Source organism: Schistocerca piceifrons, chromosome 6, assembly GCF_021461385.2.
Source record: "Schistocerca piceifrons isolate TAMUIC-IGC-003096 chromosome 6, iqSchPice1.1, whole genome shotgun sequence".
NCBI classification, from domain to species: domain Eukaryota; kingdom Metazoa; phylum Arthropoda; class Insecta; order Orthoptera; family Acrididae; genus Schistocerca; species Schistocerca piceifrons.
In genome coordinates this window covers 443,706,569-444,860,001 of record NC_060143.1, presented here as the reverse complement: position 1 = coordinate 444,860,001, position 1,153,433 = coordinate 443,706,569, and positions in this window count along the sequence as shown.

The following is a 1,153,433-nucleotide window of genomic DNA, read 5'->3' as shown; positions in this document are numbered from 1 at the left end:
GAGACGGCTCGTGGCAGGCTGAAAATCCAGCTTTAGTCACGATCTGGTATACCTTTTCGTATGTCACCAACAGGTAGAACGTTTGTACGTAATGCAGCTGAGGGCAAGTTCTTCACATTCAGCGAATTTTGTCGATCTAATTGCGAATGGCTGTGAGCTGTCATCAATTTTAACATTAAATGCGGAGTTGGGCACTAGACCATAATTGATAGGTCTCGATCTTCCATATTCTTATACGCACTAAAGCGGGAATACTGATTTAAGCTGCGAGCAGACATAGATGAATGTACGACACCATGGTACAGGGACGCATACACTGTGATACACAAATCAAAAACAGTTTTTTATCACGTTCCCAGAATTCCTGAAGATACACGTTGACTGTGGATATTGTATCACAGACACAGTCCCCTTGACTATTCAGAGATATCACTAAACGTTGACTGTGGATGTTGTACAGATACAGTCCTCTTGCCTATTCCGAGATATCACTAAGCCCGTCCAAAGACGTAAACAACCATGTATGAGCAGCGCCTATTAGACGGAGTGCCGATCAGTTCCAGTCATTCCACCAGCAAGGAGGTACGCACCTCTTGTTGACTTTACCTGAACCATGCCTAGACCGTCGATATCACGGTTCGATCGCGTCGGCATTGTTGCTTTGTGCCAGGAAGGGCTCTCAACAAGGCAAGTGTCCAGGTGTCTCGGAGCGAACTAAAGCGATGTTCTTGCGACGTAGAGATTCAGAGAGACAGGAACTGTCGTAGCAACGCCACCATTATGAATAATGCTTTTCGTGCAGCCACAGGACGTCATGTTACGACTCAAACTATGCGCAACAGGCTGCATGATGAGCAGCTTCACTCCCGACGTCCATGGCGAGGTCCATCTTTGCAACCACGACACCATGCAGCGAGGTAAAATTGGCCGAACAACATGTCGAATGGACCGCTCAGGAATGGCATCACGTTCTCTTCATCGATGAGTGTCCCATATGTCTTTAAACAGACAATCGTCGGAGACGTGTTTGGAGGCAACCTGGTCAGGCTGAACGCCTTATTCACACTGTCCGGCGAGTGCAGCAAGGCGGAGGTTACCTGCTGTTTCGGGGTGGCATTATGTGTGGCGGACGTACGCCGCTGTTGGTTCATGGAAGGCACAGTAACGGCTGTAGGATACGTTAATGCCATCCTCCGACTGACAGTGCAACAATATCGGCAGCATATTGGCGAGATATTCGTCTTCATGGACGACAATTCGCGCGCCCGTCGTGCGTATCTTGAGAGCGACTTCCTGCAAGATAACGACATCGCTCGACTAGAGTGGCCAGCATGTTCTACAGACATGAATCTTATAGAACATTCCTGGCATTGATTGAAAAGGGCTGTTTATGGACTATGCGACCCACCAACCACTCTGAGGGATCTACGCCGAATCGCCGTTGAGGAGGGGGAAAATCTGGAACAACACTGCCTTGATTAACTCGGGGATACTATTCCACTACGAATACAGACATGCATCTACGCAAGAGGACGTGCTACTGGGTATTAGAGATGCCGGTGTGTACAGCAATCTGGGTCATCACCTCTGAAGGTCTCACTGTTTGGTGGTACAACGTGCAATGTGTGGTTTTGATGAGCTATAAAAGGGTCGTAAATGATGTTAAGTGGATCTCTATTCCAATTTTCTGTACTGGTTCCGGAACTCTCGGAACCGAGGTGACGCAAATCTTTTTTTGATGTGTGTATTTGCAAGTTTCGATCGGCCGGGAAGCGTGCACGGTAGCCTAATGCTCAGTTCCAGTTTTCTCGTCGTGCTAGAGTCATGTATTTCTTTCACCTCTTCTGAAGCGCCGCGAGAACTTTCTGTGTTTACCTTCAGTGCTTTTTGAGTGTCTGTGCGTGTCATATTGTCCTTCGTCTAGCAGCATTTGTTGTCAGTGTGTCTCTTCTGGTCTCTGGATTGGCACGCACCATGATATTGTTGTTATAGTTTTTGAGCATAGAGGCGCTCAACGGGATGGTTGTCAGCGCCACCATAACATCGAACATTCTTACCAAGGAACTGTAAGCCTAAATTTAGAGAAGTCCACACCTTTTATTCAACCTGGGTCGTTGGATATTAAGACTGGTTTTTTTTGTCGAGATTCCGGCCACTACAGAACATATTCATTCTGTTTACTTTGATGCAGATTTCTATATATTTTTTCAGGTTTCTGGATCCACTTCAAACAGAGAGATTAATATCACGTAATGGTTCCCAAATTTCCTTCACCAGATGTATGTTCTGGTAATATGGTTATTCACGCCAATGTGGAAAGCGAATATATTAATGTCAGGATGTTTAATCTACCATCTGATGTTGGTGACAGTTTTCTTAAGGAACTATTGCTCTAATATGAGGAATTATGGACTATACAGCAAACACGCTGTTCCACCCAACAATAGCATTCGTTCGGTGGAAATGTGTGTCAAACGGAGAATCACTTGTCATTTACAGGTGTGTGTGTGTGTGTGTGTGTGTGTGTAGATACCCGTTCATATTACATATACTTGACAAGTAGGGACCTGATTTCATTATAATGAATATTGTCACTTTCGATCAAATTGACAAAGTCATGTGTTTCTCATAAAATCAACTCATGAACGATCACAGAAAATCGAGAGAAAACATATGTAGAAAGAAGTTAACTGCGAAGAAACCTTGGATAACAGTAGAAATGCTTAGGCTGATCAGTTAAAGAACGAAGTACAAAAATGTTCACGGAAATTCAGGAATACGGCAATTCAAGTCACTTACGAACGAAATACTTAGGAACTGCGGGGAGCTAAAGCGAAGAGACTGTTAATACGACAATAAATCGAAAAAGGAGTGATTGTCGGAAGGAATGACTCAGCGTATAGGAAAATCAAAACCACTATCCGTCAAATGAGAAGCAAAGGTAACACCATTAAAAGTGCAATAGTAATTCCACTGTTACAAGCATGGGAGAGGGCATATGGGTGGAAAGAGCATATTGAAGGCCTCTGTGTGAGCGTAGCCTTGTCTGATTACGTGACAGAAGAAGAAACGGGAGTCGATATAAAGGGAATAGGGGATCCAGTATTAGAATGAGAATTTAAAAGAGCTTTGGAAGACATAAAATCCAATAAGGCAGAAGGAATAGATAAAACCCATTATAATTTCTAAAATTATTGGGAGATGAGGCAACAAAACGATTATTCACACTGGTGTGTAGAATGTATAAATCTGGCGATATACCATTTGACTTTCAGGCGAACAACATCTACACAATTCTCAAGACTGCAATAGCTGACAGGTGCGAGAATTAACGCACAAGCAGCTCAACAGCACATGCATTAAAGTTGCTGACTAGTATAATATGCAGAAGACTGCAAAAGAAAATTTAGACTCTGTTAGATGACGATCAGTTAGGCTTCAGGAAAGGTAATGTCACGAGAGAGGCTATTCTGACGTTACTGCTGACAATGGAGGCAAGACAAAAGAAAAATCAACAGACATTCATAGGATCTGTCGATATGGAAAAACCGTTAGACAATGTTTCTGAGGAAAATGAGTTTACATTACAGAGGAAGACGGGTAATATACAATACGTACAAGAGCCAGCAGGGCTTATTATGTGCTTGGGTTAGAAAGGGTGTAGAACAGGGATGGAAAGGTTCAAGAGAGGAATTAAAATTACAGACGAAAAGCTGTCGACAGTGAGATTCGCTGATAACATTGCTAGGTTCCGTGAAAGTGAATAATAATTACAGGATATGCTGAATGGATTGAACAGTACAATGAATGCAGAACACGAGTTGTGCGTGGATCGGAAAAAGATCAAAGAAATGAGAAGCTGCAGATAAAGCGAGGAATTTAACATCAGGGTTGCTGATCACGAATTAGGTGTACTTAAGGATTTCTGCTACCTACGCAGTAAAATAATGATGGAGGGAGCAGGGACTACATAAAAAGCAGACTAGCAATGGCAATAATGGCATTCCTGTCCAAGAGAAGTCTACTGACATCAACCGTATGCCTTCATTTGAGGAATAAATTTCTGAGAATGTACGTTTAGGGCACAGCAGTGTATGGTATCGATACACAGCACTGTATCGTAATGAGACATGGACGTCAAGAAAGCTGGAACAGAAGAGAATCAAACCATTTGAGATGTGGTGATGCTGAAGAATGATGAAAATTAGGTGCACTGAAAAAGTGTGGAAAGGATGGGTGGTTCTCTCCATAATCGCCGAGGAAAGGAATGTATGGAAAACGCTGAGAAAAAGAAGGGACAGTATGATAGGACTTCTGTTAAGTCAACGGGAGCTGTAGCGGCTGAAAATTATAGAGCAAAATGGAGTTTGGAATACACCAGCAAATAATTGAGGATGTGGTCTGCAAGTGATACTCTGAGATGAAGAGGTTGGCACACGAGAGGAATTAGTGGTGCGTCATATCAAACCAATCCGAATACGGAGGAGTCTAAAATATCGTAAATTGTCCTGAGCAGACCTTGTTCCACAACAAATGAAGTCATACACGTACCTTCCCACGTTACTGAGGAACAACTGGAGCTGTGCACTTGTAATTCAAGATAAGCGTCGACGGATGGAGCATGGTGACGACTCAGATGATTCCGACACTTCCCCCCCTCCCATAATGGAATAATTCAGTCGGAGGACGCTTCTTGTCATGCAGAGCGTCGGCCTTCCGACAGAAATGGAAACACTGTACATGATAAGACTGATTCCGATCTTCCCCTCCCCCTTTAATAACTAATGCCACACATTTAATTTCTCGGCCAGTTTCGTCTGAAAAAATTCGGCAGTTGTTGTGAGACATCTTGGAATATTCTCGCTTCAATCTCCACAGTTTGATGAAGTTCCGATAGATGACGGAACTATACGTATCCTTAACAACAGCATCTGTAACGGAAATGTTTGCCAAGGAGAGAGCTGCCGTTGTGTATCTTTTGGACAAAAACCAGAGCACCTCAGATATTCATAGACCCTTGCAGAAAGTCTATGGAACCTGACAGTAAACAAAACCACGGTGAGTCGTTGGGCGAGGCTCGTAAACCTGCCCGATCTCCCACGTGTCCGTCTGCCATACGCAGCTGTTACTCCTGGACTTTGTAACCTGCGTACTCTCCCATTCGCGTTGATCGATGGATAGCAATGAAAGAACTCCCTCTTCAAGTGGACGTCTCTGATGGATAGCGCCATTCAACCACAGCGGCATGCACCAAATGGTGTACTGAAAGCTGTCTGCCCGCTGGATTCCTCGCGCCCTAACAAAGTATCATAAAGAACAACGAAGGCTCATATGTGAGGAACTTCTTGATCATTACGAGGCTTTGAGTGTCAGTTTTTTCAAACATCGTCACAGGTGATCGAACATGAGTTCATAGCTTCGAACTGGAACAATACAGTAATCCATGGAGCGGCGCTACACCGCCTCTCCTCCGAAAGAAAAGTTCAAATGCACACCTTCAGCCGGTGAAGTCATGGCGACGGTTTTCTGGGACGCTGAAGGAGTAATTCTGTTACACCTAACAGATCAGTTCTAAAGTATGCTATGTTACCCTCAGGAAATTGAAGAAACGAGTTGAGCGTAATCGTCGGCACCGACATTCAAACGATGTTCTCCTTCTCCGTGAGAACGCAAAGTCTCAACAAGTGTACGCACGTGACAGAAGCTCAAATAACTTAAATGAAGGAAGATTGTCCTCAAACACACTACAGCCCGGATGTTACACCTTCCATTTGTTAGGTCCAATAAAGGACGCAATCCACGGGAAGCAGTACATTGGCGATGGGGAGGTTATTAATGCAAAAAGACGTTGGCTCTGACGTTGACGAGTAGATTGGTACCATGCGGATATACAACCACTCCCAGTAACGTGGCAAAATGTCATCACATTGAGTGGAGATTTTATTGACAGTTTCATAGCCGACGGAGTAGGGAATAATATGGAGTACTGGAATTCCGAATAAAACCAACCTGATTTCATAACAAAAATGTGTTGCATTACAAACTGAACGCCCCCGTGTACTTTAACGGGAAACGTTGCACTGAAGGAAGTGGTAGCTCAAATGTAAACAAAGCCATGGGGAGTCGTTGGACGAGGCTCGCAAACGTGCCCGATCTCCCACGTGTATGCATTCTCTATAGTCAGTCAAAGGAATTCTCAACGACCACGTCCAGTGGGGTGAGGTGCGGAAACCCCACGTGCGTATGACATATGACACCTCCACAATGCCACAAGCAGAGGTTGAGTCGTGAAGTCGCAGTAAACAACATTTCCAGGCGGAGCATGCAGCGACACGAAAAATTAAGAAGCGTAAATGATCTGGAGGTTGGAGCAAGCACCTTACCTTCCGATTCGCCCATAGACCTCGCCATGAATTACGAGGCGGAACATTGAAGTCACATTTGTTTGTAACCTCTAATTATTTCCTGTAGATAACAGATTCAGGCAGATAGTATTCCGACTGTGAATGTAATGAGAATCGGTTCTGAACTCCGCTTCACAGCGTTGTACCAATTTATAAATGATTCAAATACCTATACCATGTACTTGCTGGATGTATGTTTTGATCAGTGTACTCCTCCTTGGTTTCTTACGTTTTCAAATGTGGCATATGAACATTATGCAGCTGGTGTGTTCTTTGACTGGTTTGAAAGGTAGCCTATGTTGGCGGCAGTTATCTGTCTGCCAAACGACTAAAAAAGTCGTAACAACCATACCCAAGAGATGCGATATTTATTGATAGCGCAAAAAAATCTGAAATTAAAGAGTGGCTCCTTTATGGATCATCCCTGAGTTGGCTAACTACACATAAAATTAATTTAATTATTTCAACTCCACAACAAAATAAATGACATCATAGAGTATGGGAATGGATGTTGCTGAAAAATTAATAACAAGGACTTACGTATCACAAAAAAATTTACCGTCTAATATCAAGGTCAAGAGAGAACAAACATACAAACAGAAACTTTGACTGTGCAACAACCAACTCAGGTTGGTTGGTAATAGTCTTGGGGAAGATAACTGTAATTTACACGTAAATAAGACTGTCTACTGTGAGTGGAAGGATGTCAGTCTAGGCAAGCACACTCTGCTGTACCGTTACTCTGATTTGTCTCTCATGTCAAGATACAATTAAGCAAGCAATTGACACTTGGAGTGACTGCTGAGAGTACAAGGCAGTTATAAAAAAAAGATGGTCGTGAAAACGATTCATAGGCTTCAGAATTTGCTGAAGCTGTGCAACGTAGCCGATATAGCCGGTGAAAGACGATACGCTGTCGTCTGCTTGCGGGCACTGCTGAAGCACCGTACTTTGGGAGATGACCCCATGTCCCTCGGCGATTGTCTCACGTCCGCGAAAATATAAAGCTTCTCCCGGGTGCCTAGACGTCTTTACAACTACCTGCTTTCTCCATAGAATCAGATGAGCTCTAGCGACTATACTCCATGACGGTCGGGAAGGAACTCTCTTTCCCATTGTTCAAAACCTTCCGAAAACCAGCCGCCCACTCCAAAGTTCTTGAATAAACCTGCTATAGCCCAGAAGCTATTACCTTGCCAATCATGTTTTCTAGCAAGGGCACCCGATCATCCTCAACCAATCACTGCAGTGAAGTATACATTCTGTTCTCTGAAAAAACGGCACACAATGCCTGGAGATCCTCCAGCCTGGCGCGTTTCACAAGATGAGGGAAGCTTCCAAGTGAAAAGAAGCTCACTCTCGACCATACAACGATTTAGTGGGCACCGTTTTGGTGGAGCGCAGTGACATCTAAGAAATACGACTTTCAGAGTAATTCGACATCCTGTCTCGCAAGGTACGCTGTTGTTGTAATATACCCATTGGCCAGCACCAGCCGAACGCCGCTTTACCTGGACCTGCAGACGGGATAAGGTGACCAGACTCCCACTCCATGTCCACTCACTAACAAGGCGGTCAGGCTGGCACCAGGATGCCCAGCGCCACGAGTTTCTAAAGAAGTGACATTTAGCGGCCGCCAGATTGGTAGCCCATAGACCACTGCCCTGCCAGGCCCCTAATTCTATGGTCACCTCCAGTGTCCAATAATCTGTCTTTGTAGCGGAGTTTAATTCTACTACTGCTACTCAAATCATGCAAGTACTGTGAGATCAATCAGTGGTTTACCCTAACCCTGATAGTCCATCAGGTTAATATCAATCAGGAAAAATTTAGATACACCAAAGGCGAATGAAATTGTATGACAGTCACCAACACTCAATGAAAGGGGAGGTGCCTGATGGGTATTGCCACAGCAGTGGCCTGCCCAGAAGGCACCGCCATCTTTCATTACCATCCACTCAGAACAGATCATTTTTCGCCGTTTATGGCTCATTTAAGGCAAGGGTTAGTGTGACACAACACAAGCGAACTGTCTTAATTTTTTAGAAATTTGTGACAATTTCGTAAGGGTCAAAACTGCTGTGGCCATCGGTCCCTAAGCTTTCACACTGCTTAATCTATCTTAGACTAACTGAAGCTACGTACAATACACAGACTAATGCTCAAGACAGGACTCAAATCTCCAATGCACGGACGGGGGGGGGGGGGGGAACCTCGTGAACCGTGGTATGACGCCTCAGACTGAGTGGCTACAAACAAATGTGGCTGTCCAAATTGAAACATCATAACACCCAGTAGTCGTGGTGAAGCAAGAAAGGGCAGGGATCATGGAGGCAAGTACTCAAAGACAATTTTACTCTTGTACCTCAAGTGATGCTCATTCATTCATAGGGATACCCACGTGCACACACACACACACACACACACACACACACACACACATACACACACACATCCTCTCCTCTAGTTGCAAGATAGTTGAGCACTACTGGGTGTTGCCATTGTCAGTTCCATGGATCACAACGTCCAGCAAACATCCAGAATTAACTCGCTAACATGCATACTTTAATTGTTCCAAGTAAAAACACGCACATTCACTAGATAAAGGAAAGGAGATATCCTTACAAAGGATATTCCTTCCTATGTTAAAAGTGACCACATGCTGAGACGTCCTGCTATACCTGCAGGACAGGACAGGTAGTTTAATATGTGGAAAGGGGCCAAATAAGCGGCTGTAGGTTACACTCAGACATACAACCTTTTATTTGATCAAACATTACAAGAGCCAAGAAAAAATTAAAAAAAAACACATATTCGGTTTTGGAACTTAATTAGCGGGTAAATGCCCCGTACAAGCTCATGCCTTAAGGGCAAGACCACATTAATTTCAAAACGGCTGAAAGCCAATAACCTAAAGCTCAATCAAAATCAGAAATTTAAAAGGCAAAGGCTTATCTTAAAACAGTTCCTTAATTACGCTGGAGGCCCAAAGGATCTGACACTTTAAGAGCAAACTCCTTAAATTAAAAATCGGCTGAAGGCTCAATACGTAAGACTCAATAACATTAATTTTAAAAATGCCAAAGGGTTTACCTAAAACAGTTCTAAAATTAGGCTGAAGGCCGAAACTATCTGACTCCTTAAGGGCAAAACAATCTTAATCTAAAAATCGGCTAGAAGCCATACAAGTACACAACAATAACAAACAAGAAAAGGCAGTACACCCAAGGGCGCTCAGAAGTTCCGAGGGTCAGCCTGGAATTCAAACACTAACGCTCGCTCAGGTGAGATAGGCAGTCGGTCCAATCATACATTCGGTTTCCCTGAGCAAAGAAATGAGACAGCCGTAGTGACATGATCTGATGTCATTTTGCACTGATTCATTCAATCCACGCAAAAGGAAAAAAAAGAAAAACGAATGATATCTGATAGTAATATCACATGAAAACACAAAACTAAGCATGTTTATAGCTGGGAATGACCGTCAGTGGCCAGTTGTGGTTTAGTGGTTACCAAAACAAAAGTTTGACCTTCTTAAATCTATGGCAAGGAAACAAACAGACAATTATAGTGTGTAATGTTCATCAGTGAAATAGATGATGACAATAAACTAAGTGTCACTGAACATTTGTGCATATAACAACAATAAAATACATTTAAGTTATCGATGGTACAGTCCTTAGGCTCAACCTATCTCGAGTATGTGTGGACAGATTTGTTTTACACAAGACACTACATGAAACAGGCTGATGGCTGAGTAGTCTTGGTCAGAGCTGAAGGCGGTCTTGCAGACAAGGCCCACGTGTAAGTAGGTGGGTGTGGGCACTGGTGGCCATAACACAGGATGCTAGATGCTAGACGCACGCCGGCCGAAGTGGCCGTGCGGTTAAAGGCGCTGCAGTCTGGAACCGCAAGACCGCTACGGTCGCAGGTTCGAATCCTGCCTCGGGCATGGATGTTTGTGATGTCCTTAGGTTAGTTAGGTTTAACTAGTTCTAAGTTCTAGGGGACTAATGACCTCAGAAGTTGAGTCCCATAGTGCTCAGAACCATTTGAACCATTGTTTTGCTAGACGCACAATACGCCCTGGCGATGCCACTGGCCACTGTGGTTTGCGGGTGCTCACTCAGACCGCCCCAGAATGGGACAAACTCCACACATGACAGCCACTGTTTGTCAAAATGTGTTACACCTGACATCTCACATCAGCTGGCGCGCCAGTGAGAGGACCAGGTGACATATGTCGTACCGTAGCGCTCAATGTGTGCGGACCACAACATGTGAAACAACTGTCTGACAGCATGTACGATGTGTTCCAGGATGTTCCGTGGCCGATAGAGATGGCCCTCCTTGGGCGTTGTTCACAGAGGTACTTCCGGCTCACACAGCAGGTCGGGCCGGACCAGCGGCTGATGTCAGCTCGTCCCATACAAAGTCTGCGCCAGCAGAAAATGGTCTGTTCTCGGGGATCCCTCAAGGTCACTTCTCTTGCATCACCTGTCGGCAAAGCGAGCGTGGCATTGTTCACTTCTCCTGGCGGGGGTAGCCCTGGTCGTCTGCCTGTCGCAGCATTGTCTACCGTACCGGCTACCTGGCAGGTTACGCCACCCACTTCTCTTCAGTGGCCTTAGTCTCATCCTGTGGCGCCCGGTTCCTCGTCCTACCTCCTCATATCTCCTAGTACCTCCACGATCAGTGCCTATGCAGTCCCAACCATGACCCAATTGGTACACTATCCGCAACTCTTACAAAATCTTATACATTGATACAGTAGTGCGTCAGATTCCCAATCGCAAAAAAACTAAGATATTTTAAATTACAAAGAAGACTAAAAATATATTAGATAACAAAATACAAAAATGTGGCACTTAGCAACAGGCATGAAAAATAACAAAAATTACTCTAATATCTAATAGTAGACAAGGTGTAAGTGGGCTGTTTAGGTTTTTATGTTGGTAACGCCACGTAACACTCTGTATGAAAATCACTGGCTGTGCTACGTGCAGTCTGTGGCTGGTTTGCATTGTTTGTCGCTATTGTAGTGTTGAGCGGTTGGCTGTTAACAGCGCGTAGCGTTGCGCAGTTGGAGGTGAGCCACAAGTAGTGGTGGATGTGGGGAGAGAGATGGCGGAGTTTTGAGGGCAGATGATCTGGACGTGTGTCCATCAGAGACAGTAAATTTGTAAGACTGGATGTCATGAACTAATATATATATTATGACATTTGAACACTCTTAAGGTAAACACATTGTTTGTTCTCTATCTAAATCTTTTATTTGCTAACTATGCCTATCAGTAGTTAGTCCCTTCAGTAGTTAGAATCTTTTATATAGCTGGCAGTAGTGGCGCTCGCTGTATTGCAGTAGTTCGAGTAACGAAGATTTTTGTGAGGTAAGTGATTCATGAAACGTATAGGTTATTGTTAGTCAGGGGCATTCTTTTTTAGGGATTTTTGAAAGTCAGATTGCGTTGCGCTAAAAATACTGTGTGTCAGTTTAGTGTTGTTCCGAATAAGTAAAGAGCGAAATGTCTGAGTATGTACAAATAACGTAAGGGGTTTACCAGCACAGTAATTCAATAATTTTTCTAAGGGGATGTTTCATATGTCGACTCTTATCTGAGAATACCTCAATGGAATCTTCTGATTTTCTCTTGTAGTTTGTGTAATTAGTGTAGCTATTGTTTATTGCTAGCGCGTAATCATAGAGAGAATTTCCATTGTAGTTGTGGTTTTTATTGTTGTACAGTAAAACAGTTGTGGCATGCATGTAGATTTGCACCAAGTATTTCGCAGCTGCGCATGCAATTAACTAGATATTATTTTCAGTCCTATGTTAATGTGTTTTCTTATTTTGCTCTTCAAATTGTGCTTTTCCGTGTTATCGTGTGAAATATTGTGACAATAATGGCGAATGAAAAACGTAACACTGGGCTCCAATGTAGACTGAGAAATAATAGTAACGACGAGCGTAGCTTATCAGCACCACTGTGTAGTGAATTAACAGACATTCAAATTAGTAATTTGGTAATTGTGCATAGGGAAATGGAGCGGGCGGCAAATAATAGCGTAGACAGTGAAAAAATAGTGAACAGGGAAACATTATCGATCGATCGGTCGGCAGAAGATCACCTCAGGTCTCCGAAATGGCAGGACACAATCTTTCAAATACTGTAGATTCAGGTTTTGCGTCCTCGCCGTTTTGTCAAATAAGTCAAGACACATTTTCTGCTGTTCAAAATGCGAATATTGCCGGATCAAATGCACTGTCGAATAGCACTGAGGAACATGTTTCAGACACCAGCGCATTGTTATTACAATTAATGCAACAAATGGGACAAAAGCTTCAAAAGTTAGACACAATGGAACAAAGTCTTCAAAAGTTAGACACAATGGAACAAAATCAGAGACAAACACAGCAAAAGTTAGACACAATGGTACAAAATCTTCAAAAGTTAGACACCACGCTTGAACAAACACGTGAAGATTTAACTACTGAGTTACATAACATCGAATCGAAATGTCAAAAAGTCTGTAATGATGTAAAAACACAAATTTGTGAGCATTTTCAAGCTATTTTTTCGCGGCATTAAAATGCATTACAGAATCACGAAGCAGCCATAAAAAAACTGCAAACTGTTGTTCATGAAAATCACGAGACCTTGCGGGCTAAAATTGACTCAGTTGCATCTACTGATTCGGTTACTCTACTTGCAAAAACTCAGGAAAACTTAAACGACACAATAGATACTCTGAAAATTGGTTCAGAAAGACATATGGAGGAAATTAGTTCATTATCAGAGAAAGCAGTCGAACTTTCGGATCAGCTAAATAATTTATCTACGAAGGTAGATGATAATATGAATGGCACAAGACCGGTAGTCTTCAATGATACAGAAGAGCACGAACAAATTAGGAAATTCAAACAAAATCAGAATCAAATTAATACGCAACACCTAAAAGAAATCCGGGAAGTACAAGATCAGTTGACACAGGTAATACAAGAATTACATATTTCAGAGGACACTCGCGCTCCTATACGGGGAGAGGGACACAGAAATATGGAACAGCCACAAAATAATAACACAGGGCACTTCGGAAATTATTAAAGAAATTGGCAAGGTACACGGAATTTTGAGATGGAACCGCCGAAACGCAGTAACAATGACCAATTTGCGACTCGCCGACATGATGAATTTTACTATAAGCTGTTTATTACTACACGTAAATTCAAAAATTTAAGAATTCCGGCAACGATATTCATCCACAAGCGTGGCTTCATCAATTCTCTCATTGTTTTCTTCCCAGGTGGTCATTAGAGCACAGATTAGAATTTATGTATGACTATTTGGAGAATGAACCAGCTGTAAGAATGTGATCGGTCATTCACGATTGTCACAGTGAAGGAGAATTTTATCATGCCTTCCTCTCAGCATATTGGTCTCAAGCTACACAAGACCGAGTAAAACATAGCATCATAATGATGAAACATTTCGAACAATCTGAATTTTCCAGTCTTGTGAAATATTTTGAAAACATGTTGCACAAGAATCAGTACCTGTCAAACCCATACAGCCCCTCAGAACTCATCCGCATTTGCTTTATCAAATTGACTGAACATTTGCGACATATTATTTTGGCAGGGCGTTGCAAAGACGACATTGAAGCTTTTCAGAGACTGTTACAAGAACTGGAAATTGACGCTGACAATCGCGGGACGCGAAAACAGGAACACAACAGTTACAGGTCACATCCGTCACAATTCCGCGATGAAAGAAATAATAACTGGACACGACAAGGCTATTCTTACAACGTAAATCGTGACCAAAACAGGCACCACCTGTATGACAACCGTTGGCAGAGTAGTAATAATTACAGGGAAAGATCACCTCTCCGCAATAATGACTATCACAGAGACAACCATAGAAACAGACAATGTGGGAACCAAAATAATTACTATCAAGGGTGACAGAATAACGACAGACGCAGTGGTCCACCGCGCAGTTACGATTCCGAGAGAAATTCTCCACCACATGACCGACAAAAAAGAAACTATATAAACTACCGACAAAACGACAGACCTGAATTTCATCAGAACTGGCGGAATTCAAACAGGGTAGGGCCCTCTCGACAAGGTGAATTTGTAGAAGCTAGATCTCCAAATCCCAATAACGACACGCGCCAACAAAGAGACAATTGGCAATGACTCACACAGCTGGCAGCCACAAAACGTAATTATGAAGCTGACGACGTAGCTACCGTGTCTAGTAATTACGTAAAATTGGAAGAAATTAAGGACATCTTACTCCAGGAACACGACGTAAAACATAACAACATTGCATATCCTGTGACTCACATTACAGTAAATGACGCCAAATTTACGGCAGTACTTGACTCTGGTAGTCCCATATCAGTAATTAGTGAAACAGCCTTTAGCAAATGCAACAAATCGAACGATTGCCCCACACTTCCGTTACGTAAGATTAAATTACGAGGTGCAGTCGTTGGAAAAGGTGTAGATGTACGTCAACAAACCAACTTAGAATTCTTTTGTCAAAGCCACATCTTCTCTATGAACTTTTTTATTGTTCCATTATTGTGGACGGAAATTATATTGGGGGTAGATTTTTTGAATGGATACAAAGCAATCTTAAACTTTCACGATGCTAAAATAAGTTGAGAGAAAGAAGGTAAGTCAATAGCTTTGAAATTTGAAGTTTGGCTCTCAAACCATGACGAGGAAATTAATTGGCTTTACTTTCTGTTAGATAACAGTTCGGTATTTTCTACGGAACTAGACACTAACAATCACTCTGCAAGTACTGACAGGGATAATAGTGACGGCATATTTGTTGCTAATGAGTTAATTAAGAATAAAATTCAAACATTTGAGAACTGTAATGACACTAATAGGCAGGACCTTTTTGAGATTTTACAAGCACATTCGACAGTTTTTACTCACAAAACAGGAACAATCAAGGGATTTCTATACCAATTTTGTGTTCGTGAGCATACTAAATTTTGTGTTAGACTATATGTAATTCCAGCACATAAGAGGGACCGTGTTAGAACAGAAATACAATCTATGCTTGACGAGGGCATTATTGAGCCTGCAGTAAGCTCATACAACAATCCATTACATGTTGTTGAGAAGAAAAATGGATCGATCCGGCTTGTCTTAGATTCGAGACAAATCAATACTATCAACATTCCTGAAACAGACAGGCCGCGAACGATAGAAGAACTTCTTCAGAATTTTAATTGTATAAAAGTGTTGTCTTCTATTGATCTCAGATCCAGCTTTTATGAGATCGAACTTCATCCAGAATGTAGAAAATACACAGCTTTTCTTTGTTTCGGCGTTTGTTATCAATTTCGGAAACTTCCTTTTGGTCCTAACACGTGTTCGGCAGCTCTCATTCGCGGGCTAAATTCCATATTACCTGATTTCTTAGAACGTCACATCACCTTATGTGTGGATGATATAATAATAGCAGAAGCCTCATGGGAACAACATAATCGCATCCTCGACAGTTTGTTACGTATTTTTGCAGAATCTAGAATTACAGTTAACTTGGAAAAGTCTGAATTCTGTAGGTCAAAGGTGAGGTTTCTGGGACATATTATTTGTTCCGAAGGCATTCAGCCAGATGCTGAAAAGTTAGAAGCAATCAGAGCCATTCCAGTTCCATCCACAAAAAAGAACAACTCCGCAGTTTTCTGGGTCTCGTAAAATTTTACCGTCGTTTTCTGAATATGCAAATTCTAGTTACACCTAATCTTTGTTCTCTCACTGGAAAACATACTATTTGGAACTGTGACGAACATGCACAGTTGGAATTCAGTTGTTTGAAAGAATCGCTACCTAACGCGCCAATACTAGATCATCCAGATCTGTCACAAGATTTCTGCCTTAGCATGGATTCTTCTAAAGTCGGTCTTGGTGTCCATTTATTTCTAGAAGCCATAGAAAATGACACTACTGTTCAGAAAAACCATTGTTTTTGCTAGCCGAGTGCTAACAAAATCTGAAAAAAAATTATTCCGTTACTGAATTAGAAGCTTTAGCTATCGTTTGGGCATTTAACAAATTCCGTTTCTTTGTTTCTGGTAAGCACTTAAAAGTATACAGTGATCATCGTGCATTACAATTTCTTATGTCTTCAAAATTAAATCATGACAGGTCAAAACGTTGGGCATTGTTTCTGCAAGAATTCCACTTCACAATAGTCTACATTCCCGGCAAGGAGAACATTGCTGCGGACGCACTGTCACGCGCACTGGCTAGGCTTGAGAAAAACAACACAAAAGGCAACCTCGAGAAAAATTTCAGTATTCTTTACATTCAGAAAGTCGCCTTTGAAAACTTCAGCACCACATCTTTAAAGGACATTGCTCATGATCAAGATAAAGAGCCGACTTGGAAAGACATCAAAAGTAAATGGCATGAAAAGACACACACAGATTCGGCATTATTATCTGGTTAGAAACAACATACTCTTAAAAAAAATGTTCAAATGTGTGTGAAATCTTATGGGACTTAACTGCTTAGGTCATCAGTCCCTAAGCTTACACACTACTTAACTTAAATTATCCTAATGACAAACACACATACCCATGCCCGAGGGAGGACTCGAACCTCCGCCGGGACCAGCCGCACAGTCCATGACTGCAGCGCCCTAGACCTCTCGGCTAATCCCGCGCGGCCATACTCTTCAAACGCTGCACTGTTGATGACCACCTATGGGTACTTTGTATTCCTGACGATTTCGTTAATAAGCTCATTTGGTACATTTATTTCAGCTACGCACATTTTGGTCCACTAAAATGTTATCATATTCTTCGAACGACTTGTTATTTTCACAATATGGAAAAGAGAATTCGAAGAGTCTTGTCTGTTTGTAAACTTTCCCAAAAGGCTAAACCCTCTACTATCTCACATCGTGCTCCGTTGTTTCCTATCATTCCTTCTAAATTAAAGGAATTTGCTGCTGTTGATCTCTTGGGACCCCTTGTCAGAACATCGAATGGATTTTCGTACATTCTAGCCGCTGTTGAACTTACTTCAAAATTTGTTTCTTTCACACCGTTACGTAAAGCCACTGGACGGTCTGTACCCAACGCCTTTGTTAAAACTTTCATACGTGAAGTTGGACACGTTAGTAAAGTCATTTCAGATAACGGACCGCAATTCAGGTCTGCTGTTTGGTCACGCATGCTTTGGAATCATAAAATCAAACCTGTTTTTATTTCGTTGTACTCACCACACTGTAACCAGTCTGAACGGATTATGAAAGAAATCAATAAGCTTTGCAGACTTTATTGTCACAGAAAGCATCAGCATTGGGACGATATTTACACTTATTTCAAAACGTGCTGAATGAAATGCCTTATGACTCCACTGCTTAACCACCTATTCGTGTACTGAAGAATGAAGAACCACCGAACAGAATCAGAGAGATTGTACCTTTCCCGAATACACGTAAACTTCGAAACAAAGACATACTTGATTTGGCTAGTAAAAATATAAAATCTGCAGCAGACAAAAGGAGAAAACCACACGGTAAATCAAATGCAAAGAAATTATATATTCGTCAGAAAGTTCTCGTTAAAGCTCATTCATTGTCACATAAGAAGAAACACTTGAGTCACAAATTCTTTCTGATTTACAATGGACCTTACAGAATCCGACGTATACCACATGATAATTGTGTTGAAGTTGAAACTCTGTGTACTAGGAAGAGTATAGGATTGTACCACATTTCACATGTAAAACCGTTTATTGAGAGATAATCTGTTTTTTAACTTAGTCTTTGCTATAAAATTTTTCACTTCACGTTACTAGTACTCTTTGTCGCACTTAGAATCTGTTATCATGCAACAATGTTTTGAAGTTAACTGTCCAGACTAGAACCTAGGGAACATATTTAGACAGTAATTACCACTGCATCGTGATAGAGAACAGAGGACACAGTGTTACTGTGTGTGTACATTCCTGTTTGTTAGTTGCACGATTATGTAACGACTATAAGGCTTACACACTTAGAACATATACTGCTAATGAGATTTTAATGCAACATTTTGGTTTACTTGAAAAGACATTCCTTATTTGAAGTAGTTTTCTGTGATTAAAGATGACTTAGTATTTGGTTTCTTTGACAGCTACACGATTATATGACGACGCTACTAATGTGTGACACAATTTACATTGTTGCTTTTGTGCTGTATGTGCTTTATATCTGCACATTTTTTCTGAATTCTTCTGGAAAGTAAAACATGTTTTAGTAGTAGCTTTTGTGGTATAGCTACAATGAGACAGCTTTTTTTGTAGCACAACAATGCATTAGAGTGTAGTACTTTCTTGATCACGGTACTGTACGTAATAACTACGATATCCATAAGCAGAGCATATCGCTTTTGTTTATAACGATGTAAGTACATTGACTTCCACAGAACTTTGCTTATGGACGACGATAATTACGGCACTTGGCAGGTTTTTTACCCTTAAGTAATGACAGAGATTATGTTACAACAAGAAGCACAATTTAGCGCGGCAGTACAAGTATTTGAGTGATTAATTTTGTACTTAAAATATTTTTTAAAGATTTTTCAATTACAAAGAAAGTTTTCTGTGATATATTTCATTCCATTGCTATAATCTGTAACACCTGAGGGTATAGTTATATTAATCCTCAGAGGGGTACACGCTTACTTTGTGTACCATGTGTCTGGCCAGCACAAGGAGCCCTAGCTAATATGGTATTTGCTTATACGACTTTACACATCGGTACCATATTTCTTTAACACATGAAATACACAGCTGTATGATCATTTAACTGAAAGAGACAAACATTTATTTTACTACATCAGTGACAGTTGGATAACTTCACACTTATGAAATTGTATTTTGTATGTACTTTGTGAACTCCTCATAAATTTTTTGGAACCATTGTGATACAATGAGAGCTTTGAATGATGTATTTGATATGGGATAATGATTTTTAAAGTACGTTTGAGGTAGATGACTTTATTGAATGTTTTGAAATTATTGAAAGAAGCTGCAACGATTTTGAGATGTGACTGATTTTTGATTATGCAATGTATTTATTTTGAAGAAGTGTTGACGAATATGTATATGTGTAATAAGGTAAGGAATGATGAGTAGTGGTTAGGGACCCTGATTTGTGAAAAAGTTATGAAATGTGTGTAAATGCGTGAATGTAATAGAATGCCGATGAATATTTTTCAGACACTGTTTTATTTATATGAGTTTGTTTCTACACATTTGTAACGCAAATTCTCAATGTGAGAACTTTTTTTATATGAGACTGTCACTGCTGTCGTAAATATTTCGGTAAGAAAGTTAAGTGACCTTCACGTAATGCGTTGTGGGCGCCCAGCTGAGCGATATTCGCCTGAAAAAAGAAAGCCATTAGATGGAGAAGAAAAAGAGGCCATTATCCTCGCTATTGACATTTCTTTGTAGAAAGCGTCGCAGATACAACACGCTCAGACTTGAAAACATATGATTACACTGTGGAGCTCTTAATGTATGATATTTACTAAAATGCCTAACGAAAAGATGAGAAACATTTTACATCTATTGTCTTTCCAGTTCAGAGATTTTTTACTGCCTTTGGAGACGCCATTTGCCTAGTGAATGATGTTTCACACCTTGCTTTATGTATTTATTTGCTCATTTTGTTTAATATCTAGATTCTAGCTGCACTGCAGCATTGGTTGAAATAAAATTTAATAGATGTACTAATATAGTTATTTTATGCCTACAGATCCACTAAATAATAATTTTATGATCTACTTCCAAGAAAACGAGGGAACATAGATAGACATTTCACTTCACAGGAATTGCATAAATAATTTTTTTACGATTTGGTAACTTGTCTGCTAGAGTAAGTTATCGTGATGCATCACTCTAGTGTTAAGATGTGACATAGGTATTAGACATGGCCATCTTTAGTGTAATATTTTTTCTGCTTGAGCTTTGTCATGTTTATGCATAAGTTATTGCATTTGCTGCTGCTGTTTGCCAGGCATAGTGCTACTGAATTTCACTTTGTATTAATCTGTTAAGCCAGCTTTACTACTGATTTATTTTTCTTGTTGCTGCACATTGGCTCATATTAGTTGTAATGTGGCATTAGCTCTGCTAATTTAGATATACTGCTGCTTGCTTTGCCAATTTGCATTTTTTTTGGCATTGCTGTTTGTGTTAATTGCTTTGTACTGCTGCATTGCGTCCTCCCTTAGTATATATATCTGAGCTCAGTAGATTTAAGTTAGCTTAAGAGGGGATAGACTATATAAGAAACTTACTATGAAGAATAGGGAAAGAATGCATTGAGAAGTTATATGAAAAAGATTTTGGCAAAAGTGAGTATTGTACAGCGAGAAATATTTATTTTAAAAGAAGATGAATAGAATACAATAAGCAGGTTTAGCTAGGACTTTTTGGGAATAATGATGAACGAAGGGAGATCTCCAAGAAAAAGAAAGTTTTTTTGCAAAATACTGCAGTAATAAAAACCCTGTCCTTTCCATTTGTATTATGTGTTTGTGTACCCTTGTGTACTTGTGTTCTTCCTGTCTTTATGTGCTTCGCTGATACGAGTTATGTTGTAGAATTTTTCTAATAATATGTTATTTTCTTTATAAAGATGTTTACACATTATTTATTCTCTTCTGTTTTAATGCTCTTGTGTAAAATTAATGTTTCGAAAACTATTCTCATTATTTTATATATTTACTTATGTCATACTTCCTGTCACACTGATGTATATGTTTATTTCAATTCTTTTGTAAAGCCTGTATTACTACAAATGTTATCTGTATTATTATGTTTTAATGATGTTTTCTGTATCTTTGTAATTGTATTTTCATGTTATAAAACTGTAATGGACACCAGGTCATCAAATTAAGTAAGTTGTAAGCATTCATTTCACTGCACACATTTCTGTTGGTCATAATATATGCACAATATGTGAGAAGTTGGGACTGTTAGTGTTTGCATGTGTGTTAATAATTCAGCAAGGGACTGGTTAACAGCATTGCTGGTTCTAAGGACAATTCCAAAAACTTTGTGAGTGCACAAGTGGTGGTTTATGGACTTGCTATATTGTCTGCAAGACTCTTCGATGGTGATTGTGCACCTGCACAGTCGCAACAGATGGCTGCTGGCCGTCTCTACAAGGACTGCAGTGGGTCTGCACCTCTGGTGACCCACCAATACCGTAATCTCTACCAGAACTACAGTGGGTCTGCTCTGTGATGACCTACCTACCAATATTCTTCAAAACTTCGACTGACTCTGCAGTGGGTTTTGCTCTGTTGTGGCCCATTACATGTGTGCATGTCAAGAGTCAGCACTGTCTTTCCGTTGGAAGGACGAAACTACTTCTTCAAGGCTGCATGGAAATCCACTACTTCCGTGTGCATTTTCTTTTACTGCTCAGACTTTGAAAAAAAACACTGCAACTATACTGTGATGAATGATCAGGACTGTCTTTATGGACTGTGAGAAAATCTTAGCTTATGACCAACATCGTATCAATATGTGTATGCATTTGATTTCTTTGTTATTGTAATTATGAAAAAGCTTTTCAAATCTGTATTGTCCACTGCCCAAAACACTTTGTAAAATTTTTTGTGGGGAGCATGGGGGCTATGTAAGTAGTCTGTTTAGGTTTTTACGTTGGTAACGCCACGTAGCGCTCTGTATGAAAATCACTGGCTGTGCTGCGTGCAGTCTGTGGCTTGTTTGCATTGTTGGTGGCTATTGTAGTGTTGGGCAGATGGCTGTTAACAGCGCGTAGCTTTGTGCAGTTGGAGGTGAGCCGCCAGCAGTGGTGGATGTGCGGGAGAGAGATGGCAGAGTTTTGAGGACAGATGATCTGCACGTGTGTCCATCAGAGACAGTAAATTTGTAAGACTGGATGTCTTGAACTGATATATATATATATATATATATATATATATATATATATATATATATATATAATGACTTTTGAACACTATTAAGGTAAACACATTGTTTGTTCTCTATCAAAATCTTTCATTTGCTAAGTATGCCTATCAGTAGTTAGTCCCTTCAGTAGTTAGAATCTTTTATGTAGCTGGCAGTAGTGGCGCTCGCTGTATTGCAGTAGTTCGAGTAACGAAGATTTTTGTGAGGTAAGTGATTCATGAAAGGTATAGGTTATTGTTAGTCAGGGCCATTCATTTGTAGGGATTTTTGAAAGTCAGATTCCATTGCGTTAAAAATATTGTGTGTCAGTTTAGTGTTGATCAGAATAAGTAAAGAGCGAAATGTCTGAGTACGTTCTTATAACGTCACCAGCACAGTTCAAAAAAATGGTTCAAATGGCTCTGAGCACTATGGGACTCAACATCTATGGTCATAAGTCCCTAGAACTTAGAACTACTTAAACCTAACCTAAGGACATCACACAACACCCAGTCATCACGAGGCAGAGAAAATTCCTGACCCCGCCAGGAATCGAACCAAGGAACCCGGGCGTGGGAAGCGAGAACGCTACCGCACGACCACGATCTGCGGACACCAGCACAGTAATTCAATAATTTTTCTAGGGGGATGTTTCAAAGGGTAATCTCTACTAATTACCTTAATGTTTCGCATGACTGAAACTCTAATTGTACTTTAAAACTACAATCCAACCATTTTTACATCCTAAAAATTCAGGTCTTTCCAGTGGCAAACACAAACAGAGACCAAATCTAACACGCAAAACTAAATGATTAAGCGCAACACGCAACATTAAGTCTTTCTACATGGTGGAGGCTTCTGTGACATTTGTGAACATTTTAAAGACAAGCAGAGTGGTCCACAGTAACAAAACAAAGAGGCAACACGAAAAAGACAGTGAATACCGGCAGTACAACCTGCATGAAGGGAAATAAAATTTCGATACTTATGTGTCCAAGTGGCCCGACTCGCGACAACCCAGTCGCAAAATGCCATCTTCCCTGTCTCGCCGAGATATTAGTCTTTCGACGGCAGTTCTTCTCCAAATCTCCAGTTTTCTTTGTTTGTGATTAGGTAGTCCTGTAACTTTGAAGACTAAATGCGTATCAGACTCTGAAACTCCACAAGGAAAGCTGAACAAACGTCCATAAATGTGCGGTTATAGCAAGAGCAATATAACAATTCCAATCCCAAAGAGAGCAGGTGTTGACAGATGTGAAAATTACCGAACTATCAGCTTAATAAGTCACAGCTGCAAAATACTAACACGAATTCTTTACAGACGAATGGAGAAACTAGTAGAAGCCAACGTTGGGGAAGATCAGTTTCGATTCCGTAGAAACACTGGAACACGTGAGGCAATACTGACCTTACGACTTATCTTAGAAAAAAGATTAAGGAAAGGCAAACCTACGTTTCTAGCATTTGTAGACTTAGAGAAAGCTTTTGACAATGTTGACTGGAATACTCTCTTTCAAATTCTGAAGGTGGCAGGGGTAAAATACAGGGAGCGAAAGGCTATTTACAATTTGTACACAAACCAGATGGCAGTTATAAGAGTCGAGGGACATGAAAGGGAAGCAGTGGTTGGGAAGGGAGTAAGACAGGGTTGTAGCCTCTCCCCGATGTTGTTCAATCTGTATACTGAGCAAGCAGTAAAGGAAACAAAAGAAAAATTAGGAGTAGGTATTAAAATTCATGGAGAAGAAATAAAAACTTTGAGGTTCGCCGATGACATTGTAATTCTGTCGGAGACAGCAAAGGACTTAGAAGAGCAGTTGAATGGAATGGACAGTGTCTTGAAAGGAGGATATAAGATGAACATCAACAAAAGCAAAACAAGGATAATGGAATGTAGTCTAATTAAGTCGGGTGATGCTGAGGGAATTAGATTAGGAAATGAGGCACTTAAAGTAGTAAAGGAGTTTTGCTATTTGGGGAGCAAAATAACTGATGATGGTCGAAGTAGAGAGGATATAAAATGTAGGCTGGCAATGGCAAGGAAAGCGTTTCTGAAGAAGAGAAATTTGTTAACATCCAGTATTGATTTATGTGTCAGGAAGTCATTTCTGAAAGTATTCGTTTGGAGTGTAGCCATGTATGGAAGTGAAACATGGACGATAAATAGTTTGGACAAGAAGAGAATAGAAGCTTTCGAAATGTGGTGCTACAGAAGAATGCTGAAGATTAGATGGGTAGATCACATAACTAATGAGGAAGTATTGAATAGGATTGGGGAGAAGAGAAGTTTGTGGCACAACTTGACCAGAAGAAGGGATCGGTTGGTAGGACATGTTCTGAGGCATCAAGGGATCACCAATTTAGTATTGGAGGGCAGCGTGGAGGGTAAAAATCGTAGAGGGAGACCAAGAGATGAATACACTAAGCAGATTCAGAAGGATGTAGGTTGCAGTAGGTACTGGGACATGAAAAAGCTTGCACAGGATAGAGTAGCATGGAGAGCTGCATCAAACCAGTCTCAGGACTGAAGACCACAACAACAACAACAGCAAGAGCCAAGAAACACAAGCAATAAAAGGGAACTATCGCAAGAATGAGACGTAACTGATATGCATGAGAAATACGTAGTCCACTCCCATGTTTCGGTTTTGTTGTTGGGGTGTGAATCACAATCCGATACTACCTTTGTTCCACGATGAAGTTGCACACACACACAAGTGTTTAAATGTGGAGGTGACTCAAACCTCTCACAACGCCAAAGTATGACCCAGGGTACAGCGTCGAGGGCTGGCTCGGCGGCCTCCTTAATATTTCACTAATCCGAATTCAGCCCATTCAACTCAGGCGTGGCTAAGCACAGTCGATAAAAAAAACAACCACCACGAAAACTGGCGAAACGCCCAAGGGTGTGCCCATACGCACTCGAAGGTGATCAAGAGATAGGTGCACCGCAACGAGTGCGTGTCCTACTCACTGTCGTAACCACTCGTAAGAGTGGTAAGCACCCCACAACATCACCAGCGACACAAGACCGGCCCAGGTTTCATACATGCCGGATTGCAATTCCCCCATCAAGGACGCAAAGGCCCAAATCCCCCATGCAGCACTCACGACCCCACAAAGAGAATGCATTCGCCCAAGCACCGATATATACCATTTATAATTATGGCGTTCACATTCCAGATCAGTGCTCTATGAGAAAAGTAGTCACGGGACAAAAAGCAAACAAGAAGAACGTAACGTTAAGAAGAATGTGACGCTGAAAAATGATAAAGGTGAAATGCATTAGTCGGACGCAAATACCCATTACAACCTTGTTTTCAATCAACCAATATAACCGAAAATAAACCCTATATAACACCTGATGTTTACATAAATACATTTACAGAACATAAAGTAGCAATACCGAAAACTTCTACTACTACACAGATATGTGATACATTACAAAGACGCTGTTCTATGAAGAGCTTCACGTGACAAACGTGGTGAAGGGTGATCGACCTTTTCGTCTTCAATGGTTTCAGTTCCAGGGCGTTCTCGTGATCGATTCTGCGCACTTGGAAAGGCCTGTTAAACACCGTGAAGACCTTGTGGCACTGTCGTTTACCTTATTCGACAACCAGAAGGATTTCACCAAGAGTCTGTCTCCAATACGGTAATGTCGCAATCGTTGTACGTTGTTTATGGCAGTATGCCATGCAGAGATTACCCAGTTCCTTCATCACGCGGTCTGCGGGATTCAAACTTGGATGGTGGGAGGATATAAAAATTGGTTAAGTTTTGCGTTTCTTCAACACTTCCATCCACGCCCCCGATTGAAAGTGTGGGCCGTTGTCCGACATGAACTCCACGGCGTGTCCCACTTGCAGCAGAAAATCGTTAGAGTCTGCGACACCTTGCTCGCCGTTGCTCTCTTAAGAGGTGTCAGCGTTACGAATTTCGAAGTAAGCTCCACAAAGACAAGGATATAATAGTATCCACTTTTGGTGAGAGATAAAGCGCCAGTGGGGTCCGTCGCCGCTAGATGTTTAAATTTCCGAGATAAAACGGGGAAGAGGGGTTGGCTCTGAACATTATGGGACTTAATTTCTGAGGTCATTAGTCCCCTAGAACTTAGAACTACTTAAAACTAACTAAACTAAGGACAGCACACACATCCACGCTTGTGGTGATATGTTCTGCCTTATGGCAAGACTTGCACACAGTCAGGATGTGGTGGATTCTCCTCTCCATGTTGATGAAGTGCGCGAGGGTGTACAGCTTCAAGTAACATTTCCGAGCTCCAATGTGCGCGTAACTATAATGAGTGTGCCAGGCAACATTCTCTGTAAGGTGCTCCGGTAGACACAGGCGCCGTAGGGTACCATACGTGCTTCCTCTGTGAAATATAATTCGCTTCCTAAGGAGACAGAACTTCCGGATCACAGTCTCTCTCCGGTCCTTCCACTTCTCCTTACGTTTGAGGAGCCCAGAATCTCTGTCCAGCTCCTCCCTGATACGTTGCATACTCGTAGTGACATTCTCTTCGAATGCAACTTTCCACATGTAATAAATGCAAAAGTGGTCTCCCTCTAGCTCATTGTCGTTGGCTTCCTCAAGGCCAATAGATGGCCGACACGGAGCGTCACCTATTATATTGGTGCTACATTATATCAGGATAAGGGTGCAAGAAAGTTTAAGGAAAGGCAAACCTACGTTTCTAGCATTTGTAGACTTAGAGAAAGCTTTTGACAATGGTGATTGGAATACTCTGTTTCAAATTCTGAAGGTGGCAGGGGTAAAATACAGGGAGCGAAAGGCTATTTACAATTTGTACAGAAAGCAGGTGGCAGTTATAAGATTCGAGGGGTATGAAAGGGAAGCAGTGGTTGGGAAGGCAGTGAGACAGGGTTGTAGCCTATCCCCAATGTTATTCAATCTGTATATTGAGCAAGCCATAAAGGAAAAAAAGAAAAGTTCCGAGTAGGTATTAAAATCCATGGAGAAGAAACAAAAACCTTATGGTTCGCCGATGACATTGTAATTCTGTCAGAGACAGCAAAGAACTTGGAAGAGCAATTGAACGGAATGGACAGTGTCCTGAAAGGAGGGTATAAGATGAACATAAACAAAAGCAAAAGGAGGATAATGGAATGTAATCGAATTAAGTCGGGTGATGCTGAGGGAGTTAGATTAGGAAATGAGACACTTAAAGTAGCAAAGGAGTTTTGCTATTTGGGGAGCAAAATAACTGATGATGGTCGACGTAGAGAGGGGATTAAATGTAGACTGGCAATGGCAAGGAAAGCGTTTCTGAAGAAGAAAAATTTGTTGACATCGAGTATAGATTTAAATGTGAGGAAGTCGTTTCTGAAAGTATTTGTATGGAGTGTAGCCATGTATGGAAGTGAAACGTGGATGATAAATAGTTTAGACAAGAAGAGAATAGAAGCTTTCGAAATGTGGTGCTACAGAAGAATGTTGAACATTAGATGGGTAGTTCACATAACTAATGGGGAGGTATTGAACAGAATTGGGGAGAAGAGGAGCTTGTGACACAACTTGACTAGAAGAAGGGATCGGTTGGTAGGACATGGTCTGAGTCATCGAGGGATCACCAATTTAGTATTGGAGGGCAGCGTGGAGGTTAAAAATCGTAGAGGGAGACCAAGAGATGAATACACTAAGCAGATTCAGAAGGATGTAGGCTGCAGTAGGTACTGGGAGATGAAGAAGCTTGCACAGGATAGAGTAGCATGGAGAGCTGCATCAAACCAGTCTCAGGACTGAAGACCACAACAACAACAACAAGCGAAATCATACTCCTGAAGGAGGAAGACCCACCTGTTGAGGCGTTTATGACACAGTTTCACCGTGAGCAGAAATTCCAGAGATTCGTGGTCTGTGTACACCTCGGTTCTACGTCCACACAAGAAATACCTAGACTTCTGGAGTCCCCACACCACGGCGAGCGCCTCTAACTCCGTCACCGAGTAGTTCTTTTCGCTTTTGGCGAGTACTCGGCTACGAAACGCTGTAGTTTTCCATGCGAGGTTGCCTCCTTCCACATATCTTTCAGAAATCATCACTCCAAGCCCCGAATACGCACTGTCCGTCACCATGCGGAAGTCCTCTACTAGGTTCGGGTATGACAGCATTAGTACAGCGAACCTCAGTGCCTGAAATTGTTTTTCCTCTTCATCGTCCCGTACCCGCGGTGTTTTCTTGCCTGTGAGTTCGGTTAGACGAGAGTAACTCTAAGTATTTATATGGACGAAACGCTGATAGAAAATTATGACAGCGACAAAATCGAGCAATAGTCGTTTGGTTGTCGGTCGTGGGAATTTTGCTGTTGCTTGTATTTTGTCTGGGTTAGGCGATTCCCCCCTCCGTCGTAATAGCTTGTCCCAGGAATTTGACACTGGTGGCCCCGACAGACGATTTATCGATGTTAACTGTGACCCCGTGATCACTGAATGTTTTAAGGACTTCTTTGAGAACTACATTGTGGTCTCGCCTCATTTTCTCTGCTGGTACCCGTAATTTCTGCGGTCGGGTTGAGGTACTCTTTCCTCTGTCACTCCCTGTGCACCGTGGCGCTGAGTACGCCAATCCTCCTTCTTGCGCAACGTATGTGGTGACACGTTCCTTAAGGAAATCACTCATGATCCCGTGGATTCTCCTAATGAAGGCCGCAGACGAAATGTTGACACCGAATGACAGTCTTTGGAACCGATAACATCTACCGAATCCGAGGAACGCGGTGTACTTTCGACATTCAGGGTGTAATTGCATCTGCCAAAAGGTACATCAGACTAATGGACGAAAACACGGTAACACCGTGGAAATTCTCGAACAGCTCTTCCAGTCTCTCTGGTCTGTGTGTTTCCGTCTCGAATACCCTATTTATCTGCCGAGAGTCAAGAACGTGGCGAATCGTCCCGTCTTTCTTCTGAACAACACGGATCGGGCTGTTGCACGTCGACCTCATGGTCCCAATAACACAAACTGCCAACATTCGGGATATCTATGCTGCCATCCGTTCGCGATACACATTCGGTATAGGGTACGATTGCACAAAGAGTTTAGAGTGTCCTTTTACATTGAACTTGTAGCAAAAGTTCTTTATAGGCCCAGGTTTCGGCGAGAACACACCTCCATTTGCCATTAACATATCCCTAAGCTCTTCTCTCTCTGTCGGTTCTACATGTTGACAGGAGTCCACCTTTCCGTCAATTGCCTCCTCAATCTCCCGCATCACATCGTCTTCTTTCCGTCCTCGGTTGTCGCCTTCATTGTCTCCCACATTATGAGGTAGTCTCTGGTCCTCATGGGTGTAAAAAAGTTTGAGACTTCCTGCCGGTATTTGGGCTCGTATCGCGTTCTCATCGAACCGGATACGGACCGCCCCTCCCTTGTTAAAATGGACCTCGCCTCTTCCGAGTCGAGTACCGCCTGATACTCCGAGAGAAAATTCATGCTAACAATTAGATCTATGGCCAGGTTTGGCACTAGTATAAAATTAGACCCCTGGCGGTGTCATTGACACTCAAACTCAATCCTGGCCTGAAGATTGACCTCGGTCCCTTTTCGAGCTATTGTCTCCTTAATTCGCGTCTTTGTCATGGCAAGCGTGGACCAACTTCGTTGCTCCGAACAAAGCCGGAAAGCATGTTCGGAAATGGCCGTCACGTTACTACCAATGTCCACAATACCTTTAATTATTATGTCTGGTATCATTACTGATATTACCGGATGGAGATCATCATGGGTGAGTACGTCTTTCTCCTCCATTAATACCTCCCGTAGGTCTTCGTAAGCAACCACGGGTATATGGTATTGTCCGAGTTTGGCAGCGAAGAGATTGCGCACCTGTTTCGCGCTCTCCAGGCGTCGACTTCGCGGAGAGCTACGGTTACATTTGTTGTGAGAGGGATTGAGTGGACGAATCTCAACCACCTCTCCTACACGCTGATTCCTGTCTGGATCGCACCAACCTCCAGAAGTTTGCTGGTTTTTCTCCCACTCCCGCCAGCTACGATCGTAGTGCCACATATTATCCCTTGGTCGGCTGTGGTACCCGTTATTTCTGCGGTCGGGTTGAGGTGCTCTTTCCTCTGTCACTCCCTGTGGACAGTGGCTTTCAGCGCGCCAATCCTTGTTCTTAAACAATTCCTGGTTGTTGCTGCCGTTGTCCCTGTTTATATCCCTTACTTTTTGCCTCCCATGTATCCATTCCAGCTCTCTGAGCAGACATTTGAAAGTTTCAATGTTGTCACCACACCTACCGAAGAGTGCCTGTTAATACCGCATAGGCCGGCCGCGGTGGCCGTGCGGTTCTAGGCGTTTCAGTCCGGAACCGCGGGACTGCTACGGTCGCAGGTTCGATTCCTGCCTCGGGCATGGATGTGTGTGATGTCTTTAGGTTAGTTAGGTTTAGGTAGTTCTACGTTCTACGGGACTGATGACCTAAGATGTTAAGTCCCATAGTGCTCAGAGCCATTTGAACCATTTTTTTTTAATACCGCATAGGGAGCGAGAAAAAGACTAATTTCCGACCAGCTGCAGGGTGCGTCCAAGAAAGGATTCTCCTTTAATAACGCCTCGAACATTTTTACCGGTTACCAGCTACGATCGTAGTGCCACATATTATCCCTTGGTCGGCTGTGGTACCCGTTATTTCTACAGTCGGGTTGAGGTGCTCCTTCCTCTGCCGCTCCATGTGGACAGTGACGTTCAGTGCGACAATCCTTGTTCTTACGCAATTGCAGGTTGTTGCTGTCGTTGTTTCTGTTTTTATCCCTTACTTTTTGCCCCCCACGTATCCATTCCAGCTCGCAAGGTAGACATTTGAATGTCTCAGTGTTGTCACCACACCTACCGAAGAGTGCCTGTTAATACCGTATAGGGAGCGAGAAAAAGACTAATTTCTGACGAGCTGCAGGGTGCGTCCAAGAAAGGATTCTTCTTTAATAACGCCTCGAACATTTTTACCGGTCCTTTATAACAAAAAGATTTGAGTTCAGGCCACGTCATAGTCTCCTGTTTAGCTTCATCCTGCATTTCTCGTGAATAACAGGTAGCGAGAAATGCTTCCTTGAACTCTTCGAATGTGCTGCGCTTTTCCGTGACATCTCGCATTTTTTCGGCGGCCGTTCCCTCAATATGCCCACAGATAAATTCCAGCTTCGCACTGAGAGGCCATGAATATTATAACGACCAGGTGTATTGTCCAATCCAAATTTTAGGATGTAAACCGCCCCCATTTTCGCTATAATTTTGAAATCTGAGAACGGACAGGAAATACTTCTCGTCGAACGTAGGTTCGACCCTCGCACTTGAGAATCTGTCAGATTCCATCACAGGGATTTGGCCGTCACTTCTACCAATATTCTCCCGAAACGTGTCCGGCGTATTCCTACCCATCGGATGAGAGGTATCGTTTGAGTGTGCACAATACTCGGCAGAAGACGTGGCTTGGGTCGCACTGCTCTGTGAACCGCCCAACGGCATCACTTGCGCCGTTGAAGTTTCATAGCTACGTAATTGTTCCAACGCGCAAGGTCCCGAAGTCCTTGTCTGCAACGTTTCCTCTACCTGAGCCATGTTGGCGATCACTGCCTTACGTCCCTGCGCCAAGGCTTTTGAGCTTTTGATTGCCATGGAGCTCCCTCGTTTTGCTCGGATGTTACCAGGAAGTCGATCTTCTTCGCACCTGCTGCCTCTATTCGGTCAAGGCTAGCGTTTTCCTTCGCCTCCGTCCCGAGATTGCGTACATCAGAAACTTTTGCCCACAACTCGTCCTTACGTTCGCTACTCTGCTCCTTTAATGCGATCGCCTCATGCTCTGTTTTTCGTTTCAATTCCGTTGCCTTCTCCCTCTCGGATTCTTCTGCCTTCTCCATCGTTTTCTTTCTAATTCTCTAGCCTCCTGCTTCCGTTTTCTTTCTGATTCTTCTACCTCTTGCTTTCGTTTTCTTTCTAATTATTCTACCTCCTGTTACCGTTTCCTTTCTGAATCAACTGCTTCTTAAGCTGAGCTAAGAGAGCGATGACTGGATCGGGTTCCGGTTCACAATATGTTCCTGCCATTGTCGAAGCACCCCTTATTCCCGTGCGCTGCTGCATTGGCGTGGCACTGGGAGTCTGCCTTCTATCTGCCTTTCCTAGTTTCTACTCGTGACTAATACGTCTAAATGGCCACGGTCGTCTCCATCATCAGACCTGTCAACACCGTTCATTCCCTGTTCTGATCCCGCATAGTCTATAGGTACGGAATGCCTATCATACGTGTTTGGGCTTGACTGCTCTATGGGAAACCCCTCCAATACGTCACCAGAAGGGTTGGCGACACCGTTATTAGCATATTCCATTGTATTTCCCGAGTCTACTAGACTTACTCCTCGTCAACATTCACGATACCGGACACGTCCGAAAGAACAGATATCATCTTCATATGTGTATAGTAAAGTCTCACCGGCCATTTGACCATCTTCTTCTGTGCGGATGCACAAACGGTGCCCGAACTCTAGGGAATCGGCAGTAAAGCCGCGAGTAATGAGTATAATGTGCTGGGGCACTATGAATATAGTGCGGGAAAATAAGTTGCGAATGTGGGCCTAACGGGAGGCGTGCCAGAGATAAGTAACTGCTGTCACACTATTACACTATTCCTCAGTGTCCACGGTGGCTCAGATGAATAGAGCGTCTGCCATGAAAGCAGGAGATCCCGGGTTCGAGTCCCGGTCGGGGCACACATTTGCGAGTGTCCCCATTGACTTATATCAACACCTGTATCCAGCTATCGGTCTTCATATCATTTTAATTTCTTTCTAACGAGCTGCATGGTCAACGATGGTATCTGTTCTTTCGGATGTGCCCGAAAGAACAGATACCATCTTCATACATATAAAGTCAAGAGAGAACAAAAATATAAACAGAAACTTCACCTTTGCAACATTACATTAACATGAACTCAGACTGGTTGGCAATAGACTTGGGGAACATAACTGGAATTTAGGTGTAAATGAGACTGACTACTGTGAGTTGAAGGATGTCAACCTAGGCAGGCACACTCTGCTGTATCGTTCCTCTGATTGGTTTGTCATGTAAAGATACAATTAAGCAAGCAATTGACACATGGAGTGACTACTGCGAGTACAAGGCTGCTCTGAAAAAAGATGGTCGTGAAAATGATTGATAGGCGTCTGAATTGGCTGAAGCTGTCCAACGTTACCGATATAGCCGGTGAGAGACGAGACGCTGTCGTCTGCATGCGGGCACTGCTGAAGCATCGTACTGTGGGAGATTGTCCCACGTCCGTCGGGGATTGTCTCATGTCCGCGAAAATATAAAGCATCTCCCGGGTGCCCAGACGTCTTTATGACTAACTGCTCTCTCCATAAAATCAGATAAGCTCTAGCGACTGTACTCCCCGACGGTTGAGAGGCAATTTCCTTTCCCGTTGCTCAAAGTCTTCCGAAAAACAGTCATTCTCCCCAATGTTCTTGAATAAACCTATCATGTCCCAGCAGTGGTTACCGCACCAATCATGTTTTCTAGCAGTGAGACCCGATATTCCTCAAGAAAACACTGCAGTCCAGTACACATTCTCGTCTCCGAAAAAACAGCACACAATGCCTGGAGGTTCTGCACCCAAACCCCTGACACATTTCACAATATGAGGGAAGCTTCTTACCGAAAACAAGCTGCCTCTTGTCCATAAAACGATTTAGTGGGCGCCGCTTTGACGGGGTGCGACGGCATCTAAGAAAAGCTACATCCGGAGAAATTCGTCGTCCCGTTTCACAAGGTACGCTGATCTAGTAATAAACACAATAGCCAGGCGCCAGCTCGACGCTACTTTACCTACACCTGCACACGGAATAAGGAGAGCAGACTCCCACATCATGTCCACTCGCCAATAAAGCGGTTAGGACGGCACCAGGTCGCCCAGCACCGCGAGTTTCTAAAGAAATGCCATTTCGCATTCAGCCACTTTGTTCCCACCCTCTTGCTTGACCGCTAGTGGAACAAGGCCGGCCGCCAAAATGGCAACCCCTAAACCATTCCCCTGGCAGGCCCACGGCTCGTTTTGGTGACTACAAAAGCCTGCAGCTTGGGGAAAGTTCTAAAGCTGCCCCTAATGCCCCTAACTGCTAAGGTCATCAATCCCTAAGCTTACACACTATTTAACCAAAATTATCCTAAGGACAAACACACACACCCATCCCCGAGGGAGGACTCGAACCTCCGACGGGACCAGCCGCACCGTCCAGGACTGCAGCGCCCTAGACCGCTCGGCTAATCCAGCGCGGCGCAATGGTCACATCGAGCGTCCAAAAATCTCTCTGTGTAGCCGAGATTAATACTACTACTGATACTCAAGTCATGCAAGTACTGTGAGCCCAATCAGTCTTTTTACCATAAAGCTACCAGATTAATATCAATCCCGGAAAAATTGGAGACACCAAAGTTCAATGAAATTTTACGATAGTCACCGAAACACAATGAATGGGGAGGTGCCTGATCGGTATTACCACGGCAGTGGCCTGCCCGGAAGGCACCGCCATCTTTATCGGTAACTTGTATAGAGATATTTGAAAACGATCGGAGCATAGACTGTCCCTGCTCCATTCTTACTTTAATTATTCGATATGCCCCATCCGGATCTGGCCATTCTTTGAAATTAATGCGTTATTACACAGAAGAAACTGCATATTTATTTCGTAAAAGCCCGCAGAGAGTGTTCAAAGACATTGACTTTAAATGTGTCTTACATCCTGTAGACCAGACACCACTTTGAAATTCAACAGGAACTTAATGTTTAGTGAAATCACTGCTACTACGCGATGCCTGGATCTTCAAACCTCCTATCCTTGTCAAGCATATTGACTTTACCACTACCTAAAGCAGCAAACTTTCTGTGAAGTACTATGTGGGAAACTTGGCGACAGATGTTAAATCAATCCACCTCTGTCATTTCTCTGGAATGGCAAATATGTCACAATTAGACGATCTTTCTCTCGATGATGTTATTAGTGAATGAGGTTCCAAGGCACAATATCCCTCATTTGTGAGCTGGTTGCCACGGATATGAAAACTGCGCGTCTGAATGGCGTTAATGCGATTCGTTGCTGAAAGGCTGAGGGTAATCAGGAAGACACACGAATTTTACTATGCTGTTTCACGAAATCTATAGGGTAGCTCCGGCACGCTCCGCTGCGGGTTGCAGATGTTAGGCGTGTGAAAGCGGAACTACACTCCTGGAAATTGAAATAAGAACACCGTGAATTCATTGTCCCAGGAAGGGGAAACTTTATTGACACATTCCTGGGGTCAGATACATCACATGATCACACTGACAGAACCACAGGCACATAGACACAGGCAACAGAGCATGCACAATGTCGGCACTAGTACAGTGTATATCCGCCTTTCGCAGCAATGCAGGCTGCTATTCTCCCATGGAGACGATCGTAGAGATGCTGGATGTAGTCCTGTGGAACGGCTTGCCATGCCATTTCCACCTGGCGCCTCAGTTGGACCAGCGTTCGTGCTGGACGTGCAGACCGCGTGAGACGACGCTTCATCCAGTCCCAAACATGCTCAATGGGGGACAGAACCGGAGATCTTGCTGGCCAGGGTAGTTGACTTACACCTTCTAGAGCACGTTGGGTGGCACGGGGTACAAGCGGACGTGCATTGTCCTGTTGGAACAGCAAGTTCCCTTGCCGGTCTAGGAATGGTAGAACGATGGGTTCGATGACGGTTTGGATGTACCGTGCACTATTCAATGTCCCCTCGACGATCACCAGTGGTGTACGGCCAGTGTAGGAGATCGCTCCCCACACCATGATGCCGGGTGTTGGCCCTGTGTGCCTCGGTCGTATGCAGTCCTGATTGTGGCGCTCACCTGCACGGCGCCAAACACGCATACGACCATCATTGGCACCAAGGCAGAAGCGACTCTCATCGCTGAAGACGACACGTCTCCATTCGTCCCTCCATTCACGCCTGTCGCGACACCACTGGAGGCGGGCTGCACGATGTTGAGGCGTGAGCGGAAGACGGCCTAACGGTGTGCGGGACCGTAGCCCAGCTTCATGGAGACGGTTGCGAATGGTCCTCGCCGATACCCCAGGAGCAACAGTGTCCCTAATTTGCTGGGAAGTGGCGGTGCGGTCCCCTACGGCACTGCGTAGGATCCTACGGTCTTGGCGTGCACCCGTGCGTCGCTGCGGTCCGGTCCCAGGTCGACGGGCACGTGCACCTTCCACCGACCACTGGCGACAACATCGATGTACTGTGGAGACCTCACGCCCCACGTGTTGAGCAATTCGGCGGTACGTCCACCCGGCCTCCCGCATGCCCACTATATGCCCTCCTGGTGTGTCCGCTGTGCCGTGCGTGTGATCATTGCTTGTACAGCCCTCTCGCAGTGTCCGGAGCAAGTATGGTGGGTCTGACACACCGGTGTCAATGTGTTCTTTTTTCCATTTCCAGGAGTGTATTTCAGCTGTAGCTCCAACAAATTCAACATCTTTGGATGAGGTATAAACGCTGCTCCTTGCTTCAAGATACTAACCTCCTTATGCCACCTCATTGGGTGCCGAGCGCATGAATCACAACTCTTACAAACGAAGATTGTCACACAATGTTACTACAAGATATATCGCGTAATATACTCCTTCACTTTTCTGATCTTTATGCAATTCTTGTTTATGATACTACACTACTGGCCACTAAAATTCCTACACCACGAAGATGACGTGCTACAGACGCGAAATGTAACCGACAGGAAGAAGATGCTGTGATAAGCAAATGATTAGCTTTTCAAAGCATTCGCACAAGGTTGGCGCAGGTGGCGACACCTACAACGTGCTGCCATAAGGAAAGTTTCCTACAGATTTCTCATACACAAACAGCAGTTGACCGGCGTTGCCTGGTGAAATGTTGTTGTGATGCCTCGTGTAAGGAGGAGAAATGTGTACCATCACGTTTCCGACTTTGATGAAGGTCGGTTTGAAGCCCATCGCAATTGCGGTTTATCGTATCGCGACATTGCTGCTCGCGTTGGTCGAGATCCAATAACTGTTAGCAGAATAGGGAATCGGTGGGTATAGGCGCGTAATACGGATCGCCGTGCTGGATCCCAACGGCCTCATATCACAAGCAGTCGAGATGACAGGCATCTTATCCGCATGCCTGTAACGGATCGTGCAGCCTCGTCTCGATCTTTGAGTCAACACATGGGGACGTTTGCAAGACAATAACCATCTCCATGAACAGTTCGATGACGTTTGCAGCAGCATGGACTATCAGCTCGGGGACCATGGCTGCGGTTACCCTCGACGCTGCATCACGGACGGGAGCGCCTGCGATGGTGTACTCAACGACGAACCTGGGTGCACGAATGGCAAAACATAATTATTTCTGATGAATCCATATTCTGTTTACAGCATAATGATGATCGCATCCATGTTTGGCGACTCTGCGGTGATCGCACATTTGAAGCGAGTATTCGTCACCGCCATACTGGCGTACCACCCGGCGTGATAGTATGGGGTGCCATTGGTTACACGTCTCGGTCACCTCTTGTTCGCAGTGACGGAACTTTGAATAGTGGACGTTACATTTCAGATGTATAACGACCCGTGGCTCTACCCTTCATTCGATCCCTCCGAAACCATATATTGCAACAGGATAATGCACGACCGCATGTTGCAGGTCCTGTACAGGTCGATCTGGATACAGAAAATGTTCGACTGCTGCCCCGGCCAGCACATTCTCCAGATCTCTCACCAATTGAAAACGTCTGGCCAATGGTGGCCGAGCAACTGGGTCGTCACAATACGCCAGTTCTCTACGCTTAATGAACTGTGGTATCGTGTTGAAGCTTCATGGGCATCTGTACCTGTACACGCCGTCCAAGCTCTGTTTGACTCAATGCCCAGGCGTATCAACGCTGTTATTACGGCCAGAGATGGTTGTTGGGGGTACTGATTTCTCAGGATCTATACACCCAAACTGTGTGGAAATGTAATCACATGTCAGTTCTAGTATAATATATTGGTCAAATGACTACCCGTTTATCATCTGCATTTCCTCTTTGTGTAGCAATGTTACTGGCCAGTAGTGTATGTTGCTCAATTATTTTACCACCTTTCGGGATAATGTAGTCATTTCCGTATTGAATGTTGAATTTTTAGGTGATTTTCACGGGGATGACATCCATTAGCCTATAACATCAATCATCCTCGCATAAATCACTGGGTTTTGAGGGCCTCCCTGACTTTTTTGAGCACTTTTAGCTACTTAAAGGTGACACAATAACGTTGCTAGTAAACGTGTTTTGCTGGGCGGTGGGGGTAGGGTGGGGTTGGGTTGAGGACGTGTTTCGTTCCCACTCCCTTCAAGGTCGGCAAGACCATCTGAATCCACGTTCAGTCAGTGACTAATTCCGACCGATATAGCTCCTTAATTTCGTTTACAAAATTATTGCGAGGGCAAAAATCGGCCACGGGTTGGTCTCACTTGCAAAGATCCATGCAGTTCTCCAAATTCGTGTTCCCCGACGCACGAACCCAATCCCTGTTGCAGAATGACGAGTTCTCGTGTCGGTTGGTGTCACCACTTCTGCATCTCCAGCCTTATTTTTCACTGACCGTAAAAATCCGTTTGGTGGACTAAGTCACAGTTTCTTGTTCTGGGGATTGACAGCTGTCCGTTTTAATAATTCAGCATGTCGGGTGTTACTAGTCTCTTTACTGGCATCCGTAAATGGCCAACTCACCTCATCCCCTTCTCCTCTCCCCTCCCCCCTACCCACACACAATAATCTCTCGGGATTTCCCACAATACAGCACCCTCTTAGTGTTACTGTATTACTTCACCGTATTGATGCTTAGCTATGAGGTTGGACGTTATTAGAAAACAGTTTTTGGTGCGAGCTCTTGCAGTCAATGCCATAGTCTTACTTTGTAATTCAGATGAAATTCGCTTGCTCAGAGAATTCATGGATACCTTTTGCCATCTCTTTGGTGCCCTCATTAAACATCAGAAATGCAGTATGCTGAATTTAAGGGGCTTCAGCAAATTTGTGAGCCTGTGTGTCATTAATTAATGATGACCCCTACATTGATCATGAAGTCGCACTAATTTTTACGATTCCCGCCATCATAGTCCCTAAAGTAAAGCGATTATCTAGATGTTTCCTATGTAAACATATTTTAGCTAGTACGAAACTGATGGCTAGGCAGCGTCCGGTTGGAAGATTGAGGCTTCGTGATACGCTTGTGAAGGCTTCGGTATTATTTATCGGGTGCACTATCGTAACATGTATTCAAGTCTCTCATTCAATCACGTCTAGACTTTATCTGTCTGCGACCGGCCAGGTTAACAAAATGGTTCAAATGGCTCTGAGCACTATGGGACTTAACTGCTGAGGTCATCAGTCCCCTAGAACTTAGAACTACTTAAACCTAACTAACCTAAGGACATCACACACATCCATACCCGAGGCAGGATTCGAACCTGCGACCGTAGTGGTCACGCGGTTCCACACTGTAGCCCCTAGAACCGCACGGCCACAACTGCCGGCCCAGGTTAACACCCCCAGTCGATGTTGGCCAGCTGAATTACAAATTCCAACATAAACCGGAAGTTTTTATGTGCTTTAAGTTATTTGGGAGCTGATATCGTCTCAGTGGTACATCTCCCTACCAGTCTCTTTTGCGTCGCATTGGGAGGTCACGCTTGCCTGCGGCCTATTGAACGTGCGTCGCCGGCAAGTCCTGTCATGATGGTGTGGTTCCGTGTTAGCCTTCCTATTCTAGCAGTGGCAACATAATGTTGTTCACAATCTGGTATCAACCAATGAACGTCTTTTCCGTATTGGTCTATGTGCGATGGACCACAGCAGGAACTGTCTCCAAACTGCTACCTTAAAACATAAGGTTGTCTCTTGCGGTCGAGAACTCTGGGTATAGGTAATAGGGCAACTAGCTTCTCTCACCGGACAGATAGAAACTGCCTTTTCGGCTCTTTTTCTACTACGTCGCGACTCTTCGTTTTTCCCGTGAACGGAAAGCATTACAATTATAAGGCTCTTAGGCCATTAATTCACTGTATTCTGGGAGGTGAGAACGATACCAATCCTCGCACCTTTTAGCAGTATATGGTTACCGCTCCCTGGAAATGGCAGCAAATGCTGTGTTATCGAACTTTAATTTCCAATGTGCTTTCCGTCGTTTTTAATTACCAGAGGATTGGATAATTTAGACGTATGGCGCTATAATATTTCACGAACACTTCCCAGCCTTCTGTCCTGGATGTTGTAGTAAAAATTGTTGACAGCTGTAGAGATTTTGCTTTTATACGTTTATTAAATTTCATAATAACAAGAAAGAATCGCTGAGAAGGACCAATTCGTGGGCACTAGAGTCTTAGTTGATTGAAAAAAGAGATTTTAGTTTAGGTAATTAAAAATAGTTGTTCCGCGAATGTAAAAAAAGGCGTATCACTGGTAGCCGGGGGTTTTAGGATTGAGTTCGGACTGGATCACTTTTTTCACTCTGTGTTTTAACCTGGCAAAAAAAGAAAACAATAAGGACATCGCTCGCGATATGCGAGAAATCCAGTTAGACTCACAGTCCTCAAAAATTTTCATATGTCACCAACAAGTAGAACATCTATATCTAATATAACTTACGTCAAATTATTCGTGTTCAGCGAATTTAATTTGATCTAATGTTGAACGACTGCCAGTCATCATAAAGGCAAATATTACGTGCCGAGTCGACTCCCCACGGTCTTATTCTCAATAACGTGAGAATACTGAATTAAACGGCAAGCATTCAGTGACGAATGAACAAGCCTATGGTATATGGATGTAGGAAGTGTGGTGTATGAAAGTTTGGGTCCGTCTACGAGGCGTCACACGCGACAGGCGGGAAATCCAGGTTCGAGTGAAAGTCCGGCACAGATTGTCATATGTCACCTAGAGGAAGAACAGCTCTACGTAATAAGAGCTGACACCAAGTTATTCCCATTCAGCGAGTTATTTCGAGGTTTGTTGATTTGTCTCTTCTTCGTAATAATTTAGATACATCACATAAAATTTCCAACTATGAATTTTCATGTTGTTTCCTTCTTTGCTTCTGGATATTATGCTTCTTTTGTCGTCAGTCTATTGACGTCGTCAAAATACTTACATCTAAGTCATGGCTACAATGTTGTCTTAACGTAATTCTTAAAAACAATCTTAGAGTACTATTCTATACAGTGCACGTCACCACGCACACCTTGGTTGCTGCCACGTTCTTCTCCATTACGGGCAGTTCCTGTCTTAAGGTGTAGAAAACTCGAAGTGGAATTCATTTATGTAGGGCAGGAAATCTTGTATTGCTACAGGAGCAGAAGATCGCGGTAGAAAACCCAAAGTTACGTTGTACAAGCATTCAGAATGAGTACAGGTCACTGGGTCTCTAACCCTTGTACAACCATGTTCACCAGAAGAATGGCATAGGGATATGAACATTTCGGCCCTAGGAGAGTGAAACGTTATGCTTGGTAAGTGTAGTTATGAGCTCTACTGAGTTTATTAAAAAGTGCACGTTAACACCGTCCTGCTTATGTTTGTGTCTTGTTTGTTTTGAAAGAGAGTATTTCTTTGATCTGAATATTTTTACTTTAACGCCTGTGTTGTCTCCTGTTGGGAGTTGATGTGAAATCTCGCTGTACCGTAACAGTTATCACACGTTTCAATCAAAAGCTTTTAAAGGCCCTTTGTTTGCTCTGTCAATCAGTAATATTACCTGTAGCTTGTTCGCACTTTCATTAACAGGCGGCTCTTTTGAGGTCTTTGGGGCGTTTAATAACTCCACCAATAACTGTTTGACATGTGAATAATTGAGCAAACACAGCTGTAACCAAACGTTTAGGCTCTGATTTCCCAAATTTCCTGAGCTTCGTGTAATATGTATGCTTTGGTTGACTAATAGCCAACATTTTGTTGTAAATCACTTCTACGTTAAGTTTTCACATATTTTATGTAGGAAAACTGACATAAGTAAGTCACTCATGCTTACGTCACTTTCGAACGATAAATAAACTGTATTTAAATTGTGCACATGAAAATAGGTAAATGTGCACACAGACATGAAAGTAAATTAAATGCTGATCATGTTTGGTTTTTCTTTGGAGCCGCATTTATTTAACGTTCCGGTACATAACTCACTTGAACACAAAACAGTAAGGATATTTTTCAGATTTGAGCTAACCACATATTCAACTTTCATGCTTTAATAAACAAGAAAAAGAGTAGAGAATCTGTAGTTGCTTTTTGTAAGTACACTGCCGAAGAGGAACAGGAAACTGAATGAAGCGTCACAGGTTGAGATCGTATGTGATGTTGTCTCAGTTACTTCAAAATCAGTCAAATTTACAAAGGGCTTAGCGATATGGGCGCACTTATCAATATGACAATGTACCCCCTATGACCTGCATGCACACAAGGATTCGATCCGGAAGGAAGGGTGCCATTAAGCTATTGTATTATCCCTCTGAGGCAAGTTGGCCCACAACTATTGTGACTGGTACTTCATATTGTGGCGTTTCTGGCACATTTTTGCCCACATTACATTTTTATTTTACTTTACTTGCTATCAGTCGGAGAAGAACTTTTAATAGTAGCAGGGCAGGGAGAAAATACTGTGCAACGCGTAGTGCGGCAAACGGTTGCACAGCGCGGGAACGGGCCTGTTAGCGGTGCCTATCATGCTGGATTAGTGTACAAACAGTCAGGAATCACATAATGAGCCTGCTGCACAATAGTATTATGTTGTTAGTTAATACTTATTATTTGAACAGTGCTTTGCTCCTCCAACATTAGTTGCACTGATAATAATAATAATAATTTAATAAAGTCATTAACTTAAGTAAAAAATAAACGAGAAAAACATTTTAAATTGGTCACTATTGGTGGAAGCCGGGGGACCGATCAGAAGTGCACGCTGATTAACCGGAAGCCGAAATGTTATGGTCAGTAACGGCTGTTGTGTAAGAGCACAAGAGCACTTGAACACCCTAACTTTTGCCCCCTTTCTGAATGCTGTTAAACATAATGTAGATGAGATAATATGAAATATATGGCGCTAAATCTACAGCGCTGTGCCACATTGCTACTCCTTGCGACTTCGTGAAATGTGGCATCGGGGTCGTGAGCACAGCTTCAGATCTGCACGTTTTAAGGAGCTTTTGCGCATGCGCAATTTGAGTTACATGATTGCCTCACGGGTCAAATACGTACGGATCTGATAAACAATATGCACGGTTCACGATGTGCACAGCTAGCCCTAACCACTCAGCTACAAGTTTACATCAGTGCCACTTGGTGGTAGCACACTGCAGCAGACATTTATCCCTGTTCAGTTCCCATGAATCCAGCTAGACGATAGAACACTCCTAAGATATGCCAGTGCAATCACTACATAGCAAATTTATATCGGGCATCAATACATGTTATACTGACGAGAAATCTATTTTGTGGGGGTTATGAATGAGATAGAATACACAAGGTGAGTCTCGTAACTATTACCACCTAGAGTAACTCCGAAAGTATGATAGTAGCTGGGACAAATGTTGAATGAGACAACGGAGGCCATAGTATGACGCTGGTTTTTTGCTGGTAATTGGGGTCGCGTTAGAGATATGAAGGGCGACGTGTTGTGTTTAAATAGGATGCTATAGTTTGGTACTTATTTTCCGATAGTGCTTATCGAGACGAATCCAATGATGTGTCTCCGAAGGTCACAAAGGTGGCACGAACGTCCATTTACAGTAGGTGTTGGAAGTGATGACCATTGGTATCAACGCAGTGCTGCAATCTTCTTATCATGGATTGAATGGTATTCCTTATCAGATCGGCACTTATCGAAGCACATGCTCTGACAATTCTCTCTCGCATATTTTCAGATGTAGTTGGCACGTCGTTATAAACAACGTCTTTTACGAATCTACACAAGAAAAACATCCAGAGGTGACAAGTCTGGCGAACTAGCCGACCACGAGGCATCTCCTCCGCGTCAAATCCTACGATTTGGAAGTATGTCTACGCAACTCATTTCCAGGCATATTCTGTTCCTTGTTCCTAAGGGTATTTCTTCCAATAACAACTTAATGTTTCTTGCAGGAGTATGGTGTGCTTCCTACCATTAAGATATCCTTCGATGAAATACTGGTCTATAATTCTGTCCTTTAGAATCCCATATCATACACTCTCCGACCACCGTTTTTGGTATTCGACTTGCCGCAGCCAACATGACTTTTCAGTCGCCCAATAATGCAAGTTACGCCAATTAACATTTCTATGGTTCGTGAATATAGACTCGTCAATAAATAAAATCAAATTAATAAATGTGTCATCCCTCTGAATCTGAAGTTGAGCCCATTCACAGAATTATGTGCGACGCATACAATCCGTACCAGTTCAAATGGTTCAAATGGCTCTGAGCACTATGGGTCTTAACATCTGAGGTCATCAGTCCCCTAGAACTTAGAACTACTTAAACCTAGCTAACCTAAGGACATAACACACATCCTTGCCCGAGGCAGGATTCGAACCTGCGACCGTAGCAGCAGCGCTGTTCCAGACTGAAGCGCCTGGAACCGCTCGGTCACAACGGCCGTCCCGTACCAGTTATTTCTTGGTGGAAACTGATATGGTAAGAACGATATTTATGGCAATGCAGAACACGAACAATACTACTCTGACTCACGCCACATTCCGTTGCAATTTGACTTGAACTAACACAAGGATCTAGAACCCCAGTGACAAGAGTACCAGTTTCCATTGTCTCGTTAGTAACTTTCCTTTGTCGCATATGTTTCCGATGCGTTAAGGGTCCCGTTGTTCTCAATTTATCATACACATGTTTAAATGTACGACGTGTAGGGTCAGTACGTTCAGGATGCCTCTCGGCGTATAAGTCTCTAGTTCTCACTGAATTTCGTTGTCATTCTCCGTAAATGAGATGCATATCGACTTGTTCTTCGAAGGAATACATCATTCACACTCGCTTGATTCGACCATACTGGACTTAACATTCCTATTAGAGTTGTTTTGCGAAACCGTCGAATGGTTTTTACATGTCAATGGCATCAGAATGAGATTTTCACTCTCCTGCGGAGTTTGCGCTGATATGAAACTTCCTGGCAGATTAAAACTGTGTGCCGGACTGGAAACATCCCCCAGGCTGTGGCTAAGCCATGTCTCCGCAGTATCCTTTCTTTCAGGAGTGCTAATTCTGCAAGCTTCGCAGGAGAGCTTCTGTAGAATTTGGAAGGTAGGAGACGAGGTACTGGCGGAAGTAAAGCTGTGAGGACGGGGCGTGAGTCGTGCTTGGGTGGCTCAGTTGGTACAGCACTTGCCAGCGAAAGGCAAAGGCACCGAGTTCGAGTCTCGGTCTGGCACACAGTTTTTATATGCCAGGAAGTTTCATGTCATTGGCATGCCAGATGGATATGCCGTATTCGGTGAATATTTACTATCTGCACGAGAGAGAAGTGTCAGAGCATGTGCTTTGATAAGTTCCGATGTGATAAGGAATACCACTTAGTCCATGATAAGAAGATTGCAGCACTGCATTGATACCAGTGGTCTTCTCTTCGAACACCTTCTGTAAATCGACGTTCATGCCACCTTTGCGACCTTCGTTAATCTTCAAAGACCTTACTGTTACACTTCATTGGATTCCTTTCGATAGCCGCTATCAGAAAATAAGTACCAAACTAAAGCATCCCATAAAAAAAAGGAAAAGAAAAGTTGACCTTCATATCTCTAACACGACCCCACCTAGCAACAAAAAACCAACGTCATAGTATGACCCTTGTTGTCCCATGCATCTTTTGTCCCACAAACTTTTCTGCTACTATCATACTTTCGGAGTTATTCTAAGTGGTAATAGTGACTCACCCTTTATTAAATTTTGGATTTTGTCATACAATAAATCATCTGGGGCCCTGAGAATCATGAGGTACTCATGAATCGTCGTCGATTATGAAACTGTAGCATTTATTCATGTTTCTGATATCTGTTGATCCTATGGTGGGTCAGATTAATAAGGGCTGTAGGCCCACAATCACGAGAAGCTGTCTCACTGGTTTCTTTGATATTGAGGCTGAACTTGGAATCGATGACGGTGTGCATTTGGCCCTTATGGTTCTCAGCACTTGATTTCTATCCACAAATGATCACGCTGGTAGACAGTACTAAATGGGTTTAATCATTTCCACAAACAGCAGTTTGTGTTTGGAGTTGATTGTTTATTGTGCAGGAATCTGCTTTCGTGTGTAGTGTCAATACGAAATCTGCTGAATCTGTTTTATGTGCCACCACAAAAGAAAATTACCGGGAAAAAAAGCACGAAAACTCCCACTTACACGAGAACGCGAAACGGGCAGTAACGAAAGCTCGCACGTTATTTCGTTCTTGCCACAAACTGAACCTAATTATGTACAAAATAACAAAATCACTCAAAACAATTCTTTCATTCGTTCAGACAAGCTATGCAGATTATTAATATATTATTATCATTATTATTGAGAATGGCTGTATTGAAAATATGTTGACAAGCGCAACTGTTGTACAGGGTATGCTATTAATTTCACATCTCATATTTATATGAATCTAAAAACTTGTGAACACTCAGAATGTATGCTCACGAGCCGCCACTACTTATCGTAACACTCTGCGAGTCCCTAAGCGTTTATGAGCAAGGCGAAATACATTGGGACAGTCAAGTGGAATATGAGGCTAATAATTATTCGTTGCAGTTAACAGTTACCAGTTCGAATGGAACAAATCACTAAAAGGTTTATATCAGGTATTAACAAATGCAATATGTTCTTTGGACAGTATAGTGTAACGAATTACAATTTGTTTTGTTTTAGAACTCTAGTATCTATCTATTTAAACTCAATACAGCGAAGCTGGCCGCCGTGACCGAGTGTTTCTAGGCGCTTCAGTACGGAACCGCGCGCCTGCTACGTTCGCTGGTTCGAATCCTGCCTCGGGCATGGATGTGTGTGATGTCCTTAGGTTAGTTAGGTTTAGGTAGTTCTAAGTTCTAGGGGACTGATGACCTCAGATGTTAAGTCCCATAGTGCTCAGAGCCATCTGAACCATTTCAGATCACAACGAGAGAAATGAACAGGGTTTCGAATGTAAGACGTCATGTGTTCATTACAGCAGGAAGCGAACCAAGATGTCGGGGGCTGATAACTCTTCACTCTATTTGCTTTTACAAGGCTGGTCAGACGTGCCAGCCAACAGTACTGTTGATACCTCGCCAAAGGCGCCGAGTGTCGAGATCAGTTGAATAATAATCAAACAACAAGAGCCAGTTAAGAACGATAAGAGAGTCATTTAGCAGTGAGCAGGATCCAGAGGGTTGTGACGTTCCTAAGCAGCACCTTACGGAACAGTAAGTACTTTAATACGGAAGAACTGTAATAGACTTTATTTTATTTATTTATTCTATTTACACGTTAAGTTCCGTTGGACAAAACTGAAATATCGAAGGTCATGGAACGTGTCAGTACATGAAATTACAACTTAAAAGTAATAACAGATAAAAATAAATGCTTATGAACCCGAAAAATTTCAGTCCATAAGTTTAAGTAAACTCAATCAACAGTACAATAAGAACGAGTTTAATTTTTCAAGGAACTCCTCGAAAGAATAGAAGGAGTGACTCATGACGAAGCTTTTCAGTTTCGATTTGAAAGCGCATGGATTGCAACTAAGATATTAGAATTTGAGTGGTAGCTTATTGAAAATGGATGCAGCAGTGTACTGCACACCTTTTTGCGCAAGAGTTAAGGAAGTCCGGTCCAAATGCACGTTTGATTTCTGCCGAGTATTAACCGAGTGAAAGCTGCTTATTCTGGGAATAAGATAATATTAAAATGGCTCTGAGCACTATGGGACTTAACATCTGAGGTCATCAGTCCCCTAGAACTTAGAACTACTTATACCTAACTAACCTAAGGACATCACACACATCCATGCCTGAGGCAGGATTCGAACCTGCGACCGTGGTGGTCGCGAGGTTCGAGACTGACGCACCTAGAACCACTCGGCCACAGCGGCCGGCTTAAGCTAATATTGTTAACAAGAAATGACATTAAGGAATATGTATATTGAGAGGCCAATGTCAAAATACCCAGACTCGTGAACAGGGGTCGACAACAGTTTCCTGAACTTACACCATTTAATCTCCAAACCGCCCGTTTCTGAGCCAAAAATATGCTTTTAGAATGAGAAGAGTTACCCCATAGTAAAATACAATACGACATAGGCGAATGAAAATAAGCGAAGTAGACTAATTTTCATGTCGAGCGATCACTCACTTGTGATACCGTTCGAATGGTAAAAGTGGTATTATTAAGTCTTTGAACAAGATCCTGAACTTGGGCTTTCCATGACAGCTTACTATCTATCTGAACACCTAGAAATTTGAACAGTTTCACTAATCATATGCCCGTTCTGTGAAATTAAGGCGTCAGGTTTCGTTGATTTGTGTTAGAAACTTTAAAAACTGAATCTTATTGTAATTTAGCATTAGTTTATTTTCTACAAGCCTTGAACTTAGGTCATGTACTGCACTATTTGAAACCGAGCCAATGTTGCACACAACATCCTTTACTACCAAGCTAGTGTGATCAACAAACAGAAATATTTTAGAGTTACCTGTAATACTAGAGGGCATATCATTTATGTAAATAAGGAACAGGAGTGGCCCCAACACTGATCCCTGGGGCACCCCACTTATCAGTACCCCACTCAGACCACACATCAAAGCTGTTATCAACATAGCGAATAACGACCATTTGTTGCCTATTGCTGAAGTAAGAGGTGAACCAATTGTGAGGTACTCCCCATATTCCGTAATGGCCCAACTTATGGAGCAACATTTTGTGAACCATACAATCATATGCCTTAGTTAAATAAAAAAAAATATGCCAAGCGTTCAAAACCTTTTCTTTATCGCATCGAGTACCTCACAGAGGAATGAGAATATAGCATTTTCAGTTGATAAACGACTTCTAAAGGCGAACTTGTCATTTTATAGCAAATCATTTGATGAGAAATAATCATCTATCCTTACATACACAGCCATTTCAATAATTTTTGCAAACATTGTTGACATAGAAATAGGTCTAAAATTATCTTCATTATCGCTTTCTCCATTTTTATAAAGCAGCTTTACTGTTGAGTACTTTAATCCCTCAGGAAACTGACCATTCCTAAAGGAAAAATTGTAAATATGGCTAAATACAGGGCTAACTTGTATATGACAGTACTTTAATATTCTGCTAAACACTGCATCATAACCATGAGAGCCCTTAGTCTTCATTGATTTAATTATTGACTCCTCAGTATCCATCTTGTCTGTATCACAGAGGAGTATTTCAGACAAGAATCTCGGAAAGGCATTAGCCAAGAAAGTTATATGTTTTCCTGTAGAAACTAAATTATTATTCCGTTCACTAGCTACGCTCAGAAAATGATTGTTAAATACTGTACATATATCTGATTTATGAGTAGAAGAAATATTTTTACTACAAACTGACTTGACATCGTCGACCTTGTGCTGCTGACCAGACACTTTGCTCACAACTGACCATATGGTTTTGATTTTATCCTTTGAATTAGCTATTTTATTTGCATGCCACATACTCTTTGCCTTCCAAATAACGGTTTTGAACACCTTGAAATACTGTTTGTAATGGGCTACTGTAGCTTGATTGTGACTACTTCGAAGACACACAGTAACTGCAAGGTAAGTAGTGTTTTACAGTATTTATCAAAATACTGCTGAACAAAGACTGATTGTCTCTATCTCTGAATAGAAGGGCTGTAATAGCGGAATTTCAGTGAATGACGGGAACAAGTCATTGCTGGGTGCTTATCTACTGTAGGGTAAGCAAAGTGACCTCTCATTACTAGTGAAATAGTTCACTATGAAGGTGACTGATTAGTTAAGACAAGTGGTCGATAGCAAACCGAGTGGCAGGGATACTTCTAAGTAATTATTGAAATCATGTGACATTCTGATAGGGCGTTTTGGTCGGACACCTCACTGAGTAAATGTTTTTGTTAGAGCACTGTATTGATTTAAGAAAGTGTATCTTGCTACTTCAGCAAACCATTCCTGTCAGGTTCATGAGAGCTACCAGTCTCTCTAACCTAACCCTCTCCAATTTTCTCCCTCGCCTCTCCGCTGTAAATGTTGACAACACAGTAAAATAAATACACTATGTTGCTGACGTTTTGATTGCGCCATGCAGAGTTAGGGAACCTCTGTCGACAAGCAACAGTCGGTTTCTGATAAAGGTCTTTGCAGTTCTACTCCATGATTTACAGACTTCAGTAATACTTATCTATGTAGCTGTTGCAGCATTTTCTAATACCATCTGCCGCCCTTCATTAGATAGATCTCTCAGGCTTATTTATTGGAATCCAGAAAGAAACCTCCTTGGGTCTTCTGCCAACCATCGACGTGACTTAATGTGCTCATCACTTTCAGTTCGATTCCACCGGATCATAAACTCACTAAAATGGTTTTGGCAAGCAAATTCTCATTTTTATTGAGGTTAGGTGAAACAGGTATCCAATACAAGGAACCTGAGTAAGATGTGAGACGAAAAGCCCAATTCTAGTATGTGATAATAGATGTTAATGTGTTTTGAGCTGGTAGCCTCTCTCCATTTCCAGCAGTACTCATCATGCCAGTGCTGCGTATGCGCATGTAAAGCGTTGTGTTCCCTTCGCAGCATTGTAATGGGCCTAGAAAAGAGGCAGGAGCCCGGCCCCATTTTCCCTCAGCTTGAAAAGAGAACAACCTTTCCATTGGAATTTATGCAATTCTCGTCTCTCACCAGGCGTTCGGTAAAGAAAGAATTTCTTTTGCAGACAGCAATTGAGGAAACAATGCAGAACCCGGTCGGCAGCCCGGACGTGGACTAAAATGAAATAAAGAAAGGGGGAAACGAGCTGCAGCGCCGGAATAGCGAGTACAGAAAGGACGCCTGCGCAATTTCCTGACGAGGAAACGCCGCCTCGGAAGGAAATGTTCTGATGGTGATTGGGCTGCGCGCAGCGGCTCGCGGCGCTCGTGTTGGCGGCCGGGCTGAAGGTCGCGAGCGGGAACTTTAATCAGCGCTCGACTGCCTTCTTCCGGTCCTACTGGCAAAGTATTTATTCACCAATAGCGGCCCTCCTTGTCGCTTTGCATGACTGAATTCCTAACCTTCGACAGTGCGCATCGATATGAGTAACTACTTGTCAGGCAAGTTTCTCAGCGATTTTGGAAGAACGTGTTGACAGACGGACAGAAACTTCTTCTGGAGACTTTAAATCAGTAAAAAAATTAGTACTTTGCTACATGTAGTATTCATAATAGTTACTTAAGTCCATTATATCAATATAGTCACTGCTGTGTGTTCTTTACAACTATAGTCCTTCTTAAAGTTCTTGCCATTTGACAGCTATCAGACTGGACCCCCTGCTGTCAGTAACAAAGTGTCGGCTGCCACTGTGTAGCCGCATCAGCTGCTTAAAATTGGTGTCTGCCGGTGATCATGGAGGAAACTTTTCCGACCCCGGAACCTTCTGTTTCAAGAGAATACCTAACTTCGACCGTAATTAATATTAACAGCATTTTGTGGCGTGTTTTGTTTTATTGAGATCTAAACCATAAGTGAAGTTATGACTTGCTACGTGGTTATTGTATGGCACAGAAACTTTCAACTTTATACGTTACACGTTAAATACTGATAAGAGAACACCATCGAACTTTTACGAAGCTTCTACATAAAAAAACAACCATGCGATATGCAGTTGTAGAGCATACCATGATGATGAGTGTAAAAGAGTACTACAATTACTTTAATAGTTTGCAAAATGACATGTGAAAACTCTGAAACTGTTTTCTGGAGAGTAAACTTTCGCATGTTTCCAAGATGTTGATGTAACTGTGGCGCTAATTAATGTACTAAAGTAGAATCCGTAGTACGATTGGAATTGTTCTTTGATTTACGGCTGCAGTTCATTCTATACTTCTTACTTTCTGTTTGTTTCAGGGAGCCGGCTGGAGTGGCCGAGCGGTTCTAGGCGCTACAGTCTGGACCCGCGCGACCGCTACGTTCGCAGGTTCGAATCGTGCCTCGGAAATGGATGCGTGTGATGTCCTTAGGTTAGTTAGGTTTAAGTAGTTCTAAGTTCTAAGGGACTGATGACCTCAGCAGTTAAGTCCCATAGTGCTCAGAGCCATTTGAACCATTTGTTTCAGGGAAAAGTGAGTGAGCAAGAACAACGTTGTCAACAGAACTTATAAGGGGGACGTTTATTGTTGCACCACACATATTCTCTATACTGATATCAGAAGAATTTCCTATTGATATTTTTTTCAGAGTGAAAAACTGCTGGATCTTATTTACACTTTGTGCCATAGGTGACAGAAATCTGTCAAGCCCACACGACAGAAGACTGAACGCTCTGTAAAATTAACCTGACAAATACCCTCTACAACACTTTAAATTTATCATAGTCTAAGTTAAAAATGAAACTTAAATTCTCATTTGCTGTGCGTGATTTAGAGAGTGATACAAAGGCGCAGTGTACTTTGTTTCCTACTTTTACAAAAATCGATACACGAAACATTAGATAGTTTTTGTTTTCTATTTTTTTCTTTTTTCTAAATTTCATACTTTGTTCAGAACGTGTTAAAAGAATATTTAAATATCTATTGTATTACACTATCATTAACAGTATTTGTATCAAGAGAAAGTAAATGAGGCATCGGTTAAGGAGTTAATGTTTAGTTTTTACCTTATATTTTTAAGAAGGCTAGAGAAAACTTGTCTGCTGGTTTTTTATTTATTACTCTGATAACTTTCAAGCAATTAGATCATTTCCAGAATGATTTTTCATTCTGCAGCACAGTGTGCGTTCATTTGAACCATACTGGCAAGTTAACCTGTGTCAGGACTAGAAAGTGATACTTTTTTTCGTTGACAGTCGCTCTACTGACTGACAAATTCTAAAAAGAATCACGACCCATCCTACCAACTTTACTTCCGCCAGTATCGCACCCCCTACCTTCCAAATTTATCAAAAGTTCTCCATACCTTGCAGAACAAGCACTCCAGCCACAGTCTGGGGTTTCCGCAATTGATTTTCACTCTGAACAGATTTGAAACTTCCTGGAAGATTAGGACGGTATACGGACAGGGGCTGGAAACCGGGACTTTTGTCTTTCCTTGGCATCTGCACTTGTAACTGAGATATAAAGCTAACGACCCGTCCTCACAGCTTTACTTCCACCAGTATTTGAGCCTCCTACCTTCCAAATTTACAAGTTTATTTCAGAAATTTTACTCCTGCAGAGTATGCTGGAGATCTTCTGTGAAGTCTGGAAGACGGGAGATGACGTACCGGCGGAAATAAAGCTATGAGGCTGGATTGTGAGTCGTACTTAGATAACTCAGGCGGTAGAGTGGTTCAGAGATCGAGTCCAGGATTGGCATGCAGTTTTAATATTCCAGTAAGTTTTAGTTAAATATAGTGGTGCTAAACTAGGTGTCACGTAAGTGAATTTAATACTCAATTCCTCAAATCAATGATTAAACTTGTCACAATAACCTTGATAACTCTGAAGCAATTAATCCTCTTTTTGTGAAACTAGACGCTACAAACGTCAATATAATACCCCATTTGTCCATTTATCACTCTTCGCCTGGTTATTAAAAATCGGAAAATATCCGTTGTGTAATTTTTAAAATGTCTTACTAGTTACTCCGCTTTATTTGACCAAAGCAGAACAGAATTTTGACTATCTTAGAAATACTGTAATTATGCACAACATACGTGATTTTTAGATTTTGTACCTGATTTTTGTAGGAGATAAAGAATTTATAGCAAATATGGTCAAGAAAATATAGCACTGTCACTTCAGCTGGTAACATACGAAATATTAACAAAAAGATCATAATCGAAAGAAATCCAAACAAAACACTTACATGTTATCCGATTGCCTTTAAATCGATAAGTTACCATACACTTAAACATATGACCATAAATCGACTGGTATCTATTGATTACAAATTCATACACAATTGTAAGAAAAGGTGCGTTAGGGAGGGTTGCACCAATTGTGGTTATAGGGAAGCTGAACAGGAACAGAAATGACTAGCGAACAAGGTAACACCACAAACAGAGGATTTACTAATCTTGTGTATCTCTGAGTGTACGAAGACCCATTACAAATAATGCAGCAAGACAAAGAGACTAACAATCTCAGTGTCAACAAAGATGGGACTCTTTGTACTGAAGCATTAATGATGGAGTGGGAACAGCGGCTAGGTTTCGTCTGATTAGCATTATGTAGGAAAGTGGATCCAGAAGCAAGTGGGTTGTGTGGCTTCCACCAGCCATCCTACATTCCAGTGGGAGAGGGCGCTCTTGGTACTGACCCAGTAGCGGCATGACTCAGGGTGGGTGTACCATTGGGTCTATCAGATCCCACATGACCACTATTGGAATCTGTCAGAAACTTCCAATGTCGTTGCCAACTTTGAGACGCGCATGGCACACTATATGTGGTATCCTGCCCACTCGTGCCTTATGAGGTGCCCAGGAAGCTGTTTCTGTGGATAGCTAAGCAACACACAAGCAAATCATATTAATGGGGTTTATTAGAGTAATTGTATTAATAATACTTAACTTTGATTTACAAGGACGTGTTGCAAGCAGTTGGCGACATGCAAATAGTCAGTGTCCTTCAATGTATACAGTTTCCCTGAGAGTAAATCTACGACTGCAAAAATCACGTTTTGTCTTCTAGTGCAGCTCTTCTAGTCCTCTCTGCTAGTGCCTCTCTTCTAGTGCGGACGAGACTAGGCGGCACGTCGCTTTTATTCTCTTCGTGTAGAGGCCGCTTCTGTCGTGGTGACGTCCTAGCCAGCGTACTATTGACTGACGTCGTCTCACAGACCTCTCTGCTGTACCATTCTTTATCTTCGTGCCGGCGCTTGTCGTTAAGCCGGAACAGTATCGATACATGATGGTACAGTATCCTTCATAGTTTCCTCAGGCATGATATTCAAGGACATAAACAAAATTATATAAGAATTTGAAAAACACAGGAGTCAGCTGTGTATGTCACACAATTGCACTAATCTTCAATATAACAGAACTGTAAATGAATCCAATATAAGACCTATATGTACTGGTGCACTCGAGATTCCCATTTACACTGAACACGAAAATCAGGTTAACAAAATCTTTTGCTAGATACTAATCCTACGAATACATAAAGTAGTGGGTCAGAACTTATACCCAAATAACTCTCATGAAACATGGTAGGCTATCAGTCGCGTGAGAGTACGTTTGGTAATCTATTTCCGGCTGTTCAAAAGCCTGCGAGATGGTGTATTAGTAAATCTACATACTCCAGTGGTCACTGTTGCATTCGGTTTTAATGACAGTGGATTACAAGTTTAGAATTTTGAACTGGGAAAATTCTGGTCAACTCTGGGAATCAGGCTCGAAAGGATATACTTATAATGTTACGAGAAAGGACGCTTCCCTTTTTCTTGCTAGGTCTTACTAATTATCTAAAGTTTCTAGCTTTTTATACAGTTCTGGTTGAAACTGTAAATTCAGAAATCACCTGTGTCAGTTAAGATCTGCGTGGAGTATCTGTTAACATTTGTAAAACTCAGTATGCGAAGAAACTCACTTTTTTTCCTCTAGAACATACGGTAGGTCATCGGAACTGACATGTTATTGGTATTCTACACCGTTTGCATTTTGCTGCAGAAACGTATCAGGCTTGAATGAACCAGAAACTGCAACTTCTCTATTATTTTCACTCTAAACCGGGTGATAAAAGTCAAAATGGCCCGGAAAACATTTATAACACTGACGCTGAATTGATCCTTGTCAATCAACAGGAAAACTGCCCATAACAGATAATGAAGGAAACGGTGATTCTGAAGCACCAAGCCGAGCGGGATTAGCCGAGCAGTGTAGGGCGCTGAAGTCATGGACTGTGCGGCTGGTCCAGGAGGAGGTTCGAATCCTCCCTCCGGGATGGGTGTGTGTGTTTGTCCTTAGGATAATTTAGGTTAAGTAATGTGTAAGCTTAGGGACTGATGACCTTAGCAGATAACTCCCACAAGATTTCACACACATTTGAACATTTGTAAAGTGATAAAGTGAATATCAGCAACACCTCTACGTACAAGCTAATCCATTTCTGAGTGAAATCTCCGAGAACTTTATTAATTCATACTCTACTAAACTTTATTGCTTTGATGTGTGCAGAAGTAATGTACACAAAACTTTTGTGCTTTTGCCTAAAAGTAATTAAAAATATTGCCATGGTATCAGAGTGCTGGCGTCATAATTGTGTAAATGATCTACTTAAGGCCACTGCTATCTGGGAGAAGAATGTGGAATTAGTAGAAAAAGTTTTGAGAAAATTTGTGAATGCACGAGCGACTGGAAAATTAAAGAAATCTAAGTTTGAGTGTCAGGAGATATAGTTCCTGGGCCATGTAATTTCTCAAATGGTAACATTCCCGCACCAGGAAGGATAGAAGCAATGGAGAACAAGACAGTAAGCATTCATCAGACAAGTGTGCACCAACGCACCGAACTCGTTTCCTTCTTTTACCGTTTTGTGCCAGCACTGTTTCTTAATAGTGATACACTTTAGAGTCTACTAGAGAAAAATTCTCACTGGAGCTGGAATGATTCCTTTAAAGGAACTGTAGTGAAATCAGATATTCTATAGCACTCTGGTGTGACTACAGATTTCTGCCTAGAGATTGACGCATCGACTTGCAGATTGGGCGCATGCCTTTTCCAGACTGTAGTAGTGTCAGGAAAATAAGAAGTGCGTGTTATTGGGTTCGTAAGTAGAATGTTATCAGGCTGTGAAAGACCATCTGCAGTCACTGAGCTGGAACATTTAGCCGTTTAAGATGGGAGGGGATTGAAAAAGTTCCACTGTAGTGTGTACTGGTAACGACATAGCATCAAAGTTCTGTTGTCGTCATAATGGTGTTTGAGTATTAATGTGGTTTCCTCGATTGCAAGTTCTTTATTCAAGGATTAAAGATAATAGCTCTAACTTTCATTTGCGTTCGAAGCATATTTAAAGGTCGTTGAAACCACAGCGCAGTACACTACGCAAACACAATACGACACTTCACAACACCGAAATAAATACATTTAGTTGTGGTTCGAATGCTCCCTGACGGTAATCCTGACGCTAGGGATGATTTATACACGAGGCATAGAACATCTCAACAAATAATTTAATATTGGTACATGTGATCCCTAACGGCAGTTTTTGATGGTAAGAACAATTTACACAGAAGGAGGTTAGCAGGCTAATTACAGCAGTGGCATTCACAGGAAGTGCTCAAAAGCGCATCAGTAGGCCTGTGTGCACGCAGTACATCGTCGGACTATTGACTGTCATGTCCATTCGAAGATTCCTGGTGAATCCGCACTGATATCAGCGGTGACAGCAATTCTACCTGCGAGGTCTATCCCTGTTTCCGCAACGGTTACAGGCAGCAGCTGCATCGTAAGCCGCCATAGGAGGAAATCCAGACACTAGACTAAAAAAAATGGTTCAAATGGCTCTGAGCACTATGGGACTTAACGTCGGAGATCATCAGTCCCCTAGAACTTAGAACCACTCAAACGTAACTAACCTAAGGACATGACACGCATCCATTCCCGAGGCAGGATTCGAACCTGCGACCGTAGGAATCACGCGTTTCCGGACTGAAGTGCCTAGAACAGCTCGGTCATCGCGGCCGGCAGACACCAGACACATGAGGTCAGCTGGCGAGGGTGGTCAGGCCACAGGGCCATCTCAGTCCATACACCCATTCCTGAAGGTAGAAACCTAGGCCAAGGTTTCTAATAAACCAACGCCTCGCAACTGATTGGCTGATTTCTTTTTCACTTTTTTATGACCACAAAGCTCAATAAAGTTAAGATCTGGTGATTCTGATGGCCAGATTAGACACGAAAGTTCAACTTCGTGCTCAGAATAGCAGTCTCGGAGGACACGAGCTGCATGAATCGCTTGCTGACACATCTTGAAAGACGAGAACCATCACTGGAGAACAAACATTGTACCATGGGATGAACATTTTCAGCCAAAATGGGCACATAAACCTCTCTAGTAATGCTACTTTATCAATGACCATGTGGCCCGTGGAGTAAAACGATTTGGGTGCCCAAATCATCTTCGAACCCCCACCATATTCCAATCTTGGGACGCAGACTTGGCCAAAAGTCAATAACAGTGTGCAACAGGACTCATCTGGCCTAATAACTTTCTTCTATTGCTACACAGGACAGGTGTTGTGGCTTTGGTACCAGTTTTTCCTGTCATGGACGTTTTCATCATTGATGGACTGTTTTGGAGTTCCAGCTCGCCCTTCAGTTCCCTCATATGGAGCTCCCTTCCCCTTGTGCTGATGGTTACCTAGAGCGAAAGTTCTGCAGTGACTTTTGCAGCTTTCTCCCTTTTTCTTTTTTTTCTTTTTTTTTCTTTCTTTTTTTTTTCCTCGCAGTCTGCTTCGATGACCGTCTGTCACGAACACCCGACTTACAATTTCATTTGCGCTGCCACTTAGTGGATGATGTATCTCCGTTTTCATTGTATTCGGTATAAACCCTCGATACGCTGCCTTTTGTAGCACCTAACACTTCGACCACCTTGGTGACGGAAACACCCACCAACGATTTTCCCACGTGTGAATTCCCGCATAACGCTCTGACCACGACCGATACTTACAACGCACTGAGGATGCTGCAGGCGTATCCATCATATTCAAATACAAAAGAGCAACCTGCAGGCGTAGCAGGCTTGGCTGTCATTTATGCTGAAACACGCATTTCCCGCGGTGTTTCCATACTTTTGTCCAGTCCCTATATATGTGCACGCCCCATATACTGCATATACAGCTCATCTGTGCAAGCGCACGAGACGTTGCTAATCCACTAGCTGCAGGCATATCACTCACGACTGACCGTTTTGTGCGTCCATGCTAACTTAAAACATGCTCTCATGACATAAGTGGTTTCCCTTTCATACCAATATTAATTCCAATCAGGGTGACATTCTACACAATGACAGACAATCTTGACTGCTTTGACATATTCCCGAACAATTAAAGTTAAAGTGAAAGAAAAGACAGTAAGGATTAGCGGTAAATAGGTTGAATAATATACTCACCGCCCGAGCAGGCCTCAGAGGGCCAAATGGTATCGACCGACCGCCGTGTCATCCTCAGAGATAGCCCTCACTTGTCCCGGTTATGGAAGAGCATGTGGGCAGCACAATGCCGTCGCGGCCGTTGTCAGCCTCCGTAAACGGAGCCGCTGCTACTCAGTCAAGTAGCTCTTCAAATGGCCTCGCAAGGGCTGAGTGTCCTCCACTTGCCAACAGCGCTCTGGAGAGACCGGCTGGTGTCCGACGTGCTAACCAAGCCCAACAGCACTTAACTACCGTCATCTGTTGGGAACGGGTGTTACCACCGCCGTATGGCCGCTGCCTTGAGTAGCAAAGGGGCACTCAAATGAAAACGAGACAGATGGAAAGATGTAAGTAAACTATTATTTCTAAAGCAATCGCCGTATGTTTTAATGTATTTCATCCCAAAGTGAGACAAGCCGGTCACTACCATCATGGAAAAATGTTTATGGTTTCCTGTGGAATCGTGATTGTACTCAGACGTGTCCCTTTTCATCCGAAGCAAATCAGCAGCCACGAATGTCTTTATTTAGGGCTTCAAAAATATGAACTTACGTGGGGGTAGATCGGGACTATGCGGAGTCCGTGTAAGCGCTTCCCAGTCAAATTTTTGCAGTGTAGTCGAAGAGAGCTTGGCAACAAATGGGCGTGTTAAATGCGACTACATTGCAGAAGTTTCGCAACCAAGTTCTTACTTTGGAGAACATTTTCAGTTTGAGTGACATTTCACGCCCTCACGGTGATGCTTGTTATCCGTACAACAGCACAAACAAGTCTACAGGAAACCTGAAACGTGTACTATCTTCTTACAAAGAGCCAACTTTAGAGCAGTGGTAAGTGTAACTTAAAATTCTCTATCCTTACGTAGACACTCTGCGGCTTGTATACAGTCACTCTTGCTAAGAGTAAATATTTTCCTACATTTTTCTTAGATAAGTTGTAATAAACGTAATCATTGGCCTTTCATAGTCTTACAACCACTTACTCCCTACTCTATGTGCGAAAAGGTTTTACATTGCAAGAAATAACCGTGAAGAATATTCTTGCAGTAGAAAACTAATGCCGTGACAGATTGAGATAAATATGAAACTGACTGTCTTTTATAGAAACAAACTGAGTAGACTGGGACGAGTGTAAATAATTTTTAAGTTTAAATGATTATGCACTCGCAAGGTACAGAGGAAAAATACATGTAAAGGTGGGAAAAAGATACTTGTTAAGCTAGAAGCATGAAAAATACTTGAAAAAATTAAGACTAGGGAAATGTGCCTTACGATACCAAGCGACAAATTCCGCATAATAAATAATGTAGATACTTTGACAAACACGAAACGGGCAATTGTTTACGCGAGGTTTGTAAACTTACGGTTGCCTGTGGGATACTCAAACAATATCGGGTCCTCATTTACGTACATGACCTTAAATTTTTTCACATTGAGGGCCAACTTGACACAAAGCGGTGATCTGCAATATATACCAAAACATGTACCCCAACACTTTTGTAATAATTAAACCTTCGTGTGTAAGAGAGATCCAAATATACTTTTATCACTCGTGGTCCATATAAAAACATTAATAACAGTCCGTCGTTCATGAAGTATTAATTACAGACATGTTATAACGATGTCGCCTCCGAAATTCACAACAAAATAGAGATGTCCTTACTACCTTACTACATGTGTGTGCACTCGACATATCATGCTCTATCGTACACTTCCAAACACCACCAGATTGATTTTGCAATATTCTTTGTCAGACTGATGAAACGTCTCTCCTAAATAAACATTGATGATTGACCTTAAGATTATTTGTGGCTCCAGTTATGCTAATAAAAATCTAGAGAATTGACGTCAGTCAAGTGAGTCCTTGACATGCTCATCACTTACCCTCCATCAGTCATTGGAGATACCAGCTAGAAGTGCATCTGGACCAACTTAGTAGAAATGTGCTGTAATTGCACGATGCATAAGCTACGTGCTGCCTCTTATTGGAAATTCTGCTCTGATGAAGTTGACTTACATGGTACAAGTATGACCTGTTGAGTGAATATGAGTATAAACCCATCAGTCTTTCCAGTCTGTACATTCAATTCCTACTGGTATAATACGTTCAAATCTATCCTTAAAAGTTTATAAACGTTAAATGTAAATATGCCTCCACTACAAACCCAATGATGCAGAAAAACAAAGCTTTGCCTCAGCAGAAAGTCTTTTCATTATAATATCACTCGCTTACATAACAAATTAAACTTCAATAAATAATTTTAATCAAAGGTTATGAGATTTATTTATCGTAACTCACTGAACAAAAAGCTTATTCACCAGCATAACATAAAAACTTATTTTAGCTTACATCTTTCACACTTGTTCCACTATGACAAAACCAATCACTTTCTCTGTAAACTACAGCTAATACGTACTCTATAGCTTCAAAATACATGTAACGCTAATAAGGCCCTAGTATCTGTAACCACTAAAAAGCGTACCCGTATAGTCAATGGTAACATTTAACAGAGGCATGCCTATTGTACTTTCACTTACGAAAATTCCTGCTTACTGAAGAGGGCACACTAAATTCTGCAGAAATTTTAGCACATCTTTTGTTTACTAGGCGGGGATGTCGAATCAAATCGAGGTCTGTCCGGCAGGCAAGAATCGGAAAAACTACTTGCGCCCGTCTGTTTAAAGCTTTCTAGGTCTCGAGAGACAGATGCCTCGGAAGCTGATTAAAGTAATAACTACATTTACATACAGGATTGTTCATTGATCGTGACCAGGCCAAATATTTCACGAACTAAGCATCAAACGAAAAAACTAGAAACAACGAAACTCGTCTAGCTGGGAGGGGGAAACCAGATGGCGATATGGTTGGCCCGCTAGATGACGCAGCTATGTGTAAACGGATATCAACTGATTTTTAAAAAATAGGAAACCCCATTTTTGTTACATATTCTTGTAGTATGTAAAGAAATATGAATGTTTCAGTTGGACCACTTTCTTCGCTTTGTGATAGATGGCGCTGTAATAGTCACAAACGTATAAGTACGTGGTATCACGTAACATTCCGCCAGTGCGGACGGTATTTGCTTCGTGATACATTAACCGTGTTAAAATGGACCGTTTACCAATTACGGAAAAGTTCAATATCCTGTTGATGTATGGCTATTGTGATCAAAATGCCCAAACGGCGTGTGCTATGTACGCTATTCGGTATCATGGACGACATCATTCTAGTGTCCGGACCGTTCGCCGGATAGTTACGTTATTTAAGGAAATAGGAAGTGTTCAGCAACATGTGAAACGTCAACCACGACCTGCAACAAATGATGATGCCCAAGTAAGTGTTTTAGCTCCTGTCGCGGCTGATCCGCACATCATTAGCAGACCAATTGCGCGAGAATCGGGAATCTCAAAAACGTCGGTGTTGAGGATGCTACATCAACATCGATTGCACCCGTACCATATTTCTATGCACCAGGAATTGCATGACGACGACTCTGAACGTCGTGTACAATTCTGCCACAGGGCAAAAGACAAATTACGGGACGATGACAGATTTTTTGCACTCATGCTATTTAGCGATGAAGCGTCATTGACAAACAGCGGTAACGTTAACCGGCAAAACATGCACTACTGCGCAACGGAAAATCCACGATGGCTGCGACAAGTGGAACATCAGCGACCTTGGCGGGTTAATGTACGGTGTGGCATTATGGGGGCAAGGATAATTGGCCCCCATTTTATCGATGGTAATCTAAATGGTGCAATGTATGCTGATTTCATACGTAATGTTCTATCGATCTTACTACAAGATGTTTCACTGCATGACTAAATGGCTATACTTCCAACATGATGGATGTCCGGCACATAGCTCGCGTGCGGTTGAAGCGGTATTGAATGATATATTTCGGGACAGGTGGATTGGTCGTCGAAGCACCATACCATGGCCTGCACGTTAACTGGATCTGACGCCCCCGGATTTCTTTCTGTGGGGAAAGTTGAAGGATATTTGCTATCGTGATCCACCGACAGCGCCTGACAACATGCGTCAGCGCATTGTCAATGCTTGTGCGAACATTACGGAAGGTGGACTACTCGCTGTTGAGAGGAATGTCGTAACACGTATTTCCAAATGCATTGAGGTTGACAGACATCATTTTGAGCATTTATTGCATTAATGTGGAATTTACAGGTAATCACGCTGTAACAGCATGCGTCCTCAGAAATAATACGTTCATGAAGGTACATGTATAACATTGGAACAACCGAAATAAAATGTTCAAACGTACCTACGTTCTGTATCTTAATTTAAAAACCTACATGTTACCAACTGTTCGTGAAAAATTGTGAGCCATATGTTTGTGACCATTACAGCGCCATTTATCACAAAGCGGAAAATGTGGTCCAACTAAAACATTCTTATTTCCTTACGTACTACTCGAACATGGAATAAACAATGGGGGTTCCTATTTAAATAACGCAGTTGATATCCGTTTGACCCATGGCAGCGCCAACTAGCGGGCCAACTATAGCGCCATCTGGTTTCCCCCTTCAAGCTAGACGAGTTTTGTTCTTTGTAGTTTTTTCGTTTGATGCTTATTTCATGATATATTTGGCCGGGTCACAATCCATGGGCCACCCTGTATATGGACATTTACATTCGATCTCCATAAAATATAGTAAGTAAATATACTTTATGTTTTGTACGTACACATTATAGTCGGAACATCATTTGATTAAAAATGATTCGGGGTGGGAGATCTAAGGATGCAGGGGCCTATGCAGGGTGATAATCTCGGTACGCAACGCTGCCACGTCTGAGAGAAACAATATTGCTGTAGCTCGACTGGGCAGTTTGACTGTATTCCAGTGTCTGTGTTCCCCCCACAAAAAATGGCTATGAGCACTATGGGATTTAACTTCTGAGGTCATCAGTCGCCTAGTACTAAGAACTACTTAAACCTAACTAACCTAAGGACATCACACACATCCATGCCCCAGGCAGGATTCGAACCTGCGACCGTAGCGGTCACGCGATTCCATACATTATCCTCATTCCATAGTCTTTGCTCATTGGTCTGTTCATTCCAGTCAACAGAATCGGTAATTCTTCTTTACTTTCCCTGAGGATAGCAATGTCATGTGGAAATCTTATCTCTGATTTACTGTCACCTTGAATACTAAACCAACTCTAGAATATTTCTTCTATCTCTGTCGTTGCTTCTTGGATGCTTCGATTGAACAATAGGCGTGAACGATTGCATCCTTCTCTTACAGCCACTTTAATCTGAGCGCGTCATTGTTCGTCTTCCTGTCTCATTGCTCTCTCTTGATCCTTGTACATATTGGACATCACCTGCAGTCCCCTCTATCTTACCACTATTATTATCAGGGTTTCGAATATCTACCACTATTTGACATTGTCGGTAACTTTTTATAGGTCGACAAATCCTATGAGCGCATCTTGATTTTTCTTGAGTGTTGTCTGCATTCTCAAGCGGAACTTCAGACCTACATCTCTGAAACCTTCACATTTCCTAAAGTCAAATTGATCGTCATCTAACAGATCCGGAATTTTTTTTCCATTGTGCCGTATATTGTTCTTGCCAGCGGCTTCGATCCATGAGCTGTAAAGCTGATTGTGCCGTAGTTTTGCTATGACTGAATACTGCAGATGATATTATTTCCAACGTCTGATGGTGCATCGGCAGTGACATAGATTCTACACATTGACTAGAACAGTCGATCGTTTGGCATTTCCCTAACGATTTCTGAAATTGCGATAAAATGTAATCTATATTTTCTGATTGATTTGATCTCAGATCTTCCAGAACTTTTACAGATTCTGATTCTAATAGTGAATCTCCTGTTTTTGCCACATCGTAACTTATCTGTTCTTCTATTACAACATCAGAAGACTGCTCCGCCGATAGAGGCTTTATTATACTCTTTTGACCTATTCGCTCTCCCTTCTGCGTTACAGTGTAGTTTCTATTCCACTCTTAATTTTAGTTCCCTTGCTTTCACTTTTACCTAAGGGTTTTTTCAAATTTTCTACACGCTGTCCTACTTACAGGAGACATATTACGTCCTTCTCACAAACAAGCAACATTCAGATGTGATTTCTGAATGACAAACCCAATCTTTCTGTGACAATTCACCTACGCCACGTAATAGGCGCGACCTCTTTGTCGCACTTGTTCGGGCTACTGCTAATTTTAGGTGACTCTGTTTAGACTAGGTTGCGTTTTTTGTGTTTTTTATTCTCTGTTTGATGATGATAATATGCAAGGGTCAGTACAGATTTAAAGTAATATTCGATTTTTTGAAGGAACGTTATTTTTATACTAGTTAAACTTTCTTTAATCTTTACATTTATGTATAACTAATACTATGCCGCATTCACTCTTTAATGGTTGCAAGTTCGGTTATTGTTATTTGTGCTAAACATATTTAAATCTTGACTGGCAAGGTGTGGGGGAGGCGCGGCTGCGTTCGTCTCTTGGTATAGATCTTATTTGCATTCATATTGTTTTAGTTTCCAATAAAGGCGTTCCCTGAATGTTGTTGTACATCTCTCAACCCGGCAACTCCACCACTATCACCATTCTTCCCTCATATAAGGATTGTAGGCAGTGTTACTACTACCAATTCTGTGCTGTTGCCCTGAAAATCTCATTATTTCCATATTGAAGAACGCCCACTGGTCGCTAGTTTGATGTTACTTGTATGTCGCCTGCAAGGTATGTTAATCTGAATTGGCAACAGTACGTGTGTCTTTCAGTAATTGCATTAATGAGTGCAAATGAGTGTCAGCGCACGTGATATTGGGGTGGGATGGGTTGAAGAATGAGGGACATGCGGGTGGTTTTACACGAAGGAGGGCAGAGAAGAACGGCCGCATCACGATGTTGCAATATCTGATAGCAAAGAGCGGCGTCGCAAACACAGCGCAAATAACAGCCCGCAGTAATGGTATCTGTTTTGAGGCCATTAACAGCCGGTCGTAATTACCGTGTAATGGCTATTAGCGGCCGCGTTCGATATCTACATGGAACACAAGCTAGGAGAAATCCTTGAAAGCCTGTGGCTCCATTCGCGCGTAACGGCAAAAAGCACAGAATCCAAATGGAAGCTGCAGGCCCACGAAAAGTCCGCAGATTAAAATGGTAACAATAAAATATTAAAAAATGGAATGGAGGCTTGAATTGTTTTGTTACGGAATATAGCGGCGCAACTTTTATGTACGGCGTATAACAGTTGCGCATTTACTTAATGAACATTTAAAGATGACTTGTTTTGGTTTTTATCTGGAAATACAGGCAGAATAAAAGTGGAACTATTGTGCAAGATAATGGAGCTTCTAGTTTTAACCACATTAAAATGTTAAGAACTGTACTATCCAACGATGTATGTGAGAGCCACCACATACACTGATGAGGCAAAACATTATGTTCATCCGTCTTCCGAACGAAATATATCGCTTATTCTGTGTATCACAGATCCTACAGTTTATTGATAGATTATGGGGGTATGTGGCATTAGATGTCAATGCACAGGTCATGTAATTGAGTAGAAAACGGGCCACTGATTTGCACACCGGCAGTAACGCCTGATGACGACCCAGATGGGTTCCGTAAGATTTACATTAGGCTCCTCAAATCACTGTGACACGTTTCTGGGTCTTATTCACAGACAATTATACTGCTGAAACTTCCTGGCAGATTAAAACTGTGTGCCGGACCGAGACTCGAACTCAGGACCTTTGCCTTTCGCGGGCAAGTGCTCCATCACTTGCCCGCGAAAGGCAAAGGTCCCGAGTTCGAGTCTCGGTCCGGCAAACAGTTTTAATCTGCCAGGAAGTTTCATATCAGCGCACACTCCGCTGCAGAGTGAAATTCTCATTCTGGAAACATCTCCTAGGTTGTGGCTAAGCCGTGTCTCCGCAATATCCTTTCTTTCAGGAGTGCTAGTTGTGCAAGGTTCGCAGGAGAGCTTCTGTTAAGTTTGGAAGGTAGGAGACGAGGTACTGGCAGAAGTAAGGCTGTGAGGACGGGGCATGAGTCGTGCTTGGGTAGCTCCATTGGTAGAGCACTTGCCCGCGAAAGGCAAAGGTCCCGAGTTCGAGTCTCGGTCTGGCACACAGTTTTAATCTGCCAGGAAGTTTCATATCAGCGCACACTCCGCTGCAGAGTGAAATTCTCATTCTGGAATTATACTGCTGTGATTCGGCCGCCCGCCCTCAGCAGCTCAGTTTGTCAGCGCACCTGACGATGGCAACATGATTGCCGAAATGTTGTGCCCGTTGAACACTATGAACCGGCAGTATACCGTCGGCAAGACATCAAGCATGAAGGAATGCAGATGGTTCGCTGCTGTCAGCGTTTCTTTCTTTACTAGCACAGGTCCCGCGCAATCACAGGAGAATGTCTCCCGTAGCACAATACTGATCCAAGCAGCCTGCGTCCGTGGCGCACTGCACGTTGCGAGCCGCCGTTCGCCTCAATGACGGCATTTGTGGAGACGAACATCGACCTAGTGTAGCAAAAATGTGATTCACCTCAAGAAGTGACTCGTTTCCATTGATTGACGGTCGAATTCCGGTGGTCCCGTGCTCTCTGCAATTGTAAGTGACGATGTCGTTGGGTCAGCTTGTGAACACGTAGAGTGGTCTGCTGCGGATCTTCAAATGGTTCAAATGGCTCTGAGCACTATGCGACTTAACTTCTGAGGTCATCAGTCACCTAGAACTTAGAACTAATTAAACCTAACTAACCTAAGTACCTCACACACATCCATTCCCGAGGCACGATTCGAACCTGCGACCGTACCGGTCGCTCGGTTCCTGACTGTAGCGCCTAGAACGCTGAAAATCTCTGTTTTCAACAATGCACTGGTTACGGCGTGCTCCGAAATGCTTGTGCGTGCTTGTGCACATTATGCTCTTTCGGCGGAAATGCCACATATTACCATCTAGCCTATCTTACAGAGCAGTCAAGCCTCCGAACCCGACTTTCTATGAAGAGTCGTTATTTCCAAGCATTTTGCGGCTGGTTGTAGCTTCACTGTCCTTCTGTCTATTTCCGTAGATGCTCAAGACAGTAACACGCGGACATTTGATCAGATTCGCCATATTCGAGATACTCGTGCACATGCATTTCATAATAATACTCTGCCCTTTGTCAAAGTCACTTTCCGGCCGCGGTGGTCTAGCGGTTCTAGGCGCACAGTCCGGAACCGCGCGACTGCTACGGTCGCAGGTTCGAATCCTGCCTCGGGCATGGATGTGTGTGATGTCCTTAGGTTAGTTAGGTTTAAGTAGTTCTAAGTTCTAGGGGACTGATGACCTTAGATGTTAAGTCCCATAGTGTTCAGAGCCATTTGAACCATTTTTCAAAGTCACTTACCTCAATGGATTTACCCATTTGTACCTCCCATCTTCGCTTAGGTGACTCCCCGTCCGTATCTTCTTCGTTTACAAACTTTTGTTACCATGACACGCAACTGCAACGCTACCAAGCGCCATACAACGTCACGGTGGGCACTGGTCACAATGTTTTGGCTTATCAGTGCATGTCTACAGCACGCAAAACTAACGGGAGGATTTGTTAACGGGAACATCAGGAAACCAATAGTACTAAAAGTAGCGACTGCGTAAATGGTGTACGCTATGTTGATGCTCCCACTGATAAATACTTACATACTTTTTGCCTGTTCTAGAGATATCTGGCAACGATAACTAAGGTGGAAACCGGCCGTAAGAGAAATAAAAAAAAAATTGCTTTCAAAGACTGAACAGAGCTCTACAAATGTTGAACACTTTCACCATAATTATGTCATATTCCATAGAAATGAGGTTTGCATGGGAAACAGTGCCTTACGACAACTAAGACAGTGATGAAGCAGTGCGAAAATCATTCAAGAACAGAGTTTCTCTCTTCAGTCACTGCAGAGATGCTTGTTAGAAATTATTAGCAGAAGCATAAAAAGAATCAAGTGACTCATGGAAGAAACTATAGTGGAAGACGCATTTTGACTGTCATTTAAGTGGAACGGTAATGGCTGGGCATCGAACATACGGTACCTATACTTCATTTTTCAGTAATTATTTGTGGAACTAATTAGGCTTCTCTGAAGAAATTTTACATTATCCTCTGCTAACTTTTTCATGAATCACAGTACATTTAATGGGTACTATCTAGTTTTATTCTTGTACTGCCAGACAGTATTTGTGTATATGTATTTCATTTTGTCGCGTCATAAACAAGGAAACACCTTGCTAAGTTGATTCTGCTTAGCTGCTTCTCAAGCTTTATCCCTGCAAAATTACTCACATTGTTTAAATGTTAAATAATATATTCACAGTCACCGTTGACGGATATTTTAATGTGCGTTGTTAAAAAGAATAAACAACGAAAAACAGAGAATAATTCCAACCTGGAAAACAATTTGAGATTTAATAATTCATACTGGTTAACAGGCAACAGAAGCGAAGAATGAAATAAGGAGAAACGAGAAATCAGTATTGCCTGCCAGCATGCGTTTTCTGGATCAAAAGTATGGATTAATATTACACAAATGCAGTCCCTACATTCGTGTCACAGCTATGGTCTATTACAGATTTTTTTTTATATGTATATACACTACTGGCCATTAAAATTGCTACACCACGAAGATGACGTGCTACAGACGCGAAATTTAACCGACAGGAAGAAGATGCTGTGATATGCAAATGATTAGCTTTCCAGATCATTCACACAAGGTTGGCGCCGGTGGCGACACCTACAACATGCTGACATGATGAATGATTGCAACCGATTTCTCATGCACAGACATCAGTTGACCGGCGTTGCCTGGTGAAACGTTGTTGTTATGCGTCGTGTAAGGAGCAAAAATCCGTACCATCACGTTTCCGACATTGATAAAGGTCGGATTGTAGCCTACCGCGATTGTGGTTTATCGTATCGCTACATTGCTGCTCGCGTTGGTCGAGATCCAATGACTGTTAGCAGGATGTGGAATCGGTGGATCAGGAGCGTAATACGAAACGCCGTGCTGGATCCTAACTATCTCGTATCACTAGCAGTCGAGATGACAGGCAATTTATCCGCATGACTGTAAAGGATCGTGCAGCTATGATCCCTGAGTTAATAGATGGGGACGTTGCAAGACAACAACCATCTGTACTAACAGTTCGACGACTTCCCAGCAGCATGGACAATCAGCTCGGAGACCATGGCTGCGGTTACCATTGACTCTGCATCACAGATAGGTGCGCCTGCGACGAACCTGAGTGCATCAATGGCAAAACATCATTTTTTCGGATGAATCCAGGTTCTGTTTACAGCATCATGAAGGTCACATCCGTGTTTGGCGACATCGCGGTGAACGCTCATTGCAAGCGTGTGTATTTGTCATCGCCATACTGGCGTATCACCCGGCGTGATGGTATGGGGTGACATTGGTAACACGTCTCGGTCACCTCTTGATCGCATTGACGGTACTTTGAACACTGGACGTTACATTTCAGATGTGTTGCGACCCTTCATTCAGTCCCTGTGAAACCCAACATTTCGGCAGGATAATGCAGGACCGCATGTTGCAGGTCCTGTACGGGCCTTTCTGGGTACAGGAAATGTTCGATTGACAGCACATTCTCCAGATCTCTCACCAATTGAAAACGTTAGGTCAATGGTGGCCGAGCAACTGGCTCGTCACAATACGCCAGTCATTACTCTTGATGAACTGTGGTATCGTGTAGAAGATGCATGGGCAGCCATCCAAGCTCTGTTTGACTCAATGCGCTGGCGGATCAAGGCCGTTATTACGGCCAGAGGTGGCTGTTCTGGTTACTGATTTCTCAGGATCTGTGCACCCAAATTGCGTGAAAATGTATAATATATTTGTCCAATGAATACCCGTTTATCACCTGGATTTCTTCATGGTGTAGGAGTTTTAATGGCCAGTAGTATATATATATATATATATATATATATATATATATATATATATATATATATATAAAGACATAGAAAAAAATTGTTTCAACAGTATTTACATCCACAAGGATACGAGGCGAGTCAGTCCACCAGCATGATCAATATTTTAGTGACGTTTTCGGTATTTCTCTTTGAGTCGCACTTTTGACTGACAATGTTCTCGTTGCCATCGTCATCATCGTCAGTGAGCACTGAATGATATACTGTTCCGCATTTACCTAAACTGATTATTATCGGGTTCTGAACTCCCACTTCAGATCGGTATTGTAGAACGTTTGTGGTAATCTCTTCTCTGCCCTCGTAACAGTACGAGTATACTATTACGATTAGAAACTAGTGCACTAATTCTTCTAGATGCTATTGTCCCTATATATCCTTACTTTCTTCCTATTCTCAAATATACGAATCTGACATCATTTTCTTTATTTACCATTAACTAAGATTATTACTCAAGAGCAGCTGAAGTACGACGACAAATGATATCTTAAAAGTACATTTTGCGAAGTTATACTCATCAATAAGCAGTGTAGCTTATTGCTCGTAACTACGTTGTAACTACAGAGCTTGCTGCGCCGAGGAGATCATCGCAATGCACCACAGTCACGCCTCCTCTGTCTGGTAAATAAGCCTACTTACGACACTTAGGGGATACGCCGGTAACGACCGACAAGTCACTCCCTGTCTACATTTCTCGTCGAGAAGCTCTGCTCTCCAAATTCCTACATTTTGTCTCCTCCTACCGTTTCATCTTGTGAAGAAGCATTCCAGGAACGACCCGGCCTGAAATTGGATCTTCCTGCGTATGTGTGCGCATGGGTCGGTTGGTTAAGGGTGTGGGAAGGGGAACGAACGGGTAGCCAGTGGAGATGGAAGATGAGGTGTGGGGAGTGTAGATGGGGTAGGATGTTACGAGCGGAAGCCGGGGGACGGAAAGAGGGAAATATATGTGTGAGAGGAAAGGCTGGAGTGTGAGTGCGTGCCTGTGTGTGTGTGTGTGTGTGTGTGTGTGTAAGTGAGTGCGGACGGTAGAGTAGCAGTGACCTGCTCAGCTGACTGCCTCATGTTACACCGTGATTTCGCAGTGGAGAAGACAACTCTTGACTGTCAGCGTTGAGAGTAGGATTAGTACAGAGCGTCAAAAGCTTTTGCCAAGCACGTACTTCAGTGCAATTCCCTGGTAGTCTTCATAACGTACATATTTTTTTCTTAAGCTTTTTCATTGTTACTTTGTTTCATGATGAGCGAATTGCGAGGCAGTACCGAGTAACTTAAAAATTGGAGATAATTATGAGTTTTATATTTATTATTCTTTAGCACTTTCCTCCCTCGGATTTCTGACCTTGTTTGTTGAGGATTACAGGGAAGGTCGATGTGAAGGATGTGGCGGCACAAGAAAACTAAAGAGATCCTCCAAAAACTATTTATGGGTGTGTGCGTCTCGGGGCAATACAATGGCAGGTGCCACTGCCATGTGTTTTGCGTTTTAGGAAAATCGGCGCAGCTTATAAGCAGCAAAATTTAATACACCAGAAAAAGTTCAAATTCGAGTTGACAGATGTCAGGTCGATGCTTCATGGTAGACACCAGTGGCTGCCTCCTGATGGAACATAATGGCAAGCGACAGGTAAAATGGCTTACAGTAAGAGGGACCCATCAACGTTGTCCGAGATTATAACGACATTTGACGAATTACAGTAAGGAAACCTGTATGTTATTGGTGATAACGATGTCTCTGGTCAGGATCTAGAGTACATTCTTAATTATACAGATCATTCAGAGATGTGTAAATCGACAAATCTGTTGTGCTTACTACGTTCCACGAATGTAATGGTAAGACCATGTACATACCATTGTGTTCCTGAAACGCATGAAATAGTAGGTCATTATTGAATGACTTCTGTCAAAGGCTTAGCGGTGTGTATGCTCATATTGCTTCATTCAGGTTTGTACAAGTAATAATAACCATAATCAAACAGTAATAGTAACAATCGTTTTTGCTATTAAGATAATTTGCGAAGGATTCCGAATGTCCCATAATATCGAGCAGAATATGGATTGAGAGCAAATCAAAGAAAGAAGAAGGTAATGAGACTTTGCGGAAATAAGAGCAGGGAGAAACTTATCATCATAACTGATGATCACGAAGTAGATAAAGTTAACAAATTCTATTACCTAGTTGAGCAAATATTCAATGACGGACGGAGTAACGAAGACGTAAAAAGCAGGCTACCACTGGCCGTGAGGACATTACCGGTCAACAGAAGTCTACTGATATGGAACATAGGTCTTAATGACAGGAAGAAGTATCTGAGAATATATGTCCGGAGAACAATATTTTATCGTAGATTGTAGGCAAGTGAGATATAGACTTAGGGAAACCGGAAGATGAGAGAATAGCAGTATTTGAGATGTGTTGCTAAGAAAAATGTTGAAAATAAGTGGACTGACCAGGTAAGGAATGAGGAGGTTGTCCGCAAAATCGACGAGGAAAGGAATATTAGGTTAACACTGCCGATAAGAAGGGACAGGATAATAGGACATCTGTCAAGACATCAGGGAGGATCTTCCATGGTGCTAGAGGGGGCCGTAGAGGACAAAAAGGGAGACAGAGATTTGGATACACCTAGCGATAACTGAGGACGTAGGTTGCAAGTGCTTCTATGAGACGAAAAGGTTAGCACTGGTGATAAATTTGTGGGGGAACCACTTCAGAAATAAATAAACAAATAAATGAAAACTCTCAGTCCGCCACTGTCTCAGATTCCTGTCACACAGGCATGAAGGGGCACAAGATCAGACGAAGAGCCCTTTTGGGAAGAGAATGAGATTGAGAGATATCTCACAACGGAAGTTTAAGCAGAAAAGTCGCAATATAGACAAAGAATATGAATCTCGTCCTGAAAAAAATTACAAACAAATAGGATGTAGGACCTGATCATCACTGTAGTCATAAATATTTTGAGAAAGTAGCTGAAAAAGTAAGACAAACGTTAAAACCATTCGAAACATACCATTAAAAGAATTTATGAATTACTGTGCTGATAAGCCTCTTACGTTATTTGATTTTCTAACAGGTGAGCAAAACTGAACGTACTCAGACATTACTCTCTTTAATTATTCTGATCAACACTAAACTGACACACAATATTTTTGCGTAACGCAATCTGACTTTCAAAAATCCCTACAAAAGAATGGCCCTGACCAACAACAACCTATACTTTTCATGAATCACTTACCTCAGAAAAATCTTCGTTACCCAAACTACTGCAATAAAGTGAGCGCCAATACTGCCAGCTAAATAAAAGATTCTAACTACTGAAGGCACTAAATACTGATAGGCATAGTCAGCAAATGAAAGATTTTGATGGAGAACAAACAATGTGTTTACCTTAATAATGTTCAAAAGTCATAATATATACATATATCAGTTCATGTATTCCAGTATTAAAAATTTACTCATTCTGGCGGACACACGTCCAGATCGTCCGCTCTTAACGTTCTGCCATCTCTCTCCCCACATCCACCACTGCTGGCGGCTCACCTTCAACTGTGCAACGCTACACGCTGTTCAGATCCAGCTGCCCAACACCACAATAGCGAATATTCCAACAATGCCAACCAGCCACAGACTGCACACGGCGTAGTCAGTGATTTTCATACAGAGCGCTACGTGGCGTTACCAACATAAAAACCTAAACAGCCTACTTAGACATTCTAGGAAATTGGTGACTTTAATATTAACATGCATCTCACTGTAAACCTAACGGTTGTACGCAGGTGTAAGTTCTGAACACCTGTGATCTTTTTTCTGCTTCACACATTATGTCACGACATTTGGTGCATAGTAAGTATTATGAAATGTGGAACACCAAACCCTGTTCTTACTCTCGTATAAAAATACGATGGACCCATACTCACTGAAAAGAAGAAAATTTCTGATTTACCGTCCCTCGTAGATTATATCCCTCCTACTATTCAGTGATATTTCACAGCACGAAAACCAACACGTTTGGACAATGGGCGCGTCTGTGACATGAGTAATAAGTGATTAAGGACTTTCAAGCAACGAGCTATAGAGTTACGTCTTGTAGTTAATATGTGTACATTTTTTAATATGATTATCCATCATTAAGTTTTGTTGTTAGCGTATATTATTTGGTAACATAATCTCATAATCTTATCTGCAGTACAGAAATGTGCATCCGATATGTTTATTTTTGTATGTTTCGTGTGTTATAGTCCAGTTTTTTTTTGTTTTTTTTCTCAGTAAGGAAGTACACAGATATTAAAAGCCAACCAGAACAAAAAGCATGCTAGAATAAAATTATTCAGTTTTATGGATCAATTGCAAACTTTGATCCGCTATATCTTTAAACACGAAGAGCTTTCATGTCTTAGCCACTGAAATGAATACAATAGTTGGAACAATTTATGTAGAGGCGATTATGGGAAAATTTTCGAAACTGAAGAACTACTAATGAACAAGAGAGCTGATGAAATGTGAGGAAACATCTAACAAAGGCTACTGGAGAGACCAATACAGCAAAGTCATTACCAGTTATCTCGGAAAAGATACTTTCACTGGGATGATATAAAAAGATATGTTGTAAACAATATCTTCCTCGCATATAAACTGTATGCACAAGGGTAAAAGGAGTTCGTACAACTGTTAATCTTGTTTAATAGTTACAACCAATACGCCAGTCCCATTTCTTCAAAATGATTTGCTAATTAAAAAATAATTGAAATATCATCCATGTTGTCTAAGCTCCCATATCAAAGTTCACTGATAAATGGATGAACGGCCGGCGACAGGACGCCATATAAACAAAAACCGCAATGCTCGTAGCCAATTGTGTCAGTAGACGTCAGTAATACAGCTTCTTTCTCCTCTCTTCTTCTTACGTCCCATCATTGTTACCAAACCTTTCCACTGCCACCTCTTTTCCTCTTTTCCTATCATACTTTCATTCTGTTCCTCTTCTTCTTTGAAAATTATACAGTGTGCCTGAGATATCTTCAACAGCTTCCACTTATTTACCTGATAAATTGTTGGTTTGAGTACGTCCACGTATTATTTGCTGCTGAACAGCACATGACAGAGATTAATTTGTGTACCATAGTAAAAAAAGAATAATAGAATATAATCGAATTAAATCATTGTTGCTGATGAAATTAGTTTAGGAAAATGAGACACTAAAAGTAGTGGATGAGCTTCCCACATTGGGCAACAATTGCCGATGTAGAGTGGATATAAAATGCAGACTAGTAGTAGCAAGAAATGCGTTTCTGAAAAAGAAGAGCTGGTTTACATGGAATATAGATTTAAGTGTTAGCAATATGCCCTTTATGGAAGTAAAACGTGGCAATAAACAGTGTTGACTCGCAGAGAATGGAAGAGTACAAAATATGGCACTACAGAAGCATGCTAAAGATTATTAGGTGGGTAAATCGAATAAATAATGAGGTGTTACTGACAGAATCTAGGAAAAAATTGTGACATAAGCCAACTAAAAGAGGGGACCTCTTGATAGTACGCCTCCTGAGGCATCAGGATTCATCAGTTTGAAGTTCGGTGTTGGAGTAAAAATTTTAGAGGGAGAATTAGAATCGAATACAATAAGATGGTACCAGGGGGTGTAGTTTGCTTCAGTTACTCAGAAATGTGGAGAATTGCATAGGACAGACGAGCGTAGTTCGCTGCACAAATCAGACCTTGGACTAAAGACCGCAACAACAATTATTCCCTTCTAATTCTCAAGAGAAATCTTTCACTCCTGGTGTATTCACGGATTGTGCCTAATAGCATTCTTTCACAAGAACGACATCTTCGCGTAGTCCTTTGCATCGTCATAACTGAGTCGTGCAACGTAGCAGTTGGTCCAAGGACTTTTTCATTCAATTATCACACCTCTGACAGGATTTGTTAGCGAAAAACACTAAGTCGCACCGTGAGTCGGCATGTACATTAACATGTAGGTTGCCCTATAACTGGCTGGGTAAGCCATTTCGAACTTCCAAGGATTATAATGACACAGCATATCCTACATGACAATACACACACATTATATGTAATAACAAATAATATATTTTTATTTCTTTCATCTATCAAATTTTAAATAAATTGAAGAAGTGTTTTAATATGCACCCCCACACGTTGCAAACCTAAAAGATATCCCACTGTTTAATTAGATAATTTCATTTGTCTTTCCGAACAAATTTGTAACTGTAAACAATAAAGAAATAGTAGAATGTATAGTGATAAAGACAGATGCAAGTAAGCATTTTCATCATGTATTTAGAATAACTGCACTAGTTGAGCGAGTATTTCATTTATCGTTAAAGCCTGAAGTATTTTGGGATCGGTTGGTAACGTAGCAGTGTGTGTGCTTGAGATGCACGGGCATGAAATTGTGCTACCGGGAAGAACGGTGTGGTTGTTCATAAGTGAAATGGAGCTATATTAATGGGGAAGAAGAAATGTTGCAACTTCTCAGTGATTATGTCCATATTTGTTTCGACATAATTTCATTAAATGACAGTGTAATGAACTCGCTTTTTCTTGTACAATGTGTTACCATAAAGCAAATTAAATTTGGCACTTGAAGTTTTATAAAATAGCTTCAGGGAAATAGTTTAGATATTTCTGTAATATAGTAAATAACATTAGAGAAACAGTATCATTTGCTATATTAGCATTGTAGTCTACACATAACTGGTAACATGGGCACAATGATTGTGTGTATATGTGCATGTATGTACATATTGTTATTTTTAATATTACTTGTCATGTGATTATCTTTCGTCATCTCATTATGCTTTGCGGCAGGAGAGTTTATCAGGGATACTGCCTTCGTTGACTTTCCAGTTGTCATGTTAAGAACAATCAAGTTTCTCTTACTTAAGATTACAGCAAACAAACAAAAGTAAGATTCTATAACTGTGTGTACTTTCTGTATTTTCATTGCAACACAGGACCGTGTAGCAGGATACTCGCACAGTCTCAACATTTGATGAAGCTATATAATTAAGTGGTAAATCCCAAAGACCGCATTGCACAGGCAATCTTCAGCAAGACAATGCCTGAAAAAGAATTTTGGTGAGTACTATGGTTAAGGGAATCTAGCTCACCTATCAAAAAACCTTTTTTTATGGCATTTGTGACCAACAACCCATGCCATCTTATCTATCACACCAACATCATGACATTATTACCATTATCAATGATGTAATCATTATCATCACATTACAGGCCGTACCTCTTCTTTTGCACCTCCTCGACCACGTCCTCACCATCCTAAAGCCAATCTCAGTATAGTATTTCAGTAGCATTTAATATGGGACGTCAGTCACGATGTAGCAGTCAAATTACGTAAACTCCGAAAAACGGAAGGTATGATCAAAGGTATATGCCAATACTACAGTATTTCCGAAAATCATTATGCGACCTCCACTTAAAATCTGTATGGCGTCATGACAAAAGATATTTGTGTCATAATTGGCATAATAATCAATGGCACTTGTCACTAATGCAATATATCCATTTCGAAAAAAAAATGCGTGGACTTCCCTTGAATTGGCCTTTTTCTAAGAAATTTACCTGCGAATTGAGTAAATTGACGTTATTCAGCAGCATTTGTGAAGGTTTCAAATTTGATCTCAGTAACATACTTGGTGTAAGGTACAACAACAGTACAGGTTAAATATTTTCCACGTATAAAAATAGTTGTATGATGCTTGACGAGTGCCCCCATGTCTTTTCCATGTCTCAAATGGATGCAAACACAAAAAATTCGGTGTTTATATGTCACAAAATTATCTCCACATTCACATATTCATCAAAATTGGTGCCTAAGTCATGTCTGTTCGGCTCTAAAAATTAATGATCAACGTTATTTCCACATTTAAATAGTTACAAATACATACGGCTACAGAAAAACAACCTTAGCTGGTAGTTAGCATTTTAGTTTTTAATCAAATAGACACGTAAATTATTTACACATCTAATTACTTCTATGTGCTTGATAGACGTCACAGTATTAATTAAACGTCTAAAATGTTTGCAGAGCCCGTCAACAACACAATGTCTATTCCAGGATTATTTTTTATCTTCGGAGAAAAATTACACCCACCCACACACAAACACGCACACACACACACACACACATACACACACACACACATACACACACACACACATGCACACACAAGCATAAACACATACATAAAAGGGAATGGCATTTTAATCTGAGGCCATGTAATTGCTGTATCCTGGAACGGACTCTCATCCGAGGATTTTACGAAGGCGTGCTAAAAGTAATGCCTCCGAACTTTTTATCTGAAAACTATTAAAGATTTTTAGGTAAAACGAACAGTATTAACATACTTCGTCTTTATTCCTCTTGCTCACATTTAAAAAAACATTCTGTCGCTAAACGGCTTCGAATTGCAGCGTGTGACATGGTGGTGTGTAATGTAATTATGTCGGTCCATGAGAAACAGAGTGCTGTAATGATGCGTGAGCGGCAGGCCATTCATGAACGCTGCAACATCTGCAACATTCCGGTGCCATGGCTTCACTGTCATAGATCATCCTCAACACAGTCCCCACTTGGCTCCATTTGATTTTTGTTTGTTTCGAACACTTAGCCCTATCAAGGGCAAAACTTCCTTTTTAAAAGGTAGTGTTGAATTATACTGTTACTTTTTTGGCCGATAATGCAACCACATTGTGGAAATGGGGTATTTTATTAAAACAGCAGTAAACATAAAAAACCAAAGTTTTATTTATGGTCTTTGCCATTTTATGTATATACGTAAAAATACATCAAAAATATACAAACATAAAATCATAAAACATTAACAAGACATGTTTTGTACCTTAGTTCAGCTGGTGAAAGGGTCAAAAGTGTTGTCTGCAAAAAGCTACAACGCATCTGAGTGCACTAACGTACTGTGTTTAGGATCTTCATGTGCTGAAAAATGAACACCTCCTCGATGTAGCTGCCGTAGCCATATGGTCAGTCACATTCCTGAGCTGCATCCTATGCAATCATGTAGTTCTTCTCACGAATTTTCTTGTACTACTTACTATTTTTGGACTTGGTGTTCATCCCATTTTCGGTTTTGAGCAGATCTTTTCAATTATCTCATTACCATATGTCCCTAAATTTTAGGTGTGATAGGTTTGGTATTCCCAGAAAGCGAGTCTTCTTATAAAGTATATAAGCATTTATTTTTGCTACATCAACGAAGTAAGAGAAAATTTTCATCCATCCATGCCCAGAAGGGAATTCAAATTCAGGAAACCTCTGGCTACATGGTAATAAATATATTTGAGTGTTATATTGACATGGATTCATTCTCTGATTAGAAAACTTCAGCTGGTATGGAGTAACTATAGGCATATTATAATTTCTAACATTTCTTCACTTTTTACCGGAACTTCCTCAAAACGCAGTTGTCTTTGGTGGTGACTGATGACTCTGGACGTTCCTGTTACGACATGGTCTTCATCTGTGTCTCTTTCATACACAAAATTGGAGACTATGTCGTCAAAACCAATCTCTCAAGAAAAGCTGTTCTGTCTCAGAAAGTTTCAAACTTGATTTTCCCTAAGACATTGTGAACTAAAACTGTTTGCTAAGAATATCAAGTAAATATTGAGGTACTACAAAAATACGAAATAACTTGAGCAGACGTGTTCGTTTGGAAATGAAACATAAATAAGGGGATGTGATGTGGCCTACCACGGCAGTACGACTATGTCATCGATAAATGTGGCAACATTGTTTATAGGATAGTTTGGGTTGTGACGGCGCAGATCTAAACAACTTTAAACACTTTGACAAGCTGTGCAGGACTCCCTATAGCCATACTTCTAAGTTCTTTACACCTGCCTCCAGTCTGATGGCAACGTAACATTTACATTTACCAATGCAGTGATGATTTTCACAGCTTTACGATATGTTTAAGTACATAAGAAACGAATTATCCGGCTTTTAGCTTGCAAGCGGTTAAGTTGGTGGCAGCGATAGAGGTACAGCACAAGTGTAACAGGAAAGCGTTTCCAACATAAATATTCGACATCATTCGACACTCACGGAAAGTGAAATAAGACTTCAAGATTCCGGGCAGTTGCAGCTAGGTACCTGTTCTGGTGTAAACACAAGCGTCGGAACGAAGATGAAGAAAAAGCAAGAAAAGAGAAGGCGGTGAAACGATGTCGGCCAATAGTGAACAAACCAGGATGTCACCACGATAGGAGCGGCATCTAGCCGAAGTGAATATAAGCCCTGCTCCTGACAGCCTCGGTGAACATTAGTGGACAGCATTCGCAGGGTATTAGCACGGCGTAGCAGAGAGTGCTACGAGAACAGTTATTAGTGATCCATACCCATTACTTATATGTACATTGCCTACAGCGAAGAAAATTTATGTTGCATGTCACCCATCGCTTTCGTCACCATTGTTAATTCAAGTTAAGTACACTCCTGTAAATTGAAATAAGAACACCGTGAATTCATTGTCCCAGGAAGGGGAAACTTTATTGACACATTCCTGGGGTCACATACATCACATGATCACACTGACAGAACCACAGGCACATAGACACAGGCAACAGAGCATGCACAATGTCGGCACTAGAACAGTATATCTCCCTTTTCGCAGCAATGCAGGCTGCTATTCTCCCATGGAGACGATCGTAGAGATGCTGGATGTAGTCCTGTGGAACGGCTTGCCATGCCATATCCACCTGGCGCCTCAGTTGGACCAGCGTTCGTGCTGGACGTGCAGACCGCGTGAGACGACGCTTCATCCAGTCCCAAACATGCTCAATGGGGGACAGATCCGGAGATCTTGCTGGCCAGGGTAGTTGACTTACACCTTCTAGAGCACGTTGGGTGGCACGGGATACATGCGGACGTGCATTGTCCTGTTGGAACAGCAAGTTCCCTTGCCGGTCTAGGAATGGTAGAACGATGGGTTCGATGACGGTTTGGATGTACCGTGCACTATTCAGTGTCCCCTCGACGATCATCAGTGGTGTACGGCCAGTGTAGGAGATCGCTCCCCACACCATGATGCCGGGTGTTGGCCCTGTGTGCCTCGGTCGTATGCAGTCCTGATTGTGGCGCTCACCTGCACGGCGCCAAACACGCATACGACCATCATTGGCACCAAGGCAGAAGCGACTCTCATCGCTGAAGACGACACGTCTCCATTCGTCCCTCCATTCACGCCTGTCGCGACACCACTGGAGGCGGGCTGCACGGTGTTGGGGCTTGAGCGGAAGACGGCCTAACGGTGTGCGGGACCGTAGCCCAGCTTCATGGAGACGGTTGCGAATGGTCTTCGCCGATACCCCAGGAGCAACAGTGTCCCTAATTTGCTGGGAAGTGGCGGTGCGGTTCCCTACGGCACTGCGTAGGATCCTACGGTCTTGACGTGCATCCGTGCGTCGCTGCGGTCCGGTCCCAGGTCGACGGGCACGTGCACCTTCCGCCGACCACTGGCGACAACATCGATGTACTGTGGAGACCTCACGCCCCACGTGTTGAGCAATTCGGCGGTACGTCCACCCGGCCTCCCGCATGCCCACTATACGCCCTCGCTCAAAGTCCGTCAACTGCACATACGGTTCACGTCCACGCTGTCGCGGCATGCTACCAGTGTTAAAGACTGCGATGGAGCTCCGTATGCCACGGCAAACTGGCTGACACTGACGGCGGCGGTGCACAAATGCTGCGCAGCTAGCGCCATTCGACGGCCAACACCGCAGTTCCTGGTGTGTCCGCTGTGCCGTGCGTGTGATCATTGCTTGTACAGCCCTCTCGCAGTGTCCGGAGCAAGTATGGTGGGTCTGACACACCGGTGTCAATGTGTTCTTTTTTCCATTTCCAGGAGTGTATTAACAACTTGCATTATTGATATAGAACTGCTACTGTTATTTGCTTGAATTGTTGTGTAGCATTACGAGCATGCAGCATCCCTTAGCCACCCAATACGAGACAGGTGGGCAAGACCCCACATTAATTTTGGCGGCGAGAACACAACATTTAGGCGACGAGTATCCAAATGAACTATGTGCCGACGGTAAAGGAAGTTTTTTTCTATCGCTTTAATTCTCTCTTGTCTTTCCTTTACAGAGGCACTTATTGCCTTAACAGGTTCTTGTTGTTTTTGCTAATTCGTGTTTTCAGGTGCGCGTTGCAAAAAATTTCTTTGTACATATTTTTTGTCTGTTTGTTGCATTCGTGTCTTCCAACATGACCACCCCATCTATCACTCCCCCTGCGCAGTCGCCACAGCCACAAGCGTTAGATCCCACACAGCTAATGCAGAAGGTTGAGTTTCATACGCATCAGATTTTCGCACTACTCAACACAGTGCAACAGCTGCTGGCGAACGCTGCGCGCCCGATGGAACAAGCACCGCCTACTACAGCTGCTATACCACCTTTTCGACAGTTTCATGAACAAGAAGAGGAATGGTTCGCGTGATTGCCTCAGTTGTAAGCCCATACCCTCACTCACAACGTAGCAGGTAGTGTGAAACTTCCATATGTGTTATCCACGGAAATAAGTACAGAGTTCCGCCTCCTTCAAAAACTCTTCCCAAACGCCTCTCCGAGTGAACGTGCGTGTGGTAAAGTTATATCTTCGCTAACTAACTATTATGACCAACAACTTAATGTGGTAGCAGCTGGTATCAAGTCTTTAATTGCTAAAAACGGTCGAACAAAGTCATCATGAGTGGGTAACAGATGTGCAGGAAATGACAAAGAAATGCATATTTAGATGTGCTTGTGGTGCTTTATATTCAGACATTATATTGCGTGATGCGATCGTGTACAATGTACTTGATGCCAAACTCAGAAAACAGATTGTCAAACAGTCGGATCCCTCCTTTCAGCAGGTAGTGCAAATACTAGATCAGTACAATTCCGGTGCTTTGTCAGCTCATACATCTGAGCAACCAACTATTTTCCGGGTTGAGACCCTTGCTAGCAATGGCCCCATTCCGCACCGGTGGCGTGCGCTAGCCACTCCTAGTAAATAACACCTCGCCACGCTGTGTAAGCGGTTCGCTGAACTGGCGGCTACACAGCGAACAGATTAAGGCTTGCCCTAGATGTCATTCATGGCACAAACGCTAAGACTGCCCCTCCTGACAAGCTCAGTGCTACGCTTGTGGCAGGAAACGACATGTACAATCCGTATGTTTGCAACAGAACAAACGTAAGAGTTCGGCCCACTCACAAAAATCTAGTCACTAGGCCCAAGTCATTTTGCAGTATATTCCAAGTCTGCAACAGGCAAGCGTGCGGTTTCTTCTGTGATACGGCAGTAAAACTAACTTTTTGTTCATTTACTTAATGATGGGCAACTTGTGATGTTTCAGTTCGACACGTGTGCCCCTCTCACATTCCTAAATCGTCACCCATATGGACTGTTAGGCTCCCCACGCCTCTCTAAAACTAGCAAGCAACTGACAGCTCATAATGGGCAAGACATACCCGTTCCCAGAGAACGTACTTTTCCTGACATGTATGGTTCACATTTGCGAACAGTGACCTTTACGGTGCTTCAATCACGCGAATGTGATATTTGGCCGTTGACTGATTTGAATTGTTTGGCTTTCACATTCGGGACAATGTGTTGTCAGTGTCTGCATTCAATGCAGAAGACAGTGTAAATAGCTTGCTAAAACAATTCCTGGAACCGTTTCCTAACGGGTTAGGCAAAGCTTACAATTTTGTTGCACATAATACGCTGAAAGACAATGCTCAGCCGAAATTTTGGCGGGTCAGAACAGTTCCCATTGCATTATCGGCAAAGTCACGCCTGAACTTAAGGAACTGCAAGATAGCAGGGTTATTGCGCCCATATCAGCTAATCAAAGGGCAAGTCGACTAGTTTTGCTCTCCAAACCTTCAGCTCACATGCACCTCTTTATTGACTTTAAGTCTACAGTCAACCCACAAACTGTGTTTGATACTTACCCATTACCACGCCCAAAGCATCTCATGGACAAATTAGGCACTGGACGCTTTTCTTCAAAAATTAATATGTGGGACGTATACCTTCAAACACCACTCGATGAAGAATCTCAAAAAGTGTGTGTAGTAAATACTCGTTTGGGTTTGTTTAAATATTTGCGCTTGCTTTTTGGCATTAATTCCGCACCCGCCATTCCTTAGGTATTGAACAGCTGACTGCACAAGTGCCAAACTGTTAGAACTATTTGGACAATATTGTCGTAGCAGGTCGTGCAACTATAGAACATATTGCAAATTGACGTGTTTTGATCCGTGTCTGATACAGGACTAAAGTGTAGACTGGACCAGTGACTTTTTTAAACCTGAGTTGTACTATCTTGGTCACCTCATAAACAGCCAAAGTGTACATCTTCTTCAGTGTGTACATCCTCTTGAGTCGCATTTGTTATCCATACGAGGCTTACCAGCTGCACTATCACAGAACTGCAGTAAGTGTTAGGACAAATGAACTATTATATTCAATTCATACCGAATGTTGCACAAATCGCAGATCCATTGCATCGCTTGCGTCTCAAGAGAGACGTCTACTTTGTTTGGACAGATGAGTGCCAAGTAGCTTTTCAAAAACTTAAAGATGTATTGCTCAGTGATCGATGCTTGGTTCAAGTTCACCTTGATCCTGCAAAACCTCTTGTCTTGCACGTTGTCGCTTCCTCTTAAGGAATCGGTGCAGTGCTTTCGCACAGAATTGGTGATAAATACAGAGCTATTGCTTTTGCATCAAAAGTGTTGTCCAAAGCTTAGATTAACTATTCACAAATAGAGAAAGAGGCATTGGCTACTGTGTATGGTGTCACCAAATTCCACCACAAATTGTATGGCACAATACTCTACTTAGTAACGGATCATAAGCCTTCACAGAACTTGTTCCATCCGGCGAAACCGGTTCCAGTTCGAACAGCCCAAAAATCGCAATGATGGGCTTTGTTGTTGTTTCAATACCAGTAGGAGACTGTGTATTGATCGACAGCTCAACATGGCAATGCGGACACGGTTTCGCGTCTACCGATTGACACTGATAAAGATTTTGCAGCTTCTGCTGCTTCTTGCTGTCACATCGATGCTCACGATTCTGAATTGTTTCAGTCTTTTCCGCTGAACTATAAGAAAATTGCTTAGGCAAGGGACACTGATCCAGATTTGAACATTCTGTAACACACATTCGCAGATGTTGGCGTATCTCATTGCGTAGCGTAGAGAACTGTACCCATCGACATAGCCTCGCTGCACAAAAAGAAGCGATTCTTATTCAAAATGACAGTGGTTAGTCACGTATGTTGATCCGTAAAGGTTTGCTAAAAGAAATGTTGCAGTTAGCGCACTAAGGACACTGGGGGATCGTGGGTTTGAAACTGTTCGCACGTCGGCACTGTACTTGGCAGGGTATAGACGCCCAAACAGAACAGATAATGTCACAGCGTCATGTGCGGAAAATCGGTCCGCTCCGTCACAAAAACTCTTTGCAAGGCTTAAGTCGCAATCGCCATGGCAACGTGTACACAGCGACTTTGCGGGACCTTTTTGCAATATTCGTTGGTGCATTGTGGTTGACTCGTATAGCCAGTTTCCTTTTGCTGTGCCCGTGAACTCGATAACGCCACGTAGCACAATTCAGGTGTTGTCATAGATTTTTTCTCGAAGGTTTACCTGAAGTGATAGTGTCAGCCAAATTACCTACTTCACGTGAAATGAATCTGAAATATTCTGTGAACGCAATGGCATTCAGCATCTAACTGGGGCACCGTTCCATCCCCAGTCAAACGGTAAAGTGGAACGTTTTGACAGAACATTCAAGCAGCAGATGGCCAAACTTACCTCCGCACACACCAGGGATCAAGCATTGCAGCTGTTTCTTTCCTCATATCATTCGCACCCATGAGATGGACCATCGGCATCCGAATTACATCAAGGCCGCCGCCATCGCACACTGCTGCACCCGATCCGCCCTCCTCACCAGCCGCCGCAGAATGAAGCCTGCAATTATCGCTTCTGGCAGCATTATATTGTCTTTTACAGGGATTTTAGCGGACAGCGGGCGTTAGGCGCGACGCGAGAACGCCCGTTGGCTTGGCGCTTGCAGGTATCTTCTCTCAGATCCCGCCATTAAAATCTACTTTGCTTCTGTCATGTACACGGTGGTCTTTCAGTGTCTCTTCCCCAGATTCACGGACCCAGCGGACAGTGCGGCCACAGTAGCCGCCAGTGGGTGTCATCACAACACCACGGGAAAACCCCTCGGACACAGAGCCTTCGCCTCCTCCGCCTCCTCTCGTCCTACTGATGGAGCTGGACCCGACCACACCGCGGCAGTCGCCGCCTTCTTCACCTGGTTCATGGCAGCAGGAGGTGGACGCCTACCCTTCTGGTCGTTTTCCAGGGGTCGTTTCCGCCAGTGCGCAGACCGCATGGCGGGGTACGGCCGGAAGCTTGAGGGCCCACACTCTTGTCTCCCCAACCGTGGTCACACTCCCTACACGACGACGGTCCGTCGCATGGGAGGGGAGGGGGTCGGGGAGCAACGTTTTGGCGTAACCTCAAGACCCGGAACGAAGATGGAGAAGCAAGAAAAGAGAAGGTGGTTCAAAAATGGTTCAAATGGCTCTGAGCACTATGGGACTTAACATCTATGGTCATCAGTCCCCTAGAACTTTGAACTACTTAAACCTAACTAACCTAAGGACAGCACACAACATCCAGCCATCACGAGGCAGAGAAAATCCCTGACCCCGCCGGGAATCGAACCCGTGAACCCGGGCGTGGGAAGCGAGAACGCTACCGCATGACCACGAGATGCGGGCGGAGAAGGTGGTGAAACGACGTCGGCCAATAGCGTGCTCACCAGGACGTCACCACGACAAGAGCGGCATCTAGCCGAAGTGAACATAAGCGCCGCTCCTGCCAGCTTCGGTGGACTTAGTGGACAGTATTCGAAGAGTATTAGCATGGCCTAGCAGAGAGTGCTACGAGAACAGCTACTAGTGACCCATACAAACTGGTTGTATGGACGTTGTCTACAGCGAAGAGCATTTATGTTGTATATTGCTCGTCGCTTACGACACAATCCTTAATTCAAGTTAACTATTGATAATCTGCTTTATTGAAATAAAACTACTTCTGTTACTTGCTTGAATTGTTGAATAGTATTCCGAGTACGCAGCATCCCTTGGGCACCCCATACGAGATGAGTAGGTAAGAAGCCACTTTCGACGACGAGGACTTAAGATTAGTTGTTTTCCTTCTGGACATTTTCTAGAGCTTTGGTGAGTGCATATCACAATATGAGTTTTCTTTGCCTGTTCCATTACTCTGTACAGTTTACTCTGTGATATTTACAGCGCTGCTTACTTAAATGATTATTACTACCTTTGGTGTTATTTCGCGGTAAATGCATCTTCAGTCGGGAAGACTTGAATTTGCACTACTCTCATGTCTGCGCTGCAGGTCCGACATAACCAACAAAGTTACATTGTGAACATATGGGCTGGGATAGTTTGGTGAACAGATCTTTGGACCGTGTCCTAAACCAACCAGATTACTAAGACCAATCTGCCTCATTTACTTCAGGGATGTACGTAAAATCTGAGTTACTGGGAAGACATTGTTTGGGAGAAAACTATAGACTAAATACACATTGGTTCTTCTGTCGGCTCAGAAGCGTTTTTGCTACCTACGTGGTGTTCTTCCGCAGCCCCGATGGCAAGAGAGAAGCCGAAATCATGAAGTACTGGAAGGGCAGTTGACGCAGAAATCAGATCTTGGTTCTCCACCTGCCGATAGACCAGGATCATCCGTTGTCACAATACTTTTTAGGAGACTAAATTTATCTTCTGGTACATTTGAAGATCATCCTTTATATGCTATTGATTTCGGCGCTGAAATTCTCAGGCTCATATGTCTAAAACCAGGTAGTCACTTGGGTGTTCGTGATGAGCTCCATCCTTCCCGCTAATGCTAACTGCAGCAGTTAGTTGGTTTAAAAGAAAGCGCCGTAGTGAAATACGTAGGAATCGATATTTTGAATGAGGTTCCACTAAGCATTGGTCAGATAACGTGCAGCACATCATCATACAAATGTATGGCACCGCATGGTAGCCACATGCCCAAATTCACGGACTGGTAGAGATGCACTTATTTCTTTGGCACGCACATCATAAGTCCGTGCAGCTCTTGACTGGTTTTTATGGCGTACCACGCGTACCATGATGTACCCGTGGTCTAGGAGTAGCGTCTTTGATTCATAATCAAAACGTCTTCGGTCCCGGGTTCGATCTCCGCCACTGCTTAAATTTTGATAAATAATCACCATTGGCGGCTAAGACTTCCGGCATAAGAAGTCAGCCTCATTCAGTGGATAGAGGTTCAGGGCACTCTCTTTTCCTAGGGGTGGGAAATTCCCCCTAAAGGCGGAAGAGTCAGCAATGATCAACGACATGAGGATGCAGAAGGCAATGGAAACCACTGCATTAAAGACACCTATCGTGTATCCACAGGACTGTAATTGAAGAAGTGTCATGATGATCTCTCCATTGGCAAAAGATTCCGGAATAGTCCCCCATTCGAATCTCTGGGAGGGGACTGCCAAGGAGGAGGTTACCATGAGAGAAAGATTGAATAATCAACGAAAGGATAACGTTCTACGAGTCAAAAATGGTTCAAATGGCTCTGAGCAGTATGGCACTTAACAGTTGTGGTCATCAGTGTCTTAGAACTTAGAAATACTTAAACCTAACTAACCTAAGGACATCACACACATCCATGCCCGAGGCAGAATTCGAACCTGCGACCGTAGCAGTCGCGCGGTTCCGGACTGCGCGCCTAGAACCGCGAGACCACCGCGGCCGGCTTCTACGAGTCGGGGCGTGGAATGTCAGAAGCTTGAACGTGGTAGGGAAACTAGAAAATCTGAAAAGGGAAATGCAAAGGCTCAATCTAGATGTAGTAGGGGTCAGTGAAGTGAAGTGGAAGGAAGACAAGGACTTCTGGTCAGATGAGTATCGGGTAATATCAACAGCAGCAGAAAATGGTATAACAGGTGTAGGATTCGTTATGAATAGGAGGGTAGGGCAGAGGGTGTGTTACTGTGAACAGTTCAGTGGCCGGGTTGTTCTAATCAGAATCGACAGCAGACCAACACCGACAACGATAGTTCAGGTATACATGCCGACATCGCAATCTGAAGATGAACAGATAGAGAAAGTGTATGAGGATATTGAAAGGGTAGTGCAGTATGTAAAGGGGGACGAAAATCTAATAGTCATGGGCGACTGGAATGCAGTTGTGGGGGAAGGAGTAGAAGAAAACGTCACAGGAGAATATGGGCTTGGGACAAGGAATGAAAGAGGAGAAAGACTAATTGAGTTCTGTAACAAGTTTCAGCTAGTAATAGCGAACACCCTGTTCAAGAATCACAAGAGGAGGAGGTATACTTGGAAAAGGCTGGGAGATACGGGAAGATTTCAGTTACATTACATCATGGTCAGACAGAGATTCCGAAATCAGATACTGGATTGTAAGGCGTACCCAGGAGCAGATATAGACTCAGATCACATTATAGTAGTGATGAAGAGTAGGCTGAAGTTCAAGACATTAGTCAGGAAGAATCAATACGCAAAGAAGTGGGATACGGAAGTACTAAGGAATGACGAGATACGTTTGAAGTTCTCTAACGCTATAGATACAGCAATAAGGAATAGCGCAGTAGGCAATACAGTTGAAGAGGAATGGACATCTCTAACCAGGGCCAACACAGAAGTTGGGAGGGAAAACATAGGTACAAAGAAGTTAGCTGCGAAGAAACCATGGATAACAGAAGAAATACTTCAGTTGATTGATGAAAGGAGGACGTACAAACATGTTCCGGGAAAATCAAGAATACAGAAATACAAGTCGCTGAGGAATGAAATAAATAGGAAGCGCAGGGAAGCTAAGACGAAATGGCTGCAGGAAAAATGTGAAGACATCGAAAAAGATACGATTGTCGGAAGGACAGACTCAGCATATCGGAAAATGAAAACAACTTTTGGTGACATTAAAAGCAACGGTGGTAACATTAAGAGTGCAACGGGAATTCCACTGTTAAATGCAGAGGAGAGAGCAGATAGGTGGAAAGAATACATTGAAAGCCTCTATGAGTGTAATGATTTGTCTGATGTGATAGAAGTAGAAACAGGAGCCGATTTAGAAGAGATAGGGATCCAGTATTAGAATCGGAATTTAAAAGGGCTGTGGAGGACTTACGGTCAAGTAAGACAGAAGGGATAGATAACATTCCATCAGAATTTCTAAAGTCATTGGGGGAAGTGGCAACAAAACGACTATTCACGTTGGTGTGTAGAATATATGAGTCTGGCGACATACTATCTGACTTTCGGAAAAGCATCATCCACACAATTCCGAAGACGGCAAGAGCTGACAAGTGCCAGAATTATCGCACAATCCGCTTAACAGCTCATGCATCGAAACTGCTTACAAGAATAATATACAGAAGAATGGAAAACAAAATTGAGAATGCGCTAGGTGACGATCAGTTGGGCTTTAGGAAAATTAAAGGGACGAGAGAGGTAATTCTGACGTTACGGCTAATAATGGAAGCAAGGCTAAAGAAAAATCAAGACACTTTTATAAGATTTGTCGACCTGGAAAAAGCGTTCGACAAAATAAAATGGTGCAAGCTGTTCGAGATTCTGAAAAAAGTAGGGGTAAGCTATAGGGAGAGACGGGTCATATATAATATGTACAACAACCAAGAGGGAATAATAAGAGTGGAAGATCAAGAACGAAGTGGTCGTATTAAGAAGGGTGTAAGACAAGGATGTAGCCTTTCGCCCCTACTCTTCAATCTGTACATCGAGGAAGCAATGATGGAAATAAAAGAAAGGTTCAAGAGTGGAATTAAAATACAAGGTGAAATGATATCAAAGATACGATTCGCTGATGACATTGCTATCCTGAGTGAAAGTGAAGAAGAGTTAAATGATCTGCTGAACGGAATGAACAGTCTAATGGGTACACAGTATGGTTTGAGAGTAAATCGGACAAAGACGAAGGTAATGAGAAGTAGTAGAAATGACAACAGCGAGAAACTTAACATCAGGATTGATGGTCACGAAGTCAGTGAAGTTAAGGAATTCTGCTACCTAGGCAGTAAAATAACCGATGACAGACGGAGCAAGGAGGACATCAAAAGCAGACTCGCTATGGTAAAAAAGGCATTTCTGGCCAAGAGAAGTCTACTAATATCAAATACCGGCCTTAATTTGAGGAAGAAATTTCTGAGGATGTACTGTGTGGAGTACAGCATTGTATGGTAGTGAAACAAGGACTGTGGGAAAACCGGGACAGAAGAGAATCGAAGCATTTGAGATGTGCTGCTATTGACGAATGTTGAAAATTAGGTAGATTGATAAGGTAAGAAATGAGGAGGCTCTATGCAGAATCGGAGAGGAAAGGAATATGTGGAAAACACTGATAAGGAGAAGGGACAGGATGATAGGACATCTGCTAAGACATGAGGGAAGGACTTCCATGGTCCTAGAGGAAGCTGTAGAGGGCAAAAACTGTAGAGGAAGACAGAGATTGGAATACGTCAAGCAAATAATTGAGGACGTAGGTTGCAAGTGCTACTCTGAGATGAAGAGGTTAGCACAGGAAAGGAATTCGTGGCGGGCTCCATCCATCAAACCAGTCAGTAGACTGATAACCAAAAAAAAAAAAAAAAAAAAAGAAAAGAAAAAAAGATGCGTACAATGGTGTATGCTACATCTGTAACATTAGAAAAGGAACTCATCACTCGAATCCATGTCGAGACTGAAATTGTGAGTGCACCGCTGCTTTTGTTACATGTGCGTAAGATTCTACACCATTAATTAATCACTGCAATAAAGGTGGACGTTCACACTTTTAAGCGCCGTTTGTAATGTTCTGCACTGTGTTAGGCAATTTGTGACTTTCTTAAAAAATATGGAACATCGAGTCATTCCTATACCCGAGTGTTCTTCTAACATCGACGCATATACGTCCGAAATAAATTGTTAATTCGCGAATGGGGGTTTTATCTTGAAAAATAATCATTTACCACCTTGTAGAACGTCATTCAGACAGTTCGACGAACGTGGTCCATCCGTCCACTTGTGTACTTGACACTTACCGTTACTGAGTTGCGTACCCATTGTTGAAAATTAGCTAGAGTGATAAGATAAGGAATGTGGAGGTTCTGCGCAGCATCGTAGAATAAACACACATATGGAAGACGCTAACAACAAGAACGGACAAGATGATACGACTTGTATTACGATTTCATGGTATAACCTGGATTGCGCCGTAGAGGGTAAAGACGGTAGGGAAAGGCAGAGGGCGGAATACGTACAACAAATCATTCACGGCATAGGGCGCATGTGTTCGCTGCGATGAAGAGGTTAGCGGAGGAGAGGAATTTTTGTCAGGTTGCATTAAACCATAGAGAAGACTAAAGACTTAAAAAAATAAAAAATTAGGATATAAAACACAGTCCGAAGTCGACTTGACGTCATCTTACTAAAACTTACATGCCGCAAAGTGCCCACACCATACATAACCTCGCATGTTCACTTTGTCAGCTTTGTCACATTGTGCAACACCAGTAAAGTTCCATGTGTAAATTAGCTTCACATTTGTGATAACTTTACAAACGAGTTAAGGCGTTAGTAATTCCACATAAGGCACGTAAGTCAGTAAAAGTTCACGGAAGTGAAGCTACGTTTAAAGTGTATGGGATGTGGGTACGTGCTCTTAATTTTAAGCACTGGATGAATGTAGTCTGGATAATTTGTGCTGCGTTTAAGATGAAGCTTATTTTTCACGCCTTATGGTGATCTTTACACAAACGCCACATAAAATTATGAACTGATTTTTCAGTGGAGCCTTCAAATTAAAGATATATCTAGAATGACTTCAACATCGTAATATTAAACATTAAAATGAGAACCCATGGAAAGAAAAATTGATGCTAACGCGTGAAAATATGTGACAATAATGCACTAAAGGGGATCAGATGATAACGTATGGCACGGCTCTTATCGCTGCCAAACATCTGATGCATGTCTTGTGATCAGTATAAGGGAACCCAAATAAACGATGATATCTTCATACCAGCTGTGGCTTTTTTTCTGCAAAGAAACCGCAGTTGCAGAAACATTTATTTTGCTTTCACATTTGCTTATTAATTCTCTATTCATAACGCGGCGGTAATAGCTTTTGAGAGCAATGATAAAGTCCTGGATGGGTTTGAAGTTTCCAGCGAAAAATGCGCTGAGGAATTAGGAATGCAATCACGCGCAAGAAAGGGTCCCAAGAGCGTTGGTAATAAAACAGAAAAAATGCACCTTCATTATACATTTGTAACATCATAGCCAAATAAATCAAAACTGCTCTTCAAAATTCTCTATACTTCACTGATGAAACGTTGAGTTAATTAAGCGTTGAGATTACTGTTTTTTAACTTCCAGATGGTAAAGCCATAAGAACTATGTTTTTCAAGTAGCTACACAGGCTGGTTCTGAGAACTTCATCAAAATCTATTCCACAACTCCTTCATAGCTTAGACAGAAACAAAAGTCGTTATTAAAAAGCAGATTACTCTGTCTGCACAGAACGGTATTCAATCACCATTTTAAAAAAAGTTTCACTATTGAGATTTCAAAGGTGGCTGTTATTTTCGTTAACGTGCAACCGAAAATGAATTCAGCGCTCACGGACGGTCTATTGGCCACAGTAAGCCGACGAAAAGTTATCAACGAAATGTCAGAATGTAATTATAGCAGCTACATCATGTGGTACTACCAATATTACTCCTTGCTTTGACGATGTATGACAATGAATTTTACTGCTCCAGCTTGTAACAAGGAGACGACGTAAATCATTTATGTCATGATCACTGCAAACAGAAACAAATACATTGATCCCAATACGATACGAGCGTTATTCGGAAATTAAGGTCTGATTGGTCTCGAAATGGAAACCACAGTGAAAATTCGATGAAACGTTGCACACATCTGTTGGGCAGTGTCTTTAGTATGCCTGCCGATAGCGCCACATTGATCTTTTCACTTCTGAGCACGTAAGGGATCCTAGAAAACAGCCTTCCGCCAAATATGGGTGCCTGTTGAGTGATTTCGCGTGATTTCACGCAACCCCACGTAAAGTGTGTCATTCGTTTCCTCGGCCGCACGCTGCAGGGGCAATGAGTACGCTCTTGCAGCATTTTCGATGGGGAGCGTTTCTACACCCACCATACCGCCCGGACTTTTCTCCCCTTGAGTTTCATAACTGTTAGCAAGAACCCCTTGTTATGAAGACAGCATTTTGGAACAGACAACGAGCTGCCGACCATTGTAGAGACTTAACGGAAAGCACAGGCGGCTGCCTTTTATGACGAGGACATTGGAAAATAGGTACAACGGTGCAACAAATGCCTAAATCGGAGCGACGACTGTGGAGGAATGTAGCTGCCAACTGTAGCTAAATGTTTCAAATGAAACAAGTTTTACTTTCACTTTGGTTTCCATTTAGTGACCGATCAGACCTTACTTTCCGAACAAACCTCGTACTTTAATCAGAGATGAGAACTAGAAATAGGAAATAATTATAATATCCAAAGAATCTCTGATGAGTTGCATCAACATGTGGTTGTAGCTGAATATGCTAAAGACTAAGAAACCTTTAGTACCTAGAAACAATGGCCCGTACGATCCTTAAATATGAGGGTATTTAAAAGAGTGAACTACCAGTAAATGATTACGACGCTAGAGAAATAACGCGCTTAAAGGCACAGTTTCTCTGTCTTTTTGTGTGACTAGTAAGGACGAGCCAAGAAACGGATTAACAATAAGGACAAGTATTACTTGTCACCTTCATAGATTGTCATCCTGAAACATCTCGCCCCGTACTTTCAATCCCGTGCCGACCCTTCAACTTTTTTTTTCATCTTTTATATTACAATAAGTGTTGACTGAATTTTGTGGCAGTTGGACGAATGAACGGGGTTCGTGAGGCAGATACGCTGGCTATTATTAAACTAAACCGTCAGAAACCAATCTGCATCTTCTATCCTACATACGTACGGAATAAATTCTCTGGCAAGGAAAGTTAAGCACTCAGGTGGGTACGTTAACGATTAGCTGTTGCAGTTCTCTGTGTTGAGCGGAACGGCTCCAGAAAATCAGTTCCGACGTTGCGGTTGATAGTGGAAGCAAGACTGAAGGAAAATGAAAACTCGCACAGGATCTGTCACCCTGGAAAGAGCTTTCTACAGTGTAACGTCATAAATATGTACAAAATTCTGAGAAAATAGACGTAGACTATAGGGATGGACGGGTTACACGAAGATGCACTAGACCGAAGAGGGAATAACAAGACTGGGAGACAAAGAACGAAGTGTTCCGAATAAAAATGATTTAAGATGGAGATGTAGTCTTTCGCCACTTTTGTTCAATGTATTAGCTGAGAGAAACAATGACGGAAATGAAAAGAATGTTCAAGAGTGGGATTACGTATTGTGGTGGAAGGACATCAATGACAATATTCTATGATTACTTTGCCATCCTCTCTGAAAGTGAAAAAGAATTACAGGATCTGTTGGGCAGTATAATGAATACATAATATGGATTCGGAATAAAACGAAGAAAGACGAAAGGAGCTAGAAGTGACAGAAAAGAGAATTCCGAGAAACTTAACATAAGAACTGGTGACAAGAAAGAAGACGAAATAAGGAATACTGATACATCGGCAGCCCATGATGGACGGAGCAAGGAGGACATAAAAAGCAGACAAGCACTATCGAAAAGGGCTTTGCTGACCAAGATAGGTCTGCTAGTATCAGACATAGACCTTAATTTGAGATAGAAATTTCTGAGAATGTATGTCTGGAACACAACAAGAAAATCGAATCATTTGAGATGTGGTGCTCCAGAATAATATTGAAAAGTAGGTGCACTGATAAGGTAACGAATGAGGAGATTCTTCGCAGAATCGGCGAGGAAACTGCGGTAGCGACTGCTAACCTATCGGCCTCACTTTCAATTACGCGTACCGCCATTTGCGTCTAGGCATTTCGTATATCCGCCACAGAGGGACACGGGTGTGGCCGCGATAGATTATGCCCCTGCCAATAAAATGCAAACATCTCCTCTCCGGAGCTCTAGCGGTTCGTGTGCTTGGGTTCGAACTCTGATGCACTGAGCCCTTTTTGTGTGTTTGCCAGTTGAATAGTATTTACAGACTTTCATAGCAGCCAGTGCTCGACGTCTTCTGAATATACACGATATTGAAGAGTGACAAATTTATAAATATCTGATACCTGTATTATTTCCACATTCAGATCTTAACAAAGTTATACATTTTTTTACTATTTGATATTCTGAATTCTCTGTTCATGAACAGCATCTGTTCCTCGCTCCAGTATCCACTACAGAACCATACAGTGTGCAAGGAATTCATAATAGAAACGACCTTTTGGAAGACATTGACAAGAGGAAGGGACAGGATAACAGGTTACCTGTTAAGACATTGGACTATACATTCCGTCGTACCAGACGGAGTTATAGAGGGCAAATTCTGTAGAAGGAGGCAGAGATTGTAGCACGGCCAGCAAATAATTGAGAACGTAGGTTGCAAGTGCTACTCTGAAATGAAACGTTTGGCGCAGGAGAGAAATTAGTGACGGGCCGCATCGAACAAGTATGGGGACTGATGACTCGGTGGTTACATATGGGGTTTGAACAGTGTCAGATGGTGAATAATCACTCTGAACCACATGTGGATGATGCGTACACGTGTGTGACAGCCACATCAACACCGGGCTGGCATTTGAAAAGGTCTTCAATGTGGGTTTCTGTTTGGATGGCTGGTCGACTCGTGCTATATCCAGATTTGTGGAGCATTCAAATGCCACAGTGGTCTGACATTCGACTGTGTGGGAACGTGAGGTCAGACATACTCGTCATCAACACCACAGTCAACCACATCTGACCACCACAAGCTAGGATCACGGTACTGTGCACAGAGCGCCTGCCATCCGAGAACAAGCAAAAAGTCCCTGCATAATACAGTGCCATCCTTTACCAGTATTCATAGACTAGCATCAGGAGGACTAGGGAATTTCTGTCCGATGTGTAGAGCGCGACAACACTAACGGCTTCGTTTGGAGTGCTGCAGTAATGGTAGCTGATCAGTGGCACCCCATAGGGTTCAGCGATGAACCGCAGTTCTGCACTGTCCAGGATGATTATCGGCTACGAGTATGGTGTAGAGCTTGAGAGAGGGTCCATTGTCCTGTGCCTTGGAGAACCTCAGCTGTGTTATTCCTGGCCTGATGGTGTGGGGAACCATCGGGTCCAGCCACAGGTCACGGCTGGTAGTGGTCGAGGGTACTATGACACACAACGGTTTCATCAAGGACATCCTGAGTCGTTATATGTTACTTCTGATGCGTTTTTTCTGCAGGATAATGCATTCCACATGTAACACATGTCTCTATGAACTGAGTGTGTGACGTTGAGGTACGTCAATGACAAAGAACATCTTCAGATCTCTACCCATTAGAACATGTGTGGGACAATCTTGTACGTCAACTCCATCGCAGTGCCAGTATTCAGGATTATGAACCAGTCACAACAACTGTGATCCTGGAGAAGATACATCTGCACCTTCCAACCGCCACATGCCAAGACCTTCGTAAACTGGATTCGATTTTGTAATAATTGAAATAACGTTACAAATCATCTCAATCTGAGAAATTTCATTTCGTTTCCTTTTCCCCTTCTGGCAACTTTACTTCCTTTGTCAGACAATATATGTATAACGATTGTTCTGAAACAATAAAACTCACTCGAATTAGACACAATTTATGATTTGGCTTGGAACAAGTTGATGTGTCTTCAACGTCTCTCTCAGTCCAACAATACCGAACCTGCTTTGCCACGTGTCAGTTCCTGACGCGAAGTGCGTGTTAAGAAAGCTTCAGTTATTTGGTACCTTTACTCTGAGTTTTCCATTAATTCTTCCAATATTTAACTTTTATACATGGTCAACTATGAAAACGTTAATTATCCGTGTGCTAATAATGACAGCCATAAACGTATTACTCTGCGATCTCCAAACGATTGATAAGTCATGATTGTACAAAGTTATATCCACGAAATTACTTCCTGTGAATATATAATCACTACCTGACTCCAGTATTTTTCCTTATCACTTTCAAACTATTTATTCTTCAGTGATGAACTTTTGTCTACTCTTCTGGTGCTCAGCCTCCAGGTCAACCTGGACGACTAGGTATCGACTTATTATTTCAGTCACTGTTGATCCATTGATTACATGGGACAGCGGCTGGTGAAATATTCAACAACGAAATTCGCCGGAATGCCGTGCAATTCAGAAGTTATTTTGCGAGGAGCGCGTCCCTAGTGAAATTGATTCCATATATTGTTATAAGCTTATTTCATGGGAATTTGTGTTCAATATGAAAGAGGAATTCAGCAAAGGAAACGAAAAAGTCACAAACAAGAAACGTCCTGGTCGCACTGGTTAGCGAGTTATGGCACACTCTTTCCTCGTCTACGGGTTTTTCGCTACTGCCAGCACACTTCGGTCTTGTGGATTTCTGCTATTTTAGGATTCAAATAAACTTTATATCCTGAGAGATCACTCTTTAGATGATAAGGCTGCTACAGGAATTAATGCTGCTGGTCTTTAACGCTTTGTCATATGATGGGAAGAGACATTAATTTACAAGAGAAATAGCCTGAAAGAGAAAGTAAATTTCGTGCCGGTACACGTGACTCTGATGCCTCTATCTCAGTTTGGGGCTTATTTATTTTCTCATCGTCGAACGATTAAGTAATTAAACGGAACTCAGTTGTCCTGTAACGGGCCACGGCAGCAGTCGGAACCACCAGTGCAGAAAATATCGCTCAACAACCTCGGAAATTTTGTACGTGAAATTAGAATTCAGCGTGCATAAATTGTGAAATTCAGCGAAGTCAAAATGCCGACGGCTCATTGCCTTTACGCAGTCATCAAATATTCATAAGTGAAGGTTGAAAGGAAACAATAATTAATGCCGCACTGCCATACAGAATGTACCTAGTCGTTATTAATATGGAACTCCAAAACTTGATGCGCATGATGGATTCAATGTATAAGACAAAAGACTGTCGAAATAGCCTCTGGAAATTCGCTTTCAGAAAGCGCCGGACGAGTAGCGTGCGCAGAAGAGAGTGGGGTCGAAGTAATCTCTGAATAATAGACGGTGTCAAAAGCGAGCAAGGGTAGCGGCGCTTCCGCTGAATGATTAAAGCGCTACAGAATGTTGCCGGCAGGACACGACAGGGCAGAACAGAAGAGGAGCGCGAGCAGGCTGTGTACGCCGCCTCTGGTATGGCCGGCGATGCGCTGGAGGCCGCCCACCATGAATAATGAGGGACGCGGAGCGTCCAAAGGGAGACGCGATTGTCAGCGGCTCACGTCGCCTGACATCGGCTGGCCGACTCACTTCAGCACGTATTCTTTCAAAGGCTTCACACAGCCGACTCTCGTCGTGAGCGACAAACGTTTGAAGCGTACACGGCAGCTAACCGAACTGAGACTGACTTCTCAACGCCAAGAGAATCAGCAGAGAATTCAAACGGCAACCATAAAAATCGGCACGATATATCGATGAAACACAAACCGCTGTCGGTTTAAACACAGTGTTGTTACATTGCCGACATATCGAACTTTCACCTCAGTACACTACTGGTCATTAAAATTGCTACACCACGAAGATAACGTGCTACAGACGTAAAATTTAACCGACAGGAAGAAGATGCTGTGAAATGCAAATGATTAGCTTTTCAGAGCATTCCCATAAGGTTGGCGCTGGTGGTGACACCTACAACAAGATGACATGAGGAAAGTTTCCAACCGATTTCTCATACACAAACAGCAGTTCACCGGCATTGCCTGGTGAAACGTTGTTGTGATGCCTCCTGTAAGGAGAAGAAATGCGTACCATCACGTGTCCAACGTTTATAAAGGTAGATTGTAGCCTATCGCGATTTCGGTTTATTGTATCGCGACATTGCTGCTCGCGTTGGTCGAGATCCAACGACTGTTAGCAGAATATGGAATCGGTGGGTTCAGGAGGGTAATACGAAACGCCGTGATGAATCCCAACGGCCACGTATCACTAGCAGTCGAGATGACAGGCATCTTATCCGCATGGCTGTAACGGATCGTGCAGCCACGTCTCGATCCCTAAGTCAACAGATGGGGACGTTTGCAAGACAATAACCATCTCCACGAACAGTTCGATGACGTTTGCAGCAGCATGGACTATCAGCTCGGAAACCATGGCTACAGTTACCCTTGACGCTGCATCACAGACAGGAGCGCCTGCGATGGTGAACTCAACGACGAACCTGGGTGCACGAATGGCAAAACTTCATTTTTCGGATGAATCCAGGTTCTGTTTACAGCATCATGATGGTCGCATCCGTGTTTGGTGACATCGCGGTGAACGCTCAATGGAAGCGTGTATTCGTCATCGCCACACTGGCTTATCACCTGACGTGATGGTATGGGGTGCCTTTGGTTACACGTCTCGGTCACCTCTTGTTCGCATTGACGGCACTTTGAACAGTTTACGTTACATTTCAGATGTGTTACGACCGCTGCGAAATCCTACATTTCAGCAGGATAATTCACGACCGCAAGTCCTGTACGGGCTTTTCTGGATACATAAAATGTTCGACTGCTGCCCTGGCGAGCACATTCTCTAGGTCTCTCACCAACTGAAAACGTCTGGTCAATGGTGGCCGAGCAACTGGCCTGTCACAATACGCCAGTCACCAGTCTTGATGAACTGTAGTATCGTGTTGTAGCTGCATGGGCTGCTGTACCTGTAGAAGCCATCCATGCTCTGTTTAACTCAATGCCCAGGCGTATCAAGGCCGTTATTACGGCCAGAGGCGGTTGTTCTGGGTACAGATTTTCACTAACTATGCACCCAAACTGCGTGAAAATGTAATCACATGTCAGTTCTAGTATAGTATATTTGTCCAATGAATACCCATTTATCATCTACATTTTAATGGCCAGTAGTGTACTTACTTTACGCATAGTGTTTCAGTCCGATTTCACACGACTATGTCTTCCACATCACTTGGATTTGATATTATCTTGTTATGTAGCGAAAGGCTATTTACAATTTGTATAGAAACCAAATGGCAGTTATAAGAGTTGAGGGGCATGAAAGGGAAGCAGAGGTTGGGAAGGGAGTGGGACAGGCTTGTAGCCTCTCTCCGATGTTATTCAATCTGTATATTGAGCATGTAGTGAAGGAAAGTAAAGAAAAATTCGGAGTAGGTATTAAAATCCATGGAGAAGAAATAAAAACTTTGAGGTTCGCAGATGACATTGTAATTCTGTCAGAGACAGAAAAGGACTTGGAAGAGCAGTTGAACGAAATCGATAGTGTCTTGAAGGGAGGATATAAGATGAAAATCATCAAAAGCAAAACGAGGATAATGGAATGTAGTCGCCTTAAGTCGGGTAATGCCGAGGGAATTAGATTAGGAAATGAGACACTTAAAGTAGTAAAGGAGTTTTGCTATCTGGGGAGCAAAATAACTGATGATGGTCGAAGTGGAGAGGATATAAAATGTAGATTGGCAATGGCAAGGAAAGCGTTTCTGAAGAAGAGAAATTTGTTAACATCGAGTATAGATTTAAATGACAGGAAGTCGTTTCTGAAAGTATGTGTATGGAGTGTAGCCATGTATGGAAGTGAAACATGGACGATAAATAGTTTAGATAAGAAGAGAATAGAAGCTACAGAATGCTGAAGATGAGACGGGTAGATCACATAACTAATGAGGAGGTGTTGAATAAGATTGGGGAGAAGAGAAGTTTGTGGCTCAACTTGACTAGAAGAAGGGATCGATTGGTAGGACATGTTCTGAGGCATCAAGGGATCACCAATTTAGTATTGGAGGGCAGCGTGGAGGGTACAAATCGTAGAGGGAGACCAAGAGATGAATACACCAAGCAGATTGAGAAGGTTGTAGGTTGCTGTAGGTAGTGGGAGATGAAGAAGCTTGCACAGGATAGAGTAGCGTGGAGAGCTGCATCAAACCAGTCTCAGGACTGAAGACCACAACAATGTAGCACTACGAGTATTTTAGCTTAACGACTGTGTTTCTTTCACGAGAAATATTCAGAAAGTAATGTAGAACTTTTTTTTCTCGGTAAATGTGGGTTGAAGAAATGCAGAATTTGGTGTGGAACGTCTTGGACTATTCCCTCTTCAGCTCCAACAGTTTCCCGAAGTTCGTATAGCTACCGGCGCAATACGTATCCTACATGCACGCTTCCGTAACGGAGGCGCGTTCCAGCCAGAGGTGGTCACTGATATTCTTTTGGCGGAAAACCGGAGCATGTCAGATATTCATAGTCGCTTGCAGAATGCCTACGGAGACCTGAGAGTGAACGAAAGCACGATGAGTCGCTCTTTGAGGCGTCTGACATCATTGCAACGTGGTCGCGCAGATCTGTCCGATCGCCTGCCTGTTAGCCGGCCGCACCCAGCTGTGACTCAAGCAACGTTGGAACGTGCTGACACTCTCATTCGAGGTGATCAACGGACCACAATTCAACACCTCGCTGCTCGACTGGACGTCTCTGTCAATAGTGCTGACACACTAGTCGAAGAGTTGCGGTATTCATAGGTGTGTGCACGCTGGTTCATCGCCGCCTAACAGAAGACCATAAAAAGCAACGGAGGAGCACCTGTGCGGAATTGCTTGATCGGTACGAGGCTCAACGTGAAAATTTGTTATCAGACAAAGCCACAGGGATGAGAAATGTGTTCTTCACTTCGAACCGGAAGAAAACCGCAATCCATGCAGTGGCACCACACGACCTTTGCTGCGAAGGAAAACTTAAAAGCCGCACCCTCAACCAGTAAAGTCATGGCGACTATCTTCTGGTGCTCTCAAGACTTATTCTGTTCAATATCCTCCCTCACAGTGCAAAAGATCAGCTCTGAAGTGTTTTGTGCTATTCTCAGGATACTGAAGGAACTTCAGCGTGTTAGTCGCCACAAAAACGCAAACTAACTTCTCCAGCCTCTAGACAATGCGAGGCCTGACAGAAGTGTGAGCATTCTAGAAGAGCTCACAAAACTTTATCGGACTGTTTTTCCTCATCCTCCCTACAGCCTGATTCCAAACCTTCCGACTTCCATCTGTTTGGCCCAATGAAGTATGCACTCAGCGGAAAACTGTCCGTAGATGATGGGGAGGTTACTGATACAGCAAGACATTGGCTTCGGCGACGAGCAGCAGAGTGATAGCAGACGGTTATACACGCCCTCCCAGCAAGGTTGCTAAGGCATCCAACGCACATTATGTTGAAAAGTAGGGCTTTGTAGCCATAAGCGTTAGGAATAACATGGTGTACTGGAATCCTGAATAAAATCAAACTGCTTTCACAAAAATGTGCTGCATTACATATCGAACGCCCTTCGTATATACACTGCTGGCCACCATAAATGCAACACCAAGAAAGACAAGAGGTATCACAACAAAATTTATTTTGTAGATAACATGTTGACCAAGTATCAAATGATTACGTTTACAGACGTCTGTGACCTGTGGTTCCTGCCAGAATCAGTAGCCAGAGTAGCCGCCATTGTTGGAGATCACCGCTGCCACACGTCTCGGCATTGAGTCAAAGAGACGTTGGATGTGTTCCTGGGGTACAGCAGCCCAAGCAGCTTCCACACGTTCCCAAAGATCATCTGGTGTGGCAGCTGGGGATGTAATCTGGGTCACTCGTTGAGCAACCATGGACCACATGTTTCCTATCGGCGAAAGATCCGGAGAGCGAGCCGGCCAGGGAAGCAATTCAATCTGGTTACTGACGAAGAACCTTTGGACAATGCGTGCCACGTGTGGTCGCGCATTATCCTGTTGAAATATGGCTGTGGCCGAGCCCTGAAGGTAAGGAAGGACAACTGGCTCCAGCACCTCGGATATGTAGCGCCGGCTATTTGAAGTACCGGCAATGCATACTAGAGGCGTGCGAGAGTAATTTCCAATACCGCCCCATACCATAATACCCGGTGAAAGACCAGTGTGGCGGTGCATAATGCAGCTGTCCAGCATCCTCTCTCCACGGTGTCTCCACACTCGAATCCGACCATCGTGGTGCTGCAGACAGAAGCGTGCCTCGTCAGTAAAGACAACGTCATTCCATTCTGCCGTCCACATCCGTCTGTCATCACACCATTGGCGACGGAGACGTCTGTGATTCTGCGTCAAAGGTAGACGAAGCAATGGACGTCTAGCGGACAGACCACTCTGCTGTAAACGGCGTCGAATGGTACGCGCAGACACTGGAAGATGCGTTACAAACGCAATGTGCTGTGCTATGGTTCGGGATGTCACTGAGCGATCCGTCACTGCCATGCGCACAATTTGCCTATTAGCACGTGCAGTGGTGCACCGAGGTGAATGCGATCGACCACGTCGGTCCGTTGTACCCTCCTGCATCCAACTGTCACATATCCGCATTACAGTTGTTTGGTTTCGTCCAACACGACTAGCGATTTCTCTGTAAGATAATCAACAACCTCGTTAAGCCACTATCCTTCCTCTGTCGAACTCGGATACTTGATCAAACGATGTTCGTTGTTGTGTACGAGGCATAACTGATCGTCTTGTGAAACAACCACAAGGTAAACACACGTGCCGAACGTACACTCGTCGAAATCGCCAAGCCTTAAATGGCGCTATGAGGTGACGCCACAGGAGCGCGTGATGTGCGTCTGCGCTGAAATTCTATTCAGTTGCATATCTCATCGCTGCAAACCCATGGTGTAATTTTCACTTGATTCGGATGCTTCCTTCAGGGTGTTGCATTTACGGTGCCCAGCAATGTACATCTACACACAGCTTTCAGTCACCCAGAAGAAGTTATTTACAATTACGCAGACAGATTGAAATGTGATGTTGTTAATTCTCTCCAATTACCTATATTTGTAATTCCTTACGCCATTAGCGAAAAAAATTAGAAGATAATGTATGAATAAGTTGCCATCCACCTGTGTAGTAGTGGGATATTGAGCTAATCTCAGTTTGGATTTAAAAAACAACCGCTCTACTAAGACAGCTCTTATACCTTCACTGGGCACACAGTAAAATGTTTTGCCGACCGGGGTGGCCGAGCGGTTCTAGGCGATTAAGTCCGGGACCGCGCGACAGCTACGGTCGCAGGTTCAAATCCTGCCTCGGGCATGGATGTATGTGATGTCCTTAGGTTAGTTAGGTTTAAGTAGTTCTAAGTTCTAGGGGACTGATGACCTCAGAAGTTAAGTCCCATAGTGCTCTGAGCCATTTGAACCATTTTGAACAGTAAAATGTTTAAATGATAATGTATTGTCAATTAGGATCTCCTGTGACCTCGTGAACGCATTTAACTTTCTGAACCATAATATTCTATAACTGAGGCTGTCTTTTTATGGAGTGCGTAGTTCAGTAAATGAATGGTTTAGTACTTACTTAAGAAACGCGACGCAGGAGGGTAGTCCACACTGCTAGAGAAATACAAAAAAGGATGCTAGACCATCTGCATGGGAGAAACTAAGCTGGAAGTCAAATAGGGTGTCACAATTGGCCCAATGTTTTTCATGCTTTACTTTACTGATGTGCTATTTTATTTGAATCAGAACGTAGAATTAGTTCTTTCTAGAGATTATACGTTTCTGTGAAGCCTAAGAAAAATGTATCCACAGAGTGAATAGTAACGGATGCTTTCGTGAATCGGGTGATTTTGCACGAATTTTGGAAAAGAAAGATAAGAAAATAGTGAAATCTGCGTATTCGTCACTTTCAATTTTGCAACAGTTTTGACTTCTTCGACTCATGATGTGGTCTTTGCAAAGATATTTTAAACCAGTACCGAAATACAGTGCAGAGTCTTTGAGCTGTGCCACTCTGACACACTCCAGGGTAACGTGTTTCACTTTGGTGCGCTTGGCACGCTTACAAGCAACCGCAGAGCATGGGGTGAGTTTGGCCATGTTTGCGAGGACAATGGAAACACTTCTTTTGTCCTGGGGAGTTGAGAAATATGTTTATCGATTTGCTAAGCTCGTTTTAGTTACTTTTAGTTTTTGCTAATAAGCAGACTTCTGAATCACTCCATCTGTGTAATGTTTATACTGCGCGGTGCATTCAGCAATCATTAGACGTGTTAAACTTTTGAGGAATTATGAAAGTCAACAAGTACACTCCTGGAAATGGAAAAAAGAACACATTGACACCGGTGTGTCAGACCCACCATACTTGCTCCGGACACTGCGAGAGGGCTGTACAAGCAATGATCACACGCACGGCACAGCGGACACACCAGGAACCGCGGTGTTGCCCGTCGAATGGCGCTAGCTGCGCAGCATTTGTGCATCGCCGCCGTCAGTGTCAGCCAGTTTGCCGTGGCATACGGAGCTCCATCGCAGTCTTTAACACTGGTAGCATGCCACGAAAGCGTGGACGTGAACCGTATGTGCAGTTGACGGACTTTGAGCGAGGGCGTATAGTGGGCATGCGGGAGGCCGGGTGGACGTACCGCCGAATTGCTCAACACGAGGGGCGTGAGGTCTCCACAGTACATCGATGTTGTCGCCAGTGGTCGGCGGAAGGTGCACGTGCCCGTCGACCTGGGACCGGACCGCAGCGACGCACGGATGCACGCCAAGACTGTAGGATCCTACGCAGTGCCGTAGGGGACCGTACCGCCACTTCCCAGCAAATTAGGGACACTGTTGCTCCTGGGGTATCGGCGAGGACCATTCGCAACCGTCTCCATGAAGCTGGGCTACGGTCCCGCACACCGTTAGGCCGTCTTCCGCTCACGCCCCAACATCGTGCAGCCCGCCTCCAGTGGTGTCGCGACAGGCGTGAATGGAGGGACGAATGGAGACGTGTCGTCTTCAGCGATGAGAGTCGCTTCTGCCTTGGTGCCAATGATGGTCGTATGCGTGTTTGGCGCCGTGCAGGAGAGCGCCACAATCAGGACTGCATACGACCGAGGCACACAGGGCCAACACCTGGCATCATGGTGTGGGGAGCGATCTCCTACACTGGCCGTACACCACTGGTGATCGTCGAGGGGACACTGAATAGTGCACGGTACATCCAAACCGTCATCGAACCCATCGTTCTACCATTCCTAGACCGGCAAGGGAACTTGCTGTTCCAACGGGACAATGCACGTCCGCATGTATCCCGTGCCACCCAACGTGCTCTAGAAGGTGTAAGTCAACTACCCTGGCCAGCAAGATCTCCGGATCTGTCCCCCATTGAGCATGTTTGGGACTGGATGAAGCGTCGTCTCACGCGGTCTGCACGTCCAGCACGAACGCTGGTCCAACTGAGGCGCCAGGTGGAAATGGCATGGCAAGCCGTTCCACAGGACTACATCCAACATCTCTACGATCGTCTCCATGGGAGAATAGCAGCCTGCATTGCTGCGAAAGGTGGATATAAACTGTACTAGTGCCGACATTGTGCATGCTCTGTTGCCTGTGTCTATGTGCCTGTGGTTCTGTGAGTGTGATCATGTGATGTATCTGACCCCAGGAATGTGTCAATAAAGTTTCCCCTTCCTGGGACAATGAATTCACGGTGTTCTTATTTCAATTTCCAGGAGTGTATTTAGCAGCAAGTTAGTACAGAAGTGAAAGATTTTATGACTTTCGTAAACAGGAATCTGGTTACTGGTCAGTCCCAAGAATTATCCACTGAATTTTATCACTCTCTCCCACAATCTAGATTGTTCTAATTTTTGGTGAAAATCGAGTTTAGAAAAAGTGAATATTTTTGACTGTAAGAATTTAGGCTTATGTCCCACATATAATGTGAATCTCACGAAGCTTGTGTCATCCTATTATTTTCACTGAAGAAAATATAGATACGTCATTCGATTAATCTGTAGTTACCATTTACCGTTTATGTGATTGTATGGTGCATTACGCGCCTGACGTCATCTTTTGTGAGCATGCCCGTCTTGTCCATTCAATGGTTACAAATAGTACAATTTTTCAGCATTAGAGACATTATTCTTTGTAAATTCATGGTACACACTTTTGCTTGTAGGCCATGTTGTATAAATAAAACATAGATAAGTCGTCCTTGTTACATGAAATACGGTGAACAGATATTATTTTACTTGGTCAGTTTGGTTTTCCTTTGTCTAGTGGATGTCGAAATATCTCATTTTATTGTGACTACTTTGTGGTGTTGAGAAGTCAATGGTGGTAATTTTAACAGAGCTGATGCAAATTTTACTGCTTTCTCTAGTGGATGATAAGAAATTATTTTAAGTGAGACAAGATTTAGTATTTTTTTGAATTTGACTGATATTTTATATTTACGATTCTTACCTTTTTGTAGTGAAGAATTAAAGAGTTTCCTTTGTGGAAACGGAAGTACTGTGCGTAGGGATTCTGGTACGCGTGTGAACAGTTAATTAACTTGGAGGTAACATTGCGGTAAAGTTTCTAGATTTTATTTTGCTGCTGCAGGTAATACTTTTGTTGTAACTGTGCACTATTGGCGAGTCCTTCTACACTGGGAGCTATACTTCTTGTTGTATGCATTGTACTGTTTCAGAGGAGTACTTCATTTCCAATTATAGCTGATGCTAAAGTCTACTTTCATAACACTGGGCATACATTTCTTAATCCCTGCCAACACTTTGTTGAGCAAGTAATGAAAATCATTATATTATAAAATTTGATGAGGTTAAGCTGAGGAGTAAATTATTGTAGTGATTGTGCTGAAATTATTTCTTATTTTCCAGCATTTAATATTTATCTTTAATATTTGTGTCTACTGGATGTACTCACTATTTATGAAGACCATTCCTTTGCTTTTGTTTTGGAGTGCGAATCAAGGGAAATTTTCTTTTGTGTGATACTATGGGAAGAGTTAATGTATTCCACGTTATCTGCTGGTATAGTGAAGTATTTTGGGCTGCATTATCATGGATTATTGTGTTGTAGGACGGCTACAGTATTTGCACGTTAATGAAACCTTCAGTTGTTGCAGCAGTCAGAAGTCACGTGGATTTTGATCGGGGATTCCGAAAGACAACACATATTTAAGTTTCCTGTATTTGCAGTGGTCGTTACTGCAGGTTTCTTGATGCAAATCTTACACATGCAAAGGGAATTGATTTGTCGCACCATCTTGGATGAAAATAGTGGTGTGGACAGAGTTGAGTTCTTGCAAATCTGGAATCACATTTTCCACAAGGTATAGCTTGCTGATGTCACTGTACACCCACCAACCACCCGAAGTGTCATCTCATCGAATACAAACGAAATGAAAATGAATGAACTTGTTAAGCCACACCACACTGTCCCATAAGCTCAGTGCGATGGACGTTCCCGCAAAACATGTGGCACGGCACCGTGAAGATTAAAATGTGCCTCGTCCATCCAGAGATTCCCTGACCCTATCTCACCCATTTCCATACATGGCAAGAAACCATCGGCAAAGTCTTGGCGTTGTGTCCTATCTTGACGCTCAGTTTGGTGCACATTCTGAATCCTGCAGGGAAGTGTGAAGTGTGTGACAAAATCTTCAGAACTGTTGACCAGGCGAGAGACAATTCCTGCGGCACCGTTCGAGCGCTGGATCTGTAATTGAAGGCATGTGTTGCACGATCGGCAGTAGCTACAGGAACTTCAATCTATCGTGGTTGCACCACCTAATTCAGCTGTTTCTTCACCCAATTATTGTCATGCGGCCTGTTTACAGCTGTTTCTGTCGGCGATGTCTCTGAAATGCAGCGCTACCGCTGCCGCTGTTCTGATAAAACTTTAGCAGCAGTGCTCGGTCTTTCTTCTCAATAGCTATTGCGTTTCATATGACATACATCAACCTTCTGAACCCTTTACACCAACAGTCATTTCACATAAAAAGTCAACACAATGACGTCAAAGCAAGTAACATACGAATTTCTGACTGCTTACAGCGCTGTTTCCACCTGGTGGCAGAAAGTGAAACTATTATTTTTTTCTCCATATTTTGTGAGCCCACCGATTAATCAACAAAGCTAAGATGTTTCACCACCCTGCAATGTATACAGTCCGCACAGCCGTACTCCGAACACCGGCAATTTAATTACAAACACCCGAAACATCAGGGCACGGACGAAAGGAAGATCGGTTGGACTGCCAGATGTTGCTAATCTTCTAACTATTGGTGGACTCAACGTGTCGAGTGAAGTGCTGGTTTGGCATGGAAGTCCGCCAATGCATTTGGATCTGTCTGTGTGTCAATTAATTTAATGTTCTCTCCCATTCTTTTACAGGTGCTTGTGCCTGCGGAGCTTATATAGATTTTGGCTCTTGCTGCCTTGGTATATATGCTGTCGCCATTTGCATGCGACGGTGATACTACGTGAATATATTTGAGTGTGACCAATCTACGGACCATAGCATTTTCTTTTCTATTTAAACTGCAAGATGGATCGGCTGCTGTTGATCGTGTATTTGTGCACCATGTTTTAATGAAGGGTCTCGAGTTTTATGTATTAATACAGACTATGAGTTGTGATATTATAATAACAACAGTTCTGTGTAAATTGCACTGGTGGAAATTGCCCTGGTTAGCTTTGATTTATGTGTACTAACACACCTTGTTGCTGTCAGAGACCGATGTGCTGATATATTGACGTATCTTAGTGTGAGCAATTGATAGGCCACTTTATGTGAGTAATTGCTGTGCTGTTCTGAGTGAGCAATTGGTAGGCCGTTAGATGTCAATAATTGCTGTTCTGAACAAACTATTGATTCGGCCGGTTGCTGTTTATTGTTTGTTGTTGAATATTGACTCCCACTATTCGATTCGTTGCTTTAGTATATATATATATATATATATATATATATATATGTATGTGTGTGTGTGTGTGTGTGTGTGTGTGTGTGTGTGTGTGTGTGTGTGTGTGTGTAATACTGTTCACTGTGTAACATTGTTCACACGGCGTCATTGATTCTGAATTTAATCCATAATCGTGGTATCTGGGTATATTAACATTCCTTTAATATTATTCGCTAACCAAAGAGCGCTTTTCTTAGTTTTCTTTCGGAACGCTGTAAACTGTTGGGCGTCCCTCAGCCCGTACTTAAAATAATGAAACAAAACGTATGTTAGAGATCTAACTAGAGCAATTGTTTGGTTAAATTAATTTCGGACTTCCTTGTGAATACTAGCTGCGCTGGAAAGGGAGAGGTTCATGTCAAATCATTTGTACGGTCGCAGCTTTGCCGAAATTCCTTTTGCGGAAATAATGCACAAGTACTGTGGTTTAATTAATTTATGGAGAAAAAATTCCCTCTTTTGATGCCTCTTGATTTACTAGATTAATTGGCTCAGCATAACGTGCAAACATAATCTTAAATTTTTCTAGAGGTATGATGGTTGTGGAATCATGTTAATGAATGTTAGTGGTCGAGCACATTTAAAACATTGCGAGACTTAGATTAACTGCCTTAGTGTGGATATTTCTCTTATAAACACTTGCCTTGTCCATTTTAAAAAATACATATTACATTTGACAGTACATTGTAAGGCATTTAGTTAATCTTGAAGAGTAACTGTTGTCCTTGTGGTAATTGTTTTGAATATCCATTGTAATTTGCAGAAGATACGCGTTCGTGTATTAAGGTATTTAGATATACAAGATTAATTTTTTTAAATGCGTACTTCTTTCTGTTCAGTGGAGTGACATTGAATTTTGACATTAACTGTTTTCTTAAAATCGTAGCTGGGTGATCTCCATTGGCATTCTTCAGCTATAAATAACGTGGTGTTTTAATAATTAAACTGAAGATGATTAAACCGAATATTTTATCGTGGCCTGGTAGCTTACTGCTCTCAACACAACCCGAGCACCGTAGCGCCCCATGGATTTTCACCAGTATTAATGTGCAAAAACTGTATGCGAACTGAATTATTTCATTATCTGTGCTATTTGTAGCCAGTGAACAGAGAAGAGGGGAATGCTTGCAATAGGTGCTCACAAGATGACGTCAGACGCCGAATTCACCATAATATTGGGTAAAGGTAAGTGATGTTCCTCACTGAAAACAAATAGCTGCATATTATGCAAATGAATTATCTACATATTGCCTTCAAGAAATAAAAAACAGCACAAGCGTTGTGGGATTCACAACACATGTGCGGCATAAGTCGAAATTCTGACAGTTTAAATGGTTCTAGTTTTCTCTGCTCGATTTCCACCAAAACGTAGAACAATCTAATATGTAGAAGAGAGTGATGAAAATGAGTGCATAGTGCTTCGGACTGATTCAGTAATCAGATTCCTGCCTCCAAAAAGCATAAAGTTAATGAACTTCTGAATTACCTAGTGTCTAAGTACTAGATAACCTATATGATTCATCATAAGATTAACACGTCAAATATTTGCAAAATATATTGTACAATAAGAATATAGCGCGGAGGAGGTGACCCTTCTTATTAGTAACCACTACAAGTCACTGAAACGACCTTAGCAAATCGCCACATATATTGCTATACTCCCCAGGAAAAAAAGAAGTCTCTAACGTACTCGCAACAATTACCCAAGTTGTCTTCATTCTCTCTGGTTGGTCGTAAGACTGCAGAACTCACCAAACCCAAACACATTGGGCTGGAGTGTCTCAGAGAGACACAATTCAAAGATTCTGCACTAGTTTAAAATGTCTTTGCAAAGCCCACATAGAGAGTTAAAGAAGACAAGAGTACAGGAAAACTGAAAATGACGAATACGCAAATTTCCATCTTTTATTTCTCCGAAGTTCAAAGTTTGTCCGTATCTGTAAAAACCAGCTCACTCACAGAAATTTCCTGTGCTATTTCCTCTGCTGATACACCTTTACCAGGCTTCACAGAACGTGTAATAACCAGAAAGTACTAATGCTACGTCCTGATTCAAATTAAATGGCACATCAGTAACAAAAAGCCAGAAAAATGTTGGGACAATTATCACACCCTCTGAGATTCCCACTGTAATTCCCCCCTCTCCCCATGCAGATGGTGTTGCGTCGCTCTTTGTATTTCTCGAGCAGTCTAAACTGTCTTTCTGTGTTGTATTTCTTAAGTAACAACCAAACCACACATGTACTGAGATACGCAAACCATCTAAAGATACCTTCTCTAATAGAATATTATGGTTCACACAGTTAAATGTGCTCGTGAGGTAGCACGAGATAGGAACTGGATATATTTTGTCATTTGAACATTTTATTATTTGCTCAGTGAATCTATAAATAACTGTCTTAGTCGAGCGACCATTTTGAAATCCAAAGTGAGATTGTCTCGATATTGCATTGCTACGCAGCTAGGTGACAGTACACTTATACATTACCTTCTAAATGTCTTCCGAAAATGGCTGAAGGAATGACACCTGGTGGTAGTGGGAGAGACCTAACAACAGCACATTTCAATCTGTTTGGGTAAACACAATGAGTTAGTGATGTATTACGTAAGTGTCTAAGAACTTCATATGTTACAAGGCCACAATTAACGTATAATTCTAAATGGTAGATTCGGTGTGCTTGAAAGTTCTACCTACGATGTATAGACGAAGGGCGTACAGGAAGTAGTGAACACAATTTTATCCTGGATTGGAGTGCACCAGTGTGTTCCGCATAGCTTTGCAGTAAGATACGTCACGTTCTGAAGGTGGAATATTTATGGAGGTTGTTCGCATTGTAATGCAGACAGTTTCGCTTTTTTGTGTGTGTTTGTAAAAGATTCTGGGAGCTTCCTTTTTAAAACTGAAATAGTTACTATACTGCTTCTCGCTAATATTTACCTTTTTCTTACAGCCTCATTGTTTTCCGAGGTTGTGTTTAGGCAGTAACCTAAGCGTAATACCTTTTAACTTGCTGCCGTTTAATCATTTACAACACTGATCCCACAAATATTTCGTTTTCTTATTACGTATGTGTTTATTTGCTAGATTGTATGCTACAGCAATATATTCGTTTTCGTAGATTTGTATACATACTTCCTTCATTTATTAAAACAGTTAAAGACTAAACTGTAGCTAAACTTAATGTATTTAATTGATAGTTAATTTTCAGGTATGAGATTGTAATAGCCTTTCCCACCCCATAGGAAGAGTAGTTACATTGAGCATTCCACGGGATCAGTTCTTTATTTCGGTACAGAAGGCGGCGTGGGTGTTAATTGAGCGTTTGGGCTATCTACATTGCCAAGTTCATCTAAATCAGTGCAGCCTGTTCAGCGTGGATGGGTAACAAACCCACCAACTCGACGGAGAAGGAAAATGAATTTGATGCATCACCAATTTTATAACATTTACGTATGAAGCAACGTCACCTTCCCCCGTGTGTGTTCCTGTTAGCAGCAGATAATCGCGCACATCATTCATACTTTCATTGGGCGTTGCTTAAAGCTCAGTTATTATTCTATGTTTCAATGTTACGTCCTTTAAGTAGCTAAATATCTTTCACTACGCACTTTTAAAAGTAGCCTGTGTGTTAATACAGGCTGTAAGCTACCTCCACGTCAAATTTAATCCAAATACGTCCAGACGTTTTAGCATGATGCAATAACAAACGTACACAGAAGCTTTCGCATATAATATATGTGACATAAATTCTTGTTCCAATAAAAACTTTTGTAAAGCAGTCTGACTTCGAGATACAAACGAGGATAGTCACAGTAACAGACACGATAAATCTCACAACAAGTAATCGGCAGACATAACCAGTATAATTATCATAGACTGTGAAAATCACTAGTTAATTCCTAACTAAACGACAAATGATCAACTTCTAACTGAACACAGTGGAATGGGATTGTGAATCCTGATTGTAAGGCTGTGAAAATCACTAGTTAATTCCTAACTAAACGACAAATGATCAACTTCTAACTGAACACAGTGGAATGGGATTGTGAATCTTGATTGTAATCACAATACTTCATTATGAAAGTGGCTAAGTGCTGATAAATAATTCTCCAGATCATTTGAATACAACTCGAAAAACCGAATTTTTAGAAAACATTATCAAATTCTGAAGGCAGTACCGAACTCAGTGGCACATTTCGTTCACATGAACGCTCACGCTGTAGAATAATCTGCCACAGCCACTCGTCATGAGGAATCAGTGTCAAAACCCACATTTTCATTTGAAATTTATACCTGTAGACAACGGAATTGTCCCGTTCGCGAGTTCTGTTTTCTAGGAGCCAGTCCGTATCGACAGATCACGAACACTCTATAGTCATGTGGGATTCGAGGTAGTTCCTAGCCCCCAGAGTGGGCAGTGGTTGCCCAAGCACAGTGTCTATAGAGGCACGTACAGATCGTGGAAGAGTAGTTCTTTACGCGCCCATGGTCCGAGTGACATGTCGATATTAGGTAGAGACGATCACTGCTGTGTATGCAACGGAGACACTCTGAAGTCCCTTGGACTGTTGCTGCCCGATGGAGCCCTGTGATTAATTCCAGATGGTTTTCATTTTGCTGAGGGTGTTACGTGTGCTGCAGGGCGGGCTGCATACTTCGTAGGATGCTGGAACATCTTAGGTAGGCTCATTAATCGATTTCCTCGCGGAGTATGCTGAGAAAAGTAATTGTTCCACATTTTTCCACCAGGTGAGGTCACAATATGGTGTGGGTGCAGGGAAGGGGGAGGAACGACTAAACACATGATACCGCTATGCCCGACACGTTTGTTAGGATAATCGTCACAAATTACAACAAGTATTCAGTATGGTCTCCGAGCTGAATACTTAACAAGGCATGGTCGACACTTGCTCGCAGCATAGCAGGTTTAATCAGACTGATATGTCGTCATATGCTATTTTTCAGATCAGGAAGAGTCCGGATACACCCTTGCTTTCGGTAACGTACCACATGTTTGCTGTAGAATGTTGGTATGGAACAAGATGAGGAAGTCATGAGACATTTGCTTAACTATATCAGTAAGGAACAGAGTAAGGATCTGCCATGGAAGATGGTGCAGATGAAGTGGAGACATCGGGCTAATGTTTCAGTGAGACGATTTTGTTTGATTGAGGGTGGAATTTTGAGTAGGAGAAGGAGAGTAGATAGCTCACATTTGCTTCTGGATATTCAGGACAAGCTTACGTAGTTCAGGTATGGGCACTTTAGTCCAAAAAAATGTTTCCACAGACTTTGTGAGATGTGCTACATTCTAAAAATTGAGAACTATATCCACAAAGATATGTGTTCATGAAAATCTTGTGAGAAGAGTAAACCCTTGACAGCGTCTTGTCACGCTCACGCCCCATGCTTTCCCATTATTCCTTCGGAACAGAGAGAACTTACACGTGTAGCTTTACTCAGTCCTCTTCCCAGATGCATCCAAAGTCATTCTTATGTTTCTGTTGTGGCGGAGTGTACAACAAAGTTTTTGTCATTCACACAATTGCCGAGTGCAGCTAGAAAATCTGTTGTAAGTACGTTTCTGAACATTTTACTGCCTGCAGTTGTTTACGTTGATAAGGTCATTTCGGACAGTGGTCGACAGTTCAAATCGATAGCTGGAAACGTTCTCTGATAGCAGGAAATTAAAACCGTCAACATTTTAGCACGTTGTCTGGCATCAAACCCATCAGGACACGTTAAGAAAGAGCTTGTAAAGTTATGCACACTTTACTGATCGTGGGATTCATCAGTTCCAGAAAACTATAAATGAACTTTTAAATGATTCGGTTTCCTTCTGGTCATGAAAAATCGACTGCAGTCAGATAAACTACCAGAAACTTTACCATACCGTCATCCACTATGTTTGGATAAAGTGAGGCTGCTGAGAAGCGTCAAAGAACTAATAAATATAGGTGAACAGTGAGGTCATTCGTAGTAGAATAGACACTGCTAATAGAGTCGCGCAAGTTCCCCAATAAAGGATATTTGCAAATAAATATATTCTTTCTAGTCTACGTGGGATCATGTAGAGTGAGTAATATTAATGTTCAAAACGTAACTGAAGTAGGGACAATTAGAAGCAGCTGATGTCGTGTAGTTTAGGACATTCTCAGTTTAAAAATGTTCAGGGACTAAAATGATGGTAGACAATGTCCTCAATTTAGTGACATACATTTCTAAATTAAATTGTTTATGGTTACAAACATTTCTTCTAATCTGATTTACGTGCATAGATTGACGAGATTTTGTAACTACTATCTAACACTGTACCTTTCGCAATTGATCATTTGACTATGGAAAGTTTTACGGAGATATTATTAAGGATTGAAGATAGTGTACAAAGGGTGATTTCTACAGGAGGAGTTAATAAGGTCTTGTGAAAAGATTAGAACTCAAGAGGAAATAAAGGATAAACCTGGATAGTGCTTTCACTGATGATGTGTTGGTATCCGAGGGTAATTTATTGATGGGGGAAGAAATGTTTTAGTATCATGTCTAATATATGAAATAATGTATTCCTTCGTCTGTGTTCATACATGTAAAGTACCATTTTGTTTCATATGTTATTGTCAGTATTTTCTTATCCCGAATTTAAGGATGTGTTCATCGGTATTTACTTGGGATGGGAGAGGGAAGAAATGATTGTCTAAGTGGTTTATAATCCTTGTGCTCTTGAGGAGATATGAGAAAGGGAGCAAATAAAAATATGTAACTCTGTTTACTAACTGAGTTCTTTTGTTCACATGCCGAGCCTTTTCGAGACAAGAAGTTTCATCGTAATTTAAAAATAAACAATGAAGAAACTTGTACCCATAGATGAGTATCCCAGTGTACTACCTATGTGTAATCTGCTTCCCAGAGGGCTATATATCCATCTCAAGAAAAGAAACCGGTCGAAATACAGTAGATGGATTGTAATTAATATTGGTGGTGCTTGAAAGCACATGTGTTTCACGTTTCATACTGTATAAACGTAGTTTTGAAATACAGGAGATTCTTTTATTACAGTTATGTAGATATGAAGCCATCAGCAACGTGCAATAGCACAACGCGCGGCTGGTGATATTCTTCGCTGAACGTTCTGGAAACGTTCTTAATGATCTATTTCGTAGTTCAACATTGTGCACTATGTACTGTAGTCTTCTTTATTCTAATCTAGCGTGCAGCACGATGTTAATTTGCTGTTTATTAAATTAATTATTATTGTCTCATATTAATCCAGTCTGCTGGGAACTGATGCACTTGAAATGCCAGTGGCCTACGTTTTCTCCCCAAAACCCTACACGTTACACAAAGTTCAGTCAGAACCACAACCGTGCCAAAAATCTAGACACTCAGTGTTAGGAAATTAATGCGTCATACCTCGTGGCACTGTTGTACGTGCTAGGGCATCTGCTGCATTGTAGTGAGTTCTTTTAGTGTTGTTATTAGTTTACAGAACATCCCTCATTTTTCACCTACAGGCACAGCCCCATTGAAACATCTCGTAACAAACTACTAAAATAATATTACAAAGCACTTTCTTTTTAATAAATTTCCTTAACAATATTCGTTTTAACAACAAATATCGTAACTGATTTCTCGTGCTTAGTATTTGTTTTCGTTTATTTGTAGCCTCATCCAGAACCGCTCGTGTCAGGGGTGGACCGGCAGAAGGATAGCTCGTGACACCTTTTCTGAATTGGTGCTCGCATCCGACAACGTGATGCCATCAGCAGAATGGCTGCACCGCTGAATCGTGAAGGAAGAGGACTGGAGTGTATCGGACGGCGCATTGTAGCTACGTCAGTTGGCCTGATCCCATTGCTCGGCACAAAGTGTGTTGGGTCAGCTGGGATGAAACCACTGCTCCTAACATGGATGATGGCTGTGTAAGATACCTGCACAGGTCGAAGGCGAATAACGACAGCAGGTGCCCACACAGTGTGATCGATAGCGACAGTGTTTGTCCGCTCAAGCGGTGACGGTTATGCAGCTAGATGTTTCTAGCTCGAACCCTAGTCCACAAGAAAGTGGGCTGGTGGCAGATAGTAGTCAGCCATAAAGCGGTCCGTTGGTGAGAAGACTCATATCGGCAGCGTCGGGACTTAACAGACTGCAGATGGCGGCTAGTGGCGACAGTTTCCGACGGCGCCAAACTGATGACTCATGTTTTCTCTAGGACTGGTGTGGACCCATATTTTGATTATTGCCTGTCAATGACTGAGATTCAGTTTGGTGGCATATATACTAGCATTCCATTCTGTCGATTCAAAACTATTACTGGTGTTGTCTTCCAAGAGACTCGAGGGCCAACATTAAATAATCATGACGCCATTGCCCCAGTTTTCCGGTAACATCAACTCCTCAGTCCTGGCGGCAGTGTAGTGGTGTCTCAACTTCTCATTTGAGAAGCCCTTTGTCGCAACTTCCGCAATATCAGAGTGCCGAAAACGTGCTCTTGCGCCAGTGCAGCTAATAACTGAGATGTCTTGCGACGCCTTCGTTAAGAGGTCATTTTGCTGAATCGATCACAACAGCCGTCTGCTTTACCAGGTGGAATCTGGTCCAAAAGTTGGTTTATTTGAAGGCAATATAGATAATTCATTTCAATTTGCTGTTACTAATTTCTCCTTTCCCACATCAGTTACCGCATACTTTCACCATTTTTTGGTGATCTCTGTGTCTGACGCCATCTTGTGTGCACCAGTCTCGAGAATTCCCCTTTCATCTACTCAGTAGTTACAAATAGCTCAGTTCGTATATGGTTTCCAACATCAATAGTGATAAATACCCGTTCTCTGCAAGAATAAATTTTAGGTTTGAAGAGTTTTGAGGCTGGGTCCTGAACGCAAAGTTGCTGTGACAGATTTTTCGGTGCGAAATAAATTGCACATGACATGGTAGCGATGACTTCAGCATTTCACAACAGTGCCTCTAAATTTGGTCTTTTGAGACCCTTCGTTATTTGAATGACTTAAAAAGACGTTATCAGCTGCTGACAATTTTCATTTTGAGGTATTGTGATACCAATCAAGGGCGAAAATCCGACACAACCATGTTCAGCTACTAGTTGATGACTTGTACACTCTGCACTTTAGACAGTATGTTACAACTGATTTTTACAGAATTTGATATTCAGTTACACACTAGTTGCGCGATTTATTGGTACTGTATGCCACAGTAACTATTCCTTCTTCATTCTGTAAGCCAGATTGTGTTACCAAATTGATCACTGGCTCACGAATTTATTGATTACAAAGCAGAGGTTCATTTAATAATCGTCCACCGGTTCTACTACCTATGGTAATCCAAGTTCGTAAACAGAGGCCACAAAATGAAATGGCTCTCAGCACTATGGGACTTAACCTCTGAGGTCATCAGTCCGCTTAATCTTGGAACTACTTAAACCTAACTAACTTAAGGACATCACACACATCCATGCCCGAGGCAGGATTGGAGCCTGCGACCATAGCGGTCGCGCGGTTCCAGACTGTAGCGCCTTGAACCGCTACTCTACCCCGACCCGCAAACAGAAGCCACGTTGCAAGCTATAACTTCATGGGTGTGGGTATTGACGAGAACATAAACTTGGAAAACTCTATAGTAGATCTAAAACATTTAAGTTCAGCTATTTTTTTCTTGCGAATAGTTTCTGACTTTGGTGATGTAGAATTCAGTAGTATTTTGCATTATTACATTCGCTGATTTCTTATGGGATAATTCTCTGAGACACTTCCTCACTTATATAAAAATGTTTTTATTGCTCAGGAAAAACTCAGCAGAATTATCTGTGGATTTCAGACAAGCACATCTCTCAGGCATCTCTTGCAAGCTGCTGGGAATATTACTCATAGTCTCACAGTACATTCATTCACTTATGATGTTTTATTATCGACAATCTCTCTTAAGTTTGACAGTAACAGATGTACTCACAAGTAGAATACTAGAATTGAGAGCGATATGCATTTTCTATTGATGAATCTAAGTTTGACACAGAAAGAGGTGAAATATGCAGCCTAAAGCTCTTTTACAGAATACTCAGACGAACAAAGCGTCTGACAGATTGCAGAAGTGTCTTCAAATGTAGATTAAAGAAGTTTACCGTTAATAACTCCTTCTACACTATAGGCGAATGGCTTATTACAAATGATTAATCTCTTATACTGAATAAAACTTGAGAATGGCCAGCATCTAGACATAATAACATTTATGACACACACACACACACACACACACACACACACACGTTTATTTATTATATTTTGTAAATACATTTCATATCATGATGTTTATAGTGAACACATCTATGGATGGCTAAATAACTAACTAAATTTCAAAATATTCTCCCATCCCTCCACTGGAGGCACGACAAAAACTCAGACGATAGTCACACTCGTCCCACACTTTTGTGAGAGTACCTGGAGTCACTGCATTCAATGTTGTTGCTATGCAGTAATTCGATTCGTGTCGTTACGAGTTCATGGAATCAGAGCAGGTGTTGAGTGTGTTAACTCTTAGTGTTGTGGCTGTCCAAGACTGGTCTCAGGTAAGCAATGAGTGGTGATTGGGATTTTCCCCGGCAGGCCCATGCAAGCATTGAGAAAGGTAGATGAAGGTGCATGAGTGCGAGTGCATTAGAGGAGCAACAAAATGAGTACTGCATTTTCAGCGAAAATACAGTACAGATCCAGCACTAGAAAAGCGAATACACCATAACATTGGGGCAGAGAGAGGAACTCATTACTACTTCATGATTAAACGACAAATATGAACTATGTTACAACTGTGTTTCGGGTTCTGAAGCTCAATCCGTCAATAACGGAACTTATTTGGTGAGTTTATTGTCCATCTGTGTGTTTTTCTGTCTGTCTGCCTGTCGACTCTTAAAATCCCCATTATCTCAGGAACAGGTAAATGTAACACATCGAAATTTATGACATGTGGTAAGGTGTCAGCCGTTTTAAGAATTTATGCTTCACAGTCAGTGCAATCAAAAGACGCTGCCATTTATGTCACATATTTTGATACTCGAAAACTCACTCATCAAAACCTACAAAGTACTTGCCTTTGACCTAGAATCAAGAAATTTGGCAAGAAGCACGGTTTCACAGTACAAGTAAAGAAAAATATCCTGGAATTTTTAATCTGTAACTATACCACAAGAAAAAAATTTAACTTTGTCATTATTGTCTGTCTTTCCGACCGTGAGTAATGCCCATTTTTCTCAGAGATGGGTTGCGTATCTACTTGAAATTTATGTCACATAATAAGTTCTATTATCACTTGCTAGTGTAAGAAATACAAGCTGCTAAGTCAGTGCTTTTAAAAGACGCGACCATTTATGTCGCTTATTTAGATACTTGCGAACTCACGTATCAAAACCCACAGGGTACTTCCTACTGACCTATAATCTTTAAATTTGGCTGCAAACAAGATTTCACATAAAAGTAAAGGAAGAACCCGGAAATGTTTAATTTATAGTTATATCACACAAAAAATATTTCTACTGTCATTTGTTGTCCGACTGTCTCTCCGTCCGGTCCGTCTATTAAGACTTTTTTTTTCTGTGAAACGGATACACGCATCTAGTTGAAATTTAGGTGCCGTCTGAGGTCTATTGTCAGTGGACGGTGTTATAAACTTGCGGCCATTTATGTCCCATGTTTTGATGCTCGCAAAAAAATTCAGCAAAATTTATATGGCACCTCTCGTTGAATCAGAAGCACGAAATTTGTCAAGAAGTAGGGTTTCGCAGTGGAGGTATAGAAAAAAAACCCGAGATTTGTTATTCTGTAGTTACATGACACTAAGAGAGTATCCCTTATATAATTTGTCGACCAGTTTAAAACTTGAAATCAGAACTACCTCGAGGGTTTGGGATTCCTGAGCCAAATGTCTAGCGAGTATCATAGTCTAACAAGCAAAAATCTTCAAGATTCTCGATTCCCTACGTGTATGAACTATCTACATGCAATATAATGTTTGTACGAGAGCCTCAGAGTACGAATCACACGTATGGGCGGCCAGGTTCTTTGTAGTGGTTATTAGTCTGGAGAGTTAAACCATTGAAGCGGTCACATCGTGAGCAGTCTCCAATCAAAGTTGAAGACATCGGAAAAACAATAGCCTTTGTTTCAAATGCAACATTTGTATCAAAAGTTACAGACGATTTTATAGAAGTTAAAGACGCAAATGTATCATGCCATAAATCCTGCATACGCTACCCGTGGTATACAACATAAATTTCTTAGATATTCAAGTAGTCATCGTAGATAATTAATACAGTTAACTATTATGTATGGTTAAAAGTATTATGTATGTGAACGTACACTTATGAAAATCTGAATCGCTACGAGATCGCGAATGACAAAAAGTGAAACGTTTACACGAAAGACGATGTATCTTGAGTGCTGAAGGAAGCACTTTCCTCAAGCTGGCTAAATCTTCTGCGTATTTCAATTTAAGTGGTTCATACTATAGCACGGCATGCTGGCATGCTTAGCAATTTACTAAATAACTTAGGTAACACAACTTTATTTTCAAATGGGGAGTCGCAAAATGATGGTAGTACGGGCAGTATTATTCTACTATTATGCGTGTATACGGAAATGGCCTTAGTTTTGAACTGTCGTCATTCGTTGAATATTTACCATGGATTCAGTAGTGTTTGACGTCACAGAGAGTAATTGTGGTAGAAGAGCAGGGCGCACGCTGTATTGTCTTTTGTCGGCAGCCTGTCTTCATAGGAGACTCCCGTCAGTTGTGACAGCACAGCATCAGCGGATGTGGTTGACGGAATCAAGATTGTTTGCGTGACGAAGCGGGCCCGTTAGTAACACAAACTAATTTGTCGTTAAAATAATTTCAGATGATTACAAGTTCATACTTTAACCTTTTACTGGACATAAAATATACGACAGTGTGTCCGGTGATTAAGTCTCAACTACCATATAAATTTTAGTTGTGCGACATGACATGGGGCATGTGACAAATTTTTCTGTTTTATTTCAGCTAATTTTGAGACTTGTGGGTAACGGAATTGGCTGCTTGTTGCCGCAGTGATTACCTAGCTGCTGTGGTTGGAAAGATCGTCGAAATAAACATAGCTCAATAAATATTTCTACCTAGTTGATGCGCAAAATAATTAAACGATGCAAAAATAGGTACTTCGGAGGTAAAATACTTCTTTCTCTCCTAAAGGGGAATATGAAGAGTCATGATCTGTTCGTAAAACGAATGGAAAACCGAGTTTTCCAGTTCACAGTGTTGATTAGGGACAGTCCAAATGAGATATCAATTTGAATTTATAGTCCGACGGAAATCAGGTAGTTATTAAGACCTTTTGGATATATTCCTGCCATGAGAAAGTAAGTCGTGTAATATAAATACACGCATAATTGAATGCCATTTATATACAAAATTTGGATTTTAATCGTGCGGGCCGGTAATGTATTTTGTAATGAAACTACAGTGGTGCTAGATTTTGGCTTTTGCACTAACCGGCAGGCTGACATTAAGCAGTCATCGATGTAAGGGTTACTACATACGCTGAAGTCCGTCTTCAATACATTTGGCCGAAACTTCCTACTTCCGTTCAAATTACCTCGCACAGGCTCGATGCTTGGGATTAAAAGCAATAACATTTCCTTTAGCCCTAATGGACCTATATAGTCTTAGGCAAATTTTGCTTCGAGTGTCAGGTTACTAACAGCACCCTTACTATTCAATGAGGTTTCAGCATTTCAAACGGATCATGTTGATTTCTTGGCTCAATATTTCGGCTGGCAATCGTCCAGTCATTCGCGGTCACTCGGCTGAAGATTGGTGCAATCCTGAAACATCACAGAATATTCAGTATGCCGGGAAAACTTCAACAATCACAGCACCCTTACTTCTAACACACAATGTGTATAAAATGATATAGAGGAAGCCAATCTCGCGAAATTGAAAAAAATGGTTGAAATGGCTGTAAGCACTATGGGACGTAACATCTGAGGTCATCACTACCCTGGACTTAGAACTACTTAAACCTAACTAACCTAAGGACACCACATACATCCATGCCCGAGGCAGGATTCGAACCTGCGACCGCAGCAGCCGCGTGGCTCCAGACTGAAGCGCGTAGAACTGCTCGGCCACCACGGCCGGCGCCAATTTCAACTGCTCCACTGAAGCTGAGTAAATCACAAATCCTAGAATTCGGTAACGTTTACCGAAAGTATTAGAAGTCCAGTAATTCGCATCCCGGAACTATCTCACTTTACTAAGAAGAAGGAATGTCCAACAGAGAGATGCCCAAGGTCGAACTGGTAAACGGCAGCAAACTTCCACCTAGATGGAAGTCAATTTTTTTGGCTCAACAGTCGCCTGACGGAAGTTTCCATGCTCAACCGGAGCTGATATTCTTCCATGTCTTAAAACATGTCCTATCATTGTGAGCCCCTTCTTACCAGTTTTTTTCCCAAGTAAAGCTCATCGTCGATTCTGTAGAGAACCTCCTCATACCGTATTTCACCAATGCCTCCAATTTTTAAAAGTCTTCTGTATAACCACATCTCAGTATCTTCACTGCCACACAATGCTATGTTCTAAACGTACGTCCTCAGAAATTTAACTCATAAATTAAACCTGATGTTTCAAACCGATAGACCGCTTTTTGTGAGCAATACCCTATTTGCCTAGTCTGCCATTTATGACCTCAGTATTTCCAACATAGCAGAATGCCTTCTCTTCACCGACCTCGTGGTCCCCAGATTTGATGTACAGTTTATCACTAACTTCATTTCGATTTTCTTTGTTTTACACTCACGCCTTAGTGTGTGATCATTAGACTACCATTTCGACTCGAAAGTTCTCACCCCCTTTTCCTTCGGCCTGGGCAGGGACATTACTGCCGGGCTCGGTACGGTCGTGGTGTAGATGCAGTCTTAGCCACAGTAACGTGCATTACCATGACAGCCATGTTGTCGGAGATTGTCACTGTTGAGGGTGTCCTCTCGTTAAGTGGCATCATACTCCCATCTGCTGGCTGAACGCACCCTGTTCCCTGGTTCGCTGTCTCTCTGTACGCACAGCTCCTGCTCACATTTCGTGCAGTGTTCCTTTACCCTGTACCTCGATATGCACACAGTGACTATGCCGACGAACACAGTTGCATTTCTTATCCTTAGTTCCAACAAATCAACTGACCATCTCGCTTACTTCATTTTGTCCCGTACCAAATTTGCGTGGGAGTTTTCACAAGAAAAATGGTCGCCCAACCTTATTTACCAAACCACAGGAATTTCAGTTTTTATGTTGGTTTTCTCTGATTTCTTGAGGGAGAAATTTCTGTGCAATATGTGCAGAAGGAAGAAAAGGAAAAAGACGCCGCAAGCGGCTGATGCCAGACCCAGCCAACTACGTCGAGACTCTGTGTTGGGCGAGGGAGAAGCAGATCGATTTACCGTTCGTCGATGGTAAGAAACTCTTAATATTAAATAAATTCTTAAAACTGTCAGCAGAATTACTTGTTTGTGATATTTTTATAGTTACTAAAGTTTCGTGTGGGTTTAATGACAGCTGCGTTATGAAATTCGCTCAAGGAAGTTGCATGATAGTCCTTCTAGGGCAGCTGACTATTGAGTTCCGTACCAGTTGGGTAAGATGACTTTGAAGAAGTGTTCAAAGTCGTAACTTAACGTTTAGAACATTTTTCTCGATTGCACTTATTACCTCTTCCGGAGAGTTTAATTTCTTTTGTTCATTTAAGAGATGTAGATTCACTGAATTCAGTTTATTTGTCCGTTTAGGGGCCCTATGTAAGTAAGGCTAGTAGGTTGCAGTAGTAGTGGATGGTTATTAACCGATCGTTACACTTGTAACAAGTCAAGATCACTTATTACTGGTGCGTGACCTAGAACTGTGTTCTCCTCAAGTTCCGGTTATTTTTGTTGTGCGAAGTAACCTGCTTGAGCAGAGCAATATCAAGTAAGAGTAGTTTCTGTCTTTTACTACGGAAAATGTGGAGATTAGTTGATAGACTAAAGAGCCTATTTGTTGTTATAGCCGGCTATTTCATAGTTACACAGGGAAATATGAGCAGTAAACGTATTATACCGGCCACTAACCTGAAACTGTTGTTGACTGAATGCTTTATCACTTTCCTGTGGAGTAATGAGGAACTATTTAAAGGAACGGGGTAGAGTATTAGCAGTCAGTAACGATTAAGCTTGCTCGAGTATCCAACGTTAACAATAACGTATTTCGGAAATAATTTATTACAAGCCTACTCCGGGAATATAGGAGATTAGAGGTTAGCTTTAATTGTTTCACTGTCAAGTATGAAGTGGTTCCGGTAAAAGCTAAATTTTTTGGTGATGAGGCCAAGATACCTTGGCACTACAATGGATTTCGATTTCGGCACGTGTATGTGAATTGAAGTGACCAATATACCAACAGGCCTTAAGGCATTAAAATAAAGTCCAGACATACTTATTTAGTAGTTTTTTTGATTTAAAAACGGATTACTGGTACTCAACAGAAATGTTGAAAGTATATTTTCAAAGAACGGGTAATACTGCTTTTGCTTAAGAAAAGATGGAAAACAAAAGACACGAAAATAACGATAGAGACAAAATACACCACCTGAAAGAGCAAAAATAGACGATTGTTCACATCTATAAAACATTCACAGGAAAGGAGAAAACCAGTTGCCTCAATCCTCCTTATGTCATCCACACCAAAACTTTTGTCGTGTGTACGTATTCGTACTCTTTTAACAGAGAACTTTTAAAATTATTTTCCCCTCTCCCTCCTTGAGGCGAGGCCTTTATACCCATCGTATCCCTGTCACTGCTATCATCTACACTCCTGGAAATGGAAAAAAGAACACATTGACACCGGTGTGTCAGACCCACCATACTTGCTCCGGACACTGCGAGAGGGCTGTACAAGCAATGATCACACGCACGACACAGCGGACACACCAGGAACCGCGGTGTTGGCCGTCGAATGGCGCTAGCTGCGCAGCATTTGTGCACCGCCGCCGTCAGTGTCAGCCAGTTTGCCGTGGCATACGGAGCTCCACCGCAGTCTTTAACACTGGTAGCATGCCGCGACAGCGTGGACGTGAACCGTATGTGCAGTTGACGGACTTTGAGCGAGGGCGTATAGTGGGCATGCGGGAGGCCGGGTGGACGTACAGCCGAATTGCTCAACACGTGGGGCGTGAGGTCTCCACAGTACATCGATGTTGTCGCCAGTGGTCGGCGGAAGGTGCACGTGCCCGTCGACCTGGGACCGGACCGCAGCGACGCACGGATGCACGCCAAGACCGTAGGATCCTACGCAGTGCCGTAGGGGACCGCACCGCCACTTCCCAGCAAATTAGAGTCACTGTTGCTCCTGGGGTATCGGCGAGGACCATTCGCAACCGTCTCCATGAAGCTGGGCTACGGTCCTGCACACCGTTAGGCCGTCTTCCGCTCACGCCCCAACATCGTGCAGCCCGCCTCCAGTGGTGTCGCGACAGGCGTGAATGGAGGGACGAATGGAGACGTGTCGTCTTCAGCGATGAGAGTCGCTTCCGCCTTGGTGCCAATGATGGTCGTATGCGTGTTTGGCGCCGTGCTGGTGGGCGCCACAATCAGGACTGCATACGACCGAGGCACACAGGGCGAACACCCGGCATCATGGTGTGGGGAGCGATCTCCTACACTGGCCGTACACCACTGGTGATCGTCGAGGGGACACTGAATAGTGTACGGTACATCCAAACCGTCATCGAACCCATCGTTCTACCATTCCTAGACCGGCAAGGGAACTTGCTGTTCCAACAGGACAATGCACGTCCGCATGTATCCCGTGCCACCCAACGTGCTCTAGAAGGTTTAAGTCAACTACCCTGGCCAGCAAGATCTCCGGATCTGTCCCCCATTGAGCATGCTTGGGACTGGATGAAGCGTCGTCTCACGCGGTCTGCACGTCCAGCACGAACGCTGGTCCAACTGAGGCGCCAGGTGGAAATGGCATGGCAAGCCGTTCCACAGGACTACATCCAGCATCTCTACGATCGTCTCCATGGGAGAATAGCAGCCTGCATTGCTGCGAAAGCTGGATATACACTGTACTAGTGCCGACATTGTGCATGCTCTGTTGGCTGTGTCTATATGCCTGTGGTTCTGTCAGTGTGACCATGTGATGTATCTGACCCCAGGAATGTGTCAATAAAGTTTCCCCTTCCTGGGACAATGAATGCACGGTGTTCTTCTTTCAATTTCCAGGAGTGTATATATGTCTTTCTCCTGCTGCTTCCTTTTTCTCCAACAGACACCTTCTTCTGTCTGTCTCCGTCCCCCTTTCTCGTCTTTACCATTGTCTCCGTCTCTGCCCTGTTCATCCTCTCCATGTCTCACTGCCATTGTCTTTGTCCCACTCTTTTTCTCTCTCATTGCCCCTGTTTCTTTATATCTCTGGACAGTGAAATCATTGAAGTAGCCACATCGTGAGCAGTCTCCAATGAAAGCTGACGACATCGGAAAAACAATTATCTATGTTTCAAATCCAACATTTGTATCAAAAGTTACAGACAATTTTATAGAATTTAAAGATACAAATGTACCATGCCATTAATCCGGCGTACGCTACCCGTGGTATACAGTATAAATTTCCTACATATTCAAGTAGTCATCGTAGGTAATTAATACAGTTAACTATTATGTTTGCTATCTCCTCTCCACAAGTATCATGGTTTGCTCGGGGATTTTACCCCTGGACTGTTTCCTTGCAAGCCTGTATATATGCCTAATCTGCGCTAATGTTTCTTTTGTCATTTCCACTGCCTCCTCACGCTTTTGCTCCCACTGCTAGTATCTCCCGACATCTCGCTCTCTCCCTCCCCGTCTCTCTCTCACTCTCTCTCTCTCTCTCTCTCTCTCTCTCTCTCTCTCACTCGCTCACTCACACCCTCTCTTTGGCTTCCACTGTCTCGCGCTGATCATTGCTATCACTTCCCTCTTTGCTCCCCCTGATATATTTTTCATTTATGTCTTTCTCTTTCATGCCACCTCCTCTCTGTCAAGACCACAGCCTCCTCCCTGTTTCTTCCCACTGGCACTCTCTCATCTCTGCTCCATCGTCACTGTTCGTGTGCTACTCTCGTACAGCTCAAAGAAGCTTAAATAGTTTCGCATGCAAAAGGTTTCTTGCGGAAGGTGAAATTAGGGTTGAGGCACCTGGTTCCCCACTTTACTGTTTTTTGCCCCAACAGGAGCAGTTTTCGGTTGGTTTTCCTATTGTCCCTTTTACGGCTGGGAATTCTGAATATCAGTAAAATTTTAGCGTTTTATTTATGTACTTGGACACATTTACATATTGTGACATATCCAAACAACAAATAAGTATACATAAGGTCAGCAGTTTACAGTATTTTGCAGTATTTTACATGCAGATGCACAAAAGTTTTAGGCCACTCCTACAGTAAATCAAAATATGCGGTGTTTGATTTGGAAGTACGAACAACTTTGCGTCAGAAAATATTTTTTTCTACAAACCTTGCTCTGCCAAGTAGCACAATGGAAGTATTTATAGATCAAGACAGCCTGTATCGGCATGGATTGCCCATCAATCAGAGACAGCGCGTCATGAAGATTCATTGGTGGAAAAATGGAGTCCAAGAACTTGGCTTGGTGACAGCAGAAACCTTGCGATGACCCCATAACGCTTGCCACATGTTCATTACTTCATTTAAAACCACCACGTTTACTCCTCAGACCGTATATCAGATGCATGAATACTGTAAATTCGAAAATTTAGATACTACTAACGGATAATGGTATCGAAAAAAGTCACGAAGTACCCCGAGATCACCTTCTTAAGGACACATAGTCAAAATATGGACGACCTGCCATGAAAAGAATTTATAGCAGTACCCATTCCCATAACTGGTACATTTGGTACCCGAAAATCATGCCGGCCGAGGTAGCTGAACGGTTCTAGGCGCTACAGTCTGGAACCGCGCGACCGCTATGGTCGCCGGTTAGAATCCTGCCTCGGGCATGGATGTGTGTGGTGTCCTTAGGTTAGTTAGGTTTACGTAGTTCTAAGTTCTATGGGACTGATGACCTCAGAAGTTAAGTCCCACAGTGCTCACAGCCATTTGAACCATTTGAACCGAAAGTCATGGTTCTTATGGGGTATCTCGATAACAGATAAAGATATCCGAAAAGGGAAAGTGATAATTCCAGACAAATGTCTAAAAAATGTCCAGTTAAAATTAGTGCCATTTTCTATTATTTAGATAATTGGGGCCCATGGCCAAAAAACGCCCAAAATCAGGTTTTACAGTTTTTTGCAAGTATGGTAAATTTTAACCCTTACATCTCGGTAACGGATAATGATATTGAAAAAGGTTTCTAAGTTTCCCAAGCACCCCACTTAAGAAGACATACTAAAACCCGGAGGTGTGGCACGGATAGTAATTATAGAAATATCCATCCACACAACTGGTAATTTTGTTATCCAAAAAGCATGGCTTTTCGAGGATTCCTCACGAATCACCCACGTACAAATGATGCCTATTTATACCGTCCAAGGCCCACCATAGACCACACACAATGCAAAACAACCTATCGTTTTGCTCAATTGCTTCCGCTGAAGGAAGTGTATAATGTTTAAATTTTAGCTCGGTACTGTAGGATAGCTACATTATTCCAGTTTTTCCGATAGGTGTGCGAAGGGTAGATAGGACAAACAATACCCAAAACACCTGGCCCCCTATTTCTGTGATCAATAAAACGTTATACGAGTATGTGTACTTCTGAAAAGTTGCATCTTGGAGCACGGTTGTTTGGAAGATTTTGATACAGTGGAGTGTCTTGCAGGGATCGATTTAGTACTCGGATATCATATTTTTGAACAAGGTTTTCACTAGCAAACGGAAGTGAAACGCACTCACATCCTTAATTAAGCCGTTATTTGGAATAAAAAGCAACGTTGGCCAAAGAAACATTGAGTCAGGTACCAAATTAAAATAATATTTTTGCTTTTTACTACTGCTACGTCTGCAAAGCTGACGATTCCCATATTTATAAAACTTCTGACCAGAAAGACAGTAGATATTAGTTCTCTCAATTCACGCGGTAAGAAAACAAAAGATAGTCATCGATGTTTCGTAAAGATCAGTAATGTCAGGGGGAATGTTTACCGTCACATTAAGTTATCCTGAGACATTCGATATAAAGTGGGTAAGGTTAGAATATTTAAAAAAAAGAAAGAATGCAAATTATAATCACAGAATCAGGGATACTAGTTTCTCCGTTTCTCATTAGAAATAAGATTCAAGGTATTTAAATGTTTACAAGTAATTTTCTTTTATTGTTATGCAAGCCTGTAAAGCGTAAAAGTAATCTAATTGGAGAAAGGTCAGTTTCAATTGATATTTCCAAAGGCATTCTAGCGAAGCAGTTGAAGAACGTCAAATTGTGTGACAGACTTGGCTTCTCTACGAATAAATTGTTTGTATCCAATGTACAAAATTACGTACTGTTACGTGGGACAGTTGCAGTAAATTTACGAAGGAGCCAGGGTACACAGAACGTCACAGTAAAATTCGATATTATGAACAAGTTGTGTAAGAACCGGGTGAAACTGCACTTACGGCGTTGACGGCTCTTCCACTGCGTGGTGCTGTCAGCAGTTCGTTTCCTTTGGTCGCAACACTGGGATGTCAGTGCACAGTAACCAAAGATAATCACTGAATCTCATGACTCGTTTAGGCGGAAAATAAGGATAGATTACTTTTGTTTTCGACGTGGCTAGCGAGAGATGGACCATCACTGATCTGTCTACTGTGGATCATGAATTTGTTTAGTGGTTTTCTTCACTTGCGTTGTATGTTTCTTGAAATGTGGCATGGTTTCTCGGAATATTGTTTCGTATCCCAGTGTTGTAGTTTTTTGTCAAAGTATGTGACTGGTGGAAGACTGGCTGTGGTAAAGGACTAATCTGCAGCGTAGAACGAGTAATAGGTTAGACTGAAATATAACGGTTTGGTTCTGAGTCTTTGAAGCTAATGAATGTGTTTAGGGAGAGCTGGCTGTGGTGATGTATTTGCCTGTATCGCACCTCAGGTGTATTTCCGAAACGCACTGACATAATGGTAAAGTTTAAAGTTTACAGAATACTCTGCTTTGTATCACAAAATTCTGCATAATATGTTCGTTTTGCGGCCACATAATTTCATACACTTTACGTCATGACGAAATTTGTCGAACACTACTTTCTCATTTGTTCCGCCATCTTCCCATCATTCGCCGCGCAAACATTTACCAAGTGCACCGCGCAAAGTAAAAGACGCTGACGCCAGTAGTGTACTTTTATCAAGAGGCGCTGCGGTAGGTCTTAGTTACACTGTTAGTTAGCTACTTCAATGTTCCAGAAATCATTTGAATGCGTCTTGTATCAAAAAGATATGTAACAAGTCAGTTTACAGGATATGTACACACGATAAGTGTTAACGTTAGTGAACACATTACTTTTCTTGTTCTATTCATGCAGCTACACTTGAACACATATTTCATTTCTTCTTCTTTCTTTCTGGCTGCCAGTTTTCAAATACCTATTCGTCTATGAAATACTAGGAGTTGTCAAGAAGATAAGATCTGAGATTAGATTTAAACTTTGCTTAGCTACTTGTCAGCTATTTTATGTTATTGGGAAAATGATAATGGATTTTGATTGCTACATGTTTTACTTCTTTCAGAGTCACTGAAAGACTTAAAGATGGGTAGTAAAGGTCATTTTCCCTCTATTGTTGTAGCTATGGCCCTCATTCCTCATCTCAAATAGAGATGGATTACTTGTGACAAGTTTCATTAACGGGCGTATCTTTGTGACGGAGTGGTTAAAATACTTACCTCCTTCAATGGGAACCTACCTGACGTCCATGAGTGAACAACAAATATTATTCTCACTATTCGCTTTTGTACAGTTAATACTACCCCAGAAAATAATTTCATAACACATTATTGAGTGGAAGTATGAAAAAACACGTCAGGAGGTAAATTCGTTTTTTCTCAGTACAAGCAATTATAGGGGGAGCAAAAGTAGCTGAATTTAATTTCTTAAAACCTCAGTGACGCGATTCTTCCAGACCAAGTTTACTGACTCCTCCTCATGTGGTACGTCAGTTGTTTGTATGACTATTTGTTGCATAGATCTAATATAGTGCATTTTTTTCAAAATTTAAGGATTACCAATTTTCAGGGAACCACTGAATAATTCTTTATAAAATATCATTTACAATTTCATCCGTTGCTTTCTCTCTAATTGAATTTATTGTAACACCTGTATAGTCTGGAAAATGTAGCAATTCTCTTGCTGAATATTAAGTGGAAAGTTATTCACAAACATGAGGAATAGGACTGGACCCAAAGTTGAGTCATGTGAGACATTCTTTGTGATTTCTACCCGGTCACTGAAATTTTGTGGGCTTCCTACATTTTTTTAATTATTCACCCTAACATTTTGAGTTCTGTTTGTTAAATACGATCTGTGTATAAAATCATTACTTCCAAAAACTTGTGTTTATTTAAAGCAGTAACATGATCTGCACAGTCCAATGCTTTGTAAAGATCACAAAAATACCACCTGGTGATATTTTATTATTTAAGACATGTAATATATGATTAATAAACGTATAAATAGCTCTTCCAGTTGGGCAATCCTTCTGGACTCAATGATCTGATATGGTGAGTAAATTGTTTCTCCTTAAGTGGGAGACTGCTCTTGAGTAAAATACATTTCCGCATGTTCAGGAAAAAGATGTTAGTAAAGAAATTTGTCACCTCTGTTAGAAAGAGATTCAACAATTACACATTTTCACCTGCCCAAAAAATTCCCTGTGCCAATAATGGATTTTGTATATCGCTAGGGGATCACTTATTAAATTGGAGCAACTTTTCAGAATTAATTTAGAAATTCCTTCGACATCCCACGGGATTCTGTTAACCGTACCGTAGGATATCGATCCTACTTTCACTTGCTTAAACTTTTGTGGAATGATATTTTTAGTATATCCTCTCGGTTCTTCATCTGAACCATTTAGTCCTATGTTTGGTTCTAAATTTAGATAATGATTGTTAAAAGTTCTGGCAACTTTTGAAATATCAGTCATAGCACTGTCACTTAGTTTAACTGCTATGGTGTCTAGTACACTGACCGACTGTCCTATCTCCTGTTTGACTGTAACCCGTACAGTTATATTCTTATTATTTGCACAGTAAATTTCGTCCATTTTAATGACTTTTTCTTAAAATTAACGAATGTTTTATACTATGCAATTAATGTCGGATCTTGACTTACAGTGTCCTTTATATAGCCTTCCTTCTTCCTCTTACATGAGATTTAAATTCCCATAGACGCTCATGACTCACTTGTTTCTTTAACTTTGTTCTTATTATTATTATTTTTGTTGTAATGGATTCTCTGGATAACTTTTAGGAAAGCTACTTTCAAATATTGACACAAATTTACTACGTAATAGGCTGAATTTGACATTACCATTCCTTTCTACACATACCTTGTCCCATATCACCTCTTTTAGCTTACTCTTAAAACATTGTATCCTGTTCTCATCAGTAAGCCTCACTGGTTTGTTTGAAACTGCGTCAGAACTGTCAGATGCATCATGATCAAATAGTTCACTAACAACTGGGTATTCATTAATTGTTTCAGCCTGTGTTGGACATCTATCGCTTCAATTTTCCACATCTTCTGTACATACATGAAGTCCACGGATTTTGTTTTTAACCTCCTAATGTTCTCGTGAAATAAATTAATTTTACTTTTATTTACACTGGTACAATAGTGTTCATTATGAGCTAATTTCTCTCAAAACAGTCGGTCAGTAATCTGACTCTAACGTTGAAAATGTGACCCTTTGACTCGAGTGTTATTACGGCTTTTTGTCTTGAGTGTTTCTGACCCCCTTGTTCTTTCTGCAAGACATGCAGCTAAACCTACCTCCACTTCCTGTTTGGGTACTGGCCATAAGTTGTGTATCCCACCTCCCACTTGCTACTAAAGGCGCGGTATAGATACGAGACTTTATTGCACTCAAAAGCAAAGCAATTAGCTCTTTCTTAACATGGCTTTCAGCTATGTTAACCCAGGGTTGACTATTTCGCTATAAAACTTCCACTAACGCCACACGAGTGTGTGCCGTTGGTGCTCCTACTTCCGCATCCGTCACCTTGTAGGTTATGCTATGTTCTAAGCTTCTATCCAGGAAGTTTCCTTCTCCTCCAGCTATTAAGTATGTGATCGCCTCCATCAAAATTTCTCCACAAATCTCCTACGTACTTCATCACCTGGCTAAGCGTGGAGCTAGGTGTTCTACACCTAGCTTATCGTATAGAATTTGGCCTGGATCTGTCCCATGACTGCTACCTAGCAGCTGGATTATTTTCTTTGTACCTAACTTCCTTACCGCCATAACCTTAAATTTGTTCCTACGAGTGTGCTGCACTCCACTTTGCTTAAAACTGCTCGAGTTTGTTTCTCCTATGTCAGATAATAACACATTGACAAACTGATTGTTAACTAGAATTGTAAATGTGATTTATGAGGTTTTCTGCTTTTACATAATAATTGTAACCTTTTCCCCATTCTCTCTTTCCCCCAGCAGTGTATCTAAGTCAAATGAGCCATTCCAAATTCTGCTTGAGTGGCTCAAATCTTTCTTTCTTGTTCCACAATTCTGTTGTATCGACTACATAATGTACAAGTCCATGCAGGAGCGTCAACTGAGACCTTATTGGCTTCCCCACAGCAATCAACCCAGAGTAACAGTAACCCACATCCCCGGAATGTTTCTCCCATACTAAGATACGACAACATCTACGTTTCTCACACGTGGTGCTACTTTTACAGCAAATTAATAAGCACTAAAACACGGTTCAACTGTAAAAATGTAATGTAGACTACTGCATAAAGACACTCTTTTTTATGGTGTTACCAAAGGTCTCGAAAAGAACTTCATCGATTTACTTGAAACTTTTTCATGATGGTCTAATATACGTTCTTTTAAACTTAGCCTACATATTTGAAAAATACATGGTGCATAAGCATATATGTCCTATAAAAAGAGAAACGCAAAAATATCGAAAAGAACTTCACCGATTTACTTTTACACAAGATTCCAACCAACGTCGGGAAGGACAGAGGCTTTACATTTGTAGTTATTTACATGGTGATATTTTCAACTCGTACAGATTCTAGGAATTGATCGATGAGAGCTTACGGAACAAAAAAGGTCTGATGAAGTTATGTCCGGAAATGCACGGTTTCCATACCAGAGATCATTTAGTATATCATACTTTGTTACAGAGACTGCTGTCTAATATGGGCTGCACAATGAAGCTGCACATAGTCATGCACTAGCGCCCTCTCTTGCCATAGTAATTGGTAATGTTATGTTTGATTCACTTCTCACTCACGTTTTAGTGGATGAGAAACAGCATAGTACATAGTGGTTCCGTTCTCGAATCTAAAGCTTACCGACATGGTGTTTACTTACTGAAAGGCAAATGGCACCAGGCGGCGGGCAGGTAGTATCAGGAGACCTATTGCCACCGACAACGACCACAGCAATTAATGTTTGCAACAGTGTTTCACCGCCTGTGTGAGACAGGGTCGCGTGAGGAATCATGAAATCATGAAGGACTACCCGAAATGTTCGAAGACCAGCCTGGGAAGGAATTGCGATTAACACTGTGGAAGGCGACCGCCTTGTCAGAACCATTCAGTTGGCCCACCAGTGCAGGGTAAACCAGACAACCGTGTGGAACATATTCCAAGGCAACTGCTACTACCCTTACCACTTACAGAGTTGCACAGCTTACTAGCGACAGACTTCTCTCATTAGGAGCAGTTTTGTTAGTGGTTTCTTCACAAAGCAGCCACGATTCCGGGATTTGTGTCACCCATCCTATTTATGGATGAGGCCATCTTTACGTGGAGTGGGGTCTTCAACTTTCATAACAGTCATAACAGTCATCTGTGGGATAGTATGCAGAACCGCTCATGGCATGGTGACGGGGTTCATTGGCATCGCCCCAGGCGGAATGAATTGGCGACAGTATTTTGGGAACAGTCTTCCTTCCGCATCGCCTAACAGGCCTGAACTATCGAGGTTTTTTGCTGGTGAATTTGTCTCTCTCGCTAGAAAAAGTGCCACTGATGATTAGAAGGGTTATGTAGCTGCTGCATGATGGTGTTCCAGCCCGGTTGGCCGTTAACGTTCGGACGCAACTAAGTCGTGTCTTATCTGGTCGATGGATCGGACGAGAGGGTAGAGTTGCATGGCCTGTTCGTTCATCACATCTCAACCAGTGCGATTTCTGGTTATGGGGCCATCTCAAAAATATTATGTATGCAGAGCTCATTCCAGATGTGGAGACACTGGAGTAGCGTATTCATACTGCCTTTGACACTGTTCGGATGCAGCCTGGCCAATGTGAACGTGTGAGACAGAACATGTTACGGCGAGTACACGCATGGGTTGAGGCACATGTAAACCAGTTTCCACGCATACTGTAACTGTAGCTGCATGGTGCAGCGCGTAACAGACCGCGACCTCTGTAAGAATATACGAATGAATAAATGGTCTCTATCGCGGAAACCATGTATTTCGAGACATAAGTTCATTAGATCTTTATTGTTTTGTATCCTCTCATCGATCAATCCCTAGAATTTGAACACATTGGAAAAATTCACCCTGTATAAAGACACATAATAGTTTGACGTTGTTACCAAAACTCTCTAAACGATATTGGCTGACTTACTTCAAATGTTTAAACGAAACTCTAATAAGGATTCCAGTGGAGAAAGTCTACATATTTTAAGACACACATATAAGATTTAAAGTGGGCTGCATATTGTTAACGAAGATTTCAAAAAGTTCCTGTTTATACAAACACATATGTAGTTATATATAATAACGAAACCATTAATATGTGCGATTTTGTTTTTGTTTCCCAGAGGAAGTCTTAACTACAATAAGTTTATTTTTCCTCATATTTAAATTTGAACAAGTATTGTAGGTACTCTTCCTTACCGTCTGTTTTAACACAAAACATAAATGATGTTTAACGTGTATCGTCTTATGAACAGACTACTACAACAGAATGAGAATCTACCGAAACTTTGTAGTCCATTCCGTTCGCAGATCAAAAATATGCGAAATATCGTCACTGAAGGTATTATCCTCATAGATCCAGCAGCAGGAGAGGTCTCCCATACTCCATATACCATTCATTTTAAGCGAATTCAATTTAGATGAAATTAAAAATAAGCAAACCTCAGTGCCAAAGTGAGGGGGAAGTGATGGAGGATGGAGTGGGGGGGGGGGGGGGGGGTAGGAAGAGAAAATAGGCCTAAGGAGTGGAAAGGAGGAGGTGGACAAAGGTAGGGGGGAGTATGAGATGGAAAGTTCGGAGAGGAGAGGTGATGGACAGAGAGAGGGGGAGAAAGAGGAGATGGACAAAGAGACGGTGGAGCAGGACATATATCTGTTTCCAACAAAAATTTAGCAATTGTGAAGCATGTACCCGTACGCTAGTAATTACCAAGAACTTATGTTTTGGTTAGTTTAAGAAATAACTTCTAGTAGGCACGTAAGGTAGCATAAGGCACGAAGCGAATACAGAATAAAAAGCACGATAATTTCTGTCAACAGTCTTAACCTGACGCGATCAAAAAATTATGTAAAGCACTGTAATGAATCCAAACCAACACGTAATAACTAAACGACGGCCATACAGGGTACGTTCACAGTAGATTGTAAACACACCACGGATATTCAGTGAAGTTAAGTTTGTAAATCGGAGAAGACAGGAAACGAGTGAAAACTAGAAAATTCATAGTATTTTTAACAACACAATTAAACAAACACCAACCGGCAGTTATGGAAAGCAGTTATGCAACGTAGCCGAAGTAACATGTGGCGTTCCGCAACTGCAGATATTTATGGCAGAGCCTTTGGAGTGTGACCTTACACCACGACTGTCAAGCGCCAAGCACTGCAATCTAATAGTTTACTGTCTTAAGTGAAAAGTATGAAAATATCATAGCAGCAATTCTTGTTTGATGATCGTAGAAAAAACTACTACAGATCTATATTCATCACTGTGGTAAAATTTTAAAATACCCATTAAACAGATGCCTGTTTAGAAAATAAATTAAAGAACACTTTAAATATGACCTGCTTTATTCTCTCACGTCAACTATACCCGTTCATAGTATTTTTAACAACACAATTAAACAAACACCAACCGGCAGTTATGGAAAGCAGTTATGCAACGTAGCCGAAGTAACATGTGGCGTTCCGCAACTGCAGATATTTATGGCAGAGCCTTTGGAGTGTGACCTTACGCCACGACTGTCAAGCGCCAAGCACTGCAATCTAATAGTTTACTGTCTTAAGTGAAAAGTATGAAAATATCATAGCAGCAATTCTTGTTTAATGATCGTAGAAAAAACTACTACAGATCTATATTCATCACTGTGGTAAAATTTTAAAATACCCATTAAACAGATGCCTGTTTAGAAAATAAATTAAAGAACACTTTAAATATGACCTGCTTTATTCTCTCACGTCAACTATACCCGTTGCACTTCTGCTCATTGAATCATTAGTACGACGGCTGGTTTGGTGCATATCTCCGTGAAAGTCTATCTCGTGCAGGTCTTTTTGTATCTGCCTAAATATAGCACCCCACCTCTGTTTGACCGTATATGTATTATTCAAGGCTGCAATTTTTACCATCAGCAGTCCTATCCATTATCACCGTTTGTGGCACGGTTTCTTTTGCTAAAGCTGGGTTTTTAATATATATTCTCCCTAATTCTGTTCCTACCTTTCTATTCACGAAATCTGTAGTATTCCTCGGTAGCATTACTTTTCAAGTGCACTTATGCTGTTCCTATCTGCACTCTGTTATTTACGCATCACTCCCATACAGTGCGTTCGGAAATTCCCGTTACAAACTTCTAGGACTTGTCGATGGGTGGGAGTAAATAATATTTTTGAATGGGAACCCAGGTCGAGAAACGTATCGCTTCCGTTCTACGACGGTTTCATTTCAAATGATAAGCTAATCCACTTCCGCTTGGGGAACTGAATTAGGCGTGACGCTGTGCAATTATTAGGTAACAATGCGAAAGTAATAACGAATGATCCATTTATCACTTAAGCAATACTTAAAAATTACTTGTATACACTGTTCGAAAGCAAGAAATAATTTTGCGTACCCTATGTATAGATCCTAACAATTGAAATTATAATTAATATATTGTTCCATTTGCATGACCTACGATCCGACTCGCAGGCATTACAGTTGAACATCTCAAGAACAGGGGCCTAAATCCCATTGTTCAGAAGTCGATGCATCTGGTTGAGGAGTTTCTTTACTTCCAGTTTTGGTGTCCTCGTACACAGGTAGGTAGGCACTTTTGAACTCACATTTACTGAAAGGTAGAGTGTATAATTTCAGGTTTTTGTACCAAAATCCAACCGGTTTAATACGGTTTCTAGAAGTGGTATGATATTTTTTAGACTTGGATTAATGAGAAAAATGCACGGCAAAATGGAAGGCGACGACAGGGTTTTGAGGGGTGGGGGTTGAGCCTGTAGAAAGATGGCCGTTAACAGAAGTCTCGGAATGCGATGTAACCATGGAAGGACAGGCTGTGTGTTCTTATCGACGTGAATCATTGTTCTCAGTGTTATTTAGGAATGTGCCATCGTGTGGGGTGTTTTAAAGGCGGGTGGCGTGTATGTTGCTGGAGTAGTCTTCTGCAGTCGCTCACGGTAACAATCGTTTCTTCAGTTTACCGTGGCTTGGATTTCCCTAAGGGTAGTTCCGATGACTAGGGAATCTTTGTCTCCACTGTTATATTCGTTACACCAATAATATTCCTCCGTCAGAAAATCGTAACTATTGGCACATAGCTGGTTCAGCGACCGACCTGCTCGGTAGGTTTTCTATTGGGTAGTGACTTGGGCGGTGCTTGTCAGATCTGCCAGGAGGCGTGTGAGATAAGTAATGGCACTAAAAAGACCGCGAGCGATTTGGCCACGTGTTGCTCTACTTGTGTAGGCCAGCGTATTCATCGCTTCGAGATGCTATGTCCAAGTTTCAGCTCCGTACAGTTATCACGTGATTTTTGAGAGCGCCATCAGTGAATTAAAATTTTTGTTGTAGGTTACGAAAATGCAACAGCGGAATTTAGAACAACGTTGTGCCATTAAGTTCGGTCAACTGCCAACACTGCAATCGAATAGTTTGCCGTCTTCAAAGAAAAGTAAGGAAAAGTCATAGCAGCAATTCTTGCTAAATGATTATGAAAAAAAATCTACTACTGACCGACGTCCATCATTGTGACAACATTTTAAAATACCCGTTAAGTAGATGCCTGCTTAAAATTAAATTAAAGAACACTTTTTAAATTTGGGGAATCCGTCTGCGTGACACAGGCCTATGCAGAACATTTATTATTATTGTCAAGAGCACAAGGTTTTCGTTGGCAGATGTCATACTTTGAAGGCCGAGAACACGTTGAAGGTGAACCTCACTCAGGGAACCTTCCAACTTCAAAAACCACCTAAAACGAATTTTTTTTAATGGGACATACCTGCTAAGGTCATCAGACCCTAAGCTTACACACTACTTAACCTAAATTATCCTAAAGACAAACACACACACACATCCCCGACGGAGGACTCAAACCTCCGCCGGAACCACCCGCACAGTCCATGACTGCAGCGCCTCAGACCGCTCGGCTAACCCCGCGTGGCACGTATTTTTTGGCAGTAGGGGTATCATGCATATAGAATTCATTCCTCCAAGACAAATTGTCAACTAACTGTTTCATAAAGATGTCCTTGAAAGGCTGAGGGAAAGGGTGAATATAGAGAGATAGGACATTGTAGACAAGTAAACGCTGGATCGTGAAAATGCCCCACGTCACATGGCCACTTCCATCACGGAATTTTTTACCTCAAAAGGCATTCACGTTGTTCCACAGCCCTCATAGTTAAATGACCTGAATGTGAATTTTACTTTTTCCGAAATTGAAACATGTCTCAAAGGACGTAATTTTGTGAATCTGGAGAACATTCAAAAGAACGTGACCTGTGTATTAATGGCCCTACCAGTTGAACTCATAGCTAAGAACAACGACTTTGTTAGATCGGTAAATGCTGCTACAATACCATGTTATCAAGATTTAAGTGAGTATCAACGTGGTGTTATAGTAGTCGCACGAGCGGTGGGACGCAGTTTCCCCAAGGTAGCGATCAAGTAAGGGCATTACAGTACGACAGTTTCACGAGTGTAGCATGAATATAAGGAATCGGGTAAAACATCAAATCTCCGACATCGCTGCGGTCGGAAATAGATCCCGCAAGAATACGACACACGACAATTGAAGAGAATCATTCAACGTGACAGAAATGCTGCCCTTCCGCAGATTGCCGAAGATTTCAGTTATTGGGCGTCAACATTCCATATCATTCAACGACACATCATCGATATGCTCTTCCTGAACTGAACGCCCACTCATGTACCCTTGAGGACTGCACTACATGAAGCTTTACGCCTCGCCTGAACACGTCAAAGCCGGCCATTGTGGCCGAGCGGTTCTAGGCACTTCAGTCCCGAACCTCGCTGCTACTACGGTCGCAGGTTCGAATCTTGCCTCGCACATGGATGTTTCTTATGTCCTCAGGTTACTTCGGTTTAAGTAGTTCTATGTCTAGGGGACTGATGACCTCAGAAGTCCCATAGTGCTCATAGCCATTTAACCATTTTTTGAGCCCGTCAAAACCGACGTTGAACTCTTGATGATCTGCTCTGACGAGTCTCAGTTCAAATTGTACTGAGCGGATGGACGTGTACGGCTACGGAGTCGACCTCATGAATCCATGCACCCTGCTTGTCAACAGGGGATTTTTCAAGCTGGCGGAGGTTCTGTAGTGGTGTAGAGCTTTTGCAGTTGGAGTGATATGGGAGCCCTGATACGTCTAGATGCCTCTCTAAGAGGTGAGACATACATAAGAATCTTCGCATATCCATTCATGTCCGTTGTGCATTCCGAAGGACTTGGGCAATTCCAGCGGGACATTGCGACTTCCCACACATCGTGAATTGCTGCACAGTGGCTCCAGGAGCACTCTTCTGAGTTTAAACCCTTCCGCTGGCCACGAAACTTCCCAGACATGAACATTATTGAGCTTGCCGTCGTAACTGCCGCCTGCTTTACATCTGCTGTCCAGCGAGCTACGTTAATTTAAGTGTTAACTGTTATTTTCTTACTTTTCACTTCTTCTTCCGTGTGTTTTTGCTTTTAGGAAGCTTTAATTTTCGAATACTAGTAATAGTGTCCCATAGATTTCGTGTTTGTTTTGAATGTAGTCAGAGAGTCCCTTTAGTCAACTGTAGTGCCAGTAGTGCTAGTGTTTGTTTTGAATACAGTCCAGAGACAGGTAGTGCTTATTTTCATTGTTTTCAACAAGAAGTGTCTAGTAACCACAGTTTAGTCAGCTGTTAGCCACCGTTAGTGAATTAGCAGTCTAGTTAAAAGTTGATTAAGTCTCTACAGTAAATTGCTGATTTCTCAGGATGGATAGGATGTGCGACTGCTGTGTACGTACGGGGAGGAGCTCTCCAGTGTTCGCGAACAGCTGAACGTGTTGATGGCCGCGATCAGCCGTCTTCAGGCTGCTGCTTCGGAGTGTAGCGGCGGTGGAATCTAACTATTTGTAGTACCGTTCCCAGAACCGATCGCGGTCCTCTGGTTTGGAGCCGAGTGGAAGGCTTAAACCAGAGGTTCAGACGATTCCGCGGAGATCTGGGGTGCAAATTTCTCGACCTCCGCTACCGTGTGGAGAAATGTAGGGTCCCCCTGAATAGGTCAGGAAGCGGCTACAAGGGTAGCGGAGTACGTATGGAATGCACATGTGGGTTTTTTTAGGTTAGAGAATTCCCTCACTAGGCTAAACAAGACGCCTCCTGAGACGCGACAAGGTAGTAGTAGGCAAAACCCAACAGAGAATAACAATATTAATGTGGTAATAGTAATCTGCAGGAGCGTCTACATAAAGGTCCCAGAACTGCTCTCATTAATAAATGGTCACAATGCCCATATAGTACTAGGGACAGAAAGTTGGCTGAAACCAGATGTAAACAGTAACGAAATTCTAGACTCAGATTGGAATGTATACCTCAGAGACATGCTGGACAGTGAGGGGGGAGGCGTGTTTATAGCAATATAAAGTGCAATAGTATCGAAAGAAATGGACGGAGATCCGAAATGTGAAATAATATGGGTGAAGGTCACCGTTACACACAGGCTCATATATGGTACTTGGATGTCTCTATAGGCCCCATGGCTCAGCAGCTGTTGTGGCAGAGCACCTGAACGAAAATTTGGAAAATATTTCGAGTAGATTTCCCGACCATGTTGTAGCTCTGGGTGGAGATTTTAATTTTCCAGAGACTGGCTACTGTAAATATTGTCGAATCAATTTATATTTTAAAATGTATGTGGGTATATTGGCATTTAAGTATATCTGTTCCGCATCTCCTCCTAAATCACTATACCATTTTCGACCATCCTTGATACACATATTACATACTATTTGGATAACTTCGTTGAAGGGATAAAAACCACCTCCTATCAAATGAGGTAGGGTGGGGGTGAAAAAGCATCGTAGCTACGAGACAGTAACACGCTTGACATAGACATCCAGTTCTTGACAGTGAGAATTCTTACAGACTTACAAAATAATTTAAACATAATTTGAAGCCTCGAAGAAAATTTTTCTAGCTGACGACTCTCACAAAATGATGAAACAATGGAAGTTTATTGCCTCCCGCCGTCTTGCTGTCCATGCAGTAGAACTGCCACATTAGGTATGACGTTTTAATTTGCTACTTCTTTACTGCTAATTGTGTTCGCGACACATCTTTAGAGAGCATTCACATGTACCACTGAATGCGCTACAAAAATAATATCATTGTGCATCCCGTACTTAAGGAGATATGACGTCATAAACGTAGAGATATGTGAAAAACTGCCGCATCATATATGACAATTTAAGTAGTGCTTCTTTATTGCTAACTTTATTTGCAATACATTTTGCAGACAGTATCCACAAATGTCTCTGAATGTACCTAGAAGATCATACCACTCTATGATTCATGATTCAGGAAGTATGACGTTATAAACACTGAAACGCGTGAATAATTGCCGCATCACACATGATGCTTTAATGTGTTACTTCTTTCCACCTAACGCTATTCTTGGCAAGTATCGCAGACAGTAGCCACATACAACACTGAATGAAACTGCCAATTTAAATAGATCAGGAGATACTTTATAAATACCGACCTTCGCGAAAATGAACCTGCAGAGCCAAATTCACTGTAGATAAGGTGAAATTTATGCACAAATACTGTATATGTTAAATATGTTGAAAATAAGCGAAAGATATTCGATATGCGCGTACGCGGACAAAGCAGTCGGTGAAATGCTCATCCTAAACCCATGGAACGATTTTAGCGAAGTTTAGTATACATATTAGCTACAATCCTATTAAGATGACCGTCATAACGTGGACAGAGGAGGTGGAAGGAGGGGAGGCGGGGCGGGGGGGGGGGGGGAAGGGGAGGGGAGAGGACGAGATGGATAGAGGGTGATGCACGGTAGAAATGGACAAAGAGAATGAAGAGGAGGAGATGGACAGCGAAAGAAAGGGAAAAGAGCAGATGTACAGAGACAAGCGGAGGAAGAGACATAGAGAGGGTCAGGAGGAGATGAAGAGACTATAGGGGTGGAGTAAATGGTCACAGGAAGAGGAGGATATGGACAAAGAGAGGTAGGAGGAAAGGGTGGACAGACAGTGGGATTCGAGGAGATGTACAGAGAGACACAGTGGAGAAGATGGACAGAGAGGAGTGAAGGAGGAGTTGGACGCAGAGAGCGGGAGGGAGGTCATGCAGCAGTATATGGTTGTAATAAATTCATACCTGGGAAACATCACGTACTCAGCTAGTGCTCCATAAGTTTTCTAAGAAACGACGTGTGTGGTTCGGAACGAAGGGTCAAATAATGGCACAGAGATATGTGTCTCGCTGATCACTTTCAAAAGACAGGGATGAGCAATCAAACCTGATGAGATATTATGGACTCCTCCACATACTCTAAACACATAATACATTAAAATAATTGCTCCCAATTACTTTAGAGGACCAGTCGACAATTCACCAAGTCTTAAAAGATTTACCATATTCCTCTCCTTATCAGTTAAGATAGAAAGGAAATCCGGAAAGTAGTTAGACGTCTGTCTAAATGCAAAACACAGTCAGCTGCTCTCCACAACTGCTACACATTGGAGGATCTTATCGCTGGAGCAGGAAACTATGTATCATGATGCTGCTTCTTATGTGAAGTAGAATGAGGAGAACGTCTTCCTGTCTGTGTGGCTGGAAAGAGGAACTTGTAACTGATGATATAGATTGGAAAACTTTAGAGCATGTTACAGAGTCATGTAACGAAGCATATGTATTGGTATATCGGCCATAATAAATGGGTGAAACCCTACAAGGACATTCTTTGTAAGGGCTGCAAATGATATAATCTATATATAAAGAGAATTTTGGCGATCTTGGCGTGTCGTAGATACTAATTAAGCTGTGTTATAGCTTTGTAAAGAACCAAGCATGAAGAGAAAGGGAAGTTATGGGAATATTTTTTAGTATAACTTTTATGTTTCTTCTCTAGTTTTCTACCGTAAAGATATGTGTGTCTACATTTAGTAAACAAAGTGCGCCTTAGTTTACATAGGTATTTGCTCTATCTCATAGCAGGGATGTAGTGCATGATACCTTCAACCTGTCTCATCGCTTGTGAAGTATGACATCGAATACCTAAGACACTTACGATCTTTTTCAAATGAAACTAACCTAAGCAGTATCTTCCTCGAAGATTCTGTCTCACATCTGGTTGATTAGTACGAGGCATGAGTATACAGTAACCTCACTTGTTCTATAGTCTAGACTTCCTTTTCGAAAAATTGACTGCGCTACCGAATATCATGTGGTTTCATGTAACAGTTTATTAATTTTAGAGTATAGAAAAATTATGTTGCTGTGATTTAATCTGGTGTTACAGTGGCAATTGTAGTAAAATGAGAATTCTTTTGATCTCCTGCGTAAAATTACATGCAGATTACTGATTAAATTGACCCAAGTTCGGCACCAAAAACGTATTAAACCAAGAATTATTTGACCTCTCGCTTAAAATCACACGCAGATTACTAATTAATTACATCACCCCACATTCGGAGCCAATATTAACTAAGTGAAATCTAACAGCAAAAGGTTACGAGATTAAGGGATTAATAATCGTATGGAACAGATCATTTAGATGATTAAAACATGAAATAAATGTATTTATTTTAGTACCGCTTACACCAGTCAAAACAAAAATTAAAAACCTCAGGTCAGACTCCATTGAGTGAGCACACGACTCAGCTGGTAAGGGAAAGAAGGGGTGGACGAATGAACTCACCATTCTTTGTGGTCATTTATCGTGCGGTGATGATGGCGGTAGACGCAGGATCGCTACGGCGGTTCGCCTCGTAGTGGCGGCGGCGAGTCGTTAGCTCTCGCCGACCACCCGCGGGTTTACAGCCAGGTCGGATCCAACGAGATGTACGGTCCCTCCAGCGAACTTGTGACGTCACACCAGTCGGCTTGTCCGCCACACTTCGCGAACACTCTCCTCCGTGCAGAGAACACAGGAAATCAGTATTTAACTGGAAAGGTACCCACGAAACATCTCAATTTATTCGTGTGCTATTAAGAATTTGCATGCATTTAAACTCGCATTAAAAAAAAAAAGAAAAAAGAAAAAAGAAAACTCGTCTGAAATTCTTCTCGCTCCCCGCCGGAGACGGATGCTGCTACTACATTACTGGCCATTAAAATTGCTACAGCAAGAAGAAATGCGGATGATAAACGGTTATTCATTGGACAAATATTTTATGCTAGAACTGACATGTGATTACATTTTCACGCAATTTGGGTGCATAGATCCTGAGAAATCAGTACCCAGAAAAACCAACTCTGGCCGTAATAACGGCCTTGATACGCCTGGGCATTGAGTCAAACAGAGCTTGCACGGCGTGTACAGACCCAGCTGTCCATGCTGCTTCAACACGATACCATAGTTCATCAAGAGCAGTGACTGGCGTATTGTGACGAGCCAGTGGCTCGGCCACCATTGACCAGACGTTTTCAGTTGCTGAGAGATCTGAAGAATGTGCTGGCCAGGGCAGGCCAACATTTTCTGTATCCAGAAAGGCCTGTACAGGACCTGAAACATGCAGCCGTGCATTATCCTGTTGAAATGTAGGGTTTCGCAGGGATCGTATGCAGGGTACAGCCACGGGTCGTAACACATTTGAAATGTAACGTCCACTGTTCAAAGTGCTGTCAATGCAAACAAGAGGTGACCGAGACGTGTAACCAGTGGCACCCTATAACATCACGCCGCGCCGGGTGATACTCCAGTATGGCGATGACGAATACACGCTTCCGGTGTGCGTTCACCACGATGTCGCCAAACACGGATGCGACCATCATGATGCTGTAAATAGAACCTGGATTCACCCGAAAAAATGACGTTTCGCCATTCGTGCAACCAGGTTCGTCGTTGAGTACACCATCGCAGGCGCTCCTGTCTGTGATGCAGCGTCAAGGGTAACCACAGCTATGGTTTCTGAGCTGATAGTCCATGCTGCTGCAAACGTCGTCGAACTGTTCGTGCAGATGGTTGTTGTCTTGCAAACGTCCCCATCTGTTGACTCAGGGATCGAAATGTGGCTGCACGATCCGTTACAGCCACGCGGATAAGATGCCTGTGATCTCGACTACTAATGATACGAGGCCGTTGGAATCCAGCACGGCGTTCCATATTACCTTCCTGAACCCACCGATTCCATATTCTGCTAGCAGTGATTGGATCTCGACCAATGCGAGCAGCAATGTCGCGATACGATAAACCGCAATCGCGATAGGCTACATTCCGACCTTTACCAAAATCGGAAACGTGATGGTACGCATTTGTTCTCCTTATGCGAGGTATCACAACAACGTTTCTCCAGGCAACGCCGGTGAACTGCTGATTGTGTATGAGAAATCGGCTGGAAACTTTCCTCATGTCAGCACGTTGTAGGTGTCGCCACCGGCGCCAACCTTGTGTAAATCCTGTGAAAAGGTAATCATTTGCATATCACAGCTTCTTCTTCCTGTCGGTTAAATTTCGCGTCTGTAGCACGTCATCTTCGTGGTGTAGCGATTTTAACGGTCAGTACTGTCGTGAGACACGCAGTGTCACCTGCTCTGACGCTCGCACCTTCGTGGACCTCGTGAGAGGCACTGGTACGGTCTCCACGATGCCGCGGTGCCTCGCAGTAGCCGAAGCTGCGGTATCACGGTGTCGGGAGTCGGTAGCAGGTGATGGATGGGAGCACCTCTATGTCCTCTTGCTCCCACACTGTCTCCCCGACTGTCCTCTACGTTTCTCACCCCTTTCTAAGCTCACCGGCTCGTCGAATTTTTCCTCATTTTGGCGTTGTCACTGGCGGACTAAATTTGGAATGCAATCCAATGACTCGTCGCCGTTCCACGTCCATCCCACGCAGTGTAGGGTCGAAATTTTCTACCTTCCGTGAGATTTTCACTGTCAATCCTGCTTCCAGCATTGGTCGCACAGTGTTCCTATTTTTGATATTCCTTAGTTGCTGTAGCATTTGAGATGTGGTGCTATAGACGAATGTTGAAAATTAGGTGGACTGATAAGGTAATGAATGAGGAAGTTCTACGCAGAATCGGAGAGGAAAGGAATATGTGGAAAACACTGATAAGGAGAAGGGACAGGATGATAGGATATCTGCTAAGACATGAGGGAATGACTTCCATGGTACTAGAGGGAGCTGTACAGGGCAAAAACTGTAGAGGAAGACAGAGATTGGAATACGTCACGCAAATAATTGAGGACGTAGGTTGCAAGTGCTACTCTGAGATGAAGAGGTTACCACAGGAAAGGAATTTGTGGCGGGCCGCATCAAACCAGTCAGTAGATTGATGACCAAAAAAAAAAAAAAAAAGTTGCTGTCAAAGCAGCCACTCAACACATTTTGTAACTGATAATTCTACACGAGGCCTTGAGAGCCTCATGTTTCCTCTTCGCCTAAGAATCTGCTTGTCTTCATGAATTATAAACAACGTTCTTACTGTCCGCAATTATTTAGTTCCACACACCTGCCTGTGCGGATTCCACGTCGCTTTGCATCTACAGTCCAGCCCTGACCTTGGAGGGGTCGCACAGTTACCCGCACGTTTCGTATTGTCCACCTGGCTCTTCGGAAGGCGTCATTTTTAAAGGGGGGCTAGGACATCCGTTGGGCTACCCCCTGCGTGTTTGCAGAATACGTCTCTGGCACTCTATAGGGCCCGAGTTTCACCCTGTGCTACGCTGCTGGTGCTGTGAGTCAGCGGAAGTGGCAGCAGCGAAAGTATTACTCAATGTAGTCCTTCGGTGCACGTAGAAAGCAGTAGCACGAGGCGAGTGAGTAGACTGTACTGTAATTTGAACACATTTTAACGTATTACTTCTTTCTTTCCATTGATTTGTGTATTTCTTTATTACGCTTCATTACATTGACATTTTGCTGTTGTTTCGAGCACTGGCAAAACCATGTGAATTGATAGCTGGCAGTTATAACAGTTATTTCTTACGACAGTGTTATAACATTTTACAACATGTAGAATACTTGATAAGAAAAAATTATAACACTCCGTTTTCTCTATTCTTGGGTTACACATTTTACTCATTACGAGTTATACGCCCTTCTATCCTACCGACTACATACACTCCTGGAAATTGAAATAAGAACACCGTGAATTCATTGTCCCAGGAAGGGGAAACTTTATTGACACATTCCTGGGGTCAGATACATCACATGATCACACTGACAGAACCACAGGCACATAGACACAGGTAACAGACCATGCACAATGTCGGCACTAGTACAGTGTATATCCACCTTTCGCAGCAATGCAGGCTGCTATTCTCCCATGGAGACGATCGTAGAGATGCTGGATGTAGTCCTGTGGAACGGCTTGCCATGCCATTTCCACCTGGCGCCTCAGTTGGACCAGCGTTCGTGCTGGGCGTGCAGACCGCGTGAGACGACGCTTCATCCAGTCCCAAACATGCTCAATCGGGGACAGATCCGGAGATCTTGCTGGCCAGGGTAGTTGACTTACACCTTCTAGAGCACGTTGGGTGGCACGGGATACATGCGGACGTGCATTGTCCTGTTGGAACAGCAAGTTCCCTTGCCGGTCTAGGAATGGTAGAACGATGGGTTCGACGACGGTTTGGATGTACCGTGCACTATTCAGTGTCCCCTCGACGATCACCAGTGGTGTACGGCCAGTGTAGGACATCGCTCCCCACACCATGATGCCGGGTGTTGGCCCCGTGTGCCTCGGTCGTATGCAGTCCTGATTGTGGCGCTCACCTGCACGGCGCCAAACACGCATAAGACCATCATTGGCACCAAGGCAGAAGCGACTCTCATCGCTGAAGACGACACGTCTCCATTCGTCCCTCCATTCACGCCTGTCGCGACACCACTGGAGGCGGGCTGCACGATGTTGGGGCGTGAGCGGAAGACGGCCTAACGGTGTGCGGGACCGTAGCCCAGCTTCATGGAGACGGTTGCGAATGGTCCTCGCCGATACCCCAGGAGCAACAGTGTCCCTAATTTGCTGGGAAGTGGCGGTGCGGTCCCCTACGGCACTGCGTAGGATCCTACGGTCTTGGCGTGCATCCGTGCGTCGCTGCGGTCCGGTCCCAGGTCGACGGGCACGTGCGCCTTCCGCCGACCACTGGCGACAACATCGATGTACTGTGGAGACCTCACTCCCCACGTGTTGAGCAATTCGGCGGTACGTCCACCCGGCCTCCCGCATGCCCACTATACGCCCTCGCTCAAAGTCCGTCAACTGCACATACGGTTCACGTCCACGCTGTCGCGGCATGCTACCAGTGTTAAAGACTGCGATGGAGCTCCGTATGCCACGGCAAACTGGCTGACACTGACGGCGGCGGTGCACAAATGCTGCGCAGCTAGCGCCATTCGACGGCCAACACCGCGGTTCCTGGTGTGTCCGCTGTGCCGTGCGTGTGATCATTGCTTGTACAGCCCTCTCGCAGTGTCCGGAGCAAGTATGGTGGGTCTGACACACCGGTGTCAATGTGTTCTTTTTTCCATTTCCAGGAGTGTATGCAATGTAAGAGACGCCTAAATACCACCAGATTGATTCATCTTTCTAAGAATTATGATAAGGGAGAGTTACTAAATAATAAATTCATGTTTTCAACATATTTTTTCTATGAAGAAGAAAAGAAAAAGGAAAATTATGTACCTAACATGTGTTGTGTTATGAATCGAAAGCCTTATTTGCAATTAAAAATGAGAATTATTTTATATGTAGAGGAGGATGTTTAATTTCACATCACTAGGTTTCATCCTCTTCTCTAGCGTTTTTCTGTTCACACCAATATTGTGAGATATTGTTGCGAGCTCATTTAGGCTGAATTATCCAGAACCAACCATTAATCATTGCATTAGAAATTTTCCAGTGGGAAGAATGGTTTTGAAGAGGGTCCTGTGTGATCGCTGCAGTTGCCTTTAAATGTAAATGTCGTTCACTATCCAGATACAGCAGGTGTGTGAGAGTAAAGGCCACTGTGTCTAAGCCCCCTGCACACCATTTGCCTCGACGTAACACACCTACTGGATGCTGCGTGGTCAGACGCCACTTGCCGAGCAATATTAAGGCCAAATAACGGTTCTCTCTTTCTGTTTTACATGTAGTCGGCTCCGCTCTGGTCTTCAGGACATAGTTTCGGTCTTCATAAATTGTCACCACATTCGAGAAACAATAGAACGATTCACATTAAGCCATGAGGCCACATCAGTTTGCGACTGTTGTGCTGTCATTCTACCTATGGCCACCCATCGCAGAGGCGTATTCTCTGTGCCATCCTGCAGCGTCAGTGGTTCGTATACAGCGATTATGGATGCGGGACTATCTGACACCCTTTTTATAGGTTCCCTGATGTCTTCTTGCATGTCGCCTTCCGAACAGAAGAGGATCGTAGGGACATCTGCTGATAGTTTGTATGATTATATCATGAACAGGACACATGAGATCGAAATGGCTGTTTGCTGCTTCAATTTTGGACACAAGTGTATATACAGATACTGCAACTACTTCCTTAATTATTTTTATTAAACGCTAGTAACACCATAGATCTAATGCTGTACTGATTTATTTTGCCTTATTGTTTTGTTTAATGTTATAACGTTGAGTTTCAGTAATATTTGTTGGATTGAACCGATACCATGAGAGTGTTTACTCTTTTCTCTGTTAAAAACATTGATGTCTTTTAGAGTGTAGGAAGTGTAATATCTGCAATACGTACAATATGAGCAAATTATATGTTTTGTCTTTGTCATACAATCTCTTTGGTTATCTTTAAAATTAAATAATTTTATTTAAATAATTTTGTAGATCTGGCAATATATGCAAATGTTCTCTTTTATTTAAAATGATTGTTTGCTGTTTTGTAAACTGCCCACCTCCGCTTAGGATTCTTGGTTATTTATTAGGTAAAAGGTGTTGTGGTCCCCCTCGGGAACGGAGCTGTGTAACGCGCAAATTATGGTTAGCGCAGATAGAAAAGGTGGAATTGAGAGTCAGTCGGGGATGAGATACCAAGCTATCAACTGCTCATGTAAAAGTTGTGTATTGTGCTGGTTCCGAGAGAGGCTTTTCCTGACCCTTTCCAATGCCTCGGATGGATGGATAAAGAGCTGAAAGTATTCGGAAATTGGTATCTATCATCGCCACCTAGAAATGACAGAGTCCAGCATTTCTACCTGCTAATCCACCTACCAAAATGCACACGCCACCACATTGCGCAATCACTGTAATAAGAACAGAAGAACGATAGTAATGTACAGTGAAGGATCAGCTGATTGGATGTGTTAGTGTGCTGAAATATAAGGTAATTTATAACTGAATGTATGCACCTACCTTGATTTTTTCCTAATCACAACACCTATCAGGTTCCTCTCCGTTTGAACTATGATTGCCGAGCGCATTTATTGAAAGCATATTAAAATTAACGTGGCAATAGAGTGTGCTAAGATTAATAGTGTTTGTTGAAAGGATCTAACAAATATCTCAATTTTATGTTTCACTGCAGTAAAAGTGCAGAACTACAACTGTTGAGAGTTATATGTTCATGCTTGCTAAGTGTTTCACTAATGTAATGAAAGTGTGTTTAGATTGCTCTGCTATAGTGGTCAAGATTAAGGGCCCCCCTCCATTGAAAGTAGTTCAAAGGCACAAAGTTACTTAATTATAGAAAGTTTCACTCTTGTTATTCAAGTCCAATTCTGTACAATATTAGGTTCGTCTTGTGTATTTAAAATGCATATTAATGTTGTAACAGGATCCATAGTTTGTCTATTGTGCTCATGCCACATAACGATTAAAAGAAAGACAACTATCTATGAAAACATTAACTTCTTTATTCAAAAGTCAGTGAGAAGTCATCTGTTAGCGAATTCCATTTAATTTTCATTCTAAATAAAAAGGTATTTAGTTGAGAGAGACTTAACCTATGACCAGTTTATAATTTTGCAGTGAACTACATTTACAATTTTCTGTCAGATAGGAAAATGTTTGAAAAGTAATACTGAACTTATGCCTATTTTATGATTCTACAGTGAATATCAGTAGTAATATTATTGAGACTATTCAGTTGACCAGGCCTTGAAGGCAAAAGTATATGTCATTTTCTGTTACTATTATGCAAATAGCCATATTCTCTTATAACTGTTGGCACTTCCTCTAACGTGAACATTGAAGTTACTAAATTTCAGTCTCTTGAATAAGAATGTTACTTATTCTTATGCCTTAATAGGCTGTCGACCGTTGTTATTATCATTTGGACACTGTGTATAGGAAAATTATTGTTTCTTAATGTTTAAATATTTACGTAATTCTAGCTTTCACTTCCGATAAGCTACCTCCGTTAAGAATTTCACGGTCAACATAACAAAATTCTTCTCAGAGGGTAACACTGCTCTGTTGCTTTATACCATAATTGCTTTATTTCACCACGCGCCTCCAACTTTAAGGTTATGGTATAGCTGTAGCAGATGGTAGTGTTATACGTAGCTTTTCCGTGACAGGACAATTTGTTCTGTTGGGGCATAGTAAGTAACAAGCCAAATATGGTATTTGATTGCACAAGCTACGTATATCCAGTAGCAGTGTTATACACTCAGCTACAGAATTTTCCCTGACGATAACGCAGATTTAATCTATTTATTTATTACCAACAATATACAAGCCCAGCGCAATCTGACTGCTACATATTGACAACATGACTTCCAATAATTAACACAAAAGAATGGCTCTGAAATGCTAGCAATCTTAACAGTAATACAAATCCTACGAAATGTGAAATCAAATAGATCTGAAACTACCTCCAACACTGTTAATTGCCTAAACTCGTTTCAGTCACGAATCCAAACAATGCAAACCCCATTCTTTTTCATAACTCATTTACCTCACAGAAAATCTTCAGAATAGAAACTACAGAAATTACAGCGGGTAGCAACTACAGCCAGCTAAATAAACGGATTCTAACTTCTATAGACTCTAACTTCTAGGAAGCATATGGTTAGCGAAAGAAAGATTTTGTTGAAGAGGAAGTCACGTATATAGAAAATTTTAACTTGTTCATGTGACATCCAGTTCCAAAAATTATATAGTTGTCAGTAATTTCACTGCCCAAAGATTACCAACCAATCGTCCATCATCATACATTTCCTTGCATATTTTCTTATAAAGACATCATTTCATATCACTTTACAATGCATGTCCTACCAACACAGGGTCTACACTATATCATATTCATATACTTCCCTATCCACTCGCTAACTGCTGGTCCCTCCAACCACAGAATCCCTAGCTAAGGGCACAGAGCGCTGTCAGCTATATTAACACAGTCAAAAGCGCTGCCAACAGGCTACTTACAGTACAGAAGATTTCTAAATCTGTCACTCTTCAGTACAATGTCTAATCGGAAGATGTCGAGCCCTGGCCACTATGAAAGACTGTAAATGTTAATCATCTGACAAACAAAATGGAGTAAGTGCATGATTGTTCAAAGTTAAGGCATCCGCTGAGGAAGGAGGAAGGGATTCTTGCTTGCGTCCCACATTCTAAAGCAGGGAAAATTTATCAAAAGTCATGACAGTTTCATAGGACATGTTGACATGAAAAAAGAGTTTTACTGTGTAAGATTGAAATTCCCAGGAAAATACGAATATGTGAGAATAAGGATGTTTAATACACAGTAACTACAGAAGCAGAAGAGAACAATAAATATGAGAGACCAAGAAGGAAGTGTTCATATTAAGAAGTTTTTACGACATGGATGCAGCTTATCGACCTTACTTTTCAATGTAAACATCGGAAAGAAATAACGGAGATAAATGTATAGTTCAGAACTGGGATTAACGTTCAGGGATAAATTATGTCAATGTTTAGACAAGATTCCGATATCTGTATCTACAGCGAGAATGGACAAGATTTAAAAGACAAGATGAATGCAATGAGTAGTCTATTTATTATAGAAAACGCAGTGAAAGGAGAAAGAAGAAGAAAGTAAGGAGAATAAAAGAAATGATATTATCAGTAAACACTAAAACTGGTTACCACAAAAATGACGAAGTGAGCAAATTCTGCTATCGTGGAGGCAAAATAGATGACAGACGAAACAAGAGCAGACTAGACAAAGCGGGCATATCTGGCCATAAAAAGTCTCCTAGTATCATACATCGGCCTTAATTTGCGAAAGAAATTTCCGAGAACGTACGTTTGGAGCACAGATTTGTATGGGAATGAATCGTAGATTATGAGAAAACCGAAAAAGGTAAGAATCTAAACGTTTAACATGTTGTGCTACAGAATGGAGTTATATCGGCGAAGAAAGGAACGTATGGGGGCCACTGAGGAGCAGATGTGGGAAGGCAGGACATACACCGCCTGGCAAAAATGGCACCTAGAAGGGGAAGACGAAACAAAATGATGTTGAAAGGGTATGTGACGTTACTGTAGCAATTACAAAATCGAGTTAATTTTACGTAGAACTTGGCGGTAGGGGCTCACTTTGCCGTTGCCCCCTACGACCTGGATGCACTGATGCTAAGGTGACCCACAACTGTTATAACCATCCGGTGACCCACAACTGTTATAACCATCCGGTATCTTGGATACTGGCACTAGGACGGTGTTAACGTACGAAGCAGTCCCTCAAATATCTTGTTGGGGCAGATCTGGGGATATTGTGGCCCAGAGGAGTACTTCATTATCACGCAGACAGTCCATAGAGATACGCAACGTATGTGGACGAGGACTGGTTGAAATGGTTCAAATGGCTCTGAGCGCTATGGGACATAAGTGCTGAGGTCATCAGTCCCCTAGAACTTAAAACTACTTAAACCTAACTAACCTACGGACATCACACACATCCATGCCAGAGGCAGGATTCGAACCTGCGACCGTAGAGGTCGCGCAGTTCCAGACTGAAGCGCGTAGAACCGCTCGGCCACACTGGCCGGCGGACGAGGACTGCACTGTTGAAAGTGGTACCACCATAATTCCACTTGAGAGGTAACACATTAAGACGCAGCATGTGCGTACTGGTTTGAGACAGCGTTATCAGCAAAATTTGAAATAGGCCACATTGTGGGTTTTTGTTTGATTGTCTGGTCGAACCGTGCAATTGGGCAGCTCCAAAATTTGCTGGACACTCGGATGTACACGGGAGAATCGCCATATTCTACCAAGCACATTGTAAGCTCACCACATCTGTACCTTCCACCTGACAACAAGTGATGAACTTCATGCAGCATTCTGTGTCACCAAGCGCCATTGGTTGGAAACTGTGAGCAGGTGGACTAGGGAACCACAGTCCAATGCAATGAAAGCCATTAGCACTACAACATAAACTGGAAACCTGGAAGCATGAATGGCTGATGAATGGCGCCATATGATGATCACCAAAAAAATCTCTGTTCTAAACAGCTCTTGATAATCATCGTCAGTGAGTATGACGGCTACTTGGCGAGAACCACTTTCTCCATATGTTGTGCAAATGCACAGAGATGTTACTTTTGGCATTATGGTGTGGAGAGGCATTGGGAATGGCTTCAGGCTATGGAAGACGGTGGCTGCTGGCACTCTGACAATGTGAATGTGAATTGTGTTTGTGCGGATTTGTATGTGTTTTTCCATTTAAGAAGAAGACCATTTTCCTAAAGCTTAATTGTTGTAATAGTCACTTATCATTCTGCGTGTCTGCGAGTCAACAGCATCTCTTCGTGGTGAGTAGCATATATCCTTTTCATATTGTTATTGTTCCATCCTGTACATTGCATTATTTGTTTCATTGGCATAATGGTGTGGGGAGCCATCGAGTATGACCATTCAATCTCTCACACTGCTTCAGCTGACAAAAATAATTTTCCAAAGCGACCCACAAATTATACTTGCGACAAGAACACTAGATAAACGAAATTATAGCAACAGCGAGTTACCACCAAAACTCAATCACATCCCAGGCAGATAACATTCGTAATAGCGTCGTCATGGCAACAAGGCCTTTCAGTAAGACGCAATTAGACCACATCACGACCCATCGCAGTTTTTCAGCTCAAGAAGAACTGTGTTACAGTCATAGCACAACACAGCCCCGCCGTCCTTTCTCAATGCAAAGTCAAGTATATCACAATCAGAGCACACCCCAGTCTCTTGGTTTTTTCCTAATTCAAAAATAACTATACAAGGCACAGTTCCAACAGTCCAGGCAAAACACAACTGCAATGTGGTTCAAATGGCTCTGAGCACTATGCGACTTAACTTCCGAGGTCATCAGTCGCCTAGAACTTAGAACTAATAAATACTTACTAACCAAAGGACATCACGCACATTCATGCACGAGGCAGGATTCGAACCTACGACCATAGCGGTCGCTGGGATCCAGACTGTAGCGCCTAGAACCGCACGTCTACTCCGGCCGGCAACTGCAATGTGTTTTGATTATTCAGTCTCTGATACACACTAATCCAAGCATAGCTACAATTATGGGCATAGCAAACGGTACAAGTCATTATTATGCTCCGCTATAGAATCGTTGTAATGGAAACTTCCTTCTGAACTTCCTCTCTGATTCTCAGCTGATACATCTTCTGGACATATGGAGGGAAACACCATCTGCTGCCAGTTTACAGCTGGCTTCAACACACGTTGATCATTTGCAAGCCAAGTGACCTACTGTATCCTCTCTGTGTTTCCAAACCAATGACACTGCTGCCTGTCTACGATCAGAAGCCTTTGGCGGTGCCAACCAACTGCTAAACCCACTGCAACACGCTCAGCTGATGACTGCCAGCAAATATCTTGGCCAGCCGCTCATGTAACGTAAATAATCATGGTCGATGCGTAGTACCAGTTCCATCATCGATCTCAAGGCTTGTCCGCCGCTGTCTGACTGCTTTCGAGACTGCAGACATCAATTCCAGTTGCTGCCTGCTGCCCATGCTCAAGTTGATGACAAAGGCAGCAAATCCGTGGGGTAAACAACACCCACCAGCACGCCCAGCACGGCCCAATACTGAACGCAAGGTCTCGCTTCGCAGTGTTCCTGCTGCCACGTCGTTGCACAAGACGCACAACCGCTGTGCCGCACTGCCAAAACAGGGCTCGATGTGGCTCTCCTCCCCATAAATACGTCGACACTAAGGCCGTCACTCGGGGACGAGCTGGGAAGGCGGGAATACAAACCAGCTGTGAAATTTCAGTTTCACGGAACAGCACTTGATACAGTATTATACCGCTGATGGTTAATTTACGTCTCGTGCATTTTGAGCTGACACTGTCATGTATGAAATGTAGCTCATACCATGATGGTATTTCTCTTTTCTCTTTTCACTAGCAGTACGATGCAGTGAGCCGTGCACGGCTCGCGTTTATCCTATTTATTGATTGTCACCTTCTATTACGGTACTGCAGGCTTGTTTTCTTAATCAATTTGCTGGCGTCACTAACTTCCTGCCTTACTTGCCTGTGAGCGGCACCAGCAGCGCGTACGGTAAGTGCACTGTCGTACCATCTCTGGAGCGACCGATAGCATTTACGGGTCGTCGTGTGTCTGGCAGTCAGTTGGAGACGGACCAGCACTGCAGTTGGGACGCAGCAGCAGTGAAGTCGGCTCGGGGGACGGAACGCCGGTGAGGCGCCGACAGCCAGTGCTCGCCGAACGCTGGCGACACACATAAACTGTCCGACGAAGGCAGATTGGAGTGGTACGTTCGTTGGTTGGTCGTTCGGTTGGTCGTCTCATCGGCCGACGTGTATTTGGTCCTTTCACCGTTTCCGGGCCTGGGAATTGGTCTGTTGGCCTGGAGCAGCGAGGAAATCTCAGCGGCACGTAGATTGCTCGAGGCCGCTGGCGGCGTCCACGCGCGGTCAGAGTGTGTGGTGCTGTTCCCACTGCTACAAGGTCCGTGGCACACCGATCCTGGACACGAAAGTTGAGTTTTGACTTAATCTACCAGCAAGTCACGACCGTTCACATTGTGTCGTTTGGATTTCGTTCTCGGCTGATGGGATATTCCCGCGTGCAACAACGTGTGTTTTCAAGTTCACAAATTTTACCCACCATCCTATGGAGTTTAACTGTACTTGGTTATTTTGGTTTGAAGTGCACCAGCGGAATCTTCTGCCTTAGGGCCGTTAACGTTCCGGTTACCTGCCCTGGCCGTTGACGTAAATTCAATGTATTTTTCTCATCGTGTTGTCGCTGTCCAACACGGTGTTTAGTTTGACAGGTCAATTTAGAAATGGTTGTGGGTAACAATACCTTCTACGTTGTTCCATTGAACTTCCTGTTGTGTGCTGGTCGGGTGGATCGGAAGTTATCTTGTCGGTGGGTCCGTTGACTGTCTGTCGGTTGGGTTATCGTCGGATCGAGAATGGTTGGGCCGACTGTCTGTCTCACCTAAGCGAACGTTAGTGTTTGAATACCAGGCTGACCCTCGGAAACTTCTGAGCGTAGTTGGGTGTACTGCCTTTTCTCATTTGTTGTAGTTTGTATTTGTATGGCGTCTAGCCGTTTTTAAATTAAGGTTGTTTTCCCTTAAGGTGTAGCCTAATTTAAAGACCTTTTTTAAGGAAAGGCACTTGGCCTATTTTAAAAATTAAATTTTGTTTGAGTCTTAAGTGATGGGCCTTCAACCGATGTTAGGCTAAGGTTGTTTTGCTCTTAATGTCAGATTGTTTGGACCTTCAGCCTAATTTAAAGAACAGTTTTAATGTAAGGCCCTTGGCCTTTGAAAAATTTCGTTTTGTTTGAGTTTTGATGGGCCTTCAGCCGATGTTAGATTAAAGTTGGTTTTCTCTTAAGGTCAGATTTTTTAAGCCTTCAGCCCAATTAAAGAACTCCTTTAAGGCCTTTTAAAAATTTATTTCGGTTTGAGTCTTAAGTGATGGGTCTTCAGCCGATTTTTAAATTAAAGTTGTTTTGCTATTAAGGTGTCAGATTGTTTGGGCCTTCAACCTAATTGAAAGAACTGTTTTAAGATAAGGCCTTGTGCCTTTTAAATTTTTGATTTTGGTTTGAGTCTTAAGTTATTAGTCTTCAGTCGATTTTAAATTAAAGTGGTCTTGCTCTTAAGGCTTGTGACTGTATGGCGCATTCAGCAGGTAATTAAGCTCCAAAAATTATTGCTGTGTCTTTTTTAAAATTTCTTGGTTCTTGTAATGATTTGTCAAATAAATAAAGTTGTATGTTTGAGTGTAACTGACAGCGGCTTATTTGGGCCCCTTTCCACAATTTAAACTGCCTCTCCTGTCCTGCGGGTTTAGCAGGGCGTCTCATGTAGTGCCAGAGCAATACATCGAACACGATGGTCTTTCCTCTCGGTAGTGCGAAGTGGCGGTCCGCAGCCTGGTCTTTTGCGATCATACATTCTCGGACTAACAGTGCCGACGGTGCCAACTGGCTACATTCCTGCAGAATGTTTCTGCAGAGTCGCTGAAGATAGATCCACTATCTCGTAGTCCTATTAGACAACCTCGTTCAGAGTCAGTGAAGTGTTGAGCATGGGTTCTTTGTCACCTTGAAGGCATTCCTCTAACATTAACTTACCACGTACAATCTCAAAAATAACGATCACTACCGTTACAGTCTGTATTTAAAGCGACCTCATAATGACGCTACCAGCTCCTCTCGCATATGACTGTCGCGAAATCTGATTAGAAAATAGTTCAAATGGCTATGAGCACTATGAGACTTAACATCTGAGGTCAACAGTCCCTTAGAACTTAGAACTACTTAAACCTAACTAACCTATGGACATCACACACATCCGTGCCCGAGGCAGGATTCGAACCTCCGACCGTAGCGGTCGCACGGTTCCAGACTGAAGCGCCTAGAACGGCTCGGCCACAGGCCGGCTAGAAATCATCTTTACGATGCAGGAATATTACTAAAAACTTCCATTTATGTCACACAATGCCTTCTTTGGGTCTTAAGTTTTTTTTCTTCAATGTATTTTGAACAGATCTTTAGGATGAGAACTAAATATTTTGTCTGCTATTGTGATGGCCCTTTTCAATAGTTTCAAAACCATGTTCACATGTTACCTATTTTACCTATATAAAGAAAAGTGCTAGCAATAACCGACCAGTTGCAGTACAAGAGGGAAGTGCACATTATCGTGTCTCGCCTTTGTGCCGGCGAATGTCGACGGTGTGTTTTTTCTTTTTATTCTTCTCCCTTTCACTGCCCACTCCTGTAGACAGCTGTCAAGGTAAACACGGAAACTTTGCAGAGCAAACACGGAAGCCGCGGTCGACTCTAATAACAGCTGCTCGTGTCCGGAGACATTACAACCGGACGCAGACTGCGTCGTCGACGTCCCGTAAATGTGTTAAACGCACTGGGGATCCGTGGAGTGTGTACACACAGCGTTGGCTTGCGACCAAGGCGACATTCTGGCAAAGTGCTGTGAAAACCGCACCTTGCTGGCTTATCTCTAGCGTCGGGACCGATTTTGCTAGTGTAACATGAAAGTCTGTCGGAAAGGCTGGACATCTTGGATCTCAAGTTACTCGTCTGAACCTTTTCTACTAATTGTCTCTACCATTACTTATACTTTGTCAGTGTCAGTGTCAGTGTCGTCGTAACCGCCGTCCGTATCACGTCTGCTGTGCAGCGAGCTACGTTAATTTAAGTATTAACTGTAGTTTTCTTGCTTGTCACTTCTTCTTCCGTGTATTGTTGCTTTTAGGAAGCTTTAACTGTCGAGTGCTACTAACAGTGTTCCATAGATTTCGTGTTTGTTTTGAATACAGTCAGAGAGAGTCCCTTTAGTCAGCTATAGTGCCAGTAGTGTCAGTGTCGTCGTAACTGACATCTGCTGTGCAGCGAGCTACGCTAATTCAGGTATTAACTGTATTTTTCTTACTTGTCACTTCTCCTTCCGTGTGTTTTTACTTTTAGGAGGCTTAAATTTTCGAGTGCTAGTAATAGTGTTCCACACATTTCGTGTTTGTTTTGAATACAGTCAGAGAGACTTCCTTCAGTCAGCCATAGAGCCAGTAGTGCTAGTGTTTGTTTTGACTACAGTCCAGAGACAGGTTGTACTATTTTCATTGTTTTCTACAAGAAGTCTCTAGTAACAACAGTTTAGTCAACTATCAGCCGCCTTTAGTGATCTAGCTGTCTAGTTAAAAGTTGATTAACTCTCTACAGTAAATTGATTTCTTAGGATGGATAGGATGTGTGACTGCTGTGTACGGACGCAGGAGGAGTTGGCCACTGTTCGCGAACAGCTGAACGTGCTGATGGCCGCGGTCAGCCGTCTTCAGGCTGCTGCCTCGGAGTGTAGCGGCAGTGGGGAGTCTGGTGCGTCTCATGGTACATGCCAGGTGTTACATTCTTCACCCACTGTCACTGCTGTCGAGACATCTTCGCGGGTACCGGGCGCGGTTGGGCCACCCTCACCCCAAGGGGAGTGGTGGGTTCAGCGGCGTTCGCGGCGCACGAGGCGGAGGGTCAATGTGGAGGCTGGTCGTGTGGCATCGCCCGCTCTGCCTGTGAGTGGACATGTGGCTGCTCCTTCAGCAAGGTCCGAGCAGGCACACGGGGGGAGAGGTTTATTAGTTATTGGGAGCTCCACCGTTAGGCGGGTGATGGAACCCCTTAGGGAAATAGCGGAAAAGTCAGGGAAGAAGGCCAGGGTTCACTCTGTCTGCTTGCCAGGGGGTCTCATCCGAGATGTGGAGGAGGCCCTGCCGGCGGCGACAGAGAGCACTGGGTGCACCCGACTGCTAATTTTTGCTCATGTCGGCACCAATGACTCCTGCCGTCTGGGTTCAGAGGTCATCCTCAGTTCATACAGGCGGTTGGCAGAGTTGGTGAAGGCGGAAAGCCTCACTCACGGGTTGGAATCTGAACTAACTATTTGTAGTATCGTTCCCAGAACAGATCGCGGTCCTCTGGTTTGGAGCCGAGTGGAAGGCTTAAACCAGAAACTCAGACGACTCTGCTAATTTCACGACCTCCGCTATTGGGTGGGGAAATGTATGGTCCCCCCGAGGTCAGGCGTGCACTATACGCAAGAAGCGGCTACAAGGGTAGCGGAGTACGTGTGGAGTGCACATGTGGGTTTTTTAAGGTTAGAGAATTCCTTCCCTAGCCCCGACAAGACGCCTCCAGAGACGGGGCAAGGTAGGAGAAGGCAAAATGCAACATGGAATAACAATATTCATGTGCTAAGAGTAAACTGCAGGAGCGTCTATAGAAAGGTCCCATAACCGCTCTCATTTATAAACGGTCACAATGCCCACATAGTACTAGGGACAGAAAGTTGGCTGAAACCAGATGTAAACAGTAATGAAATTCTGAACTCAGATTGGAATGTATACCGCAGAGACAGGCGGGACAGTGAAGGGGGAGGCGTGTTTATAGCAATAAGATGTGCAATAGTATCGAAGGAAATTGACGGAGATCCGAAATGTGAAATAATTTGGGTGAAGGTCACGGTTAAAGCAGGCTCAGATATGCTAACTGGATGTCTCTATAGGCCCCCTGGCTCAGCAGCTGTTGTGGTTGAGCACCTGAAGGATAATTTGGAAAATATTTCGAGTAGATTTCCCGACCATGTTATAGTTCTGGGTGGAGATTTTATTTTGCCGGATGTAGACTGGGAGACTCAAACGTTCATAACGGGTGGCAGGGACAAAGAATCCAGTGAAATTTTTTTAAGTGCTTTATCTGAAAACTACCTTGAGCAGTTAAAAAGAGAACCAACTCGTGGCGATAACATATTAGTTTTTCTGGTGACAAACAGACTAGAACTATTTGAAACAGTTAATGCAGAACAGGGAATCAGCGATCATAAAGCGGTTAGTGCATCGATGAATTCACCTGTAAATAAAAGTATTAAGAAAGGTAGGAAGATTTTTCTGTTTAGCAAAAGGGACAAAAAGCAGATTTCAGAGAACCTGACGGCTCAACACAAAAGTTTTGTCTCAAGTACAGATAGTGTTGAGGATCAGTGGACAAAGTTCAAAACCATCGTACAATATGCGTTAGATGAGTATGTGCCAAGCAAGATCGTAAGAGATGAAACAGAGCCCCCGTGGTACAACAACCGAGTTAGAAAACTGCTGCGCAAGCAAAGGGAACTTCACAGCAAACATAAACATAGCCAAAGCCTTGCACACAAACAAAAATTACGCGAAGCGAAATGCAGTGTGAGGAGGGCTATGCGAGAGGCGTTCAATGAATTCGAAAGTAAAGTTCTGTGTACTGGCTTGACAGAATATCCTAAGAAATTTTGGTCTTATGTCAAAGCGGTAGGTGGATCAAAACAAATGGTCCAGACACTTTGTGACCAAAATGGTACTGAAACAGAGGATGACAGACTAAAGGCCGAAATACGAAATGTCTTTTTTCAAAGCTGTTTCACAGAGGAAGACTGCACTGTACTTCCTTCTCTAGATTGTCGCACAGATGACAGTATGATAGATATTGAAATAGACGACATAGGGAGGGAGAAACAATTAAAATCGCTCAAAAGAGGAAAGGCCGCTGGACCTGATGGGATACCATTTCGATTTTACACAGAGTACGCAAAGGAACTTGCCCCCCTTCTTGCAGCGGTGTACCATAAGTCTCTAGAACAGCGTAGCATTCCAAAGGATTTAAAAAAAGGCATAGGTCATCCCCGTTTTCAAGAGGGGACGTCGAACAGATGTGCAGAACTATAGACCTATATCTCTAACGTCGATCAGTTCTAGAATTTTGGAACACGTATTATGTTCGAGTATAATGACTTTTCTGGAGACTAGAAATCTACTCTGTAGGAATCAGCATGGGTTCCGATAAAGACGGTCGTGTGAAACCCAGCTCGCGCTATTCGTCCACGAGACTCAGAGGGCCATAGACACGGCTTCCCAGGTAGATGCCGTGTTTCTTGACTTCCGCAAGGCGTTCGTTACAGTTGCCACCAGTCGTTTAATGAGCAAAGTAAGAGCATATGGACTATCAGACCAATTGTGATTGGATTAAAGAGTTCAAAAAAAATTGAATGCAGAATGTCATAGTCAATGGAGAGAAGTCTTCTGAAGTAAGAGTGATTTCAGGTGTGCCGCAGGGGAGTGTCGTAGGACCGTTGCTATTCACAATATACATAAATGACCTTGTGGATGACATCGGAAGTTCACTGATGCTTTTTGCGGATGATGCTGTGGTATATCGAGAGGTAGTAACAATTGAAAATTGTACTGAAATGCAGGAGGATCTGCAGCGAATTGACGCATGGTGCAGGGAATGGCAACTGAATCTCAATGTAGACAAGTGTAATGTGCTGCGAATACATAGAAAGATAGATCTCCTATCATTTACCTACAATATAGCAGGTCAGCAACTGGAAGCAGTGAATTCCATAAATTATCTGGGAGGACGCATTAGGAGTGATTTAAAATGGAATGATGATATAAAGTTGATCGTCGGTGAAGCAGATGCCAGACTGAGATTCATTGGAAGAATCCTAAGGAAAGGCAATCCGAAAACGAAGGAATTAGGTTACAGTACGCTTGTTCGCCCTCTGCTTGAATAGTGCTCATCAGTGTGGGATCCGTACCAGATAGGGTTGATAGAAGAGATAGAGAAGATCCAACGGAGAGCAGCGCGCTTCGTTACAGGATTATTTAGTAATCGCGAAAGCGTTACGGAAATGATAGATAAGTGGAAGACTCTGCAGGAAAGACGCTCGGTAGCTCGGTACGGGCTTTTGCTGAAGCTTCGAGAACATACCTTCACCGAGGAGTCAAGCAGTATATATCTCCCTCCTACGTATACCTCGCGAGGGGGCCATGAGGATAAAATCAGAGAGATTAGAGCCCACACAGAGGTATACCGATAATACTTCTTTCCACGAACAACACGAGACAGCAACAGAAGGAAGAACCGATAGAGATACTCAAGGTACCCTCCGCCACACACCGTAAGGTGGCTTGAGGAGTATGGATGTAGATGTAGATGTAGACTGTTAACTTGAATTTCATGCATGCGCCAAACTACAAACACCTCAGGGAAAACGCTTAATTTTTCGTCATACGTTCGCGAGAGATTGTCGTGTCCTCTACTACAATATACACGAGCAAGACTGCGTGACATTACAACATAGAACTAGAACACAGCACTGCTATATTTGTTTTTTCACGAATATGATCAGTCCCACTAGTGTGTAAACAAAACCAAACAATAGAAACACGATTGATATAAAAGAGCCTTCGGCTCCGAAAGCTCATATCGATGATGTTTTGTCCTATAGTTCGCACGCTGACACTTGATGATGACCCAGCATTGAAATCTGCAGCAATTTGCACAAGTATTGCACTTCCGTCACAATGAACGATTCTCTTCAGTCGTCGTTGGTCCCATTCTTGCACGAGACACGAAAAATATGAGTGACTTTATATTATACACTCAAGAGCCAAAGAAACTGGTACACAAGCCTAATATCGTGTAGGGCCCACGCGATCCCGCAGAAGCGCCGCAACATGACGTGGCATGAACTCGACTAATGTCTGAAGCAGATCAAGACGGAACTAACGCGATGAAACCTGCAGGACTGTCCATAAACCCGTGAGAGTACGAAAGGTTGGAAATCTCTTTTGAACAGCACGTTGCAAGGCATCCCAGATATCCTCGGTAATGCTAATGTCTGGAGAGTTTGGTGGCGAGTGGAAGTGTTTAAGCTAAGAAGAGTGTCCCTGGAGCTGCTCTGTAGCAATTATGTACATGTTGGGTGCCGCATTGTCCTGCTGAAATTGGCCAAGTCCGTCGAAATGCTCAATGGGCATGAATGGATGCACGTGGTCAGACGGGATGTTTACGTTCGTGTCACCTGTCAGGGTCGTATCTAGTCGTATCATGGACCTTCCCCCAGCTTGAACAGTCCCCTGCTGACATGCAGGTTCCATCGTTTCGTGAGGATTTCTTCATACCCAAACACTTCCACCAGCTCCATTCAATTTCAAATGAGGCTCGTCCGACCAAGCAACTTGTTTCCAGACATCAACAATCCAATGACGTTGTTGACGAGTCCAAGCTAGGTTTAAAGCTTTGTGTCGTGCAGAACATCAAGGGTACGCGAGTGCATCTTCGGCTCCGGAAGCTCAAATCGATGAAGAGTCGTTGAATGGCCCAGAATTGAAATCTGCAACAATTTGCGGAACTGTTGCACTTCTGTCACGTTGAACGGTTCTCTTCAGTCTCCTAGCAGGATCTTTTTCCAGCCGTAGCGATGTCGGAGATTTGATGTTTTTGCCGATTCCCGATATTCACGGAACACTCGTGAAATGGTCGCACGGGAAAATCCCCACTTTATCGCTCGGTGATGCTGTGTCCCATCACTCGTGTGCCGACTATAACACCACGTTGAAACTCACTTAAATCTTGATATCCTGCCAGTCTACCAGCAGTTACAGGTCTAACAACTGCGCCAGACGCTTGTTTTATACGGCGTTGCCGACCGCAGCGCCGTATTCTGCCTGTTTACATATATCTGTATTGGAATATGCATGCCTATACCAGTTTCTTTGGCGCTTCAGTGTGTGATGTCGAGACAAATGTGTTAGTGGTTTAAACGAAATTTTACTACACATACATCTACATGACTACTCAGCAATTCACACATAGGTGCCTGGTACGTTTAGAACATTTCTATACCAGTCCACATTGTAACAGTAGGTGGTAAAAATAAAATTCAGTACAAGCTCTGAGTGGTCTTCCTTTATCACAATGGTCTCCATTTGTATTCTGTCATTAATAAAATATTTTCGCATTCAGAGAAGAGACCTGGTGAATGAAGTTTCATTTAAAGATCTCACTGCAACGAAAAACTCTACTTGTTCACTTGTTTTATTTATTGCCACTCCCCCCCCCCCCCTCCCAACTCTGTTATCATCTCCCATGTTTCCCGATAATACACAAACCAGCTGCCCTTCATTGAACTTTTTCGATGCGATCTGTTAATCCTCCTTGGTAAGAATCCACACGCCGCACACCAGTACTATAGCAGAGGACGGACAAGCGTAAGGTAGGCAGTCTCTCGTTAACAGACCTGTTGCCTCTTCTGGGTAATACCGCTAAAACGTAGTCGTCGGTTTGCCTTCCCCAAAACCCTATCTATATGATCGTTCCAACTTACGTTGTTTGTAATTGTAATTCGTAGATATTTAGTTAAGACGTCGGTTTTTAATTAGTATGATTTGTCGTGTAACCGAAATTCAGCGGACCCATTTTAGTACTCATGTGGACAACCTCACAGTTATCCTTATTTAGAGTCAATTGCAACTTTTCACACCGAATAGCTAAGGCGTCTAACGTAAGTAGTTTTGCTTTGGATTTGATCTTCTGATGACTTTACTAGGCAAAATATGGCAGCATAATCTGCAAAACGTTCCAAAATAGTTGCTTAGTTTACCTCTTAAATATAGATTACGAACAGCAGAGGGCCTATAACACTTCGTTGTGTGCAACGCCCTGGTTAAGTCCGCAGGACGGAACAGGTACTTGGAACTGTGGAAAGGGGCCGAAAATGAGCGTCTAACAATTACACTCGAACACATAAAACTTTATTTAGCTGTCCAAACATAACAGCGCATGTTTCCGAGCTTAAAAAAAAATTGCCCAAATGGCTCTGAGCACTATGGGACAGAACATCTATGGTCATCAGTCCCCTAGAACTTAGAACTACTTAAACCTAACTGACCTAATGACAGCACACAACACCCAGTCATCACGAGGCGGAGAAAATCCCTGACACCGCCGGTAATCAAACCCGGGAACCCGGGCGTGGGAAGCGAGAACGCTACCGCACGACCACGAGCTGCGGACACGAGCTTAACTGTCTACTGAATATGTCACACAATCTTATAGCATAAGGGCACACCCTCTTTAATTCTTAAAACGGCTGGAGGCCCATGATTTAAAATACAACTACAATAAATTCTCAATAGGCAGAAAGCGCAAGGTTTTATCCTTAAATAATATTTCAAACGAGGCTGCAGGCCCAAGTAATCTATAACTCGACAAGTAAAGAATTTTAAATTTAAAACGGCTGAATGCCCATGATTTAAAAACACAACTACAATAAATTTTCAAAGGCAGAAGGCCCAAAGCTATACCCTTAAATAATTTTAAAAAGGAAGGCTGAAGGCCCAAACAGTCTAAGACTTAACAATAAGGAATTTTACTTTTAAAACGGCTGAAGGCCCATGATTTATAACATAACTATAATAAACTTTTACAAGGCAGAAAGCCCAAGCCTTTATCCTTATATAATTTTTCTTTAAATGAGGCTGAAGGCCCTTAAAATCTAAAGTTTAACAAGTAAGGAATTTAAATTTTAAGACGACTGAACGCCCATGATTGAAAAACACAACAACAATAAATTTTCAAAAGGCAGAAAGCTCGAGGCTTTATCCAGAATATTTTATATTAGGCTGAAGGCCCTGAAGGAACTTTCAATTTTAAAGCGGCTGAAGGCCCATTATTTAAAACCCAACTAAAAACATACAAATTCAAACCATCGCCTATCAACCATTATAATACACAATCAAACATCAATCAGAAAAGGCAGTACAGCCAGCGGCGCTCATAAGTTTCCGGGGGTCGGTCTGCACTTGAAATATTAATGTACGCTTAGCGGAGACAGGTAGTCGGCCAAACTATATCCGATCCGCTGGCAACCCAACCAAGAGACAGTCAATGGACACACCTACAAGACTACTTGCTTTCCACTCGACCAGTACACAAGGTATTCCAAAGCCGAAACGTAAAAGGCGTAGCCGCCCACAACCAAGTATGCATAAGCTGTCAAAACTACACACACGAGTTAGACAGCGACATCTCGGTGAGGAAAGGATAGTACCTGAATCTTACGTCAGCGGCCAGGGCAGGTAACCGGAACGCTAATGGCCACAAGGCAGAATATTCCGCTGGTGCACTAGGACTTCAAATAACCCAAATACTGCTAAACTCCACCGGATGGTGGCCAAACTTTCGCCAACTACAACACTCGCTGTTGCTCGCAGGAATACCCCCAACAGCCAACCAAGAAAACCGGCGGCACAATGTGAACAGACTGGCTTCGGTAATTAAGTCTGAACTTTGATGTCCTGGGTCGGTGAGCCACGAACCTCGTAACAATCGGGACAGCTCCCACACTCTTCGACACTGTGTAGATCCGCCAGCGGGCCGTGCCCATTGAGCCATACCTAGATTTCCTGTCTGATCCACACCAACCGACCGACTGCTCAGAGCCAGAACGCCGACAGCATTTAAAATAACTTGTCAGTGAAAATCATACATACTACACACAGTTTCCCGAACACTTGCACGAAGAACCAGACAATATTAACGGCAGTAACCGTACAATACCAGGGACGAATCACGAGTCGGCACACACAGCCAACCCATTAGCGAACACCGGCCAAATACACGTCATCCAGCAAGACGACCGACCGATGACCAACCAAAGTCGTAGCCTCTCCAATCATGTGTGTCGGCAACCGTCGGGCTAGTTATGGCAGTCCGGACGTCACTGCTGCCGCGCCGCGACTGAATTTGTGCCGCCTGTCAACCCAGACACTGCAAGGTCCGAACTAACTGCTGGCACCTTGCAACCCCCTCATCAACACACGCGACGACGGGGAAGTAACAGCAGTCCAGGAAAGATAATATAGCAGGGCTTATGTCGATAAGCGCTACTGCTGCTGCTGCTCACGGGCAGGCAAAGCAGCAACTCGGTAACACAAGTAATTGAAACTAACATAACGAGATGGCAGTACGGCAAAAACAGGATGTTAAATAAGAGATGACACGAACACAATTCAAGCACGTCTCATTGTGGAACGGCAGATACAGTTCTGTTCTACTCGATGCATTCCTTCGATTACTACGTACTGTCACCTATTTGACATGATATCACGAATCCTGTTGTGCTACTGAGACGTTACTCCATAACACCATAGTCGGTCTCTGACAGCAGCTACCTTTAAGAGAAGCAATGGTGCAGCTTCGAGTGAATAATGACACAAGTGTGGGGTGCAGTATACTTTTCATTATTTATTTGCACCTCTCGTCCTCTACTCCACAGAGCAGAACGGCTCTTTTAATATGGCCTATTATAGAGTCATGTTGTTCTTATATATATATATATATATATATATATATATATATATATATATTCCTGACAACCAAGGAAATGCTAGCAAAACGATGATCGGAACCAGAGGATTGAAGCAATTTCATTTGTTTGTGGGACAATGTTCTGCACAAAAATTAAAATATGTATGAGTGTGTTGATTTATATTTATGTTGTGTATGTGCTTCCGTGTTAATATGGGTGACAGTCATGTGCGTTGAATGGAAGAGTGAATCGCCCTGGAGCAGCAGTTTGTTGAGCTTGCAAGAGGCATTCTCAGTTACATGGGCCACAGTACATTGGTTACTTGTAATGATGCTTCAAGAGGAAGCGTACCGTTTGGAGCATGCAAGTACAAGGAAAAAATGGTTCAAATGGCTCTGAGCACTATGGGACTTAACATCTTAGGTCATCAGTCCCCTAGAACTTAAAACTATTGAAACCTAACTAACCTAAGGACAGCAAACAACACCCAGTCATCACGAGGCAGAGAAAATCCCTGACCCCGCCAGGAATCGAACCCGGGAACCCGGGCGTGGGAAGCGAGAACGCTACCGCACGACCAAGTACAAGGAACATTTGAGTCTAGAGAAATGATATTATAATAAGGAATTATGGAACTATTTTTGCCACCGTGTTACTACACTGAAACTGCTGCATCCTAAACTGTAAGATCTAACCACGGCAGACTTTTAGCGCTGTAAAGGCTAGCACCTGTTCTCAGTGATTTGTACTACATAATTTTTAGGTAAACTTGAAATTATAGTTTCATAATCATCAATCTCCCAAGACATTATTAACAGGAGAAAGACAGGTGTCCTATTGTCCTATATTCGTACTGTCAAAATATGAATTCTAAATTTGATTAACACTGAAGACAATAGCATTACCATAGAGTACAAAAAATTTTCAGAATGAAACAGATATGTTTGATAACTAATTAAATTCATTATTGAAGTTCGACAAAAATAGTAACAACTAACTTTTCAAGTTAAGTTTTAAATGAACTGTTGAAATCATCTGATCTGGCAAACGGTAATAAATTTCACCTCTTATGTAACACAATTAATTTCCCATGATTTTCGGTGTTCTCTGTTTCGATGTCTTGGCCTTGTACATCAAAATTCCTAAAAGTGAAGATTACGGTGAAGTCATTGCTATCATATCGCTTACTACTATGTTCGATTCAGTTTTAATTTTGTTTATCATTATTTTAAAGATTTCTAAAGCGTTTCGTGTTAAATTTAACTTGACTAAGTATTTTGCGATCCACCGAATAGGAGATTTACTCCTCGCTAGTAATGTCTAACGGCTGATATAATTAATATAGGTGTAACTGAATATTACGTGAACTTAAGGCTGATTAGAACCAGTTCTCTTCAGAAAAAATTTATCCCCTTGAGTAAAGGCGAACGAATTATCTCATTGCATCATTAGAATTTCGCTAAATATAAATTTTAACTAACGATAAATTTCGCTAACCAATCTAAACTGATCTCTCTAATTTCATTTCTTTCCACACACTTCCAGCAGTGGATTTAGTTTCCATGAATTGTACACTTTTCTACATTACTTCGGTGAATTATCTTCGAAATCGGTGGCTTTCCGACAAAACTGGCGCACATAATCACTGTCGATTATATCGTGTACCGAACAACGTGGAAAGGTTAAATATATTCACAGTATCAGGCAAAGATCGACAGCCTCAACTCTGACATACTGCTTACTAAAATGCAAGAACCGAAATTTTCGGTAGAGGCGGAGAATGAGTTGTGCGTCACCTTTGGGGGTGAAACACAGTCCAGGAAGAATATTTACACACACGTGTCTCAGAGGTTTGTGTTGGGGCCCACTGTAGCTCTCCTTCGAGGTGAGTTCCACATTATTAATAGTATAATCTTGTAAGTACTATTTATACATCGACAATGTTTACTGTACATAAGTTTCGCCCAGAATCTGAATTCCATTCCTGAATCTTTCTTTTGTCTCCATCATCACTTCTTCGTTGTATAGTTTGAACAATAGGAGCGAAAGGCTACATTCCTGTCCTAAGCCTGTTCTAATCCCTCTTGGTTGTTGAACGTATTGTATATTGCACGTCGTTTCCTACAATTTGCCATTATTTATCTCGGGATTTCAAAGAACTTGCATCATTTTACATTGTCGAACGTTGTTTCCAGGTCAACAGACCCTAAGAAAGTTTCTTGATCTTTCTTTAGTTTGCTTCCACTATCAACCGCAAAGCCAGAATTGTCTCTCTGGTGCCTTTACCTTTCCTAAAGCCAAACTGATAGCCATCTAACACATCATCAATTCTCTTTTCCATGCTTCTGTATATTATTCTTTTCAGCAATTTTACTGCATGAACTACTTACCGCAGTGTGCAATTATTCTCGCATTCGTCAGCTCTTGTAATCTTTGGAACTGAACTAATGATACTTCTTCGGAAGTCAGATGGCATATCGCAAGATTTATACATTCTACACAACAAACTAAAATAGTCATTTTGCTGGCACTTCCCCCAATGCGTTTAGAAATCTACCCCTTTGGATTATTTGGTTCTGAGTCTTCGAGAGCTCTTTTAAATTCTAATACCGGATCCCTATTTTTTCGGGATCGACTCCTGTTTATTCTTCTGTCACGTCATCAGACAGGTGCTCCCTCTCATACAAGCCTTCAATGTAATTATTCTACCTATCCTGCCTCCCCTCAGCATATAATACTGGTATTCCCGATGCACTCTTCATGTTACCGTCCTTGGGATTAGTTTCAGAAAAAGTTTTTTTTTTTTTTTACTATATGCTGAGTCGGTTCTTGCGACAATAATTTCGTTTTCGACTTCTTTGCATTTTTCATGAAGCCACTTCGTCCTAGCCTTCTTACACTTCAAATTCATTTCACCAATAAGTGACTTCTATTTCTGTATACCTGATTTTCCTTCAACATTTTTGTACTTCCTTCTTTCATCTATCAACGGAAGTATTTCTTCTCGGTTATCTTCTTAGTACTGACCGTTTTCTTTCCATCTTCTGTGATTGCTCTTATTAAAGATGGCCGTTCTTCATCAACTGAACTGCCTACTGAGTTGTTGCTTATTGCAGTGTCTGTAGCCTTAGAAAACTTCAGACGTACCTCTCCAATCATTAGTACTTCAGTACACCGATTCTTTTGGGCATTGATTCCTCCTGACTAGTTTCTAAAACTTCTACTCGTCATCATTACTATACCGTTATCTGAGTCTATATCTGTTCCTGGGTACGCTCTGCAATCCCAAATCTGATTTCGGAATCTCTGCCTGACCATGATGTAATCTAACTGAAATCTTTCCGTTCATCCCGGCCTCTTCTTCTTCTGATTTTTGAACAAAATATTCTCCATTAATATCTGAAAATTATTGCACAGCTCAATTAATCTTTCACCTTTCTTATTTATAGTACGAAGCCCTTGACAGGATATTCGTGTCTTCTGTCCATTTCACATCGGTGATCGCCAACATACCTAGACTGAGCCTTAGCATTTCCCTCTTCAGATTCCGCGTCTCCCCTAGCACGTTCTAGCTTCTAACATTCCACGCCCCGACTCCTTCAACGTAATTCTTTCGTTGGTTATTCAATGTTTTCGTTATGGCCACCTCCACTTTGGCAGTCCTCCCAGATATCCGAATGGTGAACTACTCTGGAATCTTTTGCCAACGGAGAGACCATTATGATACTTTTCACTTACAGGCCATACATTATGTGTCTTTAATGCAGTGGTTTTCATTGTCTGCTACATCCTCATGCCATTGATCATTACCGGTTCTTTCGCCTTATGGGCAGTTTTCCACTCCAGGGGCAAGAGGGTGCCCTGAACCTCTGCCCATTCTTCCACCCTCTTTGACGAGGTGTTGGACGAATGCCGGAAGTTTTGGGCTGCCATGCTGATGTCGCGAATTGGAAGCAAAAGTTTAAGCGGTGGTGGGGATTAAATCCACGACCGAAGAAGTATTGCTTACTAATCACAGACGAACTCTTTTTTTTATCGCTCCCCTGCAGTATTTTCGAGCAGGAAACGAGTTAAGTAAACAAAACATCTTCATTTGTACAAGATACAACAGAAATGCCATTCTTTCGGCTCAACCACATAAGACATTACACTCAAACAAAGCCTGCAAAAGTGTTTATTAACAAAGTGTGGAGAAAAAAATTATAACAGTATTACTGAAAGTAAGCTAAGAGGAGTGAGGCCGTAGACAAAGATGGAAGAAGGTGCGGGGATATGATAAGACTTGCAGGCATACCCCTGCTCGGCAGATGGAGCGTGGAGCCAGAGTAGGCAGGAGTCAACATGTGAGGCCTGTCCACGGTGTCTCCGGCACGCTACTGGGAAGAAGCCCCCTAAAGGATTGCAGGAAGCAAGGAGGAGGGGACAGTAGTGTTGGAGAGATGTTCGACGTGCTCTGGACAGTGCATGAAAGAAAGGGACGTTTCCGTGCGCCCACTCTTCTGTGGGTTACGATATACACTAACGGAAATGGAAAAAAGAACACATTGACACCGGTGTGTCAGACCCACCATACTTGCTCCGGACACTGCGAGAGGGCTGTACAAGCAATGATCACACGCACTGCACAGCGGACACACCAGGAACCGCGGTGTTGGCCGTCGAATGGCGCTAGCTGCGCAGCATTTGTGCACCGCCGCCGTCAGTGTCAGCCAGTTTGCCGTGGCATACGGAGCTCCATCGCAGTCTTTAACACTGGTAGCAAGCCGCGACAGCGTGGACGTGAACCGTAGGTGCAGTTGACGGACTTTGAGCGAGGGCGTATAGTGGGCATGCGGGAGGCCGGGTGGACGTACCGCCGAATTGCTCAACACGTGGGGCGTGAGGTCTCCACAGTACATCGATGTTGTCGCCAGTGGTCGGCGGAAGGTGCACGTGCCCGTCGACCTGGGACCGGACCGCAGCGACGCACGGATGCACGCCAAGACCGTAGGATCCTACGCAGTGCCGTAGGGGACCGCACCGCCACTTCCCAGCAAATTAGGGACACTGTTGCTCCTGGGGTATCGGCGAGGACCATTCGCAACCGTCTCCATGAAGCTGGGCTACGGTCCCGCACACCGTTAGAAAGTCTTCTGCTCACGCCCCAACATCGTGCAACCCGCCTCCAGTGGTGTCGCGACAGGCGTGAATGGAGGGACGAATGGAGACGTGTCGTCTTCAGCGATGAGAGTCGCTTCTGCCTTGGTGCCAATGATGGTCGTATGCGTGTTTGGCGCCGTGCAGGTGAGCGCCACAATCACGACTGCATACGACCGAGGCACACAGGGCCAACACCCGGTATCATGGTGTGGGGAGCGATCTCCTACACTGGCCGTACACCACTGGTGATCGCCGAGGGGACACTGAATAGTGCACGGTACATCCAAACCGTCATCGAACCCATCGTTCTACCATTCCAAGACCGGCAAGGGAACTTGCTGTTACAACAGGACAATGCACGTCCGCATGTATCCCGTGCCACACAACGTGGTCTCGGAGGTGTAAGTCAACTACCCTGGCCAGCAAGATCTCCGGATCTGTCCCCGATTGAGCATGTTTGGGACTGGATGAAGCGTCGTCTCACGCGGTCTGCATGTCCAGCACGAACGCTGATCCAACTGAGGCGCCAGGTGGAAATGGCATGGCAAGCCGTTCCACAGGACTACATCCAGCATCTCTACGATCGTCTCCATGGGAGAATAGCAGCCTGCATTGCTGCGAAAGGTGGATATACACTGTACTAGTGCCGACATTGTGCATGGTCTGTTGCCTGTGTCTATGTGCCTGTGGTTCTGTCAGTGTGATCATGTGATGTATCTGACCCCAGGAATGTGTCAATAAAGTTTCCCCTTCCTGGGACAATGAATTCACGGTGTTCTTATTTCAATTTCCAGGAGTGTAGAAATGTAGCGCGAGGAGTCTCAGATGTCTGCAGGGGGAGGGGGTTATTGTCCATGTGTGGCACTATCCAGCTGAGCGGGGGCGTGAGAAGGGAATTGGCGAAGAAGGCGCGGTAGCGCCGTCGGTGCTCGGCATCATTGTGGGCTGTTTGTAAGTACTATCGGAACTCAAGGAATGATTTATCGTCGTCATTGTAATTGTAAGTGATCATCCACCCCTTGACCCATACAATGGCATGATTTTTGGTGGCTAGGAAATAATTATCCTCACGATGGATTAAAGTCCATAGGTCAATCGAGTCCGTCGGAATGAGGAGATAGCAGGCAACGAATTGTCAACCCAGTTTCCAGACATCACTGGTGGCAGCACAAATCAGGTGGTGGGCATCGTCATCCACGAGGTGGCAAATTGACCAAAGCTTACTGTCCGACGATCCGATTGCGTGAAGACGTTGATGTATGGCGAATTTTCCACACGCGACGTTGAACCATGTTTCCCGAACGTTGGAGGGAAGGGAACGCTGGTGCACGTGATGCCATACCGTGAACAACTTCGTCGATGGATATTTGAATTCGAAGTTGTAGCTGGAAATGTAACGAAGCAGTGGGGTGTACAGATCTTTGGTTCGACGAAGACGCATGCTCGGTAAGTGAGTGTAAGCATAACTGAAGTCGACGATGAAATGAGAAATGTGATTCAGATACTATGTGATGGCCTACTGGTAATGGCGGCGACATAGCCGCGAGCATAAGAAAGTTCAGCAAATTACGCCTAAGGGAGGCGCTCTGGTTCCACTGCGTGTGCATGTTGGACATGTCCCGCCGCTCGGAGTCGAACTTTGAGGAGACCGAGGCCTCCCGCTCGCGGGGGAGGGTGATCACAGAGCGTACCGTCCGTAAGAAAGTATCCGAACGCTGCCTGGAGGACGAGTCTAGTAGTTGACGGCAACGGTAGTATCCTTGCGATGTGGATCATTTTCGACGGCAAATATTGATTCAGGCATTCGACACGCAGTAAAAAACCGAGTCGTCGGATGATTTGGAGAGTACGCCGAAGATTTATGGCAGCGGGGTGGCGAACGGTGGAGGTGAAAATGATAACAAAGGTATCGCTGTTTCTCTACACACTGGAGAGGTGCTAAATGGCCGTGAGAGAGGCCGAGGATTTAGCCACATTCATGTCACTGCCCGCTGCAGCTCCGCACGTTGATATCAAATCAAGAACCATTTTGTTTTCATTCCGTGAGCAGACTAAGAGGAGGAGATCGTCCGCATCCCCATGACACCGAGAAGTACGCTGACGCTAAGTGACACCACAAAGGTGGGTCGTCAGGCTCCCGATGAGTGGCTCCATGGTTATGGCATACAGTAGAATCGAAAGTGAGTAACCCTGCACGATGGAGCGCCGGATGGTCACTGGTTCCGCTACGGGGCCTTTGGCCTGAATAAGCGTTTTGGTGCAGGCATTCAGCCTTAGGAGGATATCGGTAAAGGCAGATAGAAAACCCACTTGCCTCATTACTAAACACAAAAAACCATGCCTAGACAGTAACTTCCAGTAACGCGTCGCCAGGAGTCGTGCAAAACTTTCGCAGTGTGAATCGGTCAGATTGCCGTGCAAAAATTTTACAGTCTGAATCGGTCAGATTGTCGGTCGGTCGTGAACCGTCCCTAGAACGTGTTGCTTCCTGATTAAGAGGCTATCGGTCTGGCTGTCTGTCTCAACCAAACGTGCGTTAGTGACTTCCCAGGCCGATGCTCGGAACCTTCTGAGCACCGTTCCCTGTGTTTTACATAGTGTTTTTCTTTTAGTCTTAGGTACTCTGAATGGTCTTCAGCCGAATTTCATCTTATTAAAATTGTAAGCCTTTTTATCTTTAGGCCTTAAGCCATGAAATTGTTTTCTCAATGGTGTGTGGTCTTCAGCCGAGTTTTAAACTCTCTCAAACTGAAAATTCAAAATCTTGCTCTTGCCCTTAAGTCATATCATCGTTATTCTTCAGTATGAAGGCTTCAGCCGAGTTTTCAGCCTATTAAACTGAAAGCCCTTGTTCCTAGACTTTAAACCGTTAAATTGTTTGGTTGAAATGCGGCCTTCAGCCGGGTTTCAGTCTATTTAGAATTAACATTGAAAATCTTTGTTTTGGCCTTTAGCCGTAATACTGTTCCTGCTTAATGTGTGACCTTCAGCCTTTTTATATTGAAGTAAAAAAATTTTTTGAAAGAAGTGATACTTCCAGAAGAACTCCTGCACCTCAGTTCCTTGCTTAGGCCTTCGTCCCTCGATTGTCGTATGTGTCTTTCAGCCGATTTAAATTAAATCAAATGAGCTCTTTTGTTAAAAACTTTGGAGTTTTTAATTCATGCTTATGTTATTGTCTGTTTTAACTAATAAAATTCATATGTTGAGTGTAACTGACAGCAATTTATTTTGGCCCCTTTCCACAAATATAACCTCACCCACCCTGTCCTGCTAGACCAGGGATTTCACATTTTCTTCATGATAGTTCTGCAGACAGCTGCGGCTGTCGTTAACGTAACCGTCTCAAGAATTGAAATTACCAATAAAATTTTCGCATATCAACGAGTCGCAATCAGTTCGCACAAATAGTTTTTGTGAGATTTGTAGTGATCCGAACGCCTGAGTCTGCTCATAGTAGCGCTTCAGTTCGGAACCGCGCTGCTGTTCGGTCGCAGTTTCGAATCCCGTCTCGGGCATGAATGTGTGTGATGTCCGTAGCTTAGTTAGTTTGAAGTAGTTCTAAGTCTAGGAGACTGATGACCTCAGGAGTTAAGTCTCACAGTGCTTAGAGCCATTTGAAGCATTTTTCTCGTAGTGTTTCTAATTGTGGACCATTTTACATGCCAATGGAATGACAACACTTCCACGAATATTTTGTCTGTGTATGTATAGTGACGCCTGTTGATACATACTATGTTTCGTGCAGAAGTGATCCTGCAGTGTCATCAACCACCAGCCCTTACTGTGACGTAACGAGATCTTGTAGTATCAATTCAGTGTCGCTAAATGGAAAAACCAAGACAGCTACCAGTTGATGTGGGAACATGTCAGTTGCCACTAACTGTCTGGCCGTAGATGGAACGTTATTACAGGAGATATTTGAGCTGTGGTAAAAATTGCTGTTTTGAAGAGCGCGCCGCAGCGCGTAGTGTGAAGCAGTCGCCCTCCGTTTCTAGCGGCGGCGCCGCTGTGGCTGTCGCAGCTTTGGTGTCTCCCTCTTGTGGGAAAGGGGAAAGGTTGCCTGTTCACGTGCATTTAAGGGGCGCTATGAGCTCGCCAATCGGTCAGTCTGGTTCAGTCTCTTGTGCCCAGCTTGGTAGTCTGTCTCTCGTCTGCAATTGTTAGGCAATTAGTGTCTGTCTGTCGTTCGGATCAACCTTCAAAGCCGGCAAAATGAGAGTCTTTCCACTCCGCCAGTAAGAAAACTCAGCGAGTGGTCGCCCGGTCGGGCCTTCGTTCCTGCATCTGAGTCTGCGCGTTAGGCCACCAGTCTGCTCGAGTATGCTGAGGCAATGGTCATTGGCGGTTGGATCGATCGTTTGGTCGGTCGCGCACTGTGACACAAGATGATTTGTCCGTATTGAGCGTCGGCGCATGTGAGATCGCTACGTGAGTCAAGTGGGCCGCGGCGTATAGCGAGGGGTAGTGACTTCGCGGTCGACACGAGAGCAACTGGAGTCAACCCACGACATCAGTCTGGCCGGTGCGAGCTGCGACGGCGTGAGACGGGAGATCGGCTTGCCTTCCTGCGTCCGTTGAAGCGGTTGGCAGCGGACGGTTCGGGCGAGTGATTTGCGGGTGCTGCGCCAGGTCTTCTCGAGAAATCGCAGTTTATCAGAAGTTAAGTGATTAGTGATGTCTTGTTTAATTTACTCTTATTAAATTCTACATATTTCCTTGGTGAGGCCACCAGTCGTTTTGCTTTGGGTCGTCCCACCATCCTTCTCCGTTAGCCCACCCGCGGGAAGGTGGTTGTTAATAAATTGGGAGGTCCGTTTTTCCCTTGTGGAGTAGGGGTGGGTTAGAACAACCTGCGCTTCGGGTTGTTCGGTAATCTGCCTGTCAATCTACCGTACGTTAATAGCTGCCTCTGTCATGATTGTCGGATTTGGTGTGTTAACGAATTTATTGCTTCGAGTGTAACGGAAACTTTGATATTATTGCCTATGATCTTGAGAGGCGGTATCTATGTACTGTAGAGCATTTTAACTATTGTTTGGCCAACCTTGTAGAATTTTATATAACATTGCCTTTCTTGGCTTAAATGATCATTTTAGTATATAAAGTTGCCACCCTTTCACCGTAAGACTGAAGTTAAAATCAAGTTGCACCTCGGTGGCAAGGTTAATATTTTAAATTTTAGTGTTTTGTAACAGGGGGGTGCATAGTTTGTGTGATTGTGTAAATTGTTAAAACCCTTAGTTTAAAGTAATCTGGTTTGTTGCAGATTTGCACCAGCGTCATCTTTCAGAGGCTGCTGTGAGCGGTCGTAACTACGGCCGTGTCAAAAGGGAGCGGCAAGTTTCTCTGCCCGAAAGCTCATACAGTCAAAACTTGCTTCTTTCTTTTATGATGTCTTCACGGGTTGTCAGCCGAGTAGCATCGTCGTCTCGTAGCAACATTTCGATGGAATGCGTCTCCATCATCTTCAGGCGAAGTGTCGGGATATCGCTGCTGCTGCTGCTCACATCTTTTGCTTTCCCCTCTTTGGGGAAGTGTGTGTGGGGGAGTTTGTAGCCTTTCGGCTTTTACTCCCCTGTGAACGTGTGTGTGTGATTTTTCTATAGTTTTTTGGTGTCTGTGACTTGTGATGTTTGTTGTGAGTGAGTCTAGTACTTGCCTGAGGTAGGCGAAAAGATTGGTGTTATATGGGAAGGAACTGGATTAGGGATTGGGTTTTGGGATTTTCTCTTCGACTTAGTCGTCGAAGATCGTCATAGGGCGCTTATGCTTATCGCGGGACATGTCATACCGACCTAGGGAGTGGATGAGCGCGTTTTCGGATCTGGAAGAACCCTCATAGAAGGCCCTTGCCAGATCCTGGAAACGCTCTCTCAGGAGTGGGACTTCGGCTGCGGCGTGCAAGTCGTCTGTGGGGAATCCAAGAGGTAGGCGCAGTGCCCTTCTGAGGGCGCGGTTCTGCAGCCTCTGGAGTTTGTCCAGGTGCTGCTTTGCCGCGTATCCCCAGACAGGGCACGCATACTCCATAACTGGCCGGATCAGGGCCTGGTAAACATTTACTGCTACTGGGAAGGGAAGGGAGCTGTTTGTGTTCAGGATAGGGTATAGAATGGACATTCTGGCGCAGACCTTCCTGTGGACCTCGTCTATGTGGGGTTTCCACGTAAGACGAGAGTCCAAGGTTACGCCAAGGTACTTGGCGGTTCTGCGCCAGGGGAGTTGGATTCCATTTAGGTGAAGGTGGAGGGGGGGACGTTGAGGAGGTTCGCGCCTTCCGAGCCTGCGGGTAATCAGCATTGCCTGCGTCTTCTCGGAGTTGATCGTGATGCGCCAGCGACGGGCCCAAGTTTCTGTGTCATCTAAAACCTTTTGTAGTCTACGGATGACCAGGTCCTTGTTCGCATTTCTCGTGTAGAAGGCTGTGTCGTCAGCGTACTGCGCAGTGTGCACCAGGGGGGCCGTCGGAGTATCCGCAGTGTACAAACTGTACAATACGGGCCCCAGGACCGATCCCTGTGGCACCCCGGCACGAGCGGGATATCGACGGTCGCGGGCTTATATCTCTGCTGGACCGCACTCCGCTTCCCGCGGCCGGCCAATCACGCGCCCGCGGAATCGCCCGATGAGCCTGGATCGGCCGCTGGTGTTGTGTGTGTGTGTGTGTGTGTGTGTGAGAGAAAGAGCGCGGGGAGGGGGGGGGGGGGCGACGCATGCTCGGGGTTCGAGTCCCGGCGTCCGTCTCTGTCTGCTCCGTCCGCGGCCCTTGGTGGAGCGGAACGTTCTTCTCTGATTTTCCTGATTGCAGGCTCCCAGGCTGTGCTGAGATGGTAGCCACTGTCGCGGTTGAATAGGTTGTCGTGTAACCGTATTTCTATGGACTCTTTGATTACTGAGTCCCAAAATCCGTTTGTACTGCACATTCTCGTTGTGTCCGAGAAATCGAAGGTGTGCTTCTCGTCAATACTATGTTCTGCCACAGTACATTTGTTGGTCTGACCCAATCGTACATGCCTAATGTATTCACTGCGGCGCTGTGAGATGAAACGCTGCGTCTGTCCTATATATATTGCATCCCACATTCGCATCCGATCTTGTACACACCCAGTGCTGTCAGATCTAGTGGATCCTTGGTTGAACCTAGAAGGTCTTTGATTTTTCCTGCTGCGCAGAAAGCGGTGTTCACTTTATGTTTCTTGAGAATTCTCGCGATCTGGGACGTCGGAGAACCCGCGTATGACAAGAACGCACAGTCCATTGCCTTGTCTTCATCCGGTCTCTCTTCTCTCTTTTTGTGGTCGCTCTTCAGAGCTCTCCTTATTTGAGGCTCATTGTATCCATTTTTCTTGAAGGTGTCCTTTAGGTGTTGCAATTTTGCTGGCAAACTTTCCTTATCGCAGTTGGACCTGGCCCTGTGCACTAAGGTGTTGAGTACAGCATTGCGTTTCGCAGGGTGGTGGCAGCTATTGGCGTTAAGATAGAAGTCCGTGTGTGTTTTCTTTCTATACATTACGTGTCCCAGCGTGCCATCCATGTTTCTTTTAGAATTGTCCAGTGCTAGCTTTTCGAAGTGCTCCATGTATTGGTCGGTTATTCCTGGTGCTAGCGCGGGAGCCCATAGCTACACCATCTATCTGCTCGTAGAACTTCCCTCCACACTTGAAATAGGTGGTGGTTAGAACATGGCGAAAGAGTTTGATGATATCCTCCTCAAAGTGTTCTTCGAGTAAAGCCAGGGAGTCTTCTATTGGTACTCGTGTGAATAAGGGTGTCACATCGAAGCTGACTAGTAGGTCTTGATTTTTCAGCCGAATTCCCTGTAGTACTTTCACAAACTCAGCCGAGTTTTTCACATGGTGTAGACCGTAAACCACCAAGGGTTTTAGCATCTGTGATAAATGCTTAGTAATACCAAATGTCGACGAGTTAATAGTGTTCAAAGTAGGTCGTAATGGGACACCTCCTTTGTGGACCTTAGGGTGGCAATGGAGACGTGGTGGTGCCGGTACCCTCGGGTACAGCTTCCTGTTGATATCCTTCTCTAGTCCCGAGTTGTTAAGCATCTCAACGGTCTTGCGGGTCACTGTTATGGTGGGGTCCTTCTTTGTTTCTTTCTGCCTCTGAAAAAATTGTAACTTTGATATTTAGAGGTTGCTTTCTGATTATAATTTTAAACCTGTTTCTTTAAAAAAATGCCTTTAGGCACTATTAAAGTGAATAAAATACCCATTTGTTAAAAGGAATTTGGTTATGATTTCATCAGTTACTCCCTGGCAACTACTTTCATGCTTCCATAGTGTGATTAAATGTGTTAATATTCTTGATGAATCGCTAGTGATAATATGAATTCTTAAGAATATTCCTTGAAAATAAATCACGGTTCAGCATGAACCAAGTAAATATTAATCAAGAGGCGATGATGTAATATGACTACGTAAAATTTTACTCTACTATGCCTTTCCGCTATTGATGTCAATGCCATTTGCAGGGAAGATATACTCGGATTGAGAAGTGATATAAGATACTTGTATTTAAAAATTTCTGAAATTACATGTCAGTAGACTTCACGATTCTTTCTCTCTGTCAGGAGGTAGTTAATATAGATGTTAAAACACAGCCTTCGCCGAAGACAACTTCATCACAGTAATGCAAAATATCATTTCTGATCGTCAGGTACACATACTTTCACAAAATAAAATAATTTCTAAACACTTATCATTTGCAAATTATTTAAAGGCTACGATGTGTGTCAAATTGAAATAATCATTTTTCAAATTTATGACAGTGTAACATAATGTTATCATGGGCTCTGCAAAGTATGACAGTGTCGCAATAGTAAACCACATAGTCAGTGATTATAGGAAAGAAGCAAATATTAACAGTACAAAGACAAACCTATGGAAGTCGATAGAAAAGTATACATTGATTGCACTCGTAGATTTGCTTTTGACAAGAGAAATACGGAAAAATGCTATCCAATATGACATTAACTACAAGGAGGGAAGGATTATGTGCAGCAGACCGGACGAATCGTAACGGAATGGGAGGTCAGAATTAGGATAATTGCAAAGAAATTTTATTTATTGTCAACATTGGTATTCTGTTTCTGTATCGAAGAAGCACCGAGAGAAATGTAAAACTACTTCGCCGTTAGGGGTGTAGGTTACACACAGAAATATCCATAAGATAACGGTCACTGATGACATAGCATGATGATTGTTGACATAACTTTTCGACGTACTTAACTGACCAAAAAGTAAATTTCTGTATTCATTGATTAAAATGTGCTTGTTTAAGGCAAAGTATTAACCAGAATGAATATTTTCAAATTCTGAGTTTATAACGACAAGAAAATTTACGAGACATATATGATGCAACGTGCTTTAAATGTACATGAGCATTATTTTCTTGGTTTCCATTTGTTTACTATGAAACTCACTGTAACTATCTCTGTTTTAAGTGTAACACCTATGTACTACGCATTATTCACAATTATTGTCAGTAGGATTATCAACGTTTGTGAAAGAACATTTGACACACCATCTCCTCACTTCTGCTTTGATAACGCGACCATCAGGACATCTTGGATGACAGATGTTGTGATGGTTCGTCTTGGTTTTGATAATTGTCCACTTTAACAGCCCTCTATTCGAGCAGCACAGTGCCTTTATTGCAGTGAAGTAATAAGTTTTCCTGCATCCACATCAGTATTAGACAGTACTTTTTTAATAGATAACTTATGAATTGTGCAGAACAGAATCAGTGAGATCAAAATAAAAGTTTCAAATAGTAGTTTAGTTTTACTCTCCTATCAGTCTCATAAATTATTTTCTTCTGATTCATGTGACAAACGCGTCCAAAGTACTAACTCTTTGGTGTGCCGTATTTGGACATGAAACACAAATTTTGTCAGAAGAACTGTGTTGGTGTCTTTTCACAGACACTGCCCAAATATTTTAAGTGAAGTTACAGAGAAACAAGGCACCTTCATTATCCATTCACTTCAGCGCTGTCAACTGAGGCGTATGTCTCACCTCTTTTCATAACTATATCGAAAGGAAATTGTTATGGCATTAATTTACGGTTGCTTCGTACTCTTCCTGAAACTTAATATTTTTCTCAAGCAATTAAAACTGCAGTGCCAGAGCTGAGAAGGCTATCTATACAGATATGATATCCAAGTCCTAACAAGGTGTTAGTTCGCTCACATGTGTTGCGATCTCATCAAGCCGCATCCCAGGTCTCTAGACTTTTCTTCTTGCGAAGAAATCAGATGCAAATAAATATCCAGTTGCAGACTCGCATAGACACTAACCTTAAAACCATTTTTGATGGGATTACTTGTGATATATTCGCTCATTATATTATTCCCTTTTGGACTTGTCGACAGACTGAAACTTGTTATAAATGAAAGCTTTTGTTTTGATGCCGTATTAAAAGTGTAATTTTGAATCCACCGACATCTGAAGAAGACTGCTTTGCAATGTCTACAAAATATATACAGTTATCAATCTCCTCAAACCAGTGGAAAGAGATCACTTGCGCAATTTAGAGGAAACCAATAGCTTCTGAATTTGGAAGAATGTGATATCCCATAACAAGATTCTTGCAAAGAAAAGCTGTCATCATACTTTTGTCAGCTGTGAACACAGCACATTTTTGATCAGTGTGTTGCACACATTCAGGAATTATAACAACAACGAGAATTTTGAGGATTATTACAGAACAGTATGTGTCAGTTGAATTTAGTACTTCACCATTATGTGTAATGTTGAACAGATGAGCTTTGACGAATTCATTACCCTCTTTCTCGATGAACTTCGGTATTTGAAACGTTCTATTCCATTTGAAATCTGGAAGTTCAGGGAGTTCCAGTACACCTATGTTACCATTCTCTACTTCACTCTGATCTTTCATTATATTTTAATCCGCTGTTCCTTTACATATGTGGGCTATGCCACCAAATCAAGTTCGTTTATCTTTGATTCTGTACTAACACTCCCTTTACAGTTTTCTGTCAAACCATTCTTTTCGTGCATTCCTACTTTTGATATTATAACCTGAACAAGGTATTAAAGACGCATTTTCTTAACGTTAGTAAAACTCTTTCTAGGATCATCCATCAAAACATTATTTCCACCTCATTCGACACCTTGGTCTAAGAATAAGGCATCTTATTTATCTAAAAGGAGTTTTTTTCATCATCATTGTTAATGTCATTTTCATAGATAACCTATGGAATTTCCTCATCTTTAGAAAGAACTTCGTCTTTTTTGTAAAACTCCTGAAAGTAAATTATTTTGTGGTGTTATTTCATACTCTAAAAGTACGTTGACGAAGAAAAACCGTAACTCAAAAAATGCAATTACAGTGGAATAATGGAATTTTGACTGAGTAACATATTTAAGTGATTAACGTTGCAAGATTACAGGTTAATGTAAACACGAGATAAGCGATGCAAATATGAAATGCTTGTACATTAATAACAGCTAACAACCATAATGTTGAATACAAGCCTGCAATCATGATTTCGTCGTTTTGTACACGTGCCAGATGTCAGTTTCTGTGATGGAATTCCGTACATTCAGTGCACTTCGTCGGTTAACACAGAAACGGTTAATGCTGTTTGTAGATGATTGTGGAGTTGTCCGACAATGTCCCATATCACAGATATGGTGAATAAACAGGCCAAGGAAACATGTCGACACAGTGTAGAGCATGTTGCGTTTATACAGTGGAATGAGAACAAGCGTTATCCTGTTGGTACACTCCCCCTGGAATGCTGTTCATGAATGGCAGCACAAAATACCGAACACCAGACCGATGTATGAATTTGCAATCACGGTGCCTGACATTCAGACGAGAATGCTCCTGTTGTCGAGGAAGTTGCTCCCCAGAACATACCATGAAACAGGGTTACTTTTATTTTAAGGGTAACTTCCATAATTTTTTGGGATACTTTGATATGGTGCCAAAATACGTTTAAAAGGGTGCGGAGCGAGCTCGCGTGACCTTGTGTGGTGGGAGAGTAGTGGTGAGTGTGGGCTGCGTTGCGATCACATGGCTCACTGATTAGTCTGAGGGTATTCTTCGTTGGTGTTTGTAGTGTAAAGCGTATACACGATATGGTACTTTTGGATATCTTGTTTTCGGTAAGTTTATAGTATTATTTACGTAAACGTGTATAGCTTTCTGTAGATTAAGGTACGTATGTTGCATCTGTGGTTTAATCAGGATTATATGTGGACTAACTATTTGTTATAGGTTATCCTTGTTCTTATTTCTGTTAAAAGTACATCACAGTGATCAGTACATATAAAGAATACTCGGTGCCTGAACTACAAAAATTATAGTGATAAAACCTTTAGAAAGCCATTGAGAAAGTATGAGAGGAGAGACTTACCCAAGGAGTTACTACCAAGAAGTACAAAAGTAATAGGTCCACCATATTTAGCCGGATCCATCACAAACACGAAGGAAAGCCAGGCTGTCCCACTGTTTTGACGCCTCAGAGTGCGATATCAATAGCACAGAATCTCAATGAAGTTTTAATCCAGTGCATAACATGAGCCAGCCACGGCTCAGAGGAACTTTTAGTTTTGGGTTTACTTGTGAGGTTTTATTGATTAATCACCAAGGAGCATCCGAGTTGAAAGTGAGTTTATAAGTGTTATTTCGCATGTACTGCAGCCGATAATGATGATCATGGCAATCAGTCGCGATCTCCAAATAACATGCAATAATGCAGGACTTCATTCTACTCTCCGTCACCGTAAAGTCACGTTCATTACCGAAGCGGTGGGCTGATAAACAGTTCATGATGGTTGACCCCTGAATTTGAACTGATATTATATTTACGTCACATTACATAAATAGATATTTTTTACCTTGCTGCAATCATGCAAATGTCTTCTTGTAATAGGTATGTTAGGATTGCATCTAGATTGAAAAGGGGGCTACGTATTGAAAGGTGGCTACACTGAGTCACAGCGCCAGAGATTGCGCCAAAGTGTATTTTTCCGCCGCCTCCACTGGAGCAGTAGTGGTTCAGAGGTTGCCGTGGGCAGTGCTTGTTGAGAGGATGTCGATAGCAGTACTAGTTGAGGCCATGTCGTGTGCAGTTGTTCTGTTGGGCGAGATAGGAGATGCTGTTCGATAGGGGATGTTGTAATGATCACAGTGTATTTTTCATCAATATATATGAAGGTAACAAAAATTTTTTATTTCAAATTTCCTAAATAACAATGCCTCTTGGTCACTGGTTCAGTCAACAAAGCCTCTGGCTTGTGTTCATGTATTAGACTGTAATTCTGTTTTCTGTGTGCAGTTATAGTATTTTTTTTTAATTACTTCATTGTAAATGGTGTTTAAAATATCTTGTCGTATTGAGGAAGAACAGAGCCAGATACGTGTACGTTGAGTCACACTTCCACACACAGAACAGTTACATTTGTGCTTTGTTGTTTCGTAGCTTTTATAGTTTCTGGGGACTTAATTAATCAATTGTGTTAAAGAAAATTTCCTTTCATTCTTTGTTGTTATTCTATGCAGTCAGATTGCGTACTAGTACTACTCAGGGCCAACCAGTTACGAGACTTCGTAACCGGACACACAACTACTAAAATTATTTTTATTGCATTTTAAATTAAGCCCCCACGCAATATGTGGTGATATTTAACAGAAAGCGTGCTTTCCCGAGGACTTTTTTGCCGGTGTCAACTTTGAGGGGTCATAGGAGTTAGACTCTAATTAGGAGAACTATTTCCTTTGCACAGTTTAAGGATACATTCATTCAGAACTTACAGACGAGTTTTCGTTGCTTTCCAACTAGTCGTTTTGTCATAATAATGGCGGATGTACATTACCGCAATTCGCCTAATGGTGACATATATTAAAAAGAAAAACAGAGTAAATGCAAGCTCTTTTGTTGTCTTTCATAGCTGTTATGTTTTTATGCCCCCATGAACCATGGACCTTGCCGTTGGTGGGGAGGCTTGCGTGCCTCAGCGATACAGATAGCCGTACCGTAGGTGCAACCACAACGGAGGGGTATCTGTTGAGAGGCCAGACAAACGTGTGGTTCCTGAAGAGGGGCAGCAGCCTTTTCAGTAGTTGCAAGGGCAACAGTCTAGATGATTGACTGATCTGGCCTTGTAACAATAACAAAACGGCCTTGCTGAGCTGGTACTGCGAATGGCTGAAAGCAAGGGGAAACTACAGCCGTAATTTTTCCCGAGGGCATGCAGCTTTCCTGTATGATTAAATGATGATGGCGTCCTCTTGGGTAAAATATTCCGGAGGTAAAATAGTCCCCCATTCGGATCTCCGGGCGGGGACTACTCAAGAGGATGTCGTTATCAGGAGAAAGAAAACTGGCGTTCTACGGATCGGAGCATGGAATGTCAGATCCCTTAATCGGGCAGGTAGATTAGAAAATTTAAAAAGGGAAATGGAGAGGTTAAAGTTACATATAGTGGGAATTAGTGAAGTTCGGTGGCAGGAGGAACAAGACTTCTGGTCAGGTGACTACAAAATCAATTAGGGGTAATGCAGGAGTAGGTTTAATAATGAATAGGAAAACAGGAATGCGGGTAAGCTACTACAAACAGCATAGTGAACGCATTATTGTGGCCAAGATAGATACGAAGCCCACACCCACTACAGTAGTACAAGTTTATATGCCAACTAGCTCTGCAGATGACGAAGAAATTGAAGAAATGTATGATGAAATAAAAGAAATTATTCAGATAGTGAAGGGAGACGAAAATTTAATAGTCATGGGTGACTGGAATTCGTGTGTAGGAAAAGGGAGAGAAGGAAACGTAGTAGGTGAATGTGGATTGGGGCTAAGAAATGAAAGAGGAAGCCGCCTGGTAGAATTTCGCAGAGAGCACAACATAATCATAGCTAACACTTGGTTTAAGAATCATGAAAGAAGGTAGTATACATGGAAGAACCCTGGAGATACTACAAGGTATCAGATAGATTATATAATGGTAAGACAGAGATTTAGGAACCAGGTTTTAAATTGTAAGGCATTTCCAGGGGCAGATGTGGACTCTGACCACAATCTATTGGTTATGACCTGTAGATTAAAACTGAAGAAACCGCAAAAAGGTGGGAATTTAAGGAGATGGGACCTGGATAAACTGAAAGAACCAGAGGTTGTACAGAGTTTCAGGGAGAGGATAAGGGAACAATTGACAGGAATGGGAGAAAGAAATACAGTAGAAGAAGAATGGGTAGCTTTGAGGGATGTGGTAGTGAAGGCAGCAGAGGATCAAGTAGGTAAAAAGACGAGGGCTAGTAGAAATCCTTGGGTAGCAGAAGAAATACTGAATTTAATTGATGAAAGGAGAAAATATAAAAATGCAGTAAATGAAGCAGGCAAAAAGGAATACAAACGTCTCAAAAATGAGATCGACAGTCAGTGCAAAATGGCTAAGCAGGGATGGCTAGAGGACAAATGTAAGGATGTAGAGGCTTATCTCACTAGGGGTAAGACAGATACTGCCTACAGGAAAATTAAAGAGACCTTTGGAGAAAAGAGAACCACTTGCATGAATATCAAGAGCTTAGATGAAAACCCAGTTCTAAGCAAAGAAGGGAAAGCAGAAAGGAGGAAGGAGTATATAGAGGGTCTATACAGGGGCGATGTTCTTGAGGACAATATTATGGAAATGGAAGAGGATGTAGATGAAGGTGAAATGGGAGATACGATACTGCGTGAAGAGTTTGACATAGCACTGAAAGACCTGAGTCGAAACAAGGCCCCTGGAGTAGACAACATTCCATTGGAACTACTGACAGCCTTGGGAGAGCCAGTCCTGGCAAAACTCTACCATCTGGTGAGCAAGATATATGAAACAGGCGAAATACCCTCAGACTTCAAGAACATATAATAATTCCAATTCCAAAGAAAGCAGGTGTTGACAGATGTGAGAATTACCGAACAATCAGTTTAATAAGCCCAGCTGGAAAACACTAACACGAATTCTTTACAGACGAATGGAAAAACTAGTAGAAGCCGACCTCGGGGAAGTTCAGTTTGGATTCCGTAGAAACACTGGAACACGTGAGGCAATACTGACCTTACGACTTATCTTAGAAGAAAGATTAAGGAAAGGCTAACCTACGTTTCTAGCTTTTGTAGACTTAGAGAAAACTTTTGACAATGTTGGTTGGAATACTCTCTTTCAAATTCTAAAGGTGGCAGGGGTAAAATACAGGGAGCGAAAGGCTATTTACAATTTGTACAGAAACCAGATGGCAGTTATAAGAGTCGAGGGACATGAAAGGGAAGCAGTGGTTGGGAAGGGAGTAAGACAGGGTTGTAGCCTCTCCCCGATGTTATTCAATCTGTATATTGAACAAGCAGTAAAGGAAACAAGAGAAAAATTCGGAGTAGGTATTAAAATTCATGATGAAGAAATAAAAACTTTGAGGTTCGTCGATGACATTGTAATTCTGTCAGAAACAGCAAAGGACTTGGAAGAGCAGTTGAATGGAGTGGACAGTGTCTTGAAAGGAGGATATAAGATGAACATCAACAATAGCAAAACGAGGATAATGGAATGTAGTCGAATTAAATCGGGTGATGCTGAGGGAATTAGATTAGGAAATGAGACACTTAAAGTAGTAAAGGAGTTTTGCTATTTGGGGAGCAAAATAACTGATGATGGTCGAAGTATAGAGGATATAAAATGTAGACTGGCAGTGGCAAGGAAAGCGTTTCTGAAGAAGAGAAATTTGTTAACTTCGAGTATAGATTTAAATGACAGGAAGTCGTTTCTGAAAGTATTTGTATGGAGTGTCGCCATGTATGGAAGTGAAACATGGACGATAAATAGTTTGGACAAGAAGAGAACAGAAGCTTTCGAAATGTGGTGCTACAGAAGAATGCTGAAGATTAGATGGGTAGATCACATAACTAATGAGGAAGTATTGAATAGAATTGGGGAGAAGAGAAGTTTGTGGCACAACTTGACCAGAAGGAGGGATCAGTTGGTAGGACATTTTCTGAGGCATCAAGGGATCACCAATTTAGTATTGGAGGGCAGCGTTGAGGGTAAAAATTGTAGAGGGAGACCAAGAGATGAGTACACTAAGCAGATTCAGAAGGATGTAGGTTGCAGTAGGTACTGGGAGATGAAGAGGCTTGCACAGGATAGAGTAGCATGGAGAGCTGCATCAAACCAGTCTCAGGACTGAAGACCACAACAACAACAACATGTTTTTATGGACATAAATTTACATACAGCTCTAATATTATGTGTTTAAATTATTTGTTTCTGCACCCTTATACACTATCTTCATGCGAATGCTATGTTGACGGACCTTTGAACAGTATCTTTCCATTACATTGTTCATTGCTGTAGTTTTTACAGAGGAGGTTCCCATCGAGCAGGAAAGCTTCATCCTCCCATTAGATGCTGTGTTCTTCATACAATCCCTGTAACATAATTAGCTACCTTGTCTTAGTGAAACCATGCATCATGTACGAAGTTGTGAAAAGTCCCTTGTGATCAGTGTGCGTGCTTACTTTGAGGCGAAAAATAACAGGGCACAAGCAATTCCGTTCCACAGCCAGTAAAGAGAACTTCTGGATGTGTTGGTATTAGTGAAAGCACAATGAAACAAATTTCCTGGGAATGTAGAGAAATGTCATGCTTGTATCGCCAAAGATGAGTTGTGGCCGGCGACAGAAGTTTACGTGAGACGAGTTTACACAGGGAGACATAAGAAAGAAAAATCCGCGATCACTTTGTGGTAAACGGTTCCATTATTGGTAGCCGTATTGGGAAAGTTGAAGACTTAAGTCGAAGACTCAGCGGATATAAGTAAGATAACATTTGGCCTGCTATTTTGAATTTTGGTTTCACACATGAGAAGTTCCACAAAAAACCTGAGCTGACGGAAAATAACCGAGTATCACGAAACATACGAATTATAGCTGGAAATAATTGCGAAACAGTGAATGAAGTACCTACTACAATGATGAGTGTTAGCGTAGTACTAATCATTCCACAATGTTTGTAGCGCAAGACCAAAACATCCGTTAAGCATCAGAAAATGTATACGGTTATCACATGGAGGGCGGGGGGGGGGGGGGGGGGGGGTGTTCAGGACTGGAATCGCCAGAATGGAGGAATTCAGACACCGTCCAGTTCTGGAAAACGAATTACAACGTGCCACAATGGAAACGAAGATGGTTAGACAGAATGCTGGCTTGTTATACTGGCCAAAGAGGGGTATAGATTATCATTTGGAGATGAATGCTAGCCTTTGTGAAGAGTGTTTTAGAAGCACTCACAAAAAATTATGAAACATACCTGCTAACATTTTTAGATCAGGCTCCACATCACATGATGTTAAATCCAGTATCATGAAATCCATCTAGAGATTAGAGAATGGGTTCAATTATTGAGTGGATGAAAAACAATTATGTAGAGCTTACATCTGACGTCGTGTCATACGAGGAACTTGCTAAAGTAGGCCTACTGAAATGCACGCGACTGCACTTCAGGTCGCAAAAATACCTTTAGGAGAGTATATTGGGCCCAGTGGACAAGGAAATAATACTTCTGCGGTTGCCTGTGACGTACTGCGAATTCGACATTTGGGCATATGTCAGGAAAAAGGTAGCAAACGAGAACGAGAATTTTGAGATAAACTGTAGTTTACAGTTGTGCAGCTCCGCTCTGAAAAGTGTTTCCGTTAGCATCTGGAGGAAGTCAGTGAGTCATGTGTACAAACATGAAAACACATATGCACAAAAAGCCTTAATAGGACCATTGCTCATCCAGGCAGACGACTAGCAGTAAACAAACCTCAGCCAGTAGCGAGAGATTAAGGTACATTTATTTCGTTCACGTTCCTTCCTACAAAATTTACTCGAGCTAATGGATTATTCATTTACTGTTTAGCACTTCGTTGTTCATTTATTGAAAGCTGCTTGTATATCGAGCGTTCACTTGCAAGCTCCCATTTTATTGCCCTCTATTTGTAGCCACAACTGAACGCGGAAATGCTGTATTGGAACGTTAGTACGAAATTGCCACACTTCGCCGGCGAGTTGGTGCTTATCGCTCAGTACAACAATGCCAGAGAGTTAGAAAACTGCACTCAACGACAGCCTCGCATGGACTGTAGATACAAACGCAATTTATTTACAGACTCTTAACTGACAAACAAGTGTAGTATTGGTTAGTAATTATGTTGGATGTTACCAAAAAAAGTTCAAGCGTTACACCTGTGCTTTCTTTGCCACTGTAGCTACAACGGGAAGCTCAAACAACCTAAGTTACGTTCGAAATTACACCAATGAAACGACTAACCACAAAATAACGAAAATCCACCTGCAAACAGAGAAAGGAAATTTCTCTCCTGACTATGGACTAACTTGTATAACTCTTCAAAGTTGACTGGTGCATTAAAATGCTCGAAAAAGCACTCTATCTCTTTAATATTATCGCCTATGTCGCTTCCCGCTCCCTATTTCAACTGCAATGGAATGTTGATAAATTAGTTGATAGTAAACACTTTCACCATTCCGGCAAGGTGCAACACATGGACGTTCGTGATGCAGCGTAACCGGAATGTGAGCTCAAAGTACGGGGTCAATCATTGTGATGTGAATAGCAGTGTCAGGGGCCGACACCTATAAATTCACCGCTCTGTAGCGTCGTTGCATGACGTTCCAGAACACGAGTTCCTGTCATCGATCTGCTTTCCAAGACCCCTTCTATAATCCCTCTAAGTTTATCGCAACAGTTCTGGGATACCCTATGTACTGTGAACGAGGGTGTCCCCGTAACACCCTTTTCATTTCCCATCACTAACATGGCATTTGGTATTAACAACATTCTAAGTCACAAATCGCACGAATAAAATGTGTTCTCGAATTCTACAACGGACTAATGTCACCGATGTACACCCACTTTTCGAATGGTTTCGAGACTGATTTTATTCCTGTCCTATAAGCGACGTCAGTGTAGTAGCTGGGGTGGCAGCTTTAAGTCACAACTGTAAGCAACAGATGTTTATTTGACCAATCACTTGTGAGCCGGCTGTCGTTAAGTATTGGACGTGCGAACATAGTGTGTCAATGCCGCTGTGTCACAAATCACAACAGAGTAACACCTCTAAATGAAACGTTCAACATATTCACCAGAATATTTTGAAGAAGGGGAAAGTGAGTACAAAGTTTGCCCCACACACCTTGACTCCATAACAGAAACAATGGCGCATGGACGCTTGCTGCCACTTGATGGAAATAAGAAATGCGAACAATTCTCGTCTGGAAAAATCGTCACAGGTGACGAGACATAGAGTTATTGATACGAATCTACTGCAAAACGGCAAAGTGTAGAAATTCACTTGAAGGGTTAACGCTTCGAGATATTCATGGCAATGCAATCCACAAGTTGAACAACGTCCCAAAGAAGGACTATCCGGACAGTTACGCATGGGTTGTAAGGAAGGTCTTTGTGTTGTAGTGAAGTGGTAATTTCGGGCGGGGCGGGGTGTAGGAACTATGGAGACAAACATATGAAGCATGAAATCAAACGTCTTAGTGTCTTTCTGCTATTTATTAATCCAGTCTCAGCACTTTTTTAGATTGACTAGTTAGGCCTACCGTTTTGTGCATTAGTTCGACGATCCATCTTGAAACCGTGAATTACTTACCGTTTTTCTCGATCAGTAGAAGGCTTCGTTCCTCTGGTGATGTATGGTACACAGCTGCTAGAAGAGGAATGAAGTCTTGTCACACTCTGTAGAGAACAGTTTCGGTATTCGATCACATTCAGTCGCCTTTCCTTTTTTCAGCGATTTTAATTTAATTTCTGTCCCACTTTTGCATGTGTATGTGTGTGCGACTGCTTTATTACTATGAATTAGCGGATAATTAAGACTGTGCACGTATTCTTGATGACATGAGACAACAAAACCCAGTTCACAGTGATTTGCACAAGATACAATGAAACTGGAGGCAAATTATTGTTTACATATCTACACACACCAAAAAGTTTTGCATCTCCTCTGTTCCGAGAGTTCCGGAACCAGTACAGAAAATATGAGATCAACGTCGCTCAGGAAAAGCACGCATTGCATGTTGTATCACCATACGGCGAGATCTTCAGAGGTGGTGGTCCAGATTGCTGTACACACCGGTACCCCTAATACCCAGTAGTACGATCCCTTGCATTGATGCATGGCTGTTTTCTTCGTGGGATACTATCGACAAGTTCACCAAGGCACTGTTGTTCCACATTGTCCCACTCCACAAGGGCGATTCGGCATAGATCCCTCAGAGTGGTTGGTGGGTCACGTCTCCCATAAACAGCCATTTTCAACCTATGCCAGCCGTGTTCCATAGGGGTCGTGTCTGGAGAACATGCTGGCCACTCTAGTCGAGCAATGTCGTTATCCTGAAGAAGTCATTCACAAAATATTCACGGTGGGAGTGCGAATTGTCGTCCACGAATACGAATGCCTCGCCAATATGCCGCCGATATGGATGCGCTGTCGGTCGGAGGATGGTATTCATGTATCGTGCAGCCGTTACGTCGCCTTCCATGACCACCAGCGGCCTACCTCGGACCAATATAATGCCACCCCAAAACATCAGGGAACCTCCAAATTGTTGTATTCGCTGGACAGTGTGGCTAAGGCGTTCAGCCTGACTGGATTGCCTCCAAACACGTCTCCGATGATTCTCTGGTTGAAGGCATATGCGACACTCACCGGTGAAGAGAACGTGATACCAGCCCTGAGCGGTGCATTCGGCATGTTCTTGGGTCCACCTGTTCCGCGCTGCATGGTGTCGTGGTTGCAAACATGAACCTCGTCATGGACGTCGGGAGCGAAATTGCGTGTGATGCAGCCAATTAAGTACAGTTTGAGTCTTAACAAGACGTCCTGTGGCTGCACTAAAAGCATTATTCAACTTGGTAACGTTGCTGTCAGGGTTCCTCCTAGCCATAATCCGTACATAGCGGTCATTAACTTCAGTAGTAGCCCTTGGGCGGCATGAGTGCGGCATGTCATCGACAATTACTGTCTCTCTGTATCTCCACCATGCCGGAAGAACATCGCTTTCGTTCACTCCAAGACGTCTGGGCACTTCCACACGAGCCGTGTACCTGCTTCCTGGTAGAATGACTGGAACCTATCGGCTGTCGGACCCCCTCCGTCTAATAGTCGCTGCTCACGCATGGCTGTTTACATCTTTGGGCGTGTTTAGTGACATCTCTGAACTGGTCAACGTCTGTGTGGTGTGCGTACTGTAAGACCTTCGGTACACACACCATCAGATTATTTGACTTGTCGCTCTAACGAAGTAGGCGAATATCGGCAATATGTCTCGTGGTCTTATTGGGCGTGTTTATCTTGTGCCGTTAGGTCAGACGATAGAAATGCCACTTGCACACTTAGAGTAGCAGATTGACGGTGACCAACTTTAAGCAGAACTTGATTAATTTTCACACACATTTATTAAAATAATAACAAGCGTAAAAATAACTTAACCTGGTTCTGGATGCTATTTACAATTGACAGTCTGAAGTTCCTTTGGTCTTGATATGTTAATCTTATTCTCACATATCTCTGCTACTTGACAAAGTGTTTAATCATTTATCTTCATGGCTATGTACAGGAATATGATTATCTTATTAGGCGCAGACTGAAACTTGACTATAGACTGGTACAGACAAATGTAGACTAATGCAGACTGACTAATCGGAGGTCTGTACACTCGTTATAATACCTCGAGCGTTCCGGTATCACTGCGCGAGTGTGATCCATGATGACAAAAGGTTCTACGTTAGCAGCAATCTCATTGGCTGCATTACATATTAATACGCGGATCGGCGGAAGCAGAATTTGGTCCGTTTGTAAGACAGCGCCATCTCGTAGTGCGGAGACTGACGAGCGCTGCGCCTGCGCTGTTGTGCTTAGGGGGGCGCGCTCTAGTGGGGAAGTTGTGTACGCGCTGACTACGCGGAACTATGTAAACAACAGTCTGTCTACAGGAGTTCTGAAAACCAGGGTGATGCAAAACCTTTTTTGATAGGTGTATAAAACATAAAATGTTATTTCATGTTATTTGGAGTTAAATAAGAGTAATTACTTAACTTTGTACAGTCCATTTCCAAAGGATGTCACGAGTATTTAAAACTATCTCTGATGCTGTGCTCGGCGGTTTTTAGGAGAACTGCCGCGGCGTACCATGTTAACCCTTTATCACAAAGAGTTTCATAACAGCATTTCATACGCAAGCATCAATATGCAACTATTTAGAATTGCATACGGCACACAATGAGTAAATGAATGCTGGTATACAGTCTGGCAACAGAAAATCAACCTACAGGCCTCCACAGTAATTATTTCATCAACATCTATCATAAAAAATTTAAATATGTTCTGTTTTCAACAACCACTGCTGACAAATTGAAATCATTTGAATGTAGTACTCAAATAAAAACAGGCAACTAATCTGACATGAAATTTAGTACTTATTATGACATATTGTCCCCTGCTCTTGGTCTAGTGTTTAGTGTTCATGCCTCTGGAACAGTGGGTCTCGGACGGGTTGGGAATTTTTCTCCCAGAGGAACTGGGTTTTGTTATCATCATTTCATCATCACTCGCGAAAATGGCGAGAATGAACAGTGTAAAGACTGGGAATTTGTATGGGTTAGTGATCCACAAACCAAACAATATCTTTTTCATCACATAATAAGATGGAAAGGTGGACATTTGCCTTCCTTAATTTTCAGTTGCATTACACGCTATATGTACGTCAACTCAGTTTTTAACTTCATTAATAACCTACTAACGTCTCGTTCTCTTTTTTCTGTATATAAAATGTGTCTTCTGGCGTTGCTCTTCATATCCTCTTTCATGTCTCCCCCCCCCCCTCTCTCTTTCTCTTTTTCTGTTTCTCTCTTTCTCTCTCTCTCTCTCTTTCTCTCTCACACCCTTTCTCATGAACAACCTGATTCTTCTCTAAAGCATGAACTACTTTCAGAAGAGCGCGAACAGCTGCTACGGAAGTGGATTTATTTTCATTTCCTACTCGTATAAAGAATTTAGTTTCTTGGGAGCCCTGTTTTCTATTTTTTATTCTGCAACTGGTGCATGCGGCAGTCTGGTGGGACCCGCGCAGCTGCCTCAGCCTTCACGGGCCCTCCACGCATTTACACGGCTCCCTCGGGACCGGGCTACCGCTGTTGCTAACGCAGTCAAGTCCCGAAAGCCGCTTTATCTGCCACTAAAGCGGAGGCAAAGCCGCCCCGTGATATTTGCCGCAAAACCGCGAAACTCCCGTGAAGAAACCTTTTTGCAGGGCATATTTGCGGCTCTCTGCACGGATTAACCATTTTGTGTGACATCGCGCGGTAGCCGTATGAGTCCCGCTTTCTGCTTTACGTTGTGTAAGATTTAGTGGTGTAAGATTCTCGTACGCCACGAGAAGTACCACTGCCGTAAGATAGTAGTTTGTACCGCTATACAACAGGAGTTTGAAACTTAAAGATAACTGTGTGTTTCTACATCTACTTCGTACTCCGTAAGCCACCTTTTCGTGTGTGACGGAGGGTACGTTTGTACCTCTAAAGTTGTTTCATAGCGAATAGCGCGTGGGAAAAATAATTTTAGATAAGGCTCTGTTTTGGCTCTAATTTCTCGAATATTTCCTCTTTTCATTAAGCGAGACATATTTCGTAGGAAGTACTATGTTGTGCGATTGTTCCTGGAAAGTTCGCTCTCGAAATTTCAGTAGTAAATCTCTCCAAGTTGCATTGCGCCGCTCTTGTGTCCTCTGCTAGTGGAGTTTTTTGGGTATCTCCGTAACGCTCTCACGCCGGCTAAACGATTCCATGTTCGTTGGATCTTTTCTATCTCTTCTATCAATCCTACTTAGCAGGGATACTGGATAGATGAACAAAACAATATTGAAGATCAGAATTAGCGCCTTGTAAGCCACTCAACTTCGTGAATGACTTACATTTCTTTAAGATTCTTCACATGAATCTCAGTGTTACGTCTGCTCTTCCAATTGTTTGTCTTATGTGTCATTCCACTTAAGGTCGCTCTGTGTGGTTACTATGGTTACTACTAGATATTTTAGGGTAGATAATGTTTCCAACGATTTGTCATCGACAGTCTAGCTGTGCAGTAGTGGATATCTTTTCTTATGCTGCACTATATGTTACATTTATTTATGTGCATGGTCAACTGCCAGAGCCTACACTTTTCATCAGTTCTCTGGAGATCATTCTGCAAATTGTTACTATCTTCTGGCGTTCCTACGTTGGTACAGACAACCACATCATCTGCGAATAGTCTTAGAGCGCATCCGACGCTTTCTACTAAATCATTTAGGTCTATTGTAAACGGTAACGGTCATAGCACACTTCCTTGTGGTGTACCGGCAATTACCTTTACATCTATCGATTTTGTTCCGTTAAGAGTGACGTGTTGAGTTGCATCTGCAAGGGAGTTTGAAACCAGTCGCAAATATGCTCCGATACACAATAAGCTCGTACTTTTTTCACTGTACAGCAGTGAGGGACAGTATCAAATGCCTTGCTGAAGTCAAGGAACACGACATCAACCTGAGTGCCGCTGTCTACAACACTGTGGATCTCATGGAGGAACAGAGCGAGCCGAGTTTCGTAGGATCTCTGCTTGCGGAATCCATAATGATTTTTATAGAGGAGATTTTCATTCTCCAAAAATGTCTTAATTTTTCAACGTAGAACAGTTTCCATAATTCTGCAGGATCTGAATCAGAGGCTGAGACAGTTCTACGACCGTGTGGGCTGCAGATTCCTCGACTTGCGCCATCGGGTGGTGGGGTTTCGGGTTCCGCTGGATAGATCAGGAGTCCACTACACGCAGAAAGCGGCTACACGAGTAGCAGGGGTTGTGTGGCGTGGACTGGGCGGTTTTTTAGGTTAGATGGCCTCGGGCAAGTACAGAAAGGGCAACAGCCTCAAAGGGTGCGGGGCAAACTCAGGACATGCGGGGACCAAGCAGCAATCGGTATTGTAATTGTAAACTGTCGAAGCAGCATTGGTAAAGTACCGGAACTTAAAGCGCTGATAGAAAGCACTGAAACTGAAATCGTCATAGGTACAGAAAGCTGGCTGAAGCCAGAGATTAATTCTGCCGAAATTTTTAGAAAGACACAAATGGTTGTGGGGCGGCAGGTGGAATTATTGTTAATGTTCCTATTATTTATTTTATGCTGTTGTTGGCCGTTCTCAACACTGGCTCTCTAACTACAATATTGGCAACCGGAAAGTGATTAGCAAAACGTGAAGCCTGTAATTAGAATTCCTAGTGCCCACTTCATCTGAGAAATACATTTATAGCTACAGCTTATAGCTCTGAGGAATTAGGAGATTGTCTGGGATTCATAACCAAAAACCCTTCTCTCTAAAATATTCACTCTTTTCTGAAAGTCACAGACCAAAAAGGATCCACACAATCCAACTACCAGAGTAGTTCAGAGTCTGTTGCGCTGATGCAACTATAACTCTTCAAATTAAATGTTTAAGTGAATGCTCGCCATAATTTGATGATAATGTTCATCAAACGCCACGCTAATAATGGTAGAATGTCTGTCCTGCGGCGGTACGTGAAAATACGACATACGCAAACTAAAGATAGATCATTAACGTCATTCAAAAATTAACACTTCACTCGAAAACGATTTCATGGTGACACGTATCCCGAGTAACTTATTACAGCATCTGAGGCTGTTTATATCAACAATACCGACGCGACGCGACTCCTGGTATAGGTGGTGCGCTAATCAGTGTCTGGAGAGAACTGGGGCCTTCCTACCTCGCGCAACGTTCTTACATATAAAGCCACGGTGTGGACAGCTAAGGGAACGCCTGATCAAATCTGCTCTCCCGAGTAGCCGCTGGGCTGGTAATGCACCACTTTATGTTATTAAATAGATCATTGCTTCCTTTGCTGATGGCTGATGATGCTCTCAGTTTAAATGTGTAATCAGCACACAGGTAAGTAATTATAATAAAAGTCTGATGTGGCTAAGTCAAATATTTTGGGCGAGACAATTAATTTAATTACACTACACGCAGTAGACGAGTTCTGAACTTGCCCTTTGGAGATACTCTGTCGCTATAGCTTTATAGTTATTCAGTTGAAACTTCTCACATCTTTATGATTATAGCGGATCTCCCTTCTACTTAAATTTAAACATCCTAGCTTTATTTATTCGCCTACTTAATCTATCTTGCTTCCTTAATTTTTAAGATAAAAACCAGAAAATCATGAATTTCAGCTAAAATTTTAATTTGTGAGATCCAGAATACTGTTTCCACTAACTTATTATGCAAAAGGAATCTAAATATAAATGTTTAAGTTTATAGCTCTTTTCTGTTGTGCCAATGACTTTTACAGAAAAAGATCTAAATTTCGAAAATGGTTAAAGTTATTGAACTGATGTCCAACACATTTTGTTTTTGTATTACTCCTGACATTTTAGAAGCGTTTCAGGTTATTTACTCGATTTTTAAAGTATTGTTCAACATTTATGACGTCATAGCTAGTTACAGCCGACTGGCTGGCACACAGTGGAAAGATTGATGTGAATTTTATAAGGCGTGAGTAGGCTGCTTCCCTACATCACCCTCTACTTAATTTTTTTGAATGTAAATGAAAAAAAATTATTACAAAATGGGATGCAAGAGTACATCTCAACTCCCTATGAAAAATTTAAATTGAAACGTAAACATATAGAAATTTTAAAAGAAAACTTATTACCTACTTCAATTATTTAAATTTCTGGCATGTTCACTGCCTCTTAAGCAACATTATCACTCAAAATTTAAGCAAAATCAATTAAACACTTTGGCATACATATTGCCTTAGACAGACAAACACATAAAAATATGTAAAATTATGAAAATCTTAAATCCATTAAATTGTCTGTAAATATTTTTACATGCACAAATTCAAAGAAAATAACACAGTTATTCATGATACATGAACAGATAATTATATCTTAGCAGTCTTTTCTAAACCTGAAAGAAAATTTCACAAATCATGACAATTTCATTTTGACACACCTGGTTGTAGCCGCTTTGGCTGGCTTTCTACACTTCCATTCACAAGGGTAGAGGAGGGGAAGTTGCTATGGTGTGTGTCCTTCATGTTCACTCTAAATTACGAGGGAAAGGGGAGGGGTCACTGTGAGTTGTGTCCAAGTCACTCCATGCTTCCACGTAGCTACCAGGCTGCCATTATCTGGTTTGTCCTGTAGAACAAACAAAAAGAGTGCTTCAGACTCTGTTCACTTAATATCTAAGGTGGGTCACAATGAAATGGGGATATATATATTGTATCTTTCAATATGTTGCTAGAACAAAGTTAACTGAACTTTTTCAATGTTACTCTCGCAGTTACTTAATTGTCATAAAATCGGTAAACAAATGGCTCAAAACGCCGTTAGTCATGTACTAGAGAAAATTTATTCTCAAGGCATACGATCATGAATCCTATTTAATCCCAATTTATATATCTGGGCTAGAACACTGAACCAATGCTTGGTACATTCTAGATACATTTGTGTTTTATTTACTTAGCTGTGTCATCTTCGATTACCTTATTCTTAGATATAGTATGAGTATATTTGATTAGTAGTTGTCTTCTCAGCTTCTTTGTACATGTGAGTACCTTGTGGTAATAGTACAGTTCTGATTGTTCAAAACACACTATGTTTAGTTGACTACTAAATCGACTTACTGGTCTTCTGCTGCTGTGTCAGTTCCACATCTGCAATTATGTACTTACTTACTTTGCTAGTGTATGAACTTAAGTAATACTCACTCCATTAAAATTTAAAGCAATAGGATAGCACATTTATTTCATATCTATAGTGTATTAAAGTTGATCAGTTTGCTCATGTGGCAATCCATTCCCAATCGATCGGACACTGAAACCACAGGTAGTCTCTCTCGACCTACCACTAAAGTACATTAAGTAACTATGGACGAGCATAATGCTAAATTCCTTAAACCTATAGGACACCATGAGCTGCTCTGTCTCATCTAACATAAGGGTACCTATGGTCGCATTCACGCCTCCAACTCATAGCCTCAATACATGTAGGTGTGTCACTGCACACCCAACATCAAAATAATGGCCAGCTCCAACCTTATAAATACTTCAGGGACGCGTCCTTCACGTCTCAACCACAAACACTACACATTTCTATTACACTGCCATTCCTTGCTACACAAGGTGAGTTCATTCTTACAACTTATCTGCATATTTTTCATAACACTGAGCAATCTCTTTTTCTATTAATTAGTTAGCTCTAAAGCATACAATAGGTTTCACTGCCATTTCAAATCCTGCTTGTACACGAATTTGTATATCTTTTTAAATTACTGTTGGTGGACCATTTCCAATAAAACAACAACTTTGTACTTATTATATTGCCAGGGTTCTATACATACTTGTTACTCAAATACCTTTGTATCTTAATTACACCATACTTCTCTGTTAGGTTTGTCACATTAGGTATTTTCTTCACTAATCGGTGGATAGAATGGTTACAGAACTCATGGCTTGACAGCCATGACGGAAAATTTTTGTATTGCAAAGAAGGAGTCAAAACTTTAGTGGATAGGAAAGATGAAGATAGAGTGCGACCTGAAATGGTCCCAGCTGGGACTGCACAGCTGCCACACTGTGTAGAGGTTACAGAACAACCTCCTCCCTACATAATTCATTAGTTTATTATTGGCTTGATAACCATAAAGAAAAATTTAATGTGTTGGAGAGAAGAGGTCGAAATTTTAGGTCGATAGAAAAGATGAAGAGAGAGTGATATCTGAAATGGGAAGGAAGATCTCAGACAGCTGGAACTGTGCAGCTGCCACACTGTGTAGAGGTTACAGAACAACCTCCTCCCTACAGAATTCATTAGTTTATTATTGGCTTGATAACCATAACGGAAAATTTAATGTGTTGGAGAGAAGAGGACGAAATTTTAGGTGGACAGAAAAGATGAAGAGAGAGTGATATCTGAAATGGGAAGGAAGATCTCACACAGCTGGAACTGTGCAGCTGCCACTCTGTGTAGAGGTAACAGAACAACCTCATGCCTACTGAATTCATTAGTTTATTATTGGCTTGATAACCATAACGGAAAATTTAATTTGTTGGAAACAAGCGCTCGAAATTTTAGGTGGACAGAAAAGATGAAGAGAGAGTGAAATCTGAAATGGGAAAGAAGATCTCACACAGCAGGGACTGCACAACTGCCACACTGTGTAGAGGTTTCAGAACAACCTCCTCCCTACAGAATTAATTGGTTTCAGAAAATTTTCGTATTAGAAAGAAGCAGTCAAAGTTATAGGTGGATAGGAAAGCTGAAGATAGAGTGAGACCTGAAATGGGAAAGAAGATCTCACACAGCCGGGACTGCACAGCTGCCACACTGTGTAGAGGTTACAGAACAACCTCCTCCCTACAGAATTCATTCACTACCTATGAACTTCTTTAGGTCGCTCACGTTCCTGAGACCGACGCTAGGTCGTTTTGAAAATACCTTTTGATACCTTTTTAAAACCTGTCTCAGTTCTTCCTTCTGATTAGCTAAAATTTTATCGATTTCCTGCAATTTAGCTTCTATTTTGTCCAAAATAATTGCTTCTTCTTCTTCTGTGTTTAGCTTACTTTTACTAAGATTAACACCTTCGTCCCAATATCTCCTCTTTCTCAGAACTCGTATAGGCAGCTCCCAAGTTTCATCATTAGTTGCTACATGTTTATCAATAAAAGGTACCGTAATTACTCCAGTTACCGGTAAGACCAATTTTAACTGGCTTCTTTCAAAGTCAAGATCACTCTGATATTTCGACAAGAAATCTATGCCAATTAAAACCTCAATACTGCGATTGTTTACAATTAAGCATGGATGATCAATTAAATTACCATCATTATCAAAGGGCAGTAAAGCTTCTTGCTTTACCGTTTTTGACACCTTGCCAGTAGCACCAATTTTTCTTAGTCCTGATACCCTCATAACTCTAAGCTTGTCTTTACCAGGCAATGCATCAAAGAAGGACTGAGATATCGCACTCGCCTCACTTCCACTGTCTGAGAGACAACGAACATTGATACCCAACATATTCACTATTATTATAGGGTGGCTTATTCTAGGTTGTACAGTTGGTTCCTCAAACTCTTCCAATAGTTCCTTTTGGATTTGTCTCCAACTAAAGTGATCGACATCTGTCTTCATTACATTTAGGTCAAAGTGTGTAGGGGTTTCCTGATTTACATTTTCAGCTGCCTTTTCCAGTCGGTCTATTAATTTCATATCGAAACACCACACGACTTCATTACATTTAGTTTGCTGAACATGACCCAAATTACTGTAGTCTGAGCGATTCTGCGCCTCCAGACCGGGCATAAGACTAATTACAGCTAAACCACTTTCACTATTATCGTCGGGTTCCTTCTCCAGTGACTACTGGTCACAGCTACTGGGTTCTTCGACCCCCAACAGGCTATCCTCTACATTCTCACTTACCTCCTGTCCTAAATCTATTAGTACAGTATCAACATCCTGCACAGCCACTTTAGATAAGAGGACATCATCCTCATCATAAATATAAGCATGAATTTCTTCTGCTTCTTCACCTGACAATTCAGTATTTTGTGACTCTTCCCTACCGTTACACTGCTGCGCCTTCTCTTTCTCTTCCCACTTAGAAAGCGTCGCTAACATGGTATCTATTAAATACTGTGAGTGATCTAATATTTCTGCTGTATCTATAGATGCTACCGACCCCTCATCCATATATTCAGTCTGAATATTCTGATCTGTCTTACCAATTACTGTAATTACTGGCTTAGGAAAAGTAACCGCCAGGTGAGCGCCAGAGTCCTCATAGACGGGAACTAGTTTTCCTGCCTCGTCCTACTACTGTTTCCTTTAATTCCATTATAGTTATCAGGCACAGCATTGCTTTCCGCACTGTTGTTTACTTGCACATTTTTGTTAGGAACAAAATTACTATCATTTGGATGAAATTGTTGGTTCTGGTAATTATTTCTCCAATTCCTACCTTTCTTAGGATGGCGAACACCTACTGTTCTGATGTTTACATTGCCATTCTGCTCGTTCTTAAAATTACTACTAGTGTATTTAGCATTTCTGTTATTACGTGCTTGCTCCTCATTGGCAGCCACACGCTCTACACGTTCCAAATATTCAATGAAACGATCCAGAATATCTCTAGGGGCAGATATAATTCTAGTTTGCCAATACCATGGCAGTTTGGCTTCAAGACCTAGTATTATCATTTCACGTTTTAGCTTTTCGGCCAAATGTGACAAACGTGAGATCCATGACCTGGCAAACTCTTTAATAGATTCCTTGCCTGCATTGAAGCGTTTTCCACTCCAAAATTCTCTCAACACTTCAGTTTGCTTATTGCTAGACCAATACTCATTAATGAAAGCTGTTTTAAATTCCGCTAATGTTTTACACTTCAACATAACATCAGCTGACCAACGCATGGCGTCACCCGCTAAATGGCTTCTAATATATGAGATTTTCTTTCGTTCAGACCAAGTTGGTGGAATCACATCTTCAAAATCGTTCAATAAATCTAGCGGGTGGATATTTTTATCTGGATCGCACCGCAAGAACTGCCGACACCCGATTAAAGAAAAATGGCTCTGAGCACTATGGGACTTCACTACTGTGGTCATCAGTCCCCTAGAACTTAGAACTACTTAAACCTAACTAACCCTGGACATCACACACACCCATGCCCGAGGCAGGATTTGAACCTGCGACCATAGCGGTCACGCAGTTCCAGACTGTAGCGCCTATAACCGCAGGGCCACTTCGGCCGGCAACCCGATAAAACGGCGTTTGTGGCTACAACTTGTTGCATACTAACATTACCAGAAGTTACTGAAGCTACTTTACTCTCAATGTTAGCAATGTTAGTACTAATATTTTCTACTCTCATTTCAACATTATCTACTCTTTGCACAATACGAGTAGTATCAGTTTTGATTGTGTCTACTTCTGCTTGACATATGTTTACTTTTATATTAACATCTTTAAACCTATCTGAGCACAGTTCAGATTCCGCCTCGATCTTTTCTGTTAACTTGTGCTCCAGCTTCGCATATTCCATTTGGAAGTCTTTGCGAACCTCAGCTACTTCGGATTTTACTGTTTTATACATCTCAGATAACTGTTGAGCAACCTTTTTCTTAATATCCTCATGGTTGTAATCAATTTTATAATTTAAACTGTCCAGATCCTCTTTCAACTTATTGCAGCCAGTCTTGAAGGAAGTTTCTAATTCAGTTTTATTGGATTCTAATTTATTGTCCATTGCCTCAAACCGTTTATTAAAACTGGTTTGGCTGGCCACAATCCTGTTATTTACCTCAATTATATCATATTTTAACCCAGCTGTCATTCTAGCATTACTGACTGACATTTTTGCATTACTGGCACTTATTGCTTGTACTATTACATTTAAATCAATAGCTCCAGTATCTTTGGGTTGCTCACTAGCTGGCTTTTTATCACACTCAGGTGACGAGAAACTAGCTCCAACACCAGAATCATCAAAACTAAATGAAACTTCTGATTGAACAGTCATATCTAACTTCCCCATTTTAAATTCTACCATCTCTGATGACTCTTTCATTTTTAATTCATCAGAGAAACTATCATCCAATAACCTAGCACTTTCTGATTTCTCCTTTGCTACAGGGGTCTCTACAATTGAATCGTTGCCCTTTTTCACACTACTGTCATGAGACATTAGTTCGGATTTCACTTTAACATTACTATTTTCATGCATATATATACTTGAACTGTTGTCTGGATTTACAGTTCCTTCAACAGACATAGGTCCTGATTTAGGTTTAACTTCTGTTTCCTTTTGCGGTTCCATCGCCGACAGTCTTTTAGTGCGGATTAGTAAAAGTTTTGACAGCTTTTCGCTTAACTTAGTTGCTTCTGCACGACGTATGGCGTTGCCGGCGCAGGCTACCGGGATTACTGATGTGACGCAGCGCGTTTAACTTTAGACGGCACCTCGACAACTGCTGTGTTGTGGGCATAGCCCGCAACAGCAGGCGTGACTCCGGTCTCTCCGACGGATGACTGCGGTGCGGCGAGACTGACTCCTCACGATGCCAGCAGTGCAGCTAGACTCAGCGCCAGTTCCATCAATCCAGATGCGTTGTTAATCCAATTGCGTTGTCCACATGCACACGTAACACTGTCTATCACTGTTCCATTGCTTAGTTGCGTATCGCATTTCACTTCCGAATCCGAATATTTAAAAATCACTTTCACTTTTATTCAGGTTGTTTCCCGGCCGATTGGCAACGTATGTGGGGCGGCAGGTGGAATAATTGTTAAATGTTCCTATTATTTATTTAATGCTGTTATTTGCCATTCTCAACACTGGCTCTCTAACTACAATATTGGCAACGAGAAAGTGATTAGCAAAACGTGAAGCCTGTAATTAGAATTCCTAGTGCCCACTTCATCTGAGAAATTCATTTATAGCTACAGCTTATAGGTCTGAGGAAATAGGAGACTGTCTGGGATTCATAATCAAAAACCTTTCCCTCTAAAATGTTCACTGTATACTGAAAGTCACAGACCAAAAAGAATCCACACAATCCAACTACCAGAGCAGTTCAGAGTCTAATGCGCTGATGCAACTATCACTCTTCAAATTAAATGTTTAGGTGAATGCTCGCCATAATTTGATGATAATGTTCATCAAACGCCATGCTAATAATGGTAGAATGTCTGTCCTGCGGCGGCACGTGAAAATACGACATACGCAAACTAAAGCTAGATCATTAACGTCATCCCAAAATTAACACTTCACTCAAAAACGATTTCATGGTTACACGTATACTGAGTAACTTATTACTGCATCCGAGGCTGTTTATATCAACAATACCGACGCGACGCGACTCCTGGCACAGGTGGTGCACTAATTAGTGTCTGGAGAGAACTGGGACCTTCCTACCTCACGCAGCATTCTTAGATATAATGCCGCGGTGCGGAAGGCTAAGGGAACGCCTGATCAAATCTGCTCTCCTGACTAGCTGCTGGGCTAGTAATGCACCACTTTAAGTTATCAAATAAATCATTGCTTCCTTTGCTGATGGCTGATGAAGCTCTCAATTTAAATGTGCAATCAGCACACAGGTAAGTAATCATAATAAAAGTCTGATGTGGTTAAGTCCAATATTTTGGGCGAGATAATTAATTTAATTACACTACACGCAGTAGACGAGCTCCGAACTTGCCCTTTGGAGATATGCTATCGCTATAGCTTTATAGTTATTCAATTGAAACTTCTCACATCTTTATGATTGTAGCCGATCTCCCTTCCACTTAAATTTAAACATCCTAGCTTTATTTATTCGCCTACTTAAGCTATCTTGCTTCCTTAATGTTTAAGATAAAAACCAGAAAATCATTAATTTCAGCTAAAATTTTAATTTGTGAGATCCAGAATACTGTTTCTACTTAATTATTATGCAAAAGGAATCTAAATATAAATTTTTAAGTTTATAGCTCTTTTCTGTTGCGCCAATGACTTTTACAGAAAAACATCCAAATTTCGAAAATGATTAAAGTTATTGAACTGATGTCCAACACATGATGTTTTTGTATTACTCCTGACATGCTAGAAGCGTTTCAGGTTATTTACTTGATATTTTAAAGTATTGCGCAACATTTATGATGTCAGAGCTAGTTACAGCGGACTGGCTGGCACACAGTGGAAAGACTGATGTGAATTTTATAAAGCGTGAGTTGGCTACTTCCCTACACGGTGTTTAGAAAGGATAGATCGCATGCAACCGGTGGTGGCGTGTTTGTCGCTTTTAGTAGTAGTTTATCCCATAGTTAAGTAGAAGTGGATAGATCCTGTGAATTGTTATGGGTGGAGGTTACACTCAACAAACGAGCTAGGTTATAAGTTGGCTCCTTTTACCGACCTCCCAACTCAGCAGCATTGGTGGCAGAGCAACTGAGAGAAAATTTGAAATACATTTCACATAAATTTTCTCAGCATGTTATAGTCTTAGGTGGAGATTTCAGTTTACTAAATATAGACTGGGACACTCAGATGTTTAGGATGGGTGGTAGGGACAGAGCATCAAGTGACATTATACTGAGTGCACTATCCGAAAATTACCTCGAGCAATTAAACAGAGAACTGACTCGTGGAGATAACATCTTTTACCTACTGATAACAAACAGACCCGAACTTTTCGACTCTGTAAGTGCAGAACAGGGAATCAGTGATCATAAGGCCGTTGCAGCACCCCTGAGTATGGAAGTCACTGGGAATATAAAAGGGGAGGAAGGTTTACCTGTTTAGCAAGAGTAATAGAAGGCAGATTTCAGACTACCTACTACTACTACTACTACTACGTGATCAGGCCCAGTGGACCGCACGCATCTACAAGTTTCCTCCTGCACTGTATTCTGTCCATTGCTGCTATCCGCCATTCGTCCACATCTATTGACATTTGTTTTAAATCTTCATGGAGTCCATCCCTCCAACGCTTCTTGGGTCTCCCTGGCGGTCTCTTTCCTGTAGGTGTGAAATCCAGGAGCTTCCGAGGCCATCTGTGATCCTCAATCTGGGCCACATGGCCGGCCCACTGCATTCGTTTGGCTTTGACAGCTCCTGCTATGTTGGGCTGCTGGTATAGTTCCTCAAGCTCTTGGTTGTATCCGATCCTCCATTCCCCTGTATCTGCATCCAGAACCAGACCGAAGATCTTCCGAAGCACTTTTCTCTCAAAGACAAGGAGCTTATGGAAGTCCTGTTTCCGGATACTCCATGTCTCACAGCCATATAGAACAATGGGCTGGATCAGGGTTTTGTACAGTCGAATCTTGAACTGTCTGGAGAGAGATTTGGAACGAAGCAGTTGTGCTAGGCTGTGGTAAGATCGGTTTCCTGCTTGTATTCTGGCATTGATCTCTGCTTCACATGACGAGTTCTCAGTGAAAAGTGCCCCTAGGTATTTGAATTCTTGCACTCTCTTGTAGGAATGGTCCCCAACCTGCAGTGATTGTAGATGATCAGCAGTCTGACAATGACCACGCGTCATTACGAGGTACTCTGCCTTAGCTTCGTTTATGTTTATCCCAAATTTGATGGCAGCCTCCTTTAGTGCTTTGGTCATTTGCTCCTACTCCTCTTCCGATCTAGAGAGTAAACAGATGTCGTCAGCATAGGCTAAGTATGCCAGTCTCTTTCCTCCGATTTCAATCCCTTCGTTCTCTTGGAAGGTCTTGCGTATGATCTTCTTGAGGGCAAAGTTAAACAGGATAGGGGACAACCCATCCCCTTGCCTGAGTCCTGTCACAATTTCAAATTCCTCAGCTACGCGATTTCCCATCTTCACCTTTGCATGTGTCTCGTTCAGACAGATCTTTATCAGATTTATGAGTTTCTCTGCTATGCCAAACTCCCTTAAACAGTTGAGCAGGCTCTTGCGATGTATGCAATCATAGGCCTTCTTAAAATCAACGAATAAAATATGCAAATCTTTACCATATTCACCCAGTTTCTCAGTGAGCTGCTGGAGACTGAAGCTGTGATCTACCGTTGACCATCCTGGCCAGAAACCTCCCTGGTACTCCCCAATCACCGATTCTGCCACTGGCTGAATTCTATGTATGAGGCAATTGGACAGGATCTTATAGCAGACGTTAAGCAGGGCGATTCCTCGATAGTTGTCACATTTCAGTTTGTCGCCCTTCTTATGTATTGGACAAATCAGAGCTGTTTTCCATTCTTCTGGTAGTTCTTCTTTGGTCCATATTGCCTGTATCAGTCGGTGTATTTTTTCTGCAAGTTTCTCTCCTCCTGCCAGGATCATTTCAGCCTGTATTCCATCTTGACCTGGACTCTTATTCTGTTTAAGGTGTCTGATTCTGGTTTTTATCTCATCCAGGGTAGGTGGGGAATAGTCTGCATCGGCTGTAATTGGGTACTGGAAATCAAACTGCAGTTCAGGTTCATCACAATTTAGCAGCCGTTGAAAGTACTCTTTCCATCTCTCAGCTATGTCCCTATCGTTCGTCAGGATCTTATCACGGGAGTCTTTGACAAAATTCTGCTTGGCCTGGTGACTTTGCAGAGGTACTTCACCCTCAGAAACATTTCCCTCGTCTTTTGTCATCTGAAGTCTGTTTCTGCTTCAGTGATCATATTCCTTATGTATTTCCTCTTTGCTCTTCTCAGAATTGCTTGTGTAGTCTTTCGGACCTCCTCAAATTGTGCTTTGGCCTGTGCCAGATTTATCCCCTTCAGCCATTTGTTCCTGGCTTCCTTTCTCCTTTCCAGGGCATCTGCACATTCCTTTCCAAACCAGATCTTCTTGCCCACTGGGTTTCCCATGAGTGTTTCCTTTGCTGTATCCCTAACTGAGCTCTTGATGTTTCCCCACATAAGTTCGAGGTCCTGATTCGCGTCCACTTCGCTGAGTGCTTCAAAGCTGTTACTAAGTTGCAACTGGTATCTGGTCTTCATTGCCTCATATTTTAGTTTCTCCACATGGTACCTTTCCACTCTTTTTAACTTAGGCCCCGTTCTTCCTTTACACTGTATGTTTAAAAGGCCTCTGACCAGGAAATGATCATTCACACCTTCGGCACCCCGCGCTGTCTTAAAGTCTAACATCCATCTCTTGGCTCTGAGATCAACGGCAACATGGTCTATTTGATTTACAGTTATCCCATCTGGTCTTACCCAGGTTCCTTTATGTATGTTTTTCCGCTGGAAGTTTGTGCTGGAGATGAACAACCCTAATGATGTCGCGCAGCTGATGAACCTAACTCCATTGTCATTGCTTAGGTTGTGTAGACTGTGCCTACCTGTTGTGTCTTGGAATATTTGTTCTTTCCCAACCTTGGCATTCATATCACCAAGGAGGATCCTCAGGTGTCCATTCGGTATAGCGTCCATCACTGCCTCTAGCTGTGCATAGAACTCGTCTTTCACTTCACATTCGCTCTCCTCCGTGGGAGCATGACAGTTCACAAAAGTCCCCTTAATATGCTTTACTTCCAGTGTTAGAACAGATACTCTTGGGTTGACTGAAACGAATTCTGAAACATTAGTGGCCAACGTCTTACTGACGCAGAAACCAGTGCCTAACAGATGACCTCGTCACAAGCTCCATATAGAATTCTACAGTTTTCAACCTCAATGCTCCCACATCGTCCCACCGGATTTCTTGCAGTGCAACTAGGTCTAGTTTGTACCTCTGAATTTGCTTGACCACACTGATTGCAGCTCCTGTCTTGTACAGACTCCTTACATTCCACGTTCCAAATCGTATAGCGTTTCTTTCCCATTGACGTCGTCTATTTTTGTCAGTAATGTTCTGAGGCTTACTTGTAGTCTTGAAAGCATGAATAATTTTTTACGGAGAGAGGGTGGTGGCCTCCCGTCCAACCTGCGGTGTTACCCTCACAGCTCACAGGACTGCTGGCTTTTCTTAAGTGGTGGGCTCCCCTCAGGAGTTGGGTTATAGGAAGGAATAAGAAAATTGGAAAGACGCCCTCGGGCCTCGAAACCTAATACCGTTGGGGTCGAAAAAGCAAGAGTTGGCCAAGGGAGGCCGACAGGGAAGGAAAAAGAAGGAGTCTGACACAAGTAAGTGGAAGCAATGTCAGACTCAGCTCGGGTCCCCGCGGTCACCACCCGCATACTTCTAGCTGAAGCCCCTGGGGCCAGACTACCTAACAGATCAAAACGAAAATTTCTTTTCCGACACTGACAATGTTGAGTGTTTCTGAAAAAAGTTCAAGGCAATCGTAAAATGCGTTTTAGACAGGTACGTGCCGAGTAAAACTTTGAGGGATGGGGAAAGCCCACCGTGGTTCAACAACAAAGTTAGGAAACTACTGCGAAAGCAAAGAGAGCTTCACTCCAAGTTTAAACGCAGCCAAAACTTCTCAGACAAACAGATGCTAAACGATGTCAGGGTTAGTTTAAGGAGGGCTATGCATGAAGCGTTCAGTGAATTCGAAAGTAAAGTTCTATGTACCGACTGGACAGAAAATCCTAGGAAGTTCTGGTCTTACGTTAAATCAGTAAGTGGCTCGAAACCATATCCAGACACTCCGGGATGATTACACGCGTATAGCTGAAGTACACCTTTTTCCAAAGCTGTTTCACAGAGGAAGACCGCACTTCAGTTCCTTCTCTAAATCCTCGCACATAAGAAAAAATGGCTGACATCGAAATAAGTGTCCAAGGAATAGAAAAGCAACTGGAATCACTCAACAGAGGAAAGTCCACTGGACATTACGGGACACCAATTGGATTCTTCACAGAGTACGCGAAAGAACTTGCCCCCCTTTCTAACAGCCGTGTACCGCAAGTCTCTAGAGGAACGGAAGGTTCCAAATGATTGGAAAAGAGCACAGGTAGTCCCAATCTTCAAGTAGGGTCGTCGAGCAGATGCGCAAAACTATAGACCTATATCTCTAACGTCGGTTTGTTGTAGAATTTTGGAACACGTTTTTTGCTCGAGTATCATGTCGTTTTGGGAAACCCAGAATCAACTCCGTAGGAATCAAGATGGATTTCGGAAACAGCGATCGTGTGTGACCCAACTCGCTTTATTTGTTCATGAGACCCAGAAAATATTAGATACAGGCTCCCAGGTAGATGCTATTTTCCTTGACTTCCGGAAGGCGTTCGATTCAGTTCCGCACTGTCGCCTGATAAACAAAGTAGAGCCTACGGAATATCAGACCAGCTGTGTGGCTGGATTGAAGAGTTTTTAGCAAACAGAACACAACATGTTGTTATCAATGGGGAGACGTCTACAGACGTTAAAGTAACCTCTGCCGTGCCACAGGGGAGTGTTATGGGACCATTGCTTTTTATAATGTATTTAATGACCTAGTAGATAGTGTCGGAAGTTCCATGCGGCTTTTCGCGGATGATGCTGTAGTATACAGAGAAGTTGCAGCATTAGAAAATTGTAGCGAAATGCAGGAAGATCTGCAGCGGATAGGCACTTGGTGCAGGGAGTTTCAACTGGCCCTTAACATAGACAAAGGAGATAGAGAAGATCCAAAGAAGAGCGGTGCGTTTCGTCACAGGGTTATTTGGTAACCGTGATAGCTTTACGGAGATGTTTAGCAAACTCAAGTGGCAGACTGCAAGAGAGGCGCTCTGCATCGCAGTGTAGCTTGCTCGCCAGGTTTCAAGAGGGTGCGTTTCTGGATGAGGTATCGAATATATTGCTTCCCCCTACTTATACCTCCCGAGGAGATCACGAATGTAAAATTAGAGAGATTAGAGCGCGCACGGAGGCTTTCAGACAGTCGTTCTTCCCGCGAACCATACGCGATTGGAACAGAAATGGGAGGTAATGACAGTGGCACGTAAAGTGCCCTCCGCCACACACCGTTGGGTGGCTTGCGGAGTATAACTGTACATGTAGATGTAGATCTTGAAATTATAAAATTCTTTCCCATTCTCTGTTTCTAATTTTCTTACTTTTCTTAACTCGAACTTATTTCAAAAAACCTCATCTATATTCTTATCTCTTTTACCTTTAATCGGAAATACCTCGCAAATTATGAAAATTAAACAATAACATCTAATTAATACTTACATCCTTTATTAATTTTTTAAATTCCTTTTATATTACCTGAATCCATTTTGGCTGCATAAGCATTCATATACTGTCTATTCAGAAATATTTAGAGATTCGTCTCCCAATTTTTTTATGAAATTTACTCATTTTACATTTATATACTTTACAAAGTTCTTCAGTTATCTGTCGTTCATTTGTAGTTGTTAATCTGTTTGGATGATATGCGTTAGTAAACTTTTTCCATTTGAACAGTGAATATGATTATGATTCTGTATTTATTAGAAAAAATTAATTAAACTGTTTAACGAAAAAACAATTACCTTTACATAAACTAGAAGAGTTTAACACAATCTTTTAATCTGACAATTAAAAACAAACTGATTCTGTAAACACTGTCTGTTCACTACAACGTTTACTCTATGGGATAATTTATTTTGCAATTTTTCTATCTTTAAAACGGATAAAATGAGTAGCTGATTTAAAAATAACATTTAATTCTGTTTAAAACTTTATAGTTACATTAACTATTTTTGAGTTTACTAATGATTGAATGTATTTAATTTATGACTGAAATCTTCTAAGTTTGGCAGAACTGTGAAAAACCGCTCTCGCTCTTCAATTTTTGATTTTAATAATTGAAAATCTTTTATTTTTTTTAAATCGTTATTAAGTTTACCATATAACTTATAAACGTCTATTTATTAACTTTAAATTAACATAAAACTTATTATTCATACATACTACTTTTAAAACAAGTAGATACAAATGTCCTCCAATTACTTCATCAAAATTCTGTAGTCTTATCAAATTATAAAAGAATTTTCTTTCCAAATTAGATTCTTGTTGCTGTGGTATATTTCCTCCAAATGAATCATAAACCATTATTTTTAATGTAATAACAAATCCAGTGAGTTCCAACATGATCAGAGGTGTCCAATTTTACTATTTCCCATTCAAATTTTTTTCGTTTAGCATGTATTCCATGAATCATAAAATTGACACTCTCCCAGCCATATGGCAGTTTCCAAGACCAGAGCAAGTACTTCTTAATCAAACAGGACCTAAGTTTGCTCACAAGGGCTTAGTGTGCCCAGCTTGCTAACAGAGCTCAACCGACGTGATGGTCACCCATCCAAGTGTTAGTCCAGCCAAACAGCACTTAACTTCGTTGATTTGTCGGGAACTGCTGCTACCACTGTGTCAAGGCCATTCGCATCAAATTCAAGTCCCATATCTAATTTTACTTTGCAATACATTATTCCAATAATTGCTTTTGAAACTATTTTTTCTACTAATAAGACATTAGAAGTATGCATTCCTTCTTTTGCAAATAACTGGGGTTCTTTATCAGCTTCACGTTTCGTATCTAAATCTTTATTATCTCTACAGGTAATGTCATGTTTTTACTACCTTCATCCAACGGATTAATTCCTTTACCATCCCTCGCTAAGCTCTAATCTGATTTGGTCCCTGAACTGCTAATTGTTAACTTTGGACATGCATTTAAAATAGTAATGAAGGTATTAACTAATTATCTTCTATATATTTCACTTTTCCAGACTATGTGGGAAATTATTTAAAAATATAACTAAATGAGGAGTACACTGACATCATTAAAAACAAAATCACTAAATTTATTAGTTATCATACCTATTATTCCAGCTTTTTCGATGTTAATTTTTGTTTCAGCTAATTCCCTTCAATGAATTACTCCCGATCTATTAGTTAACTGACAAGTACCATTCGTTGAAACATATTAAACTGGGATTTCCTAATCTGCTTTACTGAACCTTCTCCAACGGTTTGAAATGAACCATTAGGATATCTTTCTGAAAAACTAGGAAAATAGGCTTTAAGAATTGTTTTCATCAGATAGTAATGTTTACTTTCTCCACTCGATTTAATTTTATTTGGATTTTTTCCTTTATATACAGCATTTTAGTTTAATACAGTCCTAGCATAATTTTGTAAATCAAGAGAATCAAACTCTGTACCAAAAACATCCATAGGTTATTGTATATTATATCTTCAGATACATTAATCAATCTACCTCACATGCTTTATAAATCATTTACCTTTGAACTGCTACTAATTTTCCAATACATTGAATTGTACCAAATGCTCTTAATCCTAACACAATTGATTCACTATGATAGGTAAACTCCATCATTATTTAACACATATTTATTTTTTTAACAAGATTACATTTTTAATAGGTGGTACATCGTTAATATATTATAAATATTGTTGAATGTAGCAAACCATTTACTTTTGGACATCTTTGTTTTCTTCAATCACTAACAAAACTTTATCACCTATCCTGTGATTCTTGGTTAACTTGCTTGATTGTGTTAATAACTGGTTGAACATCTTTTTTAAATTTTCAGTATTATATTTGGTTGTTGGTTCCACATTTAAAACCCTTCTTTTAAATGTTCCTTTACTCTTCTACTTTGCTTGCCTTTTAAAACACCTCTGTATCGTATTTTGAAACATTTGTTAAGGATGGAAATACAATATTTTACATTCAACCTTTATGTTTAATATTTATACCCAATATTTATGTTCAACATTTATTTCCAATATTTATGGGAGACATTTACATTCCATGCTCATGTTCAATGTTTAATGTGCTCTTATTATTTTCTCTGTATTTACCATTATTAAATTTTCTTCTCAAATCTGTTGTTATAAAACCCAAATCATATATATGCATAATTTTAAATATATATTCCTTTAAATTCGTCAAACTTAAAATTAGCATCAACGAACTCCTCAGAGATGCACTTTAAATTTTCTCAAAAAATATTGTAGAATGTCTGATTATCTCAAAATGTTTTGTTATTACTGAATATGTCTGACTTAAATGAAAGTGAAATTACAATGAAATGAACACCCTTAGCTGCTTACAGGCGTTGAAATATGCCAGCAGGGACACATCAAAATGTGTGTCCCGACTGGGACTCGAACCCGGGATCTCCTGCTTACATGGCAGATGCGCTATCCATCTGAACCACCGACAACACAGAGGATAGCGCGACTGCAGGGATTTATCTCTGGCACGCCTCCTGCGAAACCCACATTTTCAACATGTTGTCCCACACTACATTTGTAGTCCCCCTGCCCATTATACTCATTACTCGCATATATATATATATATATATATATATATATATATATATATATATATATAAAGATGATATCTGTTCTTTCAGACATGTCCGAAAGAACAGACACCATCGGTGACCATGCAGCAAGTTTGAATGAAATTTACAATGAATTGAATACCCTTAGCTGCTTACAGGCGTTGACATACGTCAACGGGAACAGATGAAAATGTGTGCCCCGACCAGGACTCGAACCCGGGATCTCCTGTTTGAATGGCAGATGCAACTCTGAAAAGTATCTAACAAAAACCATTTTGAAATGATTATATATCTTCTCTCATTTATGTGGTAAAGTTTGGTCAGAAGCAGCGACCTGCCTTCATGCTGTCACCACACGTTTGCTTCCTCCGAGCACCTAGCTGTGACTCCTCCCTTAATGCTGTCTGCACATGTCTGATTCCTCCGGGCATCTACCTGCGACTGGTTATTTTTACTTAACCATCAAAGATCCTCCTACTCAAAGATTGTATACACGTTCCACCTTGCAGTTGGCAACTACCGACAATTTTCTGGAGCTACCCTGATCAGAAATCTGCACCTACCCTTCAATTTTTAAATATTAAACAGTTTGATCTTTGAAAACTTAATTCCTTTCTGTATAAAGAAAAACAAAGCAAAGCAAAATTCACAAAAGCACTGAAAATCTAGGAAGTGAACTTAACAATTGCAGTAACGGTAGTGTGGAAGTTTTCACTAAATTATCAGAGGTGAATAACTGAAATAATGGATCGATTGGAAAGCCGAAATTTTACCAACTAGACTAGATGAAATAGTTTTGTTAGTTTTATATGATTAATTTAAAACCACTCCTTACACGAAAATCTTTTCAGAAGATGATGGAAAATTAGAGGCCCGAAATTCAGTCTATTAAAATTTCTTATAATTTAATTCCTTTAATTAAATTTTAATCAAGTAATTTATTTTTTAATCAAATGAAATTTCTTTTTGTGGGAAGAGATAAATTTTAGGTGGGGAGATATGGCCAAACATAAATCTTACATTATATCGTGGAATTTTTAATTGGTATGCTCTGTGGTCTAGAATTGCCCTTGATATACTACTTTTAAGGCTTCTTCTGATTTCTCAAAAAGAAAATAATAGTTTGACTTAATTTTATCTAATGTTTGCAATATTTCTTCCATGAGGGTTTCACTTTTAAAATTATGAAACACAGCTGCCTTCAGCGCATATCGTGATTTTATTACAATGTGCGATGTATTTCAAGCACTTGAGGCTTGTCTTCTGCTGTATTGTTAGTCTCTATCACCTTTAAATTTCGTTCAGTTCTGGGCATGGCAGGATTACATTGTTATATTACAAAATGCCATATTATGGAATATAATGTAATGAAATGATGATGAATCGAAAAGTAACTTGCTGTTTCTAGCAGTACATGTCACATTCTCAAGATGTTTTTGTACAAATACATACTTTCTATTAAACATCTTATTTGAAGACACATTTGACACAGTATATTTTCGAACACAATTTAAACGAAGTCAAGCAATTTCGATCATGAAGATGCTGCAGTTTTAGAAATACATATATATCAATAATACTAGTAAGTGTACTTATATTTAACAAATTGGTTACATTGTTAAATACTTGTTTCTGTAGAAAAATATAAACTTGTAAAATTACTGCAAAAATCTCAACTGCTGAACATCGTTCATTTAAAAAGTTTCCAGAAGCTTTTTCTTTATGTGACATTATTTGTAATTGCTCTAGCAGATTAATTATTTTTACCTTTGTTTTCTGCATGGAACTGAGTATCCAAATTACAGTCCTACAGGTGCCTTGCATTTTACATTAGCAAAACAGTGAGAACTTTCCATACATGTTACCAAACCACACCGACACCTTTAAACTTATCACCTTTGACAAATCTGTGATACCTTAACACATGTACCTTTACAGACACCAAGTGTCAGCCATAACAACTTAACTGTTCATGTATTGTGGTTTGAACCAGTGACTTATATACAATGGAGAGGCTTCATCCCACTGTAGCTCTCAGTGTTTCAAAACCTCACAACAGGCCATATCAGTTCTACTATCTCACTGTCGACCCACACCAAACCCAGGATTACTGTGTGGTTTGGCCCCCCAGTAGACCCCCTGCAGGAAGTCTCATACCAGACACATGTAACCCTAGTGCTTCCATGGCAGAGTAATTATGGTGTATGCATACATGGATACAGTGCCTGCATAGTAATTAGAGACTTAGTGTAACTGAGGTGGAATAAGGGGAAACAGCTCACATTCGATGAGGTACATGAAAAACTGCCTTAAAAGCCATCCACAGACTGGCCGCCACACCAGACCTCGCTACTAATCCGGCAGGCAGATTCATGTTGGGGACAGGCACGCCTTCCCACTCTTGAAGCAACGTGTTAGACTGATTGGCTATCTGGGTGGGCTAACTTAACTGTATTCCATAACTAAAATAATGACAAAAACATGATGTGCTAGAGTAATTAAAAATGATGTTACATAAAGGAAAACTTCCAAAAAGTTGTTGAATGACAAACAGAGTTTAGCAGTCACAATTTTTCCAGTAATTTTAAAAGATTTTTTTCGTACAGAAACAAGTATTTTATAATGTAACACTGAAACTTATTTTTACAAGTCTGACCTACAATATGAGATTTAATAAAGAATGTGTACCTCAAGGTGTAATTCCACACTATGCTAACATTATGAAAGAATGTTGTTTGCAAGTTTCCAAAACTGTTAAGAAGAAATTTGGGCAAGTCTGGCTACGTGCAGAAATTAAGCTCCAGCTGAACAGAAAGCAGAAGTTACACAATACCCCTAACAACTGCATCTAGACTTCATTGACAGGCTACATACTTTGAGGGGGGCTGAAACGATCCATCTTCTCCATATTAATTTTAGTAAATATAAGGAACATTTTTTCTAGAATCATTAAACATATTGCTCTGAAATTTGGACTACATGTTCACTGAATATTTCTCTACAAAGTTATAAGCCATGTTAAGAAACAGTTATTGGTTTTTGTTTTACAATTATTTTAAACAGATGCTTATTTCTTTCTCTATAATTTTGCACTTTTTCTCCTATAACTCTTGAATTATACAATACTTTTTACAATTTGTTATAAAAATTAAGGAAAAGAAGTAAACAATATTTTCTATAAATTTAATTCATATACTGTAAGCAGTTTTTGAGAACATGTTCCTCAAAGGCGAAAATCTTAAAGATACAGGAAATGGCTTCCAAAGTTTTGTAATACGTATGATGGATTATCAGCATCTTCTCCTTTTTCCAGTGTTACTTTCCTTTTCAGTGGTCTTTTCTTCCCTTTTGCTGCTTGTTGTAGGCTTTTTCTCTTCTTCCTGCACCTCTTAGTCTTTCTTCATCAATTAGGCGCATTGTGGGAATGGTGATCTGGTTGCAAACCTAAACGTTTCAGCGCATTTGATAATGTTTCTTTCATTGTATGTAGCCACTGGATCATACACTCCATAATGCAATGTTTTTATCTGTACAAACACTCATTTGGAAATCCTAATCCAAATTGAATTATTTACACTTTTATTTGGATTTTGTGTTTTCCCATGTAAACACTTTTCCAATAAACTTGGATTTGATAAATCTCTGAATATGAGCTTAATTACATCAATTACATCATTTGGCAAACTGTTTTTATGGGCATATTCCTTTCCTGACTTGTACTTACACCATGAGTCATCACCTTGGGGCACAGTGCTTGTTGTGGGTACTCATTCGTTGATGCCCATACTGCTCTCCTCATATGCTCAATGCCTCTTGTATTTTGCCTAATTGCGCACCCATAATACCTCTGCAGTCTATCAATTGCTACATCTGGCAATATTCTTCTTCCTTCATGGGTCTTACATCACTAAGTTTCTGGGATCCTAATGTCTTGTTTAGTTTGCGCAAGTGAGCCCCATGTGCTTCTGCACATGCATAATGCACTTCTCTTTTCTAATGTAACTTTCATTGCCATAAAGTTTCAGTTCCTCTACAACTTTGTACCTCTCAGGATAATCATCTCCTAGATAGTTAGTGTATCATACATTATACCACTCCTGTGATCTGGAAAAAAATTGCATTGACTCCCTCTACTTCCATCACTCCTCTCATGCAGTGAAAATTTGCTTCACAACATTCACTATGTTCCTCCTGGGTACTGCCCTTACATCTACAATGTTTTGAGAGAATAGCAACATCAGTTACTTTGGAGCTGTCTCCACTGGTAGCTGTCAAAACTACATTAGAGATTTATGACGTCTACGTTGCCATCATCCATCTAAAGCACCAGTTAAATCTCTACAATTCCTATTATCTGTCACAGCTTCTTCAACTGCTTTCTTCATTGTTGCTTGAGCAATATCTTCAGAAGAAGATCCCACAAATTCATCATATAATCCAAACTTGGTTGTTGGATCTGGCAAGTTCATAACATGTAACATTGTCCCTGCAGCACTGCCTTTGAAAATGCAACACAAGCCATACACTAGGGTGGGTCGCGTGGTCCGCTGGTATAATGAGGCCTTTCGGTCCAAAGTGGTGCATAAAAAGCAATTATACTTATATGGAGACACAAATATTGGCAAATCCACCTTCATTGAAAAGGTGCTTTCACGTAGGTTCATGAGACCCAGAAAATATTAGATACAGGCTCCCAGCTAGATGCTATTTTTCTTGACTTCCGGAAGGCGTTCGATACGGTTCCGCACTGTCGCCTGATAAACAAAGTAAGAGCCTATGGAATATCAGACCAGCTGTGTGGCTGGATTGAAGAGTTTTTAGCAAACAGAACACAGCATGTTGTTATCAATGGGGAGACGTCTACAGACGTTAAAGTAACCTCTGGCGTGCCACAGGGGAGTGCTATGGGACCATTGCTTTTCACAATATATATAAATGACCTAGTAGATAGTGTCGGAAGTTCCATGCGGCTTTTCGCGGATGATGCTGTAGTATACAGAGAAGTTGCAGCATTAGAAAATTGTAGCGAAATGCAGGAAGATCTGCAGCGGATAGGCACTTGGTGCAGGGAGTGGCAACTGACCCTTAACATAGACAAATGTAATGTATTGCGAATACATAGAAAGAAGGATCCTTTATTGTATGATTATATGATAGCGGAACAAACAATGGTAGCAGTTACTTCTGTAAAATATCTGGGAGTATGCGTGCGGAACGATTTGAAGTGGAATGATCATATAAAATTAATTGTTGCTAAGGCGGGTACCAGGTTGAGATTCATTGGGAGAGTGCTTAGAAAATGTAGTCCATCAACAAAGGAGGTGGCTTACAAAACACTCGTTCGACCTATACTTGAGTATTGCTCATCAGTGTGGGATCCGTACCAGATCGGTCTGACGGAGGAGATAGAGAGAGAAGATCCAAAGAAGAGCGGCGCGTTTCGTCACAGGGTTATTTGGTAACCGTGATAGTGTTACGGAGATGTTTAATAAACTCAAGTGGCAGACTCTGCAAGAGAGGCACTCTGCATCGCGGTGTAGCTTGCTCGCCAGGTTTCGAGAGGGTGCGTTTCTGGATGAGGTATCGAATATATTGCTTCCCTCTACATATACCCGCCGAGGAGATCACGAATGTAATATTAGAGAGATTAGAGCGCGCACAGAGGCTTTCAGACCGTCGTTCTTCCCACGAACCATACACGACTGGAACAGGAAATGGAGGTAATGACAGTGGCACGTAAAGTGCCCTCCGCCACACACCGTTGGGTGGCTTGCGGAGTATAAATGTAGATGTAGATGTAGATGTAGCCTAAAATTTATATCATACACTTTCTTTCCACTATTATCACTATGAGGAATACTGTTAGAATTTGTTACACTTCAATAACATTTTACATGCCAAACCAAGTGTAGTTATTTTCAATTCCAGTCCTCTTTCTTTGCAAACTTGGCATTATACGTTATGTTTCAAAATATTAGAGAGCAAGGAAATGTTAATTATTTCATTCACATCATTACTCTCACTTTAGAATAGTTTTCAAATATTTCTTTGCTGTCACAAAGTTTCTTGCTGGAAGAAGTTCTATCACATTTATTTGGAGTAGTTAGTGAAGCAGTCTGAGTAGTATCTCCCTTCGAAACAACAAAATATATCTTTTTCCACTCATTTTGCCTTTTCTTAAACATTCGATTGCTGAAAGGCGGCATATAGATATCCAAAAACCAAATATGTAAAACAGGTAGGAGCAAAATTCGTCAAATATGAAAAATTAAACAGCTAAACAACACAAAGCAAACTCCACAAGTCAACACACATGGTATAGCATTTACGTTTACCGATATGAACAGTCACTTGTCGCAGGGATAAAGCCATACAACGTTGGAAGACAAAATACTGTCTAATTCTGCGAGGATACCCTGCTTGTACCCAGCGAGTGGCGCCATCAGAGGTGACACACCAAGTCGCTATAACCGTTTACGCAGAGCTTCAACTTTGCAGTGATAAAAACAAACTTAGAATTCAATTAGAAGGGTGAAACTTGATTAGTTTTGTCCAGGAAACTCCAGATAATTTGATAATTAAAAAACCAAAGAACCATAACTTTTTTTTTCGTTTTCATCATTCCGGCTCCACTTAAAAACGAATTATGGAGATGAAGATGTTACAATTATATGTACAAAATTTAGAGCTGAGGGAGCTGATAAGCATGCAATGTGAATCTCTTAAAGTAAAACACCACAGTGCCCAGAACAATATAACTTCTGAAACATAGAATTTCTATGAAACAGTTAGAAACAAAACGGACATCACTTTCACAAACACAGAGGAAGCCTTACTGAATGAAGGTCTTAAGCACAATATCAGGCCCATGTTCAGTCACCACAAACTAAAAAGGCCTCACAGTAAGTACAAAGAAAGATGCAGATATGGTCAACCTAAATCACAAGTATCAGATTGTCTTAGCGCATAATATCAATGGAATTATCTACAATGGTGGGGAAAGAGTTACAAAATGCACTAATACAGTTTATGATAAAAACAAAGTGTTAAAACAGTTGAAACATAAATTGAAGGAACACAATGCTGTTGCTGCTATCGCTGATAAAGGAAATTTCAAGGTTGTCCTTTACAAAAATGATTATATTGCCAAAACTCTTACTTTTTTCTCAGAAAACAAGATTACTTAATTGACCATGATCCCACCACCAACTTAAACAAAACTATTAGCCAGTGTAGCTTCTTCCTATCTGATAAACTAATTAAGTGTTGCACTTTAACAAATCCCACTGCCCCACAACTCAGAGTTCAGCTGAAGATCCACAAACCTGGTTGTTCAGTGAGTCCCTTAGTCAGCTCTACGAATACTCCTCTAAACAGTCTCTTCAGAAAATTTTACTCTTTTAAAACCCTTATTCAGTAAAAAATATACATGAGTTAACAATGCTTATGAAAGATGAAAAATCAAAGGAGAAGTTATATTTGCCTTATTTCACATTATTAATCTATTAACCAATATACATGTCAAAGATACAACTGAAATTATAAGAAGAAGTCGTATCACACCCCAAAAAACTGACAATACCAAAGATTTCAGAATTGGTCGATCTATTTGAATTGGTACTGTACTACCACTATTCTTCATTTAATGATAAAAACGTCAGCATACAAAAGACTTAGCTATGGGTAGTAACATGTCAAGCCTCCTAGCTGACATATTAATCAATTACACAGAAAGCAAATTTTTAATGGAAAATTAACTTGTTTCAAAAATGTTTATTACAGAAGATATGAGGATGATACTCTTCACGTATCCTATGGCACAAAAGATTAATCTGATGAACTTCCCACAATATTTAGTTTCCTTCCCAGTTTAAAATAAGATCTACAATCGAACATGAAACTTACCTTTCCATAAACTTCTTAGACCTCACAACTGTTAATAAACAGCAAGGTCCCAATTTTTACATTCATCGAAAACTAACTTCAGCTGATATCACAATACAGGATCCCTCACACAATCCAAACACCCCAGTATGCTACCTTCAGTTTTATGGTGAACAGGGCACACATATTACAATTAACGTAGGAAGCGCTAACACAAGAAATAGATATCATCGAAACTGTTGAAAGAAATAATAGATATTCTGAAAATTCAAATGACAAAGCCTCAAACAACATACAGGTCAATGTCAGTAATAGACTCATTACAGGAAAAATATCTGACACTGCAAATATATTCAAAAGCATTGCATATTTAGGCACAGCATCACTAAAAATTACTAACTTGTTCTGAAACACTGTTATTTAACTCTTTCTCCTCGAGCAACCAACTGGGACACCATATACCTCACACGGTATAAATAAACACCACAATAATTGAACAATGTTGAATATGTAAGTAACAGTCTAATAGCTGCCCTGCATTTTACACAGGTAAAACAGGAAGAATTTTCCATACACATTACAAAGAACACACATGTGCTTCTAGAGTTAACCACTTTAACAAATTTGCCATCTCTAACCACATGTACAGTCGTGCACAAAAGTATCCGAACGACCTCAATTGTATTTCGCCTGACTCGCATACAACCCTCATAACGCAGCTGTCTACCAGGTCCTCTAATCGCCTCTTGGTACAGTCGTTTCACTATTGAAAATGGTTCCAACAAATCACCACTACAAAACGCTGCTCTGTATCGCAGTAACTCAAGATGAAGGGTAATACCACGATACAACAAATAGCAGGGAACACCTTATCACAGATAAGACTGTCCTTAAGGCTTCTAAGCTCACATTTATTACAATACCTGACATACCTGAAATGTTACCACTCTCATTATTACGTCAGATGGGTAATGCACCTAATAAGTTCTTCGTATCCATGATTTCCTCTTCAAAGTAACATATCATACTTGTTATTTAACACAAAATGACATTAAAAATTGAAGTTATTCACGAGCTTGTAGTTGAGAATATGTATGAATTTCAAATGACACGACGAACCGTCTCGTTCTGCATATGGATTCAATCCCAGGTCATGCAGACTAAGCAAAGATTTCGTGACTGATGGAAATCAACAGTCATACAGAGAGCGATATACCTCGATTTTAGACAGTATCAGTTAGGAAATATCAACTTTAAATTACATAACGTAAACATTTTTTATGGACGCAAATACCTACCCAGCATCTATTGTCCCTGTTAAAAACTATTAGAGATGAAAATATTGGTTCTTCACAAGTAGCTTACTTGAAATGCCGTGAGGTAAAGCTTTGTGTTGGACGGAAATTCGAACCCAGAACCTAATCAGATTGTTATCGAAGCACAATCAACTGTGACAAATCGGATTTTCTCAGCAGTATCAACATGTTTTAACTGAAATGACGAGACGAAACACTGGTTTTTCCTTCCCAGGACTCCAACCCGGTGCCTCTCACTATTTTAATCTGGGGAAAACGCATGTTAAATATGGTTTGTTACACCAGCAGTGACATTTGAGCATGTTTGAACTAGAAATAATATGACGAAGAGTTCAGTGCTGACTGGTAATCGAACCCCACAAATATCGTTGATGACTACTCACAAAGAGACGTCAGCTACCGAATTTTTCTCCACCAGCAGCTCGGAATAACATCCTTGAACTTACAGTGATCTCGAAATTAGTTCTGTGTCTCACTGGGAGTCAAAAACGTCAGATTTCGTTAGTGTTGAAAACGAATGAAAATACATTAAAAATTAAAATTATTATCCACCAGCGCATAGGTGTTCTCATGCTACAGCTAGATAGCACATAATGAAAACTTCAGTGCCGGGCCAGGATGCGAATCCATTCACGCGCAATGTTTGGACGTGTTGAGGAATCTGCAGTTTTGAACGAACAACAAATTGTAGTCGAGCTGTATTGTCACGAAGGGATCTATTTCCGCGTTAAGGGCGGTCTGAGTTGCATTCCCAGTTCAGAACCAATTTTATCGACATCTAGAAGCCCAAATAAAAGATGGAATAAGTGTCCTGTGAGCCTACATAGCGTTTGTTTCGTCACTAGAAATAAATAACTAGTATAAGAAAGGTTACTGGTGGTGGAGTTTCTACATGTCGCCACTCCTGACTTTATTGTGCTTCCGCCTAATGTCTACTTGGTAGAGAAGTAATACCATGTTTAATGTGAATCTCAGACCACAATGCCATTATATCTTCACTTCGCGTAACCAGTAGAGAATAGAATCTGCCTCCCCCTATCAAAAATCATCACCAGAAGCTGGAATCGAACCTAGACCATGTGCATATGGATCTATCCGCAATCCAACACACCACCAAGTCCTCTCCTCTATGGCACATTTTTTCTATTGTAACACCATTGCACCACACTGGATCAGAATTCTGACACACAGGCTCCCTGTAGTGGTTCGTAGCATGTTCAGTACATTCATTTACTTGGTTGACCGAATCACCATGAACGAGCTGCCTCGGCTACCCAGTACATACATTCAACTCTATTCTGTAATCAATGATATAAAATCACGCAACTGCCACCTACACAGAACTGCCAACAGTGTAGGATGCAGAAATTTAAATAGGCAGTGCTCCTTTCCACTTGAGCTACTCTATTGCGCTATCTGTTTGTGGAAAACGTCGTGCAGTGCAAAAGAAAGGCTGTAACTGTCTGTACCTCAGAAGTTACATCCGGCCTTATGCATTATCTCATAACACTGCGGAATGCGGAATGTCTGGAGGGATTGTGTTCGACTTATGGAGATGCTGTAGTTACGCTTCAGCTAGCAGTGTAACGATGTGTAGTGCACCGTAGACAAAACGTCACGAGTTCAAATACATTCACTGCTACATTTTTTAAAACGCAATTCTGCTGTCTGGTGAAGTTATCAGTCTAATGGAACCTTGAAAATAATTCCCTTCACTTCGCAACCTAGAATAGTCGCTTGTGGAAAAAGGGGCAAATACAACGACATTTTCTTCTCTTCATTTTTAATAGAACGTCAGGCAGAAGATACTTCTCGAAACTTTTGTATTATGTATGGGGAGAGCGCATCGTGCCAAAATACGTCAGGAAAGTATTTTCTACATTTGTTGTCGTGTGGTAGTGGCATTTTATTCTTCTTCAAACCTTGTTTGACAGCTTTAACTCAGAACAAGTTTTCTACATGCATGTAATCAATAAAATGCATGTTTATTGTCAGACTTTTACAGATAACATCAGAGAATTCGCATATATCGTTGATGATTATTTTCTCTCTCATGTTTACTATTGTTTAAAGAACACTGAAAGAAACACAATGAATATTGTGCACTGTATTATAAAAAATGAAATAAAACTACCAACGATAACCAAACGACGAAAGTCAGTTTTAATAAAGCTGAGAATCTGTACACATGCATGACTCTATGGAACCGAATTAGTAAAGTACTATTCACTTAGATTTCGATTTTGAATTGGTATGCTCTGTCATAATCAAGAGGCATGCAAATTTAGCATTTCATACATAAAGTTATGTATTCATAAAAACTCTAAATTTGCATGTCAGAAACGGAAAGAGGCGTTGGGATTCCTGTTATGGGGCTAATAGTGGCTAGAACTCGTAAATCGGTATTTAAAGGACAAGATTATTTGCGATTTCCACGTGCAACGACTTTCCTGGGCTGAAAACCGTAAATTCTCATTATTTTGTTACACCTAAAGCGATAATAACTCAGATTATTCAATGGAAATGACAGGAAAAATCTAGTGAACGTTCAGGCTTAATTCGGTGCATACCAGGAAGTAACTCGTCGATCACAGAGTTGCCAAGCCTACCTTACGTTGTTGCCAAATCTCAGTTACAGTACCAGCACGAAGAAGACGAACCGATGTTTTCCAATGAGCGTTGGGAAGTGACAATAGCTGGCATCTCAAAGACGCGGCTGGCATGGCCTGGAATACGTGTTGCCTCTGTTTCGCTTTTCTGTAACTAGGTTTAGGGACTGGAGCGTAGTTACTAATAATATTAAAAATAGACTGTAAACTAAGCATCATAATTCAGTAACTTTCATAGTTGTTTTTATATTTCTTTTGTAAGTGTACTCAATACTAAGAAACTCATTTATGGACGTTTTCGTGCCTGGCCGATAGTCGAGCACAACAAACAAATAAGAAATCAATGTTTGTGTGTGTTTGTGTGTGTGTGTATGTGTGTGAGAGAGAAGAGGAGACAGAGGGAGAGAGAGAGAGAGAGAGAGAGAGAGAGAGAGAGAGAGAGAGAAGAGAGAAGAGAGAGGGAGAAGAGAGGGAGGGAGAAGAGAGAGAGGAAGAGATAAGAGAGAAGAGAGAGATAGAGATAAATATAAAAAAGAATGAGACAGTAAATGTAAAGAAATTGCATCATGGTTTATAGAGAAATCTTTCATTAAAATCACATGTGCCTCACCATTACGAAATGTTGTATCCATGATCTATGGAACAAAAAATTAATCTAATCTAATCATATTTCTGACTTGCCATGAAGAGTCATGAATTAGCGAAATTTTCGCCAATATCAGTAACCAAATCTAAACTTGAAAATAAAATACCACAGTTTTTATAATAAACCAGGACCCCTATCAAGACCTTTTCGTCCCTGTTAACTAACCACCTAAGATGTATGACATACCTCCATTCAGAAGGAACAAAGTGTGCATGCATTTAAAGATGAAGCGCATGATGTTAAGTTCTGTGGTGGAGGTATGAACCCAAAACGTAATCGGATATTTAAGTAAATAAAATCAAATGTTTTGTATCGGTTTTTCTTACCAGCTGCTAGGTGTTTGAATCTAAAATAAGGATACAAATTTTTGTGCCTGAGCGACAATCGAACGGCACACCTACAGTCCTTCTTTATCATCCACATATATAGCTTAAGTATCAATTAGTTACTCATCAAGAATCAAATGTGCGCGTGTTTGACCAGAAATGACGACACCTATTGCGAATGTTGGCAACACATGAACAGACATTTTAAAATGCATGCTAGTTTTCACTAGCAGGCCAGTGTGCACATGATAGGGCTTGAAATGAAATTATGAATATTTTTGTACTGGATCAATATTCGGACCCTAGTACTTAAATTTGGAGGAGACCTAGAGAAGATTGCAGTCTTGGGAAAAGGAACGAAATGATTGAACTATATTCTTCCGCTAGACTCAGATCCTCGGGAGAGGAGATACGAATTCAAATCACAGTCCAGCACCTAATTTTTCAACATCTGTTTCATTACAAGGCCTTCGGATCATCAAGTAAAATAAAACTTTCTAATGTACGTATTTTTACGCTGACGACAGTATTTCTGTTTACCTTGACTTCCGCCTATGTCATTTCCCAACGTAAACTGGCTCTGCCCTGTTGGTAATGATGGAACGTGATGTTTAATGCGGACTCTGAATTATAACGTCTTTCTCTTGAGGTTACCAGAGTTAAATAAAATCTGTTTGTGCCTCTTAAAAGTAAATAACTGTACCCATGAATTGAACCTGTGATAGTTCGTTCAACCAGACCTATTGTGACCACATTCCCATCCCCAGCAATGTGCCGTAATGGATCATATGCTTAGCTTACTAAATTAGTCACGGTAGAAAAAAGGCGCGTCTATTAAATGGTTAAGCAAGCTTCTGACATGGAGATTATTCTATTCTCATGTCAGCAGGATGTAAAGACTCTTCTAGGCATCACAGCCTCGATGTGAAGCCATCTGAAGTTTTCACTAATTCAGCAAATTTCTTAGTTCGAGAAAATCCACGGTAAAGTGTGAAGTTACCGGATAATTCGATTATTACCGTCATTATTAGTATCATTTTCTTCATACCGCTGCTGGAACAGATGTGCTTGAAGATCATTTAATGCCTTTTAGTCATTATAGAAGTAGTTGCCCAAGAACAGGTTCTTCCCCTGTCTACGGAATTCTTTTCACGTTAATATCAAACATCAACAATTACTCGTAGGTTACATTGAAACTGAAGTAATTGATGAAGACGTCACTCGATAACAAAAACTCGCTGTCTTTCTTCATTCACTTCCTCCTAGAAATGGCTGTCGAATACTGCCAAACCAAAAGCCAAGGGATCTGCTATCTGATATACGCCGCTGTCAGTTCTTCCATATGATTTGGTAGACGTGACCTGTTTCAAGTCGTGTATGACTGAGAATGTTTTAGAATATCAATTGTTTTCCTTTGCAGTAAATGGAAAGATTCTCATTCTAAGCTGTCCAAGTTCAAAATTTTCGCAATACTAGTTCAAATGTAATATTCGCTTCTGTAATGTGGGATAGTATCTCACAGTTACAAAACCCACACCGACCCATTGACCTAACATTTAGTCGCTGACCATAAATTATAGCTCAGAGTGACACCAGTTTAAGTAACCTAATGTAGTGAAGACTGTTTTGCAGTGCTCTTTCTCACCGTAAAATACGCAATTAACCCATTGGGCTCCGTAAGTACACTGTAGCAGTAATTTCTTTGTGTATGCAATGCATACGGATTGTAGAATTTAGTGGTGCTCTCTCTTCCACTTCTGTATACAACATGCCTGACCTAAACGGGCCCTTTATCATTACAGGCCCTGTGCAGTGCAACATTAGACTGAGAACAGTAATGTGCTCTTACTGGCAATCCCACTGTTCGTTTTACCTGATTTTGTAATCATTTAAATAAAACAACATGACCTCCCAGTGTATGTTTTTCTCATAAGATGCATAATGGCAATGAAGACGGAGGCATAAAAGAGAGACCATTTATGATGTTTAATTTTTCTCCTTTTCTGTTTATGCCAACTCGAAGGCATTACATTCAATCCAATTCTTTTTACTTTGGTGCAGGGACGCGCAACTGCCAACACAGGCACAAACAAGAGATCCTTAATTTTAATGCAAGGGTAGCAACAGTGGTGGCTACATGGCGGCAAAGTGATAAATAGCTAGAATACGTGTACGACGGTCTTGTGTTCGATACCTGGTCAGTCCCACGAATTTTATCTCCTATTTTACACTTATTTCCCCTCGGGCAGTGTTTGTTGAAGTGAAAAATGCCGAGTTGCACTGTGGTCCGAAAGCCACGTTAAACTGTAGGTTCCCCATTAACTGTCTAGGCAAGTCAACTCAAAGTCGGAGGAATGCAACAACATCCCACCTCCAAGAGGACCGTGCCTATTAAAGCACTCTAGTGTTCAAACCAATCTTCTAACTGATGACTGCTTTACTTTACTATGGGTTCCAAAATTACTGATCTTCAGGTAATTAACATTTTTGTGTGTTCATGCTGTAGCTTTGATACCAGTAAACGTAAGTAACAGGCCGTGCACTGTCACCGTTCGAGTTGTCAAGGTGGTAGACGACAATGCTGTCGACCCCAGTTACAATCTTGTTCATGGTTATGTATCATTAGAATACCCCTTTGTGCCTTTCTGTGTATTTCAAGATATACTGCTACAAACTTGGCACGCATCCACATAGATATCTGATAGAGCTGTACTTAGCAACATGAATCAGATATTTTTTCCGAGCAATATATAAGACAACACGTCAGTGCAGCGAGATTTCGTTTATGTGTTGCGCATGCTGCAAGAAATATTTGTGTTTTGCTTGCTTCTGTGATAGGCTTCACCACACAGAATGCGCGCTAGCTCACGAATATACTATCAATAATTGGAATTACACAATAATACACTTAAAAGATTTTTTTACATTGTATAGCCCAATGAAATTAACTGTAAATAGATTATATGCCTATTTGCCTATTACTCGCGCTTCTTGGTGCTTTCCTCAAAAAATTAAAAGAAAAATAAAAAGAGACAAAGAGAGACAGAGAGAGAAAACAGAAATGGTTCTCAGATATCAGCTCCGTGACGCCATCTTCGTCTCGTGATGTAAAGCAAGGATAGTTGATAGGTAATATCTCGTTGTACTAATGATATGTATGGCTACAGGGTTCTCTCTTTTTTCCCCTCTGCGAACAACCAGAACAGAATTCAGTAACAAAGTAGTAAGAACACCTATGCAGTGCCCAATTAAACACTCAGCCATCCTAGGTTGTTTTGTTAATCGTTAATAATTGCCTGTAATGCGGTAAATATCCTTGATTCCTGATTTGTTACTGCTACCTTCGTTATAGTTGTTAGTCATCTCACAAAAACTTTCATATCACTGATTGCTGCCGATGCACGTAACGAATGGATCAGGGTGAATGGATTATGGAATGTTTCGTCACAGAGAATATACACATTTATCTTAGCGTCTTCTGTTCAGGGTAATACGAAAATCTCAGTAAGAGAAGACATCAATGGGATGCTAGTGATGCAGGCAATAATACCCAACTATTTCTGTCAGCTTAACACCATGACAACGGACAAATTGGCGTCTCAATGTATTTTGATTATAGTTCGTTAGCATTCCTGCGACCTCGTTCTAATACCTCGTGGGAGCAGGCATTACATTTTGCTTTTTGAACACCAAGCAATGACACACAAAGATAGTAGATGGAATAATACAAATAAACAACCAGACTCAGTGGTGTGTATACAGTTCATTATTAGAAGACTAAACAAGAGGGAAACAGTACGAAAGCAATGAATACACTGGTTAGTATACATTATTTGTATAGATCTGAAGACGAAAAAGCGCAGATCTGCACTGTCCCCGCATCTGCACTTTAGTTTCTGTCTTAATGGGCTTAATTTTTAGTTTCTTCTCTTCTGAAGTTTCAAATGTATTGATAATTACGTGGCACAGTATAATTAGTTAACTGTGTTTCTTATAGCTCCCATTCCCACCAACATTTTTCTACATTTTCGTGCAGTTCATGAAATTCTACTTGTATAATCACAAGACTGCAGATAGATGCCATCGATTTCGAGGTGCGAAGTGTTTGTTATCTTACTCTGCGCGACAGTTGGACAGAGTTGATTTCCAAAGACTTTTTATTGTACTGAAAAAAATCTTTAGTCACAAAGTAACAGGGTAAGTGTTTTTTTCGTATATATTTTGTGGGAAACTGTAATCGTGATGGAAGTTTATACACATGAATGTGTGACGCGACTGGTAGGAGCAAACGCTGCATATTAACCAAACCCTGCACCTCCTCTCCGTATCGTCCTATGACATGAGCACGGGATTCTCCTCGCATACCTACAGAGCTGTTCCTAGCACAACTGAGAATTGGCAACATAGTCACAAAAATTTGGCAATACTGTGACAGTGCAATCACTTCCACGTTTGGTACTGAACTGACTAACTAAATTCACTTGATATTCCCTTTCCGTTTGAATGACTCGAGGTACAACCCCTAGACACTGAGGCAGAAAATTCAATTTTTTGGCTAAAGAAATGCTATTCTTCACGTATGTGACAGCTTCTATTATCGATCACCATGCTTTATAAGACTGAGCGACCAATACCAAGAGAATGGCGTGCTGGCAGCATCGTGTTCGTAGCCCCGTGCCCCACCTGTATCTCGTGTCACACCAGCTAAATGAGTCGTCACTTCTAACTGTGGCAGGGATCAGCATGTGCGACCCTTTTTTTCTGATTTATTTTATGGTGCTGCGAATTTTCAGAAAAATTTCTGTAACGAAATCGGAAGGAAACCTTTAAACATCAAGTCTTATTGGTAGCTCGACACAGCAAGTTGTTTTAATGGTCATTGATCTTGGTGTTCTGACTGCCAAGCTGATTCACAATACAAGCGTCTCTGAAGAAATTCGAATCGACCGTCAATGATACGAATTTTAATATTTTTCTTCACTTAAGGCTCACATGCCAGGGTGATAAGTATGGAGGAAATGAACTTCTTGATTACTATAGGACCAGTATGCTAAATTTCCACAGTAGCAATTAGGAATTCTCTGCAGAGATTTGCTAACAGCAGCTCTAGCAACTTACTTTTTCTCTGGGTAGCTTCAAATATAGGCAATTATGTCGCCTTAAATCCAATAGAATATTTTAAATAGCACTTTTGAACAGCATTCACTTCTCCATTAATTAATGTATGGACCTCAAAACCAGCAATTTGCCTGAGTAGCTATAGAGCAGGTTCTGAAAGATATTGACACAATGTTTCGCATCCATTTAACATAGGGAATCAAAGAACGAAACCAAACACATTACATTGCATTTACTCTCTGTGCCTTGACTATCACATATGAATCCATGACAAAAATTAATTATTTGAAGAATCTCATATGAAACGAAAAAGAACAGGATGTGATGTTTTAATTATAACACACTGGATCAGGAACAATGAAATTATTTCTGTGCCACATTGATGTATTGCAAATTAGTGTAATAAAATACTCATCAAATAAAAACAGTTTTGTGCCTCCATTGATATCGAGTGTGAAACACAAATCGTAGACATATTTTATGGGTCACCACTCATCAATATTAAAGCATGTCCCACCGTCCCGAGTTAGGAGTGGAGTAGACATTGTCGGCAGAAGGCGAGGCAGCGCAGTGCCTCAGCCCCCGCCAGTAGGCAGCAAACGGGTCCCAGAGAACTCAGACGCATGCGGTGTTCAGAGGAGGATGGCCAGCCAAGAAATCTCTCGCTAAAATAGTGTTGAACGAAATTGTTATTACCAATGTGGCAGAAAGCGAAATATATTGTAGATTCGCTTGAATTACGCTCATAGCTTCAGCACTGAGAGGAAAGGGGCGATAAAAGTTTTGTCGACGTGTGCTTTCTGTTGAGAGATGTCGTATTAGCTAGTCTCGTGTTTTACCTCAAGACTACGGTCGTAGGCAGGACTGATGTACTCAGACTGCAGTCAAGTACAGTGCCGTAGTCTACAATGTTGTCAAATCGTGCATATTGCCTAACATACAATTCTGTGGGGAGCACGACTGAATTGTCCACCCTACTTGAACGACTCGGCGGTCAATTTTTTGACTAACACTGTATCTACAACAGATATTGCACTCTGAAGACCCAGAAGAATAAAAAAAAATAGTTTATGAGACCAAAGTTAAATACAGCGTTGGAAGTTTTCATAGTATTGTATACATGTGTGTAAACGACTTCCAATGCCCAGTCAAGGAAGACAAGGATATACAGTCTAGCTTCAATTATATAAATACGCCTCAGTTTGAGAATGAACCTAGTCTTAGATTGATAATCATTTTGAATATTTAGCAATGCCATACCCATTGGTGTTAAACTCGTTTTCATCCAATGATTCCCACAGCTACAGGAACACTACTTGTGATACCTCTTAGACAAAATGCTTACGCAGTGCTATCAGATGTAGAGATCAATCTGACACAAACTGTGTGAAGTATGTTTTACAACTTTCGTACCTGGAGAAAGAGATTTTCCTATCTGAGATATCTATGAACGTTGCTGCATAAGACGAATTAAGAAGAAACTAAATTCCTTCAGCTACAACAATGTTATAGAAATCGACTTAACGGCATTAAATCGTGGTTTGTGTATCATTTACCAGCCGTACTCTGCCGCATTTCGCTGGTTGGAAGGCAGAAAGCTTACTTACAAATTTCACAGAAGCAAAAGTGGGACGAAATGTCTCCCACTGGAAGGTCGTGTTGTTTTATTTAAATGATTACAAAATCAAGTAAAACGAACAGTGAGGTTGCCAGTAAAAGCTAATTACTGTTGTCAGTCTGATGTTGCACTGCACAGGGCCTGTAATGATAAAGGGCCCACTTAAATCAGGCATATTGTATACAGAAGTGGAAGAGAGAGCATCACTAAATTCTAAAATCCATATGCATTGCATACACAAACAAATTACTGCTACAATGCACTTATGGACCCCAATGGGTTAATTGCGTATTTTATGGCAAGAAAGAACACTGGCAAACAGTCTCCGCTACATTAGGTTACCTAAACTGGTGTCACTCTGAGCTAGAATTTATGGTCAATGAGTCGGATGCGAGTTTTGCAACTGTGAAACACTTTCCTACATTATAGAAGCGAATATTAAATTTGAACTAGTATTGCGAAAATTTTGAACTTGGATAACTTAGAATAACAATCTTTCTGTTTATTGCAAAGGAAAACAATTGATTTTCTAAAACATTTTCTATCATACCCAACTTGAAACAGGTAACGTCGACCAAATCACATGGAAGAACTGACAGCACCGTATATCAGAAGGCAGTAAGATCCCTTGGCTTTTGGTTTGAAAGTATTCTACAGCCATTTCTATGCACAATGAAACGAAGAAAGACAGCGCGTTTTGGTTATCAAGTGACGTCTTCATCAATTACTTCAGTTATAATGCAATCTACGAGTAATTGTTGATGTTTGATATTAACATGAAAAGAATTCCGTAGACAAGGAAAGAACCTGTTCTTGGGAAAATACTTCCATAACGACCGAAAGGCATTAAATGATCTTCAAGTACATGTGTTCCAGTAGCGGTATGCAGAAAGTGATAGTAATAATGACGGTAATATTCGATTTATCAGTAACTTCACACTTCACAGTGGATTTTCTCGAACTAAGAAATTTGCTGAATTAGTGAAAATTACAAAATGGATTCACATCGAGGCTATGATGCCTTGAAAAGACTTTACATCCTGCTGACATGAGAATAACATAATCTCCATGTCTGAAGCTTGCTTCTACATAACCATTTAGCAGAATCGCATTTTTTCCATAGTGACTAATTTTGTAAGCTAAGTATATGATCCATTACAGCACACTCCTGGGGCTGGAAAATGTGCCACAATGGCCTGGTGGAACGAACTACCACAGGTGCAATGCATGGGTTCAGGCATTTACTTTTAAGAGGCACAAAGAAATTTACTTTACTTCAGAATCCGCATTAAACCCCACGTTGCTTCATTACCAACTGGGCAGAGCCGGTTTAAGTTGGGAAATGACATAGTCGGAAGACATGGTAAATAGAAGTACTGTCGCCAGTAAACATACTTACATTAGAAAATTTTACTTTATTTGATCAACCGATAGCCATTTCAAGGAACAGGGATCTTGTTTTACTTGTACTTGATGGAACTACAGATGTTGAAAAATTTTGTACTAGACTCTGATTTGAATTCGTATCTCCTCTCTCGGGGATCTGAATCTCTCGGAACAGTATAGTTCAGTCATTTCGTCCCTTTTTCCAAGACTGCAATCTTCTCTAGGTCTCTTCCAAAGATAATTATGTGGGTCCGATTTCTGATTCAGTACAAAAATATTCATAATTTCATCTCAAGCCCTATCACGTGCACACCGGCCTGCTAGTGAAAATTAACGTGCATTTTTAATGTCTCTCTCTCTCTCTCTCTCTCTCTCTCTCTCTCTCTCTCTCTCTCTCCCTCCCTCTGTCTCCTCCCTTTTAATCACTCTCTCTCTCTCTCACACACACACACAAACACACACACACACACACACACACACACACACACACACACACACACAAACATTGTTTTATATTTTTAATTGTTTGTTGTGCTCGACTATCGGCCAGGCACGAAAACTTCCATGAATGAGTTTCTTAGCATTGAGTACACTTAAGAAAGAAATATAAAAACAACTATGAAAGTTACTGACTTATGATGCTTAGTTTACAGTCAGTTCTGAATATTATTAGTAACTACGCTCCAGTCCCTTAACCTAGTTACAGAAATGCGAAACAGATGCATTACGTATTCCAGGCAGTGTCAGCCGCGTCTTTGAGATGCCAGCTATGATCACTTCCCAATCCTCTGTAGGAACGCATCGGTTCGTCTTCATCCTGCTGGTACTGTAACTGAGATTTGGCAACAACGTAAGGTAGGTTTGGCAACTCTGTGATCGACGAGTTACTTCCTAGTATGCACCGAATTAAGCCTGAAAGTTCACTTGATTTTTTCCTGTCATTTCCATTGAATAATCAGAGATGTTATCGCTTGAGGTGTAACAAAAGATCGCGAATTTACGGTTTTCAGCTCAGGAAAGTCTTAGCACGTGGAAATCGCAAATAATTTTGTCCTTTAAATAGCGATTTACGAGTTGTAGCCACTATTGGCCCCGTAATAAGAATCACTGAAACGTACCCGTTCTGTAGCACAGTGGTAAAATGTTGACCTGTAAAAAAAGCGTCTTTTGTGTTTCGTGGTTCCAGTCGCCCTGACTGGGACGTTTTTATCCCTTCTGTGAAAGAGCTACAAGCAGTCAGATCAAACATCGATAAGGAAATCGCAAGAAAATACTTTCGCCTCATCGTGCAATGGTGAAAAATGTACAATGCTGCACAACAGGTGATGCCTCTTTCCGTTGCTTACAAGCAAATGTAGGGTTTTTAGGAATACATAACTTTATGTATGAAATGCTACATTTGCATACCTCTTGAGTATGACAGAGCATACCAATTCAAAATCGAAATCTAAGTGAGTAGTATTTTACTAATTCGGTTCCATAGATGCACGCATGTGTACAGATTCTCAGCTTAGTAAAACCGATTTTCTTCGTTTGGTTATTGTGGGTAGTTTTATTCCATTTCTTATAATACAGTGCACATTTTTCATTGGGTTTCTTTTAGTGTTGTTTAGACAATAGTAATCATGAGATAGAAATTAATCATCAACGATATATGCGAACTCTCTGATGTTATCTGTAACAGTCTGACAACCAACATGCAGTTTATTGATTACATGCATGTAGGAAACTTGTTCTGTGTTAAAGCTGTCAAACAAGGTTTGAAGAAGAATAAAATGCCACTACCACACGACAGAAAATGTAGAAAATACTTTCCTGACGTATTTTGGCACGATTCGCTCTCCCCATACATAATACAAAAGTTTCGAGATGCACTTGCTGCCTGGCCTTCTATTAAACCTGAAAAGAACAAAATGTCGTAGTATTTGGCCCTTTTTCCACATGCGACTAATCTAGGTTGCGAAGTGAAGGGAATTATGTTCAAAGTTCCATTAGATTGATAACTTCAGCAGACAGCATAATTGCGTTTAAAAAAATGTAGCAGTGAATGTATTTGCACTCGCGACGTTTTGTCTACGGTGCACTACACTTATCGTTACACTAGTAGCTCAACCGTAACTACAGCATCTATGTGAAATCTTATGGGACTTTACTGCGGAGGTCATCAGTCTCTACGCACTACTTAACCTAAATTATCCTAAGGACAAACACACACGCCCGTACCCGAGGGAGGACTCGAACCTCCGCTGGGACCAGCCGCACAGTCCATGACTGCAGCGCGTAGACCGCTCGGCTAATCCCGCGCGGCAAACTACAGCATCTCCAGAAGTCGAACATAATCCCTCCAGAATTTCCGCATTCCGCAATGTTGTGAGATAATGAATAAGGCCGGATGTTGACTTCTGAGGGACAGACAGTTACAGCATTTCTATTGCACTGCACGACGTTTTCCACAAACAGATAGCGCATTAGAGTAGCTCAACTGGAAAGGAACACTGCCTATTTAAATTTGTGCATCCTACACTGTTGGCAGATCTGTGTAGGTGGCAGTTGCGTGATTTTATTTCAGTGGTTACAGACCAGAATTGAATGTATGCACTGGGTAGCCGAGGCAATTAGTTCATGGTAATTCGGTCAACCAAGTAAATGAATGTACTGAACATGCTGCGAACCACTACAGGGAGCCTGTGTGTCAGAATTCTGATCCAGTGTGGCGCAATGGTGTTACGATAGAAAGATAAGCCATAGAGAAGAGGATTTGGTGGTCAGTAGGATTGCTGATATATTCATATACGCGTGGTCTGGGTTCGTTTCCAACTTCTGCCGATGATTTTTGATAGGGGGAAGCAGATTCCATTCTCTTCTGGCTACACCAAGTGAAGAAGATATAATGGCATTGTGGTCTGAGATTCACATTAACCATGATATTCCTTCTCTACCAAGTAGACATTAGGTTGAACCACAATAAAGTCAGGAGTGGCGACATGTAGAAACTCCTTCACCAGTAACCGTTCTTATACTAGTTATTTATTTCTAGTGACCAAACAAACGCTATGTAGGCTCACAGGACACTTATTTCATCTTTTATTTGAGCTTCTAGACGTCGATAAAATTGTTTCTGAACTAGGAATGCAACGCAGACCCCCCTTAACGCGGAATTTGATCCCTTCATGACAATACAGCTCGACTACAATTTGTTGTTTGTTCAAAATTGCAGATTCCTCAACTTCTCCACATATCGCGCGTGAATATGTTCGAATCCTGGCCCGGAACTAAAGTTTTCATCATGTGCTATCAAACTCTAGCATTAGAACACCTCTGCGCTGGTGGATAATAATTTTAATTTTTAATGTATTTTCATTCGTTTTCAACACTAACGATATCTGACGTTTTTGACTCCCAGTGAGACACAGAACTAATTGCGAGATCACTACAAGTTCAAGGATGTTATTACGAGCTGCTGGTGGAGAAAAATTCGGTAGCTGACGTCTCTTTGTGTGTAGTCAACAACGAAATGCGTGGGGTTCGATTACCTGTCAGCACTGAACTCTTCGTCATATTATTTCTAGTTCAAACATGCTCACATGTCGCTGCTGGTGTAACAAACCCATATTTAACGTTCGTTTTCTCTAGAATAGAACAGCGATAGGTGCCGAGTTGGAGTCCTGGGAAGGAAAAAATTGATGTTGCTAGGTGCCTGGCTGAACTCCTGGGAAGGAAAGAATTAATGTTTCGTCCCGTCATTTCAGTTAAAACATGTTGCTACTGCCGAGAAAATCCGATATGTCACTGTTGATTGTGTTTCGATAACAATCTGATTAGTTTCTGGGCTCGAATCCCTGACCAACACAAAGCTCTACCTCACGGCATTTCAAGTAAGCAACGTGTGAAGATGCAATATTTGACATCTCTTGTAGTTTTTTAACAGGGACAATAGATGCTGAGTAGAAATTCGCGTCCTTAAAAAATGTTTACGTTATGTCATTTAAAGTTGATATTTCCTAACTGATACTGTTTAAAATCGAGGTATATCACTCTCTGTATGCCTAGTCAGGAATGACTGTTAGTTTCCATCAGTCACGAAATCTTTGCTTAGTGTGCATGACCTGGGTTTGAATCCATATGCAGAACGAGACGGTTCGTTGTGCCATTTGAAATTCATCCATATTCTCAACTAGAAGCTCGTGAATAACTTAAATTTTTAATGTCATTTTGTGTTAAATAATAAGTACGGTATGTTACTTTGAAGAGGAAATCATGAATACGACGAACTTACTACGTGCATTACGCATCTGACGTAACAGTGAGAGGGGTATCATTTCAGGTATGTCATTTATTGTAATAAATGTGAGCTTAGAAGCCTTAAGGACAGTATTATCTGTGAAAAGGTGTTGCCTGCTATTTGTAGTATCGTGGTATTACTGTTCATCTTGAGTTACTGCGATGCAGAGCAGTGTTTTCTAGTGGTGATTTGTTGGAACCATTTTCAATAGTGAAACGTCTGTACTAAGGAGCGATTAGAGGACCTGGTAGACAGCTGCGTTATGAGGGTTGTATACGAATCAGGCGAAATGCAATTCAGGTCGTTCGGATACTTTTGAGCACGACTGTACCTTAATACACAGTGACATCGATAACTGCTTAACTATACTACATACAGAAAACAGTGGAAGGAACTCGATCTGCTAGAGCAATTAGAAATAATTATACATAAAAAAAACTTCTGAAAACTCGTTGAATGACCAAACAGAGTTTGGCGGCCACAATTTTTTCCATAACTTTAAAAGTTTATTCTTTCCTACAGAAGTAAGTATTTAACAACGTAATCATTTCATAAAATGTATGCACATTTAACATATTTACAAATATTTGTATTATTAGGGACATCCATGTGAAAAGAGAGTGTAACATCTTGTGAATAACATCTGTGTACTTGTCAAAATGCAGCACCTTCATGATCGAAATTTTTTGACTTGTTTTGAATTGTATTCGAAAATGTGCTGTGTGAAAATGTTTCTGTAAATGTGCTGCTTAATAGAAAATTCTCCAGAACCATGCACTTACAGCTAGAAACAGTTAGTTCCTTTCCGATTTAACATCGTGTAACGTCCCCACAGAAAATACCCTCTACTACGCACCAATTAATCATTGTCAATTAAACCATCCACATTCATTCACTTTGGAAAAGTATCTGATCTGATTTTCTCGTAACATATGCGGCAACAGCTAGACGACGAGTCGATGTGCGCTTCACAACAAAGCTCAGACCAAATGAATACAGGGCCGCAGCAGAAGTTGGCAGCGACTATAGAGCCAGTTACTGCCCATTCGCACACAATACCGACTGGTGTAAGTAATTCAAACGTTAAACTGCTACAAGCTGGTTGTTCGCGTGAATTCTTATCTAACGGAGATTACGAAAGCCTTGCCGAAGAAAAAATGATAAAGCACCGGCAATTCCAGATTTTTAACCCTGACAAAAGGGGGGTCCATCCAGTTGTTTTTATTCGAAGTTTCAGAGGCGTGTTACCCAGAAATTGGTCGGATTGGCAGAAGATCAGTTTTGTTAGAGGATATATACAAGGTTCGGGGGCGGCCTCGGCCTCGGACATGACTTCTGTTTGCTCGACATATGACGATTTTGAGAAGGCGTTTTTAGCAAAGTTCTGGTCAGAAGGGGTACAGGAACGCCTAAGGCAGGAGGTGCTCTACCCAGAGCCTTTCTCCTTTTCGAAAGGAAGCCTTAGAAAGTATTTCGAAAAATATATAATGTAACCTCCCCATCGAAATTTAAAAAGGATATTATTTTAGAATGCTAATGGACATTGTGCTATGTGTAACCTCCCAGAGTAATGTTTGAAACACGATAATTGAATGTTAACTAGAATACAACCTAATGTAACCTCCCAGCAAATAAATTTAATGACAATGAAAATGAGAATCGCAATCTCACTCAAGGTGTAAGCTGTCACGAAAATAATGAAAAACAATTCAATGCTAATGAGACTTCACTGACAATGTAAACTCAATTAAACCAAAATATCGGTGTTTGGCCCTGTGCAAAAATCAGAATTAATTTCTTACCTCAGTATAACTGCATGTCAAAGTTCTGCTCTTATTGTTGGCCGCCGCTTGGAGGAAATTGATTGCAAAAATTTTGAATTTAAGGGAAGCTTTTCTTTAAGGAATATCAAGGGAATATTTCTTTCATTAAAGAATTCTTTGTTAAAAAATTGCTTTGAAAACCAAAAATTATTATTGGGGCGATTATTGCACAAATTAGTTACAGTTAATTTACATTATTAGCTGAGCGCATTTAAAAATAATATACCTCATCCTGAATCTTGACCAGAGTGCCATGTCGACGCTCGCCGACTCCTCACACACAACTGCACTGGGCTGCTACTACCGACATACTGCTCTGCCCTACTGCTACTGATCGAGTGCCCACTGACTACTGCTCGCAACTGTACTGCACGACTACTACTGACAGAGTACCGCTCGCCAAACCCGCGCGGTCAATCGCAGACTAGCCACGATAAATGGCTCTCTGGTCAGAGACTCTGCAATGCCTCGCCATCGCCGTCACTGAACGTATATGTTTCATAACCCTCCACTGGGGGGGGGGCAAAAATTTGGCAGCGATGGTGAGTCATTAGGACTTGCCAAGCGCGGCAAAATTTTTTCTTTAATTAATCAACTTGTACAATTTACAGATTATTTAGATACATGAACTAAATGTTGTGCACATGCACCGAGTACAAAACATTTCAGACAAAGACAAGATAAGAATACAAAACATATTAGCAAATCAGAAAATTGTATATACAAATTATTTGACAGATAACAAAGTGCACACGCACTGAAAAAATTCTGTAGCATTTTCAGAACAAATAAACAGAATGGCAGAAAATCATGTTGACAAGTGACATGAGTGCACATGCACTGCCGTTGAGAACATATCAGCAAATGACGAAATGTATATACACTCCTGGAAATTGAAATAAGAACACCGTGAATTCATTGTCCCAGGAAGGGGAAACTTTATTGACACATTCCTGGGGTCAGATACATCACATGATCACACTGACAGAACCACAGGCACATAGACACAGGCAACAGAGCATGCACAATGTCGGCACTAGTACAGTGTATATCCACCTTTCGCAGCAATGCAGGCTGCTATTTTCCCATGGAGACGATCGTAGAGATGCTGGATGTAGTCCTGTGGAACGGCTTGCCATGCCATTTCCACCTGGCGCCTCAGTTGGACCAGCGTTCGTGCTGGACGTGCAGACCGCGTGAGACGACGCTTCATCCAGTCCCAAACATGCTCAATGGGGGACAGATCCGGAGATCTTGCTGGCCAGGGTAGTTGACTCACACCTTCTAGAGCACGTTGGGTGGCACGGGATACATGCGGACGTGCATTGTCCTGTTGGAACAGCAAGTTCCCTTGCCGGTCTAGGAATGGTAGAACGATGGGTTCGATGACGGTTTGGATGTACCGTGCACTATTCAGTGTCCCCTCGACGATCACCAGTGGTGTACGGCCAGTGTAGGAGATCGCTCCCCACACCATGATGCCGGGTGTTGGCCCTGTGTGCCTCGGTCGTATGCAGTCCTGATTGTGGCGCTCACCTGCACGGCGCCAAACACGCATACGACCATCATTGGCACCAAGGCAGAAGCGACTCTCATCGCTGAAGACGACACGTCTCCATTCGTCCCTCCATTCACGCCTGTCGCGACACCACTGGAGGCGGGCTGCACGATGTTGGGGCGTGAGCGGAAGACGGCCTAACGGTGTGCGGGACCGTAGCCCAGCTTCATGGAGACGGTTGCGAATGGTCCTCGCCGATACCCCAGGAGCAACAGTGTCCCTAATTTGCTGGGAAGTGGCGGTGCGGTCCCCTATGGCACTGCGTAGGATCCTACGGTCTTGGCGTGCATCCGTGCGTCGCTGCGGTCCGGTCCCAGGTCGACGGGCACGTGCACCTTCCGCCGACCACTGGCGACAACATCGATGTACTTGGAGACCTCACGCCCCACGTGTTGAGCAATTCGGCGGTACGTCCACCCGGCCTCCCGCATGCCCACTATACGCCCTCGCTCAAAGTGCGTCAACTGCACATACGGTTCACGTCCACGCTGTCGCGGCATGCTACCAGTGTTAAAGACTGCGATGGAGCTCCGTATGCCACGGCAAACTGGCTGACACTGACGGCGGCGGTGCACAAATGCTGCGCAGCTAGCGCCATTCGACGGCCAACACCGCGGTTCCTGGTGTGTCCGCTGTGCCGTGCGTGTGATCATTGGTTGTACAGCCCTCTCGCAGTGTCCGGAGCAAGTGTGGTGGGTCTGACACACCGGTGTCAATGTGTTCTTTTTTCCATTTCCAGGAGTGTACAATGAGTAACAAATGACATAAGTGCATACGCACTGAAGTATTGAACATACAGAATGAGTACAAATCATATTGAGAAATGAGAAAAGTGCACAGGCACTGAAGTTCAGTAGAAAACATATTAACACATAACATAAGTGCACATGCACTGGAGTTCAGAACATATCATCAAAATAAAAATGTATATACAATATAAAAGACAAGAGTGCACATATACTGTACTTCAGAACAAATCGAAAAAATGTCTTTAGCATTTTCACAACAAATAAACATAATGGCAAAAAAATCATGTCGACAAGTGACATTAGTGTACTCGCACTGGAGTTCAGCAAATCGAAAAAAATGTATATCCCATGAACATAAATGATGTAAGCAAAAAAATGATCTTCACTATGTGACAAGAATTAGGATAGGAAAGGGAAGGTTTGCATCATGGTTGTAGCACTTTAGGTTGCACACAGCTGTTCTGAAAGTCCATATCTTTCCACAGAAGTACAACACCAAGTGACACAATTTGAAGTTCTTTTCCCATCAGAATTTATCAGCGTAGCCAAGACACTGAACTGTCGTAGTAATGTTCCATGTTTTCATTTTGGCAGTACATTAGGTACACCAAACAGTGGGACCATAATAACATCTTCATCGCTCACGGTGGTGGACAGCATGTCGTGTCAACACCACGCTCTTACAAGGCACACCAACGTAGATTTAGTGCAAAAACCAAATATAGTGCTCCATGATCATGAGGATGGACAGGACAAATGGATATTGCAGTATTTCAGGGTAGTTAGTTCATAAGGTGAAGGACATTAAGCGACATAATAGGCTTCATTGAGAATTACAGTAGTAGTTTGCGGCATTCATAGCCCAGTTATTGAACATTTCTGTACCAAGTATGTAGTATTACAGAATAATGTTCATAAAATTAAATTATTGGCGTCATGGGTAATCGTATTACAATAAACAGTGGCAGTCCTTGGCCAGTTACAAAGCATATTTATTATGACAGAATAATGTTCATCAGAAGTCTTAATTGCAAAGGAGAGTCAATTGTTGGCCTAGCATTAACATAATACATTGAGTGATACAAATTATTCGCACTCATTGGCCATTTACCAAAACATGAAAGGTCAACATTGAAAACAAGAGCTAATTAATGGCATAATTAATAACATAATTCATTTAGTGACATTAATTATTGGCACTCATTGGCTCAGTTACCAAAACATGAAAGGTCATAATTCATTTAATTAGATTAATTATTGACACTCAGTGGCCAGTAAGTATTGAATAGTATAAAACATTGTTCATCATTCAGTATTATTCAGAACTTTCTTAAATGAGTAGCATTATTTGAAACTGGTGATACACACCATTAAGAAGTCATGATTAAAAATCAGTTAATTACAGTCATAGTATTAATAATCATAGGCATTATAAGTAGTCTCATTACAATAAACAGTGGCAGTTATTTGCCCGTTACAAAGCATTATTTTATATATTTTTTTGTATCATTAAGAAGTCATTACTGAAGTGACATACTATTCAGAGCTGATCAGTATTATTCAGAATTCTCTTAAACTAGTAACATTATTTGGGACTGGTAATACATTTTTTTGTTAGCAATGCATTGCGTAGGGTAATTATAGGGGAAAGTAAGAGAGAAGAATTTGCTTCTGGGTTATTGGTATAAATGAAAAATGTGTAACGTCATTCGTCATAAGTCAGCTGTGGCAAGATTATGAAACAAGTAGAGTATATGTAACCACATTCATAGATTTAATGAAAATGCTTATAGCACATTAATCTCATAAATAATTTCTCCTGCAAAAAATATATAAAAATGGATTATTAGGCTGAAAAGAGAAATGCATTTTATGCTTAAAAGTAGTGAACTTCGAATTAACAGGTAGTGAAATGTGTATAAAAAGGTGTTCCATAGCTGTCCTTTCCAAAACCTTCAGTCATTATACTGTGCAATATAACACTTGCTGTCAAAACGAACTGCAACAAATACTTAATTAACTACATAGCCTAAATATAACTTCAACATTATCCTTCATCTGCAAAGAAAACTTCATTATCCATATCATCAAAAACTCCATTATCATCATCACCTGTAAAGAAAAACTTCATTATTCATAGTAGCATATTCTTCATCATTATTCATCAGCATTCATTATCATCTGCAAAACATCACTTCATTACTCATTACACAACTATTCCTTATCTCTAGTATATTTCATCACTAAAACTAAGATGTGTAGTTCTGTCTGACAGCCTGCACCAGTCACGTTGTATTCTGAAAGAAAAAATTAGTTAAGACTGCTATTCTACGATGAGTATAGTATATTCTTGTTAATGCTTGTTAATCCTGATCCATTTACTCTTCCTCATAAAGTTATTGCATCTTCTTTCGTTTATTCCGTAGTTGAAATTCCCATTTCTGTTGAATTTATTTCTTACACGCATCATTTCTTTCTGAAATTGATGAACAAAGATTAATGTCTTCCATTTAAATCATATACCCACTAAATAATGACTGGTTTATGGTGACATAATTAACCATACAGCATAACATGACAGAAAACGTAATATGTCAAAGACATTGACAGTGTTCAGATGCAAAAATGTACACAGAATAATACAACGCAGCAGAAAACGTAAAACAGTCACGATCTTGAGATGTCATAGGGCAAAAAGAATGTCAAAATCAACTGGTGTGTTATACCTTAACTATTTCACAGTGCATATAAACAAAACATGAAAACAATCGCACATAAAAAGACAAAATGTGACGTTCGTTGTGTTCAGCTTGTATGTATTGTAGTTAATAGAGGCGAGAATTAAAGACTTTAATGGAGAGAGAATTTGATAAAATTATACGCCATTACATAGAATTGAATAATTATTCATAAAATACTTATGTTCATCTGGAAAAATATGCACGGTCTGATGTGTGACGACAAGAAAAGCGACCTGCTAACCTTACCTTGCTGGGCACTTGCCAAGAAAAATACGATAATCATCAATAATTAGTCATGTGAATATAATTGCATTAGTAAATGGCATCATAGTTTGTTGAATCATACAGTGTTTTCATTCAATAAAGGGTTTAATATTTGACCAATGGTGGTTGCCTTTCGAATTTCTGGTTCTCAAAGTTTCGACGTGTACCACATTGGGATGAGGAATGCTGCGAATCCGATATGGTCCTGCGTATAGAAGTTCAAATTTACTGCACTTACCTTTTATTCTGTTGGATAAATATTGTGTACGCACTAATATCTTCTGTCCAATGTGAAAGTCTCGGCGTCTACAAACCTGCTTTTGTTGCCTTCTTCGGCGCTCTGCGGCACGTTTGATGTTGTTCAGCGCAATGTTAATTATTTCATGGTGTCTTAGTCGACGACAAGTAGGGAAGTTTACTAACTCTTTAATTTTGTTTGGTGGTTCAACGTTTTTCAGTATAACAGACGGAGTTAGCATAGTGGAGTCATTTGGAATGGAATTAATTACATCTTGGAATGAGAGTATGTGTGTATCCCAATCAATATGTCTTTTGTGGCAGCACATTCTACACAGTTTACCAATTTCTTTCATCAATCCTTCACAGGGGTTCGAAGAAGCATGGTACCTGGATATATAAATCGGAGAAATGTTTCTAGCTCGCAACATGCGTGTCCACATAGCAGAACGAAATTGTGATCCACTGTCAGAAATTACTTTCATCACATGCCCTACATGAAATAGAAAATGTTTTACAAATGCTTTCGAAACAGTCTCAGCAGCAGCTTTGGGTAACGGAGTGAAGGTAACAAATTTCGAAGTGAGCTCAACAGCGACAAATATGTAGCAAAAACCTCTGTTAGTTCTCGGAATAGGACCAAAAATGTCTACTGCGGCCATGTGTCTTAATTTAACAGGTATAATGGGATATAATTGAGGAATATGTGAAGTGGTGTCTGACTTACTTTTCTGGCAAATTTTACAAGACGCTAAAACTCGTCGTTTACGTTTCTCCATGTTGGTAAAATAACAGTTCTGTCTCAGTATAAGAAAACATTTTCTGGGTCCGTAATGTGCGTAAGTTAAATGAGTGTACCAGATTAATTTGTTAACCAGTTCGTCAGGAATGCATAATAACCAGTTGTTGCTGTCAGGATAAGAGCGGCGAAACAGAATGTCATTGCGTACAGTGTAATGGTTTCTAATCGTAACATTATTCCTATCTTGCCTAAGGTGTTTAATTTCTTTCCACACGTTGTCTTTATTTTGTTCTTGTGCTATGTCCTGTAATGACGACGAAATAAAATTTTCAAATGCTACTTGTTGAATGTACATGACACTGAAATTTGCTTTGCGGAAGTTGGCTGCTACGTCTTGCTGATTGTTGCTCAGAGAACGCGACAGTGCGTCTGCTATAACATTTTGTGTGCCGGGAATGTGAACTATTGTAAAATTAAATTCCTGTAAATAAAGTTTCCATTTACTTAATCTATCGTGAGTGAACTTAGCCGAAAGTAAAAATTGTATCGCTCTGTGGTCTGTGTAAACGGTGGTGTGTCTGCCATAAAGAAAGTGCCTAAATCTCGTGAAAGCCCATACAACACATAGTGTTTCCAGTTCTGTAACGGAGTAATTTCGTTCAGCAGGTGACAAAATGCGACTTGCAAATGCGATGTTTTTAATTACTGTTGAGCCTTCTTCTTCAATCTCCTGGAAAATGTGTACGCCTAAAGCGGTATTGGAATTGTCGGTGGCAATGGAAAAATTTCTAGTAAGATCTGGGTGCGATAAAAATGGTGCATTCAACAAAGCATGTTTCAGGTTCATGAATTCAGAATGTGCTTGCTTATCCCAAGACCAAATACTGTTTTTACCTGTTAATCGGCATTATCTGGGTGTGTCTAAAGCGGAGAGATGAATAAATTTACGAAAAAAGTTAATTAAGCCCAAAAAACTGCGTAATTGCTTTCTTGTCGTAGGAATAGTAATGTCACGTAGAGCTTGAAGTTTTTCCGGATCAGGCGCAATGCCTTCTGCTGAAATTACGTGTCCAAGAAATTTTATAGAAGTTTTGCCAAAGTGCGATTTACTGAGGTTAACTGTGAGTCCTTGTGCATGAAAAGTTTGCAACAGTTGTTCTAAAACCACATTGTGTTCAGACCAGTTAGCTTCTGCGATAAGAATGTCGCCTACATTCGTCGTAATTCTGTCTTTAATGCAAACGTGTGTCGGATGGCATCAAAATTAATAACATTTTCGTGAACAAGATTCTGCGTGTCTAAATTATTGCTTACGTTACTGGAATATGCAACCTGTACTGTGTCTGGTCAAAATCTGTCGTACGTGCTATTATTTACGGGAGGATGCTGTGGCATTTCGACTATTTGAACTGCTCTATTATATCTTACTGACGTGTTACGCTATAGATGACACCTATTGCCTGGTTCATTCACCAGAATAAGTTGTTGCTAACGTTCTTGCTGCTGATAAGATAGACTGTTATTAAATGTACGCTGATAATTGTGCTCATTAGTTTTACGTCTGTCGTAATAGTCATTCCTATACGGTGTATTGCGATAGGAATTGAAATACTGTCTTCTCTGTACGTAGTTGTTTCCTTGCTGCCGTGCGTTACTATTTGTTGGATCTGGGACTATACGTGCACGTGGCGAAACATTAAAGTTTGGTTGACCTTGTAGACTGCATTGTTGGTTAGGTATGCTAAGCGGTTGACTTTCATGCTGTTGTGGTGAAAAACATCTATTGTAATAAAAATGTGGTTCCGACTGCTCAAAATATTATACATACTGATGATTAAGATTTCATCTGTTATTAAAATTACGGCGGTAGTTGTCATTACGGGAGTGCCTACAGAAAATTGTCACATTTGGTAAAAGATTTGTCGTATCGGGTTTTCATTACATATTCTTAGTTCTAGATAGAGCAATAGTTAAAGAGCTGCTTTGATAGGTATAAAGGATAGTAGAAGAGAAGGCAGCAGTGCAGAAAACTAAAGATGAAACAGCACTACTACAGCTCGGGGCCCTATGCACGCTACGGCACATATTCATTAAAGCGTAATGAATCCCCTGAGGTCAATTACGCGCTGCAAATTAAGTTTAGCTTTTGTGTTAAAGGCAATGGCGGTAAAAATTCAGAAATAAATAGCTGTATCCATGCTAATGGTCGTTTCTGTATTATAGGTAATGCTGATGAAAATACAAAAATAAATTGTCGTATACGGTGCAAATCGTGTATCTGTGTTCTGTCTTTATTAAATTCCTTAGATTTTCTTACAATGCAAATTGCTTATAATCAACGTTCTCGTCACTGACTTTGAGAACATGTTCAGGTTTGTGTGAGAATCTGTTGAACTGTGGTTGTTCGGAATCTAAGTCCCGTACTCTCTGTAGATTACCCAAATTACACGCGCTGCGTGAGTCTGACAAATGTTCATAAAGTGGCGTCTGTTGTGGTATGTTATTAACTGAAATGTTTTTCATCTCTGTTACTTCATGTTGTAAATTTGACAATTTTCTACGCAGCGTGTTATTAGACGAATCGATCTCATTAATTGTCTGCTGTAAATTTTGAAATTCAGGTGTTTGATTAAATGAAACCGGTGAAGTATCGTCTGATTTATTGTCATTATTACTTTCAATAACGTCAATACGACTGGCCAGTTCATCACATTTTTCAGTCAGTATTTTTACCTGCTCATCGGTTTTAGTGTCAGAGGCATTAATCTGTTTTTGCAATTTACGAGTAGTTTCATTCAGTTTTTTAACGTCAGTTTGACGACATCTGAATCCTGTGTTAGTTCTAATTGTTCGAGTCTGTCGGCCACTGTTTGATAATCGGTTGTGTATGTGTCTGTTTTCGATTTAAGGTCAGAAATTTCGTCACGTAATTCTGTGTTCGACTGTTTGATGGGATTAATTTCGTCGGACACTGTAGCAATATTACTGTCTACATACGTTTTTGCCTTCGCAAACATTTTACGTTTGTCTTCTTGTCTCTGAGCAGTGATTGTTTCCATGACTTGACGTTTGACTTTATTTTGATCCTGAATAAATTTGCGGAAACGCGTATCACTGTTTTGTATGTGAAGATTAAAGCGTTCGTCAATCTGAGTGTTCTGCTGTTCGAATTTCGCGTCTATCTTTGCGTCCATTGTGCGCGAAAGTTCTACCGTCATTGCTTTAAACTCGTCCCGTAATTGTGTAGCTTGTCCAGAGCATTGTTTAGCGACTCCGCTAATTTCGTCTCTGAGTGTTTCTGTTGCAGCTGTTTGCAATTCCCTTAATTCCTGAGCAACAGACTTAATTTCTTCGCTACTTTTTCTTGAACAAGCCTCAATTTCCACGCGCAACTGTTCCTTAGTGTCATGGCACTGCGCGGCAACGGCTCTAATTCGTTCGCTAAGCTGTCTGGAACTGTTGTCTAATTTTTCATTTAGCTTGTCTTGTTTTTCGTTCTGTTGTTTGACCTGTTCACTAAGTTGATTGAGATTTTCGTCATTATTGTCAAGTTTTTTATTTAAGTGTTTGGCCTGTTCACTCTGTTGTTTGGAATTGTTATCAAATCTTTCATTAAACTGCTTAGTCATTTGTAGCAACAATGCCATAATTGGATTCGACTCAAAGTCGGCATTTCTGTTCTCTGTGCTGTTTAATGGTGGATCTGGAATTGTTTCGCTTTCTGTAACCATTTGGTTATTTTGAGATTTACAAAAAGGTTTGTCAGTCGAATGTACAATGTAGGTCATTATTTCTGAATTAAACGGATCCGTCGTACTTTCAGAACACTGTCCATTTTCATTAGACAAATTAGTCTGTTCGTCACGTGAATTTAGTAAACCGGTTGTTTTAAGCTGGGCGGCGCTCATTACAATAGTGCGCCCCGCGTCATCAATTGTCGTCAAATCAACAGAAGACACAATCGAGTTCGTTTGTTCATCATTAAGGTCTACATCATTATTAATGGTTGGAACGCACTGATTGTCAGTGGACGCAGGATTGTCACAATTACTATCGGTCACGTTGTTTAAATCGGTAATTTCGTTCATAATACCTCGCGATACACTATTCACAGTCTTTCACGGCATTTTTGCAATAGTCACAATTATTCACAAAATAAATAAGCACAATGCAAAAGCAACACACAAATACAACAGAGCAACGAATTGCCGTTGACCTGTAGAATGAAAGCCACAGATTAGTAAAAGCGTTGCGCCAAATTCTAATTATATCTAAGCAAATAAGAGCAGATATCTTACTGTTTTTCAAAAGATTCTCAACGAAATACGATCCTGGACTGGGTGTCGCCAAGTGTAACCTCCCCACCGAAATTTAAAAAGGATATTATTTTAGAATGCTAATGGACATTGTGCTAAGTGTAACCTCCCAGAGTAATTTTTGAAACACAATAATTGAATGTTAACTAGAATACAACCTAATGTAACCTCCCAGCAAATAAATTTAATGACAATGAAAATGAGAATCGCAATCTGATTCAAGGTGTAAGCTGTCACGAAAATAATGAAAAACAATTCAATGCTAATGAGACTTCACTGACAATGTAAACTCAATTAAACCAAAATATCGGTGTTTGGCCCTGTGCAAAAATCAGAATTAATTTCTTACCTCAGTATAACTGCATGTCAAAGTTCTGCTCTTATTGTTGGCCGCCGCTTGGAGGAAATTGATTGCAAAAATTTTGAACTTAAGGGAAGCTTTACTTTAAGGAATATCAAGGGAATATTTCTTTCATTAAAGAATTCTTTGTTAAAAAATTGCTTTGAAAACCAAAAATTATTATTGGGGCGATTATTGCACAAATTAGTTACAGTTAATTTACATTATTAGCTGAGCGCATTTAAAAATAATATACCTCATCCTGAATCTTGACCAGAGTGCCATGTCGACGCTCGCCGACTCCTCACACACAACTGCACTGGGCTGCTACTACCGACATACTGCTCTGCCCTACTGCTACTGACCGAGTGCCCACTGACTACTGCTCGCAACTGTACTGCACGACTTCTACTGACAGAGTACCGCTCGCCACACTCGCGCGGTCAAGCGCAGACTAGCCACGATAAATGGCTCCCTGGTCAGAGACTCTGCAATGCCTCGCCATCACCGCCACACAACATACGTGTTTCAATAAATAAAACGAGATACTGGGAGAGACCTATGCCTTTGCCAGACATAATAAACATACTTAAGGCAAGATTACCAACAGCATCCGGAATCAATTGATTTACGGCAACGACAAAGACTTGGAGTCGTTCCTCACGACGTTAGACCATACAGATATTATCGAAGAGAACAACCAGAAAGCCCGTAATAACAGATTCCAATACAGGGAAATAGAACCTCCGCCAAACGGTAGGCAAGGTGGAAGTATGTGTTATGCCAATGGCGATCAATCGACACTTAGAAGGAATGAACAGAGATCGTTAAGTAACGGAGAAACCCCTCAAAATCTCAATAGTAATCCCGGCAATGGTCTTGCGAGGGGCTATTCAAGGAACAACAGGAACGGGAAAAGATACAATCTCGTGTGGGGGAACGAAAGAAATTTCAGACCCCAAGCCTGGAATAATAACGATAATAGGAAGTGGAATCAACCGGGAGGAATGAATTCAAATACCCAACATCAGTGGGGACGGATATCTACGAATCAACCGGTAATTACCGAAGTGATGGATGATGTCAACCAGCAGACAAATCAAAATCCAACGAACTTTTAAGGACCCACTGGTGCCCCAGAGGAGCGGTCAACAATTGGTTGAGGGGCAACAGGATATGTGTACCCATGTAAACGTATAATGATGGACGATTACTGGCAGATGAACTGACCGAGGACTTAGAACCACAAGATGAGGATAAGGAACAGGTGGCAGTAGCCGAAGCGCTAGTCATTATGGAGACAGTAACTATAGTGGTGGTTTTAGACACAGCTGCTACCACAAATGTTATTTCGGAGGCACTATTCAACAGGATCAGAAAGATAAGACGAGTACAAATTTTTCCAGTTCAAAATTGCAGAATAATAGGCGCCGTTGGGGCAGTCACTACTTGGTGTGGAAGACGGAAATGTAGCAATATTAAGCACATTCCTTGTTGTGAAAAATTTGGTGGTAGATTGCATTATTGGAGTCGACAGCCTACGTCAATACGGATGCAGAATAGATTTTAAAACAGGAAAAATTTGGTAGAATGTTAATAAACAAGAAATTGAGTTGGAGTTGTTGAGAAAAAAAAGCCTTACGAGAAAATATAATTGTGGGATCAGTGTGCAAGTAATCAGGATGGCCCTAAATTCGAAAGAGCACGTAATTAATGAGTTCCAAGTCAAAGAAGATTTCGGTCAATTAGTGTTTGAAAAGTTAAATAAATCCGACTGCATTATCGAAGATCAGATGAAGCAGCTCAATGAATTATTATTAACGTATGAAAACATTTTTGATGAAAGGCCAGAAGTTATTAAAGGATACATATGCCGTCTCTAAGTTATGCCGCACGAAACGTATTCTAGAACTTTCTATCCTGTTCCCTGGAGGTTAAAGGCTCAAGTTCAAAAGGAAATAGATCGCATGTTGAAATGGGGTTTGATCAAACCCTCTACAAGCCCATACTGCTCCCCATTGTTAGTCGTGCCAAAAGCAAATGGGACTGTTAGACCGGTACTCGATGGCAGAGAAATAAATAAAATCATAATTCCAGTGAGAACACATCCGGAAAACACAGACGAACTTATACAACGGTTCCAGGATGTTCAATATTTGACGAGCATTGATTTGCGGAGCTCTTATTGGCAAGTCAAGCTGGATGAGTCATCAAGGAAGTATACGGCTTTCATTTATTCCGGAAGAAGTTACCAATTTACTGTAGTTCCTTTCGGACTCAACATTAGTGCCGGAATCTTTATAGCAGCTCTAGATTATGCACTAGGCCCAGAACTCAGAAGCAGGATAACAGTGTTTGTTGATGATTTGCTTATTGCATCGAAAACTTGGGAGGAGCATATTACCTTACTGAACCGAGTGTTGGACGTATTCAAAACCATGGGAATAACTGCTAACCTACAGAAATCCCATTTTGCAGTAAACAGAGTCAAGTTCCTGGGGCATATAACTGACGCAAAGGGAATTTTACCAACCAAGGAGAAGCTAATTGCGATTACTAAGTTTCCAACACCCAGGAATAGGAGGCAATTAACAGGGTTTATGGGCCTTGCCTCATTTTTTAGAAGATTCATAACAAATCAGGCGATGAACGTAGCAGCTCTAAATAATCTGTTGAAGAAGGATGTGCCCTGGCTCTGGACATTAGAGTGTCAAGAAGCATTCGAAGAGATAAAGAAGCAATTAGTAAATGCACCGCTTTTGTACCATCGGGGACATGCAACAAGAATTTTATTTGTCAACAGATTCTTCGAATGTGGGTATTGGAGCGTGCCTTTTCCAAGTACGCAAGATAAATGGACAACTCACCTTCCGCCCTACTGCGTTTGCTAGTCGTGTTTTGTCCAACTGTGAACGAACTTACACGACGACAGAATTAGAGGCACTTGCGGTCATCCGGGGATTTAAAAAATTTCATTATTATCTATATGGGTCAAAGACTATCGTATATTGCGATCATCAATCATTAACGTTTTTGCAAACGTGTAAACTGTTACACCCCAGACTGGCTAGATGGACTCTCGCTCTGCAACAATACCAATTTAGGATCGTGCATGTCTCAGGACAGCAAAACATTATTGCTGACGCTCTATCAAGGTCACCACAGGGTTTGACCAAAGTGATTGAAGTAAATAATAACTCAGAATTCCCTGTATTGCTGCTGCAGGAAAATCCATATAAGATGTACTACGTCAATTTGTGTGCGCATATGGCACAGATACAGAAAAGAGATGTACAATGGGGAAGTGTCATTCGAAGGTTACAACAGCAACCTTCGGATCAGATGGCAAATTATTACAAGCTGGTAAATGGCGTATTATTTTTCCGCTGTGGAAGACCAAACGAAGTCCGTTGGTGTGTTTGTATACCTGAGGCGCAAATAGAGAAACTCGTATGGTTCACCCATTTAACCTGGGGACATTTCGGTGCGACAAAATGTGCAGACAAGATAAGTGTGCACTGTTATTTTCTCAGCATAAAGCGCAGAGTTCATGAGGTCATGAAGAAATGCATAATCTGTCAAAAAGCAAAGCCGTATTCAAAAGGGAGTAAGCACCCAAAGCTCTATATTAGTCCGAGAACCAAAAGAATTAATTTCGTGTGTTCTGTGTAGACCGTTACCTACTTCAAGAGGAGGTGTTAGATATGTGTTGGCATTTCTCGATGTGTGTACGAAATACGTAAAGCTATACCCGATAAAGGCGGCTACAGCCAAAGTAATTGTATTAAGATTGACAAGGGATTATCTTCCACATGTTGGTATACCTAAGGCGATAATGACAGACAATGCTAAGATATTCACGGGACTCCGATGGAAACAGGTTTTGTCTCAAGTCGGTGTGAAACACATACTAACATCATTTTACCACCCACAAGGCAATTTGGTTGAGGGAATTTTTAGAGAGTTCAATCGATTTATGAGGACCTATTGCCATAATAAGCAGACTGCGTGGGCAAATTATGTGGAAGAATTTGAGCAGATATACAACAACATGCCCCACTCCTCCACTGGATATATACCTCATGAATTGATGTTCGAGGCAAAAGAAGAAAACTTCTGGACTGAACATATGCCCATAACTCAGGAAACTGAGATGCCTTGGGAAGAAGAAATAAGGCAAGCCATCATAAATATGACACAATAGGCTGATCAGAGAAAACAACAATATGACAAATTAATAAAAAGCGTTCAGGCGTACCAGGTCGGAGAGAAGGTACTAGTCAAAAGACATACCAAATCATCCTTAATAAAGAAGAGTATAATGAAATGGGAGTTATTATATACTGGCCCATACATCATTCTACAAATTCCGAACCCTGGGGCTTATCTGTTAGCATACCCGGGATCTAACAAAATAAAAGCGTTATTTTCCCATAACGACTTGAAAAAATTTAATGAAGATTAGAAGATAGGGAGGAATGGTGTTGCGAGTGACAGAGATGAACGCCCGAAAAAACATAAAAATAAACTGTGTGTGTTTAGTGTTAGAAAACTTTAAACTGAAATAATTAATCAGTGACACAGATTGTAGAAATAGTGACTAACTATTACTATTGAGTGCTGCAAAGAAGACAATGGAGATAGGCTTCACCTGTGTTTGGGTAAATATGGAACTTTAGCATTGCTAATATCATCAGGATTTATAAGGGATCTGAATGACCTTCAAGAAGAAAGAAATGTTTCCCGAAAATGACGCTGCAGTGAATGTTCATATATACTATCAAGTGCACGCTTAGATGTGTAAACGTGTGAAGTGATGCGTTTAGGCAGTGAATCATGAGTGGCGGATAACGCCGCAAAGATAACTTCCCGCGCAAAACAATTGACGCCGGCGCGAGAGTTAGAATCGATATAGACGACACAAATATGCTTTGTAAGAGACTCGCATCAAACGCGAGGGGAAACTGATTGATGTGATCTTCAAAAAAGTGTCTTAATTAGACGTTAAGAGTTCTTGATTTATCGTTGAATGTCAAAAGAAACTAAGATTCATAGAATCAGTAGTTATTTAATGGGTCTTGTTCACTTTGGAATTTTGTTTGAAAATCCATTTCCATATATGTGCATGTATGAATGCCAGATGAATCAGAGAATAAATGAAAGAAGAGAATCCACATTCCTCACTACTAATATCTTTTACATTACAGCAATCAAGCGGAGAAATATATGTATTTAGGATAAAATTTTTATGAGTATAGATAAATGATATGACTTTTCAAGGACATGATGGATTATGCCTTTGTATAAAATGAACCACACTTTCCATTATTCGATGATTTGAATCCAAAATCTACTGCAAGTTGCATGAATCCTTTCAATTACGAAGAACAAATCATTGACAGAAAATGTGTCAGAGTTTTTGGACTTACAAGCACAAATGGTGATGCTAAGTCCAAAAGAAAATTGAAACTAGAGTAATTATTATGATGTTTTCGGCAACAGCATTAGTCAATGGATAAATGGAAACTTTAAGTCAATGGCTAAATTCCTTGCAGTACATCGTAAGAAAAAGGATGCATGAAGCCATAGGGATTTTGTTTTCAAAAAGGTGAATCTTGGACGGTGGAACCTAACCAGTTCTTTTACAGGAAGAGTTTCCCTTTCGGTCATTGCTAATTCTTTTGGAATGAATGTTGCATGTGAAATCTGGAATCCCTGTTCCTTCTACTCTTCCCATTGTGGGCCGCGTAGAAGACCGACTACAAATGTGAACGTCGGGGACATGCCAGATCCGAGGGAGTTTCAGCATCGCCAGATATTGTAAAAAAAGAAACTCGAGTTATTTATTGTAAATTTTTTTTTGCTAGAGGCACAAATCACTCTTCTCCAAATCGTTATATAAATCGATCCCTATCTTTCCTTTAGAGATCAATTTCAAAATTATTTTTTCTCTTCTGTAGGCTTTCCTATCTTCTATGTACCGTATGCTGGGGGTCTAGGCTTAAGAGGTTTTCCAAGGTTTCCCTGCTTAAGAAAGTTCCCGAATGGGTAGACCCTGGTAACAGTCTCATGAAAGATCATCTTAATTGGTTGTGCACAGCAAACATAACACCTTGATGTACGTAAAAGCAATACAGCCGCGGTACCTGTCTCTTCATTTCTTCTGTTTCCAATGTTTATTTTCTTCGTCTGTCTTAAACATAATTCATCTTTTTCAGTCGGAGGACTGACGCTCATCACTTTCGGGTTACCCACACTAATAGATAGCTCGCGAAGTGTGTTCGGTAAATCAAAATTAGGCTCACAAACTTCGCTCGCTGCGAGGGGCATTGTAGCGTCCCCACAGAAAATACCCTCTACCACGCACCAATTAATCATTGTCAATCAAACCATCCACATTCATTCACTTTGGAAAAGTATCTGATCTGATTTTCTCGTAACATATGCGGCAACAGCTAGACGACGCCAAAGTATTTTCTAGCGCGTTTATTCTTTGAAATTACAGAGATGCATATATGCATTCTCCATGGTTGTTAGAGTGGTAACGAGGACAGCTTCTGGAGTAGGGATTGAGGGATTAACGTATTTCTGAGAGATACACATTCTGATTTTCTTCTCGCTAAATCGAGCGAATTAACATTTGTGCCACTAGCGGTTTGTTTGAATAGAAAGAGAGTGTAAACGGAAAATAATTAACGGAGATCGGGACATGTAATGGAGATGGATTTAATACACAATTTCCTTCATAAATTAGGTTTGTGACTTTTTGTTCCGGAGTGAATGAACGAATGAGTTTTTTTCTGAACCATTTGATGATCACGTTGGTCCTGTAATTAGTGGGGAAGTTTCAGCTGTGTCGAAGAGAGCCTGCAATCACCGAGTCTGTGTTAAATCGTCCAAAAAGGCTTCGTACACATCTGGAATTCGCAATCTTTCGTAAAAGGAACAAATTGTCCACACGATTGATTCTCCCGACTGAATACAGTGTTTAACAGTAATAATAAATGTAAAGATCTCTTACAGCAAGCCAGCCGCTGATTACCAAGACGAAGGACTCCACCAAAGATCCTATTTGGCTGATTTCACGTAATGAAATATTATAATAAAAATTGTACATAGATAAAGGAGAGAAAGAGAGAGAGCGAATGAAAATTGAGATAATATTAATAATCCTCCATTAGTATAACTTTTCGCCTGTCTTATCACGGATCAGCCAAGACACGGGAGGCCCTTACATTACTGTATAGATTTATGTGTGAAGGTGAAAGGGTCTTAAAAACAACAGATACACGTCTATACAGACAAGACATTACACAAAGTTAGCGGCTAGCTGCATTCATCATCTATTCATAGAGGAAGAGACAACTTAGTACTATCATGTTAAATCGTATTATTAACTTATATTTCATAATGTGGCATTTCGTAATGTAGCTATGTTATCTTCCCAGGTCAAGAACTAAATGAACTGTAATGTTGATGTAGACTGTCAAAGAACCTGAAGATGAGCCCAAGCCTCGAAATGTTTCATGCATTTTAATAAAATCACGATGTGTGGCAGAAGGCGGTTGTTCTTTATTGTATCAATGGGCGCTAAAGGGCGCTAAATTTTAAAAAGTTAGAACATTTTAAAAATGTTTTAGCACTAACTAAAGGTAATCAACGCAATGCATATCATCATCTTGCATGGCAGTTAGTCAGAGCGATGGTAAGAACCGTCTAACCGCAACACAGCCACATGTGGGGAAAATGTATGAGCAGTTGATCAGTGAGAAGACAACTGTTTACAACATCATGATATCTGTTTTAAGTTGTGTTCATCTTGCTCACTTTCTTCCCTTATTTTACACAATCTATTTTTACGATTTTAATACTCTGATTAAATTCATGCATATAGTTATTTTGAAGCAAAGTATTTTTATGTACACTCATCTGAAACATTTTGGGTGCCTCTACTAATTTTTGGAATCCTTTGATTTTATAGTATTTCCCATTCTTCAAGTTCTTTCACTTTCGAAGAATTTTGTATTTTTATGCTACACGTTATCATACATAGTCGGTTAAGGCGTTACCAACGCCATTTTATAATCTGAACCCTAGATTAGTCAAACTTTGTCGACACAAGCGCCTTCTGTTAATATGCGGCCGTACTAGTGCGGAAATCATAATTTCCCTCTGCACTGTAGTGTGAATGTAGTCATGTATGAGACTGTTTACTCACCGCACTGCAGGTGCTTTCGATGTACGTGTGCCTCTACTCTGCGCTTTACTTGGTGGCTATGACTGTTTCAAGGTAATTTCGGTTACTTTATTTGCCTGTGACTTCCTTGCCCCCGTTATTTTTGCCTTCATTAAATTTCCTCAGATCTTATCCGTTTACGCGTATGCACTTGGTTTTGTTCCAGTTTTATCTTGTTGGACGGTTCTTCTTTTATGAAATGATAATTAAGTCAAGACCCTAAGCTTTCCGACAGGCGTTGATATACATCAACGGGGACAGGTGAAAATGCGTGGCCCAACCGGGATTCGAACCCAAAATCTTCTGCTTACATGGCAGACGCTCTATCCTCCTGAGCCGCCGAGGGCAAAGAGGATAGTGCGATTTCGGGGATTTATCGCTTGCACGCTTCCTGTGAGACCCACATTCCCCACTTGATGTTCACAAACTGCATTCGTAGTGCCCATGCCCATTACACTCATTACTCGCGGCAGACAATCTTTCCGAGTCCCGTAATAGTTCGGGCAATGGGTGTGCATCCACAGAGAAGAAGGTAAATGGCTGGTAAGCGTTTATTATATGAAGATGTTATCTGTTCTTCCGGACATGTCCGAAAGAACAGATACTACGTTCCCTTGGTTCTTCCTTTAGGTGGTTGTTAGCGTCGTTCTGACTAACCAACCTACTAGCTGTAATATGCATTGCTTTGATAATCTTTCATGAGTGCTAATTCGTTTTTAAATATCTTAAAAAAATTCTTTTAATTTAGCGCAGCTTGGAACCCTGATCCTTTATTAGTCATCGTTTATAATTACGTCGTTGCCTTTCCGCTTCTTTTACAAAAATCTGAGGAACCATTACCATGGCGAAAGTCATTATTTGTAATAAAAATAACTTTGAAACCGAGATTCTTTATATAATCAAATAGGTAATGTAACTGTCCTTCATTAGCCAGGGTGGGACAAAGGATAGTATTATGGTACATCACCAACTTATTGGCTGTCAGCACAGAATAGAGTTCTCCTTTTCTCCCTCAGCAGTGCTGTACCCCGACTCTTCAATGCAGTGCTTTGGTTCAAGTCTCGCGGGGTTAATATCGACGTTTCGCAGGGAAATCGAAGTGCAGCAGTGAAAACCTCAGCGCTCTTTCTTCCGTTTGGTAATGGCGGCTGCTCCACCGTAACAGGCCACAATTATTACTGTGTCGGTGAGCCTCATCGCCGAGGGCTGGCTGTTAATTATTTCCCGCCAGTGTCCGGCAACCCCCCACGGAACACAGAGGGGGCAGCCGTCTGTTAATGAAGCAAAGTGGGCCACGCGGAAAGTGTGGCTGGCCACTTCTCGGCCGCAGCAGGCTGCTTTTCTCCATTTTTCTTTCCCTATAGCTTTCTTTCCCATTTTTTTTATTCGCCTTTGTTCATGATCCGCTTTCTCGTACGCCCCGGAGAGGCGGCGGTGGCAGGGAGAGGCAGTTTCACCCGGAAGGCGTGATTCGTTCGGCTCGCCTGCTGCTGGTTGTTTACCGAGGGCTTCGCCAGACCCATCGCGGTCCGCTTGTTATTTCTGGTGAGCGGGGAGTCTCCACAGTTTAATGAGGACCAGCGCGACGTGCGTGACGCCGCTGCAGATTCCGTCTGCAGAGCTCCGAAATAACGATAATAATAGCCGTAACGGGAGGCAAATGAGGGACGCGGTGCAACTAGTGGTAGCCAACAGCGCGGTACATGCTCTCGGGGAAATACGCGGGATTGAAGGCTGTGTGCACTGACAAACTGGATTACTTCCGTCGATCATTTACCAAACAAGTAATTTATTGTCACGTAAAACTGTTAGATTGGTGTATAAGTTCTTTGCGTTTTGGTTTTGTATGTTGGTATTCCGGTTCCTATGAGTTCATCTATCGATTGTCAGTTTCTTTTTTGTAGTTCGCTGTTGCTATTTGAGTTTACATATTGTCGTTTTGTCAGTTGGAGGTGGTGAGTGGATGAGTGGACGCTGGAAAATGGGGTGTGAAATGGAAAAATTGAAACATTTCCTACATACACTTCTCTTTAAGTTTAATAGACGAATGACAGTAGTGGAAGTAGCCAGAAACATTGGGGTCGCTATGGCGTTAATGCCAGTGGACAGAGCATGGAAAGAAAATGTTTTTCTCGTTTTAAGAAAGATCGTTTTGACACTAATGGCTCTCCAAGTATAGGAAGACCTTTGGGATTTGATGAAGATCGTTTAGACGCATTGATCCACAACGGTGTTCGTCACTGTACTCGAGAACTGGCAGCCATGACGGACTGTCACCGTTCAACCATTGTGCGACATTTGCATGCAATGACGAAGTTTCAAAAATTGGGTGTGTGGGTACCGGAATCGTGTATCGAGTATCGACACTGATACTGGGAAGGTATTCCAAGACTTTCGAAGAAGTTTTAATTTGAAGTACAACGTCAAGAGAAAACACCCTATAGATGTTTACGAGTGAGTTTGTAAGTATCAAAATATGTGAATATATTACGTAGGTGGCACTATCTTCTGATTGAATTTACTTAGAAAGTAACGTTTTTTATATCACCTAGTCGCTATAGACCTTACAATGTGACATAATGATCAACTTGATATGTCTAGCCGCTCTTGAGGAAATAGTATCTTAACAGATGAACGGACAGTCAGTCTGATAACAGTAACAAACATAAATTTTTTCGTGCAATATAATAAAAAATAAAAAATTTGGGTTTTTACCTTTGGTTTTTGTGTAAAACATTGCTGCTTGGCAAATGTCATGATTGTAGGTCATTGGGAGTTACCGTGAAGTTATGATGATTGACTTTGTGACTATCAAAATATGTTACATAAATGGCCGTATCTTTTGACTGAACTGACTTAGAATCAGACGTTAATTACACTGCCAACGGACTTAAGGCTTTAGTGTGTGACGTATATTTGGACTTCACACGTTTACCAGTTCCAGGTATGAGAGTTCGTATCACACGGACGGACGGACAGACAGACATCCTGATAACATATGAAAAAAATTTGTTTGATGTAATTAGAAATCTACTGTACCGCACTGTGAAACCTTGCTTCTTGGCAAATACAATGCATCTGTACGCTGTAGGTTTTAATTAGCGAGTTTGCGAGTATCAAAATGTGTGACGTAAATGGCGGTAACTTAGAAGCTTCAGTTTCATAGGTCTACATGACACCGCAGACCTTAGAATGTGAAATTAATTTCAACTTAGTACGTCTACGTGTTCCTGAAAACTTCGGGTTTTGAACAGTTGGGCAGACAGACAGACGGACAACTGAATGATCCTATAAGGATTCCATTTTTACCGCCTGCCGTACAGAACTCTAAAAATAGCAGTTATTCTTTCTATGAAAGTGTTTCTAGCTGAACGTTGAAATAATAAGTTCACTTGGTAGGATTATCCTTAACTACCTTTGTGACCAGTCAATGTCTCTAGGCATACTTCCCGACAGTTACAGTAACATACATCTGTGCAAACCACCTCTGACCTCATACCTAATATCACTTATCCCAGTCTCTCCAAATGCGGTCTGCGATGGAACAGCTACACATTTTACACAGCGGAAATTCTTAAATGCCTCTCAGTTTGACTTTGGCAAAGTACTGACCACAAACTAACCAATACAAGACATCAGAAATGAAGTGCTGGCACACTTAAATAGCAAATTTAATCTTGTTGATATATTCTGCCACCTTGTCAAATACTGTGATTGTATGGATCACAAAACTCTACGCGGCAGCTGAACTTTTATGGCGTTAACGGCACCCGTTTTACACTGATAGAATCTTATCTTCATAACAACAAGCTTAGCGCCCATTAACAGATTGAGTCTCACGCAACAGACTTACTTTAGAAAGTGGAAATATAACATCTGGACTGACAGAAGACTTGGAATAGGGTCCATTGTTATATCTAACCTACACAACTTATCTTACAATGTCCGCCCCCGGTAGCTGAGTGGTCAGCGCGACGGAATGTCAATTCTAAGCGCCCGGGTCGGATTACCGGCTAGGTCGGAGGGACTGGGTGTTGTGTTGCCCTAATCATCATCAATTCATCCTCATCGACGTCCAAGTCTCTGAAGTGGCGTGAAATTGAAAGACTTGCACCCGGGTAACGGTCTATCCGATGGGAGGCCGTAGACACACGACATTTACTATTTTTTAATCTTACAATGGTGTTAAAGGGAAGGTCAAAAACCGTAGTGTTTGCTAATGAAAGGGTCCAACCTCAACCTTATCAGACGCAGCTCAGATGACAGCCTCACAGCAAACTGTTCAAGTCTTAATTACACAAACATTCATATTATGGATGGACCTATTAGCCCCAGAAGCAGAAATTAATGGTCATACCGTAAATAAAATATCCTGATAAATCATCTTGGTCTCCAGCAGGATAAATTAATTTTCAGCCTGGAGTAAACGCATAGATATTCTAGGCAAGAAACTCAGTTCAGCATATTAATCCCTTAGGAAGCATCTTTCATAGTGTTAGCATACGAACGCCTTACGCAATCACATTACCACCCAAAAATTATGCCCATGTATATTTTTCCTCCTTGTCTAGGGATCAGACTGCTATACTCTGGTTGGAAGATATTCAACAAGCTCCAGTCTAACTTAAAGCAAAAAAGAAGAGGATCCCTTACAACTAAAATGAAAAAAAAATTATCTGTATAAGTTACTTGAATGTCTATAATCAGGGAAAGGAAACTTCTGTTAGCTACTTGTCAAGAATTAATGTTCCTTGAACTTGCGTTAGAAGTAGTAATATTCAGTATAAGGTTTCTTTGCAAATTACTACTGCAATCATATAATATTCAGCTAGAAATGGCAGGTAAGGAACCGCTGTGTAGTACACTGAGGACGCAACGGTTGTGCTCATTACAGCGCTTCTCACTCTAATTTATGCGATGAAATTTGGCTGTAACAAGCATAAATAACTTTAAAAGGATATAATTATACTGTAGTTTGCTATTAATGAGGTGTACAGATAAAGACACTATGATATACTGGTCTTTGGTTAATGTGCACTTTGACTCGTTCCACAGTCCTGAAAAGTTTCCCCAATTCATGGTATTTACGGAACCCAATGACTTAATGAATAAAATAACACATGAGAGAATAAAGCCCTTAAAGTCCGCTAAGCATTTCATTTGCTATGCTTTCTGTGTTTCGTTTGTAGCTGTGACCACCGACGTAACACATTACCACTGCGGTTAGTTAATATAAATGCCTCGGTCTGTGAGGAGATAAAAAGCTTAATTATCAAAAGTGTCTGCGTTGCAATGCCAGAGCTCGTAAACACTTACCACTTTGTAAATTGTCGGCAGTCTCTTTTGTCCCGCAAAGACTGTAATCGCTCCGCATGCTGCGTTAAACCGTATTATTCACGACATTTGTATTACAGTACTCCACTTGGCCCTTGAAAAGTATTAACATGCTGCAATGTATCAACGACTGAAGTGGCATTACCTGCCACAGCAAATTCAGCTTTCGAGACAGATATGTTGTAAAGTATATATTATTTATTGTATTGAAAAGCTTTTATAAACTATAAAAATGACCTTATAAAAAGCTTTAAGCTGCTGTTTCACTTATTCTTTAATGCGCGACAGGGTCCGGTCAAACACCATAATCTAGCACAAAGCCTTGAATCCCAAAATGTTTCAGGTGTATTTAGAAATTGTTGTAAGAATTAGTTACATACACTTGTAAAAATTACGGATGACGTAAGTGTTTCACGTGTATTTAGAAATTGTAGTAAGAAGTAGTTGCATACACTCGCAAAAATTACGAATGAGAGATTACATTTGACCACCTGGTAGAAATATATGTACACTGTACAGAAAACATTGTAACTCCGATAAATACTGACTCGTCATACTTTCTTGCGTATTTAAGGGACGGTAAGCTGAAAATATTGTACCTGTTTTACATTAGGCGGAGAAAGGTAGGCCTCATGGACGAGATGGCAACGTTCTGTGCATTATGTTAGCAAACCGAATTCCATTTTGAATGAAGAAATCGAGCTCAAAAACTAAAAATTTACACGTTTTTCCGCATGTCTTGTTAGAAAAGTAAGTCATTAGGACATTTTTCAACTGGCTGTACAGCATTTGCACGTTAGTGATATTTTATGTTAACAGTTTTTCCTGATTCATTGCCGTTTTGTATAGTTGGCACACGTATCGTCTACCACTGCATAGCGAAATATAAGTGTAGTTTATAAATATTATGTTTTCGACTTTTTAACATGTAGCTTCTACGATTAACTCAAGCCGAGACAACACAAATGTACACAGTCGGAGAAGTAAAGCCATCCCCTCAGAGACTGTTTAGTGGCACCAGGTTGTAACACGTGCACACTGAGGTGTCGTAGTTATGGTCATCGGCAACCAGGTGGAGCTCAGAAGGCCTGTCTGTGCACCCTCTGTTTTGACTATGCAGGCATTAACTTTACTGAGTTTAGCGGCAAACAGTGTTTCTAACATGAACTGTAGCGTACAAACATGCTCTACCGGCTGAAAAGCTTCAGATATCTGAATAGCATCGCACTGTGGGCTCGATAGACTTATCGATGGATTCCTGCGCACTTTGGCACAATCTATCGATAGTCTGTCGCAACTTTCAACGGTGGTCTGTGTTACATAACCTGTGGAGGATGTTCTGTACGTTCGTGTTGTACAGACGAACGTCAAGATCGACGTATTGTGCATGCAACGGTAACCGATCGAACATAATTCAGAGACGAAATCTGAGCACTTGTTACACGTTCTGTGTCATCAGTAATCATCACGTGTATGACATAAACACGGTGAGGTGCGTGTTCCAGAGTGCTTGCGCCCGTGGCCCACAGGTGCCATCCCATGCTTCATGGTGTGTCGGGGTAGATTATTGATTACAGTTCCGAGTATTATTTGATTTTTCTGCAGGGTAAAGTAATCACTGCACATTACATTGCCCGGGCTGCTGTCCCTGTGCTCATGGCAATTCAGCAGGAAAGTCATGGTGCTTTTTCTGCAAGGCAAAGCATGTCCAGATACAGTTGTTGCGACTCAACGTGCTCTTCGTGGTGCACAACGACCGCTCTCCAGCAAGACCAGCACATCTCTCGCCAGCTGAAAATGTATGAAAAATGAGGCTTACTAGTTCTTTAGAGTACGCGAGAATCATAGCCAAATTGCAACAAAAGCAGTAGGATTCAATTCGGCGCCTTTTTTATCGTTTTCATGCGAGAATACAAGCCTGCATTGTCACGGTAGGGGAGTGGAGAAAGGAGGTTATGCTGTGTATTGACGTACTACTGCCAAGTAACAAAGTTCGAACAAACTCGGATCTGGCCACAAAGGGCCATTGGTGTGCAGTACAGAAGGTAAGTGAAAGAACGAACAGATATGCTGCTTTTATTCAAGTGCAATAACTACACTGAAGTGACGGCGATCCATGATGGCCCCTTGAACATTAGAAGCGGTAGGACACACTCCTCAATAGGGTGTACGACAATCACGAACAGCAATTCGTATTCTGAAATGGCTGCCATGTTGGTCTCATGGTTTGTAAGGAGGTCTTGAGATAAAGCGTTCCACTCCTCCACCAGCGCGGTTGGCAATACTGGAATACTGGATGGTCGTCGATGCAACTGGACGTGCTGAAATTTATTTCCCAAGGCTTCCCCCACGTGCTCATGGCATTTAAGTTTAGAGGACGGTATTCTATGAGGCCGTGCATAGTCAACCATAAAAACTAAGTCAGGAACCAAGGCACTACTGAAGACACGCACATAGAAGGAGCACAGTCTGACAACTGTATGATCGTTGAGTGTACCATGTACAAAGATTTGGGGGTCAGCAGGCGCATGCTACATTTTACACTCCCATATCACAATACCTGGACCAATAAAATGATCACGTTAGGGAATGCTGGAAGTACCCTCACATTACCAGGGGGGCGAACACGCAGTTACACCCAGGAACATCAATGCATTACAATGTTGCAAATGTTTTTCTTTGATTTTTCCGTATGTCCTTCACTGTTTGTCCATGTTTCTCATCACATTTTATATCATTTGATTCGCAAAATACGAAAGCTAACACCTAATTTTCTCATAACAGGAATATACAATTGGCATCATCGCATTCAAGAGCAGAAGTAAATAATTATTGAGATGATTTGCCCTGACGATGGACCCACACGGTCCGAAACGTATCATGTGATTCAATAAAACACGATAAAAAACTGTTTTATTGTTCATACCTCCGGGATGGGCGTATACCAATATTTTAGTTCAACGTATTAAATATTTAAAGTTTGATTACGCACACTGTTGTTAGAACAATGAGAAAATGACTACAGGTTTGACACAAATTCTTCTTCATCATCTGATACACTACTGTCAGTTCCGATAGATTCGCTGCGATGAAACAAGTGCTTCAGTAGCGAAGAAATCAGTCAAATCCTAGGGATAAAAATCGTTCAGAAATCTCGAATCCACAATGATACGAGTACGAAAATTCGTTAGGGGCTGGAATTATACCCCTTGTTGTGTATGAAGGAGGGTAGTTCGTACATTACTGTCATTTCACCTTTACCACGCCTAGACGTGAATTATGTGGGGGGGGGGAGAAACTTTTCTATGGCTTCTCTTTTTTTATAAGTATCTCTATTTTTACCTTCAATGAGCTAACGCCAGATACATGCAGCAAGAAGCAACACGTTGGTAGCCTCTTCTAAGAACGTAAGGTTTCCGAATTTTAGCGTAAAGAACTCTGTGATTCACGTGAGCCTCTCTTGCATCGTGTGGAGTTTGATGAAAATCCCTATGACTCATTCGCTTCTATTCGTTTGATCTTCTCTATTTCCATCAAACCTACTTTCATAACGCCATCAGTCTTCTGACAGGTTTAATGCAACATCTTTTTCTTAGTGTAGCACATACGACCAAAAGTCGTAAATTATTTTCTCGATATATTCCCCTCTTAGTCTTCCCCAGCAGTTTTTACCCCCTACAGAACAAGAGAGAACCATGGAAGTAATGTCTTAATGCATCATTCTTTCCCTTCTTCTTGCCAATGTTGGCTGCATGTTCTTCTCCTCCCTGATTATACGGAAAACCTCCATGTTTTCTGGCGGCAACTTGACAATTTTACAGCTGCTGTATCAAAATGAACTTAGCCACTATTAAATTGTGAATGAATATCATAAGCAATGGTGACACAGGCTTTCCCGTATTAGATGCCAGCCTCGTTCTGCCAACGGCGTGGTAAAAGATGACACACAAGCGGAGAGTGTTTCAGGGCACTGCCATCCACATTGGATGGGACACTGCCTCTAAACGTGCAATATTCAGCAATGATCAACCTGTAGAGGATGCAGAAGGCAATGGAAACTCAGACTTGGAACACACGCTCAAGGATGCTTCAACTCAATAGAGACAAGACAATAATTACCATTCAAAGACAGACTGTGGCTTGTGATTTCCAACAGGTTATATTTAACAATTGTATCACAAAAGCAAACTGCTGTTACCCCGGAATAGTACACATTACTGCCCTATAATTTGAAATATTACTAAACAGACCAAAGTCTATACGGGTGTCAAAGCCCACCTCAAAAAATTAATAGCTTTAAAATCCTGTTTACATAAATCTTAAGACCTATAGACACAACAAATCGTTTACTGAGGAAAACGTCCATAGAAGAAGGACACCTTTTAAGATATAACAGCAGAAACAGCTCACAATTTCTCTTTCAGTATAAGACACTAAAAACCCAGTAGAATGAAAGGTGTCTTTCGGGCATTACAAAATTTCAGTAACACCTAATGGCACATCAGAGGTGCGCTAAAACTACAATTATGATCGAGCGTGAATAAAAGGTGAAAGGGACGGTGGAGATGGATAGACGGACGCCTCGGTGTGACTAGGAACAAATAATAAAGTACTCAAATTTGCCGAAGAACTCGAGTCTACTCGTGAACACAGCGGCCGCTCTATAGATTACAATTCAAACGGGCCGCCGCCAAGACGTCGTCCCCCAAATTAAACGAACAGCATACACCATTGATTATACCACTGAAACAACAACATAAAACCACAAAGCAACTGGTCAGTACCCAGAGTAACACAATCGTTAAAACATTAGCAAATAGTTAAGCCAAGAATACAATTATTCTTTGCAACCAAATTAAATCTCTTGCAATCACTGTCTACGACAGTTCATTCTCCCTTCTCACAGGAACCACGATACAAAAAATTCTCCATGAGAACTCTACAGAGTGTGTAGAAACTAGAACACATGCTCTGTCTTACGATTCTAAATAATAGTTACATACAAGAAGAAAAACAACGTTATAAATATCTTAACTTTACAAAAGAATGCCACTATAGGTGGAATATACTTAATAGCAAAAGAAAAAAGTGCCAGATAATGAAACCTGCGATTATTTCGGTGTGCACCACCACCCACTTAATATACACTCCTCGCCAGTGTCTCAAGTTCGTCCAAAACAGGCAAACCACTGTTCAGTAACTTGTGCACCATTGGTCAACACGAAACAGGTAACATAGGCATCCAAATACAGGCAGAACCGTTAACTGCAAACAGCACGAAATTCAACATACATATACACAGCAGGACTTTAGGAACCAGAATATTTCCCGCCGTTTGATTCAATTGCGTATCTGGTTGCAGGCTGATACAATCCGAAGCCACTTTCACAGGTTCATGTCGTTTAGACCACCGCCCTCTCACTGGGCAAAGTACACACTCGCCTACCGCACGCACGTCTCCGTCCGCAGCCCAAGTGCCCACGTGACGGGAAGAGTCAGAGCACGCGCAAAGAGCGAATGTCGACAACCAGACTGCACACCGGAACGCCAACCAACCGACCAAAACCAGCCCTCTCCCCACAGCGTCGTGCGCTTAAATAGCCGAAAACCGACCAAAGAGGAAAACCACAGCCACGCGATGCGGAGTCGATCGCAAAGATCTCAAATGAATACAGAGAAGCGACTGGCGCCAACGGCGCCACGTATCAGTAACCATTGAATTAAACACACCTAATGTGTATCAACAGCACATGTGGCTTGTAATTGAAAAGTGTCGTGAAGATATCTCCATTGGCAAAAGATTTCGGACTAGTCCCCCATCTGGATCTGCAGGAGGAGAGTGCCATGGGAAGCTGACCCCGAGAAAAATATGCTGTAACTATCGAAAAGGTAATATTCTACGAATGTGGGCGAAAAATTTCAGAGGTTTGAAAATTGTTGGGAAGGTAGGATATCTGAAAAAGGAAATGGTAAGGCTCAGTCTAGATGTAGTGGGGCCAGTAAAGTGAAATGGAAAGAAAAGCGCCGATCACTGTGGCCGAGTGGTTCTAGGCGCTTCAGTCTGGAACCACACGACCGCATGTTCGAACCCTGCCTCGGGCATGGATGTGTGTGACGTCCTTAGGTTAGTAAGGTTTAAGTAGTTCTAAGTTCTAGGGGACTGATGACCTCAGATATTAAGTCCGAAAGTGCTCAGACCAATTTGAAGCTTTTTTTTTAAAAAAAAAAAAAGAAAACGATTACTGGTCAGAAAGATAGAGGGTAATATCAACAGCAGCAGAAAATGGCACAACGTGAGTGGAATTCGTTATAAACAGGAAGATAAAGTAGAGAGTGAGTTACTGTGAACAGTTCAGTAACAGGGCTGTTCTCAGCAGGCTTGACAGGAAATCAACACCAGCAACGATAGTTCAGGTACACATGCCAACATCACCAGCAGAAAATGAAGAGATAGAAAAAGTGTATGAGGATACTGAACGGGTAATTCAGTACGCAAAGCCACTAAAAACCTTATAATCATGGGGACTGGTATGCGGGGAATGAATAGAAGAAAGACTTACGGGAGAATACGGACTTCTTAGGGTGAAGACATGAGAAAGATGAATCTGGTTCTGCAATATATTTCAGCTAGTATTAGCGAATGCTCTATTCAAGAATCATCAGAGGAGGAGATATACATGGAAAAGACTCGAAAATAAATGACGATTGTAGTTTGATTATTATTGTCAGAGAGTGATTCCTAAATCAGATGCTGGATTGTAAAGCGTACGCAGGGGCAAATAAGTGCCAGATCAGAGTGTAGTAATGATGAAGACTGGACAGAAGAGAATCAGTCAGGCAGAAGAATCACGGTGGAAGGAAGTAGTATACTGATGAGGAACGAGATACATTTGAAGTTCGCTAAAGACTTGGAAGCTCCGATAAGAAGTAACACAGTAGGCAATTCAGTTGAAGATGTGTGGACATCTATAAAAATAGCAAACACATATGTTCTGAAGACAAATACTAATATAGACGTTAGGAGGGTAACTGCAAAGACACCTTGGATAACAGGAGAGATACCTCACTTTGTTGGTCGATGAAAGTAGGAGGTCCAAAAGTTTTCTGGGAGAGAGAGGAAAACAGCAACGTAAGTGACTAGGGAATAAGATAACTAGAAAGTGCAAGAGGCCAAGACGACACATCTGTAAGAAAAATGAAAATTTAAAAAGATGATCGATGGAATGGGTGACACAGCATACGGAAAAGTCTAAATAAACTTTAAATTACACTGCTAAACACAGAGCGCATAGAAGATAGGCGGGAAGAGTACCTTGAAGGCGTCTATGAGGGAGAGGAATTGCCTGATGACGTGACAGAAGAAGAAACTGGAGTTGATATCAAGAGATACCTCATGCATCCAAGTTGCTCACAAGAATAATATACAGATATTTGAGGATCTATTAGAATACGTTGAGTGTGGCTTCAGGAAAGGTAGAGACACCAGAGAGATCGTCCTAACGTTGTACTTGGTAATAGAAGTCACTCAGAAGAAACATCAAGACACTTTCATTAGATTTTTGGATCTGCAAAAAGAGTTTGATAATGTAAAATAGCGGAAGATGATCGCAATTCTGAGAAAAAATATTAATAAGTAAAGGGAAGTAGAGTAATACACAAAATGTACAAGAACCAAGAAGGAACTGTATGACTGGAAGACTAAGAAAGAAGCGCTCCCTTTAAAAAGGGTGTATGATTCAGATGCAGCCTTTCGCCCATGTTGTTCATTACGTACATCGAAGAAGCAGTGTCGAAATTAAAGGGAATGTTCAAGAGACTGATTAAAATTCTGGGTGAAAAGATGTTAAGCATATGTGCCTCGTTACCCTTAGCGAAGGTGAAGGGAAGATGCAGGAACTGTTGATGGAATGAACAATCTAGTGACTACATAATCCGGAATGAGAATAAACTGAAGAAAGCGAAAGTGATTAGAAGTACCAGAATTTGACAATAACGACAAACTTAACGTCAACATTGGTGATCACGAAATAGACGAAGTCTGCTACCAGGGGTGCAAATTATTCCACGACGGACGAAACAAGGAGGACATAAAAAGCAGACTAACACAGGCAAAAAGGAGATTCCTGGACAAGAGAGGTCTACTGGTGTCAAACATAAACCTTAATTTGAGGACGAAATTTTTGAGAATGTGAAAATGGTTAGCATAAGAAAGGAATTCGTGGCAGGCTGCATCAAACCAAAAATTCGATGTAAAAAAAGTACGCACTTAATAAACACCCTGGTTTAAACTGCTACTTTGGTTTACTAGCGGGCATTCACGTGCCTTTATGAATCTGTTTCCCTCACAATCAACTCGCTGCATCATCGCAACTAGTATCGGGGTACCAATTTACACCCAAAATCCAGCTACAGTTCCTATACTTACATTGTACTATCAGTCTTTCATTATAGGTTACTCCTATTTCTCGAATTTCTAACGCGTTATGTTATTTTTGATTCTCGAATGCTACTTCTATTGGCGCAAATACTATAAATGTAATTGTGAATTCATGGTTTTGCGGCAATATGTACTGATGAAATTCTGTTGAGCTTCCAGTGGCTTCAAGTGGTTTAAAATCCACGCGCTTCCGGCCGAGTACTCCTAGGTCATTGTCAAGTGGTGACCGCTTTATAGTTGGTGCTACCGCCCTTATACAGCGGCGGGGTCTTCCGCGATGTCACTGGTCCTCATATCTGCATCGTATTAGTCAATGTTTCGTGCGCGCCTATCGCGCCTGCTTCAGCCTTCCGTTGGCCAGGTCCAATGGTGTGCTTAACTGTAGGTCGCCGTTAATTGAAGGTGTTACAAATCTTTATCTCCATCGCTTCTTTTATTACACTATCCCATTAACTGCTAGTCCGTGTAAAATATCTCGTCTGATGCAAGACGATGTCCGTTTTCTATAGCATGCTCTGCTACCACTGAATTTTCATGGTACCGGAGGCGAAAACATCTCTCGTGTTCTGCACAACGCTGCTCAATACTACACAAAGTCGTCCGACATAAAACTGTCCACACCCCGTGTCATTCTGTATAGCCCTGGCGTTCGCAGGCCTACATTGTCTTTCATAGGCCTCATGAGTTGTCGGATTTTTGCTGGAGGCCTGAAGGCCGAATAGATTATAAGCCTCTTTAAGAAGCAGCTAATAGTTCGTGTCACTGAGTCACAAAACGATAAAAACGCAGGCTTCTTCGTGTCCTCTACATGGACCTACTGCTTACGGCTTGCGAAATCTGGCGGTTGTTGCAGCGTTTTTTATTGAATACTTTTCGTAAATAGTTCAGTTTCTCTGCAGGTTTGAAGTGTCTGATACAGCTTTCACCCGATACACCAAGGTCCTCACAACAAAACGTTGCTGTGACGGGTGGTGATAGATATTAGCGTGCAGTTATTGGTCTGTGTGGGTGGGTTCGCGGTAAATGCTGTGGCTGAGGCCCATTTACTTAATGGCGGACGATGAGGTCAAAAAAAGGCTAAGCGCCATCTGTCTCTATCCCCATCGTAAACCTGATGCTGTCATGGATATAGTTGATGTGGTGCAAGAATTCTCCCAGCATTTCTCGTCCATAAGACCAGACAACGAATGTATCGTAGACGTAATGATAAAAACAACTATGCTTTGCAAGAACTGTGTTCAGAGCGATTTCCTCAAAGTACACTATAAACAGGCAGGCTACAACTGGAGCTATTGGAGTCGCCATCGCGACACCGTCGGGTTAATTCAAATGTTCTAGATGATATATGGTTCAAATGGCTCTGAGCACTGTCGGACTTAACATCTGAGGTCATCAGTCCGCTAGAACTTGGAAATATTTAAACCTAACTAACCTAAGGACATCATATTCATGTCCGAGGCAGGATTCGAACCTGCGACCGTAGCGGTCGCGCGGTTCCAGACTGTAGCGCCTAGAGCCGCTCGGCCACTACGGCCGGCCTAGATGATATAAAAAATTTCATGACGTCAGAGTGTGCTTAAATAAATCTACTACACTGTCGTCAAAGCTCATGTTTTTTAATCCACATAACGTGACTGTGAATGTAAATGTTTTCGATTTTTCTCATATCTTGCTTCCGTTGCCCAGAAAAACGTCAGAACTGTTTCTTTAGTGCTTTTAGCTTCCGGAAAACAGATCTGATAGTAATCTGAGAGATTCTCAGTTTTCTTTCCCCGTTCTTCTGTATATTATTATGACCGAAACTACGGTTCATGAGCTGTTAAGATGATTGTACAATGTTTATCGCACGTAATTGTCTTTGCTATACTCTGGTTAGTTTATTTGCTATCTTTCCGGTAGTATAATTGCATATCCCGAGACTAACAGATTCTACAAATCATGTCGTTCGGTTGCCGTCTTCCTTAATGATTTTTAAAATTCGAAAGGAATTTTACGAACGCTTTTCACCTTATTTGTCCGAAAGTCTTCCCAGACTCTCTTTAATTCTATATCGACTCACATTTCTCCTTCGGTCATGTCGTCGGACAGTTCCATCCGCTCTCTCCTCTGTGGCTAAAAATCAAATCTTGTCACACTTCTGATGCCGACCCTTTTGCTTTACTTTCACTGAAAGTTGTTTCCAGTTTCCCGCATTCTAAAACAGTCCTTCCGACTAGTATTTCTTTTCAGTGATATTTGTTTTACGGTCATTCGGTCGTGGTCCAAAGCGTATTTGCCGCGCGGAGTGGCCTCGCGGTTTGAGGCGCCATGTCACGGATTGCGCGGCCCCTCCTGCTGGAGGTTCGAGTCCTCCCACAGTCAAGTGTATGTGTGTGTGTGTGTGTGTGTGTGTGTGTGTGTGTGTGTGTGTGTGTGTGTTTGTGGTTCTTAGCATAAGTTAGTTTAAGTAGTGTGAAAGTCTAGGGACCGATGATCTCAGCAGTTTGGTCCCTTAGGAATTCACAAAGATTTGGACATTTGAAAGCGTATTTCCGTGCCTAACGTTTCATCTGCCAATCACCGGAGGTTTAAAACAAATCATCTCATACGTTTATTACAAGCTGAAACAATCTCAGGAAGCCGAACTGTTGGTGCGTATCCTGATAACAGTCGGTTTGAGACGGTATAAGATCAGTGCCTGTGATCATGTAGTCGCACCGACGTCTGTTATGGAGCTTTGCTAAATTTCAGGACTTATTCCGTTCCGTTAAATATGAAACGTGCAGAGAGCATTGGAAGTCAGGAGCAGAGAGCTAGGTATTTACGACTGAGGATGTTCCGGGCTCACTCAATTTTTTTATTGTATAGTTTATTTGTCGTTATCTTTTATTTCTTTTCTTTTCTTTTTTTTTGTAAAGCGCATCTGCTATTGACTGGCCAATAAGTCAACACTAAAATTATTCTGGTGAGCATTTCCGTTGCTTGTGTACAGTGGCGCTACACTACTTAAGTGGTACACCAGAGTGTGGCTCAGTTTTTACGTTGACTGTAAATTCGGCAGAAGTATGTTATTCAACTCTATTATAAGCGGTGCTATAAATACAAATGGTAATTGATTCCGCTCGTATTTGCGCTCTGGAGAAACTAGTCTGTTTGCGTAATGCAACACAAAGCATATGCATAGCAATCCTCGCGTGTTTTGAATTTCGTGACCAACACTTCAGTATGAATCGAGGCCAAGCTGTTGACACAACTCTCTTCGTTTTTGCTTTCAGGTTTCATTGTGTATGATAAAAGCTGTCAAAATATATTGGTGTCCACGGTTTTCGAAAGCAAAGCTGTTTCAGACTTTGGTTAGCGTTAATTTTAGGAATTATGTGACCCTCTATATTGGGGAAATTGAGGAGAAGGCCTTGTTAGCCTCGTAAAGTTTATATCCTTCTGAAGTTGCACAGCTGCTATGGAGTCTGAAACAGATTTTGTGTCATTACGGTGCATTATACTGGTGGCTTAAAACCCATTTCATTATGCAGTTTAAATCAAAAATTTCAGCTTGTCCCTGAATGAGTGTTATACGGCATTTATTACTAAGGAATTCGGTATAATTTTTAACGCAGAGATAGGCGTCGCCGGTGTGAATTCCTTACAGTTATTAAACTTCAGGGGGTACGTTTTATTAAGTTAGCTCACTTTTAATTATTCTTAATACACTCATTGTTATGAGTAGCGTTCCACGGTTTATGACTTTAAAGTGTTACAGAATTCTGTTTAAAAAAGTATATTTCTTCTGTTTATATCTGAGATCTAATCATAGTCTTTAGTCTGTTGAGTGAATTGCTCGTAACTGCCTTTCTGCCCGTATCTATGGGTCCTGTTGGGCGGCTGGTTCTTCCGGATTGTGATCGTCTGAGATGGCACCTATTTAAAGATTCATGTTCTGCGTTTGGTACTTATCATGGTATAAGTGTATAATTTTTATTATTTTTATAATTATGTATTTTATGATTTTGGTTGGGGTGGCTTTAAATATTGTGGGCTAGTATGAGACTTTTAATTAACTTATACCGCCATAACACTCGTACGGACAACGGCTGTCTCGAGGTACGCACGATATAATATTTTTTAAACACAGCGCGCGACTCACCGTCTTCTAATAAATAGTTTGCGTGAGCACTGCTATTTAGAAAAGAAAATGTGCGTATTCTTACGCAAACTGTAATTATTAATATGGGTCTCAGGGGCTTCTGGTTATTCATGTACCAAATTACACGAATAATATCAGAGATATTGCGGAATGTAATGCTTTTCAATATTTTTGTTCATTTATTTGCAAAACGAAACTGGAGAGAATCTCGTCTGCCGTTAGGGGGCCAACATGAAACATACTAAACTCACTCAGTATTCTAAATATTAATAAACCAAATCTATTTTGACTATTTTTAACTTTGAAATTAATTAAAGATCAAAACTGAGAAGTCTCTCGCATTTACATTTTACATTATGACAGAATAATTTAATTAAATAATACAGTCAGCGTAATGGCCGACTAAATCCTGCAAGGGGAGATGAACTCCCTGCACTACGAAGTTTTGTAAAAATTTTGTTAATTATAATTAATGGTTGAAATCATGAGAGGTGACAACTTAGTCAATAATACACACTTTCTAATGACAATTCCTATTATCTATTTCAAAATACAGATAAACGTACGTTAATTATGAGACAGCACTACAATGGCGACCTACCGCTAGAGAAAACAAAACAGGAGAGCTAGTTCTATCAAAGTATTGTCTCTGATCTTCATGGCCTATGTTACACAGAGATTATATAAAAAAAACTGTGTTTTGCTAATTACATCGTGTTTTGATAATAATACCTTAAACTTTACTATTTGTTATACGTCGCGCCCACGTACAGGGTCTTGAAATAATTTGTAATTCACACTTCTCATAACAAAAACTTCCTTTCCATTTCTCCAAATGTCCATTTATGTGACGTACCGTGACATACTGTATTCCTTTTGAAAACGTTTTCAATCAAGGTGCAAATAATTTGATTACAAGTAATGTGGAGGATAATCATTTAAGGAGACGTTTCTTGAAATTTGTTATTCAATTGTGAATAGCGTTTAAAAAATTACTTCGTTTTACTTGTTGCGTGCTGGTCCTCCCACCCAACAGCTAAATTTGCTGACGTCAAGGTGGCGTAATATAACAGTCATCCTTAACGCGTCATTAGTGTACAGGCTGCACACCAAATTACCGAATATGCAAACCAGAGGTAATGTCGTGGTGTACCAAAAGACACCACATACCATCGCTAGGCTCGAATGACAATAAATCAGTGTTATCTGCAAAGTTTTTTCTCTTTAGAGGCCCTGCAGACGGATACATCCGTAGTAAAATAGTATGCAGAACCGAGATTCTTCTGAAAAGACGACTTGGTGCTGCTCATGTGTCCATTGATGTTGTTGGGCGCGCTTCTCTTTCTGCATAGTCAAGGGTGGCTATCACAATGGTTGTCGTGCTAACAGTAAAGCTCCCTCCAAAGTAAGTATGTCACCTTGAGGGCATGGTCCTGCGACGGTATTAGTTCAGCAGGCATTCTGTCGGCGACTCGTACATACAATCGTGAAACATCGTAGTTGTTCGTACAACTTCGTCATCTTAAACCTGGCTAATTTATTTATTAAAACGCTTGCTTTCTGGGCCCGTAATATTGTTGTGAGAAAGCGATTACGACCCGTAGGCTTCTCCTAATATTTGTGGTAGAAATAAATGACTTTCATCAGTAAATACACTACTGCCCATTAAAATTGCTACACCACGAAGGTGACGTGCTACAGACGCGAAATTTAACCGACTGGAAGACAATGCTGTGATATGCAAATGATTAGCTTTTCAGAGCATTCACACAAGGCTGGCGGCGGTGGCGACACGTATAACGTGCTGACATGAGGAAAGTTTCGAAGAGATTTCTCATACTTAAACAGCAGCTGACCGGCGTTGCGCGGTGAAACGTTGTTGGGATGCCTCGTGTAAGGAGGAGAAATGCGTACCATCACTTTCCCGACTTTGATAAAGGTCGGATTGTAGCCTACCGCGAATGCGGTTTATCGTATCGCGAAATTGCTGCTCGCGTTGGTCGAGATCCAATGACTGTTAGAAGAAGATTGAATCGACGGTTCAGGATGGTAATACGGAACCCCGTACTAGATCCCAACGGCCTCGTATCACTAGCAGTCGAGATGGCAGGCATCTTATCCGCATGGCTGTAACGGATAGTGCAGCCACGTCACGATCCCTGAGTCAACAGATGGGAACGTTTGCAAGACAACAACCATCTGCACGAACAGTTCGACGACGTTTGCAGCAGTATGGACAATCAGCTCGGAGACCATGGCAGCGGTTAACCTTGACGCTGCATCACAGACAGGAGCGCCTGCGATGGTGCACTCAACGACGAACCTGGTTGCGCGAATGGCAAAACGTCATTTTTTCGGATGAATCCAGGTTCTGTTTACAGCATCATGATGGTCGCATCCGTGTTTGGAGACATCGCTTTGAACGCATATTGGAAGCGTGTATCCGTCATCGCCATACTGGCGTATCACCTGGCGTGATGATATAGGGTGCCATTGGTTACACGTCTCGGTCACCTCTTGTTCGCATTGACGGCACTTTGAACAATGGACGTTACATTTCAGATGTGGCTCTACCCTTCATTCCATCCCTGCGAAACCCTACATATCAGCAGGACAACGCACGGCCCCATGTTGCAGGTCCTGTACGGGTCTTTCTGAATACAGAAAACGTTCAACTGCTGCCCTAGCCAGCTCATTCTCCAGATCTCTCAAACTGAAAACGTCTGGTCAATGGTGGCCGAGCAACTGACTCGTTTCAATATGCCAGTCACTACTCTTGATGTACTGTGGTATCGTGCTGAAGCTGCATGGGCTGCTGTACCTGTACACGTCATCCAAGCTCTGTTTAACCCAATGCCCAGGCGTATCAAGGCCGTTATTACGGCCAGAGGTGGTTGTTCTGGGTACTGATTTCTCAGGATCTATGCACCCAAACTGCGTGAAAATGTAATCACATGTCAGTTCTAGTATAATATATTAGTCCAATGAATACTCGTCTATCATCTGCACTCCTTCGTCGTGTAGCAATTTTAATGGCTAGCAGTGTTTATGCACGTCGTGTAGCTTCACGGAAAGAGAAAAATTCATGTCTGACCTCAGGTACACACTAGACATTTTCATTTCTTCTTGGTGTAGCAATTTTAACGGCCAGTAGTATATTTATTAAACGAAATCAACTGTATCGCTCCAAAATCACTGTGACTACACTACCTATCGTGCTGTGATGAACTGTCATTCTCACAGCTGGCCACAATGCCTCACCCTGCCTCCTACGCGGCGACACCAGATGGTCCAGCGGTTACTCTAGCCAGCTTGGGAACTATTGTCTTACTCCCTGCTATGCGTTCTGCAAAACTGCCTGACATTATTGAATGCTTTTGATACCGCAGACGCGATATGAAATGTAAATCTGGAAAATATGCAACTAAAATATGATTTTGAAAAAGGGGGTATCTTACAAGTAGCATGGCTGGGTCGTTTGTGAAGCAAGCCCGCGCTTTGGTGAAATAATTCTGTCAGCAACTTGTGTGATATACTATCTCTTCAATGCTGGCCAGCTTTCGTTAATTTATTGGTGGTTTTGGTCTCATATTACAACAGTTTTTAACGCTTTCATTGCTTGACAAGCTGGTTTAGTTCAATGGCGTTTTTCATTTTATTCGAGTACCGTTTAACGCCTTCAGTGCTTTTTAAACCAGGTTTATGAATTGGTGGAGTATGTTTTATTACAGCAGTCCTTAATTCTGCTTGCATGTGTGTGTTACCGGGTGGATTACCCATTTTTGCTGCCTTATTTATCGAATTCAGGGCCAAACGCAATAAGGAACGTCATTTCAAGCTTTTGTTCTTCCTGTGGCATTCATGGAATCATTTGGTAAACCACTAATACATTTGGGGAAATACTATCTATGTTGATTAAACAGCTAACCAATTGACTCTAGTAGACACGCATTACTTTTTATTAGCTGTTTGCCGAACTATCCGCCTGTGTAGTAATTATCTTGTGATTTGTTTATTTGCCGTTTCTGCCTACGGTTAATGCCGCTTTTCGCTCTGCAATTATCTCTCAAATTAAGCGTTTTCCTTGCACTGGAGTTTTATATTTCAGTTATATATGGTTTAACCCTTTATAGGACAAAACGTCCTTCTTAAAAGATAGCCGTTGACTTGTAATTTGTTACTCGTCATACCCGGATACGTAAAAAGTAAATAAATTTAGAAAAATCTTGTGGTACTAATCACTATAAATTCGTTCGCTCGGCAAAACATCGACAATAATCCATTTTGTGAAAGTGCTACTTTTGTGATCGATAGTTTAACACTTCGTGAAAATGTTGCGTTTTCTATTCAAATAGCAGTAAACAGAAGAAAGAACAGCTTTATTTCATGCTGTTTTTGTTATTTTGTAAACATACACAAAAACACAAAATACAAGTATACACATTAGATCATAAATCTTGAACCAGATTAGTTGTGTTGCTTAGTTCTGCTGGAGGTAGGTTCCCAAGCACTGTCTGCATAAACCTGCATTGCAAATAGTGCATACTAACTTACTATGTTTAGGTTTGCTTCGTGTGCTGTAAAATACGCTCTTGCTTGGTATACCTGCAGTAGGCATATGCTCATTCACATTTCTGAGCTGCATTCCCTAGAATCCTGTAGTTCTTTCCTGAAATTTTAACCTACTAATTACTATTTTTGGGCTGGTGTTGGTACCATTTTCAGTTTTGAGCAGAATTTTCCAATTAGCACTTTGGTAAGATTAGTTCTAAAATTTAGATGGGACGGAGCTTTAGTATTCCCAGGAAGAAAGCTAGTCTCCTTACAAAGGATATATGCATCAAAGAATTAAAGGAAAATTTTCATCTTGCCTCGCCTCGAGGTGAACGCGAATTCACAGGCACCCTAGGACCTAACGGTAGTAAGAATTTTTGAGTGTTATGTTGACGTCGATTCATTCCCTGTTGACAAAACATCAGCTGTTATGGAGTAACTACAGGCATATCAGAAATTTCACAAATTCATTCTGAACTAGAAATACGTTCTAAAAGTCTTTATAGTTTGACTGAATCAAACTACAGTTGTGTTTATAGGTCACTGGCGCTCCTGTAAAATCCTACTACATCATCCTGTACATCTGTGTGTCCTCCACACTCAGAATTGGAGCTGATGTCGTCAAACATACCTCTCAAGAGCTGTCTCAAGTCTGATTTTCCACAAGGCATTGTGACACTTCTCTTGCCAAGAGCCCTTCCTGCCACAAAGCAACAATGCGGACGCGATCGAGCCGCGTTATTGACCGTCTAGGCATGATTGAACTACAGACAACAGGAGTCTTGTACCTTCTTCCTGGTGAAATAACAGGAACTTACCGATCTCTGAACAGACAAAGGCACTGTGTCTGTGATGCAGCATCCACAGTCAACGTCTATCTACAGGAGTTCTGGGAACTGGAGTGATGCAAAACCTTTTTTTTTTTATGTGTGTATATTACAGTATAGTACCAAAATAAATTGAGCTAATTTTGTAAATGTAAAGACTTACTAACAAATCTGGACGCATTCCAAATTCTGAAAACGTCTCTTTTGGCTTTTCATGCACTGTGCGGCTTACTGCTCACAAAGAGTTGATCTTGCGACAATAACGTTGTAATCAGCTTGTGTAAAGCTGCCTATAAAATCTGAGTGGAGTACCATATTTTAGGAAATTGTTGAGAAAAGTGTCGAGTGTATACTGAAGTACTACAATAACATAATACAACTCTTGCAGATGTGTTCGTTTACAATTTTGAAATGTTATAGAAAGTCAATGGAAACTGATGATGTGTAGTTTATTTGAACACACGACGAAAAAAGATTCTTTTCACAGCAGTTAGCACTAGATTCAGCGAAACTAGAGGTCGAGTACTGTCACCGTATCTGTATTATGCTATAAAATCGTAATAAGTCGACTTAATTTTCTAAATGCATGAGCTTAACCTAATGCTTTGGTTTGCCATTTCATAACAAAATTTTCGTGTTCACAAGCTCGATAACCTGCCTGTCCTTGAAGGCGTAAGTTTAAGCTTAATTTTCTAAATGTATAAGTTTAACATGATGCTTCGGTCAGCCATTTCATCACAAATTCTCTGTGTATACAAGCCTGATAACCTGTCTCTCCATGGTGATGTAAGTTTAAGACCCTTCCAAATAATTACTGAATTAATTTTTGTATATTCGCCAAATTTCATGTAAATCCTGAAGCACTTTCACCAATCGTAAAGCTCGTTTCGAACGGCTGCCGGCCTTTAATTTTACTGCCATGTATTTGTCTTCAATGCTATTAAACTTCTTTGCAATTATATTCTGTTCACTTAAGATTTTATCAGTGTTGCCGTTCACTGGTCTTTAGCGACGAGACAACTTGTTCCTTAAGGATATGGGAACATAACATTGTATTACTTGGAATGGCTTCGCCGTTGTAGGCATTTATCATGGGATCTTAAGCTGTTTGTACACTTGCTAAGTGTAGTCATTTGATTGATCAGTTGAGGATTCTGACCAAGAGGTTTTAATAATTTTTGTAGCAACTGCTTAATGCTTTATAATACTGGTGCGTCGCTATGGTGGAAATTTGTCATTGGGCCTTAACCTATTCGTGCAGTTGCCAGTTATAGTCTTCTGATGGGTTAATTGACGTTCTCGATATGTAAATGTCTGATAAGCAATCATCGTTGTTTTTTTTTTTTTAAATTATCGTCTTAGTCGCACGCATTTCAAGGATAGTATTCAGTTGTATATTTTCTCACTGTAAACAGTTTGACTGTTTCTGATACTAAATTACTGTATAAGTATCCTTTAATAGCTGGGACATGCGAATAATTCGCAATCTCTCGTAATCGGTCACCGATAGGTTATATAGTGGTGCATAAATAAGTAAAAGTAGATGTTTATTAATAAAATGTCTTATATTTTGAACGTTAGAGACAACTATTAGTCTCACTGTAAGCAAATCGATAATACTATGTACAATATGGTTAATTCTAAAACATTAGATTAATTTTATTTCTTAAAACTTCTTTATGTGATGAAGATTTAAGTTTTAAAAATAAATATGCAAGTTATGGCAATTAGGGATTAGGAGAAAAGTAACGTAAAGTTGCGAACACAGTAAAGTAATGAGGAATTAAAAATAAAACGAATCAAGATATAAAAGTAAACTGTACTTACCTATGACGATGAACGTTGATGCAATTCAGGCTATTTCCACAGTTCACATCGCTTGCTTAAACAAAGCAAACAACTACAACTGCTGTTGTGCGTAAAAGTACTCTTAGGCTGTCAATAGATGGCACCTTCTCGTACATTGCTTTCATAATAATAATTTCAAGATAATGTATTTTTAACGAAAAGAATAACCTTCAACTTTTTGGGCATTTTCCGTCATTAGTGGAGTATAAAATCTTGAAAATGACATCCCAGTGATTAATTTTGATTGAGTAATACGGGAGATATGGCCTACCGACGAAAAAACACGATAGAGAAATGATACATAATATATACGATTTTGTGGTCCCATTACCTTGCCAGCACGGAGATGAAACTCATACACAGGTTTCTCGTAACGCTCCCTTCATTTTCTGCCATGACATACGGAGCGCTGCAAGTTTAGCAACCGACTATGTCGTTCTGTCATTAGCTGTTTTTTGTTTTCCACGTTTGTTTTCGTTTCATAGTTAAGATAAGTTGGTTTTTTCACAGTTTGCTTCTGATTGCGACTTCTAGTGTGCGTTGCCCTCTGTTGGATTATAAGTGTATGGCTCGTATTCTACGTTATTTTTGTTTGCACTCTTTTACGTATTTTCTATCGTTAAAAGGCGAACTACATGTTAGCAGATTTTGACACTAGTGGCATTCAACTCTATTACACTTTGCCACGGAGTGAGTATGTAACTATGCTTCGAATGGAATTATTTCTTGCCACTGAATGCAATGCATGTCACTGTCTAGCGAAGTTTGGATGATGATGTAGATAACTATGCCCTGTGCCTTGTAGTGTTGATAACTAGAGCCTTCCTTCCAAGTGATAAAAATGCCACACTAGTTAGGCAAATATATTTGCACTTATTAACAGGTACTAAACAACAGTAGATTTTTAGCAGAAATCAGTAAGTATTTTGGTTGCCTCCATTAAATGCGAGAATACGAAAACCGGGTGGCAACAAAAGTAACCACACACGAATTCTTAAGCAGTGACAAATAATCGTAAGTGTACAGTAAACCATGTGATGAAACCGTTCCGTATTTCATATGAAACAAAAATTAAAAAATATTTACACTACCTAATATTACGAACTAGAGCAAAAATTAAGCAGAATACGATCATCATATTTAAGTTGCAATTTAGAAAGTGCAATGCGCACAAGACTGTCATAATGAGGAACACAGTTTCCGCTTGATATTAGCCACAAGGTCGAAACTGCAATAGTGGGTTTTACAAATAAATAAACTTTACCACCAGACTACCATATCCACCCATAAAGTGCAAATGAAAATGTTATCGCCACACCTCTTGGCTGTCGTTGTCAGTTTTCGTGTCGTAACACGGGTCTTGGACTTCTGATATTTTTTTGTTCTGTTCTTACCTCTCCAAAATAGTGGTGAGCCAAACGGTTATTTTGAAGAATCGGTTTCGCGGTTACGATTATTTTTTTTATACCAGGTACTTTAACCTGTCATTTACGTCAGTTATTTACCCTACCGATTTCACCAGACGGGGGTACAGTCAAATAATTAAGTAGGTGGAATCGATCCGTTTAGTTTATCAATGTAATGTAAACTGCTGGTATTGCGAAATGGCAGGAATATCGGCTGAATCGTGTCTTAACCTTAGCTAAGTAACTGTCCACTATAATTCGGTTGCTGTTTGAAGGGTTATCGGTGTTTCATATTATATCTACATACATTCCACTGGTCAACACCCATTTTCTTGCCAAGGATATTTGAGTGGCTTTAGGATGGGTTAGTGGTGCTGAGGACGAATATAGCAACCATTTACGCAGTTTGGCTCTAGTTTTTTAGATAATGCATGATTTATTCAAAAAATTAGAAAAAATTGCTAATACTGAACTCGAGCGCTACAAACTACAATGAAAAAAGAAAATAATCTTTATAAATAGCTTCTATGAAAACCTGATAGTCATTTGTCCACGTATAAAACATAATTGAAAAGTTTCTCTATAAGTATATCATTTTCCGTCCATGACGAACCGCTTCCTGCACGCTTTCCTTTTATAGGTCTCTTCAGAACAGTCACGTTGCAGATTCCAGCAATATTCTGCCATCATATGCCTGTCCCATCTTCCTTAATATCTTTCCTCTATTTCCTTTCATATCTTGATGGAACCGCTCTCCTTGTTCCTCACTGAAATCACCTAGATTACGAGGAAATCGATCCAAGTGGCTGTGAAGGAAGTGCAATTTTATGCTCATGTTAGCTCCTAAGTTTTGAAAGTTAGTGAGCATGTTTTTGGCCAGTTCCTCGTAATTGGGAGCTTTATGATTGCCGAAAAAACATTTTACAACAGCGACAAAACTGTTCCAGGCCGATGCTTCAGTGACAGTCATGACACTTGTAAAATTGGTATCGTTGACGAGCCTGCGAATTTGAGGACCATCAAATATTCCTGCCTTAAGTTTTTCACTACTGAGTCCAGGGAACGTATTGCAGATGTATGTGAAGCAATTACCATTTCTGTCTAAAGCTTTGGTGAATTGCTTCATTAGTCCTAACTTAATATGTAATGGTGGAAGAACAATATTGTCCCTACTAACCAGAGGTTCATTAATGATGTTTGCTTCACCAACAGCCATATGTTCCCTTGGAGGCCATGTTTTCTGCTTCTAATGTTCGTGCTTTGCCCTACTATCCCACATGCAGATAAAACATGGGTGCTTTGTGTATCCACTTTGTTGTCCAAGCAAGAAGTTCACCATTTTCAAATCAACACAAATCAACCACTGGTGCTGCATATACTGAATTTTCTGCAGAACCATCTTGATGTTAGCATATGCTTCACAAAGTTTTGTTGAGTGGGCAATTGGAATAGATGCGTAACGATTGCCATTGTGTAGGAGAACACATTTTAAACTTCTAGTGGAACTGTCTATGAAGAGACGCCAGTCCTCTGGTCTATATTCCGGCAGCCCCAATTCAAGTAAAAGTCCAGGTATATTGCTGCAATACACTATAACCTCTTCTTGGTTGAAGTATGGAAGAAGGTTTTCTTCTCTCGTCCGGTAAGCTGTTATTTTAACACTTGGATGAAGACAGTTCTTTTCCTTAAGCCTGGATGCTAAGAGTTCTGATGCTTGCTTTGAAAGATTGAGTTCTCGTATCAAGTCACTGAGCTCCTTCTGGTCGAACTGCTGGGGTTGTGTCTCACGTCCTTCGTATTCCGAACCACTACTTGTACATTCCTCGCCGTGCACATCGTCATCTGATGATGTTAGCGTGGGTAATGTTGTGAAGGTAGGTACAGGAACATCGTTGCTGTGTACCACCGGTCTTCTTGCTGACTCCAAATCGGGATATTCCCACTTTCGTTTTTTGAACCTATTAAAACCTTTCACATTAACAATGCAAAAATAGCAATTATCTGTATGGTTCTTCTGCTCTCGCCATACCATAGGCACTCCGAAGTTTAAGCTTTTCCTTTTTCGTTTTGTCCACTGCCGTAAGCACTCCACACAGCATTTACAAACTTTATGGGGTGCCCACGCCTTGTCTTGCTCTCCAAGTTTAATTCCGAAATATGCCAGATACGCTTCCTTCACAAAAGGAGTGATATTCTTCCTGTTCTTTTGAAGAACGTATTCACCACAAATGTAGCAGAACTCATCTGGATGGTTCACGCAAAGACGGCGTGAAGAACTCATGTTTTCCTAAAACAAAATTGCACAAATACTACATATTATGCAGAACTTTCTTGTATTTGCATGTCAATCACATCCAACAAACATCATTAATTGTTTTGTGTGAAATGAATACTCACCTCTTATTTGCTACGTCACGATGAAAAGGTTCTATCTCCTTGAAGCTGCACTGCATATGTGTGTGACTTTCGACCATCGCCATTTTTCTTGTTTACACTGAACGCTACCTATCGGCTGTTGTGGGGATTACCTCGGCCAACAAATGAATGTCGAGTACCGCCGAATTCAAATCTGCACAATCCTCAATATCTTCAACACACGCACCGCACGACAGGACTGAACACATGCTGACAGTGTGATGTTTGCATGATGTAATCGTCAACCACACAGATGCACTCCCTGAGCACAATTGTTTAATAAAGATAGTACAATATCACTAATTAAAAAACAGGTAGCAAATACATTACACCATATATGGACCCTGCAGTCGATATTATCCACATGAAACTCTCATTTCCACAAATAACCTATATCTAAAAAACCAGAGCCAATTTGGAAAAAGTACAAATATACTCGGAATGAGTATTATAACAATATCCCATTTTCGTTCAAACTTCCCTGGCAACGAAAAAAAAATTTTATTTTGTAGAGCTGTGTTATCGGTCGCTATTAAAAACTGATTCTCGAAGCTGCTACAGAAATTATGCGAATTATTGGCTCAGAACTATAAACCCGAAATATTAAAGATGTGCTGTTTCAAGTATTAAGAATCATGAAAGCTTCTGAACTCTGTAGGCAAAATTTGAAGCTTTATTTCTGGCGTTAGTAACTTAGTGCAATAACTTTAGGGCCATGAAATACAACACTAAAATAAACGTAACATGATACATTCGTTTGAGTGAACGTTATTGCACTGATACATATTCCATCTAAGAAAATTTAAAGAATGGTAACAAAGTTTTCTGTGACATTTGTAAAACTGTTCGATTTCTGCGAAGTTTCTTCAGCTACAAACAGGGTCTTAATTTTCTGTTATGAGGATGACTAATTACAGTTCTCTAAGTGTTCACAGTGTTGTGAATCTGTTAAGTTAGTATTTCTTATAAAACATTTTCAAAATTGACTATAAAGTAAAATATATTTTCTCCTAACCCCACACAGGACTCTAACGCCATAAATAGTCCTGAAATTTGTTCTTGTGAATTTTAGCAGATTTGACAATACTTGTAACAATAAAAATGTGGGGTACATGTAATAGGTAACTGATGCATGGCTAGTTTACCAAAGTGACGATCACTTTTATTGCACTGCAAATACTGTAAACTGTTGTGTGTTTTCCTTTATTTTCATGAAGCGCTACTCTCTAAGCTTTTTAGTGTTACCTGTTGCATGTGTCCATATTTTTCGTTTTCAATTGTACAGGTATTGACACAGCTACTAATAATTCAGAAGCATGGATTTTCAGGACTGTCAGTAAGAGGTATGTGGAGAACAGAAAATATTGTGTAGATTTTATTCCTTTTTACGAACGTGGTATATTAACAAGTTTTTTTAATAATTATTTTCTGCTTTTAGTCTTGTGTGTGTTAAATTATTCCATCGATTTCAAACTTTTTGATGACTGTATTGCAGACACATTTGATAGATTTCTGGTTTACTTCAGTTTCTCTTCAACTGCGTCAACCAACATATTTCTTCCTACTACGTACATATCGCATCGCGAAAAGACGACGAAGGTAAAAATTAGAGAGCTTCGAGATCACGCGGAGACTTAACAACAATCGTTCTTAACGCTAAACATTCGCGACTGGAAAGAGAAAAGGGAGACAGACAAGAAGGTGAATTAATATTTCATTGTAATCCACATGTAACCTATATTGAAGTTATCAAGTGTCTAGTTTATCAGGAAGTAAGTTAAAAATCAATGTGGAATGCAATCGTCCTTACCGCTAAACATTCGCGATTGGAACGAGAAAAGGGGGAAATAGCAGTGATGCACAGACTACCTTCCACCACGCACCAGAGAAGAAGGTGAATTAATATGTCATTGTAGTCCGCATGTCACTGATTTTGAAATTTTCAAGTGCCTATTTTATCAGGAAGTAATTTTAAAGTCAATGTGTAATGAACATCATAAATACTGAGAAACGAAGTACCCTCCTCCACATACCAAACAGGAAAGGAATTCATACCCTTCTGAGCCACGTCGCAAGTTTAAAGTCTCCGCCTCACAGGGAAATTAGTTTAAAGTCAGTTTGTATCAAACATCAGACGTCCTTACCTCATCTGCAAGTTAGTTTAAAATCAATATGTATCGAATAGCAGACGGGCAGAAACAAAAGTACCCTCCGCCACAGACCAGAGAAGAAAGCAAATAATATTGAATTGCCATCCTTTTATGAGCTATGTTGGAAGTATCAGATCTGTAGCTCATCGGGAAGTTAATTAGAAACCAACTCTTTGATACTTCGGACGGTCGGCAGTTATTTCCGTAAAGTATGAAAATAATTGTTCAAGTCCTGTGTCTGTCCTCTCTGGAAATATCATGTTTGCTAAGATATACTGGAGTCTGGGACACGGTTGTCCACTTTCAGTTACCTGTAATGGTAGCCCGTAAGTCTCAGAGAGATAGAACTGTGAGTGAAGATGTAACTACCACAGTAAAATAGCATCCAGTACAAAACTCTGCTGACGGTTATTTCCATAGACGGTGCGCTGTCTGACAGTTATAATCATAGAGTATAACTTAATACTCAAGTAGTCGCTCGAGTTCCTTATGGTCACTCTACCCTGTTAAACAGCACGAAACCTACATCTACATCTACATAGATACTCCGCAATCCACCATACGGTTCGTGGCGGAGGGTACCTCGTACCACAACTAGCATCTTCTCTCGCTGTTCCTTTCCAAAACAGAACGAGGGAAAAGTGACTGCCTATATGCCTCTGTACGAGCCCTAATCTCTTTTATCTTTGTGGTCTTTCCGAAAAATGTAAGTTCGCGGCAGTGAAATTGTACTGCTGTCAGCCTCAAATGCTGGTTCTCTAAATTTCCTCAGTAGCGATTCACGAAAAGAACGCCTCCTTTCCTCTAGAGACTCCCACCCGGGTTCCTGAAACACTTCCATAACACTCGCGTGATGATCAAACCTACCAGTAATAAATCTAGCAGCCCGTCTCTGAATTGATTCTATGTCCCCCTCAACCCGACCTGATAGGGATACCAAACGCTCGAGCAGTACTCAAGAATAGGTTGTATTAGTGTTTTATAAGCGGTCTCCTTTATAAATGAACCACATCTTCCCCAAATTCTACCAATGAACCGAAGACGACTATCCGCCTTCCCCACAACTGCCATTACATGCTTGTCCCACTTCATATCGCTCTGCAATGTTACGCCCAAATATTTAATCGACGTGACTTTGTCAAGCGCTACATTACTAATGGAGTATTCAAACATTACAGGATTCTTTTTCCTATTCATCTGCATTAATTTACAGTTATCTATATTTAGAGTTAGCTGCCACTCTTTACACCCATCACAAATCCTGTCCAAGGCATCTTGTATCTTCCTACAGTCACTCAACGACGACACCTTCCCGTAGACCACAGCATCATCAGCAAACAGCCGCACATTGCTATCCACCCTATCAAAAAGATCATTTATGTAGATAGAAAACAACAGCGGACCACACTTCCCTGGGGCACTCCAGGTGACGCTGTGCTGAAGTACATACTTCGATGAACAGATAGCGTGCAGTCTAACAGTTATTCCCATGAGCTGTAGAATACCTTACACATGTACATTCTCTGTGGTCTGTTCCTTTATCTAGTTCACCAGATCTCAGATGATACGAAATCGTAGTACGCACTTCGGTCAAAAGATGGCCAATGCTCTATCGGCACTTATTAGACTAACTGATTGTATCAGATGAGCGGTTATTAATGTAACTGCTACTTCTCAGTAACTGGTTATTTCTATAGTTACGTTTTGCCACCTCTGCTCCTCAGCGCTCCACTTTCCTTGACCATCACGTGCCCGCAACGCTACCAGGCGGCATCAAATCTCGTGATGGACAGTGGTAACAATGTTTTGGATCATCATTACTTTTATGCCAGTGTCGCAAGAACGTAGTGCCTAAAATAACTGCAAACGAAAAGTACGTGCTGCTTTGGTAGGCACGGAAAGGAACGCCGGGGCGCCGCCGGCAGCTGTCGCCGGTACAGGCCTCATTAGTGCCCCTGGGGCTCCTCTCACGCCCCCTGCAGGCTGGCTGCCACCTCGACCGCCGGACCACTGATCGAGTTATCGGCCCGCCGTTAATGAAGGACGTCACCGCGGCGGCCGGAGGTGGCGCCTGCGCGCGCCGCAGCCCCCGGAGAATGCACCTGCGGTTCGCCTCAGCACCGGCGTAACACTCCCCTCCCCACACTTCCGTCGGGGTCTCTCTCTCTCTAATTGGATGAGGACGACAAGAGGAATTAATTAACTAATTAATTCAAAAGCTGTAGCTGCAGACTTACAGCGCACCGAATGCTTTGAGGTACACCTCGAGTGGCGGCCCCGCTGTTTAGACTTGACTGCAGCTCCACTCTTCCTTGTGAAAACTCTTTGTGATCCCCTGCGCTGAATTTCAATGCGGCCTGGCGCCTGCGACGAGGAATAACCGCGCTTGCGTCCGTGCCTCAGACGACTTTGTGGTGTGCCTCTCCGAAGGTTGCATTGCTTTGCTGCTCTGACAGTATGTCGAGATATGAAGCTTCGTGCAGGGAATAAAGAACGGGAGAGTATATGTTAATATTCTGATTATTCTGAAAGCTATCGCGACTGTGTAGTAAAATAACATGTTCGCGGAATGAAAGGGAGTGATGAGACAGTTACTGGCCTTAATGTTAGTAGGCTACTTTCGTGTCTAGGGAGCGCTCACACAAACTTCGCATCCTCCAATTACTGTTTTGCTTTTTCTTGCAAATTCGTTGAACAGCAGGCAGGGTACATGTATGGTTTAGCTGACTAAATAAATTACGTATTTCACATGTTGTTATACTTCGTTTTGTAGTGTCATACTGTAATGCTTACTTTCTACTTGTCCACTGTCCATTTTTCGAGTTATACGTGTAATATTTATAATCCTTGAAAATTAAACCAAAAGAGCTGTTATAAAACAACAAATCAAAATTTTTATTGTATTAAATGAAAAGTATGTTTAAAGTCAAAGTCTGTGAATCACTATATGTTATGTTATATTAATGTACTCACTTGTATTTTCTTTATATGTAACCAGTATTGCAAGGCACATATCTGTAAAAGTAGTTCTTAGGTAGTGTTCGGTGAGGGGTGAACTAAAGAAGAGTTGATGTTGCAAGTTCTTGTATAGAGGTCCCACAAGGATACTAGTAAATATTATTTGCACTGAATATATTAAATCATTTAGTAACAAGGGGGAATAATTCATATTTTGTAGCGACGGACATAAAAGCTAAAAAAATGTAATAAGCAGCCGAGCATATAACTGAAACTTTGACTATAAACACTATATTGAAACTCGATTACTTGCATTCCTGGCAGTGTCTGGGACCGAAAAGAAGACTATTTTACGTGAAGTACTTGATCGCAGGTAAATCTGATATCTACTGAACAAGGAATCAAATCCAGTAACTGAACATTTGAATTTTCTGATATTGATCAATAATATTTACATGGAATATATGTAATCACACCATGGTTAAAAACGTCTGAGCAAAAGTGCTTCCGTCAAACAGATATGTCGTAGGAGTTTTAGTGTTTATTCCTGTGACTCTTCTGTTTGACGAGAGCACTTTTGCTCAGACGTTTTTAACTAAGGTGTGATTACATGTACTCTATGTAAATTTCTGTTCTCATGAAGATTTCTCTAGTGCAATGGAAACAATGGTCAATTGGTAAAATTTTGCGCAACCAAAGTGGCTGTATATGAATCCTATAGTTAAACACTAGTTTAAATTTTATGCTCGCGACTTACAGGTAATTACACCTTCCTATATTTGTCTTTCCTACAAACTTAAGGAGTAAATACCCGAAGTAGCTCATAAGAGGAAGGGCCACAGGAGCTTATAGGATCTGAGGTAAAATGGCTAGGTAGGGCAAAGATAACAAATAGTTAGGCGGGGCAATGTAACTACGTAACTTGAACTTACGAGAAACATATGCCAGGAAGCAGCAGAGAGTACAGTAAACAGTGGTGTTCGTAGAAAGTTTCATGAAATTGTAGGCAAAAGGACTAAAAGGAGTACGAAGAAAAGGATGAAATTTAACCAGATAGCATGCTAATTATTGACCGTATTAGATATAATCACAGACAGACGTTTGACTGACTTTTCTGTAGGTCTTTTCAAGCCTATTACTGTATACTGTTTCACGCGATTTACTTGTCTGATGTTTCTGTGATTCATTATTGTAAGACCATGATGCTATTTTTTCTCAGTTTTTATAAATATAGAAATTTGTTGTTACCATTACCCTACATGTGCATTCCATATATAGAAGTATGTAAAATCTAATTATTCCTATCATAATATAGGCAATGTATACTGTACCACACTGTAACTGATTTACCATTCACCACAAAAGATTGAGACTTGCCAGGGCAGAAAAAATTTGTCTACTGATTGTATACTAAAACGTTCCGTCACATGTTGGCACAGTTCACCGACAATCAGTGTTAAACCACATCTTTGCAAAACATTTTCCGTGCACAAATTGAGACAAAATGTCTCTTCTCGAATTATTGTAAGGTTTTCTAAACTATTGCATGTTGTGTTGCTCCGATAAAAAATGACAGAATATGTTCAGTAAAAACTCTAATTAACTTCGTTGTCTTAAGCCACGTTACTTTCATTCACTATTATCATCCAGCCACTTCTTTCCATAACTTATGTTTTACACTTATAAACATGAAATGCATCCACATATCACAAAAATTGATTACAACAAGAAATTAGTCGCTCACTCTTCCTCTTCATTAATCATCATAATCATGGCCTCATTCTATAAAAGTCTGTTCTCATAACCGTTATCTCATGTACCTCACCAACATAAATCTCACTATTCTATTACAACATTAACCACATTCGCTGTCTTCGTCTCCATATAACTTCAAATAACAGTTCCCTGCTCTGTTTTCGTCCACATATTTCCACGTGAACAACTCTTCATAGCTGTCATTGTAAATATTACAGCTCAGTAAACACAACTTCACTACCTCATAATAGATGCTGAAAATCTTCTTACATTAAAACACCTGTCACTCGTCTTCCCACACAACAAAATTACCATCGTAATAGACTGTGTATCTCCTCAAAAGTGGTAGAAAATGTTATAGGCCCCTGAATTATCATCACTGTGTACAACCAAAAATAACATATTACTGACAGTCTGGTTTAAAATAAAATACTGTCAGTGTTCTTTTTATTAAAAAGTATTCATTCTTATTCGGAATATAGACGAAATTTCGGAGTTTATTTAGAGTAAGCGTCGTGGCAGCAAATCGTTCGATCTTTGCTCTATAAATGAAGTTTGCTGCGCGACGATAATCTCCCGATTCTTGTCAGAAGTTGCCTATGCGCGACGGGAGTGCAACACCCTTGTTTATCGCCAACTGTTGCTGTCCGCTGTAGTGCTAGCAACATTTTAGAAACAGATGAGAAGTAATTCTCTCATCTGGGGACTACTTTAGTAAAGAGAATTATTCTGTAATGATATGCGAAATATGATGACGTCCCTTGCTCCTGGGTATCAGAATAGTGTCAGTTCCGTCCTCTTGCGCTTCCTCGTCGTTCATTATCTCGAGTATTTGGTGATTTAATTTTAACCATTTTTATCTGTCGCACGTGGGTTCCCCTTCCAGAATTTTGCCCTTGTGAATTGTGATACTGAGTATTGTGACTGTGTTGGTTGCTAATTGCGTAATTGTTGGTGTGCCATGTACTTTACGGATTCGATCTACCTCAATTGTGCCAATGAAAACTTGAATAACCATGTGAGTTGCAGAACTGCCGGTGACTATTTAGATCGTTATGATATTCATGCTTACACCTGCTTTTATTATCGTGATTCCTGTTAAGTTTGTTATGAAGTTTGTAGTCAGAGCCCCGGAAATGACTTGTTTCACAATAATCATTACTCAACTGCAAGAATTGAGCACCAAACGAATGACATCCTTTATCTAGTCTGTTAACTGTTTTTTTGGTTATCTTTGTTATGCAAGTTACTATAGTTTTAACGCGGTACAAAAGCATCTTGCATGTCATAGTATCTGTTTTGATTGTTACTGAGTCTTTAGGTTAAACCCATATCACTGTGCAGTTCAAATTCTTGAAGTAATGTTTGAAATGCTTCTACGTCCTCTTTACATCTGCCGGGCCGAAATTACGTGTCTCAAATCTATTGGTAGCTTTGTTAAACAAATTCTATTCAGCTGTGACGGACTATATGGTTTTGAAAGGACTGATTTCTATGCACCATGTCTTCAAAATATTTTGCTGTGCTCGAGAAGTCAGACTGTTCAAACCTTTATGACATTATAATGCTATGTACAACTTGGTCTTGTGTGGTCTGCGACCCGTAGGATGACAAAAATGGTCAAGAGAAATCATTAAAACTTTGGCAAATTCTCAGTATTGAACGCATTCTGGCTGCAGATTCATTTTCCAAATAACCACAGAGAAATTTTAATTTGCGGTCAAGTGCCCACATTGGTTGTAAAGAATATAGGAAATGATCAGTCCAAGCTTGGGGGCAAATTTTGCTAATGTAATTCCTGAAAACTTTGATTTAACTCGCTATGAGAAAGTGTTTTTAATCGAAGTTTTCTGTATGAACCAGACTGTTCTCTACTCCACCATATCGGCGTGGAAAATCACCTAAACGCCATAAATTTGTACGGTCACCCAAGTTTTCTTAATATGAGTGTACACGGCCAAATTCGTTCTTTTCATCGTCGTGGTTAAGTTGTCTTTCAAGACGCTTGACTTCTTCATTCATAGTATTGCAGTAACGCTTATTTTCTAGATTAATTTTCTCTTGGTGTTCTTTAAAAGTGATTAAAGACTATTATTCTGCTGCATCTGAAATTTGCACTAGGATTTTGTCATTTGAATCTCTATGCACTGGTTGACTAGTTCACCATTTTCATTGTCAGGTCGTTAACTCTTCATTTTGCTCTTCAGAATTTAGTGTCAAACTTTCCACTTATTCTCTAATTTCTTTTAGCGTTGTGTTAAGTTGTTCCTTATGTTCTCTTGTCTGTGTAACTGTAGCACTCGGAACTACAGTGTTAATTTTAGCTAACAATTCGTCCTTTGCTGATTTATTTTCAGGTTTTCGTATTCTGTTTCAAGGCCACGTAATCTAGTTGCAAAATCGCTGATTATTGATTGAAAGTCGTTGTTTAATTTCTTCCCTAAGCGATTTACTGTTTTCTTCCTGCAATTTTTTTATTTGTCCAGTGATTTGTTATTTTCAACCTGTGTTTTCGCCGAATTTCTTCCTCATTTAATCACATTTATCTTTAAGCATCTGGCGAATTGATTCTCTATAAACGCCATAAATTTCTATGGTCACCAAAGTTTTGTTGAAGTGAATATTCACGGTACAATTTGTCCATTTCATCGTCGCAGTTAAGCTTTCTTTCAAGACGCTCTACTTTTTCATACTGTGTGTTGCTGTAATGCTTATTTTCTCTATTTCTGCTGATTTTCTCACTCATTTCATCTGATGTTTGTTTAAGCATCTGGCGAATACATTCTGGAGAATCTGTCGGATTCGCACAGTATGGTTCTATATAATTGTTCACTGATGGTGATGTGTGCTGTGTTTGTTCAAAAGACATAAAGCAAAACCTGATTCTGAAGTGTCTGTTACCAGTTGCAAAATTTCGCACTACCGTGATGACTTTTGTAAGCTTTCGCTAGATTGTTTCGACTTACCGCTTACCGGCTAAACTTCAGAGTTTACATGTTCATTAAATACCGTTTGTTCTGTTTCATTATTGTTCCCTAAACTGTTTAATAACTGCGGATCAACGCCATGTCCTGGAGTCTCATGTAAACTATTGGTATTTCCTAATAGTTCAAGGTGGTTTATCTCATCCAATACCGAATCGTTAGTTGCCAACATCTTCTGGTGCCTTGTGCGACGACGGATTTTCTTATTTTTTTCTGTTGTACCAAAGATACTGAAATGCTATTTCTTGGAAAAACAGAACTGCTGCAATGAACAAACAAATAAAAAATGTATTACCATACACACAAATCCTCAACAATGAATCAAATGTAGACACAGAATCTGTACTATTATTCAGACAGTTTAAATAATAAAGTAATTAATAAACGTGACACGACATAAAATTTCACAAAATGGACACAAAATTTTAAATTCACTGCCTGAAAAAGAAGTACAACATCTGAATACCTTTTACCGAAAGAACCAGCGAACTAGCTTGGCGAAAAGGTCGACACATGTAACATCGCAATTATAATCGTTACTGTATGAAATTTTGCCCAACTTTACCGTCTACTGTATAGAAGTATATGTATTACCAAAACTATGTCCCCTCAAACTTTTATGCAACTTAAATACGAAACCTGGCCTTTTAGTAAAAAACCTAATTTGAACTGAAATGTAACTATCAATGCTACTTGTCTTTATATTAAATGCATAACTGAAGGAAAACAATTATCTGGTCGTGATCAAAATTTCCAGGTACATCGTGTCTTGATAACATTATTGCAGATTTCTCGAAGGCACAACATCAACAGGCAGCAGGTAAGTTATATTTCAATTTTCTATAAAGTTTCCATACCATATTGAAACTGTGAGATATGATAATACGTAATGATGAAAAATGAGATGGGGGTAGTAACAATTCCTATGGAATGATATTCCAAGACAACGATTTTAGAATGAAGTAAACGTTCAAAAAGACAGAGAAAATTTTCGCCTGATATTCGCACATAATACACATCTGAACAAAACAATGCTTAACAAAGTAAACAATGATATGAAAAGCATAAAATATTAACAGAGAATTTCTATAAAAAACAAACTGCTCAATCAGTTAATATGTTAATGCATGACACAGGGAAGTGGGGTAGTTTTTCTATGAGCTCTCAGCAAGTTAACTAGGTGACAATAATTATTCCTAGTTGCTCAGTGCTGCAGTCTTACCTGAAACGTCCCTGCAAACATAATAACATTATTCAAAATTGATATCATTTTTGCCGTCCAATATATACATTATATTAATGCTTGCTGTCCTTAACAATACATCTTTCTTCATTCAACAGATACCATCGCAAGTCAACACAGCACTGCTTAATACGTCCATTACATACTACACTTCAACTAAGAATGTGTCAGACTGCGCGGAGGCAAAGACTGCACCACGACAAGACCAAAGATTGCTAAACAGTAACGTAACTTTGTCCCTCTCTCTCTGACTTGCACATCGGTAACACACAAGAATCAAACTGACATGACAACGTTATAATTAGGACTCTAAATGCCAAACTGTTTACCAGACAACTCCAGTAGCCCCGGTTGAAGAAACTGTTTTTTGTAGGTTAAAAAAAATCACTGCAGCATAACCTCGCTGGCGGTCGCTTTCATAAATGAAGCCAAAGGAAAGTGACGTTAGAATAGTATAAAATTTATATCGAATACATTTGGCGAATGGAACATCTCAGTTGCAGTCCGTGTCGAAATTGCATGCTTGAGGTTGTAGTGGTGCACTGTATAGACCGTCGTAACGTTTAGTCGTACACGCCGTGTCTGTTCGAACATTGTGGTTGTAAAGGCTTCCATCATAGCCCATGAGGGATATTTATTGTTTTCAATTTTTTCTTTCAACCTACTATCGGTTCGGAAATTAAAACCTCAATCAAGATCGTGTAAAGCTCTGCGCAGATGTGTTGTACAGTATCGCTACCATTTTCGTCTATCACGTCACCTCGGACTTCTCAGTTCCAAATGTACAGTGAGCACGTAAAGATGCTTAGGAAATAGTATCCTCCGCCTAGTGTCCGGTGCCTGCTGAGAGGTTTCGCCTGATTTCTTGTAGCCCATGCATTTCCTTTATATCAGTTCTCGGCCCTACACTGCAGGGCAACAAAGACTCTCCGCCGGCCGAAGTGGCCGTGCGTATCTAGGTGCTGCAGTCTGAAACCGCGAGACCGCTGCGGTTGCTGCAGGTTCGAATCCTGCCTCGGGCATGGATGTGTGTGATGTCCTTAGGTTAGTTAGGTTTAACTAGTTCTAAGTTCTAGGGGACTAATGACCTCAGAAGTCGAGTTCCATAGTGCTCAGATCCATTTTGCAGACTTTCCTGCATTGTTTCAGACGGAAGGTGTTTGATCACCCACCATATAGTCCATACTTGGGATCCCTCCGATTTTCATCGCTAACATGAACCGCTAGCTATGGGGACTGCATTTTGGCACATACAATGAGCTGCAGACAAGCGTACGGAATTGGCGGAAATCACATGCGGCTGCCTCCTATGACGAAGGTGGTGGAAAGCTGGTGCAACGCTATGACAAATGCCTAAGTCGATGCGGCGAGTATGTAGAGAAGTGGCCGTAAGGAAAAAACTTTTATATTTTCATACTGGTTTCCAATCCGTGACCGACTGGTTGTTGCTGAAAAATAGCACTTGTACATAGGTCACGTTTTTTATTCAGAATGAAAGAAATGGGGAATAAAGGTGCTTTTGGTGTTGATACTAGCGTATGGAACACAAACGGTGAACGCAAAATGTGTGTATGGGCGGTTCGATAACCTTAAGAGGCAGAAAGATGCCCGCTAATGATCCGACGAAATCACACCGGTGGTCACCAAGTACTATGACAGACAATGTCATAAGAGATTATGGCATCAAGTAAGCCGCTGTCTCGCTTACTAATGTTCGGGAATCTGTAGACAAGGTTCATAGTGTCATTCAAGACTAGGGGGCTAGGAGATTTTTTTCCATCCGTGGAGCAACACTAGAAGACAACAAGTACGGAAACTGGTCGTGGTGACTCTTGTAAGTGTGCTAGAAACCAGCATTTAATGCAAACAATCAATACATGAGATGTGATCTGTTACCATAATTTCCGTTCAATGTAGGTTTGTCTATCCATACAGCAAAGACTCACTACTTTCATAACCAGGTTTTGAAAGAGATGTAAATGAAAGATTAAAATATGGCGCTTAGGTTACGATACTGGTATCAGATTTTTGAAAATCGGGTTCAGATGGCTGTCCGGTGATCCGTAGGTGAGTTTGCCTCAGCTCACATACATAACACAAACCGAATTCCCTACTTGTTCCTTGGCAAATGGCGAGGGTTCAGTCACATTGTTGTCAAATCAGAGCTGGTGCTTCGTAGTACTGCCTTGGTCTTCGACGGTTTGAAACACTTCCATCCCTTTGGCTTCCGCCGATTCCAATAGAGGCATTCGACGAAAGTAGCCAGTCCAACATCTTCAAATGTTCCCAAAGCTGTCTAGAATCCTATAACCTTAATACTACACAAAGGAACTAGGTTTGTACTTTAGGTTTTCTATGTTTTTTCATATTATTCACAAGGACACAGTTACATACAATAACCTTCGAGGTTTCAATGTTTTCCGCCGAACATTGTAGTACTATGTACGAAATGTATACTCAGTATGTTAAGGCCGGTGGAGAACCTGAACAAGCCTTGCATGGATCTTGAGGGGACCTCCGACTATATCGGAAGTTGTGCAAAGTGTAAGACCTGAAGTGTACTAAGACGAAAAGGTCTGCTGCAGTAAACGGTACATTGTTTGTGTACAACAATACGGTAACAGCGAATGTTTGAAGAAAATAGCTAGGGTAAGGTCTAGAGCACATCCAACAGTACGATTTAGTGATGTACTCGTACAAAGACATAAACACAGTAGGTCGTTACGTTCGTAGACTTCTGTTTCAAATGCCATTGTTCCGTAGCACATCAGTAACAAACGGGAATGGCTCAAAAATGTCATATTCGAGTGCCTGATGTTACACTATTTCACTTGCTAAAATAGAGTATTAAATTCTTCACGCGATATAGTAAGGCTTCAGTAAGCTAATCCCTATATTTTTACGTTGACACCTTTTAAAATTTGTGTAAATAAAGCGTCAAATTGTAAAGGTATCAGGCGAAAAATACATGGAGCGAAAAGCTATTTACAACTTGAACAGAAACCAGACGGCAGTTGTAAAGTCGAGGGGCATGAAAAAGATGCAGTGGTTGAGAAGGAGATGAGAGAGGGTTATAGCCTAGCTATCGCCGATGTTTCTCAATCTGCACACTGAACGAACAGTAAAAGAAACAAGGGAAACAATTGGAGTAGGTTCTAAATTTCCATATGTACCCACTTTATTCACTGCCGTTTTGGACGGGCATTTTACTTGGCAGAAATTGGTTGGTTTGAGAATGTATGTAGCCTAAAACCGGTCACCGACTTAATAAGCAACCATTCTCGTTGAAATTCTGGCTGTCTCTTTTCGCATCACTAAAAGCCTTGAGATTTGCGACGACATTGTAATTTTGTCAGAAACAGCACAGGACTTCGAACTGCAGTTGAACGGATTTGACAGTCTTGAAAGGAGGATACGAGATGAACACCAACAAAGGCAAAACAGGGATATTGGAATGAAGTCGAATTAAATCAGGTGATGCTGAGGGAATTAGATTAGGAAACGACACATTTACAGTATTATACGAGTTTGGACACTTGTTCAGCAAAATAAATTATGATGGTCGAGCCGAGTGGATATAAAATGTAGACTGACAATGACAAGAAAAGCCTTCATGAAGAAGAGAAATTTGTTAACATCGAATGCACATTTAAGTGTTACGAAGTCTTTTCTGAAAGTGTTGGTACTGAGTGTAGCCATGTATGGAAGCGGAAGATGGACAGTCGACAGTATAAGCAATAAGAAACTATAAGCTTTTAAAATGTGGTGTTGCAGAAGAATGCTGAAGAATATCTGAGTACAGCACGTAACTAATGAAGAGGTGCTGAACAGAACTGGAGAGAGAAGATATTTTTTTGATACAGCCAGCGTAGAAAAAGCCATCGTTCGACATGACGTATTGTGAGCTATGTGCACGAAGTCAACTCAAAGGAGCCGACGACTGCACTCTTTCTACAATGTTGAGATCTTAAGGCACTCAAGGGTCAGCATCTAACATCGTCAAGAATTAACGACATTGCTTGGGCAGTTGTAGAACATGTTAATGAAAATCCCTACCTTCAAACATTGTGCTATGAATGTGTTGTACATCGATCGATTTATTTTTGTTGCGTTCTTTTTGATGCCACAGTCATAATGAGGAAACCTCTTCATTTACTGTGTTCTCACTAGCAACGTAGTTATTTGAGATTAGTTCCAAATATGGAATTTCCCCTTGTAGTCCAGCATGCATTAGAAAAATAAATTCATTAAATAAATATCTGTATTAGTTTCTGTTTACATACTGCCATCTTTGTATTATTATGTACTAAAGGATCATGTGGATATGCCAGAATATTGTGAAATCACCAGGTGACTGTAAACGTGATACCCTCTCGTAGAACTGATGTCACATTTCCACCTTAAGCAGATCTGCAAGGAAACGAAGATTAATTTCTTAACACCATCACGACGACGATGAGATTAAAGAAAATTGAAGGTGGATAAGAAAGGAAATGGACTTTACAATTCTCGAAGGAACCATCCCGGCATTCACCTCAGGCGAGTTAGTGAGATTACAGAAAACCGAAATCAAGCAACGCAGTGGGCTGAGGCGTGAATGAGAATTTGGCTTGAGAAGGAAGGCGTGCTTGCGCAGTCCACCAGCTGTGCAAAGCCCCTCTGCTAGGGTGGCGTAGTGGCTGGCATATCCTCCCAGTGAGCAGGAGACCTGGGTTCGAATCTCAGCGATAGTATAATCTTTCATTCGTCGCTATGGTCTGCAGATATACATAATAGATGTTTGAGACCTGAAAAGTCCTTGGAACTTCATAGTTTTATTTTATTAAAGCCCCCATGCCTCAGTTCCAGTTATCACCAACATTTCGTTCGTTGCTGAGGTGCTACTGCATAAGAGATGGAGAGCTTCTGCAACACTGTTCGGTTGTAGGAGGAATACCAAGTGGGCTGAGTCGTGAATGGCAATTTGGATTTAAGAGGGAGACATGCTAGGCTAACCCCTATGCATGGGTGGTACAGTCGCTTAGCGCATCTGCCTATTGAGCAGGAGACAACGGATAGAATCTCGGCCTTGGTATTAGTTGTCATTCGTCACTTCAGCCTGCGTAGATACAGTGACACATCTAGTGTGCTGTAACGATATTTGGCATGACTGTCGCCAAAATGCGCATGGCGCGTTGGGAGGTTGCCGATGCGTGCTCATGAAAACGAGCCTTTTTAAGTCGTGTGATATGGAACGGTGGCGGGTCGCCTACGAGTCAAAGCACTCTCTAGATGGAGTCACCGGCTGAGCGAGGCAGATCCGAGAGAGGGTTCACGACGGATGGAGGACGAGAATGGAACGCAAGTTTTCGCTGGTCCGCGAGAGGACGATGTACGATGCAGCGCGCAGCATTCAGTTGGGGTTCACTTTGCAAGGAACTGTGGTGCGAACTGCTTTATTACCCAGCGACCTTATCTCTGTGTTAAGGTTCTGTGTTCTATCATTATTAATTGAGAGTGCACAATAACTAACAGTGCCGTTCTTGTCCGGAAGAACAAAGGCTGTTTGACGGATGTTACTACTTTCGGACTTCGCTTGTTTAGCGCTTCTGCCTCTGCCGTGATAAATAGAATTTTCTTGATAGAGTGTAGAAAAATTTCCGCTACCGGTCACAATAAAAATTATTTATTCGCCACAAGACCGGTTCTGGGCTTGTGCCCATCCTTAGGTGTTTATACATCCATGTGCATGTTTATATTGCTGGAGATCACTCTATAAATAAAAAAAAATATTTGCTGGTGACCAAAAAATTACAAGAGGAACAACTGTAAGTGGCAAGACAACGAAAACTTATCTATACTTACATAAAGATGAAGCATCATTATTATAATTACGCTATGGTGACAGTTTTTCCACTTAATAGCACTCTTATCATTTTCGCGCCCATATTTCAGTTTTATAAAATTTAACTGCATATTTCACTATTTCGCCGTGCACTCGTGAAATGCACTATGTTTACATACAAACATATAGGTCATGGTCAAAGAACTTAGCCATATGAAGTGCAAGGATGTTGCACATATAGAAACTTAAAAAGCTATTCCAAATTGGAAAGCTTTTTGATCCAGATTATGAAATTTTTTTAATCCACCTTTTTGTCGGAGAACTTAGATCTATGAAGTACAATGATGTTATACACATGAAATTTTGAAAGCTATTACAAATTACGAAAATTATAGTTAAAGCTTGTGTTTTCAATATGACTTTTACAAATTATGATAATGACACTTGAACTGTTGTATGATTGCTACATCGGATTTCCGTAGCATACTTCATTGATATTATATCAGAGAGTGAATTTTTGAAAATTTCATGACATATGTGGAGGTAAGATTTGTTTGCAACCTCCTTGTTCGTTGAGAAGAAGGTGTGGTGAGTTGGAGCTGGGCTGTAAATTTCTAGCTCTTCGAGAACATTAATTTTCTTTCCTTTGTCGACAGTGTGTACTACTTGTAGGTTGTGTGTATGGCTGTGGCTGAGTGACCGTGGTCTTTTAGATGCATTGCGAAGGTGGATTTATCAAAATTATTCAGCCAGGAGGCATTTATATGCTGACGGTATGTTATAGTGAAATTTCTTCCAGTTTGGCCTGTGTAGAAATATGGGCTATCGACACATAAAAGTTTTTAGATACCTGATTTGTGGTGGCATTGGTTATTTGTCTTATTGTTGTGGGTAATGTGCTGTTGTAGCTTTTTGTTAATGCTGAAAGAAATCAAAATGCCAGTTCTCAGAAACAGGTTGCAATTTGGTGTGAAATTTTAGCTATAAGGAGAAGAGGAAAACACATTTACCTGCATACCCCTTATAGGTAAAATTTGTCAACATTATTATAGTTACTATTGTCGTTATGGTTATTATTGTTATGCTCATTATTATTGGCAGCAGCAGTATTACATGTACTGCCAGTATTAACTTCATTAGTTCATAGTTTCTGCTATTTAATCACGTTGACATTATAGACATTGAAATCCTTTAATACTATTTGTCATATTAAAATTAGGTAGCTGTGATGTAAATTGGGTGTGAAACCCAGGTCCGATGAAAGAGAAGATCTGACGGTCTTAATCACATTAGGTTGAATAAATAAGTAGATATTATATATTAAGAGTGCATGATTAAAACAGTTAAGTCCTTAGAAATATGCTTCAACCGTTTTAGTTTTCCGAACTTAACGGAAAGGCAAGGATAACGAAACTAAAAACGTTTTTAAATTATTTAGGTTGCCTGACCTAAGGTCTACACTTTCGGGTAAGTGATTTTAGTTTGTTATAGGACCTCTGACAAATTAGTTTCTCATTTAGAGATCAAATTCGTTACATTTTTGCTGTAGCATTTTTTCCTTTATCTTTTCGTTTCTTCTCATAATTACCTGTTTGGAAATTTTTAACTGTTCTATCGTTTCTAAACATATTTGTCTAAACTTACTTGATTAAGGGCACTGAAGACCGACTGGTACATGCAAAACGGGTATTTTTGCCCAAAGGAAGGCTGGCTGCTAGGATCGAAGATAGGCTTTAATTTGTATAAGAAATTTCTGTGAATGTACGTTTGGAGTATAGAATTGTGTTGCAGTGAATGTATGGTGGGGAAAACGGAAACGATGTAAATTTAAACTTTTGAGATGTAGTACTGTTGAAAGATTTTCAAAAATAGATGGATTGATAAGATCAGAACTGAAATTTTAATCAGAATCGACGAGGAGAGTAAGATGTGAAATTCGTTGACTACAGGAAGAGGCAGAATGATAGGAACTGAGTCAAGACGTCAAGGAATGGCTACCGTGGCACGTTGGGAAGCTGAAGAGGGTGAAAACTAGAATACATCCTGCAAACAATACAGAACGTTTCGTACATATAATCCGTTAGATTTGATATATCGAGTAATATACGATTATGGTTGCTGGTTCAGACTTGAGATGAACTTACACAGGTTGAGTTTGGGCAATAGACAAATTTTTAAACCAAAATTAATGTTTTGTGAATAGACATCAGTTATCTCTATCTTCATCTACCTAATGAAGACACCGGTGACTTCAGGGACCATTTTCCTCATTCAGCCTATAAAATAAGCCACGCGTACGATTTTTTTGGAGAAATTAATGAAACAGTCGATGTAAATGTTTGCCCGTTGTTCTTGGACATCACTTCCTGAATTTCTTAAGAAATATAGTAACCATTAAGGCCCCATACGATGAATTAAAGTTGCTCTGTCCAAAATGAGGGGTGTCTGTGACGGAAGTCCTACAGGTTGAAAATCTTATACGAACTCAAAAAATAAACAAACCCCTTAAACCATAAGATATTGCGCACAGAGTAATAGCACTTTTTTTTTAAATCTGAAAGAATAATAAAATGTCGGAGTTTCAAAGAAAAACGTAATTTTGTCATGTGCTTTTCGTCACATTTTTTCAAGTAATTAAGGAATAAATTGAAATAAAAGAATAGCATATTACTTCTTGCGGACATGCCCGTAGAGTAATTCAGCCAGCTTTCGGTAAGACACCTTTATTAGTGTACCAGCAAAGCGCAAATTTTGCTTAATTGCTCCTTGGAGATATCCGCAAGGAGTAACAGAATATTTGTTTTAAAAATTTGAACTAGTTCATTGTTTATTGCTATGAATGTAGCGAACAACACTCAACAAAGCTACAGCTTAGTGTAAAATGTTCGCCGTTTTACTACTTTTTTCAAGTTTGAAAAATTCATGTAGAAGAAGAAAATTATTTGGTTTCTGATTTCTAATAACGTTTGCAGTGACACATCTTATTTTGGACAGAGCAACTTTAACTCTTTGGCTAAGGGACTTAATGACGAGTGAATCTCTTAAAAAATCAGAAAATGTAGCCTATGATTGAATGGATAGTGTGCAAGAGACCTGAAGTCGGTTGCTTTACTAGTTGTTCCTGAAAAAATCTTAAAAATAGTTAATTTTTATTTGCTGACTGAGGAGAATGTGCCCTTAAAACGGTTACCTATACAACTACGCGTTGCATGCGATTGAAATATCACTCAAAAGCACCGCGATAATCACATCTAGTAAATAAATTTTCTCTTTTTTAAACAATTGAATGAAGTTATCAATGTACCATCACAAAGCATATATAAGTCTACACATACAGTGGCCGTTAGCGTCTATCTGTGATCTCAGTGCATGGACTGCGACTGCTATTGGCCGTCGCTGAATTAATCTCTTGCGGTCGATCGCGACAACCGCATGATTACACTGCTATATACGACATTATGGTCACCATCAAACCAGTACAAGGCCGATGCAATACCTGACACGCATTTCGAGGTAGAGTGACTACAAACACGACACACATTACCTAACTATGTTAACACGTGTCTCACAACAGCAACGATTATGACAACTATCGGCATACGACACAACATAACATGTATGACATAAAATGTAAGCAATCTTTGGTAACTGCTGAAGCCAGAATGTTGGCAGTCATGGTTTTCACAAATGTTATTGTCTTCAAAAGCCCCAGTCTGTACGACAGCCCTCCAAAATCACGAACAACTTGAGAGCAAGCTGTTTGTCACGTGACTTTCTCATTCTCTTGAATGTATTTGAGTTTAGTTTCAAACACATACCCAACTCATGCGTTGTGTGAAGGGTTGGTGAGACATGGTAAGCAGCTCGGCACCTGTTGCAATGTTACTATGAAATGTGTTAGTCTAAAACAATGTGTTTGCAAACAATACTGTTTTTATTACACAGAGTATGACCTGCAGGTATAAACTATAAATTTTTGACAGTTTTAATTCATCTTTGCTATTTTCATCTAGTTTTCATTTCAGCCGTTTTACCTCAGTCACATTTTCCGTAATTCACCTGTGAATTACCGAGGCATAGTTCAGGCGAAATTCCTGTTTCCGTTTCCGCTTGACAGTTGCCCACTGCTTTGCGCTGAGAGCTGCCAGCAATCAACAGTCATGGAACGGTATGCATCTCTTCAAGGTGCTTCCAGACACACTTGCACACCTGTCAGAGTGTACTTTTATACATAAAGGTCACATCTCACTTTGGAAACCGTTCTCTAAATTAATACCCTGCAATTAAGAGAATAAGAAATATTTTAATAGAACCTGCGATATGCCGATAGTATTGGACGTAATTTGCTACGAAATTATTCCATTCTCAGTGAAGCCTTCAGCCCCGAGCTATTCTTTTTCAAAGGCCAATTGGCTCAAATGGTTCAAATGGCTCTGAGTACTATGGGACTTAACATCTGAGGTCATCAGTCCCCTAGAACTTAGAACTACTTAAACCTAACTAACCTAAGGACATCACACACATCTATGCCCGAAGCAGGATTCAAACCTGCGACCGTAGCAGCCGCGCGATTCCAGACTGAAGCGCCTAGAACCGCTCGGCCACACAGGCCGGCAGGCCAATTGGGTTTCAATGATGTTGCCGTTTTGTATTTTCTCATGGATCAGCAAGGTTTTAAATGACATTCACAGACTTCAATAGCATCAACCAATGTGTTGAATCATGAGCAGTTTCTGTACAGTTCCGTAACGTTATCTACAATTACGACAGAGGCTGAAGAAATGTATTAAAATTTGTGCCACACCTGGGACTTGAACCCGGGCTCTTCATGTTTATTAGGCAGGTGTGCATGGTGTTAAATCACTGCCGGCCGAAGTGGCCGTGCGGTTAAAGGCGCTGCAGTCTGGAACCGCAAGACCGCTACGGTCGCAGGTTCGAATCCTGCCTCGGGCATGGATGTTTATGTTGTCCTTAGGTTAGTTAGGTTTAACTAGTTCTAAGTTCTAGGGGACTAATGACCTCAGCAGTTGAGTCCCATAGTGCTCAGAGCCATTTGAACCATTTTGTTAAATCACTGTAACAGTGTAGGTAACAGAGCTGCACAGAGTAATCTAGTCCAATGCCTCCCTAACACAAACCTCACCTCACATCTTCAGCTAATTGAGTCTCTCAACATTATCAATGATAATGATAGAAACTGAAGAAATGGATTAAAATTTGTCCACCGCTGCGACATGAACCTAGGGCTCCATGTTTACTCGGCAGTTGTGCTAGCCTTTACACCACCATAACAGAATAAGCAACACATCTGCACGGAATACCACAGTCCAATGCCCTCCCTAACACAACTGGAATTCAAATCTTCATCATATTTTACCCTTCTAAAATCGTCACTATTATCGATTCTCTCCGGTATTGGAATAACACCCCGGCATTGAACTTGGTACATTTCAGGATCACATTCGTATGACGGATATCTTCGTGAGAAGTTCCTCCCTCTCTGGTAACTGAAGCACTCACATCTACGGATATAAGTTTTTACATTTTGTGAAGTACAGGCTTTTATGGGGTATGTGATCACTCATCGACCATGATAGCACACGGAGCTTTCTATTGTGGTAGGGCTATTAATGTTTTGTGAAGTCACAGCTGTATAAAATGAAAGGAATTTCGAGATTAACGTCCTGTCCTCGTTAACGTCGTTTGAAACTGAACAAAAGTCTGAATTCGAAATTACTGAAGTGAAATAACAGATAACGTAAACCTGCTTGATCTGTAGAGGTTTTGACCAAAACTCCTCTCGATCGCGAGTGTTACTCTAGAGCAGTTGTTCTACACAGTTTGTCTCTTCATTAATCTGCCTCTTTCCATGAGCCTGGCGTTTTGATAACATCTAAACTGATAATTCCCCAGGTTACGGTATTACAGCCGGACACGTCGATAGTTTACCACAACTGACAACCTATCAACCATCTTATAGAGTACCTTATACTGAAAATTGCTGGAGCCTATCGCTGATATAAACAAAAGGCTGGTGCCGTGACTCATACGCACAGATTTTCAGCTGCACAACTGCCCTCAGTCGAGTTTATCAGTCTATGTCAAATGTTGCTTCATTGTGTCGCGCAGGCGCATGCATTACGGTGATATTGGAAGCAGACGAAGTTAAAATTTAGTTTTCAAAAAGAACAAAGTTTTACGAAAGTATTCGTTTGTTCTCAGCTAACTACTGGAACTGGATGGCCCAGATGGGGAAGCCGATGTCACAGTATCTGCTCGCCCGGTATTGGCTCGAAAGAACCGAGACCCTATAATGATGGGCGAGATCTAAATCAGCCCTGGTATACTCCCTGGATGGATGATAAAACTCCCTGGATGGATGATAAAAAAAAACAATAAACTATCGCCTGACGTGGTATTATGTGTAAAACGTTTTCTATGTGAAGAAGTTACAGAGATCACTGGGTCCTACGCCTCATCAAGTTGAAAGCTATCATTACAATAAAGAGACGTTCCACCAAACATATTTTTACAGATTTATTAACAATTCTGAATTTCAGAAACAATTCATCAGAGCCAAGATTTTCCTGGTTGAATAATCCATAGATCTTCAGCCGTGGCTGAGTTAACTGCTGCGAAAGGGAAGGGTGGCGATCAGAATTATATGTTTGCTAGACAATTCACACAGTGAATAGTTTTTTAAAATACAGATGTGAAAACTATTAAAATCATTCTGAATGAAATGTCCAATAGTTTGCTGTAGCTGTATCGATTGTAAACCCACACAGCTGGTTTCACAGTCTTTAAGTTGCTTCTTCTGGGGCAAATATGAAAGCTATGTCATAAATGGCGTGGTTAGGTGAAATTCTCAGCCCTCCTCAACCGATAAAAAACCATCGTCAATAATGAATGTCATGTGTGTGTGTGTGTGTTAAGCCGCGAACTCGGCACATTGCGATTAAAACACGCTCTTGTCCGACTATGTGAAGCATGAGGATGCCCTCATAGTCATGAGCCGACAAGAGCATTTTTTTAATCGGAGAGTGTACATTCTTCATTTCTGTGGCCGTATTGTCCGTAGTTGCTTTACAATTCTTGAGGGTATTTCTGTTATGTTGGAGGTAAAGTATCATCAACGATCTGCAATTAAGCTATTTACATTCAGATATGATTTAAGATTGAAAAAAATTTCGTAAAGAATATATTTATTAGTACTTATGGTGATTTTCGCGTGATTTCACGCTTACATCGGGAAATGCCGTCTGCTAGCACATCGTTGATGTTTTTCTGCACTAAACTCTGATAATTTTGGTCTAATTTTATTTTGTTCTGTAGCGCTATACATTTCTTATGTTTTTGACGGCCCACTTTTACGCTCACCACTGTTTTCTGTTTGTTTTGTACTTTTAAGTATGTGTTGAAGTTGTAGTGAAATCAAAACCAGATGACAACAATCTGGTATCTATCAGCTCAGTTGTAGAGATTGTGAAGAGGTATAGATTGGCATGACTGGCAGAACATTCGACACAAAATGTAAACAAAACATTAGAGCGTTTAAATACGGTGCAATCCGTTCAACATTCACACATCAACTAAACCAAGAACGCCATAGACCAAGCAATACTGAAAAAATATGAATATAATAAAAAAAAACAGAAAAGACAGATACTTCTCCCTTTCCAAGAAAATTTCCAGATACACAAAGCAATAACAGAAAACAAACAGTTACTCAGAGACCAAATATGTATTGGAATCCGGACTCTGAAAAAAGTAACTGATGAAATTACAGGAAAAGGAAAAGAGCCTTTTCCATCCTTCACTAACCCCACCCCACAGCCCACTCGCAACTTCTATTTACTTCTTGCTCCTCGCCTTCTCCTCTAACTCACACCCCATCATACTATTGTACACTTATGCCCACTCATCATGGTTTCTGACGACCCCCTATCACCCCCCCCCCCACGCCAAAAAACAGCCCCCATCACTCTTCCTTCCCTACTCATACACAGTACATATATACAAATCAACATAATTAAATAGAATTACGCACATACAAAATTCTTATAAAATAAGAAAAGAGAAAAAAGTTGTAGGTAAAAGTCCAACTAGTGGAAAGGTTATGTTGGCAACATCACAAAACACAAACCACAACACATACTCAGAAGTACAAAAACAAACAAAACATTGGTGTGCGTAAAAATGTGCCTGCCTCAGTAGCCGAGAGGTTCTAGGCGCTTCAGTCTGGAACCGCGTGACCGCTACGGTCGCAGGTTCGAATCCTGCCTCGGGCATGGAGGTGTGTGATGTCCTTAGGTTAGTTAGGTTTAAAAGTTCAAAGTTCTAGGGGACTGATGACCTCAGGTGTTAAGACCCATAGTGCTCAGAGCCGTTTTTTGTGTGCGTACTTTGAGAAAGCAAGAAATGCATAGTGCTGCAGAAGAACTAAAAATTAGACGAACATTATCTGTCTCTAATGCAGAAAAACATCAATGATGTGCGAGCAGACGGCATTTCCCGATGTAAGCAAGAAATCAAGCGAAGTTCACCGTAAGTACAAATCAACATAGTTTTAACGAACTAGTTTTTGATCTTAAAGCAAATTAAAATGTAAATAACGTTATTGTAGACCACTGATTATGCTTTACCTCAATAAAGCGATAAGCCTCTGGTGAAAAAAAATCACTCATTTTGGTACTTGCAGCGACAGAATAAAAATATCCTCGAGGAAAGTGTACAGTTGGCAACTTCACACAGAGATGACATACATCATTGACGTTGGTCTTTATGTGAATTGACGATAGTTTTTTATCAATTTACCCAGCCACGCCAACTGTTACTCTGCGGCATTCTATAACCTGTGACATAGTGCTTATACTTGCACCAGAATGTCGAACTTAAAAGTTGCGAAACCGGCTGCCTGTGTTTATATCGACCTGAACAAATACAGCTATAGCGGATCATTGGGCATTTCATTCAGTTTCGTTTTAATAGTATTAATATCTGTATTTAAAAATATTTTTCAGAGTATGAATTTTTACCGGTCATGTATAATTATTTTGGCTGTGGTTGGCCCAGTTTTAAAATTATCTCTCAGGAAGTTTTAATGAACTGTATTGTGACTTGGCCATGTACGCTTTGCCAAAGTGACGTGGTATTCTGTGAACTTGATTCTTCCGCAAACCCAGATCATTCTTTACCGAGCCAAGAGAGGCACAGATCATTCTAGGTGGCTCCAATATAAAACTTAATTTTGACTGTTTTTAATCTCCGTCTTACTCAAAATTCTATATGTTTTAGTTTACCCGGACACGTTGATACAACGATGTGTCCTCTTATATAGACAAAATTTATTACTGTAAAATGTGATTCAAATTCCGTGGTTGTTAATCTATTGCAGGCCTTAAAACTGTATTATGCACAATTTGTTCCTTTCTTTTGGTTGATCTCCAAAAAATTTCATTACTAGCGAAAATGGAATATTACTGGTCGGCTCTGTGCAGTTGTTTATCGTTTTCACAGGACATCACCAGCAAAGTAGTCATGAAGGAAATTTCCTTGGCGAGTGTACTGTTACTCTGTAAGGCTCTGTGTTGTTTATAACATGTAGTTCAAAACTTCTATTTATTTGGTCTATGTAAACAGACTGGCGTGAATTACAGGTTAACTGATTAATTCAATCCTTTAAGAATTTGTCTGTGGAGGCGTTCATAGTGTTTAGATTTTTCTGTATTGCGTTGTTTATGCGGATATTTAAAGCCCTTGTTTATTCCGAATGTCGTAACACCCTGTGAATTCTCTTGTTTCTGTATGTTAGTATGTCACAGCCTGTGGTCTTTCTAAGATGTTCCTAGTTTCCTGTGATCGTCAGGTGTTTGAGTTCATGCTTCGTCGTTGTTACTCGAAAGTAATTCATGGTTTGTTCCTTTTTAATTGCTTTCTTATTTTGTTGTTCAGTTCATTTTTTATTTGCGAGTAGTGCCCATGCTCTCTGGCTATGATGATAATGTGATGTCGTCAGTAATACGACCACACCGCCGCCTGAGAGATCGATCCGCCGCATGCGATTCTCTCGATAAACGGAACAGCTGTGTTAGCCAAGGAGTACACAGCCAGTCTCAGTACTTTTGCTCGCCGCGAGGCCACTTCATGTACAATAGGAGTGTAGTGCAGTTGCGCCAGTCTGCAGTTCGTAGCCGCGCTCCGTGGTCAGCCAGCGCCGTGTTAGTCATCGTCTGCAGCTCAGTCATTGCTGCCATCAAGTCTTCGTAGCTCCGTTCCAAATTAGTCTCCAAATTCCCCGGATTCGACATTCAAGATTACGAGAGATTAATTCGTCACTGCAAGATTTGTGACTTGTAAATTATGTCATTCTACAGACACTTAGTCTAGTCGCATCTTCTATAATTGTCAACCAACTGATCATGGATTACAGCAAAGTTAAGTAATAAATACTTCCTTATTTTGTACTCCTGCTAATTGATTGTGTTTCCCTGTTGTAGCTACTAAGCTGTCTTGGCACAGTAGAACATACGATTCCGCCTCCTTGACTACCTCATATTTTCCACCACATGTTGACCGACTCGATTATAGTGGATGATCGAGAGTCATCAGATAATACATATTGTTTCTTTAGAAATCTGAATAAATTAGGAAAAATGTCACCCACATAAGAAAAGACCTGAAGTGGAACAGCTACTTATCCTGTTTATCACGCTCGCTCCTCGTTACAGCTGCTCAAGTCTGACGCGAAGAGTATACGTTTCCTTTTAACGCGGATTGTAGGTTGCATTTTCGTTGCTAGGCTGTCCATATCAGATGTAACATATGCTCAGTATCCCAGCATTCTATGGAGGCAGTAATTGGTAAAGAATATAATTACGAATAAGTACACTATTTGATCTTTGCCAATTCTATGTAATGCGCAATTGTCCATTAGATGCCACGTGACACCAAAATACCTTTGTATTAAAACTGAAATTCCTCTAGCTGTACATAAGATCTTATATTTACTTCGCTACTTGTTTCGACGTTGGGGCAACGCCATCTTCAGGCCCACACACTTCGATGAAATCAGTTGTGTGTGCTCCACCGCGGACTTCTAGACTGAGCCACACACAACTGACTTCATCAAAGTGAGAGGGCCTGAAGATGACGTTGACGCAACGTCGAAACTAGTAGCGAAGTAAATACAAAATCTTAAGTACAGCTGGAGGAATTTCATTTTTAATAAAAATTATACCAGCTGTGTCCCACCTCTATCCAGTTTAAATATGGATGTACGAAGATAAAATACTTTCTGTCGAAATTCCGCCGGCTTGATTGCTATGTCTTTAAAGACTTCACAAGGATGTTTTGGTTCATCAAAGTGGAGTTATCGTTTTCTATCGCCTTAATATAATCGTCTCTAACTGTGATCAGAAAGGATATAGTACATCGTTAGATGTCTTTACCTCGCATGTAATATCGTTGCTGCCATGCCATCTTTTGTAAAGTTACTAGTTTCTCCTCGGATGTACGTTGGAGACCTGACTTTAGTTGGATTTTATGTACGCTGCTTTTGTCTTGCCTGCTTGGTTGACAGTGGATCAATGATATTACATGTTTACATAGTTACTATAATACATACAGGGTGACAATTATTGAATTATATAAAATTAAATCGTCATAACTTCTGAACGGTTTACGTTAGGACTTTCGAAGGGCACGGCTGGCCGCGGAGCATGATGGGAATTAGTATGCGCATGCATGGTTTGGTTTAGCGACGAAGCCCACTTTCATTTCGATGGGTTCGTCAATAAGCAAAATTGGCACATTTGGGGGAATGAGAGCCAGTATCTAAAGACCAAGAAATCTCTTCACCCTTAATGAGTGACCGTGTGATGTGCAATGTCCAGTCATGGAACAATTCGTGTGATATTCCTTGATGGCACGGTGACTACTGAACGGTACGTGAATGTTTTGAAGATGATTTCATCGCCATTATCCAAAGTGAATTCTGATTTCCACAAGACGTGGTTCATGCAAGACAGAACTCGACCGGCTATTTAGAAACAGGAGAGTGTTTGATATCCTGGAGGAGCACTTTGGGGGGCGCATTCTGTTTCTGAGGTAACCAGAGGCAACTGGCATGGTCCTCGACTGACCACCATATTCTCCGGATCTGGGCACATGCGACTCCTTTTAGTGAGGCCATATTAAAGACAAGGTGTACAGCAACAATCCCAAAACCATTGTTAAGCTGAAAATAGCCGTTCAAGAGGTCGTCCACAGCATCTCTATTCCGACACTTCAGCGGGTCATCCATAATTTCGCTATTCGTCTGTGCGGCATCATCGCCAATAATGGCAGGCATATCGAACATGTCATACCTTAAATTCGAGTGTCTGTAGTGACGTTTACATGTTGAAAGATTGTGCACGCGGTAGTTTGAAAATAATTTATGTTTTTTTCCTTATAGTTAAATACTTGACATCTTGTGAGTGATATGTGGAAATTGTTTTTTTATTATTTTTATAGGGTTGATTCTAATTATGTCTTTTTCTGGAATTAGGTTTTTTTATATTTTTATGTTAGATTTTTAATTTTTATAATAATTTCATTATTGTCTGCGATTTATGGTGTTTTCTTTGTGTTATGTGTTTGTTTTATACTCTTCGTGTTGTCGTTGTTAATATGTGGTACTTAGGGTCACTGATTTATTACTTTACCCGTTTCCTTGATTTATAATGTGAATAAAGTTGTCTAGGGACTTTTTTTGCTTTAGGTCGGTTTGTAGACGAAGTGAATTTGTGGAGTTGCTATATCCATGTGAATATGCCTCTATTTCCTCAAGAATGTTCATCCCTTTTGCGTAATATGGAGGATTTGTAGTGCTTCGTTTATGGGTTTTACGTCGTATTTCTAGAGGTTGAAAAAATGTGAATGGGTTATTCTCACTTTCTGTGGTGTGCTGTTTATATCTGATTTTGAAGTAATGCTGTGAGGACGGGGCGTGAGTCGTGCTTGGGTAGCTCAGATGATAGAGCACTTTCCAGCGAAAGGCAAAGGTCCCGAGTTCGAGTCTCGTCCAGCACGCAATTTTTTAATGTGTCAGGAAGTTTCATATCAGCGCACACTCCGCTCCAGAGAGAAGACCTCATTCTACTAATCTGTCTGGATGACAGCGTATTCTGACACAACCTTCAACCTAGTACAACAGGAAATGTGATTCACCATAAGGGGTTTATATCTACATACGTACTCTGCAAGCCACCGTACGATTTGTGGCCGAGGGTACTCTGTACCATTAGTAGTCATTTCCTGCCCTGTTCCAGTCGCAGACAGAGCGAAGGAATATCTTATTTTCAAAGCCCTACGCGAAATGTATATTGCCGGCAGTAGGATCGTTCTGCAGTCAGCTTCAAATGCTAGTTCTCTAAACTTTCTCAGTAGTGTTCTTCTAAATCAATGTCTTATGCCCTCCAGGGATTCCCACTTGAGCTCCAGAATCATATCCCTAACACTTGTAAGCTGATCGAACCTACTGGTAACAAATCTAGTAGGTCGTCTCTGAACTGCTTCGATGACCTTTTTCAATCAGACCTGGTGCCGATCCAAACACTCTAGTCTAGCAGCACTCAACAATAGGTAGCACTAACGTTGTACGTGCGGCCTTCTCTGTAGAAGAAGCACACTTCCCTACAAATCTCCCAACAAACCGAGGACGACCATTCACCTGTCCCTGCCACAGTCCTCGAACGCTCGTTTCATTTCATATCGCCCTGCAACGTTACGTGCAGGTATTTTAAAGATCTGACTGTGTCAAGCAGGACACTGCCAATCCCGTCTAGGAACAAATGGTTCAAATGGCTCTGAGCACTATGCGACTTAACTTCTGAGGTTATCAGTCGCCTAGAACTTGTTGTTATTGTTGTGGTCTTCAGTCCTGTGACGGGTTTGATGCAGCCCTCCAACGCTAAATTTGTGATCCGTTGATGCCTCAGAACATGTCCTACCAACAGGTCCCTTCATCTTGTCAAGTTGTGTCACAAATTCCTCTTCTCCCCAATTCTATTCAATATCTCCTCATTAGTTATGTGATCTACCCATCTAATCTTCAGCATTTCGAAAGCTTCTATTCTCTACTTGTCGAAACTATTTATCGTCCATGTTTCACTTCCATACATAGCTACAGTCCATACGAATACTTTCATAAACGACTTCCTGACACTTAAATCGATACTCGATGCTAACAAATTTCTCTTCTTCAGAAACGCTTTCCTTGCCATTGCCAGTCCACATTTTATATCTTCTCTACTTCGACCATGATCAGTTACTTTGCTCCCCAAATAGCAAAACTCCTTTACTACTTTAAGTGTCTCATTTCCTAATCTAATTCCCTCAGCATCACCCGACTTAATTCGGCTACATTCCATTATCCTCGTTTTGCTTTTGTTAATGTTCATCTTATATTCTCCTTTCAAGACACCGTCCAATCCGTTCAACTGCTCTTCCACGTCCTTTGCTGTCTCTGACAGAATTACATTGTCTTCGGCGAACCTCAAAGTTTTATTTCTTCTCCATGCACTTTAGTACCTACTCCGAATTTTTCTTTTGTTTCCGTTATTGCTTGCTCAATATATAGATTTTACAACATCGGGGAGAGGCTACAACCCTGTCTCACTCCCTTCCCAACCACTGCTTCCCTTTCGTGCCCCTCGACTCTTATAACTGCTATCTGGTTTCTGTACAAATTGTACATAGCCTTTCGCTCACTGTATTTTACCCCTGCCACCTTTAGAATTTGAAAGAGAGTATTCCAGTCGACATTGTCAAAAGCTTTCTCTAAGTCTACAAATGCTAGAAACGTAGTTTTCCCCTTCCTTAATCTTTCTTCTAAGATAAGTCGCAAGGTCAGTATTGCCTCACGTGTTCCAATATTTCTACTGAATCCAAACTAACCTTCCCCGAAGTCGGCTTCTACCAGTTTTTCCAATCGTCTGTAAAGAATTCGCGTTAGTATTTTGCAGCTGTGACTTATTAAACTGATAGTTCGGTAATTTTCACATCTGTCAACACCTGCTTTCTTTGGGATTGGAATTATTATATTCTTTTTGAGGTCTGAGGGTATTTCGCCTGTCTCATACATCTTGCTCACCAGATAGTAGAGTTTTGTCAGGACTGGCTCTCCTAAGGCCGTCAGTAGTTCTAATGGAATGTTGTCTACTCCCGGGGACTTGTTTAGACTCAGGTCTTTCAGGGCTCTGTCAAACTCTTCACGCATTATCGTATCTCCCATTTCTTCTTCATCTACATCCTCTTCCATTTCCATGATATTCTCCTCAAGAACATCGCCCCTGTATAGACCCTCTATATACTCCTTCCACCTTTCTGCTTTCCCTTCTTTGCTTAGAACTGGGTTTCCATCTAAGCTCTTGATATTCATGCAAGTGGTTCTCTTTTCTCCAAAGGTCTCTTTAATTTTCCTGTAGGCAGTATCTGTCTTACCCCTAGTGAAATAAGCATCTACATCCTTACATTTGTCCTCTAGGCATCCCTGCTTAGCCATTTTGCACTTCCAGTCGATCTCATTTTTTAGACGTTTGTATTCCTTTTTGCCTGCTTCATTTACTGCATTTTTATATTTTCTCCTTTCATCAATGAAATTGAATATTTCTTCTGTTACCCAAGGATTTCTACTAGCCGTCGTCTTTTTACCTATTTTATCCTCGGCTGCCTTCACTATTTCATCCCTCAGAGCTACCCATTCTTCTTCTACTGTATTTCATTCCTTCATTCGTCTCAGTTGTTCCCTTATACTCTCCCTGAAACTCTGTACAACCTCTGGTTCTTTCAGTTTATCCAGGTCCCATCTCCTTAAATTCCCGTCTTTTTGCGGATCCTTCAGTTTTAATCTACAGTTCATAACCAATAGATTGTGGTCAGAGTCCACATCTGCCCCTGGAAATGTTTCACAATTTAAAACCTGGTTCCTAAATCTCTGTCTTACTATTCTATTATCTATCTGATACCTACTACTATCTCCAGGATTCTTCCATGTATACAACCTTCTTTCATGATTCTTGAACCAAGTGTTAGCTATGATTAAGTTATGCTCTGTGCAAAATTCTACCAAACGGCTTCCTCTTTCATTTCTTAACCCCAATCCATATTCACCTACTATGTTTCCTTCTCTCCCTTTTCCCACTCTCAAATTCCAGTCACCCATGACTATTACATTTTCATCTCCCTTCACTACCTGAATAACCTCTTTTATCTCATCATACAGTTCATCAATTTCTTCATCATCTGCAGGGCTAGTGGGCACATAAATTGGTACTACTGTAGTAGGCGTGGGCTTCGTGTCTGTCTTGGCCACAATGATGCATTCACTATGCTGTTTGTAGTAACTTACCCGCACTCCTATTTTTTAATTCATTATTAAACCTACTCCTGCATTACCCGTATTTGATTTTGTATTTGTAACCCTGTACTCACCTGACCAAAAGTCTTGTTCCTCCTGCCACCGAACTTCACTAATTCCCACTATATCTAACTTTAACCTATCCACTTCCCTTTTTAAATTTTCTAACCTACCTTCCCGATTAAGGCATCTAATTAGTCTTACAAGGCCAGATCAGTCAATCATCCAGACTGTTGCCCCTGCAGCTACTGAAAAGGCTGATGCCCCTCTTCAGGAACCACACGTTTGTCTGACCTCTCAACAGATACCCCTCCGTTGTGGTTGTACCTACGGTTCGGCTATCTGTATCGCTGAGGCACGCAAGCGTCCCCACCAACGGCAAGGTCCATGGTTAATGGGGGAAGAACTTAGAAGAACTTAGAACTAATTAAACCTAACTAACCTAAAGACATCACACACATCCATGCCCGAGGCAGGATTCGAACTTGCGACCGCAGCGGTCGCTCGGCTCCAGACTGTAGCGCTTAGAACCGCACGGCCACTCCAGCCAGCTTTCTAGCAACGTTAAGGTTTTATTTTCCTACTAATCCGCATCAAATTACCTTTTATACATTAAGAGCCAGCTGCATTCATTTCGTCTGGTCCATCTTGTATCCATCTACAGTTACTTATCTTCGACCCCTTCCTGTACATCACATCCTCATCAGTGAACAACCGCAGATTCCTACCCACCCTGTCTGCCTTATCAATTATGCATTTAGAAAATAGCAACGATGACGCGTTTCCATAGATCCGTGAGCAAGTATACTGATAACCCCGTAATGAGAACACGAAAGGATCGTCTACTGAAGAGCTGTATTGTCTACAATGTCCGCCAAATTATGCTCCGAACAACAAATGTCCATCCATATTCTACTACGTCGACAGATATGTCACGGATCGTTGCCTATCCTGTTTTATAGAGAGTGCGAGCCTCCGAGCTCCGCGATTTGTTTGATGATGATATTTGTTTGTGGGGCTCTCCATTGCGCGGTCAGCAGCGTCCGTACAAAGGCCCAATTTTTTTTCACACTCCCATTGTCTACGCAGTCCAATATAGCCACTATCACGAATGATGATGATGATGATTAAATGATAAGGACAACACAAACACCCAGTACCCGGGCAGGTAAAATCCCCGCCCTGGCCGGGAATGGAACCCGGCACCCCGTGATCCAGAGGCAGCAACGCTAGCCACTAGACCACGTGCTGCAGACTTCGTGTCTTGTGATGTAGAGTCAACGTCTAATATATTGTCGCCTTCTCGTGATTTCACCGTCCTTAGGCAGTCGAGACAGGTGTACGCGAACAGTCGAGCAGCTCCTCAGTTTCCGAGGTGCTCCTTTCAGGCACTGGGTTACAAACATGGTCTTCTTTTTTTAAGTTGCTTATGCCAGTAAATTTCTCCATTTGTGGCTGTAGCGATTAAGAGAGTCGTCTCAATGAACCAGTGTGGAAGTTGGTCTGAAACTGAAGTATTAAGGAATGCTAAGACGCATTTGAAACTCGCTAAGAAAGTGGATACGGCAATAAGGAGCCCGAGAGAAGCATCTCAGACGAGGGGGATTGGATATATGTAACTGGGTCCGACACAGATGTTGGTTCAAATGGTTCAAATGGCTCTGAGCACTATGGGACATAGCTTCCGAGGTCATCAGTCCCCTAGAACTTAGAATGAAGGACATCACACACATCCATGCTCGAGGCAGGATTCGAACCTGCGACCGCAGTGGTGGCGCGGTTCCAGACTGTAGCGCCTAGAATCACTCGGCCACTTCGGCTGGCCACAGATGTTGAACAGACAAGGAACGTGACTGCAAAGATACCTTCGATAACACATGAAAAACTTCAACTGAACAACGAAAGAATAAAGTACAAAAATATTCGGGGAATAACAGGAATAATGCAATATAATTCCCTAGCAATGAAGTAAATAGCAAATGCAGGGCAGCCAAGAAGAAAGGCTGCACGAAAAGTTTGAAGAAATCGAAAAAAAAATTTCTCCGAGACGAACGATTCAATATACAGAAAGGATAAAACAACCTTCACCGAAATGAAAAGCAAGAGTAGAGACATTAAAAATTCAATGAGAATTCCACTGTTAATCGTAGAGGGGAGAACTGACAGAGTGGAAAGGGTACATTGAAATCCTCAATGAGAGGTGGGACTTAATGATGACGTGATAGAGAAAGAAAATGGAGTCGACAGTGAAGGGGGCCAGAATTTATCGGGAATTTGGACGACTAAAAGTCAAGTACGACCGAATAATAGATAACATTTTATAGGAATTTCGAAAATAACTGCGGATGTCTCAACAAACGAAAGTAACTGATGAAGTGTCAACAAATGACTACTCTCATAGGTGCTCATAATCTATGAGACTGACGGTTTACCATCAGACTTTCGGCAAAATATCATCCACACAATTTCGATTTGTCTCACAATCAACTTAATTGCTCATGCATCCGAGTTGTTAACAAGAATAATATGCCAAAGAAAACTGAGGACCTGTTAGAGGAAGATCAGTTTAGCTTTAGGAAAGGTAAAGCAACCACAGAAGCAGCTCTCCCGTGGGGCTTCATGACAGAAACGAGACTACAGATTAATCAAGACAGACTCACAGAAATCATCGATTTAGATAAAGTGGTGGATATTGTAAAATGATGCAGGAAATTCGAAATTCTGAGAAAATATGAGTTACCTATAAAAGAATACGGTTGACATACAATATCTAAAAGAACCAAGAGCGAACAACAAGACTGAAAAACAAAGAACGAAGCGCTCACATTAAAAAGCGTGCAGCACAGAGCTACAGTCTTTCACCCCTATTGTTCATCAAAGTAGTAATGATGGAAATAGAAGAAAGGTTCAAGAGTAAAATCAAAATTTGGAGTGAAGGGATATTAATGATATGACTCGCTGAAAACTTTTCTATCCTCAATGAATGCGAAAAAGAGTTACAGGTTCTGTTGGATTGGATGAATAGTCTGTTGAGTACAGAATATGGATTGATTGTTAACCGGACAAAGACAAAGGTAATGAGATGTACCAGAAATGTGAATAGTGAGAAGCTTATAATCAAAATTAGCGGTGACGAGGTAGACGAAATTAAGGAAGTCTAATATCCATGCAGCAAGGAAGACAAAAAGCAGACTAGCACAGTCAAAGAGGGCGTTCCTAGCCAACAGAAGCCTACTGGATCAAACATTGCCCTTCAGTTGAGGTAGAAACTATTGGGAACGTACATTTTGAGCACATCATTATATGGTAGTGAGAAAGGGACTTTGGGAAAACCGGAACAGCAGACAATCGAGTCATCTAAGATGTGGTGCCCATTAAAACGTTAAAAATCTTCTGAAGAACAGTGACACGCCCGAACAACAAGGACTTACATGTATTGAAAATGGCGCATTGAGAATGGCTAGCTACTAGCCGAAATCTGAATTTGCATAATAAAATCTAAAAAGGACGACTGCATTCTATAATTTATATGTTAAAAATGTGATAGAGTAATATTATAAGAAACTAGAGGTTCTCTGCAAATACGGCGAGGAAAGGGGAAAAATGACTAGAAGAAAGCACACGAAGATAGCACATGGGATTAGGGCATTAAGGAACATCTTCCATGGTACTAGAGGAAGCTGTTGAGGGTAAAAACTATAGAGGAAGACAGAGATTGGAACACATCCAGCAAATAGTTGAGAATCAAGGGTGCAAATATTACTCTCTGATGAAAAAATTGACACAGAAGGGGAATTCGTGGCGGGCAGCATCAAACCAGTCAGAAAACTGATGACTCAAAAATTAGTTTTTAAAATTGGGTCATTCATTTTGTGCTGCATCAGTAAAAGTCTTCCAAATTGGGTCATTCATTCCGCCCTTCGTGTTGTATATGTAAAGGCTACAGTGATGAATCTAAATGGAATTTTTATATTTTATGAATTTGCCAAGACCGTTAACAGTTATAGTTCCTTACTGATAACATGATGTAATATCTTTAAAATTTTATTGTTTTTGTTTGTTCTTTGGTAGCAAAGATGTGATGATTCTGAGATACCTGCTAAGCAAAAAGTCAATAAAGAAGTCTTAAGCAGGCCTAGTGGCGCGTGTTCTTGGTGATTTAAAATTAGACTAAATGTCGTCAAGCAACATCTTTTGGGAACTGCCGCAAATATTACGTTACAGCAGTTATATATACTTCCCATACCACGTCGCGTGTTCGCAGCGCGATTAAGTGGCTCTCGGTTTCCTTCTTGACAATGGTCGAAATGTTTTTGTGCATCATTGTAATCTACGACATACAGTTACTTACCAAACTGTACGCATATATGATTGTAAATTTTCGGCACTCCTAAGATTTTCTGCTTATGACAAGTCGAATCAATATTAACAGGAACAATGCACTTCTACACATATCAGAAAATAATAGGCACAGTAAATCCTCTACCGTTGAATTTGAGGGTACTGCAGAGGAATGACCTAATTTCGAGTAGGCGTTAAGAGGACTATGCAGCCGAATACCATCCGAGTGTTCATCTCCTGGGAAACCACGCAAAATATGCACCAGAGACGCCTGATTCGTATTGTATTAGATCAGATGTTATTTTGTTCCAATTGATCCATAGGAAAGAGATCGTCCAGGATGTAGATAATGTCAGAAAAACAAGCATACACGACAAATACTTATAATGAAATTAATAAGTTCACGTACCTTCCACAGATCGAAAATGGATGACCGTCATGGATGCATGATAAGTGGAAACAATTTTAAATATATTTTGGTTCATGATGTAATAAACAAAAAGCAGAATTATTTTATGAAACTTACTTACAATGATCGCTTTACTGCACTGAATTTGTACAGAAGTCAGTCTGTGTTAATGCTTGCGTGATTGCTAAACAACGGACACCGGTTTGGACCAATGGAAGCGACTTTTAATCTTTGTGAAGATTATTCTCATCTCTTGTGTTGATTCTGTGATTGTTGATTTGAAAAAGTGATATATTTTAATGAAAAATTTCATTAAAAAATATATATGATGGTATCAGTATCGAGTATCCCTAGTACCATAAAAAGGCCTGTGAAGGATGTTCCTACGTTTACACTACAAATAATTCTTGTCACACGTTTTTAGAGCGTGAAAAATGGAGCTTGGCTCGATGAATTACCTTAAAAATCATCCCATACGACATTACGGAATAAAAGTAAGCGCAGCATGCCAGATTTTCCAATTTTGTGCCCCCTGCGTCTGGAAACATTCGCATCCTTGTCCTCCTGACTCACGGACGGTCCGAAACACTGTACTTTCACACCCGATAAGTTACATTAAATCAAAGCAACGTCGTGCCACTGGAAGAAAGTGTGAGTATTTGTCAAATAACGATGTGCTGGTGAAGAAACTGCTTTTAGCCGTTGGCGTGCATCTCAGCACCTAAAAGAGGAGGAGGAAACGAAATGAAACTTTACGGAACGAGAGGGTATTTAATGTTATTGCAGTAATTTCAAAAAAGAGTCAAATTTATGAAGAACTACGCAGCAGGAGTTCACTTTTATTTATGATTTTGCACTACCTCTGGTCTCTATGAGTGCACTGATTCGAGTGATACGGGTGTTATAAATCCGTTACACCCCCACCCCCCCTTCCTACTCCTGTAACAAACCGGCCCATATGTTTTGTAAATGGTTCTAGAAATGCTTCACACTAGCATTTGGGCAGAGTTGTCTCCGAGAGAATGTACAGTACGCGTAAAATTCACAACAGGGTCGCCTGAAGACGACGAAAATTCCGATAAGTAAGGGTCCGAGTGTGACAGAATGGTGCAGTTGGGACTAGATATGCCGTGTAAAATGCGTATGTGAAGAAAAAAGTGCATATTACTTTCACTGAACACAGGTCAGTGAAATCTTATAGAGACTGAAGGGAATCGGTCAGTTCAGCGGACATAAGATTTAAATACGTACAAATTTTTAAACCCTAATGAGTGGTGCCTTGAAAGGAAATGCGGAAATAAATGGTGCTAAACCGACTACGGACTTAGCTAGTCCACAGATCACAGGACACTGTTAGTTACATAGGTTAAATGAAAATTCAGGCCACATCGGACTATTTAACAATGAAAGACAAACAGAATAGATACCGCAAAGAAAGGTTCCACATTTAATGCGTGACAGCAAAACGAAATATTTAGGTAGAACTACAAGACAAAGTGTTGCAGAAACACTTTTATGAGATCGACTTGATGCATTCTTTCGAACCAAAAAAAAGAATCCTGGTCAACAAAAGAGAACTACACGTAAATTACAGTACATCATAATGCTGCAAGAAAGCTGAATAATGCAAGTTGACCATATCATCATAACAAAAGCCCATACAGTGGATCTTCAGAAATATCAAACTCTCCACAGAACTACCGATTAAAACTCATATACTTTATAATAGTCAGTTTGGCGTTTACGTTACGCCAAATAAATTCTTATAGAGAAACTCCAACATAAAACGCAGACAGCAGAAAAAGATCTTTCAAAAGATGGAATAATTTCCCACGAAGTGCCCCAGTGCCCCAGTACCAACTGCCCAGTCTTTATCTGGAAAGGTTCACGTCTACCTAGAGAGTGGATTTTATACTACAAAATTATACTACTAGCGGCCATTTATGTGACTCGAACATAGAGACTAGGATAATATATCGCCTATCGTCAACTTCGCATAAAATGCAGGTACCAACATACTGTAGAGGAAGCAGTATTTCATGGTCCACATTCGAGAAGCTGAAACATCTATGAACACCACATTTCCGTTTCAACATGGTGGAACTCAGTACGGTTAACCGAAAAGAACATCATCAGAAGTGAGCTTGAGAAGACCGACAGACATCCATGTGCAAGCTACTATCCAGGCGACATTGTGTGTATTTTAAAACCTGTGAGGAGTTATTAGAAAAAATATATCAAAGCACTTCTTTGCCCATTCCTAATCTTTTGCTTTTGTGAGGTAACGTGTAAAAAGTGGAATATGTTGACTGTCGAAGAGGGTAAAGCGCTGGGCCGTCGTAGATTCAACTCCTTTATAGTTCTGAGGCGCGTATCGATAGGGACTTCCGATACGAAGAACTCCATTCAAATGAAGAAGTGACTGTGAGGACGCGGCAACACGGACAGGTTGCGATGATCCTCCAATGCCCTCGTACTGACAACTGCCTAGATAGTTTCGGGAACTATATTCCACTCCTAAAGAGACGAGCTAGAGTACCAATCCCGCATTCTGTGTGTACAGCGATCGTTTTCGCTGGCGGGAGATTTGCTCATCATCGGTTCGACTGCTATCTTCTGGAATTATTTATGGTTTGGAATTTCTGATATCTGGAAGATTCCTGGACTTACTTACTCACGAAATACCGCAGTTTCGTAGAACATACCATGCACATGTAAACAGAAGCACTCCCCACTGAAACAGTTTATCCACAAATGTCCTTAGAGAGACCCCGTAAACGTATATTCAGCGTAAGCTGTTAGATGTTGTTGACCAACCCTGCTCTCGCGACTGGTACTTGATCCTGATTCTGGTTTACGGTCTATATGTACCGGTGTATGTACGTATGTATGTTTCTAGATATATATAATACAGCGGCGAGAGATTTTCTTGCATCTGGAAAAAAAAATTGGATAGCAAAAATGTTTTTATATTTTCTTCTTCATATTATTGGATTCATCCTGCATGGAATTTTATTGTTCTCTAAACAGTAAGTGCTTCGCTCAGGTAGGAGATTCTCAGTTACTTAACATATACCTTTCACAAATCACTTACATCACAAAAATCTTCGTTACTCGAACTACTGCAATACGGTGACCGCCACTACTGACCGCTAAATAAAAGATTCAAATTACCAAAGGCACTAACTACTGATAGGCTTAGTTAGCAAATTTTAATAGAGATCAAACAATGTATTTACCTTAATAGTCATAATATATATATAGCAGTTCATGACATCCATTCACACAAATGTACTGTTTCTGATGGACACACCTCCAGATTATCGATTCTCAAAAATCCACCATCTCACTTCCCCACATCCACCACTGCTGGCGGCTCACCTCCAACTGCGCAATGCTACGCGCTGTTAACAGCCAACAGCCCAACACTACAATAACGAATATTACAGCAATGCCACCCAGCTACAGACTGCACACAGCACAGCCAGTGATTTTCATACAGAGCGCTACGTGGCGTTAGCAATATAAAAACCTAAACAGCCTACTTACATAGCCCCCATGCTCCCCACAAAACATTTTACAAATTGTTTTGGGCAGTGGCCAATACAGATTTGAAATAATTTTTCATAATTACAATAACAAAGATATCAAATTTACACACTTATTCATACAATGTTGGTCAAAAGCTAAAATTTTCTCACAGTCCATAAAGACAGTCCTGATCATTCATCACAGTAAAATTGCAGTGTTTTTTTTCTCAAAGTCTGAGCAGTAAAAGAAAATGCTCACGGAAGTAATGGATTTCCATGCAGTCTTGAAGAAGTAGTGTTGTCCTTCCAACGGAAAGACAGTGCTCACTCTTGACATGCAGACAGGTCATGGGCCACAACAGAGAAAACCCACAGCAGAGTCAGTCGAAGTTTTGAAGAATATTGGTAGGTAGGTCATCACAGAGCAGACCCACTGTAGTCCTGGTAGAGAGTATGGTAAGGTGGGCCACCAGAGGTGCAGACCCACTGCAGTCCTTGTAGAGATAGTGGTATTGGTGGGCCATCAAACGTGCAGACCCACTGTAGTCCTTGTAGGAAGAATGGTATTGGTGGGCCATCGAAGATGCAGACCCACTGTAGTCCTTGTAGAGACGGCCAGCAGCCATCTGTTGCAACTGTGCAGGTGCATAATTACCATCGACGAGTCTTGCGGACAATATAGCAAGTCCATAAACCACCACTTATGCACTCACAAAGTTTTTGGAATTGTCCTTACAACCAGCAATGCTGTTATCCAGTCCCTTGCTGAATTACTAACGCACGTGCAAACACTAACAGTCCCAAATTCTCACATATTGTGCATTACTATCACCAACAGAAACGTGTGCAGTGAAATGTAACTTAATTTGAAGAACAGGTGTGTATACAATTATAAATTTACAACATAAGAATACAATTACATAGGTACAAAATACATCATTAAAGAACATAATAGTACAGATAACATTTGTAGTAACACAGGCTTTAAAAAGAATAGAAATAAACATGTACATCAGTGTTACAAGAATTATGACATAAGTACAGACATAAAAGATCAGAATAACTTTTGAAACATCAACTTCACACATGAGCATTAAAACAAAACAGAATAAATAATGTCTAAGCATCTTTACAAAGTAAATAACATATTATCATAAAAATACTACAATGTAACTCTCATCAGATAAACACATAAAGACAGGAAGAACAGAAATACCCAAGGGTACACAAACACATAGTGGGATAACACAAGGAAAGGACAGGGTTTGTTTTACTGCAGTATTTTGCAAACAAAACTTTCTTTACTTCTCGGAGATCTCCCTTCATTCTTCATCATTTCCCAAAAGTCCTATCTATACCTACTTTCTATACTTTTCGTATAACTTCTCAATGCATCTCTTCCAATTCATCGAAACTCATTCTCTTATATAGTCTACCCCCTCTTAATCTAACTTAAATCTACTGAGCTCAGATGCTAAAGTAAGGGACGAGGCAATGCCGCAGCACAAAACAGTTAACACAAACAGCAATGAGAAAGAAATGGAAATTGGCAAAGCAAGCAGCAGTATATGTAACAACTTATGTCTAAACATGGCAAACCAACAAGCAGATATAATAGTACACTAAAGACAACAATGGAGATAAGGGAAATGTCTATTCACATATTAATGTCTATGTAATTAAAGTGGGGCACCACAAAAACTTATTCTACATAAAATTACCTAGTACTTGAAAAGAAAATTATGCATGCAGTTACTGTTATTAGGCCCTTCATATTGTTCTTACCTTTCCAAGTGCTCCTTTTTCGAAGAATGTGGATCATAAAATTATTATTTAATAGATCTGTTGACAGAAAGTGTTTACATTAGCAATTGCATTTAATTTTATTTTATAAAACCAATGCTGCAACAGAGCTGGAAAACAGATATCAAATGAAATAAGCAACTATGAACAAAGCATTAAAATATCATTCAATAGTCATGTGGCATTTCATAAGTTAGTAGATATTCTCTCAAATCTCGTAGAAAGACCCTTGTCATAATCAGGTGTGCAGATGTAAGAATACTTCCCATCAGTTTATAAGCATTTCAGTAAGTAGCACAAAGTACATGCTTCACAGTGTAATCATATGTTTCCAAGCTTGATCACTTCACTTGTTCCAGGAACTGTAGGAACAGTCATGGGTTGTCCTCGTTTCTGGACTGGTAGCAGCCAGATATCTTTCCAGGATTGTTATAATCAGGTGTGCAGATGTAAGAATATTTCCCATCAGTTTATAAGCATTTCAGTAAGTAGCACAAAGTACATGCTTAACAGTATAATCATATGTTTCCAAGCTTGAGTGTGTCGTATTTGCAATGCTTTCTACAAAGAAATGTCAATAGCAAGAATAATGGCCCCTAATGGCTTTCTTTTTTCAGGCGACTATCGCTCAGCTGGCTGCCCACTATGCATTACATCAAGGTCACTTACCTTCCTTAACGATACATTTACGACAGCAGTCTCTGCTACAGTGACAGTCTCATATAAAAATTTCGCAGGTCGAGAATTTGCGTTACAAATGTGTAGAAACAAAATCCTATAACTATAACAGTGTCCAAATAATTTTTGCCAGCATTGTGATACATTCACGCATTTACACACATTTCATAACTCTTAAAGTACGATTCTTGGTTTCCAACATCCTTTTTCACATATCTTAGTCCCTAACCGCTACTCATTATTCCTTACCTTATTACACATATACATATTCGTCGACCTTTCTTCAATATTTCATCATAATAAATACATGTCATAATAAACATTCCTCAGCAGCATAATACACATCGTCGTCGTAATAATATCATAACACTTCAGTCAAATCTCAAAATCGTCTAGCTTCCTTCAATAATTTCAAAACTTAAAAGAAAATTCTCTGCTTCTTTTAATAGTGTCATCTACCTCAAACGTACTTTAAAAATCATGATCCCATACCAAATACATCATTCAAAGCTCTCATAGTATCACAATGGTTCGGAAAAAATATGAACAGTTCACAAAGTACAGACAAAATACAATTTAGTAAGTGTGAAGTTATCCAACTGTGTAATTGCGTAAACATGTGTCACTGATGTAGTAAAAAAATGTTTATCTCTCAGTTAAATGATCAGACAGCTGTGTAATTTATGTGTTAGAGAAATATGGTACCGATGTGTAAAGTTGTATAAGCAAATACCTTATTAGCTAGGGCTCCTTGTGCCTGCCAAACACATGGTGCACAAAGTAGGCGTGTACCCCCTGAGGATTAATGTAATTATACCCTCAGGTGTTACAGATTACAGCAATGGAATGAAATGTATCACGGAAAACTTTCTTTGTAATTCACAAATCTTGAAAAATAAATGATTTACGTACAAAATTAATCACTCAAATGCGTGTCCTGTTGCGCTAAATGTTCGTCTTGCTGTAAGATAATTCTGTAGAAGTGTCGTAGTTATCGTCCTCTGTAAGCAAAGTTCTGTGGAAGTCAATGTACTTACCTCGTCATAAACTAAAGTGAAATGCTTTGCGTATAGATATCGTAGTTATTACGTACCTTACTGTGATCAAGAAAGTACTATAATGTAACTTATTGTTGTGCTACGGAAAAGGCTTTCTCATTGTAGCTATACCACAAACGTTACTATTAAAACATGTTTTACTTTCAAGAAGAATTCAGAAAAACTGTGCAGATATAAAACAGATACACCGCAAAAGCAACAATGTAAATTGTGTCACATATTAGCAGCGTTGTGTTATATTCGTATAGCTATCAAAGAAACAAAATGCCTAAGTCATCTTTAATCTCACCGAATGTACTTCAAATAAAATCTTTTCAAGGAAACCAAAATGTTGCATTAAAATCTCATTAGCAGTATATGTTCTAAGTATGTAACCCTGATAATCGTTACGTAATCGTGTAACTAACAAGCAAAAATGTACAAATAACAACACTGTGTCGTCTGTTCACTATAACAATGCATTCGTCATTTCTGTTTAAATACGTTCTCTTGGTTCTTGACTGTATATTTAACTTCAAACATTGTTGCACGGTAACAGTCTCTTAAGTCTGACAAAGCATACTAGAAATGTGAAGTGAAAAGTTTTATGACAAATTTACAAAAACAGATTATCTCTCAATAAACGGTTTTACATGTGAAATGTGGTGCATGCATTTACTCTTTGCAAGAGAGCTTCTGTAAAGTTTGGAAGTAGGAGACGAGATACTGGCAGAAGTAAAGCTGTGAGGACCGGGCGTGAGTCGTGCTTCGGTAGCTCTGATGGTAGAGCACTTGCCCGCGAAAGGCAAAGTTCCCGAGTTCGAGTCTCGGTCGGGCACACAGTTTTAATCTGCCAGGAAGTTTCATATCAGCGCACACTCCGCTGCAGAGTGAAAATCTCATTCTGGAATGAACATACTATTTTATGAAGGCTTCGTAAAGAGCTTCAGAATTCATGGGGAATTTTTATTCAACCACATGATATTATCCAAAAAACGTTTAATAGTGTACGGTATCTCAGGGATCAATAAGATGACGATAACATGCCGTTCACTATTTTATGAGCCCATAGTGACTGTAGTGAAAGAGGAAATGAATTACTTGTACCTTTAGCTAATTAAAATATAAAGAGAAACAAATGCTTCACTCTGTATGTGGGACTCAAGGAAGCGACGCAATACCGAGACCAAGGAGCAAGGCGAGGTGGTAGGCTCTCGCTCGCTTTATAGTTGGAACAATTCGGAAATTGCAATTGAAACAGCATAAAAGTACTGCATCCCAAAAAAGTAGTATCGTCACGGCATTATTGGCATCCTCATCATCGTTCTCATTTAGAATTACTTTTCTACCTGTACGTGGTTCCCAGATTTAAGAAATGATGAACCTATTTCATAATTTGGACGTCTACATAAGAGAACAAAATGAACTATTGGTTATCTTATCCTAAACAAAAACTCTAGGGTTTTTATTTTTTGATTTGCCAGTAATTTCGAGTAATGAGTTAGACTGCAACCAAGCAAATCACTGAGAACCTAACGTATTTATGTTCGCGCGGCTTGCACTGAGAGCAATTAGTATAGAGAGAACAGCAAACCGATAAAAAAAAGAATCGATGCTGAGTCGCTGGCAGAGAAGGATGAATGGTTCAATACGCAGCGAATCTGAATCAGAAGGGGGTCCTTTGTGGCAGGTGCGTTTACGCAGGAAATGGCCAGAATCATTCATGTAATTTAACTCTCTCACGAAACACTACTGTAGGACAGGAACACCACTGTATTTTGCATGTAATTTACGGCCTGTTTTCGTAGGAAATTGTGTTGATCGTTGAGGTGGAAGTAAGTATTTAAATGGCGCTGCGGTGCGTGAAATTGGCAGGGCCAACGAATAAATGATACAGGTATAGGCTACAGAAGGCAGCAAGAGAGAGAGAAAGAATGTTAGAGTGAAGAATCAGTTAATTAGATTACATTACGTCTTATATGTCAATCAGAAATTGATTCATGATGTAAATTTCGTACTCTAGCCGTGAATAGCTGCGGGAACAGGGCGACTACTTTCTTTTCTTAGTGAGTACGTTATGACGGGCGGACAACGACAGTGTCAAAAACCCTTATATGCCTGTCAATGTATGACGGATATTGGTGTTAATAAATCTGTTAGGTTTCCCAAAAAAAATGCCAGAATAAATGAATAACGCCCATGAACAAAATCAGCTGTGAAAAATGCACTTTCCTCCGTCAATTGTGTGGGTTTGTTGTTAAATGAGCAGGGCTCACAATACAAATCCAGTGTTTCAATGTTCATACACGTCAGTCTAGCATTTTGTGCTGTTAACCTCTTTGATCGTAAAAATCACTTATCATATCCATATTGTTCTATTAACTCCGCTTCTACAATCGCGATAAAAATTCTGTCTCGTAGTAAATGGTCATCTGCCACCACTTGGCGATTAGTATTGGCACTGTTTTCCGACGGGGGTCATATGTGGCAAGCGCCAGAAATGATGGCCCATATTTCCATTGAGTAGATGTGAGGTATGCAGCTGTAATGTTACACACCTCTATGGAGAACTAGATCCATGTGCACTTGGTATCAGCCCTGGTAACAACGTTCGCCAGCAAGAGCACGCAGTCCTGCGCGATCGATTTAGTGCACTGTTCCTGTCAGCTGCAGAGACAAGCTCACATCTGCATCAACTAATTTTATTCTGGTTTACTTTCTGACATTCGAGAAAATAGTGAAGTGGTGATACAAATGTTGATTTTGTAAATTTATCCGTATTGCGCCGTAGATTGTATATTGGTTGTGACGTATTTTTTAATTTCCTCTCGTGGTATGAATTCGTTTGTTCACAGAAGCAAGCAAACGGCAGTAAATACTGGCGAGTTGTCTGCGTATGCTCGTTTGCTTGTGTTCGCTTTTATTCATTTCGGTGTGAATGAGACTCAGCAGCTATTAACGCAGCCTGCAGCATCTCTCAGGGAGCAGCCAACTTTACAAACTTCTGCAACGGCTACAGTCCCTAGTCATACCTACTGGTGAACAACATCCGTAACTCTAGTTCTAGCAAACAGACCACAAGTAAAGGAACTTAGGAACTTACGGGACCTGGGAACACTGTCGAAAGTCGTTCTTCGCATCCGTAGACATGTAAGCAGTAAGGTAACGGAACTAAGTGTGAAGCACGAAGAAACTTGTGGAGACGTTCTCGTTGCTGGTACTTACCACATGCTTCCTAAAGGTAGCTAGACCGCTCATCAGCGGTAATTTAGCCTTCCCATACTGAAGCCGCCATATGAAGGACAACGCCGTGTTAGCGCTTACGAGGAAGCCGTACGGCTGTAAGATTTGCTCGCAAAAACACTTCGAAGTTTTCCAAATGTCTTTAATACCTTAAACTGAGACCATTATAGCGGAAAAAGCATGCCAAATTTATCAAACACAAAACCCGCAAGATTGCAGATCTCTTACAGGAGCTCGAAATTTAGGGCTGACGTCAAAGGGAAATGGGTATCATAATTTTCACAACGAAATGTTGTCTCGAAACCTAGCAGAAAATCCAGAGAGATTCTAGTCGTACATAAAGTATGCTACCGGCAAGACAATCAATGTCTTCTCTGTGCGATAGCTTGGGAAACATTATCGATGTTAGTGCGACGATTTTTCGAAATTCCTTCACCAAAGAAGACGAAGCAAATATTACAGAATTTGAACGAAAAACAACTGCCTACATTAGTACCTTAGAAGTAGATATCCTTCGCCTAGTGGAGGAACTTAAATCACTTAATAAAAGCAAGTCCTATGGTCTAGATTGTACACCAATCAGGTTCCTTTCAGACTATACTGATGATAACTCTCCAGAGTTAATTGCTTTCGCTCAGTCAATACCAGGCAGATTTGGAACGCACCTCCATGATTCTTCTGCAGAAAGGCGTGTGTGTTTTGCTGCATTCGGTTTCAATAAGCTGCCACAAGGACTGAAAAATGTCAGCAGTAATGTGTTCACTTTCAATTGTAAAACGAAGATTTCTCATGGCTCACTCATTCTATTCTATCGAGGAAAACCTGGAAAATTTTTAAAAATGACGAAGATTCCTGTGTTAGGTTGTTCATTATTTTAATTTAAAGTTATGTCTCGTCGTCTGTATATGATTCATCTATTTTTCATGTTAATTATTATTACTGTTCCGTTATAGTTTCATCTACTGACTCGTTCCATGACCATGGAGACTTTCTTCTCAATTTGGTCCTACAGCTAAACTTCAGCTATCGATTTTTTCCAGAATGGTCATACAAGATGCACCTTTGTTTAAAAATTTATATGTGCCAGCAATCGATCCTAGGATATGGACGTGGCGAGTAAACATTGTACCGGAGAGCCACGATACCTGTCGCAAATAACGGCCCTATTTGCGGCCCTACAGAAGATCCGAAAACTTCGAAGTGGATTTCTTTCGGACATTTTTAAGGGTTGCATGGAATTGCTTTGAGAGTATTGATGATTGAGTTATGGACTTCACGTGCCACAAAGAACTACCAAAATCCGATTGCCTTGAAGTCTTGTTGGTAGTAAATTCTGCAAAATATTTTATAAAACGTTGAACACACATTTACTTAACAAATGCTAATAACGTTCATAAGGACTCCATATCTGTGTTAGAAAGAAGTGCAAAAGTCGAACTGCTAGTTCGAAATATATAAAAGATTACTATTTTTCAAGTCCTAGCTAGATGAGGGAAACATAGGGTAAAATTTTGGAAAGAAAGGTAGATAAAATTCGGCCACACAAAAATAAATTAAAGACTGACAAAGAATAGTAAAGAACAGACGCAAGTAATGTGCGAAAAATATAAAACTAGAACCGAAAGTGAAAAACGTAGTGACTGATAACATATTCTCACTAGTCCGTAATACTTTGTAGGTTTCATGCCACTTTCTTGAATCGATACCTTGATGCAATTTCGCTCCTACTTGTAAGAAACGAACCCTACAATCGTGAAAAGTTTATAACGTCACGCCTCGTTATGTAGATCTAATAACAGAAAACTCAGAAACTACACTGCTGGCCACCGTAAATGCAACACCCTGAAGGAAGCATCCGAATCAAAAGAAATTTACACCATGGGTTTGCAGCGATGAGATATGCAACTGATTAGAATTTCAGCGCAGACGCACATCACGCGCGCCTGTGGCGCCACCTCATAGCGCCATTTAAGGCTTGGCGATTTCGACGAGTGTACGTTCGGCACGTGAGTTTACCTTGTGGTTGTTTCACAAGACGATCAGTTATGCCTCGTAGACAACAGCGAACATCGTTTGATCAAGTATCCGAGTTCGACAGAGGAAGGATAGTGGCTTACCGAGATTGTGTATTATCATACAGAGAAATCGCTAGTCGTGTTGAACGAAACCAAACAACTGTAATGCGGATATGTGACCGTTGGATGCAGGAGGGTACGACGGACCGACGTGGTCGATCGCATTCACCTCGGTGCACCACTGCACGTGCTGATAGGCAAATTGTGCGCATGGCAGTGACGGATCGCTCAGTGACATCCCGAACCATAGCACAGCACATTGCGTCTGTAACGCATCATCCAGTGTCTGCGCGTACCATTTGACGCCGTTTACAGCAGAGTGGTCTGTCCACAAGACGTCCATTGCTTCGTCTACCATTGACGCAGAACCACAGACGTCTCCGTCGCCAATGGTGTGATGACAGACGGATGTGGACGGCAGAATGGAATGACGTTGTCTTTACTGACGGGGCACGCTTCTGTCTGCAGCACCACGATGGTCGGATTCGAGTGTGGAGACACCGTGGAGAGAGGATGCTGGACAGCTGCATTATGCACCGCCACTCTGGTCTTGCCCCGGGTATTATGGTATGGGGCGGTATTGGATATTACTCTCGCACGCCTCTAGTACGCATTGCCGGTACTTTAAATAGCCGGCGTTACATATCCGAGGTGATGGAGCCAGTTGTCCTTCCTTACCTTCAGGGCTCGGCCACAGTCATATTTCAACAGGATAATGCGCGACCACACGTGGCACGCATTGTCAAAGGTTCTTCGTCAATAACCAGATTGAATTGCTTCCCTGGCCGGCTCGCTCTCCGGATCTTTCGCCGATAGAAAACATTTGGTCCATGGTTGCTCAACGAGTGACCCAGATTACATCCCCAGCTGTCACAGCAGATGACCTTTGGCAACGTGAGGAAGCTGCTTGGGCTGCTGTACCCCAGGAACACATCCAACGTCTCTCTGACTCAATGCCGAGACGTGTGGCAACGGTGATCTCCAACAATGGCGGCTACTCTGGCTACTGATTCTGGCAGGAACCACATGTCACAGACGTCTGTAAACGTAATCATTTGATACTTGGTCATCTGGTTATCTACAAAATAAATTTTGTTGTGCTACCTCTTGTTTTTCTTGGTGTTGCATTTACTGTGGCCAGCGTGTACTTAAGACAGACTTGAGTACACATTAAGAGCAGTCAAGTTCTTCAGTTTCCTGTCATTGTCTCTCATACTTTTCAAATCAATAGCCCGGTATTCACTTTGTCATGTACTTGGCGGCTACCCTTAGGGTAGAATTGTCTCGGTTCTCCGCTACGCCGTGCTGGAGACTTAGTAACTGCTGCTCCGTAGTTGCTGCACTCCATGTTGTGTGGAGAGTGTAGTGCGCAACTGCGCTAATTAGGAAACTTATTTACTTTTTTCTTCGCTTAATGGTCGAGGTAAACTGATTTGCAAACGTCATATTTCTGGTGCGTTTTCATAAAAATCTTATGTTCTGCATTCTGTTACGATGCTTACGCTGAGACTAATTGACCCTGCTGAATTCACGAGACTAAAATAGGCTGCTGAACGATGTTCACATTATTCTGTTAAGGAAATATCTGTGGATAAGTAATGACACCTGTTTTGCAGCTGAATGGACACTGTTGCACTTTACTCATCGATCAGTGATGAAAATTTTCGGAGTTAGAGAAGGAAGGAAAAATATCGGTGGCTCACTTATGAAGAATAATTTTAACCTTCCCTACAAATTGTGTATGAGAATAATCATGCAATAATATAGTTCAGTTAACTCTACAAGTTTTACAGAGAACTGTACACAGGACGAGTCACGCAAGACGTAACACCCATTTTATTTCGTGAACGGTTACACATAACGAAACGCGGTTTCCGGCAAAGTATGGAGGAGCACGTATGTTTTTAGCAATAATATCAACTGGGGTATTGAAGTAACTAATGCTTTTTATAAATGGAGCCATATACTTCTTATACACTATGTGATCAAAAGCATCCGGACACCTAACTGAAAATGACTTAGATGTTCGTGGCGCCATCCATCGGTAATGCTGGAATTCAATATGGTGTTGGCCCACACTTAGCCTTGATGACCGCTTCCACTCTCGCAGGCATACGTTAAATCTGGTTCTGGAAGGTGTCTTGGGGAATGGCAGCCTATTCCTTACGGTGTGCTGCACTGAGACCAGGTATCGATGTCGGTCGGTGAGCCCTGGTACGAAGTTGGCGTTCCAAAACATACCAAAGGTGCTCTATAGGATGCAGGTCAGAACTCTGTGCAGGCCAGTCCATTTTATTGATGTTATTCTCGCTTAACCACTCCGCCATTGGCCGTGCATTACGAACAGGTGCTCGATAGTGTTGAAAGATGCTATCGCCATCCCCGAATTGCTTTTCAACTGTGGGAAGCATGAAGGTGCTTTAAACATCAATGTATGCCTGTGATGTAATAGTGACACGCTAAACAACAAGGGATGAAAGCCCCTCCATGAGAAACACGACCACACCGTAACAACACCGCATCTTTATTGTACCGTTCGCACTACAAATGCTGTCAGATGACGTTCACCGTGCATTCGCCATACCCAAATACCACCATCTGATCGTCACATTGTGTACCGTGATTGGTCACTTCACATAACGTTTAACCACTCTTCAATAGTCCAATAGTTACGCTCCTTACACCAAACGAGGCATCGTTAGGCATTTACCGGCGTGAGGTGTGGCTTATGAGCAGCCGCTCGACCATGAAATCCCTGTTTTCTCACCTCCCACCTAATTCTCATAGTACTTGCAGTGGATCCTGATGCAGTTTGAAAATCCTGTGTGATGGTTTGGATAGATGTCTTCCTATTACACATTACGACCCTCTTCAACTGTCGGCGATCTCTGTGTCTACAGACGAGGTCGGCCTGTACGCTTTTGTGCTGTGCGTGACCTTTCGCGTTTCCAATGCACTATCATATGGGAAACAGTGGTCCTAGGGGAGTTTAGGAGTGTGGAAGTCTCGGTTACAGACGTATGACACAAGTGACACCCAATCATGTGACCACGTTCGAGGTCCGTGGGTTCCGAGGAGTGCCCGATTCTGCTTTCTCACGATGTCTAATGGCCACTGAGGTCGCTGATATGGTGTACTTGGCAGTAGGTGGCAGCACAATGTACCTAATATGAAAAACGTATGTGTTTTGGGGTGTCCGTATACTTTTGATCACATAGTGTAGCTGCGTTCGATATCTCTTGGGAAGACAACTCCAGTGATATAGCATTTGTTAATGTTTACGTTGAAACCGGTGGTAAAAAATTCGAGAAACGTCCTTGAATTTGAGGGAACGGTGGTCAGAGTCGGCATTAGCGGTGCAAACACTGCCAAGCAGCCGTCTCGGACCAGGTTGTGTAGTTGTATACCGTAAGGCAGGCCTACTTTACGAGATGAAACCTTTATTTCCCTCGAAACAACTTACGACCCAGATGCAGGTCCACATACGAATTTTCTACACGGAAATACGACATGGGCTAGAATCTAGCGTATCACAAAGGACTTAGGAAAACTACTTCACGTTTGTGTATCCTCCCAGATTCACATGAGCTGAAACAGAGAAGTCAACTGTCCATTAGCCAGAAAGAAAGAGGTCTTACACGCTGCTGAAACCAACTACTGTATGAAATATCTAGATGGCTGGCTCTGAGCACTATGGGACGTAACTACTGTGGTCATCAGTCCCTAGAACTTAGAACTACTTAAACCTAACTAACCTAAGGACATCACACACATCCATGCCCGAGACAGGATTAGAACCTGCGACCGTAGCAGTCGCGCGGTTCCGGACTGCGCGCCTAGAACCGCTAGACCACCGCGGCCGGCATATCTAGATGTCAGAAGGAATTTTTGACCTATTTTTTCTTTTACCTGGCTATGTGCTTCTTACGGAGAAAAAAAATGCTATCGGACTACTGTCTCTTCCTACACTGGTCTAAATTACGTCATATTGGATACATTCGTTGAGCTAAACATTTTAATAAAATACTTTGGTGACTACCTGTACAACGCAAGACATATATTCCTCTTAAGAGAACGACGTTTCGTGATGAACGTAAGACTGTATTTACAGAGTCACCAGCTACGTGCAATACCATGCAGTTTCGTACACACGTAAAAGAAATAAGCAGTTTACTAGCAATGATTTTGTACCCATGCAAATCTCATAATATAAATTTTGTGTTTCAAATATAATAATTTTGTACTTGAGTGAAGCATGTGTTCAAGCTGTTTACCATGAACAGAAAGTTCATCTTGGGAATCGCAGTTCAAAAGAGCTATGAACAGGTGTAATAAGCGTGGGTGATATTGTAGAGTATGCACTGGCGATTCGACGACACACATCGTCTAGTGTAGTTGGGACTTCTTCATAGGCTGCAACTTTGAGTGCTCCCCAAAGAAAGAAATCAAAAGAAGTCAAATCGGGGGACCTCGCAGGCCATTTGACAACAGAATTTCGTCCTATCCAACGTCCAGGAAAGTTCTCATCCAGAATTTGCGATACAACCAGGGACGAGTGAGCTACACAACAGTTGTGTTGCAGCCATATACAGTGTGGAATATCCTGTGATACCTCTTCCAGAAGAGTCGGCTGAATGTTCCTGAGAAAGTGTGCGTACGAATATCTATTTAGAACACCTGAGACTAAGTAAGATTCCGCAATGTAATTTCCTTTGATCCCGCACCATACGTTTTCACTCCACGGCCGTTGATGTTCCACCTGACGAAACTAGTGGGCATTTTCGGGTGCCCAGTAGTGGACGTTATGCAAATTTACATTAACGTGGTTAGTAGACGTTGCTTCTTCGGTAAAGAGCGCACGTTGTAAAAACGTAGGTTAGTCTCTCAGTTGCTCAAGGGCAGGCCGACAGCATTCTGTACGACGTTCCAAATCACGGTCGCTCAGTTGCTAATGTTGTGACAGATGATGATAGTGATGGAAACTGGGGTGTCAATCACTAAAACAAAGACGTATTTCGCTGCAGCAGGGTCTGCTGACGAAATTTCAATCACCAACTTTGTCCTCTGAGTGTGAAAATATTTTGTTGGCGCCCACCTACATAGGTAAAACGATCGTCATATTAAAATAATGGAAATCAGACCTCGTACGCAAGGATTTAAGTGTTCATCTTCCCCGCTCTCTGTACGAGAGTGGAACGGCAGAAAAATGGCTTGAATGTGGTTAGATGATACCTCTGCTAGGCACTTAAATGTGAATTGCAGAGCAGTCATGTAGTGCCATAAAATCTCAATGTATTGCAATTCTGGTTTCCTTGATAACAAAGACAATAAAACCTATAAAAGGGATACATCTTGGTGCAGTAAAATCCAGAGCGTAGACGCACAGATACCTATATAGCTTTGTACATGATTAAAATTAAACATATTTGTGAGTGAATGCAGAATTCATTATTACATTAATCTGATATGCTTTTTTCAAACATTCTGGATAAATTAATTTTGGAAATGTGACCTTTCCTACACAATGTCTAAGTCATTTGATATTCTCTGACATCTGTATCGTGCTGATTGTTTTTCACCAGCTAGCTGGGTGGGCACAGAGATGCGCATTAAGGTGAAAAGCACAAACCACACACACACACACACACACACACACACACACAAAGGGAGAGAGAGAATAGGGGGTGGGGGTGAAGGATGGGAGGGAGTGAGGGAAGAAGGAGGTGAGAAAAGTTTCTTAGACCAAAAACTCAATTATAACTCGGTGGATTTGCCAGTCTCTGGTCGAAGTGAAAGTAACTTATGGATCAACAGCTGCAGTGCCCGATGGAGCCGCAGATCGTGTCAGAGATTAATGGCGTCGATGGAGGAGGTGTGGGCAGCAGGGCAGCTCCTAGTTCCCCATTGTGGCCGGCGGGTGGGCACCAACTGAGGCCTGCCATCCTTCTTCTCCCATGCTGCTCCACAGAGCATCACATTGTACTGCTGATGATCTCGCGTGTGAAATGTGAGCGGAGTAACCATAATAACAGCACGCAAACTAGTTATCTACGCGCGGTAGTCATATATGATACACGATTTTGTGAACCGTACAGAAATTATTGATGTTACAAAATATACACAGATTAGTACAAAGGAATCGTAACACCTGCAGTCTGTCTCCTGCAGATCTTGACGCATTCGAAACATAAGACTGTTTCAGCACATTCCATGACTAAGCGGGAATGACTACAAATTAATTTCCGCCTGTACGTTTGAAGGAAATCTCGCCAATGATATCCACAAAGCGTACCACCTCATACAGTATCACCGTTGGGAAATCCTTGTATATGACTGAGTGGGTTTGCAGAGTCGGCTTATAAGAAAGTCATACTATATGTGTAGGATCATAAGAAAGTAATTATTTATCACTTCAAATGATTATTTGCTGTGGTTCTGGAAATGGAAGATTTTCCACAGTGTAGTCGCACTACAGAGTTTTCCACGCAATAGGGTCGGAGTAGAAGACTATCAGCAAGGAAGAAAAAAAGAACTGGAGTTATCAAAGGACATTAATTGTGTGGGTTCTCTCAAAGGAGTTTAAGTTACAGAACAAAAGCAGCGACTCCGTTGAGAGGGCAGTCGCATTTGAGACGGAGGGGTGGCCTGTGTAAACAGAAGTGACTAGTAAGCGATCTTTGTGCTAGGGAAGACGACCTTAGACGGTGTAATTATTACCAGAACATTTATTGTGAGTGGCAAACATACTCGTAGTTTATCTTCTAAAAGAAGGGCGTATATAAATTGCCACCACATAATGTATGTGAAATATTGTGTCGCCGTCCATTGTTGTGACTGTCAAACAGTGTGTACTCGTATTCGTGAACTAATCAAGTGTATTCCATTTAAATATAGCATCCCAATTGTTTAAATAAATCCGAGCAGTAGGACGCTGCAACATATCTGCAGTTTCAGTCATCAGCATCGGTCGACTAACTGCTTCATTTACGAAATTGGTCTTCCCCATGTTGACAAAATCCTACTTCAGCGAAAATGATATTACAGGGCTTGAGATCCTGAGTATTTTAAAATAAGACACGAGTATAGATTATGAAGAAAGTGTCTGTACTTAATCAGCGCCGACTAAAATGTATCCCTTTTTATAAGTCTTGCAAGTTTTGGTTTCCAACGATGCTGATCCTCTTTTTAAACTCTGGTCAAATAACGACTATCAGCGAAAGCTGCACAGCGCAATAGGCGTGAACCCAAATTAGTCTCAGTGAGACGGGCTTGACATTGGTTTTCGCAAAAGGCATCCAGCACTTAATCACACTCAGACGAGATTCTTACCGTATCAATTTCGGACCAGAAGGCACAAAAAATTCTGGTAGTACCACATCCATCCACCAAGCCACCAGAAATGGGAACCGGCCCACTCTTAACCATCGTTCGCGAAGGCAGAGGGAAAGCAAAGAATCTTCAGATGTCGTCATCACACCCTCTACGATACACAGCCGCCCTTTACAACATGGTGACCGCTTCTTTTATTCTCGTCTAGCGAACTCTATTCGCTTGCAGAACGACCAGCAAGACAAGACTCCACAGAGAGCCATTCGTGTCCCTTCAAGAAGGCGCAACATTACCCTCGTGAGACATTAGTAGGCCCGTCTCTAGGGAACGAAACCAAAGAGGCACATCCAGCGGCGGGAATCCGTATGAGTCACACACGACTCGGACACTCGACGCACAAGAAAGCCGTGAAACAGTACCACCATCACTTCCATGCATCACTGTTCGTGACAGTACATCTGGTTTGCCTGCTCTTCGTTCACTATCACATCAACGACAGTCAATCTGTGACGTTTTAGATTAGTTGACTTGTTCATGACAGATTCTTATCCAGGTGACATTCAACAGCTCATCCACTTTTCAAATTGGATGTGGTCTCCAGTGTGATACGTCATGCTGGTAACCCCCACCTCCGCTTATACTGGCGTGTTTGCCTATCGTGGTATCTACTTCTCAACGCCGCATTACATGGGAGTTTCGAGTTGCTTTTGATCAGTTAGAATATTTTTCGCTCGTCGACGAAGGAACATATAGCAGCGTCACGTGCCTGGAGTCAGAGAATGGGCTTCTTTCCAGCACGACAAGTACCAACACAGCCAGTGCGACGAAGTGCGGAGCGCGACAGGATGTTGCAAGGTAGCCACTAATACGAGTTCCTTTCATACAGCTGCAGAAACAATCAGTGGGCACAGGAATCGCATCACACGCCTTTTTCTTGGTGTTGTGTACAGCATGACGATGGACGCATCCTTTTGTTGAGGAAAACTAAATTTTTAACATTGCTGTCGACATAGCCGAACGCGCCCAACACCTGTCATGGTGTTGTGGCTTAGACTTGTATACACAACACGATCACCTCTGGTTGGCATAGCCAGTAATTTGAACAGCGGACGTTACTGTCGTCATGTGTTAAGGCAAATGGCGTAGCTCTGTCCTCAACGTCTCTATTTCACTGGACAAAGCTTGCAAACATGTTGGCCAAGATGTCCTGATAGACCAGGATACATAGATTGTTGGACTGTAGCGCTGGCCAGCACATCCTCCAGACATCTCCCCCATCGAAAGCACCTGGTCGTGGGTTGCCGAGCGTCTCACAAAACACAATTCGCGAGTCACAATGATTGAGGAACTCAGGCAGCATGAAATGATGTACCCTCATCCAGCTTCCTAGCTCAGGTCGCTGCCAAGGTGGGTTAGAGCCTCCGTTGTGCAAAAAGGTGGCAACAATGTGTAGGCCTACTAAACGATGCACCGTCTATACATATTCCTGCTAAGATGGACACATGTAATAAGTGATATCTGATTACTTACTATAGTTCCGATTGTTTTAATTTTAGTGATCAGGGATGCACGTCCTTTTATGCATAATCAGTCAACTGATATAGATATATGTGTGTTTGCTAGAAATACAAGAGTCGTGTAAAATGTATAATTCGTTTCCTATCCAAGATTTACTGCATTCATATCACCTACAAATTTAATTTTCTTCCTCCTAAGTTGGATCCACACAGTACGTTATATGTGAGTGTTTTCTATCATCCCTAGTGTTTCACTTATGATGACTACCAGTGTATTAATTTCCTTCCGTAATCGGACACTTAAAATACAGTTACGCGTGTTTACTAGTAACACCGTACTCATGTATAATTTCTAGGACTTATAAGTTGTAAAAAAGAACGGAGTTTCTGTTCGTAATCTTAAGGCAAAGCTCGAAATTCTGAAGAAAAGGTTAAAGGTTCTAGGGATAGCCTCTTCGAATAGTAATTAGAACTTGCAGAGCCCCGAGTTACAACGCAGCCCATACACAAATTTTAAATACAAATCTTTAGAAACGACGACCGAGGTCTCAAGGCTGGCAAAGGCAAGAAAAACGTTTCTGAAGAAGAGATGTTTGTTAACTTTGAATATGGACTTACCTGAGTGTTAGGAAGTCTTTTCTGAACGTATTTGTCTGGAGAGAAACATGTTGCTACAGATGAATGCTGATAACAGGATGGGTAAATCGTGTAACAAACGAGGAGCTACTGAATAGAACTGCAGAGAAAAAAAATTTGTGGCGCAGTTTGACTTAAGGGATAGACTAACATGACACAGTTTGAGACATCAAGGCACCACCAGTTTAGTATTGGATCGAAGTTTGGGTGATAAAGCCTCTAGAGGGAGACCAAGCAGGTGCAGAATGATGCGGGTTGCAATAGTTATTCGGAGATAGAGTAGCATGGCCAACTCCATCAAACTGTCTTTGGACGGGAGCTGAGTTTCGTCCATTCTTCATCAGCATAAGCATTCGTTTTGCTTCTACAGGCATAATTATTTCACTCCTTTCATAACGTGCAACCGAGATAAATAAAACAGGGTCACTTTTTATAAAGAATTTGGAATCTTTTCAGTAAACAGTAAACAGGTTCCCATACTACTTCGACCATTCCTCCAATGGAGTTAGAGTAACTGGATTCCTATTCTGTAGCACTTCAAAGATTTCAAAGTTCACAATGCTCCATCGCTTCGCTCACACCGATACACTGATCTTTCTACCTACATCTGTTTCCACACTCTCCTTTCTATGCATTCCTGAACGCTTCCTTCACCTCTCTTCCATATTTTTAAAATCATTATTATTTCCTTTGTTCATCGATATTAACCATTATCTTATGCACACATTTTTTCCGGTTCCCGTTTCTATATATTCTCATTCCACCATTCATTTCTCTTTTGAATTCCTTAGTTTGCAACACTGCTAAAGCTTACTTACAAGCCGCCCCGACGTATTTAACACCATCTTGATATGTATTATTCCCAGAAAAATTACATTATTATGTTTTGAAATTAAATCCAAACCTATACAGGAATACTGTTGAATGATTTCCCAAACTTTTAAGGTAGCAATTCATTTGACGTACCTTTACATCATTGCATCCGGCACATACTATAAGAAAGTTGTTTTATTTGCAATTATGTTGATTTGTAACAGCCGGCCGGAGGGCCCAAGCGGTTCTAGGCGCTACAGTCTGGAGCTGCGCGACCGCTACGGTCACAGGTTCGAATCCTGCCTCGGGTATGGATGTGTGAGATGTCCTTAGGTTCGTTAGGTTTAAGTAGTTCTAAGTTCTAGGGGACTGATGACCTCAGAAGTTAAGTCCCATAGTGCTCAGAGCCATTTGATTCGTAACAAACAGAAATCCGGTAGCGTGAGTAGTTAGTCGGTGCGAATAAGTAGAGTATCAGACTAGTCAGACGTCAATTGGTATAAATGGACAGAGACATTATTTGTAGGATAACGAGAGCAGTTGCTGTTTTGTGTGTGCTACAGAGGTGGTAATGGGGCGCTTGACCTCTGGCTGCGCCGTGGAGATAGCAACACACGCGAGAAGAGGCCGCTAGCTGAGCTGAACTAGAGCACGAGGAATGGGGCCCCCGCATGTGGTGTGAGAGCCCAGGGCGCCGGCTTGCAAAGTGGTCGGCTTTAAAGCCGAGCAGGGAATCCCCCCCACCAGGGCAGCGCTACATTTTTCCGCTCCTTCTTACTCCTCTTTTTGCGTCGTCCTTGCTAGAGAGGAAGTGTACTACATTTCCTATGAATGTCCGCCCTCGCGGTAATTCATGTCTCACGGGAAGGTGATTTCGAGAGCGGTCTCCCGCTTTATGGGTATTTTCTTTTGCCGAGGGTGGCGCGCACGAATCTCTTCCGACAGAGCACCTGCACCCGTGCACTACCTACTGAGAGAAAAAAAAATCCACATACACTCACACACACGCGTGCGTGTATGCACCTCTCACAGACACAGATTATTGGGAGTCCCGTCCGCGAGACTATCTCACTGCCTCTCGTAAGTGTTCTCATTTCTCCGCGCTCTCCGGCGTTACTTCAAAAGGTTCCTCTGCAAGAAATTCTTTCCCGTTCCCATACGAGATGAACGAGTCTCATTCGAGCTCCTCATTGTACTTTGTTGCTGACTCACATTGAACTTCGGAATGATTACATTTAAATGTTGCAAAGGAAATTCCTCACTTTCAGCCGTCCTCTCCCAACTCTCGGCAACTTTTGCTTCTATCTGCTACGGTATGTTCCTATTACTTCTGCCTGAAATTGTTACATTGTTAATATTGCGCTTTATCTCATATATTCCGTATTATGGAATGACCCACTTTTTCTAAGCTTTCCTTGAATTCTGCCATCCCGTTTATTATCCACTACTTTATTTTAAAGCTCTTGGAATATGTGTCTCATTGATATGCCCTCAGTAATTTCCTAATTATATCCAAAGAGAGGATTGGCTCCATCATAATCTCTTTACTTTCTTACATGTTTTCCTAATTTCTGAATTAACAGCCATGCTTACTGTAAACATACACTAAAATTCGTTTAGAGATAATATTTCTATCATCTATAGCCTCTCAGTTTTATAACAAATGCTTCGGTATTTAGTACAGCACTCGCCGTTTACGGAAAAAATATTTACTATATAGAGTAAAAATCCAAATACAACGTGTCCGATATACACTCCTTGAAATGGAAAAAAGAACACATTGACACCGGTGTGTCAGACCCACCATACTTGCTCCGGACACTGCGAGAGGGCTGTACAAGCAATGATCACACGCACGGCACAGCGGACACACCAGGAACCGCGGTGTTGGCCGTCGAATGGCGCTAGCTGCGCAGCTTTTGTGCACCGCCGCCGTCAGTGTCAGCCAGTTTGCCGTGGCATACGGAGCTCCATCGCAGTCTTTAACACTGGTAGCATGCCGCGACAGCGTGGACGTGAACCGTATGTGCAGTTGACGGACTTTGAGCGAGGGCGTATAGTGGGCATCCGGAAGGCCGGGTGGACGTACCGCCGAATTGCTCAACACGTGGGGCGTGAGGTCTCCACAGTACATCGATGTTGTCGCCAGTGGTCGGCGGAAGGTGCACGTGCCCGTCGACCTGGGACCGGACCGCAGCGACGCACGGATGCACGCCAAGACCGTAGGATCCTACGCAGTCCCATAGGGGACCGCACCGCCACTTCCCAGCAAATTAGGGACACTGTTGCTCCTGGGGTATCGGCGAGGACCATTCGCAACCGTCTCCATGAAGCTGGGCTACGGTCCCGCACACCGTTAGGCCGTCTTCCGCTCACGCCCCAACATCGTGCAGCCCGCCTCCAGTGGTGTCGCGACAGGCGTGAATGGAGGGACGAATGGAGACGTGTCGTCTTCAGCGATGAGAGTCGCTTCTGCCTTGGTGCCAATGATGGTCGTATGCGTGTTTGGCGCCGTGCAGGTGAGCGCCACAATCAGGACTGCATACGACTGAGGCACACAGGGCCAACACCCGGCATCATGGTGTGGGGAGCGATCTCCTACACTCGCCGTACACCACTGGTGATCGTCGAGGGGACACTGAATAGTGCACGGTACATCCAAACCGTCATCGAACCCATCGTTCTACCATTCTAGACCGGCAAGGGAACTTGCTGTTCCAACAGGACAATGCACGTCCGCATGTATCCCGTGCCACCCAACGTGCTCTAGAAGGTGTAAGTCAACTACCCTGGCCAGCAAGATCTCCGGATCTGTCCCCCATTGAGCATGTTTGGGACTGGATGAAGCGTCGTCTCACGCGGTCTGCACGTCCAGCACGAACGCTGGTCCAACTGAGGCGCCAGGTGGAAATGGCATGGCAAGCCGTTCCACAGGACTACATCCAGCATCTCTACGATCGTCTCCATGGGAGAATAGCAGCCTGCATTGCTGCGAAAGGTGGATATACACTGTACTAGTGCCGACATTGTGGATGCTCTGTTGCCTGTGTCTATGTGCCTGTGGTTCTGTCAGTGTGATCATGTGATGTATCTGACCCCAGGAATGTGTCAATAAAGTTTCCCCTTCCTGGGACAATGAATTCACGGTGTTCTTATTTCAATTTCCAGGAGTGTATAATTCCAAACAAAGTGATCCAGCGCCTTCAATGAACAGGAGTTTATTATTACGAAACATCTTGCTTCAGCCTTTTGATAAATGTTAGTATTTAAACCAATTAGTTTCTTGGCGTTAGAGCCACATCTTCAGGTATACATATTTATATCATAACTTAGTTCAAGGGATAAACAACATCCTATGTCCAACTGTAATAAAAATGTTCAAGCGGCAAGAGAAATTTTGTTCGTTAAAACACAGCAGAATGCAGCGAATATCATTCGGATCAAGAAAGCCAACGGAAAGATGTGCCCTCCATTCTATCGTGTTGTAACTGACTACCGACCCCTTGACGGTTGAACATTTTTATTGCAATTATACAGAGGATTGTAGGTCGTCCATTGCTTATCGCTTCTATTACGTTCTAAAATAAATATGAAAAGTTGAAGATGTGCCTCTAACGCAGTGAAACTACTTGCTTCTTACAAAGACGTTTATCATACAGCTGAGGTAGTGGTTTTCATAATGGTGGATGCGCTCGATACAAAGTTTTCTGTGACTATAAAAATCACGTATGCCATGCTTTATTTCAGTTATCGTATAATGAAATTTATGGATTAAAAGGTTAGTTTATAAATTTATGAAGGAGTAAAGATGTCTTCAGATGGCAAAAGTAACAAGCACTACTGAAGATACCTATGAAAGACGAACGTCAACAACGAGGAAGAGGACCGCTTTCACACTTCGCCGAACATCACCAGAGGCAATTGCTCTAGCGTTGCTTCTGCATGATCTGTTATGTTACCTGCCCATATTTCACTATGCCGTCACGTTGGTCTTACTTTTATAATGTGGGACGTAGCCATTGAAGTCAGGCCTTAGTTCGTGTAGCATTCATTGCCCAACAGGACGTGTCTTCCTTTCTTCTGGGACGATATCTACGTAAGTTTCCACTCAGAGTGTTATCAGTGCGACAACTATTTCCAACAACAAGAGAATGGGAGAGTGAAAACACTTAGCCACTTCCAACAAACCATACAAATTATTTCAAAACTATTCGAAACTTTCTCGCAGACTTTTCCGACAAAGTACTGAAAGGACATTAAGTTTATCACTTGCAATGCTTCTATTGTTGATACTGTAAAACGTCAGTATCTGATACGAAGTTTTATTACTTCCCGTGACACAGATTATTTCCAATGCAGCCAGCGTAGAATCTCTTAGTCGATATTGAAAATTTTAATACAAGGTTAAATGCACTATTTGTTTTAATTCTTTTTTATTCACAAATGCTATGTGTAAATGTATGTCTATAGCATTATACGTACGTTAAAATGAAAAATTCTATATAATGTCAGCTGTAAATAGAATGTGCTGTTGCCGGAGAGGGTAAAGTTTTATCTTTGTAATTTTATCGAAAAGAGTGGCACAGATGAAGAGGGCAGTTGATAGTGGGGAGATGGACAGAAAAGATATAGCAGCTTATTTTATGGAATGTGGTTGTTTCTTTTGTGATAAGCGCTTGATGTGGACAGGAGGGTCGAAATATTGAGAGAGAAATCATTATTGAATTTTGGAAAGGAACGGAATGAAAATGTTGCCAGAAAGGTGTGGTCGCGTCGCTGCTGTAGTGAGTCACTTCTGCGACGAACCACCAGGGTATATGATGATCTCGGTGGATGCAGCGGCCTGACGGTGGAAAAGAACTGATATGTGCCGACATGGAAGATTTTCTATAGTGTAGTAGAAATACAGAATTGTCAGTGCCATAGAGTTGAAATAGAAGAGTATCAGCAACAAAAAGAGAACTGAAGTCATCAAAGGGCAATCATTGTGTGGGTTCTCTCAAAGGAGTTTAAGTTACAGAACAAAATGGTCATATGTGTGTGAGTGCTTAAGGGATCAAACTGCAGAGGTCATCGGTCTCTAGACTTACACACTACTTAAACTAACTTCAACTAACCTATACTAAGAACAACACATCCACTTATTCCCGAGGGAGGACTCGAACTTCTGGCGGGAGGGGCCGCGCAGTCAGTACCATGGTGCCTCTAACCGCGCGGCCACAACGCGCAGCTACAGAACAATTGCAACGACTCAGTTCGAGAGGGCAGTCGCGTTTGATCTTGACAGAGAGACGTACAGAGACGGTGACCTACAGCGGAGGAGCGGTCTATGTAAACAGTAGTGATTAGTACGCAATCTTTGTGCTAGGGAAGTCGACCTAAGACAGTTTAAGTATTACCAGAACATTTATTGTGAATGTCAAACATACTAGTAGTTTATATTTGAAAAGAAGGGCGTAAATAAATTGCCACCACATCATGTATGTGAAATATTGTGTCGACATCCATTGTTGTAACCGTCTGACAGTGTGTTTATGTATTTGTGAATTAACTAGAAAAATAGTTCAAAGCGCTCTGAGCACTATGGGACTTAACATCTGAGGTCATCAGTCCCCTATAACTTAGAACTCACGGGTGATCAAAAAGTCAGTATAAATTTGAAAACTGAATAAATCACAGAATAATGTAGATGGAGAGGTACACATGCTTAGAATGACAGGGGGTTTTATTAGAACAAAAAAAAAAGTTCGAAAAATGTCCGACAGATGGCTCTTCATCTGATCATAATAGCAATAATAAGCATAACAAAATAATACAAAGCAAAGATGATGTTCTTTACAGGAAATGTTCAATATGTCCACCATCATTCCTCAACAATAGCTGTAGTCGAGGAATAATGTTGCGAACAGCACTGTAAAGCATGTCCGGAGTTATGGTGAGGTATTGCTGTCGGATTTTGTCTTTCAGCATCCATAGAGATGTCGGTCGATCACGATACAATTGCGACTTCAGGTAACCCCAAAGCAAATAATAGCACGGACTGAGGTCTGGGGACCTGGGAGGCCAAGCATGACGGAAGTGGCGGCTGAGCACACGATCATCACCAAACGACGCGCGCAACAGATCTTTCACGCGTCTAGCAATTTGGGGTGGAGCGCCATCCTGCATAAACATCGTACGTTCTAGCAGGTGTTAATCGGCCAGGATGGGGATAATGCGATTCTGTAACATATCGGCGTACCTCTCACCCGTCATGGTAGCGGTTACAAAACCTGAATCACACATTTCCTCGAAGAAAAATGGCCCGATAACGATAGATGTGGTAAATCCAACCCATACCGTGACTTTCTCGTCGTGTAATGGAGTTTCCACTACAGTTCTAGGATTCTCGGTATCCCAAATTCTGCAGTTGCGGGCGTTGACAGACCCTCGGAGCGTCAAATGAGCTTCGTCGGTCCACAACACGTTACTCAACCATCGTCATCTTCCGCCATCTTTTGAAACGCCCACACCGCAAATGCCCTCCGCTTCACTAAATCGCTAGGTAACCGTTCACGATGCCGATGGATTTTGTACGGATATCATCGGAGGGTACGCGTAAGTGCCTACCAAACAGTAGTGTATGGAATGCCGGTGCGACGTGCGACTGCACGAGCGCTGCTTTCCCCGTGCATAGACGAACCCGCTACAGTCTCCATTTCTTCCTGAACTGTCTCAGCAGCATTACGCCTTGTGCTCGGTCAGCCACTACGGGGTCTATCGTCTAAACAACCCGTGGCTTCGAACTTCGAAATCATTCTCGCCACAGCTGCATTTGTCAGCGGACCTTTACCCGTTCGAATCCCTTCCTATGGCTATAGGATCGTAACGCTGAACTAGCACATTCCCCATTATGATAATACAGCTTCACTAAAAGCACCCTTTCAGGTAACGTCAACATGCTTCGACTGCTGGCGCATCTGACTCTCTCTCATTACAGCTCGTTTTATACACGATTGTCATGCACAGTCACTGACGTTTCTCTGTCCAGCGCCATCTGTCGGACTTTTTGTGAACTTTGTCTTTTTATTTTTGTTTTGTTTTAATAAACCCTCATGTCATTCCAAGCATGTGTGTAAATTTTTACCTCTCTATCTACATTATTCGGTGGTTTATTAAAATTTCAAATTTATACTCACTTTTTGATCACCCGGGACTTAAAGCTAACTAACCTAAGGACGTCACACACATCCATGCCCGAGGGAGGATTCGAACCTGTGACCGTAGAGGTCGCGCGGTTCCATAATCAAGCGCCTAGAACGGGTCGGCCACACCGGCCGGCGAATTAACCAAGTGAATTCCATTTGAACATAGCATCCCAATTATTTAAATAAATCCGAGCAATAGGACACTGCGATTTATCTGTAGTTTGAGTCATCAGCACCGGTCTATTAACTGGTCCATTTACGAAACTGGTCATCCCTATGTTGTCAGCATCCTGCTTCAGCGAAAACATCTTCTGAGCCATAGGTAAGCGAACTTCTTGAGCCATCGTCGTTGCTACAGACACAAATGAGGAGGAATGCTATATATCTTTGGAGGCAGCTATTTTAACAATAAACTCCAGGCGTTGATTACGATCACGGGGTGTCTGGAGGGGTGGGGTGTGCAAGTGAAGGTTTTTTTCCTCGTTGTTTCAATTTTACTGGGTTCACTGTTGCTCCCATTAAGATACAAAAATTATTAGTTGCGTCGACTGTGAGATTGAAATTTTCCTGCTGGACACTTACAACGACAGCTAAATTGCTAAGTTTGGCACCAGCAAGAAGTGGTGAAATTATTAATATGTAATGTGAGAAGTTACAAATTACCTACAATGAAATGATTAAATATTCCACAGACCGAATTTGGTAATACTACGGAGGACAGACCAATTAAAAAAAGCGTAACACCGCAATTTTTTATATTAAAGATAGGAGACAGAACTTAGCTTCGACAAGTTATAGCGACTTCTGTCTTTTATCTCTCTAATAAAAAATTGCGACAACGTCCTTTTTGTAATCGGTCTATCTTCTGGAATATTACCAAAGTTAGTCTGTGGAATTTTTAGTCTTTTCATTCAATGTAATTTCTTACCTTTCAGATTACATATTAGATAACACATACTCTAGAAGGTCGTATTACTTAGACTACTTATACTCTTTTACATTAACACATCATGTCACACTATCATGTCACAAAATTTCAAAGTTCTACAATTCTCAAGTTCATTGTTTCTTTATTGGAACCCACGCAGCCATTAGGTCAAGAAAGCACTTCATGACCTTCAATTAAATAATTTTTCAATCTAAAGCAGCAGAACTGGTATCAATCAATGAAATTCTTAAATAACATTGGGAAAATGTGTTAGAAATGCTTGATTTATTTTGTAAAAGGAAAAATAACTACTGGAAGAAAGTAGTAGAATATTTTGACCAGCACATAATAATTCAATATATTAAAAACTACATTAGTGATGCAAATCCATTTTTATCTTAAAAAAAGTGAGACATCTGCAGATAACTTAAATGATAGTGAGAAACAAGAAAATGTGTTTAAAATCAAACAAATTTAACATCTGAAACTGAAACCGTTATTTGATATGGTATTCAAGAACTTGTTGTAAGAGTAAGGTAGTATTATAGGACAGTACATTCTGAGGAGCTGCGAGATTATAAAGAACGAAACTTTCGAGCTGTGTTAAGATATTTTGCCAAAGCAGACACCGAGTTAAAATAAGCTTTAGAAAGAAGTGAAAGCACACGAAATGAAGTTATTGCACTACTTAATGTAATAATTCTTGAAAACTTTTTGAAAATGTAATTATTTCCAAGTGTTTTTCCATATTATTTAATGAGACTGCCAAAACCAGTGTTTTTACACAGTTTTTATAATTCCTTCACCAAAGAGGATGAAGTTAATACACCATAATTCGAATCAAGAAGAACTGACAACAGGAGTAACTGAGAAGTAGATATCCTCAGTGTAGCGAAGCAGCACATTTCACTTAGTAAAGGCAAGCCTTCCAGTACACACAGTATACTAGTCAGCTTCCTTTCAGAGTATACTGTTACAATAGCCCCTTTCTTAGCAGTCATATATCATGAGTTGCTCGACGAAAGATCTGTACCAAAAGGCTGAAGCTGTTCATGAAATATGACAAGGCGTAACAGTTACTTAGCGAATTTTCATGTTATATTCTCGGCAAACTCTGATGCTACAGGGGCTGTAAAATAATGCTGCAATTTCCCCGGTTCTTGACGGTATACGTAATGATTTGATAGTTCCAAGTAAAATTTCAAGAAATTCTGGTTGACACGATGTTCCTTTTCAGAACTATGTGTTCATTGCGTAAAAATATTACCAAACTATCTGACAAAAGTCGATCGGAAAACTGAGGCCTCGATAGCTGATTCACTGCTGCTTGTATATACTTGTAACAATCATTGCTTAAGTCATCCATTATTAGAAATAGAAAATTTATATCGACTGGCCACATCCAGTTATTCAGTAATTTACTCCTCTCACTTTGTAACAAAAAGTATTACATGGCTTTTAGCATTTAGTATTGAAATTCATGAAATATATTCTATAACAATGTTTTAATTAAGTTATTTGTATCAGGAAGATTATTAGTAGGAAAATGTCCCCTACACTTGCATTTATTCCTTATGTACTAACTAAAAGCAAGTTTCACTTATTCTAAAAGGTATTCTTCTCGAATTACAAAATGGGAACACGCAGGGTAGCCGTACGGTCTAAGGCGCCTTGCCACGGTGAGCGTGGCTTCCCCCGTCGGAGACTCGAGTCCTCCGTTGGGCATGGGTGTCTGTGTTGTCCTTAGTGTAAGTTAGATTAAGTAGTGTTTAATCCTATGGACCGATGACCTCTTCAGTTTGGCCCCATAGACCTTACCACAAATTTCCAAAAACCACATTTCTAAAAGCATTGAATGAAAATTTCAATCCTCACACAAAAATTCAAGTCTTCGCACGGAATTTGTAACACACAGGAAAGAGGAAAACAACTAAAGTACTTCTCTCAGTTCTCTTAGAGAATGCAGTACAATGCCACAAACGTCATTTCCTTGTCTTTGTTCACTTTTTAGTTACCATTACTTCTATCTCTTTTTGTTTTGTTTTACCATATATAACCCGATTCAGATCTCCATGACAGTTCCTTGTATCAGCGTCCGCTATTACATAAATCAATGTGGAACTCAAAATTCTGTTAGCAAAACGTCACTACCAGCGCAACTGTAATCCCAGGATCCTCCACCACAATTGAAATATAACAAGGCATAACAGTCAGTCAGCAATGTACTCATCTTCGTTTCTCGGCTATCTCCAATGCTGCAATAGTTGCAAAGGTATTTTGTGAGAATGTGCTTCAACAAAATTTCCTGCAACTGGCTGACTTCCTGACAGTGTAGCTAATGATTTAGTAGTTCCAGGATAACTTTCAAGAAATTCAGGTTGACATACGACGTTATCTTTCAGAATTACTTGTTATTGCGTAAAAATGTAAGAAAACTGGCTGACAAAAACCTGTCGGGAAACTTAGGCCCCGATGGCTGATTAGCCACTGCTTACATATATTTATAACAATCACTGCTTACGTCATCCATTATTAGGAACAGAATATTTATGGGTTACAATCAAAATCTTGATGGAGTGTACCCTCAAATTTCAACATTAAATTATTCACGGTTTTTCGCCTTTAGAATTGAATTCCATCAAATATGTTTGATAACGATGCTTTTTACTACATTACTTGTATCATGAAGATTACTTGTTGGGAAATATTCCTAACATTTGCATGAGTGTATTTTATAAATACTAACTAAAAGCTAGTTTCACTTATTATAAAAGGTATTCTGGAATTAAAGAATAAGTATTGTTTGCATTTACCTTCAAGTATCGATTGGTAACAGTGCAGCAAGGGGAGAGATATTTGTATGCTTTCTAAAGTCGAAACGAATTTAATGACCTAATATGATTCAGTATAAGGAGTTCTGAAATGTCCAGGCAAATGAAATGAGGCTGTTAAAAATTTATATAAGCTCATAATTCGGGCAGCCTAACGTCTGGCCAACACTTCATATCATACTTATCCTGACGATAATATGTTTGTATGTTTCACACAGAACACACCACTACTCGAGAAACTGCACAGGAAAAGTCCAATGAATTATAATCCTGTATCACCAACGTCGATTTCCAGGAAGAGTTTTTAACATACGCTCTGTTCGAACATTATCACTTACCGCGAGGTAAAAGTCTATTGACGTAGTCACCAGTGACTCAGAAAATATCTTTCTCGTGATACACCACCACCTCTTTATTCACATAACTTTATCAGTTCTATCTACAGAGTATGTAAAATTGAATCCATATCTCCAGTTTTCCAGAAGGCTTTCGACATCGTTCCTCACAACATATATCTAATCAAATTACGTTCCTCAGTTGTACAACTAGATTCGTGATTCCCTGCAGAAAAGTTACAGTACATAGTAATCGACGGAAAATCTAAAGGAAAAACGTAAGTGATATCTGGCGTCATCCAAAGAAGTGTTGTAGGCCTTATACAGTTCTCAATCCATACAGGAGACTATCTGTGCATCCCTCTTAGATTGTTTGCGGAGGTTGTTTTAATTTACCGTAAAACCATCAGAAAATCAAAAACAATTGAAAATTGAATTAAAGACAATGCGTATATTGTGCGACAAGCGATAATTGTCTCTGAGCAAGGAAAAATGTTAGGTCATCCACACGAGCAACAAAACAAATCCTGAAATTTCCGTCACGATACAAATCACACAAATTTAAAGATTATATATTGAACTAACTACCTAGAAAGTAAATTACGATAAACGTAAATCTGAATTATGACATAGATAATATTGGTGAGAAGGGAAACCAATGACTATAGCACAACACTTAGAAGATGATACAAGTCTACTGAAGAGGCTGCTCACATAACGCTTGGTCCACAGCTTGAGTCTACTGGCTAGCGTTGCTGCTCTAAATCACATGGTCCCGGGCTCGATTTCCGACCGGGTTGGGGGTTTTTCTCTGACCAGGGACTGGGAGTTGGTGTTGTCCCCATCACTTCATCATAATCTTCTTCATCATTTGTGGCAGTGACTAGACTGTATTGTCGAAACAATGGATTGTGTAAAAATTGAGACTTTGTACGGGCGCTGATGAGTGCCCCACAAACCAAACATCATCGTCATCATCACACAACGCTCGCCCTTACCGAATGAGATTGGCGGGAAACGTTACAGAAATCCACAGAAGAGCAGCTCTCTTTTTATTACCGCGAAATTAGGGAGAATGTGTTACTGATAAGATAAGCGACGTGGTGTAGCAACCATTAAAACAAGGGCGATTTTCATTGGTGCGAGATCTTTTCACGGTATTTCAATCGGCAATTATCCCTCTGACAGTGAAAATATTTCACTGTCATTAACCTAGATAAGGAGAAATGAACATCATAATAAAATAATAGAAATCAGAGCTTGTACAGAACAATTGAAGTGTTGACTCCTTCCGCGAGTTGTCAGAGATTGGAGCGGTAGAGAAGTGGTCTGATATGTTTCTTACACTGACACTGACACTGACTGGGAACTTACCTAAGTACATCATACGTGATCCTGAACTGTACTACAGACTGGTAGTCTTTATTCAATTTTTAGATTTTGAGAGGGTTCGTGTTTACGGAACGTATGAAATTGCCTTCTGAATATTCTTCACCATTCCCGATTTAACCTGTGAAGTACCCTTAAATGGTGAAGAACGAGATAAGTTCAATATCTTATTTGAATCCTGAAGTACATTTTATAGTGCACAGGAGAGAGTAGGTAGGTGGAAAGGGTACATTGAAGGCCTCCATGTGGCGGAACATATGTCAGATGTGAAAGAAGAAGTAACAGGAGTCGATTTAGAAGAGACAGGGGCTTCACTATTAGAATAAGAGATTAAGAGAGTATTGGAAGACTTAAGACCATATAAGACAGAAGGAATAGGTAACATACCATCTGAATTTCTAAAAACATTGGGAGAAGTGGCAGCAAAACGACTATTCACGTTGGTGTGTAGAATGTATCGGTCTGGGGACATACCATCCGACTTTCGGAAAAGTATCATCCACCCAATTCCGAAGACTGTAAGAGCTGACAAGTGCGAGTGCGAGAATTGTTGCACAGTCAGATTAACAGCTCATGCATCCAAGTTGCTGACAAGAATAATATACAGAAGAATAGAAAAGAAAACTGAGGATGTGCTAGATGACGATCAGTTTGGCTTTGGAAAAGTTGAAGGTAAGAGAGAGGCAGTTCTGACATTGCGACTGATAATGGAAGCAAGATAAAAGAAAAATAAAGACACGGTCATAGGATTTGACAATGTAAAATGTTGCAAGGTAGTTGAAATTCTGAGAAAAATAGGGGTGAATTGCAGGGAGAGTTGGGTAATAAACAGCATGTGCAAGAACCAAGAAGGAATAATACCGGTGGACGACGAAGAACGATTGCTCGGCTTAAAACGGGTGTAAGACAAGGATCTAGTCTTTCCACTCTACTGTTCAAACTGTACAGCAAAGAAGCAACGATGGAACTAAACGAAAGCTTCAAGAGTGGAATTAAAATTCAAGACGAAAAGCTGTCAATGATACTATTCGCTGTTGACGTTGCTGTCCTGAATGAAAGTGAAGAAGAATTATATAATACGCTGAATGGAAAGAACAGTCAGATGAGTGAAAATTATGGATTGAAGGTAGATCGATGAAAGACTGAAGTAATGAGAAGTAGTAGAACTGAGAACTGCGATAAACGTAACATCAGGATTGATGGTCTCAATGTAAATAAAGTTAAGGAATTCTGCTACCTGGGGAGCAAAATAGCCAATGACGGACGGAGCAACGAGGTCATCAAAAGCACACTTGCTCCAACAAAAAGTGCATTTTTGGACATGAGAAGTCTACTATTATCAAACATAGGGCTTCGTTCGAGGAATAAATTTCTGAGAATGTAGGTTTGGAGCACAGCATTGAATGATAGTGAAACACGGACTGTGGGAAAACCGAAACAGAAGAAAATCGAAACATTAGAGATGTGGTGCTATAGAAGAACGTCGAAAATTAGGTGGACTAATAAGGAGGAAAGGGAAACTTGGGAAACACTGACAAGATGAAGGGACCGGTTGGTAGGACACCTGTTAAGACAACAGGGAATGACTTCCGTGGTACTAGAAGGAGCTGTAGAGGGCAATAACTGTAGAGGAAGGCAGAGATTGGAATACACTCCTGGAAATGGAAAAAAGAACACATTGACACCGGTGTGTCAGACCCACCATACTTGCTCCGGACACTGCGAGAGGGCTGTACAAGCAATGATTACACGCACGGCACAGCGGACACACCAGGAACCGCGGTGTTGGCCGTCGAATGGCGCTAGCTGCGCAGCATTTGTGCACCGCCGCCGTCAGTGTCAGCCAGTTTGCCGTGGCATACGGAGCTCCATCGCAGTCTTTAACACTGGTAGCATGCCGCGACAGCGTGGACGTGAACCGTATGTGCAGTTTACGGACTTTGAGCGAGGGCGTATAGTGGGCATGCGGGAGGCCGGGTGGACGTACCGCCGAATTGCTCAACACGTGGGGCGTGAGGTCTCCACAGTACATCGATGTTGTCGCCAGTGGTCGGCGGAAGGTGCACGTGCCTGTCGACCTGGGAACGGACCGCAGCGACGCACGGATGCACGCCAAGACCGTAGGATCCTACGCAGTGCCGTAGGGGACCGCACCGCCACTTCCCAGCAAATTAGGGACACTGTTGCTCCTGGGGTATCGGCGAGGACCATTCGCAACCGTCTCCATGAAGCTGGGCTACGGTCCCGCACACCGTTAGGCCGTCTTCCGCTCACGCCCCAACATCGTGCAGCCCGCCTCCAGTGGTGTCGCGACAGGCGTGAATGGAGGGACGAATGGAGACGTGTCGTCTTCAGCGATGAGAGTCGCTTCTGCCTTGGTGCCAATGATGGTCGTATGCGTGTTTGGCGCCGTGCAGGTGAGCGCCACAATCAGGACTGCATACGACTGAGGCACACAGGGCCAACACCCGGCATCATGGTGTGGGGAGCGATCTCCTACACTGGCCGTACACAACTGGTGATCGTCGAGGGGACACTGAATAGTGCACGGTACATCCAAACCGTCATCGAACCCATCGTTCTACCATTCCTAGACCGGCAAGGGAACTTGCTGTTCCAACAGGACAATGCACGTCCGCATGTATCCCGTGCCACCCAACGTGCTCTAGAAGGTGTAAGTCAACTACCCTGGCCAGCAAGATCTCCGGATCTGTCCCCCAGTGAGCATGTTTGGGACTGGATGAAGCGTCGTCTCACGCGGTCTGCACGTCCAGCACGAACGCTGGTCCAACTGAGGCGCCAGGTGGAAATGGCATGGCAAGCCGTTCCACAGGACTACATCCAGCATCTCTACGATCGTCTCCATGGGAGAATAGCAGCCTGCATTGCTGCGAAAGGTGGATATACACTGTACTAGTGCCGACATTGTGCATGCTCTGTTGCCTGTGCCTATGTGCCTGTGGTTCTGTCAGTGTGATCATGTGATGTATCTGACCCCAGGAATGTGTCAATAAAGTTTCCCCTTCCTGGGACAATGAATTCACGGTGTTCTTATTTCAATTTCCAGGAGTGTACATACAGCATATAATTGAGGACATAGGTTGCAACTGCCACTGTGAGGTAAAGAGGTTAGCAGAAGACAGGAATTCGTGGCAGGCCGCATCAAACTAGTCAGAAGACCGATGACTCAAAAAAAAAAAAAAATTGAAGGTATGGAATGCTGAGTTATATTTATGGTGAAAGAAGAAAGAATATTCCAGCTTTTATCTGCCAAGGAAGCATTACATTTGCGCGACGAAGAGCAATATACGCAAGTCAACGGGAGTGTGTAGATGTTGGCAACACTTCTTTTAACTGAAGTCACAGTAGAGGGGTCATTTCCGAGTTTAAAGAGAATCAAGACATATCCGCGAGGTTTATCAGGACAGGCAAGTTTTGAAATGTATTGTCTCCCGTTAAGACTATAACAATTATTAGATTATCAATTATCGATATTTTCAATTTCTAAAAATAAGTAAGGTATTCTGTTGTATCAGTTGATAATTATGTTTCATGCTCTCAGTGTAGACTAAAAGATCAGATCTCCTGATCATTCATCGTTCAGTATTTATCCCACTAATGGAGGTGATAAATAACCTCACCAAGAGAATGAGGAAGCTGGATATGTCATTATCTGGAAGGTGCTTCTTCTTTGCTGCTACATCTCGTTTAATCCACTGACGACGGATGAATCATTCATAACTTGAGGTAGGACAATTTTGCACTAGGGAGGTTAACATTCAGTGGCTTTACCTCACTCGACACATAGTCCGTTTTTACCTACTGAAGTAGTAAATATTATTTCAAGCTATAATTGTGTCCGTATGAGTCGATTTGCGAACGCGCGCGCGCGCGCGCGCTATCGCGCGCGCCTGTGTGTGTATATGTGTGAGTGTGTGTGCGTATGTGTGTGCGTGCGGGAGAGAGAGAGCTTTTTTGCCAGTGAAGATGTGAGATTTTGTGACACATTTGTTTGCGATAGGCATTTGTCAAACTGTGATTGATTCTAATAGCAAGAGTTGGAATATCTATTCGAGGTTTTGTTAAGAACATGGACTGCTGATCAATAACATATTCAGTTAGTCCATTATACATTCAGTGATAGAGAAAGAACAGTATTAAGCAAAGAGTCGTGTTAGGCCTTAACAGTGAAATTCTTATAACCATTTTATTTTGTACTACTCAATCTGTCGAAACAGATTTTACAGTCAGTGTCTGCCTGTATCACTAAATGTACTTGCTATGTTATGTCATTTGTACGACACTTAGTTCAAAGGAATTGACGTCATAAACATATGATTTGTGAAAAATTACGTTTCTTAATATAGAGGGCCAAATACTCAATTATAACTTTTCAGTTTTTGATAATGAGAGCACCTTTCGGCTTCCAACTAACTATTTTGTTTAATCACCTTTGGTTTTGGTTTTTTCATAACTCTACAGGTGAATAACGCGACACTAATACAGCAGACGTTATTAGGTCTTTAATCTTGAACAATAAATGTTTCACTTGCGCAATGTCAAATATACAACACATTATCTGATCTGTAAAGTAATCAGACGTCTGAAGCTCTTTTGTACATGGGACTTAGATTTGTGGTGGAGCGGTTATTGGTAACAAGTAGTCAATAACTGTTAATATCAAGCTGATGATTTGTACGTCCTTTGGGTGTTAGAGGCTTTGGCAAGTAGCGTGTAGTGCCCAGCTGCATATCAACAGACCGACTCCACGACACTCTCCCACTTCGACCACGTCCAGTCACACTGACCTAGGTTGGTAGCGCTCATCGATCCCCAGCCAACAAAATATTTAATTTAGTATCAATATTTCTTAGGTGGTTCAGGGATATTTTATGAGTACACTTCTTGCAAAGGACCCGTGGTGTGTTGTGGATCGTCACATAGTAATAAAATAAACATGATTTTTTATCCCAGTTATATATGTTTCTTCGCACATACCTTGGCAACAGTAAGAAAGCCTGTAATTTGAAAAAGACGGCAATATAAGGTAAAACTCAGAGAAATGCAACCAATCAAGCCTGCCCGACAACCCGTGAGGTCTCACGCACAGTTTCCCGAGCGCCAAGGCGTGCCGGTCCCCGGCACGAATCCGCCCGGCACATTAGTGTCGAGGTCCGGTGTGCCGGCCAGCCTGTGGGTGGTATTTGAGGCTGTTTTCCTTCTGCCTCAGCGAATGCGGGTTGGTTCCCCTTATTACGCCTCAGTTACACTATGGCGGAGATTGCTGCGCAAACACTGTCTCCACATATGCGTACACCATAATTAAACTACCACGCAAACATTGGGGTTTCACTTGTCTGGAATGAGACTTTCCTCGGGGATTCTACATGGGGCCGCAATGCACAATAACCCTGGGTTCGGTGTGGAATGACGTTGGGGTGAGTGGACTGCTGTAGCCTGTGGTGAGGCTGTGTACCACTGAGGGCTACGGTCGGAACGAAGCCTCTCTGTCGTTGCTAGGTTGAAATGGTTCGAATGGGTCTAAGCACTATCGGACTTAACATCTAAGATCATCAGTCCCCTAAACTTAGAACTACTTAAACGTAACTAACCTATCACACATATCCATGCCCAAGGCAAGATTCGAACCTGCGCCCATAGCAGCGGCGCGGTTTCGGACTGAAGTGCCTAGAACAGCTCGACCACAGCCGCCGGCTCGTTGCAAGGTCCCATATTCTATACATACATACATACAATGCAACCAAACTACCGTCAGATACAGACACAGACTCTCAGACAGAAAAGAAAGATGCATCACAGAGGCATTATCCTATTGAGACGGAGATCGATAGATGTGATGAACATTTACGGACTGATCCGTGCTCACTCCGAACTATGTGTTTCCTTGAACTTGTCTATCCATCTGCGTTTGGCTCCCGCCTTTGTTGCGGTTATGCCATGGTTCTTCCTCCTTCTACGTGTGGCAGCACCGACGTTTATCGATACTTGCACCGTGTACCATTTTTGGTATTGTGCGTATAGTTTCCGGCTAGGGTGTGTGTGGGCAGTCGCTCGGCTGGTGCAAACCTGGGAGGCTATCTCCGTGCGGCGCGGTCGGCTGGGTCTGCTGGCAGTCCCTGCGCAGTGTCGGAGCGTGTGAGGAGCTGTCCGATCGCTACGAGCTTCGTAGCTCACTGACCCAGGGCTTCAAAGTTGAGTGGTGTCTTAAGTACCCAAGCCACGTAAGTTCATGTTGTGTCGTTTGTGTTGGTGGTTCGCTGTTAGAGAGCTTTTCTTGTGAGCAGCACCGAGTGTTTGTAGTGGTTTAAATTCAGTCGCCATATGGTGGAATTAACTATATTGGTTCAGTGCAATTCACGTGCAACAGCGGAATCTTTTACTATGTGGCCATTAGTTTTCCGGTTACCTGCCCCGGCCACTAACGTAAAATCAGGCAGTGTCATTTCCTCACCTGTTGTCGCTGTCCAACACAGTGTGTAATTTTGACAGCTTAATACATATTTCATTGTGCATAATCACGTCTGCAGCAGTTTGGTCCTTGAGTTCATGAATCAATTGGTGGCTAGCAAGTCGTTTGGTCGGTCAGTCCGTGATTGTCTCTTGGTTGGGTTACCGAGGGATCAAGTGTAGTTGGGCCCACCACCTGCCTAAGCTAAGTGAACGTTAATGTGTGGAGGGCAGCCACCGTCCCCTGGAGGCGTCTGAGTGCCATTGTCTATACTGTCCTTTTCATGGGTGTTTAATGGTCTGTTAGTAATCTATGCCTTAAATGAAAAAAAAGTTATTTTGTTTATGTAAATCAAGGGCCTTCAGCCCGTATAATTAAGTTTGAATTCTGGCAAGTGTATATTTTTCTGGAAGCTACTGTTGTTGTGCTATCTTTTCTTTTAGTGCGCTGTAAGCCACTTAAAACTTATAGGTTTAAGGTACTTTGAATTTTTAGAAAATCCAACTGCGGGCCTTCACCGCTTGAAACCTTATTCTTTAATTTAGTGATTGTCGTTTCGTTGCTTATTAATTTAGTGTGCTTTCGGTCATTTAAAAGTTAAAGGTTAAGGTATTTTTTGAATTTTTGGAAAATCAACTGTGGGCCTTCAGCCACTTAATGCCTTATTCTCAAAATTTCCCCTTAAGCGAAAACATTGTGGCCTTGTGCCTTAAAAGATTATGTTAATATATTTCAAAATCTAGAAATTTAATAGTGGCCTTCAGTGATTTGTATTGCACCTTGAATCTGTCTGTTCTATCCACTTTTGCGTTGAGGCTTTCAGCCTAGCTGTGATATATATATGTTTTGAAACTCGTAGTCGTAAAGGTTCGCCTATGTGCCGTTTTGGTTTAAATTTGTTATTAAATTACCATAAGTTACAGCTTTGAAGTGAAACTTACCGCCAGCTTATTTGGCCATTTCCACAATCCTAATTACTTGTTCTGCCAGCGGGTTTAGCGAGCGTTTCACAGACAAACGTGTGATTACGATTTCGGAAAACTGAATGATTTACTTAAGAGAAATAGCTTCACAGATTGAGCAAGATAGTAACGCGTTGGTCACCTCTGGCTCTTATGCAAGCAGTTATTAGACTTATCAGTGTTTGGTGGTTTTGCTGGATGTCCTTCTTAGGGATATCATGCCAAATTCTGGACATCTGGCGCGTCAAAATACCGGCTGGTACAAGGACCCTCCCATAATGAGCCGAACGTTCTCAACTTGGGAGAGATCTGGCGACTGCTGGAAAAGAAACGATGCTAAGCACAAAGACAAGCTGTAGAAGGTGTCGCCGTTTGCGAATGGGTATTATTTTAATGAAATGTAAACCCAGGATGGCTTTCACTGAAGAGCAACAAAAAGGGGCGTAGAATATCGTGGACATAACTTTGTGCTGCAAGGGTGCAGCGGTTGACAGTCAGAGGGATCTTGGTAGGAAAAGCATCTCACGTCAGAAGATCACCCCAGATTCTTGGGCCATATCGCGGGCAATCCGTTTGACGTCCCACCGCTGTCGGGGGTCCTCTAGCCACATCTCAGGCCTGGTATCTCCTAAACTGGAGGGGAATTGTCTTCTGTGATGAGTCCCGAATCGAACTGAGTCCCCGGCAACTATCGAAGACGTGTCTGGAGACGCCCAGACAGCTTTGGGATACCAAGCAACCTGTCGCTCATCATATCGGCCGACAGCCAGTATTTATTGTCGGAGGTGCCGCGTTATTTCACAGCGGGACCCATTTGGTTGTCATCAGTGGCTCTCTTACAGCACAGCGGTACATCGACGATACTCGAAGGCCTGTTTAGTTGCCTTTATTGCCGTTCATGGCAAGCCATCCAGGCTTACATTTCAGGAGAAAATGGCCACCCACAAACGGCGACAGTTTCTACTGCCTGTATCCGTGCTTGCTACGGCCAGATGAGAACGTTTGGAGCATTATGGGCAGGGTTCTCCAACAAGCTTGGGATTTTGAACATTTAACGTGCTTATTGGACAGCACTTGGAATGATAATGATATCCCTCAGAAGGACATCCAGCATATCAGTAGGTATGGTAAGACCTCACCATAACTCCCGCATCACCAAAACGATCATGTACTGCCATAAGTCGATACGTGTGTACATTTTCAGTATAACTCTTACGTGAATGAAATAAATCATGACTTTGTGAAGGAATAGGAAGATGATAGTCTTCTATGTAACAAAGATATTTTGTTTGACGTACTGGATAAAGTGGCACCCGAATTTGTATCGAAAATTCATTCCATTTTTTTTAATAACTGTTTTCCTAATGTCTACAAGTAATTTCCAGGACAAACACCAGATGTAGATCGACGTTTTATAAGCGTAGCCAGTGGTGAATCCTCCAGTCTGTTAGTATTAGGGTGACTCCGTGATGATGTTACTGACTTTCAGCCGGTCGGGGTGGCCGAGCGGTTCTAGGCTCTTCATTTGGCACCGCGCGACCGCTACGGTGGCAGGTTCGAATCCTGCCTCGGGCATGGATGTGTGTGATGTCCTTAGGTTAGTTAGGTTTTAGTAGTTCTAATTTCTAAGGGACTGATGACCTCAGATAGTGCTCAGAGTCATTTGTACCATTTGAACGAACTTTCCGCCATGTATGTTCGCATGTTCGCATGGGACGAAACTGCTGAGGTTATCGGTCCCTAGGCTTACACACTACTAAATCTTACTGAACCTAGCTTACACTAAGGACAACGCATACACCCACGCATAATACAAAAGCGCCTGAGTTGTACGTTTGACGTCAAACAAACTGTACTACGTAGTAGCATGGGTGTACCGGTGTGATACTGTTTGTTAGTTGCGTAAACACATCCACCACGGCAAGGTCATATCACATCGCATGGGAACAATAGCTTTTTAATCATCCTGATGCATCAATCGCAGCGCTTTTAATTGTCATGAGGCGAAAAACCGCAGAAAAAGCATCAAATAAAATAAAATCATATTATTAATATCCGTGTGCCTGGCGCAAACATGTTCAGTATGCTGTCAAATGGTTCAAACGGCTCTGAGCACTATGCGACTTAACTTCTGAGGTCATCAGTCGCCTAGAACTTAGAACTAATTAAACCTAACTAACCTAAGGACATCACACACATCCATGCCCGAGGCAGGATTCGAACCTGCGACCTTAGCGGTCGCTTGGTTCCAGACTGTAGCGCCTAGAACCGCAAGGCCACTCCGGCCGGCAGTATGCTGTCCACCGTTTTCTGTAACAAGTTGAAATCGAGAAACAGCATGTTCCACAACTGAACTAAGTGTTTCCGGGGTCACGTTGAGAATGTGTTGAGCAATGCGTGTCTTCAATGCAACTAAGTCTGTACTCGGAACACTGAACACAACTACTTTCAGATAGCTCTACAGCCAGCAGTCATACGGATTAAGATCATGTGATCGGGACGGCCAGGTTGTAAGGAAATTTCGGCTGATAATTCTAACATTTCCGAAATGGCGTTTCAGCAACTGCCTAACTGGTTTTTGAATGTGCAGAGGTGCGCAATCTTGTATAAAAATGATACCATTCACACATCCACGTTGTTGGAGAGCTGGAATGACGTGGTTGCGCAAAACACAGTTATAGAACTTACCAGTGACGGTACAGGTAACAGGACCGGAAGCACCTCTCTGTTCCATAAAAATCTGGCCCTATGATGAACGAGACCGTAAACCCGCACCACACAGTCACCATCTCTGGATGAAGTGGTAGTGGTTGATTTGAGTGTCGATTTTCCGTTGCCCATATTCGACAATGCTGTGTATTGACATATCCTGTCTGATGGAAGTGGGATTCGTCTGTCCACAAAATCTTCCATAGCCAATCATTGTCCACTTACATGCGTGAAAGAAATTGTAAAGCAAATGTCTCTCTAGCTGGCAGATCAACAGGAAGCAACTCATGCAAAAGGGTAAGTTCGAATGGATAGCAAAGAAGGATGTTTCGTAGTACTTTACGCAACGTGCTCACGGGTATGTCCAACGTTCGGGCAATTCTCCGTGCACTGCACGTTTGCACACCACCACTCGTCTCCTCCTGCTCTGCTGTGACCGCTGATTCCACTTTTATCGAATCAATTCGTTTCCTCCCTCTACCAGTTTGTACATGAAAAAAACCCGTCTTTTCGAATTTCCGAATCATTTTCTTCAGGACCCCGCCAGGCATCGGACCACCGCTTTTTTTCAAACCTTTTAGTGTCCTGAACCTCTGCAGCGCGACGTGTGCACAGTTTGACAAGCAGAGCGCGATCCTGCATTGAAACAGTCATGGTAAGCGTCGCAGACGTGAAGGGAGGAAAAGCCGTGTACCCGGCGTGTTTATATCAACATCAATGCGCCGTGTGCATGACATGTGTTTTCATTTACTTATTCTGACACATACAACGCCATCTATAGATCAATTTTCACACTATTTTGTTTTCTTCTGCCATACGTTTTCCCTCTTCTCCGATAATATTCCGTTGCAATTTGACGTAATTCTGAGCAGTGGTGTTATTTCTACAGCGTTTAGAAAATTTTCAAATGTGTGTGAATTCCTAAGGGACTAAACTGCTGTGGTCATCGGTCCCTAGACTTTCACACTACTGAAACTAACTTAAACTAACACACGCACCCATAGCCGAGGGAGGACTCGAACCTCCGGTGGGAGGGCCCGCGTAGTCCGTGACATGGCGCCTGAAACCACGCGGCCACCCCGCGCCGCTTTTAAAGTTTAACTTTAATTATACTCACCCTGTGTATCATTCAATTTTTTTGCAACCGTTGTCATTTTTTGTCTGTAACTGCACATTACATTCTACCGTTTCCCGTCCCATTCGGACAATCAAAAGGAGATTTGTCGCAATTTTTTCTTTTTTTTCTTACAGTGGTTTTCGGTGGGTTTACCACCGCTGTGGGAACAGCTCAGATGAGCAATTTTTCTGCGGCTCGTACATGGTATTTTGTGAACGAGGCATACTGACCAACTCTTCATCAGTTAGCTTACCCTTACTGCTTTGCATCGCCGTTAACGTACAACTAACACTGCCGAAAAAAAAAACAACACGAGACACAAAAGAACAGTATTTAATGTGGTCGTCCTCTTTGACAATTTCAAGAAATAGCTTTCTTTTGTAAACTGTCCTCTGGCATGGGTACACATTTAACATTAACTAAATACAAGAGTTTAACACAAACAGATCGTTTTAGAGCATTTTTAAGTCTCATCCTCCCTCTCTTCTAAGTCCTCATAACTATGGACAGTACGGGTACCTTACAACATATTTTATCCCACTGCACCTCCATCTCTCCCCTCTATAAATTCCATTTCCTCCGCTAACTCTGGCCAACCTCTCCTCCTCCTCGTTCTGTCCGTCTCCTCCTTCGTTTCTCTCTGTCCATCCTCATCTCTCTTTCCGTCATCTCTTCCTCCTCCATTTGTGTCCACTCCTCCCTACGCACATTTCAGTCCTTCTCTCTATCTGTCCATGTCCTCATACCCTCTCTCACTTTCCATCTCTATATTCCCTCTCTCTGTCTGTCTCCTCTTACCCCAAGTAACCATTTCTTCTTTACCCCTCTCTCTCTTCATGCCCATATACCCTTCCTCTCCTTCAGTCTCCAACTTCTCTCTCTCCATACCGCCTCCATCAATTTAAGCCCTCACTCTCGTTCTATATCCTCCTCCACCGTCTCTCTACCGCCTCCTCCCTGTCTCTCTTTCCTCAGCCCTCTCTTTTATCTACTTGTCTTCCTTCCTGTGTCTGTACTTTCCTCCACTCAGTCCGCATCTCTCTGTTGATATCCTTCTACGACATCTCTGCATTCATAACCTCATCCCCACTCCTCTCCTGTCTCTCTCTGTCTCTGTCTCTCTCTCTCTTTTCTTCTCTCTTCTCTCACTCACCCTGTCTCCTCCTCTCTCTCTTTCTTTCTCTCTCCACCTGAACGGCTGTCCTCTCCCCCTCCCCTGTCCATCACCTACTTCCCCCTCCTTCACCACCTCCTCCTCCTGTCCATTTCCATCTCCCCTCTCCTCCACCCCTTCTACCATTCCATCTGCAGTCCTCATCAATCTCCTCGAACTTCTGTCTACCTGTTCCTCTGCTCCCTCTGTCATGTCCTCCACATTCTCTCTACCCTTCTCCTACCTCATCCTTTTTCAGCCGCAACTCCTGCCTGATGGAAGCTAGGTGGTTCTCATCCTCATAGTATTTTTTTCCATGCAACGATTAATATAAACACGAAGTCTGATTGAAAATGGTGCACCGGCACAGGAAAAGCAAACGTGAGCTCAATACTTCAGAGATAACGTAGGTGGAGAGGCACACACTGCATTGATATGACACAGGGTTTTAGGGAAACCAGAAAAAGTGCACAATTTGTCCAACGGATGGCACTTCATATGATACAAAAGCAGTGATTAGATTAATGATTATTTATTAGCTAAGATGGCTTTCTTTATAAAAAATGCTGAAATATTGGCAGTCACTCATCAACAATACTTGTAGTCGAAGGACAATATTGTGAACAGCATATCAGTAGGTATGGTAAGACCTCACCATAACTCCCGCATCACCAAAACGATCATGTACTGCCATAAGTCGATACGTGTGTACATTTTCAGCATAACTCTTACATGAGTGAAACAAATCATGACTTTGTGAATGAATAGGGAGATGATAGTTGTCAATGTAACAAAGATATTTTGTTTGACGTATTGGATAAAGTGGCACCCGAATTTGTATCAAAAGTTTCATTCCATTTTTTTGAAAATAACTGTTTTCCGCCCGCATCTCGTAGTCGTGCGGTAGCGTTCTCGCTTCCCACGCCCGGGTTTCCGGGTTCGGTTCCCGGCGGGGTCAGGGATTTTCTCTACCTCGTGATGGCTGGGTGTTGTGTGCTGTCCTTAGGTTAGTTAGGTTTAAGTAGTTCCAAGTTCTAGGGGACTGATGACCATAGATGTTAAGTCCCATAGTGCTCAGAGCCATTTTTTGAACTGTTTTCCTAATGTCTACAAGTAATTTCCAGGACAAACACCAGGTGAAGATCGACGCTTTATAAGCGTAGCCAGTGGTGAATCCTCCAGTCTGTTAGTATTAGGGTGACTCCGTGATGATGTTACGAACTTTCAGCCGGTCGGGGTGGCCGAGCGGTTGGCAGGTTCGAATCCTGCCTGGGGCATGGATGTGTGTGATGTCCTTAGGATAGTTAGTTTTTAGTAGTTCTAATCTCTAAGGGACTGATGACCTCAGATAGTGCTCAGAGTCATTTGTGCCATCTGAACGAACTTTCAGAGTGATGGTGAAGGGTAAATGTATCAATTTGAGGTTAGGGGCAACGGCGCCGAAACAACAGAATCGACAGTTAAAAACAAAAATTGTTCTGCTACCTCTGACAGTGGAATACGTATACAGATACTGTTGTTGCTTAGATTGTACAGTAGAATATTCCGACAAGTAACGAGGAGTTGAGGTTTGGCTGGCGGGCCGCGTACTGACATGAGCAGTCCTGGTGTAAAATGTCTGTACTGCGGTACATTACAGACTGTGTTTTCAATTTGAAGTACTAATGTCGATCAATCCTAAGCAAATGAAATTGTATCCGGCGACGGAACTTGCAGGCATGGTTTTCCTGTATGGAGAAACAAATGGATGTAGCAGAGAAGCGAAACACTTGGAAATGACCAAATATCCACATAGAAGACATCCGTCTCATACCATGTTTCCGAGACCGTTCCAGTGATGAAATGAAATACAGTAACTGATGCCACAGTATAACGACCGAGGAAGATGACCAGCTTCCGATACTTCCGAGTTAGAAGATGCAGTGTTGGCTCCAGTGGATGAGGCGCCTGCAGTCAACACTCGATCGGTTGCTTCTGAAATGAATGTGTGGCGAGGATTGCGGGAAATGCTGCTGCACCCCGAATCCCACAGAAACTGAATGCTTGTCTCCTGCTTACTTCGCACCTCAAGTTGCCTTCAGGCAACGTTTTTGGCAGTACCTGATTAAGGTCGATGTACACTCTCCTACGTACAGATTGTGATGGAAAATATCTGGAAACCTGGTTGAAAATGACTTACAAGTTCGTAGCGCCCTCCATCGGTAACGCTGGAATTCACTATGCTATTGACCCACCCTTAGCCATGATGACAGCTTTCACTCTCGCAAGCACACATTCAATCAGGTGCTGGAAGGTTTCTTGGGGAATGGCAGATCATTCTTCATAGAGTGCTGCACTGAGGAGTGTGAGAGGCCTGCTACGAAGTTGACGTTCCAAAACGTTCCAGAGGTGTTATACAGGATTCAGGTCAGGACTCTGTGTAGACCAGTCTATTACAGGGATGTTTTTGTCGTGTAACAGATGCTCGATCGTGCTATAAGATTCCATCGCCATCCCCGAATTGCTCTTCAACAGTGGGAAGAAAGGAGGTGCTTAAAACATCAATGTAGGCCTGTACTGTGATAGCGACATGCGAAACAACAAGGGGTGCAAGCCAATCCATGAAAAATTCGACCACACCATAACACCACCACCTCCGATTTTTACTGTTAGGACTACACACGTTGACAGATGACGTTCACAGAGCATTCGCAACACCCACACCCTGCCATCGGATCGCCACATTGTGTACCGTGATTCCTCACTCGCCAAAAGCTTTTCCGCTGTTCATTCGCCCAATCCTTACGTTTCTTACACCAAGCGTGGCGTCGTTTCGCATTTACTGGGGTGGTGTCTGGTTTATGAGCAGCCGCTCAATAATTAAATCCAAGTTTTCTCACTTCCCGCTTAACTGCAGTTGCAGTCGATCCCGATGGTGTTTCGAATTCCTGTGTGACGGTCTGGATGGATGTATGCCTATTACACGTTACGACCCTCTTCAACTGTCGGCGGTCTCTCTCAGTCAACAGACGAGTTCGGCCTGTACGCATTTGTGCTGCACGTGTCCCGTTACGTTTCTACTTCACTATCACATCGGAAACAGTGGATCTAATGATGTTTAGGAGTGTGGAAATCTCGCGTACAGACGTGTGACACAAGTGACATGCAGTCACCTGACCACATTCGAGGTCCGTGAGTTCCGCGGAGCGCCCCATTCTGCTCGCTCACGATGTCTAATTACTACTGAAGTCGCTGATATGGAGTACCTGACGGTAGGTGACAACACAACGCACCTAACATGAAAAACGTGTGTTTTTTGGATGTCCGGATACTTTTGGTTTCATAGTGTATGTGTTTTTCATGGATGAAGCCTGTTTCCCCAAGGAAGGAGTGCTAAATGGTCGTAATATGTTTCAGAAGAAGAAAGTCAATGGTTAATTACTGGCCCCCTTTTCTTCTTCCTCCTTGCTTAAATGAACTAGTGTGCAATGGTTCGTGGAACTTATCCAACCTGTTGTGTGTCAACGATTACCGTCCTAACGTGATGGAGCCCCACCTCACGTTGAACTGAGGATTCGTTAAATCCTGGATCGGACATTCCCTGGAAAGCAGAGGCAGAGGGGGCTCTGTTCCGTGGGCAGCCCTTTCACCTGGTTTCACAACATTTCATTTCTGCTTGAGAGTAAAGTGAGAATTTTTCTGTAAGAGACGTGTTGAGAGTGAAGATCTCCTCGGAAGATTTATCGCAGCATGCGACACTGTTCAAACGATACTCGCAATATTAGAGCGGGTACGACAGGACTTTGTGTAGCGATGCCACGCCCACGCCCAGGGGCGCTATTTTGCACGACTTGTGCAGGTAAACAGAATTCATTATTGGAGCAAGGTAGAGATAGGATTTTCGGTCTCTCGGACATTAAATTACATGTACTGTTTTATTCAATCAACAGGGGAAACTGAGGGTATAGGAGGTAAACACCTGTAATTCTGCACATCATGAGCAGAGTTCGGAAATTTGGGCCCCTAGTTTGAGCGCTATACGAGGTTAAGGCGGAACTAGAGTAGATTTTCGACGCGATTATTTCCGAACTATGATCACTTACCTCACATTGTTACCTTCACAGTTCTCCATCATTTTTGAAATTTGTAACATCTTTATGGAATTACCCCGCGTACGAGGAACATTAAGTAAGCAATGCAACACGTTCTTTTTCTGTAAATAGATTAGTTTCATTCACAATACTAATGTATCATTATTTACCACACTTCTGGCTACAAAGCCCTACTACCAAAATAATGTACGTTTATTTCCTCTCTACCTCGACCATCATCAGTTATTTTGCTCCCCAGATAGCAAAACTCCTTCACTCCTTTAAGTGTCCCATTTCGTAATCTAATTCCCTCAACATCACCCGAGTTAACTCGACTACATTCCATTATCCTCGTGTTTAACGTATTAGACATGAAATGTAGCAAAGCTAAATGTCGTGCACATTAAAATCCTACCAGCTTCATTGTTCTCTTAATGAGGAGAGACTCTGAGCTTTCTGTGAGGTTTGTATTGAAATCTCGTTATAGAACTGATTAAAAATCCTTGAAAGCTATTTTCTATTTACATCTGAATTACAATTATCTTTTATGTAGTGAACCGTGTGAGACCTGATCCGTGCTGACTGGCCCAGGCTAACATAAAAACTGCTTCTGCCATGAAATATTAATTCACTTTCAAGTGAAACACTTAAACAGATAATTCTCAGCTACTGAGTGCCTATTTATCAGCCGTGTGGCGTAATGAAAACTCACAATTATGTTTTCACCCGTAATGGCGTCTTTAAAACAAAACCAGCTCGGTATATGAAAACTGCAAATAATTCAGTAATAAATATGGAATGCCTTTCCCTCTACTATTGAAAGGGAAACACAAGTTTACACATTTATAGAATTTATTATTATTATCATAAGAATGCTTTTTCTTTTTTGGTATTAGTAACAGACGCATACCATTCTCATCATTAATCGTCAACGGCGTCCTTCTACAATCATGGACAAATGTTTTTTCCTTTTTCTTCTTCGTTAGAGGGCTGTGTATTTATTTTTATCTTTGTTCACAGATTATCCTTGAAATGCAGTTTTCGTATTGATTGTAATTTTCATTGTTGTTTCTCTGTTTTATTTAACACTATTTAACTGCAAAAATCACAACACATCATCTTTATGGCTTTTATCGATATTTTCGTTATTACGATTGTTTTTATATCGTGGCACTAGTTTCGTAAATTTTCACAGTAACTTGATGGGGAAGGCACAGAGGACAGTCCAGTGATGTTTTGTGAGTTACTCGCTTATGTGCAGACGCGTGTAAGGCACTGCACTGCGTTGACTTGGGAAAGAGGTTGTGTGTTGCCTTTTAGTGGGGATGAACGCACTGAAGTCGTTTTTCCAGTTCCCTCTGAGTAGCACAACACACTTCGGACTTGTCGTTGCACCTAGCACATTAAACATAATGACCCCTTCAGAGTCCCAGAAGACGGTTGCCATTACTTTACCGACCGAGGGTGCGGCTTTTGACTTTTTCTTCGGAGGAGAGGTGGTGTGGCGCCAATCCATGAATTGCCGTTCTGTTTCCGGTAAAAGGTGCTTAAAAAATATTTCATCGCCTGTGGCGATTTTGGTAAAATTTGTAACAGTCAGCCCCGTAACACGCAAACAATTTCGTACAGATTGTCCGTTACACATTATGGACTTCTGCTAGGCGTCTCAGGAATCCATAGGGCAACACCTAACAGTACCGCAACCAGTGGAGGAGTGTGTCAGACTACAGCCAGAGACATCCAACCGAGCAGCAAGGTTCTTGATTCTGATCCGTCGTTCAGCACGAGCTTTTGTCAATCACAGCTCTCTGCTTGGAAAGCATCTCCGTTAAAGACGCCATTTTCAAGGTTACGTATACCGCCGCCACGTATCGGAACTTCGTGAAACTATAGAGGTTAAAACGGGAATATTTCATGACGTCGCACAACACGTTCTGCATTTTTCAATCGACATTGAGCGAGAAACACAAAAATTAGTCTCATTTCTCAGTCAACGCCCCTTGAACATTTGAAGGTTAGAGTTCGCTGTGGGATTTGCAGGTACCTTAGTGTGGTTAAATAAATAAACATATGATTTTATTTGGAGTTCGTAAACAAAATGAGTAGTTGAAAACAATTTGTAAGTTAGTTTGGCCCAGAAAGGCATAAAAATAATATTAAATGAGTTTATACCTTTTTCTGAATCAATGCATACTGTGGAACTCTTATTACACATGCAAATTTGAATGCCAGCTAAGTAATGTGTGGTCTTAATCGAGAGCTATTTGGTGGCTTACAAAGGCTTTTTAATTTGTTATTTTACTTTACGGGCACAGTGTAGTGAGCTATATAGCGTCATAAAGTTTAAGCCGTCGGGCTATCTACGCAACAATTTCCCTTCCGGTAATTGACTTACTAATGAGTTCATAGGCGCTAGTGTTTAAAGTGGCTTGCGGGAGGGCTAGGCCGTAATTTGTCCTTCTGGAAAGTTCAACAGCAGTTGGTCGTTGACCTTGCGCCGCTAACACGAGATGTTGGCGAATGTGGTGGTCAGGCTTTACAATTACTTACGTAACAAGGTTCCTAAGCGAATAATGTAGTATTGTTCAGTTTCCTAACTACACCTTTCTGAGATACATCCCGGCAAATTAAGTGCAAAATTCTTTCTCTTACTGATACGTTTTATCTTTTTGGTTGGCTATTACTGTCACTTTTGGCAATGAATATTCAGTACAGATTTATGTCAGAAGTGCTGCGTTTAATTATTTTACATAACGAAAAAGAAAATTCGTTAGGTACAAAAATGTAAGAATTACAAACGATCCTGAATGCGAATTTAAATATTCTTACATTCAAGCCTAACTGACTGTTTGGTACGTATAAAAGTAAATAATACTTGAAATATATTACCTGAAAGAACAATTGATTTTTTTTGCATAGGTCTCGTAATATCACGTTACGAAAATTTCCTAAATAAATATCCAAATCCATCTATTAGTAGCAAAAAGGTGCGCACTAAAACAGAGTAAGGTTTTCATTCGGTTCGAAATATCTGACTAATGCAGTCATGATTACAATTTTATTTATATTCTGCAAGCAGTTTCAGTTAACATGGGTCAGGTTCAGATCCAAGAAATTCACCACAGAAATTAGTTGCTACTGCAGTGACGAGTCTATGCATGGAGTGGCCTATACTGGCTGAAAATGTTCACAGAAAATAAATAAGACTGTTGTCTGGCCTTCGTTTTTCAGACAATACAAATCCTCTTGGTAACTTTTATTCGCACATGTGAATGTAACAACATTCGGCGGTTATTAATATATATCAGCCATCCGATACGTAAAAGAAGTAGTTATCTGGTAAGCGTTTGCGTAAATAGCTGAGTTACAGGGTCAATTTCTACAAGCAAACAGCCAATAGGGTACCAATTCATAGGCAAAAATGTATCGAAAACGTATTGAAATGTTATTGGAAGCTCTTCTTAGATTTTCGTATTAATGATTTCCTACTTCCTCTTTCGTCTAACTCAGATGGTATATTAGCCACTTACATCGCCTAGTGTATGATAATGTGGCACTTTGTTATGCTACAAGGAAATTACGATCTTCAGCACCAGCCGTATCTGAACTTTTCCTAGTTCTTAACACTGACCTCATAATGTGCTGTAGGAGATCCGTTGCATTAACTGTAGTTAGTTGTATGTGCCAGAGACCGTTTGACCGATTCTTTAATAATGGTTTATAAAAGTCATTTTTCCACTAGAGTAGTAAGTATGAACATCAGTGTTTTTCTCAGATTCTGATAGTTTTTTACGAATTTCATTAGCGAATATATGGATTGTGAAGGACCAGTTAAAATACCTAATTCCTTGAAGAAGCCTACACGATGGCTGCAGGAGAAAACGGCTTATTATTCTTACTTTGTGCAATGAATACTGTTTTTCTAAGAAACAAGATACTCAGAAAATTATTCCCCGAGATATTATGGAAAGGAAAAATGCAAAACCTCTCTGGAGCTTAATTCTTTTGTTTTCAAGAAAAACAATTCAATGACGAACAATAGTAGATGAACATAATTGTGCTACATATTTGGTAATATACTTCCTCAAGTTTTCATTAGCTCGTACACCCAAAAGTTCGGGACAATCTACTCTTGCTACTGAATCCTGTTAATGTACTACTATAGAGTGTATCGCAAAATTATGGAAGCGCCCTCTTTCAGAGAATAATGTACCCATAATCTGAAACGTATATTTAACAATCGGTTCTGTTCCTTCCTCACTAATGGGATTTATTATCACATTACTATCGTCTGTAAAAATTATCAGTTCTGCTTGGTGAATGTAACGTGGAGTATCATTCAATCATTTAAGGAATATCAGTTGCCTCAAAACTGAATCCTGTGTGACCCACATCCTGCTATCTCCCGAGTCACAATTTTTTCCTCTTTGAACAAGTCTCAATTATTAAGAAGAAGTTCTTGCGGTCTATTTATTAAGTGCTAGTATAAGCGGGTTCCGTGGAAAGCCATCAGTTTCGAATGTATGTTTTTAAAAGAGTAAGATGATCTCTTTAATCAAACATCTTGGAAAGATCACAAAAAAGCCACTTAGGATTCTGACTTGTGCTACCCTTTGTACCGTATTTCCTGGGGTGGTCATGTATCTGAAGTTTATAAGTGCCATGTGGTGATAGTTATTTTATGAATAAGTGGTCATGTATTTCAAGTTTGTAAGTGCCATGTGGTGATAGTTATTTTATGAATTGCTGGCGTAGTGCACCAAAGAGTGATCAAATGCATTGTGTTGTAATGTATTCCATGGAAATTACAGAATCTGTGTCTGAACTCTCTATTATTTGGTCGTCTTCTTCTGTTATTGGACTGGAAGAGAAAAGAACGATTGTCTGAAATTCATATTGTTGTAATTGTCTATGTAAGTTTAAGACGAGGAAAAAATGTAGTTGTTCATACCTTAAGATTTGTTTACAAGATTCAATAATGTGTATTCTTCAGCCTTGCTTGTCCTGATTAAACCTGGCCTTATCCGAATATTGACCACTGTTAGGCGCCATAGTAGAAAATAATTAGTAATTTTCATTCAGCTTATGTTCGAGACGTGCCGCCGGTTAGGACACTAAACTTTCTTTCAGATTCCCCGAGCTATGCAACCGCTATGAATAATTTAACATATATCACTTTCACTTTTTCTCTACGATGCGAGATAATATCGCAGGCAGAATGGCCTGGTCACAGGATTCTAGTTCTACTTTTATGTGCAAAAGTTTAGGCTTGTTATCTTAAATTGGTATTCGAGACGAAACCACGATCTTGAGTTACGGGTTGCATTACTTCACATTGAACTGACATACGAAATATTATCGGGTACTATAAGCACATGAGTTTCAACTATACCTTGGATATACGTACACTGGGGAATATTTGTGACGATTCAAGAGAGAGACAATTAATTATTTATAATCCCGTTACCACCCCGAGCACCGAGCTAGTTTGCTGATTGCTTATCCGTGTCGGGCCAAAGTAAAAATATATTACACTCTTAATAGTATTATTAGTTATTTCTCTTTTGTTTTGACGTCACTTTATTAAGAGATATCAAAGCACATATAATAAATTTAAAATTTTATGAAATTACATTACACCCGGGGCCCCAAACTGTGATGCGCTAACTAAATTACGGGACGGAGTGATATGTTGCATGACTCTTCACGGAACGTACGCCTCTCTTGTAGCACCTCCCACTGGAGTTTTTGAGCATCTCTGTAACGCTCTATCCCCGATTAAACGATCTTCCGACAAAATTCGCCGCTCTTCTCTGTCCGTTCCATTAGTCAGATCTCGTAAGGGTCCCAAACTGTTGTGATGGGGACCAGTCTTACTCTGGTTTTCGGCGTCACTTCTTTCGTTGATGGGTTATGCTTCCTTACCATTCTTCCAAAGAAGTCCATCCTGGCTTCTGCATTTTCAGCAATTAGTTTAACACGACTACCCATTGTGATTGGATCCGGACGGTTCACATTAGTACTCTCATGGTAGTTACTTTTTGTAGCGATTTTTCGACAATTGTATAACACAAAAGTAGTGTCTATCTGAAATCATTCGCCCTGAATAAGTTATATTTCATTAAGTTCACGGTCAACTGCCACGCATCAATCGTCGTTCATCTGTATTTCTCTCTGCATGTCGCTACAGAATGAATAACTACCAACATCGTCAGGGATGTTCTGACTTTATCCACTACGAGATAAGGTCTCAGTTTTTCGCTGGAACCACTAGAAGTTGTCACAATGATTGAAAAGTCACAGTTCCTATCGCTAGACCATATATTAATCTGTAATTTCACTTCCAGTTTCTCACAGAGTATAACCATTGTATCGTCTGTCCTGTGGCTGAAGAAGACAGTGTAATAACACCTTATTTTCAAATGCAAATTTGTGACATTATCTACTACAAGTTAAGGTCTCAGTTTTCACTGGAATCACTAGAAGTTGTCACAATGATTGAAAAGTCACAGTTCCTATCCCGAGACCATATATTAATCTATAATTTCACTTCCAGTTTCTCACAGAGTATAACCATTGTGCCGTCTGTCCTCTTGCTGAAGAAGACAATGTAATAACACCATATTAATGTAAGTTGTCACAGTTTTCAAATGCACATTTGTGACATCATCTACTACAAGATAAGGTCAAGGGTTTTCACTGGAACCTCTAGAAGTTGTCACAGAGATTAAAAAGTCGCAGTTCCTACCCCGAGACCATATATTAATCTGAATTTCATTTCCAGTTTCCCACAGAGAATAACCGTTGTACAGTCTGTCCTGTTGCTGAAGAAGACAACGTAATAACACAGTATTAATGTAAGTTATCACAGTTTTCAAATTCATATTTGTGACTGGTTAGCTGAATAGGGCATGAACTCTTTAAATGCAAGTGTTGCAAGGCTCCCTCACTTGAGGCCAGCATAACGTCCCAAGAAACCACTCGACGGTGTTAGAATCACATTGACCCCTGCCGTCTGTTAAATTAGTGTCGGTCAGATGCTATCAGATAAGTATTACGTTGTCTCCAACAATTTGAAATTTCTTATTAGTTACAATTCCACCAAGAGTTTAACACTGTTTCAGACAACTGGAATGTTTGTAGTTTCACGTTCGGCAACCAACATCCAGATTTTCTTGCACTAAATGATAATTAATGAAGAGTTTGTATGCATAGATCACTGGCACTTACAAGGATGGTGATCAAAAAATAGTAATTATTTTACTTAAAAATGTGGGTTGATGGTTGTTTCAAATTAATCATAAGCCGTGAGTAAGACGTTCTATTTCACCAAAAATGGGCCATATCGCTTCCGTTTGAATGGATTGTGTCCTTACACGCACACCACCATATAGGTATGTCTTTCTAAGTTATGTGGTATCAAAATTTTATCAGACAACATTCTGAAGGGATTAATGGAAAACACCTTCTGCTGCGTCGAGGACAGCTAATGAACTTAAGTGCCTTGCGAGTATTTGTTAATTGCTGTGCCGTACAACTAACCATAAACTTTTAAAGAGATAAAGGTGTGTGTATCTACTTTATTCCTCCAGTTATTATTTTGTTTTAAAATTCTCATAAAGCTGTATGAATTATCAAATTGTGTGAGTAGTCGGTAGCTCACTGTCTTTCAGACGCAGTAATATATTTTCGAAACCTTAATCATAGAAGGCTTGCGCACTGCTCTCCTCTGCAAAGAGTAAAATGTTTATCCTTCTACACCAAATGTAATTATGACCTTTGCTCATCCAGTTACCACAAATTGGTACTTCTTTGACCATGTAATTCTCCTGGTATAAAAACTATACTTATTTAATAAAGCCGAATGATACAGGAAAACAGGGACTAGATGTTTTTTTAGGCCCGTTTGCTGTTTCCCTTATTGTACATCCGGACTCTGCCCATCTTCAGATGACCTGATAAAAGTACAGTAACAAGTATAAAATTATACACATAGTAATAATTAGTACTGACTCTTCTTTCTATATTGCATACGTCATCATTTGAAAAGGATTGATTACTCCGAAATCGGTAGTTAAATAAAGAAATTTCGGACGCAGTTAAGCCGTGCACTTCATCGTATCTACTGTGTACGTAGTTTAGTTGGATGTTGTAAGATTAAGTACCTTGCTTGCCCTCGGATCATACCTTCGTATCGAAAAGTGATGACTTGATAGATGGAGAATTTTTGTGGAAGACAAGCTCCTGATGGCAAGAAATTGGAAACCACAAGACAGGTAGTGAATACTTTTAACAGACTACAATACGCGCAGCGAAAATTAGTCCGGTAGTGTAAAATGCATGTACGCTAATATAAAGCTACCATAGTGCCCTCCCTACATAACAAGCGTCACAATCCAGACACATTGCAGCAGTGAATTAGCTTTCATACCACAGCCAGATAGCAGAGGAGAATAACACAGAGGCTTGTGATGCATGCGGTACAATAACACGAGATCATTTATCACCCTAATTAATGGTGGGAGCTCATGTTACGTAGCTGTTGTGTGATACTGTTAAGGATTAACCGAAGTGCGCTATTGCAACGCTATTCTGAAGCGCGAACAACAATGTCGTCTTTTAACTATTTATCAGGACTATTCATGTGCATCAGACTGTGATGCAATCAAGTTGTCGGTATGTCATTCGGAATTTCTATCGTATCCATTTGATGACACTACCAGATCGGCAACGATGCTCAGTTTCTGAACACTTTTACAGAGTTACCAGTGAAATGGTATCATTATAAAATCTATATCCCTTGGAGAACGGTTGCTGTAATTTATCAAAACTGAATTGTCTAGGAAAGGGGAGAGAGAAAGTAAGCTGCGCTTCATGATTTTTCACTTGAGAGTACCAAAAACAGTGAGCCGAGCACACTGGCATTGGATACAAGTGAATACAAAATGGGGCTTGAGTGAATCAGTAATATCAAAAAGTTCGGTAGCCGAGAGAAACAGAATAGTGCCCTTTATCACATTCCAGCTAAACGAACCTGAAATTGTAGCTTTGATGAGTTTATCCCAAATAGTAATGTTCGGTAATACGTGCTTAAATTGTCATAGATTCCAGGATCCATCCTATGAGACAACTATGCTTTCTCACAAAACCGCAGTTCTTTTTCATTGAGAGACGGGGAAAAGGGATAATTTTTGCCAAGAATTAGAATATTGTACACAGTGATAAAAATTAATAAATCTGGTCACTAAAAAGAAACAATACTTTGAAGGAAGATATTAAATTTTTGATAGCTTCAATTCTGCCAGTACCTCGTCACCTACCTTCCAAACTTCACAGAAACTTTCCTTCGAACCTTGCATGTTACGGAGATATGCCTTAGCCACAGCCTGAGGGATGTTTCCAGAATGAAATTTTCATTCTGCAGCGGAGTGTACGCTGGGATGAAACTTGCTGGCAGATTAAAACTTTCTTCCTTTCTTCCAGGAGTGCAAGTTCTGCGAGGTTCGCAGGAGATCTTCTGTGAAGTTTGGAAGGTAGGAGACGAGATACTGGCAGAATTGAAACTGTGAGGACGGGTCGTGAGTCGTGGTTCGGTACCTCAGTTGGTAGAGCACTTGCACGCGAAAGACAAAGGTCCCGAGTTTGAGTCTCGGTCTGGCACACAGTTTTAATCTGCCATGAAGTTTCATACCAGCGTACACTCCGCTGCAGAGTGAAAATCTTATTCTGGAAATTTTTGATAGGTTATAAAGTATCGTGAAACATAAACATAAGAAGAGCATGTCTTTCTTTCCCATCAAATCCTGCAAATAAGCGTTTCATACCAAATTCTGGTGCCATTAAGGAAACACAGACTCCCTAACACTGATTATTGTGCATTATGTACTCTGGGTTAAGTGAACTCCTGCCTACACCCACCATCTCGTTGTCAAATATTAGACCCTGAAAATACATTTTACCGGTCTGAAGCCCAGAATAAGAATCAAAAATTTATATTACAGCAAATAACCGTATCAAACTGGGGTTTTATTCATTAGAAGAGTCGCTCTCTAGTTCTGGCAAAAAGGTAGAAAGATCTGACTACCGCAGGTGAGTAGATCAAAATGCTGCAGCATGGCATTGATAAACACGTTCCTTACCAATAAAGCAAAATGTCTATTTGCGACCATAAAGAGGTCAATTATGTATAAATAACAAAATTTAAGAAAATTATCAACACGGCATTTTATTCCACAAATAAATCAGTAGAATAAATTGCCAAAATAGTCTGCGACTGAACCAGCAGATCTCAAGGAATAAGTAATTGTTACTAATAGAGCCAATTGAGCAGCCTCAGTTTAAAACATATACGCAGGCTAAACACCAGCTGCTTCGTTCGCATAAAGTGTGTGGTTTCTTTCCTTACCCTTGTTTTTATGTTGTTTACAAATCGCATCATCATCTACATTTTTCACGATAATTAAGGCCATAGATGAGTGGTATTTTCAGAATTTACATCTGACCAACTAACGATTCTGGTATTGGGAGTAGGACATCTTTGTTAATCCTGCCATTTGAATTCTTGTGGTGATATTTCCGTAAAAACTTTCATTCTCTAACACATTCTTCTTCGGGGATTACATATCGGTTTTCATAGATTTTGCCGTAAAAATATTTTAATATAACGAAATTTTTCTAAAAATCCTGAAACATGGGTTTCTTTTATTTGTAACCAAGAAGGCAAATACAAATTTCCTTAGATTTAGCTTTAAAATATTTTATAATTAAATATTTTCATAAATATACTTTATCCCCCTATTTCATTCCATAAGGCTTTAACTTCAAAAGAGGCTAAAATCAGTATTTTTTATTTCCAGCCGAGGAGTCAAATATCAGTTTTCATAGTTATAGGTTTCAAATACCATAGTAGTACTTTAATAAACGTTATAGGTTTCAAATGCCGTAGTAGTACTTTAATAAACATTTATGTAGTGATTAATTTTGAAAAATGCTGAAGCGGGTGTTTTTGTATTTCTGACCGAGAAACCAAATATTACTTTTCGTAGTTCCACTTTCAAAATGGCCTTAATAGCGACCTATTTTCAAATAATATTTCCATCCCTTACTTCACTCCCTTAGGGGTGTAAATCTGAACAATTCCCTGTTAAACAGGCCTACAGAAGGATCAACACCCTCTGAAAAATTCCTGTCTATAGTGGTTTGGATTGGGCGATGATGAGTCACTGAATCAGCAAAACCATATTTCACCCCCATAGGAGTCGGATTTCCGAAAAAAAAGAAAGACAGATTTTTTTTTATTTTTAACTGAAAAGTCAAAATTTTTACAGATTTAGTAACTTCAAAAATTCTTTCGCAATGAAATGTTTTCGCAAAACATTTCATTCCTTAGTTCACTGCCTTAGGATTGAAATTCGAAGAATACTGGAACACGTAGTTTTTATTTTTAATTGACATGTCAGACACCAATTATACAGATGTAGCTTTAAAATTATTTAGCAGTTGTTCATCAATGATTTATTTCACAAAAAATTTCAACCTGTTTTTCATTCTCTTATGGCTTAAGCTTCCAAAAATGCTCAATCAATATTTTTTTTTATTTCTGACCGAGAATTCAAATACCAATTTTCGTAGTTGTAGCTTCTAAATTTTCTTAAAAGCTACATATTTTCAAGAAATTTACACTTCCTATTTCGCCCCATTAAGTGGTAGGGTTTCAAAAATCCCCTTCTTAAACAATGCCTGCTCTACAAGATCAGCACAGTCACCAAATAATAGTAGCGATTTGCTATGGGTGATGGTGTGTCAGTCATGACATATCCTTTTATACACTGAATTATATATTGTGAGCGTGTGGATGCTATTCTGTCATTCTGTGCAACGGATTAATCTGAGATGTACCCTTTACCCTGCGGCTCCTGCAAGATGCAATTTCCACCCCCACACTACTACAGAAGTCAGACAGACGCTCCTAACGTTCTAAATAGAAATGCATGAAAAGCATTCAGCAATAAATATCTTCTGTAGTCGTCCGCTTTAAGGAAATGACACAAAAATTCACAAAATTTCTTACGTAACTAGTGGGATACTTGGGTACTGGAGTAGTGCTAGTTAGTGTAAGAAAAACATGAAACTATCGAAAATTATTATAATTTTTTTTTTTGCAAAAGTTCCAAAGAATCACAATGGCACTGTTATTATGAACATTATATTTTCGGAATGTGAAGTTACCTCTTAAAGATATGATTTGCTAATGAAATTTCTATACAAAGTTTAAGGTTGTTATTGACTTGGGAGAACGGCTGAGAGCCACGCCTACTCAACTTGAATAATTATCCGTTAGAATGTTGCTAGGTACGGTCGAGGCTGTCACGTGTGAAATGCCCTGAGGTGTACTGTTGTGGAGGAAGTATGGGGCTCGCAAGAGCTGTAGTGCACAATACCGTAAGGTGCGATGACTGCTGTCTGCGCCACTCGCTGATGACAAATAAGATTACTCTCATTCTATCTGGATTCACTTTCAAAAATCATACTCTCCCTACGCCTTGGTGAAGTCAAGGACTCATATTCGCCTGCAGTCTAACTATTGGCGTGGTACACCAGTGAGACAACCAGTCCACCACGACGTCACTCAAAAATTCGCTCGCAGGCGTTTAACTATAAATTTGTCCATTCACACCACACAATAAGTGTGGTGGCCAACACAGTGAACAACACTTAATTGCAAGGACTCAATATAGAGTCGCACTCTGACTCGCTCTCGACCGAGGTACTCTCCCAGTGAAGTACTGAGGACAGACTTGTTCTTCGCTCTTTGAGTGCATGTACTCGTTATGTGTTCTCACTCCAAGAGCGACAACTGAACGGCCCCTCTCCACATCAGACGTGAAGGGGTATATCTTTCGGTCTCTTTCATTACTCCTTCAGCTCAAGGTGTCAGGAATATCGTCTTATCGTCTGCCAATCAACATTGCTCTTCTAAAACGGGAATATGACGTTTCATTTAAGGTGACCAATCCGGAAATCTGTAGCATTGGCGTTTGGCGTTTGCTGTCTCCCTGTGAAAACCTCTGAAACTGCATGCTATGTTTGAAAGGAATGCGTTGGCTGGGTGCTCCCACACATTATAGCGGAATTAGCTTTTGAGCCGAACATGGGGTCATTCTCCCTTTCACTCGAGCAAATGCTGTTTGCTCTACGGATGGTCGCTGGCCAACATAGATAGGTTGACTCGTCCTCTGAAGGGACCGGCCTCTTGGTGTGTGGTTTGCCTCTCGAAAAAACTAAAAACTGTTGTGACCATCGTGTCTTGAATGTGTGTGTGTACGCCAGCCTCGAGTACTTCAAACTCGGTGCGCACTTGCGATTTACTTGTTATTTGCATATTGTTTACATGAATTCATACTACATTGACTTTATCTTATCGAGTCTGGGTTCGAATGAAGTGTCTTAATGTGCGGAATATGATTGTGAGGGCGGAATATGTAAGCAATAAAAGTCAGGAGACCACGACGTTTTACAGTATATATATATATATATATTCTGCATGTTTATATATATATATATATATATATATATATATATATATATATATATATACACCTGGTGAGTCACCTAACATTACCACTGGATGTATTGCGTAAACCTCATCAAATACTGACGAATCGATTCCACAGACCGAACGTGAGGAGAGGGGCTAGTGTAATTGGTTAATACAAACCATAAGAAAATGCACGGAAGTATGTTTTTCAACACAAACCAACGTTTTTTAAATGGAACCCCGTTAGTTTTGTTAGCACATCTGAACATATAAACAAATATGTAATCAGTGCCGTTTGTTACATTGTAAAATGTTAATTACATCCGGAGATATTGTAACCTAAAGTTGACGCTTGAGTACCACTCCTCCATTGTTCGATCGTGTGTATCGGAGAGCACCGAATTACGTAGGGATCCAAAGGGAACGGTGATGGACCTTAGGTACAGAAGAGACTGGAACAGCACACTACGTCCACATGCTAACACCATTTACCGGTCTTTTTCACTGACGCACATGTACATTACCATGAGGGGTGAGGTACACGTACACACGTGATTTCCGTTTGCAATTACGGAGTGGAATAGAGTGTGTCCCGGCATGTCACGCCAATAGATGTTCAATGTGGTGGCCATCATTTGCTGTACACAATTGCAATCTCTGGTGTAATGAATGTCGTACACGTCGCAGTACATCCTGTGTAATGTCGCCGCAGGCTGCCACAATACGTTGTTTCATATCCTCTGGGGTTGTAGGCACATCACGGTACACATTCTCCTTTAACGTACCCTACAGAAAGAAGTCCAGAGGTGTAAGATCAGGAGAACGGGCTGGCCAATATATGCGTCCTCCACGCCCTATGAAACGCCCGTCGAACATCCTGCCAAGGGTCAGCCTAGTGTTAATTGCGGAATGTGCAGGTGCACCATTATGCTGATACCACATACGTCGACGCGTTTCCAATGGGACATTTTCGAGCAACGTTGGCAGATCATTCTGTAGAAACGCGATGTATGTTGCAGCTGTTTGGGCCCCTGTAATGAAGTGAGGTCCAATGAGGTGGCCGCCAATGATTCCGCACCATACATTTACAGTCCACGGTCGCTGTCGCACTACCTGTCAGAGCCAGTGAGGAATGTCCACGGACCAGTAATGCATGTTCCGTAGATTCACTGGCCCGTGGTTTGTGAAACCTGCTTCATCGGTAAACAGGTAGAACTGCAACGCATTCTCTGTTAATGCCCATTGACAGAATTGCACTCGATGATTAAAGTCATCACCATGTAATTGCTGATGTAGCGACACATGAAAAGGGTGAAAGCGGTGACGATGCAGTATGCGCATGACGCTACTTTGACTCAGTCCACCGGCTCTCGCAATGTCCCGTATACTCACGTGTGGGTTCATGGCAACAGCAGCTAACACACCAACTGCACCCGCTTCTCCTGTGACGGGCCTGTTACGAACCCATTTGCGTCCTACGACCATACCTGTTGCATACAGTTGTCGGTAGATGTTTTGCAATGTGCGGCACGTTGGATGCTCTCTGTCCGGGTGCCATTCTGCATACACCCTGCAGGCTTCACAGTTCCTACGACAGTACACTATCACAGACGTCTGGTAACACGGTGTACTACAGTTGGTCTGCGTTCGGAGACGAATGCAGAATAACAATAGCAGCAAGCGCTACATGCGGACACTGCGACAGCTAGACCAAACCACAACAGTGCACTACAGCCACACTCGTAAACACGGTCGTTATCGAAAACATGTCCCAGCAGATGCTGATCGCCGACCGTGGCCCGTATTTGTTACAACACGCAACTTAACGTCGGAGGTTTCAAGCGTCAACTTTAGGTTACAATATCTCCGGATGTAATTAACATTTTACAATGCAACAAACGGCACTGATTACGTATTTGTTTATATGTTCAGATGTGCTAACAAAACTAACGTGGTTCCATTTAAAAAAACGAAGGTTTGTGTTAAAAAACATACTTCCGTGCATTTTTGTATGGTTTGTATTAACCTATTACACTAGCCCCTCTCCTCACGTTCGGCCTGTGGAATCGGTTCGTCAGTGTTTGATGTGGTTTACGAAATATATCCTCACCCTATATATATATATATATATATATATATACCAGTCATTTTTCAAACACTATATATATATATATATATATATATATATATATATATATATATATATATATATATAGTGTTTGAAAAATGACTGGTATATTTGAAACGGCAATTAACACTAAATGAGCAGCGATAGAAATACACCGTTTGTTGCAATATGCTTGGGACAACAGTACATTTTCAGGCGGACAAACTTTCGAAATTACAGTAGTTACAATTTTCAACAACAGATGGCGCTGCAAGTGATGTGAAAGATATAGAACTCAACGCAGTCTGTGAGTGCGCCATTCTGTACGTCGTCTTTCTGCTGTAAGCGTGTGCTGTTCACAATGTGCAAGTGTGCTGTAGACAACATGGTTTAATCCTTAGAACAGAGGATTTTTCTGGTGTTGGAATTCCACCACCTAGAACACAGTGTTGTTGCAACAAGACGAAGTTTTAAACGGAGGTTTAATGTAACCAAAGGACCGAAAAGCGATACAATAAAGGATCTGTTTGAAAAATTTCAACGGACTGGGAATGTGACGGATGAACGTGCTGGAAAGGTAGGGCGACCGCGTACGGCAATCACAGAGGGCAACGCGCAGCTAGTGCAGCAGGTGAGCCAACAGCGGCCTCGGGTTTCCGTTCGCCGTGTTGCAGCTGCGGTCCAAGTGACGCCTACGTCCACGTATCCTCTCATGCGCCAGAGTTTACACCTCTATCCATACAAAATTCAAACGCGGCAACCCCTCAGCGCCGCTACCATTGCTGCACGAGAGACATTCGCTAACGATATAGTGCACAGGATTGATGACGGCGATATGCATGTGGGCAGCATTTGGTTTACTGACGAAGCTTATTTTTACCTGGACGGCTTCGTCAATAAACAGAACTGGCGCATATGGGGAACCGAAATGCCCCATGTTGCAGTCCCATCGTCCCTGCATCCTCAAAATGTACTGGTCTGGGCCGCCATTTCTTCCAAAGGAATCATTGGCCAATTTTTCAGATCCGAAACGATTACTGCATCACGCTATCTGGACATTCTTCGTGAATTTGTGGCGGTACAAACTGCCTTAGACGACACTGCGAACACCTCGTGGTTTATGCAAGATGGTGCCCGGCCACATCGCACGGCCGACGTCTTTAATTTCCTGAATGAATATTTCGATGATCGTGTGATTGCTTTGGGCTATCCGAAACATACAGGAGGCGGCGTAGATTGGCCTCCCTATTCGCCAGGCATGAACCCTTGTGACTTCTTTCTGTGGGGACACTCGAAAGACCAGGTGTACCGCCAGAATCCAGAAACAATTGAACAGCTGAAGCAGTACATCTCATCTGCATGTGAAGCCATTCCGCCAGACACGTTTTCAAAAGTTTCGGGTAATTTCATTCAGAGACTACGCCATATTATTGCTACACATGGTGGATATGTGGAAAATATCGTACTATAGAGTTTCCCAGACCGCAGCGCCATCTGTTGTTGAAAATTGTAACTACTGTAATTTCGAAAGTTTGTCTGCCTGAAAATGTACTGTTGTCCCAAGCATATTGCAACAAACGGTGTATTTCTATCGCTGCTCGTTTAGTTTTTATTGCCGTTTCAAATATACCGGTCATTTTTGAAACACCCTGTATATATATATATATATATATATATATATATATATATATATATATATATATATGTGTGTGTGTGTGTGTGTGTGTGTGTGTGTGTGTGTGTGTGTGTGTGTACAACACAGCGCTGCGGTCGGCAACCCATATATAAGACAACAAGAGTCTGGCGGAGATGTTAGATCGATTACTGCTGCTACAATAGTAGGTTATCAAAATTTAATAGAGTATGAAAGTGATGTTATAGTCCTTACGAGCGATGGGTCACAGCGTCTCCGAGGAATCAATGACGTGGGGATTTTCCCGTACAACCACTTCACAAGTGTACTATGAATATCAGGAATCCGGTTAAACATAGAATCTCCGACATCGCTGTGGCCAGAGGAAAGATGCTGCATGAACCGGAACTAGTACGAGTGAAGAGAATCATTCAATGTGACAGAAGTGTAACCCTTCCGCAAATTGCTGCAGATTTCAATGTTGGGCCATCAACAATGTTAGCATGCGAACCATTCAACGAAAAATGATCGATTTAGGCTTTCGAAGCCCAAGGTCCACTGGTGTACCCTTGATGACTACACGACGGAAAGCTTTACTCCTCGCTTGGACCTATCAACACCGACATTGGACTGTTGATGACTGGAAGCATGTTGCCGAATCGGACGAGTCTCGTTTCAAATTGTATCGAGCGGATGGATGTGTACACGGTATGGAGACAACCTCATGAATCCATGGACCCTGTATTACAGCAGGGGACACTTCAAGCTGGTGGAGGCTCTAAAATGGTGTGGGGCGTGTGCAGATGGCGTGATATGGGTCCCCTGAAACGTCTTCATACAACACTGACAGGTGAAACGTACGTAATCATTCTGTCTGATCACCTGCATCCATTCATGTGCATTGTGCATTGCGAAGGACTTGGGCAATTCCATCAGGGCAATGCAACATCCCACACGACCATAATTGTTACATGGTGACTCCATGGACCCTCTTTTGAGTTTAAACGTTTCCTCAGGCCACCAAACTCCCCACCAATGAACATTATTGAGCATGTCTGGGATGCCTTGCATCGTACTGTTCAGAAGATATCTCGAACCCCTCTTATTCTTACGATTTTATGGGCAGCCCTGCAGGATTTATGGAGTCAGTTACCTCCAGCAATACTTCAGACATTAGTTTAGTCCATGCCACGTCGTTCTGTGGCACTTCCGCGTGCTCGCCTGAGACCTGCACGATATTAGGCTGGTGTATGAGTTTCTTTATCTCTTCAGTCTGTATATAGATTTCGTATTTTTGTGTGAACGTATGCATCAATATGTTTGCGGTTGTTTTCAGGGGATGTAGTTTCGTCATTAATTTTCATCTTTGAAAGTTAGACTGACGTGCAATGCACCAAAGAGTCGGTTCTGACGTTGCGCTTTATAATGGAAGTAAGGCAAGAAAAAATAAGACACGGTCGCTCTAGAAAAGGCTTCAGAATGTAAAGTGGGTCAAGATGTTCGAAATTGTGAAAAGAGCAGGAGTAAACAGTAGGGAAAGACGAGTAATGTACTATATGTAAAAGAACCAAAAAGGAACATTAAGGATGTAAGACCAAGAACAAAGTGCGCGGACTGAGAGAAGTGTGAGGTGGGATGCAATCTTTCGCCTCTGCTATTCAGCTGGTATACAAAAAAAGCAAAGGAACGTTCAAGCGCGGATGGAAGGTTATCATTGATATGATACGATGATGGCATTGCTAGTCTCAGTGTAAGTCATGTAAAATTACAGGATCTGCTGAATGGAATGAACGTCCTGATGGGTACAGAATATAGTCTGAGAGTAAACCGGGAGAAGACCGATGTACTGAGATGCAGCAGACATGAGATTAGCGAGAAACTTAACATCAAGTAGGTGGTCACGAAGTAGTCGAAGTTAATGAATTCTGCTTTGTTAGAAGTAAAATAATCCATGACGGACGAAGAAAGAATGACATAAAAAATATAGAACAGGCGAGCACGGTGATCCTGGCCAAGAGAAGTCTACTGATGTCGAACATAGGCCTGAGGAAGAAATTTGTTTCAATGTACGTTCAGAGGACAGCATGGTGTGGTAGCGAAATATTGGCTTTAGGAAAACCGGAACAGAAGAGAATCGAAACACCTGAGACGTGATTACGTAAACCGATAGGACGAGGAATAACGACATTCTCCGGAGAATCTGTGAAGAAACGTACTGGAAACACTGACAAGAAGTAGAGACACGATGACAGGACATGTGGTAAGACATCAGGCAATAACGGTAGTGGAAGTTGCTTTAGAGGGCAAAATCTTTAAGGGAAGACAGAGATTGGGTTACTTCCACTAATTAATTGAGGACGTAGAAAGCCAGTGATACTCTGAGACGAAGAAGTTGCCACAGGAGAGGAATTCGTGGTGGTCCACATCAAACCAGGTAGAAGACTGATAAAAAGTAAATAATAAAACGAATCAAGTCTAAAGGTGGCAGCCACACCTCCTCCATTACTTGGCTCTCATGTAAATAAATATTCTGCTCTCCTCTACCAAACAAATAAAAGCCGGACTGACACCAAGATGGCGACCAAATGAAGGAAGTAATGAATCTCAGGTGTTAACATTACATCCACGTCGAAGTCAATGGCAACGAACTCTCCTGGGATTTGTCTGCCGTGATTTACGGAAATCAGAAAAACTATATGAGGATTTTAACCGCCATCCTCCTGAAAGCAAGTTCATACAATTCCTATGACAATGAAAAGAACTAAGAGTAATCGGAGCAATAAACTATTGACTATTGAAGATGGTCATATCAACTGTAAGAGGCCCTATACCGAGCAAAAACTGATAACCCAGTAATAACTCAGACAAAAAAAAAAGAGCCCGAAGATAATTCGTTGAACGGAAAGTTTATGTTCTGAAGCACAGCGAAGTTAATCTGAGTGAAGCGCCAGGTATTGCCGTTGATATAATGGTATAAACAGATCTGATAAAGGACATACACTGATCCACTCCGATTAAACAAAAGAATTATGTAAGTTGACATATTAGGAAAACATACACCAGAGTAAGGTAGAAAAGAATACACACGTGAGTTTTACCATTCCCCGCAGTCTGTAGAAGACAAGCTGTCAGTTATGAGCGTACAATGATCGCTGGAGAATTTAACACAAGGCTAGGACTTACGCTATCAAAGGAGATGGTAGCAGGACCTTGTAAGAATTGGAATGGTGGGCAGCTAAGAAACTTCGCAACATTTAATAATATAAATAACAAATGGTTTTATCGAAATAAAGACGTCTATAAATTTACGCGGTGTGCGATAAGGCGCAAGTCAGTCGTTGATTACATTCTCGCAAATAATAGAACTACACCCTTAGCAAGATACCAAACTACAATGAGATCAGTTCATCTTCTGATGGAGTCTAAAATAAATATGCGAGATACACTGTAGGCTTTAAGACATCGGTAGACGAGGTCTTCAGAATAGATCTTTTGCAAAATTCTAGCGTGATACAATTGAGTCAAATAGTTCAAATATTAAAAGACCCAAAATTAAACCTCTACATAAACGAAGAATAGAAAAAAAAATTAGTGATATGATTGAAAAATGAACTGAAGAGACTTACAGGAAAAAGGCAGTGTAAGAAATAGGAAGAAACATACGAACAAAACAAGGCTCCATATCTGGACTAAGGACATAACGAAGATGTTTGTTTAAAGTTAAAAGTTACAAATTACTTAAAACTAGCTGTATGACAAAAAGAGAAATGTAAACAAAATCTATTGCAATAAGCAAAACAATTTCTTTAAGTTTTTAATACACAAAACGAAATCAGTAAATCTGTATATCTTAGCCACGTTAATTCAATGTTAATTTGCTTCCGTAAAGATATGATTGCGGGGTTCAAACGGTTCAAATGGCTCTGAGCACTATGGGACTTAATTGCTGAGGTCAACTAACTAACTAACCTAAGGACATTACAGACATCCATGCCCGAGGCAGAATTCGAATCTGCGATCGTAGCGGTAGAGCGGTGCCAGACTGAAGCGCCTAGAACTCACTCGGCCACCCCAGCCGGCTTGCGGCGTTCAATCATGTTACTCACGTAAGCTTCAGAAAATACTTGCCACTAACGAAAATAAAAAAAAACATGGAAAAAGGAAACTAATAGCTCCATCTGTTTCTTCTTTGTTGTACAACGAATGTAACAGCATCATATATTGGTTATTTGGTGTACCGCGCCGTGTTAATTGTGTCACGAAGGTAAACGCCCGAACTACTAAGCTAAAACATTTAATTAGGATAACTTTTTTTCAGATTTTGATGAAGTACATCCTGTATGTTGCCCGAAGTTAGGGTCTACTTACCTGTGAAAGCCCCATAAGAATTCGTCAAGTAGTTTTGGAGATTAGCGTGTTCAGTCTGACATACACACACGTCTGCTTTACAGTTTTATGTCTCACATATATCTCCAAATAGCAGAAGCTGCAAGTCCACATTGAATTTACAAGACAAATAACTTTTGTTAAAAGGTTAGCGAAAACAGTGGAAAGTGGTGTTGGGACGATCTCCTTGGAAAATTTGAATGCAATCTCCATGTAAACGAAAGTGGAGCTTACAAAACAATAAGATGTATAAAATGTATTCTGAATCATTAGCTGTTTTTATGTTACACCCAAATATCCACCGGTTTCGGTCTTGGACCATTTTCTCTGATAAAAGGTTAAAATGGTTTAAGCCGTTATATTGCATTAGTCATTACTTAAAATTTTAACCGGTAGATGTTTGGGTGTAAAATAAGAGCAGCTGATGCTTCAAATATGCATTTTATACATTACTTAACGGCTGTGGACTCGAAAAATATTTAAAACAATAAGAGTTGCCAATAAAGTTGTGAAAGGTACCTTACAGACTCTCTCCGGTGGAACATGGATAGACTAGGCCTACTTCCAAAAACTATGAGCAAGGAAAGAAGAAAGTATTGTAATAGCTCAGTCAGTTATGAATGTAGATCCTGTCTCCGTTGAAGAGCTGGAAGATGCAATAGGATCCCTGAAAATAGAAAACATGCAGAATAAAAGGAAAACAAAATCGGAACAATTTAAATATTTCCTTCAGAATATTAAAGTTTGGGTTCTAAATTGTATAAATCGGTGATGGAAGAATGATCATGTCCCAGAGGGTTGGCAGAGTTCAGTCTTGTGTTCTGGGTCTAGACGGACGAATCGAGCCTAAACGACTGCCGTGTCATCCTCTGTCAACGGAGTCATTCGTTTCGGTACGGAGGGAAGTGTTGTCAGCCCACCGCTCTCCCGGTTGTTATCGTGTTTTTTGCTTAGTCAGGTAGCTTCTAAGTTGGCCTTCACGAGGCTGAGTGCACCCCATGTCAGTCCTCCCACCAAGGAAAAACCCCTGGCAGTACCGAGAATGGCAGTCAACCTCGCTGTCCACGTAGTGAAGGAAGGCAGACTGATAAAGCTTACTACTCTTACTAATATTTACAGAAATGAAACCCGAATGACTGCAATTACTACACAGGTATAACTCTACTAAAATGTAAGATATATGCCAAGATACTTTCCGAAGTATTGACTGACTCAACGGAACCTTATCTGGTAGAAGAACAAAGTAACTGTAGTGGTAAGATCATGTACAGATAGTTTTCTCTCCATTAATTAGGTAATAGGAATGCATAGAGCATTTTATCTGCCAACATACATAGCTTTTGTTGATTATAACAAGGCCTTCATCTGACTGGTGAGATTTAAAATATGAGAAGCTGTAGGAGAGCTAGGCATTCCGCGGCACTTGATAAGGTCAGTTCCGAGTTACTGTGTTGATAATACGAAATACGTGTAAGCTCAACTATTAGTAAACCAATGAAAAGGATGTCCTTTGTCATCCACGCTGTTTGACGCATATATAAATGTATGTATATACAATATTGTCAGTAAATGGCCAAAGGAAGTGGAGGATTCCTACTCCACGAGATGTACAAACACACACCTTTTTCCAGGTGATCAGCTTACAACAGAGGATAGAGAAGACAACCTACAACGAGGTTTGTAGTACTTATATACTGGGCGAAGAAAAAATGCTACACTTCAGAGTCGGCATGCTATTCTTCACCCATATTCAAGACAAATGTTTATCGAGAAAAATTGCATTGAGTGCGTTTTTAAAACACATGTAAGTAGCTGGCAACACTGCCACATCGTGCAGCACATCGGAATGTACAGATTAACGTGTATCACCCCGCAGTACCGTATCAATCATCGCAGCTCACTGAGTAGAGTGCTGGGGCACCAAACCCACAATCACATCCAACACTGATCTGGGCCTAGAATCCTCGTCAGGTTCCTTCTTTACTTTTTAGACATCCGTTCCATAGTTCTCGTAGTTTATAAGTGGGACATCATTTTGTCACATGACAGTAGAGTATCACATATCAGTAGGATCCATTTACTTGCATGGATGTGCCAACTAACGGCGCAGTTCACAATCATAACTGGTCCTGTCAAGTTCATGTAGGGCAGTTTCATGCTGGAGAATAAAAACGATGCAAACGATGAATACGTCGATATGCTTTTGGTGCTTGGTGCATCCAATAACTAAGCTGCTGTTGCGCGGTACGCTCAAAGCCGCCATCCGAATAGGAACGTTTCTGGTCACCTGGAGCAACATTTTCGGAAAACAGTCTTCGACACAAGAAGTGGACAGAGGTCGTCCACGGACTGCACGTACTCCACAAACATGAGACACGATTCCTCATAGCGCTAACCGACACTTTGGCAAAGTACCGTAATATTGTAAGACAGCTCCAGCTGCCTCAAAATCCAGTTGTCGAAGTGCTGCACGACGAAGAACTGCTTCGATATTATTACGTGTTATCTGAATACCAGCGGCCAGAACTCGTTGGACGAGTACAGTTTGGTGAACGGTTTTTGACACCAAGTGGAAGATAAGGAATATTTTATAAATAACGTGACACTGACGAATCTAACTTAACTCGTGAAGGTATTTAAATCCCCACAATAGCCATGATTTGTCGGAACATAACCGACATGTCACCCATAGACGTGGCTTTCAGGCACGTTTTGGCATAAACCTGTGGAAAGAGAGCTTTTTGGCACTAACTATTGCAGTGACAAGTGAAATGCGTCTCTGTATCGTACGTTTCTTTGCAATATTTGTCCTGACGCATTAGAAACCTCGTATTACAAACTTCGTATGCGGCGACAGCCATGGTATTAGCATGATAGTGCACAGTCACAGTTTGGAAGGAATATGCGCAACCACTTAAATGAATTGGTCGTGGAGTACAATGTTACGGTGTTCATGTTCGCCGAACATTAATCCATTGGATATCTATTTGTTGGGACACTTAAAGAAACCAGTTTAGTGTACTCCACCCTCGAATGTATGCGGCCTAATAACTACCGTGCTTACCACTTCGGAAGTTGAGGACGCAAGTGTGTTGCTTGGGGTCCAGTAAAGTATGGTCCGAGGAGTCAAAAGTCATCGCTATGGACATCTTCTCTAAAGTGAATGTTTCAAAGCAATATAATGTAACCACATCCTAAAGGTAACTAAAATTATGTCCTTATGTGGAAAAGAACATCTTAGAACTAAACGCCTAATAGAGACCAACATACTGCAACAAGTCCATATTTTCAACTACTTGGGCTGTGGTATTTCTTTGGCTTATGGCAACGCTCCTGAAACGAAACTACAAAAGTACACACAGGTGTTAGGTACGATTAACAGAATGCTGCAGAATAAAAGCTGGAAAGAAACAGTACTAAAATTCTATAACGCCATGACTGTATTCGGTGGATACGATCTACGGAATATTTCAATCAAAGATTTACATGGAACTGAAGAAACGTAAATGGAGACCTATAAGAGATTCGGCAGCGTCATAAGACGATCTGTATGGCATGCGCTTCATGTGCCAGGAATCCAACAGTGTAGAAAGCACTGACGACCAAGTGAGGTGGCGCAGTGGTCGGCACACTGGCCGCGCTTTGGTGAGGATCACCGTTCAAACCCGTGTCCGGCCATTCTGATTTTTAATTTCCGTTATTTACCTAAATCACTGCACGCAAATGCCACGATGGCTCCTTCAAAAGGGCACGGCTGTTCCCTACCCCTTGCCTAATCCGACGGGACCTAGGACCTCGTTGTTTGTATCCCTACCCCCCCCCCCCCCCCAAAAAAAAAAAAACCAACCAACCAAAGGAATGGCATGACCATCTATTAAGTATGCATCGAAGCCAGAGACCATGAAAAAACCTGTGATTATGAAATGTATAAAAATCATAGGACTACCGCGAGGAAGGTGGTGTAAGCATCTTCCAATTGTTCGGTTTCAGAACAGGCAAAGTTGCGTAACTATACGAGTAGGGTAAGATTCGTGGCTCGTGGACACTAATGCATCTCTCGTTCGATACACAATGGTAGAAGGATAAATTATCACTAATGTAGGAACTGTATGTTGTAATTTAAGTTCAGCTACTCACGGAGATGCTGTATTGACTGTAATTACCGTGCGGCAGCGAAACTTGGTAGATGCTAATGCGTTAATGCAGAACCGATTTACACTGGAAAGAAATTAGTTCCAGTGTCGGCCACGTCTTGCAAATCTGACCCTGTACACTAGTACGATGCTATGACTTCCATGATGTTATTTGAAAGGCTTAAAGTGAATGAACAGTAACACTATCGAAAAGGGAGACCATGTCCTGCTATAGTTGCGTCAGAATAATAAAGTGTTTGACAGCGAGCCACAACTGAGCGTGGCACGGGGCGATGTCGTCACCTCGCCGGTGCCTGCCCGCTCAGTATTGCTGTAGAAGCAACTGCTGTGTTACCCCGTATTGACTTACCTTCTCATACCGTCTTTTACTGTGCGGTACTGAGCTCGTTTTACGGGATCCTAATAACTCTGTGGCTTCACTAATGCACTCCCGTGTATCAAATCATACCGTTGTCCTATTATCCGTAAGTCTCAACCATAGCAGAAGGATGTGCACTGTATTTTAGAATAAACAGAATGATCACACTCTTAGTTGACGTTTGTTAACAAGCGGTGTTCAAATGAATCTGAATCGTTCTTTCGTGTATGTAAATGCAATAAATCACAGCTTAAAATTTTTTATATAAACTGCTTACGTATTTACCAGTCACTTTAATGTGCATTTAGAACGTTCATACATGAGCAGAGGAGTTTTGATTAAAAACAGGGTGAGATTTATTATGAAAATGCAGTACATGCCATTCAGTCAAAAATGTGAGAGAAACGCCAAATAAAGAGAAATTATGGCATAGGGTAAATGCCACTTAGTCCAGAATCACTTTCTTCCACAACACTGTCGTTGTCGAAGCTCTCGTCTGTGGAAGAGTCAGTGATATTGCCCATTCGATATTACTCTCTACACTCACTTCATATTTCCATGCTCCCTTAACAAACGTCTCTGTGTGGCATACAACATAACTCCATTTCACTAACGTTATTAGCTCCACTGCTTCCTCTAACAATCATTGCATTTGTGCCACGGTGAAACTTTTCTTACTTGCCGCCACGTAGTGTTTAATCTGCACTCAGATCATTTCGGTGGTGTTGAAGGAGTAGTGATTTGGTGGAAGACAAAGAGCCCTGTGGCCATGTCCTTTACCTACCTCGTCCTCAACATAGTGTTGGAACTGTGTCTCCTCCTTTTTCTTTCCACTGTTTCCATTAGCTCCACCTTACTTAAATAGTCCCGAGCTTTCACATTGAGCCGTTTCAACCATTCAACAAAGTGGATATTTTTCGTTGCCACAGTCTGAGATTTATCTCCAATAACTGAATGGTATGAGGCATCATTCATTACAACGATGAACGGCCGAATTGTGTTTTCCAACAGTTGCACCCTGAACCACATCATATAGATATCATGGTTCATCCCTTAGTGGTAGTTGGTTGTTTTTCTCGATTTGTAAATGAAAAGACAGTTAGTGGGAAACCACATGCAGTTCCAGCATGCAAGACAATAATTCTTAAGCCCTTTCCCACAGGGACATCGGAACTTTCACATAAGCTCTCATCTGTCCAACTCTTTCTGACGGAATGATCGGCGACACCCAGGTTTCGTCGAGCCACAGGATGTCTTCAAACGGCATTTAAGCGATGTTTCTTAAAAATCGACATTGCCACACTATCTATATAAAATAAAAATCTACGCATTGTTTTGTATCCCACCAGGAAGGCGGAGCGTGGGTCTGCTCCTGACATCAACAATATAGGCCGAATGAAGGAAGCAATTAGGAGCAGGTGAGGTAAAGCACTTCGGTACTGCAAGTAAAGTTAAAGCACCTTTACTGGTGTATAAACATATACAAACATATTACGTAACTTTTGCCTGATGAGCATGTAGGTGTGCCGCCAATGTCCAGGTCTACGTAAATATACAGTCTCAATAGTAAGCTAAGTAGAAGCGATGTTTCCAGGACATCTGCTCTTGATCAACTGAGCAAAAATGTGGAGCGGCGCTCGTTGAGCTCCACAGCATCGGCTGGGGGCGCTGTGGGCGGCGTAGTTCGTCCGCTCTTGTAGTGCCAACCTACGCTGTGGCATCAGAACTATCGATACACACACTGAAATTTCCAAAAGCCAGGAAGCGATTCTTTTTGGTATTGTAGCTCTCATGGGAACTCTGGGATGCTCTCTGTGTGTGCCTTGGTCTCAGGGAATACATAACCGTTTATGTCTGTCTCACCGTTGCATAAGCAAACCAGCGGAGCATGACTGTACTATAGTGGCCGGCACGAAAGTAGAGTCCTCAAGGTCACGGCCGCTGCCTTCATCCAGCAGGGGCAGCAGGCTGTGATTCGCCCGCCTCTCGGCTATTTGTTGCCATGTAGGTACCGTTAGCTGTGCGGTAGGTCAGAGCAGCTGAAAGCTCAGTGTTATCATGCTATTTCGAGTGTTCACATATGATTTCAGTGTCTTACTCTCTTTAGAAAGGTTCTCTGACGTCTGTTCGGTGATGAAAACATATGCTGGAGGAACAAGAGCAATGGCCTACTTGTAGTACTCCTCAGTCGGTGTGCATAAAGGGTGGAAATACTTTCGTAAGCAATCGGAAATTATCATATTGAATGTACTCAAGTTTTGTACTGATCTGGCCGACAGTGAAGAAGCGAGGAATAACTTAAATTTACCACATATTCATAAACTTACTGCTAAAGCATGTTGTGTCTCTAAGTCAACTGTAAGCTGTATTAGCAAATATGTGTCATTGGCAGAATATCCAGACATGAATGAGTGTTCCGATTCTCCATGAAAGGGAGTGATCAGAAATCAACCGACTCTGACGGTGTTAACAAAGAGGTCGATTGTAGAACGGTACTTGAATATTACGACACAGGAGGTTATCCAATGCCTAAAAATATACAGGATGACCTCCATGAAAAAAATAATTACTCGGGCTCAGAGACCTCCGTTATTCGTCTTCTTCGCTCCCTTGGTTTCCGATTCAAAACATGTAATGACCGACGGAAATTCTTAATCGAAAACAGAGACATTGCAACAGAAAGAGCGAAGTTTTTGTGTACAATGCGCTTCTTGCATGCTGAAGACACCAGGCCAGTGGTGAAACTTGGGTTTCACAGAACCACACCAGTAAGTATATATGGCACGACTCGAAAGGAAACGGCGGTTTGAAAGTGCTTACCAGTAGAGGTGGCCAATTAATCAACGCCCACACTGGTTCATTAACCAAAGGCTTCATACCAGAGGCCAAACTTGTTTTTCGTGGTGGGAAAAGTTCTTGTCAATCTGATTACCATTCAGAAGTGAATGGAAAAGTTTTTAAGAATTAGTTTATTCGACTGTTGGTTCAAATGGCTCTGAGCACTATGGGACTCAACTGCTGTGGTCATCAGTCCCCTAGAACTTAGAACTACTTAAACCTAACTAACCTAAGGACATCACATACACCCATGCCCGAGGCAGGATTCGAACCTGCGACCGTAGTAACAGCGCGGCTCCGGACTGGAGCTCCTAGAACTGCACGGCCACCGCGGCCGGCTATTCGACTGTTGTTTGCGCTGGAAGAAGGGTCAATTATCGTGATGGATGACGTCAACTACCACTTCATTCAGATGGAAAAGCTGCCACGTTCAAATTGGCGCAAGGCAGGTGTTATGAGTGATTAAAGAGAAACAATGTTTCATTTTCAGTCGATGAAACGAAGGATGAACTCCCGTCTAAGGAAGTAATCGTAGGTGCCAAAAAGATTTACGAAGAAGATCAACTGGCAATCGAAATGGGAACCAAGTGGTATGTCTTCCACCGTATTGCTGCCAGTATATTCCCATTGAATTGATATGGGGCCAAGTAAAGCCGTAAGTAGCGAAGAGAAATATTACTTTCAATCTTGCTGATATCTAGAAGCTAACACACGAAGCTCTTGACAATGTTACTCGGCAGAACTGGGAGAGATGCGTAAAACACGCAGAAGCATTGCAAGGAACTGATTTCTTGGGGAGGGTGTAAGAGACACCGTAGGGGAATATGTGATGATAGACATGGCTGAAACAAGCGACAGTGAATCTGACGACATGGAGCCAGAAGGTCCTTCAGTTTGGGTAAGTGCCGTCTATGTAAAAAGCTGACTTGATTTACATATTTGTCTATTAATTTCAGTTATAGAGGACATACTGCGAATGTTGTTCGCTTGCAGTGGACATCTGATAAATTTATCTAAAGTGGTGGCGTTTAGTTTACTCGACAGTAACTGTCAATTAAAATAAGATTGACAATTCTGCATAATTAACAACAGTTTTTCCTAAAAACCTGTATGTCCTGACATTTGGATATAATATTAATGCATTCGATTTACATGTATATACGAAATTTAACTCCTACTTATTTTATAAAAGGATTTACCGGCTGTTTCATAGTAGGGATAATGCAGTTCATAAAATGACAAAACGTTGTGGTGCTTCTGTATCGAAGGTATATATAAACAGTGCAGTAACATCAGAACAGTCGCAGCATCTATTCTATGTCTCCGACAGTGGCATAGAAATCTATGATATTTGACGACTTTTACAAAAAGCTAGAGCGTAGAATTCTATTACTTTAATAGACAGAGGATTGTATGCGATGGCTAGAGAAATACAGGGTAACGTCCGGGATAAAATTTATTATTCTGGCCAGTCACTTCAATGCACTGTCTTCTCCGTCCACTTGGTTTTTAATTCAGAAACTGTAATGACGGACGAAATTTGTAACGCAAAACAGGGACACTGTAGTAGTAAGAACGAAGTTTTTGTGTACCAAGACCGTACTACATGCTCAGAATAATAGTCTTGTAGGAAATTTAGATAATACTTGGGTTTCACAAAACCTTTCAGTGAAAGTATAGGCTTCAAAATAACTACCATTACTTTTGCGTAGCGTATATTGGCGTTGTGAGTTATGGATGCAATGACGAAGGATATGTATTAGCAGCCAGTAAAATATTTTCGGGAAGCAGCGAATATTCTCGCTCATATTAAAGCGAGCTGACGGAACAAAACTCTTGGAGACGGCCTACAACGACTCGTGAGCTGCTGCGCACGGAATATCCCTGAAGTAATTTGCCTCTGTATGAGATGCGATACAACAATGATGTCTGAAATGTTACCAGAAACAATTTTTTAGTCTTCTTAACAACTTTCTCATGCGAAGTTTCCTACTGAACAAAAAATCATCAGTGACTACATTTTACGCTACGCAGTCGGCACAGTTTCAAATCTCTTATAATATTTTATTTTTTATCTCTGAATACATTTATGTTTCCAAAATAAAAGACGCAGCATATTCGTCTGTAAACTTTGGGGTTTTTCATTTTTTTTCAGTTCAATTACATTAGTGATTCTGTTACTACCACAGGTTCAAGTAAAAAATTATTTTCCTCCAAAATTCCTTGTAACGTTAGTTTTCATTTTTTTCCCAGCAGTTAGTGAGAATTTTGTTTTGGAAAGCAGTCCATCATATTCTAGACTAAAAATAGAGTTGCCCAATGTTTTTTTTAATTTTTACGAACATTTGAAATTATCAGTATAAAAGAAACTGGCAATGCGGTAAGACAGCAGGATGACCTGGAAGCCCTAATTACATGCGGGATAACGCACTACTGCCAAACAGCAAAAATTCTAGGTCCGCTGCGGGTACATCGAGAACCAGGGGCTCAAGAAGGTAAAAGTATTTCCTACATAAGTAATGAATCTGGTAAGATGGCGTCAGTCTTCGTGCAGCCGTTCGTGCAACAGGATTGGACCGCTCACGCAGAAAGTGCCGCGTTATTATAGGAGAAGACATTCGTTCCCACCCGACAGTTTATGAAGCTGTCGATAATATTGTGAGCCTTAGTCCCATTTTTTTGTCCACAAAACCGAGAGTTCTAACAATCGATAATAAAAGAAGTCTTGCAGTCATTGAATAACTGCCTCGTAAAGAGTAACGTACAGTTTTTTATAGTATGGTTACTTACAGACGTGGCGTCGATCAGCGTCTTGCTGGAATGACTCCACTAGCTGTTCTTTACTATTTTTACTGGGTGTCCATATTTTAGATGAGCAAGGCTTTTCTCCTTCTGCACAGTATTTCATTCCTTACAAACTTTGACGACAGTCTCTTTATGTATCTCCAAAGCGTCTGCAGTTCTTTTGACTACCCTCGTTAGAGGAAATTGTCACACCATTATCTCCTTCCTTCTCGAAATATTCCCTAACAGAGAGACAAATTCGTATGTCTGACCACGCAAAATATGAACAGAGGGCTGTCATTTCCATGTAGCTACCACACGTTTTTGCTCACTTCCGCTGCACGCTTCAGGCAATCTTTAGCGTTAAATACGCTCGCTACATCGAGAAGCAATGCACACAACGAAACGGACCACAGCTGTTTATGTTTACCAACCGCAAGCGTCGTCTGCAATTATTTATGGTACCCTCTACCTGCAGCAACACAGAGATTTGACAACGGTGAACGGAACAGAAGGAGCGACCGACTGCGTTTTCTGATTGGCTCTTCTATGGTAGCAACCTTGTAAACAGTTAGCATCAGTTACTTTGATACTCATATCTGGGTATAGAGAAACTGTTTAGTGTTTACGGAAGAAATTCCACTGCTGCGTTAACAGAGTATTGCCGAGTGAAAGTTCTGAGGAGTGGCCCAATGTTATGAGATGCGAAAACATGGGTGACTTTGGTGTGGCACCTGGAAGAGGAAGGGGTCGTATTACGGTGGAAGTTACTGACAAGGCTGCTGTTGCTGTAACTGATCATTCGCCACGTGCCATGGGTAGTGCTACTGCTCGTGCAGTGTCACAAGAATTATTCATATCATGGTCAACAGTTACTGAAAGTTTTGTGGTCTGTTTTACACTGGTACCTGTACAAGATCAAGACGAGCAGCAACTGAAACCTCATGATCTGCTGCAATGTTCTGAATTGGTACTTCGGTTTCTGGCATGGATCGAAGTTGATGTGATCTGACCAGGCAATGTTCAGTGAAGAAACGAGGCACTATTACGCTAAAGGGTGCACTGAATACACAGAACTGACGAATCTGAGGTACTGTAAATTCGCTTGTTGTGCACAAGGAGCCATTCCACCCATCGAACTGACTGTGTGTCGTGGATACGCAAACACCTTCGTTCTCTGTCCGTTGAGGAGAATACGCACAGAGGGACTGTTAGTGCACCGTGACGCCACCATATCATCGAGACCTCCTCGTACAGCACGCGTTACCTGGTTTGGAAGAGCTCAAGTATTTGGAAACCACTGTTGTCGTTTAAGATGGTGCAGCACATCATGTCGCTCTACCAGTGAAAGAAGTGCGTAATGCAACCTCCGACGAACTTATTATGTCCTGTGGTTTTCCACATGTGTGTCCTGCAAGATCACGTGATCTAAATCTATGTGACTTTTAGCTCTGGAGGTATCTAAAACAGTGCATTTACCAGGGACTCGTTCGATCTGATCTGAAGGCCAGTATACAGAAACACGTCGCTCATATTCGACCAGAACTCCGGTGAGCAACTGTTGATCACATCGTTTTGCGGATGCAGAATCTCTGTGACGTCTATGGTGCCCATACGGAACAAGTTGTATAAATGGTGGTTAATAATAAAAATCAACATTATGCCTTTATCACTTGTTTCACCTCGTCTGCCGATGTCCGTTCCTAATGCATTAGATATGGAAACTTTCTTATATGTCTTTATTGCATTCACAGCGCCAGATTGGCACCAGGTGGCTAAAATTGGAAATAATTTTCATCCAGCGTAAATCGGTCCCACTTTAACGCCCTGGCATATCTACCCAGTTTCGCTGCTTTATGATAATTACAGCCCACGTTGGACGTCAGTGAGTAGCTCCACTTTAATGATATTCACCGGGTACAAACTGCCGTACTTACTCTCATGACCTGAAGGATTGCTTGTTTAGCTGTACAGGGCGATACCAGATCCTAAAAACCAAATATGTTAGGTTTTTCATCCAAGTCTGTGTGTAAGACACTAGTGGTCCCCGGGCTCATTGCGGAACAATACGTTATTATGATTTATTCTGTTTGATACTCCATGTATACGAACTCAATGAAACTAACTTCACTACAGTAATATTTCCTGTAACCTGCAATATCCAAGACATGCAATACAAAGCACACAGCTATTCTCAGTTGGAACCGTAATGTGATGCGTGGCGTGGCACCACGACCTGGTGCAACTCTTTCAATTGGGCCCCACTTTGGCAACTTGCGTATCCTTGAAGTTAACATCACATTCTCTCCGGACGGTCACCCAAATAAGTAGCAGCAGGGCCCAATGTTGCTTAACGTCGGCGATCGGGCGCGGACCAGCCGTTGACTGCTGCAATGGGATTCCTGTTCACACATAACGTCGCTGAGACTCTCCTCCATCAGTGGGTGCAAATCAACCAACTCTTAATCGTAAACCACACATACTGAAAGATGGCACAGATGACGTACGACTAACAGCATCGGAAAAATCAGAACGAGAAACAGATGCCAGTAGAGACAAAGTGCAAGTTTGTATTGCACAAGAAAGGAGAGGTAATGAGTGAATACGTTGTATAGTAAACAATTCCATTGTATTTGGATCTTTCACGACTGTGGATTTCGTCGACTACCGCTCCTCCCGTGATAGGAAGTGACAGCAGTAGTGATTTCATTCTCTAAACACAAATAAAGGGTTAAAGAGTAAGATGACGATGATGTTCAGTCTCACAATCAGACAAGGACGAACAAGTGAACCACAACGCACAGACCTGAGTGATGTTTACATGTAACCAGCTCAGATGCATCGAAATTTAACGTTGAGAAGCACATAACTGGCAAAAAAGGTAAGCTTTTGTGAGTAAATGTCACCAAGTAACTATTGATGCTTGAGAGTGAAAAGAGTTGAAGCCCTCCCGTCCCGTCAGTCGTTCAACATACTCATCCCAATGCACTCCACTGTCGCTTTGCCTTCCCACATCATTCATTTTCGAGGTAATATGTCTTTCCATTGCTCAATCTCGGCATCAAATCTTCCTGTGTACTTAACTCTTTGCTATCATGATAAATGATCACTGAGTAAGCTTCTGAAACGCAGCGGTTTGTGATGAATTCTCGTTCCTCATAGCACTTCAACAAATCCAACTAACGTTTGAACTACTTCTTAAAATGACTTGCAGCGTGCCGCTTACTATATCGCAACGTGCCAATCTTGCTACATGGTCGACTTCATCCTGAACAACGTTCGAGAACGTGTCTAGTGTCCACTATCCGGCTTCAAACAATTTTGTCTCTTTCGTCGAATTGTTCTCACTGGGCCGGCCTTGGTGGCCGTGCGGTTCTAGGCGCTGCAGTCCGGAACCGCGGGACTGCTACGGTCACAGGCTCGAATCCTGTCTCGGGCATGGATGTGTGTGATGTCCTTAGATTGGTTAGGTTTAAGTAGTTCTAAGTTTTAGGGGACTGATGACCTAAGATGTTAAGTCCCATAGTGCTCAGAGCCATTTGAACCATTTTTTTGTTCTCACTGGAATCATAGGTGTTAGCATGAATTTTTATGATGCGATCAGCAACTTGCTAGATCGATTCTCCATCGAAAATATGTTTGCTGTGTAGTTGCTCCCAAATTTATAGTGAGTAGCTGCACATCTGCACGCAGTGAAATTGAGTGCATCATCTCGAATTCGCAGTTTTGCCGCAGTTACTCGGTTACTTCAAGGACAGCTTCAAGCTAGATACCCTGTAACACAAATTCCACTGACCCAAAATCACTGCCGTTTGTGACTTCAGCCGTGTCAAGTCAAAGCTCAGTGGAGGGCTGCGTTGAGGAGTGTTGTGTTTTCTCATAAAAGCTGCTTCTACCACGGTGCCAGTGATGTCCGTGCGTTGGTTAGAAAGAAGCTATTTGAAGGCAACCTGTTTGCATGCTAGACAAACAGCACCTACACCCGGAAATTTGGTCTGTGGTGCGATTTCGTATGAGATCAGGAGTTCTCTCGTTATAACATGCAGTCAGGCAGTAAATTTCTACATCAGTCTGGTGATTCGACCTGTTGTGCTGACAAGCATGAACAGCATTGTAGATGGCGTTTACCAACAGGGTAATGCTCGCCAACATACCACTGATTTAATCGAACGTGCTGTGCAGGGTGTCGACATGTTGCCTTGGCCTAGTCGATCACCAGATCTGTCTCCAATCAACTACACATGGAATATCATCGGACGACAACTCTACGTCATCCACAAACAGCATTAACCGCCCCTATATTTTCCGACCAAGTGCAAGAGGCATGGAACTCCATTCCACAATCTGACATCTGGTACCTGTACAACACAATGCATACAAGTTTTCATGCTTGCATTCATCTTTCTGACGGTTAAATCAATTATTAATGTACCAGCAATTTACATCTGTAATGACTTGTCACGCTTCCATTAACCTGTGCTCTTGCATTGTGAATCACTTACATATGTTACTTATCCAAATGTAATCCTGAAATTTCATTACTCTAAATTAACTAATTTTCAGTTTTCCAATTCTTTTGCGTCAGTGTATTCGAAGGGCCGCTCCTTACTTTACCCATGCTTCTCCTGTCTGCAGCCTCTGCATTTAATTACTGATTTTCTGGGAGTGTTTGTTCTCTAACGTCTATAAATACACGCCGCGCTGTGTATCCGTCATGACTGATTACCCGGATAATTCAGTTATTAAAAGTTCGTCATCACTGCTGTTCGCAAGCAGTACAAGCGAAGACAATAGATGAGAGTGATCTTGTACCCAACAGCATATGTGAAAATGGTGTTGCCCCTCAAGGCCAACATAGCAGGAAAGACAAGTGAAAAATTACTTTTAACCCAATAAAATAAATATAGAAACGCACACAAAAATAATTGTAAAAGAAAACAAATATAGTTTAAGTTACATGTAGCTCCCTTCTCAAGGGTCTTTAGGGAGCCCACAAATGAACTTTACATCACTCACATGAATAAACACAGCCCTACACACACGAGGACGTAACAGGTGGGATCTGGTAGCTGTGAGGTTTCAGTTGGTGCTAAATGGTGGCAGAGGTGTCTGTGGCAGGACCTGTATCCTGTTCTATGGCAGCAAAGGATAGGCATCTGGACTATTGATTGTCAAGAGATGGGGTAGCAGTTGACAAAGTATTGTCACCGTTGCAGCCAGCCTTTCAGCAGTAGTTGTGGAAAGTATCCGGAAATGTCAATCGCTTGGTTGGGCGTTCTCTACTCCCGCCTTCTTTCGTCCGCAGCAGCGTTGCCTTTAGGTCCGCTCCCTCAGGGCTTTTGCATGAAACCGGAATGGCCCCAGTTGGTCGTGTGAAGTGTGGAACCAGCCTCCATAATCTGCTCACTGCACGCGAGGCTCCCCTGCTGACGCGCCGTGGCGCCTAGACTTCCTTTCTCCTTCTGCTGGCGCGTGCGAAAGGGAAGAGCGGGTCTATGTTCACACCTGTGCCGCCTGTGAGCTGCCCCAGTGTAGTCACTTGAGGCGGCTGCCCTGTCGCCTTGGCGGAGGGAGATGGGGGCGGTTCACCTGTAGCTGCCAGCTGCCAGTGTGGCCATGCGTTGACGTCATTTTCGCTGGTAGCTCGCTCCTGCTGAAGGTCACTTGGTATGTCACGCTGGCAGCTGTGTGCCGTAGCCCGCCCATGTATCGAGGTCACGCCACATCATACCAGCCCTGCCAGCTGCAGTGCGACGGGTGCTGCCACGAAGTGCCCAGTCACTGCCGGCCATGGGTCTTCTACTAACCTGCCGTTTCGAACGCCGTAGTCCTGTGCACAATTTTTGCAGCATGTTTTAGTGCAATAGTTTTACAATGACTGTTTGAAGAAGTACCTGCATAGACAATGATAACATAAATTGTAACTGTTTGTAGTTGGAACTGTACAATACGATTAATGCAAAAAATTTAAACATACCTTACTGTTTTCTTTTATTTAAACAATGATACTACTGAGGTTCCTTCAAAGACAAGTAATACTTTACAGACCTATCTGTTAAGAAAAAAAAAAAAACATAAAAGGCATTAACTACTCATCTTCCAGTGATGAAGTTGTGTTGCTGTAGTATACCTCAGTGTTTCGTTCATTTCCCAACACCGTCATGCACCAAATAGCCAAAACGACCACAGCCACCACATTCATACAAGCACGCACACACCATGCAACAATTACTTCTAATTATACTCTACTGGCTATTAAAATTGCCACACTACGAAGATGACGTACTACAGACGCGATATTTAACCGACAGGAAGAAGATGCTGTGATATGCAAATGATTAGCTTTTCAGAGCATTCACACAAGGTTGGCACCGATGACGGCACCTACAACGTGCTGACATGAGGAAAGTTTCCAGCCGATTTCTCATACACAAACCGCAGTTGACCGGCGTTGCCTAGTGAAACGTTGTTGTGATGCCGCGTGTAAGGAGGAGAAATGCGAACCATCACGTTTCCAACGTTGATAAAGGTCTGATTGTAGCCTATCGCGATTGCGGTTTATCGTATCGTGACATTGCTGCTCGCATTGGTCGAGATCCAACGACTGTTAGCAGAATATGGAGTCGGTTGGTTCGGGAGGGTAATACGGAACGCCGTGCTGGATCCCAGCGGCCTCCTATCACTAGCAGTCGAGATGACAGGCATCTTATCCGCATGGCTGTAACGGATCGTGCAGCCACGTCTCGATCCCTGAGTCAACAGATGGAGACGTTTGCAAGACAAGAACCATCTGCATGAACAGTTTGATGATGTTTGCAGCAGCTTGGACATCAGCTCGGAGACCATGGCTGCGGTTACCCTTGACGCTGCATCACGGACGGGAGTGCCTGCGATGGTGTACTCAACGACGAACCATTTTTGCACGAATGGCAAAACGTACTTTTTTCGGATGAATCCAGGTTCTGTTTACAGCATCATGTTGCTCGCATCCGTGTTTGGCGACATCGCGGTGAACGCACGTTGGAAGCGTGTATTCGTCATCGCCATACTGGCGTGTCACCCGGCGTGAAGGTATGGGGTGCCATTGGTTACACTTCTCGGTCACCTCTTGTTCGCATTGACGGCACTTTCAAGAGTGGACGTTACATTTCAGACGTATTACGACCCGTGGCTCCACCCTTCATTCGATCTCTGCGAAACCCTACATTTCAGCAGGATAAAGCACGACCGCGTGTTGCGTTCCTGTACGGGGCTTTCTGGATACAGAAATGTTCGACTGCTGCCCTGGCCAGCACATTCTCCAAATCACTCAACAATTGAAAACGTCTGGTCAATGGTGGCCAAGCAACTGGCTCGTCACAATACGCCAGTCACTATTCTTGATGAACTGTGGTATCGTGTTGAAGCTGCGTGGGCAGCTGTACCTGTACACGCCATCCAAGCTCTGTTTGACCCAATGCCCAGGCGTATCAAGGCCGTTATTAAGTCCAGAGGTGGTTGTTCTGGGTACTGATTTCTCAGGATCTGTGCACCCAAATTGTGTGAAAATGTAGTCACATGGCCGGCTGGTGTGGCCGAGCGGTTCTAGGCTCTTCAATCTGGACCGCGCGACCGCTACGGTCGCAGGTTCGAATCCTTCCTCGAGCATGGATATGTGTTACGTCCTTAGGTTAGTTAAGTTTAAGTAGTTCTAAGTTCTAGGGGACTGATGACCTCAGATGTTAAGTCCCATAGTGCTCAGAGGCATTTGAACCATTTCTAATCAAATGCCAGTTTTAGTCTAATGCCCAATGAATGCCCGTTTATCATCTGCATTTCTTCTTAGTGTAGCAATTTTAATGGCCAACAGTGTATGATACCCACTACGACGGACAGCTACCTCTAGCCCTTTCTACTTTACGCTTATCTAGACTTTGATACTTCTCCTGATGCTGGCTTATTTGGTAGTGATGCTGGTACAGCCATCTGGCGCACGATCTGCGTTCAATACCGCTCACCGCCATCAGTACACTCCTTACTGGGCTGTCACGATAGATTGGACTTTGGCATAAACTCACCTTTCCATCTGAAACTTATCTACAACACAAAAAATTCGATGTACAGATATTATCAAATTACAGCTGCCGTAAAGGAATAAAATACGTTTTTATAAATTTTAGTGCATAAGGATTTGTGGCTATCTTCCGTTTTTGCCTAGTCCCATTCGTCTTATCTTGCCCACTCATATAAACACGTACTACTCCACGTGGTCAAGCCACTTAATACAAATACCAATGACGCGCTTCTGGCGCTAGTGATACACTGTCGAAATACCACTAGGCAAACATCATCCCACTATTCGCGACAGTCAATAAGTGGTAACCACAGTCGAAAAAGTACAACCAGCGAAAAATATTGCGCCATAGGCGATTGTCTATAAGCGTAACCACACTCGAAAGGCAACAACAAGAAAACAGCGCTCCGATGTTGACAACCCTAATCGAACCACTGCGAACATGGAAAAAAAACTTACTTGAACGTCAACACGCCTCTTGCGTGGACAGCGTAAGTTCAGGTAGCACGATACCCCGATCGGTATCATTTTAGCTATGAAAATCACTCCAAGGTCGACCACCGGATAGCAAATAAACTTCTGTGGCATCACTATGACGAACTTGCTACGAATGGTGAAACAGACTGTGCATTCGACCAACCGGCAATGCATACAATATCAGCGGAAGAAACCAAACCATTGCTACATTCCAAGACGAATTCTGAGAAAGATTATTTCTCAAAGGCTTGTATAGTTATTTAAGAACACTCTATTCCTACACGCACATTTGCTACGGCGTGACAAGTAATAATATAGCAATGATCAAGTGTTAAACCAACTATCTTTATATTAAACCCAAGAGGTTTCTGCCAAGAAATCAGTACGTCACTATCCACTAAATAATTTTCATCTGTAAATCTTGAGAGGATTTCAGTACGACACGAATTGAAGGTAAATTATCAAAGTGCAAATGCTAACTCTTTGATCGGATTTCGCAGAAGACCTTATGTGCTAATTATAATAATAAATCACCCAAAAAGCGTAAGTGCGAACAAATAAAGAACAATACACTAATGAACTGGAAACAAATTTTTCTTAACACTACATGAACGATATAAATGTACAAGTTTTCCGTGCTGATAATATAAGCCACAGCGGCCTAATGTCAGTTCCCCCCCTGTCTTCTCCTGTGGTTTTTGTTTGAAAGGTTGGGTGGTCTGACGTCCAATACGCATTCTGGTGTTCATATTGCGGACTTCATCTACCAATCCCTCCATTATTCCTTGTTTGCCTTGAACTCCAAACCGGCTGCAAGTACTGGTTAGTAGTTTGCATTTCCCTACTGTTTCCGTTTCTGCTTTCTGGAAAATTACCACCATACATTCCCCATCTCCTTCCATCCTTCCACTGACGCTCATTTTTAAATCATTGGTCTTGATCCTGGTTTCCTGTCACCCTTGTTCAGTTTGTGTTTTGCCCGCATTGTTTCCATCATATGCTCTTGGCGAATTTCGTTCATTATATCTCATTCCGTCCCTCGAGTTTTATGCTCCCTTCACGAAGTGTAGCTCTTGTAGAGCGCTTTTGGATGGTTCTGTTGCGTCATTGCATTTGGCAATGAGCAGTTCCTGATGCTTCAACGGCAGTTTCATGTAGCAGTGCCGCATTGTTCCCTCATCGCTGTATGGTTGGTCCACGTAACGGTTCTTGTTGAAAAGCATCTCGAGAAGCTTTACCGGACTGCTGTACCCCAATGCATCGTAATTCTTCCCCAACATAATACTCTATTTAATCCTTTCTTCGGTCCCTGTGGCCAGCAGGAAAGCCTTTCTGAATTCGCCATAGCTGCGGCAGTCTGCCGCAGCGCTATGCATGTGCTCTGCTACTGATCGTTTCTGGTATCCACAGATATATTCCAGTTTATAAATTGCAGTTGTTTCAAAGATAATGATTTTTCTTGCATACTACACATCGAGACTTTTATTTTTATTCATGCACCCAGACGCGTTTCGCCTTCTTCACAAGGTATCTTCAGTGGGTGTCCTGTAATATTACACGGGTTTTTACACATAGGTTATGGTTTCACATCTAGGTTATAGATTCAAAAACAGTTCTTTAACATTTTTATGAAACGGAGAGGTATTTACAGGTAACTTCTAATTCATTGCTTCTACGCAAACTGCTTTTTCTCATCTGGCACGCAGGTTGACATCTTAAAGTTCACTTTCAGTTCACTGTTTACGTTACACATCACTGTAACTGCCATGTTTTTAATACGGAGTTTCATTTGTTTTTCTAAGTGTTACCAACATTCTCAGTTCTCTGCATTCAACTGTTTTGTGTGTGTGTGTGTGTGTGTGTGTGTGTGTGTGTGTGTGTGTGTGTGTGTGTGTGTGTGCCTGTGTGTGAGTGTATGTGTGTATGTATGATGTTGATTCAGGCGGCAGCAGAAAACGTCGTGCTGTGGGCGAGCAGCGGTCGGTAAGGCAGCTACAATGTTGAGACGCACCGAAGACACTGTGCAGGCTACGTGCTATGGCATTCTGAGTATCAGAATGCGGGGTACGTCCCTACTAGAGCCCTGAAATACCGTCAGATATCAGTGTGAGGTGCATTCGTTCGCCCATCTGGCCAAACCAATTTGATTCACTGACACGACAGTGTGTACAGCAATTTTCATATAACAGGCGGCCGACCCAGGACGAATAAGTTGACCCTTGTGATACACGATATGTCCGAGATAATATGCAGCTGTTCTGTCAGTGCAGTTGACACTGCCACAGGCTCTTAGTCCACTATTATTTACAGACGATGAATCTCATCCAATAGGGAGACCTGAGGTATTCCACCAGGGGAGGACCGGAAAACGAAGACCTCGATGAATACCACCACTTTCCATCAGTATCCGTACGGGAACCGAATTAGCAAAGTGGAACCGCCCCCATCTTGCACAAACGAATCGAATTATCCTCTAGTCATTCAATCCCTACTCGGTACTGTTCTGTTGCCCAGACAACGCACCGGGTTTCCGACGCTGGAGGAGCAAGCCTCCAATTTGTATATCCTGAGAGGATCCAATCAGCAGCTTCCAAAGTCTCTCGTCTGAAAAAATGTTTTAGATAAGGTAGGTGTCGTTCTCAAGGTAGGCAGGCCCTTGTTTTGGCAAAAAACATCTACCTAGATGGGGCCACTGTGCCTCATTTATGGAGTGATCCAATGTTTCTAGGCTGCCTATTTCCAGTTTCTGAACTAAGGTCGTGAATCATGCCAGTTAGTTGTATCTTTGAATTATATGTTTTTGCTGCTCACTAGAAAAGCCAGCTACTTCCTGGTGACAGAGTCCTTCCTCCAATAGACACGTACGCCGGCCGCTCTGACCATATTGTCCCAGCTCCTAACATGAGAATGCGTGAAGTTTTTACTACCTTCCCGCCGTATGCACAGAAGCTCAGTTTACGGCAGGCCCTCTTAAATGGCCGCCTCCACCCACTTTCAGCCACCAGGCCATCGTCCGCGACGGGCTGGTACATGGCCCAGGTAAAATGTTTGGCCAATTGGTGCCCTTGTGTCCGACCCTGAGCACAAAGAGGAGAGGGCTTCGGACAGATATCCCTCTGCAGGTAGGAAACACTGAACGCTCTTTCCCGGAAACACTCCCACAGCTATGTCGCTGCACTCACTATTTACGGCCACCAGTTCATCTCATTCCCCGTTCTTGGTAGTCTCCGCCAAGAAGACCCCTAGGCACAAGCTCTCTACAGGTAGCGCATGCAGCTTCAAGAACACTCTGCGGACAATTTCATCATGCAGAAAATGTCATTAGCCGCACATAGCAAATGCGGTACTTGAGAACACCGAGATTATGTCCTACATATGAATGTTACTCTGTCTGACAATTTTGTTAAAGTGACAGATTGGTGCGCCATCTCTCAACATCAAGACTTGCTTCATAGAATCTGGCAGGGGACTGATTAAACAATGGACACATGCTGTCTTACGAAACTTAGCCCCACTGACGATTTGTAAATAAAACTTAAACATATACTTCATTCAGTGCTGTACCAAACATTTCTGTAAGTACGTAATTATTTGCCCATTAAAGGTTACATCCTATGCTTCGTCTAAGATGGACGTTGATGGGCTGTGGGTTCACAAACGGTGAGCAGGAAAGTGATAACTATAGCCATAGTCCAGCGCATGTACTTAGTCTTACCACGATACATACCCACGCAGTCAAAATTGTGGAAGCCTACCGACTTAAGTCCGGCGTGTACGTCACTGGTGGCGACGACAGCACAACAGGCCACTGACACCTTGATTCCCCATGGACAGCTATGATTCGCTCTCTACGGCTTTGTTTCACGTCTGCTGACACACAAAAATGCGAACTGACCTTCCTCGCTCCATATTTCAGTGGGCTCCTACGGTTCCAGTCTGAAATACTTTGTCGCCTGTCCCAATTTCAAATTCGGGGATATGTAAGGAAATAAGATTTACAGGTGTTAGTCATGAAGGTACGTAATAACAGAAACTATTTCACTTATTTTGGTGTTAGCGTCAATGTTCAAAAACATGCTGTACAATCTCATGTAAACATATACAGGGTGTTACAGAAATGTACGGCCAAACTTTCAGGAAACATTCCACACAACATAGAAAGAAAATATGTTATGTGGACAGGTGTCCGGAAACGCTTACTTTCCATGTTAGAGCTCATTTTGTTACTTCTCTTCAGATCACATTAATCATGGAATGGAAACACACAGCAACAGAACGTACCAGCGTGACTTCAAACACTTTGTTACAGGAAATGTTCAAAACGTCCTCCGTCAGCGAGGATACATGCATCCACCCTCCGTCGCATGGAATCCCTGATGCGCTGACGCAGCCCTGGAGAATGGCGTTTTGTACCACAGCCGTCCACAATACGAGCACGAAGAGTCTCTACATGAGGTACCGGGGTTGCGTAGACACGAGCTTTCAAATGCCCCCATAAATGAAAGTCAAGAGGGTTGAGGTCAGGAGAGCGTGGAGGCCATGGAATTGGTGCGCCTCTACCAATCCATCGGTCACCGAATCTGTTGCTGAGAATCGTACGAACACTTCCACTGAAATGTGCAGGACCTCCATCGTGCATGAACCACATGTTGTGTCGTACTTGTAAAGGCACATGTTCTAGCAGCACAGGTAAAGTATCCCGTATGAAATCATGATAACGTGTTCCATTGAGCGTAGGTGGAAGAATATCACCAACAATGACTGCCCAAACGTTCACAGAAAATCTGTGTTGATGACGTAATTACACAATTGTGTGCGGATTCTCGTCAGCCCACACATGTTCATTGCGAGAATTTACAATTTGATCACGTTGGAATGAAGCCTCATCCGTAAAGAGAACATTTGCACTGAAATGAGGATTGACACATTGTTGGATGAATCATTCGCAGAAGGGTACCCGTGGAGGCCAATCAGCTGCTGATAGTGCCTGCACACGCTGTACATGGTACGGAAACAACTGGTTCTCCCGTAGCGCTCTCCATACAGTGACGTGGTCAACGTTACCTTGTACAGCAGCAACTTCTCTGACGCTGACATTAGGGTTATCGTCAACTGCACGAAGAATTTCCTCGTCCATTGCAGGTGTCCTCGTCGTTCTGGGTCTTCCCCAGTCGCGAGTCATAGGCAGGAATGTTCCATGCTACCTAAGACGCCGATGAATTGCTTCGAACGTCTTCCTGTCGGGACACCTTCGTTCTGGAAATCTGTCTCGATACAAACGTACCGCGTCACGGCTATTGCCCCGTGCTAATCCATACACCAAATGGGCATCTGCCAACTCCGCATTTGTAAACATTACACTGAATGCAAAACCAAGTTCGTTATGAACACTAACCTGTTGATGCTACATACTGATGTGCTTGATGCTAGTACTGTAGAGCAATGAGTCGCATATCAACACAAGCACCGAAGTCAACATTACCTTTCTCCGATAGGGCCAACTGGCGGTGAATCGTAGTACAGTACATACTGACGAAACTAAAATAAGCTCTAACTTGGAAATTAAGAGTTTCCGGACACCTGCCCACATCTTTTCTTTATTTGTGTGTGAGGAATGTTTCCTGAAAGTTTGGCCGTACCTTCTTGTAACACCCTGTAAATAATGCATATACAATTTCAGATATCTCTCATAAGCACTGTGAACATGACGGTCAATATATTCAAGGAGTTCACGAAAGAAACTTCAGAAGTGCACTAAGGTTTTTTTTTTTTTTCAATGAATGTGGTACACATTCATAAGCACTGTGAACATGACGGTCAATATATTCAAGGAGTTCACGAAAGAAACTTCAGAAGTGCTCTAAGGGTTTTTTTTTTTTCAATGAATGTGGTACACATTCCAGCAATGTTAATGAGATTACGGCTTATGTTCGACGTCTGCGGAGACGTATACGGACGAATAGACGTGCGTTTGTTGAGCAAGTGACCACCCAGATGAACCAAGGGGCTCCCAACAGTGTCGCTTCAACGACCGTTCAGCGAACGTTGCTGCGTTTGGGCCTCCGCAGGAGGTGTCTATTTGTGCAACTATCGGCGATGAAGCTTGGAATTTGCGTGTCAGGATTACAAGCGGACTTCAAAGGAGTGGCGACCGGTGGCCTTTTCAGATGATATTATGCTCCATCGGAGTGAAACATCTGAAAGTAAACCCCACACGTCATTTGTCGGAAGGGTTCAGACCAGAGGAGGGAGCGTTATGGTCTGGGGAATGTTATCATGACATTCCCTGGGTGATATCACCATTTTAGAAGGCACAATGGATCAACACAAGTATGTACATATCCTTAGGGCTGTGCCCACCGCTTTGTTTACCCTCAGCATGAGGGAATCTACCAGCAGGTCAACGCAACGTGTCACACACCTCGCTGTGTACGTGCCTCGTTCTAAGAGGACCAGAATGAGTTTAACCCACTCGCCTGACCAGCAGACGTTCCGGATTTAAACTCAATCGAGAATCTGTGGGACCACCTCCATCGCGCTGGTCGCGCCATGGATCCTGAACCGAGCTCAGCTGACCACCGTACTGGAGTTGACGTGGAATCACATTCATGCTGGTGTTTTTTTGAACCTCACTGACTCGCTTCTTGCACTTGGTCTCGCAGTGGTCTCCACAGCAAAATGTGGTTATTTAGACTTCTGACAGTTGGTGACCGAGTAATTAATACTTGTTTAACGAAGAAAGTGACGAAGTTCAAAAATGGTTCAAATGGATCTGTGCACTATGGGACTTAACATCTGAGGTCATCAGTCCCCTAGAACTACTTAAACCCAACTAACCTAAGGACAGCACACACATCCATGCCCGAGGCAGGATTCGAACTTGCGACCGTAGCGGTCGCGTGGTTCCAGACTGAAGCGCCTAGAACCGCTCGGCCACTCCGGCCGGCAGTGACAAAGTCACAGCTGCTGCTATGTATGATGCCACTAACGGTGCTGCAGTTGGCAGCCTCCCTCTTCCCTCTAATACAGGTACAATAGGTTGGAAAAGTCAAAAATGAAGAACGTGGGTGATCTACGCTAGTTTAATGTGGCGAGAAACTTGAAATAAACGTTTTTTACTAAGTAAAAAACTATTTTAAAGAAAGAAACGGCGGACAATATAATAGTTTAATTATATTATTTACGCTTTATAATACACGTAAATACGAAATGAATAACTCAAAAAATTTGTCTGATATCTGACCCTGTGCCAGCCTATAAATAGTTCATCGCAGGTACGTCATCAGCTGATATTGTTACTAAGCGTATTAGTGGTAATCGATTTTTACAGACGTTGTGGAGAGTATATCAGGATGTAAGTTTACTTCCACCTGTTTCCTGCCTTTTGTATGTTAGTGTAAGTCGTCAATGCGCGTGCAACTCGTCGATAGCTAGTCACTGCTTTAAATGTTTAGTAGTTTCTGTCAGTACAGGTCAACCTCAGAGGGTTCACCATTTGTTTGAATTTAGCTACTTGATAGACGAACACTGAGGATAATCCTCCATTTTTAAATAAATGTTTTTGTGAGTTAATGTTCTGTTTGTGTACAGCAGATGTAACTAGCGCTCAAGTGTTTGTATTTACCTTCCTATATCTGATAAAGAGTAGGCTACGCGTTCTTATAAAGCTTTTGGGATTTTAGTAAGATAATGTAAATAATTTACAAGTAGTTTATAGCGGGGTCATTTGTGTCAGGAGTTCCCTGTTATCTCATTGTTTTTGTTCCAAAATGTGGTAAAACTTGACCAGTTCTGAGAAATCCGCCGATTAATGAGCTTCTAGAGAGTGTGCCAATTGTGTAGCAAGTAGTTTCACCGCAGTGAATGTAGCAGGGACGGTAGTGAGAATTTTTGCTCTTCAGACAATGTTAAAGGTTACTAAACTGGAACTAGAGGGGATACGGAGATAGAGGGTGGAGAAGTGGGAACTCTCACTTGGCGTTAAGGCCACTAGAAAGTGAACGCTCGCGTATAGTTTCATTTTGAATGTTGATAACTCGTTTAGTCAACTGCCAGTCATGTGAAGAAGAGTCCTTAGTAGTTATAGGAGCATATAGTAAGCAGCTTGTTGTTAAGAAGCCAAAGTCAGTGTAGTTCAGAACTGGAGGATTCGGCACCTAGGTAGAATTCACACGCAGGATCTAGTGCCGTAGTTGCAGCAGACATTAGGTAAGGAGCAGCAAATGACGATTATTTCTAAACATTGGGCCTGGGTCAATTAGGTTATAAACTTACGGGTTTTGTGTAGAGAATTTACTACAGACAAAAGGATAGTGGCAGTAGGAGCGGCTAGTAAGAGTCTTCTGTATTTACATCTTCATAAATACTTCGCAAGGCAAGGTGTGCTGCGTGGTGGAGGGTACCTTGTACCACAAATAATCATTTCCTATTTTGTTCTTCTCGCAAACAGAACGAGGAAAGAACAACTATGTGGCTCTGTACGAGTCTTAATTTCTGTAATGTTATCTTCTTGGTCCATACGCGAAATGTACGTTGGTGGCAGTGGACTCGTTCTTCAGTCAGTCTCAAATGCTGGTTCTGCGAATTATTTTAGTATTACTCCTCGTCGCCATCCCCACAGTGATTCCCATTTGAGTTCGCGAAGCTTCTCCGTAATACCTGCGCTTTGTTCGAACCTAGCGGTTACAATTCGAGCAACCCGTTTTTGAATTGTTCTGAGTTCTCCCTTTAATCCGACCTAGTGCGGATCCCAAACACTACAACACTACTCAACAATGGGTCACGCTAGTGTATTACATGCGGTCTCCATTACAGATGAATCACACTTTCCTAAAATTCTCCCAATAAACCTAAGTCGAACTTTCACCTTCTCTGCTACAATCTTCACAAGCTCGTTCTAGGTCATATTGCTTTGCAAAGCTACTCCTAGATATTTAATCCACGAGGCTGTCTCAGGCAGCAAACTAGTAATGTTGTATTCGAGAACATTATGGGTTAATTCTTCCTATCTAACTGCATTAACGTACAATTTTTTGCTTTTAGAGCCAGCTGCCATTCATCACACCAACTAGCAGATTTGTCTAAGTCATCTCGTATCGTCCGACAGTCACTCAACTTCGACACCTTCTCGTATATCAGAGCGTATTCAGTAAACAGTCGTAGACTGCAGCTTACCCTGTTAATCAGATCATTTATGTATATGGAAACGTAACAGTGGTCTTATCACATTTCCGTGGGGGCTAGTGACGAGATCTTTGTTTGTGATGAACACTCGCTGTCGAGGACAACATACTGTGTTCTGCTACTTAAAAAGTCTTCCACACACTCATATACCTGGAAGCCTATTTCCTATGTTTGTACCTTCGTTAACAGTCGACAGTGTGGCACCATGTCAAATTCTTTACCGAAGTATAGGAATATGGAATCCGCCTATTGGCCTTTATCCATTGCTCACTGAGTATCATGTGAGAAAAGAGCAAGTTCACCTTTGCACTACTGATGCTCTCTAACACTATGCTGATTTGTCGACAGAAGCTTTCCGCTCAAGAAATTTGTTTTATTCGAACTGAGAACACGTTCAAGTATTCTGAAGCAAACTGATGTTACGGATATTGGTCTGTAATTTTGCGGGTCCGTTCGTTTGTTATACACGGGAGACACATGCGCTTTTTGGCAGTCGCTAAGTGAAAAATTTGCATAAGTGAAAGCTAACTGAGGGGCCAACGATGTAGAGTACTCTTCGTTAAACAAAACTTGTTGTATCTCTACACCAAGGAGCTTATTACTATGTCCTCTACACGAGAGTCTGTGTGATGTCAAACGGATGTATGTTTGTATGAGTCTCCTTCGTGAGCATTTTCTTAAATGCGAAATTTAAAGCGTCGGTTTTACGTTTGCTATCTCCTACTGTCACACCAGATTGATCAATGACTGATTTTATAGAAGCCTTAGACCCGCTTAGTGATGTTACATAACACTACGATTTTTTCGGATTCGAAAGACCTTTTCCTAAGGCATGAAGGCGGTAATTCAATATTTACAGTTTGGTTTCCATGTATTTAGATGTTAGATGTTTTGTTAGGCAGGAACTTGAGTGTTTTTAACATGGCTGCATTTCAGCCACTGTTACAGGACAGCAGGTGAATAAGACAGATCACCACTTGCAATTGCTAAATGGTGATTTTCAATTAACCTTAACCAAGGTTCAACAGATCTGAATCCGTCTTCTTCAGAGCTTATGAACTGGCATTATTACCTTTCGTACGATGGTGTGCTGGAGGTCACAGTTATCCGTGAGTTCATGAAAACAATAGAACGAACAACAACATCTTCATTGGTTTTTCTCTACTGGGTGGGTATTGCATAAAAAATTAGAAGCACCATGATGCACAGATGTGAACTCCTCGTCCAGACATCTAAGATCCAAGGGATTTTGACCGATCCCCGTGTCATCCATTGCTTTGTGACGTCATACTGATGCCGTATGGAGGGGAAGGTATCGCTCTCCATGCCGTTTCGACGACTTTCCTAACTACGCAGTTACTACATCTCCTTTACGTTGCTCCTCAGCTATCTTCAGGAGGCCGATTTCACTCTGTACCAGTCCTTCCACCAAGGAAAAATGCTCGGCGTTAGCGGAAATTGAACCTGTGTTCTCCACCTGTCAGCCATCTAAGCTGGCCACTCAGGGTCGGAGGTGTACAGTTGGACAAATAGCAATACTCAAATGAATATCCCAAATTAGATCGGTTGGTTGATTTGGGGGAAGGGACCAAACAGCGGTACCATCCAAAGCAGGAAACAAAACCTTCAGATGAGTCCACTTGCAATGCAGACATTTAAACCCAGCTGCGGAAGCTAAATAGGCAAGAGGTCTACAATATAGGACTTTAACGACAATTCTAATACATTATTTGAATCCTTTACCAGACTCCGTAACAGCTTTTTCCCGTTAAAAAGTAAGAGGCATATATGTAGTACAAGCAAGCAAACTATTTGAATAATTAATGGCATTAGAATATCATGTAGGAGACAATGGACAAGGCATCACTGCATGAAAGACAGAACCTAGGAACAGAATTTTACTACGGACAATACTACAAACTGCTGAGGAATGTCAACAGACAGGCGAAACAGTGCATCACACCAAGAGAATAGAAACCTCTCAGAACAATCTTAAAAGCATATGCTCAGTTGTTAAATAGGTGTCATGGTAGTATGTGCATTCACAACATATGACACCTCTGCCATGTGAGAATGAAACTGTTAGTGGTCCACCAGCTTTGGAAAAATATTTGATAGTTACTTCTTATCCATAAGCACCAGATTAATTTAAAGTTTTGTACAGATTGCCTATGCTGCCTTCGTCATCTCATCTGCAAACCCCTAAAGATTTAGATAGAAATATTCGGTTGTATGACTACTTGTTTACGTGTACTAAACCGAGATCATGCTGTAAGTCTTTCTTATGCTGTCCGCTAGTATTTCCTGCAGAAGTCAAACATTACATCAGTATTGGTTGCTACTCACTTTACAATAAATTTTAACGCTTAACAGGTTTCTTTATTACAGATGTTCTGTACGTTTCTTTTCAGCATTTTTCAACGTCTACTATTTCTGTCAATTTACATAAACTAGTAACCTATCTGCAATTTATCGTATAGTGTAATGTTTTAAAAGCCCAACTTCATTACGATACTCTCTCTGCTTTCCACAGTGTTTGCTTGGATAAATACCTACCATTTGCTTGCAGTAATTCTAAGATCAGTGCTTTCAGGAGGACGACGGTTCAAATCCGCATCCAGCCATCCTGATTTAGGTTTTCCGTGACATCCCTAAATCACTTCAGGTAAATGCTAGGATGGTTCCTTTGAAAGGACAAAGTGGGCAAGACAATCCACCGTGTCCTTTCAAAGGACATCCCTAATCCGATGGGAGGGAAGTCTCGTTGTTTGGACCCTTCACCCAAATCATCCATCATACCAGGTTATGTGTACGTTGTTTTTCAGGGAATGGACGCTATATCATTACTACATTTTTACTATTTAAATCTATGAGTAGACCACAGAACATTTGTAACTGTTTAGGTATTCAAACTTCACATTTGATTCAAATGATCTGTTAGACGATCAGACAGTATCTGCACTTTAGAAACTTCCAACACGTCAGTTATGAAGTGTGTTGACACCAAATATACCTAACTGCGTTAATGCGCAGCACAATTTTATGGATTATGATGAAACAGTCTCTTACGACAGCTGTGTAAGTTCTAAGTTTGGTTGTGTCGTATTTGACGAAAATGTACTTTTGATCCATTCATGCATAATGGATAAGTACTACGGTTTTTAAATTTCTTCCATTCTTTATGTTGCCCATGTATACTTCGTATTCTTCTCTCTTCTGACCTTAATGTTTTCTTCTGATAAGACAGTTGTTGTTAGTGAGACGGGTAGGGAATAAGTATCCCATTGTCCAGGTGATACCTGAAATATGCTTCTGTCTTTAATAATTAAAAAAAGGAAGTTTGGTAAATTTGTAAAACTGCTGGAAGCTGCTGTTACGGGTCAACTAAAGCACTTGCAGCTACTGAAAAAAAGTAAAGGTAATACAAAATCAGTGATACATCTTTGAAGAGCGACTGCTCTAAAGGGTTGGGTGGAATATGAAGACGAGTGCACCATTACTTCGGGACTCAGTCACTCGTACGATGTGTCTTTCAATTTCCTGATAGATTGATACACTCGTTGCTGAAATCTGAAGTCTACCGGCGTGGGATACTTTACAGTAGGCCAGTATTACACTGACAAATCAATTTATGGACACAGTTTATATTAACAAAACGGAAGTTCTGTAATCTGTTAGCAGTTCGAAACAAATAAGAAAAATTCTTGTTTAAAACTAAAGCAATGAGTTCTTTGAAATCTGGAAAATCTTAGAAAACAACATAAATAAATGTTTGCGTGAGACCATCCTCTCCAAAATTTCTACTTCTGCTGGCGGAGACCGAACTGCCTCCTAATCGTCGGAGGAGTGCAGTTATACCGGCTTGTCGGATGACTACTAGATACCTATTCGTCTAGCCGCATGGGCTCGGATTGGCTGCGGAAAAATTACGCTGAGGATGCACCATAAGATCCGCATTTGAGGCGGCCTCTACTGCTCTTGTGCGCGGCTTCGGAACTAGCCAGCTTCTTGCAGCCCAGGCGAAGTTCGGTTGATTTCCACCGATGCGCCTGCTGAACTGGAACGATGACCCGCATACCGATGCGACATTGCGGGTTGGTGGCATTGTAGGGGACGCCGGAAACACGCCAAAATGTGCTGATGGCTCTGAGCACTATGGGACTTAACATCTATGGTCATCAGTCCCCTAGAACTTAGAACTACTTAAACCTATCTAACCTAAGGACATCACACAACACCCAGCAAATGTGCTGATATTTTTGAGTGAATATCACACATTTTTTGCCGATCAGCACTACCTTCCTGTACGATGTATAACCTTGCATTAAGAATACTATAATATACGAAGTATAACGTAGTTAACGAGTATGGTGGTTAATGTTAATGAACGTAATAGGTTTTAACTACGTAAATGATTTACTGTGTGAAGTGTTCTAGTGTTCTTATGTTGCATGTGTTCGATGACGCTTAAATAACGACGACGGACTGCCAGCAGCACGGTAACGGTAGCTTCGGAAGTTGTTCACTGTACGCACCGAGCCGAAACCATGCCAAGCTCTGTTAGCAGTCTGAAACAAATAACAAAAACTCTTCTTGAAAAATAAAGCAATGCGCTCTTTGACACCTAGACATCGTTGGGCCAGCATATTCGACACAGAATAAATTATACCATTGTTAATGCCAAAAAGAACTTCTTACTATTGTAATTTTATACACGTCATGTCTGCATTCCATTAAAGTTAGACGTCGGATGGAAATGTGTATCACACTAGGTGTATCGTGAATAATTATCAATCAACCAACGGAGAAGATAATTATTGTGAAAAGAAAAAACCTGCAGACGAAGATATTTACTTAGGAAACTATTTATAAAAACTTAATTAAAATCCTACTGACCTGAAAAGGAGACATAAGGTGTTAACTAATAAGCAACCAAGAAACACTGTAAAGTAATATGACTGCTCAGTTTCTTTGTTTCATTTTTTTCTTAAAGATTGTTTTTTCTTATGATTGTTAGTGGGTTTATTTTAAAACGGTGAGAATAGTTACATTTAATCATATAATAATGAAAAGAGAAATATTTTAGCAATTACACTACGCGAATGATAGATATACTTAACGCTATTGTTCGCTTGACTGTTTACTAATACCATAGAGTATCTTTGGTTGTCCTAACAACAGAAACTCTTTCCAATATGTTCGAGTACGAAAAGTTGCCAAAAACTGTTATTACCAACATGAATCTTTACGAGAGAGTAATAGTTATTAGTGTTCGTCTGTTCTTTAGGAAAATACGAACATGCAAATTACAGAGAATAATTCTTCGAAAGAGACGACGTTAAATATCGGCCCATTCAATATAACTGATAGCACGGTCGGTCTGATCTGTGAATACATTTCTGTGGACAGGTGTCCGCACGTCGTATAGGATAATTTCTCTGTTTCCGTTGCGCTCTTGTCAAACTTTTTTGAGAAATCAACGTGTATCAGACTATTGGCACATCTCATTTCACATAATTTTCTGTCACACTTCTAGTTTCGCTTCAAGAAAAGAGTATCCACTACGTTTGTGAAGTGCTAGGAGAGCTAACCGGTAGGTTAATGGCTTTAACAAAAGCGTTTCATTGTGTGGACCGTACAGTACTCTTGCACTATGGTATTAGGGGAAACAGGAAACAGCAATGAGATGTGAAACTGATTGTGGTCATGATAAGTTAAGGGGCCCACTGGGTTCTGTTTCTGGTCCATCGTTTCTTTTGATATACATGTTATACTAAAAAGGGAAAACACGGACAAACTTTATGGACGGGATCCTTATACCAAAGTAAGTAAAAATGTCAAGTAAACATGTACTGTAAAATACATATCTTGAGAGGTGAGAGCACTAATTGATGTTCAGTACTGTGAAACAGATCTGTTCTACTGAAAGGTCTTTGCTTTCCATATTTTAGGAAGAGGAGGCATTGAGTAAAACAAGGAAAATAGTCCATCAAACATGGGAGACTAGATTACATACATTAAGAGCTAACCACTTGTTCGTCTCCACTACTGTGGGACAGATATCTCGACTGAAGAAGTGCTCGTAACTATTAAGGTATGCATTTAAAACTCTTGTTTATTAGAAATTATATTCTTGTTTTGATGTTTACTACCTCCTCCCAAAGTATGAGAAGCAAAGAGCTTGCTGTAGAAGAGTTGTGTTTCGTAGCATCTAAGATGAACAACTACTAATATCTGTTAAGGTACGCGCTTTAGAGTTTGTACTTACTTTGTATTTTTTAATTGTTTTGGTGTAAGGAACCTGTCCCTAAAGTTTTCGGTGTTATTTTTAGGACAATCTGTATATCAGTGATCTGCAACTAAACATTACACATTACACTATAATAGTTCCTTTTGCAGGAAACAGAAATGTTGTTTGGAAAGGCGTGGAACGTTATTATAAATAATGTAGCTAACATGGTAGTCAGTAACATCAGCCCGCGTTTTCAGAGAAAAAATTAACACTATACTGTAACAAAACCTGTTGCATGCAGTTTATGACACGGAAATCTTTTGAAAGATTCAGGACACTAAAATGGTCAAAGAAAGACCGAAAAGAACCATTTTAAATTCCTAGGACTGAGGGTAGGGGAAGGCTTCCTCGGAGGTATGACACTTGGTATTTCGTGCGGAAACTTAATGCTGCTGCCTTCGCTGACAGAATTACCTCCACCGTCTCTGACAATTAAATTCGTAGGCTTGTTTACTTCGCTCACTTCCACTCTGTTGTCCCGTATAGTTTTATATTTAGAGGCAAGTCTGCTCCCTCACCAAGAATATTCTTAGCTCAGACGAGGGGGATTAGACTGACCTGTGCCGTCAGTTCGCGAATTTCTTGTAATCCGTTTTTCGGGTATGTCGGCATTTTAACCCTGTCGTCGCTGTACATGTACTTCATCAACGATTTTGCCGTTGACGATACTGATTCACAAAAATCTGAAACACTCAATCAATGAATATTACGTGATAAAACGGTACGCACTTTGATAACTCTTGATCATTGTTCATATTCAGCAGTTTTCATTTTTAATAGGGTCCCAGTAGAACTGAAAACTGAGTGAAAAACACAAAACATGAAATTGAAGTTGAAAGGTTTCTTTTGGCACATTCATTGTATTCTGTACAGACGTTACTTGCAGTAATTGAGAATTTTCCTCTCTGATTGTAATTATTCGTACTTCGAAGTGTCCCCTGGATTAATAATTATTCTGTTTTAATTGTAATTAAATCTCAGATTATGCACTTACACTTCGTTAATGAGATAAAATTTTTCCAATACTTTCTGAATTAGACGCAATAAGGGACACTGAATTCCTTAGAATGAGAATAACTTTCAAACGACGTAGAAAATACGCAGTTACATCTTTCTACCAGGGTGCGGGGGTGTATAGTTACCACATACCTATATTATATGAGAACATAAAACTCATTTTCGTAAATAATTAGGCTTGGACTGATTACATGGATAACATCACCAAATCAAATAAGGTCTGACTTGATTTAAAAACACTTTTAGCAATAGAGCCAAAACAATGTGCGGTAATTTTGGGCGTCAGAGAATACACATTACAATTCCCAAAAAAAGTCTCTCGTAGATAACTCGAGATCAAAAACATTTACGCTCGCGATGTGTTTGACTTTCTCTACAGAATAATCATATATAGTATTTCCTAATGGTGTTTTCGGTCGGAACTACATATTTCCCGTATTTCGTAATCAAAACTAGAGATAGAGACATCGTTTTCTACATTTCATTTGTTACTAATGGCGAAAAATAAATAATTAGTGGAAAGTTATTTCTCTCATTGAAACATCATGTTGAAGAAATTTTTATAAAGCCAATACTGAACCTGTCATCTATTGGCAATATTTTAACTAACACGTACGACAGCTGTTAAAGTTGTTTAGATTTTTTACATAAGCGTAGCCTATCACTTGATTTCGGTCATACGCGTCGGTGTAAAGAATTTAGAAGGTGTCACCTATTGCGAATATAATTTTACTATTGCGCATCAGAGCAGTTAGAGTTGTTTATTTTGTTTAAGCAAGCAAACAAAATTAAATCACCGGTCAACATCACATGTAAGTAGTGTTTATTTTTAAAACTTCATTAATTCACAATTCCTTTACAGAGTTTGCAAAGTTACTTTATATTTCTCCTATCTTCGGCTCCACACATCTATATACTTATTTGTATAACATAATCCGTTATTAGTCTACAGCGTTTGTACGGCCACGTTACTCTTCTCCTAACCTCAGTACCATTAACCTGCATCAAAATTCCTCAACTCTGTTATCGTGATTACAATAGTTTTCTTACCAAATTATTCAATGCCACAGAAAGCAATGAAGAAAATATTTCGCTGTTCTATCCATCGTCGATTCTGTGTTTTAAAATGGTGATTATACAATAGTTAAAGAATAATTCATTTTCAGTTTGTTACCTGAAGACACAGTGGTGTATTGTAGTTCTGATTCTGTCCAACTTGAAGAAATAAAAGGCTATCAGCTGTATCCTGCAGAAGTTTTGCACTCTCTAAATGCATCAATTGATTTTTAAGAAAAATGATATTGAAGAGACCGAGAAATCAGCCAACCAGTTGCAAATAAAGGTTTTGTTATCCTTTGAGCATGGTTTAGATATTTGTAAAAATATAGAAGATATTTTTAGAAATATCGAAAGCATGTTCAAGAAATAATAAACCTTTATTTGCAACCGGTTAGCTGATTTTTCAGTTTCTTCAGAATTACACAGTTGCTATTTCGCAGCGATGTTTAAAATTTTAAAAATGATATTCTTGTGTTAATGTACTCTTTTAACGCTAATATGGTGTTAATCAGTGTTGAAAGATTGGTTCTAAACCACTTAGGCAAGTATATTATAGCTGCTAAATTCTGTTACACTCCAGGTTGGTATCCCGGCGAACACTGAACATTTGTCCTAGTTCTAACTTGCCGATTCCCGGAAGCCGAACTGCATATGTCAATGACCAGCAGAGTGCAAGTTAGGGAGAGCAAGTTCTGGGAGACATGGAATTTATCACAACACAGGAGAACGATCGAGCGCACAAGTCAGCAGACGAAGCATAATGACATCACTGAAGCCTAGAGATATCGTCATACTAGTGATAAGCCACGTAAAATAGAACAATAAGTATTCAGGTGTCATACCAGGCTCAGAAAGGTGTAGATGAGAAAGTCTGAAGTCACTAGGAGAGATGACAGAGAGGGAAAACTAGGACACATGATGTGATAGCCATCCCCACCGCTACAGAGCTCACGGGAAGCGCCAACATCAATAGCCCATATTTTTTTAACAAATCCCTGATTGCTGAGCGCTGGTTGCACAGTGTACAGTGTGTGTGTCAGTTGCTGCTGTCCAGTGAGAGGGGAGGCTATGGAGGTCGACCCTTGCCACTCCTAGATGTCTCCGATCGTCTGTGGAGCCACCAGTCTGGCTAAAAAGACGCTGTTACTGCCAGCTGGACTGGCAAATTCCGAGGTAACAATAAGGGCGATCGGAAGCAGCCATCAAACTGAAAATCTGCTGGAGGCTTGACCTGCGTGATCTGGACGCTGTCGGTCGTCCACCTTTGATAGGACGCGTCGGGCACACTGCTGCTGCTCATCCGTTCCTGTGGCAGATGCCGATGTTGCCGGCTCCTGTCTCCAAAACAGGGACTGAGAGCTGATGCCTATGAGCCAGCAAGTACTTTAGGTGGACCTAGGGCGAGACTCCTGAGTGTAAATCTTCGACATCAATGACAGCACTCAGAAGAGCTATACGAACAGCTGGAGGTAGCCAGACCCCACAGGTCGACGAACAGTCCTTGACATAGCAGTTCTACCCGACGTTTTACCGTGCCGGTGGTGCTGGGGGTTCAGCGCGCGCCGGCCTTTCAGTACTGACGAGGTGCTGCTCCACCGGCCTCACTCTGGCGTGAGGCTTTGGAAGAGAATCCTGTGCTACTGCCTACTGAATGTGTTATTCTCAACGTGTTTTATTGGGGCTCTCGAGCAACCTAGGTCCTCACCACCGCATCCCGCCTGTCTCTCTCCTCATGACTGTAGGAGTCTGGGACCATATTTTATATCTGGTATCAGCAATGTGGTTGCCTGTGGTAGAGATGTCTGCACCCGAATCTGCACTCACATATCTAGGACAAGAGCAGCCGACCGCTTACGCTACTCTGACACGAGCTACAAGCTGAAATTCATAAGAACGTAGTATGTTCAGTGACTGATACTTGTTTGCTTCCTTGTTCTGTATTTGCTTACGACCATATTTATCCGTGTGGATTTTAACAGTATGTTCGAAGTGTCTTCTGTTAGACCGCAGGAACTTACAGACTAGTCTCAGTTCTGTGGAAACAGTGCCGAAGTTTACTTGCAGCCCATGAAGTGTCCATACCGTAGTTTACTTAAACTTGACATGCCGTATTTTCAAGTTGTGTCAGCTACTTTGTCATGAAGCATAGCAGTGCACAGAATCTCGTTGGATTATGATATAGCGTAAAGAATAACTAAATTTTAATTCCTTTATTGTTGCCTATTGTGTGTGGAGTTTCCTTCTTTTCTGGTGTAGCGGCAGATGGAGTTTACATGATTTACATACACATGAGCAGCCATCCCTAATGAAATGGTGTAACCTTCAAGCAGCAGATAGCTGTATTGTTACAAAATACAGCGCAACAGTGCAAGACAGTGAAGCATTGCTGAATAGAACAAATGGAAAGTGTTGGAGGCCAAGGAATCCTCGATTCGGGATAAAATAAAACTGTGTTGAGTGTACCCACTCATTCCGTCGATCATGCAGCTACTAGCACTGACAGCGTCACTTTTGGGAAGAGCAGCGGAGGATGTATCAAATTTTTATTAGTGACATAATGGCTGCCGGCTCATTCGGAAAATGGTCGAAAGGAACATCCTGGAATATGGGTAGATTAAGGTCATTTGGTGATGCTAAAACTTGCGTCATGTACAACGTTCGATGAAATGTCTAACGATCTAAAACAGCGCCATTCGAAGGAGAAGAGCACGAGGATGTTTAAGGAAAACCTCAATGGACTATAGCACAGACACAGCGAATAAGTGAAATCCTATTCGGTAAGGATTATTAAACTGGATTCGCAAACATATGAACTAACGCAAAATGCGGAGCGCAGTGTAGTGATTCTGCATGAGGCAGAGATTAGGGCCCTGGGTGCATTTTTAAGAGGTATTTCTACTGATGCGTCAAGGAGGTTCAGAAAGAAGAACGCAAGTGAGTTCACTGCTGCCATAAGGATTACTACATTGCTACAAAACTGCGGTATTTTTTCCTTCTGAAGTAAGTGTTTTAGTTGTGGGCGTACGGGCCACATCAGGAAACAATCTCATCAGCTAAACGTTACCAGCGTGTTGAGTTGGTCTGTCATAAAGTGCGTGATTGCCGGAAGAAAGCAAGGAACAATCAACATTCTAATAATCAGGATGTCGTATCAAAACCCTTTTCAGCCATCTACATTTCGAATTATTACACTCCTGGAAATGGAAAAAAGAACACATTGACACCGGTGTGTCAGACCCACCATACTTGCTCCGGACACTGCGAGACGGCTGTACAAGCAATGATCACACGCACGGCACAGCGGACACACCAGGAACCGCGGTGTTGGCTGTCGAATGGCGCTAGCTGCGCAGCATTTGTGCACCGCCGCCGTCAGTGTCAGCCAGTTTGCCGTGGCATACGGAGCTCCATCGCAGTCTTTAACACTGGTAGCATGCCGCGACAGCGTGGACGTGAACCGTATGTGCAGTTGACGGACTTTGAGCGAGGGCGTATAGTGGGCATGCGGGAGGCCGGGTGGACGTACCGCCGAATTGCTCAACACGTGGGGCGTGAGGTCTCCACATTACATCGATGTTGTCGCCAGTGGTCGGCGGAAGGTGCACGTGCCCGTCGACCTGGGACCGGACCGCAGCGACGCACGGATGCACGCCAAGACCGTAGGATCCTACGCAGTGCCGTAGGGGACCGCACCGCCACTTCCCAGCAAATTAGGGACACTGTTGCTCCTGGGGTATCGGCGAGGACCATTCGCAACCGTCTCCATGAAGCTGGGCTACGGTCCCGCACACCGTTAGGCCGTCTTCTGCTCACGCCCCAACATCGTGCAGCCCGCCTCCAGTGGTGTCGCGACAGGCGTGAATGGAGGGACGAATGGAGACGTGTCGTCTTCAGCGATGAGAGTCGCTTCTACCTTGGTGCCAATGATGGTCGTATGCGTGTTTGGCGCCGTGCAGGTGAGCGCAACAATCAGGACTGCATACGACCGAGGCACACAGGGCCAACACCCGGCATCATGGTGTGGGGAGCGATCTCCTACACTGGCCATACACCACTGGTGATCGTCGAGGGGACACTAAATAGTGCATGGTACATCCAAACCGTCATCGAACCCATCGTTCTACCATTCCTAGACCGGCAAGGGAACTTGCTGTTCCAACAGGACAATGCACGTCCGCATGTATCCCGTGCCACCCAACGTGCTCTAGAAGGTGTAAGTCAACTAACCTGGCCAGCAAGATCTCCGGATCTGTCCCCCATTGAGCATGTTTGGGACTGGATGAAGCGTCGTCTCACGCGGTCTGCACGTCCAGCACGAACGCTGGTCCAACTGAGGCGCCAGGTGGAAATGGCATGGCAAGCCGTTCCACAGGACTACATCCAGCATCTCTACGATCGTCTCCATGGGAGAATAGCAGCCTGCATTGCTGCGAAAGGTGGATATACACTGTACTAGTGCCGACATTGTGCATGCTCTGTTGCCTGTGTCTATGTGCCTGTGGTTCTGTCAGTGTGATCATGTGATGTATCTGACCCCAGGAATGTGTCAATAAAGTTTCCCCTTCCTGGGACAATGAATTCACGGTGTTCTTATTTCAATTTCCAGGAGTGTATTTTATGGAGGAACCAGTTTAGGTGTTACATTGTGCCATCTTCAAGTCATCTGCAGACGTGTAGGAAGGTTCCCATCTTCTGTCAAGTGAAAATAGGAGTCAGCATTCACTGGCCGTCATCCATAGATTTTTGACACAGCGACCCTCGTGATACTAGTGTCGTAAGGAAGGCTAAATGCAATACATCAATAAGTATTCATATGCTAAACCAGCAGAAAACAGCCGCTGAAAGGTGAAGTTGCGGAAGTCTGAACTCATTAAGAGAGATGACAGCGAGGGAAAGAAAGATCCCTTATCATTTAGCTACAGTATAGCAGGTCAGCAACTGGAAGCAGTTAATTCCATAAATTATCTGGGAGTACGCATTAGGAGTGACTTAAAATGGAATGATCATATAAAGTTGATCGTTGGTAAAGCAGATGCCCGACTGAGGTTCATAGGAAGAATCCTAAGGAAATGCAATCCGAAAACAAAGGAAGTAGGTTACAGTACGCTTGTTCGCCCACTGCTTGAATACTGCTCAGCAGTTGGGGATCCGTACCAGATAGGGTTGATAGAAGAGATAGAGAAGATCCAACGGAGAGCAGCGCGCTTCGTTACAGGATCATTTAGTAATCGCGAAAGCGTTACGGAGATGATAGATATACTCCAGTGGAAGACTCTGCAGGAGAGACGCTCAGTAGCTCGGTACGGGCTTTTGTTGAAGTTTCGAGAACATACCTTCACCAAGGATTCAAGCAGTATATTGCTCCCGCCTACGTATATCTCGCGAATAGACCATGAGGATAAAATCAGAGAGATTGGAGCCCACCCAGAGACATACCGACAATCCTTCTTTCCACGAACAATACGATACTGGAATAGAAGGGAGAACCGATAGAGATACTCAATGTACCCTCCGCCACACACCGTCAGGTGGCTTGCGGAGTATGGAGGTTGATGTGGATGTAGACACATGATGTCATAGCCATCCCCACTGCTGCAGAGTGGACTAGAAGGGCCAACATGTTAACAAATATCTCATTGGTAAGCGCTGATTGACATCTGCCAATGCGTAGTCTCAGCCTTTACTGCTGTGTAGTTAGAACGGAGCAAATGTAGGTCAGCCCTCGTTCTGTTCCTGTGGCAGACACCGCTGCTGCTGGAAACAATCTCCTAAACTGGGGCTGAGAGCCATTCCCTCTGAACCATTAAATAATTTAGGGGGACCTGGGGCGAGGCGCCTGAGTGTAAATCTTCAACATCTATGAGATAGCGAAGGAGATCCATACACACAGTTGGAGGCCGGCGGAGTCCACAAGTCGATGACTACCCAACGACGTAGAAGCCGCATCTTCTCTTTCTTGACTTTACAGTTCATGATGGGGCTTGGCCTCTTCTAAAATTTCCTTATATCTCTCTCGGTCCTTTGCCAATACTCTCCAGTTTCTACAGCCCATCTTCCTTAGATCTTCGATTACTCCTTCTCCCTATCTGGCTCTTGGTCGACCACGTCCTCTCTGCCCTCTTGGCTTTCCTTGTAATATTCTTTTCGGTACTCCTGTATCATTTATGCGAGCCACATGTCCCGCCCACCTCAGTATGGATGATTTCACTATCGTTCTGATGGGTTGGTCTTTGTATATGGTATACAACTCATGGTTGTATCTCCTCCTCCATCTTCCTCTTTCACGGATTAGACCGATAATTCGTCTAAGTACTTTTCTTTCAAATGCATCCAGTGTTTCAATATCTTTAGCTGTTAATGTCCAGGCTTCAGAGGTATATGTAAGCACTGATCGTATATGTGATTTATACATAGTTAATTTCGTTGTACGAGTCAGCAGCCGCTACCGGACGTTTATTAGCGCTGGTATTACTGCAGACCTTGTGCATGACGGCCTCCTGCTGCTGAAAAGGAGCAGTTTCGCCTGCCTCACTGTGTTGCGGCGATTTGGAAGACAATCTTGTATTACTGTCTAATAAATGTGTCATTTTCAATGATATTTTGTTGGAACTCTTCAGCATAACTAGGTCGAATCACTGTATCCAGTCCAGCTCGCTCCGGAATACTGCAGGAGGTTGGGACCGGATTCCCGTGATTCATTGACTGATATAACTGGACTCATTCCTGCATTACCATAACAACAGTTATCAATAAAAATAGCCTTCGCTATGACCGTTAATACAGCATTAGGTCAAATGGTTCAGGGGGGCGGATAGTGTTTACCAGTACCCGGTTTTTCACATGGAAGTTATATGTGACTCTTTCACCAGGTAGGAGACGATATACTGGCAGAAGTAAAGCTATGAGGGCGGGACGTGAGTCGTGCTTGGGTAGCTCAGTTAGACCTCTACTGAGTTGGGGCGTGCCTGGCTCAGAGGGCACCTACCCCTCCTCCCCCGGCGGTGTCTGAGTTTCAACCGCCTACGATCTATTCTAATTCTGACCTCCGCGGATGGGAGAGCGCGTCGCAGGTGGCGCGGATTTTATTTCTTTTTTCTTTTCATTTTTCCATTCTTTTTCTTTAACCAGAATTTATATTTCGTTTCTCTTTCGCCGATGTGTTCACATAATTTCATGATATTAGTGAATATTACAAAAACACATGCAAATAAATAAATAACAACGCCTTCCACTACTGTTGATTCCTGTGTCTCCCATTTCCCTAAGCACCACAGGCTCGGTGGTTGTGAGGAGGACACTGTGGCCAGGCCTGGGGTTTCGACCCCTGCGCACTTTGCCCCCCCGAGCCCCCACCGGTCTACTAAAATAAAAAAAACCTAAAAAAAAAGTTGGTAGAGCACTTGCCGCGAAAGGCAAAGGTCCCGAGTTCGGTCTCGGTCCGCCACACAGTTTCAATCTGCCAGCAACTTTAATTTTTTTCTTAAAATGAAGTTTTTTGATTTTATAGATCTCTGTTAATATGTGTTTTAACTGTTTTAGATCCTATTGTAGAGTGTTAAGACCTTGTTGAGTTTCTTGGTGGCTAAAAGGTTATGCTCAGTTCTATCTGTTTATAGAGGTAAGGCTTACGCATCCTTTAAGACACTGATTACATTAACCGCCCTTTGTCAGATCTGTATCGGTTAGGCCATAGATTAAAGTAAATTTTCTGGACTTTAATTTGTTCACTTCCTGTCGCCTGGTTCGAGAAAGCTTTAGTCTCGTAGATGAATTTGCAAGCGGTGGTGTACATTTTTCTTGTTTTAAACTCCTTGTTATGTTAAAACGTCTAAAGACAAATTTGAATGCGTAGCTGACGGAATAATTTTCTTGCATCTTAGCATTAGCTTTTAAAGGCGCCTTTTTGCGAGTAACGTTATAAGAGACCTGATTTACCTTGGCTTAATTTATTTTTACTCAGGCTATACTATTCTTGTCGACAGGTTTTGCTACTTGTGTCCCTGAAGATCGGGCGGCGCTCGCGTCATTGTAGCTCCTTGCTACGAGCGGGAGGCCTGTTGGGGTAACACCGCGGTGTTTGCAGTTTTTTTGGCACGGCGCCGCTGCATGGAGCCCAAGTTTGCTTATTTCGGCAGTCTACAGATTCAAATGAGTTTTATCTGCCTTTCTCTTTCCCCTCTAAAGGTTACTGTTTTAACACCTGCGTATATATGTGGACGTCACGTTTTCAGGATACTGTGAGTTCTAAATCACTCTGATTGCCAGTGAGCCTTATAGCGCAAGTTTTTCATGGAAGGTTGGTGACTTGCATATGAAATGTCCCACTAATCTGAAGGTTATTTTAGAGTCCTGATTTTTAGTAATGTTTCACTAAAGATTGTTTCATTTTTGAAGAAAATTTGTATATTACTCACCTTGTCCTGATTCAGATCGTTTGTTAAGGCTATTTGTGTCTGCTATCTTAATGAAAATGTTGTTTGTTGATGGCTTCGGGAGTATGTTTTACAGAACTCTCTTATTTAACTGTCATTAATTATTAACTGTAAAGTTCCAGCCTTAAGGGCTGAGACAGTTTGGTATTCTCTTTTTAAATTATCAAGTAAAGTATTTTTAATTCCATTATGGTGCTACTGGTTTTAATTATTGACTAATATTACGTGGTGAGTCACAGAGCATACTGAAAATGGCACGTATTGTGCACGAACTTTGTTGAAATATTATGTTTATTAAAACTATATATGAATTTGTAATTGACAAATGATAACAATTGTGAGCTTGTCCTTCCAAGTCTTGTTTTCCCATGCCATCCTGTGTTCAGAGGTATCGGTATTCTTGTCATCAACTTGGATGCATGAGCTGTTAACCTGATTGTGTGATAAGTTTTGAACTTGTAGGTTGTTGCAAATTTCGTAATTTTGTGGATGATGTTTTTCCGGAAGTCAGATGGTATATCGCCAGAGCCATACATTCCACAAACCAACGTGGTTTCGTTAAAACTTCCCCAAATGATTATATAATTTCTGATGGAGTGTTATTTATCAGTTCTATTCGGTCATAAGTCTTCCAAAGCTCTTTTAAATTCTGGTTCTAGTACTCGTTTCTCTATCTCTTCTAGGAGGACTTCTGTTTCTTCTCCTATCACGTCATAAGACAAGTTGTCCCCAGCAGAGATGCCTCATTCCACCTATCTGCTCTCTCCTTTCTATTTAATAGTGGAATTCCCACTGTAACATTGCACTCTTGAAGTTACTGCCCCTGCTTTTAACTTCACCTAAGGTTGTTTTGACTTTTGTATACGCTGAGTCGGTCCTTCCGACAATCATTTCTTTTCAGATTTCTTCACTTTTTTCCTGCCGCCATTTCACCTTAACTTCCCTACATTTTCTATTTATTTCATTTCCAAGTGACTTGTATTTCTGTGTTCCTGAATTTCACTGAACGTCTATTTCCTTTTTTCATCGATCACTTGAAATATCTTTTGTGTTACCCATGCCTTCTTCGCAGTTACCTTATATCTATCTACGTTTATCTTTCCAGCTTCAATGATTGTCCTTTTTGAGACTCAGCTGCGTAATGAGCTATTCCCTACCGCGCATTTTATCGTCCCTTAATACTTCGGTATCCCACTCCTTTGCGCACTGTTTTTTGCTGACTATTCGGTTAAACTTCAGCCTACTCTTCATCACCACTAGTTTGTGATTTGAGTATATATTTGCTCCTGGGTATGCCTTACAATCCCGTATTTGATTTCAAAGTCTCTGCCTGACCATTATGTAATCTAATGACATCATCTCCTATTTCCCGGTCCCTTCCAGGTACACCTCATCCTCTAGTGATTCTTCAATACAGTATTCGCTATTGCTATCTGAAATTATTGCGCAACAGAATTAATCTTCCTCTTCTCTCGATCGTAGTACCAAGACCATATTTTACAGTAACTCTTTCTTCTACACTTTCTTCTACAGCCATATTCCAGTCCTCAATGACTATTAGATTTCATTTCCCATACTGAAATACCAGTTCAATACTCTCTTATATTATCGTTATCTTTTCATATTCAGCTGTCGACGTCGCTATGTATACCTGTAACTTGTAAAACAATAAAATTGTATCCAAAACCGCAAGAATTCTTTTTATTCCATGATTACCAGTTTCGGCGAAACTAAGTCCGCCATCGGAACCGGTAATCATGGAATAAAAAGAATTCCTGCGGTTTTGGCTACCAGTTTATTGTTTTACTAGCATCTAGATCGCTCCCAATGGAGCACAATGTGCTCCGTACAATATACCTGTAATTATTGTGTCTGCGTTGGTTTCTGTCGATTCTGATGAGAACGGCCCTATCACTAAACTGTCACAGCAATTCTCTCTCTCTCTCTTCCCTATCTTCTTATTCATAATGACTTCTACTCCCGTAATACCATTTTCTGCTGTTGTTGTTATTACTCTATACTCATCTCAGCAGAAATCCTTGTCATCTTTCCACTTCACTTCACCGACTCCTGTTATATCTAGATGGAATCTTTTCAGGATTGCTAGCTTCCCTACCACGTTCAAACTTCTGACGTTCCACTCTCCGCCTCATAGAAGGTAATCCTTTCGTTGGTTATTCAGCTTTATTTTCCGTGGACACCTCTGAAGATGGAGGGATAATTAAGATACTTTCTGAATTATGGGTCACATGTTGTCTGGATACACACTACGTGTCTTTAAGTCGGTGCTTCCCATTGCCTTCTGCATCCTTGTGCCGTTGTTAATTGCTGATTCTCCCGCCTTTAGGGCAGTTTCCGACCCAAGTGTGCACTGAACCTCTGTCCGCTCCTCTGTCCTTTTTCACATGTCCGTAGGCAGAATGAGAGCGATTTATTATTCAGGAAGTCTCTGGCTGCCACTGCTGGTAATTTTTATTTAGAGTTGAAATAGTGGCTATGTTCAGAACCTGGACCGAGGAAGTTTTGATTAGTAACCAAAAACGTAATTCCTAAACCACGGGTAATATCACTATTTAGGTGAAACGCTATCTGTGAAGTGCATGAGCGTATTTGGTAATACAAGGGTTATTCGGAAAGTAAGGAACGATCGGTCTCGAAATGGAAAATAAAATGAAAATCTCATGAAGCTTTGCGCAGATGCGTTGGGTACTGCGTCTAGTATGCCTGTCGATCGCATCATTTCGCTCTCTCCAGTTCTGAGCTCACAGTGAGAATGTAAAGATAACTAGAAATTAGCGTCTCCTGCCAAGTATGAGGGCCTGGCGAAAGATTCGCCTGAAGCTATGTAATCCACATAACATAACTGTCATGCGGTTCGTTCTACACGACAATTCTCGGCCGTACTCTGCAGGGGCAATGAAGATGCTCTGCCCGTAATTGGCGGCCTCTGAGGTTCATCTCTGCTCAAATGAACCGCTGGCTATGAAGAAAATATTTTGACACAGACAACATGCTGCAGTCCATAGCAGAAAATTGTCGAAAAGCACTGGCAGCTGTCTTCTATAACGAGGGAATTGAAAAGTCGGTACAACGCTATGACAGATTTCTAAGACTGACCGGCGACTGTGAAGAGAAGTAGCTGGAAGGTGTAGCTAACCGTTTCAAATAAAACGGTTTAGATTTTCACTGGTTTCCATTTCGCGAAATATCGCTCCTTACTTTCCGAATAGCCCTCATAGTTACAAATGTCGCCGACTGCGAGGAAAGAATTTATATCAGCTTCAGTTCGTACACCAGAACAAACCGAAGTAGGAAGAATGCAGTGTGTTCTGCGCTTATATAATAAAAGTCATAGATACATGAAACATGCATGTAGTTCTAATGCCACCTATGAACGTATAAGAAATATAGGTGAAACGATAATTTTTTTATGCAGAGATTAAATTGGTTTAAGACATTTTATAAAACTATTTCAGTATAATTTCTTGCTGTTTTCTTAATTATTTTGTTCTTCGTACATGGATGTACAAACAATGCGTAACGCATATACTGCCTCGTTCTGTGACCTGTTAACTTTGGCTCGTGTGGTCCCACGGAATTTGATAAGTAAATAATATCTTGGCATTATAGTAGATAGACACAATTAGCCCCTCACAGCTCTCCAAGAACTCTCGTCAGTAACAGGTCCGTTATTTTGGAAATTACTCTTCTTTCTGTGTTTTTCTGGTGTTATGTCTAGCTCACAGCATACGTGACGTAGAATGACTTTCTTCTGTGTCTTGGTTACAGCCTGTATTACGAGCCCAGAGTTCTGTAGAAACTTGAGTTTAATGGAGTGATAGTAACGCGATACCTGCTGTACTGAACACGCTCTGTACATCATCAATTGTTCCTTTCGTAATGTTTATGACTCCTGTTAAAAAATACGTTCAGTCTCCTCCCTATAGTACTGATGGACAGTTTCTGCCATTACTCTGCTTACAGTTACTTTACATTCACTGCCCTCCAATTTGCGCGTTTCAGTATTGGGGAATTCTGCGAACTTAGGCTGCCTGTAGCAACTGTCGTAAATCGTGTTCTGTGACATTCATAAAAGAGACGGCTATTTAATAATTCTTTCTGTGTATCGAAGTAATTATCTTCGCTTGTGCAAAAGAGGCGTAAGTCTGAAATGTTCATCTATGAAAAGAGAAAAGCTGAAATACTATTTTAATGAAACGCATGTTGCGCTTGTAACGTTGTGCCGTTCGTTATAATTTCAGAAGGGATCGTACTGCTTATTGGTAGCCTCTTTTCGCTTTGTAAATAGGCATACGTGTATTAATTGCCAATAGATATACGTACGCATACAAATTCATATGCTATTTATAATGTTCCTGGCGTCAGCGATGCGTACTTCCTGTGTATTCCACCTTGTTTAAAGCGCTACGGATATCATACGCATATTCAATGAGAATCATTAGCGATTCTCTCTTTGAGGAAATCTCAGCTCTGGCGCATGCGGAATTTGTTAAAAAGTTTCCCCGGCCGTGCATTCATTACAGCACACCTGTGCCTTTGAAGGGAAAAGCCAGGTGTTCACTGTGACCTCTGCAATACGTTTCTTGCAAACTTTTCATCATCCACTGATTTACTTACTGCTCCTAGAACTCTATACATTATGAGCACGTTGTAATCTCTTACAGCTCAACGAGAACGGTAAACTTCAAAGATAATAGAAAATGAAATAATAACCTAATATTTTGTTTCAGGAATCCCTGCCATCGACCTTTTGCACAACTTCTACAATAGTTCCTCAGTAGCGGAGAGTGCTTAACGAGTAACGTTGTGTAAGTCCTTAGACTTCCATAATGTGTGTCAATTGAAATAATTTATTTTATTACTTAGACAGTATTTGAAGCCGTAGTCGTCTTGGCGACTAATGCTAATTTCTGCGGATGGAGACTGTTCGAACTGTCCTATTTTTGTTATTAGTTGACTAAAAGCGTGAAATTTTGGGATGCGATTGGATAGTTAGAAGTAAATGTTATAACTGAGTGGTCGCAATATGACTGGCTACTGCTTTTGCAATTCTGACAGGTGGCTAGGCAGCAACCACGAGTCGGTTGCTTTAACCATGGGCGGTATTTTCCTGCAGAAAGACGCAGATGCAGTGCGACGTTTCTGTTGTGTCTGTCTGTTTGCGATGTTGAGCTGAAGTCACCTGTAGTTGCTGGTTTAGGCACCTTTCAGATGTCAAGGTTTTCTAAGTGTCAATAGTTCTCAGGAAAAGTTTGTATGTCTGATGTGGTTAAGAAAAAGTATAAAATAAAATTATCCATCGCACGGCGTAATATGCTGCTTTACAATTCATATGTACACTCAAGACTCACTGAAATACAGATGTGTTAGTCGCGGCGTCAAGTTCATTAATTAAAAAACACAGCGGTGAGGAGCAGCTTTCGAATGAATAACACACTAAAAGTGCAGGTGAGGCAAAAGATAGACGACAAATGCAATAAATCTTTGAATTCAGTCGTCTATAGAATACAATGCAGCACTTTTGCACAGATGGTCAGAAATTACAACATGAGGTTCAAGGAGCACACACATGCACAGAACATAAACGCTTGTCGACAGTACTCCACTGCGCAAAATCATACTATAGCTATGATGTGTACATAGTTCCGCGTAGTCAGCGCGTACACAATTTTCCCACTAGAGCGCGCCCCGCTAAGCACAACAGCGCAGGCGCAGCGCTCGTCCGTCTCCGCACTACGAGAAGGCGCTGCCTTAGAGACGGACCAAATGCAGCTTCTGCTGATCCGCGTATTAATATGTAACGCAGCCAATGAGATTGCTGCTAACGTAGAACCTTTTCTCCTCGCGTATCACACTCGCGCAGTGATACCTCAACGCGCGAGGTATTGTAACGAGTGTACAGACCTCCGATTAGTCTGCCTGCATTTTTCTGCACCTGTCTGTACCAGTCTGCACCTAATACCATTATCATATTCCTGTACATAGCCACGAAGAGAAATGTATAGACACTTTGTCAAGTATCAGAGATATGTGAGAATAAGATTAACGTACCAAGACCAAAGGAAATTCAGATTGTCAATTGTAAATAGCATCCAGAATCAAGTTACGTAAGGTTTATGTTTGTTACTATTTTAATACATGTGTGTGAAAATTAACCAAGTTCTGTTTAAAGTTGGTCACCGTCAATCTGCTACTCTAAGCATGCAAGTGGTATTTATATCGTCTGACCTAACGGCAGAAGATAAACACACCACGATAAGACCACGAGACCTATTGCTGACACTCGCCTACTTCGTTAGAGCGACAAGACAAATTATCTGATGGTATGTGTACCGAAGGTCTTAAAGTATGCACACCACAAGCTAAAATAGGCTGCAGCATGCAGGTTGTGCGCACTGCCTCTAAGGGATGACCATTGAATCTTTAGAGGAGATAGAGATTTAAGGAATTAGAAATAATATAGCTCTAAACTTCTCAATGAAATGAATTATTTTGCACCCAATGACTATTCTTCCCACTTTTGTTTATGTTACGAGTATTATATTCTGGTAGAGCTATGCTACTGCCGCTGCCGCTCATATTTATCTTGCATTGGTTTCGGCAAACTGTTTTACCCGCAGCCCTTTTTATCGCGATTTGACACACTGCTTTCAACTGCTTATTTATGTATTGGTCCTGTCACAGACTAATTCTAGGTACCAGCTCTTGTAATGTTAACGCACTTTTGTTTAGCCTTGAAGCTTTCATTGGTTGTACTCCTCATTCTATTCATTTTCATTACCTCTTGGTCCAGTGTCGTCAGCGGTTCCCCGGACCTGTTTCCTTGTATGCCCGCTGTGCCCACAATTTTGTTGCCTTTGACAAGATTCTGTCAATTAACTTTTACTGCATCGAATATGGCATATACATTTTATGTATTCTATTTAGTTATATATACAGACATATTCAAAGATTACATCTCAAAAATCATCTTACGCTGTAGCAAATGGTATTCGGCCAACGATGTATAGGGACCACGCCTCCCTCAGCTGTTTGTACCAGTGCTGTAAGCCCAATGCGCAAGCTACGACCCGACGTTATCGGATATGAGAATTTGTTATCTTATCGTGATGTTACTCCAAGTCAAAACAGCACATATGGCTACATATTCTAATCGTTTCCTCTATGAAGACAGATACGTTTGCTAACTTTCCTGTCTATGTACATTACGACACTGCTTACTGCAGTTGTTAACATTGTCCACATTTTTTATAAAAATATGTACATTACAGCATTTTGATCAATCTTAAGATGATCAAAACGATCGAAACCGATAGTTACAAATACGAATATTTGCGACCAGAGATTGTTGTGGTTTTCAAAATTACATAATATTGAATCCCTGTCCCCTTCGTAGTGACTGTGTCACCCTGATCATTTGTCATAGGTCCCTAAGCATTAAGATATACACATATACGCTGTGATTGGAGGGAACTGCAGGTCATTTCCGTTTCGAAGAATAGCCGTCGCACAGTTGCAGCGCATATCGTTTACGGCTATCAGTTGTAGGATCATGGATCGTACTTTCTCCTCACGCACTGACGTCATTCTGATATTTACTCATAGAACAAATTTTACGTTCGCGCATTAGGAGTTCCAAACTGAGCCCTCGTGAAAATAGGCCCGCTGCATGTGCACGTGACTTAGAGAACCGTAGATAACAGCGTAGCGATCGAGTCAATGTGTCCGAAATTCCGGCAGGCATACGATACCATTCCACTCTGACGTTTAGTTAACAAAACAAGCTCTTATCGAGTATCTGTCACTATTCGTAGATAGACTGAAGATTATCAACCAGATAGAACTCTACACATCGTTCTTAAACGGATGAAATCGACTGATGGAGATGTGTATTCGGGAGTGTTATACGGCAGTAACTGCTTACATGGTACGTGATATCGTAGAGAACTTCAGTAGCTCCGTGAAGGTGTTTTCGAACGATGGTGCTCTGTACAGGAAGGTCCACTCGTGAAAAAAGTATGATAGCTAACGAACGTGACCTATGCAGAAGTTCATTATTATCACCCCAGCTCATAAACAGAGGCGTTGTACGTGGAATTGCGTTAAGAAAAGGTACAAAGGCATCTTCCTTTCTTCAGACGCCTCCTTCTAAGATTACAAGCTGATGTAATCAAACAAACCCCTCTCATCTGTCGTCCCTGTTCTCTTGTTCGTAAACGGTAAATAAATTGCAATCGATCAGTCTGAATTAACAATCTATTTAACTTGTATCTCTATTAAAATGGCGGATCCTGTCAGGTCCTGGGCGTTGCTCTTGTGAAGACTTCTGTGAATTACCTATTACAGAAACATACCATAAAAGCCTAAGCGTGATATCGGTTTTTTATCGGTTTTTAAGGATGCACATGGATGAAGACGTATGTGGACACTCGAAGAAGCGAGAGATCCACTTTGTAAGTAACCTACGTCGAGGTCTGCCAAACAACAAGGTTAACTTCGGAGAATTCGTCTTCAATTTTGAGTGAGATTTGCTTCCGGGGAAAGCCGGAACCACGGTTTACGGCTACGATGTGAAGCCGTATCCCTCACTCCCGATGCCGTGTTTTGAATGATAATACTTCGGGAATATATCTTCCCAGTGGACATACGACCCGATTTGGGGAGACTGCAGTTGGCCGCTGAATCAAGTGGGTTGCACCTACCTATGACAATTGCGTAAAGGACGACTCTACACAATCACTGATGTGTGCTGCCATAATTCAGGAACGCAAAATTAAGGAAGTGTAGGTCACCAGTCACCTCTCACAATCTGACCTTCGTAAAGAGTAGGGTAGTTTATATTGTGTCTCCATGCCATCGACTTTCGTCGGTACTGTGGCCAGGTCTTCGGGAGTACTTCGTGTAGTACCCCATTAAACTTCTACCTCCGGCAGTCACTCAAGTAAATTTGACAGTGGAGATAGTAGATTCTCCCATCTTGTGGATTCTACATTCTGCATTCTACATTCTACATTCTGGGACCTCCACATCCCCCATCCAGCTGGAGTAGTAGCATCCTCCCCCCCGACGTCTGACTGCAACCAGCGGATGAAGGAGTCAAGTACTGTGGGTCCCATGGCTGTCCACTCCTGTTCCATTTCTACACACACACCGGATGAGCCTTCATAAATGTACGAAAGCGAAAAACGGTAAACGTACTGGCCCGGAGACGATATATCAGCTCGCACAGTGGATTCCTCTCTGTAATGCGGTAGAAGAAGTAGAGGTGCGAGTGCAAACGATCCCATTGTTGAAACTCCCTGGCAGATTAAAACTGTGTGCCCGACCGAGAGTCGAATTCGGGACCGAGTTCGAGTCTCGATCGGGCAGAGAGTTTTAATGTGCCAGGAAGTTTCATATCAGCGCACACTCCGCTGCAGAGTGAAAATCTCATTCTGGAAACATCCCCCAGGCTGTGGCTAAGCCATGTCTCCGCAGTATCCTTTCTTTCAGGAGTGCTAGTTCTGCAAGGTTCGTAGGAGAGCTTCTGTAAAGTCTGGAAGGTAGGAGACGAGATACTGGCAGAAGTAAAGCTGTGAGGACCGGGTGTGAGTCGTGCATCGGTAGCTCAGATGAGCCCCCCGGGCCTCATCGACACCCTACGGCGTCTTTGGACCGCAGCCAGCTCACACGTCCAGGTCAATGGAAGGACGGTAGGACCGGTACCCATTAAGAGGACTCCACGACAGGGTTGTCCCCTTTCTACCTACCTTTATGCAATCGAGCCACTCCTAGGGGGCTTTAACAACCGCCTATCTGGTATCACGCTGCGGGACGTCACCTTTCGTATAGGACATACGCTGACGACCTGCTACTGCTGGTTCGTTCCAATGACGAAGGTCAAAGCGTACTAACCAGGATTGAGCGATACGGACAGGCCGCAGGCAGTGTTCTGAACATCAACAAGTCGGCGGCGTTGGATATTGGGCGTGGTCTCGGACCGGAAGCCCTCGCTCCCCTCCCACCAGTTTCTGATCTGCGATATTTGGGAATCACGTTCAAGAAAGATGTACGTAAAACAACTGCAGCAAACTACCGACGGTTGTTACAGATCATACGCGCAATGGTGTGACAGAACCTGCTCCGGTACTTGAATCAGCTACAACGTGTTGAATACCTAAACCTCTACGTGGCATCACATCTCAACCACGTGGCACAGGTCCTATACCTACCGCTGCAGATAGGTCGCCGGCTTAAGGCGGCCTTCAGTTACTACGTTTCCGCAGGCCGTATATTTAAAGTACGATACGATACTCTTACCCTCCCAGTGCACAAAGGAGGGCTGGGATTGGTCAACGTCAAGGCGAGGGCAGCTGCCCTTTACATGAGCAACACGAGGAAACGATGGGAAAGTCACTATACCTCTCTCACGGGTCGTTTACTACAGGTTCTGATGCCAGTGTCTTACGTCCCGCCGGTGTCGGTGGCGCACGTCGCACCACAGTTCTCCCATGTGTCGACCTTCATTCTTGATTACAGCTATGTCAGCTCGAACCTCTCCGCCACACGTCCACCAAAGGCAAAAGATTTTTATACCAACCTTCTGCGGGCTGTTCCCCATAACGTGGTGGAAAACAAGTTCCCTACGGTTCAGTGGCCAGGAGTGTGGGAAACGATACACCACAACTTTCTGTCATCCACGGTGGTATCAGATCGCCAACAAGAAATATGCCACACGACAGCGTCTTCACACTACTGGACTGGAGACTCACCTTATTGCCCAGATTTTCACCTCTTGGATACCGATGAACATCGATTTACTTGCGCATCATCGTCCGGAGTTCGGCGAGTAACACAGAAGATATTCGCTTGTTACCTCCGGGTCACACCTGATATGATTGACCCTCCGACCCTACTCTGTCCAGATGAAACCTACTTTCCGGCCGCAAAATATCATGCGCGTACATGGTTCAAAGGACTTACCGTCGCCTATATCTTTAGCGACGGAGAGAAAGAGCAGATTGATTACTGGTGGTTCCTACAAAACGCTCACAATGCCCTCGAACGCACACCGAAATACCGTACGCTCTTCGCAAATTATTTACGCAGCGTTTTCGTTAAACCCCCACTCAGCTGGGGAGTGCCAAGCTGCGGTTAATGTTCTGTGCCGCATCACTCTAACGTTCTGCCTTGTGAGCCACGAGCGACGGAAGAGACAGGCTGCTGCAAGGACGCTGTTTTCCTTGAGGCTCTAGCGAAGCAGAATGCCTCCGTTGCAGATGCCCTTCAAAGGCGCTGTTGGAGATATCAGATAACGATGGCGAAGCACCAAGTGGAACCAGTTACATCTACTGAAGAACCTTTTAGTTGGAATTGCATCAGTGATTCACATTTTTATTTTTTTTGATTACTCTTTTATGCCACGTTTGTTGTTGTAACAGTTACTTGTAACACTGAGTTCCTAGAATTCTCATTTGTACATGTTTCTTAAATGTAATCATGCAAAAAATAAATAAATACATTAAAAAGAAGATGGTAGAGCACTTGCCCGCGAAAGGGAAAGGTCCTGAGTTCGAGTCTCGGACGGGCACAGAGTTTTAATCTGCCAGGAAGTTTCATTTCAGCGCACACTCCGCTGCAGAGTGAAAATCTCATTCTGATCCCATTGTTCATCTTAATTCTCCTGGAACGGTACTTACATACCTTCTGATCATTCCCCTACATGGAATTTTCAATGCATACCACACTCGGTAGAAAAGCACTGAGTCATTATTTTGGAGAACACTTAGCTTTGACTGGCTTCTTTCAGAACATCAGCTACATACGTAACGATCTCTGCCGCTGTTTCCTGGCTTCGAAACATTTTTCACTACAAGATAATCCTTGAAACACTGACAAATTTTCAGTGGCCCTTTCACTTTGCATCAAACGATTTTGCAATTGTGAATAAAGACTACCATAGAAAACTGTGACGACAGTGAAAATTTTTGCCGGAACGGAACTCGAACCCGGTTTTGGACATGCATGTCCAAAGGAACTTTGCATCGTAATTCGGAATAACACAGGCACTGCAATATCGTATTTATATCCCGACACCGGACAAGAGACTTTCAAATGCAACGTCTGAGCTTTACAGGATTATACGTAATGGATGTACAAGTACACGTCGTAGACGGATGGTTAACGACGTACGGAAGTTTGGGTCTCGCCGTAAGTCGTGCACGGATAGCCAGGACTTAACCATGTCGCTGTTCGGGACTGCCCTTCTGTCCACGTAATTTCCCCTGGAAGGAACACACATCAAGGATTTACTAAATGATTAATATTTGTCTGGGAAATGATGATAAGGAACCTCAGGCTGCGGAAGGAGAGAATGTGTATGCTGATCTGCCACCAGTTGAAGGTGGCAGTGGAGGTGCTAAATATGCGCTACTGCTAAAGACAGCATAACATTCATCATTCTTTGAATGCTATAATTTATACTGCAATTATGTGTCACCTTATTTATGTCATTTCATTGTAAGCTAGCAATTTTGGTCACTGTTTTTGTGGAATAAAAACATGGTAAGGTGACTGTTAGCCATAAGCGAGAAATCCGGGCTCTGAATCCCGGTCCGTCAAAGATTTTTACTGTCGTCAATCCATTCTACAGCCGATGGTGGTCCTTATTCGTAATTGCGAATTCGTCTGCAATGGCGAGTAATCGGTGATTAGGCTCACACGTATTGTGTGAGTTTTGTAGGTAAACCACGAAAAAGGTAAGTTTGTATGGTGTCTGTTCTGTTTTGAGATCTCTATGACATTCATCTGAAACGTCAGACTGATTGCATATGTCATGCTATGGTGCGAGTAGTGCGTTTATTGACGAAGAGATAACTTTGGCATGTCATTCGAAAGGAACAACCAGAAGGCCTCGCCTGTGTACTGTGTGGAATTTTGAGCAACTACAATAAGACTGAAGGTACCACTGTGCTTTATATGGCCAGTTAGCGGCATTATTCAATGACATGTGGTTTGCGAGAACTGTGTCCGAGAGAGTATTAAATACACTACTGGCCATTAAAATCACTACACCACGAAGATGACATGCTACAGATGCGAAATTTAACCGGTAGCAAGAAGATGCTGTGATATGCAAATGATTAGCTTTTTAGAGCATTCATACAAGGTTGGAGCCGGTGGCGACACCTACAACGTGCTGACATGAGGAAAGTTTCCAACCGATTTCTCATAAACAAACGGAGTTGACCGGCGTTGCCTGGTGAAAAATTGCTGTGATGCCTCGTGTAAGGAGGAGAAATGCATTCCATCACATTTCCGATTTTGATAAAGGTCGGATTGTACCCTATCGCGATTGCGGTTTATCGTATCGCGACATTGCTGCTCCCGTTGGTCGAGATCCAAAGACTGTTAGCAGAGTATGGAATCGGTAGGTTCAGGAGGATAATACGGAATGCCGTGATGGATCCCAACGGCCTCGTATCACTAGCAGTCGAGATGACAGGCATCTTATCCGCATGGCTGTAACGTATCGTGCAGCCACGTCTCGATCCCTGAGTCAACAGATGGGGACGTTTGCAAGACAACAACCATCTGCACGAACAGTTCGACGACGTTTGCAGCAGCATGGACTATCAGCTCGGAGACCATGGCTGCGGTTACCCTTGGCGCTGCATCACAGACAGGAACGCCTGCGATGGTGTACTGAACGACGAACCTGGGTGCACGAATGGCAAAACGTCATTTTTTCGGATGAATCTAGATTCTGTTTACAGCATCATGATGGTCGCATCCATGTTGACGACATCGCGGTGAACGCACATTGGAAGCATGTATTCGTCATCGCCATACTGGCGTATCACCCGGCGTGATGGTATGGGGTGCTATGGTTATATGTCTCGGTCACCTCTTGTTCGCATTGACGGCACTTTGAACAGTGGACGTTACATTTCAGATGTGTTACGACCCGTGGCCCTACCCTTCATTAGGTCCCTGCGAAACCCTACATTTCAGCAGGATAATGGACGAGCGCATGTTGCAGGTCCTGTACGGGCCTCTCTGGATAGAGAAAATGTTCAACTTCTGCCCTGGCCAGCACATTCTCCAGACCTCTCACCAATTGAAAACGTCAATGGTGGCCGAGCCACTGGCTCGTCACAATACACCCAGTCACTACTCTTGATGATCTGTGGTATCGTGTTGAAGCTGTACCTGTTGCAGCTGTACCTGTACACGCCATCCAAGCTCTGTTTGACTCAATGCCCTGGCGTATCAAGGCTGTTATAAGTGCCAGTGCTGGTTGATCTGGGAACTGATTTCTCAGGATCTATGCACCCAAATTGCGTGAAAATGTAATCATATGTCAGTTCTAGTATAATGTATTTGTCCAATGAATACCGTTTATCATCTGCATTTTTTCTTGGAGTAAGAATTTTAATGGACAGTAGTGTATGTCCGGGTATATGTTACTGATTTGTTTGACTGTCTGATTGTTCGACGAATATGAGTGTGTCTAGTTACTTTGTCGACTTGTGTTCCTTTGTATTTGCCTTGACTGTTCTAGTCTTAATTTTCATAGTACTTGTGTGCTGAACACACGTCTTCCCATATATTATATACGATCAGCATGTACTGATCAGCGTGTGGCTTGAGGTTGCCGTTATGTACTATGGCTGGCTCTAAGGAACTAGGTCCCTGTTGGTTGTGTCACTTGAATGTGTCGAATACTAGTCCGTGCTGCTAATTTTAAGGAGGTATGCATATTTATTAAGTTGTGCCCTTGTGTGCCTAAGGAACAAAGGATGTGTGATCGTTGTGGTTGTCCGCTTTTCTCAGTGGCTGTCTTGAACTCTCATCTGCAAAGTTCTACAGTGAGAACTGTCCTAATTATTGTTGTGATAAACTAGGCTGTGGCCCCGGTTAGTACTAAGTGTACCTCCGTATGTACTAAAGAGAGCTACAGAGTGTAGAAACTGTAGAGTAAGATAGATACAGGAATACATGCAACAAATAATTGAGAACGTAGAGTGCAAGTGCTGCTCTGAAACGAGATGGTTGGCACAGGAGATGAATTCGTGAGTGCCCCATAAAACCAGTTCGAGGACTGATGACTCCAAAAATCTGTTAATGTCTATTAATGGCTATGAGCTGTACGTTAGACACACTACACGTTCCCTGCAACACATGGTTTCCCTTACACGCGGGAAATATAAAAGCAAGTCCCGTCTTTCCATGGATTTCGACCCGCCTATGTAATTTTTGGTAACGCCCTGATAATCTCGAAGAACTGCAGCTAAGAACAGACGCGGAAAGGTCAGTGGGTGATTGAAAATTTAGATCGTTGAAATATATCGATTCTAACTCGTTAGGCAGTGTGTGGAGAGCCAACTAGGAAGGACGAGAAGGGTATGAGCAGAACAGACAGAGCTGCAACGTCACTTGTCCAGCAGCGAAACTGGCTAGTGGAGGACGGTCCTGAGGTAGCAGCTAGCGACAAGTACCTGTCAGCACGCAGATATCGGTTCTTGTTGTGGATGGGCTGGCAGTTTGGGTCCAAGGAAGGTCGAACTGGCGAGACACATGTGGATACTATTCATTACGTGGACTTTTCATCAAAGGTCCACAAGAAGCGTTTCGTGGTCGGCGAAAATATTGGTTGTGTAGCCATCTGCGTTTTGGCTGTCTTTTATGTTTGATACGCGCTATCACATGTAGGGTTCTGGGTTTTCCTTTTTACTTTTGTCGTAACGGCACAGCTGCAGCAAGCCGTAGTTGTGTTTGCCTGATACATATTTCAGTTGTTTAAGGTTCTACGTGAATTAGGACCTGGGTCTGCTACCTTATATCAGTGGTTCTCAACTTGGGGTAACTGCCATATCAATGGTAAAATTAAATATCTTGGGGGAAAGTGGGATTGGGTAAAACCAGGAAATGTCCGATTTTGGCTGTCATGAAATTGAACTGTTTAAAATATCAGTACCAGTAGCTTGATAGACCAATGGGTAAGTAAATTTAAAATTCTTATGTGTGAGCATTAACGTATGATGCGACGAGGCAGAGGTCACAGCGAACTTATTACAATTATTTGAAACGAACTTGCAGTCAGGTAGGACAACCACGTAGTCCCAGCCGGCTGCTTACATCATGCCGCACTTTCAATTTTGGCTCCACCGGAGTATCGGCTCTCTCACTTTTCTTCTTTCAGTAGTCAGTTATTCTCTTACTGGCCAATTCGACGGACACGTGAAGTAGTGCCTCCTATTCCACTACCTTCTCAATGTGTTTCGGACTATTAGACGAGAAACAGAAGCAGGTGAATGAAATATATCCTGTTCATGGGGCAACTATTTGCCAAATAGTTGCTAATTTGCGTCTCTGAATTCGGTTCACAATTTGACCTGAATAGCTGAGTTGATAAGAAGCAAGTAGCTTCGTAGGTTTCTGTCTTATTTGCGGTTGCGATGCTACTGAGCAATAATCAAGAAAAGATGACAATAAATGGGAAACTCAGTTACAGTCTGAAAATTATTTGCCAGTAAGAACCGACCTGAATTACGTATTTGTCTCTAGAATAATTTTTCACTACAGAATAAAAGCTGTACAGACAAATCTGTCATCTCAGATTTGGGTGGTTGCAAACTTGTGAAGCGAATAAAGTTTAGGATGAGAAAAATGGTTTTAGAAATCTATAAGACGCATTGTGATACAACTTTTTCATTTACATGAAAATAGAAAATATTCACTATCATATCGTGGTGAGTAGATTTGCTTCTCATGAAGGTTAACAAGAATTTAGCATCTGGTCATGCCTAAAAGACAGCGCACACTTTTGAATACATACCGCTGTCTGTTCGCCCCAATTTTATTGCGACACTGGCGTTCGCCAAGCCGCCTCGCAAACACGCCTGAACTAATCTTGTGGAACCTGATACTATTCCTGTTGCAAACTTAGAGCGCTCTGATTCATCATTCACGCTTTTATCGCAATTCTTAACTGCGAACTTTCAATCACATGCTCAACATAACAGCACACATTAAGTCACTCTCATTCTGCAACTTAAGATACGCAGTGACGAGAAATTTGTCTGCGAGAGTCAGCCAAGCCGTACTCCACCGACTTTTACGGTGATTATTGGTGTCACGGTTTCAGGCGTATTACCACCCCTTTCCCAAATAAAACTTGACAGTTTCGGATATACAATGATGAGAAAAATGTTGTACATCCTGTCATCTTTCTAAAAAGTTTTAAAAACGTTTTGCCTCTCTCATGGAGAGAGAGGCTAAAGATTCAGTTTGTCACATCCTTTACAACAGCAGATGCGGCACTGTGGGCACGAGAAACGGCCGAATAGTGCGCGTCGTTTTCTGATTCTGAAAAAAATAATTCTTGCAAGGTTTCGCTCCCGGTCCGTACAAGAACGTTTAAGAAATAGGCTCTACAACCCCGAACTCTTCAACCCCCGGCAGAGGAATTTAAGAAAGTATTTTGAGAAATATAACAAGCGCTATTGGGATGAACTGATGTTGGCAAGAGATGTACTGAGAATTGTTAAAGAAAAACTACCCATTGCCATTCGAGAAAAACTCGTGCATGTCCCAGAAACGGACTTAGAACAAATTATGTCAACACTAGATTCTTTGGATTTTATACAAGATGATGCACATCAAAACGAATATGGCAATGCGGGGAGCAATCAAAACGACAATAAATTACGACAGTCTAATAGTAACAGCCTCAGAAAGAACGGGTTCGCGATGAATGAAGACTTTTCAAATGGTAAAGCGTACAATAAAAGGCAAGCGGGGCATAACGAGCAACCGAGTAACAGTAACTGGCATACTAACCATGTGGAAGGAAACCAATATTCACGATCTTCTTACTCACCGACTGAAAACGGCAATGAGCAATAGAACCGTGAAAGGAGACGTGAAAGAGGGGTAACCACAGTTTCTCACAGAAAAACATGCACACTGTGAAACGTCTCTGTGAAGTCGTTTCATAAGACGCTTGTCGAATTCGGTACAACCTACTCATTTTACTACCCGATTTTAGCTCATTTCATGAACTCTTCCAGAAAAACTGAGCACTCAGATAAGGTTCAAAAATGGCTCTGAGCACTATGGGACTTAACATCTACGGTCATCAGTCCCCTAGAACTTAGAACTACTTAAACCTAACTAACCTAAGGACATCACACAACACCCAGCCATCACGAGGCAGAGCAAATCCCTGACCCCGCCGGGAATCGAACCCGGGAACCCGGGCGTGGGAAGCGAGAACGCTACCGCACGACCACGAGATGCGGGCACTCAAATAAGGCCTATGGAATATTATATGTGTGTTTGAATGTGGGGTTTCGGTTTTGTTTTGTGGGAATCACTGTATTGGTCGTCTGCTGGGAACAGACGATGTTGTTGCTTCTCGTTCAAAGGAGAGCACAGGATGACCAACTTAGGTTTCCAATACCTGAACACAAAGGTTTACCCATCTTAGTCGAGGACTGTGTCGAAGGCTGTGTCGAAGGCTGTTTTTGTGTGTGAGGTTGGTGACGGAGGGCTACCCCTCTGGTAATTTCCACTGCACGAGGAGGTAGGTAATCTGGAAAGAGAAAGGGGCACTCTTCGGTGAACGCTTGGTGAGTACGGATCGTAGCTCTTAAGGGGTTTCAGGTGATAGGAATCTGGTTGAGTTAGGACTTCTTTATGTTTAACTGTTGAAATACTTAAGAACTTCAGCTCAACTGAAGCGTGTGAAGCGAGTATGATTTTTAATGATCTTAATCTTATATTCTGTGGGAGTTGCAATTGTCTTTTTGTGTCGATTTTGTGCCACGTATTTGGTAATCAATGACCCTTCTGGTCCACCACGGCACTGCAATAGGCTTTATTTTAACAGTTTGCTTGTTTAATGAGCTACAGTTTCTGCAAGAATATCTGTTCTTTCGTGCGCTTTCTACAAAGCAGCACAACAGTTTGAGTCATAATGCACCACGTGCTCTAGTTCGGCCGTTCGCAAGCAGCAGACGCAGTTAGTATAGATCGTATATTGAATAATTATCGCACAACCTTGTGTATTGGTTAAACCTCTGTCCAGAATAGAGCATGCGTAGAAACGTAATGCAAATCTCACATAGATATTTTTATGGTATTAATGCAAAGGAGATGATAGTATAATTGTCTCCTACCTCCGTCTTCTGTGTTTCTTCTTGCCGTAGTTAAATTGTGCTCTGTTTCATTCTCACGTAATTCTTACATAAATATTTCGAGTCGGGCACCAGTTATGTGTAGTTAGGTTGTGCAACCAAATATTCAGTTACAATAAATAATTTACCTGAAAGATAAATTCTTTGGTGTCGATCTTACCCCCTTACTCTGATTTCCATTCCTGAATTAATCAAGTTGCTTCATGCACGACGTGGGGTGCTATTTATCTGACTGCTTAAAGAAATACGCGTACTTGTAATTAAATTATTAAAGCAATTAAACTAATAATTTTCCAGCTCCGTTTTCTCTAAATGGTTAGGAAGGGCTTGGGCTGGTGGCGACCCTGAATTTCTGAATTTTTATCATTATTTGGTGTGATTGAAGCAGATAGAAATGCGAGATAACGTAAATAGCTCGACGAGTAACGTCGTAAACATAGTGATACGTTACAACTGCCAACGACAACTGGCAACGCCCAGGGCTGGCAAACTGGCAGCACAAAAAAAAGGTCAAATGGTAATGTACTTACACGTTATACCCATGCCACGGCCACCGCTTCATCCACCTCGCCCTAATGCCCAAGTGTAAGCACCAAGGCGTCAGTCTTGCGCTCAAAACGAGAGCGTGAGTATTGTATTGTAGACGTCGCAGATGAGACACCTGAACCTGTAGACAGGCCATCAGAAACAGGCCGACCATTGTAGGCCCCTTCCAGTCTGTCGGCAGTGGAAGAGTGGGGGATGTGGGGGGAGGGGGGGAGGAGGGGCGCGGAATGTGAACGTGTGTGTGCTGAGGCACAGTGATGGCCAGCATTATTTAAACGACGAACTAATAACTGAACGGCGGCAGCGAAGTACGGGTGATGTGGAATTAATACTGGCTGCCTTTCAGGCTAAAATTAACGATATTTTAATGACAGTGATTCTGGACACCGGTGCCAGCACGTCTGTGATAGATGAACAATTGTTCCGTTGTGTCGAGAAGATCAGGAAGCTGCCGGTTTTACCAGTGCAAAAACGTGTGCACGAAATATTATCGGCACGTTAGCTTTGTTCTCCCTGACTGTCCTACACTAATGGAGGTGAACAATATCTCAGTAGAGAGTGAAAATGATACGGAAGCCGCCTGGGTGAAAGCCCGATTATAGCCACACGGTATTAGTACAACATACAAGTCCGAGCTCACGATACATTCTGCCACGTGACCTGCTCTATCTCCTGGTCGAAAAAACATGCGGTAGGAAAGGAATTATAAAGGATGTTGAGATGGGGAATCATCAAGACAACCCTGTCGCCACATAGTAGTCCATTAATAGCTATGACTAAACCTGATGGTAGCATCAAGTTAGTTAGGCAAGACATAAAAAACATCATAATACCTGTGAATATTCGACCATAGAACATAGAGGTGCAGATACAAAAAAATTGAAGGGGTTAAATACCTTACTAGTTTTGATTTAAATGTTTCGTATTGACAGGTCCCCTTAACGCCTCAATCGCGAAAGTATACAGTCCTCCGCAGGCCGCAGTTATCAGTTTGAAGTTTTACACTTTCGCCTAAATGTCAGTGCAGGAGTGTTTATTATGGCACTTGACACACTGCCAGGGCGTGCTTTGCAAGAAAAAGTAACTCTCTATGTAGACGATATATTGATAGCCATGGAGACGTGGACTGAGCAGCCTGACATGCTGCGGCGCGTTCTGTATAAATTCCAGACGTGCGGAGTAACTCCCAACTTAAACAAATCGAAATTGGGTCGCGAGGAAATTAGGTTCCCTGGGCATATAATTTCACCTGTAGAGATATTACCCAACCCTAAGAAACTTCGTGAGATCGAGAAAATGCCATATCCAACATCCAGAAAACAATTAAAGGCTTTCTTAGGGATGGCATCATTTTTAGAAGATTTGTTCCTGGTCAGTTACTGAGCAACGAGGATTTACTGAGACTATTTAGGAAAAATAGACCATGGGTATTCACACAGGAATGGTAGGATGCAAATAATCAGATAAAACATGCTCCATTACTGTGAAGATACTACACCATCCTAATATGTCTCTGGATTTCTTCCTGGCGACGGATGCTTCCACCTCCGGTCTTGCAACCTGTCTATTCCAGACAGCAAACATGGGACAACAGACACAAATAAAAACAAAGGGACTCGCGAGTCGTGTTCATACCACATGCGAGAGATCGTAGTCAGCTTTTGAGTTGGAAGCACTTGTCCGTGGTGTGTGCCCTTAAGAAGTTTCATCACTATGTGTATGGCAGAAAGACTATTACTAAAATGTAGACTCCCACGGCCGGTGATATCATGTCCACAATAATTATCCGGGCTGTTGTGCCGTGGTCGGTTGAAAGTCGGTTGTAAGTCTACATTTTAGTATCAGACGCCTCTACGGGGTGGAGATGACAAGAGAAGTGCGATGCCTGGAAGGACTCCAGAAGAAGAGAGTGCAGCTTTTGTGTTCCCTCACATTCCTGTCTCGTTGCAGAGCCGTTGGCGTTATACCGAAGATTCTGAAGATAAAGCGACTGCTCTGTTCGGGAGAGGCATAACGCATTTTCAAACGGACTGAGGAGGCCTTACTATGAGAGCGCATTCAGCAGACCCGACGTGACTTGGCAAGCACAAACTGTAAGTTAATGTCTATCCACATTACTATCAGTAATAAATTGTGCAGCGATGACTGGGATAAAAGTGATAGACTACTGCATGAGACCATGGGGAAGCGTATGTTGACAACGAATAGTAGACAGAAAAAGAAGTTTGATAATTTGCTACCTAACCAGACTGTTGGGCATTTAGACGTTTCCCGGACCGTCATCAATTTATCCATACGTTCGTTATCTGACGATGAGACATCTGTGCTTGCCAAGGGACGAAATTTTGCTGTTAGTCCGCGTTTTGTGCCCACGGAAGAAATTAGAGCCAGTGTAGAAGCAGGAATTCGCAGTGTGGCTGAATTAACCCATATAGAAACTGTGAGAATTAGCCAATGCAAAACCGCCGAAGAGTAATATAACTGTGGGTGAGAGAAGAGCTTTGAAACTCCTGAATGGGGACAATAGTATTTTGATTCTCCCAGCTGACAAATGTAGCGTAATGGTGGTTATGGATGTTGCAGACTATCAGAGTAAAATTACTGATCTTCTGGATCCGCAAACATATAGCAAGCTGAATAAGGACCCCATTAACAACGTTCTTAGAACTGTTTCGCGGTTAATAAAAAAGTCCTCCATTGAAGAGAGTGTACAGAAAGGTCTCTACAATTAGGTTGCGCTACCACCGAGGCTTTATGGATTGCCCAAAATTCATAAAGAAAATGTGCCATTAAGACCGATACTAAGTGCCATTGGTTTGCCCACGTATTCGTTAGCCAAGTTTTCGGCTACGCTGTTAAAACCACATGTGGGCCGTTCGGGCTCTTATATAAAGAATTCGACACATTTCGTCAGCAGATTGAATGGCATAGTGGTCCATCCGGAGGACATATTGGTCAGCTTCGAGGTGGCATCGCTGTTTACCATGGTTCCACTTAATGATGTATTGGAACAGCTGGATCGAATTTTTCCTGCCGATATTTCAGAACTGTTTAAGTGTTGTTTGACGACCACATACTTCAAGTGGAATGAACAGTTTTATGAGCAAACGGATGGCGTGGCTATGGGAATCCCCCTAAGTCCCGTAATTGCAAACTTCTTTATGGAGAAATTCGAAGAACAGGTCTTAGGTACTGCCAGCGAAAAACCAAATGTATAGTTCCGATACGAGGATGATACGTTTGTGCTGTGGAGACATGGCAGGGAGGAACTAAGCCGGTTCCACGAACATCTGAATAGTATAAACTCGAGAATTCAGTTTACAATGGAGGAGGAGGTAGTCGGCAAATTACATTTCCTTGATGTGCTTGTTTTTAGAAACGAAAATGGTAGTTTGGCCACTCAGTATACCGCAAACCCACGGACACGGACCGTTATTTGCACCGGGACTCGAACCACCATCCACAATAGAAGGGGGGTGTTATCAAGACGTTAGCGGACAGAGCTAGAAATATTTGTGAACCTGAGTTGCTCGACACTGTGATAGAACATCTCCACAATGCACTAATGAAGAACGGATATTCGTCCGCCGAAATAAAACGTGCGTTGAGGCAGCCACGCAGAAATCATACTGACGAGCAGGCTACTGCAAAATCTAAGGTTTTCCTGCCGTTTGTTAAAAATGTAACGGAAAGAATAGGGAGGATCTTGACGAAGCGGAATATTACCGTAATTTACAAGCCCACCAGGAAGACACAGGAATACCTTACGCCTGCCAAGGACGCCCGCAAACCATTGGATAAAGCTGGAGTGTATAAGATCCCATGCAGCTGTGGCGATGTTTATGTTGGTACCATTGAAAGGACTGTTTCTAAACGTTTGGAAGAGCACAAGGGCAATTGTAGAAGAGGAGAAACGGAACGATCAGCTGTTGCGGAGCATGCTTTCCAGCCAGGGAACCAGAATATTCGTTTCGAGGAGACGCAAGTACTAGCGGCCACGAGCGGATATTACGAAAGGCTCTACAGGGAGGCAATCGAAATCGCTAAACTCCCTAATAATTTCAATCGAAAGGAAAAGGGCGTGAAATTAAACGGTATATAGATTCCGGTTTTAAAGAAGATGGGTACCACCCGTCCACTACTGGGTGATGGTAACGGCGATCGACGGCGACGGACAGCGGACAATTGCAGTGCTGTTTTCAAAACACGTGACGTCACGCCACGGCGCGGGAGCACGCGGACACGGAATTTAGCGGCAGTCAGTAGCGAGCCAGTGGGTGTGTTGGACCTTCCATCGACCTACGGACCCCCTTGAAGATGTCTCCCGCAGTCGGAGACGAAACGTTGGGAATTGACACAGAATTCGTCAACCGACCACGGCATAACAGCCCGGATAATTATAATGGACAGAAAGACTATTGTATTTTGTGATTACCAGGCACTGAGCTAGGCTATTACACAAAACGCTCACCAGTTGGGTGTTAGCGCTTCAAGATTATAATCTACTGATAAGGCACGTGAAAGATGCAGACAATGCCGTCACAGATGCGTTGTCTCGTTTAACGAAAGGTTTACCTGAATTCGCCAACCTAGTTTAACAATCCAATACGTTTAAGATTCTCTTATTGAGATATCCTTTTAGGGGGCCTACATAAGTAAGTATGTGCCGTAACATCAAGGAACTACAGCGAGAGGAACCTACGCGCAAAAATATAATTAACTCGTTATACGGCAACAATGAAGGGCAATATAACATGGTGTATAAACTGCTCAGTGACCTATTGTAGCACTGATGTATTTGCGTCGCATCAGGATTTATTAGTAATCTCGAATGTTACACACACACTTGCTAGGGACATTTTGGAGGTAACAAGAGCACCGATTTATTAGCAAATTGCAGTTATTTCCCCAACGTACACATGAAAAGTGAATCAAATATTGAGAACTTGCCTTATATGTCAGAAATCTAAGACAATAACGCGTAGCACTAAGAACGTACTTCATCCAATAGTGCCAACGAAAACGCTACAAATCGCAGCGGTCGACGTCACTGCCCCGTTACCCATCGCAAGGGGAGGCGTGAAGTATGTTAATGCTGTATTTGACATCTTTACAAAATATTTAAAGCTGCATCCATCTAAGTGTTCCACTTCAACTACTATAGTGAGGAAGGTAGGAACTAACTTTATTCCCAATGTACGAAAACCAACTTCCTTGTTAACTGACAACGTAGCTTACTTCAAAAGCAGACGTGGAAGCAATTCGTACAAGATCAATGTATATAACATACACTTGTGTCATATTTTACTCCCGGGAGAGAGATGCTTTCGCGATCTAAATAGATTTATACGGACTTACGCTGCCAATCAACAGACCAAGGGGTTAAAGTACATCCCGCTGTTCGAAAAAATTCGTATCAACCCACCACATTAGTCAACTGGATGCATGTTGGCCGAAGTCCTTCTGACTACTCAGCCCGGAAACGAATGGTTACAACGTCTTTTCATTATGACAAACGTAGTGGCAAAAGAAGAGAGGCTGATGAAGAGGTTTTTAGGTCGTTGCAACACCAGGCAAACATTCCTAAAAGAAAGTTTGACTAGATTTTAAAAGAAGTGCATTCATATGGGACAAGAGTTAGTTACATTGAGGAGTCATCCAAAAGCCTCTCGTATTAAGAAAACCAATAAAAAGTTCAAAAATGGTTCAAATGGCTCTGAGCGCTATGGGACTTAACATCTGACGTCATCAGCCCCCTAGACGTAGAGCTACTTAAACCTAAGGACATCACACACATCCATGCCCGAGGCAGGATTCGAACCGGCGACCGTAGCAGTCACGTGGCTCCGGGATGAAGCGCCTAGAACAAATAAAAAGTGGCAAATACTATATACAGGGCCACATCTAATTGTGGGTATGCCCAACGAATGGCGCTGTTTGCTAGCAAACCCTGAGACTACAAAAATTAGTGGATTATATCCGCAGAAGTACTTGAAACCTTTTATTGGACAAAACAGTGACAACGGAACAAATCTCTCAGTGAAAGTTGTAAACAGAATCGTACTTGATAAGCAAGCATACTTTGAACAAATTTAGGTTAGTTTGGGTATGCATTTCTGTGAATTATGTGTGCTTTGCTCATTTTGGGGGTAAATTTTCTTGTCTTACTTAGTGTGTAAGTATGTGTATTCTTCCATGAGTTGAATTGAATGTGTACATCATATATGTACATGAACTAACATATTATCAACTGAATTGGACATGCTTGTCCATAAATGACCTACTAACACTGAACAAAGTGGGTGCACCCGGAAAATTTGTCCCATTAAAATATTGATAATGCCCATTCTCTGGACAGGGTCGTTTGCATTTCTCATTTCAACGACAGTACGGGTTCATATATATAGCGCGAATACAAGATAGAAATACTTGTGGTTGCGCTCCCACGTGCAAGGTAGATGCAAGTGCGCAATCTACGCTAAGCGAATGATTCTGGGTTGAATAATAATATTATGTACAAAATTTACTGAACTCCCGATGTCAGAGTGGCCAAACGGGCGACCTTCATGAGTAAGAGGATTTGACAAAGGACATGTAATTTTGTAATAGACAAAGCTTATTAGTGATCAAATTACTTGCCAGTAAAGCCAACGAAAAATGTAATATCGATTTTATACATAGTTATGTACATACTTTTAGGGAAAATGATCAAAATGTGCAGAATATGCCTTTAATGTGAGGTACTTTTCCGGACACTCAGACAGTGACATGAGGAAAGAAGTTACTCACATGGTACAAACTTCAAACAAAGTAAAACTGAAACAGACGATACTTGTTATAGGTAGTCAAAACATTGATAAACTGTACCAAAGTGCAGCAGTAATAAAGTAAACGTAAATGCCCATCACATGTAGCTGAAATAAATTGCTACATGATTGTTATAGTTTCAGTCAACTGTGCTTAGCAAGAAACAATGGTGTTTATTCAAGACAGTCAACCCTTGCATCGTAGTCAAAACTGAGTCGTTAAGATACAACCAACTGCGAGCTCAAATCACAAGTGAACGCTTTCAGTGGCAGACGTATTAGTGAAACAGTTTGGAAGTGTCACAACAATAAACATTATACGGACGCCCACCATAATGATGTACAGGAGAATCATAGTGAACACGAGTGCTACGAATCACTACTTACATTAAAGTGAAAGAGTGATATGAAAAAGCAAAATCCAAAGTGAAGTACTGTTATTGCCTGTTCGCGACCAACGTAATACAGACAGAATGAGATTTTCACTTTGCAACGAAGTTCATAATATAGACACTTACAAATACACAGTCGCGTGGAGTGGCCGCGCGGTTAGAGGCACCATGTCACTAATTACGCGGCCTCTCCTGCCGGAGGTGCGAGACCTCCCTCGGGCATAGGTGTATATGCTGTCTTTAGTGTAAGCTAGTTCAAGTTAGTTTAAGTAGTGTATAAGTCTAGGGTCCGATGACCTTAGCAGTTTGGTCTTTTAGAAATTCACACACATTTGAACATTTTGAACAATTGCACATGTGACTGTGGAGCGTATGGTCTAATAACGTTTCCCTTACAGCCAGTGTAGTTTGTAGTACTATTAGTGAGAAATCTAGCACACAGTCCGTTATTTTTCATGTTGCATGAGCTTGCATGAGTGGCGACCAGGCGGAAGCAGCTCTGGACCGCTCGGCTGATTGGCGCCGGGCGACGCTCACTTGTCCATTGACGTCATCCTCCGGTCATCGAACCTGTTTTCCGCGCCTTGTTCCGCTTCTGCCGATACCCTGCCCTGAATACTCGGCGACACCGTCGTCAGTCGCCGTTGAGACGATCGATGAATTGTCTTGAACTAACGTTGGTGTATAATGTTTGTAAAAAATTTTTTTGCGACATTAATGTGAATGCTAACATATATTTTCTCAATACCAAACTACATGAAAGCTTTAGGAAAGTAACTGAGAAAACATGGAACTTTTTGCACATGAATGTAAAGTCAAATTAACTTGATTTGCCGGTTTTGTGGCAGTGCGGTTCTAGGCGCTTCAGTCTGGAACCGCGTGACCGCTACGGTCGCAGGTTCGAATCCTGCCTCGGGCATGGATGTGTGTGGTGTCCTTAGGTTAGTTAGGTTTAAGTAGTTCTAAGTTCTAGGGGGCTGATGACCACAGACATTAAGTTCCATAGTGCACAGAGCCATTTTTGAACTTGATTTGTTAAAATTAATAAACGTGAAACTTTTCGCCAATATTTCTAACCTGACAAAGACTTTTGCCTTATACGTGAAATTAGTGTAACTTGTTACGGACTTGAACTTTAAGTAACAAAATATTTCATGGACATTCTTAATGGGAGTTAGAATGGAAAAAAAAATTGTATTCACATATTCAGATTTTAACTCATTATAAAATTTGCATTTTTCCGAATAAAATGATGTATACATATCACTCATAAACTCACATGGGACGTATTTTATTGTATTTTCTTAAATATAATCTACAGTGGTAGAAAACGTTTAAGTTTTCACGTGCATTACTTCAAGATCTAATAAAATCGGTAATTTTCTATATTGTCTGTGGATTGCTGTGTTATAAAGGTTAAATTACGTGTTGGTTTTGGTAGCAATGTTAAAAGCAGTGACACATCGTTTCATAGTATTAACATGCATTGTAAGTTGAAGTGCTAACGTCTTTCCAAGGAAAAGTGATGAATAGATTGGTAAATCTTTCAAGAACTACAGTATAACGCCAAAATGGAGTGTTTTTAAGAAACGTGCGTTTCATGGCAATAGAGTTTCGAATAAAGGAAAACAATGTGTTCAACACGTGGCGTGTGAAGTTACAGACTATGAAACATAGGCAAACTCGTCAGTATCTAGAGAAACACCCATCAGTGATTCGAAGATTGAAATAAAACGTCGTGATGTACTGTTTTCTCTAAACCAAAGTGATATAAATGGTAGGTTAGGTTACAATCTGATGGATTTACATTTCGTAACAAGGGTGTCGGTTGAATGTGTGTGTTCCAAAATATGTGGAGGGCCAGTTAGTTTACATGAAGACAGTGAGGTATCAAATGTACTAGCCAGGAAACATATTATTAATTGCGCCAGTTGTACATATACTCATTCATTTTGGAATTCTGATAAGTGTAAAGATAATTATTTTGAAGTAAATGTTAGGTGATTTATGGATTGAGAGCTATTGGCTAAGGACACACTGCTGCACAAACAATGTGTGCCGTGATGAACATGCCACGCCCACCTTGTAAAATCGACAAGCATGCAGGATTTATTGCAGCTGCTGTGGAATCTCTTGCGTGTAAGTCAATGAAGGGTGCTGCAAACGAAGGTGTTGAAATAAATGATGGTAGTGTGTTACACTAAGTTCTTAGGTGATGGAGACTCAAAAGAATATAACAGTGTAGCAGCCGCTCAAGGGCCTTATGGTGAGAAGATTATAACAAAACTGGAATGTTTGGTCACATCCTGAAGAGGATGGGCACTAGGTTGACGAAGTTGAAACAAAGTTTGAAAGACAAGAAACTTTCTGATGGTAAAACTATTAGAGGCAGGCAGGCTGCAAAAATTATTGATGAGGTACAACAGTATTATGGGATGGCCATTAGAAATAATACTCTGGATTTGTTGAAAATGAAGCAGGCAGAGTGGGCTACCTTCTTCCACAGACTATCAACTGATGAAAAACCAGCACACCACCTTTGCTCTCCGGGACCTGATTCATGGTACAGTTACTGCAATGCCCTGTACTCAAACCGTTCATACAGCCATAAACATTCCATCCTAACAGCAATCATGGATATCATAAAACGTATTTACAGAGACCTGGCAAATGCTGAATTACTGAAGAATTGTCTGCATGGTCAGGCTAAAAATCCTAATGAGTCGTTCAATAATCTGATATGGACTCGCTTCCCAAAAAATGTTTTTGTTGGAATGAAGGCACTGAAGTGGGGGGTCAGAGATGCTGTTATTGGTTTTAATGGTGGTAACATTGGTAGTGTAAAAGTGCTACAGTATTTGGGAATTAATCGTGGAGCAAAGTGCATCAGAGAACTTGAACGGATGGACAAGGTTCGCATTGATAAAGCGGAGTTTGCAGCACAGTTGACCACTAAGGAGTCCAGAAAGAAGAAAAGAAGAAAAAACTTTGAAAAAGATCAAGAGGATGATATATGGTATGGTTCAGGATGCTTCTGAGTCACTAAAAATAAAAGAAATAAGCATATATTAAGTGAGTTACAGTTTTTTGAAACGGTAGAACGTGTCCCTGAAAATTAATCTTTTCTGTTGCATTTTCTCTAAATCTCAGAAACCACTTCGGGTCCAGTATTAAAATTTTCAGGTAGTAATAACACACATATCCTGTGTCCACTGAAGTAAAAGAAGAACGTGATGTTATGCATAATTAAAATTATTTAGGATAACGCACAAAAAGGAAAAAAAATTTAACTGTGTAATTAAAAAATTGTGTTACCAAAAGTAGTTGCGGAAATGCTTTATTGTGATTCAGCAGACTCAGAACATACAGTTTAATGTCCTATAGAAGTGTCATGCCCTGAAATACAGGTAAGCCAAGTCACTAAATTTAACCTGCCGGGATAGGCGTTCCAAAATCTCAATCAGTGAAAATGAAAAACTTTCTGAAATAATTTGCAGATTAAGCAACTGCAACATGAATTATTTTTCTTTTGTGTTGGTGTAAATACTGTTTTATCATAATTATTGTATACATGTATGTTTAACTATCATCCGAGAAAATCATTAAATATCACGTGAAATTCGAAGACTCTGGGCGGGGTTATTTTCGGCCCGTTTTTTCCCATACGCCCGTAACCTGAATGGGGGAGTATAAACCTTTTGTTAACGGGTCATAGGTTATTCCAAACTGTTCTCCTACATGTGCAGGCACAGGGCAAAAAGTAAGTTAAACACAAGCCCTAACAAAAATAATTGAAACCTGAAAATACATCATAAATAAATACTGTAGGTGTAAGTTAAAGCTCTACTTGCTTAATAATGTGAATATTCTGAAACTATGCTTACTTGAGTCGCAGTGACAAATGTGAATGAAGACTTTAAATATCATGTGAAATGATGGGGTCTGGTTGTGAGTGAGATCCAGCATTAGAAATATTTGGGTACACCCTCACTAGGGGGCCCATGTGGCGGAACGACACATAACTTGATATAAATGATATTGAATAACTTCACAAATATACCAAAACTGACATCGTAACGAAACCTAAAAATTATCTCAGAAAAATAACAAAGACTCTGTTTCCAATTAATATGATCTGCAAATGTAACTGAATTCTCGGTTTTATTTGTAAAAAGATCGCTCGCTCTTCTATTTCGTTTCTTCACAGTGTAAGAAGAAGTTTTGTGACGAGACATTAAAACATATAAGTTTCATGTAATATTTACCCTAAATATATTCAAATATTACTTAAAAGTGTTGCTAGTGTTTGTCTGTACCAGTTCGTATATTCATGAAGTGGTATATTTAAATTACATTGGTGCAGAGTTAAGCGCCATTCTTCTAAATGATAACGGCCCAGAGTCGTAATAAATATGTTAGTGTTCGGTAATTTTGACAAGTACAATTAAATGTGAATGTAGGAGATATCTGTTGATTAGCGTTTCTTCCATTGAAACAGAAAAATTAATCATTATTTCCAATGTTGAGTCATATTTGAGTAAACTGAGTTCAGTAAATTTTTTTCGATCTCCACTTAAGGAAATCGCGAGAATCTCCTTAGCCCTGCATTTTCACAAAGGAAGACATAATTACCAAAAAGTAATTTTAGGAACTATTGCAGGTATATATCTGGAATTTTGTTTGCGTTAGTGGTGTCTTTTAATATAAAAACATCGTATCGGGCCAACTAACTCCAAAAAATACCATAACAGAGTCACTGACGTACATAATTTTCCATTTGTGAAGCAGGCACAATGACATTAACTCCAACTTTTCATAATATACAAATACCAACACATAAAGAACCACCACACGGGGTGTCGCATTGTCCTTCTGGAATCGCCCTAGCCCGTCGGAATGCACCATGGACATAAATGGATACGGGTAATCTGACTGGATGCTTACGTACGAGTCACCTGTCAAAGTCGTATCTAGACGTTTCAAGGGTCCCATATTACTCCAACTGGACACATCCCACACCACTACAGAGCCTGCACCAGCTTCAGCAGTCCCCTACTGACATGCAGGGTCCAGGGATTCATGAAGTCGTCACAATTCCCGTACACGTCCATCCGCACGATACAATTTCAAACGAGACTCGTTCAACGAGTCAACATATTTCCAGTCATCAACAGTACAATGTCAGTGTTGACAGCTCCAAGCGAGGCTTAAAGCTTTGTGTTGTGCAGTCGTCAAGGATACACGAGTGGTCCCTCGGCTCCGAAAGCCCATGTCGATGATGTTCCTTTCAATGGTACGCAGGCTGACACTTGTCGGTGGCTCAACACTGATATCTGTAGCAAATTTTCGGAAGGGATGCACTTCTGTCACACTGAACGATTCTCTTCAGTCGTCGTTGATCCGGTTCTTGCAGGATCTTTTCCTGGCAGCTGCGATGTCGGAGATTCGAGGGTTTAACTGATTCCTGATATTCACGATACACCCGTGAAGTGATCGTACGGTATAATCCCCATTTCATCGCTAAATCGGAGATGCTGCGTCCCGTCGCTCGTGCGCCGACTATAACACCACGTTCAGACTCGCTTAGATTTTGATAATCTGCCATTGTAGCAGTAGTAACAGATTTGACAACTACGCCAGACACTTGTTGTTTTATAGAGGCGTTGCCGAGTGCAGCGCCCTATTCTACCTGTTTACATATCTTTGCATTTGAATACGCATGCCTATAACAGTGTCATTGGCGCTTCAGTGTACATCTACATAGATTTTCCGCAAGCCACCATACTGTGCATGGCGGAAGGTACACTGTATCAGTAATTTCTTTACTTGTTCCACTCGCAAACAGAGAGAGGGAAAAATGATTAAGTATATGCCTCCGCGTGAGCCCTAATTTGTTGTATCTTCATGGTCCTTAGGCGCAATGCATGTTGGCGACAGTAGACACATTCGGCAGTCTGCTTCTAATGCCGTTCCTTCAAATTTTCTGAACGTGCTTCTCGAAAAGAACGTCGCCTTCCTCCAGGGATTCCTGTTTGATTCGCGAAGCTTTTCCGTAACACTTATGCTTGTTTCATGTCTAGCAGCCCGTCTCTGCATTGCTTCAGTGTCTTCCTTCAATCAACCTGCTTTGGATCCCAAACACTTGAGCAGAACTCAGGTATAGGTCGTACCATGGTGGTATAGGCTGTCTCCTTTATAGATGAACCACTCTTTGTTAAAAATTCTCCCAACAAACCGAGATCGATCATTCGCACTCTCTACCACAGTTCTCACGTGCTCGTTCCATCTCATATCGCTTTGCAATGTTATGCCCACGCAATAAAAAGATTTGACTGTGAAGCAGGACACTAGTAATACTGTATCCAAACATTACAGGTTAGTTCTTCCTACTCATCCGCAGAAACTTACACTTTTCCACATTTAGCCACAGCTGCGATTCATCAAACAAACAGGAAATTTTGTATAAATCACCTTGTATCTTTCTCTAGCCAATCAACTTCGACACCTCAGAGTACAGCACAGCATCGTCAGCAAACAAAGGCAGATTAGTGCTCACCCTGTCCGCCAAATAATTTATGTATATAGAGAACAACAGTGGTCCTGTCACACTTCCCTGGAGCACTCTGAGGATACCCTGTCTCTGATGAAGACTCGCTGTCAAGGACAACACACTGTGTTCTATCATTAAAGAAGTCTTAGAGCTACCCACGTATCTGTCAACTTATTCCATATGTCCAAACCTTCGTTAACATCGTACATTGCGGCACCGTGTCAAATGCTTTCCGGAAAACTAGAAAGATGTAATCTGCCTGTTGCCCTTCATCCACAGTTTGCGATGTAACATACGATAAAAAAGCAAGCTGAGTTTCGCACAAGCGACAGCTTCTAAAACCTTGCTGTTTCGTGAACATAAGATTCTCAGTCTCAAAGAAGTTTATTATTATACTCGAACTAAGAATATGTTTCAGGATTCAACAGCAAACAGAATTCAGGAATATCGTTCTGTAATTTTGCGGGTCTGTTGTTTCACCCTTATTGTAGACTGTAGTCACCTGCTCCTTTTTCCAGTCGTTTGGGACTTTGTGCTAGGCAAGAGAGAATCTAGGTAAGGGGCCAATGCAATAGAGTACTATTTGTAAAATTGAACTAGGATTCCATCCGAACCTGATGATTTATTTGCTTTCAAATCCTTCAGTAGTTTATCTACTCCAAAGATGTTTATTATTATGTCGTCCGAATGTCCGGTGGTCAAATGACGGTATGTTCGTACGATGCTCCTGTGTGAACAATTTCTTGAACATGAGGTTTAAACCTTCGGATTTCATTTTTGGTATATTGAACTACCTCGCCGGACTGGTCCATAGGGGACACGCTTAGTGATTTTACGTTAGACGAGAACATCCTTGGGTTTTTTGCCAGATCTTTTGCTAAGGTGTGACGGTGGAAGTTGTATGCTTTGTGCATAAATCTTTTCACAGAGTCATGAATCTCTACTAACCTTCGCTTGTCGTAATTTGTGCGTTCCCTTTTGAACTGAGAGTGCAACATGCTCTGCTTCCTCAGCATACATAGAATTTCGTTACTAAACTATGGTGAGTCTTTTCCATATTTTATCGACTTACTATGCACATAATTCTCAAGATCACCATTTACATCTGCTTTAACTTTGCCCATAGCTCCTCTACATCCATTTTACTGGAACTAAGTGTTTCCAATGCACTGCTTATCTTCTCTGTGTAACAGAAATACCTTCCTAGGCTTCTTGACTGATTTATTAACTTTCGTAATCATAGAAGCCCCGTTTCTGTAATGACAATGTCTATCAGGTCCGGCCTATTTGTAGCTACATGGCCCAAGAAATTTCTACTGCGTATGGGCTGCCGAGCAAAGGGCTAAGGACAGTCTTCAGGAAACAGTTCAAAACTGCTTCGCATCACTGTCTGCCTGTACCCGCTCCATTGAATTCATAGACATCCCGGTCTTATCTCGGTAGGTTAAAGTCGCCTCCAACTAGTATTGCACGATCTGGGTATTTTCGCGCGACTGACGGTAAATTTCCTTTCTAAGACTCTAGAACTGTCACAGCAGAATCGGGTGGCTGGTAAAAACATCAAAAAATTAACTTGGTATCACCTACATCTCTTATACGCAACCAGATAACTTCCCTGTGACACTTAACCTCGACCCTACTAGAGACAATATTTTTGTCTACCGCAATGAACAGTCCCCCTCCCATGACCTCTTACATTTCTTTCCACGACTCGCTAAATATGTCAAAGCTTTCCACTTCGGATTTCACACAGATCTCAGTCTAAGAACAATGTGAGTCTAGAACTTTCGTGGAGGGCAGTAAATTCGGGACCTTTATTAAGAATGCTTCGACTGTTTACTGAAAAAATAATGATTATCGAAGTGTCTTTATTTTGAAACCCTTTGGACTTCCCTCTCTGTGTATCGACGTGCACCTCAAATTACTACCTACTCTAAAAAACCTTCATCTGCACTCCACAAATACTCTGCTATCCGAGTAGCTGTTTCCTTTGTGTAGCGCACCCTTGACTTATTAAGGGGAGACCTACAAATCCCCACACCGTGATGGAGGTTTAGAAATCTGTAGCCAAGGTCGTCACAGAGTCGACGAAGCCTTTTGTTGAGATCCTCCACTCGCCTCCAAATCCAAAGGAACCCGATCAACTCTGGGAACAATGCTGGAAATTGTGAGCTCTACTCGGATCCCGTGCGCGAGACCAGGATTCTTCACAACCTCCGACAACCGCTTGTACGAAATGAGGATCGTGTCAGAAATCACGCGACAGGTGTCGTTAGTGACGACATGAGCCACATCTTTCAGACTACTGCATCTCGGATGTTGCACTTCGGCAACCATTCCGAGTGTGCATTGGCTTTCTTTCCAGCACGGAACGCAATCTGCCTAAGGGGCTCCATAAAGCACCTAACATCGGAGCTCCAGTAACTAGTAATCCTTTTCACTGTGGGCCTGCTCGGACCCTTCTGAAGGAGCGGTCACCGGCCACTCACAAGGTGAAGGGGCACCATCCTGAAAGTAACTGCCGTAGCCAAAGGCGCAGCCGGCCTGTCTGGCCGAGCGGTTCTAGGCGCTTCAGTCTGGAACCGTGCGACCGCTGACGTTCTAAGTTCTAGGGGACTGAAGACCTCAGATGTTAAGTCCCATAGTGCTCAGAGCCATTTGAACCATCTTGAACCAAAGGCGCATTCAGCTGCCTTGATTGTAGATACGGACAAACATACTCCTGAAGGATGACATAGCTGTCTCTGAAGATATCAAGCATGAAGGGATGCAGGTGGTTCGCATGCGGCGGAGAATGTTTCCCACAGCATAATACAGCTCCCAGTAGTCTACGTTCGTGGCGCGCTGCACTTTTCGATCCGCTGTTCAGCTCGATGACGGCGTTTGTGGAGATGACATGCTATCTCCTCTAACTACAATGTGATTCACCCGAAGAGTCGACACGTTTCCAATCAACGACGGTCGAATCCCGATGGTCCTGTGCCCACTGCAACTACGAGGGTTGGAACTTTAATAGTGGCAACTATTTATTTACAGCTCGCACAAAATAGATGCGTGTTTCAAAGTTTTACTGACCTTAAAAGAAGTCACCAGCATTGTGCATAACCCGTTACCAGCGATGTGTAAATCGTAGGACACTCTTAGCAGTGCCAGTTGTGTTGACAGTTCGAGCGGCGTGGTGTATTGCCCGACGAATTGTTAGCAGTTCTGAAGCGAATGCCGTGAAGTGTTTCCTTGAGTTTAGATATCAATTTGAACTCGCGAGGGCTTACGTCAGGGGAGTGCAGTAGGTGGTATTGCACCTAGCAGCCCTATCAGTCAAACAAATCAGTAACAGCTTGGACTGTACGAGCTTGAGCATTGTCCTGCAGAATGATGGTCAGGTCCCGTGTCATCACTTGTGTTTCTAAGCTGGTCGTAGGTTGCGTTCCAGAAACGAACAACATAGAGACAGAAGCATTCGCTTCGGAACTGCTACAAATTCTTTGGGCATTAGACCACGCCGCTCGATCTATCAACACAATTGCCACTGCTAAGGGTATCCTACGACTTCCACATCGCTGGTAACGGGAACTGGCTATACGCAATGTTCGTGATTACTTTGAAGGTCAGTAAAATTTTGAAACATGTATCTATTTAGTACGAGCTGTAAATAAATAGTTGCCTCTATTAAAGTCGCAACCCTCGTATAATTTACAGTGACGTTCGGTCAACATGTAAACACATGGAGACGGCCTGCTGCGGAGCTCAGTGTTCAACAACGTACTGTAAATGATGGGCTCGTAAACAATTGTGCAATCGCCAGCGTTGTGTTCTTCGGCAGATATGCCACACATCACCATCTGTCCTGTTTGTCTGCCCTTTGTCAAAGTGTTTTATCTCAATGCATTTTCAGACTTGCAGCCCATATCGTCGCTAGGGTGATCCCCCATCCGTGTCTGCTACGCTTATACAGGGTGTTACATAAAGGTACGGCCAAACTTTCAGGAAACATTACTCACACACAAAGAAATAATATATGTTATGTGGACATGTGTCTGGAAACGCTTACTTTCCATGTTAGAGCTCATTTTATTACGTCTCTTCAAATCACATTAATCATGGAATGGAAACACACAGCAACAGAACGTACCAGCGTGACTTCAAACACTTTTTTACAGGATATGTTCAAAATGTCCTCCGTTAGCGAGGATACATGCATCCACCCTCCGTCGCATGGAATCCCTGATACACTGATGCAGCCCTGGAGAATGGCGTATTGTATCACAGTCGTCCACAATACGAGCACGAAGAATCTCTACATTTGGTACCGGAGTTGCGTAGACAAGAGCATTCAAATGCCCTCATAAATGAAAGTCAAGAGGGCTGAGGTCAGGAGAGCGTGGAGGCCATGGAATTGGTCCACCTCTACCAATCCATCGGTCACCGAATCTGTTGTTGAGAAGCGTACGAACACTTCGACTGAAATGTGCAAAAGCTCCATCGTGCATGAACCACATGTTGTGTCGTACTTGTAAAGGCACATACTCTAGCAGCACAGGTAGAGTATCCCGTATGAAATCATGATAACGTGCTCCATTGAGCGTAGGTGGAAGAATATCACACACAATGCCTGCCCAAACGTTCACAGAAAATCTGTGTTGATGACGTGATTGCACAATTGCGTGTGGATTCTCGTCAGCCCACACATGTTGATTGTGAAAATTTACAATTTGATCACGTTGGAATGAAGCCTCATCCGTAAAGAGAACATTTGCACTGAAATGAGGATTGACACATTGTTGGATGAACCATTCCCAGAAGTGTACCCGTGGAGGCCAATCAGCTGCTGATAGTGCCTGCACACGCTGTACATGGTACGGAAACAACTGGTTCTCCCGTAGCACTCTCCATACAGTGACGTGGTCAACGTTACCTTGTACAGCAGCATCTTCTCTGACGCTGACATTAGGGTTATCGTCAACTGCACGAAGAATTGCCTCGTCCATTGCAGGTGTCCTCATCGTTCTAGGTCTTTCCCAGTCGCGAGTCATAGGCAGGAATGTTCGGTGCTCCCTAAGACGCCTATGAATTGCTTCGAACGTCTTCCTGTCGGGACACCTTCGTTCTGGAAATCTGTCTCGATACAAACGTACCGCGCTACGGCTATTGCCACGTGCTAATCCATACATCAAATGGGCATCTGCCAACTCTGCATTTGTAAACATTGCACTGACTGCAAAACCACGTTCGTGATGAACACCAACATGTTGGTGCTACGTACTGATGTGCGTGATGCTAGTACTGTAGAGCAATGAGTCGCATGTCAACACATGCACCGAAGTCAACATTACCTTCCTTCAATTGGGCCAACTGGCAGTGAATCGAGGAAGTACAGTACGTACTGACGAAACTAAAATGAGCTCTAACTTGGAAATTAAGCGTTTCCGGACACATGCCCACATAACATCTTTTCTTTATATGTATGTGAGGAATGTTTCCTGAACGTTTGGCCGTACGTTTTTGTAACACCCTGTATACTTTTGTTACTGCGTCCCGTACCCGCAACGCCATCAAGCGGCATCCAATGTCGTGGTGGGCAATCGTCTCAATGTTTTGCCTTATCAGTGTTTAACTTTTGTCGTAAGTGAGAAACGTATCCCATTTGGTGGCTAAACAACTAGCAAAATTCTGATAATGTGTCATAACAAGCCGTTAATAAGACTGTTGAAACTACATATGCAGTGGGTAATTATCAGGAACTACAAAGAAGGGGTGAAGTCAGATGCTACTTCAAGAAAGAAAAATTGTTCAGTAGGTCTGCGTACATTAGCGTGGTTTGTTCATTCAAAGTGAACAGCGGATCCTGGTGAATGCTGCGGAGTCTTTCAATTTCATCTAGAATATGTAACACTTGGCCCTATGACTGAAGATGTAAAACACTGCTATCTATGTTTGTATCTGAGGGAAAACACTATTATTTTTCGGGTGATTAGTCAGGACTGATTCTGCATTGGTAAGATTTTTGTGTTCTCCGAAACTTACGTGAAAGGAGGGGAAGGTTTGGCCTATATAAAATGGAAATGATTGTATGGCATTGTAGGCTGGGAGCCCCATTCGGCTGAGTTCGGCCGCCGTATTGCAAGTCCCCTATAGTTGAAGCCACATCGGCGACTTGCGAGTTGATGCTGAAAGACACACAACACCCAGTGTCCTGCCGGGAATCGAAGCTGGGCCCCCTTCGTGGTAGGCGGTAATGCTACAACTACGCTACGAAGGCGGGTGGTCTATATAGACACATGGGCAATCGCTGCACTGAATGTGATAAGCACCTGACTCAGTGTAGCAATTTAATTCCCTATTTTCGTGGTCTTTCAAATTGTATCCGGATATACTGGAAGCACAGAAGGCGGTGAAACCCCGGTTTTTTGAAGCCATTTACCAGTCTTTCCTGACAAAATACTTACGTATGGTATCATAAAACAATTTTTTTATAGTTGTCTTTCGTAGTCGAAGATACGGTAATCTGGTGATGGATGTTAGGTGTCGTTTTAGATTGCATTTACTGAATGAGTACATCAATAAAGTTAGTGTGATATCTATTACTAGCTGTTATGAATTTAACTGTGTCCAGTTCACGCTGGTAATGTTGTTCCGAGAACAGGACTCGATTAGCGCGATGGGCATTGAGGGCAGCCATTTTATTTTGCTTTGTGCAATTTGAAGCTCAGTGAATAATAGAACTAGTCATTGTTTTCTTCCTTGAAGATATTAAAATAAGCTTCACTATCTCGTAAAGTTACTTCCAGATCTGTTTCATATACGGCGCCTCATGTTGACAGCCCAGAGCTAGCCTTAGATATTCTTTCACCCAGTAGGACTAACAAAACTGAACATGTACAATAAAATTATTGTTCTGCACAACAGATAATTTTAAAGATGACGCTGTCACCTGTGGTGTAGTACTTTTATGGTGCAAAAAGTAGCATTTGGCCCCAGTGAAGAATTTGAGTCATCCGTTATATTTCTGTCACTCAACAAATCGCACGATTTTAACTAAATACCTAGGGATACTCTGAGACGATCACATAGAAAATGTTGCCGTTAAGGCGAGCCAGATATAGAGTTTTATTGGTAGAACACCTAGAAGATGCAACGAATATACTAAAGGGACTGTCTCCATTACGCTTATCCATCCTCTGTTAGCCTACTGCTGTGCGTTATGGGATCCTTAATGGTTAGGATTGACGGAGAACACGGAAAAAGTTCAAGTTTTGTACTGTTGCGAAGTGTCAGGGATTGATAAGCGAGATGGGATGGAAATGATTAAAACAATGACTTTTTCCATTGAGGCGAGATTTTTTCACGAAATTTCAATCACGAACTATCTCCTCCGATTGCTAAAATATTTTGTTGACGCTCATCTTCTTAGGGACATGCGCTTATCGTAATAAAATAAGAGAAATAAAAGTTCGTTTTCCTCGCGCACTGTTCAAGAATTGAACATTTGACAAATAGTTAGCTAAATCCTCTGTTAAGCAGTCAAGTGTGAACTGCGTAGTAAAAATGTGGCTGTAGATGTTAGCTGTTATGATCCGCTTAGCTAAAGGACTTGATATCCGGTTCCCTCGCAAATTTGTGGAGCAGGGTGATTTTCTCAACAGCGTAAATAGTCGAAATGAGCAAACATTTGCGTAAAATTAAGTAAGTGTGAATGTTGGAATACAAACCCGGAACCTGGTGAAGAAGCCATAGGGACAGTAAGGTCTTTAAAGGCGAGGAGGGGGTCATGAGTATTAATGTTAATTTACCTTATATGTAAAGCGTTCAGTTACACGTGCTTTGAGCTATGATCATCTGTAGAGCTCATGCACTCTAACTGTGGTATACCAACTACTATAATGAGTACTATCGTCTGTTCATACAGTAATGTATCGAGACTTACAATTTCTCCTGCAGTTTTTAAACGTCCCTTAGCAGAAGAACATAGATACCGTATTTAAGCGAATATAATACGCTATCGAATGTAATGCGCACCCCAATTTTTAAAATAAAATTAATAAGAAAAAGGAATTTTGGCACATCACTGGAAAGGTAATTTTGTATTCTTGAAATTTAGTTTACAATGCTAGCTTTATTCCCAAGAATAGTGAACTAGGAAAAACAACAGTAACTTTATTTTTAAGTTACTCATTACGGTAATAAGTGACATCTTCATTATTAAAAAAGAACGCCTAACCTGATTACCTACATGACATAGAAAGAAACATACTGTAAATTACAGACGTTAGCCATCATAATTCTAAAATTTCATCATTACTGGAATCCACGGAAGAGTCTATATCAGAAACAGACTCATTTTCTCCTTCCACGCCATACTTGGTGTCGTTCCAGAGTACAGTATCTTCACTGCCATCCAGAGTATTTGAAATACAGCATTTCTTGGATGATTTTACGATCAATGGTGCTTCGATGTGTTTCCGGGCAGCTGAAACCCACTGCGCCAAAATGTAGGGTGCAGCATTTTTAATTTTTCCCGTCGGAGTCTGTTCAAGATTTGGTTAGCAAAACCACTTTTCATACTGTTCCTGAACGTAACCTTTGAAAGGTTTATTTATACTAACGTCAAGGAGCTGTATTACTGAAGTACTTCCTCCAGGAATAATAACAAGGGCACTGGGTAGGCTTCTTTTTTACGTCGTCAGTGAGATGACTACGAAATGCAGAAAGACAAATTTTTAGCACACGAACAGGTGTTAGCTGTGTACTTGTGCAATATGTGTGTCGGTTCTTGTCTTTAGCTGCACTGATGGTTGCTTGGAAAATCCACCAGGACGGAGTTCCCACACGTTTTTGAGGCAGTCAAGCATCCAACTTTCTGTCATGCATCCCTTCTCTTGATACTGAACAATGACGTTATCAGGAAAAATCTTTTAATTTTTTGGTGTCTTGAGGCTTGTACTCCGCTCGAAGATTAAAAAAAAGCTGAAGTTTGTTCCCATCTACTGGGATTGCCAGCATTACTGTTACGCGCTTTTTTTTCACGACCAGATGTATTTTTGGTGACTTCTTTTGTGCCCTTCTCGTCAATCGTGTAATTATGTGGCATATCAAACCAAGTTGGAGTCTCATCAACGTTGCCTATTTAGTCCATCGAAAAATTCTTCTCTTTCCGAAGTGTGATAACATACTACTGAAATTCCTGAAGTTTCTGCTCGATATCCTGTGGAAGCTTTTGGCATATTGTTGCACGGTGTCGCACGAGGAGCAGGCCAGAGATAAGTCCATGCAGTCGCACTATCCGTTCTTGATGACTCGGTCAGATAGAGTGTCTCCCACGTTAGCAGGTGTTCGCGGGTTCGATTCCCGGTCGGGGCGCACGTTTTGAACTGTCCCCGTTGATATTTGTCAATGCCTGTAAGCAGATAATGGTCTAGGTTTCATGTAATTTCATTGTTCGAGAGTTGCAAGACCGATGACCTCAGCAGTTTGTCCCATAAGATTTTACCACTTACCGAGATCTGCAAGATCGGACATGTCCGAAAGAATAGGTAAAGTCTTCATGCAATGAAATAAGGTCGATAAGTACAACAATGCGTTGTGATGTACGGGACACTACGTAAACCTCACCGAATAATAAAAAAAAGACATGTTCTGTTTGACCCGAAGACTAAAGGCAATTTCCTCTCGTGGCAGTAATGGATTTTGTTCTGACGCCTGCGAACGGAAGTCAGAACTGGAAATATATACCAGCTGTTTCAACACATAACCTCTTACCCGATTTACGTCTTCACAGATACAGTACCAATATTTTCTTGCTCGTATTCAATAAATGTTTTGCTACTTCAGATCACATAGCGTAAGAAATACCGTTGAACGATTCAAGTTTGTACTCGAACCTAATACGCCATCGAATCTTACGCGCACCCCAATTTTGTGTACTTCGTATGATAAAAATGAAAGTGCGCACTACATTCGCACGAATACGGTGATTTATGCAGCTGTAATAGAAGTTTAGCGTCGTCTGCAGAGCAACATAATTTATGTGTACTGTGAGGTTTCTCTCTAGGTGGCATTACGGGAAGATGAAAACCAGCTGCCACAAACTAGCATCGTTAAGTGATGCTTACATCTGCAGTACGAGTCAGAGAAGACCGGACGGAAATGTACTCAGAATGCACGCGGAAACGTTCCTTCCTAAATTACGACTCCGGAGACTAACATAACAACTTTACTTCCTTCCACAAATAAGAAGAAGTTCTACGTTTTCTTTGCTGCAGTTCCTGTGAATAGAATACTCGTTCCATGGACTTCGCCCTCCAGCGTGTATAAACTATATACAGCTAGCAGAACGGATCCTATTATAAAGTTATTCGAGGAAGACGGTGCATGTTGCCTCAACGAGATCGTATCGATTCAGCTGCATAGACATCTACCCACTACCAGGGAACTCCGAGGTTTCTACAGTCAGCACAGCAAAACATGAGCCACAAGATGCCTCACGAAATACGAAGGTAATGAAAGCGCTGAGACTGTTATGTACCACTGAGAAACACAACACGCTAGACTAGACTCAATGGATTCCAAAGCTCTGATTTAAATTTTAAGCAGCTCTTTTCCTCTTTCGGTATCTTTCCTCTCCAGATGTAGACATGCTTTCCTTAGATTACCTGCGCCTGACATCACTTTTCGCAGGGTGAAAGCAATTAGGAGATATCCCTTACAAATAAAACGCTTCAATAACTACGTTAAAGTGATTGTTTCTGTCCAGATATTTCACGAGCGACTTCAGTCACTTCCATCACAAACAGATAAAAGAAATCCTTAATGGAACCGACAACATCTGTTACTCCAGAAACAGAAATTTCTTGGGAAACGATCGCTCAATGAACTGGCATGGAAGGCATGCCTTAATTTCGCTACTATGTTAATTTTGTTAAATATATCGTGGTGTTTCACTGTCACATGCTAACCCACAGTGAGAATATTCATAGTGACGCGTTTCTTGAAAGGGAATATCCACAGAATTTTTTTCTTTGCTCCGTTTTATTGGACTATACTACCAACAGTTTTCTACAAATACTTTCATAAGGGCCAATATACAGACAAATCAATATGTCAATAGGTTGAAGAACTATTTCAGATTGATTATAATATCTATACAGATACAATACCTACAGCTAGTCGCTTTTGATGTATCAGGTATAGAGAGAAGGAATACAAAATGAACTCAACAGAGATTAGAGTGTTTATACAACCTTCAAGTACGAATCTTACTATCTCATACAAAGTGGCACCTCCATTTTCACCAAGTTTCGTTATAAACTGTTTTGGTGGGTTTCGAAGAACTGCAGAAAACTACGAATGTTTGACATCACCTTCTCCTTTTTGTTATAGTCACAGATAGAGTTACCCCAAGCCTTAAACAGAAACGTAGGTTGAAAGTACGTAACTTGAAAACTCCAGTCCGAAAGACCTGATTTATCTTCCACTTCATTTTTTCATAGTTTTATCACTTATAAAATATTTTTTCTATGTTTATGATAATATTTTTGTTCTTTTTGTATCAAATTCATGTAGAGGGTCATATAAAATTTATTAATTCAAAAGTAACTGCGGTTATCATAAACAGTTTCAATATTAGTCTTCATTGAGAGTGAGACACAATATAGTATTACAGCCAACAAAAAATAGGTATGCCCCATGGCTTTGCATTTTTACTGTCAAAAATTTTATCTTTTTCATCTTCCAATATATTGTCACAGTCATTGTTGTCAGCATCATCATCATCAGCAGCAGCAGTTGCATCATTACCTTCACTACTCTCACTTACTGTCCATCTGTTACCACTCTTTTCACTTCTCTGATCGTCTTCTCACGCGTCTGTAATTATAAATTTAAAATCAGCATGTGAACAATCATTTCTCGCATAGGGTTTTTCCACTGCTCTCTTGCAGCAACACTGAAAGTATCTTCTCAAAATTTGCATCAGTGCAACATCTTCTTTCATTTTCTGGGCCTCTTGTAGATTTACGAGCATTGCCCATCAAGGCGGCTTCTGAAGCAGGCAAAAAATATCCCAAAACAAATGGTGTACCGAGCGAGGTGGCGCAGTGGTTAGACACTGCACTCGCATTCGGGAGGACGACGGTTCAATCACGCGTCCGGCCATCCTGATTTAGGTTTTCCGCGATTTCCCTAAATCACTCCAGGCAAATGCCGGGATGGTTCCTCTGAATGGGCACGGCCAACTTCCTTCCCCATCCTTCCCTAATCCGATGAGACCGATGGCCACGCTGTCTGGTCTCCTTCCCCAAAACAACCAACCAACAAATGGTGTAAAAGAAAATTTAAATTACATGTAATGCAAAACACCCAGTCTAACAGACTGAGCCATTTCATATGTAAAACGAAACATCCTGTATAACACGCCTGCACATTTTACCAGATTAATACATACCTGAAAGCGAGAAGCCACAAGCTGAACTACAATCCTTCTGCTCTATAAACGAAAAAACATTGTTGATGAGATAGTGGAAAACAGAACAAAGCAGCCAACAACACATTTAAAAAACCCAAAAGATCTCCCATACCGATGTTTCGATGTAACTGCCAAGGAGTTGAACCATGGTTGGTACCCATTCGTACTTAAGTAGCAACCAGCTTCTTCCGGGCATGAAATTTTCCAAGCTTGGAGAAATAACAATTAACCATCTTCATCGTCTTTTGCTCGACAGCGGATGTGGCTTCCCTCAGATACAACATCGTTTTTCATAGATTCATCTAGTATTATGTCGTTGAAGGGAGGGAACTACACCTTCACTCATACGCCTTGTGAAAGTAAACATCACTAAACGAATTTCAGCTTAGTCACTTTGACGATGCAACGTGCTCCTCGTTAGGAGAATACCTGTCTAACACTCACACAATGCGGTAGCAAACGCATCTATGACAATACGCGTAACAAATACATCAAACAATACATTTATAACCTTAGAGTGGAGTCCTGTACTGAAAAATCCATTCACGTGTAGTTATCTGTTTGAAATCTATACGAAAATGTTACGCATTACACAGTAATTACCACAATGCCTCAGCAATGTGATGGCGAAGTTTCTCTCTCATAGTTAGTTCTTGTGTGTTTGCGTGTCGTAAGTGTCAAATTCCTGGCTTATTTTTATACACTGAAGTCCCAAAGAAACTGGTATAGGCATGCGTATTCAAGTGCACAGGAATGTAAACAGGCAGAATACGGCTCTGCAGTCGACAAGGCCTATCGGAGACAAGTGTCTGGCGCAGTTGTTAGATCGGTTATTGCCGCTACAATGGCAATTTATCAAGATTTAATTGAGTTTGAACGTGGTGTTATAGTGACAGAAGTGCAACTCTTCCAAAAATTACTGCAGATTTCAATTCTGTGCATCAACAAGTGTTACCGCGTGAATCATTCTACGAAACGACATGGTCTTTCGTAGCCGAAGGCCCACTGGTTTACACTTGATGACTGCACGACACAAATCTTTACGCCTCACCTGGAGCCGTTAACACCGATAGTGGACTGTTGATGACTGGACACATGTTGCCTGGTCGGACGAGTCTCGTTTTTAATTTATCGAGCGGATGGACGTGTACGCTTATGGAGACAACCTCATGAATCCATGAACCCGCATGTCAGCAGGGGACTGTTCAAGGTGAAGGCTCTGTAATAGTGTGGGGCGTGTGTAGTTGAAGTGATATGGGAACCCTGATACGTCTAGATACTGCTCTAACAGGTTACACGTACTTAAGCACCCTGTTTGATTACCTGTATCCATTCATGTCCAATGCGCATTCCGACGGACTTGGGACATGCGACACCCCACACGTCCAGAATAGCTACAGAGTGGCTCCAGGAACACTCTTCTGAGTTTAGACACTTCCGCTGGCCACCAAACTCCCTAGGCATGAACATTTTCAACATATCTGGGATGCCTTGCAACGTGCTGTTTGGAAGAGATTTCCACCCCCCCCCCCCCCCCCAAATCTTGTGGATTTATGATATGATTTATGGACATCACTGCAGGGTTAATGGTGTCACGTCGTGTTGCGGCAGCCCTACACGATACTAGGCAGGTCTACCAGTTTCTTTGGCTCTTCAGTGTGTTTGACAGTTTTAATATCGTGTTATAGTAACGATCACATGTCTATTCGCACATTATGTAGAGCAGTCACCATTTATTTGTTTACGGTGGACAGTGGCCGTTGACTACAGGTCAGTCAGCCAACAGCCTTAGCTGGTGAGCGTGAAAGCCTAGATAATCACTTACATATTTTTTTCCATTTGTTTATGTACTTTAATTCCTAAAGTAGTGTGCGTTTGTACTGTATATGGAAGCTGCATACCTGGCTGGAGTTCGTGAACAGCTGAAGATGCTTGTGGTAGGTAGCAGCTTTGGGATCTGGAGGCAGCGGAAGTACTGGCATACTGCACGGGATAACTCAGGTGTCAATTGCTTTGCCCACAGCTACTGATGTCGAGGCACCTTGCAGCATACAAAATGTTGGGAGTCCACAGTCACTGCAGGGTTATGTCGCTCAAGGTGGAAACTCAGCATGAAGGTTGGCCAACTGGATCCACAGACACTCACTCTCTGAGTTTGCAGTTGCACCCTCCTTCAACAGGGTTGAACAGGCACACTCCTTGCAGAAAGAGTAGCGGGTTGTCACATGGTGCTGCCCCTCGAGACGGAGAGGCAATGTGAAAGCAGGCCAACTGACCCCACCCATTCACTCTGTGAGTGGACATATGTGTATTCCTTGAGCAGGGCCTGACCAGGCACAGCGAGAGGTAGAGTGAGTTTCAGGTTGTTACATGGTGTTGCCCCATGAGGTGGAGTGTCAATCTGAAGCCTGGTCAACTGCCCTCGCCCATTGACTCTGTGAGTGGTGTGATGGACACTTCTTCAGCAGTTCCCGAACAGGTACACTCGCTATAGAGTGAGCAGCTGGTCCTTATGTGGTGTTGTCGCTCGAAGCAAGGAGCCAGTGTAAATGCTGAACAATTGGCCCCTCCCGTTCACTATGTTAATGGGCAAATGGAAACTTCTTCAACAGCTTCTGACCAGGAACACTGAGTTTACTAGATACCAGGAGCTCAAATACTACGCACGTCGTGGAGCCTGTTATGGGAATAGTATGACCGGAAGTATCTCCAGTGCCCAATTGGTGTGTCTACTGGGAAGGTATGGAGGAGTCCCTACTTGCAGGTATCGAGGGTGCAAGGTCGAGTAGTCCGAAAGCTGTTTCTGATGTCAGCACCAATGACGCCTGTCGCGTGGGTTTTGAGACCATCCTCTTTTCCCGCGGGTGGTTGGTGGAGGTCGTGAAGACCGCTGGCCTTGCTTGTGGTGTGCAATCAGAAGTCACTACTTGCAACATCGTTCCTAGATTCAATCGGAGCTAAATGGAGGGTCTCATCCAAAGGCACCACCGAGTTTGTCACGATCATGGCTGCAGACTTCTTAAACTGCCTTATGGCATGGATAGTTGTATTACCCTCCTCGACAGTTTAGGTTTGCGCTACACAAGCGAAGCAGCTACTAAGGTGGACGAATATTTGTGGTGTGCACATAGGCTAGTCTGTAGCTTAAGATCCTTTTATCAATGCCCGCCAGCCGACACATAGAGCGAAATCGTATTGTGTACAAATTAAAGACATTTCGACTGTCAAAATTTTAACAATAAAATGTCTAAGTATTCTTAACGAAATTACTGAACTTCCAGCCCTGCAGAGAAGTTGTCATATTCAAACAATTCTCGGAATCAAGAGCTGGATGAACAGGTGAATGAAAAGCTCCGAAATATTGAGTGATTCTTGAAAAGTAGTTGAAATACAGATGAGACACCATAAGAAGGGGAGCGTTTACTGCTGTCGACAAAGTATTGTGTCTTTTTCAGTCGAAAGCGTGTCTGCCATGATATCTCGAGAGCAACAGCAGGCCTAGATGAACTGACTTTACTATCGGATTTCTTACCATCAATTCGATTCCCCTGTAACAATAGTAGTATAATTGGAAGAATTGTACACTCAGCGGTGAGAAGATACGCACATCACGCAACATGAGCTGGAGGTGACTTTAATCTCCCGAGTATAGCGTGGAATGTCTGTGGCTTCGTTGTAGATGGTATATACAGACAGTGTTGGGAAATACTTTTAAACACATTTTCCGGAAACTGTCTTGAAAAACTAGTTAGACAACCAACACACAATGGAAATATGCATACCTTGTAGCTACAAACGAGACTGATCTTATCGACTGTGTCAGTACGGACAGGGATTAGTTATCGCCAAGCATCAAACCGACTGTCATATTTTACGAAGGACCATGCCAAGAACCTACGAAAATTATTGTGATACATATAATCACTAAGCAGGTCTAGCAATCTAGCGTGGCAATAGGAGACATCAAAAGGAGTAATGAAGTTTAAAAGTTCGGTTTTAAGAAATAATTCACGGCCGAAGAGCTCACAAAAATACCGTCGCTGACTGACGCACTGCCTCGGGCATGGAGGAAATTGTAATAGGCATTCCTGGCGTAGAGAAGCAACTGAAAGAGCTGAAAACAATTAAGTCCCCAGGTACAAATGTAATCCCAGTTTAGTTTTGCAGAGAGTGCTATGAGCTTTTGGCCACTCACTTAGTCTGTATTTATTGCGAATCATTCACCCAGTAAGAAGTCACAAGCGCTTGGAGAAAACGCAGGTGGTTCTTGTATATAATAAATGTAAAAGAATGGACTCCCATAATTACAGATCAATACTGTTATCATCGGTTCGCTGTACATTGTTTGAACATATTCTGAGTTAGAATGTAATAAATTTCCTAGCGGCAGAACAGTGGGTAGCGAAATAATCGCTCGTGCGAAACATAGCATGGCCTTTTATCACGTGATATACAGCGAACCATGACTGAAGACAACAGGCAGGTTCCATATTCCTAGACTTCCGGTACGCGTTTGACACGATTCCCCATTGCAGAATGTTAAGAAGTTACAAGCATACGTTCTAGGTTCCCAGTTACGTGAGTGTCTCTAAGACTTCTTAAGTAATACAATCCGTTACGTAGTCCTCTACGGCGGGTGTTCATCTGGAACAAGTGTATCGTCAGGGGCGCCACGGGGAAGTGTGATAGTACACAATTATTCCGTACAGAAAGTGTACATATTTTTAGGTGTGGTATTTTAATATGTACATACATCAGTTTGCCGGATGTTTTGCTCCACGTCGGATAGTATTTCCACAAACATGTCACAAACTGCCGCAACTACAGTACAGACTGGATTATGCCTACCCGCGTGCACACTTCAACATGTAAGATGCTGCCAGGGGGAAAATAAGCATTAATGGCTTGCTCTTGTGACTAGTACTTGGACTTACTAACCAGCTTAGGAACATACTACTCTTAATAGCAATAATTATTAATCTGGAAATAAAGTAAATAGTGGTGTAATGTTGTTCAGTACACTGTCCTGAGTCATTAATAAAAATATCTGCCATTATCTCCACCACACTCTGTATACAGCAGCAGGATTTGTCGACCCGAGGAAAACGCTCGACAGTGTCAAATTGTGCAAGATGTACGAAATTCCGAGAAAATTAGGAATGAGTAGTAGGGAGGAAAGGGTGATCTACAATATGTATTAGAGCCAAAAGGGAATAATAAGAGTGGAATACAAAGACCGAAGTGTTCGGACTAAAAAAGGTGTAACACGGATGTAATCATTCGCCCATACTCTTCCAACTGTGTATAGATGAATGATGGAGAGAAATAAAAGGAAGGTCGAAGAATGAGATTAATATTAATGACAAAAGGATATCACTGATACGATTCACTGACGACATTTCAATCATCAGTGAAAGTTAAGAAATTACAGTATCTGCTGAATGGAATCAACAGTCTAGTGAGTACAGGCAGAATTTGAAGTGAGAGAGTAAATCGAAGAAAGACGAAACTAATGGGAACTAGCAGAAATGAGAACATTGAGAAACGTAACATGAGGATTGGCGATCACGAAGTAGAGGAAGTTAATAAATTTGCTACCTAGGCAGTAAAGTAACCCATGAAGGACGGAGCAAGGAGGACATGAAAGCAGATAAGTATTGGCAAAAATGGGATTTCTGGTCAAGAGAAATCTAGTAGTATGAAAGACAGGCTTTAATTTGAGGAAGAAATTTCTAAGAATGTACGTTTGCAGCACAGTGCTATATGGTAATGAAAAATGAAAAAGAAGAGAACTGAAGCAATTGCGATGTGGTACTACAGAAGAACGCTGAAAATTAATTGGACTTATAAGGGGAGGACTGACGAGGTTCTCCGGAGAATCGGAGAGGAAAGAAATACGAGGGCTATCCAGAAAGTAAGTTTCGATCACCCGCGAAATGGGCACTACTGTAAAAATCAGAAATGTTTTATTTGCAACAGCTAGCCACAACTCCCAGCTAATTATCTAAATAATCGCATCTCCGACTTAGACATTTGTCATGGCGTTGTAGTAGTTATCAATACTCTTGTCATAGAAGGCAGCCGCCAGTACTTTCCGCTAATTCTCTACGCAAGCCTACAGCTCGTTGCCTGTGCCAAACTGTTGTCTTCATAGTCAGCGGTTCGTGCAAGCGGAGATGAAACTCAGGGGTCAATTGCGGTCTGTATTGTGGATGATCAAACACTTCCCACAGAAAACGCTGTAGGAGGTTCTGCATTGCCCCTGCAGATTGTAGCTGAGAATTGTGATGAAGAAGGAACGGCGTGACAGTTGTGTTACGTTGACTGCTTAGCTTCAGGCGAAATTTCTCACGAGGCCCTCGTACTTGGCGGGAGACACTATTTTCTACATACTCAAAAGAGCGACGTGACGCGAACGGCAGGCCTTCTGCAGACACTGCCCTGCATATCCGTGCAAAGCTTAATCAGATTTTTACAGTGGTTTCCATTTTGCGACCAATCGGAACTCACTTTCTGAGTAGCCCTCGTATAGTTAGCAGAGAAGGATGGTAGGACATCCGCTAAGGCATCAGTGAATAACTCACATTGTCTAGAGGGAGTTGTAGAGAATAAAAACTGTATATGAAGTAGGAAGACAGAGCCTGGAATACATCCAGCAAATAATTGAGGACGTTGGTCACAAATGCTACACCGAAACGGGAAGTTTGGTGCAAGAGAGGAAGTCGTGGTGACTCAAGGAAAAAAAAAAGCCAATGCCATTGTCCCATTTAAGGGGACTTCATGTACTGCTAACGTGTTTCACACACACTAAGGCTCTAAAGAACTGGGTATCGAATCGAAGTGAAATGGAGGTTGATGCCTCATTCTGTGCAGATTCCACTCGTGACCAACGTTCATAAGTAGAACTGGAGGACGAGTGGTGGCGTGCCAATCAGTGAGTTGGGCGTCTGCTGGAATGGGCAAGAGTCAAACGAAAGAGAATTAATGTGGCCAGACCAGAAAGGACAAAATGTGCTCTTAGGCTACCTTATTGAGAAATAACGTCACAAATTATATAGCACAGTCACCAGTTATGAAACATGCCAGCTTTCCAATTTACTGGCTATGCTGTGAGAATCATTGAGCCAGTTGCTGGGCGAGTATGACATTTCAGAATCCAATCTAGATATTTTCATTCTTCTCGTGGTCTCAACATCCAGATGCGTCCATCCACCTACTGCATTTAGAGCGTGATTCTTCTGAAAAGATGCGTGGAGTATAGGCGAATAAAAAGTCACACCTCTCTCAACGCACCTCTGGCCGCTGCCGCGCCAAGAGAAGACGTACAGACAATCAGCTGCGTGACGTCCCTCAACAAAACTGCACTACCAAGCAAACAATAGCTATGACGTCTATGGATCGTCGGGCCTACCAGATAACAATTCGTAAGACAATGCTGGGATCCCGATCAACGGAAGCGGAAGTATACACTGCAGCTGCGATAGGTCACAGATTTTCCAGTCTAAATCCAACACATTCTGGTAGTCACTTTTTCCTCTCCGAAATAACCAAAATTCAAATGCGATTTGTAAAATGAGATTAATGCTGCATAGTATTTCATTCTATGCAAATTGTATATGGAGTTACTTATTCCTACCGTCCACAGTTCATGGTCCAGTGGTTAACTTCGGGGTCTCGGGTTCAATTCCCCCATTACATTGGTTATTTTCTGCGATAGGGGATTGGGTGTCTGGTGTGATGTTCTAATCATTTAATCTCATCTTCATCTTCACTGAAGCCGCTGAAATGATGCCGAACAGGAAGACTTTTACATAACGTTCAAATGACTGCAGACGAGCTCTCCTGGTCAATAATCCCATAAACGAAAGGGTAGTAAACCCCTCGAACTAGACCATGAAGACCGCATGTTAGTCGACCGAACGCAGTATAATCGTCAGTATTCATCATCGGTTGGGGAATGGACAGTCATGTAGTCAGCCCACACATCTACCACCCACCCTTACCCCCCACCCCTCCCCCAAGTCCCGCCCGTCCCGCAACCGTTGTTGACGCTTCGGCCTTGGAGGCGACGCCTCTCGGTCAGGTAGCACCTCAACTGACATCGCAAGGCTGAGGGTCATCCTTCCACGTACGTAAAATTCGTAGCATTACCGGGAGTTCAGATAGTTCAAATGGCTCTGAGCACTATTGGACTAAACTTGAAAGGTCATAAGTCCCTTAGAACTTAGAACTACTTAAACCTAACTAATCTCAGGACATCACACACATCCATGCCCAAGGCAGGATTCGAACCTGCGACCGTAGCGGTCGAGCGGTTGAAGACTGTAGCGCCTAGAACCGCTCGGCCACCCTGGCCGGCTACCGGAAGTCGAATCCACACGGCCTGCTTGAGGATCTGTTTTGGTGACCACTCAGCTTGCCCCGAAATACATATCCTAGCAAGTGAAACACTTTATGTTCATTTGGTCTTTGTAGTGTACTTCCATCTACATCTACATCTACACGATTACTCTGGAATTCACATTTAAGTGCTTGGCAGAGGGTTCATCGAACCACAATCATACTATCTCTCTACCATTCCACTCGCGAACAGCACGCGGGAAAAACGAACACCTAAACCTTTCTATTCGAGCTCTGATTTCACTTATTTTATTTTGATGATCATTCCTACCTATGTAGGTTGGGCTCAATAAAATATTTTCGCATTCGAAAGATTAAGTTGGTGACTGAAATTTCGTAAATAGATCTCGCCGCGACGGAAAACGTCTTTGCTTTAATGACTTCCATCCCAATTCGCGTATCGTATCTGCCACACTCTCTCCTCTATTACGTGATAATACAAAACAAGCTGCCCTTTTTTGCACCCTTTCGATGTCCTCCGTCAATCCCACCTGGTAAGGATCCCACACCGCGCAGCAACATTCTAACAGAGGACGAACGAGTCTAGTGTAAGCTGTCTCTTTAGTGGACTTGTTGCATCTTCTAAGTGTCCTGCCAATGAAATGCAACCTTTGGCTCGCCTTCCCCACAATATTATCTATGTGGTCTTTCCAACTGAAGTTGTTCGTAATTTTAACACCCAGGTACTTAGCTGAATTGACAGCCTTGAGAATTGTACTATTTATCGAGTAATCGAATTCCAACGGATTTCTTTTGAAACTCATGTGGACCACCTCACACTTTTCGTTATATAGCGTCAACTGCCACCTGCCACACCATACAGCAATCTTTTCTAAATCGCTTTGCAACTGATACTGGTCTTAGGATGACCTTAGTAGACGGTAAATTACAGCATCATCTGCGAACAACCTAAGAGACCTGCTCAGATTGTCACCCAGGTCATTTATATAGACCAGGAACAGCAGAGGTCCCAGGACTCTTCCCTGGGGAACACCTCATATCACTTCAGTTTTACTCTATGATTTGCCGTCTATTATTACGAACTGTGACCTTCCTGACAGGAAATCACGAATCAAGTCGCACAACTGAGACGATACCCCATAGGCCCGCAGCTTGATTAGAAGTCGCTTGTGAGGAACGGTGTCAAAAGCTTTCCGGAAATCTAGAAATACGGAATCAACTTGAGATCCTCTGTCGATTGCGGCCATTACTTCGTGCGAATAAAGAGATAGCTGCGTTGCACAAGAACGATGTTTTCTGAAACCATACTGATTACGTATCAATAGATCGTTCCCTTCGAGGTGATTCATAATGTTTGAATACAGTATGTGCTCCAAAACTCTACTGCAAACCGACGTCAATGATATAGGTCTGTAGTTCGATGGAGTACTTCTACTACCCTTCTTAAACACTGGTGCGACCTGCGCAATCTTCCAATCTGTAGGTACAGATCTATCGGTGAGCGAGCGGTTGTATATGATTGCTAAGTAGGGAGCTATTGTATCAGCGTAATCTGAAAGAAACCTAATCGGTATACAATCTGGACCTGAAGACTTGCTCGTCTCAAGCGATTTGAGTTGCTTCGCAACCCCTATGGTATCTACTTCTAAGAAACTCATGCTAGCAGCTGTTCTTGTTTCAAATTCTGGAATATTCCATTCGTCTTCCCTGGTGAGGGAATTTCGGAAAACTGGGTTCAATAGCTCCGCTTTAGCGGCACAATCGTCGGTAACAGTACCATCGGAACTGCGCAGCGAAGGTATTGACTGCATCTTGCCGCTTGTGTACTTTACATACGACCAGAATTTCTTCGGATTATCTACCAAATTTCGAGACAATGTTTGGTTGTGGAACCTATGCAAGGCATCTCGCATTGAAGTCCGTGCCATATTTCGCGCGCCTGTAAATTTTAGCCAATCTTCGGGATTTCGCGTTCTTCTGAACTTCGCATGCTTTTTCCATTGCCTCTGCAACAGCGTTCGGACCTGTTTTGTGTACCACGGGGGATCAGTTCCATGTCTTACCAATTTATGATGTATGAATCTGTCAATTGCTGTTGCTACTATATCTTTGAATTTGAGCCACATCTTGTCTACATTTGCATAGTCAGTTCGGAAGGAATGGAGATTGTCTCTTAGGAAGGCTTCTAGTGACACTTTATCCACTTTTTTAAATAAAATTATTTTGCGTTGGTTTCTGGTGGATTTGGAAGAAACGGTATTGAGCCTAGCTACAACGACCTTGTGATCGCTAATCCCTGTATCAGTCATGATGCTCTCTATCAGCTCTGGATTGTTTGTGACTAAGAGGTCAAGTGTGTTTTCGCAACCATTTACAATTCGCGTGGGTTTGTGGACTAACTGTTAGAAATAATTTTCGGAGAAAGCATTTAGGACAATCTCGGAAGACGTTTTCTTCCTACCACCGGTTTTGAACAAGTATTTTTGCCAACATATCGAGGGAAGGTTGAAGACCCCACCAACTATAACCGTATGAGTGGGGTATTTATTTGTTACGAGACTCAAATTTTCTCTGAACTGTTCAGCAACTGTGCTGAATTTTGGTGGCCATATGTGTGCCACTATACCTCAGTTCAAATGGTTCAAATGGCTCTGAGCACTATGGGACTTAACATCTGATGTCATCAGTCCCGTAGACTTAGAACTACTTAAACCTAACTAACTTAATGACATCACACACATCCATACCCGAGCAGCCGCGTGGTTCCGGACTGAAGCGCCTAGAGCCGCTCGGCCACAGCGGCCGGCCACTGTACCTTAGTGAAAGGTGACGAGGGTCCGATGGATTTAATGTCGGATTCTACACAGAATTTGCGAGCTAATAACATCCTCAACATATTCTTGGATACAAATTCTTCTGAGTTTCAGAATCCGTCCGACGCTTAAATACTTATGTCTCCCGTTTAATGTTTGCCAGAGCTCTAAGAATGTTCGGTAAAAGCACCCATTTGATGACTCACTGCCTGGTCAGTCCCCCTCCTCCTCATCATCGTCATCTCTACTCGGTCTCTCGAAACTGCAAGTTGGTGACTCGTCCCTGCAACTCTTTGTCTCCATTGTTTCCGGTCTTTTCCAGCTCGGAGTAGCTGGTGTAATGTTTGGTTTGTTTTCTTCTCTATCAGGCCCATCCATCGGCTAGGACTTTAGGGTATCTTCCTGGATGCTTTTGGCTTTAACTTTGACTCGACGATCAATTTTCTTCAAGTTATCCTGTCCTCGAACTGTGTGAGGAAAGAACGGTCAGTGAAGAGATTTAAATACTCTGATGAGCCAAAACGTTATAACCACCAACTTCGTAACAAAAATGTTCCAGTTTTGGAACGCAATACCGCAGCGATTCTGCTTGGCTTGAATTAGACAATTCCTTGTTGCGTTTCCGGAGTTATGTGGCATTAGGTGCCTTCGCACAGGCCAGGCATTTCCCTTAATGTGAGTGCCGGTGGTCTGTTGGCGCAGAGGTGCCATCCGATGGCTTCCAAGATGTGTTTTATCGGATTCAGATCAGGCAGATTTGGTGGCAAAGAAACCAATGCGATTTCACAATCGCGGTTCTCAGACCACAATATCACGATCCTGGGACTAGGACATCGACAGTTATCCTTGAGACGTTGGACATAGGGAAAGCAGGAAAAGATGTGGACGGGGCCTTACTCAGTTACCGTTGGTTGCTCAGTAAACACGTACACTTTATTTAAGGAATTTGTTTAAAACGATCATTTTAAAAAAATTAACTGTAACACAAGCTACACTGAAGGCTGAAGGCCTTATTATGAAAGAATTCAAAATTATTTGTCGGCTGAAGGCCACAAGCAATACTTCAGAACAATTAGCCGCTGAAGACCTGAATTATAAGCGAGGAAGACAATTACATGTTGAAAGTACCAAAATAATTTTTAAAACAATTATTAAAAACATTAATTGTAACACAAGCTACACTGACGGCTGAAGGCCTTATTAAGAAGAATTCAAATTATTTTTCAGTTGAAGGCCACAAGCAACAGGAATAATTTTAAAAAAATATTATTTTTTAAACAATTGACACGCTCAGACCAAATAATGAAGGGAGTGATCCAAAGACAGTGCTCCACGGATCGACCTGAGACAAGTCCCTACAGCTGCGTAAGCGGTGAGACAGGCAACCAAGCGTTATGCTCACGTAACAGGATGGCAACTCGAACTAGGGACACTTAAACGCTGACCAACTCGCTTATCAGATCCACCTAACATCTGATAACCAGTACTACGATGGAATAATTCAAGCGAGGGCGAAGTGATAGACAGCTCTGTGTCTGCAGAATGGGAATTTTAAAACACTGAAAGGCAGAAGTAACCACTCCACAAAAGCAGAACGCAGATAGCGTTAAAATAGCTACTCATTCAAACACACTAGATGCACGCGGACCCGCGAAAACAATTCCACCAACAACTCAGACAATGTTAATACCAGTCACTGTGGAACAACAAGCACGAACCACAAGTAGACACAAACACAGGGGCCCAGAAGCTGTCGGAAGACCAAATACACGTCGTCCGATGAGACGACCCTCCAAAGGTCGTCCCCGCTCAAGTCAGGTAAGGGAAAGGTGCCAGTACGAATCGGCGACTGACAGCTTATCGCCATGATGTCACTTCCGCGGACGGACACACACACACACACACACAAGTGGAGGTTGCACTTCTAGAATATAACGATCCAGGCAACTTAAACTCCCTGAATCCAGACCGCGACGTGGTCGTGCACTCTCGCGACCACGTCCTTCCATCGGGCAGTTCATGTATCGCCAGCTGTCATGGCGAGTACTGGCGCTGTGCGGACCTCACTGCTGCTCCGTCCCCCAACTGCCCTGACACACCACGAGACGGAAAACTAGAGGTCGGTCCAAAGGTAGCACCACAGTACTCGCTATCGGGAAACGCCACTGCTGCCACTCACGGACAGAGAAAGCGAGCAAAGGTAGTGGCACCAGTAAATGCACTAAGAAAACGAGAGGTCAAAATCCGAATACACGATACCAACCTGTCAACGGCAGAAACGCGAGTAGGAGCACCTACCAAAGTTGCTCAGGTCACTGTCCTTCATAGTATGGTTAGTACCCCCACGGCCATGGGTTGATTGTCATATGGTTGTATAAAGCAGTAGTTTGCCTGTATAATGGCGTAAGATAGAATCATCGAACTTGTGCAGCAAGAAACGTCAATCATCTGACCAGGCAACACGTTTCCAGTGCTCGTTTGTCCAATCTCAAGATCCTGTACACACTGCAATTGTAATGGACGACGTCGCTGGTTCAGCATGGGAACATGTAGGGGTCTTCTGCTGTGAAGCCCTTGTTCAACAATGTGCATCAAATGTTGCTCTTTGGAACACTGCACCAGTATTGTCGTCAGATATACCACAGATAGCCATTTATCCTGCTTTACAGAGCAGGACAGCCTCTGAACTCCTCGTTCTGTATGGGATGCGCGTGTCTAACACACTGTCGTCTACTCGCCGTTCCAGCGTCCTTCAACTGCTTTCCATAGATATTCACAACAATACCACTGAAAGGCCAGCCAGGATCACCGTTTCCGTGATTTTCGTTCCATGCCCCGAGCGGTAAGAATCTTTTCTTCGTCAAGGTCTCTTGTGACGTACTACATGTTGGCTTCTGTGTCGGAATCATCAGCCGACTTTTGTTTCACGATTTTTCTAGTGTTTCGCCAGCACTAGTGCATTGCAGTGTCAAAGTCTGACCCTCTACTGTTGCTGTCTGGGCTGATGCACATACTGGCGAAAAGTCAGAAAACTCACTAAACAAGCGTCTGCCGAAGATCACGAGATGGAAGTCAACAGAAAATACGTGAACATTTTGTAAAGCAGCTTATGTCAGCATCTTTTGCCATTTTCGGCCCGTATCATCGTTAGAATTATGGTCCATTCGTCTCTGCTTTATTTAGAGTGTCACTTGCCTGCAACAACTTCATGCAGCGTCCAGTTTAGAGTTGGGTGGTGGTCATAACGTTTCGTCTCATTGGTGAAGTTGTTTAAATGACATAGACAAATAAGATTTAAAATTCTCTAGTGCTATGTTACAATTGCTCTCAGTAAATTAGACAGAGTATATATTTATCAATAATGTGAAAGATGAGTGCTAATGCTAACCAGCAGGAAAACTGTCTTACTGCTACTCTCTTTGACTACGAGCTGTTGAAACAGTGGCAACAAAGCGACCTTTGAATGAGGTTGTTGCCAAACAGTGTAAAGCTACATTAGCTTCGAAGTAAATGTAGTCGCTGGATTCGTACGCAAATTGTGACGAACTGAAAATTTCTGCCCCTTTCGAGGTTGGAGTTCGTACAACTGAAGTCACCGGCTGGTTTAAAAGAATCTAGAATGAAAAATTACCATTCTCATTATTCTCGGAAAGCGCTAGTTTTAGTAAAATATTAATAGCGAGAAGAAAATAATATATCTCGCTCTCACGTTGCTTAATCAGGGAAATGACTTATGGTAAAACATGCGGCTTACATATTCAGGTGTTCCTAATCTCTCAGTTACTTTAGGTATCGCATAACATTCTACTTAAATCTTCTTCTTTGAAGTAACTTAGGAACACTCCCTTGTCACTGCAGTCCCTCATGATCATAAGCTTTTGAAGATTTACAACCAGATTCCCCGTCATCAATGTAATTATCTCTGAACAGCGCAAATGGGTCACGTCCCATAAGGGTAGGTACCAAAATGCCTCAACCGATCTTACAACCAGCTATGAAGGGCCGTTTCTTTTACACGGTTCCTTTCATTATATTTGCGAGTTGAAAATGTTCGGTCAGTTTACGAAATACACTTAAATAATACCGTTGAAGAACAGCCATTAGGTCTACGCTGATTCACTTACGAGTTTCTCATTCTGAAATGTAGAATGTAGTGAAACTTTAAAAAATGACAGAATATAGTAGCACTCCGTGTCACGAACTAGGGACTGAGTTAGGTGGTTTAGCGGTACTACACTGGACTCGCATTCCCAACGAAGGTGGTTTAAATTCCCGTCAGACTATCCTCCTTAGTTTCCTATAGTTTCCCTAAATCGATTAAGGGAATATAGTTCCTTTGAAACTGGCAGGGCCTTTTTCTTTCCGATTCTCTTCCAGTACGAACTCCTACTCCGTCTCTAATGAACTCTTCGTCGACAGAATATAAAACCATAATCTTCCTTCCTTCCAACGAGGACATTTCCCTTAGAGGTGCAGTCCTATCAGGTATGACAAATGAACTACTATGTTCACTTCGATTCAGATTAATAAATACAGACATTCTAAGAAACAGATTGACTTATTTTTGGAGTATCGAAGCAAGCGTAGTATTATAGTTCTTCGTGAAAGAAATGAATAATGAATATTTTCTTTATTCTTAGAACTGAAGCTGGTTAGTAAAGTAAGCATTCATTTCATAAACAGTGATTATAAACAGAATTATTTCTACTATAAGGTACATGGAAAAGGGAATTCCGACAACTCGTCCTACTGCGGGATTTGCTAAGGATTCTGAAATTTAATGAACGCAGGGGAAACAAAATGAACACCATATTAATGAAAAGTGAAGAAGACACTAGACAAGGCAGGTTTTGTACTGAGGAAGGTAAATTCCGCACAATAGTGGAATTGCAGAGAAGATTAGGGAAAGAATGGTTGCTCGGTCGACATTGTGTCCGCAGGTGAATTTCGCAGACCGGAAATTTCTTGACAGAGTATCTGCCTTCGAGGTAAGCAGAGCAAACGGGTGGGTTTGGAGGAGGGTAGGGGGTGGAGAATCCTCCCAGGGCATGTGGCTGTGCCAGCGTTTTATTGCTCTACCTGCATTCACTCTGAAGCCTTATTTTCCGCTCACACAGCTGCTCCTCGAGGAACAAGAGAAGAGATGCAACTAACTTTCTCGTGATTTGTGCCCCTACATTCTCTTAGCAGTATAGAGACACTGAAGGACACGATGTTTATGAATGCGTAGATGTAGTGCTGAAAGGTAATAACACCTATAATAACTTTACTTTTATGCTAGATAGAGGTGATCTATATGACGTACAAACAGAAAATTGATGTATGGCTTCCTTAAATTACATACAGCTTTAATAATTCCATACTGCAGGGATACCACATGTAGCAGTACAATAGGTCTAAATATAATTAAAAATGAAGTGTTTAGCATTGCCAATCCTTCGTTATTGGTTCTAAATGGCAACAGTATTTACAGTAACACAGATGCCGATGAGACATATCTGATTTTGTAACATACAGGGCTCAGTTACGATATAGTAGTGCATTAACGAATAATAAAGCTAGAAATCCTTGCAAAATCATACTAGCAGGAGCAAGTTCATGTGTCATTTGCAGAAGGTATAATAATTGTTGCTGCTGAAACACATCTATGATCTTGTGGTCTCGAATCCTCCTATAAGTCGGTGAGTAAGTCGCAAGATGGAAGACTGTACCACTTCAAACAAAACCATGTCATGTAGAGCACCGTGTTATGCAAACCAGCGTACTGTTGGTTTATACATATCAGACTTTATCAGACAGTATCCACAGTCTTTTATAGGTAAAGCCATACAGTTGTCTATACAGGGTGGTCGGAAATTCCCGTTACAGCCGCGGACGTCTGTAAATGTACGTATACACGGGGTGATTCCGTGATGATGTTACAGACTTCCTAGGATGATGGAGAACGATAATTGTATTAATTTGAAGTAGGGATCCCTGTACCGGAAACGAACGAGTCGAAAGTTATAAACCGTTGTGATTCCTCTGGCAGTTGAATACATGTACCGGTTCTCGTGTTGCGAGGAGTGTAGGGTTGGTATCTTTCAGTGGTGGTAGTGTGGACAAAAACGAGAAAAAGTGTCCAGTAAATGTGGGCTCTAAATTGCATACCTGAGGAACTAGGACCATTCGTTCATCTTCGCTAATGTGAAACACATCTCCTCTACTGAGCAAGTGTTCGTAGTTGTTAAGGTAAGCACTTTAGAGTCCACGTTTATGGGACATTTTTTCTCGTTTTTGTCTACACTACCACTACTGAAAGATACCAACCCTACACTCTTCGCAACGCGAGAACCGGTACGTTTATTCAACTGTCAGAGGTGTCAGAACGGTTTTCGTTTATAACTTTCGACTCGTTCGTTTCTGGTACAGGGATTCTTACTTCAAATTAATACATTTATCGTTCTCCACCATCCTAGAAAGTCTGTAACATCATCACAGAATCACCCCGTGTGTACGTACATTTAGAGACGCCCGTGCCTATAACTTTGACGCTCTGTAGTCTCGTTGGATAACGTTTCCGGACATGGGTTCCCGTTCAAAATACGATGTACTCACTCCCCTCTACAAGTCCTAGAAGTCTGTAAAGAGAATTTCGGACCACCCTGTACCTGTTTGGAAAAGTATATGAGAATGTTACCGATGGTGCTGATTTCGTAATACAACACATTTCTTTGTCGGCCATTTTCGGTGGAAAAACTGTGTAAATTGTTGTAGGATATCGTAGAGTATTCCCCCACTATTCCCTATAGTCTCATGAAGTTACCATCGGGGACGCCGCTGTACGTAGCCTTCAAAGTGGGGTCTGTAACGAAGTGCGTTCCAAGCAGACAGCTCTCACTGGCTTTCATTTGTGTGAAAAATCAGAGCATAGCTGACATTCATAGTCGCTTGCAAATGTCAACGAACACCTTGGAGTGAAAATAAGCTCGGTGAATCTTTGTCCAACGCGTTTGTCATTACCGTAACAATGTCGCGCAAACCTGTCAGATTTCCCTTGTGCCGGCCGCCCGCACACGGCTGTGATTCCTGCATTGTTGAAACGTGTAGACACTCTTATTCGAGTTGATTCACGGATCGCAGTCAAACACCTCGCTGAGCAACCGTACGTCTCAATAGGCAGTGCTGACATAATCGTGCACCAGCTGACGTACTCAAAAACATTCGCCCACAGGGCTCCACGCCACCTAACAGAACACCATCGAGAACAACGGAGGACCATCTGTGCGGAATTACTTGCACGTTGCTAGGCTGATCATGACAATTATCTATCGAACATAGCCGCAGATGGTGAAACATGGGTTCATCACATGCATACCTTCGCAGTAACTTGGCGTAAGGCCGTCGCTTTCGATACGAAATATGTTGAAAAATAGGATTTCTTAGCCAAACCAGCGGTCACTAATATGGTGTATTGGAAACCTGAATAAAACCAACTTCCTTTCATTAAAAAAAAGTCTTGCATTACTTATTTAACGCCCGTCGCAATTTTACATTAGAGGATACCCTCATTGGCTGCATCGTAGTCGGTGATGCAAACACGCATTTCCATTCAGAAACCATTCAAAAGTTAGTCGTATATCACTAGTCTACAGCTAAGATAATTTATTCAACACGTTGTGACATAATACCCTGAAGTAATCTTTTTTTCACAACACGCTTCCCTTGCCTAAATCCTAATAGTGAGTACAAGTCGCATGGAACGCCCAAGTAATCTCATGGACTGCATGCGAGTCGTGCACGTCTGTCTGGTTAGCAGCAGTGCGCGTCAATAAGGTTGCGACTTGTGTCTCTATTTATCATGCCTGGTTGTGGATTTTTGTTTCGTTTCGATTGCCCGTGTTGAGTAAAGAGCTGAACTTGGAATCTACAGCTATGCAGGGACCACAAACTACAATGAGACGTTAAGCGGAAGTCGAAGTTGCCATTTGTGTTAATAAGTACCTCATACAAAATACACCTTCTCATTTTTACAGTGATTAGCATTTTGAAACTTGTATTATAGAAGTCGAGCTTATCAGAAATTCATAGTGACAGTCGCAATACAGTAGGCTTCATCTTATGCTTTTATTTATGAAACAATTATATGTATTATTAAAGTTATTAAATACTGAACATAATGACATACGTTCCTATTGTGACCTTGAGAGGTCATTTTAGTGCAAATGTTAAGTGCAAGTCTATTATACGGTTATAATCAAGTGCCTTTTCATTTCATATAATCTAACTGACTTTTATATAGCTCATAACGGGAATTACAGTTATCCCGGATAATTCGAGTCGTATTGCGACTTCATTACTAGCGCACAGTATTATTACGTCCTCCAGTAGTACTGATGAACTGTGGGACAACTGGGAATTTTCGCAATTTAAAGGAGGTATTGCTTCGAGTACAAACGAACTACTGTAAGAAATTTATTGGGGTGACTCTTGTTACGCAGATGCAAAGCATGAAGAGGATGGGATTTGCTAATGAAATTTGTAATTTATAGGGCTAAGTGGCGGCGTCAATTCATTTTCTCTATCGTTGGAAAAGCCAAGTTTTGTATCACTGAAGAACTCAGCAGATGTCGAAGACTAAACTTAACTTTAATTTTTATTTCAGAATTAACTTACAACTTTTTCCTCGTTATTTTATAGTTAGTAAACTTAATACTGTAACTAAAGAATAATAAAAAGAATATATCTCTCCGCCCTCAGAAAGACAGGGTTTAAGGGACCTCAAATAACTATAGTACCTATAGTAAAAGAGTAGCTTCACGTATAATATCGTAGTAATTTTGAACTCACATTTTATCATAAGATTGAGATAAAATAATCTAAAAGTGCGCAGTCATATGTAGATTAATGAATGAGGCTCGCTAAAGAAAAACAGAAAGCATAATATTTTGGGATTTATAGAAAAATGTTGTTAGCAAATAAAAAGTAGATAGCACGCGGTATCTTTGACTCGGGATTGGAGAAGGATAACATAGCTGTATTATTACTGGTCACGAAAGATGGCTTTATTCAGCAAATATCAGTTTTTGTAACGTTGGCACATTAATAACTGAAAAATTGTCTACTTACTATTGAACTGTGATACTGTAAAGAGCAGACCAGTTCACTGGACATTTGAAGCCTGTAGCTGTTAGGTATTTTGTAAGAAATCGATACTACGTTACCAAAATGATTTTAACAGTGTGCAGAAATTGACTTTGAGCTCATTTTAATCATTCTTTTTAAAGAGCTCTTTGGTGTAAGAATAAAATTACTCGTGGTGGCGTGAATAATTTTAACTGACAATGGTACTATTTACATGAGCTAAAATTCGGTTATTCTGTTGAGAGAAAAGAGTCAGTCGTGAGTTGGAAACTCTATTTGTAGCGTGTTTAGTCCTATCATCAACCAAAAATTTCGCTGCTTATCAGTACAAATATTTTATGAGTATGTTCTATTCCCAACGGAAGATACAAAATACAAAAGCGCCAGGGCATATCTTGGGGTAGTACGAATAGGAGAAACTCTCTTATTATTAGAGCTGTTCTTATTTGCGCACTTAGTTCTCAATGACTCACTGGCTTTACTTAATTATGACGATAAACCAACGTTTCGTTGTTTACCTAAATGGGTTCTATAACGCTAAGGAACATCCAGTAACCTTGATAATCAGTGAATCACACCCTTTAGTAGTAATAAATATGTTTTTAATTACTTTTTTCGAGGAAGTTTTGTTGGTTTTCTTATGAGAAAATAAAATAAAATGAAAACGCATTCTGCTAAACCAGGTAGTCTCATAATCTTCTTAACTTCAATCTAAGATAACACATGACGTTTTGTCTAAAAGTAGTACCACTTACTTTGAGGCTGAAATGATAGAAATTTTCACCATTTACCAAAAGTGGGAAGAACAAGACTAATTACTACAAAGTAATAAAAGAGTCTGTCCATTACAGAAAACTGACCTCTGTAAGTATCACATCTGCGGTCCACATAACTTACCGTGACAGGTAATCTTATGATAGCGTAAAGGCATCACGTATACATGCGAGAAGTTTCTTGTATTAGTCAAAATCATGTGACTTTGTTCTAGAGAAAACATAATTTCTGTTATTTTTTGTAAAAAGGATGACAATTATATTGTAACCATTGAAATTCAAAATATACACTCCTGGAAATGGAAAAAAGAACACATTGACACCGGTGTGTCAGACCCACCATACTTGCTCCGGACACTGCGAGAGGGCTGTACAAGCGATGATCACACGCACGGCACAGCGGACACACCAGGAACCTCGGTGTTGGCCGTCGAATGGCGCTAGCTGCGCAGCATTTGTGCACCGCCGCCGACAGTGTCAGCCAGTTTGCCGTGGCATACGGAGCTCCATCGCAGTCTTTAACACTGGTAGCATGCCGCGACAGCGTGGACGTGAACCGTTTGTGCAGTTGACGGACTTTGAGCGAGGGCGTATAGTGGGCATGCGGGAGGCCGGGTGGACGTACCGCCGAATTGCTCAACACGTGGGGCGTGAGGTCTCCACAGTACATCGATGTTGTCGCCAGTGGTCGGCGGAAGGTGCACCTGCCCGTCGACCTGGGACCGGACCGCAGCGACGCACGGATGCACGCCAACCCCGTAGGATCCTACGCAGTGCCGTAGGGGACTGCACCGCCACTTCCCAGCAAATTAGGGACACTGTTGCTCCTGGGGTATCGGCTTGGACCATTCGCAACCGTCTCCATGAAGCTGGGCTACGGTCCCGCACACCGTTAGGCCGTCTTCCGCTCACGCCCCAACATCGTGCAGCCCGCCTCCAGTGGTGTCGCGACAGGCGTGAATGGAGGGACGAATGGAGACGTGTCGTCTTCAGCGATGAGAGTCGCTTCTGCCTTGGTGCCAATGATGGTCGTATGCGTGTTTGGCGCCGTGCAGGTGAGCGCCACAATCAGGACTGCATACGACCGAGGCACACAGGGCCAACACCCGGCATCATGGTGTGGGGAGCGATCTCCTACACTGGCCGTACACAACTGGTGATCGTCGAGGGGACACTGAATAGTGCACGGTACATCCAAACCGTCATCGAACCCATCGTTCTACCATTCCTAGACCGGCAAGGGAACTTGCTGTTCCAACAGGACAATGCACGTCCGCATGTATCCCGTGCCACCCAGCGTGCTCTAGAAGGTGTAAGTCAACTACCCTGGCCAGCAAGATCTCCGGATCTGTCCCCCATTGAGCATGTTTGGGACTGGATGAAGCGTCGTCTCACGCGGTCTGCACGTCCAGCACGAACGCTGGTCCAACTGAGGCGCCAGGTGGAAATGGCATGGCAAGCCGTTCCACAGGACTACATCCAGCATCTCTACGATCGTCTCCATGGGAGAATAGCAGCCTGCATTGCTGCGAAAGGTGGATATACACTGTACTAGTGCCGACATTGTGCATGCTCTGTTGCCTGTGTCTATGTGCCTGTGGTCCTGTCAGTGTGATCATGTGATGTATCTGACCCCAGGAATGTGTCAATAAAGTTTCCCCTTCCTGGGACAATGAATTCACGGTGTTCTTATTTCAATTTCCAGGAGTGTAGATGCTAGGCTAGGCAAATACACGGGCACAAATTCCCATCTAACTATCCGTCCTTTACACTGCACACCTACGCGCAATTTGACGTAATGACGTCAAATAAAAGGACAACCAATAGGCGGCCGAAAAGCTCCACACGGGGATTCCCTGCAAATAACGCAATACGATCATTTCATTTCATTCTGCGCAGCCTAACATGGCGAAAAATAATTTAAATTAGTTTTCCTGAATAACAGACGAAACAATTTCGTAGTCAGGGGATGGTTAAACGCCGAACTGTAGCATACGAAGCCCCAACATGAAAGGGTCAGTAAAAACACAAATACACATAACTATCAGAAGGCGTATGAAAAGTCTGTTCCAGAGTAATTCGTACCAACGAAAATATCTACTTTATGGTGCAGATATTTTCTAAATTTAAGACTCATAGTCTTCGGTATGACTTTAATTATTAAACCAGTATCAATAAACAAGAAATGCTGAAAGTTGTCTATCAATTTGCGCTTTCACTTTTGCCCATTATATTTATATTTTACAAAATAATGAAATTATCTTTTCAATATTCGATAAAGAAATCCAACGGTCAGCTTCGATTAGTCGTGGAAAATCTTTCAGCTATCTCTTTCTGACATCACTGAATCGCATCTCTGGAATGCTGCTCAGGCCTCAACCAGTGAGAAAAACTGGCTTGATCAGGGACCACAGAATGATTTTTGCATCTATGGAGTGCTGGTCAGGCTTTGGCGGACGAGAAACGCCGGCAGTTGTCGAGACGACGAGGTTGTGGGTATACCAATTTGCTAATCCACGTGCTCCATAGCATCATAGCATGGTGCTGTGTGAACAGAGTCGGCGCAATGTGATTCTGAGATCATGAGATCAGCATGGTGGAGATTTTGCATGATACCTTCCAAATTACTTTGCCATAGTGGTTGATAGTTGACGTGTACGTAACTTCAGTCGTCGACATAAATAGTCGAACGGATATTTTGCATCATTGCATTGTGTTGTAATGTGAATTGTTATTGTGTACTTGGCATCATGTAGGCTCAACTCTCTCGTTTCCTTAAACGGGAAGCTGATTTATGGGATCGAGTAATAACTGTTCAATACCTTGTATTATGTATTCAATCTTATCATTCAGCGCTGCACTGTGAATAGTTTACTGTCTCTCTGGAAGACGTACCTAGAAATCAGTATTTCCATGTTTTTTTACTATTCAATTTCGTACGGGTACTGAGAATTCATAATGGTTTTGTTATGTTAGCACAGTTTGACTGCAATATGGTGTTTCTGTTACTTCCTTAGCCATTCATTTACTCTTGAATACAAGATAACGGTATGCTGGTGTGCCTCCGTCTTGTCGACATATCCTTGTCCCGTCAGTGCTAGGTCAGTGTGCAATCATTTTAGATAAAAGCACGCGACTTTGTGCATCAATAACCTTGCCCCCGTCCACGTGCTGTTTCCCATGCAGTGGATCCTTCTTTGGCCCAAAAACATTGAAGTCGCAATGTGCGATATCCGGGCTGTAGGGTGGATGAGGAAGAATAGCCCAATGAAGATCTGTGAGCTCCTCTCGGTTGAGTAGACTTGTGGCAGCAAACCAATAGGGACGCCCAGTTGTGCAGCGAGGTGTTTCATTGTCACCCGACGATCTCGTTGGATGAGAGTGACTGCACGTTCCAACATTGCAGGAACAGAGCAGTGGGTGGCCACGCGGCACGCGGGTGATAGGCCAGGTTTGCACGACCTTGTTGCATTGACGAAAGACGAGTCGTGGTTTTGTTCTGTGACAGGTCTCCGTAGCACCTATGAATATTTGTGATGCTCCGGCTTTCCGCCAAAAGATACTCAGTGACAGCACTATGGTTGGAACACACTTCCATTACAGACGCCATTTTGAAGACTACTGCAGCGCCGCCAGCTATCGAAACTTCTTGAAACTACAAGAGTGAATCGGGAATATCCCACGCTGTCAGACAGCAAATTCCGATTTTTCCTGACCGAAATTGTCCGATAAGAAATGTCTGACGTTTACTATAGAACGTACGTCGTATTTTAAAGCATAGTTTATAGATCAGGGTTTAATATGTCCACTCGTGATTTTATGTCAGTTTCATATCATAACGCACTGCTTACAAGTTCATTTTTCACAGTATACTTGGTCAATATTTCAGACAAAGAACTACCTTAGTTATATTCTATTTGAGCTTTATTTCATTTACCCAGTGGGGCTCGGGTTATACTTATTAATAGGTGCAGGATCATATGTCAGTTAATAAACTGAACAACCGGGAGGACTGTAACTACAATTTTAATCGTAGTAACAACAAAATAACCCACGCGCTGGAATTCACGTTCATACTACGCTGTACAAACGATCATGCTTACAAACTCTTTCCAGCAAGGTGCAGGCTCACTACTGTTAGCGGAAATTTCTCTTACCGTGTATAATAACAGAGTCACTAATAATCCAATATACATCTCACCAACTGACGAGCGTTGCACTGAAATAGGTAGTTTCAACGTCGACGATTGAGAGTCATGAATAGGTTCAAAAGCAGTTACTTTATTTCAGCGTAACTATGACACTGCGGCAATTCAACAATAATGTACATATCTCGAATGCCAGTATGACGGGTGGTAAAGGGCGTAAATATCTTAAAATAGTCGAGAGAAATATAGAGAAGAAACAATAGTCAGTCTTCTGATCGCCTAGATACAGCCACCAGCAATTCCTCTTCAGTGTCATCTTCTTCATCTTAGTTTAGAACTTACATCCAAATCCCTATGTTATCATCTCCAACAGCTATACTGTCGTCTCCCTCTAGTAGAATGGAAGTTATTCCTTCATGTCTTAAGATATGTTCAGTCAACATATCTCTTCTTCCAATCAGCGTTTTCCCCATACCTTTCACCTCAACGATTCTGCGGACGACTTTAATGCTTATATTATCAGTCATTTCCTTCGCCATTTTATGATATTAGTTCTCAAACGCTTCAAGTCTTTTCAGTTTTCGCATTGTTGTTGTTGAGGTCTTCAGTCCTGAGACAGGTTTGATGGAGCTCTCCATGCTACTCTATCCTGTGCAAGCTTCTTCATCTCCCAGTACTTACTGCAACCTACATCCTTCTGAATCTGCTTAGTGTGTTCATCTCTTGGTCTCCCTCTACGATTTTTACCGTCCACGCTGCCCTCCAATGCTAAATTTGTGATCTTCTGATGCCTCAGAACACGTCCTACCAACCGGTCCCTTCTTCTTGTCAAGTTGTGCCACAAACTCCTCTTCTCCCCAATTCTATTCAATACCTCCTCATTAGTTATGTGATCTACCCATCTAATCTTTAGCATTCTTCTGTAGCACCACATTTCGAAAGCTTCTATTCTCTTCTTGTCCACACTATGTATCGTCAATGTTTCACTCCCATATACGGCTACACTCCAGACAAATACTTTCAGAACCGACTTTCTGACACTTAAATCTATACTCGAGGTTAACAAATTTCTCTTCTTCAGAAACGCTTTCCTTGCCATTGCCAGTCTACATTTTATATCCTCTCTTCTTCGACCATAATCAATTATTTTGCTCCGAAAATAGCAAAACTCCTTTACTACTTTAAGTGTCTCATTTCCTAGTCTGATTCCCTCAGCATCACCCGACTTAATTCGACTACATTCCATTATCCTCGTTTTGCTTTTGTTTATGTTCATCTTATATCCACCTTTCAAGACACTGTCCATTCCGTTCAACTGCTCTTCCAAGTCCTTTGCTGTCTCTGACTGATTTACAATGTCACCGGCGAACCTCAAAGTTTTTATTTCTTTTCCATGGATTTTAATACCTACCCCGAATTTTTCTTTTGTTTCCTTTACTGCTTGCTCAATATACAGATTGAATAGCATCGTGGATAGTCTACAACCCTGTCTCACTCCCTTTCCAACCACTGCTTCCCTTTCATGCCCCTCGACTCTTACAACTGCCACCTGGTTTATGTACAAATTGTAAATACCCCTTCGCTCCCTGTATTTTACCCCTGCCACCTTTAGAATTTTAAAGAGAGTATTCCAGTCAACATTGTCAAAGGCTTTCTCTAAGTCTACAAATGCTAGAAACGTAGGTTTGCCTTTCATTAATCTTTCTTCTAAGATAAGTCGTAAGGTCAGTATTGCCTCACGTGTTCCAACATTTCTACGGAATCCAAACTGATCTTCCCCGAGGTCGGTCTCTACGAGTTTTTCCGTTCGTTTGTAAAGAATTCGCGTTAATATTTTGCAGCTGTGTCTTATTAAACTGATAGCTCGGTAATTTTCACATCTGTCAAGGCCTGCTTTTAAGTTTTCGCATAGATAATGATTTTCTGCCGTACAATACTACGCTCCGGACGCACAGTCTCAGAAACTTCTTCCTCGAGTTAAGACCTACATGTGACAGTAGTAGATCTCTTTCAGTGAGAAATGCCCTCTGGACGTTTACTAAACGGCGTCTTGCATCCTCCTCGCTCCATCTATAATGCGTTATTTTGCTTCCAGGGCTTGTAGAATGAGTTAAACCGCTCCAAGCTTTGCTGCCTTCTGACTGGTTAACCACCGCGAATGTTTCCAAAGAGATGAAGACAGTTTAAAGAAAATCTGTGCAGCTACTGACTTTTTGACGTGCTCCACGTTAACTCGGAGTGTAATTAATAAGTATGAGCAAAATCAGTATCCTTCCAACGCTACAAATTTAATCTCTGATAACTGGAGAATATTATATTCTCGTAGATACGTAGCAACTCTTAATTCAATGTGGGGGCAACACTTGTCTGATTAAATACACTAAAGACGACACATCCAATTTTTTCAAATTTAAGTTAAGAGGGAAAGACATGGAAATCACTGCTTCAGTACCAAGGCTTTTCTTTCTAAATTCAAGGAAGGTTTTGGACTAACATCGTCTGGTGTACTTACTGAAAACAGTCAAGAGAAATGCGCTAATAAATCATCTTTACATACACTGGTATGCATAAAGTAAAAGGAATCAGGACACCATTTATAAATTTGTTACGTGGTCGGGCTAGATACGGTGAAAAATGAGAAAGGAATACATCAAAACACCATGGCAATAACTAACAACAAAATAGAGAAACCATCTCGATGAAGAGGTATGGTATAAGGTACGACCCAGAACACTTAACGTCCTGTCCTGCGACCCGAGTGCTGCGTGAGTGGGAGGAGCAGCGGTTCCACCGCAATCGACCACACCAAGGAGGGAGCTGAATTGATAAACTTGAGTGTGAAGATTCTACGGCTACCTGTTAGGACGACTGGAAGTAAATTGCATGAGACCGACTCCCCCGTCATTCACATTCAAATTTTAAACGATCAATGAACACATTAAAACGTATAAACAAAACGAATAGACGATTAAAATCATTAAATAACGAGATAGTAGGTTAAAGAGTCATATACCGAATAAAACCTACACTAATAGTAAAGTCCTTTTCATAAGAGATAGGCACATGCTATTCAATGGCTGTACTGAGAGTATGGTGGATGAGTTGAGAAGAACCGGTGTTCGATATTGTTGTGCAGATATTATCTACTTTGCTGGAGATGGGGGATCCCATGGCTTACCCGTCAATGTATCTCTATATGGTGGTTAAAAAGGCGAATCGTTGTAATACAGGAAGGTTGTGATAAAGATGAGGCTTTTGTTAAACGTTTGTGATACGAAGTGAAAGTGCTGCTGTAAGCTGGATTCCAAGATAGGATTCACTTCTCTGGTGGGGATATTTGTGTGCGTACTTACGATGTCCAGACTAGCTAAATTTGTATCGGTGGTTACGACTACTGATTGAGGTATGTAATTAAATCGTCTGTATTCTTAATTGCGTAATATGCATGCATTGATAAAGTTGACTGAAGAAACATAGTGAACTAATTGAACAAGTTGCTTGTTTCTTTAAGAGGCTTCTTGATATCTGCAAGAAATTAACTGTGGGTTTGAATGGGCATGTTGTGAAGTCAGCGCAATGAAGATGTAGTGATTTCTCTACATTTTCGACTCACACGAAGTAACGGATGTGCAACCTATGTCTGCACGCATAATGAAATATTAGCTGTCCTCAAGTGTGTAAACGTATTTCTCACGAGAGCCCAACCGTACTTGATATTGACCATTTACTGTTCCTAGTTGCAGTGAACTGGCTTTGTTAAGTTTGAAAGGGATGGAGTTCAGACGGGTTAGGGATGGGGTTCACCATCGACACCATAATCGCTAATATCTATAGCAATCACATCGGACATCGGTTTTTCTCAACCCGACCCCAACTCCTTCAAAGTTCCGTAACAGAAGATACAAACTACGTTTAAGCTCATCTGTCACATTAACCGAATAGCTGATGGCTCTACGTTCCGTTTCGACAGATTAATCATATTACAGTCATGTACACGATCACTGTTTCGGTACAATCCACCCCAGATGGTATTGTCTTCGCCCCCCCCCCCCCCCACCGAAACTCTTTCCGCAACTCAAACAAGCGATGTTAGTCAGTCATTATGTGGTAACGAACAATGTGCCAGTGGTCAGATGAGATGGAAGAGACACCATCAATGTATTCTAATAATAAGCATCACATTTCATAGTGCGAACAATTTTAGCAATTTTAAAGTAATTTCAGCACCAGCCAGTGATGGGACAGCATGTTTCCCAGTTTCAGTATCATAGCTAAACCACCCCTTCTCCACTTCGCGAGTATCACTGCGAATGTGGATAGATGACTGTGCAGTACCCCCATTCATTCTCAATTCTCGAACACATACACGATCATAGTATATCAGACAGTGCTCTACATATTTCCAACACCTCGAGCATAGTGCTCAATTTACGATCTATTTATCTGCGTATGGGAGTCACAGATCATTCTCGCTGTCTTAGGGTAAAATTCGAGAGTGAACGACCCCCCTCACACTGTCATTGACCAACCCCGATTTGATCTGCAATCGACCAGAAGTAGACCGCTTCATTTTACGTCTCCTGAGTGAATGGAGCTTGCTGAGTCCTCTCCAATCCAAGTGCACAAGATTTCTTGAGATGCACCAATGTTGAGGAGGGTAGAACTCCTTATCGACACATAGTAACAGATATGAAAGTGTCGTGATGTAAAACCAGACAGTTAAGAAGAACATGAAACTAATGATTTTTATGAACGATGGAGCTGCAGACGAATGGAGTTTGAAGCATTCATACATAAATGAACCAAGCTATCAATTTAAAGTATTATCCTGGAGTCAAGTATCAGTACCTGGAAAGTATTAGTAAGAGAGAACATGAACACCCACACTCCTAAGGCTACAATGTTCTGAACTTAAATCGGGCTATAATGTTAGATCGCTTGCGTAACCGACCTATCAGTCATATGGAATATAGCGCTGTTAATATTCCAATGTAAGAAATATATTTCAAGGGCATGACATACATCCTTCTTCCCGATTTCTCTATGATAAACTATGTTATGGAACCGTAAAAACAGAAAACTACTTCCATAAAAAATTTGCTCTGAGTGAAACGAGCACAATATAGCTTTCCACAGAAGTATAGCGTCCACTGTTCACATTCTATCACGGTTAAGAAATTATACTATGAATGCATCAACCTTATATAAAATGATCGTTAGTAACGGGGGATACCCCTTACAAGGAAACAGATAAACGCATAGCAGCAGTGTCTAACAGGTGAAAATTGCTAGTCATTCCGACTCTAAAACTGTAAACACCACATCTGTCAAGCAAATGTATACAGAAGAGTTGCAGCACCTCACAAGTACCTATTGCTAACTTAGTTATGAAGCTGAAGTCCCGATTTTTTACCAAAGATGCGACAGGGGGATGGAGTATATCACATAAATCAAAGTTCGTTGAGAGGAATGTGTCACGTTTCATCACATATGAAATGGAAGTCCTCTGATCACCGACAAGTATACTGTCAACAGTCGCAAGTAGACAGTACTCTAAGGCACATACAGAACACGTGGATGTATACTAGACGCACGCAGGCTATGTGACGCGACTGATGCATCCTGACAGAACAGTGGAAAAACTGACCTACAGCAATTTCTCCCTCTCTAGAATGCATCATCAGTCTACCATTAAATCGTACCTCGGTACAGCCCCACCTCAATCGATCACCCCGTCTACTCTCTATTATACTTTAACGCAGGTCCAAACAAGTTTAAAGGCGGATGGTTCTCTGTCTTCCAGAAAAGCGTCAGGTACAGTAGTCATCTAGCGTGTATCACTGGTACCTCAATAGACATACAGGGTAATGCTACCCTGATTCCCTTCACTTCCATGTCGACGTTTTCTCAGATACCTCTTGCTGCTGCGTACTCGTCCCCATGTACAAATTGTACTGTGAAAACCAAAAGAAACGCTACTACCTCGTCAATTTCCCCGCATTTCGGTGTATATTCGGTCAATTTATACCTATTCCTCGTCATTTTTCACAATTCTATCGATTATTTTATGTCAGTTCTCTCCTTGCGATCATGACATAACCTCTCGTTCTCTGTTCTAAAACTGTCTGCAACACATGAATATACACAGGCATAGAGAAAGCAGAGCAAACGCTCTGCAAATGTGGAGGTGACGATACAGTCGAGTACAGTGCTATAATACGCCTCTCGATCAGTGCATTTGGGCTAGGTGTTGGCAGCAGTGCTACATTTACAAGCAGTTTTGGAACACAGAAAGAGGAAGAATGCATTCGTCGTTATTTCGCGCTATTTTCGTAAACAGGTTATGTTAGGGCAAGAATTTCCATCCATACATGCCGAGACACCCCGAATGCTCTTACAAAAGCGAGTGTTAACTATTTCTGCGACACTATACAATTTCTGAAAGTTTGACTTGGCTTTTATTTTTACATAGCCATGTGATATCAGTATAAGATTGAGAACCTTGTTAAATGCGCTTGCGGTGGTTAGTAGCTACACGAGTGCATTTTGCAGTGCTGTGTCAGTTATGCTTGGCAGTTAAGCACAGCTAGATGCGTCTCACGTTTTCCGTTAGGAAACGCTAGTGGCAGAACAGTTTTCTATAGTCGTTGTCAGGGTGAGTCTCTCTGCAAATAGGTTTCACTGGACTGCAGGTAGAGAGAGGGATCGCACCAGCAGTGGCGAACACACACGTACACGGCCCAGAGGATGACTTTGCGTTTATTTAGATAGACATGTGATGTCAGTATAACACTCGAATAACTTACACATGCCATCGGCAGCGGCATGAGGGTGATGGCTCACGCTGGCTTGTGTCCGGCTGTGGCTTGCGCTCTTGGAGTGCCTGTGCTCTGCAAATGGGCCTTCGCTCCTGTCCAGTCACGTCAGCAATGAAGCCTACGTGAACACGTATTTCTAGAGAAATTTCTCAGGTACCAAGTGTGAAAGGGATGTTGCCTCCTCATGCTTGTGGGACCCGAACGGACACCTGGGCACCTCTTTGGTGGGGGTGCCAGTGTATTCCGACTTCTGGGAGCGTGTGGTAGCCTCTTGTGTGGTCCTGTGAACAGGGGTTGGTGGGCGGTGCCTGTGGATGTTGTTTCCACTTTCGTTGCATTATTTTGTGAGCAAGTCTGTAGGCTGTGCTGTGCATTATTTGGACAGTTTAGAAGTTTATTTCGTGTCTGCACATGAATGTACTGCATTATTTAGGAGGAGTTTGCATATCTGTACTGAAATTACTTCTGTAATTTAGAGGCTGTTTGCGTGTCTGCAGAGCGTTAATTAGAAGTAGCTTACAGGTCTGTGAACTGTGTGTCATGTCAGAGCGCGTGTTTTGTATCAGTGTGATAGATATACTATCTCCAATCCATCCCTAAGTAAAATGTTCCAAAGTAAATAATGTACACTCCTTCCTCTTTCCAGCAGCCCTGTGCAGGCATAGTCGTTCTCCCCTCCAGACAGTCATCTTGGGTTACGTCACAGAATGAACGACAGCATGCTCTGGTGATGGTACTGTGTACTAGACCCTGACCTCATGGTGCAGACCCTCTTTCACGCCATCTTGGATAACGGTGCTTGTGTCATCAGCTGACATCATTACGACTTCTTATATTAAGTCACGGATGAGAGTTCCCTCTGGTGGTGGTACTGTGTACTACATCAGCTGGAGTCTGGACCTAGTGGCGAATACACTGGCTGGTGGTACTGCCTCTAATTGTTTAAATAAAGACTGGTGCATGCTAAATTATGAGGACTTATGTCCAGCACAGGCCAATCACTAGGTAGAGGTGGTGGTCAGGAGACTTAGGTTAGTGGGGCTAGACCAAGCGCCCTTTCTTTCCCGCCCTTTTCTTAGGTTAGTAGAGACAGCCCAAGTAAACTTTCTTTACTGCCGAAATTCCAACTTGGCACCAATCCCTAGGAAGAGGTGGCAGTAGGATGACTTAGTGGAGGTAACCCAAGTGACCTTACATTTCCGCCATTTTCTTAGAATAGTAGACGTTGTATTGTCCTGAAGGAATCTGAACTTCCCACCAGGGGTGGAATGGCAGTGGGGGGCACGACGGTGGGGGGGGGGGGGGGGGGCATGCAGGGGGGGCGTGGCACTTTCCCGCCATCTTGGTTCAAATGGCTCTGAGCACTATGCGACTTAACTTCTCAGGTCATCAGTCGCCTAGAACGTAGAACTAATGAAACCTAACTAACCTAAGCACATAACACACACCCATGCCTGAGGCAGGATTCGAACCTGTGACTGTTGTGGTCGCTCGGTTCCAGACTGTAGTGCCTAGAACCACACGGCCACTCCGGCCAGCCCCGCCATCTTTGATAACTGTACTTGTGTCATCAGCTGACGTCACAGCCGCCATCTTGAATGACGTCATCAACTGGCGTCACGGCCGCCATCTTGGATGACGTCATCAAGTGTCATCAGTTGGTAAAGTAATCGCCGCCATCTTGGATCACGGTACTTTGGTGCAGAAACTGCCTTGTCCCAGTACAGATTTTAAGTGTTACTCTGAGATGAAGAGGTAGTCACAGGAAAGGAATTTGTTCTGGGGCCACATCAGAGCAGTCAGAAGCTGGTGACTCAAAAAGATACTCTCGTCAGTTGTCTTTTCCCATAGCCCATTAACTCCATATTTCGACTCACTTTGTTAACGGCTACGTTCGTGGCATGTGGCACATTGATTTTATGCAGTGTTGCTTATCCGTTAGCACCGGCAGTTCTACGAGAACACTGCTGCTGTCGGTCGTTAACTCAAGACCGTTTGCGTGTCCGTGGTGATGAGTATTGGCTGTCATGAGGTAACACTCTCGGCGGCTGCCTGGCTTTCGGTAGTCTTAGAATACTCTTGACACTGTGGTTTTCGGACTTTCGAATTCCCTAACGATTTTCGAAATGGAATGTCCCATGCGTTGAACTCTACCATTCTGCTTTCAAAGTCTGTTAGTCCCCATCGTGCTGCCATCAAGACGGAAAACCTTTCACATGAATCACTTGAGTGCAAATGACAGCTCCACCAGAGCTATGTCCTGTTATACTTTGTGTATGCGACACTACCGACTACAGCATACGTACATTTTGCTACCTCATGAGTTTCGTCACCTAAGTGTACCGTGAAAGGACCCATTTATTGTGAACAAGCTCAATTATTTACGCTACTACCGCATAAATGTCATTTTTGCTTACGGAAATATCCTTTGCTACTCCTATTCGCTTACTATCGTAGGGTTCCGCTTCTAAGTGAATGTTCTATGTTCCAAGTTTTGATGAATTTTATCCAAATTTTAAACAATTTTATGAGTTTTTATCTCAACTCTCACCTCTAACTTCCTACCTACCTACCAATACAGGCCCTATTTGTAACTTGGCACTCTCCTGTTTAAGGGCCACCTTCTTGTATGTCTCAACAGTCGCCCTATGTCGTTTCACAACGCCTGTCATATAAGTTCAGGACACATATTTCGATTTACTAGAACGTAGTCGACTTTATATAGCATCCGTCTCGTTATGGTGTTTTTGTTATGTGTATTCCCAATTAGTTTGTGGACGTCATCTAGTCTACATATACATCCATTTCAATGATAGAACTGTCCACACTACATTTTTTTTAATTTGTTGGTTTTGTGAATTTTGTCGATCAGCTGTTTTCAAGATTTATGTATTTGACTTTCGTGGATGATGACACCTTCTCGGATATTCCACTAATTCAATTGTACTTTGTTGTTTCATAGAATTCAGGTACCAGCATATAACCGCTTCGTGGATGAAAGCCGGTCGTGTTTATAAAGAAAAAGAAAACTGCGACTGGTGTTGCTGTTTTATTCAAAACTGCGGTTACAGTAGCGGAATCTGCACCAAGATTGTCCATATGCTGGAGAAGAAAATATCGAAACATATAAATCAGTAGTCAAACAGTATGGGCCGCGTTAGATTAATGAACAACTAAAAAACTTTGTAAATCTTGTCACTCACCATATACATGTTTTGAAACAGCTAATTTGAGCTACATCTGCCTTTGATGAACATATATAGCGGTGTTATCTGGACAGTCAGCATTGTGGCCTCTGTAGGGGCCAACTGGCTCTACATCGATCGCTGCAGAGCCCCTGGGCTCCGAAGACAAAGACTTGTATGCTTGTGACACTATCTCTGGCGTTCCAGACGGTCCCTTACCCTCCCTGGAGGCTGTGCTCTGGATACGTCGGGTGATAGACTTCAGAGCTCATACTTGGACATGATGTGTAATATCACCCGCACTAAATTCGCCTATGAATGTTAGTAAAACACTCAAGTCTGAAGGCCAGCTAGCGCCTACATTCTTCCTGGAGGAAAGATGATCACCCCATTAGGAATACGATGCATCTCCGTAACACGATTCGCACTGCTAGACAGAACGAACTGTTTGGTATGTGTAGTTTCCTTCGAATATTATTTCTACTGAAGCCTCTCGACATGCGAGAACGTCTTTGTTTGTTTTACGTACTTAGCAATGGGACTCGTTGGACCACATTATTTAGTTCTAGAATGTTACTGTTCATTTTCTGTGTTTTATGGCGTATTGAAGACGTGCGGCCGTTCTGCCGCTGTGAGCAACGGTAATTTTCCAGGTACCCGGTCCCAAACGGCGGTTGAATGCTGTTCAGTTTACAGTCGTTTCTCGTAAATTGGTTGAGATAGATCAACTTTCTTTGACAATAGCAGTTCCTGTTTCATTTTGAACAGGTAACAGTGATGGCGTAGCATCCGTCTTTGGCCCGTGTCGTTCAGGATACTTTTGTGGTAACTTTTTTTTCAGGCGTCATGTTCAGTGGCAGCGAGTGCTGTACCATTCCTTGCAAATACGTTGGACATTCCGCACTTACACACCAACAAATCCGCCGACTTCATTCACAGTCTTGTCATGGACACTCGATAGCTCCTTCTGCCATTCTGCCACTTTTCCACTTCGGCGCAACTTAATGCGTTGATTCCACATGACCGTAGCAGATACTCACCTCTTCGTTATCATGACTTTGTCAGCAATGAAGGGTCACATGACTGTCAGATTGCCAGCTACCAGTTCTATACCGTGGTGGAAGGGAAAAAATGCTTCTCGTCTTTCTAGAGTCCTGTTACAACATGGATGAGGCAAAATATGGGTACAGACGCCCACGCATTTTTGAATCCGTAGTGTTAAGTTAGTTATTCTTTTATTATTATGCCAATTCGTGTTGTTGTCGGGTACACATGTATGGAGTGCGGATGGTACTTCAGTGAAAAATTATTTAGTTTTCAAGACGCGGTTGCTTGTGTAAGATACCGATTCAAGTTTGCTGTCGAAATGAATCATTGTCAAAATTGAAACAAATCATTCGCAGCAATTTAGTGGAAGTTGTTCGAGGGCTCCTTTTTCTTTACGCGCTACGTCGCTATTGATGCAAGAATAATAACAATCTGAAGAGAGATAAAATTTCTACTCTAATATGTAGCAGAACACTCCAGCAGGAAGGGTTCAACATGTTTGTACTTTCAACATGTTTGTACCTTCAACATTGCAGCCCAGCCAGCAATAGTGATAATATATAAGAAACTATCAGCCTCGGCTGCGGTAATGAAAGCAACCTTTACCTCTCTTTCAGCTCAAATAATTGAGTCTTCTTCAGAAGAAGTACCTCAATCTATAAGTAGTCTGGATCTAGAAATAATACTAAAACAGCATGTATAGGCGTAGTCACATTTTAAAAATGCGGTACATAAGTACTAAGTCAACACAAAAATATTTACCGTATTCTGAACTTAAATACTTCAAATATAATACAAAGATAGTCAACGTAAAAACTTCTCCGTTTTATAAGGGGTTTTGATTGCAGGACCGATTCTTTCTTTTGGTTGTTTGCAAATGAAAGTGTGGTTTGTCGGGCATATGAGGACTTGTCAGCTATAAAATCGTCAAAAAAATTTGGTTTGTATGGTGGAATCAATAACACACTTAGTTTAAACTGCGATTCGGAAGCCACTGTTTGTGAAACTTCATATGCGCTTGCACGTTCCGAACAGGATGTTACCGTTTTGAAATGTAGCCAATGCTGGATAAAGACATGTGACAGTTGCCTGCAGAACCTTCGCATACTTATTCTTACGACAAAGGGATATCCACTAAGGGATGGGACACTGATCAAATATCCGATCTTCATGGTAAGTGTTTCTGAAGACTATTTGCTAGCCTGATTAAGTATGTCAATGGTCCTGTTCTCTCCAGCAATACGTATACAGTCGTTGCAAAGCTCTTGATAATAAAAAGGGCAATTGCTGTGGTATCCCTTAACAATTCACTTTTTAAATACAATATTTGTATCATAATAGAATCTGCAAATACCGTGAAGGTATTGTGCCTCTTCTCCACTATTCTTTTCATTACTCAACGCATTTAGTAAATTCTCTTGTTATCTTAGTTTTTCTGCGTGCAGATCGATTACTACCCAGTATCTTTTCAAATTTTGCCCCTCATCTTAAGTATATTATTCCAGTGAGCAGCTTGGATGCGCGAGACATGAGAACGATTCCTGTGTAATTTTTGTTATTTGACTCCCTGTTCCTTGCGCAATATTGTTGTTGATATTGCATTTCGTTGCTTCTGATGCGTTATGGCGTAAAGTCAAGCGCCGGCACACCAGTCGGGAACTAAACAGAAGAAATGCCTGTGAGAAGACGTCAGCCCATCGCACGCTGGCCGACCCCCCTCCAGGACGACAATGGGACGGAATCGGCCCCTATGTGAAGAGGACATAAGCCCACGACCAACTATAGGCGCCACAGTTTAATATCAGCATCAGCGCTAGATCACTTCGCTTGTACTTTCTGTGTAGCACAGACTTGGAATTGTTTGATGATGAAGATGAAGTCCCATTCTTCTTTACAGAGCGTAGGGGAACGACGCGGGAGACCCGCGCCGCCTTACTAGGCAAGGTCGTGATGGAGGTGGTTTGCCGTTGCCTTCCTCCGACCGTAAAGGGGATGAATGATGATGATGAAGACGACACAACAACACCCAGTCATCTCGAGGCAGGAAAAATCCCTGACCCCGCTGGGAATCGAACCCGGGATCCGGTGCTCGGGAAGCGACAACGCTACCGCGAGACCACGAGCTGCGGTCTGGAAATGTTTATACTGAAATAATTGCTTATTTTGTATATCGCCCTTTGCTTGCGACACATCTGTGTAATTGAAAAAGCCGGCCGGAGTGGCCGTGCGGTTCTAGGCGCTACAGTCTGGAGCCGAGCGACCGCTACGGTCGCAGGTTCGAATCCTGCCTCGGGCATGGATATGTGTGATGTCCTTAGGTTAGTTAGATTTAATTAGTTCTAAGTTCTAGGCGACTGATGACCCCAGAAGTTAAGTCGCATAGTGCTCAGAGCCATTTTTGTAATTGCAAAAGTTTAATATTTCCTATTGTAATGAAACTCATTAATACGATTTGTTCGATTGTCTGTCTAGAAGCGAGTACGCAGATTTTTTAGACACCACTTAGTTGACGACGAACATGAAGTCATGATATGATGGGACGGTGTTTCCTTTATAAATGTAATATACGGATTCAGCTAATCTCTTGATACAAGAAATTCATCGTATCCTTCTTTGAATTCACATTCGTCAATGTTTTCTTGCCTCATACGTCTATCTAAACCAAGACATTCCTCATACGTTCAGGTCGCTGTCTGTCAATACAGTGTAACAATTCCTATGATTTCTTTAATTATGTGAGACGAGGTTTGGTTTAGTTCTGACAACAACTACTCCCTCCTTTTAAAATTTTTTTTTGCAGTTCCGGTATGCTTTAAGTACTTATTCTGGGTGTCTGAACGCCTCCGATCGAAACAGAAGTCACACTGGCGTAGGGAAATCGACAAGTATCGTGAAAGGCGTAGCAAATTTAGTTTACTTGTTAGAAATTAAATTTGTTTTCCAGTAAGGTAGCTAATGAGCTCAATGCATCTAGTCCAACGAAAGTCCACCATGATGGTTTCTTGAGACTGAGAAACTTCTACATCAAAGACTTTCCCGCGTTTACGTCACTACACCAACGTCAGATGCACGTCAATAATGTCTTCAGCGCTTAGTAACAATTTTGCATTGTTGTCCTTTTTAAGCTCATCATTTTGTTGAGTAAAAACAAATCACTACGTTTACTGTTTGCTTGCGACACATCTGTGTAACTGCAAAAGTTTTGAAATGACTCTCCTGGTGCGTATACCTTTGGCAAGTCGATTTACGTGGTATTTACTGTCTCTTTATCTTTTTTGATATGCAATGGACCTTCTGTCATATGATGGTTACCAATTTAGCCATTCCATTAATATAATAATCCTCTGTTAACGATGTCATGAATGTCATTAAGCTGCCACTCTCAGTTTGAGGATCCCTGTGTAACTGATTCCAGGCAACAAAAAATTAATTTTCATTATTTCACTTAATTATTTTCTTAATTTAGAAGTTTAAAATGCTGTCATATACATTAAAAGGTATAGCTATAAGTAGAACGAGTGAAGTGTTAAAGTTAGAAAATAAACGCACATAGCGACTTCCAACAGGCGTCACACATAATTTCGAACATTTTCCGGACAATTCTTTGCTGACAAACCCCACAAAATAATGAAGGAATGAATGTTTATCCATTGCTACATTTTCACTTTTCATGAAGTAAACCTTCCGTGACAGACATTACTTTTCAGTTCATTGCTTTTTTACCAGTAATTCTATTCACAAATACGATACATAGTTCAGAAAATATGCTGTTATAAGCAATGAGATACGTAAGACATAACAGTATCTTCGGCCGTAAAGATTTCTATCTTATATGTCAAAAGTTTCAGACATTAATTCGTTTGTAAAGCAGCTGTTTTGTGGATGGGATTTCGTTACGTTGCAGAAGGGGTGGGGGGTGGGTGGATGGGGGAAATGGGAGGGATTTACTGTTCACAAATAATTTATTCTCAAGAAATCCTATTCTATTGTCATAAAATCAGCTATAGTCATACGACCAATCTGAGATTCTTTTATCCGCCAATGAACTGCTGATGCAGAGATACTGTGAACTATCAATGAACAGCTTTTATAGAGACCGCTCCCTGTTTCTCACTGTCGGATGAATACTGGCAAATTTAGTTCAAAATTGTTTCTGGCAGTTAATTTCCGCGACCAGTCGTCTCCTCTTTGGTGGGAAGTATACGGTACATACTCGAGAATATCTCTGATGTAACACAGAAACCAATGCACTTAACACATGCACTAGACGTACATACTCGTTTCCTGTGACCTATTGCCCAGAATTAAATTAAAAATAGGACCTTTCCTTCAGTTCTAACGAATGACTTCGGACGGTTTCCAATACTTTTAAGGCCAAAGCAAGCAGGAAGAACACGTACCAAATACTCATAATTAAGACCTTACAATCAGTCGGATGGCCCGTTGGTTTCTTTGAAGTGCTGACAACCCATTTTTAACCCCACAGTTCTTCGATCCAAGTACAAACCCTGTCTCTTACGACCTCATCGTCCTCATTATAGCTTAATCTTCCTTCTTTTTTTTCCTTCCTTCTCGAATACAAATCCCAGTTCATACCTACAGACAGAGGAGAAAATGGAACTCTAACATAACACTTAGCAAGCGTAAGACGATTAAGAAAACCGTTGCCATTCAAAACCGCTTTCAGTCGTCTCGCAATGGTTAAATACAGGTGCTGTATGGTTTTCAAACGAAGCTCATACCGTACTTCCTGCGTAATAGTGGCACGTTCATGGAGCGGCTGTGGATGTAGATACCGTTCATGCATACAAAAACTAAATAATATTGAGATTTGGTGACTGGTGGCTAGGGTCGATGCTCGCCAAACCAGTCCTGAGGGATGCGAGTTGTATCGACAGAGGACTTTTCATCTTGGAACACAGTATTCCAGTTGGGAAACAAACATTTTACCATGAGATTCACCAGATAAGATGGACACATGATCCATGATAGTAATGAGATCCAACAAAGCAACCTTAGGCCCATCGAATATACGATATGGCGACTCATATCATCACCATCTCCCAATCTCGTGACGTAAATTCCGCCCCCAGTTGGAAACAGTGAGAAACTAGACTCATCCTACCTCACAACATTCTTCAAATGCTCCACATTCCAGGTTTTGTGGCTTCGGCACCGTGATTACCTGTTACGGTCATTTCATTCCCTGAAGAGTGGTTTTGAAAATTCAGCTTACCCTGCAGTTCCTTGCATATGGAGCCCCTTCTGTGTGGTTCTGGTGCTGACAGTGATCACGAGTTCAACATTAATTTCTGTGGTCAGTTTTGCAACAGTCGTCCTCTTATTTATCGTCATAGTCCTCTTAAATGATAGTATGTCACTATCGCTCAATTCACACTTTCCTCCGAATTGTGACTGAGCAGAATTGCGACTTAGCAGAATTGTGACTTAGCAGAATTGTAACTTAGGACGAATAAATTGAACACGCTCGAATTTTCTTAGTTCGACATAGTGCACATACAACTACACGAACGCTGACCACCACTGAGACCAGCTACACAAGAGCCGTTCGTGATTAAATACAACAGTGCAACGTGTAGACTAGTATCTGCATTAATATGTACGCACGTTTTTGTCACGGTTTTTCCATATTTTTGCCCAATCCACGTAACAACTGATCATTTTTTAAAAAATTAAAGTGCCACAGCGAAATATCTTTGAAGCCACCAGTAACAGTATGAACACCATGTATAACACTGCGATTCGTAATTGTTTAGCACTAAAGAAAAAATATCCTTACTTTCGTAAAACTATACAACAGTAATGAACCCATTAAAGTATAAGAGATTTTTCCTTTCACAGCTGAAAAAAGTTCCCTCACTTTCGTTCGAAATTAACACACGAAACAGCACAATATGCTAAAGCAGACCCTCCTCCATTGTGTGCAGGAAACCAGCATCAGTGGAATACCACTTTAATCCTGTAGTATAAATGTCGTTCAGTGTTCCCACGTTCTGAGAATTTCATATGTTTTCACTCTAGAAGTAGCCGTGAAGATATGAACCTAAACAAATGAATGTCAGAAACGGGGAGAAGAGAAAACAACTACCCTAAAATCAGCAGAAGCACCCGTCGGAATAGATCAGACAATGGAAAAGGAAATGAAAAAAATTACGCTCTCGCTGGGGAACATCGCTCATTGCTGCTGTCAAAAACAGCGCCCTCCGCGCATTTACTCTTTTAAAGAGCGCGTCCTTTATTCCGCTGCCTGCCTCGATCACCTCACCGCTTCCCCACCCCAGCCGCGTCGCAACCCTGGCGCCATCGGCCATCCTCCGCTCATTTGTTTGAGAAGTAAATTTAATATCAAAAATGCGCCGTAGCTCGCTCTAAATCGCTGTGCCTTCACCCGGAAGTAGGGGCAGCCGCTAGTACAGAGGTACACTTTCAGTAATTCGTCCGCGTGCTCCCTTCAGATATGACGTATGTAGGAAGCCTCTAGTTTCAAAAAACACAGATTAAAATTTATATCGGCCAGCTATTTCTCGGACGTTTCTCTGATAAATTTCTGCGCGTCTGTGCTAATATTTCTATGGTACAGTGGCGGTAGGGAACTACATGTTCCACTAAGGGCGACAGCTAGCTTAAAAGGGGGCTTAAGACAGTGCGTTATGTTGTCCAACGCTTAATTTTCTGTATTCTGACATCGCAAACTGTATGACTTATGTTTCTAAACTCTACCTACAGAAGCACCAGAAGAACACTGAAATACATCTCGATAGAATTTTGGTCTCGCATCGATTTCTGAAAATATTTTATTTCGCAATTCAGGATCTCCTGGAAATTTACATACGCTCGTAGTCTTGGAGAAATATTGAATTTCGAAATGATACCGTGATTCTCTAGCGTGATGGGTGTTTCCAAGCTATGCTCGCAGTCCTATTTTCCGGTTCATGTTGATGCACCTATGTTTCGTCTACGGTAAGGAATTTCAGTAAAAATGCATCTCCCTCGTGATGATAACAAACCAAATGTTTACGAGAGACGTCCATCCTTGGCGCCTTGTGTTGCACTGACAATTCCTTCGGTACCCATCTTGCGCACACTTTCCGAAAATTTAGCCTGTTTTGTTAGATGGAATACTCTGAACCATGACTGATACTTAAAATATTAGCGATTTCGCATACTATAATTCTTCTGTTTTCCACCACCATCCCCTCAACGACTTACAACTTGTCTTCAGTTGTTGACGTCGAAGACCGGCCCGATCTTTCCTCGTAACGTAAAGAAGTTCTTCCCTGTTTAAAGCGCCCTATCTGTTCTCGATAAACAGCTGTCACCATACTGCGCTAGCCTACGACGAATAATTTCCGCAATTTTGACATTCTCCGCTAGCAAACAGTGACTGACTGCCCTTATTTACTCCTTGGTGCAGATCGACATTGGAGCTGCTAAGTTTTGCGGTCTGCTATGATGCAACGACTAACACGGGACGTTAGCTGTTGCAGACGACCATAAAATGGTTCAAAAGGCTCTGAGTACTATGGGACTTATCATCTAAGGTCTTCATTCCTCTAGGACTTAGATATACTTAAACCTAACTAACCTAAAGACATCACACACATCCATGCCCGAGGTAGGAGTCGAACCTGCGACCATAGCGGTCGCGCGGTTGGAGACTGAAGCGCCTAGAACTGGTTGGCCATACCGGCCGGCGTAGACGACAATACTTATGCCGTGGATACAAGCAGTGTTACCAAGACCTCTAGCGAGAAATTGCAGAAGTCCCTTTACTTTCCGACTCCCCTCCAATATTTTAGTGGAGTGTGCGTGGGATAATAGGAGAAACTAAAATGTTACAGAATTAATTGATTTACCTTCGCTCTTCGAAGTAGTGCCAAGAAATACTGATGATATAGGACTGTTTGAGACAGAAAGAAATACTGCGTCCTCCCATGACTAAGAACCATTGTCAGTTCGAAACGGTGTTTGAACAACATTCTTTAAAACAAGCGATAGACTTCAGATATCTAGAATGTACCTTAAGAGTTATTAAATATACTCACAAGGTGACAGAAACTTGTATGTTCACTAACTGTGTAAAACAGTATAAAAATTACCTTGGGGAAGACAAAATTGGGACCCAGGGCGATGCACTCGCTTGTGTTGCGAAGCGAAAAGAGCACACTTACCAAAAGCATCTAGTGCCGTCCACTGAAGTAAGGTTCGTAGGAGCTGTAAACGATTTAATAGGAAATACGTGGTCAGAATTTTAGAAATACACGGCATCATGACATAAGGCAGATGGGGTTAACGGCCCGCAATTTTCAGTTTTTCTAATATTGTGGTCACTAAGGGGTAGATTTTCGAATGAATTCCAACTGATGTGGTAGGCTTGGTTATTACATGTAACCCTTCCACATTTCAGCTCTGCCTGATTATTAATTATAGATAAATTTACAATTGAGCTGAAACAAAAATTGCGTGGGTTTTGCCGCTCAATATTGATGACTCCAAAACGCAAACATTAGTAACAACTCTCTGTAATATTGTGGTATTGCGGCCAAATTAGCCAACAAGATATTGAACTGGAATGTCTCGTAAATTTAAACATAATGCTTGAAAATGATGGTACAAACGTAATACATCCTTCTCCACGACAGAAGAGTTAGTAGAGTAACCTTAAAGAGGTCAGTTTCTGAAGCAGCTATCTAGTGCGTATTAAGCAGTGTCCTTTGTTAGGTCCTCTGATTCTTCCTTGTAGTCCCAGGCTTTTGTTCTTCTTCTTATTCTTGTTCTTCTTCTTCGACAAGTATTAAGTGCATATTTATATCTAACCTGATATCATCATGGGAGAAGTCTGAGCCAGCCGCTGTGGCCGAGCGGTTCTAGGCACATCAGTCTGGAACCAAGCTGCTGCTACGGTCGCAGGTTCGAATGTTGCCTCGGACATGGATGTGTGTGATGGCCTTAGGTTAGTTAGGGTGAAGTAGTTCTACGTCTAGCGGACTGATGACCTCAGATGTTAAGTCCCATAGTCCTTAGAGCCATTTGAACCATTTTTGAGAAGTCTGAATCTGATTATAAAGAAAAGTCAACTTGTTGTTTTATGTGATTCCTTCCTTTTTTGACTTTGATGTAATGAATTCTAGCTTGTGCCATTCTGTTTCTATATCAAGCTCTTTTCTGTTTTCGACACATCTTCTTTCTGAGTAGCAAGCTTTTCTTTGCCCATGCATTTTTGTTCCATTCGTTTTTTGTTGGGTTACAAGCCCAGACTTCAGTGTTTTTCCAGAAATTTTCCCCTAAATTTTTACATTCTTCATTTCAGACAGTGCAATAATTGGCGTATATTCAGGCGAGATAATCTTGCGCACTGTCAGTTCAATGAAGTTTTTTGCTGCATTTACCACTGAAATGATCGACGCCTGAATCTATGTCAGTCAGTTCAAAAAAAACCATGCGGGGCTTTACAGTCACCGTCTCTAATGTCCTTTGAACGTTATGTGGAGGTCGGTGAGCTTGTAAATGAAGTAAACTGAAGAATTCACCTACTAGGTCACGCTTTGTTTTATATAAGTAGATTATCGGAATCCTCTTCACAGCAATCATCTGATATTAAGAAAGGGAATAAAGCACATGCCATGTAGCTTAAAGCTAGATTTCCTCTGCGTCGTTGCGTCTTTAAGATCTGCTATGACTGTAAAATGGAAAATTATAAATTCCTCGAGAAAATCAGAAAGTGCACAAAATTTTGTTTTTGAGGGGATCAGTGGCCTCTAAATGCTTAATAAAAGAAAACATGAATCGTAGCATGCTGTAATGTAGACGATCTTTATTTAAATCGTGTGATAGCTATTTTCGGAGAATTGTCATTTTGAAGCACATCTGTAACATTACCTATTACATGTCGTAAAAGTCACGTTATTTTCCACTACACGTAAGATGTAGACTTTATATTCTATTCTTGCTATGGATCCACATTAACGCGACAACTTTTAATAGTATGTGGACTGTGGGTGAAGTCTTCAGGTTATACAAATACGCAAGATATGTAGGATGTACAGCCTTCTGAATGAAGTAAAAAAGTAAAGGAAGAGCCATAATGAAGATCTTACCCGTATTTCGCCAAGCGAAATTCTTTCCGTATGAACACTTATCGACCCCCAAAAATTAGAGACAAAGCGATACCTTAGAAACTGCGCGAACTGAAACTTGTTAAAAAGCCAAATCATCTACGACGCTTATGCTGATGGTTGATGAAATGTGATCTAATAATCTAAATAGAAAATTTTCTCTCTCATCGAATTTTGGGAACTTATGAATACGGTGAAAGTGCTGCTGAAGGACTGCGTCAACGTATGGAGAAGCTATAAACGGGATATCATAAATCATAACAGCTTCGTGAAGGGGCATACATCCTGGAGGAATATCGACATTACAGAGGTAACACAGAACACGTTGTGAAAGACTCATGCTAGTCCGGTTGGAATAAAGTTATGAAGCATAAATATGAGGGCTATTCGGAGAGGAACGAAAGATCGGACACGAAATGGAAACCGCAGTGAAAACCCAATGAAGCTTTCCGTAAATTGTTGGGAGTGTATGCCTGTAGATAGCGTCAACGTCGCTCTTTTCAGGTCTGAGAGCAAATTTAGCGAGTAAAGATGCCTAGAAAATTGTGCTTCCCTCCAATTATGCGTGTCTGCCGAGAGGCATCGCTTGCTTCAGGCAACGCCAATAACGTAAGGGTCATGCAGTTCCTTCATGACAGTTCTCGGCCTCATACTGCACGAGCAATGAGGACGCTCCTGCAGCGTTTTCGATGGGAAATGTTTTATGACCCTCCATACAGTCGTGACTTGGCTCCCTCTGATCCTCATCTCTGATCAGATGAGACACTTTGGCACAGACAACGAGCTGCCGCCCATTGCAGAAAATTCTACGAAAGCACAGGAGGTTGCGTTCTACAACGTGTGCAACGTCAGACGTCTAAGGCGGAACAGTGACTATGTAGAGAAGTAGCTGGAAGGTGTAGCAAACTGTTTCAAATAAATCAGTTTTGATTTCCACGTCGCGACAAATCGTTTCTTAATTTCAGACTGGCTCTCGTACATCCCCAGGTTTTACAGCCTGAATTACCAAAATATTAGTCATTGGAGAGTGACGTCACAAGTGACAAACGTTTTCTTTGTACAAGATAAATAAACTTTAAGCGCAGTCTCTAGGATACTACCCGTGGTCAGACATTGTGACAAAATGTGAATTCATTTCTTCAACACCTGACTTAATAACTCAATTCATTTAGGTAATAAAGTTACGAGTTTTTCTGCCACATGCTTTGCATAGAACAATAATCATTTCAGAACTTTTAAAAGGTGATGCAAAATACGAAACGCCCTGATTCTTTTAGAAATAAGGGTGGACGCATAGAAAAAAAGTCGTCAGGAGATCTTAGATTATATAAATAAGTCGACAAATAAAGACATTCGAATGCGAGGGAACTTTACTCGATGAGGAATAGTATCAAAAGAAAGACTAAAATTAATTTAACTTCAGCTGAAATTGACAAAATTAGTCAGAACAACATGACATAAAGGAAACAATTCAGAGGTTAATTCATAATTAAATTAATCATACATTCGGTATTAATGGACAAGAACTGCGGCGTATCGCGCGAAGTTGTGAAAGCTATATTATATTTCCTTCAGTAAATGGACTGCCCTGCAACAAAACTAATGAAATTCGGGAAAGTTCCGAAAGGGAAAAAGAACTTCCAGAAGTGCCATTGTTGAAAACTTTCATGCATCTGATCAATGTCCCAGCAGACCTGTCTGTAATTCTACACAGTTCTCATCCCAAGCCCCAAGACACAGTCAGATCACAGGAATCGTTGCTATTATGTAATGCCGTTGAAACTACAAATATAACCGAGAAAATAGAAAAATAGTCACCTGGAATATGTGTTACTATTAATTATACTGAGTTGCATTATGTCTGGGGTGAAGGTCAGATTGTTGGTGGAAGACCATGCCTTCCAGGTTGCAACGATTATTTTATCGTTTCTATCCTAGCAGTTACAGCTGGTCAACATGGCGCTATATACAGCTGTTGGATGTTTATTAATTATGAGAAAAATGAATACGGTAGTACACAATTAGCACTCACGGGGGTGATATTACAGTCTTGAGAATATGAGAGTATCTCCAACATTGCATTATACGTGAGGTGAAAGAAAAAAGAACCACAAAGTTGTTCACTGAAAAAAAAAGAGGAGAACATTAGCGTTCCGTCGTTAAGCTGCTTATTTGGGACGAAGCACACGCTCGGATTACGGAAGGGCGAGGAAAATAATTGGCCGCGCTGTTTTCCGAAGAACCATCCCGGCATTTACCAGGATTTCTGTAGGGAAATCGAGAAAACCCAAATCCGGATGGCCTTACGGGGTTTTCAATCGTGGAGTTCCCGAATGCGAGTCCAGTGTGCTAGCCACTTCGCCATATCGCTCGGTCATGTACACGTGTGACTTAAAGGCACCTCCATATGATACCATGTTAGGTTTCTTCTGCCAATTACTTTTTGAGTCTGCAAACTGAGATTAATGCTTACGATAGAAGTCACGAGTTTCATTTACAGTTCCCATTCTTCGAATGTTCTGAGTCAGCTCTACTGACAGGGAGACCATATGGCATTTGCGCTTTCATTTTTGGTACTTTATATTTATGGTACGTGAAGTTCGGAAATCAAGAATCAAAATCCGGAGACGTACAATGCAGTTTTATAAAATCATAGCGAAAATAAATTCCAAGTTTTCATAGAGTCGTTAATAGCCTAAAAGTAGTCTTCCTCGTGCTCCGTTGTAAAATGCTTGTCAATCACGTGAAAGGTATGGGCTCTATTCCTGACCATGGTAAAATTTCAAACAAAGTTACATGTCCCATGAGCATTTCCGTGAAGCGTAAATTATATGAAGATGGAAGCATTTTTAAGTTCAGATGTATTTCTTTTTTAAATTTAAACAGTCTTTGCTGCCAATCTTCTATAAAAGATCGGTAACTAGGATTTTCATATTTGCAAGGAAAATTGGTTTCTTGTGTGCAGTATGTGATTAGAAATAAGAACATGTGCATTTCTCATAGAAAATACAGATATGTGTCAATTAGCATGAGTTTCATGACTTTTGTATTGAAATAATATAGGTTTTCGAAATGAACGGAGAAAAACGATAAAAATGATGCTCTAAACGGGACAGGAACCAGCGATTATCAGTCTGGTTTATTTTCATTTGCATGTATGTAACACTTCGCGGAAATACTTACAGAATATACACCACTCATTAGAAACGTGCCCTAGGTGGCGGACGAGCGTTCACCCAAATAGCCATGCTGCTGAACGTGAAATTATATCTTATATTAAGATATTAAGGCTGTCGGGAAACATCAAATCCCATTTCTTCGAGAATTCTTGTTAGCTGCATCGAACTGCTTTGAGTGATAGATATTTGAGTTCTGAACTTAACCTACCACAAACATAAAAATTTACAAAAAAGCAATAGTTGTGTGATCTCATTGTAAATTTCTAACAGAAAGTTGAGATATGAAACTCAGCCCGAAAGGGTAATGACTATCTTATATTTTCTTTTAAATTTTTTTCCACTTTAAAAGGTGTTAGTTGTCTTAAAAGGAGAGAAAAACATTTTAATTTCCTCGTTTTGAAGAACAGATATGCAGGTTTAACAAAATGAAATATTATATTTAATTTACTTCACGTGGATGTACCCTATTTCTTGATCACTTCCATTTCTATAGTAGCACATACTAGAAAAATCGATTTTCTTTAGAAAGATGTAGTGGAGAATCAAGTTGATGAATGCATAACTGTCGAGAAAAAAAAACAATAATAGCAGAGTCGGTACAACACTTACCATGAAGGGTAAGGGACCTTGGCTCGAGTCTCGACTCATCACATATTTTAGACCTGCCAGGAAGTTTCAAATCCGCGCAGACTGCGCTGCAGAGTGAAAACACATTCTGAATCCATGCCGTGTTCTTTTTAATCCTATAACAGAAATCAAAGACTTTTAATACGCCAATATAAATGACGCAAATTGAAGGCCTAATAATCTTAGTTTGTGCTGAGCACTAGTTACTGAAAAGTGGCTACAGTCGGTAATGCGTTCAAAGAACGTGATATCATTACTGTCCCCTTGTCTTTAACGAGCGTGATTTATCTGAGGTGAAGATCACAGGTTGAGCTGTTGTGAAGGACTACCGTATTTTAGGTAATAGATGTACCACAACTTTTAAGCAGTTTAAAAAATAAAATTTTTACTTTTCTATTATTAGATTGCAAAGCCAGACTAAAGAATATCTTAATTTATATAACCGAAATTACCTACAAAATCCCTGGATATCGTCATCTGACCTTTCTACTAGCTCTTCGTTGCCACAGTTGTCCTCTTCGTATATAAGATGGTCTTCACGGCCATCGAGAGCATTACTTATGCTTCATTTATTGAAAGATTTAACAATATGTCTTCTCTCACTCTAGACCACGACTGTTTTATCCACTGAGGCACTTATTTGATTGGAGGTCACTTTAAAGCACCCTCGGCGTGAATTCAACTTCGGTTTCATCCATCAGCCATTTGTTCCATTCTTCTCTCATGTGAACTTTAAACGGTTTATTTATCGACTCTTCAAGAGGTTGCAGTGGTGAAGTAAGTCCTTCCGGAATAACAGCAAGATCTGCAGTTCCCTGTCTCAATTTGTCTTTCACAGAATGTATGTCCCTTTTTATGGTGGGAATTTTAAATCAAACAATAAACATTTTTGCATTAATTTCGAGTATAAGACGCAGTTGACCTTTTGACGCAACTTTTCGAAGAAAAAGTGCTTCCTACAGTCCATAAAGTACGTTATGTCAACTGTGAGAATGTTCCTACCCTGGCTGCAGCACCTAATGGCCAGGCCACAGCAGCTCTTAATGAATATAGATGCGAACATCAGTTGAAAAAAAGTGAAGAATCACCACCTACACAAATGGTTCTACAGCGTGTAAACCGCGTCGAAGTTTTTGGATTTGTAATCACTGGCTAAAGAAAGATCGTGTAAGATGAACCGGAAACGTCACACAGCGCACACAGTGCAAATATTAAAACAAATTCACCCATGAAACCTATGAAAGCTGTTGCTTGATAACGAAGCACACGGTCTGGGACAAGAGTGTTTAAAACAATGGAGGAGAGCATCCAAAGTAAGCACGTTGTGGTACGTGAATACGATGTGGTCGACGTTGACCCTCCTCGAGACACTGGACAGTGTGTTGCAAATGTCGAACATTTCGTGGGATTTTTGGGAATGGAACCGACTGAATTTCCTTTCAGCATAATAATCCATTCATTAGGTATTCTATTATACTTCATAGGAATAAAAATAAATTCAATATTTATCGGTATTGTCAACTTGCCCCTTCGTCAAAGTCATCTTGCTCTTGTAATAGGTAGAATGACGCTTTTGTTTTAGTTCCGTAAGACTGGCAAAATAATTGATTATATTACAATAACATAAAATTATGAAACAAGGACAACAGAATAAAAGTCTTTGCCACTATTCCTTTGAGTCCCAAGAAATAATTTTAAATTTTTTCTCAAAATTAGTAGTTTCATGCAAAAGGCACTAGTATTTAAAAAGATAAGAAATGGTTCCAGGGAGAAACCACTGATTCTCAACGGCAACCCAAGCAATGTCAAGGGGGGGGGGGGGGAGGGAAGGGAGTACTTGGAGGCCAATGTCTGAAAATATGGTAATTTAATCTGGTCCTTTACATTTTTAAATGCTGAAAAAATATTTGTTGTTTCTAATTTGTATCAGTTTCCGTAAATACTTTAAAATTTCCAGTAAACATCAGCCCAAAAATTTAAGTCATAATGAAAGTGACGTTTAGAAGCAAATGTGATAATAACATTTTCAGATTCGGGACCCTTCTCACATATCTATATAAATTTAAACCTTACTTTGTGGGCTGAAATTAAATACAGTTAACGAAATTTTATTGTTTTAAATTTTTATTGTGATCATAAAGTACCTCTTCAGTTGGAGGTGATACATAGAAAATGCTTTGGTGTTGATACGATTGTACTAAAACATATTTTCAGGTTCTGTACCCTAATTTTACATCAGAACGTATTTCAAAAGTGTATTGTTAATAAAAGTTAAACACATTTAACGAAATATGTTTTTTAGGTATTTTTGGTGAAGGGTGCAAAGTACTCCCCACCCCCTTGGTATTACGCTTTGTGAAAAATGTATTTCTGTTGCTAAGGTTAATAAGACAAGAAAGGAAAAAAACCACAACCGTTTCGCAAACTGAATTAATTAACAATGGTTAATTTTTAACATTATCATCTTGAACTGGTTTCCATTACGCGACTCGAAGAAAGTTCATACCTACAGTCTTAGATCAAAACGCGCAGTAGTCCGTCGACTAGGCTGTATACAGCGAAGGTCATCCAGCCGAACGCATTTCAATACTAAAAGCTCAGGACCGTCATAAACGTGAAATAATTTGACGATGTTCTACCTTTTACAAGCGGCGAGACCGACAGATGTGGAGTGGCGATGATGCCGAGGATTGTACCGTTTCCATCGGCCCAGACGTTCCCCTCGGAGTTAGCGTAAATTTATCCTCTAGTAAATGGCACATATATGTCATGGTTCGTGCTTCTTTCGCGGCCACAAAATTGATTTTGTATGGAGTCATGCATACAATGTTGCTGGAATTCAATACGTTGTTCGTCCACCTTTAGCCTTGATGACAGCTTCCATTCTCGCAGGCATACGTTCAATTAGGTTCTGGAAGATTTCTCGGGAAATGGCAGCCCATTCTTCACGGAGTGGTGGAGGAGAGGTATCGGTGGTGGTCGGTGAGGCCTGGCACGAAGTCGCCGTTTCAAAACATCCCATAGATGTTGTACAGGATTCAGGTCAGGACTCTGTGCAGGCCAGACCATTACAGGGATGTTATTGTCGTATAACTACTCCGCAACCGGCCATGCTTTATGAGCAGGTGTTCGATCGTGTTGATAGATGCCATTCCCCAATTGCTCTTCCACAGTGGGAAGCAAGAAGGTGCTTAAAATATCAGTTTAAGCCAGTGCTGTGATACTGAGACGCAAAACAGCGAGGGATGCAAGCTCGCTCGACCAAAAACATGACCACACCATAACATCCGCGCCTCCGAGTTTTACTGTTGGCACTACATACGCTGGCAGATGACGTTCAACGGGCGTTCGCCATAGCCAAACCCTGCCACATTGTGTACCGTGATTCGTCCCTCCACTCAACGTTGTTCCACTGTTCAATCGCCGAAAGTTTACGCTCCTTACACGAAGTGAGCCGTTGTTTGGTATTTATCGGCGAGATGTATGGCTTATGAGCAGCCACCAGACCGTGAAATCCACGTTTTCTCAACTGCCGCCTCACTGTCATAGTACTTGCAGTGGATCCTGATTAAACATGGAATATCTGTGTGATGGTCTGGAAAGATGTCTGCCTATTACACACTATATCCCTCTGCAACTGTCTGCGGTCTCTGTCAGTCAACAGATGAGGGTGGCCTGTACGATTTTGTGCTATGCGTGCCCCTCACGTTTCCACTTTACTATCACATCGGAAACTGTGAACCTGGGGATATTTAGGAATGTGGAATTCTCGAGTACAGACAGTCACCTGACCACGTACGAACTCTATGAGTTTCGCGGAGCGCCTCATTCTGCTGTGTGACGATGTCTAATGACGACTGAAGTCGCTGATATGGAGTACCTGTCAGTAGGTGGCAGCAAAGTGCACCAAATATTATAAATGTATGTTTTAATTTTTTTGGGGTGTCCGGATACTTTTGATTACATAGTGTATTACCTGCCGAGTCCACTGTAGTGTCTCGACGAGGTGGCTACTAAAGAGGTGACCAACGGTGTCTGGCACTGCCGTCCGTATTGCCTGCTGTCGGAAGCATCCTATTAAACACTAGTCGGCCTATGTGGGCTGCTGGCGTTCGGTGGAAAGTCGATATTGACAGAATATTCGTGGAATTCTCCGCCAGGCGAGCAGAGTTTAGGCTGCCTTCATTCTGGGAGTGAGGCTGCGCGTATAACGCACTCGGCTGAATACCGTTCCTCATTTAAGCCGGGTTTTTCTAGGAGCAGAAATTTAGCGCAGCGCGAACAGGATAGGGCATTTTGCGTCAGCAGAGAGCAAAACATAAAGACTTAGCGCATTTGTGTTTTCACAGAAAACGAAACAGCAGATACATTAACTATTCGGTCTACATCTGCTGCCTGGTAAGTACACAGTATGAAAACAGTTTAATAGTTAACGTCCTCATCTAGCTCACGTTTCCGCTGCGTGCTCTGACGAAAGACGAAAAACGCAGTAATTCTTATTATTTGTAAGAAATTCTATGAAAAACTTTTACGAGTCAGTAGAAAACAATAAAAAACTGAGCTACTTACAACAACAAAACAGCTTTCATAGCTTCCAATAAGTTTGATGTAGCATTGCACCATTGCATATCTCAGTAGTTAGATATTACAGCTCTGTTACCGAGATGCGCTGTAGCTTCGAGAGCCGTTGGCGCGGTATTATCCACAGCGACCCAGGTAATTCAAATAGCTTCGAGAACAGATTATTTCTTTAATTAAATTTCACATGGACCAATTTTAGTCTCAAAGGTCATAGTCTGATTTTTTATAACTAAGTTTCATACAGGATACGATTTTTCAGATTTCTCGCAGTTAGATTTCTCTTCGCACAGTTGAGACCAATACGTTTATGCAAACCGTCAGCATTAAGGTTTTGTTTGCGCGCAGTTCAAAACAGGAAGCCGGAAGTTTAGGTTCTAACAGAGAATTTAATTTTATAAACACAATCAGCAATACAGATCAACTTTCACTAAAATAAATTATACAGGTGAGTCCGATCTTTGCTGACCCACTGAGGAGGTTAGCCACGCAAAAGGACATGCAAGATTTAATGAAATGGCAGAGACGCTCTATAGAAACTTATTGAATAAAAGTCAGTAGGGGTGGTAGAATGAAAAAATTAGTACCGTGTTAATGAGAGGAGGGATCATCTATAACAGAAACAAGCGGTCATTGTAACCAACATGCTGTTTACTGTAGGGCACCAACATGTGAATTACCCACTAAGATAAGTAAACACATTTAATAAGTGGACAAGGGGTTATAATTGTGAAAACTAGCATTGGCACAAGTAGGAGATGCAATAAAAGCATAATCGTAAGACTTAATCGCAAATTTGCCCAATGAATGCAAGAACTGCTAGTGGTTTATACAAAGAACCTGGATAAATAATACGAGTATCAGTAGAATCAGCAAACTGCACGATGGAAGAAAGTACTTGGTTGCAAATTTTAAAATTGTGCGATTAGCCCCTGATGAATGTTAACAAACGTCACCTACCTAGGCAGTAGGTGATTGCATTGCCAGCCCAGTCTTACCACTCTTATACAGTAAGAGGTGGCAATCTTGACTCCGACTCACCCTCTGTACTCAAGTGGAGACATTCTTCCGTATGGCTGAATGTCTCGTCCGGCAGCAAGTCTTTTCTCCTTGGTCATCTGGCCACAGGTCTCTGCTCTTATTTCTGCTAGAGGCCAGTCTTCTCCAGCATAGTCCCCTGAAGCTTGGCTGTTTTTGCCAGTGTAGGAATCTCGCCGCTCAATTGGATGCAGCAGACCTTGCGAGGTCCGCGCAGTAATGATTTTGTATATAATTTAAACGAACTCCAACTTCTTCAGAATTTCTTATGATTAAACAATGGTGCCGAGGCATCGAAGGAAGGTAGGAAACCTGCTCCACTCCATGTCAAGATTTTGAAGCTGATGAGTAGAAAGGCTTGCATATAGGTACACATGAGAAAACCATACGGAAGTAAAATTAATATTATGAGAGTATTAAAAAGCCGATTGCAAGGCATTCGAACGAACGTACTTCCATGGTGAAGCTGCTGGAAAAAAAAGACGGGTCTCTCCCTCTAGCGTTTCCGAAGGCTACACCTGGCTTAGACTTTCATCTTTCCTAAAATAATTTCTCCCAGTGTCTCTAACAAGACTGTTTTTGCAGCAGATAGCTGCTTCCACAGTCGTCCGCTGCAGAGACTTTGGACGAAGCAAATTTTGCATTTTTTTACCTGCTCTCAAGGGCAGCTCTCACCTCTGAACGAATTTGTCTCGCCCACACCCCCAACCCCGTGACTTTTAATTTTTTTATTTATGCATTTATTTTACCCGGCAAGATTAGGGCCTTCAGGCCCTCTCTTACACCTAACCAGGCATACTCAGTTTCTACAGAACATCAAGGACATATAACATGTTATACAGTATTAATGTTGAAGAAAAAAGTAGAGATTATAACAGTAGTACAATGTTAATTATAACAATCAAAAAATAATTATAACAATCAAGAATAATAATAATAATAATAATAATAATAGTAATGACTATGTATATGAAAGTAAACATATTTTTCTATTATGAATGTCAGTCCTATTGCTAGTTGGGAATTTTCTCGTTATATTCTTGCAGCTTGTGAGTTATTCTCATCGAGCATAGACATAAGACGATAGAATGGGGTGAAAGAGATATAGAAGAGGTAGATAGGTTAGAGGAAAAATAGAATGGTAAAATTCGAAGCTATGATGGAGAGGAGATAGAAAGAGATGAGAGGGGCACAACAATGGTGGCTATACCGTCCCTAATATGTATGTTTTGAGTTTCCTCTTGAATGTTGAGTGGTTCTGGATAAGACGCACATCACAGGGGAGCGCGTTCCATAGTCGTATGGCTGAGATGGAGAATGACACGGAGAAAGATTTTGTGTTATGTAAAGGTACAGCCAAGATGCTAGACGTATCCGATCTGGTATTGCGGTTGTGGAATGATGATAGGTGTTTAATGTGAGAAGATACGTATTGGGGGCACCAGTGGCTAAGAAATCGATGAAGTAAGCACATCGTGTGGAGATCGCGTGCCTTATGTGGGCGTATCTAACCTAGCTGGGAGTATGATGGACTGATATGATCATACAACAGTATATTGCACACGTATCTAACGCAGGCATTCATCACTAGCTCGAGGCATCTCGAATTTTCACTGTTAGTGTCGTGTTGAACTACATCACAGTACTAAAGATTAGGCAAAACTAGTATTTGGATTAATTTTTGTTTAACATGGGTTGGAAATATTTTTCTAAATTTTTGAATTGCATGTAGGGAGGAGAGCGATTTCCGGAAAGCTGTGACTGTTCGTTCTTCCCAGTTTAGGTGTTCATCCAAGATTATTCCAAGGTCTTTTACTGTTTTTTGGTATGGTAGTTGGGTACCATTGAGGAGTATTTGAGGGACTGTTTCGCGACAGTACCGGCTGATTAACTTTGGATGAGATATAAGTATGACCTGGGATTTCTTGGGGTTTAGTTTCAGACCTAGGTTCTGTGCCCATCGGGAAACAGAGCAAAGATCTGCGTTCATACTCGCTACTGCGTCAGCAATGTTCTTGGGGCTTGCGTTGAGGAGCATGTTTATCATACAGTGCAATAATTTTGCGACATAAGTCCCGAAATTTCGGTTCACTGCTTATATCATGCCAAGGGACGTCTGAGCAATCCTTTTTAGTTAAAGCCCTTGTTGCGGGCCAGCTAGAAAAAGCTCTCCACAGCTGTAGAAAACGACAGGCGTTCACCATAATAAACGGGAAGCAGGAAATGTAAAACAGCTGGGCAGTCACTGGTAGCAATGAATACTAGTGTGTGATTACTGTGCAGCGTTGAAGGGTCGGCTAAAATGACCGTTGGTTGGAGGATATAACATTACGAAACATGTTATGTGGCAGTTTAGGGATATGCTTCCACGTAACGGTGGTTTCGACAGCTCATTCAGACAGATTTTAAAGTTTACTTTGTCTTCTATGTTCTCATAAAAACATCTGAGAAGTCCATAACTTTCAAAAATATCATCTGAGAATTTCATCACTTTTCTCCCACTTTTTGGTTAGAGGAAGTTGGCAAGTGTCTATAATAAATGATTCTGACGTTTTGTGAGATTTTGGGGAACGTAGTTTATGCTCAGATATTTCTGGACAATTATCATCACCGTTGCTGCAGAGGTCATTATTGAGCTCTCCTGGCATGATAGAGCAGTTTTCTACAGGATATTTCACAAGTGAAGGTCAATAATTCTCACTGCAAAGTACAGGCCAAAATTAGCTAAAAAGCTCCAATAAACATGCGTCCCCAAATGAACTGTTGCCGAAGTACCGTATTAATTCGAGTTGAGAACCAGCCGTAAACGCTCTTGGGTACCATGGCATTTACGTTGGTCTTTCAAGATTTGGGATCGACTATCTGTTTGTTTATTCAAGCGCAAGAAGTTCCCTTTCCGTCTCCTGTGCCACACCAGCCTCACAATCAGTCACATGCGTGAAGGCACCACGGACAGAGGTTACACCAACGAAGAGTAGGCTGACATGCACGTCATATATTGCACAGCAAATAGTAGTGCCCTTGAGGCTGGACGATTGTATGAAAAAGCTCTCCCTCTCTGCAGGCAGCCCGAAAGGCGTACATTCAGCCCGTTACATCAGCGCCTTCTAGGCGTTTCAGTCCGGAACCGCGCTGCTGCTACGGTCGCAGGTTCGAATCCTGCCTCGGACATGGCTGTGTGTGATGGCCTTAGGTTAGTTAGTTTTAAGTAGTTCTAAGTCTAGGGGACAGATGACCTCCGATGTTAATTCCCATAGTGCTTAGATTCCTTTTTGAACCCAATTGTGGGTATACAACCTGAAGACCACGACTTGTAACAGTACCCTAATAACTGGTTTCCACAGTACATCGATGTGGTTGCATACTAATTTGGCTACCACTGGTATTTTATGATCCATGAGCATGCTGCTGAATGTACCGAAGAAAGATGTACACTACCTGACAAAAAAGTGAAGCACCCAGATACCTGGTCAGATGTCAATGTAATCGCAACTTCATATATATTCACAGCTTTGGTAGATTATAAATAATTGGAATTGAAATTCCCTGTGACAGATACAGCTGCCACCTCTGTGCATTAGTCTTGTTCATGTTTAATGTTCTTATCAGGCTTGGTAAGATGTATTAGCGGCTTGAACAGCGTCAGATGTTGACTGATAACGTGAAACCTGCAGAGACGCCGCGTGCTCGTTTGAGACCGCTTTCACAGCAACTCTCGTTTGGTCTCCACTCGGCCTGCTGGTCGAAGCATGCAATATCCAAATTTGTTGGGAATTCGGATACTCGTCGTCAAGGTTCAGGTCGACTACATGAGAAGGCCACATGTGAGGATTACCATACTATGCGCCAATCACGTTGTAAGACTTTTACATCTGCAGTTACCATGTGGCAACAGGTAAAGGACAGCATGCATCGTCCTGTGTCATCCTGCACCATTGATCGGAGACTTGGGGCAGTTGGACTAAGGTTGATTCTGGTTGGTTGATTTGGGGGAGGGGACTAAACAGAGAGGTCATCGGTCACATAGGATTAGGGAAGGATGGTGAAGGAAGCCGGCAGTGCCATTTCAAAGGAACCATTCCGACATTTGCCTGAAGCGATTTGGGGAAATCATGGAAAACCTAAATGAAGATGGCCGGACGCGGATTTGAAACGTCGTTCTCCCGGACTAGGGAATTTCCATCCCATATTAGACTGCCGTTACCACCACAGCACAAACGGCTGCATCTGGAGTGGTCAGTTGATTGGGGGGGGCATAGACTTCTGGAAAATGGCGTCGTATTCTGTTTCGTCATGAATCGAGATTCCGCACTTCCCCAGGTCACAGTTTTCAGCGAATTTAGCGGCGACCTGTGCAGTTGTCCCATTCTTCTAACGTTTTGGAGAGGCCAAGCGGGGTTTTCCTTGTGCTGCCATGTGGGGAGTCATTGGATATGTGCAGGTCACACGGCCGGTAACGACTGGGGGAATTCTGTCGGCTCAGTGCTATTTCGCATTACAGACTGTATGCTCATGTGTACCTTACAAGTGACAGTATCGTGGTGCCATTTTTCAACTCGGTAGTGCTCGTCCATACTTGCCATGTGTTTTAGAACGGTCTGCGTTATGTTATGATGCAACCGTGGTCAGTGAGATACCAATAAAGCACCCTGATAAATATGTTTGGTATCAGATCGGAAGTCACCTCTATCCCCGCGTCTGTATCTGGGATACCAAGCACTATTTAGAACAGTTGCGTGCCAGTTTGCCTCCGCAGAGGATATAACACGTCCTTAGGACACTCGTAGCAACAGAATCAGTGCATGCATTCAAGCCAGAGGGGGTGCAGTGTCATATTGAGAAGTAGGCTCATACTGGAAAGTTCTTTGTAACCAATTAAATCACATCAACACCTTCTCAACAAGTAATGTGTAATTCTGTTTCCTCCTCCGCTTCTAACTGCTTCATGTTTTCGGATAGTGTAGTAGCAGCTTCGATTGAGGTTGTGCTGTCTGTCTTTAATGAATATGCTTTATTCAACAGCATCGACTGAGGTTGTGCTGTCTGTCTTTTAAGTATATGCTTTATTCGCAGGTGAAGTGAGTCCAACTGTAGCCGTTATAAGTTCCTCGACTCAGAGAACTTTGGAGAGTGCCTCGAACGTTCAGTCTCCTAATGTTTAATCTTCCATTCAACACATACACTGAGATGCCACGGACACTGGTGTAGGCATACGTATACAAATACAGAGATGTGTAAACCGGCAGAATACGGCGCTGTGGTCGGTAACGCCTCTATAAGACAACAAATGTCTGATCTAGTTTTAGATCGATTACTGCTGCTGCGATGGCAGCCTATCAAGATTTAACTGAGTTTGAACATGATCTTATAGCCGGCGCACGATGGGACACAACATCTCCGAAGTTGTGATGAGGTAGGGATTTTCCAGTACCACCATTTCACGATGGAGAGTGCCTCGAACGTTCAGTCTCCTAATGTTTAATCTTCCATTCAACACATACACTGAGATGCCACGGACACTGGTGTAGGCATACGTATACAAATACAGAGATGTGTAAACCGGCAGAATACGGCGCTGTGGTCGGTAACGCCTCTATAAGACAACAAATGTCTGATCTAGTTTTAGATCGATTACTGCTGCTGCGATGGCAGCCTATCAAGATTTAACTGAGTTTGAACATGATCTTATAGCCGGCGTACGATGGGACACAACATCTCCGAAGTTGTGATGAGGTAGGGATTTTCCAGTACCACCATTTCACGAGTGTAACGTGAGTATCAGAAATCAGATAAAATACAATCTCTGATATCTCCGCGGACGGAAAAAGAGCCTGCAAGAACGGCAAGACACGTTGGCAAGCCACGTTGAAACCTTTTGTACTCTTAATTTATGGCATACCGTACGATTTTATAATTCACGAAAATGTGTAGACTTACAGTGGACAACTCTAAAGAGCTTACGTCAAAAAGTCGTGTACTGGCCACAGTACTGCAGTTTATGAACAATAACGATAGAAACAGTATTATTCTACCATAAATGTGGCCTTGTTTACACCATATTTTATACATGTTCATTGTTGATTTTCGCTCATTGTTCCGAATAATCCTAAACATTCTACACGCGATTTAGATGGGGTCAGAGGGCGGACGAGTCGAAAGTTGACAATGAGCATGAGCATTAAACCAGTAACGTATACCTGCAGCTACGTGAACTTCATTGTTGTCATTTCTAAAAAGGTAGCCGTGTCCACAGCCTACTCTTCTACAAGAAGAACGGGCAACACTTTGTCACATAGAATGCTGGAAAGTACATTCCGATTCCTGTTCACAATAAAAAGTGGGACGAAATACATCCCTGAAACATCACGTAATGGCTCCGGTCTGAATTACCTGCACTAGACGCTGTATGTTAAACGTCACATCGAGGCGTCAGTGAACTTGACGCTTTTCAATATTTGAAAAGAGTCACAATTGTGACTCGTCGTTCTCCACAAAAAACCGTCATTCAGCCACTGTGGTTATGATTTCATCTACGCCGTTACAGCCTGGTACGGATTCTACAGTATCTATAACGTTTAAATTGACCAGTATTCTCATTTAAAAAGGATGGCTAATTATTTACCAAGCGAACTTATTGATATAACAACATTAGATGTATTTATAAGTCCGTAACAGTGTACATACGAGGGGCGTCCAGAAAGTAAGTTCCGATCGGTCTCGAAATGGAAACGACTGTGACAATACGATAAAGCGTTGCACAGATGTATTGGGCGGTGTCGCTAGTATGACCCCAGATAGCATCACGTCGCACTTCTCATTTCTGAGCTCAAGTGAGCGCGTAAAGGTATCTAGAAAATAGTACCTCCTGCCAAGTACGAGGGCCTGGTGAGAAATTTCGCCTGAAGGTATGCACCCAAAATTACATAACTGTCGTGCTGTTTCTTCTTCCAGATAATTCTCAGCCGCATTCTTCAGGGGCATTGAAGATGCTCCTGCATCGTTTTCAAGAGGAAATGTTTGATTACCCACAATACAGCCCGTAATTTTCTCCCTCTGGTCACATGAACCGCTGTCTATGAAGACAACATTTTAGCACAGACACCGAGCTGTAGGCCAGCGTGGAGAATTGGCGGAAAGCACTGGCGGCTGCCTTCTAAGATGAGGGTATTGAAAAGTTGGTACAACGCTACGTTAAATGTCTAAGTCAGAACGGCGACTACGTAGTGAAGTAGATGGAAGTTGTAGCTAACTGTCACAAATAAAACATTTCTGATATTCACTGTGGTCTCCATTTCACCATCAATCGGAACTTACTTTCTGGACAGGCCTCGTATATTTCTTCCGTTTGATATGTGATGTGCTATGGGACGCGTATGCGGACGAGTTATTCAGTGGCACGCTAAGAGTATGACAATCATTGATCAAGCGTCTCTGCTGATGTCGAGAATCAAACGTGAATACTATGCAAAATATATAATTTATCCTCCTGATGAATGAAATTATGATATTTGTGTTAGTGGAAGAGCCGTAACCAGATGAGGATGCAACGAAAGGTACTACGGAAACAAAGAAAGCTTCATCATAGGTTTAAGAGTAGTCGAATCATAGCTGATAAGGAAAAGCTGAACGAAGCGAAAAAGAGCGTAAAGAGAGCAATGAGAGAAGCATTCAACGAATTCGAACATAAAACATTGGCAAACAATCTAAACAAGAACCCTAAAAAGTTTTGGTCATATGTAAAATCGGTAAGCGGATCTAAATCCCCTATTCAGTCACTCGTTGACCACGATGGCACCGAAACAGAGGACGACCGAAGAAAGGCAGAAATACTGAATTCAGTGTTCCGAAACTGTTTCACTGCGGAAAATCGTAACACGGTCCCTGACTTCAGCCGTCGCACGGACGCCAAAATGGAAAATATTGAAATAAACGATATCGGAATTGAAAAACAACTGCTATCAGTTAGTAGCGGAAAAGTATCCGGACCAGACGAGATACCCTTAAGATTCTACAGTGATTATGCTAAAGAACTTGCCCCCTTTCTATCAGCAATTTATCGTAGATCGCTGGAAGAACGTAAAGTACCTAGCGACTGGAAGAAAGCGCAGGTCGTTCCCATTTTCAAGAAGGGTCATAAATCAGATGCGAATAATTATAGGCCTATTTCGCTTACGTCAATCTGTTGTAGAATAATGGAACATGTTTTGTGTTCTCGTATTATGACGTTCTTAGATAATACAAATCTCCTTCATCATAACCAACATGGATTCCGCAAACAGAGATCATGTGAAACTCAGCTCGCCCTATTTGCCCAAGAAATTCACAGTGCCGTAGACACTGGCGAGCAGATTGATGCCGTATTCCTGGACTTCAGGAAGGCATTTGATACGGTTCCGCACTTACGTTTAGTGAGAAAAATACGAGCTTACGGAATATCGGACCAGGTTTGTGATTGGATTCAGGATTTCCTAGAAGAAAGAACCCAACATGTCATTCTTAACGGTTCAAAATCTGCAGATGTAGAGGTAATTTCGGGAGTACCGCAGGGAAGCGTGATAGGACCTTTATTGTTTACAATATACATAAATGACTTAGTTGACAACATCGGTAGCTCCGTGAGGCTATTTGCAGATGACACGGTTGTCTACAAGAAAGTAGCAACATCAGAAGACTCGTACGTACTCCAGGAGGACCTGCAGAGGATTAATGCATGGTGCGACAGCTGGCAGCTTTCCCTAAACGTAGATAAATGTAATATAATGCGCATACATAGGGGCAGAAATCCATTCCAGTACGATTATGCCATAGGTGGTAAATCATTGGAAGCGGTAACGACCGTAAAATACTTAGGAGTTACTATCCGGAGCGATCTGAAGTGGAATGATCACATAAAACAAATAGTGGGAAAAGCAGGCGCCAGGTTGAGATTCATAGGAAGAATTCTAAGAAAATGTGACTCATCGACGAAAGAAGTAGCTTACAAAACGCTTGTTCGTCCGATTCTTGAGTATTGCTCATCAGTATGGGACCCTTACCAGGTTGGATTAATAGAAGAGATAGACATGATCCAGCGAAAAGCAGCGCGATTCGTCATGGGGACATTTAGTCAGCGCGAGAGCGTTACGGAGATGCTGAACAAGCTCCAGTGGCGGACACTTCAAGAAAGGCGTTACGCAATACGGAGAGGTTTATTATCGAAATTACGAGAGAGCACATTCCGGGAAGAGATGGGCAACATATTACTACCGCCCACATATATCTCGCGTAATGATCACAACGAAAAGATCCGAGAAATTAGAGCAAATACGGAGACTTACAAGCAGTCGTTCTTCCCACGCACAATTCGTGAATGAAACAGGGAAGGGGGGATCAGATAGTGGTACAATAAGTACCCTCCGCCACACACCGTAAGGTGGCTCGCGGAGTATAGATGTAGATGTAGATGTAGATGTTGTTTCTTCTAAAGCAAATGATATGGCGCCAATCGGTGAAATACGGCTGTATACATTCTCAGTCGTAGAGAATAAATATTGGTATCAAGGCTGTAAGTTCCCCAATACATTTTTCTGTACTGAACTTAGACCAAATATATCTATCACTCTGTAAAAAATCTACGTATTATCAAAACTATGTACCCTCAAACTGTTATCCATCTTAAACTCATCTATTAACCTTTGACTAAAAAGAACCTAATTTAAACTGATCTGTAATTAGCCTGAATACAACTTGTCTTGATATTAAATGCAAAAGTGTGTGTGTGTGTGTGTGTGTGTGTGTGTGTGTGTGTGCGTGTATCTGTGTGTGTGTGGTTTGGGGGCCTTATGGGCGCCCACCGGCGAGGTTATCACCGCCGTAACAATGATTAAAATAAACAAATGGGAATAAGATCGAAAACTGTCGTACAGGCATGCACACGAAATGACCACACAATTACTCTATCGCACAGGCACTCTCACATACACTAAAACCAATGAGGAGGCAAAATAGCTAATGAAGGAATTAAAAGAGAGGAGAAATAAGTGCAACAATAATCTGACCCTAAAAAAACTTTCCCCTTACCTCGTGTCGTAACAACGTCATTGCAGATTTCCAAAAACACAATAGCAAACAGCAAACAGGCAGCGGCTCTGCTAGATTTCGTATGTATCGAAAAAGCCAGAATAAAATTTTGCGTGATCTCCAAACATGATATTGGTCTGAAAAATACTTGCTCAACAAAGTGAACGATGATCTGAAAGGAGCACAACGTTAACAGAGAATTTCTATAGAAACCAAACAGATTAGTCAGTAGACACCGTAACGCATGATTCAGGGAAGTTGGTGGGCTTTCTCTCAGCTCCAAGGAAGTTAACTAGCTGACAATAATCATTCCAAAGAAACCTTATTCAAAACTTATTCTTTTCGCCTTTCTATATGGACATCATATTCATCCTTGGTGTCCTTTAACAGATACGATCACACGTCAACAGAGCATCGCTGAATTCTTCCTCACCTACCACACTTCAATAAAGAATGTATAAAGCTGAGCAAAGGCAAAGACTGTGCCACAGCAACACCAAATGTTGTTGAACAGCAATATAACTTACTACCTCTCTAAAGTGCATATCGATAACTTACAAAAATAAAAATGAGATGCCCGCGTTACAACGGAAACGTCTGTATCTGAATTCGGAGAACGCTAGACAGAGTGCTGTGTACAGTAATACATAACGTATACGGAAATGAGGCATTGCTGTTTTTCCTCTACGTTTAGACTACTTTACGTAATGAGCTTGAGTAATATGTGACATTCAGCTAAATAGTCTCCGCCTTTCGAAATATATCCCAGTGCCATTTACATAATTAGTGTGTAATGCACTGCAACGGTTTTGCATTGGTAGCAACTGCCTTCCAAGTCGTGAATTCTCTGTTGCATTTTGTTTTAGTTCCTAGATCTCGAAATATGACAGGGTATTATTCTTGTATGTATGGTCTAAGTTTCTCTTGACTATATAGTGACTACGGGACGTTATCGCGCTCTGCGTGGGATGACTGTAATTTGTTAGTTCTTCCCGGAAGCAGTTTCGGCAAACTGGCATTTAGTGTTAAAACTGGTTCTACCTAAGATTAATACAGACTAGAACCTAGGTTTTTTCAGGTATGCGAGGGCTGCTCCCTATGTTTTGCAAACGGCTACTATATAATGAAATTGGAATGTGATGTGAATGTGATTTCAAGACTTGTTATTTATCATTTTTAAAACAATGGCAGCCTAGAAATTACCCCAAAAGGATTCTTACGGTGTGCATTTAAAAAACAGAGCTGTGAAAAATTAGAAAATTTGCCTAAAGGTTTTCTTTGCAGGAATTTTTTTTTTACGGTTTCCGTACAGCCATAACGTAACAACCGTACCTCACGTCGATTCGCGTAAATGTCGGTTATCAGACTGTTTTCAATATTGTAGAGTAGAATTTTGTCGTAGTTGTGCTGTTGTCAGTAATGAATGTGAAACTAGACCAAAATCGATTTTTCTTTTCGAAAATATCGATACGGTGCACATCAGGTTTGATTAGGATCGGCATGTGATTTAGCGAGAGACAGAACGCAATAAATTTGATGTAGCATGATCTGACCGAAGCTCACAAATAAGTTCACCGTCAAATAGTGTAAGGATGTCCACCAAGGAACTGCAAAATCCGAGTACTATATGTTAGCAGCAGGCTAACCGTTTGCTCGTAGGAACCGGACATAAAGCAGCTGTATCCCGTTTACGCGTTTCTAGAAAATCCGCAACGTACGTAGACCGTTTGTTCGAGATATTCCTTCTAGTTATTCCTGTATTGTATTCAATAATTTGTTTGCCACATGTCACCGATGGCATAATCAAATGCATTATTCTTCACTGTTCTTTATTCGACTGAGAAAATAATCGAATTCATATCCGATTGTTCTCCTTTATTCTGGGTTTTCTGCCTTACTTAAACTACGAGTAGATGGCTAGCGATTTTCGTCACTTCAAAAAACTAAACGGGCCTTCCAAAACCACGCATCAGAACGAATGAAAAAGTTTCCTGAATTTGTTCGAACGCACCCAGAAATCTTTTGAGACAAATATTTTGAGAAACAATGGATCAATATGCGCTAAAAATACGCTTCTTTGGTTGGTTTTTGTGAAAACTCAAAACGTGGCCTTCATATTAGAAACAGATCTTGGCAAGAGTTTGTGAATCTGTATCCAGTAGAACAGGAAAGGTAAGCCAACGCATATTCTTCCATCTATTTATACAATAACGTAGTCGATTCATGGAATAATTTTTTTTGATTGTTCGATAGCGATGTTGTCCTCACAGATAAAATTAGACAGGTCAACAAGAAAACTTCTGAATGTGAGGGAATGGGTGAACCACGTGCGACCTTGCCGGTTTTACGCTATGGGGTTTCATACGGTGTGAACATTGTGTAACAACGGAAAGCGCAATGCATTTAATACGCCACTGCACAAAATAATCCATAAAGTTCAGTACCGTCCAGTAAAGTATAGTATAATCCTACACGTCAACTTTGGCATTTTAATTTCCATTTTAATATTTTTAATTACCGAATTATCATTGGTATTAAGGGCATTACAAACTTAAAATTCAAGGCTGACATCTAGTTATTGAATGTCGCCTCAACAGACAAACGTGTCTCACATGTCTTTTTTAAATATTCACGTTATATTGAAAGTATTCCACATTTCGTACTGTCTTCCTTAGCCAGCCACAGTGTTAGTCAATTAAGTGTGTGCCACAAACTCTGTTTGCTAAAACGTTATTCGTTGTAACTACTTTTACTACTGTATCATGCCACAGCCTGGGCGACAAAATTGTGGTGTGATGGTGATGATGTTTGGTTTGTGGGGCGCTCAACTGCGTGGTCATCAGGCCCTGTGCAAAGTTTCAATTTTGACACAGTCTAATTATCTCACCATCCAATAAAGCCACTATCACGAATGTAATGATGAGGACAACACAAGTAGTGGAACTAAGTATGTGTCACCCCACTCTCCATTGTTGCCATATTTATTCAAGATAGCGGCGATGATGTCATCCAAGATGGCGGCATGTAGACTAGGTAACAGCGCATGACATCATCCAAGATGGGGGATTTTGGTGCGAAAATAGGCCAATTGTGCTATGTCCACTAACCTAACCTCCAGAAAAAGTGGCAGTAAGTTTGACTTTTAGCGGGAAAATAGACCAATTGTGCTATGTCCACTAACCCAATCCTCCAGAAGAAAAAAATGGCGGGAAGTTTGAATTCGAACAGGATGATGCATGCTAAACCTTACTTGTCTTTATTATTATTCGTCATTATTGATTATTATTTATTAATATTCATTATCATTTATTATTATTTAAATAGGTCAATTGGCTCTCTCCACTAACCTAACCTCCAGAAAAAGTGGCGGGAATTTGGAATTTTGGCGGGAAAATACACCAATTGGGCTACGTCCACTAACCTAGCCCTCCAGAACGAAAAATGGCAGGACTTTTGGATTCCAGCAGGATACTGGCGTGCTTCTTTTCATTATTTTTATTTATTATCGTTTATGTTCATTTATTATCATTTATTATTATTTAAATTCATTTATTATCATTTATGTTCATTTATTATCATTTATCAATATTTATGCTCATTTACTATCATTTATTATTATTATTGGCCTACCTCCACTAACATAGAAAATCGTGCCAAGTTCAATCATTTATTATTATTTATTCAAAACAGCTGATTTTGGCGGGAAGAAAGAAACTTCCCTTACAACCATAACAAAAAATCGATCGCAAGTTCAAATCCAACACGATAATCAGTTACATGTACCCAATAGTACACCTCATCCTACAAAGTTTTAATTTCGCGGTCACATATTGCTTCACTCGTAAGCTATGAAAATCGCGTCAAATAACAATAATAAACTGCACTTAAACTAATCTAAGTCACCTCCTGTCAATTCCTGGGAAAAGGTCTGAAGTCTTTATTTCAAACAGTACGATCATCACTTCTTCTCCAACAGACTTAGTACACATCTTCGAGATCCCAGCAGCATCCCCCGTGCCCGCTACGAGGTCCGGAGTCACACTGTGTGTTAGTTCGTATCTCAGCCACCTGAGGACGTCACCGTGACGTCATTTAAGATGGCGGGAAGAAAGCCAGTTGGGCCACGTCCACCAAGTTTGAATTTTCGCGGTCACTTACGCTTCCGCTGTTAAATTATTAAAATCTCGTCACTTGTACTACGCTAAGTCACAAGGTGGGAAAATGACTCTTTACTTCAGGAATTACGGTCATGCATTTGTGTCCCAAATGACTTCTCGATGTTCACACAGCGAACTCCAGAGCGCAGCTGACGTACGCGCGGCCGGGTGAGCCAGCTCCATTGGCCGTTCCCTGGCCAGCTAACGTCAAGCGACCAGCGGCGCCCGCACAGGCCCCGGCCAGCGCGCTAGGTAGCCGGCGAGCGGCGCCTCAGGGTCCCGCCACAAACGGTCAGCCACGCTCGCCTCAGAGTCCGGCTACGTGAACGTATATTCACGCCCGCAAACACTTAACGCTGGACAGCATGGAACCTGTCGACCACGTGCTGGACAAAGGACACGTTCCAACCCAAATTTAGTTTTCTGAAAAGGTTCGAGCCTGCCAATACCTACCTCACACAACGGCCTGAGATGTTTGGAAAGTTCTATCACGTGACATGCTAATAGCTATATCGGTCCTAAAGTTCGCAAATTCCCAGCACCGACGGACAGGGACTGACAGCACGTGTGATGGAGCACAAAGGACGCTCTTATCCCCATAAACTTTGGAATTCCAGACCGATAGACAGGAGCCGACATGCTCGAACTGGAATCGTTTTTCTACCGAGTTGGAAACTTCCTTGACGTCACAACGCGCGATCGACCACGTGGCTCTGTCGGACAAAGAATGCTCTCACTAAGTTAACTGATCACGTGGTTCTCATTATTCACCCCAGATGCTTCGATTAGCTAATCCAAGATCTTCGGAAAAACACATGTCCGTACCAATGAGCCATCACGCGCACCTAGCTTAGTACCTCCGCAAGAATTCTATGCTTGAAGTTTGGTCCACCAGCCGATGGGACTGGTCCTGGGAGACTTCCGCGAGGCGTGCATGTACACAGACATACAGAAAACAGAGTAAGCGCTCTCCCAATGTAGAGATGACTGGATAGGCGTGGATTACATTTACAGGCAATATTAGAACACAGAACGATATGTTGTGTCGCGGTCGCATGGATCGATCTGACATAAAATCGAAAGAAATACGAAAACCAATTATATCGAACGTATAAACTAACCTAATATAGACCAAGATGCGGTGAAAATGAGGACGTGCTAGCTTAACCTCTGGTTCGCAGGGAGCAATTTGAACATGGAGTCAAGTATGTGGCAACAGGAGGTATGTAGGAATACGATGACATCGAAGCGAGCGGAATCAGGAAGATAGCCAATTTATTTCTCTTTGAGTTTGTATTATTGTGTATGTCTCATAGGGTAGCAGTGATATACGCGAGTTGAATACTGTATTTGATGCTTCTCAGGACAGAGAATCATTCACGTCTAAACTTCCTCACATCTGTGTTAAATGATAATAGAGAGTGTACGGTATGATCGATTGAGATAGAGCTGTAAGTAGGTACGATTTAAAAGTTGACTCATTTATTCTAGAGAAGGAGAAGTTGATGAAGGTCAATTTTTTTCTACTGTTCTATCTGGATGCTTTAGTCACGTGATATAGCCTGCGTTCTAGTCATATGCAGCTACAGTGCTTTACACATGACAGATTGGTTGATTTACGTAAATTTGTGTCGAGCTACGTTGCGTATAAATATCACTCCATTCCTGTTCTTCTTAACTGTATGCTATTAAATTAAGGCACATAGAGATCTGTTACTATAGATCAATATGGTTTGCTAAGCTCCAAGACTTGGTTACATTTCGAGAAATGTGGTGCCCTTGGAGGGGTGAAGTGTAGCTATAGTCCTCTCCTCGGTTGAGGATTAATTGGGTTGCGATGTTGCGGGGTAGAGTGGCAAATGCTGAAGTGAGGAAGGTATTTTAACGTAAGAGGGCGAGATTGCTCTGTGACCACCATAGGCAGAGACTGATCGAGTACTATGCACAGGTCTTGGAAATACGTATATCGTTGTATACTTTGATCGTTTTTATGTGTTCGAGAATTAAGTGTGAATGGACATAATGAGCAGTCATCTATCAATGCTCGCAATGATACTTGCAAAGTAGAGGAGGTATTGTTTAGCTATGATACTATAATTACGAAAACATGCTGTCACATGATTGGCCAGTGTGCTTTACTACAAGGACAACGTGTGCGTCGGAATACTGTTATCATTGGTTTGTGTTTAAGTATATAATATAAAATGCCCTATACTCAGTGAGATGGGTAGGTACGTCGGTAAAAGTATTTGCTTATTTGACTACGTGCATGCATAATTTAGTACGTTTAATTGCCGGCCGAAGTGGCCAAGTGGTTCTAGGCGCTACAGTCTGGAACCGCGTGACCGCTACGGTCGCAGGTTCGAATCCTGCCTCGGGTATGGATGTGTGTGACGTCCTAAGGTTAATTAGGTTTAAGTAGTTCTAAGATCTAGTTGACTGTTGACCTTAGAAGTTATGTTCCACAGTGCTAGGAGCCATTTGAACCATTTCAACCAAGTACGTTTAATCGTTCACCGAATATGACTATCTGTGGAAAAAGGAATTATTATGTTCTATTGAGCTGGGTTCTATGTGGGGGCGTAAATGCTTGTACAAAATTATTATAACAGGGTGTGTGGCATATAAGTAGAACAAGTTCTGTGAAAGCGTGTGCTGAAGGAATGAGCGAGTGGATGACACGACTCATCTACGACTGTATCATTAAGACATGTAAATAAATGTCGGATAATCTAAATTGAGGTCTTTTTTCTTTTGAATCATATGTATTACTTCTGCTTGGAGTTATGTTTGTCTATTTGTTCTAAATGCATACTAATACATGCTTAGAAAGGGAGTTTTGACAGGAGTGAATAGGCTTTTATATATGAGGGTATTTAAGATTTGTGAGTGGAAATTGTCAGCGCAGCGTGAATGACGATGGGTTCGCTGGCTGGGGGAGACAGTGTTTACATGTCGAGTTGGAGATGTAGGGGAGGATAGAGATCTGCGCTATTCAGGAATCCATTTGTGCAATGTATGTCATTAGACAATAGCTGGAGAGCAGGTATAGAGAGAGAGAGAGAGCGCACTTTGGCATGCTGGTCCTGGGGCTGAGTGGACAGCTGTTTAGATGGACAGATATGTGGCTTTGACATACCGCCGGTGGCGCTCGCATTTCAGGCGAATGGTCAAGACAAGGTCCTGTTGCAGTAACTGAGGTCATTCTGTTTGTACACAGGCTGCAGAAGGTAATTGATATGTCTTCCCCCGACTTAAATTGCATATATCAGATGTGCAAAGACCTGGAAGTGGGATCAGCTGAACGATGTGTAGGGTGTGACTAAAGCCAAGTTGAAACTTCAGTCTAGCATACAGGTTCGGGAATGGTGACACGTTTTGCACTGGGTGCAGCCACCTTGAATAATGGTAATTGCGTAATCAACCAACGTGATGACAGAGCGCTCTGGTAGTTGCGATAGGAGCTAAACACTGTTGAACTTGGAGCCATTTCTATAAGGTAAACGAATTGTATGATCTTCTGCCAAAATTCAAACTCCCTACGAAAATTGGACATCTTGAATGAGGCCCGCTTCTGGTGGCGATATGTATGAACCCAGTTGGTCTCGGGACCTCGTGGCGAACACATGCACATGATAATAAATGATAAATCATAATAAATAATAATAAATGATCATACATGATAATAAATAACTGGGGCAGCTGTCCGAATGCAGAGACCTGTATGAGTGTATGGATCTGTAAGAGTTAACTTTGATGTCCTCTAGACGACCGCATAGCGAAGTAATAGTATGTGTTGGGCGGCTTTGGTGATCAAGTCAGAATTTAAGAAGATGATTTATTTGGGTTGGAGTGTTATTAGATTGGATGTAGACCGTTCGGTTGACTACTTCCGCACATTTGCTTCCTTTATTTAGCCGAGTGAAGATTGATTGTTCAAATGGCTCTGAGCACTATGGGACTTACCAGCTGTGGTCATCAGTCCCCTAGAACTTAGAACTACTTAAACCTAACTAACCTAAAGACATCACACACATCCATGCCCGAGGCAGGATTCGAACCTGCGACCGTAGCAGTCGCGCGGTTCCGGACTGCGCGCCTAGAACCGCGAGACCACCGCGGCCGGCGAAGATTGATTGTGGTGTGTTGGATACATGCTCTTCTGTTCTCTAGATCTGGGACAGACCTTAGTTGACGTGTAAATTATAGCCAAGATCGTGAAAATGTTACACAACTGAGACCGGTATTCGAGAGTGGAAATATCATTTTGCATATTTTTTTTCTAGTTAGTCAGTAGTTTACAGCATGCTGCACATTGATAAAGTTCGGTGTTTGTAGAGAATTAATTTGAAGTCTATATCTTGGGAATTATGATGAACCAGTGATCGGTAGGGTGTAGCCTAGTGCATGATATTGAGAAGTACAGCTACAATGGTGTAATATTATGGAGAAAGTACATGTGTTCGTGCAGTCTATGAGTCTGAGGTTGTTTGTAGAAAAGCGAACAGATAAGGAAAGAGAGACAGTAAGGCGTTTGTGCTAAGGCGGGACGATAACGAATTTGTAAAATGAGTTCTGAGGGTGGCTTAGGTCCTCTGATGTAAGAGGGAAGAGTAGCTCTGAGTGTCGGGTCTGTAGAGAGAAAGAGCTGGTTGACGGTGCTTTTCCTAGGATTGGAGAGCATTGCTGTATATACACGCTGTAGGAATAGGATATTTTTTTTCGTATGCTGCCGAGATATACTGGATCAGTGCACTGTTTTGTGTCAAATGTGTATATACTGTATTGTGAATGTCGTTTACATTGCGTAGCGTTTGTATATATTGCATTGTAAAGTTTACATTGTTTATGTTATGTCATGAGTAGAGAGGAAATCGTAAGGACGGTAGAGATATTTCCAGAGTAAAAGCGGTCAAGAGAGTGTATTTCCGATACTTAGCTCATTGTGGAATGCCAATCAAATAAGACCGCGATCGTAAGATTTAACTGTAAGTATAATGACATCAACGTCTTCGGTGTTCGAGAGTGCGAATATAATTTTTTGGTTTGTTTGTTTCTAGTCATTCAGTGGTTTACAGGATGCTGTTCTTAGAAAAAATTGGTGTGTTCTTGTAGTCTGTGAGTCTGGATAAGTTTGTAGAAAAAAACGGAGTAGGCAAGGAAGAAGAAGAGAGATTAACGCATTTGTGTTGAGGGGAAGCGATCACCGAATTTGTCGAACAGTTCTGAGAGGGACTTCCGTCCGATGATGTAGAAGGGCTGATTACCGCTGAGTGTGGCGTGTGCAGAAAGAAAGAGCAGGTTCACAGTGCTTCCTTAGGAATGGAGAGAATTGCCGCATGTAGTGGGTATTGTAATTTTAAAGTGGCTTACATTGTGTTGGGTTTGTATATATTATGGATTGTAAAGTTACTATTGTTTATGTTATGGGATGAGTGGAGAGGATGACCATGTGTGAGTGTGTGTGTGTGTGTGTGTGTGTGTGTGTGTGTGTAGATTGAGGGGGCTGTGGAGGTAATTTAGCGATCTCTGTAAAAGTAAGCACAGGAAGCCTCAGCAAGAAAAGCAGGACGGTACTTCGATAACGGGTCCTTAGGAAATTAGGCCAGTAAATTCGATAAGAAGGAATAAGAATGATTAATCGGTTGTGCTGGGATATAGGAGGGTTGAGAACATTTGCGTATGTTGAGAGCTGGAAAGGTAGGAGGTGGGGAGCGCATTCAGTATTATTTTGGTGAACACGTTCTGTTAGGATAAAAAGTTGAATTTACAAATAAGTTGAGAAAACACGATAGCGATCGTTAACTATTTTTGGGAGCACTATACAATTTTGGAGAGGTTGACTGGGCTCATATTTTCTTTTTTTTTTAATTTTCAGATGATCGTTTTAGATTGTGAGGGGAGGGAAGTGCTGGGTTGTGTGCAGACAGTGTGTGTGTGTGTGAACTCGCTCTCTGCTATTCTGACTACAGACGTGAAGGTGGAGATGTGTCGCATATAGGCCGGCAAGCAATGGAATGCGGCCTTAACATGTGTGTTGGACCGCATTGAGTTAGGGCAGCGACAGACGACTCGCGTGGCCTGGCTTGGATAGTCATGTTCAGCATGTAGGTGATATGAATTTCTCAGGTGTTAGATGTAATTGCGGCTGTCATCAAGTCACGTTTGAGGGGTCGAACAGAGGCCTTTGAGCGAATTGAGAGCTGTCGCACGTGTGACTTAGTGTGGGCCAGGTTGACTGCGCGCGTCTGTTATTTTGCTACGCGTCATTTGGACAGATTACGAGTACTGATGGTGTTTACAATTATGTGTACTGCATTATTTAGGAGCAGTTCTATATGGTGCACTGAAATTAGGAGCTGTTTGCGTATCTACAAACTGTGCAACATGGCACCAGGTACACCAGGGTGAGTGTTTTTTGTAGGAGAGTAATAGGTATAATCGATGCATAAATAAAATGTTTGTGGGACGATATAGAATATGAGAGAGTTCGAGTTGGTCCTTATGTTTTCTACTTGGAGGTTTTGTTAGATCGAATTGCTGAGGCGAGTAGCTTCGACAGCGCAAGAGATGTGATTGCAGCATATCTCCGTCTCTCAGCGGTTAACTAAAGATGGGGCGAGCAATGTTCTCGGCTTTGTTACTGGGGGTGTGCTCTGGCCATGTGCTAGACTTTGTGGATTGAACGACAGTATTAGGGTCATAGTTTAGCTAGAATATTTACAGAGGAGTATGTCCGACGCGAGTGTAAAGGTCCAGGCTGTGATATGGGCGGCCTCGCTCTTGTTGTGGTGAGAGAGGCATAGCAGACGATTTTGAGTCATCACAGGTGACTTAGGTTACTGGCTTCGTTTGCCACAATTTTCTTGTGTTGGTAGCGAAACACGAACTGACCATTAGAATTAAAGGTTGGCTTATTTGTATAGACAAAATGCGATATAAGTTAATGTAGATTAGTATACGTTAGAGCACGCTAGTAAACGGAAGCAAGCATTAGTACAAGTTAGCCAACGAACATGGGTCGGTAAAAGGTGGTGGTGGTCGGTAGGTACTTTAACTATTTCATTTCAAGACCAGGTGGGCGTGGCAGTGGCGAAATTTGATTCCAAGTGTAGGTGGATGCGGCAGTTTTCCCATCAGAGAGTTTAATTAATTGAGCAGATTAATTAAATAGTCACTTGCTTAGGTACTAGCTAGGTACGCTCGATGGCTCATGTGTACGGACATGTGTTTTCGTGAAGATCTTGCATTAGGTAATCGAAGCATCTGGGGTGAATAATGATAATCAGGTGATCAGTTAACTTAGTGAGAGCGTTCTTTGTCCGACAGAGCCACGTGGTCGATCGCGCGCTGTGACGTCAAAGAAGTTTCCATCTCGGTAGAAAAAACATTCGAGTTTGAGCATGTCGGATCCTGTCTATCGGTCTGGAATTCCAAAGTTTATGGGGATGAGAGCGTCCTTTGTGCTCCATCACACGTGCTGGTGGCGCGGTACGTGGCGTGAGGGTGGTTTGGACAAAGAAAGCGTGTCGGTTCCTAACCGTCGGTGCTGGGAATTTGCGAACTTTAGGACCGATATAGCTTTTAGCGTGTCACGTGATTGAACTTTTCAAACATCTCAGGCCGTTGTGTGAGGTAGGTATCGGCAGGTTCGAACCTGTTAAGGAAAACAAATTTGGAGTGGAACGTGTCCTTTGTCCAGCACGTGGTCGACAGGTTCCATCCTGTCCAGCGTTAAGTGCTCGCGGGAGCGAAAACATGTTTACGTAGCCGGACTCTGAGGCGAGTGTGGCTGACCGTTTGTGGATGGACCCTGGGGCGCCGCTCGCCGCCTACCTGGCGCGCTGGCCGGGGGCTGTGCGGGCGCCGCTGGTCGCTTGACGTTAGCTGGCCAGGGAGCGGCCGATGGAGCTGGCTCACCCGGCCGCGCGTACGTCAGCTGCGCTCTGGAGTTCGCTGTGAACACCGAGAAGTCAATTGGGACACAAATGCATGACCGTAATTTCTGAAATAAAGAGTCATTTTCTCACCTTGTGACTTAGCGTAGTACAAGTGACGAGATTTTAATAATTTAACAGCGGAAGCATAAGTGAGCGCTAAAATTCAAACTTGGTGGACGTGGCCCAATTGGCTTTCTTCCCACCATCTTAAATGACGACACGGCGACGCCCTCAGGTGGCTGAGATACGAACTAACACACAGTAAGACTCCGGACCCTGTAGCGAGCACGGGGGATGCTGCTGGGACCTCGAAGATGTGTGCTAAGTCTACTGGAGAAGAAGTGATGGCCATATTGTTTGAAATAAAGACTTCAGTCCTTCTCTCAGGAGTTGACAGGGGGTGACTTAGATTAGTGGAAGTGCAGTTTATTATTATTATTTGACGCGATTTTCATAGCTTACGAGTGAAGCAATAAGTGACCGCGAAAGAAATTAAAACTTCGTAGGATGAAGTGAACTATTTGGTACGTGTGACTGGTTATCGTGTTGGTATTGAACTTGTGATCGATTTTTTGTTACGTTTGTAAGGGAAATGGCTTTCTTCCCGCCAAAATCAGCCGTTTTGAATAAATAATAATAAATGATTGAACTGGGTGCGATGTTCTACGTTAGTGAAGGTAGGGCAATGATAATAATAAATGATAATAAAGGAGTATAAATAATGATAAATGATAATAAATGAACTTAAATAATAATAAATGATAATAAATGAACATAAATGATAATAAATAAAAATAATAAAGAGAAGCACGCCAGTATCCTGCTGGAATCCAAACGTCCTGCCATTTTTCGTTCTGGAGGGCTAGGATAGTGGACTTAGCCCAATTGGTGTATTTTCCCACCAAAATTTAGAATTCCCACCACTTTTTCTGGAGGTTAGGTGAGTGGACATAGCCCAATTGACCTATTTAAATAATAATAAATGATAATGAATATTAAAAAATGATAATCAATAATAATGAATAATAATAAAGACAAGTAAGGTTTTGCGTGCATTATCCCGTTGGAATTCAAATTTCCCGCCATTTTTTCTTCTGGAGGCCTAGGTTAGTGGACATAGCACAATAGGTCTATTTTCCCGCCAAATTTCAAACTTACTGCCATTTTTTCTGGAGGTTAGGCTAGTGGACGTAGTACAGTTGGCCTATTTTCCCTCCAAAATCCGCCATCTTGGATGACGTCGTGCGCTGTTGCCAAATCTACATGCCGCCATCTTGAATGACGTCATCGCCGCCATCTTGAATAAATTTGGCAACAATGGAGAGAGGGGTGACACATACGTAGTCCCACTACTAACACAAACACCCAGTCCCCGGGCAGAGGAAATACCCAACCCTGCTGGTAATCGAAGCGCGGACCTCGTCATTTTGAGGCAGCCGCGCTAACCACTAGACCACGACTTGCGGACAAAATTGTGGTGTGTTGTGCTCCTTTATCATTCCATACAATGGATGGCTAAACTGTGGTGTATTGAAATTACTCTGAAATAAACTGAATTATTTAACTTCGCTTGGCACAAGTCTTGACCGTCATTATTTAAACTGAAAATCACCTATTTGCTGAAAAAAGGCTTCTGGATGTGGGCAATGCATCTCAATAACTAAGAGGAAACGGGGATTGTTATTGTAAACATCGTCAATTATACTGGGTTTGTATGACGCGAAGGACCCTCTGGAAGGTGGTTTGATCTCGAGTCGAAGGTCAGTGACCAAAGTTGTGAGGCGATATGTGTGATGGTTGGCTGTCTCAGTTGCAACTGAGCAAGTGGGCGGTGCATGGCCGATGACTGACAGCAGGCTGTATTGAAGCGCCTAATTTATTTTGCGCGAATGAAGTTGATTAATTAAGACCCTTATCGACTGGCCAAGGTAACTCGCCCGGTGCTCCCGATCAGGTACGAATAGAGTGGAATTATGCATGGTGGGGAATTGCAGAAGCAGTACCAAAGAAATCGAAATTGAATAGAACTATGGTGGTCACAAAAATCTCTCTAAACTCTTATAAGATTTTAAAGGCAGCAACAGTCAAAGGATGACAGTTATCAGCAACGAGGGAAAAGTCGAATGTTCGTTAAAATGAGCATCAGACTGTAATGAAATTCAGTACAGACTGTAAGTTGAATGAGTGCAGCATGGAATACTACAGACCGCAATCAGTGTGGAATGGGTTCACCAGAAAGTACTCCAACGAATGTAGATTTCTTGTAAAATTGTCATTAGACAAGATCACATCTAACGAAAAGAGATGCTTAGTTTCGACCGTTTCCGCGTTCCTCCGAATACAAAAAAAAGCAGTGTCTAGGATGAGAGGACACTTTGTTAATCGGCTGTTAACAATGCAATGCAATGTCAGCTTCGATCTCCGGCTTGTAACACGAGTATACAGTAAGAACAGACTTCAAGGTGACGTTGAAAAAACTTTCTAAGTTTCCTTGAGTTAGTCTTAAAAAGACTGAAGTATCCTGACATATAGTTTAGACATAAATTCCTCTTCCAGGGCACTGTTTTTATATGGTGGTTCGATCTGTTTTGCAGCCATTCATGAGCAGCATTCTAGTGGGTGTTTTCCAAAAGGAAAACGCTGGCGCCGGCCGCTGTGACCGAGCGGTTCTACGCGCTTCGGTCCAGAATCGCGGTGCTGCTACATTCGCAGGTTCGAATCCTATCTCGGGCATGGATATTTGTGATGTCCTTAGGTTAGTTAGGTTTAGCTAGTTCTGCGTCTAGGGGACTGATGATCTCAGGTGTTGTCCCATAGTGCTTAGAGCGATTTGAACCATTTTTTTGACAACGCTGGCCCACATTCCACTGATGTAACCCAGCATGCTCTACAAAGTGTCTAAGTGTTCCCATCGCGTGCTCAGTCACAAGATCTGTCTCCAACCGACTCTTTAACCAAGAACGACGAAAGGATTTTGAGTATTCCAGATCCTACAAGCATTCCATGTGTCGATTTGCAGTAAGCAAAGCAGCAGACTTATTATCGACCTAGATTATGAAAAAATTCAATACTCTCGAAGAAATAAATGTATTTCTCTACTTCCGATTAAGTTTACGCAAGCATTTTGTGTAACAAAACTGTAGACCAGTTGACTACGTACGCTGACATATCCAGAGCCTTCTTCAAACCTGACGTTAATTGCCAGCATTAATAATATTCTTGCCCACTTTAATTTAATTGTATAAAGACGCTGCTTTGACATTAATCATTATATTTAGCTGTCTCAAATACACTCCTGGAAATTGAAATAAGAACACCGTGAATTCATTGTCCCAGGAAGGGGAAATTTTATTGACACATTCCTGGGGTCAGATACATCACATGATCACACTGACAGAACCACAGGCACATAGACACAGGCAACAGAGCATGCACAATGTCGGCACTAGTACAGTGTATATCCATCTTTCGCAGCAATGCAGGCTGCTATTCTCCCATGCAGACGATCGTAGAGATGTTGGATGTAGTCCTGTGGAACGGCTTGCCATGCCATTTCCACCTGGCGCCTCAGTTAGACCAGCGTTCGTGCTGGACGTGCAGACCGCGTGAGACGACGCTTCATCCAGTCCCAAACATGCTCAATGGGGGACAGATCCGGAGATCTTGCTGGCCAGGGTAGTTGATTTACACCTTCTAGAGCACGTTGGGTGCCACGGGATACATGCGGACGTGCATTGTGCTGTTGGAACAGCAAGTTCCCTTGCTGGTCTAGGAATGGTAGAACGATGGGTTCGATGACGGTTTGGATGTACCGTGCACTATTCAGTGTCCCCTCGACGATCACCAGTGGTATACGGCCAGTGTAGGAGATCGCTCCCCACACCATGATGCCGGGTGTTGGCCCTGTGTGCCTCGGTCGTGTGCAGTCCTGATTGTGGCGCTCACCTGCACGGCGCCAAACACGCATACGACCATCATTGGCACCAAGGCAGAAGCGACTCTCATCGCTGAAGACGACACGTCTCCATTCGTCCCTCCATTCACGCCTGTCGCGACACCACTGGAGGCGGGCTGCACGATGTTGGGGCGTGAGCGGAAGACGGCCTAACGGTGTGCGGGACCGTAGCCCAGCTTCATGGAGACGGTTGCGAATGGTCCTCGCCGATACCCCAGAAGCAACAGTGTCCCTAATTTGCTGGGAAGTGGCGGTGCGGTCCTCTACGGCACTGCGTAGGATCCTACGGTCTTGGCGTGCATCTGTGCATCGATGCGGTCCGGTCCCAGGTCGACGGGCACGTGCACCTTCCGCCGACCACTGGCGACAACATCGATGTACTGTGGAGACCTCACGCCCCACGTGCTGAGCAATTCGGCGGTACGTCCACCCGGCCTCCCGCATGCCCACTATACGCCCTCGCTCAAAGTCCGTCAACTGCACATACGGTTCACGTCCACGCTGTCGCGGCATGCTACCAGTGTTAAAGACTGCGATGGAGCTCCGTATGCCACGGCAAACTGGCTGACACTGACGGCGGCGGTGCACAAATGCTGTGCAGCTAGCGCCATTCGACGGCCAACACCGCGGTTCCTGGTGTGTCCGCTGTGCCGTGCGTGTGATCATTGCTTGTACAGCTCTCTCGCAGTGTCCGGAGCAAGTATGGTGGGTCTGACACACCGGTGTCAATGTGTTCTTTTTTCCATTTCCAGGAGTGTACATACGTAAACATTACATCTATGTGCAAATGGCTTGTTGTCCATGATTAAGTTTCCAAGGCAATGTAAAGTAATTACATCCTTTTCTTGAGGGCTCTGAACACATTTATGTAATAACAATAATAGTAACAGTGGTATTAGTGGTAATAAAACCGTACGCATATCTTTCGGTTGGACGCCACTTCAGGTATTTGTGCACCACTAACCTACCCCAGTAATGCTACCGGGGAAACGGGAGCTACAATTTACTTCGAATACCAAGCACGTGTCGCTCCAGGTGAAGCTTCAGATCATGGAGATGAGAAGTTAAAGTATAATATTCCGTGCTCCGACCGGCTGTTCCAGGCATACGTTTCATTACTAGACTACCAGGCGAGACCGGTAGTTAGAATCAACAGAAAAATTTGTCATTCTTTTCCGAGCGGTCATACATGAAGAAACATGCAAACTTGAGTAGAGATGCCAGACCAGAACAAGAGTGGATAGAGAAATGTAATATGTTGCTCCTTTACGACTATCTTGGACATTCCGCTATCTCTTTTCATTCAGTGGGAATGAATATAGACACATTTCTAGTGGAACATAAAGCGAATTCCTCGCGGGCATTATGGATAACAACCGTTTGCCCCGTTTCGTCTCTCGATGGAATAAAGTCCTCCACGTTATTACGTATAATTTATATTCAAAACCTTACACCTGTGTCACAGAACAAATCCTACATCGAGAATACTTTACACAGGTTCAAGGGAAGAAATGCTTCCAATAATTATTATAGTATTTAAAGAACATCAAAATATGAACAGGCTCAAATGAACAAGCAGTACATGAGACTATGTTAATCAATTCAACTGTAAAAAGCTAAGGAGCATATTATTAGCAAAATGAGAATTATGCAAAAGTGAAATGCCAATATGAGCACTTCTTAATTGGGAGTAAATCAAAACAGTCAGAATGGCTGAAAAAGAGCATAATAACATGAGCCATAAACGAATAAGAGCTAAGGAATAACATGAGCCATAAACGAATAAGAGCTAAGGAACTAAGCAAATAAGAGAATAGGCAAAAATGAGATGCCAACAAAATGAGAGCTGGCCGAACTCCGTCGGCACTTACATACGGTTGCGCTCGTGGCGGCACCTCGCGGCCCGTGCGCAACACGCGAGCCTGCGATCGAAATGCACTCTTAGCGCTCGTGGCGGCGTCTAGCGGCCCGTACGCAAGTTGTGCGATTGCTGTCGCAGGTCGACCCTTAATCTATGATGTTAAATGGCCCCCCATGTGGAAGGCGGTTAATTTATTAAATGCCTGACACGTTTTGACAGTTTACTTCGATCGCAAAATTTTACTTTAAATTTTCAAATTACTTTCCTTTTTTCTACCACCTTTACATACAGTGGTTCACAAAATAATAATTGATTATCACATATAATGATATAAATACAATATATTTTAGTCATATTTCAAAACTGTGACGACAGTAATACAAAATATTTTATTATATATTATTCTACATCTATTGAATAGAAGGTATTGTACAATATTTCAGTTGACGACTTGGTGTAAATATTTAATTATTTTACAACTTTTATTTAACTAAAAACTCTGTAACGATTAACAGGCATTTACACCGTTTCAAAATTCATTGTATATACATTCTGACATCTACTGTGCATGGAAACGTCTGGAAATTGTTTATGTAGATGAAATTTTTCTGTAGTGTACTTCGTTAGCTTCGAGGGTACTACTTTAAAAATGTGTATAGAAATATATAGGACACACACATATATCTACCCAACCTTTTGCATCGAGAATTTTCAAAAAGAAAATATGTCAGGTTGACTCGAAAGTCCCAAAATTATCCGAGTCCTTCGAGTAATGATGTTCAACAGACATACATTTCAAATATATAAGGTAACATTTGTATATCCTTATCCTTTCCAATTTGCTGGCTATTGACATAGCTTGAGTGTGGTTAAATACGTAGTCCAACAGCACCTAGAAATTTTGAATATTGCCCTTTTTGTTAATGTCCTCAGGTCAAGCAATGGTGTATCACTCATTGTTGATAGGGTACATCGTTTACCTGTCCTATGACTAACGTATTTTCTTTTGTTTAGACATGAAAACATAAAAACAATTTTTGCATTTTATGTACATTATACATATTTCCTTGTTTCTTTGCCATTTTTGGACTTATCACTACTCAGAATGTAAGTACTACCAATTATAGGTGCTACGAATTTCGTGCGACTGTTAAAGTGTTGTTTTGCTTATCTTCACAAAACTATTACTTATAGTCAACATCGTTCTTTTAGTCAAGTTTATATTCACACGACACCTTTTTTTTTTCTTTTTTGCATCTCATATCTAGTCTCAAAAGATATATATATACAAAATAGTTCACATTCATATCTATTAAAAGTAAAAAAGGAGAGAAAATATTCCTGAATGAGTGCAAGTAACTTTTCTTTCGTGAATTACAAGTTGCAAGGACTTCACTCTTCCGAGTCTTTTCTTTTATTGATATACATATAAAGAACCATAACTCTCCTAAGATTTTGTCTCATGCTATGTTTCCACTGTTTGTGACCTAATTGTATTGTTATATTAGGAACAATTTTACAGTTGGTCTTATACTTATTTAGTACTTATTTTAAAGAAAAAGAACGTTTTAAGTTGTTCCTTACACTACATTATCCTCATTCCTTTGCTTTAGAAATACTGGTTTTATCAACATTTTACCGGTAGCATCTTTGCAATATTCTACTTGAAACACTTAAATTTTTATATAAAAAATGTGCTACCTCGATACTACATTATTTCGTTATAGCTTCCTGTACTTTCACATATCACCTAATATAATCAATTTTTAGGTGTTGTACTTCAAAAAAATTTCTTTTTTCTTACGAGTGTAGGAAACATCTTTAGACAGGTAACGTTTTTAGCTGAAAATTTTGAATAAAACAGTGAAAAAGCAAATTTATTAGCAGCAACATACGATGTTCAGTCCAAGATGGTTATCTGTAGTCATTCATTTTTTATAATCTATATACCTTATGTCTTGATGAGGAAATAGTCCCTTTTGTTTAAGGGTACCGGGATACACTAATAGATACACGCCGGGATGGGGTATATTCTCTACTAAAAAAGGTCCAGTATATAATAGCTCCCAATTTTTATTCTTTTTTGAAAGTACTGACTATTTCACATGACCTGTAATGAGGACCTTATCACCGACTAAGAATGTTCTTTTCCCTGTTAGTCTATTATCAAAATATTTCTTCATCAATTATGCTTGGTCATGTAGAAAAATGGTCGCCTGCCTGATCATTTCGTCGAAAGAGATGCTTTGATTTGCAAATTTCTGTCCACTCATTTTGTTTGGGCTTTTTAAACATGAGCTCTTCTAGAGTGTGGTTTGTTACCGAATGCGTAAGATTTTTTACAATTTCCTGAAAGGGTTTTACATAACTGACCCAAGCAGTATGGTTGTTATGGCAATACGTCCTTTCAAATCTATTAAACTCACGAAATAGCCTTCTACGGGGTTCGCTTCCAGATGATTTTTGGAAACAAGTATTTGCCTAATTTGTAGAGCGGCCAAACATCTTTTCCACGTGGATGAGGTAAATGTGGTCGCACTGTCTGACAATATCGCTTGCAGTTTTCCCGCGTGCGGTATAAAATCAGCAATTAATTTTCGAAGTATGGAAGAGTTTTTGGCCGACTTATGAACATAAATTCTGATGCACTTCGTAAAAACATCAAAAAGTGCCACTAAGAATTTTGCACCGCCCCTGGCTACTGGGAATGGCCCGCAAACATCAACCGCTAAAATCTGCAATGTAGAGTCTGGTAAAATTTGGTGTAGTTTACCTTTTCTACGTATATTTATGGCTTTCGTCTTTAGACAAATTACACATGTGCAAATCAAGTTCTGGACTTTCTTTCAAAGATTGGGGAAATAACAACATGTCCCAATTTTATTAGCTCTCTTAATAACCCCAAAGTGCCCCCCGGTTTTATGGGTATACCATATTAATCGGTCTAGACAATCAACCGGAATACATACGTTCCACTTTTCAGATGCAGGATTCTTCCTATAAAATAGCACCTGTTTTTCAATTCTATAATGGTTGCTGATTTTTGGATTACGACCTCTCAATAGCTCCTGTTTAACCGAGTTTCACCGAGGGTCGGCATCTTGCAATGCTTGTATATTATTACCTAAGTCAACAAAATATTGTCTATTTGTCTCATCTTTCACTAGAAACACGCTAAATTCCAATGTTAGGTCTGAGGATGGAGAATATTCGTTTTCTCCTTGGGGCATCTGAGATAGGGCGTCAGCATCAGTGTTGTCCTTACCACTGATATACACTATCTGGTAACTGTATTCTTGCAAAGCAAGAGACCACGTGGCAAGTCGTGCATGTAGGAGTTTGCAACTATGCAAAAAGCTTAGCGCCTTATGATCGTAATAGACTTCGGTATGTGCACCAGCTAAGTAATAATGGAATTTTCGGAACGACCACAATATGGCAAGTAGTTCCAATTCTGTAGTATATTAAGATCGTTCACATGAGGTTAAAGTACTAATCGCGAATGGAATTGTGCAAAAGGTGGGTTGTCCATCAATATTTTGAACTTGGAACAGACATGATCCTAATCCCACATTGGATGCGTCTGCATACAAACAAAATTCAATACTCATATCAGAATGATAGAGTAATTTTGCATTTAATAAAGCCTCTTAGACTTTTTCAAAATCCAACTGGCATCCCGGAGACCAATTCCACTACGTATTCTTTTTGAGAAGACGTAACAACGGTTCCGCATTTAGTATTTGATTTGGAACATATCGGCAACAGAATGACGCCAGTCCCAGAAAAGCTTTTAATTCCCGTTTTATTCTGGGTACTGGAAATTTCGCTATGGCATTCAATTTTTCACTATCTGGGAGGATACCATACGAATCAATCATATGGCCCAAAAATTTAATTTTCTCTAGTACAAACTTCGATTTACACAGATTAGCTGTAATACCAGCATGCAAAAACTTATTTAATACATTCTCCAGTATTTCCATATGTTCCTTCCAACTATTTGTGGCGATTAAAATGTCGTCTACAAACAGTGATATCTTACTCACAAGTTCGGGGCCCAACGCTTTAACAAGTGCCGCAATAAAGACACCTAAGCTTATATTTAAACCGAATGGAAAAACTTTGAATTGGTAACTTCTTCCTGCATGAATGAAGGCTGTAAGTTTCCTAGATTGTGCCGCAATAGGAATTTGCCAGTAGGAAACTCGGAGATAGGGCTAGAAAAATATTTTACGCCATGATATCTTTGTATCAATTCGTCTATACTCTCGGACCTTGTTCTCACCGGTATTATAATTTTATTGATTTCTCTTGCGTCGAGAACTAGTCGTACTTGTCCATTTGGTTTGTCTACAGCAAGTAAGGGGCTCGAATAGAGACTGTCAGGTGGTTGTATGATGTTCCTTGCAAGCATCTTTTGAACTTCATTACTAACTGCATTTCTTTTCGTCCATGGTACTTGGTACGAACTATGATACAAGATTTTATGTGGCATGACATTCATCCAATATTCATATCCCCTAATCGCACCAGGTTTTTCTTTGAATACTCGTTCGTATATCAAGAGAACCTTAAACAATTCAGAACCCTGCTCTGAGGACTACTGAGCGGATTCAGAGACATTATTAACATTTGTTAATGCCCCGCCCCCCATGAACCATGGATCTTGCCGTTGGTAGGGAGGCTTGCGTGCCTCAGCGATACAGATAGTCGTACCGTAGGTGCAACCACAACGGAGGGGTATCTGTTGAGAGGCCAGACAAACTTGTGGTTCCTGAAGAGGGGCAGCAGCCTTTTCAGTAGTTGCAAGGGCAACAGTCTGGATGATTGACTGATCTGGCCTTGTAACAATAACCAAAACGGCCTTGCTGTGCTGGTACTGCGAACGGCTGAAAGCAAGGGGAAACTACAGCCGTAATTTTTCCCGAGGGCATGCAGCTTTACTGTATGATTACATGATGATGGCGTCCTCTTGGGTAAAATATTCCGGAGGTAAAATAGTCCCCCATTCGGATCTCCGGGCGGGGACTACTCAAGAGGATGTCGTTATCAGGAGAAAGAAAACTGGCGTTCTACGGATCGGAGCATGGAATGTCAGATCCCTTAATCGGGCAGGTAGGTTAGAAAATTTAAAAAGGGAAATGGATAGGTTGAAGTTAGATATAGTGGGGATTAGTGAAGTTCGGTGGCAGGAGGAACAAGACTTCTGGTCAGGTGACTACAGGGTTATAAACACAAAATCAAATAGGGGTAATGCAGGAGTAGGTTTAATAATGAATAGGAAAATAGGAATGCAGGTAAGCTACTACAAACAGCATAGTGAACGCATTATTGTGGCCAAGATAGATACGAAGCCCACACCTACTACAGTAGTACAAGTTTATATGCCAACTGGCTCTGCAGATGACGAAGAAATTGAAGAAATGTATGATGAAATAAAATAAATTATTCATATTGTGAAGGGAGACGAAAATTTAATAGTCATGGGTGACTGGAATTCGAGTGTAGGAAAAGGGAGAGAAGGAAACATAGTAGGTGAATATGGATTGGGGGACAGAAATGAAAGAGGAAGCCGCCTTGTAGAATTTTGCACAGAGCACAACATAATCATAACTAACACTTGGTTTAAGAATCATGAAAGAAGGTTGTATACATGGAAGAACCCTGGAGATACTAAAAGGTATCAGATAGATTATATAATGGTTAGACAGAGATTTAGGAACCAGGTTTTAAATTGTAAGACATTTCCAGGGGCAGATGTGGACTTTGACCACAATCTATTGGTTATGACCTCTAGATTAAAACTGAAGAAACTGCAAAAAGGTGGGAATTTAAGGAGATGGGAACTGGATAAACTAAAAGAACCAGAGGTTGTACAGAGATTCAGGGGGAGAATAAGGGAGCAATTGACAGGAATGGGGGAAATAAATACAGTAGAAGAAGAATGGGTAGCTTTGAGGGATGAAGTAGTGAAGGCAGCAGAGGATCAAGTAGGTAAAAAGACGAGGGCTAGTAGAAATCCTTGGGTAACAGAAGAAATACTGAATGTAATTGATGAAAAAAGAAAATATAAAAATGCAGTAAGTGAAACAGGCAAAAAGGAATACAAACGTCTCAAAAATGAGATCGACAGGAAGTGCAAAATGGCTAAGCAGGGATGGCTAGAGGACAAATGTAAGGATGTAGAGGCCTATCTCACTAGGGGTAAGATAGATACCGCCTACAGGAAAACTAAAGAGCCCTTGGAGATAAGAGAACGACTTGTATGAATATCAAGAGCTCAGATGGAAACCCAGTTCTAAGCAAAGAAGGGAAAGCAGAAAGGTGGAAGGAGTATATAGAGGGTCTATACAAGGGCGATGTACTTGAGGAAAATATTATGGAAATGGAAGAGGATGTAGATGAAGATGAAATGGGAGATATGATACTGCGTGAAGAGTTTGACAGAGCACTGAAAGACCTGAGTCGAAACAAGGCCCCCGGAGTAGACAATATTCCATTGGAACTACTGACGGCCGTGGGAGAGCCAGTCCTGACAAAACTCTACCATCTGGTGAGCAAGATGTATGAAACAGGCGAAATCCCCTCAGACTTCAAGAAGAATATAATAATTCCAATCCCAAAGAAAGCAGGTGTTGACAGATGTGAAAATTACCGAACTATCAGCTTAATAAGTCACAGCTGCAAAATACTAACACGAATTCTTTACAGACGAATGGAAAAACTAGTAGAAGCCAACCTCGGGGAAGTTCAGTTTGGATTCCGTAGAAACACTGGAACACGTGAGGCAATACTGACCTTTCGAATTATCTTAGAAGAAAGATTAAGGAAAGGCAAACCTACGTTTCTAGCATTTGTAGACTTAGAGAAACCTTTGACAATGTTGACTGGAATACTCTCTTTCAAATTCTAAAGGTGGCAGGGGTAAAATACAGGGAGCGAAAGGCTATTTACAATTTGTACAGAAACCAGATGGCAGTTATAAGAGTTGAGGAACATGAAAGGGAAGCAGTGGTTGGGAAGGGAGTAAGACAGGGTTGTAGCCTCTCCCCGATGTTGTTCAATCTGTATATTGAGCAAGCAGTAAAGGAAACAAAAGAAAAATTCGGAGTAGGTATTAAAATTCATGGAGAAGAAATAAAAACTTTGAGGTTCGCCGATGACATTGTAATTCTGTCAGAAACAGCAAAGGACTTGGAAGAGCAGTTGAATGGAATGGACAGTGTCTTGAAAGGAGGATATAAGATGAACATCAACAAAAGCAAAACAAGGATAATGGAATGTAGTCTAATTAAGTCGGGTGATGCTGAGGGAATTAGATTAGGAAATGAGACACTTAAAGTAGTAAAGGAGTTTTGCTATTTGGGGAGCAAAATAACTGATGATGGTCGTAGTAGAGAGGGTATAAAATGTAGGCTGGCAATGGCAAGGAAAGCGTTTCTGAAGAAGAGAAATTTGTTAACATCCAGTATTGATTTAAGTGTCAGGAAGTCATTTCTGAAAGTATTCGTATGGAGTGTAGCCATGTATGGAAGTGAAACATGGACGATAAATAGTTTGGACAAGAAGAGAATAGAAGCTTTCGAAATGTGGTGCTACAGAAGAATGCTGAAGGTTAGATGGGTAGATCACATAACTAATGAGGAAGTATTGAATAGGACTGGGGAGAAGAGGAGTTTGTGGCACAACTTGACAAGAAGGAGGGACCGGTTGGTAGGACATGTTCTGAGGCATCAAGGGATCACAAATTTAGTGTTGGAGGACAGCGTGGAGGGTAAAAATCGTAGAGGGAGACCAAGAGATGAATACCCTAAGCAGATTCAGAAGGATGTAGGTTGCAGTAGGTACTGGGAGATGAAAAAGCTTGCACAGGACAGAGTAGCATGGAGAGCTGCATCAAACCAGTCTCAGGACTGAAGACCACAACAACAAAATGGTTCAAATGGCTCTGAGCACTATGGGACTTAACATCTATGGTCATCAGTCCCCTAGAACTTAGAACTACTTAAACCTAACTAACCTAAGGACAGCACACAACACCCAGCCATCACGAGGCAGAGAAAATCCCTGACCCCGCCGGGAATCGAACCCGGGAACCCGGGCGTGGGAAGCGAGAACGCTACCGCACGACCACGAGATGCGGGCCCACAACAACAACAATGTCGGTCAGATATTATTTCTTGAACCAGATTCCCTGAGCCTGTAGTTTGAAATGAAATTCATTTGTATACCCGGGCAAAACGTTCTATGTGTGTCGGTTATCCTCAGTAATTTTAGAGACACGATTTTCTGTTTGACCTTCAACTCACATATCCCGTTAGAAAAGACGATCTTTGCGTCCTTTTCTTGCAAAAAATAAAACCCTAAAATATAGTCCCCTATCAGCGCATCAATTATGAGGAACGTGCATTCAATCGCTACATTTCCAAATTCTATCTCCAGTTGGGCTTGTAATTTCACGCTTCTACTTCTCCCTCCAATCGCTCCCAAAACCCTTCAATTGCTAACCTGCAATATGGGCACCCGTTTAGCTTTAGTGATCTGTCTAAATAAGTTCACAGAAATCACATTAATATCAGATGCAGTATGAAATATTGCGTTCACTGAAATACCTTCGAGTAATATTTGGATGATTGGTGCTGTATTTAGTGTCCTCGTTATACAATTCATTTCTCATGTCAGTGCCGTCATTGTACCTTAACATTTATAATCTTAAATCAGAATCGTCCCTATCTCGCCCAACCACCTGCACTTCGGGACTTAATGCGGCGGTTGTTTGTTTTCCGCTGGCTGAGAAATCGGCCGCATTTCGGTATCATTTACTTCATCGATTACTACTGGTGGCGAATGCTGTCGCCAGTTTTGATTTATCGGGTTTTGTGTCTGGGTATTCTATCTCCCTTGATTTCCGTTTTGTATCGTTTCGTTAGTTTTTTAGTATCCTGGAGTGAACCTACGTTCCTGCCTCCTATCCGCAGTACCTCGTTCCCACCGGCCAGTTCTACCGTAGCGGTACGCATTGTTTTGTCTTGGCTCTGGTACGCCGAGCTGGGTTCTCTGCCAGCCGGCTCGCGACGCTGAATATTTCCATTCCTCCACGACTGATTGTGATTTAGAGATCTTGCCCGCACATCCTGCTGCATCAAATCAATTGCATCTAGGATGGGCATAAACTCATCAATGTTTGCGTCTGGGGCGTGAATTAATTTTTTGCGTATATCAATAGGCATAGGAATGCACAACAAATCTCTATGCAAAATTGGCTCGTCCCAGTATTTCGTTTTATTCAGATACTTCTCGAAATACTTTCGGAGCGTTCCTTTGCTATAACTAAACTGTTCTGGATTCAATACAGCCTCACGAAGTCGTTGCTGTATCCTTAAAGACCAATATTTCGCGAGAAACCTTTTTTCAAACTCGTCATATGTGGAACATTTTTCAATGATTTCAGTGGCCCCCAAGGCCGCATCATTTAACATGAATCCACTTACGTAACGCATCTTTTGTAATTCCGTCCATTTTGTGGACAACACGCTACGAAAAGAACGAATAAATTCTTTAGGGTGCACCCCACTCATGTCAGTTGAGAATGACTGACCCCTCCAGTGTTTGACAGTGTTTGATAATGTTTTCCCCCATAATGACATTTACATAAGGTGTCGTAGTCCCCGGTAATGAATATGATTCCTGATCCCGAGTTACCTCAGAATTTACTTCGGTGGCTTGCCCCCGCTTTTGTGTACTAGCATCTGCTACGTTCTCTCCACGTCTTGGCGTGGAAACATCACTCTTGATTACCTCTTTAATATCGGTAAGCTCATTACTAAATTTGTTTAATTGCTCATTTACTCCCCTTCGCCATTGAGATAATTCCTGAGTAATTTGCATTTTTACTTCAGAAATCTGAGCAGTGGGATCTATCAATTGTCTTTCTTGTTATTTGGAAATGGAATTTACGGCTCCCTTTACCCGAGAATCTATTTACAGATATTTCCGTATGCTTTAATGACAATTCGTGGAGTGTCGTAGACAATCGATTTACTGTGACCTCGAGACTGCCTTGATTTCCTTTTAACTGTTATACATCCGAATTTAAGTCTCTGACCGGGTCCTCGTGTTCGCGTCAGAGATTTATTATTTCATGAGCCATTTGTGTTTCATTTTGAGAAATTTGCCATTAGGAGATATTTCGCCTACTTGTGCCGACACTGATTCCTGACTTTCATGTATGTCATCTACTCGTGTATAATATGTCATCTACTCGTGTATAATATGTCATCTACTCGTATCGACACGGCTTCCTGTTTTTTATTCATCTCACCTACTTGAAAAGATATGCGGAAATGCTACTCGACATGATTCGTAATTGCTTTCGTATACTGGAAAGATTTGCAGCAACCTCTAATTCCTCAGTCTCACTAGTCTCCAATTATACTTCACCAACTTCCTTTTAATCCATGATTACACACGTCAATTTCAAATTTTAAGCTAGTTGCTGAAGTGTTGGCAGAAGGGCCAACACCGTGTTGCTAGAGGAGGCCGAAATGCACGCTTTTAAGCTCACGCAGACTGGCGTGAGGTCTGGAACAGGAAATGTATTTGAGAACTTAGAAAAACGGATGCATTTGGTGTAATACTTAACTTTAATCCATAATTGGTGTATATCGCTCTTGACGGTACGTTAATAACAATCGCAATGTAAACTGGTAATGGCGCCTTGCTAGGTCGTAGCAAACGACGTAGCTGAAGGCTATGCTAACTATCGTCTCGGCAAATGATAGCGTAATTTGTCAGTGAACCATCGCTAGCAAAGTCGGCTGTACAACTGGGGCGAGTGCTAGGAAGTCACTCTAGACCTGCCGTGTGGTGGCGCTCGGTCTGCAATCACTGATAGTGGCGACACGCGGGTCCGACGTATACTAGCGGACCGCGGCCGATTTAAAGGCCACCACCTAGCAAGTGTGGTGTCTGGCGGTGACACCACAGTTGCCACACAAAATACAGACAAACATTCAGGGACGCATGTCCCTCACGCTTACGCGGTGGCCTGTTTTGATTACACTTGGGCGTGGTTCCACTTATCTACAGCACTACCCGCTACGCTACGTACCGTAGGAAAGGAAAGTTGTTCACTAAGTATCCGTTGGAAACTATTCACTACACTTGGGTGTTCTAAAGGTAGATAAACCACTAGGACAAAATAAAGTATGTTGCTCACCAAATACCTTGTTTAAGGTGCTGAACCGTCGATTTTGGAGAAGCCATTTATAATTACAATTGCTCATACACTCGTTTACATGAAAAAGGAAACATAGATTAGCAGAATGCCAGTTTTCACCAGAAAATTAGAGACATACATATAACTCCTATTTTGATGAATAAATTTTGAACTTACTTTAGAAATAGGCTTAAGCGAAATCCATCCCGTGCCTCCAGTGTGACGTAAAATTATATATATATATATATATATATTCATTCGGTGCCTACAATGTCACGTCTTTCAGTGTCACACAAAATTTTATCTATAAAGGGGATCACTTAAGACTATTTCCATGGGTTCGCCCCTCAAATTTCTCCCTCATATCACAAAATTGTCGTCTGATGTAGTAAAAACTGAAATGATAAATTCCTTTTAAAGCACAGCTTCGTATATAATTTATATTTGAAATCATAGACCTGTGTCACAGAACAAATCCTACATCGAGAATACTTTACACAAGTTCAAGGGAAGAAATGCTTCCAATAATTATTATAGTATTTAAAGAACATCAAAATATGAACAGGCTCGAATGAACAAGCAGTACATGAGACTATGTTAATCAATTCAACTGTAAAAAGCTAAGAAGCATACTATTAGCAAAATGAGAAATATGCAAAAGTGAAATGCCAAAATGAGCTCTTCTTAATTAGGAGTAAATCAAAACAATCAGAATGGCTGAAGGAGAGCACAATAACATGAGCCATAAATGAATAAGAGCTAAGGAACTAAGCAAATAAGAGAATAGGCAAAAATGAGATGCCAACAAAATGAGAGCTGGCCGAACTCCGTCGGCACTTACATACGGTTGCGCTCGTGGCGGCACCTCGCGGCCCGTACGCAACACGCGCGATCGCAGTGCACTCTTTGCGCTCGCGGCGGCGTCTAGCGGCCCGTACGCAAGTTGTGCGATTGCTGTCGCAGGTCGACCCTTATTGTATGATGTTACAACGTCCACGTAAAATTGATTCCTTGTCCTCAGTTGGTTGCCACGGGGGGTAGACGCTAGACGCTCGGTCTGGGCGCCTTGTCACCGTTCACGTGGCTCTCCCCGTCAGAGGTTCGAGTTCTCCCTCGGGCATGGATGTGTGCGTTGTCCTTAGCGTAAGTTAGTTTAACTTAGATTAAGCAGTGTGTAAGCCAAGGACCGATGACCTCAGTAGTTTGGCACGATAGGAACTTAACACCCTCCTCAGTTTGTTCCTCTGAGGAAGTCAGTTGAAAGATTAAATTCTACAGAAGTAGCTTGACGAAAAGCGTCTTTTTCTCTGACCTTTCATCTAAACGTGTCCACCATTAACGACTGACCGTTCGGTTATTAAATGGGGTGACCTCTACTTAAAGTATTGAGGGGAAAAAACTATGTGGTGCAGTGCAGTGTTCGTCCACAGCTATAGCATACGACATTGTTCTCACTTCTTACCCTTATCATGTGCACGACCACAACAATTTCCTACACGTCTCATTCAGCGCATGAACTTCCGTAAATTAGTTGTTCTGGTCACCAACTATGGTGTGCTGGAAGACCTTCGGAACACACACCATCAGATTATTTGACTTGTCGCTCTAACAAAGTAGGCGAGTGTCAGCAATATGTCTTGTGGTCTTCTGCCGTTAGGTCAGACGATAGAAATGCCACTTTCACGCTTAGAGTAGCAGAGTGACGGTGACCAACTTTAAACAGAACTTGATTAATTTTCACACACATTTATTAAAATAATAAAAATCATAGACATTACGTAACTTGATTCTGGATGCTATTTACAATTGACAATCTGAAGATCCTTTGGTCTTGGTACGTTAATCATATTTTCACATATCTCTCTGATACTTGACAAAGTGTCTATTCATTCACCTTCATGGCTATTTACAGGAATATGATAATCTTCTTAGGTGCAGACTGAAACGTGACTATAGACTTGTACAGTCTAATGGAGACTGGTACAGACTGGTGCAGACAAATGCAGATTGACTACTCGGAGGTCCGTACACTCATTATAACACCTTGCGCGTTCATGTATCACTGCGCGAGTGTGATCCACAAGGAGAAAAGGTTCTATGTTAGCAGCATTCTCATTGGCTGCGTTACATAGTAATATGCGGATCGGCGGAAGCAGCATTTGGACTGCCTCTAAGGCAGCGCCATCTCGTAGTGAGGAGACGGACGAGTGCTGCGCCTGCGCTGTTGTGCTTAGCGGGGCGCGCTCTACTGGGAAAGTTGTGTACGCACTGACTCCGCAGATCTATGTACACAGCATATACTAATAGGTAAATTTGATTCGGTTGTATTAAAATTTGTTTCCTTCGATATGAAACTTCAAGGAATTTATGTATTTTCCACGAAATAGTTCATCATCATTAAACCGGCAATAACTATTCCCAAATTAGAAACGGAGGAGTAAGCAATCAAAGAAATTAAATCAACTTGACGAAAACTGATAAATCTAACAATAACACTTTCTCTGCATATAGTTCTGGAGTTTCTTCCATAAGTGTGTCTCTGATGTTTCTGTTAAACGAATTCTTCTTGAGGACTGCAGCTCTTAATTGTTCTGCGTCCTATTTTATTATACGAGTGATTATGACAGTATTAGTCTTACAAATGGTTTAATACTTTCCTCCATCTCTCTCAATTAAGCGTTGATTTCATTACTATTTGTTTGCTCGGATTCATCCTGTCAATTTCGTTTGTGTTTTGACCATGGAATGTTTCCATTTAAAAGTAATCACCACCGTGTTGACATTTATCACACTAAAAGAAACGGGACGATAAATTCCTATTTCGTTGAATGCGGTCGGTAGGTGACGGCTCCGTAATTGTATCCGCTCTTTCACATCCTCGTCCGACTGAAATCGACGTAAAGCATGTCTCTCCAGATCGTCTAAGATGTGAAAATCACACGTTGACAGATCCGGGCTGTACAGAGGATGCTGCGCTGTTTCCCAATCAAACGTGGAAGAGCAGCCTTCGGCAGCGTGGGGGGCGCTTGTTATCGTTCAACAGGATTATTCCGTACGGCAGCGTTCTGACAGCCCGAGGGCAATCGCCAAAGCCAACAGTGCAAACATCCCACATCTTCCCCGTCAAAGAAATCTAAAGTTGCTCACACAAGTTACGGAAAGTTTATGGCGACCTCCTTCTTCGACTTTTCGTCTTGCGTGGAACCACAAACAGTGCGCAGCGCTACGAAGCCACTTTATAGAAACTGCGACGCGCCGTAGAGTCAAAACACCCAGGAATGATGTGGGACGGAATCTTCGTGTTGCACGATAACACCCACCCTCACAATGCCGATTCGACGAATGCAACGCTTCTGCGATTTGGTACAGAGACACTGCAACATCGTCTGTACAACTCTACAGGTTTGTGTTATCTAATAATTCTTTGAGTGCAGAGAACACGTTATGGACAAGAAACAAGCCAACAGACATCAATACTGACATGAAAATTTTGAAATGCAGCAACAGCCTCCCCCCCCCCCCCCCCGCAAAAACTAATAATAGAGGAAAAACATCAAATATATGAAGCCATAGTTAAAGGAAAACAAGTAATAAATGAATGTCCAGTTCTCTGCAATGGAACTATGTTCTCTGCCCTCAAAGAATTATTAGATAACACTAACCTATAGTGTCCACCCCCGAATCCTTCTATCCCCCACCAGTCACACAAACACACACACTCACACACACACACACACACAAACACAAAAAATATAAAAGAAAAGAAAAGTAATAATAACAGCAATGTAAAATCCTCAAACCTTCGCTCTCTCTCTCTCTCTCTCTCTCTCTCTCTCTCTCTCTCTCTCTCTCCTTCTCTCCCTTTTCACAAACACACACACACACACACACACACAAAATGATCAGACACCACTCAAAGATTCAGAACAACCGCCAGGAACACCTTCAACTGTTGCACTGTCAGCCATCTTGTTTTTACACCTTCAGCTGTTCAACTGACAGCCTTCTGGTTTTTATAGCTGGTAAACAGTGAAATAGTGGCAGTAACAGTTCAGTAACACAATGAAGAAGATGAGGAAATAATTCTGCAGTTGTTGGCAGACGACATTTTAATTTCCTCATATGCGTACGTATTAGGGATCGCACTATTGGCTGGCCCCCGTCTGTGCAACGAAATCTTTTATAGTGCAACAATTAACATGACTCGCGAGAGCCTCCACCTGTAGAACTGTTGACTGTGGCCCCCAATACCGGACGGATGCTGCCAACTCTGACCAACGATTTCCTGCTAGCACAAGGGAGCTTCTGCGTCGATCGTTTCATTCAATCCCAGCCACAGAAATTTTGTCTTACTATACATTCTCGAGCTTTTCACAGCCCATACCGAGCTTCTGATGTGGATGACGCCGCGACACCAGACCACGTCACGAAGGTACCTACCTGTAACGTCCACGTCATTCCGATACCATATTAGCCCACTATGCAGACAATAAGATTTGCACTGTATTGCACTCTTGGTCTTAGATAACTGACATCTGACGTACATGCCATAACACACATCTACATGAGAGGTAGCAGAAGTGATTCACAGAACTACCGTATCGACTTACAAAAATGCATTTGTTGTACTATCCTGAACACATTCCGACTTCAAACATAACGAGATATTTCGAAAAGAAGGATTTTCTCCGTACAACCAGTGTGGATACCGAAAACATCGACCACACGAAAAGCGCAGTATCTCTCCCCTACTGAAAAGAATTTGTACAGCACCAAAGTTTATTAACAAAAGTACGATCGCACAGGATATCGAACAGAATTTGTGACTTGATTAAGCATTTCTTGATAGGGAGACCGCAGCATGTTATCATGGGCGAAGAGTCATCGGCACAAGTGCAAATAACTTCCGCCATGGTCAAGATAAGTTTTATTGTTTAGTCAATAATGATAGTAACTAGCTTTAAATGTTCAGGAATGTTTACATTCCCTACGCTATCTGCAGCTCGTTGTCTGAACGAAGTACTGTTCTCATAGCCGGCGGTGTTATGTTGTCAGTCATACGACCACACTGCCGTCTGAGAGATCGATCCGCGGTATGCGATTGTCTCGATAAACGGAACAGAAGAACGGCTGTGCTAGCCAAAGAGTACACAGCCAGTCGCAGCACTTATGCTCAACGCGAGGCGCCGCTAGACCACTTCATGTGCAGCTGGTGAGTAGTGCAGTTGTGCCAGTCTACAGTTTGTAGCCGCGCTCAGTAGTCAGCCAGCGTCGTTGTTAGTCATCGTCTGCAGCTCAGTCATTGCTGCCATCAAATCTTTGTAGCTCCATTGCAAGTTAGTTTTCAAACTCACCGGATTCGATATTCAAGATTACGAGAGATTAATTCGTCACTGCAAGATTTGTGACTAGCAAATTATGTCATTCTATAGACGCTTAGTCTAGTCGCGTCTTCTATAATTGTCAACCATCTGATCATGGACTACAGCAAAGTTTAATAATAAATACTTTCTTATTTTATACTCCTGCCAATTAATTGTGTTTCCTGTTGTAGCTACCAAGCAGTCTTGGCGTAGTAGAACCCACGTTTCCACCTCCTTGGCTACCTCATATTTGCCGCCTCATGTTGATGGACTCGATTATAGTGGAAGATCGAGATACATCTGATGGATCATGATACTGAAGAGATGAAGATTAGTGGGAGGAAAGACCAGACTGTCTGGTGGATAATCAGACGCTTCCCATCGAAAACTCTGCAAGAGCATCTTCGTTGCAACTGCAGTATGCAGACGAGTAATGTCGTGAAGATGGACAGTACTTGGTTACAATGTTTATCTTCTCTTGTTCTGAACTGCCTTCGTATGCGACTTTCTGAGCAAGATCATCTATTGGAACTCGCTGTTTTCTCTGATCGGCTCCATCATGAACGTTGGTACATCATGCTTCAAAGTTCCCGTACCATTGCCGCAATTCCCTATCGCTTATGACAGATACATTAGGTGGGCTGCATGAAAGCAGGCGGAACCGCTCAGCACGAATAATAACCAGTGGCAATACGTAATTCATACTTAGTGGAAGACTGTATTGTTCTAGATAGCTTCGCACGTTCTTTGTGCGATCAAAATTAAAAAGTGAGATTTGATGCGAGCGACGTGCATATTCCAGTACACTGCGCAACATATCTGGAAAAAGCTTCATCCGATTTTCACTGTGGTTTTAATTTCGCGACCGATCTGACCTTATAAAAAAAATATTCCCCAGTGTATTGTTTCCGAGCATATGTAATTTTTAAAAAAAAAGACGTTGTGCTGTTTTGTTTTTGCTTCGCAATCGGCTTCATTAAAAAATATGTTCTTTACAAAAGCTGTACTTATGGTTTATCTGCTTATGTATAGAATACTACTACGCTATATGAAACAACAGAAACTTGGTAATGTTACTCTTTCTCAGAGGAATACTACTGCACACTCTCAATCTTCAGAAACTTTGCAATTCCCTCAGTATGTTAAAACTCCTGATCTACACCTCCACGCGGTAGAGAGTGGGCAACGTCACTTAATGTGATGGCTAACGTAGACCGGGACCGAGGGATGATCGGGATAAGTCATCACCGCAGCATGTGCTGGACAGGGCGCCCTCTTGCTCTGCAAATGAGAATTCATTTCCAAAGGCGGAAAACCAGCGGATGGTTAATGGCATAGGATGTAGAAGGCAACGGGAAACTACCGCATTAATGAACTACGGTTATCCCAAGCATCAGGAGTAAACCATGTCAGTATTTTCTGTAAAATTTTCCGGAGATAAAATAGTCCCCAATCGGATCTCCGGGAGGGGACTGCAAAAGATACAGACAAGTTGAGGGAAAGGAATCCCAATTTTAACATAGCCACATGGAATGTGAGAACACTGCTTCAGTGTTACAAGCTAGAAAATGTAAAATTGAAATGTATTGACTGGAAATAGATATCCTAAGCATATCGGAGATGAGATGGCCCCAGTCAGGTGATATCTGATCTGGAGAATACAGAGTCATTCACACCGGAAAGACCAAGATAGACCAGGAATAGGAGGAGTTGGAATAATTTTGAGGAAAACCTATGGCTCACGTGTCAAAGGATATGTGCAATATAGCTCTCGAATAATGCTAGTCAAACTTGAAACTAAACCAAAGAACACTGTGATAATACAAATGAACATGCCAACATCCAAAGAAGAGGATGCAGTCATTGACAAAATGTACGAAGAAGTAAGTAATGCGATGAGAAATGTTAAGGGAGATGAAAACTTGATTGCCATGGGGGACTGGAACGCGGTTGTGGGTGTAGAAACGGAGGAAGGAATTGTTGGCAAATATGGACTTGGAAGAAGGAATGAAAGAGGCGATCGGCGTATCCAGTTCTGCTCGAGGAACCAATTACTTGTTTCAAACACACTTTTCCAAAATCACAAACGAAGAATGTACACGTGGAATGCCCTTGGAGACCTGAGGAGACAACAGATTGATTACATTCTGGTGAAAGCACGTTTTAGGAACCAGATAAAAGACTGCAGGACCAATCCATCAGCAGACATAGTCAGTGATCATACATAATCTGGTCCTGATGAAAAGTTCACTGAGATTCAAGCGTTTGAAGAAGAAGCCTGTAAAACTTAAATGGGATCTAGAAAAACTTAAAACTGAGTGAGTGGCAAAGCGTTATGCTCATGGAACAGACAACCTAGCTAAGAATTTTCAACAAGGTGGAGTAAATGAAGACTAGGGTCAAATTAAATCTTTCATATACAAAGCAGCAGAAAAGATAGTTGGAAGAACTGAACCCAAAAACAAGGGGAAATCGATTACAGCAGATATTATTGAGCTTATAGAAAACAGGAGATTATACAAAACTGCAAATGATGAACAAGGAAAAGCTGAATACAGAAGACTAAGGAATTTAGTTAATAGAGAAGCTAGGAAAGCAAAAGAAAATTTTGTTGACGAAATGTGCAGAGAAGTGGAAGAAAATATGCAAAACGTAAAACAACACTCTCAGGCACAACAGAAAATGAAGAGGGGAAAGTGCCGTTTGGTGAAGACATGGTGAAAGGATGGAAAGAATACATAGAGAAGTTGTATGCCGGGACATCTCTTTCAGAGGAAGTAATAGGAAGAGCAAGTAGACGAAGATGACAAGGGAGATGACATTCTGCAAGAAAAATTTGACAGAGCTCTAAAAGAACTACGAGACATCAAAGCAACGGGTATTGATGACATCCCTGCAGAACTAATAAAAAAATGCTGGTGACAGCATGAAAACGATGCTGCTTAAACTTATTAGGTCCATCTATAACACAGAAGACTTTCAGAAATGTATCATTGTTCCTATACCAATGAAGGCAGCAACTACAAAATGCGAACAGCACCTAACTCTAAGCCTAATATCACATGCATCAAAAATTCTCATAAAAATAGGTCTGAAGAGAGTTGAAGAGAATGGGGAGGATACGTTGAGTGAAGATCAGTTTGATTTCAGAAGGAGATTGGGAACAAGAGAGGCTATTCTGGCACTGAGACTCGTTATCGAAAAGTAATTACAGAGAAATAAACCAACTTATATTGCCTTTGTAGACATGGAAAAGCTATTTGATAACGTTATCTGGCAAGAGATGTTAAGAGTGCTGAGGAAAAGTAGAATAAAGTACAAAGACATCAGTTTTATACTCAGTTTCTATACGAATAAGGTGGCAGTGATTAGGAACTGTCACCATGAACAAGAAGGAAATATTAGAAAATGGGTAAGGCAAGGATGCGCTCTATCTCCTCTTATATTCAATGCTCACATCCAGGAAGCTATAAACCAAGATTGAGAAACTACTGAGGTGGGGATCAAAATTAATGGGCAGAAGATAGACATGTTACGTTATGCAGATGATATTGCTATAGTCCAAGAGACAAAAGAAGATCTAGAGGAAGTCGTCAGAGCAATGGGAAAAACTCTATGCAATCAGTATGGGATGAGAATAAACAAGAAAGAGACTAAAGTGGTGGTATGCAGTATAAGAGCAGAATATGAACCACTGAGAATGAGAATTGGAAGAGAGGAGCTGGAAGAGACAGAGGATTTAATTACGTGGGAATCAAAATCACAAGAGATCGTAGAAGCTGGAAATAAATTGCGACCAGAATACAAAAGGCCAAAATAACATTAAATCGGAGAAGGAACTTACTCACCAGCAACAACATCAGTATGAAAATAAGGAAACATATCATGAAAGGTTTCATTTGGAGTGTGGCCATATACGGATGTGAAACTTGGAAAATTGAAACAGAAGAGAGAAAACGGCTAGAGGGCCTGGAGATGTTGTGCAATAGAAGGATGATGAAGATCAGCTGGAGAGACAAAGTAACAAATGAAGGCGTGCTTAGAAGAGTACAGGAAACCGTATCTCTGTGGAGGCACATCCAAACAAGGAGAGACAAACTTTTAGGGCACATCCTGCAACACAACATCATTGGAACAATAGCAGAAGGAGCTATTGAGGGAAGGAATCGGTGGGGTTAATAAGGATATCATACATGCAACAGATCATGAATGGCGTTGGATATGACACATACGTGGAAATGAAGAGGAAGGCAGACAGAAGAGAAGAATGGCGCTCTGCTCCAAACCAACCTCAGGGTTGAACACTAAGAGAAGGAGAAGAAGGAAGTATACTGGGGTAACCTCCTAATATCGTGTCGGACCTCTTTTTGCTCGACCTATGCAACAATTCGAAATAGCATGGAATCAATAATCGTTGGAACTCACCTGTAGAATTATTGAACCATGCCACCTCTATAACCGTCCTTAATTGAAGAAGTGTTGATTTGTGCAGGTTTCTATGCAAATAGCGACCCCTCCATAACATCCCAAAAATTTTCGATAGCATTCATGTCATGCGATATGGGTGGCCAAATTATTCGCTCGAAATGCCTAGAATTTTCTTCAAACCAATCAAGAAGAATTGTGGCACGGTGACATGTTCACATTATCATCCGTTAAATGTAGTCCATGTATGGCAGAAAATAATCTACAAGTAGCCGGACGTAACTATTTCCAGTCAGCCAGAGCACCCAGTCCTTTCCGTAAACACAGCCCATACCATTGTGGATACACCACCGGATTTCGCAATGCTTTGTGGCAACTTGAGGCCTAGGCTTAGTGGGATCTGAGCCACTCTCGAACACTGTGATCAGTTCATACAGAGTGAAATCGGGATTCATCTGAGCACGTTACGATTTTCCAGGCGTCTAGGGTCCAAACGATATGGTCACGAAACCAGAAGAGGTGGTGTAGATGGTATCGTCTTGCTGTTAGTAAATCCACTCACGTCGATCGTCTGCAGCCATAGCTCGTTGACGTTTTATTTCGCCGCACTTTCCTAAAGAATAGGTTCATCGTAAGTTCCACACTCATTCCTGCCATTATTTCAAGCAGCGTCGCCTGTCTGATAGCACTGACAATTCTACAGAAACACTGCCGCCATCGATGGTTAAGTAGAGGTCGTCAGACACTGCGTTGTCCTTGGTGAGGGGTAATGCACTAAATTTGATATTCTCGGCCTACTATTGACATTTTGAATCTCGGTATACTGAATTTGTCAGTTTCAAAAATGAACTCGTCACCGGTATCCGATCATATCGCTATCCAATAACTTGGTGCCATGTCATTCAGGCTACTATTCATATAGGTTCAAAAGCTGGAACGGTTGAAAGGTAACTTGTTTGGACAATTGTTTTGATTGCGAATGTTGGCCAAATTTAGTGTATTAACAACATTTATTTTCCCAAACAAGCCATAAAATATACTAAACAAGTTTAATGCTCCGCTGGGTGTATTCTGGTTGGCAAAGACCGTTTACCTAGGTGATAAATGAGTCAAGTGATCTGGCCCTAAAAATTACGTAGCGCAAGCTGAACTGATCTGACGCTGAGCAGGCTTTGATTGATCAAATCCACTGAAGTTTCTCTACACAAGTGCAGTTGAGAGCTAGTGGCGATTGAGATCTGTACGCCCTGACAATGCCAGAGCAAAAGTACTTTACCCTGTCTACTTTGTCTGGCAACGTGAATTGCAGCTGGCGAGATCTGTGAGAGTGAGGAGGTGAGAAGTGTAGGCAGCACTGTGAATCAATAGCGGCAGCAAAATAAATGCAAAAATCTCACGGTCTAGCGATCAGGTGGATCGCAATTTACTCTCTGCCAGAGCCCTGAAATCACGGTAGATTGCAGTGTGCGACACACCTGTTCGCTGGTCGTTCCAAGGACTAATTTGGTTCAGTTATACAACAGAGCGCATAAGGGTACCGAACGTCAAGACTGGTAAACCAAAAACGAATAACTGTGCCTTCGGCAAACGAGTAGTCCGAGACTATTTAAGTCACACTGCCGGTACAGTAAGAATTTCACCGCAGCCTCCCCAGTCCAAACTACTCGCAACTGAAAGTCAGTCTCTGGACAGGTACCAAGTACCAGCCACACATACCAGAGCTTCATCTAGAAGTCCCTTAGCAGACTAAAGTCCTGCACCCCCATGCGTCTGACCTCTCCAGAAGAAAGTTCCGTTTTTCCGCAAAGTGCACAAATGGCACTGCTTTCACCCCATCTTTAGCCAGTCACAAGGCTGTAGTAGCGCTCCCCTCCCATACGACAGCACAAAGTCACAATAAATCATGGCAAGAATTAGGAAACCTCCGTTTCTATAGAATTAAAAAAACTGCCAATTCCCGTTTTTTTTTTTAAGTTTTCGTAGTGGGGATGAGATGGTTTTCCCCGAAGTGATGTCACTTCCCATGGAAACAAGCGAACACATACACTCTCAAAGATCTTTATCTAAATCTCCCAAACCTTGGAGCTTGTCAGTCCTAGCTACAAGGTGTAGTAAAGATTATATCTCTAAACATTTCTCAGATGCCAGAGGTGGCCAAGGGAAGTGGTTCAGTAGCTTATGTGCACATTCAGCGAACACGAAAATATGTGAATTTTTATTATGTGTGGCTCTACACACAATTCCTGGTTTATGACTCCACTGTGTAGACGCGTTCCTTTGGACTGCCACCCCTGTCCAGGCTTCGGCTGGCGCCATGGCAGGAATCACGGTCTCACAGCATTGTTCTGCAGGAGCCCTGTCTTGGCAAGGGGCTGCCGTCTTCCCTGTACGGCTGTGGGCCTGTCTGGCAAGATTTACTAAGGGATAGGCTCACCGCCAATTGCTTTCAACAAGCAGTTTCTTCAAGCTAAAATAACTCTTGCTTTGACGCCATACCAGGATCCATCAACATCTGATCAGGCAGTTAACTTTCCAGATTCTCGTTAAAGCTGCATCAAGCTGTAATAAAATCTTCAATAATCTTCTGTATGCAAAAAAAAAAAAAATTGTTCAAAGTAACTTGTCCTCTCTCTCACTGCCTCCCCAGCCGCCATTGATTTCTGCATGGGCGGTGTCTCACTTCAATATTATTTAGTGTGACACGAACCAGTGGAAATCATTGAATATAGTAGGATAATCTCATCCTGATTACTATGTGATAAAGGTAACTTTGTAAATCAGTATTTCTCTTGGCTGAAACACATCCTAACTTGACCTCATTCATTCTATGGGTCATTCACTCACAATAAGTTGCAACCCAGCAAGAGAACATGTAAACATTGCTGTGAGAGGTATGAATTACGTTAGACACAAGGGTCATGGCCACATCACAGACTTCCGTTAAACATTTCATATGCGGTTATAAGGCCTTGTAGCAAAGAAATGTACCCATACCCTGAGGTCAGAGATGTCTAATGTCCATAATCATATACAATGTCCTGGAGTTCGAACTGTTCTCTGCTCATTGATTTACCCCTGCTATATCACTCTTTAGGTGTCAACCATCAAACACATACATTCTCAAATTCTCAATGAACACGGAAATAAGATGTGTAATCTGTTTATCTTATTACCTGAGTTGTGTAAATTAACAATTGAGCCCATAAAACGAATATCCTGAGAATCTTTTAAATTATGAATTATTCAACCTGCACACATAAATAATATCGCCTTAAATAAAGCATGAGCTAATAAATGGAAAAATGCAAATTTTGGATAACCTACAGCCAAAATTCTTATTATTAAACCAAGTTGTCTTAAAGTAGAAAGAGCAATAATCTTCTTCAAATCAAATTCAAAATTAGCATCCAATCCAGCCATAAATATAGTTATACAACCAATCAAAAGTAAAAATCTAGGTGCAACAGTCAACACAGTTCAATTGATACACACAAAAAAAGTATTAATAATAAGAATTAATGTCGTGTAACTAGGGCCTCCCAGTGGGTAGACCGTTCGACGGGTGCAAGTCTTTCGATATGACGCCTCTTCAGCGACTTGCTCGTCGATGGGGATGAAATGATGATGATTAGGATAATACAACACCCAGTCCCTGAGTGAAGAAAATCTCCGACCCTGCCGGGAATCGAACCTGGGCCCCTAGGGTTGACATAACTATCGCTCTGACCACGCAGCTACCGGGGGCGGACAAAGGTATTAATATATTATAGGAAGGTACCCGATCGCTCCCTCGACAAAGATCCTGAGGAAACAAATTTTGCAATTAAAAATATCACGTGAATTGAGAAATTGGCTCTTTGCACACCCACAAACCGTGACTGGTAGGACTGAAGAACAGCAATATGCACCAGAGTGGAATGAACTCTCACTCAGTGCATGGTAAAAGTAGTGGCACACATCTCTGGCATTCCCTCTCGTCTCTGCAGCATCTTGCATCTTAGAAGCATCCAGCATCTTTGGCAGCTGCGTGACTGCAGCTGGATCCTTGGCCTCATACTGGTCAGGCCGCACTCAGCCATTAGAGACTGGTATGACAGCATTGCATCTGATGTGCAAACTGCCCGCTGGTATAGAAATCCTCTCAGCATTGGTGTGATAAGTGATAGCCATTGATTAGCGGTATGACGGATTGTTGGCTGCTAGGTGGTTGTTGCCAGTGCATGGTGGCATCCCACTGTCTACACTGGTTAGAGATGTACTGCCTACACAGGTAGATAACCGAGCAGCGTGACGTAGGCGCGTCAGCAGGCAGCGGCTGGTTCTCTCGCTGCAGATGGTCCTCCTCACCTGGGCTGCTATACCTGACGCATTATGGCTGCCTGTTCCCCTCAGCCATCGCTGCCTGGTGTGGGCAGTGATGTCCAGTATGCCATGTTGGTTCTGGAGTCTCCACAATCGTCAAGTGTGGTCAAGTTATATATTCTTTTACAAAAGTCATGACATTGATATAATCAATTTACAGAAAAAAATCATGAAGGGTAAAAATTTTTTTCTAAAGAATATTTTTTCTTCTAATATTACTAAGCATGTACGAGGTGCATTCAAGTTCTAAGGCCTCCGATTTTTTTACTCTGGACTGGAAAGAGATAGAAACATGCACATTGTTTTAAAATGAGGCCGCGTTCATTGTCAATACGTCCCAGAGATGGCAGCACCGTACGGCAGATGGAATTTTACCGTCAGCGGCGAGAATGAGAACTGTTTTAAATACTTAAAATGGCGACGTTTTTCTTACTTGAACAGCGTGCAATCATTCGCTTCTGAATTTGCGTGGTGTGAAACCAATTGAAATTCATCGACAGTTGAAGGAGACATGTGGTGATGGAGTTATGGATGTGTCGAAAGTGCGTTCGTGGGTGCGACAGTTTAATGAAGGCAGAACATTGTGTGACAACAAACCGAAACAACCTCGGGCTCGCACAAGCCGGTCTGACGACATGATCGAGAGAGTGGAGAGAATTGTTTTGGGGGATCGCCGAATGACTGTTGAACAGATCGCCTCCTTAGATGGCATTTCTGTGGGTTCTATGCACACAGTCCTGCATGATGACCTGAAAATGCGAAAAGTGTCATCCAGGTGGGTGCTACGAATGCTGACGGACGACCACATGGCTGCCCGTGTGGCATGTTGCCAAGCAATGTTGACGCGCAACGACAGCATGAATGGGACTTTCTTTTCGTCGGTTGTGACGATGGATGAGACGTGGATGCCATTTTTCAATCCAGAAACAAAGCGCCAGTCAGCTCAATGGAAGCACACAGATTCACCGCCACCAAAAAAAATTCGGGTAACCGCCAGTGCTGAAAAAATGATGGTGTCAATGTTCTGGGACAGCGAGGGCGTAATCCTTACCCATTGCGTTCCAAAGGGCACTACAGTAGCAGGTGCATCCTACGAAAATGTTTTGAAGAACAAATTTCTTCCTGCACTGCAAAAAAACGTCTGAGAAGGGCTGCGCGTGTGCTGTTTCACCAAGACAACGCACCCGCACATCGAGCTAACGTTACGCAACAGTTTCTTCGTAATAACAACTTTGAAGTGATTCCTCATCCTCCCTACTCACCTGATCTGTCTCCTAGTGACTTTCGGCTTTTCTCAGCAATGAAAGACACTCTCCGTGGCCGCACATTCACCAGCCGTGCTGCTATTGCCTCAGCGATTTTCCAGTGGTCAAAACAGACTCCTAAAGAAGCCTTCGCCGCTGCCATGGAATCATGGCGTCAGCGTTGTGAAAAATGTGTACGTCTGCAGGGTGATTACGTCGAGAAGTAACGCCAGTTTCATCGATTTCGGGTGAGTAGTTATATAGAAAAAAAATCGGAGGCCTTAGAACTTGAATGCACCTCGTAGTATCCAAAATTTAATATAATTACTGGGGAACCCTGTTAATGTTGTATGGACGTAAATAATGTGGTTTGAGGTGTCTTTGTTCGTGTGTGCAAGTGTTTTTGTTAGTTTTTGGTTAGTGCTGCTCCTGCCAGGCACCCTAATTTGCCACCTCTATACCTCCACCAAACGTGCAGACTTCCCCCAATACAAAATACTAACTTCTTGTATTACCGTGTGGTCAAATTACGAAAGATCTCGTTGCTCTCCTGTGAGGAGAAATCGGACAACAATTGTGAGGTCCAAAGAAATAATAGCAGTATACAGCTGTTTTGAGTATTCACTATTGCAAAGTGCCTGGTTTGGCATGCGACAAAAAGTGCCAGTCGTCGATGAGATATGACTTGCAACGGAATTTTAGTTCAATCTGCGACCTGACAGTGAATGTTGACGTGAAGATGTCACAAACACGTAACACGTATGACCACGTTCCACAAGGACTCATGCTGAAAACTAATGGAAATGACAATGAAACAAAATAAAACCAAAACAGAACAAATCGAAAATTATGTTAGGCAACACAATATCAAAATTAAACTACGTTAAACAGTTCATCCATGGAGACTATTTGTATAATGCACCTTCCCGTAGCAGTTTTCTTGTATCTTGGTACTCGAACAGGTTAATGTCATGCAATCGCTTTGCTGTTGGTCCCTAGAATCCTGATGGCCCTGTTTCGAGTTCTGTTGCTCTCAGATTTCCATTTCGTCGATAGTTGTTGTTCATAATTTCAAAAATGGTTCAAATATCTCTGAGCACCATGGGACTTAACTTCTGAGGTCATTAGTGCCCTAGAACGTAGAACTACTTAAACCTATCTAACCTAAGGACATCACACACATCCATGCCCGAGGCAGGATTCGAACCTGCCACCGTAGCAGTCGCTCGGCTCCAGACTGTAGCGCCTAGAACCGCATGGCCAGTATAATTTGCTCGACTTCTTCTGTTTTCCCATGATGTCTCGTTATTCCCATTGAAGCTTGGATTTTTGATTTCGATTCGATCGATGTTTTCCCCCATTTCCTCCGTCGTCATTCCTATCTGCGAATCTGGCCAGTTACGGACATTATTTCTACCTCTTCCCCACGAGTTGTGAATTGCATTCACGCAATCGAGTTCGCACAGTGCGCTTGTCAAAGCTTCGATTGAATCGCTGCATCTACCGATCAGCAGTTGCTGGTAACGTAAAGGTAATTTAATGTAGCGGTAGTCCGTCCCCGTTATCTGAGTGGTCATTCCCGCTTCGCGCGTCGGGCGAGTATGTTGTGCTGTTATTTCCGCCTCTACCGTACCGCTGTGGGTTTTCCTCGTGTCCGTTTAGTGTCGTATTCGTTTCCGTGCGTGTCACATCGCTGTCTTCCTCTTACAGTCTTTGCCCTCTACAGCTCCCCCTAGTACCATGTAAGTCGTTTCAAAAATGGCTCTGAGCACTATGCGACTTAACTTCTGAGGTCATCAGTCGCCTAGAACTTAGAACTAATCAAACCTAACTAACCTAAGGACATCACACACATCCATGCACGAGGCAGGATTCGAACCTGCGACCGTAGCGGTACAGACTGCAGCGCCTAGAACCGCACGGCCACAAGTCCGGCTGTCGGCTAGTGTTCGATGTTCGTGCGGCCCTTCCTGTCGCTGCGTCTTCTCGCGCCGTGATGCCCACAATGGTTCCCACGAAAATTCATAGTACAGGTACTGTCAGCTTCACCTTCGATAAAACCTCACGGCCAGCCCAGTTCTATGGAGATACATGAGTGGTTAGTCGATACAATTAAAGTCACTACTGATGAGGTGCATACTGCATATTTTGACTGGGAATTATGTGTGTTTTTTTAAGTTTCTTGACCCGATTCAGGTTGATAGGATACTTTGTCGTTACGGTTCTCCTGTACCCTTTACGTACCGTTATGGTTCCACTTGTATGGTTCTCTTGACAAATGCAGAAGTGATATATACGAATGCCTGGGTGTTTAACCTTCCGCCCGATGTAGACGACTGCTTTCTGAGGCCCGTTTTGCTTCCTAATAGGGAAATCCATCATATTCGAAAGGAACGCTGGTCTGCTCAGCACCGCTTACAAGTTCATAGTGGTATTCGGTCGGTGAAAATGGTGGTCAAAAAACACATTCCTTCTCATCTATGAGCAGTGGCCAAGAAGGAACATGTTATTATTGTAATGAAAACGGTCATTTCCGTACTAATTGTCGGCGGCGTGTGTTAGTATTAAAACCTACATATGAACAGTGTAAAAAATGACTTTAGCTGATCTTCTCTCGCAAGGATCTCAGACTAAATAGCTCACTGTTACTGAGGGACGCAGCGATCTTTTGACCGCCAATGCCCGTGATTTTCCCCCGCTGTCCTTGCGTCGGGACATTGATGCCGTTAATTCCGATGTGCCCGCCATGATTTTTCGCAACAAGCGCAGTCGAACACAGGATGATGCGCCAGATGAACCCTCCCTATTGGCTCGGTCTTCCGATGGGCCTCCATTAAAGGACCCCCTTTCTCAGTCTGAAATCGTGGATGATGACGCCACAGATGCTTTGGCGCCTGTGCAAAAGATTCCTGACACCTTATTTGGCGTTGTTTGTGGTGTCGAGGCCGCCCCTTCGGAGACGCCTATGAAGGAACCTGCTTCCGGTTCCTACGTGTCTTCTCCGGTTCTCTCGGACACTTCTCATGTCGACTCTGTTTCCCATCTCCCTTCTGCGACTTCTGTCGCCCCTCTGGGTCACATCCCTCTCCCCTGAAACAACTGATTGATTCTCAGGAGCCAGTGGATCCCGTTGATATTCACCAGTCGTCACTCCGTGAACCCATGTCTGCTGACGAGTGGGATGTAGAGGCCTCTTCCTCGCAATCTGAAACGGAATACCTACATGTTGCTTGCGTCGGAGCCGCGGAACCGCAATCGAATTCCACAACCACAGAGAGCAGCGTCACGGCCGAAGAAAAAGCAGTGAGAACATGGGGGTTCTGTTTCGTAGTTCTTCTCTCTCTGGGTCGGCAATTGATTCTAGTATGGTTACTTGTATGTCAAATAACTGATCTTTACCTGTCTTTGTTTTTATTTCTGGGCTGAAGTTCTATGCAAGCATACACATTTCTTACTCTGAATATTAACAGAATACGTTTTGAGCTTGGGCTCGCCGCTTTGCGACAGTTTATATATAAATCTGGGTCAGATGTTGTTTGTTTACAGGAAGTCTTAATCGTCCAGTTTTCAATTCCTGGGTTCTCAAGCTTTTTTAGTGTCGCTTCCGAACTTTCTACGGGCACTGCCTTGTTTTATAGGGAAGGCATTCCATCGATGGATTTCGAAGTACTCGACAGTGGAAGGGGGATCGGGTGCACGTTTTGTGATCTCAGAGTACTCCTTCTTTGTGCCCCTTCTGGCACAGGTTGTACTACCGCAGGTTCGAGTTTCTATAAAGAAGAAATCATTTACCTGCTTCGTAAATCCCCGACAAAGATTATCTTAGGTGGGGATTTCAATAGTGTTCTACGGCCGGTGGATCAGTCTTCTAATTTTAATTTCAGCAAAGAACTCGACGACCTGTTGCTCTCCTTGTGCCTGCGTGACGTGAGGGTTTCTCGCTATCCTACACTTGTGCAGCATACATACTTTACTCCCACGTCTAGAAGTCGCCTCGATCGCTTTTACCTTTCGGACTCCTTGTGTGGGCAACTTCTGGATGTTGATGTGATACCAGCCTGTTTTACTGATCATTGCATCGTAGCCGTCACGTTTAATTACGAGCGGCAACCAGTAAAATTGTTTCGTCCTCGTTGGATGCTCAATATAGCCTATTTGCACGATACCTCACCTGGACGTCGTATAGGTTCGTTGTTCTCGCACTGTGGACCGGTACTCGTCTATTGTGGCATGGTGGACACTGTATGCTAAACCATATAACCGTAGGGCTCTCAAGCGTTCTGCAGCTCCGAAGGTGGGAGGCGATCGAAGAACGCAAGAATTTTACTACTCAGTTTTACGTCAACTTTACGATAGTGCTACGCATGCTCCCCTACGGGTCACTGATATATAGCTCATCAAAGCCAAATTGCTCCAGCTCAAACGCATTCAAATGGAGGGTCTGTGGTCGAGGTCTCAACCACGTTCCCTTTTACAAGACGAACTGACGTCACTTTACCATATAGTCCGTTTACGGGCACGCCGGAAACGTGTGTGCCTTGCCTCCCTCACAACCACTAACGGCCGCATGTTCGCCTTTCACCGTGAAATTTCCGACTTTATTTATACTTATTTTATTGATATGAACGATAGTCATGTCCTTGCTGAAAACTCTCTCGATGACTTTACATCCTTGCTGTATCGCGTCGTCACTTCTCAGTTAAATGACGCCTTTCTGCGTCCCTTTCACAAGGATGATATATGTGATGTTGTTACAGGATCTCAGTACCGCAAGTGGCCTGGATTAGACGGTATTCCTAAGGAGTTTTATGCTGAATTTTGGCCACTCATTGGTGACACCTTAACGTCAATGGTAAATGAAGTGATGCGGGTAGCCTCACTTCCTGCGCCTTTTCAGGAAGGTAAACTGGTCCTTCTCCCGAAACCCACTGGTCGACCTGCGATTGATTCCCTCCGTCCTATTACTCTCCTTAACTTTGATTACATAGTTGTCTCTCGAGCCATTAATATCCGTGTCTCTAAACTGCTCGATATCATTATTGCCGCCCACCAAAGCTGTGTGCCCGGACACACATACTGGAATGTCGCGATGTAATTTCTGTGGCGGCTACCGCTAATATCCCAGGGGTTTTGCTTTTTCTTGAGTTCCAGAAAGTGTTTGATCGTGTCAACCATGATTTTTTAGCGAGAGTGCTCAGTGCAATCGGCTTTAATAAAGATGCTCGGCAGGTCTTAACTCGCCTTTTTTATCGGTATCAGGGTCTCGGTGGTTGTGAAAGGTCACCCTACCTCCCTGGATATCGATCAGACGGGCTTTACCCTAGGGAAGCCCCTTATCCATGTCCCTTTTTGTCTTGTTCTTAGAGCCCTTACTTCGCCGCCTCGCCATTCAATTACGTGGCTGGACTATATTGGGAAAATTTTTTCGGTCCGGACGCCGATGACGTCATTGTCTTAGTACGTCATGTCGAGGACAAACCGACGCTTAAGGATACCGTGAACTCAGGGGTCGTCCTGCTGGTGCTCGTATAAATGATCGTAAATGCACGTTCCTACCAATGAGAGGCTTTGATCATGTCGTCATTCCTCGGGCGTCGGTCGTCAATCGCCATAAGACGTTAGGGACGTTAGTGGATCACAATCCCATCAACATGGCGACACTAAATTGGCGTGAGGTTACGAGTCGTGTTCACGGGGCGATCCTTGAACATGAACGCCGTTCCCGTAGCCTTCTTCACAAGGTACGGGTTTTAGAAACCTATGTCTTCAGTAAAGTATATTACGTTGTGCAGGTCTTACGGCTTCCCGCGATGATGGCCCGCAGACTGAAATAGCTCTCTGGTCGATTCTTGTGGCGCCGCCATATCTTTCGTGTCCGGCGGTATTAAGTAGTGTCCAGGGCTCGAAAGCTTGGAGGACTGGGTCTTTCCGATATCAAAATGAAGACATCCATCTTATTTGCTCGCCGTAATGTTTGAATCTGTGCACCGGCTCCGCATTCCGTTACCTCTCATTTACTTTCCCGCCTCCGGCCGGTCAGTCTGACGCCACCTATTGATGCTGGGCGGATTAATCCTAAATTGGAGCACATTCGTGAATACTTTCTAATTATGGGTACCCTCGGTGCTGATATACTTTTTATGATTCATATTAATACAAACATGCTATCATCCCTTTGGGGTGCACTAGGTTCCCTTTCTTCTGTTGAGCATGATTCCCCGTCAACGTATTGGAAAACGGTCTGGTCTCATCTTAGTCTTCCTATATTGCCCATTACCCACTGGTGATCGTCTTTTTGGTATTGGCCTTCGTCTGACTGATCAGTGTGAGGAATGTCATCAAACTGACACCTTACTTCACAGGCTTGTTGCTTGCGGATGGGATTCTTGGCTTTGGGTCTACTCAATTAGCTTTCCTTACTCAAGGTACTGAAACCGCTTTCCTAGATGACATCCTCCTGCCTCCGGACAGATCCTTCTTTCCTTAGACGGAAACGAACTCGATTGTCTGGCTCCTGGATTACTTTGTTCACTATGTCGTTGTAGGCGGAATGACCCGGATCCCCGAGTTTTTCACCATTACCTGACAACTGTGCCACGATACCGAAAGCTTTTTGCTAATATGTTTTTTCTTGTGTTTAACCGTCAGGGTGTTGGTTTAGCTCCCCTGTGATCCATGTTTCTTCCATGAGCTTCAGTACCTAATCTTGTAGCTTTACTTTGTAACTTTTTCTCTTCTACATGTACATAAAAAAATTGACAAGAGGGACGGGATAATGGGTTAGTCTTCTCTTTCAGAATTTAATAATAGTTTGTGCTTCATCTAAATTGTTGATTTTCTTTTTGCAGCTAATATTAAATGATGATTTGACTATGGTTGTCTGATTTTTCATGAAAATACGAAGTCAATCTGATAATTAAAAAAAAAGTGGTAAGCGCGGTGGAATGCCACGCCAAGGTTCCCGGGTTCGATTTCCGGCTGGGGCAGCAGACTTTTCTCCGCTCAGGGACTGGGTGTTGTGTTGTTCCCATCATCATTTCATCCCCATCTCCGACGTGCAAGTCGCCCAATGTGGCGTCGAATAAGTACTTGAACTCGAAGGCTTATCTTCCCCGAATGGGGGACTCCCGCCCCACAATGCCATACGCTCATTTCCATCTTCCAGTGCAGCAGTGCCTTATAATTTCCGTGGGACTGTAGGGTTGATCCTACGATCTGTTCTTCTTGACCATGGATTCGAAGAATTCGAGAGGACTGCGGAATCCTGACGCTCCTAAGTCCTTTCCTAACATGATCTCCTGTTTTATCCTTTCCTGTATGTCTTGCGACCAGTAAGTGGCAAGAAATGCGTCCTTAAATCCTTCGTAGGAGTGACAACTCTCCCCAACTCCTAGCATAAGTTCTGCAATCGTCCCTTCTAAGAAACTAGAGATAAACTGGAGCTTTTACTTCTGTGGCCAATATTCTAGTAGATCGTGATCGTACTGAGCCATCCAGGTCTCAGGATTTAATGCGTTGTTTACCTATTTGTAGACTTGAAAATGTTGGATAGTCAAGAAAAGTTTGTGGTCGAAAAGTTCAACGTATCCGCTGTACAATATTCCCTCTCGTCTGCAGCGCTTGATTCCATATATCCGTGCCCAAACGATCCTCGTGCACTGCTATGGTATCCACTCGTGTTGTTAGTTTCACGTAATAACGTTTCTGACCACCGTAAACGTGTGAAATTGTTTTCCGGCTCGGTCTCTGACATGCTGAATGTTACCGACGAAGCGTGTTCTATTAAGCGTTTCACCGCGGCAGGAGCATGTTCCTGCTGCATTCGCTCATGTGCATACGATGTGTCCTCATATAGCGGTTCAGACAGTTGCAAAATGTTTTCTTCACTTCTGAGATGCTTTCGATGGCGCTCTGCCAGACGATACTGTGTTTGCAATTGCGCGACCCGCTCATGTGCCTGCCGAACGTCCTTAGTCAACTCGTTTTGTGCCCCATCGAGACAGGTCTGCTGATCTTTAACTCCAGAGATTTCGACCTGTTTGATTTCTATTTGTTCACTCTTTTTCTAAAACACTTTTTTGTCTCGCTTTTGGAGAGTTGCAAATGCTTTTCTTGTCGTTCACATCTCGGTTCTAGCCAGTTTAACTTGTTCTTTGGCCAGTGATGTGTCCTTTCGTGCTACTTCCGTTACCTAACGCGTTGTTTTGGCACCGTGCTTCACCTGGTCCACGACCTCGTGCGTTTCTGCTGTCGTTTTCCTGACATTCTCTAGCTCTTCTTGGATTCGTACGATTTCTTTCTTGACTCCATCTGTACCGTCTGTGACCGCTCTTATGACTTATTTGTGTCTTTCCTCCTCATTCCTCCCTTCTCTTTTTCTCTGCCCCTTGTCTCTCCCTTTGTGCTTCTTGTCTCTTCCTTTCAGCCTCTTGCGTGAATTGCATGGGAACCTCAAACTAAGATCCACCACTAACATCTCCAGAACGAGATTCCATCAATCTGCGACGTTTCGTTAGTGATTCTGGTCTGCCAGTCTGACTGATGGTGCGTCTCGGACCAGCAATGCCTACATTTCGTTCTGCTGTGGTCTCCCATTCACTTTCGTTACTTGTCTGAGACATATTGTCATACTCTGCTGGTTCTACGTTCGACATTTCTGCCCGACTGCAACCGCATTTAACTGATAATCCCGTGTAATATCTGCCCGGTCGCCGCTAATAATCTGACGTCGATCCATGGTTAACATAACTCAATTACTTCCGCTGCACTGTAGCATACGTGCCTTGGTTCTTGTAAGCATGCACTCTAAATCTGACTCAAACAAATTTAAACACTACACATCCCTATGCCATACAGATTCTTCTCTAAATTATGCTCCCGTGAGCTACTGATTCCTATTCCCTGACAAAGCATTCAAATAACAGCACGTTTGTCTACGCTAACAAACGAAAGTCTCAATCAGTCCTAACAAATCAGCACAACGCCGTTCGCCGACAGGAACAAACATTCAAGTGACACAGAAGTCACAACCACAACAAGATGATAAACACATACAATAATTAAATATTAGTACTACGTCTAAGTGCCAGCAACGCAAGTCTACTCTACCTACAGCACCACATTAAACATGCGAAACGGAAACTTCACTAGGCAATACTATCTACTATCTGACGTCCACAGAAAGTGTTATCAATTCACAATTCTGCACGAGGGACTTGAAATTGAATGACTACGGTAGGCAACGCAATCTCACGGTCACACAAGGTGCCATGAATCCGTGATCCTGTCATGGGACGCCACAATGAAAGGTAAGTTGTTTGCAAGATCGATAGAGAATGCTGGCAAAAGTTATTGTACTAACAACGTTTATTTTCCCATACAATACATAAATTATACTAAAGAAGTTATAGATTCAATACCCTAGGCAACTAACATGTGAATTAATGCTCCACTGGGTGGATCCTGGTTCGCAACGACAATTTAACTAGGTAATCAGTGAGTGAAGTACTCTGGCCCTAAAAATGTGGAAAAAATCGAGCTGAATTAATCTGACGCTAAGCAGACATTCACAGACCTAATCTACTGAAATTTCTCTACATAGGTGAACCTCAAAGCAAGTGGCGATAGAATGTGTACCCCCCAACAGAGGTAGAGCAGCAGTATATTACCCTGTTTAATTCTTCTGGCGACATGAATTGCAGCTGGTGAGACATGTGCGACGGAGGAGGTTTGACGTTTTGGCGGCACATGTGATTCGATACCAGAGTTTTCTCATATAACAAAGCCAACCAAGGGAAGTGGATCACTGGCCTACTTGCACTATCAGTGAACAGGAAAACACATGAACTTTCACTACGTGTGGCTCTGCACCCAATCCCTGGTTTACAACACCACTTTGCAGACGAGTTCCATTAGACTTCTGCCCCTACCCATGCTTCTGCTGGCGCCACAGCAGGTATCGTGGCATTGTTCTGCTGGATCCCTGTCTCGATGAGGGGCTGCCCTGTCAGCCCGGTATGGATGCAAGCCTCTCCGGTAAGATTTACTAAAGGATGGGCTTCCCGCCAATTGCTCTCAATTCCGAGCAATCTATTACCTCATGTCTTTAACGCCTTACCAGGCTCTATCAACGTCTGTTCAGTCGATTAACTTTCAAGAGTCTCGCTCAAGGTGCATCAGGTTGTTATAAAATCTTTAATAATTTTCTTTATGTGAAAAATAGGTGAGAGAGTAACTTGTCTCTCAAGGTGGCTCTTACACCACATATATCGATGATTGCAACCAACTCACACATTCATTTGAAGAAAATTCATTTCCCAGTGAAAGTTTCTTTTGCTCGAGACCAGACTTCCCACTTTCAGGTATGTTGGAAATAATTTAAGATCATTGTGCGTGTCACATGGTAAAGTGTACCTTGCCTTTTCATGAACTGCTAGTCAGAAAGCCATTTCATACTCGTACCACACAGTATCCAAAAGAATAAATATATTGTATATTCCGAAGTTTGGAAATCGTGTTCTGCAGGGAAAATTTAGAGAACGACTAAAATACAATGAAAAACAGAAATGGATAGATAGGCAACTATTTTACTCATATTCTATATGAATTATTGTAACTTTACCGTTCGATAGTCCGCCCCGGTAGCTGAGTGGTCAGCGTGACAGACTGTCAATCCTAAGGGCCCGGGTTCGATTCCCGGCTGGGTCGGAAATTTTCTCCGCTCAGGGACTGGGTGTTGTGTTGTCCTAATCATCATCATTTCATCCCCATCGACACGCAGGTCGCCGAAGTGGCGTCAGATCGAAAGACCTGCACCAGGCGAACGGTCTACCCGACGGGAGGCCCTAGCCACACGACATTTCCATTTCCATTATACCGTTCGATACTTTCATAGTGGGCCTAGTCGCAACGAAGAGTCGAAATTTGCAACTAGAGGATGTATATTAAGTACCAGTACTTATTTAGCAACTTCGAGGCATTACTGGGTTCGCTTGTGTATGTATATATGCTTGTTTGTTTTATTCTCTGCGTGTATTCATTACAGAAATATTAAAAACTATGTATGAGAAATAAAAATGTGAATTGACTGCAGATTCGTATACCAAGAAGGGCCATACGTCTATCGCATGAAGCCTCGCAACATAGCTGCTATCAGACCAGATGACACCAGTAGCGGATTAAGCTTTAGGTACAGCAGAGATAAAATTGCGTCATTCATTAATACCATTCTGACATATCCGCACTCTGGAGAGAAAATCCAGGTAATATTATATTTCATACGTTTGCATGAGACCAGTTTTTCACTAATATACAAGCAACCTTTTTGCGGCCATATTCACGAGGACCTCCGCATCCCATTGAGAGTTCGTTATTAAATCACGTATCATTCAGCGAAATGTTTGCGGCAGGCTGGCCATATGTGGAGGGGAGCTTTTCAGTTCAGAGCTGCCCTCTGCGAATGCAGCCAATAAATCCGAACTGGATTTGGGTCGCCGTGAGGGCTATATCACGGGCCGTCTGTCTCCCTCTGAGACCGTGTCTCTTTTTCCCCTTCCTCCTCTGCTCCCCCTGCCCCCCCCCCCCCCCCCGGTCCTCACCTCTGCCTCCTTCCCCGTTTTTTTTTTTGCGGCAGGTCTCTTTTCGGTCGGCTTTTATCCCAAAAAAAAGGGCCCCTCCGACTTTCGACTGCGCAGACCCCCAGCCGCCACAAAGTCAATTAGTATCCACCGGCCGCTGAGGATTACGCAGCGCGACTCCAATTAATTAACCGATTCTAACGGCCGTCTGCACCCAATTAATACCCGGACCGGATCACAGGGCCACAGCCTTTAAACGCCGTCGTCACGGGCCCGTTGGCAGTGTATCGATTTTCATTCTCTCATCACTTTGGCTTCGTGTCCTGCCTCCAGATGCGGTGAGTACTGCGAGAGCGAGCGCGTTGTCCTTTCGTTTCGCTGACGGTCGCACGAAGACGTCATTACTTGCACTCTGTTCCTCTACTTGGCTGGAGGAAACGTCTACTGAAAGATGAAGTTCATTCCATTTGCAGATTTCACTGCATCAGCACCTGTATAAGATCTGTTGTGGTGGAGACTGTGCACTACAATCGCTACAGTGGATGAAATTGTTGGGCGTTGTAGAGGTATTGTCGGATCCTAAGCCCTGTTTTGGGAAAGAAGAGTCATCCTTTTACCGTCCGTTTGTGCCGTCCGCAGTTCGTGATTGGCTGAAGCCACGTGACGTGACACTTGTGGCCGTAAGGATCCTTTCTGTGACGTGTGTGGCATAGAGTCGTATCCCTGCTTAAGGGAAGGATACAGAAAGAAGAATGTGAATGCGTTATTGCAGTCATAACATTAGGGATTTTCTGTGTCTTGTATACGTCTAGATGACTGCTGAAAGCTAATGATTTAATTTTCATTACCGAAAGCAACGAATGAAAGAAGGTAAGACCAGCATAATAAAAACATGCAATTATGATGGGTAGAGTATATATGATTTTCTTTCATCCTCCGTATTTCTCACGTATTTGTTTGTTGGACTGAGTAATTTCAAATATTAGGTACAATAGGTACACCAAGCAATGTTTGTTGCATGTTTTTGCAAAAAAATTCAGAAATTACGTACGGGTATAGTGATATATCCATGAATGTTATATCCATCACAGATGAGTAGAGATGAACATGTGTGGTTTGTTAGCTATCAAGCACGGATTTTGTGATAGCTTCTTGCCTGTGTGGTACTTGTATAGAGGGGACAAATCTCCTTGCTTGTCTGTTGCAAAAAAGGAATTTTTGAATTGGAGTTTATTTTATTCCAATAAAATTTCATGCATAAAAATACAACAATATTGCTGTATACATGGTGTATGACAGGAAATCAAGCTACACCATTATTGGCCAGGAGGAAACTTCTCGGGTTGTTCGGCCGCTGGGTGTACAGTGGCGTGAGAAAACTCATAGGATAGCTCCTAATTTTGTGTCGGATCTCCTTTTGGCCGGTGTAGTGAAGGAGTTTGACGTGGCGTGGAAGTAACATAAGTCGTTAGAAGTCCCCTGTAGAAATATTGAACCGTGCTGTTTCTACAGCCGTCCATAACTGCGAAAGCATTCCTAACGGAGGATTTTGTGCACAAATTAACCTCTCGATTACGTCCCATGTATGTTCAATGGCAGACATACTGGGGGATCTGCGTGGTCAAATCACTCGCTCGGATTTTCCGTAATATTCTTCAAACCGATCGCGAGTAATAGTGACCTGGTAACGTGCCACACTGTCATGCATAAGAATTCCATCGTTACTTGGGAAGGCTGCAAACTGTCTACAAGTAAACGGACGTATCAAGTTCCAGTCAACGATTGGCTCAGTTGGATCAGACGAGAAAGTTAATACCGCGTAAACACTGTCCACACTATTCTGAAGGCACTAAAAATTCGCACAATGCTTTGTTGATAAATTGGGACCATGGCTTCGCGTTGTCTGCACCACCCTCAAAACTTACTATTAGCTCTTACCAATTGAAATTGGGACTCATCTGACCAGGCCACGATTTTCCAGTTGTCAGGGTCGAACTGATATGGTCACGAGCAGAGGAAAGGCGCTGCAGGTAACGTCGTTCTCCTATCAAAGGCACTCGTGTCGGTCGGCTGCTGCCACAGTCCATAACGCCAAATTTCACTGCACTGTCCTAACGGACACCTTAGTCGTACGTCCCACATAGATTTCTGTGGTTATTTCGTGCTTTGTTACAAAACTGTTAGCGAAACTTCCTGGCAGATTAAAACTGTGTGCTCGACCGAGACTCGAACTCGGGACCTTTGCCTTTCGCGGGCAAGTGCTCTACCATCTGAGCAACCGAAGCACGACTCACGCCCGCTATTCACAGGTAGGAGACGAGATACTGGCAGAAGTAAAGCTGTGAGTACCGGGCGTGAGTCGTGCTTCGGTAGCTCAGATGGTAGAGCACTTGCCCGCGAAAGGCAAAGGTCCCCAGTTCGAGTCTCGGTCGGGTATACAGTTTTAATCTGCCAGGAAGTTTCATATCAGTGCACACTCCGCTGCAGAGTGAAAATCTCATTGTGGAAGACTGTTAGCACTGACAACCAGATGAAAACGCCGCTGCCATCGGTCGTTATGTGAAGGCCATCGACAGCTGCGTTGTTCGCGTTGAGAGGTAATGCCTGAAATTCGGTATTCTTGGCACACTATTGATACTGTGGGTCTCGAACTAATGAATCCCCTAAGGACTTCCTAAATGGAATGTTCCACGCTACTAGCACCAATTATCATTCCACGTTCATAGTCTGTTAATTCTCGTCGTGCTTTCATAATCGTGTCTAAGGCATTTCACATGAATCATCTGAGTACACATGACAGCTGAGCCAATGGACTGCCACTTCACACTAGCAAGCCAGAACATTATGATCCCTGCCGATCACGCCAATATTTCCTCTCCTGTGCCAACCACTTCGCCGCAGAGTAGCAGTTGCAAGCACGCCGTCTTCAGGTCACAAGTGGCCCATCGGTACCATCCGACCGCCGTATCATCCTCAGATGAAAATGTGGATAGGAGGGGCGTATGGTCAGCACACCGCTCTCCCGGTCGTTATGGTGGTTTTCTGTGACCGGAGCCGCTACTATTCGGTGGATTAGCTCCTCAATTGGCATCACGAGGCTGAGTGCACCCCGAAAAATGGCAACAGCGCATGGCGACCCGGACGATCACCCATCCCAGTGCCGGCAACACCCAACAGCGCTTAACTTCGGTGATTTTACGGGAACCGGTATATCCACTGCATCAAGCCCGATGTCGAGCAGTTGCAACCTACGTCCTAAATTATTTGCTGGATGTATACCAATCCCGATTGTCCTCTACGCTTTTTACTTCTACAGCTCCCTCCAGTGCCATGGAAGCTATTCCCTGATATCTTGACCGTTGTTTTACCATCATGTCCTGTCCCTTCTTCTTGTTAGTGTTTTCCATATTTTCGTTTTCTCGCTGGTTCTGCGAAGAACCTCCCCATTCATTACCTTATCAGTCCACCTAATTTTCAACACTTCTGTATTACCACATCTCAAATGCTTCGATTACGTTCTGTTCAGGTTTTCCAACTATCCATGCCGCCCTACTATACCGAGCGAGGTGGCGCAGTGGTTAGCACAATGGACTCGCATTCGGAAGGACGACGGTTCAATCCCGCGTCCGGCCGTCCTGATTTAGGTTTTCCGTGATTTTCCTAAATCGCTTGAGGCAAATGACGGGATGGTTCCTTGAAAGGGCACGGGCGACTTCCTTCCCCGTCCTTCCCTAATGAGACCGATGAGCTCGTTGTCTGGTCTCCTGTCTCAAAAAAACCCAAACTTCCCTACTATACAATGCTGTGCTCCAAACGTATACCCTCAAATATTTCTTCCTATAGTAGCAGACGTTTCCTCGCCAGGAATGCCTTTCTTGCCATTGATAGTCATCTCTTGGTCTTCTCATTGCTCCGAACGTCATGTGTTACTCTGCTTTCTTAGGTTGCAGAATTCCTGAACTTCTATTTCATGATCACTAATTCTAATGTTAAGTCAGTCGCTTTTCTTATTTCTGGTACTGCTTCTTATTTTCGTATTTCTTCTATTTTCTTTGAATCCATATTCTGTACTCACTGAGACAGTTCATTCCATTCTGCAGATCATGTAATTCTTCTTCACTTCCATTTTTCTTCACTTCCACTGAGGTTAGCAATGTCAGCTTAGAATCTTACAATTCAGTTTCTTTGACTCTGAGTTTTAATTCCAGACCCGAACTTTCTTATATTTCCGTCATTGTTTCTGATATGCATAGATTAAACCGTAGGGGCGAAATACTACATCCCTGTCTTACACCCATTGAAATCCGAGCACTTCATTCTTCGTTTCCCGTTCTTATTATTCCCTCCTGGTTCTTGTACAGGTTGTTCATTACCCGTATTTGCCTATAAATTATCCCTATTTTTCTCAGAATTTCGTTCATCTTACACCGTTTGATGTTGTCGAACGATTTTTCCAGGTTGACAAATCCTATGAACGTGTCTTGACTTGTCTTCAGTCTTGATTCCATAAACAACCACAACGTCAGAATTGCCCCTCTGGTGCCTATACCTTTCCTAAAACCAAACAGATCGTCGCCTAACACTTCCTCGATTTTCTTTTCTCATCTCCTGTTTATTATTCTGGTCTGAAACCTGGATGCATGAGCTGTTAAGCTGGTTTCGTGATAATTCTCGCACTTTCCGGCTTTTGACGTCGTCGGCATTGCGTGTATGATGTTTTTCTGAAAATCAGATGGTATATCGCCGTACTCTTATATTTTTGCAAACCAACGTGAAAAGTCGTTTTGCTGCCTTCTCCACCAATGATTTTAGAAATTATGATGGAATGTTATTGAGCCCTTCTGCCATATTTGATCATATGTCTTCCAAAGCTCACTTAAATTCTTATTCTAATACTGGATCCCCTATCTCTTCTAGGTCCAATCAGGGAAGTCTTTCCCGTCATAGAGGCCATCATTGTACTCCATCCACCTCTCTGCCCTCTCTTCTTCATTTAAAAGTGGAATTTCAATTGCGCTCTTGATGTTAACCCCCTTGCTTTTAATTTCACCTAAGGCTGTTTAGACTTTTCTATATCGGGAGTCAGTCCTTCTGACAATCATTTGATTTTCAATTTCTTCACATTTTTCTTGCAGCCATTTCACCCTAGCTTCCCTGCCATTCCTGTTTATTTAATTTATGACTGATTTGGGTTTTTGTATTCCTGAATTTCCCTAAACATTTTTTATACGTCTTTCATTCAAGGATCAGCTGAAGGATATCTTGTGTTACACATAGTTCCTTTCGCAGTTACCATCTTTGTACCTACATTTTTCTAAAATTTTTTATACATCTTTCATTCAACAATCAGCTGTAGGATATCTTGTGTTACACATGGTTCCTTTCGCAGTTACCATCTTTGTACCTACATTTTTCTCTCCAAATTCTGTGACTGCCTTTTTTTTTAGAAATATCCATTGCTATTCAACTGAACTGCCTACTGAGCTATTCCTTATCTCTGTATCTTAGCTCAGAGAACTTCAAACTTATCTCCTCATTCCTTCCAACTTCGGTATCCTACTTCTTCGCTCACTGATTTTTGCTGAGGAATGTCTTAAACTTCAGCATACTTTTCATCACTACCAAATTGTGATCTGTGTCTCCATTTGCTCCTGGGTATGCCTCACAATCCAATATCTGATTTCTTAATCTCTGATTAACCATGATGTCATCTAACCGAAATCTTCCTGTATCTCCCAGCTTTTTCCAAATATACTTCCTCCTCTTGTGGCCTTGAAAAGAATATTCGCTATTCCTCACTGAAATTTATTGCAGATTTCAATATGTTTCCTTCTCTCATCCCAATTACCAAATCCATATTCTCCCGTAACCCTTCCTTCTATTCCTTCTTCTACAACCGCATACTAGTTCTACATGACTATAAGGCTTATTTCCGCTTACGAAAAGAACTACCCGCTCACTGTCCTCATATACTTTTTGACGTCGGCATGTTTACCTGAATTATGGTATGCTGTCGATACCGATGATAAAAAACATATCACTGACCAATCTACAGTAGCTAATCCTCTGCCCTACCTTCCCATTCATAAAGAATCCTACTCCCGTTATACCAGTCTTTCTGCTGTTGACATTACCCTACATTACTTGACCAGTATGCGTGGTCTTCTTTCCATTTCATTTTACTTACCACCACTGTATGCATAGTGAGACTTAATATTTACATTTTAAAATTTTCTAGTTTGCCTTCCATGTTCAAAATGACATTCCACGGCCGGAAACACAGAATATTTTCCGCAAGGTCACCTTCCCCTTGTCAGTCTCCCCCTTGAGGCTCCATAGGGGCTCTCCAGAATCTTTTGGGAATGAGGAGACTATCATGACACTTTCTCTTTTCAGACCACATGTCCTGTGGATACACGGTATGCATCTTCATCATTGCTGATTCTTCCTCCTTTAGGGGTAGTTTCACGCCCCAACGGTATGAGTGCCCTAAACCTGTTTCTCCTCCACCCTCTTTGACAAGGACATAGGCAAATGAGGACGACTTCTTATCCAGGAAGCCTTCGGCCGCCAAGATATGGGCTACATCCGGGGAAACGCATTGAGATAAGTGACTTTGACGAAGGGCAGATTATTATTACGCAGAGCCTGTGAACGAGTTCTAGAAACGTAGAAGTTGTTCGAATGTTGACGTGCTGCTGTTGTGAGCATATACGGAAATAGGTAGAAGCACAGTGAATCTAACACTACGCGCTGAAAGTTTGGACGTAAACGATTCGTTGTTCGGGTGGTTGTCTGCCATGTAAGGTGGTCAGATGGTGAGCAGTGGCATCTCTGCGGAAAAAGCACGGTGCTGGCAGACGCACAAGTGTTTTAGAGCACGCCATTCATCGCTCGTCGTTCAACATGGAGCTCCGCAGCAGAGCATCCCTACATGTTCATCTGAGGCAACGACAACGTGAGTTACGACAGTAGTAGGCACGGGACCATCGGGATTCAACCATCTATCAATAAAAAACTGTAGGATTTTCGGGCGAATAACATATTTGCGACACTAGGTCGATGGTCGTCTCCACAGGCGTCGCCATCGAGGTGTACGGCGGCTGGAAAAGCGCGGAGCGCTGCGGACTCAGGCTGGTGGAAGCATTGTATTGGTATGGGAGACATTCTTCTGCACTACAGCAAAATATCTGTAAGTAAATTACAGAAATACCAAGAGTTTAGTGAGAAGTGGAAGACTGAGGGGGAATGAACTGAAAACAGGAGAAACACACAGCCGTATTTTCGTACTGTCACTGAAATTTACATAATGGTAAACGGGGAATTGAAAACTGAAAGCTTATTATAATCTATTCAAAGTAATTGGTGGCACAATGTGCACTTGTAATGGAAGAGAACAAACTACTCATCAGCAGCTTTCAGTCTGCAGTAATTTAACACGAAAGAGAGGGACACTCTCTGGAAACAAATACACTCATCAAAAAAAGTTTTGCATCACCTTGGGTCCGAGAATTCCGGAACCTGTACAGAAAACTGGAATAGATATTAACACAAACATCAATTCTGCTCTTTTTATTGCTCATAAAAACCACAGATTGCATGTTTCACCACCATACATCGAGATCTTCAGAGGTGATGGTCCAGACTGCTGTAGACAGGTACATCTAATTCCCAGTAACACGTCCTTTTGCATTGATGCATGCCTGTATTCGTCGTGTCATACTCTCCAAAATTTCATCAAGGCAATGTAGGTCCAGATCGTCACACTTCTCAACGGCTATTCGGTTGGTGGGTCATGTCGTCCATAAAAAGCCCTTTTCAATATATACCAGGCATATTCGGTGGATTTCATGTCTGGAGAACACGCTTACCACTCTAGTCGAGCGATGTATTTATCCTGAAGGAAGGAATTCACAAGATGTGTACGATGGGGGCTCGAATTGTCGTCCATGAAGGAGAATGCTTCGCCAATAGGCTGCCGACATGGTTGCACTATCGGTCGGAGGATGGCATTCAAGTATCTTACAGCCGTTACGGCACGTTCCATGTCCACCAGCGGCGTTCGTCAATTTCTTATAACGCTACCCCAAAACAGCAGGGAACCTCCACCTTTCTGCACTCGGTGGATAGTGCGTCCAAGGCGTTCAGCCTGACCGGGATGCCTCCAAACACATTTCCGACGATTGCCTGGTTGTAGTCATATGCGGCACTCATCGGTGAAGAGAACGTGATGCTAACCCTGAGCGGTCCATTCGGCATATTGTTGGGCACTTCTGTAACGCTATGCATGGTGTGGTTGCAAAGATGGACCTCGCCATGGACGCCGGGAGTGAAGTTGCGCATCATGCAGCCCACTGCGCACAGTTTGAGTCGTAACTCGACGTCCTGTGGCTGCACGAAAAGTATTGTTCAACCTAGTGGCGTAGCTGTTAGGGTTCCTCCTAGCCATAATCGGTAGGTAGCAGTCATGCACTGCATTAGTAGCCCTTGGGCGGCCTGAGCCTAGCTTGTCATGGACTGTTACAGTCTCTCTGTATCTCCCTCCTGTCCAAACAACATCGCTCTGGTTCACTCCGAGACGCCTGGACACTTCCCTTGCGGAGAGCTCTTCTTGGCACAAAGTAACAATGCGGACCCGATCGAACCGCGGCATTGACCGTCTGGTCATGTTTGAACTATAGACAACACGAGCTGTGTACCTCATTCCTGGTGGAATGACTGGAACTGATAGGCTGTCCCAACCCCTCCGACTAATAGGAGCTGTTCATGCATGGTTGTTTATATCTTTGGGTGGGTTTAGTGTCATCTGTGAACAGAGAAAGGGACTGAGCCTGTGAGACAATATCCACAGTCAACATCGGTCTTCACGAGTTCTTGGAACCGGGGTGATGGAAAACATTTTTCATGTGTGTAATTTAGACCGGAGTACAATGACCCACCATTATTTCAGGCGTACGTCTGAAATTTTCGACAGAATCTTACAATTTGTGTAATTCAGGCTGATTATTAGTTTTATGGAAATCCTTTGCTGTCAAATATACCCTGAAGAACCTGGGTATGTTCTTGAACACTAAAAGATTTTCACGATGGAGTGACATTAATCTGAACACAGTTTATGTTGAGAGTCAACGTGCTATAACCGCTCCGAGGCTGCAGGTGGCTGTGCTAGCAGTGGATGGTACATAAAGCATGTCTGGGAGACGAGGAAAACAGTGTAGACGTGACCATAATGCGTGAATGAAGCGATTTTTCTAACCTCTTAAAGCGCATGAACATTGACTTACAGCCCAAGACCGAAAGAATTTCTGAAACGGTAAGTTTTGTAAACGGTTTACGTACAGCCGTTGAGACGCCCAGCTTAACCCGCAGGACAGGACAGGTAGTTTAAATTTTGGAAAGGGGCTGTCAGTTACACTCGAACAGAAAAATTTATTATTTGATCAAATATTTCAAGAGCCCCAAAAAAATTTGTTTTTTATACACAGCTTTCATCATTGGGACTTAATTACCAGCTGAAATCCACTTTAATTTAAAAACGGCTGAAGGCCAATAACCTAAAACGCAAGCATAATCAGAAATTTAAAACGCAACCCTTATCTTACAACAGTTATTTATTTAGGCTGAAGGGCCAAAGAATCCTGGATTTTCAGAGCAAACAATTTGAATTCAAAATCAGCTGAAAACCCAACACTTAAGGCTAAACAACATAATTAAAAAAACAAAGGCCTTAAGTAAAACAGTTCTTAATTAGGCAAAACTCAACCAAAACTGAAATTTAAAAGGCAAAACCTTATCTTAAAACAGTTCTTTAGTTAGGCTGCGGGCCCAAAGAATCAGACACTTCAAGAGCAAACAATTTAAATTTTAATCGGCTGAAGGCCTCAGACTTAAAACTCCACAACATATTTTTTTTAAAATAGCAAAGGCCTTACGTGAAACAGTTCTTGAAAGTAAGCTGAAGGCCTTAAGAGCAAAACAATTCAAACTCAAAATCGGCTGAAGGCCCAACACATAAAATCCAACTACATTAAAATATTTAAAACGCCAAAGGCCTTACGTGAAACAGTTCTTTGAAATAGGCTGAAGAACTTAAGAGCAAAACAACTCAAATTCAAAATCGGCAGAAGGCCCAACACTTAAAATTCAACAACATTAAAACCTTTAAAATGCTAAAGGTGTTACATGAAACAGTTATTTAAATTAGGCTGAAGACGTAAGGAATCTTACGCCTTAAGGGCAAAACAACCTTAATTTTAAAAAATCGCTAGAAAACATACAAGTACAAACAAAAAGAACAAGAAAAGACACCAGTACACCCAAGGGGGCTCAGACGTTCGAGGATCGGCCTGGAATTCAAACACTAACGTTCGCTTAAGTCAGACAGGCAGTCGGGCCAACAATTCACGATCGGGCTACAACCCAACCAACCCACCAACAAGATAACTTCCACTTCACCCGACCAGGGTACAACAGGGAGTTCAATGGAACAACTAGAAGATATTGGTGCCCACAACCAATCATACATGGAGCTGTCAAACTACACGCCGTGCTAGACAGCAACAACACGATGAGGAAACTACACTGCCTGAAACTTACGTGAACAGCCAGGGCAGGTAACTGGAATGTTAACGGCCACAAGACAGATGATTCCACTGGTGCACTTCAATTCAAATAACCAAATACAGTGAAACTCCACCGGAGGGTGGTTAGAATTTTCGAACTTGAAAACCACGTTGTTGCTCGCGGGAATATCCCAACAGCCGACAAGGAACTCCAAACGACCAAATGTGAACATTCTTGACTTGCTGGTAGATTAAATCAAAACTCAACTTTCGTGTCCAGGGTCGGTGAGCCACGGACCTCGTAACAATGGGAACAGCTCCACACACTCCGACAACGTGTAGAGACCTCCAACGACCCCGACCTAACTACGTCCTGCGGAGAATTCGTCGCTGCTCCACGCCAACCGACCGACTGCCCGGGCCCGGAAACGGTGAAAGAGCCAAGTATACGTCGGCCGGTGAGATGACCAACCAACAGTCGTTCCGCTCTAATCTCCTTCCAGCGGTCAGTTCATGTGTGTGGCCAGAGGTCGGCGAGCACTGGCTGTTCGCGCCTCACCGGCGCTCCGTCCACCTACTTCACTGCTCCTGCGTCCCTACTTCACTGCTGGTCCATCCCGAACTGACTCCAGACACACGACGACCCGGAAATACTACCGGTCGCTCCAGAGATGGTACGACAATGCACTTACCTATATGCGCTGCTGCTGGCGCTTACAGGCAAGTAAGGCAGAAAGTTAGTGACGCCAGTAAATGGAATAAGAAAACGAGGTGCCAGTTCCATAATAGAAGATGACAAAGAATAAATGGAATAAATGCGAGCCGTGCACGGTTCAGCTGTGGTTAAAGTAGACCGTTCGTTGCAAAATGGCGCCATACAAAGCTGGCATCGAGGCAAGTGTGGTGTACCTTCCCCGTGGGCCATAGATGACGGGTGTGAACGTGCAACTGACAGCCCAGATTAACCAATGGGCCACCAACAGTGTTTTCTCAACAACTGTTCAGCGAAAGTTACTGCTGTGGACCACCGCGCCTGGTTCATATGGCCATGCTAACTGCTGTTCATCGGAGCCAAAAGCTGGAATTTTTACGCCAGTATCGCAGTTGGACCTGGCATCATGTGACCCTTTCAGATGGATCACTTTTTATGCTCCACCGGAAAAATGGCAGTTGTCGTGTACAGTGTGAAACGTCTGAAAGAAAGGAGACACTGTGCAATAATTCTAGGGAGGGTGCAGGCCTGAAGAATGAGCATCATGCTCTGGAGAATGGGTTCATGGCGTTCCCTTGTTGATCATGTCATTCTGGAAGACACAACGGATCAACTGAAGTGTGGAGCTAAGTTGGGTGACCACCATTACCCTTACACACAGTTTGTTTTTCCCACTGCATCTGACAGTAGGACAACGAAACGTGTCACATAGTACACAGTGTACATACAAGGTTTGAAGAGCACGAGGATGAGTTTACCGTCCTCCTCTCGCCACCAAAATCTCCGTATTGGAAATCAACAGAGAATCTGTGAGACCACTTCAATCGGGCTGTCTTCGTCATGGATCCTCAATTGAGAAACAAGTGCAGCCGGCCACGGCGCTGACTCCACATTCGGAACCTCACTGACTCTCTTACTGCACTTCTTGCAGTGGTCCGCTCTGCAAAAGTTGGTTACTCAGTGTTTGACAGGTGTTCACATTAATATAACTGAACAGTGTACAGTCACAAGTCCGGATACAGATTAGTACAGGTACATACTTATGTGATGTATCAGTAAATGGTTAGGTGTTGAAATATTCTAATTTAGCATTTGGGAAGAAATATACCTCACATAATTGTATGAAATGTGCATCAGCAGCCGATATAGCTGCTCGCGTTAGCTCGCCGCTTACGAGACTCGGGTACGTGCATTGGCCAGGCACCGAATCCGTCTGACGAATCAACGGCGTGGACTGTCATGTCGGCTCACCCGCTTGTGCTTTTCAGACGATTTCCTATACCCAACCAGATGGATACCGTGCTGGTGTCTACGTCCCGTCTCCATTACACGATTCACGAACTTTAAGGGAACGTTCACGCACTTTCGTGTGGGTAACGCTACATAGAAAAAAAAACATTTATTTTTAAAATTATCAAAGACAAATGATTTTAGCTTGAGCATGTGTGTGTGTGTGTGTGTGTGTGTGTGTGTGTGTGTGTGTGTGTGTGTGTGTCGGTGTCTGTGTGTGTGTGTGTCTGCTATAATGAAGGATGAAGCAATTTCCGGTGCTATCTACAAGCCCGTCACGAAAGCCAACTATACACACTGAGGGCAGACACTTATTACAAAACGTGCTTTCTTGGTACTAATCCTGTCCCTAGCGGTGTTTGCATCACCCACACAGAGGCATCCCCATTTAAAATCCATCTAGTTAAAATGTGTGCACTATGGTTACTGTTTGGAAAACGCTTGACTGCTGGAGTCCTTACTTCTGAAGTGACAGACATTGAAAGACTTCGGGCTGTTAATGCTTGATGTCTGACCACTCTAATAAGAACAATAATGATGATAATTGTGTGTACATCACTGTAGTGTTGTGCTGCCAATTATTTCATATATCTGTTTCAAAGCAATGAATGAAGCAATTTCTGATCTATTGCAGGAACTAACAATAACTTGCAGAACGTATTTTTGTGAGATATTTAATGTTAGTTACGTACGTCTTACTTTTACTTTCATAGAGGTACTGTTCAGAGTACAAAGTACATTTGTAATCGTTGGTCTTTGTGAGGTGCCTGTGACCTCCAGCGCATGTTGTCATGCGTTAATGATAGTAATTGAGAAAAAGGGAGTTATTGGTATCTTATATAATAAGTGTTAAAGTTCCACAAAATTGTAACAATAGTAATTCTGTTTTAAAAGTAATTTAACTTCACGACTGAAACACAATCAGACCCTTTTGGTTTTTAGCCCCTTATAAAACTTCACTTTACCTCTCAGCGGGTAATTACTCCCTGGATGGGAACAGTGCTCTAACATTAACAGTGATAAATCCAATAATAACTATGCCAGGTACGGGATAAGGCCAAAGGAAGAAGGAGACGAACTGTATAAAGATGTTTGTCTTTGCTAACCTTAAATTCAACATAAGATTTTGAACAAATTTTCATGCACGTTATACGAAAAAGGAATGCATCATGTTAAATAAATAAATAATAATAATTTAAACTTTCATGGAATTATTGATATCGGCCAGTAAAAGCAGAGTTATATCAGATTTAGCGATAAACTGTGCATGGAGCCACACCAATTTGTGCAACTGAAGGAGATACAGTCCTTCTACTCACAGCATTTACACAGCTGGTGTAAATGAATTTTAAAGCAGTCATGTTGGAGCTCAAGGCAATCACAATACTTACAGACTACTTGCTTCAAAACACACCCCAAGTTTATATCAGAAAGAGGGACGGTTGTACCTTACTTGAGACATTAGTGACTGACACTACTGAGGCACCTGTAATAATCTGAAAGGAGTTCTCATCAGATCACCGCAGACCCGCCGATTCCTCAATGGCGAACAATCATAGTAGCAGATAACTGCCAAGAATTACTTCAGTCGAATCGTCTGAGTATTTTAGGTTAGAAAAATATGAGATAAATTAGTTGTCCTTAATACTCGGATCCTAATGTATACTGAATGAAATCAAACACACAAATTTCTAAGTAGCTTGCTCCAACACTGAGCCCTAAACTGCATTATATTCTGTTTACGTTAATCACTTTGGTCGCAAAATAAAATATCACAAAAAATATTATATTTCTCGTCATTGTTAACGGAAAAATTAAAGTTTTGCCAAATTACTTCTACGTATCAAGTGGGTCCAATTTGCATTCTTCGATATCTTTAATTTGATACTAACCGAAAATTTTCTAATTGATTTTCAAACCAAACAACAACGTTTTCAGAAACGTTTAAAATCGTGAGTAAGCTTCCCATAACGTATACTGCAACTACTGAAATCGAATTTTTTTTCATCCCATTCGTATCTAAGGATGTGCATTGAGAGAAAAAGAAACTACATACGAACATCTCGGTATAGGTAACTCAGCGCAATCGAAATTAACAACACAACCGCGAAAACAATGAATAATCTTTAATCTTGCGACGATACTTCTGTGATTCATTTATACATACATAAGTGTTCGAAAAGTTAGTAAATCAAAAATCAAACAAAAATAACCACTGCAGACTTCGTCCTTATTAAAGGTGTGGGAAACTTCACAGAAGCAAGACGTGCCAATTTAATGAGGCCGTCTGCGAGATACTCGTTTCAAAAGAACACTTCGTTAAAGTAATCAGGTCAGGGAAAGTGGCACAAGCAATTTAGGACACAGATACTGTTTCAGTAGCCAAGTAACTAATGCACAAATTGATACTTCACAATTATTCAGTAAATTTTAATAGATAAATACTTGTCATTCTCTAAATTTATAGATAATTATAAAAATTATTTACGGGTACATTTAGCGGAATGCATTATATACGTGTGTTGGATGCAGCACAGTAAATTTTGTAAGAAAACATTTCATCAAGTCTTATTTCCTTTAAAGTTCGGAACAGGCATTGCGCTTCGACAATGAAGTGCATAGGAGGTTATGAAATGAAAATTTGATAGTTTCTCGGTAATCTTATTCAGTGCTTTCGATATCTTCCTATGAACGCAACGATCTGTTCGACAATTCTCGAATGTGGATTTTACGTTGTGAAGCTACTCTCTCATTGTCTGAGAGTGTATAGCGGAATTAGAGGATAGAATTACTGTTGTGAAGTTACTGTTTGCTCATAAAGAAATTCATTCACTGATAACTATATAGTCTTGTTTATCTGTAAATGATAGCGAGCGACTTATTTGCTCGTTATGATTTTATTTTTAGTCTTGAAACAGGTTAAGTTGGCAATTTCTTTAGACCCGGAACCCTTCAGAAACGTCGCCGCTGTCATTTCTCACGCAAGGGAAACGTCTTTAACATTAAAAAATAAATATACAAACGAAATTTGAGCACAAGATAACATCCGGAATCTGTAATAAGCTCAGATCGAAATGTGTTGTAAATGAAAATGGAAAATTCTGTTTGATTTGAATTACGCTCGTTGATGAACATGTAAGACTACACCCGAAATTTGTAAAACAGCACAGGAAAAGATAAAATATTTTGTCATTAGGGCATTACTATTCTATGTACTGGTTAGCGTAAATATCGTGACCACTGGTTAGTATCGTGTTGATCCTTCTTTGGAACGCAATAGAACAGCATTTCTGCCTTGCATGGATTCGATAACTACTTGATAGGTATCCGTTAGCTGTCTACGCAGAGTTCACTCAATATCAGTACATTAGGGACCAATGGTTTTTGGGTGCGGAGCTGGCACCTCACAGCGACCCAAGTCTGTTCTATCGGGTTTATACCACAAGAATTTGTTGTCCAGTACATCAACATGCATTTACTGTCACGCTCCTCAAACAGGTATAGCGCGATTCTGACCTCGCATTAAAGACAGTTCTCCTTGTGGAAGAAGCCATTCCAGTCTCGTAAGTTTCGAAGAATGAAGTGATATAGTTGGTCCGCAATAATGTTCTCATAGTCCACATCTGTCACGATGCCTTAGATTAATACCAGGTCACAAGGAAGTCAAGGCTGACTTATTGACATATAGCCAAAACCAATTCAAAAAATGTAGTAGTTGTGAAAACAACCTGATATTTATTCACTCGATGTAATGAGTACTAACGACAGAGGATCTCGCATTGATTCCATAATTATAGATTTCCAGGAGGCTTCTGAAAGCCTCTGCTCACAAGTCACTCACAATAAGATCGCGTGCCCATAAGGTATGGTCTCAATTGTGCGACTAGATTCGTGACTTACTGTCGGAAAGGTCACAGTTCGTCGTAAAAAACGGGAACTCATCGAGTGAAACAGACATGGTATCCGGCGTTCCCATAGTAAGTGTTACAGGCCCTCAGTTGTTCCTAATGCCTATAAGCAATTTAGATGATGATGTTGTTATTTACAATCTCGTAAAGTCATCAGATGATCAAAACAAATTACAAACTGATTAAGACAATGCATATGTAGGGTGCGAATTCAATCTTCATACTGAAACGGGTGAAGTCATCTACATGAGTACTAAAAGGAATCCGCTAAATTTCAGTTCAACAATACAGTACACAAATCTAAAGGCTATGATGGCATTTGCTATGATTGCAGTTACGAATAACTTAAGCTAGACCCATGACTTGGATAATGTTGTGGGAAAGGGAATGGAAGACTAAAGAGAGTGTTCCACTATTCTAATCTGCCCTTTGGAGTACTGCTGCGTGGTGTGCGACCCGCATCAGAGAATTCTGTTGAAAGACGTAGAAGAGGTTGAAGGAAGGGCAGTTCAATTGGTATCATCGAGTAAGGGGGGAGAGACGGCAACGGATATGACACGCGAGTTGGGGTGGCAATCTTTTAAACAAAGGCGGATTTCACTGCTATCTGATCTCTCACGAAATATCAATCACTAAATTTCTCCTACGAATGAGAAAATATTTTGTTGGAGCCATCTCACATCGAGAGAAATTATCACTGTAATAAAATACGAGAAATCAGAGCCCGCTTAAGTATTTGTTTTCCCCAGCGCTTTTCGGGAGTGGAACGGTATAGAAATTGAAAGTAGTGTGATGAACTCTGCACCGAACACTTAATTGTGGACTATAGAGTGGTCACATAGATGTACAAGGATAATGTTACCCATAGCATAATATCCACCGGCAAGACTCCGTGGCGCTGCATATCTTTCGAACTGCCGTCCATCTACGTGACAGCGTATCCTAAAACGACCATCGTCTCGATGTAACAAGATACGCGGTTCCTTTGATCCAAGGTCTAATATCGATGATCATGTGTCATCTTTAGTCGGAATTGCCGATGGTGTTGCGTCGACGTGGGAACACGTAGAGGTCGTCGACTACGGTGATCCGTGTCCAATATTGTGTGCTGAACGATGTGTTCTGAAACACTTGTGCCTTCAACAGTGTTGTACTCTTTCGTCTGATCAGCCAGAAGTCTCCACCTATTCTACTTTCAGAGCGGGCAGGCCTCTGAACTTAACGTACTGTAATGAGGCGTGAAGGTGTAGCATCTTGTCGTCTACTTTCGGCCTAAACGACCTTAAACCACTTTCGACGTCAGTACGACTGTAGCACCTGTCGGGGAAACCATCGGTTTCTGGACCTATGTTTACTCGGATTCATCGCTGTTTCATTGTCCTCTACTCTCCCTCTTCGTTTGTAACTGTACGAGCTGAACGCGCTGTTTGCTTTCCTTTTCGCTACATGTAATGGCAACACAACGGGGCAGCATTTGAATCTCGCCGTGGGTAGCGGTTATTATGTTTTGGGTCATGAAACACGTTTAATGGATACTTGCTTCCTGGAGGTAGAATGTGGGCATGAGAGTTCATTACCCAGTCAAGAAAATGGACTAACTGGCCCTGAAAGTGCGATCAATGGAGCTGCAAGCATACACACTGTTTCGCAGCCGTACTAGAACCATTTTTCTGAATTTTCCTCGTGCATTAAACTTCCACAACAACAGCACATTACTGTTTCCACACAGTCTTCAAAATATTATGCTAATTATGATCATCTGCCCTTAACCTTAACTAGCAAAAATATTTGCCTTTTGAAAGGTATAACACGGAAACAGACTGCAAGAAACGAAGTGCAGCTATTCATGGAAGAAGTTAAATAACACACTTCTATTACTGCCGAATTACTAACTAACTGTGTAGGGCGGAAAGCGGCCGTCACTCCAATGAGCTTCCATTACAATCTGCCAGACCAGTTAACTTTTGTTGGTTAACAGTGGTGAAGAACACGACTGTTTAAGGTAACATTAGGGGAAAACTGTTTCCACCTCAGTGTTGCTTCAGTGGTTTGTACACAGAGACAATCTACCCTTAGGGAAAAGGGCAAGTGCAGCTACAAATCGATGGAAAAAAAAGCTATTTTGAGATGGAAAAGCTCATAAGAAAGGGGAAAGGACATTGATATCAAATTTGGAAACGATTTCCTAATCCACTTTCCGAGCACTGTTGGTTTCAAATGAAAGACTGTCTGGTGTTGTAAAAAGCATACCCGTTGTATGCAGAAAAAACAGTAAAAACAATCTTCAGAAATTTAGTTTGTTTCCAACTAGTCGACTGTTCAATTACACTGATTGTGTGAGTACTTGTAAAATGCTAACACGCTAAAGCGCTGCTCTATCAAAGCTTGATCTCAGCTCTTCAAAAAACAACTGGCTGCTCCATTCCGTACAGTGTGTTGTAGCGCAAACTCGGCTAATTCCATCCGTCACGTGACTTACGCGTCGTTTCCACACCTGATCACGAGTGATACTGTGGCGTGAAATTATCTATTTGATAAGAGGAGCTTAACACCGAGACTTAAGCTAATTTTGTATATTTGTATAGTGGTTCAAATTTTCTTCGAGAAGTTCGGGCAATAACGTACACATTTCTATCCTGTTCTTATTTTTGGTTGATCGTTTTGATGCTCCATTTTAGATTAAGCAATATAGGATGTACTGCGTATTCTTGAAGCCTAAGGGCAACATATCGGTGGAAATATAATTAATTATGTTCTAAATAATGTGCTTATTTCCTCTCTAATGTCTCAAATGGTTCAAATGGCTCTGAGCACTATGGGGCTCAATTGCTGTGGTCATAAGTCCCCTAGAACTTAGAACTACTTAACCCTAACTAACCTAAGGACATCACTCACATCCATGCCCGAGGCAGGATTCGAACCTGCGACCGTAGCGGTTGTGCGGTTCCAGACTGTAGCGCCTTTGACCGCTCGGCCACTCTGGCCGGCTCTAATGTCTCATTTTCGAGGGTTGCCAACAATCGTCATCTGCTAAAAGAAGGTCTGTATCTCTATTTAAATACAACGACAGATCAAATACAGGAAGAACAGCTTAAGAGCTAAGAATACCTGTAGAAATTCCACCCGAATTTATTTTTATCGTATTTAATTTTTTATTTTATTAATTTTTATTTTTTGTGGGATTGATGTTGTGTTCATCTGAGAATCATAAACAAGTTTACTTATTCTCATGTCGTTTTATTGTTGTCTCTTTGTTTTATATATGATCCCAGAAAACGTTCAGAATATCTTATTCGCATTACTTAACACAAGGCTTATAAAAAAGTAATCTCTATTAACCATCTGTTCGGTTAAAACCGGGAATTATTCCGCTGTGTAGTATTAAGGATAAAATTAGAGTTAATTTCTTTTGAAAATAAACGGTTCACAATATTTTATGAGTGTAATCCACATATATACATCTGGCTAATCTAACATCGAACTTGTTCCTTCTTACGTCGCTTATTTGAGAGTCTTGATGTAGTGAGTGCATTTCTTTCCAGAAAGAAGGGAATTTCTTATGAATGTTATGGTACTTCTATTCCTTATCGCATTCTGGAAAGTAGGGCAAACAGATTTCAATAATTATTTCAAATAATGAAGAGATGGATGTTATTATTAGTAATCGTAAAGTACTGGTTTATATTAGCACAAGAATTTTCCTTTCCTATGCTATTGCCCCATTCCGTACTCTGACAGCCATGATGCTTTATATTCCTTCATAAAAAGCTTCGGGTAGTCGTTTCATAATGAAGAAATGACGTATACGAGCATTTTAGCAGACCAATGAAAATAAAACTTTTATGTGGTTAGAAAATATAGTCAGAGTGTAAAATAATACTGTCTTTATAAAATAAAATGCGTGAACTTTAATTCAGTTGAAAAACTTACAGTGTCAGTAATTACACTGAGCAAGAAATATGTTGAATTAGTCTTCATATCAAAGACAAAGATCATATAGTAGTGTAGTCATCCATGGAGAAATGTTTAATACCTTCAGTTATTCATTATAATGTGCGACCCTGACGGTTTCGGAAAGTGCGTCAGTTGGACAGACGTCTCAGTTCCTATCGTTCCACAAACTTTGAAACCTCTGTTTCCATTTTAGGATCTCATCTGCGTACACAAATAACAAACGACACCCAACAACATACGAATCGCTCAGTTAACTATACAGCCATTCCTGTTTTTCGTATAGCAACTCTTCGTAATGTCGTTTTGAAGGAAAAGTTCTTAAATAAATAACGTCTTTCGTTTTTCGTCGAAACATAATTAATAAACACGCAGTGCGCGTTTTATATTCTGATTTCTAAAATAGCGCACGTGAGAACTAATAAGGAATCAACGAAGTGACAAAAAAATTAATATCTCTTATGTTCTTTGTAGAAATAAATATTTCAAATACAGTACGACGATCCAAGTTTATTTCAAAGAAAGGAAGGCTATGAATCAACAATCTTGATGCTGGATGTCGTACTCGTATTGAAGTTCAAAAAAAATCAGCTCGTTTAAAAAATTAGCCGAATTTAGATGTACGAAATTTTGATACAAGTGAAGGCTGGGTCTGTCTTTAATTTTGATAGACGCAGTACTTGTACCACCATGCAGATACGATTTAATCGAAGATTCAGGATGACACTGACCTCAGTAATGGGGTTTCTTATTACCGTTAGAATTGTTCATTAGTATACTAAATTTCACTTAAACTGCAAGAGAAAGAGATATGTATTCTAATGTTGGCATTTGGTGGGTGGAAGGGTAGGGGGTTGTAAGTATTATCTGAGAGTGCAGATTCGGTATCACTTTGTTAAAGAATACTATTGCATATGTGACCTACTTTTAATAATAAACATTTCATATGCTTTGAATGGAATAAGTTGTTTCTTGTAACTATGGAAATATCCCAAGATTTCAGTTATTTTGGTGAAAAGAGATATATATGCACTTGTGAATACGAACTACAATCATCTGTGTAAGGGAACGATGACAACGAAAACTGGTGCCAGACCGCGACTCGAAACCGGGTTTCCTGCTTTAAGTGAGCGGCCGCGTCAATCGCTTTGGCTATCAGTGTACGACTGACGACCGGAGCCAGGCTTCCATATTTCGTTGTTCCGCCGTCACAACGTGTACATACATTATGTAATTCTCGTACAGGGAACGACACGTTAATTGAAAGACGTTGCCTAGTATCGGCGGATAAATCCGACAACAACTTCTACATCTACATCTACATCTACATTTATACTCTGCAAGCCACCCAACGGTGTGTGGTGGAGCGCACTTTACGTGCCACTGTCATTACCTCCCTTTCCTGTTCCAGTCGCGCATGGTTCGCGGGAAGAACGACTGCCGGAAAGCCTCCGTGCGCGCTCGAATCTCTCTAATTTTACTTTCGTGATCTCCTCGGGAGGTTTAAGTAGGGGGAAGCAATATATTCGATACCTCATCAAGAAACGCACCCTCTCAAAACTTGGACAGCAAGCTACAACTCGATGCAGAGCGCCTATCTTGCAGAGTCTGCCACTTGCGTCTGGTAAACATCTCGGTAACGCTATCACGCTTACCAAATAACCCTGTGACGAAACGCGCCGCTCTTCGTTGGATCTTCTCTATCTCCTATGTCAACCCGACCTGGTACGGATCCCACACTGATGAGCAGTACTCAAGTACGGGTCGAACGAGTGTTTTGTAAGCCACTTCCTTTGCTGATGGACTATATTTTCTAAGGACTCTCCCAATGAATCTCAACCTGGCACCCGCCTTACCAACCATTAATTTTATATGATCATTCCACTTCAAATCGTTCCGTACGCATACTCCCAGATATTTTACAGAAGTAACTGCTACCAGTATTTGTTCAGCTATCATGTAATCATACAATAAAGAATCCTTCTTTCTATGTATTCGCAATACATTACATTTGTCTACGTTAAGGTTCAGTTGCCACTCCCTGCACCAAGTGCCTATCCGCTGCAGAGCTTCCTGCATTTCGCTGCAATTTTCTAATGCTGCAACTTCTCTGTATACTACAGCATCATCCGCGAAAAGCCGCATGGAACTTCCGACACTATCTACTAGGTCATTTATATATGTTGTGAAAAGCAATGGTCGCATAACACTCCCCTGTGGCACGTCTTCGGACATGCTTGTATGAAAAGCGGAGTTCACCGCCCGGCAAAAATTTCCCTTGTCGTCATTTCCTTATACAGCTAATGATTGTTCGTATTCGCAACAGTGAATGCCATCCTTGTACTTCGTTACGCCTGTAGTTGCCGCAGTGCCAGTTCATCCAGCACATGCATGCATGTCTGATGGACCATTGCATTGTTTTGGTTAACAATACAGGCGCACAAATATCGTAATTTTGTAAAGATGTTTATTATTAAGTATCAACTGCCATTGCAATATAATGGCCAAATTACATTGCAAGTGCCTTTCATGTGAAACTTACGCTAATTGGCCAGATTTCAGTGATAGTAGGCTACATTGCCCTCTTTCCGGGGCAATTATAGGTTTACACATTTATTACAGGCACAAATACGTATTTCAAAAGGACTGCAATAAAGTTTAAACAGGTTACACAAAACTCTAGTGAGAGCTTCAAAATTTAATAAGAGAACTAATTAATCTTGTAATACATGAAATTTGAATAGATAATTTTCACGATGTTGTCTCTCTGCATGAAAAAGAAAGCCTCGACTTGTGAGAAAGTAGTGAGGAATCAAAGTTCAAAATACTTTTTTCAAAGGTCGCACGACTTTGGTTGTTTATATAATCAGCGACGTCAAAAAATGGTTCAAATGGCTCTGAGCACTATGGGACTTAACTTCTGCGGTCATCAGTCCCCTAGAACTTAGAACTACTTTAACCTAACTAACCTAAGGACATCACACACATCCATGCCCGAGGCAGGATTCGAACCTGCGTCTGTAGCGGTCGCGCGGTTCCCGACTGTAGCTCCTAGAACCGCTCGGCCACCCCGGCCGGCAGCGACTTCAAATATTGATCTGATATCTTTAACTTCGACGACAGTTGTTTAGGTGTTCGTTAGTCAGTTGAGCCTAAGTAAGCTGGCCGAAATAAGCTGGCATTTTCGAAGACTCAAATGGTTTAAATGGTTCTGAGCACTATGGGACTTAACAGCTATGGTCATCAGTCCCCTAGAACTTAGAACTACTTAAACCTAACTAACCTAAGGGCAGCACACAACACCCAGCCATCACGAGGCAGAGAAAATCCCTGACCCCGCCGGGAATCGAACCCGGGAACCCGGGCGTGGGAAGCGTGAACGCTACCACACCACCACGAGATGCGGGCTGTCGAAGACTCGTTATTGGCAGTCACCAGCTATGGACAGTGAAGTATCGTTGATGTAGACACATGGGACTTCATTAGGTTTCCTTTACTTGACATTTGGACGTACAGGGAATTCGGAAATTCCCGGTATAAACTTCTGGGACTTGTAGAGAATAGTGAGTGCTTGTAATATCTGTACTACCTCTCTGACTGTTTCGAGCCTCATTCGCGTGTCTATGAGTGTTAGAGCAACATGGTTGAGTACGCGTTTCCGGCGGCAGGATCCTTCTGAATGGGGAAGTTCATGGTAATGGAACAGCTGCTCGTTACCTTTATCAAGACCGTTCTCCACTACGTACGACTCCATCGCATACACTTTTCTCCACGATGACGCAACGACTTGCAGAAATAGTAACTTAAACCGTTAGAAGGAGTGACTGCGAAGCTCCAAGGAGGCAACGCACATCCTACTCGAGGAGGCCTTACAGCACCACGTCGAAGAGAACTCCTCAACAAGTACACGAGCAATGTCTTTGGTTATTAATGAGTGGAATTGTAAAACAAGTCATGTACCGCGTCAAGCCTTCTCAGTTAACGTGTAAACCGCAGAGACAGGCTGGACAGTGAAGGGGAAGGCGTGTTTATAGCGATTAGAGGTGCAATAGTATCGAAGGAAATTGACGGAGATCCGAGATGTGAAATAATTTGGGTGAAGGTCGCCGTTAAAGCAGGCTCAGACATGGCAATTGGATGTCTCTATTGGCCCCCTGGCTCAGCAGCTGTTGTGGGTGAGCACCTGAAGGATAATTTGGAAAATATTTCGAGTAGATTTCCCCACCATGTTATAGTTCTGGATGGAGATTTTAATTTGCCGGATATAGACTGGGAGACTCAAACGTTCTTAACGGGTGGCAGGGACACAGAATCCAGTGAAATTTTTTTAAGTGCTTTATCTGAAAACTACCTTGAGCAGTTAAACAGATAACCGACTCATGGCGATAACATATTAGACCTTCTGGTGACTAACAGACCCGAACTATTTGAATGAGTTAACGCAGAACAGGGAATCAGCGATCATAAAGCGGTTACTGCATCGATGATTTCAGCCGTAAATAGAAATAGTAAAAAACGTAGGAAGATTTTTCTGTTTAGCAAAAATGACAAAAAGCAGATTACAGAGTACCTGACGGCTCAACACAAAAGTTCTGTCTCAAGTACAGATAGTGGTGAGGATCAGTGGACAAAGTTCAAAACCATCGTACAAAATGCGTTAGATGAGTATGTGCCAAGCGAGATCGTAAGAGATGGAAAATAGTCACCGTGGTACAACAACCGAGTTAGAAAACTGCTGCGGAAGCAAAGAGAACTTCACAGCAAACATAAACAGAGCCAAAGCCTTGCAGACAAACAAAAATTACGAGAAGCGAAATGTAGTGTGAGGAGGGCTATGCGAGAGGCGTTCAATGAATTTGAAAGGAAAGTTCTATGTACTGACTTGGCAGAAAATCCTAAGAAATTTTTGTCTTATGTCAAAGCGGTAGGTGGATCAAAAAAAATGTCCAGACACTCTGTGACCAAAATGGCACTGAAACAGAGGATGACAGACTAAAGGCCGAAATACTAAATGTCTTTTTCCAAAGCTGTTTCACAGAGGAAGACTGCACTGTAGTTCCTTCTCTAGATTGTTGCACAGATAAAATAGACGACAGAGGGATAGAGAAACAAAATCGCTGAAAAGAGGAAAGGCCGCTGGACCTGATGGGATACCAGTTCGATTTTACACAGAGTACGCGAAGGAACTTGTCCCCCTTCTTGCAGCGGTGTACCGTAGGTATCTAGAAGAGCGTAGCGTTCCAAAGGATTGGAAAAGGGCACAGGTCATCCCCGATTACAAGAAGGGACGTCGAACAGATGTGCAGAACTATAGACCTATATCTCTAACGTTGATCAGATGTTGAATTTTGGAGCATGTATTATGTTCGAGTATAATGACTTTACTGGACATTAGAAATCTACTCTGTAGGAATCAGCATGGGTTTCGAAAAAGACGATCATATGAAACCCAGCTCGCGCTATTCGTCCACGGGGCCATAAACACGGGTTCACAGGTAGATGCCGTGTTTCTTGACTTCCGCAAGGCTTTCGATACAGTTCCCCACAGTCGTTTAATGAACAAAGTAAGAGCATATGGACTATCAGACCAATTGTGTGATTGTATTGAAGAGTTTCTAGATAACAGAACGCAGCATGTCATTCTCAATGGAGAGAAGTCTTCCGAAGCAAGAGTGATTTCAGGTGTGCCGCAGGGGAGTGTCATAGGACCGTTGCTATTCACATCATAGATAAATGACCTTGTGGATGACATCGGAAGTTCACTGAGGCTTTTTGCAGATGATGCTGTGGTGTATCGAGAGGTTGTAACAATTGAAAATTGTACTGAAATGCAGCAGGATCTGCAGCGAATTGAGGCCTGGTGCAGGAAACGGCAATTGAATCTCAATGTAGACAAGTGTAATGTGCTGGGAATACATAGAAAGATAGATCCCTTATCATTGAGCTACAAAATAGCAGGTCAGCAACTGGAAGCAGTTAATTCCATAAATTATCTGGGAGTACGCATTAGGAGTGATTTAAAATGGAATGATCATATTAAGTTGATCGTCGGTAGAACAGACGCCAGATTGAGATTCATTGGAAGAATCCAAAGGAAATGCAATCCGAAAACAAAGGAAGTATGTTACAGTACGCTTGTTCGCCCACTGCTTGAATACTGCTCAGCACTGTGGGATCCGTACCAGATAGGGTTGATAGAAATAGAGAAGACCCAACGGAGAACAGCGCGCTTCGTCACAGGATCATTTATTAATCGCGAAAGCGTTACGGAGATGATAGATAAACTCCAGTGGAAGACTCTGCAGGCGAGACGCTCAGTAGCTCGGTACGGGCTTTTGTTAAAGTTTCGAGAACATACCTTCACCGAAGAGTCAAGCAGTATATTGCTCCCTCCTACGTATATCTCGCGAAGAGACCATGAGGATAAAATCAGAGAGATTAGAGCCCACGCAGAGGCATACCGACAATCCTTCTTTCCACTAACAATACGAGACTGAAATAGAAGAGAGAACCGATAGAGGTACTCAGGGTACCCTCGGCCACACACCGTCAGGTGGCTTGCGGAGTATGGATGTAGATGTAGATGTAGAAAGTGGTAGCGTTTCGAACATGTTTTCAAATGGGTTTCAGTTCAAGGTATTATCTGTCACTCCCCTCTACAAGCCCTAGAAGTTAGTAAGGGGACTTTCCGAACACCCTGTATAGAGAAAGACTGCCATTTCTCCCTCCTTAACAGCAACAGACAAGTTGTTCGACTAAGAGCGGCCTCATTGTACTCTTTCCAGCTTTCCGCTCTCTCCCCTGCGTTTAGCACTCTACGTACCATTGCGTTAATAATGTTAATTCTTTCGCTTTTACTTTCACAGAGGCTGTTTAGACTTTTCCGTACACAGAATCACTCCTTCCGACAACCATTTTTTATTCGGATTCTACGGGGTTTTCTAACAGCCACTTAATCTTAGGTCTCCTGCAGTTCCTATTCATCGAATTCCCAAGTGACTTATAGTGCTGTGTTCATCTGTTCCCTGAAAATTTTTGTAGTTTCTTCTTTCGCCAATCACTTGATATATTTCTACAGTTATCTTAGGTTTATTCACAGTTAACTCCCTTGTACCTCTGTTTGTCTGTGTAGCTTCTATAATATCCATTTTCGGATATGTAAATTCGTCTTCTATTGAGCAGCCTAGTCTGCTACTCACTATCATAGTATTTACAGCCTTAGAGAACTTCATTATTGCTCATTATTTCTGTGTCCCATTTGTCTCTACGCTGATTTTTTTAAAACTTAAACCTACTGTTCATCGTTACATTGTTATCCGAGTCTTTGTCAGCTACTGGGTACGCCTTACATTCCAGTATATGATTTCGGAATCCAACTGGAATCCTCCTCTGTCATCTGGCCTTTTCATGATATACATCTTCTTCGCATGTTAATGCATTACTGTCTGAAGTAAAACAGCATAATAATATCAGGTTTTGATAATAAAATGGTTCAAATGTCTCTAAGCACTACCCATCTGAGGTCATCATTCCACTAGAATAAGAACTACTTAAACCTAACTAAACTAAGGATATCACACACATACATTCACGAGGCTGGATTCGATCCTGCGACCGTAGCAGCATCGCGGTTCCGGACTGAAGCGTCTAGAACTGCTCGGCCACAGCGGTTGGCGTTTTGATAATATTTCAAAGTGGTGGAAAGATTAGCAACTGACATTCGATTTCCAGAAATGTAAAGTGCACCACAAAATAGCAGACACGCTGTACTCTGGTAGCACAATACCGTGACAAAAATTTTATGTGTGGATAAAACAATTTGTAGGGATAAGAAACGAAATAATCGCATGAGATCTGTCTTAGGTATAGCAGGTGACTGAATTTGGTTCAGTGGTAGAATCCAGGGAAAATGCAGGCAATGTACAAAAAGAAATTTGTTATAAACCAGAATCGTGGCTGATTCTAGATTATTGTTCAGGTGTGTGGGCCTCATGCTAAATTCTGCTAACAGTACAGAAACAGACTTGTTTGGCCTACTTGTGAGCGTCTCAGAGCTTTTGGAAGATCTGAATCGGCAGACATCTGAATATAAGCGCCAACTATCCCACGAAAGATTACTTAATAAGCTTGAAGAATCGGTTTAAGAAAGGGACCGAGGATTATAGTGCAACCACCTACACATCGCACTCATAGAGACTGCAAAGAGAAGAGGAACTACAGCCCGTATGATCCCACGACCAATGCGCAGATGAACTTGATGGGAAGAACACACTAACTGGTACTTTATTGTGGTTTGCGGAATATAGCTGTAGAGTAACCTAATTTCTGTAATAGCTTTACATAATTTGTTTTATGTTACATAGCGGCCCACAAGTTCAACACCATCGTTCCAAAACAAAACCCTGATGCATAGAAAGTCGTGATTTGTTATGCAATATGTGGTTCTCGTTTTGTTGCTCACTGCTTCATTCAGGATACACAAACTGGAGTCTATTCTCATTAGTTTCTTAGAAGAAATTGCACTGCTGTCTCTTCTGTCTAAGAACGAGACATTTCCTACATTCTTTCAGCAAGACGGTGCCCGACCTCATTACGGGCTAGCTGCCCAGGCATGCCGGAGATTGGTAGGTGGCAGACGTCTGGTGACGTAGTTTCCACGTTCGCCAGATGTAAGGCCACTGGAGGAGTTTTATCCGTTCAGACATGGTTGGTTAGTTGATTGCTTTGGGGTAGGGGACCAAATAGCGAGTCATCGGTCCCATCGGATTAGGGAACGGTGGGGCAAGCAGTCTCCCGTGAACTTTCAAATGAACCATACCGGCACTTTAAAAAAAAAAAAAAAAAAAAAAGTGTTTAGTCCCCTAGAACTTAGAACTACTTAAACCTAACTAACCTAAGGACATCACACTCATCCATGCCCGAGGCAGGATTCGAACCTGCGACCGTAGCGGTCGCGCGTTTCCAGACTGAAGCACCTAGAAGCGCTCGGCCATATCGGCCGGCACCGGCATTTTACTGAGGTGAGGTAGATAAATCACGGAAAACTTAAACAAGATGTCTGGACGCGGGTTTGAACCGTCTTCCTCCAGAATTGGAGGCCAATGTGCTACCCACTGCGCCACCTCGCTCGGTTTTGAGACATATGCAGGGTACTGTAAATGTGATGAACGTCAGAAACCATTCACACCTCAGGCAGCAGACGGCTGACGTTTGTGTTTGCATTCCGCGAGGAGTTGGTGAGGCGGATGACAACAGTCTTAACAACACACTGGACAATACTTCGAGCACTTCCTGTAGCTTTTGTATTATCACCAGCTTTCGCTTTTGTCTGCAGAAATTGCCACATAGCTCCACATGGAATAAGTATATGCTCAAATGAAATGCTCCGTTTTTCTCTCGCGTAATTCCCTGTGTGTTTGATACATGAATCATTTTTCATTAGAAAACTGAGAGTGGCAGCTGTAACACCTCGGTTTATTTTACAGTGATAAAAGCTATAGAAATAATAATTTAAAACTAAGAAAATAAATTTTAGAGGGGAAAATAGTGTAGAATCAGAGTTCGGTAATTGCAGATCAAAATTATAGTATATCAGAAAGTAGTTTAACGTCTAAGTACAGCAAAGCCACGGAAGCTCCGTCATGGAGAAGCAGTGACGTTAAACTCTTGTGATGAAAAACTTATAAAAGGGCCTGATCGTCATTATTGACGCCTTTCTTTTCCTTGATTGTTTCGTTAAATGGCGAGGAATCCGTGTCAGTCAGCGAGATAAAAATTAGATTGGACTTTATCGTGTTAAGATTCACGATAAACTGTTAAAATATTACGGAGATTAAAAGTGATGTAGTGTACGATCTCTGACTGTTGGTAGCAACGGAGTATTAAGGGGATTTTAGGACTTTAGTGCTAGATTGGAACTTTACGGACATATAGACGACAGAAACTCAAATTATCTGCTGATACGAGTGAATTCAGAGGTGCCGGTATTCAGATATTAACGTGTGGACTTTTGAAAGTGTCGTGTGCCGTTATTTCCGAATCTGTACGTAGAGCACGTGCATATCGGCATTTGCAGACTATTTAGATTCCTCCAGGCTAGGAATCTTTTAAATAGACCATCATCCATCACCATCTTAATCCTTGAATATAGAGTGAAAGTGAAATACAAGAGTGTTGTACTTATTTCATTTAACTAGTACTAATCAGTGAAGCTATTCAGCAGTAAGTCAGCACCATCTAGCAGAAAGCGTAGGCATTAACTAACACGCTCACTGAAGTGAACGTTTACTTGTTATACGGACTGCTTATATGAATTTTTGTGACTCATTGACGTCCCCACTCCCTCTGAAAAGTGGCGCTGGCTGTCTTAATCATAAAAGAGGAGAGGTTTAGCTGGGAAAATTACTCAATAAAAGCGATATTTATAAGACTCGCAGTAATAGCAAAACACAAAGCTCGCACCTCATCGGAGAGTCGTCGCTGTTACGTCGGGAAGTAAAACCGGAAAACCTACCGACGTTACGTATCTACGAGCAGACGTCGACGTATAGGGAACCACAAGAGAGTTGGGGATGCTTGACAGCCGAGATGGCTGCCGTGTTAGCAACGTAGCTCCATACATTTTCCATCTCTCCACGCCGGCCGAACTAGCCGAGCGGTTCTAGGCACTACAATTTGGAACCGCGCCACCGCTACGGTCGCAGGTTCGAATCCTGCCTCGGACGTGGATGTGTGTGATGTCCTTAGGTTGAAGTAGTTCTAAGTTCTAGGGGACTGATGACCTCAGACGTTAAGTCCCATAGTGCTTTCAGCCATTTTAACCAATTGAACCACCTCTCCACCTTACACTAATCAACTTTAGATTTATGTTTATCCACTTGATTTTGTTTAAGAGTGGTCGTTTCTCACCTGTACACCACCTAGTATGGCATAAGAAGTGGTTGACGCAGTGTCAGTAACAAATGGGCTTGGAACCCGAAGAATTAATGGTCATGAACACGTCACCCCTAAGTTTGTAATTTATTTATGTAGTGCCAGAATCATTTTTCTGTTGCTAATTTATTGCCATCTCAGTGGATTTCATGTATCTTTAATTGAGTTTCGGACATGTAAACTCCACCACATTTTGGTCAAGTTATGCATGATACTTGCTCCTTAATTTAAGTTGAAAGCAAAGCTACAACGCAGAGTGCAGGAGGCGGCTGAGGAGGAGAGACGGAAGAGCTCAGGCAGCCCTTTGAGCCGGCCCGCCCGCAGGGCAGTAGCGGCCCTTTAAGGGCGTCCAGCCGCGGGCTTCCAGGCCAGGCGAGACGGGGCCAGCCAGGCAGCCGCCTCCTCCGCTCACGAGGGCGCGCCATTGTTTACCGGCCTGTGTGCGCCGGGCGGCGGCGCTCTCGACCCGCGCCCTGGGGTCCCGCCTTCGTTACTGCGCTCCTAATGAGCTGCGACTAAAAAACCGACCCCGGCCGGGCCTGGCCTGGCCCGGCCGGCGCGCCTCGCGTTCGCGGCCCCTTTCTCAAATGTCGCCCTAATGAACGCTGAATAATTAATCTATATTTTCTTTATTCGTGCAGGGAAACGGAAGCTGCCGCGGTTCTCCGCGCCGCTCCGCGCCTCACCCACATTGGTGGGCTCTCATTACGCTAATGAAAAACGACGCCGGCTGAAGACCGCACCCCCAGCCCACCCTACCTAAATGGCTCGCTTCATTAAATTATGCACGTGCCACGTGGAGCAGGTATCTTTTTCCTCTCGCGCCCCGCTTTTGTGATGCGCACGCATAGGCTGGGAGATGAAAGTAAAGGAGAACTACCACAGCACCGTTTGAGTTTTGAATGGCGGCAGTAAGAGTGAACAATTCCTAGGACTGAATGAAGCTAGTGTGCTTACCGAATCATACGTATCTGTGTACTCAGATGAAAGCTTTCCTTTCAGGGCAATCACATTAGCTAACTCTCGGATTTAGGCGATAAACGGCTGCTCATTAAAATTAACACCACGTTAATTCTATCTGCGGTTCGCTGTACACAGTCTCGACAGTTAAAGAAGCAATTAAAGCACAGATGAGGCTTATCGAATTGGCTATAAAGTTTTCCTTGTAGTTAATATGCGGCTTCCGTAGTCGAAATTACCTAAAAGACTAAGTTCTGAATAATGTGTCCAGTAACTTCTAATACTGCCACTCACAAAATTAAATTTTAGCTTAAGTCTAAGATATGATTTCCAAAAAATTCTGAAACTGCCAGACCTGTTCCTTAACATGAGATACTTTAATGCTTTTTGGTAACTCTTGAATTAATATTGGCAAGAAATGAATAAAAATAATGTAGTTCAGTTCATCAGAGATATGGAAATAATAATTTGTGTTTTTTGTGATATAGGGCTTTGATAAAGATTAGAAATGACATTACTATACTTTAATTGGGGTCGATTTCAAAGAATATCCATTAGCCAGCACACAGAAAAATTTTGGGTGACAAGCATATTACCATATAAGATGTAATGGGTTTAAGTGCAGACATTTCTAGTGTTGACTGCGGACAGTGTACCGAGTAACATTACATCACTATTTACATCACTTGCAGAATAATATCTAATGCAATTACAAGTCCCGTATTTTTCTATTGGGTTGTACCACCAAGTGCATGTGGCAAAAGCGGGCCATTAATAATTATTTTCTCCTGGATAGGAGGTCAGGTGTTAATGTACGGACACCGAATAGTTAGTCTGTACCGACAGGCGTCATTCGCATTGTAGCCCAGGTACAGCCAAGCAGAAAACGTCTCACTGTTCGACATAGAGACAAAACAACCAACACACTAATATGTGTCCATATTAGGTTACCACATACAGCAATCTGCAGTTATATCAGTTACACCCCGTATACTGCCTGAAACTGCCGTATATGCAGTTTTATGCACGACACGTCGCTTCCTGGCGTGCTATGGAACGCCAGTGCTTATCTAACTAGCAGCAATTATTTGTTTATTAACCTTTATAATTTCTGGAAGGTTCAGTACCAGTCCGTGTCCAGGAAGTAAGTTCATTTCTATCTGTACGTGGACGATCATGATAAACATGATCCTGTGCTAAGTTATGTACTTCATTGACGACTCTGCCTTCCGTTTTGAACTTGATTGTGGCTCCAATGTAACAATGACTTGCCGCCACGACGGTAGTTCAAGTATCTATAATACCGTGGCTCCAGTTTGGCAACGGAAGAGCTATCGCCTACATGAACAAGAACCGGAATACTAGCAGTAAATCGTTCCTCACATCCATATCTTCCGAGACAGATTGTACTAAACGTCAGTAAGTCACCTGCAGATCATGCATTCATCACTGTTTCCCAGAATGGCGGTGAGAACTTAAAGAAATGGCTGACAGGATTCGACCCAGTTGCCTAACCTAACAAGTGACATGATGTGCTCGGGAAATGTGTACTTTTACTTGGACGAGAACAAAGAAGAGAAGCTCAGTAGTTGGGAAAAATTATAAGGCAGAATGAAGAAGACAGATGGCAACAACCATCGCAAGTACGTTTAGCGGAAGTATACTTGAAGAACACGACCCAGTGTCATGGATAAACAACCCAGTCGAACATACAGGTAGTTTACTCATCTGACGTTTTGAAATGTATACATATTAAGAGAAATGGTTAAGGAAGCTGTATTTTATTGGGAGAAATGATTATGAAAGGCGCGTACATCATCTGAAATGGCAACTTGTTTGCTATTTCACAGTTTAACTGGGAATTTCACCACCGTCACCATATCTGCATACCGAACACATCAGTAGTACGTATTTCATGGCCACAAGAGTTGGTATCACCGTTGAGTAGAGTTCATGTGAGCGATGGAATCGGAAGCAGTTGTCAGCCAGAGAGCGAGATAGTGTACTGTGTCACAGTAGAGTGAGGAGTTGGAATGCGGATGTGCCGCACAGATTATTTTTATTTGAGGCTAGCGAAGTGTCCGGCGTTGACCGGTTATGCGGTTTCTGAAATTGTCTGTTAATCTGTCTCCTCGTTCCCTGTGCCTCCCTCCATCTCCGCCACCCTCTCTGTCTGTCCACCTCAACCTATCCCCCACTCTTTGTCCATTTCTTTCTGCCCCCTCTGTCCATCACCACATCTTCCCTCTCTCTGTCAATCTGCTCCACCCCTTCTGTCCCTATACGTCTTCCCTCTTGTCCATCACCTTCTCTGCCCTCTATTTCCATTCCCTCCTGTAGCAGTCCATCGCTGTCGATCTCATCCTTTTCCCTATTTCCGTCCATTTCCTGCTTCCCCTTTGTCTGTTCACCGCCTCCTACCCCATCTCTCTATCTCACCCTCCCCCTGTCCCCGACCATCTTCTCCTTTGTCTGTCCAGTTTCTCCTCTATCCATTTCTAACTTCTCTCTGGCGATTTCCCCCTCCTTTGCTTCTTTCCATTCCTCCCTTCCCACTAATTCTGTCAATTTTCTCTTCCTGCTTTCTGTACCTTCTCCCCCCTCGACATGTGCCTATCTCCTCATCCTCATTTCTCTCTCCACATTATCACCCTCATCCCAAGAGAAGGCTGGTGGTTCTTACCCCTACACTATTTCTCTACAGATTGCAACGAATATACAGGGTGTTACAAAAAGGTACGGCCAAACTTTCAGGAAACATTCCTCACACGCAAATAAAGAAAAGATGTTATGTGGACATGTGTCCGGAAACGCTTAATTTCCATGTTAGAGCTCATTTTACTTTCGTCAGTATGTTCTTCCACCTACGCTCAATGGAGCACGTTATCATGATTTCATACGGGATACTCTACCTGTGCTGCTAGAACATGTGCCTTTACAAGTACGACACAACGTGTGGTTCATGCACGATGGAGCTCCCGCACATTTCAGTCGAAGTGTTCGCACGCTTCACAACAACAGATTCGGTGACCGATGGATTAGTAGAGGCGGGCCAATTCCATGGCCTCCACGCTCTCCTGACCTCAACCCTCCTGACTTTCATTTATGGGGGCATTTGAAAGCTCTTGTCTATGCAACCCCGGTACCAAACGTAGAGACTCTTCGTGCCCGTATTGTGGACGGCTGTGATACAATACGCAATTCTCCAGGGCTGCATCAGCGCATCAGGCATTCCATGCGACGGAGGGTGGATGCATGTATCCTCGCTAACGGAGGACATTTTGAACATTTCCTGTAACAAAGTGTTTGAAGTCACGCTGGTACGGTCTGTTGCTGTGTGTTTCAATTCCATGATTAATGTGATTTGAAGAGAAGTAATGAACACCAACCTGTTGGTGCTACGTACTGATGTGCGTGATGCTAGTACTGTAGAGAAATGAGTCGCATGTCAACACATGCACCGAAGTCAACATTACCTTCCTTCAATTGGGCCAACTGGCAGTGAATCGAGGAAGTACAATACATACTGACGAAACTAAAATGAGCTCTAACATGGAAAGTAAGCGTTTCCAGATACATGTCTACACAACATATTTTCTTTCTTTGTGTGTGAGGAATGTTTCCTGAAAGTTTGGCCGTACCTTTTCGTAACAACTTGTATATGTATCAAATTTCATTGAAATCTTTCCAGTGCTTCAGGATGAGCTGTTTACTCGTGGCTTTGCCAGCATGTGTACATATCAGATATGTTTCTCACTTAGTTAACATATTTCACGCTGATTTGTACACATACTTCACCTCTATGTCTAGCAAATTTCGCCCTGCACTTTCATTTTCACACAGCTCAATGTTTATAACGTCGTACCTCCAGAACTATGTGTTGTATAATATTTTACGTGGTACATTCAGAGGCACATGTGGCAACCGTCTACGAAATGTGCCGAATGGAGTTAGTAGCAAAGAAGAAATAACATAAAACGTCAACCAAGATACCGCAATTTTTTTAACATCTCAGGAACTAATCATGTATCTCTTGGACTATGTGTCATACAATGATACTTTTCTAGGTAAATTCAGTGGAAGATGTGAATACTGCGATCAAAAAGTGTTGTGAATAGAGTTAGTAAAAACGAAACATGATGAAGTAATTTTTCACGCATCTCAGTGTCTACCTCGTATCTGCTGAACGAAGTGTTGTAAAATGATGTGAATATTCTGATACATTCAGTGTGTATACGAATACTGTCTGCAGAATGTGTCTCTAACACAGCTGGTAGCAAAGAAGTAAGAAATTCATACGTCATGTTCCATGTGGCAGTTTGCTGCATGAACAGCGAAAATATAGCAAGCGATAAGCTTTTCTTCTCCCATCATAATGTAGGAGTCGTCAGCGAGAAAAAGTTTCGTACGTGTTTAAAATTGTGAGTAAAACTTGTTGTAAGTCTCTAAATCCTCTCGTTCTCAAATACTTGAAGACTAAATTATGGGTATTCTTGGGTTGTGAGCTACACTACTTTTCACAATCGCCCCCACCCCTTTGATAGGTGGTTGTTTCTTACCTACACAGTGATTCTTTCCAGTGAGTAAATGCTACGCGTACCACGTTTGCTTTAAATCGGTCCAGTGGTTTAAGAGGAGATGTAGAACATTTATAAATTGGAGTTTATAATTTTTATGGATGTTCCATGACGAGTAATTAGGGATAGAGGTTGATGTGACATGATTGCATAGAGAAACATCTCATTCGAAAGAAAAGGGAATTTGTGTTGTCTCAAATGGCTCTGAGCACTATGGGACTTAACATATCTGGTCATCAGTCCCCTAGAACTTAGAACTACTTAAACCTAACTAACCTAAGGATACCACACACATCCATGCCCGAGGCAGGATTCGAACCAGCGGCCGTAGCGGTCACGCGGTTCCAGACTGAAGCGCCTAGAACCGCAAGGCCACACAGGGCGGCACTGGAATTTCTATTGAACTCATGTTGCAGCAAGAACTAATTTAGCAATTACTGTAGGGTAAAGATTTCATCGGGCTGAACAACATCTATCCAGGGAAAATCATCAGTCATATGGTATCCAGGGAAAATCATCAGTCATATGTTCAGTAATCTAATGACTTTCTCACACCAAGATTAATTTAAAGATATTTGATTAGGCGTCTAGAAGAGCCAATTTTATGTGATGTAAAAAGTGTCTGTTTTGTGGCTCAGTATGTTCTACGATAAAGCTGAGGGGATAATTTTAAGACAGGAGTGTAGTCCCCATTAGTTGGCTCTGAGCACTATGGGACTTAACATCTGAGGTCATCAGTCCCCTAGAACTTAGAACTAATTAAACCTAACTAACCTAAGGACATCACACACATCCATGCTCGAGGCAGGATTCGAACCTGCGACCGTAGCGAGCGGGCGGTTCCAGACTGAAGCGCCTTTAGCCGCTCGGCCACAGCGGCCGGGCTCCATATTAGTTCTGGTTCTTTTGTGTTACCAAAAGGTTTCATTCTAAATGCAAAATATCCTCTTATTTATTTAGGCAACATTTCGATGAAGCTTATCCTCGCTGCTTAAATGAAAAATGTGTTTGGTAAAAAGTTGCACTGTCAAGCTTAGCACCGTTGGGTGAAGAGTGATTTTGAAAGTAGAAAAAAAAGCCACTTGCTACAGCAGCGTAATTAATAAGATAAGAAGCAACTTGTCACACAGTGATGTATTACAGTTAACCATTCAGAAGATCATTTTTGCAGTGCAGACACAGCAAAGCTGAGTTATCTGTTGCCGGGTGAGGAACTACTGTCAGGCTCACATAAATCTTTCAGAGAATATTAGAACCATTTTCATCCACAAAATTTCACATAAATTGAGTACATGTATTTTATAACAGCGCCTCATTTTTGTTATGCAGGAGTTAGCTGTTGTATGTTTCATGACAAAAATATTGTGAATATTACTGATAATCACTCATTAAATTCGTTTACAGATAGTCATATGAGGTTTAGATTAATTGGCGACACATACATGGAGAATACTTTGCACAATTACGTTAGTGTGCTCCCTGCCGCCGTTGGATAAGCAGCTGCAGCAGCAAGTCGTATACTCCTAGCTCACTCATTTGTTACACAGTTTAATTCTTAATTTCTTTGCGTGTTTTTGGTACTTGCATTGTTTAATTCATAAATTTTGGGCGTATTATAGTATTTGAGAGTTGTAGCATCGCGTTTTACTAACTGAATAGTGTAAATTCGCGTGGTCTCCTTCCGCCGCCGAGCAGTGTGTCAGCAGTGCGCAAGTAGCAGCATTACTGCATTTACTAGGCAATCTTGTATTTTAATAACCGTTTAAATTTTATCGATTTGTTTGCGCTTTCTGTAGATTAGTTCAGACGTTCTCTGCAAAACAGTTTTTAGTATGGATAGGGACTGCAACTGCTGTGTTCGGATGCATTTCTGCAAAACAGTTTTTAGTATGGATAGGGACTGCAACTGCTGTGTTCGGATGCATTTGGGAGCTCCAACGTCAGGCGCGTAATGGGGCCCTTAGGGAGATGGCAGCAAGAGAGGGGAAGAAAACCAATGTGCACTCCGTGTGCATACCGGGGGGAGTCATTCCAGATGTGGAAAGGGTCCGTCCGGATGCCATGAAGGGTACAGGGTGCACCCATCTGCAGGTGGTCGCTCATGGCGGCATAATGATGTGTGTCGCTATGGATCGGAGGAAATCCTCTCTGGCTTCCGGCGGCTATCTGATTTGGTGAAGACAGCCAGTCTCGCTAGCGGGATGAAAGCAGAGCTCACCATCTGCAGCATCGTTGACAGGACTGACTGCGGACCTTTGGTACAGAGCCGAGTGGAGGGTCTGAATCAGAGGCTGAGACGGTTCTGCGACCGTGTGGGCTGCAGATTCCTCGACTTGCGCCATAGGGTGGTGGGGTTTCAGGTTCCGCTGGATAGGTCAGGAGTCCACTACACGCAACAAGCGGCTACACGGGTAGCAGGGGTTGTGTGGCGTGGGCTGGGCGGTTTTTTAGGTTAGATGGCCTTGGGCAAGTACAGAAAGGGCAACAGCCTCAACGGGTTTGGGGCAAAGTCAGGACATGCGGGGACCAAGCAGCAATCGGTATTGCAATAGTCAACTGTCGAAGCTGCGTTGGTAAAGTACCAGAACTTCAAGCGCTGATAGCACCGAAACTGAAATCGTTATAGGTACAGAAAGCTGGCTTAAGCCAGAGATAAATTCTGCCGAAATTTTTACAAAGGTACAGACCGTGTTTAGAAAGGATAGATTGCATGCAACCAGTGGTGGAGTGTTCGTCGCTGTTAGTAGTAGTTTATCCTGTAGTGAAGTAGAAGTGGATAGTTCCTGTGAATTATTATGGGTGGAGGTTACACTCAACAACCGAGCTAGGTTAATAATTGGCTCCTTTTACCGACCTCCCGACACAGCAGCATTAGTGGCAGAACAACTGAGAGAAAATTAGGAATACATTTCACATAAATTTTCTCAGCATGTTATAGTCTTAGGTGGAGATTTCAATTTACCAGATATAGACTGGGATACTCAGATGTTTAGGACGGGTGGTAGGGACAGAGCATCGAGTGACATTATACTGAGTGCACTATCCGAAAATTACCTCGAGCAATTAAACAGAGAACCGACTCGTGGAGATAACATCTTGGACCTACTGATAACAAACAGACCCGAACTTTTCGACTCTGTATGTGCAGAACAGGGAATCAGTGATCGTAGGGCCGTTGCAGCATCCCTGAATATGGAAGTTAATAGGAATATAAAAAAGGGAGGAAGGTTTACCTGTTTAGCAAGAGTAATAGAAAGCAGATTTCAGACTACCTAACAGATCAAAACGAAAATTTCTGTTCCCACACTGACAATGTTGAGTGTTTATGCAAAAAGTTCAAGGCAATCGTAAAATGCGTTTTAGACAGGTACGTGCCGAGTAAAACTGTGAGGGACGGGAAAAACCCACCGTGGTACAACAACAAAGTTAGGAAACTACTGCGAAAGCAAAGAGAGCTTCACTCCAAGTTTAAACGCAGCCTAAACCTCTCAGACAAACAGAAGCTAAACGATGTCAAAGTTAGCGTAAGGAGGGTTATGCGTGAAGCGTTCAGTGAGTTCGAAAGTAAAATTCTATGTACCGACTTGACAGAAAATCCTAGGAAGTTCTGGTCTTACGTTACATCAGTATGTGGCTCGAAACAGCGTATCCAGACACTCCGGGATGATGATGGCATTGAAACAGAGGATGACACGCGTAAAACTGAAATACTAAACACCTTTTTCCAAAGCTGTTTCACAGAGGAAGACCGCACCGCAGTTCCTTCTCTAAATCCTCGCACAAACGAAAAAATGGCTGACATCGAAATAAGTGTCCAAGGAATAGAAAAGCAACTGGAATCACTCAATAGAGCAAAATCCACTGGACCTGACAGGATACCAATTCGATTCTACACAGAGTGCGCGAAAGAACTTGCACCCCTTCTAACAGCCGTGTACCGCAAGTCTCTAGAGGAACGGAGGGTTCCAAATGATTGGAAAAGAGCACAGGTAGTCCCAAACTTCAAGAAGGGTCGTCGAGCAGATGCGCAAAACTATAGACCTATATCTCTGACGTCGATCTGTTGTAGAATTTTAGAACATGTTTTTTGCTCGAGTATCATGTCGTTTTTGGAAACTCAGAATCTACTATGTAGGAATCAACATGGATTCCGGAAACAGCGATCGTGTGAGACCCAACTCGCTTTATTTGTTCATGAGACCCAGAAAATATTAGATACAGGCTCCCAGGTAGATGCTATTTTTCTTGACTTTCGGAAGGCGTTCGATACAGTTCCGCACTGTCGCCTGATAAACAAAGTAAGAGCCTACGGAATATCAGACCAGCTGTGTGGCTGGATTGAAGAGTTTTTAGCAAACAGAACACAGCATGTTGTTATCAATGGAGAGACGTCTACAGACGTTAAAGTAACCTCTGGCGTGCCACAGGGGAGTGTTATGGGACCATTGCTTTTCACAATATATATAAATGACCTAGTAGATAGTGTCGGAAGTTCCATGCGGCTTTTCGCGGATGATGCTGTAGTATACAGAGAAGTTGCAGCATTAGAAAATTGTAGCGAAATGCAGGAAGATCTGCAGCGGATAGGCACTTGGTGCAGGGAGTGGCAACTGTCCCTTAACATAGACAAATGTAATGTATTGCGAATACATAGAAAGAAGGATCCTTTATTGTATGATTATATGATAGCGGAAAAAACACTGGTAGCAGTTACTTCTGTAAAATATCTGGGAGTGTGCGTGCGGAGCGATTTGAAGTGGAATGATCATATAAAATTAATTGTTGGTAAGGCGGGTACCAGGTTGAGGTTCATTGGAAGAGCGCTTGGAAAATGTGGTCCATCAACAAAGGAGGTGGCTTACAAAACACTCGTTCGACCTATACTTGAGTATTGCTCATCAGTGTGGGATCCGTACCGGATTGGTTTGACGGAGGAGATAGAGAAGATCCAAAGAAGAGCGGCGCGTATCGTCACAGGATTATTTTTGTAACCGTGTTAGCGTTACGGAGATGTTTAATAAACTCAAGTGGCAGACTGCAAGAGAGGCGCTCTGCATCGCGGTGTAGATTGCTCGCCAGGTTTTGAGAGGGTGCGTTTCTGGATGAGGTATCGAATATATTCCTTCCTCCTACTTATACCTCCCGAGGACATCACGAATGTAAAATTAGAGAGATTAGAGCGCGCACGGAGGCTTTCAGACAGTCGTTCTTCCCGCGAACCATAGGCGACTGGAACAGGAAAGGGAGGTAATGACAGTGGCACGTAGAGTGCCCTCCGCCACACACCGTTGGGTGGCTTGCGGAGTATAAATGTAGATGTAGATGTAGTGTTTGAACGTAGGTTGCAAAGGCAATCTAGCAGTCATTATAATTAGAACTTAAAGGTACTAACTTTCACATCGTTAGCGAGAGGCTTTGGCACACACACACACACACACACACACACACACACACACACACAGTTTCCAGTCACTAACTTAAAGTAAAACCACGTTAGTTGCAGTATCTCCATGCTGAATACGTTACTTCACTGCTCATGTCAACAGCGCTTTGACAACATGGTAATAAATGCGAAAGGATTACTTTCGGATAATATTTTTAACATTGCATGTTTTGGTAGTTGAGGCTACTCTTTAATATAGATTTTACACCGGAGACGTCACTTTTGTGATGTGACAGGAAGTCATCAACATAGGCAAGCGCTGATGCGAGCATTTACATTGTTAATACCTGCTAGATTTTTATTGTGGCTCTCTGACGAATGGTGTTTCCTGGAGTTGAGAGCAGGCAGGCAATTTGGTCATTTAACAATGAATCTTGCACTGGACGATCTTGGAAGCCGTGTGCAGCTGTTACAGGATGGAACAACTCGAAACACGTACTGGGGACAGAATGCTCTGGCAGGGATAGGGATGCAAGAGAAATATAGATCAGCCAGCCAAGGCCTTTTGGCAGTTTGTAAATACCATTTGTGAACAGATATGGCAGACATAAAAATTCGCAAGTTTCCACTTTCAACATGGTCCAGATGCTCTTGAGGAAGCTGTCAGGTGGTGTCAAGCCTGTGCCCACTGTTGGGAAGCCTCCGGTTATCGCTACAATTTAGAATGGAACGCAACATTTATGGCGGCTCTGAAATGGTATACGTTGGTATGCAAAGGCATTTGCCTTAGCTTATTCGAGACCCCTGGTCCGACAGGCTGTAACTTTTTACCTGTCCAGATAGTGATATCTGTGATGAATGAGTTCTTCTCTTTGGGGCTAAATGGGAACCCAAAACATGCTGTCCAAAGTGCCCATGGGAAAGAAAGACAGGAGCACGAGGTCTTCTCCTCTCGGTACAGATATTTACGTACCAGAGATTGGTTGCTTCAACAGAAAATAGATGATTACTATTAACTTTGATTGGGATTGAGCGACGGGTAGAGCAGACGAGTCAGAGGCGAGATGTGGAGCTCGTGGAGTCTTGTGATTGGAACAAAACCCTTGTGGTGGTGGTTGCGTGAGTGCTATTTTAGAGTTTACAGAGGTTTGATGTATGTGAAGAGCGGAGAAACTTCGTCTTCTGTTTCAGGCTCTGGTCTGGAGAGGATTCTGGCATTAACTCTTCTCATGAGTGCATTGCAATTGGGACACTCGTTCTGAGCTATATTTTGCACTAGCATTGGTCTTGACTGTGGCTACTATGGTGAGGACGAAGCTGTACCGACAGTTTAGACCTCAATAGCCTCGGACAATTTGCTCTGGTAAGGGCAATCTTAATATGAGAAATGGCGAAACATGGTTCTAACATTCTGCGTGGATTCTGTTTGTTCTAAATCGTGTCTCCCTACCACTTTCACGTAACGACGCTCTGAGCGTGTTTGTTAGGGAATTGACTAGTTTGAACCTGGGACCTGTTGCCGGTAAGGAGACGCCAGACCACACATGACATGTAGAGTTCAGACTAGCGATGATATAATCAAATCCTTAATGATTTCAACGTCAGCTCTGCTGCACTCTCTGTAAAAGAATCTTAATACTAACTAAATTTAGTGGAAGGGGTTCAAGGCTTTCCTATTTGTAGTTAGCTGGTAAAATAACGTCGAAAAAGCAATTACGTTTACCATTGGAATTTTTATTCTACTCGCAAAACATAAATTGCACTATTGACAAAAGGAAATATTTTAATACAGGATAAAAAAACCAACTGTGTTTAACAAAAATGTGGACGAATATTCCCTGAATGGGTTTCCAAGTTATACAATAGATCGAAGGATGACCTATGCCATATCACATCTATAATCTCGATTTAAGTTAAGTTTCATAAAAGATAAAACTATCAAAATGGTCTACAGAGACTCTCAATTATTTTTAATTACTTATTTAACTTGTTGTAAAGTACAGTGGCTGATGTGGCTTCTCAATTATTATATAACAGGAAAATCATCGCGTTTCAGATTTTTACTTCACGTAGCAAATGTGAATACCATGAGCTTTAATTGATGATCGACACTAGTATTACGCAAAACGGGGATGTAACAGATGAGACTTCTGCAGTTCTGAGTGAAACCTTACGCGCTCAAAGATTCGGCATCGCGTGCGTTCATTACCTTGTCGTTGGTTACACAGCGGTAGAAGACGGCGGGCGACGCAGCTCCATACAGCTCGCCGTCTCGGAAGCAACCCTTTCTAATTTATCCTTACTACAATTTTCCGAAGTTGGTTTAAATAAACTATCTGGCTGTATTTTCATCTGACCAATCAGGGTCTCAATGTTAACCTTAAGCTCCGTCTACAAAAATTCTGTCTATCCACTGAGAAACGTTATACTTTTCGTGGTGGGCCAATGTATTTAACGTTTGCAACGTAACAAAGACGCGAAAAAGTCTCACGCTAAAAGTTACAGCTGGTGTGGCCCTTTTAGTGTTATCGTAAGATCTATACTGTTCTTATGGAGGGCTCTATCTTTTAACATGGGCTGGGGGTGGTCCTGGTGGTTGGCTGGCGACGTGGGTGTCCGTCCCTTATCGTAGAGCCTTCTAGCTTAACAGGGTTCTGCTCTCGGCTTCTGTTCTCGTTTCTTCCCTCAGAACTGCGTCTGTCTCACGGTGGGAACGTATGACATGCATTTAGGCATTCTTGTGTTAGTCTGTGGCATTCCATTAGCTAACTCGTTACTCGTATTACTTCGGTTAATTTAATGTCACGATTTATTCGGAGCTATGTGACATACTGCTGGATTTGCTTATCATGTCAGGGTTTTCATGGAAGGTGTTGGATTTGCCTGACACCTTACATGGTCTCCTGATTCAGACTCCAGTCTGGAGAGGGAGCCAGTGCTGAGGACATAGCTGTGCTGACAGTTTAAACCTCAGTCATTCGAACAATTTGCTGTGCTGAGGGCAATCTTATTCAAGACAGGTCCACCACCTTAACGTTTGATCGCCTTGCCTGCACTACCGTATAACTGAGTCACATTGGTCCATGGTATGACAGGCGAGCGGAAGTGTCACACGCTGGCATCTGCTGAGATTGCAGGGTTCCATTATAGAGTAATTGCGATCCATCTAACAGATCTCCAGCAGTGACTTTGCATATTTTGTGCCTGCGATAACGAATTAAAAGCGCCGTCCAATGCTACTCTGCATACACTTGCACCATGATCGTCATCTGACATAGTGCTACACGTCGAGAAAGGGGTACAGCACTGCTGCTCCAACTTGTTAGGACAAACAGAATCACAGTCTCGTCACTTGTTCTCGACTTAACAATGCAGTAAAACTTCTGAGTAGAATAAATCCATCGATATCTTTTCGGCATTAGATAAATTCAGTTGTGTTACCTCTGTTTTGAGCCTGAGTAAGTAGTTTAATGAGATAAACGTTAGTCTTCGCTAACCAATCACCACCCATCGGAGTGTCAGCAATTCGTTGAATCTATTTGTGTTGCCAACAGTTCATGATTTATTTGCCATCATGGCAGGGCCACAATTTCATTAAATTTTTTCAGCATTCAAGTTCATTTAAATTCTGATAAATGTGATAACTTCTAATGCAGGCTGAAAACAATAACCGCTGTCAAAGGACAAAATCAATATAACAGATGCATGGATCAGGTAGACAAGTGTTAGGCTTACTAGTTATAGTAACTGCTGTCAAGGCATGAACTCATAGTCGCATCTAGCCCTTCAAGTTGTACCGCAAAACCAGTGCAGTCTTGATAGTAACCTGCAAGAATTGTAAGTGCCTGCATTCTGTGCATCGACGTTAAATATTCTACACTCATTAACTGTGTATCAAGTGTTAATGAACCGATTTAAATACACTTCATCATTTTGTTAGTTCAGAACATTAGGCTGTTTTGCATAGCAGGCGAATAGATATCACGCCCTAGGTTACTTAATTTTCGTTTTACTTTAACTATATGTTGATAGGAGAATGCTTATTATCATAAGTGTCTACCTTCGTTTCTATTCGTATGGGGCATCCAAAACCGCTGAGAATTTCCAAGTGCGGACAAGCAGTATTGTAAGAAGGAAAAAAAAATCGGTCACTTAAGTTCTTATTGAGCGCACATTTACCCGGGGCACGCTATGCAAACAAATTTTGACCGGCACGTATGTAGCCAACACGGCTGACCCGAATGTTACACAGGCCCAAGCTGTGCGTTCGCTGACGTAGTTTCGGGGGCCACTGTGTCGTTTGTCCCGTGCTTAAGAATATATTAAGCTCTGCTCTTTCTTAACAGGTTCCGTGCGGATCCAGACTTGATTTCCTCGCTTTGCAACTTCCATCTGGTACGTGCATTCATATATTTACACCATTTCACTTCATGTTGTTGATTCTTCTAGACGTTTCTGATACAGTACACTTTTAAAATTTATTACATTTTATTATTTTAAACAGTTTTGAACTTCTCGAGCCCTGTTTTACCGACAGAGATTCCTTAATGCTGCGTATAAGCCCAAACATTTCTCAGGACATCTGTTTAAGGAGAGTTTTAGCAATCAGCGAGGTTTTATTGGCTCTGAGCACTATGCGACTTAACTTCTGAGGTCATCAGTCCCCTAGAACTTAGAACTAATTAAACCTAACTAACCTAAGGACATCACACACATCCATGCCCGAGGCAGGATTCGAACCTGCGACCGTAGCGGTCGCTCGGTTCCAGACTGTAGCGCCTAGAACCGCACGGCCACTCCGGCGAGGTTTTATTTTCCTGCTAAATTTGACGGATACTGTGAAGATGTAGCTCAAGGAAGACTATATAAATACTGATTTATTTTATTATTTTTTGTTCAGTATGTTTAGCCACAAACGTCAATATGTTGAAAAATTACATAAGTGCGAACCTTTCAAGCTATCTGTATGCATCTTTGCCAGTTTTTACTACATAAAATGGACAATCTAATTCTGTGGTTTGACGAATAAGAGACGCTGGCTCTTGATGTGGCGGCACTGCTAGTGGGTTGATTTGTCGTGCGTAGACAAGTACAAGAATTTCCTTTGTGGAACTCCTCAGCGTCAACTTCAGAAAACCATCTATTAATTTTGAGGGAACTGTGAATTGTGCGCTGCTGTTTTATGCGTGGATGAAACAAGATAGTTTCCTCGTGTGCAGTGAACGGAAATCAGTGGTTCACTGGTGAAACAGAATGTGCACGGTATCAGATTTTAACAGTTCGAGGGCTGTACCATGAAGTGAGTCAATAACACTTAAACTTTGTCGCATCACTTACTGTACTAAAACAGTTTCGCGGATGGCACAGAGTAAGAGACTGTACGAATATAGACGAATAAGGACCGTAAATATGTCAGCGCAGCGTTTTCAAATTGCACTAGCTCTAGAACTGCAACCCCGCGAAGTAAAGCTCATGACGGATATTGTTAGTATTGTCTCTTGCTGTAAATAGCGGTTTTGAGACATTATACTGGGACTGCGTGTGCTTTCCGATACCTAACGCGTATAGAGACCTATTTTGAACGGAGAATCGTGATATGACAGCACGGCGCGTCGTCATTGTCACACTGTCTAGGAATTCTGCAACAAGGTTGAGGTGCACGAATGTGGATATTTTTCAAACAGTCTGCTAAATATGATCAGGCTCTAAATTACAAACGTCCTACACCGTTCTCTATATAAGTTAAATTATGCATAAATGTAATGTTTGCTGCAGTTCTCTCCCTGCAATATTTCAGTTAATTATTAAAATAGTAGTCATTTGCCATATTCCATGGATTCACGTAAAAAATAAATTACTTTATTAAGAGACCAAGTTTTCAAACCGTCGGTATGTGGCGTGCTCACATTGATCAGCACTTTGCGGTTATAAAGGGGTGATGAATGTGAGCACTTGTAATCGGCGCAGTAATGTGTTTGTACATAGCTCTTGTCTTAACATTTACAAGCCGACTTCAAATGTAGCTCACGGTAACAACATGGACATATATTGCAGAGCATGAGAAGGTTACCTAGATGAAAAATTATTTTAGCGATGTAGCCACTTGAAAATTTATTCGACGTTCATGATACTAAATGAGTTGCAAATTCGAGTGAACAATAACAGTGTGGAGTTGTATCAGTAAAAGTATCAACTGAAATTCGATTTCACTTACAAATTATCGTCCTACTGTGCCATGTAACCTGTTTACCGACGCGTCAATGCACTGTCAACCAAGCCGATGCACTTGCTGTGTGGCACGTACACCGTCTGTTACAGCTCAGGTGGGGATATACATTTCTGCAGCCACCGCGCGAGATACGAAACAGACACATTTTATCACTTGAAAAAAAAAATACTTTCAGTTTATCGTAACAGCTAAAGTTTTGATGTAGTATTTCTTTCGATATATCGATAGGCTTGATTTAGACACGCTCCAAGACCGTAGATGCTATCTTGTAGTAGACGCCATTTCATCCTGATCTAAATCGTAGCAAGCTGGTTGATTCTGCTGCAAAGCGGTAGAGCTACAGTTGTAAAAATACTTTCCAGGGATGTTAAAAAAGTTATTACCTGAAATAATGTAAGTGTGTCAAAGGATTCAGGTGGGAGTGGTATTTGACTGGAGGCCATGTATGCTAGGGCTTCTCAACAAATGCTTTGCTATATTAACAACAGTTTACAATGCTAGAGCGATTACAGAAATAAGCAAGGCAAAGTCTGGCACTTGATCTTGAAATCAGTTAACTTCATCAGACACGTCAGTTTAAAAAAATTGGAGCTCTATGAGCGTACGCTAGTATTTAATCTAAGATCTGTGCCTACAAGTCATTCATAACTGGTGATATAATCACGGAGCTTATCTCCGTAACACAATTAGGGACACCATGGTTTCACTGTGCCTTTCGCTTTTAATTAGAATTATAATACAATCAGGGTACACAAAGGTCTCTATGTGCCTTTTCAATTCAAGCATCACTATGTAAGCATTGATGTACCAATACTGGCGCATCATAGACCTACTGTATTTTGACAGTTCAAATCTTTATCACGCGCTAACGGCAAAACACATGCTGTTGTGGGAACAGTGAATGGCACAAGTCATTTGTGTATCCTGTTGTAGAAATGTTGAAACGAAAACTTTCTGGCACTACACCGCACTGGCAACCAAATGCCGTTTCCTCTAAATGAATGGAGGAAACACTGTATGCTGCCACAACTAAATAGTATCTGCAGGACAGCCAGAGACACTCCACGATGAAAGTGGCATTCCCACCGTTTCGCTGCTTGCACTGTTTGCTCCAACTCCACGGCAGATTCTGCGTCTCCAGGTGTCAGATACCATAGCTTTCCTTCCTCATCCACAAGTCAATAAAATACAATTACAGCACGAAATAGTAGGAGGGTAGGAAATTAATAATTTTTATTACAACGTCATACGATTCTCACAGCCAAAAATGAAGTCATTCCAGAGACATAGGTGGAAACACTGACGTGGGCTAACACAGGACAGAGGGAAAACAAGGGATCTGAGGATAGTCAGCAATTTCCGAACGGTGAGGATGCAGAAGGACAAATTCCCCACAATCACAGGGCACATATGAGAGGCGCGGATTTTAGGACTAGACAGAATTCTTGCAGCAGGTGACTCATGATTTTCAAAGATCTAATTAGCACAATTTATTAGCGATCGGAGTAACTACTACACAGAAAGCTAATTGTAAACATCGGTTTAAATCGTTCAAATAGCTCTAAGCCCTATGGGACTTAACATCTGAGTCCCCTAGACTTAGAACTACTTAAACCTAACTAACCTAAGGACAACACACACATCCATGCCCGAGGCAGGGTTCGAACCTGCGACCGTAGCAGCAGCGCGGTTCCGGCTGAAGCGCCTACAACCGCTCGGTCAAAGAAGCCGGCTTTAAACGTTGGGAAAACCCAAGGAGGAACTTGGGACGGACTACAGAAGTCAGTGTCTGAATATATGGGGTTGTGCGCTAAAAGATGAAGCGAACATTAGCAGCATGTTAAGTACAAACTTGAAAGCAGCACCCCAACTGAAAATAAAGAACACGTACTCGGCACACCAACGAACTGACTTAGAACTCACTCTGAATTATTAAATATGCGTTTTTAAAGAAATGGGGTGGCGCACTACTTTTCCCTTCCTGTAGTCGACCCAACGGTCCACCTGCACTTCGCAAGCTTCGGTCAATCTGGCGGGTCGCTCTGTACCTCTAGGGAGCCTCTGGACCGCGTTCAGATTCCTCCCCTTCACCTACTCGGTACGTTACAAAGTTCCTGGATTTAACGTTAAGAAACTCCAATTTCGCTAACAACAGCGTTCAGCTAAAAGCTAAACGTCACAGCCATTCTTATTACCGCCAGCAACAATAGTGTTTTACCTCACGTGGCCCCACCTTAAGTCCTTTTGTCAACGGAGTTTGCTGTAGTAGCAGTCCAACCTGGGTTAACCCATTTATGGAGTTCTCAGAAGCAAGTGTCAAGCTTGCAGCCTTTGCTAAGACCTGTCATTTCCTGGCCATCCTCTACTGTGATGCCTTACGACAGTGTCTAGAAGGTGGATGGAGTTACCAGTTAATTTTCTGAAATGAAACTTCACCCCTGGGACGGCTGCCCAGAGTCTCTGCAATTTGCAAGAATCTAGTGTTAGTATTCAGCTCCGGTAATCTAAACGTTACACTTTTGCCTGCTTTTTGCAGTGTGTTTTTGATTTCCTATCTTGGAGTGCCCTTCTTGGCTCTCAACAGCCTTAAGCGTAACAACGTACAAGTCATTATGTCGGCCAGATATGACGTCCCCACTAAGGGAAAAATTTGTTCACAATTATTTGCCTATAAATTTGTAATCTAGCTTCTTTTGTAGTCTAAACATCTTAGTTCTAGAAATGAAATTGTAGATATTCTTAGTCAATGACTAGTTCCATTTACATTAAGCACTTTTTAAAGTTCGTATTTCATTTTGCATTACCACACATGTAAACATTAACATAAAACTCAGTTTAATTTTTCACTGCATTTATATATATGCTCCTAGAAGTATTGTTGTAAAATGTTGGTTCATTTTTCGTGAAGACATACATTACATAGAACATAAGTTTGGCTTGTTAACTTATTCCTATTTTACATAACAGATCAAATACACATCAAACATTAAATCTTTTTCTCTCTTTCTTTTATGTTACATGTACACGTCCATATTTATTCATATATTTTTCTTCACACCACTTAAACATATAAACACACCAGATTAAATATCATCATTACAATATTAAATCTGAAAGAGAACACTCAGTCATACAAAATTCTTGTTTACATTTCACAACAGTAATTTCTTAAGTACTAACGGATTTTCGGATTGCCTTGTACTACATCTACGTCTATGTCTACATAGATACTCCGAAAACGACCGTACGCTGCGTGGCAGAGGGTACCCTCTACCCCTATTAGTCGTTTTCTTTCCTCTTCCATGTGCAAATAGAGAAAGGGGAAAACGACCGTCTAGATGCCTCCGTAATGAACCTTAATTTTCGTATCTTATCTTCGTGGTCCTTACGCGTGATGGATGTTGGCGGCGGTAGAATCGTTCGGCAGTCAGCTTCAAATGCCGTTTCCCTAAATTTTCTCAATAATGTTTCTCAGTAAGAACGTCGCCTTCCTTCTGGGGATTCCCATTTGAGTTCCCGAAGCATCTCCGTAACACACACGTGCTGTTCGAACCTACCGTTAATAAATCTAGCAGCCCACATCTGAACTGCTTCCTTCACCACCACCTGGTACGCTTCCCAAACAATGGATCAGTACTCAAGCATAGGTCACATCAGCATCCGATATGCGGTCTTCTCTATCATAAGATTCTCCGATAAACCGAAGCGACCATTCGCCTCCCCTACCACAGTTCTCACATGCAAGTTCCGTCTCATGTCGCTTTGTAACTTTACGCCCAGGTATTTAAACGACGTCACTATGTCCAAAAGGTCACTAGTAATACTGTATCCGAACATTGCAGGCTTCCTGCCCAACTGCAATAACTTACGTCTTTCTGCTATTCATTACACCAACTGGAACTTTTTTCTATGTCGTATCTTCCTGCACTCATTCAACACTTTACAGAGTGGCCATGTGGTTTGAGTCGCCATGTCACGGACTGCGCATCCCCTTCCTCCGGAGGTTTGAGTCCTCCCTCGTGCATGCGTGTGTGTGTCGTTCTTAGCACAAGTTAGTTTATGTAGTGTGTATGTCTAGAGACCGATGACCTCAGCAGTTTGCTCCCTTAGGTATTCACACACATTAGAAGATTTTCTTCAACACCTAACCGTACACCAAAAATCATCTGCAAACAACCTCAGATTGCCGCCCACCCGGTCCGCCAAATAATTTATGTATGCAGAGAACAACAGCGACGTTTTCACACTTCCCTGCGGCACTTCTGACGATTCCCTTTTCTCTGATGAACACTCGCCGTCGAGGACAAGATCTGCGTTCTATTATTTAATAAGTCTCCGACCCACTCACATATCTGTAAATTTATTCCATATGCTCGCGTCTGCAGGGTGTCACGGTGTCAAATGCCTTCCGGAAATCTAGAAATATGGAGTCTACCTGTTGCTCTTCATCCATTGTTCGCAGTATATCATGTGAGATAACGTGAAGCTGAGTTTCGCACAAGATATGCGTTCTAAAACCATGCTGTTTCGTGGACATAAGGTTCTCGGTCTCCAGAGAATTTATTATATTTGAACTGAGAATGTGTTCAAGGATTCTGCACCAGACAGTAGTTAGGGATATTGGTCTGTAGTTTTGCGCGTCCGTTCTTATGTACTGTAGTCACCTGCGCTTTCATCCAGTCGCTTGGGACTTCGGGCTGGGCAAGAGATTCAGGACAAAAGCAAGCTAGGTAAGCTTTCGTTTTATTATCTTCGACTGCTACACCAAACTGGTCAACAACTTTCTGAATGTAAGTCTCAGGCCAGCTTAGCGATTTTAAATAATATCAGAATTCTCTCAGGTTCCCTGCCAGATCTTTTGCTAAGATGTGACGGTGGTAGAGGCTGTACGCTTCGCGCATAGATCTTTTCACTCTCGCACGAATCCCTGTTAACGTTTTCTTTTCGTCATTTGTGAGCTCCCTTTTGAACAGAGAGTGAAACAGCTTCTACTTCCTCAGCATCCTGCCAATTTCATTATTAGGCCGTGGTGGGTCTTTCAAATCCTTTCTGCACTTACAAGCCACATAACCCTCCTGATCAGGATTTACAGTCTGCTTAAACTTTGTTCATCTTACTGGAACTAAGTGATGCCAGTTCGCTGCTTAGATGCTAATAACTGCTTATCTGATATGTCTACTTGAATAATTTACTAACTTTCGTAATCATAGTTACTGTAACGATATATGATCAGTAATCCCCGTTCGATAAGGTCTGGCCCCTCCACCCTCCCCCCGGGAACGTCTCACACCAGACGAGTGTAACCATAATGTTTGCGTGGCAGAGTATTGATGGTGTACGTCTACGTGGAGATACTGTTTGCTCAGCAATCGCCGACATGGTGTAACTGAGGCGGAACAAGGGGAACCAACCAGATCGAAAACCGCCGTAAAAACTATCCACAGACTGGCCGGCACACCGGACATCGACACTAATTCGCCGGGCGGATCCGTGCCGGGGACCGGTAGGCTTTCTTGCCTGGACAGCAGTGCGTTAAACCCCACGGCTAACCGGGCGGGTTATAGGAGGCATACTATTCACCTGAAGTCCCTAACAACGTTTCATTAATTTCACCCACAAAATCGAAGACACCTCTTTTCCTATGTGCATCTAGTCTGGCTAATCGTTAAATTAGACCTTGCTAATTGTGGATCTTTTTACATATCATTCTAAGGATTACTCCACAGGGGTACATTCTTCATCATTTATTCTCAAACCTGATAATTTCTGTTTAAAATATCCTACCGATAATTCTTTCCCATCAGTTTTTCCCTGAAGTCCCCCCAGCATAATATAACAGACGATTTTCTACGTCAAACTGTAGATTTCTACCTTGTCAATAGTGTCATAAAATGTGCCCGTCGATGAATGAAACTTCTCTATGCTAAAACCTTGGCATTGTCCAGGTGTCTACAATGCGGCAATAAACTTCACTACGTGCAACACTTCCTCAGTTTCCTCATTTGAAACTGAAGAAAAAGTTCTGTTTCTGTAGAACTTCGTTAATCTGTTGGCAAGTAAAGTAAAAAATTTGTTTCTTTTTAAACAAATGATCACATTTGGGTTCTTCGCCGTTACTACATTGTATGGGACACGCCACAGGGTGTCTAGCTTACGGCTTCTGTCCCTTCTAACGCTTTCATTGTACAATAAGGCTCTATGATCTGTATTAAAATCTTTCGCATGCTGTCTATCTCATAATATTCTTTATTTTTTTTACACGGTTTGTTATCACCTCTGGCTCAATTATGAATTTTTCTCGCTTTGTCTTTTAATTTGAGTACTTTGTAAGTAACACCTTCAGGATCTCTTTGCAATTTACCTGGTATGTTGCATGTTCCACCGAAAAATAATCATGTAGTGTATAATTCGTATATCCGTGGGGCGAGGTGTTGCACACGAACACCGCGAATGGAAGGCATTTTTCGCAATGTGATTGAGCCCTATTGAGATAGTGTCTCAGCAATTCTGTTATAGTTCGGAGTGATTTTTCTAACGCTCCGTTCGATTGGGGATGGAAACAGGACGCCTGTAACATATTAGTCATTAACAGTCTGCAGCATTTTCTTTAGTGTGTCACTTAAAAAATTGCCACCCTTGTCACTGAGTGCTAATGAGGGTATCGAAATATCATAATTAATCTTTCCACCAGGACACGAGTTACTGTATATCCGTCCTGTTTTTCTATCGGTCCTGCTACAATGAACTTTGTGTTATACGAGTATCCTGGAATGTCAGTATACATCAATTATTTGTGTCACCGCCAGTAGACTGACGATATGAGTATCACACCTATCAAGCACTACTTATAGTGCTGGTGTTACAGCCAACGGAATTTTTCTCTTATTTTGTGTTATTTTGTTCTTTTTGAGTACTATCGCGTTTTCTGATATAGTCCTCAATATCCTTTTTGATGCCGGACCACGTTCAGTATTTCCTAATTCGATCGTAAGTTCTTACGATCTCATGCTCATCACCTATGGGTGCGTCATCTCATTCCCGCAAAATTTCCGTCTTTCCTTCGTCGGTTATCTCATGCTGTCCGTTTCCCTCAACTACTGGCATTTCCTCACTTTCATTTGTCCCTGTTTCGGTATCAGCTGGCTGTATTTCCCTCATCCTCGACAATACATTTGCTACACAACTGTTGTTGTCTATTTTGTATGCAGTTTCATAATCATATTCCTCTAATTTCAATATGAAATTCATTAAGCGTGAGGATGGATTGCTAATATTTCAAAGCCACTGCAAATGGTAAACTTGTGACCAAAAAGATATGGTCTGAATAGTCTGACCACCCGAACTACGGCCAATAAATCAATTGTTCGGTAATGTCGCTCTGCATTGTGTTCTGGATGCATATGCAACTTGAAGGTCTTTATCTACTTCCCCTTGGCTAAGAATTGGACCAACAGCATCCTGGCTCGCGTCAGTGATTATCATAAATGAAATGGTAGGAGCGGGAGGGGAATGGTAAGGTGCCAAGCTACCTCAGAAAAATACATTCAAAACCTACTCCTTGTTAGTCTCTTCAAAACTTCAAACACTTGAAAACAGATGGTTAGTTCACAAAATTTTAAACATACTCTGAAACCAGCACTAAAGAACATTACTAATTTTATAGACTTGATTGCTGACAGTAAATTAACAATCACAATAAGAAATTTGTACCAAGAATTCCAAGAATTTTCAACAATGACCTTTCCTCTTTAAAACATAATTACAACTCAATTTCCCAAACAGCAGACCTGAGAAATCACTCACCGCAATCAAATAAAGTACAGATACAGTCCTTGGAAATCCATTGACCACAAAGCGATAAAGAACAGCACATAACTTGTGTGTTTTTTTTTGGGGGGGGGGGGGATTATGAGCCTTAATATTGATATTATTGTTACAATGGTAGGTTCTTCGGTGCACTTACTAGCTTTTCTCTTAGCGATAATCCACTCTTTTCCCTTCTGGCTAGAATAACTTACGATATCTGTAACGTAACTCTTTTAGCACCAGGCCGAGACAAGAAGTCACAGCGATTAATTAACATGTGTAATAACAGATGTAGCACTCAGCACATATACACTCACAAACTCTCTCTCTCTCTCTCTCTCTCTCTCTCTCTCTCTCTCTCACACACACACACACACACACACACACAGACACATGCACACACAAGGAATCTGCATTAAAAAGAATTTATAAGTGTTAGAATGATCCCTTGGTATCAAACTACACAAATCCATTTCATTTTAACCTATAATTTAGTCTTCTGTGAATTAAGCCAACTGAAGATTGCTCCCGCGCATACCAAATTAACAAATCAACAATTTGAATGACTGCAAGACACTTCAAGTAAAAAGGAACTATTTGACCAATGCAAACACGAACATTTGACTTTGTGAAACAATTCGGGTTCAACAGCAGTGCACTAAGTTTAAGCCAGTTACTCGTATTCGAGATGCACTCCGTAAGTAAACGGCTAGTTCACAAACACCTTCTCGATTTACGAGAAACAACAATATCAGCCCACTTGAACGCTCTACAATTATAAACGTTCATTGGTCATCCACACAGCTAATCTATAAGTAATAGTTAAGTAAAAGAAACTCCCTTCAAAGCAAAAAATATCTGGAGTGCGGTAAAACAACAAGAGCACATCATAGTTCTTTAAATAAGCACACCGTACTAAATTACAGACACCTGAAGTTAAGAATTTTCTTATCGGGCGAAAGAAACTTGAACAGTATAATGTCGGCAAATTACTAATATCAAATCACGTAGACCAACCAGCTGTTTCATAACATACACTTTCAGTAGTGCAATCCGCTGTATAGTATATAACAGCGTAACTGCACTCTTACTTCTACCGTCACCAGGCTGTGGGGTACGCTAATGCTTTAAACAGCGTTTTAGCCACCAAACCAGCCAAACTAACAAACAGTCACCGCTGTTTGTGAACACCAGTGCAAATTGGCCCCTCAGACTCGAGTACAGTACTCTCGTCGGACTCAACCCAAGGACCAAGCCAGCTCCGATCACACCAAACAACACGTCCTTCACAGTACCGCCCGCTCGCTCTCTCACTTTGCCATCAGCCACGTGAGACGCCAACTCGCGGAGCACCCTCGCACCACCGAGGAACAGAACTTGAAGGACTTGAGAGCAAGCGACACGCCGTGCGCGTGTAAATAGTCCAGTCAGAGACCCTCATAACAGCTTCTCTGATCGGAAGACTAAACCACGGACGACCATCGATAACCAGATGGGTACTACCCTGGCCGCGAAGCCAGCGTGCACAGCTCAACAAACTTTTTTGAAAAACCTGCGTACTATAATACTGAGGGATTGTCTAGTTTCTATTGTAGCACTTGGAACTCCTTTTCCTGCTTGTCGCCCCATTCATACTTAACATTTTTTTGTAACAACTCATGTAGTGTTTTTGCCACTGTACTAAAGTCAGAAAAAGTGTACAGTAGACGATCAATCCGAGGAAACGTTTTAATGCTTTCGTTGTATTGGGCTGTGGATATTCCGCCACTGCTGTCAGTTTGTTTGAGTCTGGTTTTAACCAATCTTCCTTTATGACATGTCCCAGATATCTGACCCCCTTCCTTAAAAATTCTTATTTATCCACCTACATCTTGCAAATTATGTTGCTTTAGCCTCTCAAAACCCTCTCCCAATCGGGCATTGTGTTCTTCCAGCGATGGACCGAGAATTACTACGTCTTATAAAAGAACGAACATATTTTCACCCTGTAAACCCTTGATAACCGAATTCTTTAATTTTTGGAAAGTGAAAAACGCAGAACAGAGTCCCACTGGCATCCGTTATATATATCTAATGAGCGTATTGGGTGCTAAAAGTTGAAAGCTATCGGTCTTTTTCATAGAGTAACACCAGGTAATATCCCTTAGCCAAGTCAAGCATTGAAACATGTTCTGCCTTATTCACTCTGTCTAAAATTCCATCTATACATGGAAGTGGAAAGACTGTGTTGACAGTAATATCATATAGTTTTCTGTTAGCAGCTATCACTCTCCATTCCCTTTTACCAGATGCATCCATCTTTTTGGGAATCATGAACAACTGGAAATTATATGCATTTGTTGAAGGCACTATTATATCGTTCTCCAGTATCTGATTTATCTCCTGTTTTCATTCTTCTTTCTGTGTTTCTTTTATTCTGGCAAGGACGAGAGCAAATTAATCGTCCCTCTGTACTGGAAATCAGTTTTCTTTGATGCCAGATTATATCTGTATATGTCAACTTTTCCCCTGGCAAATGAAACATACCATCGCACACTGAACACAACTCTGTTATGGACTCTTTTTCTTCGGCATTTAAACGGAATAGTAACAAAGTTTCTTTTAATAAACTGATCGTCAAATCTATCTCATGCGAGACCTTGTGTACCGTGCGCACTGTCTACGTCGAACTTTGGGTAAACGGTGGAACTTCTTCCACCTCAGTGCGAGCCATCTCCACAAAAACCACCTCTTCTCGTGTATCTAAAACGATAATTAGACAAGAGATTTTTCTTACTCCCACCAGCGCCTGTGGTAGGTACACTCCTTCCTTCAACTCTTGTTTCCTTACAGTGGCTTCTCTTAGGGCAGTAAATGGTTCAAATGGCTCTGAGTACTATGGGACTTACCATCTGTGGTCATCAATCCCCTAGAACTTAGATCTACTTAAACCTAACTAACCTAAGGACATCACACACATCCATGCTCGAGGCAGGATTCGAACCTGCGACCGTAGCACTCATGCGGGTCCGGACTGAGCGCCTAGAACCGCTAGACCACCGCGGCCGGCTTAGGGTAGTAGCTGAACCTTTATCCTCAATATCCTCTCCTCGCTAGGACTCAGCTTTATTTTAACCACCTGGCCTGCGTCAGACTCTTTAGCGTCCGTTCCCTATCGGTAACACGTGTCTCTACTGGTACATTATTTACTTTCCCATCTCTTCATCGTACTGTTGTTTACTGGCCCCTCTGAATAGCTCAGAGAACTTCAAACTCCACTACATTGACACCATGCAGTTTCAAAATCTGTTGTGGCTTTCTAAGCACCTGCCTCTGTGTACTTGCACTCGACGCTTCTATCTCCGTACACATTAAAAACCGCGTACCCTCGATCCACGGGATTCCTTTGGAGTAATGAATTACTACACCATGCTTCGTAAAAATGTCTCTGCCAATAAAACCGCCTTAGGGGATGTCCAGTTCCCTTTGTACCACATGAAATTCATGTTTCACTCTTAGTTCGTGATGTATTCGAAGATCTGGAACTGCCGTCCCATACTTACATATGCCCGGCCTTGCGATACATTTAACCTTTATTCTGGCTTCACCGATCATACTGAACAAGTCAATTTGTGTTCGGTTATGTAGAAGCAATTGTAATGGACTTTTATAATGTATGGGCAGCTCAGTTCTACAAACTTATTTTTACTTCCACAGTCAACTCCGAATTCGTTCCCTATTTCAGCATAAGGCGACTTTAGTCTTAAGCTTTTCTTTCGTTTCCCGGCTACCTGTTTTTCACAGAATATCCTAGATTCTCAGTACACTCTTTAGCCATGTGCCCTGACCTATTATATGCGAAACACACAACTAGCTTCCCTTTCTTACAAGGACCTTTATGTCCCAGTAAATTGCAACCGCCGCGCGGGATTAGCCGAGCGGTATAGGGCGCTGCACTCATGGACTGTGCGGCTGATCCCGTCGGAGGTTCGAGTCCTCCCTCGGGCATGGGTGTGTGTGTTTGTCCATAGGATAATTTAGGTTAAGTAGTGTGTAAGGACTGATGACCTTAGCAGTTAAGTCCCATAAGATTTCACACATTTGAACATTTTTGAAATAGCAATTTTGCACCAGACACTCTTTGAAGTCCCTGACTCTCGACGACCTTGTGCCGATCCTATTTTGCGAATTCTATTCTCAAGTCGGCAGTCTAGCATTATATGACCTAATTTGCCACAACTTTTACGTCTAACATTATTTATGCAATCCTTAGACGTCCACCAAACGCATCCCACTGAGAAACACTTAAGGGTGACCTCCAGCGTCTCGTCTCGATGACTTTTATCACTAAATCCTTTTTCCTTAGTGGACATAGTTTCTTGCTCTTCCATCAAAGCTACCTCCACAAATGGCTCTGAGCACTATGGGACTTACCTTCTGAGGTCCTCAGACCCCTATAACTTAGAACTACTTAAACCTAACTAACCTAAGAATATCACACAAATGCATGCCCGAGGCAGGATTCGAACCTGCGACTGTAGTGGTGGCATGGTTCCAGACTGTAGCGCCTAGAACCGCTCGGCCACTCCTGCCGTCCTATTACACTAAAGGCTAGTTCCAAACATTAGAAAAAGCAAAGGAGGCTGCTGACTGAACAACAGAAGCCGGTGTCTGAACCCAGGGGATTGTGCGCTAACAGAAGTAGGGAACACTAGCAACATGTTAAAGACAAACTTGAAAGCAGCACTCCAGATGAAGAAAACCGACATATTAGAGCTTACGTCGGCTGGCCACGAGCGACACGGGTCGGCAACCCAACGCCCTGACTAAGAACTCTCCTTGAATAAAAATATATTTTTTTTTAAGAATAATGGCGGCGTACTGTTTCTCCCTTTGTATAGTCCACCCACCCATCCACCGTCTCGCAACAAGCCTTGGCCAACCTGACGAGTCGTTCTGCACCTCCGAGGCAACTCTGGCCAACCACATTTAGGTTCCTACCCTTCTCTTAGTCAATAGGTAAAGATTTTCCAGACTTTACATTGAGAGACTCCAAGTTGGCTAACAACATCGTTCAGCTGAAAGCTAAAAGTCGCTGCCACACTTATTACGGATGGCAACGACAGTGTTTTATGTAAATTGGCCCCGCCCTAGTCGTTTTGTGAGTGGAGTCTGCTGCAGTAGAACTCTAGCCTATGTAAGCGCATTGATGTTGTAGTTCTCAGGAGAAAGTATTAAGCTTGTTGCCTCTGCTAAGAGGTGCCTTTTAGTGGCCATCTTCTATTGTGACGTCTTAAAACAGTGTCCAGGTGATGGATGGAGTCAACACTTAATTCTCTGAAATGGAACGTCTGCCCTGGGACGGCTGCCCAGAGCATCTGCAATTTGCTGGGCTCTAGTGTTACTATTCAAGTGCAGTAACTTAAACACTATCTTTTACCTATTCTCTGCATTGTGCCAGCGATTTTCTATCCTGAAGTGCCATTGATAGGAACCACCAGTCTTAAGCGTGACAACTTACAAGCCATTACATCACTATATGACAGAAGGAAGTGAGCCGATATGTCGCAAGGAGGCCAGGCCCTCGACACATTATGACATGTCCACTGAGTGAAAATATGAGTTAAGAAGGAAGGAGACTGCGTCAGATATCCAAAGGAAATGAGACTAACATATTCGTTAGCTCTAAAGACATGGTGCAAGCAACTCTACATCTTACACAAGAGCACGCAGTCAGGAACTGACTCAGTTGTTAAAAGCCTGTTAAGTGAATATATCAGAATAAGGAGGACACCTGCGCGCACTTGAACTGAGCCTCTTGTCATAGCCTCACGCTAACTCCTTTTAAATACTCCAGCGTTCCAGCTCTCATCATGAGGTAATCATTGGGATCGGTGGCACTCGATTCGACGATTACTATACTGTATGAATCTATGTCCTAGATGCTCCAGCACAGTCTATGAACTAGTCAGAGTTGCACTCAAAATAATTGTCCTCACCTGACAAACTTCCTGCTACTCGCCATCCACCGTTTACCGATTGATAAACTGTCTGCTGACAACACCACACAGCAGACTGCTTTCAGCACTAAACTTCAGTGTGGAAGCCAGTAACAGAGCATATTGGAATCGACATTCCTGTTCAATATCCAGGTGACTCCGGGTGCAGAAACATACAGGGGTGATAGGGAGATCAATTGGTCACACGATACCAGGTACACCTCTAATGTATCATCAACCATCGTCGTATAATTTGGAGTCACATCGAGAACACTCCACCAGCAAGCATAAGACCATTTCGCGTTGTGCAATGGCCACTCCTGCTCGCCAGATACCTGCCACAGCAGCGAAGTCGTTAACACCACTTCTGGACATGCAGATGAGGAGCTGATGCGACAAATATTAGCTTGTTACAACTGAGCGAGCAACAGCCGAGCTAATGCGGAAGCACGACGAATTGTAAACTTTGTGAATACACGATTGAACTCAAATAATGTTTTACATTTGTTGAATAGGCTCCACAGTATCCCAGCAGCTAGCCTGACTTCAAGCAAAGGTATCACCATTCATCCCGCTGTAATATCACGACGACAAATGTTAACTGTGTCGCACGATCTACTGACAATTTTTCTCCCTGTATTGCTTAGCGTTATTTGATGCACTCTGCGAGACTATGTCAATCGTAGGTAGATAATCATTATTAGTTTCATTAAGAAATATGCTGAGTGCGATGCGTTCTTGTCAAAACGTTCTTTAACTTAAGAAACTGCGCGATCTTTATTATGATATACGCTTAGTAAAATTTGGCTCCATATATATTATTCAAAACACTTTAGAAGAAATCACCAACGATAAACTCATTTAGATATGCGTCGAGACTACACAATTTTAACTTCAAAGAACGTTGTGTACTGCCGAATAGTAACAGTTCTTTAATATGCAACTGACTGCCCCAGCAATATCTGTGTTTTACATATATCTGTGTTCAGACACTTCCATGAAAGTAATAATTTCATTGCGAAAACCAGCAACATAAAAACCTTTCAGTTATATTCTTACACTGATTCGCATCTCGCTTCAACTTTCATGGGAAGCATAGATACGGATAAGGAATTATAATCCTTTATGTTGTCCTATTGTCTTCGAAGCTAGCTCCGCCGATATGATGTTTTCTCTTTACTTCTCAGTTTGACAGTTCCATGTTCATTTCTGGTTGTCAAGTTGTATTTTAAAAATGGACACAGTCTCTACTGGAAAAACATTATTGATGGTAACCGGTTTTGCTCATTTTTTGACCATCGTCAGACCCATCCTCATACCATAATGAAGGCAATGGCAGTGAATGGGGCGGATGTTGTAGTCCACGAAGGTCAACTGCTGCAATTGACGTTTGTTGAGTTATTACATCCATCCCATTCACCTCCACCGCCTACCATAATGGTATGGGGATGCGTCTGACAATGGTAAAAAATTTTCCAAAACCGATTGCCATCAAAATAAACGTTCTTGTGGTCAAGACTGTTTTTGCCAATTTTTAACGTACGTTCAGTCAGACCACTGTTCTCCACGAAAAATGATCTCACAAATTACTAAGTTTTCTTTTGTTAACCGCGGGAATGAAACAAGTTGGTTACAGTGGTACATGATTATTACCGAATTATTACTGCTTCAATGATGGAAGAATCCTGTAAATTGGTGACCCTGGAGAAAAGGCAGGGACTTCGCATCACTACGTCAATCGGGTCCAGATGCAAAAAAAGCTGTTGCGACTGCAAGGTGATCCACAAAAGCAGGTTAGCGACACAAACTAGTACTAAAACAGGGAAAGACATGTTAGATTTAGCTATCATGCGAAACAATTTGTTTTAAATGAACACACCGCCATTTTACTGTATTGCGGTTTATTTAATTACGTCCGAGGTTTCGGCCTTTTATACAATTTTTAAGCGATTTAGTTTGTCATTAACGTATATCGCATAACATCAAGCTCAAAATTGCTTCTCGATTTCCTGAACTATATGTTAATGACATAAACTCAGTCCCTTGAAAATTACATAAAAGGCAGAAACCTGCGTCGTAATTAAATAAACAACAATACTGTCAAATGGCAGTGTGCTCATTTAAAACTTATTGGATGACTCTTGCTCAGGAGCTTAATAAAATGGTTTTTGCGAAACAATATTACTATCGACCACAACATGTTCGCTGTAGCACTTAACAGTTTGAATGCCCGAGCGATCGGAATGGTTTCGGATACTATAGGGTGGCTCACGAAATGTGTTACCAAATGTTTCTTTCACAATTTACGACGCACATTAGATAGCCCGCTGGGTTCTCTACAGCAATACCAGCAGAGCTTGGAAAAACAAATGAGTTACGAAATTACGTGTAATTCACGATACTGCCGCTGGGAGACTAGTAAGCAGCAATGGCTGACAATGGAAGACTGAAGACACAGCAACGATCGTTAATTGTGTTTCTTTTTCATGAAACGAAAAGCCTTGTTGTGACTCAGAGGCGTTTTCGACAACAATTTAACACACGATGGGTCCCTTGCAAGAAGACCATCCACAGGTTGTACGATAAATTTGTACAGGAAGGAACAGTATCGGAAGCGAAGCGACCTCGGCGTAAGCCTGTTTGTTCGCCGGAGAATATTGAAGCAGTACGAGTTTCTGTACATAGAACTTCCGGCAAATCGTGTAGAAAGGCAGCAGTGCAAGTGGGAATATCCAGACGCTACGATCAATGTATTCTTAAAAGTGACCTCCATATGTACCCGTACAAGATGACCTGTGCACAGAAGCTCAGTGAAGAACACAAGCAGCAGAGACTAATGTTTGCTCATTGGGCGGAGGATAGGGAAGAAACTCTCAACAACGTTTGGTTTTCAGACGAGGCCCATTTTGATTTAGACGGTGTTGTTAACAAACAAAATGTACGCTTTTGGGCCACTGAAAACCCTCAAGTGCTTCATGAACGACAACATTATGCTCCGAGGATTACAGCGTGGGCAGCAATTTCCAGTCACGGACTTATTGGACCCTTTTTCTTTGAAGAAACTGCGAACAGCGAGCGTTATTTTAGCATGCTTCGCAATAGCTTCATTCCACAGCTTCTTGCTACTGCCTTGCCCTTCAACACGCAGTGCTTCATGCAAGATGGAGCAAGGCCACATGCTGCAAACACTGTGTTGGAGTTTTTACACGAGCATTTCGACATGGGGATCATTTCACTCAGGTTTCCAGGTCGCTTCGATGACGGACAAAATTGGCCCCCCAATAGTCCACACCTCAATCCATGTGACTTTTTTCTTTGCGGGTACCTAAAGGAAAAATTTTTTCTGTAACGTCCACGTGATTTAATGGAGCTCAGAAGACTTATTCTTCAAGCTTGCAGTGAAATTACGGAAGACATGTGCCGTAGGGAAATCACTAACTTCAGTGTTCGTTTGAAGGAAGTTAGGAAACGAAATGGTGGACATATTGAGCATGTGCTGAGTTAGAACAAATCTCCATGGACGGCTCTTCGTTGTAGTATATGTTCCTTTCTGACTGTATTGACGTTAAAGTTTATATTCAAAAACAAAATGGTAACACATTTCGTGCGCCAACCTGTACATTAAATTAATGAAATTGCTTTTTTTAGAACTTTGTTAAGTTCACACGTCTGGTTGCGGCATGTCTATTAGGTCACAATGAAGTGCACTGAAAGTTATGCTGTGGAGAATCAACGTTGAAGAAAGCAGGTACAGCGTCTTTTCACTAATTCAACATCAGTACCGGTAGCTGAGTGGGCAGTGCGACAGAATGTCAATCCAAAGGGCCTGGGTTCGATTCCCGGATGGGTCAGAGATTTTCTCCGCTCAGGGACTGGGTGTTGCACCCGGCGAACGGTCTACCTGACGGGAGGTCCTAGTCACACGACACTTCAGTTGAGGAATCTGCAGTGTCATCCAGACAGGGAGAAACTAACACTATATTAAAGTCATCATCGCAACGTCAATATCTCCCCTATACCACCACTAAGGACAATTTAGTCCTCTCAAATTGTAATACCTGCAGCATGTGTTGATCCACCAATTTACACATCCACTGCGTCAAGGCGTTGGTCCTCAGTAGATACACCTTTACCATTTTTACCAGTAGAGGTACCTTTATTGCCTCCTCGTGATTCAAGAAAATGCTTTCCGCCGTTCATCATTAGACCTTTTCTTAGGTAATTTAACCATATCCTCCATTTTTTACCAAGTGATTAATTTTACATCCTAGACAGGTAGCTCGTCCGATGCACATGTACAACATTGTTGTATAGCATTGCCATCTCTTATCCGTTTCTGAATTACTACTAGTTCCAAACATACTCGATCCATAAAAGTAACTGCTTTTAGAATGAAGGCTTTCACGATCGGATCACATAGTTGCTGGTGAACCCTTCAGCATGTGAGGTCGTGCTGGAAGAAACTCTTCTGTTCCTGACGTTTCGTTAAGGACTCCGCAATACGTCCACAGAGTTTCTCCTCCGCTGAATCCTGCCGACTTGGCAACAAAAATAAACCACCGGTCATTTATCTTAAGATATATATGTAAATGTTCCACGCAAACTTAAAATGTGTTTTGCACAGCAACATGTCTACAAAACAGAAAGTTATCAAGACACAGAGGGCAATGAACCAGATTTTGAGACTGCTAAGAACTGAACAGTCCGCACGGATCAAAGTCTCAAAGACAATTTACGACTAGCCACTGAAACCATTGAACGAGTCTCGCAAATGGTTCATAATGCGAATGGACAAGAGGGTGCCGATAGAATCGATAATTTATTAAAAACACAGAAATACCGATTCAGATAGGACAAACGGCATTAGCACACGTGCAACTCTAAGGAGTAGTAACTTACCCAGTGATATTAAACGATCCTACTATTGTTCACGCCGAAAATGAGTTTACTGTGCAATTCCTCTCCCCGTAATTTTTCTAAAAACAGCTGGAATATTTAAAGAGAATGGAAAAACTGGTAGAAGCCGACCCCGGCGAGGATCAGTTTGGATTGCGCAGAAATGGTGGAACGCGTGAGGCAATACTGACCCTACGACTTATCTTAGCAAATAGATTAAGGAAAGGCAAACCTGCATTTCTAGCATTTGTAGACTTAGAGAACTGGAATACTCTCTTTCAAATTCTAAAGGTGGCAGGGGTAAAATATAGGGAGCGAAAGGCTATTTTCAATTTGTACAGAAACCAGATGGCAGTTATAAGAGTCGAGGGTCATGAAAGGGAAGCAGTGGTTGGGAAGGGAGTGAGACAGGGTTGTAGCCTGTCCCCGATGTTATTCAATCTGTATATTGAGCAAGCAGTAAAGGTAACAAAAGAAAAATTCGGAGTAGGTATTAAAATCCATGGAGAAGAAATAAAAACGTTGAGGTTCGCCGATGACATTGTAATTCTGTCAGAGACAGCAAAGGACTTGGAAGAGCAGTTGAACGGAATGGACAGTGTCTTGAAAGGAAGATATAAGATGAACATCAACAAAAGCAAAACGAGGATAATGGAATGTAGTCGAATTAAGTCGGGTGATGCTGAGGGTATTAGATTAGGAAATGAGACACTTAAAGTAGTAAAGGAGTTTTGCTATTTGGGGAGCAAAATAACTGATGATGGTCGAAGTAGAGAGGATGTAATATGTAGACTGGCAATGGCAAGGAAAGCTTTTTTGAAGAAGAGAAATCTGTTAACATCGAGTATAGATTTAAGTGTCAGGAAGTCTTTTCTGAAAGTATTTGTATGGAATGTAGCCATGTATGGAAGTGAAATATGGACGACAAATAGTTCGGACAGGAAGAGAATAAAAGCTTTCGAAATGTGGTGCTACAGAAGAATGCTGAAGATCAGATGGGTAGATCACATAACTAATGACGAGGAATTGAATAGAATTGGGGGAGAAGAGGAGTTTGTGGCACAACTTGACAAGAAGGAGGGACCGGTTGGTAGGACATGTTCTGAGGCAACAAGGGATCACAAATTTAGTGTTGGAGGACAGCGTGGAGGGTAAAAATCGTAGAGGGAGACCAAGAGATGAACGCACTAAGCGGATTCAGAAGGATGTAGGTTGCAGTAAGTATTGAGAGATGAAGAAGCTTGCACAGGACAGAGTAGCATGGAGAGCTGCATCAAACCAGTCTCAGGACTGAAGACAACAACAACAACATTAGAAGAAAATTTACCATTTCTGTATCTGCAGTAAGTACTGGGAAATGAAGAAGCTTGCACAGGATAGAGTAGCATGGAGAGCTGCATCAAACCAGTCTCAGGACTGAAGACAACAACAACAACATTAGAAGAACATTTACTATTTCTGTATCAGAAGAATTGTTATCGAGAGTTAATGACCCTATTGATTTGTGACTCAAACACTTCGCATTGAAAGATTAAATGTGGTACGGTTTCATCTCCCACACCACATAGTCTCCACTTAGGGACTCCAACCCACTGCCAGTTATCAGTCTTACCATTAGTTTCATATGTCTCCTCTTCATGCGTGGATTTAAGACCTTCTTTTGGAAAACGCCTTCGACAGGATTAACTCGCCATGTATGTTTTTTAGGCCTTAGTCCAACATTTTGAGTGTTCCATCCTAATCCAGCTAAAATGTTTTGTGCTTAGCTTCGCCTTAGGAATGGTTAGGACTCGTTGCGGTCGATCAAATGGAGGAGTCGCACTGTCCTCACGTGACTGTCAATTCGTTCCGAGTAAACGAGGACCCTCCGAAGGTTACCTTTGCACTTTCTATTAGTCTCATAAGCACTTCATCGTAATGTAAACGTAGGCTTCCACGGCAATTGTCACAGTCAAAAAAATTCTTCTTTGTCTGAGGCCGCATTGTCATCTGTAAAATTCCGACGTTTCGGCAACTGATGCAAGACACCTTCTTGAATTTTACAGATGACAATGCGACCTCAAACCCAGAAGAATTTTATTGACCACTTCATTGTACTCCGCAACGATCTTTGACCTCTCTAATAGGGCTGATAGAGATTTCAGAGCTGCTAGGCTGCCTGAATGAATGTAGACACCACGATTCTTGTCGCATCTATATAGCTTGTCCAAAGCGCACAGTATGATGGCACATACCGCGGCCCGCATCCCATGGGAGACTGCTCTTTCTACTCTAGGATGTACCGCATGTATCCCGACCCCAGCACCTTCGTCTGTCTTCGATCAGCTAGTAAACCAGAATAAGTTTCCCGATTGGTATTGAGGTACGTTCTTCCACTGTTCCCTACTTCCATGTATTACCTTGAAAAGTTCTTTTGAAGCCGCTGACTGTTGTCATCCATAATTTCCCCTACCTGTCCTATATTTACCACATTCACTATGTTGGTGTGACTTTTGATTTCCTTTTATTACCAGACTTTAACCTGTATGCCTCTGCTGCTGCCTCCATTGTAACCCAAAGGTGTAATGGGGCATGTCCGGCATGGTCTCCATCCCAGCTATCGATGTGCTGCTAATTCTGACTGTTACGGCTAAGCACATTATTATCTGAACGTTGCCAAACTTCTTAGCAGCATTATTTTCTGGTGTACTTTATTCCATCACACTGCAGCCCAATAACTTATCACAGGACTCTTTACAGTGGTGTACATCCAGTACATGCTCCTGGGGCTTAGACTCTAGTTTTTACTACAGGCCCTTCTAGTGCACAAAACAATACCTTTTGCCTTGGAACACGTATTCCTTACATGTGGGATCCCAGATAGTTTCTTATCCTGGGTAAGCCATAGATATTTCACTGTCCCCTCTACTGGTAGAGTTTCATAGAAGAGTTTTAGATTCGAGTGCTTGTTTCGGATATGCTTCCTCGTGAACGGTGATGAAATAGTTTTCTTGAGACTGGACCTCATATTCTCTTTCCCGCACCTGATCTACACAATGTTCAGTGCGCATCGTGCCGTTGTTCAAATTCTACTAGAAAATTTTCCAAGTGCTACAACAACTAAGATGTTGGTGTGCCCTTCGTAAAAGTAACCTGAAGAATTTAACTCTTGATGAGCTCTTTCACCGCTAGATTACAAATAAGCGGGGACGGAACTCCTCCTTGTGGACTCTCTCCTGCCATGGATTCGAAGGTCGTACTGCTAAAAATCCTTCGATGCCCAATAGGATGCAGAGAGCAGTTTCCTGGAAGCGTAGTGGTTTTCTCACCTTCTCAGAAAGTTGAAGGGCTATTTCAAATGATTTGCCTTGAAAAGTGGAAAAACAAAATACTAACCATATATGGAACTCTTTTCTTCACACCTCCCGGAAATAATGTTTACCGTCTATAAACCGCACCAACACATCGAGAGCTCGCTCTACCCTTCTAAAACAACGGCGCCACGTTGGCGTGTTAGACACATATAACAGAGTAAATAAAAGTTCATAACACTAACAGTATTCCCCGGAATCGAGGCGAGTTGATCAATGGAGCAGTTATAGTTACGGCACATCAGGAAAAACTGAGTGGTCACACAGACGGAGCGTTGATGCGAGGCTACAAGCCTGGTCTCCGATATCTGAAAGGTCGAGGTGAAGTGCATCGTTACGACTTACGGAGATTGAAGTTATGCATCCTGTATTTCTCGATTTTGCACGGTGTGCTGCCTATGAGCGCAGAACAGGGACTTCTGCACTCATAGGCAGCACGCCGCGCCAGGTACACGCGGTGCTCGGGGACCACTGCACAGCTACGGCACCTGAGGATGGGCTTATAACAGTCCGAAACCGGGCGTGTGAAAATAAAGTAATTTACAACTGAAGCGTTATTTTCAACCTCTGCTAATGATAAGTAGCAGAAATGAGAACAGCGAGAAATTTAACAGCAGGATTGATGGTCACAAAGTAGATGAAGGTAAGGAATTCTACTACCTAGGCAGCAAAATAACCAATGACGGTCAGAGCATGGTGGATAAAAAAAAAATCAGACTAGCACAGGCAAAAAGGAATTCCTGAATAACAGGAATCTACTAGTATCAGATGTAGGCCTTAATTTGAGGGAGCAATTTCTGAGAGTGTAAGTTTGGAGCACAGCATAGTATGGTAGTAAATCATGGAGTTTGGTAAAACTGGAACAGAAGGCAATCGAAGCATTTGAGATGTGGTGCAACAGAAGACTTTTGACAATTAGGAGGAATGATAAGGAATGAGGAAGTTCTGCGTAGAATGGGTGAGGATAGTAATACGTGACTAACACTGAGAAGGAGAAGGACCAGGATGATAGCACATCTTTCAAGACGTGGGGAAACAACTTAGCCGGCCGTGGTGGCCGAGCGGTTCCAGGCGCTACAGTCTGGAACCGCGCGACCGATACGGTCGCAGGTTCGAATCCTGCTACGGGCATGGATGTGTGTGATGTCCTTAGGTTAGTTAGGTTTAAGAAGTTCTAAGTTCTAGGGGACTGATGAACTCAGATGTTAAGTTCCGTAGTGCTCAGAGCCATTTTTGAAACGACTTACATGGTACTAGGGGGAGCTGTAGAGGGCAAAGACTGTAAGAGGAAAACAGAGATTGGAATACATCCAACAAATAATTGAGGACCTGGGTTGCAAGTGCTACTCTGAGATGAAGATGTTGGAACTGGTGAGGAATTCGTGGCTCGGCGCATCAAACCAATCAGAAGACTGATGGTCCAAAGCAAAAAAGAAGGTTTTATCAATTTACACCAGAAAATTAGGCAGGCACTCTACCGCAAAAGGCACAGAGCTCAAGACGCTGCCCCAATTCGTGCTTTCCAGTGAAATACAAGAATAGGCTGCTGTATAGCGCAGTGTACGACGTGTTCCGTACTTCTTCAATGCGGCCAGCAGCCTGTTCTTATCGCCTGTCAATTAGACGACGGCCCTCCAGGTGTCTGGTGAAATCATCCCGCCCACTTGCTCGTTTGTACCTCTTCGTCTGCTCTGATATTCGTGCTGTGTAGTACTGCCAGTACTGAACTCGTTCCTCTCTGTGCTGTGCCGCATTCTCTTTCGTGGTGCCCAGCTGGTCTCGCACGCCGACTCACACCACTGCGCAGCAGGTGTGATAGCTTAAAGCCATCTCATGGGAGTCGCGCTGAAAGAACCGCAACTCTACTCCGTTTTAGAACTGTACCCCTTAAAATTATTTTGTCCTCTCCTCCACTTCGCGCGCACATTGATAGGAAAACATAATAATACTGGAAACCGATCTAGATATTGCCTATGATCGACTAAATATGTACACTCCTGGAAATGGAAAAAAGAACACATTGACACCGGTGTGTCAGACCCACCATACTTGCTCCGGACACTGCGAGAGGGCTGTACAAGCAATGATCACACGCACGGCACAGCGGACACACCAGGAACCGCGGTGTTGGCCGTCGAATGGCGTTAGCTGCGCAGCATTTGTGCACCGCCGCCGTCAGTGTCAGCCAGTTTGCCGTGGCATACGGAGCTCCATCGCAGTCTTCAACACTGGTAGCATGCCGCGACAGCGTGGACGTGAACCGTATGTGCAGTTGACGGACTTTGAGCGAGGGCGTATAGTGGGCATGCGGGAGGCCGGGTGGACGTACCGCCGAATTGCTCAACACGTGGGGCGTGAGGTCTCCACAGTACATCGATGTTGTCGCCAGTGGTCGGCGGAAGGTGCACGTGCCCGTCGACCTGGGACCGGACCGCAGCGACGCACGGATGCACGCCAAGACCGTAGGATCCTAAGCAGTGCCGTAGGGGACCGCACCGCCACTTCCCAGCAAATTAGGGACACTGTTGCTCCTGGGGTATCGGCGAGGACCATTCGCAACCGTCTCCATGAAGCTGGGCTACGGTCCCGCACACCGTTAGGCCGTCTTCCGCTCACGCCCCAACATCGTGCAGCCCGCCTCCAGTGGTGTCGCGACAGGCGTGAATGGAGGGACGAATGGAGACGTGTCGTCTTCAGCGATGAGAGTCGCTTCTGCCTTGGTGCCAATGATGGTCGTATGCGTGTTTGGCGCCGTGCAGGTGAGCGCCACAATCAGGACTGCATACGACCGAGGCACACGGGGCCAACACCCGGCATCATGGTGTGGGGAGCGATCTCCTACACTCGCCGTACACCACTGGTGATCGTCGAGGGGACACTGAATAGTGCACGGTACATCCAAACCGTCATCGAACCCATCGTTCTACCATTCCTAGACCGGCAAGGGAACTTGCTGTTCCAACAGGACAATGCACGTCCGCATGTATCCCGTGCCACCCAACGTGCTCTAGAAGGTGTAAGTCAACTGCCCTGGCCAGCAAGATCTCCGGATCTGTCCCCCATTGAGCATGTTTGGGACTGGATGAAGCGTCGTCTCACGCGGTCTGCACGTCCAGCACGAACGCTGGCCCAACTGAGGCGCCAGGTGGAAATGGCATGGCAAGCCGTTCCACAGGACTACATCCAGCATCTCTACGATCGTCTCCATGGGAGAATAGCAGACTGCATTGCTGCGAAAGGTGGATGTACACTGTACTAGTGCCGACATTGTGCATGCTCTGTTGCCTGTGTCTATGTGCCTGTGGTTCTGTCAGTGTGATCATGTGATGTATCTGACCCCAGGAATGTGTCAATAAAGTTTCCCCTTCCTGGGACAATGAATTCACGGTGTTGTTATTTCAATTTCCAGGAGTGTATTTACGCACGTAGTGAACGGTATCGTAAACAAAATCATTTTATGCCTCCACGGCTGAATAATATAGATGTCGATAAAAACTACCGTAGCCGTGTTAGAGGTGAGTTCAGTCGGATTCGATCCAAATGAACTTCTTTAGGCGACTCACAATGTGGCAGAAGTCTACTACTTAGTGAGAATTAGTGACCTGAAGACGTTCATTTAAACAGATGTAAATTGTGGCATAATAAACCCTCCTCAAATATATCTGTGATGGTTTTTCTTAACATCTTATGCGGAGTGTGTCGCCAGATTCAAATCGCTTTCGAAAACAGGAATTGTTTGTCGTGTTCGCAGGTGAGTTCTGAACGCTTACCACCTTCCTGGTGCCTCGCGAAAGGCTTTTGATCCACGTGACATTCGTAACAGTTATGCGTACATTATGCGCAGACTATGTAAATAACAACAAACGAATAACAGCACTGGTTTGTCTTGCTGCAAAGGTATTAACGTTCACAGTGAGAATATGTAAGGGAGCCAGTCCAAAATTATATCATTTATGAGATTTTATTTGATATGTTCTGAACACTAAGTTACAAAATTACATAAACATTGCCATCGTCTACGGTAGGATGTTGTTTTAGGCATCTGATTCAAAGAGTGCAAATTCTCAGAAAGCTGGACACTCTACACTTAATTTTCTAAACGTCACCAAGTGGTACAAATTAGGAATCTGGTTTCCTAAATTTTGGCGGAGAGTTCATAATTTGTACAACACTGACAAAATATGTTCCTGAGGTTAAAGACATGTGTAGGTCTAAGTTTAAGGAATAGTTCCATATTACAGTTCTTACATCATATTCCGCCACCATTGGAACGTAACTTTTTCCTCATCTTTTCCCGCCCCTACAGACTATCCGTAAATCAATACTTTCAATTTCATGCATCTCCCCATTTCTTCCATTCCATCTTCCGCGCACAACTCGCTACACCAGTCCTCTGTTCTGAGGATGAAGTCCTGTGATGTTTTTCCGGCAGAATATTCAAAACAACTTCTTGTATGAAATGTAGCGGTGATTCTAGGCTTCTTTTCCTTCGCTTCGCTTAACGTTTCTTTGCATGGGCTGCTTGTCGGTATATAGGCTCCTTGGCTGCGTCTTGAAGTTTTGCTTGGAGCTTTGATCTCCCTATACCACAGATTTTGGCGATATTTGTAGGATGGGCAACTTCATCCCACGTTTTGCCACGGCTTCTTGCGCATTGAAATTCTGTGGCAAACCGCTTAGTTCTGCAATATCGAACGCAAGTTTTCTCATGTTCGACAAGCATAAACAAAATGCCATCTCTTCCAATGTAAGAATGTGACCTTCCAATTCGTTTTCAACCTTATGTCTACATATATATATATATATATATTCATTTACATGTATACTCCGCCAGCCACCGTACGGTGCATAGAGGAGGACACCCAGTACCGCATTATTAATGATTTCATTTCTTGCTGCATCCACAAATACAGCGAGGGAAAGACGACTGTCTATGCGCCTCCGTATAAGCCTTAATTTCTCTAATCTTTCATTCGTGGTCCTTATGCGAAACGTATGGTGGCGGCAATAGAATCGTTCGGCAATCAGCTTCAAATGCTGGCGCTCTAAATCTACTAAATAATATTCCACGAAAGGAGCATCACCTTCCCTCCAGCGACTCCCATTGAAGTTCCAGAATTATCTCCGTAACACTTGCGTATTGTTCGAAACTACCAGCAAGAAATCTACCAGCCCGCCTCTGAATTGCATTGATGCCTTTCTTTAATCCGACCTGGTACAGATCGCAAACACTCGAGCAGTATTCAAGAACAAGTCACACTATTGTCCTATATGCGGTCTCCCTTGCATATGAACCACGCGCCCTAAAAGTCTCCAAAAAGACGGAAGTCGATTACTCGTCATCCCTACCGCAATACATGCTTGTTCCATTTAATATGGCTTTGCAACGTTATGTACACATACTGAAACGACGTGGCTGTATCAAGAAAGACAATTCTAACGCTGAATCGGAACGTTACGCATTTTTATTTCCTATTAATCGTATTAATTTACATTTTTCTATATTTTAAATTACCGGTTATTCAACACACCAATCATAAATCTTGTCTATGTCATCCTGTATCTTCCCACAGCCACTCATCTTCAACACTTTTCCATACACGCAGTATCAACAGCAAATAACCACAGATTTATGCCCATGCTGTTCGCCAGATCGTTTATGCATACAGGAAATAATAGCAGCCTGTCACCCTTCCCTTGGGCACTGCTGACGGTACCCTTGTCTCTGATGAACACTCGCCATCGAGGATAACATGCTAGGTTTTACTACTTAAGAAGTCTTCGAGCCACTTGCATATCCAGGAAGCTTTTCTGTATGTTCGTATCTTCAATAACAATTTGCACCGGGGCACCGTGTCAAATGCCTTCCGGAAATTTAGAAATGCGAGATCTGCGTATTGTTCTTCATCAGTAGTTCTCAGTATATCATGTGAAAAAGGGCAAGCTGAGTTTCACGTGACCGATGCTTCTCGGTCTCAAGAAAACTCATTATATTAGAACTCTACAGCAAACTGGTGTTACGGATATTGGTCTGTAATATTTCAGGCCCGTTCTTTTACCATTCTGATATACTGGAGTCGCATGCTCATTGTTCCAGTGGCACGGGGCTTTGTGCTTGGCGAGAAATTCGTAATAAATGCAATTTAAAAAGGAACGCCTTGAATTTGAGGTCGTAAAAGGCCAGTAATGTTTATGGCATTCGACGTCCCACATAATGTCTACCACATTGGCAGCCAATGGCAACAGGGCAACATGGGGCGGGACTGGTGAGCACAGCATGAGGCAACGGAGCGTAGTGGAGCTTCTTATCCGACGAGTAACTCACAATTGTGTTAAAGTGCTGCTGTTATTCATAGAAAGCAGGATAATGGCAACGCTAGACAAAGCAAAAATTTCATTATATCTACTACAACAGTTGCCGAAGTTGGTATTTCTTCAGAAAGGAAGCCAAGGAATTTCGTAGAGGAGAAGTGACAGATGAGATATTAGCTTTTCAGCAAGATGAGTCAGTGGAATGTGTTTAGTCTTATACGCTCGTCTGTGCGGAAAAGGGTACATGAGGATTACAGTGATGACGATAATGCTTATAAGTGGACGTGATACTAAAACAGGTGTCGAGCCAAGTACTTCACTCATCCTTGTGGGACCGGGAACCACAAATCCTCTCTCTAATGAAATGTAGTAAATGACAATCGTTGTAAGAGGAGCGGGTAGTAAACATAATTAGATACATGGAAGTTCGTCAGCAGCATAGTAAAAGACATAATTATGAACAGATTTCGAAAAGGTCTGCGGCAGTCAGACCGTGTAGTTCATGAGAAAATCTACAGATATTCATGGGAGGACAACGCGCACTTGTTTCAAAAACAGGAGTTTGCACGTTTCAAGGACGCTCGATACAATTTACAGGCTGTCTATGGTAGTGACGTAATAAGTTATGCACATAAAATTCTGTGCGACATTGACTACAGTGATTTCACGCGAAGCAGTTGACGGTTGCGTAACTTCAGACATTGCTACAGAATTGGAAGACGTAAGATAGGGAAATTTCAAACAATGCGCCAACTTACGAAGCACACCAAACTGCGGATTGGGTACGAAAATTTGTAGATGAGATAAATAACGTTATCCCATCCTTGTGTAAGGAATTTGTTTTCAGCTCTGACCGGGATTCAACGATGAAATGCATACGACAGGAGCCCTGGAAATCAGTGGTACCAAGATGGTTGCATCAAGATCAACTAACATCAGTGCCTTAACGCGTCCGTATACAATAATTCCGAGGTTAATCTAGATGATAAATTTGTTGGAAAATTATTTATTGAGCGTTGAGAAGCTGCAGGTGCTGTGCGCCCTACGATTCTTTGTCGTGTGCTTGATTTTGCCAGGGCGGTATGGAATATTTGCGTCAGATCAAGCAAGAGTGGAACGTCGGACGTAAGAGAATTACAACGACAGCATGAGCACTGCTTTTGGTCAATAGCTGGTCAAAACAAGTTGCCTTTGCTTTTTCCGGGCCTGCGTATAAAAATCTAACTCCTTTAGGATAAACTGTCTGTTTGGAATAGTGTATGACACTTCATTTCCTACCTCCTGGAACCACTGGATGAATTCATCCTCTGGGTATTTGTTTTTTCCATGCCTGTAAACACATTATCTCACTACCTGCAGCTTAAAGGATAGACAGATTCATTGCAGTGTTTCGCATTCTCTTGCATGCTATTACATTTCATCAGTTCTCATCACCCCGTTACACCAAACACCAATACGTTTCGATATATATTTTTTAAATAATGGATACCTGGCTGAACTTCCTGCATGATTTCTAACTCCTAAGGAGTTCGCCTTCGACCTTTGTGCCTCAATCTTTGGGCTCACTGTGGGGCTCTGTTTCTCATTCAGCGTTCATGGTCCAAGTTAAAGGTTTATTTCGATCATTTCTCGAATGTCGACCATGTCTATTTTGCTAGGTGTAATACATACATCCCATAGAAGGACGATCTCTCCACCTCTCGAACACGCCGTTTCTGTCGCCCAGCTGATGCACATGGAGCGTCATTAGCAGCTAATATTTTTCCTGTCATAATTCTTAACACAACAGTTTCAAGTGAGCCTTACTAAAGACTCGAATTGCCACCTCGCACTCGCTCCATTTAAGTAATGGGAACAATGCCGTAGATCACTCTTAATAAAATCGAATTTGAATTTCATCCATCAGTTTAATGAGTCACGGATGCAAAATACTAACGCGTATTCTCTACAGACGAATGGAAAAACTGGTAGAACCTGACCTCAGGGAAGATCAGTTTGGATTCCGCAGAAATGTTGGAACACATGAGGCAATACTGACCCTACGACTTACCTCAGAAGCTAGATTAAAAAAAGGCAAACCTACGCTTCTAGCATTTGTAGACTTAGAGAAAGCTTTTGACAATGTTCACTGGAATACTCTCTTTAAAATTCTGAAGGTGGCAGGGGTAAAATACAGGGAGTGAAAGGCTATTTACAATTTCTACAGAAACCAGATGGCAGTTATAAGAGTCGAGGGACATGAAAGGGAAGCAGTGGTTGGGAAGGGAGTGAGACAAGGTTGTAGCCTATCCCCGATCTTATTCAATCTGTATATTGAGCAAGCAGTGAAGGAAACAAAAGAAAAATTCGGAGTAGGTATTAAAATCCATGGAGAAGAAATAAAAACTTTGAGGTTCGCCGATGACGTTGTAATTCTATCAGAGGCAGCAAAGGAGTTGGAAGAGCAGTTGAACGGAATGGGCAGTGTCATGAAAGGAGGGTATAAGATGGACATCAACAAAAGCAAAACGAGGATAATGGAATGTAGTCGAAGTAAGTCGGGTGATGCTGAGGGAATTAGATTAGGTAATGAGACACTTAAAGTAGTAAAGGAGTTTTACTGTTTGGGGAGCAAAATAACTGATGATGGTCGAAGTAGAGAGGATATAAAATGTAGACTGGCAATGGCAAGGAAAGCGTTTCTGTAGATGGGGAATTTGTTAACATCGAGTATTGATTTAAGTGTCAGGAAGTCGTTTCTGAAAGTATTTGTATGGAGTGTAGCCATGTATGGAAGTGAAACATGGACGATAAATAGTTTGGACAAGAAGAGAATAAAAGCTTTCGAAATGTGGTGCTACAGAAGAATGCTGAAGATTAGATGGGTAGATCATATAACTAATGAGGAGGTATTGAATAGGATTGGGGAGAAGAGAGGTTTGTGGCACAACTTAACTAGAAGAAGGGTTCGGTTGGTAGGACATGTTCTGAGGCATCAAGGGATCACCAATTTAGTATTGGAGGGCAGCGTGGAGGGTAAAATTCGTAGAGGGAGACCAAGAGATGCATACACTAAACAGATTCAGAAGGATGTAAGTTGCAGTAGGTTCTGGGAGATGAAGAAGCTTGCACAGGATAGAGTAGCATGGAGAGCTGCATCAAACCAGTCTCAGGACTGAAGACAACAACAACAACAACTGGCGACTTTTTTGTTTTCAACTCATTCAGTTGTTTCTCTACGCCAGGGATGCCTATCACTAAGTCGCCCATATTGGAGTCTGGTCGATCACCAAACGACGGTATGTTTGTACGATTGTCCTGCGTGAACGATTTCTTAAACGAGTGAAGAACATGCATGTGAGCGCTGAGACGCGTGTGGCTCATGGTAATGTCGTTCATAGCTTGGCTTCTTGTAATAGTGATAGTAGCGTCTCGTTTTCTTAGTGTGTTCACTGGCGCCACTACGTTTGCTCGCCTTGTCTGTCTGTGAGTAGCAGCGCTAGCGCTTATCGATAGCGCGTACTGTGGTACCATCTTTGGAGCGGCCTCTAGTATTTACGCGTCGTCGTGTGGGGAGTGACTTGAATTGGGCACCCCATACTTGCCTCTTTCCTTCTCACAGACCTCCCTACCAGGCCCTCTTCAGCGCGCCTCTCGCCCATCTTCCCCCCTCACTACCCCTCCCTCCCTCCCTCCCTCCCAGTCTTCTTCCGGTCTCCCTCATCTCCTTGCACCTGGCAAATCCTCCGTTTTGCTCATCGTCAGTGTGCCACCTCAGTGTTGTGTTTAGTGCTGTTTCTCCTGTGCGTCAAGAGATGTGATTTTAATTGTGTACCGCCTTGAGGATCGCCGTCAGTGATTGTTATGTGCTACGCCATCCGTCGATACTTTTTATGCTCCAGTCATACTGTGCCTTGTGTTCTTAAATGTCGCAGTGTGTGGCTTTTTGTGTGCGCTACTTTTAAACAGTTATTTTATCTCCATTTTACAGTTCCATGATGTTCCCCCCTTTTTATATCTGTTCACCATATTCTCTCCTTTGTTATTTTTAAATGTCTTCTATTGTTTGTTCTATGTCTTTCAGCTAAAGAGCAGCGCATATGCTGCTGCCAGCCCGCCCCGATGGGGAATTGAAATACAATAAAGAAAAAAAAAATTGAATTGGCACGGAGCAACAGTGAGAGCCGGACAGCCAGTACTCGCCCGACCGCTGGCGACACAAAAGCACTGTCCGGTGGAAGGATGTGGTCGCGAGAGTGCACGACCAAGTCAAGGACCGGATTGAGCGAGTTTTAGTTGAATGGACTTCAATATTCGAGCAGTGCAACATTCACTTGTGTGTGTGTCTGTGTTTGCCCATCGAAGTGACCTCATGGCAATAAGTTGTCAGTCGACGATCTATACGGTGATCATTCCGGTGCCTGACTTGAGTGGGGACGACCGTTGGTTGGTCGTTCGGTCTGTCGTGGCAGCAGGCGACGTGAATTTGGTCTTCCAACCGCTTCTGGCTTCTCTGTGCTTGTTCCTACTTATAATTCGCCCATCTTGTTTCACAGTGACTGGCTTTAGTATTGTGAGTTGCTGGTGGAATTGTTTTCCCAGATCCATGTGTATGTTAGAATAAGTAGTTATTGCCGGCCGGAGTGGCCGTGCAGTTCTAGGCGCTACAGTCTGGAACCGCGTGGTCGCTACGGTCGTAGGTTCGAATCCTGCCTCGGGCATGGATGTGTGTGATGTCCTTAGGTTAGTTAGGTTTAATTAGTTCTAAGTTCTAGGGGACTGATGACCACGTAAGTTAAGTCGCATAGTGCTCTGAGCCATTTGAACCATTTTTTTCGAATAGTTATTTTAATACTGTCTCCGTACTGGATTTGGAGGAGGGTAGCGAACGGAGATCAGTTCGGTTGAGGCGCAGCAGCAAACAGGTCCGTGCAGTGCGGGGGCAAGAACGGTGGCGTGCTGCCACTTCCAGAACGAGGGGGGGTACATGCGAGGGCCACGAGTTTGTTGCACACCGAACCATGGACGTATAAGTTGAGTGAAGAGGTAACTGTTAATTCAACCTCGACTATTCTGAGATCCCGCCTTTGGTCGGCGGGTTGTTGCTCCCAAGGCCGCTGAGCCTGGCGGCAAAGAGTGAAGTGTTTCGAGACAGTGAAATTTGGCAGCCATCTTTCTCTGTTACTCATCATTTAATTTAATATTATTCTTATTAGTGAGGTGGAACCAGCAGTATTTTCTGTCTTGTGGCTGCTAACGCCACAGTCACCTGCCCTGGAGGTTAGCGTACTTTCCCGGCAGTATAGCTTTCCTCATCGTGTTGATGCTGTCCAACATGGCTTGTAGTTCAACGGCCTCTTGTATCGTACTGAGGATATTTTTTGGGAGGTCTACCTTTGTTGTTGTGTTTCCTTTGACCTTGAGGTGTTTCCTGAAGACCTGGTCCTGTCTGTCTCTTCGCCTTGCCTAAAAATATTCCATCGTTGTACCAGTGATCGGACGTTAGGCGGATTGGTTAGTCGGTCGGTCAGCGCTTATGCTGCCCCTAGTTTGAGTTGTCATCCTGTTACGTTAGTACAACTCTTGGCGCCTGTCTCACCTTTCCTTACGTTTGAGTTACTTTCCCAGGATAATCCTTGGAACACTAGCTGAGAATCGCTTTCCCTGATTCCTTAGATTGTCGTCTAAGTTGTAAGGATATTTGTAATTTTTTAATTATAGTTGGTGTGGCCTTCAGCTGAGCAATAATTTCACTTATTTCGTGATAAGGCCTTCAGCCTTGTTACAGTAATTTTTTTACTAATTTGTTTTAAAAGCATGGGATTTATTTTAAATGTGCTAGTTGGAATTGTTCTTCTGACTTCTCGTTCAGGCATTCAGCCGTTTTATAATGTTACTTTAAATCCGTCTTGATTGCAAATTTTTTTATTATTCATATGACCGGTTTCGGTTCATTCAGAACCATCTTCAGATCTGATATTTAAGTTACAGGAGTAACCCGTCCAATTCAGCAACTTTCACATGCTACGTCACATGTGAAAGTAGCATGTGAAAGTTGCTGAATTGGACTGGTTACTCCTGTAACATAAATATCAGATCTGAAGATGGTTCTGAATGAACCGAAACCGGTCATATGAATAATAAAAAAATTTGCAATCAAGACGGTTTTAAAGTAACATTATAAAATCAATGATTGCTGTTATCCCATAAGACATTATGTCTGTTTTTGCAAAATTCAGCCGTTTGTTGTTTGAGGTTATTTTTAGTGGCCTTCGGCGATAAAATTGTGGAATTTTTCTCTGTGAAAAGACCTTCAGCCGTCGTTCAGTCAAATGTGTTTTTTTAAGGGATTATTTTAAAATTTTAATTTCCTTAAATAAAGTTTACGTATTTGTTGTGCAACAGAGAGTAACTGATTACGGCCCCTTCCACAATTGTAACCTTATCCTACCCCATGCTGAGGAATCCGACTCTCAAGCATCATTATGAGATTTTATTTAAAGTAATTTTATCCCAGTATCTCTTGCACTTCAATTAACGGTGAAGTTAGTAAATTTCTTCCGATATAAATAGTGAGCAGCTGAGAGCGTTCATATCTTTTACACTTTCAATATTTTGCATATCTTACACTAAGCTTGTTTGTTAATTATCTGCTTCAGATGCACCTCTGCAAAGTCTATTAAGTTTCGCTGCTCCTCTCACTCAGACGCCCATATTCTCAATGCCTGAGTGCCATAGTCCACTGTAACTTCCGCCTGGAACATTAAAACGACTGAGTATACAGTTACGAATTCCATGTGCATGAGTGTGGGAGCCAAAGTGCTACTATGGCAATACGCCAAATTTAGTAGATGTTTGGTGGGCAGCAAAGCGGATTCTGTTTGTTTTGGCCGAAATTGTATTGTAGACTGGCGCAGTACAGTAGCCCTGTTCTCTGGTCACTTTAGATGGAGGGATAAACCCAGGATTCAAGGGGGGGGGGGGGGGAGGGGAAGTTCGTCATTGTCCGGTGGGAGCTTGGTAACTTCGGTAGTTCTTAAGCGGTTCTTCTTCATAGTTTAGTTAATGTTTGAATTGTGTAAGTGACCAGTCTAATTGAAGACCTAACGCTTTTCTCCCATAGTTAACAGTCCATTAGTTCGTGTAATGAATTTTTATAGCGAGTTGGATACATAGAAATTTAGCCGATTTCGTAGGCTATTGTTAGATTCCATTAGTCACTTGAACACGTGGAGTTGTGTTGAATGGCTAACAACTCAGTTCAATCAGTTTCTCATTTTTCTAACCGCGAGTGAGCGTACACCATATGATACCACTATGATTTTGCCGCTAATTTTTCTATCGGTTCGTTACCACCAGGTGTTCGCGGTCTGGGTCAAGATCCTTTTGTGCTGGAGCTTCAGTAACCTTTCTCTTACAGTATGAATTTAAATTAAATTTATTTCTTGGCTCATGTTTTGATCTTCGTCCATATATTCCTACGGCGACTTAACATATTTATTCCGCATGCGAAAATCGAGGGAGCAGCATATCTTTCCAAGACACGTGTTGTCATCGAAGAGGGGCTTTGTTCTTTTTTCCTCTGCGCAGACCTCATAAACTGCAGGTGGATGTTAAGTGCGTGTACTGTTACACCGTCGTTTGATTATTCTGGGTTCTATAAAACACTAGTGAACTCCGAACTAAGGTTTAGGATTATGGGACCGTACGTACAGGGTGTTCCAGAATTACACCGACCAATTTCGAGATTTTGTAGAATGTGTATTACAGAACAAAATGAGCATAGGGACCTATGTTCCGAAACGCTATGTAACGATGCTACAGTGTGTCCAAGTTATGGGCGCCGGTGACTGTTACATATATATTGATATCACGAGTGATTCCGTGATTAAGTAGCAAATTTTCAGGGAAGTTGGAGGAGAATAAAGGTATGAAGTTGAGTTAAGGGACTCTGGTCCGGAAACGAATGAGTCGAAAGTTATAAGGGAAAATCGTTCCAATACCTCTGACAGTGGAATACATGGACCAGTACTACAATTGCTAAGATTGCAGGATACGCAAGTTTCACAGGTGGTAGTGAGGACCAAAACTTATATTCGACTGACAGAAGTATTAGAACCATTTTCGGTCATAACTTTCGAGTCTTTCGTTTCCTGTCAGGCTACATTACCACAAACTGATACGTTTATCCTTCTCCACCATCCCTGAAAGTCTGTAAACCATAATGGAAATGCCCTGTATACTGTATAAATAAATATACGTGTGCCGTTTCCTGTAAGTTTGACTCTCTGTAGTGTCGTTGGAAGACATTTCCAGACACAAGTTGCTGTCCTCATTCTCTTCCTCAAGACACCTTCTACATACCCTCGAAGTTTGTCGGTGTCATTTTGAAACATTTTGTATATAAGACACCAGCAACGTACACACTTCATTATATTCAGAAATGTTTTTAGTTAAGTTATGGAAGTCAATAAATGTTCATTATTAGGCGTAATTGTATTCACTCTGATGCGGGGCGCATTCTACAGCACTTCCTCTTGCAATAATCGAATACAGGCCACTGTTTTTCATGAACTATGTATTATTTAAATTGGCTCCATGTTAAATAGGTTGGATCTTAGATTCTTAGACGCACGGCCTTAACTACCAAACCAGAGCCAAGACCATTAAAGGCTGCAGCCGCGGTCATTAAGTGAATAAATTTCTCCGGTTTACGCGAGCTAGCAGTAAGAGCACTGATCATTTTGTTTCCCTGTTTAATATTACAATTCTTTACATCTGTAATACCAACGTTCTACTTATTGCGACTTAAACGTTTGTATTTTTGTTGTTATTTTCAGCATATATTTTCATTGATATACTTCACGGGTTTGCAGCCGGCTCATGTCGCCATCCAGCCATAATATTTTGGCGGATCAACTGACCGCCATCTTCAGGTGAGTTAATGCTCGTGCACTGCCTTGCCGGAACTGAATTCCAGCTACAACGACGGAAACCTTTATACACCACGGACAGAGCACCGTGCGTGCGCGAGATGATGGCAGCGCCTCCTGGCGGCAAGTAGACACGTAGCGAGCCTGTGGGAGAAGACGGCAGAAACGATAAATCGCAACAGCACTAGTTAGAAGAATCCAGTTACCGAAAGAGAAACCGTTGTTGTTTAATGTCGGACAAAATCGGATTCCGTATCTTACTTAGAGAAATATCTTTATCCCTGTTAATAATATTACTCGATCACCTAATTTCAATGGATGCTTTAAGAACACATTCACAATAGCGAGAAGCAGGAGAGATCAATTGTGTCTTGTCATACGTCATCCTGTTTCCTTCGTTAAGGCCGTGTTCCACCACTTTCGACTTCTCAGGCTGGAACAACCGAGTGTCCCGATGATGTTCCACACACCGGTCCTGGATAGTCCGAATAGTTTGACCAATGTACTTCTTTCCACAGTGACAAGAAATTTCATAAACTCCAGGCTTCCTCAAGCCCAAATTATCTTTAACTGATCCAAGAAGGCCTCTAGTCTTCACTACCGGCGAAAAATTTTCTAAAAATTCTTCAAATTTTCGATGATATACTCCCCGCAAAGGGTAAATAGGCAACAGCTTCAAAAATATCCTCTATTGGCTCGCATGACGGACCAAACTAAAGAGCACGGCATATTTGTTGTTCCATATATCCGTTCTGTTTAAAAACAATCTTCAAATTATCAAGTTTATCTTTCAAACCTTCCTCGTCAGAAATGGCATAAGCTCTTTTCACCAGAGTCCGCAAAACAATACGTTGGTGTGGTGAATGACAGATGGTCGCATGAACATAGTAAATTGAATACTCAGATGTAGAGAATTAAAATGATATAAAAAGAGATTCAAAGCATCAATTCCATGTGGCCAAACCATAAAAATGACATCAACGTATCTAAAAAAACACTTTGGTTTAAGAAACAAGATTTTGAGTGCCATGTCCTCAAAGTCTTCCATAAAAACGTTGGCGATTATGGGGGAGAGTAGACCCCCCATAGCCACTCCGTCAGTTTGCTCAAAATATACATTATTAAAAAGAAAATATGTTGAAGTCAACACCTGACGACATAACTTGTGGTTTATTCATCTAATTTCTCACCGATTAGTAACAGGGACTCTTCAAGAGGAGCCCGAGTCAAGAGAGAAATAACATACAAGCTGACGAGCAAGTCGGAAGGACCACAGTATAACGGTTTTAATCGTCGAATCTGCCTCGTGATGACTGGGTGTTGTGTGATGTCCTTAGGTTAGTTAGGTCTAAGTAGTTCTAAATTCTAGGGGACTGATGACGATAGATGTTAAGCCCCATAGTGCTCAGAGCCATTTAATCGTCGAATAAAATATAAACAAAGATATAAATAACTTTACTCTGTAATACAATGACTTCCAATACGCCAGAATCTAAGGATAATGTACGATTAATCGTCGGATGTCCTTTCGACAGTAAAAGTCGTACGATTATATATTTCATACAGGCATGGAAAACATCAATCAAAACGGCATCTACTAATCAAAAGGACGCAGTGTTCGCATATGCGCAAAGGATCTTCATAGTTCCTAAAGAAAGACAAAGCTCAGTGTGATTTTGAAAAATTCCTCTATATTCCGACAATTTGGATGCAAACAATTTTCGGAAATATCAGTGCCGCAAACTGAAGATGTATGACTGAGTGCGTATCAACAGCATCTCCACGAGAAGCAATTACTCTTTCCTCGTCAATCAAATACGAACAAGTTAAAAAGCGCATGATAAAGTTTTTAACTTGCCTATACCGATAAAAGTCGTACAATATCTTTTGCTCGTGGTAGGAGTTGCAACGCACAGGAAAGATAGGGAGCCATCTTACTAGATTAGGATCTGTATAAGCCTTGGAAGGGTATGAAAAGTCTACAGATTGGTATAACTCTTACGAGAGTTTGAACTTTAATAGCGGCAACTACTTTAATAGTGGCTCGTACAATGTAGATACGTGTTTCAAAGTATTAATGGCCTTCAGAGTAGTCACCAGTATTGTGTATAACCCGTTGCCAGCAATGTGGATGTAGTAGGATTCGAAACTGCGACCGTAGCAGCAGCGCAGTTCCGGACTGAAGTGCCTAGAACCGCTCGGCCTCAGCGGCCGGCCTTAATCATTGAACAAGTCACAAAGGTAACATTTTTAACTCATCTGTGTGACTGTGTTACTAGTTTTTTGTAGCGGTGTAGAGCCTTCGTTCTCCCATCACCTTACATGACTTAGGGCATGTAACAGTTGTGTTGGCAGTTCGAGCGGCTAGGTCTATTGCCCAACGAATTTGTAGCAGTTCTGAAGCGAATGCCGTGAAGTGTTTCCTTCAGTTTAGAAATCGAGTTGAACTGACGAGGGCTTAAGTCAGGGGAGTGGAGTAGGTGGTATAGCATTTAGCAGCCCCATCAATCAAACAAATCAGTAACAGCTTGCACTGTACGTGCTTGAGCATTGTCCTACAAAATGATGATCAGGTCATGCAGAATGTGTCATCGCTTCCGTCTCTAAGCTGGTCGTAGGTGTTGTTCCAAAAATGAATAGACGGCGCCGCTCGGACTGTCAACACAACTGGCACTGCTGAGATTATCCTACGACTTCCACCTCGCTGGCAACGGGTTACACACAATGCTGGTTACTTTGAAGGTCAGTAAAACTTTGAAACTAATATCTATTTTGTACGATCTGTCAATAAATAGTTGCCACTATTTAAGTTTCAACCCTCGAATGTTCTTGAGTTTATTCTCCACATGTAGGCAACTTGCAATTACGTTGTTATGGCATAGAACATAGTGAAGCAAGTAGTTCTTGAGTTTATTCTCCACATGTAGGCAACTTGCAATTACGTTGTTATGGCATAGAACATAGTGAAGCAAGTATTTGACCTAAACCTTAACGATGCAAAAATAATAATACATAAAAATGTTCGCAGTTTCGTACCCAAACAATTACCAAAAATACAGTTATTTTAAATGTATTTTACCATTATAACATTGTCAAACACTTTATATAACACTTGTAAGAACATTGTTTTAAATTTATTTTCAAACTTCTAAACAAGTTGCATGTGAATTTGTGTATCTGGGCAGATGAAGAGATATTTTGTAACAACAATTTTTTTCAGTCGGAGAAAGTAAAATAATATCTCTAAATAGGAAATAAACATGAATTTTTAATGACAGTTCCAAATTTCGTCCCCAGAACGACAATGCGAACTGCAAGGCGGACTAAACTACGATCATCCTCAGGTTTAATATTGTTGTTGTGGTGGTCTTCAGTCCTGAGACTGGTTTGATGCAGCTCTCCATGCTACTCTTTCCTTCTGAATCTGCTTAGTGTATTCATCTTGTGGTTTCCCTCTACGATTTTTACCCTCCTCGCTACCCTCCAATACTAAATTGGTGATCCCTTGATGCCTCAGAACATGTCCTACCAACGGATCCCTTCTTCTGGTCAAGTTGTGCCACAAACTTCTCTTCTCCCCAATCCTATTCAATACATCCTCATTAGTTAAGTGATCTACCCATCTAACCTTCAGCATTCTTCTGTAGCACCACATTTCGAAAGCTTCTATTCTCTTCTTGTCCAAACTATTTATCGTCCATGTTTCACTTCATTACATGGCTACACTCCATACAAATACTTTCAGAAGTGACTTCCTGACACCTAAATCTATACTAGATGTTAACAAATTTCTCTTCTTCAGAAACGCTTTCCTTGCCATTGCAAGTCTACATTTTATATCCTCTCTGCTTCGACCATCATCAGTTATTTGAGCTCCCCAAGTAGCAAAACTCCTTTACTACTTTAAGTGTCTCATTTCCTAATCTAATTCCCTCAGCATCACCCGACTTAATTCGACTACATTCCATTATCCTTGTTTGCTTTTGTTGATGTTCATCTTATATCCTCCTTTCAAGACACTGTCCGTTGCATTCAACTGCTCTTCCTAGTCCTTGGCTGTCTCTGACAGAATTACAATGTTGTCGGCGAACCTCAAAGTTTTTATTTCTTCTCCATGGATTTTAATACCTACTCCGAATTTTTCTTTTGTTTCCTTTACTGCTTGCTCAATATACAGATTGAATAACATCGGGGAGAGGCTACAGCCCTGTCTTACTCCCTTCCCAACCACTGCTTCCCTTTCACGTCCATCGAGTCTTATAACTGCCATCTGGTTTCTGTACAAATTGTAAATAGCATTTCGCTCCCTGTATTTTACCCCTGCCACCTTTAGAATTTGAAAGAGAGTATTCCAGTCAACATTGTCAAAAGCTTTCTCGAAGTCTACAAATGCTAGGGACGTAGGTTTGCCTTTCCTTAATCTTTCTTCTAAGATAAGTCGTAAGGTCAGTATTGCCTCACGTGTTCCGGTAAAGGATTTGTGTTAGTATTTTGCAGCTGTGGCTTATTAAACTGATTGTTCGGTAATTTTCACATCTGTCAACACCTGCTTTTTTTGGGATTGGAGTTATTATATTCTTCCTGAAGTCTGAGGGTATTTCGCCTGTTTCATAAATCTTGCTCACCAAATGGTAGAGTTTGTCAGAACTGGCTCTCCCAAGGCCGTCAGTAGTTCCAATGGAATGTTGTCCAATCCGTGGCCTTGTTTCGACTCAGGTCTTTCAGTGCTCTGTCAAACTCTTCACGCAGTATTGTATCTCCCATTTCATCTTCATCTGCATCCTCTTCCATTTCCATAATATTGTCCCGAAGTAGATCACCCTTGTATAGACCCTCTATATACTCCTTCCACCTTTGTGCTTTCTCTTCTTTGCTTAGAACTGGGTTTCCATCTGAGCTCTTGATGCCCATGCAAGTGGTTGTCTTATCTCCAAAGGTCTCTTTAATTTTCCTGTAGGCAGTATCTATCTTACCCCTAGTGAGGTAAGCCTCTACATCCTTACATTTGTCCTCTAGCCATCCCTGCTTAGCCATTTTGCACTTCCTGTCGATCTCATTTTTGAGACATTTGTATTCCTTTTTGTCTGCTTCATTTACTGCATTTTTATATTTTCTCCTTTCATCAATTAAATTCAATATATCTTCTGTTACTCAAGGATTTCTACTAGCCCTCATCTTTTTACCTACCTGATCGTCTGCTGCCTTCACTACTTCATCCCTCAGAGCTACCCATTCTTCTTCTACTGTATTTCTTTCCCCCATTCCTGTCAATTGTTCCCTTATGCTCTCCCTGAAACGCTGTACAACCTCTGGTTCTTTCAGTTTATCCAGGTCCCATCTCCTTAAACTCCCACCTTTCTGCAGTTTCTTCAGTTTTAATCTACAGTTCATAACCAATACATTGTGGTCAGAGTCCACATCTGCCCCTGGAAATGTCTTACAATTTAAAACCTGGTTCCTAAATCTCTGTCTTACCATTATATAATCTATCTGATACCTTTTAGTATCTCCAGGGTTCTTCCACATATACAACCTTCTTTCATGATTCTTAAACCAAGTGTTAGCTATGGTTAAGTTGTGTTCTGTGCAAAATTCTAATAGGCGGCTTCCTCTTTCATGTCTTAGCCCCAGGTTTAATATAATGGCCCAATAGAGCAAGATAGGCCACTCCGTTGACAGTAACGATTACTCGCCAGAAATTACAGCACACTACTGAAATGAAGCGCAATATTTGAACACAAACCAGTGTTAACAATAGGAGTTGCAGACTATTAATTTGGCTGCTGCAGTAACTCGCCTGGGGGTAAAAGACGAGTTCCCTGTACAGGGAATTTAAACGTACTGCGCACAGGAGACGATCTCACGGAATGTATAGACTGAAGTCACGCATGCACGCACAGTTAAACATTTCTTACACACTGTGGAAACCAGAAATTGCTTGGGGGACAAAGTTGCGAGCAGGAACCTTATTAGGGCCCGTTACCTTACATCACTGACGTATAAAACGGCTCTTGCGGTTTTCCCGAATTCGCCTTAATATCACTCCTTGCTATTTCCACGTTGTGTTGCCCTAATGGAATTAAAAGTGTATGATGTTTGAAGTAAATCAGTGATCAGCTTGTCGTGGTCACCCCTCGAAAGATTATTTCGTGTATATTCACCCACAAATAAAACATAACGTAGCAATTGATCTTATAACAGTAATTCTCCTAGCTACGTACGTAAAACGTCTTGTAAAGCCTCGTCATCAGTTTTTTAAAGGTCCTGTCACTACTGCTGTGGAGGCCGAGTTGCCATTATCATGGTACACCGAGTTTGTGAGTTCGTGAAACGGCTTCTGGTGCAGTACACCGGTAAGACTATTTCTCCCTGCCACTATTACACGGATATACCCTAGGTCTTGTAACGGGATAGGAGAACGAAGGCTCTACAGCATTCCAACAAATTAGTAACAGAGTCACACAGATTAGTAAAAAATGTTTACTTCTCTTTGTGACTTGTTGAATGATTAAGTCTACACCACTGTTTGTAATATAACACGTAATAGATCCTGAATGGCTAAATGCAAATAAATGTAGGTAAGCAGCGCATAGCAAACACATTTGCAGCAAGTGTATGTTCAATTCTAAGAGTTCGCTGAACGAGGTTCCCTGTCTGAGTCAGCACAGGACGATGATCTGTAACCAAGTGGGGTAGAGCTGCTATTTTGTCTTCCGAGTAGCCTTCTGTTCGTTGTCGTCCGGTCATTGCCGGATTGTACTCGGCCGGAAATTGGCCGAGGCGAAGTAGACTTCATCCTCAGCGCCGTCCGCGGCGCTAGTGGAGCTCACGCAAGTGGCGAGCCTCTATGGCGCTGACACCAGCTCGTATTTTGCGCCTGTGATGCGTCTTCCCTGACAGTGTCTTGTTCGGACGACACACTAAAATTATGGCTGCCTTCAGACGCTATCTTCCTCAACACTCAGAGATCAAAGCTGACAAAATGGCTCCAATTAGCAAGGACGTTACCCCGACCTGACTAAGCAAAAAGGGCGCGATGATTTTAGTGGCTTTCTGGACGTGAGCATACAGCCATCTTAGCTGTGGAATGTCAGTCATGACAATACGAATGTAAGGACAACATAACACCCAGTTCCTGAGCGGAGAGAATTTCCGACCCGGGCTGCCATCATACCCGGGTTCCGTTGGATAGCAGCTCGCCGCATTGGTCGCCCAGTTGTGGAATGCCAATTATGACAACAAGAATGTAAGGACAATACAGTACCCAATTCCTGAGCGGAGAAAATCTCCGACCCCTCAGGGAATCGACCCTGGGCCCCTTTGGGTAGTAACTCGCCGTGCACATTGCCCAGCTACCGAGGCGGATGAGGCGTGAATATTATGGAATGTGGACGGATGGATGGATATGGTGTTATGCGCGCCCAACAGTGTAGTCTTTAGCGCCCGAGTGTCACTAAAATGCAGCAAGTGCAAAAATAAGACTAAAATTAAAGGTGACAGTCTACAAAGGCAGTGTGCACGTCAACAGTAGCAAAGTGGAAAGCAGCATGTAAAGAGGAGAAGTGCAAGAGAACGAAGGGGAAGGGGTTAAACAGAAAAACATGGCACATGTTTGGAACTGGCCAAGAATAAAAAGGAGTGTACAGCCACTCGGCAACACACTAAACATTCCAAGCTAAAATTTTAGGCTGAAGCCCAGAAACATCACAGTACGTTAGAACTTTCTTGACACTCGCCTCGTCATCGGCTAAAATCGAGGACAGATCCCCACTAATATTAACTTCCGCCCTGATAGAACAATATAAATCACACTCAAATAAAATGTGGCGTACAGTGATTCGTACGCCACAGGTATCGCACAGCGGGGGTTCCTCTCGCCGTAGTAAGAAGGCATGCTTAAGAGGACACTGCACTATGCGAAGACGTGTAAGGGTCACTTCATCCCGCCTAGGTGACCGGCAGGAAGAACACCACGGCTGGATGGTGGGTTTCACCAACCGCAGCTTATTTTCCCTCACCGCCAGCCATTCCTCCTCCCACAATTGCATAGACTTCCGCCGCAGCACAGAAACGACACCTTGCAAAGGAGTAGAACATTGTGTCACCTCCGGTAATCTGCAGGCGTCCTTGGCAACTCGATCAGCTTGTTCATTTCCTCGTATGCCCATATGCCCTGGAACCCAGCAAAAGGACACTTGCTTGCCCTGTCGTTGGAGGATGTACAGTTGGTCGTAAATCAGCTGTTCCAACTTCTCCGCTGGGTTCTGCAGTGACTATAATGCGCTCAGTGAGTCAGAGCAAATTAGAAAGTGTTTGCCCTGAGTACACCGTATCTGCTCCAATGCCTTCAGGATCGCATGAAGTTCTGCGGAAGAAACAGTGTATTCCTGTGGAAGGCGAATCCTGATGAAACGTTCGGGGAACACTACTTAGCAGCCAAGAAAATTCCCCTGTTGGGATCCATCAGTATACATAGAAGTGGTACAGTTGAAGTGCGGTACGATGTATGAGTCTCTCCCCGGACGTATGTGCACAGCTTGAACTCGAGCGTGGAGATGGTAGACTGTTGCGGAGTATTTCCTGGAGGTCGCATCCGCTCTGTATTTCACGTCACGAATGCCGTGGCCGTGACGACAACCGGCCGCTGACACTTTCCCCCCTGCAGCGGCCGGCAGACCCAGCGCGCTGCCCGAACCAAATCATTAGCTCCGGCGCCCGCGTTCGCCGGGAAACAGTAATTTCGTTCGCAAATTGAGCGTGTCCGATGCGCGGGGCGACCGGATCACGCACGCTATTTTGTCTGCGAATTAGTTTTAGAGCCGGGACGCCGGTCGGCTGCTGGTCGCCGGGCCGGGCCAGCGCGCCCCCATCAGCACGGCTTGTAATTAACGCGGAAAGGTTGCCCCAGGCCGGCGTAATGGGAAACGCCACAGCCCGTTGTGTCGTGTCCCGTCGTGTCGCTTCGTGTTGCATCGTCGTCCGTCGCTGTCCGCCCCTGTCCGAGGACGCGAACGACCGACGGCTGTTGTCTGATGCTAATATTTGTCCTCCCCGGGACACAGCCTCTGCTGATTACCTGTCGTTTGCTAATTATATCGCAGCACCCAGTGTGACAGTACAGCGATGTGCGATTGATTGCTTTCGCTGTGGACTTATTGACCATTAGGGTGATGAAACCGAAGTGACACTAGGAAAACATGTTGTCGTCCTACATCTACATCTACATTCATACTCCACAAGCCACATGACGGTGTGTAGCGGAGGGTACCTTGAGTACATCTATCGGTTCTCCCTTCTATTCCAAACTCGTACTGTTCGTGGAAAGAAAGATGGTCGGCATGTCTCTGTGTGGGCTCTAATCTCTCTGCCGCGCGGGTTTAGCCGAGCGGTCTAGGGCGCTGCAGTCATGGACTGTGCGGCTGGTCCCGGCAGAGGTTCGAGTCCTCCCTCGGCCATGGGTGTGTGAGTTTGTCCTTAGGATAATTTAGATTACGTAGTGTGTAAGCTTAGGCACTGATGACCTTAGCAGTTAAGTCCCATAGGATTTCACACACATTTTTTTTAATCTCTCTGATTTTATCCTCATGGTCTCTTCGCGAGATATACGTACGAGGGAGCAATATACTGCTTTACTCATCGGTGAAGGTATGTTCTCGAAACTTCAACAAAGGCCCGCACCGAGCTACTGAGCGTCTCTCTTGCAGAGTCTTCCACTGGAGTTCATCTATCTTCTCCGTAACGCTTTCTTGATTTCTAAATCATCCTGGAACGAAATGCGCTGCTCTCCGTTGGATCTTCTCTATCTCTTCTATCAACCCTATCAGGTACAGATCTCACACCGGTGATCAGTATTCAAGCAGTGGGCGAAAGTATTCAAGCAGTGGGCGTTGTTCGTTTACAAACTGACGGAAACAATTAATGACGAATAAGAAATGTCTTAAATATATTTGTCTACGTAACATATTAGTGATTAACATTCTAAGATCACGGTTTAATGTAAGCGCGAGATAAGCCAATGCGAATGTGAAATGCTGGTGCATTAACAGCCGGTGTAACAGCCTGAATGTTGAATACAAGCATGCGAACATACATGCATTGCTTTGTACAGGTGCCGGATGTTAACTTGTCAAATGGAATTCCATGCCTTTTGCACTTGGTGGGTCAATCCAGGGACTGTTGATGCTATTTGTGGAAGACGCTGAAGATGCCGAACGATAATGTTCCATATGTGCTGGATCAGAGACTGATCTGGCTGTCGAGCAGGCCAAGGCAACACTCTGTAGAGCATGTTGCGTTACGACAGTGGTATGTGGGTGATTGGTGCCCTGTTTGGTAACAGCCCCTGGAATGCTGTTCGTGAATGGCAGCACAACAGGTCGAATCAATGGATTGAAGTGTTAATTTGCATTCAGGGTGCGTTAGATAACCAGGAGAGTGCTCCTGCTGTCACAGAAAATGGCACCCCAGACCGTAAGACGAGAGGTAGGACCACGGTGTATAGGCCACACACGGGTTGGGTACAGGTCGTCAATGGCCTCATTCCAACCAACACATGGCCGTCATTGATACAGAGACAGAAGTGGCTTTCATCACAAAACACCACCGGCAGTCATCCTGCCCTCCAACGAGCACTTGCTTAACACCAATGAAGAGGAAAATAGTGTTGGTTTGGAGTCAGTAGAAAGCACGCTGCAGGACGTGTGGTTCGGAGCTATCCTTCAGGTAACCGATTTTCAACACTTCGTTGTGACACTGTGGTGCCAACTGCTGCTCACATTGCTGCTGCATCTGCAGTACTATGCGCCAGAGCCTCACGCCGAAGGCGATTATTTTCGCTTTGGGTAGAGGTACGTGGGCGTCTCGAGCCTGGTTTCCTTGCAACCGTACATTGTCGTGTCCACCGCAGCGAGTAATCATGTACAGTGGCAACACTCCTGCCAAGTGTTTTTGCAGTATCGCAGAAGGAAGATCCAGTTTCTCGTAACCCCTTACACGACCTCGTTTAAACTCACTGAGGCCTTGATAATAGGCCGGAAAGGCATAATTGACTAACATCAACTCACCACGTCCAATCTCGAAGGTAACCCTCACAACCGTTACAGTATTTAAAGCAAACCTCATATACATTCTCATAATGGCGCTACTACCGCCACTCTTTTGCGACTGGCGAGAAATCTGAATAGAAATCATCTTTCAGAAGTAAAAACAAGTTTACCAATTGGCATTTATATTGCACAATTCCTTCTTGCTGTTGCTATTTCTTCTGTCAGTTGAAGAATCCATCTAGAAACCTTACCATAAATTAGATTTATACGAACCACATATTATTCTAAGCTGAGCATGTCGAATTAAGAAACCAGTTATCGGAGGAATACCAAACGCTTAATTGCCAGGTGGCTGCAGTTTTCGTTGTGTTTACATATTTATCACTACAGCGTTAGCTATTGTTTACTAACTCTACCGTACACAGCTGAAGTGAACATACACTTGGGTTGCGTCACTGCGGAAGCTAGGTGATGTTGGTAGTAGCTGACGTCAGAGGTTTTCGGCCACGTTAAAGGGCAGGTGGTACTTGGCAAGGGGGCACACTTGTTTCTGCGAAGCCGCGTGGTGTAGATCGCCTATTCCCATTCCTCCGCCTACCTATGCACTTGAGTGTGGTAAGGTGAGTACATCGTTTAGCGCATGCCACCATCTCTAGTATTTTTTAATATGATTGGGACACAATAATAATATTGCTACTTTTTCTTTTGATATTTGATTCGTGATTAGAAAATCATTGGCTAGGTAGCCGCTTCAGGGTAGCCACGTGGAACTCAGCATTAAATTGAATAAGTCTATTTGGGCTTTTAGCTCGTTTTCATACTAGAGTTTATTATGATATTATTACTTGGACTCACTTATCATTGCAAGCACCCACTGATGTTACTTGGCACGTCCTAATAGCGCTCATATGCTGTGAGCTTAATGTAACCTTAGTTAGCGGACGACCAGTGATTCCTTGCTCCACGTTTATTCAGAAAGTGGTTGTTTCATTTGAGAATAGAATGATATTGTAAGTAGAAAGACGAATATGTGTAGTGTTGTGGTGTGGTGTGCTGTGTTCCCAACTTGATTTCACATATTTCTCTAAATGAGGCATGCACTTGATATTTGGAATGCAAATTGTGGCCTTTAACCTTTTATTTGTTTTCTACTTTCAGCACAAAAGTTCAGTTCAATTTTAATTGTTACTCACATTACCATTCGACTCAAAACTTCACTCTCGCAACTGAAAACCCATCTTGCCAAATTAAGTTCACTCACTTTGCACAGCATCGTGATTCCTTTTAGCTGGAGATGGACAGGACTATATACTAGGTACTGTAGCAGAACAGGACAGATTTTCCGTTGCGTTGTTCACAGCATGTGGCGACTCGCATGCCAGGTTACTCAAAAGCGAGGTCAGCGGTCATATATCAGCCAGTCACACTGGTGGCTGGGGCAGAAGGAACACGGCGGCCAAGATGCTGCGTCTGGCGTGGCGAAGAACGGTACGGCTCTACCGATTGACAGTTACAAGATTCCAGCATCTCACGGGCCACTGGGATGCAAGTAGCTAGAGCCGAGAGGCGACATGGTGCGTGGTGTTGCCATAAGCGATGCTCTGGGCGATGACTGACAGTGTAAACTATCTCACTGACAGAGACATCAGTGATGCACACGTTAGCCGTCCTAGCGTGTGATGGTCAGAACCTCGATCGAAAACCATGGTTACCTTCTGCTATTTACGGTACATTTGTAGATCGTCAGTGTTCAGGCTAGTCTGGTTGACGCCTGGACCTGAAATGATTTAACAGACAGGTAGATTGATGACCCCTCTAAGCTCTTTGTCAGATATATAGGGTGAGTCACTAACTATTGCCACAAAGAATAACTCCAAAAATAGGGTAGTAGCTGAAACGTTTGTGGGACATGAGTTACATGGGACAATGGGGGCCATAATATGACGTTGGTTATTTGTTGCTTGGTGAGATCGTTTCGAAGATATGAAGATCAAACCTGTTTTTCTTTTGTTTTTTTTTTAATGGGATGCTATAGTTTGGTATTTATTTTCTGTTAGCGGCTATTGAGACTAATCCAATGATGAGCAAGGGTAAGGACTTTGAAGGTCGACGAAGGTCGAAAAGGTGGCATAAACGTCCATTTATAGAAGGTGTTCAAAGTGACGACCATTGGTATCAATGCAGTGCTGAAATCTTCTTAGCATGGAATGAGTGGTATTCCTTATCACTTCGGCACTTGCCGAAGCACATTCTCTGACAATTCTCTCTCGTATATTGTGCAAATAGTAAATATTCGCCAAATACGGCGTATCCATCTAACGTGCCACTGGCATGTAAACATCATCCGACGGTTTCGCAATACAACACTAATAGGAACAGTAAGACTAGTATCCTCGAATCAAGCGAATGTGAATGAGGTATTCCTTCTAAGAAAAAGTCGATTTGCCTCTACTTTATGGAGAATGCCAACGAAATTCAGTGAGAGCGCTAGAGACTTACACGCTGGAGGATATCCTCAAATTACTCACCCTAGACGTCGTATATTTAAATATGTGTATGATAAATTAAGAATAAGTGGATCTTTAATGCATCGGAAACATATCTGGCAAAGGAAAGTTACTAACAAGGAAACGGAAATTAGTACTCTCGATATTGTGGTTTGCCGCGCGGGATTAGCCGAGCGGTCTCAGGCGCTGCAGTCATGGACCATGCGGCTGGTCCCGGCGGCGGTTGGAGTCCTCCTTCGGGCACGGGTGTGTGTGTTTGTCCTTAGGATAATTTAGATTAAGTAGTGTGTAAACTTAGGGACTGATGACCTTAGCAGTTAAGTCCCATAAGATTTCACACACATTTGAACATTTCTTTTTGATACTGTGGTTTGAGATCCTTATGTTAGTTCGCGTCAAATCGCAAGGGAATCTGGCAGGAGCCAGAGTATTGTTGTTCGTGTTCTGCATCGACATAAATATAATCCTTAACTTATTAGTCTCAGCAAAGTATTAATTGGTGCGGATCTGCATGCGTCGCATTGAATTCTGCCGATGAGCTCAACTTCAGATTCAGATGGATGACATATTTATTAATTTGATTTAATTTACTGATGAGGCTATATTCACAAACTATGGAAATGTTATTTTGCATAACATGCATTACTGAACAACCGAAACTCCATGTGGCTGCGGCAAGCTACACACAAGAAACGGTGGTCGGTGAATGAATGGTGTGGGACTTTGGAGGACAGAATTATAGGCCCCTATTTTATCGAAGGAAAACTTAATGGCAGGAATAAAACCACATTCCTGCAAAAAACATTAGGTCTCTTATTGGAAGAAATGCCTTAGGAACAAGGAACAGAATGTAGTATCAACTCGATGGGTGACCAGCACATTTTTCCCTGATGGCTAGAAATTAATTGCAGAGACAATTCCCCACATCGTTGTATTGGACGCGGAGGAGATGTATCGTGGCCGGCTCGTTCGCCAGACTTGACACTGGATTTTTTCTTGAGAGGATTCGTAAAAGACATTCTTTATAAAGATTTCCAACGATACCTGACGATATGCAAGAGGGAAATGTCAGAGAATGTGCTTCGATAAGTACCGAAGTGATAAGGAATACCAGCCAATCCATGATAAGAAAATTTGAGCACTGCATTGATACCGATGGACGTCACTTCGCACACCTTCTTTAAATGGACGTTTATGCTACCTTTTTCACCTTAGTTGACCTTCAAAACCCCTACTGCTTACACATCACTGGATTCGTCTCGATAGCCGCTATCAGAGAATAAGTACCAAACAATAGCATCCCATTTAAAATTAAAGCTGACCTCTCTGAAACAATCCCACCTAGCAACAAAATACCAACGTCATATTATGGCCCCCGTTTGCAACTTTTGTCCAACAAACGTTTCAGCCCTATCATACTTTTGGAGCTATTCTTTGTGGAATAGTTAGTGACTCACCCTGTATATGCTGCTATAAGCACGGCACAGATACTGGATCCGGCCATGTGCTCATTACTCCTGAGGAGAATTTGGCAAACCTAAAAGTTCATAAAAATTACATGAAATGGCAATATTGTTTCGATATAAATGATTCAGCATACGTATGAGTGAATATGAGCTCGGGAAACATCTCTGCAATGTGACATTTCACACTTTTGCCCTATCTACTCCTGAGGTTTCTCTACTGATGACAGCGGTGACATATAGTTTTATGGAAGCGGGACTGCGAAAGCACTGGAGAAAAACCTGTTCTTACCGCTTATCTACCGCCTATGACTCACGGAGATAGTAGGAGTTGTATTCAAGACTTTCTAGGTTTCGTCTGCGGTAATGGATGACACCGTTGTCTTTCTAAAGATGGAAAACGTTTACAGATGGCTGTATGGGATGAACAGTAGTGCAAAGAAACAGATTTTGCTATCGTAAAATAGAGGCGATTCACCGATTTTTTTAAATTTCAGTTAGGTGATTTCTGGGAACCTCAACACCAGATGCGGCACGTTAGCGTGAATCAACTTTCTGAAAGAAAATTTGCATTTTATTGCAAAATAGTTATCTAATGTTTCCTACAATTGTACTTAAAATTTATTGAAACACTCATTTTTGTCTTCCACAAAAATTGAAGACAAATAGTGTCCGCCATGAGGCCATACCTTTACTGTGTATGGCCCGCATCTCGTGGTCGTGCGGTAGCGTTCTCGCTTCCCACGCCCGGGTTCCCGGGTTCGATTCCCGGCGGGGTCAGGGATTTTCTCTGCCTCGTGATGGCTGGGTGTTGTGTGCTGTCCTTAGGTTAGTTAGGTTTAAGTAGTTCTAAGTTCTAGGGGACTGATGACCATAGATGTTAAGTCCCATAGTGCTCAGAGCCATTTTTTTACTGTGTATGGAAAATGAGATTCGTCCGATTTTCTGCGAGCAAATATGTTGCCATTGTTTCTCATCGGACTAATAACTGGTGAAGGGGTCCGCGTGGTGTATTGCCAGCTATCCATATTGCTAACTTAGCGATTGATTTAAGCGGAGGCATATCGTCGTGAAACAAGGAATTTACCGTCGGCGCACACTGTATCGATATTAACATTGCAATTATACTCCACAGCCAGGGTATGAGGTGCGGTCGAGGATATTTTTTGTACTTTCCCCTTCATGTTCTAGTCGCGCGTGGTCACGGCGAGAAAGAATGTCGCGGAGACCCTGTGAGCTCCAGTCTCTCTAATCTGACCTTCTTGCTCTTTTCGCGAAATATGGTTATGAGGAAACAGTATAATGGTTGACTATTCTAATAATGTACGCTCTCGCAACTCTAACTGTAAGCGACACCGTGGTGCAGAATCTCTCTCTCGCTGCCTTTTCCCTTGTGTGGCTGAGCATCTAGGTGACGCTTTCACACTTACTAAACGAACCTGTAACTAAACGCCCTACTCTTCTTTTGATCTTCTTTATTTGCTGTCAGTCCTGCATCAAGCAGCTGCCAGAACGATAATTCTAAATCCTGTCGAACCAGATGTTTTTAAGGGGCCTTCTTCATGGAGAGACTGTACGTCCTCTACATTTTTCCAGTGACTCTCAGTCTGGCATATGCCTTTCGTGCAATTGGATTTTTGTTGTTGTTGAGTATTCAAATCAATTCGTACGCACGGTAAACGGTATTTTAATTGCAGTATCTTTACTAGGGTACCCACGCGGTCTTACGCGCCTAGCCACGGTCAGCACGGTTACCCCCGTCGGAGGTTAGAGTCCTCGCGCGGGCATGTGTGTGTGTGTGTGTGTGTGTGTGTGTGTGTGTGTGTGTGTGTGTGTGTGTTGTCCTTAGCGTAAGTTATTTTAAGATATATTAAGTAGTGTGTGAGCCTAGGGACCGATGACCTCAGCAGTTTGGTCCCAAAGGAACTTACCACAAACTTCCAATTTTCCAATAACTTCCCTAGTTCTTGTTTACCAATCACGTACACTTTCTGTCTGTTCATGCGAAGTATGGTTCAGTTGTTTAGGTAATGAGCCAACTGCCAATCGCTGGACGAATCGTCGATACACAGCAGGTCTTACTACAATTTTCTAGCGGTGTGACTTCTGTGTGTAAAACAGCATTACATATTGTGTGTTTTACTGATAAGATCTCTTCAATCTGATAGCAAGCCTGTCTAATATTGTGCCCAAATATTGTTCACCAAGCGCCAGCGCGGAAATCAAGGTTTCTACCTGCAGGCCCGTACCTACGGCTTTAAGAACGTCGTAGACTAACGGTTCGAGCTAGGCTTCACGCAATCGTTTATTTGGAATCCATCTTGATTCTTGCAAGGAGAATTTTAGTTTCCAGAAAGGTCGAAATGCGCAATCCAGAATGAGATTACACTCTGCAGCGGAGTGTGCGCTGATACGAAACTTCCTGGAAGATTAAAACTGTGTGACAGACCAAGACTCCAACTCGGGACGTAATATATTATTGCAAAGGTCCCGAGTTAGAGTCTCGGTCCTGTACACAGTTTTAATCCGCCAAGAAGTTTCATAATACGCAATCATAAAACGTGATCAAGCATTCTATAAGAGATGAACGTCAGCGATATAGGACTACAATTGTTTTCACCTGTTTGATGACATTGAAAACGGGAATGACTGAACATTCTGATTTGAAATGCAACACTTCTGCAACGACCTTATGGTAGAAGAGAAATCATTCCGGTCCTCATATTAATTATATACAAAGATGGTATCTGTTCTTTCGGACATGTCCGAAAGAACAGATACCATCGGTAACCACGCAGCTCGTTAGAATGAAATTACAATGGAATGAACACCCTTAGCTGCTTACGTCAACGGGGACAGATGAAAATACCATCCTGGTGTATATATAGTTAAGGCTCACCGGCCACTTGACTATCTTCTTCTTCTGTGCGAATGCAGAAACAGTGCCCGAACTCTTACGGAACGCCGCGAGTAATGAGTATAATGGGCGGGGGCACTACGAATGTAGTGCGGGACAATACGTTGAGAATGTGGGTTTCGCGGGAGGTGTGTGAGAAATGAATCCCTGAAGTCGCGCTATCCTCTTTGTCCTCGGTGGCTCAGATGGATAGAGCGTCTGCCATGTAAGCAGGAGATCCCGGGTTCGAGTCCCGGTTGGAGCACACACTTTCATCTGTCCCCGTTGACGTATGTCAACGCCTGTAAGCAGCTAAGGGTGTTCATTTCATTGTAATTTCACTCATATTAATTGCCTCACGTAAAATTCGCCTTCCTATCGCAAGGAGAAGAAGCAACGGTTGGTATAGGCATTTACACTGAGGCGCCAAAGAAACTGGTATAGGCATGCGTGTTCAAATACAGAGATATGTAAACAGGCTGAATACGGCGCTGCCATCGGCAACGCCTATGTAAGACAAGTGTCTGCCGCAGTTATTAAATCGGTTATTGCTTTTACAATAGCTGGTTACCAAGATTTAAGTGAGTTTGAATATGGTGTTATAGTCGGCGCACGAGTCATGGGACACGGCATTTCCGAGGTAGCCATGGAGCGTGGATATTCCCACACGACCTCTTCGGGGGTACCGTGAATATCAGGGATCCGACATGAACCAACGGTGAATGAAGACAATCATTCAGCGTGACAGAAGTGCAACCTTTCCGCAAATTGCTGTAGATTTCAATACTGGGCCATCAACAAGTGTCAGCGTGGGAACCATTCCACGAAACACCATCGATACAGGCTTTCGGATCCGAAGGTCCGCTCTTGTACCCTTTATGACTGCACGAAACAAAGCCTTACTCCTCGTCTGACCCCATCAACACCAGCATTGGACAGTGGGCGACTGGAAACATGTCACCTGGTCGGACGAGTCTCGTTTCAAATTCTATCGAGCGGGTTTATGTGTACAGATATGGAGACAACCTCATGAATCCATGGAACCCGCATGTCAGCAAGGGACTGTTCGAGCTGGTGGAGGCCCTCTAATAGCGTGCAGATGGAGTGATGTGGAACCCCTGATACGTCTAGATACGACTTTGACAGGTGACACGTACGTAAGTATTCTGTCTGATCACCTGCATCCATTCATGCCCATGTGCATTCCGACTTACTTCGACAATACCAGCAGGACAATGTGACAGCCCAAACGTCCAGAATTGTTAGAGAGTGGCTCCAGGAACACTCTACTGAGTTTAAACACTTACGCTGGCCACGAAAATCCCCAGCAACGAACATTATTGAGAATATCTGGGAAGCCTTGCAACGTGCTTTTCAGAAGAGGTCTCCATCCCCTCGTACTCTTACGGATCTATGGACAGCCCTCCAGGATTCATGGTGTCAATTCCCACCAGCAGTACTTCAGACATTAGTCGAGTCCATGGCACCACATGCTGCGGTACTTCTGCCTGCCCTACACGATATTAGGCTGGTGTAACAGTTTCTTTGGCTCTTCAGCGTAGTTAGCACCTTAACCTACATAGTATTATATGAGTGTTACGTGTAGGCTCGGGAAAAATGCTGGCTATACACAGTGAACGTTTCGTAAGGAAGATTTTTCTACCTTGCGGGTTTTTCAGTGAGACGTTAGGTCTGAAGGTACGAGTTTATGTGAGATACGTTTCGACTTCCAGGAATGAATTTGCACTGGAAAGGATGTATGAGTTTAAAACAAATTGAACGACAGAGAAACGCAGGCTCACTTAATACATATTTCAGAGCATATACACTGTAGCAGGAATATTTAGATGAAAATATTAGGTGAGGATAAGCAGAAGTGCAGGTAGAATACTTCTGTAGAACAGTCAAGACTAAATCTTCAGTACATAGTTCATCATAATTGTTTCAAGTACTTGTTAAAATCAAAACAGGTACGCCCATGTTCGTAACTGCTTGAGGCTCGAGATTAACTGCTGAACTTCGGTCAGTTCCTCGTATGATCGATATAGTCTGTCTAAAACTTCGCTCACATTTAAGATGAATGAACAATATTTCTTGAGTATCCAGGTCTACGTTTTTCTTTGGTGCACTCATATTCTTCACGGACTGCATATGATTTTTGAGTGATGAGGTGAATGCAACGTATAACAGTGCTCGTTCGTGTAACAGAAACTTAGGAGCTAGAAAGAAGAAAATAGATTTATTGAATTTAATTCACTGAACGGAAACTATCAGAGACAAATAACCTCGTGGTACCTACCCGCCTAGGCTTTATGAACTACTGCTTATTCCACTTCACGCAATGTTTCGCAAAAATAGCAACGTAACATTACACGGGGACCCATAAATGTGTGGGACTTACTTCAATTTGTTCCTCAGAAAACTAGCTGAAGTGCGGAGGGAGGGGGGGGGGGGCAGTAACTTTTCGGTAGCTGGTAGCTGTCTGTACTTCTCCGTGGACAACTTATGATTATACAGCCAACAGAGAGAGGCGGAGCACTTCTTCTGATTGCCTTCCACAAGCCGGGCGTGCACCTGTTTGTTGTCGCTTCCGTGTGAGAAACTCTTTCCACTGCCGGCTGCGTCTGCACGTCTTATTTCTCCAGCCCGCTGTTACGTTCATACACACAGTTAATAATATATGAGTGTCATGGCACTCACTTCCGTACGCCGAAGTTCCACTTCAGGAAATGAAGGCAAAAATGGAGTACGAAAAGCTGTTTCTAAAACAAAGTAATGACATCAGATATGGTGTACGACACTGTTTAACTTTTGGTTGAAATGGAATCACCTAGCAAATATTCCCAGGCTAGTAACGTACGCGAATACGACAGTGCAGTTCATATAGGCTGATGATTTACCGTTAGTGACGTATCCGTAAGTTATTGCTACAACGAAAAAGAAACAACAGATGAACACACTTTTTTATCACTGTTCTACAAGTAAGTAATTGTGAGCATCATTACTTCTCTGTTTCATTATTGTATTCAAACATAGCACACGACAAATATTTGCTTCATTTTCTGTTCGTCACAGACAACGAAGATACCGCAAGAGTAACAACCGTCAAAAAAGATAGCATCCTCACTTAGCACCGATGTAGAAAAGAATTTGTCGATTTCTGATATTTGCTTTTCACGTAATTTGATATGATTATCTGGGAGTGCATCAGACATTGACGTAAAAGACCACACGCATTGCTACTCAACCACAGCATTATTTAAATTGGACTTTGAGGAAACACGAGGGACCGTTGAAGGAAACAAGCACAGTGATCACTACCGAAAACTCATCGTACAGTCAATGTTTTCAGGACAGTTGTGAATATACCATCAGTCCCCATTACGCGTTGACCCACAATAAGTCGATCGAAACGCTCTCACTCCGTGGTGAAATTATACTGTGATCGACTAATAAGTTGTGCCAAAAGTTTTCAATTAAAACAAATAACGTGTTAGAACCAACGCCCCAAGAGGAGTGGTTCCAAGGACGCCCTTTATACCCCCCCCCTCTTGAGGCCCTTTCTTATCGATTCTTAGCTGGAATGTGTCTGAAATGTTCTCCTTAGTCAACCATAAGGAAACGCGTAATTTCAACCCTGGGTGTCGAAATTTTGACCTCCATCGAATATGCTTCAAGAGCAGGGGTGAAATGGAGGTAAGATGGGGGTGCAACGGCGTTACCATCATGAGACACGTCCACGGTGGCGCTGGGAAGAATTTTGGCTAAATTTGGTGCCAATGTGAGATCACTAACCTAAGTCTTAAGTCAAATGAACTTCTGAACCCTGATTTCTTCCGTGTTGTGTCTCCATCTTGCTGTTTGTTTTGTCACCTAATGCGAGATTGACGGCGTAGGCAGCCACGATTTTGTACCGTTACAGACGGGTTCTAGGCATTTTTGAACCAAATTTGAAACGTTTGCTTTGCAGTGAGATATACATATATTTCAGGTTTCAAAGAAGTGGTCCTTTAATTGTGTAGCTCAGTGTATGTCCCGTATTAAGATTTGGGTACAATTACAAATAATGATACACTGTAAACTTCATTTCTTCAATTTACAAGCCGAGTAGGGGCGAGGCGAAAATTCACAACTATGACAAGGAATTACTGTTGCAAACCACAATCTTATTTTTGTATATAGCTCCTATTTGCCAAACTCTTTCTTTAGTACTTTCCAAATGGAGTTATACAGCGAATTTCTCATTCACAGTAATATTTGGTTCCTAAATAGGGGTGGTAGCCTTTTCAGTAGTTGTAGAGGCAACAGTTTAAATTATGTAAAGATCTAAGTTCCTAAAACTAGTCATCTTTGCTATATTGTGAAAAACTGAGAGCTAGGGCCAGGTCTACTTTTACTGACGATAGTGTTCTATTGAGTTAAGTAATCTGGAGATGAAACAGCTTCCTTTCAGAACCCCTTGTGAGAACCACTCAGCAGGATTATGTCATAGGGAAAAACGAATGAATGCAACATCCCATGATCAGATAAGTAGGTTAGAAAATTCAGAACGATAAATGGATGGTCTGAGGTTATATATTGTGGTAAGAAGAGAAGACCATGGGTCAGATGAATAGAGGGTCATCATCACAAAATGAAATAGGAGCGATGCAGAAGTAGATCTAATAACGGAGAAGAAAGTAGGAATGAGAGTGAGCTACATTGAACAGAACGGTGAATGCATTAACCTAACCAACAAAGATACAAAGCCAACTCTCACCGCAGTAGTAAAAAGTTTTGTGACCATTACCAGTGTAGGTGATAAAGGATTGGTACAATGGCTGGTTAGGTAAATTTCAATATTCGGATCGTTAAGGTAGACGAAAACTTTGTTATTACGGAAGATTAGAATACAATAGAATGAAAAATAAGAAGCAGAAAAATAGCATTTCTTCACTGAAAGAGGCGAAGAAAGAAAAGGAGTATAAACGTTGTACAACTATATACAGAGTAGAATTTAATCATTACTAACATTTGTATTAAGAATTATGAAAGAATGTTGAATGTACTGCAGATATGTATCGGCGCCGCAACGTTGAATATAGATTATGTAATTTTGTGAATCTTTTATTTTGAAACCAGATTTGTAACTATAAAACACTGTCAAAATTTACTGATGAATTAGAGATTACTGAGAGTTTAAAATGGAGCAGTAGGCAAATGTTGTCTGAAACATTCAATGGCGTACAAGAGAAGTCGATTGGTTAACAGTGAAAAGTTTATATAATGAGAACAGGTGAACAACTACCCGAAAAGATAAGGCCCTCGTTATTCATGGATTTTTGTTTTAGTCATCCGTCTTCTAAATGGTTTGATGGTACCTTCCCAAACCTCCCCTCTTCTGGCAACCTTTTCATCTCAGAGAGCTCTTCTAACCTATATTCTCTTTTATTTGCTGGATGAAATCCGAATTCTCTTTCTCTCTACAGCTTTTATACTCTACAGCTCCCTCTAGTACCATGGAAGTTGTTCTCTGTTGTCTTAACAAATTTTTTATCACCATATCCCTTCATATTCACAGTGTTTTCCATATATTGCTTTCGTAAACGATTCTGTTGACGATCTCGTCATTTCGTACCTTATAAAGCCACCTATTTTTCAACTTTCTTCTACAGCATAACATCTGAAATGTTCGTTCTCTTCTGTTCCGATTTTTCTACGCAGACCATGTTTCATTTCCATACAGTCTTATGCTCCAAACGTACATTGACAGAGGTTTCTTCCTCAAATTAAAGCCTATGTTTGATAACATTAGATCCTCTTGACCAGTAATCCCCTTTTACCTGCGCTAGTCTGCTTCTTGCGTCCTTATTGCCCCGTCCATAGTGGATTGTTATGCTGCCAAGGTGGCAAAATTTCTTACCTTTATCTGCTGCGTGATCCCAAACTCTGATGTTCATTTTATCACTTCACATTTCTGCTACTTCTCATTACTTTCGTCTCTCTTCGATTCTCTCTCAGTCTATATTCTGTAGTCATTCGATTGTTCATTCAATTCAGCAGAACCTGTAATCCTTCTTTTTCGCTGGGGGAATAATATCGTCAGAGACTCTTATCAGTGATATTTTACACAATGAATTTTAACACCACTCCTGATCTTTTCATTTCCGTCATTGCTTCTACGATGTATAAATTGAACAACCTTTTTAATCATAGTATCTCGTTCTTGGTCTCTCAGTCTTATTGTCCCCTCTTGCCTCTTGTACACATCGTAAATAACCTGTTTTCCTCTATAGCTTACCTTTATTTTCTTCAGAATGTCGAAACATTTATCACTTCTTAACATTATCCACCGCTTTTACCTGGTCAATATATATACGGTGGTCCATTGATAGGGACCGGGCCAAATATCTCACGAAATAACCATCACACGAAAAAACTACAAAGAACGAAACTCGTCTAGCTTAAAGGGGGAAACCAGATGGCGCTATGGTGGGCCCACTAGATGGCTCTGCCATAGGTCAAACGGATATCAACTGCGTTTTTTCAAAATAGGAACCCCCATTTTTGTTACATATTCGTGTAGTACGTAAAGACATATGAATGTTTTAGTTGGACCACTTTTTTCGCTTTGCGATAGATGGCACTGTAATAGTCACAAACGTATAAGTACTATATTTCTATGCACCAAGAATTGCATGGCGACGACTTTGAAAGTCGTTTACAGTTCTGCCACTGGGCACAAGAGAAATTACGGGACGATGGCAGATGTTTTGCACTTGTTCTATTTAGCGAAGAAGCGTCGTTCACCAACAGCGGTAAGGTAAATCAGCATAATATGCACTATTGGACAACGGAAAATCCACGATGGCTGCGACACGTGTAACATCAGCGACCTTGGCTGTTTAATGTATGGTGCGCCATTATGGGAGGAAGGATAATTGGCCCTCATTTTATCGATGGCAATCTAAATGGTGCACTGTATGCTGGTTTCCTACGTAATGTTCTACCGATGTTACTACGAGATGTTTCACTGCGTCACATAATGGCGATGTACTTCCAACGTGGTGGATGTCCGGCACATAGTTCGCGTGCAGTTGAAGCGGTATTGAATGGCATATTTCATGACAGGTGGATTGGTCGTCGAAGCACCAAGAAGTGATAAGTTCACAAAGGTAGATGTATCACATTGGAACAACAGAAATAAAATATTCAAACTTATCTACTTTCTGTATTTTAGTTTAAAAGACCTACCTTTTGCCAACGGTTCGTCTAAAATTGTGGGCCATATGTTTGTGACTATTACAGTGCCAAAACGTGGTCCAACTAAAACATTCATATTTCTTTACGTACTACACGAATATGCAATAAAAAAGGGGATTCCTGTTTAAAGAAACGTAGTTGATCTGCGGTTGACCTATGGCAGCGCCATCTAGCGGGCCAACCATAGCGCCGTCTGATTTCCCTCTTCCAGCTAGACAAGTTGCGTCGTTCTTGGTAGTTTTTTCGTTTGACGCTTATTTCGTGGTATGTGTGGTGTCACCGCCAGACACCACACTTGCTAGGTGGTAGCTTTAAATCGGCCGCGGTCCATTAGTACATGTCGGACCCGCGTGTCGCCACTGTCAGTGATCGCAGACCGAGCGCCACCACATGGCAGGTCTCGAAAGACGGACTAGCACTCGCCCCAGTTGTACGGACGACTTAACTAGCGATGCAACACTGACGCAGCCTCGTTTATTTGCAGAGAAGATAGTTAGAACAGCTTTCAGCTAAGTCAATGGCTACGACCTAGCAAGGCGTCATAGCAATTGATAGTTATCGTATGAAGCATGTCTCATCAAGAACGATGTATACAAATGATGGATTAAAGTTAAGTATTCCAGCAGCTACGTACTTTTCTTTATAGCACTCATTCCGTATCCTGTTTCAGACCTCACGCCATCCTGCGTGAGCTTATAGCGTGCATTTCGGCCTTCTCTAGCAATATAACAGTATGTCCAAAAGAACAGACACGATTTTTAATCAGCAGCCTTTATAGATTAAGAAACAAATTTCAATCACTGACATTGGCTGATTGAAAGTGGTAAAGAACGAAAATTTGTGCCGGATTGCTATTCAAAATCAGGTGGCTCGCTGACTAGGCGGATGCTTTGACCACTGAACCATCAGAATACAGCGGCCATTGCAACTGCGCCAACTACCTTAGTATGCCTCCCGTAGACCTGCAGGTAAATTTTCAACTTTTCCACAAACTGTTAATGTAGTACCCCTTGCCAATTGTACTCATTACTCGCGGCATTTCACCGATTCCAATAAGAGTTCGAACCTGTTATGTATCGGCACATACACGAGATGGCCAATGATCTCTTCAGTGCAGGCTCAATCTCTTACGGCAATCGGAGAAACGTCACGAGTACTGAGGATAATGGGCGAGGGGCAGGCACTACATTAGTAGTGTGTGGATAATATGAGATTTTGGATCTGATGTGACGCCTGCTAGATTAGTCCTTGCAGTTATAAGGGCCACTGCGCCCGGATGGCTCAGTAGTCAGAGCATCTGCCTAGGCAGCAAGAGATACAGGTCCGAATCCCCTCTGATTTCAATCAATGTCCGCTCGAAGTCAATGTCATAATTACTTGCCTATGAATGTGCCTTGACTTTTCTTCAGTCCGGTTTCCCTTATTATCTACAATTTCAAAACTTCCTCTCTGCTGTCCTGACCTTTCTTAAAGCAGACCTCATCAAGCTGAACTTCACTTTTCTTTTCAATACTTCTGTATATTATTCTTCTCAGCAGCTTGGATGCATAAGATTGTAAGTTAATTGTGGGATAACGCTCGCATTTTTCGAGTTTTGCAGTCTCCAGAAATGCGTGGATGATGCTTCTTTCTGAGACACTGTTGGTCTATTGCCAGTCACATGCATTATAAACAGAAACGTGAATAGTCGATTTGTTGCCATTTCCCCCAACGATTTTAGAAATTCCAGTATAGTGTCATCTCTACTGCTTTATGTGATGTTATGTCGTCGAAAACTATTTTAAATTCTTATCCTGATACTGCATAACATATTCTTCCTTGTCCACTCCTGTTTTTTTCTCCTGTCGCGTTGCAGATAATCCCTCCGCCTCACAAACCCCTTCAACGTACTCATTCCACCTGTCCTCTTTCGCTTCTGCATTTAACAGAGAAATTCCCATTGCATCCTTAATGTTGCCCTTGCTTTTAATTTCACTTAAGGTGGTTCTCGCTTTCCTGTATGCCGAGGCAATTCTTTTGAGAGTCATTTCTTTTTCGATTTCCATAAATTTTCCATGTAGCCATTTCGCCTTAGCTTCCCTGTACTTCATGTTTATTGCATTCCTAAGTGATTTGTATTTATGTGCTGCTCAGTTTCCTTAACAAGCTTTTACTTCCTTATTTCGTCGATCAGCTGAGGTATTTGTTCTGTTACGTATTGTCTCTGCGCTGTTACAAGTCTTGCACCTATGTTTTTCTTTTCAACTTCTGAAACTTTTGAAATGTCCACTCCTTTGTGACTGAGCTGCCTCTTTTGGTTTCTCTTGTCGCAATATTCACGTTCTTAGCGAATTTGGAACGCTCTTCGTCATTCCTCGGTACTTCACTATCCCACTACCCTCCACATTGACTCTTTTGGACACTTCTTTTAAACTTCAGTCTACTCTTCATCCTTGAATAACACACGAGATATTAAATTTATCTGATGAAAGAGAAAACATAAAAACATAGCTAGCGAACACTGACTTCAAAAAATTAGAATCACAGGAGCTGTACAGAAAAACCAGTAATTCATAGGGGACAATTTCGAAGCTATAGAAATATTATTACTATACAAGATGTGGAAAAGGCCCATAGGAAAATAAAAAAAATCCTCATATGAAAACAAAGCGGTGCCCACGGAAAACGAGCAATAACAAAAAAGAAGGAGGCTGAAAGATGGGGGGGACTCATGTACAAGGGAAAGAAACAAGAAGACAATAGGGTTGAAACGGAAGATAAAGATTATATGGAAGATGTGACATTACGAGAAAGATTTGACGAGAAACAAGGCACCTGGATAGGATGACACAAATGGTTCAGATGGCTCTGAGCACTATGGGATTTGACTTCTGAGGTCATCAGCCCCCTAGAACTTAGAACTACTTATACCTAACGAACCTAAGGACATCACACACACCCATGCCCGACGCAGGATTCTATCCTGCGACTGTAGCAGTCGCACTGTTCCAGACTGTAGCGCCTAGAACCGCTCGGCCACACTGGCCGGCGATAGGACGACATTCCCTCGTAACTATTGAGATCTTCAGGAGAACAGATAATTTCAAAACTCTTCCACCTGATATCTATGAACAAATTAACAGTGAAATACCCTCAGACTTCTAGTGGAATATAATATTTATATTCGATAAGATGATGATAAGTATGGATATCAGTTTATCAAGTCGTGGCTGCAAAATCTTGGAACAGTTGATCCACCGAATAGAAAAATTGGTAGAATCTGCCTTAGTTTGGGTTTCGGAGAGATGCAGAAAAACAAGAGGGAGTAGTAAACCAGCAGCTTAGAAAGCAAACTAAAAACGGGAAGTTGCAGAATTAGATAGAATTTTTGACAATGTTGACTGGAACACTCACTTTCAAATTGTGGAGGAAGCAAGGATAAGAAACGTAACGCGAAATGTTGTCTTTAACTTCTATAACACCAAACTGCAGATGTGAGCCGAAGGACACGAAAGGGATGCAGTAGTTGAGAAAGGAGTGAGATAGCGTTGTAGAATATACTACACGTTACATGTCAGTTCCTGAACTGATAAAGCTGTTAAGGAGACCACAAAGAAATTATGGAGATCAGTAAAAGTTGAAGGGGAAGACCATGTAGTTCTGCTAGAGACGGTAAAGGACTGCGTAAATCTGTTGAACGGTAAGGTTAGCGTCTGGAAACATGTGGTGAGATAAAATTAGTAGCATCATAGGTTGAGGAATGGGCGTCACTGGGTGTTTGTAGAGAGGTATAACTTTCTTATCAGAATACACAGTTTATTCACAATAGAACCACAAAAAACAATTAGCAACAAGTGGTACAGTTCACTATAAATGTTGTTGTTGTTGTTGTTGTGGTCTTCAGTCCTGAGACTGGTTTGATGCAGCTCTCCATGCTACTCTATCCTGTGCAAGCTTTTTCATCTCCCAGTACCTACTGCAACCTACATCCTTCTGAATCTGCTTAGTGTATTCATCTCTTGGTCTCCCTCTACGATTTTTACCCTCCACGCTGCCCTCCAGTACTAAATTGGTGATCCCTTGATGCCTCAGAACATGTCCTACCAACCGATCCCTTCTTCTGATCAAGTTGTGCCACAAACTTCTCTTCTCCCCAATCCTATTCAATACTTCCTCATTAGTTATGTGATCTACCCATCTAATCTTCAGCATTCTTCTGTAGCACCACATTTCGAAAGCTTCTATTCTCTTCTTGTCCAAACTATTTATCGTCCATGTTTCACTTCCATACATGGCTACACTCCATACGAATACTTTCAGAAATGACTTCCTGACACTTAAATCAATACTGGATGTTAACAAATTTCTCTTCTTCAGAAACGCTTTCCTTGCCATTGCCAGCCTACATTTTATATCCTCTCTACTTCGACCATCATCAGTTATTTTGCTCCCCAAATAGCAAAACTCCTTTACTACTTTAAGTGCCGCATTTCCTAATCTAATTCCCTCAGCATCACCCGACTTAATTAGACTACATTCCATTATCCTTGTTTTGCTTTTGTTGATGTTCATCTTATATCCTCCTTTCAAGACACTGTCCATTCCATTCAACTGCTCTTCCAAGTCCTTTGCTGTCTCTGACAGAATTACAATGTCATCGGCGAACCTCAAAGTTTTTATTTCTTCTCCATGAATTTTAATACCTACTCCGAATTTTTCTTTTGTTTCCTTTACTGCTTGCTCAATATACAGATTGAACAACATCGGGGAGAGGCTACAACCCTGTCTTACTCCCTTCCCAACCACTGCTTCCCTTTCATGTCCGTCGACTCTTATAACTGCCATCTGGTTTCTGTACAAATTGTAAATAGCTTTTCGCTCCCTGTATTTTACCCCTGCCACCTTTAGAATTTGAAAGAGAGTATTCCAGTCAACATTGTCAAAAGCTTTCTCTAAGTCTACAAATGCTAGAAACGTAGGTTTGCCTTTCCTTAATCTTTCTTCTAAGATAAGTCGTAAGGTCAGTATTGCCTCACGTGTTCCAGTGTTTCTACGGAATCCAAACTGATCTTCCCCGAGGTTGGCTTCTACTAGTTTTTCCATTCGTCTGTAAAGAATTCGTGTTAGTATTTTGCAGCTGTGACTTATTAAGCTGATAGTTCGGTAATTTTCACATCTGTCAACACCTGCTTTCTTTGGGATTGGAATTATTATATTCTTCTTGAAGTCTGAGGGTATTTCGCCTGTTTCATACATCTTGCTCACCAGATGGTAGAGTTTTGTCAGGACTGGCTCTCCCACGGCCGTCAGTAGTTCCAATGGAATATTGTCTACTCCGGGGGCCTTGTTTCGACTCAGGTCTTTCAGTGCTCTGTCAAACTCTTCACGCAGTATCATATCTTCCATTTCATCTTCATCTACATCCTCTTCCATTTCCATAATATTGTCCTCAAGTACATCGCCCTTGTATAGACCCTCTATATACTCCTTCCACCTTTCTGCTTTCCCTTCTTTGCTTAGAACTGGGTTTCCATCTGAGCTCTTGATATTCATACAAGTCGTTCTCTTATCTCCAAAGGTCTCTTTAATTTTCCTGTAGGCGGTATCTATCTTACCCCTAGTGAGATAGGCCTCTACATCCTTACATTTGTCCTCTAGCCATCCCTGCTTAGCCATTTTGCACTTCCTGACGATCTCATTTTTGAGACGTTTGTATTCCTTTTTGCCTGTTTCACTTACTGCATTTTTATATTTTCTCCTTTCATCAATTAAATTCAATATTTCTTCTGTTACCCAAGGATTTCTACTAGCCCTCGTCTTTTTACCTACTTGATCCTCTGCTGCCTTCACTACTTCATCCCTCAAAGCTACCCATTCTTCTTCTACTGTATTTATTTCCCCCATTCCTGTCAATTGCTCCCTTATGCTCTCCCTGAATCTCTGTACAACCTCTGGTTCTTTTAGTTTATCCAGGTCCCATCTCCTTAAATTCGCACCTTTTTGCAGTTTCTTCAGTTTCAATCTACAGGTCATAACCAATAGATTGTGGTCAGAGTCCACATCTGCCCCTGGAAATGTCTTACAATTTAAAACCTGGTTCCTAAATCTCTGTCTTACCATTATATAATCTATCTGATACCTTTTAGTATCTCCAGGGTTCTTCCATGTATACAACCTTCTTTCATGATTCTTAAACCAAGTGTTAGTTATGATTATGTTGTGCTCTGTGCAAAATTCGACCAGGCGGCTTCCTCTTTCATTTCTGTCCCCCAATCCATATTCACCTACTATGTTTCCTTCTCTCCCTTTTCCTATACTCGAATTCCAGTCACCCATGACTATTAAATTTTCGTCTCCCTTCACAATCTGAATAATTTCTTTTATTTCATCATACATTTCTTCAATTTCTTCGTCATCTGCAGAGCTAGTTGGCATATAAACTTGTACTACTGTAGTAGGCGTGGGCTTCGTATCTATCTTGGCCACAATAATGCGTTCACTATGCTGTTTGTAGTAGCTTACCCGCATTCCTATTTTCCTATTCATTATTAAACCTACTCCTGCATTACCCCTATTTGATTTTGTGTTTATAACCCTGTAGTCACCTGACCAGAAGTCTTGTTCCTCCTGCCACCGAACTTCACTAATTCCCACTATATCTAACTTCAACCTATCCATTTCCCTTTTTAAATTTTCTAACCTACCTGCCCGATTAAGGGATCTGACATTCCACGCTCCGATCCGTAGAACGCCAGTTTTCTTTCTCCTGATAACGACATCCTTTTGAGTAGTCCCCGCCTGGAGATCCGAATGGGGGACTATTTTACCTCCGGAATATTTTACCCAAGAGGACGCCATCATCATGTAATCATACAGTAAAGCTGCATGCCCTCGGGAAAAATTACGGCTGTAGTTTCCCCTTGCTTTCAGCCGTTCGCAGTACCAGCACAGCAAGGCCGTTTTGGTTAATGTTACAAGGCCAGATCAGTCAATCATCCAGACTGTTGCTCTTGCAACTACTGAAAAGGCTGCTGCCCCTCTTCAGGAACCACACGTTTGTCTGGCCTCTCAACAGATACCCCTCCGTTGTGGTTGCACCTATGGTACGGCTATCTGTATCGCTGAGGCACGCAAGCCTCCCCACCAACGGCAAGGTCCATGGTTCATGGGATAGGGAACCATAAACTAAATCTTCAAGAAATTACCAAGAATAGCAAATTACAAGCTACATGTACAGGAGCAACACCAAAAACTTGAAAAATAATACAGATTCACAAATCCAAAATGACGATAAACTGTATCAATAATACCAAACACAGTAAACTAATTTACTGTAGTGTAAGTCAAAGAATTACAATTGACAATGACGAAATAAAATTTGATAATAAATTATCAGTGCATACGGTATGAGAACCAAAATTTAATGACATTAACCCTTCGTTATCAAATAAAGATAATGTTTTATCATGGTCTAAAGTCCCACGAAATGACACAATAAATTGAGTATTTGAATTAACAACATGTCATCACTACAACGTGATTCGAAATATATCTACACTCCTGGAAATGGAAAAAAGAACACATTGACACCGGTGTGTCAGACCCACCATACTTGCTCCGGACACTGCGAGAGGGCTGTACAAGCAATGATCACACGCACGACACAGCGGACACACCAGGAACCGCGGTGTTGGCCGTCGAATGGCGCTAGCTGCGCAACATTTGTGCACCGCCGCCGTCAGTGTCAGCCAGTTTGCCGTGGCATACGGAGCTCCATCGCAGTCTTTAACACTGGTAGCATGCCGCGACAGCGTGGACGTGAACCGTATGTGCAGTTGACGTCTTTGAGCGAGGGCGTATAGTTGGTATGCGGGAGGCCGGGTGGACGTACCACCGAATTGCTCAATAAGTGGGGCGTGAGGTCTCCACAGTACATCGATGCTGTCGCCAGTGGTCGGCGGAAGCTGCACGTGCCCGTCGACCTGGGACCGGACTGCAGCGACGCACGGATGCACGCCAAGACCATAGGATCCTACGCAGTGCCGTAGGGGACCGCACCGCCACTTCCCAGCAAATTAGGGACACTGTTGCTCCTGGAGTATCGGCGAGGACCATTCGCAACCGTCTCCATGAAGCTGGGCTACGGCCCCGCACACCGTTAGGCCGTCTTCCGCTCACGCCCCAACATCGTGCAGCCCGCCTCCAGTGGTGTCGCGACAGGCGTGAATGGAGGGACGAATGGAGACGTGTCGTCTTCAGCGATGAGAGTCGCTTCTGCCTTGGTGCCAATGATGGTCGTATGCGTGTTTGGCGCCGTGCAGGTGAGCGCCACAATCAGGACTGCATACGACCGAGGCACACAGGGCCAACACCCGGCATCATGGTGTGGGGAGCGATCTCCTACACTGGCCGTACACCACTGGTGATCGTCGAGGGGACACTGAATAGTGCACGGTACATCCAAACCGTCATCGAACCCATCGTTCTACCATTCCTAGACCGGCAAGGGAACTTGCTGTTCCAACAGGACAATGCACGTCCGCATGTATCCCGTGCCACCCAACGTGCTCTAGAAGGTGTAAGTCAGCTACCCTGGCCAGCAAGATCTCCGGATCTGTCCCCCATTGAGCATGTTTGGGACTGGATGAAGCGTCGTCTCACGCGGTCTGCACGTCCTGCACGAACGCTGGTCCTACTGAGGCGCCAGGTGGAAATGGCATGGCAAGCCGTTCCACAGGACTACATCCAGCGTCTCTACGATCGTCTCCATGGGAGAATAGCAGCCTGCATTGCTGCGAAAGGTGGATATACACTGTACTAGTACACTGTACTAGTGCCGACATTGTGCATGCTCTGTTGCCTGTGTCTATGTGCCTGTGGGTCTGTCAGTGTGATCATGTGATGTATCTGACCCCAGGAATGTGTCAATAAAGTTTTCCCTTCCTGGGACAATGAAGTCACGGTGTTCTTATTTTAATTTCCAGGAGTGTATATCTGTCAGGTGCAAATCCTTTATTAATTAACATATATAAATATTTTTCACATAATATTTGAGCTAGGATTCCACGAAATAATATTAGACACGAGATTCACAAGCAGACCTTGCTAGACATACACAAACGCAGTAAAGGGTAGTGTTATGTCATAGCCAGCTTTCCACAAACCACTGCCCACATACGCATCACAACACGAGTGGTTTAAATGGTTCAAATGGCTCTGAGCACTATGCGACTTAACTTCTGAGGTCATCAGTCGCCTAGAACTTAGAACTAATTAAACCCGGCTAACCTAAGGACGTCACACACATCCATGCCCGAGGCAGGATTCGAACCTGCGACCGTAGCGGTCGCTCGGCTCCAGACTGTAGCGCCTAGAACCGCACGGCCACTCCGGCCGACGAGTGCCTATGTGTTTTCGCTAAGAGATGATCGGTCATGTAGAGGGCAGAACTAAAAACAACTTTCACTGTACGCAGGAAATATATACATATGAAGACTCTGCCCCAGTATGTGCTCTCCAGAAATAGCAATGAACAGAATTCCAGACATCAAGACAACACTGAGCATCTCACACATCTAGCTGTCAAGTTTGCACGCTCGTTTTCAGTCACCAACGATCGCTTGGCTCCTCCTGCACCATACTATTTCGTTGTTCCACAACACACTTTTCTTGTTAGGCCCCACGACAGCAGCGCCTACCCATCCTTATTCCATACAGGGCTTCATTTACAATCAGCTGGCGGACAACTGCCGCTGATGCATGCAATAAGAATGTTATCCTGCTTCCTCACCGTTTTGAGATGAAAAGATATGGATAGGAACGGGCGTGTTTCAATGCTGAAGAAGGAATCGAGGTGAAACAACAGAAGAAAATCCTGTTAAGGACAGAATAACTCCTTTATTAACTTTGTTAATTTATTCATCTTAGCTGCAACACATAACGGATCAGAAGTGGCTGTGGGCAGACATGAAGACGAACACAAACATGTATTTAGTTAATCCGTCCACCTCGTATAGTCATCTACGTATGTCTGCGGCTTCCAAGGTTGCGAACTACTGGCACTGTGGGACGCCAACTTAGCGTTCTGACTCGACAGGGGCGGCATGGACACTGCTCGTGGCTCTGATATGGTGCAGCGTGAGGCAGCCAGCAGAATCCAATGCCTTGTACTCTGCGGTAGACCGTGGCTTCCCAATGGCACGGCGATGGCACTGTCCAGTGCCCTAGTCTGGAGCGACAGCTGGGGAGTGGGGAGGGCGGCTGGATCGTTGCTGCTTGCCCAGGTTAGGCAAACAGTTGGAAGCCCATGGGTTACGGCAGATTTACACTGAAGTTTCTAGGGCTGCATCTGTAGACTCACAGTGATGACTGACTCAGGGCAGGCGCTGTCCGTCTGTTCTGTTGTCAGGCAACAGTGTGTCAAACTGATGAAACTTCCTTGAGAATGGTCTGCGTCCCAGGTCATCGGCTTGTGCAAGTGTGACGACACAGACGTGGACATAGGATGACTGGGTGCTTCTTCCACTACATCGTCGGCCGCGGTTGCTAGCATTCCAGATACGGCACTTGAATTGGCTGTGGATTAAGGCTTTACACCATATATTGCCAGTAAGCAAGTGAACATGGGCCGGCCCATGCTTTTTGCATAGAGGACTCTTCACTCATGTTGTCATGCTGTCAACCACAACTGGCTTACCTAGGGAAATTCTCTAAAAGCAGGCGGTTATACTCCTTGTCGACAACTTCTAGGAACCACCCATTCCAGTACTGAAACATAACCAGACGGTCTACCCTCGGGGGTACCCAATTCCACACACGAAGTGTTGCCTATCAGTTGCCACCCATGTCCAAGACACTATCTTCAACTTTGTACTGCTTCATTGTCAAACGTAAGATATCCTTAAAGCTGTCGTTCTGCCCTGATCGCCGACTCGCCGTGGCGCAATGGTCAGCTTCTTTGTTGCCTCGTGGGTGCTCTCTGCTACCGCAGGAACATATCACCAGCCCTGGCTTCAACTGACGAGCGGCGAAATATTTTAACTGTGCTGTGAGCCATTAAATCACCGAATACTAAAAGATGTAAATCACTTCTGTTAAATGGTCGAACAGTAAACTGCCAAAGGAAAAGATCAAATAGAGACTTTGTAAATGAAAAATATGCTAACATCGAATATATAGTTTCCAGTTAAAATGTGGCCATTTGCCAAAAGCCTTAGTATTTGGCAAAACGGACTGCTGGCTGCAGTGAAGAGAGAGAGAGAGAGAGTCAAGAGGTTCTGAAATGTATCGACGGGTATGTGAAGCCATGCCATCTGCACTAGATTCCTTGGCTAAGAATCCAGCCAGAGAATAGTCCGATGAGAGTGTCTCCACAGATTCTCTAATGTGCTTAGAACTCATAAGTTTAGTGGCCAGGGGAGTGAGATAAACTCATCCTGACGCTCCTCGAATCACTTATGTGCACTGTATGCTGTGTGACATATTGCATTGTCCTGCTAATTGATGTCATCGTGCTGAGGAGAAACAACTGAATGGGGGGCTGACACACTCCTCAAGAATAGATACGTACTTGTGTTCATCCAGTCACGAGATCACCCAGAGAACGCAAAGAAAACTTTCTGCACACCATAATTCTAACTCCACCGGCTTGACCCGTTCCTAGGAGAGTGTTTGCTTTCACTGTGATGGAGCATAAAACATGATTCTTTTGAAAAGGCCACCTGTCGCCAGTCTTTGTCGGTAATGAACAGCAGTCAGCGTGGTTGAATGAATCAGACACCTTCCTCTGTACATGAATGCACTTCACCTCATTACTTCCCTCTTTCCCCCTCCTTAAATCTCCCTTCCCTAAAACTCGCTATACTAGTAAACATCTACTTTACACACCAAGATATTAATGTACATCTGCACAAACCCTCATTACTATTGCCAATCTTTCTCATGTTTTGTCATTATTATTTGATTTTTTTTACTGTCATTATTATTGCTTTTATCATAATCCGTATGTATAGCACCTGTTGTACAAATACTGCCAGCATTTACTTTATTAGGTCTTAGTCAAGTTTATCATTATTATTTGATTTTTTAAATTGTTGTTATTATTGCTTTTATCATAATTTGTATGTATAGCACCTGTTGTAAAAATACTGTCGCATTTACTGTATTTGGTCTTAGTCACTACTCTTCATTCATATTGTCACTAGAGTGAGCTAATTTTCTCATTTAAACTATGGTCATGATGTAACTCTGATGTGTGAAATGCTGCATGTGTGGAACACTGGTCCGATGTAAGAGAGGGCCTGATGGTCCTAATCTGATCAGGTTAAATGAATACGCAGCGATGTTCATCGAACAGTCCTTGAGGAGACACTGTTCTTAGCGCGTTAGTTTATCTGAGGGGTCAGGGGCTCAACAATTGCACGTCTATTCGCCCGTAGATACTTCCATAGCCAATATGAAACTTCCTGACAGATTAAAACTGTGTGCCAGACCGAGACTCAAACTCGGGACCTTTGCCTTTCACTGGCAAATGTTCTACCAGCTGAGCTACCCAAGCACGACTCACCACCAGTCCTCATAGCTTCAGGTCTCCCAGTACGTCGTCTCCTACCTTCCAAACATCACAGAAGCTCTTCTGCTAACCTTGCAGAACTAGCACTCCTGGAAGAAAGGATATGACAGAGACTTGTTTTAGCCACAGCCTAGGGAATGTTTCTTGAATGAGATTTTCACTCTGCAGCGGAGTGTGCGCTGATATGAAACTTCCTGGCAGATTCGCACTTGCCCGCAAAAGGCAAAGGTCTCGAGTTCGAGTCTCGGGCCGGTACACAGTTTTAATCCATCAGAAAGTTTCGCATCAGCGCACACTCAGCTGCCGAGTGAAAATCTCATTCTGGACTTCCACAGGCGTCGATTTCTGTTGTCGTCTATGGCCCGTGGTGTACCACAGTTGCATCGGCGCTGGCTTCTAATAGCGCCATTTTGCCATGCAAGTTACACCTTACCCACAATGACACGGAAACATATAACAATCTTAGCCGGTTTGCAAATGGCTCCACCCTTGTCACGAATGCCAATGATCATGCCATTTTGGACTTTAGATGAATCATTCCGTTACCCCATTATGAAGACGTCTGCACTGCTTGCCGCGTCACTCTGACACACTTTATATACCCTCCCCTGCTAATGATGCCATGTGCTGTCCGTGTGTGGTTACTGCACTCCCTGTTATGCGCTCATAGGTAGCACACCGCGCCCAGTACACGTCCACCGCGGCGCTCGGGGCCCACAGTACCAAACTGAAGGGTCCTGCTGTTATTGGTCTATTTCCATACCCAGGCAGTCGTCCTCAGTGCTGTCTGGTGTCATTTTCGCATGACATAGGTTTCAGAGCAACTAGTCCGACCGGCGGTTTCGAAACGTTTTTTAAAAGTTTTTAAAACTTTTTATGAATTTGTTTTTATGTGTATTGCGGCATGTGAAAATTATCTCCCGCTCTTGTTATTGAAACGGTACGGTAGTTTTCGCTCCATAAGTAGCAGGTTTCGCTACTCGTTCGCATCGGGAAGTACAAACAGAGACGGCTCCGCCGCCAAATTTATTGCACGACGCGGCCTGCCGCGGGTGCAACAGAACCCATGAGGACGGGTGGAAAGAAATGTGTCAGGCTCCATAATACGTATTTATATGCGTCGTGTATTATGCATTTCTTGTACGTGAATGTGAATCTGCACGTGAATTTTCCTAATCCTCCTCACACCTTTCCATAAAGCGTAGCCAAATCTTAATTGGGAAGTAGTTCTGTAGTATAGTAGTGCCAACCTTACTCCTGGGTAGGGGATCAGAGAGACAGCACAGGCAGATAAAAGTCAGAGACGTTCGAGTGTCACAAGATTTGGGGTCGAGAGGTTGGTCACGGCCAAGTGGTTCGACTATCTCCTCCACCGGAGCCCAGGAAGACCTCTGGGTGCCCGCGATATTCTGAGAGTGTTACAGAAGACAGGTAAGTGAGCAGACGTACCCTCAGTGCGTCTGTCTCGATGTTCACGCGTGGAAGAGAGGTATTTGAATATTTGCACTAGTTCTTTTATTTATAGCTTCAGATTGTGTAAGGTAATGAATGTTCTCGTTTCATTTGGGAAATTTGACCTCCTGTGTTAATGTATCTGGTCCCCAGTTTGCCCATTATCCTCCTAACAGTGTGGATGTCATATGTAAAACATCGGGAGACTTCCGTGGTGTACATTTAGCCAACGCAATTCCGTCTTGCCCGTACAAATGTGCTTGCAGATCAGTATATAATATACCGGAACTATAAGTTTTAAAATTGTAATATCTGTAAATTGGAACAATTGCTGCAATCGCTTTTAAGTCGAGTGATAATGCTTAAAATAAACTGATAATCAGTTGTCATCAATATTTAACATACCCCAAAAATCACTAAGGAGTCAAGTTAAAGGAATTTATTTAAAATAAAGATACAGAATGCAGTAACCCACACACCAGTGTGTGAGCCCTCCAGCCCTTTGCCTAGTATCGTACAGAATAGGGCACGCTCTCTAGGTAGCGCTCTCAAGCTCCCCTCCCCAGTTATCGGTTGCGCAATTTTCATTCAGGGCTTGACGACATCAACTTTCATCTGGCGTCCCTAGGCAAGGAGGTTTGACGGCAACCTTTCATTATTTCCAGTACGACACCTGAACATGGGTTTATAGGAGCCCGAAACCAGCAGTGTAATAATATAAGAAATTTACGACTGAAGCGGTATTTTCAACCTCTATAAAGTAAAAGCTACCGATTCCTGACAGGAACACAGAGGAACACGTTCTGGATAAGTTAGAACGTCGACCGTTCCGGAGTCCAGCGTCCAACATCACTACCTTGTCTGTTGTCGGCTCTTTACAGACACTCAGATACTCCAATGGAAGAGTATTCCTTGCAGAGTTAAAGCGAAGGATTGACATACATCATATTGAGTGAGTGTGTGTGTGTGTGTGTGTGTGTGTGTGTGTGTGTGTGTGTGTGTGTGTGTGTGTGTGTGTTTGTTTGTTATTATACTCCAGATCAATGAAGCTAGAACATAATATAGGAGGGATGCAAAAGTCATCAAATTGCGATTGTATATGAAAATAATTAGCATTTAGAGCAACCACAGAAAAGATGTATTAATAAACCGATCTACATTCTACACAATTCACGCCAGATAAAGGGGTCAATATGAGTATTCTAGAAGTTTTCTCAAAGAAATGTTTAGAGAAGATACAATTAAAGAACGGATTCGTGATTTCAGTGTCAATTGTCTCAGTCAACCGAACTCTACGAATGAGTTAATGCCGAGGTGATAATTTCGAATAAAGAATGAAAATGCTTTTGGTTAATAAGAGTGACAGGAGATAAACAGCAGAGCATCTGAGTACTCATCATCAACAACTGACATACCTCTGTAGTGACTTTCAAAACTATTTCAACTAGTAAATGTTCTTCCGAAAAATGTTTCAGTGCAAACGATGGAACTTCTGAGAGAAACTTATGAGTGGTTTAGGATTTATAAGACTGCCAGCCGAGGAATTTTTCATCTGTTACCTCTTGAAGAATGAGCGTGCACTTCTCTTATTGTGATTCTATAACCAAATGTCTAACAGACGGATACTGGGCTGTTTGGGGCAGATGATAATGAGGCAGCGAAGGACTGATGCAACGGCCGCTTCCTTCGGGCGCTCACACTAATGTCCGTCAGAACTGGGCGTTGAACACACAACATGGAGAAAGCGGCTGCTCGGACTTTTGTGTAGGCGCCGGACACCTGCAAATTCCCACTTAGCACATTGTGACCAGACGAACCTGTGATTGTAAATACACAAACCCCTCACTGTTTCCACCAGCACAGGAATCAGGCAACATAGACGGTTCGCAGGAGGACGAAGAAGTACATGCTGGTGGTGTGAGGAATTTAGGAGAAACGTTCTTCCGCTGTACAGCAGTATAGGGTTATAACATTTGGGAATGTCGTCCACAAAACACCTCGAACTGTGTCGTCATAACGGTGCTGGTTTCTTTCCAAGGCGATGCTAAAGGAACAGAACACATTTTATTCTTTTGTATTCCCACGTTGGCCAAATGCGCGTGCAGGAAGAACACATCTTGTCGTTGGTGGATGGACCGTAACGTCTATCTTACTTCCCACTTTTTGAACAGAGAAAATCGATGAAGAAGTGGATCCGTAACATGTTGTTAGCATTGTACTGCGAGGAGAGATTTGCACCCTACCAGCTCATCCACGATCGACATTTACAAGTATTGGAGGAAGTCTTGCAGATAAATTTGTTATGCACTGAAAGTGACCTTTCCTTCGCTGTTGTCCTGTGTCACGTTCCTCTTAAATATGATGTGCAGCTTTTTCGCCTAGTGGGCTGAGCCCTGGCACAAATCGCAAACAAAAATTTTCGACACGGTAAAGATATAATTATTTTTTGGTGCAAACTGTCAGCATATTCAGAGACCCAGAGAATTTCACATATTTACGCATTCAAGTTGGCACTTTATCATGACACACCGAGTGAGGTGTAGCAGTGGTTAGCACACTGGACTCGCATTCGAGAGGACGACGGTTCAATCCCGCGTCCAACCATCCTGATTTAGGTTTTCCGTGACTTCCCTAAATGGCTCCAGGCAAATGCCGGGATGGTTCCTTTGAAAGGGCACGGCCGACTTCCTTCCCTAATCCGATGAGACCGATGACCTCGCTGTTTGGTCTCTTCCCCCAAAACAACCCAACCCAACTTCATCATGACTTATTTAGCAACAGCGAGTTTTAAATCGAAAAATCTTTCCAGGACTGCCCCTTGACTTAACCACCGTACATTGCAGTAATACATGAGGCCTCCATACTATCTGTTCAACTCCATGGAAAACGATTGCAACTGGCAGTATATAATAAAGCATCCAACCAGAAATTTTACTATCCTTACCACCAAGTGCTGCATGCTTACAACTTTATCACAACAATAATCCCGTCTGTCGGTCGTTGCTGCTTTTTACTCTTTCATTGTCAACTAAATCTTTAAATACTTTCTGCATCAAATCGTATTGTCATATGATAGCAAATTTGCAGTACCCACCATTTATGTGATGCATAGTGTATAGTTAGACTTCTCGTCCCTCTCTTCTGCCATTGCCATTTATTTTTATAAGCTTGTGACGATAGATCTCCAGACTGCCTCTTTTTGTGCAAACATCCACCGGTCCTGTGTACGTTCCTCATACCAAGGACAAATAGCGAAGAGTAGAATCCGCCGACACCAAGATTCTGCCAAACTGAAGAGAGTTGTGCCGACGGAAAAAAGGCACATAGCAGTACTGTTAGGTACCTCTTCTGGATCTTCTAGTATTCACAACTTGTTTCCTTATTATTATTTCATCCCCCCACGCCATGTGTTGGGCGAGGACGGCGGGGGGGTTGCGGAGGAAGGCTGTCAGCAGTACTAGCAACTCGCTCTTTAGGCTATTTGTAGATGAAAAATTAACAATAAACATGTAGGAGACATATTTACATTGAATTTGAAAGGTTTTAGAGGGCTAGGAGGAAGTTGTTAGATATATGAGACATATTAATTCCTGCACCGGTAGTTAAAACAGTAATATCAAACGGTAAAACCGATCACAATAGCCACACATTTAAAAACAATTGCAATCAATGATTTTTAAAGAAATATTTCTCTCTCGCTAAGAACCGGAAGGACCAGCCTGGGATAGAGAGGCTGTATTTGAAGGGGAAAATGTGGACCAGTGAATGAGATAGAAACGTGGTGATACAAGGGTAAAGGACTAATGCATAGCAGCGGTGGGTAGGAATGGCTGTTGGGACGGAAGAAGGGCTGTAGTAGACAATGAATAGGTGACGCTAATTGTTTCAGGGAAAAAGGGAAGGGTGGGGAAGGGAAGAAAGATAGGGAATAAAACGGGGGTAAGAAAATGTAGGGACAGGAGGCGGAGGAAGCTCTGCTGAAGTAGAATGGGTGTTGTGGGATTATAGCTCGTAGAATGGGTAAATGTCGATTTAGAGTTCGTGGTCTGGGAATGGGTGATGCAGTTTCTTTGGGAGAGGAGGCAGAAGCATAAGAGGACGGCAAAGTAGAGAGGAAACGAGAGGATTATTAGAATCGAGTTTGCGCATGGTGTAGATTGTTCGGAGGTGTTTGTGAGATAGGAGAGGCGGAAAGTTGATGAGTTGGTAAAAGATACTTGTGGGAAAAGTAAATAGATGCGGAAAGCGAGGCTAAAGTGCATGGCGTTTGAGGATCTGGAGGGACTTACAGAACTTGGAAGGGGCTGGAATCCACAGCTGAGTTACATCCACTCTTCAAAGAAGACCATTCATGGGTACTATGTTGAACATCCAGACATCGACACATCGTGAACGAGTCCGCAGCTCCACTTTCAGAACATTGCTTTCAGGCACCGAGAGGCCGGTAGTGGGCCGCAGTACGGGCTTTTGTGCAGCTCGGCCAGAGTTAATTCGTGAGACGGCGACTTACTTGTGGCCGGCGAGTCGTCCATTAGGGGCGAGGGCCTTCCTCGCAGCACAATGGCGCGGCCAAGTCCAGGCGCCGCTCATAATCAGCGCTCGCCGCCTTACCTCGCGCCGCTATATTACCAACTTAGATAACGCGCCCGGCAAGTCCGCAAGTGCCGGCGAGATTACCGGGCAACTTCTATTAACGACAACAACGACGGAACCCCGGACCCCTCTCGCAGCAGCCGACGAGGCTACTGGCGAAGCGGCGGGGTGTGTGTGCCGGCTACTGTGCAGCGTTTCCGGAAACCTCCGTCTCGAACCTGAGAGGAGCTCTGGGCTTTCTGCTGTAGGCAGGGAACTAGGTCCAGCCGACGTCTTATCAGGGTCATTTGATTCTACGCGCTGTTTCACAGCGAGGCTAACGAGTAATAGCAACAATTTCTAGGCAGTGTACTATTCTGTGATCTGCCTATCTAATTCCCTGTTGAAATGGAAAGTGTCTTGGTATCACTTGGAAAATGCATACTCTCATCACGTTTCCCAGGCCTCCATATTTCAACTTCTGTAATATGTCCTTTTCCGGCACGTATCCTTTTTAAACCACCACCGTCACTTAAGAAAATCACATCTACATTGTTAAACGGCTAAAAACAAGCATTTGTCGTTGCCGTTGTCTGCCTAACGATTTACAGGTGCAACAAAATTTCACTTCACATCTTTCATGTACTACATGCGCAATTCAAAAATTTTAAATGCTGCTACAATCTACGCATTAAGACCTACGACGGGTGTTCAATAAGTAATGCAACATCTCATTCTGGCCAGTTTTGGTAGAGAAAATACTGTATTTGTTATGTCACATCTTCGAGTATTTCCGCTTCTGGCCCTAGAGTTTCATGAAGTTCTAATGGGTAGTAGCGCTTTACGTATACAAATGGCGTCTGTAATAACGGAGGTGCGTTGAAAGCAGAGTGTTGTCTTTCAGTTTCTTTAGGCGGAAAAACCATTCCTTAAACCTTTTTGGTGTTCATGTATTCTCATATGTTTCCTCTTGCGGCACCTGTAGAGTTCTCGTATTCATTCTTCTAGTCTTCTACAAAAGCCGCGTGGGATTAGCCGAGCGGTCTAAGGCGCTGCAGTCATGGACTGTGCGGCTGGTCCCGGCGGAGGTTCGAGTCCTCCCTCGGGCATGGGTGTGTGTGTTTGTCCTTAGAATAGTTTAGGTTAAGTAGTGTGTAAGCTTAGGGACTGATGACCTTAGCAGTTAAGTCCCATAAGATTTCACACACAATTGAACAATTGAATTGAACAATTCTACAAAAATATGGGAATTACTTGCAGAAAAACAGGAAGAAGTTTGAAACGGTTGTCTGACACCACTGAAGTGCGCATTACAATTCAGTTAAAGTCATAAAAGACATCAGGCAAAAAAATTCCAGCCAAGGCAAACCTTCATACTAAAACTGCAGCAAACTTGCTGAGATTCATACTGAGATTCATAATCACTTGTAGGATGTCTACAAGGAGGTGGCAGTGTTGGGCGACGTCTCTCAACACCACAACAAGGTGTTGCAAATCCCACCGATCACCCGTGTGCTGGCCGTCCGCACACTGTTGAGACTTCTGCAACGTGTTCTTCCCCACAAAAATGCTTACGGACTGTTTGGTCCAATGAAGGATCCACTAGAAGCAGGGGTGGTCACTGACGTAGTAAAACATCGGCTCCGACGTCGACAAGTCGAGTGGCATCTTGCAGGCATGCGGGACCTCTCGTTAAAGTGGCGTAGGGCCGTCACATTGAACGGAGCTTATGTTGAAAAACAGGATTTAGTAGCCCAAACAGTGGGGAATAATATAGTGTATTTCAATCCTGAATAAAACCAATGTACTTTCGGAAAAAAGGGGTTTCGTTACTTATTGAACCCCTCTCATATAATGATACGTTAAAGGTGTAGCAAAAAATGCCGAATTTTAAAGTTAAAAACTGTTGTGCGTCTTGAGACATTAATTTACGGCGCGCAAATAACCTAGTATTGAGGAGGAATTCACACAAAATTTCAAACACTTTCGAAGCTTTTTTTTGCTCATTACCCCCCCTCCCCTCCTCCTCATCGCCCAAAATGAGTGAGAGGAAAAATTTTACCACTTGTTACATTTTCGTTGATAATGCACTAAAACTCCAGCATCAGACACAGCGTTTTAATTTCTTAGTTTTTTACTGGTAACTATATTCGCAATATGTTTTGCAGACATTATCTACATACACCATCCAATGCACCTGCAGAAGTATATTATTGTAGAATACATAGCTCAGGAGAAGATAACGTCAGAAACACTGACGTACGTCAAGAACTGGATTTTCTTAAAACACGGTTTTGCCTTTGAACTTTTTATTCGTTACTGGATGAAGAATCCGGAACAAAATAAATTTAATAAGGGTTTTTGTATCATTTCACAAATACGTTACATGCTTAACGTCAAATATTTAACACATTAATTCTGTTTAGTACTTTAAGGACAATTAGTAATAAAAATTACCTTAAAACATAGCCCTTATGTGATTTAAATTAACTGGATTCAACCCACAATCAGTGAAATACTCTGTGCAAAAATTAGAAGCAAAGAAACCTCTCAGCAAGATGTGTCACTGCCATGGTACATAACACGATGTAACTTTTACAATACATGTGAAGAAATATTATAGTATAACGCAGAAGGTAACTGAAAGCATTACACAACAAGATGAACAGTAATAACACTTTTATTCAATGGTAATATACAGGGTGTAAATTATAAGTTGACAAACCAGACTAACTCGAAAAATAAGCTTCACACGAAAAAACGTGTAGAATCCAAAGGTGATTACTTTCGAGGGCTCCTGCTAAAATTAGCTAGCCACCCAAACTCCCTGGGGGTGGGGCGGAAAACAACTTTAAAATTTCAACCCCAAAATTTATTGCAGAATCAGATTCTACATAAATAAACCGCGTATATTTTGTCTTAAAAGTTTATTTTAATTATTGGTAGTTGGCGCTGTAATTCAAGAATATCCATGTGTTAATTTTGGGTGGAAAATGGTTACGGATACATAAAAAGTACTTACATCCTTCGTAAATTTTGATTCGCTAAAACTAAAACTCTCCCTCTCTCCACGTAGTGTGGGGTTTGAGAGGGAGAAATTAGAGTGTTACAAATGTTGACTCAAATATTAATTTTTCCGCAGATTCGGATACGTTTTGTTTGTTACGTGGTCATGAGGCCTCACAACTTTTAATTATCAAGCAAATCATCTGACTAGCTAACTAGTTGACCAGTTTCGACAGCAACTAGTTGTCATCCTCACATTGTAAGATTCTCAGAACTATAATGACAGATCATTCTCGTCAACAATTTTTCAGTATGTTGACGAGAGATGTGAAATTCCAGTTCTAGGGATCCAATAATCTGAGCTGAGGATGACAGCTAGTTACTGTCGAAACAGGTCATGAAATAAACTATTTCATATTGAGCGATCGTGGCTTCTAATACTATAAATTACAGCATTAAATCGCCCCAACAGCATGTGTAAATTACTACAAATGTATTAATTGTACTGCAGTCACGTACTTTATTCACTAGTGGCCATTAAAGTTGCTACATCAGGAAGAAGACATGCTACAGACGCGAAATTTAACCGACAAGAAGATGATGCTGTGATATGCAAATGATTAACGTTTCAGAGCATTCACACGAGGTTGGCAGCGGTGGCGACACCTACAATGTGCGGACATGAGGAAAGTTTCCCACCGATTTCTCATTACAGACAGCAGTTGACCGGCGTTTCCTGGTGAAACGTTGTTGTAATGCCTCGTGTAAGTAGGAGAAATGCGTACCATCACGTTTCCGATTTTGATAAAGGTCGGATTGTATCCTATCGCGATTGCGGCTTATCATATCGCGATATTGCTGCTCCCGTTAGTCGAGATCCAATGACTGTTAACAGAATATGGAATCGATGGGTTCAGGAGGGTAATACGGAACGCCGTGCTCGATATCAACGGCCTCGTATGACTAGCAGTCGAGATGACAGGCATCTAACCCGCATGGCTGTAACGGATCGTGCAGTCACGTCTAGATCCCTGAGTCAACAGATGGGGACGTTTGCAAGGCAACAACCATCCGCACGAACAGTTCGACGATGTTTGCAGCGGCATGGACTATCAGCGGAGACCATGGCTGCGGTTACCCTTGACGCTGCCTCACAGACAGGAGCACCTGCGATGGTGCACTCAACGCTGAACCTGGGTGCACGAATGGCAAAACGTCATTTTTTCGGACGAATCCAGATTCAGTTTACAGCATCACGATGGTCGCATCCGTTGTAAGAGGTATGCGATGTATGCGCTGCCTGCAATAGGCAAGGCATAGGAGAGTCTCTGACCAGAGAGCAGTATGTAGTTAGTTGTTGCATGTCGCTAGTCGGCATTAGTCTTGAGTAGTCTGCTAGTTTGTGTGAGTCAGTAGTCGGCGCGTGTCTGCGCTTGTCTGCAGTCTGCTCTGGTCGGGATTCTGAACGATGAGTATTATTGTAGAAGGTAAAGAAGCAGCCTTGCGCATGTCTAGTAATGTATGTTAACTGTCATCCAATTTCTTTCAAAAATTGCCCCAATAATAATTTTTTATAATATAAAGTAATTTTTAAAAAAAAGCATTCATTTCAATTGAAAGAGTTTATCCAAGGCATAATTATTACTTTCACGAATCACAAAGCATCGGCCAGCATTGCACGAAGCTGTGCCGAAATTTTTTTAGGTAAGAGCAGATATATTCGCCGTTTTTTTTATTGAGGTAAGAATTTTTGCTTTTTTTATTCAGAATACAGGGACGAGGCGCAGCGCTGCTGTCGTCTAAAAAATTTGACAGGTTACTGAATTTTTTTAATTATTTTGGTGTTTAGGAGTTTTTCTGTTTCGAACTTAACATTAAAAGGGAAAAGAATTTTGTGGGTACATTAAATGTGAATGCATTTCTGCACGGAGATTATAAATGAGAACCAATTTTGTTCTGAGGTTACAATATTTAAAATTCATTTAATTATTATTTCCGTGGGAGGTTACACTTGGTTCATTTTAATTATTTTGTGGGGAGGTTACACTTGGCGACATCCGGCCAGAATCGTATTTCTTTGTGAATCTTCTGAGAAGTAGTTATATATCAGCTCTTATTTACTTAAATGTAGTTTGCATCTGGCGCAACGCATTTACTAATTTGTCACGCTAGCTTTCACAGATCATCGGCAATTTATTGCTCTTTGTTGTAACTGTTTGTTCTATTTCGCTTTGTCTTTGTTTAATTTGTGCTTAATTTTGATTTGTGGAAAATGCCGCGAAAAACTGTTAACAGTACATCGCGATGTGTAATGAATGAAATAGCCGACTCTAATAATTTGACCGATAGTACTTGCGACACTCAGTGTAATGATGATAATCCCCTAATTGTAGACAATCAGTGCGTACCGACCACTAATAATGATTTTGATCCTAATGATTAACAAATAAATTCAATTGTTTCGTCTGTTAATTTAACGACAATTGATGACGCTGTACGTTCTGTTATAATGAACGCTGCCCAGCTTGACACACCCGGTTTGCAAAATTTACGTAATGAACAGATAAATGTTTCTAGCGAAAATGAACAATGTACTCAAAGTACGTCAAATTTATTTGATTCCGATTTAGGGACCAATAGTGCACATCCGATGGGCAAACCTTTTTGTGAATCACAGAACAACCAAATGGTTATAGAAAACGTGACAAATGTAGGTACACCATTACACAGTACAGAGAATAGAGCCGATGATTTTGGCTGGGATAAAGTTATGGCATTATTACAACAACTCAATAAAAAATAGACAATGAGTACAAACAACCTGATGAAAAACTCAAACGAATTAATGTATCGTACAAACAATATAATGAAAATCTCGGAAAGTGGAATAAAAAACTAAACAACAATTTCAAACAAATTAATGAAAAACAAGACAACCTTAATGAAAATTCCTAACAGTTGAATGAAATACACGACAACCATATTAAACAACTTAATGAATCGTGCAAACAACTCAATGAAAAATACGATGACAATCCTTCAAATACAGACAATCAGTGCGTACCGACCACTAGTAATGATTCTAATGCTAATGAGGAACAAACAAATTCAATTGTGTCCTCTGTTAATTTAATGACAATTGATGACGCGGCACGTTCTGTTACAATGAACGCTGCCCAGTTTGACACACCCGGTTTGCAAAATTTACGTAACGAACAGATAAATATTTCTAACGAAAATGAACAGTGAAATCAGAATACGTGAGATTTATTTAATTCCGGTGTAGTGATCAACAGTGCACATCCGATTAGCAAGCATTTTCAAGAATCACAGAATATCCAAATGGATACTCAAAACGTGACAATTGCAGGTACGCCATCAAACAGCGCAGAGAATAGAGTAGGTAATTTTGGCATGGATCGAGTTGTGGCATTATTGGTAAATGAAAAACAAGATAACCTTAAGGAATCAAATAAACCACTTAATGAAAAACTTGACAACAATTCCAAACAGTTGAATGAAATAATAGACAACCATTTCAAACAACTTAGTGAAATGCTCAAACAGTGGTATAAAAAATCAAACAACAATTCCAAACTGTCGAATGAAAAACACGACAACCTTAAAGAACAGAACAAACAACTGAGTGAACAGATTACAGCCGTTACCATGCAACGTAATTATACTAAAGAACTATTACGTGAGGATACTAAGACTTGTGCTACGAACAGTAGTGAAGAAACTAGATCTGTTGCACAAGAATTAAGTAATACGTATGAGGCCACAACAGAATCACATAGAGATGACATTAATGCAGTCACTGAACAATGTTCAGAAAACGCAACACAGATACGCGACGAGTTTAATTTAAAGTCACCAGAACTTTCACACAAACTGGATACGAAAGTCAATAAGAAATGCGAAAAACAGAACAGCCAAATTGAGGAACGCTTTAAAGTGACAGAAATGAAAAATGTTTTAGCCTCTAACACGGCAGAGCATACGCCACATTCCGAACATTTGTCACATTCACACAGCCAGTGTAACTTAGGTAATTTACAGAGACTATGTGACTTAGAATACGAAGTGACACAGACAAACATATTCTCATTGAGTCCTGAACCTATTCACAAATTCAGAGACGATAACGTTAATTATAAGCAATTTTTATCCGTAAAAAAATCTAAGGTATTTAAAAATGACAGAGCACAGGTACACGCCTTGAACTGGATACGTCGATTTATTTTTGTACCTTCAACAGCATTGCCTGTAATGCAGAAACTAGAACTGGCCTGTATACAACAATTTACTTTTGATATTTTACCGCCATTGCCCGTAACGCAGAAACTAAAATTTATATGCAGTGTGTATAAAACCTCAGCGGATTCATTACGCTTTAATGAATATGTGCCGTAGCGTGCACAGGGCCCTGAGCCGTAGTAGTGCTATTTCATCTTTAGTTTTCTGCACTGCTGCCTTCTTCTCTTCTACTATCCTTCATATCTATCAAAACAGCTCTTCAGCTATCGCTATATCTAGGATTAAGAAACGTATAAAGAAAACCGGATAAGACAAGTTTTACAGAAAGTGACAGTTATCATTATACGCTCCAGAAATGACAACCACGAGAACTTTAATACCAGACAAAAATTTAATCATCAGTATGTGTAGAATTATCAGCAACAGCGAACGTATTTTGGTAACAATAGAGGCTTTTCTCGGCAACAGCAACAAAACCAGCCGGTTAGCATACCTAACCAACAATGTAATGTATAAGGTCAACCAAGCTTTAATGTTTAGCCGCCTACACGTACAGCGTCAGCTCCAACAAATAATAACGCACAGCAACAAGGAAATAACTACGTACAGAAAACACACCATTTCAATTCCTATCGCAATGCACCATATAGAAATGACTATCATGACAGACGTAAAAGTAATGAGCACAATTTTCAGAGTACGTTTAGTAACGGTCGGTCTTATCAGCAGCAAAATCATCCACAACAACAGATTATCATGAATGAACCAGACAGTAGATATCATCCCGAACGTAATACGTCAGGAAGAAATAACAGAACAGTACAAATAGTTGAAATGCCACAGCATCCTCCCGAAAATAATAGCACATCAGATAGAATTTGACTAAATACAGTACAGGTTGCATCATCCAGTAACGCAAGCAATACTTTTGACACGCAGAATGTTGTTCACTATGTTGAATGCACCACTTTTATTACATCCAGATGTTACTAGAAATTTTTACATTGCCACCGACAGTTCTAACACTGCTTTCGGTGTACACATTTTTCAGGAAATTGAAGAAGATGGCAATGCAGTAATTAAAAACATCGCCATTGCGAGTCGCATTCTGTCACCTGCTGAACGCAATTACTCTGTTACAGAACTTGAAACATTATGTGTTGTATGGGGATTTACGAGATTTCGGCATTTTTTTTATGGAAGACATACGACCGTTTACACAGATCATAGAGCGATACAGGTTTTACTTTCCGCTAAATTTTCACACGACAGATTAAGCAGATGGAATTTTTATTTGCAGGAATTTAATTTTACAATTGTTCATCTTCCCGGTACACAAAATATTGTAGCAGACGCACTATCCCGTTCTCTCAGCAACAATCAGCAAGACATCGCAACCAACTTCTGCAAATCAAATTTCAGCGTCATGTACATTCAACAAGTTGCATTTGAAAATTTCATTTCGTCGTCATTAAAAGTCATAGCACAAGAGCAGAGTAAAGACAACGTGTGGAAAAAAATTAAACACCTTTGGCAAGATAGAAATAATGTTACCATTAGAAACCATTACACTGTACGCAATAACATTCTGTTTCGTCGCTCTCACCCTGACAGCAACAATTGGTTATTATGCATTCCTGACGAACTTGTTAACAAATTAATTTGGTATACTGATTTAAGTTACGCACATTGCGGAGCCAGAAAATGTTTTCTTATACTGAGACCGAACTGTTATTTTACCAACATGGAGAAACGTATGCGACGAATTTTAGCGTCATGTAAAATCTGCCGGAAAGCTAAGTCAGATACGACTTCACATATTCCTCCATTACATCCCATTGTACCTGTTAAATTGAGACACATGTCTGCTGTAGACATTTTTGGTCCGATTCCCAGAACTAATAGAGGGTTTTTGCTACATCTTTGTCGCTGTTGAACTCACTTCAAAATTTGTTACCTTCACTCCGTTACGCAAAGCTACTGCTAAAACTGTTTCGAAAGCATTTGTAAAACATTTTCTATTTCATGTAGGGCATGTATTGAAATTAATTTCCAACAATGGATCACAGTTTCTATCTGCTATATGGACACGTATGTTACGAGCTAGAAACATATCTGCGATCTATACATCCAGGTACCATGCTTCTTCTAACCCCTGTGAACGATTAATGAAAGAAATTGGTAAACTGTGCAGAATATACTGCAATAAAAAACATATTGATTTGGACACACACATACTCTCATTCCAGGATGTAATTAATTCCATACTAAATGAATCTACTATGCTATCTCCGTCTGTTATACTGAAAAACTTTGAACCACCTAACAAAATTAAAGAATTAGTAACCTTTCCTACATCTCGTCGACTACGACACCATGAAATAATTGACATTGCGCTGAACAACATCAAACGTGCCGCAGAGCGCCGGAGAAGACAGCAAAAACAGGTTTGTACACGCCGTGACTTTCACATTAAACAGAAGATATTAGTACGTACGCACTATTTATCCAACAGAGGCTCTCGTTGTCGTTACACATCAGACCATGCACATTTTTCCAGATGAACTTACATATTTTATGACCACTTATGCAATTATATTTATGTGATTACTTACTGATGATTATCGTATTTTTTCTTGGCAAGCGCCCGGCAAGGTAAGGTTAGCTGGTCGCTTTTCTTGTCGTTACACATCAGACTGTGCACATTTTCCATTCTTCATGTATGTATGATTGTTTTACTGTTTTGTTTGTATGCTCTATGAAATATTTAAGATGTAACAAACACCAGTTGACTTTGACATTTTGCCTAATGATATCTCAACATCGTAACTATTTTACATTTTTTTTTTCTCTGCTGCTACCTTGTGATACTCTATACATTTTTTGCACCTGAGCACTGTCTTTGTTTTTGACATATTATGTTTTCTGTCATGCTATGCTGTATGCTTAATTACATCACTAGAAACCAGTTTTATTTAATGGGTATATGATTTAAATGCAAGACATTAATCATTGTTCATCATTTTCAGAAATAAATAACGTGTAAAAGAAACCAATTATGGGAATTCCACCTTCGGAATGAATGAAAGAAGATGCAATACCTCGTTACGAAGAGTAAATGGATCAGAATTAACAAGCATTATCAAGAGTATACTATACACATCGTATGATAGCAGTCTTAACTAATTTTTTCTTTCAGAATACGAGGCGATTGATGCAGGCTGTCAGACAGAATTACACATCTTAGTTTTAGTGATAAAATATGCTAGAAATAAGGAACTCTATACTGTGAATAGCTGTATAATGAAGTGACTTTCTTGCAGATGATGATGAATGATGATGAATCAGAATATGCTAATATGGATAATAAAGTTTTTCTTTACAGATGATGATAATAATGGAGTTATGATGATATGGATAATGAAGTTTTTCTTTGCAGGTGATGATAGTAATGATAATGAAGTTTTTCTTTGCAGATGAGGATAATGTTGAAGTTTATGTATTTATGTTATGTAGTTATTTAAGTATTTTTTGCAGTTCGTCTTGACAGTATGTCTTATGTCGCATGGTATGATGACTCAAAGTTTTGGAAAGGACAGCTAGAGAATATATATATTTAACACACATTTCACTACCTGTTAATTCGAAGTTGCATAATATACGTTTCTTCTTTCAGCTTAATAATCAATTTTGTATTTTTTGCAGGAGAAATTATTCATGAAATTAATGTGCTATAAGCAGTTGGTCATTAAACCTGTGTCATTCATGAATGTGATCACATATACTCTAAATGTTTCATAACCTTGCTACAGCTGACTCATGACGAATGACGTTACACATCTTCATTTGCAGCAATAAGTCAAATGCAAATATTGTTATGCCCTCAGCAATTAATTATCGATCCCAACGCAATGCATTGCTAGCACAAAAAAATGTATTTACAGTCCCAAGTAATAATACCAATTTAAGGGAGTTATGAGTAATACTGAATGATGTATTCTAATCACAGACTTTGAGTAATAGTTACAGTGTGTTACATTTTTAATTATGTCTTATGTCACTTGAATGATGAGTTCTGAGTAACAGTGAATGAAATTATGTAATAATGCATACATGCTCTACACTCATTAACTCCTGTTTAGAATGATGACTTCTGATGATTTGTAACTGGCCAATGAATGCCAATAATTATTTTTAAATATGTCGTATGTCACTTGAATGATGAAAAATGTTTTGTAATATTCAATACTTGCTAGCCAACGTATGCCTCTGTTTCTTATACTTTAAATTTATATTATGTCACTTTCATGCTATACATATGAATACCAGTAGCTTGATGATACACTCATTAACTCCTGTTTTGAATGATGACTTCTGATGATTTGTAACTGGCCAATGAGTGCCAATAATTATTTTTAAATATGTTGTATGTTACGTGAATGATGAAAAATGTTTTGTAATATTTAATACTTGCTAGCCAACGAATACCTCTGTTTCTTATACTTTAAATTTATATTATGTCACTTTCATGCTATACATATGAATACCAGTAGCTTGATGCTACACTCATTAGCCCCTGTTTTGAATGATGACTTCTGATGGTTTGTAACTGGTCAATGAGTGACAATGTTCTCTGTAAACGGATAACTTATGAACATTATTCTGTAATGCTTCATACATGGTACAGAAATGTTCAGTAACTGGGCGATGAGTGCCACGAATTATTCAAATTAGTTGGCAGACTAGTGTAATTATCAATGATGACTGGCATAAGACTTAATGTCCTTCACCTTCTGATCCAATTACCAGAAATTACTGCAATATCCGTTTGTCCTGTCTATCCTCATGCTCATGGAGCACTATTTTTGGTTATTTGCACTAATTCTACATTGGTGTACCGTACAAGAACGTGGTATTGACACGACATGCTGTCCACCACCTTGAGCGATGGAGATGTTATTATGGTCCCACTGTTTGGTGTACCTAATGTACTACCAAAATGTTAACATGGAATATTACTACGACATTTCAGTGTCTCGGATACACTGATTAATACTTCAGGGAAACGAATTTCAGATTGTTTCACTTGGTGTTGTGCTTCTGAAGAAAGATATGGACTTTCAGTGCAGCTGCTTGCAACCTAATGTGCTACAACCATGATGCAATCCTTCCCTTTCCTATCCTAGTTTGTGTAAAATAGTAAAAAAAAACTACAGTCCGTGTGTACCTTATGTAATTTGTTAATATGATTTGTATTCATTGCATATACATTTTGTGATTTCCTGATATGTTCTGTACTACAGTGCATGTGCACTTTTGTCATTTGTTAGTATGATTTGTATTCATTGTGTGTACATGTTGTGATTTGCTGATATGTTCTGAACTACAGTGCGTGTGCACTTATGTCATTTGTTAATATGGTTTGTATTCATTGAGTATACATTTTGTGATTTGCTGATATATTCTGAACTACAGTGCATGTGCACTTTATGTCATTTGTTAATATGATTTGTATTCATTGCGTATACATTTTGTGATTTGCTGATCTGTTCTGAACTACACTGCATGTGCACTTTATGTCATTTGTTTATATGATTTGTATTCATTGCGTATACATTTTGTGATTTGTTGATATGTTCTGAACTACAGTGCGTGTGCACTTTATGTCATTTGTTTATATGATTTGTATTCATTGCGTATACATTTTGTGATTTGCTGATATGTTCTGAACTACAGTGTGTGTGCACTTTATGTCATTTGTTAATATGATTTGTACTCATTCCGTATACATTTTGTGATTTCCTGATATGTTCTGTACTACAGTGCATGTGCACTTTTGTCATTTGTTAATATGTTTTGTACTCATTACGTATACGTTTTGTCAATGCTTGATATGTTCTGTACTCAGTGCATGTGCACTATATTTTATTTCATGTTCTGCACTTATATATATGTATATATTCTGTGATTGTAAACTTTGTTAATTAAGAAAAATTTGTTGCTCATGGCAAGTCCAATTGACTCACCATCACTGCCAAATTTTTGCCCCCCCCCCCCCCCCCCCCCAGTGGAGGGTTATGTAAGAGGTATGCGATGTATGCGATGTATGCGCTGCCTGCAATAGGCAAGGCATAGGAGAGTCTCTGACCAGAGAGCAGTATGTAGTTAGTTGTTGCTTGTCGCTAGTCGGCATTAGTCTTGAGTAGTCTGCTAGTCTGTGTGAGTCAGTAGTCGGCGCATGTCAGCGCTTGTCTGCAGTCTGCTCTGGTCGGGATTCTGGATGATGAGTATTATTGTAGAAGATAAAGATGCAGCCTTGCGCATATCTAGTAATGTATGTTAATTGTCATCCAATTTCTTTCAAAAAATGCCCCAATAACAATTTTTAAAATATAAAGTAATTTTTTTTAAAAAAAGCATCATTTCAATTTAAAGAGTTTATCCAAGGCATAATTATTCCTTTTACGAATCACAAAGCATCGGCCAGCATTGCACAAAGCTGTGCCGAAAATTTTTTAGGTAAGAGCAGATATATTCGCCGTTTTTTTATGGAGGTAAGAATTTTTGCCTTTTTTAATCAGAATACAGGGCCGAGGCGCAGCGCTGCTGTCGTCATAAAATTTACCAGTTTACTGAATTTTTTTATTATTATTTTGGTGTTTAGGATTTTTTCTGTTTCTAACTCAACATTAAATGAAAAAAGAATTTTGTGGGTACATGAAATGTGAATGCATTTGTGCACAGAGATTATAAATGGAAACCAATTTTGTTCTGAGGTTACAATATTTAAAATTCATTTAATTATTATTTACGTGGGAGGTTACACTTGGTTCATTTTAATTATTTTTGTGGGGAGGTTACACCGTGTTTCGCGACATCGCGGTGAACGCACATTGGAAGCGTGCATTCGTCATCACCACACCGGAATGTCACGCGGCGTGATGGAATGGAGTGCCATTGATTACACGTCTCGGTCACCTATTGTTCGCATTGACGGCACTTTGAACGGTGGACGTTACATTTCAGATGTGTTGCGACTCGTGTATCTACCCTTCTTTCGATCCCTACGAAACCCTACATTTCAGCAGGATAATGCACGATCACATGTTGCAGGTCCTGTACGGGCCTTTCTGGATGCAGAAAACGTTCGACTGCTGCCCTGGCCAGCACATTCTCCAGATCTCTGACCAACTGAAAACGTCTGGTCAATCGTGGCCGAGCAATTGGCTCGTCACAATACGCCAGTCACTACTCTTGATGAACTGTGGTATCGTGATGAAGCTGCATGGACACCTGTACCTGTACACGCCACCCAAGTTCTGTTTGACTCAATGCGCAGGCGTATCAAGGCCGTTATTACGGCCAGAGTTGGTAGTTCTGGGTATTGATTTGTGAGGATCTATGTACCCAAATTGCGTGAAAATGTAGTCACATGTCAGTTCTAGTATAATATGTTTGTCCTATTAATACCCGTTTATCATCTGCATTTCTTCTTGGTGTAGAAATTTTAATGGCCAGTAGTGTAAATGGCCCCGTGGACATTAGAAAAAAGAGGGAGGGGTGCTTAATAGGTCGTGCGATCTCTATGTATTAGAATGCATGCTCTGGAACGTGGTCCCGTGCTGCGTAGAAGTTTGTTAAGGGGTTCTCGTGGGAGGACGTTCCATTCCTCCAACAGCGCTGAAGGCAGCTGCTGGATCGCCGTTGGGACATATGGACGTGCTACATTACGACACCATAACTCATCTCACTGCTGCTCTTGGGATTTAAGTCGGGGAAACTGACCGGTTCGCCCATTTGCCGAATCTCCTTTCGTTCCAAGACTTGCTGCACCTGCACAGTTCGATGTGCTTAGGAAACGTAGTCCATCAACAAATGAGGTTGCTTACAAAACACTCGTTCGACCTATACTTGAGTATTGCTCATCAGTGTGGGATCAGTACCAAGTCGGGATGACGGAGGAGATAGAGAAGATCCAAAGAAGAGCGGCGCGTTTCGTCACAGGGTTATTTGGTAAGCGGGATAGCGTTACGGAGATGTTTAGCAAACTCAAGTGGCACACTCTGCAAGAGAGGCGCTCTGCATCGCTGTGTAGCTTGCTCGCCAGGTATCGAGAGGGTGCGTTTCTGGATGAGGTATCGAATATATTGCTTCCCCCTACTTATACCTCCCGTGGAGATCACGAATTGAAAATTAGAGAGATTCGAGCGCACGCGGAGGCTTTCCGGCAGTCGTTCTTCCCGCGAACCATACGCGACTGGAACAGGAAAGGGAGGCAATGACAGTGGTACGTAAAGTGCCCTCCGCCACACACCGTTGGGTGCCTTGCGGAGTACAAATGTAGATGTAGATAGTTAATAGCGGCCATAAAAGTGAAGTCGGGGCCGAATGCACACTGAGAAGCACATGAGGGATGAGAGCTGTGTCATAACAATGCGGCCGGCCGGGATGGCCAATCGGTTCTAGGCACTACAGTCTGGAGCCCTACCGCAAAGGTCGCCTGGTTCGAATCCTGCCTCGGTCATGGATGAGTGTGATGTTCTTAGATTAGTTGAGTTTAAGTATTTCTAAGTTCTAGGGGAATGATGACCTCAGAAGTTTAGTCCAATAGTGCTCACAGCCATAACAATGCTATCCGCAGCGTAAACTGTGATCAACAAATAATAGATCCTTACGTCCACACAACATTATGCCTCTCTACGTCAAACACCTTGACTACCAAATCGATCGTGGTCAAGAACACTGGACGTACTCTAGTATGACGAGAGATAGGAACAGGTAATGCGCCTAGAAACATTGTCGAATATGATCGTCTTGACAGTCAAGGTCGTATGGTGTGGGGAGGAATATTGTTGCAAGGGCGTACCGACATCTAAATATCTGATCACGAAACAATCAGCAGTCACCATTATCGTAAGACTGTACCCTTTTCCCATATGCGTCTTTTCAGAGATTTATTTGGCACTGACCTCATTTTTACGGATGACAGTGTGCGAGTACATCGAACAGCACATGTGGAGAAGGTCATGGAACGACACGATGTTCGTCGAATGGAGTGGCCCACACATTCCACTGACTTAAATCCCATACCCATATGGGCTGCCTGGGTGGGTGGGGGTCGGGGGGGGGGGGAGAGATGAACTGCTGCTCTCCCACATGTATCGATGACGATCCACCAGTTATTAACCGCGCTGGTGGAGACTGGAACGCATTACCACAAAAATAATTTCCCAACCAAATGGCCACAATGGGTCAGGTTGCTTAGCATGTGTAAGTAGGCTGTCTAGGTTTTTGTGTTGGTAACGCCACATAGTGCTCTGTATGAAAATCAATGACTGTGCTGTGTGCAGTCTGTGGCTGATTTTCATTGTTGGAATTTGCTATTGTAGTGTTGGGCAGTTGGCTGTTAACAGCGCGTACCGCTGCGCAGTTGGAGGTAAGCCGCCAGCAGTGGTGGATGTGGGGAGAGAGATGGCGGAGTTTTGAGAGCGGATGATCTGGACTTTTGTCCATCAGAGACAGTAAATTTGTAAGACTGGATGTCATGAACTGATACATATATTATGACTTTTGAACACTATTAAGGTAAATACATTGTTTGTTCTCTATTAAAATCTTTCATTTGCTGACTATGCCTATCAGTAGTTAGTGCCTTCAGTAGTTAGAATCTTTTATTCAGCTGGCAGTATTGGCGCACGCAGTATTGCATTAGTTTGAGTAACGAAGATTTTTGTGAGGTAAGTGATTCACGATAGGTATAAGTTATTTTCAGTCAGGGCCATTCTTTTGTAGGGATTTTTGAAAGTCAGATTGCGTTGCGCTAAAAATATTGTGTGTCAGTTTAAGCATTGTCATTTATAATTTTTCTAAGGGGACGTTTCACATGTATTGCCGTCCGTGGTGATCACGCCTTAATAAAAACCATGTCCCGAATTTTGTAATAGCCACAGCCCAAGGGGCCATAAGATGTCGCATAGACTGTTATCTTTTAATAAAAGTGTAATTTCTGATTGTGTTGTTGCGTAATTCTTTGAGCTACGTTCTGTAGTATATTGTAGTAGTTCTATCTACGTATGATCCAAGTTTCGTTCATCTATGTCCCATGGCAGTGGCACATCATCGGAAAATTTGCTTTTACCTTAAGTTTTGCACACCATTCCACAATAAAATTTTCCACCACACCTATAAATGCCACTGCAGCTCTGGGAACGCATTTAAATTTCACTGTGGTACAGTTTTTGTCACATTTACTTGTAAGACCTATGACGGTAGTCTACTGGCCTGCGACTATTAATCGCAACTGGTTCGTACTTTTATTTTATTCTGCCTGGCTCTAACCTTTAGCGTAACACTGTACATATTATTCTTGTCCTCATGGCCAGTTCAGTAACCTGATAGGTTACATAACAGCAGTGCCTCCAGAATATACAGGTCTACTGATATACTGCAGTCTATGGAAGACGGTTACCTTTTTTTATTGACTGGCGCTGCTCGACATGTGTTAGATTGATAATAGGAAATATATGACGAGATTAAAAAAATATATGGGATGAAAATTATTTAAACCGACAAACTATGTAAGGCTGCACGGGGTATGAAATAAATATTACATTCTAATCTCATAATTTCCTGTCATTATTACGAGGGCTATTCGGAAAGTAATGAGAGATAGGTCACGAAATGGAAACCACACCAAACTGTTTTATTTGCAGCAGTTAGCTACAACTTCCAGCTACTTATCCTCATAGTCGCCGATCCGACTTAGAGGTTTGTCGTAGCGCTGTATCAACTTTCCTATACCCTCGTTATAGACGGCAGCCGCCGGTGCTTTCCGCCAATGCTCTAAGCTGGCCTGCAGCTCGTTGTCTGTCCCAAAATGTTGTCTTCAAAGCCAGCGGTTCATATGAGCAGAGCTGAAACTCAGAAGGAGAAAATTACGGGCTGTATTGTGGGTAATCAAATATTTCCAATTGAAAACGATGCAGGAGCCTCTTCACTGCCCCTGCAGAACGCGGATGAGATTTATCTTGAAGCCGAAACCGAGCGACAGTTATGTAATGCTGGCTGCATAGCTTCAGGCGAAATTTCTCACCAGGCTCACGTACTGGCGGGAGACACTACAGTTCTAGGTATCTTTAAGGGCTCCCTGTGTGCTCAGAACTAAAAAGAACGATGTACCGTGATCGACAGGCATACTAGAGACACTGCCCAACACACCTGTGCAAAAATTAATCGGATTTTCACTGTGCTTTCCATTTCGCGACCGATCGTTCCTTATTTTCCGTAAAACCCTCGTATTTAGTCCTTAAAAGTGTTCAAATGTGTGTAACTTCGTAAGGGACCAGACTGCAGACGTATTCGGTCCCTAGACTTACACACCACTTAAACTAACTTATGCTAAGAACAACACACACACACACACATGCCCGAGGGAGAACTAGAACCTCCGGCGGGAGGAGCCACGCAAACCGTGACATTGCGCCTCAAACCACGCGATCACTCCGCGCGGCCAATCCATAAGAGTGCTTATTCACCCATCAGTTGTAATGACTGATCTGATGTTAACTGTTTCTGTTATATTGGTAGAGGACTTACTTCACTCTTGAGTTGTAATAGCTGTTTCACAATTCGTATTTAGTTGTACTCTAGTCCCGATATCATATTTGTATACAAATAAAGTTATGCATCTGGAGAGCGTACACTGATGTTGTGGGTGCTTACTACATAGCGATAGGGTCTTCATCATCCACAGTGCATATGCTTGCTGTGAGCCTACTCCACCTGCCACATTTTCTCCCGCTCATGAAGTGTGGTACTACGTGAATATTTGGACAGGTTATGATGGTGACCGTTTAATTCGGCCACATCTCCTACCTACGCCATTAAGTGGCACAGATTAATACATTTCTCTGGATCGAGCATTGCCATATTGCTGGATGGTTTGTCAGTCGCCACAACAAAGCGCACATCATCCCAGCACGATGGTGCGCCAGAAGGTTTCAATCGAGTCGATTCTAGAACCGACAGTTTTCAGAAATGTGATTTGTAAGAAGTGGTCCTGTATCACTACGTACTCAATCCCCTGATATGACTCCACTGGACTTTTTTTCTGTCAGGAGAGATATGGAACCTTGTTCACAAAATCCGCTGTCATGAGCTGTGTATCTGGTTGCCCGGATAGTAGCAACAGCAGAATAATTGTGTTAGAATATGATCTGCCTGTGTAAACTTTGTTTTAAGTCAACGGAGACATTTTTTATGTAACTGTGTTGTGTTAATAGTTTTGTCTCTATGTAATTAAGAATTAAAAGTTGTTTTCGTGTTACTTTTTGTCTACTGTAAGTAAGATCTGATGTCATCGTACAGTGGTGCCTCCCAGGAAACACATTACACAAAGTGTTTCGAATTTCTGATGTAACCTTACAGAGTTTATTAGTTTAGTTAGTTTTCATACAGAAAAAACTAGTTTTACTGGTTTAAAAAATTCTCACAGTAATATATGACATTACAGCAAAATATTTATTTTAGTGTCCTGTCCAAATACCGTATGTTTGCCGGTTTAAGTAATTTTGGGCTGTACAGGTATTTGTTCTTATGTGTGCGTGCTGAAAAGTAGTATCTACGAATTTTTTACTGTTGTCAATATCGGTTAACGAATTACATGTCATATACTTCAGTTGGTTGGATAAGTCAACCGACTTATCCACTTTGCTGACGCAAGTTGCAACTGTTTGCGGCTAGAGGACCTGGTATTGTAGTGGGTAACAGAGCGATGGGTAGTGTAACTATTTAGGTGTATGAGGAAAACCGTGCTGTAGTCAAGTTTCTAGCGGTCCACTGTACTTTGTTTCTGGTCCTTCTTTCACCCCTCTGCAGAGAACGGTCACACTGAACTGCCTATTCTTTCCACAGCCGCCACGGCGCCATCAGTGTGAGTGAGACTACGAACACTGTTTTTATCTAATAACATGTGGAAAAGAAAAGTACTAGTACTAGTATTAATATCTGCCGCTGCATCACCACTAGCTTATTAAATGTTTGAAGTACTAGAAGTGTTAGGTAACTATCTGGCGATAACTATGTCCTCCATTACACAAGAAAATGGCCACAACGAAGCTTTCAGTTATCCGTTAATCCAATCAGCTAACACAGAACAGTAGCTGTTAATGTTGATGTTATGTAAAATGATGAAGACTTGATACATTCGCCATCCATTCCAATTTCAGTTCACAGGACACTGGGTCAGCCACTATCAGTTCGTGGGGCTGATAAATAACAGTCTAGCGAATAGACGTCGCATTGCTCTCGCAAACTGCGGCAGTTTCGAATGATAACACCAGGTGTCCTCTTAGCCTTCTGCCATGCTGCGCACTTAATCACACAGTGCAAAATATTTAGGGTACAGATAGTCATGGAATAAAGAGCAAGCAAAGATCCTTTAGAACCTCTCCAATACAGCTAACTAGAATCTTTGAGCGAGATAGGAAAACAAACACGTAAACCTGAGCTACCCTCGATAAGTGAAACACGGTCTCCAACTTCCAGAAGTAAAAAAAGAAAATAAATCTCACATCTTTGACACTGGAGGGCCAGATATACTGTTCGTAGATAGCCTTCTTCTCGAAAACAGTTGTGGATACAAGGCAGTTTTTATCTTTCACCGTCATCATTGCAAGAAACATTTGTTCGATCTGCCGACAACTTTGCTTTACCAGGAAGGATAGTGTTGTGGACTGGCAAGACAGCCAATCCTCAGTGACGGGTAACCGAAAGGCACGCGTTTAACTCACGCAGGCTGGCGTGAGGTCTGAAACAGGATACGTAATGAATGCTATAAAGAAAGGTACGTAGCTGCTGGAATACTTAACTTTAATCCACAACTGGTGAACATTGGTTTTGTTACTGTACATGCTTCATTAGATACATAGCAAAGGATAAATGGCGCCTTGCTAGGTCGTAGCAATTGACTTAGCTGAAGGCTATGCTAACTATCGTCTCGGCAAATGAGAGCGTAATTCTCAGTGAACCTTTCCTAGCAAAGTCGGCTGTACAACTGGGGCGAGTGCTAGTAAGTCTCTCTAGACCTGCCGTGTGGCGGCGCTCGGTCTGCTATCACTGATAGTGGCGACACGCGGGTTCGGCGTATACTAATGGACCGCGGCCGATTTAAAGGCTACCACCTAGCAAGTGTGGTGTCTGGCGGTGACGCCACAGATAGAATAAGAATTAAACTCTTCTTTTTGGTTCACAGTTTTTAATCATATTTCTCGTATCCTCAGAATTTCGCAGTGTGCAATGAGATCAGTCCAGGACATTCTAAACCTATGTCTGCCAGCTCACGCGATAACAGCTTCTAGCGTTTTCGAGGCCTCAGTATTTCTGAATAGATCTGAATCCCTCATGATGCTGTAACAAGAACTGATTGTTATCATTCGGAATTCAAAATAGCGCAAAAATTACTATTTTATAGCAAATAAATGTATATAAACATTCTTCTGCCATCTTCACTCGCCAATGTCTATTAGGATATGTCGTAGAGAATGATAACGCTAAATTAATTACTATAACGGAACGGGATATCGTTGGTAGTGTCCCATCTGACATGCTGAGTGACGATCACGCAAATTTCTGTGCTGACAGAGCTAAAATTTTGGTTTATTCCACGTGAAATGAAAGTAATGACCAAAATCGGAACAGCTACACCTTTCTATCGGCCAGGAGCAGCTAGCTAATAAGCGTACAGAACAAGCGAGTGAAACGAGTGTCGTCTCTGTTCCCAGAGCGACATCACTCCCAGCCAATCAGAGGCGGCCTCTTCCCTCACTGGTCACGGGTTTCATTTGATTTCTGCAATTGCAAATCTAATTCCCGATACTGAAAATTCTGTTTAGTCTGCCTGACATGACAATCAGGGTGCCCTCCGTCCCTTCCTATTGTTTCATATTCACTGTACTCTTCACAATACCTAATAAAAGCTTTTTAGAGTGTTCTTACCGGATTCGTTGTTCAGATTTTCCAATAATTTCTTTCATGCTGCTCTTGCACTTCAACAAAACTTGGGGATCCCGTCTGGCTTATCCCTTTCATAGCCCGTTGGCCCTATGATAAAGCCTGGGTGAGTCCTGGTTTAGCTTGCCAGCAAATAAGTTCACCGGACAAAATAAGTCACCGATATAGAAGGCCCACTGGCCGCTCTGGATACGGCGTAAGGCTTGTAGCAGGCGGGCATGTGACCATGCACCGCCAACTAACGACGGAACCATCAAACCTGTTAATCGCAGATTTTTATGAGTCTTAGCTATGTTACAGAGGTACCTGTCCTGAGTACCTGGGTATCGGCTTTTCACGAGACGGCCCGTAGTTTCCGACAAAATTGATGTTGAAGTTCTACGCCTGTCTCCTCCATCCGTAACGTTAGCCATGTTTAGACTAAGCGAGCTTAGCCTAGCGGCTGATGTTCACGGCTATCTTGGTGGCGGTATAGGTTAAAGTCCTGTCTATGAACTTCTTTGTTTTAATTTTATCGAACGATTATACAGCGAATGTTATGCAAAATTATTCAAAAATAGCCACTTTCGCCATAGTAATTTCACTAATAAGTCAATCATTACAGCACAAGTTCCTCAAATGTGTATTCCAGTTTATTGTTCGTAGGTAAAATTCTAGATATTTGGACAGCTCCAAAGAGCTCGCACTGACGGACGAAGTATTAGCAGCTGTGGGAGGACTCCAGACAAAACTACTGATCTCTTATGTAATTAATGCCGATCAAACCCGATGCCATTACGAACCGACGTACAATAGGGTCCTAGCAGAACAAGGAGCGAAAACGCCGGCCCAGTGCAGAAAAAAGATTTGAACAAGATTAATCAAAAATTCAGAGCACAGCATTCTACATCGGCTTCAGAAAAGATACTCCCTTACGTTTTCTTATGCATACAAGAATCATCCGAGGAAGTTGACACTTGAAAAAAGAGTTGACGAGTTAACGCACAAATTAGGATGTGCTGTATGAAGATTTTTTTATCTCTGGTTCTTACATACGACTGAACAGAGAAATTGCTTTAAATTATAGATTCGTGAGGAGAGCAGACTGATCAGATACTTTATGATCAAACCTTTCTGTGTGACGCAAAAGTATACAGTCGCACCGTAAAAAATATCCCACTTAAGTGTACTCCATTTTAACAAACCTGTGACATTTTTACATGCAAGTTAATAATTACAGGAAAGTAATTCAAAATGTTCCCAACTTGCTGGAGACTAGTAGAGAAATCTCTTCCAGAGGAATTCCCTAAAAATAAATTCTTTAATTCTGCATCAATTTGCTGGACCTCCTTTCACAAGAATGGTAAAAGAAGTGTGGCTCACATTGACGTTGTTCAAAGAAAGAGCAATCTTTTTGAATTTAAATGCAGTGTGTTTTTTCGGTATCGGCGTGCATGCAAGGCAGCAGCTTACGTTACGAATATTTGTTTGCGTTCCTTCTAGGACAAATACTATCTAGAATTCCATTCTAGCATAGCGATGCAGGCGATAGCGAGTAAGATAATTATGTAATCTATTCTGCAACATACGGTGCACACATTTTGAGGAATTTCACTGTAACGATTGATTTGTGAATGAAATTATTGCGGCGAAAACGACTGTTCCTGAAAAAGCTTTCTTGTCGTATACTATTTAATTATATTGTGTTCTATGAAACTAAAAATAAGGAAGTACATAGGCAGGATATGAGTCTGCTCCGCCGCCATTGCCGCGAACAAGCATAGCCGCTGCGCTACGATGACTCGTTGCCAACGTCGCTAACGTTACACGTATATAAAGTATTAATATAACTTCAACATCGATTTTTCGGTGACTACAGGCCGTCGCGTGAAAAGCCGCTAGCCTGGTACTCAGGACACGTGGATCTAAAAGCAGCTAAGACCAATAAAAATCCGACAAGTCTCATGGACCCTTGTAAGTCATGGCAGCGTAATTGTGTGTACAGGCCAGTAGGTTGTACGGAATCAGGGAAATAAGTTTACCGTTTGGCGGTGACAAAATGGAACAAATGAGCCACCGTATTTGAATGTGGGCCTGGCAACACCGTATATGTAGTTGTCCGATTTCGTGTGTCAACGCACAATGCCCAACGTCTACACAAGGAATGACGTAATATTCGTTACGATGTGGCAAGGCGTAACAGCAGAGTTCGAAAAAGATCCCAGGTAACATGGATCTGATACGAATGTCACACCCCATTACTAGCAATCGGTTTCAACACACGAGACAAATTGGTGAATCCTGACATTGTCAGGAAGGAGACAGGGGTCTCAATGTAATTTATTAAATAAAATATTTTATGTAAAAATGTTTAAATACCTAGACCGCAATTTTCGTTGCACAATTAAAACACGAGACTAGTTTCGGTTGCTTTTTACAACTATCTACAGATCTGTAAACAAGTATAGAAAAAGTGGCCTAGGAAAACTTTGTACAGTGTAGTTTGATTAAAATCGTATATATCTGCTGAACAAAATATGCGTAGAACGAAAATCAACTGTAATAGTGAAAATGAACTTGTAACAATTACAATTAAGAGTGTTATAAATGTAATATGTAACTGCTTTTAAGATGGCTTACTGTTCTTTTCTACGATTTGAACGGTGGTTTACCTTAAAAGCGGTAGCATGTTACACATACAACACAGTTAAGTGGATTTGTTACATGTTCATTGCTGCTATTGGAGTTGGATCTCCTTACATATTTTTCATTTGTTTTAAATGCTACATTATTTTACCATTTTTCTTAGGCTATTTTTCCTTTGCCTATTTACAGACGTACAGCTATTTGTAGAAAGATACCGAAACTATTCATAATACTTGAATTTCTTAGCGAAAACTGCGCTCTGGGTACTTTTTTAGATTAAAATTTTTTATTTAATAATCGAGAAGATTTGCTGCTGTCATGAGTACAGATATATCTCAACCAGTTCCGAGAGAACTGTGTGAATTGAACCGCATCAAATAATTACGAGCCGACTACCTCGCGGGCGTCTGGTACCACGTAATTTAGAATAACTAGTCGCGATTTACGTCAGGTTCGGTAGCTTATTGGTCAGCGTAGATAGCGGCTATGCGCAGGGCCCTGGTTCAAAATGGTTCAAACGGCTCTGAGCACTATGGGACTTAATCTGAGGTCATCAGTCCCCTAGAACTTAGAACTACATAAACCCAACTAACCTAAGGACATCACCCACATCCATGCACGAGGCAGGATTCGAAACTGCGACCGTAGCGGTCGCGCGGTTCCAGACTGAAGCGCCCAGAACCGCTCGGCCACTGCAAAGGATGTTTTCTCGTTGGAAAAACGTGCAGGATGCATTCAGCCACGTGATGCCAATTGAATAGCTACCTGAACGAGTAGTAGCGGTTCCACTGTCCGGAAAGTCGCAAAAAAGGCCGGGACAGCCCTGTGCTGTCCACATGTGCTTCCATACCTCACTCGCATGACAGTGCAAGGCAGAGGATGACACGGTGACCGGTAGACACTTATTGTGCCTTTATGGACTGGGCAGGAGTCTTTTTTTTTTATTATTCACAGTCACGACATAACATTCCTTCAGTTGATGAGAGGCGTCGAAGTCACCAACTATCAAATTATCAATCTCAGAGGCAATTTGTGGAGGTTGCGGTTCTCTGATGAATAAATGTTGTAGGTGCCGACACTGAGTGAGTAATTGTCATGACCTGACATACGAGTGATAGTCACCGGAACTATCGCGTCTACTTTCAAGCGAAATTCACAGTAGTAGCACATGCAACTGAAGTTTAGTTTATGTAGATGCTAGTATGGGTTGTCACCCGCAATTCAAACGAACATCAAAATGTAGAACTAATGCATAACAATCAATTCATAGAAATGGAGAATAGATTCAGCTGCTTAGGGACGCGGTTATGGGAAAATTGGTATTCCGACATTAAAATAGGATGTAGAATAGGGAAAACCCGAAGCGCATTTATGAAATTTAACTAAGTGTTTACAAGCATTGATTCTGAGGTTTTCCTCAGCAGGAAGCTGAAAGTAACCACAATGAACAAATTGGAAGCATTCGAGATGTGGTTATTCCGAAGATTCGAAAAATGTTCAAATGTGTGTGAAACTTTATGGGACTTAACTGCTAAGGTCATCAGTCCGTAAACTTGCACACTATTTAACCCAATATATCCTAAGGACAAACACAAACACCCATGCCCGAGGGAGGACTCGAACCTCCGCCGGGATCAGCCACACAGTCATTGACTGCAGCGCCTTAGACCGCTCAGCTAATCGCGCGCGGCTTCGAAGACCTTAAAATTACATTTTCAGCAAGAAAAACAAATGAAGAGATCTCGAAAATAGTAAAAAGAGACCGAGAACAGCTAACCACAATCAAACATAAGAAAACAGGCCACGTGATACGAAAGGAAAGGTATCACTTTATTCAGCTGATAATCGAGGGGAGGATTGAAGGCAAGAGAGGAATTGCTAGGATGAGGATGTCATGGCTCCGCAACGTCAGACAGTGCGCAGAAATGAGAAAAAGCAGGGGGAGGAGGACTAGATCCATGCTGAAAGAGATAGAGAAGACTGGGCGACTGGGCAAATGTGATCCGATACATCCATTATTCGATATGCAACCGAAGAAGAATAGGATGTAACGCAATTTGCAGAGAAACCTAATGAATCGAGGATTTATTAAGACACCTAATAACAGACAATTATTTATAATTGAATGAGTAAAAGTTACTCAAACATTTAGAACATTTGTATGAAGCCAATACGGTGGAGTGCTGTGCTTTGGGAAGGGTACGTCTGATTTCCTTTCCTCTACTTCTGTAATCCAAATTTGTGCTCCGTTTCTAACGAACTCACTATTGGCGGCTCGTTAATCTCTAGTCTTCTTTCCCCTCCGCAAGGATTTGTGCTGTCTCGAGACCTACCGAACCACAGACTAATTGGAGGGATAATTATACTTGTACACTCATCACTGTACTGTCGTCAAGCTTTGGTTGCATTTATACACGAGTACTTAATAACTCCACGTGAAGCTGAGTAACTTTATTATAGAGTGCTTGCCCGAATGTGTGCTTTAGTTGTTCATCTTGCAATATTGTAATTATGTCTGCCCATGTGGGGCGCCGTTAGTTCCACTATTTCGTGATTGATTATTTGTTTGTTTTAACTGTTCATGTTAGAAGGTTGTCACTGAGTTTACCTTGGTGGAAGTCATTAATTTGTAAGCATTTCTGGAAACAGTGGTAACTGATTTATGTTTCAGGTCCTATCACACCAATTCAGTAATTTGTGTAGTGTAATGCCGGGAAGTGCCTGCAAGACTGACGTGTGAAATGAGATTGCAAGATTACGACTCCGTAAACCCACTGAGGTATCAGCGAATGAATTCTAGTGCTGCAAATTTGTTCTTGAGTAAAGTAATTACCTTTTGTAATTGAACTGCAATTGAACACGTCTCTTAATATTGAGTTCATCTGAAGGGTTTTGCAGCAAAACGTATTTTGAAATTGTTCGTTACCCCTGTACATTAAATCAGCCTATTTTAAATAGTGGCGCGAGAACTGCTGGTGTGTACAAAAGTTGTGATAGGGGGTCTCGCTGGAATTTGTTGTTGTGTATTTCAAGCGCTTTCACTAAATGGGATTTACCTGAATATTGTCTTTAGATTGGAATTGCTATGAGTTAGTTATCATAAATTTGTTTAAAGGTTGTTACATGCATTTTTAAGATAGCATTGAGGAATTTAAATTTTTTATCACAAGTAGCTACCGAGCTTGCGTTGAACTTTTAACTGACATGATAATTGCCTTGGGCTCAAATTTGACACTACTGTATCATCGGTATTTTACTCTTGATACTGAATCAGTGTAAGTATTATCAATGAAGAGTAAGCCTTGTAATGGCACCCTTTAAAGAAGAAAGAAATAAAAGAGGGAGGACAATAGATTCTTTAATAACTGTTGAGTATGAATGGTTTGTTAATAAATTTGTTCAGAAGGATGTCTAAATTAATGTTAGCCTGGCACCTCACCAATCCTTCATAGTTTCTACCATACCTCTACTATCAGAGTTGTAGGGCTTCTAGTTTATTTTTGGTATTCAAGGAAAGTTAGTGCGCTTTAGATTTTCATGAGATGTCACATATTTCATATGAATAAAATAAATATTTTTTCAAACAGGTGATATCAGTGGTCAATATGTCACCTCTTATAGGTTATGAGTACAAGCTCTGTGATATTTGGTAGCTAGTAGCATTGTCGTTGTATCAGCACTCAAGGTGAAGCTATTGAATGAGTCTGGTGTTGGCCGTGCTACTTAGCGCTCTGAGATAGTTTGTAGGCCACAGAGATAAAGATACAGAGAGCGATGAATTTTGAAATGCGGTTTGGTAAAGATTAACTTCAGAAGTGAAGATTACCAGTTACAGTTGTTACTGTACTGCTTGCGTGTGCGTAATTATGATGTTTTGAATAACGGAAAGTTGTAGTGCGATTTCTCGTCATTGATTTCGGTTAGTTAATTTCATTGTTCAGATCTGAATAAGTAAAGTCACCTATCCACATGGCTTACATGCAGACGTTGTAGATTAGTCGCTCCTTTACCAAAACAATAGCTAATTTCATGACAGAGTAATATTTTTTATAATAAGTAATCTAGGTAAATCTCGTCGTAACTGTCAAAATACTAATTTTAATTTTCGCAGTACACCTTTTTAAAAGATCAAATTTCACTAACATCTCCTAACGAAAAATTTCATTTTAATAATTACGTGTGTCGCCGTATTGCACTCTGCGGAGCACAATGTTTAAGGTCAAAGCATGATGTACGTAGTTGCGCGCTCTTGTATTGCAATGCACAAGCTTTTATTTTCTTTTAACTTTTTTGCTGCTGCCCTGTATTCTTTTATGTTCACCATTTCGAGCAGTACTGGGTTTCCATTGCCACAGCTAAGCCATGAAAACGAGTTAGGGTCAGTTTGCATTACAGTCAAGACAGTTATATCATCCACAGTTACCTTGGGTATTTAAAATTATTTTCACGTTTATTTTGGTAATGTTCAGTTCAGATTATGTTTCTTACGCAGACTGCTCTACTCCCACAGTGCAGTGTCATATTCGCATGTGTATTATTCAATGTTAAGATTTTAATTTAGTTAGCTTGTATAAGTAAATTCACAAGTTTGTACAGAAAACGTTTTGGTTATTTATTCTTTCAAAATTCAGTGTGTTAGTATCCAACATCTTTATTCTGTTAGTTTTGTATTGGAACTTCAAGTCCGTATTATGACCTCTCGCAATGTAGCACTGTTCATTGTATGGCACAATACGCGGTTCCACAGGGCAGCTTATTTAGTTTATACTATTGCTATTTCAATTGGTTTGGTTGACATTGATTAAAAGACAACTGTTCAATTTAAGTATTGGTGACTCACGTACAAGCTAACGTTGCCATAACTACACCACTATCTTTCAATAGGACACCAACACAGACACGCCATCTGAATGATAAGAAACCAATCAAGGCCAGCGTCAGTTGACACGATCAAACAGTGGAAGGTTGAAGGATATTGTCAAGTCTTTTAATCTAGGATTTAATTCAACAGTTCAGGGCATGTATATATAACAAGATTTCAACTCAGCTGGGGGGTCTGTGGGCAGTCGGTCGGTTGGTGCGGACCAGGGAGGATATCTCCTAGCGGTGCAGTCGGCTGGGTCCGCTGGCTGTCTCTGTGCAGTGTTGGAGCGTGTGTGGAGCTGTCCGATCGCTACGAGCTTCGTGGCTCACCGACCCAGGACGTCAAAGTTGAGTGGTGTCTTGAGTACCCAAACCATGTCCGTTCATGTTGTGTCGTTCATTTCGGTGGTTCGATGTTGGGAGCTTTTCCTGTGAGTAACACCGAGAGTTGGTAGTGGTGAAATCGAGCCTCTGTGCGGTGCAATTAATTATATTGGTTCACTACAATTCAAGTGCACCAGCGGAATTTTCTGCCTTGTGCTCGTTGGCGTTCCGGTTACCTGCCCTGGCCACTAACGTAATTTTAGGCAGCGCCCTTTCCTCACCTGTTGTCGCTGTCCAACGTGGTGTGCAGTTTTGACAGCTTAATACGTATTTCATTGTAGATAATCACGTCCATAACAGTGTGGTCTTTGCATTTTTATGTACCGATTGGTGGCAAGGAAGTTGTTTGGTCGGTTGGTCTGTGACTGTCTGTCCGTTACCGACGGATCAACTGTAGTTGGGCCCACCACCTGTCTCACCTACGTGAACGTTAATGCTTAGAGGGCACCCCCCCCCCCCCCCCCCCCCCCGCAGAAGCGTCAGATTGCCATTGTCTATACTGTCCTTTCTTTTCATGGGTGTTTAATGTTCTGTTGGTAACCTATTACAGCCAATGCTTTAAACTTTTTTGCATTGTGTTTTATGTAAATGAATTTATGTAAATCAATTGTGGGCCTTCAGCCGCTTAAAGCCTTATTCTCAATATTTTCCCTTAAGCGAAAACATTGCGGCCTTTTGCCTTGAAAGATTATGGTAATATATTTTAAAATTTTGAAGTTTAATTGTAGTCTTCAGCCGTTTGTATTGCACCTTGTATGTCTGTTCTTTGCACATTTGCCTCGAGGCTTTCCACCTAGCTGCGCTATATATATTGATTATTTTATTTGCAATTTTAACTGCAGTTCATGTAGTTCCTTTTTAAGATTTCTTGTTTGGAGGCCTTCAGCCGTGAGAGAATTGCATTTTCAAACTAGTAGTTGTAAAGGTTCGACTATGCGCCTTTTTGGTTTAAAGGTGTTATTAAATTACAATAAATTACAGTTTGGAAGTAAAACTGACCGACACCATTGGCTATTTTCACAGTCCTAATCACCTTTTCTGCCCAGCGGGCTTAGCAGGTGTTTCAGAACCGTAGCAGCGACATAAAGCAAGACACAAAATAAATGTACATTTGGAGAAACACTGAATGCGACTCCACATTTTTACTTTCCTTTCTAATTTATTAACTTTTATTTGAATTCACTGCTAATTACGATTTCATACTTACTTATTGTGATGTTAAATTACATGAACCACCATAATATAACATTATACTGCCGTAAGTGGAGCAATTTGGAATAAATTGGATAATGACTGCAAAAAGGAACTTCGGCTTCCTTTCTACATCTACAGCCATACTACGCAAACCACCTGACGGTGTGTGGAGAAGCGTACTTTTAGTACTTCTATCGGTTCTCCCTTGAATTCCAGTCTCATATTGTTCGTGGAAAGAAAGATTGTCGGTATGCCTCTGTCTGGGCTCTAATCTCTCTGATTTTATCCTCATGGTCTCTTCGCGAGATATACGTAGGAGGGAGCAATATGCTGCTTGACTCCTCGGTGAAGGTATGTTCTCGAAACTTCAAAAAATGCCCATACCGAGCTACTGAGCGTCTCTCCTGCAGAGTCTTCCACTAGAGTTTAGCTATCATCTCCGTAACGCTTTCGCGATTACTAAATGATCCTGTAATGAAGCGAGCTGCTCTCCGTTGGATCTTCTCTATATCTTCTATCAACTCTATCTGGTACGGATCCCACTCTGGTGAGCAATATTCAAGCAGTGGGTGAGCAAGTGTACTGTAACCTACTTCCTTTGTTTTCGGATTGCATTTCCTTAGCAATCTTCCAATGAATCTCAGTCTGGCATCTGCTTTCCCGACGATCAACTTTATATGATAATTCCATTTTAAACCGCTCCTAATGCCAACTCCCAGATAATTAATGGAATTAACTGCTTCCAGTCGCTGACCTGCTATATTGTAGCTAAATGATAAATGATCTTTCTTTCTATGTATTCGCAGCACATTACACTTGTCCACATTGAGATTCAATTGGCATTCCCTGCACCATGCGTCAATTCGTTGCAGAACCTCCTGCATTTCAGTACAATTTTCCATTGTTACAACCTCTCGATATACTACAGCATCATCCGCAAAAAGCCTCAGTGAACTTCCGATGTCATCTACAAGGTCATTTATGTATATTGAGAATAGAAACGGTCTTACGACACTCCCCTGCGTCACACGTGAAATCACTCTTACTTCGGAAGACTTCTCTCCATTGAGAATGACATGCTGGGTTCTGTTATATAGGACCTCTTCAATCCAATCACACAATTGGTCTGATAGTCCATATGCTCTTACTTTGTTCATTAAACGACTGTGGGGAACTGTATCGAACGCCTTGCGGAAGTCAAGAAACACGTCACCTACATGGGAACACGTGTCTGTGGCCCTCTGAATCTCGTGGACGAATAGCGCGAGCTGGGTTCCACACGATCGTCTTTTCCGAAACCCACGCTGATTCCTACGAAGTAGATTTCTAGCCTCCAGAAAAGCCATTATACTCGAACATAATACGTGTTCCAAAATTCTACAACTGACCGACGTTAGAGATATAGGTCTATAGTTCTGCACATCTGTTCGACGTCCCTTCTTGAAAACGGGGATGATCTGTGCTTTTTTCCAATCCTTTGGAACACTACGCTCTTCTAGAGACCTACGGTACACCGCTGCAAGAAGGGGGTCAATTTCCTTCCCCTGCCCTGTGTAAAATACAAATGGTATACCATCAGGTCCAGTGGTCTTTCCTCTTTTCAGCGATTTTAATTGTTTTTCCATCCCTCTGTCATCTATTTCGATATCTACCATTTTGTCATCTGTGCGACAACCTAGAGAAGGAACTACAGTACAGTCTTCCTCTGTGAAACAGCTTTGGAAGAAGACGTTTAGTATTTCGACCTTTAGTCTGTCATCCTCTGTTTCAGTACCATTTTGGTCACAGAGTGCTGGACATTTTGTTTTGATCCACCGACCGCTTTGACATAAGACCAAAATTTCTTAGGATTTTCTACAAAGTCAGTACACAGAATTTTACTTTCGAATTCATTGAACGCCTCTCGCATAGCCCTCCTCACACTACATTTCGCTTCGCGTAATTTTTGTTTGTCTGTAAGGCTTTCGCTATGTTTATATTTGCTGTGAAGTTCCTTTTGCTTCCGCAGAAGTTTTCTAACCCGGTTGTTGTACCACGCGGCTGTTTTCCATCTCATACGATCTTGCTTGGCAGATACTCATCTAATGCATATCGTACGATGGTTTTGAACTTTGTCCACTGATCCTCAACACTATCTGTACTTGAGACAAAACTTTTGTGTTGAGCCGTCAAGTACTCTGAAATCTGCTTTTTGTCACTTTTGCTAAACAGAAAAATCTTCCTATCATTTTTAATATTTCTATTTACGGCTGAAATCATTGATGCAGTAATCGCTTTATGATCGCTGATTCCCTGTTCTGAGCTAACTGTTTCAAATAGTTTCTTGTATCATGTTCGATTTCGGGGCAGTTGCAACGCCTCGAGGCGAAACTTTCACATATACACATAATGAACATGAGGTATGTTTCTCGTAGGTTCACAGCTCGCTCTCATCACTATATAGCGGTAGCGTGTACTGTAAAATCTGTACCAACAGTACCACTAGCGAAGTGGCTGCTGCCATGCGAAACACGTTAAATGCATCAAAAAGCATTTGAGATGAAAGAGTTGATCAGAATACGTTGCATGTAATCAGTGCCGCTTTTGGGTAAAAAGGTAAAACTGTGCTACGTATAACATATCCGATACAACCTGTTGAAACTAGTTTAGTTAAAAGAAAATTTTTCTTTATTTTGCATGCGCTGCCCCCTAGTCGCAGTAACGAGACTGTCAACTTCATTCTGTTCCGAGGTGAGGTAGGTTTTGCGCGAAAGGAAATCTCTTTGTAAACAATAAAGTGAAGTAAGTGTACGCGTTTCTCAATCTCAAAACATCGAATTTCCTCTTTAACAGTTCGCGTTTCTCAGTTTGCGAAGAGGTCGTTTACATACGCCGTAAACGGGTGATTTTCGAGGAGTCTGCTACACGATCCTACAGCTCAACGTTGGTAGGCCTCAATTAATAACGGGAGCCGAGAGCCTAAGATATTATATGAACATTGTAAATTGCCACTTATGGAAAAAGATTAAGTAAAGGGAGCATCTCTCTCAAGCATATTAAAATTTAATACGCAGGTAAAATGACTGATGTTGTAAACAAAATTTACAAATATCGAAATCTTACTTCTGCTTGTCGATGGAAAAATTTTGACTTTAAACACAACAGACAGAGATTCAAAACTGGTTGTGCTGATCACATTACTCTGTTACGAAATAAACACCAGAAAATATTCCTCTGATGCTGTTCCTAAACGACACAGTGGTGAACTGCGAACTCACGACGTTAGAAAATGGTTACCGACTGAACCAATTGTGATTTCATAAATAAATATAATGTACGGTGCCTAGATGGATGGAACAACTTTGCGTCATTTGACTACGCCATCGTTGCGCAGTCTCCACGTATTTAATAGAAAATCGCCATTATTCTTCGCCTGCCTGGGACAGTCAACTTGCATAGAGTAACCACGGCTTACAGGTTGTTTCACCAATACTAATCACACCGGAAAGTACAATGTCTGCATAATTAATGTACTTGAATCATCTTTGGCAACTAGTGAAACGTGATGTGATTCGAGCTACTCCCTGAAACACATCTCAAGATCTATTCTTCGTCATGTAGATAAAAGATCCATCATTCCAAATGAACATTTACTTGTGTCTGACAAATAGGTATTATCAACTGTCTTTATGAAAAAAATTATTAATATATATATATATATATATATATATATATATATATATATATATATATATATCCACGTGTTCTTCTGTAAGTACTAGATGTGCGTAGTAGGCCTACATCGTAAGTAGAGGAAACGTATTGGGTAGAGACAAATAAAACATTTATTAGCAATAGATGGAAATATTACTTCTTATGAGGTACATCAAAATTGTAGAAGCAACTGATGGAAAATGGCTACAAGTACTAAAATACCTCAAAATTTAGGCAAACCTCAAATGTTTGTTGGCATTCAGATTACCTAGATTGTCTGTTTCCAATACCTTTAAGTGTTCTTTGAACCAAAGAAAAATTGTAACTCTTCATCTAAGGTTCAGAAATTATTATAAATGTTCTATTGCTATTTAGGGCATATTATGTAGTAATTCCATTAAATGCTAATGAAATATCTTCCTGCATTAATACAAACTATAAAAACACATTCCGATATCCTTTGAAGAAAAAAGTGCTTCCTTCCTTTTTTTGCGACACATGTTAACAGTTCCGCAATTGTATGTCAACACCGCTTAAGGTATTACGACATACTCTACAAAAATTATAATCCTCCACCGAGAACATTTATTTCCTAGAAATGTTTCCACTTTTTGGTGAGTTGTTGTTGTTGTGGTCTTCAGTCCTGAGACTGGTTTGATGCAGCTCTCCATGCTACCCCATGTTGTGCAAGTTTCTTCATCTCCCAGTACCTACTGCAACTTACATCCTTCTCAATCTGCTTAGTGTATTCATCTCTTGGTCTCCCTCTACGAATTTTACCCTCCATCTAGGCGCGCAGTCCGGATCCGCGCGACTGCTACGGTCGCAGGTTCGAATCCGGCCTCGGGCATGGATGTGAGTGATGTCCTTAGGTTAGTTAGGTTTAAGTAGTTCTAAGTTCTAGGGGACTGATGACCACAGTAGTTAAGCCCCATAGTGCTCAGAGCCATTTGAACATTTTTTTTACCCTCCACCCTGCCCACCAATGCTAAATTTGTGATCCCTTGATGATTCAGAACATGTCCTACCAACCGGTCCCTTCTTGTCGTCAAGTTGTGCCACAAACTCCTCTTCTCCCCAATTCTATTCAATATTTCATCATTAGTTATGTGATCTACCCATCTAATCTTCAGCATTCTTCTGTAGCACCACATTTCGAAAGTTTCTATTCTCTTCCTGTCCAAACTATTTATCGTCCATGTTTCACTTCCATACATGGCTACACTCCATACAAATACATTCAGAAAAGACTTCCTAACACTTAAATCTATACTCGATGTTAACAAATTTCTCTTCTTCAAAAACGCTTTCCTTGCCATTGCCGGTCTACATTTTATATCCTCTCTACTTCGACAATCATCAGTTATTTTGCTCCCCAAATAGTAAAACTCCTTTACTACTTAAGTGTCTCATTTCCTAATCTAATTCCCTCAGCATCACCCGACTTTATTCGACTACATTACATTATCCTCGTTTTGCTTTTGTAGATGTTCATCTTATATTCTTCTTTCAAGACACTGTCCATTCCGTTCAACTGCTCTTCCAAATCCTCTGCTGTCTCTGACAGAATTACAATGTAATCGGCGAACCTCAAAGTTTTTATTTCTTCTCCATGGATTTTAATACCTACTCCGAATTTTTCTTTTGTTTCCTTTACTGTTTGCTCAATATACAGATTGAATAACATCGGGGAGAGGCTACAGCCCTGTCTTACTCCCTTCCCAACCACTGCTTCCCTCTCATGCCCCTTGACTCCTATAACTGCCATCTGGTTTCTGTAGAAATTGTAAATAGCCGTCCGCTCCCTGTATTTTACCCCTGCCACCTTTAGAATTTGAAAGAGAGTATTCCAGTGAATATTGTCAAAAGCTTTCTCTAAATCTACAAATGCTAGAAACGTAGGTTTACCTTTCCTTAAACTTTCTTCTAAGATAACACGTAAGGTCAGTATTGCCTCACGTGTTCCAACATTTCTACGGAATCCTAACTGATCTTCCCCGAGGTCGGCTTCTACCAGTTGTTCCTGCTTTCTTTGGGATTGGAATTATTATATCCTTCTTCAAGTCTGAGGGTACTTCGCCTGTCTCATACATCGTGCTCACCAGATGGTAGAGTTTTGTCAGGACTGGCTCTCCCAAGGCCGTCAGTAGTTCTAATGGAATGTTGTCTACTCCCGGGGCCTTGTTTCGGCCCAAGTCTTTCCGTGCTCTGTCAAAAACTTTACGCAGTATCGTATCTCCCATTTCATCTTCATCTACATTTTCTTCCATTTCTATAATATTGTCCTCAAGTACATCGCCCTTGTATAGACCCTCTATATACTCCTTCCACCTTTCTGCTTTCCCTTCTTTGGTTAAGACTGGGTGTCCATCTGAGCTCTTGATATTCATGCAAGTGGTTCTCTTTTCTCCAAAGGTCTCTTTAATTTTCCTGTAGGCAGTATCTATCTTACCCCTAGTGAGATAAGCTTCTACATACTTCCATTTGTCCTCTAGCCATGCCTGCTTAGCCATTTTGCATTTCCTGTCAATCTCGTTTTTGAGACGTTTGTATTCCATTTTGCCTGCTTCATTTATTGCGTTTTTTTGTTTCCTCCTTTCATCTTTTAAATTCAATTTTTCTTCTGTTACGCAAGCATTTCTACTAGCCCTCATCTTTTTACCTACTAGATCCTCTGCTGCCTTCACTACTTCATCCCTCAGAGCTACCCATTCTTCTTTTACTGTACTTCTTTCCCCCACTGCAGTCAATTTTCCCTTATGCTCTCCCTTAAACTCTGTACAACCTCTGGTTTAGTCAGTTTATTCAGGTCCCTTATCCTTAAATTCCCACCTTTTTGCAGTTTATTCAATTTTAATCTGCAGTTCATAACCAATATATTGTGGTCAGATTCCACATCTGCCCCTGGAAATGTCTTACAATTTTAAACCTAGTTCCTAAATCTCTGTCTTACCATTATATAATGCATCTGATACCTTTCAGTATCTCCGGGATACTTCCATGTATACAACCTTCTTTTATGATTCTTGAATCAAGTGTTAGCTATGATTAAGTTATGCTGTGTGCAAAATTATAACAGACGGCTTCCTCTTTCATTTCTTACCCCCAATCCATATTCACCTACTATGTTTCCTTCTGTCCCTTTTCCTACACTCGAATTCCAGTCACTCATGACTATTAAATTTTCGTCTCCCTTTACTATCTGAATAATCTCTTTTGTCTCATCATACATTTCATCAATTTCTTCATCATCTGCAGAGCTAGTTGGCATATAAACTTGTACTACTGTAGTAGGCGTGGGCTTCGTGCCTATCTTGGCCACAATAATGCGTTTACTATGCTGTTTGTAGTAGCTTACCCGCACTCCTATTTTTTTATTCATTATTAATCCTACTCCTGCATTACCCCTATTTGATTTTGTATTTATAACCCTGTATTCACCTGACCAAAAGTCTTGTTCCTCCTGCCACCGAACTTCACTAATTCCCACTATATCTAACATCAACCTATCCATTTCCCTTTTTAAATTTTCTAACCTACCTGCTCGATTAAGGGATCTGACATTCCACGCTCCGATCCGTAGAACGCCAGTTTTCTTTCTCCTAATAACAACGTCCTCTTGAGTAGTCCCCGCCCGGAGATCCGAATGGGGGACTATTTTACCTCCGGAATATTTTACCCAAGAGGACGCCATCATCATGTAACCATATAGTAAAGCCGCAAGCCCTCGGGAAAAATTACGGCTGTAGTTTCCCCTAGCTTTCAGCCGTTCGCAGTACCAGCAGTGCAAGGCCGTTTTAGTTATTATCACAAGGCCAGATCAGTCAATCATCCAGACTGTTGCCCCTGCAACTACTGAATAGGCTGCTGCCCCTCTTCAGGAACCACACGTTTGTCTGGCCTCTCAACAGATACCCCTCCGTTGTGGTTGCACCTACGGTACGGCTATCTGTATCGCTGAGGCACGCAAGCCTCCCCACCAGCGGCAAGGTCCATGGTTAATGGGGGGAGGTTTTCGGTGAGTATTCGGACTTAAATTAGGCCAGAGAATGCTAGAAAATTCATCTTGTAACAGTGTACAAATACAGAGAAGTTAAGACTCCTAGAAAAAAATACGTATCGATTGATAAGTAAGCAAGGAAAGTAAAATACATATAAAGTATGTTATACAGTATGTCCTGGATTCCGTTTAACTAGTGTATAATGTTTTATCGCCTCAAAGATAATGTGGGAAACACCGTCTCTAGTAAATAAATTCCTGTGCAGTCATTGCAGCGATGGACGTATCACATAACATTTATTACGAAAAACGAAGTTATTTTAGAAAAATTATTACATTTATATCTGAATATAATTTTCTTTCATCAGTCTAACGAGCTTGCGTATGGTGAACTCTACGCATTATTTACACACATCATAACGTTGAACCCAAAACTCTGACTTACCAATATAAAATGTTTTAATGCACGTTTTGAGACTGGCGTTCGTATCTTCTAACAGTTTGTATGAGCTTACTTTCTTAATATGAGGCGTATGTCGCTTACGTCAACAACACATTGAATATTAGTACCCTATCTCATACCACATTATTGAGAAATTTCTATCACTTGTATCATTATTGTACTATATGAAAAAAAACTAAATTTCTTACGAACTACGGCGAGCAAACACTTTATTCAACATGTAAACGTCAGTAGAGATATTCGGATTTCCGTTGGACGTGTTCAATATGCCTGCCATCATTGTCGATGATGTGGCACAGACGAATAGCGAAATTCTGCATCACCCGCCAAAGTGTCGGAACATCGATGCTGTTGATGATCTACTGAATTGCTGGTTTCAGCTCAGCTTGGGATTGTTGCAGTACACCTTGTCTTTAATGTAGCCCCACAAAAAGGAGTCGCACGTTTTCAGACCCATAGAATATAGCAGCCAATCGAGGCCCATACCAGTGGCCTTTGGGTACCCCAGAGCCAGAATGCGTTTCCACAGGGCTTCTCCAGGACATCAAACACTCTCCTGCTTCGATGGAGTCGAGGTCCAGCTTGCATGAATGATGCCTTGTCGAAATCTGCGTCTCTTTGGACAATGAGGATGAAATCGTCTTCCCAAACCTTCATGTACCGTTCTGTAGTCATCGTGCCTTCAAGGAATATCGCATGGGTTATTCCGTAACTGGACATTTCACAACACAAAGCCAGCCGTTGAGGGTGAAGAGACTTCTCAATCGCGAAATTCGGAATATCAATCCGCTAAATGGGCCAGTTTTGCTTATTGACGAATGCATCCAGATGAAAACGAGCTTCATCGCTAAACCAAACCATGTTGCGCATACTAATTCCCATCACGCCTCTCGGTCAACTGTGTAGTTTGAACGTCCTAAAGCAAACCTGTCAGAAGTATTGAGGATTTTATTTCGTATGCTATTTATTTCATATACTATTGTCATTATGTACCTCGCGACCAGCCGCAAATGAATTGTATGTCGTGTCTCAAATCTTAGTTAAAGCCGTTGTTCATGCCATAGCTTGTACAGCTGCCCTGGTATTCTGTTTTTAGACGGCGGATAACGTAAGTAATATCAAAAGAAGCGTGTGTGATGGGTAATGACGATAAATTTCATAACTTCTGTGTTTCTGTACCTGAACGCATGGGTAATATACACCTCTTTGGCTGCCAGAGTTGCGTGGCCAGCTAACCACATACTTTAGGAACGTTTTGGTTTTAGCTATCAGCTACATTAAACTGAAGTATAGTTGCAGCTCACTGACTTATTCTAGGTATTACGCCAGGTCAGAATAAAGCAAGGCAGCTTTCCCATTGTACAGGTAAGGATTAAGTTCGTGACACAGACGAAGTAATGAATGATGTGATTAGGTGACAGTGATTATGTTTAATTCTTCTATATAATCCAAAAGTTGCTTTCAGATCCCTATGCTGATTATCAGATGACTGTGATCTGTTTCAGATTTTTATTATTGCTCGTCAATTTGTCGAGTGAATCACTTTTTGTGTTGAAATATTGTTCATTGGATTTTACCAAGTTTAACAAAACTGTATTTCACATAGTACAGAAATAGGTATCAACCTATGTAGTGTTTCGGGTAAGGCTATAATGTTAATTAACGAGCTGTCATGTAAATTTTTTACTTATACTAAGTTTCCTTGCAAAACTGCTACATTAAATTGTTGAAAGTTGGGTTTTGAAATTTCTGTAGCAGTTTAGACAGTTAATCTCTGCTTTCAAATGTAGCACAGTTATATTACGTTTAGGTCACGGTACACTGGTTGTACAGCAATCAGAACTAGAATTTGTCATTCTGCACACTAAATTTTACGCTGTAGCCGGTTGTTCTGAACGAGCCAGTGTTAATTATTTCTTTGAGACACAAATCAGAGGTGACATTTCAATCACGGTTATAACAGTCTCTCCTATGTCTTGGTAACATTGCACAATTAGAGAAGTATAATGAGGTATTGCACAGAGAGAAGTATAAAAATGTAAGTATTATACTTTTGCTATGAGATAGAGCCTACAAAGGAATTATAATCAGAAGCACTGTAAAATAGTAAGTTTACGCAAGTCACCCTATTACACTTTTCACAACAAGTTTTTTCTCAAAAGAAGTTGCAGCGTTAACATTGTCCTTTATGCGCTACAGATTTGGCCCCTATGACATAAGCTCGCAAAGTAGCAGCTGAAGGTCCATGTCATAGTATGAGGCGATATCAGTTACGATTATAGTAATCATTATTCTGCATGTGACCTCCTTGTGAATGTAACTAATACCGCGGGTGATCAGTACGAAGCACTAAGCGTCGGTCCTATTTGACAGGCAGCTGGAGCCAGCCCAGACAGATGCAGACGCAGCAGCAGGGAAGTGACAGATTTTGTGACTTTCACGAGTTCCTAATTACGAGAAAATTTTATACTCTCAATTGTGAGCTTTAGTAGTTCAGTTACTGGAGTTTCTGCATTTAATTTAATTTCTAATAGCCACAGTTCTCGCGTTTTCGTTGGCGTCGGAAAGCTAACCCATTTCCTGGCATATTACAAGCTCCTAGCCAAGGGCGAGTTATTTAGTTTCACCAGAGTGCTTCAGTAGATAGTTTTTTTGAATATCTCCGTAGTAGTTTCATTTATTAGACACAGTACCTGCGCTTTCGTCAGTGTCTACAGTACGTGCAGATAGTCCGTTTATCTGGGTGGTTTAGTTTTCCACGGTCTTTATTATGGATAGGAACTGTTATCCAGAACGAGATTTTCACGCTGCAGCGGAGTGTGCGCTGATATGAAACTTCCTGGCAGATTAAAACTGTGTGCCGGACCGAGACTCGAACTCGGGACCTTTGCCTTTCGCGGGCACGTGCTCTATCAACTGAGCTACCCAAGCACCCCAGGCTGTTGCTAAGCCATGTCTCCGCAATATCCTTTCTTTCAGGAGTGCTAGTTCTGTAAGGTTCGCAGGAGAGCTTCTGTAAAGTTTGGAAGGTAGGAGACGAGATACTGGCAGAAGTAAAGCTGTGAGGACGGGACGTGAGTCGTGCTTGGGTAGCTCAGTTGGTAGAGCACTCTCCCGCGAAAGGCAAAGGTCCCGAGTTCGAGTCCCTTTCCGTCACACAGTTTTAATCTGCCAGGAAGTCTCAAATCAGCACACACTCCGCTGCAGAGTGAAAATCTCAATCTAAATTATTGGTGATTAGGAAAATTGATCCATCTCTCTGTTAGATAGTACAGCACTTTGACAAACCATCGGTGATTTACACTAATGTTAAAAAAAGTCATTGGATATCGATTTGCACTTATACAGATGGCGATAGTATCGCGCACTCACGGTATAAAAGTTTTGTCAGGACTGGCTCTCCCACGGCCGTCAGTAGTTCCAATGGAATATTGTCTACTCCGGGGGCCTTGTTTCGACTCAGGTCTTTCAGTGCTCTGTCAAACTCTTCTCTTATTCTTAGGATATAGTTTTTTGTTTGTTCTAGTTAAGAGTAATTTTTAGTAGAGGAGAGCCATTCTTGTGATGTAAAAAATCGACGCCATTGCGAGTTTTTGATTCACATTGTAAAATATAAGTGCATATGGAAGGAAATCACTTAATAGAACAATAGAATATTGTTCATTTCAAGAAGGTACGTCTTATTATACACCCAGCGATGTACTGCTATTGTGATTTACTAATAAACACCAGCTGAGAACAGTTCCGACGGGAGCGTTCAGTTCTAGTGATATAGTTCGATGTTTTCTTCGGAAAAGAAGTCACTTCACGGATCATTCAAATCCACAATAGTAATTGGACATTTCTCAGAACTGAAAGCAATCTGATTGCTATGCAACAGAGCCCCGAAGAATATTTCTCCGTATTTTGGTTACCACTTTCAGCTCAACACGGTATCTGCAGCATCTGGAGCAGATTTCTACAACAGCGGAAGCGTGTAATCGCCATCAGTTTCACACACCGCCCTGTGTACGCTGTATGTATTTACCCACAACAGTGAACATACAGTTACTCACACAAATAGAAGGACAATACTAGGTGGTGTGGGGAAACATTTCAGTATAATGGCCCTGTAGAGCTAAACAGTAATTAGCCTAGTAAGAAAAGGAGTCGTTATAGTGTGAGTATCTGTATGTTCACTGTTGTGGGTAAATACATACAGCGTACACAGGGCGGTGTGTGAAACTGATGGCGATTACACGCTTCCGCTGTTGTAGAAATCTGCTCCAGATGCCGCAGATACCGTGTTGAGCTGAAAGTGGCAACCAAAATACGGAGAAATATTCTTCGGGGGTCTGTTGCATAGCAATCAGATTGCTTTCAGCCTCTCCCGGGCTCGTGACCATATCGATTGGTCCAGGCGACGGGAAAACTACAGCATCATCAGATAAGTCCCGATCTCAGTTAGTCAGAGCTGATGGTAAGGTATGAGCGTGGCGTAGACCCCACGAAGCCATGGACCCAAGCTGTTAACCAAGCACTGAGTAGGCTCGTGGTGGCTCCATAAGCGTGTGGGCTGTGTTGACATTGACTGGATTCTCTGGTCCACCTGAATCGATCATCGATTGGGAATGGTTATGTTTGGTTTCTTGGAGATCTAAGTTCTATCTTTCCAAACATCGATAGGATTGTTTGGATGACAATGCACCATGCCATAGCGCCACATTTGTTCGCGTGGCTTTGAGGAACACTGGACAATTTGAGCGGATGATCTGGCCTTCAAGATCGCCTGACATGAATCCATCGAACATACATGGAGCATAATCGAGAGGTCAGTTCGTGCGCAAAATCCTGCACCGGCAACACTTTCGCCATTATGGACGTCTGTAGTGGCAGCATGGCTCACCACTTCAGAAGGGGCTTGTTGAGTCTGTCACGTCGAGTTTATGCAGTACACCGGACAAAAGGAGTTCCGACGTGATATTAGGAGGTATCCCATGACTTTTGGCAAAGGGAAATTACTTTTAATGTGTAAACAAACAGATTAAATTGGTAGAGATTATAATTAAACATTGAACTCATTATTGCATATGTAGGCTTTGACTGGAAACTTGATTTTAGTCTACCTCTCCTTTTCTAGTGGAGGTTGTCTAGACAGCTTCTGAGACTTCGTCGCGCGCTCTAAAAGTCGCCGAAATGATTCTGAGTTACAAGTTACTTCAAGAGATGTACTGTGGTCGACACGAAAAACCCGACCATCTGCAGCGAATTTCTGTATTTAATATAAGTAAAGTATTCATTAATCGATGCACCCAAATTTTAATACAATACAATATACTGTGCCCGCAGTGCTTTTTGATAAGCGAGTCTTTTCCAATTAACTGTCATTCAGAAATGTCTACAAAATACATTTCTAAGGGTGCAAAACCTACAGACTCCAAACATTTTGTTCCAACGAGTTATGATTATTCATTTACATCCTTTTTGGTTACCATTGCAAATTCATCTTTGTGTAAAAGTGATGAATGATAATTTTGTTTTTGTTTCTAAGGCATAAACTTGTTTCCATCTTCCTGGTAGTTAAGTACTCTTCTAATGAAGTGCAGGGCGCGTAGCTATCGAATCAGCCATAATTCGAGAAAAATGCACCATAACTTTTGTTATCATAAGCTTATAGCATAGCCTACGTCGTATACGTGACGAATGGTGCACTTGCTCCATGCCATCATCTGTACTTCCCGTTTCAGGGACTTCCTTCAACTTGAAAAATAGAAGGCTACGTTGTAACTAAGTCGTGTATTTCTTAACTGCTGTTAGTTTAGGACTAGACGCTCTGTAAGCTTTTACCGAGAGAAACAAACCCATGAAGTCATGGTATTCCATTGCATCTTAATAAGCATAAGGCACACATACAGCACGACTATTTTATGTAAGTCACAGAAACCAAAGTCGTACGCAGTATAAAAATGAAACTTTTCTTACGTTACGATGCTATATGTGCCACTACAGAAATATCGAAATAATTGACGTCATTCTACAGTCAACCGGCCGAGGAGGCCGAGCGGATCTAGGCGTGTCAGTCTGGAACCGCGCGACCGCTGCGATCGCAGGTTCGAATCCTGCCTCTGGCATGGATTTATGTGATGTCCTTATGTTAGTTAGGTTTAAGTAGCTCTAAGTTCTAGGGGACTAATGTCCTCGGAAGTTAAGTCCCATAGTGCTCAGAGCCATTTGAACCATTTTTTTCTACAGTCACTTCCACAAGAAACGGTGCACCATAATTTTAAATGTAACGTCCGCAGCGACAGTTCTGGTAGAGTTCTCGAATCTGCAGTCTCAACACACTTTCATACAGTGTATAGGTAAACAGTGTGAGAGTTGAATGTCTTGTTTTGTCGTTTGCAGTTTTCGATGTTTGCACTTATTTACAGCCAATTTAAACTCTGAAAAACGTGTAATATTTATCAAAAATGCCTTCCAGGGTCCGTTAACTTGTTATTTGGTTCATACGAGGCAAAGTGGGTGCTTCAAGAGGATAATGATCGGAAACATCGCAGCCGTCTCTGTACAGCATGTAAACAAGACAATGGGGTGTTCACGATGGATTGGCCTGCAATGTCTCCGGATGCAAATGTTTGGTCGTATATTAAGATGAATCTTAAAGGAAAGCCAATTTGTACTTTGAAGCAGCTGTCATCTAAAGCCAGGACGATATGGAGTTCGTTATCGAGAAATATGCAGAAAATCTCGTGAAAAGCATGCTACAAACGTGCCAAGCTGTAATCGACAAAGCGGTGATTGGTTTACTGTTAGGTAATTGTGCAGTTAGTAATAACGTCTCTCTTCATGTAAATATATATTTATAATCGTGTGTTTTATTTCATACCGATGGCAGCGTATAATTTCTTGTGGAACTGACTGTATGACGATACAAAACATTTATGATGACTCATAAACGTTAACCTATTTTGTTATGATTTCCTGTACCTGATCTTACACAACGAGCTCCAGTTATTGGGGAGGCTGTCTAAATTAATGCTGTAATTTCTTTCACTGAATACAGCCATGGAACTACGGTCTTATTGAAACGTGTCCACCTAAATTTGGGATAATTTGTTTCATGTTTCATTTTTATTTCTGTGATTTACGAAAATCTGCCACATGCTTGAGCCCGTTTATATAAATATGTTATCAGTATGTGTAGTAATATTGACTGCAATGCCGGCCGCGGTGATCTCGCGGTTCTAGGCGCTCAGTCCGGAGCCGCGCAACTGCTACGGTTGCAGGTTCGAATCCTGCCTCGGGCATGGATGTGAGTGATGTCCTTAGGTTAGTTAGGTTTAAGTAGTTCTAAGTTCTAGGGGACTGATTACCACAGATGTTAAGTCCCATAGTGCTCAGAGCCATTGTTTTTGACTGCAAGAATAGAGCCGTTAATACGCATTTCATATCTTTTTTTCCTTATCCAACAACTTAGTTGCATGTTTCATTATTTAATGAGTTGTTTGCCTACTCAGAGGAAATGAATGAGCCATGGAGCCAATAGTCTGGAATTTATTTATTTCATTATTTATTTATTTATTTCATTATTTATTTATTTATTTCATTAATAGTGTAGAGTATCTCACTGCCTCCAAATGTAAGGTGGGTCGGAAGCTACTAAACCTAATAGCAAAGATTTCTCGTTGTTACAATGTTATTGGTATGCAGTTGTTGATGCTATTTTAAATAACGTAAATAACATAATATATATAAGGTTAGAGAGAATTTAATGCTTTACGCTTGTGAAAGTAGTTCTGTATAATTAGTTACATGCCTAGTTGTAAAGAATATAAGTTGTAGTTTATGACTTATAAAAGCAAACGTAAAAAAGACATACAATAAGAGTGGTAAATCTAAGTTGTAATATGTAGAGGGCAATGACATGCTACATTTATATGTGTAATATAGCCTAAGTAGTTTGTTGGCTGATAATAGCCTATTTCTACCCATTTCGGCCGAGAAGGTCTCGGTAGAACCACGCGCTATTCTCATGTAAAACAGTGTGTGTTTATGTATGTTTGTTGTGTTTGTGTATGTTATTTGGAGAGTTGCATGTCAGGACGCTACATGATATTCAGTAGTTGTTTGTTGGTCTAATTGTTGCTAGTTGCGGTATATTCTGTGTGATACGTAAGTACGTACACAACTCACGTTGTACAGGTTATGTAATGACTGAGCATTTGATACATGGAATAGACGAAGCTAGCTTTATACGAGGAATAAACGTGTGGCTGTAAATTTATTATCAGAAACAGAATGCAGTTCATTGCTGCTTGAGTGCAGTATTCCTGAAATAACTGAATACATTACGTTTTTAGTTTTATATGTTATTTATACAGATAATATATTTGATGTATAAAATACAGTCATTGTTTCTGTCACTGCTTGCGTCGGTGCTTTATTTATGATACATAGTGCCTATTGTTTTGGTTGTGGCTGTGTTATGGCATGAAGTGTCATGAGTTGTTGCTTTGGGTCCCTTACGTGTTGATCCCTTATGAGTCATATTCATGCAGTCTGTTGGTTCCTTCCTCGGTTTCCGAGTCGGTGGTCGCGCTTGTCTTCCCATGTGGTTTGTTGTATTGTGTGTTCTTGACTTTACCTCCTACCATACAGGGTTTGGTGTTTGTATTCTTCGTGCAGTGTGTTCAATACAATATGGGTTACGCTGTTTATTGTATTCCAGAAATCGAAATTGTGTTGTTTTCGTCGTTTTGTATGGGTCTCACACGTGCTAGCGCTTTACATTGTAGTGTGACATGTCGTGGTGTCCCGGTTTCTCCGATGATGTGGATTTCATCGTTAGTTGGTTTCATGCGCTTTTAGCGTAGCAGGAACGTCTCTTGCCCGTCAGAAAATGGACCGTTCCCTCCTTAGGTCGGCATGTTTTAGTTGCAATCTTTCGGGTACGTCAGGAAAGAAATAATGAACCCTGCGACCGTGTCGGATGCCTCCCACTCTCTCTCTCTCTACCATGTTTGAATCTGCCACTGTTTCATTTGTGTTTAGTTTCTAATGTTGTTTCCTGTAACCTCGGTGACTTTATAGAGCCTCCCCCTATTAAACCAGTAGTAAAGTGTAGCTCTATTACGAATTGTTATGTCTATGGAGCAAGTTCCCATCACAGTGCCAAGTGCCTCTAGTGTTCTGGCGTTGAAAACTCCGCTCATTCTTAGGAGTACACTACGTTTACCTTTTCTTGCAATTGACCTATTAGTCTGTATGTTCAGACTATGATGAAGCATGCGATGGATCCTGGTATTGCATTGTGGTAGGTCCATATCTTCTTGATAGGTAATTTGTAATACGTTGTGTTGAGTCGTACTAGTTTGTGCATAATTTTAGAGGCTTTGTCAATTGTCAGTTTGATATGTTCCTTGAAAGTCTGTTGTCGTCAACATACAGTCCTAGAATACACGTGGAATGCTACCTATGTATGCCAATAATGTCTAATTTTAGAATTGGATTCCTCTATAGTGACCCTCTGAGCAGTAAATACACAATTTTATTGGGTCCTATTTTTAGTTTATTTTCTTTGCACTAATTGTTCAGTTTCTGAAACAGTTTCCTGGATTTTACCTCTAGTGCTGCTCTACAGTTGGCTGACACTACCACCTCTTGCCCTGTCGTCACCGTCCAGGCTGTTCAGCAAGGGCTCAGTTGCGATATCCCAAAATATTAGTCCGCACATCGAGCCCTGTGTACATCGCTTTGTTTTTTTCTGGACAAGCCTGCGTGTGCTAGCCTCTGCTCCGGCAGTCTGCAGTAGTCGAGGATACTACTGCAAAGTGTAGCTGACAGATGCATTTCCTTTAACCTGGCGGAGAGGAACGGCCACTAGAGGTCGTCAGAAGCCATATGGGGTGTTAGGCCGAAGAGACTTCTGTTCGTTGGTAGACTCTCACACAGGAGACTTTCCTGTACCTTGGAGAGCGTGTTTAAGAGGCTGATCGGTCGGTACATTCTGGGATCTGTTGTTTCTCTGTCTTTCGATTTCCTGAACATTACTACATTAGCAGTTTTCCAGAGGTTTCGAATTCTGCCTGTAATTAGTGGCTCGTTGAACAAATTCGAAAGAAAAGATGAGATTTAGTGTGCGTTCTAATGTTCCTAATACATTTTGTCTGGGCCGGGTGCTTTTCGGATTTTAACCATTGTGATTGCTGTCGCGACCACTTGTGAGAATGGCATTGTTGCACTATCATTGACGCGTGGTTTCCTCATCGTGCCTCTTAGGTCAAAGTGATGTCGCTCGTGTTGCATGGGGTGGTCATCTGGAAGGAGTTTGTTCAGGAGATATCCTGCTGTGCTTCTCCATGCTCTGGTCATTGTGCCACCAGCTTCTTTAAGTGTTGATAGATCTGTCGGTATCTTAATTCGTTGTGTTTCTAACTTGAATGGTTTTCCCGGATGTCCCAATGTCTTTTTGTAATGGCGTTTTGATGAAATTGGTCCAGTAGTCTTGCCTTGTTGCCTTTAGCTACTTTTTCGTATTTCTGTTTAGCGTTACGGTACATTTCGAGTCTCGTATGCCTTTCAGGAGCTGTCTTTGCTTGTTGGTGGTACTTCCTTCCATCCCGTGAATCCTTCCTTAATCACACTGGACTCGCATTCGGCTATCCTGAGTTAGGTTTTCCGTGATTTCCCTAAATCGCTTCAGGCAAATGCCGGGATGGTTCCTTTGAAAGGGCACGGCCGATTTCCTTCTCCATCCTTCCCTCACCCGAGCTTGCGCTCCGTCTCTAATGACCTCGTTGTCGACGGAACGTTAAACACTTATGTCCTCCTCGTCCTCCTTCCTTAATCCTGCCAATTTTCCGAGCACGGTAGTTTCTGCCCCCATCTAGTTTTTGCCCATGATATACTTGCTTCGTGTTTTGGTTGTATATCGTCTGCCAGAATATTCTTTTTGTATTCTATTACTGCCTTGAACAGAATGTAGTGACGATGCCTCAAAAACGTCTCGAATATTTTGCCAGATGTCCCTTCCTATGCGTAGATTCTGCTGTTCATGATCCATGTTGTTTTTATTGATACTATTCTGTGGTTACGATGATTGCGTTGTGGTCACTGTGTGTCTAATACCTTCCATGCGTTGACTAGTAAAAGTGTGTCTCCGGGGAAGATAGGGAGGAATGTTTAGTTTAACGTTCCGTCGACATCGTCGTCATTAGAAACGGAGCGCAAGCTCGGATTGTGTCGAGGATTGGAAAGGAAATCGTCCGAGCCCTTTCAAAGGAAAGAGTCTAGCATTTGCCTGAAGTGATTTAGGGGAATCACGGAAAAACTATAGCTGGATAGCCGGAGAGGGTTTGTACCGTTGTCTTCCCGAATGAGGGTCCATTGTGTTAACGACTGTGCCGCTTCGCTCGGCCCCACGGTCGGTAGGTGGCTGTCCCTGCCTATTCAGTACGAAAATGTGGCATTCATTTACCACTCAAGCTCTAGTTTTCCTCTGCTGTTACTAGTGTCCGAGTTCCACAGGGAGGATTTTGCGTTGATATCGGCTAGAATGAGCAGCCTTCTTCTTCCTGATGTCGTTCAAAATCCTTTATTTTGTCTATGAAAGTTTCTGAATCATACGAGTATTGAGCATATGTATATATGAGCCATACCTCCTGCCCATCTGTTATTTCTGATGTGGCGATATATTCAGAGCAAAACTGGGTGATCTGTGTTACTAGGAAGTCTTATTAATTACTGAAATCGCGGCTTTCGTATTGGTGTTCCTGTGTTGTGTTATAATGTAAGGGACGCCTGCGAATATTCTCGCCTTGCAAAAAGGGTTCTTAAAGGCGGGTGATTTATACTTTTCTTTCATTTAAGAGCCTACCTATTCCATGCTTACTAGGGAACTACCCAGAATTACCTTCAGAAGGGGTATCTAGTGAAGGAATTTAAAAATAGAAACACTGGTCCATGTGCCCCCACTAAATCCTTTTATACTTTCCCTAGGTTTAGTCCCTCTCCCCTTTGCAGGCATGCCACACCTAAGAGCTTACATAGTTCTTTGGAGTTCGTTCGGAAATTTTCAACCCTTAGGATTGACAGACGCTGTGGCGCATTATGCTTACTACCTGAGCCCCGATCTTACTATTACTCACTCCTGGCGCAATTATGCTTACTACCTGAGCCCCCATCTTACTATTACTCGCTCCTGTGAACGGGAAAGCGTTATGCAGATCTTGGTGCCTCTCGCGTCCATCTAGAAAAGATAACCTGAAGATGCCTAAATAAGGCGAAACGCGTCGTTGAAAAATAAAAAAAAATAAAATTGCAACCAAGACTGTTTCCAACCAATACTATTTTAATACTGGTTGTCTCGCTAAAATCGTTATTTCTTAGGTAACTATGACGTGAAAACGATATTGTATTTCTGAGACCATGGTCCGAAATGAGAGTAGGCTTGAGAGCCCTAATCAGAGCAGATTAAATGAATAAATAATAAATAAATAGAAACATTTGAGTAATATCGTGCTATCCACAGGGAAAGTTAGACACGCCGCTGGTTTCTGCGCAGCTTTACGAAGCCTACCTCCTCCCCTGGGCTTCCGGCGATAAGCGTGCTCACCGATACTAAGTAGTTTGCTCAGAACCGGAGACAGCCATAAAGCAGGCACGGCCTTTGCGCTTCGCTATACAGCTTCGCCTCTGAAGCTACGCCGCAGTTCCACGTTACTGAGACCGCAATGGGTCTGACGTAGACACTTGCTGCTCTTTGGCAAACAGGTTAAGTCCGCAGGACGACGGTTACTGCGGGAGATACATGCAAAGCCAAGCAGCTCTGAGCGGAGAGTACGGCCCGGGCAGATAAACCGGCTTACCGGTGGTGACGCGGGTTCTAGGAAGGCTCGGTAATTAACGACGTGCTCGTCCAGTTTCGCCACAAACGAAGGAAAGGGGCCCCACGTAGACGGGGATTCTGCGCGGCTGCCGGTGGGTCTGGCTGCGAAGGTCTATTTACTCCGATCCCCAAGGACGTAAATCGAGACTGGTGGATACTTTGGTAACTCCCTTCGTCGTTAACGCAGTGGCTCAGTATCACTGACATAAACCAAATGGATTTAGAAAGCTGCTATCCCTCAAGGATTTAACAGTTACATTACAATTACTAGAAAGTTCATTACATCCACTTTCGTTGGCGAATTGCAACCGTGATTTAACTTATAAATTATTTGGGTAGGGCATGCTATGTTCCGTTTTTTTTTTTGTACTATTTATTTTGTAGACAGGGTGGTCCATTGATCGTGACTGGGCCACATATCTCACGAAATAAGCGACAAACGAAAAAACTACAAAGAACGAAACTTGTCGAAGGGGGAAACCAGATGGCGCTATGGTTGACCCGCTACATGGCGCTGCCATATGTCAAACGGATATCAAATGCGTTTTCTCAAATAGGAACTCCCATTCTTATTACATATTCGTGTAGTACGTAAAGAAATATAAATGTTTTAGTTGGACCACTTTTATCGCTTTGTGATAGATGGCGCTTTAATAATCACAAACATATGGCTCACAATTTTAGACGAACAGTTGATAGCAGGTAGGCTTTCTAAATCAAAATACAGAACGTAGGTACGTTTGAAAATTTTATTTAGTTTGTTCCAATGTCATACATGTACCTTTCTGAACTCATCATTTCTGAGAACGCATGCTGTTACAGCGTGATTATCTGTAAATACCACATTAATGAAGTAAATGCTCAGAATAATGTCCGTCAACCTCAATGCATTTGGCAATACATGTAACGACATTCCTCTCATCAGCGAGTGGTTAGACTTCCGTAATGTTAGCACATGAATTGACAATGCGCTGTCACATGTTGTCAGGCGTTGTCGGTGGATCACGATAGAAAATATCCTTCAACTTTCCCCACAGAAAGAAATCCGGGCACGTCAGATCCGGTGAACGTGCGGGCCATGGTACGGTGCTTCGACGACCAGTCCACCTGTCATGGAATATGCTACTCAATACCGCTTCAATCGCAGGCGAGCTATGTGCCGGACATTCATCGTGTTGGAAGTACATCGCCTTTCTGTCATGCAGTGAAACATCTTGTAGTACCATCGGCAGAACATTACGTAGGAAATCAGCATACATTCCACTATTTAGATTGGCATCGATGAAATGGGGGCAGTTATCCTTCCTCCCATAATGCCGCACCATACATTAACCCGCCAAGGTCTCTGATGCTCCACTTGTCGCAGCCATCGTGGATTTTTCGTTGCCTAATAGTGCATATTATACTGGTTTACGTTGGTGAATGACGCTTCTGTCGTCGTCCCGTAATTTCTCTTGTGTTCAGTGGCAGAACTGGACACGACGTAAAAAGTCGTCGCCATGCAATTCCTGGTGCATAGAAATATGGTACGGGTGCAATCGATGTTGATTTAGCATTCTCAGCACCGACGTTTTTTAGATTCTCTCGCAATTTGTCTGCTACTGATGTGCGGATTAGCCGCGACAGCAGCTAAAACACCTACTTGAGCATCATCATTTGTTGCAGGTAGTGGTGGACGCTTCCTGTTTCCTTAAATAACTTAACTATCCGGTTAACGGTCCGGACACTCGGATGATGTCCAGGATTCCGAGCAGCATACATAGCACACGCCCGTTGCGCATTTTGATCACAATAGCCATACATCAACACGATATCGACCTTTCCCGCTATTGGTAAACGTTCCATTTTAACACGGGTAATGTGTCACGAAGCAAATACCGTCCGCACTGGTGGAATGTTACGTGATACCACTGTCTTATACGTTTGTGTCTGTTACATCGCCATATATTACAAAGTGAAAAAAGTGGTCCAACTAAAATTTCATATTTCTTTACGTACTACACGCATATGTAATAAAAAAATGGGGGTTCCTATATAAAAAAACGCAGTTGATATCGGTTTGACCTATGGTAGAGCCATCTAGCGGGCCAACCATAGCGCCATCTGGTTTCCCCCTTCAAGCTAGACGAGTTTCGTTCCTTGTAGTTTTCGTTTGATGCATATTTCGTGAGATATTTGGCCCGGTTTCTATCAATGGACCAACCTGTATAGTGGAGTAGGATTCAAGATACTGCAGGTTTGTCGACAGACGGATTTGTTTTTGTAACATTTCCCATCTGATGGTAAGGCTGCAGTGGCTTGAAAACTAACTAATGATACAGAAAGTGAATCGTATTAGAAAGATAAGAGGAAGTGACTGATTCCATATTATATCCAAATAAATTAAAAATTTTTAAACAAACTTAATTACGGTACACGAAGAGCAGTTTAGATTATCACGTGGGAAAAATTCAAGCTGGTGGCATGAGACGTGGTGTTTCTGCTAATGCTTCTCTATATGATCAGCTGTCACTGGAATAGGACAGTTCAGGAAGATCCAAAACGAACATCAACCCACCATCATTCTGAAAACTCCTGCCATGCTGGGGGATTTCTCATCCAAAGAAAGCGAAGAAGCGAATGGGTCAATGGGTGCCAAGTGCAGTTAATAGGGTGGAGGGGGGGGAGGGTTGTGAGGAAACGTTTCGCAGCCCAAAGCCCAAAGAAGTAGCCTGTGTGACTGTGATTGGTGCACAATGTTCCAGTGCATTTTGTCGCGGAGCAAAGAAGTCCACCTTAGACAATTTCTCGTGTTGTCGTCAACAGCACCACAATAGACGAACTGCGCTCAAAACATTCGTAGCGTAGCAGCTGTATGGGTTGACAGTAAGGAATATACCGAGGCATCGTAGGCATCAGTAGGCATCGTAGACCAGCTCTGCGTAGACATCACTCAGAGGCACCTTGATAGCATTTCAATGTATTACAGGACTTTCAATAATTTAAAATGTCCAATAGTGCCGGACATTTCAGAAGAAGGAGCATCTTTTAAGTTGAGTATGTCTTCATATTTAATAACTTTCATTTGATTACTAATTGTTGGGAATATTTCTGATTGACGATAACCTACACCGTCCTCCTGCATTCCCAACATTAAATATGAACAGAGGGGATGACACATTTCAGTGGTCTACAATACATATAAGAAACAATTTCTTAAAATGAGATGTGACTGTATTCTTCACTCTCTAAAAGAAGGATAGACACTTACATCGGTAGTTTCATTTGAAAACCAAGTAACAGAGTTAAAACAGATCTTAAATCAGGGAGCCCACTGCATACGATTCTGCATTTAACTATGATTTAAATAACAATGCTTTACCAATACTTTGACGAAGTTAAAACAACTTTCCCACAAAACGACGTGAATCACAGGCTACTCAAAATCTCTCTGTCTACGGAAAACGAATCACTAATCTTAACCAAGAGCTTGCTGTAAGATATATATTTGATTTGAAAACAAATTGAAGAAGTAGGAAGAATAAAGCTGTGTTCATCTACAATTTTTGAAAACAATGTAACAATAAGAAACAAACATCATTATGCAAAACTTAACAGCACCCAGCCAAAACAAACTTCTGAAAGATAAGGGAATCGTCGGTCCACACAGTGTGTCACTCATGCTACAGATCTGAATACACCGCCAGACTACTAAGCTAGATAAACCAGTGTCATATATTGATACCGAACGTGACAAACGTGTGCTTGAAACTACAAAGCTCACTGTTTATTCGACTGCGTTTTCCCTTGTTTTGCTACAGTGAATATCCGCAAGTAATACAGTGAAATCCAGAGAAAGTGTAAGTTGGCTGTTTAGGTTTTTATGTTGGTAACACCACATAGCGCTCTGTATGAAAATCACTGGCTGTGCTGTGTGCAGTCTGTGGCTGGTTGTCATTGTTGAAATATTCGCTATTGTAGTGTTGGGTAGTTGGATGTAAGCAGCGAGTAGCGTTGCGCAGTTGGGGGTGAGCCGCCAGCAGTGGTGGATGTTGGGAGTGAGATGGCAGACTTTTAAGAGAGGACGATCTTGACGTGTTTCCGCCAGAAAGAGTAAATTTGTAATACTGATATATATATATATATATATATATATATATATATATATATATATATATATTTATTTATTTATTTATTTATCAGTATTGGCGCTCGCTGTATTGCAGTAGTTCGATTAAGGAAGATTTTTGTGAGGTAAGTGATTCATGAGAGTTATAGGTTAATGTTCGTCAGGGCCATTCTATTGTAGGGATTGTTGAAAGTCAGATTGCGTTGCGCTAAAAATATTGTGTGTCAGTTTAGTGTTGATCAGAATAAGTGACGAGAGAAATGTCTGAGTACGTTTTGTTCTGCTCAACTGTTTGAAATCAAATAATGTAAGAGGTTTGTCAGCACAGTAATTCATTAATTTTTCTAAGGGGTCGTTTCAAAAGTATCAAATGACAGCAACCGTACTTTTTGGGCTTATTGATCTTTAGATAAAACCGATAGCACATTCAACGGCACATGCATAAGTCTCAACGGAGAATTTTCTGCGCCAGTAAGCATTATACTTTCATGTCGATGCTCAGTTTAAGCACCAGACATCCCTCCAACTGCACCTCACTTGCATGTGACAATGTAAAGGTCTACCGTAATTTCTGACACAGAATTTCCGGCCAAGGCGACACTGTGCCAAATCTGCGGCATCAACTTCGCGTGGGAACAACTCCTCCCGCTGTCTCACAAGACTAACTAGCTCCTGCATTCGCTACAAATGACAAAACCTGAGCAGATCCGAGTACAGTGCTTTAAAGAATCATCGCACGAACCTGCGACCGTCTACCGGGACGCCAGGGGAGGTGTTGCCAAGGGACGCGGCTTTCGGTATGTCTGAATATCGATGCGGAACCGCCCCTCCCTTATCTACCTTAATCTGTTGCACCTCATCATGCCAGTCGCGAAGAAGAAACTCACCGACACCTTGTCCGACGATAGTTATGTTATCACTGAGCCGTGGCGCCATTGAGTTAGTAGACTGTTCCGTCTGGCGCCACTGGCTCAAGCGTAGTACCGACTATACTTCTTGCAGCCCCATTGCCAATATCTATGAGGAACAGTTGGTTCTGTGGGTTGCTTTCCGATGTATATACGGGGTTCACTGGCCCTAGACGAGGAGGCACGAAGTTTGGGAATTAGAGATAGTGTCGTGACAAGAAGTGGTCACGAGGTCCGAGCGGCCGAAGGAACGAGCTGCGCAAGGAGGGCCTGCACAGGGCGAAAATATCGGAGTACTTCACCAGCGTCAGCGTCGTCTACAAGCGGCAGGCCGACATCCCGACGGTTGGTTGATAACATTCGTGTCAGACGACCGCTAGTGGCCTGGCTGCCCTCATCTATGAGGCTTTCGTCGGCACCACTCAGTAACCACCGCGACGCTCCGTGGATCCATGGAACTGCTTGCTGCTAAAGGGGAGTAACATTCTGTAATCCTCGTAGTGATTTGTGTCATTGTCTACCTGTCCTCCTTATTATTTTCTGGTTTGTACCCAACCCCCAGAGTTTTACTCTGTTGGTTGGTTGTTCGTAAATGTAGGCCGTAATATTGTACTAAGACTAGTTGTCGTTTAAAAATTTTTCCCACTGTTGTATTGCCTTTCCTATGTGGTTTATACTCGATCATTAATGTTCCCATGAATGAGCTTCTGGTCGTAAATACAGCCGGAAAAATTGTACCAAGACACTGGTTGTCGTTGAACAAAACAGGGCCTTTGTGGTTAGATTTACACGTTAACCTGTTCAGTTCTTCGATTGTAATTGCATTTCTCAGTCATTAGCTACAATTAGAAAAACCTGTTGTACAAAGCTGTGCGTTGCTGTGTTTGAAAGACCGGGTCATTATTTGTGGATTTTAGCTCGATCTTGTGGTTCCGGCGAGTGAGTTCTCTCGTAATAAGTGTTTACAAACAATGTTTTAAGACGTTCCTTCAGAGCAGTCTTAATAAGTGACTAACAGCTTAACTTTGAAAGTATTAACAGCCAACTCTTACCAGAGCTTTATTCAAAAGAAGATTGTCAAAAGGGACAGGTTGGGATCAAGTCGCACTTTGTTGTTGACTGAAATTAAGAGGTTGGTTGCTTTGAAGTAAACCTTATCATTGTCATATTGTTTCCTAATCTGTTTAACCTTTATCCAAATGTGCGCATCTTAACCCAGAACGTTTCGAAATACAGCTTTAAAATTAAAAGTTACATAATCAGTTTTGAGTAATTGATGGTGGTGGTTAGTGTTTAACGTCCCGTCGACAACGAGGTCATTAGAGACGGAGCGCAAGCTCGGGTTAGGGAAGGATTGGGAAGGAAATCGGCCGTGCCCTCTCAAAGGAACCATCCCGGCATTAGCCTGAAACGATTTAGGGAAATCACGGAAAACCTAAATCAGGATGGCCGGAGACGGGATTGAACCGTCGTCATCCCGAATGCGAGTCCAGTGTGCTAACCACTGCGCCACCTCGCTCGGTGAGTAATTGAATCACTCTTGTCATCAATGGTGCTTATATAGTTTTCATGTGTTGCAGAAGGGCATTTAATAAGACAGACTGTGCCCAGCGCAGTAGTAAACACTGCTGTTTCACCCGATAACGGGCGGGCTGCAGGTCCGGCCGTCTTGTAATCGTTGTCGTATTGCTTGCTGTTTTGATTTCTTTTTTGTAGAGGCTTATTCATCTTAAGGTTTAAGGTGAAAAAAAATTGCCTATTTGTTCAGTCTTTAAAAAAAAAGAAACAAAAATTCATGTTTAAAATATTGTTAAATAAACATGTTGTGTTCAAAGAGAGTCATATTGGTGGGTCGTCCCTTCCACGTTTTCCTTAATTCCAGCAAGTGCCACGTACCAATTACATTTGTCAGCGGTGCTGCATTCACGTGTTTTTGCTTCTGTTTCTCTGCTCCTTTGGATCGTGGCAACTGTGACACAGCCGGTACTTGTCCACATGAATTACGCGAGGTGTCATTCGAATTGGCCCCACTTATTTCCAAAACTCCCACTGCTGTCTCAGTTCGGCTGGCTTTTTTAAATAAGTGTGAGCAGTCGGGGAACTCAGCGGAAAGTAACCTTCGCCATGTTGAAAATGTCATGCACGGTACTAAAATGTGATCCGACAGATTTTCACATTTTCACTATAATCTCGATTGCGGTACGTCAGGATGTCGAATTTACCTACGGCGGCTGACCCTCTTCTCGATGCTTCGACGTGATGGCTGGTTGGACCACAATGGAAGCGTATGCGCCAGGGTTGGAACTCTTGCACAGAGTGACACTACTACGGAGCCGGGGGCTCTTGCTGGAATAAGCCGTTTTATAAGATCAGAGAAGCACTAAGAAATCTAGCAGTGTACCTCATCATGCTCTAGTCTACAACATGTGTCCAGACGGAGAGAGAAAGCCGCGCGGGATTTGCCGAGCGGTTTAAGGCGCTGCATTCATGGACTGTGCGGCTGCTTCTGGCGGAGGTTCGAATCCTCCCTCGGGCTTGGGTGTGTGTGTTTGTCCTTAGGATAATTTAGGTTACGTAGTGTGTAAGCTTAGGGACTGATGACCTTAGCAGTTAAGTCCCATAAGATTTCACACACATTTAAACATTTGGAGGGAGAAGGAATGGATGGTTTTCATATCACACAACCAGAGATAGGTTTTCTCCTTATTTTAGAGAGTAAATGTTGCTGTCGCTTATTTCATTTTAAGAAATTGTTTCTTAAATTTGTTTTAGATCACTGAAGAATTTGATCATCTCTCTACCGTAGTGAATCTGCTTGAGAAGGGAACATTTTGGAAGAACTGACAAACGGTTACTTTTCAAACTGTTGTGAGATATTATACCTTCAAACAGATCGTTTCAAATTTGCGTTTTCTCTACAAAGATATTCTGTCCGGTGTCCATCCATACATATTTGGATTCTAAGAATCTCTCCACAAGAATGTCGCAGCTATTCCCTAGAAGGGAAATGGCCTTTGAGATAGCGAAAATTTTACTAACTGCAAGAGACATTAAGAAGACTTGTGCCCTTTTCAAGGAAAACCACGAAGAAGTAGCCCCTTTTCGTCCCTCAAGACACATATTTACAGTATTTACAAGCCTGCCAACGAATACGGCATGTACTAAACCACTTTTCATTATTTAAATAATTTCCAAAGGCGGCGACATTTCCTTTTTAACTGTATTATCTGTGCATAGGCCACACAGGCCAGAAAGGATTTTAAGTTGCCGTCAGTTTGGACTCTCCTTAAAATTTTCGCAGAGGACTCGTCAGCCTTAATTGCTGACATTTTTCTTCTCTTGCTATCGAAATTTAAAATTAATCGGTTATACTTGTGGCCGTGATACGCTCAAAAATGGTTCAAATGGTTCTGAGCATTATGGGACTTAACTGCTGAGGTCATCAGTCGCCTAAATCTTAGAACTACTTAAACCTAACTAAGGACATCACACACGCCCATGCCCGAGGAAGGATTCGAACCTGTGACCGCAGCGGTCGCGATGTTCCAGACTGTAGCGCCTAGAACCGCTCGGCCACTCTGGCCGGCCGTGATACCCTCAGTCTCCTCTTAGACATTTCATTGGTAAGTGAACTGAGCAGTGCACGACTCGTGTTAATCCCATCAATGGTTTGTCATCTTCTATTACGGTAGTGTCGCCTCGTTTTCTTATTCGATATACTGGCGTCACCAACTTCCTGCCTTACTTGCCCGTGAGTGGCAGGAAAAACGCGTATCATTAAGCGCACTGTCGTAACATGTCTGGAGCGACCGCTGGTAATTCTGTGTCGTCGTGTGACTGGTAATGGACGCACCAGGAGTACAGTCGCGACGGAGCAGCAATCGCGGACGGACCAGCAGTCCAGTCGGTCGGCTGACGTGGAGCAGCAAGCAAGCCCCCCGTCACACGGAGTCGGGTTGCAGTCGATGGCGGCGTGCAGGCGCGATTGGAGTGTGAGGTGCTTCTTGCGTGTGCTACGAAGTTCTTCGCTCACCGATCAAAAATGGTTCAAATGGCTCTGAGCACTATGGGACTTAACATCTGGTCAACAGTACCCTAGAACTTAGAACTACTTAAACCAAACGAACCTAAGGACATCACACACATCCATGCCCGAAGCAGGATTCGAACCTGCGTCCGTAGCGGTCGCGCGGTTCCGGACTGAGCGCCTAGAACCGCTAGACCACCGCTGCCGGCCTCGCCCACCGATCTTGGACATAAAAGTTGAGTACCCATTTAACTTACTATCTGGCCTCGACTGTTTACATTTCTTCGTTTGGTCCTGGTTGTCGCTTTTGGGACATTCCCGCTAGCAACAACCTGTGTGTATTCAGGCTGGCTAAGATTCCAGCCGTCTTCCTGTGAAATTTAACACAATTTATTCCCTGTTATGGAAGTTCACCAGTAGCCATTGACGTTTCGATTACCTGCCCAAGTCGATGAAGTAATTTTAGACCGTGTATTTTCCTTCTCGTGTTGTTGCTGTCCAGCGCGGCGTGTAGTTCGATAGCTGAAGTGTTGTTGGTCGCTTTGGGCGCCATTATTATGTGTGTCGTGTACTGATATCTTGTGGTCGTTTTACTGGTTGTGTGGAGTGGAGCTGATTTGGTTGATTGCCGGTCGGCTGTCTTTCGGTTGGGTTGCCTCCACATTAAGGAGTCGTTGGACAGGCTGCCTGTCTCACTTAAACGGACGTTAGTGTTACAATCCCATGTCGACCCTTGGAAACTTCTGAGTGCTGTTCCTTGTGTGTTGTGGAGTAGTTTCCCTGTTTGGATTTGTGTTATTTGGTTGATGTGTTGCTTTCAGCCGAGTATCAGCATCTCTTAAATTGATGTTCTGGTCTTGCCTTTAAGGCATGAGATTGTTATTCTTTATTTTATATTAAATGTTTTAAGATACGGCCTTCTGCCCTTTAAAATTGAAACTCTTCTTCTAGGCTTAAGCCGTTAAATTATTTGTTGGTGAGCGGCCTTAAAAAGGGTTTTAAATACTCTTAAATTAATCTCCTTCTCTAGACCTTAAGGCATAAGATTGTTATGCTTTGAAATGGGGCCTTAAGATCAATTTGCATGAAATGTTTTAAGTTACGACCTTCTGCCTTTTGATCGAAACTCCTCTTGTTGCTTCTCCAGCCTAGTTCCATTAAAATTAAATTGCTAAGGCCTTTCGCTCATTAGACTGAAGATTTAAAAATTGTTCTTGGGTTAAACCTACAGAAAATCCTTGTAGATATTTCAATTTTGCTTAGGCCTTGTATCTTGGATTTTGAATGTGGCCTTCAGCCAATCGAAAGTTAATCAAAAGAGTTAGACTAAAGTTCTGAGTGTTTGCATCCCTATTGTAATATTGTGTGGTGATAAATAGTCTTTATGTTGAGTGCAACTGACAGGAACTCATTTAGGCACCATTCCACAACCTAATCCGCTCTGTCGTGCTGTCTCAGGCATTTCAGGAACATTGTGCTGAACTTTTGATATTTATGATTTCTTAAAACTCTGTTCCATCGTTCAGAGACGTTGTTAGGGAGACAGCACTTTCCACTGCTGTTCCATATGTCCCTCAGCATACCTTTTATATCGAGACATTGGTCTAGAAATAGTCGTACATGTTCTGCAGATTTTCGCTTTCAGGCCTGCTGTCCTGTACAGATGCTCTCCTGTATAGACAGTCACTATCCAACATTTCCGGGGGAAGATATAGTACATCTCAATACATTCTTAAGTTACAGTGTACTGAATGACTGCAATTTCGAATTCCACCATAAGAGGCGTCAGATTCCATCCAAACTCGCTGGTTTTAATAAATAAAGCATATGTTTATCCCTTTTTGTTCTGTAGTAAAACTTTAACGAGCGTCCTGGCGGTTTGCCCTCTCCCAAAAACTTGTAAGATAGGCGTGAAGCATAACCAACTGAAAAAACTGTTAGTCCTAATTGTCGAACGTTGCGTTTACATAGAATGGTTGACAGCCTGATACTGCAGTTGGAGTGATGTCTGTAGCTTAAACTGGGTTTTGACACGAGAATATTATGCTTGATGGATCACCTAACCCTGCGCCGAGTTTACAAATTATGTATGCGATGTTGAATGTGTGGTCGGTCTTATCTAAAGGTCAACAAGCGCTACAAGTACGGCTCCTTTCATTTGGCACTTTCGCTGGTTTCCGCAGTATTGTTTGTGAATTTTCATTGTAGTAAAGTACGGGAGAACGCAGACAAACAAAAGGTTTGACACGTATACATTTGTCAGCTTTGGTACCAATGTGAGACCGATTAAGCTTGTTTGTTAGTCCGACTGTGATTGACAGCAATGTGTTCAGCTCTATATTGTAATACACTTTGTGGTTAGACGACGCCTCTAATCAGACTTTTTCCTGATTTTTCTGTAGTTTGTTTTGGCTGAGTGCTCATGCTGATTCTTCTATTGATGCTGTATTTTTAAAAATTAGAATTGAGCAGGCATAATTATTCTGGCCACGTGTTTTAAAATTGTTTTGATCCCTGTCGGCTGCCTTTTCTTTTACAAACTGCCTTACTCTTTTGCATGAGTTCGTAGCCGCGGCACAAAGTGCGCTGTTTATCATTGAAGAGTAGTAGTGGCATCGCTGTTGGAGACGCGAGGCGTCGCCTTGGTGAGAAGTCAGAGGGGACCACTAATACTTTGGCGGTGACGTCCGACTCTCTCGGCGTCAGGGTACGTGGCTCGAATTTGTGGCGAGTCATACTGAACTTGATAATTGGGAAGTTTGTGTGTATACAACGACATTCTTAGTGAAGAGGTCACGCAAATATTTCGGAACTGATGAATCTGTCCTAAGGTAATCTACACTACTGGCCATTAAAATTGCTACACCATGAAGATGACGTGCCTCAGACGCAAAATTTAACCGATAGGAAGAAGATGCTGTGATATGCAAACGATTAGCTTTTCAGAGTATTCACACAAGGTTGGCACGGGCTGCGACACCTATAGGTGCTGACATGAGGAAAGTTTGCAGATGATTACTCATACACAAACAGCAGTTGATCGGCGTTGCCTGGTGAAACGTTGTTGTGGTGCTTCGTGTAATGAGAAAAACTGCGTACCATCACGCTTCCGACTTTGATAAAGGTCGGATTTTAGCCCATTGCGATTGCGGTTTATCGTATCCCGACATTGCTGCTCGCGTTGATCGAGATCCAATGACTGTTAGCAGAATATGGAATCGGTGGGTTCAGGAGGGTAGTACGGAACGCCGTACTGGATCCCAACGGCCTCGTACCATTAGCACTCGAGATGACAGGCATCTTATCCGCGTGGCTGTAACGGATCGTGCAGCAACATCTCAATCCCTGAGTCAACAGATGGGGACGTTTGCAAGACAACAACCATCTGCACGAACAGTTCGACGACGTTTGCAGCAGCATGGACTATCAGCTCGGAGACCATGGCTTCAGTTATACTTGATGCTGCATCAGACAGGAGCGCCTGCGTAGGTGTACTCAACGACAAACCTGGGTGCACGAATGGCAAAACGTCATTTTTTCGGATGAATCCAGGTTCTGTTTACAGCACCATGAAGGTCGCATCCGTGTTTGGCGACATAGCGGTGAACGTACATTGGAAGTGTGTATTCGTCATCGCCATACAGGTGTATACCCGGCGTGATGGTATGGGGTGCCATTGGTTACAAGTCTCGGTCACCTCTTGTTCACATTGACGGCGCTTTGAACAGTGAACGTTACATTTCAGATGTGTTACGACCCGTGGCTGTTCCCCTCATTCGATCTTTGCGAAACCCTACATTTCTACATCTACATCTACATTTATACTCCGCAAGCCACCCAACGCTCTGTGGCGGAGGGCACTTTACGTGCCACTGTCATTACCTCCCTTTCCTGTTCCAGTCGCGTGTGGCTAGCGGGAAGAACGACTGTCTGAAAGCCTCCGTGCGCGCTCTAATCTCTCTAATTTTACTTTCATGATCTCCTCGGGAGGTATAAGTAGGGGGAACCAATATATTCGATACCTCATCCAGAAACGCACCCTCTCGAAACCTGGCGAGCAAGCTACACTGCGATGCAGAGCGCCTCTCTTGCAGAGTCTGCCACATGAGTCTGTTAAACATCTCCGTAACGCTATCACGGTTACCAAATAAACCTGTGACGAAACGCGACGCTCTTCTTTGGATCTTCTCTATATCCTCCGTCAACCCGACCTGGTACGGATCCCACACTGATGAGCAATACTCAAGTATAGGTCGAAAGAGTGTTTTGTAAGCCACCTCCTTTGTTGATGGACTACATTTTCTAAGGACTCTCCCAATGAATCTCAACCTGGTACCCGCCTTACCAACAGTTTATTTTATGTGATCATTCCACTTCAAATCGTTCCGCACGCATACTAACAGATATTTTACAGAAGTAACTGCTACCAGTGTTTGTTCCGCTATCATATAATTATACAATAAAGGATCGTTCTTTCTATGTTTTCGCAATACATTACATTTGTCTATGTTAAGGGTCAGTTGCCACTCCCTGCACCAAGTGCCTATCCGCTGCAGATCTTCCTGCATTTCGCTACAATTTTCTAATGCTGCAACTTCTCTGTATACTGCAGCATCATCCGCGAAAAGCCGCATGGAACTTCCGACACTGTCTACACTATCTACCTACCGTTTCAGTAGAATAAGGTGACAGGGGTAAAATGCAGGGAGCGAAAGGCTATTTACAATTTGTACAGAAACCAGATGGCGGTAATAAGAGTCAAGGGGCATGAAAGGGAAGCAGTGGTGAGGAAGGGCGTGAGACAGGGTTGTAGCCTATCCCTGACGTTATTCAATCTGTATATTGAGCAACCAGTAAAGGAAACAAAAGAAAAGTTCGGAGTAGTTATTGAAATCCATGGGGAAGAAATAAAAACTTTGAAGTTCGCCAATGACATTGTACTTCTATCAGAGACAGCAAAGGACTTGGAAGAGCAGTTGAACGCAATGTACAGTGTCTTGAAAGGAGGATATAAGATGAACAGCAACAAAAGCAAAACGTGGATAATGGAATGTAGTCGAAATAAGTCGGGTGATGCTGAAGGAATTAGATTAGGAAATGAGGCACTTAAAGTAGTGAAGGAGTTTTACTATTTGGGGAGCAAAATAACTGATGATGGTGGAAGTAGAGATGATATAAAGTGTAGACTGGCAATGGCAAGGTAAGCGTTTCTGAAGAAGAGAAATTTGTTAACATCGAGTATAGATTTAAGTGTCAGGAAGTTGTTTCTGAAAGTATTTGTATGGAGTGTAGCCATGTATGGAAGTGAAACATGGACGATAAATATTTTGGACAAGAAGAGAATAGACTCTTTCCAAATGTGGTGCTACAGAAGAATGCTGAAAATTAGATGGGTAGATCACATAACTAATGATGATGTATTGAATAAAATTGGGGAGAAGAGGAGTATGTTGCGCAACTTGACAAAAAGAAGGGACCGGTTAGTAGGACATGTTCTGAGGCATCAAGGGATCACAAATTTAGCATTGGAGGGCAGCGTAGAGGGTAAAAATCGTAGAGGGGGACCAAGAGATGAATACACTAAGCAGATTCAGAAGGATGTTGGTTGCAGTAAGTACTGGGAGAAGAAGAAGCTTGCACAGGATAGGGTAGCATGGAGAGCTGCATCAAAACAGACTAAAGACCAGAACAACAACAATGCACGATCGCATGTTGTAGGTCCTGTACCTGACTTTCTGGCTACAGAAAGTGTTCGACTGCTGCCCTGGCCAGCACATTCTCCAGATCTCTCACCAATCGAACACGTCTGGTCAATGGTAGCCGAGCAACTGGCTCGTCACAATACGCCAGTCGCTACTCTTGATGAATTGTGATATCGTGTTGAAGCCGCATGGGCAGCTGTACCTGTACACGCCATCCAACCTCCGTTTGACTCAATGCTCAGGCGTATCAAGGCCGTTATTACGGCCAGAGGTGGTTGTTCTGGGTACTGATTTGTCAGGATCTATGCACCCAAATTGCGTGAAAATATAATCCCATGTCAGTTCTAGTATAACACAGTTTTCCATTGAATACCAGTTTATCATCTGCATTTCATCTTGGTGTAGCAATTTTAATGGCCAGTAGTGTAATTGCGCATGGTTGATGATTCGCGGCCGCGGAATTAAGCCCCATGTTGTTTTTTTGCATAAAGTAAATTTTGGCTCCGATCAACCCTCTTCTTGTCTGCAATGGTAGATAAAAATTTTATAAGTGATTCGTTGTAGGCTGTGACGTGAGTTTTATTTAATCGAGCGATCAGCTAATGGCACTTGTAAAACCTACATGAAAACGCACTACATTGTCTGCATGCATCACATGTGTAACTAACACTTTACACACCTCACTTTAAGATAAAAGACGTGAGATGTGAATTGTTAGTTATACATGCGATTATGATGATGTTGATGATGATGATGATGATGATGATGATGTGATGTTTGGTTTGTGGGGCGCTCAACTGCGCTGCCATGAGCAGCGTACAAAGTCCCGATTTATACACAAACCAATCTAGCCAGTGTCACGAATGATGATGATGAAATGATGAGGACAGCACCAATACCCAGTCCCCGAGCAGAGAAAATCCCCAACCCGTCCGCGAATGAAATCCGTGACCCCGTGATCCAGAGGTAGCAACGCTAGCCACTAGACCACGAGCTGCGGACTATACTTGTGATGCACGTATACTACGGACCTGTTTACGTTCGTTATACATCTGGAGGGTGTGGATCCCCACAAATACACAATTTTACAAGTGAGCGTGATGGTTCCGGCCGTTAACAGTCTCACTACCCCACTTGTTTCGTTGCCGGTGTCTTTGTAGATCAAAGAGGAGCCGAGTCGGGTCTAAAATGTCTGGCTGTTTGGGTTTTTTGGTCCATAACAGTGATTCTGGAATTGTTTTCCAACTCTATCATGTTTTGTGAATCCCACAGTGCATGTGTAATATAATGATTTCTCAACATTAGCCTTACGCTGAGCGCTGTGACTGCGCCACTGTAGAGAGTGCAGTGGTGGCCCGGACTTAGACACGTCTTTAATCTGTTCCAGCGTCATGGTCAGTGTGGTACGCCGCCTTATGGGACTCTAAACGCCACGGTAGCCTGCTCCAACTCCACCGAGGAGATCGCCGAGCTATGTTACTGTAATCTGTCAAATGTTTCATGTAGCTTTTGTTTTCCCATTTTAAAGGCCTCAGGAAAATGGAAATTTGTTTTAAGGTCTTATGGGACCAAACTGCTGAGGCCATCTGTCCCTAAACTTACATACTACTTAATCTAACTTAAACTAACTTACGCTAAGGACGACACACACACACACACACACACACACACACACACACACACACACACACATGCCCGTGGGAGGACTCGAAACTCCGACGGGGGAAGCCGCGCAGTACGTGACAAGTCACCTCAGACCGCTCAAAGGGCTAAGCTGTCAGCTGATGTTGCCACTCGTTAACATACATAATTGTAACCTAGTAGCTCTTCTATGTAACTGCTGTTTTCTCATTCTATGGGCCTAAGTGGCCAGTTATTCACTGCCGGTTTGGTACCCTGGTTTCAACAGTGTGATGTGTTTCTAAACTTGGTCAAGTTATTTTTGATTACTATGGGACGCTAATCCTATTCTATACAGAATATTCTTTTGGTTTGGTAGTTTATTTAATGTGTCAGATATCCCTCCCCCTCCCTCTTTCTTTTAATGACGGGGGCTATAACGACACTGGCTTTGGGGACCTCGAGCTAGTTTGGTCACAGTTGACTGAATTTCGTAGGTGCAGTCCTTGATGCAAAACGATTGTTTTTAGTTCTTCCTTGTTTCGTCACATCATTGCCCTATTGGTTTCTGTTAGTTGCTACCAGTCAAATTCTGTAACAGGAAAGGCGTATAATCTGCACTGCATGATTTAAACGTCGTGCTTCAAGGAACTCTGCCGAAAATTCTGGCCCCGTGTTGCTAACTGTGCTTAATCTAGTAGTGAATAGAGTTCCTCGATATTGATGTTCTTTTTATAAAAAAAGCACGGGAAAAGAAAAGGCCGCAGCGAGGAATATTAAATTTATATCCTCACCCACTGAATTCTAAGGTTAGTTATGGCCCTGGGTTTTGTTTCTCGCTGGAGATAAAGAGGCAGAGCCTAGTCGTAACATGTCATTTGTCATTTTTCTTAATTCTAAAATTGAAGCCTTTGCGTCTAGTTTCATGGTTCTTTAAATGTTATGTCAGCTCAGTGGGGCCAGTTGGTAACCTTCTTGTCGAAGGTAACGGAAAATTGATTTCAACTTATTTGCCACTGTTACTGTCCTCCCAAGGTATGCCCTTCGTTAAAATATACACAGTCTGGGGTTTAAATGATGATAACGTTTGGTCATACATTGACATTGCAGTTTTCTGCATTATGGACTTGTCTAGAAACAGCTATAATTTGTTAAACGGCCCTGTTTCATTTAATAATTGTTGTTGGTATCCAAACTGTCGTTTCCGTTTCAATAGCTGTTTAATATATTTGTTGGTTACCTTAAAAATTGTTTCTCTTAGTATATTCAGTGTTTTTTAATGGTAATGTAGTTTGATAAATGGTTAATGACGTGTACTTGCCACCCTGGCTCAGTTCTTCCATATGTTTGATTTTGGCTACGCAGCAGTCTGAAAGGCGATTTTCAGTAGTAGCAGAGCCTTTTTTCGCTGGGTTCAGACTTGACCTTAAGGCGTCATTCACCATTTCCTGTGTTAATATTTTTACTCATTGCTGTTTCTTTTGTTGTATTTGCCTTTTCCAATTCATTGGAATTGTTGTAATCAATTCGATCTATTAGCGGGAGTATTGACAAGCATGGTGTCGAGCTGTTGTCCTGGTATTTCCTTTCTTAAGAAAGATCTTTTGGCCTACCTTGTCACGGAAGTGTCACTGAGTTAGTGGCTCGTTTGTGTGCAGCCTTGGACAGCCCGTTTATCCTCACCATTGACGCCATAACAGAGGTAGGCACCGCACAAAATGATTGCATCATTGCTGTATCGGCCTTACCCCAAAATGTAAATTTTTTGGAAACTGGTTTACTCTCCAGTAAACAATTTTATAGGAGCCAAGCCCAACCGTTTGAGTGATATTCAGCGGTTTAAACTTAGTTACAAAAACGGTAAACTCACTTGAGATTTGCATTTGCAGGTGTGGGACTTATAAGATAGTGTAAACCGTTTCGTTATGGAGGACTTGGGCTCGGACAACGGCGAGCAGGAATGTTTGTCCTCACAATTAATGCTCCAATGCAGTGGTCAGTTAAGTAGACGGGATTCAGTAACCACCTGGCGGTAAATGGAAATGAGCGTATGGCATTGTGGGCTGGGAGGGCCCATCGGGGGAAGTTCGGCCGCTGAGTGCCAGTCTTATTTCAGTCGACGCCACATTGGGCGCCTTGTGTGCCGGTGATGAGGATGAAATCATGATGAGGACAACACAACACCCAGTTCACGAGCGGGAAAACTCTCCAGTCCGGCCGGGTATCGAACCCGGGGCCGCTTGTACGGGAAGCAAGCACGTTGCCACCCATCTAAGCAGGCGGTATCTTTCGTAAATACTCATTATCTCACTTTTTTGTATTTTCCTGTTACATTTATATATTATAAATCATATTCTCATCAACCAGGCTGAAACAAATTATATAGAACCATTTTAACAATTGTTAAACGTTCAATTCGCTGTAACCTTAGATAAATTTTTATATATTATGTTCTTTATAGTTACAAAAAAGCATTAACAGTTGTATACCAATAAGACTGTAAGAATGAGAAGTCTTTGCTGTTACATTTAGAAGCATCCGACCCATCTTTCCTTTCAGGGCTGTGGGTTACTCTGTGCTGTTAATGAATAACATACGTAATTTTGATAAATTGCCTCACTCTATGGATTTTATGCTCCAGGGCATTAAGCAACTCTCGGTGGTAAATCTGAGCAAAGCATCATCCGCTTTGTGGCTTACCGTTAACTTGAATTCCAGGCTAATGCTCTGGGGTGTCATATAATTCTGTACTTCAGGTATTGTATCCTTTGGTATGTGGCGTGTTATGCCACATATTTTCCGAAATTCTGCAAGAGAAACGAGGCCTAAAGAGTCTCTTGAAGCGTATTATTGAATTTAAACCTTCACCCTATATTGAAAATGAATTCGAGGGAAAGCACTTTGGCGGATCCACGCCACCAATAGAACTTTGTCTAGATAAATTAAGCAAATTCGAACCACACTCTCATCAGCCTTGGAGCTTCACATTACTGAAAACCATGTTGAATGGTGTGAGGCCAGCCGACCACTTGCGTATTACCTTCACTAAAGACATTCCACATTCCTTAAATTGGACGTCTGTGTTTCTGCGATTGAGGGGTTAGGGGTTCCTACCAACTACGTGGTGTGGAGCATCAGTGTCAGGACGTTCATGGGGATTCTAAGGAATACGAAGGCAATTCCTTTAAAAGGAACAGGTCTAGGGCTTATTTTCGGTGCCGTGACTCAGGCCACTTGGTATGTGAGGGACATGTTGAACGGACGGAGAGACCGAACAGCTGACGCCATCGGAAAGAGAAGCGAGTAGGATGCCCGATCCGGAGATTCTGTCGTCACGTTACAGCTGTGGTAGGAGAGCGCTTACCTTGTATTTGCGCTCATATAAATCAAGAGACTTTAACCGTGGTAATTTACTTTCAAAATCTTTTCTTACGAATTTGCTTTACTTACTAGCGTTTCATCAAGAACATTAACACATTTAATCACATTAGGTGAGCGAGGAAGTGGTTGCGAGGAAGTAACTGATGGAAAATTACTTTTCAACCAATGGAAATTTTATTCATAAACAGATTTAAAATTTATAAACAGAAAAGCACCCTCGAAATATCAAGTAACAGTTTAATAAATGTGAATTTTATTCCTACAAGCTTTCTCAAAACAGATTTAAAATTATAAGCAGAAAAGCCCCTAGAAATATCAAGTTACAATTATTCAGAGGCAGAATAATTTTTTTTTTGTTACGGTAGGAGCCTTTGGGCTGAGAAGCTTCCGCTTCCTTTCAACGACCTCTGAAAAACTACACTGGTGCAAATCTGCAACACACCTGATTACTTTAAACTAAAAATTTTAACAACTCACACAAACACGTAAACTATGCACCCCGTAAGAGGGATGTAAATGGTACAAAACACTCACATTAAAATTATTTGCCATCGAAAGTGGTACTTGTTTATAAAGAACTCTTATGGAGGAAGGGTGGCCACTTTATAAACTAAAACAACTATTTAAATAAAACCCATGAAATACAGACTTACCTAAAATGTACAACATGCTCTACATTACACATATATCGCCTCGAAAGATGATAGGCAAGATAAAAACATATTTCAGGAATTCGGCCTTTACCTTTATTGTATAACTTCGTTAACACCGAATCCGAAAAACATGACAGAAGCAGCTATTAACGTACGGCAGACCAACAGACAGACAGACAGACACTAACTGCCAAACAAATGCGGACGAGAGACAGACGAGCAAGCTGGGGCCGAAAGACTCATTAAGAACACAAGTAGAATTTAACAAGTAACTGAAACAAAATATCACTAATCACTTAACTTCTAATAACTGCGATTTCTGGCAAAGACCTCTCGCAGCACCCCCAAAACGCTCTCCAGAACCGTCCGCTGCCAGCCGCTTCAACGGACGCAGGAAGGAGCGCCGATCTCCCGTCTCACGGCGCCGCAGCTGGCCCCATCAAGACCGATGTCGCGGGTTGACTCCTGTTGCTCTCGTGTTGGCCGCGAAGCCACTACGCCTCGCTATACATGCGACGACGCTCCAGGCGGACAAGTCATCTTGTGTCCCAGTGCGCGACCGACCAACCTATCGATCCAACCGCCAATGCCCGTTAGCCGGCCGAAGTGGCCGTGCGGTTAAAGGCGCTGCAGTCTGGAACCGCAAGACCGCTACGGTCGCAGGTTCGAATCCTGCCTCGGGCATGGATGTTTGTGATGTCCTTAGGTTAGTTAGGTTTAACTAGTTCTAAGTTCTAGGGGACTAATGACCTCAGCAGTTGAGTCCCATAGTGCTCAGAGCCATTTGAACCAATGCCCGTTACCTGAGCAAACTCGAGCAGACTGGCGGCCAACACATACTAGCACTCCGGACGACCGACAGACACTAACCGCATCACCAATGCGGACGAGAGACAGACCCAGACTAACTTGGCTGACCAACTGACCAGACTCGCCCAGACTGACAGACTGCCCTGGCTGACCAACTGCCTCCGACTGACTGACTACGTGTGACTGAACGACTGCCGAGCTCATACCGCCCCTTAAACGCACGTGGACAGGCAACCTTTTCCCTTTTCCACCAGAGTGAGACACCAAAGCTGCGATTGGCACAGCGGCGCCACCGACAGAAACGGAGGGCGACTGCTTCACACTATGCGCTGCGGCGCGCTCTTCAAAACAGCAAATTTTACTACGGCTCAAAACTGTTCTCCCATTTATTGGTTCTGGCAGTTCATTTCTAATCTTGACTCCCAGTGGTGTTTGAAATACAGGGCTGTCTGTCAATTACTTTGAATGCACCCTTCCTCCCGGAGTTGTCAGGTAGTTAATGGGCAGATGCAACCTCTGGTTGAGGAAATGCAAATCAAGTTAAGGACTGATAACTTTTCATGGCCGATCAACTTGTCTGTCAGTTTATTTCTGGCTGTGATTCCATCCAGACTTCTGAGTTAATACTTGATTATAGAGAGAGGGCTGTCTACGTCAAGTTTCGTCCTGTTGAGAGGTTTGCCTTGTGTTCCTGTCGTAGTTCCATGTAAGTTTACAGTGTACTGAGCCCCTCCGGAAAAATTGAGAACAATAGCTTCAGTCCAGACGAGGCCAGTTAATTGTTGCAGCTTCTTAGTCGTCTCTCACAGATCCTAACCGACGAACTGGGTATAACGAATACCATTGAGTGTAAGATCATCCTTATTCCTTAGGTCATAGTTGAGCAAGCTCCACATAAGATATCACCTCCGAAAAAGTAGAAGTTACGTTCTTTGATTGGTGGCATGTTACGTGAGGGTGTGATAAGACCCGCCACATCGCTAAATGCGCCACCCATACTTCTAGTAAGTAATTTCGAGAGTCAGGAATTCCGTCCAGTGGTTGTCTATTGATTAGTTAACCAAACGGTTCCTTCAGAATTTATATTTTTCATGATGTGGTTTTCTGGGGCCAAGTTCCGTACAGTTCTTGGTCTTAGTCAGGCATATTATCAAATCGCTTTAGCCTAGGATTACAAGAATATTACCGTCTCCTGTGTGGGCTGAAACTTATATGAGTTCAACAGGGCATGAGTTTCGGGCATGCAGCCGCGCGAATAAAATTTCCTCTACTGATATATCGGCCGCGTATCGTCTGGCCATCTTCAGAGCGAGTCACAAGATGGGGGGCGATACGCGGTCGAAATATCAGTAGAGGAAATTTTATTCGCGCGGCTGCATGCCCGAAACTTAATGGATTATTCATTACGCCGCGAGAAGTTGAAAATGCACAGGGTTCTTTTTGGTTTGATCACTGGTGCGGCTGTTTTGTCCCGCCTTTTACGTTATGTCTCGGGTGATCTGAAATCTAATTGTGTAAGGAGCTAGCTCGAAAACGTGGTGGATATTGTACCACCTTCGATAATCATTTGAAACACCTGAAGGTGGTTTTGGAGCGCCTTATGCAGGCAGTATTGACCGTCAAACCGTCCAAAATTATATTGGTACTCCGGCAGATATTATTTTTGGGACATTTAGTTTCTGCCAGTACCGATGAAGTCGCACTTGCGATTTACCGAGATCCCCTGCGCCCAGGAATAAGAAGGCTGTGGCTAGGTTTATTGGCGTACCAGACTTTTCGTACGTTCGTTTCAGATTTTACTCAGTTAGAGACCTTTAACTACCTTTGTAAGAATGTGGTTGTTTTCTACTGGTACGAGACTCATCAGGAATTCTTTGATGCAGTTAAAGAGTCCCTTAGTATTCCCCCGTTTTGGCTGTTTCCGATTTTGAGCTTCCGTTTTTTGTACAAACGGATGCTTCCACTTGTAGAACAGCGACCGTTCTTCTGCGAAAGCAAACGGGGAGCAGCGTCCCATAGCTTATGCTTCTAGGAAGTTGATACCCCTGAAGTAATGGGAAGCACTCGTAATAATGTTCGTTTAACCCTCCTTGCCCATATTAACTTTTGTCTTGAGCACAGGAAGTTCCTTCTAGAATCGAATAACCAGGCCACGAGTTTGTCTCCCGAACGTCCACCGAAGACTTAGCGAATAGCGTGTTGTGAGATTCGGATTTCCGGCTTTCGCTTTATGGTCAGGCATATTAGGGGTCCCGAAAATCAGATGGTGGATGCCTTAAGCAGCACATTCGAAGGCGAAGTCCAGGATCACGATGAGCAAGGGAAACTACCGAGGATGGGACTGCAAGGGTGTTGACGGATGTCCCTGAATTCTTTACTGAATTGAAGGGTAAGCAAGGTCTTGATCCAACAACTGATTAAACGAGGGCTATCACAAGGTGCGTAGGTCTCTGGGTATAGCCTGCAGGATAGCCTACTTTGTTATAGTCGCCTAATCTTTGTTTCCCCATGGCACTAGTCAATCCCTGTTCCACTACTTTCACGATATCGTGGAGGGTGGCCACTATCATATTCATCAAACCATTGCTAACGTAAAGAACATGTAACTCGACATACCGTTTATAAGGATATTCAGAGATTGATAGGGGAGTGTGAAACCTGCAAGAGTGCTAAACACTAATCCAATTCACGTTAATTACATAGGATTCCTCCGTCGCACTTCTGCCGCAACAGGTATCTGCTGGTGGTTGTTGATGCATTTTGCCGTTTTCGGTGCTTGATTCCAAGCAGCAGGGTTATGGCTCACTTGATCACTCACTCTCTTCTAAATTGTTTCCACCTTTGGGCCGCCTAGGCCTCTTGTGAGAGATAATGCTGGAGATTTCACGTTTAGCAGTTAGTTCATGATCCAACGAGAATAGGAAAAGTTTGTGAAAACCACTTGATCTCGTGGCAACAAATAATGCTGAGTTAATAACGAGGACAAAATGGATACAGGGATTAGTGAACACAAAGCTGTCATAGCGAGACTGAATACTGTAACCTCCAAATCCTCCAAGACTAAAAGAAAAGTATATCTACTCAAAAAAGCATATAAAAATTCACTTGTCGTCTTGCTGAGAGACAATCTTCACGCCTTCCAAATTAACAATATATGTGTAGACCAGATGTGGCTTGAATTCAAAGAAATAATATCGGCAGAAATTGAGAGAATTACACCAAATAAATTAACAAACGACGGAGCTGATCCTCCTTGGTACGCAAAACGTTTCAGAACACTGTTGGAGAAACATGAAAAAACCGCATATCTTAAAGAATAGCGATGTTTTACAGAAGCTCGTAACTTTGCGCGGACTTCAATGCGAGATGCTTATAACAGTTTCCACAACGAAGCTTTGTCTAGAAACTTAGCAGAAAATCCAAAGAGATTCTGGTCGTAAGTTAAGTGTGCTAACGGTAAGACACAATCAATACCTTCTCTGCGCGACGGAAATGGAGATACTATCAAAAACAGTGCAGCCAAAACAGAGCAACTAAACACAACTTTCAGAAATGCCTTCACAGAAGAAGGCGAAGTAAATATTCGAGATATTCGAAACACGAACAGCTACTAACATGAGTAACGCACAAGTAAATGTCTTTGGAGTAGTGAGGCAACTTAAATCATTTATTAAAAGCAAGTGTTCTGGTCCAGACTGTATTCCAATTAGATTCCTTTCGGAGTAATCTATGCAATAGCTCCATACTTAACAATCATACGCAACCCTTCGCTAGAAGAAAAATCTGTACCAATGACTGGAAAGTTGCACAGGTCACACCAATATTCAAGAAAATTAGTGGCAGTAATCCACTAAATTACAGGCCCATATCATTAAAGTCGATATGCAACAGGGGTGTCAAACATATACTGTGTTCGAACATTATGAATTACCTCGAAGAAAACGGTCTATTGACACACAGTCAACAGGGATTTAGAAAACTTCGTTCTTTTGAAACACAACTACCTCTTATATCAAGTCTTCACGGGTTGTCAGCCGAGTAGCATCGTAGTCTCGTAGCAACGTTTGGATGGAATGCGTCTCCATCATCTTCAGGCGAAGTGTCGGGATATCGTTGCTGCTGCTCTCATCTGTTGCTTTCCCCTCTTTGGGGAAGTGTGAGGGGGAGTCTGTAGCCTTTCGGCTTTTACTCCCCTGTGAACGAGTGTGTGTGATTTTTCTATAGTTTATGGTGTCTGTGATTTGTGATGATTGTTGTGAGTGTGTCTGGTACTTGCCTGAGGTAGGCGAGAAGTTTGGTGTTATATGGGAAGGAACAGGATGATGGATTGGGTGTTGGGATTTTCTCTTCGACTTAGTCGTCGAAGATCGTCATAGGGCGCTTGTGCTTATCGCGGGACATGTCTTACCGACCTAGGGAGTGGATGAGTGCGTTTCCGGATCTGGAAGAACCCTCATAGAAGGCCCTTGCCAGATCCCGGAAACGCTCTCTCGGGAGTGGGATTTCGGCTGCGGCGTGCAAGTCGTCTGTAGGGAATCCAAGAGGTAGGTGCAGTGCCCTTCTGAGGGCGCGGTTCTGCAGCCTCTGGAGTTTTTCCAGGTGCTGCTTTGCCGCGTATCCCCAGACAGGGCACGCATACTCCATTACTAGCCGGATCAGGGCCTGGTACACATTTACTGCTACTGGGCAGGGAAGGGAGCTGGTTGTGTTCAGGATAGGATATAGGATGGACATTCTGGCGCAGGCCTTCCTGTGGACCTCGTCTATGTGGGGTTTCCACGTAAGACGAGAGTCCAAGGTTACGCCAAGGTACTTGGCGGCTCTGCGCCAGGGGAGTTGGGTTCCATTTAGGTAAAGGTGGAGGGGGGGGGGGGGACGTTGAGGAGGTTCGCGCCTTCCGAGCCTGCGGGTAATCAGCATTGCCTGCGTCTTCTCAGAGTTGATGGTGATGCGCCAGCGACGGGCCCAAGTTTCTGTGTCATCTAAAACCTTTTGTAGCCTACGGGTGACCAGGTCCTCGTTCGCGTTTCTCGTGTAGAAGGCTGTATCATCAGAGTACTGTGCGGTGTGCACCAGGGGGGCCGTTGGAGTGTCTGCAGTGTACAAACTGTACAATACGGGCCCCAGGACCGATCCCTGTGGCACCCCAGCACGAATACGCCGTCTGGTGGAGGTGGCAGTTTCTGCTTTGACGGAGAAGGTCCTATTCGTGAGATAGCTCTTTATCAGCTGAACTATGCTCCTGGGAAACCCTTGTGTGTACAACTTGTAGAGTAGCCCTCTATGCCATACTGAATCAAAGGCTTTGGCTACGTCTAGTAGCACTATCCCGCAGTAGTCTCTGTGGTTGAAGCCCTCTGTGGCTGCTTCAACCATTCTCATGACCCGTTGTGGGGCAGAGTGGTTCTGTCGGAAGCCAAATTGGAAATCCGGCAGAATTTGCTCCCTGGTAATATGTTCTTGTATGGGTCTTAGCAGGAGGCGCTCATAGATCTTGCTGAGAGTTGGCAAGAGGCTAATCGGCCTGTAGTGCTGCGGGAATAGAGGGTCTTCCCCTTGTTTGTGTATCGCGACCACTTCCGCATGTTTCCAGCAAGCTGAGAAAACACCGGATCGAGTAATTTCGTTGAGGACGTTCGCGAGGTGTGTGATTGCTGTGGGTGGGAGATTTTTGACTAACTGATTAGTGACACTGTCGTGCCCTGGTGCCTTTTTTGTAGGGAGGGAGCTGATTACTCTTGCCACGTCCTCAAGGGCAAAAAGTATGGGTTCGTCCTCTGGGTCCTCCTCGGCATTGAGGAAGACAGTAGGTGGGCGAACCAATGGCACTTAGTATCGGTCTTAACGGAACATTTTCTTTATGAATTTTGGGCAATCCAAGGTTTTACTGCCATTTGTTAAAAATGTAACGGAAAGAATAGGGAGGATCTTGACGAAGCGGAATATTACCGTAATTTACAAGCCCACCAGGAAGATACAGGAATACCTTAGGCCTGCCAAGGACGCTCGCAAACCATTGGAAAAATCTGGAGTGAATAGGATCCCATGCAGCTGTGGTGATGTTTATGTGGGTACCACCAAAAGAACTGTTTCTAAACGTTTGGAAGAGCACAAGGGAAATTGTAGAAGAGGAGAAACGGAGCGATCAGCTGTTGCAGAGCATGCTTTACAGCCAGGGAACCACAATATTCGTTTCGAGGAGACGCAAGTACTAGCGGCCACGAGCGGATACTACGAAAGGCTCTACAGGGAGGCAATCGAAATCGTTAAACACCCAAATAATTTCAACCGAAAGGAGGAGGGGGTCAAATTAAATGGTATATGGATGCCGGTGTTAAAGAAGATGTGTACCACTCGTCCACTACTGGGTGATGGCAACGGCGATCGACGGCGACGGACAGCGGCCAATAGCACTGACGTTTTCAAAACACGTGACGTCACGCCGCGGCGCGGGGGCGTGCGGACACGGAATTTAGCGGCAGTCAGTAGCGAGCCAGTGTGTGTGTTGGACCTTCCATCAAGCTACGGACCCCCTTGAAGATGTCTCTCGCAGTCGGAGACGAAACGTTGGGAATCACCTCAGAATTCATCAACCGACCACGGCACAACAGCCCGGATAATTATAATGGACATGATATTTCCGGCCGTGAAAGTTTACATTTTAGTATCAGACGCCTCTACGGGGAGGAGATGTCAAAAGAAGTGCGACGCCTGGAAGGACTCCAGAAGAAGAGAGTGCAGCTTTTGTGTTCCCTCACATTCCTGTCTCGTTGGAGAGCTGTCGGCGTTATTCCGAAGTTTCTGAAGATAAAGCGACTGTTCTATTCGGGAAAGGCATAACGCGTTTTCAAACGGACTGAGGAGGCCTTACTACGAGAGCGCATTCAGCAGACCCGAAGGGACTTGGCAAGCACAAACTGTAAGTTAATGTCTCTCCATATTACGATCAGTAATAAACAGTGCAGCGGTGACTGGGATAAAATTGATAGACTACTGCATGATACCATGGGGAAGCGTATGTTGACGATGTTAAGTAGACAGAAGAACAAGTTTGATAATTTGCTACCTAATCAGACTGTTCGGCATTTAGACGTTTCCCGGACCGTTATCAATTTGTCCAAACGTCCGTTATCTGACGATGAGACATCTGTGCTTGCCAAGGGAGGAAATTTTGCTGTTAGTCCGCGTTTTGTGCCCACGGAAGAAATTATAGCCAATGTAGAAGCAGGAATTCGCAGTGTAGATTCTGTAACAGCTGAAGAAATCCGTATAGAAACAGTGAGAATATTAGCCAATGCAAGACCGCCGAAAAGTAATATAACTGTGGGTGAGAGAAGAGCTTTAAAACTCCTGAATGACGACGATGGTATTTTGGTTCTCCCAGCTGACAAAGGAAGCGCAACGGTGGTTATGGATGTGGCCGACTATCAGAGAAAAATTACGGATCTACTGGATCTGCAAGCATATAGGAAGCTGAATAAGGACCCCACTAACAACGTTCTCAGAACTGTGTTGCGTTTAATAAAAAAGTCCTCCATTGAAGAGAGTGTACAGAAAGGTCTCTGCAGTTCGGCTTTATGGATTGCCCAAAATTCATAAAGAAAATGTTCCGTTAAGACCGATACTAAGTGCCATTGGTTCGCCCAGCTACTCGTTAGCCAAGTTTTTGACTACGCTGTTAAAACCACATGTGGGCCGTTCGGACTCGTATATAAAGAATTCGACACGTTTCATCAGCAGATTGAATGGCATAGTGGTCCAGCCTGAGGACATATTGGTCAGCTTCGATGTGGTTTCGCTGTTTACCATGGTTCCACTTAATGATGTATTGGAACAGCTGGATCGAATTTTTCCTGCCGATATTTTAGAGCTGTTTAAGTGTTGTTTGACGACCACATACTTCAAGTGGAATGAACAGTTTTATGAGCAAACGGATGGCGTGGCTATGGGAAGCCCCCTAAGTCCCGTAATTGCAAACTTCTTTATGGAGAGATTCGAAGAACAGGCCTTAGGTACTGCCAGCAAGAAACCAAATGTATGGTTCCGATACGTGGATGTCACGTTTGTGTTGTGGAGACATGGTAGGGAGAAACTAAGCCCGTTCCACCAACATCTGAACAGTATAAACTCAAGAATTCAGTTTACTATGGAGGAGGTGGTAGACGGAAAACTACATTTCCTCGATGTGAATGTGTTTAGAAACGAAAATGGTAGTATGGGCCACTCAGTGTACCGCAAACCCACGCACACGGACCGTTATTTGCACCGGGATTCGAACCACCACCCACAACAGAAGCGGGGTGTTATCAAGACGTTAGCGGACAGAGCTAGAAATATTTGTGAACCTGAGTTGCTCGACGCTGAGATGGAACATCTCCACAATGCACTAACGAAGAACGGATATTCGTCCGCCGAAATAAAACGTGCGTTGAGGCAGCCACGCACAAATCATACAGACGTACAGGCTACTGCCAAATCTAAGGTTTTCCTGCCATTTGTTAAAAATGTAACGGAAAGAATAGGGAGGAACTTGACGAAGCGGAATATTACCGTAATTTACAAGCCCACCAGGAAGATACAGGAATACCTTAGGCCTGCCAAGGACGCTCGCAAACCATTGGAAAAATCTGGAGTGAATAGGATCCCATGCAGCTGTGGTGATGTTTATGTGGGTACCACCAAAAGAACTGTTTCTAAACGTTTGGAAGAGCACAAGGGAAATTGTAGAAGAGGAGAAACGGAGCGATCAGCTGTTGCGGAGCATGCTTTACAGCCAGGGAACCACAATATTCGTTTCGAGGAGACGCAAGTACTAGCGGCCACGAGCGGATACTACGAAAGGCTCTACAGGGAGGCAATCGAAATCGCTAAACACCCAAATAATTTCACCCGGAAGGAGGAGGGCGTCAAATTAAACGGTATATGGATGCCGGTGTTAAAGAAGATGTGTACCACTCGTCCACTACTGGGTGATGGCAACGGCGATCGACGGCGACGGACAGCGGCCAATTGCACTGACGTTTTCAAAACACGTGACGTCACGCCGTGGCGCGGGGGCGTGCGGACACGGAATTTAGCGGCAGTCAGTAGCGAGCCAGTGTGTGTGTTGGACCTTCCATCAGGCTACGGACCCCCTTGAAGATGTCTCCCGCAGTCGGAGACGAAACGTTGGGAATCATTTCAGAATTCATCAACCGACCACGGCATAACAACCCGGATAATTATAATGGACATGACGTTCCCTTGAGCTTCCTCCGTCAGTGTGGACCTGGTCGTTGTTGCTGTGTATTTCCCGGTGTTGTTCTCAGATAGTGTCTGGTGTTGTGATGATTGGGCCACGCTTTCATGGTTCCTCGGAGGATAAACCACTTCCGCAAAAGTCGCCCTCGGTGTGTCCGGCCTTGGTTTAACCCAGACCTTGTCCGTGTGTGTTGTCATGTTTTGTTTTCTTGTGTGTCTAGGTGGGTTTGTGGTGTTTTGCGTGTGTGTGTGGGGGGCGGCCTGTTGTGTGTGTCGTTTGTGTACCTCACAACCTTGGTAACCCGCTGTGTGGTTTTTGCCACACAGCGCGCACCTTATTTGTGGGTCTGTGTGTAGTAGTGTACATGTTCTTGAGTCATGGGCCTCAGCGCACTTCCTGCACCTTACTGACATGGTGCAGTAGGCGGCGATGTGATTCAGGCCCTGACACCTGAAGCACTGCACCGTCTTGTTCTTGCGGCGTAGCGGTTCAGTGGTGACAGGCACAGCCAGAACCATCTTTATCTCCCTTTTGTTCTTGGGGATGTCTGGGAATGTGGCCTGATATAGTGGCCACTTGCTATTGATGTTGCCCATCTGCTGGACCGCCTTGACGACGTACCCCTGGGCAGTCAAGTCTGATTTGATCGCCTGGGGGGACACTCGTCTTGGGAGGTCTCTTATTACGATGTTTCAGTTTCGTATTTTTGATGTGGGGAATGTGTAGTGAGGTATGTTTTTTGTGTTGAATAGTGTTTTCACTGTGTTGTAGTGTTTGAGTGTGTGTACTGTGACTTTTTTTTGTCTCCACCGGCGGGTTTTGCCTGGAAACTGCCTCCCCCGATTTCTGTCTTTAGCAACTCGAAGGGCTCCTCATAGTTTTGAGGGAACTCTGCGACAATCGGGGGGAGGTGGTGGGCGACTTGGGTCTGTGTTTGTGTTGTGTTTTCTGTTTTGTCTGGCACATCAGCAACCGCCTGAAATCTGTTCGGGGTGGGTTCCACTCCCTGGGCTGGCGGAAGCTTCGGCTGGCGAAACGTTTTCCTCTCCAGCACGAAACCATCCGAGTCCTGCCCGGTTTCGCGGTTCCCTTCCAGTGCCGGTGTTTCCTGGTCCCCTCCCAGTGCGACGACAGGTGCTGTCTGGGGCGCTGGCTCCTCAGAGGGTGTGGAAGTGGTTGGGGTGGGGGTGGTGGATTTCTTCTTCCCCTTGGAGTGCTTCTCCTTCCGGTCCTTCCTTACACGCCGCTGGTTGGATGTGGTGGACTTGAGTGGGGGGGATTTAAGGTATTTGGAGCGGGTGGAAGACTGAGACGAGGGGGTGGATTTGGGGAGGATTTTGGTCGACAGACGGGGCATCTGCTTGCCATTCTTCATGGACGTAATGTATTCCGGAAGTGTGCCGGTGGCGTTGGCAAGCAGGAGCGGAGTTAGGACGAGGTTAGGAGGGGCAGGATTGTAATTACTGACTATATATTTCGTTGTCGGTGTGTTGTGTATAACTGCATTGTTTGCTGTGTTTCTCGCCATGTCCGGAGCAGGAAGTGGGGTTGCTGCCAAGGGGGTGCCAGTTACAGCCATCGTTGACACCGTTAGGTGGCCCGGCTGCATTGCTATTTTCCTAGTGGACGCGGAGGTCTGATTGGCGGCGGCGGAAACCTTTTATGCGGTTCCGCGGCCGGCTGCCAGGTCCTGGCCCACATTTTCCATAACCTTGGGGGGGGGGGGGGGGGCAGAGCATGGCTCTGCGGCAGCTGGGGCGCTCGAAACGGCCGGAGACGCAGCCCGCGGCAACAACAAGACGCGCCTTTTGTCGACAGCGGAAGACCGCTTCGACCCCAAGGCATCACCTGCGCAAGACATTTCCGCAGCGGCAAAAAGCACGACAATGCTGCTCTAAATACTTCCTGAGGTTGCTTTGGCCTCAGATAATGCTGAGGGCCAAACTGTGTTTTAACAAAAACTCAGTTGGCCACTCCTGCGTCCTTGGTATGCGTAAGTTTCAAAGCTTTACACACCCTTGAGACGTAACCCGCAAGCAGGTCCCTATGGCTCGGTGTAGTATCGTATGCGCTCCTGCAGCTCCGCACGCGATCACTGCACAGTACGACTGGCACCGACGGACGGTGTATCATGTCGGGCCAGTTTGGTCGTGCCCGTTAGCGTTTGAAGGGCCAGTGGACTTCGCCATTTTGCCTTCTGTCATGAGCTAGGGGGTTTTGAAATGTTGGTTTATTTGCATGAGTTATTTGTGTTTGTGCATGTATTGTGTTGTGAATGTGTTATACTCTGTAGTGTCGAGTTATTGTGTTTTTCAGATGTTTGTAATTGATGTGAAATGGATCTGATCCGAGTGCGGAAATGAGATGATGCGGCGAGTTTTCAGAAGATGTATAAAATGATTGTGTTTTCTGTTGGATGAGTGTGGTGATGGTTGGCATGTTGGTATCGTTGTGAATTATGTTATTCGAGACGAACCAGGGTGCGTCTGTAATGATTCTCAGTGCCTTGTTCTGGAGAACCTGAAGCTTTTTATGGTGACAGTCTGCTGCCATTCCCCAGACCTCACAACCATATAGTAGAGATGGTAGGACTACCATCTTACATATTTTAAGTTTAGTGCTGGTGGACAGGCCATTGCCTTTCAGCAGTGGATATAGGTTGTAGATGCTACCCGAACCTCTATTACACGCATTTGTAATGTGGGAGTTCCACAGCAGTTTGGCGTCTATCGTTAGTCCTAGATATTTCACTTCGTTACACCAGGGGAGGTCCCTACCATCAATGGATACTTGGCGGTTTGGAGGCCTTCTCCTGGTGGTTAACATGATTGAATTACATTTCTCTGCGTTTATTTTAATTTTCCAAATATTACACCATTGTGTGATTAAATCTAGGTGTCTCTGTAGGTGGTGTGTCGCGTAATTTAGGTTCGGGTGGCTTGCATAGACGGCCGTGTCGTCCGCAAACAGTGCAGTATGGGTGTTGGGACTTTTTGGTATATCATTTGTGTACAGGCTGTATAGGAATGGGCCTAATACAGATCCTTGGGGGACGCCTGCTTCTATGTCCTTAAGGCTACTTTTATTACTATCTAACATAACAAAAAATTTTCTACTTTCTAAGAAAGAAGTCAGGATTTTTACTAAGTGTACAGGAGAATCGCATTGGTGGAGCTTGTAAATCAAGCCATCGTGCCAGACTCGGTCAAAAGCCATTTCCACATCTAAGAAGACCGCGCCTGTGCTCTGCCATTCGGCCCTTGCCTTACATATCTGTTCGATTACTCGGGTGTCTTGGGAAATGGTGCCATGCCCAGCACGAAAGCCAAACTGTTCTGGGATGGTGATATTATGTTCAGTGAGGAAGGATTTAAGGGCTGCTAGGATCAGGCGTTCTAGGATTTTTCCGAGGGAGTGGAGGAGTGATATAGGGCAGTAATTCTGGGGGAATAAGGGATTTTTGTTGGGTTTTGGAAGGGTAATTACTTTTGCTATTTTCCATGAGGATGGGAAATACATCTTCTGGAGACAGGAGTTATAGATTGCTGTAAGGTAGAGGAGTGCTGTGGGTGGTAGGTTTTTGAGCTGTAGATTGCATATGCCATCAGTACCAGGGGACTTGGAGTTGCCGACCCCTTCAATAATCGAACAGACAGTTTGGCATGTGACGGGCTCGAAGGAAGTTGGTGATGCGCGTCGCAGGATTCTGGGAACCTCCCTCTGCACTCGTTCCTCTTGGGCGTCTGCTTCTTCATCTTCGATGTTATGGATCTTGAACTGAAGTTCGAGAGAGTTGGCCATAGCCTCCGCTTTCTCTGGGGGGTCGTAGACGAGGCCGTTTTCTCCATGTAGTGGCTGGATGCTTCGGGGCTTCTCTTTTCGGCTTTTGACTATTCTCCAGAATTTCTGGGGATTATTTTCCGTTTGTTGTAGTGTGTCTTCCCAGCGAGCACTCCTGTATTCAGCCAGTCGGACTCTAAGTTCTTGGGCGAGACTGTTCATTATCCGCCTATCGATTGGGTCCCGATAGGTCTGCCAGCGCTTTCGGAACCTCCACTTAGTACTGAGAAGTACTTGGAGTTCGTCTGGCAGGTCCTGTCGGCCCCTCTCGTGGCGGGTTTTCGTGGTTGAAAGCCGTTGGCATTCTTTCACTATGCTGGTAAATTGTTCGATTGCTTTATCAATGCGTCTCCTGTTCGTCATGGGTGGTATCTCATCTGTATGCAGGCCTACCAAGTTGGTGTATTGCTCCCAGTCAGTCTCGTATGTGTAGAACACGTTGGTGCTTGAGACATGTCCGGCACCAGCTAGCTCTAATGTAACAGGATTATGATCGGAGTCGAGCTGGCTTAGGACCGTGGGGTTTTGTGCCCAGGGGAAATTTTTTATCAAGAATATGGCAAGTATATCCGGGCGATTCATTTCCCTTCTTGGAAAATGCGTTGGCTCTTCAGGTGCTATTATAGTGATGTTGTTCTTTCCTTCACGGTAGTTTTTAAGTTCAGTTCCGCTGGCATTGTTCGCCCTACAGCCCCACGATCTGCTTTTTGAGTTTAAGTCTCCACCAATGACGACTTTTTGGCTTAATCCTAAAATTATGTCTGAGTCACCTGGAGGGATACGCCTATCAGGAGGGTTGTAGGCTGCAACCGAGCCGTCGGTCGAGGGCTTATATCTCTGCTGGACCGCTCTCCGCTTCCCGCGGCCGGCCAATCACGCGCCCGCGGAATGGCCCGATGCGCCTGGGTCGGCCGGCCGTGGGTTGAGGGTTCGAGTCCCGGCTTCCGTCTCTGTCTGCTCCGTCCGCGGCCCTTGGTGGAACGGAACATTCTTCTCTGATTTTCCTGATTGCAGGCTCCCAGGCTGTGCTGAGATGGTAGCCACTGTCGCGGTTGATTAGGTTGTCGTGTAACCGTATTTCTATGGACTCTTTGATTACTGAGTCCCAAAATCCGTTTGTACTGCATATTTTCTTTGTGTCCTCGAAATCGAAGGTGTGCTTCTCGTCAGTACTATGTTCCGCCACAGCAGATTTGTTGGTCTGACCCAAGCGAAAATTCCTGATGTGTTCATTGCGGTGCTGTGAGATGCAACGCTGCGTCTGTCCTATTTACTGCATCCCACATTCGCATCCGATCTTGTACACACCTGGTGCCGTCAGACACAGTGGATCCTTGGCTGAACCGAGAAGGTCTTTGATTTTTCCTGCTACACGAAAAACGGTCTTCACGTTATGTTTCTTGAGAATTCTCTGGATCTTGGACGTCGGAGGACCCGCGTATGTCAAGAACGCACAGCCCATAGCTTCGTTTTCATCCGGTCTCTCTTCTCTCTTCTTGTGGCCAGTCTTCAGAGCTCTCCTTATCTGTGTCTCACTGTAGCCATTTTTCTTGAAGGGGTCGTTTAGGTGTTGCAATTCTCCTGGCAAACTGTCGCCCTGTGCAGTAAGGTGTTGAGTACAGCATTGCGTTGCGCAGGGTGGTGGCAGCTATTGGCGTTAAGATAGAGGTCCGTGTGAGTTTTATTTCTATACACTGCGTGTCCCAGCGTTCTGTCCATGTTTCTTGTGATCAGGGTATCCAGAAAGGGTAAGCTTCTGTTCTCTTCTATCATCATGGTAAATTTGATATTTCCATGTATGCTGTTGAGGTGTTGATGGAACTCTAGCAGTTTGCCCCTGCCATGTGGCCAAACTACAAAGGTATTGTCAATGTACCTGTAGAAGGCTTTTGGCTTGTGTTTAGCAGTGTCCAGCAGTGTTTAGCAGTTTTCGAAGTGCTCCATGTATAGGTCGGCTATGCATGGTGCTAGGGGGGAGCCCATAGCTACACCATTCATCTGTTCGTAGAACTTCCCACCACACTTGAAGTAGATGGTGGTCAGAACATGGCGAAAGAGCTTGATGATATCCTCCTCAATGTGTTCTTCGAGTAAAGCTAGGGAGTCTAGCATTGGTACTCGTGTGAATAAGGATGTCACATCGAAACTGACTAGTAGGTATTCATTTTCCAGCCGCATTCCCTGTAATACTTTCACAAAATCAGCCGAGTATTTCACATCGGGCGATACCGCGGGCGCGTGAATGGGCGGCCGCGGAAAGCGGAGAGCGGTCCAGCGGTCCAGCAGAGATATAAGCCCTCGGCCGACGACATCCCGTCACTTCGCCTGAAGATGATGGAGACGCATTCCATCGAAACGTTGCTACGAAACGACGAGACTACTAGGCTGACAACCGGTGAAGACTTCATATATGAAATTCGCCGATAAAGCCTGCACTCGCATACAACTACCTCTTTACTCGCAAGAAGTGTTGAGTGCTATTGACAAAAGATTTCAAATTGGTTCCGTATTTCTAGATTTCCGGAAGGCTTTTGACACTGTACCACACACATGGCTTGTAGTGTAATTGCATGCTTATGGAATATCGACTCAATTATGTAACTGGATTCGTGACTTCCTATCAGAGAGGTCACAGTTCGTAGTAACAGATGGAAAGTCATCGAGTAAAAGAGAAATGATTTCGGGTGTTCCCCAAGGTAGTGTTATAGGGAGACAATCTGAGCAGCCGTCTTGGGTTGTTTGCAGATGACGCTGTCGTTTATTGACTAATACAGTCATCAGAAGATCAAAACAAATGGCAAAACGAATCAGAAAAGGAATGTATATGGTGCGAAATTTGGTAATTGGCCCTAAATTACGTGAAGGCTTAGGTCATCCAGAAGAGTGCTGACAGGAATCGCCGGTCGGTGTGGCCGTGTGGTTCTAGGCGCTTCAGTCTGGAACCGCGTGACCACTACGGTAGCAGATTCGAATCCTGCCTGGGGCATGGATGTGTGTGATGTCCTTATGTTAGTTATGTTTAAGTAGTTTTAAGTTCTAGGGGACTGATGACCACAGATGTTAAGTCCCATAGCCATTTGAACGATTTTTTGGACAGGAATCCGGTAACTTTGGTTAAAGATAAATTAGTCAAATCTGAAGGCCATAAATTCAGCTAAATGCCTAATAATTACAATTAGGAACAACTTAAATTAGAAGGAACGTTTTTTTGGCAGGGCACTTAGAAAATCTAACAGATCTAGTAGGAAGGCTACCTGCACTATGATTGTCCGTGATCTTTTATAATACTGCTGCGCGGTGTGAGATTCTTACCAGATAAGACTGACGGAGTGCATCGAAAAAGTTCAAAGAAGGGCAGCACGTTCTGTATTATCGCGAAATAGGAGAGATAGTGTCACTGAAATGATACAGGATTTCGGGTGTACGTCATTAAAACAAAGGCGTTTTTCGTTGAGGAGTCCTCTCACGAAATTTCTATCACCAACTTTCTCCTCCGAATGCGAAAATTCGCCGCCCTACACAGGGAGAAACGATCACCATGATAAAACAATGGAAATCGGAGCTCATACGGAAAGATACAGGTAGTCGCTTTTTCTGCGTGCTATACCAGGTTTGAATAATAGAGAATTGTGAAGATGGTACGATGAACCTTCGCCGGCATGAGTCGCCGAGCGGTTCTAGCCACTGCAGTCTGGAACCGCGCGACCGCTACGGTTGCATGTTCGAATCCTGCCTCGGGAATGGATGTGTGTGATGTCCTTAGTTTAGTTATGTTTAAGTAGTTCAAAGTTCTAGGGGACTGATGACCTCAGAAATTAAGTCCTATAGTGCTCAGAGCCATTTGATGAACCTTCGGCCCGCCACTTAAATGTGATATGCAGAGTATCCTTGTAGATCTAGATGCAGATGCCGTTAAACATGTCGCCACCACCCCGCACTATCCACAACGCTTCTTTGTAAAGAGTGTCATAATTTGAAGGCAGCATTGATAATTTTCCATGGGAGTTCTCGAAAGAAGGTAATTCTCGACAACTTGGCTCAATTTCGAATTAGTAAATCCCAACATAGTCACTTAAGTCCTCTCCGGTCGGACATATATTTACCCATCAGTTGAATTCACCTTCGGCTAACGCATGGCCTATTAATGACCTTCTCCTAGAGTAGGTTACTTCGGAAATTACTGAGCGGAATCGGAGGAGAGCGATATCCAATATCCATCTTGCTTGTCAGAACTTAGCAAGGTTTTATAATCGTGGTCGTGAGGAGTTTAAAATGAAAGGAGGAGGTCGAGTTTTTGTGAGGAAGCCCAGAGTCGCCTTAACAGAGGAGGTAAGGCAGGCTAATAAATTGGCTCCACGGTCCCTATGAGGTGGTGCGGAAATTAAGCCCAGTTTATCTTCTTCTGCAGAATCTCTGCATAGGTAGATTGTTGTGGGCTCATGTGAGTGAAGTTAGAGAGAAGTAGTTAAATCCATATATAAAAAAAGAGGGGGTAGCGAACTACCTTCTTTTCTCGTGTTGGTGGGGGAAGTTGAGCCTTGTCAACTCCCTTTCGTTTTACAAGTTCCTCACCACTTCCGCGTGAGTTTATAGCCTCAGTATAGAGAGCGCTGTTTATAAAGGGCCTTGGTGGTGCTGTCGCAATCGGGAAAGTGAGGTGTTGTCACGGTGTGTATTGAGCTGGGAGCGGTGATGCTTGCGCGGCGGAGTGCTCCTCTCTCGGTGTCAAGGGGGCCATGTGTCTCGAATTTGTGACGAGGAAGTCTAACTTTCTTAATATAGAGCTCATTCAAGTGTTCCGGAAACGATTAACTTGACATGGTAGCTGATTCGGGGCCGTGGAATTAAGCCCCCATGTCGCTTTTTCTCCTATTGTGAATTTTGGCTACTTCTTGTTTGAAACTCATCGAACTTTCATAAGTGAAAGAGACTTCCTGCTTCTTCTATCTCGTTCCCGATGCCTTTGTAATCGGAAATGAGCCTAGTTGAGTTGGAGGTTTCTGGGCGTTTAGGCTTCTTCGTCCAAGCTCGGCAGTACTTCGGAAATCATTTTTTTATCCTGACATCTTTCTGACACCCATAGTGGGCAAGTAATGTAACGTTAAGTTTAGCCTTCTCACTGAATGTTTTAACTGTGACAATGTTGAGTGTGAAGTGGTGGACAGGAATTTGTTGTTCCTTTGGTTTGTTCCGGCGTCACGAACAATGTCGTATGGTGTCTTATGATGCTCTTAGACCATACTGTCTTGGCAGCTGTGCTTCTACACACCACTGTGGACGTGCACCATCTTCGCCAAGGAGGTCACCGTTTGCCAGTTATGTAATCGTAACCTAGTAACTCTTTTATTTTACTGCTGCTTTTCTGTTAAAAGCGTCTAAGGGGCCTGTTTCGTACCCCTGGTTTTAACAGTGTAGTAAATTTTCAAACTTGGCCAGGACTTTTTGAATTACTACCGAAAACTACTCCTGTTGTAATCTACTCGTTCTATTGGCTTAGTACTTTGTTTAATGTGGGAGACCTCCTCGTTCCTTTTAATGTTGTGGCCAGTAAAGGCACCGGCTTTTAGGACCTTATGCTTCATTTGGCCTCAGTTGTCTGTATCTCATTAGGCGCAGTGCTTAGTTGCAAATAATTTGTTTTTAGTTATAGCCTATTTTGTCAGGTCATCACCCTGTTGATTTCTGTTTATTGTGTTTCATGGTAACAGTCAAATGCTGTAAGAGGAAGAAACATATAATCTACATTGTGTGGCTGATACCTCGTGCTTAACGGATGTAGCTCTGCCAAATATTCTGGACGTGCATTTTTAACTGTGACTGTTCTTGAACTCGGTAGGGTTCCTTGAAACTAAAGACCAAAAAAGGAAAAAGAATTAGCAGGCGAAATGAAAAGGCCTGCTGCTAGCACAGATTATAGGTTGAGAGTAAACAAAGGAATGCCAGAAGTAACGAAGAGTAGTCGATATGTGTTCAGTGATCGAAACCACGAAGTAACGAAATAAAGTTATTATGCTCGCTTGGGAGAAGAATTAAACATAAGCGTCGAAAGAGGACGTAAAAAGCAGACTGTCACAACAAAGAAGACATTCTTGGCCATGATGTGTATGGTTATCATGTATCTAAAAACCAAGAAGATGTTTCATTGAATTTGATTTTGCATCACAGTAAAGAATTAAAGTTTACAACTGTTGAAAAACTGGAAAACAACAGAACGGAAGCGTCTGAAATGTGTTGCTATAGAAGGTATGGAGGGATACTGTACATGAGGTGGACAAATAAGAAATGAATTTCTCCACAGGAAGAAACAAACGTGTGGAAGATGCACTACTGACCATTAAAATTGCCACACCAAGAAGAAATGCAGATGATAAACGGGTATTCATTGGACTGAGATATTATATTAGAACTGACATGTGATTACATTTTCACGCAATTTGGGTGCATAGATCCTGAGAAATCAGTACCAAGAACGACCACCTCTGGCCGTAACAATGGCCTTGGTACGCCTGGGCATTGAGTCAAACAAAGCTTGGATGGCGTGTACAGGTACAGCTACCCATGCAGCTTCAATACGATACCACAGTTCACCAATAGTAGTGAATGGCGTATTGTGACGAGCCAGTTGCTCGGCCAACATTGACCAGACGTTTTCAATTGGTGAGAGATATGGAGAATGTGCTAGCCAAGGCAGCAGTCTAACATTTTCTGCATCCAGAAAAACCCGTACAGGACCTGTAACATGCGGTCGTGCATTATCTTGCTGAAATGTAGGGTTTCACAGGGATAGAATGAAGGATAGAGCTACGGTTCGTAACACATCTGAAATGTAACGTCCGCTGCTCAGAGTGCCGTCAATGCGAACAACAGGTGACCGAGAAGTGTAACCAATGGCACCCTATACTATCACGCCGGGTGATACGCCAGTATGGCGATGACGAATACACGCTTCCAATGTGCGTTCACCGTCATGTCGCCAAACACGGATGCGACTATCTTGATGCTGTAAACAGAACCCAGATTCATCAGAAAAAATGACATTTTTGCCATTCGTGCACCCAGGTTCGTCGTTGAGTACACCATTGCAGGCGCTCCTGTCTTTGATGCTGCGTCAAGGGTAACCGCAACCATGGTCTCCGAGCTGCTGGCCCATTCTGCTGCAAACGTCGTCGAACTGTTCGTGCAGATCGTTGTCGTTTTGCAAACGTCCCCATCTGTTGACTCAGGGATTGAGACGTGGCTGCACGATCCGTTACAGGCATGCGGATAAGATGCCTGTCATCGTAACTGCTAGTGATACGAAGCCGTTGGGATCCAGCACGATGTTCCTTATTACCCTCCTGAACCCACCGATTCCATATTCTGCTAACTGTCATTGGATTTCGACCAACGCCAGCAGCAATGTCGCGATACGATAAACCGCAATCGCGGTAGGCTACAATCCGACATTTATCAAAGTTGGACACGTGATGGTACGCATTTCTCCTCCTCACACGAGGCATCACTACAACGTTTCACCAGGCAACGTCGGTCAACTGCTGTTTGTGAATCAGAAACCTCATCTCAGCACGTTGTAGGTGTCGCCACCGGCGCCAACCTTGTGTTAATGCTCTGAAAAGCTAATCATTTGTATATCACAGCACCATCTTCCTTTCGGTTAAATTTCGCGTCTACAGCACGTCATCTTCGTGGTGTAGCAATTTTAATGGCCAGTAGTGTATTAACAAAAGAAGGGATACGATGATAGGACATGTACTATGGCATCAAAAACCGACTTTTTCGGTACTTGAGGTAGCAGTAGAGTGTAAAAACTGCAGTGGAAGACAGAGATCGTAGGATATCCAACAAATAAATCTTCAGTTGCGTTCACGTCGCTGAGTTCAGAAGGTTGGTACAGGAAAACAATCCATGGCGGGCCGCATCAAGCCAGTCAGAAGACCAAATAAAGTTTTATAATAGTCGAGTTTATAATAGGAACGAAAAAAGCTAAGGTGCTAGAAACATTTTGCCGTAAGACTGTAACGCTCAGGCATCACGTTTGAGAGGATGAGGGCAAAGCTACCCGACGTTCATCGCTCACTATTGACTGACCTCTGGCCTCTGGGAGCGAGATCCTCTTGAGTCCCCACGCACAGTGCCCTCAGTACCTCGGCGGTGTTAAGTGGACAGCCAAGCACTTGGTGACATTAGCGGCGGTAGGCGGTATGCAAACCAGAGTGGACGTAGGACAGAGAGACAGAGAGAGACGGGTGCAAGCAGTAACGCATGACTACACACACACACACACACACACACACACACACACACGCTGTTGGACACGTTGTGCCGAACAGTTGAAGTCTGGGCGCAGCTGGTCCTCGAGCTCACAGGGCGTCGTGACACGGCGAGTAAATTTGGACTACGCGCCGTTCTGCTGTCCGCAGACAAAGCTGCTTATCAACAGCACACGCGCCACTGGGACGTGCCCTATTTAACGGCAGCCCCTTACGGCTGCTGCAAAGGCCGATCATCCGCTCGATGTTATGTTACGTAGGACGCAAAACTGTAAGACAACGGCTAACGATGATGGCACAATATGCATGGTTGTAATTAAACTTTCGCTACTTGACCCTGTTAGACGGAAAGCTATTTACCAAACGTTTACCCAACTTTTCACTGTGCACTGCAAGATTTTCGTTGGTGGTAGTGTCACGACTTATCGTTAGGCGCCGAAGGTTGTACAGCGTAGGGTTTGAAAAACAAACATCAGTGTGCAACATACTTGCATACAGTCAACATGGTGGGTTAGCAAGGCATTACTCGTAAAGCTTTTTACATCAAAACAACAGCAATGGTGCCGCTGCTCTTCGGAGAATCGAGGCGTTAAAGAAATACCGAGAGGTCCTCTTTTCCGCAACGTGTTTTGGGATCATAATTCGGAAGTTACAAATAACTGGCGATTTGGGAATTGCTCCTGAGAGAGTCACAAATTGTTGAAGACGTTAGTGTTGCCTTGACAGAGAATACTAGACTTAATGTGCTATCAAGCAGTGAACGAGCTGTGCCACGAGAGCTGAACACGTCGCTCCATCGTTCTAAAGGTTCTGCGAACAACTGTGAAGTGGTATCTCTAGTGCGATTCAGGTTCTTGTGGACACAAATGGTCGTCACATTGAGTAACGTTTGTTACCTGTAACGTCAACATGATACACGGTTACCAAATGTTACCCCCTGATGTGGAAATTAAAACGTGTTTCTTGCTATGATTTTTTCGATATTTCTCCTCCGTATGTCATTACAAATGTTTCCATTAGGTTTAATTGTCCCACTATCACTCGTTTTCTACGGGGATCTCACAAGTAGAGAAAGTTAAATTATAGCCACCCAGTATGTGCATTTTGTTACGTGATCTGAAGCGAATGTCATTATTCGAAGATATTTAGGTTCTGAGAACGTATCTGTCTCTGCAACAACGATTTTTCTTCCCCTGTCATTTCAAATTGACTAGAATGTAGTTTCTCTGCAGCAGTATCCACATCAAAACGTCAGGCAAAATGCTCAAAAATAATTCCGATCCATCCATGAAACGAAAAATGACGCTTGCAATCAACCACGCGAGGACAGGGCATTCGGGGACCGCTATTACCTATGATCGAGGTTTTATATGTACAATATTTTCACAAACTGCGAGATGGTCGAGAGTACAAACAGCGATTCAGGTATTATCAAGTTTTCTTTTAATTTTTTTTTATTCCAGTCTTCCATCACAACATAAAGTCCATCGACGATAACCGGTTTCAGAACTACAATATAAAAATATTGAACTAGGGGGCAGTCTGTCTTTCAAAACAATACAGTATTTCCTATGGCGATATGTTCTGATACAAACTGGGAATCTACAGATAAAATAAGGTAAAGCGTACCTGTTCTACACCGTTACCTAATGTGATAAAGCAGTTAGTGTACAATAGGCCACATCGTCCACACAGTCGTTTTGCAACTGGCGTTACTGTAGGAAACATACTGAAGTGCAGTAGCTACCAGAAATATGTTTGCCTGTATGCTTGATAGATGTTACTACTGCGGGCTTAGCTACGTTCTCCATTTACGTAAGAACCATAATACGATGAAAATACAGTAGGTGATACACATATAGCAGACGTTTTAATTTTGGTAATTACTATGGGATAAAATAAAAGACGAACAGAGTAACTTATTAACTTATTTAAAGGAAATGTATAAAGGTAACATGACGAATAGAGTAACATATAAAATTATTTAGATGAAATGTATAAAGGTAACAGGTTTTGGAACTTTTTTGGTGACTTTACGGTCAAAAATAAAATATACGTAATACACTGCCACGCGTGTTTAGCCGAGCGGTCTGGGGGCTGCAGTCATGGACTGTACGCCTGGTCCCGGCGGAGGTTCGAGTCCTCCCTTGGGTATGGGTGTGTGTGTTTGTCCGTAGGATAATTTAGGGTCCGCAGCTCGTGGTCGTGCGGTAGCGTTCTCGCTTTCCACGCCCGGGTTCGATTCCCGGCGGGGCAGGGATTTTCTCTGCCTCGTGATGACCGGGTGTTGTGTGCTGCCATTAGGTTTGTTAGGTTTAAGTAGTTCTAAGTTCTATGGGACTGATGACCATAGATGTTAAGTCACATAGTGCTCAGAGCCATTTGAACCGTTTTTTGATAATTTAGGTTAAGTAGTGTGAAAGCTTAGGGACTAATGACCTTAGCGGTTAAGTCCCATAAGATTTCACACACACACACACACACATACACACACACACACACACACACACACACACACACACACACACAATACACTACCAATAGCAACCTATAAATTACCTGTGAAAGATAATTTATCACAATCGGTTTCTACAGTATTCATTAAAATTTAAAAGTCTGCTATAAGTATTTTATCTACCGTATTTTCGTCGTATTATCCTTCTTACGTAAATGAATAATACATGTAATACCACAGAAGCGACGTCTATCAAGCATACAGGCAAACGTATTTCTTGTAGCTACTACATTTCAGTATGTTTGTACAGTAGCGCCAGTTGCAAAATGCCTGTGTCAACGATGTGGCATATTTTACCCCGTATTTTATTGCTATGCGACACTGCTGTGCTGAGTGTATTTAAATGATTTAACGATGCCATTACGGCTTTATCACATTAGGGCGTGGTGTACAACAGGTACGCTTTACCTTACTTTATCTGTACATTCCCAGTTTGAATCAGAAAATATCGTAATAGGAAATACTGTCTTGTTTTGAAAGATAGACTGCCCACTGATTGTATATTTTTTTAGTGTAGATCTGAAGACGACCATTACTGACTGAAACAGGTCATCGTCGACGGACTTTATATTGTGAGCAAAGACTGGAATAAAAAGGCTTTGTACAGTATTTTTACGTTAGTGATAACAATCCCAATACACATAATAACAAAAGTAACGTTAGATTTAAAAATCAAAACATTTCATGCAACAAGAGTGCTTATATCTAGGGCCATTTAAAACAGCAAGAGCAATCAAGTGCTGTTCGCAATGGCAGTTTGCTCTCAACATAAACAAAAGCCACGTATTGCGTGTACGTGTTAACCGTTATTACACGACCAAGTTAAAAATGGTTCAAATGGCTCTGAGCACTATAGGACTTAACTTCTGAGGTCATCAGTCCCCTAGAACTTAGAACTACTTAAACCAAACTAACCTAAGAACATTACACACATCCATGCCCGAAGCAGGATTCGAACTTGCGACCGTAGCGGTCGCGTAGCTCCAGACTGCAACGCCTAGAACCGCTCGGCCACACCGGCCGCCCATGACCAAGTCACATTAATGTGACCACCAATCAAATTCCAGCGCAGATACCTTTTGCATTGTGGACGCGCAGAAAAGATAGTCAGTTAAGTTATGGAATTTACCGACACGTATGTGGCGCCATTCCGACTCCAGTGCCGTGCCCAGCTGAGGTAGGTTTCATTGCACGAGCAGAACGATCGAAATTGTTCCAGAGATTCTCGAATGGGTTTCAGTTCGGAGAGTTTCTTGGCCTGGGGAGTACGGTAAACTCGTCTTGGTGCTCCTCGAACCACGCACGCATACTGCGAGCTGTGTGACTAACACGTAGCTTTGTCTTGCTAATAGATGTAGTCGTGCTGAAGAAAAAGGAACTGTATGTAGCTGTGGCCACTGTCTCCAAGAATCAATGCATACCAGTGCTGATCTATTACGCCTTCCAGAAAATGCAACGAAAACGTTCCATAGACTATAGCGCTCTTTTCTATGGCCTCAACCCTTCCGACAATTGTTACAGGGCCGTTAACGATAACTGCCATCTCTCCGATGGAGCGTAAAACTTGATGCATCTGAGAAGACGACCTGTTACCACTTAGCGGACGTCCATTTGCCGTAATTGCGTGCTAACTGCAGCCTTAGTGGCCGATGTATAGCCGTCAGCTTGGTGGTATGACCAATGCGGTTGCAGCTGAAGCCCTTAAGCAGAAATGTTCTCTGAACGTTCGATGAGGAGACACTGTTGGAAGCTCCTTGGTTTATCTGGGCAATCAGTTACTCAACAGTTGAACGTCTATTCACCTGTACTCATTTCTGCAACCATCGTTCACCCATGATTATTTATGGCCAGTAACGGTTGAGTCGGCGCCGATTTAGGATAGCGTCATTTCGCCATGCACGATATACAATGTGATTATAATCAAAGTTAATGTTTTAAACAACTGTAGAAATAACACCACTGGTCAGAACGCCGGCAAATTGCAAGGGAGAAGGGGTAAAATGTATGGCAGAATAATAAATAAATAGTTAAAAAAGGTACCAATAGATGGCACTGTAACCATCATAATTTAATAGTGGTCGACTACAAATGCAAACGAATCATACATCAATCCCTAAGGTGTATGTCTGACGTTAAACAAGCTGTACTATTCAGTGTGCATCGATGTACAAATGTGATACTGTTAATTACGTAAGCCCATCCACCACGGAAAAGTCATATCATATCGGCGGGAAAAATCGGTTTTTAATGCTCCTGAGGCCAAGAACCGCATAAGAAGCATCAATCACATCGGTTTTTAATTGTCCTGAGGCCGAAAACAGCATTAAAAACGTCAATCAAAATCAAATCCGATTATTAATTTCCATGTGACTGGCGCAAAACAAGTTTATTATGTTGTCCACAGTTTTCCGTAACATGATGAAATAGAAAAGCAGCATGTTCCACAACAGATCCAAGTGTTTCCGGGGTCACTTTCAGAGTGTGTTGCACAATACGCGCCTTCAATGCCGCTAAGTTTGCAACTGGAACACTGAAGAAAACATCTTTCAGATTGCCCCACAGCCGAAAGTCACACAGATTAATATCAGGTGATCGGTACGGCCAGGGAAATGTCGGCTGATAATTCTAGTATTTGCGAAATGGCGCTTCTGTAGCTGCATAACTGGATTAGGAATGTGCGGAGGTGGGCCATCTTGCATAAAAATGATCCCATCCACACATCCACCCTGTTGGAGAGCTGGAATGACGTGGTTGCGCAAAAAACACTCATGGCGCTTACCATTAATGGTACAGGTAACAGGACGGCAAGCACCTGTCTCTTCGAAATAATATCGCCCTATGGTAAATGATACCGTAAACCTGCACCATATAGTGACCATTTCAGGGTTGTAGTGTAACGACGTAAGTTTTCTATAAATGATTTTCTTTTGACATATGACCATGTGCAGACTTCGTTACCTACGTCAGTTACAAGACACTTCAAAATTATTTAAATTCTTTTTGACGTTGTCTCTGAATGGTTCTTGAACGAAACTGTAATTAAAACATCATCATTTGAGTCGTATGCGCAGAATTACGTCACTGAGTCCAATTGGTTTGCGCAAACTTTTTTCAATTTTGATGTCGTTTGTTTCCTCTCAGAAATTATATTAATGCAAGTTATCTGCTTTAATGAATAGTGAAACCATATTGAATAAATTTTTAAGACTCAAACTCGCGATAAACGTTGTAAAAAATTAATAATCTTGTCAAATAAATCAGTAATACTTCTTCCTTAATATAATTCTTCATCAATAAATTCTCGGAACACGTATTTAAACTTTTTTAGTATACACTCGTTTATTATCTTCATATATACTACATATAGATGTGAACATGAGCCTTGACAAGATAGGACTGAACATTTACAACATGATTAAACTTTCTATGACGTCATTGTTGTAGAAACATTACAAATTATTTTCAGGTTTTAGAAGCACGACACAACAACTCGGTTTCAGGATCTTCTGTTGCTCTTTGCCTGTCGACCCGCGACGTATAGTGGCCAGCAATTTTCTCTCTGGTCCCGGCAGTGAAGATGCTGTCTCCGTTCGTTGCGCCGCGTTCTCCGTACATGAAACATAAAAATAAATAAAAAACCTTAGATAATTCACAAATATTACAAATATTACAAAATACATAAACAAAACACTAAACGTATATTCACCTGCAAACAGGGCTGACACTGGTGGATGGATGACGCTTCAATTTCGCCTCCCACTACATACCCCACCCAGAAGCTCAGTTTGTCAGGTTTTAACCGAAAATAAAACTTCTTCTATATACAATATTTAACTGTTAATATTATACATTTTAGTCAGATTTTCCGTAATCTAAAGTCCTTGCTCTTAGATAGATTCAATCCTTTTATGACGATATTGTTGTGACTATTTGTCATTTACTTTTAATAATGCTATTATTGTAATTCATAACTGAATATATGGAGATTACTCCTTTTCATTTAATAGTTGCTAGTAAATAATAATTTCGTACGTTCGTTAACGTTTTTACATTAGGAAAGAGCGTTCAAATTGTGATAGGTTAGTTTCAGTTTTATTCATTTACTAGAGTTATTCTTTCCAAAATATATAATACTAATAACTTTCTCACAATAACTAATAGTACTATTTGCTTAATGTCGCTCTTTTCCATAATGCTTTATTTATGCATGAGGTCAAGAAGAAATCAAGCAGAACTTTCTTTAGAATCTCGGCACGGCTTTCTTTACCTTCGGACACTTTGTTGGGTAATGCCAATTTATTTAGGAGAAACAAGCGAGAGAGCCCCGTTTGGTGTGTCCTATATTTACACTATTACAAATCTCTATTAAAGGCACTCTGCTATGTTCTCTTGAGCCATATAGCTCTGGACGCCCATGGTCCCTAACATTATTAACCATCCCTTTGGTTCCTACTATCCGAGTAAATATAAAATATACAAAATTCCTTCTGACCTAATAACAAAAATTTCTTCCATATAAGTCCTTTCTAGTTATCTTTCCCATTTTGAAGTACCGGTAAATTATTGTAGAACACTTGTTTAAACTTCCTGTCATTTCTTTAAATAACACGCAACTACCACTAAAAACTTCACGTGAATGTACTATGAACGCTCGTCCATATGTAACATGTACTAAGTATTAACTTATTTAGGAATGAAGGGTTTAATTTGATCGACACTGTATAATCCTTTAACTACACCTGACGAAGTTTCCATAAGAAGTAACGCTTTGGGATGTACAATCTTATGAACAACATATGGACCTTCAAAGATAAAGAAGAATTTTCTACATTCCTTATTGGTCTTCGAACTTTTAGGATGAGATCATACTAATACAAGGTCTCCTACCTGAAGTGAGGGTTCTATAGTATTTTAATTCTGCATTCAGCATTTTTAACAATCTGTTCGCGAATTTTGTCGCTTGGAATGCATTGTTGGATCTCATTTACAGGTGGCCAAGGTAGAGCAGCTAGTAAAGGCTCACCTATAATTCGTTTGCCTAAAATATCTATAAGTGATTATCCGGTCGTTAGATGCGGCAATTCATTTAATATCTTTTCGAATTCAGGCATTAGTTAGGCCCACCGAGTATATTTATATGAACAATAAGTTCTACATAATCGTCCTAATTCTTTCATGACTGTTACTACTAAATTACTTTGAGGGTGATATTTCGAAATTAAGATATGTTTGATTCCATATTGTTTTATCATATCTTGAAACTTTTCACTCATAAAAGCACTACCGTTGTCAGACATAAGTAGTTAAGGAATGCCCCAGTTAACAAAGCAATTTCGAGTGAGACAGCGTATAACGCTTGCTGTATTCGCTCGTTTCAAAGTATTCCGCGGAAACTCACGCTCGGCATGCAAATGTGCCTTTATATTATATATGCTTATCAACAAGTTTAAACAACTACAGCTGCTGCCAATTATAATAATAACGGTAAAAATAACAATAATAATAATAATATTAATAATAATAATAAATGCATCACCTTCCCGACAAAACAAAGAATTATTTTTATAGAATTCTGTTATTTTTTACATAATTAACTCGAGTTTAGAACAATAACGAAATAATGTGTACGCTTTCGCAATCCTTCATTTCGCATGTTTGTTAAAATGGGAATCTTCGTACTTTTCCATTTTTACTGACATATGTACAAGATCCCTAACAGATGTATTGGTTTATGAATTTAATTCTGGGCTGAGAATCAGATATTCTTATACTGCACACACAACACAGCTTGAACTAACTGTACACTTCTTGTTAAATATTCGCTTGTAGTAACACGTAATTCATTTCCTCATTGTCTCAGTCGAAGGATATGTTCTCGTAGGCCCTAGTTCATTTGCGGCTAGCTTTTCCTGGGAATTTACTTATTAGTAATTTACTTATTAGAAATAAGTTGGTGCTCCCACTGTAGGTGGGTACTCCTTACTTATGAACAAGAAACCCAGAGAAATTGAAATTCTCTTGTAATGAGAATACGTAGGGTTGCAGACAGGGTTCAAATCAGAAAGTCGCTCGAAAGAGGTGAAGTGTATCAAGCATTGTGACCAAATTAGTTCAACGTTGGACTGCAAGCAGCTGACCGCTCTTATCATGAACGTACGTGTCATACGTAGCACCTATCACTACATCACGTCCTCCAATCTCCGTCCGCAACTTCGCACACACCAATTGTTGAAGTAATTCCCGTTCTCTATATTTGCTGGTCATAAATGAAGCTTTACCTTTCACTGTGTTAGGCAAAAATGTGTTTCTTAAATTTGAGGTCATATTGCATCACGGACTGCTACTATACATCCCGACTGGTTTTCGGCGGAAATTCTCCGAACCTTATCTCGCAACACATTCCCTAACACGATGGTGGATTCTGCATCCCTTCGTGGGATTGGGAGTTGATTTATCTGACGTTTTGTTCACGTGAAAAATTGTTTATGGCATAGGTTGTTGATGTTGTGGTCTTCAGTCCTGAGACTGGTTTGATGTAGCTCTCCATGCCAATCTATCCTGTGCAAGCTCCTTCATCTCCCAGTACCTACTATAAAGGCACATTTGCATGCCGAGCGTGAGTTTCCTCGGAAACGCGAAATGTTAATTAAATAAATAATCAGTGACAAATAAATAAAGCCTATGGCACACAACTGCAGCGCTGTGTCGCTGATAAAACAAAAGCACAATTACGTTACTCTTATGTTTGATTAAGAAACAGAGAGCTCTGGTAGAAGTGGTGCGAGAAGCACGTATTTTATTTTATTGTCTGCCACACCGCCATATTTCATGTTATAGAAGAATACTGCGAGTTGCAACCACACTAGGCACTCCATTCTGTAAAGAATTTATATTTATAAAAGTAAGTAGGATTATGAACTGTAGGCTTATTCATTGAATATATCTGATTTAACTAACTGTGTAACTTTTTTATGTTTAGTAGACAATCACCTCTGTACGACGTATTGGCATGGCTGGCAAATTATTGTAATATTGAGATTTAGATTATGAGTCCGCACCTACCGCAGCAGTCTTTGGAAACGATTTAATTACGAAGTCCGATTATTCAGTTTTATTTCACGGTCAACTACGAGTAACATTGCCTTTACGAAAAAGCCATTGTCAAGCGTCTGATACCGAATAATTAAACGTCCACGTTCCAGATAAGCAAATACAATTGCAATCACAATCACCATCATACAGATAGAATAATTAACATATTTAAAATAACATTTTTTATTTATTTTATATTGGCGACTGCGTGTCGGACTTGTTATTTTGTCATTTGTTACATTGTTCTCTTTGTTTCATGTAAAAAATCAACTTTCTGGACCTGGACGTCAATGTATGAGAGATAACAAAATCTGAAGATATTTTCCAATTCCGAAATTTTGCGGGAAGACGCAATGAAACTTCCAGCAAAATAAGGTAAGACGCAGCATCTTTGCATTGGTAGGCTTGACCAGACGTATAATTCAGTGTATTAGCTTTTCAGTAAATTCTGTAGTGTTTCTTTTCTGCATAACAGTTTCAGTGATAAATTTCATTCTCAGTACTTTTCCCTAAACAATAACGTATGCAACAATACCAATACACGAGTGTACAATATGGCCGACTTCTGTACGATATCATGTAACATGGCCAGCAGCCATTACCAATAATCTCAAATTCAGTTTATATTTTTAAATTAACAGACAGCCATTGTTGCTACGAGCGATTCATGCTCAACTACATTTTATTTTAAAATCAGTGTCAAAAATTTTCTTGAAACATGTATCACGTGTGGCATGGTAATAACCAGAAAACAATACGCAAAAATGGAACAGCAAGGACGTACTATTCAGACGCAATCCGACTCGGACGTGAGACAAGTGTTAGAAAATGACTTTACGACAGCAACCGGTAGTGACGATTCATCAAACATTGACGCAAGTGTTGACGAAAATTTTGACGATAGGCCGTCCACTACAAAAATTTCAAAATCTCAATCAGAGCCCATGTTAATGCATGACGTCACGTCTAATGACGCGGCGGGGGCAGAGACCTTGCAATCGGTAAACATTGCCGACATGTTACAAATGCTAATGAAACAAAACGCCGAAAACATGGCAACCTTAAAGGCACAATTAGAGACACAAAATGAACAGTTAAAAACACAAAATGACGAAATCAAATCTGATCTCAAAGCAATCATGATAGGTAATGACACTTTATGTAAGCGTGTGGAACTCATAGACGCCACACTGACCAAACAGATGACCGAACTCAGTACTAAATTTTCCCAGCTCAATACGAGACAAGAAAAGACTACAACTGATGTAGCACTTTTACAGACACAAGTAAAAAACCTTAATGTCACGTGTGAAGTTCTTACTGAACAAATTCAAACATATCCTTCAGTACATGACAATCTTGAAAAACGAATTACTGACGTACAGAATAAATTTGACAATGTTGAACAACACCTGACTGACATCTTACAATCAGATGCCACAGCTCATTTTCAAAATATTAATAAAGAATTTCATGATTGGGTTGAGAACCAAGACAAACATTTTGATAGATGCTTACGTGAAAATTTACCAACAATTGTGCACGACTCCGTAGCGCAATACATTACTAATAACAAACAGCTGATCAGTGACGCAGTACAATCCGTCACTGCACCCATGAGACAATTCACCGATCAACTACAGTCTGAATGTAACGAAAATATCAGTCAAAATGTACAGTTCAGAAACCAATATACATTCGAGTATGATACACACATTCCGCACACGACAAATACACAAGAACAAAACACACCACGACTACAACACATACCACGATGTGGAAACACAAACACAAGCTATTATCATGGTAAACCACAGCAACATTATCGTAATTACTCGCCAGCTGAACATACCAGTAATTACAGTGGAATAAGTCCATATCACAATGCGAAGGAAGATGAAAGCTTAATGAAACACAGGCAATTTCAGATTTTTATCCCAGAAAAACGAACCATTCATCCGGTGATTTTTCTTAAATCTTTTAGTAACGCATTTCCACGCACTTGGAGTGACCGGAAAAAGATTTCATATATTGTCGGTTACGTCCAAGGCGATGCAGCTGTCTGGGCATACAGTCAAGCTGACGTATGTACCACGTACAGTGAGTTTGAGCGTGCTTTTCTGAACAAATTCTGGTCGCAATCCGTCCAGGAGCGACTCAGAAGACAAATTTTAGAACCTGAAACTTTTAACAGTAAAAATGGTAACTTACGCAGATATTGTGAAATATACTTGAACATGGGACATTTTTTAGACGAACCAGTCGCAACGCGTGATATACTCCGAGCGTTGAAGGCCAAATTGCCTTTCAACATTAAGGAAAAACTTCTACATATCCCGGATGACGATTCAGATTATTTTTTAACAGCTTTAGATTCGGTTGACATGTTACTTGAAGATCAGCGCTTCGCGCGGCAAAACAGCAGCCACAATGTTTACACTAGTGGTATGCAAAACATGCAGGCTTGCCAACACAATTCTGGCGCGCCCACAGTTGGATACGCGGTACAACAAAAACAGCAAACTCACATGCCGTCTCAGTACGGAAATCAAAATCAAAACGCGTATTCCAATACAAACAATAGTTACAACAGTAATAACATTTCATGCGGCAATCCATACAAAAGGCACCGCGGTAATAACTACAACGGTAACAACGGATACAAAGGTAATAACAAAAACACAAACAGAAATAGAAATAATAATAACTACGAGCCAAGACAGCATCAAGGTTGGACTCGTAACGATCAGTACTTTCATTCAAACTCTGCTTTACCACAGCAGCCACCAGGACAAAATTGGAGCATACCTTACGACCGACAGGTAAGTTATAATGCGCAACAGCAACAACAACCGCAAAAGTTTGGAGATCATAATAGGCAATATCCGAATGTGAATATAATAGAAATGACACCAGATGCACAACCTCAATCTGTGTCAGTACCTAGTACAAATGATAATCCAACAAACTAGAAACAGTCACTACTTTGCCCCAGGTCGTGGCTGAAGAATTCTTGGGGGGCGACTTCAATGTTAATCAGTTATTTGACACCACACTTGAACAACAGAATAATGATATGCCGAGTAATTCTAAACAAAAACTACCTGTTTTATTTATAAGATACAACCACAATAACAATATATCAGATGAACTTTTACAAGACAGTACACAATGTCGTTTAAACACAAATGAAATTGTTTTAGCATCTACTACTGGTGTAGTAGGTGGGATTCCAACTACTATTATCCTAGATACAGGTGCAGCTGTGAGCGTTTTGTCTTTTAATTTCTATAAAAAGATGTGTGAATTGGAACCTGTGCCTGAGTTTCCTGCCCAAAACTGTAAAATAACTACTGCACTAGGTAATAAGTCATGTAGGGTTACGAAGCAAGTTTTTGTAAACGTTAAAATAGGTAATGGAACCGTAGAATGGCCATTCCTGGTTGTACAAAACCTTGTGACAAATTGCATATTAGGAATAGATATTATGAGCGAGAAGGACTGCATTATAGACTTCTCCAAAGGTAAATGTATTTTAAATGATAAAAGCAGGGTAATTATTATTGATTTGGACAGGAGAACTCTAAAGCATGACAAACACTGTACAGGGTACAAGAATCAGTTAGTACTTGACAATGATATTCAAGACATGCAAACACACTCATCTGACACAGAGCTAATGGACTTGAAAACATTGCTTGATCATAAGATAGGTGAAGCTACAGCTCTCAGTGTACATGAACGTATAAAACTACAGGAAGTGTTATCCAAATATTTACAAGTTTTTACCAAACGATTAGGTGTTATCAACACGTATGTGTACAAGATTGAAGTTAAGCCTCACAAGATCTTCTACCATAAGACATATAACGTACCGTTATCTCAACGACCTGCTGTGTGGCAAGAATTAAAACAAATGTTAGACTGGAAGGTCATTGAACCATCCACCTCACCTTATTGTAGTCCTCTACTTGTTGTCAAAAAATCAAATGGAAGCATTAGGTTAGTGTTAGACGCACGAGCTATTAATGAAATAATTTTACCGGTTCACACAAAACCTGAAAATTTAGTAGAGCAATTACAGAAATTTCAAGATGCAAAATACTTTTCCACAATAAATCTCGCTAATTCGTTTTGGCAGGTGGGTATCACTGCTGATTCTCGAAAATATACTGCATTTATGTTCGGGGGGCGAACCTATCAGTTTTGTGTTCTACCCTTCGGACTGAATGTCAGCTCTGGGGTATTCATTACAGCCCTGGATACCGTGCTTGGCGACGATTTAGTTGAGACAGTCACACACTATGTAGATTATATACTGATAGCTACACAATCTTGGAATGAACACGTTGACACTCTTCAAAGTATTTTAGAAAAATTTGCACAAGCTGGAGTCACAGCCAACCTAAGAAAATCAAAATTTGGTAGCAGTGAGATAAAGTATTTAGGACATATCATTAATTCACAGGGCATACGTCCGGATCCCAGTAAATTAGATGCTATCAGAAACTTTCCTAGCCCTCGAACTAAAAAGCAGTTAAAATCATTCCTTGGGCTATGTTCATTTTCCAGACGTTTTTTGCCACAACCACCTTTGAACAGTAAACATCTGCTAAATCTACTCAGAAAGAATCAAGTTTGGATCTGGTCGGAACAGTGCCAGAATGACTTTAATACAATTAAACATGCTTTAGTGAATGCTAACATATTGAGCCATCCAGATTTCAATTTAGATTTTTGTATGACTTGCTTCACGTACTGGCTTGGGCTGTTGCTTATTTCAAGTTGTAAAGAATAAAGAGGAGGAACAGATATGAATTATTGGGTTTGCGAGTCGCACTCTAACTGAATGTGAGCGTACATACTCCACTACTGAGTTAGAAACACTTTCCATAGTATGGGCATTCAAGAAAATCAATTATTATTTATTTGGAAAACATACATTAATTTACACCGATCACCAGGCCCTGACATTTTTGTTAACTTGTAAACTTGTACATACTAGACTATCACGATGGGCAGTTACACTTCAGAACTACTCATTTGAAATTAAGTACATAAGAGGTAAGGACAACACCATTGCAGACACTTTGTCTAGACTTCCACAAGGTATGAATGATACCAACAGTGACTTAGAAAATATAAATGACTACAGGATTCTCTCAATGCAAGACAAGCAGTATCACCAATATTATATTGATATGTGCAGAAACATGGCTGAATTACAAAAATCTGATCCTCACTGGTATAAAATATTAACATTACTGGTAGAAAAACACAATCATCCTTTGACTAAGTATTACAAGTTACACAATGATGTGTTATTTTACCGCCGACATCCAAATGCTACTAACTGGTGTGTATGCATTTCCAAAGAGTCTGAACGTAATCTAATTTGGCACACACACTTAGTTTGGTGTCATTATGGGACGAAAAAGTGTTTGGCAAAGCTCAGCACATACTGTTATTTTAATAATATGAGAAGAAAAATTTACAGGGAACTGAAAACATATGTCATATGTCAAAAATCAAAACCTCAGAATTTATCCACAAAAACAGATTTACATTCTATTTTACCTAGTAAACCCCCGGAAATTCTGTGTACTGACATCAGTGGACCGCATCCAGCGAGCTCTGGAGGCGTCAAATATATCTTAGCTTTTTACAATATATTTTCTAAACATGTAAAACTTTATGCTTTAAAATCCGCCACTGCAAATGCTATAATACGAATATTCTCAAGTGATTACCTGACGCACGTGGGAAAACCTAAAGCAATTCTATCAGATAATGCAGCATACTACTCTGGGTTCAAATGGAGAAATTTCTTGAAGGACAATAACATTAAAAGTATATTTATTTCGAGGTTTAGTACACAATGTAACGCGACTGAGAGACTTTTCCGAGAATTAAATCGATTCATGAGGACCTATATTTCATCAAAACATACTAATTGGGTGTCCTACCTAAGTCTTTTCGAAGATGTACACAATAACTTAAATATTTATGATACGAATTACACACCTAACGAGATCATGTTCAATTGCAAACAGAACGATCAGTGGATAGAACCATTACCTAATTTGTCAGACAAGGGAATCACACCTGAACAGAAAATAAAAGATGTATTGACTACATTGACACATCGATTTAAAATAACAATATATTTTTTTATTTATTTTATTTATTTTATATTGGCGACTGCGTGTCGGACTTGTTATTTTGTCATTTGTTACATTGTTCTCTTTGTTTCACGTAAAAAATCAACTTTCCGGACCTGGACGTCAATGTATGAGAGATAACAAAATCTGAAGATATTTTCCAATTCTGAAATTTTGCGGGAAGACGCAATGAAACTTCCAGCAAAATAAGGTAAGATGCAGCATCTTTGCATTGGTAGGCTTGACCAGACGTATAATTCAGTGTATTAGCTTTTCAGTAAATTCTGTAGTGTTTCTTTTCTGCATAACAGTTTCAGTGATAAATTTCATTCTCAGTACTTTTCCCTAATCAATAACGTATGCAACAATACCAATACACGAGTGTACAATATGGCCGACTTCTGTACGATATCATGTAACATGGCTAGCAGCCATTACCAATAATCTCAAATTCAGTTTATATTTTTAAATTAACAGACAGCCGTTGTTGCTACGAGCGATTCATGCTCAACTACATTTTATTTTAAAATCAGTGTCAAAAATTTTCTTGAAACATATATCACGTGTGGCATGGTAATAACTAGAAAACAATACTCAAAAATGGAACAGCAAGGACGTACTATTCAGACGCAATCCGACTCGGATGTGAGACAAGTGTTAGAAAATGACTTTACGACAGCAACCGGTAGTGACGATTCATCAAACATTGACGCAAGTGTTGACGAAAATTTTGACGATAGGCCGTCCACTACAAAAATTTCAAAATCTCAATCAGAGCCCATGTTAATGCATGACGTCACGTCTAATGACGCGGCGGGGGCAGAGACCTTGCAAACGGTAAACATTGCCGACATTTTACAAATGCTAATGAAACAAAACGCCGAAAACATGGCAACCTTAAAGGCACAATTAGAGACACAAAATGAACAGTTAAAAACACAAAATGACGAAATCAAATCTGATCTCATAGCAATCAAGGTAGGTAATGACACTTTATGTAAGCGTGTGGAACTTATAGACGCCACACTGACCAAACAGATGACCGAACTCGGTACTAAATTTTCCCAGCTCAATACGAGACAAGAAAAGACTACAACTGATGTAGCACTTTTACAGACACAAGTAAAAAACCTTAATGTCACGTGTGAAGTTCTTACTGAACAAATTCAAACATATCCTTCAGTACATGACAATCTTGAAAAACAAATTACTGACGTACAGAATAAATTTGACAATGTTGAACAACACCTGACTTACATCTTACAATCAGATGCCACAGCTCATTTTCAAAATATTAATAAAGAATTTCATGATTGGGTTGAGAACAAAGACAAACATTATGATAGATGCTTACGTGAAAATTTACCAACAATTGTGCACGACTCCATAGCGCAATACATTACTAATAACAAACAGCTGATCAGTGACGCAGTACAATCCGTCACTGCACCCATGAGACAATTCACCGATCAACTACAGTCTGAATGTAACGAAAATATCAGTCAAAATGTACAGTTCAGAAACCAATATACATTCGAGTATGATACACACATTCCGCACACGACAAATACACAAGAGGATCTGGCCAGAACAGTGCCAGAATGACTTGAATACAATTAAACATGCTTTAGTGAATGCTAACATATTGAGCCATCCAGATTTCAATTTAGATTTTTGTATGACTTGTGACGCTTCACGTACTGGCTTGGGCTGTTGCTTATTTCAAGTTGTAAAGAATAAAGAGGAGGAACAGATAAGAATTATTGGGTTTGCGAGTCGCACTCTAACTGAATGTGAGCGTACATACTCCACTACTGAGTTAGAAACACTTTCCATAGTATGGGCATTCAAGAAATTAGATTATTATTTATTTGGAAAACATACGGTAATTTACACCGATCACCAGGCCCTGACATTTTTGTTAACTTGTAAACTTGTACATCCTAGACTATCACGATGGGCAGTTACACTTCAGAACTACTCTTTTGAAATTAAGTACATAAGAGGTAAGGACAACACCATTGCAGACACTTTGTCTAGACTTCCACAAGGTATGAATGATACCAACAGTGACTTAGAAAATATAAATGACTACAGGATTCTCTCAATGCAAGACAAGCAGTATCACCAATATTATATTGATATGTGCAGAAACATGGCTGAATTACAAAAATCTGATCCTCACTGGTATAAAATATTAACATTACTGGTAGAAAAACACAATCATCCTTTGACTAAGTATTACAAGTTACACAATGATGTGTTATTTTACCGCCGACATCCAATTGCTACTAACTGGTGTGTTTGCATTCCCAAAGAGTCTGAACGTAATCTAATTTGGCACACACACTTAGTTTGGGGTCATTATGGGACGAAAAAGTGTTTGGCAAAGCTCAGTACATACTGTTATTTTAGCAATATGAGAAGAAAAATTTACAGGGAACTAAAAACATGTGTCATATGTCAAAAATCAAAACCTCAGAATTTATCCACAAAAACAGATTTACATTCTATTTTACCTAGTAAACCCCTGGAAATTCGGTGTACTGACATCAGTGGACCGCATCCAGCAAGCTCTGGAGGCGTCAAATATATCTTAGCTTTTTACGATATATTTTCTAAACATGTAAAACTTTAAGCTTTAAAATCCGCCACTGCAAATGCTATAATACGAAGATTCTCAAGTGATTACCTGACGCACGTGGGAAAGCCTAAAGCAATTCTATCAGATAATGCAGCATACTACTCTGGGTACAAATGGAGAAATTTCTTGAAGGACAATAACATTAAAAGTATATTTATTTCGAGGTTTAGTCCACAATGTAACGCGACTGAGAGACTTTTCCAAGAATTAAATAGATTCATGTGGACCTATATTTCATCAAAACATACTAATTGGGTGTCCTACCTAAGTCTTTTCGAAGACGTACACAATAACTTAAATATTTACAATACGAATTACACACCTAACGAGATCATGTTCAATTGCAAACAGAACGATCATTGGATAGAACCATTACCTAAGTTGTCAGACAAGGAAATCACACCTGAACAGAAAATAAAAGAAGTATTGACTACATTGACACATCACGCACAAATACGAAACAAACATCACAGAAACATAATAAAAAGAAAACAAAAATTCGAGGTAGGAATGCTTGTACTACTTCGTACTCATCATAAATCTGTAGCACTCAAACGACGCAACGCTAAGTGGCGTCTGCTATATGAAGGACCTTATATAATTGTTAACATACCGCATCCTGGTGCGTATCTGTTACAACATCCTAGAACTAACAAAATTATTGGGCTATACGCACACCGAGATCTTAGAGCATTTCAAGCTGAATAATGTCAAAGTCATACCCATCAAAATATTGCTAAGCAACTCGAAAAACTCTGTTGTTACAACACAGATAATAAGTAGTATAGAAATTTTCATTGCAGCGGTTCCAGTGACGCAGTTGAAGACAGAAGAACTCTTCTTTCAGCGCGCGCCTCCACCTGAAAGACGGAATATTAAAGTAAAATTTATGATTACGTAGCAGTGGATGACATATTAATTTTTCACGGAACATTTGTTACTGAAGGTACCACTGACTTGGTGTGACACCTGACGAACTGACAGACGTCATCTGTGAAGCGACCTTTTACTTTGAGAAATAGATTAGACGCACATCTCTGAACACGAAAAGCATCTATCAGTAGTCAAGGCCACACAGACACTCTACACACGCGCACAAAACGCGAGGAATCGAACATTTTCTCTCTCTTACTATTTTGAATATTTATTGAGTAGTGAAAACGCCTGGTCTTGCCTACTGATGTAATGAATGTTGTGTCTATCCTAACTTAATTTCAGATGACATCACAAAAAATCATCGATAATATCCCAGCGAAACCGCTAAAGAGGATGTAAATATCTGCAATTCATGTGATCAAATGTGACACAATGTAATAACCTATAGTGATGTAATGATGATGTAAACATGTTTATATGCAACTATATTATGTTTATGCTCAGAAAATATGTGACGTGTGTATGTATAATTACTTATTTTTTTTAACTGATGTATAGTGTAACAGTTACTATGTAAAAATTTGAACAAAACGAGTGCCAAAAAGACATTGCATAGTGAACCACTGTTCACGGACATTAACGAACATTACTAACTCTGCAACTACGTGGAAACCTATGTGAAAGAAACTGTTAATGCCATTCATTATGCAGCGTATCTATGTGAACGCGATGAACGATTTCCTTGATTAATAACTACGAACATTTAGGTGAGCTATATTCAGCAAAAACTGAAAATGTGAAGTGCATAATTCGTGCATCATCTAGTGATATTACTACAGTTCCCAACTTCAAGATGTTAACTGGATTAAATGGACACAAAGTGCCTGTCCAGAAAACAACACGACGGGTGGAAGAATTTTGGTTGGAACTTCAGGGAATGAAATGTTCTCGAAATGTGACGGACACTCTTACCTGGACTGTCCAAGGATCGACGCCAGCTATGTGCCGTCCGAGGTTCTGCAACCAAGCTTCCACGGAATGTAAAAACCGAACTGCACGTGGACCAATTACTCGACGGGTCACGTCTGATCTGTAATAAGCAATGCTTTTAGTCACAACAAACTGCATCACTACGACTATAATGGAAATGAGAAATGGACACTCTTATGTATTAATCACGTTGTTATACAACGATGTTACTGTGATCAAAAAAACTTTACCACGACGATACTAACCTGTAAAAAATTATTGTGCAGCGGATGAATATGAACTGTAATAACGACGCGATGTGTATAGGTCAACGCACCTGAAAAATACGGACAATTTTCATTGAAGTATTTCAAAACAATACTATGTAACTAAGAACATTCAACAATCTAAGTTGTATTGCGTTTTAACAAATATTGTAAATTTAAAACTAAGTTACCTGTCATAGAATGTAGTCTTCATATGTAATCTTGGTTGAATATTTTCTTTGTGCAACGACTGAAAAACGCGCACACACGAACAATATGATCTGCAATACTGTGCCGCGTGATCTAACTGTACGATATAAAGGCAGTGCCGCAGTTACACAGACGCTTCTGCGCATGCGCGCACTCTATCTGCCAACATAAGAACTTTTACGGCGCACCCGGGTCATTCAAATTTTGTATATAATGTGTATAATGTGTAATGTAAGTCATGTAAATAGTTGTAGATAACTTTGATTTTCTTGTGCCTTTAGGTGAATTGCTCGCCTGCAGGTGTGTCCTTTCGCCTTGCAATTCAGGGGGCAATATAAAGGCACATTTGCATGCCGGTCGTGAGTTTCCTCGGAAACGCGAAATATTAATTAAATAAATAATCAGTGACAAATAAATAAAGCCTATGGCACACAACTGCAGCGCTGTGTCGCTGATAAAACAAAAGCACTATTATGTTACTCTTATGTTTGATTAAGAAAGGGAGAGCTCTGGTTGAAGTGGTGCGAGAAGCACGTATTTTATTTTATTGTCTGGCACACCGCCATATTTCATGTTATAGAAGAATACTGCGAGTTGCAACCACACTAGGCACTCGATTCTGTAAAGAATTTATATTTATAAAAGTAAGTAGGATTATGAACTGTAGGCTTATTCATTGAATATATCTGATTTAACTAACTGTGTAACTTTTTTATGTTTAGTAGACAATCAGCTCTGTACGACGTATTGGCATGGCTGGCAAATTATTGTTATATTGAGATTTAGATTATGAGTCCGCACCTACCGCAGCAGTCTTTGGAAACGATTTAATTACGAAGTCCAATTATTCAGTTTTATTTCACGGTCAACTACGAGTAACATTGCCTTTACGAAAAAGCCATTGTCAAGCGTGTGATACTGAATAATTAAACGTCCACGTTCGAGATAAGCAAATACAATTGCAATCACAATCACCGTCATACAGATAGAATAATTAACATATTTAAAATAACATTTTTTATTTATTTTATTTATTTTATATTGATAAAGTAGAATGTAAATCTGTTTTTGTGGATAAATTCTGAGGTTTTGATTTTTGACATATGACACATGTTTTTAGCTCCCTGTAAATTTTTCTTCTCATATTGCTAAAATAACAGTATGTACTGAGCTTTGCCAAACACTTTTTCGTCCCAAAATGACCCCAAACTAAGTGTCTGTGCCAAATTAGATTACGTTCAGACTCTTTGGGAATGCATACACACCAGTTAGTAGCATTTGGATGTCGGCGGTAAAATAACACATCATTGTGTAACTTGTAATACTTTGTGAAAGGATGATTGTGTTTTTCTACCAGTAATGTTATTATCTTATACCAGTGAGGATCAGATTTTTGTAATTCAGCCATGTTTCTGCACATATCAATATAATATTGGTGATACTGCTTGTCTTGCATTAAGAGAATCCTGTAGTCATTTATATTTTCTAAGTCACTGTTGGTATCAATCATACCTTGTGGAAGTCTAGACAAAGTGTCTGCAATGGTGTTGTCCTTACCTCTTAGGTACTTAATTTCAAAAGAGTAGTTCTGAAGTGTAACTGCCCATCGTGATAGTCTAGGATGTACAAGTTTACAAGTTAACAAAAATGTCAGGGCCTGGTGATCGGTGTAAATTAATGTATGTTTTCCAAATAAATAATAATTGAATTTCTTGAATGCCCATACTATGGAAAGTGTTTCTAACTCAGTAGTGGAGTATGTACGCTCACATTCAGTTAGAGTGCGACTCGCAAACCCAATAATTCTTATCTGTTCCTCCTCTTTATTCTTTACAACTTGAAATAAGCAACAGCCCAAGCCAGTACGTGAAGCGTCACAAGTCATACAAAAATCTAAATTGAAATCTGGATGGCTCAATATGTTAGCACCCACTAAAGCATGTTTAATTGTATTAAAGTCATTCTGGCACTGTTCTGACCAGATCTAAACTTGATTCTTTCTGGGTAGATTTAGCAGATGTTTACTGTTCAAAAGTGGTTGTGGCAAAAAACGTCTGAAAAATGAACATAGCCCAAGGAATGATTTTAACTGCTTTTTAGTTTGAGGTGTAGGAAAGTTTCTGATAGCATCTAATTTACCGGGATCCGGACGTATGCCCTGTGAATTAATGATATGTCCTAAATATTTTATCTCACTGCAACCAAATTTTGATTTTCTTAGGTTGGCTGTGACTCCAGCTTGTGCAAATTTTTCTAAAATTCTTTGAATAGTGTCAACGTGTTCATTCCAAGATTGTGTAGCTATCAGTATAAAATAAATAAAAAAAAATGTTATTTTAAATATGTTAATTATTCTATCTGTATGATGGTGATTGTGACTGCAATTGTATTTGCTTATCTGGAACGTGGACGTTTAATTATTCGGTATCACACGCTTGACAATGGCTTTTTCGTAAAGGCAATGTTACTCGTAGTTGACCGTGAAGTAAAACTGAATAATCGGACTTCGTAATTAAATCGTTTCCAAAGACTGCTGCGGTAGTTGCGGACTCATAATCTAAATCTCAATATTACAATAATTTGCCAGCCATGCCAATACGTCGTACAGAGGTGATTGTCTACTAAACATAAAAAAGTTACACAGTTAGTTAAATCAGATATATTCAATGAATAAGCCTACAGTTCATAATCCTACTTACTTTTATAAATATAAATTCCTTACAGAATCGAGTGCCTAGTGTGGTTGCAACTCGCAGTATTCTTCTATAACATGAAATATGGCGGTGTGCCAGACAATAAAATAAAATACGTGCTTCTCGCACCACTTCAACCAGAGCTCTCCCTTTCTTAATCAAACATAAGAGTAACGTAATTGTGCTTTTGTTTTATCAGCGACACAGCGCTGCAGTTGCGTGCCATAGGCTTTATTTATTTGTCACTGATTATTTATTTAATTAATATTTCGCGTTTCCGAGGAAACTCACGCTCGGCATGCAAATGTGCCTTTATATTGCCCCCTGAATTGCGAGGCGAAAGGACACACCTGCAGGCGAGCAATTCACCTGCAGGCGAGCAATTCACCTAAAGGCATAAGAAAATCTAAGTTATCTACAACTATTTACATCACTTACATTACACATTATACACATTATATACAAAATTTGAATGACGCGGGTGCGCCATAAAAGTTCTTATGTTGGCAGATAGAGTGCGCGCATGCGCAGAAGCGTCTGTGTAACTGCGGCACTGCCGTTATATCGTACAGTTAGATCACACGGCACAGTATTGCAGATCATATTGTTCGTGTGCGCGCGTTTTTCAGTCGTTGCACAAAGAAAATATTCAACCAAGATTACATATGAAGACTACATTCTACGACAGGTAACTTAGTTTTAAATTTACAATATTTGTTATAACACAATACAACTTAGATTGTTGAATGTTTATAGTTACATAGTATTGTTTTGAAATACTTCAAAGAAAAATGTCCGTATTTTTCAGGTGCGTTGACCTATACACATCGTGTCGTTATTACAGTTCATATTCATCCGCTGCACAATAATGTTTTACAGGTTAGTATCGTCGTGGTAAAGTTTTTTGATCATAGTAACATCGTTGTATAACAACGTGATTAATACATAAGCGTGTCCATTTCTCATTTCCATTATAGTCGTAGTGATGCAGTTCGTTGTGACTAAAAGCATTGCTTATTACAGATCAGACGTGACCCGTCGAGTAATTGGTCCACGTGCAGTTCGGTTTTTACATTCCGTGGAAGCTTGGTTGCAGAACCTCGGACGGCACATAGCTGGCGTCGATCCTTGGACAGTCCAGGTAAGAGTGTCCGCCACATTTCGAGAACATTTCATTCCCTGATGTTCCAACCAAAATTCTTCCACCCGTCGTGTTGTTTTCTGGACAGGCACTTTGTGTCCATTTAATCCAGTTAACATCTTGAAGTTGGGTACTGTAGTAATATCACTAGACGATGCACGAATTATGCACTTCACATTTTCAGTTTTTTGCTGAATATAGTGTAGTGTCGGTAGCTGGACCGACACCGTGATGTTGATAGCTGAAAAGGAAGGCTAAACTAAAGCTGTAGCCGATAGTGCACGAACGGCAATAAGCATACGGGCGTGAAGTCTGGAACATAAAAACTTATGAATGAATAAGAAGAAAAGTATGTAGATGCTTTTTACTTAACTTTTAATAATTCCTTGGAATACATCTCTCTTGATTTCTCGTAAGCGATAGGCACTGATACAAATGGCTCCTTGCTAGTTCGTAGCCATTAACTTAGCTGATGGCTATTATGTCTCTCGGCTAATGAGAGAGAAAGGCTTCGTACAACTGGGCGATAGCTAGGTTCGCGTACAACTGGGCGATAGCTTGGTTCTCGTACAACTGGGGTTGAGTCCTCTCTCGTATCACGAGACCTGCCTTGGTGGTGGCGCTAGGTCTGCGATCACAGTGGCGACACGCGGGTCCGACATGTACTACATGGACCGCGGCCGATTTAAGCTACCACCTAGCAAGTGTGGTGTCTGGCGGTGACACCACATTCCTCCCCCGCAAATCGGCGAACGGTCGTGAGATAAGGCTTCCGCCCGCCGTGGGGAGGACCACATGTTGACGAATGCGATGAGGTGGGGAGCCTAACAACAGGCGAGGCTGTGCCACCCGCACCCGGCCATCCGGTCCGAGGGGAGCTAGGAAACGCCTGCAAAACTAGTCCAGGGTGCACGTCAACATGCGGTGTATGCGCCCGTAAAGAAACAGGAGGGGCCAAAGTGTCGACCTCCATTGCGTCGGGGTAGCCGACGCGCGATGACGTCATGTGGTCCGGAGCGGTCGGGAGTTCCATGGCGGAGGACAGCTGGTCACGGGAAGCGATCGGCGGCGCGTGACCCTGGGAGGCGCTTGGCGGCTGCAACGAAGCGTCGAATGCGGGCGCCGGCGGCGGGAGAACAAGCGGCGGCGGCGGCGGCGGCGGCTGCTGCTGCTGCAGCGGCGGCGGCGCGTCGCCATGGGGCAAAACGGAAGGCATCGTCGGTAACACCTGGGGATGAGGCGAGCCAGTAGATGGGTCCCCAGGGCGCTGACCGGACGGCACCGTCGCTGAAAGCAGACGGGGAGCGGCAGAACCCGAGCGACGACAGAGGCGCAGCTGATTGAGATGCCGACGCACCTCACCAGAGGCCCCCAAAACCAAATACATCGCGCGGCCGAGGCAGCGAAGAATGCGCCCTGCGAGCCAACGCCGTGAACCTCGATAGTTGCGATAAAATACAACGTCGCCTGGAGCAAAAGCAGGAGTCTGCCGCTGCGCAGGAACCTGATGCGGCGGATGCAGCAAAGACATCAAGGTGCGATGAGGACGACCGTGGAGCAACTCAGCCGGCGAGCGACCATCTCGGGGCTGAGAGCGATACGAAGACAAAAAGAGCAACAATGCGTCCTCCCGAGAATGCGACTCTTTCAATTTCAACATCTGTGACTTGAAAGTCCGGACCAATCGTTCAGCGGCACCGTTGGACTGAGGCGAAAACGGCGCGGAAGTCAGATGTTGAATACCATTGGCCTGGCAGAATGACTGAAATTCTGCGGACATGAAGTGTGGGCCATTGTCGGAAACAATAGTCTGCGGAAGACCTTCAATGCAAAAGATAGCAGACAACGCTTGGATGGTGGCGGAGGACGTCGTGGAAGACATCCGAACAACAAAAGGAAAATTACTGAAGGCGTCGACCAGAACCAACCATCGAGCATTCCAGAATGGACCAGCAAAATCAATGTGCAAGCGTTGCCAAGGGGAAGTGGCTTTTGGCCACGCAAAGACTTTCCGCGGCGGTGCGGACTGTTGTTCGGCACACGCCGGGCACGAAGAACACATATTCGTAATCGCAGCATCGATTCCGAATCAAGTACAGTGCTGACGAGCAAGTTGTTTCGTTCGCACTATACCCCAATGTCCTTGATGAAGAAGCCGTAAAACAGAGGACTGTAACGAACGTGGGACCACGACTCTGGACTGATCATTATCAGAACGCAACAACAAAACACCACGTCGAACAAAAAGTCTCTCCTTGTGAGCAAAAAATCGGCGAACCAACGGATCCTCGATCCGAGACTTTGACAAAGGCCATGGCGTAGCAACAAAACGTAAAACAGTAGCAAGGACAGGGTCAGCAGCTGTGGCTGTAGCGACACGACGAAAATCAATCGGAAACGATTCGACCACTTCATCGGTTTCCGAATCAATGAACATGCAAGCAAGTTCGGAAGAATCGAATGCTTTATCCTCAGCAACAGGCAAACGGGACAACGCATCGGCGTTTCCGTGCTTAGCAGTGGACCGATACAAGATATCGTAGCGGTACTGCGAGAGGAAAATAGACCAGCGAATGAATTTCTGCGCTGTACGTGGAGGTACAGGCTTGGTCGGATGAAAAAGCGATGTCAAAGGTTTGTGGTCTGTGATGATGGTAAAGTGACGACCATACAAGAAATCATGGAACTTAGTAACACCAAACACGAGAGCCAAAGCTTCTTTCTCTATCTGTGAATAATTTCTTTGCGCAGACGAGAGCAATTTGGACGCAAAGGCAATAGGGCGATCATGTGAGCCAACTTTGTGCGCAAGCACAGCACCGATCCCGAAATCCGATGCATCTACCATCAACAAAAGGGGTTTCTGGGGATCGAAAGGCGTAAGGCAAGTATTAGAAAGCAACGCCGATTTCAACTGGCGAAAGGCGCGTTCACATTCCGTCGTCCAGACGAACGGAACACCTTTACGGCGTAAGCGATGAAGCGGAGCTGAAATGGAAGAGGCATTGCGCACATATTTATGATAATAGTTAATTTTACCCAACACACTCTGTAGCTGTTTCAGATTTTGAGGGGACGGCAAGTCTTGTATGGCACGGAGGTGCTCTGGACTCGGATGTATGCCTTGGGCATTAATGACATGTCCCAGGTATGGTAAGTCACGAGCAAAAAACACACATTTGTCCTTCCTCAAGCGAAGACCATTTTGCCGCAAGACCTGAAATAATGTTCGTAAATTCGCAAGATGATCTTCTTCTGTCTGTCCGGAGATCACTATATCGTCCAGATAGTTCGCTGCAGTAGGGACCGACGCACAAATAGTTTGTAAATATTGCTGAAACAAGGCAGGGGCGGATGCACACCCGAATGGCAGTCTTTTGAAGCGGTACAATCCAAGATGCGTGTTAACCACCAATACGCGCTGGGATTCGTCGTCCACCGGTATTTGCAAGTACGCATCGGCTAGGTCCAACTTTGAAAAATATTTTCCCGGGCACAGTTTAGCAAAAAGATCTTCCGGGCGGGGCAAAGGAAAAGTAGCAGTCACTAGCTGTGGATTCACTGTGGCCTTGAAGTCCACGCAAAGTCTCAATTTTCCGGAAGGTTTTGGCAAAATTACTAAGGGTGAGGCCCAGAGAGAAGCTTGCACACGTTCAATTACACCCTGTGATTCGAGATCGTGTAACGTTCTTGCGACCTCATCACGCAATGCGTGGGGAACATTGCGCGCCCTGAAAAATTTCGGTTGCGCGTTTACCTTCAGTTCTAAATGTGCTTCATAGTTTTTAGCGCAACCTAAGCCCGGTGCAAAAATGTCTGCAAATTCGTCACACAGCCGAGAAACACTGTCTGTAGGCACATTCTGATTCACTGATAGGACCTGATTGACAATAGACATGTTAAACAACTTAAATAAATCGAGACCAAACAAGTTCACTGCAGAAGAAGAACGAAGAACGTAAAATGACACAAGTTTTGTTTGTCCCTTGTATGTAGCAAGAAGGCTGCACTGTCCTAACACAGGAATTTTCTGTCCGGAATATGTAGTTAGCTTAACATTTGCGGCACGCAACGGAGGTGCGCCCAGTTGTTTGTATGTGTCGTGATTGAGCAATGAAACTGCAGCTCCGGTATCGAGCTGGAATGGTATCACTTTGCCTTCAAAGTCTAAGTCCACAAAAAGTTTATTGTCCTGCTGACGACAAGAGCGACTGTTTTGTGCAATTGGAACAGACACTGGTACAGAATCACTTGCTAATTGACGTGATTTCCGGCGACTGCGACGCACAGTTTTTGTGGGACGAACATAGTTACTGTTAGAGACAGTGTCACCGGACGAAGCGGAATTAACGACATGAATGTCCATAGGCGAAGGTCCACGAGCCTGAGTGTCCTTGGTTCGATTCCGGCGCGAAGCAAAGGGCCTGGAATGATTGTGATTGTCTGATCTGAGCTTTTTCTGGCAAACACTTTGAACATGTCCTTTCTTATTGCAGAAAAAGCAAATAGCTTGGCGTGACGGGCAATGTTCACGCGAATGTCTAGTAGCACACCGCGGGCAGGATTTCACTGCATTTGTGGGCTGGCGCGGCACACCTGGGTTAGCACGCGGCGGCAGCTGTGCGGACGGCCGCGAGGGCAGTTGACCGGGCCGCGGTGCGCGAGCGCGCCCCGGCGGGCCGGTTAATGTTACACACAGCTGGCGAAGATGCAAAAGATTCCTGAGCACAGTCAAGTGTGTCCTGTCTATCCAATATGTCTATCACTTGTTGAAGGGAGGGATTAACTAGTTTCAAAATTTGCTCCCGTATGCGAACATCAGAAACGTCCTGTGCAATTGCATCACTCACCATTGTATCTGAATAAGAAAGACCACAGTCACATTCAAAGGCACAGTCCCTAGTAAGTCCTTGCAATGTTGCTACCCACTCCCTATTAGTTTGACCGGCCGTACGTTTTGTACGAAAGAACGTATACCGTTTTGCAACCACATTAACTGTTTCTTTGAAATAGGCATCTAATGCAGACAAAATTTCCTCGTAGGACAGAGTTGCTACGTCTCGTCGGGGAAACAATTTCACTATCACACGGTATGTGGACACACCGACACAAGAAAGCAAAAACGGCTGCCGCTCATTACCTTGAATTCTGTAGGCAGCGAGGTGGAAGGCAAACTGGCGGGACCACTCGTGCCAGGTCTCGTGGTTCGGGTCGTAGTGCCTAAAAGGCGGTGCAACGGCAGGTTGTGGCTGCGGTAGCGGTGAAGCGGCTGTGGCCGCATCGGTGTGCAGCGCACGTTGACCCTGGACGAGCTGTCCAAGGGCATCCAGTAACGCCTGCGTCTGCTGATTCTGCAAGCGATAAAATTCGGACAGTACATCTGGAGAATGTGGCGAAGCCATGACACAATTAAATGTAAGCAATCAGAACACTTTAAAACGTCGTCAATGTTACAAACGAATTAATACAAACTCTTTTGCTCGTCGCCAATAATTGTAGTGTCGGTAGCTGGACCGACACCGTGATGTTGATAGCTGAAAAGGAAGGCTAAACTAAAGCTGTAGCCGATAGTGCACGAACGGCAATAAGCATACGGGCGTGAAGTCTGGAACATAAAAACTTATGAATGAATAAGAAGAAAAGTATGTAGATGCTTTTTACTTAACTTTTAATAATTCCTTGGAATACATCTCTCTTGATTTCTCGTAAGCGATAGGCACTGATACAAATGGCTCCTTGCTAGTTCGTAGCCATTAACTTAGCTGATGGCTATTATGTCTCTCGGCTAATGAGAGAGAAAGGCTTCGTACAACTGGGCGATAGCTAGGTTCGCGTACAACTGGGCGATAGCTTGGTTCTCGTACAACTGGGGTTGAGTCCTCTCTCGTATCACGAGACCTGCCTTGGTGGTGGCGCTAGGTCTGCGATCACAGTGGCGACACGCGGGTCCGACATGTACTACATGGACCGCGGCCGATTTAAGCTACCACCTAGCAAGTGTGGTGTCTGGCGGTGACACCACATATAGTTCACCTAAATGTTCGTAGTTATTAATCAAGGAAATCGTTCATCGCGTTCGCATAGATACGCTGCATAATGAATGGCATTAACAGTTTCTTTCACATAGGTTTCCACGTAGTTGCAGAGTTAGTAATGTTCGTTAATGTCCGTGAACAGTGGTTCACTATGCAATGTCTTTTTGGCACTCGTTTTGTTCAAATTTTTACATAGTAACAGTTACACTATACATCAGTTAAAAAAATAAGTAATTATACATACACACATCACATATTTTCTTAGCATAAAAATAATATAGTTGCACATAAACATGTTTACATCATCATTACATCGCTATAGGTTATTACATTGTGTCATATTTGATTACACGAATTGCAGATATTTACATCCTCTTTAGCGGTTTTGCTGGGATATTATCGATGTTTTTTGCGATGTCATCTGAAATGAAGATAGGTTAGACACAACATTCATTACATCAGTAGGCAAGACCAGGCGTTTTTACTACTCAATAAATATTCAAAATAGTAAGAGAGAGAAAATGTTCGATTCCTCGCGTTTTGTGCGTGTGTGTAGAGTGTCTGTGTGGCCTTGACTACTGATAGATGCTTTTCGTGTTGAGAGTTGTGCGTCTAATCTATTTCTCAAAGTAAAAGATCGCTTCACAGATGACGTCTGTCAGTTCGTCAGGTGTCACACCAAGTCAGTGGTACCTTCAGTAACAAATGTTCCGTGAAAAATTAATATGTCATCCACTGCTACGTAATCATAAATTTTACTTTAATATTCCGTCTTTCAGGTGGAGGCGCGCGCTGAAAGAAGAGTTCTTCTGTCTTCAACTGCGTCACTGGAACCGCTGCAATGAAAATTTCTATACTACTTATTATCTGTGTTGTAACAACAGAGTTTTTCGAGTTGCTTAGCAATATTTTGATGGTTATGACTTTGACATTATTCAGCTTGAAATGCTCTAAGATCTCGGTGTGCGTATAGCCCAATAATTTTGTTAGTTCTAGGATGTTGTAACAGATACGCACCAGGATGCGGTATGTTAACAATTATATAAGGTCCTTCATATAGCAGACGCCGCTTAGCGTTGCGTCGTTTGAGTGCTACAGATTTATGATGAGTACGAAGTAGTACAAGCATTCCTACCTCGAATTTTTGTTTTCTTTTTATTATGTTTCTGTGATGTTTGTTTCGTATTTGTGCGTGATGTGTCAATGTAGTCAATACTTCTTTTATTTTCTGTTCAGGTGTGATTTCCTTGTCTGACAACTTAGGTAATGGTTCTATCCACTGGTCGTTCTGTTTGCAATTGAACATGATCTCGTTAGGTGTGTAATTCGTATCGTAAATATTTAAGTTATTGTGTACGTCTTCGAAAAGACTTAGGTAGGACACCCAATTAGTATGTTTTGATGAAATATAGGTCCTCATGAATCTATTTAATTCTTGGAAAAGTCTCTCAGTCGCGTTACATTGTGGACTAAACCTCGAAATAAATATACTTTTAATATTATTGTCCTTCAAGAAATTTCTCCATTTGTACCCAGAGTAGTATGCTGCATTATCTGATAGAATTGCTTTAGGTTTTCCCACGTGCGTCAGGTAATCACTTGAGAATATTCGTATTATAGCATTTGCAGTGGCGGATTTTAAAGCTTAAAGTTTTACATGTTTAGAAAATATATCGTAAAAAGCTAAGATATATTTGACGCCTCCAGAGCTTGCTGGATGCGGTCCACTGATGTCAGTACACAGAATTTCCAGGGGTTTACTAGGTAAAATAGAATGTAAATCTGTTTTTGTGGATAAATTCTGAGGTTTCGATTTTTGACATATGACACATGTTTTTAGTTCCCTGTAAATTTTTCTTCTCATATTGCTAAAATAACAGTATGTACTGAGCTTTGTCAAACACTTTTTCGTCCCATAATGACCCCAAACTAAGTGTGTGTGCCAAATTAGATTACGTTCAGACTCTTTGGGAATGCATACACACCAGTTAGTAGCTTTTGTATGTCGGCGGTAAAATAACACATCATTGTGTAACTTGTAATACTTAGTCAAAGGATGATTGTGTTTTTCTACCAGTAATGTTATTATCTTATACCAGTGAGGATCAGACTTTTGTAATTCAGCCATGTTTCTGCACATATCAATATAATATTGGTGATACTGCTTGTCTTGCATTAAGAGAATCCTGTAGTCATTTATATTATCTAAGTCACTGTTGGTATCATTCATACCTTGTGGAAGTCTAGACAAAGTGTCTGCAATGGTGTTGTCCTTACCTCTTATGTACTTAATTTCAAAAGAGTAGTTCTGAAGTGTAACTGCCCATCGTGATAGTCTAGGATGTACAAGTTTACAAGTTAACAAAAATGTCAGGGCCTGGTGATCGGTGTAAATTAATGTATGTTTTCCAAATAAATAACAGTTGAATTTCTTGAATGCCCATACCATGGAAAGTGTTTCTAACTCAGTGGTGGAGTATGTACGCTCACATTCAGTTCGAGTGCGACTCGCAAACCCAATAATTCTTATCTGTTCCTCCTCTTTATTCTTTACAACTTGAAATAAGCAACAGCCCAAGCCAGTACGTGAAGCAAGTCATACAAAAATCTAAATTGAAATCTGGATGGCTCAATATGTTAGCATTCACTAAAGCATGTTTAATTGTATTAAAGTCATTCTGGCACTGTTCCGACCAGATCCAAACTTGATTCTTTCTGAGTAGATTTAGCAGATGTTTACTGTTCAAAAGTGACTGTGGCAAAAATCGTCTGAAAAATGAACATAGCCCAAGGAATGATTTTAACTGCTTTTTAGTTCGAGGGCTAGGAAAGTTTCTGATAGCATCTAATTTACTGGGATCTGGACGTATGCCCTGTGAATTAATGATATGTCCTAAATACTTTATCTCACTGCAACCAAATTTTGATTTCCTTAGGTTGGCTGTGACTCCAGCTTGTGCAAATTTTTCTAAAATTCTTTGAAGAGTGTCAACTTGTTCATTCCAAGATTGTGTAGCTATCAGTACATCATCTACATAGTGTGTGACTGTTTCAACTAAATCGTCGCCAAGCACGGTATCCAGGGCTGTAATGAATACCCCAGAGCTGACATTCAGTCCGAAGGGTAGAACACAAAACTGATAGGTTCGCCCCCTGAACATAAATGCAGTATATTTCCGAGAATCAGGAGTGATACCCACCTGCCAAAACGAATTAGCGAGATCTATTGTGAAAAAATATTTTGCATCTAGAAATTTCTGTAATTGCTCTTCTAAATTTTCAGGTTTTGTGTGAACCGGTAAAATTATTTCATTAATAGCTCGTGCGTCTAACACTAACCTAATGCTTCCATTTGATTTTTTGACAACAAGTAGAGGACTACAATAAGGTGAGGTGGATGGTTCAATGACCTTCCAGTCTAACATTTGTTTTAATTCTTGCCACACAACAGGTCGTTGAGATAACGGTACGTTATATGTCTTATGGTAGAAGATCTTGTCAGGCTTAACTTCAATCTTGTACACATACGTGTTGATAACACCTAATCGTTTGGTAAAAACTTGTAAATATTTGGATAACACTTCCTGTAGTTTTATACGTTCATGTACACTGAGAGCTGTAGCTTCACCTATCTTATGATCAAGCAATGTTTTCAAGTCCATTAGCTCTGTGTCAGATGAGTGTGTTTGCATGTCTTGAATGTCATTGTCAAGTACTAACTGAACCTTGTACCCTGTACAGTGTTTGTCATGCTTTAGAGTTCTCCTGTCCAAATCAATAATAATTACCCTGCTTTTATCATTTAAAATACATTTACCTTTGGAGAAGTCTATAATGCAGTCCTTCTCGCTCATAATATCTATTCCTAATATGCAATTTGTCACAAGGTTTTGTACAACCAGGAATGGCCATTGTACGGTTCCATTACCTATTTTAACGTTTACAAAAACTTGCTTCGTAACCCTACATGACTTATTACCTAGTGCAGTAGTTATTTTACAGTTTTGGGCAGGAAACTCAGGCACAGGTTCCAATTCACACATCTTTTTATAGAAATTAAAAGACAAAACGCTCACAGCTGCACCTGTATCTAGGATAATAGTAGTTGGAATCCCACCTACTACACCAGTAGTAGATGCTAAAACAATTTCATTTGTGTTTAAACGACATTGTGTACTGTCTTGTAAAAGTTCATCTGATATATTGTTATTGTGGTTGTATCTTATAAATAAAACAGGTAGTTTTTGTTTAGAATTACTCGGCATATCATTATTCTGTTGTTCAAGTGTGGTGTCAAATAACTGATTAACATTGAAGTCGCCCCCCAAGAATTCTTCAGCCACGACCTGGGGCAAAGTAGTGACTGTTTCTAGTTTGTTGGATTATCATTTGTACTAGGTACTGACACAGATTGAGGTTGTGCATCTGGTGTCATTTCTATTATATTCACATTCGGATATTGCCTATTATGATCTCCAAACTTTTGCGGTTGTTGTTGCTGTTGCGCATTATAACTTACCTGTCGGTCGTAAGGTATGCTCCAATTTTGTCCTGGTGGCTGCTGTGGTAAAGCAGAGTTTGAATGAAAGTACTGATCGTTACGAGTCCAACCTTGATGCTGTCTTGGCTCGTAGTTATTATTATTTCTATTTCTGTTTGTGTTTTTGTTATTACCTTTGTATCCGTTGTTACCGTTGTAGTTATTACCGCGGTGCCTTTTGTATGGATTGCCGCATGAAATTTTATTACTGTTGTAACTATTGTTTGTATTGGAATACGCGTGTTGATTTTGATTTCCGTACTGAGACGGCATGTGAGTTTGCTGTTTTTGTTGCACCGCGTATCCAACTGTGGGCGCGCCAGAATTGTGTTGGCAAGCCTGCATGTTTTGCATACCACTAGTGTAAACATTGTGGCTGCTGTTTTGCCGCGCGAAGCGCTGATCTTCAAGTAACATGTCAACCGAATCTAAAGCTGTTAAAAAATAATCTGAATCGTCATCCGGGATATGTAGAAGTTTTTCCTTAATGTTGAAAGGCAATTTGGCCTTCAACGCTCGGAGTATATCACGCGTTGCGACTGGTTCGTCTAAAAAATGTCCCATGTTCAAGTATTTTTCAAAATATCTGCGTAAGTTACCATTTTTACTGTTAAAAGTTTCAGGTTCTAAAATTTGTCTTCTGAGTCGCTCCTGGACGGATTGCGACCAGAATTTGTTCAGAAAAGCACGCTCAAACTCACTGTACGTGGTACATACGTCAGCTTGACTGTATGCCCAGACAGCTGCATCGCCTTGGATGCAACCGACAATATATGAAATCTTTTTCCGGTCACTCCAAGTGCGTGGAAATGCGTTACTAAAAGATTTAAGAAAAATCACCGGATGAATGGTTCGTTTTTCTGGGATAAAAATCTGAAATTGCCTGTGTTTCATTAAGCTTTCATCTTCCTTCGCATTGTGATATGGATTTATTCCACTGTAATTACTGGTATGTTCAGCTGGCGAGTAATTACGATAATGTTGCTGTGGTTTACCATGATAATAGCTTGTGTTTGTGTTTCCACATCGTGGTATGTGTTGTAGTCGTGGTGTGTTTTGTTCTTGTGTATTTGTCGTGTGCGGAATGTGTGTATCATACTCGAATGTATATTGGTTTCTGAACTGTACATTTTGACTGATATTTTCGTTACATTCAGACTGTAGTTGATCGGTGAATTGTCTCATGGGTGCAGTGACGGATTGTACTGCGTCACTGATCAGCTGTTTGTTATTAGTAATGCATTGCGCTACGGAGTCGTGCACAATTGTTGGTAAATTTTCACGTAAGCATCTATCAAAATGTTTGTCTTTGTTCTCAACCCAATCATGAAATTCTTTATTAATATTCTGAAAATGAGCTGTGGCATCTGATTGTAAGATGTCAGTCAGGTGTTGTTCAACATTGTCAAATTTATTCTGTACGTCAGTAATTCGTTTTTCAAGATTGTCATGTACTGAAGGATATGTTTGAATTTGTTCAGTAAGAACTTCACACATGACATTAAGGTTTTTACTTGTGTCTGTAAAAGTGCTACATCAGTTGTAGTCTTTTCTTGTCTCGTATTGAGCTGGGAATATTTAGTACTGAGTTCGGTCATCTGTTTGGTCAGTGTGGCGTCTATAAGTTCCACACGCTTACATAAAGTGTCATTACCTATCTTGATTGCTATGAGATCAGATTTGATTTCGTCATTTTGTGTTTTTAACTGTTCATTTTGTGTCTCTAATTGTGCCTTTAAGGTTGCCATGTTTTCGGCGTTTTGTTTCATTAGCATTTGTAACATGTCGGCAATGTTTACCGTTTGCAAGGTCTCTGCCCCCGCCGCGTCATTAGACGTGACGTCATGCATTAACATGGGCTCTGATTGAGATTTTGAAATTTTTGTAGTGGACGGCCTATCGTCAAAATTTTCGTCAACACTTGCGTCAATGTTTGATGAATCGTCACCACCGGTTGCTGTCGTAAAGTCATTTTCTAACACTTGTCTCACGTCCGAGTCGGATTGCGTCTGAATAGTACGTCCTTGCTGTTCCATTTTTGCGTATTGTTTTCTAGTTATTACCATGCCACACGTGATATATGTTTCAAGAAAATTTTTGACACTGATTTTAAAATAAAATGTAGTTGAGCATGAATCGCTCGTAGCAACAATGGCTGTCTGTTAATTTAAAAATATAAACTGAATTTGAGATTATTGGTAATGGCTGCTGGCCATGTTACATGATATCGTACAGAAGTCGGCCATATTGTACACTCGTGTATTGGTATTGTTGCATACGTTATTGTTTAGGGAAAAGTATTGAGAATGAAATTTATCACTGAAACTGTTATGCAGAAAAGAAACACTACAGAATTTACTGAAAAGCTAATACACTGAATTATACGTCTGGTCAAGCCTACCAATGCAAAGATGCTGCGTCTTACCTTATTTTGCTGGAAGTTTCATTGCGTCTTCCCGCAAAATTTCAGAATTGGAAAATATCTTCAGATTTTGTTATCTCTCATACATTGACGTCCAGGTCCAGAAAGTTGATTTTTTACATGAAACAAAGAGAACAATGTAACAAATGACAAAATAACAAGTCCGACACGCAGTCGCCAATATAAAATAAATAAAATAAATAAAAAATGTTATTTTAAATATGTTAATTATTCTATCTGTATGATGGTGATTGTGATTGCAATTGTATTTGCTTATCTGGAACGTGGACGTTTAATTATTCGGTATCAGACGCTTGACAATGGCTTTTTCGTAAAGGCAATGTTACTCGTAGTTGACCATGAAATAAAACTGAATAATCGGACTTCGTAATTAAATCGTTTCCAAAGACTGCTGCGGTAGGTGCGGACTCATAATCTAAATCTCAATATTACAATAATTTGCCAGCCATGCCAATACGTCGTACAGAGGTGATTGTCAACTAAACATAAAAAAGTTACACAGTTAGTTAAATCAGATATATTCAATGAATAAGCCTACAGTTCATAATCCTACTTACTTTTATAAATATAAATTCTTTACAGAATGGAGTGCCTAGTGTGGTTGCAACTCGCAGTATTCTTCTATAACATGAAATATGGCGGTGTGCCAGACAATAAAATATAATACGTGCTTCTCGCACCACTTCAACCAGAGCTCTCCCTTTCTTAATCAAACATAAGAGTAACGTAATTGTGCTTTTGTTTTATCAGCGACACAGCGCTGCAGTTGTGTGCCATAGGCTTTATTTATTTGTCACTTATTATTTATTTAATTAATATTTCGCGTTTCCGAGGAAACTCACGCTCGGCATGCAAATGTGCCTTTATAAGTACTATTTGCTTAATGTCGCTCTTTTCCATAATGCTTTATTTATGTATGAGGTCAAGAAGAAATCAAGCAGAACTTTCTTTAGAATCTCGGCACGGCTTTCTTTACCTTCGGACACTTTGTTGGGTAATGCCAATTTATTTAGGAGTAACAAGCGAGAGAGCCCCGTTTGGTGTGTCCTATATTTACACTATTACAAATCTCTATTAAAGGCACTCTGCTATGTTCTCTTGAGCCATATAGCTCTGGACGCCCATGGTCCCTAACATTATTAACCATCCCTTTGGTTCCTACTATCCGAGTAAATATAAAATATACAAAATTCCTTCTGACCTAATAACAAAAATTTCTTCCATATAAGTCCTTTCTAGTTATCTTTCCCATTTTGAAGTACCGGTAAATTATTGTAGAACACTTGTTTAAACTTCCTGTCATTTCTTTAAATAACACGCAACTACCACTAAAAACTTCACGTGAATGTACTATGAACGCTCGTCCATATGTAACATGTACTAAGTATTAACTTATTTAGGAATGAAGGGTTTAATTTGATCGACACTGTATAATCCTTTAACTACACCTGACGAAGTTTCCATAAGAATAAACGCTTTGGGATGTACAATCTTATGAACAACATATGGACCTTTAAAGATAAAGAAGAATTTTCTACATTCCTTATTGGTCTTCGAACTTTTAGGATGAGATCATACTAATACAAGGTCTCCTACCTGAAGTGAGGGTTCTATAGTATTTTAATTCTGCATTCAGCATTTTTAACAATCTGTTCGCGAATTTTGTCGCTTGGAATGCATTGTTGGATCTCATTTACAGGTGGCCAAGGTAGAGCAGCTAGTAAAGGCTCACCTATAATTCGTTTGCCTAAAATATCTATAAGTGATAATCCGGTCGTTAGATGAGGCAATTCATTTAATATCTTTTCGAATTCAGGCATTAGTTAGGCCCACCGAGTATGTTTATATGAACAATAAGTTCTACATAATCGTCCTAATTCTTTCATGACTGTTACTACTAAATTACTTTGAGGGTGATATTTCGAAATTAAGATATGTTTGATTCCATATTGTTTTATCATATCTTGAAACTTTTCACTCATAAAAGCACTACCTTTGTCAGACATAAGTAGTTTAGGAATGCCCCAGTTAACAAAGCAATTTCGAGTGAGACAGCGTATAACGCTTGCTGTATTCGCTCGTTTCAAAGTATATTGTTTCACATGTTTGGACCAACATTCCATTACAACAAACACATAAGTAAATCCTCCTGAACTACGAGGCAGAGGGCCGAAAAATTCTAATGATAGTAGATCCCTTAGACCTCGAGGAATTACAGCAAATAATTTATAACGCTTAGATTTGTTATTAACTTTAACCCTTTGAGAGGTTTCACTAATCCAAATAATACTTCTCACAATACAGGACATATTTTTGAAATACTAATACTTATTAGACGTTTAATACATTTATAAATTCCTAACTGCCCTTAACCTTCATGAATATAAGTAATTAATTCATACGCAACAGTTTTCGGAATTCAGATTTTCCATCTCTGGTATTCCCTCTGTGAATTCCAATACAACAAGTCGCTGAAATATAACCACACACCCCGGGTGTTAACTGTTTCTTCCCCATTATTAAAGTTTTGTATAAGTTCCCTATATTGGTCTTCATTTCTTTGATTGCATTTAATGGCAGTTACTATCCGTTTAACCTTACGTTCGTTCTTCTGAATTAAAAGGAAATAAACATGGTAATTTGTTCCTGGTTGTTCCGCAATGTTAATATTCTCCATTCCTACTGGAAGTCTCGACAAAACATCCGAAACTACATTTTGAGATCCTTTTATATAACTAATTTCGTACTGAAATCCTTGCAAGCATAATACCCAACGTAATAATCTACGGTGAAGTAACTGGCAATTGTTTAAAAAATTTAAAGCCTGATGATCAGTATATACAATTGCTTTTCTTCCAATTAATAATCGTCTAAATCTTTGAAAACCCCATACCACTGCTAGAGCTTCCTTCTCAGTTACCAAATAATTTCTTTCATGTTTATTTAAAGTTCTACTAGCGAATCCATTAGGCTGTCCCTTGTCATTGGTCAGATCACCTTGGAATAGTACGCAAGACACAACATAATCAGAGGCATCCGTACACATACAAAAGTCCTGATTGAAATCTGGATGGTATAAATTTTAGCTTCTGTTAATGCTCCTTTTATCTTATTAAAAACTTCCTCTTCCTCTTTTCCCCAGAGCCATACTGATTTCACTTTTAATAAATCGAGTAATATAGGATTAACAATATCCTGCCCTGGAAGAAATCTTCTCATAAATCCTACCATTCCTAAGAATGATTTCAGCTGTTGCCGATTTCTAGGACTCGGGCATCGAGCAATAGCTTCAACACGTGCTGGGTCCGCTGGGTCCGGCCTAATTCCTTTACCGTCCACTATATGCCCCAAAAATCTCACTTCCTCCTTTCCGATGTAAGACTTAGATAATCTTAAAATAATTCCTCTGTCAATTAAACGGTCAAACAATTCCCGTAATATCGTTACGTGTTCATCCCACGTTTTAGTGGGTACCAAAATATCATCTACATATAAAATAATCTTTTGTAATAGTTGCTGACCCAAAGCAGAAGCTAACGGCCTAATGAAAGTTGACACTGATATATTAAGTCCAAAAGGTAAAACTTGGAATTGATATGATCTGCATTCAAAAAGAAAAGCCATAAATGGCCGTGAATACGGGTGTAATATGACTTGATGGTAGCCAGCAGTTATATCCATAGTACTAATATAACGAGAACCAGAAATCTTAAGTAGTATCTCCTCCATAGGAATAAGTCTGTCTCTTTCCTTCTCCATAATTTTGTTTAATTCACGAGCATCCAGAACCAGTCGTACCCCACCAGCAGCTTTCTTTACTACCGACAAAGGACTGTTAAAAGCACTATTTGATCGTTCGATAATATTTTGTTCTAGCATCTTACTTATTTTTCTACTAGCCGGTTCTTTGAATTGTACAGGAATAGAATAAGGTTTCTTAAAGAATGGTTTTTGATCTTTAATCTTAAGTTAACAAATGTAATCTTTGATTCTCCCCGGTTCATCTGAGAAGACGGCTGTAAATTGTAACAATAAAGATTCCCACTCTTCCTTTTCTTGTTTGGATAGACATATCGTAGAACAACATTTTTCTTTGACTTCGGTTTCGATACTATTATTAGCCTCACATTGGTATACTTCATATTCAAGATCACAAGAATCTATTAATAGGTTCATGGTCTGTGTGTACTTAATCTGTAAGGATTCATAGCAATTTTCAGGTACTTGATTATTGGAAAACCTCACTTTAAAAGCACATGTCTCCTTATGGATGGTTAAGGAAGTGTCTTTAAAATCTAATATAGCTTTATATTTACATAACAAATCTATACCTAAAATTTTGGCCACATTTAAGTTGGCTACGACAAGTACAGAGTGAGAAATTGTTTAGAAATTTCAAAAGTTAAATAAACTTCCTCAGTAATATTTTGACTTGTGTTACCAGTAACTCCTATAATTTTCACCCCAGTTACAGGTAAGGTTGGGAAATTCCAATATTTCCTTTTAAGTTGAAATAATTCTTTAGCTAAAATGCTTACTTCGCTACCAGAATCGATTATAATATTTACTTCGGTATCTTTAATATAACCTTTAATAATGGGTTTATAAGTTATATTCTCCCTTATCTGATTGTCTTCATGAAGTAAATCTTGTAACCAATCACCTTCCTTTTGGCCGGTTAATGATAAATTGCAATTGGGTCTTGTATAATTTTGACCAACATTTCCCTTTAGTCGACCCGTACTAAAGGACTTTACTAGTTTTCCAAACTTTCTATGATAACGTCACCTACAACTTGACCTTCATTAATTACTTGAGGATGATTTATCTCATTATCGTTGTTGTGTAATTTCCGCAATTTAGAGTTATTACCCCGATTTTATTGGCTCTCTTTATCTTTAGATTGACGTTTTATATAACCAAACCGGCTATGATTGTTGTTGTTAATTTTTCGGGGTTCTGAATTATTATTATTTCGAGAATTGCCATTTCTACCAAATCTAAATTTCTCGTCTTCCCGTTCTCTATTAAGTGTATGTAACTGTTCCAAATATCCTAATAATTCGCAAGGTTGTGACCATTCCCTTTCTATCATTCTTTCCTTTACATAATACGGTAACCTACTGACTAGGACTCGTATTAGATGACTTTCAATAATTGGGTCTTCAATTAATTTGGCATGGTTTAAATGCCATTCGAAATAATTCCTATAACCTCCCCACTGTTTAGAATAAGGAGGAGGGTCTAACAACTCTATAGTTAAATGTTGTTGTTTTCCTCTTGACCAATAATTTTGTTTAAACTGCTTAACAAAATTATACCAGTCCCTAAATTCAGTTCTATGCAGTACTGCCCATTCCGCAGCTTCTGCATCTAAATGTCCTATTACAAATTGAATCTGTTTTTCATTACTCCATTTAGGAGATAATGAAGTTCCAAAAGCTTTTATAAAAATTATAGGGTGAAGTTCGCCTCTTGGTTTGAATACAGGAAATCGACTTGCTACATTTGAATTTATCGTTATATCATCCCAACAGTCTGCGAGGGACATATTTGGATTTTGTTTAGATTGCAGAGACGGAGTTGCGTCGGATTTGCTTGCCGTGATTTCTTTATTCTTGTCGTCCGAGCTAGCAAACACGCTGCGACTGTTGTCTCTGATTACGTTATTACCTCTATTACTTGAAATGTTTTCATTATTATCTAATTCCAATAACTGTTTATTAATTTCCTGTATTCGCATTTCTGTACTGTGTACATGGTTAGCTAATATCGATTTTCACTGTGTTCACGATGTCAACGCTCTGTACCTTCGTCAATATTATTATCTTTGGAAGTCTCAAGGTTACTGCATATTTCAGTAATTAAAAATTTCATGATTTCTATTTCTGTATGATCTTCTTCTACTCGATGAGCTAATGTCCCTAATTCTACATTATCTTTTGAAGAAATCTCTACAGGTTTGGTAGAAACCTCTTTAATAGATTCTAATAATTCTCTATGAACAGTTTCTGTTTGCATAGAAAATTCATCTCGTAACTTATCGTTATTTTTCTCTATTTCTTTTACAACTAAGACATTGACATTATCTAGTCTCTTGGTTAAGTCAGTAATATCATTTCGCATGCGAACTTTTTCCTCACGCAATTCTTGGATATGTTCTTCGAATGTTTTACAATTATCAGCAATCTTACTACTAGGTCCTACTAGTTTTTCCTACATTTCAACTTTGGAAGCCTCTGTTTTGTCACTTAATTGTCGACTGGTTTCATAAAGATGTTCTTGTAACCTGTCTGCAGATTTTGTTAGCTCCCCTTTAAGTTCCTCTTTTAATCTAGCCATAGATTCTTCGTTAGATTGTTTTAATTCCTGTTTTAGTTCATCTTTTAATCTGCTAGTAGATTCTTCGTTAGATTTTAATTCAGCTAAAATATCCTTGTTAGATTGTTTTAATTTAGCGATCACCCTAAAAAGTGATCTCATACTCCTATCGGACACAGATTGCTCTTCGTCTGACATTTCACTTCCCGACATTTTTGTAAGATATTAACTAGTTACACACGCAGACTTGTAATCAACAATCCTATTAAAAGCACACTCCCTACGTACAACACTCCACTTCCAACTTAAGACAGACTCACCGGAGACTAATATTGTAGTTTGTAGTTCTCGGTGACCAGTGTGCTGCTATGGGCTGCGGATGTAACAGCCGTCGATGCAGCCGCTGAGAAGCTGCGATCCCGCTTCCGCAACCGGCAGGACGCTGAGTCGAACACCGGAGACGTCACTGGCTGCAACCACGCCCGGCCGCACCGTAGACAGGCGAAGCCCTCAGCAACACCTCTAATACCAGCCCGAGGAAGGCCCCCCAGCTGACGTACAGGGCCTATTAGTTTAGGGAGAAAAAGGTTGTCGGGGTTTGCAGCGTTCAGCTGTTGCCCAACTGATGCGCCTTCTTGTGGTATAACTGCGTGACCGTACTACTTGGCTGCGCTCCCTCAGATGCCCACACCCGCGAAGTCGCCGCTGGCTGGTGAAGACTCCACGAAGACTCACGTTGACTTCCGAAGGACTCTTGATGTATTAATTGTTTCGTACCTGTGTGCCTTAGTTGCACACAACTCCTGTTTATGGGGTGGCCACGGTGTAGTGTAACGACGTAAGTTTGTATAAATGATTTTCTGACCAAGTGCAGACTTCGTCACCTACGTCAGTTACAAAACACTTCAAAATTATATTACTTTTGAATGCATTATGGGAACAGCAGTGATCAATAAAATTGTAAATAATTACTATTAAAAACAGTCTTGATCTCAATTTATTTTATAAGGTGACCGGTTTCGACCACTGCTGTGGTCATCTTCAGACCTACAAGATGTATACAAAGCACTAATTAGAGGGCTACATGCATTAATGAAAATACATAGAGTTATACGGCTATAAAACGTTGAATTACCATTGAATGGAAACCCCTTTCTGTTGGAGAATCACAACTGGAGAAACCAGTGCACGTCTTACTTTATATAATGGAGGCTCCACCCACTTCTGACTGCATGATGTCATTATTAACCAATGAGTTATAAGTCGAATTACAATTTAAAATTTCTTAGTTAAAAGAACATTGTCAAGAATTAGAAATAAATATACATTAAACTTTGCTTATTTAACAGCTATTGTCAATTAAAAAGCGTTAAAAATATTTAAAAATGTAGGAAAATGAACTTCAGTTTGGCAGTACATGGGTTGCCCTCTCGTGGCCTGTCAGTGAACCATTTGAAACCACTGGTTGCTATGGTGAAGTTAGACGCCGTTACAAAGATGAAGGAGCAAGCTTTTTCCACTGAAGTTGTTGTAGAGTCGATAGTTGAACTAGTGGTTGCCATGGTGAGGACAAACGCCAATGCAAAGATGTGGCAGCAGGCTTCTTTCCAATGAAGTTGTTGCGCAAGTGGAATGGAAAAGACTGTGGCGTCAGACGATGTATTATTGAGCAGCAACTTGTCTTTATTGATACGAAAAGAGTAAGCTACAATAATCTGTAGCTGATATATATATAACTCATGCTGCACAAATACGCTATGAAGTAGTTGACTGTATATATGAAATATTATCTATGAAGTTAGTATGTAGATTACCAGTGCCATTTTTTATAAGGCATTGCTATTCTTCAAGTTACATACCAGTCATATAAGCAAATAAAATTGAAAGAATTTAAAATTATAAAATTATTAAATTATGAGCCATTGTCAATAATAAAATAAAACTATGTGAATTAGCAGTGTAAAAGCATAAAAGCAATAATTCTAAAACAGGTAGTCAATCATAAAATAATGTTTGGTAAAATACAATTACAATGTAAAGATAAAATTATTTGCTAAAAGTCTTAATAATTAGAAAGACCTTTTTTTAAAACAAATACAGAAGAGTAGACCTTCTAAAGCAGATCTTCGAAAAGCTCAAAGAAATGTGTGTCTTTGAACTGAAGTTGTTCGTTTAAAACAGATATTGGATTACTTTTGTGAAGTGGAAAGAATAGCAATGCCTTATAAAGAAATGGCACTGGTAATCTACATACTAACTTCATAGATAATATTTCATATATACAGTCAACTACTTCATAGCGTATTTGTGCAGCATGAGTTATATATATCAGCTACAGATTATTGTAGCTTACTCTTTTCGTTTCAATAAAGACAAGTTGCTGCTCAATAATACATCGTCTGACGCCACAGTCTTTTCCATTCCACTTGCGCAACAACTTCATTGGAAAGAAGCCTGCTGTCACATCTTTGCATTGGCGTTTGTCCTCACCATGGCAACCACTAGTTCAACTATCGACTCTACAACAACTTCAGTGGAAAAAGCTTGCTCCTTCATCTTTGTAACGGCGTCTAACTTCACCATAGCAACCAGTGGTTTCAAATGGTTCACTGACAGGCCACGAGAGGGCAACCCATGTACTGCCAAACTGAAGTTCATTTTCCTACATTTTTAAATATTTTTAACGCTTTTTAATTGACAATAGCTGTTAAATAAGCAAAGTTTAATGTATATTTATTTCTAATTCTTGACAATGTTCTTTTAACTAAGAAATTTTAAATTGTAATTCGACTTATAACTCATTGGTTAATAATGACATCATGCAGTCAGAAGTGGGTGGAGCCTCCATTATATAAAGTAAGACGTGCACTGGTTTCTCCAGTTGTGATTCTCCAACTGAAAGGGGTTTCCACTCAATGGTAATTCAACGTTTTATAGCCGTATAACTCTATGTATTTTCATTAATGCATGTAGCCCTCTAATTAGTGCTTTGTATACATCTTGTAGGTCTGAAGATGACCACAGCAGTGGTCGAAACTGGTCACCTTATAAAATAAATTGTGATCAAGACTGTTTTTAATAGTAATTACTTCAAAATTATTTAAATTCTTTTTGACGTTGTCTCTGTATGGTTCTTGAACGAAACTGTACTTAAAACATCATCATTTGAGTCGTATGAGCAGAATTACGTCACTTAGTCCAATTGGTTTGCGCAAACTTTTTTCAATTTAGATATCATTTGTTTCTTCTCAGAAATTATATAGATCTAAGATATCTGCTTTAATAAATATTGAAACCACATTGAATAAACTTTTAAGATTCAAACTCGCGATAAACGTTGTCAAAAATTAATAATCTTGTCAAATAAATCAGTAATACTTCTTCTTTAATATAATTCTTCATCAATAAATTCTCGGAACACGTATTTAAACTTTAGTAGTATACAGTAGTTTATTATCTGCATATATACTACATATTGACGTTAACATGAGCCTTGACAAGATAGGACTGAACATTTGCAACATGATTAAACTTTCTATGACGTCATTGTTGTAGAAACATTACAAATTCTTATTTTTTTCAGTTTTTAGAAGCACGATGCAACAACTAGATTTCAGGATCTTCTGTTGCTCCTTGGCTGTCGACCCGTGACGTATAGTAGCCAGCAATTTTCTCTCTGGTCCCGGCAGTGAAGATGCTGTCTCCGTTCGTTGCGCCGCCCTCTCCGTACATGAAACATAGAAATAAATACAAAACCTTCGATAGTTCACAAACATTACAAATATTACAAAATACATAAACAAAACTCTAAATTAAACTTATATTCACCTGCAAACCGGGCTGACACTGGTGGATGGGTTACGCTTCAATTTCGCGTCCCACTACAGGGTGAAGTGGTACTGGTTGATTTTCGTGTGGTTTTTGCATTGCCTATATTCGACAATTGTGTGTATTGACATATCCTGTGAGATGGAAGTTGGCTTCGTCTGTCCACCTTACCAAGTTCAGGTGGTTGTCCACGAGGATGACTCTGGCGAGCCTTGGAATTTAATTCAGCACATTGACATAGAAGCTGGTGAACAGAAAACTTATGCCGTCACCTCTCGTCCTCCTGCTGACCACATACTGGCAGTGAAAATTTTTCGGCCCCCGTGATTCGAATCTTCTTGCTTCTGAGTCGACGGCCACCACAAAGACGTGCCTTAGTGACTTCATCTACGGACGCAGGTACCACTACTACTAAGGTTGATTATAATACCGACGGAAGGAAGACGTACTTAAGTGCATACATAAGTGAGAAACCGCGACACTGCCAGGTCTAATAGAAGGAATCTTAGGTAAAGTTCCTCATCTAGAGACTTCGAAGACTGAGAAAGGGTTCGTTGAAAATGAGGTTAAAGCTGCACAGAAATCAAAGGTTGTATCTCTGTTTGTTGAATATTTGTTTTATCAGTAGGTGTGACGATGTTGACAATGGCCTAAGTTCACTAAAATCGATTACCAAAACAATGGTAGACTGCTGAGGAAGGGATTTGTCTGAGATCATTCATTTTAGTTTGGCCGCATTGCTTCTGAAGGCCTCACTCAGTATTTCATGTTCTCTACGGATCAAGCTTCCGAGCTGGCCAGAGTTTTGAAATGGTAGATGACTTGATAGTATTTGAAAAATGCGAAGTTTTATAACACAGTTTGCGACAGTTCCTGCGGTTTACATGATATCCTTCTTTTTGGCCTAAATCTACCCAGAGGCAACTTAAATCAAGGGCTGTAAAATTACCACTGAAACCCACTGAAATGTCCTGCGCGGTTTAGGTATTCGTGTTTTAGTTTAATTTGCAGTGTGATCGCACTGCAGAATTATGACGCACGTATCTCCGAACATTGCTTAGGGAGAAGGATGGTTTTAAAATTTCGTTTTTATGCCGAGTTTGTCATAGTCATAAATTAAGTCTACACGAGTAGTATGCTTGCAACAACTAAATAGTTTAAACATGTACACAATATTGCATACAGAATGAGTTTCGAAAGAACAAAAACACAAATGTTTTGATCTTAAATGAGCAAGTCAGAAATTAATCGCAAATCTCTACACTGAAGAAGTATAATTAGCATACATGTAAAATCTTAAAAGACGCGTTACTATGGAACGCAGAGTTATGGAGATCTCTCACTTTGGTGAAATAGACACATTGAAAGTCCTTAGAATAATGTAATACTGGATTTGCACATCATGTTAAGTAAGGAGATTGCAAAAAGCAATGAAAAGAGATATGCTACATCTCACCATTACTTAAAAACCATTACTGTTTGGGCGAAAATATGGAAATGCGAGATATGCAGTACGCATTGCCGTTGTGTACGTCGTGTGTACTAATATTCTGGCTGTCTGCGACACCCATGGTACTGGAAAGGTTACATATCAGCAATATTGTTCAAACTAATATTTAAACTGGTGGCAGTGGTGTGAGTTGAACAATATGAAACTAACACAGATTATATTATTACTAACCTTGAGTTACCATGGTAAGAGTATGCGTTCATAGCGTGAGACACACGCATCTCCACACACGCACTGTTGTTGTTGTTGTTGTTGTGGTCTTCACTCCAGAGACTGATTTACTGCAGCTCTTCTTGCTACTCTATCCTGTGCAAGCTTCTTCATCTCCAAGTACTTCGTGCATCCTACATCCTTCTGAATCTTCTTAGTGTATTCATCTCTTGGTCTCCCTCTGCGATTTTTACCCTCCACGCTGCCCTCCAATACTAAATTGGTGATCCCTTGATGCCTCTACATGATTACTCTACAATTCACATTTAAGTGCTTGGCAGAGGGTTCATCGAGCTACAATCATACTACCTCTCTACCATTCCACTCCCGAACAGCGCGCAGGAAAAACGAACACCTAAACGTTTCTGTTCAAGCTCTGATTTCTCTAATTTTATTTTGATGATCATTCCTACCTATTTAGGTTGGGGTCAACAAAATATTTTCGCATTCGGAACAGAAAGTTGGTGACTGAAATTTCGTAAGTAGATCTCGCCGCGACGAAAAACGTCTTTACTTTAATGACTTTCACCCCAACTCGCGTATCATATCTGCCACACTCTCTCCACTATTACGTGATAATACAAAACGAGCTGCCCTTTTTTGCACCCTTTCGATGACCTCCGTCAATCCCAGCTGATAAGGATCCCACACCGCGCAGCAATATTCTAACAGAGGACGAACGAATGTAGTGTAAACTGTCTCTTTAGTGGACTTGTTGCATCTTCTAAGTGTCCTGTCAATGAAACGCAACCTTTGGCTCGTCTTCCCTACAATATTATCTATGTGGTCTTTCCATCTGAAGTTGTTCGTAATTTTAACACCTAGGTACTTAGTTGAATTGACAGCCTTGAGAATTGTACTATTTATCGAGTAATCGAATTCCAACGGATTTCTTTTGGAACTCATGTGGATCACCACACACTTTTCGTTATTTAGAGTCAACTGCCACCTGCCACACCATACAGCAGTCTTTTCTAAATCGCTTAGCAGCTGATACTGGTTTTCGGATGACCTTACTAGACGGTAAATTACAGCATCATCTGCGAACAACGTAAGAGAACTGTTCAGATTGTCACCCAGGTCATTTATATAGATCAGGAACAGCGGAGGTCCCAGGACATTTCCCTGGGGAACATTGGATATCACTTTAGTTTTACTCAATGATTTGCCGTCTATTACTACGAACTGCGACCTTTCTGACAGGAAATCACGAATCCAGCCGCACAACTGAGACGATACCCCATAGGCCCGCAGCTTGATTAGAAGTCGCTTGTGAGGAACGGTGTCAAAAGCTTTCTGGAAATCTAGAAATACGGAATCAACTTGAGATCCCCTGTCGACAACGGCCATTACTTCGGGCGAATAAAGAGCTAGCTGCGTTGCACAAGAACGATGTTTTCTGAAACCATGCTGTTTACGTATGAATATATTGTTCCCTTCGAGGTGATTCATAACGTTTGAATACAGTATATATTCCAGAACCCTACTGCAAACCGACGTCAATGATATAGGTCTGTAGTTCGATGGATTACTCCTACTACACTTCTTGAACACTGTTGCGACCTGCGCAATTTTCCAATCTGTAGGTACAGATCTATCGGTGAGCGAGCGGTTGTATATGATTGCTACGTAGGGAGCTATTATATCAGCGTAATCTGAAAGGAACCTAATCGGTATACAATCTGGACCTGAAGACTTGTCCGTATCAAGCGATTTGTGTTGCTTCGCAACCCCTAAGGTATCTACTTCTAAGAAACTCATGCTAGCAGCTGTTCGTGTTTCAAACTCTGGAATATTCCATTCGTCTTCCCTGGTGAAGGAATTTCGGAAAACTGCGTTCAATAACTCCGCTTTAGCGGCACAGTCGTCGGTAACACTACCATCGGCACTGCGCAGCGAAGGTATTGACTGCAACTTGCCGCTTGTGTACTTCACATACGACCGGAATTTCTTCGAATTTTCTACATTTCGAGAAAATGTTTCGTTGTGGAACCTATTAAAGGCATCTCGCATTGAAGTCCGTGCCAAATTTCGCGCGTCTGTAAATTTTAGCCAATCTTCGGGATTTCGCGTTCTTCTGAACTTCGCATGTTGTCTCTGCAACAGCGTTCGGACTTGTTTTGTGTACCATGGGGAATCAGTTCCATTTCTTACCAATTTATGAGGTATGAATCTCTCAATTGCTGTTGCTACTATATCTTTGAATTTGAGCCACATCTCGTCTACATTTGCATAGTCAGTTCGGAAGGGATGGAGATTGTCTCTTAGGAAGGCTTCTAGCGACACTTTATCCGTTTTTTCAAATAAAATAATTTTGCGTTTGTTTCTGGTGGATTTGGAAGAAACGGTATTGAGCCTAGCTACAACGACCTTGTGATCACAAATCCCTCTATCAGTCATGATGCTCTCTATTAGCTCTGGATTGTTTGTGGCTAAGAGGTCAAGTGTATTTTCGCAACCATTTACAATTCGTGTGGATTTGTGGACTAACTGCTCGAAATAATTTTCGGAGAAAGCATTTAGGACAATCTCGGAAGATGTTTTCTGCCTACCACAGGTTTTGAACAAATATTTTGGCCAACATATCGAGGGAAGGTTGAAGTCCCCACCTACTGTAACTGTATGAGTGGGTTATTTATTTGTTACGAGACTCAAATTTTCTCTGAACTGTTCAGCAACTATTCATCGGAGTCTGGGGGTCGGTAGAAGGAGCCAATTATTAACTTAGTTCGCCTGTAAAGTATAGCCTCCACCTATACCAATTCGCATGGAGTATCTACTTCGACTTCACTACAAGATAAACCACTACTGACAGACACAAACCCTCCACCACCACTTCCGCCTAATCCGTCTTTCGCGAACACCGTCTGAGACTTTGTACAAAATTCTGCAGAACTTATTTCAGGCTTTAGCCAGTTTTCTGTACCTATTACGATTTCAGCTTCTGTGCTTCCTATTAGCGCTTGAAGCTCAGGAACTTTCCCGGCACAACAATTTACAACAACAATTCCGACTTCCTTGATCCAAGCACGTACTGTATTTGCCATACACCCTTTCAGATTGCAGCCCACCCCGTACTTTCCCGAGGCCTTCTAATCTAAAAAACCTCCCAGTCCACGCCAGACAGCCCCCGCTACCCGTGTAGCCGCCAGCTTAGTGTAATGAACTCCTGACCTATTCAGCGGAACCCAAAACCCCACCGCCCTATGGCGCAAGTCAAGGAATCTGCAGCTAACACGGTCGCAAAACCGTCTGAGCTTCTGATTCAGACCCTCCACCCGGCTCTGCACCAAAGGTCCGCAGTCGGTTCTGTAAACGATGCTGCAGATGGAGAGCTCTGCCTTCATCTCGTAAGCAAGACCGACAGGCTTTATCAAATCAGATAGCCGCTGGAATCCAGAGAGAATCTCCTCAGATCCAAAGCGACACATGTCATTATTGCCGACATGTGCCACCACCTGCAGCTGGCTGCACCCTGTGCGCTTCATGGCATCCGGAAGGACCCTTTCCACACCAGGAATGACTCCACCCGGAATGCACACGGAGTGCACACTGGATTTCGTCCCCCCCTTAGCCGCCATATCCCTAAGGGGCCCCATTACGCGCCTAACATTGGAGCTCCCAACTACCAATAAGCCCACCCTCTGTGATTGCACGGACCTTGAAGGCTGAGAATCATCCTCTGAAACAGGGCAGGCAGCTGCATCTGGCTCAGCCAGACACAGTACCTGAAACCTGTTTGTCATACACACTGGGGAGGCTTTCTCATCAGCCTCCGGGGACGTCTTTCACTGCCTGCCAAGCATTGGAACGACCTCCCAATCAACCACAGGCAAGGGCTCAGCCCCACTGCGGGCAGCAACTGGGGGAACCACAGCGGCAGACTGATCTGGGGACAGACGGGACGAGGTTGACATCCCCGTGATACACAATTCCGACTACCAACAGTGGTGCCCATTGGCAACAGCCTGAAGCTGCGCGAACAAAGTCAGCGCCGCCCGCAGCTGTGAGCGAAGGGATGCCAACTGAGCCCTCATCTGAACACAGCAATCACAGTCCCTGTCCATTCTAATTGATGTGGAACAACAGTTACTGAAACACGAGTCCGTGCCTAGATAACGCAAGGGAAACACGTAAAGAATGTAAGAACTAACCTGTACAAATGCCTAACGACTGCGCTACAATCTGCCAGAATTTACGATTACAGTAACTAAAACTCGAAATTACACCTCCTATACGAAACTCACACGCAATTTATCTAAGAATCTACGAAGTAAACACAGAAAAGAAACCATCTTTCTGCGCTGTTGCTGTGCTCCAACTGGGAGCTCAGGCCACACACACATATCCTACCAACCGATCCCTTCTTCTAGTCAAGTTGTGCCACAAACTTGTCTACTCCCCAATTCTAGTGAATACCTCCTCATTAATTATGTGATCTACCCATTTAATCTTAACCATTGTTCTGTACCACCACATTTCGAAAGCTTCTATTCACTTCTTGTCCCAACTATTTATCGTCCATGTTTCACTTCCATTCATGGCTACACTCCATACAAACACTTTCAGAGACGATTTCCTGACACTTAAATCTATATTCGATGTTAACAAATTTCTATTCTTCAGAAACGCTTTCCTTGCCATTGCCAGTCTACATATTATATTGTCTCTGCTTCGATCATCATCAGTTATTTTACTCCCCAAATAGCAAAACTCCTTTACTACTTTAAGTGTCTCATTTCCTAATATAAATCTCTCAGCATCACCTGACTTAATCCGACTACATTCCATTATCCTCGTTTGGCTTTTGTTGATGTTCATCTCATATCCTCCTTTCAAGACACTGTCCACTTCGTTCAACTGCTCCCAGGTCCTTTTCTGTCTCTGACAGAATTACTATGTCATCTGCGAACCTCAAACTTTTTATTTCTTCTCCATGGATTTTAATATCTATTCCGAATTTTTCTTTTGTTTCCTTTACTGCTTGCCTAATATACATATTGAATAACATCGGGGATAGGCTACAAAACTGTCTCACTCCCTTCCCAACCACTGCTCCCCTTTCATGCCCTTCGACTCTTATAACTGCCATTTGGTTTCTGTAAAAACAGTAAACCGCCTTTCGCTCCCTGTATTTTACTCCTGCCACCTTCAGAATTTAAAATCAACATTTTCAAAAGCTTTCTCTAATTCTACAAATGCTAGAAACGTAGGTTTGCCTTTTCTTAATCTATCATCTAAGATAAGTCGTAGGGTCAGTATTGATTCATATGTTACAATATTTTTATGGAGTCCAAACTGATCTTCCCCGAGGTCGGCTTCTACCACTTTTTTCCATTCGTCTGTAAGGAATTCACGTTAGTATTTTGCAGCCATGACTTATTGAACTGATAGTTCGGTAATTTTCACATCTGTCAACACCTGCTATCTTTGGGATTGGAATTATTTAATTGTTCTTGAAGTGAGGGTATTTCGCCTGTCTCATACATCTTGCTCTCCGGATGGTAGAGTTTTGACAGGACTGACTCTCCCAAGGCTGTCAGTAGTTCTAATGGAATGTTGTCTACTCACGGGGCCTCGTTTCGACTTAGGTCTTTCAGCGCTCTGTCAAACTCTTCACGCAGTATCATATCTCCCATTTCGTCTTCATCTACATCCTCTTCCATTTCCATAATATTGCCCTCAAGTACATCGCCCTTGTATATACCCTCTACATACTCCTTCCACCGTTCTACTTTCCCTTCTTTGCTTAGAACTGGGTTTCCATCAAAGCGTTTGATATTCATACAAGTAGTTCTCTTTCTCCAAAGGTCTCTTTAATTTTCCTGTAGGCAGTATCTATTTTACCCCTAGTGAGATACACCTCTACATCCTTACATTTGTCCTCTAGGCATCCCTGCTTAGCCATTTTGCACTTCCTGTCGATCTCATTTTTGAGACGTGTGTATTCCTTTTTGTCTGCTTCATTGATTGCAATTCTATATTTTCTCCTTTCGTCAATAAAATTCAATATTTCTTCTATTAGCCAAAGATCTCTACTAGCCCTCGTCTTTTTACCTACTTGATCTTCTGCTGCCTCCACTATTTCATCTCTCAAAGCTACTCATTCTTATTCTACTGCATTTTTTTCCCCCATTCCTGTCAGTCGTTTCCTTATGCTCTCCCTGAAACTTTATACAACCTCTGGTTCTGTCAGTTTATCCAGGTCCCATATCCTTAAATTCCCACCTTTTTGCAGATTCTTCAATTTTAATCTACAGTTCATAACTAATAGAGTGTGGTCAGTGTCCACATCTGCTCCTGGAAATGTCTTACAATTTAAAACCTGGTTCCTAAATCTCTGTTTTACCATTATACAATCTATATGAAACCTTTCTCTATCTCCAGGCCTCTTCCAAGTATACAACCTTCTTTCATGATTCTTGAACCAAGTGTTAGCTATGATTAAGTTATGCGGTGTGCAAAATTCTACCAGGCGGCATCCTCTTTCATTTATTACCCCCATCCCATATTCGCCTACTACGTTTCCTTCTGTTCCTTTTCCTACTATCGAATTCCAGTCACCCATGAGTATTAAATTTTCGTCTCCCTTCGTTATCTGAATAATTTCTTTTATCTCATCATACATTTCATCAGTCTCTTCGTCATCTGTAGAGCTAGTTGGCATACAAACTAGTACTACAGTGGTAGGCACGAGCTTCGTGTCTACCGTGACCACAATAATGCGTTCACTATGCTGTTTATAGTAGCTTACCGGCACTAGTTTTTTATTCATTATTAAACCTACTCCAGCATTACACCTATTTGATTTTGTATTTATAACACACACTTTCTGACCAGATGTATTCGGAAACCTCTGAAAAATACGGTATTGTACACTGGATTTCACAAGAGGTGGATTCGCCAGCACAAAGTGACCCAAGATCGTTGTTTTGTCATTAGTCAGAAAGTACAGAGTGAGCCGTTTAGAGAGCTCAGAGACTTTGAAAATGGACTAGTCCCATGGATCTCATTTCAGTACCAAATCCATAAGGGATATTTCAATTTTTGCGAAGTTGCCGACGTCGACTCTGAAGCGAAAACACAAAAGAGTAACCATAGCTAAACCAAGGCCACGCGGACCTTATCTGCAGGCGAGCAGACGTGTTGCTGACTAGTCATCACTTCCGAGGTATGAGAAGCTAGAAATGAGGTTCAAGGAGTTACACGAGGCGGCATAGAATAAACCCATTGTCTCTGACATTCACGACGAATACCAGGAGCTGTAACTTTCGTGCGAGAAGTTAAAAGCCCAGTTGATACAAGTGACGGATTAAGTTCCGCATGCAACTGTGCGTAGAAGTAGGGGATAGGACAACAAAGGTAGGCATTTGCTAGAAACCTTATTTGGGGCAGCAGACGAAGAAGATGGGCTTCATGTTCGGGATACAGTAAAAGATGTGTAAACCACAGTAGAGCGGTACACCACCCAACTAACGAACCTGGAGTATAATGTATAGAACAATACTGGAGCCCTACGGGAGGTAGCTAAAGAACTCACGGAATGCGTGCCCAGTATAGTAGCAATGATCAGTAATAACTAGGCAGTCATTTAGAAACGACTGAGTGTCGTAGTCGAGATGGGGGGAGGGGCGTATACTGTTAAAGGTACTGGCAGACAGTATTAATGACACAAGAATTCAAGTTGAAAGAGTGCAAGAAGCCGTACATTGTGCAGAATGTGGGCAATTAAGTTCAGCGTCGATGCTGCTACAACAATTTTTGAGGGGGAACATTCATCGCTAAATAGAACATTGAAGAAGAAGTTCGGGTTGGCCAGCATTTGATGCTGTGCCCACTGACAGAACCGTATACGATTCTTGAAATCATTCCCATGCCGTTCTTGATGTAGGTGTACGTGGTAAGGTGGAACCGATGACGTGTAAGAATACGATGAATACTGGTTTTATGAATGCCAATCTCCTAGTCTAGCTGCCCTATGCTCACATGTGGATTCATAGCAACAATAACTTCAGTAGTTTCATCTGTGCGAGTGCTACGACGATTGCGTTGTCAAGGGTTGAAACTTCCTGTTTCCTGAAACGACGAAACAATACGTGACAACATCCGTCAGGACAGTGGTTTCTTTCCAGGATATCGCTCTCTATACGGTTCAGCTGCCTGCGTAGCGTTTCGCCTACCTTCAACAACAACAATAAAAGAAACGTTATGTCGATGTAGTTTGTAGGAAGGACAGCTTGTACTCTATGCCTGCTCTACATAAGAGTATCTAAAAGGACAAGACTACTGTACTGAATGTTCCCATACGTAAGAAAACAGTATTGCAATTAGCGTTCTGCTAACTTACAGTCCCCATAGATGAATAGCATTTCTACCTTCTCTTCGTCAGTGTGCGTTCTACTCATACAACTCTTCAACTGACGATGGATGTGCATTCTACTTATATTTAAATTTTTCCTCCATCAACATCAGCACGTGGATGTGTTCCATAACCCCAAGTACCTACACTAAGCGCTGGGAGCATCAACGTCAGTGTTGTGTTACGTACTTAATAACGTTGTGTTTCGATGAACGGTACATTGTGATACATTTTTGAATAGGTCTTCAGGATACGAAATGAATTACCGAATAAAAAATACAGGGTGCCTGTTAAAAAAATTATACTGCTGTTCATACTGTAGCGGCTCTGCCGTTTGGGATAGGAAAAGTCAGTTTTGGTGCAATATTTCAGAGCGCGCAAGTTACAGCCAGGCGCAGGCCTTTTGACAGTAAGTTACGCTGACTAGAGGTTGTGAGGTGGAATAGAGGCCACAAGGCCATAGAACCGCTGAAAAGAGTAAATGCAGCCGTTTGCACGGCGCAAGTTACAGGCAGGAGGGGCAACCTAGATGTTGTAAGTGACTCAGAGTGGTGTGTTAGGAAAACAGAGGCACACATCCACCTATAAATAGGTGCGGGTTTCTAACGAGATTCGTTCAAGTGTGGCAGTTCTCTTGGATGGCGGGGCGTGTCAAACCACATGCTAAATGCAGCAGCAGATGGGGTACCAGCGTTCCAGTCCACGGCAGGTCGCTGGTTCCACACTCTGAGGCCGATGCAGGATCCATAGCCAGCCATCGGTGAGCCACTCCATGGCTCGCTACTGTAGGCAGTTGTCCTGGCTTCCAACATACGCCATGGGCATCACAAGGCGAGGGCCGCATATTCGGACGCCGGATCGAGGGCGCTCGTTGTCGCCGCTATCTCAGCCATAGCAGCAGGAAGTATGCAAAAGGCCGCCTGCGGCTCACACCGAGTGGTGCTGAGTCGGCAGACCGCCTAGTCAACTGCTGGCATTCTGACGACACTCCAACTTCTTTGGGATCCAAGGCTCGACACAGATCTGCATTGCATGGGTCGCTGAGGTGGTGGCCTCAGCATTTCGGGACCCTGTGACAAGGACCAAGGTAAGTGGGGCACTGTAGTGGAAACAAATAAAACATTTGGGAAGCTGAGATGAGTCTTGATATGGTGCCTTCTATCTCTTCCTGCTACATTGGTCATCCTGATACAGCGGGAGGTAGAAGTTGCCACTACAATACCTCTGTAGAGAACAAATCTATAATGAAGGCAGTCACGCATATTGATGTCCCCCTGACTGCTGAAGAACATTTGCTTAAGCATTTTGTAATTTGTATGTGGACAAACGGTTATTTAGGGTGTTCAAGATAAATGAGACACTCTGTATATTAATTGTCAGAGATAACTTTCTACTTTTTTCTTATTTTCCTTAAATGCTTTAACATGTATTGACTTCATGTACTAATGTGAACTACTTCTTGAGTCTAGTATTAGAACTATACGTATTCTGTGAGAGTGATGTGATTGTGGATCTTCCCATTTATTATTCCTTGATCCTCTATTTAATTTATTTAGTTTCAAATCATGTATTGCACGGTAATGTTGCTTTGGTGTCAAACTCTGAGACCAACAGCTCTGCAGTACCAGTATTAAAACAAACAGTGGAGCATTACTCATGTGCTGTGTTATGGTAGTCATGCTGATGTGATGTGTAAGATATATGCTCTCCCTTATAAGTACTGTTTAGGAAATGTCAAAAAGCTGAAAATGTTCCCAGATACAACACAGTAAGTTAATAGCCAATGTAGATGGAGTTACATCTGTACCACACTGCATCTGATCGCCACTCATCTCATTTAAAATATTGGATGGGAAATGCTGCTTTATGTGTACAGCAACCAGCTAGTGGCTGATGGAAGGAGTTAAGTACAAGGTGAGGCAGTGGTGGAGATCTTAAGTCCAGAAGGTCGACATGAATGATGCATAAAATTTAGTACATTTTTAAATTTAGTTGGACGACATTTTCCATAATTCATGGTTCATGCACTGTGTTGTTCCTTGAAGTGGAAGAATGTGTTTCTTTAATGTTGTACTTCGCTATGTCTCGAAAAACGAGATCTGTGTCAAGTGTCAATAACTGTTATTTTTTTAACTTCGTAACTGTGGTTTATTTCTTAATTGGGTTTCTGATTCTGATTATCGCTATGTAGACTATTAAAAATAGAATTAACAAATTTTTTCGATTACAGAAATTTTGAAAATTGAGTAGCGTATTTGTTGCTAAGTACATGAGCAAGTTGCATCTTGGACAACGTTTTTAAAATTAGAAAAACCATACTTTTCTGTACTAATTTTTGTAATTTCGAAAAAGGCAGCTGCTCACATGAAGTAAATGATACCATTTCAAAAAAGAATAAAAGTACAAATAAAACTCCTATTACAGGACTCGCCTGAGGTGCAAGTCTGAAAACAGTTCCCCCCGTAAAACGTTCTCTCCTACCGCTCAAATATTAATTATTTCAAACACATCAGAAAATAAAGATTTTAGTTTTAGAGCTCGTTAATATGAGTTAGTCAATAAACAGCTCATAGAACTATTTGATATTACCTGCCTGGGAAGCGGCATGTTAAAAAAATTAGATGTATGCACCGTAAATGGTGCAGTTCAGGGAAGTATGTAGAAGATAGAAAACGGTGAGACAGTGAATGCCTCCTCTGCAGTAACTGAAGAAATTCTTCGCAGTTAAGATACCGTTTAAATATTTATTTTGAACTGATGACCAGTTTTAACGGTACTTTGCTGTCATCTTCAGATCTCAGGTTTTCAAAATTATGCCATATTATTTGACAATATTAGGCGTTTAGGAATGCAAGTAATTAAAAATTTCAGCATTGTCAAAATACATGTCTTAATTTTGAAAAGATGAGATATTAAGATGAGAGTAAAAGTGTATAAACCGGTCATCAGTTCAAAATAAGCATATTAATGAGATTGTGGCTCTCTTAGTATTTCTTCAAATATTAGAATCTGCTGCACGGCACCCAACGTGAACGTCTGGAATGTATATAAAGACCCATTTAAGTTATGAGGAAGCATAACGCATCTAGGGCACCTAAGAAAAGAAAAGCGACCGTAAATGTAAGGGGATTTTCTTGAACAACTTCGCCAAGGATTGTCTCACTTACGGTGTTTTAGAGAATCGACTTGGCCTTTCCCCGTCACTTTACCTCCAAGTTTCACGTGTAAAATTTCAGAGGGCCACTTTCGTTAAGGTATCAGAATACTTTACAAATTGGAACGTGGAGACTTGAAGCGATGCAACGTCATTCTTGAGTTACTCCTGCTACAACCGGAGGCCGTACAAAATCGGCCTCGCCTCCACGCTAGGCTCAGCGGTTTCAAATTACTCGGCATTATCCTGAAACCCTTACCGTGGAAGACCTCCACTTCTCTCCGCTGCAGATGGGTCACGCAGAGCTTCCCTATCTCGTCGGAGAGCACCTTTTACTTTTAGAGGGCTCCAAAGGGCTTAATCTACGCTTCCGAGGAGCCGATGGGATTTCCTATTGGCGTTTCCTGTGATGGCCTAGACATGGGTTACGCAGACAATGGCTATAACCATTTGCATAATATTAAGAGGGGACGTCGGAACCAGCCACAAAGTGCAACGACCTCTTGTGAGTCCTACCAACAGTAGTGAACGCCGTACGTGGTGATATCGCTTTCAAAAAGTGAGACCGATTGTTTCTTGATCAAACAGATTGTGTTACCAAATTTAAAAAGAGGATCATATAAACTGGATATGATGCACTTTAAAACATATCAAGTCATACTGCCGATATTACGGAAACGCTACAGATTCTAATAGTGTATATTGCTTGTCAAGGGAAAATTTTAATTTCTTTGTAAATTTGACATAGCATTGTCGATGGTACATAGCTTCACAGAAACATCGAATACCTCTCCAACAAATCGCCTGAATGCCACCAAGTTGTACTGGGGATTCCATCGACATGCTTATGGCTGTATTTCATCCCTGTATGGTATAAAAGACTATGAATCTAACTGAAGAGTACTTTCTTCCTTTATATTAGTACTAAAAGAAGATTATCATCACATCACAACTATAACAGTGTTAAAAACTAATGTACTACAAGTATGAGGTCTCAAACTTTAGATTACCGTTCTTTTGCTCTGATTCCAGAGACTTGTCTACGGAGGAAAATGGATAAGGCCGTTTACAAAATGGATATTTCTTGTAACTGCATTCCTATATAGAAAATGCAGTCCTTCTCAGGTATCAGTAACTTGTGTACGTTCATAAACGCAACTGTCTTTGATGCTGGGATACCCGTCCTATGCGATGAGCTGGAAGTGTTTTAAACGCTGTCAATATCATGTTTCGGCAACCACTAATACATTCTCGATATGAAGTGATACCAACGGAAAAAATATCAGAATTGTAATACTATTCGTAGTTAAGCGAGAGGAAGGAAATTCCAGATTCAGGGCAGCGTTTGCCATGAAGGTTAAGGTCTTACGTTACTACACGAAATCTGTAAAAAGGGTAGAAAATCGGATGCACATAATACCGGCCAATTTCACTGCCATCTATTTGTTGTAGAGTCATGGAACATATTTTGTCTTCAGATATAATGACCGTTCTAAACTCTGAGAAGCTCATCTGTAAAAACCAGCACAGCTTTAGGAAACAGCGGTCATGCGAGACATAGCTGGCCCTCTTTGTGCGTGATACACAACAGGCTCTAGATATCGGCTCCCCGGTTGATCACATATATCTCGGCTTTCAAAAGGCGTTCGACTCAGTTCCGCACTGTCGCTTGCTCCAAAAAGTGCACTTACGGTCTATTCCATGGCATATGTGGTTGGACAGAAAATTTTCTAACAGAGAGCAGTGTGTCGTCGTGAAAGCGGTGATTTCAACAGAAACAAGGGTAACTTCAGGTGTGCCGCAGGGCAGCCTAATAGATCCGCTGCATTTTACGATTTACATAAATGATCTGGTTGATTGTATTGACAGCGGCATTAGACTGTTTGCCGATAATGTTGTAGTCTACAGGAAAGTAGTATCACACGAATGATACGAACAAATAAATGAGGATGTGCAGAAAATAAATGCTTGGTGTAATGACTGGCAGTTATCTCTCAATATTAGTAAGAATAACCTACGGCGTATAACGTGGTAAAAATCCCCATTAATGTACGAGTACAAAATAAATGCCCAGTCTTTGGAAGCGGTGAAACGTCCCCTTTGAAAAATTGTACAAGACTGTGTTTAAACACAAATCACTTACCTCACAAAAATCTTCGCTGCTCAAGCTGCTGCAATACAGCGAGCGCCACTACTGCCAGCTAAATAAAAGATTCAAACTATGGAAGGCACTAACTACTGATAGGGAAAGTTAGCAAATGAAAGATATTGATAGAGAACAAACAATGTATTTACCTCGATATCATCATATATAAATATAGCAGTTCATAACAAGTTACAAAACTCCGCCATCTCTCTCCCCACATCCACCACTGCTGTCGGCTCACCTCCAACTGCGCAACGCTACGCGCTGTTCACATCCAGCTGCCGCTGCCCAACACTACAATTGCAGACAACAATGCAAACTAGCCACAGACTGCACACAGCACAGCCAGTGATTTTCATATTGAGCGCTACGTAACGTTGCCAATAAGAAAACATAAACAGCCTACTTACATAGAGCAAACATAAACAGCCGACTTACATAAATGTAAGTAGGCTGTTTATGTTTGCTCTATGTAAGTAGGCTGTTTATGTTTTCTTATTGGCAACGTTACGTAGCAAACATAAACAGCCTACTTACATAAATGTAAGTAGGCTGTTTATGTTTGCTCTATGTAAGTAGGCTGTTTATGTTTTCTTATTGGCAACGTTACGTAGCGCTCAATATGAAAATCACTGGCTGTGCTGTGTGCAGTCTGTGGCTAGTATGCATTGTTGTCTGCCATTGTAGTGTTGGGCAGCGGCAGCTGGATGTGAACAGCGCGTAGCGTTGCGCAGTTGGAGGTGAGCCGCCAGCAGTGGTGGATGTGGGGAGAGAGATGGCGGAGATTTGTAATTTGTCATGAACTGCTATATTTATATATGATGATATCAAGGTAAATACATTGTTTGTTCTCTACTAATATCTTTCATTTGCTAACTATCCCTATCAGTAGTTAGTGCCTTCCATAGTTTGAATCTTTTATTTAGCTGGCAGTAGTGGCGCTCGCTGTATTGCAGTAGCTTGAGCAGCGAAGATTTTTTTGAGGTAAGTGATTTGTGAAAGGTATAGTTTAATGTTAGTCAGGCCATTCTTTAGTAGGGAATTTTGAAAGTCAGATTGCGTTGCGCTAAAAACATTGTGTGTCAGTATAAGCACAGTCTTGTATAAATTGTTCAAAGGGGACGTATCAGCGGTAACATCCATCAAGAATCTGGGTGTGACTATTCGAAACGCTCTCAAATGGAATGATCAGATTACACAAGTAACGGGCAAGGCCAACTCTAGATTGCGGTTTATTGGTAGAATCCTGAAGCGGTGCCGTCCTTCAACAAATGAAATTGCTTAAAATACGTTAGTTCATCCAGTCTTAGAGTACTGTTCTTCTGTATGGGACCCTTACCAGCTTGGGTGTGATTAAAGAGACTGAGAAGGTTCAAGGAATAGCGGCACATTTAGCCATTGCGAGAGCGTAACAAATCTCAAGTTTGAAGTGGGACACACTTGCAGATAGACGACACGCTAAACGGAAAATGCTGCTCAGTAAATTCCGAAATCCGATCTTCGCCGAGGATGTAGAGCATATATTATTACCACCAACTTTCAAATCGCGCAATGATCACCATTCAAAGATAAGGGAAATTAAAGTTCGAACTGAGGCGTTCAGACAGTTGTTTTTCCCTCGCGCGATCCGCGAACGGAACAGTGGGAGGGGGAGGGGGATATGACTTTGGCGCGAATCATGCCCTCCGCCACACAGCGCTTAGTGGCTTGCGAAGTATATATGAAGATGTAGATGACAAGATGATTCCCGAGGCAAGTGCACAGCCTATATGGATCTCATGTTTATGCAATAAGAGGTACTTTTTCCGTTTCTTGCAGCCTCGTCGTCGACTAGAGAACAGTAATCTTTTATCTTCCTTTTCCAGAGACAAATATTAGAAACGAGGATAGCTGCTTCGGGGCTAGCGTTCTTCTGGAATTTCGTATTTACAGTAATGAAGCTTACAAGCTTTATTCCAATTTCAATACTGACTATGACGCTTACACAAGTTTATAGTCTCAACGTTGGTAAAAAGAAGAGTTAACCTCGGGACCAGTAGAATGAAATTCGAGATGTTGGTGTTGGCCACCTCACATACAAGAAGCTTAGTTATACTGCTGAATGGGTAACACGTTGCATGGTTCGCGGTCCCAATCGAAGGATGCCTAACCGTCTGCAGAGAAAACAGAAATTCGGCTTTTGATAATTCATATAATTACTGACCGGATTTAAGATTTAAAAAGCTTTCATGACCTGCTAATTAAGAGGTACAATCGTACCTGAAAATATAACAATTAGAAACAGTCTGTATTTCGCGACGCAGCGTAGATCACAGGGTGAAGGTTGCACAAATATATTGATCCGTTACTTAAGATTTTATTCCAATGAACTTAACGAATAATTGAAAACTTTTTGGGAACTGTGCGTTGCTGACACCCCAAGAAGAACAGTTTAAGGAAGAAAGATTTTCGCTTACGACCACTTCGTTTTCGTCCAATAAAACCTCAGTGTCGGGTACGGCGTTTTAATTTATTCTTTCTTTATTACTAACGCTATTCGGAACATGTTTTTCATACAGTATCTAAATACACCAGTGACACTAAATACAAAACTGTACAACTGATAACACATAGGTGAGGAAATATGACATCATAAACACTGAGAAACGCGAAAACTACATTTTCTTCAAACGCAGAGCACTATACTCTATTGTCATCCAGTGTTTGATAACCAGAGCACTTACAGGGGAAACTCCCCATCGCACCCCGTCAGGTTTAATGGTGAGAGGGCCCAGGTGACAGCCCGTAAAAAACTGAACACAGATCAAACATGAAAAAAGACAGTAAGCGACCAAGGACAAGTCCAATATAGGAGTAATAGGTAAGATCATAGTGGTTAAGTGCTCACGGTATTAGATTGCCAAGTAGACGAACCATGTTCAATCCTCTATTGTGCCTTTATTTTTTTTATTTCTTCGCTGTTCGCTGTATTCAGAGTTGTGTCTATGTCTCGTGGTGTAACGTCCGTTTGCAACAGCAAGGTGCAAGGAAGGGATCTGTAATGAAGGTTGATTCTGCCCAACTACTCTGTTAGCAGCCGAAAGGAAGTGGCTTTCGAATGGGAATCGCAAACGATTGATAACAAGGCAACAAGTCAACCGAATCCTCCGCCGAAAAACACTTCTCGTGTGTCACACATGGCATTAGTGACAGTATGTGTGTCATGTGATAGGAATCATTTATGGAGGCACCTAACTTGTACGCCTGGTGAGTGAGTGAGATACGCCTCCTTGACCGATTTAGGTGTTCTTGTTAATCCGAAAGGGACCACTCGCAAGGAGATGATGAAAACATAGTAGTTTCTCACATAAACTACAGCAGACGACCGCAATAGTTTCACAATCACACAGTTTTCCCTGTGCTGTGATAAAACATATGTTTTTAACGTTTTTGAAGTTGCGTAAAGTTTTGGAAGTTTTGACTCTTGAATTCGCTTTGTTGTAACGCAGTTCACTTCCGTTTATTTCTTGTTTCCATTTCTGTGTGATGTATGTGTGGTATCTTTCCTGTTCTCATTTTTCATCACATTTACTTCGGACGGCAACGGATTCTTACTACATGACTCAAAGATCATAACTAGTGTCATAACTGGTGCATATTATGACAACTGTCAATATTACAGAAAGACAACAAGCATATCAGTGACCGGACGGACATTTAATATTTGGTGAAATTAATGACGTGGAAGAATTTCGAAGCAGGGTCGTCTGCGGAGCAGTTCAACATCGTAACCAATTTTTTTTTTTAATTGATATAATTTTGGTCATTACGTTTGTTCAGGGTGGACATCCATAGACACCAGTTCAATGTTATTGTTGATCCATTCCTTCACTATTTTTATTACAGAAGGTAGCTCAATCCCTTACCGAACACGCTGAGCTAGAGTGCAAGCTAGACGCCGTAAATGCTCCAATCTGCTCGATGTTACACTTGTTAGTCCTCATCCATTTGCAGTTTCTATTTTGCTTATTTTCCACACTACCGTACACCCTCTTCCTGTTTTCGTACTTGATCTGTCTTCAGTTTTTGACGGCTTGTCCATTGAGCACTCTTACCAGTAAATCTGACGGGGGTGCGATGAGGAGTTTCCCTTGCAACAAACTTCAAACACGACTTCATATCTTTTGTGAAAGCTATCGATAGTTTGTTGGTGAATATCTGAAACTACTGATTCGAACATAATTAGGGTATAGTTTCTTCATCCTGAATGTTTTTACGTGTTTAACGTAGAATATTTAACACATTGACTCATTTTTAAAGTAATCACAGTTTCATGCTGTTGTGGAGATGGGAGTTCGATTGTTCAAAAGAATCGTCAGTACTATTTCTGACCAGGTTAGAAACTGTAGTCCATACTTTGCAGTTGATGTTACCAGACTCATTTACAACGTGATACCATTTACCCTTCGAAATTCTCAAGGCAATGGGCATTAAGTCACCGCATGATACAATGCCGTTTCTATGGTATTTTAAATTCGGTGACTGCAAGATACTCGCCGAGAGACCAGTCTGTTTAGCGTAGCCTGACAGTTTGCAGCCGTCTCTTTTAGCTATGCTTCCTTTCTTGAATGCATCATCGATTTCAGATGTACTGCTATGAATTTGAGACTTATTTGCCTTTAGATGGGAAATACGTTTCCTATCGATCATTCTACATCGTCAGGAACACCCGATTACCTACGACTTTTCGTCCGTGGGGGATTGTAGTAATGTAGAACTTATTGAATGAAACTTCCGCTATTTGACTGCACATTTTAAAGTTCCTATATTTCAAACTATCGCGGTTTCAGTGTTATAGCCATTATCAGTTGCAATGGTGAAACTTCACAAAATGTTAGGCATGGCTGAAACGAGTCATCGTCGAAAAACTGAACATATATATGATCTTACAAACCAGTCATCATATTACAGGAAATGAGTGGGGATTTAAATACAAAATACTGCTGACATTTGTGGACAGGAACATTTAACATACTTTATAGCGTATATGGTGGAAGATACCGTGCTGTGACATGCATGTGTCGCGTCCATACAATTCACCATGTAGTGACGCTTGGGATCTCTCTAAAATCTGTTTTCAAGGCTTCTGATGTCACAAAATGGAATATAGTTATGCAAGGCTTCCCAACGTGTGGTCCGCGGACCCCTTAGGGGTCCGCTGGCTCTTTCTAGGAGGTCCGCGGCCACCTTTCACCAAATCGTGTAAAATAATGAGTAAAATTATTGAATAAAAATGTGAAAATCAAATTCATCACTATTTTTTTTCGTGTGAAAAACATGTGTACTTTTACTTCAGGTCGTATTCACAAGCAGCCTTTGTAGTTCGTAAGTGAGAACGCATACATAGTTTAGTGCCGGAAGATGCGACTTCTCTGATCGACTGTTTCGCAACAATACGGGGGTCGTTTGTGCGCCGGCTCACGGCGCTAGATGCGCTGAAACATTTTACGCATGCGCGGAGCTAGCTTTGTCGACCAATCACAGCACTCGCTGGCACGTAAGCGCCCCAGACCTCATTAAATGTTAAACTGGCTTTATCAGTGCACTACCTATTTCATAAGTCGATTTTTGACCAGTTTATTACTTCTGACAAGGATCGTTGGCTGAAGTCACGATCATTGAAGAAGGGTGCAGTTTCTACATCGCTTTCACAAGGGAAGTTTCCAGTTGAAATGAATGCGGAGGGAGGGCGACCAAAGGAAGAACAATCACAAGAAGCTCCACAGCCGGATTTATTATGTGAAAACGCTGCAAGTACTCCATTGGTTGCAATATCCTGTGGAAGTGGAATAACCAAGAAGAGTAAGTACGACGAAAACTATTTAGAAATGGGCTTTATGGAGACAAAGGAGGGTAAAGCTCAGTGCGTAATTTGTGAGCGAGTCCTTCCGAACAACTCAATTGTTCCAGTTAAATTGCGCCGTCATTTTGAAGGTACTCACCCGGATTTCCAGGCTAAAGACATCGATTTTTTCGAAAGGAAGAGCGCTGAACTAGCTGCTTCTCAGCATTGCATGAAAACTCATGCAAAAACAGTAAATGAAAATGTATTAAAAGCTTCTTTCTGGTTAATCGAGTGGCAAAAACAGGCAAAGCTCATACCGTTGCAGAAAATCTCATAAAGCCGTGTTTTAATGATACTGTTTCCTGTATGCTAGACGAAAAGGCAGTAAAGCTTGTATCTTCGGTGCCATTATCAAACAATACTGTCAAGAGACGCATTGTTGACAAGTCAAATGATGTGAAAGACACTCTTGTTTCTAGCATCCAACACAATTCATTTTCTCTGCAGATAGATGAATCCACTGATGTTGCAGGATTAGCGATTTTATTGGCTTTTGTCCGTTATGAATACTCTGGATGTTTTGAGGACGACCTCTTATTGTGCAGACCACTACCTGCCAACACAACAAGTGCTGAAATATTCCGTCTATTGGATGATTTTTTAAAGACTAACGAAGTTTCATGGTCTAATTGCATAGATGTGAGCACAAATGGTGCAAAAGCTATGACAGGTCCTACAGTCGGAGCAATAACGAAAATAAAACAAAACGCCAAGAACTGCAGCAGTAGTCATTGTGCTCTTCACAGATACTCTTTAGCTACGAAACAAATGCCTGTTTCATTCAAGAAAGTTTTAGACGAATCCATTCAAATCATTAACTACATAAAATCAAGGCCGTTGAAGTCAAGACTTTTCACAATACTGTGTGAAGATATGGGAAGCCTTTCATCGTTCCCTGCTTCTCCATACAGAAGCGAGGTGGCTCTCACGTGGGAATGCACACTCTCGGTTGTACGAATTAAGATTGAAAGTCTTAGCTTTCCTTTTGGAGTACAACACCAAATTAGCAGACCATATTAATGACGAAAAATGGCGGTGTATACTTGCCTATTGGTGAGATATTTTCTCCAAAATGAACGAAATAAATATTTCACTCCAGGGACAAAGTAAAACAAAGGTCACTGCTATCGAAAGAGTTCGAGAATTCAAGAGGAAAATTAATTTTTTGGCAGAGAGTGTCGAGGAGGGGGAGGTAGAGTGTATTCCTCTTCTCAAGGAGTTTTTGAAAAACAAAACATTGGCGCTTGGGAAGAGTTTGTTTCATCAAACCCTGGAACATCTCCGAAGCTTGATGTCATTGTTGGAGCATTATTTCCCAACAGCTGAAGATGAGAAGCTGCAGAAATACGGATGGGTGGTCAACCCATTCACTGTATCCAAAAAGCCGAACATTCTATCATGAAATGAATATGAGTTGCTGATAGAAATTGCCACAGACCCTATCTTGAAGTCAAATTTTGACATTGACGGTTACTCACACTTTTGGATCCGTTTGGATAACAAGAAATACTACCCCCTTGTTGAAAAGGCAAGAAGTGCACTTCTTCCGTTTGCCACAACATACATGTGTGACTCTGGATTCTCGATCTATGCTGCCCACAAAACTAAGTACCGAAGCCGTCTGGATGCGGAACCAGACATGCGTCTCCAGTTGTCAAGAACTGAACCCAACTTTTCAAAATTGTGTCACGAGAAGCACCCTCAAACCACCACATTAGGATTCCATTACTATTCCTACAGATTCATCTATAGCAAAGAAGAAAACATTTTTCTTGGTAGATGCTCAGTGAACGTACCTGAACTATAACTCTGTAGGATACAGAATAATTATTAATTGAATTATGTTGGCATTGATGTTTTTGTTACGAAAATTAAAATGATCTCTAAAGCTAATTTCTTTTCTTAATAGTCCTTTAAAGGCAATTTCTTGGCCTCTTTTCTTTCGTGATGTGTTTGTATCCCGAATTATGGGTCTGCCTCCTTTCTTCACAGCAGCGCGGAATGGCCGCGCAGTCTAAGGCGCCATGTCATCGTGGATTGCGCGGCCCCTCCCGCCAGAAGTTGAAGTCCTCCCTAGGGCATGTGTGTGTGTGTGTGTGTGTGTGTGTGTGTGTGTGTGTGTGTGTGTGTGTGTTGCCCTTAGCGGAAGTTTAACTTCGGTTAATAGTGTGCAAGACTAGGGACTGATGACCTTAGCAGTTAAGTCCTATAGACTTTACAAACATTTGAACATTTTTCTTCAGATTTCACGAAAAACCACACACACACACACACACACACACACACACACACACACACACACACACACGACTGTTACGAAATATGAATGCTCCTTACACAACAGTAGCCAAGCAGTGGAAGTGAACAGACCATAAGCGGCAGATTGTCAACAGCGAACAGTTTGGACGTGATGTTGATTGCTCTTGGAGGAAGGCAGCTCCAACGTGTGAAATGTCAATTACCAAGTAATTTTAATCAGGCTATAGTGTGTTGAACAAAGGGAGTAAATCCACTAGTAAGTATCTGGATACAGTGGGAATTCAAATTGGATCGTTAACTTCAAGTTGTCTTCATTTATCTCTAAACCAAAGACTATTGATACCTGGAGGGGGGAGGGGGGGGGGGGTCATCGGGAACATGGCACTTGCATTAAGAAGCTTTCAGTTCCCATGGGTTTCGCTCTGAAATTTAAAGTTACTGTGCTCTTGACTGACTAGGGGTCCGCCATGGATTTTCGACTGAAGAAGGGGTGCGCCAGATGAAAAGATTGGGAAGCCTTGTAGGTACGTATTCAATTATTTAATAAGACGGATAAGCTGCCTGGAGAATAATGCCACTTTTATTGGTATTAGAACTAACTTACAAAAGTTTTTCATTTGAGTATTACATTTGACGAACTTATATGGTAAAAAGCTACAAGAATTCACTACCATTTCCAAAAATCCGCTCTACTACTTTAGCAGTAAAATAATGAAATTTTTAGGAAATGTTACATGATAGAGAATTAACGTGTAAAGTACCTTATCTGAAAGAAATATTTGTGTGGCGTCCGTCACTGGTTTTAAATGTTACGAGTCTCTAATATTTCTGTACTTGTGGAGAGTTTAATACACGCATCAAAAAAAGTTCTGCATCACCCCGGTTCCCAGAACTCCTGAAGAAAGGCGTTGACTGTGGATATTGTGCCACAGACACAATCCCTTTGACTGTTTAGAGATGTCTCTAAACCCGCTCAAAGATGTAAACAACCATGCATGGGCAGCGCATATTTGACGGAGTGGGTCCGACAGCCGAACGGTTCCAGTCATTCCACCAGGAAGGCGGTACACGGCTTGTTCGGACATGGAGGAGATACAGAGAGAAGGAACTGTCGATCACGTTCCTCACTCAGGCCGTCCAAGGGCTACTACTGCAGTAGATGGCCGCTACCTACGGACTATGGCTCGGAGGAACCCTGACAGGAACGCCACCATATTGAATAATGCTTTTCGTGCAGCCACAGGACGTCGTGTCACTACTCAAACAGTGCGCAGTAGGTTGCATGATGCGTAGCTACACTCCTGACGTCCATGGCAAAATCCATCTTTGCAACCACGACACCATGCAGCGCGGTACAGATGAGATCAACAACATGCCGAATGGACCGCTCAGGATTGGCATCACGTTCTCTTCACCGATGAGTGTCGCGTGTGCCTTCAACCAGACAATCGTCGGAGAGGTGTTTCGAGGCAACCCAGTCAGGCTGAACGCCTTAGACGCACTGTCCAGAGAGTGCAGCAAGGTGGAGAGGTAGCATTATGTGGGGCCGATATACGCTGCTGGTGGTCATGGATGGCGCCATAATGACTGTACGAAACGCGAATGCCGTCCTCCTACCGATAGTGCAACCATATCGGCAGCATACTGGCGAGGCATTTTTCTTCATGGACGACAATTTGCGCCCCCATCGTGCACATCTTATGAATGACTTCCTTCAGGATAATGACATCGCTCGACTAGAGTGGCCAGCATGTTCTCCAGACATGAACGCTATCGAACATGCCTGGTATAGATTGGAAAGGGCTGTTTACGGACGACGTGACCCACCAAGCTGTCTGAAGGATCTACGCCAAATCGCCGTTGAGAAGTGGGACAATCTGGACCAACAGTGCCTTGATGAACTTGTGGATAGTATGCCACGACGAATACTGGGATGCATCAATGCAAGAGGACGTGCTACTGGGTATTAGAAGTACCGTTATGTACAGCAATATTGACCACCACCACTGAAAGTCTCGTTGTATGGTGGTACAACATGCAATGTGTGGTTTTCATGCTTGGTAATAGTTGTACGTGCAAAATGCTGTCCTTAGTTCCCTGGCATCTGTTGAATAAACGTCAGGTTTCAAAACAATCAGTTAAACGAATATTAAATTTCAACAACTAGTTCTACTTTAATACGTGCTGCAACTTTGAAATTAGCCATGCTATTTGCTCCCACTTGAAACCTGTCTTTCATGTATTCATCGACTTTCAATTAATAGTAGCAAAATATGGGTTAAGATATTAAACTGGTCTCAAATTCTAAGCCTAGATTTCTTTTAGGGGTCCTAAAAGGTGTCTATGGAATCAGCAAGCCGTACGTAGAGCTCTTATCATAAACTAGTCTTAAGTATAAAAAGTTTTGCCGGCCGGTGTGGCCAAGCGGTTCTAGGCGCTACAGTCTGGAACCGCGCGACTGCTACGGTCGCAGGTTCGAATCCTGCCTCGGTCATGGATGTGTGTGATGTCCTTAGGTTGGTTAGGTTTAAGTAGTTCTACGTTCTAGGGGACTGATGACCTCAGAAGTTAAGTCCCATAGTGCTCAGAGCCATTTTAACCATAAAAAGTTTAATTCACTTGATATACATTCTGATTATGGTCAAGGATCTTGTTGTTAGATGTCGCATTCGACTTTACCATGATAATCGAAGATGGAATGAAATCCAGTAGATTACACTGTACCCATTTCAAAATGGCTACATTCCACAAGAAATACTTGTTGGCTGTTACCAAGGGTCGGTTCAGCGACTTTCCACATAAGATTCATACCGTTTGCCCCCACCCGCGCCATCCTCGCCTCCTCCGTCCCCAACACGCTCACTGTACGCTCTTATTTCTTTCACCCGTGTCCGTTTTCACCGTTGTCTGTAATACATCGTGTACACAATTTTTGCACTTGCAAACCCCTGGCTCCATTTTCAGGTTGATACTGCAACCGGCCCTGCTGTTACTCACCTATCACTTTTTAACAATTTATACTATACTTAGTCGAAAATCATTACATAGCCGAATCTATGCAATAGTGGAAAATCTGAAGTAAAAGAATAAATGTATGCAACTGATGGCAATTCGTGCACCAGATTCTAATCGTTCAGAGTAGGAGCAGGGGTAACGTCCATCGAGTTGGAACAGTCTTAGCAAGTAGAGACTAACCAGTAAATTCCCTGTTCTTTAAAGAATGAAACTCACATGTATAAGACAGCATCAACCGTCGTATTACTTAACGTATGAGTTAATGTGTTACATGTTTGATTTAAAGCGTGGAAGAGAGAAATAATTTAGAAAAGGTTTGAAACTATGATTATGTTTGCTGGAAGCCCCACAAAGTGTTCTCATTGCAGAACACTGTATTGTTATAAGTATAGTCAATGTATTTGCGTCCCGTTTTGAGCATAATGTAGTTTTACAGGCGTATCAATACTTATGGTCTGTATGCTGAAGTATATGACAATGATATAATTTTGCAGGTATATTAAGTGGTTACGTGGATATTGTCTGCAAAACGTGTTGTGAAAAGAGTTATTCGCATAGAAGTAATAAATTAAAAGGTTTTGCCTCTTGTTTCAATTTTACTGCAAGAATAGCGAAAAGAAAGTAACTGATAAAGTATTTTCTTTCCCAACATTTTGTGGGGAGCGTCAACGAGAAAACCTTTTGTAAGAGTACAGTATGTTGGAAATCGATATGTGCTCGCATTTTCAAATACTGGATGAATATAATCTGGATAATTTTCGCGCGATGAGTTACAGTTACAGTCGAGACATACACACCGTTTCTAACTGTAATACTTGACTTACCGTGTCAGTTCTGTAACAGATTCATTTTAGCTCTTGAGGGTAGGATACGACAGCATTTTAGATTTGGTTACTGAATGGGTGAAATGTTTTAGAATCAATTGTTTTCGGCCCTAGAAGGAGCTATAGAGTCAATCAGCGAGCAGGACTAGCTGACCGTGTCCGGGCTAGCTGTTTAGTAAGATTAATTTCCAAAACAGCAGTGGTGCTGAGAGTAGTAATAGACAGAGTCCTGTGTATGAGGGCAAGCAGCAGGTGCCCCACTTGCTTGTTAATGGCTGTTTCGCCTTAACAGGTATTTGCCTCGTACGCATATATCACTTCTAGACTGAAATTCTTTAGTTTAGTGATTTACACTATCCGTGCGATCTCACTGGTTAATGAACTGTCCCAGTTGCAGTTAAAAGTAAAGTTCGACTTTCCAACTCAACAGTGGCCGAGAGCTACGGATGTAGATGGAGTAAGGAAGACGACGAGATCCTTTAAGAAGCTACAGAAGCAACGTCTGTGGGAGAATGTGGAACGAGATCACGTGCTTCCTTTTGAAAGCGACACTCCCTGCACGTACTTTGATCCATTTAGGGAAACAAATGAGACTGTATCGATTTCTCCGTGTCTCGATTTCACCGGCTTAAAGTGACGCTTGTTCTCCTCTTGGCGAGTGCGCGCAAGCCGCGGTTTGGGGAGATGTTTTAAACATCGCTCTAGCGTGGGAGTGTACGCTGGACAGGAAGAGTAAGCCTGTGTTAGGGGTCACGTACAGGTGCTTGCGCCCGTACTCGTGTTTACGCCTGTTTACCTCTTTGGTCGTAATTTCTTTAACCTTTTTCATTAATTACACTGTCAGTAAGTTGCAGCCATATGATCGGCTGGGCGGTGTGGCAGTGTTAGGTACTGTATAGTTACCTGTTTTATTATGTGTGAATTAATAGTGCCCCTCTCTCTGTTGTGGAATTCCCTTTGTATTTGTGAAGCATTGTGGGTTGAAACAAATGGTGGTGCGAAGGTTGTACTTCTGTCAAATGCGACACAATAGACGCCAGTTTATTGAACATGCGCCTCCCGAATTGTTATTTATACAGGGTGAGTCGAAAAGAACTTCACAACTTTGGAATGATAGGTATATTAAAGAAGCTTATAGCACCGATGGATGGGTCATTTTAAAGGATACAAAACATCAAGTTTCACATGAAAGTGCCAAGCGTCAATTTGGTTCAATGAAACTACCATTCGTGATGCGGCAAACATCCCACCGCTAATCAAGTCTTTCCCACACTAAATGGAACAATTGGGGAACTTGTGCGACAGCAGCGCAGATTCAATGGTTCAGATCGGCTAAATTATTTGGAAGAGGTCCTTGATGAAATCCCGGAGAAATAAATTCAATGTTGTCATGTCTGAGGAGCGAGGAGGTCACGCGTTTGGTTCTTCACGGCTAACCCATCGACGTAGGAAGCGATTATCGATGAAACGTCCATCTTTATCGAGAATTGAGAGGTTGCCCCGTCTTTCTGGTAGTAAACCATCCCACCTCGGTCACCTTCATCGATCTGTCGAATTAAAAAGTTTTCAGGCATATACGGATACACATTATCTTTGACCGTTTCCTTCATGAAGAACGATGGAAGATACACTTCCAATTTGCTAAGCGCACGTAACACTAACTTTTGGAGTGTCACGAACGTGTTCCAGGGTTTCACGTGGATTTTCGCTGCCGAACGGTTGTTACAGATTTCGTTTCATGAAACCGTAACAGACAGCGAGCGCACTTCGCACCATGTTCAAAATGGTTCAAATGGCTCTGAGCACTATGGGACTTAACTTCTGAGGTCATCAGTCCCCTAGAACTTAGAACTACTTAAACCTAACTAACCTAAGGACACCACACACATCCATGCCCGAGGCAGGATTCGAACCTGCGACCGTAGCGGTCGCGCGGTTCCAGACAGTTGCGCCTAGAACCTCTCGGCCACCGCGGTCGGCCCCCACCATGTAAGCAGCCATTTTAACTGTGCACGACTCCGGTGATGGAATGGAGTGCTCATGCACTTTGTGAATCAAACTTGAGGTTTTGGCAACAAAAGAACACATGTACCAATTCTTTAACTCAGTGGATTTGTAAGTAGGCTGTTTATGTTTTCTCTATGTAAGTAGGCTGTTTATGTTTTCTCTATGTAAGTAGGCTGTTTATGTTTTCTTATTGGCAACGTTACGTAGCGCTCAATATGAAAATCACTGGCTGTGCTGTGTGCAGTCTGTGGCTGCTTTGCATTGTTGTAATACTCGCCATTGTAGTGTTAGGCAGCTGGCTGTGAACAGCGCGTAGCGTTGGCAGTTGGAGGTGAGCCGCCAGCAGTGGTGGATGTGGGGAGAGAGATGGCGGAGATTTGTAATTTGTCATGAACTGATATATATATTATGACTTGTGATGATATTAAGGTAAATACATTGTTTGTTCTCTATTAATATCTTTCATTTGCTAACTATCCCTATCAGTAGTTAGTGCCTTTAGTAGTTTGAATCTTTTATTTAGCTGGCAGTAGTGGCGCTTGCTGTATTGCAGTAGCTTGAGTAGCGAAGATTTTTGTGAGGTAAGTGATTTGTGAAAGGTATAGGTTAATGTTAGTCAGGGCCCATTCTTTTGTACGAATTATTGAAAGTCAGATTGCGTTGCGCTAACAAAATATTCTGTGTCAGGTTAAGCACAGTCCTGTATAATTGTTCAAAAGGGACGTTTCAGATTTCTATATCATTCGTAACAGGATGTACAGCTGGGATAAGGTATTATGATGGATGTAAAGTCAGCAAAAGACTGTAATAGGTTGGTGCATAAGATCATAGATTTTTTTGTATGTTGGTATTCCGGTTGCTATGGGTTTATTTATCGATTAGCATTTTTCATTTGTAGTTCACTCAGTCGTTTCAGTTTAAATTTTCTCATTTTGTCATTTGGAGATAGTGAGCGGAGCTATGGACGTTATGAAATGGGGTGTCAAGTAGAGAAATTTCTAAATTTCCTGCATATTCTTCTGTTTGAGTTCCATACAAGGGTGTCAGCAGTGAAGGCAAACATTTTCGCCGTGTATGGAGATAATACTGCTGGACAGCACAGGGCAAGAAAATAGTTTAAGGAAGGATCGCTTTGACATTAGTGACTATACACGTTCAGGAAGACCTTCAGGGTTTGATGAAGAACGTCAGTTTACTCGTGAGCTGGCAGATGGGATGAACTGTGATTATTCCACCGCCGTGTGACGTTCGCATTCAGCGGGGAAGGTTCAGAAACCTGGTGTAAGGATGCCGCACACTCTCCTAAGTAAAAATCACAAAAATGAATGTTTTATCAAACATCCACCTCTGCTTGCTCGTCATCAGCTGACTAGTGGACAACATCGACCGTTCGTATACTCTGTCATTATTGTGACGAGAAATAGTGTCATTATGCTAACATAAGAAAAAGGAAGGTATGGTTGAGCCCAAACAGATCAGCAATGTTTCATGCAAAGACCTGAGTTCATCCACAAAAGATAACGTTATGCACCTGGTGGAACAGCGACGGCCTGTTTTACTACGAATTGGTTGCCCGAGTTGTGACCGTCACTGCTGGCATTTATTCTCAACAAATGAGGTGTATTGCAGACGCAATCGAGGAACACTGACCAGGATGGCTGATTGAAGTATTGCATTCTGCTAGGCTGACAACGCTATACAGGAGTTGGATTGAGAAGTCATTTCGCACCCACCTTATACAACTTATCTTACACTCTCAGATGCTCACCTTTTAGGTTCTCTATCTAACAGCCTTCAAGCGACTTCCGTTCCAGATAAAGATGTGCTCTGATCATGCCTCGACAAGTGATTTCTACAGTCGTGGAATCGAAAAATTTACCCAGCGTTGGTTCAATGCAGTAAGTTGTGAAGAAGGATATAGTATTGATTACTATACACTCTGGTATATCTATTTGTTGCTTTTAGCGAATTTATGGAAAACGCTCGGAATGTATGTACAAACGTAATATGTATTTTGTCATAATCACGTATATAGATTTTTTAATTAATACTGTTCAATACCAGTGCTTAGGTTCAATACTCACTCCAGTAACTGGCAAAGCTTGCTCTTGTAGTAAAGGGTGTGCCGTATATTATTTTCACTCTAGTTTCCTGCTGAGCGGCATGGTTATTTAGAAACTGGTGTGTCGGTTATGAGTACTTAATGCCTCTCGAGGTGCTACTTAAATTATTTAAAATTAGTTAACGTTCAACTAGCTTTCTGATCGTATGTCAGATCTGTTGAGTTCTTTAATACATTTTGTTATCTGTTTAAATTCTTGACTGTTAAGGACTAAAGCCCAGTGCCCCTTCTTAGAAACTGTTTAAATTTTTTTCCCCAATTCATTGCTTCAGGGACATAATCCTGTTAGTCTGTTGGATGGTTCTCTTTTGAACGTCCAGTGCAACGGTTGTTCAAGTACCAATGTACGTAAAGGACAATTTTAATATTCTGTGTTTGCCAAAATAAATGTTCAGCAAAAGAGATTAGTAGCTTATTGCTCGAAGACCCATACATACAAGTCAACCTGCTCTAAGAGTAACCAACTCCTACCCTTAGCTAGTGGTAAGACATTACAGAAACCATGGGTAGCGTATATCTTAATTTATGGAAGCGGAATAGTACCCATGTCCTCCCCGAGAGATGCCGCACGTCTTAAGGCACGTACACGCAAGTCCAACGCAGGCCAACGAACGAGAAAGACTGGATTCTGCCGAACTTTGGGCCTCAATCCTCTGGCGTTCCGCTTCTTATTCACACCACACGAAGGGCGTATTGGGCAAAGGGATTCGCCCTGTGGCTGGCTATGATAACTTTTCGACATTGCAACCGTTCTGTTAGCGTTATAAAGAACCGTTTTAACTACAATTTCACCGGCCGATATTATGAGGAAGAAGAGCATTTATCAGCTGCCACTTGTGCAGTTTTTTCTATTGCAAGAAACCAGAAAAATAATTACAGCAGAAAACATTGATGGACGACCTCTCTTTTAAAAAAATGGGAACCAGTGTGTTGGGACAAAATTAGTGGCTAGCTTGCTGCTGAACTGGAATATGGGCTATTTCATAATTTTTTTTCGAAACCAAGGTTAAGATTTCGGATTGTTATTGAACTGTATAGGCCGTAATATTTCCAAAGGTATTTTAGGAGAGCTGCACCTGCAGTAGGAAGTTAATAGTAACTCTCAGTTGTGTTTTCCAAGCGTCTAGTCTTTTCAGTTTGTTTGTATAATCGCAATTCATAAGGGGCCATAAACTTACCCATTCACGACAAAACTCTATTTGCTCTAATGCTCTGCCGGCCGGGGTGGCCGATCGCTTCTAGGCGCTACAGTCTGGAAGCGCGCTACCGGTACGGTCGCAGGTTCGAATCCTGCCTCGGGCATGGGTGTGTGTGACGTCCTTAGGTTAGGTAGGTTTAAGTAGTTCTAAGTTCTAGGGAACTGATGACGTCAGAAGTTAAGTCCCATAGTGCTCACAGCCATTTTATTTTCTAATGCTCTCTCCATATTCCGCGCTATACGGCAGAATTTTTAAACACAAATACTCACCCTTAGCGAGAGCTGGTATTGCCTGCAGGGTTAACAGCGACTGTTGAAATTAAGTTTTCCAGGACAGCGACATGTCGCACTCAGCATGTTAATAATAGATTGGTTTCACCATTCAGTTTAACAGCCAACTACTGCACTTTAAACTGTAAAGTCCAGAGCTTTTGCTGATGCACTTGGTCTATCGAAGAGCGACACCGTTCAATAACACATACTAAGTGAGACATGTAGCCGTCCTGAAAAACTTAAGTACACGCCGGTTCTGGAGTCACAACAAATAGCTCCTGGATCAACGAACTGTCGATCCGGTCTCCACACTAGGAGAGGTGTCCCAATGCCAACCAATATCCAACGCTTTGATGTTACCGCTGGCAGACCGAAGCGCAACCAAGTCCAATCCCTTCGCTGGCTCCGTTTTGCCACCAGTAAATAATTAGCAAACATCGGCCAACGAAGCGGTTGGCTGCCGTTCTTTAGCCTTCATTGGCCTAGGGTGCACCCGCCTTTAACCATGCGACACCTTACATAGTTGTGGTTTTAGTTTGGCAGACCAGAAAGAACACGGGGCGGAACGGAATAGGAAGGTGTAACAGGATTGTGCTGATTTTTCTGAACCAGGGAGCGCTCCAACCTAACGTAGTAACATGTAACTTATCTGAATGGGAGAAAACGTGCAACAACCATTTTGGCTTGGTATGGAGCATGAGTTTTAACTGAATGGCTGTCCTTCACGTTTCCAATCTTCTTCAGGTGAATTTCAGAGCAAGATAACCGGTCGATTGTTAATTATATACTCTTAATCTAATCTTCGCCGGCTGAAGAGGCCGAGCGGTTCTAGGCGCTTCAGTCTGGAGCCGCGCGACCGCTACAGTCACTGGTTCGAATACTGCTACCGGCATGGATGTGTGTGATGTCCTTAGGTTAGGTAGGTTTAAGTAGTTCTAAGTTCTGTGGGACCGATGACCTCAGATGTTAAGTCCCATAGTGCTCAGAGCCATTTGAACCAATGTAATCATATTCGCTATGCTTTAGTTATGTAACACGTAAATCGTGCTAACATGAAATGTGCTGTTGGGGCAAAGGGGATGTTGCAGAGTGGGTTAGTATTCCGTTCTTCCGGTCTTTTGCTGATGCACGTAGATTTCAAACTAGATATTTCTTTTTCTTGCCTTGCTTTTCGATTGGTGTGAACTTATGTTAGAAAGACTGACAGACAGTGATGGAATATTATATCAACGAAAATGGTAGTTTCAGCTGCTTTATCTTCGGCAATGGGAGTGTCGAAACCAACTAAGAATCTTAAAGTATACAAATCATCTTTGGAAAGACACGGCCATAAAGCTAAGAATAATCCCAACTATTGATTTGACAAATCAGACGGAGAATTTAAAAACATTTTCATTGCAGAAGAAAAAAGACGAGCATACCTGTAGTCCATGGAGAGCAGACTCATTAGTCCAGCAGTGGAACATTTCCCTCTCAAATTATTAGCCTATCATTCAGCAGAAGTATGTAGCTTCCAATATACATTTGGCAAAGAAACTTTTCTAGCTGGGCAGCTTTTATTACTAGGCACGCTACATTCTCTGTTCGCAAGCCAGGTGTGTGACAGTGGGATGCTATGTAATAACATAACGGTCACTCAGCATTAAGCATTAAAAACAATTTACATTCTTCAAAACAGCATTACAATATTTTGTTAATTTTAATGATAGTTTTGAAGGTTCCATATTCCTTAGTAAAAATTGTTCATTAAACAACTTTCAGTTTTACTTTTAAGACTGTATTCCTAACAACTTCAATGTTTATGTACTGATTTTACAAAATATATTGTCTTATTCCGTTCTCCCCGTGGATAGAACTGAACATACGCAAGAATTTCTTAGAAGAATATAAAAAATACGTAATATGCTGTTTTGAGTGAGTTTGCAGTAAGGTACGACATGTTACACAACAAAGTGGCTTTTATATCCTTATGAAAGTGTTTCCTTGTGTTTCTTTAAATTACAAAAATTGTTCAACTTGAGGTAACACTTTGCGCCCCGAGTTTCCGTACGTAGTTCGGGAAGTCCTGTCTTCACCACCATCACACTCAGGAGCATCCTAGGCCGACGGGCCTTTGGGTGGCTTTCGATACTACGACGGTCACTGAGTGAAACTATAGCTTATACACTGGACAAGACGGTAATTGGTTCAAATAGCTCTGAGCACTGTAGCACTTAACATATGAAGCCACCAGTCACCTAGAACTTAGTACTTCTTAAACCTTACCAACCTAAGGACATCATCACAGAGATCCATGCCCGAGGCAGGATTCGAACCTGCGACCGTAGCGGTCGCGCGGTTCCAGACTGAAGCGCATAGAACCGCTCGGCCACAGCGGCCAGCCAAGACGATAATTATTCCCGCATATTGTCTCATTGTAGTCAAATCGCCGAAACATGAGCTGCTGTTATATGAGTAATCCCGTTTTGTGCCTCACATCGGCTATTCAGAGGCTTCGAGTGCAATCATCTGGTGGTCATAACTGGAGCAGAAATTAGTAAAACATGTGCAGTTGATTACACGTTGCTGGATATGGATTCAATATGATGGTGTTTCACCGCTCCTGTCGGTGTACTTCGATATCATGTTTCTGCCGTTTTCTCTCGTAAATGCATAAGAAGGAAATGACCGGCCTCCACGTTCGTAAAGAGGTTTCACCCTATATCGAAACATTATTTTCAATGCAGGTCATATCAAAGCAGATTGTAATTGTAAAGGAACCGGCGTAATCCGAATGCCTTCAGGATTTAAAAAGGATTTATGACTGATGTGAAACCCGGATAGCAAATTTCAGCTTAGGGCTCCCGGGGGTAAGTATACTTTGCTGGCCTCTGCTGACACGTTGCCTTTTACTCTTAAGAAAGAAAATGGATGAATTTTACTTGTTGCAAATTTCATTAACGAAGACTATTTCACCTCCACGCTTTGGGCCGCGCAACAACGTTAACTACACGGTGGTGGCTACCGAACAGTAAACTGCTTGCAAATATTGAAGAAAACAGTTTGTTGGAACAGTACAAACAGAATAACATAAAACATGTATTGGCAGATAGCAACAACGATAATTCTAAATTCACATTTTGGAACCACTTCCTGATATGAATATCGTTAAATATCTGTAAGAATTCATTTTTCGGTTGCTTAGCAGATATTACCAGAGTTTCATTCATTTATATCAGTTTCATACTTATTATATCCTTTAATGTTACAGCTCTTGGCTGAATTCCAAATACATAGCAAAAATAAATAAACTCGCTTCTGAGCCAGTCCCAAAATATTCATTGTACACAAAACAAAGCAAAACAGCGTACTGGAGCTATAAATACAAATCTTCCTTGCGTTGAGGTATTCGATATAAGATAATACATCTACATCTACATGATTACTCTGCAATTCACATTTAGGTGCTTGGCAGAGGGTTCATCGAACCACAATCATACTGTCTCTCTACCATTCCACTCCCGAACAGCGCGTGGGAAAAACGAACACCCTGGATCCTGTCATGGCGGCTGCAGTGTAACACGTGTTAAGTTCGGCTCGCGAAATTTAGTTGAATTCGAAGGTGTTCTCGCAGGTGGTGTTGTCTAGTACAAGTGGAAATCGTGAAAACAACAGTGTTCTGTGCAGTAGTGCTATTTTTTTTTCTGTGCTCCGCCAATATCTTCGAGAAAATGGTAAACAGAAGAGTGAACAGCAGCGCGTCCAGCAGCGGGGAAGCAGCAGGTGCGGCGGGCCCGCTCTTGGCGGAAGGTGCGGCCACGGCTCCCGGTATAGCGGAGCTGGTCCGCTCTGAGGTAAACGCTGCGCTTCGCGATAAAAACAATCTCGATCTGATAGCAGGCACTATATCAGATACTGTAACGGCAGCAGTATTGGCCAAAATGCGTGAAACTGTTGAGGCCAATACTGCCGAAATTACAGCACTAAAAAAGTCTGTGTCTGAATACGAGAAAAAGGCACGAGAGTTGGAAGTCAAACTATCTGCCGCAACTGACGAACTAGAACAGTACCAAAGGCGAAATAGTCTACGACTGTTTGGAGTAGTAGAAAATAAGGAAGAAGACACGGACAACCTGCTTATACAAGTTGCACGTGAAAAATTAGGCGTTGAAGTGACCAAGGCAGACATTGACAGGAGCCATCGGGTGGGACGAAAATTACCAGGTGCCACCAAACCTCGTCCAATAATAATTAAATTTGTTTCGTACCGAAAAAGGGCAGAGATCTTTACCCAGAAGAAGAAGTTAGCAAGGACAGGGCTTACAATAAGGGAAGATCTGACACATGAACGGCTAAAGATTTTAAACAGTGCCATATCCCATTTCGGTCTTCAGAATGTGTGGACTCAGGATGGCAGAGTAATCATTAAGACAGCAGCTGGAAAGAAGACAGTCACAAACATGACAGAACTGAATAGTATTAAGTGAAGCTACTCGAGCCAAAAGTGTAAACTTAACACCATTTGCAATTGTAACAGCCCCAATACTCAGATATAGTCTTGTAATTGTATTAATTTCTTAATTATACCCATATTTGTACCTTCAACTAATTGTTTTTGTAACTGTACTAACTTTTCACTATTTTTTTGTGTCTGTAGCTCTAACCATTACTTAATTTTAGTTACTGCTAATTCTTTTTTCATTTTCTCAGTTTATTCTCTTCCATTCTGAAATAGTTCTATTGCAATTATTAGTCTCTCCTTTAGTTCATTAATCACCCATCTCTTCGGTTTAAATTGTTCATAACAAAAATCACTATCAGTATCACTTTAGCAAATTTCAATCTAATTGTAGCTTCCTACGATAATCACTACCAGTATCACTTTAGTAAATTTCAATTTAATTCTAGCTTCCTACGATAATCTATTAATTACTAAGCTTACTTCTCTCTGCTGGCAGCATCGGCCTCTTAAATCACTCCCTTCTCCCTTATTTCCACCCTAAGCTGTTTCAAATACGCTAATTACATTTCTCCTCGTACGACAGAGGATACACAGTGACACACAGCCGTCACTATTTTGGTCATATTCTCCTTGCACAGAATACCACTAATCCATTTTCTATACTCCCGCAACCTCAGGAAATCTTTAGCAGGCGCCTTTCTTTCGGCACTTGCGGTGTCACAAACAGGTCGTGCAAAATCTCGGACACCCCTGCGGTATGTCACTTGGCGGAAGCAGCGGCCAGTGCCCCTCGCGGCAGGTAGTACCTAACAAAGGGACAAACCAGTCTGCCACCCTACTCCAGGCGGCTCGGCGGAACGCGTCAGAGCTTTTAGCAGCTCACTGCAACGTCCAGTCTTTACCTGCGCATTACGAAGAACTTAGCCTCCTCTTCAACCAACTAAACTACCACGTAATCCTCTTATCCGAAACGTGGTTGAAACCACACATATCCTCTGCATCTTTTCATCTCCCAGGGTACACATTTCTTAGGGCAGACAGATCAAAAAAGCGAGGTGGCGGGGTCGGCGCGTATATACGAACAGATCTCAAAGCTAAAGTCTTATGTACGTCAAATCCTGCTGAAGAAAAAGAGGCTGAATTCATGTTCATTGAAATAAATATACAAAGTCGGAAATTCTTGACTGGCGTCGTGTACAAGCCGCCAAAAATAAGCTCAATGAGTTCTTTCCAGTCGGAATTACATTCACTTCAGTGTCAATACGAACATGTCATCGTAATGGGTGACTTGAACATAGACCTGCTAAGAGACACTCCCTCCGCAATAAACCTAAGAAGACTGTTTAGTTGCAATAGCATGAACATTCTTCCATTACAACCTACACACCATACGGCGCACAGTCATACTCTTATAGACGTAATCGCAACGAAACAGACTGACAAAGTAAGAGATGTTGGTCAAACATCGGCCCCTGGCCTCTCAGCACATGATGTAATATTCCTGGCCTACTCTGTGCAGCCCCCAAGGATCAAATCGCGTTACATAACTTGTAGGAACATGAAACGTATTGACCTTGACGCTCTAACAGCCGATTGCTCAGAAATCCTATGGCATCAAATAATCAGAAAACCCACAATCGACGGCAAAATTAATGACCTTGGTGATAAACTCACTGCCCTCTATGACAAACATGCACCTGTGCGCACAATCCGTGTAAGAAAATCTCCTGCTCCATGGCTGACAGCTGAATTACGTCAAATGATGACTAATAGGGATGCTGCCCACAGGCGTTTCAAGGCAGATCCGAAACCCGAGCGTTTCGAAGAATATAGAAAGCTACGGAACAGAGTGAAACACTGCACTCGCAATGCTAAAATCAGGCACGCTCGCTCCCTTGTATGCAGCGATCTGACGCCCACGACTCTATGGAAGAATCTCCGTAGCTTGGGGGTCGGAAAGGCAAAATCGGAAACTACTTTTCATGTGTCTGCTAACGAATTAAATGAATTCTTCTCTCCACCTCTGAATACCAGCACAGCTGATAATTACCGTCCACAAGAATCCCCAAACAGGATAACTAACAACGATACCTTCCATCTAAAACATGTAACAACAAATACGGCAAGAAAAGCAATAATGAGAATCTCTTCTGATGCAATAGGCAACGACAGTATCGGTATAACCATGATTAAGAATGTTGCCGATATCTTAGTACCTGTCTTAACTGACATATTTAATTTTTCCCTCGTGAACGGAATATATCCTACTGCATGGAAAAGAAGCCTAATTCGACCCATCCCTAAGATCGAAAACCCGCAACTGCCTAGTGATTACCGACCAATTAGCATACTGCCTGCTGTTTCCAAAGCACTTGAATATATTGTTCATGACCAAATCACTGAACACTTGCATGAATTCAGCCTATATGACAAATTTCAATCCGGTTTCCGTAAACATCACAGCACAAACACTGCTCTAATTAAAGTAACTGATGACCTGAAATATGCCATCGACAATCGAAAGGCAACAATATTGACGCTACTGGACTTCAGCAAAGCTTTTGACACTGTTAACTTTGACATATTGCTCAGAAAAATGCAACAGCTTAATTTCTCTGATAGTGCAATGAGATGGTTTGAAAGCTACTTAAAAGACAGACAGCAATGTGTTGTCTGCGTAAATGAAAAATCTTCCTGGAAACATGTTTCCTCGGGAGTGCCACAAGGATCAGTCTTAGGACCACTTTTGTTTTCTTTATATGTCAACGATATTTCGTCGGTTCTGTCCTCCTGTAAATATCATTTCTATGCCGACGACCTCCAGCTCTACCTAAGTGTCAGACCTGAAGATGTAAACACTGCAATCGCTCAGATGAATGATGATCTGTCTTCAGTAGTGAGATGGGCGAAAAACCTGGGGCTTAAACTAAATGCAAAAAAGACGCAAGTAATCTTAATAGCCCATCAGAAATTAATAAGTTCAGATTTCCGCGAACGGCTACCTCCTATTCTGCTCGACGGTACTCCAATACCATATCAGAAAACAGTGAAGAACTTGGGTGTAACTTTGGATGAGCATCTCAACTGGGCGGAGAATACAGTCGCAGTGTGCCGAAAGACGTCTGCTTGTCTCTATGCTCTCAAAAAGTTTCGGAACATATTTCCACAGGACTTGAAACGCCAGCTCGTGCAAGCACTCGTTCTACCGAACCTCCACTATTGTGATGTGATTCAACAAGGCATGAGTAGTGAAAACAAAAGACGGCTAGAGCTAACCATGAATGCCTGTGTGCGTTACACCTGCAACATTCGCCGATATGATCATGTTAGTGCTTCATACTCCGAGCTAGGGTGGCTGCGGCCGGACAAATTGCGTGACTACCACACTCTATGTCTACTCCACCGACTCCTCATCGCGCAAGCACCCCAGTACCTTGCTTCAGAGATTAAAAACCTGTCATGTCATCATAATCGAAACACGAGGTCACTCTTATTTGGTATCCTAACTGTGCCCACTCACAAAACAAAAACTTTTGCAAACTCCTTCTCAGTTGCCGCTGTCCGCCTATGGAACAAACTGCCCCTTACCTTGCGCAAAATTCGATCTCCTGCTGCTTTTAAGAAGAAGTTGAAGCATTTCCTACTATCATCCTCACAAAGTTCTCCACAAAATTAATGTACAAGGACAATCCCCTCATCTGTCAAATAGCAAAGCTAGCGTCTCCTATCTTGCTCCTGAGATGCCTTCCTCTTCATCTTTCTCTATTAGCCACGCAATCTTCTTTTCCTTTATATTTCCTTAATTATGTTTCATCATGTCTCTATTCTTCTCCTCCCTTCACCATGAGTCTCCCTCATACTCCGTGCTGCCGGCACTCCTATCTAAAATCTGTCTCTTCAATAATGTCTAATTATAACAGTACTTGTGACCTAAGAATATAAACTCTATATGTATGTATTTTTCCAGGTGTACCTTTCAAATTGTTTATCTCACTTTTTGTACTAGATGTAGTTTAACATGCCTACTAAAACATATGAACGTAAAATAAGTAGAATGCCTGGTTAGATGTAAGAGAGGGCCTGATGGCCCTAATCTTGCCAGGTTAAATAAATCAATAAATAAATAAATAAATAAATAAACCTTTCTGTTCGAGCTCTGATTTCTCTTATTCTATTTTGATAATCAACAAAATATTTTCGCATTCTGAAGAGAAAGTTGGTGATTGAAATTTCGTAAATAGATCTCGCTGAGACGAAAAACGTCTTTGCTTTAATGTCTTCCACCCCAACTAGCGTATCATATCTGCCACACTCTCTCCCCTATTACGTGATAATACAAAACGAGCTGCCCATTTTTGTACCCTTTCGACGTCCTCCGTCAATCGCACCTGGTAATGATCCCACACCGTGCAGCAATATTCTAACAGAGGACGAACGAGTGTAGTGTGACCTGTCTCTTTAATGGACATGTTGCATCGTCTAAGTGTCCTGCCAATGAAACGCAACCTTTGGCTCGCCTTCCCCACAATATTATCTATGTGGTCTTTCCAACTGAAGTTGTTCGTAATTTTAACACCCAGGTACTTAGTTGAATTGATAGCCTTGAGAATTGTACTATTTATCGAGTAATCGAACTCCAACGGATTTCTTTTGGTACTTATGTGGATCACCTCACACTTTTCGTTATTTAGCGCCAACTGCCACCTGCCACACCATACAGCAATCTTTTGTAAATCGCTTTGCAACTGATACTGGTCTTCGGATGACCTTACTAGGCGGTAAATTACAGCATCATCTGCGAACAACCTAAGAGAACTGCTCAGATTGTCACCCAGGTCATTTTTATATATCAGGAACAGCAGGGGTCCCTGGACGCTTCCCTGGGGAACACCTGATATCACTTCAGTTTTACTCGATGATTTGCCGTCTGTTACTATTATTATAGCTGAACCAATTGTGTTAACCCATATTTGCTGTCAACATTGTAATGCCACAGTACAACCTATCCTCGGGAAACGATATCGAATTTCTGCGAATTACCTTACCATGGACAACGAATGAAAGCTGCTCATCGCAGATTCGTCTTCTTTCTCGAGAGGTTACCGTCCAAACAGTCACTAAATTGCTAGCAACAATGGATGTACTCTGAGCGAAAAAAGCATAGTTGGCTCTGATTGGTTTAAAAGAGCAGCAATGAGGGCAGCACTGATGTGTATGCTGACCAATATATTCTCCGTATTACCGTCACGGGCCTGATTATACGAAAAATAAAGTCAGTTTCTGTGTGTCAGCGTTTAACAGATTGAAATGGCTGGGTGGGGATTGGGTACAGAAAGATTTAAACAGCGCGTCGCCATGGGACGGGCGCTGCGGCGCTCATTAATGGATTCCACGCTCCAGTTGGTGGCCGGTGCCTCACAGGAAAACAAGAGACACAAAAAAAGTCGTAGTATACGCACAATAGCAGCCGCGGGCAGCATCGGAAATACGGCTGGACAAGCAATAATGAAAATCGGGCACGCAACGTCCGACAGGAAGCTGGTGGCCCTCTATCAGTCACACGCACACAGCTATATTCGTTCCGCGGTGAATAACGGAAACACAATTTTCCTGTGTACCTTTGCCCTTTGTGTGTCGTAGCACCTTTGGAAACACATCGATGCGCAGAACTCACAAATTTAATTCAGGGAATTTTTTTTTGTTAAAAGTGTGACAAAGTTTCCACCAGCTTCAGGAAATAATAATGAGGGGAACAGCTACGAAGGTTATACATGAGCAAAAGGAAAGTATCTTTGTCTGTCAGTAAAACAGTGTTTTCAAGATAAAAAATGATTTTCAACGAAGTCTTCTTTGTCCAAAGTTTTCTCGCGTGAAGATATTTCAGTTATGAATTGCGATGCCGAACGGGGTTCGAAAATCAAATCTACCTTTGTTGTAATTTGTTCTCTGGGATGTAAAGCATTTCCAACACACAATTTATTTACATCTGGAAACAGGAGGAAGTCCTAGACGGAAAATGTAATGAATGGAGTGAAACGTACAAAAACTTATTTTCAAATCCTTGAGTCTTGTAGCATAAAAAGACATATATTTGGGTACTGGACTTTTTATTTTTTCACAGACAGAAATAAACTTCTTTTCAACAATTAAGTGTAGCACATAACTCCTTGTGACAAGTATGTCACGTTTCGATGAAGTAGTGCCTATTCAGGCAGCAGAAGACGCGAAAACATTCTTTAAAGCTAAAGTAGAGCTTACGACGCTAATTTAAAGACTGAACACAATAAGAACTGTTTAAAGTTAAGAGAACGCTGAAATCTGTAATTGTAAAGGTTAATAATAAGGCTGTCTCAACCCGAATAGGGAGGAAGAAAGACGAACAGTTGTGGATAAGAGACAATATGAAGTCTCGCTCCATCGAAAGAAGATTTTTAAGAACGTAGCATCCGAACTGCATTTAAAATTATGTAATCTGCTGACACCACTGTAATGCATGGAAGCTAATAGTATATGCACGGTGAGTCACCTAACGTTACCGCTGGATATATTTCGTAAACCATATCAAATACTGACGAATCGATTCCACAGACCGAACGTGAGGAGAGGGGCTAGTGTAATTGGTTAATACAGACCATAAAAATATGCACGGAAGTATGTTTTTGAACACAAACCTACCTTTTTTTAAATGGAACCCCGTTAGTTTTGTTAGCACATCTGAACATATAAACAAATACGTAATCAGTGCCGTTTGTTGCATTGTAAAATGTTAATTACATCCGGAGATATTGTAACCTAAAGTTGGCGCTTGAGTACCACTCCTCCGCTGTTCGATAGTGTGTATCGGAGAGCACCGAATTACGTAGGGATCCAAAGGGAACGATGATGGTCCTTAGGTACAGGCGAGACTGGAACAGCACACTACGTCCACATGCTAACACCTTTTTATTGGTCTTTTTCACTGACGCACATGTACAATACCATGAGGGGTGAGGTACACGTACACACGTGGTTTTCGTTTTCAATTGCGGAGTGGAATGGAGTGTGTCCCGACATGTCAGGCCAATAGATGTTCAATGTGGTGGCCATCATTTGCTGCACACAATTGCAATCTCTGGCGTAATGAATGTCGTACACGCCGCAGTACATCTGGTGTAATGTCGCCGCAGGCTGCCACAATACGTTGTTTCATACCCTCTGGGGTTGTTGGCACATCACGGTACACATTCTCCTTTAACGTACGCCACAGAAAGAAGTCCAGAGGTGTAAGATCAGGAAAACGGGGTGTCCAATTTATGCGTCCTCCACGACCTATGAAACGCCCGTCGAACGTGTACCTCACCCCTCATGGTAATGTACATGTGCGTCAGTGAAAAAGACCAATAAAAAGGTATTAGCATGTGGACGTAATGTGCTGTTCCTGTCTATTCTGTATCTAAGGTCCATCATCGTTCCCTTTGGATCCCTACGTTATTCTGTGCTCTCCGATACACACCATCGAACAGCGGAGGAGTGGTACTCAAGCGTCAACTTTAGGTTGCAATATCTCCGGATCTAATTAACATTTTACAATGCAACAGACGGCACAGATTGCGTATTTGTTAATATGTTCAGATGTGCTAACAAAACTAACGGGGTTCCATTTGAAAAAACGTAGGTTTGTATTAAAAAACATACTTCCTTGCATTTTTTATGGTTTGTATTAACCAATTACACTAGCCCCTCTCCTCACGTTCGGTCTGTGGAATCGATTCGTCAGTATTTGATGTGGTTTACGAAATATATCCAGCGGTAATGTTAGGTGGCGGTGACTCACCCTGTATATATAAAATATATATATATATATATATATATATATATATATATATATACATATATATATATATATATATATATATATATATATACTGCAAGCCATCGTATGGTGCGTGCTGGAGGTTACTTATGCATCACTACTGGTCATTCATTTCCTGTTCCACTCGCAGACAGAGCAATGGAAAAATGAGAGTCTTTGTGCTTACATATGAGTCTTAATTTCTCGTATCATAATTTAGCGGCCCTTCCGTGAAATACAGGGTGTCCGTAAAGTCTTTCCCTGATTACATAAATTGATAACTCAGTCTAGAAGTAAGATACAAGTATGAAAGTGGTCTCTAATTGTTTAGGAAGTATGAAAGTGTTTTTCACACATCAGTAAACTTCCACATGAGCACCCTTGGTAGCACGTAGCACATCTAGGCGATATTCAATTACCGTCCACACATTAGCCAATATCACTGGAGGGATCGATTCAACGACTGTGGTTATCCGTTGCCGCAGGGTTTCAAGATCTGGTACACGTGTTCGGTAGAACTCGTCCTTCACATAACCACATAAAAATAAGTCTAATGGGGTTATGCCAGGAGAGCGTGGAGGCCCATCACGACCCATCCACTGCCCAGGAAAGATCATATCGAGATAGGCACGGACGTCCAAACCACAATGAGGTGGTGCACCGTCTTGCTGAAACAAGACATCTGGGTGATACTGAAGCAGCTGAGAAACAGCATACAGTTGCAACATGTCCAAATACAGTGCCGATGTGATGGTGGCCGCAGCGAAGAAGAATGGCCCGATAATTCGATCGTGCAATAGCGCGTACCAAACATTCACCTTTGGACTGCCTCTGGTGCACTCCATGACCTCTCCAGGGGGTTGTGAACCCCAAATGCGCACTTTATGGCGATTCACTACCCCACTGACAAAAAAGGTCGCTTCGTCGGAAAAGGCAAATCGTCTGAGATAACCATCATCTTCCTCAATACATGAGAGCATTTCGACTGCAAAGTCATATCCACAAGGCCTGAACGATTTGCACTTAACAATAAACGTTTGTGTAAAATGTCATGGAGAGAGTTTTGGCATCTGTAATTCACGTGAGGCCCTGCGCACCGATTTCTTCGGACTTGGAAGAGAAGACTGCCTTACAGTTTCCACCCTGTCTGCTGAGGTTCCTGGTCGACCAGACCTTGAAAGGTCAGCAACCGATCCTGTGTTATAGAACCTCTCGTACCAGGCTTTAATGCTCTTGACATCAGATGGATTCCTTCCAAATGTTGTCTGGAAGTGTCTCTGCACAGTGGTTGGTGATCGTGTCCCATGGTACCACAGGACACACTGTGCCTTCTCCTGATTGGTTAACATGGCTTCTTGGGCACTGCACCTCATCAACTACTTACGTACTGCTAACCTAAAACAGAAACAAACTTTGATAGTTGTAAACAATTCGACACAAGTTTCATATTTGTATCTTACTTCTAGCCTGAGTTATCAATTTATGTAATCAGGGAAAAACTTTTCGGACACCCTGTGTATGTTACCGGCAGTAACATCGTTCAGCAGTCACCTGTAAATGCCAGTTCTCTACATTTTCTCAACAAGAGCGTCGCCTTCCCTCCAGGGGTTCCCATTGGAGTTCCCTAAGCATCTCTGGGACATTTGCGTGTTATTCGGGTCTTCTGGTAAAAAATCTAGCAGTCCGCCTCTGACCTATTTCTACGTTTTCCTTTCATCCGACATGATGCGAATCCCAAACGAGCAGTTATGAAGAATAGGTTGCGCAAGCGTTCTGTATGCGTTCTTCTCTACAGATGAACCACACTTTCCTAAAATTCTCCCAATAAACCAAAGTCAGCCAATCGCCTTCTCTGCCACAGTCCTCACACGTTTGTTCCATTTCATATCGCTTTGAAACGTTACTCCCACGTATTGAAACGACGTCACCCCGTCCACTAAATCTTTTACGTATATAGAAAATAATAGCGGTCCTATCCTATTTCCCTGGGATACCCCGATCGATACCCTTGTCACTGATGAACAGTTGCCGTCGAGGACCACGAACTGGGTTTTATTACTTAAGAAGTATTCGAGCCACTATCTGAGAACTTACTCCATATGCTCTTACCTTCGTTCACAGTATGCAGTGGGGCACTGTGTCAAATGACTTCCTGGAAATCGAGAAGCACGGACTCTGCTTACCGGCCTTCGTCCCCCCACCGATACGTTATGTGAGTAAAGCGCGAGCTGAGTTTGGCAATGCGATGCCTTCTAAAACCGTGCTGATTCGTGGATGAAAGCTTCTAGATCTCTAGAAAACTAATTATATTTGAACTGAGAATATGTCCAAGGATTCTGCATCAAACAATTTTAAGGATATTACTCCGCATATTTGTGCGTCCATTCTTTTATTCTTTCTATATAACGTAGCCACATTCGCTTTTTTCCAGTCGCTTTCTACATTTCGTTCGCAGAAAGATTCGCGATAAATGCATTACAAGCTACCGGCCAATGGCGTAGAGTACACTTTGTAAAACCGAACTATGCTTCCATCCATATCCGACGCCTTATTCGTTTTCAACTATTTCAATTGCTTCTGCACGCCAGAGATGCTTATTACTACGTCGTCATGCGAGAGTCCGTACGATGGTCAAACGACGGTATGTTAGTGCGGTTCTCCCATATGACCGATTTCTTAAAAGCGGAATTTAAAACTTCAACTTTCATTTTGCTGCCTTCAACTGTCACACCTGACTACCAAGGAGTGACTGGATGGAATCCTTAGATCCACTTAGCGATTTTACATAGGACCAGAATTTTCTCCTGTTCTCAGTCAGATGTTTTGTTACGTTATGGTTCTAGTAGCTGTTGAATGACTATTCTTAGACGCGTGTATGTTAACTAACTTTTACCTGTTATCATCTGCACGTTTCCTCTTGAACCGTCAGTGCAACAGTCTGTGCTTCCTCAACGTTTTCCATATGTCTCTGCCAAACCACGGTGGTGTTTTTGGCCCTTAATCAAGCTTACTCGGCACATACGTGTCCAGAGCACAATTTACAATATGTTTAAATTTGCTCATAATTCCTCTATGTCCTTCATACTGGAACTAAATGATTGCAATTTACTGTCTAAATGCGATGCTGTCAATTGCTTATCTGCTGTTTGTAGCAGGAAAACTCTTCCAGTTTTCTCAGTTGACCAGAATTGGAGTACATTGATCACAACCACATAACGTCAGAGTTAGAAATTAGCTCCTTTTTGTAACATAGCAGCAAGTAGGGGAAAAGTAAGAGAAAAACTTAAATAGATACGTGGGTTATACGACATGACAGTTGATGACACAGATACTGTTTTTCTCAATGAAGAACAAGAACTGAGAACAGAGGACTTAACCACAAACCATGGACGAAGAGGATTGAACACTACGTCGGGGGTATGATGTCGGCAGTGAAAGTAACGTGCAGATAAGCTAAAATGAATAAATTCATATATATATATATATATATATATATATATATATATATATACACATATGTATACACATTGCTGACTCGATTTTGTTGTTTAAACGAAATGACAGACAAAAATATTAAACGAGCAGCGTCAGAAGGTGCTGTTCACGTCAGAGATTACGAAGACTGCAGTTATTACGATTTTAAATTTGACTGTCTTCAGGAAAGACAGTTTCTCAGATAAGATAATAGGAGAAATCTCACGTCACGCAGCCCAACGTAAGAGAACACACGTTTATGCAATGTGCAACAGAGGCCTCAGCTTGCCCCTCACAGAAGACAAATATTAATGAGAATTACAAATAATTAACTAAGCAGCACCTGCAAATGGATATAGGACACAAGATTTCAACTGTATGTTTAAAAAAATAATCAGAGGGGAAGTTCGTAACACAGATGCTGAAATTAAAGAAACTAAAGAAGAAATTTGTCACGTTGACAAAGGGCGTACGGTATGCCTCAAACAACTGCAACATTTTTTATGGAGAATGTAGCTGCAAAATATTGAACTTCACACACAGAAGACATAAATACAGCAGGCAAAATGGAACCAATATGATAATTCTGCAGTGTGTAAATTAAAGTCAGAGAATTGTAAGAAATATTATGAAGTCCATATTTGGTGCAACTTTGATATTTGGTATAAAGGCTATTGAGGACACAGTAATAGAAAAGAATCTGAGGGACATATTATATGAAACAAAAGTGAAATTCGTAGGCGAACAGACAGGGGTACCGCAAAGACCTCCAGACAGTTTTTTATATGAATGTTCTGAAGGAACTTGAGATTTACACCCGCTTTGCCTAGGAACCAATGGAGAACTATTGCACAAACAAAGCAAATCAGTGCACAATAACTATTATGAAATTTTTCAGTACATATATTACCTTTTATGAACTGCGATGAGTCAGAATGATTTACCGCCATGCCTACTGCACCAGTCCACTGCACATTGGCATGTTACAATTTAGTATTGGGGGGAAGGGGTGGGGAGGGAGGCGGACCTCAGTGTGCCACTACTTTTAACCTGGCAGTTACACATCCCCCTCTATAAGTGTCTAAAGGAAACAAGACACGAAACATTTAAAATATTTCTATTTACACTATATCCTTATAAATTTAAAAGAATCCTCATTAATGTTATCAATGCTTCAGAATATTTAAGAACAAATCATTTAAAAATTGTACTATAAATACGTTATTGCATGTAAATGGCACTCATTAAAACTATAGGATTTAAAATTCAATCAAATCCCTTTTAAAATTTTAATATAACGTGACAGAATGTAAGTGAAGTTTTGGTATGTGTAGCAAAAATTGGTGTTGTAACATTGTGTGCTACTGTTAGAAAATAAGTTTTTAATAGTGCAAACATAGGATCTGAACACATCTGTGACTACTTCTGATAGTATAACAGATCTGAAGGTGGATTACATAGCCCGAAACCGTTCATGTAATAATAAATAACGCGATTAACAGGAAGAAAATAACCTTATTTTGTATAAATAATGACTGCAAACTTCTCCATGCGGCAAGTAAGCCCAGTTTGGTGAAATAACGTACGTCCCATGAGACCCAATAGATTCTTCATTTTTGTGCCTCTATTGTCCGTAGTTGCTTTACAGTTCCTTAGCATTTTAGCGTTCCATCATTATAACTACAAGAAAATACATGTTTTACTCATCAAAGATTTGCTTTATGGATTTAAAGAATTATCAGGAGTTGTTAATTAAATATATTTACAATCTGATTTGTTACTAAGTCCAAGAAATAGTTCTTTAACAATTTGTAGGTTATTGGTTCAAATGCCTCTGAGGACTATGCGACTTAACTTCTGAGCTCATCAGCCACCTGGAACTTAGATATAATTAAACCTAACTAACGTAAGGACATCACACACATCCATGCCTGAGGTAGGATTCGAACCTGCGACCATAGCGGTCGCTCGGTTCCAGACTGTAGCGCCTAGAACCGCACGGCCATGTACGTTTTTACTTTTTTTTTTTTTTTTTTGGTTTCTCACCTACATCAGGAAATGCCAAGAACTAGCACGTCTTTGGTGTCTTTCTTCGTCAGACACTGATACTTTTAGTCTAATATTTCACTGTTGCAACGATGGAACGAAAATACCTTCATTAACGTAAAAGTAAATATGGGCAATAACGACACACAAAAGAAGAATTTAATGACACCCTGTCAAACATTCCCAGTTGGCTTTGTTACCCGTGTAAGAAGATTTATTTTAATGTGTGTGAATCAGTTGAAACCTTTAGATTTAACAACCAGTGTAACCATAGTAATATTATATCAAAATACATAAATATAAAGGTTGAAAGCCGGCCTTAGTGGCCGAGCGGTTCTAGGCGCTACAGTTTGGACCTGCGCGACCGCTATGGTCGCAGGTTCGAAACGAGCCTCGGGCATGGATATGTGTGATGTCCTAAGGTTAGTTAGGTTTAAGTAGTTCTAAGTTCTAGGGGACTGATGACCTCATTAGTTAAGTCCCATAGTGCACAGAGCCATTTAAACCATAAATATCGAAAATATTTCGACAGCAGGAAACTTTGCCAAACAAGCTGCTAAAAATGGTTGGCTGAAACAAGAAATTAAGTAACTATACATGAAAAAAAATATTCTAAACCAAGAATTACATGAAATTCGAATTCATATTGCACAAAAATTAAATAACCCTTCTATGCCCTCTTCCACTATGGAAAAATTCTAATGCTGCACATGCAGAGCAATAAACAAAGCGCATATAAAGCATAATAATAAAAACGCAAGTCTCAGGATACGCCACACAAAACTCCATAACAAGAAACACGATCACACAAACCATTTCTATCCGAGGGTAGTCAATCTTACAGGTACAAAACTAAATGAAATCGATCCAGAGCTCTTAGAACAAGGTTTAAAATCTAATGTTGACTTAGCAGGAAGTGATCAACAAGCAGAAGAACTCAGTATAGAATCATAATGTGTTCTCACTAAAGAAGAAAAAAATCATAGCAGTAATGTAAATAGAAGAAAAAGTGGGGAATTAATAAAGGAAGAAATAAAAAACAGAATACCACAGATTAAAAAGGAAGCAAAAAATTCAAAAACAATTGCGATGAAACAAAACTTAAAGTTCTAAAGAATAAAACTGTAAGCAGAAAAATCACTATAAAAAACTCTGGAAAAGATTAAAAGAGTCTACTGGGGCTCACATGTGTTTGGCACCCAAATATGATAATAACATTAATGTAAACCAAAATGGAACTATGATACTATAAATGATGTAACACAGACCCGAAGATAGTGCTCCTGGTCTGAGATTGTAGTGATGGAGTAAGACAGCAACTGGCACACAGTAGCAGTCTGTAGCAAAAGAGGATTGAATAGGCAGATTTTGTGGTGTACTCTGTGAAGTCATCAGTGTGAAATTAATGTAGGAAATACGAGAGGGCATGTAAGCAGGAGTCTGATTGCTAACAAGGTACAGATGTTAAATATTTATGACCCTCTTTTCGCCAATGCATTGATATTGGCTGATAATTTGTAACTGTTGAGTAACCCCATAATATAAGTAAACTGATTTGATGTAAATGATAGTTAGATATTTTACTTTTGTAAACAGATGTATATGTAATTTGATGATTTGTATTTACGCTCTTTTACAGAGACGTTAGATAATACTTTCTGTGTAAATCTCATTGTTTGTGAATCAATGAGTAAAAAGGATGTATTTTTCTGAATAATGTAATTTCAATTGGCAAATGTTTGAAAAGCCAAACTTAATTTGGAATATAATCCACTAAAAAAAAATCAGTGTTGGAAATCACCACTGTCAGTACCACCTCCTCCTCGAGGTCATATTTTTTTCAAGGACGATGAACTTTCCTTAAATGTTTACGTTGATCAGCCAAAAGAATTTCATGTACATTTCAAAGCATTATGGCCAGCATTGCACAACACTGAGTCTGCAGCTAGATATTTATACATTTTTGTATGACATAAATTGCGTTCCGCCACTTCTGCTTTAGAGGAAGAGAATTTAATTCATTTCTTTCGTGCATAGGTATCAAAGATATCATTTTTCAACAGGGACAGAGGATTCAGTGCCTAAGGGGCTGATTGTATTTTGCGGTTACTGTATTTCTTAATTGTATTGGATGTTGCATTGCCTGATCAGTTTGTATCAAGTTTTCATAGCAATAACACAGAGTATGCACTCCACTTGCAGTACAACACACTATGTGATAACTTGAGTTATGTATCTAGCCCTCACTCATGCATTCATTCAAGAATTCACATAAAGACAATATTTATATTAGTATGCACTCGCCTTCATTCAATGTATTAGAAAAAGAAAAATATTTCTTCAAGAATGTTGAAAGAGAATAAAACAGAATAAAAACAAATGAATACATAGAAAACAGAAAGTTTACCTGTGGGTGAATCTGTTTCAGGAACGTTAGCCAACATATCATAAATCATGAAGGAAAATTAATATTTGAAGATATAATAACAAAGAAAAACTACACCGTCTTCTACTGGTACAGGTAAAAGAATGACATAATATGCATTTAAGATGAACAGAAAAATGGAATATAGAAACTACACAAAGACATAAATACTGACAAGAAAACATAAAGTTCAAAATAGAAGAAGAACAAGAAAACACAGTCAACAAATGGACATAACCATACGGAAACACAATCATAAACACATGTTGACATATACAGAAAACCCACAACAAGAGACACTATGTAGAATGCAACCTCAGAATGCTTGCTGTAATCAGAAGCATGTTAAACATACTGAACAAGATGCCCTAAACACATTTGATTACTGAAAACAGCTGGCGATTATAAAACAAATAGCTTTAAAAATGGACTCAGAAAAATAATGGTAGAAAAACTAAACACTAATATAAAGACACAATAATGAAAAAAGTAACGAAACCAAATCAACACATGCTACTTACAATACAACAAAATATGACATACAATGACCCACTCCAATAAATTGACACAGAAAATAGGTAACATATTCAAAAACAAGGAATAAACGTTGCTTATAAAAAACGACTCAATAAGAAACACATTCCAAAACTGAAATCATTAATCCGACAGTTATCAAAAATGTGGTACCTATTAGCTGAATTGCAGAGATTGTCAAAAAATCTACAGTGGAATAATTCGCAGGATATTTGCCACCGGATATAAAAAGCACATCACAGCACTGAAATATGGTCTGCAAAAATCAACATGTATAGATCATCTAATACAGGAAAACCACAGACCAAACACTATTGAAAAAGATGTCTACACAATGACAGTTAGTAAAGAGAGAATTACTAAAGACAGACACTTTACACCTATCCAAAAAAATTTCAGTGTACAGAAAGCATTAACACGAAATAAACATGTAAATGTATGTTTGAATCCAGACACTTTACAAAATAATTGAAAAATTCTCATGAGAAGAAAAGAGGATTTTTCATCCTACACCCTCTTCCATCCATCATCCAACCCACCTCTCCACTATCATTTCACTTCTTGCTGCTCAACTTTTACTCCAACTCACTCACCATCACGCTACTGTGCACTTACTTCCACTCACAAAATAATCAAACCATGACTATTCCTTCATTACCCAGCAATATAATTAAATAGAATAACACACATACAAATAACTAAAAAAATATATCAAAGCCAAAGTATTGGCAATGTTACGTTGGCAACACTGCAAAAGATAAAACATAAAAATAAACAGTAGAGAGTGGCAAATGAAAATGCGTGCCTCTTAAAACGTAAGGAATGCTTGGTTCTCCAGAGCAGCGAAAAACTAGACTACAAGCGGCAGCAGCTAATGATGAAAGAGACGGAGAATGTGCTAGCAGGCAGCACTTCCTGATGTAGTTGAGAAACCAAACAGTATTGCCGTAAGTAAAAACCAAGAAATTGTTTACCAATTATTTTTCGATCTTGAAAAGAAATCCAATTTAAATATAATTTATTACAGATTGCTGATGCTTTACCTTAATAAAGCGAAACACATCTGATGAGAGAAATATGCCTTTTCTTGTAGTTGTAAAGACAGAACGGAAATTCTCTCAGGATGTGATTTTATAAAGTGACAAAAAGTTTTTGTGCTTGTAATACTTTGGTAATTTTTCAGTTCCTTATACTATAAGTGTTTTTTCTTTCTCAGTTCCGGTGCAAAGTTTTTGCTAATGAAGGTGTCTTCCTGTTCAGGTGTATTTTACTTCTGATGAAAGTATATGTAGATATACAGAAACCGTGGTCAAGGATTTGAATGAATCTTTATCCTGCAACTGTTAAGCTGTTATCATTTACCACAAAGCATTTCAGGAGTTGCTGTTTCAGCCATGTTTAAAATGTTGAAATATGTACCTGCTCAGGTTTCAAAGGCTGTTTAGAAATTCATGGATATTTCATTTAAAATCCTAGAAACAAGTATGGCTATTGACTTCACTAAACAGTGTGATAGATGCCATATGACACCGAATTACGTCAAGCTTTTTATCAATGTGAAACACTGTAACAAGTTTCCATCTACTACAGCAAAATTGCTGAAACATATAATGAGTGACATAATCAGTGACCTTTATAAGAAGAAAGGTAAGCTAAATGAAGAAGCTTACTCTTTGTATCTCTTGATAACTATAACTTTTAACGATTGCTTTAAATTTCATGTAGATAATATTTGGCATGGTGTTTAATGAATGAGTTGTTACAGAATTGTAGGGGTGAAATTCAGCTTATGCACGATTTTAAACTTCCGAAGCTAGAAAGTGCTATACCTAAATCTAATATTGCTCCTGCACAAAGAATTGTTGATAGTGAACACAAATTTTTTGACAGAGTACTGAATAAAACTTCCATTAGCTTTACTCTTCAAGAAAGCGCCATGCTAGCAAGAGGTTTTAAATGCAATATCATACCTAGTCTTAAAGACCCAAGAATGGTGGACAATTTTATTGTTGACCTTAAAGTTGGTCTTGAGTCTGTAAAAACAGAAAAATCCCGACAAACTAGGATTGCTCATGAATGCAGCGCAATTTTAGAGAGAGAACTCAATTCTGTGAAAAACAGTAACTAACAACCAAGATAGGGGAGCATTATCACTAGCATTAACCGTAAATTAAAAAATAATGAGGCTCTTATCACTAAATCTGATAAAGGAAATTCCGTTCTTGTAGCCCAAAGAAACGAATATATTATTAAACTTTTTAAACTTTGGCTTTTTTCAAAGAATTTGGAATATTCGAAATTGAGCAGGATCATACCCTTACATTACAAAAGCAAATTACGGATAGTTTAGGCAAAACTAAACATCTTAATAAAGAGTTTCAGAAGAAAACTTTAATTCATATGAACCACATAGAAGTCAATTTAAGGTACACAAAAGTCAACATCCAATCCGTCCGATCGTTAACGGAATAAAGATTCCGCATCATAAATTAGCGAGATTCTTACAATTCAAAGGAAAACTTCGTCTTTGAAAATAATTATTGTGTTAAAAATAGTGCTTTGGTAATAAACAAGTTAAAAGTGGTAGATATCACTTCCTTTTCTCGTTTGGTTTCTTTCAACGTTGTAAGTTTATACACTAATGTTCCGGTGGATATTACTCTTAAAATTATTGAAAATAACATTCAACAACATAGAACATTAAGTGAGTTGCAATTGTCGGAACTCATATCACTATTGCAGGTTGTAATCGATTGTAATTACTTTTAGTTCAATGGCAAAATGTATGAGCAACCATTCAGCTTAGCCATGGGTTGCCCATTAAATGGTATCTTGACCGACATATTTGTGAATGCGTTAGAAGAAAATTTTTTCAAAATTTCTCCTGTGCTGGGTAATATGATTTCATTGTATGCTTGTTATGTTGATGATATACTCAAAATATTTCTAGGGAGTGACCAAGTTCTACAACAAATGTTCCACGTTTTTAATAGTTTTCACAAGAAAATGAATTTCACAAATGAAATGCAAAACAATGAGAAATTACTCCATTTTCTTGAATTGACACTCAAGCTATTTGACAACACAATTAGCTTCTACATTTTTCGTATAAAAACTTTTTCTGACAATATTATCCCAGCAGATTCTTGTCATGCTCCAACTCACAAAATGACCAAATTGTTAGGAAAAAAAAGCTGTAAAATGTTCAAACTTAGGAGATAACAGGGAGAAAAAGAGTGAGGGTAACAACTTTATTTCTATTCCATTTTTGCATAACGTATCATATAAGATAAGGAGACTTCTACAGAAACAATACGGTTGCAGAGCTTCCTTTTCAGTAAATAATAGCCTGAAACTATTGTGGCACTGGAAGAACTCGGTACTAAATCCGCAGTTTACAAAATTACGTGTAACGACTACCCAAACTATTACATTGGACAGACAGGTAGACCCATTAAAGTAAGGTATAAAGAACACGTGCTAGGTAAAAATGGGAAAAATGCATATATAATTCCACGTTTGCTGAACATATATGGCTCTTACACCATACGCCACGTAAACTGGATGACATAGAATTGCTTCACGAAGTGAGTAAGCGTTACACACTGGACCTGCTCGAAGTATTAGAGATTTTCAAGCATCTGTCTTAAGATGATGGTTTTATTCTTAATGAACAGGGGCAGCTTAGAAACAAAATTTTTTTAGATAGTTTCGAACCCCTCCTTGCTCTAATGTAATATAGTCTGGCTGACTAGAAGTTAGTTTTCTTGCGTGTCGATACTGGTGAGATGCGCTTTTCCTGTCTTGTTGGGATTTTACTTATTTTTGATGTTTGCTGTCTGTGGCTTTCGATGTGTCTGTGTGGGTAAATGACTCTGTTATGTTTTTTATTCACAACGACAGATGGTTTCGTTTTACTTTAACATTTTGGTTGTTTTCGCTCGTATGTATTTTACCCTTTAAGTTACGCGAGAGTCTCGCGCATAGCAGTATTGCCGTCCCTAGTTAGATGTGTTCCGTAGCACAAGTTTCAGCTGCTTGACACTAGGACACAGGTAAATTAATTTCATATTTTTTATTGTACATAGGTGTTTTTAAATGGTTCTAATATGTTTTATTTATTAAGATAGAAGGTTTGAATTAGCACAACTTTCAAGAAGTTTGATGCACATGAGTATGTATTCATGGGTTTTAATGAGCACGAGTGTCTCCCACATTCCACAAGTGCCCTCACTTGGTGAAACTGTCTGCCCTAGGGCTTTCACATCCTCTTCACGCTAGTTCACAGGCGCGGTACTGATGCTATGCTGTGTTTGCATCGACTCTCTGTCCATAATTATGTTGTATAAATGGAGATGATGTTTTAAGTATTGACGACGCCTTTGGCACGATTATTTGATGTGTCTCCTCTGCAGGAAGTGTTTTTAGTAACTGACTAAAAGTTTTTGTGCTTTTAATATTTTGGTTATTTTACAGTTGCTTAAGCTATAAGAATTTTTCTTTCTCAGTTCCGGTGCTAAGTGTTTGCTAACGAAGGTGTCTTCCTGTTCTGGTGTATTTTACCTCTGATGAAGGTATATTTAGATATACCATAACTGTGGTCAAGAATTTTAATAAATCTTTATCCTGCAACTGTTTGGCTGTTATCATTTACTGTGATTTTGAAGTGCATTTCAGGTAGATGACACTATTGAAATGAGCAGAGAATTTTTTTTGGGTTTTGAAGTTATTGAAAGAAGGTGCTATGACGACGATGTGTATTATACTGCTCTGGCATGTTTATGGTCAATAAGCTGATGCTATATGAGGAATTTGATTATGCTAAGTATTTATTATGATGAAATATTGAAGAAGTGTCTACGATCATGTATAACATGTGTAATAAGGTAAGGAATAATGAGTATTGGTTAGGGACTCTGATTTGTGAAAGAGGATGTTGTAAACCAACAATCGTACATTAAGAGTTATGAAATGTGTGTACATGCGTGAATGTGAGTGTCACAACACTGCCACTCATGAGATTTCGTTTGTACATATTTCTAGTGTAATTTCTCGACCTGTGAAATTATATTTGTATCAAACTGCCACTGTATCAGAAACTGCTGTTGTAAGTATGTTGGTAAGGAAGGTAAGTGATCTTGACGTTCTGTGCTGTGGGCACTCAGCTGCGTGACAGTCTCCTGAAAAAAAAAATCCATTAATGCATATCTTTCAGAGGGACAGGTGGAGTAAAACAAGGCCATTAACCTCACTATGGACATTCCTTTATAGAAAGCATCGCAAATAAGACACGCTCATACTTGAAAACATATGATTACAGTTTGGAACTTGTACTTCCTATTTACCGAAATTCCTAATGAAATGATGAGAACCATTTTACAACTAATGTCTGTCTAGTTGAATGTCTTTATGAAATGTCATATGTCTAGTGAACCACGTTTGATGCCTTACTTTATGTATATATTTGCCTATTTTGTTTAATATCTAGTTTCTAGTTGCACTGTACCATTGGTTAAAATAAAATTTAGTAGACGTACTAATAGAACTGTTTTATTTCTACAGATGGATTAAATAATAATTTTATGATCTAATATCCTGAGAAAAAAGGGAGCACAAATAGACATTTCCATTCATAGAAATTGCATACATAAATTTTTCACGATACTGTAACTTTTTTGATAGAGTAAGTTATTGCGATTAATCATGCTAGTGTTAAGATCTGACATAGGTATTAGACATTTCCTATCTTTACTGTAATAGTCTTTCTGTTTGGGCTTTATTATGTTTACATATAAGTCATGGCATTTGTTGCTGCTGTTTGCCAGGCATAGTTCAACTGAAATTTACGTTGTATTAAGCCAGTTTTACTACTGATTTATTTTTCTTTTTGCTGCACGTTGGCCCATAGTTGTAATGTTTTATTTGCTTTGCTAATTTATATTTATTGCTGCTTGCTTTGCCAATGTGCACTTGTGGTCATTGCTGTTTGCCTTAATTGTTTTGTACTGCAGCATTACCTCATCCCTTAGTATACATATTGGAAACCTGTAGATTTAAGTTAGCTCAAGAGGGGCTAGGCTATATAAGAGAATGAGTTGTGATGAATTGGAAGAAATGCATTGGAAAGCTATAAGAAAATGTTTGGCAAAAAAAAGTTGTGTACAATGAAGAATAATGATTTTGAAATGGGATATAAACAAAACAGTACTGTTTAGGGACAACAAGTATAGGTAGGACTTTTTGAATAAAGATGAACTAAGGCTGATCCTTTGTTTGCAAATAAAATATGGCAAATACTGCATTACCATGTGTCATACTGAAAACAAACCCTGTACTTTCCTTTTGGGTTATTATGCCATGTGTTTATATACCATTGTGTATTTGTGTTTTTCCTGTCATTCTGTGTTTATCTGATAAGAGTTATGTTGTAGAATTTTTCTAACACTAAGCTACATTCAATGTGATGACGTATACTGTTGTCGTCAAATATAATTTGCATTTATAATATGTTATTTACTTTGTAAAGATGTTTAGACATTGTTTATTCCGTTCTGTTTTAATGCTGATATGTGAAGTTAATGTTTAGAAAGCTATTCTCATCTATTTTCTATTTACTTATGTCATAATTCCTGCAATACTGATGTATACGTTTATTTCTATTCTTTTGTAAAACCTGTATTACTACAAATGTTATCTGTGTTATGTTCTTCAGTGATGTATTTTGCACCTTTGCAATTGTATTCTTATGTTGTAACTTTAGAATTGTATAGACACATGTTCTTCAAATTAAGTTTCACTTCATTGCACACGTTTCTGTTGGTCATAGTATATGCATAATATGTGAGAAGTTAATGAAAGGGGACTGTTTGCGTCTGCACACGTGTTGATAGTTCAGCAAGGGACTGGTTAACAGCACTACTGGTTCTAAGGACATTCCAAAAAGATTGTGAGTGCACAAGTGGTGGTATATGGACTTGCTATATTGTCCACAAGACTATTTGATGGTGATTGTGCACCTGCACAGTAGCAAGGACTACAGTGGGTCTACACCTCTGATTGCCTACCAATACCATTGTCTCTACAAGGACTGAAGTGGGTCTGCACCTCTGGTGGCCCACCAATACCATAATCTCTACCAGCTCTACAGTGGGTCTGCTCTGTGATGACCTACCTACCAATATTCTTCAAAACTTCGACTGGCTCTGTTGTGGGTTTGCTCTGTTGTGGCCCATTGCCTATCTACATGTCAAGAATCAGCGCTGTCTCTCCATTGGATGGACAGCACTACTTCTTCAAGACTGCATAGAAATCCATTACTTCCGTGTGCATTTTCTTTTACTGCCCAGACTTAGAGAAGATAAAACTGCAATTACTACTGTGATGAATGATCAGAACTGTCTTTATGAGAACAATTTTTGCTTTTGACCGACATTGTATCAATAAGTGTGTGCATTTAATATATTTGTTATCGTTAATATAAAAAATTACCAAATAATTATTGGGCACTGCCCAAAACAAATTGTAAAATTTTCTTTGGGGAGCATGGGGGCTATGTAAGTAGGCTGTTTAAGTTTTTATGTTGGTAACGCCATGTAGCGCTCTGTATGAAGGTCACTGACTGTGCTGTGTGCAGTCTGTGGCTGGTTGGACTGATTGTTGGAATATTCGCAGTTGGATGTGAACAGCGCGTAGCGTTGTGCAGTTCGAGGTGAGCCACCAGCAGTGGTTGATGTGTGGAGAGACAGAAAATATGGCAGCGCAATGACAGGCAGAATTAGTACAATCCCAGACGAAGGGTAAAAGAGGGGAATAGGCGCGAGTGCCATCGACGCCAAGGTACACACAGGGGAGAGAAAGGCAGGACAGAAACACTGGCCCATGGAGGTCACGCAAAATGCCTGGAGGTGTTGGTTGATGAGAGGAGCCGTAAGAGTAATGGAGGTTCACATCACCGGGCCCTCCTGAGGCACAGGTGCCCGAGATCGCACAGCTGAATGACCAAAGGCTATGACGTATCGCAGGGGATGACTCAATAAAGAAGTGTGGTACTAAGTATTCCGAGCGTAAGCCAACATTGACCATTACCGTTATGGTATAAAGTTACGCAAAAAGGCGGACATTGGCTTAACCGTGGGAGGAATTCCCATGAGACCACGTCTGGATTCTGAGTGAAAGATGACAGCATTTTCGATGTCTTTCTACACAGAACTGGTGGAAAGCAAAAATAAATTAACTGAGTGGCCACTAAAAGTTATCGCACTAATTCCAGATTTTGAGCCAAAAAGGAAGGCGAAAAACAGGTGTTTGCGACGGAAGAACCAGCTTCCAGGTGACAGTCGTCGTCGCTGGGCTGTCACTAGATTTTATTTTCGATAGTGACATTCTGTCGAGTAGAGTGTTGATCAGGGACTGGACCACCAAAACTGTGTTTAATTTGTTCAAAGATCCGGTCGCAAGGGGTGAAGAAAGCATCAAGGGCAAACTGATTTAGTAAAATAAATGGAGGATTGGGAAAGTTTCGCAGGTGAGCGACAGGAACTAAAAGGTGATTTATTAGAGGTAACAGTGGGCTCAGATGAAGTCAACTTGCAGTCCGCAAGCCGTGATGACAGTTCGACGTACAATAACGGTGAAAGAAATTCTGACGTACATGATGGGACTCTTCATGGGATTGACACCCTCGCAGATGTACTTTTAGGACTTGGAATGCCAGAGTTATTCAATGTATACGTCACATGACACGCCACATTGCCTATGCGTGTACGAAAGACATGCCCTAAGTAGACAATAATGAAAAGTAGAGACCACAGTCAAAACCAATGGCAACAGGCGTACCACGAAAGTGCCTTATACAACGCTTTCCAGTAGTGGAAGACATAGTTATTCCGTCCGCGGGTGAAAGATTACAAACCTGAGACATCTAAGGACCACAGGTATTTTCACGTGTTGAAGTGGCGAGAAAGTTTATGCGCTCATTTGCAGTCAGCGGACACTTCACACAACACCGAATGCTTAGACTGTTTATGATGACGAGCGTGAGGTTACAGTATGTAAAATGGTTCAAAATGGCTCTGGGCACTATGGGACTTAACATCTGAGGTCATCAGTCCCCTACAACCTAGAACTACTTAAATCTAACTAACCTAAGGACATCACACACATCCATGCCCAAGGCAGGATTTGAACCTGCGACTGGTTCCAAACCGAAGCGCCTAGAGCCGCTCAGCCACACCGGCCGGCTACAGTATGTAACGTCTGCAATATGTGGCACGGTAGTTTAGTGTACAGCAGTAGCGGTATAGGCAGTTGTAGATGACAGTTAAATACACGTTGGATTTCGTGAGTAAATTTCCTGTCATACTAAGTTGTACGTATTTATTATACGTAGACAATCGCTTCTGTATGTCTGTGGACTTTGGGGCACTTGGGGTGTATGTGGCGGGGTGATATGAAGGCTCATTGTGTGTTACCATGGGTGCCTTGTGCCAATGTCTCATGCAGCGCGAGGGGAAGAAGAACCTCCTGCTTTCAATAACATGTGACTTTGGCCTTTTCCATGTATTTAACTTTCAACCTTTTGTCGCGTATACTTAAATGTATTATAATGTGCACGAATATCATCGTGTGGTTTCATCGTATCACATTCATACGAATGGAATGGCACTAGCGTAGACGGTTGAACCACAGATGCATCATTACTTGATGACATTTGAGTTGCAGAATACAGAGATGAGTCACACATACCTTGCAGTCGACGGAGAAGACACTTTGTCTTTGCAGAGTAGTGCATGAGGCGTAAATAGAAATATGTGACGGTTAATTTGGTTGTTAGAAGTTAACGGTAGGCCTACATCCCTCCAGTGTGAAAAGTTATGAACACAGACCATATTTTTCTCTTTGTTTCATTTGACATTCGAGTCTGTTCTCTTGGTTCACACAACTGACAGTATGAAACCCTGTAAATAAGAGAGAGACTGATTTTGCATGTTACAAGGTAAGGGTGGGCTAATATCGCTCGAATATTGAAAGTTAGGTACACACACGATTGTCTTTTGTAGACGTTCGAGTCTGCTCGCACATTTTACACAGCTGACACTAAAAAACTTCGGACGTAAGAAGGAGGCCTCTCCAAGATAGCTGATGTGTGCGTTAAATACAATAAGTGCTCTTAATGTGGTAAAAAAGAAGTCACCAGTTTCATCATTATATGTGTTTATCGATTCGAACCAAATTCACTGAGGAGGAATATGGAGCACTGTTTCGAGAGTGTTACGGTGTTATTAATCCAATGCTAACTAGGTTGGTCTATGGCAGTTCAATAACGTGTGTCATTAAGAGCTTATGGTCCTTAATGACTAAATGTCAGAAGAGAGGGAGGAGGAGGAGATTAGCTTTTCACATACCATCGAAAACGAGGTCATTAGAGATGGAGCACAAGCTCAGCTTAGGTGAAGACGGCGACGGAACAGTGTGCTACTAACACTGGGAACCGCCTTGACAGTGGAAACGCAAGGAAAACGCCAATTCTCGAGCAACATGCCAGCCCACGCAAAACAGAAAAATTCTACCCTGCACCATGAGGCGTGGTCATGGATCAGCGTTGAGTCATCGGGCAGAATTGCAAATTTTGTCCGCCAATGACAACGCCGAGAGGAGTAAAAATTCGAGGTATCGGTGAGATTAGCAGAGTGAGGTGTGAAGAGACAGGGAGGAAGAAAGAGGACGTGGAAGCTATCTCATCAATCGGCTACTTAGTGCGCTGACTTTGATATTGAAACGCTGGCTGACGGGAAAGGTCGGTAAACCCGAAGACGACAGATCTCATGCATAGTTGAGGGAAGTATTAGTCCTGGAGTAAGAAGCGTCGTAATACTGCTCACGTCAACGACTTTGCAGAACACATTCCTGATATACTGGACGGACATACCACTGCCTAAGTTCGGTGGAATGTGCAGTCCACCCGAACGCATACCTGAATAATTAGGACGCATATCTGTGTTTGGAAAGGGCGAGGGAATGGAAAGCTTTACTTGCTGCTTGGCAGACGCTTGTGCACGCGGAAGCTGCCTTGTTTGATGTAACAGTTTGCGAGAATAGTAGTTATAAGAACTTCTGCACCCCATTTCTGGTAACATACTGGATCCATGCCGCAAAGACTAGAGCAAAGATGAGTATATATCGGGGATAGTCTGCGTCAGAGCCACGTCTGTCGATGAAAACATACTCCGCTGAGTTTGCTATTGTGGCGGGATACTTGGACGACAACATGACGGATGAAGAACGATGTTGCACGTTACGCTCACATTTTCCTACTCACGTACAACGTGCAGTCGTCCGGGCATTGTAGAGAGAGTAGTTTCTCGATCTTTTAAGGTATGTGAACGATATCGAGTGGCAGGAGAAAGAAACGAAGATTCGAAGCATCGGAAATGTATTGCTTGCAAGCGTCGCATAACGAAAAAGGCGGTGAAAGGAATGGTGGTTCGCCACCACTCGCCCCTCCTCAGGCAGAGGTGCATGGGACGCGCATCTGAGTGACCTTCAGTAGAGGAGGGACATCAGACATGCAATGTGTGTTACCGGCACTGTGATGACCCAAAGCTGCATGAAAATGTTGACAATCGTTGTCCCCTCATTGGCATAACCGTGGGAGGAATTCAGACAATAGCACATCTGGATTCTTTGTACGCGAAAGTATTAGTAAATTAGCAAAGATGCCTGTAAGTAATTTCTACCTTTGGGGCGAAAAGGAAAAATGTAGAAAAGCAGGTTTGGTGTCACTAAGCGATGGAAGAAACGGCTTCCAGATGAATACAACTGTCATCGATGGGTTGTCACTAGGTTTTACAATCGGTGCGAAGTAATGACGTAGTCTCCAGTAGAGTGAAGATCATGGACTGGACCATAAAACCGCTGTTAATTTATCCAAAGATCCGGCCACATAGAGTGCAGAAAGCACAAAGGGTACACTTAACTTAGCAAAACGGAAGGAGGACTAGGAAATTTTCGTGGGTGAGCCACAGGAATTAAACGATGAAACATTACAGGGAATAGTTCGTAGCAAAATTACGAATTCTCCCCTTATCCAGAATACCGCATCCAATTGTCACAAATGGCTAACAGAGAACGAGACAGATATGACGACACTTAAATAAGGCATCGTATATCCATACGCGAACAACTCAATACATGGACGATAATACGTTCTTACGCAGAAAGATTTTTCACTGTTGTGTACGCAGACCAAGGCACTAGATATGTGAACCACATTTTACTGTAGCAAACTCATTTGTGACACAAATTTTTTCCTGCAGACACTTAATATATGTTCGACATATTCTATTAAACATTTTGTTATGTTTTGAATTATATGTACGTATCACTAATGACTAGAAAGATTTTTCTCTTTTCACAAACGGCTGACTACAGGGTGAGGCCTTTGTAGACGTACCGCCCTATCATGTATCTAATAATATGCCATTCATCGACTTTCAGAACAGCGACAACCTACTATCTGTTTTTCTGTTAGATTTTTTTTTTCGAAAAATTTTTACCTTCGTGTTAACGAAATGGTTCTGAATGGAGTTAAGTTTATAAGACTGGCTAGTTCATTACAATGTACAAAGCTTATAACAATAATAAATGCTTACTAAACCAGAAACCTAATGAAGAAGTTGCTCAATATTTGCGTACACTGAATTTTGTGGAAGAACTATTTGATCGGGAATACATTTGTCTGGAGGTAACATATTTAAGTGAGTATCTCTGGATAACGTAAGCATGAGATATGCCACTTCAAATGTGAAACGCCTGCACATTAATAACCGGTGTAACCGCCAAAATGTATAATGCAAGTGTGCAAATTGCATGCACTGAGTTGTACGAAAGGAGTTCCACGCCTGTTGCACATGGTCACATGCCTGTTTCACATGGTCGGTGAATACAAGCCCGGTTAAGGATGTCCCAGTTGTGCTATATTAGCGACATCTCAGGCGATCGAGCAGGCTAAGGCAATATGTCTACATTCTCTAGACCACGTTGCGTTAGAACAGCGGTAGAAGGTCAAGTGTTATCCTGACGATAAACTTTAAGGTTCGCCGATGACACTGTAATTCTGTCAGAGACAGCAAAGGACTGGGAAGAACAGTTGAACGGTATGGACAGTGTCTTGAAAGGAGGATATAAGATGAACGTCAACGAAAGCAAAACGAGGATAAAGGAATGTAGTCGAATTAAGTCTGGTGATGCGGAGGGAATTAGTTTAGGAAATGAGACACTTAAAGTAGTAAAGGAGTTTTGCTATTAGGGGAGCAAAATAACTGACGATTGTCGAAGTACAGAGGATATAAAATATAGACTGGCAATGGCAAGGAAAGCGTTTCTGAAGAAAAGAAATTTGTTAACATCGAGTATAGATTTAAGTGTCAGGAGGTCGTTTCTGAAAGCATTTGCATGAAGTGTAGCCGTGTATGGAAGTGAAACATGGACGGTAAATAGTTTGGACAGGAAGAGAATAGAAGCTTTCGAAATGTGGTGATACAGAAGAATGCTGAAGATTAGATGGGTAGATCACATAAGTAATGAGGAGGTACTGAATAGGATTGGGGAGAAGAGGAGTTCGTGGCACAACTTGACTAGAAGAAGGGATCGGTTGGTAGGAGATGTTCTGAGGCAACAATGGAAATTTAGTATTGGAGGGCAGCCTGTAGGGTAAAAATCGTAGAGGGAGACCAGGAGATGAATACACTAAGCAGATTCAGAAGGATGTAGGCTGCAGTACGTACTGGGAGATGAAGAAGCTTGCACAGGATAGAGCAGCATGGAGAGCTGCATCAAACATAGACTCAGGACTGAAGACCACAACAACAACAACAAACAACCACTATAATGCTGTTCATGAATGGCAGCACAATAGGTAATATACAGATTTGCAGGCTGGATGCGTGGGGTAACCAGGAGAGAATTCCTGTTGTCGTACGATGTCGCACCCAACAACATTTCTGCAAGTGCAGGTCCAGTGTGGCTAGCGCGCATACAGGTTGGTTGCAGGCCCTTAATTCCCCTCCTAACCAACGTACAACCGTCACTGGCACCAAGGCGAAACCAGTTTTCATCAGAAAACACAATATACTTCTACGCTACCCTGCAATCAGCCCTCGTCTGATACCACTGAATTCGCAAATTTTTTTGGGGTCAATGGGATGCACGCGACAGGTCGTCTAGTTTGGAGCTGTACTTGATGTAACCGGTTTGTAACTGTTCTTTGTATCACTTTGGTGCCCACTGCTGCTCAAAACGCTGCCGGAGATGCAGTACTACGTGTCAGAGCCATACATCGATCACGATGGTCGTCCCTCTCGGTAGTGTCACGAGACTGTCCGGAGGATGGCCTTTTTGCGATCGTACATTCGCGTGTCGACTGTTGCCAGTAATCATGTACAGTGACTACATTCATGCCAATTCTTACTGCAGTATCGCAGAATGAACATCCATCTTCTCGTAGGTCTGCTACACGACCCCGTTCAGGCTTACTGAGGCTTGACTAACGTAATTAACATCAACTCAACACGTCCCATCTCAAAGGTAACTAACCCTCACGATCGTCACAGCGCATATTTAAGAAAACCTTATATGCAGCCTCATATCGGTGCTTCTAGCGCCACTCTTACGCGACTGCTGCGAAATCTGGACAGACATCATCTTTCAGATGTAGAAGCATGACTACCAACCGTCGCTTAAGCCGGACAACTCCTTCGCGATACGATGTTTTTTTTTTTTTTTTTTTTTGCCGTCAGTGAATATTAGACGTTTATCACACTCGTCCTCGCTGCTCGACGTTTTCTATTATCTTTAACTTCTCTCGCTGTAGAAAGCCGAAACTGCAATCTAAAAACGAAAATTAATGTTTTCAGTCACTGAAGAACTTTAGGTCACAATAGAGTACACAGATAGAGTACAAGATTCCTTGCCATCTGAATTATTATGTAGTGTTCAGCAAACGTGGATGAGAAGAAATATAATGTGCTACGAATAAGGACAAGATGGCACACGACATTACTCAAGAGAATTGCTAATTGCCTAGAGAGTAGTGGAAGCATTGGGTATGTTTCACCGGTTGACTAACGAGGAGAACATGGCAGGTGTCATCGCCCTTTTTTCCAGGAGTTTCACTCAATGAAAGGGGATTCAAAATAAGCTAACACTTATCTCGGCTTATCCCTAGATACTCCGACGTTTTTGAAAAACGTCGGTCAAAGTTTTCCAGCTATTTGCCAGGTACGTTATGTCCCTTTTAGCCTGTTATAATCTTCGGATGAACTGGTGGCTCAGTGATTGGCATCGCGGCTTATTACGTTTGTGTGCAATGTTTCACTTTATTTTTACTTTTTTTACTTATCTATCTATGTCTGCAGACGGTTACTACACGAATGTGTCTTATCTAATTAGAGGACATAAGGGCGCTATATTAATTGTAAAATTACAACTAGATTTCACAATAAGTGTCGTACACTTATTACATAATATATGTGTACGGAAATTTGTTTTAATTCGTATATTGTGATATTCCATTCCCATACCATTTCTTATATTAGGTCATATTTTTACTCGCATGCTTATTCGTCAGGAAGATTTGGTCCACTCATTTTGATGATATCGATCGTAGAAACATTGGAAACACAGATATTCCAAACACCATGAGCACCGTGAGAAGACAGATTCACTAAAGTGAGGTTTATTCATGTGAATCCCACTCGGGATACTGCTAACGGTCTGTCACCTTGGCAGTAAATTCGTTGTGGACTATGCACAGCGGATCACATTTCCGAAAACCGGCCCCTGCAGTTGACTACGAATCAAGATACAGTACTGAAATTTCACTGAAAATTGTTTCAATTTTTTTTTACGTTCATTCTTCCAACATTCACTAGCAAACGAAAAAGGAAAACGTTATATTAATATACACAGAAGAACATTCCTTTAGTAATCTTCTACATGCACGGTTATGTAAATAAAAACAAAAAGCACTGTACCACGATTTCGTCTAGTGATATCGTGCGCTAAAACGCATACAAAACATCTGAGAAATATTTAGAAAATTTTCACTGTAGCTTTTTAAGAAACAGTCGAGTATCTACGGGTAAGCTTAGACCTATATTCGCTTATTTTGACACCTCCTCCACTTTGCGACGTTTATGGGGATTCGGGTAATGGCTCTTCTTGTGTTCTCCTTCCAAGAACTCTGGGCATGTGGCGAGTTACTGACGAATGTAGCAAATCTCACGGTATTCTGCCACCAAGGATCCCATTTCTGCAAGCCGCTGGAGGAACGGCGTGCTGCTTCGTTAATTACCTGCTGCGTCGGCCGCAGGGGCCAGCGAGTTAACAATAGCTGCTAGCGGATTACGTCATCCCAGAGAGGTCGCGAGGAGCGACCCGAGAAGATAGCAACCCGAGAAGGAGCCACACTAGGTACTTCTGCACGTGCTGGTGCTTTGTGTACTAAATAAACAGAGCTGCTGCACAGCAAGGATGTCTGTAATTAATGGTATCAGTCAACACGACGACAGCTAGCAAAGCACTGGAGTACCTATGTTGGTACGGTAGCCACTAACGAAGTACACTGTGCATGCTACATGATCTTATACTATTGTGTTTAATATTACGACAGAAGGGGGCCGAATTAGGAGAGGAGGCCAACCCTGATCTCCGTGGATACAGCCGGTTCGCTTAACACGACAACTTCGGCGAGTAGCAGCACATGTGAACCATTCACCTATCTTACTTCAGCACCTCTCCTCCTGTGTCGGCACGACTTTGAGGGAGCCAGTACCCATTCTCCCTGCTATAACGATTTGGCGTAAGTTGACTTGTAATCGAAACAACATGGTATGGTACATGCTTCCTAATATCCGATAAGCGTCGCCTAATATGTACCGTTTACTCTTGTGAAGCGTCCACGCGTCCTCATTTGTCATCATGTCTGCTAGCAAAAAACTGGATGAAATGGCTCTGAGCACTATGGGACTTAACATCTGAGGTCATCAGTCCCCTAGAACTTAGAACTACTTAAACCTAACTAACCTAAGGACATCACACACATCCATGCCCGAGGCAGGGTTCGAACCTGCGACCGTAGCGGTCGCGCTTCCAGACTAAAGCGCCTAGAACCGCTCGGCAACTGCGGTCGGCGTCTGCTAGCAATACAATGCTGCAGACTCATTGCTGACATCATACAAACGGAACTTAACGATGGACGCTAGCACAAAAAGCGGCATTCATCCACGTGGTTAATATACTTAAATAATTTATTAGTGTCACAGCTAACAGAATTGACTGCCAAATTGGAGGCAAGAAGAAAAATAATACGTGTGAGCTACAACGACGATGAGCACTCTGATAAAAAAGCACTGCTTTGAAATGAGGACTATCCATGTTCAGTTGTGTTGTGTTGACAGAAGCGCCATCACCGTGTTACTAGTGGGAGGCCGAAATGCATGCGTTTTAGCTCACGCAGGCTGGCGTGAGGAGGGAAGGACTATACTGACGTGAGGTCTGGAACATGACAAGGAATTAGAATTCAGAAAGCGGACGTAATTACTTTGATACTTAACTTTAATCCATTAATGATGAACGTCGTTCTTGACGGTACATGATTCACAATATTATCTGTTCAGGATATATAGTAACTATGGCGCCTTGCTAGGTCGTAGCAAATGACGTAGCTGAAGGCTATGCTAAACTGTCTCTGCAAATCAGAGCGTATGTAGGCAGTGAATCATCGCTAGCAAAGTCGGCTGTACAACTGGGGCGAGTGCTTGGGAGTCTCTCTAGACTCGATCTGCCGTGTGGCGGCGCTCGGTCTGCAATCACTGATAGTGGCGACACGCGGGTTCGACGTAGACTAACGGACCGCGGCCGATTTAAAGGCTGCCACCTAGCAAGGGAGGTGTCTGGCGGTGACACCACAAGTTGTTATGGGAAACTATTTAACGCGGTTTAATATTCGGCAAAATACTGTGATTCTAGATGCAAAATCATTTGAATAGTATATTGCGTATGACATACAACCGGTATTGAGACAGTCGGTGTAACGAGGTCGATGGACACTCTAGAACACATCATACACTAGTTATGAATTAAAATATAAATGTGTTTATTTACAACATATTCGATATAAAGAGTGCGTAACACTGTATCCTGCAGGGCAGGCTCTGCAGTCTCTTTCTGTTCCAATAGTACTTGTTATCAATAGTCACAAGTCCTCGGAGTACCAATACCGTCATGCTTGGTGCGTGGTAGCGTCTTTGACTCCTAATCAAAACGATCTTGGGTCCCGAATTCGAAGCCAAACACTGCTTAAATTTTGAACTACAATCATCAGCAAAGGATGCGGAAGACCATCTGCATAAGAAATCACCATAGGTCTGCCAACGGCTTTGTCATAGAGTGCGGGGGAGGTAAAAGAATTCAGGGCACTTTCCTTTCATTGAGGTCGAAAACTGCCACTTAAAGGTGAAATAATCGACACTGATCAACGGCATGAGGATGCAAAAGGCAGTGGAAACCACTGTATTGGAGACTCATTAAATGAGTCGACAACACGTATGAACTATAACGGGGAAAGTGTCATGATGATCTCTCCATCCGGCAAGAGATTCCACCTTAGTCCTACATTTGGATCTCATGGCGAGGAGTGACGAGGGGAAGGTGGCCATGAGAAGAAGGTGGAATAACTAACGATGCGAGAACATTGTAATAGTTGGAACCAGAATTGTAGAAGGGAAATACAGCTCCTCATTCTAGATATAGCTGGTCGTCTGTGGAGTGAAACGGAATGAAGATATGCATTTATGGTCAGTTTAAGATACGATAGTGTCAACAGCAGTAAAAAATGATACAACTCGATTAGGATTCGTCATGAACAGTTCGATAATAGCTTAAAACTGTGTGACGGACCGAGAGTCGAACTCGGAACCTTTGCCGTTGCCTTTCGCAGGATAACTTATGGACGGTAGGAGACGAGGTGCTGGTGGAATTAAGGTTGTGAGGACAAGTCGTGAGTTGTGCTTTTCCCCGCAAAAGGCAAAGGTCCCGAGTTCGAGTTTCGGTCCGTTACACAGTCTTAATCTGTCAGCACACTCCACTGCTGAATGAAAATTTCATTCTTATTTCAGTAACAGGGTTGCTCTAATCAGAAACGACAGCTAGCAAGTGCCGATAACGAAATTCCGATGCAAATGCTAACGTCACAGGGAGAGGAAGAAGAGATAGAGAGCATACATGAAGATAGTGAACTGTTAATTCAATATGGAAATGAAGATGAAAACCTGATAACAGTGATGGATTGGAACATGATTGTAGGGACAAGAATAGTTGAAAAGGCTAAGTGAGAATATGAGCTTGGCAGTAGGAACAAGAGAGGAGAAAGACTAATCGAGTTTAACAATAAATTTCAGGTGGTAGCAACGAATACTCTGTTCACGAATTGCGACAGGACGTATTCTTCGAAAAGACCTCAGAGACACATGAAGATTTCAGTGGCATTGTCTCATGGTGAGACAGAGATTCCGAAATCAAATATTGGATTGTGAGACGTACCCCGGTACAGCGATAATCAAGAGTAGACTCAGGTTTAATAGAATCGTCTAGAAGTTAGTGTCTTAATCGATTAATGAATGTGGAAGGAAGTAGGATACTCAGGTACTGAAGAATGATGGGACGAATTTGAAGATGGCTATGTGTGTGGATACTAAGCATTATCAGAGTAAGCACCTTTGTTGAAGTGGAGTGAACATACCTAATAAGGGCAATCAGAGATGTCAGACAAGTGAAATATTTCAATCGATAGACGAAAGAATGAAGTACAGATATGTTAAGCGAGCGACAGGTTTACAGCAACGTAAATCACTTACGAATAAAATAAATAACAAGTGCAGGGCAGCCAAGACGAAATGGCTGCGGGAAGGACGTGAGGACATAGAAAACGAAATAATCATCGAGCTAACTGACTGAGGGGGCAGAAAAGTCAAAGTAATCCTCTGTGAGATTAATTGCTAGTATTCTAACACTGAGAGCGCGAAGGTAATTACATTGCTAAAGGCAGAGAAGAGAGTGGGTGGATGGAAATAGTACCGGGTAATTGTAATTAAATGTAGTCTACTTGAGGTAGTTAACAAGGAAATCTACTTGGTATGGGTACCCAACCTTATAGGAAGGATGTTCAGATTCTTCTCTACAGCATTTTTCTAGTTACTAGTGCTAGTGTTACGACATTCCGTTAGGAGGCCCACGTTGCGTTTGATAATGATTGCTTTCATTATCAAACGCAACGGAATGTCGTAACACTAACACTAGTAACAAGAAAAATGATGAACGCAAACATGCACCCACTTCAGTGTTTACATCGCTGTACGTGTGCTTCGCCGAGTGCCGTCCGTCCGTTAATCTCCGTGTTCGTTCCTGTTCCTTGTGATCTGATCGCTCTTTCTGGTCTTGCTGCTGCTACTTGGAATTTCGGTTGTTTAACCGAAATTGCTTCGCTGGATTAACCATGGCTACAAACCTCAGGAAGAATACTCTGGTATTTGCTTTTGACAAAGAATCCCGTCCTGTTCAGCCGACATCCCTGGAAATAGATGACTGGATTACACAGGTAATTGGTCTAAATTCTGAAACCGTTCATACCTGGCAACTGGATCAGGAAAAATACTGTGTTTTTGTCAAGTTAATCAGTGCTTCGACTGTTGATAAAGTGTTACGAAAGTGGGGCTATGAAGTAGATTTTGTGCATAGAAATGGTTATAAAAGTAAGGTTTCCATCTATAGAGCGGACATTCATTACAAAACCGTTCGTGTCTTGAATCTCCCCATTGAAATTGAAAATGATAAGATTAAGGAAGCTCTTTTAAACTATGGAGACGTTAAATCAATTGCAAATGAAAGATGGTCGCCTCGCTTTAAACTGCAGTGTTTTAACGGAGTCCGCTGTGTGGAGATGGACGTTAAGACGAATATTCCGTCTCACATAACTGTTTGTGGGTATAAGGCACAAATTGTTTATACAGGTCAGGAAGCTACATGTCATATATGTAACGAAACCGGCCACTTCAGACAGGAATGTCCGCGGCGAACTGTTGTGCTTAAAAGTAATTTGATACAGCGTCAGAAGCTTACCTTAAATGATCTGTTACCAAAGAATAGCCCGGAACAACTGGTTGAGGATGTTAACGCAGCGGGACAAGCTGATGTCTCCCTTCACGATAACAGTCAATTTCCCCCGTTAACAACAAAAGGAAACCCCGTTGCCACTACTCGTGAAACTGAAATGCAACCGAAAAAACGACCTCTGGAGATAACTGATAGTTGTTCAGAGGACGAGCTGTCTTGTCCCACTCCCTCACTTCGCAAGCAAAAACAGTGCGATGAGAAGGCTGAGGAACCTGAAGGCAAAATGCGAATGGAAACTAATGAACAGATAGATAATACACATACGGTACCAGAAAATGGAAGGGGTGTAAGCAGCATTAATTTGCAAGAAACAACAGGTGCAGTAGCCGATTGCAAAGATCAGAATCTATCTGTTAATAAACAAATTCAGGGAGAGGATGCAAAACTGCAGTCTCCATCTGTTTCCCTAGATCAGAAAGTGAGTGAAATTAATAAAGAACGAGGAAGTGGTGGCCAAACTGAAATCACGGTCAACACCTCAGGGCAGGCGCCGGCAACCGAAATTGCTAAAGCGTCTGCTGCTGCTCCAGATAAGCCGCGAAGTAAAATACCGACGCAACCAAATGAGAATGTAGCTCGTAACCAAGGGAAGGGAAAATCCAGTAGGGGCGACCCAAGCCCAAAGAATGTTCAGTCCGAAACGGTCGTACACGAATCACTGGAGGAAAAATCAGAAAGTTTACCAGGAAATTAGTCTGCTTGCGGTACAAGAGAAAACATCAGAAGTAGAAAAAAACGGGACAGTAACTAATAAACTGATTGAAGTGTTATTCCATGTTCAGCCTTCCGAGAAAACTGTTACAGCTTAACTGAACCCCGAACCACAGTAAACTAAATTAGTTCAACAAAACAACTACATAGTGACAGCACAATGACGCAATCTTATACTGTCACCACTATAAACATAAATAAAATCACGACTGGTTTGAAATTATCGGCCCTTAAAGAATTTTTGTACGAATCTGCGACTGATATTGCCCTGTTACAAGAAGTTCTAATTTCGGATTTGGTAATTCCCGGTTATGTCAGTTACATAAATGTGTCTCCCGAAACAAGTGTTGGAACAGCTATTTTGGTAAGGGAAGGGATTACAGTAAGCGAGGTGGAACGACTGGAATCCGGAAGGGGAATAGGACTAAATATCTATGATGTGACTATCATCAACTTGTACGCCCCTTCAGGAAGTTCTCATCGAGCTGACAGGGCACGTTTCTTCAAAGATGACTTGATATACTTGTTAAGGAAATCTCCAAGACAGTTATTACTTGGAGGTGATTTTAATTGTGTTTTAAATCGAAAAGATCAGTTACCTAATTTTAATTTCTCAGGTGAACTAAAACAACTAGTTACTGGTTTAGAGTTAAAGGATATATGGGAAATCAAATACCCCTCCACTGTTGAGTTCACTTATGTCACGGCAACATCACGTAGCAGGATTGATAGACTATATATTTCTAAAAATCTTGTAACTTCCGTGACAAAAGTAGAAACCATTCCTACGTACTTTTCAGACCATTCAAGTGTCTTAGCTTGCATAAATCTAACAAGACAGCCGGTTCGCCGATTCAAGAATCAGTGGAATTTGAACACTTCCTTGTTAGTTAATCATGATTTAGAAGATCTGATTAAAGAAACATGGGCAATATGCCTGCGAGCCCGTAGTAGATATGCCACTGCTATTGACTGGTGGGTTAAAATGGCAAAGCCAAAGTTGAGGAAAGTTCTTATTCAATACAGTGCCCAGAGCGCAAGGGAAATGAAATGCACTATAGAGTATTACTATTCCGTTTTGAGAGATCTATATGATCAAGTCTCAGCAGGTTCCTCACTTCGGATAGCAGACATAAAAAAAATCAAAGCCAAGTTACTTAATATCAAGAGAAGTCAAATGGAAGGGTTGAAAATAAAATCGAAGGCAAATTCGGTGTCAGCAGATGAAACTGCTTCGCTATATCATTTAGTGAAGCATACGAAAAACGGGAGAAGGACTTTTATTGAAGAAATTCGAACAAAAAACGGCACGATTCTCAGAACCCAGCAGGATATCATGGACGAGATTTATCGCTATTATTGCGAGCTATATTCTGTACATCAAAGTAGTGATGCTTCCTCGGAAGAATTCCTTGACATCCTAGCCCCACAGCTGACAGAAGATGACAACGAAAATTTTCTCGAGGTTGCCAGTGAAGAAGACGTGTATGAGACTCTGTGCGCCTCGCCACCAAAAAAATCCCCAGGACCGGATGGTCTGCCAGCAGAATTTTACATCCGTTACTGGCCAATAGTAGGTGCGAAAATCACGGACATTGTAAATGAGGTTATTCAGGGTAAAATGATTCCGGCTGAGTTTAAGGAGAGTAAAATTGTTCTGGTGCCAAAAAATAATGGAAACAAAGACTTAAATAATTTTCGTCCAATTTCACTGCTGAATTCTGATTATAAATTAATAGCTAGAATAATAAACAAGAGAATTTCATGCCTTACAGATAAAATTATTAGTCAACATCAGAACTGTGCGCAAGGCAGAACCATTTTTCAAAATCTAGCGGAATTCAGGGATATCATTGCAATAACTTCTGTAACAAACATAAAGTGTGCTTTATTGTTTTTAGATTTTTATAAGGCGTTCGATGTAGTAAACCATGAATATCTTCTACACACATTGAAGAAAATAGGTTTCAACGATAGGGTTATACAGTTGATTAAGAACATAGCAACTGGAATAAATGCTAAAATAGCGGTGAATTGTCAACAATCCAGGCCGATGCAAATACAACGAGGTGTTCCTCAAGGAAGTCCTCTGTCCATGTCGCTTTTCGCAATTTCGCTGGAACCTTTCCTCCGACATGTCCATGTTACATTAAAAGGCTTAACATTATCAGGAAACAAAACAGTTATAAGAGACTATGCTGACGATATAGGGGTCATTATAAGGCATAATGACGAGGTAACCACGCTAGCAACAGTGATTGATTCGTACTGTAGAGCATCTGGAGCCAATGCAAACGGAAAAAAAAGTAAGATGTTAAATCTCAGACGTTTTGATAATATCAACGTCGAGTGGGCAAAATTAGTCCGACAACATAAAACACTTGGGATCACCCTGACAGCATGCCCTATGAAAATGACTGCTTTAAATTGGAAAGTAGCAGCAGATAAAGTGCAAGGAGCCATTGTAGAGAATTTAACTCGATATATGAACCAAGTTCAAAGAACACAGTATATCAACTCATGCATCCTTGCTAAGGCTTATTATACTGCCCAGCTGTTTCCAATACCGAGAATGATAGCGAGGAGAATAATGTCCAAAATCACAAAATTTTTGTGGAGAGGTGAAGTGTTCAGAGTACCTGCTAAAGTAGCCACTTTAGATCCTAAAAATGGTGGACTAGGATTAACTGATATAACGGATAAAGTCTCTGCTCTTTTTATCAAAAGGCAAGTTAATTTAATAAGAGACTCGCGAGAAAGCATAACCAGCCAACTTTTCGAGATCATTAAACCTCCAAGCCTGCTTCCCCCGATTGACGTGCAGAATATCAACAGTCGCTTACAACACGTGAGGATTTTCTATGTTGAGTTTAGTTATGTCAGTGTCGAACTCAGGCAGTCCCGACACTTAACATCAAGAGCCATAATGCGGGAACGATAGAAAAGCGAAGGAAGAAACAAAATAGAACGACAGTTTCCAAACATTGAGTGGACTGAGATTTGGAAAAACATTAGTTCTAATGTTCTCACGTCTAATATAAAAACGTCATGGTACAAGACAGTTAACAACATAGTTAGCACCAATGAAAGACTGCACGCAATCGGACTCTGTGAAACAAATTTATGTCAACAATGCCATCTAGTTGACACAGTAATTCATAGATATACTTGCAGTGGTCACATGAATAGTTGGAAGTGGATCCGGGAGCAAATAGCTCTGATTACAAGAACATCCCCTGAGTATATATCGCTGTCATTGATACACAGGCCTGAAGCACGCTATTTCCCAGAAGCAAAAAATAAAGCTGTGTACTGGTTGCTGGGAAATTTTGTTAACTACGTCCTTAACAAATTAGGATCCGATAGCATCATAGAGTTCAAGATACACATGCTGTGTGAGTTCCACAAAATTAGAAGCTATTCGAATCACAAGAAAAAGTTCGGTAATATGCTAAAAATTGTATTTGAAAGAATGGGCATTGGTTAATATAAAAAAGAAGACTGTGTTGACAGTGATGTATTGTAGTTACCTTAAGGATACTATTTTTAAGATTTTACAGTATATTTATGATGTGTGCTTTCTCTATTTCAGAGAGTAGTTTTTTGAAATTTCTAAGCTAATGTACAGAACTTATGTGACATTGAGATTGTGTGTCCAATAGTGCCAAACACAAAACATGAAAGGTACATTATTGGCTTATACTAGAAATTTGGAAATAGACAGTTTTTATAGAAATCTCCTTATCGATTGGTTAAAACCATATTCAATGGCTGGCACATTGCGCTGTTCGTTTTTGCAGTGAAAAGACTGATTATATAGATCTGATCACTTCAAATACTTAGATACACTTAATGTCCAGAAAGTGTAGTTGGAAGGCTAGTCAACTTTATTATATATATCTCCTTTCCGCCATTCTCAAGTATTTATGTTTAATTTAATTCTTCTGGTGATTTAGTCAGTAACACAATCTTCTGTTGTCTTTCCTTAATGTCAGCGCAATTGAAATGATCAAACCGCTTTGTTTAAATAACTACATGTATGTTTAACTTAGAATGTATTTGCAATGTGTAACATTGTTTTTTTTTAATAAAGGTTTTATAAAAAAAAAAAAAAAAAAAGGGGTAGCGTCTTTCATTCGTAATCAAAACGTCTTCAGTCCCGCGTTCGATCCCCGCCACTGCCTAAATTTTGATAAATAATCAGCATTGGCGGCCGAAGACTTCCGGCATAAGAAGTCAGCCTCATTCTGCCAACGGCCTTGTCAAAGAGGGCGGAGGAGCGGATAGAGGTTCATGGCACTCTCTTGCCCTAGGGGTGGGAAATTGCCCCTAAAGGCGGAAGAATCAGCAATGATCAACGGCATGAAGCTGCAGAAGGCAATGGAAACCACTGCAATAAAGACACGTAACGTGTACCCACAAGACATGTGGCCTGTAATTGAAGAAGTGTCATGATCATCTCTCCATTGGCAAAAGATTCCGGAATAGTCCCCCATTCGGATCTCCGCGCGGGGATTGCCAAGGGGGAGGTTACCATGAGAAAACGAAAGGATAACGTTCGGGGCGTGGAATGTCTGAAGCTTGAACGTGGTAGGGAAAATAGAAAATCTGAAAAGGGAAATGCAAAGGATCAATCTAAATATAGTAGGGGTCAGTGAAGTGAAGTGGAAGGAAGATAAGGATCTCTGGTCAGATGAGTATCGGTTAATATCAACAGCAGCAGAAAATGGTATAACAGATGTAGGATTCGTTATGAATAGGAAAGTAGGGCAGAGGGTGTGTTACTGTGAACAGTTCAGTGACCGGGTTGTTCTAATCAGAATCGACAGCAGACCAACGCCGACAACGATAGTTCAGGTATACACGCCGACGTCGCAAGCTGAACATGAACAGATAGAGAAAGTGTATGAGGATATTGAAAGGGTTATGCAGTATGTAAAGGGGGACGAAAATCTAATAGTCATGGGCGACTGGAATTCAGTTTTATGGAAAGAAGTAGATGAAAAGGTTACAGGAGAATATGGGCTTGGGACAAGGAATGAAAGAGGAGAAAGACTAACTGAGTTCTGTAACAAGTTTCAGCTAGCAATAACGAATACCCTGTTTAAGAATCACAAGAGGAGGAGGTATACTTGGAAAAGGCCGGGAGATACGGGAAGATTTCAATTAGATTACATCATGGTCAGACAGAGATTCCGAAATCAGATACTGGATTGTAAGGCGTACCCTGGAGCAGATATAGACTCAGATCACAATATAGTAGTGATGAAAAGTAGGCTGGAGTTCAAGACATTAGTCAAGAAGAATCAATACGCAAAGAAGTGGGATACGGAAGTACTAAGGAATGACGAGATACGTTTGAAGTTCTCTAATGCTATAGATACAGCAATAAGGAATAGCGCAGTAGGCAGTACAATTGAAGAGGAATGGACATCTCTAAAAAGGGCCATCACAGAATTTGGGGAGGAAAACATAGGTACAAAGAAGGTAGCTGCGAAGAATCCATGGGTAACAGAAGAAATACTTCAGTTGATTGATGAAAGGAGGAAGTACAAACATGTTCCGGGAAAATCAGGAATACAGAAATACAAGTCGCTGAGGAATGAAATAAATAGGAAGTGGAGGGAAGCTAAGACGAAATGGCTGCAGGAAAAATGTGAAGACATCGAAAAAGATATGATTGTCGGAAGGACAGACTCAGCATACAGGAAAGTCGAAACAACCTTTGGTGACATTAAAAGCAACGGTGGTAGCATTAAGAGTGCAACGGGAATTCCACTGTTAAATGCAGAGGAGAGAGCAGATATGTGGAAAGAATACATTGAAAGCCTCTATGAGGGTGAAAATTTGTCTCATGTGATAGAAGAAGAAACAGGAGTCGATTTAGAAGAGATAGGGGATCCAGTATTGGAATCGGAATTTAAAAGAGCTTTGGAGGACTTACGGTCAAATAAGGCAGAAGGGATAGATAACATTCCATCAGAATTTCTAAAATCATTGGGGGAAGTGGCAACAAAACGTCTATTCATGTTGGTGTGTTGAAAATATGAGTCTGGCGATATACCATCTGACTTTCGGAACAGCATCATCCACACAATTCCGAAGACGGCAAGAGCTGACAAGTGCGAGAATTATCGCACAATCAGGTTAACAGCTCACGCATCGAAGCTGCTTACAAGAATAATATACAGAAGAATGGAACAGAAAATTGAGAATGCGCTATGTGACGATCAGTTTGGCTTTAGGAAAAGTAAAGGGACGAGAGAGGCAATTCTGACGTACGGCTAATAATGGAAGCAAGGCTAAAGAAAAATCAAGACACTCTCATAGGATTTGTCGACCTGGAAAAGTCGTTCGACAATATAAAATAGTGCAAGGTTTCCGAGATTCTGAAAAAAGTAGGGGTAAACTATAGGGAGAGACAGGTCATATACAATATGTACAACAACCAAGAGAGAATAATAAGAGTGGACGATCAAGAACAAAGTGCTCGTATTAAGAAGGGTGTAAGACAAGGCTGTAGCCTTTCGCCCCTACTCTTCAATCTGTACATCGAGGAAGCAATAATGGAAATAAAAGAAAGGTTCAGGAGTGGAATTAAAATACAAGGTGAAAGGATATCAATGATACGATTCGCTGATGACATTGCTATCCTGAGTGAAAGTGAAGAAGAATTAAATGATCTGCTGAACGGAATGAACAGTCTACTGAGTACACAGTATGGTTTGAGAGTAAATCGGAGAAGGACGAAGGTAATGAGAAGTAGTAGAAATGAGAACAGCTAGAAACTTAACATCAGGATTGATGGTCACGAAGTCAATGAAGTTAAGGAATTCTGCTACCTAGGCAGTAAAATAACCAATGACGGACGGAGCAAGGAGGACATCAAAAGCAGACTTGCTATGGCAAAAAAGGCATTTCTGGCCAAGAGAAGTCTACTAATATCAAATACCGGCCTTAATTTGATGAAGAAATTTCTGAGGATGTACGTCTGGAGTACAGCATTGTATGGTAGTGAAACATGGACTGTGGGAAAACCGGAACAGAAGAGAATCGAAGCATTTGAGATGTGGTGCTATAGACGAATGTTGAAAATTAGGTGGACTGATAAGGTAAGGAATGAGGAGGTTCTACGCAGAATCGGAGAGGAAAGGCATATGTGGAAAACACTGATAAGGAGAAGGGACAGGATGATAGGACATCTGCTAAACCATGAGGGAATGACTTCCATGGTACTAGAGGGAGCTGTAGAGGCCAAAAACTGTAGAGGAATACAGAGATTGGAATACGTCAAGCAAATAATTGAGGACGTAGGTAGCAAATGCTACTCTGTGATGAAGAGGTTAGCACAGGAAAGGAATTCGTGGCGGGCCGCATCAAACCAGTCATTAGACTGATGACCAAAAAAAAAAAAAAAAGTGAAAGCAAGATTGGAGATTAATCGAGACACGTTCTTAGGATTTGCCGGCCAAAAGTAACTGTTTGACACTGAAAAATGGTGCGAGATGTTCAAAATTTTGGGATAAAAGAAGTAAGTGCGGGGAAAGGCGGGTGATGCACAATAACTAAGAGGGAACAATAAGATTGGAAAACAAAGAACGAAGTGCTGGGATCCAGAAAGGACATGGCTGCCGTGTTTCGCCCATACTGTTTAATCTATCCAGAGAAGAAAAAAAAGTAAAAGTGAAGTGGAATTACAGACTCTGTTGAATGGCATGAACATTCTTAAGTGTGAGAAAAGCGGAAAAAAGCAAGTAATGAGAATTATCGTAAGTGACAATACCGAGAAACTGAACACCAATGCAAGTGATCACAAAATAGACAATGTCAAGAAATTCAGCTACATTGGAAGCGAAATATACCAAGACAGTAGAAACCAGGAGCATACAAAAAGCAGACCAGTCAAGGCAATGAAGGCATTTCTGGCCAAGGAGTATGTATTGGGGTCAAACGTAAGTCTTCATTTGAAGAAGAGTTTTTGCGAATGTACGTTTGGAACACCACAGTGTCGCATGGTAGTGAGTCATGGACATTGGGAAAATGGAACAGAAGAGAATCGAAGAGTCTGATGTTTTACGCTACAGAAGAATGTCGGAACGTCTATTTTCTGATAGGGTAAAAACTAGGGAATGAGTAGGTCCACCACAAAAATCGGTGAGGAAAGGAACTTATCGAAATCAGCGACAAGAAGAAGGGGCTAGGCGATAGGGCATATGTTAAGACATGTTACGGATACTCTCTGTTATCCTAAAGGGAGCAGTAGAGCATAAACCAGAGGAGAGAACAGAGACTGGAATACATCTAGCCAATAATGGAGGATGTAGGGCGCAAATGCTATTCAGGGATGAAAAAGTTGGTGCTGGAGAGGATTTCGTGGTGTACAGTATCAAAACAGTCAGAAGACGAATGACCCAGGTAAGATTCTTTGGCACTGTCGTCTGTACGCAAGGCGTGATCTTATCAGGAATCTGGCAGTTGTTTGTAATCCATTCGAGTCTGAAGATAAGCTGAGGCGGTCGTTTGGTGCGCCGGCTTGTAAAGATTGGCGAACCAATTACAATTGCGAATTCGGGTTCCCCTGTTGGCACGGGACGCGCCACCTGGATGCGTTTGGCGTGACCTCTATGGCAGCTGCAGGCTACAGCTGGTTTAAATGTTTCTTTTGGGGAGATATTAGCAGCTCGGAACTCGCCGCAAGCGCTCGACAGAAGTCGAAGAGACCTTCGATACCATAGGCTGCGTAAGGATTTTGGTTCTAATAGGAGCTAGAGTACTTTGAATAGAGTTTCATCCATCCTTTCCAGATAATCGTGTTAGATATGACCTTTCTAGAACATAATCTGCATGGACAGTCTCGTTGTACGACGTAATACTTGTTATCCAAATGGTTCTTGAAACAGAAAGTAATAGCCAGAGAAAATGGAATTCCAAACAGTATGAATCATTGGTACACCTTTTAAAGCTCTTTAATACATCTTGAACATCGACTTTAAGGGGTGTTAACCTATTGCTTTGGGCATAAAATTTCTTGTATTTATTGAATATTTAAAACAGCGGTTTTAGGTGCGAGGTAAAATTGTTAAAAGTAAATATCTTATGAGATTTTAGAGTGTAAACAGATATGGCTCAAACTGACTCACCACATACTGCTCTAGATTTATATAGCATATAAGGTCTTGATTCTATAGTGAAAATTAGATCTCTGATTCTCTACATTTACTTTTGTGTTTACAGTGTGCATTATGACCATAACGCAGGTGAATGAGTCGCTGTAAGCCTGTCAGAGAAGTTTTTTCAAAAGATTTTATGCATATTTCTGTGTTTGATGTCATTTATGCTTTTAGTTATTCTTACGTATCTTCGAAATTCATCCTTGGGAAGCTGGTGTGCAAACAGGGTTTTACTGAACTGGAACTCTACAAAATCTAGATGTTATGGCAACAATAAAATGCGTATACAATTGCACTGAGGACCTCAAAATGATCAGAAGAATCATGATTATGCACAAAACGCAGCCCCAAGGCCACGAAAGACCATATAGCAGTAAAGGACTTGGATATGTCATGTTATGGTACATATGCCTGGTTAGTATCTGAATGTTGTATAGTTAGTTTATGTGACATGAATCACTTTCACAGTAAATAATAATGCTGTGGAGTGAGTAATTTTAGATTCACACCGCAAATTAGTTTGTAAAGATGGCTACAAACCAAACATCTACGAGCTTTCTTTACATATACTGATATGAGTTAGTAATTTCTACCCCTCACCTTTTACACATTGCAGTCACAGAAATTTTACAACGAAAGTGAAGGAGTTGTCAGGAGAAACGTTTTGGGTTAGTTTTCAAATTTTAATTTGGTGTCTGGCAGTCATTTCATTTCACAGGGTAAGTGATAAAGAAATTTTTCTTACAGCATTGTGCACCCCTTTTTCTGCTAAAGACAGTCTTGACGTGGAATAATGGATGACCTTATTTCTTCTGGTATAGTAATTATGTACATCATTGTTCCTTTGAAGGCCTAGGGAGCTGGTTGGTAAGTGGGAAGGTGCTGGGACGTCAAACTAAGTATACGTAGACCAAAGGTGATTAAAAGTAATGGAAATCTTTTCAGTGAGGAATACATTAACAAGAGGATGACAGCAAGCAAGAAAAAGAAATTTATAAAGTTTTAAAACCTGCATCACAAGTAGTTAACTAGGTGTTAGAGATCAAAAACAAGCCAATTCAACGTCTTATGTTCAAATGACAAGAGGCTTGATTATCAAAAAAAAAAAAAAGAGAACTTAAAGCTTTGGGTTGCAGCAGAACAAGTGACAAAGAATGAGTTACAAACTGAAGCCAATCAAATTATCATCACCCAATAACCTAAGTTAATAGCCTTGTGCCTCATTCATAGACTGACACGTTAAGAAAATTCTAGTAGGAACCTCAACAACTGCCTTACTAGCTTAGCCCTATTAAAAGGTACGCTTCAGCGGTAAGCCAAAATATTTTGCTACAAATTGGTATCGTACAAGCAGTTAACAAAACAACAGTGCAAGGTTAATCCAAAATAATTCTTGGAAACTGGACCAATGGCTTATGGCTTAATAATGAAAGCCTGCCACAATAAGGTATGACGTTACACTAAGAATACAAAGAACAAATATAGATCAAGAACAAAATGCTGAACCAATGGTCATACTTGACCATACGACTTACATTCCAACGAAACGTAGAAAGTATGTTAAGCAAAATGAACATTTTACGGATGCTACAAATATTACACGAACTGGACCTTATCTCTATTCAAGAGAAGAGAAACATGTAAAGCTTTATCGAATTAACTGCCGGTGGCCAAGCAAATAAATTTTAAATGTGCTATAAGATTTGTCTGAAGTTGGCCTAAGGTGCAAGTAAGTCGCAGGTAACTACACTGAAGAGCCAAAGAAACCGATACTCCAGCCTAATATCCCGCAAGCATGGAGAGGTGCCGCATCACGACGTGGTATGGACTCAACTAATGTCTGAAGTAGTGCTGGATTGAGTTGACACCATGACTCCTGCAGGGTTGTCCATAAATCCGTAAGAGTACGAGGGGGTGGAGAACTCTTCTGCACAGCACGTTGCAAAGCATTGCAAATGTGCTCAGTTATGTTCACGTTTGAGGAGTTTCGTGGACAGCGAAAGTGTTTAAACTCAAAACAGTGTTCCTGAGCCACTCTAGAAATTCAGCAATTCGAGACGTGTGCGGTGTCACATTGGACTGCTGGAATTGCCCAAGTTCGTCGGAATTCACGATGCACATGAATGGATGCAGGTGATTAGACAGGACGCTTGCGTGTTTGTCACCTGTCAGAGTCATATCTAGATCTATCAGGGGCCCCATATCACAGCAACTGCACACGCCGCACGCCTTTACAGAGCCTGCACCAGCTTGAACGGTCTCTTGCTCACATGCAGGGTCCATGGATTCATAAGGTTGTCTCGATACTTGTACACGTCCATCTGCTCGATACAATTTGAAACGAGACACGTCCGACCAGACTACATGTTTCCAGTCATCATCAGTTCAATGTCGTTGCTGACGGGCCCATGTGAGGCGTAAATCTTTGTATTGTCAGGTCAACAAGGATACACAAGCGAAACCTCGGCTGCGAAATACCACATCGATGAGGTTTCGTTAAATGGTTCGCATGCTTACATTTGTTGATGGCCCAGCGCTGAAATCTGCAGCAATTTGCAGTAGGTTTGCACTTCTGTAACGTTGTACGGTTCTATTCAGGAGTCGTTGGTCCTGTTCTTACTGGATCTTCTTCCGGCCGCAGCGATGTCAGAGATTTGATGTTTTACTGGGTTCCTGATACTCGCTGTAAACTCGTGAAATGGTAGTACGGGAATATCGCCACTTCACGCCTACCTGGGAAAGCTGTGTCGCACAGCTCGTGGGCCGACTGTAGCATCACATTCAAAATCACTTAAACTTGATAACTTGGCAAGTGTAGCAGCACTAACCATCTAACAACTGTGCCAGACACTTTTTGTCTCACATACACGTTACCAACCGCAGCGCCGTATTCTGCATTGTTTACAATTAACTGTATTTGAATACGCAGACCTATACCAGTTTGTTTAGCGATTCTTTGTATATAGCAAGATTTACAGCACAATTTCCAAGTTAACACAGTAGTCTGAAATTACGACTATATTACAGATAGCCTGTAGGTGTTTTTTTAAATATACTTCATGTAAACAGACAACATTTACATACAAAATCCACATAAATGAAAATTTCCCAGTGAAGAAAACCCCAACCATGGGGAGACAAGGAGAATACAACAACAGCAGCTGATCAAATACAAAAGAGACTGGACAAGGCCCAGCTGGCAGCAACATAAAGAAAAGCATCACAAACAATGTTGGAGATGTGGCATGTTCAAAACTCATGCAAATGACAAGTAATACGGACTTCATGTAATCAGATGCCCTGCTGCCTTACCAAACAGATACCATTTGACAAATGTATAGTAGAAATGTTTGGTGAATGTCACCAGATCAGTTAAGGAATACAGTGAAGACCCTGATAACTAAGTCATTAAATAGTGTCTAATATGTCCTGCTCCCCACTCACATACAGACAGAATTTAACCTGGTACAAAAGATTTGGTAGACCAGCATTAAGGGCTACATGTTATTTCAATGAACTGCCAAAACAAGCAGAGGCTGACAACTTTAAAATTCAAAACACTGTGAAATAAGTAATAACATATACGGCACTTTTCAAGTAACTTGCAGTCACAATATATAATGGCAAAGTGAAATTAAAGGAAGCGCCTTGAAGACATTGCAAGCCCATCCTTACGCCATTCAGTATTGTGGCCAGCAGACAACGAATTTGATGCATCTTCACCACAACTAGCAAGAAAATGTTTTACATAAAAAAATTAACGAGCATCTTTGCCTCACAATACCAGACCGGAGTGGTGATGCAGATATCATATAAGTGCAAAAGGAACCACGATTCTGTGACTGAGCACGTAATTTACCCTCACAATGGCGGTGGAGGGGCGAGGGTAATGTATGCCCACTATTGAACTAATTGTAACCTACTCAGTTACTTTACATTTTAAAATTTTGGAAAATTCTACTTATTTTTTAAATGAATTTTGCTACCAGATTCTATATCTGTTTTAAATTTCTCGGTTAAACTACACCCAAAAATTTTAGACTCAATAGCAGGTGTCTCTTTCCCCATTGAATGTCATATACAATATGTGGAGGTTCATGGCGTTACTGATACTTAAGTACCTCTTTAAAGAATGTACTGAGAGTATAACTCAACAACAATGAACGAAATTTTAATTTATAATTTCTTTGTGGTGGTCACGCAGTCGAAATTACATATTATGTTAAGGCATTGATAATGCTAAGAGTGTGGTGAAAGGTGTTATCAGGTTCTGGACCCTACTTATTATTTTTAAATTTTTTGAATTTTCATGATGTTAGCAATGATTCTCGCCCATCACATCGGCAAAATCATCAATGCTGCGTACAGGTGTCTTTGAGAGTAGAGGTTATGGGTCATGTACTTGCTTTCTGGGTTTTCTTCTCTCTTTTTTGTTTTTTTTTTTTTTTGTTTCATCATGGGGAGACCGCGTTGCTGAGGACCGATAGAGAGCGTCATCTCCGAACGCTGTTTGGTGTAACTCGCCGCAAGTTAGCTGTTTAAGGGAATGTAAGCAGTGTAATGCAGATCTATATTCTGTGCAGCTCGTTACTTGCTTATTTGGCAAAGTGAACGTACGTTGCTTACTTTGGGTATATTTGTTGCCTCTAGTTGTAACATTGACGTTGATAACGTGAGCTGTCCACGTAAGCAGATCTTGGGTGCTAGCTCCATATATATACTGTACCAAAAATCTGTATAAATATAATACAATAAAATGTAACTAACTTCATTAATTTGTGTAATACAATCCGTTGGCTGTTTCCTGAAGCAGCTGTGGCAGTGAAATCTTCTCAGGAAAATTTAATTTGATAGACCAGCCTTCTCGGCGCGCCAGATAGAGCTACATACTTGTGACTCGCCGCCTCCGAGTTCATTCAGCCGCGAGGTCTACTAAAGGCAGGAGTTTCCCAATATGTCCCACCAGCCGGCATCCAGAAACAGCGCCTGAAGAATGGATCGATTTTCGTTAATTCCACAAACAAATACTGACGCATTTTAAAAATTCAAATCTACATGAAAAGGGCTACCCACAGAATCCCAAGCCAAATTTGTCTTACTGTACTTGACTATCTACCGAAATGCGTCTCTTGATACCTTATGGTTAAATGTATCCATCAATTTTTCCATTGTCTTTTGATGTGTAAAAACTATTTCTCTACATGTTGTGTTAATCACATATATAGAATAATTTGTTATGAAATTATAAAGATTTGTATCAACCTCTCCTTTCAGAAGAGTAACTCATCGAGAAAACCGTGATAACATTCAAATAATTAGCTGATGGCTCTAAATTACACACTTCTTGAGGAAACATTCCGTTTCTTCCGTTTTCCAATCATAGATTTTGCCACTTTAAATGATCAGAGAGTGGTTACTCAGCAAACTGGTAGTTTTTTCGACTATTTTGAAATACATAAAAATGAAATGAAGCATGTGAAATTCTATTCTGTCATACCAATCCGTGAGATGTGGCTCAAATTTTTTTTTTCTTACCTAAACCAGCAACATCCACAATTTGTGGTTCATTGAATGATACTAGAATTTTAGGAATTTTAACTATATTTTCTCACTGTTTAAGCTCATAATTCAATTCATATTTCACAATAGCTACACAAATATCCATATATTTTGCTACAATTTTACCTTCTTTTGAAAGTTGAAACGTCCCCTTTGAACAATTATACATGACTGTGCTTGAACTGGCACAATATTTTTAGCGCAACGCAATCGGACTTTTAATAATCCCTACAAAAGAATGGCCCTGACCAACATTAACCTATACCTTTCACAAATCACTTACAAAAATCTTCGTTACTCGAACTACTGCAATACAGCGAGCGCCACTACTGCCAGCTACATAAAAGATTCAAACCACGGAAGGCACTAACTACTGATAGGCATAGTTAGCAAATGAAAGATTTTAATAGAGAACAAACAATGTATTTACCTTAATATACTCCTCAAAATTGAAATAAGAACACCGTGAATTCATTGTCCCAGGAAGGGGAAACTTTATTGACACATTCCTGGGGTCAGATACATCACATGATCACACTGACAGAACCACAGGCACATAGACACAGGCAACAGAGCATGCACAATGTCGGCACTAGTACAGTGTATATCCACCTTTCGCAGCAATGCAGGCTGCTATTCTCCCATGGAGACGATCGTAGAGATGCTGGATGTAGTCCTGTGGAACGGCTTGCCATGCCATTTCCACCTGGCGTCTCAGTTGGACCAGCGTTCGTGTTGGACGTGCAGACAGCGTGAGACGACGCTTCATCCAGTCCCACACATGCTCAATGGGGGACAGATCCGGAGATCTTGCTGGCCAGGGTAGTTGACTTACACCTTCTAGAGCACGTTGGGTGGCACGGAATACATGCGGACGTGCATTGTCCTGTTGGAACAGCAAGTTCCCTTGCCGGTCTAGGAATGGTAGAACGATGGGTTCGATGACATGACTTACATAGCCCCCATGCTCCCTACAAAAAATTTTAGAAATTGTTTTGGGCAGTGGCCAATACAGATTTGAAAATTTTTTTTATAGTTACTATAACAAAGATATCAAATGCACACACTTATTGATGCGATGTTGGTCATAAGCTAAAATTTTCTCACAGTCCATAAAGACAGTCCTGATCATTCATCACAGTAAAATTTCAGTGCTTTTCTCAAAGTCTGAGCAGTAAAAGAAATTGCACATGGAAGTAGTGGATTACCATGCAGTCTTGAAGAAGTGGTGTTGTCCTTCCAACGGAAAGACAGTGTTGACTCTTGCCATGCAGACAGGTAATGGGCCACAACAGAGGAAACCCACAGCAGAGTCATTCGACGTTTTGAAGAATATTGGTAGGTAGGTCATCACAGAGTAGACCCACTGTAGTCCTGGTAGAGATTACGGTATTGGTGGCCCACCATAGGTGCAGACCCACTGCAGTCCTTGTAGAAATAATGGTACTGGTGAGTCCGCAAAGGTGTAGACCCACTGTAGTCCTTGTAGAAATAATGGTATTGGTCGGTCATAAAAGATGCAGACCCACTGCAGTCCTTGTAGAGATGGCCAGCAGCCGCCTGTTGTGACTGTGCAGGTACACAATCACCATTGAAGAGTCTTGCGGATAATATAGAAAGTCCATAACCACCACTTGTGCACTCACAAAGTGTTTGGAAATGTCCTCAGAACCAGCAATGCTGTTATCCAGTCCCTTGCTGAATTATTAACACACGTGCAAACACTAACAGTCCCTACTTCTCACATATTGTCCATATACTATGAACAACAGAAACGTGTGCAGTGAAATGGAACGTACAAGGTAATAATATGATGAACTGGTGTCAATTACAATTTTATAACATAAGAATACAATTACAAAGGTACAAAATACATCATTAAAGAACATAACAATACAGATAACATTTGTAGTATAAGCTTTACAAAAGAATCGAAATAACATATACATCAGTGTTACAGGAATAATGACATGAGTACACACATAAAAGATCAGAATAACTTTCGAAACATTAACTTCACACATGAGCATTAAAACAGAACAGAATAAATAATGTCTAAACATCTTTACAAACAAAATAACATAGTATTTGAAAATTTCTACAACATAAATCTTATTAGCTAAACACATAAAGACAGGAAAAAGACAAATACACAATGGTACATAAACACATAGCAGAATAACACAGGAGAAAAGGACAGGGTTTGTTTTCAGTGTAACATTTGGTACTGCAGTCCAACCCTAAACATCATTCCATACATCTTTCGTCTTATTTCAACATTTGTTTCCACAAAAAAAAAAAAAAAAAAATCCTATCCAAGCATACTTTCTGTATCCTGTTCACATCCCCTTTCAAAAATAGCTTTTCTCCACTTGCACTACTTTTTTGGCGAAACCATTTTCTTTTAGCTTCTCAATGCATTTCTTCCAATTCATCATAGTTAGTTTCTTATATAGTCTACCCCCTCCTAAGCTAACTTAAATCAACTGAGCTCAGATGCTAAACTAAGGGACAAGGCAATGCAGCAGCACAAAACAATTAACACAAACAGGAATGACAAAAAATTCAAATTGGCAAAGCAAGCTGCAGTATATATAAATTAGCAAAGCAATTGCAGTATTACAACTAATATAAGGCAATGTGCAGAAAACAAGAAAAATAAATCCATAGTAAAACTGGCTTAACAGAGTAATACAAAGTCAAATTCAGTAACATTATGCCTGGAAAACAACAGCAGCAAATGAAATAACTTATACCTAAACATGACAAAGCTCAAGCAGAAAAAATAGCACACTAAAGACAACAATGCAGATAAGAGAAATGTATAAACACATCTTAATGTCTATGTAATCAAAATGGAGCTCCACAAAAACTAATTCTACATAACATTACCAAGTACTTGAAAAGAAAATTATATATGCAGTTACTGTTATTAGTCCCTTCTTATTGTTCTTTCCATTCCAAGAGCTCCTTTTTCGAAGAATGTGGATCATAAAATAATTATTTAATAGACCTGTTGACAGAAAGTGTTCACATTAGCAAATGCATTTAAGTTTATTTTATAAAACCAATGCTGCAACACAGCTGGAAACTAGATATCAAATGAAATAAGCAACTATGAAAAGCAAAGGATAATAATATCATTCAATAGTCATGTGACAATTCATAAGTTAGTATAAATTCTCTCAACTCTCGTAGAAAGACGCTTGTCATAATCAGGTGTGCAGATGTAAGTATTTTTCCAAGTAATGAGCGTGTCGGATTTGCGATGCTTTCTACAAAGGAATGTCAATAGCGAGGATAAGGCCTCCTTTAATATCCACCTGTGCCTCTGAAAGGCACACACTAATGACTTTCTCTCCAGGCCGCTTGCACACCTGGGCGCCACCTGGGTCACTTAGCTTCCTTACCGAAATATTTACGACAGCTGTTTGCGCTACAGTGACAGTCTCATATAAAAAAAATTTCAGAGGTCGAGAATTTGCGTTATGAATGTGTGTGGTTTGGGTGCTGATGACCACACTGTTTAGCACCCGAAAATCTCAAACCACACACACACACACGAATGTGTAGAAACAAAATCCTATAAATATAACAGCGTCCAAAAACTTTCCCGACATTGTAATACATTCATGCATTTACATACATTTCATAACTCTTAAGGTACGATTCTTGGTTTCCAGCAACCTTTTTCACAAACCAGAGTCCCTAACCACTACTCATTATTCCTTACCTTATTACACATATACATATTCGTCGAAACTTCTTCAATATTTCATCATAACAAATACGTAGCATAATCAAATTCCTCATATAGCATCAGCTTATTGATCATAAATATACCTCAACAGCATAATACACATTGTCATCGTAATAATAACATCATAACACCTCAGTCAAATCTCAAAATCGTCGTAGCTTCCTCCAATAATATCAAAACCTAAAGAAAATTCTCTGCTCATGTCAATAGTGTCATCTACCTCAAACGTACTTTAAAAATCATGATCCCATACCAAATACATCATTCAAAGCTGCCATAGTATCACAATGGTTCCAAAAAAAATATGAACAGTTCCCAAGGTATAGACAAAATACAATTTTATAAGTGTGAATTTATCCAAACTGTGTAATTATGTAAACATCTGTCACTGATGTAGTAAAATGATATTTGTTTCTCTGTAAAATAATCAGATAGCTGTGTAATTTATGTGTTAGAGAAATATGGTACCGATGTGTAAAGCGGTATAAGCAGATACGATATTAGCTAGGGCTCCTTGTGCTTGCCAAACACATGGCACACAAAGTAAGTGTGTAGCCTCCTGAGGTTTAATTTAATTATACCCTCAGGTGTTACAGATTACAGCAATGGAATGAAATGTATCACGGAAAACCTTTGTATCATTGTACTTCAAATATCTTTAAAAATGAATGTTTTAAGTACAAAATTAATCACTCAAATACGTGTACTGTAGCGCTAAGCTGTGCGTCTTGTTGTAAGATAATCTCTGTGGAAGTGTCGTAGTTATTGTCCTCCGAAAGCTAAGTTCTGCAGAAGTCATTGTGCTTACCTCATGATAAACGAAAGTGAAATGCTTTCCATATAGATATTTTAGTTATTACGCTTATTGCCGTGATGAAGAAAGTACTGTGCTGTAACATATTGTTGTGCTACGGAAAAGGCTGTCTCCTTATAGCTATACCACAAAGTTACTATCAAACATGTTTTACTTTCCAGAAGAATTCAGAAAAACTGTGCAGATATAAAGGAGATACAGCACAAAAGCAACAATGTAAATTGTGTCTCACGTTAGTGGCGTCATGATATAATTGTGTAGCTGTCAAAGAAACCAAATGCTAAGTCATCTTTAATCCCACAGAAAGTACTTCAAATAAAGAATGTCTTTTCAAGTAAACCTAAATGTTGCACGAAAATCTCATTTGCAGTGCCGGTATATGTTATAAGTACGTGAGCCTTATAGTCGTTACGTAATCGTGCAAATAACAAGCAAGAATGTACACACACAATAACACTGTGTCGTCTGTTCACAATAACAATGCATTCGTAATTTCTGTTTAAATAAGTTCTCTTGGTTCTTGACTGGATATTTAACATCAAACATTGTTGCATGTTAACAAATTCTAAGTTTGACAAAGCATACTATTAATGTAAAGTGAAAAGCTATATGGCAAAGACAAATTTAAAAAGCAGATTATCTTTCAATAAACGGTTTCACATGTGAAATGTGGTGTAAACCTTTACTCTTCCTAGTACGCAGAGTTTCAACTTCAACGCAATTATCATGTGGTATACGTCGGATTCTGTAAGGTGCATTTTAAACTAGAAAGAATTTGTGACTCAAATGTTTCTTCTTATGTGACAATGAATGAGTTTTAATGAGAACTTTGTGACCAACTTATAATTTCTTTGCATTTGCTTTACCGTGTAGTTTTCTCCTTTTGTCTGCTGCAGATTTTATATTTTTAAGAGCCAAATCAATTATGTCTTTGTGTCGAAGTTTACGTGTATTTGGGAAAGGTACAAGCTCTCTGATTCTGTTCGGTGGTTCTTCATTCTTCAGTACAAGAGTAGGTGGTAAAGCAGTGGAATCATGAGGCATTTCATTCAGCACGTTTTGAAATAAATGTAAATATCTGTCCCAATGCTGATGCTTTCTGTGACGATAAAGTCTGCAAAGCTTATTGATTTCTTTCATAATCCGTTCGGAGGGGTTACAATGTGGTGAGTACAATGAAATAAAAACAGGTTTGATATTATGATTCCGAAGCATGCGTGACCAAAAAGCAGATCTAAATTGCGGTCTGTTATCTGAAATGACTTTAGCAACATGGCCAACTTCACGTAAGAAATTTTTAACAAAGGTGTTGGATACAGACCGTCCAGTGGCTTTGCGTAACGGAGTGAAAGAAACAAATTTTGAAGTAAGTTCAACAGCGACTAGAACGTACGAAAATCCATTCGATGTTCTGACAAGGGGTCCCAAGAGATCAACAGCAGGAAACAAAGGAGCACGATGTGAGATAGTAGATGGTTTCGCCTTTTGACAAAGTTTACAAATAGTCAAGACTCTTTGAATTCTCTTTTCCATATTGTTAAATTGACAAGTCGTTCAACAATATGATAACATTTTAGTGGACCAAAATGTGCGTAGCTGAAATGAATGTACCAAATGAGCTTATTAACAAAATCGGCTGGAATGCAAAGTACCCATATCTTGTCGTCAACAGTGCAGCGTTTGAAGAGTATGTTGTTTCTAACAAGGTAATAATGCCGAATCTGAGTGTGTATCTTTTCATGCCATTTACTTTTGATGTCTTTCCAAATCGGATCTTTATCTTGTTCATGAGCAATGTCCTTTAAAGATGTGGTGATGAAGTTTTCAAAGGCGACTTTCTGAATATAAAGAATACTGAAATTTTACTCGAGGACGCCTTCTGTGTTACTTTTCTCAAGCACAGCCATTGCACCTGACAGTGCGTCCGCAACAATGTTCTCCTTGCCGGGAATGTAGACTATTGTGAAATGGAATTCTTGCAGAAACAATGCCCAACGTTTTGACCTGTCATGATTTAATTTTGAAGACATAAGAAATTGTAATGTACGATGATCACTATATCCTTTTACGTGCTTACCAGAAAAAAGAAACGGAATTTGTTAAATGCCCAAACGATAGCTAAAGATTCTAATTCAGTAACGGAATAATTTTTTTCAGATTTTCATAGCACTTGGCTAGCAAAAGCAATGGTTTTCTGAACAGTAGTGTCCTGTTCTATAGCCTCTTGAAATAAATGGGCACCAAGACCGACTTTAGATGAATCCGTGCTAAGGCAGAAATCTTGTGACAGATCTGGATGAGCTAGTATTGGCGCGTTAAGTAGTGATTCTTTCAAAGAATTGAATTCCAACTGTGCTTGTTCGTCCCAGTTCCAAATAGTATTTTTTCCAGTGAGAGAACAAAGTTTTGGTGTAACTAGACTTTGCATATTCAGAAAACGACGGTAAAAATTTACGAGACCTAGAAAACTGCGGATTTGTTTTTTTGTGGATGGAACTGGAATGGCTCTGATTGCTTCTAACTTTTCAGGATCCAGCTGAATGCCTTCGGATGAAATAATATGTCCCAAAAACTTCACCTTTGTGCTACCGAATTCAGACTTTTCCAAGTTAACTGTAATTCCAGATTCTGCAAAAATACGTAACAAACTGTTGAGGATGCGATTATGTTGTTCCCATGAGGCTTCTGCTGTCAGAATATCGTCCACATATAAGGTGATTTGACGTTTTAAGAACTCAGGTTATATGGAATTTACCCCGTGAATGAATGCTGCCAAAGTAATGTCCAAACCAAAAGGAAGTTTCCGAAACTGATAACAAACGCCAAAACAAAGGAAAGCTGTGTATTTTCTACATTCTGGATGAAGTTCGATCTGATAAATGCTGGATCTGAGATCAATGGAAGACAACACTTTTACACCATTAAAATTTTGAAGAAGTTCTTCCAACGTTTGCGGCCTGTCTGTTTAAGGAATAATGATAGTATTGATTTGTCTCGAATCCAAGACAAGCCTGATCGATCCATTTTTCTTCTCGACAACATGTAATGGATAGTTGTATGAGCTTACTGCAGGCTCAATAAAGCCCTCGTCATGCATAGATTGTATTTCTGCTCTAACACGGTCCCTATATTGTGCTGGAATTACGTATGGTCTAACACAAAATTTAATATGCTCACGAACACGAAATTGGTATTGAAATCCCTTGATTGTTCCTGTTTTGTGAGTAAAAACTGTGGAATGTGCTTGTAAAATCTCAAAAAGGTCCTGCCTATCACTGTCAATACAATTGTCAATAGTTTAAATTTTATTCTGAATTAACTCATTAGTTTCAAATATGCCGTCGATATCATCCCTGTCAGTGCTTGCAGAGTGATTGTTAGTGTCTAGTTCCGTAGAAAATTCCTTCTAACAGAAGGTAAAGCCGATTAATTTCCTCGTCATGGTTTGAGAGACAATCTTCAAATTTCAAAGCTATTGACATACCTTCTTTCTCTAAACTTATTTCAGCATCGTGAAAGTTTAAGATTGCTTTGTATTCATTCAAAAAGTCTACTCCCAATGTTATTTCCGTCGACAATAATGGAACAATAAGAAAGTTAATAGAGAAGCTGTGGCTTTGACACAAGAATTCTAAGTTGGTTTGTTGGCGTACATCTACACTTTTTCCAAAGATTGCACCTTGTAATTTAATCTTACGTAACGGAAGTGTGGGACAATCGTTCGATTTGTTGCATTTGCTAAAAGCTGTTTCACTAATTACTGAAATGGGACTGCCAGAGTAAAGTGCAGCCGTAAATTTTACGTCATTTACAGTAATGTGAATCACAGGATATGCAATGTTGTTATGTTTTATGTCGTGCTCCTGGAGTAAGATGTCCCTAATGTCTTCCATTTTTACGTAATTACTAGCTACGGCAGCTGCGTCCTCAGTTTCATAAGTACGTTTTGTGGCTGCCAGTGGTATGAGTCATTTCCTATTGTGTCTTTGTTGGCGCGCGTCGTTATTGGGATTTGGAGACCTAACTTCTAAAAATTCACCTTGTCGAGAGAGCCCTGCTCTGTTTGAATCCCGCCAGTTCTGATGCAATTCAGGTCTGTCGTTACGATCATATCGTCTGTCGTCATGTCGGTAGATTCCATAGTTTGCGTCTAAAGTTATTCTGTCTCCCTTGATAATAATTATTTTGGTTCCCATATTGTCTGTTTCTCTGATTGTCTTTCTGATAGTCATTACTGCGGAGAAGTGATATTTCCCTGTAATTATTACTACTGTGCCAACGGTTATCATACGGGTTGTGTCTATTTTGGTCACGATTTACGTTGTAAGAATAGCCTTGTCGTGTATTATTTTTGTCATGGCGGAATTGTGACAGATGTGACCTGTAATTGTTGTGCTCCTGTGTCCGCGTTCCGCGATTGTCAGTGTCAATTTCCAGTTCTTGTAACAGTCCCTGAAAAGCTTCAATGTTGTCTTTGCAACGTCCTGCTAAAATAATTTGTCGTAAATGTTCAGGCCATTTGATTAAGCAAATGCGGATGGGTTCCGAGGGGCTGTATGAGTTTGAAAGATACTGATTCTTATGCAACATGTCTTCAAAAAATTTCATAAGACTGGAAAATTCAGATTGTTCGAAACGTATCATCATTATGATGCTATGTTTTACTCGGTCTTGTGTAGCTTGAGACCAATACTCTGAGAGGAAGGCATGATAAAATTCTCCTTCGCTGTTACAATCGTGAATGACTGATCGCATTCTTACAGCTGATTCATTCTCCAAGTAGCCACATATAAAGTCTAACCTGTGCTCCAACGACCAGTTGGGAGGAAAACAATGAGAGAATTGATGAAGCCATGCTTGTGGATGAATGTCGTTGTCAGAATTCTTAAATGTTTTGAATTTACGTGTAGTAATGAACAGCTTATAGTCAAAATCATGGTGTCGGCGAGTCGCACATAGCTCATTGTTACTTCGTTTCGGTGGTTCCATCTCAAAATCCAATGCGCCTTGCCAATTTCTTTCATAATTTCCGAAGTGTCCTGTGTTATTATTTTGTGTTGTTTCGTATTTCTATCTCCCTCTTCCCATACTGGGCGCGAGTGTCCTCTGAAATATGTAAACTTGTGCCAAGTGATCTTGTACTTCCCCGATTTCTCTTTTGTACTGTGTATTGATTTGATTTTGATTTTGTTTGAATTTTCTAATTTGTTCATACTCTTCAGTGTCCGTGAAGGCTACAGGTCTTGTGTCATTCAGATCATCATCTACCTTTGTAGATAAGTTAGTGAACTGATCTGAAAGTTCGGCTACTTTATCCGTTAGTGAAATTATTTCCTCTGTGTGTTTTTCTAAACCAAGTTTCTGAGTGTCAATTTATGTTGAAATCGTATCTACTGTGTCCTTTAAGTTTTCCTGAGTTTTCGCAAGTTGCGTAACCGAATCGGTAGATAAAACTGAGTCAATTTTAGCTTGCAAGGTGTCGTGATTTTTCAAGAACAATGGTTTGCAGTTCTTTTATGGCTGCTTCGTGATTCTGAAATGCATTTTAATGACGCGAAAAAATAGGTTGGAAATGCTCACAAATTTGTGTTTTTACGTCATTGCAGACTTTTTGACATTTCGATTCAATGTTATGTAACTCAGTAGTTAAATCTTCACGTGTTTGCTCAAGTGTGGTGTCTAACTTCCGAAGAGTTTGTCCCATTGTGTCTAACTTTTGAAGATTTTGTTCCATTGCGTCTAACTGTTGCTGTGTTTGTCTCTGGTGTTGTTCCATTGTGTCTAACTTTTGAAGATTTTGTTCCATTGTGTCTAACTTATGAAGATTTTGTCCCATTTGTTTCTGATTTTGTTCAAGCGTTGTGTCTAACTGTTGTAGCCTTTGTCCCATTTGTTGCATTAACTGTAATAACAGTGCACTGGTGTCTGAAACATGTTCCTCAGTGCTATTCGGCTGTGCATTTGAATCGGCAATATTCGCATTCTGAAAAGCAGAAAATGTATCTTGATTTATTTGAGAAGACGGTGAGGACGCAAAACCAGAATCTACAGTATTTGCAAGATTGTGTCCTGTCATTTCGGTATCGTGAGGCGAGCTGTTGCCGACCGATCGATCGATAATGCTTCGCTGTTCACTAATTGTTTCAGTGCCTACACCATTATTTACAGCTCGCTCCATTTCCCTATGCACAGTTACTAAATTACTACTTTGAACCTTAGTTACTTCATTACATGGTGGCGCTAACACATTGCTTTCGTCTTCACTGTCATTTCTCAGTTTACTTTGGAGCCTAGTATTACGTTTTTCACACGCCATTATTGTCACAATATTTCAGACGACAACACATAAAAACACAATTTAAAGAGCAAAAATAAGAGAACACATTAACATAGCACTGAAAATAATATCTAGTTAATTGCAAGCGCAGCTGCGAAATACTTGGTGCAAATTTACATGCGTGCCACACCTGTTTTAATGTACAACAATGAAAGACTGCAACTACAAAGGAGATTCTCTCTACAATTACGCGCTAGAAATAAACAAAATCTACACTAATTACACAAACTACAAGAAATAATCAGGAGATTCCAGTGAGGTATCCTCAGCTAAGGGTCGACATATGAAACGTCCCCTTTGAACAATTATACATGACTGTGCTTGAACTGACACACAATATTTTTTAGCGCAACGCAATCTGACTTTCAATAATCCCTACAAAAGAATGGTCCTGACTAACATTAACCTATACGTTTCACAAATCACTTATCTCACAAAAATCTTGGTTACTCGAACTACTGCAATACAGACAGCGCCACTACTGCCAAATAAATAAAAGATTCAAACTACGGAAGGCACTAACTACTGACAGGCATAGTTAGCAAATGAAAGATTTTAATAGAGAACAAACAATGTATTTACCTTAATGGTATAATATATATAGCAGTTCATGACATCCAGTCTTACAAATTTCAAAACTCCGCCATCTCTCTCCCCACATCCACCACTGCTGGCAGCTCATCTCCAACTGCGCAACGCTATGCGCTGTTCACAGCCAACTGCCCAACACTACAATGGCAGACAACAATGCAAACTAGCCACAGACTGCACACAGCACAGCCAGTGATTGTAATACAGAGCGCTACGTGGCGTTACCAATATAAAAACCTAAACAGCCTACTTACATAGTATATCTTTTATTTCAAGTCCACCTCAATTGTAGTCAGGCCATATAAGAAGAGCACATCTGGCACTGGAAATAGAAGTAAAAATTACACTAAAATCTCTTTCCTATGAAATTTCTTTATAGTCCATGAAGAAACAACCAGGCATATTAAGTGGATAGAGAACTTTATTTTTTCTTGCTGTCTAGTATACTACTATTAAGTATATGTCCTTCCATACTTATTCTGTCATTAAGAGATGAAGTAAAATACAAAAGAACTTATGATGAAATAAAAGGCTGCTCTGTTCTAGAGATAACATTGTTTCCTTTGTTTATAGTTATAAAATCAAATAGCTTCATCACATAATTATCAGTTATTCTTTTTTATGTATTTTGTATGTTCAGTTGGATAATCTATACCATCAGTTTCAATAACACTGAAGCTAATGTACAACTGGACATGATTAGGATGAAGCTACCCACCTCCTTCATTTACATGATTTATATTAATTTCTGTTTTCCTGTTAGGTACATTTAGATTATTGTTGGATTTCGCATTCTCAGTGAATGAGTTGAGCTGATAGCATTGTATTTTGTCCATTATGTGTAAGAGAACATAATTTTATTAATTCATTTATAAAACAACTTTCACAAAACAGCTACAGAATTCAATTAAATTACACTTTCTGTAGATGCAGATATTTATATTTCCTGTGTAGTATCGAAAATCGGAATATATGCAGAAAAATGTGGTTGATGAATTAGTGGCCCACCTAATTCAACATTGTGCTTGAATAAAGTAATAATATTAGGGTCTGAATGAAAATGATCAGTATACTCGACAAACAGTCTATCAGCTAGATTAAAATTTATGATGATAATTTCAAATGGAATAAATTTAGGAGCATCATTAGCAACTGCTTTTTCACTAATCACTAAATCAAAGCACACTTCAATTACTATCTTTTATATCCTTAAATGCAGTTATACATCACTCTCAATAGTAACTCTACTGAAACTTTCATCAGATTTAAAGTGAGTACGTATTCATCTTTTTTGAGTGAATAAATTTTTCCAAGCTTTTCATATTGGCCAACAGGAATTTCTATCGTTTCTTCACTGCAATATGATTTACTGTTTTTCCATATAATATTTGGAGCTATAAATATTGTCTTAAAACCAACTATGCAACATTACTGTAATATTCTCATAAAGTTATAGTCAGTCTATTAGACCAAGATGATGGTATTTTACTTGAACATATAAATGAATTTCATGAAGATCATAACTAAACAACAGAATATGAAAAATAAGAAAATCCTCATCATCACTATAATAATTGTTCATGATGTAATAAAGAACCTGAATGTGGATCAGATATATGTGGCTGCAATTTTTTTAATAACTGTACAAGCAGCATCCATAAATCCATAAATAAAAATAAATTCCACTGAGGTTTTTTATAATTAGTAATTTTTTCGAAATGTGAGCCAAAGTTTGGTAAACAAGCTAAATGAAATGGAGAAAAAGGCAAAGAACTGAAAAAAGGATTCAAGATTTTGAAAAAAAAGTAACCAACATCATAATTTAAAAAACATCAACTTGTTACTGATGCATTCTAAAAAGGTAAGGAAGGACCCAGAGGTTTAGGCAATAATGTACTGAAAGCTGTTGGAGAAATCAGAGAGGTTGAAACACCTGTGGTTCCATATTGTCATAGACATTTAAAAGAACTTGGAGAGTATCAGGGTAGGTAAGTCCAAAGTAGGAGTGGTCTGGTGATCATTGTAAGAACTGTAGCTGTATATTATGTGAATCAGACATGCAAGATACATTGAAGAAGTACGCAGAAGACATTAAAAATAGTGAAAATGATAGCTCAAGCTGAAGGTCAAAGAAGGAAAGTAAATGAAAGTGAAAGAATTTTAATATGTATTAATCATAGTCAAGGCAAAGTTTTGATTGAAACTTGTTGGTATGTTTAAATATGTTTGTAATTTACCATTAAGGTCTGTGGCAGATAAATTAACTATTAGTGGAAAATAATATGAATGTACAGACGGATTAATGGCTCAGTTAACTAAAAAATAAAAATACTATAGATGATATGGGTGAAAAGTTGAATGTTGTTGGTTTATCAGATTCTCCAGATACATTACGTAATTACAGAGCATTACTTTCTGATAAAAATCCAAATAAAGTAAGATCAGATGAAGGGAAAAAAACATGAAACTTTCATAAAAGTAAGTGATGAAGAATATTTTCCAAAATTAAGATAAGTACTTTCAAATTGAGGTTTTTAAAATGCAGAAAAGGTTGAAGGCCTAATGGAAACAAATACAGAAGAACCAACTGAATATATTTCGATAAATGCTGTTGTAGATTGACTCGATAGATTAGCAGTTATTCAAGAGAAGAATTACTTGGAAATACAAATTATCATAATGAAAAAGTAGGATAAACACAAATGCTAAAAAATTTATTTTTCTATTTTGAAGACTCCAAGGTTGATTCCATATCTGATTAGATTTTTACATAACTTGCCACACACTTTCTGGAAAAGAGAATATTATTGGAAATGATTAGTTATCACCACAATTAATAAACTAATTTTTGAAAGGCATCTACCTGACTATAGATTTGGTGGTCTGGGGACCAAATTAGGTGAGAGATTATCTACAGGAGATCAAGGAATAAATACACAAGTTGAAGCTTCCCAGAAACACGAAGCTGCATATAGAAGTAATGAAAATTTAAGGTAAAGAGATTAAGCAGATAATCAACTTCAGTCACCTACAAAGGAAAAAGATGCGGGATTCTGATGTATAAATTCTAGAAAAATCACCCCTACAGCTGTAGAGGAATAATGTGTGTGTCAGTGCCCACAGGTGGAAATTTTAATCGTCGATTTTACCAGAGGACCAGGAATGTAATGGATTAAATAATCGTTAGGATCCATTCGGATTGCTATGAATGACAATAAATGTAGCGAAGCACTTATTATTGACAACAATCACATATCCGACAGCCGAACGACCGAGTCCCCATTCACAACTGCAAATCTCTTCCTCGCCGCGCCGAGTGTTACGTTAGGTGCCCTCGGAGGGGCGGCCCACTAACCACTGTCCATCATGTACAAATACCTCCAGAGAGAGCAGCATTGTCCAGAGACTCAGTCACAATTAACGACCGAACATACCGGCAGCCAAGGTAATATTAATATCTTTCCAGCATAATACAAGTAACTCAGGTCCTGCCCAATCAGAAAATAACACAAGTAAATGCACAGAACTTTGCGTCCTTCTGTCACAGAGTTTGCCTCTGTATCAGGAAATCACAATCACATAAACAAATAGAAATTTAAACATAATAACATGACGAAATACACTGAGTCTCCTGCAAGGTACACACAAGAAAGAAAGAGAAAAACACACAAATAAAAAACAGAACACGCTGTTTACATTTGTATCATGTCACTCGGTAAAGGACGTAGCTTGCAGATTGGTCTCTTGAAAACCCCTTGCAGTGTGCAAATAATGGCCACTCGCACCCTTCCGTAGCTCCCAGGGTGTACTCCTTCAATGAGCGCCAGCTTTTGACATAGGGGTGGCAGGTTATGTCTTCTTGCAATGACCAGTACACCAGGTTCCACATTCTGACTAGGGACCATCCACTTGGTCCACTGCTGCAGACGATGCAGGTAGTCAGATGACCAACGCTGCCAAATTATTTGGAGGCCTTGCTGCAGTAGTTCCCACCTTTTGAGCAAGCTCAGGTTAACTGTACCTAGATCTGGTTGAGGGAGCCTGTGACTGCGGTTCCAATCAGGACATGAACTGAGGTGAGGGCTTGGGGATCAGTAAAATCGCAAGACAGTGGCGTGAGAGGACGATAGTTCAAGCAAGTCTCAATCTGGCAAGTCTGGGTTGTCAACTCTTCGAAAGTTCCCATCATTCGCCGCAAGTGGTACTTGAAGGACTTCAGCTTCCCATATTACGCCGAAGTGTGCTGACGCAGGATGAATGAAGTGCCAGTTGATGCGTTCTTCGCACATAAAGGCTTTCACGTATGTCTGATGATAATGACTGCTCACAGCAGCTTGGAACTCCTGAAGTTTCCAACTGGCTCCAACGAAGTTTTTCCCACTGCCGCTGTACAGGTTTTAGCACCTACTCCGCCGTGAAATAACTCTTCTGAGGGCCGACGGGAATGCTTCAGTCATCAATTTGCTAACTATTTCCAAATGCACTGATCGTGTAGCCAAGCACACAAACCGGGCAACGTAGCATTTTTCTTTTAATTTGGATCTCTGTGAGCCTGTTTTCACATAGAACGGTCCTGTGTAATCAATCCCACAAATGAAGAAAGGCCTCGCAGCTTCTACACGTGGGCGTGGCAGGCCTCCCATGAGCTGTTTCGGAGGATTCGCTTTTAATCGCAGACAAGTCAAGCACTGATGCACAACACGCCGGATGGTATTTCGTCTGTTAGGCATCCGGTATTGCTTTCTAGGAGACGTAAGCAACAGTTGACACCCAGCGTGGGAACGATGACGATGTCCACTTTCCACTATAAGCCGTGTGAGATGATGATTAAGTGGCAGTACGAGTTGGTATTGCTCCTCATTTGAGAGATCAGCATTTTGAAGCCTACCTCCTACCCGTTGCAGTCTCATATCATCGAGGATAGGATGCAGTGAGTTGAGCTTGCTATTTTTATCCACTAGCATTATGGTGTTCAAGTGGTAGATTTCCGTTGGGTATGTGCCTTCTTGTGGTATCCTGACAACCTGTAGCAAAGCATCCTGCAGTTCACTGCAGGACAGTTCAGCTGTTACTCTCATTTCCTTTGCTGTCTTACAGTTATTAATGAATCCAAGGCAGTATGCAGTTATGCACTGTAATCGAGAAAACTTTGAGAATCGACAGATGATACCGTCTTGAACTACTGTGCTGATGTGACAGAGGACTTCAACCGTTTCTTCTGGCACCTACTGGACTGCAGAATCACTTGAGGTGTCTATCACAGGTCATGAAGTGATGTCTTCCTGATACCAAGCAGGTCCTTCCCACCACAGGCTGTTTTCTTGCAGGCCTGCAGGAGACACTTCTCGCAAAGTCATATCAACTGGGTTTACCACCGTAGATACATGGTTCCACACCACAGCTGCTGTATTTTCCTGTTTCTCAGCGACACAGTTCCCCACAAATGTCTCCCACCGCTTGGGTGGAGGTGCGAGCCATGCCAGTACGATAGATGAGTCAGTCCACAAGTAAGTTCGTTCTGTATCTATACCCAGCGAGCGAACAACATGGCAAGAGAGCACCACAAAGTTACCGGCCAGTTAAGGACAACCTTTTCAATGGAAATACTCGTGTTTTGGAGCTTAATAATTTGACACATGTGATTCCATGATGATTAGTTGATCATACATTTACACAACAGTCGTAGGCCTTCTCTGAAGCATCGCAGAATCCGTGCAGTGGAATGCTGACACGTTTTCTTTCTGTAATGACTCTTCTATCGACACGAATATCATACGAGCTTCTCTGTATAGTATCTGCCACATGCAATTCAAATCTTGAGGCAAGGGCTCGTCCAATGTTAACTGAAGCTGCCATAGACGTTGCAACAAGATTTTGAATGTGGTAACGGTGAAACTCATTAATTCCAGAGGATCAAAAATGGATGACGTGACTGCCAGTACAATGCATTTGGGGAAGCTGTAGACCTTATGTGTTGGCTTGTGATTATTCCCAATTTGTAATTCATCAGCGGCTGGGTTCCCGAGTAAACCTTAAAATCCTCGTAGTTATCAAGCCGTAAGGCTTAACTCTGAGGAATTCCAACATGTTACTGGACCACTTCCGTAATGAGGAACGACCTTTCTTCGAAAGCTTCGTGAGATCTTGCTGCAGTTTGATTGCAGCCTCTACTGCATCGCAACCTGAGATACATTTGTCCACATAGAAGTCATTACCAAGAATGTTTGCTGCCTTGTTACATCTGCCCTGTTCATGAGCTAGTTGTAAGAGACATCGTACCGCAAGAAAAGGTGCACAGGCCATTTCGTATCTGACTGTCTTTGACTGATATTTCTGCAGTGCTGCAGATCTGTCACTCCTCCATAGTATTCGTAGGTAGGCACGATCTTCATCCACTATCAGAACTTGTCGATACATCTTCTCCATGTCGGCTGTGAAGGCAACGCGATGCATGCGGAAGTGTAATATTATGGACCACAAATCTTGGTGAAGCGTTGGTCCGACCATCAAGAAACGGTTTAGCGACAAATTATCGTTCATTTTGGTCGAACAATCAAAAACTATTCGTATTTTGGTAATCGAGCTGGCTTCCTTAAGAACTGCATGGTGTGGCATGTAGTATGAAATGGCAGCAGGTGTAGCTACTGGTTCCGTATGTTCTGAGTCTTCATATTCCCTCATAGACTTTGCATTGCTTTCTTTAATCTTCGGATTTCTGTTCAATCTGAGAGAATCGTTTTTCTACAGTATTGAACAATTCGCCTAATTTACTTGGCCCTTCGCGACACGGAAGATGGGCAACGAATCTGAATGTGGCATCTTCCGTTGTGTGTTACACGAAGTGTGCTTCACAATGGTCTTCTTTTTTCGTCATTACATCATGATTTAATTCTTCTATCTCCGAGAATTTCTTCAAGGCTGTTTGAACATCAGCGTCCATTTTTACGAAGGACGATACTACCGGCCGCCGTGAGGAAATGTTGTGCTCTATCGTCTGATACTGACCTAGTTGTGTCTCTTGAAGCACAGGATGATCAATTCCTACGGAGATAGTCCTTGATTTGTGAATGTAAATACGGAATTCTGCTCCTAGCAACACGTCGAACTTTCCAGGTGACCAAAACTCTGGATCAGCGTGTTGTATATTCGGCAAGTGCCACGTACTGGGATCAATTATTTGTTCAAGCAAGGTGTCATCTTTGTCAAAACTAAGCATTCGACAGATGACATAAAGCTACTTACACAGGAGCCCACTAGTGTAGAGACACAGTGTTTTGTTTCTGAGCAGATTGCACCTGTTTCTTGAGCCGGTACTCTGCTGTACCACCTTTTAAGTCTGAGGCGATGTGCGCATGTTTCCGATTTGAAGCATGACAGCGACCCAGAATCTAATAGAGCACGACAATTCCATTTTAGATTGATATCTTGCAATCTTATTCTCGCTGTCGCAATGTGTACTCGTTTGCCTGGACCGATCTTCAGTGAACAATAGCTCGATGTAGTTGACTGATGCTTCCACTTTGTTCGTACTGCATGTCACGTCCACACTCTTTCCTTGGTGCATCTAGTGCCCTTTGTGATTCTACATGTAATAACGTGTGGTGTCGTTCACCACAGGTATGACAGGTAATGGAGTAAAGCAAGAAAAATTTAAATGGGCTGTTCTTCATCCTCTAACACTATTCTCATAGTTAATGTGGAGCCGGTTCTACGGCAGATGTGTAAGCACTAATCATACTTTCACCGACATATATTCAAGAGACTTATTGCTCCAGCGTTCTTCATCTGCGTCCTGGTACTTTACTGCAGTGGCCTCCCACAGTAAGTGCTTAATCTGAAAATTCGCTATAAACAACGTATGCGACATATATTTCATAACGTCTACGCATGCTCATTTCACAGCGATCGGATCACAGTTACTCAAGAAAGAGAACAATTTTATACCCATGTCAATCACCTAGAGTAGGTCGTGCCAGAAATCCGAGAGGGAACTTACGCAAAACCCTTCACTTTTCCCTGCATTCGAAATAGCTACTTTTCTGATGATTTTCATGAGATCTCATTATGTTAAGTTACTTGTTGTTGTTTGTGTAATCTTCTGTGAGAAGACTGGTTTAATGCAGCTCCCCATGTTACTCTATACTGTGCAAGCCTCTTCTTCTTCGAATAACTACAGCGATCCACTTCCTTCTGAATCTGCTTGGTGTCTTCATCTCTCGGTCAACCTCAACGACTTTTCCCCCCATACTACCCTCCAGTACTAAACTGGTGATCCCTTAGAGTCTCAATATTTGACCTATCAACCTGTCCTTTCTTCTAGTCATGCTGTGACACAAATTTGTTTCTCCCCATTTCTGTTTAGTGCAACCTTATTAATTATGTGATCTGACCATCTAATCTTGAGTATTCCTCAGCAGCACAGCATTCTTGTCGAAACTGTTCATTGTCCACGTTTCTCTTTCGTACAGGGCTACCTCCCATACATCCACTTTTATAAAAGGCTTCTTAACACTTATAACTACATTCTTTGTTAGCAATTTTCTTCACCAGAAACTCTTCTATTGCCGCTGACAGTCTACATTTTATATCCTCTCTCGGCCAAAATTAGTTATTTAGCCGCCCAAATAGCAAAATTTACCTATGACCTTAAGTGTCTCGTTTCCAAATCTAATCCCTCAGCATCATCTGATTTAATTCGACTACTTCTCATTATCTTTGTTTTGCTCTTCTTAATGTTAATCTTATATTCTATTTTCAAGACACTACTCAGTCCATTCAACGACTCTTCGAAGTCCTTTGCTATCTCTGACAGAACCACAGTACCATTGCCAAAACTCTAATTTTGTATTTCACCTCTGAGGGCTTTAATTCGTCCTCCAAATATTTGTTTGGTTTCCTTTACTACCGGCTTAATGTATAGATTGAATAACATCGAGGGTAGTCTACAAATATGTCTCACTGCGTTCTCAACCACTACCTCGCCTCCATGCCCCTCGACTCTTGTAACTGCCGTCTGGTTATAAACAGTCTGTCCCTAATTGTACTTTATGCCTGCTACCCTCAGAATTTGAAAGCCAGAGCTCCAGTCAAATACGTCAAAAGCTTTATCTAACTCTACAACCGATACAAACGTATGTCTGTCATTAGTTAACCTATCGCCTAAGAGAAATATTAGTATCATTATTGCCTCGCGTGTTCCTACATTTCTCCGGTATCCCAATCTTCCCCGAGGTTTCCATTCTTCTGTAAGGAATTTGTGTTAGTATTTTACAATCACGGTTTATGAAACTAATAGTTCTGTAATATTCATACCTGTCAGTACCTGCTATTTTGGAATTAGAGTTGTCATATTCTTATTGAAGTACAAGGCCATTTCTCCTGTCTCATACGTTTTGCACACCACATGGAATAGTTTTATCATGGCTGATTATCCTATGGCCAGCAGTAGTTCTGCGGAATGTCGGCACTCCTGGGTTGTTGTTTCGATTTAGGTCATTCAGTGAGCTGTCAAATTCTTTTCGCAGTCATCTGTTATATTTTATCTTTATATACGTCCTCTTCTGTTTTTATTATATTGCGTGCATGTTCATTTTCCTTGTATAGACACTCTATACACTCCTTCCACATTTCAGCTTTCCCTTCATTGGTTGGGACTTGGTTCCACCTGAGCTCTTGATGTTCATACAGCTGCATACAGCAGCTTTGCCTCTTTAATTTTCCTGTAGGTCATATCTATCTTTCCCTAGTGAAATACGCTTCAAAATTCTTACATTTGTCCTCCAGCAGTTTTCCATTTCCTGACAATCTCATTTTTAACATTTTTATTCTCTTTCGCCTTCTTTTTTTCTTGCATTTTTTATTAACTCCTTTCATCAATTAAATTCAGTATCTCCTGTGTTATGGAAGCATTTCTACTTTGCCTTATCTGTTAACCTATTTTTAATCTGTTGCTTTCAGTACTTAGCACTCAAAGCTACCCGTTATTCTTCTATTTCAATCCTTCCCATTGTTCTTGTCAGTCGTTGTCTAATGCTCCTTCTCAGAAACTCTCAACAACCTTTGATCCTTTCAACTTATCGAAATCCCATGTCCTTGTCTTCCCACCATGTTGTAATTTCTTCAGTGTTAATCTACAGTTGATTATCAATACACTGAGTGAGAGATCACATCTGTATCTTGAAATGTGTTACAAATTAAAATCTGGCTCCTAAATCTCTTTCTTACGATTATATAATGAATCTTAGACCTTCCAGTGTCTCCAGGTATCCGACATGTGTGCAGCCTTCTTTCTTAATTCTTTAATGAGCTTTTATCAATAATTAAATTCTGCTCTGTGCAAAATTGTACCAGGTGGCTTCCCCTTTCATTCCTTTCCCTTCAGTGGATATTCACCGACAACTTTTCTTTCTCTTTCTTTTCCTACTATCGAATTACAGTCTCCTATTACGCTTAACATTTCATCTCGCTTAACTGTCTGAATAATTTCTTTTATCTCATCATACATTTCATCAATCTCTTCCTCATATACGTACCTAGTTGGCGTATAACGTTGTACTACTGTGGTGCGCTTGGGCTCACTCAAATTTCTGTTTTCTTATTCATTATTAAGCCTTCTCCTTCACTACCTCTGTTTGATTTTGTATTTATAACCCTGTGCTCACTTGACTAGCAGTTCAGTTTCACTTGCCACAGAACTTCACTAATTCCCACAATGTCTAACTGCAATTTAACCCTTTCAATTTTGTAAACTGCCTACCCGATTAAGGAATCACTCCACGACTCGATCCGTTGAACGCCAGTTTTGTTTCTCTTGATATGGCTGTCTCCTGAGCAATCACATCCGGAGATCAGCGGGGACTATTTTACGTCCAGGACATTTTACCCTAGAGGTTGGCATCGTTATTTAATCGTACAATAGAGCTACATGCGCTCAGAAAAATTAGGCTGTAGTTTCCTATTTCTTTCAACAACTCTCTGTGCCAGCACAAAGCCGTTTTGATTGATATTACAAAGCCAGATTAGTCACTCACCCACACTGTTGCCCCAACAACGATTGAAAAGGCTGCCGTCCCTCTTCAGCAACCACAACTATGTCTGGATCCTCAACAGGTATCCCTCCTTTGTGGTTGCATCTATGGTACTGCTATCTGTACCTTTGAGGCACGGAAGCCTCCCAACTTCTGGTACATATTCTGTAACTAATAATAATGAACAGAAAATTGACGGTGACTATTTTTATCATGTCGATAAAACTCGCTTACGCTATATTTTTCAATAGTAAGTTAACAAGTAGATTTCTACTATCATTATCGTTAAGTAGAAGTAAAGTTTTCTACTCTTCCTCTTGAAGGGTTCTACTTAATTTGAAATAGTCTAGTATTAACAATTTAGCAAGATAAATTTGTCATAAATTCAAACAAATTCAGTTTTTTTGTTTGGAACTGTAACAAAATAATTAAATCTCATTACACTGGAGAAGATTTGCTCAAAGAAAGAAATATTAATCTTCGTGAAAGTGTCTGCTAACGAGAAGGTTTGAAAAAGTGCGTGGTGTAGAACAGTGGTACGAAAACTGATAATGAAAAACTCGACCTCCCACTCTTGCTAAGAGTGTGCGTGTGTGGTGTTGTACAACTCATAGCTCTTTATGTCCTGTCGCTATTCTCCATTTTTATGATTCAATTAATACTTATTTACGAATCTGCTGCTTAAGCATTATACATCTCCCCCAGTACCTACTTCAAAGCTGTTTATCTTTTAGATAATGATAACTATTACCTCCATAACAGAATTTTTCTATTGTTCACTGAAATTCGTAATTATTTCTTTCGATATGTACTGTAATTACAAACCTTATAATTGTTTTAACAATTATTGGTTTAGTTTTAAATATTGTTTAAGGTCTCACCCTTTGAGTGTTTAATTATTCACTCTGAGGAGCACTTTTAGATTAAACCATTAAAACACCACCACACATAATGAATCAGTTTGTTAGAAACAAAAATGAAATTGATTGCCAAAAGATGAGTCACATTTATTAGTATACAGAAGCTAACAAGGAATAAATCCGTATTTAAATTGTAAGTAGCTCTTGATGTGAAGCTGGGATCCGAATTAGCATGACGTCATTTCTTACGAATTCGAGTGATATGGTCATCCGTCGAAGAATCCCTCCTTCCGTATAGAGTCTGTCTCGTCCAACACGACGGATTAAATTTACCAATGGTTGGGATAATGTTCTCGACAGTGGAACTGCAACAGATGTATCTGTTACGTAAGATCCTCTTTTACAGCACTCTCTCCCCTTGACTGGAAGGGAAGAAAATCAGATATTAGGTTTTGCAGATTTGTAACGCATATAGCTCAGACAAGTACGTAAAAATAATAAAGTGAAAGATCTGTTTATGTCGGCTGTATCTGTAACTGAACATCAAAGTATATTGTCGACTCTCACCATGGTGGTCTTGGAAAACTTAGTCCACAGCCTAAATAACAACGTCACCTTCGGCGGTGTAGTCAGAAATTTTCGCCACCGACGACTGACTAGCTGGAAAGCTGCTGACTTACGATTTTACAGCGCTCAATAGTCTTTCTGCCTTTTCTGTGAACAGTTGCTGTCACTCTACGAGAAACTGCAGATGACTGCAGTTCAACAGATTGTGTGCCTTCCCTTATTTCCCGCCGTAAAAATTACATTCTGTACTATGAAGAGACAGACTATAGCCAACATAACGGTTCTAAACGCGCTACCAAACCTCCACACATATTTGTATCATAGGTTGGCGAAACACATTGTGCGCACACTGTTTCCCCGAAGACTTCCCTCTTTTGCCGATGTCAAGGAAATCAAAGATAGACGAATAATGAACAAGGATTATTTCGCTGGGAAAATTACGTCACGGAACTTATGTTACCTTGATTTGTTCTATTTTCTGATGATAACCTGTGTGTCCAGTGAGCAAATGTCACTTTTAAACTCATAACCACGATTGCTCTGATTATTTTGGTAAATAGGAATTGATATTAGGTAGCGCTGCAACTACTGCCGTCATCCCATCAAAGTTTAGAACTCGTAAACCTAAATTCGGTGTTAGAAACAATAAGACCTACGACATAGTGGGGCATCAACTATTAAAGTTTCATTGCCCTATGACTTCTAATTTTTGATATGATGATGGCAGTAGCCGAAACATCATAATAAATTATATTAAACTTATTAGATTACTTTGTTCGCAAGAGATCACAATGTTCGCATACGAGAAATGAGTTTCTTTCTTCATATAATATTATAAAGTTACATATATTCGTGTAACAGTTTCTCCGCCTAAAGATTTCCGTATCAGATAGAGTGTTTAACTGTTATTACTGACAATGGGCCATCTGAGGACCACGTTCGAATTTCAGTTCTACGTTACTTGTTTTTTTTTTTCTTCCTGTGTGCTTCCATCTGTTCACTATGTTTCTTCTTTCTGTCTTCAGACTATTTTGAACCAGTCTTTCTAGCTACCTGCCCTTGGAATCTTTCCATTTTCAATATTTTTTTTCCAATAAGGCTTTACTGTTGTTTATAACTACTGTTTTTATATTGTTTCTTTCTAAACGTTTCTCGCTGTGTTGACTCAGCTTGTTGTGTACTTTTTAGCCCACAAATATTTGAAAACCTTATTAGTTAATCTACTGTCTTGCATTCAAAGGAAGTGTCCAAAAATCATGAGTGTCATCTTTCTCATTAAGTTTGAAATATTTTCTATAGTTTGGTATACTTCAGAGTTAATTCGTAATTTCCAAACTTCTACTGTTTGTAGTCGTCCTAATATTTCCTTTCAATTCGCCTTTTTGATACTTCTAATTTATCTAAATTATAGTTTAATATTAGGCATTCCTTTCCATATAGGCATTCTGGCTTCACCACTGTGTTGCATTTTCGGATAGGAATTTTTTATTGTTCAGGTCTTTGGCGACATCATATGGTCTCCCCATTGATGCAAACTTTCCTCTATTGCAGATTTTTCTAACGAATTTTTGGGATTATCTACTCTAGATACCTGATTTTTTATACTGTCGTGGGGCCAATGTCTGTTTTCACGAATTTCGGAGCACCCTTAAGGTTGTAACAGATTTTTTTATTTGGAAATTCTTAAGCCAGTTCTGCTGGCTATTTATTCCAGGAGATTTATTTGTGTTATAGCAGATGCCACAATTTCAGAAAGTATAACAAAATCATCTACAAATGCAAGACAGTTGATTTACATCTATTTGCTTCATCTCCCTAATTTCATAGTCGAAGTACTGAGCTCAGTAAGTATTATATTCCAAATTCTAGCTGTTCTCTCTAAAACACTATTAAAAAGAATTAGGGACAGGCCATCCCACTTTCTGTGAAATTTAAAAAAAAAATCTACTTTAAAGGTTGTATCTGCAAGTACTTCACGGATTATGTGTACCAACTTGACCTTTACGCCAAATTCCCGATCTATTTCATCAAAATCAACAGCCTTCTTGAAATCCACAAACGTAAGAACAATATCCTTTGAAGTAAGTTATTTGTGGTCAATAATTGATTTGAGATTAAATATTTGTTGTCAGTATGACCTCCATTTCCTAAAACCACCTTGATATTCACTTAAATGAATGTCTAGTGTTTTTCTATTTTGCTTAATAAAATCTTGGAGAGTACCTTATACGTTACTGGCAATAAAGAGAGCCCTCAGTAGTTGTTTACATCCTTTTTTTATATTTTTTGTCTAGTGGATGTATCAATGCAACTTTCCATTCCTGTGGGTTTTTTTTTGTGTTTTCCACACAAAATATTAAACTTATTAGATTACTTTGTTCGCAAGAGAACACAATGTTCGCATACGAGAAATGAGTTTCTTTCTTCATATAATATTATAAAGTTACATATATTCGTGTAACAGTTTCTCCGCCTGAAGGTTTCCGTATCAGATAGAGTGTTTAACTATTATTACTGACAATGGGCCATCTGAGGACCACGTTCGAATTTCAGTTCTACGTTACTTGTTTTTTTTTCTTCCTGTGTGCTTCCATCTGTTCACTATGTTTCTTCTTTCTGTCTTCAGACTATTTTGAACCAGTCTTTCTAGCTACCTGCCCTTGGAATCTTTCCATTTTCAATATTTTTTTTCCAATAAGGCTTTACTGTTGTTTATAACTACTGTTTTTATATTGTTTCTTTCTAAACGTTTCTCGCTGTGTTGACTCAGCTTGTTGTGTACTTTTTAGCCCACAAATATTTGAAAACATTATTAGTTAATCTACTGTCTTGCATTCGAAGGAAGTGTCCAAAAATCATGAGTGTCATCTTTCTCATTAAGTTTGAAATATTTTCTATAGTTTGGTATACTTCAGAGTTAATTCGTAATTTCCAAACTTCTACTGTTTGTAGTCGTCCTAATATTTCCTTTCAATTCGCCTTTTTGATACTTCTAATTTATCTAAATTATAGTTTAATATTAGGCATTCCTTTCCATATAGTCATTCTGACTTCACCATTGTGTTGCATTTTCGGATAGGAATTTTTTATTGTTCAGGTCTTTGGCGACATCATATGGTCTCCCCATTGATGCGAACTTTCCTCTATTGCAGATTTTTCTAACGAATTTTTGGGATTATCTACTCTAGATACCTGATTTTTTATACTGTCGTGGGGCCAATGTCTGTTTTCACGAATTTCGGAGCACCCTTAAGGTTGTAACAGATTTTTTTATTTGGAAATTCTTAAGCCAGTTCTGCTGGCTATTTATTCCAGGAGATTTATTTGTGTTATAGCAGATGCCACAATTTCAGAAAGTATAACAAAATCATCTACAAATGCAAGACAGTTGATTTACATCTATTTGCTTCATCTCCCTAATTTCATAGTCGAAGTACTGAGCTCAGTAAGTATTATATTCCAAATTCTAGCTGTTCTCTCTAAAACACTATTAAAAAGAATTAGGGACAGGCCATCCCACTTTCTGTGAAATTTAAAAAAAAAATCTACTTTAAAGGTTGTATCTGCAAGTACTTCACGGATTATGTGTACCAACTTGACCTTTACGCCAAATTCCCGATCTATTTCATCAAAATCAACAGCCTTCTTGAAATCCACAAACGTAAGAACAATATCCTTTGAAGTAAGTTATTTGTGGTCAATAATTGATTTGAGATTAAATATTTGTTGTCAGTATGACCTCCATTTCCTAAAACCACCTTGATATTCACTTAAATGAATGTCTAGTGTTTTTCTATTTTGCTTAATAAAATCTTGGAGAGTACCTTATACGTTACTGGCAATAAAGAGAGCCCTCAGTAGTTGTTTACATCCTTTTTTTATATTTTTTGTCTAGTGGATGTATCAATGCAACTTTCCATTCCTGTGGGTTTTTTTTTGTGTTTTCCACACAAAATATTAAACTTATTAGATTACTTTGTTCGCAAGAGATCACAATGTTCGCATACGAGAAATGAGTTTCTTTCTTCATATAATATTATAAAGTTACATATATTCGTGTAACAGTTTCTCCGCCTGAAGGTTTCCGTATCAGATAGAGTGTTTAACTATTATTACTGACAATGGGCCATCTGAGGACCACGTTCGAATTTCAGTTCTACGTTACTTGTTTTTTTTTCTTCCTGTGTGCTTCCATCTGTTCACTATGTTTCTTCTTTCTGTCTTCAGACTATTTTGAACCAGTCTTTCTAGCTACCTGCCCTTGGAATCTTTCCATTTTCAATATTTTTTTTCCAATAAGGCTTTACTGTTGTTTATAACTACTGTTTTTATATTGTTTCTTTCTAAACGTTTCTCGCTGTGTTGACTCAGCTTGTTGTGTACTTTTTAGCCCACAAATATTTGAAAACATTATTAGTTAATCTACTGTCTTGCATTCGAAGGAAGTGTCCAAAAATCATGAGTGTCATCTTTCTCATTAAGTTTGAAATATTTTCTATAGTTTGGTATACTTCAGAGTTAATTCGTAATTTCCAAACTTCTACTGTTTGTAGTCGTCCTAATATTTCCTTTCAATTCGCCTTTTTGATACTTCTAATTTATCTAAATTATAGTTTAATATTAGGCATTCCTTTCCATATAGTCATTCTGACTTCACCACTGTGTTGCATTTTCGGATAGGAATTTTTTATTGTTCAGGTCTTTGGCGACATCATATGGTCTCCCCATTGATGCAAACTTTCCTCTATTGCAGATTTTTCTAACGAATTTTTGGGATTATCTACTCTAGATACCTGATTTTTTATACTGTCGTGGGGCCAATGTCTGTTTTCACGAATTTCGGAGCACCCTTAAGGTTGTAACAGTTTTTTTTTTATTTGGAAATTCTTAAGCCAGTTCTGCTGGCTATTTATTCCAGGAGATTTATTTGTGTTATAGCAGATGCCACAATTTCAGAGAGTATAACAAAATCATCTACAAATGCAAGACAGTTGACTTACATCTATTTGCTTCATCTCCCTAATTTCATAGTCGAAGTACTGAGCTCAGTAAGTATTATATTCCAAATACTAGCTGTTCTCTCTAAAACACTATTATAAAGAATTAGGGACAGGCCATCCCACTTTCTGTGAAATTTAAAAAAAAATCTACTTTAAAGGTTGTATCTGCAAGTACTTCACGGATTATGTGTACCAATTTGAACTTTACGCCAAATTCCCGATCTATTTCATCAAAATCAACAGCCTTCTTGAAATCCACAAACGTAAGAACAATATCCTTTGAAGTAAGTTATTTGTGGTCAATAATTGATTTGAGATTAAATATTTGTTGTCAGTATGACCTCCATTTCCTAAAACCACCTTGATATTCACTTAAATGAATGTCTAGTGTTTTTCTATTTTGCTTAATAAAATCTTGGAGAGTACCTTATACGTTACTGGCAATAAAGAGAGCCCTCAGTAGTTGTTTACATCCTGTTTTTTATCTTTTTTGTCTAGTGGATTTATCAATGCAACTTTCCATTCCTGTGGGATTTTTTTGTGTTTTCCAGATTTCCTCAAAGAGTAAATTTAGATCCTTTACTGTATTTGGCAAGGGCCTCTACAAAAGATCAGCTGTTATAGGATACTCGCCACTAGCTATATTGTTTCTGAGGATTTTAATTACTTCTTCAATTTCTTCTATAGTTGTTGGTGAAACTTCTTCCAAATTAAGTAATTATAGTTAAAATTTATCGTGCGAGGTAGGTAAGGAAATGCTACTTCGGTATTGGACATGCAGCTTCCTCCACGCTTCAACGTTTTTCCAGTGTCTTCCGTAGATGAACTAGTTAGCAACTTTGTTGTTGGAGACAGCGATACGTCCCTCGACTGACAACTGCACAGTATAAATCGCCAGCCTCGTTACGCTCTCAATTACCCACACGGATTGTTTGTTGCCTCGTGCGTCCCTTCACCCGGCACAAACGCACACTGGAAGCGCTCCAAGCGCTCAATTTAATTAAAACTCTGTTAAATAACTCAAAGCTTTACTTTCCTCATTTGTCAGACAGGGCTCCACTGAAACAACGTTCGATGCAATTTCGACTGTATTAAGAATGTAAAACAGCATAAATTAAAAGTGAGCAGCAAAACCCAAATGACTCAAAGACAGATGGTTTGTGATATAGTCATATGGAAGGTGATGAAGTCTGAAAATATATCGTCCTGATTACTCGTTTTGACTCGTTACTCTGGAACAAAAATTCCAAGCAAAAAGCTATCAAAGTGGGGATGGAAATCTACGTTCAGTACCAAAGGAAAGAAAAAGTGAATCATTCTGATTAATCGGAAGTGTTGGACCTATTGTTTAAAGGGGTGGTAAAAGGGATACTTTCAAATGATTACCTTACAAACAGAAAAAGTTTAATGGACGCTATACAAGGGTTAGGATAATTTTAAGGAGAAACATATTTTGCACTTCTCATTTTGTGGAATACATTTCATTGTTTAACAACAATTATTATGATTACAAATTTAAAACCTTGATAAAAATAATTGACAACGCTATCAATAATATAAAGGAGTTGAAGAGAGTCAATTCCTTCAAAAAAAAGCTTTAACAGTTTCTACTATTGAGAACTGGGCTGAAAACCTGCAATATATGTAAGTCCCCAAATACAAGTAAGAAGCCACACCAGCTAGTTATGATTGCAAGCTGGTTCAACAAACTGAATTTTACCAGTAAGATGAATTACAAATGACTGTCACTAAACGTAGTAACAGTTCCCATGGATCAATAAAACTTTAAACGAATAGAGAACCCCCCGCTCCCCACCCCCTCCCCACCCCTCCACTACCCCTCCAAAAAGAAGGATACAAGTCATTCCACAGATTGTGGTTGTTGGAAAGCCCTTAAAACTTTCTTAATAAAATCCCTTAAGCAATAAAATACAAAACCCTCTAAATAAAATAAAAGCAGGAAAAGGAGTGTCGGAAGTGTGGCACGTTTCAAACGATCAAATTTACTTAACTGGAGCCTACTCCAGTCCGCTGGTAGAGGCACCTGATGGCGAACCAACCTACAGCAGACGTCATGCGACCACGTAAATGTCGCTACAGCAGAAAGAAAACACATCTCTGCTCCGGGCCCAGGAAACAGGAACGCGTCATCTGCTGCCAGAACTGTCTTGCTAACACATATCACAAGGTAAAAGCAATCTGCCCAAATAAGGCTACAAACGAGAATCTCTAGGACGTAACGAATATTAACTTATTCCTGAAGTGACTACACATACAAGTTACAAGATTAATACTCCTTAAAATTACTTGGAAATTAACAACTAGAAACATCAGCAACTAAGAATCCAATCGTTAGGGTATACTCATCTACAAAAAGTGTCTTGCCTTCGACACTGACTACGTTGCAATTTCAATTTCTTCAGTTCTTTCATCAATTCAGTATACAACAGAGAATGCTCCTACACGTGCATGGAATGTGGCTTGGAACAACAAATTAGTATTAGTTAGTCTGACCAATAACAAACAACCCTACGATTCAGAGGAGCGTTAATGTGACAGGCATAAATTCACATTGTCACAGACATCGTCTTACGAAAACAAGTACAATAGAAAGACCGCACTTAACGGCACTCAGGTGCGAAGTAGCCGTGACTTCAAGGGTTCCAAGGAGGGATGTTACTACCTCCTAGCCGTACAGTTGATCTTTCAGGTGCCACAAAACTGAAGCTTGCAGAATTAGCTTTGAACTTACGGACCAGGTTGCACGCAGCGTCCGCTGCTCTTCCCACAACTCTCCGCAATCAGCCCGGAGGCTTTTCGAGGCCCGTACTGAACACAGCAGGAGTCCCACAAGACCGACAACTGGCCGGCCCCGTGCCCTCCATCACCTGTACCAGTACCAGGGCGAGCCAAAACCAACAACACACCCCTCGACCTAAGACCCTAGCCTCCAACATATGATCTGGATGGATACCGACAGCCCAAGTAGTTAGTGGCGCCAGGAGAGTGTCACGCACACCAAAACTAAAGCTGCCAGGGCTGAGGGCGTATAATGTGTGAGTGTTCTTGGTGTACTTGCTGAGGATAAATGTGGGGAGACTTCTGACAAACAGACGTGGAACTTACCGACGATGCTGTTGGCCAACGAAAGAAGCTCAATCATCTAATGAGCTTCTGGAACCTCATCCTTAATGAACAGATATGGCACATACCCATTTAAAGAAACGAGTGAATGATAAAGATTTACAGTAGAATAAATAAGTAAGTTTCGCTACCAATAGACTGATTCTTTACAGAATTTACAGAGACTCACTTCACATATGAATTTAACTGTCTGGCAAAATTCTGAAAAAAATTCCATTGCAATGACACAAACTACAGTGACACTAAACGACATTTTCAACTAAATGACGCAGTCCTGTGCTGAAATGAGAAATTTCGTGGAATAAGAGGGCTATATGAGTACGGAACTTTGTTGGATAGATTTACATGTAATGACGTAAAAGGTGCATTCATTGAGCACACTCTTAGTCCACCACTTTTCAAAATCTAACATTCATAGCCAGGTGTCATGTTATTTCGGTATAGGGCGCGTTGTTGCCTGTGTACCATCATTTCGTCTGTAAAATGTGCAGTACCAGAGCAGGGTAAAAATGGCTGACGAGAAAATTGTTAGTTCCCTTAACAGCTTTCGCCATTAGTTCAAAATGGTTCAAATGGCTCTGAGCACTATGGATTTTAACGTCGGAGGTCATCAGTCCCCTAGAACTTAGGAGTACTTAAACCTAACTAACCTAAGGACATCATACACATCCATGCCCGAGGCAGGATTCCAACCTGTGACCGTAGCAGTCGCACGGTTCCGGACTGAAGCGCCTAGTACCGCTCAGACACCGCAGCCGGCCGCCATTAGTTGAAATAAAATGAACTCACGAGAGAGAATCTGTGTCACCATCTACTCAATGTACACTCCTGGAAATGGAAAACAGAACACATTGACACCGGTGTGTCAGACCCACCATACTTGCTCCGGACACTGCGAGAGGGCTGTACAAGCAATGATCACACGCACGGCACAGCGGACACACCAGGAACCGCGGTGTTGGCCGTCGAATGGCGCTAGCTGCGCAGCATTTGTGCACCGCCGCCGTCAGTGTCAGCCAGTTTGCCGTGGCATACGGAGCTCCATCGCAGTTTTTAACACTGGTAGCATGCCGCGACAGCGTGGACGTGAACCGTATGTGCAGTTGACGGACTTTGAGCGAGGGCGTATAGTGGGCACGCGGGAGGCCGGGTGGACGTACCGCCGAATTGCTCAACACGTGGGGCGTGAGGTCTCCACAGTACATCGATGTTGTCGCCAGTGGTCGGCGGAAGGTGCACGTGCCCGTCGACCTGGGAACGGACCGCAGCGACGCACGGATGCCCGCCAAGACCGTAGGATCCTACGCAGTGCCGTAGGGGACCGCACCGCCACTTCCCAGCAAATTAGGGACACTGTTGCTCCTGGGGTATCGGCGAGGATCATTCGCAACCGTCTCCATGAAACTGGGCTACGGTCCCGCACAGCGTTAGGCCGTCTTCCGCTCACGCCCCAACATCGTGCAGCCCGCCTCCAGTGGTGTCGCGACAGGCGTGAATGGAGGGAGGAATGGAGGCGTGGCGTCGTCAGCGATGAGAGTCGCTTCTGCCTTGGTGCCAATGATGGTCGTATGCGTGTTTGGCGCCGTGCAGGTGAGCGCCACAATCAGGACTGCATACGACCGAGGCACACAGGGCCAACACCCGGCATCATGGTGTGGGGAGCGATCTCCTACACTGGCCGTACACCACTGGTGATCGTCGAGGGGACACTGAATAGTGCACGGTACATCCAAACCGTCATCGGACCCATCGTTCTACCATTCCTAGACCGGCAAGGGAACATGCTGTTCCAACAGGACAATGCACGTCCGCATGTATCCCGTGCCACCCAACGTGCTCTAGAAGGTGTAAGTCAACTACCCTGGCCAGCAAGATCTCCGGATCTGTCCCCCATTGAGCATGTTTGGGACTGGATGAAGCGTCGTCTCACGCGGTCTGCACGTCCAGCACGAACGCTGGTCCAACTGAGACGCCAGGTGGAAATGGCATGGCAAGCCGTTCCACAGGACTACATCCAGCATCTCTACGATCGTCTCCATGGGAGAATAGCAGCCTGCATTGCTGCGAAAGGTGGATATACACTGTACTAGTGCCGACATTGTGCATGCTCTGTTGCCTGTGTCTATGTGCCTGTGGTTCTGTCAGTGTGATCATGTGATGTATCTGACCCCAGGAATGTGTCAATAAAGTTTCCCCTTCCTGGGACAATGAATTCACGGTGTTCTTATTTCAATTTTTAGGAGTGTAGAACTAGGTGCGCCTTTATATATATTTAAATATACAGGGTGTGACAGCTACCTTGTCCACTCAAAATATCTGTGGAACAATAACAGCTATTGGAAAACGAATTTCACCAGTATCAATGTAGGGCTGGGGCCCATGATTGTACATATTTGGAAACATTCTAAAACGAAAGCATATGTGTTTTTTAACACAAACTTATGTTTTTTTAAATGGGTCTCCTACATTTTTTCTTCAGCAATCCATAGCATGACAAAGCACATACACAATGGCGTTGATTGCATCGCAATATTCCCATTACATCCCGAGATATTAAGACGCGAAGTTGACGCTTGAAACACCCGACATGCGCTGATAGCGCACGTCCTGAGGCTCAGGCGTGAACCCCATGCTGCCCGTAATCGTGATGTGATTGACATGTGTAATCACACCTCCATACTTACCAAGAGGTCCGAAACGAATAATACGGTCTGCTGCCATCAACTCTCATAAGCACATAATGGATTCCCTCTTGCGGGTTTTACGTTTCTACGTACAGAGTATGAACCAGTACCGATCGGTGTACACCCGTCAGGTTGTCTTATTTATCCTGCCTACCCAAAATAAGGTTTATCTAATGCGTTACACGACCCATTGTGCCTGTCGCGCAGGGCCTGGCTCTACCTGGTCAAGTGTCCCACGTAGTTCCCACCACTGCCACACTTACCACCTCGCCTTGTTTATGATTTGCGACGCATGCAAACTCTTTTACTCCACCACCCTCCGAGCATCCCATTTGTTGTTGCTTTGGCGTGCAGTACACCACTTGCCAGTGTAGTCGTGCATCAGAGTAATCTAGTTACGGCACGGAGGTAGTACACATTGTGAATAAACGTTGTGTTGTGGAACTTATACTGTACAGTATAATGTACACAAATGAAGATATGGTAGAAATGCTGCTGATCTATGGAGAATGTACGTTGACGGGAAATACGTTATGAGATTGCTTGTTTGTTGATAGTACTGTTAGCGAACATTATGATTATTAAGTTAATATGTCTGTTTTCTACCCTACTCTACATACCTGTTGTAGGTGGACGAAATGCTGTTCAGGCAGAACGACTGTACAGAAGACGATTCCCTGACAAGCCATCGCCTTCGCGCCGGATGTTTGGTCGTCTCACATCTCGTCTACGTGAAACGGGAAGCTTAAATCCAAGACCTCGACATCGTCCTAGAACACGCACAGATGAACGTGCTGAAGTTGCTGTGCTCGCTACCATAGCTGTGAATACTCAATTCTGCACACGTCAAATGGAACGTGAAGTTGGTGTGTCGAAATCAAGTGCACAGCGTATTCTTAAACGTCATAAATTTCATCCTTACCACGTTCATTTACACCAGGATCTTCATGGAAATGACTTCCGCAATAGGGTAACATTTTGTCGGTGGGCTCAGCAAAAAATTTTGACAAATCCAAAATTTTTTTGCAAATGTTCTCTTTACTGACGAGGCATCATTCTCCAACAAAGGAATTGTCAATATGAGGAATTTGCTTTATTGGACCGCAGACAATCCAAAATGGTTCCGTCAGGTAGAGCATCAACGTCCGTGGAAAGTTAATGTTTGGTGTGGGATTATTGGAGATACAATTATCGGACCTATCTTTATAAATGGCATCCAAAATGGCAGACAATACTCCAGATTTATACGACACAATCTTCCTGTTCTCTCGGACACCGCACCTCTGAACCGGAGAATGGTCATGTGGTATCAGCATGACGGATGCCCTGCACATAACGCCTTACGAGCACGACGACTTCTGAACAGTAATTTCCCTGGTAGGTGGACTGGACGAAGTGGCCCAGTTAGGTGGCCTGCCCGATCTCCGGACCTTACACCGCTGGATTATTTTCTTTGGGGAGCAGTGAAGGATGCTGTTTACCAACATGAACCAACAACACCAGAGGAGATGAAGCAACGCATTATTGATGCTTGTACAACCATAAAAGAGGAAACAGTAGCACGAAGTAGGGCATCCTTCATCCGCAGAGTGACCAGATGCATGCAAGCCAATGGGCACCACTTTGAGCATGAGATGTGAACGCTATGTTTAGTACGTGGTGCTGGTATCACAGTGGAAGTTTCTACAAAGGGCCATTTTACCCAGTGATGTTAAGAAACATTTGCTCGGAACAATTTGTCATTTAACGCATTAGATAAACATAACGTTGATAATTGTGTGATAATAAAACTAATTGGTTATACATGTTTACATTCATCTTCTATGTCCTACCCGAACTTCCCAAACCAAAACATTTTTACCTAAACAACGGTAAAACTTTTAGTCCACTTGATCGTTTCACTAAAACCATAAACATGAATTTTACTATTACGAGTGAATGATTAACTGTCACTTGCGCTAGATCTACATTAAAGTAAAGTTTTAACGTTGAACGGCATTATTTTTTTAGTAACGGATTAACGATAAGCGAAGTTAACTTTGCGGCTAACGTTGCGGTACACAGATATGTTACAGAACCGCCTCACCTCTAGCCTATGGGATAAATACCTGCTGGAATATACGACGTTAATGCAGGGTGGCAGCAGACCGTATTATTCGTTTCGGACCTCTTGATAAGTATGGAAGTGTGATTACGCATGTCAATCACATCGCGATTAGGGGCAGCATGGGGTTCACGCCTGAGCCTCAGGACGTGCCCTAGCAGCGCATGTCGGGTGTTTCAAGCGTAAACTTCGCGTCTTAATATCTCGGGATGTAATGGGAATATCGCGATGCAATCAACGCCATTGAGTATGTGCTTTGTCATGCTATGGATTGCTGAAGAAAAAATGTAGGAGGTCCATTTAAAAAAACATAAGTTCTTGTTAAAAAACACATATGCTTTCGTTTTAGAATGTTTCCAAATATGCACATTCATTGGCCCCAGCCCTACATTGATACCGGTGAAAGTTGTTTTCCAATAGCTGTAATGGTTCCAGAGATATTTAGGGTAGACAAGGTATCTGTGACACCCTGTATATATTTTGCAGGTAGTCTGACCACAGGATTACAAACACTCAATTAATTATGGAAATCCAGTGCTGACGTGAACATGAATTTGTGTTGGATTTCCATAATTAACTGAGTTTTTGTAATCCTGTGATCAGACTACCTGCAATCCATTATGCGATTGGTGGGTACTTTGTCTAGGCAGCCGCACTCACCAGCCTTGGTACCATTCCAATTGTCAAGCAAAAATCAGCGAGAACGATGGTTCACTATGGATTTGTGCTTATCAACGAACTGAGCTGTTTCTTTGATTCTCTTTGCACTGTTTAACGCAAATATTCTCAACATAGACTTAGCTGTCAATGGACTATGAAAAATGGAAACTTTCAGGTAACGTAGAAAGATTTATTTCGTTTAGTTTTCTCTCTGTAGGAATACGCTGCCGTACCAACAGATTTTGATATTCTCACAACTTTTCTGTAACATGTTACGAAGGTTGGATTAAGTCTTTATCTAAGGAAATCGTGCAACTCGCCCCCTCTTTTGAGTATGGAGCTCATTCTGCAGCCTAAATCAACCCTTGTCGTTATGGGTGATATATTTATAGTTCAGATACAACGAATTAATTTTCGTGGACCACCAACGATTGTAGTAAAAGGAAAATAATACAACATGAATGAATAAAAGTTTGCTATGGCTTGCACTAAAGCATTTATGGCTGGTAGCTACTCTTTCCGTCACTAATGCCGCCGGTTTACTGTAGCTTTTTCTACTGAAAACCATGCCGGTACTATTACTTCATATCTCTAAACTGACTGTCTTGAAACAGCACAATTGATTGAGTTATATATTATCCATGTTGTATCGTAGGCTATAGTCCTGCCTTCGGGTGTTTCTCTTACACCGCCACCCGCCGTGAAAAGTACTGATGTCAACGTGACGCTCTATGGCGGCTGTTTTCGTGACGTGAGGAGGGCAGCAGCTAGAGATCGGGTCTTCTCTCGAGTGAAGTTGAGTAATGCAGAACTAGCTATACTGCTTTCACTGCTTTCATCGTAAGAATAAACGTGATGCAAATATTACTAAATGTGTTCCTGTGCATTTGCTGGATCCTCATTGGATTTCGTTTCACGTGGAGCGGAAGCCAAGCTGTCTCTAGTACAATCAAGTGCGACAATGCGGAAATGTTTTATGGCATATGTTACGCGCATGTGGACTCAGCGATGATATGGGCAATAGCTTTACCGGCGCATTTAACTTGGACAGCACTGGCCAGTGTGGCGTTTTATTTGTGACGGCTCGATGGTGATGGTTGCCCCAGTCTGGCTGACTTGGAACAGTGTCCGTCGATTGCGACGACTCCGATCTGTAACTGTTAAAAACAATCTCCTCGCTTTCAGGCACTGTCTCCCTTATACTGATATCACCGTATCGGTGTAGCAGCACGCCGGGATGTGTAAGCAGTCCTTGTTTGAAACTGAAGCACCGGTGTTCCAAGTCAGGCGGTCTTCTTTACTTGGAACCCACAGCGACTGCACCACTCGGTACTGCAACAACTCCCTTGATCTGAAACAATTAACCAAGTATGCTTCGCGTGTTTGCTACAAACTGATAATCTTAGGCGAAATTGATAACGGTATCTCTTATGCCCGGTTTGCGAATGAGTGTTCAAACGCAGATAATAGGATTTCTTGAATTATAAAGTCCATCACTCAAGCCGATGCCACATCTCAGTTTTGTGAGGATGTTGATTTATTAATTAATATAGCGCCGTCAAGGCGTCGCCACGAGGTTAATTCAACAACTAGTACGACGTAATTCCTGAGATAAAATAATCTTCTGACAACGTACAAAGAGCGTCGTTCTCTGTTAGTAAAATCACTAAATCACCTCTAACTTCTGCGTTGTCTCAAGAAATAGTTAATTTCACAATTTCACAGTAAATTTCCATTAAATGACGAAGCCGACACTATACATTAAGGTTTTATTGGAGTTTATTGAACTTCGTAATTATTTAAATCTGCACTGAACACACACCGATCTGTCATTCAGGGTCTTGAATCTATTAGCGATTCTGACATTGACTACAGCTTCGGACAACACGGCGTCACTGTAAGTTCTTCGTGATCAAGGCTAATAACAGAGTTTATGTCGGCGGTTGGTATATTGTTGTGTCCTTTGATGTTCGTGAGAATCACAGATCACGAAGGCAATGTTCCAGCGTTAATCAGGTATCACACGATTTACTTTTCTTTCACATATAATAACTGCTCCTTTGTCTGGCTAAACCGTAAATGTTGTTTTACTTCAGATCGGTTTGCAATAGTCTAGCAGTAATCTAGGCTTACTACTACTGCGGCGTCCACAGGAGAGACTGAATTAACATCTCCATTGCAGAGTTACGTTGTAGTCGCAGCGAATTTACAGCTCGATGATGCTACAACTCTCTTCTTGGATAAATGTTGTCTCTGATCTATTTATGGTCTGGCCTTTAACAGTCGTAAAGAATATATTTTCAATTATTTATTTGAAGCTTCAAGCTTCGTATCATCTGATAGTCTTTCATTTCGTCCTTTCTTCATAACGATAGTTAATAGTTACACAGTATTCCTTATCGTCAAACTTGGAAATGTGTCAATTTTGTTGTTAGTAGCTCCCGTCAAAGTCAGGATAACTAATTTTGCTATTTCTTTTACTGCTAAAGGGCTTTCATTAGGTGTTCCATATTTAGGGTGTTACACCATCCAGGTGGTTCGACTAATATGCAGTGATATGAACAGTTCTAATTAAGATGTAAAAGGAGACTGGTAAAGAAAACAATAGAGCATCGAATATCCTTTAATTTTCAAACAGTTTGTAGCAAAACTCTGGCAATATGCTTCTTTCGTGACCTGACGGATAATATTAACATTCTCTCGTTCTTAACTCACATAGTTTTATAATCAAAACCAAGAGTGATGCAAATTCGTAATTTACACGCAGGGTAATTTTTTAGCTTTAGATATGTGTGTTCTAAAAGCGTATTGCAGGGATTTCACCAAATGAAGCCACTGGACGTATTACTTACAGTAAGTCGTCCGTTAGTTTCTGATTTCAGTACTGGAACTGTCATCTGCTGCTTTGACAACGAGACGATCAACAATAGAATCTACGAAGGTACACGAAAAACCACGATTTCCCCTCTTCCTTTACGACATGCTGTTCTGAATTTCGTCGGCATTCGGTAACTGCATGTGTCAAAAATTCGTGCATTAGTTCCAGTACGTTGGCAGCTTCAACCTCTTGTTATTTCTCGCGACAAATCCCTTAACTTGGCTCCAGATCCTTTCTAATCGCTTCATATTGCCGTGCTACGGTGGCAGCTACAAAAATGTAGCGTTTGTACAGTGCGCTCGAAGCCGTCAAAATTCCTGTCTTCCATGTTTCTACGACGTTTATCAGTCTGTCTTGTGTGAGGCCACGTATGTGGTATAAAATAATGCGTAGAGTCCAAGTATAAAACATTTTATTTTTATTTTTGGTCAAAAATTTAACTGCGTAATGTTTTCTCAACTGTAACAGCTGTTATTAGCAATCGTTTATAAAATATCGATAATTAAGAATTGTAAATTTGCAATGAAAAGTGAAATTTTGCTTCCCATACGTAATTAGAAAAAGAATGCTTGCATTTTTCATAAAAAGTGATAATTGAGTATTTGTTAATTGGGATATATTTGATGAACTTCGTATTTAAATTATATACGTATTCAAACAGAACGAAAAAATGGAAGGCCACGGCTTGACTACAATCAACGACCTCCCAAAAACCCGTTCCTCGGCAGTTTTAACGGAACTTTTATTCTGATCTAATTTTGTTCGTTACTGTTCATTGAATTTGTTCGGGGCGGACGTCCCATGACACCTGTTCAAGTTCAACGTTGATCCGTCCACTCGGTTTTTTCGTTACAGAAGGCAGGTAACCCTCTGACCGAACACGCTGACTTTACTACGAATCAAAAAACACTGACAGCCAATTTCACAGTAAAATCGCGTCAATCAGAGCACAACGAACATCTGCGGAGACTGTGCCTTTAATACGATTTTTCAAATAAAAACATAATTTATGTATAATTAAGAAAAACGTTGATGGCTGTTAACACTTTTTTGTATTTCTTTTGCAGCGACGTAGTAAAATGATATCTAAGATCGAGGTTGGACCTATTTTCAAGAACGTAAATGCAGTACTAGAAGCGTGTCACCTCTGCTGATCAGTTTGTGTTTGTTTATATCGGGTTTACTACTATAACGAACGAAGTATGGCACTATGCGCCGCCTGTTTGGGTTATGGTGATAGCATTTCTTCGTTGTATCGCCGATGCGTGAATTAATGTATTTAAAGGTTGTTGCGAACGTTTTTGTCGTGCCATCATGGGCAGTACAGTGTATCTACGTACTGTCTAGTATTTTTCGGCGTAGCTGAGGTGCTGCGAGGTTTTCTCCTATTGTTTGATGGTGGTTAATCATTCGTTGATTGTTGCTGACATCAGACTGAATTAGTACTTTCTGAAATATGCAATAAGAGTTGTTGCTTTCGTGGACCTGCGAGCTCATGTCCTCACAATTTGTGATGAATGTAGTGTGTGTTTTTGTTCCCATCTATCGTGAATAAGGTGTTCTGAAATGCATTGATTCCACTGGCACTGATGGTGAAAACGACGCGTGGTTAGTGATTAGGAATAAGTGTGAGTGTATATTTGAATGTGCACACCACGTGTAGGAACAGTTTTTAATTTTGTTTTGCGCTAATGAACGTGTTTGTTGCCGGCAGAGGCCGGCACAACGTCTAGTGAAATCGTTTAATCGTTTTGCGGGGTTTCCAGTATGACGTGCCATTACTAACGGGATCTTTACGTTCGCCATGTGTGCGAAACTTTTGGAGATTTAGTACTCCATAGTTAGTACTATCCGTTGTACATTGATGTATGGTTGCGTATGTTCTTGTTGTTATGGTCTTCAGTCCTGAGACTGGTTTGATGCAGCTCTCCATGCTACTCTATCCTGTGCAAGCTTCTTCATCTCCCAGTACCTACTGCAACCTACATCCTTCTGAATCTGCTTAGTGTATTCATCTCTTGGCCTCCGTCTACGATTTTTACCCTCCACGGTGCCCTCCAATGCTAAATTTGTGATCCCTCGATGCCTCAAAACATGTCCTACCAACCGATCCCTTCTTCTAGTCAAGTTGTGCCACAAACTCCTCTTCTCCCCAATCCTACTCAATACCTCCCCATTAGTTACGAGATCTACCCACCTTATCTTCAGCAATCTTCTGTAGCACCACATTTCGAAAGCTTCTAATCTCTTCTTGTCCAAACTAGTTATCGTCCATGTTTCACTTCCATACATGGCTACACTCCATACAAATACTTTCAGAAACGACTTCCTGACACTTAAATCTATACTCGATGTTAACAAGTTTCTCTTCTTGAGAAACGCTGTCCTTGCCATTGTCTGTCTACATTTTATATCCTCTCTGCTTCGACCATATGGTTGCGTAATCCATCTAAAATCCTGAATTCGATTTCCGTAATAGTAGTTGCAATTTTCGTGTAGTGAGTTCTATAATGTGCAACGAGATAGACACAGTGTTCGATCCTACGTAATATGCTCCTGGAAGTGGAAGTTGTTTTGAAACTTTTCTCCGCTGTCACACCGCTTGATAACTCATTTTGAAACGTGAAAGCACTGGCTAGCCGGTGTCGTATTCTGTCAGCATCAGGTCAGAGTTTGTTTTCTGCGGCTGTTTGAATGGCTCTGAGCACTATGGGTCTTAACATCTGACGTCATCTGTCACCTAGAACTTAGAACTACTTAAACCTAACTAACTTAAGGACATCACACACATCCATGCCCGAGGCAGGATTCGAAACTGCGACCGTAGCAGTCGCGCGGTTCCAGACTGAAGCGACTAGAACCGTGATCGTGTTTATTGCTCTGTTGTTGGACGAACGTGGACGTGCTTAGTTGCGTCATCTGTTATGTTGCTCTATGTTTGCTTTGAGTATTCTCTTCGTGATAGTGATATTTCTTGTGTGCTGAACACTCGTCTGCGTATCTATATTAAGTCGACCACATGTCCTAATCATTGTGAGCTTTGCGGATGGTCGTTGTGGGATTTTTGGCTGGTTCTGATGAATGAGGACCTTGTTGGTTGTGTTATGTGAACATTTGGTATACTTGTATGTGTTGCTTACTTTACGGAAGTTTGGATATTTATTATGGTGTGCCCCTGTGTTGCGTTAGGAATAAAGCACGTGTTTGTTGTCTTGGTGGATACTTATCTCAGCAACACTCTTGAGCTCTCGTCTGCAGAGTCCTACAGCGGGAACAGTTATAAATTATTACCTATAAATTAGTATAGAGCGCTGGTTACTACTACAGCTATTGCCATAAGCTTGGTTTTACTGGGAGCGTTGATCAGGATATAGTCTGTTTTGTTATGAAGTGGTTAAGTTCCGCTCTAAACTGGAAACCTAGATTCAGCTACGGCTAGTGGTAATTACTCCACTAAGATTTTACCTTATGCGCCTACTGGCATAGATTTTAGCGACGTGAAGCTCAGTGATGTCACGAAGAGGGAAATTGGCTGACTTCGTTAAAAGCATTAACAAGGTTTATAGAAGTACTGTGACTTTTGTTAGTAGCTCAGGAGAATGAGGGCGTGTCGTAAGTTGATCGTTGACCAGTCGTGTCAGACTGCAGGATTGGAAAATGAGGACGTCAAGAGGTGGGGACATGTGACGATCGATAGCGGACTCTACACCGAGCTGACGACATGGGGTTCAGTGACCGTGCCACAGCCCGGGCCACCGGCCCTTGCTAGAGCGTTTCATCTTCTTATTGGCCAGAGGAAGTCAGTAGACATTACCAGGGAAGAAGCGTATTCAACGATCGCAGCGCAGGTAGTCATGGTCGGATAGAAGTGAGCAGGCGAATGACGTACCCCTGTGCCACCCGGCGCCACTCCCTCCGCCTCCGCGGACGACGCGACCGGGCCTCTGCATCTACATCTACATATATACTCCGCAAGCCACCCAACGGTGTGTGGCGGAGGGCACTTTACGTCCCACTGTCATTACCTCCCTTTTCTGTTCCAGTCGCGTATGGTTCGCGGGAAGAACGACTGTCTCAAAGCCTCTGTGCGCGCTCGAATCTCTCTAATTTTACATTCGTGATCTCCTCGGGAGGTATAAGTAGGGGGAAGCAATATATTCGATACCTCATCCAGAAAGGCACCCTCTCGAAACCTGGCGTGCAAGCTACAACGCGATGCAGAGCGCCTCTCTTGCAGAGTCTGCCACTTGAGTTTGCTAAACATCTCCGCAACACTATCACGGTTTACCAAATAACCCTGTGACGAAACGCGCCGCTCTTCTTTGGATCTTCTCTATCTCCTCCGTCAACCCGATCTGGTACGGATCCCACACCGATGAGCAATACTCAAGTATAGGTCGAACGAGTGTTTTGTAAGCCACCTCCTTTGTTGATGGACTTCATTTTCTAAAGACTCTCCCAATGAATCTCAACCTGGTACCCACCTTACCAACAATTAATTTTATATGATCATTCCACTTCAAATCGTTCCGCACGCATACTCCCAGATATTTTACAGAAGTAACTGCTACCAGTGTTTGTTCCGCTATCATATAATCATCCAATAAAGGATCCTTCTTTCTATGTATTCGTAATACATTACATTTGTCTATGTTAAGGGTCAGTTGCCACTCCCTGCACCAAGTGCCTATCCGCTGCAGATCTTCCTGCATTTCGCTACAATTTTCTAATGCTGCAACTTCTCTGTATACTACAGCATCATCCTCGAGCACCGGCACTCTGGCCTGCCCACCCGCCAGACGGATGCCGTCGCTGAGGTGATCCACCAGGCAAATCGCTGACCCGCGATAGCCGCGCCACGTCCCGACAGCCAGAGTCCGCGGAAGGCCGATGCCTGCGGCGGAATCATCTGCCGCTAGATCAGCAACAAGCCGCCGCAACAAGCGCTCCAGGTGGGCGCGGCTATTCGCTGACCCTGCAGGTCTACTATGAGGAGATGAAGATTCGCTCCTGTCCATCCAGCAACTGTAAGGACTTGTTACTTTGAATTTACCTTCAGGACTCGACTGCTGACGAGGTCCTGCCACCTCTGGCCAGAAAACCCACGATCCTGACAATCGTGCTATCCTACCCTCTTCACAGCTAAGAAGAGAGCGCTGAACTTGAAGTAACTGTGGGTATGGTTTGGAAAGTGGCTGCTACTCTCTCTGCTACATCTTTCTTTACTTCTGTTACTAAATGAGAACCTGGAAAAAGTACTTAATTCTGTATTTATTGCTTTGCACGTCTGCTTCTGTAGGACAAAATTGTGGAGGAAATCTTCAAGATCATCGAACACATCGGTACATGAAATTACAACAGAAAAGAACATAAAGAAACATGTTTTTGAATCCAAAGAAAGCTGCAAGCCGTTAGTTTACGTAAACGCAATCAGCAATATAACACAGAAATCATCTTATATTTTCTAGGAATTCCTCGAAAGTATCGAAGGAGTGAGCCATGAGGAAACTCTTCCGTTTGGATTCGGAAGCGCGTGGAGTACTGCTAAGATTTTTGAATTCTTGTCTTAGATTACTGAAAATGGATACAGCGGTATACTGCACGCCTTTCTGCACAAAATTCAACGAAGAGCGACCCAAATGTAGTTTCGAATTCTGTCTAGTACAAATGAGTGAAAACTGCTAATTCTTGGGAATAACCTGATACTGTTAACAAGAACCGAAAGTAAAGAACATATATATAGAAAGGCCATTGTCATAATAAACAGGCTAATGCCACTTATTGCCCGAACCGTCCGTTTCCGACCCTAAAATATCCTTTGAGAATGGGTAGAGCTGTCGTAAGATATAGTACTTCACGTCAGAAGCGAATAAAAATAACCGAAGTAGACTGCTTTTCATGTCGAACTACCACTAACTTCAGATACCGTTCGAATAGAAATAATGGCAACATTATGTCTTCGAACAAAATCCTGAATAAGGGCTTTCCACAACAGCTTACTATCTGTCAAAATACCCAGATATTTTAACTGATAAGTTTCACTGAACGTTTCCCCATTTTGTGAAATTAAAATGCTAGGTTTTGTTCAATTGTGTGTTAAAAACGAGTCTTACTCTAATTTAGCGTTAGTTTAATTTCTGCTATCCATGAACTTATATCCTGAACTGTACTAAATGAAACATTGCCAACGTTGCACACAACATCCTTTACCACCAAGCTAGTGTCATCAGCAAACAGAATCATTTTATATATGTAAATAAGGATGAGGAGCGGCCCAGAACTGATCCCCAGGACACCCCACCTCTCTTTTAACCGTAGCCGCTCAGACCCCATCCATTCTCAATACTGCTGTCTCTTATTAAAATACGAGGTCAACTGGTTGTGAGCTACTCCCCGTATTCCACGATGGTCCAACTTCTGGATCTGTAATCAGTGCGATGAAATGCCCTAATTAAATGAAAAAGAAAGGTGCTCAACACTCAGCACTCGAAACATTTTGTTTAATGCATCCAGTACTTCACAGGCAAAAGAAAACCACTTCTAAAATCACTTATGATACCGGAGTGTACACTTCATAGCGAATTATGTAAAAGAAAATGATCAATTATCCTTACATACATAGCCTTTTCAATTACTTTAGCAAACGCTGATGCCATAGAAATAGATCTAAAATTGTCTGCATAATCTCGTTCTTTCTTATTATAAAGCAGATTCGCTACTCAGTACTTTAATCGTTCAGGAAACTGATCATTAGTAAAGGGAAAAATTACAAATATGGCTAAATAAAAGGCTAACATGTGCAGCACTGGGCTTTAATACTCTGCTAGATATTTCGTAACATCCATAAGAGTCCTTAGTCTACAGTGATTCAATTATTGGCTTAATCTCCCCCTTGTCAGTATCACACAGGAGATTTGAGAAATCCCTCTCGGAAAGGCATTTTGTTGGAGAGTTTCATGATTCCCTATAGAAACTATAATTTATTTAGTTCTCAAGCAATGTTCAGAAAGTAATTCTTAAATATTAACATATATGTTACTTATTAGTAACATGAACATTTTTACTACGTACTGACTTTATATCGTCGAGCCTATGCTGCTGACCAGACGCTTTCTTCTCGACTGACATAGTGCTTTTTGTATTATCCTGTGAATTAGTTATTCTACACACATCAAAAAACGTTTTGAATCACCCCGGTTCCCAGAACCCCTGAAGATAGACATTGACTTTGGATACTGTATCACAGGGGGGGGGGGGGTCTGACAGCCGATCGGTTCCAGTCATTCCATCATTCCACCAGGAAGGAGGTACACGGCTCGTGTTATCTGTATTTCAAACATTTCTAGGCGGTCAATACCACGATTCGGTCGCGCCCGCATTGTTACTTTGTGCCAGGAAGGGCTCTCAACAAGGGATGTGTCCAGGCGTCTCGGAGTGAACCAAAGCGTTGTTGTTCGGAAAGGGAGGAGTTACAGAGAGACAGGAGCTGTCGATGACATACCTCGCTCAGGCCGCCCAAAGGCTACTACTGCAGTGGATGAACGCAACCTAAACGCTACATATGGATTATGGCTCGGAGCGACCCTGACGTCAACGCCACCATGTTGAATAATGCTTCTCGTGCAGCCATAAGATGTCGTGTTACGACTCAAACTGTGCGCAATAGGCTCCATGATGCCCAACTTTACTCCCGACGTCCATCTTTGCAACCACGACACCATGCAGCGCGGTACAGATGCCGAATGGACCGATTTGAACTGGCATCACGTTCTCTTCATCGATGAGTGTCGCATATGCCTTCAACCAGACAATCGTAGGAGACGTGTTTGGAGGCCACCCGGTCAGGCTGAACGCCTTAGACACACTGTCCAGTGAGTACAGCAATGTGGAGGTTCCCTGCTGTGTTGCGGTGGCAATGTGGGGCCGACGTACGCCGCTGGTGGTCATGGAAGGCGCCTATACGATTCGTGAATATTTACAAGGCATTTGTCTTCATGGACAACAATTCGCGCACTCATCGCGGATATCTTGTGAATGACTTACTTGAAGATAACGACATCGCTCGACTAGAGTAGCCAGCATGTTCCCCAGACAGGAACCCTGTAGAACAAGCCTGGGATGGATTGAAAAGGCTGCTTATGAACGACCACTCTAACGGATCTACGCTGAATCGCCGCTGAGGAGGGGGCGATCTGGACCAACAGTGCCTTGATGAACTTGTGGATAGTATGCCATGACGAATAGGAAAATTCATCACTGCAAGAGGACGTGCTACTGGGTATTAAAGATACCGGTGTGTACAGCAATCTGGACCACCATCTGTGAAGGTCTCGCTGTATAGTGGTACAAAATGTAATTTGTGGCATTCATGAGCAATAAAAATGGTGGAAATGAAGTTTATGTTCACCTCTATTCCAATTTTCTGTTCAGGTATCGGTACTCTCGGAACCGAATTGATGCAAATCGTTTTTTATGTGTGAATTTGCCTGTCACATAACCATTTCCCTCCTAATAACATTTTCCAGCTCCTATCAGTATTGTTTGAAATAGGCTAGTGGAGCTCAATTGTGACTTCGACTGTGACTGCTTCAAACATTTTGATATAATTCAAACTTTGTCCTACATGATATTCTTAGCTCACTTGTCTGCCACCGAGGCTTTGTTTCCAGCTAGTACCCTGTTTAAAACGTTCTAAAGGAAAGCAAGTTGCGAGAAGCATGAGAAATGTCTTAAGGAAAGCATTATATTTGTCATCAGTGGTATCGGCGCTATAAAAATCTTGCCACTCTTGTTCCTAAAGGAGATTTAAAAACCTTCTGTTGCCGTTGGGTGAGCATTTCTACGCGGTCTCTAATTATATATAACATTTCTTTGAATACAAAACCTTTTAGTTTTCAAATTTGTGCATTATTGTCAGAAAGGCCATTCACCCTTTTACTAATAGAATGCCAATCTCGTAATGAAGAATGAATAAAAATATTGTCAGTGGCTGTGCTACTGTGTTCTAGCAGCCTGGTTGGAAAAAAAATTGTATGAGTTAGATTATATGAGTTTAGCGGATCTTTTAACATCCTTTGTTGTTTTGCACAGTCACATTTAAAATTAATATTAAAGTCACCACATACAACTAATTTTTGTTACTTCCTCCAACGCTAACCAAGAACCCTCTCTAGCTTGAGCAGAAATTTACTAAAGTCAGATTTAGGAGACCTATAAATAACAACAATTAGAAGTTTAATTTCGCTAAATTCAACCACCCCTGCACATCATTCAAATACCCGTTCAGTGCAGTGCTTTGATACGTCTAAGGACTCAAAAGGTAGTCTGTTTTATATGTACATGTCCACTGCCCCATTACGCAGAACTCTTTGGAAAACAGCCTGCTAATCTGAATCCTGGTAAAGGAAGCCTCTGACTTGTCAGATTGTTTAAATGGTGCTCTGATATACCAGTAACATCAGAGTCAACATCAACGAGCAGTTCACTAACTTTATCTCTAATATTTCTCAGAATGTTCAAATGAGTATGAATTCGTAAGTCACCAAACTGCTGAGGTCATCGGTCCCTAGGCTTACACACTACTTAAATTAACTTTCGTTAAGAACAACACACACACCCATGCCCGAGAGAGGACTTGAACCTCTGGCGGGAGAGGCCGCGTAATTCGTGACATGGTGCCTCAAACCGTGCGGCCAAGCCGCGCGGATAATACTTCTCATATTTTGATAAAATATGTTAATTCTTCACTACTCGAATACCTGACCTCCTTTGAAGATGGTTCCTTTGTTAGAGAGACTTCCCTGAAGCAGGGATACTTATGAGCTAACTTCAGTCTGATAAAAGGTGTAGCTCCAACAGCAGCTACTGCATGAATATTTCCATGAGTGATCTCACCACCACCAACTACATTGCCACTTATAAGATTTGCCAGCCTCCCCATCCCATACCTATTGAGGTTCAGGCCCCACCTAGTGAAACCCGATGTAGTGATAGACTCAACTGACACCACAGCAATGCGAGCCATGCCATCCGCCATCAGTGCGGTCTCAAGCACCATGTCAACACGCCTAATAGCAGCATTAAGGTTAGGGTGATCAAGACGCTGAAACAGGTGCACGAAATGCACATCTGTGCCACCAGTTTGAATAGCTGTCTTTTCCAGGTCACCACCTACATTATACATTACTTCCCCACCAAGACTATTTCCAGATCCACCCACAATCATTACCTGATGTTGTTTCGTAATATTACTACATAACTCCCCCTGCTAACAGTCCCCTGAGCCGATCTGGTATTTACTCACGAACATTTACAGCAACTCTTAGTCTACATCCCTGCCGTGAGAACTACCAAACAGCAGAACATTTTGCATGAGGGCTTAATTACAATGCAATAAGTTTAGTAGCTGTGTGACAGGTTGCGAAGTCTCGTGAAATAACAATAAAGAATGAAATAACAATTATGAATGAAAGGAAATTTCCGTTAACACAATTGATTAATTAAGTCCTCTGCAACTATAGAAGCTACGAAACAACAAAGCGCAAGTGTAACTGTTCTGTGTGTGGTAGTGCGATTTAACGTACATTTGTATGGCACGGTTCTTCCTCAATACGACACCCGGAATTTTAAACATCATTTACAATGAACTAATTGAAAAACCAGAAATACTATCAATGCATATAGAAACCAGAAGTCTAATACATGAACACGAGCCAGATGCTTTGTTGACTGAACCTGTGACCAAGAGGCATTGTCATTAAGGAAATGTGAAATAATTTTTTTTGTTACCTCCATATATATTGACCAAAAATACACTGTGATCATTGCAACATCTTCCATCTAAACATTACACCAACCGAACAGCATCTACTCTCTCGCCCAACAGAACATCAACTGCACACGACAGCCTCTGAACTAGTACTGCTCTCGACACCCTCTCAACAAGTACTGCCCACGGCAACCTCTGAACTACTACTGCCCCAGTGGAGGCGGCGGAATAATAATCTTTGGCGCAATCTCTGGCGCTGTGACTCAGTGTAGCCACCTTTCAATTTTTCTCTCTATTAGAATTTCAAACTCACTTAGGCTCCCTAAGTGCTGAGGTCTGCTTGCATGTTTCCTACACCTGTTGCTAAAAGAGGGTCTTGTCCACTAATCTCTGACACTTGGTCAAATCTATTAGTTATACGAAAAGTACAACTGTCTGTATATCTCCTCCTCCGCGCTGCGTTGTTACCGATTGGCCGTTCCCATTCCCTAGCACGCTTCTCCCTCGTAATCCTATATAGTGCCTCCTTTGCGTTTTGTAACAGCACCTGAAAGACACAGAACCTACTCTCCTCCTCCTTTAACAAATTATTTACGTTACAAATTCTGCATTTCCACGAGAGGATGTTGTTAGAACGGCCACTGGCTCCCCCACTGCATTCACCAACGAAAATACTTTGAACTAATCTCACACCACAACTCAGTACTCACAAATCTACGACAAAGCCCACACCTTTCAGTCATGGTAAACTGTTCACAATTACTGTAAAAACTAAACATCTGCATTAAGGAATTTTATTTACTACAGTACAACGGTTTTTAAGAACTAACAATAGTGATTACGAATTTCGCTCTCCACTAAGAAGGCAACTACTTTTATTAATGCAACTAAATCACAACTAATACCAGTACAACAAAAACTTCAATTTCTTAGATAAAACTAAAAATTCAAGCGGCCATTGGAAGACTCACCGAAATTAAACACGTGAACCAAAGACTTTACTGAAATATTTCACTAGAAACAGAAACGTCAGCTGAAAACTACTGTTTTAAATTTAATAAAGCAGTACAACGGACCAACAACTTTTATAAAAAAACAGTGATCGAAGGTTTCAAAAAGTTCATTACACCGTTATTTCACCAGAAACAGCACGATATACCGTTGAAAACAACTAAATCTGATAACCGAATAACAGTGTACAAAGCCATGTCACCGCAATATCCTTTCTTCCAGGAGTGCTAGTTCTGCTGGGTTCGCAGGAGAGCTTCTGTGAAGTTTGGAAGGTAAGAGACGAGGTAATGGCGGAATAAAAATTTTGAGGACGGTGCGTGAGTCGTGCCTGGGAAGCTCAGTTGGTAGAGCACTTGCCCGCGAAACACAAAGGTCCTGAGTTCGAGTCTCGGTCCAGCACACAGTTTTCTGCCAGGAAGTTTTATAACTTTGTCAGTACTTAACGTAAGAACCGCTTCAGCTGCAACTGCACGCCGCGAAATGTAAGCACTCTGCTAATATCTGGATGACTGACTGAAAACTGCTAACTTTAATACTCGAATACCGTGTACAAATAACTTCGTTAGTACTGAGCCGCAACTTGAATGTGAATGCCAGTTTTTGAAGTACTTTGCATGGGGCTATCGCATTTGATATTTATTGAATGCCACTGTAAATTTTAGGACAATGTTTTCAATGTTTTGGTGCGGTTTTAGGTGCTTTCTTCCGGTGGCGTTGGTGCCTAGATGCTTACTCAGATCTCTGCTTCAGAGCAAGAGTGCTCCGGTTTTCCTCTCATCCTATATTCAGCAGCTGGTGATTGCCCGCTGTCGCTGCAGCCGGCACTGCTCTGGTCGAGATGGGCGGGTTCTCACATCTGGCGCCCTCCTCCGGCGTGGAGGAGCATCCGAGCATTTTGTTTTTAATGAAATCTAAGTTTGGAAAACGTAATGAAGAATGGAGCAATAAATGTGTCAGCGCAACCAACCTCAGTCGCAAATAAGTCAACTCTCCACTCCCCATCCACCTCCCTGCCCGTTTCACAAGTACTGCATTTAAATACTTGTGCCCTATCAACATAATATTTTCACGGGAGAGCCAATCAGGGCACTATTATTCACATTTTGTACTATCAAGCCTGCAGGTTAACAACGAACTTAATCGTGATTTCTCAGTACTCGTCTCATCGACATACTTGATGCAGTATCTGGAAGCGGTTTTTCTTTACTGTAATGGATACGAATTTCTTTCAAATTCGGTTGAAACAGACTTATAAATTTCTACTAGATTTCGAAAAATCTCTAAGTAATTCTAAATCGCTTCTTTTAAATTTAGTCATATTGATTTTCTGTTTAAAGCGAGACAGAGAATTATTCTAGACAGAAAATTATACTAGTAACATGATGAAATATACGTACAGTTTTTCTTTTCCTTTATGTCACTGACCTAGCAATCTTCAAGACTCCGTCTGAATTTTGAAAGATCTTCATTGGGACTTCGCTGGGATGCACGCTATTATCAACACGTGGCGATGCCAAATGTTTAGTGAAATATAGCAAAAATCGGGTTTAACGTGTAAAGAATTCAAAGTCTATGACGTACCCGATTCTTTCGGCATGACACATCTACATGGCGACTGTCTTATGTTATTTGGTGTGCAACAGGTCTATGCAGTCCCTACCTACAGGGTGTTTCAAAAATGTCCGGTATATTTGAAACGGCAATAAAAACTAAACGAGCAGCGATAGAAATACACCGTTTGTTGCAATATGCTTGGGACAACAGTACATTTTCAGGCGGACAAACTTTCGAAATTACAGTAGTTACAATTTTCAACAACAGATGGCGCTGCAAGTGATGTGAAAGATATAGAAGACAAAGCAGTCTGTGGGTGCGCCATTCTGTACGTCGTCTTTCTGCTGTAAGCGTATGCTGTTCACAACATGCAAGTGTGCTGTAGACAACATGGTTTATTCCTTAGAACAGAGGATTTTTCTGGTGTTGGAATTCCACTGCCTAGAACACAGTGTTGTTGCAACAAGACGAAGTTTTCAACGGAGGTTTAATGTAACCAAAGGACCGAAAAGCGATTCAATAAAGGATCTGTTTGAAAAATTTCAACAGACTGGGAACGTGACGGATGAACGTGCTGGAAAGGTAGGGCGACTGCGTACGGCAACCACAGAGGGCAACGCGCAGCTAGTGCAGCAGGTGATCCAACAGCGGCCTCGGGTTTCCGTTCGCCGTGTTGCAGCGGCGGTCCAAATGACGCCAACATCCACGTATCGTCTCATGCGCCAGAGTTTACACCTCTATCACACAAAATTCAAACGCGGCAACCCCTCAGCGCCACTACCATTGCTGCACGAGAGACATTCGCTAACGATATAGTGCACAGGATTGATGACGGCGATATGTATGTGGGCAGCATTTGGTTTACTGACGAAGCTTATTTTTACCTGGACGGCTTCGTCAATAAACAGAACTGGCGCATATGGGGAACCGAAAAGCCCCATGTTGCAGTCCCATCGTCCCTCCATCCTCAAAAAGTACTGGTCTTGGCCGCCATTTCTTCCAAAGGAATCATTGGCCCATTTTTCAGATCCGAAACGATTACTGCATCACGCTATCTGGACATTCTTCGTTAATTTGTGGCGGTACAAACTGCCTTAGACGACACTGCGAACACCTCTTGGTTTATGCAAGATGGTGCCCGGCCACATCGCACGGCCGACGTCTTTAATTTCCTGAATGAATATTTCGATGATCGTGTGATTGCTTTGGGCTATCCGAAACATACAGGAGGCGGCGTGGATTGGCCTCCCTATTCGCCAGACATGAACCCCTGTGACTTCTTTCTGTGGGGAGACTTGAAAGACCAGGTGTACCGCCAGAATCCAGAAACAATTGAACAGATGAAGCAGTACATCTCATCTGCATGTCAAGCCATTCCGCCAGACACGTTGTCAAAGGTTTCGGGAAATTTCATTCAGAGACTACGCCATATTATTGCTACGCATGGTGGATATGTGGAAAATATCGTACTATAGAGTTTCCCAGACCGCAGCGCCTTCTGTTGTTGAAAATTGTAACTACTGTAATTTCGAAAGTTTGTCTGCCTGAAATTGTACTGTTGTCCCAAGCAAATTGCAACAAACGGTGTATTTCTATCGCTGCTCGTTTAGTTATTATTACCGTTTCAAATACACCAGTCATTTTTGAAACAACCTGTATAACATAGTATCCATCTATCCTTTTCATTTGTTAAAAAATCGATTTTAGGACGAGACAGCTGAGTCTAGACGGTGAAAAACAGTTGGGGCGAAGTCAACATTAGAGCCTCAATGAATTATTCCCATCTTCGTGGCCATCTGAGCCACTAAAACTGTAATATTGTTTTTCCTGTAATTTTTTCAATAAAACTTTGCTTATTCACTTACTTCGCAAAACGCTAATGAAGTGAAAGTTGCTGAAAATGTGCAGCGTGCAAGTATGTAATAACATGCTTTAAAAGGAATGTCTAATAAATGCAACCATATCATCTCTACGCAATATGAATCACTTTACCTGCCACAAGTATCATAATATTAAACCCACAATAACGAAGCGTTATTATTAGATTCGTTTATTGCGATTAATGAGAGAAACTTTCATCAGAGAAAATGACTATCTTCGTGATCAGGCAACAGATTCGCATTTGACATACGTTTCGCAAAGTGCACTCGTACGATATAGTTTAAATGGCGTAGGAACTGCAAATAAGTAAGAGCACGAGGACATCCCGAAGTTATGCTTAATAAAGAAAGTAAGACTTAAGAAAAATCAGGACACGTTATAGTTAGCAGAACAAGTTCTATTTGCCTACCCGCGGAAAACGTTCGACAATGAAAAATGGTGCAACATCTTTAAAATTCTCAGGGAAATATTTTGCAGGTATGTTATTTACGAAAAATTGGCCATATGTAAGGGACTGTGTAATGAAAACGAGACACATGGTAAAAGATTTAGTACCTCCTTATTATTTCAATAGTAATCGCCTTAAATGTTAGTACATTCATTCCACTGTAAGACAAAACGTCCAGTATATTCATGGTAAAATGTTTCTCCTTGCCAACAAACCACGATTTTACCCAGGTATGCAGCTCTTTACCCGAGGCAAATCGACGGGCACGAATGTCTTTCTTCAGGGCTTGAAAATACTGGAAATAGCTTGAGAAAATATCTGGATTCTATGACAATGGGAACGTCTTCGCAACGATACTTCTGCAGCGTTGTCGCAACAATATGCGTGATAGCTCCGAGAAAGTCTACATGACCTTCATATTTGACTGCAAGGGCTCGCTGCTTATTCACGTTCTGGAACACTGCGCCACAATTACAAAACAGTGATACGTGGACACTTCGCAATAAATGAAGATCGCCGTACAGTGCAAACGCCCAGGAATAATGAAGGGGTCATCATTCTGTTGCAAAGTAAAGTTTCAGGAATCGGATTAAAATTCGAGGTGAAACTCTATGAACGGCAGGATTCACATTGATATTGGTATACTCGGTGAAGGTGAATAAGTATTAGAGGAATTGTTGAATGGAATGAGCTGTCATGTTGCCATGGCTGTTTTCACGACGATGCAGATGTTTCGCTGTTATCTCCTAACATATCTTCCATACAGTTCTGATCTCATCTAGCGTGATTTCCGTATTTTTGGAGCCCTGAAGATACACATTCATGGCCAACGAGTTGCCTCGGACAAAGCAGTGCACGCCTGGCTACAGAGTTTTCCATGAAGGCATCCTTCACCTTGTCTCAAAGTCTGATGAACTTACTAGCAGTTATTTAGATTAATTATGAAATAATGAAAAGTTTACTTCAATTTTACCACTCTGTCTCGTTTTCATTTGACTGTCAGTTATACAATACGTACAAGAATTAAGAGGAAGAAAACGAGGATGGAAGACTAAGATCGAAGTACTCGGATTGGAGAGGGTGTAGGACAAATATGTAACATTTCTTTCATACTGTTCAAGCTATATATCGAAAAATAGTGACGAAAATCAAGTAAAGATCCAGGAGTCGGATTAAAATTCGAAGTGAAGGTCTATGAATGATAGGATTCACGTTGATATTGCTATACTCGGTGAAGGTGAAGAAGGATTAGAGGAATTTATGAATGAAATGAGCTGTCTAACAAATATGGGCAGGAAGAAAAGGGAAGCAAGACAAAAGTAATGAGAAGTGTAAGAAATGTGAAAACCAAAAAGCTTAACATTGAAACTGCTGTTCTTGAAGTAGATGCAATCAAGAAATTCTTCTACTTTCAAAGCAAAGTACAACAGGAAGAAGGAAGCAAGGGAGGCATAAATACGGAATTAATGCAGGTAATGTGGGCATTTTTGCTCAAAGGAAGTATACTGTATCAAACATCGGTCTTACAATGAGCAAGAAATTTCTGAGAATATGCGTTTCGAGCAAAGCAGTCTATGGTAGCAAATCATAAAATGCTTGAAAACGGGAAAAGAAGCCATCAGGAGAATTTGAGATGGGGTATTACAGAAAGATACTGAAAAATAAGTTTGACTGACAAAGTTGGTAAGCAGGAGGGTCTTCGGAATATCGGTAAGGAGCAAACTCACAGCACTGATAAGATGAAAGGACAGGAAGATGGGACACGTATTAAGACATGGAGAAATAACTTCCATTATACTAGGAATTGTGGAGAGCAAAAACTGTAGAGGAAGACAGAGATTTTGATAAACTAACAAATAAAAGGCATGAATGGGGATGAAGATGTTACCGCAAGAGAGGAATTGATGTTAGACCACATCAGATCAGTCAAGAGCCTGATGATACGAAAAGAAAAACAGCAAAAATGGCAGTCTTCGAACCGAGAGAGAGATTAGCATATTTGATTCACAATCTCAAGGACCAAAGTGGCAACACCTGTTCAGTCTTACAAATTTAGTTTCTTAGTTCAGATAGCCTTAAGAAGAATACCAGGATGCTTCCTTTACATTAGACAAAGAAATTTTCCTGTCATATACTTGTCCTACATAACATTTGTTTCTAATGACACCAGGGTCGATAGTACGTTAAACCCTAGGTTGCATGGGTATATACTGAAGAGTTAATGCGGTATGGTTTAAGAGCTCATCGCTGGAAGGCACCTTGGGCAAGTGCAGGTCTCTGTGTGTTGTGAAGATTAATGCAGCACAGGATAAGGCATTGGACCGAAGATCAACACTAAATTTCTTCAAATGCATTTCTGACATTGGATGTTGGGTTACATGACTGGGTCTCTCTGACGTATTTAATTACGTTCACGACTTTGAGGAAGGAATAAGAGACGGCAGGTGTATTTGTTCCCATTCCGCTATCCCACTGACGGAGGTTGCAACGCAATGGAGATTTCAGGAAAATAACTGTAACCGGAAAATAACACATTTTTCATTTCTTCTCGCTCTCATCCAGTGCACATTATGGAATGTGAAAAACATACTGCCACGGAGTTTATCTAACAGACAAGGAACGTATGGCTGTCATCGATAAAATAATGTCCATCTTTCAAGAACGTCGTTATCGCCCGTTGACGACGGATTCCCTTATTATACACCTGTCACGGGCATTCGACTCTCTTCTCTCCCTGTGTCCTTGAGACTTACAGCCGCGCGCTGTCAATGCGCGGCTGCCCCTAAGCACTCTACGATAATAATAAGTGACACATCATGGATGGTACATTTTCTTTCCAAGCGATGCGACGTATTCGTCTGCATAATACGTAAGGGAAAGCATCAACTCTCTCAGACAGGCGAGGAATTCCTCGTCGTAAAGTGCACGTCTGGCTCTGACAGACATCGTGAGGGTTGCTCATGGCGTTGGAGTTTGCCGATCACATATTGATTCGACGCTGCCTTGTCTGATGACGTTTGTGGAAGCACAGTTCACACAGTACAGATTTATTTTCCTAAGCTTCCGCTGGTGTTCTCTCGTATAAATATAAGTACAAAAAATCAGCTACCACTGACGTGGTTATTAATGAGAGAGGTCTACCAGAAGATAAAATGGAATCCTTATGTGAATATAATTTATTTTTATTAGTTTTTAATGTATGCCTTCTAACAAACGTAATTAGAAAGCAGTGTGTGGTACTGTTATCTTTCCCTTCTGGAACAGTGTAGTCATTTAGGAACTGATAATTTATCCGCCTTGGTTAAGAACATCATGACTTCATTTACGCCATCCGCGCATTGCTACATCTGCTATTCAGCTAAATCAAGATACAAACATAGAAAACACTCCCTGCATTGATGAATGGCAATGATTAAAGTCTATCAGATTGGTTTGTATGAACAATTATTACTTAGTGCCTTTCAACTGATGAGTTTTCCAAGGATATTTCCCAAATGTCTCTCGCTATTACTGCCAACTCAGCATGTCACTCGAACTGTGCTATGTGTACTGGTCTGACGAACCTTCACGCCATTAACAAACAAAAACAAAATACTTTCAATTGTTCATAAAAATTGTTTAATGTTAACGAAGACTACGCTAACTGGAGGATGTCTATAAAAAGGCTATACGTATTATAAGTAAATTATAATAAAAATTCCAAAGCAAACTAAACTTGGTGCAGAATAATGTAATACTAAAGAAGAATATTATAACATAAAGCTTAATGTCACTTACTTGGAGAGGTAATGAAACTTAGTATTCAGATTGCCCGTATTCTATAATTTAACTGGTATTTGGTTTGACAATGAAGTCACAAATATGTGAGGCGATTATAATAAATGTTAAAGTAAGGCACATGGCGCATACAGTATGTCATGTGTGTGCCTTTCTCATACAATTATAGCAAGTTTAATATTTAATTTTTTTATTTTATTTTTAATACACATTTTACGAAGACAGTTTGTCATCATATATAAGGAAACTGGCTATAAAATAAAAGAATTTTTTAATCAGACCAAGACTTATGTCAATTCCAAGGATATTTCCCAAATGTCTCTCGCTATTACTGCCAACTCAGCATGTCACTCGAACTGTGCTATGTGACGGTAGAGGGAGTGTTGGTGCGGGGCTGGAGAGGCGTCCTTTCCAAAATTCCACAACGAACCATTTTCTGTTAAATGAGACAAAGTCAAAGTTTTAAAGTGAACAGCGAAACCAGCGGTGACCCACAGAATTACAATTTTACTATTAGCATATACGAAGACCCTCAAAATGCACAATGATTTAAGACATTACAAACAGCATACCGTGGAAATTTTATAATGCACCCCAAAATGTTCAATAATATTAATAATAGAAAATACCATTACTGAGGAAGTTAGGTAATTATTTCACAATCTCTTAAATAAGATTGAGGCAAGAAGCAAGTCTGACGCGCGCACTCCCTTAACACGGAAAGGGTACATAACACTCCAATACAGTTTAAATATCAAGTTATCAGTTATATCACACGTTGTAAAAACGAGCCTGAGGTAAAGTGTGGCAGAACACTAGTTTAAATAAAAGGGTCTGACAAAATATAAAACTGTCAAAATGAATCTTCGAAGAAACTGACACAGCTTGAATTAGCGGACAGTGATGGCCATGCGGCAGGCAAGACAAGGATCCGTTAACGTTTGCCGGTTCGCTGCAGATTGTAACTTCCTGTCAGACGTTCTGACGTTGTCCAAGTCGATTCCGCCGTGAATACGTGCTGGATGCCACACGAGAACTGAGACCACAACAGAAGACGACAGCACCGGGTCGCCCGTGGAGCGCCCGCTAGACAGGTGTGGCCCAAGTGAACACTCCCTTGGCGGCGAACGTTAGCCCTGGCGGAACTGAAACGTCACGATAGATTTCAAACATTAGGCCGCTGTGCCTTTGACTGTGATAGTGTGGTTTTCCATCAAATATCAACAAAGTCCAAAGCGGATACTGCTAAAGTTGTTGGGGGAACACACACAACAAAATATCAGAGGACGCAGGACACATGATCAAGAAACGAAAATTAGTGTTTCTAAATAACAATTGTCCGTTAATCAACTCAAAAAAGTACTCATGAAGTTTAACGAGAAGCTTTATGGAACAATAATAGGTAAATTGTAAGAGATACAGAGGAAAAGAAAAAAATAAGAAAAGCTAAAGCAAGCACTACTGGGTAGATTTCATATTAAAATTAAGCACGATTCCACATAACTCTGCTACGACGAACCAGAAGATCGTACTACAGCTATTTGAAGGTGTTTCTCCAATTAACCATAGTGTGCACCTCTACGAACGGATACAGCGTGACTACGTCCATTCCAAAAGAGCTACCACAGGCAGTACGAAAAGTTATTCTGTGTGTGGGAGAGAGAAAATGCGTGACGGGAGCGAAAAGCTATTTACAATTTGTACAGAAACCAGATGGCAGTTACAACATTCGAGGGGCATGAAAGGGAAGCAGTGGTTGGGGAGGTGGTGACACAGGGTTGTAGCCTATCTCCGAGGTTATTCAATCTGTATATTGAGCAAGCAGTAAAGGAAGCAATACAAAAATTTGGAGTAGGAATTGAAATCCACGGAGAAGAAATAAAAACTTTCAGATTTGAGTCCGACACTGCAATTCTGTCAGAGGCAGCAAAGGACCTGGAAGAGCAGTTGAACGGAATTGATAGTGTATTGAAAGAAGTATATAACATGAACATTAACAAAAGCAAAACGAAGATAATGGAATGTAGTCGAATCAAATCAGGTGATGCTAAGGAAATTAGGTTAGGAAGTGAGACACATAAAGTAGTAGGTGAAAATTGCTATTTGCGGAGCAAAATAGCTGACGATGGTCGAAGTAGAGAGAACACAAAATGTAGATTGGCTATGGCAAGGAAAGCGTTTCTGAAGAAGTTCCATAACATCGAGTATAGATTACAGTGTCAGGAAATCTTTTCTGAATGTATTTGTATGGAGAGGGGCCACTTATGGAAGTGAAACCTGGACGATACATAGTTCAGACAAGAAGAGAATAGAAGCTTTCGAAATGTGTTTCTACAGAAGTATGCTGAAGATTAGATGAGTAGATCAGGTGACTATTGAGGAGGTACTGAATAGCATTGCAGAGAAGAGCAATTTGTGGCACAATTTGACTAGAAGGAGGGATAGGTTGGTAGGAAACGTTTTGAGGCATCAAGGGCACCAATTTAGTGTTGGAGGGCAGCGTGGAGGGTAAAAATCGTAGAGGGAGACCACGAGATGAGTACACTAAGCAGATTCAGAAGGATGTGGGTTGCAATGGGTACTTGGAGATGAAGAAGCTTGCGCAGGATAGAGTAGCATGGAGAGCTGCAACAAATCAGTGTGTGGGCAGAAGACAACAACAAAAATGAGCTAATCCCCAAAAAATTTTATAAGCGAGGGGAGAGGGCCCGAAAGGAAACCACAGCAAGTACTGAAAATTTGTTTGTGTATGCTAGCGAATCGTATAGTTGGAGCAATGATGTAAATGTTTTAATTGACGTAACAGGGAGAAGGGAAGGTGAGAAGAAGTTCAGGCTCATTAAACGTGTATCAGTGGGGTACAAGGTCGTTACAAATATCTTTACTAACTGGCCATTCAAAATTCAATTTTTGACTTTAATGAGATAAAAGAAAAGCTGTTTTCAAAAGCGAGTATGGTTTAGCAGAATAGACCATAACTGTTCGTCAGCAAAGTTGTAGAAAGTTGCAACTGTTATCACAAATAATTTGGTATAGGGAGGTATTATATAGTACTAGCACAGTATCCGACGTAACCTGCACTTAAATGTATCCAATTCATCTGGGAGTCCACCGCCTCCTCCCACATCTCTCCACCCAACTCATCCTTTCCTGTCTCCCTCCGTCTATTCCCTCCTCCCCTTTCTTTGTCTATCAACGTCTTTCTCTGTCCATCTCTTTTTCTTCCATTTCTATCTTCTCCTCTAATGATCACCCTCCATGTGTACCTGCCCGTCCCACTCTCTCGGTCCATTACCTCGTCCCCCTATATGTGTCCATCTACTCCCTCTCCTTCTGTATCCCTCCATATCCTCATCCACCACACTTCTTTGTTCATTATCGTCACCCCAGTAGGAGTTTAGAGGTTCCTACCCCCACTCTATTTCTCTATGGATAGTAAGTAACATGTGCACCATGTTTAGTTGAAAGCTATCCAGGTATTTATGAGGAGTCTTTTACTCATGCATTCATTCGTGTACGCGCTTGTTATGCGGATGTAGGACATGCAGTTAATATATTTCACACGTATTTGTACACTTATGTCACCTCAACCTCTAGCAAATCTTGCCATGCAGTTCCGTTTTAACGTAGCTCAATTTTTTGTATATCTTACTTCCTGATATAAGCCTCGTTCGAATATAGAAATTTTAAGGTACGTTCTCCAGAATGTGAGGATACAGCCTTCTGAATTTCTTGGGAACAGATTTAGCAGTAAAGAAGTAATAATCCGAAAAGTCAGACACGATGCGGCCGTTTTTTACGCATATCAGTGGCTATGACATATCTCCTAAACCATGTGTTGTAAAATAATACAATTTCGAGTTACATTCGGTGATATACGCGAATACTGTCTGAAACATGTGTCACGAATAAAATTAGCTGTATAGAAGTAAAATACTAAAACGTCAAGGCTGATGTGGCAGTTTCAGTGCATGCACAGCGAAAATGGTGTAAGCGATAAATGATTTCCCTTTTGTCATTTTGCGGGGTGGCAGCGGGAATTACGTGTAAAGTTCCTTGCAAGTGCCTGATTGCCTTCATTCTCAACTACAGGATAAGCCAGGAGTTTAGGAGGAACGTGAAACATACGTACATTTTTGTGATGTTTATGGATAAGGAAATGTCTGTCAAAACAAAATCGATACTGACAGCAGTTGAGGGACAGAAAAAGACTTCCTTTTGTCAAAATTATTTTCTGCTGCCTTGAAATGTCTCTTCAAGTAATGAAACTGGGGTTTAAATGGAATATGCTTGAACGGATCTTACATGAAACAGATAAGATGTAATGATGACAGTGTCTCATTTCCTTCGGACACCAGCAATCATTCAGCAGAGGACGAAGGAACTATTCAGAGTCAATACCACACACTAATCGATTCTCTGCTTTTGGCAAGATCAATGTGTAATATTTTTTGGGTTCAAGGTCACGTTTATTTTAAAGAAAGCAGTTTTTATGGCTCTGAGCACTATGGGACTTAACATCTATGGTCATCAGTCCCCTAGAACTTAGAACTACTTAAACCTAACCAACCTAAGGACATCACACACATCCATGCCCAAGGCAGGATTCGAACCTGCGACCGTAGCTGTCGCGCGGCTCCGGACTGAGCGCCTAGAACCGCTAGACCACCGCTAAAACAGTTTTTACTTCCAAGGTCAACTTCATTGTCTATAATACAGCATACCATCACCTACAATCTTGATCTTACAATTGTCATTTCCTAATTTCGCCCAAGTAAACAGATATTCGTTAGAGTTCAGCTTATGTTTTCTTTTGCTAGACAAAACGAACGGCTTGTACTGAACTAAAGTGCCATACGAAATCTTAGCTAGTAGTCCTGTAGTCTCCGCTACACTCCAAGTCCTCCACACAAGAATGTTAATACCAATGTCAATAGACATTGACATTGCTGGCCAATTCAATGAACAGCTGGTTATTGGTGGTCCACATGTCTTTCGTGGATTGCGAATACAGTTCACCTGTGACATTTCAACTGTCTTTGGAGGCAATAGATGGCTGATCATGACTGTTGTATGGAGTATTCATGCAGATTAGGATGGTCTTGAAGCTTTCTCTGTTGCTAACGTTCTTGTGTGGAAGACTTGGAGTTACCAGAGACTACAGGACTACTAGCTAAGATTCCGTATGGTACTTTGGTTGCGGACAAGCCGTTCGTTTTTTCTAAAAGAAGAAAGAAGAAGCTGAACTCTGACCAATATCTGTTTATTTTGGCCAAAGTAGGGAATGACAACTGTAAGTTCTAGATTGTAGGTGATTGTATGCTGTATTGTAGACAATGAAGTTGATCTAAAGATTTACGGCAGTGGCAACAGAATGACTTAAAAATATGACGCTGATTGTAAGACAGTGCAAACTGATGATGAAAGGATTTCAACAGTTCACTGCCATTTGATGAATATTTATACATGTTGAATACGGTAGGCGTTTTCATTTGTCTTTTTAATTTACCACAGTGGATGATTTAGTAATTGGAGCGTGATAACGGAGTTGGATGCAGCAGCAGTCTTTTATTTAACGTATACTGTATCAAGTGACTGTTCATAATGAGGTCTTTTTAGCTTCATTTTCTTTCATTTAACACAACGCAGGAGTCTTATGTTTCCAGGATGATTTCTGTGTGTGTGTGTGTGTGTGTGTGTGTGTGTGGGAAGTCTCAAAAATGGTTCAAATGGCTCTGAGCACTATGGGACTTAACATCTATGGTCTTCAGTCCCCTAGAACTTAGAACTACTTAAACCTAACTAACCTAAGGACGTCACACACATCCATGCCCGAGGCAGGATTCGAACCTGCGACCGTAGCAGTCGCGCGGCTCCGGACTGAGCGCCTAGAACCGCTAGATCACCGCGGCCGGCTGTGAGAAGGCACAGCGTGCTGGATTGGCAGGGCTGCCAATGTACCCTTCTGCCGTCAGCCCGGGCTTTGACGGAAGTCGGGACTCCGTGGTCAGCCAAGGGGGGTAGATAACCATTGCGTGTTTTACAACCGGGTCCTGACCATCTGTTGAACGGAGACGGGAGGCAGATCTAGCAGTAGAAGAGCGGTGCTTTCTCGTGTTTTGCAGAAAGCAGCTGAAATATAAGCATCTTACGGTTTTCGAAAGGAACACTGTTTGCCGAAACCAACAGCCAAGTATCACGACCAGCTATCTATTATCAGAGGATCTCTGATGCGATGTTAATTGCTGGACGCGAAAACGTACTGTTGATAAACTTGTAAGTAATGTTACAGAGACGAAGCTGCAACGGCAGCTGATTAGATGTACATGGGAGCTGTATAATGTGACTGGCGTGTTATAGCGACGTGCTGTCTTGGCGTAATTTTGTGTGCTTGAAGCACTCCAACTATTTGGCAGCCTTGTAAACATATTCTATTATTGGTGGGCATTTACCGTTTCGCAGGAAGAAACAGTTGGGTGTAATAGGATTTGTAAAAATAGTAAGGGGTTAATGGCCAGATGAGAAAGAGAGTGGAGTCCATGATCAGACGAGCTAGTGAGTGCATCTTGAGAGTTCGTTCGGAGATGTGGAGCTGTGTGCGTCGTGAGCATACACTGAGGCGACTAAAGTCGGGGGATAGCGATATGCACACATACAGCTGACGGGGTAGTATCTCATACACAAGACATGAAACGGCAGTGTGTTTGCGGAGTTGTCATCTGTACTTACATGTTACAAGGTTTCCGCCGTGATTATGGCATTGAAGTAAGATGAATAGAACATTCTGTTTTTGAAATCGTTGGGGAATTCAGTATTCCGAGATCCACAGTGTCAAGAGTGTGCCAAGAATACCATATTCCAGGCATTACCTCTGCCACGGACGACACAGTGGCCGACAGCCTTCACTTAAGGAACTAGAGCAGTGATGTTTGCGGACATTTCTCAGCACTAAAGGACAAGCAATATGGCGTATATTAACCGAAAATATCAATGTAGGACGTATGACGAACGTATCTGTTCGGACAGTGGGTCGACATTTGTCGTTAATGGGCTATGGAAGCAGGCAACTGATGCGAGAGCCTTTGCTGACAGAAATACATGGCCCACAGCGGCCGTCCATGGGCTCTTGACCATATCAGTTCAATCCTAGACGACTAGTCCGATGTGTCAAGACTTCAGTTACTAGGAGCGGATGGATTGGTTCGAGTTTGGACAGATCCCACGAAGCCATGGACCAAAGTTGTCAAGAAGGCACAGTGCAAGCTGATGGTAGCTCCATAATGGTTTGAGTTGTGTCTACATGGAATGGATTGTAAACTCTGGTCAAACTGAACTGATCATTGACTGCAAATGGTTGTGTTCGGCTAACCAGAGACCACTTGATGCCGTTCATGGACCTCATGATCCCAAAAATTGATGGAATTTGTATGGATGGCAATGCGCCAAGTCACTGGGCCACAGTAATTCACGGTTCGTTTGAAGGAATGTTCTGGACAATTAGAGCGAATGATTTGGCCACACACGCCCCTTAGAACCCATAAAACACTGACATAATGAAGAAGTCAGTTCGTGCACAAAATCCTGCTCCGACAACGCTTCGTAATTGTGGCCGGCTATAAAGGTATCACTTGTTGAGTCCATGTCATCTCGTGCTGCTGCACTATGACGAGGAAACCGAGGTCCGCTGCGATTTTAAGAAGTGCCCTGTGACTTTTGTCACATCAGTGTGTCAGGCACGGAAGTTGGAAACGGACAGCGGCGCGCACCTTAGCAGAGGAGCAGGGCGCAGAGTTTTTGCGACAACGGAGAGACCCTCGGCCTCTATCGCACAACCATTCGCATGACGTCAACGTTCTGCACGGCTGTCAGTCAATAATTACAGTGAGCTTAATTAGAAGCGCCAGCCTGATAGGGCATTTTCTAATTCTTCGCTTGCGGAAATCAGAACGATAAACTTTATCACGTCCAGCATTGCAGTGATGACTGTATGAGTTTTTCAGTTTCTGTTTGGTCAAAAGTTATTGTTTCCTGTTTGCGGGTAACGCATATGAGAGTAAAATTAAGTCCGGTACTAGGATCAGAGGGCTCTTATCTTGTTCGTGAATCAACATATCCATTACTTAGAATTTTCATAAAGAATTTGTAGAGCATTTCACACTCCATTCAGAATCTCTGTGAATAGATATGTTTTTATAGATCACTTGTTGTGTTATTCGAGAGATTGTTTCTTTTAACTACCTACCATTCGTATTCAGTGGGTGTAAAAAGATATAAAAGTTTTGATTAATTTTTTATTCCCTTAAAATGTTCCTTAGATAGTGTATTTTGAAATTTCATTCATATAAAGAGTGCCATAAACGTTACAATATGTTACATACTTCATTTGCTACAGGGGGATGCGGTGCATCTGAGCCCTCAAATGCAAGCGATGACACACGATAAAAGTTACCGACGGAACAGAGTTGGTGTTAGACTAGAATAGCAGCACAGTGGGTATTACAATCAACTAAAATACTACTCTTAACAAGGTTTCTCTTTATAACATAAGTCCTTTGTGGTAAACAGTCTGAAAGCACGTGCCTCTCTCACGTCTGCTTAGCTTTTCATTTCCCTTCCTTTTTACATGAGGTAAGACGTGAGCTCTTGAAGAAGGCCAACTGACATATTTATACGGATAGAAAAGTTTCGAAACGTAATCTCACTAGTGCAAAGAATATTTCGACTGGTAAGTCGATATAATCGATATAATTTCGTAAATATGAGAGTGTTGGCGAAGAAAAGGACATCGTTGCAGTAGTGGAATTGCGGATTATAGGCCTGTTCAATGTCGGTAGCAAAAAACACAGGTTGCGTCTTTAGACGATTGTGTTTTCCAAAAAAATCTTTTTTCAAGATGGCGGGAGCTATAACTTAGGAAATATACCTGAAACAACATTTTAGCTTTTAGTAAATTGTGAGTCACCGTTTTTTCGACTGTAGCTCGTAGGATTTTTGCGATATGTTTTACTTTCGATTTTTAGTTCATTTTTCTATGAAGGCATTTTTGTCGAAAAAGTTGACTTGTTCCAAAGCACCGTCATTTTGTTGTACATAATTTTTTGAAATATCCCTCCGTATTATGTTGGACTATATCATCAGTTTCAAAGCAGTTTTTCAGATTTTGCTGTAGGCTGAAAGTTGCAGAATCAGAGGTCCCTCCAATAGCGCTGCCGTATGGTGCCCACTGGCTGCAAGCTTTTTAGTTACAAATAGGGTATACAGTAAAGCTCTGAAGTTAAATTTGTAATTTGTTTCTTATCTTATTGAAAACTAAATCATGGGTATTGGTTCAGATATCGAGCGTCACCATGGTTTACCTTCTTAAATAATTTATCTGTGCAAACCCCTACTTTGCGATCTGTAGACACGGTCCCTAAATAATTTTCACTATCTATTAGACTTGCGAATACTAATTTGCAGCTTAGAACACAAAGAAGTCTCCAGCTCTTAATTAGTTTTCTGGCTCAGGGTAATGTTACACATGGAAGGAGTTTCACAGTGGGATACCTGAAAACAAAAAGTGAGTGTATATAAATAATTAACTGAACAGGAGGTTAAGAATGGCATCGATGTTTTTTGGGAAACAATGCTGCAAGGGTTTCATAAGCAGACAGTCAATAAGCAGCGTAAACTGCTAATAATTACCCCACGGAAGTAATATTTGGGCGCTAAATGTTAAAATAATTGAAACGTTGTGGACTACCCAATGACCAGCAAGCAGATGCGTGTTGGGCGTAACACCCAACTAAAAAGACTGCCACGAAAGAAGCATGCACTGCAAAAACTTTGTAGTTTCCAGATCTCTCGAAGGACACTTTACCTTGTCGAAATAGTGGTTTTACAATGTAAAATACTGCGTTCGCATTTGTTTAAATTGATGAAGCGTTGGTTAAGATGTCTTGTGCGATAGGAGCCAGTCTACACTAATTCAGAGGCAACTGCATCTCTCTCAAGGTCTTGGAATAGCAAAGGAGTACCACTTCAGTCTCATTCTAACTAAAGGCAAATTTAAGCTGTGCTTGAGAGTTCACTGCAGTAATTAATATGCAACCACATAAAATAGATCCAGTGGTCTTACAGAATACTTACGGATTCAGTTTTATCCTATGTGAAAGGCAACGATAACCTCAACACTGAAATATATCGCTCTAGAGGAGTACCAACTGCTGCTCAGAACGCATATCGGTAGTGGAGAAATCAGTGCTATCACATATAGGGTATACACTCTCCATGACAATCAGCAAAAGAATGTTTCACTCATGCCACTGTTTACGAATCATGTTCTGACACATCATTTTTACCTATACCTACATCTGCATACTCAGTGGAGGCGACATTCCTCCATATCGTCTCATGCGTCTTCCGATCTCATTGATAATGTGGGCCTGCGCGGTAACGATAAATTACTGGTATGGTTACAGTTTTCTAGCTCATTTGTAGCATTTTTCTCGTAAATAGAACGTCTGGGCTATGCTTCACACCCTTGAGAAACCGATTCTACTACGCATAATTCAGTTGCGAGGAGATTCAATATTTTGACATTTCCTTAAGCCGTAGACTCCAGGACACGATCACATAAATAATTGCATTAATAAAAATGATATTTCAATTGAGGAATATTTTTTTTAGTCATCAGTCTTGTGACTGGTTTGAGGCGGCCCACCTGAAATTCCTCTTTTGTGCCAACCTGTGCATCCCGGAGTAGCACTTGCAACATATGTCCTCAATTATTTGCTGGACGTATTACGATCTCTGTCTTTCCATACAGTTTTTTCTCTCTATAGCTCCTTCTAGTACCATGGAAGCCATTCCCTGATGTCGTACTAGATCTCCTACCATCCTGTTCCTTCTTCTTGTCAATGTTTTCCACCTATTCCCTCCCTCGCCGATTCTGCTCGGAACCTTGTCATTCCTTGTGTAACCAGTCCACCTAATTTTCAACATTCATTTGTAGCTCCACGTCTCAAAAGCTTCGATTGCCTTCTGTTCCGGTTTTCTCACAGTCCATGTTTCACGGCCATACAATGATGAACTCCAAACGTACATGATCTCTTCCTCAAATTAAGGGCTCTGTTTAATTCTAGGTGACTTCTCTTGGCCGGGAATGCCATTTTTGCCATTAATAGTCTGCTTTTATGTCTCCCGTGCTTCAACCGTCATTGCTTATTTTGCTGCCTAGATAGCAGAATTCCTAAACTTCATCTACTTCGTTAACTTCTATCCTGATATTAAGTATCTCTCTGTTCTCATTTCTGCTACTTCTCATTACTTTTGTCATTCTTCAATTTACACTCTGGACATAATCTGTACTCATTAGACCGTGCACTCCCTTCAGCACATCCTGTAATTCATCCTCACCCTCACTCCGGTTAGCAATGCCACCAGCGAATCGTATCATTCATATGCTTTCACCTTGAATTTGAATCTAACTTCTGAACTTTCCTTTTTTCCATAATTGATTCCTCGATATACGGATTGAACAGTAGGGTGAAAGAATTCATCCCTCTCTTACACCCTATTTAATCCGAGCACTTCGTTCTTAGTCGTTCAGTCTTATTATTCCGCCTTGGCTCTTGTACATGCTGTATACAGGGTGGTCCATTGATAGTGACCGGCCCAAATATTTCACGAAATAAGCATCAGACCAAAAAACTGCAAAGAACGAAACTCGTCTAGCTTGAAGGGGGAAACCAGGTGGCGCTATGGTTAGCCCGCTAGATGGCGCTGCCATAGGTCAAACTGATATCAACTGTGTTTTTTAAAACAGGAACCCCCGTTTTTATTACATATTTGTGTAGTACGTAAAGAAATACGAAAGTTTTAGTTTGACCACTATTTTTCGCTTTGTAATAGAGGACTCTGTAATAGTCACAAACGTATAAGTACATGGTATCACGTAACATTCCGTCAGTGCGGACGGTATTCGCTTCGTGATACATTACCAGTGTGAAAATGGACCGTTTACCAATTACGGGAAAGGTCTACATCGTGTTGATATACGGGTATTGTGATCAAATTGCCCAACTGGCGTGTGCTATGTATGCTGCTCGGTATCCTGGACGACATCATCCAAATGTCCCGACAGTTCGCCGGATAGTTATGTTATTTAAGGAAACAGCAAGTGTTCAGCCACATGTGAAACATCAATCACGACCCGCAACAAATGATGATGCCCAAGTAGGTGTTTTAGCTGTTGTCGCGGCTAATCCGCACATCAGTGGCAGACAAACTGCGCGAGGATCGGAAATCTCAAAAAAATGTGTGTGAAACCTTATGGGACTTAACTGCTTAGGTCATCAGTCCCTAAGCTTACATACTACTTAACCTAAATTATCATAGGGACAAACACACACACACACACACACACACACACACACACATGCCCGAGGGAGGACTCGAACGTCCACCGGGACCAGCCGCACAGTCCATGACTCCAGCGCCTAAGACCGCTCGGCTAACCCAGCGCAGCGGGAATCTCAAAAACGTCGGTGTTGAAAATGCTACATCAACATCGACTGCATGCGTACCATATTTCTATGCACCAGGAATTGCAGGGCGACGACTTTGAACCACGTGTACAGTTCTGTCACTGGGCACAAGAGAAATTACGGGACGATGACAGATTTTTTGCACGCGTTCTATTTAGCGACGAATCGTCATTCACCAACAGCCGTAACGAAAACCAGCATAATATGCACTATTGGGCAACGGAAAATCCTCGATGGCTGCGACAAGTGGAACATCAGCGACCTTGGGAGTTAATGTATGGTGCGGCATTATGGGAGGAAGGATAATTGCTCCCCATTTTATCGATGGTAATCTAAATGGTGCAATGTATGCTGATTTTCTACGTAGTGTTCTACCGATGTTACTACAAGATGTTTCACTGCATGACAGAATGGCGATGTACTTCCAACGTGATGGCTGTCCGGCACATAGCTCGCGTTCGATTAAAGCGGTATTGAATAGCATATTTCATGACAGGTGGATCCACCGACAACGCCCGACAACATGCGTCAGCGCAATGTCAATGCATGTGGGAACATTACGGAAGGCGAACTACTCTCTGTTGGGAGGAATGTCGTTACACGTACTGCCAAATCCAATGAGGTTGACGGACATCATTTTGAGCATTTATTGCATTAATGTGGTATTTACAGGTAATGACGCTGTAACAGCATGCGTTCTCAGAAATGATATGTTCACAAAGGTACATGTATCACATTGCAACAACCGAAATAAAATGTTCAAACGTACCAATGTTCTGTATTTTAATTTAAAAAACCTACCTGTTATCAACTGTTCGACTAAAATAGTGACGGCGGAAGTTCGAGTCCTCCCTGAGGCTTGGGTGTGTGTGTTTGTCCTTAGGTTAATTTAGGTTCCGTAGTGTGTAAGCTAAAGAACTGATGACCTTAGCAGTTAAGTCCCATAAGATTTCACACACATTGGAACATTCTAAAATAGCGAACCATATGTTTGTATGTTTGTGACTATTACAGCGTCATCTATCACAAAGTGAAAAAAGTGGTCCAACTAAAACATTCGTATATCTTTACGTACTACACGAATATGTAATAAAAATGGGTGTTCCTATTTAAAAAACGCAGTTGATATCCTTTTGACCTATGGCAGCGCCATCTCGCGGGCCAACCATAGCGCCATCTGGTTTCCGCCTTCAAGCTAGACAAGTTTCGTTCTGTGTAGTTTTTTCGTTTGACGCTTATTTCGTGAGATATTTGGCCCGGTCACGATCAATGGGCCACCCTGTATTATCCGTCTCTTCCAGTGGCTTACCCCTACTTTTCTGAGAATTGCGAACATCTCGTACTATTTTTCATTGTCGAACGCTTTCTCCAGGACGACAGACCCTATGAACTTGTCTTGATTTTTTTTAGTCTTGCTTCCATTATCCACTGTATCTTCAGAATTGCCACTCTTGTGCCTTTCCTAAAGCCAAACTTATCGTCATTCAACACATTCCCAATTTTCTTTACCATTCTTCTGTATATTATACTTGTCAGCAACATGAATGCATGAATTGTTAAGCTGATTGTGCGATAATTCTCTCACTTGTCAGCTCTTGCATTCTTCGTAATTGTATTTTAAAAGATATTTTTCCGAAAATCAGAAGGTATGTCGCCAGACTCACACATTCTACACACAAACGTGAATGGCCGTTTTGTTGCCACTTTGTTGATTTTAGAAATTCTGATGGAATTTTATCTGTTCCTTCTGCCTTTTTTGGTCTTAAGTCCTGCACAGCTCCTTTAAATTCTGATTCTAATACTGGATCCCCAATCTTTTCTAAATCGAGTCATCTTTCTTTTTCTATCATGTCAGACAAATCGTAGCCCTCATAGAGGCCTTGAATGTACGCTTTCCGTCTATCCGCTCTCTCCTCTGCATTTAACAGTATAATTTACGTTGCACTGTTAATGTTACAACCCTTCCTTTTAATTTCATCGAAGGTTGTTTTGACTTTCCAGTATACTGTGTCAGCACTTCTGAAAATAGTTTTTTTTTTTCGATTTCGTCACATTTTCCATGCAGGCATTTTGTCTTACTTTCTCTGCACTTCCTGTTTATGTCATTACTCAGTGATTCATATTTCAGTATTCCTGAATTTTCCTGAACATTTTGTCCTTCATTGTTTCATTGATCAACTGAAGTGTCTCCTCTGTTACCCATAGTTTCTTCTGAGTTACTTTCTTTGTACTTATGGTTCTCTTTCCAACTTCTGTGATTGGCCTTTTTAGAGATGTCCAGCCCTTTTCAACTGTAGTGCCTACTGAGCTATTCTTTATTGCTTTCAGAACTTCAAGCGTATCTCGTCATTCCTTTGTAGGTGTGTATAACTCTTCATTGCGTATTGATTCTTCCCGTACTACAGTGTGGAAAACGTACTATAGTATTGAAATAAGAAATTATTTCACCCCATTTATAATACAGGGAAAAGTAACGCGATCTTTAAGGGAAACAGTTTGATCAGTTATCAGTTGACTCGGAGAAAACTATTTAGACTGAATTTCTCCTTACCGTAGTAGACAATTTATCAATGCTGCTCCCTCCCAACCAGCTGTCTTTTGTAAGTCGCTATGGTGAGTAACTCGCTATGGTGAGTGTAACATTCATGAACACAAACTTAAAGCAAGCTTTTTTGATTCATGTGGTAAGTTATGTTTTCGTTTTGCTTAACAATTCTTTAGTACCACATTTTGTGGACTCTAAGCAACTGACAAAGAGTGCTGCCATGCGCAATATATCCCTACTGTCCACTCTGTCTGAATCATATAATGCATTCCAACACTGTATTGTTTTCCTTAATTGACATGGTGATATGTTTTAATTAATGCCCAGTCGGAATTGCCGTTATCAAGGCCCTGACTGTGTTCATGGGCTGAAATCTAATTTGGAGCCATGTGGTGTTTTACCAAAGTGGAGAATATATGTATCCCGTACCGAAAAAGTGGGTTTCATTCTTTGTATTGGATTCTTTTAGGGCCACTACGGTTTGAAAGTGTGTTATTTTTGGGGAAAATATATCGGCAATAAAGTATAGGTAAAAGAACCTGAAAATCTGAGAAGGAGAATCAGTGAACTTATCCTACATTTCTTCAGCAAAATTTTTAAACTGCCAGGTAGTCACTGATTTTAGACTGGGATCTTCGAAAATATATTTGTTTATATAAATGGACTGAAAGATTAGCTTAATCTTGCCTAAACGCGTTTATAACAATTTTCCAGTTTATTAAGACACTGATATTGTTTGCTTTGTTATAGCAAAAGATTATTTATTACACATTTACACAGAGTAACTAAAACCCTGAAATCAAGTTATGAGGATCTAAATATAAAGTATTTGCTTCATCAAATGTGACTGTGCACTCCTGAGGTCTACAAATGCGTAACTTCCAGTTGATCTATAGATTAATTCTGCGAAAAGGGAAGAAGTTTCATGATAAAGGTGCCCCACGTATGACAGCAATAACTTTGTACACTGCAGATGTTGCTAGATTTCTAACTTAGATGTTCAAGGTATTAAATTTTGAACACTGTGTAGCTCCCAAATTATTTTTAGTTTTAATTTGTGACATGCATTTAAGATAGCATTACATCGATGTTGTAAATGATGTTAGTGGCACTGAAATAATCCCAAAACTGTATAATGGGAATAAATTAAAATATAGCTATCTTTGTTGTATTTGGCAGTTACAATAGCGCCTAAGGGTGGAGGGATATATATACAACGAAATTTTTAAAAATTAAAATGCCTATTTGGTTGACACACTTTTCTCACTTGACAGTAGGAATCTTTGTACCACTATTACTATGAATGTTGAGATTCTCATTGTACTGAAATCTTTACATAACTATAGAGAGCTTAAATTTGTTACATATATTAGAAACTTAAAATATTGCAGCCTACTGAATTGGTGTGAATGCTGTGTTATGATTTTTAAATATTATAAATAATTTTAAAGTGATAAAATAAAAACCTAACATTACTAACGTTGCAAGATTTAAAGGCTGTTGTTATGCAGTGCCACAGTCTCCAGCTTTATTTAAGAATCAAGACAACATATAATGTTAGCATGAGCATTCATATCATTTAGACAAACTGAACACAGTGACTTAATGCGAATACTAATTTGATATATAGACAGAGAAAGATAATATGTTAATTATGTTCATGTCACAGGAAAAAAGTTTTATTAATCTGTTCGCAAATATTTGTAATAATCTACCTGTAGAGCTATCAGAAGATCTACTCATGTGTTGTTCCTTGTATGCAATTCCTGCATACAAGTTTTAATATTCTTTTTAAATGTAATGCTTGGCAGTGGGTATGTAATTTTTTCTTCGTCTTCTAATCTTTTAGCATTTGTCTAAGTTAAAAGAGGCAGAAGAAGTGAGTTTTTTCTTCCTTTTGTTACAGTGGACGCTCTCAACGAAGCTGACAAGATGGTTGAGAGATATCTTAATGGGGAACGTCCCTTATAGGGATATAGTTTCCGTTGTTCTTTTTACAGTGGTTATAGATCAATTAATGTGTGAGAATGGACGTCGGTGGAGCAACGACAACTCCTTGAACCCCAGTGGCCCATGCCAGACTAGCTGGAAGAAATAGCAGGAGATCAGGTGTACTGTGACCCCTGCTCCCCTCCAGTGTTTGAATGGGCAGAGAGTGTCCCAGAAGACGAAGAGACCTTGGGCGACATTATTTCTTGGTGAGCCATGGCTATCTCCCTCTTTGAATTCGCCCGCTTACCGTGACTTCTCGCTGCTCAGAGTCTGTAGTGGCAGGTGGCGTGGTGGAACCGCGCTGGGAGGCGCGGAGCGGCTACGCACCGCACGGGCAGTTGGTGGGTGAGTGACTGGAGGATGAACCGCCCAACGGCCAGGTTTTGTATGCTGTGGAGCGATTGGTAACCAGTCTACTTAATAGTTGAGGGCGCCGATGTGATCAAAAGATGGAATGTTGGCGTGGTTCTTACTATTTGATTTGGCGTTCGCTTGATTTGAGTCGTGTTGCGCGACTTAATACTTTAAGGCGTTGCATTGAAAGGGGTTAGTGTAACGTGTAGCAAACACAGACACTTGTTAGTGCAGTCCAATTTCCAACATTCAGCAGTAGATTCGTTGAATCGGTAATCCTGTACAAGGTGATAAGTGCGACCATGTTTATCCTTAGACCAAGTTTTGAAGAGGAACGTCTGAAGCGTCCGTTCATCTCCATAGATACTTTGGTCACGGCTTTTCATTCTGTTAAAATGAGAGTGTAATTTGGACCCTCCCTTATTCAATTACAGTTTCCTGCTGTTGAGGCACGCTTTAGCTGTCTTGGACCTGGACTCAGTGTGCAATCATCGCATTTTGGCTGTTAACGTCGCCTCTGTACATCGGCTTCATGGAATGCACTGCCACCGGCTACCGTTAGGCTGCCTTCAGTCAATTTGTGTGAATTACTGTTTGAAATTTGTATTAAAATTGTGCACTTTTTGGGTGTGTTTGGGGCTTTGTTGAGTTAAATGCTGATGTAGGACATAGTGTCGAGCCCCGTCAGGATGACCACATCTTGGTCGGTTGTACATGACTCGCAAGTGTCACATTGAGTTGACGTCCGGACTTGTGAAAATATATGTGGTGTCACCGCCAGACACCACACTTGCTAGGTGGTAGCCTTTAAATCGGCCGCGGTCCATTAGTATACGTCGGACCCACGTGTCGCCACTGTCAGTGATCGCAGACCGAGCGCCACCGCACGGCAGGTCTAGAGGGACGTACTAGCACTCGCCCCAGTTGTACGGCCGACGTTCATAGCAATGGTTCACTGACAAATACGCTCTCATTTTCCGAGACGATAGTTAGCATAGCCTTCAGCTACATTTGCTACACCTAGCAAGGCGCCGTATTCAATTGATAATTAATATTATAAAGCATGTATCATCAAGAGAGATGTTCTACAATTGTGGATTAAAGTTAAGTATTACATCGTCTACGTATTTTATTTACAATTCTCAAGATATTGTCCTGTTTCAGACCTCACGCCAGTCAGCGTGTAATTAAAAGCGTGCATTTCGGCCTCCTCTAGAAACACAGTGTTGGCTCTTCTGTCAACACTACAATATAGCCCATGCATGATAATTAACAAGCACGTTTGAGGTTCACGGAGTGTAAAAGGCAGAAGGGTTTAAAAATATTTAGTGTTACAATGCTCTGAAGGCTACTTATGTGTTCGTTCGCTAGCAACTTAAGAGCTAAAGAGTAAAACAAAATAATTCCCTGTCTCAGGACTAGTTACAGCTTACTACATTTAATTGTCCAACTATTTGTTGTTAAAATGATTTGAAGGGGTCACTTTTCTCACGTTTTATTTATCTGTTTACATTTCCCTGCAATGGTCCTGAGTACTAATTATTGGCTCTCCTCTTTTTAATGGCATTCTAGAGCATCTCTGCATGCACGTTCACTTTCTGACACTTAAGTGTATTCTACGTTATACCTGAACAGAATTTTCACTGTCTGTCAGAAGACATGTATATCAACATATGCACAGTCGTTCACTTATTAATTACTTGCCTACTTACTTGGGCGAGATTTAAGGAGACTTGTCCTGTCTGCCTGTAAGCAGCTAAATTTTTGCACCTGTTTACCTTATTAAATTATCTAGATGTTCTTTGAGGTGTATTTTAAGGATTTCTTTCTCCTAGTTGTTTCGAGGCAGCTGTAAGTTACTCTGTCTTCCGGTACAGCTATTCAGCTTTTAACCTTTTGAGATGAAATATGCTTCTATGTCGTCTTAAAGAGCGATCTACACTCCTGGAAATTGAAATAAGAACACCGTGAATTCATTGTCCCAGGAAGGGGAAACTTTATTGACACATTCCTGGGGTCAGATACATCACATGATCACACTGACAGAACCACAGGCACATAGACACAGGCAACAGAGCATGCACAATGTCGGCACTAGTACAGTGTATATCCACCTTTCGCAGCAATGCAGGCTGCTGTTCTCCCATGGAGACGATCGTAGAGATGCTGGATGTAGTCCTGTGGAACGGCTTGCCATGCCATTTCCACCTGGCGCCTCAGTTGGACCAGCGTTCGTACTGGACGTGCAGACTGCGTGAGACGACGCTTCATCCAGTCCCAAACATGCTCAATGGGGGACAGATCCGGAGATCTTGCTGGCCAGGGTAGTTGACTTACACCTTCTAGAGCACGTTGGGTGGCACGGGATACATGCGGACGTGCATTGTCCTGTTGGAACAGCAAGTTCCCTTGCCGGTCTAGGAATGGTAGAACGATGGGTTCGATGACGGTTTGGATGTACCGTGCACTATTCAGTGTCCCCTCGACGATCACCAGTGGTGTACGGCCAGTGTAGGAGATCGCTCCCCACACCATGATGCCGGGTGTTGGCCCTGTGTGCCTCGGTCGTATGCAGTCCTGATTGTGGCGCTCACCTGCACGGCGCCAAACACACATACGACCATCATTGGCACCAAGGCAGAAGCGACTCTCATCGCTGAAGACGACACGTCTCCATTCGTCCTTCCATTCACGCCTGTCGCGACACCACTGGAGGCGGGCTGCACGATGTTGGGGCGTGAGCGGAAGACGGCCTAACGGTGTGCGGGACCGTAGCCCAGCTTCATGGAGACGGTTGCGAATGGTCCTCGCCGATACCCCAGGAGCAACAGTGTCCCTAATTTGCTGGGAAGTGGCGGTGCGGTCCCCTACGGCACTGCGTAGGATCCTACGGTCTTGGCGTGCATCCGTGCGTCGCTGCGGTCCGGTCCCAGGTCGACGGGCACGTGGACCTTCCGCTGACCACTGGCGACAATATCGATGTACTGTGGAGACCTCACGCCCCACGTGTTGAGCAATTCGGCGGTACGTCCACCCGGCCTCCCGATGCCCACTATACGCCCTCGCTCAAAGTCCGTCAACTGCACATACGGTTCACGTCCACGCTGTCGCGGCATGCTACCAGTGTTAAAGACTGCGATGGAGCTCCGTGTGCCACGGCAAACTGGCTGACACTGACGGCGGCGGTGCACAAATGCTGCGCAGCTAGCGCCATTCGACGGCCAACACCGCGGTTCCTGGTGTGTCCGCTGTGCCGTGCATGTGATCATTGCTTGTACAGCCCTCTCGCAGTGTCCGGAGCAAGTATGGTGGGTCTGATACACCGGTGTCAATGTGTTCTTTTTTCCATTTCCAGGTGTGTATTTCAAAAATTAATCATTTGTTAATTTGTTGGAGAATTTTCTGAGTTGCTGTTCGTAAAGGTGGAAATATATTAGTCTGAAATCAAAGAACTAATGTCAGACATAGCCTTGTCTTTAACTATTCTCTTATTTAAATTGTCATTAAAATAAAGTGTGTAACTTCTTAAGCTTTGAAGTTCAGAGTCTTGTTTGTAAACCTGTGAATCTATCTGACTTTAGCTATTTTTCTTAAATAAGTATGTTTTAGTATAGAATGATGAATGATGTGAACGCCAGTCCGTCCAGACATTCTACTGAATTTCGTGTTTGCCTGTTGGACGTTGGCTTTGGAGGGATGAGAAGTGGGTAATTATTATTTCATATACAATCGTATTCTTTGCAGCACCGTCAGTAGTAGCTTGCAGGTATACTTATTATCTCTCTCTTCACAGGCGTACCATGACAGTAATTTGTTGCGCAGGTACAGTGTCAGATGGGAACACCATCACAATGCGGCTCCATCTGGCCCTGCAGGACGAGGCTTGCAGCTGCCTCTGCCGCCCCCGCCCTCCTGCCAACGCCCCCACCACGGTTGCCCCGCTCTGTAGATCACCACCCCACTGGCCGCTACAACTCCTGCACCACAAACAACTGGGTTGGGGCCCGGGGACGCTTGTAGCCCACAGTAGCCCAACCCGCAGTCTGGATGTTTGCAGTGACCAAACGTAGCATCTCCTCCTCCTCGTCAGAAGGCCAGCTGATCACAGCCAGGTGTTAGCAGTGGCCTGACTTGCTGCGCCCCATCGTTGGCTGTCATGCAACGCTGGCGTGCCCTGCCGTTTACTTCCTCGCTCCACCATGCAACCGCATTCACCAACAGGATGGACTCAGTCTAGCCATAGTGTAAGCTTAGTGAACCATTGACTGGCACCTATTTTATATCCTGTTCCGTTAGTATCCGACACGAGGCCAGGGGTGCCACATCACAATTAAACCACTCAGCAATTGAAGATGCTTTTGAGGAGTGGATCTTTGTTACTCGTGTAGAGAACCCTATTTGACGGTACTGATATCTGACCACCTTCCTCGAAGCATGCATTCATACTGCAGTAAGGGTACTCATCAAAATCATGACTGATCCGCTATATCCCTCAATCTAGTGTGGTGCAATATTATGCTGTAAACTAACGCATTCCCCCTAAGATGGAGTGGGTTCTGAAAAGTCAAGTCTTGTCTGTATTTTGGGGGAAATTCGGGTGATATAGCAGAGCAACTCAATCGCTGACTGGTTCCGCAAATACACCTAGAGTGCTATACATGGTAAGTTTTCCAATATGGAATGTAGATGTCAAGATAAAGCAGTCAGCCGTGTACTACCTCAAGACATCCACTCACATCTTCCTATGGATATAGCAGCCAAGAATGCATGTATTAATGTCCTAAAAAAAAAAACACAACTATTGCTTTGGGTACTCCTGGCTTGGGAGGGAAATTACAATCAACAGTGCCCAACTGGATACAATAAAGACATTAAAGTTTGTCGTTTTACAAATATGACGGTATTGAGTTGCCGTTAATCTCCAGAACATTAACAATTTTGAGGCACCTAATATCACCTATCCCATTTTCTTCGCAGTGTTTTCCACATAGACTTTACCCTCTGATTCTACGCTGAACCTCCTCATTCCTTACATAGACAGTCCACCTAATTTTCGACACCCTTCTGTGGCGTCACATCTCAAATGCTTCGATACTCTTCTGTTCCGGTTTTCTCACAGTCCATATTTCACTGCCAAATAAAACCGTCACCAGATGGACATTATTGGAAATTGCTTTCTCAAACTAACGCCTATGTTGGATACCAGCAGATTCACTTGGTCAGCAATGCCCTTATTGCCACTGCTAGTTTGCTTTCGATGTCCTCGTTCCTTCATCCTTCACTGGTTATTTTGCTGCTTAGGTAGCAGAATTCCTTATCCTCATTTATTTCCTGACCATAAATCCTGATGTTCAATTTATCGCTGTTCACAATTTTTGCTACTTCTAATTGCATTCATCGTTCTTCGATTTAAACTCAGCCCATATACTGTACTCATTAGATTGTTCATTCGAATCAGCAGAATATGCAATTCTTCTTCACTGTCACTGAGGGTAGAATGTCATCAGCCTTCATTTTATGACCCATGCTTTTAATTTCACGGAAGGTTGAGTTTGCTTTCCTATACGCTGAGTCAGTCCTTCTGACAATCATTTATTTTTCGATTACTTACCATTTTTCATGCAGTCACATCATCTTTGCTTCCGTGCACTTCATATTTACTCGGCGACTAGTATGTCTGTCTTCCTAAATTTCCCTCAGCACTTTTGTACTCTCTTCCTTCATCGATCAACTGAGAATTTCTCTTGTTACGCTTGGTTTCTTCGCCGCTATCTTCTTTGTAACTATGTTTTCCTTTCCAACTTCTGTGATTGCCCTTCTCAGAGACATCAGTTCCTCTTAAATTTTACCGCCTATAGAGATAATTATTATTGCAATATCTACTGCCCTAGAGAATTTCAAGCGTATATCTTAATTCATTCCTAGTTCTTTGCGTCCTGAGACTTTTTGACTAATCTCTTCAACACCCTCCTGCTCTTCATCACTACTACATTGTGACCTGTGTCGTATCTGATCCTGTGTATTCCTTACAATCTAGTATCTGACTTCGAAATCTCTGTCTGACCATTATGCAATCTAATTGCATTCTTGCCGTATCTACCGGCCTTTTCCAAGCATAGCTCCTCCTCTTACAACTCTTGAACAGTGTTTTCGCAACTACTGATTGAAATTTATTACAGAACTCAATTAGCCTCTCTCCTCTCACACCTCTGGTACCAAGCCTATATTCTCTTTTAGCCCTATCTTCTACTCAATCTCCTACAGCCGCATTCCAGTCACCCAAGACTATTAGATTTTCATCTCACTTTACGTACTGCATTACCCTGTCAATATAGTCATATACTTTCTCCATCTCTTCATCCACAGCTTACGACGTATGCTTATATACCTAAAATATTGTTGTCGGTGATGGTTTGCTGTCGATTCCGACGAAAACAACCCTATCACTGAACTGTTCGCAGTAACACACTCTGTGTCCTACCTTACTATTCTTAACGAACCCGACTCCCGTTACATCATTTTCTGCTGCTGTTGATGTTACCCTATACTCATATGAGTAGAAATCTTGGTCTTCTTTCCATTTCGCTTTACTGATCACCACTATATCAATCCTTCGCATTTACTTTTTCAGATTTAGCAGATTCTCTATCACGTTCTAGTTTGTGACGTTCCACGTCGCAGAGCGTTATTCTTTCGTTGATTATTTAATCTTCTTCCCATGCTCACCTCGCCAATGGCAGTTCCCTCCTGGGGATCTGAATGGGGGGTTATTGCGGAATTTTTTGCCAGTGGAGAGATTTCGTGACACTTTTTCAGTTACAGGCCACATATCCTGTGGATATACGTTATGTGTCCTTAATGCAGTGGTTGCCATTTCCTTCAGCTTCCTAATGATGTTAATCATTGCTGATTCTTCAGCCTTTAGTGGCATTTTACCACCATAAAGGAAATATAGTTCTCTGAATCTTCCTCTGCCCTCCATGACGAGGCCGATGGTAGAATGGGAGTGACTTCTTGCACCGGAAGTATTCGGCCGCCGATACTGATTATTATTCAGAACTTAAGCGATGGTGGGTTTCGAACCCAGGACCGATTAAGTTTTGATTTCTAATCAGAGTCGTTACTCCTGGACCACTTTTTCACCCTTCTCTGATACTATCTTCACAAGAAAAACGTACCATATGCGGTAGCTGGATAACGTCATGGTTACATAGGGTTTCGGAAATAAGTTACTAGATTTTAAGGCGTATCCAAAAAAATGTTCGAATTGTGAAATCTTATGAGATTTAACTGCTAAGGTCATCAGTCCCTAAGCTTACGCACTACTTAACCTACATTATCCTAAGGACAAACACACACACACACACACATGCCCGAGGGAGGACTCGAACCTCCCCCGGGACCAGCCGCACAAAGGCGTACCCATGAGCAGATATAGACTCAGATCACGATGTAGTAGTGATTAGTCAGGCAGAAGCAATGCGCAAAGAAGTGGGATACGGAAGTACTAAGGAAAAACGAGATACGCTCGAAGTTCTCTAAGGCTATGGATACGGCAATAACGAATAGTTCAGAAGGTAGGAATGTACATCTCTAAAAAGGGCAATCAGGGAAGGTGAAAAGAAAAACATACTTACAAGAAGGTAACTGTGAAGAAACCATAGGTAACAGAAGAAATACTACAGTTGATCTGGGTAACAGAAGAAATACTTCAGTTGATTGATAAAACAAAAATGTTCAGGGAAGTTCAGGAAACAGAAATACAGTCGCTCAAGAAAGAAAAAAAATGGGAAGAGCAGCGAGGCTATGAAGAAATGGCTGCATGAAAAATGTGATGAAATGGAAAACGAAATGATTGTGAGAAGAACAGACTCAGCATACAGGAAAGTCAAAACAACCTTCCGTTACATTAAAGAAAGGGTGGTAACATTAATTGTGCAACGGAAATTCCACTTTTGAGTGGAGAGGACAGAGCGGAAAGGTGGAAAGTACGTTGAAGGCCTCTACGAGAGGGAGATTTGTCTGATGTTGCAGAAGAAGAAACAGGAGTCTATTTAGGACCCAGTTTTAGAATAAGAGATCAAATAAGGCAAAAGGGATAGGTAACATTCCATCAGAATTTCTGAAATAATTGGAGGAAGTGACAGCAAAACGACTATTCATGTTGGCGTATGGAATGTATGAGTCTGCCGAATATTATCTAACTTCCTAAAAAATATCAGCCACACTATTCCGAAGACTGCATGAGCTGACAAATGCCAGAATTATAGCTCAATGAGCTTAAGAACTCATGCGCCCAAGTTCCTGACATAAATAATACACACAAGAATGGAAAAAATTGAGCGTCTTCTGGACGAAGACCAATTTGGCTTTAGGAAAGGTAAAGGCGCCAGAAAGGTAATTCTGACCTTGAGATTGATAATGAAAACAAGACTAAAGAATAAGCAAGACACGATCAAAGGAATTGACGACCTGGAAATAACGTTCGACAATTTCAAATGGTGAAAGATGTTCCAAATTACGAGAAAAATAGGTGTAGGGAGAGGCGGGTAATATACAGTACATACAAGAGCCAAGGGGGAATAATAATGCTCAGATTAGAAAGAGTGTGAAACAGGAATGTAATCTTTCGCCACTACTATTCAATCTGTACACCGAAGAAGCAACGATGGAAACAAAAGAAAATTTCAGGAGTGGAATTCAGGGTGAAAGCATATCAATGATACGATTCGTTGATGACATTGCTATCCTGAGTGAAGGTGAAGAAGAACTGCATGAACTGCTGAATGGAATGAACAGTCTAGTGAAAGCAGAATATGGCTTGAGAGTAAATCGAAAAAGGAAGAAAGTAACGAGATGCAACAGAACTCAGAACGTCAGGATTGATGGTCACGAAGTAGATAAACTTAAAGGAATTGTATTACCTAGGCAGCTAAATAACCAATGACAGAGGGAGCAAAAAGGAAATCAAAAGCAGACTAGCACTGGCAAAAAAAGCCCTCGTGGTCAAGAGAAACCCACTAGTATCAAACATAAGCCTTGATTTGAGGAAGAAGTTTTTGTGAATGTACGTCTGGAGCACGGCATAATATGTTAGTGAAACTTGTACTATCACCATTATTTCGTGAGAAGTATTCTTCTTAGACTGACCCAATTTCTGTGCTTTCCAAGCCTCATGCAGGAGGCTATGGATATAGTCCTCAGCTACATAAATGCAGGTAATATGTCTGATAAACTCCTCCCTGTCCAACACCATCTCATTCATTAAACACATTACATATACACCTGGTGTCATCCTCACATACAAACAGTTCAGCACAGACCATGGTTTTTTCCCATCATTTCCCAAGTGATGAAGGGCAAGTGGGGGGATGGGATGGGGAATTCAGGGAGGGGAGGGTATGTGGGAGAAGGCGGGTGGTGATTTCATCTCTGTGCTGTTGCCACATCTACCCTCCAGGAAAAGGAGATGGAGGAGGGGCTAAAATCTTGAATAAATTTGGCAACAATCCAGAAGTGTTTACCCTACAACAACGCACATGTTAAACAATGAGCAGATATTTTTATAACGGTTTTAAGAAATTAATAAGAAATTATGCACTCCTAAAGCATAGTTAGCGTCATAGACTAGTAATAAAAACGCTCTAGTTCCCCAGTTCGAACCCAGCCATCGTTAGAATTTTGACTAAATCTAAATTAAAAAAGGCGAGATTTTCGGTACAAGCAGTCATCCATTATCTGCTAAAGATCATGCTAAAGAGAACAGAAATCCTGGACAACCTTTTGTCCTTGCAGTGCAGTGATTCAACGGTCAACGGCATGAGGATGCAGAAGAAAATTGTGTCCTGATGATTCCATTGGTCAAAGACTCAACGTTAGTGCCCCATTCGGATCACCAGGAGGTCACTGGCAAGGGGAGGTGACCAATATAACCATTGAAATGATAGCACCCTACGAGTCAGAATTGGTAGGAAATGTTACTTAAAATCCGTCTTGATTGCAAATTTTTTTTTATGATTCATATGACCGGTTTCGGTTCATTCAGAACCATCTTCAGATCTGTAAAAATAATTATACTAATTTACTATTTCACGAAAGCAAATCTTTTTCATCCTATCTTATCAACATCAAATGTACCAGAACGTACCTGATATTTAAGTTACAGGAGTAACCCGTCCAATTCAGCAACTTTCACATGCTACGTCACATAAAATTGGTTGGCAGAGTGCACGTCATTTATATTAATTATAACACTATTACCGACAGGTGGCGTCTGGTACATTTGTTACATTCCATTTGCACATACTGTATTCAGTAGATCTTTTTTATATTAAAAATATTTAATTAAAATATGTAGATGTCAAAGCTAAAATCTGTACTTGTCAGGATTAAAAAACAGTAAAATTATCATTTTTATACGATCTAACAGGCATAGGGCGATTTATATATCTATGGTGCTGGTGTGAACTTGTTTTCTTCTACGGTCTGCTTCCGTGGTTCCCGCCACTTTGGTGTTGTGCCGCGGTCCGCTCAGCCGTCTTCTGTCCATCGCCGCGGGCAAGAGGGCCGCACAAGAGGGCCCCGTCAACGACGCCAGGCGTTGCACGCGTCTTCCGGCTTCTCCACCGCGCACCATCTCTCATCCCTCGGCCTGGATCTCCATACGCAACAGTGGTCATCTTAGTAGGTCGTCATAAATGCTAAAATAGGCGTTATGATTGAATTCGCTTTGTTCGTTGAGGATTAAATCCGGATCTTTATTTTTGTGGGTGTATATTTCGATCTCTTCTTGCATGGGATATCGCAAATATGAATAGATACGAACAGACAAACACGGCAATTAAAGTAAAGAAGTCGATTATAGATGAAATGCACTCTGCTCACAAGAACAGAAACGAACTACTAACTCTTAAGGGCTTGAATAAGAAGTTAGAATCACGTAAGGCTATCGTCACAAAGGCAGATAAGGGCGGCACTATGGTTTTAATACACGATACAGACTATATAGAGAAAACTGAAAAGTTCTTTATGGAAAACGGAATAGTAGAAGTCAAGAAAGATCCAACCAAGAAATTTCAAACAGAAATAAGGAAACAAATAGATAACAGTGTGTTTCTATTCACAGAGGAGTGAAAGTTTAAACTGAAAGTAATGAATCCGCGAATCCCCGAATTACGATCACAAATAAAGCTCCCTAAAGTTGAAAAATCGATTCGCCCAATCGTTAATAACACCAGCAGCCCAAGTTATAAATTAAATAAAGAGCTGAATAACAGATTGAAGGCGGCATATACATATCGTCGGACTTTCAACATTAGCAACAGCTACGAATTTGCCGAGCAAATTAAAGACGTACTTATACCTCAGAATGCGTCACTAGCTTCATTGGATGTCACCAATCTGTACACAAACATTTCCGTAAAAGAAACGATTGAGATCATTAAGAACAATCTCCTCACTCATGGTAAATTGGCACTGGGGGAAGTGATTGAACTAGTGGAAATGTTGGAACATGTCTTGTCGTTCAATTACTTTACTTTCAATGGTAAAATTTATCAACAGAAAGACGGGCTGGCAATGGGGAACAGTTTACCTGGGACGCTGGCCGACTTTTTGTAAATCACTTAGAAAACAAATTCTTTGACGAAAATCCTAATATCGCTGAGAAAATTGTATATTACAGGAGATATGTGGACGACTCCATTTTATTATACAAAGGAGATAAAAATGATATCGAAAACTTAGCACAAAAAATGAGCTCTCAACACCCGAAAATTAGATTCACCATGGAATTTGAAGAAAACAACCGTATAGATTACTTAGATTTAACACCAATAAAGAAAAATGTGAAGCATGAATTTAGCATATTCAGAAAACCTACGTGTACAGATCTAGTTATCAACGAGCGCTCTTGTCACCCACCGCGATACAAATGGGCATATTTTACTTCGATGGTATACAGGCTACTAAGATTGCCACTAAGCCAACACGAAGTAGAAATGGAGTTAAGTATTTTAAAACAAGTGGCCGTAGCGAACGGATATACGTTCAAGCAGGTGATAAATATTTATAGGAAGATAAAGAAGAGGCAAATGGAACAAACAGAAGGAAGGCAAGTAGCAGTTAAGAGGAACAACAAGAAAAAATATGTGGCTCTCACTTACAATGGAAGAATTGCAGACAAAATTGAAAGATGCTTTCGTAAATCCGACGTTAAAATAGGGTTCCGAACAAATAACACGTTAAAATTGAAGCTCCGGCATAGAATGTGTAATAGTAGGAATAAATTTCAGGATTCAGGTGTATATAAAATCAAATGTAATGACTGCTGTAAGCAATATATAGGGCAGACTGGTAGGAACTTTGAAACCAGATTCAGGGAGCACACCTACTCTCAAAACAAAACAGCTTTTGGGGCGCATATGGCTGCGACAAAGCACTCAGTCACGAATATTGAAAACAACTTAGACATCCTGCATAGAGCTCACAAGGGACGGTTCCTTAACATTTTAGAAGAGATCGAAATATACACCCACAAAAATAAAGATCCGGATTTAATCCTCAACGAACAAAGCGAATTCAATCATAACGCCTATTTTAGCATTTATGACGACCTACTAAGATGACAACTGTTGCGTATGGAGATCCAGGCCGAGGGATGAGAGATGGTGCGCGGTGGAGAAGCCGGAAGACGCGTGCAACGCCTGGCGTCGTTGACGGGGCCCTCTTGTGCGGCCCTCTTGCCCGCGGCGATGGACAGCAGACGACTGAGCGGACCGCGGCACAACACCAAAGTGGCGGGAACCACGGAAGCAGACCGTAGAAGAAAACAAGTTCACACCAGCACCACAGATATATAAATCGCCCTATGCCTGTTAGATCGTATAAAAATGATAATTTTACTGTTTTTTAATCCTGACAAGTACAGATTTTAGCTTTGACATCTACATATTTTAATTAAATATTTTTAATATAAAAAGATCTACTGAATACAGTATGTGCAAATGGAATGTAACAAATGTACCAGACGCCACCTGTCGGTAATAGTGTTATAATTAATATAAATGACGTGCACTCTGCCAACCAATTTTATGTGACGTAGCATGTGAAAGTTGCTGAATTGGACGGGTTACTCCTGTAACTTAAATATCAGGTACGTTCTGGTACATTTGATGTTGATAAGATAGGATGAAAAAGATTTGCTTTCGTGAAATAGTAAATTAGTATAATTATTTTTACAGATCTGAAGATGGTTCTGAATGAACCGAAACCGGTCATATGAATCATAAAAAAAGTTTGCAATCAAGACGGATTTTAAGTAACAATATAAAATCACTGATTGCGGTTGTCCCATAAGACATTATGTCTGTTTTTGCAAAATTGGTAGGAAAGGCAGAAAATCTGAAATGAGAAATACAAAAGACTACACCTAGACGTCCGTTGACTCAAACTAGTGAAATGCAAAATAGATATGGGTATATCGCCAGAAGAATATACTGCAATATTTAAGAGCAGGAAATAATGATATAACAGGAGCAGGGTTCGTCATGAGAAAGAAAACAGGGCAGAACTGTGAGTAGTTGAGTTGCAGGGTTTACCTCGTCGGAGTCGACAGGAAACCAACAAAGTTCATTTATACCTGCCGAATTCACAAGCAGAAGATGAGTAGAAAGAAACATTTATATGAATGTACTGAACGGGAAATTCAGTATGTAAAAGGAGTTGATAGTATAATACTCACGGTGTTTCGAAATATGGAGTTGGTCGCAGGAATGAGGCAGAAGAAGGCCAACTGAGTCCAGCAATATGATTTTCCAGCAATAATTAATACAATCTTCCAAAATCATAAGGGGGCACGATCACCTGCATTACGTCACGGTAACACACAGGTTCTGTAACCTGATATTGATCTGTAAATCGTACCCTGTAGCAATAATAGTCCCCATAGTCACGATGAAGAGCAGATCGAAATTAAGTATAAATATCCCAACGGACCAGCATGCAAAGAAATGGGATACTGAAACAGTGACCAATGATGAGATGTATTTCAATTCCATCATCATTTAGTTATTGAGATAATGATGACCACAGTGGACATTTTAGTTGGAGGTCAAAGAACATTGTTAAAATGGGACATTGCAGATGTTGAGTAGACAAATACAGGTGCAAGCAAGATAACTACTAGGAAACTGTGGGTAACGGAAGACTTACTGCAACTGATTGATGATCAGTAAGTACATAAGTGTTGAGAGACTGACAACATTACAGCAATTTAAAGCAGGAATAAAATAAATGAGAAATGTAAGGAACCCAAGAGGGAATGGTCAAGAAAAATATGAAGAAACGAAAGAGGAAAGGTCGTCGGGAAGACTGATTCAGTGTCTATTATAGTAAAGTGAAATTAAAAGCATAGTCGTCAATATTAAGAGCGCTTTGGAAATTTCACTGCTAAATGCAGAAGAGAGAGCAGTTATTGGGTAGACCACACTGAAGGCGTCTGTCACGACCTAAGTGATGATGAAATCCTAGAAGCCGAAATGGCAGTCGATATGGCTGACGTTAGGGATCCAATATTATAGTCCGACATTTATCGAGCTTTTGAAGAGATGTAATCAAAGAGGTTGGAAGGGATAGGTCAGTATCCTTCGGAATTCCTAAAATAATTTTAGGAACTGGCAACCAAATGATTTTCGGAAAAAGTCGCACAGTCATTTCAGAAGATAGCAACGGGAAACAGCTGCAAAAACTATTGTAGAATCACCATAACATTGCGTGTACACAAGTAGCTGCCAAGCATAACACACAGAACAACAGAAATGAACGTTGAGGAACTGTTAGATGAGGATCAGATTTGCTTGAGAGAAAGGTGAGCCGTGGTAAGAGTTGCTGTTTTGAAGAGCGCGCCGCAGCTCGTATTGTGAAGTAGTCGCCCTCCGTTTCTGGCGGTGGCGCCGCTATGGCAATCGCAGCTCTGGTGTCTCCCTCTGGTGGGAAAGGGGAAAGGCAGCCTGTTCACGTGCATTTAAGGGGCGCTATGATCTCGCTAGTTGGACAGTCTGAGCCAGTCGGTCTGGGTTCAGTCTCTCGTCCACAGCCTGCTAGTCTGTCTCTCGTCCGCATTTGTTAGGCAGTTAGTGTCTGCCTGTCGTTCGGAGTGCTAGTATGTCTGTCGTTCGGATCAACCTTTAAAGCAGGGAACATGAGAGTCTTTCCACTTCGCCATTAAGAAAACTCAGCGAGTGGTCGCCCGGTCGGGGCTTAGTTGCTGCAGCTGAGTCTGCGCGTTAGGCCGCCAGTCTGATCGAACTTGCACAGGCAATGGTCATTGGCGGTTGGATCGATCGGTTGGTCAGCAGCGCACTGAGACACAATATGACTTGTCCGTCTTGAGCGTCGGCGCATGTGAGGTCGCCACGTGAGTCCATTGGGCCGCGCCTTATGGCGAGGGGTAGTGGCTTCGCGGTCGACACGAGAGCGACAACCCACGACATCGGTCTGGCCGGTGCGAGCTGCGACGCCGTGAGACGGGAGATCGGCGCGCCTTCCTGTGTCCGTTGAAGCGGCTGGCAGTGGACGGTTCGGGAGTGTGATTTTCGGGTGCTGCGCCAGGTCTTCTCGAAAAATCGCAGTTTATTAGAAATTAAGTTATTGGTGATATGTTGTTTCATTTACTCTTCTTAAAATTCTACTTGTTTTCCTGGTGAGATCAACATCCGTTTAGCTTTGGGGTCGTCCCACGATTCTTCCCCGTTTGCTCACCAGCGGGAAGGTGGTTGTTTATAAATTCGGTGTCCGTTTATCCCTTGTGGAATAGGGGCGAGTTAGAGCAACCTGCGGTTCGGGTTTTTCGGTAATCTCCCTATCTATCTACCGTACGTTAGTAGATTCCTCTGTCATGTTTGTCGGATTTGGTCTGTTAACGAATTTATGGCTTGGAGTGTAACGGCCTAATTGCTGAAACATGTTTTGATCTTGCCTAACATTTTGAGAGGCGGTATCTGCGTACAGTAGAGCATCTTAACTTGTTTGCCAACCCTGTAGAATTTTATATAATATTGCATTTCATGGGCTTTTATTTACATGATCATTTTAGTATATAAAGTTGCCACCCTTTCACTGTAAGACTTTCCTAGAAGTTAAAAATCAAGTTGCACCTTTGGTGGCAGGGTTAATACTTTAATTTTTAGTGTTTTGTACCATTTCCATCCCTCCTACCAGGTGCATAGTTTGTGTGCTTGAGTAAATTGTTAAAACTTTTAGTTTAAAGTAATCCGGTGTGTTGCAGATTTGCACTAGTGTAGTCTTTCAGAGGCAGTTGTGAGCGGTCGTAACTACGGCCGTGTCAAAAGGGAGCGGCAAGGTTATCCGGACGAAAGCTCATACAGTGACAACTTGTTTCTTTCTGTCTCTGATTAAATTATAACTTGATATTTAGAGGTGCTTTCTGATAATAATTTTAAATCTGTTTCTTTTAAAAAATCCTTTTAGGCACTAGTAAAGTGAATAAAATTCACATTGGTTAAAGGCAATTTGGTTATTATATCATCAGTTACTCCCTGGCAACTACTTCCACGCCTACATAGTGTGATTAAATGTGTTAATGTTCTTGATGAATCGCTAGTAAATAAAATAAATTATCAAGAAAATTCTTTGAAAATAAATCACTGTTCAAAAGGTAAAAGCATCACAGAGGAAGTATTGGCGTTGCGCATGATGATAAAGCAAGCCAAAAGAAAAATCAAGAAATCTTTATACGACAGCGTTCGGCAATTAAATTGGTGAAAGGTGTTAGAAATTCTGAAAAAAATGAGGGTGAACTATAGAGAAATGCTGGAACGATACTTGGGCGTGCTGAGAAGTAATGCCCCCGGGAACAGAAATCAGGAATTCAAAGAGTTCTCCCACACATGGAGCGCCCTCTCCTTCAGCATGACGTTGCCAGACCACGCACAAGCGCTGCGACTTCTGTGACAAACCGACGCCTTGGCTTCACTGTCATCGATCATCCACCATACAGTCCCGACCTGGCCCCATTCGAGTATCCAAAACTTAAAGATCACCTTCGAGGACATCAATTTGATTGCGATCATGTGACGCAAGCAGAAGTGAAGTTGTGGTCCCGTCAATAATGTGAAACATTCTGTAGTGACGGTTTCAACAAACAGGTGTTAAGGTGGGAGGGACCTGTTCGGCATCAGAATAGAAATAAATATGTAGACACGAAGAATAAGGATGTAGAATTTTATTAAAATATGTTTCATTAGAAAAGCATTAAGAGTTTGCGCATCAAGATTCGGAGGCGTTACTTCTCAGAGCGACCTCGTGTAATACGTACAAGAATCGATAGGGAAAAGAAGAATGGGTGACCGGGATCGAAGTACTAGGTTTCGAAACCGTCTAAGAAAGAGTGTCACTCCTCTTGTTCAATACGAGAGTTATCCAGAAAGCAAGTTCCGATAGTTGGCGATATGGAAACCACAGTGATAACCAGAAACGTTTTATTTGCAACAGTTGGGTAGACCTTCCACCAACTTCTCTGTAGTGATCTGTCGAAGTGTTGCATCAACTTTCCAATATCCTCGTCATAGAAAGCAGCCGCCTGTGCTTTCGGCCAGTTATCTGCACTGGTTTGCACCTCGTTGTCTGTGGAAAAATTGTGTATTAATAGCCAGCGGTTCTTGTGAGCAGAGATGAGAGTCAGGGGGAACCAACTTCGAACTGTATTGTGGGTGATCAAACATTTCTCATCGGAAACGCTGCAGGAGCGTCTTTATTGCCCCCGCAGAGTGCGGCCGAGACTTGACATGAAGAAGGAACTGCTCGACAGTTGTGTTATGTGGGCTGCATAACATAGACGAAATCTCTAACCAGGCTCTCATACTTGGCGGGAGACGCTTTCCCTACGCATCTTCAGGTGCTCACTGTTCACTCAAAACTGAAAAGAGCGACGCGACGCGACATACTAGAGAGATTTACCAACATGACTGTGCAAAGATATACAGGATTTTCCCTGTGGTTTCCATTTTCGCGACCGATCGGAACTTGCTTTCTGGACAACCCTCGTATATACATCCAAAAAACAGAGACGGTAAGAAATGCACTGTTAAAGACGTCGATAAAAATTTGGGTGAAAAGATATCAACGAAATGTTTCGCTGATGACATCATTATACTCACTCAAAGTGAAGGAGAATTACAAGACGTGTTGAGTGGAATGAACAGTCTAATGAGTGCAGAATGTAGATTGACAATAAACCGAAGAAAGACAAAAGAATCAAGGAGTAGTGAAAATAACATCAGAAGTAAGCTTCGCCTCAAAATTACTTTGGTACCAAAAAACATTTGATTGTCGAAATAAAGAGGACATAAGAATCAATTAACACAAATAAAGAGTGTGTTCCTGGCCACAAGAATTTTACTAGGATCAATATAGGCCATAGTTTGAGAATGAAATTTTATTGTAGTGAATCATGGACTGTGGGGACCCTGGAAAGGAAGAAAAAGATCGCGATCTTTTGAAGATGAGTTAGGTTGATAAGATAGCGAATGAGGCATTTCTCCAAATAATCGGTGAAGAAACGAAGACATGAAAGATACCTTGATGGAGAAGGGACTTGATGACAGAACATGTGTTAAGACGTCAGTCAGCAACTAGCATCGTACTAAAGAGAGCATGCTGAGATGGAGCGGTTGGCACAAGACAGAAATCCGTGAAGGTTTGTTCAAAGCAGTCATAAAATTCAGTTTTCATGGAACCATCGTGTCTACTGCAAAATTATGTACTTCGATTAGCTCTTCAAAACTTCTGATGGTATATGGTATCGTTGGATCCAGTTGAAATTATTTTGACAGGGTCTCCAAACATCTTTCGTGAAATTTATGGGAGATATGGGCAAATATGTATCAGTATGGTAAGGATGGGAAGCAGCAGTTCCACAAATAGTGAACTGAAACTGCTGTCACAAAGGTCAGCATTTGACTTATTACATAGCACTGATAGTACTCATAAGTCCTTAAGTCATGCAGTGACGGTAAATCAATCCACAATGTTGACACAAAAGATGCTGCGTGGAGGTTTGACTTCATTGGTATCAACATTGACTTTGTAAGTCATAAAATACTTTCAACCACATGTCAAGAGGATCCAAATATTTCGCCAGTGAATTCAGTGGTAAATGTCAGAAACTTTCCAACTTGTATAGAAATCAGATTGCCGTTATAAGGGGCTAAGGACTTGGAAGGGAAGTGTTACCTTAGCAGAGTGTGAGGGAAGTCTATAGCCTGTCTTCAGAGTTACTCAGATTATATATTCAGCAATCAGTGAAGAAAATAAAAGAAAAGTTGTGGAAACAGAATTAAATTCACAGGAAGCCATAAAACTTTGACGTTCGCAGGTGACATATTGATTCGGTCAATGTAGATGTAGGATCTGGAAGACCAGGTGATCGGAATGGAGAGAACTTTGTAAGCAGATTATAAAATTAGCATCCAAAAATGGTCATGCCAGAGCACGTAGTCGAATTACATTTGGCAAGGCACAGAAAGTTGGAATAGAATATGAGGCGCTAAGGTAGTAGAAGAGTTATGTTATTTGGACAGCTCAACAACTTGCGATGGCCGAAATAGAGAAGATATAAAAAGCAGTTTGGCAGTAAAGAGAAATATCTTTTCGTAAATGAAATATTTCTAAAAATCGAAATTAAATTTAAGTGCCTGAATGTGTGACTGGAGCCTTTTCAATGAAACGTGGACGATAAACCGTTCAGGCAAGAAGAGACCAGAAGTTTTTGAAATGTCAGAAAAATGCTAAGAATAAGACCTGGTTTTAAGGATAACTAATGAAGAACTTTTGAATAACATGCGCGAGATGGTATTATTTATGGCGTAACTTTTCTAGAAGGCGGAATGAGGTAGTATGGAATATCCTGAGAGATCAACGGATCGTCAGTTTCGTAATGGACGGATGTGTGCAACATAAAAACTGCAGATACATGCTGCATTAAACTGATTAATAAGGATGTTGGGTGCAGTATTTGTACAGAGATGGAGGGTGTGGCGGAGCACCTTCAGAAGGCGCCTACACTGATAGTACGTTAGCGACCAGCTTCATACCGACGATGAGTAATGGCCATGTTGTGAATGACGGGTATCCTAAGCGAGGTGCAAGTAGTAACGGCTGTGGGCGAATGATTTTGCTATCGAACAACCTAAGAGAACACGCCAAGTGTCATAACGCGATTTCACCGTAACTTCGCTCTGTGGAGGAGAAGTCAGAATGAGTGAACACTCCTCTAAGTTTATACGTAGATGCTCGACCGCTTCAGAGAAAGTGGCCGTTACAGTTTCGGCCTTACCTTAAATGGCTTTTACGGGGCATTAACCTCTGTCCAACCGGCGGCGCAATGGTAGCATCGCGGCTGCTCGTTTCTGCGTACTGTGTTCTAAACCCGATTATTGTACGTATTTTTTATTAGTCTTAATTTTTTTTTCATTTATCTACCCATGTCCATAGAAGGTTACTACAGGGATGTTTCTTATCAGGCAAATAATGACGTTACATTCAAATTACAAAATTACAACAGCGTTCCACAGTAAGTGTATACATTTATTATCAAATACGATTTATGGTATTTTCAGTTGTTACGAACTTTTTAAATTCTCATATTCTTATATCAGTTCTTAATTCTTACATTTTACTCACATGTTTATTCGTCAGGAAGATTTTGTGCAGTCCCTTGGATGATACCGATCGCAGAGACACTCGTAACGTAGCAATTGCGCACAATAAGACCAACACACGAAGGCAAGTTTGCCACAGCGACATTTCTTCGTATTTATCTCACTAGGCATAGAAACAGCTTTAACACGGCTGAAGATCTTGTACGTTCGCAATAAGTTAAAAACAGACCACGCTTTACGGATCACTTTTCCGAAAACTGGAGCTTGCAGTTCATTATGAATCAAAAAGCACCACAGGAATTTCACCGAAAACAATTTCTAATTTTTTATTCAATCATTTATTGTCTTTTATCTTTGTAATTCATCCACCATACAATTAGTGACGAATAAGGACAACGTGATTTCAGAACACGATGGAAAACATTCCTGTAGGAATCCTTTTCGACATGGGTAGGTAAATGAAGAACAATAATAAAAATAATAAATTGGTTTCGAACACGGGGATTAAAGTGTAAGGCCATGACTCTGGTCGATGCACCACCACTTCGTCTGAAAGACCTCCTCACTAAAACGCACTTGAAGTACCTCGAAAACTTCGACAGTCGTGTTCTCAGAAACGGTCAAGTCCACGAATTAGCCAAGACACATGTTCCCTTTGTAAACTCCACACTATATTTGTTTCTGTATAAGATTTAGTCCAACTTTACGTGTACCTCTAACTTTATAAATGTCTACATATTACCAAAATTATGTATTCATAAACTGTTATCCAACTTACACTCATTTTCTAACCTTCGACAAAACAGGCCCTAATTTGAACTGAACTGCAGCTGATCTGAATGCAACTAAAGTAAAACTATTATCTGCCAACGGCCTTGCCGCAAGGATAACACCGGTTCCCACTGAAGCGCTGTCGGCCGGCGCTAGTACCTGGACGCGCGACCACCCGGTCAGCCGACCGCTGCAGGCAAGCGGGATGCACTCAGCCCTTGTGAGGCAAACTGAGGAGCTACTTGATTGAGAAGTAGAGGCTCTGGTCTCGTAAACTGACATACGGCCGGGAGAGTGGTGTGTCGACCACAAGCCCCTCCATGTCCGCAACCAGTGACGCGTGTGGGCAGAGGAAGACACGGCGGCCGGTCGGTACCGTTGGGCCTTCCAAGGCCTGCTCGGGCAGAGTTTAGCTTAATAAATCAATTATCTAGCCCTAATTAAAATTTTCACTTACATTGCGTCTTGACAACATTGCTGTTTGCTGTTGTGCTTTCCAGAAATCTGCAACCAATAGGCAACGGCTAAGCTAGATTTCAGCTTGTAAACACATATTCAGATTGTTGCAAGTGGTAGTTCATAATGACAAACAGTGGGGTGGGGAGAGTAACTGACTGCTACGGTTGCAGGTTCGAATCCTGCCTCGGGCATGGATGTGTGTGATGTTCTCAGGTCCGTTAGGTTTAAATAGTTCCAAGTTCTAGGGGACTGATGACCTCAGATGTTAAGTCCCATAGTGCTCAGAGCCATTTGAACCATTTTTTGGAGAGTACCTATTCCTATCAAAAGATATGCCAAGACAACGATTTTAGAATGAAAGTAAACAATGATTTAAAAAGGCAGCCTTACATCAAACTTCGTCTCTTGAAAAACATTATTCAAAATTTATATCCCTTCCACCTTTCATAGTACACATCATACTCATCCTCTGCTGTCCTTTCTTCATCTAACAGATACCATCACAAGTTAACACGGCACTACTGAATACGCCCATCACCTGCCACACTTCAAATAAGAATGTATCAGTGTGCGCCGAGGCAAAGAATGTACCACGACAAGACCGAAGAGTGTTTAATAGTAACGTTACTTGCTTTCTCTCTGACGTGCACATCGATTACACACAAAAACCAAATGACATCACCACCATACACTTATTTTGACCCCTCTTCCACTGAGCGAAGTTTCTATGAACTCGCATTATGGCGCTTGCCACTTTCTCCTCGTAACCGAACAATGTGTTGTGGAGACTAAATGTTATCTTTTGCGAATATTGTGACTTCTTTTAATTACTGCTGTTAATAAGTTTAGTCATCAGTGTGAATGAAAGTGAGACTAGGAAGTAATAAGATAAATGAAAATGATCGTGTCTATTACTGAAATTGCAGTTCACCAGTTTATGTTACTGAGGAAGCAAGAAACTTTTGACGGTAATTCAGTTATTCATAGCGGGAGTTATTCTGATAGTTGCGGGTTTTCTAAGTAAAATCATTTTAAGAATCACTCCGAACCGATATTGCGATGTGAATGGTTCATACAAAAAGACGTGTGATAGAGAGGTGTATTACTAACAGATTATTGGCTATGTTGTTTGTTACTGAGTGCATTCGCGCTTATTTTGTGTTCTGGAAGAATTGGCTTGTGGAGTCTATGTACAATTCGGAATTCAGCCTTCATCGTGTTCGGTCGCGTGTGTTAGGGGTTCTGAATAAATGTAAGAATGTCGTGGAGTTGTGACGAATACGAGAAATTCCGGATTATCTGTTAAACCGTGACTTTTGAAATAACTCATATCGGCATGGAATTTTATACAAGTGACCATGAACTATGCATTGTAAGTGATTTATTTGTGTAATATTAGAGAGTGCATTCTATCACAGACAGTCTGTTTTGTAAACTTTTCGGTGACAGTATCGATTTCATACCATAAGCTCGCTATTACGAGTGGTTATCGCTGAGTGTAAATAATGAAACTATAACTTCGGACTAGCACGGACTGGCTGATTGTTTTGTCGCAAAGAAGCTTGAATGTAACAGAATTTTTATTCGAAGACTTTTCCTGTCACTCACTAGCTCAGTCAGTCTGGAACTAAAAGAAAATTTAAAGCAATAGTTAGACAATGTTGTGGGAGTGGTTTTACTACATCTCCCCCAGTCGAGAAACATTAATTGATTTTTTACAAGAGACTGCAGATGATTAGATCACCGCAAGGTAAGTAGAACAGTTTTCGGTAGACAGATAGTACCGCGACATCGTTGCAAGATGTTCGCAAAGGAAAGAATAATCAGTGGTTGGACCAAAGACAGCAACAAAAGACATACAGAGAGGTCCAGAAAAATGTAGGCAATAGTCAGTATTAATGGAACAATACGACATATCGTTACAATTATTGCACGGAGTGTAGGTTATTTTATGTGTTCAGACTGACATCCATTAGCAGCCGTACAACGTCGATGCCGCTAAATTGTAGACCAAGATATGGATATGAGTGTTGCCCGTGTGACAGCCGCACAGGATGCCTTGGTGGTTTCATTTCTGTTGATAAAATTCATTTTTCAAGGTCCCACATGGTTAAGAGTCAAAAGGTGTGATGTCTGGAGACTGTGGTGGCTACTCAGTAGCTCCCCTTCCATCTACCCGTAGTCCAGGTGGATTTTCATCTAAGTAGGCTCTGACATGTCTGTGGTGGTGAGGCGGAGCACCGTCTTATTTCCGGTAAAATCTTTCATTTCCAAACACTTCTCTGATGGCAGTTAAAATGGATGATTCCAGCATATGAAGGTATACTCACCAGTCACGTTACTTTCAAAGAAGAATGGACCAATCAAACTACGCGATGATACCCTGTAGATTAACATGTGCGTCCACGTGAACGGAAGATTTTTCAAGACCCTAGTACGTGCGGTTGGGGCTGTGTGCAGTACCGTTGAGTTTGAATTGCACCTCGCCAAATCAGATAAGCATCCGTGGAAAACGTTAATCCTCGAGAAGTATGCCTTCAAACCACTCGCAGTACTCCATCCTTCGATCCGGGTCGTCCTCGTTCATAGCGTGCAGCAATCTTGGAATGTACACTTTCAGCTTTGCAGCCACGAGAATTTGTCGTACGCTTCATCGTGTCACCCCATTTTCAAGTGCGCTCCTCTTCACTTTTGAAGTGACCTAGGAAAATGTTGCAACATAGCAACGGTGGAAGCCGGACTTGGCGTTTTAGGTAGGTCAGACCTTTCCTTATTCACATCATGAACAGTATCGTCGGCTTCAAATTTATCCCGAATACTATAAATCGTTGGACATGTTTGTGGCTGATATCGGTACACGTTATACCATTGCCGTTGTACCTCCATCATGTTTTCGTACTTCCAGTACCATTATATTACGGCCTTGGATTGCTGAAACGACAATCTTATTTCTTTCATAGCCGCGCTGTCATCTACTGGAAAACGCTCCCCGCCGGCCTGAGTGGCCGAGCGGTTCTAAGCGCTCCAGTCTGGAACCGCGCTACCGCTACAGCCGCAGGTTCGAATCCTGCCTCGGGCATGGATGTTTGTGATGTCCTGAGGTTATTTAGGTTTAAGTAGTTGTACGTTCTAGGGGATTGAGGACATCAGATGCTACGTCCCATAGTGCTCAGAGCCATTTCAACCAATTAGAAAACGCGCCCCAAGATCTGTTGCAAAAACAGTGGACTGCGCTACCACTCAAAATTGCAAGGATAGCTCACTTTGCTCCAAAGATATTAGATACCTAAGAGTGTCTACATTTTTCTGGACCCCTCTGTAGAAGGAAAGCTCATGTGGATGAGCAAATTATTCCACGAACTATCCGAATAGTATTTGTCCTATGCTCTACGATCAATGCAAAAATATCATTACCGATTGTAGGTGGCTTATTGCGCATGTACAGGGTGTATATAGGACCTAAGAGTGACTACACATGTGAAGTTTGAAACAATGGTCAAGGTAAAAGTCGATGGAAATAAAATACTTCCTACATAGACTGTGGCACCCGTAACATAAAGTCTCACCTTATTATTCTTATCTCGCCACAAACCTGAAAAAGTGTTACTGTCATTCGTTAATATCTATAGATCCCCTCTGAGTAGGGAGCCCATTCCTGTGTCCCAGAGGGAGCCGCTCCCACCCCTCTCCCTACCTCCCTTTGCAGGTGTTTCTCTTTCAAGAAAATGATTTAAACATCGATGTTACAAGAGGGTCGGATCTGACGCTACTTTTATGGTTACTTAGAGTAGCAATTCCTCTTCTAAAGTACTAAAACTGCTCTATACACCCAGGACTTGCCTCTATCACCCTCCACCTCCCCCCCCCCCCCCTGGAAACTGTAATATGGACGCCTTTGCCTTATGTGCCGTCTCGGTCGTCGGAATGAAAACAGAAACATTTACAAAGGCCAGTGTTTCTATCTGGTCGTCAGCAGTACCACATAAGAAGCAGTAGTTTCTGAACAATGTAATCGCATTCGAGACGAACATCACACTAAAATAAAACTATAAACGAAATGCTGACAGTCCTTACATTTTGGAGACAGAATACTATGGCCAACAGTAAACTGGATGAAACAGTAGGCCCACATGACGTATTGTGTCTTTCCTTTAGCTATTTTCAAATGTTTCCAAATGCTTTCTTACGCTAGGATTTATGTCAGACAACATGTGCTCATCAAAGCTCAATTGATGAAGGATATTATTACTTTTAACTAAAATAGCTTTCAGTATTATGAAAGCTAAATATTGTTTAATAGTTTTCGATAACAAGTCATAATATACAGAGGATTTAAACTGCAATCCTCTGAATGTGTCATTGTTTTGATCAGCAAATACACTCCTGGAAATGGAAAAAAGAACACATTGACACCGGTGTGTCAGACCCACCATACTTGCTCCGGACACTGCGAGAGGGCTGTACAAGCAATGATCACACGCACGGCACAGCGGACACACCAGGAACCGCGGTGTTGGCCGTCGAATGGCGCTAGCTGCGCAGCATTTGTGCACCGCCGCCGTCACTGTCAGCCAGTTTGCCGTGGCATACGGAGCTCCATCGCAGTCTATAACACTGGTAGCATGCCGCGACAGCGTGGACGTGAACCGTATGTGCAGTTGACGGACTTTGAGCGAGGGCGTATAGTGGGCATGCGGGAGGCCGGGTGGACGTACCGCCGAATTGCTCAACACGTGGGGCGTGAGGTCTCCACAGTACATCGATGTTGTCGCCAGTGGTCGGCGGAAGGTGCACGTGCCCGTCGACCTGGGACCGGACCGCAGCGACGCACGGATGCACGCCAAGACCGTAGGATCCTACGCAGTGCCGTAGGGGACCGCACCGCCACTTCCCAGCAAATTAGGGACACTGTTGCTCCTGGGGTATCGGCGAGGACCATTCGCAACCGTCTCCATGAAGCTGGGCTACGGTCCCGCACACCGTTAGGCCGTCTTCCGCTCACGCCCCAACATCGTGCAGCCCGCCTCCAGTGGTGTCGCGACAGGCGTGAATGGAGGGACAAATGGAGACGTGTCGTCTTCAGCGATGAGAGTCGCTTCTGCCTTGGTGCCAGTGATGGTCGTATGCGTGTTTGGTGCCGTGCAGGTGAGCGCCACAATCAGGACTGCATACGACCGAGGCACACAGGGCCAACACCCGGCATCATGGTGTGGGGAGCGATCTCCTACACTGGCCGTACACCACTGGTGATCGTCGAGGGGACACTGAATAGTGCACGGTACATCCAAACCGTCATCGAACCCATCGTTCTACCATTCCTAGACCGGCAAGGGAACTTGCTGTTCCAACAGGACAATGCACGTCCGCATGTATCCCGTGCCACCCAACGTGCTCTAGAAGGTGTAAGTCAACTACCCTGGCCAGCAAGATCTCCGGATCTGTCCCCCATTGAGCATGTTTGGGACTGGATGAAGCGTCGTCTCACGCGGTCTGCACGTCCAGCACGAACGCTGGTCCAACTGAGGCGCCAAGTGGAAATGGCATGGCAAGCCGTTCCACAGGACTACATCCAGCATCTCTACGATCGTCTCCATGGGAGAATAGCAGCCTGCATTGCTGCGAAAGGTGGATATACACTGTACTAGTGCCGACATTGTGCATGCTCTGTTGCCTGTGTCTACGTGCCAGTGGTTCTGTCAGTGTGATCATGTGATGTATCTGACCCCAGGAATGTGTCAATAAAGTTTCCCCTTCCTGGGACAATGAATTCACGGTGTTCTTATTTCAATTTCCAGGAGGGTACTTTAACGAATCTGAAAATAGGGTGACAAAAATTTTTGTTAAGTAGTTATCTGAAAGATCCCAGTCGAATAGCTGGTAACTCGTCTTTAACACGCGTGTAGCTTTTATGTACATTTGATTGTGTGGCATGAGAAACTGGCAACATAACGTTTCTCCACTCACGCGCCTAGCTGTCCATTCAGCTCAAAGGGAAACATTGAAGTTACGTAACCGTCGTAATTACAGCTTAGCTGAATAAAAGCTTGAATTTGCTTCGAGGCAGTAGACCAACATTCCAAGCGGGCGTAACAGGTTACTACGTTTCCTAAATGAGTGACGTTTGTTCACGACTGTGCCACGTAATTTAAAGCAATAAGTGACGTAGCTACGAAGTTAGAGCTATGAAATCTGTAATTACCTCCAATGTGACGCAATGTTCATAGTCACAAGAAATTTTTTCTCTAACCAGGAATTACATAAATAATGCTGAAAGTTAACTGATGATTCTACGAGGTAAAACTGACTTTTACTGTGTTTTAGCAAAGCGGTAGAAACGATAATGAGAAATTGAGACATCACAAAAACAATATTAGCCGTGGCAAATTCACATTCAGCAATAGACAAACCGGGGGTATTTATCAGCTACTACCGCTAGGTGCACTGATTCATTCATTGTGTAGCAATTAATTTACGCGAGGTAGTCTCAAATAAAACCCAATTATCTGTCGTTCAATGTAACGGATAAATAGCCCAATGAAAACGAGTAAAGTTAATAGAATCAAACATTCACAATCACTTGGATATTTCGAGAGTGTGAAATCGGTGATTTGTTTTAAATCGATGATCTTTGACAACTATCAACGCAATGCAAATACTAATATCTGAAAGAACAATCATATTTCTTGGAAAAACATGAAATTTGAAAAATAATAATTCCAAACAGTAGATCGCTAAATGAATTGGGATGTATTGATCCCAGGCTCTCATGTATCCCTAAAGAAAGCAAATTTTCGCACATTTTCACGACGTGGAAGAGTACCACAGCGTCTTCTGTTGATTGATGGATGAGCATGGTGAACCCCTTCCACGACGTCTGGGCCAGTACATCAGTCTGCCTTAGTTAATGGCTGCGTATAGGTAGCTGATAGATTTTTATATTACTTGCACTCCTTTATCCTCCTTGCAGTCCTCGTAAGATCATTTTAATAATCCTAAGGCTGACTTATTCTTGATACATATTATATACTTAAGTAATAACAGAAAAACTCTGTGAATTTTATATGGACTTGCGTTAGTTAAATAGGGACATACGCAAAAATACGAAGATAAGATTAACGACCTATCTCCATTTATTTTTACACATACAACAGAACACGAAGTGAAGCAGTTTTGCTATCTCGGAGGGAAAATAGCACGTGGCGTACGAAACAAGCGTCAGAGACTAGCACACGAAGAAAGAACATCCTTCGCTTTAAGATGTTTCTTCGTCTGAGGAAGGTATTCCTCAGAATATCAGAAAATAATTACAAGCTTTGTGAGAGAAGGGAAAGGAGGGAATAGAAGCATTTGAGGTTCTTCGGGGAAAAAAGAAAAGACAGCAAGAGATGTAATATGCCCAAAACCGTAGACGAAAGGACATACCGACAGCCTGTGAATTAAGGTATCAGGGAGGCTCGTTTATGTTACTAGTTTGAGACACTGAGGAGAAGCAACATGAGAAACGAGAGAGAGGAAGATACAGGGTATTTTAAAAGACTTTACAAATTTAAAAATTTATACAAAGTTATTGAAAGAAGATATAGAGCTGGGTTTAGTGTTATTTTGTAGTGAAACACATCAAGTTATTTTACCTTAAAGATGTTGTTTGTGGTTTCCGTTGGTTATCCTGCACACATCTCACCGGAAATCAATTTCTTCCCCAACTCGCTGTAGCATTGCAGGTGTAACTTGCTAAATAGTGGCATAAATTCTTGCTCTAAGTTCAGGTAGACAAGCCGGCACAGGAGGTACAAACAGGATATCCTTGATGAATGCCCATGAAAAAAATCGAGTGGTGTCAGATCTGGGAAACGTGGCGGGATGGAGGGGGGCATGTAATTGGCGCATCGCAGCCAATCCACTGACGTGGGAAGTGCTGACTGAGAAAATCCCATATAGTGGGGTGATGCGCCATCTTGCATGAAGCAAACATTTCGTTCTTGGTCATCCCCATTTATCGGTATTATGAAAAATTATTGTAACATACCTAGGTACACTGTCCCATTGATGGTTCTGTAACGGAAAGAAGGGGCCGTACACTGTTCTTTCTCAATGAACAAAAAGCCTTCAGTTTAGGGCTATCATAAACATTTTACAATGTTTGATGTGCATTTTTACTGTTCCAAATTCTGCGGTTACGTGTATTAACCTTGCCACTTAAGTAAAAAAGTCAACTCGTCAGATAATTTTGTCCAACAATTTTTTATCCTCACGTAATCGATTTAACATATCCGCACAGTAGTTCATGCTAGCAATTTTATCAGTGTGTCTTATTGCTTGTACGATCGTCAGTCTGTACGGTTTCAAATGCGAAACGTTTCTCGACACACGCCAATCATATGTGGGGTTTGCAGTTCGCGAGATACACGATGGTTTGATTTCGTAGGGCTTTTGACGAAAAGTTGTCTCACTCTCTCAATGTCGTCAGACATGCTTGGATGCCCCGATCATTTCCCGTGTCTAACCGAGCACTTCGTTTCTACGTAACTTTTATGCCACTTCAGCGTACTTGGTACGGAAATTACGCTGAACCGTTGTCGCTGACTTCGATTCTTTAAACCAAAACACACAGTTAGCATGCTCGGGTCCACTGAAGGCAGCCATCTTTAACGCAACTGCCTCTAGCGCTGCTTACGGTGCCACTGCGTGAGACAAAATTTGATGTATTTCCCTACAAACTGACGCTACTATCACCTCTGTAGGCATTACGAATTAATTTAGATGAATTTTCAAAATTGTAAAGCCCTTTTCGAAACACCGTGTACAAAACATGCAACTAAGAAACTGGGTGTTAGAGATACTCTAATATGAAGACGCAGGAGTGGAAATCATCGCAGGCTGCTCTACATGTCATATGTTTACAACATATCAGGAACAGTCATTAATTTGTAATTATCCCCTTGAAAGAAAATTTACATTATTATAAATTTTCTTTGTTTGTAGGTGTGGCGTCCAGTGTCGGTTGTAATTATCCCATAGCAACGAACATAGTATATTTCCTAATGTGTTGATGAGGAACAGATTTACATTACAAAAAAATTAATTTTGATCAGTATGTGCAATTCTGGCACAGTTCAGTTTCCCGTCGAAGTCTCCAGTACTCATATTGAACAAATTGTGTAAGCTGTGGTTAATAATAAAATCAAAATTATGCCTCTGCAATTTTTTGTAAATGCTTTTGTACACCTTTCTTGCATCCACAGCCCAGAATTGCATATGGTGGCGAAATTGTAACTAATTTTTTGCAGCCTTAGTCGGTTTCGTATTGCCACGTTTCCCTGCCCTACAGTAATTACGACCCACATCGGCATTCGCTGAGTAGCTGCACTTTAATAGAAAACACTCGTATGTCTGAAATCACAGGGTTTTAGTAAAGTTATAGGCCACTAGAGGAGCCAAAACAAAATGCAGGAGCTCACTCATAAGGTAGTATCGTGAGGTTATTCGTTATCTGCATAAGAAAGGTCTCACCGCTGTAACAATCTGTGTCGTGTTGTAAGTGTACGTCATCAATGTATCAAGCAGATGTCAGATGTCACAGACGCTTCCATCGTAGTGAAGCAAGTCTGCATGATGAAGAACGAAATGGTGGGCCATCTCTGAGAGCGAGAAGAATGGAGGTTCTTCTGCTCTAAGCCCAGCATGTCACAGTCCAGGCGACAGTGCATAAAGTGAAAATGAGCCACGAATTGATTTTCGGCACCTTACGTGACACTGTCAACGTGATACATGTTATTCAAACTAATTTAGGGCTTGCAGCCGGTCGTCGTCTAATACATCGCACGATATTTCGGCTGGGCACCTGCCACACATCTTCAAGTGAGTCGTCGAAGACTGACGAAAGCTTGCTCCGTTCCGCCATACACAATATTCCACACATGCGTCGAGCTTGAAATTGACACCTGGACCACACTTGAATTTTGACGCATGCACGCAATACTCGCAGCGCTCTGTATATGGCGCAACAGAGTAAGTCTTCGCCAGTCTTAGATTGCTCATCTAAAGATGAGTGGCTGCTGCCTAGTCAAAATATGGTGTGATGAAGTAAACGACGATCGACTGCAAACCCAAGCCGGCCAAAGTGGCCGTGCGGTTAAAGGCGCTGCAGTCTGGAACCGCAAGACCGCTACGGTCGCAGGTTCGAATCCTGCCTCGGGCATGGATGTTTGTGATGTCCTTAGGTTAGTTAGGTTTAACTAGTTCTAAGTTTTAGGGGACTAATGACCTCAGCAGTAGAGTCCCATAGTATTCAGAGCCATTTTTGCAAACCTAAAATTTGTTCTTTGGAAAAATTTTAAAACTCACATGGTACATGTTGTCACCAGCAGGTTTCGCAATTACTCACACCGATTCGAAACACTCGCCGAAATGAAGCAGCCGCAGAAATACTGCAGTTGTGTCAGGACACTCCACTTGTGTACCCACCTAACCACCTTGGAGTAGTGCACGGTGTATCGCTATGACCCTGAGACGAAGGAGCACAAGAGATAACGGTGGAGGTTCACCACCATAGGAAAAACGCGCTATAGACAAAGGAAAAGAACCAACAACCAACGGGTAATATGAGGCTCTCTTTTTGTACTGTCATGCTTAGGTGCTAATGAATCATGCTTGTTATATGCAAGCCGTCACTGGTACATGTTGCGAAATTTTCTGGCCATCGCTTGGTTACGAGGGTTGTTAGAACAAAGCGTTGCGGAAAGCTGTCGAAGGATAACGTTTGTCGCTCGCGTGTCGCTTGACAAGGCCCCAAGCCCCTCCACCTCCCGTAGGAGGTTCGAGTACTCCCTCTGGCATGGGTGTGTGTGTCGTCATTAGCGTAAGTTAGTGATAAAAAAGTTGCTGGAAATAGTATCTACTTTGTAATATCTAGTAGTAACTATCCAGAGTGACCTTAAGTGAAATGACCATATACAGGGTGAGTCACCTAACATTACCGCTGGATGTATTTCGTAAACCACATCAAATACTGACGAATCGATTCCTCAGACCGAACGTGAGGAGAGGGGCTAGTGTAATTGGTTAATGCAAACCAAAGAAAAAGTACGGAAGTATGTTTTTTAACACAAACCTACCTTTTTTTTAAATGGAACCCCGTTAGTTTTGTTAGCACATCTGAACATATAAACAAATAAGTAATCAGTGCCGTTTGTTGCATTGTAAAATGTTAATTACATCCGGAGATATTGTAACCTATAGTTGACGCTTGAGTACCACTCCTCCGCTGTTCGATCGTGTGTACCGGAGAGCACCGAATTACGTAGGGATCCAAAGGGAACGGTGATGGACCTTAGGTACAGAAGAGACTGGAACAGCACATTACGTCCACATGCTAACACCTTTTTATTGGTCTTTTTCACCGACGCACATGTACATTACCATGAGGGGTGAGGTACACGTACACACGTAGTTTCCGTTTTCAATTACTGAGTGGAATAGAGTGTGTTCCGACATGTCAGGCCAATAGATGTTCAATGTGGTGGCCATCATTTGCTGCACACAATTGCAGTCTCTGGCGTAATGAATGTCGTACACGCCGCATTACATCTGGTGTAATGTCGCCGCAGGCTGCCACAATATGTTGTTTCATATCCTCTGGGGCTGTAGGCACATCACGGTACACATTCTCCTTGAACGTACCCCACAGAAAGAAGTCCAGTGGTGTAAGATCAGGAGAACGGGCTGGCCAATTTATGCGTCCTCCACGTCCTATGAAACGCCCGTCGAACATCCTGCCAAGGGTCAGCCTAGTGTTAATTGCGGAATGTGCAGGTGCACCATCATGCTGATACCACATACGTCGACGCGTTTCCAGTGGGACATTTTCGAGCAACGTTGGCAGATCGTTCTGTGGAAACGCGACGTATGTTGCAGCTGTTTGGGCCCCTGCAATGAAGTGAAGACCAATGAGGTGGTCGCCAATGATTCCGCACCATACATTTACAGTCCACGGCCGCTGTCGCTCTACCTGTCTGAGCCACGGACCAGTAATGCATGTTCCGTAGATTCACTGCCCCGTGGTTTGTGAAACCCGCTTCATCGATAAACAGGTAGAACTGCAACGCATTCTCTGTTAATGTCCGTTGACAGAATTGCACTCGATGATTAAAGTCATCACCATGTAATTGCTGATGTAGTGACACATGAAACGCGTGAAAGCAGTGAAGATGCAGTATGCGCATGACACTACTATGACTCAGTCCACCGGCTCTCGCAATGTCCCGTGTACTCATGTGTGGGTTCATGGCAACAGCAGCTAACACACCAACTGCACCCGCTTCTCCTGTGACGGGCCTGTTACGGACCCGTTTGCGTGCTACGACCATACCTGTTGCATACAATTGGCGGTAGATGTTTTGCAATGTGCGGCAAGTTGGATGCTCTCTGTTCGGGCACCGTTCTGCATACACCCTGCAGGCTTCAGCTGCATTTCGTCGACACTCGCCATATATGAGAAATCATCTCCGCCTTTTCAGAGTTCGAATACACCATGGACACAGACGTCTGGTAACACGGTGTACTACAGTTGGTCTGCGTGCGGAGACGAATGCAGAATAACAATAGCAGCAAGCGCTACATGTGGACACTACGACAGCTAGACCAAACCATAACAGTGCACTACAGCCACACTCGTAAACACGGTCGTCATCGTAAACATGTCCCTGCAGATGCTGCTCGCCGACCGTGGCCCGTGTTTGTTACAACACGCAACTGAACGTCGGAGGTTTCAAGCGTCAACTTTAGGTTACAATATCTCCGGATGTAATTAACATTTTACAATGCAACAAGCGGCAATGATTACGTATTTGTTTATATGTTCAGATGTGCAAACAAAACTAACGTGGTTCCATTTAAAAAAACGTAGGCTTGTGTTCAAAAACATACTTCCGTGCATTTTTGTATGGTTTTTATTAAAGAATTACACTAGCCCCTCTCCTCACGTTCGGTCTGTGGAATCGTTTCGTCAGTATTTGATGTGGTTTACGAAATATATCCAGCGGTAACGTTAGGTGACTCAACTTGTAATACAAACAGTAGAAAAAGCACATGGCAAACTCAGATTCATAGAAAGAATCTTAAGAAAATGATACTCTTTCACGAGGGAAGTGGCTTATAAGGAGCCTCGACCGAGACTTGGGTACTGTCCATCAATGTGCGTTCCTTAGCATGTAGGACAGATATAAGAGATCGTGAAGATCCAACTTAGAGGAGTGCGTGTCATCACGGGATTGTCTAGTCGGCGCGACACCGTTAGAAAGATGATCAAGACACTCCAGTGGCAGTTACAAGAGAGGTGTTTTGCCTCACGGAAAGGTTTACTGCTGAGATTTGGAGAGAGCACTGCTTGCTGCTGACACGGCGGTCGTCTTTCACAGTATTAATATCTTTTTTCTCCCAGTCTGGTGTCCGAACATTTCTGGTATGTCCTTCATGATTTCCTACTTCCTGAAACTATACCTAGACAAATGGTGAAACACAGTTGAATGCCGTAGTTGGAGTCGGAGGTAGTGGGTCTCCTGATACAACCTTGCAGCCCACCGCCCTTTGCCATTTGCCTTTCCGTGAGTAAACTACATGTCGGCAAGCTCTCGATTCGAATACGGAACCATTGTGTACACATCCACTGCAAGCAGAGTCAACAAGAGAAGTGAATCGGATTCAACGTTACCAGTAACTGTGACAGGAGCGGGAGCTATGGCATGACGTATGAGGAACAGTAATACTCCCTAGGAGAAAACCATGCGTGCTGTAACTGTGGATGCATGGTACAGCACGCAATCTTTGTAACAAATTATGGTTGAATAAATGGTCTCTAGCATGGAAACAATGCAATTCCGGACGTAAATTCATTAGAGCTTCCTTGTTTCGTATCCTCTCATCGACGAGTCCCTAGAGTTTGTATACGTTGGAAAAAATCACCATGTATAATAATGGCAGCATGTTAGGTCTTTTATAGCGCCACATCGCATTTTAATATAAAACTACATGTAGGAAGCAAGGAGATGAAATACAAAAGGGAAATGTATGTGGAGTAATCGGTATCTGGAATCAGCAAAACAACAGAACCGACAATGTGTACACATGTGATGTCTCAGACCACAACTACAATTTACATATCCATGTTTTCATTAAATAGTGTGAAGGATATTATTCTCACTTTAGTATAGGTTCTTCCTGTCATTTCTGTTTCTTCTAGCTCAGGAAAACAGTGCAAATACACGTAAATTGCGATTTTTTAGAGACAGAAGTTTAATATGTTCCCATTGCTAGCGTTGATTCACATCTGCATTCCAGCCTTGCCGCTGATGAACTGCTACAAAAATGTACAGGAGCCCTGTGTTATTAAACGTTATTTACATTAGTGGAGACTTGCCTTTCTTTCCTCCTTTTACTTCTGGTTTCCAGTCTTTCTGGTCGGAAAAGTTAGCGCTCCATCAGCCCTGTTAGCCGGTTCGTCAGAGAAATCTGAACTTTGATATTTTGTGGAGCTGACGAGAGACTATTTGTTCTAGACCTCTGGGATTTCTCCAGTAAAACAGCAGCAGTACACGTTTTGTTAGAAAGATGGTGGCAGAAGCTCACAATAAACGTACAAAATGTTGGTTCGTAAGATGGTAGTCTTTCCTTCATTTCAGAGAAGTTAAAATTTTGTTTTTACGCTAGGGATCCGATTGTTTGTAGTCTGCTTATCTCACAGAAGTGCCTTCCATGCAAGCCCGAAATTACTTGGAACATTCAAATTGCCAGGAAAGTGTTGATAATCAAATCTTCGATGCAGCGTAGACGTTACTTTCTTACTATCGCATACTCCCGCACTACTATTCATGAAGGCAAGTGATAAGACACTATATTTACTAGTATACGTAAATACATAAGAATACGTTTCCTAGTGAGAACGGCTGCTTTTACAGAATGTTTCTCCACGCCATTATCATTAACACCTTAACTTCATAGCCTGGCAATGTCTACGGTCGGAAAACTGACATCTGTAATGTGTAGCAAGCTAATCGTAAGTCCACTGTCAATATACACAAATAGCAATTGCCATTACTGTTTTCTTTTTCGTAGTTTCCTTGGGTTTGTTGCCGAATCCGAAAATCGACATGACTCGAGTTTTCGAGAATCCATCTGCTCATCTTTCCGAGAGACACTACTGCTGAAGAGTCCCACTTGAAATTCTCCAGTAACATTACTGTGTCAAAACGTCTACATCTACACTCCTGGAAATTGAAATAAGAACACCGTGAATTCATTGTCCCAGGAAGGGGAAACTTTATTGACACATTCCTGGGGTCAGATACATCACTTGATCACACTGACAGAACCACAGGCACATAGACAAAGGCAACAGAGCATGCACAATGTCGGCACTAGTACAGTGTATACCCACCTTTCGCAGCAATGCAGGCTGCTATTCTCCCATGGAGACGATCGTAGAGATGCTGGATGTAGTCCTGTGGAACGGCTTGCCATGCCATTTCCACCTGGCGCCTCAGTTGGACCAGCGTTCGTGCTGGACGTGCAGACCGCGTGAGACGACGCTTCATCCAGTCCCAAACATGCTCAATGGGGGACAGATCCGGAGATCTTGATGGCCAGGGTAGTTGACTTACACCTTCTAGGGCACGTTGGGTGGCACGGGATACATGCGGACGTGCATTGTCCTGTTGGAACAGCAAGTTCCCTTGCCGGTCTAGGAATGGTAGAACGATGGGTTCGAAGACGGTTTGGATGTACCGTGCACTATTCAGTGTCCACTCGACGATCACCAGTGGTGTACGGCCAGTGTAGGAGACCGTTCCCCACACCATGATGCCGGGTGGTTACCCTGTGTGCCTCGGTCGTATGCAGTCCTGATTGTGGCGCTCACCTGCACGGCGCCAAACACGCATACGACCATCATTGGCACCAAAGCAGAAGCGACTCTCACCGCCGAAGACGACACGTCTCCATTCGTCCCTCCATTCACGCCTGTCGCGACAGCACTGGAGGCGGGCTGCACGATGTTGGGGCGTGAGCGGAAGACGGCCTAACGGTGTGCGGGACCGTAGCCCAGCTTCATGGAGACGGTTGCGAATGGTCCTCGCCGATACCCCAGGAGCAACAGTGTCCCTAATTTGCTGGGAAGTGGCGGTGCGGTCCCCTACGGCACTGCGTAGGATCCTACGGTCTTGGCGTGCATCCGTGCGTCGCTGCGGTCCGGTCCCAGGTCGACGGGCACGTGCACCTTCCGCCGACCACTGGCGACAACATCGATGTACTGTGGAGACCTCACGCCCCACGTGTTGAGCAATTCGGCGGTACGTCCACCCGGCCTCCCGCATGCCCACTATACGCCCTCGCTCAAAGTCCGTCAACTGCACATACGGTTCACGTCCACGCTGTCGCGGCATGCTATCAGTGTTATAGACTGCGATGGAGCTCCTTATGTCACGGCAAACTGGCTGACACTGGCGGCGGCGGTGCACAAATGCTGTGCAGCTAGCGCCATTCGACGGCCAACACCGCGGTTCCTGGTGTGTCCGCTGTGCCGTGCGTGTGATCATTGCTTGTACAGCCCTCTCGCAGTGTCCAAAGCAAGTATGGTGGGTCTGACACACCGGTGTCACTGTGTTCTTTTTTCCATTTCCAGGAGTGTATATAGGTACTCCGCACGCCAACGTAATGTGGGTGACGGAGGGTACCCTCAATATCCAGATTTTATGGTGTGAGACGTGCAGGAGGAGGATCAGAGAGGTTCTAGAAGGTACCGCTAGAGATGTGGAGCCATGCCGACTGTAATGACATGACCTTCTGTGCTTGGTTTCACGGCTGATGGTCTATGGCGCGAAAACCCTATCGGGGTGGTCCCATGAACCTTCGCTCAGGTCTAAAACCGGGGAATATAGTGGCCAGGGGAGTATGGTAAACTCATCCTGATTCTCTTGGAACCACGAATGTAAACTAAATGCCGTGCATTGTCCTGCTGGTAGAGGCCAGCATGCCGAGGAAAAACAAAGAGCATGTAGGGATGGATGTCATCCCCAAGATAGATGCGTACTTGTGTTGAGCCGTTGTGCTTTCCACATTGACCACGTCACCCATTAAAGGCCATGAATCTCACGAAAACATTCACCAGACCATAACACTCCCTCCTGCAACTTGAACGCTTCCGATGATTCTTGCAGGGTCTTTGCTGATAGACGTTTCAGGCAGTACACATCAACGAGCATCGGTTCGATGGACCGTAAAAGAATTAAAAGGACACCTGTCACCAATCAATGGGCGTTGAGCTACAGTACCGGCATGCAAATTCCAGCCCCCGTTGGTGATGAACGGCAGTCAGCATGAACCAAATGCCTGCTGCGACGGTCCATACGCAGCAACGTTCGCTGAATGGTCGTTGAGGAGACTCTGTTGATAACCCCTTGGTTCATCAGAGCGGTCAGGTGTTCATCAGTTACACGTCTTTTCGGCCGGACGCATCTCCGCAGCCATTGTTGACCCTTGTCATCTACTCTTCGTTGATCCATTATGGATCGTGGGACGACGACTGTGATGAACTTCTTGATGCAATAATTTCCAACAGCCGTTTCTATTGTAGAAATTTATTTTATTTTATGAACTTCTATGTGCTACCAGTTTCAGCATTGCATTGATGCCATCTTCAGGCCTCATTCGTCATAGTTGTAAAATTGCAGTACACGGAAGAAGCCATATAACTGGATCCGTGAATCAATCGTCCTGCAACTGCCTCAGTCTTTGTCGCCTGGCCACCTAGAGCTGTTGCAGGACGATTGATTCACGGATCCAGTTATATGGCTCCTTCCGTGTACAGCGATTTTACAACTATGACGAATGAGGCCTGAAGATGACATCAATGTAATGCCGAAACTGGTAGCACATTGAAGTTCATAAAATAAAATAAATTTCTACAATACATACCGCTGTTTGTAAATTATCATCAAGAAACTTTTCATCTATGGCTCGTGGTGAACCCCAGTTGCCACGGTGCCGGTTTTGGAAGGCGTCATTTCTCCTTACTCGGTATACTTTAACCACGGCGGCACGCCCCCAGTTTACATAATTAGTCGTTATAGAAATGCGTCCACCTTGACCAGAAAGACAACAGTCATGCCCATCTGGACGTCAGACTAATCACTCCGTTTCCGCATTGCAGCATCGATTTCACTGTCTCCGCGTTCCCCAGACATGCTTTATATACCCTCCACTGCCAGTGAGGCCACGTGCCGTCTGTGATTGGCTTTTTCACGTTGTCGTCGAACAGAGATGGTGGTTCGGTTAAAGTGTTTCTACCGTGGATATAGCTCTCAGTACTGTAGGCGGTGAGGGCCGACCTGTCAAACAACCTTGTACTTTGGTGTGGAGTAATACAGGGTTCTACGTTCTGTTGAAACATTTATCTTTAAACAAATTTTCTGCCAACCTAATTTCAAATGTTTTCTTAGAAACACTCTGCGAAAAACCCAAAATACACACCTATCAGTGTGTCGTCAATTTACGTTCGTTTTTTCCATGGTTTAGACAACGTTCGCTACCGCCGATTTTTCAGGCTGCTTTAGTCTCTTTTAACAGCGACGATCAACTCACCTATCCTCAACTGAGCGAATCGAATGGCCGATGTAATCCTTCCTATATTGCATGGAATTTTGTTTCATGCAAGGTTTTTTGAGTACTTAATCATCCGGCACGTGGACGGAACACTCTTATCGTGAAATCTTCCTCAAATCCGTCTTAAAGGTTATATCCCCAGCATAAGGAATAAAGGAGACACATATATGCTCCTGTTTGTACATCTCAAGGGATACTCCAAACTTCATGGCCCGACGAACCTTTTTCTCGGGGTATCCATTTTCCTTCACCACAAACACCAAGTGTTCAAGTTCCTGTGATAAGCCATCCGTACTGGAAACAGCCTATGCTCGTCGTACCAGTGGCCTAATGACATTGCTGCGTTGGTATCGTGGGTGGCCACTTTGTGCATTCACGAATAGTCCGGTATGTGAGTTCTAGGTATACACTATGTCCCACAATACCTTCATGTCTTTTGTAAACAATTATGTTCAGAAATGGAAGCTTCCCCATAACTTTCAACCCTTGATCAGTTTCACGCTGGGATGAGGACAGCTCTGTTTAGGTCATCGCCTCCGCGGTGCCAGACAATAATGATGTCGTTAGCTATCCACAGAAACACGTTGGTTGCAAGGCGTAAAACCTTAGCATTCTTCCTAGATGTCCGCTATGAATAAATAGGCACCAACCGGTTTTGTTGGCTAGAAGCTACATCTTCTGATTAAATTTTGTGAATCAGGACATTAAAGTTGCAATGTGGACGGGACAAAAACATTGTTATTCTATAGTAAGAATTCAATAATAAGACTCAGTTAGTGAATCGGGAAATAAACGGAAAGTATGGGTTGCTTTTAGGCTACGGAGCGTTAAAAAAATCGCTTACAAGGACAGCCAAACGGTTATTATCCCAGGCGTGTATTTATGGTAGTGGTTGTCCCTCATACAATATGGTGTGTAATTGCATGTTAGAAAGACGGAATGTGCCGATTTCAGGTTTATGTTTGCCAGTGAGAGATCTTAGGTATGAATTAACAGTACAAATAGTAATACTGTACTAGCTCTTCATTCAGAGTAGAAATATTCTGTTCATTAAATTTCGTGTTAGCAAAATCAGTATTTCTATGAAATTTAATATTCTTTAGGTCTCTAAGTAAAATGACAGGTTAAAATTTCGTTAAAAATATATCTTAGTTAAACTACTTTCAAGACATCAAGCTGAAAAGAAGTTTCCTCATCGGTTAAAACGATTACGTTGGGCATGTCCCATGACCATACTTTTCTCAAGCCAAGAAGTACTGAAAAGCATACCTACCTGTCGCTACAAACTACGTGACTTTTCATTGACTGTACAGGAGCTACAACAAATGGAACGGAAGTAAGACAATTCTGTATGTGTGTCACGCCTTGAGATGGCGCGCCGATTTTCATAACACAAGTGGGTGCACAGCACACTTTGTACACATGTAGAGTATAGTTGTTATCTTACCAAGGTAAACGTATATGATCAAATCACAGTTTAATCTTAGTTTAATTTAACAAGGTTAAAATAAACTTACATGAACCACATCACTGTTTAATTAAACAATAAAAAGTAAACATTCATTCTATCACTCTTTTGGTGCATCCAAGTGTTACCCCACAGTAATGACCTACTTGAAGCATCAAACAGCATAGTTGTTTCTGATAAAAGCCAGTTGTTTATTTAATCACTACTTGTCTCGTAGAAAACTTCCTCATTTTGAGGTTGCGCTGCTTACTCGATATCTGTGTTCTTTCTTGCATAGACTGTAAATTTTCTCTCTTGCAGCTCACCGTTTATTTTGTGTTACTGCAGCTTACTTGAACTCATGGCAACACAACTTACAACCGTGTTAGCTGATGAGTTCATGATATTATAAAAAACAGCGAAATGGTACAAGACAATGTTATTTGTTGCTGGCAGACTTTATACATAGGCTCACCCACTTGACGGTTAAATTTGTTTGCGTTGAAGACGACACGAAAAGGAAACAACACATTAAAAACAACATCGAATTTTAATACATTTTATACTAGTTACTTAATTTTTCTCACTGATGGAGACGACGAAATTTGAATGTTTAGCAACCATTGAAATTCAGTAGGTTAATCTCCCCCATGAACCATGGACCTTGCCGTTGGTGTGGAAGCTTGCGTGCCTCAGCGATACAGATAGCCGTATCGTAGGTGCAACCACAACGGAGGGGTATCTGTTGAGAGGCCAGACAAACGTGTGGTTCCTGAAGAGGGGCAGCAGCCTATTCAGTAGTTGCAAGGGCAACAGTCTGGATGATTGACTGATCTGGCCTTGTAACAATAACCAAAACGGCCTTGCTGTGCTGGTACTGCGAACGGCTGAAAGCAAGGGGAAACTACGGCCGTAATTTTTCCCGAGGGCATGCAGCTTTACTGTATGATTAAATGATGATGGCGTCCTCTTGGGTAAAATATTCCTGAGGTAAAATAGTCCCCCATTCGGATCTCCGGGCGGGGAATACTCAAGAGGATGTCGTTATAAGGAGAAAGAAATCTGCCGTTCTTCGGATCGGAGCGTGGAATGTCAGATCCCTTAATCGGGCAGGTAGGTTAGAAAATTTAAAAAGGGAAATGGATAGGTTAAAGTTAGATATAGTGGGAATTAGTGAAGTTCGGTGGCAGGAGGAACAAGACTTCTGGTCAGGTGACTAAAGGGTTAAAAACACAAAGTGAAATAGGGGTAATGCAGGAGTAGGTTTAATAATGAATAGGAAAATAGGAATGCGGGTAAGCTACTACAAACAGCATAGTTAACGCATTATTGTGGCCAAGTTAGATACGAAGCCCACACCTGCTACAGTAGTACAAGTTTATATGCCAACTAGCTCTACAGATGACGAAGAAATTGAAGTAACGTATGATGAAATAAAAGAAGTTATGCAGATAGTGAAGGGAGACGAAAATTTAATAGTCATGGATGACTCGAATTCGAGTGTAGGAGAAGGGAGAGAAGGAAACGTAGTAGGTGAATATGAATTGCGGCTAAGAAATGAAAGAGGAAGCCATCTGGTAGAATTTTGCGCGGAGCACAACTTAATCATAGCTAACACTTGGTTTAAGAATCATGATAGAAGGTTGTATACCTGGAAGAACCCTGGAGATACTAAAAGGTATCAGATAGATTATATAATGGTAAGACAGAGATTTAGGAACCAGGTTTTAAATTGTAAGACATTTCCAGGGGCATATGTAGACTCTGACCACAATCTATTGGTTATGACCTTTAGATTAAAACTGAAGAAACTGCAAAAATGTGGGAATTTAAGGAGACGGGACCTGGATAACTGAAAGAGCCAGAGGTTGTACAGAGTTTCAGGGACAGCATAAGGGAACAATTGTCACAAATGGGGGAAAGAAATACAGTAGAAAAGAATGGGTAGCTCTGAGGGATGAAGTAGTGGAGGCAGCAGAGGATCAGGTAGGTAAAAAGACGAGGGCTAGTAGAAATCCTTGGCTAACAGAAGAAATATTGAATTTAATTGATGAAAGGAGAAAATATAAAAATGCAGTAAATGAAGCAGGCAAAAAGGAATACAAACGTCTCAAAAATGAGATCGACAGGTATTGCAAAATGGCTAAGCAGGGATGGCTAGAGGACAAATGTAAGGATGTCGAGGATTATCTCACTAGGGGTAAGATAGATACTGCCTACAGGAAAATTAAAGAGACCTTGGGAGATAAGAGAACCACTTGTATGAACATCAAGAGCTCAGCTGGAAACCCAGTTCTAAGCAAAGAAGGGAAAGCAGAAAGGTGGAAGGAGGATATAGAGGGTCTAAACATGGGCGATGTACTTGAGGACAATATTATGGAAATCGAAGAGGATGTAGATGAAGATGAAATGGGAGATACGATACTGCGTGAAGGGTTTGACAGAGCACTGAAAGACCTGAGTCGAAACAAGGCCCCGGAGTAGACAACATTCCATCGGAACTACTGACGGCCTTGGGAGAGCCAGTCCTGACAAAACTCTACCATCTGGTGAGCAAGATGTATGAAACAGGCGAAATACCCTCAGACTTCAAGAAGAATATAATAATTCCAATCCCAAAGAAAGCAGGTGTTGACAGATGTGAGAATTACCGAACAATCAGTTTAATAAGCCACAGCTGCAAAATACTAACACGAATTCTTTACAGACGAATGGAAAAACTAGTGGAAGCCGACGTCGGGGAATATCAGTTTGGATTCCGTAGAAATACTGGAACACGTGAGGCAATACTGACCTTACGACTTATCTTAGTAGAAAGATTAAGGAAAGGCAAACCTACGTTTCTAGCATTTGTAGAGTTAGAGAAAGCTTTTGACAATGTTGACTGGAATACTCTCTTTCAAATTCTAAAGGTGGCAGGGGTAAAATACAGGGAGCGAAAGGCTATGTACAATTAGAACAGAAACCAGATGGCAGTTATAAGAGTCGAGGGACATGAAAGGGAAGCAGTGGTTGGGAAGGGTGTAAGACAACATTGTAGCCTCTCCCCGATGTTATTCAATCTGCATATTGAGCAAGCAGTAAAGGAAACAAAAGGAAAATTCGGAGTAGGTATTAAAATCCATGGAGAAGAAATAAAAACTTTGAGGTTCGCCGATGACATTGTATTTCTGTCAGAGACAGCAAAGGACTTGGAAGAGCAGTTGAACGGAATGGATGGTGCCTTGAAGGGAGGATATAAGATGAACATCAACAAAAGCAAAACGAGGATAAAGGAATGTAGTCGAATTAATTCGGGTGATGTTGAGGGTATTAGATTAGGAAATGCGACACTTAAAGTAGTAAAGGAGTTTTGCTATTTTGGGAGCAAAATAACTTATGATAGTCGAAGTAGAGAGGATATAAAATGTAGACTGGCAATGGCAAGGAAAGCGTTTCTGAAGAAGAGAAATTTGTTAACATCGAGTATAGATTTAAGTGTCAGGAAGTCATTTCTGAAAGTATTTGTATGGAGTGTGGCCATGTATGGAAGTGAAACATGGACGGTAAATAGTTTGGACAAGAAGAGAATAGAAGCTTTCGAAATGTGGTGCTACAGAAGAATGGTGAAGATTAGATGGGTAGATCGCATAACTAATGAGGAGGTACTGAATAGGATTGGGGAGAAGAGGAGTTTGTGGCACAACTTGACCAGAAGAAGGGATCGGTTGGTAGGACATGTTCTGAGGCATCAAGGGATCACCAATTTAGTATTGGAGGGCAGCGTGGAGGGTAAAAATCGTAGGGGGAGACCAAGAGATGAATACACTGAGCAGATTCAGAAGGATGTAGGTTGCAGTAGGTACTGGGAGATGAAGAAGCTTGCACAGGATAGAGTAGCATGGAGAGCTGCATCAAACCAGTCTCAGGACTGAAGACCACAACAACAACAACAACATCTCCGTCCTTGCTGTCTTCACTCGAAAATTGTTTGTTGCGGAGACTAAACAGTCATTAGTGTATGCCATAGAGTAACAGAAATTCCGAGAGGTTGCCTTGACCACAGGTTAGCGATAGTACGTCGCAAAAACTGATGTTGTGGATTGCCAGTGAAGTATGTGCCGCTACTACGTCTGTATCCGAGACGTCCATTAAGCGCATATGGTAGCGTGGTTTGCAACTTGCGCTGTTCTGTGTGGCCACGGACGGCACCTTTGTACTATCCTCAATTCGTTGCAAGTGTTAATCATGGTCAGAATAGTGTTCTGTGTAGCTGTGTTTGCATTATGTGGAAGCTAAGTGAATTCGAACGAGATGAAATTGTTGGTGCTCGTACAAAAATTGGTTCAAATGGCTCTGCGCACTATGGGACTTAACTTCTGCGCTCATCAGTCCCCTAGAGCTTAGAACTACGTAAACCTAACTAACCTAAGGACATCACAAACATCCATGCCAGAGGCAGGATTCAAACCTGCGACCGTAGTGGTCACGCGGTTCCAGACTGAAGCGCCTAGAACCAACCTCAAGGCCACACCGGCCGACGGTGCTCGTACAGACGATACTTTCGTGGCCACGTTATCCCAGATGTTTGGTGTTTCAAGAGGCACAGTGTCGAAGATTTATACCGCAGACTGATACATCGTGAAAACATAATCCGCTAAGAAAATAAAATAAGGGACAACAGCTGAAAAACCACTGCAGAGCCGAATGTCACACTCGCAAATGTTGTCAGCACCGAAACAACACGAAGGGAGCTACATAAGGAGGGCATTGCATGGCGAGCTATAACTCCAAAACCACTCACGAGTGAAGCAAACTCCCTTCACAGGAAAATGTGGTCCCGAAGCCATTAAACCGCCACTATGGAGCAATGGAAGAATGTCACTTGGTCGGAGGAGTCTTGTTGCACGGTTTCCAACTTCTGACCGAGTTTACGTGCTAAAGAGTAAACATAACGGAGTTTCGAAAATGATTTGCCCTAACGCCGTAAGTCATGACCCTCATCGTTACTCTGCAAGTTCGCATAGGTGTCAAAGGTGGAGTGACTATTTTGGCTGATCATATCGATCCCACGATACAACGTTTCTTCCCCAGTGGTGACGTTGCGTTCGAAGATGACACGAATCCTGTTCACACAGCTCGCATCGTTCAAGACTGGCTTCGATATCAGAAGGATGACATGTCGTATCTCCGCTGCCACCACAGAGACTATGTCTTTATGTTACTGAGAATTTGAGTCTACTTAGAAGAGAGGGTTGCGTTTTCGCTGTCCATCTCCATCAAGTTTACATGAACTAGCCACTATTTTGCAGGACTACTGGTACAAGAGGCCATTGAAAACTGCGCAGTACCTGTATTTATCCAATCTGGGAAAGTTAGTATTTTTTTAATGCCAACAGTTTTCTTACACCGTGTGAACAATAGTAATGTGGTGAGTTTTGGTGTTTTCATATTTTGGCCACAACTGTTCATGTGATGACTGGAGAGTAAATGTTTCGGTAAGTACACTGATACAATAAAGCAGTTAAACTGAGGCTGTAACCTTTATCAAGGAATTATTAGTCTCACGTATTAGTACAAAAACTCTGCCGGATTTGACCGGTAGTGGGAAGAGAACCGTAGTTAATTTGGATGGCGCTCTCTGTTAAGGTAACTGATAGTGCAGTGGCTGTGAGAGGTAGGGTACTGGGATCGATGACGGATACAACATTTATAAAGGGCAGTTAAATGAAAAGCGAACTGATGGAAAAAAGTAAGTGAACTGTTCATTATTTCGAAACTAATCTCCAAATCTGTTTATACATTTATCCCACTGTCAGACACCCGGATCAATGCCTCCCTGGAATAATGTCTGCCGTCGCTTACGGAAATATGATTGTACCGAGGCTTACACCTATTCGTACGAAATAAACCAGCGGCAGCGAATATGTTTATTCAGGGCTCCAAAATACAGACATCGTAGAAACCGCTTAGGAAGAGTTCGGTACTTAATGGTGTATGTGTAAGTGATTCCCAGCGAAATCTCCATCAGTTCCGATCTCTGTCCATGCGATATCCATATTTTGGGAGACCTGAAGGAAGACCGTCATTTAGCTTCGGTTGAAGATGTGCTCGCATTGGTACAATCACTGTTTCGTAAGAAACCGCAGCCATTTTCTCATGAAGTCGTTGATTACTTGTCTGTCTTCATTTTTTGTCCATGGTGTTTAGACAAACACAAATCTACTTACCATCACTAAGGCAAACGGGTAAGTATACAGCGACCTACATACAGCCTCACTGCTTATGTCGACGACATGTGGGAAGACTCAGACAGCGACTCCTCGACGGAACACTAAGGCAGTCGACGGTACATACCGTGTCAGCGAGATGGTTAAAGCAGCGGTCACCAAGGCATAATCTAAACGCGCTGACCATGACCCCATGAGTGTTAAGGATGACGCTCAACTAAAATTACGGGTCAGTAGTTTTGCCACGGCACTTACACAACACAGTGAAAGGTACGAGGGTGAGTGAAATGAAAACCTTAAATTTGTAATAACAAATTGAAATTTCGCGCCGCTATCCTGTAATTTGGTAAGCGTGCTACATACAGCGTGCAGAATGGCCTGTAGGTAGCAGCTTAGTGCATATGCACACATACCGTCGCAGTATCAGTATAAAGATGGCCGCCCAATTAGAGACTTGCACCAGAGAAGAACTGAACTAAAAAAAAAATTTAATTCCGTCCGAACAGGCCATGAAGGCCCAACGGTACCGATCGGCCGCCGTGTCATCCTCTGCCCACAGGCGTCACTGGATGCGGATATGGAGGGGCATGACGTCAACACGCCGCCTTCCTGGCCGTATGTCAGTTTACGAGACCGGAGCCGCTACTTCTCATTCAAGTAACCATCCAACTGCTAGCCCAGCCCAATAGCACCTAACGTCTGTGGTCTGACGGGAACCGGTGTTACCACTGCCGTAAGGCCGTTGGCTACCAGAGAAGAACAGAGTTCTGTTATTCGGATTTTGCGTAGTGAAGTTGTGAAACCTATTGACATACATCGACTAATGAAGGTTCAGGACAGTGATGAATGTTTGTCACAACAGGAAGTATACGAATGGAGTAGGATGTTCGCTGATGGTGTGACTTCAGTGGAAGATGCTCCTCGTCCAGGTCAGGCAGAACGAGTTGTGACTCCACAGAACATTGCAGCAGTTGAAGCCACAGTGAAGGAAAACCACCGAGTGACACTGAATGACATTGCCACATGTTTACAGGTTAGTCATGGGTCAGCAAATCACATTATGCATAATGTGCTCCAGTTTAAAAATGGGTGCCACCGCAGCTGACTCCTGAAATGAGAGAACGACGTGTTGATGCTGGTGAAGAACTTCTTCGCTGCTTTGAACGAGAAGGTGATGGCTTACTTGCAAGAATCGTTACTGGGGACGAAACCAGGTTCACTTCCAGCAACCGGAAACGAGGAGACCCGAGCATACCTCATCACCAAACCCAAAGACGTTTCGAACAGAACCATCAGCAGAGAAGGTTATGCTGGCTCTCTTTTGGGAAAGATGCGTCATTTTGGAGCATTACATGCCTAGAGTGACCACTGTCACTAGTGAATCATACACAAATCTCCTAAAAAATCATCTTGCGGCTTGCAATCAAATTAAAGCGACGTGGATTGCTGTCAGCAGGTGTCCTTTTGCAACATGACAATGCAAGGCCCCGCACTGCCCGTACAACAGTCGCACCAATCACAGACCTGCATTTTGCGTGTCTTCCTCATCCAACGTACTCACCAGACCTTGCTCCAAGTGATTTCCATATGATTGGACCATTCAAAGACGCAATGGAAGGAATGAAGTTTCGTTCTGATGAAGAGATACGCCACGCGGCACATGAGTGGTTGTGCGGACTAACAAAAGAATTTTTTTCTGAAGGAATCTATACACTTTGTAAGCGCAGGAGGACCTGAATTGAGCGTGGTGAAGGTTATGTTGAAAAGTAAAACGGCTTTGTACCACTTCTGCACAGTAAATAATATTTAAAAAAATATTTAAGGTTTTCATTTGACTCACCCTCGTAGGATTACCGTTAGTATTGTTAGCGTTGATGGGGAAAGAATCATAAATGAATGTGTGAGAGAGAGAATCTGGGAACCGATTGCTTATTTTTCACATAATTAGAGCCGCAGATCTTTCAGCGTTAGTTCAGAGGAAAATTGCATTTTATAAATAGTAAAAAGTGTTTGGTCACGTAATTTAGCATTTAGCATTGGAGGGCAGCGTGGAGGGTAAAAATCGTAGAAGGTGACCAAGAGATGAATACACTAAGCAGATTCAGAAGGATGTAGGTTGCAGTAGGTACTGGGACATGAAGAAGCTTGCACAGGATAGAGTAGCATGGAGAGCTGCATCAAGCCAGTCTCAGGACTGAAGACCACAACAACAACAACAACAAGTTCTACCCCTTTATGCAGGCAAAACAATAGCTTTTTATGCAAGTACTGTCATCATCAAGGTCAAAGGGTAGATTTTCTGTTGTTACTAATAAGTGCGAATGTTGTTTATGAATAAGAGGAACTCGTTTGAAGTAAGTCCGACAAAGTATCTGAGTTATGATTGATATGTTTTTGTTTTGGATTCCTTTTTTCTTAATTTTATCTGATTTTCTTTAGCACTATGTGATAAATTTGTGTTTTTTTTATTTCTTACTGCAACCTCTCGCTGTTTCGCTGCACAAATCAATGACTTTCGAATCAAACCAGAACTAAAAACTGACCGTTTGAATTATGCTATATAACTGGTTATTTTTAAGTAACATACAGGAGGGCTAACTGCGTAGAACCAAAATGTTCTGTAGGTTCTACTGACCTACGAGTACACTCATTCCACTTCTAGGCAGTTCACCGCTTCCGGTTCCTAGGGGAGTCTAAGGAGACGCTGGTCGCATACACATACAAAGGAACGCAAATGAGATAACGCTGGACAGGTGTGCAAAACATAACATACACGTAACGCAGCGGCGGTCTTAATTCACATAGGCTATTAGGAAAACTAACGTAGTCTGCACTAACCTATTATAGTGTATAACGGTCTACATTTGTTTTAAAACGCGGGGAATGTTAGAAAAGGCAGCCGCAGACGGCGGCCGTGCTGCTCGGTACGACAGCGCCCTCTGGACTATCAATGTCGTATTTGCCAGGCCTTGGGCCGGCCAGTCAGCATCCTATAACCAGCCGTTGGTCACACTCCTCTAGGTCCCAAGAGTAGGCTATCCAGCTAGCATGAATGCTGCAGTAGCTTCATCTGTCTACTGCCGCCCAGCACCTTGTCAGCACGCTACTTCCCAGCAACGTACTTGGCCTTCAGGGATAATCACCTACACTGCATCGATGTGAAAATGCAGTGAGTCGATGCCAGGTTGCACCCACTGGACGAGGGCACCTTTAGCTGCTCTAGTTTGATGAATAATAGAGTCTAACAAGCGGATTAAAAAAGTGATCCGAAAAGGGTAGAATAAATTTCTTTTATTTCAGTCAATAACCTCAAAACATTTTGGCAGTAGATTACCGTCTTCGGTAAACGACGACTATTCTCTGATTTTTGCTTACTACACCTAATAAAACAGATCAGAAGACAGACTTTTCTGATCAGAACCGGTAGTCTAAGGAACAAATGTTTCTGATAATTGACAGAAATGAAAGAAATATATTCTAATAATAAATAATTTTATCTGATCGGCGATCGCCATGTTGCAGCTGTCCTCACTTACTACGGCGGCGTGATTATCGTTTCATCTACAGGAAATGTCAATTCAACTTGCGACAATTCTTGTTCAGCAGTCCAGTTCGGTCGCTTGTCCTGTGAGAAAACGTTTCTCGACTGGAGAAGCCGTAGTAGAACCAGGAGAACTGCGTTTGTCAGGTTGCATTAAATTTTATAGTTTCACGTTTTTGCAACCTACCGAGTGAAATGAAAGTCTTCAAAAATAAATATTGTACTATAAAAATTCTACTATATAAAAATTCTACTGTATTTTAAGTTCATCTTTATACCATAACAACCAAACAATTTCGTCATAAGCACACAGTCATAAGTACACTTATTCAGTCAGGTTATGGTATTAACCGAAACTCTTACCGGAATGATGAACAAAACGGATAGTCTGCATCGTAATGCTCGCTATAATATTACACAAACCGGCCGGCCGGAGTGGCCGAGCGGTTCTAGGCGCTACAGTCTGGAACCGCGCGACCGCTACGGTCGCAGGTTCGAATCCTGCCTCGGGTATGGATGTGTGTGATGTCCTTAGGTTAGTTAGGTTTAAGTAGTTCTAAGTTCTAGGGGACTGATGAGCTCAGAAGTTAAGTCACATAGTGCTCAGAGCCATTTGAATTTGATCATTTCGAATGTTCTATTAGCGCCATGACTCATGTAACATACCTCACCGAGTTTAGTTAATTCATAGGTCACATTTAGCGTATAAAAATCGGAATGCTACGTGTTTGTTTTTCTCATTCTTTCACGTTTATTTTGCAGTACCCCTCGGTCAAGTTTAACTCATAATTCCATAGAATTATTACATCAGTTCAGATCTCCTAATAAAAGCTTCGTAACATGATGAAAATTTAGCTGTGAGTCTTTTATCTGCACACCACAAAGTGTATCTTGTAGTTCACCAAAATACACACGAGCGTACTGTCGTCTGATTGACTCAGAAACATTACAGCTAATCCCATATCACAATTAAACCCTGCTATCCCGTTTCTTTTAGAATGGAGCAGTGACAGCTTAGTAGCTTTCCCGAGCAATTTATTAAATAGGGAATTTACGAAACCCACAAATATTTACGATAGCGATGTCTTCATGTAACTTAGTTATCTTAATATATTCCTTGTATGGATCACCATCCTCCCTGTACGGACCAGAGATGTAGATATTTCGCTTTTAACCTGTTTCACGTTATCAGCATAAGTGGCAGTCTGCTCTACTTCTATCCAAACCAAGCTGTGTCCACACCAGGTAGGCCACAGCAGTCATGCTTCCCCGTCTTACCTCTGTATTACGCTACGTAGCAGTTTATTCTGTGCGTTTTCGTTGTACTGTTATGAGTAGGCTTCGGAAGTTGATGGAAATACAATACCCGAATATCACAAGACGAGGCTCAGTGAAATATATGTTCATATCGTATCACTGTTGGCAAGAAAATGGTGGAGGTAATTTGCCCTCTTTTCTGTGTGTTTCTGGATTATTTATTTATATCGATATCAACTGTTTCTTCTGCAACTTCACTCGTTTCGACTAGTAATGGCTTTTCTCGATTCGAACGATCATCACGTCACTTGTAATGCAACTTTCCTGTGGCAATGACAACCCTCTCTGAATGTCGAGATCCTTTGCGACTAAGAACCTTTAGATGTCAATTAGGCTGCAAAGCCATCTAAAGAAAGGTCTTGGAAGTCCGGTTTCTGTAATCTTTTCTTCGAGTCAAATATGACCCCAGTTATACAAGTTTTAATTTACTTTTCCAGGATGCGTTCTGTGCGCTCGCTGAATTTATATTATGTGGCCAAAACAGTTCATTCTAAATTCCCGAAATGCATTTTAGCAAACGTGATGCTCATTTTTCATATTATGTTAATCTGGAAGATACATCTCAGAAAGAAGAACCTTTTGTTTCATATTAAGGTACCTTCTCACTACGTTGCATACAACTAGAATGTCGTTTTTAATATCCACTAGGCTATATTTTTTTTGCTTATTTGAGTCGATGTTTGCCCTAAATTTAGAAAGTTTATGTGTACTACTAAATTATCTCAAGTACTCAGCACATATTTCCACACACCTGTCCGCTATTAAATCTTTTCCACTTTTAAATATTTATATAGTGAAGAAATTGCTGGTCAAATTCACAACCATGTCGTAATGTACTCTGTCTTGCGTCAGATTTGGTGTACATTAAAAGATGTCGTTCGTTTCCACATATGTGATAAGTCACGCGAGCGATAGAGTGGAAATACTAACGGTTTTAACGTAATCATGTTGTAATTGTGGCCTAAACATTTTTGTATACATGTTGTATATATCCAGATCGAAAAACGGCTGAAAAACCCATCAACTGTGCAGTAAAGTAGAGATTGGGCAGCAGCGATCGCGACGTCCAGAGGTAGACCACCATCGCAGGTATCTGGCCACTATAGGGCGCAAAGCTCTACAATGTGAACATTATTGAGAAGACAAAAAAATTCCTGCATTTTGTCTGTGATGTGGTGTATGGAGATTTTCGCACTGTCAGACAGTTAGCTGAAACCTCGTTTTGCCACAGGACGCAGCAGATCGTCTGACGGGAGATAATACTGGAAACAGCCTGGGTCGATAAGTTAACAGCTGGGAGAGGTCGCCTTTAGTTCATTCAAAAATCTGTACGTTTTAGGAAATTTAGTAATGTTCCTAATCGTTAGGTTTCCATTCTAAGAATATGATTAATTAAGCTGCGAATGCAGTTACGTGGATTAGGGAGATCACCTGTTTAAGCTGGGAGCTGTTGCAGTAAGCTGTATGTTTGTGATGCTAGATAATTCCAGTGAAAGTTAGTTTATTTGGAATTTAGGGGTCTTAATTTTAGGGGTCTTGCCGGCCGTGGTGGCCGAGCGGTTCTAGGCGCTGCAGTCTGGGACCGCGCGACCGCTACGGTCGCAGGTTCGAATCCTGCCTCGGGCATGGATGTGTGTGATGTCCTTAGGTTAGTTAGGTTTAAGTAGTTCTAAGTTCTAGGGGACTGATGACCACAGCAGTTAAGTCCCATAGTGCTCAGAGCCATTTTTTTAGGGGTCTTACAGTTCTGTAAAAGAGTATTGGCGAATCTGATGGCCGACTCTGAGAAGATATAGTTATTATTTGGTCGTTGTTGGTTGTAGGATTATTGTGGTTTCCGAGCGGAGGTCTCTATGTAGCTTATATTGTGTTCGGCACTCGCTAACGAATTATAGTATGAGAACTGTGGTCTTATTTTGCTTCTGCACTACCGTAACTTGTAAAGAAACGGAACTGAAGATCACAAAAGTTGGAAGCATATTACTAGGCACTGTCTAACCATTTCAAGAGTATTGAAGAGATCAGTGATAAATGACATTCGTTATTTGTTTGAAGAAGTGAGACAGCGAACTGTCAAACCCTGGAGTGGTTGAGCTTCAATTATCATTCAGTTTCAATATTCAGAGTGGCGGTGACACGTAAGGGTTCTTGTTTTTTTGATTCTGTTCGAGGGGATACAGTTTTCTTGTCACTGATCACACGTGCATTCGAAAAGTGTAAATGACAATCGAGTTTTTACCAATAAATAGAAAAAAAGGTAGCCGAGACTGGGAAAGGAAGTAAAATTTAAAAATCGTCTTCTAATTTCCTCGTGTGAAGAAGTGTCCTGTAAGAGGCAATAAATTTTAAATAGTGTGGATATTTTTCTTGTTTTTCGTAAAATGCTTTATTGATTAAATACACTCCTGGAAATTGAAATAAGAACACCGTGAATTCATTGTCCCAGGAAGGGGAAACTTTATTGACACATTCCTGGGGTCAGATACATCACATGATCACACTGACAGAACCACAGACACATAGACACAGGCAACAGAGCATGCACAATGTCGGCACTAGTACAGTGTATATCCACCTTTCGCAGCAATGCAGGCTGCTGTTCTCCCATGGAGACGATCGTAGAGATGCTGGATGTAGTCCTGTGGAACGGCTTGCCATGCCATTTCCACCTGGCGCCTCAGTTGGACCAGCGTTCGTGCTGGACGTGCAGACCGCGTGAGACGACGCTTCATCCAGTCCCAAACATGCTCAATGGGGGACAGATCCGGAGATCTTGATGGCCAGGGTAGTTGACTTACACCTTCTAGAGCACGTTGGGTGGCACGGGATACATGCGGACGTGCATTGTCCTGTTGGAACAGCAAGTTCCCTTGCCGGTCTAGGAATGGTAGAACGATGGGTTCGATGACGGTTTGGATGTACCGTGCACTATTCAGTGTCCCCTCGACGATCACCAGTAGTGTACGGCCAGTGTAGGAGATCGCTCCCCACACCATGATGCCGGGTGTTGGCCCTGTATGCCTCGGTCGTATGCAGTCCTGATTGTGGCGCTCACCTGCACAGCGCCAAACACGCATACGACCATCATTGGCACCAAGGCAGAAGCGACTCTCATCGCTGAAGACGACACGTCTCCATTCGTCCCTCCATTCACGCCTGTCGCGACACCACTGGAGGCAGGCTGCACGATGTTGGGGCGTGAGCGGAAGACGGCCTAACGGTGTGCGGGACCGTAGCCCAGCTTCATGGAGACGGTTGCGAATGGTCCTCGCCGATACCCCAGGAGCAACAGTGTCCCTAATTTGCTGGGAAGTGGCGGTGCGGTCCCCTACGGCACTGCGTACGATCCTACGGTCTTGGCGTGCATCCGTGCGTCGCTGCGGTCCGGTCCCAGGTCGACGGGCACGTGCACCTTCCGCCGACCACTGGCGACAACATCGATGTACTGTGGAGACCTCACGCCCCACGTGTTGAGCAATTCGGCGGTACGTCCACCCGGCCTCCCGCATGCCCACTATACGCCCTCGCTCAAAGTCCGTCAACTGCACATGCGGTTCACGTCCACGCTGTCGCGGCATGCTACCAGTGTTAAAGATGGAGCTCCGTATGCCACGGCAAACTGGCTGACACTGACGGCGGCGGTGCACAAATGCTGCGCAGCTAGCGCCATTCGACGGCCAACACCGCGGTTCCTGGTGTGTCCGCTGTGCCGTGCGTGTGATCATTGCTTGTACAGCCCTCTCGCAGTGTCCGGAGCAAGTATGGTGGGTCTGACACACCGGTGTCAATGTGTTCTTTTTTCCATTTCCAGGAGTGTATATAGCAATACGATCAACTTCAACGTACAGTTTCTAGTTATTTAAGAGTGATTTACATATGTCCATCTATTTGCGAGTACACGTAACATATAACAGACACGTAACCTATAACAGTATTATGAACGAAAGGTATTAATTATTCTTTGCTAAAGTAAATAAATTAGAACTGTGTGTTTCTTGTCCATTCCTACGGTGTTGCTTGGTTTTCAGTTGTGTGAATTTCTTTGCTCCTACGAGTTTCTTTTCTTCCATTCTTTTACTATACGCAGTTTTTCGTTCCTATGTGTCGTCTTTTAGATATTAAAGGAAAAAGACCACTGTTCCAAACAGTGCTGTGTTCTTGCTACAATATTATATCCTAAGTTCACCATCAAAGGTTATGGGCCAAGGTTTGAACGATTCAGGTTATGAGAATGGTAGTACTCGTTCGCCATACTATTTTTCCATATACTTGGATACTCGTGAAAAGAGAAAATTTTTGGAATAGCAGACATAGTACTTCAGTTGAGTGATGGCAATAGTCGTCCGAACATTCGCAAGTTTTCAAGTGAAGATCTACGAGAATCATGGAAATCGCAGGCTCAGTTTTGTTTAAAGGAACATTCTCTTTATTCGATTATAGATGGTACACGTCAGTGTCCGTAATAAGCGGAAGCAGACGAATCGTCCGACGCATATCGGCTGCTGGCAACGCGAGAATGCTCGGGCAGCTCGAATCATTGGAACGGCGCTTGATGAGGTACCTGCTATTTATGTAAGAAACAAGACTGACGCAAAAAGAATTTCGAACATCCTTACATCATTTGACCAACAATCTTCATTGCACCGACTATGTGCGCTGTTCGGTTGTTTCCTTGAAACATCAAAAGCTAACGTCACGTCTATAACAAAACACACGTCGCTACTTGCAAATATTTTCCATGACTTGCCCCATGAACAGGAAAAAAATGTATCTAAATGCGACACTACGCATTTCGCTTCTCCACCATCGTATTTTCAAAACATTAGGACCCGAATACTTGTGTTACTGGTCGACTTGGTATCGTCTTCCTGAATCTGAGAAGACGAAAAAGCTTCTTATTGAGAATTGGTGTTCGATTGACAATTCGCTAGCTAGACAGGCAGCTGATGATTTCTACGTAAAATCAAAATCGTATGATCCACATCAAAAACATAAGAAATTTGCAACAGAGGGGAGTAATTCAAAGCAGAAAAAAGTGTTACATGTCTTTATTGCTAGAAAGCTGGACATGTTATAGTAAACTTTCGAAGGGCCATGGCCGCAGAAGAAGCAAAATCGACAGCTAACAACAATAATAATTCGAGTTCTAGTTTAAAAGAGAGCAGTCAACCAAATACTTTTCTAGGCACTAGCTTGTTGTTCCATGTTAATTACGACTGTGCAGATTCTTGGGTTTCGGACTCTGGCATGACACATCATATTTCACCAAATAAACGGCATTTCGCTACATTCAAAAATTTTTCGATTTCATGGTGTGTACAGACAGCTGCCAAAGAAATTATTTTTCCACATGTTACTGGCAGTACTCGTATTGAAATATTCATAAACAAAAGGTGGACACATGCTTTACTTGAAAATGTCTAGTGTGTACCTGAGGTCAGACATGAATTTTTCTCTTTCCGTGAAGCTACACGACGTGCATATACACTGCTAGCCATTAAAATTGCTACACGAAGAAGAAGTGCAGATGATAGACGGGTATTCATTGGACAAATATATTACACTAGAAGTGATATGTGACTACATTTTCACGCAATTTGGGAGCATAGATCCTGATAAATTAGTACCCAGAACAACTACCTCTGGCCGTAATAACGCCCTTGATACGGCTGGGCATCGAATTAAACAGATCTTGAATGGCGTGTAGAGGTACAGCTGCCCATGCAGCCTCAGCACGGTACCACAGTTCATCAAGAGTAGTGACAGGCGTATTGTGACGAGTCAGTTGCTCGGCCACCATTGACCAGACGTTTTCAGTTGGTGAGAGATCTGGAGAATGTGCTGTCCAGGGCAGCAGTCGATCATTTTCTGTATCCAGAAAGGCCCGTACAGGACCTGAAACATGCGGTCGTGCATTATCCTGGTGAAATGTAGGGTTTCGCAGGGATCGAATGAAGGGTGGAGCCACGGGTCGTAACACATCTGAAATATGACGTCCACTGTTAAAAGTGTCCAGACATTTCTGAGCAAAATGGTGTTGAGGAACAAGCAAATTGACACATAGTTGAATTAGCTCGGTTAGTGTTAACGTCCAGCTAGTTACCTAAATCTTTTTTTGGGTCATGTGACACAGCCGTTTTGCTACTCAGTCGTACTGGGAAGAAAACGTATTGAAGGTAAATCACCTTTCGAATTGTGGACCGGCAAAGTTTTTAATAGTTTTAGCTATCTATGCACTTTTGGATCAACATGCTATGTTTAGTTGCAAAAAAAAACTTAGTTCCAAGTTCGACGACAAGGTGTCGATTCTATCAAAATATCGTGTTATGAAATCATGCAATGTTGAATTTCAACCAGAAAAGCTGTGCACAACTGGAAATTCGATTGAATTGGAATTTCATTCAGTACGTGAAGAAACACCAGAGAAAAGTGAAGCTCTTGTTGATCAGATTGAAACTAGTGACCAAGAAAATTCGAATGAGTTACCAAATCGGTGTCCAGTTCGTGAAATGCGTCCCGCAGTAAAATTTAGTGACTAAGAATTAGGATACCAGCCTCACCGCTCTCATGAAGGAAATGTGTAAGTTTGCCTAGCAAAAGCAATCCATGAAGAGCTTGCACCAACAAATTTCAACTAAGCTGTGGAAAGCAGTAATTCCGAAAATGGTTTAATACGATGAAAGAAGATATGAAGGCATTTGAACAAAATGATACCTGGGTCTTGGTAGAGCAGTGCTGAAAAAGTGGAATCGATGGATACTTCGTATTAAATATAAACGTAATGAATCGATTGATCGATAGCGCGCTCGCTTGGTAGTGCGTGGTATGTTTCCACGCCGCACTTCATTATGATAAAATTTTTAGCCCAGTTGCTCCTTACGATGCTATTAGTGCTGTAATGGCGATTGCAGCAGAAGAAAATTTGAAACTTGGTCAATTCGACTTTGTAACTGCATTTTTATGTGGTGACTTGTATGTAGAAATACACATGCCTCAGCCGGAATGTTTCGATGATGGGTCAGGTCGTGTTTGTCGCCCCAGGATATAATTGTATGGACTTACGGAGTCACTTTGTTGTTGGAATAATAAGCATCATTCATTAATGAAAAAATGCCTTTATTAGTTAGACAGCAGGTTCTTGCAAAAGCAAAACAGAAAAATTGTTGATAGGTGTTTATGTAGATGATTGACTTATTGCAGGGAATACTCAAAGCGCAGTCAATTATTTTTAACATGTTAAAATCGGAATTCAGAACAGCAGTGGAACCTTTGGACTCATTTTTAGACATAAAAATAGGGCAACGAAACTCTAGCTCGTTTATTTCACAGCGAGCATATACAGAGAAGATTCTACATCGTTTTAACATGGCTGAACCGAAGCCATTAAAACTCCGTGTATAATGAACAATTAGACAATGAATACAGCAATACTCTTAACAACAACGCTCCTTATTATTCAGCTGTGGGATCATTAAAATTCATGGCATGTTCTCCTCGTCCATATGTCGCTTACGCCGTTTCAAAAGTTGCTCGATTTATGGCTAAAACAACTTCTTCTGATTTAAATGCTGTAAAACGCATTTTCAGATATCTTCATGGTACTTCAGACTTAGTTCTCTTCTATACTTCATCTGGCGGTAAACTTTGCGCCTATGCTGATGCTGAGTTTGCTGGCAACGCTAAAACAAGACGGTCGACGAATGGTTTTGTTTTAATGATTGGCGCCACGACTGTATGTTGGACATCTGAACTGCAGAAATCAGTTGCACTATCCACTACAGAAGCGGAGTTCGTTGCTGCAAGTGAAGGCGCCAAGGGGTTAAAATGACGCAGCAAACTGCTGTTGGAAAAAGGAACACGGCCGTATTGTTCATTGACAATGCGAGGGCCATTACATTAGTGAAAAATACAGTGTTTCTTAAACGCTCCAAGAAAATCGAATAACGATATTATTTTGTGCTGGAAATCTATCAAAATGGGATATGAATGTAGAATATGTATGTTCTGAAAATCAACTTGGTAACATGTTTACAAAGCCTTTAAAATCAAACAAAATTAAAGCAGTGTGTACCAAGATAGGACTTCGTAACTATTGTGTTTCGCCCTCTTATTTTTTGTTGAAAAGTTGTTCAGTGCACCACAGCTTGATTTTGGGGCAAGTGTTAAATAAATCAGAACTGTGTGTTTCTTGTCCTCTCCTACGGTGGTGCTTGGTTTTGTGATATGTGAATTTCTTTGGCCCTAAGAGTTTCTTTTTTTCGTGCTTTTACTCTAGGAAGGTTTTTGTTCCTACGTATCATCTTACAGATGTGTACGGAAGAATATCACTGTTTCTAAAAGTGTTGTGTTCATGCTATAAAATTATGACCTAAGTTCACTACAGTGTTCTTTGTGACACGTCAAATGAACTAGAGTTAATTAGAAAGACAAAACTTGTAAGTTATTAATAAAGGCATATTTGCTAAGAAGCAACTCCACAGTGGAGATAAAAGAATAAAGTTAATTGAAACAATGGTTAATATTTTAGTAATGATAATTCTAGACCAGGATCGCTATTTACGTAATAGTGGTGTCTCAGGGCGAAAGTTCATCATATCTTTGAGTGAAAAAAAAAATGAGTAATGTATTTTTACGCTAAATAACCAGAATAGAGAGATAATTACATATAAAAGCTACCAAAGCAATTTAATTCTAGTTCTTTTAACAGTGGCGTCAATTTATTCTGCAATCGTTAATAATATATGAGAATAAACAGACGACTCCTTAATATTTTGCTAGTTTAATTAAATTGGATTACATCGAATTATCGTAGTGTGAAGGTACGAATTTGAATTAATTACAGTAGTTTTCCATTGAGAATAGCTTTACTATAGTAATTAAAAGCGTTTTTGATAGCCTTTGCAAATAGTAGAATTGCCACAAAGCAGTGGTTTTTAAAATACGTTACGTAATTGAAGCTGTTACGTATACGTTGTGTGTAGGTTTGAAAATGATAATACTGGTACCGTGTGTTTACACATAAACTGTGAGTGTTATGTGGTGTTATTAACTGTTCAAGTCATTGTCATTCACTAGAGTCTAATAGAATTTGGAAATAACAGTTAAAGGCCTCGAAACTGAACAAATCTCGGGTCGTGAAAGTGGTTGGATGCGATAGGCGCACAGCGTTTAAAAATTATTTTAATTTTCATGGGTGTATGTATGACAAATACAAGCTCGACGAGTATCATTCCTGTAATCTGGTGAGTAATAACACTACTTACGTACAGTCGGTATCAGGAGAAAGAAAACTGGCGTTCTACGAATCGGAGCGTGGAATGTCAGATCCCTTAATCGGGCAGGTAGGTTAGAAAATTTAAAAAGGGAAATCGACAGGTTAAAGTTAGATATAGTGAGAATTAGTGAAGTACGGTGGCACGAGGAACAAGACTTCTGGTCAGGTGACTACAGGGTTATAAACACAAAATCAAATAGGGGTAATGCAGGAGTAGGTTTAATAGTGAATAGGAAAATTGGAATGCGGGTAAGCTACTAAAAACAACACAATGAACGCATTATTGTGGCAAAGATACATACGAAGCCCGCGCCTACTACAGTAGTACAAGTTTATATGCCAACTAGCTCTGCAGATGACGAAGAAATTGAAGAAATGTATGATGAAATTAAAGAAATTATTCAGATAGTGAAGGGTGACGAAAATTTAATAGTAATAGGTGACTGGAATTCGAGAGAAGGAAAAGGGAGAGAAGGAAACATAGTAGGTAAATATGGATTGGGGCTAAGAAATGAAAGAGGAAACCGTGTGGTAGAATTTTGCACAGAGCATAACTTAATCGTAGCTAACACTTGGTTCAATAAGCATATAAGAAGGTTATATACATGGAAGAATCCTGGACATATTAAAAGGTATAATGATAAGACAGAGATTTAGGAACCAGGTTTTAAATAGTAAGACATTTCCAGGAGCAGATGTGGACTCTGACCACAATCTATTGGTTATGATCTGTAGATTAAAACTGAAGAAACTACAAAATGGTGGAAATTTAAGGAGATGGGACCTGGATAAACGGACTAAACCGGAGGTTGTACAGAGTTTCAGGCAGAGCATAAGGGAACAATTGACAGGAGTGGGGGAAATAAATACAGTAGAAGACGAATGGGTAGCTCTGAGGGATGAAGTAGTGAAGGCAGCAGAGGATCGAGTAGGTAAAAAGACGAGGGCTAGTAGAAATCCTTGGGTAACAGAAGATATATTAAATTTAATTGATGAAAGGAGAAAATATAAAAATGCAGTAAATGAAGCAGGCAAAAAGGAATACAAACGTCTCAAAAATGAGATCGACAGGAAGTGCAAAATTGCTAAGCAGGGATGGCTAGAGGACAAAAGTAAGTATGTAGAAGCTAGTATCACTAGGGGTAAGATAGATACTGCCTACAGGAAAATTAAAGAGACCTTGGGAGATAAGAGAACCACTTGTATGAATATCAAGAGCTCAGATGGAAACCCAGTTCTAAACAAAGAGGGGAAAGCGGAAAGGTATAAGGAGTATATAGAGGGTCTATACAAGGGCGATGTACTTGAGGACAATATTATGGAAATCGAAGAGGATGTAGAGGAAGATGAAATGGGAGATACGATACTGCGTGAAGAGTTTGGCAGAGCACTGAAAGATCGGAGTCGAAACAAGGCCCTGGGAGTAGACAACATTCCATTACAACTACTGACGGCCTTGGGAGAGCCAGACCTGACAAAACTCTACCATCTGGTAAGCAAGACGTATGAAACAGGCGAAATACCTTCAGACTCAAGAATAATATATTAATTGCAATCCCAAAGAAAGCAGTTTTTGACAGATGTGAAAATTACCGAACTATCAGTTTAATAAGTCATAGCTGCAAAATACTAACGCGAATTCTTTACAGACGAATGGTAAAACTAGTAGAAGCCGACCTCGGGGAAGATCAGTTTGGATTTCGTAGAAATGTTGGAACACGTGAGGCAATACTGACCCTACGACTTATCTTAGAAGCTAGATTAAGGAAGGGCGAACCTACGTTTCTAGCATTTGTAGACTTAGAGAAAGCTTTTACCATGTTGACTGGAATACTCTCTTTCAAATTCTGAAGGTGGCAGGGGTAAAATACAGGGAGCGAAAGGCTATTTACAATTTGTACAAAAACCAGATGGCAGTTATAAGGGTCGAGGGGTATGAAAAGGAAGCAGTGTTTCGGAAGGGAGTGAGACACGGTTGTAGTCTCTCCCCGATGTTAATCAATCTGTATATTGAGCAAGCAGTGAAGGAAACAAAAGAAAAATCCGGAGTAGGTATTAAAGTCCAGGGAGAAGAAATAAAAACTTTGAGGTTCGCCGATGACATTGTAATTCTGTCAGAGACAGCAAAGGACTTGGAAGAGCAGTTGAATGGAATGGATAGTGTCTTGAAAGGAGAATATAAGATGAACATCAAAAAAAGCAAAACGAGGATAATGGGATGTAATCGAATAAAGTCAGGTGATGCTGAGGGAAATAGATTAGGAAATGAGACACTTAAAGTAGTAAAGGAGTCTTGCTATTTGGGGAGCGAAATAACTGATGATGGTCGAAGTAGAGAGGATATAAAATGTAGACTGGCAATGGCAAGGAAAACGTTTCTGAAGAAGAGAAATTTGTTAACATCGAGTATAGATTTAAGTGTCAGGAAGTCATTTTGGAAAGTATTTGAATGGAATGTAGCCATGTATGGAAGTGAAACATGGACGATAAATAGTTTGGACAAGAAGAGAATAGAAGCTTTCGAAATGTGGTGCTACAGAAGAATGCTGAAGATTAGATGGGTAGATCACATAACTAATGATGAAGTATTGTATAGGATTGGGGGAAAGAGAAGTTAGTGGCACAACGTGACTAGAAGAAGGGATCGGTTGGTAGGACATGTTCTGAGGCATCAAGGGATCACCAATTTAGTATTGAAGGGCTGCGTGGAGGGTACAAATCGTAGAGGGAGACCAAGAGATGAATACACTAAGCAAATTCAGAAGGATGTAGAAGCTTGCACGGGATAGAGTAGCATGGAGAGCCGCATCAAACCAGTCTCAGGACTGAAGACCACCACAACAACAACAACAACAACAACGTAGAGTAGCAGAGTAAGCTATTCTAGCTGGTGAGATAGCATTCGACACAGGGCAGACGACAGTATAAACGTACCCAGTTGAATTTCTACATAGTTCAACTCGAGATTTCCGAATGAGTGTTTATTAGCATTTTACATAGTCTACAGTGCGAGATACCTACAAATATATTTGAAGTTGCCTCATAAACACACGACAACTTTTCCCCTGCAGGACCTGGGTTCTGTTTCGTTACTGGTGTATATTCCCCATTTCTCGTCGGCCTCCTTGAGTTTGGTTTGTTTATTTTACTGGTCCTATCCCTATGATAAATGAGCTGCGGTGAGATTACCTACGAATACACGTACCTGGCTGTTCTGAATCACGCTGGGCTGATAGTGCAACCTGTTGTCCGGTGGAGCGCGTTGAACTGGTCCCGTGAACCTTGCCAGGTTTGCAGCAACCAAAGCTGGCCTGCTTTAACCGTAGTGCTTCAGCACACATCTATTGTTCCGTTGCAGCAGAATGACATGCTTTAATGGTTGCGGTGGAGGTAGAAGGCGACAGGCTGGAAGGAGAATTTGTATACCTCTGGTACATACACAATTCCCACGTTGTCATTACTCTATTAATATACATAACGATGTTCATCATATTAATCTGCATTCACAACATCATTCACACTAATAACTAAACATATAGTATAATAAATAATGATATAAGGCGTAAAGTTCACAGATCATACGTTTTCATTTCCAAAATACTTGGTTTTAACTGCTTAGGATTTTAAGTCCGTAAGAAGCTGACACATTTCGGACACCTAGCTAAGAATCCCCACTTGTCACGAAAAGTCAGAGACTCATCGTCTGTATGACGCTTTTCGTTGCCATTAACTGCTGAAGGAGCAATTTAACGCTTCTAGTGGCAACTCTGACATCGGCCCCTTGCCAGAGACTTAGGTCCTTTAAACAAAAAACCTAACATATCATGAGCATTTCAACTGCAAATTCAAATGGTTCTAACGACTATGGGATATAACATCTGAGGTAGTCAGTCCCTTACACTTAGAACTACTTCAACCTAACTAACCTAAGGACATCACACACATCCATGCCCGAGGCAGGATTCGAAACTGCGACCGAAGCAGCAGCGCGATTCCAGACTGAAACGCCTACAAACGCTCGGCCACAGCGGCCGGCACCTGCAAGTTTGTCTTGAACAAATTCACAATGTTCGCTCATTGTACCTGCAGCTAAACGTATTATTAAATCTGAATACATTTTAACATCTAATGATGTTCATGATGCTGACATTGCAAGAGTTAGTATTGTAGGTGTGCCTCTGCAAATACTTTTTAAATAAATCTGTGTTTAACGTAATCGGTATATTTTATGTATAAAACACTCTAAATGTTTGAACAAAATGTGCTAAACAGCGACATATTATTTAGATATCTATGTGGTTGTTATTCTTAAACTGCTCTTGATGACCTCTGACTAAGATAGTAAATTTATTTCCTCCATAAGTAAGTAATCAGTCCACCTATTCATCGCTGAGCGTACTCTTCATTGAGCTTTGGCCATAGACTATGCAATAATTTGGCTTACGTAAGCTTTAGAAAGCATCTAGCCTCGAGCCCCTAATAGGTAGGATGTACCACCACTGCGCCGAGGGCGAGAACTTAACTATCTTGAGGGAAGCAGATCTAATCCGGCGTCTAAGCCAACTACATTAACAAATCCGATTTGCGCGTTGCTCTATAATCGACAAAGATTATGCGGCGTCTAGGTGATTCACCTTTCGCTGATAATATAAACGCCGATGAGGGGTTGGAACCTTGCCACTGCTTAAATCAGTAATGGCAGCCGAAGAATTCTGGCATAAAAAGTCACTCTCGTGGCCGCCAAAACCCTTGTCGAAGAGGGAGGTGGAGGAGAGGGAGTTTCCTGGTACTCTGTTGCCCTTGGAAAATGCCCCAAAAAGCGGAAGAGCCGACACTGATCAGCGGCATGACAACTCAGAAGGCAATGGAACGCACTACATTAAGGAATCACAATGTGCATCCACAGGACATGTGACCCATAAATGAAAAAATAGTCATTACGATATGTCTATTGACAAAAGGTTCCGGACTAGTTCAAAAAATGGTTCAAATGGCTCTGAGCACTATGGGACTTAACATCTTAGGTCATCAGCCCCCATAGAACTTAGAACTACTTAAAGCTAACTAAACTAAGCACATCACACACGTCCATGCCAAGGCAGGATTGGAACCGGTGACTGTAGCATTCTCGCGATTCCGGACTGAAGCGCCTAGAACCGCACGGCCACCGCGGCCGGCAAAAGAACGTATCATCGTAGTATGAAACACTTTCGCAAATGAATTAGAAACTGCAGTCCGTTATCAAGAATATATACTAGTTCCCGAGTAGTATCTCTGGAAGTGGACTGCAAATGGAAAGTGAAGTAAGGAAAAGAGTGATTAACCACTACGAGTCGGGGCGTGACATGTCACAACTTTGAACGTGGTAGTATTTTGTTACTTTTATTGTATTTTATGGTTTTAAAGACAATTCTAGCATTTATTCTTGGTTTTGAAATGATATATTCAAATTTCTATTGAAAATAAACTCGCGGTTGATCTGTAAGTTGGCAATATGTTGATAAAGGGCTGTGACAGATTTCTTGTTGCGTCCTCTTGAGTCCGTTGAAAGTTACCCCAACTCAGAGCTGAAGTTGTGCAGTTGAAACTTTCTATAGTAATCAAAACGGCTGGAAGGACTATTATTCACGTTCGAGACTCACCTAATTATTTGTCAGAGATGAGAACTCGTTTATTTCTTCCTTCAGTAGAAATTTTGTTCAAAAATGGTTCAAATGGCTCTGAGCACTATGGGACCTAACATCAGTGGTCATCCATCCCCTAGAACTTAGAACTACTTAAACCTAAGTAACCTAAGGACATCACACACATACATGCCCGAGGCAGGATTCGAACCTGCGACCGTAGGAGAGAAATTTTGTACTTACTGTCGAGTTGTAATACATGATAATCACAACTATAAATTCACTTCGACTTTTTCAGAGCGGGAAGAAAATCGGAGTCATTAACAATTCATTCATCAACACAGATAATGAAAGGCAGAGATAATGTTCATTTTTCTAATGCAAGGAGTAACGTCTTTGGTTCCTACGTACAGCACAATATCAGTCACAGTTATTTCCGTAATGAAATGTGACACTACATTAGGGAAGCTAGAGAATCTGAGAAGGGAGGTGCTATGACTCAGTCAAGATATCCTTGGTGTCAGTGTAATGAAATGGAAAGAAGACAAGGATTTCTGGTCAGACGAGTACAGGGTAATAACAGCAACAGAAAATGGTATAACGTGAATAGGGTTGGTTACAAATAGGAAAGTAGGGCAGAGTGTGGGTTAGTGTGAACAGTTAAGTGTTAGGGTTGTTCTTATAAGAACTGACAGCAAATCACCATCGACAACGATAGTCCAGGTATGCACACCGAGTTCACAACCTGATGATGAAGAGATAGAGAAAGTACATGAGAATATTGAAAGGGTAATACCGTTCGTAAACGGAGATGAAAATCTAATGGTCATGGGGGCCAGGAATGATTTTGCAGTGGAAGGAGTTGAAGAAAGAGTCAATGAAGGAGGATATGCTCTCGCTAGTAGCAGAAACCGATTGAGTCCTGCAGTAAATTTCAGTTAGTAATTGTGAATACTCTATTCAGTAAACACACGAGGAAGAAGTATACTTGGAAGAGGCCGAGAGATACGGAAATACTTCATTTAGATTTCATCATGGTCAGGAAGAGATTCCGAAATCCGATACTGGATTATAAGCGTACCCAGCAGCAGCTATAGACTCAGATCACGATTTGGTAAAGACGAAGAGTAAGCTGAAGTTTAAGAGACTAGTTTGGGTTAATCAGTGCGCAAAGAAGCGGCATAGGAATGAACTCGTATTAATAAAAAGGGTATAGATAATGCTATAATGAATAGTAGGCAGTTAGTTGAAAAGGAATGGACAACTGTAAAAGGGGTAATCATCGAAGCTGCAAAGAAGAACATACGTACATGGAAGGTAACTGTGAAGAAACCATCGGGAACAAAAGAAATGCTTCAGTAGATCAGCGAAAGAAGAAAGAATAGAAATGTTCAGGGACATTCCGGAATACAGAAGCGGCAGTCACTTAGAAATGAAATAAATAGGAAATGCAGGGCAGCTAATGAGAAATTGGTGCAGCAAAACTATAAAGAAATCGAGAAATAAATGACTTTTTGGGGCAATGGCACAGCATATAGAAAAGTGAACAGAAACATTGGTGAAATTAAAAGCAAGGGCGTTGTCTTTAAGAGTGCAATGGAAATTCCACTGTTATATGCAGAAGAGAATGCGAATAGGTGGAAAGAGTAGAATGAAAGCTCCTGTAAGTGGAAGGAATATTTTCGTGACATGATGAAAGAAGAAGCAGGCGTCGACACCCCAAAGAGGGAGGAGATCCGGTATAAGTATTAGAATTTTAAAGGACTGTGACCGATGTGAGTTCAAATAACGCAGAAGGGACACCATCGGAATAATGTCATACGTATGAAGTTCTCTGGGGCTGTAGATAATGCGATAGTGAATAGCTCAGCAGGAAGTAAGTTAAAGAGGTATGGATAATTCTAAGAGGGGTAATCACTGAAGCTGCAAAGAACTACATAGGTGTTGTTGTTGTTGTGGTCTTCAGTCCTGAGACTGGTTTGATGCAGCTCTCCATGCTAATCTATCCTGTGCAAGCTCCTTCATGTCCCAGTACCTACTGCAACCTACATCCTCCTGATTCTGCATAGTGTATTCATCTCTTGGTCTCCCTCTAAGATTTTTACCCTCCACGCTGGCCTCCAATGCTAAATTTGTGATCCCTTGATGCCTCAGGATATGTCCTACCAACCGATCCCTTCTTCTAGTCAAGTTGTGCCTCAAACTTCTCTTCTCCCCAACCCTATTCAATACCTCCTCATTAGTTACGTGATCTACCCACCTAATCTTCAACATTCTTCTGTAGCACCACATTTCGAGAGCTTCTATTCTCTTCTTGTCCAAACTATTTATTGTCCATGTTTCACTTCCATACATGGCTACACTCCATACAAATACTTTCTGAAACGACTTCCTGACACTTAAATGTATACTCGATGTTAACAAGTTTCCCTTCTTCAGAAACGCTTTCCTTGCCATTGCCAGTCTACATTTTATATCCTCTCTACTTCGCCAATTATCAGTTACTTTTCTCCCCAAATAGCAAAACTCCTTTACTACTTTAAGTGTCTCATTTCCTAATCTAATTCCCTCAGCATCACCCGAATAAATTCGACTACATTCCTTTATCCTCGTTTTGCTTTTGTTGATGTTCATCTTATATCCTCCTTTCAAGACACTGTCCATTCTGTTCAACTGCTTTTCCAAGTCCTTTGCTGTCTCTGACAGCATTACGGTGTCATCAGCGAACCTCAAAGTTTTTATTTCTTCTCCCTGGATTTTAATACCTACTCCGAATTTTTCTTTTGTTTCCTTTACTGCTTGCTCAATATACAGATTGAATAACATCGCAGATAGGCTACAGCCCTGTCTCACTCCCTTCCCAACCACTGTTTCCCTTTCATGTCCCTCGACTCTTATAACTGCCATCTGGTTTTTGTACAAATTGTAAATAGCCTTTTAGCTCCCTGTATTTTACCCCTGCCACCTTCTGAATTTGAAAGAGAGTACTACAGTCAACACTGTCAAAAGCTTTCCCTAAGTCCACAAATGCTAGAAAGGGAACCTCCCCATCGCACCCCCCTCAGATATAGTTATAACTTTGCACAGTGGATAGGCTTTGAAAAACTGAACACAGATCAATCGAGAAAACAGGAAGAAGTTGCGTGGAACTATGAAAAAAATAAGCAAAATATACAAACTGAGTAGTCCATGCGCAAGATAGGCAATATTAAGCAGACTGTGAGCAGAGGAGCCCCGTGGTCGCGTTGTTAGCGTGAGCAGCTGCGGAACGAGAGGTTTTTGGTTCAAGCCTTCCCTCGAGTGAAAATTTTAATTTTTTATTTTCGGTTTACATGACAAACTCTTATGTTTTCATCACTTTTTGGGAGTGATTATCACATCCACAAGAAAACCTAAATCGGGCAAGGTAGGAGAACCTTTTTACCCATTCGCCAAGTGTACAAGTTAGGTGGGTCGACAACATATTCCTGTCATGTGACGCACATGCCGTCACCAGTGTCGTATAGAATGTATCAGACGTTTTCCTATGGAGGAATCGGTTGACCTATGACCTTGCGATCAAATTTTTTCGGTTCCCATTGGAGAGGCATGTCCTTCCGTCTACTAATCGCACGGTTTTACGGTGCGGTCGCAAAACACAGATACTAACCTTATTACAGTGAACAGAGACGTCAGTGAACGAACGGACAGATCATAACTTTGCAAAAATAAAGAAAATAACCTTTTCACTCTAGGGAAGACTTGAACCAAGGACCTTTCGTGCCGCAGCTTCTCACGCTACCTACGGGACCACGGCGCTCCTGAGTTCACACCATCCTTGATGTTGCCTATCTTGCGCATGGGCTATAAGATAAGTCGTAAGGTCAGTATTGCCTCACGTGCTCCAACATTTCTACTGAATCCAAACTGATCTTCCCCGAGGTCGGCTTCTACCAGTTTTTCCATTCGTTTGTACAGAATTCGCGTTACTATTTTGCAGCTGTGACTTATTAAACTGATAGTTCGGTAATTTTCGCATCTGTCAACACCTGCTTTCTTTGGGATTGGAATTATTATGTTCCTCTTGAAGTCTGAGGGTATTTCGCCTGTCTCGTACATCTTGCTCACCAGATGGTATAGTTTTGTCACGACTGGCTCTCCCAAGGCCGTCAGTAGTTCTAATGGAATGTTGTCTACTCCCAGGGCCTTGTTTCGACCCAGGTCTTTCAGTGCTCTGCCAAACTCTTCACGCAGTATCGCATCTCCCATTTCATCTTCATCTACATCCTCTTCCATTTCCATACTTTTGTCCTCAAGTACATCGCCCTTGTATAGACCCTCTATATACTCCTTCCACCTTTCTGCTTTCCCCTCTTTGCTTAGAACTGGGTTTCCATCTGAGCTCTTGATATTTATACAAGTGGCTCTCGTTTCTCCAAAGGTCTCTTCAATTTTCCTGTAGGCTGTATCTAACTTACCCCTAGTAAGATAAGCCTCTACATCCTTACATTTGTCCTCTAGCCATGCCTGCTTAGCCATTTAGCACTTCCTGTCGATCTCATTTTTGAGACTTTTGTATTCCTTTTTGCCTGCCTCATTTACTACATTTTTATATTTTCTCCTTTCATCAATTAAATTCAATATATCTTCTGTTACCCAAGTATTTCTACTAGCCCTCGTCTTTTTCAGCTACTTGATCCTCTGCAGCCTTCACTACTATATCCCTCAGAGCTACCCATTCGTCTTCTACTGTATTTATTTCCCCCATTCCCATCAATTGTTCCCTTATACTGTCCCTGAAACTCTGTGCAACCTCAGGTTTAGTCAGTTTATCAAGGTCCCATCTCCTTAAATTCTCACCTTTTTGCAATTTCTTCAGTTTTAATCTACAGTCCACATCTTCCCCTAGAAATGTCCTACAATTTAAAACCTGGTTCCTAAATCTCTGTCTTACCATTATATAATCTATCTGATACCTTTTAGTATCGCCAGGATTCTTCCATGTATACAACCTTCTTTTATGATCCTTGAACCAAGTGTTAGCTATGATTAAGTTATGCTCTGTGCAAAATTCTACCAGACGGCTTCCTCTTTCATTTCTTAGCCCCAATCCATATTCACCTACTACGTTTCCCTCTCTTCCCTTTCCTACTGTCGAATTCCAGTCACCCATGACTATCAAATTTTCATCTCCCTTCACTACCTGAATAATTTCTTTTATCTCATCATACATTTCTTCAATTTATTCGTCATCTGCAGAGCTAGTTGGCATATAAACTTGTACTACTGTACTAAGCATGGGCTACGTGTCTTGGCCACTACAATACGTTCACTGTGCTGTTTGTAGTAGCTTACCCGCACTCCTATTTTTTTATTCATTAGTAAACCTACTCCTGCATTACCCCTATTTGATTTTGTATTTATAACCCTGCATTTATCTGACCAGAAGTCTTGTTCCTCCTGCCACCGAACTTCACTAATTCCCACTATATCTTACTTTAACCTATCCATTTCGCTTTTTAATTTTTCTAACCTACCTGCCCGATTAAGGGATCAGACATTCCACGCTCCGATCCGTAGAATGCCACTTTTCTTTCTCTTGATAACGACGTCGTCTTGAGTAGTCCCCGCCCGGAGATCAGAATGGGGCACTATTTTACCGCCGGAATATTTTACTCAAGAGGACGCCATCATCTTTTAACCATACAGTAAAGCTGCATGTCCTCGGGAAAAATTACGGCTGTAGTTTCTCCTTGCTTTCAGCCATTCGCAGTACCACAACAGCAAGGCCGTTTTGGTTAATGTTACAAGGCCACATTAGTCAATCATCCAGACTGTTGCCCCTGCAACTACTGAAAAGGCTGCTGCCCCTCTTCAGGAACCTGACGTTTGTCTGGCCTCTGAACAGATACCCCTCCGTTGTGGGTGCACCTACGGTACGGCTGTCTGCATCGTTGAGGCACGCAAGCCTCCCCACCAACGGCAAGGTCATGGTTCTTGGGGGGGAACATAGGTGTAAGGAAGGCAAATGTGAAGGAAACATCGGGAACAAAAGAAATACTTCAGTAGATCGGCGAATTAAAAGGGATTATTTAGCTTTGTGTTTACAATGTATGAGACTCGCGATATACCGTCATAGAAATATGATCCACATAATTATGAGGACAGCAAGTGCCGATAATTACAAGAAGTCGCTCAATCAGCCCAAGAGCTCATGCAACCAAGTTGCTGACAACTGCAGTATACAGAATAATGTAAAAAAAGTTGAAGATTTGTTAGATGACGATCAGTTTGTCTTCAGGAACTGGATACGCACCAGAGAGGCAATTCTACGTTGTGTTTCCATCTCCACTCAAGGCAGTAGTGCTAGTGCAGATAGTGGAAGAAGAGGTGGTGTTGGAGCGGCTTTGGTGAGGAAACGACCGGAACTAGTGCGGGGCATTGGGGAGCGAGTGGTTCAGAGGCACCGGAGCGTGCAGCTTCGTGGATAAGCGGCCGAGTGCAGCTGCTGTAAAGGCAGGTAGACGCGGCCGCAGTTGTCTGCGCTCACACTCCACGGCACACGGCTAGCCGGCCCATTTCTAACCCACTGGCACGCCGTGACTGATTTTGTCTGATGCTTTCCATGGGATCCAGGAATCATGCTTTTAAGATTTTGAATACACGATAAGAATCAGTTTGCTTTCAGAAGATAAATGCACCAGACATGCAGTATCGCCTTTGCGCTTGTTATTGGAAGCAAAATTAAAACAATCAAAATATCCACGGGTGTGCTGCCGGTCTATAGTGTCCCACGGGCACACTATTTCTGCGATCATACACGTCGCCATTATCAGGTGAACTGACGGACTGAGCTCCTGTGAACGTGCCGGCACGGAGATCCGTACGCTATGGCTGCTCAGAGGGAACTGGGTTCGGTCGCAGCGGCGGACGATTTAAATACCCTCCGCCCGCGGCGCGCTGCCTCCGCCGTCCGCGCCCCGCGCCACGGTCGCGCGGTGGAACAGATTGCGACGGCGTCTGAGATGACGTCGGTGTGATGGCTCTGTCCGCCGTGGTCGCCACAACGATACGTTTGATCGATTTACTCATGATTAACCCGATCGCTGGTTCCCAAGCCTTGCTAAGATTATAGCCACAGTCACGGTTTATGAGGTCGTCATTGGTGCGAATTTCGATGGCCCCTCTAACAACGCTGTCCCAGTATCTTGACGTCTGTACCAGAATCCTCGTGCGGTTCATACTCCATGGCGTGATTTTCCGACAAACAATGTTCAGCGACCGCCGACTTGCTCGGATACATCAGTCGAGTGTGCCTCTGGTGTTCACGGCATCGATCCTCGACGGTACGCATCGTCTGACCAATATACGACTTGCCCTGTCGTCATCCGTGTGGAAACCTACTTGCTTTTTCCGTTACGTGGACGACACGTTCGTCATCTGGCCACATGGTATGGATAAACTCCTTGACGTCTTTACACATCTAAACTCCATACACCCCAACACCAAATTCACTATGGAGACTGAAACAGAGGGTAAGTTACCTTTCCTTGACGTCTTGGTCAAGAGACGGGCTGACGGCACCCTAGGTCGTGGGGTGTATCGGAAGACTACGCACACTGATCTGTATTTGCACGCAGACAGCTGCCACCACCCTTCACAGAGGAATGGGGTACTTAAAACTCTAGTACATAGGGCGCGCACTATCTCTGACGCAGAGAGTCTACCCCAGGAATTGGAACATCTGAGAACTGTATTTCGAAAAAATGGGTACTCAGAGTGGCAGATTCAACGTGCTCTCCGCCCAACCACTGCAGCACAACCTGTCGAGATGGATGAAGTCACGAGGGTGGAGGTAGGCACTGCATTTATTCCATTCTGAAGAAACACCGGGTCGGAACTGTGTTTTGTCCTCCAAATAAAACTCGTGCACTGGTGGGGAGCGCCAAAGATGACCTCGGTTTGAGGAAGGCCGGCGCGTACCAGATTCCGTGTCAATGTGGCAATTCGTATATTGGTCAGACGATGCGTACCGTCGAGGATCGATGCCGTGAACACCAGAGGCACACCCGACTGATGTATCCGAGCAAGTCGGCGGTCGCTGAACATTGTTTGTCGGAAAATCACGCCATGGAGTATGACCGCACGAGGATTCTGGTACAGACGTCAAGATACTGGGACAGCGTTGTTAGAGAGGCCATCGAAATTCGCGCCAATGATGACTTCATAAACCGTGACTGTGGCTATAATCTTGGCAAGGCTTGGGAACCAGCGATCAGGTTAATCAAGAGTAAATCGAGCAAACGTATAGTTGTGACGACCACGGCGGACAGAGCCATCACACCGACGTCATCTCAGACGCCGTCGCAATCTGTTCCACCGCGCGACAGTGGCGCGGGGCGCGGACGGCGGAGAGAGCGCGCCGCGGGCGGAGGGTATTTAAATCGTCCGCCGCTGCGACCGAACCCAGATGCCTACCGGGAATCCATTGCCTTACAGGTCGAAAGCCACCCCCTCACTTTCCACCACCCCGATGACATCACCCATGCCTCTTCCTTCCTTCAGAAGCCCATCACTGACGCTGTGGAGGCTCATGTCCCTACCAAACTCATCCACCCTCACCGCCCTACGCTTCCTCCACAGGCCGCCCTTCTTCTGCGTGAATCCCGCAGGCTCTACCGCTCCTTCCTCCGCACTCGTGACCGGGATACTCTCACCAGCCACCAGCAATTACAGCGGCATATCCGGAACCTCCTTACAGCAAAGAAACGCCGGGACTGGCGTCAGACATGCACATGCCTCAACTCCATCCTCCCTGTCAACTCCTCCAAGTACTGGTCACCCTTCCACCGCCTTACTGGTAGCCATCCCACCCCGCATTACCCCATCGTCCATGACGATCGACCCTTTCCTGACAACCTCAGTAAGGCTAACCATTTTGCTTCCCACCTGTCCGAGGTCTTCTCCATTCCTGACGATCCCCTTTTTGATTACTCCCTCTTCCCCACTGTCCTTGACCGCACTGACACCTCTGTCCCCCCACTCGCCCCTAGATTCCAGTACTTGGATCGGCTCCTCCCCTCTCCGACATCAACACTCCCATCACCATGCAAGACATCACACTCGTCCTCCGCTCCAAACGAAACACCGCCCCTGGTCATGATGGCGTCACATACCGTCACCTGAAGGAATCCCCTCCATCCTTCCTGTCTGTCCTTGCTGCCCTGTACAATGTCCTCCTCTCCACTGAATTTTACCCTGACCTGTGGAAGACTTTCCGTGTCCTGCTGTTCCCTAAGCCTAACAAACCCCGCTCTGCTACCTCTTCCTATCGTCCCATCTGCGTCACCTCCATGTTCAGTAAGGTCTTTGAGGCCATCCTCTCTCGCCATATCCATCGCCACCTTCACCAGCACCGCCTCCTTCCTCTTACCCAATGTGGCTTCCGGCCTTCCTTCTCTGCTGACGACCAGCTCCTTAACCTTACCCATCTTCTTTCCCTCCAACTTAACTCCTGTCGCTCTGCTATCTTTGTTTCCCTTGATCTCCAGAACGCCTATGACTGTGTCTGGCATCCCGGGCTCCTTTTCAAACTCCAGACCTATGCTCTCCCCATCAACTTCGTCCGTCTCGTTGCTTCCTTCCTCTCCCATCGTCCCTCCTATGTGACTATCCACAATTCCAACTCCCGTACTTTCTACCCCTCTGCCGGCGTGCCCCAAGGTTCTGTCCTTTCCCCTCTCCTCTATCTCCTGTACACTGCTGATATGCCTCCTGTTCATCTTCTCCAGTTCGCTGATGACATCGCCTTCCTAGCCCTTTATCCTACCATTCAACAGTCCCAACGTACCCTCCAAACCCACCTTGACCAATTCACCGCTTGGTGCAACCAGTGGTTCCTCCGTGTTAATCCCTCCTAAACCCAGGCGATCATCATAGGCCGCACCACCCGCTCCTTCCGCCTCCATGATTTCTACCTCACCATTTACGGCCGTCCTATCCACCTCACTCCTACCCTCAAATACCTTGGCCTCACACTCGACCGCCACCTCACCTGGACTCCCCCTCTCCTTACCATCCAAAACACAGCTCACAACCGCCTTCACCTCCTGAAACTCCTGTCCGGCCGGACGTGGGGTCTGCATCCTTCCACCATCCTTCACACCTACAAATCCTTGATCCGTCCCATCCTTTGTTATGCCAGCATCGCTTGGATTTCCGCCCCTCCCCTGTTCTATAAAGCCCTCCAAATCCTCGAACGCCATGCACTCCGCCTCGCCTTCCGCATCTGCCTTCCGTCCCCCACGGGCATCCTCTATGACCTCATCCCCTTCCCCCACCTTCTCCTTTTCCTTGAACACATCCGCACACTATATATTGTCCGCCGCCTTGATCCCTCTCACCCCCTGTTGTCTCCCTTCCTCGCCACTCCCAACCAGTTGCCGCACCTTTACTGTTGTGTCCCTCCCTCTCTCCATCTCCACACCCTCCATCTCCTTTCCCAACACAACTTCCACCGTCTACCACTCCCGGATGATGAGCTTCACCCTGACATCTACCCTTCCTACCGACTCTAACCCCCCTCTTCCTGCCTCCTCCTCAGGGCTCCCTCTCCTCCCCCTCCCTCCTTCTGAGCGGATTTCCCCTCCTACTCCCCGTCCATCTCTTGTGCCTTCTTTCAGTGTCTCTGCGCTCCCTCCTGCCCTGTCTTCCCTTTTCCTCTCCCACCCCATGTGTCTCCTGCCTCTTCGTGAACCCACTGTTGCCCCTCCTCTCTTCATCCCGCCGCTTCCCCAGCTGCCCCATGCTCTCCCCTCCTTTTCCATCCTCTCTGACCTTTCCCTCGGCAGGTCCCGCCTGGTAGTTTTATTCTTCGTCGTGTGTGCTCCAAGTGGGTTTTAAGTGTGTTGTTTCGGAGTGTTTTTAATACTGTGGCCAACTTTTAACCTGTGCATGTGCATCCAGTGTCTTCTGTGTTTTAAGAATGGCCAACTGTGTTTTTTAACTTTCTGGTGACTTTTTTAACTGTCCCCAATGAACTTCTACATGTCAGTGAATTTTTACCTCCATTTTCTCCCCTTACTCTGTTTTATGTTCCCCTTTTTTACCTCCTTATGTATGTCTTATTTTATTCTTGTTTTCGTTGTCATTCACTCGGCTGAAGAGCGGCGGATTGTGCTGCTGACAGCCCTCCCCTGCCCGTATGGGGCAGGGGCATGAAATTACAATAAAGAAAAAAAAAAAAAGACCGAACCCAGTTCCCTCTGAGCAGCCATAGCGTACGGATCTACATGCTGGCACGTTCACAGGAGCTCAGTCCGTCAGTTCACCTGATGACGGCGACATGTATGATCGCCGAAATATTGTGCCCGTTGGACACTATAGACCGGCAGCAAACCCGTGGATATTTTGATTATCAAATACACCGGGAGAAACTCAAGAATCACAAAATTAAAACAATACATTCACAGAATCAGTGGATCTAGAAAACGTTTTCGGAAGTGTGAATTGATGCAAGATGTCCGAAATCCTCCGAAAAATTTAAGTAAACAATAGGGAAAGGAAATCAGGCAGGAAGTGTTTGCATCAATATGGTTGTAAGCAAGGGGTTTAGTTTTTCGCCCCTACTGTTCAATCTATACATCGATGAATTGATGACGGAAATAAAGGGAAGGTTCAAGAATGGGATTAAAATTTAGAGTGACTGACTTAGCTATGTTCAGCAAATGCGTGGAAGAATTAAGGGCTTACTGGATGGAATGAACAATCTGATGAGCAGAGAATAAGGATTCAGAGTAAACAGAAGAAAGATTGATGTAGTCAGAAATGGCTCTGAGCACTATGGGACTATACATCTGAGGTCATCACTCCCCTAGAACTTAGAACCACTTAAACCTAACTGACCTATGGACATCACACACATCCATGTCCCAGGCAGGATTCAAACCTGCGACCGCAGAGGTCGCGCGGTGCCAGACTGAAGCGCCTAGAACCGCTCGGTCACAGCGGCCGGCGAAGTAATTAGAAGTAGCAGAAATTAGATTAGCTAGAAACGTAGCATCAAAACTGCTGACCGTAAAGTAAACAAAGATAAGGGATTCTTCTATTTTCCAAGCAAGATAACACATGCCAGATTAAGCTGGGAGGCCGTAAAAAGCGGACGTGCGCAGGAAACAATGCATTCGTGACCAAAAAAAGTCTAATAGTATAAAAAATCAGCAAAGATGGGTGGCGGAATTTTGTAAAGATGTATGTTCGGAGCACAGCGATGTGCGGGTTGTACTCAACTTTATTTGACAAATTACATGTTGTGACGGTTTTCACGACTCCAGAGAGTGCCGCATCACAATCGACAAGCTGCGCTCGAAACACTCATAGCGCAGTGGCTGTATGAATTGGTAGTACGAACTACACTCCTGGAAATTGAAATAAGAACACCGTGAATTCATTGTCCCAGGAAGGGGAAACTTTATTGACACATTCCTGGGGTCAGATACATCACATGATCACACTGACAGAACCACAGACACATAGACACAGGCAACAGAGCATGCACAATGTCGGCACTAGTACAGTGTATATCCACCTTTCGCAGCAATGCAGGCTGCTATTCTCCCATGGAGACGATCGTAGAGATGCTGGATGTAGTCCTGTGGAACGGCTTGCCATGCCATTTCCACCTGGCGCCTCCGTTGGACCAGCGTTCGTGCTGGACGTGCAGACCGCGTGAGACGACACTTCATCCAGTCCCAAACATGCTCAATGGGGGACAGATCCGGAGATCTTGCTGGCCAGGGTAGTTGACTTACACCTTCTAGAGCACGTTGGGTGGCACGGGATACATGCGGACGTGCATTGTCCTCTTGGAACAGCAAGTTCCCTTGCCGGTCTAGGAATGGTAGAACGATGGGTTCGATGACGGTTTGGATGTACCGTGCACTATTCAGTGTCCCCTCGACGATCACCAGTGGTGTAAGGCCAGTGTAGGAGATCGCTCCCCACACCATGATGCCGGGTGTTGGCCCTGTGTGCCTCGGTCGTATGCAGTCCTGATTGTGGCGCTCACCTGCACGGCGCCAAACACGCATACGACCATCATTGGCACCAAGGCAGAAGCGACTCTCATCGCTGAAGACGACACGTCTCCATTCGTCCCTCCATTCACGCCTGTCGCGACACGACTGGAGGCGGGCTGCACGATGTTGGGGCGTGAGCGGAAGACGGCCTAACGGTGTGCGGGACCGTAGCCCAGCTTCATGGAGACGGTTGCGAATGGTCCTCGCCGTTACCCCAGGAGCAACAGTGTCCCTAATTTGCTGGGAAGTGGCGGTGCGGTCCCCTACGGCACTGCGTAGGATCCTACGGTCTTGGCGTGCATCCGTGCGTGGCTGCGGTCCGGTCCCAGGTCGACGGGCACGTGGACCTTCCGCCGACCACTGGCGACAACATCGATGTACTGTGGAGACCTCACGCCCCACGTGTTGAGCAATTCGGCGGTACGTCCACCCGGCCTCCCACATGCCCACTATACGCCCTCGCTCAAAGTCCGTCAACTGCACATACGGTTCACGTCCACGCTGTCGCGGCATGCTACCAGTGTTAAAGACTGCGATGGAGCTCCGTATGCCACGGCAAACTGGCTGACACTGACGGCGGCGGTGCACAAATGCTGCGCAGCTAGCGCCATTCGACGGCCAACACCGCGGTTTCTGGTGTGTCCGCTGTGCCGTGCGTGTGATCATTGCTTGTACAGCCCTCTCGCAGTGTCCGGAGCAAGTATGGTGGGTCTGACACACCAGTGTCAATGTGTTCTTTTTTCCATTTCCAGGAGTGTATACCGAGGTCCGCCAAGGGCCCAGCTGCCATCCCACGGGTAACACTTGTGTGGATAGCGATTAATCGATGCCTGATAGCGATTAATCGATGCCTCGTTAATTACCGGAGCACTGAGCTACGGCAGACAGTTCTCTTCAGTGTTCCGAGTTGTGTACGGTCTCCATTTACCGTCGAGTCTACATGCTACATTGTTCGTCAGTGTTCTCCGAGATGTAGGTTCCATAGGCATTCTAGCCCAGGTATGAACTCTATGTAGGCATCACTCAGAGGCACAGTGACACGACTTGAATATTTTAGAGGACTTGTAATAATTGTGCCGGATGTTTTGACAAAAAGAAGCAATATTTCAGTAATTTCGACAAGTTTAATACGTATCATTTTATTACTGTTAGAAATCTTTCTGATTGAAGATGGCCTACGCCCTCCTCCTGCTTTCCCAGCAGTATATACGTTAAAATCACCTATAACAATAAATTTAGCAATATCACCGAGATGAACACCAACAGACGTTAAAGCAAAGTGAAATGTAATACTACGTAGAATTGCTCGTACAGCGAACGACCATTGCGTATTTGTTCAAGAGTATATTGTTAACGAATTCCTGATGATTTGTTACGTGTTTGGATTGAAAAACTGGAGTCTCTCGCAGGTGTAGCACTGTGTGGGTGAGGATTATGATTTGTGGAAAACTGGAAAAGAAGCGAATCCCAGAGTGTGAGATGTGGTCCTATAGAAGGATGATGAAAATTAGATGATCTAGCAACATGACAAATGAGGAGTTTCTCTACAGAGTCGGTGGGGAGGAACTGGATACAAGGACATGTATCAAGAGATCGTGGAGTAACTTCCATGATACAAGAAAGAACTGCAGATTGTAATAACTGTAGGGGGAAAATGGATTGGAATGTACTAAAGAATTATTGAGGATATTGGTTACAAGACCTACGCTAACATGAATAGGTTAATGCAGGATAAGAATTCGTGGTAGGGCGATTCGAACTTGTAAAATGTCTAATGTAAAAGAAAAGCAGAAAGGCTACTGAGTTTTCTTTGTAGTGTACCGCAGTAAATGCATGAAAAATTTCCCGTACGAGTAATCCAACAGAACTAGAGGTTACATGAGCATTCTACACAAATTATCTGGGACATAAGGTTCCATTAGGTCGTTTCATAGTTGATGGTCTTCTGTCTCCAGGGACTTCAGAATATCAGACAGCGGGTAGTGAAATACAGGCAGACCAGTATAGCGGTGAACTTTGATGCAGTTGATTGAGAAAATAAACAAATGAAAAGTGTTGCACGTAAAATGTCGGAACGACCCATTGCTGTTCTATGACATGATTGTCAATCAATCACTTGAGACTGTTATGACAGGAAATATGCGCCCGTAGCGACTTGACGTATAAAGAAGTCCTGATTATAACCGGTGGAGGACTGACATTCAATGCAATAATTTTAAGGAAATGTAACTGATTTACCAAACACGCTACAAATCACTCGTTTGAAGAAATCCCTCACCAATATGAGAACCATTCCGTACAGAAATTAGAGAGGAGAGAAAGAAGATCATATTAAGCTGGCCTGAGCAGTCGCCCCTCTCACGCTCCGTATGTGAGTGGAACGGGAAGGAGCTCTAATGACTTGCATAATTTGAGGTAGACTCTGCTGTGTACTTCACAGTTATTTGCTGTGTATGAATGTAGACAGGTGTCTAGTACGGAAGCTTTCTCGTAAAACTCATAAGGTGAAATGTTAGGCGGTGAAGTGAAACAGCTGGCAACAAAATTGGCATCATATCAAGGAATGTCAAAGGTGTTCCAGAGCAAGACGTAGAAGGTAACACAACACATATGAACGATGGTCATGTGGGTATCATTAACCGAGAGGAGTATGAACCTTCAGAGTAACTACGTGTATTCCTACAGTTGAAAGGGTAACAAGTCTCTTCATAACTGAGTTATAATCATTCCGTTTGCCACTACCGAGCAATTCTTGTCAGGATAAGTAGGCTTGATCTTTTTAAAAAGCACACGTCGGAAGGCGAAAATTTACTATTCAGATTTGAAGCACTCACTGGCTTATCACGTTGTGAATTTCAGTGTGATCAGGTGCAAAGGTTAGCAGATGCAGGGAACTGTAAAACTGTAGTTTCTTCATTACTTTCTACAAAACTGTTCCCGGGTAAACATTCGTGTGCTGACCAAAGTCATTATTCACGCAAGTCAGCGGCGCTTATTTGAAGACTGGTTTTTGTTCATTTCACTGGTTTCTTAGTCGTTGCATGGTGGTACCACCTGACTTGTTCCTTTTAACTGTTTATGTGGTATTTCCTGATACGTCTATGTCTACATGTTGGTTAGGCATTCGGAACGTCCATAGCTGGCTACTACGATCATAAGTAAACCATTTCTTACATTATACAAACAGCTAAGACTTTCGCAACTATGAGCCCAATTTGATAATTTGCTGTTCTATACCGTCCATGAAAGATTATACCTTCGTGACGGAAATAATTTTTAAGTGAACTAGCAGGTATGTCACACCGCTTTTGAAGACTTGATAGAACACGATACCATAATTCACATCCGAAGAACTCGTCATATTGTGTGTATAATTTACACCGCACGATGTGAATAGTTAACCAGTAACTCTGACACATCATATAAGATGTACGTATATTGAACAAAAGCGGGTGTGCTGCGGATTTGAATTTTGAAAGTAGTTACTTTAACAATTTTTCAAAACTGCCTGACGCTCTATGCTTCATAATGTTCGCGAAAGCGTCCATTTTCACCATTTGAGCGGGAGGCTCGGCTTCCTTCGAAATCCCGGGGGTTGTCCGTCCTTTGTTTGTTTGGTTATGAGGTGTACTTGTGCTGGTGGCGGCGCTGGTCTCGCAGCAGCAGCTCAATTTCAGCGACGGTGATCGCGAGACGGCGCTATCGCCAGTACGGCGGACGGAGTGACGGATGTGAGCCAGTCGGGCCGAGTGACTCCGGCCCCATCGTTGTCAGAACGAGAGGCCCACACTTGTTTACGTCCTGTTGAAGGGCATCATCGTGCGCCCTGATCAATTTTTCACTACTTACTGACCTTCTCTAGTCTTTGGTATGAAGTGGCTGTTGTGCTGTGATACCAGACACAAATGTTGATCCTAGTTACAGAACTCTCACTGCGGAATTCCCGAAAGAATGAGCATCGATATTGTCGCTTTGGTGGCAGTTGTTTCGTATTTATTAAATTAATCTGAAGAACCACACACTTTTCTTTTCTAGATATATCCTGACATCCTCGAGGTAATGGGTGTGTATCCCTAAACTCAACTCTTGAACTGTGCAAAATGATGTCTTCGCCGGAGTTGATCTAATCTGGGCGGCTGTCTGGCCTAACAGTTGCGCGTATCTCTCACCGCTTGAGTTATTCTGGGCTGCCGTTGAGTCTCTCTTGTGTTTTGGTTTGATACGGCCGTGTGAGGAGTGTTGACCTTGGTTTATGCCAGTTGCCTCTTGAGGTCCTGGTAGCTCGGTGCTTCCATATTGACTGTGGTTCCACCAAGTTACTCCACTCTTTCGCACTAGACTTTTATATTCCTCCCGTGGTTTATTTATTAAATCTGCTTCTGGACAAGTGGTATGGTCCCAACCGTTAACACGCACCTAAGTGTGTTCTAGACTTCCCGGCGTAAGGGCCTTAATACTTTAAGGATGTTCTTGTAGTTTGTTATCTGATATAAATTGTCAGATTTTATTAGGTGTGGCGGAATCACAGGGACGTTAATACTTCAAAGCAATTATACATACACTATGTGATCAAAAGTAACCGGACACCCGGCTGAAAATGACTTACACGTTCATGGCGCCTTCAATCGGTAATGCTGGAATTCAGTATGGTGTTAGCCCATCCTTAGCCTTGATGACAGCTTCCAATCTCGCCGGCATACTTTCAATCAGCTCCTGGAATGTTTCTTGGGGAATGGCAGCCCATTCTTCACTGAGTGCTGCACTGAGGACAGGTATCGATGTCGGTCGGTGAGGCCTGGCACGAGGAAGGCGTTCCAAAACATCCCAAAGGTGTTGTAGGAGATTCAGGTTAAGACTCTGTGCAGGCCAGCCCATTACAGGAACGTTAATGTCGTGTACCCAAACAGCCGCAGGTCGCGCGTTATCAACAGGTGCGCGATCGTGTTGAAAGTTGAAACTTGCAGTCACCATCCCCCAATTGCTCTTCAACGATGGGAAGCAAGAAGGTACTTAAAACATCAATGTAGGCCCGTGCTGTGATAGTGCCACGCAAAACAAAACGGGCAGCCAGCCCCCTCCATGAAAAACAAGACCACACTATAACGCTACCGCCTCCGAATTTTATGGTTGGCTTTACACACGCTGGCAGATGAGTTTCAGCAGGCATTCGCCATATCCACATCCTGCCATCGGATCGCCACATTGTGTACCCTTATTCGTCACTCAACACAACGTTTTTCCACCGTTCGATTGTCAAATGTTTACGCTTCTTACACCAAGCGCGGCATCGTTTGTCCTTTACCGGCGTGTTGTGTGGTTTATGATCAGCCGCTCGACCATGAAATCCAAGTTGTCTTACCTCCCGCCTAACTGTCATAGAGGTTACAGGGGATCCCGATAAAGTTCGGAATTCCTGTGTGCTGGTCTGGATGGACGTCTGCCTATTACACTTTACGACCTTCTTCAACTGTCCGCGGCCTCTGTCAGCTGTCAGTCAACAAGACGGGGTCGGGCTGTACGCTTTTATGCTCTACGTGTCCCTTCCCGTTTCCATCTGACTATCACATCGCAAACAGTGGATATAGGGTGTTTAGGAGTGAGGAAATCTCGTGTACAAACGCATGGTACAAGTGACACCCAATCACCTGACTACGTTCGAAGTGCGTGTGTGTGTGGGCGTGTGTGAATTCCTTGTGGACCAAACCGCTGAGGTCATCGGTCCCTAGACTTCACACTATTTAAACTAACTTATGCTAAGAACAGCACACACACCCATGTCCAAGGGAGGACTCGAACCTCCGGCGGGAGGAGAGGCCGCGCAATCCGTGACACAGCGACTTCAACCGTGCGGCCACTCTTCTCGTCCATTCTGCTCTCTCACAATTTCCAATGACTACTGACATCGCTGATATGGAGTACCTGGTAGTAGGTGGGAACACAATGCACCTAATATGAAAAATGTATGTTTTTGTGGGTTTCCGCATATTTTTCATCACATAGTGTAGTTGGAAGCTTCCTTTGAAATAACAGTTTGGGGATGTCTCTCAAAGGGCCGTTTTTTAAATGGTTTATACGTTAAGAAATTTCCTGTCCTTTGTTTAACTGAAAGAGATTGTATAAAGTATGGTGGGATAACTGACATTTTAATGTAATTATATATAACTGGAAGCTTGCCATGAAAGAATATGGGAGGTGTCTCTTAAATGGTTGTTTTTCTTAAATAGTGGACACTTAAAAAAAAAATTGTTGAGTGTTTATTGCTAACCATTCTGGACTCAATGGGAGTTTTAAAGGATTTGAAAACACATTTTTTGGGAGCCCCTTAAATCAGTTTTTTCTCTTAAGGGGTTATCATACCTTTAAGAATTGGTCGATTGTAAACCTTTCTCAAGAGTTTGAGTAGACCTGTGGTTTACGATACGTGTTTTTTTAAATTATTTAAACCTTGATATAATATTTCTTAAGACACCGAAAATTTTTAATTATTTAAAAATTTTTGGTATTCTTTAAATAAAGTGTGTAATCTAAAGGGTGAAAAATATTTCGCCTGAACCTTGCCTAGCCATTCCACGCTCCCATGGTCTTGTTTCTAAAAATGTTATTAAGCTCTCATTGATCATGTGACGTTGATAATCTTTCAAACAACATAAGCTCTCAGCTTCAGAAATATTGGGATGATCCTTTGAAATCGAAACACCAAATGGTTCAAATGGCCCTAAGCACCTATACTTAGAACTACTTAAACCTAACTAACCTAAGGACAGCACACACATCCATGCCCAAGGCAGGATTCGAACCAGCGACCGTAGCAGCAGGGCGGTTCCGTATTGAAGCGCCTAGAACCGTTCTCGAAAAATCACCAACGACCTTATCGCTGGGGAGGGAAACACCAATTTTCTTCCTAATATCCACGTAATTCTTCCTTTTTAGTCGAGGTTGCACTCACAAATTGACGTAGTTTCCCACTGGGTTATTGTGTTTGTGTTTATCAGGTAAGTAAATTTCATCTTTCAGGCCTAACCTGAAATTGTACAGTGTGGTGCCTATGGTTGTCACAGACCCTCTTAGACCCAATGAAGCATTCTTTTTTGGTTTCATTTATGTTTAAATATGGGTAGCAGACATAAATTATGATACTTCTTCAAAAAGATCAATCTACTACAATCAGTGGCATAAACCTTACCGTTTATCGATGTTAAAACCAAATCAATAGATAGGCCTGAATTCCGTACCAAAAGAACCTTCTAATCTCATTTTTCACTCTTAATTATTGTAAATACTTTATATTACGTCTGTATCAGTTTATGATGGGATTTCTAACATATTTCAGACCTGTAATTGATGAAACATTTTTCCAGGTCCACAAGTCCTATAAAATGAACTTTCTTCTTCTTACGTCTGTTATTGTGCAACACATCGTCACATTATTAAACTCATAGGAAATTTCAAGTGGACAATATAGACACAATAGATTTGGCATCGGACCCCGTGACGGCATGTGTTTTTACCAAAGTTCGCTACTTGACCTGCAATTTTCGATTCCTGTGGACTAATGATATGGGTGGGAACTGCTATTCCACCGACGAAATAAATCTTGTGTGAACAGCCTGGTATTCCATTGTAC